This window comes from Falco punctatus, assembly GCF_963210335.1.
Source record: "Falco punctatus genome assembly, chromosome: 5".
Classification (NCBI taxonomy): domain Eukaryota; kingdom Metazoa; phylum Chordata; class Aves; order Falconiformes; family Falconidae; genus Falco; species Falco punctatus.
This window is the reverse complement of record NC_137584.1, coordinates 37,268,491-38,421,923: the sequence shown is the minus strand read 5'-3', so window position 1 is coordinate 38,421,923 and position 1,153,433 is coordinate 37,268,491. Positions and strand designations below refer to the sequence as shown.

At 39.6% G+C, this 1,153,433-nt stretch overlaps 16 protein-coding genes and 1 long non-coding RNA gene across 42 annotated transcripts; 10 read left to right on the top strand and 7 right to left on the bottom strand.

Annotated features, from left to right (window-relative positions):
- Nucleotides 1-23,960: 23,960 nt before the first annotated feature.
- Nucleotides 23,961-67,627, bottom strand: DACT2 (dishevelled binding antagonist of beta catenin 2). Its single transcript, XM_080388536.1, is given in 5 exon segments — nucleotides 23,961-35,966; nucleotides 39,164-39,451; nucleotides 40,897-41,029; nucleotides 47,485-47,934; nucleotides 47,937-67,627. Coding segments are annotated over 5 exon segments (3,069 nt in total). The 5' UTR covers nucleotides 48,345-67,627; the 3' UTR covers nucleotides 23,961-34,176.
- Nucleotides 67,628-67,639: 12 nt separating this feature from the next.
- LOC308064289 (sulfotransferase 6B1-like) lies at nucleotides 67,640-100,036 on the top strand. The gene is made up of 7 exons (XM_080388534.1): nucleotides 67,640-91,600; nucleotides 93,081-93,220; nucleotides 93,867-93,956; nucleotides 94,592-94,718; nucleotides 95,520-95,614; nucleotides 96,132-96,288; nucleotides 97,258-100,036. The coding sequence occupies exons 1-7, from the start codon at nucleotides 91,333-91,335 to the stop codon at nucleotides 97,386-97,388; spliced, it is 1,008 nt and encodes a 335-aa protein (XP_080244660.1). The 5' UTR covers nucleotides 67,640-91,332; the 3' UTR covers nucleotides 97,389-100,036.
- An 11-nt stretch (nucleotides 100,037-100,047) lies between these two features.
- On the top strand, nucleotides 100,048-142,745 carry LOC308064290 (sulfotransferase 6B1-like). Its single transcript, XM_080388535.1, has 7 exons — nucleotides 100,048-103,686; nucleotides 105,996-106,141; nucleotides 106,604-106,693; nucleotides 107,381-107,507; nucleotides 107,933-108,027; nucleotides 108,446-108,602; nucleotides 109,772-142,745. Exons 1-7 carry the CDS (start codon nucleotides 103,485-103,487, stop codon nucleotides 109,900-109,902), a joined length of 948 nt encoding a protein of 315 aa, XP_080244661.1. The 5' UTR covers nucleotides 100,048-103,484; the 3' UTR covers nucleotides 109,903-142,745.
- Nucleotides 142,746-149,990: 7,245 nt separating this feature from the next.
- Nucleotides 149,991-299,728, top strand: SMOC2 (SPARC related modular calcium binding 2). Of its 6 annotated transcripts, none has more exons than XM_080387972.1 (13): nucleotides 149,991-150,326; nucleotides 196,473-196,644; nucleotides 210,769-210,875; nucleotides 211,992-212,091; nucleotides 219,608-219,655; nucleotides 223,889-223,972; nucleotides 224,764-224,838; nucleotides 251,705-251,891; nucleotides 258,993-259,075; nucleotides 291,490-291,592; nucleotides 292,520-292,767; nucleotides 295,303-295,343; nucleotides 298,093-299,728. In XM_080387972.1, the coding sequence occupies exons 1-13, from the start codon at nucleotides 150,252-150,254 to the stop codon at nucleotides 298,114-298,116; spliced, it is 1,347 nt and encodes a 448-aa protein (XP_080244098.1). In that variant the 5' UTR covers nucleotides 149,991-150,251; the 3' UTR covers nucleotides 298,117-299,728. The 6 variants fall into 6 exon arrangements, with proteins under 6 accessions (XP_080244098.1, XP_080244096.1, XP_080244097.1 ...); XM_080387970.1 differs by having other exon boundaries at nucleotides 149,992-150,326; nucleotides 292,520-292,794; XM_080387971.1 differs by having other exon boundaries at nucleotides 149,994-150,326; nucleotides 295,300-295,343.
- A 194,773-nt stretch (nucleotides 299,729-494,501) lies between these two features.
- LOC308064285 (UPF0669 protein C6orf120 homolog) lies at nucleotides 494,502-855,967 on the top strand. Of its 2 annotated transcripts, XR_013928325.1 has the most exons (3): nucleotides 494,502-504,886; nucleotides 849,758-853,605; nucleotides 855,009-855,192. XR_013928325.1 is itself a non-coding variant. In XM_080388526.1 (2 exons), the coding sequence occupies exon 2, from the start codon at nucleotides 855,047-855,049 to the stop codon at nucleotides 855,608-855,610; it is 564 nt and encodes a 187-aa protein (XP_080244652.1). In that variant the 5' UTR covers nucleotides 853,267-853,605; nucleotides 855,009-855,046; the 3' UTR covers nucleotides 855,611-855,967. The 2 variants fall into 2 exon arrangements, 1 of the variants encoding a protein (XP_080244652.1); XM_080388526.1 differs by lacking the exon at nucleotides 494,502-504,886 and having other exon boundaries at nucleotides 853,267-853,605; nucleotides 855,009-855,967.
- Nucleotides 583,325-617,604, bottom strand: THBS2 (thrombospondin 2). The gene is made up of 22 exons (XM_080388498.1): nucleotides 617,440-617,604; nucleotides 616,185-616,259; nucleotides 614,791-615,347; nucleotides 613,171-613,255; nucleotides 608,553-608,746; nucleotides 607,578-607,718; nucleotides 607,235-607,331; nucleotides 605,870-606,040; nucleotides 604,803-604,979; nucleotides 603,416-603,589; nucleotides 602,839-602,966; nucleotides 602,584-602,736; nucleotides 601,326-601,544; nucleotides 597,641-597,748; nucleotides 595,709-595,868; nucleotides 594,163-594,281; nucleotides 593,343-593,577; nucleotides 590,029-590,256; nucleotides 589,289-589,560; nucleotides 588,259-588,356; nucleotides 585,873-586,012; nucleotides 583,325-585,197 (listed from the first exon to the last, which is right to left on the bottom strand). Exons 1-22 carry the CDS (start codon nucleotides 617,444-617,446, stop codon nucleotides 585,190-585,192), a joined length of 3,546 nt encoding a protein of 1,181 aa, XP_080244624.1. The 5' UTR covers nucleotides 617,447-617,604; the 3' UTR covers nucleotides 583,325-585,189.
- On the bottom strand, nucleotides 703,749-849,760 carry WDR27 (WD repeat domain 27). The gene is made up of 24 exons (XM_080388533.1): nucleotides 847,412-849,760; nucleotides 846,476-846,617; nucleotides 843,972-844,096; nucleotides 843,389-843,502; nucleotides 841,339-841,390; nucleotides 840,126-840,196; nucleotides 839,120-839,234; nucleotides 837,674-837,806; nucleotides 834,536-834,639; nucleotides 834,046-834,113; nucleotides 832,964-833,097; nucleotides 831,521-831,597; nucleotides 829,866-829,944; nucleotides 829,281-829,352; nucleotides 828,156-828,259; nucleotides 825,162-825,251; nucleotides 820,669-820,790; nucleotides 819,948-820,081; nucleotides 811,921-812,018; nucleotides 811,502-811,623; nucleotides 803,327-803,424; nucleotides 791,010-791,112; nucleotides 776,925-777,023; nucleotides 703,749-718,257 (listed from the first exon to the last, which is right to left on the bottom strand). The coding sequence occupies exons 1-24, from the start codon at nucleotides 847,589-847,591 to the stop codon at nucleotides 718,210-718,212; spliced, it is 2,484 nt and encodes an 827-aa protein (XP_080244659.1). The 5' UTR covers nucleotides 847,592-849,760; the 3' UTR covers nucleotides 703,749-718,209.
- An 817-nt stretch (nucleotides 855,968-856,784) lies between the features above and the next one.
- PHF10 (PHD finger protein 10) lies at nucleotides 856,785-876,434 on the bottom strand. 3 transcript variants are annotated; one of them, XM_080388514.1, is made up of 12 exons: nucleotides 875,671-876,434; nucleotides 872,844-872,950; nucleotides 872,154-872,284; nucleotides 871,292-871,375; nucleotides 869,654-869,787; nucleotides 869,388-869,537; nucleotides 868,074-868,183; nucleotides 866,375-866,528; nucleotides 863,797-863,952; nucleotides 858,892-859,000; nucleotides 858,418-858,606; nucleotides 856,785-857,007 (listed from the first exon to the last, which is right to left on the bottom strand). In XM_080388514.1, the coding sequence occupies exons 1-12, from the start codon at nucleotides 876,289-876,291 to the stop codon at nucleotides 856,922-856,924; spliced, it is 2,031 nt and encodes a 676-aa protein (XP_080244640.1). In that variant the 5' UTR covers nucleotides 876,292-876,434; the 3' UTR covers nucleotides 856,785-856,921. The 3 variants fall into 3 exon arrangements, with proteins under 3 accessions (XP_080244640.1, XP_080244641.1, XP_080244642.1); XM_080388515.1 differs by having other exon boundaries at nucleotides 871,292-871,369; XM_080388516.1 differs by lacking the exon at nucleotides 863,797-863,952.
- A 3,288-nt stretch (nucleotides 876,435-879,722) lies between these two features.
- On the top strand, nucleotides 879,723-885,936 carry TP53I3 (tumor protein p53 inducible protein 3). 2 transcript variants are annotated; one of them, XM_080388524.1, is made up of 7 exons: nucleotides 879,723-879,872; nucleotides 880,691-880,890; nucleotides 881,497-881,639; nucleotides 882,313-882,580; nucleotides 883,763-883,975; nucleotides 884,579-884,775; nucleotides 885,567-885,936. In XM_080388524.1, exons 3-7 carry the CDS (start codon nucleotides 881,502-881,504, stop codon nucleotides 885,753-885,755), a joined length of 1,005 nt encoding a protein of 334 aa, XP_080244650.1. In that variant the 5' UTR covers nucleotides 879,723-879,872; nucleotides 880,691-880,890; nucleotides 881,497-881,501; the 3' UTR covers nucleotides 885,756-885,936. The 2 variants fall into 2 exon arrangements, with proteins under 2 accessions (XP_080244650.1, XP_080244651.1); XM_080388525.1 differs by having other exon boundaries at nucleotides 880,691-880,903.
- Nucleotides 885,937-886,250: 314 nt separating this feature from the next.
- SF3B6 (splicing factor 3b subunit 6) lies at nucleotides 886,251-891,029 on the top strand. The gene is made up of 4 exons (XM_080388527.1): nucleotides 886,251-886,401; nucleotides 886,718-886,836; nucleotides 889,218-889,356; nucleotides 889,866-891,029. The coding sequence occupies exons 1-4, from the start codon at nucleotides 886,372-886,374 to the stop codon at nucleotides 889,953-889,955; spliced, it is 378 nt and encodes a 125-aa protein (XP_080244653.1). The 5' UTR covers nucleotides 886,251-886,371; the 3' UTR covers nucleotides 889,956-891,029.
- A 4,460-nt stretch (nucleotides 891,030-895,489) lies between these two features.
- On the bottom strand, nucleotides 895,490-947,179 carry FKBP1B (FKBP prolyl isomerase 1B). Of its 5 annotated transcripts, XM_080388530.1 has the most exons (5): nucleotides 946,769-946,920; nucleotides 945,746-945,854; nucleotides 940,446-940,493; nucleotides 898,836-898,948; nucleotides 895,490-896,186 (listed from the first exon to the last, which is right to left on the bottom strand). In XM_080388530.1, the coding sequence occupies exons 4-5, from the start codon at nucleotides 898,944-898,946 to the stop codon at nucleotides 896,058-896,060; spliced, it is 240 nt and encodes a 79-aa protein (XP_080244656.1). In that variant the 5' UTR covers nucleotides 898,947-898,948; nucleotides 940,446-940,493; nucleotides 945,746-945,854; nucleotides 946,769-946,920; the 3' UTR covers nucleotides 895,490-896,057. The 5 variants fall into 5 exon arrangements, with proteins under 5 accessions (XP_080244656.1, XP_080244658.1, XP_080244657.1 ...); XM_080388532.1 differs by lacking the exons at nucleotides 940,446-940,493; nucleotides 946,769-946,920 and adding an exon at nucleotides 947,079-947,179; XM_080388531.1 differs by lacking the exon at nucleotides 940,446-940,493 and having other exon boundaries at nucleotides 946,769-947,111.
- Nucleotides 947,180-947,320: 141 nt separating this feature from the next.
- On the top strand, nucleotides 947,321-983,704 carry LOC308064280 (WD repeat and coiled-coil-containing protein-like). The gene is made up of 3 exons (XM_080388513.1): nucleotides 947,321-959,265; nucleotides 968,066-968,186; nucleotides 971,793-983,704. The coding sequence occupies exons 1-3, from the start codon at nucleotides 957,346-957,348 to the stop codon at nucleotides 971,957-971,959; spliced, it is 2,208 nt and encodes a 735-aa protein (XP_080244639.1). The 5' UTR covers nucleotides 947,321-957,345; the 3' UTR covers nucleotides 971,960-983,704.
- A 429-nt stretch (nucleotides 983,705-984,133) lies between these two features.
- On the top strand, nucleotides 984,134-994,689 carry WDCP (WD repeat and coiled coil containing). 3 transcript variants are annotated; one of them, XM_080388505.1, is made up of 5 exons: nucleotides 984,134-984,157; nucleotides 984,841-984,955; nucleotides 987,306-989,182; nucleotides 991,844-991,961; nucleotides 994,073-994,689. In XM_080388505.1, exons 3-5 carry the CDS (start codon nucleotides 987,326-987,328, stop codon nucleotides 994,342-994,344), a joined length of 2,247 nt encoding a protein of 748 aa, XP_080244631.1. In that variant the 5' UTR covers nucleotides 984,134-984,157; nucleotides 984,841-984,955; nucleotides 987,306-987,325; the 3' UTR covers nucleotides 994,345-994,689. The 3 variants fall into 3 exon arrangements, with proteins under 3 accessions (XP_080244631.1, XP_080244632.1, XP_080244633.1); XM_080388506.1 differs by lacking the exon at nucleotides 984,134-984,157 and adding an exon at nucleotides 985,164-985,202 and having other exon boundaries at nucleotides 984,166-984,955; XM_080388507.1 differs by lacking the exons at nucleotides 984,134-984,157; nucleotides 991,844-991,961 and having other exon boundaries at nucleotides 984,166-984,955; nucleotides 994,073-994,274.
- Nucleotides 994,690-1,001,092: 6,403 nt separating this feature from the next.
- Nucleotides 1,001,093-1,038,998, bottom strand: MFSD2B (MFSD2 lysolipid transporter B, sphingolipid). Of its 2 annotated transcripts, XM_080388518.1 has the most exons (14): nucleotides 1,038,847-1,038,998; nucleotides 1,033,764-1,033,880; nucleotides 1,029,686-1,029,810; nucleotides 1,025,583-1,025,706; nucleotides 1,023,484-1,023,562; nucleotides 1,020,499-1,020,668; nucleotides 1,015,659-1,015,749; nucleotides 1,015,446-1,015,567; nucleotides 1,013,002-1,013,085; nucleotides 1,011,294-1,011,374; nucleotides 1,007,066-1,007,175; nucleotides 1,005,676-1,005,819; nucleotides 1,003,938-1,004,114; nucleotides 1,001,093-1,002,899 (listed from the first exon to the last, which is right to left on the bottom strand). In XM_080388518.1, exons 1-14 carry the CDS (start codon nucleotides 1,038,892-1,038,894, stop codon nucleotides 1,002,842-1,002,844), a joined length of 1,530 nt encoding a protein of 509 aa, XP_080244644.1. In that variant the 5' UTR covers nucleotides 1,038,895-1,038,998; the 3' UTR covers nucleotides 1,001,093-1,002,841. The 2 variants fall into 2 exon arrangements, with proteins under 2 accessions (XP_080244644.1, XP_080244643.1); XM_080388517.1 differs by lacking the exon at nucleotides 1,038,847-1,038,998 and having other exon boundaries at nucleotides 1,033,764-1,034,071.
- On the top strand, nucleotides 1,038,472-1,041,629 carry LOC308064291. 3 transcript variants are annotated; one of them, XR_013928326.1, is made up of 2 exons: nucleotides 1,038,472-1,038,610; nucleotides 1,039,401-1,041,629. It is a non-coding gene; the product is annotated as an uncharacterized lncRNA (long non-coding RNA). The 3 variants fall into 3 exon arrangements; XR_013928327.1 differs by having other exon boundaries at nucleotides 1,038,541-1,038,603; XR_013928328.1 differs by having other exon boundaries at nucleotides 1,038,587-1,038,634.
- A 155-nt stretch (nucleotides 1,041,630-1,041,784) lies between these two features.
- On the bottom strand, nucleotides 1,041,785-1,060,377 carry UBXN2A (UBX domain protein 2A). Of its 5 annotated transcripts, XM_080388523.1 has the most exons (8): nucleotides 1,059,109-1,059,619; nucleotides 1,058,756-1,058,829; nucleotides 1,056,442-1,056,495; nucleotides 1,054,869-1,055,004; nucleotides 1,053,004-1,053,113; nucleotides 1,051,285-1,051,425; nucleotides 1,045,991-1,046,155; nucleotides 1,041,785-1,043,145 (listed from the first exon to the last, which is right to left on the bottom strand). In XM_080388523.1, exons 3-8 carry the CDS (start codon nucleotides 1,056,480-1,056,482, stop codon nucleotides 1,042,857-1,042,859), a joined length of 882 nt encoding a protein of 293 aa, XP_080244649.1. In that variant the 5' UTR covers nucleotides 1,056,483-1,056,495; nucleotides 1,058,756-1,058,829; nucleotides 1,059,109-1,059,619; the 3' UTR covers nucleotides 1,041,785-1,042,856. The 5 variants fall into 5 exon arrangements, with proteins under 5 accessions (XP_080244649.1, XP_080244645.1, XP_080244647.1 ...); XM_080388519.1 differs by lacking the exons at nucleotides 1,058,756-1,058,829; nucleotides 1,059,109-1,059,619 and adding an exon at nucleotides 1,059,640-1,060,377; XM_080388521.1 differs by lacking the exon at nucleotides 1,058,756-1,058,829.
- A 148-nt stretch (nucleotides 1,060,378-1,060,525) lies between these two features.
- On the top strand, nucleotides 1,060,526-1,145,690 carry ATAD2B (ATPase family AAA domain containing 2B). 4 transcript variants are annotated; one of them, XM_080388495.1, is made up of 28 exons: nucleotides 1,060,526-1,068,339; nucleotides 1,083,310-1,083,464; nucleotides 1,084,977-1,085,023; nucleotides 1,086,059-1,086,212; nucleotides 1,088,381-1,088,483; nucleotides 1,089,023-1,089,131; nucleotides 1,090,416-1,090,532; nucleotides 1,091,960-1,092,035; nucleotides 1,093,824-1,093,922; nucleotides 1,095,098-1,095,209; nucleotides 1,095,948-1,096,063; nucleotides 1,096,844-1,097,018; nucleotides 1,097,452-1,097,540; nucleotides 1,098,542-1,098,701; nucleotides 1,099,645-1,099,735; nucleotides 1,105,327-1,105,638; nucleotides 1,109,381-1,109,513; nucleotides 1,111,278-1,111,464; nucleotides 1,112,123-1,112,308; nucleotides 1,112,953-1,113,088; nucleotides 1,113,389-1,113,570; nucleotides 1,115,930-1,116,089; nucleotides 1,119,392-1,119,514; nucleotides 1,124,720-1,124,857; nucleotides 1,137,196-1,137,894; nucleotides 1,139,512-1,139,639; nucleotides 1,140,787-1,140,915; nucleotides 1,142,286-1,145,690. In XM_080388495.1, exons 1-28 carry the CDS (start codon nucleotides 1,068,184-1,068,186, stop codon nucleotides 1,142,325-1,142,327), a joined length of 4,314 nt encoding a protein of 1,437 aa, XP_080244621.1. In that variant the 5' UTR covers nucleotides 1,060,526-1,068,183; the 3' UTR covers nucleotides 1,142,328-1,145,690. The 4 variants fall into 4 exon arrangements, with proteins under 4 accessions (XP_080244621.1, XP_080244622.1, XP_080244620.1 ...); XM_080388496.1 differs by having other exon boundaries at nucleotides 1,113,389-1,113,585; nucleotides 1,137,196-1,137,639; XM_080388494.1 differs by having other exon boundaries at nucleotides 1,060,527-1,068,339; nucleotides 1,113,389-1,113,585.
- Nucleotides 1,145,691-1,153,433: the final 7,743 nt, after the last annotated feature.

The window sequence follows — 1,153,433 nt, the reverse complement described above, 5'->3', positions numbered from 1 at the left end:
ATTGCGTTATACCAACTCATTGTAGAATTGATTTTGGTGAACTTGGAGTTCACAGATCAGAATTTGCCCATCAGGGAATATTTTTAGGAGTGAGTGAATTGGCATTGATGCAGATACTTGTAACTACCTTTTTTCTCTTTCCACTTACAGGAACAGGTTGTGTTCGTTAAAACAGCAGATGGTCACCAAAAAAATACAGTGCCAAGTACTTTTTCAGGTGACTAGTGCCAAGGCTTTACTCAAGAAAGCAAGGAGGAACACCAGTTTCACAGTCCTGGAAGTCTTTATAACAGATAGACGAGGACATGTCCACCTATGAAAAATGCAACCACATCCTCCCAGCCCTTCCAAGATACTTAAAAGTGTTGCAAGCATTTGTGTAGACACACTTGACAGAAGCTGACCAGTTGAAGTCTTTCTTTCATAAAAGTGTTTGGTCTTTCATGTCCAAATGTCAGCTTTGCTCCATGCAGGCTTCAACTTGGCACATTAGCTGAGCCTGGCTAGAGATGCCCAGTCTCACAGCAAGGCTTTCCAGTCCTGGCTGGCTGTGCTACTCACATTTCAAAGCTTCTGCTCAGCTGGGGGCACTGGCAGCCCTCACTCAGTCCTGGCTGCAGGAAACGCTGCAGATGATAGTCTTGAAAAAAAATTGGCAGCAAGTTTTACTTGGCTTCAACAACTGGGCAAGACTGGATGTTGGACAACAGCAAAACCCACTAAAGATCTTGCTTGCAAATTATTGACTGAAATTGTTCTGCATGAAAAGGTGCTCAAATAATGTTTTATGGATTTTCACACACAAGCAATAGAGGCTGTTTTCAGACAATTTGTTAGAGGAAGAAATTACAGTTGTTATTACAGTTATTGCAAATACACCATTAGCAGTGCAATAAAGCTTCCTTAGTTCTTTCACAACTGGTGAAGCCAAGAGAAATGGAGAAAAAATAGGAAAATAGCTAATGTGAGGGTATAGTGAAAATATATGGCTTTCTTATAGTAAAAATCTCCCTCCACTTTAGGGAAGGATTACTCTGAGGTTAAGGAATACATGGTATATAGCTTGTACATGTACCCATGTACCCTACACCCCTCCATTTCTCCTCTGCTCTAGTGATTAGAAGACAGATAAAAAGGATACTCATATTCAGACTTCAGGGTTGTCTGTTCCAGTGACTGAGTGACTAGAGACCAAAGAAAGCCTGTGGCAGCATAACTCTCTGACCTGCTTGCCCTGATGTGTATGAGTGTGCACTCAATGTTTTTCTATTGTGTCTAGTACGCTAACCAGCTTAAGAAAAATATAATTTGCCTTTGCAAACCTTGTCTTGTTTATAAACAAATGTACAGAGGGAAAAATAGTGAGAATTACAAGTACAACTATTAAGGATGCCATAGCGTAAGTATCCAACAGAGAGCTGTCACACCCCTGTGTGAGCTGAGTTAGCGCAATGTCTTTTTTTCATTCATGAAAAGAAATAAACTTAGGTACTTCAGTGATTGCTGTTCAGGAACTGATTATTTTGTAATATAAAATAAGTGCAGCTCCCGGGATGCTTTGTTCTGACTGCTCACATCATGCCTTCAGTTTACTTCTATTTTCACTATAATATGTTCCTTTTACTTGCCATTACAGATGAATGAAAGCGCAGTTATCAGCACAGGAGTTACCTCTGGCGAAGGAAACGTACTCAGAATAGAAGTATTGTGCCACCAGCTGTGTTAAATTGCTGCCTTTAAGCTATTGTGGGACAATTCAACCCTGTTGTAAAATAGATAGCAGGAAGGCATGTGTGTTGCCAAGGAAACACTTGGCTGCAAGTTTATTGTAGAAATAACACCAGGATTGGGAAGATGTGGCTAACAGAAGAGTGCGGAAAAATGAAGAAGTGCCTGGCAAGTCCCTGTGCCTGGGGGAGGGTTGGAAGCAGAAGCAGTGAAACAGATTTACCACTACAAGTAGTTGACCTTTCTTCAGCTGAAGAAAGCAAGGAAAGTAGGTCCATAATTCAGGAGTGATTGGTGGAGCAAATAGAGGCTGGAGGGTAGAAATATGACCATGATGGGCAAGTCCATGCACTGGGGGGTGGAGAAGCAAGAGTGACCCCTGCACATTTGGATACTCACTTGGGGAAGAGAGGCTGGTGTAAACTGCTGCTGGATTTGCCCAGAGCTACACAATAGAAGTGGCAGATGAGGTCTCCGAGAGGTAAGGGAAATAAGGAAGAGGGGAGCCAGCATAGTAATACATTTGAACTTTGGGACAGACTCAAAACCAAGAGTAATACCTTTATGTTCTCCAAAGATTATCTGTGCATAGCTTCTATAAGGTTTGTGGGCAAGAGCTACTAGAATTCAAAGCAAAGCAGTGGGCAATGAATTGAACTCACTGCAGCAAGTCACACTTATGCCATGACAACATGAGTGTGTGCCAAAAGCTTGTCTCTTCATCTAGACCTTACAGATAGTGACTGTCAATTATCAGTGGCTTCAATAGTCATTAGCGAAGTGGTCACATTAGCTTTTACCCATTTTACATGCTTTAACGCTTTGTAGCTGGAACCTGAGCCCTGCGGTGCTGTGAAGAAGTACAGCTGGGGTAGCGGGGTATGGCAGAGAAAGCAGAGGGCTTGCAGCTTAGAAGAAGGGCCAGTTTCCTTCCTGCCAGTGACAGGAATAGCTCGTTTTAGCTCCCCATACCTTACATGCCTCATTCAGTAAAATGGGATAACCTTTATTAGTAAAGCAGTTTGAGCTATGGGTCAGAAGAACACTCCGTAAGAGCTGGCACTTTCATTAACTTCAGGCATCTATGTGAAGTCCAAATCAGTACACACACATAAGTACTCCAGTGCAGACGAGCAGCAAAAATACCCACTGGGCTATGGCACCTGGTGTGCTCCAGCACATGCCTTCACACTGACCTGTAAGATCTTGCTGACCTGGCCTCCTGCTTTCTGACTGCAGATGGTTACAGCAAAGGCAGGTTGGATGGGAGGCAGTAAGCACTCGACACTCGCGATCATTGTTATTTGCCTTAGGCAGCTAGATTTGGCCACTGAGGGAGCCTGGCATGGCTACTAACTGAACTATCTGCCCAAGTCTGCCAGCTACCACTTGCTCTTTGACAAAACCCACTGCCCTTCCATTTTGATGGTCTACCAGTTTCCGTGACATTGGGCTATCATGGATGAGGGACATCCCACAGCCCTGGACTGATGAGCATAGCCTGTGCAATATGTGTTGCTCTGTATGCATGGTCCAGGCTGTACTGGTTTGGGTATGTACTGCTCAGCTGCCACAGGATGCTGGTCCATCACTCCTGGACTTGCTAATGCTGATGGGTATGAGAGGGGGAGATAAAAGACTGCTTGGGTGATCTCTTCTGGAGTGTCCCCTTGCCAACCAGCAGAAAGGCTCAGGAAAGGGAAGAAACCAGTCTGGTCTGCAGCCTCAGTCCGTAACAAGGAATGTAGCCATGAACAGTAGCCGTCACAGTTCAAGTCCCAAAGTATTTATACCCATTGCAATTCATATAATTTTATATTAATTATTTTTTCTAACTCAACCAATACTTCCAATTTTCTTCCCCTGTATTACTTTATATCATTGTGTATATTGTATTTATATATATATATATATAGTCTATTACAACTTTTTGCAGTTGTAATTGCCCATTCAACATCCTTGCGTGAGGGTTGTCAGTCTATTTGGAAGCATGACAGAGCTAGACCTTAGCTTTGGAAAAGCTCCTCTGACAGTGGAAGAGCTACTGAGATCCACACTGGGCAACTTGCAGGATGGGACCCATGGTGCCCCACTGCACAGGCCAATGCAAATATTGCAAAACTAAGGCCCTGCAAACCAAGAAAGGAAACACCTGTGTTAACAGAAGTGACCCAGAATACAATCTCCCATTCAGGAACACCATCAGGCCTCCTCTGAGTCCATGGCAAGTGGATGAGCCCTTAAGGTATTTTGCTTTGGAAGCTGCCACGCACTATCCAGCACCATCACGTTCAGTGCTTGCACAATAGCGTTTCCTTGAGCTGGAAGTCACAGCTGCTGGATTTATGATGCAATTTTACGAAGGGGGCAAGCTTCAGAACATATTTTAAAGTGACTTGGGGCAAAAATATCTCATACTTGATTTATTAAATGAATGAATTACAGACTAACTATCTTTCTGCAATAGTTTGTTTTAATATTTTAATTAAGATGAAAATCATTAATCCAATTTTACCTTAATGAATAAACACCTCAAGTCAGTATCTGTTTCAGAAGAAAGATTTCAGAGTAATTTTTGCCTAAAGAGATGGTGGCTTTTTTCCACTTTCAGACATGCCATTGCTCTCAGAGGTATAAGATGGAGAACGCAGGATGAAATAGATACTGTAATTAAAAGTATATGTCATTGCCAGAAGATCTTGGAGGATTTCTTCTCTTTTCAGACTGTCCCTATTTTCACAGAACACTTATGGCTAGGTGATACTATACTATTCCATACACGTCTCTGGATTTCTAATAAAAACATACTTTGTTCCATTTCATTTCAATCCTCAATACTGTCAGACTCTATAAGTATTAAGTTGAACTTCAGCTTAGAAAGAGCTGTTCCCTTAACTCGGTTCCATTTTCCTGTTTCTATACAGGTAATAAATATCCATTTTACAGGAAGACTCCTTTTATCTAGTAATTTATAGATATCTGGGTTTTTAAGCTTTGGTGAGTTTAGGATTCCTCAGATGGAAAAATAACAGAATAATTCTCAATGGAGATGTTGGTAGGTCTGATATATTTGCTGAGAACTGAAAAATAAAGATTTTTTTTTTCATTTTTAGTATGATGAAAAGAAACAGGTTTTTCTTGCAGTTTATGTGAATTCCTGCTTCATAAGAATTGTATATTTCAGACAAATCACTGCCCTTTATTTCCCTATAAAACACATTCCGATTTTTAGTACAAATTTTGGTAAGGTTTCAGATATTCAATTCCAAATAATAGGAAAGCTAGGCATTTCACAGGCTTTCTCCCCTAAATGAGTGATTAATTTTTAACTTCAGCAAACCTGTTAAAAGCTGAGCTTTCAGGCTCTGTTATGAATTTTGTTCCTGCTCTAGTGATTGCTCTGAGTGGTAAAGTGCAACCTGATTTATGACACAGGATTGTCAGTTGGGAAAGCAAAATGCTGAATGAAACCCCAGTCATGCTCTCTCCCATGTTGTTGTTGACTTGAATGGGACCAGGACTTTACCTCTGTTTTCAACCCTAGACTTCATCTGATTTCATCTGAAAGGGTTCTGGTGAATTAACATGGCTGAGGTTGAATTCAGGCACCTGAACTCAAAAGACTTGTGGCCCAAACAGCCGATCAATCTCAGAACACTTTGGCTGCAGAAACGGAGATGGTGCTGTGTGCTTAAGTGCCTCGTGCCGTGACGTTTCCCACTCCCGGCGTGCAAATCAGCTGATTTATGCAGCATGACTATCTTGTTGGACTGGTGAAGAGCAATAGGAAGACTGGCCCTGGTCCCTCCTCCCAGGGCATTTAGCATCGATTGTGGTGCACATGAACAATGACCCAGATGAAGAGTGCGGTGAGGACACCTATACACGAAGAAAGCAACGGTTTCATATTGGCTTTGCCTTGTGTTTAGTTGGTTTTAGAGGCTACATGTTCTGACAGGGGCCAAATATCAAATAAAATGCTGCTAGTGGGATTCATGGAGTGACATTAGCTATTCACGACACATTTTAAGTTTCTTGTGACATTCTACATGCTGAAAAACACCTTCCTGAAGTTAAAAGTTTTCAAATAACCCTTGCAGAAAGGTAAGAGGAAAAGCAGAACGATTAGATATGCAAACAAAACCCTAAGGAGTTCTGAAGGACTCTCGTTTATCAAAGAGCATTACAAAACACGAACAGATCAGCGCTGTGGTGTGCCAGCTGCCAGAGCTCTCCTCCACCAAAGAGGCACAGTCAAATTCCTCTTTTCTTTGTGCAGTCAATCTTTATATAATTTCTGAAAAACATTCTCAAGTGCATCTCTAAAAATCATTTCAGGCAGCTGCCCCAGCTTTCCCTTGCCTACCAGGGGTTGTGTGGCACATTAGCCTCCTTGCCTTCAGAAGAAGTGAAAGGCCAAAAGTCCACAGAATAAACTGCAGATGAGGCAGACTAATTGGTCTTAAAATCGAAACATATGGCTTCTTTCAGGATCTTGACTTTTTAAATACTTGTTTAAAGTAAACATTTGCAATTCCTTATGAAAGGCACTTTCCTCCCTGAATCCTCTTGACCCTCAGTGACCTTTCTTACCAATTGCACATTGCTTTACCCTTGGGGATGATTGGATCTTAGGAGGTTTTTTTTTTTTTTTCTTTTTCTTCTTCTATTCCCCACATTTGTCTCCGAGGACTAGCTTAAGGACTGGCTCTAAGAAAGCTAACCTGGGTCAGAAAGACAGAAATGTGCCAGATGCCCACCTGAAACATCCACAGGGGTGTCTAAGGCTGGGGCTGGAGGGAAAGGAAGTCACACATGTGACATGTCACACATGTGACACACATGTCGTCACAGCACTTTGTATTAAAAAAAAAAAAAAACGGGCCACAAAAAATAATCACTGAACACTGACTCACCACAGCTAAGTTTTCAAGCTCATCTTTGAACTGAAAAGCAGCTGGAATGCCTTGTGTCCCACCGGCAGAGGGGGAGTACGGGGAGGAAAAGGTGGCCTGAGGCAAAGTCATTGCTGAACAAGACATTTTAAAAATATGGCCTGTGGCTATTGTCTCCTCTGACAGCAAAAGGCTAACAAAAGTGATTGACTCCAGACTGTAATTGCTGGCGAAGGCAGGCAAACCCTCCCAGTTTGTCTCCAGGGTGTCAGCACATGAAAGCTGACTGAAGTCTCTCTGAAGTCACATTACTCATATTCTGTGTTCCGAGCTTGAAGGCACTCCCGAGAAGCCCTTGTGTCGTTGTTAGGCAGTGCCAGAGCTTGTGCCATGGCCAGGCGTCACACAGCCACTTGCGTCCCCACGCAGAGGGCGCGATGCTTGCTAACAGGACTGGGAGGAGTTGTTGTCTAAGTCCAGGCAACAATTGTTCCAGCCTTTCTTTTCACTCTTGTTTGCTGAGAAGCTAGGAAGAAGATTAGTTCTTGTAAAGTACTTAATTTTCAAAAGCTCTGCTGCCTAATTCCTCTGGAGCAAGATGTCAGGCTGCTCCCTCCATCTTCAGTGCACAGACTGGAACATGCCTACAGGGCTGTGGCACGTGGCAGGCAGCGCCCGCTGTCTGGAGCGGAGCAGAGGCAGCGGGAGCATCCCCACATCCCTGGATGCAGGTGAGAGGGAGTCATGGAGGTAATGAGACACAGCAGTGCCATGCAAAAATAGCCATGTGAAGCGGGCTGGTAAATTGGCTGGACGCAGCGTCCCTGTCACTGGGAGATCTGCATTTGCAACCAGCTCATGCAGCCCTATGTGACACTGTGCTGCTTCGTGCCTGACAGCCTGGGAAATTCTGTGCCCAGTAGCTCCCCGTATGCTATACAGAAGATGGGCTATCTATACTGCACCTGACATCGCAACACACATGCTTACCTGAACTGACTCCAACCTGCCTGCTGAGCAGCTGTGGGCAGGCTGAATAGGTATCTTGTCTAAATGAAGGGTATTTTGCTGCTTTCCATCCTCTGCTGAGTGTGGTCCTCCTCATGGTCTTCCAGAGATTTCTGTACCAGAGCAGTAAGTCCTGCTCTGAGACCTCAGCAAGCTGGCAAGGACCTGCAAGGCTAGGCAGGAAGATTTGTCAAGGAGGTAGGCTGTGCCTAGGTATGGGCACAGACTATATGAGAAGGGTACCTGCTTCCACCAGTGATTCCTCAACCCACAGCTTCAGTAAAGGATTCAAAAGGAAAAGAGACATCCCTGTTACAGGGTGAGGGCTCTCCTTTGCAAGGACCTGAGCTGTGCAGGAATTCCCCATTCCACCAACTCTGAATTAAGACCTTGAGTCCAGATTTTTCATGTTGTCAGGGATTATGCTCACTTCTGTATTGCTGGATACTCTGTCCTCCTGGCTGAACCTGTTTCTGGTTTGTGTAACTTAAGATTCACGGGAGGCACGTGGCTTGTCTTGTTGCATGTCTGCTAAGTGCTTTAACCACTGTGCTATGAAGTCACAGTTTTCTGATCTCATTAATGTTTATTCTTGAAGAGTGGACTGACTTCAAAGGAAGAGCTCACCTCATATTCCCACAGCCTAAATGCTACATCTCCCACCAGATCTGGCTCTGGGCCCCTTTCTGAGCAAGGTAAAATAGGGCTTTAATGCTGGGTCTCCTAGGCTGCAGGAGAGTGCCCTAAGCTGAGGAAACAGTGAAAACAGCTGCTTTGGTATTAGGAACCCTCTGAGAAGATGAAGTAGAGCATGTCCTTCAAGCAACAGACAGGCATAAGCAGTCTCTGAGCATCCCTCCAGGCCTTAGGCATTTGCCTGGTCTCTGTACAGCTTGGTGGTGTCAGAATGTGACTTCTCCATGTCCATGGACAAAGTCTTGGGTGTTTAGGGGCATTCAGATGTAAACTGGTCATACAGCATCTAAGTAGATGTCTAAAGCTGGATCCAATAGAGATGTTGATTTAAAGTATCAAAATAACCTTTTTTGTGGACCTGCTCTTTCATAGCAGTGAGCAAGCATGTTTTTCTGATAAAAAGTTATACTACTTTCTGTTTTCTCTCATTTTGAAGTAATCTTGTTGGTCAGTCCTGGATTAGCAAGAGATTCTTACATTAAAATCACATTTGTAGGTGAAGGGATAGTCTTATATGACATTGCTGACATCAGGAGAGTTTAAATGCATGTGTTACGTGAGATGGATTCAGTCTTCAGAAGAAAAATAAATTAGATTCTCATTTGTATAATCAAGGAATAATTAGGAGATAGTAATTCAGTAAGTAATGTCTTATTGTAGGATTTAGAGCTAGAGATCGAACCCACAGTTACCAGACTCCTTCAGGATGTTCTCCTGTGCCCCATTTCTCCTCCATCTGCAAAATGAGGGATTTTGTCCCATCTGTGCCCAAGGTACAACTGTATCAAAGGCCTAGACGTATAACTGATCTGATACCAGATGGGATTTTAGCTGACTTTAAATGGAAGAAGCAGTGCCAGCTAGGCTTGAAGTACAAGCGTGACCAAATGTGAGGGCTTGCTGTGGCTTAAGTGAATAACTTTATAAGCTTATTTGTCAGATTCTTTCATATACCAGGTCTCAAATCGGGTGCATATAGCCGTACAAACTGACAAATGTATGTCAAAAGTGTTCAATGTCACGTGCCAGCAGGCTGCACAGACATTTTACAGGGAACATTTTTTCAGAGAGCTGAAGGTACGCATGCCTATGCTTATCAACTATCTGTTGATGAAGTTATCCCTTCAACTATTTTTTTCCTTAAAGGAACCAGCATTTTATCTCACATTAACATAGCTCATGGAACTAGCTGGGGAAAGTTCTCTCCTGCTTGCTGATAAAAAGGCTCCACAGCTCTCATTTTCACTGCAGGTGAGATGGAGATATGCATAACCTTGTCTCTGGCTATATCTAGACTGTGGGTCTTTCTTAGTCCTTTATCTACGTCTTGGTCTGGCTGGAGTGTGCTATAACTCCTTGCAGCCTGCATGCCTGGATTCCCTGCTCAGATATTTGGGAAAATTGTGCATGGCCAAACCCTTTTCAGCAAGGTGAGCCTGGGGCATCTTCTCTCCTAGCCTTTTTTGGGGGGTTCAGGGAGGGAGATGCTGAAGAGCTACACAGCAGGAAGAGCATCCTGGAACTCTACAGAGCAGGACAAGAGAGAGTTATTACTCCGAATATTTTAATAGAAAAATATTACAGTTTCAACCTGAATTGAAGTTGTATTACTTATTCAAATATTGAGGCTGCCTCTCTATCTGTTGGATGAAGAAGCTGTAAAACGTAAATTCCAAACTACCTTGGAAGTAACACACTAAAGATGTGCAAAGAGGTTTCTTCATCTAAGTTATTTCTTTAGGTGCAGATAAGAAACTCCTTCTTCCCTACTCCCACCCTAAACCTCATCATGAACATTCAGCAAAAGCAACTCTCCCAGTCTCCCAAGAGGTAAGGCAAACTCTCTGCACTCCACCTGCTAGCAGTGACGCTAGCGTATTTATACACATATTCTTACATCAGTATGGTTCAGATGATGTTGAACGAGGAGAGCACCCATCTTGGGGGCTGTCCCTGTACTGTCAGGCTGTCCCGTGATCACACCCCTGACCTTTAAAAGAATTCTTTTTAATCGCAGAGGACCATGCTGGGAGGGGGCTGTCCCAATCAGCGTCAGACACAGACACACAACTTCCCTGACATAATTTGGCAATACAATATAAACAAAAGACACACTTCATGGAAAAGGCATGAGGCACACCCTGACTCAGTTGCTCTGTGTGCTCACCACCCAGCATACAAAAAGGCTGCATAGCTAGACGATTGCCATTAGCTGAAGTAAACACCACTTGAGCAAAAGTAGGAGGGAGTCATACCTCCTATTGAAATATTTGGGTCCTTTCTGAAATTGACAACTTTCAAATGTTTACTGTCTTTTTCCCAAGACCCTGTTTATGGTTACTGTTAGTACTGTGCGGTAGCAGTGCCACCCAGCACCCCTCTGTTTTCTCAAGAATGAGATTTTGGATGGGTTTGTTCAGATTCTTTTTCTGGGGCAACATACCTCATGGAGAAGACAAAAAGGAAAATGACATTTACAACCAGAGACTCACTTTCTTGTTCAGTTTTAAAACTGATCCTGTTATAGTTTTCCCTTCGTCTCAGCTTTTTCAACTCTCTTAAAAGAACTGGAAAGTGAAACAGTATTTTGGCTATTCCGATAATCAGGGAATCAACATATGAAGACTACCGGTACTTCTCCAAAGAGTGTATCACCCATAGCTCAAGGGCTGATTCCTGGCAGAGGAGGAGATGTCTAGGAGCTGCCATCTCACTTTTCATTGCCTTTTGAAATTCCTGCCCCCGCCACCTCCACACACCCCCCCCACACCCCCCCCCACCCCCCACCACCCCCACCCCACCCCCCACCACCCACCCACCCCCCCCCCCCCGTTATCTGCACCACTGATGGCAGCCCACAGACCTCTGTGCAGTATGGGATTAGAGGAATAGAGGAATACTCACCCCTTCTCTCACTATTTTTTAAATTAAAGTGGGAAAAGCATGCACAGGATCCCGAGCCCATGCCATGCTAAGCTGGTGCAGAACAAATGATCTTGCTGCCTTCTCCAGCAGCAGCACCAGCCAGGGCTCCTCTTCTTTTAAACTGCTATAAACCACATTCTGCCTCGCAAGAAATTATGAGCTTTTACTCTGGTTTCCTCACTGGCAGTCTATGAACGGAGTGCATCTGTAGAAGCTTTCACTGTGGTCAGTGGTGGTTGTTACTGTGGCTGAACTTGTAGAAATGGAACAACCCTGCTGCTTCAGGCAACTCACGGTGAGAATTTCTCTGTATGGAAATTCAACAGTGAGAGTCCTGGGTATAAAATCTTTATTAAAATATGTCTGCCTGAAAATTACAGCTTAATAGACAACACTCATTTTAAAGACTGACTTTTAGATGATCATTAAGTACTCAGGCTCCTCAACATCTTCCTGACCAAGCAGCACAGAGACCCTGGCTTTTCTGCACCAGCTGTACGTGTGGGGGCACTTAGCTCCACGCTCTGCAGGACACTGGCTCGAGCCTTTGCCCAGGCCAGGCTGGGCTTCACTGCAGCAAGGACAGGGAGATGAGGGGACGTGACAGTGAGTAACAGGACTGCTCCCAGCAAGCAGAGAGGCTGCTGTGGCTTTCTGAGCTGAGCCATAATGGCACCACTGTGTTCCTGGGTGTGTTTTCCAGCCAACAAGCTCTGTTGCCATTTTAACTTACAGGTCTGTTCCAGCAATACTCACATGCTTTCCACTTTCTTGACTTATAGGAAACCTTAATTTCTGTATGACTGAATATACTAAGGTCTGCTTTGATATTCTGGCCATCTGAATATCTGGCCATCATTATCTCTTGTTATGCCCAGAGTAGCTGCCTCCTAACGCGGCCTGAGCTGACCCTGGCTTCCCTCTGCTTGTCTGTGCTACCATAACAGCAGCCCTGAGATTAAATGAACACAGAAGACATTTACAGGGAGTCTTTTCTGGAAAGTGGAAGCCTCCCTAAACCTGAAACTGCAGAGATGCTGGTAGGATGCTGCTGACAGCACCCCAAATTGATCACATTCCTGTTGAATGACAAGTTATTAATCCTGGGCCTGGAGCTGTATTAGTGCAACTGTGCAGCATTGGTCTGGTTTGTAGAGCAGACACAATGAATCTTCTCCTGCTGGCTAAAATAGTGTGAACATGCCTCAGGGCATTTCCTTTCTAAAACAGGAAGGATAATACGTCCCCCAAAATGAGGATGTTGCACAGCAAAGTCTGCAAGGCTCTCAGATGCAGTTGTTGTGATTGGGGGCCACATAGATATCAGCAATATTTCAGGTAAGTAGGTTACAATGTGATGATTGACTTTGTCAGCTTCTAGCTTACTTTGACTATACTCCAAATAAGAAGAATTGAAGAATTTTGCTGCTGAAAGTTTGCAAAAACTTTCATCTCTCAGATAAAGATCTACCTTGCTACACCTAAGGAAAAAGTTGAAACTGCAGAATGACTGATTTCACCAGGACAAGGACAAGCACAAGCTATTGCTGTGTACAACTGGCAGCAAAATTCACCAGTGTGAAGGGTCACTGTAAGAAGGTATGAATATAAAGCAGATAAAAACTAGACCACTAAGGTGCTGTACTGCAAATTCATGCACATGAGATATGTGATGCAAGGAACAGCTAACTGAGGTTTTCAGCCACAATTTGGTAAGCCTTGAGTGGCTCTAAATAAAGTGGAATAGAAGAACAGAGCCAACAATTTGCAATTCTATTTCAGATGAGTTTCTCTTAATACATACACACTTCAAAAGAGCATGAGTGTTATTATGTAGAAAGAGGAATGGAGAGTGATTTTGTGCTGTCTGCAGCGATGTGAAGAAAAACTTTGGCCAAGGATGTTAACCACTCACTGTTGTTTCAAATTTGCCTCTGACCCATCTGTTCATTATTGCAACCTCAGCACTGTAACATGGCCTGCTTTGTTTTTTTGCAGGTTTACATAGCACAAGAAAGCAGGACACTGAAGAGTGAGTGACCTCTGCAAATAGCTTTCCAAATTAATGTTCCACATCTCTGCCTGCAATTAGGCACTGATAACCACAAATTAACCTTTCAGAGCAGTTTCATACTTTGCAAAACTCAGATGGTTGAACAAATGATGTGTCCAAGCAATAAACATCTTTCTGGCATTCATAGGCAGTTGCAGCTGTGGAGGCAGGCAGTTGTTTTCAGAAATCTGATCATAAATGAGAAAAGAAAGGACTTGTTAGCTGATGCAACCAATGTAGTTGAATGTAGTAGCTATAGTTCAAAGGTGAATTAAACAGACCAGTAAAAAGGGCACATGACTTGGGACAGTATGGATAAGCTCTTCTACCCTTAAACAGGTTGTTCAGGTTTAAATTACCTGTTTGGAACAACCCCATGCCCATGCTGTGTCCTCAAAATATGTCCATCCCTTTTCTGGGAAAGGTGGGTCACCATGAGGACAAGCCTAGCCTGGAAGCCTGATACACACGCGTGCCACTGTCTGAGCCAGTGCCCTAGTCCTGCTGGGCTCGCTGGTATAAATGCAGACACCGTTGACATGGGATGATGCAACAGCAAATTGTGGCTGCATCACGTGGCTCCAGCAACATGAGGTGTCAGTGTGGTGGAGTCAGGAAACCTGAGCCTGTCCTGTAAAACTGTCTGTTATAGAGCAGCGTGGGGTATATGAGGGTAATATCTTAATGCCGTTCCTCCTTTCCTTGCCACTGACTTGCTTTGAAATGGAGGAAGAGGGAGCAAAGGCACTGCATCACATAACAACTGGAATACTGACCTTGCATATGTTCATGCACAATCTTAACTTAGTATACTATGGTGTAGTCTGATTTAACCTCAAATGTGATCTTAGAAACACTTCAACAGCTATGTAAGAGTTTATCATCTATGCAGGAAAGTCTCCTTCCTTGTGTGCTTTAAAAGATAATCATGCTGTTGATCCAGGCTGGTTTTTACAAGACTTTCACAGTCATTTTTTTTTCAAGGAAAGCTAAGAGACTGACCAAATCTTAGAAATAATCCACTTAAGCCTTTAAACAAAAGGGAAATATTGACACAAGGACATGTATGTACAAACCAGGTAAGTAATGATAAGGGGATACTCAGGGTGGAGCAGCTTTATGTGGAAGTAGCAGGACAAAACAGTGCACTGCACTAAGGGATGATGTGATGTGGTGGCTGCAATAGCCAGGGACTGGACTTTGAATCTAGGGAAGACGGCCCTGCTCCTGTGCTCCTGCCAGATTGCTCAGTAAGTAACTTCAAAATCCACACACACATTTTTACTGGCATGAGGCCTTAGACTGCCCAGTCTTTGATCCTCTGCATCTTCTCTGTACAGGGAGGGAGAGAAATAAGAAAGAATGCTCTTTCTTTAAAAGCATTAGTGTCATCATAGGAAAGATAAGTTATCCAGTGTATATATTCAGTCTCACACTGGTCTGGAAGGTTCATTTCAGATAGAGAACTGTTACCAGAGTTGTTTAAATGAAGGGCAGAAGGAGGCAATTGCAATTTCCCCTCACTAAACATTTGTAGCAGAGTGGAAAAAAAAAAAAGGAAAGTAAGTAAATATAAAACACATAAATTCTCCAGAAGGAGAATGAAAGAAATGTCACCACGGACATAGTCGCTGTGCTCCCTCCCAGCAAGCTGTCTGGGTGCACGTCATAGACTTTTCAAGGTCTGAGGCCATTACTGAAGGTAGCTTGAATATATCAGGAACATTTCTCACTTTTATAATCCCTTAATAACAGGCTACACTCTCATAGGCTATGCTAGGGACGTTAACTTCTGCTATAAATTGCAGGAACTGCGTGGTTGTTTACTTGTGCCCTGAGCACCTAAATATTCCCAAGGAGGAAGATGAGAGCCACCCATGGTCAGTGAGGACAAAAGTATTTGCATCTATGTGGGTCTGCTTAGAAGGCATTGTTAAAAAAAATGCAAAAAATCTGACATTTTAATTGTAGGTGTTCCTGACAGTAAAAGCCTTTCAAAATCCACAGACCACTGCATTAATGAGCTAGGATGCAAAGGAAGTACAGTACTGCTGTAAAATGTACTGCACATTCCCTCCAAGTGACCAGCCCATCTGAAAGGCAACGGGGTCTAGACCCATTTAAGTACAGTCAAAACAATCATCTGCCCAAAGACAATTACCGCCTCAGGCCAAAAAAACCCAACTATGTTCAAGCAAAAGAAAGGAGTTTATATGGATTCCAGCAGAGCCTCAGGTCTGCAGTCAGGATCAAGGGGTGGTACAAATGCTAAGAAAGAACAGAGAAGTGAGGTTATCTTGCTTATTACAAGAGTACTTTGTCTGGCACATACTTGCACTTACATGTTCTCTCCTCACCGTAAATGTTGATGGCACTTTTGTTTCCACTAGAAAAAGCCAGCTTATCAAAACAGAAGTTTCTGTTGTAACACATTAATTTTAGCTGAATTTCTTCAAGACATCAGTTACAGAAAAGCCCTTCCAGCTCAGAGAGAAGGGAGGAGAAACACTCCAGAAGAGCCAAGCACCTGGGAGTGACAGTGCTCACCTTGGCCGAGAGAGCAGAGTCATTCAGTGGATTAAATTAACTGAAACCAACAATTATTGGTCTTTGCCCTAGGCTTGAGTACCTTCTGGAGCAGGATGTGGCTGGACAGGAGGAGCCAGGAGGAGAGGCAACACAGAAACACCAGAGCGCATGTTTACATGTTTGATCAAGCAAACCTCAACGGTTAATTTATTTCAGGAAGGACAAAGACAAAATAGATTGTAAAGCAGTAGCACGCTTGCTCTATGCCTTTCTCAGATACCACTTCTTTTTCGCAGTCAGTATTTCACTAGCAAATGGAAGCAGCCTTGCGTAGTCTTACCCAAAACATTTGGCTCCAGGGGTAACTTTAGACAGTTGAGTTTCAGGAGGAGGACTACAGCCAGGGAATGCCAAATAAGTGAGGTTACTTGTTTACAGAAGAAAAGCATCTGATTGACCTGGGAGAAGAATTTCAGAGGGAGGAGGCTTAGGCAGAAGTCCCTTGTGACCCTCAGGACAGCCTAGCATTGATGTCTTGCTACACTAGACTAAAAAAAAAAAAAAAAAAAAGATGAAAAAAGGAAGGCGTGTGAATTTAATATTATATTAATCAACTAAAATAGATTACTGTAAACTCAGGAGCACTATCTAGCATAACAATCATAATGATCTCTTAATAAGCTTGTTCAAAACCCATATTCTGCCTTTCTGGTCCTTACTTATTTCCTTTCAACTGCCTAATGGCTTCCTCTCAAAAGGTGTCACAACTTCTTCCTTTCCTACTTCAAAAACTGCTTTTCATTTATTAGTTAATAATTTACTAGGAGCCTCAGGTAGTTCTTCTTTGTAAAAAATGCATGGGCAACCCCAGCTGTAAAGTCAGCCCTGGCATTGTTAGACCCTCAGATCACCATTAACTTATAACTTCATAAGGTAAAGAGCCTGGCCGCTGCACCCCTGCTTCATCAGTACTTGTTAGGAAAATATCTGCCTCCATTTGGAGCATCCTAAAGGGCCTGAAACACTCATGTTATTTTTCCACCACGACATAGAAAACAGGTCTAAAATTGCTTAGATCCTCTCTGTTTTTGTACCTTCTGTTCAGAGGTTCCACACTGTTTGTAGGAAAAGCAGATCTTGGTGTATTAAATAAGGGAACCATCAAAGCATGTGGGATTATAAGTGGATGTTCCCCTGCCAGGCCATGTGGATGGGAGGTGGGGCTGTACTGTTGGATCATACACCCATGAGCAGGGTGGGCTGAAGCTCAGGTGAGGCATCCTGTTGAGTGAGGTTTTGAGGGTCTTCATTGTGGGGAGTAAAAAAGGCCAATGTGCAGAGCAGGTTTCCAACCACACTTGCCTGGCAGTGCTGGTGTACCCCAAGGTGCTTAAATCCCACTGGGAACACACAATAATGGTTTCCCAGATAAAAATGCATGTCAGTGATGCACCAAGGAGGGGGAGCATGAATCCACTGGACCGCTGAGAAGAAATAGGTTAGGTAAGAACTGGTAAGGAAATGGGTCAAGACGGTCGCAGGTAAGGACTGGATATGTCACACCTATTTTCATCTGAGAGCTGAGGATTTGCTGCTGCCATTGAAGCATTAATTCTTTTGAAGACCAAGTCCTTTGCTCCCTGGAATTGGCATTCTGATACTGATTTAGTTGTTTATTTGCACGTCTTTTCCTGAGGCAGATCAAGTGTTTTTAAGCTGAAAGTTCATTTCATGATACAACTGTTGGCTTGTGTAAGTTTATTGAAACAACCAAATAAGATTTTCTATTGGGTCCTGCTTTTACAATGATGACAAGTCACCATTTTCTGTGGTGTACAGTTGAATAATGAAACATAATCCCCAGCACACACTACCAGTCACCCTAATGACACCCAACCCCTTTGTTTTATTGGGATTTGATCCCAGGACATGATCCCAAAGACTTGGAACTTTCAATGATATGAAGAAAAGCTGTGAGTAATCAAAATCTGCCAGAATTAGACACCTAGCACCTACTTAGGCACTTAGGGACATAGTTTAGTGGTAAACTTGGCAGTGTTATGTTTAGTTGACTCGATGATCTTAAAGGTCTTTTCCAACTTAGATGATTCTATGATTCTGTGGAAAGCCTGACTACTAATATCACATGCTATGCATCACTGAAAGGCCAATTACTGGACATTATGTAGGAAAAATCTTACTTGATTTATGTATTCAAATAGTAGAGGCAAAACAAAATTCACATGCAACTTTGCTAAGACAAAGATTTTGGTATGAAATATACAGTTTCAATGCTCTAAATGTTCTAGTTTTCTTCATAATTACATCAAATGCTTCCTCCCCTGTGTCCACTACATGCAAGAACAAGCTGTGTAAATGAACAAAATTTAGTTTGTGTCTATAAACTTGCCTTACACATACAAATACTCTGAAAACTGTGAATAAATTTATACAAATTTTGCATGGGTAATGGAATAGTAAGTGTTAAAATGCAGAATTCATATATGTATCTATGTGTACAGGTAATGGTTGCAAGCTGAAAAATGACTGATGGCTCTGGCCCAGGATGCAGTATATCTAGAGGAGAGTTTCCATGTTTAGTAACAGCTTTTCTCTGTCAAGTTGATTTAAAAACTGCAGCTGCTGTTTGAAGCTGCTGTATTTCTTGGAAACTCATTATAATCCCAACAAGATGTTTTATATTTGGACAAAAGCAGTGCATTCTATTTTTTTTTTTCTCACATGATTTTCTGTGACAGTTACACAGGTTACAACAGATATTTGATAGAATTTGGAATACATAAAAAGGGACAGATGTCTCAAAGAACTTTGCAGGTTGTATGCAGAACTTTTTTTAACTTTCTTTTTAAACTATGTTTCTGTGCGATACTCCCATGAAAGCCAGATTTCTTAATGGTCCCAAGTCAGTAGAGCTTTAGATGACTTACACCAGTCTCCTAGATGATGTGCAAACCGTGAACCAGATTTGCAAAGGTTGTTCTATGTAAATTAATTTTTTTGTAGCTATTCCTTTTGCAGGCCATTATGAAAGAAAAAAAATGGTGTGACTGTTTTTTGATTTTGACAAGTTCTAGTATATAACATCTAAATTAAAAGATGTCCTTCCTCTTCCCACCTTCCTACCATAGATCTTTTTTACCAGGTGTAATATACTAATTGGTATCTTAATGAAATTTTCCTGTTATTTCTCCTTAGTCTTGCTATTTATGCCTTTCCCCTTTATTTACACCCCTAGTACATATACTCTACTCACACTTTTTTCATGGCACAAGTCTAATGCAGTGAAGGGAAAAGAAAATGAAGCCTGCTACTGTCAAATCCCTCTCCAGCCCCACTCAGGCCCAGACATCTGATACAAATTTAAGCTTTCACAAAATACGAGGCTCTTTAAAGACAGAATTACAGTTTGTATAATCTATATTTTGCCATATACAAGATCCATAAGAACCTGCCATCATAGCTGACAGAAATGAGAAGCCATCATGCTGCACATGAGCTAGCAATGTCCCTAAAACTGCTCTGACAGATGTAGCTGTAAATTGCATTTTTAATGTACTCAAATAAGTGATCTTTAATTAGGATTAACATTGCTGTCCCCTGACTGATTCATGATTAGTATGTGTGGGCTTTAGTAACACTTAGAAAAGGATCAAGTGACCTTAATTGTATCCAGCTTGTCCATTTAAGTGCTTGATTTTTTCTAAAAGTTGTTTGTATAAATAACACATCTCAGTGAAGGGAAACTGATCTTGTTCTGGTTAAGTTTATTTTAAACACAGTGTAGACTACAATTTCAGTTATTAATGTCTTTTGTAGAAGTGTACTTCAAAACATTTCACATTAAAAGTAATAGAGATGAGGAGGCAATGCATGAAAAAGTAGGAAATGAGGTTCAGAAACCTTATTTATATGCATCAGAATAATTACTCCAGCCTGCAGAAGTGTTTCTTTCTCTTTGAGCTAAATATTTTCTTTTCCACTGTTAAAGCAAACAGAATATGTATGGTTTTGATCTTATTGTTGATTAAGAAAACCCTCCTAAAAGCCTGAACCAGACCTCAGAAGCATCATTGTGCAGTGACAAAAGCTTTTTATTGCTAATTGTAAAAGCAGGGCAGTCTCCAGCAGAGAGTTGCTGGGTTGCTGACTGATGCCTTGACAGATAACAGACAATCACTGCAACACTCCAAGATTCCCGGTGGAAAAACAAAAGATGCTTAATTTACGAACAACAACCAGGCATCCACTTAGCGATACCATTATGCACTGGAAAAGACTCTGTGCCATGCAGACATACAATGAGCTTGCTACAGAGTCGGGAAAGAGTTGGGTTTGTCCATGAGTGGGCAAATAATGAAGGAATGGCCATGACACTCATTAAAAGCCCCGAACCTTTTTTCCCCAGCTTGGGTGGGGCTGTCTGGTGTTTGCACAGTAGGTCTCAGAGACAGCACGGAGGTGAACTGTGTCCACTTGGAGATTCAGACTTATTTTAAGGGATTTTCTATCCCTCTGCTTGTCAAAATGAGACTTTCGGGGATTTCACTCCTGTACTGCACTGGAATGGGAGGGTGGCAGCCAGTAAAGCTACCAGAGGACTTCATAGGTGAGGCATGAGCCATCAGGACACTGGGGACACAGAACAAAGGTCCAGTGATTAATGGGGTTTCTGAAGCTTCCCAGTAGCTTATTACAGACAAGCTGCAGCTGGACTCTTCTTCCTTTGAATTTACATCTCACAGCAAATGCACTGCAAGAGTGTGAGTATGAAGTACAGAATTGTGTCACCAGCAAAGGACAAGTTTCCCTGAAGCAGCGAGGTGCATCTAAGTTTGTTGTGTTTGCTTACCCCATTAACAGCCCCTTTTCACCCTTCATCAAATCCCTGTTGTTGTTGTTGTTATTATTAATGGATGCTCACTGGGGTGACATGTACGTGCTAGCCACAGGCAAGACCCTGCAAAGGCAGATGTGGGCAAAGAGGCAGAGGGGGTCTCTGCCCCACAGACTCTAACACATGTGACAGAAGGGCTCAGGCAGGTGCCAGGGAAATGTATGAGAAAAGCTGAGGATGCCAAAAATTTAACAAACAGTTGAGGGATGCTGGGATCTACAGGCCTTGCAGAGCAGGAGCTGGCTGGTTCATAGTGCGTGAGAAACGCTGGGTAGGGCAGAGCTGTCAGAGCAGCCCTGCAAATGCAGGCTCTCTGAGCACAGCGGTTTAGCTGCTGTCATTGGTTTTATTAGGTCTTTTGCTTTTAATGTCACTCCAGCATCTCCAAACACTGTCGTTTCAGCGAGTGCTGAAGCTGGGTACGGCGATGTTTGCGTTGTGGAGTTATCTGTAGCTACAGAGCGTGGGAAGAGGAAGAGATGGATAAAATACATATAAAACCTGGTTGGTTACAGGGAAGACTTGTTCCTACACCTGCTGGCTATACGACTAAAGCCACACATAGTCTGCCAGTGCCTCAAGGAGTGCTACGATGGAGGCTGGCATATCCAACAGCTTGTAATGAAACCAAAGGTAGGTTTGTCCAGGCATGGAAAAGCAGTTGTGTGGGGAAACAAAGCTGGCAGACCTTCAGCATGGAATCAGACCAGCTGGGAAGTGCCTGGAGAAGAGCAGAGGCTTGACCAACGGATAGCCAAAAAGCCACATGAAGAATAATTTATGTGACGATAAATTACTGACTGGGTTGAGGTTTGGTTAGCCCAGGCAAACCTGCATCTGGTGTGATGGCAAAGCTGACTGACCAACTGCTCCTCAGCAATAGTCCCACGCAAGCACATACAGCTTCTTTACTGGGATTTAGATGCTTTGCAGGATACTTGAGAGAAACGGCAGTTTTCAGACAGTCCTTAGAGTGGAGCTGAGACACAAGCAGTGACCTTTTGACCATGTTTGGTGATTTTTAACACTGTGCTGGAATGTACACTGAACAAAGAGAGCAGTTTCTATGAAAACAGGTGCATTTGAACTGGTTGACCAAATACAGACTGCTGAACAAAATGGAAATGCTACTGAGATTCCTGCCAGACCCCCTGGGTGGGGAGCTTTCAGTTAAGACCAGAGGAAGCTATCTCTTGCATAAGATACAGTTAAGTCCTGTGGCACCCTATAGCTGAATGACCTGCCATCAAAAGCTACCCTTCTCCTCTGGCATGCAGGAAAATTATTCCTTCCCATTCATATGTACACGAAGAGCTCATGGAGCTTGCAGGAGCTTGCTCTGAAGTTTGTTGGGGTTTTTTTGTTGTGGGTTTTTTTTTTTTAAACTCTCAAACAATATCTGGATTACATTCCAGAGCTGAAACAAACACAGCAATGCAACCATCAAAACTATCAGCAATTTCCCTTACAAGTTACGAAAGTGCACCTCTTGCTAAAGGAAAAAGAATACGTTACCTTTATTCAGCCCACCCAATGGAGTATCCTGCTGGGAAAATCCCCGTCTCTGAGGCCATAAGCTTTCCTCCTTTTAACTCCTTTTCTTCAAAGTTTGCTTTTTTGTTTTTACTTTAAATTACCTAGGAGAGTCACAGGGCTTCAAAACCTGAACATGTGTGCTTGCCTAAGTCGATATAGTTTATTTGTTTACACATTTAAGTATCAGTAAATGAAATGAGGTGCAGTACTTGATGTTTATAGTTCCTTTTTCATAAAGATGTTTGTGATAGGTCTTCTGGGTTCATTACATGAAATTGTGTATTTAGGTAAATCTACAGAGGTTTGATGGATTTGTTCCTTCTTATCCTGCATCTGGTAATTTGGACTACTGCAAACAGTACACAAACAGGTCAGAAATATGAAGGAATTAGAATTGTCATAGCTGTACAGAGGTCCCTGTGAAACAGGCATTTGTTCTGTTGATAAGTATATCGAGGACTAGCAGGCATCCAGGCTACCAAAGACATACTCTCTGTTTCCATTGAGCAGTTTTATATAAGTGGAGAACGAAGCTTTAGTTGTGCCTTGAATTGACAGAGCTGGAGATTGTTTTGTTTTTGTTTTTTTTTTAGTTAGTATTTTTACCCTGAATAAAAGTTGGGTTCTTTTTTTTTTTTTTAATCATTTAACTGTTTATTCAGAGAGAAAGTCTCTTTTACCTCCTTTTTTTTTTTTTTCTGTGGAAACAATAAAAGATTTCATTCCTTTGCCTTTGGAACAGTGTAAAGTTATATGAAAAATAGCCATTTTAAAAATCAGCTGATCTTTCAAAGCCTGTGAAAACCAATTATGTGCAAATTCCCTTTGATTTGATGTAAGTGACTACATAAGGTGCACAGGAATGGTAATCTGGCCTCTTTGATTCTTAAACAGATTATTGAACAGAACAGTAACTAGAGCCCCAAAGAAAAGGACGCAGCATTATGTGCTAACGTCTAAAAAGGTAGATGCTGCAACTTTCCAGACATTATTAGATATTATCGAGTTTTTGCAAGTCTGTTCAAGCTCCGGTGTCCTCTGGAGTAAAAAAATAATTCATCTTCTCTGCAGAAGAAGAAGAAAGAAAAGTGCAGGTCTAAGGGATTTTTAATGTAACAATTTTTGATTGATAGGTTCCTGTTTTATTTCTTTATTCTTACATTAACCCAGCATTTGGATATAACCTACAACGTCTCACCTCTATACTGTGTATGTGCTATGGCTTGCCCTTACTTGTACTATCTGTATGTTTATGTGCTGTGCCTACCCTGAAACTTACTACCAGTATTGTCTAAAATAACTCCTTTATAAAAAACCCAGAATGTATTAATCCTATTCCATTTCTTCTAACAATTCCTTAGATATCTCAATGACAGCTGTATACAATCAAAAGCGGCTACCCACACCCTCAGAAATCAAACGTGTCTAACCTGATGTTACCTATTCAACAGTCAGGTATCGCTGAACTGAGTCATTTTGGCTCCTTACAGTCAGTACTTCCCGAAAACCATTCAACCCACCTATCTGGGAGACCTTGTTTGGAATGAGGTAATTTCCCAGCTGGCGGCAGCACGACTTGCACTCTACTGGCAATACGAGGTGCCTAGTGGACTGGTTTAGCCCAGATTCCTAAATTTTAGATGGCTTAAGATAGACGTAACAAATTCCATCCTAAATGCATTGATACTTGCCTTCAAGGCATTGGAAAAGACTTTTTCCCCCAGCTTACTGGGAAATTTTAAAATTGCTTTGTGATCTAAGGATCAGTCTCCCCTTAAAAGAGATATACGGTAGAGGAAACAGAATAAAACTTAATAGACCCTAAAGCTCAAAAGGATTGCAAGAGGATTTAGTCTGACCTCCTGCACATTACTAACCACAGGCCACAGATGAGATGATCTAGAAAGATATTTGTTTTTTTCAGAATGACAGCATGGAAAGTGTTAGTTTTCTAGCAAAAAAAAGAGCTTTTAATGAAATAATGGAATAATTTCCATTGAAGACAAATTCCTGGAAAGATACAATTTCTTTTTATAATCTTCCTAATGTTTAACTAGAAAAATCATTATATACTTCTGGAGATTTGGTTTAATCTGGCTTGAACTCAGAAATGCTTATTGAAATGCTAGAGGTGAGTTTAAAACACAGAGATAGTTTTGGCTCTGAGTCTCTTTAAAAATCAGGTTTGTTTCAGGGAAGATTTAATTATCTGTTTGCTTCTTTAATCACAGTTTTATAAGTTGTCAGACGAATATTCAAAGCAAACCATAATCATTATCCAGGGTTTTTTACAAAAGGAAGAAGAGAACATCTGCTAGTTCAGGAAGCCAAGTAAACCATAGATAGGAGGCTCTGTACCTCAAAGAAAGACATTTAGCTTTACAGGAACAAGCTGCTTTTCCTGGGTGGTTGACTAAATGAGAGCAATTAAAACTGATGCAGCATTGTGCAGCCATGCAGGCCCAACATACAAGGACTATATTATATATTACAAGGGATACTTTATTTGTTGTATTCATGCTGTGGATTTCTCTTAGCAACACGTGTCTAGTGAAGACAGTAATCCTAGCTGCCTTCCTTATAGTGTTGTATGTGTCTGTATACTTACAGTATACACAGTATTCTTACATATATAGATAGATATGTATGTATATATATTCTTACATATATAGTCTGGATACAGACTTGGCCTTCTTATACCTGGAAAGCTGATGTAAACTGAATGCATAGGGAAATACAAACAGCGGCTCTTTGTTGCAAACCACATTATCATATGGAGTTTTGTTACAAAACACATTTTTATTAAAGACAATTTGCACTCAAATTAATCTTGGAATATACAAAAAATGGTGCTCTCTATCAGAGAATCAGGCAGTATAACTTCAGATTTAGAGAGAGGCAGCTCAGGAAGAAGCAAAGTCTGCTGTGATAAAGGAGACTGCAGGTCATGTCTCTGCTTCCCAGCGCATGTTAGCACAGACAGGCACCAAAAGGCACGGAGCCTGGAGCACACCCTTGCCTCGCCTCAGCAGGCTGGGGTGGCCATCTCAGAAAAGTCAGGGAAAGCATCATGTGAAGGGGAAAGTGGGAGGAATTAGCTCTGTAATTATAGTATCTTATGACAGGTGATGGTATAGAGAAAAGTTTGTGTGAAAACAGCTGTATTTAATTTCTAGTCATTCTCCTGGCTGCCTGTGGAGCGTTCAGCTTGATCTTCCTCTAATCTGTGAAGGTGAAAATCACGTATACTTGTGCCAGGGAGCTGAGCTGGTGTGGAGCTGAGCTGGTGTGGTGGGTGAGGATGCTGAGGGGTTGTGTGGTGAGTGGGATCACTCATCCCTGTGTAACTTGGGCCCAATGTGAGACCCAACACACGTGGTGTCTGCTTTGCATGACGTGCCTGGTTGCACCTGGATAAAAGGCAGTGGAGGGTCTGTTCTTTGCCTTTTTGGTTTTGATTTCTAGCGCAGGCTGCATCCCTCTCTGCAGTGGCTTCACTTGCTATCTAGGGCAGTTAACCCTCAGTGTCCCCAGGTTACATCCCCCAGAGACACATGAATGAACGCGAGTCATGACAGTACATTTCTGCAGGCTGACTGTGGAGAGATGACCAAACATTTTCTTGTTAAAAGTTCTCTGCACGCTTTGAGGTTAATCTTTATAACTTGATGAAATTTCTGAAAAAAAGAGTAATTCTTCTGGAGGAAAGTTCCCAGCTGCAGGTGTGGGACACAGCAGCCAGGGAAATGATGGAGGCTGGGTGGAGGGGATGGGGTACCGCAGCAGCCCGGTGGGAAGGTGACCCCCAGGCAGCTGGCACCTCAGGTTGGGCTTGGGAGGGTGCCTTCAGCTCTGGATGATGCAAACACGTTTGGGATACTTGGTTTCCAATTCCAGCACATTTCCATGGCACACATGCCTCCCTGACAACCACACTGATGTTACTTAATGTGGGAGGCTGCTGTGATTATATACTAACCACAGTGCTAGAAAATTATTAACCATCCTATAATAACAGAGCTTTAAAGTGTCCCCTTTTATCACTCTCCCTGTCTATCTTGCAGCCTGTTTCAGTCCTCTGTACTTATTTAACACATCTGTGGAGGGCTTTTCCTCTTGATTTGCAGTAAGTTATCATCAGACTGTGAAATTGTTTTTTTCTCATCTCAACTCTTCTGGAATTCTTCCTACTCCTGGCTTTATAGATTCTTTGTTCTGAAGTCCTCTTCATCTTGAGCACCTAGGAGACAATATGTCATTTTCCAGCCTTTTTTGATTTGTGAGCTCCTGAAGATTTGAAATGAAAGTTCACACTGTGGTACAGTGTAGTTAAGCCTGCTGGCATTAGGCTTACTATTCATAGTTACCTCTCTCTGACCTCCTAGAAGCAGCCTGCACTCTATAAATTCTGGTTATAAAGCTGTGGTTGTAGGCATACAAGTATTACATCAATTCCAGTGCTCCAGTGACAACAAAGGAGACCCAGGATACAAACATAATCAAAAGCACAAAACCTAAATGTAGCAGGAAAAGCTGGAAAAGCCATTCCACAATCGTACTCATTTTATTACAGGTACTTTGTATGTGTGCAACATATGCCTGTGTTTTGGGGGAGTGGGAGAAAAAGGGGCAGAATTTTCTATCAGATATTTATGAATAAACTTCAGATGATTCAGAGTTCAGGTGCAAATCAGGTAAGCGCACACAAAGCTTCCTTGAGCATCTTGGGTTAACAAAATACATCATGGAATTATTTTCAAGAAATTCAGCCCACTCCAAAGTCAGATTTGATAGAACCATCCCCAAACTCGTTAGCTTCAGTAGGTGTGATTAAAACAAAAAAGGAAAATGTTCACAGTACTAATTTTAATCAGCAGCAACTCGTTCTCAGTACCTCTCCAGTACTGAGACCTATTTTCTTTGGAAAATATAGTCAGGGTCAGTGACAAGATACACTGTAGTCCAAAACCCTTTCTGTTTTGCTTCCAAAGCACTGTCTGTGGACATTACCACATCCACCCATCCACTGAACTGCCTCTTCCCAAATATCTGTATATACATCTAATGCTATGAAGACATATGGCAAATTTCCATTCCAACAAATAATTTCATAAACTTCAGTCCTTAAGAAATACAGAGTTTTATGTCAAGGTGAAATTCTCAGCAATCAGAGGCCACAGTGTAGCTGATAAGCATCCTGTTCTTCCACTAATGTCACCATGAAACAGCAATATCGGGGAGACAAGAGATATTGATTTGGTTATGCACAGAAGGATGGCGAGCAACACAGTGAGCACACTTAGCATATAATCAGGAAAATCTCCTTCCCTTTGCAAATAATTTCTGTTCATGTAGCTCTTTGCCATACATTGTGTCTGAGATAAGGAATCTGTTTGATTCAAATGATCTCATAATACGAGACTCTGGGTATGCCCTAGCCATTAACTTCTTCCACTTCCTTACCATTGAATAGGTTAAAAAATGGTTTCAGCATTGAATGTTTAAGATAAAACAAATTTTCATCCTGACTGCAACTGTCTCTGCTCTTGCCCTTTTGCACGTCCAGGTGTGTCGAGGGAGGGTCAAGTCAGATGACCCTCCTAATGAAAAGCATGAAAATGAACTTCTGCTTCTCTTCTTTTGACTTTATTCTTTAGGGAATAAGTATAAAACGAAAAAAAAAATGCATAAAAAGCCATAATACTGGGATTTTCTGTCTAATTCCTTATATCGACAGTGGTCAAACTCAAAGACTGTTTTCATAATTGAATTTCTTGACTCTCATTAATGAATGAGCTAATAATCTCAGAATATTTAAGATTTTATTTGTGTTTTAACATTGCAGTGGTCCAGGCAAAATCAAGAACTTTTATATGTTAAATAGAAAAGTGTTTGTTGATGCTACAACTCCTTGTGTGGGTGCAAGCTTCATTTCTGCATTCCTGCTGAAGGATGCATCCTGTTACCTCAAGAGTCAATGTGTTTATATCATTCCATCTTGGAAATTGTAGAAAAGTTCGGTAGTCTTAAGCAAAATACTGTACAGAATGAATTAAGACCTTTACCTTTTTAGATTTACTTTTGGAACACTAAGAATGGAGAGAAAATATTGCATGTAAATGTAGGAGTGAAGGTTTATTGTTATGTGTATTTCTCAGAGCCACTTGTTAGCCTGATGTCTCTATCTTGGATGCTGATGAAGACTAGGCACCCAGAGTGATGTGATAGAGCTTTTGAGCACATCCAGCTGCTCAAGTGTCCTGCTGAGACTGAAATTCTTCATTTCAGGCTTGTAAGTCTGAAGCTTGGGTTCAGCATTGCCTGATGAGCCCTGCCTGGTCAATTTGATTTGTGGGCTTTCTCATGTCTTGGTTTGTAGCTTTGCAGTATCACCAGACTGCTGATACGCTTTCAATTTGTGCTTTGAAAACCAATATAAACATGAAATTTTTCTATCAGAGTGCAACACTATACACAGCCCTAACCACCTCCCCTGCTCTGCCACTAACACAGATGTGACACAGCAGCAGGATTCTCCCCAGGCAAACCAGTAATAAACACAGTTACTTCCACAGCCTACAGCCCGATCAAGAATGAAAGTGAGATCTGAAATCCTTATTTTCCGTCTGTCATGCCAATCATCCCACTCGCTGACATCCTGAGAACAGCATGAGGGGGATAAATGAATCTGTGGGGTAGCTCAAGTGACTTCCGAGGAATTATGTCATGGGTGAATTTGATGCACTGCATCACTTACAAATGCTGAGCCTGGAAAAGAAAAACACTGGAATGCTTGGGGGAAAAAAAATCAACATTAGCTAACAATAGTTTCCAAGCTCTGTTATAATGATAACTCATGGAATTAATAGAATTGAGGGTGACTGGACTTCTGCTCATTTCAGCTGTTATTCTGCTGATGCTCTGCATTGCAGTATAATCAGACATACTGCGGTGGTTTTAAACCTGAGAAGTGCAAGCATCAAAAAACGGCCCTTAGCTGAGCATTTTCCTGTTGATTGCTCTTCACCCGGAGCTGAAGTAGCACCATAGCCGTCTGTAGAGAGTGGCAGCTAACGATGGAATCCCAGGTCTCCTTCACATCCGTATAAGTTATGGGAGATGCTGCCTAAATGCTGTATTGGTGTCACGGTGTGTTTCTATTCCTCACAGGCAGGTTTCAGACATAAACGTCTTGTTTTCCAGATTAACATGTTTTTCCCTTTACGCGGCCATTCAAGCTGCTCATCTCAGGGCGGGTTCCTGGGGAGCCTGTTCAGCAAGGAGGGCCGAGTTCATGGTTAGGAGGCGATAGGTACTACATCTCTCTGCAGGAGCCAAAGGGTTTGCTGTGGTGTGGAGGGCAGAGGGGTTGCTGTAGTTAAAAGCTGAGCTACTCTCTTCCATTGAGCACAGCTGGGGTGACCCCTTCAGACTCAGGGTGGTTGAGGAGGGCTCAAAAGGGGCTTGAAAATGAAAGCTGCTGCTGTTGCTTCAGAGTAGCAATTGGGCAGGCCTTCTCCAGCGCGCTGTTGTCTTGTTCCCTGTCAGAGACAGTGGTCACAAATGCCCTGTTTTGGTTCAGGCTTCCTTTGAACAATCTTTGCCTGGCTGGGGATTTTGCAGTTGGTAGTCTGGAATGACTGGGGCGCTCCCTGACCTTGTAGCTCAGGAGTGATCAGCCCGTGCCTTTGGGTGCAGGTGGTTTGTGACTATTTCAAGTGCAGCATCCACACGCCAGCACTGCCACATGAGCAGCGCTGAGGCTGGGTTAGGGTGCTAGCCGTGATAAAGAAGCCAGCAAAGGCTGCTGGGGCTGGAACTGCCCAAGCCCTCCGGTGCCATGCTCAGCCTGCCTCATCCTGAGGGCAGCAACTTGCTTCCCAGAGAGCCACTGCTGTCACCTGCCTTTCAGCTGCTCCTGGAGCACCTCTCACCTTCAGCTCTCACCCCGTCAGAGCTTCAGGCCAGGATGAGTAAGCAAATATAAAACAGACTACAGCACAGCCTTAAAATGTTCACCGGACTAAAGTTCACCAGCATGAGCATCATTTGTAGCTGGTTTTGAGACTTACCACATGATAATTTCACCGGTGCCCTGCCTGACCAGAAGTCACTTCAAATGAAGATCTGGTCTGAAGGAGGGCGTCTCCAACAAAACATCAGTTCTCTGACATTATCCCATGGTTTGGGTACTGAATGTGGACTTGAAAATCCAAGACTCTGTCAAAGCCAAGAAGACTGGTAATTATCCAGTTGCAAAATTATTAGAGCAATAAAAGGATTAATGAAGTTTTTAAAATCATGATTATGATCTATTCTGCAAATTGCTCTTAAAGCTTCCTTAATTCCCTCTCTATGCTCTCTTTTTTTCCTTTCATTTCTTTCCTTTGTGGTTTAGGAGCAATTTGCTCCTACACCAAAGTGTAAATGTCTGCCTTTGACAGAAGGAAACTGCTGATCTGGTGCATAGATTTCAGCAGTGGATGATTTTGATTCACAAGAGCCTGAAGCAATGATGACAGATGTTAGCTCCTGCTACAGCAACACTGCATAAAGCTGTTCTGAAACAACCATCAGATCTGTACGCTTGCTAATCAAGTCACAGTGAAAGTGCTAAACTTCTTACTCCTAAAGTGTATCAGGTTTGGTGCTAGACTTCTAATTGAATCACCGACTGACATTCTTTGCATTCTTTTAGGCCTTTATAGTACAAGATGCTGGAAAGTAAAACGATTTTGTGGATTCTTTCTGGAAGGAAAAATAGACAGTGAATATTTCTGTTTTGTATTGCCATAACCAAGAGTAAAGCTGGGCATCTCTTATTCTCATGGTGAGGCTTCATATGGAGCCGAGAGCTGGTTTTATGATGTTTAGTATATACATATGAAAGAGTAGTGCATCAGAGGATTTATTGACATTTCTTGATTATAATTATGTTTCAGATCTGTTTGCTTAGCAGGCAGGTATTCCTGGCTGCTGTCAGCAGTGCTAGCCCATAAGTCTCTGACGGACAGAGCACTGACAAGCATCACACTCCTACCCAGTTGTTATCAAAATTCTCAGGGTACATGCCAACAAAACATACTAATTTTTACCAGTGTACTGAACAAAAATCATGAGTTTGGTGCCAGTACAGTTGGTCAACCACTCAGATCTCCTGCCCTGCTTTGCACTGTCCTACTTCTTCCCTCCAAGAGCTCTGATCCCAATGCAGTTTCTGCTCCAGCAGAGGAAAGCAGTGTTTCCAAAGGGCAGTGGGTAGGGAAAAGGTCCAATGTCCCGGAGTAGGGAGGGGTGGCATCACTTGTTCTGCCCTGCCCAGGAAGTCACAGCTCAGTAGCATCACTGAAGAAGGTGACACCTCAGCCCCTAACAGCAGGTTTCCCTGCATTGCTGGGGTTCTCCAGCACCACAGGTTTCCCCTGGATCAAGCGTGGGCACATAATCATATTTCTGTCAAATTAGCCAAGGCACAGGATGATGACGTTTGTGCCAGCTTTATGCTTTTATGTTGGCTTTATGCTGGCTGTGGAAGGAGAGACGTTATCTGACCTGGCAGAAAGCGTGAGCTGTAGAGGCAGTGATACCTCATCTGGCATAAAACCTGTCAGTACAAAACTAAGTCATCATTTTTCTTTATTTGAATTGGCAGTGTGAGTTCATTCTGGATCAGCACTTTCATCATGTGTCTGGCAACATTTCTGATGGAGTATTAACAGCCCTAAAGCAGGATTTACTGAGTTGTGGGACCACAAACTTATTGTTTGAACTTACTCTGATAAAAAGACAGGGAGCTACTGGGTGGTGGTTTTTACCAGGTTTCAGAATGCTCCTACCCAGAGCAGTTTTCTAGTTAGGAACAACTTCCTCTCCCACGAAAAAAACACTCTCAAAATTCCTGTCTAACCAATAAACCCCACCCCAGCACAAAAATCCACAGATTAAAGGTTCATATGTAACTTTTGACACACTCCCCCAAACAAAACCTTTTGTGTAAATGGGAAAAAGAATCCTTTTGTGGTGTAGAAAGTCAACAAGGCATAAATCACTATTGTGTTTGTTCTGTTGCTTGACATGCTGAACAAGAAACCACCACCAGACTTGTGAAATTCTCCCATTAATCCTACCGGAGTAATTACATCCAATATTCTTGGGACCATGAAAAAAATATTTAAACATATTCCACTGACTAAAATGTGTATTTTTCTAGTTGCAGTAAGGATGGTGTTATGCACTAGCTCATATACTTCAATTAAATGACTACGTAACTTTTACTTTTCTCTACCTCATTTTCCAAAAATTACTTAAAAGTAGAGTGGTTTAAAAACATAATGTAGCTTTCCAAAAATAGAAGGCATAGGGCTGAAAGTTTAGTCTTTCAATATCTCATTTGCTAATGAATCCTTGGAGTAAACAAGCGCTCTTTTACCCTCAGTTTCTGCAAAGCACTTGCCTTTTGTTTCAGATCCAGCACACTTGGCTGAATGAGGTAATGCCTGCATCTCCTAGGCCAGGAATGTATTCAGATTGGGCACTGAAACAGGGTAGGAGGATAATACCTGCTCTTTGATAAACACAGGGTGAACTTCAGATCAGCTTCCAGATTGCTGTGCTCAGAGGAAAGAATTAGGACTGCTTGTCTGAACACAAAAAAATAGCTTCATCAGTTTAGCAACTGATTCAAAGCTTCACATAGGCCCTCAAATGCATTCAAAACACATTACATATACATAAACATGTTTTAAATTAAGAGTATCTTGTGACAAAATTGCATCAATTTGAGTCAGTTAAACACTATGCTGTCCTCAATACAAATACTTTTTAAAAATTCATTCATTTTGAAGCAGATGCTGAAGCAGGTTTCCTGAGGTAGAGGTTGAAAGGACCCTGAAAGGTTCTGACCGAGCTACAGCAACTCTCCGAAAAACTAAGAACAAACCCCTCTGCACAGTGACCGTGAAAACACAGATCTGTTTCACCAAAGAAAGCTCCTCTGCAGTCCTGACATGACATTGGAGTTCAGAATAATTTTCTTGAGACATCAAAGTCAGACAAGCACAATTTTCAGAAGTACATTAAATAGTATTTATTGAGTTTGCAATTTCAGGGGCAAAGCTATAATCTCAGTCCCAGCTATTCACACACTGTGGCACTGTGCCCTCATGTTCTTCCACCCATTCGACAAATGAACAATAACATGGAACATCATAAAGAGGAGGTTTGAAAAAGAACAACCCTATACTCTCAGTTTTGAAAACGGGAAGTAAACTGAAGTCTTGTTCTCATTCACAAATACATTTGACTTCTTGATTAAAGATAGTATGTGTTTACAGAAGAATAGACTATCCTGATGTTTGGGAGAAGGTATGGGATGGTTGATCTGCAGGAAGTAAAATTGTGGAGGGCACCGAGAGCTTTTCCATAGCACAGTGACAGCTGGATGGTTAATGCAGACTTCAGACTGCAAAGAATTCCTCACTAGAGGGAGGGATGCTACCAAATATCCAGCTGGGAAGAGCTTCTCTTCTTGGGAAGCCTTTGTGTCTGGGACTGATTCTGTGGGTGCATATGGTCAACAAACCATCAAGAGCCTGCCTGTAAAATTTTACGGCACAGGTTGTTTTCATTTTCACCATGGTGACCCTTCTGCGTAGTAAAAAAAGGCATCACACAATATACACAGATACATATTTACACAATAAATGTAAAAAGAGGAAATTAGATACAGTGACATTTATGTCCAGGCATTAACAAACAAGATCGCTTGTGTTGATTCAGGGGTTATTCATAGTTCATTTAAGCAAGTCCTTTTCTCCACACATGGGTTCTCTTGTTTTGCAAATGAGAGCCAGCAGGATGTCTCACTGTAAGAAACAGATGCTTGCTCACCCTTAAACCATGGTCATGACCTTCAGAGAGGCAGGCTGGAATCTCCTAATCTTCTTCTTTAGTGCCTTTGAAGCTTTGATGCGACAGATTTTGGGCACTGGGGGAAGAGGCTTGGAAGCGGCCTGGACAGTCCCCGCTTGTCTGACGGAACCTTCAGGCCAAATCAGCTCGGTCTCATCCCCCTCATCATAGTCAAGGGCAAGGCTGCTGCTGCTACTGCTGCCATCCAAATCGCTTTCACTGGACTCACTGTCCCCAAAACGGTTAGTTGTGAAATCGCTGACCTCCCCTTCGCTGGTCTCTGCGATGGTGGAGTGGAAGAGGGAAGCGCACTCGGCAGAGTACTCCGAGTGGTCCGACTCGCTCTTGGCATAAGCGCCGTGGCGCTGGCTCTTGGAGCGCGCCCTCATACTGACAGTGCGCAGAACCCCAGCTCGCCTCGCTGGCTGCCTGGGTGCTCCCAGGCCAAAGCTGCTGGAGAGGCTGGCCAGGTGGGCCTTGGCAGAGATCTCCACCGTGGACTGCCACTTGCGCTGCTTCTTCTTGTTGGCTGTGTCTGTGTCAAGGGAACACAGTGCATTGGCAGAGGCTCTGTAGAGCTCCGGCCTGGATGGTGCTGTGGGGAGCCGGATCTGCACGGGGAACAGGCTAGACTCGGAGCACGACCTGCCGGTCACGTCACCAGAGTATGAAGGTCTCCGTGCGAGGCTCTTTGCTCCATGTGGCCTTTGGGGCTGATTCCACTCAGCAGGGAGCCTGGCAGCCCCGTGGGACCCTCTCGCCTTCTCCATGCAAAAGGCTGGCCTTCCAGGACGTAGGACCTTTTCACTGTTCCTCCTCTTTATCTTCACTGCTTTTGTTTTGGAGCTGGCAAACTTGACCCGGACTTGGTGGGATTCTGCAGGGACAAACTGAGCATGAACAAACTCACTCCGTGTCACTCGCTCACGACCCCCAGCACTAGCCAGTTTGGCGTTGCCACACCTTTTGAGGGGCAGTTTTCCGGGTGGAACAGCTTTAGCGTTCCAGGCACTGGGGCTGGAGTCCTCCTGGCACAGCTGTGAGCCGGATGAACTGTGCTCCACACTGCTGTCCGTTGCTTCTGCCAGAGGAGAGCCCCTTGCTGCTGACTTGGCAGGGTAACAACTATTCACAGCTGACGGCTCTGTGTCAGGCCGAGCGGATGGCTGTTCTTCATTCACACAGCGCATGGTCTCCTGCTGCTTGGCACATTCCCCCTCCAGCACCTCTCTCTGCAGCTTCCCTTCAGCTTTGTTACTTTCCAGAGAACTTGCTTGTTTTTCCAGCTGGCTACTGCTGCTGTTAATTTTCACTCCGCCGGCACTGGGGGTTATAATGAGTCTCTGGTGCATTGTGGCTGGCTGGCTCTTTGTTGAAACCCACTCACTGGCATCAGCCCGACTGTTCCCTTTGCATCTCGTCAGCTGCAGTAATTTATTGATGTAACCCCCTGGCTTGGCCTCAGTGGTTGGCCTAGTCCTAATCAAGCTGGGACCTGTCACACTAGGCATGGGTTTGCTGGGAGGAGCCTGGAGGTCTGCTTCTGGGGATGTCCCCACCAGGGAGAAAAGGGGACTTTGTAAAGCCACTGCATGAAGGGGGCTAGGGTAAGGGTACACATCAATGCCATTCTTGGAGACCAAGTCATTCTGGAATTTGGGGTCCATGCTGAGCAAGTGCATGTCTCCGGCTTGGCACAGAGGCAACATGGATTTGGGATCTGTCTCTTTCTGAAATCTAGCGTCTGCTGGGATGAGTCTTTCCAAGTCACCTACAGAGTGGATGAAAATAAACAACCTAATTAAATCACAGACAATTACATTCAAACTGGCTTATGCTAAAAGTGCTATTTCAGAGGGGTGTGCTAGCTTTTACTAAAATCAGTGCATGAATGAAGAAAACAGTTTCAGTCCTCCAAGATCACCAAATTACTCCAAGGCTTTTATTCACCTGAGCATAACAGAGATTAGAATGCTTTTTAATGCCAATAATAAAACTCATGCCTTTGCAGGAAATTTAAACTGTGCCACTTGGATGACAGTAAATCTGTACATTTATAAAAATGTTCTAGAATGTCACAGACTAACAGGAACTCAACCAACTAAATGAAAATACGGGATTATTTTTAATTCTTAGCAGACATAAAAAGTAAATCCAACAACCAGAAAGCCTGAAGCTGAATGTCATGTAAAATTATCCATTAAAACAGATACAGTTTTTGATCACCTTCCTCCCAGGACAGGATAAAGACTTCCTCTGGACATATGACTATAACTCAGAAATTTCTGAGATTTCCAGCATGCAGAGCCAGTGGTATTTTTTTCAAAGTGGTTAAATTGAATTCCAGCTTTTCCTCCTACCCTTTTATATCATGTGTCTTGGAAAAATCTATAGTACTCAACAGCTGTTTTAAGAGGACTTAAGCAGACACTGGGTTATAGTTTTTCTTAACCTCTTAAATGCTGGAAGCTGTAGTTGCTTTTCTTTTGTATTTTGCTTTGGTAAGGCATTAGTAAACAGAAGCACCCAATGCACACAGGAAAGCCATTAAGACTTACATGTCCCATTGGCCAGAGAGTGGAGTGATTCTACTTTTCCTTAATTCCACATCCAGTGGAAACTCCTAACCAGATCTCTCATTTCATTTGGTAACATTACCAGTCTCGTGCCTTTCTCAAGTAAGTAACTTTTAGAGTATTTAATTTCAGAAAGAAATATTCAGGTTTTATCAAAAGGCAGAAAATCAGGAATGCCCTAAGTCTGTGTGTGGGTTTTTTAAAGTCAACCTTAAGGACATAGAAGAATGTACTAGAGAACCTTTACTCTGACAGAGAAAAAAAATCTAAGGGTAACTACTTACGCAGATGGGAGGCTCAGTCCCTGAAGATGGCATTTATGGCCACCAGTTCATCTCTCTTAAATTTTGAGTACTGTCAAGGTTGCTGCAAGTTACACTTGACTGCTGCACCTGCCTCTCAGGAGCATCTCCTGTGCACTGAGAGGACAGGTTGTGTGAAGCAAGACTGTTCCACCCAGACAAGTCATCTGATAGAGTGCTATGGTGCTATGTTACCTCTGGTACCAGAAGTACTGGAACCATCTGCAGTTATCCTGGGTTTCTCTGTACAACAGTGCAGACTTCAGTGCCAAGAAATCCTTAGCTAGCTGATTTCCTGGCTGCTTCATTCTACCAGGAAACCCAACCATCAAATCCAACCACATATTGCACTTAGAGTGACTATTTCTGTCCTGTGACAGGAAGCTTTTGAAAGACTTCAAAATTTAGCACTGTCTGCAGTACCCTACCTAAGGCACTTACAGACCTGTGGTAAGGATGATTTCTCAAACAGCGTATTTTCATAATGAGAATTCTTTAGGAAATTGTTGGCAATGTGTAGTGGTGCTCTCTTGTGCAAACCAGGAAGGTGTCAAAAGAATGCTGTGCTTGTGGTGTCTCAGCAAGCTTTCCACTTGCCACGGAAAAAAAAAGGCAATTGGTTTGTACCTGCAGTTACCTGTGGGGACAAGCTAAGGAAAGGAAAAGAGACATTTCTTCCCCTTTCCAAATGATGCTTTTCTGAAGTAATTAACATCTTGCCTTACCTCCTGCAATATTGTCACCTTAGCAGGAACTGTTTCTTCAGCACTTCAACAACTACTACCCCACTACTTATGTTTCTCACACTGAAGGAAGTCAAAAGTTGTAGCCAGGAAGAAGGGAGGTGGTGGTGGAAAAAAGAAGGATGGTTGAAGGAGGTCTGTAGCCTCACTCCCACTTACTTAACATCAACTGTCCCTTTTTCTGCTAGTCTACGTCCGTATCCAAAAAAACCATAAAGCCCCAGGGGTCTTAGCAAAATGTTGCAAGGCAGGAAAGCTTCTGATAGAACACACTGCAATGTGAACACGGAAGCCATGGATCATTAAGCTCAGCTCCATCCCCATCCTCTGAGAAGCCTTGAGGAGACTTTGCTTTTATGCTATAATTTACCACCATCGCTTCAGGTGGGTCAGCACAGATAGGTACAGAACAGGCGGTCTTTCCTTCCGCTCCAGGCAAGCCAGAGATGAGCTAGCTCAGGTCAAGGAGCTGTGGGGACTCCACAGCGACAGGACTTGAAATGATGTTCCCAGTGGCTTCCCTTTTTCTATAATGGAACTGTCACACATTTGGCTGGGTCACTGTATGAACTCACTAACACAAGATTGCTCTGAGGCCATGGAAGGACCCAAAATAAGACACAGTATGACGCCAATTCACTGATGGGCAAACAAGAGATTTGGAATAATTATGTACTTATCTATTTTGTCTAAAGGTATGATGTAAATTCATGGTTGATCCAATATTTGGGCTCATGACTGGTTCCTAGACAGTCAATTAACTTTTCCTGTCTGTTATCTCTAACCGTACATAATAAATTATGAGTACTGTTTGAGCCCACATTCATTTGGATAAATACAGAAAGGTATATATAAGTATTATCATACTCATTTTACAACAGATGGAAAAAACAGGCACTAAGTCTGGAAGTGTCTCTCCCTAGATTTCTATAAAATCTTTCCCAGTAAAATGCATCATCTCTAATTTTTAATTCACCTTACATTTTTCATACACTCTTGCACTTTCACACAAGGTACTTCAAATACTGTAATTTTTCTGATTTCACAAGCAGGTAAATTAAAAAGGTATCTCAACATTCATCACAATTTTATCTCATGCACTTAAATATTTTTCCATTTCTAAATGCATATGTCTTCATATTTGTTATTGTTTAAAAGTATCTGAGTATGGAGACAAGTGAAAGTTGGACATTAAATGGTTTGGCTCTGTGGTTTTGATTAATTCTCACTTTGTGTATTAAAAATGAGTGCTATATATTGACTACACATTGGTATATTAGGTCCTAAAAGTAATAACCAGGATTCTTCCCTTCTCTTGAATGAGTATCCAGTTCTGCAGTCAATTACCTGTGGAAACTGGCCTTGGTCGGGACCTGGCAGGAGTCCCAGAAATGTCTGTGCTAGCTGTAATCCGACATCCATCGCTGACATAGGTTCCCTGCTGTTGGAAGCTGGTGGTGTGCACAGTAGTTTCATCTGCAGACTTGGGTCGGTAATCAAACACAGTGAGCCTTGCTTTAGGGTGTTGAGAGCCCGGCAAGAGACTGGTGTGGGAGGAGGAGATGGACTCACTGTACACAGAGGTACAAGAATTGGAGAGTGAGCAAGAACCACCGTCGCTAAGGTCATAGAATCCTGCAGTTAAAATAAACAGGAAGATATTTCTTATTTACAGTAACTAAACATGCTCCGTAGAAGAAAAATGCAGAGAATAAAATAAATCGTTTGCTATGTGCCACAGGCCTAAATTTATGATCATTTATTTAGGTAACTTTAACAGAGGTATACTCTAATTCAACCAACTTCTATTGGGCTTCTGCGTATTTACTTAGGCCCCGAGCCAGCTTGGCACGCACATGCATGCTTAGTTCTGAGGGTGGGATGGGGTGAAGTGCAGCACCATCACACCCAGTTCTTCACTGGAGAATGTCTTTGGGGACTATTATGCAACTGATGTAAAACAGGGCCGTCTTGCACTGTTGTAACTTGTGCTAGGTGCGTACAAGCACAGCTTGCATGGGAAAGTAGAGTAAAACTAGCCTGTGGTCAGAGCTGCCAGGTCTGTGATAGCTGGAACATCTAAGGGCAGAGAACAGAGGCTGTGTCCCCTCCCCAGGTCTTGCGATCCTTGCCAATTAATTATGGAAGTATTAAAAATGGTCAAGATAGGAATTTTTATTATTCCTCTCTATATAAAGGAAACAGAAAAGGAAGCTGTTTCCTTTTGAACTGTGTGTATGTGCCTAAGCACACAAGTCCTGAATTTAAAACACTCAACAGAAACTTGCACTTTCTATACCCACTCTAAGTACCAGGCTGCAAATTCATATGCTGTAAATAAAAAAAATATTTCTTGTCTCACTGAAGACTTAAGGCATTTCAAAATTATGTTTAAAAAGAAGTATTCCCATTGTCCCAGACTAGATGACAGAAACTGTTTTTAACAGACATCGTAGCTGTAAAAGTCTGCAATACAGCATGCTCTGTGAATGGGACCAGAAAACTGAAACTCAATTTCCTTCTGTCTATGACAGCTTTAGTCAACAAACTGTTGGGGTGTTTTTTCTCACTGTCTTTTAATAGAGCTGTTTCATTTTTATATAAACTATCAAACATTAACTTGGCCAGAGCACTGCGGTGGTAGTGATCTTCAAAGCTTTAATGAGGTTCAGGACCCTTCTTGGATTCAATCAGAGCATTGGTATGGATGCTGGTCTTCTTCACTTCTAGCAAATAGTTTAGCCACTTTGTCAATGGTCATTCTGCCCTTGACAAGGTAATTTAACAAATCTGTCTGGCTCTCTTTCCATTTGTGGCTAAAATGTCCATTTTAAAATAATAATAAAAAAAAATCCAGAAAAAATGCTGTTTGAGTGAATAAGGATTTTCCAACTAAATGAACTTTGCAGGAAAATTTCCACCAGCGATGTGAGTGTGCTCTGTGCCAGAGGGCTACTCTCCACCTCAGCCATGGGGCACTGTTTCTGACCAAACAATACAGAGAATTTTGCTTAGCAGTTGACACCCTTCAGTTCTCCTAGCACCACAACACGGGGAATAAATGACCCAATGCACATTACCTGAGCTGGGCCGGCTGTCGCTATCCAAGTATTCACTGGAGGTCTTACTGACGTCTAATTTCAGCTCACTTATTCGCTGGTCTAGCTGATCAAGGTGGCTTTTCAAGCCGACATCCTGTCTCCTCAAACGAGACTAATTCACAAGTGAAGAAGAAGGAAATGAAAAATAATCACAGTTAGAATCTCAGCAGCAATGCATGAATTCAGGCCATCTGTGCTGGACAGATTCTGCTCTTACAAAGTGTTTTTCTTAGCTAGGGACTGTTGCAATTGGCTTTCTTGCAACAAGACTGACATAATGGACAAGCGCAAAACATTCTGCTTCTCAGCATATATTGTCTTCTGCCCAGCTGAGCACATTCTCAAAACTTTTCATACTAAACACACTTACTTTAACCTTTTGTTACATGTTACATGGCTGGAACTGTATCTCTAAAGAGGATGCAATCTTTTAATTAATAAACATATTAATGTTATTTTGCCATACGCTGCCTCTGAGCAGAGGATGAGACAAACATTACAGATTATTTGCATGAACTCTTAAGACGCCACCTGATGAAAGGAAACCACTGTATGTAAAGGTATCTTACAGTCACAGAAAGTAAAGGCAGCACACTCATTTCTGCAAAACCCTTGGCTTTGACGATGTCTTTATAGTTGAAAGCGTACACTGCACAAATTGTGCCATCTATTTTGCTGAAAATTTTCCTTGATTGTCTCATGGCTAGATTATTTCCACGCATTTTATACAAGGAGGAGGTGGCATTTGAATACTGCTGTGAAAATGACTGCATTTAAAATAAATGGTGCCTCAAGCTTGTGAATAACCTTTCAGGAGCCAGCAACAAGGTCCTTTGCCTACTGTAATCGCTGACCAGGCTGATCCGAGGTAACAGCTCCTGCAGTTGCTCCCCCAGTATTTATGCCGTCAGCTTGGCTAGGCAGATGGCCAGGCATTAGGTAGCAGCCAAAGAACCACAGTTGGTTTCTGTCACAAACTTCTCACATGGCACTTGGCAAATTATCTAGGCCCGGTCGCTATTTAGGCAGCTTCTAATTATATCACCCTTCAGCATCCATCCAACAGTACTTTGCAGAAAGGTGGTTTCTCGAAGTTGGTTGTAAAGTTGTGCTCACAGCCCTCGAGGGGCTGGACTTCCACACAGTAATGGTGAGAAAAACATGACTAAGATGATGTGTATGTTTCAGATTTAAAAATAAAAGTGGCAGTTCTAGCAGCTTTACCAACCCCCAATATGACAAAAATATAATCTAGCTCCCTTGAACTAATTAAAGTATCTGTAAAATTAAATGACATGCAGAAAATAAAAATCAGTATGTACACATTTTTTACTCCACTTTCCTTGTATTCAGATTATTCAGCTTTTAATACTTGCATTTTTAGGTTTCTCCATAGCTATAAATACTAAAGGCAAGGACAGCTAAGGTCCTACCGTAATCAGTAAATGATTAGAAGGTAGGATTCAAGGAAAAAAGACAGATGTCCTGAGTCTCATAAGACAAGTTACGGCTGGTGATGCTGCTGAGAAGAATAAAAGGGTATTTTTAGCATGCTTTTATGGAGAACTGGAGGAACATATAAAACACAAGAAATAAAGCCCCTTTTTGTTAGTGTCGCACATCTTACAGTGAGCTCCAGAGGCTCATAACTGCTTCCTAGAAAAATCTGTGCTGATTTTCCCTCTTCCCGTTTCATATGAACAAAAAGGAAGGGAAGAATTGGATAATAAAGGAGATTTTCTACCCCATCTGAATGATGAACAACTTCCTCAGTACTTCTTTATTTCCTTTACGGTGAAAAAGCAAAAACATGTCGTGCCTCCTTCAATCCTACCTACTCGGGAAATCACAAAGTTTTGTTTTCACGGCTGGAATTAATTGCTTAATGATTAATGTTTTGCCAGCCAATCCCTCAGTCTGTGGTTTCTGATTAATGACAGAGAGGCCACAAGGCTCTCAGGTATTCAAAGATTATTTATTATACCTCCAGGTTCTGTCTGCGCCTTCACAGCATGTTAACCAACACACATGATTTACATCATCATTTTTAACCCTTTTATGGTGTCTCACGCCACCGAGTTTTCATGTTTCCGGCAGACTTCATGGTTTTGATCTTTCAGTTAACAACTCATGCAACTCCTAGATGAGAAGCATTCCTCAAACCATTTGGATAAGGATGACTTTTCCGGTGTGTTTGCTTGAGGTTGTTATTGCTCTAATAACCACATAAACAGCACCCAGAACAATAAACCCTAAAAACACTCTTTCTCAATTCACAACATGAATTTTACATGAGACAAAACCTTGCAGGTGAAACCATCTGTTTGCTTTGGGCAATGCAGCTGCGAACACTTCTGTACACTGCATAATGCAGGACCAGACTTTCCAAATCAACTTGTACTATTGATGTCCTACAGTTTTTGGGAGCCAAATCTGGGATATTGTCATACCAACCATTTTTCAAAAGGAAGAACACTCTCTGAAAAACAGGTTCCTTTATGTGAACACGAACTGGCACCCCAGATCAAGGCACCAAAAACTGCTGGTCATACTTGACTATTCTTAACTATTAATCCCTCCAGTTAAAGATGGGGTTGACACTTACTGGTTGTAGATTAACACCTGACAACTTTATTAATCCATCTCTATTTTGGAATGGACAAAAGATAGCATTACTCTTATCTAGCTCTGCACATGTAAAATCTATTCACCATTGGGTCTTTTTGTAACTGATGGTGCAAAGCAGCTAGTTTCAGAGGAAAGTTAATCTCACCTATCCCAGACCCTTACTCTAGAGTGAGAATTCCTTCTGGAAACACCTCTTTCTCTCAGTTGAGAAAAACTTTAAATTTTTTTAATATTAAAAAAAAAAAAAATCCTCGCGGACACAGGAACCGCAGACGCCACGCCACACCACACTCCTCAGGGCTATTTAACTCCTTTGCAGGAACGAGCTACAGCTGCACACCATCCATGTCAATCAACCCACTGCCTCTTAGGCAAGGCCACAGCAGCATGTTTTCAATGCTAATCAACCCACTGCCTTCATCCCTCTACAAACATCCTAATTTTCCCTTGTAAAATACATTTCTTCTTTTCTAGCCCGCTGTGATTCCAACTTTTAACCCAGAGCCGTGCTGCTTCAATAGCAGTAGGAACAACCCTCGTTTTGGAGCAAAGCCGTAGGGACCTGGACACTGAGCCAGGGCTCCCAGTCCCTGGGTTTACCTGCACCAGCCCTCCAGAGGAGCACCCTGCTGCCTGCTAAATCACTCTGAGGCAGGTTTAACACAAGTCAGGCTTTAAGAATAAAATATTTACTTTAAAACATTGATATGTAACCATGGAACAATGTTGTAAAAAGATAAAATGAACTGCCTTAATAAGGGCATATTTAACAACGATCCTCCATAGCAGCTAGCGTCGACGTTTTTTAAGCATTATTATCTCCCAAATAACTGAGTTCTTTTCTCTTTTGAGATTGTTTTTTGAGATAAATTTTTTTAATATTAAAAAAAAATATCCCTGGTTTAAAAACTATCTAAAGGGGGAAAAAATGTGTGCAAAATGCAAGGTACCAAGAGTTTTGGGTGGTGTTTTTCTCTTCAGTATAATGTGTCCCTTAACATATTTTTATAACATCATAAGACACCTAAAAGCTTGCAAAACAAAATCATCAGATTCAAATCAAATCAACCAATTTTTATAAATATGCTATATGAGGAAACAGCTGAGAAAATACTGGATGCTGCAGCCTTAGCCATCCATGATACAGACAGTATCATAGATTTCTTTCTTTGTATTAGCCCAAATTTGCATGTCTCCTTTTTCCTCTATGTCTCACCAGGATAGAGTTTGGCCAAGAGACTAGTTTAGCACCTTTGGAATCACCGACAGCAGATGGCATCACATAACGCTGCTTCTCTTCTGCTACAGACAGTTGATCTTGCCTGCACTGTAGTAACAGGCAGCTAGCTGCCAGAAGAGCCCCTGGCCACCAGAAAGAGACACTGGCTGGGGCAAAAAAGGACATGACAGCTACAGGCAGCAGAAAGCCTGCAGTCCTGCTGCCTACAGCAGACTGCTGGAAAGCCAGCTGCTGGCTCTTGCTGGTGCTTGTTGGGGAATTGACTGGGATGATGAAGTGGCATCTATAAGAGGCATTTGATGACTCTGCTCCAGCCATTTCTGCTAGGGGCACCGGACTCCTTGAGGGTACTACCTCTGCTCTTCTGTTTCTCACCTTACCATTACAGAAGCCTGGCTTGACTCTTGGTCTGCCTTGTTTCCGTTGCTGAGATGCCTTCAGCCAGCTCCAGCTGATACAGCTTCCCTATGTTATGTTGAAAGGACCAAACTTTTTATGAATTAAAGTGTGATCAGGCTAAAGCCCTGCTTGAAACTTGGATCAAGATACACCGCAAGACAAAACTACATTTACATTGTTAATGAGTTTCTCAATCTGAAAAGTTTATAGAGCAGCGATCACAGTCTACCATCCAATGGGCCAAGAACAACAACAATGAAGATGTAACACTCCCTGAGCAATGCTTTGCATTGCATTTTCTGTTGTTTTTAGTTTTAACTTAATTTTCTGTGATCGTGAACATAATTTTCAAGGGTTTTGAGTGCAATACACTGCTTGTGTCACCAAGAAACAGCTTTCAGCTGTGGTTGCCAAGTTCCTACGATCTGTGGACTACTTCTAACAGGACTGTGAAAAACCTGTTTTCAACTGGGTTTATGCACCTCTACTCAAATATATCTCTGCAATTTGCAGGCGAAGAAAACCAGTGAAGGTACCAGGTACACCAGTCTGAAAAGCTTCCAGCAGCCATGGGTCAGTTGGATGAGCTTTTTTATTACTGCTTTAAGCATTTGCACTTTTTTTGAAGAACCAGCCCCTGGATTTATGTAGTTCTGACTCATCCCTCTCAAGCTTTATGGATACTTCCCTCCCAGGCACCCCTAGAAGACAAGTTTCCCATAATTGCACTGGCACCTACTGGTGAAATCTGTCCCGCTCCTGCGGTGTACCGAGTTACCCTCATCTTCCCGATTCCTTAATTTCTAAGGGCAGCAATTAAAGGCCACTTTTTTTCTTCTGTTTTAATGGTTAGTTTCTCCCACGTCCTTGGAAGGCCTTATAAAGTGCCAGTAAAGTCCTGCCAAACTAATCTATTTTTCATATTTTATTTGAAAAATATATAAACAAATGAGTAATTAAAGCACAACAGCTGACATGAAAAAAGAACAGTCACTATGGTCAGAGGTCATTGGTGTTTCTGTTAACCCAGTGGCCCCAGACAGGCAATAAATGCCTTCAATTCTTTCGTTTAGTTAAAAAAAACCCTAAGAAATAAAGTAGGGCCATTAGTTAAAATTATCAATGACAGGTAATCAAGTGGTTGGCAGTCCACTGGCCCTGCATTTTTTACTTTAATCAAGATATGCCCGCTGCTGTGATTTCACGTGTGTGACTAGGTTTCCGTGAAGGTTAAAGCCAATTTTATTCCAAGATGCTGCCTGATAGAGCTGCCTCCCGACAGCGAATAACCGCGCTGTTTTCACACCCGACTGATAACTGACGGCCAAGCCCTGTACCAGCACAGGGAGGGAAAGGGGTCTGAATGAAGCCCGAGTTTACTGACGCGTGTAATTGCCCACACTAGAGATTAAAGTCCTTCACCCTTTGATTGTTGTCTCACCTATGAAACTTGTTTCAGTCGCAATTCAGAATTGTTTTTTCTTTTCCAAACCCCCAAGTGCCTGGTGTAAGGCTTCACATACAAGGCCTGGCAGTCAGTTACTCTCTTTTGATCACGCGAACCGTGGCGAGAACAAAGTACTCCTGGCCCACAAACACCCTCCTGACGGCCTGACCCCCACCGGCACACAACTGCGTGGGCAGCCATAGGTGTGCACACTTATGTACAGCACATAGGCGTGTGCACAGCGGGGTATGCACATAGGTGGGTGCGCACACACGCCCAACACCACCCCCCTGAGCCCTTAGCCTATTTCTGCCTATCTCACTCTGCGTGTCTTTTGACCTCCTAGTCAAACGGCCGCTGCGATTAAGAGCTGAGCGCTCGCAGGCGTGATACACGTATTACTGAAGTTAATCATCTGCTCCCGGGCTCCGATGAATGAGCAATGCCGGGTAACAACTTCTCCCCGGCGCTGCCGCTGGCACACAGCCCTCTAGCAACCCTGCGCATTTCGGGGCGATGAATACTGCCCAGGTGAGCCCCGCCTGAGGGAAGGCGACGACCGTTAGAGCGGCTGCGGCGGGGGCGGGCACCGCTCTCGCCCCAGCGACACCCCCGGCCCCGCCGCTCGCACCTGCCGGCGGGGGAGCGGGGCCGGCGGGGCGCCCTCGCTGCTCCCGGCCCCGGAGCGGCGCCGGCGGTTGCCGAGGGGCAGCCGGCTGTCAGGCAGCCCGGTGCGGGGCGGCCCGGCGGGGCTCCCCTCCGCCCGCCCTCAGCACCGCGGCCAGCCAGGGCCCCCGGCGGCGGGGAATGGGTCCCGGGGCAGCGGGGCGTCCCGTCCGGTGCCGTCTCTTACCAGCTGCTCCTTCAGGGCGGTGAGGGTGGCCTCCAGCCGGTGCTCCTTGCTGTGGGCGGCCAGGGGCTGCTCGCCGCCGGCCGCCGGCCGCTGCGGCATGGCCAGGGCGGCCCGCACCAGCTCCCGCTGCTTCTCCCGCAGCACCTGGAGCTCGTGGAGGCCGGCCAGGGCCGCCTGCAGCCTCTCGCCCACCCGGCCGCGATCCCAGCCGCCCGCCCGCGGGGCGCCCAGCAGCATCGTCAAGGCTGGGCCGCGACACCGTCCATGGCAGTGGGGCGGCGGGGAGGCGGCGGGGCTGCTCCCGCCCCGGGCCGTGCCAGCGGCGGGGTCCTCCCGCCCCGCTCCGCGGCTGGCACCGGAGCGAGTGAAGCGCGGCCGCGGCGGCTCCTGCGGTTTTGGAGGAGAGGTGGGGACGGGGGAGGGAAGGCGGGGGGAGGGAGGGAAGGGAAGAGGGAAGGGAACAGGGCTGCAGCGCCGGGGCCACCTCTCGGGGTGGATACGCGCGGCGAAGAGCCAGTGCCCGTCCGCTCCCTCCGCCCCGCGCGGGGGCGGCTCCTGCCTGCCCGGGGGCAGCCCTCGCCTCGGCGCCGGGGGCCGGGGGGCCGAGCAGCCGGCACTGGGGGCCGGGGTACCGGGGGGCCGAGCAGCCGGCACTGGGGGCCGGGGTACCGGGGGTCCGAGCAGCCGGCACGGGGTGCCGGGGTACCGAGCGGCGGGAGCGCCCGGGGTGCCGGGGCGGCAGGACCGAGCCCGCCGTCGCGCTGCAGCCGCCTGCGAATGCAGCCGGTGCAAGGGTATAGTGCGGTGGGTGCTGGCAGGCAGAGCATTTCCCTCACAAAAACGGGGCGTTGTAACTCCATCCCTTCCCCTCATTGCTGGAGTTCCCTGTCAGGCACAGGCACAGCACCGGCACTCCTCATCCTGCTCTCCAGAAACCAACTCAACTGGGACCTAATTGCAGAAGTTCGCTCACTTATACTGAACTGTTGGTTGAGACCTATTTTGTGAGGTCAAGGTGTGGCTCAGCTCCCCCCATTCCCCCCCTCCAAAAAACCCCAAACAAACCCAAAACCAAACCAACCAAAAACCCCCCAAAATCACCACCCCCCCAAAACAGAAAAAAACCCAAACCCCTACTATGAAGGGCTCAGGATTTGCTTTAAGTGGGACCTGAAAACACAACTGATCATGGAAATCCAAGGCTGTGATGCTGTTGCTACCGAGAAATTCCTGTCTTTAAAGCTCCCAAGACAGGCAGCTCCTTGGGTAGGTTAGCAGGCTGCAAAGCCAGTATGTGTAGTCTGCAGTGATGCAGAGGGGGAGAAGAAGCTCTGATACCAACTGTGGTGAACACAGTGGAGACATGCTACAGAAGACTCAATTTTCTGCTGCCTACGCTGAAATAGGAAGCATTTGGATCCCACAGAACCTGGCATCACTGTGTGCCCCACTCAAGAGATGGAAATAATTTCAGTAAGGGGGTTGATTCTCTGTGAAGTAGTGAGCACACATGTGTCCCATCTGTCCATGGTTATCTTCTGTTCACCCTGCGGCTTATCTTTAAAAGCTAGCATACTTTTATTTGAATGCCACTTGACTTTGTACTGGGATTACGTGAGTTGAGTGAGTGGGAACCAGTTGCTCTGTCATCTGTGTTTCAAGTAGCCTTCTTTCAACACCATGTGTGGGTGGCCATATCCACTACAGAGACTGCAGCCAGCTTACCCTTCCCTGTAGCAGTCCCTACCTGTAGGAATGTCAGAAGTACTAGGGCACTGTCAAATCCAGCTCCTGCTCTCTCTGTGTGTGTAATTATTCATGTGTTTGTTCACCAAGTCCTGCACACCACATTATCTGATAATCCAAGTAAGACCAAGCCTTGCTTTCACCATGTCACCTTCAACAGTTTTCATGTAGCTTGAAGATTTGAGAACAGTATTTACCCTGCAAAGTTGAACTATGTCAGAAGGGGTCCAGAGAGGTCCTATTGTGACAAGTCATGCACAAATATTCACAAATGTCTCCAGCTGCAGATGGAACTGCAGGAACAGGAGTGATTGATGGTCACAGCACTACAGTGCTTAGTTAAAGTGTGTATGAGGTATGACATGTATGACATCATCTAAGGCATATTTTGGGGGTTTTTTTCTTTCTCTTTAATGAATATGCTTCTGCTCTTCTTCCTTACCCATTCATCTTGCTGAACTTCCCTCTGCAGAGCAATGCCTCAGTGCCAGGATGACTGAACTCTTCACCTACAAGGTGGAAAGAAAAACTGAGTTTAAGACTGAGATGCTTTTGAAGGTGCTGACAAAAGACAGCATCAACTGTCACCTCTCAGATGGAGGGTGGCAAACAGCCATCATTGTGTGGCATGTGGCAAGAATCTTGCAAAATGCCATTGCAGGTATGAGGAGCTGAAGCGTTTTTGTAAATCACTTGGCTTGGCACTTGTTAAAACAGACATACACCGCAGTTCCTTATTTTATTCAAACCATGTTCTAACATGACCAAATACGAGTCACTGACACAAATACCAGTTAGTATATAGTTGCTAGGAGAATTAGATAATATAAGGTTATATATCTTTCTTTTTCTCCTTCCTTTACAAGGAACTGTTATCCCTTGCTCTTTGTTCTTCCTCTTCTTTCATCTTTTTATCTTTTCATACATTAAATCCCAAATGGGCTATATCACAGCAGTATCTTTATTCTAATCATCTTCCTGATTATCCCGTGTTGTACTGATTACTTTCTTCCCCAGAACCCTTATGATGTCACTTAATCTTTTCAAATAACAAATAGCTTGTGTTACCTGATTTCTGGAGGAGAGAATAAAAGGTGTGAAATGCCCCCCAAAATGAAAACTGTGAGATTATGGGGGGGGGTGGGGGGGGGGGCGGGTAGCAGTGAAGGTGAAAGCTTCATAGTAGGGACTGACAAAACTTCTGCTGTTCTTAATGACTGATAGAGTAGAATGTTCGATATTGGTGCTTTTTAAAGTTTCACTAGACTTTAAGGATGACTTAAAAAAAAGGTAGCAATCTGTAAGTAACACACCGTTTTGCTGCCTAGCTTTAGCACAGTGAATCCAAATGCTGAAATTTAGCTTGCACTTTTCAGGACCCAAAAGGTTTGACTTTTCACTTATGTTACTTTAATTCCATTAATTTCAAAGACATTACTCTTGATTTAAGCAAGAGTTGGAGTAAGTTTTCTGTTTTCCACCTACAGATCCTGAGGATCCTTTTACAAAAAAGCTGTAGTAAAGGAATTACATGGCTGCAAAATCAGACACCAAACCAGCAGGAAATAAAGCAATTTGTCTACATAACCTGACTTTAGGTCCTGATTTGTATGATGTGATAACACAGTGTTGTTTCACAGGTCTATTCCTCAATAAGTGTATAGAATCAAAGATGGATGATCAGTGGGCGACTATTCATTGTCCTCTGTCCTCATGTTCCAGCCCACGCCTTATTTGTTGCAGATCATTTAAGCTGTGCGCTGCTGATAGAATTTCCTTTTGCTTTTTAAAAATATACTTGGCATTCTCACTTTTATTAAGTGTCTTACGGTATGAATGAATAATGTCTTCACAACATCCCAAAAGGTATAAAGCTGTTTTTGTTTTCAAGGAGGGACCCGGAGGTGTTGAGTTTCATTTCAGAAATGCTTGCTCGTTTTAGGTGCCCATTGGAGATGCCTTTGGCCTGATTTTTTTTAGTGTACTTAGTAGTACGCAGTTAATATATATCTCTTTTATTGTTTCAAACAGAGTTCCCTTTGACTTTAGTTGCAGTTCTGAGAACTCAGCACTTTGGTAAGTTGAATACTGGGCATTTTAATTTGAATCCCTAGAAAAAACACTAATTGTGCTCCTCATATGGAGCCAGCTTGGGTGTGCCTGCACCTGTGGTAGAGACATGCCCTCAGAGCCTCATAAACCACCAGAAAGAAGGCAGGTGCTATTTACCCTGTTTGGCAAATGGAGATGTACAAAGAGGTTAACCCTTTTACACAGGATCGAACAGGAAATCTGTGGTAGAACTTGAAAGTGAAGCCAAATCATTCATGTGACCACAGAAATTACTTTACTCCTTGTTTTGTGAATGCTTATTAGGCAGTTTGTGTGGGACTAATGTTAAGAGTAAGACAACTTCTATTGACCTCCAGATGTGTTTAAAAGTAGTTGAATGTTTGCTTTGGGTGAAGTCCAGAGTACACAAAATGCTTTTGTATACCAGACAACTTCAAGAGCTAAATTGCAGTTTGCTTCCCACCTTTGCTTATGTTTTGTGGTGAAAAATAATTCAAAGGGGTTTTTTGGTAACATTACCCTGTGGAGGTACCATTACTACATAGGCTTCAGCTTTATTTTATTGTGTTTTTAGCCTGTACTGACATTGCCATGCATAGCAATAGCTGAGGAAGAATCTGTTTGTTTAGGACTACCTCTTGACATGACAGAAACTCAGTACATGCATCAGCATCCTCACTTTGCCCACCATCCTCCCTGTACTCTGTGTTGTGCTGTTGTTCCTGGGAACTCCACAACCCTCTTGCCATTGATCGTACTGAGAGTCTCATGTAGAGACACTGCTGAAGGGAATCTTCTAAGCTGTTGACATCTGGCAGATGTTTAGAAGGTTAGTTGGAGGATGCAAAGCAGTCACATGTGGACTGAGACAAGCCTGACACAAGCCATTATCCTGCTCAAGATAAGGCAAAGTGCAATTTTTATACTTGTTGATCATTATTGTGTGCTCCAGAAGACATGTACTGAACATATATCCTTTCAGGTAAAAGATCCAAGGCACTGCTTAGTGGTACAGGGTTCCTCTGTGACATGGGATGGAGCCTTCTGCCATTTTTTGGAAATGTTAAGGTCAACCATTGAGAATATCCTGAAAGTCGCCTAAACCCTTACGTTGCTCTGGGTAGTGTTACTTCTGCACTAGCACTGTTTGCCAGAGAATGCATAGGATTGTATGTCCCTCTGTGAGATGCTTGTAAGTAAATTGCCATCATCCATTTTGTCTAATTAGCAGAGCAGCTGCCTTTGAAAACATTCTTCTTAAAGGCCCATGTCTGAAGGATTATTTTATTTAATTAGAAAGAAACAAGTCACTAGTGGGAAGGTCTCTTTGCAGAGTTCAGAGAATTTGATTTGAATTGGAAAAAATGACTTTTTGAACTATATGGATAGGGAAAAGGAAGTGAGAGTGCAGCTGACACACAGCTTCTGCTACAAAAACAGATTTGAATTGATGGAGGTCTTTAGAAAGAGGAATCTTTTAAAAACACTAGCAAAATCCTGCCTTCAGCTACCAGGGATTAGGAGATGTCCATCTGGTTTTGTGCTTATTTCTGTTTATTTTTCACAGGGTTGCAGACTGAGTCTCTTGTGACACTCACAGCACAATGGTGGGGGTTGCAGGGAAGGGAGGAGGGAGGAGGCTCTGCTGAGGGCTGTTAGAAGCATAGCATGAAAGTGCTTATTCTTGTATCTTTCCAGTTTATGCCCTCCATCTGAAATCTTTGGAACTAGAAGCCTATATTTTGGACCATGTAGAAATGTGTGCATGTCCATAAATCTGTGGATAGATAGGTAAACTGGAGAGGCACATGAGCAATGTTGTACAGATGGGGACTCAAGAAGCATGAATACGCAGGCAAATGGAGAAAGTGGTGGGGACCAGAAATCCAGGTAGGCAGAAAGAGTGGCATACCATAGCCAGGATGAATCTGGAGGCAAAAGCCTAGAGTTAAGCCAGAAAACAGTTAAGGGCATCAGTATTCAGAAAGGAGATGTGGGAACCTAATAGAGAGTGGAAAAAGTGTGATAAAATTTGGTGTAGCTATAATGGCTTCTTGCAAAGGATCTTGAAAACATTGATGTTCTAAACTAACAGGGAGGAACATGAAGAACTAACCATTTGAAGTGCAAGAGGTCTAAGTTTACAACAGATTGTAACCAGAGGTGTCTGGGGGGCACATGTGCTGACTACAGTTGGCTTGGGGCCAGCGATCAGAGAGTCACTGCACCTCCACGTGTTCATGGACACTAAGTTGGTGTAAGACTTTGGGAGTAAAGGAAACAATTTGTCTTCTCTAAGAATGAGATGCCAAATGTGGATGCTGGGTGCTTCTGCCATGGGATGGACAGACCCAAAAGGGAGGACCTGGGCCAGAAGGCTGTCCCACAGGACAGGAGTAGGGAGGTTTTTGAAGAGGAGCTATCAGTAACTTGCAGCTAAGAGAGGCAGCAGCCCTCCCCCGTCACTTCAAAATCTCACCTCGGTTGTGATGGAAGGAGCCAGGCTGGCTGCTTGGGCTGGGACACAGGCAAAGAGGAATTGGAAGCAGGGTCATTCTGCTGCCCCTGCGGGCTGCGCCTCTTTTGTCAATGCCGGCAGGAGCCCTCCTCTACAAGGAGGCTTGTAGCCTTGCACTGGGTTGTGCTCACTTGGGGCTGATTGCGCTTTTTCACCTCAGCTTCTGCTAAGAACAGTTTGCAGGTCAATGCTCACCTGAAATCAGGCACACAGAGCAGGGCACAGTCTGCCTTGTGCTGTTGCATCAGAAGCCAAGAAGAATGATGGTCATTTCTTCACATTGAGTGGTATCTTCTTTTATACCCATTGATCTCCCTCATTGGTGTCCTGATGAAAATTCAGAACTGACTGCCTTATAACCTAATTCTCTCTCACAGCCTCCCTTCTTTTCATATTTAATCCCATAAATTATAGCTTGTATTTTTTTCCCATCAGAACCTCACTTTCTTCCTGTCCTTCTGATTTCCTTTGGCTCCGCAGCAATATTTTTCAGCCCTCATTATCATTCATAATGCTTAGCAAGTTCACATCATTACAGTATTGTTCAAAACCTTCTTCCTGATCGTTAATGTTAAATGTGAATTCCAGCAACATTGCAATACAGTTCCAGACATTCCTCACAGTTCAGTCCTTGCTCTTCATCATTGCTTTTCCTTAACTTCTTTCCCTTCAATGGTTTTTCAATATAACTGATCATGTTTGCATATCCAAGCTGCCACCTTTTCTGTTTGTATGCCAGATTGCCAGGTGACCCCTCATTCCGGGGTACGCTCTCATTCTTAGATGCACAGAAATACTTTTGGATTGCACAGCTGTCTTCTAAAAATATTTGGAATCACAGTCTCTGCTGTTTTGTTGATTAATCATTTATAATTTTTATTTTCCTCTAGTCCAAGTGGTCTCAGTTTTCTTCCTTCACTTGTCCACCATTAAGAAATTAATCCATCAAAGCCTTTAAAGTTATACCAATTGGAGAATTTTTTTTCCATGCTTTATATTTCACATCGTATGTTTCACATTAGATTCTTAACTAGCATTTGCTTGTGGATTTGTCTTTTCATCATTTTTCATGTGTGTATATGTGTGCATGTGTGTGAAACTCTCTATGATCTTTCTGTTTTCAAAGTTCCATACATACTTCTCTGAAAAACAAAGCAAAACCTGGTGTGTGTAAGGTCTGAGTCTCCTTCTTTGAAAAAGGAATGTGTTTCCGACAGGAGAAGCTTCAGGCCAGTGTGCAGTTCCAGAGTATAGAGTATTATTCCTGCCCTACAGCAGGATTCCACTGATTAACTCTGAAGTCTTATAAAGGAAGGGCACTACCCTTCTTCTGGACAGATGTAGCTTAAAGTTTAGTTAGTGCAAACCAACCTCATATAGTTTTTCCATTGAGAAAAAAACCACAATGCACAATGCCAGAGAAAAGAGGGACAAAAAGGGGTCCTTTCATGGTGATGTATTGACAAGCTTAGTTAAGGATGGCAGAAGTTTTTAGGACCTATGGTTAGAAAGCCCCAAGGCACCTATTCAGCAAGATATGTAAACACTCACCTAACTTTAAAAAGGTCAGTGGTCTCACTGAAATCAAAAGCACTACTTCTGTGCTTAAAATTAGACACATGCTTTAGTATCTTGCTAAACTGAAGCCTAAAGACCCATTAATTCTGATCTTGCCAAATACTTCTGCAAATTCTAGGTCAGGGCATTCAGAACAAAACACCTTTTGTTAAAAATAGTTAGCTTAAGGATATTCAGGAGAAACATCGAAAGAAAGAGGAATTTCTCTTACAGTTTCACAGCATGCTGATTTAGCTAGTGTTTGTATTTATTTGCATTGGAAATCTGTGCAGGTAGTGGGGGTTAGACTGCAATGCGGAGAATGGCAGGGTAATGTACTTTTATTGACTAACAGGCACTGAATGTATTCAGATAACGCACCCTTAGCTTGCTGGATGCTCATAGGCCTGCTCCTTTTGGGTTCTTTCACTAAAAAGCAGAAAAAACAAGACAACTTGCTGATTTGTGAGGACTGTGATTTTATTTGGCATGCTTTAAAATACATTCTCTTTTCTAGGAGAGATAAAATGGGGCAGATCCAGTTTGCTCCACTGACCTGAATGGCTAGTAGGAATATTTTTGTGAGTTTTGTGAGCTCATAAGATTTATACGATGGCTTGTAAGAATCACACTGAGCACTGTGGCGACTGGGAAATGTTTTCACTTAAATGAGTTCTTTTAGAAAGTGCAGATGTGTGTATCCCCACAGAAGCGCGTCAATCTGAGATGGGAGAAGAAACCTTATCAAATTCCTTGTTTCATTCCTATAATGTTAAGTCCTTTCCTTTCACTAGGATGGAAGTATATGAAAACTCATATACTGGATCCTGCATTTCAACCATTGCAACTATTCCTTTGCTTCTGTTTGTAAGAAGGAGCAGACATACGCAAAACATGCCTTGGGGAGCGTGCTTTCCTGCTGAGTCTACCCTGAAAGGCTTAATCACAGAGCTTCAATTGTGTCTGCATTTCCCAAAGCTGGAGCTTGTCTGGGCCCCATAGCTAGGTCAGTGATAAAACCATAGCAGAGATTGCTTCAGCATTATACATTGGGAAAATGTACTGGTATACATCATACCACTGCAGCATTGCTAAACGTATCAGTGGAGCAATATTATGGCAAGCTTTTCTCAACAAAGCCTTGCTTCATTTTGTCATGTCTAAAAAGAGCAGTAGAAAATGAAAATAGTGATATTTCTTACTTACTTCTTTCCTATAAAGGTTAACTAAACTAGCTACTGAATAAAATTTAATTACTTTACAGACAATGGTTCTTTGCTCTTAGGCATATTGCAGAGGAAGAGCTGTGCTGGCAGGAAGATGGTGCTTATTCTGTGAGGCTGTATTTTCAGCATGTAATGCAACTCCAGCAGGTTTGCAAAACTCCAGTTGCGTATCTGTACCATCAGCTAGCATTTTGCATGGATTACCATTTGCATGTAGGGTCTGCTGAATTCATCATCATCTTTGCAGCATGGTGATGATCGGGGCAGTTATAAGTCCTTAGCGAGCTGTGGAAAAACAAATGGAAAACTTACAAGCATACTGAGACACTGTGTGCTCAGCAATGGGATGGGCTAAAGCACATATTGCACATTCCAGGATGGGGAAGATGAATGGGAGATGCATAGCTGATCTCTAATTCCTCTCTACTGAGGCTGTGGAGTTTGTGCTTTGCTTAACATGTCTGTTCACAATTTTTTTTGCTGTGAATAGGCTGTGAACAAACACACACACATACACATTATCTATGCCCCGACTTTGCTATGTCATCCTCTCTACAACGTATTCCTTTTCAGCAAATTTATGTTTATTGCCAGGTGCCTATGAAGATTCCTTGGTTACCTTCTTAACTGGATTTTTATTAGACAAGTTTAATTGCAAAGTACGTTGCCATGTGAACACCTGGGACAGGGGACAGGAGATTTTAACTGGAGCTTTTTATAAAATGCTGGGTTCTTAAAATCTCTTAAAGTATTATAAATATTCTCAATCCATGTCCAGGTATTCCTTAATCATAATTTGATTGCAAAAAGACATATGAGACAGTTCATTGGACATGAGATGATTTGGTGTGGTGTGAAATACGTATTACTGTTCTGTACATACTACCATACGTAACATCTCATCCCTTGGCACAGGAGACTCACGTGGCCTTGTCTCTTCCCACATGTCTTTCTGATGTAAGAAGGTGATCATACAGGGCATCTCTTACCTGTCTTGCTGTCCTTTTGGCTGCAGTGATACCAGGTAGTCTTCCCACCTGTGCCAGGCTATAAAATAAGTATCTTGAGACTCATCTCCTGCTGAATGTTCTTATACTCCTCTTTAGAGGTATTATGGAGGGCTTGCTAGAATGGGCAGGAGCAGAGGAGCTTATAGAATTGAAAGAGGCTTATGTCAAGAGGGTGCTGGGTTAAATCTGCATCAGGATTGAGACAGCAGAGAAGTTCTCCCAAAGGATGCCGGTCTAATTCCTAGAGAAGCACAAGTAACACTAGAGTGTATTTCAGCTATGGCACTGCTAGAAAATGTCACATATTAATGACCCAGTACTCCCTACATATAAATTATCTGTCTGTTAAAGATATTCAGCCAGGTCCACTTTGAGCATACATGAATCCAGCTTGAAAAATGTCCAGGGAATTAAGCTTGGTCTGAGCTTGACCTGTTGCCTGTAAAACAGTCTCCTGTGATTGATAATAGGTTTTCTGGACAACAGGCTTTCTGCCATTAGGAGTGGATGCAGCACAACCGCAGGAATTGCTAGTGCTGCTGTTCATGCTCCTGTTCCGCTAACTGAGATAATTGTGCTTTGGTGTTGCGGGCACATGTGTTCTCTGAAATACCAATGCCAAAGAGTTGGCAAAGGAATTTCAGAGGAGCATTTACCCCTCAGGTGGGAGCTTTTGTAATTATTATGTTTATACAACACTGTAGACCATGATGCACTGGTACACAGTTACTGCCAAACATAATGGTGTGAGAACCAAAGTACGACAGTGCCACAAGGCAAGCATTGCTTTTAGGTCAGCAAGGGGCAGGCATTTCTAGATCTCAGTCAAAGCTTTGCCTGACCACCTGTCCCACTACACTGATTTAACCTGGAGCTTGGAGAAGGGGTTTGAGGATGCAGCATCTATTTGAAAGTGTTTCCGCAGCTAGATGTTTAAGAATGATTACAGAGAAAAAAATAATATCACCATCAGGAATCCTGAATGACATGGAGAGAAATAGAGGAAATCAGAAGTCACTTAAGGGATTAACTGAACCTCCAAAAATTGCTCAGGTTATGTTTGGATTTGGTGGCTTGTCCTTCTCCTATCTGCACATGTTTGCTCTTCGTGTCTCAGATCTGACATTCTTCACTCTCAGGACAGACTGCTGCTCTTTCTGTTCTCGCTGACCATGGGATCACTGTGCCATTTTGGAGATCTGGAGCGAACTGCTATGTCAGTGCAGTATGTGTCCAGAGATACTCCTTCAGGTCCTAGCAGGACTGTGTGAGTGTCATTGTGTTGGTGTCCCTGAGCTCTTTCGTGCCTCGGCACTGCTCTAGCACAGCCGTGCTGTTTGTAATTGTGGTGCTAGCTCATGGCCTCGCACCATGGCTTGGGCGTCCCCTGGGAGCGTTGTGCAAGCCTGCCTGGGAGGCACCGTAGCTCTCTCACATCTGTGCCTTCTGCAGCAGCGTGAGTAAAGTAAGATCAAGTAGCACAGACTCTTTTCTTTCCATTTACAAGGGTGAAATTGTCCATCAGGCCTTTCCATTCCTGCTTCCCAGATTCTTCTTCCCTGAAGCACTGCTAAATTTCCTCTCTTTTCTGAGTAGATACAATTCTTCAGAAGATCTTTCTCAACAGAGTAGATATATGGCAGAAATCCTCACCCAAAATTTGCCTTGCAAAATTAGTGCCCAAATCGACGTTAGCAGCAAGGTAGATCTTTTTTGCCCTATTCTTCTGACCTTAAGTGAGACATTAGTGCTTTTTTAACCTTGCTAGGTATGCCAGAAGCCCTAAGACCAGCCCTCTCCAAACATCAGCGTGGATCAAGTTCTCTCCATTCTCTCTTCCAAAACAGAGGCAGCTGCTATTGAGTTTTAGCTGTTGTTGCTACTAGGAAGAACATCTGCCATCTGTTATCAGGAGTCTGAAACCTTAGCTAGCAGCTACCCTGCTGAATGTTTTTAATACCTGTAAAACAACACTGATTCACCAGCTGCAGTGCAGATTAAGGATAAACACAGAAACACTTGCAAAAACCAAAGTATCTCTGCATGTGTGGGCACCCAAAGAAATATTTCATCTGGACAGAAAAGAATATTTTAAATCAGATGCTCAAATCTCCTTTGGAAGCAAATGGTTGTCTAAATCCTCTAAAGCTCTTTCTACAGAAAATTTGGAAGATTAGATTTTCTTTGTGTGCATTTCCTGTTTGCTAATCAATGTATTCCATTGCAGATCCATCCTAGCTAGAAGACAGTAACCCACCCCTCCCAGGACATCAAATGAAGGCAGCAACAGGAGGACTGTTTTCTTTATAGTCCTCTGGAAGCCATGTTGAAATGAATGGCATTGTCTCTTCTGTCCACCGCATAAGGTGAGATGCAGAGAAGACAGCAGGCGTTACTTTACTGTGACAGAGATTTGGGATGAGGTTCTGGTTGTCCCCTGGATAAATGTGGGAAAATGAGGAAAGAAGAGGAGACTCGAGAGGGTATGATGGAGAAGGAGATGCTCACTCCTCTTTCTAACATTGCTGAAGGTGGGACAAAAAGACACACTTTACTGTCTCACAGGCTGAGAAGACAACTGCCTCAGACATCCCTCAGAGCCTTCAAGGACACCAGCTGAATCATGCAGCAGATTTTCTGGAGAACGGTTGCGGTGCAAGTTAGCCATCCTTTCTCCAGCATGCAGAGCAGCAGCTTGCCCCTTGTAATGGTAAAGGTGATGGTGACAGGAGTTGAAAAGTATCGGTTTTCTGTTGGAAAATGGGCCACCTCAGTTTGAAATGCCTCCGTTTGAAATGTTTTACTTCTACCCCAAAGAACAATTCCTACCTGATGCTAATATCAAGTCAATGTTTACACACCAGGCTGGATTTGGAACGGTAGATTTTGCAGCACTCCCACATCCTTGGTGCCTGTGTTCCTGCCTGTCATTTTGTCTCAGGCACACTGGGAGCCCCCTAAAACAGCACAGCCATGCCATGTGACCACCAGGAACTAGTGCTCTGGGTACCCATCTCTGGAGGAGGGATAAGAATTGCTTCCCTATGTCACTGGTTTCTGGGTGAGGTTTTCCAATGAAAGCTGTCATTTCTGGTATGTGAGCTCTCAGCCTGACAGTGCTATGCTTCTCGCTTGATTCAAAGTGAATTTCACTTACATGGCTCTCAGGGCTTATACCTAAAGCCCCTGTTCTATTGGCTTTTTCCTGTGTGTCTATATGCGGTGTGGTTTCTGAGAGGGTATTAATGCCTCTGCTATCAAAAAGCAGAACCTTTAATAACCTCTGGGTGTTATAATTCTTTCATTTCCTTTTAAATGAATCCAGCCTTATCTTACTGCAACATATGAGGTGCTCTGCCTGAAATGAAATAAATGTGATTAGATTATGAAGTATTTCAAAGATGCCCCACCTTCGGGTCTTTGTGAGCTGCTTAGAATTAGTGGAACTATGGGGCAATGGGCAAAAGTCTTATTCCAAGCAGGACTTTTCCCTTTGGCTGAAATGCCAGGATGGGCCCAAAACTCCACAGCTGTTGTGTGCAATACAGTCATGTCAGCAGGAAATCTGGGGGCTTTTAAAATTTGTCCTGTTTTGACATGGCAGCTGTGTTCCCTGCAGTTCATGCATAAAGTACCGTGATGTCTTAGACTGTAAGGTTGGGAATATAAGTAAGTGCAGTTAGACTCTGATCCTGCCGCCACAAGAAGTCGGTATGTGGGTTTCCCCCCTGCCCCAGGATTTCAGCATCAGCAGAATCCACCCAGCAGATGTGGGAGCACCTTACCTTGCCACTGCTATTACTTCCGACAAGATCAAAGTTACCGTTGCTCCCCGCTTCCCCTGGGGGAGTTGCAACAAACAGATGAAATGCTTCACTGGGAGCAACCGAGTCAGGAGAAAACTACAAACAAACAAGCAGAGCAACCAAAAAGACTAAAAGAAGCAGAACACAAAAGAAGCAGTGCAGGAATAGGGTGGTTAGTCAGTTGGCTTCAGATCCGATCCACCAAACAACTCATTTGCTGGATATTTGCTCTAAGCTCTGATGCCGTGCTTGGCATTGCCCTCGGCCCTCCAGAGGGAGCGAGGGAACACCCTACAGCCGTGGTTTTTCATAGTGTCTCTGTGTGACTGAAAACTACGGACCTTAGAAATTGTTCCTTCATGAAATAAAAGGATAGGACCGAGTTTTTGCTGTTTGGCACCTGACCTGCTTTCCAATGTGTGCTGTTGTGTTAGCACCGCCAGTGCCTGCGGAGGAGCGCGGAGGTGGAAGCCAAGGTGTGCATACTGGGGAGGGCACATGGGTAAGATGCAGTCCTGGAAGGCGTATCTCCTCTTTTGAAACTGGGGTCTTGTTTGCTGATGGGAAGATGCTCCTTCAGGCTTTGGTCTTCTTTTGCATGGTCCAGAGTGACACCTAATGGCACAATACCAGACTGCACCGCGTCTGGGGAGACTATAGTCGCCAACCATCCATCAAATGACCAGGGCAAAGTAAATTCTGTGTGGGTGAAAACCCAAATAGACTGTATGAAACTAAACTGTACCAGTGTTCGTAGCCACACTTTGATATTTATTGCTTGAATAAAGCTGGGAAGTTAAGTAGTCTAAAGGTAGGAAGTGGCAGAGTTAAGCTGCCTGTGTTAGGTTAATGAAATATTGGTGAATTTAAACAATACAAAAGGAGGAAGTCAGGACAATATTCCAGAAAGGAGTCAATCACAAATATTCTATTTTGATTTTAATGTTATGTACATCTTTTATATATAACTGCTTTTATATAAAACCCCACAAGATGCTACAAAATTCTTTTGCCAGTAACAGCATATTCTAATAAAAAATGCTCCATCAAATATTTTCAACCAGTGCCATGTTGTGGCATCATTGTTTTGAACTGTGCAAGTTGTAGATAAAAGATCTTAGCAACATGGAAATACATTTATATATGTTGTATGAATTCCCTTTTAGCGTGGATGGCACTTAAAAGCAATTTTGCATGATTAATTAATATTGCAAGAAAAATACTTTATCTATTGTGTTCATTTGTAGAAGGCGACATTTAAAATATGTAATCCCAAATAAGGGATAACAATAGCAAGAAAAGCTTTGGAATTATTCAAGCTAACTTTTAAGGGAGATAACAGTTTCCCTGTTTACCTTAAATTGGGTTTTATATGCAGCAATGGGCATTGAATGATATTCCATTTAGAATAGTTTCAAAACTACCAAATTAAAAGGAAAAATCTAACTACTGTATCTATGTACATGCATCTATATACATTTATATGTGTGTGTTGATGTGTAAAACACAATTGTTAGGGTGTGCGTAGTACACTTAAAGAGTGTTAATGCCTAAAAAGCATTAGAGCACACACAGGTTTAAGGTAAGGTTTTCATCTCTGGTATGAATCCATAAAGCAAACCCCCACCTAGCAGCACCAGAGACACATGAGTAACTATTGGTTCTGTCCTTAAGGCGGCTGAGCAGCATACAGTGAGCCCGGGCAGAAGGTGGCTTTGGTGCATTTTGCGTCTCTCTAATCATGACCTCCTGACAGCGTGTTCCTCCTGTGATCCTTTAGACTTGCAAACTCATGGAAAAGATAATTTGTCAAGGAAAAAGGAGTGAATTCTTGCCTTTTAAAAAGAGATTTCTAAAAGGCAAAGATGTCATTTTCAAAGGATTAATTTCTTTATGGATTTTTACATTAGGGAGTTGAGTTTCTAGCTACTTTTTTGCCTGGAAGTCTTTATAGGGTGGTTGAAATATTACGCTTGTGATAGTGGAGAAGCAGTAGGAAAAAAAATCCTTTTTGCACAACACAATTCGGTTGAAGAACTCATTGCTACAGGATACTGTGGAGACTAAAGTTCACATAGCTAGACAAAGGGAGATTAGAAAAAATCATGAAGGATTGGTCCACTGGTGGCTGTTAAATGTAGCTGGAGTGCATCCATCACCTCAGGAACTCACAGCTGCTGATTGCTGAAGAACGGGTGTGGAAACAGTGGAAAGGATTACTCTCAGGCTGCACCATTACATATATGATTTCCCTTAGCATCCAGTATTAGTTACTGTCAGAAATGCATTTCAGCTAGCTGCACTTTTGCTCTCTCCCCTGTGGCTGTTCCAATGGCTGACTTTTTGTTACACGAAACTCCAGTAACAGCTTTCCTTTTTTATTTTTTTTTCTCCCACCAGAAACAACAAGCTAAACATAAGCTATTTTTATTTTTAATTGGGGTACCAAGTATATTAATTCAGACTGCAAAAGCATTTGCTTATTTTAATCAAATTATAAGTGGGGTCTAGTTTTAAAGGCAAAATAGTTACTGTTATGGCCATGTCCCCTTAATCCAATATCAAATATCTTAGACAATTATTAAGCTGGCAGATCTGGAAATGTAGTTTTTGGTAGCCTCAGGCTTCCTTTCACTGTATATTGGTTGTGCTCAGAAGGGGCTTTCAGCCAAACATCTCCAGCCTTTAGGCAAGGAGCCTTTCTCTCACAAAGTCTTTGGTATCCAGCAGCTGGAGGTGACATTTTTAGACACTGGTCCTTTCTTCAGCTTTGAGGAAGGTGTTTAATTATATATCGTTTCACATCCAGGAAGTAGCCTGGGAATGCATGGACTACTCTGTATGCTGTCTTTGTGGAAAGACAAAGAACGTTATCTTTTCATTGTGTTGGCTTCTTAACGACCCCTTTCCATCTCAGAGGAAAAACAGTACATTATTTGGAGATAAAAGGCATTAGAAACAAGGCATACTTTTTTGAAACTGGGGTAATTAAGCACAGGAACATTTTAAAACCAAAGGGAGGTGACATAAAGGGTTGGAAACTGCAGAAATCCTGAATAGGCTGTGACCTGTTGGAGGTCAATCTGACTATGATAATAGCGGGGGGGGGGGGCGGACGGGGAAGGGCCAAAAAAAAAGTGAGTTGGGGTTCTGAGTGACTATTACCTCTCAGGGACAAGACAATTATCATCGATATTTCGATGGAAACACCTCACCAGCACTCTGTGCAATCCGTGTGAGCTGCCTGCCAAGCTCCCCGGCAGCCAGCAGGTGGCGCAAAGGCGTCAGGCGGCGTCCCCGGTGTCGCTCGGGGCAGGGATCGGGATCGGCAAGAGGGAAAGGATCCCAGGAGGCGTGTAGCAGTGTTACCGCTCCAAAGCCATCAGTGATCATGTGTGGGAGGAAATGAAAAAAATATGCGGCCTACATGGGTACTACACATAGCAGCTTTAAAGTGAACTGTCTGCAAAAGTTATCTGCTGAAATATTTCAATTACATTGTTTTACAAATACACCCTCACCTACGCCTTTGTAGCTTTTTCCAGTGTGACTGTTTTTAGCTGTTGTCTCCTTCAACTCTGGAGTTTCCCACTCTGCCTTGAGATGAAACAAAGCCTTCAGAGTTTTGCAAACTAGTCAATAAATTACTGTGCAGTGCTCCCACACACCCAGGTTATAGGAGAGGCTTATTTAGCGCCTCTGTTTCCAACCTCCCCTATATCCTTATTCCAGGCTCTGTAACTTGGATGCCCTAGTTATCAACCTGTTTGCAGCAGACTAGTCTCTTCCCACCTCTTCCCATGAAAAGTTTCATTCTGGAGCTGAGAAACTTTCCCCAACAAAAATCAGGTGTGAGTATTTTGGTGGAGCAAGTGAATCCTTATGAAAAGAGATTTTCATATTTCCTGACAAAACTTCCCCTGGCAGCTTTCGAAGCAGTTTGATATTTCCTCGCTCTGTGGGACACAGGAGTCAGAGACACTCCAGCCCCTGGCTCTATGATCATGGAGTTGTGGATAAGCAGAAGCCACACAGGGTCTACTCATGGCTTAAGTACATCAAGCCGATGAGTCTGCCAGTTATCATTTACCCTGGCATCTCTATAGCTCTCCACACAGCTGCTGCCATCTTCACAGCCTCACATGTATGTCAGTCGAAGGAACCGCCAGGCTTCTCAAGTGGTCTCCCACCACTGTATGGCTGGGAGACAAAACCAGCTCAGACGAAGGGTCATAGAAATTTTCTGCTCTAGGTCAAAACACTCTCCCCAAATTGATTCTAGTACTTTCCTCTTCATGCTTTGGAGTCACTCAGCATCCTCTACTCTGGGAGGTTGACAACAGCTCCTTATGCTACTGCTTTGATGTAGGAGACTCTCAATGAAGTGCGGGGGAGCAGCAGCTGCACTACGTGAAGGGCTTTTCTGGGATGTGGGAGGGGAGGTAGGAAAGGGAAGTTATGGTGGTGATGAGTGGTGGAAATCAAGGACAAAGCTGTAACTATATGTAAGCCAGCTTGGTAGGATGAGGAGGAGAGAAAAAGTCTGGGAAACTGCCTATTTTGGAAAGCCAAGAGTAGGCAGTGCCTCAGGGATAGAAGTGTTTCCAGAAAAGGCACCTGCAGAGACTGTGGTGTGCTCAAAATTGAGCCAAGCTAGGGAGCAGATGTGGGTATAGCTGGGAAGAGCTGGAAAGACAGGTTTCCTACAGAGGAAGGTGGGATTTTGGCAGTAAATAGTAGTTATGGAAGGATGACTAGGCGTGCTAGGAATGTTGCTTGCACGCTGAACAGTGGGTGCCTTCTAAGGTGGTGGCACCTTAAAAGGAGAGGACCAAGGGAAGGCCAGGGATTGTTAAGAGTATTAGTGTGTCTGTGCATCCAGAACTAGCTGGGAGTGAGAAAACAAGCTTCATAGATCTTGAATAAACTGGGCTGCAGACAGGCATGGGAAGGAGAGTGGCTTGAAGAAGCAGCTGCCTGCCTGGTACATTAACAGAGGAGCTGGGTAACTGCTGGAAGCAGAGGTTGTTTGATGAAACAAGTATTATTTGAAAACCAACAACTTTTCTAATGGAAACATTTTCTAACGATGTGTTGGCTTCAACAAACTTTGGGTAAAATGCAGGTAGTTTCTTTCTAGACTACCTGGAGGCAAACTCAAGCTTCTGGAATTTATGGCTGTTGGACAGCCCTGCTATCCAAATGTTTCCAGAGCTTTTAGACTTCTTTTATCATATCCACAATATGCTATTGCTTGATTCCAGCCTCATTTACACTGACTAATGGAGGTTTGTGGAAAGACATTTTAACTAGTGCTAACCCAAGCTGGTGCATCCACCTGATAATGTGATGTTGTGCAGAGACAAGAGACTGTGGCCAAAATCATTACTACAGGATCATATCTGAGGTGAAAAATCTGCCCTTTGGTTCTCCTGCTTACACAGCTGGTCAGGGAATCGCTGTACCCTGCCCCATTAAGTAAGATAGATGCTCAGCATTTGCTGAGTACATTTGAGTACAAGGGTAGCTGTGTCATTGCCAGCACTTCTGATACAGGGGTCAAATCATATGAATTTGTTAGAAGTCCTCAAAACTATCTACAGTTTATTAGTGTTATCTTTAGAAACATACAAGTTTTTTACTTAATTGCTGAGAAACAAATAACCTAGCTGCCGCTTCATATCCCTGCTTGCATGAATTTACACAGCCGTAGGAAAAAGTAAAACAGCCAAGATGAAGTTCATTGACATGCTGGGCAAGGTTATAACTGCCCTTGATAATCTGTCCGTGGAAAAGCTGATGTTTTGCTCCCAGGGAGTTTTGTACCCTGCTATGATAAGCAGCCAGAAATTTTTAAGGCTCTTAAGTCCTTTGAAGTCAGGAATGATGATGTATTATTAGCAGAATATCCTAAATCTGGTGAATATGTAATTTTTCTGAGCTTCAAGTGAAAGTATAAAATGATTGGGAAGTATTTTAAATGAAATGGAATGGAAAGGAGTCGAATGAAAAATGAATTTAAATGAAATAAAATTAAATAAAAAAGAAATCATTGTTGCTAAGTGAATGGTAATAAGAAGTACATACAATGAACTTGTGTGTGTGTGTGTGTGTGTGTATAATATATTGTCTTTAATTCATAATTATATAATGCAAAGGAGAAAATGAGCAGTAAAAACTTAACGTGCCCAAAGGAGTCTTGGACTGGCTTCCATACCTTCATGGTGTTTGTGGTACTCGGTGGCTTTTTCATCTTTCCGTTTTGTATAGACCAAATCCACCAGCTCTTCCGTTGAAGGGGGGGAGTTTTGGAGTTGTAAGGGATGTGAGGGCCATGGCTACTGAAAAGATCAATTCTTCTCTTCTGCTATACCTAATGTGCCAGTGCCATGTCAGGGAGAGTTTTCTCTGACAGCTGAACCTGTTCGTCTTTCCTTCCTACCAGATTCCCAGGCAGGGAGAGCTGGAACAGTGATGGATTCTGTCAGGTAACATTGCTGTGGGCTCTGAGTGTAAGATACTGAGATGTCACCACTGTCCTTGAGACAATTATTTCCCATCGTCTGTGTCAGAGGTAGTCACTGGGATTTTATTATTAATTAATGGTCAGAAGTGAATAAATTTATCTGCCAAATGCAGACGCATACAAATAAATAGACTTGACAGGAGCAAGGGGGAATAAAGAATACCTCCAGTGGCGGAAGGTCTGGGAGGAAATTAAGAGAAAGGCTACACTAAAATGCAGCCAGAGATGGTTTTCACTGTGTCAGAGTTATCCTGTTTATGTACCCGTGCACGTGGACCCATATGCTGCCGAATTTAACATTGTGGACTTGAAGACTTAATCTCCATGGGTGCAGCATTGTCTGCCCTGTGCTTCATTGCACCCTGTGATCCGCTCCAAAGACATGGGCCTCAAGAATTTCCCAGCGTTTCCCTCCTCAGTGACTGCTGCTGCTGGTCGAAAAAAGGTGGTGAACCAGAACATTTGTTGCTCACTTATCAAATAAAATTCCTTAACAACAATTGTCGCTCTGCACATAATGGGGCTTTTTCAGGAGTAATTACGAAAGGGAGGCCATAATTCTCCCCATTAAAAGCAGTTGTTAGGACAAGTGCACACAAGTGTAGAAGGCAGCAATTTCATTTCAAAATGGTTATCTGCCTGGAGTGAAGAACATTTTTCACCCTTTGAAGTACTTGCAGAAATGGTGTCTTCTTGAGATTTCATGTAACAAAGGAGAGTTTTTGAATATTACTTAATGCAACTGTAAAATTAATATTGAACTTGCACAGGTAGTTAGGTAACAGCACAAACATTAATGAACTTCTTTCTTGTTAATAAAATCAAAGCAAGATGTCAGGTGTTAACAAAGGTCAAAATATGGATTATCCAGTGTGACACAAAACTGGAAGAACAATGAATTATAAAAGAAAGCACAGAGAAATCCATGTGCCCCATCAGATATACATTACATTTTTTTCTTTCCTTCCAGAAAGAAAAAAGAAAAAGGTTTGTTAGTATAATGCTGTGATTATGGATTTGTACACCTAAAGGGGTTAAGAAAGTAACAGGTGAATCCAGCAGTAAAAATAATACAAAATAACTCTTATTATACAACATTTGCATAACCGGGGACTATTTTATGGACTATATAGTCCATAAAATGGGAAATCATGTTTCTCTGATTTTTTCACAGGAGTGTTTCACTCTATTTCTCTGAGCTTTTCAAAAATCTTTCTTCTAGGGTTCTACATCTAATAACCAGTTGTCTGCAAGAGAAGGACTGTTCTTTGGGTCTCATGCTATGCCTATTGGCATGATAACTGTCTTCCAAAATGAGCGATAAATGAGGTAACTAATAACAGTTGGTTTAGGGTTTTTCCCATTACCATCTGGAGAGGAAATGTTGGGTGTGTGCTGATTATAAAGAAAATCCGTATGCTAAACAGCACAATGCACATCTGAACATCAAAATAACAGCCCCCAGATATTTGGCTGGTGTCCGTATGTGAAGTTTTAAAAAACTATCTAGCTTTGTATTCCAGACTTAAACACAATGAGAGCTCTGAGACGTAAAGGATGGGAGCTGGGGATTGATGCAATTGCAACAGTCAGTTTTAGAGCTCTGAAAGGCATTTTCTGTTTGACAGCTTGTACCATAATTCCCATGTGAGACTATGGGACATATGTACATGTCACTGTGGATATCTATCTTATGATGTTCATTTTTGCTTTGATTATTTTTGAAAATTATTCTTCTTGCATTTGAAGATACTGCTTTTCAGGAGTCTCAACACACTGCATCTGGATCTGCATCAGCAAGACTTGTCCAGAGAGGGAAAGACCAGAAACAGTTCTCCACTGAAGGCAGCAGCAACAGATACAGAAATATAATGTTAGCCAGAGCACTGTGTCATCGTATAGCAAGAAATTCAGAAGAATGAAGTGGAAGAAACTAAAGTAGAAATAATAATGCAAAAATGGGTAAATTTAATGTATGACATTGTCTTTGAAGACATTCTAAATTTGATGAAACTGCGTCTTCTCATTGAAAATGTCTGCAGAGTCATGTTCTCATCTATTACACAGATCTGCCACTGTAAATAATACAAAATTCAGCCTCTCTGTGTTTGTGGTACACTGTGGAAAGTTCACTGATAGGAAGGTCATTAATTCCAAAGAGGGGCAAATGCTTTTATCAGGTACTTACATGTAGCTGTGCTGCACAGCAGGAAGAAACCTCTGTGCAGCGAACACAAGCATTATCACAGAGTAAATGTCCAATCTGTAAAATTCAGCATGACTGAATCCATTGCAAAGACTCAAAATCTATTCCATTGTTGTCCACATTTTTTTTGCCATTCTTTTCTCTTTTCCCCCTGATTCATCCATCTTTCAAACTGCAACAGCTATTTTTGAGAGGGATTTGAGTTATACACTCCGGGTAGCAACAGCCAAGATCAGTCTTCCTTCAACCATTTTTTTATACTTCTTTCACAATCTCTTCTTGCTCCATTTTTTTCACAAGCCATTTATATAGAAAAAATGCCGGATATTTTTATTTTCTGTTTGGAGATATCAAAAAGTTCAGCACGAGGTGATGCAGTTGTTCAGTGGTGGTTTTTTTTTATAAACCAATTTCTTACCTGTTTCACAGAATCATTTCATTTGCCAGATATTGTAGGACATAGTTGCAATAGATTGAAAAAAGAAAAAATGAAGAGATGACAGTGTGAAAAATGATATATGACAAAGAAAAGACAGAGTATTCATATCTTGAACTGGGAGATCCAGGGAAGTCTCACATTATACAAGCACTCTGCCTTTCTTTGAACCTCCCCACCTACTATGTCACCAAGAGTGAAAGCTGCTTTTGCACAATTTGAGCTTAAATGACAGCAACTGTACCCCCTTTACTAGCTCTGAGACAGGCTGATGGTGGTGGCTGAAAGCTCTTCAGATGGAGACATGCTCTTGAGTGGTTAATGACTATACTGTTCCACAAGCATGCCCAGAGACATTGGTGCTTCTACTTCAGGCAGGCAATTCATGTGACTCATTTCAGTTAGCTGGTTCAGGGTGAGAAGAACGATGCCCTGGCAGTCATTACATCTCTTCACTGACTGTAACAGAGTCCTGGGGGAACTAACTCACATATAGAGCTGTGGCCATGCTATAGCTCTTCACAAGGACATCAGCAGAAATGAATCCTGGTGCCTGCTTCTTAAAGCTGGAATAAATAGCAACTATACTGTACGAAGAAAGCCTTGAGCTTAATGAGTCCAAGCTAGTACAGAGGGAAAATGTGCACTTGTGTGGCAGCTCTGGCCTATCAGAGGTCTCATAGCTTGAAGGAACTACAGTCATTTATTCGCAGGTTGCTAGCTACAGCAGTATTAACTGATGGATATATCTCATAGATCAACATAGCCATTTTTGTTGTTAAAAAAATCTTTATTAAGAGGTTGTTCCACTGCTCCTGTTCCATTTCTTCCTTCCTACAGTCATAAGCCTAAGTGTTTGCTCTGCAGTCTGTGTTTTTCCAGACTGCTCAGGAAAACTCCCCATCTCTGTCTCCATTGCTAGTGTCAGCTATTTTCTTCCTTCCCTCGATCCTTGAGTTCAATTTCACAGGTGATGTTATTCTCTGTACCCTCTTAATTCTCAGACCAACCCAGGCTGCTACAGAGGGTTCCCTTTTCCCACTTCCAACTTCGATGATATCAGAAAATAAGAAAAAGGCAAGGCAGCCATGCATTTAATTATTAGAAGAAAGAGGAGACCAAAGTTTCCCTGGATGTCCAGTACATCTTTCTTCTGCACTTTCTCTGCTGATGGAAACCTTATTTTGTTCCTGAAGAGGCTGGGGTAAAATGGGATAAGCTTTGAAAACTCCTGAATGGCTGCTTCAGTCCAGGAAAAAAAAAAAAAAAAAGATAGTGGAGAAGCAACTATTTATAAAGGACTTTACAGCATATAAAGGCAGTGTGAACCTTGCCAAAATCTTATCATTCATAAGACATTCATGAAATCTGTACTGGCACCCTGCGATTTCCAGTGAAGTAAACAAACAGTATGTGTGCTCCTCACTCTGAGCTGCAGTCTGGTTAATATCTTGGAGGTTCTGAATGCACAGTTTTCAAAACAGGGATATCAAATCAGAACATTTAAACTACTTGAAAATGTTTTGGGAAGTCTATCTGAATTTCACATAAATTTGTTAAAGACATTTCCAGCACCAGACTGATCCAAAGCCCAAGAAAAAAATTATGTTCAGTGCCAGTAACTTGCAGTGTATCAGCTATTACTTTTCAGAACCAGATTCTGGGGGTCAAAAAAATAGTTGAACTTTTTCAGTTCTTAGTAACAAGGAAAGGTGTTCAAATCATTGTTAAAAATAGTAACTTCTGGTTCTGGAAAAAAATGCCAAGAAAAGCCACAGACAATACTCTTCCTTCTGCAAAGGCAAATTACCAAAGATACAACTGTAGATGCATACCAGTGAAATATCTTCTTGGCCATGTGATGTAAGCTGTGAAGATATTAATGAAATTAAAATTCTGGGGATGGTATTTATTTAATAGATGTCGAGTTTTGAAAAGACCAGTGGTAGTCTTGTTATTATATTCTACGTATATAGATGAAGAATATTTGTTAGAAGAAGGTATTGTATGGGATCACCATATAAAGTGGGATAAACTTTCAGCCTCAGGGCAAAATAGTAAAAAATAGAAAGCAAATAAGCTAAAACCTTTGTTTACTTAATGCTGGAAAAATTGTGGTTTTCATAAATATTTTGTCCTCATTTTTCCTTAATATCAGCTTTAGGGCAATAATGGGCTCAAACAAAATAATTCAAATTATTTGGTTTCCAGAATGTGGTGCGGTAAGTGAAAGGATTATTAGCCTAATTATATCAGCAGGGTCTCATAAAATTATTCAATTCCCATAAAAATACATTAATTAGACTTTTATCTTTAAGACCAGTCCTATTCTCAGTCCTATTTCATTTCACTTCTTTTTGGAATAGAAGTGCCTGCAACTTTCTCCAGCCTCATAGGCTTCAGTATGGAAGACAGCAGGTAGATCTGCCCTCTTGGAATGCAATATTCCTGTCATGTATCATCCATAATTTGCTTATTTTTTTAAAGTATCAGCAGTAGAGCTGATGAGAATTTTTCTGCTGAAGTGAAGTTCAATCAAATACTCTGAAATGCTCCAAAGCAGTTTTATAATAATAGTATTTCCTTTGTGTCTTTGCATACAAATTCACCAAAACCATATAAATAGTTTAATTCTAAATTGTTCCTGTGTTCCAAACTGGGTCTCATAAATGAAATATATGTACATTCAGTGGTGCACATGCTATATCTCTATAAACATTGAGTAATTCTGCAGTGCTTCATGCCAGTAAGACTACCTAAGGAATAAGATAGTGTTCATCATATGATATTTCAATTATGCTTTACGTGTATCACATGGTGAAGGTCTGAGCTGGGAAATCTCGGTCCTTGTTGATATTCAAAAGCCTTCTGGACACAGCCCTGGGCAACCTGCTGTAGGTGACTGCTCTGAGCAGTGGAATTGGACTAAATGACTGCCAGGCACCTTCTCCAACCTCAGCCATGCTGTGTTTCTGTGATACAGCGTGAGCAAAGGTGGCTAAAGAAAATCTCCTCTACTGAGTCTGCTTAAATAGCTGCCATAACAAAAAGGCTGTGTCACTGCTCCCTTATTGCTTCTACCTGGCTATTTCAGCAGCTGAACTATCAAAAATTTGTGTTGTTTTGTTTTGCTTTTTTTTGTTGTTGTTGTTTAAGAACCCTTTTGTTGTTAAGACCCAAGTATGTGACAGGAGATGTTACTACTGATTCGATTGCAACTTTGCCCAACATTAGCAGGAGACAGGACTCAGCCCATCTGCTCCTGGCTGCTCCCATGCTCTGTAGTGACCTGGGTTTAGTGCAATGTTCTGTGTTCAATGGAAAATTATGAGGTCAAATCCCTACTCCTTACCCCAGTGATGTACTTCAGCTCAGCTACCTGTGCAAGTAAAGCAAAAGCGGGCTGGTGGTAGCTGTGGCTTCCATTCTGGTAATTTTGTATCATTTATACAAGAAGTAATGATAACACTTCATGTAGAGATGATGATGATGATGATGATGATGATGATGATGATTATTATTATTATTTTAATTACTCTTTTCAGCATATGGAAGAAAATACAACTGGATAAAACTCATGTGATTTATACTATGCCCATTAAAGCTCTAACTAGGCTAAGGCTTGAAAATTTTTATGTTAACTTACTCTTTCGAACATGCAGACAAAAATGCAACCTGGTAAAACTCATATGAATTATACCATGCCTATTAAAACTCTAAAGAAGGCAAGGCTTGAGTCATGACTTCAGTAATTAAGTCCTAATCCTAATGACCATAGAAAGGAGGGAAGAAACTCTTTTTCCAACCATTTTTCTCATGCTTAAAAGTAGGAAGATCATTTTCACTCAAATTGTCATAAAAATATAGCCTTTGGCAAGAAGTCAAATTCTTAGTCTGGAAAGCTTTGGGATGATTGACAGAAGTGACATGATTCATTCTTCATAAAATAATATGAAACCATACTCACAGACCCTACAAGTACATCCATCTAGAGTAGGCTAAACTCCTCTATTTTTAACCATAATTGTCAGCTAAGCAAACAGAACAGTGAAATAAAAGACTGAAAACTGATCCTTTCACCAACTGTAACCTGAGAACAAGCTTAACTGTGTACTTTAAACAAACATTGCATAATATAACATATATTGAAGCTCAAGCCATATTTTAGATCAGATATTTTAGTTATCCATTAAAGGGTAAATATTGATTCTGGCTAGACTCTGTGACGTGAGGCCAAGTTAAAATGAAGTCCTTATAGAATATGAGGCCCTAATGTTCCATCGTAGAATGGACCAAAGTTGCATTTAGCTGTGCGCCCTATGTACAGGTGTGGCCAAAAGAATATCCAGCATATAATGATAATTCCTCAAAATAGCTTCCCAGTCTCCAATAACCTGTGACCTAAGGACTTGAATCTGGAAATACTTGCATTTAACAGCCCTTTGAGAATTTCTCTTCCATGAGGTTGTCGCTGCCCTTTGAAAGCTTCTCAGCTTTCAGTACCACAGTGTCCTGCAGGGTTTTGCTTGAGCTGGTTAGATACTTTTAGCATGAATCAATTAGCTATGGCTCCGCTTCCTTCTAACATGGCAGTTCTTCATTTATGTAACACTCGGAATGATAAAATTCTAGTCCAAATCATTAGCTCCCCATTTGAAACACTTTTATATATGGACCGTTGTTTACAGAATGTAAACATATAATTTACCTTTGGGATCGGAGTACTGCTGATACACTTAACCCATCCTTGTCTATCAGACCTTCCAGCACCTTTCCATGCCAAGCAGGACCATTTTATTGCCTAAGCAGCAACAAGATGTTGACTAGTTCATAGAATGGTTTGGTTTGGAAGGGGCCTTTGAAGATCTTCTAGTGCAGCTCCCAAGTTGTTCCAGCAGATCTTATTTTTTAGGGAAAGGCAGAAGTCTGAAAACACACAATGTGCACTTTAATTAGAGCCCATTGATCCGCTCTCTTTATCACACTGAGCCCATTGATCTGACCCTCGGTGACACTGCAATGAATGTCCAGCCTCTCAGCCATCAAATCGCTTTTCAGGGCTCTGTTAACGTGCTGCATTACTGCTGCAGTTCTGCTGCATTTCCTGCTGTCTTCTCTACACCTTGATCTGTATATCAGGCCAAAGCTCTGGTGCTGCCAAAATCAACTTAAAACCTACCAACACAGGCAGGGTTTTTTGGCACTGTTTGCCAAATTTGGGTATTCAAAATCTCCTCTCTCCAGATTATTTGGGAAAAACCCACCATGTTCTCCCCAGATTAACCACCCATGTTACCATATTCACTTGTAGTCAAAGTAGGAAGCTTAATTGCTCTTAATTGTCTCATGTCTGATGAACATTGCCAGCAGCCATGTTAAAAATGATGAAATCAGAATAAACACCTGAAGATACAGGTTGTGTGTTAGCTGTCCTTTGAGCCATCATTAAAAACAAATAGATCCCTTTGTATTTCCTCTGGAGTCTATTTCTCAGTCAGGTCAACGAGACAATGTTAAATGACTCAGCTGCAGCTACTTCAGGATCTTTTCTGCAAAGGGCTAGGAAGGGAGGAGTTAAGAATGCACTGACACAAATAACCCATAAATAGGTGACCTGTAGCTGCTTCTGTGCTCATGATTATGCATCAACAGGGACTTTCAGCCAGCAGAAGGGAAGAAAAAGGAATGGAAAAGTCTAAAAGAGCTTTAGCTGATGTGTTGGAAAAATCAATGCTTGCTGCCGACAGACTGGAACATAAAGACCTGATCTTTACCTGCGCAGGGACTGTCTATGCCAGTACTCTGCATGCCTGAAGTATTCCAAGCTATGGAGTCCTCTGAAGCCAGAAGAGATGATGTTATCCTGGAAAGCTTTCCTATATCGGGTATGTTTTTCTTGCTCCACAAAGGAGTTTGCCGTAATAGTGCTGATAATCAGAACTGGTATAATAGCAGCGATAACAATAGCAACAGTAACAACACAACAATAATAGTAATTGCTACTACTAATGTAATTATGGTGTTGCATTTAAAACTATGAAATATTTATTTTATGTTTTACGTGAGATGAATGAGAATGGAAAGTGACATTCCTATTTGCAAATAAAAAAACAAAATACAAAAAACTTTGTCATAAAACTAATTTATTTTCATCTGTAATGCTGTATGTTGTAGACTTTTTCTCTCCCTTTCCTATAAACTATATGAAATATTTCCACACTACAAAAATACAAATCTTTGCATTTTTTGTCTTAGGAAACCATAGACTCCACAGGAACTCAGACTGGAAAGGGACATGCACATAGATATCAGGTATATCCAGAGTTATCAGAATTAAGTGAATAAACATTTTGAAGGACATCTGGTTTTCCAGAATGTAAAATGCTATCCTTCATTTTTCTAATTGCTCAATATAGGCTATCCCACAGCCAAAACATCTTTCCAGTATACGTGTGTGTATGAAGTCAGTGTAACAAAAACCTGTGCAAGGCCTCAGGGAGAGGAAGGTGATATTTAATTTACAAAAATCCTCAAGGTAAGTTTATTCTATCTATTTGCATTCATTCTCTCATACCTATATACTTTCAAGCAGCAAGGTGTTTGTATTTGGATGGTACAGCCAGGGACATAGAGGATAAATTGAGTTCTTATTGTATATCTTGGGTCGTTCTTGATTAGCAGTGGCAAACTAGTTTTTGGACAGTTCTTTTTTACCCCATAATGGGTGATGACTAGTTCAGTGTGATACTTTGGGTCCCAAATTTTGCTTACTTCAGCCTTATATTTGTTAGACAAGTCTTCTGAATGCCATAATCTTGTTGATACCTTCCTGTTGTCACAATGCAGGGTCTTCTGCCAACAAGTTGTGGTGCTGTGTTCTTATCAGAACACAGGCCTCCTGGGCTTGAAATAAGCACCACGTTCCTCAATTACATTGCTGTGAACAGTCTCCTTCCTTATTCATACGGGTTATCCTCTTAAACCTTGTCCTACTGTTCCTCCTGGTGCCTTCAGACACGCATCCCATTCATACTGCACTTAAACCAGTTTTAACTTTGTTGTTATACGTCCTGACATGAGTACTTTAAAGTTGGAATGATTTACAACTGCTCATATAAATACTGGATCTGACAAAAGAGAAAATTCAAGCTTATGATAATTCCACTGACCAGGAGTTACGCTGGGGTCAGTTTGAGCAAAGATGTATTTTGGCAAGCAACGAAGAGGATCGGCTAGAGAACTTAATTTGAGGGAAACACAAGGTATTTCCTTATGGGTTTTACTAATATTCCTATGCAATCCATAAATAACTCTTTTTTTACTCTGTGATGTACTGGTCAACATCCTTCTTAAAATCATCTTGTTAATTAGCAGTAAGAGAAAGAACTAAGGAAGCTTTTTTGGAAAAATGGTCAATGTTTTTTACCTCTTCTTATTTCATGGTTTAATACAAGTCCAGTAAAATAGTTCCTCTTGTTCCTCTACCAGAGCAGAAGAGGCCTCAACTACTTCTTTATAGGCTTCAGCAATATTTTAAGTACCACAGACCAGGCATATTTCTGGGTACTTGTCAACATTTCTGTAAGTGTGAATTTCTACACTTGAAAAGATTTTCTTTTTGTTTTCCTAATGAGATGTCACTGGTAGCATTCATGTACCATTTCATACATTGCATAGAAGACTTTTTCATAGATTTTTCAAAGCAATTCTGCTCTTTATGCTTCCAGGGACAAGCTGATTTAGACAAATATTAGGTGACTTCATAGCAACAGCTGCAAAAAAATGAACAAAAATGAAACAAATCATTCAGAAAGATGTGCTAGAAGAATTTATCTACCTTGAAACTGGATATCCTGAGAAATACAAGGTTGACACTTAAGCTTATATGTCATTTCTCAACTAAACATGTGACATATGGAATACATCCTTCTGGAGTAAGGACTATGGACAACTGCAGGGACTCCCTAATCATGTAGCCCTGTAAGGAGAAAAAGATTCAGAAGAATTGTGTGAGACACTCCAAAATTCAGTCCAGTTTTGTTCTGTAGAGCTTATAAAGGAGACATTTTATGCAAAGATAAACAAAAAGACTATATAATGCAAGATGAAATGCTGGACATAGTCCCGTAAGGAACTTCTGTTTTACCTCCAGCAAGCCAGTTCAATTTGCTACTGCCTTGCTGCTTTCTGATGTCCAGCATCTGTATGACTAGTTCAGGTTTCTGTGCACTGTGTGGCTAATATGCTTTATTACAAATGCAGAAGGACAAGCCCCAGGGACAAGTGGACAGCTCGGTCACCATGTGTGAAAAGACCTTGCTATAGGAGATGCTCTCAAGGAAGTTAGACACACATAGTGCCAGTCAAAAACTTCCGCTATTGTATTGTCAGAGTTCAGATCCACGGTCAGGACTTTTGGAGGTATTTCCTTTTTCTCCTTCTTTCTGCATTGTTCCAACTTTTCTCCTTCCCAGCCTAATCTCAGCTTCTTTCTCATGTTCCTTCTCTCTTAGCCTCCACAGGCTTCTCCGCTTTGACTCCAAAAGGATGAATCATTCTCACCTCACCCACCAAGATCCCACCCATTACATTTGAATTTCTCTCATCACATAAAGAAGAAACATGAACTCATATTTTGAAATGGGAGAAAAATTGTCTTCTGATCCTAAACAATTGTTATTAAGAGCTTTTAGGTTAAGGTTACTGAAAAGAGATGGTACTTGGTCCCAGGAAAAAGCTTAACAATTTATCCTCTTTCAGCTGAAAATTTTGCTAAGGATTTTGAAACTCTTCTGCTGATGCAAAAGGGTTTCAAAATATTATGTTAATTATGATTTCTACTTTCTCTCTTCTTTGAATTTAATTAATGTAGGTGAAGAAATTACCCCTAAGAAGACTTTTATGCACCTGTATGGCTCCTCAAAATTTATGTCAGTTCATTTACAAGAATAAAGCTAAAGTGAGTGCTCCCTTCAGCGGATTTTCAAGCCAATTGACATTTTTTTTAGTAGTCTCCTACTGGGACCATTTATTTATGGTGTTGCAAGAGGCTGGACTCTGAGTCCAAGCCATCCTCAAAAGTACACTAGCATCTTACTCAAATATAACTCTTCTTGGTCTTTTATTGTTTTGTTCTGATTTTGGCTGGGACAGAGTTACTTTTTTTCCTAGTAGCTGGTGCAGTGCTGTGTTTTGGATTCAGTATAGGAATAATGTTGATAGCACACTGATGTTTTTTAGTGGTTACTAAGTAATTTTTATACTAAGTCAAGGACTTCCCAGTTTCCCAGGCCCTGCCAGCAAGAGGGCTGGAGGGGCACAAGAAATTGGGAGGGGACCCAGCCAGGACAGCTGACCCAAACTGGCCAGAGGGGTATTCCATACCATATGACCACATGTTTAGTATATAAACTGGGGGATGTTGGCTGGGGAGGGGCAGAATCTCTGCTGAGGGACTGGCTGGGAAGTGAGTGGTAAGTAATTGTATTGTGCATTACTTGTTTTGATTTTTTTTTTTCCCCCTTGAGTTTGATTTCTCTTTCTTTTTTTGTTGTTATCCCTTTTCCATTATTATCATCATTATTATTAGTATATTTTAATTCATTTCAATTATTGAATGGTTCTCATCTCATGGTTTTACTTGATTTTTTTTCTGATTCTCTTCCCCATCCATCAGGGGAGAAGGGGAAGTGAGTGAGCGGCTGCGTGGTATTTATTTGCTGCTGGGGTTAAACCACAACAGTTTTATCTGGTCTGCTTTAATAGAATCACTGTTCACCATAAATATACTTAGATTCTATATAATTGATTTACATCTACCCCACAAATATATTTTAAAAACTTTCCTCAAGGTGAAAGACAGTGAAGTAATTTGAACTCTGCTTATAATGTGAAATCAGGACTTCAGGATTAATGTACATGGTCCAAGAAATGTTTTCTGTGGCAGTTAAAATGACCATTGTTGTTTTTCCACTACAGCCCTTTCCTAATACCTGCCTATGTATTTTAACATATATCTTTCAGATACCACTATTACTCTGAAATCCAAAAGATTTTGTGATATTTTATTATCTTCCCGTAGTCGTTTTCCTTTTCTATCGTATGAATCCTGGGATAGTTTCTTCAAAGACTTCACGGCTGTAAAAGGTATTGTATTCTTTCTTAATGGATAGATTCACTCGTGGTTACTGGTGTTTCACTGTCTTGAGCACCAGTGTAGAACAGTCTCTAACACAAACACTATCTTGCCTTCAAAATTGCCTTTTCATAAATTGCTCTTCAGTTGTTTCAGCTGAAAACTCTAGTCAGTAAGGGAGCCTGCACTACTCAGCATGGCTTTTGATTATTAAAGGGTATTTGTCCATTATTTTCAAACATGAAAGTAATACTGGCATTTAATAACAGCACGGTTAAGAATAAGAAAACAATGATAACAGCAGTGATAATAAAAAAACTCAGGTAAACAAGTATTTGCTTGTTTAACTCTATTTTATGACTGAAGTGTGATAGTTATTTCCAAAACAATGTATCCAGTGGATCAAATTGCCATAGTTATTCCTTAGAATAACAATCTGAGCTAATCATCTTGGCTGTATTTCCTAAACAGTCAAGAGGCATTAATTTCTAAAGCTTTTTCTTGTAGAAGAAGAGCATGGTTTTGCCTGGAAAGGAGCTCTGTCTGTAGTTCCAATGCATGTTTGAGATTGGAAAGTATGCACTCAGTCTTCAATAACATTTCATCATCGAATTATTACCTTATTACATGCTTTGCTTTTACCTAGTGCTGTGGGGGTCCTATTTCAACTGTCTTGCTGAATGGAACACGCATGAGTTCATCACTGTTTCTGTAAATGCACCGGGCTCATTATCACAGGACTGTAGCCATACAGAGTCCAATTTGAGTAAGTTGAATTAGCCCTGGGAACATCTGTGTGTATCCCTGTCTTTACCTTGTCATCAACATGGTGCAAAAAGAGGTACCCTGAGAACTGGAAGGCTAGAGGGAGGAAATGCTGTGTTTCCTTGGGTATCATCTGGTGCATTTATTTTTTCCTAACAGAATACATATTTAGCAATGAAAAATATCGTTGAATATTTTTTTTTATTCCCTTTGAATGAAGAAGACATTTGTGCTGTGTAGAGAGAAGTAACTTCCAATCTGTGACAAAGACCTCTAAGGACACTCATGGAGTGTTTGGTGATGTTCTCTTCTATAAAGGTGAATTTTCAGCTTTTCTGAAGACATTCTCAGCCTTCCTATTGTTAGGTGTGCTATTACCAGCTTCATAAGCAAAATTTTGCTTCCATAAGTATTAGATGATTGCTCACATCACATTGTACAATGATGAAAAATTCAATAGTTTTCCCAGCTTTAAGGGTTATTTTCACAACTGTCTTGCAACTGGCTTTGCACACAGCTTTTTGGACAACTTTCCTCTTTTAAAATTGTGTGCATCTCACTCGCCAGAAACTCACCTAAGATGGGGGATGACAGGGAGCTGGTGATGTAGTTCACTCCTCCTCTGTGGCTAAAAGAACATTAGATATTAGATGACAGCATGACAGACCTTGTCCAGCCATTAAGATCATTAAGTCCTTCTTCCAAAGAAATATTTGCTTTTTTTTTTTCTTCTTTTCTTTGAAAAAGCCTATGGGAGCTTTTTGAGGAGCTATTGGCTTTCTGGAAAGAAAATATTTGGTTATTTCTAAGTATCTGTAAGCCTTTTCCTCCAGACCTTTGGTGCCATCTTGTAGTGAAGTAACTCTAAAGTTGCAGCCTTTGTGCAGGAATAACTAAGCAGCTGGTGCATAGCTCTTGAAATGCAATTGCCAGCCAGCTGGTCTATTAAGGTGAACAAAAAATGAGGCCAGTTAACTTTATTTGGCCCATATAACAACCCAGGAGTTGGTCTGTGGCTTTTCACTCATCCCTGCCCCACAACTGTTACATCTGTTGGGTAAGTGAAGCAGTAAGCTGGCCGCAGATTGACCTCACCCAGCGGATCTCTGCAGACAAGCAGAACTGCTCGACTTTGGAAAGGAATCCAATCCAATAATAATTTTAAAAAGCAAAGAAAACCACTTCACTTTTACCATATATAGAGATATAAATGCTTCCTGAAGAAAATAAATATGTTGAATACTAAACCCTGTGCATTACATCTTACAGTGTCAATAAGGGTTCTTTGTAGGTGGTATTAGCGGCTGGAGGAATCTTTCAGGAAAACAGCTTGAAGCTAAAGAAAATGTACAAGGAACTTTTAGCAGCAACCACTCCAGGTTAAAATATGATGTGTGTTTCAAAGCCCTAGAGATAAAACAGAGCTGTTAAAGCAATCATTCCCTGAACTCTGAGCGGGAACGCTGTTGCATTATACACAGGACAAAAGTCAATGTTGCAGATAAGTGTTGTAATATTCAGACTACAGCTGCCTTTATAGTGATTGCAATGTATATCAGACATTAATGCTAAATGTAAGACCTTTGGAATACTGTTACTGAACAGTATTATAATTAATCACATACAGAGGAATCCAACAGCCCAGCTGCACAATATGCCTTCTTAAAGGAATATTCTATTTCCCCTTTTATTAATGAATTCTCTTAGTCTTTCTGGAGTACTTAAGTGTATTTGATACCTAAAGACCTTTCTGAAGACTATCAATTCAGGTAACTTCCTGGCAAAAATATTCCTGCCACAGTTAAGCTCTCATCCAATTATGATTCAAATAAATGGAAAATTTTCATTGACTTAATTAACATTTGAATTAATTCTGCATTAAACACTGATGAGAAAGAAGATTTTAACACATCAGTAATTCAATCTGTTTAAAGTATAGTTATCTTTTTATAGGCAGAATATCAACCTCTGTCTCAATAGCTTTGGGTAATTTTGATGCATATCTACTAGAAAAGTTTGCTCTGTAAATTATCTGCCAGGCCTTGTACTTTTTTGCAAGTCTGCGTCAGCAGGAATCTGAATTTTATTAACACATAACATGACAGCTTGAGCTTCTTGTTTTCTTTTTTTTAGCCTAATAAAAATGGTTGTCATAAACTAAACAGATCATGTTTATGTGTGTCATTCCTAGATGCTGCTGTTCTCGTTGGTTTCATCACAATACAATAAAGCTACATTTTACAGCTGCCTTTGATTCATGGTTTTCTAACATGTCCCAGACCTGTCTTGCTGTAAGGTTCATTCCTGGTCAGAGAAGCAAGAGGTAGACCCTTAGCCATAATTTTTCTGGCTACATCACTGAGTGGTGTAATTTAGTTACCTACAGGTAACAACTTTTTGATAATTTTTGGAATATTGTAATCACTAGTGATTGCTTTACCTGTTAATCCACTGCTGTAAGGAACTGACTGGGCACAGATGTTTATTTACCTGACTGGTATGAATGTGGAAAAATGAGGGGTAGATGTCCCTGCTCTGGACTTGGGTCTTGGATATTTTTTTCTCTGTCTAGGTCTGCTCTGAAGCCAAAAGTGAAGTACTGTTCCCAGACTTTGAGACTTTCACTCACTGGAGTTCAAGGCAATTCACTATACTGTGTCTGTGATAGACAGATGGTTTCCGTGGGAGGGATGTGTCTTTGCTCTGACTGTGGAAGTCTGCTGAGGTCTGCTCAGGGTGTTGGTCTCTGTGACTCTCACAGAAGCTCAGAGGAAACTTCCTAGTTAAGCTTCAGCTACTCTTCCACAAGCACACCCTGCCTGGGCACAGCAAGGCTTGTAACAACTGCTTGTGCTGTGAAGTCAGTGTGCTGACCCAAAGGACACCTTGTGTCCACCTGCTTTTCTGAGGTCCTCACGCACATTGGAGTCAATGCATATGCCACCTCTGGAACATCTTTGCAGCCTTATGCACCTGACAGAACTCAACACCTCCCATGCTCATGCAGTGATTGAGCAGCACCATATTCCTCCAGACCAGGGGTAAAGGCTGTGAGACAGATTTTTTCTCTCCTACTGGCTGTTGCAGATCATGGTAGGACAAGGCTCTTAAACACCTTCTCTGAATATGGGAACTCTGTCTTGCCTATGGTCCCAGGAATGCTTTTCTTCCACTGGTTCTTAAGCAGCAATGGAAGAAAATTGCATAGTTCAGACATGGGAGCACAGAAACTTAGCCAAATAAACCCCCAAACAAACCAACTTTTAACTGTCCAGACTAAGAAAGAATGCTTCCAAGCAATGTGCAATGCACTTACGCAGGTTTTCTTCTGCAATAGTTAGTTCCCCACACAGCACATGATAGCTTTTGCTGCCTGCTCTTTGCAGATGTTGCATTAACATCTGTGTGGAGTAAATACAGTTCATTTCTACCACTTTTCCTCCACAGTATGTGTCACCTTGACTGGAGATCACTCTACTCTTTTCCAAGTCAGCGGCTACCAAAAGTTAGTAGGAACTCAGCTGGAAAAAATGGTAAGTGTGGGGGTTAAAACCTAATGAGTGAAACAGTAGTTTCCCACAATATGATCTGGTCTGTCTATAACAAGGCCCTCACAAAAGAGTTGTGCTATTCAATCTGAACTTCTTTGTATGATTTAATGATCATTCTTATTCTAGGTCTCCTTCAAGTAAAATCCATTTATAACCTTAAACCTGAAGGATGTCATTGATTCATTGAGGAACAGGGTGACCCATCAGAGCTAGTCTCAGTGGCCTCTGGTCAATTGGCCTCACTCCTTTCTGTAGGTATTCAAGGATCCCAGTTACCAAACAGCTTTTGCTGCTGATCACAAGACAGAGACTAAGTGTGGGAACAGCACTGGAACTAATCAGGAGTAAAAAATAATTTACTAACTTGGCACTCTACACTAACAGGAGCCTTTCTGTTGTCTTGGCGTACTGACTTTTAAATCCTGGTAATTCTGATAAAGGCTGCAGTTACAGCTGTTACAAAATTGCTATTAAATATGGGAAACACAAGTTTCAAGCTATATGGTGAGATAGATTTGAAACCGGACCAGCCCTAGGTGTCTACACATTCTTACCATCATGAAGGACTCTTTCATTTCTGGCTGGAGCTAGTGGGGGAGACAAAGTAAGGCCTGGAAAGACTGAGCTTTGGAAGGAGTTAATGAATGTTCTCACTGGTATATCAAGGAAAATGCCATCAGTTTAAGAATACTTTAAATTAGGATGGTGCAAATTGCAGGTATTTAGGAGTTTTGTCATTAACTATCTGTTTTTGCTCTTCGAAGGCCTCAACAGTGGGGTTAGGCACAGCTTAAGTCTGATTATATGGCTATCAGAAGACACACTGGGAAGCCCAATACTGATGCAGTGGCTTTGTTAGCCTGTGTCTTGCAGGGCTTGGATTGCCTGGTTGACATCAGCTTGGTCCCTGAGGAAGTGGTTAGGTTTCTCTGCACTGGAGTCTCCATGTGCTGCTTCTAGGAAAAATTGTTTGCTAAGGCTCAGTGCAGTGCAAACACTGGAGCCAGCCTGGGTCCAGTGCTGCACGCAGAGCACCATCAAATGCATCGCAGACATCTGGAGAAGCTCTGCATGGAGCCATCTTGTGTTTCTCAGGGTTTGTTAGATGTGATGCTACCAAAAAGAGCTATGCTGCTAAGTTCACCCTGGAAAAAGCAGAAAAGCGCTTATCATACAGTGGTGCCTGAGCTTTTAACTCTCAGTTCCGCACTAGCTACTGTTAATGTTCAGTCTGCTAAACTGCCCACAGATAGTTGTGAACTGTGTATTTCTAGGGAAGAGACGCTGAAATTATTATTTCCCCTCTGTTCCCTTACATCAACTCATCTCTCCTGTACTGTCATCTCCGTACCCTATGAGGGTAAGAGGGTATAGATACAAAGTTCTATCTCCCCATCCTGTGTCCCTGCCTTGCTTCCAGCAGTACACACCGCAGCCCATGCCTTCCTCCACACCACACCACACTGAGCTCAGTCAGCTCACTTAGTCCTTCAGAGGGCAGCAGGAGGTGAAAGAAAGTGGTAGATCATGGGCCAAGAGTAAATACACTGTTGTTGCTGGTGTCCACATTGGTCTGGTAGCCAGCTAGTCAGCATGTGAATTAGCCCACAGGCCATTAGCTGCCAATTCTTTATACTTTCTGAAGGATTAATTTACAGTATCATGACCGGGACTTAACAAAAGCCATGGAGAAATGTATTTTGAAAAAGATCAGAGAAAAACACTCTGCAGTTCTTTTTGCATGACTTTCCAGTCCTAATACTACAATATTTGAATAAAACTAAATGTCTTTGGTAAGTGAAAAAACAGGTAAAATATGGTCTTCAGACAAGAAATTAAATTATCTTCTCTGTGAATATACCTGATTTTGATTTTATGCTTAAGACCTAAGCTGCACGCTTCCAGCTCCTATCCATCTTCCATCCACTGATGTCACATATGCCCTGCTGAGCAAGTTGCATTTGCTTTGGTAATCATGATTTGTGCATTCAAATTCATATACTTAAAATTAAAAAGTAATTTTTATTTTTTTTGCAAAGAATGTGACAGGATTAATTTTTTAATGCATCTGGATAACCTGTTTCAAGACACATTTTTAATCAGCTTTATTTAGTGTACTTTACATTTGCATTCTATATTTGACCTCATTTGTATTGCTGCAATACATTTTGTGTGACTCAATTACTTCTGTACTAAAGGCTCCAGAGCTTTGCCTATTTCAGGGGCATAGACTATAACAGGACTAACAACAGGTTTGCTGGAAATCAGACATTTAGTGCATTTGCAAGAATCAGAAAATCCTCCATAACATCAAGGAGTGGTTTGTTTGGGACTTTCTTCTTGGCTCTCTCCTTTCTTTTTCCACCCCTCGTCTTTTAATGTCAGGTTGTATAGATGCACAATGAGGCAACAGGCGACTTCTCGAGGTCACTGGCCTCCAAATGGACATTTATTTGGTAACAAAGTTCTAGTCAGACTTCCAAATTTTTAAATTAATTTCACCAATAGGGTTGGGAAAGATCAGGTAAAACCAACAAGTAAGGAAATAAATCTCTTTTGCTGGTGGTTTGAGGAGTCTGTTAACATACAGCTGACTTCTTCAGGTTAGTATAAGAAGATGATTTCTCCAGCATTGTGCCATGAAATTCTCTCTATTTACTGGCATGTTTTTTTCTTATTACCTAGTGGAGTATTAACAAGAGGGAAAGGGCAGTTAACCTTTGCATCTGTACTTTGGCAACTAGCCAATACGTTAATAGAGATGATGAAAGCTGTGGAAAATTGCTGATTTCCTACCTTGTTCCAGAGAGGGGATTAAGAGAGTGGAAACTTGTCAGAGACAGCAAAGCTAATGCCGAAATTCAGAAGAGATATATGGGAAATTTTGGGCAGCAGAAAAACAGAGCTGAGTATACTGCTGGTCTAATCTGATGTTGTGACCAGCTTTGTCCGGGTCAGCGATTGTCACAAAGAAAGCTTTACAATTCAGGAGGAAAACAAAAGGTGAAGGAGGCTCCTAGAAAATTTTACAACAGATTAGACCCCAGATCAAACATTTTTTTTTAGAGGAGTCCAGAAAATGAGCCCAGATCCTGTACTGAGGATTAATTATTTTTAATCTCTGTTTCAGTATTTCCTGTATTTTTAAGTAAATTACAATAGTGTCATGCAAGTTAGTAAATAATTTGTTTTATGGTAGTTCTACCACACCTGTCATGTACTCCTGACAAGTCCTGTGCAATCATGAAAAGCTCTTCCCCTGTGTTCCTTAATACACTTGTACCCCAGGCAGCAACCTCTGCCAGTCTTCAAAAGGTACTCCAGCACCCATCATCTTGATGGGTCACCTTTTCTCCAGGACACTGGGGCTAAAGCTCACCTGGGACAGCCCTAGAAGGGGCCCAGACTGGGTGTCCCTTTGTCCGAGTCCTTAGCCTGGGTTCCTGCCTGTCTTTGTCTCTCTGTGCCCCTCTGGGCTTGTGTAGACAGGCTTTTGGTGGGCTGATGGCTACTGTGGTGGGCCTGGGAGTATCTGGGCAGGGTGTTATTTGGGCTTCCACTCTATTGTTTCTCTGTGCTCCTTTGTGGGTATGCAAAATTTTAGAACATAACCAAGACATCTTATCATCCTGGTCTCTGTTTGGAGGCTTTGACTCCCCTCTGATCAGGCACATCCTAAATTATCCAGAGGGAAAAATGCCACATATGGCATTTCCATTGTAGAGCCAATTCTACTTTAAGCCCTACTTTTCATGGATTCATTCATAGAGTCCCAGGGAATGTCCCTCCACCGAAGTTTGGGTTTTTTTTGCAGATGGATGATCAGTGGGCTTTTAGGGTACTTCCATGAATGGATCAGTCTTAATGGATCTTAAATCTTATGGGTCATTTTGGAGGACTAATTTATGGAAGCCTTCTCCAGAGTCTGAGATTAATGCAGGTCATAGGAATAGTTATAGAAACCCACCTCTTCCCATTTACCACATGAAAGCACAAGGTTTGAGGATATTTCTTTGTTGTTTCATTTAACAGGAATAGATCTGCATAGGCAGATCAGTCCACTAAGCAACTGTCAGCTGGCAGTGTCCTGCAGCTATCACAGAAAAGGTCACCAACCTCTTTCTGCAAAGCTCCAAAATCAGGAAAGACCAGGTCTGATAAGTATGGGAAGTCAGAAACCTTTAGAGGCATTGTGGTGGCTTGAACAACAAATACCATTAATCTGGAGATTACCAAATCCTTTAATCTGTTTATAATCTCCTTGTTTTTAAAGCTGCTTCTTAGAAACTTTAAATGAACTGGTGTTTTCCATCGGTCCCTAGGTTCAGTATTTGGCAGGATCAGAGAGTCTTCTTGGTGTAACATGTATGGTGCAAGACATTCCTCCCATCTCCTGGCTCAGGTGTCATGGCAGATGACTGTATCAAAGGCTCACATTATTAAATCTTGATCCTGCTGTTTTGTTACCAGGAAATTTAACTCCCCTCAAAATCCCTCCTCATGACTTATGTCTTCTAATTGGTTTTTCTACACTAATACTGTTTTTTTTTTTAGTTCCTAAGTTTAAAACACGCCTCCAAGGAATAATTGCCCTGATCGCCCTCTCTGGCAAAATTACACTGGAAATCCTTTGTATTTTCTCTATCAAAGTTTCTTTGGATTATTCTGCAGTGAGTGAAACGTGGGAGTGAAATGAGCTCTCTTTTCTATCATGCAAATCCTATTCCAACACTATGCTATTGCATGAGATACATTAATAATTCACATACCAATTCCCCTCTTTTTCCTTCCTTAGGGAATGAGGGTGAGGGACAAACATATCAAAATAGTTTTGGCAACCTGCCTCGGACGCAGCAGCAAGCTTGAAGCCCCAGGCACAGGGGTGAGCCAGGGAGGGTTAGTTACTTGTAAAGCATTTTAAAAGCCTCCAGCCATGGGCTCTGAGGGAGAGGAAGGATCCAGGCTGAAAAACACTTCACTATGGAGACACCAGACCAGCTCTCTGCTCTGCCGAATTTCTGAATTGATGCCCGGCCAATGCATTAGGTCCTCTGCAGCCACCTCTGCTGTGCGGTGCGTAGGAGAAGGCTGTGCAGGTCTGTGGCTACTGCCCACCCCTTAACTGCTGCAGTGCCCAGGGGTGAGGTGGCATCCTTGCAAGCTCCCCAGCTGGTCTGCCTCAGCCCACCCTCTGTCTCCAGGATCAGCTCTCCCAGAACACGGCTGCATTATACCAGTAACAGTCTTGCAAGTCCACAGCTCATCTCAGTCCTCACCCCTCCCCACTTAGAAGAGAGAAGAAAAACTGTTTTTAGGGCTGTCAGTCTGGACTCTCTCATAAGAAAATCTCTCTGTGCCACCCCCACCCCCACCCCAAATCTTGAGACCATGCCTTTTTTTACTGAATCATTTTAATCACAACTGAGAAAAATACTACGTAAGAAAAACTCTCTACACCACTCCCACCCAAAATTTTGTGTATTGCCTCAACACATTTTTTTTTTTGCCAGCAGGTAAAAATACCAATTAAACACATTTTCTTAGCTTCAGTCCATGACAGTTCAATGCACCTGCTGTGCATTATAAATGCTCATCATTGTAGCTGAGGTTATATTATGACCAACGCAGTAATGACTGATCAGTTGTTAAACAACAATCGAGCTCATTAAGGAAAGAACACATATAGATGAGTCATCTTTGTGTAACTACTAGAAAACTGGAACTCTGTACTGCGGTCCAAACAATGGTCAAAGAGTGTGTGTGTTCATGTGCCCTCCTGGGCACCAGCTGGAGGGAGCAGTCAGCCACCCTCGTGGCATGGTTCACAGCTCAGTTGCTAGTGCACCGAGCATTTTCTCTCCCAATTGCAACGTGGTTTTGATCCCATTTTGGGTGAGTATGATGAGCAATATAACAAAAAAAACAAAAGGTCCCAGCAGAGCGAGTACTGGGAAGAGCACAATTGCTATGAGAAATGTGATCATGCTGCTTTAACACCAGCCTGCAATTCATGTAGTTGTATTTTGATATAATTTTTTACAAACTCTGTGCTGTAATCACAGATTTTTTGGCATGGTATTTTGAAGTTAGTTAAGCCCTTTAACCTAGAATGCAATTGTGTTTTCTTGTTTTTCTTGTTTGCTTATATTCAACTTCTGCTGATTTCAAAAGGGTGAAATCACTTAAGGTCTTTGACTGGAGGTGTGTATTTCTGTATGGTTTCAGAAAGAGTAGTAAATTATTGCTCAAAGGGTCAAAAACCCCCAAAACAACCTAAACTCTTTTAAAAGGTAATGTGTGGTTCTTTCTGCATAGGATTTCACAGTGTGACGGAGCCTGTGTGTAAGAGAGAGAGAAGAATGGAGAAGTCCAGGAAAAATTTTACTGGTTTAGTTGATAAGGCAGTAGCTGCCGCTAACACCCTGCGTCGTGATGAACTGCTTTTTTCTTACAAGGGGATTCTCTACCCGGTTACTTTATGTAGTCCTGAAGTATTCAGAGCCATGGAGTCCCTTGAAGCCAGAAGTGATGATGTCATTTTGGCAGGATACCCTAAATCTGGTGAATATAATTTACTTTCTTCATAAATCAAGTAATGTAATGGCAAATAACAAGGTTTGTAGTAAATATATATATATAATATATTATTATATTTAATGTTATATATTTAACTAAATAATAGTATTTAGACTTTTCACAAAATTTTGTAGAATTAATTTTGTTCTGAGAAAGCACAACAAAGTTAATGATGAAGATTTTATATAGGGAATTATTCAAGTGGCTGAGAAAAAGACATCTGATTTTCTTTTCTATAGTATGTAAAGGTTTCTGTTATATTTACTTTTTACAGTTATGAAATTAAATGTACAAATTAGAGATAATTAAAGTACAGTTCTCATACCAGAGATAACTAGACCTCCTGATAGTGCAGGATCTGCTTTCACATTTATATTTGTAAAGTTAATAGCTTTATATTTTCTACAAAGAATGGAGCTTTTAGGACCTTCACATGCCACACTGCATATTCTCTTTCTTTTTTTCACATAGATGTCAAGAATATCTGAAATCCATAAGTATCAAAAATTATTTTTCTAACACTTGAAGTGAACACACAGATTTTTGACTATTGGGAAATCAAGGGATTTTTGCTAGGGTTGTGGTCTTTACTACATCTTTACTCCTGCCTGAAAGCACTGTATTTTGTCCCATATTGGAGCTACACATTTGGATTAGATGTGTCTCATATCCATTTTAATGTAGCTTTTTCTCTTCTCTAGTGATTGGATTCACACTGTTTTACAGTAAATAGTCACAGCTGACAGGACTGTAAAATTTTTGCTTTTTTGTCATGTTTTATTTTTGAAGAAATGCTATGCACCATAATGCAGTTATTAACACTGTAGTGACAAAGATGTGGGAATCTTTTGTCCAGAAATCAAGAAATGGTAAACTAAAGATGCAAGTTCTCTAGAGGCTCTTTTTTATGTTCTGAAAAAAAAAATGTGTATAGGAAATGTTACTTTAGAGAAATTTTGCTGATTGGTAAAGAAAACGAGCACATGCAGCACAAATTTCAGATCTAGTCCTGTTCCCCCCTGTGCTGAAGTTCTGCAACCCATCTTTCCTTCCAAGAGAATCCTGTGCAGCATGTCAGAAACCATATAGAATAAGTTTTGAGGTATAGGTTTATCACATTAATCCCCCTTATATTTGTCACAACAAAAAATGATTATATTAATGCACGTTTTCCTATTTGAATCTTTGTGGTTCTTCTCCTTTAATGGTTAGTTTACAATATACAATTTAATTTCTGATGTACTGAGCCATTTGAGTTGGAGAGATGTATCCTTAAAAAGGCAAAAGCTAGGACCCTGAGAGGTGATTGTCCAGATAGTCAGCTGTGATTGTATCACATAAAAGGAATCCAGGCAACTCACCTGGTAGTACTACCTACCTCTTGACTTTCCTGGCAAATCCATTTCTGTTTATTCTAAAGGGTTTAAAAAAAAAAAAATCTTTTTTTTTTTTTTTTTCCTTTCAGGCACAAACTGGGTAGGTCAAATCTTAGGTGATCTGGTAGCCATATTTGAAAAGAAAACACAGAATGAAGAAAGCAGGGTGAATGATGAAGAACTAGAAGAATTCCCCTACCTTGAAATTGGAGATACTGGGAAATATGAGGTGGGCACAGAATACATATGAAAGCGGTCAAAAGTTTGTGCTTCAAATACTGAATATATGGTGTGTGAAATATTCGACTGTTTGGTAAGAACTCTCACAGTTCTCTGTATGTGGCATCTGGTCAGGATGCTAACGGGTAAATGGACACTTCAGAGGCCTTGAGAGGAGCACATACTCATTAGATACAGAAGAACTGCAGAAATTCAGTGTAGCATGTTTTCTATTTAAGAAGAGTTTCATGAAATGTCACATACTGAAATATGGCTTCTGCCGCTTTTACTAGCTCTTCCTCCTCACCCCTTCTCTCTCCTTTTGAGATCCTTCAGCTTTCACATACTCCCATTTAGACTCTGCATCTTACCTTCAGATATGATCGCTTGTCTAACAGAACATGTTAAATTCATTATCACTGAAGTGATTTAGCAATGGCTAATTTCTTTCCAATTGCTCATTCTCAGGGGCCTTTGAAGATTAGAGCTCCTCAGAGCAGTCCACTAAGATTCCAGGATAACACTTACAAAAAATTAGTACTTCTATCAGCCAATAACTATTGATAAGTTTAGCAAGACAATATTTTATCATAGGCTGATTAAAAGAATAGTTGTATTAACTGAATTGTCTACTTTCTTCCTTCCAATTCTTAAAGCGAATGAACAAACAAACTTCTCGAAGAATTATGGTTACTCATCTTCTTCCTGAAAATCTTCCCAGGTCTGTCTTCAAAAATAAAGCCAAGGTGAGTGCTGATATTAATGTCTTGAAGAACACACTGACAGATTTTTTTAAGCCAATTTACTTTAAAGCCAAGTACTTTTCTGCCAGTTTTCAGAACCACTCTTATACTTAATGTGCGCAGGGTGGCCATTTCTACATGCTTGTTTAAGTATTACCATTCAACTCACTTAATCTTAGTTTGTCCTTATTGGCACTTTTGTATCAGTCTCCACAAGTGAGATGGGGGTGTGTGTGTGCAATAAATCCTCCAGTAGTAAAATGTATTTTGACACAATTTCCTATGGGATGTATTTTATGGTGTTGTCACAACCACTTTAGCATGTCAAGTTTTGGAGAGAATTTGTATTTTTGTGATTTTTCCCCACTACCTAAAAAACTGATGATGCTTGTATTGAGCAAAATATACTTAGATTCTGCATAATTTGATTAAAATGCAAAAGATATTTTAATGATTATATGCAATCATCTACACAAGGTACGGAAGCAAAGTGAAATACTTCACCCTCTGAATTTACAGTGAACTTGCTACTTCTGCAAGTACTATACAAGATAGTAGAAGTTCCCCAAACTGAAATTATAAAGTAGACTATTGTTTTCTTCATACTATAGTCTGTTATGTCTTTTATCTTTTTCTAGATATTGTTGCTGACGCGCAATCCAAAAGATTTAGCGACATCTTTTTACCATTTTACCAATGGCATACCTACTCTTCCCTCCTATGACACCTGGGATGATTTCTTCGTAGATTTCATGACAAAGAAAAGTACAGTATATTATTCTGTGTGAATTATTCAAGGCTTTGACTTTGTCTAAAATAATTGCACTTTGTAAATCAGCTTCACTAATATTTTTTGGTTTACAGAACAAAAGTGGAGATTAAAGGTTGAAAGTTAGAATTTTCAACTAAAGTTTACTGTACTTGTCTTACTGCCCGAGGATAAAACCTTATCAAAACTGCACTCCCACAAACTACTTTAACTGACACAAACTGCTATTTTCTCTGGAAGAAGCAGTTCCTCCTTATCTTTATCCTGGATCCCCTTCAGCCCGCCTCTCCAATGTCCATTATCTTGTGCCCACGCAGACGTCTAAACACATACACATAAAATTTGATGAGAGAAATGGTTTGCACTAACTAAAGTGCATTAAAAAAGAAAGAAAATAATCTCACTAGTTTAAAGGTTCATAAATTCTTCAGTCTGGCATATCACATGGCCAGCAGAAGGGAGGGTTAAGCAAGGTTTTGAACTGGATTAAGGGAGTCAGAGATGGTTTGAGTATTAATAGCTCTTTGGTGGACTCACATCTGTCTTGAAATACTAACAAGTTTTACTGTGCCAACTTACAAATTGTTTCATATGCCTGAGACATGTGCAGGTGACAAAACAGCCTGGAGCAAACCCCCATAATTTGCACAAAAGGGTGTAAACTCTGGCATAGACATGATTAATATTGTCCATGGCTGAGGGATCAGTTTAAGGACTAAAACCTGGTTGATTTCATAAGGAGCTTATCTAATCTTCATTTATGCTTCATCTTATTTTTTTTTTTTTATTTTATTTAGTGCCCTGGGGGTGCTACTTTGAATACCTTTCTGAATGGAACAAATATGCGACTTGTGAAAATGTTATGACAATAACTTACGAAGAGCTAAAAGAGGTGAGTTTACCAATAGTTACCAATATTTTATACATCAAAGACCATTTGTTCCTAATCATTTAACCATTATTTTCATGTAGTGTATTCAAATTGTGTGATACTGTATGAGAGAGAATTTTAATATAAGGGAAGGAAAGGTGAAATTCAAACTTAAAAGCCTTTTGAAAAATTTGTTTGTGAAAATGATTCTTGTTTTCTCTTTAGTTGTGATATAAGCCCAAGTCACTGTAAATCAAAATCCTCAATAATTTTTTTTGAGCTTTTATATATTCAACAGTGTAGATTTTCCTCAACTGTCAATGACATGCAATCTTTTGTGATCTATAAGAAGACAGCTCATATATCCTCTGAAATAATTACAGAAAAGAGAAACACTATGTACCACCTCCAGTCCTGCATTCACTGCATGAATACTGCATATATGTAGCCAGCAGGGAGATGTAGGGAAGTGCAAACACCTCAGAAAACAGTGTAATCTGTTCAAGTGCCATGTGGTATGTTACATTCCTCTTTTCAGAATCCCGTCCTGGGTGTGAAAAACATAGCTGCTTTCTTTGGGATTCCCCTGACTGAGAAAGAGCTTCAGACTGTGGTAGAGAGAAGCAGCTTCCAGTCAATGAAGAAGAACTCACAGAAGACCCATGGGACATTTGGCAATCTTTTCTTTCGCAAAGGTAGGAAGCTCCAAGAGGTCCAAAGGTAGAAATGTCACACAACCAAGAACCTGGGCCACCAAACCTTTGCTTCTTTTTTGCGCACATACTAGCATTATAGATTGATGTCAAGCAGGTTATCACTGTTATGCTTGAGAAGACTAGTCAAGGAGCAGTGGTGAGAAGAGGAAGAGACCCAGCAAGGCTCTGGCAGAAGGTTGCAGCTAGCACAAGAGAAGCAACCACACAGAGAAAATTTTAGAGGCCCACACGTGACTGGCAGGAGGGAGGAACTGTCACGTGCCTGAACTCCTGTCTCTGCACCAAGATCACTGATGCTCCAGCCATTAGAGGCTTGCTGGAGCAGGCAAAATTGGGTCAAATGCAATCTGAGTGGCATGATAACACTTTTTAGGAGAGTGTAGGATCTCCAGAAAGGGCCACTGCCAATCCTCTGTTCACACTCACAGGTTAGAAGTAAGTCTAGCATACAAAAATCAGGTACATAAAGAAGGAGAAACTACTATTGTTTGTGTAGTATAGGGGACACAGACATGAGGGGGACGATCTGGCTGTCAGAATCTATTTCTGAATTTTACTTTAAAGAAGTCACTGGATAAAACTCAAGCTGCCAAGGAAACAGAAACCCAACTCTGCTTCCTGCCAGATGATTCTTGATCAAGTCCTCATGATCTTCCACCTTGTCAGTCATAACTCACTGGAGTAGAAAGCTGCAGGGAAACAGGACTTTAGGCTGCTTTTTTTGGACAGAGTTCCCTAAAAGGAGTATATTCTTCTGCATTATAGCAGTTTCACAGATTTGTAGCTCCACTGACTTCACGAAATTATATTGCTGCAAAAATGAGTGAAGTTTTATCTTGAAAAATGGAACAACTCCATTTAGTGTACAATGGAACAAGAGTGACAGATCTATAGAACAAAACATAATAAAATGTATTGGTTTTCAAGACTTTATTTGTTTCTTCAAAGGTGGTGTCGGTGACTGGAAGAATCTTTTCAGTGAAGATCAGAATAAGAAAATGGACAGAGCCTTTGAAGAACGTTTAGGAGGAACTAAACTGGGAACAAAGTTAAAGTATGACGTGTACTGTAAAGCCTGAAGAGTACTTGAATTCGGTTAGAGCTAGAGCTTTCCAATGCACTCTCAGATTTTGTGAATGCTATATGCCAGAAAATTAGTTCAAATAATCCAAGCACCTTAGAATTACTGTAAAAATCCCATTGTAGCAGCCTTTACAGTGACAGTGATGAATAGTGGGCTTTTGTTTTAAAGGCGAGATCTTTGGCTTGCTTTGGCTACACTCATTTGCTGAAGAAGATGGCAACTAACCATATTCAGATAAACTTAACAGTCCTGTTTCTGGAGCTATCACCTGGAAGGAAACGCCCCTTTTCTATTTCTAGACAAACGTAGTCTTTCTAGACTACTTAAATTTATTTAATATGTAGATTTTTTTTCCAAAAGTGTTTCAAAACAAGCAATATCTTCACAGAAAAGATCACTAGCAAAAATACGGATCTGGCACAACCTTAACTGATGACAAAGGATATCTTCCCCATGACTTCAGCACAAACTGGGTCAAAATTAGAGGGAGGAGAATGAAGGGGAATGGGGATCAGCATTCTTAGGGATTTTAATCTCTGAATGTAAAATTTCAAGATGGATTCCAGATTATGAGCTGGTGTCAATAGGCAAGATCCTCTCAGAGGCAATGCTTTTATAAAATAATAGAACAGCCCAGATTGGAAGGGACCTCAAAAGATCATCTCGTCCAGCTTTTCCTGGGAAAGGGTGCCTAGATGAGATTATTGCATCTTGAAAACTGTCAGTGATGAGGACTCTTACTACATCCCTTGGGAGGTTGTTCTAGTGAATGGTTGTTCTCTCTGTGAAGAATTTATTTCTTATATTGGGATGAAACCTCTCCTGCTGCGCCTTGCACCCATTGCCTGTTGTCATCTGCATGTGGCTCCTTGTGAATAGAAATCCTCCATCCTCTTTGTAGCTGCCCTTTAAATGCTGGAATACTGTGACGAGGTCCTCCCTGAGCCTTCTCATTTTTGTGGCCCTCCTTTGGACCCCCTCCAGTCTGTCTGTGTCTTTCTTGAATTGTGGTCACAACTGGATTCAGTACTCCAGGTGCAGCCTGAGAAGTGCTGAGTTATAGAATCATAGAATCATTTAGGTTGGAAAAGACCATTAAGATCATTGAGTTCAATGGTTAACCTAGCACTGTCAAGTCCACCACTAAACCATGTCCCTAAGTGCCATGTCTACACATCTTTTAAATAACTGCGCAGATGGTGACTTAACCACTTCCCTGGGCAGCCTGTTCCAGTGCTTGACAGCCCTTGCGGTGAAGAAATTTTTCCTAATATCCAGTTTAAACCTCAGCTGGTGCAACTTGAGGCCATTTCCTCTTGTTCTATTGCTTGTTATTTGGGACTGACACCCACCTCACTGCAACCTCTTTTCAGGTAGTTGTAGTGATCTATAAGATGTCATGGTTTAACCCTAGCCGGCAACTAGGCACCGGCCAGCCACTTGCTCACCCTTTCCAGGTGGGACGAGGGAGAGAATTGGAAGAGTAAAAGTGAGAAAACTTGTGGGTTGAGATGAAGACAGTTTAATGGGTAAAACAAAAGCCACATACACAATCAAAGCAAACCAAGGAATTAATTCACCCCTTCCCACCGGCAGACAGGTGTTCAGCCACCTCCAGGAGATCAAGGCTCCTTCATGCATAAAAATTACTTAGGAAGGAAAATGTCATCACTCCAAACTTCCCCCCTTCCTTCTTCCCCCAGCTTTACATGTTGAGCATGACATCATATGGCACGGACTATGCCTTGGGTCAGTTGGGGTCAGCTGTCTTGGCTGTGTCCCCCCAACTTCTTGTGCACCCCCAGCCTACTTGATGGTGGGGTGGGCTGAGGAGCAGAAAGGTCCTTGACTCTGTGTCAAGGCAGAAGATGCAATAGCTGATAACATCAGAGAGGTTCTGAAATTATGTGACAGAAGAGGCACAATCTAGATCAACAAATGTATGGCTTCATATGTGGAGATTGCAACTTGCAAATTTGGTTATAGAAATAAAATAAAAATACTGAAAGCAGATCTGTGTTCCTAGAAATTCATACAACAGTGACAAAAGGCATTCAGAGGCAGGGTCAGAATATCTGCCTGTTTACATGGCAGTTGTGAACTTGGTTGCTATAGTGTGCTCATGGTCAAACTGTACGTGCCAGCTGACAGTAAAATTGGGAGGACAATTAAAGCAATATCCTTTAGTGGTGAGTCCTAATCATGTTCAACATTGTTCTTAACACAGTGGGCAGACAGTAAAGTATCATATATGACTGACTTTTCAGTCTGGGGATCAGAACAGAGGGCTGAAAGTACTGGGGTTAAATGGGGAAACAATTCAAAACACCACAACCAATCAAGAAGAAGTTGGCAAACATGAAGTTCAGTAGATGTAAGTTTAAAATGCTATGTTTAGAAAAGCGAAACCAGAGGCACAAGTAATTAATGGGGGCAAACCAGTCAAGCAGCACTTGGCATGAGAAGACCTGAGGAATTACACTCAGCAAGGGCTAACATGGTGAAAGTGCTGTGTACAAAAAAAAGGTCGAATCTTGTTCTGGCCTACAGTGACAGGAGGATCATACCTAAGACACAGGCAATAATTATTACAGCCTATGGTTGCAGGTCAGTCTAAACTGGAGAATGCTGTTTAGGGAGGCGGCAGAGGCAGGAGGAAGATAAGCATATTTGATGTACTCTAACAATACAGGGGAGGACTAGAAAGTCACATTAAGTCCCTTCTAGATCTGTACTTGTAGGCATCTTGGAATATGGCATTCGATGTTCTTAATGATCCCCTGTCTGGGTTAATTCTTGTTAAATTGTCACCAAACACTCCAGTTTATGAAACAGGCAAGAGTGTACCAAGTCTGACTTCCTTAAGTCATATTTTTTCCCAGATTAGATCCATACCAGATTTTAGAGTTACATTCCGTACTTTCACTGGCTGAATCCTATTGAAATTTCAACTTTTCAGACACTGGTACTGCCTAAGAGCCCTTGCTTGCGGTGAGGCTTTCCAGGCACACTGGGCATTGAGAAGTAAATGTGAGTAGCACATTTACTTTAGCTAAGAAAGGGAAATAATTGATCTTCAAAGGCTGTTAACCTTGCAGCATATTCAGATGAGAAATTATTTAGGTAGTTGTTATTGAGTCTGGGAGCGATCTTTGGAAAGACTGGGTGCTGCACTGCTCACAGGGGAAACACAAGCTCTATCAGTAGTTCCTCAGATATCAATTATACTACATTACCACTACTCTATAAAACTAATTAGATTAAAACTAGTTGGAGAACACCTAAACTAAAATAAACAGTAGACACGCCCTTGCTGATCTGATGGAAAACAAGACCATGACCTGTTTCTGAAGTTTATCCTCTCCTGTGTCATCCCAGAGCTAGGGGTTCAGTCCCTTTCTGCCCTTACAATCTCACCCCGACAGACACAGCTGTTCAGAGCAGTAACATCTCATGTGCTTTTGCTCCATTAGAGATACTCTGTGGATGCTTGCATTCAGTAGGGTAAGGAGGTGGGAAAGGGGAGGATGGAAAAGGCAACCTGCCATATCAGAAAATGAATGTGGGAGACTTGAAGGATGAGTAACATTTGAGGGGGTGAAAAGTAATCAGAGGTGAAGAATCAATTCAGAAAAACTTGAGAATCTGTTTACAAGGTAAGACATAGTTGACTGATACAATAGCAGTGGTTTTCAAACTTTACCACTGCTAGATGCTTGCCAATTGTAAAAAAAAACCAAAAAACAAACAAACAAAAAAAGAAAATAAAAGAAAAGAGAATATCTTTCTTTCTGGTTTAGCCTTTTTTCTTTTCCTTTTAACCTATGCTTCCTGAAATTACATACTTCCACTGAAGAGGAAAGAGGATTTTTACATTGTATTTCTGTCTATTTGCTTTAAAGAGGATGAAGAAACCAGAAGAATTATACCAGCCCATCACACACCTCATGTCTTCTCCCCAATCAATTTTCCAAAAGAAGGCTAAGGTGAATCTTTTTGTGTTGTACTGCAAATGTGCCTGCTAACAGCATTTCCATCCAAGGCAGATTTTCAGGTAGATGAATTGAACAACTCAGAGTTTTCCCTGGAGACCATGTGAGATGTACTACAGTCGTACAGCCTTCCTCCAGGGTTGCCTGCTTGCCCCAAGACACTCAGTTGATGGGCAGACAGCTCTGAGACTGGGACTCCCGGCACCCTCAGGACACCTGGCTCCCCTGAGCCTCTCCAGAGAAGACAGGGCTGCTCTGAGCCCTCCCCTGTGCTCCCCTGTGCTTGGACTCAGGGTCCAAGGGCTAAAGGACCCTGAGGCACCAGTGTCTGCAGTGGCTCAGGTGACAGGCTGTTACAGATTTCACATTGAGGTGATCTGGCTCCCTCAGGATTCAGGCAGCTGGCTCTGGAGGCAGGAAGAAAGATGCTATTTTCTTGACACTCTTACTCCTTACTATTGGTGAATGAGAGGAAATTTTCCTCTGCAACTCAGAGTAAACACATGGGCAGAAAATTGAAAACAATAACAAAACTGGTAGAAGGCATAATATATGAAGAGTGTTCCCAGTTTTTATGAGTAAAGTAGCACTACTAGAGAAAATATTTCCAATAAAATGGTCTCTTTTGATGGTTCTGCATTTTGGGAGACAAGAAAAATAATTTGAAATGAATCTTTTTATGTAACTGTAAGCAATCTTCCTTCCAGGTCTTAAAATTGTGCTTATCTTCTGAAAAGGCATCAGCCAGAATGCCAGTAACTCCCACACCAAGAACAATTTTACCCAAAGATTAGGTTGTGGATGTGTGTAGAGAGAAATAAAACTGAAGTCATACAGGTAGAATTTGACCCAAGCTAATGCCATACCTAAGTATTAGATCTTCACATGAAAGTAACCCTCCTGTAGGATTTGGTGAAGTAAAAGTCTCAAATGTGGGTATTTAATCATGAGAAGTATGGCTTAGGTGTTACTTGTCCTTAGCTCTGGAGAAACCTGAAGTGATGATGTTACAGTAAATGCCTGCAGGGTAGAGCCACCATCTGGAAAGCAGTTGCAGGCTTGGATGTGTATCCATTAGTGGAGTGTCCTGGTTTTGGCTGGGGTAGAGTTAATTTTCTTCCTAGTAGCTGGTGCAGTGCTGTTTTGGGTTGAGTATGAGAATAATGTTGATAACACACTGATGTTGTAATTATTGCTAAGTAGTGCTTACTCTAAATCAAGGACTTTCCAAGTTACCCATGCTCTGCCAGTGAGCAGGTGCATGAGGAGCTGGGAGGGAGCAGAGCCAGCACAGCTGACACAAACTAGCCACAGGGGTATTCCACAGCATAGAACATCATGCGGAGATTACAAACTGGGGGAAGCTGGCTGAGGAGGGGCAGGATCTCTGCCGAAGGACTGGCTGGGCATTGGGCATTGGGTGGTGAGCAATTGTATTGTGCAGCGCTTGGGGTTTGGTTTGGTTTTTTTTCTTCTCTCTCCCTCTCCTCTTCATTACAATTACTATTGTTGTTGGTTTAATTGCTGTTATTATTATTACTTTATTTTAACTACTAAACTGTTCTTATCTCAACCCACAGGTTTTACTTTTTTCCAATTCTTCTCCCCATCCTACTGCGGGGTGGGTGGTGGGTGGGGAGTGCGGGGGAGTGAGGAGAGAGCTGCTTGGTGTTACTTAGTTGCTGGCTGGGGTTAAACCATGACATGGAGTCAATGGCAATCAAGGTTGAGATCCCCTACCCATGTGCCTGCTACATGCTGCTTCTCCAGTCAGCAAATTGCACTGCATTTCAGTTAAAAATATTTCATGGAATATTCTTTATAGGTCTTTCTTTGGTTAATATTAGAATGCTATTAGTTGTTGCCCCAATAGATTGCTGTTCCAAGTATCAGCGGCAGCACAGACTCTATGTCACTATTGTCAGCATCCGGTCCTGTAATTTCAAAAGGAGTCAGCAGAGTACAGAGTTAATCAGTGACTCGTACCTTCGTTCCTGAGTCAACACCCAATCTGCTAATATGTTGTATAAAGTTTTTCTGCACTGTGGGAAGACAGCTTGTATCTGTTTGTTTGAAAAGAGTTCTACAGCAATACAAACATGAGCAGAAATAGGGAAAGAGTCATTGAAATCTTGGATAAATCTTTTTCACAGAGTGACAAGGTTTCCCCAGAAGACATGCTCTTTTCTTACAGAGGTGTTTTATACCCAGCTATACTTACCAGCCCAGAAACTTTGGAAGCTCTGAAATCCTTTGAAACCAGGAGTGACGATGTGATTCTAGCAGGCTATCCTAAAACAGGTGAGTGTTGTTTTCTTGATACGTAGCACACAATGCTGCATTCTGGAAGTTTGTGCATCATTTAACACAGCAGTAATACCTGAGAAAAGCTTATGGTTACATCAGACTGCATAGGATCATTTAGTTAAATTGTAAGGCATCTCTGAACATCAAATAATACAACCTCCTGCTCAAAGACCTAACCTTCAAAGTTAGGTTTGGTTGCTCAAGGCTTTGTTCAGAAGAGTTTTAAAACTTTGTGGGTGGACATTCACCACTCAATGGAAATCTATTGTAGTGTTTTCCCACTGTAGTGTCTTTTTGGGGGTTGTTTCTTGGGAGTTTTGTTTGTTTGTTTGTTTGTTTGTGTGTGTACTTCTGTGCAGTCAGACATCCCCTTGTGATTTGCAATATGGCCCTTTTGTAATTTTCTGGCCAGTTTTCGGAAGAGTTGGCTCTGACTTCATTATAACCTCCAGTACTAGAAGACTGCAGTAAGATTCCCCCATGCATTATTATTTTTTTTTTCTCCATCCTGACCAAACCAAGCCTTTCTATGCATTTCATTTCCTCCAGCTCCCAGTGATTTAATTGAAGCCCAGCAAGACTCACTTCAGATTCTCAAAATCCCTTGTGTTTCAGTGCAGGAACTGCAGACAGTATTCAAATGGTGAACTCACCAGTGCTGGGTAAAGCAGGATAATCACACCCCTTGATATTCTCCCCAGTCCTGCTAATACAGGAAAGTATGTTCTTACCCTACTTACTGCAAGGGCAATACAGGGAGTATATCCTGCTAATGAGGGCAGACAAACTGCAGTTTCCACAGATTTACTGCATTGCAGGGTGCAGGTGATGCCCCTGTATCTAAATGGAAAGAAAGACATATATGCCATCAGGACTCTTGGATTATTTCCTCTCTTTCACTATGGGCATTTTAGATTCCTTCATTTTTTCCCTATTCACTTTAGAGAAATATCTTAAATATCTTAAATTTTCAGAAAACGAGGAATTGTTGGTCCTTAATACATCCCCTTTGTGTGCAGCCTGTACAGCTGTGCACAGGCAGAAATGATTTAAAGGTGTGAGGGTCCACCTGCACATTCCAGAAGGTATTAGTTGAAAACTGAGACTGAGACTTTCTGAGCACAGGCCCTCACATGCCAGTTTTTCTAGGTTTCAGAGACCAAGACAGCTAAGCCTGGTGCAAAGATGGTGACAGGATCCTGATGGTCTGGTGGTTTGGTTGATGACCCGTTCTGATGCCAGTTATGGAAGCCTAGCTGGGGGCTGGGAATGAGGCCAAACTGTGTTGATCATGAAGAGACTAAACCCAAGCTGGCTGGGAGGAGGGAACAGTGTGTTCCCAAAGATAGCACTGTGGAATGAGAGCAGAAACAGCCAAGGGACAGCTCAGTTGGCCTTGTGCGGGGGGCTCCACTGCTCTTGGGTAATTTCCACAGGGAGTAGTGTGGGGTGACCAAAAGGTGCCAGAGCTGGAAAGAGCAGTAGTGGTCTGCTTCTGTTTCCACTGAGGGGTGGGATGTACTTCTGAAGTGAGCAGGGTAGCACTCCACAACATCTGGCTGACAGCTTTGTCCCTGTTGGCGTTTGGCATCCTCTTCTTGATTATTGTCCAGTGGTTTAACCCCAGCCAGCAAATAGGTACTCCCCCTGGTGCAATGGGGGAGAGAAACAGAAGGGTAAAAGTGAGAAAACTTGTCAGTTGAGATAAAGGCAGTTTAACAGGGAAAACAAAAGCTGCATGCACAAGCAAAGCAAACCAAGGAATTCATTCACTACTTCCCATGGGCAGGCAGGTGCTTAGCCATCTCCAAGAAAACAGGGCTCCATCACGCATAATGTTACTAGGGAAGACAAATGCCATCAGTCCAAACATCCTCTGCTTCCTTCTTCCTCCATTTTTTTTGCTGAGCATGACATCATATGGCATGAAATATCCCATGGGTCAGTTGGGGTCAGCTGTCCCAGCTGTGTCACCTGCCAATTTCTTGTGCACCCCCAGACCACTTGCTGGTGGGGTGGGGTGAGAAGTAGAAAAGGCCTTGGCTCTGTGTAAGCACTGCTCAGCAATAGTTAAAACATCCCTGTATTAGTGACACTGTTTTCAGCACAAATCTAAAACATAGTCCCATACCAGCTACTATGGGGAAATCTAACTCTATTGCAGCCAAAACCAGCACACCCACTTGTTGAGAGGGTAAAGTAGAATATGGGTTCACATTTATTTGGCAGGATATCCTGTCAGCCAGGCTGACATGGAAAAATGCAGTTCTATGGATGTGTTACTGGTGTCTTTATCCCTTCAGGAACCAACTGGCTTGATGCAATGGTGAGCGAGTTGGAGTCAACTGATGCCAAATATACAGAAGAAGAAATGAAAGAGCGAATAAATGCTGAAAAGAAGCTAGAGATATTTCCACGTCTAGAATCTGGAGATCCTGGAATATATGAGGTTGGCAGGGACTGAAAATATCGGCATTGTTCTTCTTATGGGTAGCAATAGCTGAAAGGCAATGGCTGATCTCAGAGGTAATGGAGAGCCTAGAGCCTTAACAATAGCTATGGTCTACACAAGTACCATGTGCTATTGCCCTTGGTGTGTCAACACAAGGGCCTCAGTGCACAGACAGTGCTGAGAAGCCACAAGGGGCTTCACAGCCCTTGACCCAGTGACTTTGATCAGTAAGACCTTTCTCTTGGTGTCCTTTCCTTAGACCTGTCTCATGTGACATAGTGCTTTGTGGCAGAGGCTGGCAGAAGCCTACACCACCAGCGTATCCCTGTGGGTTTTCTAAGGGATAAAATCTTTCTTCTATGGTCTTATGTTTTCTTATTACCCAAAATTCCTGAAAAGGCACATGTCACTGAATAAGCTACTTCTGCCTTGTTACGTTTCTTCCTATTTGCTTTAAAGAGGATGAAGAAACTGCCTTCCAGAAGAGTTATACTCACCCATCTGCCACCTCATCTCCTGCCCCCATCCATTCTCCAAAGCAAGGCTAAGGTGAGTATTCTTTTTGCATCACACTGCAAAAGATTTTCCATGGCAAATTAGCTTTCCTCTGTCTGTGTGTGATGTGTTTTCTGCACTTTCACCTGGGTTGGTCAATGCACAGGCACATTTCCAAGGCTGAATAGGCAGAGTGCTCTATGCTGGGGTTGTGAACAGCACCAGCTTTGCTGACTCAAGAGGTTACTACTATCAGTGGGTTTGTTGCTGGGTGTCACTGTTCCTTCAAATGTCCTTCAGAAAGATGCTTCCGCATTTGTGTCAGAAAACCAAGCAAGGAAAGCAGTTTGCTTTGGCTTTAACTTGCCTCCGAGGCCAGGGTATCTGTGGAAAACCCATCACAAGCTGGGGCTGAGGTAGTCTTGAATGGAAATTGCTGCAAATAGAAGCAGGGTAAACCCACAGCCTGATTGTGGCTCTCCTGTTCAGTAGCCCATGAACTCATTTCTCTAGATTGGAACTAGCTCAGAAATAGGTCCAAAGGCATCGCTGAAAAGCATCTTGTTTTCAGTCTGAAGCTTGCATTAGTAACCAGTGGCTTGCCAAAGCTCTGATTTCTTGGTCGAGAAAAGGAATTAGACCAGCACTCTATATGGTCTGTGATTCTATGTGATGTCTTCAGAAGATGGTGTTTTGACCAGCCACCAAATCAGAACCAAATTATGTGTTTTCTTCCTCCAGATCCTTGTGCTGGTTCGGAACCCCAAAGACACCGCTGTCTCCTATTACCACTTCTACAACAACATGCCAGTGCTGCCATCCTTTGCCTCCTGGGATGAGTACTTTGTAGCCTTCATGAACGGGAAATGTACTTTACCCTGCATCCTCTGTCATTCCTCCTTACATGAGGGGCATACACAGGACCCTGTGCATGGGAGTCCTACTCCAACATGTCTTACCAAGGCACTCCCAGGAGAGGCAGACAGGCACATGTTATGGCAGAAACCGGGAGTACCAAAGAATCAGTTTCTTTTCTCTCTAACTCAGAATGGAGAGAAAGCTTTAGCCTGACTTTTCCATTCCTGCAATAGAACTTGTGGTTCGGTGCTACCTAGTGACCAGAACTGGGGGATCCTTCACTGCCCTCAGCTGAAAGAACAGACATGTTGAGCCAGTCACCACTCCACCATCCTGGTGCCAAGCTTAGAGAGCTGTCTGGGCTGACTCCTCTGATTTCATAAGGGCCTGTTTTGGGGAATACTCTGCACAACTATATCTCTTCTTTGTCTGCAGTGGCCTGGGGTTCCTACTTTGACCACTTAGTGGAATGGAACAAGTACATTGATCATGAAAGGATCATGATGATAAGCTATGAGGAACTCAAAGAGGTGTGGCATCTCACCCAGCTCTTCCTTGATGAGCACACTGTGCACCCATCCTGATACGTATGGCTGTGGGGAAGAAGAAACTCTTGGATCAAGCTTGTCTGCCCCTTTAGAAGGCTGTGCCTTTCTAAGCTACTCTTTTATGTTTGGGTGAAACTTGTGGGGGTTAGGAGGAGGATAGCCTTGCCTATTTGTAGAAGTACTCATACCTGGCACAGGCACAGTTGCTTTCGGGAGAGAAGAAAAGGCCTTGGAGCTGAGGATACCATGTAGGTTCCCTCTGTTAGAGCTCTTAGAGTTCCTTGGTGACACTATGGGAAACAGCCTCTTCTGCTGCGCTTCCCATCAGATGCTTGCTCCATACCACAGCCATGGTGTCAAGCCTTTTGGTCTCACCTCTGTGCTATGTTCCTCTGGCCAGGACCAGGTACTGGGAATGAAAAGGATTGCTGCCTTCTTTGGATTCTCCCTGTGTGAGGAAGATTTCCCCAGAATTGCGAAGAAGACTGGTTTCCAGGCTATGAAAGAGAAATCCAAGGAAACCCATGGAAAGTTTGGGGACATCCTCTTCCGGAAGGGTAAGTCTCTGAAAATGGAGGATCTATCTTCTAAAGTAGACCCCCAGCAGGAGTTCTGAGTAGGTTTCTCCACTTAGCCATGAGCTCACTGGGCTTTCTTGGAAAGACAAGTGTGGGTGAGATCTCTCCTGTGGCATATACAGCCAGCTTCTGCCATTAACGAGATTTGGGAGAAACGTACCAGAGTGCCAGGCTTAAGGTCCTCAGCCATTGCTTCCATGTTGCTCTATTTCCCTGTGGCAGCCCTGGTTAGCTACCCAAGTGAGGTGTGAATGTGCAGGCCAACACTGCTGTAGGTTATGCCAGCAGTTATGAACTAAATCTGCTTGGGCTGCATGGTTACTTTTTACAGAGGGGTTGTGATGTGATGATTGCCCAGCAGTGTGGTGAAGAGGCTGGTCATGCATCCAGGCTGCACATGTCACTTCATGAAAGTCACCTTTGGGAGAAGGTGTGCTAATGGGACAAGAGTCTCTTGAACCTCAAGGGTTCTCACTGCCCTGCTGACCTCGCAGGCACCTTCTTGTTACGTACCCAGTGAGAACTGAGGAATAGTTTCAATATGGTTGCTCTTAACGGGTGTGTCTGTGGTGGCCCCAGAGATGGTCCCTGACCTACCTGGGGCCAGGGTCAGAGCTCTGGCAGCCCAGCTGTACTTCATGGCATCATGAGTCTTTGGTTTCTGACTACCGTGGGCATGGGCTTGCTTTTATCCCTTTCTTTCACCACTCCTTGGAGGAAGAATGATTTAACTACTCCCCTTTTTACCATCTGTCCCACTGTCTCAGATAACTTCCTCCTTCAGGAGGAGGAATGCATGAATGAGCTTTCCCTTGTGACAAAACCAGGCTCCACTCTCTTCTGTGTAAAAGCTTCATGAAATCACCTTGGAAACTCCCTTGTGTGTGTGTGTGTGGGGGGGGGGGGGGGGGGGGCAGGGGGGCGGGGGGAAGGCATGCAGGCAGCCCACCAGCAATGCTCCTTGTGGCCTGGCTGCAGCCTTTACTTCTACTTTTGCTATCTTGCCTCTTCCAGGCAACCTCAGGGGCATAAATCCGATCCTTCCACCCTCATGAGGGCAAAGATTCTGAGGTTCTGCCCCATTGCTGCCTAGATATTATTCTGTCTGAGGACTGGCTGCCTTCAGCTTTTGATACTTCTTGTACCAGGAGTTGTTGGGAACTGGAGAGACCTCTTTTCTAAAGCTCAGAATGAAGAAATGGACCGAAAATTTGAAGCTTGCCTAGGAGGAACAAAGCTGGCGGAAAAGATGAAATATGATGTGTACTGCAAGGCCTGAGAATAAGCAGATGAGCAGCATGACAGCAAGTCATGTTCCAAAGGTTCTCCAAAGGTGGACAGTCCCCATGTTTTCTCCCCATGAGAAAAGAGAGAAATCCCTCAGAGATCTATCTGGCACCTACAAGCATTAAGATGGTAATTCTTAGGTGTTGTCTGGGTCTAGGGCATGTACTTTGCTTGGTGCAACCAAATAAAATGTGTGTGTCTTGAGTGAATGTCTGGCATCCTTGCTGGAGGAACTTGGTGCACAGGCATCATAGTACCAGCCTCGTGGTGTCCCTTGTGGCTGCTTCATGGCCTGAGATGGTGAGTGATGCCTCTGCAGCAGTCAATGGCGAGGCAGAGGGACCAACACAGCATCTCTCCTCCTGGCGCATAGTGATGTCTGAACCACTAAATGCCTGTGTAGAGGGAGAACATGACAATCTAGATTTAGAACTGCTACAGTTACCATGGTGTTGACATTTGTGCAGCAAGGTCAGAAAGGCCTTTGATGCTTTGGCAAACTACTCACTGTGGTGCAGAGTGGAACTCCTCGAGCTCTTAGTGCCACAAACTCGGTAATGAGCATGAACAAGTAATGAACACCTATTTGTTTTCTGGAGTGGCTTGCTCCCATTGGCCTCTCTGGGGACAGTTAGGTAAGTGGCAAGTGGGAAGAACCATGGCTTTTGAAGGGAAGGATGGGGGCAAGAAGCCCCTTGATGACCCTGTTGTTAAACTATTAAAACTGCATTTTTTCGACAATAAATATATGTATGCTACATAAGTATGATTTACATACCCTCCTTGCTGGTGTAGATGTCCTTGCTACATCTGTGCAGAACATGATGCACAACCTTTTGTCACAACCACTCTTCTGGAAAAACAGAAAAGTTGAGGAAATATCAATTCCATCTGGCAAAGGGAATTCAGTTCCTTGGAAGAGGGATTCCTCCGCCATATTTCCAGACGTGTATCTGCAGGACTCCCGCACCAAATTAAGATTAAAAATGGAGCAACCAGCAACCAAAAATGCAATTAACAAAAACGGGAAATTGTTAAGGCCCTGTCAAAGCCCCGACTGCCCCTGCTCAGGCCCCTGGGGGTCGCCCCACCCTGCCCATGGCCCAGGACACCATGTCAGCTCCCAGGGCTGTCAGCCCCTGCCCCAGCAGTGCTGCAGCGGGGTGGGCTCCAGCTCCTCACAGTCCTGTCTAGTCACAGGCCCTGCAAGCTGGAGCCATCCAAGGGCCCATGTCCTGACCCATCCTCAGCCCACCAGTGTCCCCTGGGGCCGGGGCTGCCCTGGCTGGGGTGGTCAGGCCCTGCCGCTGGGCCCTGCCCTACATCTCCCTGAGGGTTGCAGGTTCAGCTCTGATGCTGAACCACTCACAGCCTGCTTCTCTGTCAGATTTTCTAAACTTCTGTTCCAGAGCTGCCCATATGAAACTGCTTTGCACTGAGGTGTGTTTCTTTGAACATGGCAATTCTGGGTTTGTAGGTTTTCATTCCCAGAAAAGTAGGACTTTGTCTAACTCTGGGCTTCCATGGATGAAAAGAGACAAGCAGCCATGTCCCATAATTTTAGATTTAGCAACATTTTAATCTATTCCTAAATACATGACCTTTACTATTTCATACTGGTGATAGCAAAAGCTATCTAGATAACAGAAAGCCATGTGCATCTCAGTTTCTGCAAGGAGATGAACAAGGGAACAAGGCTGACCAGAAATGGGGAAACAGTCACTGAAAAATTCAAAAGGCAAAAAGATGTTTTTTTCCTGCAAAGGCATTTTGTAGTTTAAAGGCTCTTAGCAGCCAAGGAAGTTTGGAAGCTCTGAAATCCTTCAAAACCAGGAGTGATGATGTGATTATCAACATCTTTCCTAAAATGGGTGAGTCTTGCTTGCCTGTTGAAGCTGCTGCAGTCCAGAAGTGTGCGACTGCACATAACACAACAATAACGTCCACGACAGGTTAATGATGACTTCAGCCTGCTGTGGAGGCAGAGAAGCAGGGGTTGTTCCATCAGGAGGGCAGGAGGATTGGTGTTTCCACAGACTTCTTCCACTGCAGGATATAGGTCATTCCTGTGTACTGGGTGGAGGTACAGACACACTGGACACCCAGACTCTTGGGCCTTTTTCCTCTCCCTTCCCATGCCTTTCAGTCCCAGAATTTGGGATTACTGAACACCTTAATGTTTCCTCCTAATCACTTAGAGAAATATCTAGCAGTCCATTTAAAGAAAAACAAGTGGAGGTGATGTTTGATCTGCATTACAGCCACTTCATACTCAACTCAGAATTTTATTTCTCGGGGAGGAAATGTATAAAATTGTGTCTCATGTAAATATCAAAATTATTTTAGATATTTGACATTTGAGTCATAACATCTTGAAGTTCCAACCAATCTTAAAAGAACTGTGTTAGAAAATCCTTTATGTGACTCATTTGAAACGTGATGTGGCCAAGATTCAACCCACTTAATTAGATGGTGTGGTGAATAATGAGTAAGCTGAGAGAAATGCAGCCTAACTTTCAGCTCGACAGAAGCAAAGGGCTTCTGGCTTCTAAAACAATATTTCTTACAGAAATTGCAGCAATACAGCTTGGAGAGATGAGCTCAGACTCTCCTGCTGGTTAAAAGGCTTAAAATGCATTTGGTCATTAGGAGGTAATGTAACAATTGCACAGAAACACCTCTGAAAAGCAATAAAAACATTGGATGGAACCTAAATTATTTTAGTTTTTGAAGACTTATTTTTGACTGATTCCTCCAATTTTTTTTTGGAGGAATTGGTGAATTGTATTTCCTTTTGACTAAATTGTCATGCCTGACTGTTTTGCATTTGTTTCTACAGATACAGTCACCATTTTTTTCTGATTTCTGTTATCATATAGTTTCCCAACTGATGTTACCCAACCCTGCTTAAAGGATTTATTTCTCCAGACCTCCCAGTCTATATATGCTTATGGGTATACAGGCTGAAAATGGGGGCTATAAAGAAACACTCCCCTTCCTAAGACACACAGCTCTTAATATTTTTTCTTCCTTGTTTTTTAAATACTATCTATAGTTCACCGTGCTACCTATTTCTAGTAAAATGTTTATTTTATATTAATTTCCAAACCCATTAAAGAAAACAAAAGAATTATTTTCCAGAAAAGCACTATCAACCTCATGGGGTTTTTCAAACCCCACTTGTGGTTTTTCAAAGCAAGGCTAAGGTGAAACTTCTTTTTTATTTAATCTAAAACTACTGTTATTAATAGCATTTTCATACTGATTTGTTCTCCATTTCCTGTGTAAAATGTCTTTTCTGAGATCGTATGTAGGCTTTAGAGGGGTAATTATACATTTCTGAATGTGAAGTGATGAAGTGATGTTTACAGAAACTGTGGATGCACGTTCTCTTGCAGCTGCAACTATAATGGGTCCATAGGTTATTGCTGCCTTCAGCTCATCCCTGCCAAATAAACTGTTCCCACAAATTTCCTTGGGGGGCTGCTCTCGGTCTTATTTCATCCCAAGTAATTCAGACTAGGAGCTCTTTAACTGTGAAAGGACCTTGAGTTGTACAAAGCTTAGAGGTGAGCCTAACTGGACTTTTCCTTACTGTGGACACACCATATTCACCCAGAGGGCTGTGAACTTCTAACATTAAGTTTAGCTAGATAAGAACAATCAAGGTATAAAATACGGAAACTCAGTTTCTTCTGAGTGAGAACATGATAATATAACAGACCTTTTAAGCAAATCTGCTTTCTCCTCACAATTTTTTGGCTCAGTCCAGCAACTTTCATGGTGTTTTGGGTTGCAGCAGGCTCCACACAGGCTGAGTATTCCTGAGAAATTTGAGCTAGTGGCTGCCCCAAAGGCCAGGCTTACTTCCCTCCTCTGACTGTACTTGTCTTCTCCTTTTGCATGAGCTCTTGTGTTTGTCTGACACCCCCAGCTTTTTGAAGCAGCACAAAACACTCACTTTTGGTGGCAGCAAGCTGTCATATTGTCCCAGCTGTCTTGCACAACCTCACCCCTGGTGCCTCTGGGTCTCTAAGAAAGAATTTTTCTGTTGCTTCAGAAGCTTGGCTCTGTCATTTTCTGCTTCTTTCAGGCATCTCCTAATATCTGCCCTTGCTGCAGGCTTCCTGCCTGCTGGGTCATGCACCCACTTTCCAGACGGCTTTCCCAGCTCAGGGCTCTCCTTCACCCAGAGCAGAGCAGGCACAGCAAGGCACATGGGCAACCTCCTGGCTGGCCACTGAAAGGGAACAGAGCAGACACAACACTGTGCATGCACAGCCAGCCAGCATCTCTCACTCTCACAACTGGAGAGGGACAGCAGTGCTGACTGGTTGTGGATGGGCTGGAAGTTACAGCCTTTTAGACTGGGGGGGAAACTGGATATGATTCCATAAAGGGAACTTTAGGCTTAAAATCCAGTGGGAATCATTTAAGGTTTACTGCATTCCCTCTGGTTGCTTTAGCACAAACCTAATTCATTATTTGAAAATTAATGAATTTACATATTTGCTATCAAGAAACAGCTTGCTAGCAAAGGTATACGTTCATTATTTTTTCAAATAGTACTGCAATTTTGGTAAATGTTAAAAATACATTAATTTCTGAGTATTTAACAGCTTCTTTCCAGGCCATACAGTTGCAGACCTATTTTTTCAGATAAGATCCAGAACATCAAAGATGCATTACTTCTACTTTGTACTCCTGGGATGAATACTACACAGCTTTATGAATGGGAGAGCTACTTTCCACTTTCTAGCAAGGTTCTGATTAATAGTGTGTACAAGTGAAAATAGTTGTAGCTAAAGAGAGCCTAGCTTTTTGGCAATGAACATGAAATTAGAATTTGACTTTGTGTTTGGTCAAATTCTGAGCTTTTTCTGACACTGTTATTTATGTTTTTCCATCAGAAAAGTAGTTAGGCAAAAAAATTAGCCGTAAGTTCTCCCAGGTTTTGAGGTAATTCTCATGTATTATTTTTAAGGTTCCAAAGAAACAGATGTGATGTGGTTCCACAGTGAAGCTCTCTTAGCAAATGGCTGAACTAGTGTCTAATGACAGGAGCTGTTTTTGTGAGAGACTTGGTGCATTAAGCTTCTTCTCTCCAGCTAATGCAGTACATGTGTGCTGCTGCAGCTGGAACCTGATGAAGGGAGTTGCAGGGTGAGGCCACTGTATCTGCTTCAGCAGTTCCTGTGCCCATCGCTATCTCTCACCAACTTTCTGATGGCTGGTAACAAGCACATCTGGGCTGCCTGAGCAATGTTTGTTTATGAGAGAACTGTTCTGCCTGGACTCCAGGGGAAAAGGGGAGGCTGGACTGAAATATCAGGACAAGTTGGACATACTCCTCAGACTTCTTATTGGACAGTGTTTTCTACGTCTTATTTATTGTGGACATGTAATCATTTACAAACTGTGCAAAGCACAATATCACAGCAATTGGACTGGTTTAATTGCTTAAAAACTTGCTTATATTAATAAAAACAAATCCCCAAACACTAGGTTAAAAACATGCTAGTAATGTAAGATTCAGTAAAAGCATATTCTAGCCCTGGCATCAAAAGAAAAAATATTCACTAGCTAAGACTGGTTTGTTGTATGGGCAGTTTCATTCATTTTCCTTGCCCGCAATACGAAGAAAATATTGATTACCTAATTTTCAGGCTTTGTTGTTGCTTTTTGTAATTATTCCAAAGAGAAGACATGTTGAGTTCTATATCCTGCATAAAATTGAGCAGTAAAATTGTTCAGTGGCATTTTTTGAGGGAAAAAAGGGTAACATGACAATGAGAAAGGTTACTACTGTGAAAAAACTCTTACTATGTTCAAAAGTACAGAGATCAAAGGTTCTGACAGAACAGGTACTTGTAGACATTAATGATGTTAATTATACCACAGAGATGCATGCCAAAACATTTCAAGAATTTCTTTAGAGGGTTCTTCCAGACTTGAAATTTAATAAAGCACCTCTGAGTATCCCCCTGCTGTACAGAAAGTCTTTCTTCCATCTTATTCCTCCAGTCAGTTTAAAGAAAAGTAAATTCAGTCAAGTAGTTGGCAACAATTCAGAGTTCAATCGGTTATTCATCCCAGCTAGTAATGCCTGGACATTGAGCTTCAGTGTTCCTCTATTCCTCAATCCTTGCTTCACAGTTCAGATCCCACAGTTGAATATAAACCTAAGGTCAGGAAAGGAAGGTAGCGGTGAAGAAGAAAAAGAAGAAACCCTTTATTCTTTATGTAATGTGTCTTTCACTGTTGCTGAATACATTTTTTCTTTTCAACAGCGGCTTGGAAATTGCCTTGACTGCATTTGGATGAGACAGGCATTAGAGTGATGAATATCTAAAGTCAGTAAGCTATGAAGAATTAAAGGAGGTGGAGTTAATGTTATTTAAAGAAAAGCATATTTCAGCTTTTAGTCAGTGTATCACTGAAATTGTGTATAACAGGTCATAATGACCCACTAAGATCAGTTCAATGATGCTTCAAAATAGAAATAATCAGGAAACTGCTGTTCTTGCAAGTGAAATTAAAAGAATGTGTATTTATGCAATACAATTGCTGGCTTTTATTGAAAACAGAAATAACAAAACGTATTTTTTGAAAAAAAATGGGAAATTTTACATAAATTTTCTAGTCAAAAAGCCCTCTTCTTCTTGGAAAGTATCTTGGCTCTTACCATATATATTGACATGCATTTTGAAAGATTAAAAACTGGGTTTGAATATGACATGATTCTAATGACATCCTTTTGCAAAGGGTAAATTCTGCCAATTTCAAACAAAAAATGTGCTAGAGAACCTAGGCTTCACAAGCAAAAGCACTTTGATATTAACAAGCCATATGTCCAGTGCTCTCTGTAATGATCCTCAGCACCCAAGGTGTGCACATATACACATAGGTGTAAATCCTTAGTCTTTCAGCAGATCAGGACAACTCAGGTTCACCTCCTTTCCTAAGCTGTCTGGACGATGTTGGCATGTATGAGTAGAGTCAGTGGCTCATTTTCAAAATTACAGACCATGTATTCTCCATGGGTATCAGTAGATGATGATAGCATAGAATATTTCTTAAAATCATACCACCTAACATCATCATAATGGTACATAAAGATACATAAAGATACTTTGGAGGGAAATTTTGCCCAATGTAGCAATTTTTTTTTTTTTTTAAAGATCCAATATCTTGTCATGGAATTTAAATTGCCTAAAACTAAACAGAAGAGTTAACCATAAAATATGTATCCTATAGATAGAATTGAAAACTGCATTGCAGTAACGTGAAATGTTGTATTTTTGGCAAAAGTGTTTAACTACTGCTTACATGCATCCTCTCCCATTGGTCTCACTTCAAATAAAAAATGTCTTCTAAGTGTCTTCAAAATGTCTGAGATAGGCATATAGGGGATGCCACCCAGCTATTAGACAGGCTGCTGCCTTAGCTCGCTATGCCCCGGTCCACTGGGGTCAGCTCCCTGGGAAGCGTGCTTTCTGCTCATGGCCCTGTATCTTCCCAGCACATTTACTCTTACGAATTTGGACTTGTAAGCTGTGCCAGTGAACCTACCAGAGCTTCCTGGAAGTTAGTGGTAGTGCAGCATGTCCTGTGTTCATCATTTTGTATGGGCAAAATAGCCTTGCATAAGGAGGAACATCTGCCCACTGGTTTCCTACCTATTCTGCCTCAGATTTCTTCAGCAGAGCTGGGACCCAAAGACTTTTAATAGCAAGCCTACTCGGCGAAAGCAGTCAAGTCTACAGAAACAGTACTGTAACTCTGCCAAAGGTACAGCCAAAATATAATTCTGTACAAATTCTCTATCAGAATCAGATGCTGGAAATGGAGAAGGGCAGCTGAACTCCCTGGGTCTCCTTGACTGATGGAGATCAAAGGAGCTGGAAAGAAGACCAGTTTTAAATCTATGAAAGAGAAACTCTCAGAAACTCCAAAACATTTGGGAATATTTTTTCAGAAAAAGGTGAGCTGACAGTTGTTTATAGGCAGCTGTAAAAAAATCTGTTCTAGTTCTTAGTACTAATAATATCTTTCACAATTGTGCTTAGATAGCTCATGGTGTACAAAAAAAGAGAAAAAAAGTGTGGATGTTTACAGAATGATACAATAGCACTGAGATTACCTAGGTTCAGCTACCTAAAAGTGAGGTATCAAATTAGGCTGGTGGTCTGAGTATCTTCCTAAAGTAGAGAGTGCTTGCAGCAGAAAGTTTGTTACTCTTATTGTTAGAGTGCTGTCTTGAGGTATTACCTTCTGGGAGTACCCATTCTTCCCTGAGAGTGTTTTACCCTCTAAGGAAGTTCCATTCAAAAATAAAACAATCTGTTTATCACTTACTTAAGAATAATCTATTGAAGGGTTATGTTATGGGAAAATGGACTATATTTTTTTTAAAAAGTTGTGAATTATAGCTTGTCAGCTGAGCATACTGATCAATTACTTACTGCACACTCCTCGTGATATTAATCTTGTGTTTTCTTCACCAAGGCTCAGCAGAATAAGCTGGAATCTTACAATTTTGTCTACTGGTAAACATGACACAAAGTTTCTGTGAAGGAAAAAAAATAATCACTTGGTTTTTTATATGCTTGTGAGAAATTCCATTAATTCCATAAATGTTATGTTTGCTTTTAGATGAAGCTGTATGTGACTTATGGGACATGAAGATGAATTAAACGTCTTGAATTGACTTTAAGCAAGAGTTAAAGTACACAGATGTAACATCTTTCATCCTGTAAACCACAGCTCACATGCTGTATAACCCCAGAGGTGAAATGACTCCATTTTTGTCTTAAAGTTCTCTAGACACCCAAACGCTGCTTCAAGACATGTCCAAGAACACTTCTGTCTTAACAGGCTCTGAGCCCTGGGGCTTCTTGAAGCTGTACAGCTAGCATTTGAACTTCACAGTTAGATCTCCTCTTTCCCTCATACTCAGCACTTCTGGAATATGAGGGCTCTTTATGAGCCTCCATCTGGGCCTTTCCAGATGGAAACAGCTGAAAATGCTAATAATTTTTACAAACCTTTTGCAAAGCATGTAGTGTTGATTCTCCGGAACAGCATTCAGCACAATAAAATACTTGCTAATACTGGTCTGCCTACACAAGCCCAGAAGAGTGATCTTGGTTTTACTAAAATTTTATTTTTAGCCTGTCACTTTTAAAATGCTTTCTTCACCTCAGAATTACTTGCAGGCTGAATGGCTCATAACAGCTCTTCTGGTAATTGCAACCTGGCTCAAAATTTTTGGCATTGGGCTGAGGACAAATGTGCCAACCTGGGAAGCAGGGTCTTCTGATTGCCTGAGAGGAAACATTGGCAGGAGGCTAAGGCACTGTTGGGAAGGCATTTGAAAGCTAACGGCATATGAAATAGTGTATATGTGTTGGTTAACATAACACAGTATAATTATCTGTGTTTTCTGCAGAACAATTCAAGAAAAAAAAGAAATTCCCATTTCTAGCAGCTTCTCTTCCATGAACCTAAGTTTACAGACTTCCCGCAGAAACTTAATTTAAAGGCCACTTAAATCTTTATGACATTATGAAAGCCAGCCGATGTTTTACACAGAGATATGTCTGAGAACAATTTTTCAGCTGCTCCTTGTCTGGCATGCTGAGAAGTCCTAGGCAGTTCCACACATTCATAGTTTCATATGTTTCAGTTTCATACCATTTAAAGATTATCTGGGTAATGTGTACTTGGGGCAGCATCATAAGGCTTCTCTATAGTTACTGGAAAGCAAGTAACCCTTCTGACTAGCAAAGGTTGAGTCTGATCTTAGATAAGTTGAGGCAATTTTTAGTTTCCGTTGGCACTACAGCAATTGTGTTCCTACTTGAGATGTTGCAGATGCAGATGAAGATGGAGATGAATCATGTCAAACTGCACCCAGTACCAGCCCAGGGCTTGCCATACCTTCACTCCACTAGGAATGAGTGATTCTGAAGTGAGTGGGTTTAGATTGCTGGGGTGAAAGGGAAAGCAATCAGTCCCCACATAAATAAGAGGGAAGATCACTAGGGATTTTGTTGTCAGACCAGAAGTCCAAGCTGTATTGAGCTGTAAAGGTTACACCCCCTGTATATCTTTGGTTTTCCATTTTCCTGTGTGCCTTTTACTGCAACTTACCTGTGAGAACATATCACTTAGAGCAAATCTTATAATTCACATGCTTATTCTCAACTTCTCGAGCAGTATGGACCTGTCCTGCAGCAACAGTCACTCTTTCACCAGCATCCACTAAGATATTTTCAGCTTACTATTAGAAATGTTCTTGCCTGTTTTTCTGCCATTTTGCAAGGAAGAAAGAAACAGGTGAAACACCCTTCAGGCTTCAGCAGATGGCCAGCAATGGCTCCCAGCTGCATACCGGATCAGGGGAAGTCACACAGGTCAGCCTGTCTGGTATACATGCACACATGCATGGAGCAAAAAGACTGTCAAAGACAAGTAAACTCAGCTGGAACATATTACCTCAAAAATCTTTCTTTTGAAATAGGCAGGGTTTGCATCACTGCAAAGCCACGCCTGGTCAACTGCCTTTGAAAACGTAGTGTGAAAAGGTAGTGTACATCCAGCTGCTTGTGTGTTGTCAGACATTGCTGTTTGTCTGGGCTTCATTCTGCTTTAGGGGCTTGTAACCTGTACAACCTCTGGAAATCCGCTTGTTATGTGTGCCCACACTTCTAGCTAACAGGGGGCATGAGGACCTTATAGGCAGCGTATTCTGAGAGGAAGGACTTGCTCCCTGCCTTTGATAGAGGTAACCCCACCCCCCCACCCCCCACCCCCTTCCCCTTGGACATATATCTCCCTGGACGTCACTGAATAGTGTTTGGCAAGGGGTTGTATTGTGCTGGAGCTTGTGCTGGGCAGCTTGGAAACTTAATTTTATGCAGTTGCAGATGTGGCTTGGGACTGCCAGCTGGCATCAAAGGCCTGGGAAGACTCTCCTAGCCCCACATGACTGTTTTAACCTGTTCTGCAATCCCCCACAAGCACAGGTAGGGTAACAACACTACATAGGCTCTACCCAGAAAGCCTGTGGTATTAACATTTTAAAACTAGTGTTAAAAACATCTCTGATATTATATCTTTTCAGTTTTTCCAGGTGGGTTTTGTTATGGTTGTGCTATAACTAAGCATATCAGTTGAAAGCTTTTATGGTATTCATAAATCCATTAATAGCCATTAGAGATGGATGGTATATTTAGGGAATGCGGTTCACATTTTATCCTAGTTTTAAAAGACAATGGTACTAACTGAATATCAAAAATGTTCATAGAATCTGATAGGGATGAAACTAAAAGGGTTCCCTAAACTAAACAGGAGTGTTGTAGGAGGTACTGTAAACACAAAGGGAAATATATCCTCTCCAGAGTCCCTGACTGTTTTTAAAAAAGTCAGCTCTATTGAATTCTGTAACAAGAACAGATTTTCCTACTAAATACTTGCTGAAAAAAATTTTTAGGGCTTTCTTAAGTTAGACAAAACACAGAAAAGTAAAAGATTTTTCAGCTGTGCTGTGCATATACAGCTCCCACCAACAGTGACAGTAACAAGGGCACAAGATCACTGGGGAAATGAGTCCATTAAAAAGACCAGCCCAAGCTTTTGGTCAGGCGATAGCTGTTGAATCTAGTGGATGTGACTCTTGTTTCTACTCTACCATTAGACAATACTTATTTGTGTCTCAGGGGTCTGCATTATTTTCAAAAAGGCCTCTGCCTTTTGTGTAGCTTCCAGATCCTTTGATAAGCTGCTGGCATTTTGATTTCAGTAAAGCCTTGCCTTCGCTGTGCTCTAGCAGTTGCAAGGTAACTATGCATACCTGTCAATGCTTTTAAGAGACATTCCTGAACTCCTAAATCATTTGCTGCAATGTTTCAAAAAGGACACAAGGGGAAAAAAAAACATTTACTGGTTTTCAGAGCTAGGCTAGTGGGAGTGGGGATGCAGAGCACTGTGCGTCCCTTGCCCAGGCGTGAGCCATGTTTTTAGTGAGGCTGATGGGGCCAGTGGGGTTGCTTTGCATGGACAAGCCCCACCCACCCTGGTGCTCTGGGCTCCTTCTGTATTGTTGCACTGGAGGCTGGTTCTCCTCCTCCTCCTGATTAAACTCAAACCAGATGGTACCTCCCAAAGCGAACAAATGCTTCTTCCTTTATTTAGCACAAGGGTAATCCATACAAAATGTTAAAAATGCAAAGTATAAAAAGTGGTGTGATAAATGCAGTTCCATGGCAAAGCAGTCACATGACTATGAGAAGGCCTGTTAGATACATCTTGATAAACAATCAGGCAGCTTTAAATATCTTTACCACGAAAAAAGAAATAAAGAACACATTTTCCCTTTGAAGTTTTGTCAAGTGTAGCAATCACAGATTGTACTATTTTTACTAACCTCACTAAGTATTTAACATACCTTTTTTCCACATGTTTTCTCTTTTTTTTTCTCCAAGACAGCTGTTAATAGGCAGCTTTCGGGTACTCCACAAAAAGAAATGTTGGAGAGGCTTTTGGATATATTCTCCCATTGTCTTCTGCATTGCAGTGCAACATGTGGGTAGGATTTCCTATGCCAAAAGGACTCCTCTGTGCTATTAGTATCAAGAACAACTGATTCCATTGTAGCAATGGAAAATGTAAAATATCAGCTGCAATGGGGCTGATTTTTCAATCTCATACTGGAGGGTAGATGTGAGGAAAAATCATGGCTGCATCGGATTATCTTACGTAGCATTAGATGGCAGAAACTGCAGTGCTTTATAAATCCGAAGTACCCAAAACGAGGGTTTTCTAGTGGCAAAACCAGTTTCTTCCAAATCAGATTTGTTCCCTTGGCAGCTGGTGGCTGTCACCCCATGGATGGAGTCTGCCATTTGTACAGCCCGTTCAGCCAAGAGCTGAGAAAGAACATCACAGATTTTGTTTCATCTCCAGATGTTCTGTGTGACAAGCGCTTGCCATAGCTCAAATGAAGCCCTTTGAGGCCAAAGCATGACAATCTAAAGGAACACTGCCAAATGTATGAAAATGTTCAATGTATTTTACACAAATCTGAACATCTGTGGTGCTCAAGGAAGATTTCATGGAGCTCTGTAAATATTGTTACATGTAATTAGCTTCACAGAATGGGTACATTATTACCCCCAGTTTATGGCTAGGGAGATTGGCACAGAAAAGATAACTAATTAGCCCTTGGGAAACAAAAATATTTTATGTCCCAGAGGGAAGCAGAACCCAAGCAAGTCAAGCAGTAAACCTGTCCATCTCTTTTTTTCCGTAACACCATTTTGTGGAACTACTGTTTCTAATTTGGAGGAGATGGCAAACAACAGTTCATGGTTACAAAGTGGTGTTGTGCTTTATAGCAATAAAATGGGAAGGGAAACACATTTCTTCTCAGATCTCCTTCTCGTAGGTATCTAACAGCAACTGCCAATTCCAAGAACACAAGGTATAAATTCATGTAATTCATTATTTGGGCTTCAAAAGAGACAAGCCTTTTAAAGGCTGTGTGCTTCTTTTTAAAAGGGTATTTCTCTCTTTTGCCTTCTAGTTTCTCATTCTGTATGATACACTTAAAATATATTTTTAGCTTTTCTCCATAACCACTGTAATTAGAAGCATCCCTGTTGTTGAGAATGAAAGCTGAAATCCCTTTCAGAAAGGAGCTGGGGTTTTCTGGAAAAGGTGATTTCTGTGAGGCTTGCCATAGCCATCTGGCTCAGTGTTATTTTTGCTTCCTTTGGTTATCAGTATAAAGTTTTAAAACATCCATACCTCTTCACAAGCAACACGGAAGGAGAAAGTGAACAGGACCTTTCTGCTGCTCTCAGATCACATAGCTGTAAACACTTCCATCTAGGGTGTTTGATACAGGTCTCTGGGTTGTCGTCTGCTGACTGACCAGGTTGAAGACATCTCCCAGGTACATGGCAGTCCCTCCTGGCTCTGGCAGATGCTGCAATGCTCAGGGGGAAGTGACGGCTAGAATAAAAGTTCCCCTATAATATGGCTTGGAGACAACATTCAGGAGTTCCATGGCTGCCCAGTACCACCATATCAATGTAGTTTACATAACTTTAGTGAAAAAACTGGTGCTGCTCCAAGAAACATTTAGTTGTGCCTTATCACACCTATGCAACCCTCACTGTTACCTGGAGATGCATGGAGGCAACCAGATCCTGAGCAGTGCTGGTTAATACAAGAGTAGCAAGAGCCCTGCCAAGCATTTACGAAAGGGAGTCCCAGGCTCAGGGGAATGCAGCTTGGCTTCCAGATCCTACCCTGAGCTCTGAGGCTGTTAAAAAGAAACAGATTTTGAAAAAGTGTCACGATAGTAAAAAGGCTTTCAAATTTGTTTTGAAGATTTTGACACCTGAAACAGTGTAAAACATGTATGAACAGATGTCTTGGTCTTCCCGCATGGGAAGGAGCAGACCCATGGATGTATCGAGGTCGTTTATCAGTTGACGATGAAAGATGTGGAGTATCTGTGTGCTTCACACCGCTATGTTCGGTTTTACCCTTGTTGCAAGGATGAAAAGCTGTGGTGCAAAGCAGTGGGGATTTCTGTCTGAATCCAGATACATCTCCACACGTGTGGTGGGGGAATGGGCAGTGGGGGTGGGAGGTCCCATGGGTGGGGCCAGGAGGATCACGGAAGTGGTGCACGGGGTCCAGGGCCCCAGTGACGCTTCATAATTGCCACAACAGGCCAACAGCCCCCCAAGTGCCTTCTAAGTCACACCACTGGCAAACAGCACCATCTCAAGCTGGCTGAGCGAAGAAGGTGCTTACAAACCCAGAACAGCTTTCTGGAGCCAGTGGTCAAAGAGCGTGGGGCAAAAAAAGATCCCTCCTGAAGGGCTGAGCCCTGTTTTGGATGTGGGTTAGTGTGTGCCCTTCTCACAGTGTCAGGGGTCTGAGCAAATGGTCTGAGCACAGGTAAGTTGTACAAAAAATGCCTGGCAGCAGGCAAGCATGGCTGCTATTGTAAAGTTTGGGCAGGTAATGCAAGAGCAGATACTAGATTCACAATCCATTTGAAGGGACACTACCCAATTTCTATATACTACTGTATTATCAAAAATTGCAAACTAAATCAACTACAACTTACACCAATTCTTTAGGGAGACTTTTGTGGGAAGGAAGTGTTTGTAATTCCAAACCCCAACAGAATCAGAGGAAATAACACCTAACTATTGGAGATAATATGTTATACCGAGATTGTGTTTCTATGGAAGGGAAAGAGGCAGAGCTTCTTGAAAATGCCTGCAGTCCCACTGGGAAAAGACAGTGCTCTGCAGAGTGACTTTCCAGCTCTGGCAGGAAAAGATGCTTGCTGTGGGATCTCTGTGGCTATATGATTTTGCATGCAGACTACAGTTCTGCCTTCCCCATCTTTAGGATACCAGCCAGCTGCTAATCTCAGGAAATGAAGGCAGCAAGCTGGGGGGAACTCCTGGTTTTGTTTGTGGTGGTTTTTGGAACAAAAGTAGAGACACTGCTGGTTTTTGCCTGCTCTGGGCACATTCCCAGTGGCTTGCACAGCATCGCATGGCAGCACCATGGAAACTGCAGAAACAGGCAGAAGGGAAACTGCAGTAATGTACATTCTGGGCTGTAGCAGTGCAAACATTGGTTTCACTGCACCGAGTGCTGCGGTTGCAAATTCAGCAGTGCTCGTGCATCACAGAGATGCAAGATAGAGGAAACCAACTGGTTAGTGGTATCCTGCTTCTTGTGAGGCTCCTTCTGACCGGCCAGTGTCTCACGTATACAGTGGCAGGAAAATCATTGCCAAGCACACTGTGAATCCCACTAGAGCTACTACCGTGTAAACTAAATGATAAACTGAATTAGAAATACTCCAAATACTTCATTTCATGTTAATAAAGACTGAATGCTCCTTCAGGTGCAGCAGTTTTTGAAACATATTGGACATTATAAATCCTGAATTCGGGGCTTTACACAGAGCATTTTGGAAGGCTAGACCCTGGCAATGCTGTTTGAACAGCCCCCCTAAGCCAGAAACCCAAATGATGCTTTCACAATCAGCTGAGATGTGGGAACATAGACTCATAGAATCGTTTAGGTTGGAAAAGAGCTTTAAGATAATCGATTTCAACTGCTAACCTAGCACTGCAAAGTCCACCACTAAGCCATGTCTCTAAGTGCCACATCTACATCTTTTACATACCTCCAGGGATGGTGACTACATCCCGGCTGTGTGACAAAGCTGCTGTGGCTCCTGGTCCCCCCCCTTAGGTCAGCACTACCTCAACAGAGATTATCATACAAATGTTCACATTCAAGAGGCTCCCCCAGCGCCCCGCAGACCCAAACCACTATAGATACAGTGGTATGACTACGTTAACCATCTTGGCACTGTTTTCCATTGCATAATAACAAGAAAATGCTCAAAACCTGACAAGTGAGAAGCACAGGCTGTTCCTGCTCTAAGGCTGTGAGCACCAGATGTCACTGCTGTCCAAGGAAAACGCAGCGCCTCAAGGGCCCCAGCAACTGCTGGGGAAAAAGTAGTTTTTGTTTTTGTATTTGAGAAAAAGTAGGTTTTGGTGGTGGCAGAGAAATAGAAGAAGACAACCATGTTATAAATACAGGTATAAGTATAAACATATATAATACAAATTTTATGTGGACAGCATCTTTTATTCAGAAGGAAAACAGATAATTTGTATGATAAATTGCAGTCTATTCCTAAGGATCTAATGGATAGATTCCTAATGATCTAAGGATCATCTTTTTTAGCACGCAGTGATAGAGCCCTCATCTCGTTTCAGCTGAAGACTTCCATCTTGAAAAGGGCTTCTGTACTGAAACTACTCAATGTTATTTCCCTAATTAACAGCAATTTTACATAACTGATATAACACAATTTAAGACAAGTGGGGCACAAATAATTAGGAAACACCAATATGTAAGTACAGGGCATACTAAAATAGAAAGAAGCCTATGGGAAACATGCATACCCCTCCAAAACCTCAAATTTCCTTGTTAACTCATCTTTCTTACACTTTTTAACCTTTTCTCCCTATTTCTTTCCCTCTACACCCTAAATACCTTTATCTCCTCTACTCTTCCAATTTAAATGTGTTCTGAAATAATGGCAGATGTTGTGAGTTCAAAAAATGAGAGCAATAAGTAAGAAATACAAATTTATACCCAGAGCCAATGAATCCTTGTATTTCTTCATGTCTGGATTTCATCATTTGCTGATTTGTAATGTAGAAGAGCAGTGTGAATGAAAAACAAAGTTCTGGCAATGGGTTTTTCTTTCTTTTTTTTTTTTCTGTCTTGTAACAAATGACGGCTTCTGTCAAAATAACTCCCCATAAAACCTTACATAGCTCCCTTGTGAGTTCTTCCTATGCCAATTAAGTTCAAATGAAGTGTAGTGGCTTTTTATTTACTTTTTTATTTATTAATTGTGTCCAGACAGCTTCTGGCTACCATTAGAAATTTTCAAATAAAACAGACAGTTTATTAATCTGTGTCAGCTCTGCTCAGAGTCCCCTCCAGGATAAACTAGATGTGTTCACCACCATGTCCTAGACAAGGGCCTGAGCAAACATGAGACATGCATCCTGGCCAAAAAATCAACAAAATGGGATACAGGCAGACCAATGGCAGAAACGAAAATCACAGGTAGACAGACGTCCTCCTGGTGGGTAGGTAGGAGGCAGTTACATGCTGAAATACCTCTGCTAAGAGTAACAGGTAAAAGAATATCCCTGCTGACCTCCTGCAAAGAAAGAGGGGGTCGGGAGGTAGTTTGGTATCTGCCATGCCTTCTCCCAGCAGTGGGCTCAAGGCTGAGTTCTGCAATCACCCTCTAACAGGAGGACTTTCCACTGAAACAGGTGGGTGATTATGCACCCACAGAGGTTCTTTGCAGGGGTGAAGCTCAAAGGATAACACTGTTGATTTTGCAGTTGCAAGGGAAGAATAGAGATTCAAGGCCCTGAGTGAGCTGCTCTTGACCCTGCTTGGAGTAGAGGGGCTGAACTAGAGACATCTAAAGGTTCTCTTCCCACCTCAGCCATGCTATGATCCATAAAATCTTTTCCATTCCTAATTCCTAGTCTCATGAAATATGCTACAGAGAAAAGACAGAGAACTTGTCATTCTGGTTTACACCTTTGCAGAGAAGAAAAAACAGTGAATTCAAAGACATGGTAGTAGGATCAAAGCACTCTAGGAAAAGAATGTGACCTCATGGTGGCCTACTGAATTTGCTCTAGCTTAGTTTAGAAGCTTCATCTATTTTCACCCAGTTACTTCAAGTGCAAAATTATCCTGTTAGGAATGGGTGTCAGCAGGTTAAAGAGCTGCAGACTGATAAATGCAGATCTCCTCAGTCAAGCCTGAGAGGCACTTACATGCCACATGGGCTGCCAACAGGACAATCTATCAACTCTGTAGGTGTCCAGACCATAACTGAGGTAAGCTGGCAGATGACAGGTAATTATTTATAAACTGTGAATAACAACATGTGTGACCACACAGCTAATATCAGACGATGTGTTTTCCTTTCTGATGTAAAAAAATTGATTTAAAGGTGAGCTGAGGTAAACCGGAGAGTTTTGGGTTGTTGGCAATTTTTAGGGTTTAACAAGCCTGTACATAATTACTGAGAGCAAAGATCATATAGTTAACATGAATTTAGTTTAAAATAATGTTTTTGATAACTGGTTGTGCTATATTAATTCAGGGGCCACATTCAGGGACCATTTCCCTGAGTAAGACAAATGCCTCATGAACAACCTGAAACAGAACATTTTGCTCAATTCTCCTTCTGACATCATTACTACAGAGTAAGGGCATGCTGCTTTCTTCTAACTCAGTGATAGCAAAGTCTACTGTTTTGATGTCAATCCTTGTGCTCTTGGTATGTTTGGTACCGTCCCATCATTCGCTTTTCTTCTGATTTCTGTCCTGTATTTCCCCTCTTCTCAGCTTATTTTCTTTTATCTGGTCATGTTTATGTCTTTTCCATAAACTTCATGTGCTTTCCTCATTTTTCTCCTCTACTTAGACATAAGCTCTCCTTCACCAGGGTCAGTTCAGTAAATATCTGAGACTTGTTGAATCACTCATTAATATCACTCCACAGACTTTTCTTGAACAACTGTTTCCAACAGCACATCAGCACATCATGACTGCCAAAGAAGGCACTCAAAGGGAAACAAACTGCCACTCAACATGCCCAGCATGACACCAAACACATGTGATGTCATTCCACAACCACAGGACTTACTGTTACTCTGTTTTAATTTTCCCCAGCCACTGGTACTGGACAGGCAGCCTCACAAAAAACAGTTAGTTAATGGGAGCTATACAAGCCAGAGAGCCTGAGCTAATAGCTTTAGAAAGTTGTGATTTAATTTCACCCTGGCCAGCCTGAAAGTCATGTCAAATGACCTGACATTACACAGGCCCAGACAAACAGAAGACATAAGAGCGTGATTTTGTAAGAGGAATTGAGCTTTTATAATAAACTTAAGGACCAAAAGGTGAACTGCAAAGGTTACAGAGAGCATGTGGAAAGACACTGCCTACTTCTTTTTCAGGATAAAAGGGAAAATATTTGCCTTCTTTCCTCTAGCTGGGAGCATGGCAGAGCTCTCTCTCTTATTAGGTAGGAAAATCATATGACAAATCAAAATCTGGGAGCTTGATTTTGTCTATAAAGTGGCAATCCAGATGTACAGTCTCTTTCTAGCCCTTAACAAGCAGTCACTTGAGCACTATCATGGACTATACACAGTAGAATATTTAACCTATGCCTTTTCAACAGCACACAGCACAGCAGCTAGGACAGGAAGATCTAGGTCAAGTAGAGTGAGACAGACGTGGTTCTGTAATGGCTGCTTGTCTGAAAGAAGAAATGAACAGTTAGCTATGCTAACTTTCCCAAGAAAAAAAGGACACTGTCATCAGTATTATCTGCTTGAGCTAAAATTCAGAGGAAATGAAATTGCAGTCTCAGCACATTCTTCTTTGTGGCTTTCCGTAATGGATTGGTGCTAGAGAGCCCAATGAGCTCCAATAAGAGTAGGCACAAGCACATACCTGTACCACCTTTCCACTGACTTCCTAGCAGAAGACATCTCCTTCCGGATGCATCCCTGTCTCTTTTTTTCTCTACCCCTCAGGTCAGACCTCTGTCTTTGCCTTGCTTATTTGGATCTATTTTAAACAACACATAGAAGGTTTCTTCTGGGGTGTTTGGTCAAGAAAGGAAGTCCAAATAAGATTATCTAATGAAAATATGACAGGAAGTGTTTACTTCCCAGCAACCCCTTATTAATAAAATTCTAGTCCTCCCTAAAAGACACAAAACCTTTATTTGTTATACATGCTGTGCCATAAGGCTTCCTCTACTTCTAGTCATACAGTTTCAACTTGCTGCCTTGTCTTTCCATGGTGCTTTGTGATGGGTGCTGCAGGGAGAGGTCCAGGGTGTGCACCAACCCCATACCTCTGCCATGGCCAAACAGGATATTCCCAGTGTTTATGACAGACTAACAGTACAGTGACAATAAGTTTGCACATGTGCTCCAGGCATGCATGTGCACATGTTATGGAAAGGCTCTGAAAATATTCCTGTTAAGTATTTCTTCTATCACTCTGTGTTTTCAGACGCATGCTAACAATTCGAGATATAAAGTATTTACTGCTGTGGACATCATCTCCAATTCTCAGTCAATCCACAAAACCCTAAAAGTTTTCACACCGATACTCTCCCCTGCATATACTTTCTTCAAAATTTGTATTCCATAAATTTTCTATCTTCAAAATTTGAGCCTGGTTGTGACAGGCTTGTGGCATTGTATGATCCCATTTCTGTTATCTGGGTTTGATAAACAGGAAAGCATTTCCTGCAAGAATTGTTGCATGTGCATTTTTTGTAATAGTCTTATGGGAGAATATTCAACAAACTTTACTAAATCCTTTTCTTTGGGCATTCGTGCCAGTGAAATACAATCACTTCAGTGTTTAAGGAGAGATTGAAATGTTGAAGGAAAATAGACAATGGCATAAGCATACATATTTCCTTGCACTTATAGAAGATTCTTGGATTATTTTTTCAGTTCTGATCTTCTGGAGTGTTAAATGGATTCATGAATTTGTATATACCCACAAAGAGCAAAATCTCATTTTAGTTGCTCACAGAAATGTGATTTATCCTTACAGATTTCATTGGAGCTTCATATTTCAGCTCAGGTTATCAGCACTAGAATCTGTAGAACAGAAATAGGAATGCCATGGTTTTTTTTTTTTAAAGACTGATTGGTTTTCTGCTGAGTTCACTAGATGTGCAAAGAAATATGCCAAACATCTCTGTATTTTAACCACAAATTTGCATTTTATCATTGCCTCATTCCAATTTGCTTATTTCTTTTTCTTTCTAGAGGCCAAAGGACAGTTTTCTCTTACAAGAAAAACACACTTCTCATCAGAAAACTTTAAAAGCTATCAAAAGAAAGAATTATAATGATAATTAAAAAATACTTACTTTGGTTAGAGAATGTACTATCATCTATGAACAGAATACACATGGAATTATGAACCAAAATAAATAATGAAGAAAAATACATTTTAAAGGGTCACTTGAATTTCTCAGCAATTTTCTATTCAAGTCAACCCATAGAAGACTATTGTAGTGTTGGCAGTTCACAAAATTTAAGCTTTAAAATTTCAAAAGTCGGTGCTCTGCTGTGAAACTTGAAATTGTCTTATTTGCAAGTCTTAGGCTGAAACATCACCATGATGTTGAGAAGTGTCCACTGTACGTGCAAGTGCAAGTGATACAGTTTCTTTGGGGACACAAACCACCCAATCGAGAATAGAAATGGTATCAAAAGTCTCAGTTTCAAACCAAAGTAACCCAACACTGAACATTTAGAAATTCCTAAATGAAGAACGTTTAGTATTGTTAACATTGAAAGTAGGAGTGTTAAAACCACTGGGTACAGCACTTGCCATAAACAACATAGAAGACTGTTGCACAAAAGAGTTAAAAAACTTCTCAGGAAAGTTTGCTTCAGAAAAGTGTGTGCGATCTATCTCTTTTCCCTCTGCAAGTCAGAGTGAAGGGAAGAGGGAAGATAGCCCAGGGCTATTGCTATTCTTTAGTATAAAGACACCCATCAGTCCTACCTGTAGAAGGTCATTACTTGAGCATGACAAGAGCTAATGCACCTATACATTGGATGTCCTGTTATTAATGGCCCTGCTAATAGCTGGTGACAGTGAGAGAGTGAATTTCCACAGTTCACAGCCCTTTGTAAGACTTCTTCTGGAACATTTCTCTCCACTATCATCACCCAGACTCCCCCTCTGACCTCTTTATCAGTCAGTGAGTGGTACCAGAGGCTTAAGACACACAATTGTGGCAGTGGGCCATGTGTGCTCTGCAGGGTGGCACAATGCAGAGGAAAAAATTAGAAAAAAACCATTGCTTTAAGAAACGAAAGTCTGTGTTAATATTTCATGAGGTAATGATGTCATTTAGTTTCACCTTCTCCTTTTGCACTTACTAACTTCACATGAATTTTCATATTTCATCCTCAAGTGAATCTTCGTATTTACAGCTATGCAACATGATCTGCAACTCACCATGGGCAGTGAACATGCTGCCGTTGACTTCAGTGGGCTTTGGATTGAGTTCGCATCTCCCTTAGAGCCCTGGCTCCCTTGGCCTTAGCCATGAAACCACAGTCTGAACCTGACTTACCTATATAGACATGGAATTTAAAAGTAACATCAAATGAAAATGCTGTTGTTTGCTTCTACTTCTGCCTCCCTTTTAAGAGCAAGAGAAGTAGGTGCTCATTGCAGTACACCTACAATTAAAGGTAAAATCAATAGCTACAGGTTACAATATATTTTAAGCATGCTTTGTGCTTGGCAAACCTTAGAAAATGGAAGCTTTTCACTCCTGTCTTTTTACTCTACAGATGAAGTGGTTGAGCAAATCCCTGTTGTTTGGTACAGATAACGTTACACAGAAGTTGCTGAAGAACAGTACTGGCTCTTGGACTGCACTTGGTGTCTGCAGGAGCACCTGGAGTCTTCCAGGACCTCCAAAGTCTTGCACTTGGCCTTTCATAGACATGTATCTAAACAAGGGGATGCTGCTGTTGGCTGTAACAGGAAGGGTGGCTGTAACAACGCACTGCTCCATGTGAGACAGCAAAGGCATCAAATCTCACTATTCCATATCTTGAAATTGCCAAAGCCTCTTTGAGATGCTTCTTTCACCGCTTACACTATTAAAGGTTACTGTACTTCCCCAGAAAGCTGAAGTGGTAAGGTGAGCAAAACTGTCCAAATGTCTTTCTCTAACAAGGGACAACAGGACAACCATGTAAGTACTTGACTGTCAACTTATGGTAACTCTGGCTTTGAGTTTGCATTTTGAGCTGTTCAAAAAGGTTTAAAATACTCCTTTTTTTTTCTTTTCTTTTTTTCCCCAGGACCATCAAGGATTTTATATTGCATAGCAATTTCCATAATTAAAAGATCAATGAAGCTGTTTTCAAGTCTGCTTTACAGTAGAAGTAATTTCAGTCTTTCTGTTACTCATTTTGGTGTTTTTCAGCCTACTAGAAGAGCACTCAAATCAATCACTTAGGGTATGTTCAATTTTTTAAGTAAGTTCTTAAAGGAATCCTTCAGTTGGTTTGTTTCCTTAACACAAAATATGTATATAATCCTTACTCAAACTCAGAAAAGCTGTTCAATTAGCATAATGCAAAGGACTACCCTGGTTTGTGCAATAATGCTGAGGGCTGGTCAAGCAGAAAGAATTTATATAGTTTTTCCCCTCTTTGTTTTGCTTTGCTTATTAATACCAGAGGTACCTTTCCGCTTTATTGGGAGGCTTGGGGAATTCAGGAGGTACCATTTTCTTAGTTTTCTTTCCCAGAAGTCCCAGCTCTAAGAGCCAGCTCAATATATGATGCACTCTGATTAAAGGCACACAGGACCTAGAAATTGTTTTGGAAGCACTAAGGATAATACTGCCTGGCTCCCCAGTAACATGTTGTATTGTTGAAGATGATTCTGATATTTCAGCATTTGAATGTTTCCTTGACTCTTTCTTTGTCTTGGCATTTATTTCTGGCCACCTACTTTAATGAAATATGTAGGATCTTAATTTTCCCAGAGACTGCTATTCCTCTACCAAATTGATCAATGGATTCAAAGGAGAAAGGGGCAACAGGAGTGGTGAGACACAACTAGACATATGCAGATCATGATAAATGTGTCATTTCTGTATTCAATCAGAGAGAAAATCAGCTATCAAGTTACATTTTAAAAGTGGTTGGATTTCTGCAGGTTTTGCGTGGGTAGCATACAGTTCCTTGGGCTGGGCTGGCAGGGAGAAGCCCAAGGTAAATGGTGGATTTGAAGCCCACCTTCTCAGCAGCTTCATGGAGAGATATGGCCAGCTGCTTTGAGCCCCTGTAGTCCTTTACCCGGGACAAGACCTTTCCAGGTGCTGCACATGCTGGCCCCATGCCAGCACATGCTTAACTTTCAACACATCAATTACTCATGGAGAAGTCAAGCCTGGAGAAGCTGCTGCTGCAGAGATAGCAATGAAAAGGAAATGGGGAGGTGGTGACCTTATTGCCTCTCCTTCCCAATGGCCCTGTCTGCAGACATCATTCAGGGCCTGGGGTAAAATGACGGCAGAGGCTAATAGGTCACTGACCTGCTACTCTGTCGTTGGCCTAGCCCCAACCTTAGCAAAAGAGAGGGGAAGGGAGAGGGGAAGATCTGTGCAGTTTGTCAGATGTTATCACACTTGATAAGACAAAGCTTCTCTTCCAGGAATTTTTATTTCCTAGTTTGCTATGAAAAAAAGATGGCAACTCGGAGATCTGTGGTGGCGAAGAGGAAACTCACAATCTTTTGTTCTTGCTCTGCCACTCACATCTGTGACAGGTTTCCTTTTTCCCTTAAGCTATTCTAATTTCTGGCTCTACATGTGTCAAAATAAGTTTCCAAAGCAAATCACAAATGCATGGGGTAATTAGAGCTGTCATTTTGATGTCGGGGGAAAGCACTCCCCCTCCCAAGAAGAATACATGTCCTGGTCAACGGCATATTGTAGTGATGATGAAGAATTTGGCATTTGTCTCTTTGGGTCTTTTTGGGGTTTGTTTTTTGTTTTTTTTTCACTTAATGGATGATAAGGAAAAAGAGAACTGCCTCATGCTCCTGCTGTATGAGCTTTCCTCTGCTTCAAAAACTCTTGGAAAGTGCTGCTGAGAAGTAGATAACTATGCATAACCACTAAAACACACAAAAGTGACCCTAGATTCACCTCTTCAGAAATGTAGGCATCTAGCTGAATTTGAAGAAAATAAAATAAATATATATATTCAAAAGTAGCATTCAGAAAAATTGAAACAGGAAATCTAAAGATGAGATCCATTCCTTCAGGTGTCCAGCAACATGAAAAAATTTTCTAAATGTTTGGAAGAGTATCTTTAAAATGTCCTGTGATAGACAGGTGCACAGCCCAGATCCTTACTCCTCCAGAGAGACTCTCAGGGACATATCTGGAGCTCCCTTCACAAGGCTGACACAGTAATGACATTTTCACCAGGAGTCTACTCTCGACTGTTCTCATAGTTTGTTCTTAATGCGAGCATTTTTTAGTAATGGCAACATATATGGAGATAATTATTTCAAAGGCTCCTTCTTTTCTTTGTGGCAGCTTAAGTGCACACAAAAAGAAATTCTTTTCCAAGCAAACTGCCCTGCTTTAATTTCATACTCCTGTGCTACACATCAGTCCTCAACCTCTGTAAAATTACGGCTTGCTCCCGAATCTTCTTTAGGGCACCTGCAGCATCTCAGTCACAGGAAATTTCAATCAGAATGGAGCCAAAGCCATGTTTTAGATGTGGAAAGAGTGAAAAAGCTTGGAAAAGCATCTAAAATGCATACTGCAGGATGGGAAGAATAATGGGCTTTCTAATCAAGATGCAGGGCACTTGCACTCAGGTTTGCTCTCTTACTGCTGTCTGAGTCACTGCTGGTGAGTCATTTACTTTCAGTGCCACTGGGTCCCTAGCTCTGCAGAGGGAATCACTATGATTCCTTTTTACCATCTTTTATGCATATTTTGCAATGTGGTGGTGTGCAGGGAGGTACTACTCTGCAGCACTGAGCACAGAGAGGGGGCTCTCTGAGGTCCAGGTCAGTGAGGGGTTTTGCTGCTGACATCAGGTTAAGGACTCCTGCCTGTCCCATCTGTTTGCCTCAGCCTGTGTACTGCAGTGCACTGCCCTGTCAGTTGTTCCACTCTGAATTTTTCTGGGAGACGCTGAAAGCAGATCAGGAAACTTATCTAGTTAAAATAAGTCTCCCTTCACCAAGATAATTTCTCATTCAGGTCAACGTACTGATAAGTACAGTGTGGCCCCATCAACAGATCCTAGCACAAGCAAGTGGGTTGTGAGACATAGCACAGGGGTAGGAAAAAAGGCTGGGATTTCTTAAATTAGTTTAGCCAGCATTTCATTTCACTGCATCCTGAGCAAAACTTTTTAGGCCGGAGAAGCATCAAGGACAGTTATATATGTCTCTGCTGCAACTCGATTATGAAACTTTGCCCTTCTACAGGATTTCTATTCAAGTACCACAGCAGCTCTTTGCAAACATTAAGTGCTGTGTCCCTACAACACACCTGGCAGGCAGATACAGTATCCTCTTATCAGATGGGCAAAATGAGCTGTACAGTGATCACAAGCCAGTGTAAAAGGCAGCAAGAAGCAGAAAATCTTAATTGCAGGACTGATGTTTTAACTACTAGGTTTCTGCTGGAAGCCAGTGGCCACTGATAGAAACTGCCAATACAAAGATGCTTCAAGCAGCAATAAAAATGGGGTGAGGAGTAACAATGATATGACTTGCAGATGGCTTTCATTAAATGAAGTTTTTATTGGATTAAAGGCACAATTTAAAGCCTACAGTAGAACTGCTTGAAATTCTTTAATCTAATCTTGAAGAGGCTTTTTGACCAAATCAAACATTTTGCTGGGAATTTTTCAACTCCACTGAAATTTCCTGAGGGATTCTTGTTTTGAAACAAAAAAGAAAAAAAAGTCCTTTCAAAACAGTCATGCTTGTTAGTTTTATCATTGAAGATGAGATGTATTTTATAGAAAATATATGTTTATAGATATGTATATACATATTATAGAAAATATGTTTTTATATATGTGTGTGTGTATATATATAAAATGTATGTTTATACTTCTAAGAATAAAATACTTATAAGAATTTTTGCCAGCTCTTTCCAGCAGAAGCTTTCTCAAAGATTATCATAAGTGAGTGATGGGGCTACAAATACTGTAAAAAATGAAATGGTTTTCTATTTTATAGTAGTAACAAGAAAATACTTATTCCAGTGATGAAACTAGTCGTGATTAACCTTTCCTGAAAGAAAGCTTCTTTCATGTTATGTTTGGTGTTTATCTTCAACCTTTAAAAAGATAACTCTGCTTTCATAGTAAAAATGATTTTCTTGTGGCATTGTTTTGTCTCAGGAGTTTTAGGAGCAGGGGTTTAATAGTCAAAAGATAATTGCATTAAGCCATATATTATGATTTTTACATATAGACATATCCTAACAAAAACCCCATCAAGGCACAAATTGCTTTGATTTGCAATGCATAATCCAAATAAAATTGTATAAATGCTTACAACTCTATTTCCTGCTATATTTTCAGGTGTTAACATAAGCTTTCTGAAGCTTTCCTTTTTTGGGACAAATCCACATAGGTAATCTCATGGATAGACACTGAAGATAATGAGTGAACAAGGTAAGAAGAAGTTTGCCTTCTTTGAATGGTCAAAAGAAGTAAAAGAATTGCCTTAGTAGGTTTTTGATCCTGTCTGTGATTGCTCAAAAACCAAACCAACTGAAATTTTAGCTGCACTTTCCTTCTAATTTTCAATGGTTCAAAATTAGCTGTGGACCTCAGGCTCCAGTATAGAGACCAGAAACCCACCTAGGCTGACTCCTCAAAGGCCAGAGAAATTCCTTTTGATTACTGTTCATAAAAAGAAAAAAAAAAGTTTAGAAGCATGGAAAATAATATTCATATTTTTGCAAATAATGAGAAGTGGTGAGGGAGGTTAAAGGAAGCGATGGAGCTTGCAATTCTAAACCAAAGGAACAAAAAACAAAGCCAACAACCCCCAAAAAGATTCAGAAGTCCCATCAGACCAAAACCAAATGTTTTCAAAATCTGTGAAAACCTTCTGGTGTGAAACAATTTCAAGTTTCAATGAGAGTGTGGTTAGCAGTAAACTATAAATCACTGCACATAGAGGTTTCTAACTGGCAAGTGGCAAACACATGAAGGCTGTTTCTCCATACTTTTGGCTTATTTGAATATAATTTTTTTGAAGTTCACAAGGAAACAAGATTTATATAATATCACTGTATTTCTCAGCCCTTTCAATCTCTCTGATCCCTGCTGGCTAGCTCCAGTCCAAGCTGACAGAGTGCTAGAGGCTTGGAGAGACTGTGGTCCTAAATGCCCTGCGAATGTCACTACCCAGGTACGGGAGAGAGGCTCAAGTGGAGGCACCGAAGAGCTGCAGCAGGAGACCAGCTGCACCACCAGACACAGAGACACCAAAGAGGTGAAACCCATGCTGCATGTACCGACAGCAGGGAAGGCTGTGGCTGGAGCTCACAGCTCACCAGCCATGGGGTGTTCCAGCTTCAGAACTGAGGCCAAAGGCAGTCTGCTGCTTGTTGAACAGTTTCAGTATCGTGTCATTGGTGATATTTGGGGAAAGAACATGTGCTCACTCTCGGCTCTCCTCTTACTTGTTTTTTTCTCTTTGCTCTCCTTTGGCTTCATCTTGAGAGAAAAGTTAAAGAACAGGAGCTGAGAAAATGCCCCTGTGTATGCAAGGATAAGGGCAGCCAGATGGTTTTGTAACAGCTGCTGTATTGCTTTCTCCTTCACCTTCCAGAAATTCTTCATTACACAAGTGTTTCCACCCACAAGGTAACAAATTAAACATATTCTCAGTGTCTGTGGTAGTCACTGCTCCAATGGGATTGTGTAAGCCCCTAGTGAGGCTGAACACCTCTCCAGGATTCACTGTTTCCTTCTGGGGGCCAGAAGGCTCCTGGCAAAATGTTCTTCATAATCTTCCACTCTCTTAATGTCCTGTGATAACATTTTAGTCACAGGCAGGAAAAGACCTGTCTTCCAGCAGAGGATCCATACCTGATAGCAGGAATGGAGAAAGGTGAACGCATGAATCTGCATTACACAAGCATCTGAGCCTCCGAGGGCTCTTTCCTAAGGGCGCATGGAAGTCAGAGTTCTCCCGTAATACCTGGTGAATCAATTTTCAGACACAACTTGTACATCTATGTCACCGACACTTCAGTTTAAAGCTGTTTCTGTTGCCATCTGCTGTGGTGCAGACAAGACAGCATCCAGCCTTGGCCAGCCATCTGAGTGTTTAACATCTTCTTTAAGAGTTTTTGAACATTTTATACTGGTTCAGGTTCAGCCTAAAGCTAGTGATATGCTTCCCAACTCCTGACTCCAGCCAGTCAGGAGTCAGGAACCCCCTTACACCTCACCACCCCATGCTATGGGTGCTACTATATGGTCAGCTGTGACTGTGAAGTACTCTGTCACAGGGAGACATGGCAAAGCCCAGAGGTCTGAACCTTGATTCAACCCATAGTGATCCTCAGAGGTTGTCCAGAAAGGAGCTTTATTGTTTGGGAGGAGGAATTAGCTGCAGAGAGAAAAAGGATGACTGTGCATACTGATGCAGAATTAAACACAGGCAAAGAGACAAGCAAGAGAGAAGGGATATTCCCTAGGAGCATTTGACTGGAGCTCTGCTTTGGGGACAGAAAAGAAATTAGCTAGCTGAGAGTGATGTTGGAGAATGAATGTAATTCATATTTTATTAATAAAGGAGGTCTCCCCACAAAGGAAATTCCCATTTTGGCCTTAGTGATGTAGCACTAAGTGGTAATTGATACATGAAATGCCAAAGCCCATAGATCTCTAGTTACACTGGAGCAGACACTCTTTGGGGCCTGTAATTACAGATAGCTGGCAGACATACAGATTTCATCTTTGACAGAGAGGACTTGCTGCTCTCCTGCCAGCTGGGATGGCTAAGCTCAGTGCCAAGTTGGACATACCTTCCAGAGCCTTTGCAAAGCACTGTTCCATTCTACCTCAGGTTCTATTGCTCTCCAGGTTTCTGAAAACGAACTAATAAAATATTTGTAATGGCACCTGCAGCGGTGAGGCATCTCGGATAGAAAAGCCAGTTCCTGCCTCCCAGCCAGAGGAAGGCACAGCCTCAAAAAAGCGATAGCTGAGAGCTGCGTAGGAGTGAGGCAGGGCAAGTTTTGTAATGGTTGGGGCACAAGAGATGACTTAAGGACAGCGGATATTCCTGGGTTAAACCAGCATGAGTTTGCTCTCTGGAGCCATCCTAATGGTGTGGATTAGGCACTGGTGTACTGAACCACGGGGCAAACATGGTTTTCTCAGGAACTCTGCTGAAGCAAGCTACCCATGCTGCCAGGGGACATCTGCGTACTCCAGACCTGTTGCAACAACACCTGGGAAGCCAGATCTGCCCTCTGTTGCTCTCTTCAGATTATCTCTGCACATTTCCCCCCTGATTGTAGTACTGAGGTCAACAACATCAAGTCTGGCCTTGGTGATCTATGCTGACTGCCAAGGTGGCAGATGATCAGCTATCTGAAATTAGACATCTCCACATGAAATATGTAAAACCTGTGGGCAAAAGAGCAGTACTAATACTTTTTGACCAAATTCTGTTCTCAGTTACACCAGAGGAATGCAACTGAAGTCAATATGATTTACAGGAATTAAGGACAGCACACAGGTGGGGGTTTTTTTTGTTGTTTTTTTTGTTTTTTTTTTTTTGAGATGACATTTAGATTCTAATTGCAGCTAATAGGGCTGGCCACAGACAAATCTCAAAGAAAAGTAACACTGTTGTTTGTTTTTCTTCCCTAACTCCAATGTCAGCCCCAGTCTAACAAAGCACCCTATAATATTTGCTTAGGCACTGAATTTGTTAGCCTAACTTATTTTTACTATTTATCCCACATTTCTGTAAAAATGTGTAAAAAAAATTCTGTTAATGCCAACTGTTTTAAATACTCTTTTTCACAGGCATAGTGCATACTAGGAAGAGCTTGCAAGTATAGCTATGCTGGAATTTTTATATCAATAAACCCCTGATGGGTGATGCAACTCCCAGCAGTGCACTGGTTCCAAGGATGAAATAACACATCCTGGCAACCCAAGTGTTTTTTGCCAACAGAGCTGCAAGGCATTTTTTTTCTGAGACAGAATACCAGCAAAAACTTCTCCTGAGAAACCAAGCAGGTGCTCCACATCAGCCAGCTGCTTGGGACACTCACCTGGCACGCAGCAGACAAAGGTGCCTGTCCCTTCTCTGCGCAAATCAGCTGCATCAGATCTGAGTTCCTCTCCTAGCAAAACATTTCCCTGTTTCTGGCCCAGCTGGCTGCCAAAAGATCCCTCTGTCCCTCTGTGCTCATCTGTCAGAGCTGCTCAAGGACAGTTCGATGAACTGGTGGTCGGGATGGGAGCTGGGAGAGCTGGGCATCAATCAGGCAACACAGCAGCTTGAAGAGAGGTCTCCTGTACCTCTGGACATGTCAAACACCAGCCTTTTGGCTAGCCTCAGGGGCAGAGCTTTGTCTGTTTTTCAGCAGAAGCACTTGTTGGAGCCCAAGAAATCGTTCCTGACGAGGATTTTGTTGCAACTGACGTGCCTCCATGGAAAGCATAGCTTTTAAAAAGTTGCTGTTTTCTGACGCAAGCACAGGCATCATCATATTTCACTGAAGAATTTCTGATCAGTTCTTGTGAGCTCAGGAAAGGCCAAATGACCTAAGGGTTACAAGGTGCCAGTTAACAGATAGTGTTTCACATTCTTTCTTAGAAAAATAGTTATGAAACTACTGGATTTTCTTTCCGTACTTTTTTCTGTATCTCTTCCAATGCAAAATACTTTGTTCTCCCAGAAGAAACCAATCATTTGCTAAATATTTAGTGTAATTCATATCTCTGTCTCTCAAGTGGGCCAGTGTTTACGCTTCAAAAGCAAAAATCTTTCTTCTCGTGCCATAGTCACTCCATAGAAATAAATACAAACCACAGAACCTGCACAAATCTTTGCTGAGGCACAAAATTTTAAACACCTTATGGATTAATGTTTACGGAGCCTGTCAGAGATTTAAAACTACAAGGAGAAAGAAAGGTTTTTTTCAGCTCTGAGAGATGAACTCCTCGCCTAACATCAGCCCTGCACTGAAAAAGCCTTGGCAGGTTGTTTCTCTAAGCAGACAGGTCCTCATTCAATTGTTTGTGATGTCTTTCCACTTACTTCTTGCTATAAATTTGTTTCTTTGCCACCCTCTTTACACTTTACCTTGGTGTGCCTCAGAGACAGGCAGAGCCAGCAGCTCACCACTAAGGCAGCCTGAGGGGAACTGCTAGCAAAAGACCAGCCTGCCAAAACCCATAAAACTTGCTGCTTTTTGCCTTGCTTTAAAACAAAAAAATAATATTGTCTTTTCTCTAAAGTGGTAAAGCAACACATGCCCAAATGAGTTCTTCACATTACACTACAGGATTTTTTAAGGGTTTTGAAGAAACCTTGGCACTTACCAACTTGTTCTTCAAAATGTATTTTGAATCTTCATATCTTCAAAATGTTAATTAGTTTAGTAGTCAGCAAAAGTAAAAACAAAACTGGTGGCATGAGGTGCAATCAGTAGATTTTGGTAAGGCAATGGGAAGTTCATGAAAGTCACAGCCTCTGAAACACTGAACAAATCCAAATGGAAAAAAATGATTAAAAGCAGAAAGGTAGTCATGTCCACTGCCATGATAGCCACTGTTTCACTGCTGCCACCGCATCTGTGAGAATGTACCTGTACTTACCAGCTGGGTAAAACCAGTTAATCGCAATCATAAACACAAAAGGAAATGGGTATTTTGCCCAAAGTGTGGTAATTTTTTTTCTTGAAGGTTTAACTGAGCTTCTTGCATTATTTGTCAATGTTTTCCTCTTTCTGAAGGGAGCTTGGTAGGAAAAGATGACTCTCAATGGACTAAAAGCCACGGTTACCCACTGCAAAGCAGAATTTGGCTAGGTTAACCATAACCATTTTTGCACAGCTCACAGCATGCTGATAAATGCCACTTGTCGACCAGAAGTGCCTGTTGCTCTGCTTACCTTCAGAAGCACTTGAAAACTGTCTGAGGGCATCTGCTGCAGACCTGCACCTCTCATAAGGGCTGTGGGGCAGCCGTTCCTGCTCTCCCTCAGTTATAGGGTCCTCCCCACCCTCTTGCTCACATTTCCAGTATTTCACCCCCACATATGAGGCTGTTGTTTGTAGTCATGAATTATGTTTTCCCATCTAGTGCAGATTTGTCCTGGCTTTCTTTGCACGGTCACTGAGGGCAGAAAGGAGAAAATACACTTTTCTTCCCTGTGTGCTCATTACGAGGAGGGGGTAGAAAGGAAGGGGAGAAGGGGTAAAGAACAGCTAGCCTATGCCTGTTTGCTTTATACCTCATACTTCCTTAAAATGCATTGATCTCTGTGCAAGGTGCCACAGTAACAACCCTGGAGAACAAAGCCCTCTGTTTCTGTATGAGGCAGAATGGTGCAGGGACAAGGACGGCTGCCCTGCATGCTCGGGTGGCTTCGCCTCCATCCTGTCCTGGGTTGATCTCAGTTGGCGGTGATAGTGTGGCTCTGGTGCTGTGCCCGTTTAGGCTGAGATTGGGGCTGAGATTGCTCGGTGTGGTGAAGGCTTCACAAACACCCCGCACCCACAGGAGGCTGGCGGGGACCCACGGAGCTTGCTTTACACAGGGCTGAGGAAAAGACATGAGATGTAATGTGTTTTGGGTTACTACAGGTCTGTGAATCTGAAATAGCAAGCTGCTACACAATACAAATGCCAGTGCTGGGGACTGAAAATAAGAAATATTAAAGCACTTTACCTAGGTTTTTATTCCACATTTAGGACTGCATGAAATTTCCACTGGTAAAATACCACACTTTTCATGTGAAAGCATTTCATTTAACCCCACAACAGACCCCTTCCTATTTTTCTGAGAAACAGTGCATATGGGATGCTGAAGTAGCACAACTCTGACAGCTGCCCAGGATCTTCCCAGCAAGAAGACTTCTTACATCTTCACATTCAAACTGTTTGCTCCTTCTTTTATTTGCAAGTACAAAGAACTTCCTCCAAAAGATGATGAGCCATATGGCAAACAGGTAGTGCTAGAAAATAAGGCTGGCCAAGCAAAGGGAATAATAATAATATGAGATAAGCATGTTCTTACTTATGTGCCCAATGATTTTGCAGCTATTTTATGACTTACACCTTCTGGTGTTATTTTGTGTTCTTATTTTCCACTACATCCTATGTCACTTCAGCTACTCCACCAGCTCTCAGAAAAGCATTTACAGCCAGCATTTCACTTCATGTAATAGCTGTTTTCCTATACAGTTTTCACGGTTGGTGCAAATCTGGTTACAAGCATTGGGGATGAATTTATTCTTCCCCAGGCAGAACTCTCCTGCTGACATTCTCCACATTATGGTTTGTTTCCAAGCCTCCGAGCATCATGCAGATCCCGTGGCTGTTTCCAGATGATCAGGCAGCAGGCTGAGTTTGTCAGCAACATTTCCAAAAGTCTTTTTTTCCCCTCATTTTCTTTCTTCTCTTTATTGGTTCTCACATCCTTCTTGCCATCCTCGGGTGCTCCTTTAACTCAGGAGCCAACCGGTTTTTCAGGGTTTGGTCCTGATCCCAACCACACCATCCCAAGTTCTACACTTGGGTAAAGAGGAGTGCCTGTGGCCACAGGGCCGTGGTGATCCAGGAGGGTGATTTAATGCAAGGCGAGTGAGTGAGTCAGCAGCGATGCCTCTCTGCGTTGCAACAAGCAACCTTCTAAGAAGTCTAAAGAGCGTGCTGGCACTGGGTGACGGGGAGAGCGCAGCAGAACTATGTCACTGGCAGATGGGAAAGATACCAGTGCTGCTCTCACCCCACAAGATGCAGAGCAGGGATTTTTTGTTTTTGCCCTGAAGGATTAAGTCCTCTTCCTCATACTGACTGCTCACTAAAGTGTGATAAAACTCCACACAGTAAGCTTTAATTACGAAAAATGCAACATGCTGAAACTGGAAAATCTAAATGAAGGCTGACGCTTTTCACAGCTATCTTTTTCCCATGGACAACCAGCCACACACAGGGCTGTTCCTCCACAATTTTTACTTGATTTCTACATTCTGTCCCCTTTCTAAAAGGCTGGTTTGATGACTTTATTTTTAATGATCATATGATGCATGGGCCTTGGTGTTTTGGGATGAGGGTTTGGCTCACCTGTGTAGCTCTCAAAAACCAGGATCTCAGCCCCTGGTTCCCATAAATACTTCTAAAAATTGCACGCCATGTTTCACATGGCACAGAGCACAGCTCAATCATCAGCTGCTAGTTCATAGTTATATTAAAACAACTGATGTTTAAGAAGTTTACAAAAAACATTTTCTACTTTAAAAAAGTAACTAAATGAATGAGTAATTTTTGATTTTTGCTTAAGAAGTCACACAAACTTATCTGTTGGACTCCATCTTCCCTATTACTCACAGCAAATACAAAGAAGCAGGACAGCAAAGGGTTTTTATTATTCCTTTCAACTAAATATATAGTATATATGGGATATCACCCATATCAAGCATGAAAACCTGTGACCACAGTTCAATGATACCACTAGTATGGTAGGTCTGGAGTTAAGATTTGTGCGCTTTTCATTCATATTCATATTTAAGTCATTGGAGACTCACCATTGATGTCAGTTGGTTTTGATTTAGTATCTTTGTTTATAAGAAACTAAGTGATAATGCTTTATAAGTTAAAAAAAAAAGACTTCTATTTTGTCATTATTTGCTGCGGGCCCAGTTGGTCTCTGTCACCAGGAGAGGTGGACCCTAGCCCCACAGCATAGCAACAGCTGTTCTGTACTTGTCTGCATTTTTGTAAGTGCCTGTATATTATCTAAGTATTACAAGAACGACTTGCTTGACTTTTATTATTATTTCCCATTATTTTTCCAAACTTCAAAAATCAACCAAGTGTTCGGTATATCCCAAGTGGGGCTGCAAAATGCATTTGCTGCTTGAGAAGGGGCAAACTTGAAAAGCAAGTGAGAGCACAAGGTCTGCTTGCTAATTTGAAGGTGGGTGTCAGAAATCCATGGGAGAAAAAGAATCTCTTTCTAAGAATTGCCAAACAACACCTGATCCTGCTACGAGAATAAGACTCCTGAATGCTTACATACCCCAGCCAAGTAACATGGATTGGATCTAGTGGTCCATCCGTGTTGTTGCTGCACTAGATTGAAACCTAAGAGGATTTATTTCCCTTGATATTTGTGATAAAGGTTGGGGAAATCACAGCCTTGATAGTTAAGAGCCAGATAATTCTCCCTTTCTCACAGTTAAGATTTCCAAGATCCTTATTGGAACAATCCTGTTGAATTTAATGCAGGATGGTCAACTGGCCATAGGATTTTAAAGCAGCCTGCACAATTCTATAGTAAAGAGATAATTCCTTTTTGCTTTTTTTTTGACCTAATTAAAAGCACGAAAAGAAAGCATTCATGCTCCAGTAAATTCTGCCAAGTATTTCCTGTATATTTGGATCTGCTGCTGTTAAACTGCACAGGATTGCTCCATGAGGCTCGTTCATCTAAGCAATATAACTTGCCTTCTACAACAGTTCTAGAAAGACTTGGAGGATAAGGAGAAAATGTGGGTCTCATTACGAGAGCAGAGGTGGAGGACCTCAGGAAACTTAGGTACAGTTCCAAATGTAGCACAGACCAAGTCTGGACATGGTCCTGGTGTGAGTGGCAGCCAGGTCAAAATTTATGCCGACACATGATGCAGAACTTGCCTGGCCATGGGGACCAAGGCTGCAAGTAATGTAAACCAAAATTTTCCTTCAGTGGCATCCATGCAGAGGGGACACTCACAATGAATGTACAGCTGTGAACGGACTCATGAGTCCTTCACAAAACCTGTCTCATTCTAAATGCAAGATCAGCACTGGCAAGGAACACTGATGTGACTCTCTCATAGTCCTTCCCCAGATACAATGAAGAAAAACATTTATTTCCCTTTTTATATCCCTTATCTAATCAGACTGGAAGTTCTTGGAGGCAGGTGGGTTTCTTACCACCATGGTGGTGGCTGGAAGCTCTGCTTGTTAAAATCACTCTGTCTTTTACATTATAAACCACTATCTTCAGTTGCTTAAAACTTGCCAGTTTTTTATCACTTGGTCTCACATTTACCTTCAAAAATACTTACTTTAGGATGAATGACCTTCTGGATGGGGGTCAAAGAAAAGGAAGAAGAAATGTTAAGTGGCATAGTCAAGTCTCTTTTGAGAAAAAAGGTTGGGGAAATCACAGCAGACAAAATAATAGTGTATGTTTTGGAAGGCATCTTTATTGTAAAACCATAATGCCACCAGTTTCTGGACTCTAGACTTCCTTTTTTGCAGAGTTTTGACCTTTTGGCTATTGCCAACTCTGTGGAAATCCATTCACATTTGACTAAGTTATAAACCCTCAAAAACCTGCAGCTTGTTTTTATTAGATCAATTTCTGATCTATTCTGAGCATGGATTTTTTCCTGCAATGTCAAATCCAAGCTGCTGTGCTGTTTTGTAGGTCCTGACAGATAAACCGAGAGCAAAGGGGGTGTCCCGCTGTGAATTGCCTTTGCCCAGCTGCACGTCGGCAGTGCACGGGAGGGCTCCGAGCTGAAGGCAAAGGGGCTGTAAGGCCAGCAAGATACAAAGAGCATGGCAGAAGGGAAAGCAGGCACCGGCCTGTAGGGCTGCTTGGTGATGAAGGTGACCTGGACCCAAATTGGAAGACAGGCTGGTTTGGATGGGCAGAGGTGGAAGAGGACTGGGATGATGATTCTGAAGAGGTGAGACATTGACAAGGCAATGGGAATGAGAGGTTTGACGAGAAAAAAAGGGGACTAGGTACATGTAGAAAATAACTTTGAGGTATGAAAGCAGCAGTTGCATGATCACAAGAAAAAAAGCTCCTTCTGGCTCTGACAGAGGCATCAACATGGACAAGTTGCACCACCTCCCAGCTGAGAGGAAAGGGCTAAAAGGCTGTGAAGCCCATGCTGGCAAAACGTCCTGCACTGCCTACTGCAGCCAATGGCAAGCGGCTGTCTCTGCATGAGATGCTGCTAGCCTGAGACTGGTGGAGATCTGTGTGGTGCAGCGAAGGGTCTCAAGCATGTCCTAACTCGGGCAAATGCATACAATAGCTTTCTTTTAATTTTTTACCATTTAAAAAGCCCTGGAGATATTACAAGCCATGCACACACACATGCATGCACATACTTTGTGTTGATAATTGAGTTGCTTAAACGCACAGTTTTTGAAAAGGGGGCTTTCCGAATTCTTGTGACTCTGTGTGCTCAGCCGAGACCTGGAGAAGCTGTAACTAGTTTGATGGCTGCATGCCTTGAACATCGTAGGATCTGGAAAAGTCAGCAGTAGGTATCTCAAGCAGGGCACCCGAGTCTGTCTGTAATTAATATTGATTCTGCCTTGGTTTAATCGTGCATGCAGCTACTGCTCCGGAGAGCAGGCTCCATCCCCAGCCCTGGCTGAGGCTGTGCCAGGGTGTGACAAGCTGGCAAGGTTGGATCTGGACCCGTGGGGAAGCGATCACTTGTGTGCTGGGAACGTGCCATTTCGCAGCCTTCCTAAAGTCTTTTCACGCCTGGCTCCATTCCCACAAATGCGCACCCCCTACGGATAAAGCAGCGCCCCAAGACCTGGGGGTCTCTGCAGGCTGGCAGCGACCCGCGAGTCTCCGGGGGGCAGCGGGGGTCTCCTCCCGTGACAAAATTTCGGCGAAAGGGTTTCTTTCAGGCAGCCGGGGGCGGGGAGGAGACCCTCAGGCTGTTCGCAGTAAGGAAATAATCGAAGACCTCTGTTCGGCTCCTAAAAGATAAGCGCGAAAAGTGCGAAACCGTGGGCGGGAAGGTTCCACCTGGCAGCCGCTGCACGATAGCGCAGCGACCAGCACCGCCCCGGGCCACTCGCCTCGGGCAAGCACTGGCCGCTCCTTGCCGTGCCAGTGGGCCTGACGGCCCCCCGCGACGCCCGGCTGCCCCCGGCCCCACAGGGCGCTGCTGCCGGGGTTCGCCCCCGTCAGAGCCCTGGCTGCCCCGGCCCTCGCTGCCCGCACCGTGCGGTACCCGCCGGTACCCGTGCGGTACCCGGGCTCGGGGCGCACCGGGAGGGGGTCGGGGTGCAGCGGGCCGGGGGTGGGGGCGCTTCTCACCCCCTCAGGGGCTGCCGGTATTTGTACATGTTGATTCAGCAGGAGGCGGGGGGAAAACAAGCCGTTCGTGGGGAGCAAGCCGGCGTCCCCCCGGGAGCACCGGGGAGGGTTAATCGGCGAGGATCTGTGGGTCTGGGAGGAGAAAGCGGAGGCCGGGCTGGGGAGGGGGGAGGATAAGAGGAAAAGGGGAAGAGCGGCTCGGTGAGGTCGCACACCGCCAGGCTCCGCAGCCGCGGCAGTGCCTTCCCGCCGGCGGCGGACACCGGAGCGGTGGTGTGGGAGGGTTCCCCCTTCCCGTCCCAGTCTTTGCCTCCCGCTTCCCCCGCCCCGGGGAGACGAGGTGTGGGGGGAGAAGCAAGCGACCCCCAGGGCTAGGCAGCACCCGCCCGAGGCGGAGGGAGGCGCGGCGCCCCGCGGAGGCGGCGGGGTCCGGCGGAGCCCCGCGGGCAGAGCCCCCCGGGCAGAGCCTGCGCGGCGGGAGGGCGGCGGGAGCGGGGCGGCTGGGGAGCATCTCCCCGCCGGGGCTGGCTCTCGAGAAGCGAGAGAGGGACGCGGAGAGAGGGAGAAACCGCCGCCTCGCTGCTGCACACCCGTCCCTAAAATTTCAAGGGCTGGGCTGGGGAAAAAGCAAATAGAGGACCTAAGCTGGGACCTCCCAGCCGGAGCGATTGAAAAGGAGCCAAAGCAGGCGTCGGGGGGGGGGAGCGCCATCCCGAGGAGAGTCCCCCTCCTCCGCTTCCCGGAGCCGCTGCGTGCCCGCCGCCGCCTCAGGATGTGGGTGCCGCTGCTGCTGCTGCTGCCGGAGCTGCTGCCCGCCGTGCCGGCCCAGAAGCTCTCCGCCCTGACGGTAAGGCCGCCCGCCGCTGGGCGCTGCGCACCGCCCGCCCGCCGGGTCGGTCCCCCGGGGCGCACCTGAGCGGGCTGATGCGCTGCACCCCCGGGCGGCCGCGCTCGCCCCCCGGCTGCCGGGCCGGGGGCTGCTGCCCGCTCCCCAGCTGAGGGGATGGGGGCTCCGCCGCGCCTGGCCCGGCAGGGCGGGGAGCAGCCGGCACCGCCGCCCCTGCGCGCTTCGCCAGGGCGGGCACGGCCCGCGGCAGCGAAGTGGAAGTTTACTGCGGGTCTCCGCAGCGCTTGGGGCCAGCGTTAACCTCCGTGCTAATGCTTTTATTTTCGCGAAAAGGAATAACGCTGTAGTGAGGTCCCCTTTTGGACCGTCTTGGGTTGACCGATTTTACTTTATTTTTAATTATAAGCGACGTGAAACAACCCAGTTTGGCTATTCCAGGCTCCATGATGCTAAACATGGAACTCTGCGTAGAGATGGGCGAGCCAATTCATTAGGCTGGCTAAATAAGCCATAACCACTTCTCTAGCCAAGACCTGAGGTTTGCAGCTAATAGCTCAGTTCAGTCTTCTTGTAGAGCTTGCAGTGTTTGCAAAGCTATAATTAATGCAATCTGTAGAAATAAAAACATTTTCCTTAAATGTGTTTTTAAACAAGTGCTTGAGTAAACATAACGGGCAGTGAGTACCTCTTTCAAGCTGTTTTAAGTGTTTTGGTGAGGGCTGTGCCCTTTAGAGTTTATTATGCTGAAGTTGCAGGCAGTTGCAAAGTGAAATAGACCCTATTTTTTTCTCAGTCTTTTCAGAAAATTTCTGTAAAATACTGAGAGTTGGGTTTTTCCCTTTCTTCTTTTTTTTTTTTTTTTTTTTTTTTCCCTTTCTTTTTGAGTAAGGGTGGATAGGGACAGCTCAAGGAGAAACAGTGGTGGGGGATGTCTGAGCTGTTCATACCTGAAATTCTTCAGAGGAAGTTTTGCCTTCTTGTCTGGGTTTTTGTTGTTGTTGTTTTTTTTTTTTTTTAAATGGTAGATTAGAAGATGTTAATTGAAAACTTTAAAGGAATGAGTTTGCTCCATGAATTTTACAGTTTGTGGTACTTCAAAGTGTGGGATGGAGAAAGTCAAGTGATTCTCATCTTTTACTTTTTAAGACCCTCATTTGAAGCATTCTCAGACTGTTAGGTGACATATACTATTCTAGTTAACAGGTTAGCATTGCAATTTAACTCCAAGTTCACTTTCATAAAAGTGTAAACAGAATTTGCAAGGGATTACATGTTATATTCTTTTTTCTGTACATAAAAAAGTTCCAAATGTTAGTGTGGAAGCCAACTGGAAAAACAAAAATTAATTTGTCCAAATATAAAATAACAGTGGTTGTGACTGTTGTATCACCTTTAAATGATACATGACCCAGATGATGCCAAAGCCTATTGATAGATGTATATAAATCACTGCTGAATGTAGCTGTCATTCAGTGAGCGGTTTCCTGCCTCACAAAAGCGAAGAAAAATCTGGCCAAGGGCACTTGTGCAAACTCTTTAAAAATCAAATGTCATAGGCTCATGCAGATGTATTTGACTTCGTTGTTAGCTAAGCGATGTCTGAAGTCCCTCTGTTCCATTTTTCACTCATCCAGAGCGTGTATTTTTCATTTCTGTACCTTATATTAGAGTGCATCTTTATGAACCCTGAACAGAAAAATCAATCCTGGTGGAATCCCCACCCTCTGCTACCAAAAAGGTAATGTCTTTGGAGACTGTAAGGTTTTGGACTGAATTGAACTTGAACATTTTGGTAGGGTTAGTTAGTTAGCCTTGTTAGTAGAGGACTGTAGGTAGTGAGCCCACACTAATTTTTCTGCTGCCTGTGCTCTTCTTACAGAGATGGCTAGCCTGCATGATTACTAGACTACATTAGAAATGTGCCCATAAAATGGGTAATGAACAGTCAGACACCTATAGGAAGAAAATGACGCACACAGACTTAGGCATACAAACTTTTTACATCTTCCCACAAGACTAAACTTTGAATGAGGCAGGTTTATTTCTACTATTTGTATACTTCCCTATTTAAACAACAAAAACAGCAGTGCTATTGCAGCAACAAATACCACAGTACTAAATCATTCCTTACTCCTGCAGTCATTTTACTTATAGTCCTCAGAATGTATAACCCCTTCCCACATGTACCCTTCTCAAATATTCATGGATTGTATCTGCAATTGTAATTGTAAGGAAAAAAACCTCCAAGCTGTGTAGAAAGACCAAGAAAATGTATGACTTTTTTCACCTGCTATGCCAGTGGCAGAGAACTGCCGTTCCTTTCTACACATCAGATGAAGATTTTCTTTTTATTTGTGGTTGGAGGAATAGCAAAGACTGGTATTTTCATAAATAACCAGAGGCCACAGGGACAGAGCATGTTTCACTGCAGACCTGCGCTTCATGAAAACTGCAGGATGATTATGGAGAAGGTGCACACACCCTTGATGGCATCACGCTGTTACAGGTATATGCAGCTTGCCGGGTGGTGCTAATATCGCAGGCACAGTCTCCTTAACTGCAAAGGTAAATCTGCCATAGGATGAACCTTAGGAACAAAGTAATAATAAAATTGAAGTTCCCTCTAGCAGAAGCAACTCTAAAGTTAAGGGAATTTTGCAAAAGGTGACTACGTGGATCAGAGTTTTTTTCCTTGCCTGTGTGTTGAACAGGTCTGGGTTCTAAGCGACAAACTGAGTGATGGCCACACAGGGAGGGGAGTATCAGCATCTGTCTTTATGTTTTTCATCTGTCTAAACAGATTTTTGGGCTGTTTTAACTTCACGTGCTTACTAGCTCCAGAAGCAGAGTGAGTATTGTGTGCAGAGATGACTTTCAGTAGTTTACAGAGCTGTATTCCTGTGTAACCAGGAATAATATTTTTGCATTTCTCTTGGGCATAAATACCCAGAACAACCACTCATGTCTATAGTTCAGGTCAATATGTGATTTTCAGGTACTAGAAGATTTGCAATAGTCCAATGGCAAGAAATGACAGAATTTCCACACAAATAACACCTCCAAGAGATTTCTGATTGCCGAATAGTCTTATGTGACTGCAGGTCTGCAGGACCCGATGAGCATATGGCTTCTTACAACCTTGATAATAGCCATCAGGATAATTTCTGGCAGGTGGATACATCAGAAGAGTCAGTAGGTAGTTGAGATACATCGGGCAGTCTGGAGTCTGGTCCCCTGGTCCTCATGGCTGTATCTAAAGTGGGTGTATGAGTGTTTTAATATGTGCCTCTGCCCAAACTGTGGATGCAGCCAGAACTCTCTTGGGTCCCCCCTGTCTGTGTGTGAGGGTACAGGAGGCACGTGAGGGGTGGGTTGATGCACACCTGAATATTGGGGAGCACCAGGGTCCAAGAGTTTTGAAGTTCTTGGGAGCTCAATAAGTTAGAGGTAGCCCAAAGGTACTTTGAATTTGTATCAATCTTGGCCTCTTGTAATCAAAAAATATTCTGCTAAAGTTGCTCCTGAGTAGGAGCGTATTGCAATAATAGGCAAAGTGAGGGGAAACAGAATATTGCAGTTCTGAATTGCTAACTGAGCCACAGGGATGCATGGGGGAGGAGAACATTATTTAGTATTATATTTATTGTTATTTCGAATAAACAAACATTGGCAACAGAACAATGAATTTCATTCTGGAAAGGTAGGCTGAGAGCTGTCTCATAACAAACCATGAGATCTGGATGGACTGTAGCCAATTTGGCTGCTCCTAGTTTTTCCTCCCCTTGTGTCAAATGCTAATGTAAAACATTCTTACATTCCAGAAAATATCTTAAGTAGCCTTGTCCTTTTACCTTGTTTATGGAAAGGCAGGTAATAGCCTGAAATTCTTGTAACACATTGTTGAGCATTTTTGCAACGCTGTATTTTTATTCTGCTTTGTGACATGTGCCCATTCTTTCTGGATGTATGAAACCGATGAGAACTGAGCCTTACTGGCATATTGTGTAAGGGGAACAGTCATATCTTGAGTATGTAGGTACTTTTGTTTTGAAGCACAATGTTTTGTAGGAAGCTCATTTTGTTCCTCGAATAAGTAGGTTTATGATCACTGCACTTACCACCACACTTACTTTGGCATCATTCATGCTGTATTTTTGGAACCATCAGCTTAGCTTTTATCTCAGTTGCGGTGTTGTGTGTGCATGTACTTGTACAAACAATAGGGCACAAGTGTTTCTTATTTTAAAATCTTGATGACTTATAACATACCACAAACTATTTAGTTTTATTCTTTCAAAGCCTTGCTGAACCATGTGTCCTTCTCAATACAATATTGATCTTAGATCTTACAAAGGAAGAAAGTTTGCTTGAAATCACTTCTTGAAATGAACACCTCTGCCTGTTAAAAGTTCCTTTCATCAGAAAGTGAATATTTCAGGGAACAATTGTTTTCTTTTTCTCCCTTGGCACATGCTTTGTGAGTATTCAAAAGCATTTAATGCCCTGGATAGCTTCCACAACACTCACCAATATAAGATGGACCACTAAGGTAGTTCAGTAAAGGGAAGCTAAACACAATCAAAGCTTTCCAAGTTAAGGACCCGTTTGGATGGCGCCTGCAAACCCAAACATTTGGAAAAGTTACTCTAATTGTGACTGAAAAACCAAGACCACAAATAAAACTGTAAGTGGCTCCAGATCCTAACAGCATTGTTACTGCAAATGGGCATTGGTACAGCCAAGGGTACATCAGCTCTGAAAATAAAACACTTTCAAAAATGCTTCCTAGCAATAAACTCTCAAGACAATTCTCACTAAAGAAACAAAACCAAAACCTGTGAGAGTTATTATTGAAAGAGTCAGCAAAACTTTTGATCAGGGGTTAGAGGTAATTTTTCTGTATGCAGCCGACATACACTGGACCTTATAATGCGAAAGACATAAGGGAGATGGAAGGCTGACTGCACACCCGTAGGATTTTAAAAGTAGAAGTGAAGACCACAAGTGAATGTGGGTGGGGAGGGAAGAGCAGGACAGAGGAAACAAAAAGAAGTAGATCATGCATATTCTGACCAGTTGTGATGCTTTCATCCATCCCCTCTTGCCCACTGAATACCTCGAGGAACAGCCATGTGTATTCCTTGACAGTCAGCAAATCTCAAGGTTCGTTTTGAGAAGCCTCCAAAGGTTTAGCTGCTATCCAAAACCTATCTGAACCCTATTGGCTTGGAAATTGGGCTATGAATCTTTTCAAGATCTGGCTCACGCAGGACTTTGCTAGTGTTTCCATTTCTTCAGCCAGACCAGCCTCACCACAGGCGCAGCCATTTTCACGGAATTTTGGTACTTGCATTTCCTGTCAGGGCTGAGACCAGGACGTGTGGAGGCGCCTGAAAATTAAAAACTGAGTAAGAAAGAGTTGGGATCAAAGGCCTGTTTTTGAATGGCACACAAAGGTCTGCGTTTGGTTCAGGAGTGGCATTTTTGATCTGAATAAATTTGTATGTTCTTGGGGAAGCTGCAGAATGCATGGAGCTTACAGTTTGCAAAGGACTCAGGGATTTCCAAACATTTTGTATGTCCTTTAGGACCAAAACCCAAAAGCTTCTTAATTTTCTGGTTGGTTCAATATTGTGTTTGGAGGAGGATTCTTAAAAAGTTCAGATGAAAGATCCATGTGAAGGTCATTTCACAGTGAGAAGTTGGAATGTTTTCTTCAGAAATATAGTCAAAACAGTTTTGACCTGCGTGAATACTACCCTCCCCTCCTCTGCCCCTCTGCTGTCTTCTACAACAAAATTCTGGTGATGCCAATCATTCTGGTCTTAATGACCCCGCGTAATCTCATGGGATATGCTTCTGTTAACATTTCTCTATCCACTTCTGGTTATTAGTTGATAATCACTGCCTTCATATTTATCTACAGTGGTAGATAAAACGCTTTCCAGTGCAGCATTGACTGTAAGCCTGAAAAGAGGAAATGCGTCAGGAAAAAACTTACAGTTTACAATATGCTGATGCTGCACAGAATAATTTGTGCCAAAGGAAAAGGAGGGATAACTTAAGACGTAACAAGAAATTGGACATAAGAAAAGAACTGAGCAGAGATGAGCAAGTATAGCATAAATAGGTGCATTTTTTCCTGCACTTTTCCAATCTTTGCCTAGTTGCTCCATCTACATAGGGAATTCCTCTGAATTACAGCCATTGGTGTAGTGCAATGGTGTGCATAGGATACAAGGATACAAACTTTGGTTACAGGGAGGTGAAAGCTACCCAAAAGCATAGGGACTGCTATTTAGATTGATGTGGTAACACTTAGTATTGGCAGTTTTCTTAATGTGACTTAACCAAATTATGAGTGGTCTTCAAAGAAGCAAAGTTAACGTAGGGTCATGTCTTACCACAGAACCCGTGAAGTAAGTTTGTGTGGAGTCTGTCCCCCAAACTGAAGTTTTAGCCAGTCCTTACAGAAAAAAATGCCTTGATGAGTTAGTAACTGCCCTCAGTGATTCCCCCTTCCCGCCCCCCCCCCCCCCCCCCCCTTCCTAATTTATTAGCTTTTAAAAATGACCACTAAGTATTTCATCAGCTGCTGAAAATCCAGGCTAATAGAGAATACATCCTAGAATTCTTGTTGGGGCGGAAAGAGAAAACATTTCCTGAAGGCCATCCTTTCCAGCTCTCTCCCTGGCTTGCTCAGTGTGCTGCTACAAAACTCGCTCAAGAATGTTTACCTCATACCTATCCAAAACCTAGATTTTTTTCTTCGTTTACTTTAGGCTGCTTGTTCTGTCATCTTCAGAGCCACTGAGTACAGTTTTTTTTCTTTTGTGTTACCTTAATTTTTTTCTGAAGCTGTAATAGTATACCTTCTTGTCTTTTAGGTGTTCGTTTTAAACTGTATACAAATTAGCTGTCATACATATGCTATAAATCTTTGACTTTCTGTCCTAGAGCACCTAAAGAGTACTTACATGAAAACAAAGAAAAATTCCATTGCTCTGGAATGCTCTTTCTTTATTTATGCCGTGGCTGCTTGCTGTATTTTACAGATTTTCAGGATAGAATTGCTGCCATAAAGTGCTCACAGTCTTTTGCTCAGGCTAGATTTATCGGACTTTTATCAATATCCTGACCTTTGTTCAGGATTAAAGCAAGATACTGTCAGTGAATAAGCAGCGTAAATGCTCAGGAGAGGTCTGTACATTTTTCTGAAATTAAATTAATATCAGATAAAGAGTAATTTTAATGGTAATCAGGATGGCCTCGGTATGATCTGTGCGGCAAGCTGCAGTACAAAGAAAACCTATGGATTGCAGGCATACGTGGATGTTGGGGAGGGAAGGGAATGACTCAGTTTTATTATCTTTCTCTTGCTCTTATCTGGAGTAAAGCGGAGGAGTGGTAGAGTTTAGTCTGAGTAAAAGTCTGCCATTGAGTCTCATTACTACTTTGGAGGAGGGGGAGAAGGGAGGGGGACATTTTGGTGGACACACAAAAACCATCTAGCCATATTTTAACCATAACACGACTACGTGAACAAAAACGCTATTAAACCAGACCACGTGTCCTAAAGTATCACAGGGCAAAAAGTGTGGGTTCTAGGTCATGCAGTCTAGAGAAACGATTCCCAAACTTTTTTCTTTGCTAGGTGCTGCTCTTGACAGTGGCATCTTTCTGCTAATGGTAGAACCGGGACCCATTTTTGGAAAATACAAAGTGAAAGTATGGTGTTGGCAGGATGTTGGAAAGGTGGTGATATTAAAATATGAGAATCTCTTCTCAGTGAGGCTGATACATGCATGCCATGCTGGCTGCAGTGCACTTGCCTTCATCCAAACACACTGGATTCCCATTTGGGTCTGCGAGATGAACCTAATGTTCTTAAGAGGAGGGTTACTATCGGAGTCAGGTATTGTGAATTGGCTTCTGAACTGGGCAGTTGCCCCAGTTAATATATTTCTCCTCATGTCCATCTGCATAGGTGAAGAAGTATTTAATACATTTAGCCAGAGTGTTTTAATCAGTTCTTGTCTGCTTTAGCATCCACATTGGTGCCACTTATTGCAGCCGAAGGAGTGCCAGCAAAGCTGACCCAGGCTCTGTAAGGCTGTATTTGTCAAGTGCTGTGGTCACTGTGGGCCACCTTGTCATGCCAATAGTGCTGTATAGCACCGCCCAAGGCCAGCGAGTAGCCATCGTGTGGACTGATGTGCCTATCAGAGTGAAAAATCACTGTAGCAAATGTCACTTTCAAAGTAAAAAATTATATCTAAAAATGAAATCAAATAAGTGAAACCTGGTTCCAAGTATGCTACTTGTAGTGGAGGTTAGCATATATTCTAAAGAAACTTTTGTTCCCACAAGAGGATACAGAAATGAAAAAAGACTGGCAACAAAGAAACTAAAGAAGGCTTTGACTTGACCATATGTTCATTTGTTTATTAAATTACCTCTGGTCTGTAGGATGGCTTCCTTGTGGGAGACAGCCATCACAGACTTCAGAGACATAAGATGAAAAGCAGAGAGAGGAGGTCTATACAGATCTTTCTCCTCCTGTCCATTCCATTGCGAATACACCTTGGTGGCATCACTTGCACAGCATCCTTAGGGTCAGGGAGGTCACCTGTCTTCTTCTGGGACCCTTTAGGGATCCACCACGGGAGGGAGTTCAAGTGCAGCACAGTCTGGGGAGGGCTGGAAGTAGGGGAACCCCTGGCTTCTCTACCCTGTGCCAGTCCCCAGGGGAGGAGGGGGAAAACTGGGGACCTTCTTGTTTTAGTACTTGCCCCTCAGGTGCCCATCAGATAGATCCTCAAATGGGAAAAATCTCAAATGGAAAAAATCTCAACAGAAACCACTGAAAGGTAGAATGTGGTTCTGTAGAAGTAAAATGTCCTTAATGACATGGCTCTCCTTGACATGAATTATCCATTAGCACTCGTGAGAGCTCAGAGCAGACTGGTGTGGACAGGAGGGAAAATATGGCCAAACATATGAGCTGCTCTTGACTGTGGGACACCAGGAGGCATTCAGCCTGCAGAATGCCTATGGCCTATTCATTTCATTGCATGCATCCATATTGTTTCTTTTTGCAGCATTTATTACATGAATTCTGGTGAACAAGACAAAACAAAGTGGACAACTTATTTTCCACACTGTATTAAATGGGATTATATTTCAGACTGGGTCCTCCTGAGAAGGCATTTTTCAAGCATGTCAAATTCTTGATAGATTTCAGCCTAAGTGGATTTAGTTGCAAATCTGAACTTTGAACAGGAGATTTTATCTTTCCATCTTGTTTCCTTCTTGAAAGGTTCCATAAATTACATTTCTACGAGAAAGGGAAAGATTTTTTGAAAGAAATGTTCATTTGGTAAATTGCTCTTCTGTTTAAGTTTCCTCTTTTCAGGTGCTGAATGACTCCCAGAGCAAAAGTTCTGTCATTGCTTGGTGATGGACTTCTATTAGCTTGCAATAAAATTACAGGGCAATGTTCATGCACTGATAATTGATTTCTTTCTGAAGGAAAAATAACAAAAAGCAGAGCTCAAATGTCTACTTGTCTGCACTTAGTGCAGTAATTTTCTCCAGTGCAAAATGGGTATACAGTGCTGCTCTTCTGAAGTGTCAGCGTTTACGTTCATTAGATGGAAGACTGGGAGAGGTGCAAGGCAATGAGAAAGTTAGAGTATTTTCTACTAGATGGCAAAGCCAGATCTGACACCAAGATGAAACGGCTGATGGAGATTGCTTTATGTGTCTGGGTGGCTGGTGACAAACCCACAGAAGCACAGCAGACAGCACTGCTGATCTGATAGAGTAAATGGTGAGATAATAACCAATTCACAAAACATACAGTGTTGAGGGAAAACCAAAATAAAGAGCTAGCAGAAACCCCACTAGCAGGAATAAGCCCAAGGGACTCAAAGCTGACATCCTTTGTGACTCACTTTTGACTGGGCTGTCTCTGGCCTCTGCAGATTTTTCTCCAACCTTCTCCTTCTCCATACAGTTGATCTTCTTCCCTTTGTACATTTTCTTCCCTAGTGTTTTTATGCCTTGTCTATGTATAGACTGTGAGCTGTTTGGGTTTGTAACATGTTTTGGGCAAAAGAGCCTCATTCTTGGTTAGCCCTCTTGGTCTACCATCGTTATCAAGTGCAATAATAAATAAGAGTAAATCTTGAATGAGACCTGCTTACAGATGAGGCTGAACACAAATAATGGAGTTAGCTGGACAGTTGTGGTCTAGTTCTTTACATCCTCTGCATAGTATCCAAGCTGGCTAGACTTGCCTGTTTGTTTTTTTTTTTTTTTTTTTTCCTTTTGAACCCAGTCTACCCTTTGTAAAGAATTGGAACAATCAGTTCAGCACTACAGGAAGAGATGAGCAAAAGATTCTATTCCCTGGTCTTGTCATGCTGCTGGCCAAAGGGTTCTGCATAGTGCTGAGGGCCAAGTGTCATCTGCTTGGTATTTCCTGACTTGCAAGAGCCTAGCGTTTCAACCTTATCATTGCTTTAAAGCTGGGGTTCTCAGGCTGTGGAATGTGTTTCCCTTTGTGGTGCAAAACTCCCCTAAAAAAACCCCACAGCCCTGCACCAGTGCAGCCTGGTCTTTCCTGCAAAGCATAAAGGGAATGTTTGGATGCCCTTTCCTCTTTTTGCATGTAGCTTAGCGTGGAACTGGAAGCTTCTCTAACTGCTGCCCTTCCCCACCTTTTCTTGAGGAAGAAAAGATGGGTCTGGATGCAAGATATGTCCATCCTGCGGATGCAGACAAAAACCAGAGCTGTTCTTGCTGCTGCATTCACCACCTCTTGAATGTACTCTTTTTTCTATAGCAGCAGCACCAAGAACCCTCTAGGAAAACTGGTCCAAAGTCTCTCTTGACAGCCTCAAAGTGGTGTCAAGCATTATCAAGGAGCACAGATCTTCTCCCTATAGGCTACTTGGGGCTTCAAAATGTTATCCGTCAGCTGTAATAAATTCCCTAGATTGTTATCTCCTTTGTGAAGACTATCCATGTCAGTCATACATGTGTATGCAGGGGTGGACTGTATACATTCCAACACAATGCTTTTCTTCCTTTTGTTTTGCAACGGTGATTGGAAAACTCCCATAAAATTCTGAAGTTTCCTGGGGCTTAATAACCAGAATTTAAGACATTTTTTCCTGAAGTCTATGCAATTTGATCTGACCCCTTTGATCTGATTTTTTTTCCCTTTTTGTTTATTTGTGTGTTTTGGTTTAAGAAAGGGGACGATGCATAGGAGGTTAGTGTTAGTTTTCATTTGACAGGATTTCTGAGTTGCTAGGTTTTGACTGTGTCGGAGATGCTGCAGGACAGATGTGTTTGGTAGTTGATAAGTTTGTGTTATCTAAAGACTGAAAAGAACACCACCTCCCTTCAAATCTCAAGTCAGGTCCACTTCAGGAACTGCCTCAGGCAATAGTTGGGTTTATTTTAGTAGCTCTCTTGACTATTATCCTAAATGATGAGAGAACAGAAAGACCTTTTACTGTTTGAATTGCTTATTATGACAGGAGCAATCAAGAAGTTACAGTTTCTCTCCTTGGACACTAAAGTAAATTATTTCTTTAAAACTGCTATCCTGAGTCTTGTCCACACACCTGGGGGTGAGGAAGCTCCAAAGTGAGATTCATTTTACAAACATATCGGGAAATCACACTCATTTAATACAAGTAAGAAGCAATCAGAAGTGCTCAATGAAATTAGGTGGTTACAAATGTAAAAACTCCCTATTTCCTCCTGACAGCAACGAAAGCAGTGTCAGCGATGCAATGAAATTCCCTCAAGGGATCTTCATATCAGTGAGTTAAACATTAGAAAGAGTGCACATGATGGATGGAAAAGCTTGAGAGGAACTGACAAGTCTATCAAAGCTGTAGGGGGTCACAGTTCATATTCTACAGCTATTTTGTGGTATGCAGGATGTCTTTCAGGAAGAGCCCTGCAGCCATCTGCTGTCAGCAACAGCAAAGCAGGTGTGCATGTGTGTCTGAGAGGCAGAAAGAGATGCTTTCTATTTCTCATACCTGATGTTTCTTGCTTGAATGCAACACCTTCTAAAACTTTGCGATTATATTTTAAATATTTCTTTCTGGTTTTGCTAGAACATTACTGTTTAGTGGAGTGTCATTTAGATGTTGTTAACAAAGTATAATTTGAGCTAATTACTTAATTTCCTATCAGTTCTTTGTGACTGTAAAATGGCCTGAGGGCTGCATATGTCATAGGCACACATTCTGTGTCCTGCATTGTTTAATAAGTGGTGGGATGTGCGCCAGGTGTCTGCAAGGCAGTTCGAAGAGTGGGACAGCATAGGTGAGGGGAAGTAAGTCGGTTTGCCCCCCTACTACATGATTTTGAGAGACGAGAAATGATTCTGCCTCATCATGCTGCAGTCCTGCCCAATAAAAAGAGGGGTCACAACTGCAGCTTCTGTCCTGGCCCTCTGGAATATCAGTTTGCTTTTGTACACCCTTGTGTGACTGGGAGAGCGGAGATGCCCGAGGCAGGTACTCAACAGAAGTAAGTTTGAAGCTCTCTGATCGTGTCATGTGTGTCACAGATAGAGGAGCTGAAGGTACAGCTGCACATAGGTGCCAGAGGGTTTGTATGATGGTGATTCAGATATTCCACAGTCTTGATAATGGATGCATCCAACCTTCTCAAACTGCATCCTCCTGAGTCTAGTGGGAGTTTGAGCAATGCAGAGTTGGACATGTGTCTGTCCTCTTGACTCTGGAACAAGGGAAGCTTTATTTAGTCTACTGAAAGGAATGAAGGAGAATAAACTTGACTGTGGGTCTCCCCTGTAAGGGCAGGAGCTTGCAGAGGAGCTTGGGGAGATGATTGCAGTACCTGAAACTGATACTGTCGATGAGCATGTTTGGACATGAGGCCTTGGAGACATGATAAAATCTGTCAATCTGTACATGTCTGTGTGGTGGGACTGTTCATACCCCTGCCCCTCAAATATAAAAGAATCATGTTGTTAGCTTTTTGTACATACAGGTAGAGAGTGATCAACTGAAGGATACCGCTGGGCATATACCAGAGGAATGGCACAAAATCACCCGTCCCTGCTCTCTGCTGCTACCGAGTGGTATTTACTTTCCTGAATCAACCTTGTCATCATATTAATGCTTCTTGCATATTGTTGGCAAAAAACTACAGAACTTAAAGTTCCACTGAAATAGCCACTAACTTGTGAAATAAAGCTTGTTAAATCCTGTCCACCTTTCACTCTTCAGGGCAAATATAGCTCAGTCTCTTGACAGGACATTCATAAGTTGAAGCTAAATCCTCCATTCACCAAAACCATTATAACAAAAGTGTTGGTCCAGTAATTTTGGTGAAAATCATGGTTTTGATTTTGGCAGCAAGGGGAGACTCCCTTTTGAGAGCCAGCCATTCTTAAGTGGTATGCTGTGTGAAGGCTTCAAAGTCTGTTCTGGGAGCCAAACGCTGGCTGAAAGGTACGTGAATGTGGTGGAGGCACTGAATCATGTGAAATAGAAGTGAGCAGAACCTGTAATAAAGGTCAACAGAATGGGGAGCTGTACTCATGCTAAAAGTGTGAGAAGAAAAGAGCTCTAGTGTCAGTATTTTTCCTTTTTCTCCCCTCTTCCTCCAAATGGTATGTTTGTTCCAAAATAAAATGGACTATAAATAACATGGACTAATTTTTATAAATTTATTTTCTTACAACCAAGCTATAAGGCAATCTCTAAAGGTTTCATATTTGTCACAGTCACATAGATTATCTGCACATACAACTCTTATATTAGAGCTGAGGCCATGCATGTGTGTTGTTCATCAAGGCAATCATTAAGAGAAGCTCAGGGAACTGGGAACGCTAAGATACCTGTTACTCATCTTGACTGCACTATATAGGCAAACCCATTCAGTGTGTGTTAGTTTCACAATACACTTTGTTTTCTAAGCTCACACCTCTCCATCAGTCCTGCTGTGCCCCCATGGCTTGGAATCCTGCCGAGTTTGATTGCAGTGCATAAGGTGAGGCTCCTCCTGCTCACCTGCTGCTCCATTAGCTGAGAATCTGCTTGTTGTTTGTGCATTGTATTAAAACTCCTTCTGCAGATTGTGTATGAAAGCATGCAGTGTGGGAGTCTTTATTTTCAACTGCCAGCCTCCATCTTAGTAACTGTATGATGCATGAAACTAGTGAATGCTGTTATTTCAGTTAATGTGGCCAGTACTCCCTCATGTCCATTAACCCGAAGCTGTGAATGGCGCTATGAAATGGAGGGTTGGTCCTTCAGTGTAAGGGTCACTTGCATTGTTGTTGCAGCACATTTATCAAGGCTTTATGTTTTTTCTATCCCAGAGATCTCTGCTGCTCACTGTTTTGCTTTCTTAAACAGCTGTTGACTATACACTGTCTCTCAGATATACCTTTTTCTTCAGCACGCTTTTCATGTCAAAGGTGAACACCGCTTCATGATTGCTATTTCATTTTCCAAACCGCATTAGGATCTGTGCCATTGGAGTCCATTTAACTGTTACGGTGTTGTTCAAATACACTGTAACATGAATTGAACACTTGGCAGATTTAGCCTGATGGACTGTGAATCCAGATGTTATCCTTTTTCTGCTCATCACCTAATAAAATATATACCCAGTGCTTTGTTACCCGAGTGATAATTTCTCAGTGGCACTCAGCTTCATTATGGATGCTTCCCTTACCCTGCAGAGGGTGGCGATCTGTCCAGTGGAGAAGTGCGGTTCCATTGGACGTGGTAGGTCATTTGGGAATTTGTCTGGGGACTCCTTCCTCCTAGAAAGTTTATCTTAGGGCTTGGAGGCTAGTCCTGAGGCTCTGGTAATGGCCAAGCCACACTGGTCACAGTGTGCCTACAATGGCTCTCAGAACCAGAGGAGACAGGTTTGGTTCAAAAAATTGGACAAATATTTCTGCTTTATTCTTAAGTGACTGGTAAATCACTGCTGCCCTTCTGATTGATGGCTGAGTCTAAGAAGAAGCTCACATGCCAGGCAAAGCTACAGTTGTCCAGTCGTTGTTTATTTACCATCATCTCTGTAAAGCCTAGTTCTCTAGGAGCCAGGGGGAACTGTGTTGGTGAAAAGGATGGTTCCCTCACTGACTAAAAAAGCATTTGTGAAAGGCCAAAAAAGATATCTATATCTTCTATATCTATATTACATATATATAATACCAACTATAAGATGGGCTGAAAAAATAGTCACGTATATCCAAAGATAGGTGCATACATATTTGAAAGATAAAAAAGAAAAGCACATGAGAAGAATGTTTTAATCAATATCATATACAAGGTAGCCATCTAGCTCCAGGCAGTCTAGAGAAAATGCTCCCCTCTTGCCCAAGTCATGCACATGCCTGTACTGACTCCTTTGTTTGTTTTTTTTTGTTTGTAACTGGTTTCTTTCTTTTATGGATAGATAGTTTTTCATTATCTGAGATTTAAAAATAATTGTTATCAATAACAAAAGAAGTGAAACCTCAGTCAATCTGATTAGCTGAATGGCTAAATGTTTTCTTTCATGACAAGAATTATGTGAACAAAGCTGCAAGAGATTAAAACCAGTATTAGCATAAAGGAAAGAAACAGAGAAATCTGGGCAAATTTCTAATGTTTTTTGAAAAGGCAATTTGCCTATGAAACATTGTATTTTTGAAGAGAATATTTCTTAACAAAAAGCTCTTCTCTTTGAAAGCTTTGTATAAACTTTGTGTATTTTATTGAAATCTTGGGTTTATAGTGCTGGTGCTCTTAAGAGGATGGAGAAGTAGTCATTACATTGTACTCTAGAAATGTGTAGTAATGCAAAGAGTTTTGTTTCCTAAAAGAGTTGACAGAAGAGAAAAGTGCTAGGAATCTAGCTATTTTTAAGTAGAAGGGGTTTTTAATTGGAAGGAACTTCAAGCAACTGTAGTATTTCATGTGTGGTGTAAGATGGATGCAACTATGGGTTACTATAGTTAGGTGTATAGTTTTGTGGTGTACCAGTCACGGGATATCAACTAAACAGGAGATAATATGGTTTTAGAAGTAACCTTTCCTAACCTGAAATGTATTCTGCAAAATTTGCAAACTCTTCAACTTCCTTAACTTAGCTCTTTGTTAGTGATCAAACCACCTTATTTCAATAGTGAAGAAAATATAGCAGTGCTCAGTGTTACCTTTTTTTGCAATTACTCTTTCTCCTTTTGAAAGTTCCTTTACCATTTTTAATATGAGAATATACATTTTTGATAAAATATTTGGAATTTATAAAAGATGTGGCTAATTTAAGAAACAGTGTATCAAGCCATCTGTTCATAAAGGCAATTCATTCTTCTGTACTTCAATACAGAGTGGCAAAAACGTCCAAAGAGTTTACTGATTTTACAGAATGTTTTTCAGTGTTGAAATAGCTTGTAAAACCGGGCTCTATTCCTGAGACATTAGAAGGCGTAATAAATACTGTTTAACTGATGTGTCAATACAGAAAAATCTCTCAGGTAAATCTGAAGTATGGGCAAAATTGGTATTTGAATTTTGCTCACTTTCTGATCAGGCATATTACAATGTTCACAGACAGCTTTGGGTTTACCCCTGCAGAAAAAGGGGGGGAAAAAATCTGTTTATATAATTATCATCAAAGACAAATGTCATAAAATAAAAGTGCTTATTTTATTCTCCCAGGTTTTTTTATCTTTTTCATACTCAGAATCTTCTTTGCACGGCAGATAAGATAATCTATAAAAGTTTAAAGAAATGATTAGTGAGATGTCTCCAAAGATCCATTCTTCAAACATACTTTAGAAAAATTCCAAGTTATTTCATTTATGTATTTTTAAAGATATCATGGGTGTTATATAGAAAATTACTTTTCAAGCTGCTTGTTTCATTGGGTAAGCATAGTTCCTTTACATTTATATCGCTTGCCTGATCTTAGTGTCACAGTGACCTTACTCATATCAAAATCTTTAGTGTCCACATAGTCAGTCTTACAAATGTCATCTCTAGTTACCCTAATTACCCAATGTCAAAACATCCCTATAACCCAGTCTAAATACATTTTAATCCATCAAATTAGCACATGTAAGGCTTTTTTTCCTCATATTATTCAATTAAAAATGAATTCCCCTTCCTCAGTCCAAAGCAAATCATGACACATCCCTCTCGGGGGACCAGTTCCTTTCTACTTGAACAACCACAGCTGCCAAAATCCTCTTAATATGGTAAAAAATGTAATGTAAAAGGCAAGCAGTCTACATGAGAGTGTCAGGCACTGTGAGGACCAGGGAGTGGTAGTGGTGGGGGCTCCCCATGGGCAGCCAGATCCTGGCCCACCCCCCATCCAGGAGCAGGGCAGCTGTGTGGGCCTTGGGCAGCTACAGCCCCGGGCATCAGGCATCTCCCTGGGGATGGGCTGGTCTTGTCACTCGCAGACTGGTGTCTGGGTCTGGATGAGCAGAACCCATGGTGAAGCTGCAATGGGGATAGGGCAGCAGCAGCAGGTCAGGCAGAGGCCGAGCAGCAAGGGTTTAGCTGAAAAGCAGCTCCCATGGGCAGGGGCAAGCCCAGGTAGGTTGTCCCCTCTCTGTCACTGCCTGGGAGCCTCTCCCCAGGGACATCGGGGGCAAAGGGGCTGCCCACTGCTGGGCTGTCTCTACATTGACCCTGAGCCCAGGCAGCCAAAGCTTTGTGAAGGGCATGCTCTCAGGACCTGTGCTTGGACATCCAACATTATATTTAAGTGCTACAGTCTGGAATGCACCCTAAAAAATAGTTGTATAATCAGCGAAGTAATCCTTCCGACGAAAAATCCTAGCAGCCAGATTCTTGGTCTGGGAAAGGTGACAGAAACCAACTTAAGGCAAGCAAAGACCAAGCTGTTTCCAGTTTTGAAGGGCAGAAACTGTGTTAGTTGGTGGCAGTGTAAGAACCCCAGTAAAACACCTCTGTGTTCTAGCTGGCACCGTGTAGCATTGTACTTTGTATAATACAAATTTTATAGCTTTAAGTTGCTGTGAAATACACAAGCAATAGAGAAAATAAACCTCTCATTTGATCACGTATGTTATGCTGAAGTTTTTTGTGTGTTTTTTTTTTTTTTTTTTTTTTTTTTTTTTAATGAGTGAAGGCTTTTCCCTTGGAGAAGGAGATTTACAAAAAAGAAGCTAGCACAATCCCAAACCTAAGGATCTCAACATCCCCTTAGTCATGACAACAGACCATACTGAAGGGGGAATGTGGGAAAAACTGTAGAAAAATGCAACCAGCTGTATAGAGGACTGTCTTAGGCTGGAAGCAGTGTGTGTCCCACAGTCTCACAGCTATCACCCAGTATGCATAGGGAGCGCTAGCCTTTGTAGGTTCCCACATAATCTTGAGTACTTTTTGTGAAAGAGCAGTTACTGGGCTGTTGATCACTCATGTTAATATATCTGATATGATAGCCAGCATACAGATAAAGTTCTCCCATCCACAGTCTCCCTGAGTATGCGCTGGAGCAAGCTGTAACAGGAAATGAATAAATTGCTTTCCATAGTGCTTTCCCTACTTGCCACATCATATAACCCGAGAGGTGCAAGTAAACCTTGTGAAAGCATGGGTAGGCTGCCAGAGACAGAAGTTGCAGAGGGGACATGCCCATGTCTGTCAATGTACATGCCTGTGCATGTGTGTACAGGTGAAGGAAGCAGGATGGATGCTTTTGTAACTGTTTCTCTGCTGCACAGCTAAGTATTGTACAAACACTCCTGAGTTACAAGAGACCACATAGCTCAGCGTAACTGTGTTACCGTGGCATGGTGCCCAAACTGCTATGGCTTTCAGATTCATGCAACACTGTGTAAACACGCCGACCCACATCAACCCTAATCATAGAATGGTTTGGGTTGGAAGGGACCTTACAGAGTATCTCATTCCAACCCTCTGCCATGGGCAGGGGCACCTTCCACTAGACCAGGTTGCTCAAGATCACATCCAACCTCATGTGGCAGTACAGTTCTCCGCCAGGCACTGCAGGGATGCCGTAGTTTACTATGCTTGTAATCATCACATCATTTTGTCAACATTTTCCAATTTCAGAAGGCTAAACTGAATAAGCATGTTACAGGTAACTAACAGACATGTGACTTGCCTTCAGATGTTCAGCCCAGAAATAACTTAGTGAAATCGGTTTCTATTATTTTGCAAGGTCTCATCAGAAATAGCTGTGGGACCACAAGAACTGATCTCATGTTGATGAAAGATCGCATTTCATGCCTTGTAAATGCAGTTATGAAAAAAAAAAAAAAGGTGCTTGCCAGCAATCAGCATTTCTGAGACAACAAGAAAATTCTGAGAGATGCTTTCTACTCCCTGAAGAATTCTAGAAAAACACAAATATCCATTTATCATTTCTTGCTCTAACAGAAATGATATTTTTGCTTTTGCATTGTTACTTCACCATATCAGGATTTTTTTCTGGACTTTAGGAGAAACTTTTGGACTGAAAGCATTTGCAAAGTAATTTATGTTACTATCATATCTAGCCATAAGGGTGGACACTAAATCAAACTCAGTTTCAGGATTTGCAGAAGATTTTACATTCTTGATCAAACTAAATGAATAAAAGGATAGGAAGAAATCTTAAAGTTGTTTTGTACATTTTTGTTAGTAACTGATTTTTTTGGTGCAGAAAGCTTCTTTGACATGCTTTGATGCCTTTCTTGGGGATAGGCATTAGCTCATTGAATGATTAAAAGTTTTATAGAGGGGCTATTTGGTAAGAGAATATGTGGGGACAGGTATTAGCTCATGAAATGATTAAAAGTTTTATATGGGAGCTACATGGTAAGAGTATATGTGGAGACAAAAATGCATCAGTGAGTCCTATCTGCCTTCATAATAAATGCATTTACCTTGAGTGATCCATTCAGTTCCTCACTGAGGTTCCCTTTAGTGCAGATTTTGTCACCTCATTGCAATAACCTTTTTTTTTAACAAAATATAGTTAGAGTTATACCTTTTTAGCAACACACATTTTTAGGTAGCATATCAAATGAAGTGATGATACGGATTTAATGGGGGGAAGGAAGAAATAAAACCTGTTTCCCATTTGCATTATTTCCATTTCATGGAGATCAGCTGTGCAACTAGGTCACCCTCTCTCTGGCTTTTTTATAGCTGGTGGTGCCAGAGGGTCTGACACATCAGCTGAAGAGGGGCCTGGGTGAGCTGTTGGTAGAGCTGAGGTGTAGGGATGGGGCTAGTCTGTTGATGCATGTTTGCATGAATACTGTGTGGGTTGTTGGCTCTCAGCTGCTGTTTTGCTCAGTGTTGCTGATGACAGAACAGACTGGGATTTCTCAGGTAGGCTTTCAGTGGGTTGTTTCTCTGTGACTAGCAGCTTAAACCTGCTATGGGAACAGCTTCATTTGGTGCCAGTGGGTAGTGCTTGTTACCTAAATCATCAAGGCAATATTTGGTGTTCCTGGTTTGAACTAAATGTTCAGGCTAGAAACAAAATCTAGTGGAGAGACTGTACTTGATGAAGGCTGTTCTTAAGGTGGTGGCTTTTCCCAGTATGACTTTAAAATAATTCTTTGCCTACTAGGAAATGAGCACATGCCCTCCCCCTGCTCTCCAGAGCTGGAAGGAATCTGGATACTGCAGCTCTAGACAGGAGTAGTCTCCTGTTTTATGCCTTTTATATCTTGCCTCATGTGGGGCTGCCTATGATCTGTTGTACAGCACTAGCAAACAGTAATCCAGGAAATGATTTAACTCCTCTGCTCAAGGTGGCATCAGGGAGGGAATCTGGAGGGTCAAAAAGCCATAATGTTTCTATCCTGCAGGAGCCTTGAAAATATAGATCAATACCCTGTCTGGGAATTAAGCTTTCTTTCCATGATGCCATCCAGTGTCTTTCAGGCCCTTTACTATACAGTGGTCTCACTGAGGGGAAGTCCATTTTGGTGGCCTCAGTCTCTTCTTTGCTGCCAGTACTGTACAAGCCTTGAGCAGCTATTTCAGCATGTGGCTACAGCCTGAGCCCTTCTGGCTTTGTGCTACCTAAAGGGAAAGTCTCCCATGCAGCCAGGTTTCAGAGAGGGGGCAGATCCCTCTGCAGAACCACTGTGGCTACATCAGTGCCCTGCCCTATCCTCTTCACTTCTAACATCTTCAGGGCAAAGATCTCTGTGTATTTGTGATGAGGTCGGACTTTCTGAAATGTGAGGTTGTGAACTCCTGTGAAACTACTGGAAGTGCTGTTGTGAGGTGGTGTGTGTACCCCTGTAAGGCAGCAGCGGTGTCAGGGATGCTGGTCAGCTGTCTTGGTTCGTCCAGTTTAACCTGGTGAAGGGAACTTTTGAAATCCTGCTTGAGGAGACGTGAATTAGTTGGAAAGAAGAGTTGAGAAACATCCTGTCCTCTCAGGGACTTCCAAATTAAGTGCATCTCAAGCTGTTCTGGCCTGGAGGCAGCAGAAGCTGGTGGCTATCTGGCAGGAACAATTGAGAACTTCTCCGCCTCTTTGTCCAGAGGAAATTGAAATTTTTCAACCTCACCTTTTTGGTTTAGATAACGTGAGAATAAAGCTTTGCTGCCCATGTAATCCTCTCTCAGGGGGAGCAATGGGATGGAAGCTAGGATTTGTTAGGCATGTAATTGTGTCACTCAGTTTGAGCAACTACCAGGAAAATCTTACGTGGTGGTGAGGTGAAGAAGACCATGGGCTTGAACTTAAGAATGGACTCAATGCCAGCTTGCATGCCATAACATAACCTTGGTGCTCAGAGCTTTGTGGTTGCTCTCAGAAGATGGAATCTTCCCACACTAGTGATGTGTGGAATTCATTCCACAACTTCATGGTTGGAGGACTAACAGTCACCCCCCTTTCAGGGGCTGGTGGGAAGGGGAGCATGCAAAGAATGTTGAAAAGATGTTCCCTAAACCACATAACAGAAACAATGGAAAAAGGAAGAGTTACATCCCCTGTGTATGTTTCTGTGAGTTGACCCAAAATTGCTGTGAATGCAGTGCCAATGTTCTCAGCTAAAGCTACTCCTGTATTTAAATTACGTAGTCTTTGTAGAATACTGGAGCATCCTGTATCAGAGAATTTGCAGCACATGTTTCAAAAGGGAACTCTGGGGAATTATGCTGAAGTCCAGCTCCCAACACCCCTTAAATCTTCCACCTTTTATTTTACTTTTGTGATAAAAGCTGTTGTATATGTACATTAGATAACAGGAGGAAAATTATTCCCTGTTGTAGCAGTGAATCTTTATTCCAATGGAAGTGATTGCACAGCTGCAACTTGGAAGAGTTTGACCTATAGATTTGGGATCATGGTGATGGCTTAGTGACATCTATTTATTTTGTCTTCTGTGAGATGCTACTGTGTTTAGTGACAATAGGCAGCATTCCTCAATGGTTCTTGATGTGCCCATATTATTCAGCTAGTAGTCAGACTGTTCATCTACAAGGATGAAATGAAAATAACTAAAACACCCTCGAAGATCCTATATTGAATAGGGACTTTTACCATAGGGAAAAAATGTAAGGTGTCCTCAGATGAAGCGTACACGTTTCCTGAAATGAAAAGATAGAAAACACTTTCTGGTCTGTGCTCATTTCAGGACTGGAAGGATAAACCTCACTGAAGGTTGCGTTACAAGAGGGTCCATACAAAAAACTCATCCGCCTCTTCAGTTTTCTTGTCTGTTAATAACAGAGCAGATCCACATCTAACTGGCTCCTGAAAGCATGAAGATCATACTTAATTGAGAATAAAGGCACTATTATTAGCAGCGCTTTACTGACTCCTGTAAACTGGATTGGGTTCACTAGTTCAGGAAAAAAACATTAAGATTGTGTCCATGGTGGTTTCCTACTAATAGAATCTAAAAAGGATAAAGCACAGGATAAAATAATAAATTGATTCTTAGTCTCTTAAGTTGCTAGGAAAATTCCTGAAGCTGAGCATTTTCAGCAGAAATTCTATTACCTGCACTCACACCAACTAAAATGCTGTAATATAATTTACAGCTTCCCTGGGTAGGCTTACAGTTCATAAGAATCCCACATGATGCCTGACTCTTAGAAATAACAAATGGCAATATAAAGGCAAAGAGGATTTTAGTGTGAGTTAATGGAAGAGCAACCAAATGTAGATGGGGATGCCTTTCTGTGCTGGATCTACAGTTCATTTAAATATCAAAGGGAAATGATGCATAATTCGTTGTGTTCAGGTCTGGTTTTGTACAGGTGCAATGTGTTGCCAACTTGTTTCCCAACTAAATATGACAACTAGCCATCGGTTGGGCAAAAATCATGCAACATTGATCTCACCTGGAAACTCTCAACTCCCAATCTTGGAAAGAAATGTCTTTGAGTTGCCGGTGCTGAAAAAGGGATACTTACTTATCTTTTGTTTATCCCAATTAACGTGTCCCATGAACATGCTGATCAATCTAGCTAATGATTTACACTTTAGGGAGTCAAATGTGTTTAAAACACACGCTGCAAATCTCTTTAACTCTATCCGGTAGGTAGTTATATTTTCACTGGGACAATAGCACAGTGCAGGGAAAGCTGTGAACTTCCTTGAGGAAAATAACCCCTGGACCCAAGCGTTTTAAGTGCTGCTGATCTGGATTATGTAACTTGCAAGAAAAAGCAATAGCTGCGTATGCTGTTATAGTTTACAATGGCTTGGTACAGAGTCCAAAACCAGGAATTAACAGAAAAGCTGAAATTAATCAGTTATTTGGAAATATGTTTTCCAAGTGTATTAAATTCACATGGACAAGTTATCATCTTTAATGACAAATAGCCATAAAGATCACTGATGTTTAGATAGAGATGGGTCTTTGGAGTCTTAAGAGTTAGCTGCAGTGTATAAAAGCTCTTCTCCTTGCAGAGTAACACAGATGAGCTATTCTACTTCACAGTTGTGTTTTTGCAAATGTCACACTGACAGTTTTGGAAAAATGGTGCTTTTTGCCCACCAGTCACAGAGATAGCTGGGACTCTAGTTCCCTCATCCTCTGAGCCACAATAAAAGACCACAGGAATTTTTGTTTAGCCGCTTACTGTTAGTGTGTGAATTCATCACTGTAGCTTTATTAACGCAAAATAGTTAAGAGTCTCCTGTCTGTGCCAGAGTGAAGAATCATTGCAGACATGCTTGGGTTTTCATTATGAGCGCTTATCACCCTTAAATGTAGAAAGAAAATTCCAAGCAGCCAAAGGTCAGAAAAATCAAAATCAACTACTTCCAGAAGCCTGTATTTTATCTCTGTATATTCTCTTAAGATATAGCTGGGCTGACAAAGGGTCACCTGGTTTTCTTGGAAACAGTTGATGTTTTCCCACTTATTTCAGTATTGACTTGGTTTTTAATCAGACTCTAAATGTTACTTGTAGCTATGAATCAAATATAGGTGAATTTTTCCACCTCTGCCTAATGGAAACAAAGTTGCTTCCTACTTTCTAGGTACCTATTTGAAGAAAGATACTGGTAATTAATTCAGTTTACTGAACGTATTTCCTTGGGTAAATTGGATATATTGGGTAAAACACCTTCCCTTGCTGCTCCCATAGTAATCACTCTGTTCTTTACTGGAACTGAACAGCAGCATACCTAAGTCACTGAAATAATCTATTTTTTCTATAAATCTGACTTTGTATGCTTTTTTAATGTTTAATATAAGGATCATAGTATGAGCAGCAGTAAAGCACGCTTCCTGTGCACTTCCTTGGCAATGTGACCTTGACTCAGATACCCGTTAACTGAAATTGTTCAATCCCCAAATCTTTCCAGGCTCAGTTTTTTTGGTGAGGTACTCAAAAAGGTGACTGTAGCAGGGCACGTGGTTTGTACAAAGAAAACCCCAAAACCCCCAGACAAGAAACTTATGATTTCACATGTAACCTAATCCTGAAAAGGTAGATAAGTATGCAGATATACACATAAACAGACTGATGTATTAAACCCCCCTATTTAAACAAAACCACCAAAACGGTCCTCCCAGCTTGTGAAAGCATTGAGTTTGCTGCTACAAAAGCAAGCAAAAACATACAGATATGACAAGTGTCGCAGTATGGATCACTCTAAAGCATTGGGTTTAATTTATGGATGTTTGGAAACAAGTAAAGCTTTGGTAGTTTTCTTCTAGTGAATGGTGTCACTGTTGTGGAGACTCAGGAAGCCATATTTCATATTCACCCTCTTCATGCTTTGTGCTCACATGACTCACGTCACTGTCATGTGGCATAGCACTGCTTGGTTTAGATTGTAACAGATAGTTTTGTCATATAGGATCATCCAGCTGGGGCTGACATAATCACTTCATGTCCTTGTAAGTGTTGCTGTTTTTCTGGCTGGCATGATGTTTTGGATCTGAGATCTGATTCAGAGGTTGCTGTCTTACCTCCAGACACTTGTTCCTTTTGCTATTCCAGGGGAAATCTATGGAAATGGTATAAGTGGCTGGGTGGGAGTAAGTAGGCAGGATATACTTACACAGGGAAAAGATGAAATATTGATTAGTTGTGAAAGTGTTGTGTTGAGAAAAAAGACTGGCATCTAGTAACTGTAAGTGCTAACATCATGCATAGAGCTTCGGTTTTGCATTTTTGTTCTTCAGCACTGCTTGCTGCAGAGAGTCTGAAGCTGTCTGACTACGGTACTATGAAAACTCTTCAAATTACTGGATTGTCATAGTTCAGAGTGAAAGGGGAAATGAAGATGTATTCTGCATATTCCATAAATTTCTAAATTGTGAACTTGGTTGGCAGCCTATACCACCTCTGAGAGAAAACATCTGTGGCTGGAGTCAGTAGATCTTTAACTTAATTCAAAAGCACTTTCTCAAACTTGGGATTCCCGGCCTAGGCTCTAGGAAAGAAACCTCTTTCCCACAACTAACTGCATAGTTGAGATGTTTTGTTTTATTTGGAGACTGATTCTCAAGACTGAGAAGATGAGTTCATGTTATGACTGGGTTAATTACTTCTTATACAATCAATTTCAGTACATACATTTTAAAAATGCATACTTTCAAATTCAGAAAAATACTAGGCTGTCAGGGAAGGAAGTAAATACTAAGTATGTACATATTCATGGATGGGTCACTCCTGTTCTCATTAATGCTAATGAGTATGTAAATACATCTGATAAACTACCTTTCTTTTTAAAAGCTAAATCTTACTTGTGTTTTATATTTTGCTGACTTCAGCTGCAAGTTATTTGATCTCTGCCTTTGCTGAAAGTTAAGGCAGAGCCTTTGAATGAAAAAGGTATTTTGTTTGTTTAATACTTTTCATAAAATTTGTTTGCATTTCAAATGTTTTCAGAATAGATAAGTTCTGCTTTCTAATGTGTAAGTGATCAATGACTTGTCCTATGGAAGGAAATGAGATTGCTGCTGTTAATGATGTTAACAGAGTTCAATCCCTCTCAAAAATATTTGAGCAAGGAAACAGCTGAGGTTGATGGATAATCCTCATAGAAGTAGAGTTCAAACTTTAAGCAGAAACTGGTTTTGGAGCCATGACATTTTTTTCATACTGGAAATTAATTGGGTCCTCTCATAGATGTCCCTACTACTAAACTCTGTAGTGACTGCTTCTAATTATCACATATTTGCTGATACAGCAAATTAACGTTCACATCTGGGTCATAGACAATGGAAATCATCATTTCAGTGAAACATCAAGTTGGCACTTGCCTGTTAACGTGTTTATTTTCCATGTTTCTCTTTTGTTCTAGACCAGTACTCATTACTGTTCATGTTCCACAGCTTAATTTACCAGTTATGACAAAGCCTGTAAAATCCAAAGTAGGTGCTGATCTATTCAGTATGATATATTAATTAAAATCACAGTGAAATGTGAATTGCTACAATTTATGTAGACAAGGGTCTGAATCAAAATCTTGGATCTAAACCACACCAAGCTTGAGGATGATTTGGATTCAGATCTAAACTCTGTGGTTTGGGTTTTTCTTTAATCACATGGTGTTACAAACATCTATTTCATGTGTCTAAACTGTCCCAGCTGTGCAGAGTATTTCCTTGAACACATTTGACTTATTTTTACATGGATGTAAATCAGGAGTAACTTTGCTGGAGTCAGTGCAACCGGTGCCATTACATGACGTGTGAGGAAAGGTCTGTGCTTTCTGTACAATGTCTCTGTATGCTAATAATATAAAATGACATGTATTCTTTGCATCAGCTTTGGGGGATAATCTATCTGCAAGTCTTTTCTTGGGCATGGACATGATGAAAATAAGCTAGCAAATACAAAATATGAAAGAGTTGGAATGACAGCTCTCTCCAATAGCCATCTGAGATCTTTCTTTTAAGGCAGGTCTCAGTGCCATTGCTGTATCCTCCCTGCTGCCTTCTTCCCACCTCACCGGTTCCTTCCCAACCCCACTGCCACCAGTGCCTTCTCTTCACACTTTCTGTAGCCACATCCTGCTGCACCCTGCCAGGGCGCTAGCTTTGTCATTGTGCTGTTTGCTCTCACTTGTAAGGCTATCACTCATCAGCTATTAGGAACTAACATTAGACAAGTATTTGAGGTAAAGAGAATATTAGAGCTGGATCAAGTGTTGATTTCCACTCCAGTTTTCCCTATTGAATTATATAAAGGTTTCAAGTGAACTTGAGCTGTAAAGAAACCCAAGCTTTTCTTTAGGTTGGACAGTCCTGTGTTTTTGTCTGTCGTTCCCCTTCCCTCCATCTCCATTATTCTTGCATGCATATCCAGTTCTGGATTAAGCTGTGGCTATTCTTGTGGTATTTCTTGTCCTGCCCAGAAGCAGAAACTCCTGGAAGCATTGCTACAAGATCCTTTTGTTGAGTATATTCCCGTGTAGTTTTCCAGGCTTGCTGAATCTAACCTTTGTGTATTTTCAGATTCACAGTGAATACAAATAAATTACTGTTCTTTTACTTGTGTCTTTATTTGGATGCAGTTACTATTCTTCTATTTAACCAAGGTGGGGGGGGTGGGGGAGGCGGGCTTGACTTACCTGTCCCAGTGAAAGCAGTTTGACTTGCACCGTATTATGCCAGCAAGGAGAAACTGTGTTACAGATTTTTATTTTCTAAAGATGCTATGTGGTCTGTGCAGTTGCAATTCCCCTGGAAGAAGATGGATGGACTTCTCATTGGGGGTTGTTCATTCTTACTTCTAGCCAAGAACAACATAAACCAGGGTGAATCAAGGGTAAGATCTGTGCAGTTACCAGTTCAGTAATACTTAGCATGAAAATATAATCCACTAAGGGAGCACGAGAGAAAACAGCGAGGCCCATGAAATGTCATGTTGCATACTCTACCAGATAGAAAAAAAAACCTGGTACTTCAGATAGCTCTGGGCCAGTAATAAAATAGAGTGCAAGAAGATGATTATATCTTTTTCAGCAAAGGATTTGGTCTTGGCTAAGGAACATACAAATTCTGACACCTCCTTTTAAGCTGCCATTCAAGTTTGTAACTTTGAGGCAGGTGAGGATGAGCAATCATAGACTGCCTCCCCTCGAGAACAGCAGTATTTCAAAGCCTGCGGACAGTGTGAATCCTTTAAGGAACAGTTGGGGATCTTCTTTTTGTATACATGAAGTACATGACTAGTTAAAGCCTTTTGAGATCATAGGCAAATTTTGCAGCAGTTTCAGAAAGCAGAGTTGTTTCAATTTCGTAGTAGCAGCTTAAACAGGTATCACAAAAAAAAGCAAGTCTCTTTTGGCTCTAGCTTTTTATGATATCAATGATACATCATACATGATTCATCAGAGAGATGAATCTGATAACACGTTTATGCTGTGCCAGAACACAATTTTATTTTCAAAGTGTTTAGTTTACATATTATACATAAACAAAAGGAGAACAGAACTGAGTAAAAATCAGAGGTAAAAGGCAACCTACAGGGTCGTTGGGGAAACTCATACAACCCTGAAACTTTAAAGCTAGACACTTTTATAGTGGTTAGATAACAGTGTATATTCTCTTACACTGACAACTAAGGCAATCCAAGTTAGGGCTTAAGGGTTTAAATTAGAAGACTGTTCATTGCTGAGAATTGTGTTTCCCCCAGACTTAATCACTCTTTTTACTGGAATTTTATATATGCTTAACAGCAGATAACTTCTGGAATCCATCTCCTTTCTATTGGTGGCACCAGGTCACTCACTCCTTTATCTGGAGTTCAAGATTTAGCTTAAAACCTCACATTTGTCTGTACTACTTCTGCAGGGATTGTTAGAGATACCTTAAAATTCATGGTTTAAATTTAATCATGGCATTTTCCTCTACTTTAAATAATTCTCTGTCACTTCAAGACTTTAAGTTTTAATATTTACTGGGTGTGACTTTACTATAGCCAAAGAACAAGATCTTAACTAGATTCTTGTGCAAGGTTATGTCAGTCTTACTCAAGGAGCTTGGAGTATCTCTTGACTGAAAGATTTTTTTAGGCTTAGAAATGGGAAGAAAAAAGAAGAATGTTTAGTAATGGGCAGCAACAATTTGTGAAGCTGTGTATGCAAGACAGCTACCATATGAAAAAATACTGCATTTGTCTATTGTTCCTTTGGGTGTTCTGTGCACATGAAAACATACTATGTTTCATTTCCATCTGTAAAAGGCTGTTATATTTTCAGCTAGGGAGAAAGGAATTGTATGATAAATGGAGCTTGCTGTGCCTCTTGGTGTTTGCCTTTTCTCAAAGGTTAGGACTGGAACACTGTTGCAAGAAGCAAAGCTTTGACTAAACTTATTTAAGCCAGTAAGAGTGGGCTGTTCTTTATCATATTAATTTCAGCTGACTCATGTCATTTGACCTCCCAAACCCAATGACGGTTGGTTAAGATTATATCCAAACCAGTCATAAGTTACCAATGAATCAGTAACAATATTTTGGGCTGGTATACAAAAACATCTCTTGCTCCATATTTAGTTAGCTTGGATCCTCTTGTGGTTCGACAATATTTTACAGAAACAAAACATTCTCAACTTCAAGCAGAGTCCAGTTTCCTTAATAAGACTTTTGGTGTAAGGAGGGTAAAGAGTTTAGCCAATTTTCAGCTTTATTCCTCTTAGAGCAGCTGACATACATCTTGCATGCTCTGTGTTCAAGACTTTCCACTGTCATTTATTTTGATTATCTGATAGATGTTGTGATGTTAAAAGCATGGTATGCAGCAGATAAATCATGATACCAACTCCTTGTCATGCTAATTCTCTTTGCTTTTCCAACTGGGAGAAGAAAATATTGAGGTATTTGGATATGGAAGCCATCCTAAGGAGCATATCCTTTTTGGCTGGAGTATTTTCTGGTTTTCTCTGGTAAACTTGTAATTTGGTTGAAATATTGTTGTTGAGATGCACTATGGTATAGCTTTTAGACAAATTAGTGCTAAGGAACAATGTTTAGGAAAACCTTGAAAAATATACTTCTGCTTTAACAATATCACTTTGCTATGGAAACATTAATGTATCATATATAGTTTGTGTTTTGATGGATATGTTTACAATGCTGTCTTTTTTCTAAATCTTGCAGCTACATCAAAAAAGTATTTGAAAACTGAGGTGTTCCTAAAGCTAAAACCCTCATAACTAAATAAAACACTGTGCTAAACTGTCATAGAAAAGCCAAGTAATCCATTCCCAGCAATAAATAAACCCAAGAGAACTAAAGTGAAAGTCGTCTGTGGCTTCATACAGAGCCTGATCTTGTGGCTTTGGCACTTATTTAATGTTTTGCTCTTATATTGCATTTTTCATTCATAGTTTATGAAATGCTTCACAAAGACAAGTAATAATAGTCTGATTTTTTTGGGGTGAGGGCTAAAGAAGCACCAAGAGCTAAACTGGCTTGCTGGCAATTTAGTCAGTTCATTGTAGGCAGAAAGGATGGAGTCCTGACTTCAAATGTTGCCTTGATTTTTAGGTAGACCTCTTTTATTTTTTTGTAAGGAAGAAACATTGCAGGTAAATGCCTCTTAAAAACTAAATGTATTATTGCTCTTTGTTCTTTGAGGCTCAAAAGTAGAGACCTCTGTGAGACCTTGAATTCAGGACTTGCCCTAAAAGAGCTAAAAAACCGCTCAGTACCGCACTGTTTTTCAAAACTTGAGAGAATTAATGGCATGCAGAGCCAAAACAGCTCAGTCCATGCTTTTCCCTTGGAACATCATCCTCGATCCCATTAAAAATGACCTTCAGCAAAGATTTTTTTAATGGAAACAAAGAAGGTCATAATTTAGTTTACAAAACATCCTCAAATGTTTTTAACAAGAAAATCCACATGCCAGTTTTGAGGGATTCATACAGTTTCTCTTGCTGTGTCCTTACTTTGTTAATGAGCCGGGCCTGTTTCAGCCATGACTAAATCTTTTTGTAGGAAAGAACATTTAGAAGGATGATGCATGTGGTTAAAAAGCAAGAATGAGTTTCTGGAGTCTTGGGTTTAATTCCCAGCATTGCCACAGACTTCCTTTGTGACTTTGGACAAGCCACCACATCTCTGTGACTAAGTTCACTGGCTGTAAACTGATGCTAGTGGAATTTCTCTTCTTTAGAAGCAAGCTGTGAGGAGGACATATATTTAGGTATCAACTGCAGCTGTGGAGGAACTTAGATTTTTAATTTTCTAAAACTTGGGTATCCAAAAGGATTATTTAAAGGTGTGGCCATTTCCTGTGGATTGTCTCAATAATGGGAAAATGCCACAAAGCAATTTGAGTCATCTGTGTCAGCAATCTGTGGTACTTCAGCACCTCTTTCGGACAGCTTCACCACTGAACATACTTCCCTACCTGGGAGCCTGAGTCCAAGCCAGTGACACAAACCTATGGCAAATGTGTCAGAGTCAGCTAGTGGTGCTGCTCTAAATAAGTTGTGGCTGGAGCTGTGGTGTAGACTGCAGTAGAGATGGAGCTCAGGGAACCTTAATAAACCAGGAGGGCCTGGCCCTCAGGTAGTGTGGGAGGTGGCTAGGGGTATCAGCCTAGTGGATGACATCCAAAAGATCAAGTGGCAGATTGTCCATTGACAGAGGAATAACTTAGTCCATGTATCAAAGGCAACCTGTGCTAGATCTGATGGAGGACAGATTTTTTAGGTTTCCAAGCCTGCATCTTAACTAGAAGGCCTCTCCAGTAGTAATTATGGACACATTCAATTCACATAAAAGCTTTGTTCTTCTGTTTTCTGAACAGTTAAACTGTGAGTTGCATTTGCCAAGGAGGCTGAAAAAATCTTGTTCATCTAGTCCAAGCCATATTCATGGCTGAATATGTTTGCACTGATATTTGTCGTATTTATGCAGATTGCTTTATAATGTGGTCAAGCACTGTCCACAGAAAGCATCAGTAGCCTGAGGTGGGCAGGTTGTAATTCTGCTTAAGTGCTTGGCTCTTCCTACAGGGAAGGGAGGTGAATGACCACTTGCCCTTGGGCCTGTCACTTAATGCTCCTTTTCCCTCAGGCAACAATGCCAGGGGAGGTGACAATCCCTCATCATCTGCTGTGGCATCTACTCTTCCTCCTCTTCTCGAGGCAGAGGGCAGGGAGCAAAGAATTTTGCCATTTATTTATTTGCCATTTATTTAAAAATGGCTTCATTATTTCTTTTCTTCCTCCCACACCAATGAAATTTGGTTGAAATTAGCCATCTCACTGCTGACTTTCTAGGCCACTACACAAAACGGAGAAACAAAGCTGTGGCTACAGTTGCTCAGCCTGAGCCAAAAAGCACTAAATGACAAAATATGATTTGCAAGAGCCAGGTCGCAGAGTCCAAGAAAGACAACAGCTTGTACACAGGGGAGGAAGAGGATGTGGAATTGGTGGGATAAGTATGTTTGTTAGAAAGGGATGGGCTCTGTTAAATATTCTTCCAACTGCTATCATCTGTGAAAAACTGTATCAGGGAGTTATTTTCCACAATGAAATAGGAAAATATTTCATAGGTGCCACCCTGTCCATATTTTGTTGGTCAGTTCCACTGCATATAAACAATATCTGTAACATGGAGTTATAATTATATGCTTCCAACAAAAATAATGTGAGAGGATAAGATTCTTTGATTTTTCTAGTATGACTAAAAGCCACAAATATAAAATATTGCATCAGAGACTTTGGACTCCAGAAATCTTAACTCTTGGGTTGTAGAAACATGATGTTTAGATAAGTTGTTGGTAAGAACTGGAACTTGCTGGGCCTCAATTCTTCCACTTCGTGAGTTGCAGGAAAGTCTGATTAAAATTAAATACCTGTTCTTTAGACCTCTAGTTTTTTTATCTGTTGTATTTTCAGAGTCCTTGGAAGAGTTTTCTTATCACTAATACAGAATATCTAGGCTCCTTTATGTGTGTAAGAATTGCTTTTGATTGCATCTCATTTAAAAAAAAAAAGTCTTAAAGTATCTGTGATATAAGTGATTTTTTATCAATGGATCCCAATCAACTGATATAATCTTCTTTGTGTTTTCAGCTCCGCTGTGTTTAGAAACAGCATTGGGGTTTTTCCACTTCTGGAGTGCAGTAGTCTCTTCTATTGTTGATTCTTTATCCATAGTACAGTACATGTGACTGTCATTAGAGCTTCTTTGCTTTTTTTTTTTTTTTAGTACAGCACCTAGTATGGGGTCTTTGCTTACTGAACTAAAACGGAAACTGCAGTTTCTCCTCCATCAGGTTTCTCATCTGTAACAATTCCTTTTTTTATTGAGAAATCTCAAACATACGAGTCTACAGTGGAAACGGACTGAAGGGTTGTACTGCTTTTATGACGATTCTTTAACATTCTCTGGTATTGCTGGGTAATCTTTTAGGGCAGATTCAAGAGCTACTCATCAACTGGCATGTACAAGGCAAAGAACAGCAGAGAAAATGTCTTCTACAAAGAAAGCAGAGGCCACTTAGAATGTGACACAGAACTTGGAAAAAAAATTTTTTTATTCTGGTAAATTGCCTGGTTTGGATCATGGTTTCTTGACCCTTCCCACCCACTTCTAGATACACACAAATTTTTGTTTTTCATATTCAAGGGTTTTCTTTTGCAAAAGTCTTCATAATAATTAGAAATAAATGGCTTCCTAATGTCTTTTTTTCCTTGGAAAACAATGGTTTAAATTAAAGGAAAAATGTTTTTGCCCAAAATACAAACAAACATACAAGAGTTCCATAAAACCCCAAAGTTGGGAGGAAGTAGAACTGCCAGTGGTTTGAGAAAACCACAGCCAGGTTCTTGTGTCCCTATGGGAAGTGTTTTTTTTCTCATTAGACTGCCTTGTTAAACCCTTCTGTATTCCAAATGTGTACTATCTATTTAACTGTTTGCTTTTAGCATGATTTCTCCTTTTAAAGATGACAGTATTTAAACCTAGCAACATGTTGTTTTAAGATCAACAGTTTAACAAGAGCAAAATCTGCCTCCCAGACTCAGCTGCCTGCCTGCCTGCCTTCCAAAATACTTTGTTCTGAAGAAGCTGATGGCAGTGATAAATGTAAGAGAGTTAGAGCTCTGCAGTTATTGTCAGCAAGTTAGCTTTATGGGTTGGGGATTAGACCTTTGATGTCTTATCGAGTTTCTGCCCTGCGTGAATCAGTTGCTTACTTGATTTAAATTATAAAAAGAAATGCTCTGTTGTGATATTGTCTCATACTGTGTCTTCGTCATTTGAGATGCCCTCCGTGTTCTTTAGTTCCCCAGGAAGAGAAGGCAACCAGCCATATGGAGAGTGGCCAGTTGCCTGCTGATCATGATAGGCATTAAACAGAGTTGCATAGAAACTCAGATATAGAAAAGCCCTGTTTAGCTGAGCCTTTCTGTCCCCCCACAAAGGGAGATTGTTCCCTACAGGCCTGTAACACAACATCCAGTACTGTTTCACTTTAGTTTTTGAGGGGGTCCCCGTATTCCTTTAGTAAGTTTTGTCCTTTTCACTGAGGTAAGAGCTTCTTATGAAGTTGTCTTTTTGACATCCCCCAGTGTAATTGCTTCTGGACTGGTATGGAGAGCTAGTGGGGCTTGGGCATGTGGTGGGAAGAGAGCAGAGGTGAGCTGTGAAGGAGGCCACCCTTTCATGATTCCAGGGAACGATGAGGGTGGCAATACGTCACCCTGGAGATGACTGTTTGAGCCCACCTAGAAGCTAATTTTCAGGGTTTTGCCTGTCCTATGTGGATGAGGAGGTTTCTGGCCTTTCTGACAGACATTCAGCCCAATGCTTCTTATGTTAAGTAATAGGTCATTGCTCTTTTTTTATTGTTTTAAGCTACCTCAGACACTTTAAGGGTGTGTGTTGATATTCTTCAATCCCAAAATAAATCCCTCAAATACAGAAATGTTGATCTGGCTTAGATTTTATTTGCACTTTAAAATAGCTTTTCAACATTTTAGAAGCCAAAATACTTTTCATGTGAGCAGCTTTTGAACAAGATTAAAAAGTAAAATGTGTCTATTTTCTCAAATCGAAGCTGTGGTTATTAAAGACACCAACCAGGCACATTAGCTGTGTGCGAGGAAACTGGGTAACAGGATGACTGGGCTAGTCCACTTGTATTCTGAAAGCTGGGTCAGTACTCATGAAAAGCTTAAGTAAACTAGAGGATAATTCAATACATAGACAATGCATCCCACTGTTTCTCTGTTTACTTTCTCCCTGTGTGACTTCTGGCAACTGAGAAGAAACACTATAAATGACAGCAACCAGCCAAAGAAAAGATTATGAATAACAATACCACAAGAATGAAGGGCATAAAGTTACCAGTGACTTGGGAAAAATGCAGAACACTGGACACATGACACATCTAGAAAGTAGTGGGTTGCAGTACATGCAGAACGGAACACCTTCAGATTAGAAACCCTTTCAGTTTGAGTTTCAGTATAGATTTGTCTCTGGTGACACGAGGTCTGTTTATCTGTAAGTGTTTTTTGACTCTGTTGAACCTCTACGCTTTGCTGGTAATACTCTGAAACCAAGAGAAGTAATGCCACTGGACACAGAGAAAGAAAAACTACATATTTACTGAAGAAGTAAAAAGGCTGAGATCTCTGCTGTACGTATGTGCAAAGGACAGCACCTTCCTGATAAGAGTTCTCTTTCTTCTTTACCACATTTTTAACAGTGCTGCTTTCAGCACTGTACTTGAGACTGTCATGCTTTCCATCGCAATCTACAGTTCAGTTTTCAGGCACCATTTACAGCAAGCTGATACCCTACATTTAGATACCAGTGAATTTTTTTGATGGTGCAAAATGAAAGAAAACAGCTGTTTATGTTAAACTGGAGTTCAAAATAAGTATAATAAAGATGACAGGGAGATGTTTTGACCCCTGAAAAGCCAGGTAAACTGTTTTTTTGGGAGGGGGAAGTGCAGTCTATCTGTCCTTGCTGTGATGCACTTTTATTACTTCTGAATACAGTATTAAATGTGTGAGCTGTTTTCGTCTATAGTGATTACACTAGGCTCAGTTTGCAAAAATGAGTAGCTTTGGGAAATATGGAGGACTCTTAGTCTTGGAAGTGAATGAATGTAGTCAGATAATGGGTGTTTTAGTGTCACTGGCAGTGCTTATCATGTCCTGAAAATTAAGACCATTTGTTCAGTTGTAGCTATATGAGGTCAATGCTAACAAATTGGTTGTTCATACATTGTTTCTGATGCTTAGACTTTGCAGCTTCTGGCATGACTCATTTGGAGTGAGTAGTCTGTGTTTCCGAAGACTATATTGTAGGAAAATTCAAATGAATCAGTGAAAAGTCCTTCTGAAAGGGTAGTTCACCAGGGCTGAATGCTACTTAATAGGAGCCCAAGCCTGCTGCTATTGAAGTCTGTGTATTTACCTTAGTAGGGATGGAACCAGATCCTAGAATTAAGCTATTCAAGAGAATAGCCCTTCAAGAGGTATGATTGCACTACCTTGAAGTTTCTTTCCAAGACAAAGCCAAATGGAAGAAAAAAGGAAAAGACTTAGATCCCTTATTCTTGTAGTGTTTCCTGGTATCCTATACTCAGAATGCTTAAACAGTACAGAAAGCTCTTTGGCTGTAACTTCCCCTGTGCCTCCGGAGACCAAAACAATTCATTCATTTTTGATCAGAACTATACTGAAGAGAAGAAAAAAACTGCTCAACTGGTACTTTTGAACCCATTGCAGAGTCCTTTTCCTCCCTGCCTCCCAACAATTCTTTATATTAGCTGTGGTTCTCTGCCTCCAAAACCCCAGAATACTTCCATTAGTAGATTAGAAATACTAAAATACCATTGAGCCACCAAATCACATGAAATCTCCTTCAGCTGGTGAGCTGTTGGGAGGAACTTTATTTGTGATATGGTAATGATGAAACTTGGGCTTGCATGTGTAATAAATTGATGTCCATCCTTTCCTCAAAGCATGAAAGAATGTGTGTCACTTGGGTTTGCTTCAATTTCATTTCAGCTCAGTCCTTCCTAGTTTACATGGTTGCACAACTGAGAAGTTTTGTCTTTTTTTAGTTATTTGTGAAGCAGCAGTAAAAAGAAGTGATGGATGTGCTGACATTCAGCCCTGCCATCCCTCCATCAACACAGTAAAGCAGAGCTCACTTAAAAAAAACACCTGTTGAAGCAACAAACATTTAAAAAATAACATGCCAAAGCAAAACATAAAAATCAAAGCACAACCCTGTTTAATAATCAGTTTTCTGTGCTGGTCATAAAAAGATGGTACTGTAGTTTTGGCAGTGAGTCTCCAAGAGCTCCATTGCACTCCAGACACTGAGGGAGTAAAGCAAAACACTGTCCTAGTTGATAGGTAATGTGGCACTGACTTTGGGTACTGACTCAAGGGTTATTAAAAAAAATGAAACACCAACACCATCACCACCACGATAACAACAGAACCCGACAAAACCCCCAGCAAACCAACCCTCACCTCCCCACTCAGTGAACTTGCATGCTCTAGCTGGTTCCTGCAACCATCCTTGCTAAAGTTTACTTGGAAAAGGTTTGCTGTCATAAGTTACAATGAAGAGTTTAATGATATATTATGAGGCAAAGGTGGTGTGTGTGTTCAGAGGTTTAAAAGGGTCCTTTTCAATAAAATGATGTCTCAGCAGGCATTAGAGACAATTCTCCCTTTTCTGTGCCTTGCAGATGCACAGGCACCTACAGAGACTTTATTGGTAATGTTCTCTTTGAAACCTAAAGCCATCTCTGTTTTGGTCATCTGGAACCCTAGACTTTTAATGTTTCTTCCCCTTTATTTTTCTTTGACACTACGGGCTGGGTCAATCTCATAGGACTTCAACCATTTACAGGACAGCTAGTTGATCAGTCTCTCCAGTTCAGAAAGTGGAAGGGACATTTCTAGGATATGATCTATCTTCTCCTAAGGTAAATCTTATCTTAAAGGTGTTGTTTTCTAGTTTCTTTAGTCTATAGCAACTAGCTATATTTATATATATATAGCTATATATATATAGCAACTAGTTATGAAATCATGATCGTGGCGGGCTGCCCTGGAGAGTGCTGCACTATTGTGGCTGGAAAAATAATTTTTTTATGTGAACAGGGATAAATGAACTTTCAAGAACAGATGATCGCTTCTAGATGTCTGCGATAACCTCACCGAAGTCAGTAGTCTGCTTACTTGTCAGGTAGTGGAATATGATTCTGATTTACACCATGAACCTTTACCATGGAGAACAGGCACAGAAATGTTTTTATGAGGTTCTTTGTTGTAAGTGCAGGTGACCTTGCCCACTATAATAGCAGGAACGGGCACATTCTTGCTCATCAGAATAGTATCTGAGTAGGCCTGTGTGTGGTGGCTTTCTGTGTAAATTCTTCCATGCAAGCTTAACCTCGATGATGATGGCCTGTATGTCTGGGCAAAGAAGAAGCTCACAGTTTTAAGCAGGCAGCTCTGGGCTTGTCCTGGAACAGTCAGGAAGGACTGTTTTGCTTCAGTGAGACAGTGCAAGGGGAACTGATCGGTTAGATAGGTTAAGTACAGCAGTTGTCATTTTGAAGTTGTCTTCTGGTACTGTCCTAAATAACTCAATAACAAGGATAAGGGAGCTTAGGTTTTCCATATGTTTCAGCTCTAGGGTTGAATGCTTTTCCATGCCATTGAGATGAGAGTAGGGTTTGTTCTGTAAATGTGCCTTTCCCTTCATTCCTTGGTCAAAAAAGTAATGAAATAAATATTAAAAAAATGAGTGGCAGTTTAATAAAGCTGATTAACTGAAACAAACTAGCTGGTTAGAGCGCTCTCTAATGCAGACAGTAACATGTTGATGTTTAAACATCATTACCTTTTTCTGAAATGTACATGGCGATATGACTTTACATATTATAGCCTGCACGTGTGGATATATATAGACAATGGTATGTGTGTATAAATATATACACACACACACACACACACACATTACTATTGTCTAACTCATTTTCCCATTGCAAATGAGCCCAGCGGGAACAAAATATTCCTAGCTTGGAGATTTCCACATCTGCCCTTCAGGCAGCTATCAGACAGAAACAGCATGGCTACATAAATCACTGTAAATCAGCACATTTTTCAACAGCACAAAGCCCTAAGCACAGAACCACTTTAGAGCGTGCTGCTCCATAGTTTGTTCACAGACCTCCCATGCCAGCAGCAGGGAAGTCAGGCCGTTATATCCAACATCTTACAGTAACCAGATACAGGATAAAGAAATTGCCTTCAAAGCTATAGTCTGCACTAGGCTTTTCCAAGCAAAACAGTGATGTCTAGCATCCATCTTTTCTCTTCTCCTTGTTTTTCAGGCCTTTTTGGCCCTCAGTCTGCCAGGATGAGTTGTTATTCTCCTGTTTTGCAAGCAGGCTTGAACTTCATTTTAGATTCTGAAGCAGTAGTTTACACTTGGTTGGAGAGAAGGTCTGTATGTAAGTTTTAAGGTGTCCATAAAATGCAACAGAATAAAACCCTGTTTTCAGTAGGTTTAAATACCTAGTCTCAGTGGTGGGTGTGTAGGTCCAATGGAAATTGAAGGGGTCTATAAATTGAAGAAAAGTTGAAAACCTCTGATGAACCATCCAAATCCACGAACTTGAAAGGCTTTCTTTTTCCTAGTGCACAGACTCTAACCTGATCTTACAGAAGAGGATGGAGTTTATTTCCACAGACAGAAAAGAAGCAGTTTCTGGGACTTTAACTGTAGTAGGAAAACTTATGTTAGAGCAACATAAAAATAGGTTTAGCATAGTTATGAGTTATGTTTTGTGTGCAGCCTGTTTGTGTTAAGGATGTCTCTACAGGACTGCAAGAAATCTTTCTTATAAGCTGGCCAGAAAAAAAAAAAGAATTTGGGGAACACTCCCCTGCCTTGCTTAGATTAATCAAATAGTGGCCTCTGACCAAAGACAATCCACAGCTGTGCGCTATATTGTGAAATGTAGAGCAGAGCATTTCCCATTACTGTTTAAAAAGCTGTGAGCCAGATTCAATAACTAATCTTTACGCCTCAGCCTAAATGCATCTGTTGTCAGCTTCTCCTCCAATGGAGAGAGATGTCTGTGCTCCCCATGTCCGGACTGTAACACTGCTCTGGACTCTTCTGCTTTCTTGCACTGGCAGTTTGGTTTGTAGATGTATCCACTGTTGACTATCTAACCGTGCATCAATTTTATCCCAATATTCTCTGTGATCCGCTAGGTGGAAGGGGAATTGCTCTGCACTGTAGATGGTGGGATCACAGATTTGGAAATGCAGAAATGTGCATGTGACTCTGTTTCATCAAAGGTCTTTTCTGCTGTAGCAGTGATGTGGCAGCAGGATGTAGACCAGAGACAATGACACTGAATCCCTGCATAAGCATGGGTAGTATAAGATAAAGAGAATATATGTGTTATGCCATAACAGTGAACAAGTTTATGGACATCTTATCTTGATAAATGGTTTAATAGCACAGTAAAGAAACCATCAAATGCCTACTCTTGAGGTACTGGAAAAAAATTTCTCATGGACTGTAACATGTTGCTTGTGGTTGAGGAAATAAGCATCCTGATAATCCACAGCCCAGATGTGGGACCAGTGACAAAAACAGAGATTAAAGATAAAGCAGAGCAGAAAACAGAGCAGAAATAATTTTCCCCAGTATAAGCAAGGTTTCAAGTATACTACTTCATACTCTGAAAATTCCAGTGTTACCAAACTCCAGTAACAAAAGCATGAAAGACCACTGGGGCCACTAGCGATACGGGGAGGGGATCACATTTCAACTGGTATTAAGACCCTTTAGTGCATGAGACAGTGAAGGAAAACACTGTAATTCCGTGACACTTGAAATACATGACAGTAAATAATATTTTATCAATGCTTATATCTGTCAATGAGTACATGAAGTTTATAGTGATTTTGGTTTTATTAACTGGGGTAAACTTAATAATCAATAATTTTTCTAATATAGTCCCATTACTGTTCTTTCTTCCCAGAAATACTACCTGAGAATTTAAAGCAGTGCCTAGTATAGAATAGTAGGCCCCTTGGAAATTGGGTGTTGTAAAGTGTAATGCTTTGGAAAGGCTGAAATAGATTGGAGGCTGTAAAATTTTTGTAATGATATTAAAATATAAAGCAGAAGACAAGTTAAAGTAACTCCAGTTGAGGAGCCATGCCTGTTAATCTGTAGCATAAGCTCAAATTTGTAGTTGAAAACAATTTTCTTAAACTTGACTAGGCTGGTTTCTGTGTGATTAGGGGCAGGAACACCTCTCTGTTAAAAGTGGTTTGCTTTTTAATAGGCATTAACCATAATTGTCTCATTTTTGCTGGTTGTTCAAAATAGTTCCACCTCAGCTTGGTCAACTTAATTTCGGTTGCTACCAGCATTCAACAGAAATGCTGCTTTAAGCTCGTCTTTCAGTGAATCACGTTTGTACAATAACAGATTTGTTTGTTAAATGAACTTAATGACAGGAATAGATGTGCCAGTATTCAGGGTGAGTCACCTTCTTGTCCATCTAGAACCATCTTTCTCTCTCTCTCAACTGTTCTATTTTAATCAAAAGGAATATTTTCACAGGAGAGTACAGCTCTGAAATGTGCATCAGCATGATCCCAGTTTTTGTGACACTGACTCCGCTTGTTCCTGTTGAAACAAATGGCAAATCCCATAAGACATCCCATAGCCCTTGCTTGTTTCAGCATTTCTAGTAGTTTTGACATATTGATTCCTTTGGCTACATGTGAGCAAACAATACTTTTTTAGGCTTGTATCGTCTTATGCTGCTGTAGCAAAGATGACAAGGGAGTACTTTCCAAATGCCAACCATATACTTTCTATCTTTTTTTTTAAGTAAGTACATTTGCTAGTCTCTCTTGTATGCTATCTTTTCTCACAGCTGCTTGCCTTTTTGTCCTTCCTGCTCTTAAATCCCTCAGTTACTCTAGGTTGGTGGAAATTGTTTAATGTACAACCCAAATTCTCCAGTGAGGTTTGGCTAACCAACAAGCTATTCAAGTGGTTTTGTCTCTTGGGTATGTCTCCATCCTCTGCTTTTCCAGGTTGCTTGAATATCCTTGAACCCATAATTTACCCTAATCTCCTCTAAGGCTTTGAAATAATGAAATACTTAAATAAAACTCTTTGGATAAATGCTTTTTAAAATATAGCTTTATCTGTGAACTATCACGCTCTTAAGGGAGTGGATTTTGTTCCTGGGACGATTAAGGAGATTTTCTGTCCACTGTATTACTGTGGTTTGCCCGCTGTGATCAGGCATACCCATTGTAAGTCCTGCAACAACTCAAAACAGAAAAGATGAGGAAAGTCTGGGAGAAAAATGGGACAGAGGCTAGACTGTTGCTCTGTTTTTTGTGGTGCCTGGGTGCAGTTCCCTGATCCACCACATGATTCTCTGTGGGTCGTGAAGCCTTCCTGTGCTTTGGAAAAATGATTCTCTGCTCAACAGGGATGTTGCTGAGGATAAATTAAGGGTGGCAAAGTGCCTAGGCATTACAGAGGGGTAGTCTTATACCCACAAAAAGGCTATACTCAGATCCTTACTTCACAAAATAGGAAAAGGGAGATCAATTGACTTGCCATCACCAAATCCACAGGGGAAGTCTGAGGCAAAGCAGGGGACTGGATCCAGTTTTTCTCCCAGGGGCCCCATGTGGTCCATTTTTCCATGAAAAGTCCTTTTTACCGCCCTAGCTGGGCCTGAACCTGGTGTCCTGCAGATGCGCCTCAGGCAAGGAAGGGTGGCTTGGAGGACCTCACTGGGGGGCCCCAGCCTGCAGCTCATCAGGGCACCCGGGCAATGTCACGAAAGCCTGTCTTCACTGCTGCTCATTTTGCAGGTGAAGGGAGATGACTTCAGTTTTTCTCCCTACCCACTCAGCTCAGCTAATTATTGATTTCTGTAAGCAAGAAGGATCTGCAAAACAGCACTAAAATGCGTTGAAAAGGAGCATCTCTTCTCCACTTTTGGAGCTCTATAGCTAAATTTCAAGAAGAAAGGTTTGGGGTTTGTGTGTAATTTGTGAATAATTTGTGAGTAATTTGCTTCTGGAGATAATTGTTAAAAATGAAAAATTGCTCAAAAACATCAGGAAAAGGAAGCTTTTCTTTTTATGTTACTGTGCCACTAAAATATAAAAATTCTCATCAAAATGCAACCATATTACTATTTTAAAGTGATACCTTTCAGATTGTCTCTCCACTTTCAGGCACACTCTCTAGATAGACATCTGTATTTCCTCATGTTAAGTGACAGCAAATGCAAATAGGCCACTGTTTAAGTATGAAGATTAAAGAGATTTATGATTGTCTTTATAATTTTTTTGGTGTGTGTGTAATAAAATGCAGGGAAACTATATACAGCAAATGTTTTCTGATTTTTTTACCTTGTACTACTCTTTCCTGCTGAAATACTGTTCTTTGTTCTCTTTTTTTGCTTGAAATTTTCCTCCTAGTAGTCCAAGTTTCCAGTCTGAAGTTCAAAATTTTCTGTATCCGAGGTTTGTGATAATGAAGTAGCACCAATGAAACTTCAGCTGGATGAAGGCTTTTGATCAGGTGCCTCCTAATGCTAAGGAGAATGATTATCTCCTGGTAGCTGTATTACTGGCTTAATTTTGTGCTTATTCAGAAACAGAAAAAGGATGAAGAAATTAATCTGAGGACTTTTCAAGTTCACCTCATACCTAGTCCCCGCTTTTCAGGAGCTCAGAGGATAAAGTACTATCTTTGCTTTTGGCTGTCTTTGGTTTTGGCTGGCATGCAGCAACTTCAGAAACGATTAGTTCTTTGGCAGCACGTTTCAGGGTGAGCAGCTCCTGCTTTCCACAGTGCCAAGAGCGGTGCCAAACTCACGAGCCTTGCCTGCCATTTTGGGGGTGGAGGGATGAAGAGTTACTCCAGGTACAGTGTGACTTTGTGGCAGAACTAGAAAGGGGAGCATCTGATGAAAGTCACAATGGGAACAAACAAAATTACTTCTGTCAGCCTATACCCACTCACTCTCTTCTGGAGGAGATGAGATGGAATTTCTGAGAAAGGGAGAACGTGGTGCAATGGCAGAACTGAGAGGGTTTGAATAGCCAGGACCTTGCAGGGCTCTCCAGTGTGAGAAGAGTACATGAACTTCCCTGTGCCAGTCCAGAAAAAGACACCGTAGCCCACAGGTGACCCACACTGGTACAAGAACAGCCCCCAGGGACTGTGCCCCATGGGCAATACATGCTGGAGCAGGGACAACCCTGCGGGTTTGCAGTCATAGGCAACCCATGCCAGGCTCAGCCCATGCTCAAAACAGCAGTCAGAAGATTTTTTTGGTTGGTAACAAGTTGAATTTTTTGGCTCAAGACTGTTTTGCAGACAGCACACAGCCTGGTTCAGGTTTTGTCTTCCCTGTTTGCCATTGTGGGACATTTTGGAATGGCAGCTGACTCATAGAATCATGGAATCATTTAGGTTGGAAAAGACCTCTAAGATCATTGAGTCCAACTGTAAAACTAACACTGCCAAGTCCAACACTAGACCATGCTCCTAAGCACCACCCTTCACCAGCTTCATTGCCCATCTCTGGACACACTCCAGCACCTCAATGTTTTTCTTGTGGTGAGGGGCCCAAAACTGGACACAGAATTCAAGGTGCAGCCTCACCAGTGCCAGCACAGGGGGATGGTCTCTTCCCTGGTCCTTCTGGCCACACTGTTTCTGCTACAAGCCAGGATGCTATTGGCCTTCTTGGCCACCTAGGCACACTGCTGGCTCATATTCAGCTGGCTGTCAAGCAGCACCCCCAGGTCCTTTTCCTCCAGGTGACTTTCCAGTCACTCCTCCACAGGCTTGTAGCATTGTGTGGGGTTGTGGCCCAGGTGCAGGACTCCATAGTCCATGTTACAAGAGTGGTCTCACTGGAAGAACTGCAAGCCTATAACATTTCCCTTGTCGATCTTGGCATGTATTTTTATAGGCAAGCATACACACAAATACAAACATTTCTATAAAACACATCTGAAATTTCTGTTTTGTTGAGGCATCTTTAGACTAAGAACATTGCAAAAATAAATGATCTGTTTTGTTTCGTAAGGTGCTTTGTAAGATTTTCCTACCTCGCTCATTTTCTTTTCAGACCTCTTGCACTGAGGCCATTGGAGATATTGCAGGTGTAATTTTAGATAAGCATTGATGTTAAAAATCCTATTTGGATCTCAGAACAGACTTTTCAGCTTGTTATTTTAGAGTAGTTAATGTATAGCTAATAAAATAGACAAGTTTCCATTGCTGTCTCATTTTTCTTATGAAGAATGTTTCTGCCATAACCATTTTTGCTGTAACAGCTCCAAGCCACTGTTTTCATAATGGTTGAAGGAGATTCAGAGATTTCCTAATTGTGATAGTGGATGTTGTGTATGTTAAAGAAATGTTGCAATCACTATCATTTCAAAGCAGCAGCTGAATAACCCCAGATATGATGGATCAGCTAGTATTTGAATAGGCTATAAAGGCAGAGTTTTCTTTTCAGTTTTGGGTAATATTTGTACATCTTCCCTGGGGAAAGGGATGACGAAACAGTTTTTGCATGGAAATAACATTCCTGAAACAATAATTTATTAATTTCTAGTTTTTGAGAGTGGACCAAGACAAAGACAGAGAATGCAGCCTGGACTGTGCAGGTTCCCCTCAGAAATCACTCTGTGCATCTGATGGAAGAACTTTTCTGTCCCGGTGTGAATTTCAACGAGCGAAATGCAAAGACCCTCAGCTGGAAATAGCCTACCGGGGAAACTGCAAAGGTGAGCAAATCAAATTTTCCTTCATCATAATGAAATATAACAGACTTTAAGTAGTTTTTGAAAATTTCTGTGTGTTGAAAACTAGGAGTGCTGTACATGAAGAGTTTTCTAAAAGCAAGTAGGTTGAAATCCATCCTGTTAATTCTATAACAATATGCTACATAAAGATAAATTAATTTTACCCGTGAGCAAAAGTATGACTCTCTGATCCATTTACACTATAAGTCACTATTAAGGCAATTGCAAGGTTAGGACCTTGTTCTGAAGGACCATATCATCGGCAGGCTCAGAGTAACTTAAGATTGTTATCTCCCGAGGTTTCTTGCTACTGCAGTAGGGTATTTTGAGGTAAAGATGGTCAAATTCAGTCTTGTGTTTCCTACCTGCAGTCATTTGGAGGAAGGGCAGTGGGGAGGGAAGGGAAAAAAAAAGAAAAAGGTTTGTAATGTTTAGAGCCCTCACAGGCCATTTCTACCTACATCATCTACTCTTTTACATCTAATCTCTGTTGAGAGAAACTGCAATGTGCAACTGTAGCATTTCAGCTCCAATACTTACAAAGTATTCACAGTTAAATCTTTTCACTTTTAGAGTGGTCTGGTGGTGGAGAAAGCAGTTCCTTACTGAAATGTAGGGTGATTCCCAACACAATGATCTTCTTTCTAAGATGTAAGAATAGCAGTGGTCATAAAGATTTACTTTCCCTTTCTCTCTGTCCAAAAGAGAGGGGCGGGGGGGCTGATGGTGAGAAAACCCCAGGGACCACACCGATTGAACCTCTAGGAGGCAATTTTCCACATCATCTCTCTCCATTAGCTCCAGCAAACCTCTGAAGCATCAAGACTGCTTCAAAGAGACATTCTGTCTCATCTTCTGCCTAGATGAAATCCTATGCTCATTCTTCAGCTCTTTCATAATAAGCCATTGTATTAGCTGATGGATCTATTTACTTTTGTGAACAAGGATAACATAATGAAGCTACCTGAGCCAAAGCTTTTGTTACACTCATGAACGACAGAGAGAATTATTGTGCACTTTGTTCATTTTATACATTAGAGCATTGTAGAATTTTATGCAAATCAGTTTTGAGTGGTTTCAATTGTTTTTTCCTCTTACCATATTGACAATGTCATCTGCAAGATTTTTTTTTTCCATAAAGATGTATTGAATTGCTCTACTGAAGATGTCTTCAGCAATGCTGGCAAATTCTGTGCAGTCAACAGCTATAATTTGGAGAAGTGCTCATCTGCCGTTTATTTATTAATGAATAGTGTGTCAGTACAATTGTAGACTTGGAATTAGACACCTTAGGCAGCTTAAGTATTGCTAATAGCAAGTACACATCATGCCCTCATCAATCAGATGTTTTTAATCTTACAATTAAATTAATGCAAACATCATTCTAATGTTTAAGTATTTTTTCATTTGATTGTCAATAGACACATGATTGCCAATAACATACTTGGTCAATATCAGCAACAGATCAGTGCTCTTTTAAATTTTACATTTTCATGGTATTGCTTATTCAATTAAAGCAGTCAGATTTTGAAGTGACCAATGTCTTTATTCCCAGCTGTGGCTGCAATAATCAGAAGTATTTCAAGCTGTAAAAATATGTTTTGGAGAAGAAAAAGGGGATTCATAAGCCTATCTGAAGTTTCAGTGTTAGCATTGCTAGAGCTACTTTTGATAGTCCCATCAAACATTCTTCTGAAAGAGCTAAGGAAGTCCTCAGATTAAGACCTTTCTTGAGCCAGTTGCTTTTGGGTGGTGAAATTTGTTGTCACAGGTGATACTTTGACCAAAGAGCAGAGGGTTGTTTTAGTAGGGCTAATCAAAAAGTGATGGTTCCATTTCAGAGCAACTTTCAAGGTTTCAGAATTTGCTTTCATTCCATGCTGGAATGAAATCAAATCCTTTTGGAAGTGTTCATCTGTCCCCCTAAAAAAAAAAAAAAAGACACCATGCCCCTATCTTGTCCCTTTAAAACATTGGTTTTGGAGCAAGTTTTGAGGTTGCTAATGCAGGAAAAAAAGAAACATGCATCTTTGCATGTGGAAGTTATGAAGGGAGAAAAGACATAGTACCTGTACAGGGTTCAGAACTTTAAATCTGTGTCTGATATTTATCCATCATTGATCAGAAAAGCCAGCCTTAAGTCTGCGTCTGTCTCCTCCAGTCTTCTTATCAGGTAAAAATCCCTGTTCACCTCACAAAAATCCTGTCTGAAAATTAAATACTTCCAGGTACCATTTTAATTAGTTGAAAACATGGTGATCAGCTTTTTGTTTGATTCAGTCTATTCACTAGAAATCTAAACACCTTGACAGTCTGTGTTGACAACCTTTTGAAAGACTTTTGAGTCCATATTTTCTCACATATATATTCAGAATGGTGATTTCTTTTACATCCATAAGGGAGTCTGAACTACCACCAGACTGGTGGCTGCTTTATTTGTGTCTTTTTTCTTGAAAAACCCAAATTTGGATTGACTATCTTTTCTCCTACTCACCTTTTCTCAACATTTGTCTCATCTATTTGGTTTTGAGCGCTTACATACTAAAATTACAAAGGGATAGTTTGCTTGAAATATGCTTGCTTTGCTTTTTTTAATTCAAGTTTTATTCACAACAATATTGAAAAGCTCAGGTGATGCTTTAACATTTTAAAGGAAACCATTTTAAATTCTGGATCTTAAACTAAATGACAGAAAACTGGCAAAATTTAAACGATGTTGCTTTCTTGCACTCCTGTCCTGATCATCAGTTCCTGATGGCTGCAGCAAGGTTAAAACAGCTTAAACAAACCTGAACCTTCCTCTCAGTTCTGAAAAACAGCTCACCTTTGACAAAAAAAGCATCAAAACACACTGTTCTGGTAGTGGGGTTTTCTGAAGATATTTACAACGCTTTATGATTTTTTTCCCCAGTCCATTTCCAAGCAGTGCTGGAATCTATTGCTAAGCTTGGAAACACTATAAGAAGTTACAATCTCATAAAATTTCCAGCCTGCTTTTGCAGTTTCAAAGGTCTCAAATAATCTGCGTATGCTGTAGATGAACATCCACATTTTTGGATACCTTTCAAAATAAAATCTAAGCTCTGAAGTTCTGGAGATTTGCCACTTGCTTGACACAGACATTTACTGTGCAACAAGATTATAAATCTAATAAATAAATGTATTTTGACAGCTGAGAATTATTGTGTTAGGAGGACTGTTAAATATCACCTGTAATGGGGTTCCACTACACACCCACATGCACACACAAGTGCTTCACAGTAAGTCTGGCCCAGCATAGCTAAAGAAACGAAACATACGAGAAGTAGAAAAGCAATACGATTGCTTTTAAACCATTCACAAAGACACAGAGGCTATGTCCTTTAGCACTCACTGTTGTTCCCTCCACTACAGCTGGTGAGGATGGGACCAGAGAGCTCTGGCTGTTGCACTGGAAGGTTTTGTAACTTACAGAACGAAGCCTTCGATACCCTGTCAATGCATGCAAGAAGTACAGGTTGAAGTTTCTTAGTCTTGAAAATAAGTCCAATCATGTGGAAGTATCATGTCTACAAAAAAACAAAAAACCAAAACCAAACAAAAAAACACAAACAAGCAAGCAAAAAAGTGCCTTATTCTAAAAGGTAAAAAAACCCTTTAATTTATATCCCTGAACAATGCAGTTGCCCATTATGAGTAGGAAGTGTTGCCCAGCACTGCAGGCTCCCATAGGGACGGTAGCAACAGTTTTATATTTAGTGGGGGTTTTACATGATTTGAAACATGGTATAGGTTACTCCAAAAGGCTGTGCTTGTATGGGAACAGAAATGCACAACACATCAGCTAAAAGCATCTTCCCCAGAAGAAATGGGAGAGGCATTGCTAGGTGAGGACCCCCTTCTTTATCTTACAAATGTAAGGCTGAATGTCTGTCACAAATCATGATAGATGAGACTACCTGAAAGAAGCTGGTTTTTTTCATGGAGCATCTTGTACATGCCACATGTACAAAAAAACCACTGGGTTTTTTCCTTTATTTTTTTCTTCTTTTCTCTGGTAACTGTTCAGAATCGCTGTAAAATTTAGCCTTATCTCTGTAGAATGGCACAAAGAATATTCAAATTTGCTATTGTGATGAAAAACTTGCATTATAAATAATAATAGAAAAAGAGGAAATTCTTAAACTCATTTCTGCAGACTCCTCTCAGTTTAACCTATGCTAAAATCTATCAGGTTTGCTACCCTATTTATTCTCCTCTACTGAATTTTTTTTTTCCTGTGAACATTTAAAATGCAAACTCATATTTTTCCTGCAGCAGTTTTCAAATAATTTTAGGCTTTTCAAGTAGTTTTCTGCAACAGTAAATAACATGTATTAACTTTGAAACCTAAAATTATGATGCTGGGTGGAGGCAAGTGAGATTGAAGGCCTTTTCAATGAAACTGCTCTTTTTTTTTTCCTTTTTACATGACAACAACCTTAGTCCTAGCTACATTAGTAGAAGATTTTCTATGGTATTAATAAAAGTCTTCAGAGTTCAGAAACTTAGAATAATTCCATTCCCATTGGACAGCTGTTCATTTCTCATCTCAGCAACTTCAGGTCTTAAGTGTAGAAAGTCTACTAAGTGATTGCATCTTGTCCAAAGCAAGAAATATCTGTAATCGGAGTGTCTAGTGGAGGGACCACAGTATTTGTCTCTTATGGACCATCAAGCAAACAGTGACTAGTGGCCAGCAGCAGTTCAGTTCACAGTTTTGCTGATGGTGTAAGGGTGAGCTGGAGCAGGTGGTACTGTAGTTCATCTGGGGTAGTTTGGACTTTATTTAAATATTTGAGCTTTTTATATGAATGTTTTCTGAGACTTAGGCAGCTTTTCAGTAGGAAGCTGAAAAGCATGTGCAACGCTGTGACTGAATTCTAGATGTCTGTGGCTACTGGCAATCTTCACCTGAACTGCAAAGCCTCTATCTCCCATGGAGACGTCCCTCTTAGAGTTAGTAAGGGGAGTTCCTGTTGGTTTAACTGTAAGTTTGCCCTGAAAATGGGCTGCAAGCTTTGCAGGATAATGCACTTAAAAATACCCTTTTTTTCTTTTTTTTCCTCTTTTTGTCTTCTCATTACTTAAATAACAACATGAATACTTGTTCCCTTTCTCAGGTTGTTTTTAAGTGAATGTACCAGGTCCATAACTGGGGCATGGGAGACTCATATTCTGAATGTATTAAGCAAGGGGCTTAGTAATAATATTTGGTGTTCTGACATTGTGACCAATGGAAAAAACAGATTCACAGGTATAGTCCTGCCAGCATACCTCTGCCCTTACATAGAGTTCTTGAAACATCCTCGCTGAGGTGCTTGAGTTTCATGCCTTCTCTACCAATACTTCACTAAAATAAGACTTCTTTAATGGCTGGAAGATTGATACGAATTATTGATCGTTACAACATTTCAACTGCTGAGTTGCACCACATTGCCTTACTTCACTGTCATCATGCAGAAGTAGCCTGGGCTTACATGTGACTGCTAAACTGGGCTCCGGATGCATCTCTGTGCGGTCTGTATTCAAAATGCAATGTAAGGAGCTTTACACAGAGTGATACTTAATTCATGAGTGGCTCAGCATTCAACCTGGCTGGCACTGAGGAGTACGTGTTCAGTATTTGCAGAGGTGCCCCAGCCAGCCCTTGCTGCTCCGTGAGCACGCCGTGGAGAGCCATCACACACAGTGGTGTCATTGTTATTCTATAACTGTGTAGATCCCCTTTCCGCATTGGAAACCCTAGATAGCTCATGTTTAGCTTAATTCATTATGGTATCTTAAAGAGCCTGGCTGTTTAAAAATGCCATTCTTTTATGGGCTATCATAGACATAACAAAATACTATCTTCATTCTCACAATTCACATAAAGAACTGAAGCACATCAAAACTAGAGTGGAGTTTTCCATAAAGAGGTATTTTACTGTTTGCTATTTACTTTCCTTAAAGAAACACTCAGTATTTGTTTCATTAAAATGAGGCTTTCAGCGAGAGTGAAAAGTTTCACTTGTTTGAACTATTAGTACAATGAGTTAATGAATGAATGAAGGACATGTTTAAATTATTTGAAATTATATGAATTAAGGTACCTTTCTGTTCTTGGATAAACATGCTGATGTGATTTTCCCTTTGTGAAAGAGAAGACATCACTGGGCAGAAGGTTTTTTTTGGCTCATAAATTAATCTTGGTTAGATTCATGAATCTAAGCATCCTTTGGGGAAATGTTACTGTTGCCTGTGAGCTAAAGAACCAGGTTGTAAATACTGGACATGATTTCTGAGTGCACAGCTTATCCTGTATTCCCAGGAAGGCTGCCCTCAAGCTCAGATCTGCCTGTGAGCTGGGTGTGAGCAAGACTTGTATGTACGTTCAGTGACTGGGCATGTCCCTTGGGCCAGGGACATTGGCTTGGCCACTCCAACTGCTGCTGGAAGGCAGCTCTGTGGGAGAACATACTCCCGAGATGTTTTGTCTGGATAGAGAGAGAGAGACATAGTGGGTAGGTTTGGTTCGGTTCTTTTCCTAACTGAAATAAGTGAAAGAACGAAGGTGTCAGTCTATAAAATAATCCTCAACAGACATGGGGAGCTTGCACACTACAGATTGAAAGCAGAACAGTTTTCACTTGACCTCACCCCTCCCTTTTCTCCTCTGCATTTTCATTTTTTTCCCAACTTCTATGAGGAAAAAGAAAAAAAGAAAAAAAGAAAAAAAGAAAAAAAATAAAGAGAGGGAGGCAGGTTTATTATTTGGACAAAAATATATTAAAATGAGAATGTATTGAGAAGTGGTATTGGGTTGTTTTTTTTTTTAAATAAACCTTCTGGTAAAAAAATGATTATAGGGCAGATTTTTATCTTTAAATACTCTTAACTAGGAGCTGTCTTGTCCTTTTTCTCACTGTAGACACTGCATTTAATGTATAGGGTGACTGCAAGTCTCCAGTCTGTAATACTGGCAATCCTGATACAAACACTGATCAGCCCCAAACTTATTTTGGTTTTGGTACTTTATATATGTTATGTGTCAAGTTCTTATCTATCAAGCCACTGTAGTAATACTGTATATTTGAGAAAAAAACCATTCAGCATCTTGGTGAGCAAATGGTATCTACATACAGAGATTATATTTTATCTAGTCTCTGAAAACAAGAGCAATTGGCTTCTGATTATATACTTTCTAGTAGGTATTTAATAGGGGTGGATAAAGTTTTAAGTACATTCGGAATATTTTTTTGTGGAATATCCTTTGCTCTTTTAAATGTGTCTACTGATATATGGAATACAGGACAAGTAACACTGAAATAGTATCCACAATTTCCTGGAGGTGGAATTGATCTCTTTTTAAAATACTCACATTTTTATTGATAATATTTCTCCAAGCAGAATTTGCCAAAGCCAGACTGCACAGAAACAAGGTGTATAAAAGCATTCGTAGGCACAAAAAAGGTATCTTTTTAGAATCAAATATTCACTACTGCAGTTGTATGAAATTAACCTTTTTTTTGTTTGTTTGTTTCATGAAGTTTTCATTTCTGCTCATATCTTTTCAATTTGAGTTTCAGGCTTTATATAAAATGAACATCTTAAAGCAAGTGAAGTAGAAACTACTAGTGCTAAAGCAATAATACTTCAATGAAGGCTAGGAACCACAAATATTTGCAAGCTTTCTCCAATTTTCAGTGCAAGAATTATAAATTGGCCCATATTAGACTTCTCCAAACTATTTATCAAATCTCTGTTCTGCTCAGAAAACCTAATCTAGCCTTTGGTATGTAAAAAATCAGAAAGCTCTAGCTTTGTTTTTTGTTGCAAACATTTGATTCAGTTCTAGTCAGGCTGTATCTCTCCAAATGTGACTGTTAGGAAATTGAGGGAAATATTATTGTGCCAAGAAGCAATCCAGCACAACATTCCTTATTTTATCTTAAAGTTAGCTATCAAAACTGCTGGGTGGTTGCAAAATGTGGAAAGAAAAAAAAAAAAAAAAGAAAAGAAAACAAAAAGAAGACAACAAAGACATCCCACATTGCCTGCCTCTGTTAGATGCCAGTTGAGGAGAGCTTAAGCTAAGATTGCTCTGCTGTTTTGTTTGAATCCAGAATGCAGCAATAAAAATAAGTAGTGAGAGAGTCAGCCAGCCCTTGTCACAAAGCAGTGAGTCTTTATTTTATGGCTGTGTCAGGCTAAATGTCTGTGCTGACATCCTTTCCAACCCAGGAGGCTAGTAATCTCCGCACCTTTGAAATTGAAACTTTAAGCATGTATAGCTTGCTATGTGTTTCCGATCACTAGAGGCCACAGCTATTTGTATGCTTTGTTGGTAGACATGATCAGCTCTTTGAAACTTAGGTCAAATATCATAGAAAATCTTAATGTTATGAGTAGTTTATGCTACATAAACCCAATGGTGTCTTGTGCTCCAAATAAAAATCTTTTATGCTAAATTAAGGACAAATTATGACCATTTGACTTTTATTGCGTCACTACCAGTTAGCAAAAGGGTAGAGCAGTAGGAAAGAAACACAGAAGTAGAAAAAAAATCTGGTTCATTGTTAGACAATTCAGTAAAGCGCCCAGGTAGATAGCTGACTTTAAACAGCTTGTTGCACTGTTTATTTCTAAATTTAAGGGCAAGGAAGTGTGTATATATAGGTATTCTGGCATAATGGAGGGGCAGTATAGGAAACCTACAGAGAAAAGCAAGAGGTATTTGGATTATCTGTCTCTATGCTAGGTCTGCTTGTTCACATCTATGTGATTTTAGGAAAGCTTTCTTTTTAGTGTAAGAACAGCTAAGTATCTGTGGAAAGCCCTCAAGGGAACTTTTTCTTCAAACGATTAAGTTTAACCACTTTATAAGTAGTTTTAACAAAGTGGTAAATGTTTCTGATCTGTTCAGCGGGATATTCCATCTATAATAAAATAACTAAATAAACCGTTGAAGTGTATTTTATGAATAAATACATAACAAGCCCATGTCACACACAGTAATCTCTTTGAAAGCAAGTGAAGTCTGCTCAGTGTATTGGGACTGGGAAAGGTACTTTTATTCTTACTGAAATGTACAGCAAACCAAGAAATACCGGATGAACTAAATCAAAACCTTTGCAGGAGATTTATCTATTCTTTTGGCAAGCTGTTTACTTTTCCATGAGAGAGTCTGGGTTAGATCTCCCTGTGGAGCCCCAAAGTTGCTGTAAATTCAATTGTATTAAATGTCACTTTAGAGATGGTGTTTACACCCTTGATGAGTTTGTGTCATTGTTTTAAAGATAATCTTCTCCTTTGTAGTAATAAACTTCTCTTTGTGTGATATATTATTCAAGGATTAGCCAGCAGAGTTGAAGTTGATAGATGTTTTCTTCTTTTTTTCTGAAGCTCAGTGTTTTCGGTGCTGTAGTGTTAGAAATAAGGCATAAACCGAGATTAGTTCCAAGTCAGTCCTGTGTGCTTTGTGAAGCTAATTCTGTTTCCAGAACTTCCTTGGGTACTGAAATTTCCTATTGACTTCAGTGCTGTCTCAGGAAGTCCCATGCTCCCAGGTGTCACATGCCAGGATCTGGTTCTGGACCCTGCAGCAGTGTACTGGCACCACTCAACTTCATAGGTGAAAGTCTTGCCTGTTGCAGAAAATTAAGATGGCTTTATATTTCACCTGTGCCTTCCAGACACTGCTCTCCTCTGGAAGCCAGAATTCAGAAAGGGCAATTCAGAAAGACCTGCCCAAACAGCTACAACTCTGTAATCTCCTCAGTTCTGTGTATTTCTGTCCACTCCCACACACCCATTTTTGCTTTCACTTATGGTATATTTGCCTTCTTAAACCTCTAGCTGCCTTTGCAGTCCTGGTGCTAAGTCACAGTGGTACAATCAACACACTGGCCAATGTACTGTGCTAAAATGCATCGAGCCCAGCCCAGTACCAGCCCAGCTGGACAGCTGATACAGACCAAGTGAGCTAATTTAAAGGTAAACTTGTGCATCTTCATGCTCAGTTTCTACGATTGTTTTCCCAGCAAGCTTCAAACCCATTTACCTCGAGTTGAGAGGATAAACTCTTACTGAGTCAGTCTTGACATCATTCAAAATTACAGCTGGGCATACATATCTGCAAAATTAGTTTTCCCCATTGTCTGAGTATAGGCAAGTAAGGCTTCATTTCAGGCAGCTTTTTACAGGTCTTAGAACCAAACAAGTCTTTTCGCTAGGTCATATACCAGATTCTGGCTTGAGCCTGCTGGCTCCCTTATTAATACTTAAGCTGTGGAGAGAAATAAAGTATAGTGGGAATTCTAGTCAGAAACCAGTAACATTTTCAAGCCCGTTATTTTTCCACTAGATGGTTCCAAAAGTTTAACCAAAAACAGATTAAAAAAAAAAAAAGTGGCTTTTTTTTGAGCTAGAAATCCAATATAACAACAGTGAAACAAGGCTGGCTTGTTTCAGTGATGCATAGAATGGCACAGTGCTTTCCATCCTTCCAACACCTTGCAGATAGACTCGGAGTCCTTTCTGCTCTCAGGTGGTTTGTCACAGTGTGATGCCATTCACCCCCAAAGAGTTTAACCTGCTTTGGTCAGGGTGCATGACAATCAAAATCAAAGCTGTGGGCTGATTAATCAGGACAGAGGTACCAGGTAAGTTCCATCACCTTTAATTCTCAGTCTTCTTTCAAAGTATTCAGGGTCCATCCTGATCTGGGTTATTCCTGGTCTAGATAAAGAGGAAAGTTGGATCGGTATGTGAGACTTCACTGGTATCACCTTAGATGTCAATATTCTTATAAACCTCCTCCTGGCAAGCCACTTAAGCCCAGACTCATCCTAATAATCTGAGATTCATGTGAGTTGTCTTCATAGTTACACAGTGCTCAGAGGGGCCCATAGACAAGAACTGTCTGAGTGCACTCACAGGACTTTGCACAGTGAGTCCCAGATATGGTGTCCCTGTATGAGCCTGAGCAATGGCCATGTGGAATATTTGTTTCCCTGTGGATCAGGTTCTCACCCATTACTGTCTTCTGCTTGTTAGTAGCTGCAAGGTTTCCTTACATCTATCTCTTGTTTGATACTTGCATGTGAGCTCATGTTTCAGCCTTTCTCCCAGTCATGGCAAGAACTAATTTTCTTGTCCTTTTTCAGTTGTTATTTTACATCAGTGTCTAGCACCTAAATCTCTTGATTTCTTGTTTTCCTTTGGAAAATTTGTATGAAATCACACAGTAGATTTAGAAGGTACTGCAACCAGGACACAAAGGAAGATGCTCAGATGGTGTAGTCTTACAAATTTATTATAAAAAATATTATAACTTATTTTGGCTTCAGTGATGTTGTATTTGGAAGGAATTTACCTTCCCTGAATTAATAATTTTATGTTCATTAGTATTCTGAGGAAGAATGTTTTTATATGTTGTCTTTTTCTCTTGACCACCCAATTATATTTTTTCTGTCAGGTTTGGACCACATCTCTGCATCATAGTTATTCCCCTGTGGTAATGCCTTGGTGAAATAAAAAAAACAGAACTGGGAATATTTTGACTATACACAGTTTCAGATGCTTAACTTGATAAGAGATCTTCCCCATGGGTTTATTTTGGGTATACCGAAGCACAGTAATGCCCCAAAACTTTAAAATGTTTCCATGGTTATATAATACAAAAGAAAGCTTCAAATGTGAATTTTATATTCCACTAAATTTGGTCATTGTTGATTTTATAGCATATTAGATCATCCACAAATAGGAGGCCATTAGAGCATCAGGCTGTTTAGGAACAAGTTGTGGACAGTTTTGGAGAACTTCTCTTTCTCCTTGGCATGTTTTTATGATAATTCAAATATTGGAGTTAATTTACAACCCTGCTGGTACTATACCAGAGACCTTATGTGATGGAATTTATATCACTTTTCCTTTTAGACATTTAAACCACATGTCATTCTAGAAAAACGAGGACAGAGGTCCAACAAAGGAGTGATTTATTTTCAGTTAAAATACTAGCTACATTAAAACCACATGTTACTAAGTACTGTATAACCAAACCACGCTCAGAAGGCGGCTTACGACACAAAAGTTTGCTTAAAGTGTTTTGGGTTTTTTTCCCCTCAAAAAAACCTTTGGTGGTGCATACATTAACAGATTTTACCTGAGCTGCACAGTACATTGGCTATAATTTTCCCTTCAGAAATAAAGTACCGGAGTATAAACTAATTCGGTTCACTATTACTTCTCTCACATTTATGGATGGTTGAACTCCTCTGCCTGTTTTAGGTAACATTGCATCTCTGTGAATATCCCTTCTGAAAGAGCATAATACAATTAAGGTTGTTAAGACGGAAACATAGTTTTTCAGAGTGAAACAACTGTATTTTGGGCATTTTACCAACATACACTATCATAATGCTCCTGTGAGAAGAGTAAACTGATGCACAGAAGTAGTGCATGCAACTCAAGACCAGAAGGGAAATCAATACGAAGATTAGAATTACGGGGCCCCAATTTTGTTTTCAGGATGCAGATGCTGAGGACCACTTTCTGTCCTCATTATAGTACACTTCCACCCCAGGTTGCCTAGGACTCGAAGGGAATATTTTATGCTAATGTTGCCAGGTGAGTTGTCCAAAGCTTGGTGGAGATGACCAGTGAAGGATTTATCCTGTACAAAGGACTTCTGCTGTTGGACCAAGCTTCCTTGCTGGTTCTGTGCATGTATGTATGAGTGATACTGGCACAGAGAGGATGCTCAGGGGACTGGGGTCTTAGGTGCCTCACCTGTGTGCTCCTGGGGACCCTGTTAAGATATGCTGGTGTCAGGTGGGGAAGTGGAAGTGTTGTTGCCTCACTGTTCAGATTCTGTTCAATGTGCAGCCTGCTTGGACTAGAAAGCCCATCCCCATGCTTTTGAAGAACTGCCCAAACATTCACAAATCACCAGAACACTCCTGTCTCACAGGTAATTGCTAGACAGTTTTAACACTAAAAGGAAACTAGCCAGTTACTGTCAAACAGACTTTAAGCAAAACAGGGATCAGAAGCAGCAAATTTCTCTGCTTATATGTTTGAGATCATTCTAATTCAGATGTTGCAGTCACATCTTGAAATCCTTAATACTACCTTAAGCTTGCCTGGTATTCTCGTTTCTCCTGAAATTGCTTAGCTCAAGCAGATCCTAAAGTATTGATTCTGCATCAGCAACATGCTAAAATTTGTAGTGGCTTTAAACAAAAAAAGGTACAACTGCCTATGTTATGTGACTTTCTCAGCCCTTGGCTGCCTAATTGAAATAAAGTATATGTAGCAGACAATATAATTTATTTGCTAATAGTAACTCCACTGAATGAAAGCTGTCTAGTTTGCTGCCTTGTCCTGGATGGAAACCAGTACCAGGCAATGTAGCAGATGGTGCAAGAAACCACATAGCCGAAAAAAAGGACCATGTGGTAGACTTGACTTGTGCCATGCCTAAATCATAAACTGTCATATTAAATTTTAGCATAATATGAATTAAGCATGTCCAAAATTATTATTAAATCACCTCCTTAACAAGCCTTTATGCTGTACAATATATTTTATTCTATTTTTTTTTACCAGCCTGGTAAAAAGGCACACCTGTAGTCGCAGCTGAGATTGCTGAATAACTGCAGTAAATGATGTTTAAACTCACAGTAGGAAATGCAAGGCAGCTGCATTCCTGCTGCCTGCTTTGCCTTTCCTGAAGCACTAGATAGCTGGTGGTGCCACCAGCATGGAAAGAATATTGTGGGGCACAATGCAGCAGCTATTGCTGTGTTAAATTGATAGGAGAAGCCCTGTCTGGGTTTCTGCCCTTTGGCAGCAGTTGGAGCAGAAGGACTCTCTCCAGGCATCTCTTCATCTCATTTCCCAGTTCTTGATTATTGTCTAGAAATTACTGTCTTCCCTTGGTTTTCTTTCCTAAAAATAATGCAACTGATTGTACATTTTCACTGATTATAATTCTGGTTTTCTTTATGTGTGTCTCAGTCTTCTTCCTTTTTCTTAATATAGATTGTCACCTCTCTTTTCTTCATATTGCCTTATCCAGCTGACTTGTCTTTTTCCTTTCTCTAGATGTTTCCAGATGTGTGGCTGAGAGGAAGTACACCCAGGAACAAGCTCGCAAGGAATTTCAACAAGTGTTTATCCCAGAATGCAATGATGATGGCACATACAGTCAGGTTGAAAATATTTCATTCATTATATTGCATGGCTGGAAAGTCAGGATATGTGTGTTTGCAGAGGATGAAGATGAGACAAATGTAATGAAGGGAAATTTAATTTCAAAATGAAATGTAATTTATGCTACCACTGATGTTAACAAATGGAAGGGAAATTCGTGTTTTATGCTGAGACCTTTTTCTTTTTTTCAGTTGGCCAGCAAAAGAGCCAGACATTACCATTGTTCATGTGATACAGTCCCTGTTCTAGGCTGAGGCAGCTGAGTCATTCTTGTAGCCCCCTGAATACTCATCAGATGGTAAAATGTTTGGAATTTCTGATCTGTTCCTGATTTGAACCAGAAAACTTGTGACCAGAGTCCATATCTTACTGCTGAAGCATGAATCATACAGGATTCTTCCCTATTCTCAGCTGAGTTTCTGCAAAACCATGTGGTCTGAGACTTTTTGATTTAGGTTAGGTCATGGAATTCAGAGGGGGATGCAGGTAAAAGCTTACCCTGTGATATATATTCCAAACAAGATCACCTTCTTCTGCCTTGTACTGCATTTCGGTTGCAGAGTTGTGCAGAAGACGATCCTTCTCATTTTGAGCATGGTGAGGGAAGTGATATTGGCCCTCAGGAAATATAATGCAATTGATTTCTAAGAGGAATTCCAAGAGTTTCCTTTCTGACAGCTTGGGATATGAATAATGCTGGCAGAAGCACTCTGTCCTGCTCCTTCAGTGGGTGGAACAATATGTTCTCTATGTGGAAAAAAAATCAAGATTGCTTGCTTCAGGAACAGTTTATGCGTCCCTTGAGGAACTTTGTTGTAAGGTTCTCGTAACACCTGCACCTCACTATTCTGAAACAGGGTGTAAACAACCACATATTTCAAAAGTCTTCTATTCCATTAGATTCTGAAGGATCCACCACATTTTTCTTGAAATAAACTGTTATTTATGCTAGAGAATCATACATAGAACTGAGATGAGGTCCATTATGGTTTATTGTTCTAGGTTTTGTCAATATAGTTTTCTGGATTAGTCTTTTGCACTTATGTGTCATGAACACTTTGGGATAAGAAACATATGTCTGACAAACTGCACATGGTTGATGTCATTGCTGACAGGTTCAGTGCCACAGTTACACTGGATACTGCTGGTGTGTCACTCCCAATGGTCGTCCTATCAGTGGTACTGCTGTGGCCCACAAAACTCCCCGGTGCCCAGGTAAGACTTGTTTGTCTGGCAGGGTAATGACATCGTGTCATGAATAGCAGAGTTTATCTGTGGCATCTGGTTAAACTTAAGGAAAAAAAAATTCTTCACTGGAAGAGTGGTTCAGCACAGAAATAGCTGCTGGTGGAAGCTGTGGATGGCCCATTCCTGGGGATTTGCAAAACTCAACTGGATAAGGCTCTGAGAGGGTTGATCTAGCTTTCAAGCTAGCCCTGTGTGAGACCTGCTACCCTAAACCTCCCTGTGATTCTATGTTCCATCTACGTTACTTGTACTGTAATCTGGCTGTTGAAGAGGGTTTCTACAGTGGTTATTTGTATGAAATTCGTGTGTCAATATATGAAACCGTGCAACTGACTTGCTGAGATAGTCCTTTCTTTATGCCAAAATTTGCTTGCACATAAACTAATTGCAAAAAAATTTCAGAGGGCTTTACCTTTTCTGTATTTTAAGTATGTTGAGTACAGAAAAATAAAACCACTCCCCCCAAGATATGGTGTGTGACTGTCCTGATTTGTAACATAGCCCAATGAAAGAACTCCCACAGTTTTCATGAATGACCAAATCCAGAGGAGAAATAAAAATGAAACAAAGCATTAAAAACATAATGGAATCATTGTCTGTAGAAATGAATTAGCAAATCAGACTCATTGCTATGTGTACTGCCTTTTATCTTTCATTAATATAATTAGCAGGTGCACTGTTTTTTAGGAATTTGCTTCTGACACTATTTCATTGATGTTGTTAATAAATATAAATCCTGAGTGTATGAACAGTTGCCAGAATTGCTATTCACCTTCCTTAGGGCTGACAGAATTGCACAGAAATAGCTCTAAATATACTTGACCTCCGTGTATTGCATTTCTGTTTGTGCTGTAGCACCATTCTCTGTCAGAGAGCGGGAGAAATAGTTTTAAAAAGCTGTAAATAACCCTGTAATGTAAATGAAGCTGGTAAAAAGGCCTTGGAGGGAATTCACCTCGTCTGATCTACTTCAGTCATTCAAGCACAGTATTGATGTTTTTAATAAATAGATGGAGGAAAGAAGAGATCATGGAGAAAGTTTCAACAAAAATTATAAAAAGTTAATTCTTCTTTTAAGGTCTGTCTTGTTTAAACGATTTGCAGAATCTTCCATGCATCTTGCCTGTAGGTGAACTTTAGCCAGAAAGAATACTCTTCAGATTAATAGTTTTGATCCAGTCTGAAAAGTCACTGCAGAATGACAGTTATGAAAAATAATATATAATGTGCAGGAACCTTAAAATAGAGAAAAATGTGCATTCATTTTAGTGTAGTTATTGTTTATAACTAGATTGCCTCTTCAGAAGACACATGGTTAAGATAGTATTTTTGTGTTTCAGTGTATTCTTGAATAGACGTGCTTCTGCATGTCCATAGCCAAGGCTTCTCTGAAAGCACGCCTTCATGGCTTTTGTGGCAAGATCAATCTGTAGTTTCATCCCTTTCACTGACATCAGTGAAAAAGGGGTTAAGCTGATGCTGAAAGTTCAACACTTAATTGTTTGGCAAATGTGGCACAGCATATGGCATTATTTTTGGCTCAAAATGTTACTGAGTTATTGTACTTTCACTTTTTTCTATTTGTATTCAGTCTTATTGAGGAGAAGCTGCGGTGTAGTTCCAGGTTAATTACTAGATTAATATCAGAATTATTGTATCTTTACAGGAACCAATTCTTAGTTCCTCTCAAAAGTATATTCATGTGCTTAGCAGATAAACTGCCAGACGGCTGCAGCTCATTTTTGAAGGGGTGGGAAGGGAAGGTAGTATTACAGGAATGCTAAGGAGAAGGTGATAGCAGCACTCAATTTTAATTTAGTAGCTCAGAGATATATGGACTACTCCAGGGCCCAGGTAAGTATGCAGAGTATGATTTTGTTCCATGGAAGAGTGTGCATAATTTTCCAATTGTTATGAGACCTTCTCCTATTATCTCTGCACATTTCCTCCCCTGCTTGTATCAGTGCTGTCATGTTTTACTGCTCACCACTTCTCCTTTATCCCTCAGGAAAGAAGTCCAACTACAGCAGAGTTTGGAAATAGATTTGAAATGCCAGGGGATTTTGCAGTGGTAGTGGCTAAGGTCTCAGTCTTAAGAGGTCTGGAGAAACCATCTCATTCAGCAGAGGAGGCAGCTACAGATTTTCTCAGAAAGTTATGTGGTATAATAAGGCAAAACTTTGCTCTTATATTGCAGAATGAAAGCCTGAAGCGCAACTGCACCCTTCTCCCATTTCCCAGTATATATTCAAAATTGCCATCTGTTTACGATAAAAGAAGGTTTCTTTCCCCCAGAAGGACTGTTGATGTTTTCCAGATCACTGTTGATTCCCTTCTGTACTTTTTCTTTAGTACCACTGTGCATGGGAATTACAATCAAAATTTTAGTGGGTGTACTGAAGTTGAGTAGATATACTCCTGTTTTAACTAGTATTTCAGGGATTCCATTTCTTCCAACGCTGTTGTCCCTGGTCAGTCCAACACACCATGTTGTTACTAGCTTTGTTGCAGGCATTGCCTTGCTGTTTTTTGATTTTGCAGGCAGATCTGCTGTAGTGGTGGCATCCTGACACTAGTGCGCTTATGTATTTTCACTTGCTGCTGTGTATTCTGCAGACGTGATGCTATAGCTATTTCAAAGGCATTTTTGCAATTTTCGCAGTTTGTGTGTACCAGACATTTTTTTCCCCAGGATCACTTTTGCCACCTTTTCCCTTTAGAGAATGTGCACAGACAATCAACATGGCAGGCAGTGTCAACTGTGAACATGTTTTTGAAATGATTTTGTCACAGGAAATGTAATATTATGGAAGGTGTGAAAATTTATCTTTTTAATGAAAATGTTCAGTGTTTCTTTTCAGTTCTAGGTTAGTACTTCAGTAACTTCAGATAGGGTTTGAATACATGTCTAATCAACTGTGCTGTTCCTAAATTATGGGGTAATTTCTTGTCTTTCATTTTCTCCCAGTAGAAACACCTTTGACTTTGGTGAATATTCAGAAATAGGAAAGAAGAGCATGGCAGCCTGGAAGAACTTGGATTTTAATAGAGGAAATCTGGAGCAGAACTTAGGATGGGCAGTTAGGAGCTTGGTTTCCCAGTTCCATCCCCTATCCATACTTCACATGTACTATATGATATTGCATAGGTGAAATAACCTCTAAGTTAACTGTTAATATTGGTTAGCTGCTTAACGTGATGCTTCCTAAAGCTATCTCATGTCCTGGGACAGAAAAGTGTCACGTGTATATTTGTTATCTATCTATGCACAATAGTTGCATGAGCTGTTTTTTTGCTCATTGTGTTGTTCTTGTTGCTCTTATTGAAGTTGTCTTTTTCACTAGAGACACAAAGTGTGAAAGGATGAAGGTAATAAACAGCATTTAAAATGCAGAACTCTCCCACTGAAATATGTAAACCCTTTGCTTTAATTGCTACATCTTTACCTGGAAGAGCTCTTCTTCCATCCTTTCCAGTTGTTCCCTCACCAGCACTTGATACTGCTAAAACAGACATGGTAAATCTCAGATTGTCATTCCGCTTCATGGAAATAACCTCGACTGTTGCAGGAGCAGTGGTGAGAAGCAGGGTAAATCAAACATATTCCCATGACAGCATTAAAAAGAAAGCTCCCTAAAAATGATGAATGTCTCCCAATACTTTCACTAAAGAACACCAGTCTTAAAACCAGACATTTTTACAGCTCCCCATCTCTGTTATCAGCACTGCAGGGAACTGTAGAAATTTCATAGGCACAGAGTCCTGGGAAATGGGTCAGAAACTGAGAAGCAGGTGTTAAATTATCGTTGGAAAATACAATGTTTGCCTATTGCAGGTTTTTAATGCCTTATTAACTATTCTGGGCTTCTGCCAGTGAGATTGCAGAGGTGTGGAGACATATATTCTTATTCTGTGTAGTTTTGATACCTTACAATTAAGATGGTAGGATCACCTTTTAAAGCCAAAATACAAGTACCTCTAAAATTTCAGAACTCTTCCTGTTATCATCAGATAATGTAATTAAAAGAAATATATTGGGGAAGGCAGTGGACTTCTTAAATTTGCATGATACTGCTTCAGTTAGCTGGGAAAAATATCCATCCTTGGAATATCTAGATCTTTTGTCCCCATATGCAGGACTTTTCCTATACATACGCAGTCAGGCACACCCATATGTGAGATAAAGAACAGCATGGGAAGTTTACTTTCCTGTTTCTTGATATCTGCATTCAATGATTACATATCAAATATTCTTTTGTAGATCAGAAATCATTATCTAAACTGTATAACAATGGACTTTCACCTTCTTTTTTAAAGACCAAGTCACATATGATCAAAATGATAGAATATGGATATGCTAAAATCAGAGACCACAAAACTCACATCCCATTCCTTGGAAGATTTATTGTGCCTCAGAAGTTGTTAGAGTGAAGCTGGGCTGAATTGTGGGGTTTGCAATAAACTAAGGCATGAATATTTTTTTTTTTTTTTAATTCATCAGAATTATAAATGACTAGGCAAATGCACAAGCTAGAATGATACCAAATACTCCTTGTTAAAATAATGCTGCTGAATTTGATATCCCTCCTTGTCCTCTCTCATTCCATAAATATATTTATGTGGTGATTTGGTTGCTTGCAGTGATTGTATTGCCTGACCTTTAAATAAGTTTTGAGTTGTTATTTCTGTTTCTTATCTAGCTGAAAATGTGAGCATTTTTCGTGAGTATTGAAGATACAATTTCCTAGAAACTTGCAAATGCAACTTCCTATCACCATTTAATCTCGATGTACTTCTACCTTAAATATATTCAGAAAGTGGTAGAAGAAACTGATACAAGCTCAGTCAGCCCTCCTCCTCACCTCAAACTTGGAGACAACAAGAAAAATTTTTCCTGCATAAATGGAAAATTTCAGGTGAAATTATGTGAAGGGTGCAGATTTCCCTTTGCAGGAAATTATGTGAATATTTCTGTTAGCTTCCAAAGACTATTAAAAAAAATTAATGTTAGCCCAGTGAAGCTGTTTTCCTGGCATTCATCTAATTTCATAGTGAAGTTAGATTCACTATGATAAAGTTAGCCTCTGTGAATGCCACGCTCCTCCTCTATCCATAAATTTTCCATCATAATTTAGGGTAAAAAAGCAAAGCATAGAAAAAAATAATTAAATTCTTTCTGACTCTACACAAATATATAGTCCTAATTTCGTACCATTTCACATACAGATGGAGTAATCTGAAGGCATCTTGGTGTTAACAAAATCTGGAAAGATTTTTCTGGGTTTGGTTTAAGATGTGAAATATTATATAAATTTCACCAATGTCTGAAATTACTTAGGTATAAACTGAAGTTTAAGTTCAGCTTATAATACTGGTTCTAAATGTATATAGAAAGACAGCACTGTTGTCAGACTGAGGCTTTACTCCTTTTAGCACAAGGGGGCTATCAGGGGCAGTTCATCACACACATTCCCCATGCTGAGACCTCGTTGCTACTCACAAATTGGTGTAAAATGCTTGAGTGTGGGTGAGAGTCAAACCTAAAATCTCTGCATTTGCAAGAGAATTACAATTATATGCCTGTGTATCAAAATTACATTGAGAAAGTACAGAGTTAAATGTAACTGGATGAAATTTGAGGAAAGATTGGATCACTGGTATTTAGTGCAATTAGAAGAACCTGTAATTTTGTATGCAGTACTTCATAAAACTGGAACATCTTATTTGAGTTCAGGCTCAGCCTCTTATCAAATTCACGCCAAGCACCAAGAAGCTCAGATCTTCTGGCTTCAGCTAGCATAAATGCAGGAATCTGCCTCCACTTCAGAGTGAACACCACGGATTAGTATTGCAGCCTATTTAGCGCAAGCTATCCCAAACACCTTTGGATATAATTCCTACAATGATAATTAATTTTACTTTTCCTGTCTGAATTAATACTGATGCATCACTAAGTACATTGAATTTCTGGTGGTTCAAACGTAATACAATAAAAATACAATGCCACCAAAGAAAGAAACAAGTTGAAACTAGAATATTTTTGATATGAATGTATAAAAACTGTATTAAAAGATGAATCCTTCAGAAGGTAATATCAGCTTGGCTGCATTGTCTTGCATTCTTTTATGGCCGTGTTAAAATCAGCATGCCAGATTTGTGATGTTAGCTGTCTTCCCTCTGGCAGACTCCCATATCTAAACTCCATGCTGAAGTAACCATCAGTTCAGCATTTCAAACATGGCCTGTGATTTAGTGGCTTCGCTTATTTAAATTGGCCTTTTAGAACAGATTTATTGTGCTGCAAGGTTTGTTTTTTTTTGTTTGTTTGTTTTAAACCCAGGGAATGTACTTATTCCAGAAGGAAATAAATTAAGAAAATGAAGGTAACAAAATAATTTCACACACTTCTGAGCATCTGTCAGATGTGGCATTTTCTTTCATTAAAGCAGGTGTACGTAAGAAGAGACTATGTGGTAAGAATAGATAGACATTATGCTTTTTAATTTTTGTTTGCTCCATGTGGCTCTTCAGAGAGAAAAATATCACTTTTAAAGGTTTGTTTTTAATGCAGCAGAGATACGTATGTTGGTAAGAAGTGGCTAGGTGTTAGAATTATACAAACGGTTGTAATAATGAGACATAAGCAAGAAATAAGGAGGTATTTCTATTTTAAACCCTAAGGACAGCTACCTCTTGTTAAAACTACTAAGAAAACCAGTAGATTCTCCATTTCTTGACAACCTGAAGACAAGACTGGATGTTGGGTTGGAGTCCAAGCTGGTAGAATAAGCTGTTAAACCCCATCTCCTGCAAACGTAACTACCTTCCCACCACTGCTGTCTCCTTCCCTAAGGGCCACAGCCCTGGGGGTGTCTCCAGCAACCAGCCCAGGCTCAAACTCAGAAACAGGCACTGTCCCTGCGTCCCCCAACACACACGCTTTTCCACAACAGCACAGCATTTCCCAAAGGCTTTGTATAAGGAATTTTAAAGCAGAAAGGGGCAGGTTTTAACATGAGCCGGGACTGGGTAGGGGCCGAAGAAGCCCCTCAGAGCAGCTGAGGTGTGGTGGGCAAGACTCTGTGAGTAGGAGGGATGTTGCCCTGCACAGGGGACTGCGAGGTAGCAGTGCCTGCGCCATGCATCTGACTGCAGGACTTGTCCTCGCTGGGTCAGTGGGGAAGGGAGACATTGATTCTGCAGCATGTGAGCATGTTCTTGCCCTTGTGTCTATGTAGTATTTAATGTTGTCTCTTTCTCAAGTCCTGCTGAGGCCAAGAAGTAGCATCTGACAGTAAATTGATCGTATGCAAATGCAGAAGTCAGGCAAAGCTGAGATCTTTTATTTGCAAAGGAAGAATTTGCTGACATTTATTGCTGTAATAAACAAAAATCAATCATTGAAGTGGTACTGTGTTTCTTAGGAAACACATTAAAAGTGCAATTAATATTTTTCTGGTTAATTCCTTCTTTCCGATTGCAGGTTCAGTGAGTGAGAAGCTGCCACAACGAGAAGGTGCAGGAAAAACAGGTAAACATCTTAGCTGGCCTTTAAATAGAAACAAAAATCACCACTGTGATTTTCCATAGGATTAAATTATCAATATGTTTTCATCATATATTATAGCTGCATATATGTATACATGCATACCTACTATTCATTTTATGTCTGCATTCTACATATTTAGTAAACTTATAAGTATAAATGAATATATATGTATGCATGTATTTGTCTAGATATGCACAGACATTACATTTTTCTAGTCTCAGCCCTACAGACTTTGCTATTCTGTGCTATTTGGAAGATAACTTTTCTTCCCATAGCTATACTCTGAAGTATTTTCCCATACTGTTTGCTTGCCCTGGAGGACAGATTATTCTGTCTGTTTGATAAAGATAGCATTCTGCAGTCCCAAAATCTCAGGAACCGGAGTCCGCACTTTATTTCCATAGCAATCGGTGCTTGAGTCATCTTGGACCCAGCACTTTGCTCTATATTGTGAGTAATTCCTCTGATGGTTTACATTCATGGCCCGGTGATTGTTGTTAGAGATAGATCATAGTGTATATCTTGTTAGCAGGAGAAAATCTGATGCAACTCCAACATATCTGGTAGGTTTAAATGAGGGAGATGTCTATGCTTTAAACAAAATTAAAGCTTACACTCTCCAAATGCTTAAAAGAATTTTTAATTCAGCTCAAAATACTCAATGTTGCTGTCAGTGACACCTAGCATAAATTAATTTTAAATAAGTTATTCATATTCATGCTAATGTTAATGGCTATGTGTTTGGTGCACTGTATATATAATTGAAATAGTTTTTTTTACAGGAATTTTTGCAGCATTGTAATATACCCAACATTTAAATAAACTTCCATTGCACTCTTAGGTTGAGAAAATCAGTACTTCTTTTAAGGTTAATAATTAGAAAGTACTGGAAATTGTTCCTTCATGTATTTCCAGACAAACTGTGTGTTCCACTAACTTTAAGTTACCTATTTGCTTTAGGTCAGGAGTTTCATTTTCAGCTTTGAACTGAATGAACTATCCCATATATAAAACTTGTCTGGAATCCTTTATTTTTATTTGCAACTGTGGTGGCTGAGCCGTTGAACCCTGAATGAAGAATCATAGAACAAGGAACTTAAATGTTTATCAAGTCTCCCTCTGTTATCACATATATTCGCATCTAAAGTGACATGGTTGCATTTTACTCATGCCTTGTGTTTATTCTCCAGCACAAATCTGCAGCATGAAGGGCCACTGACCTGGTTCCCAGATGGTCCCTGGCCCTTAGATGCTGGCTGTGAACTTCCTTTCCCCACCCTTCTGCCAGCCAGTCCTGCCTTATGTTTTAAATAAAGTCATGTTGTCAGAGAAATCACAACCTCTTTAGAGATCATCACAGAGCAGTGAACAGGATCAGCTATCTAAGTTAAAGGGATGTGCTTTGGCTTCACAGTCACTGTAGTAAGAAGTATTTTGTAGCTCAACCTGAAAGGGTCCAGCAGTAGTTTTTGAAATAACCATAAAAAACCCTGCTTGTCTTTCCTCTGCATGTTCCTGTGGACTAATCAGGGGTGCCTGGATGGGGTACCTGCCCATATTGAAACTCAGCAAGCTTAGGCAGGTTCATGACATTCTTACTGCTGTGAAGGACATGCACCAGACCTTCAAGTGTGGTCCTGAGAATGCGACTTTCAAGAGACAGCATAGGTTTAGCCAGAGACAGTCTCTTCTAACCTGTCCCACAGCCACAGAAGAAGATAACCTGGTGGGCCATATCTGTTGCAGACATGCACCTTGCTTTCTCTGGGTATTCCAATACTGAAAGAAAATTTCCAGATACAGACTTTGGAGGTCAGGAGCTCTGTTTGCATGTTTGCAAATAAACCAAACAGGAATAAAGCTTAAAACGTAATTGCTAAAGTATCTTCCCTGGCACTGCAGTTCCCTCCTCTGTCCAAGGAAAATATTCATATTATCCGAAAAGCACAGTTGTCAGAGATGGGATCACATCCCTTTTTTCTGATTCTTAGCTGACTGCAGGACTATGTTCTTGGCAACTGGACTCTGACAGCAAACAGAATGATTTCTGTTTAAATGTACACACATATGGACTGGTATGCATGTGCCAGCCAGGAAGACCTATACAATTAACCTGTGAGATATCTAATTAAAGAATAACTACTTTACCTTTGTGACTCTCCGTTGAACGTTGTTTTGATCAATGAAATGCCACATGCCTCTTCATTCTTACCACAAAGGTTTTTATTGAAAGGTGATGTACCTGAAAGAGTGCAAACAGAAAATTTATGTCTTCCTGCAAATGAAGGAACTGCAAAACAGTTCAGGAACTGTTGTAGCTCCTCCAGTTCTGGAGTAAAATTTATACCTTCTATACAAATATCCTATACCAAATCTTTGGTTTGTTCTCTTTCTTTCTCTTGGGTGGGGGGAGACCTGAGGCCAGTTCTATGACTCAGTCGTGAACATCTGTTAAGTTTTTGTAAAAAAAGGGAAAAAAAATCAGTAGACTGTTTTACATGCTGCTTGGACAAAGTTCAAGAGACTAATTTTGACTGGACTGATAATTACTAAAGTTATGGTGTTATATCTGAATTTTGGGTAGGAATATAAGATCAAATGTGTCACAAACTGAAATTGTGTAACAAAGATGATTAGAAAAATGTCATTTATACTGAAACCCAAGTTTCTGGATGGGCTTTTGCTAAGATTTATCTACCATAAGCTACCCTTTGAAATTCTGGGGTTTCTGAATCACATACTGATTGGTGATGTAAATGTGTGTCCTGATTCTCAGTACCCTAGGATACTTGATGGCCTCTCTGAAATGAATCAGTAGTCTTATTCCACCACCCAGAAGACACCACAAAAATGCCAGCAAAATTGATGAGAAATGGCGGTCTGTTATGGCATTGGAGCAAAGTATCCAGTCATTGCATGGACATAGGAATGAGCATTCTTTAGAAAAAGTTTCTTTATGAAAACATTTTGCAGTGAAAGTAAGTTTTCCTTGCTGCTGCTTTGATTTTGTGAAAAGCATGGAGGTTAGTGTTCCACGGCTGCAAATTTGGTTTTACCTGCTGTCAGTGTTTATTTGGTATCTGTATTTGCTGTGAACCTGGCTGTGGTCTCCAGAGGCAAAGGTCGTCCTCTGCGTGATCTGCATAAAGATGGTGACAACGAAGTGAACGTGGGGAGGCTGTTCTGGATTGCAGTAGCAAGAAGAAATGGAAACAGAGAGTGTGTTAGCCTTACAGCTGCTGCTCACTGTTACCCCGGTAGGGCTACGTGCAAGGGGAAGCTTCTCACTTCCCTTTGGTTCTAGCTTCTGTGAAAATGCCAGGAGAACAATCTGGAAACAATGTTGGTCTGAGATCCAGTTGTGAAACTGCAAGAAATTCTGATAAAACCCTTGCCTGAAGGATGCTGTTTACTGCAGGACACCTCAGTCTGGGAGTTAGATCCATGCTACAGGAAACAGCAATGACTGGAAAATAGGTACTAGCAAGGCCTGCTAAGTTATGTTTACACAATATCCACAATAATTTTACATAACAAAAATGTAATAAGGTAAAGATGGGTCTTTGGGTAATGCCCTTTCTCACAGAATGTCAACTTAAATAATTATTTATATTGATTTTTTCTTTTTCAGCACTACTTCCACTGTGTTTTACTGACCCTAAAGTTACTCACATCCTCTTATAATTTCTGTAAATTTCCCTCCCTCTTTTCTTGCAGCAACGGCTGGTAGTGGATGGATGGAGACTGCTGACCAGAGGATAAGAATTATGCAAACAACATTCTGGTTCTTTAATCTGTGAATCTTGCTTATAAAATCAGCTTGACTGTTAAAGAGATCCTGCTGTGCCAGAAGAAATTTTCCTTTCATTTTAAGGTGTCAACATGTCTGCAGCCAGTCATTTGACCCAGACTGCTTTTGCTTTCACAGGTCTTACTCCTTCTATACATTTATCTAATTACTTCTTTGGAAATGATGACTGTCCAGGGAGCGACCTGATCACTTCATGCCTCATCAAACACCTGCAATCATTTCATCAGCCATAACCTCAAACCCTATCCATTTATAATCCATAGTCTGTAGATGTAATATATTTATGCTGTGTAGTACCTATAAATAATGTTTAAATTATTGTTTGTTTACCGGCCGGGGCTATGTGCAAATCATTAGTATCAATCACGTATGTACACTTATTTAGCTTACTCTCATAATTGTAGTCTCCTTGCAAATCTTTTCCATTCTGAATTCAGATGATGCCTCAGCTCCCGCGCTGGAGACTCAGCCTCAAGGTGATGAAGAAGGTGAGCATCAACAAGAACTTAATGGTGTAGTATTAAAGTCGCAGTATGGACCATACACTACAACATCAAATGCTACCTTAAGAATTGGTTCGGCTGCTGGGCAGTTGCAAGAAATTGCAAGCATCTGTACCTTTTTCCAGATAAAGACAGCAAATACAATAGAGTCTTTACTTACAAGCAACGAATTTTATGTGATAGTTTTGAGATGACACTGTAGCTATGGAGTCCAACATTAGCAGTTTTAATCGTCACTATTCAGGGCAGAGAAAGATTTTAAACTTGAGCCAGAGTGCAGATTAAAACTGTATGGTAAAATAAGAAAGTTAAAGGGTTAATTCTGTCCTCAGCATATCACTTAGTAATATTAAAGGCTGATGTTTTGTCAGGCTTATTTGTGTCTGAGGAAATTTGGTGCATTGTAAATGCAAAGCTCAAAGCCTACATACAATGATAATCTTATATTGTGGCTGCCTTACCACTCACTGCAAATCTCACAGAATCTGATCTGAGGCTGTTATGTGCTTTGGGTCCACACTGGGAGATTTTTATTCTGATAAAACATAATTTTAGTCTAAAAGTGTTTCTTTCAACCTTATGTATGAATGGGGTCAGGAAGGAACTATTCATGCCATTAATAAAGTTTTTAACTGTACTAATAATGCAAACCAGTGTGCCCTTTTCTTTTTTAGATCCATGTATCTTTAAAACTAGACACTTATATTTCAGCTGCTAGTAACTTTAAAAAAATACTGTAATATTTTCAAACATTTTCTGTTTTTTTTTTTTTCTAGATATAGCTTCTCGTTATCCTACCTTATGGACTGAGCAAGTTAAGAGTAGACAAAACAAAACAAATAAAAGCTCAGGTAAGAAACTTGTGTTGTCCTGACTTTGCAAAGCTCCTGTGAAGACATGTATTAAGCCTAGTTAATACTGAAGTCATTTAAGTGAAAGCCATTTTAATAACTATTATGCTTCCACTCTCGTCATATGATAGCGACTAACTGATTTGCATTGTGATGATTTTGTAGGTTCATGCGTCATATGTTCCTTTTACATGGAAATATTTTTGGCTAGGCTTTACTAGGTGTAAATTGATATTACTCCACTAAAGTCTCTAGCTCACATCTAGCAACTGTGAGTAGATCTGACATAAATTTCTGCATCCTCTTTAATCCTCTGCCTCTTTGTTATCTACTTGTATTTTCTTTTTTGTTTGGGTGGCGTGTAGCAAGGTGCTTGGAAAATGACAGTGAGTTACATGTGTTTGGTGGTAATACTTAAAAGGAAAACCTGAAAATCCTATTAGAAACCAGCTGTCAGTTAACAGAAATTTGAAAGGCAGCGTTACTTGCTTTTTGGTACAACATTCACCTGTTATTGACAGACTGATCGCCAGTTCAGTGTGAATTAATTATGTTGCCTCTTTTATAATTGTGATTTTTGGCTTTTTTTCACCACTCTTCAGAATTGAGCTTTGTAAACCTAGGCTAGGAATGTCAGGTGAATATCCTAAGAACGAAGCCTCTAAAATATTCAGATACATTCAATGCTTTGGTGGACTATACGTTTTGATGTCTTCCTCACTGTTCCTTGCTTTCATTGGAATAAACTTTAGAGAATCTTCTTGAGTTTCCAGTTTCTTTTTCTCTGGAAAAAAGTTTAATTTGAAAGGAAACATTGATCATATAGGTTGTGATTCAGTACATCACCCAAAAGAACACTTTGGATCCAGTGGAAATTGTTTTACATTAACTATTGTGCTTAAATATTCTGCTGAATTGAGCCCAAAAGGATTTAAAAAAGACAATCATCACAAGAAAGATATACCCTTACTAAGAGGTTTACAGATTACTGTTATAAGCTATTTTTAACATCAAAGCAATAATTATTAATACTTTTTCCTCTCCTTGATTCTCCAGTAGGCACTTAAGGGAAGAACTTTAAACAGGGTGTAGACAAGAGTTTGAAGCAAACACTTGCTGTGCTGGAGATTTATTCTATAATTTTTTTTTAGTCAGGGTTAGTAAGAAGAGAATTCCTTTGGGATTTCTGTCGTGTAAAATATGTGTATAGAAATACGTTGCTTTTAGGAGTGTTTATTTAATTGTTACGGTCCTAGAGACTAGATCTAAAGCAAGAACTCTTGAGTTTGCAGTGCAGCTGCTGGAGGCCAAAACTTCAACATGCACATAAAAAACCAGAAAACCACTAAAGAAAAGGTGGGTTTGTTATTGGAAACTTGTAACCTTCAGTCCATCTAAAGACATATTTACAAAGGAAGAGAAACCAGAAGCATAGTCTGCTTGTCTTATGGTTGTTAGCCCATGGTGCATTAGCATCACAAGCACAATTGTGTTGGATTTGCTAACCACAGGACTTGCTCACAACTGCATTATGTACAGGGGATCTCTGGAGGGCCGGGAGATACTACAGTCTGTGTTGACATGCCTAGACCAGCAGAAGTAAGTCAGCAGACACTACATAGCCAGCCTTGCTTTAGTTTGTAGGCATAGCTGATGTGCCAGAAGGGACCACTGCTTTCTTTGCTGTAACTTCTCTTGTCTATGTAATATGACATAATCAGTCAAGACGAATCTTGGTGCTAAAACCAGTGTCTTCACCGGCTGTGCTAGGCAGCAGCTCTTTTCCAGACTCCAAAGTGTAACATGGGCATTGTTTTGATTGCTGAGCCTCACTGTAAACAGGTTTTCTAAGGTGCCAAAAAAACTAGGTTAGATTTTCCCCTTATTACCTTTTGGTGTGGTGCCAAGGCTTCTGGGAACATCCACAGGGAATAAACTCTGGGCTTCTATGTGTATAGAATAGGAGGGACCTCATTACTGAATCCACTGGATTGTAAACTAATGACCTTTGGACACGCAGGCTTCAATATAAGGGATAAATACAGATTTCTTCTTCACTCAGTTTGCATAGAAAACTCTGATTCAGACTTGGTCATACAAACCCCACAAAGCTTATTGAAAGATATTTGCCTGAGTAAAATGAGAAGAATTTATGTCTGCATATGAACTCTGTTTATAAAACAAAAGATGAAACCAAATTTATTTATAATGCACTAAATTTTCCTTTCTTCTATACTAACCCCAGTGCTTTCAAAGAAATTTTTCAGGTGCAAATAACACTATGACCTAGCCCTGCCTGTAGAAAATAAATAAAGAAAAATAATATTGCTAAAAATTTCAGGCAAACTCCAACTATACTACTTGAAAGCTGACTATTTTAGTCTGTATTGCTTTTGTTTTTTCTAGTTTCTATCTGAATATATGTCTTACTATGTTATGGTCATAAAGAAGCTTGGCTTGACCTTAAGAAATCCATCTCCTTAGCAGAATGTTTTGTGAGTTTAGGATCACAAATGAATACATTGAATTTATTGTACTCATCCTGAAATGGGTTTGCTTTCTCTACTCTGCAAATTATTAATTACTTTTATAATTAACTAGTAGAATCAGCATAAGCTTTTAGGTTTTGGAAGATAGAAAATAATGGCTCAGGAAATTCTAGTTTATATTAGTTATCCAGTGTTTTCATTTGATTAAATCATCCTACATTAATTTAGCACGGAGTAATGGCATTTGGAAGACTTACAGATGCAGGGCATGAAATTACTGGATTATATATCCATGCTCTATAATGACTTCTAGTGCATTTTTTTGTTGTTATTGTTTCAGAGAAATAGGCCTTTTCTGCTCACTAAAAGCATTTGTAGAGTGATTTTTAATCTATTAGCTTTTGATGACAAAATGTTACTGCTGGCAAAACCCTCAACATCCAGTCATGTAACAACAGCTCTGTTTGGAGTGGTGGATTTGGGTAGAAACATCTCTATTTTAGCTCTTTTTGTATGTTAAAGATGATTTTCAGAATTTTTAAAGATTTTTTCTTTCCAGAATTAGAAAAAAAGTATGCATCTGCTTGCTAAAATAACACAGTATTTGCTGATATTATGTTTTATACATATGCCTTTGTGCCTTTGCAGGTATTTTGAAAATATTTTGTTTCTTCTGGATTATTTTTTTTTTTTTTACCCCTGCACTGCTCATTTCTTCCTCCATTTCACAGAAACTACAGTGGGTTCACCAGGTCAGATTGACAAATATAAGTATTATAGTAACGGCTATCAAAAATAAACAGAAATGCACTGAAAACACTGACTGTGAGACAATATGGGTTCCAATTAAGCCATGGGAATGCAGCAGCCTACATGCTGCTGTCTGTGTGAACTCCATGACTAAACTCCTGCTGTAGGTTGTGGGGATGCAGGCAGCGACGTCAGTGGAGCCTAGAGAGCAGCCACCTCGTTGTAAGGGCATCACAGACACTTGGCCAGTTAATGAGAGAACTGCACCCCACTGAGTGCAGTCACTCGTTTAGTTCTCTAGCCTATATGAAGGGATCTATGCTTTAGATGAACTTTATCCCAACCCGCTATCGGTTCAAGATCCAGGTACTATTCTTTCAGAGCTTTGTTTTGTTTTTTTTTTTAAAGACCAGAGGATAGAAAGTTTTTTGCCTCGAAAAAACTGGATATTTTGGACCCTGTCCACAGCAGTTCCCAGTTACTGTAGTTCACAGCTAGGTGCAGCCTTGATGTGGGTGGAGAACGCTACATGACAGCGCAAATACTTTCCCATCGCCTAACAGGGAACACACAGTTCCCTGAGAGGTCAGGTTGGACTGCAGATCTCTTAGATTCTCCTTGCTGCATCTGCTCTACCAGCAGTTCATATCCCCGTGGGATTCTTGGGAAGCAAGTGTGGCATTTTCAGGGGATGTATGCCCTTTTTTGAGTTTGAGTATAGGCAAAGGAAGAGTAGTTTAATCCTTTTCACAATAGCCAATGGAAACTTAGGATTCATTTTATTAGCTTGAATTTAAGAGCCAATTTTTTTCTAATCGTCTGTTGTGACTTCTGTGAAAAAGAAATAGGGTGAGTTTAACTGGTAATATTGTTAATGTCAAAAAAATTCTTAAAGTACTGAGTAATTTCTAAGGACTGTCTGTACACCACACAAATAAGAATTACTCAGTGTGACATTTCATTAATTTTGCAAATGCAGGATGCAAAAAAGTCATCCATAATCTGGAATATCTTTACATATATGCTTAAGGTCTTCAGAGGTTCTGGTGATAATATAATTCAAGTTACAAGACCCAGGGTTAAATAATGTATCATTGGCTAAGACACAGTACAGTTTCAAGTATCTACTATCCAGTTCTATTCTCTTGTTATTAATATTTTGGTGTTCTGTTTCCTTGAAGATTGAATATTATGGCATTATTAGCACTAATTATTTATATGTTCATTCATTAGTTGTGTAGTTTATTTAATGAGCATCGTAAAGTGATTGAAAGATTGGTGTTTGTTTTGTTGATAATCTGGTATGACCAGCAAAATAGAAGACAGGAAGAAATTGTTGCATCTCTTTGTACGTTACTGAACTTTGATTCCTGTGTTAAAATTTAAACACATGAAATGAGTGGGTAGAAATTAGGGCCCCCTCACAGTTAGTGGCAGAACTCCCAGACAGCTTTTGAACAACCATTCATATGCTGGCTACATGCTACTAGTTCACCCAGTAGTTCACATTTCATCTGGATCAGGCACAGACATGTGATATAGCGCTTGTGCCAGCTTCGTGCTTTCTGCCAGTTTGATGCTCATATGCGTTAAGCAGGTGCTAGAGGACAGGCCATATATGATCCGGTATAAAATAGGCTTGGCCCAAAGGAAACCTGTTCTGGCATAAAGCCTGCTGAGGGTCAGGCTGTAAATATTCTTAAAAAAGCAATGCATAAAGTAGTGGATCATATGATTAGGACATTTTTCATGCTGAACAAAGAATCCTAAATCAGAATTCATTGTCCTCTCTAACTATGACTTTAGTGACTTCAGGAGTGCCCAGATTTCAGCCACTGTACCTGGATGCTTTGATAATGTAGAACCATCTTCAATTTCATTTTTTGTTTTAGCTGTGCACATATGAAAGGAACACATAGCTTCTTATTTAATTTTCTGGCACAACGGAGTAGTGGTTTAGTGCTGACCTTCTACTACAGACCATCAGTTTCAGGGCTTTAAAAATCTGTTACAAGATTTTATCAATTAGCCCCAGGGGGCTTGATCCAACAGGAGTTTCGTTCTCAAAAGAGCATCTGGGAGAACACTGAAGTGCATATATAGTAATGTGGCATAGACTGGCTGCAAATGCAAATGCAGTTAGTGTAATGTCTACTGTGAATACATGAATACATTCTTAGTAGACTAAACCATGGAATTTAAAAGTGATAATGTTACTAGCAATTGCGTGTCTGCATCTATACCAAATAGCTGCTTGCATTTATCTGTCTATACAGTCTGAATCTGTTGCCAATTCTGCCAGTGAGACTTGACTAATGTGACAGAATGACATTGTAAGATTTGAATGCAGTTTTTATTGCCTTGTCATCTGACTAAAGCATTTGTACATTTGAGTTTTTCTCACATGGAAACTATGTTGATTGCCAGTGAGGTTTCTGTTTTGTTAGCTTGCTTTGTTTTGTTTCTCAGAAGCAATTGTTCCAGTGGGATCCCTGTGCACTGATCGTTCCCTGAAAGTCACCTTCTTACAAAGAACCAAGAGAAACCTTGTTCCGTACTCGAATGCTCACATTCATTCCAAACTGAACCTGGCTAACATCCTCCTGCTATGCCTATCCTGGCAGCCCTGAAGTTAAAAAAAAAGCCTGCATGAAAAAACAAACCCAGCATTTTCTTGCAAAGGAAATAAATTTAAGAGTTTGTGTATATGCCCAATCACATCAATTCTAATACACATTCCTTTCTAAGCATAAGAAACCAAATAACTTATAGACAGGAAAATGAGTAACAGCTCAGTGACTTTGTATTTAATTTCATTAATTGTTGCATTCTCCAGATGTTGCTTTTAATATTGACTGAAGATAAATTACCTGCAGTTGAAGATGTGCGAGCTAGTGAGAAAAAACTCAGATCCAGTTGCATGTTCCCAGTTACATTTTTATTACAAATTCATTAGAAATTTTCTAAAACTATTTTGAATTAGGCTTGTTTCACAATGTGGAAATTTGAGATATGAAACAATTTATAACAGAAGGAAATAAAAATAGATACCGTAACCAACTGAGAGAAGAACACAGGGAAGAGGGGAAAGAAAGTGTTTTAAAAGCTACTTGTCTCCATTTTTCAGCAGGGATCCCTAGTAAGTTGTGTGTTGGCCTGCAGAACCCTGGCCAATCATCCATTCTTAAATTTGCTTGTATTCAACATTAAAAGAAGGGCAGGTGAGGACTTTACAGCAGAACATACATGTATGTCCAAAGAGTGCTACTTACTCTGAATGCATTATGTCTGTATTGGACACTCAGAAATTGAATTTAAATGAATATATAGAGTAGGTTTGCATAGGACAATAGCCTGAGTAGGAGTGGTTCATTAATTGCAAACCACTGAATTACACAGCAAATAGTGTTTCCGTGTTTTTACCTCATTTCAGCCCTAAAGACAGTGTTTTGTTCTAACAGTTGGTGAGGTATCAACCACACTCAAAGATGAGATTTGCATTCCCAAACTTGTGATGTAAATACAGCCATTAGCTGTAGCTGGAGAAAACAAGAGCATAGGAGTAAGTTGCTGAAATATAGGCATCTTGTGTCTTCATAAGGCCTAGGGTATCGGATATCTGCCTGGGCTAGGGGCTACAACAGCCTACTGGAAATCTGTGATGCTCTGGTATGTAGGTTTGATAGTCCAGAGTACCTGAAATGGCATTGAATTGAGCCCTAAGAACCTCAGCTCAAGCCCTGAAAGAGAAGTAGAAGGCAGAACTATTGATTTTAAATAATTCTTCAAACATACAAATGGAGTATTAAGTCCACGCATGGATTCTATCAATGGAAGCTCAGTCCACTACAAATGGGCAGTCAGTCTGCCAAATTTTGGACCAAGTCAAATCCAGATATTAATACTGTGAACTTTATAGCTTGGGCTCATCTGCAGGTCAGTTCCCTACACAAGAAAAGGCACTAGCATTTTTTCATGACATCTACAGCTGAAGTCTAAATGTTTTGTGATGGCCACAGATCTGGCTTTTGGGCCTTGTAAAAGTTGTTGGTACTGGAAGACATCAGCTGATAGAATACTTGTTTGGCCCATTATCTCAGCATGTTGTTCATGGAGCATAAAGAGAAAAGTGTTGTGAGGAATTTAAGAAAAACATAGTGAGGAGGAATGGAGGCTCCCAGGCCAAAGTCTTATGGCCTTCTCAGACTCTTTGGATTGGCTCTGGTTGCTGACTCACTAAGTGTTCCCTTTAGAGTTCCTGAATGAACTCAATTATTTGGAATGAAGTATAACTTGTTATTTGTATTTCACTATAAAAACATTGTTAAAAAACTGTTGGGGAGAGAGATGTGTGAGGCACTGTCACGTCTATATCCCCTACTATTTAATTTTTAAATATTTTGAAGAGTAAGAGGTAGTTCTCTTCCATTTTTTTTTATTTTTCTGTCAAGAGTCAGAACAGTTTCAGAGTAGTATTTTTTTTAGAACACTGGTTTCAAGATATGCCTCAGCAGCTGAAAAAGTGGTGGCTTTGAAGCTACTGATTGTTCACACCATTAGGGCCAATCAGTAAATGGTTGTCTTACTTTTCAGCAGCAATTTTAAGTTATATCCTAGTCTTGTTTTAGCTTACACACAAAGAAAGAACGGTATACTTCACCCTCTTGATCTGTGAAGAAAATAACTTGATACGCTTTGGTCCTCTTGCCTTGCCTTGCCTTTATTTTACTTGCCTTGCCTGTCCTAAATTGGTAAAAAAGAATTACAATTTTCTTTCAGTTCTTTCAGCCTCTTCCAAGAAGATAAAACTTTCCAGACACACCCCCCCACACACAGACAGAGCTTGTATATTATGATACATTCTTAATTTTCAGGATGCTGGATCATGCTTATTTTAGTACTGTTCTATCTTTAATAATCCTTTTCACAAGCATTTTCATTTATCTTCAACTTAATTTTACGTATTACTTAAAAACCTTTATAAAGATCAAGCACTGACATTTCCAGTTTTTTCCTCCCACTACAGGGGAAGATCCTCCCATCCTAAGCCATTAAAAAACTAGAGTTCTGTTTTCCATCCAGTTGATGTTCTTTTTACTCAGATGTTCCAGGGTTTTATTAGACCCCCACTGTAGGGGAAAAAAAAAAAAGAAAAAAACCCACCCCCCAAAAAAAGAAAAAGAAAAAAAGAAAAAAATCTCTTTTGTGCAAGGTTGTTAATTTCTGTTTTACTGCACGTGTTAAAAATTTATGCCAAAAGATAGCAATCTTTTCTGACCATTTTAATTATATCACATTACTTTCTGCGGCAAGTAAATGACACAACAGTCCTGCTTGAAGTTCTCCTTTAGTTTTTTGACATGCACTTTCCCATCTACCTTCAGCTTTCCACAGTTTACCAGACATCAGTACACATAATCATAAAAGCATCAGTAAGAATCAGAAATCCTAAGAGGGTTGTCACACTAACAGTCTATAATTTAACAAAAGATGCAAAAAAAAAAAAATATTGCATAAATCATGTTAATGCACAGAAACGTATTGGACCGGATAATATCTAAAGATATAATCTTTCTGAGAAAAAGATAGATCTTTCAGCCAAGACAGTCTGGATCTGGCTGTGGCTATATTGATTGCTGGATGATATATGGAAGGTATGTCTTCCAAATGTTGCAAGCAATTGGAAGTCCAGCAGAGTCGACAGTAAGAGCTGCCAGCCTTCCATCATCATCCCAATGACCTGATAGGAGAAAATGTCCATGTTTCATGCAGAGATGCCTTCCCTTCCCTGGCCCCACCACAGCCAATAACCCTAAAAGCAACAAACATAGACAGTAACCTTTGTCTGTCTTTACTGATAAAGTAAAGGCTAGTTTTATCTTGATTCTGTTGCACTTTCTTGGGAAAGAGGCCCAGGTCAATTGTGAGCATGTAGAATTAGGCATCTAAATTCACAAACTGGCATCTAAACAATTATCTTTTTTTTTTTCCCCCTGAAATATTAAGAATCCAGTACTACTCTTGAGGTCAAGTCAGTAAAAAAAAAAAAAAATTACAAAATTAAAGAAATACCTTCAATGTCAGAGAGCTCTGAGACCCATATGTTCAAAACTTCAGTAAATCGGTGGTTATGCTCTTGAAGAAAAAACTCTGTGATGGAGGTTATTCCATCACTAAGGATATCCACCAAACTCTCTCCTACATTTTGCAAGGTTAAGAACTCCTTATGTCTTCCTCTGTGAGCTGACAAAATCTCTAAAAAATGCTAATATTAAAACCCCCCAAATTTTAAGTTTTGTTCTTAATTAATCAGTCATGCAGTGAGCTTTTCTGGCTAGATAATTCTGGTTTTATAAGACAGACTAGAGCAGGGGTCCTCAAACTTTTTAACCAGGGGGCTGGTGTGCGGATGAAGTGGCAGGAGGTCATCTGCGGCTGCTTGGTTTCCCCCCAACCCCCGGCAGGTGGGACGGGGGGGGTCTGTAAATACCGGGGGCCAGATTGAGGACCCTGGGGGGCCGTATCCAGCCCGTGGGCCGTAGTTTGAGGACCCCTGGACTAGACTGTTCTGAGAAAAGCAATTTTCTTTTTCTTCCATGAGGATAAGTCAAATGACCAAGTATCCATCTTTCCAATAACTGAGTAAGAAGTGTTTTAAAAAAGCCAAATACAGTTATGGCAAAATATTCCCCTGTTAATATCTTATGTGAACTGTGAAATTCTACTGCGTGATCTGTCCACGTTCTGCAAAAAAAAAGCTCTGACTGCTGTTAATGGAAGTACAGACCATGGAAGGACCAGTAACCATGTAAGCCCTGGTGGCTGGAGTCAAAGTTTTGCCTCAGTTTCCTGACGTGCACATTTCTGACAGTCTGAATTGATTTCTAGATGTTCCCTGGTAGGTCAGGTTATGGGCAGTCACAGTGGTTTAAATTTGGAGGGATTTTTAATGAGATGACTTATCACATGTTTTCCAACTTTCTTATTTGCCAAACCATATATCTCTGAACAAACTTCCTGAAAAGACTGACAGCTCGTGCTACAATTGAAATTGAAAAAATTGCCATGTGATGCACAAACATCTTGAGGCTTCATCAGTAACGGTAGCATCTTCCATTTGGTACAAAAGCAAGAGAAATTCAGCTCCTACAGGGAATTCTGTGGGAGGACTGGAATTCACCCCAAAGCCTGTGTGTTGGATACATATGCAATGCGGCGGTTGCATCAGTCCAAACCTTTACTGCAGCATCTGCTTTTATGGACTGTTGAGGTCTCAGGTTAATCCTGTCATCCATGGATCCTTTCCCCTAGCCTGCCCTTAATGCAGTCCACTGGCTTTTTTGTTTGAGACTGGTGTAGAGTCTCCTTTCCATGAAAAGCCACACCAAGGGTCATAATTGGCACAAGGGAACTTATTCTAGTCAAATTATATTGCTAAAGTATGTAAAACCACTTTGAGATCTTTTCATCTGCAAGATGCTCTATATACCCCAAGTACTGTATTATTACTGGCGTCTTTTCTACTTCACTCTGTCCATCATGCTCTGTCCTCTTGCATAGCAAACTGTTCCAGATAAATACTAGATGCAATGTTTTCCCTGCACTCTGCACTGCCTAGAAATAACATTAACTATTGTTGCCATAATGCACTAGATTTCTGTGTTACTGGAGAAGAAGCAGTGGTTGAAGAGACAGACCACTGTTTTTCATTAAGCTATTTTTAATACCTGTTTTAGTTTAAGAACGTCAGGCCAAGTATCTGCATTCAACCACAAATAAAACTATATTTAAATAAGATTAAGGCTGTAAATTAAATTTCAGATCTTAAATTCTCTCGATGCATTACAAAACACAAGAGAAAAAGACAGGGCAAAGCTTAATATACCAAACTGGTTGAAAATGCAGCCTTCTATGGAAAAAATCTCTTCTTAGGGAATTTTTTTAAAAAAGATGCGCATTTTCAGCTGAAAAACTGTATTACAAGATGAAAATTCAAACAACAAAAAAAACTTTCTAAAAGCTGAATAATTTTTGTTCAAGACTCAAAATCTTGATTAGTCGTTGTAATGCCTTGTAGGAGCTGTAATTTTGAAACTTCATTAGTTCCTTCTTTTTCAGGGGCTGGGATCTTTAGGCTGACTATACATACAGGGTATAACGGTCTCTTCCCTTTTTAAAAACTTAGAGATACCTCAGAAAACTTGTAAGCATCTTGGATTTTATTGTTCTCTGGGAAGTTCAACACAAAGAAACAACCTGTTGTAGGGTGGGTTTTTTTGTTGGGTTTTTTTTTGTTTTTTTTTTTTTTTTTTTCCTCCATAAACATACACATTTTTTGTAAAACAAACATTTTGAATGAAAAACATCTTTTCATTTAAAGATCTGGTTTTCCACCAAAGCCAATCACAATGAAATTTTTCAACCAATCCTATTACAGTCATAACAAGTTATGAAAACAATTGTATTATTGCCACTTGAACAGTGGGTTACCTTGTTCCATTGTTTTCTGGTGAGATAGTAATGTTATTTAACTTTACCACTGTTATTGTCTTTCAGTGAGTAATGACAATTATCAAAATTAAAGGACTTTCATTCTTCTCTATTTGGATGACTGTTAGATGCAGTTTTTGTTGGACTAGAATGCATTAGAAATACATAAATTCCTCAAATATGAGGGACCTGTAATGCCCATGAATTGTTTTCCAGTGCACCTAGTTAGATCAGGGCAACAGGCTGATTGATGTTTGGTCTAGAAGCAGAGACATATAAAGTTAAATTAATGCCTCTTGTGCCCCCAAAAGCTGAGGTACAGTTTTGGCAAGAAAGTAGAATCAGAATTAGGCCAAATTTTCAGGTCTGTATTGAGGTAAACTCCCATCAATGCAAAGGCTGATAAGGGTTAATCCTGTGTGATTATGTTTATTTATTATTTAGTGAATTCTTCTACAGTATCCATTACAATGGAGACTCTTAACAGAGGCAGGGCTCTGATTAATTACAGAGGTTCATGACCATCACACTTTGTCATGGTGCAGTTCACCCTTCTATCTCAACACACTGTGCCCAGTTATTCTGGCTGGCAAGGAGGTAGGGACCATTTCTGTTGCTTTACTTACCTAATGGGTTTGGGAAGCAGAAGTGTAAGTAACTTCTGATCTTGGATGTTTCCTCTCTGACTTTCCCAAAATTCCCATCATGTACTTAAAGCCATAATCTCAATAGCCTTTACTGCCTGAAGGTAATGAGAAAATAATTATTCTCATTGCTCTCTTGTTTGCTGAATAAAGGCTACATCCTGCCTAGCTTAAGGGACTTATAATTTTAGTGTTCTTGCAGTTTCTAATCAGGTTTAAAAGGCAATTTAAGATAAATTTTAGGACATGATTTTTAGTTCCTTTGAGTTGATACAACAGAGAAGCAGCAAAGCCAAAATTGTCAGTATAAATGCCAGCGGTTTGAAAGGTCACTTCTCCCCCTTTCCCCACTAGCATCCCAAGTATGAAACAGTGACTTCTAATGCAGTCACACATCCTGTGGTTCATCCCTTTAACTAAACAGTCCAAAACAATAATAACAAATTACTGTAGGAGGAGATGTTTTAGTTTCAGCAGGCATGAAACCTCATTTTACAAAGGGCAGTGTAAACAGGAGGGACTGCACTACAGTTAGAAGGGTGATGCCACTGGAAGCCTTGTGAGGACAGGAAAGAATCAGGCCTGGAGGGGTATTTTTTAATTTTATTTTAATTTTCCTCTAAATGGGGACATTAATGGTGCAGGACTGGTGATGGTGTTATTGCCTCTCTTGGAACACAGTGCACAGTCATTTCTTTAAGTAGCTTGTATGGTGTGTATCAGTCTTGGATCAGTGATAATAGGACAGTCCACCCCAATCCTGCTGCTATTGCATAGCTGGAATTCCTCTGGACTTTAATGGATATGCTGTCAGCACAAGGGCTCAGCTACCCCGCTTGTATTGCCAGCTGAAAGAGTGAAGAAAGTATTTTCTCTTTATTACCTTTCTTAACAGCTTCATGCTCTCCAGATGAGGTGATGTGTTTTGCACATTGAAGCATATTCATATTCAGAAACATTGAATATTTGTGAATACCTTCATGCATGTCTGAGAATATAATGTCACATGACTAACCATAGTGCTAGCCTCAAGGATGCCATGGTACATTTACCTTTCCAATATGCTTGTCAAAATGAGCCGATGTGACTTTTATATGGAGCATCCCCTGTCCACAGCAAGGGTAGATGAAAACTTTTTGTTCCTGGTATAACTGAGTAAGAAAGTTTGTGTGTCAGAATACTATCTTTAAGCTTAATTCACCTTTATTCATATCTGCTTTTATTGGAGCCTTCTGCATTTTTGTCATAATCTCTGTTATCTCTGGCTTAATTAATCATCCTTACTGTTGGTTGCATCCGTAGCATTCCCTGTTCTATTTCCAGTCCTTTCATTGCTGTCTGCTTTCTTGTCTGTCAATAGCTGATCTTCACTGCATATTTCTTGATTTTTGCCTAGATACCATTCTTCAATCTCAAATGCTGCTGGTTTAGGCTTTTCTTGTAGCACTGATTTTTTATCTCTATTATTCTGCCTGATCTTTTTGATTATTCCAGCCAAAGGCATAAACTGGAAGCCTTATGAGGGAGAATGACTGTGAAGGCTGTAGATCACGCTGTGAATTTGTAGGCTTTATTCTGAAAATGCAGTGACTCCAAAACCAAGCTGAGGGTTCTTCGGAGCAACCAGTTGAACAGTGCAATGGATAGGAGAGAGAGTCTGATTCCTAGATTGAGTAAGCGTGGAAAGGTGTCATTACCTATCTATGTAGGATTTCAGAGACCATTTCAAGGGTACAGTGTCCAGTTGTATCCATACTGCAGGATACTGAAGGATACTGCAGAAGCAACTAGGTGTTTGATCCTAAAGCTAGTGGAGTATATTTTCAGCATTAATTTAGTGTTTTTCTGAGGAAGAATGTTTCTGTAGTCAAGGCTGTGAGTTTTTTGTGGAAGTTCATTTGTAGTTTTCAAATAAAACTCAATGCAAGTGTCATAACATCAACACTGTCAGTCTGAATGACCGGTGTGCAGAGTCTTGACCTATATTCTGTGCCAGTTTTACTTCCTCAGGATGTCACTGGGGAGACTTAAGCAGCCTACAAAGTATTGTATGCGAAAGCATCTGACATCAGCTAGTGCAGGGAGACAGCATGGTCTCATTGCTTACATTTGGGGCAGCTAGCCAGAAATACCAGGGCTCTAAGCCTGCTTCTGCTGCTGGGAAGGCTGCTGCAGCCTGGACAGATCAGTGCAAGCAGAAGCAAAAGTTTCAGCAGAGAGATGGTTGAGACAGTGTCTAGTACATTGACTATTGAATACGATAAGGAGCTTTGCAGACTTAACATAGTGTAGAAGGTGGAAGTGAAGAAAAAGATGTTGTACTGACCAGCTGAAATAGTTGCATTTCTTTAAATGAAAAGGCAAAACCCAAAGCCTTCCTCTCAGTTTCAATTTTGCATCTAGACTTCCTGCCTTTTGTTTTGTTTGTTAGTTTCTTTGTTTCAGTCATGTAAATCATGACATTTGATTTTCACCCTTTTTTTGTTGTAACTGATTGACAGCTTCAAAGATTCCTCCCCTTCTGTCTATAAACTGTACCTGCCATTTAATGATTGCAATAAATATATAACAGAAGCAAAAAAAAAAGGATGCCCATGACTTTGGTGCAAGGGAGAGCTAGTGTCTTCACCTCCATGTTATCTTTGTCTAAATGAGCCTACATGTTTAAGGAAAAATTTCTAATATTCTATGGTACTTGCTATGGGATCGTACCGTATTCACAAGAGTGACCCAAGGCAAGCAGGTTTGTAAATATACAGGCTTTTCCAGTCTTCTTTAGCCTGTGTTTGTTCCTCCTGATTGATGAAAACAAGTCCCACTAAAGGCCCTTATGGGCTTCATTAATGATGCCAGTGGTTGATTGTTTTGGCCCAGAATGCTTTATAACAATAGACAAATTTAATCAGCAACAGCTCCGGTTGCAACAGCTTCACAGCCTCCTGGGAGCATCATGGATTGAGCTTCCTTTTGCGTTATTTTCAAGCCATCAAACAACCTTTAATCTTCCCAAATTAAGAAGGAAACAAAGCATACAATGTATAATATGTAGAAAAAATAACAGAACTGTCTTCACATAAGTGATAATAAAAACGTTTCCTTATTAGGTGACTGAATGCCAACATTGCTGTTTCCTGTGATGCTTGCTATCTGAAAAAGTGAAATATTTAGAATCTGGTTTACTTGAACAGTTCAGCCAAGAAAATTCCTTTAGATTTTATCTTTTGGTCATAGGAAGCTTCGAATCAAATGATGCCTGAGGTAGATGTGCATGTGTGTGTGGGGAGACAGGATGAGAGCAGGTCTGAAAGGGTTGAAAATATTGGTGGAAAGCAAGCTAAGCAAACACTGTGAAAAACTAACGCTTTCTGAAACCCGTTCTTTACTCTCACATACAGTGAAGTTTTGGGAAGTATTTATGCAAGGCTTATTCCATTGATACAGGTCATTTGTGTGGTATGTTAAACTTTTAAAACTAATAATCTTCTGAGCACTTAAAGTAACCATGGGTTGTAAAGGATTAAGGGTCGTTTGTCACACTTTAAAACACTAATTTTACTGGTTCAAAAAGTCTTTGACTTTGCTACTGTGCATCATCTAAGAAGCTTTTGAAATTGTTCTGGATATGCTATGGACTGACTTTTCTGTTGGTGATCCCTGCTGTGTACACTGGAATGGTTCCAGTTTACAGGAGTAGAAATTGTGGCCTGGAATGTTCAATAGGGTAGGGGCCTTCCATTCTTCAAAAGCATAGGGATGTTTCACTATCACACTATATTTGGCATTATCTACACCTCAGAGAATGATTTCTTTTTGAAAACAGAGATGAAAGTGGGGTGGAATTAACATTTTTATTTTCAATTCAGATTGCCCTTGTTTTTCTCCAAAGTTTGAAGGTAAAGCCAAGCCAAAGATTTGGCTTTGCTGTTGAAACCAAAGCACAAGCTGAGCTGTTTAACCATGGCCATATGAGAAAAGGGGAAAAAAAAAAAAGCTACATAAAACTATATTAAAAAGTTGTTGGAGCTGAAAGAAATGGTATTAGAATATTCTTATTGGCTTTTACTCTTTGGCTCATTCTCTCTACTGCACACAAAACTTGGCCGAAAGCAGTAAACAGTCTCCTATCTGACTCCTGTACCTCTCCTGTTATGAATAGTGACTTCCTACCTTCTGTATAAATAGTGTATTTTGGATATAATGTGCTGGGGTGGGGGAACCTGTACAGCATTTCATCTAAGATGAGTCTTTGGATTTGTGCAGGGTTAGAGCAGTGCAGTTACTTTTTGACGAGGTTTCATGTTCGTGTTATTTGTCAGATCTCATACTGAGGACAAGAATCAATGCATTCCGGGAGCAGTGTGGCTCAACAGATGATAGCACTTTACAGAATTTGCTTCCTGCCCTGTTAAAAGACTTTTGTTGCACAATACAATGTAATTAGAGACATGAGCAATAATATGCACCCTCATTTTCCACCTGCTTCTTGCCTTCTTTTTCACAAGATGAAGTGCAAGCCAGTATAAAAGTAGCCGGTTTTTAATTCATCTGTCATTAATTAGCTTTTAAGGGTGCAATTATAACTCACAGCCTTAATAACATTTTTAAATGTCGGGATTTTTTAGATCAAGTAGGTTTGAAGGGTACACATCTGAGATCTCTGGAGGTGCTTAGCCACAGAAGAGGCAGTGGGAATGATGGTAACATGAAATTTTGCATTATGTCTGTCAAAGTAACATTCCCTGAAACACCGAGGAAAAAAAGGAGAATTTCTGTTTCAACAGTCTGTTTAATCTCTGTATTCCTGCTCAGTGTCAGAGGGCCAAATCCTTACTGTTATGCAATCCCATCCAGTCTGCTATGAACTAGACAGAGGTGCACTTTATATTGACCATTTTGTAAGACACTCTGAGACACATAAGGGAGAACTACCTAAATGCAAAGTAACGTTCTCTTATTTTTGTAATAAACCTGCATATTTTTTCACTGTGCACCTTAGATCACATTCCTGTAAAAAAGCCACAAGTCCTCCTGGCTTCTGGTGGCTTCTGCGACAGTAGTCATGGTTGTGTCTGTAAGGTGATTGGAAATTAGTTGATACTCAGAAAATAAAGCATAGGTGGAGTGCAGCCATCTCAGGCAGGAGTTAAGCAACAAGGCTGGAAAACACTGCATGGTGCCAACAGCATTAGCAGTGTGGACCATTGGCAGGAATATGGCCCAAACTGCAGCCAGAGATGCCACTGTACACCTCTGAAATTAAAATTACTTGGTGCCTAAGGTCAAGTATCCAAAGTCATATCCAGGCACTGATGTAAGTATCTCGGTTTCCCAAGTGGTGAACAGAAACAACTGTTTCACGGAGGGGAAGTGCTGGGTTGATAAACATTCCTGTAAGCTGGCTGGTTTATTTTAATGCCAAAGTATGAATCTAGGCATCCCAGTTTGCACATTTTGTTTTGTAATATTTAGTAGAGCTATTCAAACACTTACCCTCAGCCCACCTGGCAAAGACTTTAATTTTCACAGCTCTGTGGAAAAAGTGAACCAGCTTTATTTTCACTTCAAATATTTCTTTAAAAATGAGAGATTTTTCCACTGGCAGAAGACTAACATTTGCTGGTCAATATACTCATAGAGCAAGAATGGCAGCTTTGCACAATTTTGTTTAATGAACGAGCCTTTAGACTGCTATAGCAAACTGGCCAGCTAGCCACAGTTTTGGAAAAGTCGGTGATTTTAATTTGCTTTAATTTTGGGTGGTGGCTTGTTTGTTTGTTTGGTTGGTTTTGCAGTTTGAATGCTGTGGTGCTGCTCTGCTTTGGGTAGGGTGAGGCAATACCTAGCAATAATGGGAATCGATATTTCCTCTTACGTAGGAAAACCAATATTCATCCCATTTAACAAGTAACTGCTTTCAGATGTATCTTTGCAGGATGGGGCAGTCTTTTGCACAGTATCCTCTCTCATTTTTGGGGACCCAAGTTAGCAAAGTCAAGCAAGAGCACCTGGAGATAACAATCCATCCTTGTAATTGAGTGAATGTCCTCAAGCCACGGAGAAAAAGGGATGGGGGACCTGATCTCAGATGACCAGAAGATTTTTCACTCTCCTTTTGAAGCCTTATGCCATGTGATTGACCAACTGGCTTAAAAAGATTTTTGATTTGTGTTAAGGTTGCATTCAAAGATCCATTGTAGAGGGTAAGGTGTAAACAGTCCTTGGATCAAGTTTGGCTAATACAACACACTTTGCAAAGGTTTGCTATCACTTTCACCACTGCCATTAAAGATTTCACAAAAATATGCTATGCTGGGTTCACTGCTCTCTCACATTTCATAGATGGTATAATAGATGTTTGACTCAGGATGTTCAGAATATACATTTTGGCTCTAATGCAAAATGCATCTTTGAAACAACTCAGATTTATAACCTAATGTAATAATGTTATAGTCTAATGCTTCTCTGTTATTTATCTACAGCAAAAGTAAATGCTAATACTTAAACATTTACAGACAGATTCTGTCATGCTTGTAAATGAAGACGAGCTTCTCTGTGAGTTGTCCTCAAGTCAGTGGACAGATGTCAAACTACTGTTTCTTTCAATCTGAACAAGAATAGCAAAATATAGAATTACATTTTCTTTAAAAACAGGTAGCTAGTTTGACCCCCTATGTGTACAATGGCAGTGTGAGAACTTAGTGAAGGAGAGAAAGGATTGTAAGCAAATAACTGAGTAATTTAAATTAGTTAGAATTCTGTGAGATTACAAATGTGAATACTTACATAATATTTCTCATCTCTTTAACCAAGAAATTGGGCTAAAAAGTAAACAAACAAACAAAATGCTAAAATAGCAGACTCCTGTGGTAAAACAGTTCTTTTCATTTTACATGTTGTGGTTACAGTCTTTCTCACAGTACTCCTAGAATTTCAAATTCTAAGAAAAATAAAGAATTACAGAGGTATGTGCAAAACCTTCTGTAAACCAGAAACTCTTTTAAAAATTCCAGTAGACAAGTGGGCTTGGATTTTGGTTAATGAGCAAATCATCCTATTTTCACCTGAGGTCTTTGTCTTATGGGCCCAAAAACTTTTGCCTACTGGTAGAACCAGAATATGTGTATTGCAGAAATCTTGATTTGACATAGTGCTACTTGGCTACTCAAACCCAGGGTAAAAGTTGAGAAAATCCTGGTGTAGACAGGTAGATTAGATTGCCTGTGATCATATTATTTTCAGGTAAAGCTAAATGGGAATTGGTGATCTCTGTGTTTTGGATTTTTGTTTAGATGGGCTCAGTGCATTTCCAGATGATCCTTCAGTGTATTGCAGTGCCTTTGCATATGAAACCACACAGATAAATGAGACCATCTGTCTGTGATTTATCCTGCTTTGTTCAGTGGAGTAAAGTACATAAATTAGTCTTTAGGGCTATGTTGAAGCCATGAGCTTTGTGTTTAGCCACAATCATCTACCCAGGCTCCAAAAGTGCAAATTAGTGATCAGCTTTAGATTTGAGAGCACTCTGCAAATGCACACAAGGGGCCTGAAATATTTGGTTCTCACAGGTTTTCACAAACAAGAAAAAATACGGGTAGGAATGTTGCCAGCTTTCTCCAGGCCTTGAGAACCGTGATGCTGGTGCGTATCTGAACCTAATGTAAATCAAAACATGTGGCGCCAGATGAGTATTGATACTGTAATTTAGTCTTAGGTTTTGGTTGCCATCTAGATGTTGGGGCTAAGGTTGAGTGTTTATTAAAGTTATCTATTCCTTACAATCAGTACTTGGTCCATGAGCAAACATTAGGCTTAACTGGAAACATACACGTGGATATATTTAGCTGAGGCCTGAGTGTTGTCCATTGAATTTAGTGGGTATTTTTCTGTGGATTTCTATTAGGGAAGATTGGGCCACATAAATACTCTTCATTTGATTGAAGTTAATGAATAATCTTTGTAAGAATCTAGTAGCATGAGTAAATGAATTCCTGCATTTGTTTGTAGCATTGAGCTGCACTTGATTTCTGTTAGTCAAGTTTATTTGAAACTGTCAAGTGAGGGCAGGCAGGCAAATTCTTGTAATAACAGGTCTTAAGAGAGATTGGTGTGAGGTGCCCATGCCCTGGCCATGAGGGATGAGGAGATAACTTTGGGTACATAAAGAGTATGAAGTTGGAATCTTAAACCACATTTGCCACCTCATCTGCCTCTTCAGAGAAGGAATCTGTCATGCTAGAGAAGGTCTAAATGAAAAGCTGGAAACCCTGACAGAATGTGTAGCTATGGAGTTACACCTCACCTTCATTAGAATGAAATAATTTAGCAGTTTTTTGTCATTTATATTAGCTGTCTTTATAGCAAGAGCGGACATGATGGATTCTGGGTGATGAAATTGGTCAAACAGAAGTAAAGAACTTACAAGTTCACCTTGAAGGTGCATGTTTGCTGGATTTAGGAATAACAGGACTGCTGCTGGAATGGATCATTTTGCTATCCAGTCAACCTAAATCCTCTGCAGGGAGAGCATAGCTTGAACAGAAATCATCCCTCTTCCCACTGCCTTGCTAAAGCAAACATTTTGGTCATATGTGGAAATACAATTTGGTGTAGTGTAAGTGGAAATCCATTCAATGAAATTTGAATACTATAAAAACTATTTGAAAATATAAAAACACATTGTAAACAGTTTCCTGAGGGCCTATTAACTTCACAGGTTCAAGAAGGGTTCATCCTAACCAAATGGATCAAATTCTTATCCCCGTGAGATGTGAATTTGTTGAAGGGTTGCACAGGTGACTATTTAGGGTGGCCATTTATCCATCCTATTTATTACAGTTGTGAAATGAACTAGCACAAAACTTGTTTAAATCAGTATTTGAGGTGTTCTAAAGGTGTGCCTAAATTAGGCTTAGTTAACTAGGAGAGACATGATTTGCATAATATTTTGATTAGCAGAAATTTTCGTACAATTTGAGTCTCTGTGTACTGAAATTTGGACATAAATACACTCTGTCTGTATATCCTCATAGAAACATGGGAGAAGTGCAATATTAACTGACTGTAATGTTACACTGCAGTCCTCCAGAGCATGTGTATCACTTTTCAGAGTATTTTTGTTCACAGGTTTCTTACTACCTGCTTTCTGTAGAGGACATTGAGCTTCAAGCCCTAATAAAAGGTCACTTTACCCTGGAAACCAGGCTATCTTAATTGTCCTTTCATGGCCCATTATGATAATAAGAAAAGGGGGAGAGAAGGAATCAACTGAAAACAGAATTTCTTGGAATGGATTCTGTTTGTTATATACACATTGTGGGGTTAAGGAAATTGGAAGGAAATGTTTGTATAGTGGCAGGAAATGTTAAAGTAGCATTCAGACGCCTCTGTAATTTTCTGCAGATTTGGCAACTTGTTTCTGCAGAACACACTGAAATTTAGATATAAATACAGCGATTTACATTTAAGCAAAAAAAAAAAAAATCAAGATTATTTGTAATCATGAAAATCCACATGTTGGGAGAAGCTGTGATAAGACACTGCACAATAACTGCCAGAATTTCTGAAACAAAGGGCTAAACCATCTCCTGTTACAAGACTAACAAGATTATTATCGTAACTTACATAACATGGTACTTGATGTTTTAGATGTGCTACAGACAAATATACAGTTACAGAGTTTGTTCAGGATGACTTTTCCAGAAAAGCCACCTCTTTTCTCCTCTAGGACATTCCCTAGTAACCCTGTTAATTAACAGTTTAAGTAACCCATCGGAGATGAATAAATGGAGTCTTTCATAAATAAGGATTTACAGTGTTATACCCTGCTACTATTGAGGTATTTTTTTCTTCATGTAAATTGATTCATTGAAATCCAGACTGTTTTCTTACGGATAATTGGAAACAAGAATTAACTGAAGACTATACAGAACGTGAAACTTATCCACAGAGTTTGTTATTAGCTAGAGTGTCTTTCTTGTTGGCACAAGATGCAGCATTTCAGCTGGTGGGTTGTAATGGACTATGAAGGCCCCTTGAACGAGAACAGGAAAAGTATATTTTTAACTAATATTTAAAATAAAAAGAGAAGAAATGGAATAGCAATATGACATAGGAAGAGCAACATACAATAGATTTAAAGCAGATTTTAAAACTCATTCTTAGTGGTGTGCAAGAGTTTTACTTCATCATGCAAGAATTCCTTTTTCTGAGTAAGTAAATAGTCATTAAGTGGTACAAGGGCTCTTGGTGTAAAACAGGGCAAAAAGGTTTATTTTCTGACATGATTGAAATTTGTGTGTTGAATCACTAATGCTTATGAACATGGAATAAAATATAGTTTTGGATGGAATCTACAGAAAGTTTATCAACCTGAACTTAAGGATCCCAACTGAGCTATAGTGTGGCTGGCTAACATGGTAGACTACATGGAAAGGATTTTTCAGACATGTCTATTTCGTCAAATTAAGATGCTTGGAAAAACATCCTTTTTTTTCCAGTAAAATAAAAACAAAGGAACTAAGTGAAATAACAACAGTGTAAGCATATTACCTGAAAAGAAGCAGCTGGAGTATCCATGCTTTTCTCTTCCCAGAAGGAATGTTATTGTAGTAACACATTTCATAGAAAGTTTGATGCATTTTAATGTTTGAGGTATTTATCCTACGTTCATTGTGGCATAGATCTTTTTCCATACTATTCACTTTATGAACTTCTGGCATCCATCTGTTATGGTTCCAGATCAGAGATTGTTTGGACAAACTCAGACATTTTCTAAGTTAATGACATTTGTCACTAGTTCTGGCAAAGAAATGTTTGTTGACCATGACTCTTCTGACATTACAAAGGCAATTATTTACAGTGGTTTGGTAGCTCTGGGGTAAGAGCTCTCGGTCATCAAAGGGCTACAATTGTATCTTTCCAGTACTCCTGATGTAAATAACAGGAAAAAAAAAAAAAAAAAAAAAAAGTTTGAAAGGGAATGAATGGTTCCATCAGAGAGAATTACACAGAGGACTAACATACTGGTTCTGGGAAAAGCAGGCAGGATCATAGGTAAGCACTTGAGAGTGATTTTCCTTTACTTCATGTAGAAACAGTGTTGTAGTGGGGAAAACAAACATGGAAGTAGCAATGGTAGCACAAACAGTCATGTCAAAATCATACAAGAGCATTGGATTCTGCAGAAATTACTCTTTTGGGCAGTCAGTAAGCAGATTGCCTGCTAGCTGCCCTGAAGCTCATTAGCCATTGTGTAAGGGAGGCAAATAAACTATTCTGCATTTTGGTGAATAAAATGAATGAACAGGTTCAGCAGTTTTGTAATAAGGCTTAATTATTTGGCATATAGAGAACTGACAGATGTAGTGTCCATCACACTAATCTATATTTTTTCCAATTTATCAAAAATAATCTACATTTTATCTGACAACTGGCTTAAGACTGATGATAAATTCTTCTTGTTACAATTTCCCATCTGCAGGGGAAGAGTAAGAAATTAGAGGTTCCAAGAAGGGGAAAGTCCTTCCTGAAAATACTATAGTTTCTTTTATTTTTTTTTTTTTTTTTTGTCTTTAATGCCTGTGCTGATGCTGCTCTTCAAAGGCAGACTTTTCATCACTAGAATCCTCCTAGTTTCAGGACTTTTACCTTAGCGTTTGGTATGAATCCTGCTTTTTTTGTGTGTCTATTTTCATAGACTTGTGCCATAAGAACATTCCCTTTTATCTTTAAACTTTCCTTTGATTACTGTCACTGGCTGTCCTGTTTCCAGTCTCACTTGCAATGTTAAGTGCTACAGGTCTTCTGATTGTCCTTCCTAAAGCCTTAAGTCACATTCGCAACCCTCCTTTGAAATCTCTCCCATAATACTGCTTTTCTGTACCTTTGAGACTTAAAACCAGACATAAGGGAGAAAAAGGACCAGAACAAACCTGACCTTGTGCAAAAGAGACAAGTTTCTACCTTGAGCAGCAGCTTGCAGAAAACCTTGCCTTAGTAAGTCTATCAGGAGAGTAAAGACCCTTTACCTAGGTCTGTAACACCAGCTCCTAATACACCACAACACAGGTGACTGCACTGGTCTATGACTCCAGTGGTTTTGAGTCAGCAGTGCAGTCCCTCGCTGGATATTTCAATCAGTGGAAACCAGAGCCTCCCTGAAATCAGGTGGTGTAGTTTAGGCTCACAGCTGAAACACTTCATATCTGCTTCTGCACTGGGAATTCTCCATCACACCCTCTCTGTTACATTTTGTCTGTCTGGATGACTAGACTATGTAGTCTCTATACGCCACTGTATTTTCTAAACAAAGCTGAGAGCATGAAAATATATCACTCCTCAGGGCCTGCGAGAGATAATACCTGCACATCTGCCAGATTGTGTTGCTAGTTACAAGGATGTAAAACAAGAGGCCACAGTAGCTAATGGAATGGTCCCAAGGTTTATCAGTATGAAAGAGAAAAGAATTCAGTGGAGTTTAAAGAGGAGTAATAGTTTCCTCCCTCTCACTGCAGCTGCTTCACCCCATTTGCTCCCTTTTGCTTGATTATACAAAACATAAAAAGTGAACAACTAAGCTAAGTGATGTGTTTTCCAGGGTTGTCGTACCTTGTAACTTGATAATCATCATAATTCATATTCACTGAGGGAAAGATTTATTTTCCCTACTCTAAGAGGACGCTGGTGACGAATTTCTAATTTGTGAAACCATAGCTATTTCTGTGAAGTTTTTGACATGCAAATAATTGGCTTTTTCCCCCTTTTAAAGGAGCCTTTCTGTCCTCACTACACTGATTCTCTTAAATACAGTTTATTATCTAAACATTGTTACTTTGAGAGCTATTCAATCTCTGATTATGTCTGTGGGCAGACCAAGACAGAAACATGCAAAATCGAACAATTTATCTAGCTGTCCTGCTCAAATACTGTATGAAACAAAAGAGGAAAAAAAAAAATTAACCAAAGAATGGACAAAACACTTCATCTGTGCCTTTTTAAAAAAAACTTTTGCATGGATTGGAACAAATACACAGTTTTGGAAACCAGGCCATTGTGTAGATGGAATTGTGTGCCATGTAAAATATGAAGGTCTTTAACTTCCTCTCACCTTTTCTCCTGCGATAGAAGTCTTACTGATTTTGGTCATCTGCAAGAAGCTGGCAAGGAGCAGTAGCATTCTGGACAAAACTAGTGACTTTCTGTCTGGTTTTGCCTACAATTTGCGAAGTATTTTCTGAACCCTGTGGATAAGAGTAAATGAGATTAGAATGAAGCTGAAACACATTACAGATATGCTAGAAAATCCAGTCAGGGTTCAACTTATTTTTCTATGGGTTGAACTGTGAAAAATCAAGAAGTAAATCCTGCTAGAGATTCAGAGAATAAGTGTGTGTCACTGGTTTTTAAATTACTTGAAATAAGAGGAAATATTGCCCACTTTTTTTTTTTTTTTGATAACATTAAAATTACTTTTCTTTGACTAAAGAGAACCTTTTATTGATTGAAATTCTACTAACTTGAATTTTTCCTGACAGTAATTTATGTATGTGTAGTGTGCTTAACGTTCTTGTTTTTCAAGTATTTAATTTTTGTTTACTGGGTTAGTTTGGGAATTATACAGAAGCTCTTTTATTAACCATATAAATTTCACATGATAGGAGAATGACTTTCAAGTTCCTGGAGAAATAATGGCTTGAGTAAATTGTCTGTCTTATTTATTGTCTCTGCAGTGCCATATTATACCAGTTTATTAGTGATCAAAAATCCTCAGCAGAGGTGGTTTATTTTTTACCGATAGTTGTGAACTGACTGGTACTTTCAGGCCCTGGGTTTTCTCCTCTTTGCTTCTGGTTCATAGTTTCACATAAAGACTAGGAATATGTAGACATGTAAGCTTTTCTCATATCCAGAAGAGATCTGGGACATATTGTTAATGCAGAGGTAAAGAAAAAGTATTTTTTTCTTGTGGATCTTTGGTCTCCAGAGCAAATGATACATCACCAATACCAGAATACCCAGAAAAGAAGGTGGAAGAATTTTCACTGTATTAAGAGATTGTTCCAAAACTGGAAAGAAAGAGCAGACTATAAACATCTAAATGAATATCTAGATTAATAATTCATATAAGAAATCCTAAGATGGATTTTTATTGTTCCCTCTGAAAAGGATCAGTAGTTTAGGGACTGTGGAGCGGGTGAGGAATTTTTTAAAGGCAGCAGAGAAAGTATTTGGTTATTCATAGATTATATCTAGTATAGGAAAAGGTGTGTCAAGTTATTATTAGGACTGTATTATGAAGCAGCTCCATGAAAAGGAAACTAAAGTTCCTAACAGTATACAGCATAAACCAGTGTGGCTGGTAATTGAGTTGTAACGAGCCTCTTCAAATACAGTCCTTATATACAATCAAAGAAAGATATAAAAACTCTTTGATAAATCTGGCAGGCACTTTCCGTATAGCTTCTTCAGCATTTTTTCTTTTCCTTCCAAAAGCATCATCATGTGATCAAGAACTTCAGTCAGCCCTGGAGGAAGCTAAACAGCCCCAGAAAGACAATGTGTTCATTCCAGAGTGTGCTCAGGGTGGCCTCTACAAACCAGTGCAGTGCCATCCTTCCACGGGCTACTGCTGGTGTGTTCTGGTGGATACGGGACGTCCCATCCCTGGTACATCAACCAGGTAAGGGAATACACATCCAGTACTCAAAAGCAGTAGTGAGAAGTTACCTTATTGTGCATGTACTAGCATGTAGGTTTCTGTTGCTGGTGGAATTACATCGTATTCTACTATGAAGTGAAATATTTCTAAGAAACACTAAAAGTTAAGGCCAGATGGCTACAGACTATTTCACTGCAATGTCACAATCAGTTTGCTTCCCTAGTCCTCTTTTTTTAGTTCTATTTTGTGCTGGGAAGCCAAGGCTTGGAGCAGATCATGAATAAGGCCAGAGGAAACCTCACACTCCTTACCCTGAATATAGAACCAAGTAAGATGGTGTATGGCAGAAACCACGTCCAACCTCAGAAATGTTCAGTTATTTTTCCAGCAACCTCCTCAAGTATTTCATATGACTGGCTTTGATGGAATGACTGCTTGGGAACCCATAGAGCGGAAATATCATTGTAGTGTGTTATAAATAGAAGCTTGGAGTTCAGTCATCTGTGCTGATCCGGATACATGGTAAAGTGCTGTGAGCCACCTAGAGCAGATGCAGGCAAGGCAAGTATCAGGTTCCAAAGGATGTTATTTAGGCTGGTTATTAAGGTTTGGCCCTTGCAGGAATGATATAGAAGCTCATGTAAAGCTGGCAGGCAGTATGGGTATCTTGATGCAATCATAAATCTTTTCAAGCTTAAGCAAAATAATTTTTCTTTGTTTGTATAAGGTTTGTGAAAAAACATTATAAGCCACTTGCTGTAAACTATTATATTCTTGGGGAGTGTTTGTCATACATATTCTTCAAGTGCTGATTTACTGATAGCTGTTCATACTGTAGTCTAGACCATGCCGATTACAGTACCAGCTGAAGTGAGCATGACTTAAAGTTGCTGTTTCTGGCAAGTTTAGATCCATACATTGCAAAACAAAACAAAACAAAAAGTCCAGATTTGGTCCTGAAACTGTAGAATCAGTACATGTGAGGACCTAGAGATGTCCTCTAGAGGTTCCAGAGGCTCCATTGTCTGCTCTTCCTCTGTTCTCCCTCCCTAAGTTTGTTCACTGTTTGTTGTTCTTAGTGCTAATCCTTCTTTGAATTATAGTTAAATTATTTTATGGAGTCTTAGTTCCTGTTCTCTAGTTTGTGTCCAAATCATCTTCTTGTGCTCATCAAGCAATGAGGATTCTGCTGAAATTTTTGTAGTTCTTTGTTATGAGTATCATTTTATTATAGAATCACAGAATAGTTAAGATTGGCAGGGATGTCTGGAGATCCTCTAGTCCAGTTCCTCTACTCAAAGCAAGGTCAGCTAGAGTACATTTCTCAGGACTGTGTCCAGCTGGGCTTTGAATATTTCCACGGATGGAGGTCCACAGCCTCTCTCAGCAGCCTCTTCTAGTGTTTGATCATCATCACAGTTCAATAAATAAATAAATTCTTATATTTTAGTGAAATTTCCTGTATTTCATTTTGTGCCCGTTGCCTCTTTTCCGGTCACTGGACATCACTGGGAAAAGTCTGATTCCATTTTCTTTATTCTGCTCCACCCCGACTGCCCCACCCCCCAAATAATATCCTCCCTGAACCTTCTCTTCCTGAGTCTGGACAGTCCCAGTTCTTCACCCTTTCCTTATTACGTTAAATGCTCCAGTCCTTTAATCATACTCATGGCCCTTTGCTAGACCCACTCCAGTATGTCCATGTTTCTCTTGTTTGGGGTCTTTTTGGGGGAGCCCAGAGCTGAATCCAGCTCTCCATATATATCTCATCAGTGTGCATGGGAGGGGAAGGATCACCTTCCTTGACCTGCTGGCAATATTCTTTCTACTGCAGCCCCAGAGGTTGTTGGCCTTCTTTGCTGCATGGGCACATTGCTGCCTCATATTGAGCCTACTGTCCACCAGAAATCCCAGGCCCTTGCTGCAAAGTTCTTTTCCAGCTGGTTGGCCCCCATCCTGTGCTGGTCCAGGGAGTTAATCTTCCCCAGGTGTGGAATTTTTGCATTTACCTTTTTTTGAACTTCATGAGGTTCCTGCCAGCCCATTTCTCCAGTCCATTGAGGTCAGATGTGTCAGCCACTCCTCCCAATTTTGTATCATCCACAAACTTGCTAAAGCTGTTCTCTGTCCCAGAATCCTGGTCATTAATGAAAAGGTTAAACAATATTGGCTCTAGCACTGAAGTCTGGGGTATTCCACTTGTGACTCTCTTACAGCTGAAATTTTTGCTGCCGATCCTAAATCTTTGTGACTGGTAGTTCAACCAGTTTTCAACACACCCCACTGTTCATCTATTTAGCACATCCTTCATCAGTTTGTCTGTGAGAACATAATCAGAGACAGTGTCAAAAGCCTTGCTAAAATTAAGATAAACAATATCTGCTCTTCTTTCCTTATCCACTGAGCAAGTCATCTCATCGTAGAAGGCTGCAGGGTTGGCCAAGTGTGATTTCCTCTTCATAAATCCATGCTGACTACTCTCAGTCACCTTCTTGTCCCTCATATGTCTTGAAATAGATTCCAGGAGGATTTGCTTCATCACCTTCCCAGGAATTGAGGTAAGGCTGACTGGTTTGTTATTCGGCTTTTCCTTGCCCTTCTTGAAGATAGAAGTGACATTTTGCATTTGAAGTCCTTAGGAACCTCCCCCAGTCACTACCACCTTTCAAATATAAAGGCCTCACAAGGACATCAGCTGGCTCCTTCAGCACTTGTGAGTGCATCCCATCAGGTCCCATGGATTTGTGTATGTCCAGTTTGTTCAAAAAATCCCTGACTTGATTCTTTTCAACTGAGGTTGAGTCTTTCTTGCTCTACACTTTACTACTGGTCTCAGGGATTTGGGATTCCTGAAGCCTGGCCTTACAAGGAAAGACCAAGGAGAAGGTGGTGCCTTGTGTACTTCTGCCGTCCTCTTTGTCCTTTGTCACAAGGGTCCCCTGTCCTACTCAGCAGCAGGTCCACATTTTCCCTAGTCATCTTTTTGCTGCTGATAGGCACGTAAGAAGTCCTCCTTGCTGCCATTCGTGCTTCTTACCAGATTTAGCTCCAGAGGACTTTGGCTTTCCTAACCACATCACAACACACTTGGACATTGTATATTCCTCCTGTATCACCACTTTGTATTCCACTCTTTGTATGCTTTTTTTAAGTCTGAATTTTGTTAGGTGCTTCTTATTCATCTGTGCAGGGTTCCTGAAATGTCCTGCACATTGAGATGAACCATTCATGAAACTGGAGGTGGTGATCCTTGAAAATCAACCATCTCACTTTCCTATTCATATATATGGTGTGCTTGCAGTGTGTATCATTTTGGCTTCTACTGTCATACAGACTGGAATTCTAGCTCTTCCCAACCCCTTGATGAATTACCTATGTATCTAGAATCAGTCTCTGTCTCCTTTTTTTCCTGTTTGGTCTGCTGACCTTTTGTGTTTGGCAGCTGCACAGTCACTCAGCTGTGGGAGAAGAGGTGGCAGGGAAGGCTTTCACTGTGCTGCATGTCTCCAAAGCTGGAATGCTGACAAATTGGATTCAGTCATTTCATGCATGTGGTTTAAACACAAATCTTCCTTTTGCTTGACGAGTGCTCTGCCTGATGACTGATACTCATAAGATCAACTGCTGTGGTCTTGACCGTTTCTAATTTGTTGAGCTTCGCTGGACTTATGGGCAGTTCTCAACGGAGGTCTAAGGAATTAATATTTAGTAATATCCCTGGAGAGGACATGCCTGAGCACAGATGCATAAGTAGAATACTCAATTTTAGGAGTTTCACACTAAATAAAGAATGACTGCTTTATCTAGGAATCTACAGTCCTAGTAAACAAGCAGGTGGGATTACTGCCTGGAGTTTAAGAAGAGTGTCTAGACCTCATTTATGAGAAAGATTTAGGTGGGCTGGAATCCAATTAATTACTTCTTAATGTTTATTTTTTTTCTATATTGATAAAATTAAACTTTTTCTCTAGCAGAGGGAGGTAAAGGGGAGTCAGAATATGACGATAAATATGCAATTGTCTTTTTGTAATTCTTTCTTACAGATTAGGAAGAGTGAACATGTGAGTCTTGCCTAGTGTAAAGAACCAGGGCCTCATGCAAAATGGTGTACGCTATCTTCCAGCTTTCCATTGAAAAATACAAATTAGAAGAGTAGCTGTTAAAACTCTACTGCAGGAACTGATAGCATTAGTACTCCTGGTAGCAAGATGGATGCATTACATCCTGGAGTTTCTGTTCTGCAAATCTGGATTGGATCACAAGGAGACAACAGTGAAAGGATAGACAGATCTGAGAAGCTGTTGCCAGAACAGCTTAGCATTTTGCATGTTGCTTGTTTTGAATACATTCATTAGGGTGAAATGTGTCATATCAACAGACTCTGAATACTACAATAAATAGCAGTCACATTAATTACACTCCCAAAATGAAGTTATTTAAACTCATTCACCTTCTAATGTCCTGTCATCTGAAGAAAAATAATTTTTCAGTGAAGGTAACCCAGAAAAACAAATCTCATTCTAGAGTTAAAATAAAGATACGTGAATGAAGAACTACTCTAGGACATTTAGGACAGTAAAACTCACAAGAAATAGCAAAGTTGTGGTATAAAACTGGCTCTTATGAAACTAGAGGAAACATCCATTTGACTAAAAGGGAGTAATGCATTTAAAGGGTACAACCAACCATTACCCCAACAGTCTATCAGTATGGTCCTCCCCAGCTGGCTCCCAGTGCCTCTTGGACATGACAGTGTGACCCTGGGCCTTTTTGCTCAACTGGGCCATATGGCTTATTAGCAGCTAGGGTCATGGGCAAAGTAATCACCAATGTACTTGCACTAGATTCTCTAAACTTAAAAAGGAACGTAAATCAGCTGCTTCATGAGGTTGCTCACACTGCAAAAGCCTCCATCCTTTACTGCTTTGTACACCTCAGTAAATCTCAGTGCTTCCCAGCAGACTTCTCAGAGGTATAAAGCAGCCTTCATAAGCCCTTGCCAGCCCTAGACACACATTCACTGCTAGGAATTCTTTCCCCTTTAACATTCAAAAGAGTAAATTGGGATGACTTTTGACTACATTATTTTTAACTTGCCAGTGCTCCATTCTGACATGCTATCCCTTTCCCACCCTTTTCCCCTGAAAACTGAGGCAAGTGTGCTTTTCTTATCAGTTCTTAGCATGGCTATTCCTGTACGGTAAATTTCTGATTAATTTTCTTTCTTCAGTTGCTTTAAAGAGTTAAACATAGACCTTTCACATTGCAGCATTTTAAAACCTATTGGACTTTAATAGATTTAGTTTGTGTGTGCTGAACTACATGTGTATTTCACAAAGATATAAGCCAAAAGGGTAGAAGATTAGAGGCCAAAAAAGAAAGTGTAGGCACAGAGTAGTAAACAACAGTGGAAGAGGACGAGGGGAATGCAGAATCAGGTATCAGATTAATAGGCTGTTTGCCAGATACTGCATTAGTGAGCACCGCTTAGAGATTTGCCTTTCACTCTTTTCTTGGCTGATTGAAGTGGTCATCCATCAGGTATCTGAATCCAACCCATGCTATCAAAGCAGCTTCTATTCCTTCTGTTCTTCAAGGAAAAAAAAAAGTGTCTGTAGCTCTCTCTCCCATGTCCGTGAAAACAACACTACCTTCTTGCAGCAGCCGAAATTTGATGGGCCAGTAGGCAGTTTCAGAAATAAATTAAGCACTCAAAGGAAAAATGTCGTTGGTTTTTTTTGTTTTTTTTTTTATTCTGCCTGATAATTAAGATCAAAATACTTCAGTATTATTTTTAGGGGCAGACTGGCCTGGACCCAGGACACAGCCACCATTTAATGCTTTTAAAAATGTCTTGTTTCAAAAGTTTGGGCTAGTGTATTTTAATTAGACATTTTAGTATGCTGCTTAGTAAATGTTTTTTTGGGAAACTTAGAATAGGAGAGTTTGAAAGAAAGATGAGCAGTTGTATAAAATATGAAAGAACCTACATGAAGTGAACAGGTACGTACGTGCACACACAGGTACATGGGCACAAGTCATATTACTGTGTTTAACTGAGATCTGAAACTTTCTTGGAAATGCTACACATTAAATTCTGCAGCTTCAAGCTTCTTTAGGAGAATGAGAGAATAAAATTTCTCAGAAATATTCTGTCAAGCTGAGTGAAAACCCACTAGGCATCGATAGGGGGACATAAGAAAAAAGGAGATTCAGCAGCAGATGCTTACATGCCTCCCAGATTTACAGAAAAGGTATTGCTAGAGATGTTGCCTAAATCAACCTTTGTAGGAAATACATATAGCACAGTTTCTTGCTACCAGCTGGACAAACAAAGTGACTGTAAGTAAACTCAGAAAGCATAGAGGAACCAGAATATTCAAGTAGCAGGTGGAGATTCAGTCTTTTTCACAGTCCATTTCAAGCAGTTCTAGCCCAATTCCCTTTCTTCTGGAAACCCTACCAGTTCTTTGCTCTTGTTCAGAATATTAGTATGTTCATGATTAAGCCTTCTTATGTAAACTAACTGTTTGGGGTTTTTTTTGGTTTTGGTTTTTTTTTTTTTTTTTTAGACAATACAGTAGCACATGGCTTTAGAGCTGCAGTAGTAAATAACTACCTCACTTGCTGTGATTTTGAAATTGCTTCTCTGGTGTTTCCCAACATAAATCCTGTGTCAGATGTCAGAGTTTGTCATATTGTTTATGGCTTTTTGATTTGGTAGGTGGGAGGGGAGTCTGACTTTGGTTTTGGTTTTGTGGTTTTTCAAAGTTATTTTTTATTATGTATTACCTTATAGCAATTCCCCACCGTTTTCTCCTTCCTCAGTTTTCCTCCCTGTAGAATAGGCTTTGGAATAGATCATAAGTTTTTAGTTTGTATCAACCCCAGGAGATTAAAGATGTGCTGGTTTCTTTGAGGTAAGTAGAAAATAGGCAGATGAATTTGCATTGCCCTTTCTGAATGCAAAACAGGCTTGTTCCCTGAACAAAAGAAGGTACAAGTATAATTTGGACTACAGTATTGGAAATAAATTAGTTGATGTAAATTCAATCACTGAATATATACAAGTTTGTAAGTCAAATTAACCTTGGCTGGTTTTATTCTCTCCCTGTTCTTTAGGTATGAACAACCTAAGTGTGATAACAGTGCCAGAGCTCACCCAACCAAAACCAAGGATTTGTACAAAGGACGCCAGCTTCAAGGTCAGTGAAATAGATAAATTTTGTTTCATGCATTCCAATGCCTTATTTATTCACTGCAGTACATTAGAAAGCAATTTCTTACCCTATATCTTTTAGGTATCGCTATATTGATTTGCCACTGACTGAAGTCTTTGACTTTGGAACAATGTATGTAAATATAAGTCCTGGGATATTGTCAGAGAAAGTAAGGCTCATTTTTCTCAGTAGCTTAAAGGCAGTTATGTTTTCTTACTGGTATTATTCCTTGCCGTTGTCATACCAGAGAAGTCAGCAAATATGTCCAGAATAACTTGGCCCATACTTCATAACCCTTGTTCTAACAAAATCCATGGGAGATTGGCCTCTGTCTTCAAATAAGCCTAAAAAATGCATCATCTACCTACTTTTTTCCAGGAGTATTGTTGACAGTTTACCTCAGAATAGTATTATCCTTCTCTGTTGTAGGAACAAACCTTGGTGTTTATTAGAATTTTCTTTTATTCACACTTGTTAGTAGCATGTCAGATACCTTATCTCTGGATAGTTGAGCTACACAGAAGTCAGTAGACTTGCTTCACTTTTTAAACGGCCTTTTAATATGTTTGAATACCTTGAGGTGTAGCAGATTTAGCGATATTGCACATTATGAAGGAATTATGAATCACTGTCAGCTATTGTAAAGATCCAGAAAGAAGCAAATAATGTGGGCAGGTTTTTTTGGTGTCATGAACAACATTTCAGTTCAGCCACCCAGAGAAACATCTAGACAATAGCTCTGAACTAAACGTGCCCAGCAGTTGTGAAATGTGTATTGAATGAAGCACACATTAGTACTCTTTGTGATGAAACAAATTTATTTGCAAGGTGTAATAAAAAAAAGAAGAAATAGGAATGATATGTTATTATACGGTATATAATTATGTGTTGTGTTCTACATAGAAATAAGTCAGTCATAGGATTAACTGTAAGCTGTCCAATTACTGTGGCTGAAAAAATGGCAAGTGTGACCCAAAAACATATCTATCTAGGTATGATGGGACAGACAGTGGGAAAAGGTCAGACAAGGCAGACAAGGAAACATTTCTACCATTTTATATAGCCCTGTTATTTTTTCTGGATTCTGTCTAGAACCATGGGTACAATTCTGGTCATCTGTGTTCAGGAAAATGGATACACAGGAGAAGTTAGCTAGCACTATTGTATCACGGAAAGCAGCTACTTTCCAAAAGAAGGCAGCTAGCATTTGTTTCATTTAGACAAACAAGACAAGGTCTGGATGCAATAGTGTTTCTCTAAGGCCATGTTTCTTTTGAAACATTTCCTCCATGACAATTTTGACACAAGAAAAATAGGTATGAACTACCCTGAATGAAATTCAGGTAAATGAAAAAAAAGCTGTAAAGTGGTTTCCAACTATTAAAGCAGTGAGGGAATAGTCTTCTAAAGAACTAGCAATGGGGCAGAAAATCTGGTTAGTTTTTTAGGTAGATTTTGGTTACTTTATGGAAGAGACAGTGGGAGACAGGGTCGAAGGATTGAGGCACTCACTCCACATTAAGGCTTATCACTGAAGATACTGAACATATATATATATACTTAAAGATGAAAAGCTGATCTACACTAAAAATTCACCTTGGAGCCTGAATTTCATAGCCTTTAGAAAATTGTCTCTATTTCTCTTCCTTCACAAAAAAAGGGATGGAGCATTCCTGACTTGCAGTTTTGCTGTTTAGCTGCTCACAGAACCATGTGCCACATAAATCCTCCTATATATGAAACTTAGTGGCAAATACACCTCTGTTGACAGACAGTCAGATTGATGATGTTCAAACATCATTTCATCAGTCAGTACTTGCTTACTGATGTTACTACTGTTGTAACTTCAGGGAATTTAGCAGATATTTCAGGGATAATTTGGGAAATATTTTGGACCTTATTGCGGCCTTTCAATACTTAAAGGGGGCTTATAAGAAAGATGGGGACAGACTTTTTAGTAGGGCCCGTTATGATAGGACAAGGGATAATGGTTCTAAACTAAAAAAGGGTAGATTCAGACTAGATATAAGGAAGACATTTTTTATGATGATGGTGGTGAAACACTGGAACAAGTTGCCCAGAGAGACGGTAGATGTCCCATCCCTGAAAACATTCAAGGTCAGGCTGCATGGGGCTCTGAGCCACCTGATCTCGTTCAAGATGTCCCTGCTCACTGCAGGGGGATTGGACTAGATGACCTTTAATGGTCCCTTCCAATCCAAACTATTCTATATTATTTCACAGTCCTTACTACAGGGAAACCAATGGAAAGTTGGCCATCCGTGACAATTTCAAACAGCACTTGCATAGTTACAGACTTGGATAAAAGAGCTTACACTCAGAAGAGAGTATAGCAGACCGGAAGCTGAAGAAACAAGTTTTGCACTGAAAGATATCACTTGCTGGCCACTCCTACCTTTTGCTAAAAATTCTGAAGAAGCATTTGCTAGCTGGAATCTTGGAGGGAGCATGGACAGGTGAAGGGTTTTAAGCTTTCACACATCTATTTCTTATCCAAACTGGTTGTGCTTTTGAACAGTACAGTAATAAAGATTTATCCAAAGTCATTTATCCAAACTTTTCCAGCGAAACAATTAACAAAAACATTCCATGCTGTAAACTCCTACCTGACAAGTTCGTTGTCATTTAGTTAAGCAATGGTCTTTTGATTTTCTTTTTCTACTTTATGGTATTTTGCATTATGTGACCTTCAGACCGATAAACCACTGCAGCAAAGTGACTTAATAATTATCATAAATTATGTATGATGTGTATTTGCTCTCCCATATGTTAACATTGCTTAATCTTTGACTTCCAAATGCTTTATAGTATTTTAAAGTAAGACAAATACCAAAATTTCCTAACATTTCTTAAATACTTATAGGTTAGATAGCAGAACCTCTTCCTTCTGTTCTGTAGCAGCATGTAGTACCTGCCTATAGAAGTAATAGGTGGAAGAGGTTACTTCACAGTTGCAGTTGTGTTAAGGTGGTTTTTTTTCTTTCTTTCTCTCTCCCTCATAAAGCTTTCTCTTTTCTCTCTCTCATTAGTCTCTAAAATGTTCAAGTCCCCAGCTGGCAAATTTATCTTTTATGATGCAGACACTACATCAAGTAAAAATGAATTGAGTTTACTTTAAATATTTTTTTGAAAAAAGGAGGTTAGAAAGATAATCTTGCACAGGTGTAGCTAATTGTTTAACACAAAATTGCACAAATGTCTAATATGAATCAACTTTTTAGTAGAAATGAACCACTGTTACTCAAAGTTTCTCTATTCTAAGCAATTTTGCAAAGGTATGTTTGCATTTTTGTTGTCTAAATTTAAATACAGCATCTGATTGCTGAGTACTGCCAGGACTGAATAAAAAATGTAAGGTAATTGTGTACTTAATTTCAAGGAATAATATATTTTTAAAAGGATGGGTTTGCTTGATTTGCAGCTTATACCCACAAAAATGCAGTAGCCTTAGGTGAAACCACTGTGACTGCCTCCTGTGTAAAACCAGGAAGATTTTAAAACAATTACTTCACTGCTATGAATGATATTAAATAGGATAAAATCCACTAGTACATCCTCAGGTGGATTAAATTGGCATAGTTCTGCAGCTACACTGATTTATACCACCTGAAAATTTGACCCCATTACATGTTAAGCCAAATATTTTTAGCAATAATTTGCAAATAAATCAAGATGCAGTTTTTGGCAAACACTGATATCTTGTTAAGGCAAAACTGTAGAAGGTGAGGGCCCCTTGGAGTCTATGGCAAAATTCCTACTGATTTAAACCGAGCTAAGAATATATCCTCACATCCTAAGGGTAACTTAATATAAAGCATCTGAAATTGAAGGCTAATCTAACATTTGTAAGAACGTTCCAAGCCACCTGTATCTGTTAGGATTGGGTTAGAAGTTATATAATAATAATTCTTCCCATTAGATTTCTTGTCCTTTTTTTAAAGCCAAAGCATTTTTCTGAGGTTACTTGTGGTTTTGATCCTTCTCAGAAACTAGTTATTGTGAGATAATGAAAATGAACCCAGAAAACTGTCTAGAGAATGTCACATACTGGGAAAACAGAAGGATTTTTTACTTTTCTCATGGTCATTTTTCAAATGGTCTTATTTTGACCTTTTGTTCTCCTCTGTGTTATACAGTAAATTGCAAGCCCTGTAATGAACTGACATATTGTGTAGAGTCTTGAATGGTTTATTTCAGACTTTTGGATAACTGCTGTATTAAACAGAAATTCAGTTTTCTACACAAGCTGGTCAAGAGCATTCAAAAGAGTATAGCATGAAGGCTAGTTAAGCTAAACCTATAGCATGATGGAATGAGGTGTAGGTGCCCCTGCATGTTTCTAAAATCATGAGTGGTAATAGGTCAAATTCAGCCAAGCTGAAGATATGTCAGTTCCTGGAACTGTAGTTTTTCAGGCTGGGGGTGTGAGTGAAGGTATATTCAAGCATTATATGTATTCACTACTTTTTAATACTCAGTTTTTCAGCATGTACCCTCAATAAATGTATATTTATTTATAAACTATATAATGTTCAACTGTGCTGATATATTAAGTACATTGTAAATCAACCCCAAATATAGAAATTAAAAAAGGATGAAATAAATGCAATCTTATGTATTAATAGTACAAAAAATATTTTCTTTCTGCACTCTAACTGATTGTCTTGTGCCCCTTCTGGGGTGTGCACCCCACTTTGGAGATCAGTGCCCTAGACAATGGATAAGCTACCTGTTCATAAGTCTTGCCTCTGCTCTAAGCAGCTTGGAAGAAAAGGACTTGGATATATAAAAGAGCAAGACATGATAGCATTTTGAGACAGTGCCAGACCACTAAACTAATAATTTACCTCAAGGGCAAATCTTTTTCTTATTTCAAAAGTATGCATCAAATGCAAGAAGGCTCTGTTTTAGACTCTGCTGTGTGTGAGGGCTGGATAAACGATGGGTAATACTTTATATAGCTTCAGATTTTTGTATTTCTACTTAGTCTGCGAATTTATCTGGTTTTCCTGTAATATAATTTCCATTACCAAGACCTGAAATTTGAAAAGTAAGTGCAAAAATTTGAAAAGTACTATGGGAAATGTGATTTTGCTCACATAACATTATTTAATTAGAAGTAGCCTTGATTTTTGTGCAGAAAAAAAACCCCAACCACAAACAAACCAACAAAACAAAACGAAAAAAGAAATCCAAATGAGTAAAAGGCATACAAATGAGAGGAGGATACAATGTCAAGCTGGATTTTCAGACTTTACTGGGTTTCCATGGTTTTGAGGCTTTTAGTCAGACCATTAATTTTTTTTACATTTCATTTTGGTTTAAGTTTATCCTTTTCTTTAAAACTCAATTTTTTTAAGTTCCTATAGTTGTGATACTTCTCATACAAAAGGATAATTTGGGAGGGAAAACTGTAGTCTGGAAATGGCAGTACCTTACAAACTGTAACAGTAATACAATCTACTGATGGGTGAACATGCAAATTCATTAAGTCCCTCTACTAAATGTCCTGAATGTCTCCCTTTTCTATTTTCTCAAAGTAGCATAGCTTTCCCCTGCTGAATATTTCCTTTTCCTGAGATGCTGATCTCAATTAGCCCAGCTGGAATCCAGTAGAATTACACTGAAGTTACTATAGATTTCTACTGGTGAAATAATATCAGCATTTGACTCACATTCGTCCACTCTGGCAATCCTGCAGCTCTCTGAAAAGCCTCACTTCAGATACTTCTCATTACAATTTTTGCTCCTAAAGATTTTCTCCAAAAAGACTGGTATATCACGGTTTTGATAGCAGTGAATTAGTAAGCATCTGAAAGGTTTCCAATTTTAATGTCTAAGGTTTATTCGGTGATAAAAGAAGGATTTGTCCTGAAAGGAGTGGTTTAGGTCAGGTTGCTTAAAGAATTACCACCAAAGAGTTTGAGTGAAATAAGTTTAATATGAATTTGTGGAAAGGTGACTGTACAAGACTTGATGTTAAGGTTTGCTCTATGATTTATTACATGCAGTAAATGCACAGAGATAAATCAAATTGAAATCGAGTCAGAATAGATCTGGAAATAGTTTATAATGAACAAAGGTATAAGAGGGTAAAGGAGATCCTTCTGTTGAGTCACGAGTTTTAGAGTGGACTCCCTTGTTTTTTACACTCTTAGAGAGTTTAAGTGCGGCTGGATCTATTTCTGTTCTCAGAGTTGGACAATGGATTAGATCTAGAGAAATATAAAGAGTAAGGGGAATTTTACCATTGAATCACGAGGTTCAGAACGGATCTCCTTGCTTTCTGAACTCTCATGGAGTTTAGGTGCGGCTAAGTCCAATCTTAGTCTCAGACTTGGACAATGGTTTGTATCCGAAGGGTGGAGAAAGGATTTGTTTATGATTATTGTTCAAGATTATCTGTAGGATTTTAGCAACAAAGCAAATCAATACAATTTGTATTAAATAACAAAAATAACCTAACTACTTCAAGTTTGCAATGCATATTATAACAAAGGTATACCTGTTATATATTCCCCTCGAGTTCAGTGAAATACATCTAATATCTTTTGCATTCCTTAATGGGCAAAAGGTTGAACCTTGAGGAGCAGTGGTATCAGTCCAGGTCCCATCATTGGCTTTCTGCGACAGTCCCCCTAGTATTGCAGTCTTGGTGGTTTGCGAGCAGTGTCGTGCTCAGAGAGAGATGCTGGTCCAGGAAAGTTCAGAAAGGTCTCACTTTAGGACCACTGTTTATAAGGCTGTGAGGTGATCGGGTTCAGTCATCAGTGACTTTCCATCCTGGCCACAACCTGAGTTGGTAATTTTTCAAAATTCCAAGAATTGTGGTATCATTCTACTCAGGCTACCACTCGGGCTATGATCTGGGCAGGAGCATTCCAGGGTTGTCAGGGAATAACTGATTGTCTCCATTCTCATTCCCTGCTTCAACCAGTCAAGAGGAGATCCAGTGCGGACAGTGCCATCCTCTGCCTTAGCCAAGTAGAAGTTACTGGTACAATCAAGGGGTAATTAACCACCCAACCCATTACTCAAGGTGCCGATGCCTAGTTGGTAGCTCCCAGGGTCATAGAACAGCCCAGAGAAGGGACAGAAGTGCACTACCACAGGATCCAAATTAGAAAAATTGATATCTTTGCTCAGCCTCTATGAGACAGATTTTGAGTTCTTATTTAGACAAGAGTATAAACCACTGCTCCCATCTCCCTGTAACCCAAACCCAGTGCTTTCCATCCAGGATCTAAGCTCTGCTGATCTCTGGGTTGGTACTGTGGTGGTGTACAGTTTGCGTCAAGCTGAGAATGTTAGAAGATTTCTTAATTGAAATGTCTTGATGCATGTCCCTTGTATAGTCAATCAACATACTTCATAACAAAAATATTCCCTTAAAACTCTTCCTTAAACATGGTTGTGTTGAACTACGTGTTGGTTTCTGATTTCACAGCCTACTAGTGACTGTCTCAGCTGTTGTTTTGTCCTATGGATCTTCATAAGCTTAGTTTAACCTTGGCATTTAAGCAGTTAATATTTTCTCCTGAAAATCATGCATGAGAGCTGTAACTCATTTGTTTATTTCACATTTTTGTTACTTAAGAGAAAGAGAAACATTCTAACTACCCAATTTTCTTCTTATTGTAAAGGCTTTATTTGCTGTGTTTGTGATGGGATAACCCAGCACTGACTGAACAGTTTATATTTTGTGGAGCAAAACTCATGATTTAAGTTATGGGTGAATTATGTGTGGATAAGTACAGTTTGCTTTTGGTTGTTGGCAGTGCATCTTCTTTTTCCAAAGTCAAATAGTCGGAAACGTTCAAACCACAATGATGCAAGACCCACAGCCAAACAGCCATCATATAAAGTGTCTTACTTCAAAGGCATCTTTAAAATAAAGAAAGTGATAGAGGCTTAAGTGCTTTTCCTTTTGAGGTAGGTTCCATTGCACTTCTGCAGTTCCTCTGCCTTTGACCATGAGCACATCAGATTTCCTAAGGTACCAGACTATTTCTCAGCCAAAATGCTGAGGTATCACCGCTGGTCTGCCTCATCTTGTTTGCTGTGCTTTCACACAGTATTTCATTTCCTCTGTGTAGTCCGGTACCGGCACTGAGTAGAAAATCATCTTACTTTGCTACACTTCTTAAATGGTTGAATGATGAAAACTTCCCTTGTTTTTAAAAGTATCAATTAATTGAGTCTTTCTGATCATAATGCAGACTGTATATATACGCCTGCCTTTCCATGAGCTTCAGATTGTTAGGTCAGCTAGCATGTAACTTCCTCCACTGAGCTGTGATTTAAAAGGACTGTATTTTTATGATGTAACCAGTTTTTTTGGCTGCATAAGCTAATATTTAAAATATCCCTTTCTGCTATTGAATCTGAAAGCTCCGAGTTGTCAACCACCATTTGAAGTTGCTGGCTGTTTTGAACGAGCCTGTAGCTGTTGTCCTGAGCCCTGTGTACTGCTTTATTTACCAAGAGATAGTTGACAAAAGGGGTTTGTATGGAACGGACCTGCCTGGTTAAGTGTTTGAATGATAAGCAGGAGATGTTGGTGCAAAGCTGGTGGGAAACTTCACGGCAGCGATGGCAGAACTGACTAGCTGGGTGGCAAGGATGATGGAGGGGATCTGTCTGCAGCCTGGTGGGGCCTGCAGGGAGGACGGGAGAGGTGAGGTTCAGCGGTGAGGTGCAGAGGTGTGCTGGAGGGCCAGGCTTGCTCCTCCTCAGCTCCGTAGTGCTGAGGGAGGCAGGGGAACGTCTGCTTCCCCTTCCAAAGCAGTAGCTACATCTCCTCTAATGTATGGAGCTGCAGGAGGAAGCCTGGCTTTCCAGCCCTCTGCTATCCTGATCATCTGGGTACCTTACCATAGGCCTCATACAGGTTAGTGACAGCTCAGTGAAGGGCCCTTTGCACATGTTATGTCCGCTACAATGATGCTGTGCTGGTAGCCTGAGACAGAAGTGGTGGGGGATGCTGGCCAGGCAAAGTTGTGGCTGTCAAAGAGGAGATGTCCACGTCTGCAGTGCAGTGGGGTTAACGCAGCACCAGTGTGCTTGGCGGATGGGCAGAGGGGTGCACGCTGCACCCAGGCTGGTACCGCGAGCGCTGGCTCTGTCCGAGCCCCCACACTGTAACCCAGACGCTAATTTGAGTGCAGAGTATGGCCTGGCGAGGCATTGGGCTGGGCAGAACTTCCAGCAGCTGCGCAGGTCTGCGGGTCAGGCCACTGTGTAATGAAGGAAGTGTCCAGCAATAAGCCCTCAGGCCACTGCTGTGGCTTCAGAGCAGCTGAACCTCCAAAGAGAACTCTGTCTCTTTAACCTCCAACAGTTTGCTTGGGCTTTTGGATTTAGTACCTTCAACATTATTACCCTGTTGTCTAGCTACATGATGATATTGTCATCTCCCAGTGGGCAGTCTGGCTCCAGAGGAAGGCAGGCCTGCAAGTTATTTTTGAGGGCTCTACAGATCACATTTATTTCCTGCACACCCTCTTCTGTCCATTTCCCATCCTGTCTTTAATTACTAATGGTCTGGCCACAGTTCTTCATATTGCTTTATTTTTTCCTCAACTTGTCATTTCTTAACAAAACAATATCTTTCCCTAACTTAAAGCAGAAATATTAATATCTGAAATAAAAAAAAATGCTCAAGCGCATAGGAGCTGCTGCAACTTCCAGTTATGCATGAATTCACTGAAAAAATTCCAGTGAAAGCATTTGAGCTACCAATAAAGTGCCAGTGAAAGACACAGCTGTGTCACAACTAGCAAAAGAGAAAAGCTGGCTAATTAAAGGTGATACTACTGGCTCAGCAATAGCATTTCATTCACTGCTCTATTTAATGTTAACCTATAATTTTATGTTTATTTTACAGGACTATATTAGGACTAATAAACACTGACTTCATTTGCTTCTCAGCATTAAAAAAAAAGTCCTGGAGGCTATGCCAAAGAATATAAATTCTCTTTCTTACCTCACTTGTTGCTGTCCTCCCTTTCCAGACAAATCCCTTGTTAAGCAGAGCAGCCTCGCCTGCTGTGCTGCTCTGTGCCATCGGGTCCTGCTCTCAGTGGGAGCAGTGGGATGGACACCTCCAGGGGACACATGCCCAGAAAGGGAGAATGTCCTCCTGTGTCTGGCTGGCTTCCCAGGGGGCTGTCACCCAGCAGCTGTACAGTCACTGGTGCTGCACTAGCACTCTTCAAATGGGTTTCTGATGGTATTTTTTGCCTTCTGGGCCAAAGAATGATTAAGTGAGAGAATGCTTTCCCCCAGAAATGCCTTTTCTAAGGCCAAGTGGACACCAGAAATGCTCCACTGACTCACATGAAGCTGTGTTGGTTTAATCATCAATGATGTAAATATGTAGACAAATGCTACTCCCTGCAATTGATGATTTTGCCATTCATTCTGATAAAGATGGACCCTTTTCTTCCATCTTTACTAGGGAAATTATTATTTTTGAGTGAAAGTATATATATATATACATGAATATAATGTATATATATAAATACACATGCATAAAAAAATTGGTTTGCCATCAGTGAGAAGTAATAAACTAAGTGAAACCTGTTCCACCATAAAACTTCAGTAAACCTGAAAAAAGACATTGCAGAAAGATTTGTTAATTCCTAACTTTAATTTGTCTATACATTTAAATCCATACATTCAATCCATCATTTAATACATTTGGAGTTCTAAATCCAGCAGTGAAAAAGCTTTGGTTGAATACATTTGTTTTTGTTTTTCTTTTTCTTTTAAAAAACAGAACAGCATCATGGATAACAGTCTCATTTTCATTAGTATGATTAACTCATGGAGCTGATTTAGAGATCTAATGTTTGTATGTAATTTTTACTGAAAAGTTTCTAGCTGCTTTATAAATCTGTGCTTATATTTCACATTTCCCTACCTCCACATGGTGTAATTTTGTTTGACTATCTCTGAACATCGTATAGCAAGGAGTGTACCCATTAACAATGGTCAAAACAGTGAACTTCCTACCTAAAAACAAGTATGGTCTTGCAAGACAGTGAAAGTTTGGACAGACTTTGTAATGTCATGGCAGATTAGCCTGTAACAAGAAGATGTAATTACACAGCTCTCCTGGATGAAACTCAGAATGCATTACTGGTCAAACCACATGCAGCAGAGTAGGAAAATCTATCATGGGCTTGTAGTCATCACACTGAAGAGGGGGGAAAAAATCCACAAGACGTTAATTCTTACCCTTTCAAACAAATGGCCTTTTTTAGTATCTGAAGGTAGAATAGAGATTTTGATATATAAATATTCAATTGCTTCAGATCCTTATGCTAGCATTATGTCTGTGTGTCCCAGTGCTATCTCTTTTAGATTGAATCTCTTTCTGGAAGTGCCTGTCTCCATTAACTGTAGAGGGAGCAAGTACGACTAACATCAGTAGTTGAATATATTTTGATAGCTCAAGTTAAATGACGTAATTGACACCTTACCTAAACAAATCATGAAAATGAACAGCTGTGGTATTCCACAAGCAGTGAGATACAGCCTAGCTTTGTCTCTGCTGTGGTTGATGGTATTCAGCTGAGACTGGATCACACAGCAACATTTTTTTCTTGCACTGTTCCACTCTGAAGTGCTTTTAGCAGGGAAATAAGTCTGACAATACCAATTGGGTATGAGAGCATCTGTTTGAAAAATGGCATTTTTTCAGATACTCCTTTATCTCACTTAAGTATTTGGAATATTACCTACACCGTGGATATCAGGTCAGTGGGAGGGGGAGAGAAATGACTAATGGCTCCCTGAAACCATTTTAGTCTAATGAAATCTTAAATTTCATTCTCCTTAAACTAGCACTCCATCTAGACTGCTCGGCCCTGCTTACTGTTGACAATCCCTGAGCCTCTGTGCATGCAGTAATGCTCTGTACTTCAAGAAATTTCTGTTGGTCAGTGTTCAGCTGCTTAAAAGCACGTAGCATTAAGCCCTCCCTGGGGACAGAGATGCTCTAGAATGGAGAGCTGAGATACCTTCCTTTCTGTTGAGCATTATATTTACTCTCCTTTTATCTTTATTCTTTTTTTTTTTCTAATACCAAAAAGACAAAGAAGGAAATGAATTTATGTGAAATGTTTTGATGCAGAGATTAGCCTAATCAAGAAATCCAAAAGAAAGTGCAAAATGATGCATGTTAAACAGCTTTGTTTCTTTTAGCAAGGGCTCAGCAGAAAATGTGTGTAAGTATTAAGAAAATCGGGATACTTATTGTCTTTTAAAAGAAGCCTGAAGTTTACTGTGAAAATACTTCAGACCCTTTTAAAACAGCTGCTTGTAAGTGCATGACTATAGATACTGAGGTATTGACTGTGCGCAGCATAAGCATAAGCAGAGGGAATCTTTAATCACATTGGAACATAAAAGGGATTAAAATATTTGCCCTCATTGAAAAAACTTTGATGCTGTATTCTTAAAGCTACTAAGCTTCAAGAAATGCATTTAAAAAAAATCTTGAAATAATTTCTGGTACAGTGAAGACATGGGAGAGGTATCTCGTAATAACTTCAGGCAACTTGATTGTGGTTCTTGGGTGAGGAGTAGAAAAAACAACACAGGAGGGGAAGATTGATGTAGAATAAGCTCAGTGTTTTCTGCCAGAGTGCCTGCAATCATTATCATCTCGCAATCTGAATGATGGCAGGAAAAACTCATATAACTGAACAGAAAAAGAGAAAACCTTTTAGTCTGCCAGGGCTTTAATCATAATGAAAAATGACACCTGAACCTTATCATGACAGTGAGTGGGAGCTGCATAAGAAGACGCTATGTCTTCTAAGACGCATGGTATGGGGCTTCTCCTTTTTCATCTGATAGAGTATAAAATGAATGAAAACATGCCATTGGTTTTTAAGGCTGTTCCCTGCAAAATGGACATCTTGTTTTCTTGTGTTTTCATACTTGGATACAAGTTCTTCTTGATTATCTGGCAGAAACAGCTCTCATGTTTAATCTGTGGACAGGGAAAAAGAAATATTTTCATTTCTGAATGAATGTATATCTGCAGCTGTATTTTCAAGAGGGAACAACAATGGTTAGGTATTTATTCTTTGCGTTTAGTCACTTGGAAAAGTGTTCCGGTTTTCATATAAAATGAGCACTTTGTTTCCAGTGCATTCAGTGAGATTTTCAGTTCTCAACAACTTTGAAAATACCCTGTACTGATAATAAACCACCCCAGTAATTTTGTGTTTTGTATCAAACATTGACTTTTTGAAATCCAGGCAGAGTTATGAGGTTAAGGCTTGTGAAAAATCAAGGCAGTGCAAGACTTCCCACTTCCTAACATTTTGAGTATGTTAAGGTATAACACAGAAATAATATCAGTTTTAGCTGATGAGAAATGCCTGAAAGTGCATATAACATATAGATGGTATATGTTATATGTGCATATAAACTCCAGCAATGAGTTTAGCTCCCTTGTCGAGGAAAATTAACAAGATGTAATCAAAATTGTTGATACTCTGATCTTTTATCAGTAGATATAATTTTCTGAAGAAAACATCTTTACTTTATCCTGCTTCATTAATCTTTTTGTTCATTTGTTTTTGAGAAAAAGGCTGTCTCTGAAAATCAGAGTATATTCGATGATCACATTTTCTAAATACTAGCATGGCTTACCTGGGAAGACCAGTGGAACTGGTCACCAGTGTAAGAGACAAAATCAGTGACAAAATCAGTGTTGCACGCTCTCACTAGTTTTATTTTAGAAAGTAAAATACCAGTATTTAAGCAAAGTTTCCAGCTGAGGCTTAATGGTAATGCCAGGTGGTGTCCTCCTGGTCATATGGGATCAGAGAGATGATTGACTATACATGCTATGTCTTTGTAAGGAAATGCTGCAACCTTGGCACAGCCACAGACAGAGAGAGGATGGCGTACCTGCATGGGAATGAGCTTGGGAAGTCTCTGTGCTTAGTATAGTTAATTGTTTGTATCACAATAGTTTAAAGTTGTATAGTCTGGGATCCCAGTGTTCTGGGCACTGTGCAAACACAGAATAACAAGATGATGCCTGGAAAATTTGCAGTCTAGATGATTGTAAAGCCACTTGGACAATGGGTGGACAGATGCCATCAGCTGAAGAGGCAGTGAAAGTTCCTGCCAATTCCTCAAAGGGCTTCAGTCTGCCAACATATGTCACCTCTGTTTCACACTGGCTGAGCTTAAGCCAGCTGGCTTTCCTCCAGGTCCCTTTTTGCATCAGGTATTTAGACAGCAGAGAATGCATTTCTCTGGGCTCAGTGAAGAGATGTAGAACAAATGTTCACAAAGATGACAGTGTATACGAGACAGTCTCAGTGGTTTTCAAATACACGATGTTATTGCTCGGGTTCAATACAACTTGTAGGCCTCCACAACTGAGAGCCCTCGAGCAGGAAATGAAATTACACCATGCAAACATCTGGGAATTCTTTCAAAGGATTCAGAATGCTTCACAGGATTCAGAAATTTGCTTCTCTGTAGCTCAGCAGGAGTGCTACTGTTCATAGATTCCTGATGTTAGCATATGGCAAAAATCCATGAATAATTTTGGGAAAAAATTATTTACAAATTTTGCCCTTTATGCTTGTGAAGTTCTTGAATTTGTTTGCTATCTAGAAATGTCTTCTGGTAAAGCTTCTTGCTTTGTAAGTCATCCACAAGCAATTAATTGTAAATCTTCCTAAAATACAATTCAGGACCTGCTGAACCCAGATTCTGCAAACATTTATCCACATTCTTCTTGTGATTGCTTCCATTAAAATCAATGGAATCTTTACATGTGGTTGTAAAGTTAAGTTCAGGCGTAAGTGTTTGTAGAACGAAGGTTTAGGTTGGTTCCATAACCCTTGATATTCTACATGCTATGTAGTCTCTGACTGCTAAATCAGATGCAGGCACTCAGAATCAGTGGAAAGTCAGGGTTTTTCAGTCCCAGGGTACGAGTCCTGTTGCCTAACTGGAGAGTTACAGAATCTGTCCTTACAAGTCTGAATGTTGGGTTCCTTGAGTACATAATTTCGATTTGCTGGTAGTGATCCAACTTGAAATTAGCTTTGGAACACAATTAAAGGCAAAGCAAAGGTTATTGAATCAAATTCATTTAAGAATCAGAGTGAATATTCATCTTCTTTTATGACTTATTCATCACTACAGACTCTTCTGTGCTGTGAACTTTATAACGAGGAAAAGTACCAAGAAACAAAGTGTTCCTAGGTTTTGTAGCCATCCACAGTTACAACAGAAAATGTTTACTAGAGCTGGGCAGATTTGTCCACAGAAAATAAACCTGGAGTTTGAAAAATTGACTCTCATAATGGAAAACCAGAGTCTAGACATAGCTATTGACTGACGTATTCAACTATGTAGTTAACTGTCCTATATCTACTATTTATCCGGTGGTGAAAAGAATAGAATGTATTTTGGATTTAACACATAGATTGCATTTAGCATTTGGTTCTAAAGTCTCACTCGCCATTACTTCTATGTGTCTCTCATTTTCAACATTTCAAGCAGGAAGGCACCATAAAAACCTCCATTAGTTGTGTGTAATGTGTATATGTGTGTATTGAAATAATCACCAGTGACTAAAAAGATTTACCCCTTCATGTATGCTGGAGATTTTGATCCCCTTACTTTTAGTTCAGAGAAGTAATACTTAAATCATCATGAAACAAGATCTCTGATCCACTGAGAAAAGAAGATTCCTGGTTTTCCGTTAAGATATGTAGCACATATTTCCACCCTTGCAAATTTTTCAGTATATCTGGTACTTGATCCATTAGTCTTTGAATGCAGGAAGTAAATTTTAAGTTATTTGAAGTATTTTATTTGCTAGAATTTTTATCTCCCTCTGAGATCTGTATAGCTGAATTCACAGGAACAAAGAAAAGGCTGGAATGATAAAAAAAAATAAATCCTAATAAAATGTTTTAAAACTCTCTAAAATATTTATGCAAGAGAGTTTTGGATTCTTTTTTTCCCGGATAACGTGCTTGCACAGGATTTGTGAAGGTGCACTGGAGTATAGTTTCTTCTGGTGTTTGTTTGGTGTGGTGTGCTTGTACTTTCACAGTGCAGGAATAATGTGTTTCTGATTTATGCAGATTAAAAGCTTTTATATGATAGTTTATATAGCCCTAAATTTAAATCTGTGTTTATACTAACATGCACATGTTGTACGCACAGAGATCCTCTTATGCTTCTCAACTTACCCTTCTATGAAAGGGTCTTAAACAGGTTCTACTTATGAATATATTGAAGCCAGCTCAATAAAGAATTTTCTCATTTATTGAATTGAACTGAACCCGTTCTGTGAGCTGTATCCTATTTCTGCTGCTTGTAATGAACTGTTGTGACATACTTTAAAGAAAAAAATTAAAATTTTCCTTAGCCTCACTCAAGTTGGCTGTACTATTCAGATTTAAGAAAACAGTGGTTTTGCTATCATCAGTTTTAAAATTTGTTGTGTCATTTTATTAAGAATAAGAAAAATAAGTACATACATATTATGTCCTCTAACATTAGCTGATAATATCCAGATGATTGTATAGATAACTGCTTGAAGGTAGCTTTGTAATTGACTTAGTAAATAATAGTTTATTGCTATGCTGGGCAGTTACTTTTTCTAAAGCTATTTGTTTTATTTAATCTGTGAAACTGTGACTCAAATTCTGCTTTTAATTCTTTGCTTTGTATTGAAAAGAATCTCACCCCATTCTGTTAGGATTGAAACTGGTACAAATGACACTGATAACCAGAACAGTGTACCTACCGGTCCCTACAGAGGGCTCAGTATAGAGAGCTCTGATATTTTCATTATTATTTTTATTGCTTATTTCACAGAAGGGAAGTAATAAGTGAGGTTCAGTAGCAAGGGTTGTTAGGTTTCAAGAAGTGTCAGTGTTACAGTCCAGGTAATCTCTCACAAATACTAATTTTTCCTGGGGAGTGCTGCTGGCACCTGGAGTGTAGGTGTCTTCTGCTCTCCAAACATCTGAGCAGAGGTCTGTTCCTCTGCTTCCGCTGTCCTGCTCCAGAGCAAGGCAGTTCAGATGCCAGACTCTGGAGTGGCTGCAGGGGGGAGGTTGGGGTGACACCAGCTGTGTGCTGAGATGAGTTGGGACAATCAACTCCTTCCACATGTGGCACAGGCCAGCTTGCTCAGACATGAGCCTGGGCTGGAGGCAAGATGTGATGAATGAGCTCTTTGTATCTTTTCCTGTCAGTGAGACCTAGCAGGGGTTTTGAACTCTTTCCCTGCCAGAAGTGGGGTGAACTGCTCTGGCCAGCCCACCTTTCCTGTAGGCACATGTATGTGCCTGCATTGTCTGCCTAGAGGTTGTTGTATGACATTCCTCCAGGGAAGAAGAGTTCTTTTTGGTGAGCTCAGCAACCTCAGGCAATGTCAAGTTCCCTGCACATATGATTTGACTCCTTGAGCATATCTGCACTCTCCATTTATGAATGATTTCCATGTATGTTAAAGCTACAGAGTGGTAGTTTACATGTACATCACTAGAAATGGCAAGATTTTTCACCCCTTTGTATCTGCATACTTACCTTTCTGATTTTTCATGCACACCTATTAACAAATTGGAGTGTTCTTAACCATGAGAGAAAATGTAACTTTCCAGCCCTTACAACTGTGTCAACATATTTTGTCTTAGAAATGCAGGAAGATTGCTTCCAAAAAGACACAATTGATGCATCTTGTGCTGTATATATATCAAAGGACTGGTTTCTGTATACAGTGTGAGTTTTTTTCCCCCTGGCAAGCCAGGATACTTAGTTAATTAAGAACTTTTGTTAAATATCTCGCTTCCTCTGTAATCATTTAGTGTAATCCAAGTTTTCCTATCTGCTTGGGCAAAGCATACTTCAGTGTAATTAGAACACCAGCTGGGCTGGAGAGGTTGAGATTATCTAAACTACACAAATGGCACCTACAGACAGCTCATGCTCTAGATGTCATTGACATTGCCATATTGATTTGAACCAAAGTCATGGATAAAAATAATTAATTTTAGATACACAGTTCTGCTGTCAGATTTTGAAAGGAACTACGTTTCTCTAGCTGAACTTAGTCTGTTTCCTACTGAATCAAAGGAAACTAGTTTCTCTTATTAAAAAAAATCACTTTGTTTCCTGAATTACTTTTAGGTTTTTTTTAATGAAACTTTATTTTTTTAATGAAAATTTACTGTTTCCTGAATTACTTTTCATTCTTATTTTTTTTAATGAAACTCCAATGCTTTCCTGTTGCAAGCTGAGCTAAGTTTATTTTTTTGCAAACACTTTTTTGCAGAATAGGGGGTTTTTGACCGTCCGCTTTCTTTGACACAATGCTGGTTTCATCCTTTGCTGTGTTTCTTTTTCCTCTTGTTCTTGCTTCTTGATTAAAAAAATCAAGGCAAACAGCCACAACATCTGTGTCTCACATGTTTACAAGCCCATTTCATTAATTCTATGAGCTGTCCATGATTTATGCATAGCATTTTTTTCTCTAGATGTGTTTGTCAATAGCAAAAGTTTAATCCAATATGGATGACAAAAAATCACTCATTTGAAGTTCCTATTAAAAACTGGTTTCTTAAGACAGATATTTTGACACCTATATTAACAGGGTGCACAGTTCTCTTGGAGCCAAGTTTGTGTTTTAAGGCATGCATCACACAACCTTATTGCAAGCTTGGCAATTGAATCAAGGAAAGAGATGAATGTGCAGTGCAGTGGCTGGCCATGTAAGGTCCAGGAATCAGGCTTTAATTTACAGCTCCCTGTATGGCTTGGTAAAAAAGAAGGCACGCTGCTGTGGTGCTGGCATTTCCGATGTTTAGAAAAACAGGGCTCACTGTTCATCACAAGTTGTTTTTACTTTTGAAGTTCATTAATTTCCCTGACATAGGCAGGTGGCTTGGTGAAACTAGGGTTATTTGGGAAAGCAGAACTCTTCTGGGAGAGTGAAAACTGTACAGTTTATTTTACAGTGAAACCTTGTTTTGTCAAATTCCTCAGCTGCTTGAGCTTTAAGCTTGGAGACCTAACTAAGCGTTTGGGTGAATGCTTTGTTGTTGCTAGCTCTCATTCGTATCTGGCTGTGGGGTATCTTGTGGGCAGGCTTCACTTGATAGTCACTTTGTGTGGAAGGCTGGGGGGGAAGGAGGAATTTGAACAGATACACACTGCTCTGATTCTTTACAGTCCGCCCAAGTAAAGTCGCCCTGGGAAGCAGGTCAGAAAACTCTGGTTTATGTGAGAGGCATGCGTTTCTTATCATAAAACTATTACCTGAATGAGTCTATTAAACCTGGACCTCTTGCTTCAAGTCAAACCTGGTCTTATGGAGGGAGAGTGAAAAAAACACACATTAGACCCGCTGGATCTTATCCTAACTGTAATCTTATGCCATATTCTTAAATCAGGAGGATATATAGGCTGCTATACAGAAAGTAAGCTCATTGTGGGACACAGTGAATGTCTTGATGTTAAAACTTTTCCCTCCTTCTATAGTGAATTTCAGAACTTATTCAACTGTGCAGAAAGAGAAGGGTACTTTGTGTGCCTTATATCTCAGATGGCTCTCATAAATGGGCCAGTTTTCAGTCCTAATACTGAGGAATATGTTTATTTTTTTGAAGTATTCATTTACAAATGTATTTTATATTAAAGTAAGGATTCATACCCTGTGCATAGGCTCAAGTCAAGTTTCCCCTGACAGATTTGATTTCTCTCTCAGTTGTTTAGCTTCAGCAGTTTCCCTTAGTAACACTTGTAATTTGGAGACAAGAAGGAATTAACTGGGTTAATTTACTTGTAACCAAACCAAAAGTTGAACTCCTTCCTTCAACAGCAAAATACTCATTCCCCAACCCCTCTACCCCCCAGCTGCCGCCTTTGTGATCTCTGTTTACAGATAAAGCAGAATGCTGTAACACAGGACAGATAAAGTGAGGACATTCTATACTCGTTATATTTTCAGCAGAGACTACAGATAAATGCCTGTCATAAAAGAAAAGCAATTTATTCTTAAAATGTGCTTTGGTAGCTAGGCAGTTATATTCTTTTGCAGTGTTTCCTGGTAACCATTTCAAAACATGTCAGTGGCATTAATGGAACCTCTCAAATAAGTAAGAGAAGAAAAGTGATCCTTTTCATGCAGAACCCCTCCCCAAATATAAAAACTAAAGGACACTCAAAATTATTGTAAAACTTGGATATGGAACTCCCATCCTTTCTCCTTGTCAATAGATGTTTCTATCTTTATACCCCCATGACATTCATAGATTGTATTGATTCTGCTTCAGTAGATCACAGGAATCAGAACAACCCAAGATACATTTAATATTACAGACAGTCCCAGGTGCCTTACTAAGTCATGTTATTAAGCACCAGGTTTGGTGATGTTTCTGAAGGTACTGTGTGAGAACCTCGAGTTCTCTATCCACGTAAAATTTAGATAATTGAATGAAAACTTTTTCATTGAAAGAGTAAAAGTGACTGAAGTGAAGCTTGTACTCTGGGTTGTGAATGGAAATGTAACTATCAAGTTGAGATAGAACCACTAAAGTACCCTATGCTTTTTGTTGCCCCTGTGAATGATCTTTCCTTTTTTGCTTTATCCCACGATATCTGAATGTTTGATTCCCTCCAGCGCCCCTATTTTTTGTACTGTGCTCTGAATTCAACATTATCCCACTGGAACTTGTATTGTCTACGTTCTTTATGTCTCCTAAGTGAAACATTTGTCTTGAATAATAGACAAGTTAAATGCTCCGTTTTAACTAGAATGGATTTAAAGTTAGAAAATAAACTCCAACAGACTTAATGAGTCCCTATATCAAACAACAGGCTTCTCTTGTGTGTATGCATTACTGAAAAAAAATGTAAACACTGACTTATAGTATGGCAGAATGATAAAGTACTGCTTAAGCATCAGTTCCCACAACTCTGTTGTTTGGTAAGGCAAAAAGTCTTGAGTCCAAAACATGCAAGGTAAAAAACTTGTTCACTGAGAATTCAACTCTTCGGTATGCAAAGTGCAGTGGCCTTGATCCAGCAAAGCACTGAAGCCCATGTTTTTCTTTAAGCTCATGAATTCATTTGATCTAGTGAGATTATTCTGTTTGTTGACCTACTTGCCAGGCTTTTTGGAAGATGTTGGTTCCATTTCTGTACACCATGCAGGATTAAGCCTTAACTTAAAGGACATGCTGTCCAGTCTGATGCTATTGTTATTTTTCTGAAGAAAAAGTTTTAATGTAGCATTAGAAGTGGTTTCTGACACTGTGATTGTTCTGAAGAGTTTGCTCACAACAAAAGGAACACTTCTGTGGACACACGATAGCTCGATGATTAGAACACTCAGCTGAAAAGGAAAGGACCTAGGTTTAAATCCCTGATCCAAACCAGACAGAGCAGGGAATTGAACCTGACTCTCTAGTGTCAGAGATTAGGGTACTCCGCTGGGATAACAGCAAGCCAGGTTTCAACTCCCTCCTCTGTCTGGTTTGGATCAGGGAGTTGAACCTTAGTCTCCCCCATCTCAGTTGCGTGCCCTCATCACCAAGCTATTTGGCCAGGATGGGATGGGGTGTTTTGTTCTTAAAAAAAAAGAAAGAAAAAGAAAAGGGAAAAAATGCTCATTCTGCACCAGGCTAAAATCTAAATTACTTAATCCTGACACTTTCCACATGATGGAATTTTTGTCTCCTGGCCAGGCCTAGAGAGAGCTACTTCATGGTCACATACCAAGAGTGCCAGAAGCAACAGGAAGACATATAAACCCTCTGTCTCTGCAAATGCAGCTAAAGATGCAAAGATTCAGCCATGTTATCCACATAGCTTTGGCAGAAGCAGAGAAAACAAAACCACCAAAAGCCTACTCTTGTGAACACAGAGCTATCTCAGTTTTGTTTGGAGGAGAATGGGGGAGGAAGATTAATATTCTGTCAGTGCTGTCGGAGGTGTTTGTCAGAGCACAGGCTGTCCGTGTGAGTTCACTTGAAACTTCAGGCAGCTTTTTTCCCCACTAGTTTCCATGCCTCCTTTTCTCCCTTGACTTTCTACCTGATCCCTTCTAATTTCCATGCTTGTCTCCTCCTTTCACTACCCTTGCCATATATCTATGTCCTTCTGCTTCACACAAGTAAATTGTTCTGGTTTAAGCTTTGGTTTTTCTGATGGCACACAGTTGAATCCTGCTGCAAAACCCTCTGTGAATGGGCTTGTACCAGCTGAAAGAAATGGATGGGTTTTAACTGTCCATCTTGTCCTTGTAATCCACACACACACACACTGATAGTCATAATCTAATCCTAGGCATTCTTAAAGGTTTAAGGATATTTTTTCTTATTACCTTCTCTTCTGCCTTCTGATTGTAACCATATTAGAACACTTATTGATTTTTTTACAATCTAACATGTGAAGCCCTATATAGCCATCTGCAGAGGGCTTGGTTTACTCTAGTTGTATAAAATTCATGGTCTGAGACTGTGTTTGAATTTGCAGTGTTGGGTGTCTCCAAGTATGGAGTGTGGACCTCTAGTTTTGAATAAGTGCTTTACATTCGTTCACTTGAGATAGAAAATGACCGCTGTTTACTAAATCAACATTAGAGTATGTATATTTATACCAAAGCAGTATTCACAAGAGAGTTTGAATGGAGATGTGGGGTGTATGGATTATAATCACAGTCATTTTTTCAGTTCCCGTCACCAACAGGCAAGCACTTACTGCTGCAAAATTCATAGCTGGAAATCAGGTTATTTATGCATGCACAAGAGGGACTTGATTTTGCTGGGTATGAGCATCTGGGATGCTGCTGTTGTACATTCATATTGTATTTTCCTCTATAGCCTGCAATGCCCTGGGCACAAAGGTGTAATGTGATGTCTTGTTCTCATCTCTCCATTTATGCAGCAGCAGACAGCAAGATGCATGAGAACCTCCTTTGTGTGTTGCCATACTGTGTTATCGACAAATGAGATTTCATGGGCTGCTCCAGAAATAGGACACACACACTCCTATAACAGTGTCCACACGCTAGTTTTGCAGCATGCCATGTCATGTCAGCCTCTGTGTAAAATGGGGTCATGTATTTTATTTTTTCAGACCAAGCCTGACTGCTGGAGGGGTATGATAGGGTGTTTCACTATCTCTTTGTTTCCTCTCGAGTCCCATGGTCAGTAAGCCTGAGAAGGTTTTAACTTTTCAATAGCCTTTCTCTTCAGCCCCATTGGATATTACCTGTTAATACCAAGTGACTGACTCTGGGCAACATGATTAGCATTAAACTCCACAGCCTCTGCTGAAGCTGACAGCGTGGCCTTCTGCACAAATACAAGGAAATCCAGGCCTTGGCATGGCTGCAGGATATTCCTAGCTTCATTCCTGACCAAATGCAAGACGTGCAGCACACGAGGGAAACAGACCACACTGCACACAGTAAAACTGGCATCCGACCTAGCTGATCCAGTGAGGAAACCATCCTCATGGTCCATAATGGAGTGCTATCGTGTAATTGGATCTCCCTGATGTAAAACGACCCAAGGCACTTTGTAATCAAACCACATGCTGTAAACTATTTTACATGAAGTCAGCTGCATTGCATCCTTCCTGGCAGACACTTTTGAACCATAATTACATTCATCTCCATCTTTAATTTACTCCATTGTGCTTCTGTCATTGCATGATCTCTGCTACCAAGCACTGTGTTCATTTCCTCAGCACTTACTGTAAATTGCAAATTAAGGGTGACATGATTAACTCTGAATTGCCCTGCTTTTTGGGGGATGAAGTCAAGCTCATAATTACTTGAACATTATTTTATTGTGGTTTAATGAGGTACACAGTATTGTATTTGGCTTGGAGGATCCATTGCAAATAGAGGTCAATTTGCAAAAAAAGTTTGTTTGGAAACCTGCTGTAGCTACAGAGATCTTGCTCTGTCACCCCTGGAGAAGTGATCTAGGTAATGATGAATTAGGAGTGCACCTTCATTTTTAAATTAAATGAATAGTGTCTAACTATTAAGGCCTGAGCCTTCAATCTGTCATAGTATGCCCACTTCCTTCAGCAGGAACTACAGGCATTTCATTCTTGCTTAATATCATACCTCGTAAAAGTTTCATACTCAGCAATTGTAAAGCTGTATTTATGCATATGTATTAGTAATTTTACAGCTTTTTTTTATTTAGTAAAGGATGAACCACTGAGATTTGAAATGGTATTTGCAGAGGAAATCTGTCATGTTTCAGGGAAAGTGTCCAGGAAGGTAACACAACTGCCAATCCCAAATTAAATACTACATAAAGAGAGATAGATATTCATGATGCCAGGTTTCCAAGGACTGGTTCATTCCATAGTGTTCAAGTAATGCTTTAGTCGTTCTTGCTGACTCTTATTTCACTTCAGTTGCTTCCAGGATTTCCATTTTATAAACCTCTTTTAATCACTGCTGTAAAAAATTCTGAGTTAAAATTCAGTATATAGTTAATGTTCCAAGAATTAGCCATGCCTACCTCCCCTTACTACCAGCTCCTCTCTGTGTTGGAAATCCAATTTCTAAATCTTTCATTTGCTAGTTATGGGAGGGAGGGAGAAAAAATAATCAGATAGCATAGATGAAAATGTGTCCTAATTCAAATTCAGTACTTATAGGTATCTGTTTAAGCAAAATAAAGCATGGGTAAAATTCTGATACTTCACCTGACTGCTTGCAACATAGCTAGATCTTCTGTCTTCTACCTCTTTTCTGCCTCTCCCTTATCCATCTCCTTTTCCAGCTCATCCCACACCACTCAACAATATGCTTTGTGCCCTTGTGGCAGTGACTTAACTTCATAATTGGTGGTTCTGCCACTGCTTCCATTTCCAGGATAGAGACACCAAGTCACTGCATCCATGGGACTCCCCATTTGTGCACCACAGGTCAGGGTTGCTCTGTACCATCTGCATTAAAAAAAAAAAAAAAGAAAAAAAGAAAAAAGCACAGTTCTTCAAAGGCGCTTTAAAAAAAAAAATCCATCATGTATTTAGCAGTCTCTGAGGGACTGAAAGGCATCTTTAATGACTATTGGCCCTACATCTCCATCCATCCTGTCTTATGACAGTGTAAGAACTGCAGACAGGCATGAAGGTTATGCTCTTTTCTCTGAAAATCTAGTTCCACTCTGTGGGCAGGGACTCTGAATATTGCTCCCACATAAATGTGTGCCTCTGAGCTGATAGTTTCTAACTCAGCTCTGAATTTCCTTCATCTTTTGCTTTAGTGAACATTAAAGAATAGAGACTTTTTTTGTGCCTTTAGCTGAGAGTGGATGCTTTTGAGATTTTCAGTTGATGCCTCTGATGATAAAAGTGAGAGATACCCAGAAAAGTTGAAATCAACACCAGTTTGTAGAAAAGACTGTTTTTCATGCATGTTTCCAAGGAGAAGACTGCTTAGATTAATTAAGTAATGTAAAAAACATCCCCAGTAAGCAAGTCCCCATAGTTCAATTTTTCCAGCAGGAGACCTGAATTATGCACCTTATTTCTGGGGTCACTTCCATAATTGCAACAACATACTTTTTTTTTAATAGCTTTTCCTTTTTAATGGATATTTAAATGGAGGTGATTAAATTTGGTTATTTCATACCCATCTCTTGAGAGGAGACGTAACAGCATGATGAAAATACAAGTGAATTTGAAGTAATAAATGTCTGCTAAAAAGGGCTGCGTTTTGACTTCCTAAGTAATATTGTTTGTTAATTGTTGAGACTCTCAGAGTGATAATGCAGAGATTCAGATGCTTGCCATACTATACAAAACTGGATTCCAAAATATTCAATTGTAATAAGCTAGTGTTGAAAGTGTTACTGAAATCAGAAGTACCAGCTATATATCTCAGGGACAGGCAGTCATGAAATTGGACACGTGAAGCAATAGTATAACCTTTTGAAAATGAGATCCAGTCGCTTTCCCCTTCTGGCATTTTTGGGGGCCTCTTTCTAATCTTGAAACTCTTCTCTCCATGTCCTAATCAGTGGGCTGATTGACTTGTGTCACTGTGCCAACAGTTCCGTCAAATATGTTGTCTGTCTTACGCTGGAGCTGGACCCACATGGCTTTATTGTAGATCATGTTAAATGTAAGGTGACAAGCCTCTAAAGGTTAGGAGTTTGTATTGACACAGGCTGAACCTAAATGCTCAGAATTTCAGATTCTTCTCAGCACACTGAAATGTCTTTGGCCTGCAAAACGGGGGTAGATGTTGTGTGCAGTGTTTACCCAGTAAAAACATCAGCTGCCTTGTGTCCAGTTAGGCAGCAAAGGAGCAAGACCTCCTTACCATCTGAGTTTTCAGATCTTTTTCCTGTTCCCAGTCAAAACTAGAAAGATGAGAGTCTACAAGAGAACGTTTAAAAAAAGCACATAAGGTCCACAGACCTTCTCAAGTTCTGCTTTGAGTTTTGGATAGCATCTGAGAGGATTACAGTGTTCTAGCTGGTTCATCCCTGCCTGTTCTCACAGTGACATTTCTGCACTGTTATCAGCAAGAAATTCACTTCTCAAAACCCTTTCCGAGTCTCATGGAGGAAAAAATAAACTAAGAAGTGGTAATCAAAAGTTAGTTATTTCATGCTGCCTGTGTTCTGACGATTCTCCTTTTTCTTGTTTAACAATAATATTACAAGAATCGAAATAAATGTAATGAACTGCTTGCTCTTCCTATCAGCAAATGCCCTAGCCTAACTTTATCATTCAATTCCCTGCAAAAACTGTTTATAGGATCATATACATTTCTGCTAGGAACATTATCTGTTCTTTCCACAACATTTACCCAAAGAATAGCGGAGTAGTTTGAGTCTCAATGAACTTAGAAAACAGATACATATAGAATTCATCACAAGCAGTTTTACACCACCTGGAGTGTAAGTTAGCTGGCTGGACTTGCTCAGTAGTTAATGGGGAAGAAGAGACACATTTTAAGGGAGAACCTATCCTGTTCTAAGAAAAAGTTTAAGGTAGTTAGGATGAGGGCTTTCTGAATTGGTTCCTTTATATTGAGCTTAAATAACTGTTACGGGTGAGACACCTCATTTCAGCAAGCTCAAGTTCAACAAATCCCACTCAATGTACTTTGGTATGATATGAATGCCTGGGATTGAAAGGCTGGGCCTTGAGAGAGCATCCTTTGTTAACTCTCTTGGTTTTTACCACCTGAAATTAGAACAGAAAGATCATTTTACAATATAACAAAAATAAGGTTAAATATATGCGGAGAACTGAAATCTGCTTCCTGCCGTTCTCCAGAAATAATGCTTCTTCCCTGTAAGACATCGATATCTGGGACTACAAAGCAATGGGTCTGTAGCTCCCTTCCAGCTTACATCTGCTCCATTCTACTTCATTATTTCTGAAATTTGGGTAAGCACATATAAAAGAGAATGTAGCTCTGAGTTTTAATTTAATTCATTTAATTGGTAAAATATTTGAGAGAGAGAAGAGAAGAGAAAATAAAAATAATTAAAAAATAAGAATAAAAGGAAAAAATAAAAGGAAAATAAAAGAGAAAAAGAGAAGAGAAGAGAGAGGAAAGGAAAGAAAAGGAAAGGAAAAGGAAAAGAGAAAAAAATAACAAAGAAAAAAAAGTAATCCCTGAGGGATGTTAGCAAGGAGAGAGATGATCATTTCGTAAGGTCCTCTAGGACAGAGACTAATAGATATTTATTGTTTGTGAGGAAACAAACTGCAACAAGCCATAAAATCACTGACTGTTGAGGCCATGATTTTTAGTCTCCATCAAAGTCACAAATTTCTGTTCCCAGGCTCTTCTTTTGAAGGGCTTTTTTTTTTTTGCTGTAATTGGGCTCAGGAAGTCCTCCAAAAAATTAGGAAAGCCCTCAGCATATCTAGACAAACACAAACTTGTGATTTATATGGATCAACAGAAATAAACTCATGAACTGTACGTATATGTGTGCGTAGAGCCCAAGAAAAAAATATTTTCCTTGTAGTGTCTGCTCTTCCAGGATAACCAGTAGCACTGACAAGCTTTGTTAATTTTTTTCTGCTGTATGCCACTATATTTTAAACTAAAAGAGGGTAGATTTAGGTTAGATATTAGGAAGAAGTTCTTTACTGTGAGGGTACTGAGACACTGGAACAGGCTGCCCAGAGAAGCTGTGGATGCCCCATCCCTGGCAGTGTCCAAGGCCAGGTTGGGCAGGGCTTTGAGCAACCTGCTCTAGTGGAAGGTGTCCCTGCCCGTGGCAGCGGGTTGGAACTAGATGATTTTTAAGGTCCCTTCCAGTCCAAACAATTCTATAATTCTAAGGATCTATCATTTCAATGAAGTAAAAAACTGCCCAAGAAAGATGAGTAGTTCTGATCACTCTGATTTTTGGCAGATCAAAACTTACTTATACTCTTCAAATGTGTTTCAGTGGTCATTGTATTTGAGTGCACTGCTAAGCCTGATAGTCATATTAGCAAACAGGGAATAAAAAAGAAGCTTTAGATTTGCTAATTGGAAGTTGTCATGCTTTTAATTACTTGAGTGACTGACTCAAGACAGTTTCCTCTCTTGCAGGAAGATTACTGTAAACTCCCTTTTAAAGTGATTAATCCTATCTATTGTATTCACATTTTTACAGAAATTAAGAAAATATTTTAATACTTTCCTAGCCATGACTTCAGATGTGTTGTAAAAGATAATCTTCCAAGACTGACAGTAGTAGATTAGTGTCAACCAAGCAGGGAGCTCCAAAGCACTTGGGTGCATATTTTAGAAGGTTTACAGACAACTGCCCCACAGATTTAACACCCAAAATCCATCCTCAGTACTAAAGGTAGATATATTTATAGAGAGACACATGTACATATGAGATATATAATGTATAATGACGATTCTTTGATTAACTTTATATTATAGCTGAAATGAGGTGTTTGCATATTCCCGTCATTTGTGGTATGTATGTGTTGGTCTAAGGTTTACTTTGGGTAAAACTATCCTTAAAGCAAACACTCAGTTCTGTGTTATATCTTCGAACCTGTAGGTTAATTCCATGTGGTTTCAACTTCAACCCTTTAACAACAAATTATTATTTATGTAAGCTGTCAAATCCACACAGGAGAAGCAGCTGCAGAAGAAGAAACTGAAGCACATAAACCATAGTGAGAAGCATAAGGCTCCCATAAAAGACTAGTCTTTCCCTTTCTGTATTTAGTCCAGTAAGAGTGAATTATTCATTACAATCAAGCTAAAGCTCCCCTAGTCTCGCCATTTCATCCACAGTTTGTTGAAAATTAAAGCTCAGCGTGAAGCCTCCAGAGAATTATTCAGAGTTAATAACACGTGCAAAGAACAGAGATTTCACTGTGAAGTAAATTGCTGTGTGATTGCCCACACATCAGCAAAAATTATAATTGGGAGAAACTGAATATTTTCTCTGTATTTAACTGGTGAGGATTTTGTGGGGTGTCATTTTACATTAAGTAGTAGAGTTATAGTTCAGAATGTTTCACAGCAACTGATTGTGTTTGTTTTAACAGCGAGATTTCTATAAGAAGATTTCTGTTGCTGTCAGCTGCTATTGCAACTTCATGCAACACATATTTATAAACCTTTCTTAATCTTAGGGAGACTTGTCAGAGAAAGGTTTTAAACTATGGAATCTTTTCCCGTCATTTCTTGTAAATTTAGGAGTTGCTACTTTCCCCTACCTAGCTGTATCTCATAAATAGCAGGCTAAGTCATGATTTTGATCTCTACATTTGTAGCATATGTACACTCAACAGCTCCCTGAACAGCAGTGGAAACTATCTAGAGCATACTTATGCATTTCTTCCAGATGTTTCAGGAATACACTCATAACTGACATGAAAAATTCAGGTGGAGCACCTAAATCAAATTGGATATTAATTTTATTATCTATCAAAAAAAGGACAGAGAAAGAAAAAAAGTAAAATTGTCTTGTATCTATATTGCACTGCATTGTTACATGCTGAGGTATTGTCTGCATTTTCCACAAGCCCAGTATCAATTCTCAACTCATGTTTGGAGCAGGATTCAGGCTTCTGCCTAATGACAGTAACACGACCTCAGCACAAAACAAATAAAGCCTGTGTCATTCAAGACAGGTCTACACGGAGAGCCTCAGACAGACCTCTTTCTGCATGTTCTTTGAAGAGAACCAGCTCTGGTCCACAGGCCAAGTATCCTTGCTACGAAGATGTAGTGCTCAGTAGGTTTGCTCAGACATTTAGTTGCGTGGTTCAGACAGGTTGCCATACTAACATGACTGGATGTGCCTTCTGCATGGTCACTGCTTGGGCTCTGCCTGCTCATCTCTGGGGAACCATGCTTTTGTGACTTGCAAAGTTATGTGGCTTCTTTTAAATCTCAAAGCACAACTAAATTACACAGTTGCAGTGTCTGAGCCTTACAGCAGTTTCTTTGCTCTAGAGAACACACTTACGCACAGAATGCTACCAGGAACCTGTTGGTGTAGTCTTCTGTCCCTTCCTAGTAATCTCTTGCCACCCTTCTAATTTCTGTGCCTTACAGAGAAAGCTCAAGTGCTTGTCTCACTGAACTCAAATTTAGGATTATAGTCATAGCTGTGGGGTGGGTTTTTTTTCTTTCTTTCTTTTTTTTTTCCTTCAGTTGTAATAGGAAAAAAACCCCACATGGTTAAAGGCTAAGGGAAGAGGAACATATCTAGGAGAGTGACAACTGGTTTCAGATGTGTACTTTTAGTACAGTGAAACTTGTTTCAGTGAATTCCTGTTATATGCCTTTTACAGTTACTGGAATAAAATGTCCTTGGTGCCAAAAGCAAACACATAAGAGACAGAGAACTCCTAACTGCATGAATGTGTTCGACAATAATATGTAGTGGGTGCTGCTGCTATGCATAATAGCTGAGCTATTCTTACTGCAACACAGCTAAGGGCTAATATAACACAGGTTCATTTCCTTGGATCAACATGGGATGTATTAAAAAATAATTTGCTGGGCAAGATGAGGCTTTTCAGGCTCAGATAATCCTATTGCCTGCTCCAGAGGTTGCTGAGAAGTGTAATGAAATAATGAATCCCTACTGATTGACTAATCTTCCTTTTCCACAACACTTCAAAGCATTTCCCTTTTTCACTTAAGAACAGAACTGTGGGTAAGTGGGCCTCCAGCACAGAATTGTCTGTGAAAGTCCTACTGTGGGCTCCAGCTTCAAGCTTGTCATATCTATGTCACTGCCCATGGATCATCCTAGAGTTTAACTCAGGGGTCCTCAAACTTTTTAAACAGGGGACCGGCGCGTGGATGAGGTGGCAGGAGGCCATCTGTGGCTGCTTGGTTTCCCCCCCCCAACCCCCAGCAAAGGGGGGGTGGGGGGGTTCTGTAAATACGGAGGGCTGGATTGAGGACCCTTGGGGGCCATATCCAGCCTGTGGGCTGTAGTTTGGGGACCCCTGGTTTAACTCAACTATTGCAGGGCTAGGGGAAGACTTGGTGTTTGGCTTAGGGCTTTAGGGAAGAGAGGAGGAAGCAGGTGTATTGTATAAGCAAACCTCCTTGTGTCAACATCCATGTGCTTGTCAGATGAATTTATCTGCTCAAGCTGCACTGCTCTAAGAATGGATCTTTCAGTATATGTTTATCTGATGTATTATGTGTCTGAAATGTGCTGTCCGTTTCCTTCAGAGAAGAACTTTGTGGCATAAGGGATGTAGTTATGAGGATGATCTGGCATCACCATAGGATGTCACAGTATGAACCAACGTACTAACTTAGCAGGATCCAATTGGGCTAGGTGCCATATAATGAGAGTTAACCCCTGTCCAAGAAAAAAGTGAAAAGGGCAAGGAGTTGACTGTCATTTTACAGAGAGGAAGACCAATGCACTGGGAGAATGTGTCTTGAGAAAGCCAATGGTAGTTCAGAGGAGCAAAAGTGGAAATCTGAAAGAAGTGTTCTGCTATGGGCTTCTAGTCCGTGTTTCAAGTGGTCTGTGTCATGTATTTTGTAATTTCAAAGCTTTACCTTTCAAAATGTGACACCCATAGAAAACAATACCTTGAAGAAGGAAAAATAATGGACAAAATTGAAAGAAAAGCACCTGTGGTATGCAAACCAGGTTCTCAGTTGGTGGAATTCAGAAGTATGTTTCTCTATTCCTGCTCTATGATACAGATATGTATTTGACTTTAGATGCTTGTCTTTGAATTATGTTATGAACTTGTCCACAATTTGTGAGCGTTTGTGTACAAGGGAGTCACATTAAGTTTGAACTCTTGTTAGAATTCAGATTTTGTAAAAAAAGGAAACAAGAAAAGAAAAAAAAATTCTCGTTTTCTAGGTTGTCCTGGGGCCAAGAAGAATGAGTTTCTGACTAGTGTTTTGGATGCATTGTCTACAGATATGGTGCATGCAGTCTCTGATCCATCATTGTCTTCTAGCCGGTAGGTTCCAGATCCCTTTAGTGTGTCTTTAAAAGGATTCTTGCAGTGATGAATGAATGGTTGAGGGCTTTGAGAAGTAATTCTTCTGCCTTCACAAAGGGTAAATTGCCAAGAACTTATATGGGAGAGTTTACTTCAAAGTTACCACGGTGATAACTGTTCTTCATGGTAACCACTGGACTATGTCCACTTAAGAGATGCACTTGATAGCTGAATTCTCATCAGCAGCAGAGCTTAAAGTTTATCTATAGCTGCTGGTACAATGTGTCTCAGTCTTTGTTCTCCTCTGATGCTTTACTTAATGAATGTGTGCTACCTTCCCAATTCATATTTTGCCTAGTTGCTTGTAAAACGAACAGTCACAGATAGAAATAAAAATGCGTACATGCTGTCAAACTTTGTGTGTCTGCAGGTCAGTTGCTCACCATCTGAGGAAGAGGTGACATTTATTGTTATAACTTACCCAGTAATTCAATACATTTAGGTATTTTATCTCTAAAAGCATCCATCATGGGTTGCAATTGGAGCCTAGGTATTTGGTGATGCTGACTGTTGACCTACTTCATTTGGGTATATTACATGTTTTAATGTGTCTGCGATCTATGAAACTGTCTTCTCTTTTATTTCTCTCTTCACTTTTCTCTGTTTCAGGAAATGAAAGGGGAAAGCACTATTTTCTGAGCATGGTGCTGACCTCAACACAGTTTCAGAGGCTTACCTAAGAGCAGATTCCAGATCTTAGTGTAAAATTTAGGATACAGTTGTCCAAAGAGAAAAAAAGAGGCATTTGCTACAAGAAGCTATTGTCCAAAAGCAGAGAGGTTTATGTAACAAAGTATCTGACAGTGATTTAACTATTCTGAAATAAAGGTAGAAACTGAGGTTTACGTATCAGAATGGAGACTAAATTCTTTTTTTCTGTTTCAGGGTTTCAGAGCCTGATCCAAATCACACTCTGGAAGAGAGAGTGGTCCATTGGTATTTCAAACAGCTAGATAAAAATTCCAGTGGTGACATTGGCAAGAAAGAAATCAAGCCATTTAAGAGATTCCTAAGAAAGAAATCAAAACCCAAAAAATGTGTGAAGAAGTTTGTGGAGTACTGTGATGTAAACAATGATAAATCCTTGTCAGTTCAGGAATTAATGGGCTGCTTGGGAGTAACAAAAGAAGAAGGTAAAGCAGAAACAAAGAAACGCCATAGTAAGAGCCTTTTCTAACTATCCTTTTCGCTAGATTCTTCAAAGATGATGAAGTCTGATATTTGTATATGCCAGAAGTATACAAAATAAAACAATACACCTGTCTGTAGCTAATGCAGCTGTTGCTTAGGACAGATGGCAGGAAAGCTGCTTCTGTGTAGGCAGATCATCACTTTGCTCCAAAAGAATCAAAAACTTCCCATTTATTCTGACCATTAAATGTATTACAGTAGGAAACCTAAGAAAATACAATAACATTAACATTCATCAAAAAGTCATTTTAATGTTACTACAGTACTATGTCCTGAATGAGTGGAAGTATCACACCTGTGCTTTTTTGGATTCCTGCTGGGAAGGAAGAACATTATTGAACTTTCTAATGACTTCTCACTTCTCAAATGTGGTTAGAGATACAGTGAGGAATGTGGTCATCTGCCAAACAGGTGGAACAGCTGCTGGTACACAGCCACCTTACCTTGCTGCCAAAGTGGTAGAAAGGGGAATGACTAACTACAGCGTGTAATGGTCCCTGCAGAGTTCAATCACACAATTCCTAAAATGAGGAAGGATTTAGAAAACCTTAATTGTAAACAACAACAGCAGATCCCATTACTGTAAGAAGTTGTAGAACACAAATTGTTTTGTTTGTCTGGGACCTTCAGATGAAGTCAGGGCAGTAAAACAAAGGTGTCATAGGAAATGAAAAGCAAGTCAAGTGGGAAATGCAGTCAGAAATAAAACAGTTTCCACAAAATTGGATGTATTCGAGTCTAGAAAGGGAATACTGCAGAAAGATGGAACAGCTTTACATTGTACTAATAAAGTAAAATGTCTGTGGCTCACAGACACAGATCTCTCAAAACAAATATATCAAACCCAGGGTTTTTTCTTCTGGGTTTTGTGGACCTATATAATAATACCTTGCAATTTTCACTTAGGTGATGAAAGTAAAAAAATGTATATGAATGTGGAGGATTGTTACCTTTAAGCTGTAGATGTGGATACTGAAAAATACCTTTTTCATTTACACTATTTGGCAACTAGTGTTTTAAAGTGAAGGCCATTATGGTCACTTCATATGTTAGCATCCATTTCAAGACACTTCTGTCCTGCTGCAGCTGACACTCCTTGGTCTCTTATTGTAGATTAAATTTGGGTTCAAAATCATTGCCCCAAGACATAAAGGAAAGCTATAGCAAGACTGAAATCAAACCCCAGTTTTCCTTGTGCTCATTCCATTGAAAAAAACAAAGATTACAATAAACTACCTGTTTTGGAAAAGGAAGTTGTAAGATGCATGAAATTATATGAAGAACACACATAGATCTAGCTGAAGTAAAAATTACATTCACCATCACTGGAGATTTTTAATAGACTGTATTCAAGAATAAGAACATGCATTATTTTTTTTTAAAGAAAAAATACCTCAGAACTTTTGCATTAAAAAACTAGTGGCAACCGGTTGGAAAAAAATTCTAAACCAAATCATTTGATTGCTTTCCTAGAAATACATACTTTTAAAGACAAGACAGTAAAATTGGCTTTTGTTGGAATATCAGCATTCTCTTTTGTTTCTCCTGTTTGACAATTAAAATTTCCTTTCTGATAATCCTTTCACTTGCACAAAATAAATCAATTGCCACTTTGCTATGGCTAGAGTTATGTTTCTAGGAATAGGTGAGACCCCATCACCTGAGGTGTGAGAGATGAGATAAGGAGGTGGCTCTGCATCATTCTGTGTGAGTCCCAGTTGTCTTGTGAGAGCCACTGGAAGCAATGTAAAAGTCAGACAGCTGCAAAACATACTTTCTCAGGGGAATGCTAGTTACTGCAGTGTTTTTCAAGGTCCCATTTTGTTCCACTTTGTCCCAGTACAGCTTGACTGACTAGAAAACTGAGATGGAAATCAGAGAGTGAGTACCTCCCTAGCCTCCCAGATTTGCTTGTGGAGTTGAATGGGCCAGCAGATTCATGTAGCTGTGGGGTTTTTTTCCCCACATTTAGAGCACTGTCTTGGGCTTTGCCACTAAGAAACTTAAAAAGCAGTGATAACCATGTTGTTTTATAGATTAAATGCAAACAATGTCTTTGTCTTGTAGAGCTGTTCCTGTGCAATATATTTAAACAAAGTGAATGCTTTCCAGACAGTCTGCTTGTCCATGCTTCTTTCCCACCAGGGATAGTAGGCTGTATTTACTACTAAAGATTTGATAAGTTGGAAATGCTCAACACTGACTAGATGCAATCTGTCCTAAGCAAATGTCACATATTAACTGTCAAGCAATGCTGTCATTCAGCTTTCATATAACTCCATGAAAGAAGCAACACCTGTATTGAGGAGAGAAAGAGTGGATGTTTCAATGAAAGATATGTAAAGTTTTATCTCATTTATTGAAAGTAGTTACCCTGCTCTAAAAATACCTTTTCAGAATGAAGGCTTCAGTTCTTGGGGATGGTACATAAACTTAGGAGCTATATTTATAATGTTTTCTTTTCCCTCTTTTAGCAGCCCCTAAAACCAACACTGAGAGCACTTCATCCAGCAGGCAGGTGAGTAGTGAGGAAAGATCTCCATTCCTGCCTTGCCCAGCTGAACTTCTGGGGGTTTTAGCAGTTATCACTACATCTTCAAACTGCATTCATCTGTGATTCTGCAGACTTGCCAGGAAAATGTAGAACAGCATCTCGATTAACAAATTTTGACTTAAGTTCTATCTAAGGAAAGCTGAATCAGTCAACGACAGGTGCAGAGTAAATGTGCATAAATGCAAAGTGAAGTAGGCCTGCATGCGGATGTTCCTAGTAAAGTGGCATGTATGTTAGTCATAATTGGATGAAAGTAATTGAGCCCTCGTATAAGTCTTCTGTATTCCTGAATGACAGCATTCCCATACACTTTTAAATGTGCACTGCTTTATTTTCATTTACCTTTTCCTTTAACTGAATTTCGTTAACTTTCTTGTGTGTCATATGATAGACACAAACATACTGAATGCAATTACACTTTGTGAACAAAGCCATGCATTTCCCATGCTCTATGAAAATCTATACATTTCACAACCCCCATATTATATGGTGGCTTTAAACACCTTTTAAAATCTTAGTGTAGAGAAAAAAGCTGTCACTTGCAAATTCCTTTGCTGGCTGAGCAAAGTGATGCTGGAGAACTAGGATTTGCATCAATCTGCTGATGTGTTTTAAAACTAAAATTGGTTAGGTCTACAGAATGGTTGTAGCAATTGTCAAATGCCCTGGCAACATAATACATGATCTCTTTTTGCATTAATTTTCTACAAAGACTTTATTTTGTTTTTCCCAATAACACCAGTGTGTGTCATTTGTGGAGTTTTGACTACTCAAGGCATTCAGAGCTACAAAAGGCACAAAAAGCAGAGTTTTTACGTCAAGGGCTCAAGTGGAAGCCCAGGAAAAAAGATTGAAAAAAAGTTTTAAGAAGGTTTCTCATTTGTGTGCGTCTATTTTTGTTTACTAATCCTAAAGATGCAGTTTTCTGTACATCGGCACAACTTCCTAGCACTTTTGCATGGGTCTGAAGAAGGACTTGTGAGTCTTCCAGCTATTGAATGGTCTAGTAAAAGAATCATTTTCATACCATTCCTGCCTCACTTTTGTATTAATTAGAGGAAATAAATGATTAGTGCCCACAAAAGCATCAGTAAATGATGATTTTTTAAAAAAAAAATATTTATACAGACTTATTATTAGAAAACTCAAGTAACCTGCACCTGGGAAAATAGCAATTTGGCTAAAAATATCCCAAAACCATAGTTGTGGGTAATGTCTTCCTATCTATCAGAAACCTAGATTAATTTGTTAAAAACTGAACCCAGGGTGAACCTGCCCACAAGCCAAGAGAAATCTTCTTCTCATTGTTGCCAGTCAATTTGTTAATTGCTTTATCTCTGATTTGTTTGATGTTAGGTTCACACTTCCTAAGGCAAGCTCAACATTGGTTGTGGGTTCTATGAGAGACCTCCTACATACCTTTGATGGAACATAAAATATTCTCACAGCTAGAGGGATGTGATAAGTTTCTGTTTGTTTAAACAAATGTTTGTGGTCTTAACTTTTCAAGTTCCCCCCACAAATCACTTATGCTTTAAACAAGGCAGCCTGAAAACAATTATCCCGTCGGAACTCAAAAACATTCAAAAGGGTTATTTTAATTATATAATGGCAATTACTGGCACACGTGCATTACACTTGAAGCATGACAAGCCCTCTCCCCTTTCTTGTAATCTGATCCTGACTTGCAGAATGTGTAATAAAAGTGTGCTAGAGCGTCCATGTTTTTTAATTTTGTTCAATAATTTTGCTGACTCAGCACCAATTATTTTAAAAGCTGTTGCTGACAAATGATAGCCTTGAATTAAGGCTGGCTCAGCAAACCATCTGTTGGCAGTTTCGTACTCGAACAATACAAGGCTGCAAATGCAGAAGGTGGCTTTCATCATGAAAGTTTTAACTTGAAAGGAAGTTATTGAAAAGCAACTGGGCTGGGCAGGAGCCACTCAGAAGAAACCACCCTACGAAGATGGAGTTATCAGATTTGCATGATTTAGGAGATGGGCACTCAAGAGTTCATTTTCTACTAGTTTCCTGTGGCAATTCAGTTATATGCATGTTTGTGTGTATTTTGGCATGTATTCCTAAATATTATTAATTTTTTTACATATCTGCACATCTGTATGTCTACACGCACATACAATCTTACTGAAAGAAAGGACATATAGATACCTATAGTAATATGCTAACTGAGTCTCAGCTGTGGTCACTCTAAAAGAGGTCAAATACGTGATGGATCTGACAGAACTGGGTTAGTGGCCAGGTCAGCTGGCAGCCTTGCTCAGCTCCACCCTGTCCAACAAACATACACATACATGCACACACACTCTCAATGAGACCCAGAGGACCTTTTGCAGCCTAGCAAAAAGTTTACAAGGAAACTATAGATTTTTCATAAGACTTTGGCCAGTAGCCCATTCCTTATACATCACATGCCATAGAAAGGTATATTGCACCAGGGACTTGCCCAGGCAGTTGCTAAAACTGTGTGTTTGACAGGTATAGATTTAAAGAGTCCATAGGTAAGGAATAGTAAAGATGTTGATGCCATGAAGGACTACAGGGCAGGGTTTTTTTATTCTCTCTCTATATTTCTGCAGAACTCTTGTTCTGATAGTGGTATGTGGAAGCTGCTGAACATACAGATACATGTTTATACCTGACTACTTGAAAACATCATTAATAATGCAAATTTTTTCAAACTTCCTTTCAGCAAGTTTCTAAGAAGCAAGGGTGAACACCTTATTGATTCAAGGCAGATCTCTGACATGTGGGAGATTTCCTCACCAAAAGGCAATAAAAACAACTGTAGTATTTGCACTTTGTACTTAAAAATGTAAATTCACTTTGTAGAAATGAAATATTTAAACAGACTTTTTTTTTTAATCTGTGAAAATGTAATGGCTAGTTTTGAATAATTATCACATACAATGTATGTGTATTCTTTTGTTTTCTGAAATATGTAAAACGTGTTGGAGATGTAAAAGTTTGCATTTAAACCACTTTTTAAAAAATAGCTTTTTGGCAAACAGTAGCATAGAAACCTGATTCTATGTATTCTGGTTTCAATAGTATCCCTTGTTTTTCTTAATCAATACTGTCATTTAAATAGAGTTACGCTGAAAAGTCTACTGTACTCTCAATTGTGTCCAAGCAGTGTTGGATGTTTCAGGTTTGCAGGACTGAGGAAAGTGTGTAAATTGCTGTTTACTTGGGTTTGCAGTTTTTAACAGAACAGATTTTTCATTGTTGGCAATATTTTATTTCATTTTGGATTTATTGTTATTATGATGCTTTCCAAAGATCATGCAATGAGAATGCAACCACTAATGGATTCAAAACAGTTTTTCTGCACTTGGGATACTTGTAGAAAATTGTATCCATTTTTGAGGTGCCTTCCATTATAAGTTTTGGTAGTATTTTTTTCCCTGTTTGTTTTCACTTGTGTTATTAATACGGCAAACCAATAAGGAGAAGGTGGATTGTAATGTCACTCCAGTCTGGTTCAGCCTGGGCCTCCAAGCATGTTTCTGTGGTCAGCGCAAAGCAGGAGCAGAGTTTATATGGGTCAGAACTGTAAATCTAACTATAAAGAGGCAGGGAAGGCTAAACAGGTTGTTCAACCTTTTCTTTCTCCACACCTGGCTGCCCCCATCAACTCTTTGGTTTGCCTTGGGGTCCACTAGAGGTAAAGATGAACAAATGATGAACAGTTGCCATCAGGAGGGACTACTAACATCACCCCTGCCTGAGGCTTTTTCCTTGCTGTCTGAAAGAAGTTCTCAGAAGTTTTCGTACCTTCTCTGTCATTTTTCCCCCCAATACTTTTTGGTGTGTGTGCCTGAGGGGAATGAGAACTTGAGGATATGAATTTAGAGCAGGGGATCCAAGTGAGAAAGGTCCAGCTCTTTAACAACTGTGAGTTACAAGCAGCTGGGTTGATTGACGCGGTGGTAGGTGGACTGCTGGCATCTAGGAGCTGACATGAAACAGCAGGAATGTTGCAACAAGCAGTGATTTCATTCTGGTTTATTTAAATAATGTGTGGGATCTGACATGTGACTAGGTAATCATAATAGCACCCTGGCTTGAGCTTGTACCTAGAAAAGCTTTTTTGCAAATTTAAATGTTCATTTCAATTTCAACATACGCTGAAGTGATAGGAAATACTGTATGCAATGGAATTGTACCCCAGAAATTGTGTACTCTAAGCTTTGGCAGCAGGAGGAACCAAGATGCAAATGAGTGTTATCTTTTATTTTTGTTTTAAAAAGTATTTGTTATTCTTTTATACTGTTAAACTTTTAATTTAGTCCTCTTAATAGATTAAAGATCAATATGTTATCAAACCATGCTGGTGGATTTTCTTCTGCGACACAGATAGCCATGTTTGGAAGCAAGTACACACAGTTATGACTTCACCACTCCGTTGAGTTTACAAGAAAACTCATGACTTTACATTATGTCCATCTTCTCATCTTCCCTTGCCCCTTTATTGAATTATCTCCTATGGTCATTCATGCCTTATTCATACCACTGCTTTCTCAAAATAGGCACTTCTAGTTTTAACCAAGCACAGCCTTGATACCAGAAGGAATCCATGTGCATAGGCCCTTAGGCTCAAGCTACAGTACCAGTGTTCATTTAGTTCCACAGTAATTAATTAGTTCTAGTTTTTATCCTATTCCATGTGCAACAATTTAGTTTCAATTTTAGTTCTGTTCTTATTAAAAGCACAACATATATTCTGCTTCTCATTGACCAATATTTGTTCTAGTTCTAGCTATTTTTGAACAAATTTATTTAGAGCTTTTATGAAGTTGTAAGTAGAAGCCTATTAACTTTAAAAAATGTGTATGTGTTCAATGATTTTTCCAGCTTGTTGCAACATCCATTAGTCAACAGGCCACACAGTAAGCAATGTTCCAAGTTTTGTCAACACTTTGGACAACTTTCACATTTTATTTCCAGCCCTAGAAGTAGGGCAATTTCATAGTTGCCGTTTTAGCAGAATCACTTGTTTCTCAGTCTTGTCACAGTCTAACAAAATGCCTAGCTTTCAGATACTCCTTTTGCAGAATAGGGACCTAGATGATTGCTCGAAATGACAAATTTTCTTGCTAATGTAATTTCAGATAATAAGAGAGCAAAGAAGCATCAGTCCATATGAGAATAAGGGAGAAGGCTCAAGCTAAACACTCTACCGCATATAACAAAGGAATACACTGTGCTTTTCTCATTTTGACCAGGATTTTACCTGTCACAAGTGCCATAGGCTAATGGAGTAAGCAGGCATTCCTAGAAAGCTGGAAGGAGAAACAAAAATATAGATTACATCATCAAAAACATTTAAGTGTGTCTAAGATTTGATAGATTTAATTAATATTTTCCTTTATTTTAGTAATAAAAGATGGATTAATATAGTTTAAGAAATCTTCCATGGCAAAGATAATTTAATTGTCCCTTTTAAATATTTACACTAGCATATTATATAACTAGGTTATTGAAACTAGTGTGAAAGAGACTTTAATGCAGAAAATGAAAGGTTTATTATATTTCTTTTCTTTAGGATGGCAAATTGATGTAATTTTGGAGTAATTACTTTGACGTTAAACAACAACCAAGTAAGTTTATTGATGTCTAAACATTAGAATTATTATAGTAAATTACTGATACGAACTGTACTCTTTGCCCCATTTAATTGTTTCAGTTCAAGTTTTATAAGTGAAAATATGTCCTTTGTTTAAAAAGCATAAATAATACGTGGGGTGTTTTTTCCTCTTTTCTTTAAACAAAAGCTCATGTGGAAAGCATTCAGAACACATTTCTCCAGGACATCCAATGAGGGGGGGTGTGACAGGGAGAGAAGTCAATCTGGTTTTTATCTGGATTAACAATGAAAATATATGCAATATTTTGCCTTTCCTGTATCTACCTTCCCTATTTCATCATACACTGTTCTCTGACTAATGTTACTGCTGGAATACAAAGCCTGTTGGAAGGAGAGATAGTGAAATGAGAGTCCATTCTGTGCATGTGAACAATCTTTTCCATAAAATACAGCCATCTGGGTCATCCTTTCTCTAGAAATGCTCTTTACTCTTGACATCAATTCAATGCATAAGGTTGCTTCCTTCTTATCAAATACGGAATTCTTCTTTGCACAGGCATGGAATCCATTCTTGGTTAAATAGAGAAAATCACTCATAAAAGATTAGTCTATGGGATCGTAGGTGGAATGCTGCACTTTTGTACTACACCACAAATAGATGTTTATAGAGATTTATAAAGGCCACTCAGTACCTGAAGAACATGCATGAAGATGCCTATATCCCAAGTAGTCAGTCGGGGGAGGTGGGGGTGGGGGGCAAAAAAAAAAAAAGCTGAATGAAGTTTCTATTAAGAAACATTGCTTTCACTAAACCATGACTGATTGATTTAATCTGATTGAGGGTTTCCATGAAATTTCACTTTAAAAAATATTTTTTGGTTTAGTGGTTATTTTTATGTCGAAACTTCTTTTCCGTTATCTAAAAAGCATGAAGTGTAAACACTGAAAAGGGGCATTTTGACACCACTTTTATCCCCACATTAGATATTGTGAAAGGTAGCAGCATCTTTGCTCTTTCCCCAAGATTTTTAAACATCATATTTGTTTGAAAGAATTTAGGTTTCCAAACATTAATTTGTCATGCTTCATCTAAGTGTCATTTTACAGTCTTTGGGTACCTTGCTATCCCTGTATGAGGCAAAGAAATGCTACATTTTCATTTAACAGGACTGGAGCCTGATGAACTAATGGATTTAGCACTGTATGCACACAGAACATGAATAAAATTATAATATGGATAAGAGTATTTATACTAATTTGTATCTATGCAACACAGTTGAAGCTCTGTGAATTAGTGACCTGCAGAACTTTTCCAGCTTGCAAAACAATCCTGCCATGGGACTGAATGCAAACATTCTCAAACCTGAAATAATATCCTAGCATATCTCTTTTACCATTCAAAGTCTGATACGTGTCAAACCCCACTTTGACCAATACATGAGGAGCACCTCTGGCTCTGTTGTCAGGTAGGTCCCCAGGTAGTCTTCCTGAACCCACAGCTTGGGTTCAGTCTTCTGAGACCCCTAGCCTAGGACAGTAGTGCAACCAAGACCCAGAAAAAAACACAAGAAAACCCACGATGACAGATGCTGTAAATTACAGGATATTACTCTATAGCTCAGGTTTTTTACCCTGGTGGACTGTGATCCGCTGAAAACTCTTGCCCCGTATTATCAATGACAAACTCTAACTTCTTGCTTTTTAATCCATCAAATCCACACTCAGAGTGAGACAACATCATGATTCATCTGAGTGGAAGTCAGTGGTCTTGGGTAAGGAGTATTTGAAAAATACTGTGACCCCTCAACAGATGCATGTGCTCAGTTAACTCCCATCTAACAATTCCTCTTTCTGCTCAGCACTGTATGATGGAGCAGTGTCCGTGCATGTCAGCTCTTTAATGCTCTGCAGATGGGAGGTGTACTTCTCTCATTCTGAGTGTATTTCTCTGTGTTGAATGCTCAGCATTGAAGGAGGAAACTTGTTCTCTAGCCCATCTCTTTCTGTTATTCCAGGAGCCTGAATAGTATTGTTGCTACTTTATATAGGTTTCAAGAAAAATTTTGCAAGACAAAATATATGAAGGATGAGGTGCTGAAAAGGAAAGAAAAAGAATATGCAATTTAAAAAACACTAATTAAAAGAGAGAGGGAGAAGGAAAATGAAGCAAAGGAACAGAGAGAAAGGAGAGGAATGAAAGGAGAATCATGGAGAGACCACAGGGGAACTGAAGAGGATGGCCAGGGCTCTGTGCTAAAACCACATATGGGAGTGAAGAAGAAGCAGTCATAGAGAAAGAACAAGTAAGGTAGGAGAGATAGAAGTTAGAAATGGGAGAACAGGGTAAAAAGGAAGGAATGACAGAGGAAAGAGGAATACAAACAAAGCAAGGATAGAAATGGTAAAGACAAAAACAAACTGCCCATAAGACTTCCACAAGGAGGAAAAGTCTAAGGCACCCGGGAGAGAAAAAGAATAGAAGGGTCACAGGTGAAAAGGAGACAGAAAATTTCCTATTCCTGGGCACAGCATCTCTCTCACACAGCATGACTTTCTGACCTATACAAGAGGTCCAGCATGCCCTTGGATTGCTTCCTTGTCCGTGCATAAGGTCTGAATTTGGTTCTCTGTATCCCAGTGGCTCCAGCACTTTGTTCCAAGCAACATTTGTTTTCATAGCCAATCTCAAGGCTTCCTTTAGATTCAGGAAGTCTAAGCAACATTTAATGAAAATGTGAAAGCAGAAACCAGCATATTTCTAAATTAAGAACAGATTTGAGCAGGATGAGGAAATCTGAACCACAACAAAGATAAATTTCCTTTTGTATTTCTTATTCAGTAAAGATGCAAGCGAAGTGAAATTAGATATTTTAATTATTTTTTTTTTTTAGTTTTTTATTTCATTTGTTGTACCAATAGATCCTCTACAGGCTTGGTTGATACCCTACAGTTTAACATTTCCTTTAATCAACACATTGATGGCAAAGGATTACAAGAGTACTGGTTTCTCATTGCCTTTTTTTGTGGTTGCCTTCATGTTCACTCTTGGGGTGGCTAAAAACTAATTGTTTAAATACTTCTCAAAATCTTTAATCTTTAAGAGTTTGTATCTATGTGTGAGACAGAAAAAGAGAAATAGAGTATGAGAGGTATGTTCATGAAAGTTTGGAGCCTATGGAAAGTATCACAAGTTCAGACTAGAACTATTTTCAAGGTAAGAAATGTTGCAGTGACCTGATAACAAGAAGTCAGACCTCATTAGCCTTGAATAGTCATCCAGAAAATTACTTGGAAACTAGCTAATGGCAAGAAATGCCTCACACTTTAGATTTTCAGTGGTGCAGTAGAGAAGGTAAAGGAACAAGTTCACCACATGCTGTCCTAATGCAAATAGCAAACTGAGATAGGCTGGGATACCCCTCAGGAGAGTCTGGGAAGGTGCTTCACCTGGGCACAGCTGGGAGAGAGGAAAAAAGCCAGCTACATGCCCACGCAAGGCTTGGAGGAGGATGGGGGAGAGGGACCAGGGAAGAGGAGATTGACCCTGAGGGTGCCCATCTAGTCTGTCTTACAACCAGTGCCTGCTGCACCACTTCAAGCCCAGAGACTTTTAACTGTCCAGAACATAAGTCCTGGCAGTAAGCAGTGTAGCCAGTCCATATTGTCGTTCCCAGGACAATCTCTGCCTGGAAGGCTTTCTCGTTGAGCCAGGCAGTACAGCTATAGAATGCACGAAAATGACAACTGGCACAGTTGTCCTGGGTTGCTTGCAGTGCATGTAGGGGTGCGTCTGTGTGGGAGAGAGATTGTTTTAAACTCTGGAGTCTCTGGTCTCATGAACTCCTGAAATCTGTGACAAGGCAACTTCCCAGGGCTCAGCATCCTCTTCACAGGGAGAAATGAGGATTAAGGCACCAGTACGAGCCAAACATCTCTGTGAAGTGGTGGTCCAAATGCCACAGCTGTTTAGTCAGAAGCATCGAGCATTGCTTTTAACTAGAAGCTAAACACAAATTAATATTGGAGCAGAGACTCAATCATCATATATCCTGCCCCACACCTCATTTTTTCTTTTAATTTTCAACATCACTTTTGATGCATTTTGCTTAAGAAACTGGTCATTATGGCCTGAGCCATAGAAATGAAGCAGTAAGTTTCAGAGAGATTTTCCATTACAGGTCTTGCTTTAGTTTCTATTGTTAGTGTATAGACCTTGTCATAGGGGGGAACCCAGTAACAGGTACTTTAGCAGCCATGGTCGATTGCAACTGTTAGTGTATCTTTTATTTTATTTTATCTTGGTTCTTCTTTTTCTTTTAGGCTTGTAACAGTCTTTTGCACCATGAAACACCACACATATACCAATTGCTCTCTGTACTGACCAGCGTTGCCAATCTTATTCTAGACCATAGAAAACACAGTTGAGAAAGATCTAACATCTAACGTGCTCATGCAGCATCGGTGTATTTGTGACAATGCTTTGCTGATGGCACTTTCACATTTTGCTCTTCATGCATTTAGATTATATTTAGCTTCCATCATAATTCTATTCATTGCTACTTTTAAAATAAGAAACAATGAAAACAAAAAATAATATATTTTAGGAAAATAAAAATTAATTTGTTTAGGGAATTGATTGCATCACAAGTTTAATTAACATTTATAATCTTTTACACACATTTCCACGAGCAAAATTCAGCATGTGCTGATCTACTACATGGCGCTGTTATGCTACAGGATTTCACAAGTTTCCCATTGCTTCAGTGTCTGCCATGAGTATAAGGCAGTTCACTATTTTTGTCCTAACCCCCATGTGGTTGTAGTATATCACAAAACTATGAGATAATTAGATGCGGCTGACAGCCTTTGTTTTGAAGATAGCAAGGAGTGGAATACAAATGATCCAGGTGGAAGTGCAAAGGCAAAACTGCATGTGGAAACTTGTAAAATGCTTTCTTGTGCTATGAAGTTTGCCTTTTGGTGAACTTTCAACTCAGTTTTTTAAGAACAACATTTAATAGTGAAGTATGATACATTGGCTACAGGAAAATGCGTACAGAGGTTCCTGCATATAAAGATAATGCCCTCTGTACAATATCCTTTGTGGATTGCCTCCAATAAATACTCAGTGCTGCAGTTAATAGCAAAACCTATATTTATTCAGACAACTTAACACACAAGCAGATTTCTGTTCCCACATAAAGATCCCTACCTTTCTCTAAATCACTGTGCAGACCAGCTGTGCTCTTGTTCCCCAGGAGCATTAAGCCAGTGTTCAAGACCAGAGGCTGGGACTCCAATAAGCACAGTGTGGATTTAAAGAGTAAGCCAGATTTGAGAGGGGAATGGAAGCATCACTTTGTCATGTCTCATTCCTGTGAGAGTCAACATACGCATACTCTCACAGGTAGTGAGTTAAGGTGTTCTGAAATACGAGTATTCCCAGTTCCCTGGAACCAGGAGCTGATAGTGCAATGAATGCGGGTTGTGAGCTAACCTGTTTGCAAAGCGCTGTAACCGTTTCCCCTTCCACCTCAGCCTATGTGCAACGAGTGTGCTAGTCTGTTATACTCCATTCACTGTGTTCCTCCTTATGCTCTTTAAACCTGTCAGGAGTGTGCTCCTAGATGGGCTAAATGAACCCCTGGTTAAGTGCCAGGTTTAAATGTGGTGCTTGAGTCCATTTCAAAGCAGGGCTTCAGCGCCATCACTTCAGATCATGGCTCTGTGGGCTCAGACACTGAGCGAGACTCTGGACAAGCCTCAGCGTGAACCATCCCTGCAAATGGTGCCAGGCTCAAAGCAGACTTTCCATCAGCCTTAATAAGTATGGGCATGACCAAACAGATGAAACAGATGGGACCTACTCTGTATTGCACAAGTGCGCAAGGCCTGGCTTCCATGAGCAGGGAGGAGAAATGGTCGTTTGCCAGCACTAAGTTAGGGCAACCATTAGTTCAACTTTAATTCACACTAAGACCTCAGAAAAGGGCATAGTTGGCCCCAGATGCAGAGGAATGTATCTCTGCTTACTGGCTGACTTTCTGAGTAATGAGGAGCATGTGAATCCAAGATAGGAATTTCAAGAACAAGGCCATGCTGGTTTTATGGAACAGATATATTTTAAAAGTTTAATTTTATTTTTTCTCATGGGTGAAGCTAAAATCAAAGTATCTAATATGTAATCCAGACATCTGTACTAATGTAATGGTTTAGGCCATAATCAGAAGGAAAAATGTTGATCTATGCATTGGGAAAAGTCAGCAAATTGTAAGTTTTAAAGTGAGTGATCTTAAGAAAATCGAATTAGAAGCAAGTGCATAATCTAAAATTTAAAGGCCAATCAGCAAATTAGGTTTATCCACTGTTTCTAATAGTGGATAAAATCTGTCCTGCTGAATAGAGCCACAAAAGTTATATGCAGTGCTTATATCCTAGCTGAGTTTCACCATCCTTGTACAAGTCTTCTGAGAACCTGTTTCCAGTAACAGAACAAGGTCGGCAGGCCAGGCTATACACACATCTGTTTCCAGGAGCATGGCAAATCTGCAGTTTGCATCACAAACTGGGTTGCACGTGTTCTAGAAAGCCTTGGGCATTGATTCTGAAGGGGGGGGGCGGGGAGAAAAAAAAAAAAAGGTTGTTTTATAATGGCTTTCAGGTTTGATTTAGTTACTCTGAAAACAGTTTCATACGGAAATTCTCAGCAAAATTAGAGAGAATGAAGGCTTTCCATAAAGGTTTTTTGACTGGGTAGAGTTATGGTGAGGTTTGTGGTGAATAGTAAATTTGCCCCCCAAAAGCTATGCACGAGTTCTGGTCAGGCTGGGTGGAGTGTTCACCACCAAAAGACAGAAAAAAGTATTTCCAGAAAATCAAAATAAGCTTCATTAACTTATGTCTCAACTGACTTGAAGCAAGTTCTCTTTGTTTGTCTGCCTGACAAGCACGTACATCACACAGGAGATTTGTGTTTGGTTATATTTTCCTCTTGTGGTCTGGAAACAACTAAAATGCAAGATATATAGTAGCAAATTCTAGGTAACTTTCCAGGCCATGAGCTGGGGCAAAACCTTTGCAAAACACTAAAAATTATTTCAAACAGGATTATGAGTGTAAGTAACACATGGAAAAAGATAACTGAGGCAGAGGCATTGCAGCGAAAATGCATTTTCTTTGCAGGTTTAGAATTAGACCTGCCAATTCTGTTGTTCTGGACAACAGATTGACACCTTCAGTGCTAATCTATTGTCCTCCTAATTTAAGGCTGTAATCTACATTTCCAAACATAGAGAGACTCCCACCTACTACGGTCACTAGGGCCACCAAGCATGGGACATATTAAATTTAAATTCAGCTCTTCCAATGCTAGACGCAGGACTGACTAGACTGGCCCCCAGTGTCATTGCACCAGCAGGTGTGAAAGCATATCATACCTTTGTGACTTTATAGTAAGCAATCCCATAGACTTCACTAGATCAGTAACCCAAATATGGATTCAGGCAGTAGCATTATTTGGAAAAATAATGTATGAAATTTAATTTAATTGTAACATTCTTAGGGCAAATGCTGTGTTTTCATAATCCTTTTATGTGGTGTTTTTGAAGTTTCTTACATTTACATCAATTTCTCCTCCATTTGTCTCAGCTTCTCTTTCAGGGGTTATCTGTCCAATTAATTTGCTAATGCAAAGAACAGGGCAACAGGCTTCTAAAATAGTAGTTCCTAAACTGTTTTAGTTTGTAGATTTTCTGATATTTTTTTTCAAAGGTGGTGTTTTCTCTGGTTTAGTCAATACAAGGCATTGACAGTAGATATTTCTTGACTATGTTCCATGGATTTCTTAGAAAAAGTCCATGTATAATACTACACATGAAACCACTACAACTCATTTTCATCTGCTAATAGGGATGTTAATTCTTGCACCTTGGAAAAGAATCAGTTCTGCCTTGAGGTTCTGTTGGAAAATCTAATTTCTCCCAGTTTGCAAATTAACTGATATTGCAGCCTGGTAAATTTGCTGGTTTGTGTTTTGGTATCTGTAGCAGCATTGCTGATTGCCTAGATTACAGTGTGTTTGTATGTCCTTTTGAATCTATCTCTGGTCACATGTAATGAAATGAAGAATTACTCAGAGCTCTAGAGATCAACCACTTCATCAAATAACATCACTGCAGATCCTAAACACAGAGATGTGCAAAGCAAATATTACCAGGTTCCTCTGTATTTCTTCATATTTGCTGAAAGTTTGTCATAGACAAATGTTTAGGTAGTAATTATATAGCCAGGATGTGGGAAAGACTTTCCATATGCTTCTGTGGGGACAGAATTTCACTTCTTAAATCAAGGTTGGTGTATCCCTGAAGATATTCACTGACTCAGCCAGAACGCTGAGCCTGGAGCAGTAGTGACTGAGCAAGGGTCTGTAGATCCCTATGGCAGGAAGTCAGACTGTAGATTATGTGGTTCTTCTTGGCTTTCGCAAGCTTGTGAATTTCAAAACAGATGGGTAATACATACAGAGGAAGAAAGGTAAAGTGCCTTTAACGCCACTCATTTAAAATGAACTCTTCAACATAACTTTTAATTAGAGGTGAGATTAATTTGTAGGATTTGGATCTGCCAAACTTTACTGATGTTTGTTTTCCAGAGGGAAATACTGGCTCCAGTGTTTAGGTTCAGGCATGCTACTTTAGATTTTTAAAGTGAATGAAGATTAAAAGTTTGCACAATATTGTGCCATTTGGTTGTCACCAAATCTCAATGGCACTTTTTCTTGTTAGTTGAAAGCTAGAAGGAGGAGAAACAAGCACTACGCATTCTTGTTTCAACTGATCCTGTGAATATTAGGCTTGTTTCTCATTTTATCTGCCTTTGTGCAATGAGATGTAGCTCTGTTGGAATGAAAACTTTGAGAGACTGGCCTGGCACTCATTGACCAACAGAGATGGAGCTGGACAAAGAAACGCTTGTTCCCCTGTTCCCTGTCCATAAGTAGTGAAAGTTGCCCTGGACCCTACGTCCCTGAGAGCCTGAGCTGCAACTCAGCAAACAAATAGAAATTTACTGAAGCACTTGCTAAATGAGACGCTCTGGGCAGGGCTTGCAGGTTTAAACGGTCAAGATCCCACATCTGGGCTGACCCATATGTGTCTAGCTGGGGTTCTCACCCCACATATTACATTGTTTATGCATTTCCCAGGAATGCAAAGAGGTCCCACTATTTGATAGGGCAGTTTAAACAGGTTTCATTAAGCTCATTATATAGATAGACATAGAACCAGGTAAGTACTGGAAGGAGGCTTATAGAAAAAAAAAAGACTATATCTATGAGCAGGGCCTTATGTCTGATGGTTTGACATGTGTGACTGAATTTCCTGTTACCTAATAAAACACAACTTTAAAGATATTTGTGGAAACAATATCTTGAAGCTCTTTACTCCTTTGTCCTGAAATTTTCTGAGGAGTTCAAAATTTACTAGGAATACATATATACACATCACACCTGCTTAGGAGACCAAGCTAACAGTTCGTAGTAAGGAACAAAATGTTTCAAGCGTAGACAGTTTAAAACAACATCTAAAGACATCCTGTGATGCTCAGGTTCTTTAAACATTTCTACAAAAGGCATGATCGAGTATTTCAAAAGACTCAGGTCTCTTCTTATGGTGACTAGCACAACAAATATGAATTATTTGTCCCAAAGCATAACTTGCATTCACTGATTGATATTAAAGCAAAATATTAAAGCTCAGCTAGCCAGAGTGTGTTGATAATAGCATCCTTCAAAGCTTTCCTCCAGATGAAGCATCTGTCCCCCCCGCTGCTGTCCCAGTGTCTATAGAATATACTATCACTAGCTCACAAAGAATTTTTATTGTGTAAAATGAAACCAGAAGTCTGTGTGGTTTAGATTATTGTTTCATTTATTAATATTAGGCATAATTTCCCAAAAAGGACTAATAAATAAGAGCTGGCTTGTGCACTATATCCAGGCTTCCAGTTAGTGCTTTAGGGGGACAGGAACACAGCAGTTCTTCAGAATTCTGTCTGTGTTCAAGCTGTTTAGCATCTTGTAATTTTAAAACATCAGAACTGCAGAGGTGTTTGTAATGATTACTGAATATGGTGTTTAGGTGGCTACATATTTTTCCTAACCAATAATAACATAAAATCTTACCTTTCAATTATAAAAGAAAAATTAAACAGTTTATTTTCTGTTCTTCTCTTTCCTTTGCCACATCTGATATACAATGATCAGTTTAGGTTAGTAAAATATTCCTTCCTGGCTTTGTTCAATTCAACATCTACAAACTTGTTGCACGGTTAATTTGGAGCTTTCATGTTTCTCTTCTTTACCCTTAAAAATAGAGAAACTGTCATTAGTATGTGTTTCTTCAGTGTTAAATCTCCAAAGATGAATGTGTCCTAGATATGTACTTTCCATATACATCACCTGAAGGGACATCCTTATATTGAGCCGTTTGATGGAATATCCCATTTTCCCCTCATGGCAGCAGTGGGCCTGTGGCACAGGGCTTCCATGGAGGCTTTATTCACCTCAGCAGCAGCATGTTGTTGCTGTCAAACCATGAAAAATTATGAGAGGAGTACAAGTTACCTAAATTTCCTAACTTTCATGGAGCCAAGTCTTTTGTTCACATCTACAAATTTATGTTATGTTACACCCAGGAAAGGCAGAATGATTCTTTGTCTAAGGCTTAAGGATTTCAGGACTGACAGGAGGTAAATTAACAGCTTTGATTTCATGAGAATTCATAAGGGTCTGAGAAGGACTTAAACATAGCTCTTCCACCTGGCCTTGTAGAGAACTGAGTTTCAGCTTGTGTGCTAAGTGCCTTAATCTTGTGCTAATTGTCTTGCTCAGCAGAGAAAATGATCACTGGTTTCAGTGGGAGTGAGATCTAGCTTCTAATCCTGCCTGTGTTAATTATGAAATGAATTCATCAGGGAGTTGGCTGGATGTGGCATTTTTGTGCTTCACCCACAGCACCTCACAAGCAGCTTCCATGTTTACTTCTGGTACCTTAATCTGTAAACAATTCTAGATAACAATCTTTTCTCACATCTTGTTAGGCTACTGGAAATTACTGTTTTCCTACCATCCCACAGACCTGAAAAATTAATGAGCATTTAGAGTATAATAGCATTTCTAGAACATAGCTGCCACAGTTACCTTTCCTAGTAGCTGACAAGGTGTTTGTCAAACCAGAGTGAAGGGAATCTCTCACTTCTAGGAAACATTCACCCAATCCCACTATAGTTTTGGTTAAAGGTACTGAGCCAGTGACATAAGAAACTTTTTCAACTGAAACGATCCGTTGTCTTCTACCCACTGGAAGTCAGCAGAAGTCAGCTATTGAGCTAAGCCTTTACTGTGATTTACCTCCTACTGAAGCTAGGTTTTCTTTTCTTTTAGTTGGAGGGCCTAATCACTTTTCCATATCTAATTCAATTTGTGAAGAAGAAATCTCAGCCTTCCATTACTGCTAAGGATGGATCCTATGCCTGGATCTATCTATTCTGGTAACACGCCTGTTCAGTGAAGGGAGAAGCCTCTCCATAGCAATCAGTAATTTCTCTTAAGTGACAACATCTGCACTTAGTGTTTGTCCCTTCATTAAGGACTATCTGAGAACATATTTTTCTAGAGAAGGAAAGGTGGCTAGACAGAAATAGCAATTTCAAGTTGATTCATAGCATGAGGTTTGTCAAAGGCATATCAATTTGGGATCCAAAGCTGAGTATTTTATAACATTTGGAATAAAACTACTTCAGTGCTTGAGTTGCTACAAATAAATCATGCTTTTGTCTCTCCTTTTCTTTTCTAAGCTTTATTCTATCACTGAATGCCGAGGACAACTTATCCCACAAACCTGTCAGGTTTAAAAATAGGACAAGGGTAACAAGCTTGACCCAGAGGAAAGGGAGAACTAGGTGTAATTTGTATCAAGACCTGTTTATCTGTGTTGGGTGGGTCTGGCCAGACCTCAACAAAATTGAGCGTGTCTCAGAGTACCCCAGTATGAAAAGGGTGGGTCTATTCTGCATTACACACAAGGTGCTGTTGTTATGATTTTGTAATATAATTAGCCACATGTACTGAAGGTCTCTGCATACAGCAGACCAGATTCAGATATGACATCAACTCATAGAACTTAACTGGAGTCTGCCGAGAGGTGGGTCCACCTCACTTCCACTTTTGTTCAGTCTTAAGGCAGTTGAGAACATGTAAACTGAGGGTATGTATTTTTATGCACTTCCAAACCAAGTTTAATACATGACATTCTGCAATACCATCAGAAAATCTGAATGCATTTCGAAAAAACATTAAGCCCTGCAGAACCTCAATAGAATCCAATAGAAAGAACAGCTACATTCTGTACAGAAGCAAAGAATAAGTAGTCATGGAATTTGCCCAAAGAGTAAGTCTGACACCATGAAATGGAAGCCTGGCTTTCTTTTGTCCACTTTAACTTCCTTCCCACCTGCCTGCGTTTATTACATTTCAATAACTAAGTGGAGCTAGAAAATATCACCTTCATTCTTGGGCAATTTCTAATTAATAGATTTTGTATGTGGTTTGCTTAATTCCTGTAAATAGATTTGCTTAGGGAGCTGTACACACATGAAAATTAATTTAAAACCATGATCAGGCTATGGAGAACACAGTCCAATTATTCTTTCCCAGCCAAAATAAGCTCCAAGAAATTTCATGCTAGCTTTCTTCTGTGGGACGGAAGGTTGATGAACAAAATTATTATCTCCAAGATCTTCATACTTTCTTTCCATACCTTGTGTTGAACAATTACCCTAATTCTTCTCTTGCTGTTCTGTTTGGGATCTGCTAAGACAATTTTTTGGAAATACAATAAATTAACTGCTCAGGAGCTTGTTTGCATTTGAGCTGTGAAGAGCAGAGCTTTTTCTCAAAGAACCAGCTATGTTGGTATTATACTGATGGTAATTTTTCCTGTTTGTTTGCTCTTAACTACCAGATCTTCTCCCAGGACACACTTAGAGAGATTTAAGCACACTGTGGGATTTTTATTACTAATCTGCCAAGAAATGTTACGTTGTTATGGAGATGCAATATACTTAAATGAGGAACAGAGATCTACTCTAATCTGTGACCTATGTTTCACACATAGCACAGAACCTGACATTTTTCACTATGGTCAGACTCAGGTTTGATACAGCAACCACAGAAACCGAATTTGTAGGGAGACAAATCTAGACCTTGAGTATGAGAGAAATATTGCTCCACGTTTGCTCTCAGAGGAGAAAAGCGTCACTTGCAAACACCGCTCTATTGAAGTTATAGCAGGTTTAGTTTAATTGGGATGACACTGAACTGCAACTCCACAAACTTGTGTCAGAATAAGCAATTTCATACCTAAGCAGGAACAAAACTTCTTTGTAGTATTAAGGTTCTTTAGTTTTTTTCTTGTGTAACAATCGACACATATAATATTTTATTATGATCATTAGGACTAGAGAAATGTGCTCTAGCCAATTAGGTGGTATTGTTATTAGTACTATCTGATTATGTGATCTGCAAAAATAATGGGTACGTTCTAAAAATCTTGGATGAAAATATTGAAACTTGAAGGCATAAACTTAGCATCTAAATTAAAGGCCTGATTTATTTTTTTGTAGAATGCCAAGCTGTTAAACAAAGCCAAAGCCAGTGGCGTGCCAGTAGGCTAACAATCTACCACCATGAGAGCAATTTCTGATAGATTTATGGTTGCTTTGTCTGAACCTTTTCTCTTTGAAGATGCCTAACTTAACCCTGCACCATGGGTGGCAGGAGTGTGAGAGAGGGAAAAGGCTGCAGTCGCTTTCCTAGTCTCTCCTTCAAGGCAATGGCAAAACAGCACCGGTAGCCTGTGAGGGTTCTCTACGTATTAGGAAGAGTCAGACAATCTGGCTCCTCTTGTTCTTGTCAGAGCATTGACACTTTAGAGAGTTGTTTTTCTCCACTTGAAGTGTTACAAATAATAAAATAGAGCATTATTTTCTAATCTGAAGTTTTTTGAGAGTGGAGGTGATGTAAAAAGTCTTTCTGACTGGAAACAATTATTTTCTCTTTAGCTGTTTTGACTATTATAACAAAAGAGAGGAGGAATCACACTGGAGAAAAAAATCAAAGATAGGGAGAAAATACCTCAAACATTTTACTGGGCAAGAAAATAAAGAAGTTTTACTTTTGGAGACCTTAAGATGTAATTTAGTATTTTGTCTCTCTGCTGGAAACCTCAAAACAAAATAACTAGGTAATTTTTCATGATAACTGTTAGACAAAATCTTCTTAACTAGCCGAAAGATTACACTCAAGCTTTTTGACTAGTTCTGCTTCACATTTTGAAGGTATAGCCAAGCCCTCCTGCCTATATTTCATACTTGTCAGGAACACAAGCACTCAAGGGAGAGATATTCTTGAATATACTCTTTCACTGGCAGTCATTAAAAATTGGTAGGAGGAGAACAGGCATCCTACAGTGAGCCAGCATTGTCCTCTCCCTGCTTTCCACATCTGGCATAAATTCCTGCTGCCACTCCCATCCCATCATATTCTACCTCCCAGCAGAACCTATGTGGAGGGTTGGATTTTTATCATTACTGTAATCAGTTTTATGTACTTCTTCCTCCTTTTGCCCAGATTTCTCTTCTGAATACCTGCCTAGTAGTCTGAAGGTGCCTTTTGTGCCCATCCTTGTATGCTGTTGGGATAAATACATTTATACTGTCTCATCAAGTGTCAGATTGTACATTGCATTGAGACACTGAGAGCAAATTCAGTGATAGAACCATGTTTTACTGGCGTGTTCATGATAGTTTATAACATTCCAGAACAGCAAAATCACCTCAATGACCAAAAAATACTGTACTGAATCCATCTAAAGGGTGATATTCTGGACTTTCTCATATTCAAAGTCATTTATTTCTTACCAAGCTGTTCTGTAGTGTTTACAGGTTTATTTTAGTTAATTCAAACACATAGTAGGCAGAGTACCTACAGATCTGTTCTAATTTGCACTGCCTGTCTTGGTTCCCTCATCTGTGCCTAACCTCCTTGTAAACTTCTACAAGTGTGATGTCTTGTGAGTTAGATGTCTGGGTGGTTGACTAGACAATCTGAGTTGTGCTGGATGTCCTTGGATCTAACACCCTGCCTCAGCATGTTCAGGAAAGCTTTTGGGAACTATTTTTTGTCCCTGCTTTTAAGAACCCCACACAAGAAAAATAGGTTTCCCACCTGCTGTCATAAAACATATATGATTTTCTCTGACTCCCCATCTCAGGCTGTGGCCCTGGGAAGTAATCTGTACTGGTGCCGAAAGGGATTAATCAGATGGGTAATCAGCAATATTGCTAACAAAAATATTATACATGGTCATTTCAAAGTTTGATCTCAGAGCAAGCTGAAAGTTTTCCCTTTTCTGAATAGTCAAAGAATTAAGAAGTAGCTCAATTAAAAACATGGAAGAAGACAAGTGGCATGGGAAACTATTTTCTTTTACAGGAAAAAAACTGAGATTTTTTAAACTCTTATCCTTACTTGTGCCAATGGAGGGAACTTTCACTGAGAAAGGAAAAAAAGAAAAATGTTTTATGTCATTCAAAGCAGATTTTAATTATTTTTTAACAAATAAAATACTTTATTAAAACTGAACTTAATTTCAAGGCAGGAGGATACATGTACTCAGAAATATAAACTCTTCTAATAAAAGTTAGACTTTTTTGAGTTTCCAAAATTTTAAAAGCAGAAAATTTGGGTTTTTTGAAAAATAATATGACTTGCCTCTAATTTCCTCAGTACAGTCCTTTTTTTTTTTTTTTTATAAGAAGATGCTGAACTGTTTGCCACATATTATAAATCTTTCTTTTTACTTCACAAATACTTCCCTGCCTCTTGCTATCACAAAATCATAATATCATGTCTAGCAAGACCATCTTTTTCACACATTGCAGTGCCAGAAGCTTAAGACCTAATTACCATTATTTCTATCCTGATCTACACTTACTTTTAACTTTTATTTATCCAAATTTACTTAAGAAACTTTATAGCTCCTTGATTTTTTTCTATTAAGGGTAAGCTACCTATGATACGAACTTCTCTGCCTACTTGCTTTGTCAGATCATTTCTGCTTTCTGAGTCCTATAACTTAGGAGGAAACCAAAGATGAGTTAGGTCTTGGACCTGAATCTTTCAGATGTTGAAGCTGGCCAATAAAATCCGTTTAACTCAGACTATGTATCTTTTTTATTCTAGAAAAGTATTAGGCACATAAAACTAGTATGTATGATATTCTGTAGCAGAGCTATGTTTAATAGAATTTACATTTGTACTAAAAAACAACATCACACAGGTTTCAGAATTGGCTGATGTTTTGTGCATAACCAGTAAAGTCAAATAGAAAAAACCTGATCATATTGGAATGGTAAAATTTGTTTTGATTTTATTATCATGTTTAGACACGAGGGGAGGTTGTAAGTGGTTTCATGGCTGTAGGTAAGGCAATTAGATGAGTATAGTTTTAATGTTACTGTATGTGGCCACAGCTGGGAAAATACTGAACTTAAATCATACTTTATAATTTATCAGCCTTTAGATACACTTCATTTTCAACCAGGATATGAATTCAACTTGATACCATGATGCACGGATACAAATGTTCCCCTTTTCAGTTGTGTTTCTTCAGTTAATTGAGCTCATATAGGTGGCCTTTCTCTGTATCTTGGCAGGTACTGAGGCTGGCAAATGAATGCATCTTTTTGTACCACTTTTGGCATAAAAATGAAAAAAGTATTCCTGAGGACATCACCTCTCACTGTACTCTTCAGTTTCAAGTAAATGTTTTTTGTTTGGAGCTACTATGAGAACACTGTTCCTTGTCAGTCTTTCCAAATGAGAACCACATGCTGGTAACTTGGGATCTCTTGGAGAAGAGCAATGCAGTTTCTGCTACATGATTTTGGCTGTTTGCATTGACAGCTATCTCAAGGGAAGTAATGAAAAACTCAGAATGACAACTGTTCTATTACAAATATTGTCATCTTGGGAAAGACATTGGAGGAAAACATAATGAACAAGACCAATATTACCTAAGCTTCTTTAAAAGAAGTCCTTTTATCATGAGCAACCAAAATATATTAAGTTAACATAAGCTGTGACATAATTTGTATTCCCAAGTAGACAAAATTATGCAGCTAGAGGTGAGACTTAGATTTGTTTCATAAATAGACAAGGAACAGGATGACTAAGATGTATATGTTTTATTCCCATTCTGACTTGCAGCAGGACTTGGGCCTTCTCATATTTACCTTCCTGAATTTGAGTCTGCACATCTATTGCCAAAATTCCATCTCCCAATATCCCTTCCTTTTTCCTACCTTCCCCAAAATCATCCAAAAATGCTAAGCATTAGTAACATGTAGAGATTGCAAAAAACAGGAAATACTGTGGTTGGGGTTGGTATGGAATCTGTTACTCTGACATCCTCAAATGGTGGCATTATTATAGCCTTGCTAAACAGGATGTTTGTGGGAGTGCCAGAAAGAGAACCCAATTCCTCTGAGTCCCAGAGCAATGCTTTAAAATATAAATATTTATATATGATATAAAAATATCATTTACATATACATATAATTTTTGGTAAATTCTCCTCTGCCCTGCTGTCTGTGCAGGGGATAAAAACAGATTTCCAAGAAGCAACATATATGTTATCATGTAAAACCATGCAATTGTGCATATATGCACAGAAGGACATGGTTTGGTCTCATGGTCAAGACATGATAGTAATTAATTCTGAATGCACTGGGATTGACACTTGCAATATCTTTTGAGTACTTTTCTTTTTTTTCCCATGTGGATCTTCTTTTTTTTTTTTTTTTATTATTCAATAAAAGCAAGCTGAAACCAGCATTTCCATCCAGTAAAAACATACTGAATCCCACCTGAACAATAAGAGAAGAAGAAATGTGAGACCTTTTAATCTGTAGCATAAATCTAAACCACTTGAACTACCAAGCAGCTGGTAGCAGTGGTGTACTGATGTTTACAGTGTGGACCAGTGCTGGACAGCACATCTTGGGGGTTTTGCTAAGTGACAGAGCATAAGAAGAAAAAATAATTCATTTTCTTGTCTCTTAAAAGGTCTTTTGAGTTCATTCTGTTTAGTTTTGTTTTAGCAGGTTTGCTTTCCATAAGTGGCATTATTTTTTTCTTAAAATGAATTAAAAGAAATTTTAGTAATAAAAATATAAATACCCCAAATTTTAAATTACTGGCATAACTCATTTAGCTTGATAATAACCTCTTATGAGCGCCCCTGTTGGAGCCATCTTATTATAGGTACAAATGCAGAATAAAAGAAAATAAAAAATAGAAATTAAAATAAATGGCACGTAAATTTTCACAGACAAAAGCGAATGAAGAAAAAGTTACCCAAAGTTTAGCTGTTTTTGCCAGAAAAGCATAAGTATAAGCATAATGGGTTTTGCAAAGTGTGGAGGCCAGCTAGCTGGAAATATTCTATTTGAACTATTTGTGAGGGAAAAAGAAAACATCTGGTTTGCATAGAAAAATGAACTTTCTATTAAAAAAAAATAATCCAGCAAGAGCAGATTTGGAGATGTTGCCACAAAGGTTGTGTGGTTCAGCTGCCTTGGTCTCCTCTGGCCAACATAAGGGCTGCAGCATGAGGAATGGATCCTGTATGAAGTATACCACTTTATGTTATGGGAGACCTCATCTGGCCAGTAATGATGAAAGCAAATGAAACATAAAAAATAATACATCAAGATGGCATTTCCCAATAACGATATTCAGGTTTACTATGTGTTTTTGGCCCAAACTAAACATCAGATCTTTGAGTAACAATTTCTTTTGTCTCTTTCTACCTCCAACACAACACTTGTATCTCAAAGGCACTAGGAATGAGCATAAACTTGAGGGAATCTGGATACTTTCTCACTAAAGGCAGTGTTAGTGCTTTCAAATCTCCATCAGACTGGAAGACTATGAATGGCATACTCAGGAATTTCCATATGGAACAAAAGCATGTTCTTAAAACAGCTCAGCTCCTCTTTATGTGATGGGAAGGTCATGACTGGAAAAAAAATGGCTCTGAGGCTTTCTTGAAACACGATCTGCTACAGTCAGGATTGTCTGTCTGTTTCTTCGCTACTTTAAACTGTTCCAGAAGTAAACTTCAGTCAACCTTGTTTGCAAGAAAACATGCAAGGTAAAGGCTTTGTTTTAACTGATAATGTTGTTCTTGATACAGAAAAGACAATGTGAACAGGGTAGGAAGACTCAAGGACCCACCGCAGAGAACATTGAGTCGCCTTGGCATTCACTGCACTGGCTGCAGCTACCACTGGCATTCCAGATATTTCCCCCCATTTTTTCCCCCTCTCATTTTTTGGAAAGACTCCTTTGCAAATATGAAATAGTTTATGAATAGGGACACCCACAAATATTTACTAGGGCTGATAAACAATGGAAAACTCAGTGAACGATAGCTCATTTTTATGAAGATGAAAAGCTGTTCATGTTTGCCAGGTCTAGGAGCCTCAGGCAACTACCATTAAAGTAACAAAGGCATCATCAGAGTAAAAGGGACTTGAAAACTGAACTCTGGACCTTGTCTCTACAGCAAAATACACCTTTTTTTAAAGTAAAAATATGGCTTTCAAACGTCAGGGTGGACATTTATTGCGTTGGTCTAACAGGCAAATATTAGCATCTGGGTAAAGCCATTTCCAAAAGGACCTTTGGCTTCTTACCTGTGAAGGTGAACAGAGAGGTAATGTTATCTCTGTTTCTGACATGGATACAGTTTGTAGGAAAGCAAGGGTGTGCATGAGTATTCACAGCTTTGAAAAGACTTTCCAGAACCAGAGAAGGTGCAGAAAAGAGTCTGAGCTGTATGCTCATAGTATTACCTAGCAAGGAGAAAAGTAAACAGTACAGTATGCTTAGATAATCAAACAGAAGACAGAGAAGAAATTTAACTAACATGGGGTAACTTCCTGAGGGGAAAAAATTCCCAGTAGTACTCTCTTGAATCTGCCAGTGTCCGGGCCTTGCAGGGCCGTACGCATGCCCATGGGGGCCCGCTGGGGCGGGCACAGCAGCCAGGGCCCACCGCAAGCTGCAGCCAGGAGTGGGCAGTGGGGGCACCAGGGCAGCCCCAGACCTAGGCACATCCCTGGGGACAGGGACAGGCAGACGCCAGGATGGAATGTGGGCCTGTGGTGGGCCCAGCTCAGCAGGGCCCATGGCCAGGCAGGGCAAGGCTGAGGGGGACTGGAGACCAGCCCTGCTGCAGAGTGGCTGGGGAAGGGGCTGACACAGGGTCATGGGCTGTGGACAGCATGGAGGGGTCCCCAGGGGTGGGCAAGGACATGGAGGGCTAAGGTCACAGCTCCTTAGGGTGCTGATGTGGATAAACAACACATACGTTTTAAGAGAGAGAGTGATCAGCCCCAGTACAGTCCAAGGAAGCAGAATAATTGCTGTTTTGTAGTATTCAAATAAATCCTGGGTGACTTTTCCAGAAGAGATGATTTTGCTGTTGGAAACATGTAAGACCAGCCAGGCAACATGGCCTTTTTGGTGTTTTATGATCTCACAGTCTGCAGATCTCCTGTCCTGCTGCAGTTTAAACTTGGTTTCCATTCAGCCTAATCAGGCCTTCCCCGCATCAGAAACAAATGAAAAATATTATGAAATATCTTGGTAACAAGTCTGTATGGGGAGTTACCTAAGTTTAACTAAATCCAGGTAAAGTTTTGTGCATCTATTGGGTCACGTTTGGGCTTTAGGCTGAATTCAGGATATGTTCAGATATGGTCCTGATCAGGGTATCAAGTCATAAACCCCTAAGTTAACACAGAAAATCCCTAAATTAACACAGAAAATCTAAAACCATTTTTCCTCATGTCAAGTAAAGCCATGGTCACTTCTGTTGTGTGCTTCACTAGAAGAATCTAGCCAAGGAAATCAAGCAATTGCAATTGCCAACTACCTGCAAGAGGTCTGATGGAAGCTTGGAAAGGAACAGGGGCTGGAGATATTACAGAGGAGCTTCCTTTTGACTGCTTCATTGCAAGGTGACCGTAGCCAGGGCATGGTACTGTGGAAAAGACTTTTTCCAGATGAAGCCCTCTCCTTTGTGATGTAAGGCTCTGACTTGTCATGAGAGTTGACAGTTTGTCTGCATTTCTGCCCTGACTCAGATAGAGAAATTATAGGCATTTAGTGAAGCAGTTGTTTATAAAGCCAAGTATTTTTGAGAGCCGGTAAGCACAATTACTGTACTGTAGCGAAGGCGCTGGCACTTGCCAGAAGCTTTTCTTCAGCTGACTGCTGTGTTAACAGGCTGCCAACTGGGTTAATGGAACCAGGAGTTGGAGGACTTGAAAGCTTTTTGGCCAGTCTTTTTGCAGTGATCAGTAAAGTTGGAATTTTTGCTGCCTTTTGCACAGTGGTAGATACTTGTGTTACCACAAATCTTCCACTACCTGTTAATATCTATTTTTAAATGCCACAAAAGCTTCAGAATTTGTTTTGGGAGGTTTTAGGATTTCCCTAATCATTTGACAGCTTACGAAATGCAGATAAATACTGGTCAATGGTAAAGGGAGGAATAGGAAATGTATAAAGGTTGGACCAGATGATCTTTTGGGGTTACTTCCAACCTGGCTTGTTCAATGCTTGTTTCTAAAGGCAAACAGAAAATTCATGACAAAAGCAGGCTGCGAAGACCTGGGAATGAAGATGCTTGAAACAGAATCCCTAAACAGTGTAAAAAGCCACACACATACTTGCTCTGCTGTGATGGTACATAATGGACCCTGAGGGAGAAAGCAGGTTTTGAGTAATAGATTATTAAAGGCCTGAAATGGAAATTTTAGTAATACATATGGTACCAGAGTAGCATACGAGACCCAGACAGTTTAAATACCACAGTGGCAGCATGTTTTTCCCATGGCACAGAGACTGCTCCACTGCAAAATTCAAAATTTTGTGCTGCTGCCCTGGGCATTTCTAGCTTGAACTGTCAAAGAGGCATGGAAGGACACCTCTGTCTGCTGTGCCTGGAAGTGACCAGGATGGCCACTGTAACACAGGCAGGCTTGGAGACAACTACAGCTGTCCAAGCTTGCACATGAGGCCTGGGAAGTCACTATCTGAAGCCCACTTGAAACAATTAAATGATGTAAAAGGATTTTAAAGAGTTTTCTCCTGCTTTCAACATCTCAACAGTACTTAATGAGTCAGCTGAACAGTTTTGTTTGGTTTGGATGTTTTTTTTTTTAAATAATCAGTTACTCATTTCTGTCTTTTATTTGTGTGGGTCTTTCAAACTAAAAGGGCAGGGAGGTTGTTAGTATTTTATAATTTTTCAATAGGTAACTGTGAACGGAAAACCATCAGAAAAAAACTGGCATATCATTATCGGTGTAGTAACTTGAATTACTTATAGCTTATTAAATGGAAGAGATTAGATTGTAAATTGACAGCAAGGTTGATATAATTGTATATATTTAGTGTCTGTAAGACTAGAAAAGACTGAAGGGAGATACTGTAATGATGTTCACATGCTTAAAATGTTGCTATGGAGGAAAGAATTGTTCTCATCTTCCACCAGGAAAGGAACAGAAATGATACACTTGAAGTGTAGCAGGGAAGATTCAGATTTGACACCACAAAAACCTCTCAAGTAGTAGGGACAGTGAAGTGATAAACATTGCAGGAAAGGCTAGTGCTTAGGGTCTTAAAGAGCACACTGTACATGTTGTAGAGAAGAATCAGACAAATCAGACATGAATGATTCTCACCTGGGCTAGCAGGTGGAGCAAATGTCTCGTTCCCTTTTAGCCTCTTTTTCTACCATTCTATGAAGCTTTTTTTCTTTAATCTTTCAGACTGTTAGAGTTTAACTTTTTGGGTCTGCCTAGATTTTTTCTTCCCCACCCCCACTCCCTTCACACCCAGTCTCCAGCTTCAGCAACTTAGTGCATATTGGTATGTGGTCCAATTCCAGAATGCCATTGCTGATTTTGTCTCCAGAACAACATCTAAATGTCATCATTGCAGAACCCTCCAAAGGTTTATGTAAACAAAGGGCTTTTTATGCCAATAATTCTTTCTCTTTTCTATCATAGTGCTGCCATTAGAGTGCTAGTGTAGACACAGCACCAGCTGAGCCTGGAGCTTTAACATCTTTTCTATTCTTGTTTCCTCTGACTATACCGAGGTAATGTTGCATATAGTGTAACCTGGCATCATATCTGTTACAGAACTCCTATCAGAGGAGCTGAACCATCAGTAGATGTTTCATCATTAGATGGAAAAAATTCAGAGAAGACAGAGGTTCTTAGTTCATCCCAACAGCTGCTATAATTAGGGTCTTCTCACTTGCTGCTTGAGTTGTAGTTGGTCTTTTCTGGACAGATGAAATATTACATATCAGCCTCCCACACCCCTCACACCCCCTTCAAGAAAAAAGCAAAAAACAACAAAACCCAAAACCCCCCAAAACCCCAACCCAAAACCCAATCCAAACAAAAAAACCCCACCCTTGGATACATTAGGACAAATGGGAGTGTCTTATCTTTATTCTTTCTTCCTTCCTTAGCCTAATCTTAACTTTTCAGAGGGTATTTTAATGTGTGGCCTTTGTGTTTTGGGAACTTATCCACATCAGTGAAATTTTCTGGGAAAATTTCATGTAGAATTAAGGAAACTATGCCAGCAGTGTGGCTTTACACAAAATAGGTCTCACTCTTTTAACCAACTTGACTCTGGTTGAGAGGCAGTGAGAGGCAGAACTCCCCCTGGTTTGGGAACTGTGGCACATCCATCACAGCCAGCTCCCTGATCCCAGAGATTATTGTGAATTAATCAGGTGCATTCATTTCATTCTTCTTCATCATCCCCACGCCTGCCCTACACAGAAGGTCCACATGTACAGGCTAGTATTTATGAGCTGTTAAAGAAACATATGAGGATAGAGGACTCAGAAAAGATCTGATTGCATTTTGATGTCTGCAGATAACATAAACCCAGTCTACTCTTAAAACTGGTGGACTTTACCACAATTTTTTATATGGCTCACAACAATTTCCACCACCACCCTCATCTTCTAATCTGGAGCCTAGATGACTGCTTATATGGCAAAGCTTGCTTCTGCTGGGGCCATCTGAGAAACGTCACTTTGGCATTTTTCTAATCTGGTATAATGAAATAAGCACCATGGATAAATTGGTTTTAAACCATGAACACCAGATACTGTAGGTGCTGACTTCTAATGTTTTCATTAATAGTTCACTTGAACACACACTTGACATACCTGTTCCCAGTGAAAACTTTATTCATTGCCAGTCACTTTTTTCCTATCATCATGAGCTGCTTATTTATAGTATTGTTGTAAATCATTACTAAATATTCCTCTTTTGCTTTGCCTTCTCTTCTCTTTATTTGCCTCTTAGTCCCTCCCCCCAAATTGTCATTTACTCTCACCTGCCTTCTGCTTTCAGCAAGGCTGAAAATTTTGTAATGTTAAAAGACAGGCTGCTAATTCAGCATTCTTTGCATGCCTAAGTGGTTTACACATTAGCAGACTTGAAGAGTGCATTGGATAAAATGCAAGCTCATGGAAGACAATGAAAGTTTTGATATTTATTTCAGTAGAGTCAAAACTAGTGTTTGTCCAAAACACGTTTACTCCCCTCTTATTCCATAAGTGGTATCTCTTCTTAGAGACTGATACTCTTAGATTAACTACATTGGTCTCTGAATGTTGCTTTTTATCATGATACCCCAAATAGGGCATAAAATATGCCTCTCTCTCTCTTGCTCTCCGATTTTCCCTTCCTGGCTTCACTTGATAGTTTTCCAGAACAATAAATTCCAATCTTTTAGTACAATTATATTATTTCATCGAATTTCTCTGATTAGTTCTGTTGATACTGCAAAAGATGGCAGTGGTCGTCTTGACTTATCTTTTACGACTTTGAAGACAAATGAAGTCTTCAGGCACAAGGGCAGACTGAGTGTACCTTTGTTCCAAAACCTACTCAAAAGATATTTCTCCTTCTTATACAGCCTATGGCTTCCAGTTTTCAATACAGGCTCTGCACTGCACAGCATTGCTTTTCAATTAGTTCAGCATGTTATTGCCTGCAAAAATCTATTCCTTAACATCTATACTTGAAAAAAATAAGTGAATTAACAGAAAGGCAGTACTTTTATAAAATGATAGTGGAAAGATCATCTGATGGGGAAGGACAGGGCATATCCTTCTTCTTTCCTCTCTAATTTCTGTGGTAGTTTGTATCATTCAGAAGCGATCTCCTAAACACATCAATAACAGGAAACTGTGGATAAAGGTGATGTGAACATGGGTCCCAGTGGTTCACATTGCAGGGACAAACATATATATGCCTAGCATTTGATTTGAAAGTATTTTATACCAGTTCAAATCATCTTCCTTCTGCCCAGATTTTATTATTATCAGGTCTTTGACATGACTTGACCTACTACCCATGGTCTGTACAGGTCTTGCTTCATTTATCCCTGGGCTCACAGCCACCTTTGTTTTGTTTCAAGGTAGTGTTGAAACAGAAATGCTGAGATAAGCAGGGCTAAGAAACACTTTTCTCCTTCCTAGCACCCCTGTGTAATAATAAGAAATGATTGCAGTACTCTCAGGACATTTGGCTAGGCTATTAGTAAGAGAAGATTTTATAATATAACCTACCTTGTCCTAATGTAATGTATTTCCTACAGCAATTTTAAACCATCTCAAACAGTTAAGTGCATTTTTGTGAAACAGGAAGACTAAGATATGAAGTCCAAGGCTGAGAACAAGTCAGTGGAAGTAGCAAGAGCAAGTCAGGAGCAGTGAGAATTGACCACATATTTCCTAACACAGTGGCAACCATCCTTATGCACAGCTTCAAAACTGGTTTAATTGTGTTGGTGAAGACAGTTTAAGCTGTTCACTGTTATGGATGTCTGTGACTCTCATCATAATTTTGTATGTTAAAAGTGAAGGAGTTTAAGCTCAGTATTAAAGACTGAGAAGTGTAAGTTTGCATCTCATATCAATTCATGTAGCCACAGCTATTAAAATAAGCAGTTTTCATTATTTTGTTACTTTTATAGATAATTAAATGTTAACAAACAATTATTTTTGCAATCCATCTTGGATCTTCAGCAGTAAACCACTTCTCTCCATTCACATCTCTTGCACATTAGAAAGGTTTTAAAGTGCTTTTTGGCACTGAGGGATGTGACCAGAACCCTCCACTTCAACAGTATCTAAACAATTATGGAATAAAAAGGCTTTTATTTCAGAATAGCATTTCTAATGGGAGTTATTCCAGAATAGGTTATTACACAATATCTATTTGATTCACTTTTCTCATACAAACTCTAGACAGTTAAATCGGTACTCAGACTTTATGTAGGCCAACACCCAGGCTTCTATTCTCAAAATATAATATAATACACAAAAAAAAATGGACTGAAGAGATTATATTGGCCTGGAGATTTCAGTCTTCATAAATTTCACCTTTAATTTATTTTAAAAGATTACCCATTTGTAATTAAGACATTACTTGGCAGCTTCTGAAAATATTTTTTTAATTTAAGAGTAAATAAAAATTATTTAACAGAAATATATAGTTACTCTGTTGTGTGCTTGGTAATCAGCTCTGCTTTTGCATGGCTGATTCAGGAATCCTGTGGGACAAACTTCTATACAAAACATGGTCTGTGACTTCCCTTCCTTTAGCGACTGTATTAGCTCCAGAGGTGTGCTCAGGAGAATAAACAACTCAGCTTTTCCAAACCTCCAAATCTGGCTTGTTCTGTGTTTTGGGCAAGCAGCCATGTAAGCTTTTATTTTATTAGTCCTTGTTTATCTATTATTAACTGTTAGCTATAGATGAGCACAGGACTGTGGTTTTGGTCTGTTGCTTTGTTGTTTTTTAATATAAACAGCCTTTTGAACATCATGCTTCGCCTTCAGTGGGCTGGGGGTACAGAAGAAAATTAAACAAAACAAAAAAATCAAAACAAAGAAACCACACCAATGAGAAAATAAATAATGAAATGCATGACGTTTTTTGTAAGGAACTAGTTGCAGACAAGTTCATTAATTAAATCATCCAACATGAAATGTAATGGATAGTAAAATTTAGGCTGGTGGTAGTTTCTCACATTATTTGTCTTCTTTTATTTAAAGTATTTAATCATTTTCAGGCTCTCTTTCTCTCAGACTAGTGATTTTTTGAATAATATATTCCAAATGACATGAAGTTAATGTTGGAAAACAAGTGTGGATCAGCCTATAAGCCAGACACCCCTCCTAAATCTGACTCCAAGGAAAATACAGAATTCTCCAGGGCCTTCATCTACCAGAGCATAAACACAAGCACTTAACAGGGGCCAGAATGGCAAGCATCTTCCTGGAGTAAAGTTTTACATCAAATTAAGTATTTACTGTCCCTCAGGTAACACCATAGTACTTGCCACTGACAGTTAAATACCGGTGGTAATGACAACCTATCTTGGAGGCTTGCTCAGAAGTGGCTGGGTGTGTAACATTTCCACACACACTTGCCAATCAAAACACAAAGGAAAAAGAGTCTGATTGTATGGTTAAGAGAAGGGAAGAATCTAAACCAGCCTGGAAAAAAAAGCAATCAGAAAATAACAATAATCTGGATGAACTGGGCACTGATGCAGGCAAGTTGTGATTAGCAAATGGCTGAAAGGCTGAAGGCTGTGGGAAGTTTGGATTTGGTGGGGAGATAATTCAGGTTGAAAACTGGAGGTTTTCTATCTCTCATCCCTAAGAATTTTGCCCCAAACCAATAGTAGCTATTGAGGTTTGGAGGCATTCAACACATGCAAGGGTACAGTTTTGTGAGGAAACATCACATTATATGCAGGCCTGAGAGAAGCAAGAATCCCTGAGACTTGTGAAAAAAAAAAAAAACAGATGATGATGAGCTTTCCAGACTAGTTGTGCAGAAACAAGAGGGTTACACCCTTCAGAAGAGTTTCAGATAAGGATACATTTCTTCAGACTAAAGATGAATGCCAAACCTTGTATTCTCCCCTATGGGGGAGTTTCAATGGCTTTTTCCTCATTTTCTTTGGGAACTGGTATTTGCTTTAGCATGGAAGATGCCAGAAATTCTGGAAGAGTCATTGCTGGAGCTCAGGGGTCCATGGGGATAGATACCAACTGCTGGGCCTCACTGGCTCTGGCTGGTGCCTGAGGAATACAACATTTTCCTCTTGAGTCTTTCTGTCTCTCCAGGACATTATCTCAGTATTTCTGCACCCCTTTTGAGCCTCTGTGTGGGCCCTCAGGGGAGGCTTCACAGCACAAAAAAAAAAAAAAAAAAAAAAAAAAAAGGAATATACTGGAGATAGGTCAGCATCACCTTGGCCAGACTCATAGTCTGTGCAGGGAGAGGCCTAAACACACCCTCCAGAGTATACAGGATCTTGCAGGCCTGAGCATGCTGGCCAGGTTAGCATGCCTGTAAGGATGCTTGGCAAACTCTCTGCAGCCTGTCTGTGAGAAGGGAGCGCACTGTGATAAGAGGTGCTCTTAATTTCTTTGCCAACATTGCCACTTTTTTCCTTACTACCAGACCAGTTCCTCAGTGCCCACCAGCATTGAAGTTCAGATGCCTGTGAACAGACATCTGCAGTATCCAGCTGGGTACAAGCCCAGTGAGACTTGTAGGAACTTGCCCCCTTATGCAATGGACCCCTTCAGGCATAAGCTTTGAACATTAGCTACCTTTCTTTCAAAGCTCTTTGCGAGGTGACTCTTGTAAAGTCCAATGCTCTAGCCACCTCCAGCCAACAAAGACAAAAGTTCTTATCTTCCTAAGATACTCCCAGCAGCTGATGATATTCATGTTATTTAGGGAGCGGGGTTCAGTTCTGTGTCTTTGTAAAAGTGTGTGGAAAGAGAGGTTAATGAACAGATGCTAAAACATCTGCATTTTTTTAGCAGTTTAACCTTTGAATTACTCATCTCAGAGGTTTACAAAACAGCAATCAGCTTGTCAGTTCTATTTGTACCCTTATTCTTTCTGAGTCTTCATAGCCTTTCTTTTACTCTTTCTGTATTTGTTTTCTTACTGGTTTCTGCATGTTGTTGTTATTGTTACATTGGCTCAAAGGTAATTTTTCCTGGCAACACACACTTTTATTTGGGGGCTTACACTTGTGTTGTCTTCTGAAAAGATTTTCCATTCTGTCTGGCAATTTTGACTTCTTTCAATTTTTTTCCCCCTTTCATCAAAAAAAAGACAATTCTATTGTGGCTAACTTTCCTGACTGGTGTACTGAAAAAAAACCCAACCAAAACCAAAACCAAAACCCCACCATATTTATATATATATGTATATGTAAACTATAAACATACAAGATACACAACCAGGCAGTGAAGTATCAAGGGAAAGGTGACGGCAGCTGCCTTTGTGCTGGCCAAAAAAATTGCTGTCTTCAGTCCATTTACTCCACAGTTGTGCTGATGACTGTGAATGCTGTGTGTCTTGTTTCAGACAGGGACTAGCAAAGAACAGGCATGTACCTCTCCTAAACTACAACTGTTCATTTTCCTTGAAAAGGCAGCTCCTTTCTGAAACAGCTTAGGGGAACAGGTTAGCTGTAGCAGTAACATCCAGCTGGGAGAATGTGGTATGGGAAAGGCTGGAGGAGAAGTGAGGTGAATGGAGTGAACTGACAGCTGTCAGTGGGATGAGTTAACCCATGTAGCTAATATAGATACAGCCGGATGTGGAAGGATGCCCATCAACAAAAAATTGTATCTGCTGTGCTGGACACAGAAGAGATGTGGGATGACTAGGCAGCACTGCAAAAGTATGAGGCAAAGCTCACTCCTTATCCCTTTTTCATGGGAAATGGGTCAGAGCTAATGCTTCCAAGTCCTAGAAAAGATTACAATTTTACTACTTCAATTAGAGTTTAGATTTTCCATGAAGTCTGAGCCACCCAGCTGCCATTGAAAACCCTAGCCAAGACTAGATGTTTTTAGCCAGACTGAGCATCAATGACAATTGGAATAAATGCTAATAACATTAGGGTGGGGCAGGGGAGGGGAATGTGGTTTTCAGAAGTCACTATTTAGTACCTCTTTGACAAAACAAACCATATCTACTCTATTCACCCAAAACAGAATTCCAATAAATGATTCATGCTTTTCCACTTTGTACTCAATCATGGGTGGCTTTTATACACACAAATGGTAGAAGAGTGTTAATGAGCACAGTTTCTAAATCCCAGTAGATGTTGTACCTGTAACTTTCTGAGTCACTTCATAAATATTTGAATGCTGTTGTAAGCAGAGGTTTAAGAATAATATTCCTCATTTATACACTGACTTAGCTTGGAGTGTGAAACACCCTAATAAAGTATTTGTGACTCCTCATGTATAAGCTTATTCATTTGTGGGAAGAATCAGGGCCTAAGAGTTAGGGAAGTCATAGCTCAGGTCTCTCCACTTTCGGTGTCTCTGTAACTGTAAATAGTGTTTTCTTCCACAGACAGATTTTTTTAAAAATAGGTAAAATACATTCACAGCTGCTGATTGAAAAGCAATTCCTGGTGACATAAATGAGCTCATATGCTGTACAGAATGAAATGACTATAAGTACAATGGGGTTTATGGTAGATTTGGAGGCAGAAGTCATGACTCCACACTTGCATGGCTCTTCACAGCTCCCCCAGTGCACTGGAGAAGAGCACATCAGGCTCAGGTTGTCAGGGTTTTATTCCTGTCTGGACTACTGGCTTTTCATTTTGTACGATTACATCTCTGTGTATATTGGTTTCCCAGCTTGTCAAACAGGGTGAAGATGCATGTCTCCCTTTGTAAAGCCACTCAGGATGCACTGTTGGAAAGTATCCTTTAAGAACAAGGCATTATTACTGAATTCCATTCATGTGAGGGTGATTGCAGGACTGGGATTACAGATTCTTTGTTGGGTATTTAAATAACCATAAAAACCTGAACTGGTACTGACTGCTCCTGCCCTTATCTGCAAATAGATTCTGACTGTATTTGCAAGGATTAGTACTGCCTGTGTGGGATTGGACCCACTTTCAGCAAGGCCATACGCAACCCACAAAATAACTGATTATCAGACATATGTATGCTGACTTGCTGTCTTGTGATACATTATTACAGGTTAGTGCTTAAGGGAGGGGTGCAGTATGCAAACAACATTTAACTAGCATTTCTGATATTGCCCTGCATATCCATTGCAGAGCCAACACTATAATGTCATCATAGGTCATACCTTTTTTAAAGTATTCCTTATAGCATTGGGGCATGCAGCTCTGCGATTACAGTAAAAATTGTTGCTGTCAACCTTCAAAACGTTGGTGTTATTGCTCGCAAATAAAAGCTTGCTAATATGAATGTAAAAAGGTCAGAAGCTGGCAACAGTGAACGTATCCCACTGCTTAGATTGTTCCATCTGGATTTAGGAAAGCTGGGAACTATTCCAAGGGGTCCCAGTATCTTTCTGTGTGAACCTCAGCCCATCACTTGAATTTCAGAGCTATGTACGCACCTAACACCTGCTGGAATCTAGAAAAAAATGAGATGCCTTATCCAGTTTGAAAATCTGGGCTTCATTTCTTTGGTGCAATTCCTTTTCTGCAAAGTGAGGATTCTAAACTGTGTTTCACATAGTTCAAAGAAGGAAGCCTAGCAATGTAGGAATCCTCTGGGAATAGAAATTATATGCAACAATAGAAATCCAGAAGTTATTAACTTAATGGGCAAAAATGTCTTCAACTCTGTATGTCAGTAAATGTGAAGGTCAGTGTTTCCAGGGTGAGGAGCAGTCATGTGAGAAGACAGAGATTCTGTGTTTCCCCAAGCACAGTTTTCTCTGCAAGTGCTTCTGCGTGTGAGGGAGTGTGGAGTGCCGCAGGTCCTGTCCTGTTGGAGGACAAGCCAGGGTCAGTAAGATGCAAATCTTGGCCAGGTACTGTTCATGAGCATTCTTTCCCCTGACATTTTCATGTGTGGCTCTTTAGAACCCTCTTTCTGCCTTTCTCATTTTAAGGGCAGTGAAAGATATGGCTCCCCTTCATTTCTGATTCCACAAAACTGCAACCAAAACCAAGGACAAGTATGTCTTCCGGTATAGTATGAGGTATTATGTATCATATCATTATCTTTTGGGTTTTGCTAGCTAGCAAAATAATAATAATACTTAGCACTGACATAGCAATTACCTCTTCAGAGCCCTTTGTAACCATTGGCTAGTCCAGTGGTTCCCAAACTATGGTCCACGCGCTGGGAATGGCGTGCAGAGAGCTGTTGCCTCATGATGTTGACTACCCGTGTTTACCACTGCAGTACAGCATTAAAGACAGCTACATGTATATTTAATTCAGTGACACAGAGTAGCACAGACAGCATTCCTGGGTTGAGGAATGAGTTGAGGCCACCTGCCAAACTGCACACCACATTGATAACTTGGCACCTGGGCTCCTTTATCCTGGGCCCAGCACAACTCTTGCTTACCTGCCACAGTAAACCCAAATGGGTTTTCACATGAGCAAGTGCTCCAATAGCTTCAGGGATGTGAGACCAGGCAAGTGAAGAGAAATGGTCTCTAAGGCAGCAAGCAGGAGGCTTTTACTGCAGGTTCTATCTTTAGGTGAAACTGGTATAAGAAGAAATGTATTAAATCCAGAGAAGTCATGCAAATGCAAACTTTTTGCATTAAAGCATTGCTAGTAAGCCATTTTTAAAGGACTTACAGCTTTAAAAATAACCATTTTAAAATTTCAAATCTCTATTTCGAAAATTTAAAATTTCAAACTGGAACAAGAACTCTAAACTGGGCCTTCCTAACAGCAGAGCCTAGCTTAACAACCAGAACACAGTCACTCATAGTCACCCTGATCTAAACAAAACATCTCAGTATTGTATATAAGTGGAATAGCTTCAACAGCCTGGGATAAAGGCTCTCTGCTAGCACATGGCAAGCCTTAGCTCAAAAATATTGCTGTTCTTGATAGCAGAACAAAGATGAAACCAGATCTCCTTTACTGGGGTGATGTAAGGAAGGAAGGGAGAGCACACCTATTCTGTTAGCAGTGTTTCAGTTTTCTTGCAGCTTGTATTTTTGGCTTTCACTAAGTGTGCCCAGAAGCAAAAACATTTTGTTTCCAGAGGAACTAAACAACATGTGGGGATATTTTTTTCTCTCTGATCTTCCCAGCTACCTAAAAAACATAGAAACAAACAAATAAACCCCCATAAACCCAAACATTAACCCCAAATCTATATAAATTTTTGTCTGCCCCAAAGTTATGTAAATCATATGACTACATCCAGGTAGGAGATGCCATTGTTTAGAGTTGATGACATTTTGATTTTCTTCAAATGTACTTTCTGCTTTTAAAAAGGAGCACACAGGGCAGATCAAACAGGCATAGGCAAGGGTGTGTACAAGCTCTGAACCTTGATTATCTGTGCTGTGAAATTGTTAGAATGGTTCCTGGGACACAACTAGGCACAGTCAGGAGCAAGCACAGGCCAGCAACCGTTAGCGCATATAGCCATAAAGGTTTTGCGTGTCCAGGGAAGAGCAGGATCTTCAAATCTCTGTTCAGCTAGATGTGTCAAAACATATCAAGCCAGGCTGTGTCAAACCAGACAGTGCTCTGGGCAAAATGGCTGGTAACATAGCAGCTGAGTTATTCCCTCTAGTGCTGTAAGGACAAAGCTAATCAAGAAATTGAGACCAGAAGGGTAAAAGAAGTGTATGAAAACCAGACACTCAGCTGTGGATTTCAACACATCTTAGGAAGGGATGTACTTAGGAAAACTTCTATGCTCATGTGCCTGAAATTCATTCTTTTTTACATGGTTCTTGATGGCTTCCAACAACCAAGTGCTGCATGGTATGAGCATGGGATGAAAATAAGCAATTGGGTCAAATAAGTATCGCTCCAGAGAAAGAAGTCCCAAATCTCACCCAGCCTTGAGGATGTAAAATTTCTGAAAAGTACATCTTGTGATGTAAAATTTCTGAAAAGTACATCTTCTTGTGGTAGTTCATTTAGCCTCCCCTTCCCCCACCCCCACCCCCCGGAATTCTGTCACCTTTTTGCAGCCCTGAATATTTCTTTCTAGGCATCTGCTCTCAAGTTAGAGCTGAGATGTAACCTCTCAGGGCTTTTCCATACAACAGCCACATCTCCCTAGTACGTAAGAACATTACACGTTTGCGTTGTTCTTAGGCAAAACTGCACTGCTTCAGCTTGCAATATGGAATGGTCTTTCAATAGTCTACACTTGTATATCTTCAAGCTGAAAATAATATAGCACCTTGGAACTACAAAATTAAGCTGGAAATCTCAAAAGAAAAGGGCTGGTTTTTAAGGTTATTAATCCTTCCTGTTTCCATTCTGTCCAAAAATACCACAATTTCGGTTTTGGTCACGGCATTTCAGCACTTCTTTCCCAGCCAAAATCACAAAATACTCAAATGCAAGGAAAGGAAAATAATCAGGGAAGATCTCAGACTTGCATCCTCCCTTCCCCTCTAATCCCTCTTCAACTTTTCATACTGACTTTACCTCTCCCATGCCTTTTATTGACTAGAGTAATTTTTTATTTGCAAATTAAATTTGATACAGCAGTTCCACACTTTTATTCTTCTGAGGAGCCAAGATACTGAAAAGTGGAATTATTTGTAAAACATAAAATCTGTCTTGCATAAAAAAGGCACCTGGAAAACAAAAAGTTGAATAGAAATGTTTTGATAGCTAATATTTAAGTTAATTCCAGAAAATGTGCATATATATCACTAGCTCAAATCAGAAATACCTTTCAGTCTATTGCTACAGTAGAAAGTCATTCATATAGACATCTTCAGAAAACCTTTTTAAGACATGTGGAGATCGTAGTGGATAAGAGCCACAGACAGGCATGAGGAAGGATGTAAACAGAAGAGGGGAGGTTGGATGATTCTTTTTCTCTTCCATTGTTAGACTTCAGCTTGAAGCTATTTAAAACCTTGCAACTTTGAACTGTCTAATTCAAGTCTTTCAGCCTTGCAGTTTGGTACTTTTAAATGGTGGGATTAGGGGCCCATCAGCTTCCAGGAATGTACTTCACAATACCATGCTGACAAATTTGTTCTAGCTGTCTAGCACTCTGGGTAGGCGTGAAAGGACTTTTTGTAAAATCTGTTCATTGTTTGCTCTGGTTTACAAAAAAATGTTTCGGAAATAAAGAGAGCGACATACAGCTGAAGGCAAATGTTTTCTTTCCTCATAAGGCAGATCTTTGTCTTATTTTGTTGTTGTTTATGAGAGAGGATAGTAAAGATCTGCTTCTGTAGAAACAGAGGAGAGGAGACAAATGAACAACAATATGTCATCTAAAGTGGACAAACGAAACTGCAGTGCCATGCAAACTAAGTAAACAGCAGAAATTCTAATGTTCTGCTTGCAATAGCTAGAGAAGAAGGAGCGGGTGGCAGTGACAGTGGGAGGCATCTGCCACCTGCCTTGTCTCTCTGTTCTTTTTGTAAGTAATTTTTCTTATCCCGGGGACAACTCAGCAAAGCAGGAAAGGGCTTTTGGTCTGCTTCTGTTTCCCCAGAATAAACTAGCAGTTCTCTTAAAAAAGAGAAAAAGTTCCTCTGAAAAGTGAAAGCTCTTAAAAGGGTAGGTGAAGGTTATAAACTCTTTGTACAGTCGAATGACCTGCTGCCTGACATCAGTCAGGTTTGGAGTCTGATGGATACTGGTCTTGGGGGAGCCTTTCTGACTATGTTAAGGTAGTGAGTTATCTTTGAGATAGAAGTACTCCATGTCCCTCGTACTGCTCACATTTATTAACCTGGTTATTGTTATGTATAAGATCAAGCTTAAACTCACAGTGCTACTTTTTTTTCTGATCACTGCCAGAGAACACAACACAGTAACAGAGCTGTATTTTACAAAGCTTTGAGGCAACAGCAGCAGCAGCAGTGAGAGAATGAGAATCCAAAAATGCTAAATAGAATGGAGAGTACTGAAAAGTGCCAAGTGCCAACAACAGCTGCAAGTGATATATTCATATGGCCTAATGTGGAGGTGTGACTCTAGGCACCAAAAGCAGCATGGTCAAGTTAGTAGTATTGCTGTGGATATACATGGTACGTATTGGTTTTAATTACATGGCAACATGTTTATGTGCTCCACATGTGTAAGTGAAGGGAATTAAGTTCCTTAGATACCATAGATAAATCTATTTTTTCCTGGCTTCCTAGTATTTAACTTTTCAAACTAAATCATACACTACTAGCAAAACCTTTTTTTTCCTTAATCTAATACAGTGTATATCAGATGTCTGAGGATAGGCATGCATTAAAGACACACTATTTCCCCAGACAGCAAACTTATCATGTGACCAGATTTTTTATCATTTTCTATTAATTTGTGGTGAATTTTCACTCCTTGATGTGGCAAAAATGAAGAGATTTACCATTAGATCTTCTTGTCTGTTCTAGGGCTTCTGTGCTGATGGATTGATCAACTGTTAAGAATAGACACAATAAAGTACTAGCTTCTGCAGGCTTTGCCTAACTTGAAGTATGTATTTGACACTCTGTTGTCATCTCTACTGTGAACATATTACTAGAGGCATCTCCCAAGATTAACAGTATAGCTTTGAGATGCTATTCAAGCAGCACAGGAAATACTGTCACCTTGTCAGTCAGCCCAACCCTGCATTTTCCTTTCATCTCCTTTGCAGCTGTCTTTGAAAACAAAACCTAATACCTTTTTGGTGATTCACAGAAATGGATTATCTCTGCTGTGAAAATGCATCGTTGGTCTTTTGGATTAATCACTCAGTGATGTCTCCAGTTCCTAGAGCTTTAGCCAACTCAGCAGCCTTTAGGAGTTCTAAGAGAGCTAGTGTTTTTCATCTATTAATTTTAAAGCTCTCTGTAAAGGGGAGAAGTACCTTTTGGGTGTATCATGTCCTATAAGAAAACTGAATCATCAAAAGGAAAATGGCACAAAAATCTCATGCAAGTTGTCAGTATTCATGAAAACATGCCTCTCATAAATAGAATACTGAACAGTATATCAGTGTGGTTTTGTTTCAATATTGGCAGTTTAAAAAACCCTTTATGCAAGTTTAGTTCATCTTAACGATGAAAACATACTGTACACATATAATTAGGACAGATTACAGGAAAATCTCAGAAAGTGACTAATGTTTATGTCTGCAAAAGGTTAGAAAAAACTGCAGGCTCATTTTTGTTTCCAAAGAATGTACTTCTCTACATGAGTTATTGTATATTTAAACAAACGGGCTGCACTATTTGTGGTTTCATCAGAGATGGTGATACGGTTCATTCTTGCCTGGAAGAGCTAACAGTTATTTTTTCACAGGTAGGCATGGAGCTCATTTCTGAGATGCCTCAAAAATCAACTTCAGATTGATTGCCTACCCTGTATGAGATTGTGCAAGACATGTATTAGTCACGTACAAATTATATACTCAATGAGCTTGTGTCTTGGCCAGCCTCTCCTTCTCTACAGGCACATCTGAGAAACTGTAGAAACAAACCAAAATATTTGTGTTAATAAATTTATGTGAAAAATAAAAGAGAATATAAAAAAACAGGTAAGATTCTGTAACAGAACTAACTGAAAAATGGGAGGCGATATGGAGAAAAAATGGGGGAAATAAGAGTTTGTTTCCATTTTCCAGAGACTAAAATTCAGGCTTTTCTTATTACATATTATATAAAAAAACACAAAAGTTTAAGGAATATAAATGTAAAGGTTATGATTTTCTTCACTTTCTTCCAGCTTTGTAAACCTATAAAAATTTTGTCAGTTTCTGCTTAGTATGCAGACACACTATTTACTTATTTATATTTTATATATTTACACTTTTTCATTCTGCAATTTGAAACCACAGAAACAAAATTGTTCAAAGAATAATAACAATCTTAAAATCCCCACCATTTGCAAGTGTTGTTTTTTGTAAAACATTTTCCTCCAGTCAAGTGACTTAGCTATCTCTGTAAAAATGTCAGAAATTCTTGAGACTTTAAGAGCAAGGCATGTTTCCCCATACTTTAAGCAACCTTGTAAACATCAGAATCAGAGATTATCTTTAGAACTGTGCCAAATACAGAAATACCTTGACAGAACTAAATACCTCCTTATTTTAAATCAATGTTCTTATTCATGCAGTTACGCAACATGCTATTCTTTCCCCATAGTCATGCAATATGATCGGTTCACCACCATGGCTTGCAGCTAATCAAAATCAGAGCTTTATGAGACATCTGAGATACAATTTTTGCTTTTAAATACATAATTTTATATGTGGTATCTTTAAAATCTTTTATGATTTCCTGATATCCACCTCACAGGAAATTCTTTCTTTCTTATCAATACTTCCATTATCATTTTGTCACCTGAAATTTTGTCAGAAATTACTTCACATGCTTCCCCAGAAAACAATACAAATTGAAATAAATTTAGTACCAGTTCATCCTCTTAGGACCCCCACAGAAACCTACCCACTCAGAGATGATTACTGTGAACAATTACATTTTGGTTATTACTCAGTTAACTAGTTATCTATTATGGTTTTATTGGTGGTGATGTTTTGTTTTTTTGTTAACTAAAGTGGAACCCATTCACATGTCAAATATTTTACAAAAGTTTGGCAATATTGTCTGCATTCTTGCATTTTTATAAATAAAAATATTTCTATGAATAAAATACAAAGTCTTTTGTGAAAATACCTTTTCCCATAGAGGTTATCTTAAATGTCTTCTATTATATCAGACTGACTTCCATTGTATCACCTTCTCTTCATCTTTATTAATGAACATCATTGGTTGTTAGATAACTGGACTAATGTTTGGGAAGACCAGGACTATAACTTATTCAGCTTACTTATCTTTTATGAATATTGGCATGACATTAAGATTTTTCTGTTTTATCGGAACTTCCCTACTCTTTCCAAACTTACTGGAAAATTATATTCACAATTTAAACAGACACTCAACCAGCTCTATTTAAAATCTTGGATGCAAGTTAACCTTTATTCACTGGTTGAAATGTCAAGTTTTAGTAGTTTTTGTTTAGTAACTTCTGTCAAAATGGAAACTATTTCACCAGACTAAAACCTAATAAGGATTTGCCAAGAACAAATCATGCCTAATTTCTTTTTCTAACACAGTAATAGAGTGGAGAACAGACTGAAGAAGTGGTATATATTCCTTTTAATGAAGTTTTTGACCAACTTATGAGGATCCCAAGAAAATCATGTGTTGACCACAAACTGCACACAAAATCACATGGATAGCCGTTCCAGACAGTTGTTAGCAACAGTCCACGGTCAGCAACAGGACATATCCAGTCGCATGCTGCCCTGAATGTAGGTGTGCTCCATATTTTCATGACTGCCTGACCCTCAGGAGGGAAGAGAGAATAAGATTATTACATTTACAGTTGATTGGAGGCTAGAAAAACAGGAAGAGAAGTCAAAATGATAGCAAACTGAAGAAATGGTCTGAAAAAAAGACTAGATGAAATTCAGTAGTGACAAGTATAAGAAAAAATCAGCCACAGAGATACAGGGTGGGGGGAGAAAGCACCAAAACCCCCAGGATGGTAACCATTTTTTAGAAGCTCAGTTTGGGGTTTGAGTGAATCGTAAGTCGAATACAAGTCAGAAATATTCTGGTGTTGTGGAAAGGCTAACATCGCAGTGGGATGTATAAACAAGATAGGACATTAAATAATCCTTCTGCTCTTCTTAGCGCTGTTAAAGCCTCAGCTGGAGTTCAGTTTTGAGCAGTGAGTTTCAAGAAAGATATGAAAATATTGGAGGTAATCCAAGCAGAAGTGACAGAAATGATCAGAGGTCTAGAAAACATGACCTATGATGAGACGATGAAATAACTGTATTTGTCTCTCCTAATAGAGAGAAGACTGAAATTGACATAGTAACAGTGCTCAAATGCGTAATTGCAAGGATGAAAGGAATAATCTGTTCTCAGTGACCATGGTGGATTGGACAATAAACAGTGGGCTTAATCTGGAACAAGAAATAAAAGAATTTAGGAAAGGTTAGATGCGAAAAAACTTTATAAGGGCAAGAATGGTAGAATACTAAAACAGATTGCCAAAGGAAAATGCAGAGTTTTCAGTGCTGGAGGTCTGTAAAAACACATTAGACGCACATTTGTCATAAATAACAAAAGTGTTTTTGGGGTCAGGAAATGGACCAGATAACTTCTTAAGATCACATCAAGATGTTTTTAAATGTTTTTGTTTTTTTTTTTTTTGTTGTTATACGTAAAGTATGAACAGAACCTCTGTTTTCTCCCTATTTATTGCATGTGGAAAAATGTTGAAAATCTCATTTTAATGTTCTATTCAAGCTTTATCTGATAATGTATTTCCTGAACAGTTCTATGGTTTTCATGCTACAATTAACAATTCTACCTCTGACAACTAGAAAAAAGATTAATACTGCAACAATTCTATTTGTTCATTAGAGCCTATAGTTTCCTTAATACATTCTAAGTCTTAATTTCTGGTTTACATTAATTTCTGCCAATTTACCTAATTTTCCAATAGTTAGATACATTTTAAATAGCTGCTTTCATTTTTCACTCTCAGTCAAGTGTTTTTCTAATCAATGTGGCCTTCCTTTTGGATAATGGGATTTCAAATTCTTGACTAACAACTGAAAATATCCTTAAGCAATTGCCAATTATTTTTCATACTTTTCTGCTTAAAATTATTCCTATAAGCTGATCTTATTCAAAAGTGCTTTGAGATTTTTGAAATTGGTAGTGTTAAAACCCCATATAGTACTAATTTGGATTTCATTCTGTTCATGTCTGTGAGGTATTGGATGCTTGGGTTAGAACAACTTTTTAGAGTACTGTTTCCTCTAGCATTTTGACCTGGGAATTGTTATATGTGTTAGTGAAGCATTCTGAGGATGTTTTATTAATAGCTGCACGAGTAATTTCATCACATGGTTCAAACCAATGAACTTTCTCCTCCTTTTAATATAACCCCTTTTTCCTATGCAGTACATGCTTGCCCTTAAAGCACTGGTATCACTAGAAAAGACTGTCTCTTTGGGCAGCAGTAACTGCAAATGACTGAATGAAGCAAGCTTCCTTGCAGAGTAGAGAACCAGAATCTGGGGACACACCATGAAAATTTCACTAGTAAATATGTGTGGTGAGAACAGCATCAAAATGACCCTCAGATCATAATATACTTTACTGAAGGAATACAAGAACACGTGACCAGACAGGAAAGCAAGAGAAATTAGGGTTGTCCCTATAATTTAATTCACATGCAACTGCAGAGGCTTTAGATGCAAAGCCTAGAGAAAACTACCTGAATGCACTGGTATTGCTGCTTGAAGAAATTCTCTCTGTAGTTTGCAAATCACTAATATGTGAGTAATATCATGTGTGGATCGGAAATTAAATTCAAATCAAAGAGCTTATGATAGTCCCGGAAAGAGTTATATACTAAGTAAGTGCAAGATTGAGTATATTTGCACTTTCCCCTCTGCATGCTGTAACCTTTGCACCTGTACAGTCTGTTCCTACAGCTGCTGTCAACTCTTCAATAGCTACTGTAATACAGAGTTATGCAGAGAGTTTTAAGGCTACCTGGTAGTTGTTGTAATACCCCATTCAACCATCAAAGGAGTCACAAGTACTACAGTTATTGCCAGGATACACATACAATACATGGAGAACAAACCTTGAGTATCTTTTTCTTCTGTTGTTAAGGGCTCAAAAGCATTCAGTCAGAAAAAAAACCATAGGTGCACTGACCTGCTAATTATTTCTTCTGATGCACTGTGGCCAGCTTTATAGCTATGCAAGGCTTGGGTGAAACCCCAAGACCGAACACAAGGGATATGACTTAGTCTGAGATCAAACCTTCGATGCCAGAAAGGCTGTGGGGGTCTGTGAGCTTGGGGGAGCTCACCTACCTAGAAGTACATTGAACAAGTGAAATAAAAACAGGCCAAATTATGATCCCATCAACTTTCATTGCAGAGAGGCTCTTCAGCTGTGGTCAGCTCTATCCAGCCAACCACTCCTTTAGCCTTACCTCTCCTGCTGCTTTCTAGGCTAATTTTCTGTGGAGATGGGAGCCACATGTGAGTGGGTACAAGCACAGATTGAACAAACCTGCTATAGGTGGAAAGATATTCCTAGGCAGATACAGAACCAACCTTAATGTCAAGCCTGTCCCTCACTTACTGGTGTCCCATTTAAACCAAACCAAACCAAACCAAACCAATCCATATCACAATTTCTTCAGGGCCAGTGAACACAGGAGGCACAATGAAGCAGCAAAGACAGTACAGTGGCACATAGGCTGTGCAGACACTAGCGCTGGCAGCTCCCATGTCTTTGTGTAACTCCATTGCTGGCTCTCTGCATGCTACCAGCTCAGGAGGAGCAGAAGACAACAACAAGAAACTGCTTAGAGGGAACCTACTGGGGAATTTCTGGCTGCCATCACCTCACTGTTGTTTTAAACCAGCTGTTAGGACTTAGCCAACTAACATCACTGGAGTATCTCTTACCAGAACTGGCTGCTTATACAGCATGCATGTAGTATTAAGGCGTAGGAAACTGAATGTGCTGTGAATCATGTTCAGATAAAAATTAACAGAATGTGAAACGGTGGTATGCTTTGGCTCCAAGGGGTTTTTAGATATGGTGTATTTGAAAGAACCAAAACCAGGGAAGGGTTAGGTTGGGTTTAATTTGTTTTAAATTCTCCCAGAAAGAGAAAAAACTGTAGAATAGAACGTCACCAAAGCCTGAATGGCCTTATAAATGCATGGGTCTGATTGAATCTCTAGTATGATGGGGAAAGGCAAACACAAGAGATGGACTTGATCTCTGGATTTGCACTTAAGTCCTGGAAAGCCATGTCTTGTGTCTTCCTAGCAAGATACACAGCTTTACCAAAATACTTCTTACAGCAAAAGGGCCCCAACAAGGTTAAGACCAACTTAAAGTCCTATTTGAAAGACAGGAGAAAGAGACAGATACTGTGCAACTTTTGTCTGCAGATATGTTTAAGTGCCAGTTTAAACCCAGATCCTTGTTCCTCCATCAAGAAAATATATCTGGAAGAAAAACAATGACAGCTATACAACAGGATAGGTAAATCAGTGTATAAGGGTTTTTCTTTCTACATTTGCTCATTCTGAAAAAAAAACCCAGACCTCCAAAAAACTTCTTTCCTGACTATGTAAGAGACGCTCCAATCATTTTCTAAATTTCAGCCTTTTGCAAGAAATCCCTCATAAGTATCAGTTTTCACATCCTTATGTTTCCAAGACAGAAGCGAATGTGTCCATTTCCACCCTGAAATCACTCTGGAATGGGTTTTTACAGCTGACACTATTTATTAGCATTCAGTCAGAAAAAAACCCCAACCTAACAAGAAAACCTTTCTTTTGGTAATGTATGGCTAAGATCTGTACAGTTGACTGACAATCCTAAGTGCTGAATTTATTACATTGCCTTACAGCCTTGAACACTGGATGCTCAGCATTTTCTGAAAATTAGGTATGTGGAAAGTGTCATAAATTCAACTCCCCCAAATGAGTAGTCATTTGATAATGTATCTGTCAACTGATGAAAGTATGGGAATAAATAAGTATGTATGCCCATCCATTCATATAAATAACATATATAGACATATTGTGATGGTATGGGAAGTAGAAAAATTTTAGAACCATTTATTCAGAGGCTGTTTTATAGAGATAACAACTGAGAACTAACATTGTGTCATATGGCCACATATACTATGTTAGATACAGCAAGTTAAAAATGTCCTAATTAAATGTGTTTTCCATATTTCTTTCCCAGAGAACAAAGCATCTTTATATTAGAACTATTACCTCTGGTCTTGGTCTTAGACAGAAGAGAACATTGTAACTCAGCCATCCAGGAAAAAAACCCTGGCTGTGGTCCAGGAGAATGAAGCAATTAACTCTCTTTTCATGAAATGGAAATGAAGATAAATGTGTATTTCATTGAATTTGATGATCAGAGTTGAAGGACCTATCTACCCACCTTTTGCTAAAAAGAGAAACATGCTGAGTAAGTGCTTGGGTAGCTTACCTTAATTTACCTCATAGATTCTGGAAGACATTTATATTACTATAGGTTCTTTCTGAATATTAGGGGAGTCAATCAGTGGGAAATATCTACAGCATCAGTGAATTTGTGACTGACACAAGGTTCCTCTGCACTGATGGAACAGTATACTATCTCTTCTAGGTATTTCCAAAGCAAATGAAGCATAAGGAGATTCATTGCTGTTCAAAGCATTAGCACAGGCTAAGTACTAACACACACAAAAAAATAATAAAAATTTGCATCTACCAAAATATGCTTTGTTATCTCAGTCCAGAGAAAAACATACTTAATCAATGGGATTTGACAGATCTGTTTAGCTAACTGCACCCCTGTGCTTCATCAAATCCACTCGTGTCCTTCTGTATCGTACTTGCAAGGAGCTTGCAGGCCAGGCCAGTAGAATCAAAAATAGCTTTAAATCCTCCCTGTGATCTCTGATCCCTGACCACCTCCTTCCTAGCCAGGCTGAGCTGAAGCAGCATCCTAGGGTTGCTTCATCCCTGGCATTGCTGAGATTTGCTGCATATGCCTGGGTTTCATGTGCCTCCAGATGATGCTCGCTCTCATATCTCCAGGCTTCTCTTCCAGAGATTCTTAGTGTATGGCTCCACAGCTTCTTTGGCAAGGAGATCCTCACATAGCCAGAAATGTGGCATTTATACCATCACAGCGCTTTTACAGCATGAAAGAACTAAAATACAGGATGTGTTTATCACTGTCTCATAATTGTAACCTTTTCAAGTAAGAAGCCAGTTTCCATCATTCCTGCTTTTTCTAGGGCTACCTTATTTTTTGTAGCATTTTCCTGGTTTCTTTGTTTCATCAAACCTGATGTAAAGCTTCTTTCCAATTCTTTTCACCTTTCCAGTCTACCTGAATTGTTTTGGCCATCTTGCTCTTTTTCCTTCACAGAAAAAGGTCTTTGGTACGGAAAGATATTTTGAACACATACATCATAGTTTTGACAAAAAAAACCCCAAAAACCTGCCAAACTAAAACCCAAACAGGTAAACATTGCTGGTTGTATGAAAATGGTGTGACATTAACTGAAAAATCAAGCAACCTTTGTCTTTTCAAGCCACCAGCTTTAAGGGTGACACGTTATGTACAAACTCTGTTAGAACTGTGTGAATGAAGGCAATGACCTTGGAGCCCAAAGAAGCAAATGGTTTGAGTACATGGGATTCATACATGGAAGCAAACCTTGCACTCCTATGCAGGAGATAGGAGTGCATTTGAAGCAGATCTTAACAATTTCATTTGGTTTTGTTTCTTGGTTTTCTCTAATAAAAACAGCAGCAAATAAAGAAAGGAAAGACAAAGGAAGAAAAAAAACGTTTTTCTGTTGAGGTTATAGTAGCTTTTTTCAATAAGAATATTTTCAAATGGAGCTTTATGAAATATTTCCTTAAAATAAAATCACTGATGAAAAAATTTCTATGTCCGCTAGGTCATATACCTAGAAGGAAGGATTTCTCTCATTCATATATTTTTGGCTCTATCTCCTCTTTAGTTTTACAATCTCAAACACTGGGGTTTCCATCACTTCTCTTGAGTAGACTATATTGCTGTCTAACAGATATCCTTGTCAAAGTAATCACCTCATACTGTAGATTTTTTAAAATCATTGACACAACAGACACAAAGAGCCCTTATGCAGTTATTCTCACTTATAAATGCCTACATAGAAAAACAGAGTCATTGGACAGAGGAAAATGAAGTGCTGCATTTTTGGCAGTGGCACAGAAATACATAACTGCTTCACTGAGTTTTGCAAAAATAAGGAATTAATTTTTGCAAATAATCACAAAAATAGTTTGCTATTCTGCTTCAAGGCAGCCTGATCCAAATATTGCTTTGCCACAGCCTTTTGTGTCGGAAGAACAGAGGTTGTTAAATACTTAATTACCAGGCCAGTACACGTGACTGATGGATTGAATTGGATCAATGAAACTGCAATTATTTCACTACAGCATGGCTGACTAAGATTGATATTTGGCCTTCACTCAATAGTTTTCATCATTCCAGCAGAAATAAACAGAGCACAGACTATTCTCAATATGTTTATGCATCAGTAACTTACATTGCTTTTGGAAACCATGAAATGTATGCCAGTTGGTTGTAAAAGATAGGACAGTTTTGATTGTTTTTTTTCTCTTGTCCCACAACTCTGAATCAATGTGTGCACAATTTTCATCTTCCTTACATTACATACTGTTCCTAAGAGCTCAGGCCAAGAAATAAAAGGCAGAATTACTCTTCTCCATCAAAACTCTGGGTTGTTCTGTCCTTTTTGTAAAGATTTAGAAATGGGTCTCACAGAAGAATTAAGATATGAGTCCAGGTCACAGTTTCTTTGAACAAATACATACAGAGTCAAGATTTTCATTAAGACCAAAGCAGGTTACTCTGCCAAAAAATCTGTATTTGTATGCTAAACATTCTACAAAGCCTAGAAATATGGGGGAGATGTAAGCTTCAGCCTCAGTGCTGTGTAAGTGCCTGACTGCAGAATGGCTCATGGTAACAGTGCCATGGTAATGAGGCTATAGATCTCCCAGTTCAGGAATGGTTTATGTACAGGCAGCTCAGAGGTCCAGCAAATGACAGGGCGCTTGTACCTGAGATTTTTGTTGTTGGTGGTTTGTTTGGGTTTTTTTTGTTTGTTTGTTTGCTTTTAGTTCTCTGTCCAATTGAGAAATACAACGTCCCCTGCAGAAGCAATAGTGGGGATGCTGGCAAAGACATGAAAATAGTGAGCTTTGTCGCTCCTTCCACCCTGTCATCCAGCCATAGTCTGAGTGCAATGAGATGAAGAGATGATGAAAGTCCAGTTGCCTTTTATGTACCAATGTCTCCACTGTGACTACCAGCATGGTAGCTGTAGAAATGCCATTTCAATGACAAAACAGCTAAGGAAAATTCTCAGCATGGATGTGACCACAGAGATACAGCAAGCTGTGAAATAAAAGCTAGAGTTCATTAAACTGCCTTTACATACCTTTTTTCAGATTTGCACTGTATTTTTTTGTAAAGAAGTACATACAATTGGAGTTAGAATTAATTAATTTTAGGCTATTTTCTTAGTGTGGTTTATCTGTGTTAGTTCAAAGAAGGACAAGCATAAGTCTCCTGAAGCATGTCTCTTCCTCACACAGGAAACCAAATCATCTCTGTTGTGAAGATTTTATATTATTTTTACTGATTGATTTTCTGTAATCTGAATGAGGCTTAACATAACTCTCACATCTATTAGTCACTCCAAACAGGGCTATTGTTTGATGTCACATGAGTAAATAATTTCCATACAGTGGTTTTCTATTTACTTACCATGTTCCAAAAGACATATTTTTCATGTGTACCAGGTTAGTTCTGAACCTGCTCTAAGTTAGCAATATCATGTGTTCCATATGTTTGTATGACTTTTTTGTTTGGTTTGGGATTTTTTTTATCGTTAGGATTAATTCAAGAAGGTGTTGGTATGCAGGAAGCAGGATACCATCTCAGCTGGTTTATACCCTAGCTCTCAGTCATCAGTGGTCTACTCAAACCAGTCTTAGTAGGCTTAAAGGCACAAGAGAGAAGAGCTGTCTGGTTTTAACAATTAGATGCCTTTGACATGTGGCATACGTGTCATAGGGTTAAGGAGAAGCCAAACTATAAAGCAGGGAGAGGCAAGGTGAGGAGGACTGACGTAGGAAAAGAAGGAAGGTAGATGTGTACAGCCTTGGCTACATTAGAATTAATATTTTAAATTTCTTTACTACATTCCTTCAAGACAGTTGTCTGGCCATAGTACAGCAGTGATCCCACCTCCTGAAGGCAAGATTTTCAGGTGCTGAAGCCAAATGAATTCTCCCAGTGAATGTGATTGGTATGGGTTACCATGGTCAAGAGTTACAGTCTATGAGTGGAAGAATTGCAAAGCTGAGTCTAAGTACTGGTTTAGGTAAGAGCTAGCCTTATGGGGACCATGTTACTGAGCAAGGTCAAAAGGAGGAAGAAAAGAATGCCATCCCCATATCTGCAGGGCTGCTTCTTCATAGTTAAAAAGTATTTTCAAGTCACTCATTTCAGTGTTGGACTCAATAAAGTTATATTTTCAATACAAATGGCATAATTATTTTTGACTGCTTACGCAATGGAATTAATAATATGGAAAACAATTAGAACTGATTAATAAACCTACACTGCAATTTCTTTTCTGTTTACTTTTTTCAATTTATTTATTTTAAGAGTTAAACCAGAATAGATATTTGCACATACAATGTAACTCTGATTTTATGAAGGTATGTACATATATGAGTTAATTATGAAGTGTTCCAACTAGCATCAATAATGCCATGCAAGTGGTTAAAGTTACTAAGTATGGATGTAATAGCTGGCCTTTTTCAGTCTCAGAAACCATCACTCAAGCATTAGTATAGGTCTCTATTGGGTTTCAGAGTATTTCAGGAAATTTGAAGTTTTCTAAAAAACCTGAGAACATATGTCAGTACAAATTTTTTATTTTTCCTCTTTGAAAACTCCTTGCTTTTTGTATACGTGCTGCTTAAGCCTTCTTTCAACAGTAAATCTGTAATAGATAAATTAAATAAAAACAGCTGAAATCACTTAATGCTGTTAGTTATTCACCAGCACTCAGTTTAAGGAGATGCCACTCAGACTTATAATTAGAAGCTTGTAATTAGAAAATGCATAGAGGCAATAAAATATTCTTGGAGCAAATCGAGAGCTATGAAAAGTACAGAGGCTTATGCAGCATGGTGCTTCAAAATCAACATATGTAAAGGACAAAGTATAAACAAAAATAAAATAAATCAGTGGGGTATAAACTTGACTGCTTCTTTCTGTATATCACTTTTTATGGAAGATAGTGTGGATATTACAGAGCAAGACTTCAGTTAGAATGTACGTATTATGTATTAGGCTTGTTCTTCCACAGCTCCAAAAACTCTTACCATCTCTGATTTGTGAAGTGTCCGTCTTTCACTTCATGTCCCTCCCAGTGCCTTTATGTTTCTCAATTCCTTTCAGTCTCCCTTTATCTCTCACAAGCACTGGTTAGAAAACATATAAAGAGGTGTGCACATAAAGTAGATCGGATGCCATGAATATCCACAATGGTAAAAGAAGAAGAGGGTGGAGGGGAAAAAATAATTACTATTGAGTTTTCTACCTCTTAATTTTCTCTTTATCTGATACACAGAAAGAAATGGGGAGAATATTTAATTTAAAAATTATTATGTTTGGTCAATCTTTCTCTGAAGATTACTTGCTTTTAAATTTAATTTACAACATAAATAATTTGATAATCCATATTACATGTCCTTTATAGGGTATTTTAAAGGTTACTAAAATTAAATTCTTAATATTTTTTATCCAGCAATCAACTATTTAATTCTGAAAAACATAAACGTGGACACGTGCAGAATAGCAAATAAATTACGTCTCAATTTCCAGATTTCAGTACAGTTATCCTGGGAATACTCTGAAAAAAGCACCTTATAAAAATGTAAAATGACTTGATTTAGGATTGAGCCATCTATACTATTTGCAATTTCCTTGAATTTCTTTGCTTTTATTTCTGTTCACTGCAACCACTGAAAAGACATCCTCAAATACAAGGAGACCTCATAAATGTCTTTAAATTCATGTTGCTTCAGTTTGCCCTGGTCTTCTATTACATGAAAATTGCCTCAAGTGACTCAGAAACTTCTCAGTAAATAACTTTGTATAGTACAAAATTTCTTTCACACCTGTTACTATGATAACAAGATGTACATTCTGTGTAACTATAGCCATTTTCTAGAGTTCATTTTTTCAGAAATATCAATTAAAGTAATCCTTTGTATAAATATCCCATATAAAGAATATGGAGCTTTGGAGGTATTTTTTATTGTCAGAAAAATTCTACAATCTATACAGAATTTAATTTTACCTTTAAGAAGCAGAATGAAAGCCAAACAACACTTGTTTAAGCAACTGTAGAGACTAAAACTATCAACTTCAAATGAGAAGACTGTCTAGGCAGCCATTATACTAGATGATTACAAAGCTTTGACTTCATTCAGGCTTTTTGTGCTTATACTGAGCCGTGGGTGAGTCTGGTTGCTACTGCTCAGACTAGACAAAGAAATCAGGCTCAAGCTAAAATAAGCGTTCAATAGATAAGCCTGAAGTGGGACATAATTTGAAAATTTCCCTGCTCTGGTAGTGCTCAGAAATGACATTGGCAATATAAATCCTAAAACCATGCACACTTGCAAGACTGGAAATACTTGGGGAGATTTCCCTTTCCCCCATTCAGTGTGAATCAAATTATATAGCACCAAATCTGCATTTCTAACTCGCTCAGGGTTGTGTACTGAACTAGCTGAACAATCAACATCATTGTTTTCTTTTAAGAGCAGAGTGCAGGGCTGAACCTCCATGACTGTTGCATTTAAGTTATTCACTCATTCTTATCTGAATTATCATTTCCACAATTTCCATTTTGTGGTTGATGAAAATCCTGCTAGCACTTCACCTGAAAGCTGAGCATAGAGATACAACTATTCATAGTGAGGCACTGAAGTGATGCTAAAGCCATTGAACTTTTTTTTTTTTTTTTTCTTGCAGAGGGGTCTTCCTAATAAGAAAGTGTTTGCTAATTAGTGAGTACTAGTAAAGATAAACAGGCTAATGTGGAAGATGTTTATTTGTTGCATAGTCTCTTGCACTTCCATATCCTCATTTTGCTACTTGTTGGTACAAGATTTCACCACAGACTCAAGTGGTATTAATTTCCAGGTTATCCAAAGCAGATGGAAAACAGAGAATGAAGAAGCAGCCATTAACGCCTACATGACGCCTGAGACAGCTTGGGATTGTTACAGTGACTCTGTCAGTGACAAACATAGTAACTGCTACAGAAGAAATCAGAGGACCATCTAATTTGACCTTCTGTCTTCAACTGAGCTGGTGCCAGCCATCTCAAATGTAGACATAAAACCCCCTAACACACAAATTGTGCAATGCTCTGTCATAGAGGAAAATTATTCCTGACTCCGGCTGTTGCTCAATTATGTCCTGAAGCGTGAGGATTAATGGTTCTTCTGACTTTTGTCCCAGCATGAGTAATTGCAGATGCCATTCTTATTCAGATCGATGGATAATTGTGCTCTGAACCTTCCTCAGTGCTTTTCCTTGTACTAATCTGTGACCTTAAATGGCAGAAGATGTCACATCATTTTAGAAACACATCCCATCCATATGCTGCCATGGACCAAAGAAGCAGAGTATCTTGGTGTGAAAGTAAATTTATCTGCAGAGAAGTATTAACTGAGATGATCAGTTATGCAATCATTTGGCTGCTGTTCCTACCTACATTTCACTCAGATCAGCACATTCTGCTGTCAGCCACCCTTGTCACTTTCCATTGGGGCCAAGGAATTCAGATAGGGTAGGTGGGAGAGGAGATGTTGGCCCAGGTTAGTTGTTAGCTACTGTCTGGAAGTTGCAGTAGATGACAATAGCTTGACAGATGTTATCAGCATGTTTAACTAGCCAGGTGAGCAGGCAGTGCCATGAGTGCTGAGATGTTCCCCTGCACAACCTGTAGCTATGTAATAAGTGATGCCTGTTCAGGGTCTCCCCTAAAGGCATGTTGTATTTTGTTTTCTCCTTATAGTTAGTTGTTAAGTAGAAAGGTATCCATTAATGAGCTAAAAATGTGTTCATCTGATGATTTTATCTAAAGATACACTCACTGAAAGGAGAAGGAATAAAAAAACAACTAAAAATGCCAGGGTGTCTCTGAGTTACTAAGGAAGATTTCAACAAAGTGTTTAACTACACCAATTGTTACTAGGAGCCCATGGTGCCTGACTTGTATAAGTCATTTTGTTTCCAAGCTGAGGCAGAATAAATCAGCAAACTGTCCAAGAGTCATTAAAATGACCAGAAGAATTAGCTGAGTAGGTACACTAACTGGTCATGGTAGAAAAAGACCGAGACTCTTTTATGGGCAGACCAAAGAAATTAAGCAAATATCTGCAAAGGCAACATTTCTCACTACCGAAGAAAAGACTGTTGCCAAATATTTTTCTACACATGATGCATCAGCAGGTTTCTGGCAGGTGCCTTAAGGAAACATTTCTGCACATTCTCTATCCCCATTGGGAGCCACTGTTCCTCAGACTGCCATTTGGGTTGTGTTTGGCAGCCGCAGTGATTCACCAGAAAATGAAACACATTTTTGATTGTATAGAGTACATGCAGGTCTATACATATGATGATTTGATCAGGAGAAAAATGGTAGAAAAGCAAGGCCAGATGCTCAGAGCCACCTTTGGAGGAGCCAGACTTCTGACCTAAAGCAAACAAATAAAACCACCATAGTATAAATGTCACCTGAGACAAGAGAAAACATGGGGGGGAAAAGTCACCTGCACAGTAAAATCACAGTAAGTTAAAGGTATCACCACATACATCTGTTAGGACACATGGAAGGGACCAACCATCTGAGAGCTAATAAGCAAAAATGTCCTGTGTAAATGCATGCAAATCTGCAGAAGAAACTGAAAAAAAAAAAGTTTTTTAATCATTCCCAGCAAATATAGCTCTGACTTCTTCACTCAAAAGTGACTATTGGCACAGTCTTCATCCAAAAATACATCCAGAACTGGAGAGCAGGGTGGATACATGGAAACTGCTAGCAAAAACTGGGCATCTTTGCACTTTAGTGTAGAATATGAGTTTGATCATAGCCATTGGGTGGAGAAAGTGTTTTTTCTTTTGTTTTGAAACAGGAGTCCAGTATTAGCTTTGTCTGGAAGACAAAAAGATCTAAATAGCTTTTTTTTTTCATTATTATTTTATTTATTCACATATTTGCTAAGTGCTTTTCTGACAAAATGTAGGCTTACTTTCCCCCACAGCCAAACCCAGGCATTTGCTTTCTGTTTCATCTGTGCCCCCAACAATCATTCTGAGCATTCACTGTTTGTGAGCGGTCTTTTCTACATGGGTTAAGAAAGGCTCAGGTGGAGTATAAATATAAAGATGTTAATTTGAAAGCCACAATAGTTTGATATGGGCTAAGCTAGTATATAAGTGAATTTAAAATCTTTTATCAAAAGGTTTCTGCCCCCTTCCTTGCCAAAAAATAAGATGTTTGATTAGGATCCTGCTCAGGTTTCTTCTAATGACTCAGCCTTTTAAGTGCTTTCTTTGCTCCTGTTTTAAATCTTTCTAACACCTTTTAGATTTTATATTTTTAGAAGCCCTCTTCAACTGCTTTGGCCATCTTGCAAAACTTAACTATGCTAAGTGCTCCCATCACAGATCCTGATGCTAAAGTAACCACAACCACAACCGCTGTCCTTGCTTCTCCCTTTCTCTTACTAAGAGTCTTTTGGTAATATTTCGAGCAGAGCTAGAAAGATGTAAATTGTCACTTCATTTCCATTCCTTAAGCACACTTTAAAGAGACTGTACTCAGATACAATGCCCACCATATGTTAAATGAATGTGCAGGTTTCTTACAACCTGGGTTCTTTCTGATTTCATAACCCAAGGCTGCCTTCTGTCAGTGAAGATTCAGAGAGCTAAAATATCACAGTCTGCTCAAGATGGATATACACATCTGAATTTGAAAATGAAAACTTGAAAATCTGAGCAATGCAACAGGTAGGAATGATGCGGAAAGGATCATTTGCTAGCAATAGTTCAAAAATAGTATAGTAGCTGAATCTAAATTGCAGATTTCAACTTTCCAAATACTGTGTAAGTCCAGTGGCAGGGAATGACTCCATGTATAAATAAATGTGGTTTACATAGAAAACTGTGTCAATCTGATTGTATGAATTTGATATGCATATAGTACAGTTATTGTCAATAGAATTAGTTTTGAGCAGTTCTGATTGTGTTCAAATAACAGTTTGCTGCAGCAACTGGATACCAAGCTAAACTACAGGGACAGGTAGCCTATAAAGATTATATTTGAAAGACAGAAGGGAGGAGATATTATTTATCATGGGATAAAGCAGTTCTTTCCAAATAAAAGTTATTTTTAAATGGCAAAAATTAAGCTTTTTATCAGTAAAATTATTCTAATTATGTTTTTTAATTTACTTAAACCAACATGTAATGGTATAGTTCATACAATAGATATACTGTACACTTCATTATACTAAAATGTGCATATAATACATTCATATAATACTACAGCAAATGTGAAAAGGTTAAAATTTGAGTTTTATAAAGCTAGATGAGAAAAATACTATAAAGCGCTCTGAACTAACTTGCTTACAACAGTTGCTTTTAACTGTGGTGTCGTATGAGGTGTAGCATCAGCCAGAACAGACCAGCTTCTGTCTGCTTTAGCTGTTGTGATGGAATTTTGCAGAGCCATTGACACAACCAAGAGCTTGTTGAACAGCCACTTAAAATTTTTAATTCTTTCCTCTGTAAATCGGTAATGGTGGTCATGAACAAATGGTAGATCAAATTCCTGGGGCACTCAAAACCATGGCTATTAATGAAAAAAAATTCCTGCCTGTTTAACAAAAGGCACTGAGATAACACTATAAGGGGAGAAACTCTGGCAGCATGCTTAAATCTCTTCCGTGCTCTGGAATAGGTTATTTTGAGGGACTCTCAGTAGCATCAACTCCACCAAATAATAATTCTGTGTCTAATCTAGATCATTTAAGGGTTAAACCTGAAGGAATGTGCTCAGCCTGCATTATTCTGTGCTTGAGAGAAATCATTCCGGAGATGACTGAATAAAAGACCATATCCACAAATGTGTAACCCTTAATGAAATTCATGCTGATTATTATGTCAGCGGCCAGCCACAGTCACATGGGAAATTTTCTTTGGAGGTTTCATTTGCCTGCTGAATCTCTTCATGCTCCATCCACTAGCAGTATGCTGTGGAAAGGAGGAGGAGGGAAAAAATAACCCAGACATATTTCTGTCCTATCTACTTGGAAGAAGAGATGTATGAGAAAGAACAGCTCTCTGTGTACCAGGAAGATAGTTCTGCAAGTCGAGGTTTCAGTTAGGGATATCCTTCTGAAGCCTGTTTATGGGGAAAAAAAATAAAAATCACTGGTCAACAAGCTATTGCTGCAGTTTAGATGTGAGACAAGGAGGCCAACTATATGAATATACGTAAAACATGAAGGACTTGCTTTCCAAGGCCACACAGTCAAAAATGTAAATGTGTGTGGGTGAGCCAATGTCAAGTTTGTTTATACATGAACAAATCCCAATTAGAGAAATGGAAAAATGTCTGAATCTAGATTTTAAGTGGAGTTTTTTCATGAGAGTCATGGGTGACTAGAAGTAATTAAGGCCATCACTTAACTAAATAGATGTGACAGATTAGCCATGTATTTCTATCTTTGATGCAGATTTTTGTTTTGGACACATTTCAGTTTAAAGTCCTTTAATACTGCCTGAGATACATCTGCCATTATTTTGATTTTTTATATTTCTTGTTGCAAATGCATTTTGCACTGGCTGACATTTAGTTTGTATAAACAATCGAAAGTGTTTACAATGAAAAGTACTTGTTCAAGCAAGCCACAGCGCAGAGAAATGCATTGAAAATGCAAGACAAAAGATGTGCAGATAATAAAATACATCTTCATACTTCCTTTTGTGCTTGTTTATGCCAGAGATGGATTTGGATAAAAGCAAAAAAGGAAACACACTTTCATCCAACACTGCCGCAAAAAACCCTAGTTACTTTTCTTCCAAAATAATATTTTATTTTTTGTTGTGTTGAGGACTTTTACTTCTGTTATTTCGAGCCCTGAAGAACTCAGATGTGTTAAGTTGTTAGGACTCATCCTATTCCACCAACACTGCTCCCCCAAATGGAAGGAAGAATGGCTGTTGTTTAATACAGCTTATTCTTCTGAACTTTCCAACCCAGATAACACAAAGCTCCACATGGTAAACATGCTGATAACTACATATGCAGGTGTAGCTCTATGAAAAAGCTTACATGTTTCGTACATATATTGAAATTGCAGCATTTATGCAAGGCTTAATTCTCCTCCCACTACAGGAGAGAGCAATTTTACATATGTATTACTCCATTGGCTTTAATATTGTGATGCTCAATTTACATGTATATGCATGAGAGAAACGCCAAGCTGTGTGCCTCTGTGTGTGCCTGGTTTCACGCTTGCTGAGGCAATGACAGGCCTACCTTACACACGGTTGTGAAACAGTAAGTTAAAGGTTAATAGTTTCATTCAGAACTGCCCAGAATCTCATTTTGTGCTAATGGGACTTAAATATTTTGTTGCAAGTTGTCTGCATGCACCAGCTGGAGGAAACAAGTGGTGAACTCAATTAGCTTTTATAGAAAGTTGTAACCTATGATGTGCTCTGGCTCCAGGTTGGTCAGCCTATGTAGTATATGATGCTCCTGATCTGAAACAGCAAGTCACCTGAGACTGAGAATAATTGCAATTTCCTACCTCTCACAGTCTTGTGTAGAAGCTCCTTATTCTCAACAGCTGGGTTGAATTGTCACAATGAGCCTCAACATTTCTGAATTATGACCATTTACACCTGCTCCTCCAGAAGATGTAATTAATAAGTCAGTCTCTGCATTAGCATGTTTCAGTTTTTATTGCTTTTAAAGAATGAAAATAACTAACTTGTTAATCACTGATTAAATCTATATCTATAGATCTTTTTTCAGATGTTTATGATGAATACGTTCCCTGCGCACTGCTCTGGGAAGTTCCCTGAGATATACAGCATTTGTCTGCTGGAGCGCCACTCTCTAACTTCAGGCCATACAAGCTGCACCCACCCAGAGTCCTTCAACCAACAGTTGTCTGAAGGCCAGACACCCGTGGTTTTCTTTGGATGGAAATATTCCTGTGCGTCAAATGAACTGAAAACAACAATTAGAGGAAGGTATTCATGAAGCCTAATGTTAGCCCTGGGAAATTTGTCTCCCAAGATTCACTCCCTGAGGGCAGTGACACTTACAGAGGACACCTGTCTACTTCAAATAACCCCAAAGGAGCCTTTCTCCCTCTCCATGGACTACAAAGAAAGCCTAAGCAGGCAGATTTTGGTTATTGTTAGCTTTTGTGTTTTGTCCACTAAACATTTTATACAATCATTTCTCTCTCATATACAGAGTCTGGAATTCCGAGTCATACCACAAATGATCTCAGCTAGCACAGCTAGAAGAAAAAAGACTAAAAGTACTAGGTCATCTTGTCTACCCTTTGCTTGCGTGGGATTGTTTCCCACAGAATTCATGGATATGCCACCCATAAAGGCAGCTGGTAAGAGAAGCAACAGTCTGAATCATACAAACAAGGGGGGAGGGAAACAGTGTAAACTTTGTAGTATAAGAAGAGGATGTTTTTCCCAGTGTTTTAAGGGCAATTCTTCAATTTGATGGTTCCTAGTAGCTGTAAATCTTGCAAATTTGACCTCAGTTATTGAGAATTTTCCGGGTGACATCATAGTTTTATGCCGTCTTCTTCCATGCTCCCAGAAGATAGAATAACTTGAAGGAAAGTACAGGTTAGGCAAAATTTCTTTATGCTTAAAGTGAGCGCACTCATAGTGACAAAACTATCCAGCCTACAGAGCTGTTAGAACTGAACTGACTTCTCTTCATTTTGCTGAGATCAAGAATGCCTGTTTAAGCAGCTTCACACTGCTTGAACAACAAGCAATAGACTCAAGGTATGATGCCGAGGGAGAGGCATCAGTAAATTCAGAATCCTGGCATCAAAGAAATGACTATTTAAAGCCACATCTTGGCTTTCAGTTTACACATGACAAGTCAAATGAACCTCAGTAATTCTCACAGTATGCAAGTCATTCAACCTATGTACCATCTTGGGGATCACTATCATTACTTAATTCTTATTTTCCATCTTCTGTCTCTCTCTTGGCTATATTAATAATTCCGTAAGTCTTTAAGAAGACACTCGTTTTCGTAGAACCTGTAGGATTGCATTAGTCTCTGGCTAGTCTCCAACCTGTTTTGACAAGATTGACTGAAATGAGCAAGTGGATTTACAAGCTGTGTAGCTACTCTGCAGGTTTAAAAGCTTTTGAGACTAAAGCAGATATACTTATACACAATCATGAAATACTTTTTTTCTGATATGAATTTGGGTTAAAAAAATGCAATGTCTTTATGTTTTAATACTACACTTTACAAGTCTCAGATGAAGTTCTTGTTTCTTCTTATTGGAAATGCAAGACCAAAATTACCTCTAATTTATGTGAAAAATTTTCTAGATAAAGGTTGCAGTATTTGGACCTTCTGTAATACAAAGTTCATGTTTGAATAGCTGCCTTTGCTATCATTTGCTAAATGAGTGGTCAACATTTAATAGGATATACTGAAGTACATCTTCTGACCATGTCTGAGTCTGGAAATGTAAATGTCAGGCCATTAGGAATGTCAGAACTGCTACTGATTTCACATAGAAGATTCTCAATTACCAGACTTGCCAAAAGAGGGAGGAAAGTCTGAAGCAAGCATATCTATACAGTAAAAAGTGCTGATACAAATGTTAGCACTTTAAAAATAATCCAGCAAATTGTTTCTAATGTTACCTGTCTTAGATTTCAGTATAGACACCTATCTGCATGATTTTCAAAAAACTGTTGTTTTAAATAAATTTTTATTAACAAAACCCTTAAATATATGTAAACCCTCATGGTATTGCTGCTTCATCTCAAGTTCCTGATTATGGTAAACCCTTTTTTGAAGGATGGATGGAGAAAGTTGAGGTCAAGAAGGAAGTAGACCTTTTAAAATTTTTAGTAAGAAAATAAGGTGGTAACTTCACACATGATAGAAGATTGTTTACTCTTGACAGACTATCATTTCTCATCCTGTTGCAGCTGACACCAGGGAGCAAATACATTTTTCTGCCTTTAGTCTTTCTTGTCACTTGCATTGTAAGTTCTCTGCAAGATGGTCTTTCTTTAGAGCAGTAAGATCCTTTCAGCTCTGCAAGAATGCACCATAATAGCAATGAAGAAAATAGTTCTTTCTTTCCACATCTCACTTAAAAGAGGTAATTTAGTTTTGAGTGATGTCCCAGATATTCTTGCATCCAGTTCCATTCATGCCTGTGAAAATGTTTACTTGCCCTCTAGAAAAGAATGGCCCCTGATGTAAAAACAGTTGATCTCTGAGCCAAATCTGTGGTCATCTGTCTCTTCTTCCTGAAATCTAAGAGAATTCAGCCCAACATGAGTCTCAGAGCATGAAGAAGTGGAAAGTTTTCTACAAATGACTGTGTGTGCTCTGCGGTTTGGACTCTTCATGTAACACATCACAAATTCTGGTAAAGAACCATGGCCAAAAAAATGATAATATTCCTTATACTGTTCTGTTCGACAGTTCACCCACTTTTGGGAGATTATATAACATATCGCTAGAACTGTCCATTTCCAGGATTTAACCCGAGTATTTCGGATTGTTTTCTTTCCTTGCTAAGAATGTAATTAAGATCACTGAACAGTCGTTTTGCATATTATGAACTTTAACTATAAAGCCAAATGGCATTAAGTTGCCAGGAAAACATCCTGCCTGTTTTCTAAGCAGCAGCTCTCATGTTTGACTTCTACCCAAAAGATGGAATTAGATGTACATTATTGTGTAATATTTAGAAATCAACATTTTATGAAACACAGTGGGCAAAAATCAGCCATAGACAAAGTCACTCCCAGAGGGTCTTGCCTCACATATCTTTGAGCGCTAACAAAAGGGAACCTGGGACTTACTGTTGTGTTGGATAGAGAAACATCAAAATGTGATTTTGGTTTCTGAAAGAGGAAATCTGAGCTGTAAACTATCCTCTGAAATATCAAAGGACCTTGAAAATAAAGGAGCCCTACGTATAATTTTCATTGACTTCAATGCAATTGCGCCAAAGCGTATTTCAACTTAACATGGTTAAGTCTTTTTACATGCCTAATACTACTTTTGCCAACAAAACTGGAAGAAAATCCTTCTGAATCTTACACTGAAAGTACTGGAACATTGCTTTCCACAGTAAAAATAATTTGGTTTTTATGTAAAATGTATTGTTTATGATTTTTAATTTGATTTAAGTTAGGAGGAGTATGGAAAAAGAACACTGTACTCTGTTGAAACAACAGTGGAAGATTTTTTTTCTAATTATTTGGGTTTTTTTCTTCAACTTACTATGTGTTAGTAAGCTTCTTCCACGTTTAAGCTCTTTGCGGGTCTCTGTACATCAATAGATCCAACTGAAAAACACTCCTTCCAAACAGCACTATAGCGTGATCTGTTTCTAATTACTTCAGCTTGGATTCATTTGTCTTTGCTTTTAATGTCTCTTCTTTACACATTTGTATTTGTTCATGAAAGCCATGTTATAATTGCTCGGTTGTATAGTCATATATTTCACAACAGCTGAGGAGATGCATAACTAAACCTATGCTGACAATCTGTGTGGTGGGGGCTGCTTGCTGTTAGCCGGCTCAGGGTATTTGTTCCTTGCAGAGCTATTAAGGAACCTTTCCGTGAAATAACTTTACGTGTGCCAGGTTCATGCTAGATGCTGATACCAGGGGCGGGCTTCACTTCACCTAAAAGGGGCGTCTAGTTTCAGTTAGTTATTTAGGCTTCCTGTAAACATGAAGGGGAGACACATGCATGTTATCAGGACCATGTATTTCAGCTGTCTGAGTTATGGTGAAACAAACTGTTCTTTGGAGAAGACCAAGTCTCCACTCTGTTGAGAGAAGGAGTCTAGATGGACTAATTTACACCAGATACCTAAATTTTAGGCTGTCAAATTAAGGAGGGATGGAACCTGCCTCATCTGTTTATAATTACTTAGTTGTGATTTTTGCCTTTATTTCCTAATTCAGTCAGCAAGTGTTTCTGGATAAGGCCCTGTTAGTTGTGCTGTAGCTTAGCGACAAGAGACCTGAAATGGCTACCTCAAAAATAAACATAGTAAATAATAAAAAGAAAAGACCACATTCCAGTGTAGATCAGTGAATCCTCCCAAAGCATGGAAAACTTAGGAAACTAAAGGAAAGCTAAGCCAGAGGAAGAAGACAACTCATATGCTTAAATTACTGGAATCCTGGAACTATGTTTAATCCCAGTAAAAAGCAAAGCTGCATGGGACCGACTCACACTGCTCTGAGGACAGGTGCCAAGTTCAAGTCTGTAGTCCTCAGTGAGCAGCTGACCCAGATAAACAATTACCAAACAGAAGGCTTACTTGTCCACATTTTTTTCCTTCTGGCACCTGCTATATTGGCCAAGCTCTGCACCAAACCGAGCTTCTCCCCCAGGCGTGGAAGGACCAGCTGTGGTTTGGACTGACCTTCCTGCCCAGCATCCCAGGGTGGTGGTGAGCCTGGGCAAGCAGCCCCAGCATCATCCCCCACATGGAAAGGGTGCACCGCTGGCTGTCTCCTTGGATCACGCTCCTTCGGCGGAGCGAGTGCGCTGGGGCTGCGGGCACGTCCAGACCCATGGGCTTGGAGATATTTCGTTTCTTGGAAGGAGCTGGGAACTTGAAGGCATTCACTGTGCTGCTGGGACGCTGCGAACAGCAGAATAAACTTTGCTGTAAAAGGGGCCATTTGGGTAAATTTGTCTCATTCCCAAGTCTTTTTTGGAAAGTCCTGTACACCTGCACCACAGTGGATTTTCTGAATATTAAGTAAAGATTATCTTTTTTGTATATACATGTGAAATATGTATAAATATATATTTTGATGTATTTCTTCTGAAAGCACTTGCTCTTTGAATGTATAGATGGCTAGACCTCAAAAAATGATTTAAGTGTTTTTCTTAAAAACAAGCCAAATATTTTCAAGGCATCTGTTTTTGGGGAGAGCACACTGATCGTTTTGTAGAATATTTATATATATTTCTTGATGCTTACAGATTTTTTTAAAAGAAAATATTTATATTGTGGTTTCTGAATCAAACAACATTAAGTATGTAAATAATGAAAGACTGGACATTTTCAGTTTGTTTTTTTTTTTAACTTAGGTTAAGTTTTTTGAGATCTGGACTAAAATATAAAATTACTTGAATGGGGTCAAATGTAGGTAGGTGCCTTCAGACACGAAAATAATAAAGACCCATTTGTTTGAGAGAGAGACTTTGTATAATTTGACCAACATTGAATTATAGCCCTGAATTTCCTTTAATGTAAGTAAGCATAAATAGAAGTATTTCAGCTGAATGTGGGACAGATGGAACAGTTAAACTGTAAAAAGCATAAGAATAATTAAGCCTTTCTCATCTGAATGAATTGTGTAAATTTTTTTGTGAAGCTCGCAGATGTGAAATTCCCTGCTTTCTACAGTAACCTGTTCGTTAGAAGCCTTTTAGGGGACAAAGGAAGCACAGGAGCGATTACTTGCCTTTTTTGAGATGGGTGTTTTCAGTTGTCTTCATAATCCTCAATTTGTCCCTGATTTGTCAAAAAGATTTTCCAAGTTTTGCCAACCCTTGAAATGAGCTCAGGCTGAATTTACAAACTATAGACTGACTGTCAAGTTAATCTTGTCTCCAAGCTCCACAGGAAGTTTACTGTTTTGTTCTAAACCATGGAAAACTCCTGATTACCGTTGAGTATTGCTTTGAGTTTTTGGGTTTGCATGAGCCCAGAAAACCAAAGTTAAACTCAGTGTGTGAACCCACAGTAAATAAAACAAAACAACAGCAAAAAAAGACAAGAGAAATTAAAAAGAAAAGAGAGAGAAAAAAAACCCCAGAATATATTGAACCCTGGGGATTTGAAACTGCCAAAGTTCTCAGAGCTTCAGTTATATGAAAAAGAATGTTATTACAGCACCAGAAAGGTTCATATCAAAAGAAGGACACTATTTTTATGTGTTGAACTGTTGCATTGCTTTTGGAAAAGATGCCATGATTTGGCAGCTCTAATTCCTTATACACAGACCATTCAACCATTTAAACTCAATCAAACAAAATGGCAAAAATTTTTTTGTAATTTTTTCCTAATCTATGTAGAATCTAAATAATGTAATTAATGGCACATAATTAAAGACCTGAAGAACTGTTGTACTTGGATACATTAAGAAACTGCATTACATAGAAACTTCAAAACTTTCTCTTATAAATCTCATTGAAATCCGTGAATAAGTCTGGTATATATAACTGAGCATTTTTCAGCTCTGACACCAGGCCCCAAATTCCCACATGAAGTGATACCATAGTCACTTTCGTATCTGCATCTCCTTTTACAGGAGAGTGCAGATGAATATTTAAGCCTGACTAAGTGTCTTAGTCTCTTGAGATAGTGAAATAGTTTTGCAGATTTTTTCAGTGTTTTTACACTTCGCATCCTCTGACTGTGAGTTCAGCTCAATGAAAATGCCCAGCCGCTAGTAACTGTTTGAAAAATGGCAAGTTCCTTTCGTTTTGTACACAGGGCAGTACATTTCAGCTTGAAAAAGTCCACTTTGATATTAATACTCTTACAGTTTACAGCCATATTCTTCAATATTCTTATATCTGAGAATGGAAACAGTCATAAAAGTTAATGAATAAAGGAATTTCAAGGGAAAGGGGATTAGAGTCTGCAAGGGAAAATTGGGGTCGTCTTTGTGAAATACTGTTACATTAAAATAAGTGCCATTTAGATGACTAGAAACACTTCTGCAGTAGTCTGTCTGTCTGTATATACCTGCCTGTGAGGTGGCAAACATCCCTTTCCCTTTCTTTGCTCAGAAAGTTGCTCATTGTGATGGTTACAATTTGCAATATACAAAACAAAATAGATCAAGCCTCTGGAAAAGCGTTGGCAAATACTTTCATCAATAACAGCTGCTTGAATGATCGTGATTTTCATCTGAATCCCACAGTCTGTCCTCAGCCCTGGCTGAATTCAATGGGAATTTGCCTGTATCATTTGAAGTTGTGTAGGATTTGGCCCTCGTCATTTTCCTAAGATACCAATATGGGAAGAACCTCTCAAATGAAAAAAAGTCAGTGTCATTAAAAAAGTAATTGTATTTGATTTAAGATAAAACTTCTGCAGAACTAAACAGCATGCAGTAAATTTCAGGAGTAATGCTCTCCAAAGTTTCAAAAAAGAAAAAAAATCTTAGCACATATTAGTAACATATCTTATTTTGAAAACACACTAACCAACTGTTTGCCATCCTTCAGGTAACATTCAGCATCTTTCCAGACAGCTACAGTGTTCTCACATGTCTTTATGTCACATAACAGGGCAAACATGACAAACATGATTGATGATGGGATTCAGCTCACCCAACTTTCGTTGACCAAAGATGCAGGCATCTAGTCAAAGCCACTTCCTTGCATTCCTAAGGTGAAAGGGAAAGGTGGGCACCTGCCAAGGGTGATGTAGCCTTTCGTATGTTTAAATGGGTGAGTCCTGACAAAATGTATCTTTGGGTCTCATCTATCATAGGGAGGAGAGCCTAGCTAACTAGCTTAGGCTAGGTATTTCAAATTCAGCTAATTAATCCTATTCTGTCAGCCTAAAAGCATAAGTGGCTGAGACTAAGTTTTCTTCCCTGTGCTGGGACACCTACTTGAATCCAGCCCCATGCTGATTTGCTTGCTCCTCTCAGCAAAACTGAAGGATCTCTGGTGCCTTTAAGCATGGAGGCAGAAGCAGCCTTCACCATAACCATATTGTTTTGCTCTTAGCAGCTTTCTGTACACAAAGAGGCCATGATGGTTTAACCACTAGACATCTATTTGTAGACATTTCACACATTTTATGACTCCAAACTTGCTTAGAAATGGCCATGTTTTCACTCACACTTTTTTGTGGGTTTTTTTGTTTGTTTGTTTGTTTTTTGTTGGTTTTTTTTTTTTTTGAAGGATACTTGTTCTTCATCTAAGTGATTTTTGTACATATGCAAGCATAAACATTTAAAGTAGATAGCATTTTGATTTAGTGGCTATCTGTGAAAATACTGTATGTATGTCATATGGGCACAAATGACAATGTGGGGTTCAGGAGAATGGAAAAATTTCCTGTACAATGTTAGATTTTCTTAGAAGATTGCTGCAAAATACTGAAATCTGTGGAATATGCATTTCAATAGCCCTTACAAAGAGAAATGCACATGAAATGTAGCCTGTTTTTTTATATATACATACCGAAAAAAACCCCAAAACCAAACACCAAACCTCCAAAATGAAAAAAGAACCCTGAGTTAAGAAGTCAACTTGTGTTACTCAGCATAGTTCCACTGAAGTCAGTGGATTTACTCTACTGTGACCACTGTTCTCATTTGGTTTGAGGTTTGGGTAAAAGGTTGATTTCAAATTTTTAATCCTAGTTGATTAATTTCAGCTATTAGTACCTGCAACTAATGAGATACTTCTGTAATAGAGGGCATTCTACTTTGTGAAAGAAGTTTATGTTTCCATGTCGCTTTTATTCCAGTTGTCTAAACCCCACCCACACTCGAAGCCTGGCTGAGACAACCTCCAACAGCCAATGACAACGGTTTCCGTTCAACGCGCTGCTTAGTTTCAAGTTCACTGCTTCCGTTTCAGGCCTGAAAAAAGAAAAGTATGCCAGAAGTCTTGCCCCCAAAATCAAACTCATCTTAACAATAATAGTAACCTGCCCCCTACTTCTGCCTTAAAATTTCCTCTGTGTCTCTCCTTTGGCTCTCATGACTGGAACAGTATCCCTGCTACTTGTAACAGCGGTGCCTTGGTCCTGTGCCACTGTCCTCTTATTTGAGGTTAGGCAGTGGACAATGACTTTGATGACAACTTGCTTGTGTGGCCATGCTTCATTACAAACCAGATAAACAATTTCATAGATGGACATTCTATGAATATCATATATGTAATGCAAATCAGTTTAGTCTTTCCAGTTTCTTCAATGAATGTAAAATGAAGCCAAGCACTGGCCTGTAGAGGTATGAAGCTGGGTTAATTAGCATTGATAATATACAGCTGTGGGCTGGCTTCAGGGGTGGTGGGTTGGCTGATGTGGATAAGGTGCAGGTGTGGCTGGTAAAGTTAAGTGGTTGAGAGCCAATGAAGGGAGAGCAGCCGAAGAAGAAGCAAGAGAAGAAGAAGCAAGAGAAGAGAGAGTGGGCCCTGGATGAGGTGAGACAAGCAGAAGGCAGCAAAGGGACTGGCATGAAGAGTTTGCTGGTATGAGATGGTAAAAAGACTTTCTTGCAGCCGGCTAGTTTGGAGAGTGCTGTGACACTGGCCTCTGATTCTTCTACAACAGGCTGCACTGTCTTTTAAATGGCAACCTGAAAATTCCAGTTACAGCAAAATGAGATTTAACACCTCTTTCTCTTACATGTTCAAATGTAATTTATATTCACATTTAACACATTAAATATAATTCTGTGGATTATTTCATTCCTTTGCAATGTTTACATGTAGAAATTTTTATCTTTTATAAGTCTGTCACCTTTTCTAATGTATATTTAGTTTTCTCTAGTTAAATAGAGATATTCTGTATAGGAACAAATTTTCATTCCTATATGGTGGAAATATCACAGGTAAACTTTGTATGAAATATTAGAATTACAAAACATGAGGGGGTTTTGTTTCTTTGTTTTATATACTGCAGAAGTGAAAAGGGTTAGGAGGGCCCTTTCCAAAGACACAGAATATTGATATTATTCCTCAAACCTCCCATTCTTCATAACTATGTCATAAAATTATGTCATTAAAAAAATTCTCTTTGAACATTTTGGAAAAACATTACATTTTGAGCATTTGAGCAAAAGCAGATTTTTTTATTTTGCACAGTTTAATTTAAAAAAAGATATAATTAACAGAACTGTGTATCTGCTGCCAGAGTACATCAAATTAATACACATGGTCAGGGTTAAGGCTGCCCCAGTTAATATTTGATAATTACAAGATGAATGAATCTAAGAGTGACAAATTGTGATTACATTGCAGATAGCATTTTTAATTACATACTGTTTGATTCTCCTCTTGTCGTAACGTATAGATTAGACAGAAAATTTACATTAATATTTTTTCCTCTGAGAAAAATCTATTTTCTTTTACATGAAATTCAACTAACTTTACTGAGAATGCTAAAGGAATGTTTACAAAATCATAAAATTTGTTTCTATTTTTTTTTAAATTTTGCTATTAATTCAGAAGCTGGTGGATTTTCCCAGCCAATAGCATTTCTTTACCATTTAAAAAGACATCAGTAGTAGTGGTATTGCATGATGCTGACATACTGTAACAAGACATAGCTGCTGAAATCTTTCATTTTGGTTTTACAGAATTTGTACTTCACACTGATTGAAACAGCTTTTCTTTTTCTATCACGGAACATTCCCTGCTTGAATTATGTTTAAGGTATTTGCATTTTAACACAGGTGATATATAAGTGGAAATGACCTTCAAAAGATCAAAACCTCCCACAGAGTGAGAAAGACTCCAGCTTTCATCAACTGTACAGGCAAATGGTGAGATACACTGTGTTAAACCCAAATTAATTGAAAATTCGATGTAGGATATTATAAAATTATTGGTCACAATTCCATAGTCAGGGCTGAGTGTCACATTTATATACTTTATATTCACAGTCTTGAAACTCATTAAAATCTGCAAAGATAACACTGGGCAAAGGAAAATATGTATTATAAATATTACAAGTAAATGTAGACTGCTTAAGCTAATATATAAATTTCACAGTGTTAAGATGGTATCGTGGCTAAGGTAAGAAGAGGGGGTCTGAAGATGTTCTGTTCTTTCCCCAGCCCTGCTGCAGACTTGCAGCTCTGTAGATCATGCCAGCACAGGTACCAATGTCATGTAACAGCAGATTTCTGTGCACGCTGAAGTCCCAAATTCCATACAATGATCAAAGCAGATATGTAGGTAGTAGGGCCACCAAATCTGGGTTAAGCACATGAATCCTCAGATGACTGTTGCTGGGCAGGGCAAGAAAGCAACAGCGCCTGAGGGAAGGATGCCCAAGAGTGCACTGTACAGTAATCAAAACATCTCACTTCAGAAAGTTTTGGGGATTTTTGATATTATCATTATAGTCAGAGGTCTCCACAGGGCAGTACTCCTAGAGCACACAGGGGTACCAGTGACCTGCCCTTAGCCCATACACGGACACATTTGCAGGAGCTGTTCCTTCCATTGCGGTTAAGAAAATCGTGATTACTGATGCTGCCTGCTAGTAGTGACTCCGTCCTCACATGTGGCGATAGCCGTGCCGTACCTGAGCTAAAAACAAATGGAACAGAAAACCAGTCCCCAAAGACATTTAGTTTAAAGCATGGTACAAGTAGAGCAGGGATATAAATAAATGTTATGTTGAGATAACTGGGGAAAGAGTTGGCTTTATGGAGTAATATGTAATGATAGCTCTTCATGAGCCACAAGGTAAATGTGAGTATTTTCTTTATCTAAAAGTGCTACATACAGAACATAAATACATTATAAATATACATAGTTATTAATGCTTTTCTGCATATATAAATCAAAGAATTTAGAAAGGAACACAAACATATTTTATATTTCTGTCCGATTTCCTAATCCTGTAAGATTTTACTAATATTTGCAGTCCTCTAATATTTTGGTGCTTGCTGAGAAACTTTCAACAAGCAGATTTTTACCTTCAAGGTATAAATAGCTATAGGGGGAAGAAGACAGGTGTTTAAAAGAATTAAGAGTTGAAACTCTTCAAACTAGAAAGTGTCTCTGACGAGAAAGCAATTTTTGTTTGCTTTATGGCTTTATCCTGAAAGAGATCAGAAAGCTGTTGAGGATTGTAAGGTATGTATACATAAGGTTATTCCATTTGATTTAGCATTTGACAGGGTGTATAGACATTTAAAATCCCTCTACATACTTTGAACTTCTTACTGAAAGGCAAAAAGTATTTTCTCTTTGAGATATAGTTGCTCAGCTTACATTAAAGAGTTCAACAGATTCAGTAATGCGGAATAATACTTTGGCTTTTTTTTAATCACAATATGCCCAGTCACTAGTCCCAACCTGAAAAAGGAAATAGCTCACAGTAAAATGTAAGTTGATGATGATGAGAAAATGGATCATATAAGGAACTTCATACCTGATTTTTTTGGAATCTGATAAGCCAAATCAAATGAAATGTTTAAGGTCTGTCAAAAGGTGATATCCTCATGAAGTCCTTATCACATACGTAATACCAACATCTTAAGGCACAAGTTTACAGAGTTCTTGTATATGTTAGCACCTCCATAACAAAAATCACTGATGTGAATGCTCTAGCCAGTTGAAGATTCAAGTCTGGATCAGAATTTCATGACTTGGATCACAAAGTAATTTCATCCTGTTTCTCTGAGAACATTTGCTTTGACTTAGTAGCTCTGTTCTCTAGGAGAAACAACTTGTTCATAGCCCAACTTTTTTTTTTTTTTTTTCTTTTTTTTTTTTTTTTCAAAAAATTCCAAATAGTTTGTCCCACAATCTGTATTTTGGCCAGGTCACGGTGTACATCTAGCAGGGTTTCTCTTTCACTTTACACTTTAAAAGAATCATTCAGTCAGGGGTCACTGGCATAGGCAATCAAAGGTACTCCCTTGTCATTGCTGTAAATCCATATTTTCATGCCGTGGTAGTATGCCTCAATTTGTCTCATGAGCTTCTACTGAGACTCCTTTCAGACAGGAAGATTTTTTTCACTAATGTCTGTCAGTGACAGGATTTGTCTATTATCTAGTTGAAATAGGAAACTGCATCTTTTCTTTTTTTTCCCTAAGATTTTCTCTATGCCTCTTATAGTACATTCTTCTGTCAGCGTGACACTTACATTAATGCATCTATAATTTTGATGGCTAATGAAGCACCAATCCAGAAAACCACTGATATTTTTCTCCCATGCATGGTGAAAACTCAGACTAACACTTTAGGATTGGCCAGTAGGATTATCAAAACTTGAGCTGTGCAGAAACATGCTACATTAGCCTTACCTCTGTCACGTTAGACGCTAACCTCTGAGCCATAGCCCTTTTTGTGCTCTGGGATTAGGGGCAGGACTATGGATCAAGCTGCAATACATCAGTCTGGGTTTACCTGGTATACAGGGTCACAGCAAGGAAAAGATGATGTCATATCATTTTCTTTCTGGTTGTAGAGTACAAATGTTCATCCAACAAACAAAATCTCAATGGAGTTTTGTTAGAAAACATCTGGAGTTGCACACTGAAGGCTTTCCATACTGAACATGTAGGTATTACAAACAAGTGTGGCCAGAAATGCACATCTGATTACATCCAGCAGGCAGCGGGGTCCTGTAGCCTTGTCCAGGAAACATTGAAAGGTCAGTTTAAACGAACTATAAAAATTATTAATAAACCAGAGTTTTCTTACTCCTGAAGAACACAAGAACTGTCTCAGGACTGACTGTCAGCTGATGAATTAATCTGCCTTTCTTTACTCATCCTTCTGCCTTCAAAACCACCACCCAAATTCAGTGATATTGTCACGTCAGCATCCTCTAGCCTGCTGTAGCCACCAAGAGGTGATCTAAACTGAAAGGTGTGCTGACTTTTTTTGATGTAGGCATGTCAGAGAGCGCTCAGGCAAACAACTCACTAGGCAGATCACAGGGAGCAGAAATCCACAGTAGGGGTAGTGAGCAGCTGCTGGGGGAGCCTAAAGCAGTAGCCCACTCAGCCAGCACAGATGGAGCTGGAGAAGGTCACAGCTCCATAGGGCAAGGCTACAGCCTCTGCAGTGCCTTGTAAGATCAAACAAAACACAACCCCTACAAGGGACACTTGCAACATGAACACTTGGTTTGAATCAGAAAGCGAAGCCACCCAGCACAAGTTTGCAGTGTGCTTCTTGGCAAAGAGGAAAAATGAATGGACAAAAACCCTAAAGACAGGAGGCACTGTGAGGGTTGCTGTGTTGTGAAAACCAGCACTGATCACAGTTTGCATCACCTTCTGCGAAGGAAATAGCACCCTGAAATACACAAGCAGTACATGGCAGAAATGAGAGCAAGATGTCCAGGAGGATTAGCAATTAGATGGCTTGCTCTTTAACAGGTTAGCAGCTTGGCTGAAGCATGGGTGGGTGGGCAGTCACGCAGGCGTGCAGGCACATACGCGTAAATCTGTAAACCACAAAACAGCAGCCAGGGCTCAGGAGCTGTCAGTGCCCTAATAGAGACATTTTAAAATATAGTCTGTGAAATGGTTATGTCCCTTCAGAGGATCAGCGTGCTCTGCTGCAGCCAACTTGGTGCTATGCAGGCACTGTGGTGAAGGACACTTGACTCATCGTTACATTGAGAAAATGCCTTCCCTTTGTAGCCTCCCTGCTCTTCCCACACTCCCAAATATTTTCCCAGGCAGGGTAAAATTTACTGCAGTTGGGTCTGGAAGTGTCTTCTTGCCCCTGTAGGCATGCATGCAGGTAAGAGCTCCCCTAAACAAGCAGCAAGCTCCTCTGGATCTCTGACCTTTGCCATGTGGGATTAGAGACAAATCAAACAGCATCCTCATCTCCTCTTTTTTTCTCTTAGTGTCAGGCTGCCAGGCTAAATGCCTCAGTTGTAGATCAGTCTGGAAGAGTAAAAGGGTCAGCCCAAATCACTCATTGATTCATTCCTTGAGTTCTTTGTAGGTTTTTTGATGGTACTTACAAAGGGTACTTATGCAGAGAGTTGTTGATTTTACTGACACTTGGCCACTATGAACATCCTTTATGTTTCGTGTCAGCCACCAAACAACTGTCACTGTGACTTACCACTCATCAGCCACCACAGAAAGGTATAAACTGGCACCTTTATCTCTTCAGGTCACATCCTGACCACATGCACTTGTTCTACTGCATGCATGACAGCTTTAACATTCTCATGTTGCTGCCTTTCCATGTAATGGCAGCCCTTTCCTCCAGGGAGTTCAGAAGAAAAAAACAAACAGCAAGCAGTGTTGCAAGAAGTGGTTTGAGGAGAGTTTAGGAGGCAGCCATCCAAAATGCTACAGGCGAAGATGTGGACCCCAGAAGTCTAAATGTGACAAAGGTTTAGCAATAGCAGCATCCAGCCTACATTTTTCATGTTATATTTTGTTTATCATCTGCAAGATAAAAAACAGATGGAAATAATAGGTTGCAGGAAAATGGGTGTTGTGTGGCTTCATAGCCATGACCAAGCCTGTATGGCGCCTGTCCCACTGCCTGACCAGTCCTGTCCAGCCTGACCCATTCTCGCAGACACAAACCCACTATGTGCTGTGGTGTTGTCATGTAGTTAGGATTTATTTGCATACCTCCTGAAAGATGTATTATGAAGAGTGAAACGAAGTAAAGAAGTTGTTCTGTTAGTTTTGTTACGGTTGAGATTTCTGAAAACAGGATGCAGATTTGATCAGTAGTGCTGACTTCTGTATCTGAATTATGAATGAAATAAGTAAGGATTATTGGGATTATCCTTCATTCTTTGTCTTCCTGTCTTTTCTTCCTCAAATTCATGGAAGCAGGGGCTCTCTTCTACTATGTCTGCAGAGTGGCTGGCCCAGGCTGGGCCCATGGTTGTTCTAGGAGTGTAAATAACTTCACCTGTGCAAATGCTGACTGGAGCTGTGCACAGGAGAGGCTGCCTGCCTTAATTTTACTCTCTGGCTTTAACTAATAAAATTAGCTGAGAGTATGTTATTCCCATCCTTCTAGGAGGGGAAGAAATGGCATATTTTGTCTCTCTGACAGGTTCCAGAAACTTGATGTACTTCTTTTAATAGGATAGATGCTTTTATAATTGTTAACAACCATTTTACAGCCTCTTCCCTGTGACTGGTGCTGATTCAAGTTACTTAAAAGTGAAGCTTCATCACTTTTCACTTCTGTTAAGGAAACCTTAGAGAGCTATGCCAAGAAATACCAAGAAATAAAACTCTTTTATGACTAAGAGTCTGCCCATTCTAAAACTCTTACTTCTAAAAGATGAGTTTGGGAGAAAATATTTTTTTTTATCTTGACTATATAGAACCCTCTATAATCAATACAATTCATTCTATTTAAAATGTCTGTTTTTTCCTTTGATTCTTTTGCATGGAATGTACTGTGAATAAATGGTAATTTTGTGACCAAGCAAATGCACGATGCAATGGGCAATATCACAATTAGGAGTAACTTTTTATTCATGGTCCACAGATATTGAGTCTCAGGGGTGGTTTTCCTCCTTTATTTTTTTTTCTTTAAAGTAAGGCTTCCAAGACAAACTTTAAACAAGACTTTTAAAAATAAAAACCAACAAAATAACCAAATTTTTATTTTATTATTGGGCGTCAGACAGTCATGTACCTCAGACAATCTGGGCCAGAGTTATTCTTGAGGCTAATTAGTAAAATGCCTGAATGGTTCAAAAGGTGATGTGCAGGGGATAAAGCAGTATTTTAACATTCAGGATGGATTATCTAGTAAAATTTGAGAGTCCCAAAGGGTTTCCATATATCACTGCAGGAATTCTGCCTGTGGTAAAGCAGAGCTGTTAATCATTAAATCTGTTTTGCTTAAAGATTATTTTTCTTTTAATAATACTTTCCTGTTTGTTTCTTGGACTTGATAGTGCTTCTTTCAATCAACCTGCTTTCCACAGGAATGTCATTAATTTTTCCAGAACCAAAAAAGTTTATTTTTAAGTCTGGCCAGTAGTGACTGGAGTGACAGAAAGCAGGAAAGAAGCGACAGCTGAAATGAAATGCCGGCTTGAAATTGTCGCTGATCCTTGTGTCCTAAGGAACTTGCTGTGCAAAGCTGGGCTGCTTCTCAACTGTTTTTTCAACTTCAGAGAGTGAAGACCTGTCCTGGCCGAGCCCTACAGAAGGGTAAATTTAGGGCGCTTTGGTGCTCAGTGGATTTGGGCATTCCAGTATTCCAACCACTCTCCATGGTCTCTCCAGTACTTGCAGGTGAGATCTTTTGCCAAGCAGAAATCCAGCAGTAAAAGAAAGAGGCAAGTCAGCTCCTGCAGCGGTAAGTTGCTCTTATTTGGGTTACAGGTACAAGAAACCAATTTTCAGACTCAAAATGCCTCAGGCTCAGCATCTTACAAATTCAGGTCAGCCACTCCCCAGGGAGGGGAGCCGAGCTCACCAGACACCTTCCCAACCCCAGGGCCTCTCCTTCTTTCTGACATTTCCAACTCCTCAACACGAGTGAGGCAGAAGGGTTTTGAGTCCCAGGGCAGAGGGATGCTCCTGGTACCCCCCTTCTTGCCCAAACCTTGCTAGCAATCAAGGGTCTGAGATTAACCCTTTCCTCTGCCCTGAGACTACATACCCAAACAAGCATGGGGAAGCAATCACAGCAAAGAAAGCATTCATCACACACAGTCTTTTCTGTTAATTTGGGTTCAAATGGGCTAGAACCAGCCCAGCAGACTCATTGTTTTTCTTCCCTGTATTCTCTTTTTAAAACAAAATGATATACTATGGCCTGAGACAAACTGTATGTTGACTTCAATATCAAAGTACTTTTGGTTCTTTTTGCTTGGACAGTAAGGATCAGCTGAGGGCGTAACCTGCTGGAACATATCTGTTGAAGAAATGAGGTCCTTAGAAAAATATGGTTTTGGGCATGTAGGATCTGCAGGTTGAAGTCTGTGAGTTCAGGTTGGCTTTGTTTGGGATCTACTGTACTGGGATTAGAATTGACTGAAATGTTGAAAGATGATCCCATCTCAATTACATTTTATCTCAGGTTCTGAGTTTTGTTTGTTCTGTCACGTTTTTAACTTGGTTTGTTAAATGCCAAGTATAACAGTAAGAACCGAGTTATCCTTTTTTTTTTTTCCCCCCCCTCATTTCATTCTAATTTTTTGAAGCGTCTCTAGCTTATGGACAATAAAAATACTGAAAGAAAAGATGTGAACTCCGTGTTTTCCTGCAGTATAAATTTAAGAGAACTGGAAGTGCTGAATCAGTAGACTTTGAAGAAGATAAAAACAAAAGAGTAAAAATATTTAAATGGTATATATTTTAATATGTGTAATGGCAAAAATAAAAAAAAAAGGCAAAAGAGCTAAATATAATCTGTTAATGATGATTCTGTCCTCCTAAAGCTACTGTATTTTGAAAGATAAAATCAATGTCTTTTTCTTTTGTACTAACTCTAATTAACACAGTCCCCAGAAAATCAAAAGGTTTCACCATTTGGTGGTACCACTTGCCACACTACACCACAGACATACCATATTTCTTTTCTCTTTGCCTCCTCCCAAAGGTAACCTTTTTGGTTTTTGTTTTTCCAAGAGAATAATGACCAGCTATGATTATGTTGATTTCACCATAAGTAAGTAAGGGAACATGTGAATATGTTGATTACATCATGAAATAAGTAAGGGAACAACCAATATTTCTGGCTAAATTTTTTGGGCTTCATGATTAGGGTTTCAGTGTTTCTGCTGGATTGTAGATATTTAAGATGTGCATGGCATTGTTCCCTGTATGTTCTGTTTGATGTATATTACCAGCCCCCCTGACACTGACCTTTCTGGCAGTCACCTCTTTCTGGATCTGAAAGCAGGTATGTCACACTATGTCAGGTCCCAGAATTACTGTTAAGTCTCCTTTAAACAGAATTCCACACCCAGCTCATCTTCTACCTAAAATAAATGGCTTTTGCCATGTTTTGCACCTATTTCTGATGCAATAGAACAAAACACCCTTCTTTTGTGTTAAAAAACCCATAACTGACATTTATGCAGCACAAAAACCTTCCAAGTATCCACTAGGGCAGGCTTTACATACAAGGCCTCCAGCAGCTCAGCTTGTGTGAAAGGCACAGATTTGCTGACGCAATTCTTAAAGGTTTCAAAGGAGCTCAGTAGCAAAAAAACCTCCTATATATGTATCAGTGAATTCAGCATACAACAGAGAAGTTTTCCAGCAGTAATATTCAAATAGCTCATAAAATGTGAAATTTTCTTTAAGCTGCAAAATTAAAAATCCTGCGAAGTAATCAGGTGAACTCAGGCTACAAGGATACCTGCAACTGCAGAGAATGAAAACTTAGTCCTCTGGCACGGTCGGTTTGAAGTGGATGATCACAGTGGATGATGCCTGTCAGCATCAGTCAGCACTCTGGAAAGGATCTGCTGCTTTTTGGTTGGGCTGGTTTTTGGTAAGTTTGAGGGTTGTTTTGTTTTGTTTGTTTCTTTAAGTAGTACAGAAGTTTTGTAAGATCATAGGGAAAAGTAGGTACTTCAGTGATGAAAAATTCTGCAAAATGGCAGAATATTTTACAAAATGTCAGTCTTTTTCAATCTATGCCATATATGCCTTGCCTAAGGCAAATTCATATAAAAATTAGGCTATAGTAAGATTTATTGGCTACCTGCTCATTTTAAATTTAGTTTTCTCTTATCACATTCACATGAGGTATAACAGTTATGCATATGTGAGTAGTCTTAATTACAAAGCACCTGCTCAAGTTATAGCATCATTTACTTCAAAATATGCTGCTTTTTCCCGGTCCCCAGTGCTATGGATATTGGTTAGACAGTCTTTATTGAACCTGTCAGGGTATCTGCACAACCTTCCTCTTGAAGCAGAAAACATTTGTGCAATAATTTTAGGATGTTACAAGGGTAAGTCTTAACCTGGACCAGCTGATGGGGTGGAGTGGCCTGATACTTGAAGAGGTCCATCAGTTTTAGTTGTTGCTGCTGTATTAATTGATGTTAGCCAGCATGCTTCACATTGGCCCAACTCACCTGTAAAGAGCTTCTCTGCTCCAAGCAACTAAAATGGATGGAAGAGTGGTTATATTTGCTGATTTGGTTAAACAGAAGTAATTTTATTATTTTTTTAAGAAACTTTCTTTTATTTATGCTCATGAGTTTAGGAATGCCAAGCTCCACTAAGCAGTGAGAGTTTACAGGTGTGGTCACATGTACATCACATAGCTTTGGGATTTGCCTTGGTTCATACAGGAGCTGGGTCTCAGTCTGAGGTTTACTACTGAATCTCTCAGCTCTGGGTCATGAAAATACTAATTTTTGTGGCAGTGCAGAGGCAAAGAAAAAGAAGGGCATGGTAGTCAGGACTACTAGTGGAGTTCCTATAGTCCACCTGCAAAATTCAAAATGCACCCTGAATCTTAAATAATGTTTTTGAGCTTCAGTTAAAGACTCTGGTGAGTCTGGCCCCTCAAAACTAAGCAGTTTTGAGTAGGAACTAACATAGACGAAGCAGGGAGCAGCAGACAAAGGCAGAAGATAGCTGAATATTGACAAGTCTAACACAGCAGAAAGAGGAAAATGGCTGTCGAGGAGTCAGTCAATCACCAGTTTGGGCCATGTCAATCGATGCTTATTTAGGCTCAGTTTGAAAGAAGGTCACAAGAAGCCTTGTTCTGACTTCATTGGAAGAGAGAATAGCATCTGGAGAACTCTCAGAACAACCAGCAGGCAGGGAGGTCTTCAGCAAAAACACTTTGAAGAATAATCCAGATCTCAGGGAGCCTGATAGGAAGCATTAAAATATACTGTACTTTTACATGTTAAAGCGCTATGCCTATATAACTGAATAGTGAAAAGTCTGAAAATGTTTAGGATCAATGTGTGTGCAAAGATGGTCTGAGAACAGAACATAGCTTGGTCTGCAATTTTGTGCAAGCCACTGAAGTAGTAATTTCTTAGAGGAAAACTGATAAAAAGTGCTAAATCTTCTAGGTTAAATTCTCCTCAGTTTCCTAGGCATACCGTCAGCGTCTCAAAAAATCTGAAGAAAAGGCAGCCTAACTTTTGAAAAGAAAAGAATGAAACAAAATTTTCACAGGATCCTTACATTAGAGCCGGAGGATTTTCTTCAGATGGGAATAACTCATCGTTGCTGAAATAAGTTTATTTCCTTATCTGACAAGCTCTGGCAAATTAGGCATGCCTCCCAGCAGCCAGGCTCTTGGTGCGGCTGCTGCTGACATCAGGGCGTTGGAATGTGTCTGCAGCACATCCACTCCAAGGGTTACCAGTCAGCCCTTCCCTGAAACGAGGTGTGAGAAACTACTGCGCTTCTAATGAGGCCACTTCTATCTTTGTTAAATATACTGTTTATGTTAAAGATGTTTTACGATCATTTAGTCAAACCAGAGTGTGAATTCACCTGACGTGAGAAAGCACAGCTGGGAGAAAGATTTCCTTCTCAGCAGTTTTTTTCCCCCCTTAATACCTTCACTCTGGGAATTTTAAATACATTTGCTTATTTGTCTTAGTTCAATTTCCTCTTCTAAGTTTGTGTTAAAACCTTTAGTCATTAACTCTGTCTTGAATAAATACTGAAGAATGAATAGATAGCTAGAGACATCAAGCCCCAAACACCTCTCCAGCCCTGAAGAGGTAAGAGTCATATCTAGCTCCACTTCACACTCCTCTGACACCACTTATCAATAGCAAAACACTGGGACAAATTTCAGTCAGACTTCAAAACATCCCTTTTCCACTGAAGAGTTTAATGTACATCCTGCAGAAGGAAGAATTGCAGCAAAGCCCAGCTGAAAAATGTGTCGGCACTTACACAGCAGGACAGCACAGGACAGCGGGTAGTGGCTTTCTAGCAAAACCTATGAGCCAGCCCCCAGGTTGAAGACTGCTAAAATCACCTTTCTTGAGAGGTAGCAGCTCCTGAATGCATTCAGGGCTTCACCAGAGCCCACTGAGGGAGTGAGGGCTGTGTTCCACCATGCCACCTGTGGCACCACAGATGCTCCGTGGTCCACCTGTATCAGGATGCTCTAACTCCTCTCCCTTCCTCTTCAAACACTAGCAGTCTTCTTAAAGCTGCAGCTAGAGCCTTGGATATTCCAACATTAAATTCCTAAGCTCCAATTGTTCATGGGTTTCATGCTGATCTGTACTTACACTCACCTTTTCCAGAAATGAAAGTAGCAAAGGCATCCACACAAACACATATATGTAAGCCTTGATCCGAAGATCACTTTGATGATCCTGCAAGTATAGCACAGCACTCCCACTTCATGGAAGGTTATATCTAATAGCTGAGATATGGTAGCTTCCTAAGCAGCTTCTCAGGCTAAGTTTTTTCTAAGACTTTATTCTTAATTTTTTTCACTGCAAAGTGAAATAAGTCAGTTTAAATGACTAAGAGGCCAGGCAAACCTCTTTGATTTGCTCTCAGAAATTGAGATGTTGGTAAATATGGCTGAGAAGAGCCTCTTAACTGATAGTCGGAATGTTCCTGTTATGCATCCAAGAAAATTGTCATCTTTAATGTTTTTTTTCGAAGTATTGCAAAGAGCAGATACAGCCAAGGTAGTCTAGGAAGCTCCCACCTCTTTAGGATCCTTGTAGGTACAGCTGCAAGCTGTTAAGCAGCTTAGCTAAAACTGTAGGAAAGGAATAGCCTTTCTAATGACCTTTCAGTTATAGATCTCTGAACTATAGCGTGATCCTGCTCTTTGTGCATCCGTGTGGTCTGAGTATCAGGATTTCTTTCAAGAGGTCCTTAATCCACAATCCACTAGGGAAGTACCCTTCTGGATGTTTTCTGCATGAATACTTGGGCAGCTGCAGGCTCCGTGCTCAGCCGTAGGACTGTGCAGAACTACTTACTTGTGAGGTAGGTTATTGTGTGGATGCTGTTAGAAGATCGTTTGCTCTGGAAAAGATGTGCAATATCTGCTGCAAAACCTGGAAAGCCAGCTGCAGATTTCTCAAAAACTATTCCTAAATATCTGAATTGAGCTGTGGAGCCAATGTGACTTCAGGGTCCAAAGACTAAGGGGGAAGTCATGGACTTATCGACACTGGGGTTCGTTTTGCTTTTTCCCTATTCAGACCTTTCTGAAGATTGCATAAAACATTTTAATATAGAAAACCAAAGCTATGCAAAATGTTTACAGTGAAACCAAAACCATGTTACAAATTTGGAATCCAGCATGGGGGTTAGTCAACGCTTGCATGCATCTTGTGAAAACTGCTTTGAGAGAAGTCAGGCCAGTGCATGGTTTTGAGCCAGAATTATGGGAAGCAGAATGCTTGGCTGAGTCTCACATTGCATGCTCTGAGTTCATTTCAACCTGAGAATTATGCAAAATTGGGAGCATGAAAATTCCCATGGATCAATACTGGGAAATGCACTGAAGAACAGTTTCCATGATTCCTTAGACCTTCAGGGCTAGCATTTGGTGTTGTTTAGTATACAGAAGCTGTTTGTGATTTTCATGACTAAGGTCTTCAGGAAAACTCTACTTTGATGAATTACTGCAGATCGCTGTAAGATGGCTTCTCTGTGTTTATTTTCTTCCTACCAACATACTACAGAAAAAGAAGGCTTAGCATAAACATTAACCTAAGTACGTATAGCTGATTTATATGAAATCTAAGACGTAGATATGTATTTCTAGAGTTAAGATGCAAGCTGCATTTTGAAGTACCTTTTGGAAAACGCCAGAAATGTAAAGTAAAAATGAATCCACTGGTATACACTCAGGTTCAGAGCCAGTCATGAAGAAAACAAAAAGCTTTAGACACATCCAAGGAGTAGTGGGGGTAGCAAAAGACTAGATAATTCTGTGCAACTTCACATGGCCAGTGTAGTGTAGAGTGCGTGAAGGGGGAGGGGAAAGGTAATACAGAAAACTGTTATTCTGTGAAGAAATGGAAAAGACCTGGAATAATTTGGGACATGGACAGAAAAAGATGAGGCATTAGGTTTTTCAAAGGCATAGAGTGTGTATGAGGAACACAAAAAAAGCCCCAATAAAAATGAATGAAAATGAAAGACCTGTGCATTTTGCATGTAAAAAAGATAGTTCGGTGTCATATAAAAACCTCTGTTTTAGCCCTGTGTAAATTCGTTAATTCTGCTTATAGTTGGCCTCAGTACTGCAGGAATCCAGTCACATTTCCACACCTTAAAAATGCCAGAAGCTCCAGCTTTTTGTTGAATAAAAATCCAGTAGCAGAACCATAAGCTGCTCACTGGAGGACTCTTTCTGGGAGGAAGAATAGTAGATACAGCACTAGTGTGTAAACAACTCCCTCAGCCTTTTTACTCACTTGGAGGTCCACCTGCTAGTGGACATAAGGGGGTAGAAAGTAAAAACAGTTTATCAGCCACAAAGAATACAAATAATTTATCAGTTGAAGACAGACAAACAAGAGGAAAAGAGGAAGCCTAAGTCATACCAGTGCCTTCAAGTTCACAACAAAGGTGGAACAGTTTCTGTTGGCAAGTCCCAGCTGCCTAAAGCAGAGGTATAAAAAGGACACGGTAGGTAGAGGTACCATAATGCAAATTGTGAGGAATTTACCCTGATGTAAATAGTTAAAGAAAGGCTTGGGCACTGAAAAAAAAGAAGAAAACAATTTTTGGCTCTCTTGAAATTACTTGCCAGCCTAAGTAATTGTATCACTGAGGGTTCCTGTTTACTCATTTCACCTGATTTTGAAACTTAGTCTTTTTCTTTCAGCTTCCAGCTGCAAATAGTTGGGAAATCTGACCATATACTTAGTAATGGAAAAAAATTTCCCTTTCATAAACTTTGTATTTTCTGCCTCCTAATCACCACAAATGTCCCGTCATTCTTTTGGAAGATGAGACATACACCCTATAAATATTTTGCTTACATGAGTACTTATTTTCATAATCTTCCCCACAGTCTCGGTTTTTTTCATACAACCATGGCTCCAAAGCCTTAAGTGTTTCTAAAGTAGTTTTGCAGTACTCTTTTCAGGTCTGTACTACTCTAGCCTATTGGAGGCCACCTCCATTAAAAGACTGACATTGTTTTGCATTTACTAGTGTTTTAAGAAGAATATGGGTTCTGATGATGATGAAGACTTATCCAGGGGTTTACTTGAAATCTGTAGCAACCGGTGAAGACTCTTACCTTTCAATGACCAGATTTGGTGTTTAGTACGTTGAAGTTGTCCAGGAGCAACAGACAACTTATTGCTTCTGCTTACATTCCATCACTGTGCAGAATGTCATTGCCATTATACATACTGAATGAAGGAGCTTAGAGAATGGAAATAGCTGTAATTCTGAGTCCAGACATTAAATTCATATAGGCATAGTTTACAATACCTCTCCCGGACATCAAGAATGCCAGGGAGCCTTTGCTAAGGGTAGGTGTAACAAGAACAGGTGTTCCTGATGCAGGAGTACAACCACTTTTACAGTGTTGATTGCCACCCTCATTTCTGTAGTGTATGCACTTGCAAAGGCAGCAACTCTAGGAGGAAAAATTTTGAAAACAATTATCCCAGGTTCCTTATAAGAAGAGTCTTATATAGTGCAATGAGCATAAGCATTGTAGAAAATAATTTGATTTTTGCCCTTAAAAAAAACCAAATTGGTCAATGGTGTAGCAGATATAAGACTGAAATCAGAATGTGCATGCATTGTATTTGAACTGATGAATTAGTATACCGAGAATCTGGAGGTGATATCAGAGGAGAATACTAATGCGCACTCATGGTTCAAGTTAAATATCCTGAAAAGCTGGGAGTCTTTTGGCTTGAAGTCATGCTTAGCTTTCCAGCCCCAAAAATGTGTCTTTCCTTTTTCTTACTAAATCTATCTGCTGTAGGTGTTGCCTAGCAGCTGTACAGCCCACTTTATCAGGAAGTGTGCTGGAGTTCAGATACAGTTTGTTATCTGTGCTGAAGTGGCCACCCTGTTAGACAGCAGCAGCCCTGCATGTTTGCATAACTCACAGAATATCTTCAAGACATAATCCGTCTGATCTTCTCACTACAACTTTAGAGGAGAAAATCAGTTTTCCCATGAAACAACATCCCTAAACTTCAAACTGAATTTACACTCTGGCTGCAAGAGCCCACATGCAGCAACTGTGAACTTGCCAGGCCACCTTGTTCACAGACCTAAAGTAGCAGCAGGATGTGTCTCAGCCACCTGTCTTGCACTACAACTTTTATTTGTTTGATAACAACATCCAGAGTAGAGAGCTTCTGCAAGAGAGTCAGGCAAAATGAGATACAAAGTGATCAGTTCTAAGCAAGATTACCTTGCTGGTCAGATTTACAGTCTGTCTCAGTACTGGCAGTATAGCAGGGACTTCTAAACGCTGCAAAATTAAAGAGAATTTTTCAGGACATAGGCGAGAAGGAGTCTAGATGCCTGATCAAAAAGCCAGTGTAATGGAGAAATTCCTTGACAAGTCTGATTCCTGGTCTGATGTCCTCCAGGTTCTTTCAGCGCACAGACCTATGAAGGTTCCAGCTCCTTATAAATAAGAACTGGTGGGTTCTGGCTTTCACAATACTGTCTGTTTTGTAATCTTTATTGGAGTTAACTTTTGATAAAGTTCATTATTTGATTCATATTTTATTCTTATGCTTCACCTTTGAAAAGAAGTCTACACCCCTCAAAACAAACAAACAAACAAAAAAAAAAAACCCAAAACCCACCACAACAAAAAAACAGAAGCAACGGAAAAGTATGCTGAAAAATTAAACAAGCAAAGGGAAGAGTAAGAAGATAAAAATGATCTCTATTATTAGCTACTCAGAATTGGCCAAAGCAGTCTACACAGTATCCCTTTCCTACCTGTCTTTATCTTCATGGCATGGGCTGAGGAGGAATGGAATCTCTAATCACCGAATGTTCACACCATGTTAGATCAGAGAGAATCATATATACTTTTTTTCAGTATCAGATTTCAGTGTACAAATGGCTGAATTCCTCACTGAGGGCATGAGTTCGTGACAGCTCTGGCATCTCTTTTTCAGAAGCAGTCTTTCTGAGCATATTTGAGTATAACAGGTGAAAATGAGCTATTTTACAAAGTGAGAGAAAATTTACTCTGCAGACTGGTGCTCTGTTAAAGCCCACAATAAATTCTGTAGTGAAATTTAGTGCCACAGTATTTCTCATATTATCTGTCATGTCAGGAGAGCTCTGAGAGGACAGAAACCTTAGGCTTTTCAGTGTTACAAAGGGCTGGCAGAATTAAAGTGAATCATAGACAAAGGGGCCAAATGTTTTTCAGACATGTCAGCACATAACTGATGAACAGTTAATCCTTCAGTAATGGGTTAACCTGCTGCCCTGTTCTAACCATGAGAAATGTTCCTGTGAGGAGTTCCCTCACTTGTCATTTGGACTGTCAACCTGCTCTAATGAGTTTGCTTCAAAGCCCAAGCTAGTTTACGTACTGAAGCACTAAACCAGCTAATTTTCTTTCTCTGTTGCAGACATTTTATTCTCAAATCATTCTTCCCTTATCACCTCTCTCTCTCAACTGCTTTCCCAGAACCTGATGACTAGTGGGAAAATTCTGCATTGGGAAAACTACTAATGGGTGGACAAAGGGGAAAAGTCAGATTTGAAACAAAATTAAAGGCCTCTTCGAGTTTAATGCTTTGGATTTGGACACTTGCTAGTGTCTGTTTGACACTGTTGTGATTTTTCATTACACTATAATGCAGTTGAGATGGCTGGGTACTATGCTGCTTCTTCAGATTAGCGTGTTTTAACCTTTCAGAAAAAAGCATGTAAAACAGTGGTTAAGGTACTTGTCTGAGAGCCGGGAAACTGGGCAGGGGGGTATAAAGCACACCTTCTAAATGGTTTTCCTAACTCCTGATGGAACTGGATGCCCAGACTTATAAGTCTGTATTTCCGATAACTCTGAGTGAACCAAGCATGTACCTGTTTGTCTTTCATCTGCTAGTGGGAAGCATGCAGGTGACAAAAAGAATTTCCCCAAGTCTTTGGTAAATCACTGCTGTGCTGCAAACAACACAGAGATGACCTGAATCACCAAAACAATGATGAAGCACAGCTGTCACAGCTGGGGAGTATAGCTCTCCTTTTTCCTTTCAAATGCTGGGGGTGATATTGTTACGAGACTTCACAGACTTCAGATCAGGCACTGCAGCATGTTGGTGTACCTTGTGTTTGGGTATAGGCATAGTAGAGTGGAGTGTGGTACACAGCTGTGTGTGCTGCACTGACAGCGCGTGCCAGCGAAAGCAGACCCATAAGCATCAGTGACCAGCCTTCTCAAATGCATGTTCATTTATACTTTAACCGGGAAGGCATGGCCTATGTTTGCCTTATGGATATTCCTTGGCAACATATTCTCACAACCTGGCAGGATTTAATCTTTTATCTTTCAGTGGTACATAATTATCTCCCAAAAAGCTTTCTGTATGAGCAAAGTTTTTTTCTGACAAGACCAAAGTCCTGAGTTCTGTAGGGAATTTAATGATTCCACAATGCAGAATTTAATCCTTTATCTTTCAGTGGTACATAATTATCTCCCAAAAAGCTTTCTGTATGAGCAAAGTTTTTTTCTGACAAGACCAAAGTCCTGAGTTCTGTAGGGAATTTAATGATTCCACAATGTTGGGATTTTTTTTTTTTTTTCCGTAAGAGACGCTGTTCCCCAAGTCTATTAATTTTTGGCCAAAATTCTCCTTCCCCTGCTGATCTCCTTTCTTGTGCTCTTTGCCAACTGTCTGCTTGGATCCCAACCTCCAGCTGAGAGATGGAGGCATTTCAAGGATGGGCAGAATAACTCTTTTATGAATATCATTTGTAAATTGCTCTGGGATTGCAGACACTATATAAATATAAGATATCATTACTATTAAACTGTCATTCAGCATCATCCTCTGTTCATTTATTTCTCTTGGAAATAAGATGGAAATAATCTTCACCATAAAAACTGGTTGATAACATCTATTGAAACAGCTGGTACTCTGACTTGTTTAATAGAAGTGGGTTCTTATATGAAGCTTGACAAATGAAAATGATAGTGAACACTGGTTATGTTTCTTAATACATAGTTTACATATCTTTTGCCAAAAGGCACTTGTGAGTCCCTGCCTCATGCCTGCCTGGTCATCTAGAGCTCTTAACTGTATTAAAACAAGTGTTTGTGGAAGCGGCTCTGTAGACCAGGTAATCTATTCAGTCCTACTTGTGCAGTAGCACAAATATTTAAACACGTGTTTGTAGGGACCTTGTGGGTGTGGATTGCTGGGAAGATGGGCTTGACTGAACTGATGGAGAAGCCACTATTTTGCCAGCTGGTGTTTTCTGGAAGTGATGGTTTAAGTAAGTATAGGACAAGTCACAGCTACATATATGAACCTCCAGAAACTGTAAGAACAGGGTTGGGAAGGCAATGTAACACATAGCGCTAAAGGATCTGTTTCTCTCATAAAAAAAAAAAAAAAAAAAAAAGACTTGTTGAACGCATCTATCATTAGCCAGTTCCTCTTGGATAAGGTAGCTATAGAGCTCCTGAGTGTCTCCACTGGAAAGATACTGTAAGTGTGTGCATGTGTGTGCATATGTGTTGGTCTTCCCTCAGGAAGACTGAGGCTTCCTATGGTAAGCAGCGCACTAAATAAAGCATTTATTTCCAGAAAGTATCCCGGCCCAGCCACTATCTGAGTAGAGAGGTGGAGGGGAGCACAGATGGGAGGAAGATTTCAATTTAGGATTTGATTGATCAGAGTTCACCTGTTTTTATCCCAAAGAAGAGCTGTCTATACAATTCAGCTGTTGCAGAACAGGGTCTGTTACGAATCCAGACTTGGCTAGTAAAACCTCTGCAATAAAAACATGTCTTTGATGTCCAGCCCAGTACATAAAACCCAAAAGTATGCTGTTACCAAGGTGAATGGTTTGGGTTAACATCTGAGCAGTTACAAATGTCACAAGCTTGGAGAGATTTAGAAAACCAATTGAAACATCCACTGAAGCCAGGTTTCTGGTTTAAATTTAAAAGAAATGAAAATATCTAATATATTTTATGAGGTTGTCAGGCATGAAATTGCATCTTTGAGAGTCTGAAAAACACTGTGAATTTAATATATGTATTTTAGGTAATGACATAAAAATAAAAGAGATAGCAAATGATTCATGATCCATTATGTTAAATGCTAGACTATGCAGCAGGGGTGATATATGTTTGAAGATAACATGTGGCGTGATTACGATATTGTCCTTCCTTCTGATAACTACATACCAAGAGAAAAAGAACACCTGGTAGGCTTTCTCTTCATGTGATACAAGCATGATACCACACAAGACAGTCACAAGCCTTAATGTCTAGAAAAAACTCTGCAAAGCAAGGTTTTTATTTTATGGGATAAACACCTTCCCCAGCCTTTCCTAAGAGAAATTACAGGTTCTTGCTATTGTCCTTTTCTGCTTATGAAGGAAAATGAAACTTGGTTGGATGGAGCCATCTCCTGTGTATGCTGGAAGCTCAGCCTATGTCTTGTCTATATGCTTCATTACCTGAAAGAAGAGGGCATGAGAATGAGGGGGAAGCTGAACCCTGCACTTTGAGGGAAGGGGCAGGGGGGGGGGGTGTGATGAAAGAAGGGAAAGTTAATTTTAACTGCTGAGCACCACTCCATGCAGTGTTTTTTATTTTCCTTGACTAGTGGTGAATTAGAGCACACTCCTGAATGTGTGTTTTCATCTAAGTTTCCACCAGAGCTATTCTTCCAGGGACTATACAATTGCAGCCCATAAATTAATATATATATTTCATTTTTTTCTGCGCGAGGAGAATATTTTTCTTGTGTAATCATAAGGATCAATAGAGTTTTTGAGTAACAGTTTCTACTCCTTGAAACTCCTTGAAAGCAAGGAGATACTAATGGAGCATCATGTATTCCTTGCCTCATGACACCAGTATACAGCCCAGTGGTTCCAACTGGTCAATATGGTTTAGACATAATGTTTTTTGGACACAAATGCCAAATAAGGAAAGACGACCAGCTTAATAATTGAGATAATGTAGAAGAAAGGTCAGGCAAAGCAAAAATGTACTGAAAAAGTTCAGTAAATCTTAGGGAAATCTTTCTTTAGCAATATATGAAGTTTTCATGAAATGTCAGTCACTGTAGCAGGAAGCCATGTATGAGATGTACAACCAGCTGGATAGCAGTATTTCAATCTAGAAGACAAAATCAACACGAATATTGTGTGGTGTTAGTGGGAAGAATGTGGGGAAGCCTCACACTCTTGCTCCTTCATGAGGGTTTAATTTTCTTGGCTTTATGCAATCCTGAAATTTAGTATGCATCTCTGCAAGTTACAGCAGCTAAAAGAAGGATATACCTAACTGGAAAAGCTGAGAGAAATAGACTGCTTTGGAGCAGGAATGTGAACGAACACCTAAGAAGACAGTGTAGTGAAAGTTTTGTGGATTTAGGCAAATTAAAATGCAACTAAGTCTTCAACATTGTGGTTCTTTGTCCCCCTCTGGTGACTGAAAAGCTGCAGAGGTCTGTGAAGCTAAGTCAACATTTGGGCTGAAAAAGAAGGTGGTGGTTGTTGCCATGTCTATTTTGCTTTAAATCCAGACAGTTGCAATTAATGCTGGACTATTCTGGTAGCTTCATTGCTAACAAGCTGCACAGGAGTTTCCTCTTTCATGAGCGACACCTGATAAACCTTGTCACAGAGTATTTCTGGCTAAGTGTGAATTGTCTTCTGTGCCTAATGGGTCTCGATGGAGCTGGAGGCAGGCAGAATCGTTTCCCTGTGGCTAAATGATGTGGTCCAAATGGCCCTGCTTCATGGAATATGAGGACAGTGGATAACTGGCATTTCAGAGTCACAGAGGTGCTTTTTCAAAGACAGTCACGTCTGCGTTCACACTCACATCTGTGTGTTTGTGGGCAGCAGAGGGGCATGCCATTTCATGCCTACCCATGTTACAAGTCCAGAGGACGATTAGGGGCATCAGATCTTTTCCATGGTGTAGCTCTGTTGCACCATTTTGCTAAAACACCAGCTATTCTTGGCTACTTATTACAAGCTTAGTGTAGGAATGGGCATGTTAACTCATGAAAGTATAGAACCGTCCAACAGGCAGAGTAAGCATTAGTAAGGGATGACTACAGTGAAATATGGGGCTGAAGTCACCAAAATTGTGTCTGACCTCTAGATATCTGTACACTACTGGCCACTGCATTGCATTTAGTCACCCAGGTATCCTAAAAATTACAGGGGGGACAGAAAGTGATCCAGAAAAGAAAATGCCAGAAGGAAGCATGGTAAGTGAGGAGTTGCCTAAAATAAACGGCAAGAAAAGCTGAGGACAGATGTGAGTTTGAAGACCTCCCTTCTCCTCCCTGCAAAAGTTAAATGCCCACATTTGCTCAGAGTTCACCCCTCTGCCTCTTCTTCTAATATAAAAATAAAAGGCTGGTTAAAAAATTCGTGGTCAGAAGAGGTAATGGTAGTATAACTCCTTTCTCCCCAGTATCACCATCTACCCAGAGCCCTTGCTTGGGCTTATTAAAGCAAAGTTCCTGTTCCTTCCTCTGTTTGGTTTGAAACCAGATCCTTTACCTTCTCAGTTGTTGGGCACCACTGTATGCGGCATGCCTTACCCTCAGCCAGCTGGCTGAAAATGTTCCACTTTTCTGTAAAATGTGTAAGTGTTCACTCAGCTAGATCAAGAGCAAATTACCAACATGGTAACCCAGTTTTAGAAAACTAATCTGAGGTGTCTGCAAAGGAAGTTCAAGTCTTTGTACCAAAAGACTTATATATGCAATACAGAATGAAATCCAGAGGAGACAGCCAATAGCCTAGGTTAGATTATGTTGCCAGAAGATGTGATATTTAAATTTCCTCATCCTCAGGCCATTGAGCCATGACCTCATCCTCATTGGCCATGACCTTAGGTGGCCGTTCTTGCAGGTAGTGTGTAACAGGGCATCACCTCCTTTTAGGTGTGTCTGACGTGAGTCTAGGTGTGCTTAACCTCACCTTTCATATAAGCCCTTGAGCAGGGTATTCAAACACAGCTGTAGATAAGAATTTTATATAGCAGTCATGGGATCAGTGCTACCTGGCTTCCTGCCCTCAGGCTAGAGGCAGTTCTACTGTTGTCCAAAGTGAAAAGTATGGATGTGGAAGGCACCTCATTGGCCTTGGGAACTTCGGTACCTTCAGAGTAAGGAAGGACTTTTTCCTTTTCCTTGGTGGAACGTTACATTGGGCGTAAGTTTCTTAAGAGGCTATTACAAACCTGTTTCCCTTGGGAATCTAAACAGAAAAATCCATTGTAGCTGGCATTAACTGAGTTAATAGGTGACTTTCCACCTACTGGTGCTACACTCATCAGCTAATAGTATCACCTGCATCTCAAACACTGACTGCAAATACCCGTTTAGAAATATTCTCAACCTGCTTGTTTACTGCTTAAACTGAATTGTCGGAGTAATACATAGTTGCATTGTTCTGTTAGCCATGTCTTCACTCTGTTTTTGTATAGAACTCACCCTTCAAAGAGTCTGTCATTGCATCTATTTGGCTTTGTGTAACCATTCCAAAGGGTTCTATTAGGATGTGATGTAACTTCACCAGTTTGGGTACATTGGGTCTAGTTAAAAGCCCATGAAAGTCAGAATAAATCCATTAATTCAGTGGACTCTAGAAAATATTTTTGTACACCATCCTAGGGGAAGAGTTGCTTTTTGCAAAGTATTTAATATTTTCAGTAGTGTTGGGCTTAATTTCATGTATTATCCCACCATTATTGAGATCATTGAGCAATGTGTATGCCGTGAGCACAGTGCAATTAGATAAATGGACCCATGCCTAAAGCTAAAACTATAATTTTGGAAAATACTTGCAGGTCCTAGCTTTTGTCACAGAGAGAAATACAAAGTGCAAACCCTTAGAGCTTTTGTTATATTCACTAACAGACTGATTTGGGAAAAAGCTGTACTAGAAAAGACTACTGGATTATAGCTAATGTGTCAAGGGCCACACTAGTCTACCTATTTATCTTCTCACTGAGCCTAATAGGAGGCAGAATTGTACCATCTGCACAGCTCTGAAGTGCTGCTGCAGGTCTGTCTGCCTGTCTGTATATGACAGCTGTAGCTTCTGAAATAACTGCATTCCCCCAAAATACCTCATTTCAAAGCATCTAAATATTGAGCAAAGTGAGAAGTGATAATGTCAAGATCCTTTGTCTAATTACTGAGCTCAGGAACATCTTTCAGATGTTCAATTTGTGACTGGTCAGGAAGGGTTAAATCTTCAGGAATGTTGGAATGATATATCTTTACACACTCTTTGTGACAGCTTTGCCTTTTATTTATGGTAATTGGGAAGTAATGGTATTCTGTCAGGTCACCTGTGAAACATCTGGCTTGAGTTTTGGTAAAGTAGTGCATCAAAGGAGTTAAAATTTATTTGACTATGTTTGGCACAGGTCAGAAAACATTTGGCTGTCAATACACCAGGTAGATTTATGGTTATGCATGGACAGAAAGGAAGAAGGACAGAAAGAAAGAATTGGACAGATTTTGGAGAAATAACAATGCCCTTTTCCTTTGATAAATCTATTGGAATTTCATTTTTGTTCAAGTCAGCTTCCAGCAACAGATGCAAAATGCATCTGGTTTTGATGGCACGGTGCAGAGTAATATGAACAGTGAAAAAAATAAGACAAAAAAGGCTGCTGTTCTGTCATCAGAGGGACATTTTTTTGTTTTGATCACTCTCCACACAGTAGATAAATCAAAGATATTTCATGTCAATGCAATGCTTGAGCTTGAAGCTGTATCTTAGCCAAAACACTTTCTGAGTACAGTATTTACCGTAACTTACTCTAGTTGTAGACAGCAATTAGAGAATCCCAGAATGGCCAGAGTTCAAAGGGACCTGTGGAAGTCACCTGGCACAATCCTCCTGCTCAAGCAGGGTCACCTAGAGCTGGTTGCCCAGTACCATGTCCGATGAATTTTTAATATCTTAAGGACAGAAAGTCCATAACTTCTGTGTGTAACCTGTTCCAGTGCTCAGTCACCCTCAAGTGAATAAGTGTTTCCTGATGCTCAGATGGAGCATCTTGTGTTTCATTTTGTACCCATTACCTCTGGCCCTATCACTGGGCATCACTGGAAATAGCCTGGCTCCATCCTCATGCTCCCTTATGATGTTTATATACACAGATGAGATGTCTCTGAGCCTTCTCTTCTCCAGGTTAAACAGTCTCAACTCTTTCAGCCTTTCTTCATATGAGAGATGCTGCAGACACTCTACCATCTTAGTGGCCCTTTGCAGGACCTTCTCCAGTATGTCCATGCCTCTTTTATACTGGGGAGCCCAGAACTGGACCCAGTACACCAGATGTGGCCTCACCCATGCTGAGTAGAGGGAAGGATCACCTCCCTCAGCCTGCTGATCACACCCTTCCTGATGCAACTCAGGCTATCGTTAGCTGCCTTTGCTGCAAGAGCACATTGCTGGCTCATGTTTGATTTGGTGTCCACCAGAACCCCAAGGTCCCTTTCTGCAAAGCAGAATTGGTTGGGTTTGCAATAAGCATCAGATCCCCTACTTTTTCTAGTTTCCCACATTTCCTTCATCCAACCACCCACTTCTCCCCGCAATATTCAGAGTAAATTTTATGTAAGAACCCTTTTGTATTGGAATGTGTTTATTCCAAGTGAAAGTTATCCATTCTACTGCATCAAATAGTAGCAGATTGCTTCTACATGAAATACAGAAAGTTGCTTTTTCTTCTTTTCCATTTCTACTGCATGCTTAGGACTGAGCCACACTGCATTTTGAGCAGTACCTTCACACTGACATACATACCTCTGCTACAGATTGACCATAATGCAGATGCCAAATAGTGTTTCTAATCTACTTCCTCATTAGTACAGAATGAGTTCTGGGTGCTTGCAATCAAGAAGATATTAATGGGAAATTACTAAGCTCAAATGTAAGTGGAAGGGATTAATTGTTTCCTGACAAAAAAAAAAAAAAAAACGAAACATGTATCAGGTGCATCTGCATCTCACAAATATGAGGAATTGCAAATATATTTTGAATCTGGAAATCATTCTGTGAAGAGACGTGATCTGTGTTGTATCAGAAAGCAAGACAACCATTCTGACCCTTTCTTGCTTTAAAAATTTGTTTGCCGATGTGAGTGTAAAGTCAAGGTATGGCAGGCAAGGCTGCAGTATGCTGTCCAGATGGAGATGATGGAGTCTGTTTGGAACCAATCTGTTCCTGCCATGGGAAGGAGAGTAGAAGGACAGAGCAGGGGTGGAGGGTGCTATCTATAAGCAGAGCTTAGGCTAAGTGATGATTTATAAGATATTATTTTAGAACTTGTTATTTCAGTATTGTCTGAAGGCAGCCAGAACTCAGCAGCTAAGGCAAAAGTGTCCTGACAGCATTTTCATTTGTGCCATCTCAAGTTCTAGGCTTGTGTTGAGGCCCGAAGTCTGAAGATCCGGGAATCTGGTACTTGATGGGGGTTGTTCATCTCATTTCCTCAAGTTCACTGACAAATTTGACCCATGAAAAGTAATTCACAATTTCACAGGGTTATTTGAACATTACTTTGAAATCCAGTTTACAGCAGCCAAAGGCAGACAGCTTCACAGAGGTCTGACCAAAACTTGAAGTGGAGAACTTGGGAACTGAAAACAATACTACTGGAATTGCTAGTTTGCTCAGTGAATACTTCTCAATGACATTTTCATTCAATATTTTCACTTGGTTTTATTTCAGGGTAAAGAACTAGGCAGAAGCCCACCTCCTTGCACATTGGGAAGGCATCTACCACACAAGCAGCTCCTACAAAGTTAGGCTACATAAAAAGCCAGGAAAAAAAGTACAAAGGATCCAATAAAAAAATGATTCATAAACAGAAGTCCCAGCAAAAAAATGTGTTAAATAATTCAGGGTGATGATCTCCATGCTTATGACTTCAGAGAAGTAACTCTAGAGCTTCAGAGGTGTGAAACACAGCTTTGTGTTTTCCAAGATAAATGCATAGGGGATTGATTGAGGGCAGTTCTAGGCAAAGCAGAAATAACACTAAGAATATTTCACAGAGACCAAACCCACAACTTTACAACCTGCAAAGGAAGGCATAAGACTTCCTAAACACCCTGGCTAGAAATAACTGTAGCTGGAAACATAAGCTGACGAACAGGTTTTTTGCATTAAACCTTAAGCTATTTGAAAGAGGGTGGTATGGGAATTAAGGCTAGAAAAATTCCCCTAAGGGAGAACACTGATGGAAGAAAAGACAATGCTACAATTATTTGAAATAAGAGGAAAGTAACAGAATTCAAAAGTGGAATTCTTTCCTTGAAAGGAATCTGCTTTGGGCAGGGGGTGATGGAAAGGACTGTAGCTGGAGGGGAAGAGGTGGTGGCAGGGTGAGAGGGGGTGAAAGAAGAGGAAAGCATCTGGACACCTGGGTAGCCTAATGGGAAATGGTGCCAGAAGGCATTATTTTCTCTGATTTAAACTCCATTGTATTCTGTGTTGCAACAGATTTTTAGTCTGCCTGCTAACACATTGGTTACCACCTATACTACATTTCTGAGGCATAAGAAGAGAATCTAACACGTTCTGTATTTGCAACATGTCTTGTACCACCCTTCCGTGGGATGAACTGGGCCAGATGCCCCTTAACTCATCTCACAGCCAGTCTTTGTAGGATCATGGGCTGATTTGTGTTGGAAAGGACCTCAGAAGGTCTCTGTTCAAATTCATGCTTAAAGCATGGTCAGCTCTGAAGTCAGACCAGGTTGCTCAGGGTCTTGCCAGTTGCCAGTCCTTGAAAACCTCCAAGGACGGAGACAGCACAACCTCTCTGGGCAACCTCCACTTGTTGACAGTAGTCATGGTGTAAAGGTTTTTTCTTAAAACCAGTCTCAATGTCTCCTTTCAGCTCATGTGTGTTATTTCTCATCCTTCCACCAGGCACTGGTGGTTCCATCTTGTCAGTGATCCGCTCACAGGTACTGAGATCCTGCTGTTAGATGCCCTCAAGCCACCATCCAACAAGGATATAATACTAGCAATACCCTACTTACACTATGTTGCAACACCAAAAGGCTAAAAAGTACTAGTACCTGCAGTATACTTACACTGTAACTTTCTTCATCAGAGCAAGAGCTTTCTGAAATGGCAAATAAAGAAAGCACTGCAAAACAGCAAAAGATTTGGTCTTACTAAACTGTGGTTTCTTCTCCAGGCTTTCATGGTGCTGAAATTAAAATCTCACAAGATCAAGTTTACTTCTGAAATTTTTGCTACTTCTCTATTTCTCCCCTTGGCATCTCAGCATTCACTCTAAAACCAGGTCTGTAAATGAGAAATATATAATTAAATAAATTTTGAGAAAACTAATTTTTAAGGCTTTGTGTAGATTTCTGAGCCTTTTTAATTATTATCCAAAGTGGCTAATAGTGCCCATCAAAGATGATCCAAATAGGTGCATGAAATGGAATCAGAAGTAGTTTTAGCAATTATTTCTACAAGGAGATTCTCAGAGATAAATTGTATCTTTATTTCCAAGCTTCTGGCACCTACAGAAACTTTCAAAAAGACTTGTCAATTTTATTAGTGCTTTGAACATTCTTTAAAACCAAACCCAGAAAACTTGTTAAATTTTATCAGGCATACAATTTGCCAGTAAGATCTGTACTGAAAAAGATAACATATCAAACCTCAGGTCCTGGGATACTATAAGAAGGTGTTTACAGTAGATTCAACACAGACTTATTTAAGCAAAAAAAGGGTGAAGAGAATGTCTTACATAAAAACCTTTATGCAAAACTTCACTGTTTGATAAACTTATAGACAGGCAGTAATAGAAGCTAAGGGCTAGGGTTTGTAAAGGACTTTCTGAAAAAGTGGAATCTGAAGGCTCACGAACATTTTAATGTTTAGCTCCTAGGCCAAAGTTCCTATCTAATACAAATAGGAAGAAAATTCCAGCTAAAGCCAGTGTGAACTACAAGATTAAAAAGGCAGTAATCCAGGTCCCATCAGGCATTCAGAATATTTTAGTAAGGCAACACAACAAAACCCAACAAAAAAAAAATACTCAAATCCCCTCAACTACTTTGTAGCAGAGGTATTTCAGCTTCTGCCAAAAATGCTTAAACTTTCCTAGATCCCATCTGTGAGACAAGGACAAAACATAAGGCAAGGACAGAACCTGGTCAGGATCTCTAAAGTTATTCACTGTTTGTGGTCTATCGCACTGATAAATTTAGATGAAAGTTGCTGGCAAGCAGGCTGGAAAAAATATGTCCTACACTGATAAATACCTGAAATGCAGGGCCTATCTCAGGCTGCACAGATGAACTAACTGATTCCAACCATTCTTATAAAAGCAAAGAGGAAAACAATGTTTTTTTACCATAAAACAAAACAGGAAAAAAATCTCTGGTGTTGGAGAAAAACAAGGTCAGCTTTTCTAAAGAACAGGTTTTGGAGGAAAGGGGTTATTTTTTATGCCCCACCTTATTGTACTGACATGTAAGACAGGATACAGACAAATACAGTCAAGATCATATATGTGTTTAAGTATTTGCAAGGTCATTAGGCATTTTAAAGTTCAAGGGAGTTCATGGAGTGAAAGAGATTCAAGCAATAATATGCTGGATCTCCATCCTTAGAACAGAGTTTGTATCAGGGCCTATAGACATATTTTAAAGATTATTATAGAAATATGAAGTTATACTCTCTTCAAATTTTTTCTAAGTTTAGGTTGATAAAACAAAGGCTGAAGTCACGATTAGTATTTTGTGAAATCTGCCATAATATGAACAATATACATGCTGGATGTAAATACATATTTGCTTGATTTCTTTGGTAGCTTAGCATTTTACATGTAGTTATGCAAATTTCCATTGTATTTGCACATACACGTCAGCCTAAATCCATGGTCCCATTCCTGAGGAAAATAAAAATTAATTAATTTTTCCAGATAAGAAATACTAATATTTTATCTGCTGCTCATTCTGAAATGCACAGAAGCTCCTGGTAATATGATAAGCCCTCATGTTTGGTTTAAATGCTTTTTACTTCTTTTGTAATAAATGCTTGGATATACTTGATTGATACTTTACTAAGTAGTAGAGAATACAAAAGTATCTCCCAGGAAAAGAATGAGAATTCAGTAATGTGAATAGTTCTTATAAAAGATGAGAGCTTTTCCTTCTGTAATTTTTTTATTCTCTCTGAAATAGCCTTAGCACTCTCTGATACAATTTAGGTTGAGGTGAGGACGTTTTCAAAAGCAATTGCAATGTTAAAATAAAATTGTTGATAGTTTGAATACATGCATAAACCATGCAAAGGAAATTCCAAGGGAGTTTTCAAATGATTGTAATGGCTAGGTCAATAGACTCATTCACAAACATAATGTCCACGTGTCTGTAGAAATCAAACATGAACAAGGTTAGGAAAAATCTTAGCAGAAGAGTGTAAGGGTATTTTGTTCCCTTCATCAGGAATAAATAAGAAGTATGTGTGTGTGTTAACCTGAACTTCATCTTTCACTGTGGTGCCATAATACACCCAGCAATTCCATGCAGTCAGTGCAATACAGTCCATTGCAACTTCTGATCCAGCTGTGCAGAGAAGGAAGAATATCCCTGGTGTGCAGCAAGTATGGTGGCAGCACCAGGGCATACACAATCCTCTCTTTTCTTTGTGCTCTAGTCTGGTGCACGTGTCCTGTACAGCTGACTTGCACAGGTGGGCAAGGTGGGCTTGCTGTAGAAGTGTGGCAAGAGCACTCACTACCTTCTGCTTGCGTGGTACTCACTGTGTGGGCACTGCAGCTCCCTGACTACAGACACCCCATTTGCTGTGGGATGTCCAGAAGGTCTGCTGGAGGTGATGCCACAGCCAGGTCTTTCCAAAGATCCTGGACAAGTGGTTGAATCCCACTGAAATTACTGTCCCAGGAGGCAAAAGAGAATATATGCTAAAATAAAGCCACTCCAAGCCTGAGTGCATTTTGTCCTGCTCCTGCTTTCAAGTCACTGTTACTGTGTCATCCATCACAGGCACCCCTTACTGCTGGATAAAGTCTCTGCCTTCAGCTCCCCCAGCTCATTAGTGAACCATTCAATGTGTCTTCCTATTATGATGCCAATATTTATTATTCCAATATGGGAAAAAAAAACTCCATACATGAGAGAAGGAAAAGAATGAAGACAGTAGGGAAAAGATTATAAATACATTTTCTTAGCTTTTTGTACTTATTCTGTCAAAAAGATTCATAACTGAGCAATATAACAGTAGGATAATTAAAAAGCCATTCTTTTGGAATGCCTTCAGAAGCCCCTGTTTCTGGCATATTGCTAAAATAAAAGTCAGCATGAAAAGTTACAAAAGATTCTATTTTTATTTTCACTCCAGTGATTTTTTCCCCCCTGCTATCCTGACTCAGATTTCTTTCTTCTTTATGTGCAAAACTGGAGTAAATGGAGCACACATCAAAATACTTCAGCTAAAAGAGGAATCAGTGAAAGGATCATTGCTTTAACAAGGATCACTGACTTTCCTTCCATATTTTTTACAGCTACCTTCATTTTTCTTCTGTAGTCAGATGTCCCCATGCAAAACTTAACTTAAAAAAATAATGACCTCATGTCCCTGACACCCATATCTGATTAATCTTTTATTATTTCTCTACCATTTTGAATAAAATTGTGAATGTTGTAAATGGACTTCCTAGACTCATCAGATAACTCATTTCTAGTTTTATCCCCGCCCAGATCACCTCTTAGGAACAGCCTGTGGTGCGGCCATTTTCAGCTCTGACCTTTTATCATAAAAGCCACATTGACGGGTTACATAGTCTTCTAGATTTCCACTTCAGCTGTCTGAACAAAACCCACAAAATTAAAGTAGCTCAGGATTGAGAAAATTCTATTGGTTAATGTAGGAGGATGTGTTCTAATAGCCTCATGTTTCCCTTGAAATTCTACAACTTGTCCGTTGAATTTTAAGGAAAATATTATGATTCTCTTCTTATTTGTTTACTGCCCTTTGCACAGAGTTGACCTTTCCTCAGTGTTAGACATCTAAAACAGGTTACTGAAAAGTAAATACAGATTTCTTTTTTTTTTTTTTTTTGGTACTCAGATCATCTCTGACTTTGACCTACCTCTGAAACATCATTAAAAGAATGTGGATGTAGATTCATGTCATTTATAAAGCTGAATGTTATGGTATGCTCCTGGTTTATGGTTTCCATTTATGACATTTCAGAAACATCTTTTGCAAAATTCTGTCTTTGCTTATTATAATGGCAAAAATCCCATGGATGCCAATGGAGCCAGGCAGTCACTGCCTGGCTTTTTTAGGGGCTTGTTGTTTGGTTTGCAGCCCTTCTCTGCACTGTAGGGTTCTGTTATCATGGTTGTGTTGGTAAAACCCCTTAGTGCAAATACAGTGCAAACGCAGCATTTGCTGACTGGAAAAGCATTTTGTGGGTGTACTTAAACTACCTTCCTGAAAATCATAACCAAAGCCAACTAGACATCCCTTCTGGCAACATAGTGAGGTTCATGTCAATAACTTTGCTAGCATAAGATCATCAGTTTGAGGAGGGTGCATGTGAGTTTGTCATATAAAGCAAATGCAGTCATATCAGGGCAACTTTGCAGGATCAGCATGGAACATTTGAGAGGCTTACGAAATACCTGCATTTTACAATTAGCTGTTATGGAAAAAAAAATTATACATAATTAGGATAGGAAAAGATTTTTATTACTTTGATTTGAGTTATTGGATCACTCAAATCCTCTGATCATGTTCTAGCATTCCACACTGGCTAAACTCCCCGGTACAGGACCTACACAAAACACCTACAATGTACACGTAAGGCAGGGCTGGAGAGGAGGATGCAGACACACTATGGGCGTGCATAAAGAACATCGGCACAACATCAGCACTAAATCAGTTTTAGATATATTTTGAAAAAAGGGCGTTCATAAGGGACTCAGAAGATAACTACTAAGTGACTGTCACAGCTTAGAAGTCTTTCCCAAGTATGAGGGGCCACTTGAAAGCAAGTGAAAAATGGTCTCACTTGAGAGTGCAACAAGCAGTCATGAAGATTAACACTATAGGTGAATCAGAGGTGGAAGTTGATGTCTTGATAATGAATAAGAGATTGGTGGAAGAAAGCCATGAATGGTCTTGGAAGTGAAATCACTTTTGTTTGGAGGGGAGATGAGGAGGCAATTGTGTGCACGAGGAAGGGATACAAAGATCAAAGTGACAGGCTGGGAAAATGATCATTAAACAGTATTCTGAAAGGCTCTGACCAGACAAGACTGTATTTGTCAAGGCCAGGGGAAAGGATGTTTCAGATATGAGTGTCTGTGTGACTTGAACTGCCCGTTACAAATCTTTTTGAAAGATAAGATTCCTTGAAAATGTAAGATGCCAGGAAATGTCTGGTTAGTAGTGTAAATGGATTGTGCACATTCGTGTGGGTATAAACAGAGCATTTCAGCTCTCATTCATGACTATGGCATTATACAAAAGTGATCATGAGTGGGAATAAGTAGCTCAAATATAGACCAAAATTGAGTATCATTTACTGAACATGAAGTCTAAAGTACCTGCAATCTAAATGTTTTCTTCCTTGTTATGGAAGTTGATCTATTCACCTCCATAGTAAGGTGCAGTTAGTACTGTGGTCCTTAGGTGTAATAAAAGAAATCCTATATACAGCAAAAGCTTTAAGAGCATCTAAAAGCATAAAGAACAAGGAAATTTTAAAACTTACAAAACTTTAAGACTTACAAAAAAAGAGCTTATTTATGACTCTGTGGTGCTACTGAAATACATGCTACAAAAACAGGAATGCTGACCAAGCCTTCTCCTAGTACACCATTCAGGACACACATGTCTACAGATCTAAGCCTTGGTCCAGAAAAGATCAATAAACCACTAAATATGGTGTCAATTATGAGTGATGGGTTGCTCTAGAGAGAGTATTGAGATTCATCTTACCAGATGGGAAATAAGCAGTTGCTCTGGCAAAGAGCTAGTAGAACCACAAGCATTTTTGCAGGGAATAGTGGGTAGGTACTCGTTTTGCTGAGGCCTTCTGCTAAGCTTCTATTAGCATGGTATTTAGTTGTAATTAGCCACTATATACCTGAACTGAAACATTTTAAATTCTGGTTTTCATATACAGGTGGAAACACAGTTTCAGTAATGTGGCACAGACCCAGGTTAATCCTCTTAAGACATCAATGTTCCAACAGAAGACCAGTTTTTAATTGGGTCTCACCTCTGATGCAGAAAGCGGTGGCGGCACAGAGGTCAAGGTGAAAGTGAAAAAGTGAGATTACACACTTAAATATACTCTAAACTCACATATATTCATGCAAATTTTACTATGTTAAACAAGCAATTCCTCTTCAGAAAGGTGCTCTCGTGCAATATAGCATTACAAGCAGCACATACTGAATTTCAGGTCATATGTTCGGCCTGACTGCATGTAGTGGTTTACCTCTAAACGTAAAGCAAGTAAAGAACAAATGAATCTGAAACCATTCCTCACAACAGATTTGGCCTCCAGAGCTGTTTTTTCTGAAATGTAAACACTAAAGTGAGAATGTTCATTTGCTACTACAGTGTTGTTTATTTAAACCCAAACCTGCAAATATGATTGAAGTTTGGCTTGGTTTCAACAATTTGATATGTTATTTAAAGCTGCAGTGCCATGTTTAGAATCAGACTATTTACCTTCTTCAGGATTTTTGTTATGTCGTTAGGCTATTTCTTCTTCTTTCATTTACTTAAAATAAATTTTAAGGGATGTTAAAAGTGGAACTGTGGGAAACTTGCTATAAAACTCAAAACCCCACACAAGCCTCATCTGCTAAATAGAATCTGGGCCTCAGAGGCCCTTGTTGAGTTTCAGAAGATTTGCAAGAGCTTGCTCCAGGGTCATCTTGGAGCTTCTGTCTACTGTGAAACTATAACAAGATTTTTCAAAGAAATTTAGGCGCTAGGAAACTATGAACAAAAAATCATCCTAAGATCAGTGAGCCCCAATGGAGCAAACAGCATTTGGAACCTGATGCAGTTCAAAGCCAAAGGACTTTTTAAAACACATCAACAACATTTAATAATTCTTTACTCTTAGATGGCCTGATAAAACAGGCTGTACTTAGCGGAAAGCTTTCAGCTGAGGTCAACACTCCCTAGATTGCAACCACATAGTATTCTTAATTGAAAAATATTTAAAGACTGAACAAAGAAAAGAAAATGTCATTAGCTCCTATTTCCATGCAGTAAAACTAAAGCATTTCATAAATAACACTGCTTCCCTAAGGTCACACCAAAAGATCAGTAGCAATGTAGGGAGAGAAGTAAGGATTTCAGACAGCTGATCTCAAGCTTTATCCTGAAAACAGCACTATTTCTCTAATTATGAGAAACCTGACCATCACTCAAAGAAGGAATCTCAGTTATTCACTGAATTCCTACTTGTTATGCTACTTACTCAAAGGAGAAGCTGTAGTTTAGCTGGGTATTTAGAAACAAAGACAAAACGCATACACTATTTGCATTGATAATAACAGAGGACAAGTTCTGAACTTCTGTCTTCAGGAGGTAATGACGGGATCTTTTTATTACAGCTATGACTGAATCAAAAGAATTTTTATAGCACCTGCTCTTGAAAGCAATTACCTAACTGGGCTACATGACATGCTTCGTGTTGAAATTCAGCTGAAGAATAGTCAGTCTTCTTTCTTTATTGATTATGAATTTAAAAAGCAACACAACAAAGACAGGTATGGAGTTCAGTAAACAACAGCACCAAACATTTGGGAGATTTGCACAATGAAATTTAAAGTTTGTCAAGAACACTGGACAACTTTCCCATCATACAGAAAGTTTCTTTCTTCTCCCTTGATGATGTGTACTGTTCCAAACACAGCAATTTGTAAGATATGTCCCTGTCAAAGGGACATGATATTTCATATTTACATGTGGGAAAGTTACATGCTAGTATCTGCATGGAGGCCACTGCTATTTCTCAAAGGAATTGAAGGCATTTTTACCAAATGCCTAAGGACTACAGTTCTCCCAGAATATTCTCTAGTAAATTTTTCTTCATTGGAAAATGGAATTGTGGCTTTCCCATGTGGCAGCTTCATGGCAAATAGGAATTTCTTCAGTTTGACTTAACATCCAGAGCGGTTCAAAAGCTCTGCCATCAAGCATTGTGGTGCATCCTAAATGGTGGGTCAAATCCAAGCTGTGGATTTGCATGAACTTCAGCACAGCAAAGCTGAAGTCAGTGCTACACCATTTTACCCCAGCTGAGAATATGGACTTCAGTTTACACTTGGACATTATTCTTCTTCATAAGACACTGCTGTCTAGGAATTTGTGAAAATTAGCTTTGGCAGGAAACAGTCTCTACACAAAGCAGATCCCATGTGCCTCACAGAATCTATAAGTGCCAGAACATTCAATAACTAGATGGGCCTCTGCCGATGGATCTGTAGAAAATATTAGCCTCACAAAAGTTAACATTAAGCTGGCACCATATATCAACTGTGTGACAGTAATGGCTGGAAAACAAGAATTCCAATACATACCCTTATACAGCATACATACACACATGCATGCATATGCACATCAAGTTTCAGCATTTGGTTTTATTTTGTGCAACAAAGAACCTGGGATATCTTGAATTCCTCATTTTTTCTCCTGAAACTCAGAAAAACACAGAAACCTGGTAATGAAAAGCTGCTACCCTAAGTTTCTGGAGCCTCACCATCAGCAGCCTGAGAAAAACAAACTCCAAACCATTTGTTAGCATGGGACACAGCATGCTCTCTCTTCCCTCACCAGAAATGTCATCCTGGACCAAAGACTCCTTGCTACAAAAAAAAATAATCTTTAAAATTGTATTTTTTCCTGAAGAGTTACAGTCTCAAGAAATTAGCATTTTCAAGAGAAGAGGTGTTTCATAAAAATAAATAAAAAATAATTCCTGACCAGCTTCTATGTGGAAAATCCCTTAAGAACATGTTGATTGGCAGCTTGATGTTTGGTGCATGACTGCTTTACCAAACCATATCCTTAATATTATGCACACGTAATGTTACCATGTCTTACAACCGGAAGGAATATGAAATCAGTCCTAGGACAGTATAGACGTGATGCAGATGATTCAGTTCTGCCCTCAGTAAATCTCTGAATTCTACTTGCCCTTCAGACCAGGGTCATAGGGGCTTGTCCTCATGTGGAAATGACCCTCCAAATTAACTGCAAATTTTATGGATCCAGGTCAGGAAGACAGCAGTACCTGTGGCCTATGGATGGGGCCGTTAGATTTGCCTTCCATTTTGCCTTAGATTAGGAATTTATTTGTTGATGCCAGTAATATAACCCTGAGCATTTAAATGATCTTCATCATTTTTTGACATATGGTTGCATGCATATGCCAGTCACTATTACAATCTTTCCTGCAAACATGTACTACATTACTCTAGACCCCATTACTTTAAATAAACCTATGTTTATAAATGGGCACAGCCATGTCAACACTGATACATAACATACATGTAATAAACTCCTTCGGAGGCAAAGCCAGGGCTTCGTTGTACCAGTCTGGCAAATTTCTCATTGGAATACTTTAGCCTAATAGTTAAGTACAGATGTAGGTATTCCAGGAACTCTGAGAGACACATGCTTGGCTCATTTTTATTAGGTATGTCTGTAAGCAGTGGAGCTGTGCTGGCTGGCACCAGAATAGGCTTTGGCCCTCGGCATTGCATAGGGAACATAAACTTGGCAAGTCTGCCTTACAAATCACATATAAATTGGAACTGCCCAGTAATTTATCCCATTGCTAGAGTTCCTATTCCCACACACAGGATTAATCTTCGAAGCCAAGTTGCCTTAAAGATGTTTTTGTTTAAACTGTGGCGATGTAAACATTTAGGTTTCAAGGAGTTTATTCTTTCAGCAAATATTTTTACAAGACGAATAACAATTGTCCTATTTTTATATTGCTTCTCATTTTCTTTGTGGAACCATAAAATTTAATCTACATTAATCTGATGAGAAAAGACTACATATCTGCATTAAATTTTTTCATTACAGCCACTGTTTCACAATTGTTCTCATCCCACATGGTTGTGGGTATTTGTTTTCCTTTCTAACAACCATACATACATATTTCTTTGTATGTACTTTGAGATATGTGTATGGAAATTACCATGTTCAACTTTGATCTTTTTGGGACAGAACATGAAATACTGTAGAACTAATATATTTAAGAAGGAGGACACATTTTGGTCTATCTATCATATCCTACTTGTTTCCATTAATAAAGCAGGCTTAATTTTTCTACTTCATGGAGGTTTTTGAAAGCTGAGGGTTTTCCTGATGTATCCATGCTGTTTCTGAACACAAAAAAGTGTAGGCATTCACACTTCCAAGTGAATTCAGTGGGCACCATGTTAAGCAGTTTCAGCTAACAGTCACAGAATGAATATTCAGAAATCAATTCTGAAAAATATTAACTTTATGTTCAAGTTCAAAGTACACAGTGGCTAGAATAGGGCTTGATTTTTTAGTTCTAATTAGTGTGGCTAAGAGTTTAAATGTTTTAGCCCTTATCCTTGCATATTACCCATGAAAGAGACAAACTGAAACCCAGGCAGAAACCACTTATTCTTGAAGTCATTATAAAGTTGCCTCAAAAGATTTCTGGATAGCAGCCAGAACTCATTGTTTTGCAGAAGAGACCAACGTTTAAATAAATATGTATGTATGTATGTATCACATCATGTAGCTAGATGCTAAGGAGGGAAAGTAATATTTCTCCACAGACTATAATGTTTCCTCTTTAGACTGGAAGAGTTTTATTGGCTTGAAGAGTAGATCTCTTAATGAAAATATCTCCAAAGAGAGAAGCTGTGTTTGACAAGCCTGTTCCAAATAATACTCTTATCACTGTAACAGCTTTTTTAATTAAAAAAAACAGATCACATCAGTCATAAATTTGTTTGAGACATGAAAGCTGTGGCTGCTGCCATTAACAATTACATTTGCTACAACTATGTGGGAATAACTTATACTACTGAGTGTATAATTTAATTTCTTATGCTGCAAGAGCTGTGTTGTTAAATGAAAATAAAATAGTGATAAAGTACTCAAATAGCTGTACAAGTTCATCAATGGAAAAACCCAGTACTGGCTATTTTCCCCAAATTGTGTAAGTATAAAGTATATACATCAGATACTGTGTGTTTTTGAAAGGAAATGCATTAGCATTTTTCTTAGGAAACTGTTACTAAGGGAGAAAGGTGAAAGAGATGAATACTAAGCACTCACTGTATTTTCTCTGCAAGATATTCCCCCTCAAAAACTTGTATGTACAAAGTGCATAACTTCTACAGCAGTGAATTTTTTAGAAACATTCCTCCCAAGCCTTGCAGAAAGGTCCTTGCCAAATCCCTGTCTATATTTTCAACAAAGGATGCACTTAGAAAACTGGTGGAGCACTTACAAGGCAGAGGGATGGAACAGACCTGGAATGGAGAAGGGTCACACTGGATGCTGTGGTCCTGCAGAAGGAAGAGAAATATTTGTTATTATTGTCATCTCTATAATTATTTTGGGGGCGTTTGCAGTAATTCTGGCTGTAGATTAGCCACAACAGTACTGAACACCTATTAAGTGATAAAACGCAGTTCCTGCACCAAAATATCCACTTTAGAGAAAGAAGATACAATTTAAACTGAAGAAATACAAGACAGGCATAAGCAGAACTGAATCGTATCAAGCACCAATCCTAAATGTTAAAGTGATCTAATTACACAACTAGTGACTTTTGATATGAAGAAGCACGTACTGTCCCAGCGGGGAACAGAAAGCAGCACATTAGGAGAAAATGATGGGGTACAAAACCAACAAAGGTGGTATGTCAGCAAAGATTTACATGAAAGTAATGGCTAGTTTGCACACTGGAAGAAGCATGACCCAAATACCACATTCAAGGATGGGAAGGGAGGATAAAACAATGCAACAAGAGGAGTGGGAAGGGCAAACAATCATGCCAGGATCCTAGACATGAGAGTACAGCAGAAGCAAATCTTCTGTCATTACTTTTGTATGGGATGTACAACGAATGAGAGGAAAAGGAAAAAGAACTTAAAGGATGAAGGCAAAACTAATTCAGCTGAAGAAGAAGAAATTATTTTAGCTGATGAGTCTTGGGTAGGCTGCGTTGGGGAAGCTGATTGCCAGGGAATGCACAAAAAAGGAGACTGAAGTAGGCCATGAGAGCAAAATGATGAGTGACACAGAAGAAAAATAGAGAGGCGGGTTCAGAAGATTATAGAGGCAAAGAAGACAAAATTTGATGGAGGCCTGGATATTAGAAAGTGAGGAGTGAATAATAGTTTCATGGTTGTCAATCTGAGTGTCTGAGAAGATGGAAGAGTGGTCAACAGTGATGAAAGAAAAGGCATGGAGAATGGGTTTGGAGGAAAGACAAGAATTTCCTTTCTTTCAAAGTAGTTAAACTGGGGAGGATGGGAGAGGGGGCAAAGAAAAAGTCTGCACAGAGGAAGATACTGAATTTGAAGAATTAGATTGTAAAATTGCAGCATAGGCATCAGACGGGACATGAAGGCCGTATCGAGCTCGCCCAAGAGAACAGTACATATGGAAGTGTGAGATTAAGGAGAAGCACTCGGAATCTGTGAGTTCACATCAGCCAGCAAAAGATACTCAGTTTACAAACCTGCACTGTGGCACCAAGCCAGCAAGCTGATACTGCAGCATCAGCAAAGCTGACAACATCTGAGGAAGGTTTTGAGTTAGCAGTTTCACTGAGGTCTGCACTTGACACAATTCCAACAAATACATGTCGAGCCACAAACTTTCCATATGTTAAAACTACTGATCCCCCAGAAAGCACATCTCATGGAAGCCTGAAACAATATTTTCTGAGATACTTTAGCCCTGGCACCTAAAGCCACCAAACTAAGGGTAACCTTCCAAAGGTCCACGCTCTACATTAAAGAGAAATGTTCAAACTGGTGTTGATCTGACAAGGGTTATACTGCTAAAACAGAGAGAAGCTTCACAAAGCAGCAATATCAAGTTTACATCTCTGTGTTATCTGCCCTGCAATAATTTACACAGACACCTCTGTATTTCTGGTCCACAAACTTTATACTGCAGTGCTTTTTTTTATTTAAGAGAGAAAAATCTATGTAATGTAGAGGAGAGAAGGGTTTGTTTTAATCATCTCGGGCATTTACATGAACTGTAAGAACACCTGGAATGAAAATAATCAAAGTTAAGATAAATGTTGGAAGGGACATTAAACCTCACACTTCCAGGTTTAATCCATGTTGTGACTATATAGCATTAGGAGATCTTTCTACACCTTCCTGTTTATGCTGGTCATGGTCAGAGACACGATGCAGACAACACAGGGCTGCATCACACTGAGGGTGCCATGGGGGGTTCCTGTGCTCTTATCTGTGGCTGCTGCAGGTAATGATAGTCCAAATAGTTCCAGAGACATCCAAAACAGAGACCTTTTGATTACCTTTAAGTTGCTCACTGCCAATATTTCTTTTTTCTCTCTTCTCACTCTCTCTTCTTTTTCTTTAAATGCATATAGAAATACACCATTGTACGAAAACTGTAGACTTAAAGCAGAGCTGTTCAGAGTCAAGTGATAGATCCAGCTTGTAAACACAACTGAACGTAACAATTTGCTGAACCACAGCAAAGAAGATGTTATGTTTGCTATTTAACTCTTTAAAACATCTACAGTGTCAATGTCCAATTATAAATGGGCAAAGTCAGGAAACTAAGTCATAAAATACACAGCACCAATTCTCTGCCTCTATTTATTCCTTTGAAAAATATTTTACAGAATTTAGCCAAATTTGCAATGAATTTCATACTCGATTCTCCACTCCTCTGAAAAAAAAATAATAAAATTGTTCAGAAGTTCATTGCCTAATCCTTCCTGGGAAGGTGGAGCAGAAAAGCATGAGATGGAGGAGAATGAACTGTTGAACCCTGTGATCTGTTACCATGTTTTATGGAGTGGAGGGATAGTTCTTCAGTTGTTCCAGCAGTGAAGTGGAGTGGAAAGTATTGCCTCTCAGCAGGGTATGATTCCTGCCTGGCACCTCTACCACTCTCTAACCGCCTTAATCCCACATCAAAGAGTGTCAATCTAGCCTTGGACCTCCCATTGCCATTCAGCTAACTGGTGATGTACAGCCTCAACAGGTGGGTGGATCTCTAACAGAAGGAGCAAAGGCATGACTGGGGATTTTGCAGGGCTGTAAGGGCACCAGCGTGGTACAGCAATACTGCCCCACTGGGAAGAACCAGTTGCCCCTTTTAACCTGCCCACTTAATCTGTGCAGGCGTGCTAAACCGTAATGCAGCAATTCAAAAGTGTGCACACCCACATAATGCTACTAGTGGGCATCCGTTCAGGCTCACTGATGTTGCACCCTTAGCATCATCTATGGCTTTGTTCTGCATTATGTAGAATAATATTCTGATACTACATGACAGCAAGAGCCACCAGATGAAGGAAACACCTGAAATCTACATTGAAGAGCACAGGAAAGGAAAAGCTTTCTTTAAATTTAGTGCTGAATGTAAGGTCAGAAAATAAGGAATGCTGGAAAAAAATACCTTGAGAAACACACAGTTGAAGAAAGCTTAGTGAAATCAGACCATCTGTCAGATGCAAAGAGGACAGAGAATTCATGGAGCCTGACAACAAAAAAAAGGAAGTTTTTTCAGAATGCAAGAGATTATTTAAGGATTTATCTTGTCTGTTTGGGGAGAAGAAAGTGGACACGAGGAGAAATTCCGTAGATGTTCAGGGAATCATGAAACATGCTTAAACATGAAAGGAAAGAACTTTTAAGACAAAGGAAAAATGAGGGAATAAGGGAAACTGACAGACACAGAGGAGGACAGCTGATATGAGTCTGAGATGCTTTGGACCTCACATGATTAACAGAGAGAAGGGAAAAAGAACTGAAGGACAGGGAGTTTTTCTAGAAAATGTCTGCCTGGCCTTTAAACAAACTGTCAAAATACTGGACAAGGGGAAACTAATGAACAGAAGGGAGAAGGCTCAGTCAGCCCATGACAGCAAAGAGTATAACACTGAATAAGAAAGAAGGAAGCTTGTCCAGAAAAAAAAAAAAAAAAAAAAGCTACAAGTGCATAAGATGTTGTCAAAGTCACGGTGCTTTCTCCAGAGATGCTGCACAGGGCAAACTTAGAAGCAAAGATGGCATACTTAGAGGCAAAGATAGCAAAGACAAGGAGAGAGCCAAGAAAGCACACAGCGCATCAGAGGAACAAATGATGGGAAGAGTGGTGAAATATCTGCTAAGTGCAAAACTAAGGATAGAGTTGAGGGTGGCAGGTAATACAATCAAGAAATTCTGCTCTCTGAAAACCTGGTTTATTAAAGTTTTATAAATATTTGCAGTTTATCTTAACATATCTAAGGAAATACTTCCCTGACTATGCTAGCAATCTGATTCCCTACCTTCTCTGGCCACCGTGCCTTTGAATGCTTCCATCCAACAACAGTCGCAACACTGGCTCTTGGCTGGTGGTGGAGGTGTATGTGGGGGTTTCTGCAGGATTTCCATTTAGAAACAGATGAGAATGGACTCAGTCCTGTCTAAAGGTAAAAATCACTATTTCAGGCTGTTGCTGACACGACAGGCCTTCCTTAAAAAAAAACAAACAAAAAGGACAGTTTTCCCCAGATTCTATAGTTTTTTCACCATAATTTGTATAGCAGGTCTCCAAATTGTCCTTTGATAACCTAAATTAAGCTGGACAGGTCCTTTCTCTTCATCTATTGGATTGACTTAATATGCAGAGTAGAGTTAGTCTCCTGACCTTTAGCATTGAAAATGCAAATTGAATCCTGGCGTTGACAAGAATGTTTGGATTTGGTATAAAAGAGACTTAGTCACGGTACATTTCCAGCTTCTGATTATGCCAAAGCAGCAGGGCTGAGTGAATGCCAAGAAGCAGCAGTTGCCACGCCACGCCGCCCCCCCAGGGAAGGAAAAATTGATAGCTCGCTCCTGGCCCACACGCGCTTTCCATGTTTCAGTCTTGTGAGCTGCCTGAACAGACACTTCGAAATGAGAAGCAGCATGTGATTTCAAATTGTCTGTTTCTTTTTCTTTCTGGTATTTGCACAGCAGAGACCCACAGAAGGAAAGTCCTCCACTAATGCACTGACAACAAATGGCTTCCACAGCTTTCAAAACAGAACATTTCAAATAATACCGTTGATGGTCCTTCCTGCGCTTATACACAGATACCGCCATGCTTTGCATTCTGTAATACAGGCTGTATTAGTTTAGGTGCAGGACTTCTCTGTTCTTGCACAGAACTCAGGTTGCTCTGACTCTTCCTAAGGACTTCAGCTTCATCTGCAGGATGGACATGTTCCTACGTTCTGCAAAGTTTCTCCTCATGTGTCTCTGCATGCTTTCTGGTTTGTAAGGCCTTATTATAACCTTATTACTAACCATCCTCAGGGACCCAGTTGGAAAACTGAGGAAGAAACTTCAGTTTTTACATCAAAATAAAAATCTAGAAAATCCATTTTTAAAAAGCAAACTCAACTCATTTTAATAAAATAAATACAGTCAGTACATTTTTTTCTCTGTTACATTTGCATTCTGGTTCACAAACAAGACATTCTAAAACATAAAGATGGCTATAAAATTGAAACAGTCCCAAATCATATAGAATTAGTAATCTATGCTAAATCTTACCTTGCAGGAGACAGAATTCATAAGGCAAATGAGTATCACTTGGCCTTTTCCATGCAATAAATGTATCTGAAAAAAAATCTGAAAAAGTTCAGAGTTTCTCAGCTGAGGGAAGGGAAAAGGAATAGTATATTGCCACCTTCTATTTCTTAGTAATTAAGATTATTGGGAAACCTGTAGCTCAGTTGTATTTAACGTTTATAGAGGTTGCATGGTGGAGATAACAAAACCACTGACAAAAATGGGAACTTAGGACTTCAATCTGCATGAAGAGAGGAAAACCAGAAGACTAGCCAGATTCTCTAGGGACACCTCTTGGCCTGAAGTTAGAGCTTTTTGCATGCTGACCAATCCTACCCATGTTTTAGCTTCTTCTCTGTATCTATTATGTAGCACAAAATCAGTAAAAGAAACAAAGATAGTTAAGGTGGTAAGATTTTCTGCCAGGAAATGGAAGAGTGTTGTTTAGGTTTTGTTTTTTACATGATAACACCTGCAAAGATTACTTCATGGGAGTCATTAACATGTTATTGATGACTTTGAGAGTTTTATTCCATTTCACAGAGTAAGTTCAGCTCAGTTCAGCAAACGGTGCGTTGCCATCATTAAATGCTGTGCCTTAATAAGGACTGAAAGCCATGTTAAAACTAAAAATAGACAACTATGCAGGGGAGACCTCTCCACAGTTGAGTTTGCTCCTTAGCATGTGAGTAACTTCTTTTGCAACCTTCACATCGTTGAAGGTGGGCCAGTCCCTTTCCTTGTCCAGAAAGCCTTGCTTTTAAAGGAAACTACATCCACCATATAATATAGATGGATGACAGAAGAGGTGCAACACTGCATTGTCTCCTTCGGGTAGTCCTGGGATTACTAACAGAGGGAGGACCATTTTGGTCCCTCAGATGCACCTTCCCTTTGGCAAAGCTAACTGCAACCTCCTGATTGCCTCTCCAGGGGCTTTTATGTGAAGGACATCTAACACCCATTTCCAAATGGTTAAGGAAGGACCTTCTGTAAGGGGAGCACCCCGGGACTGAGGTTGGCTTCTCAATCTGAAGAATGTTACCCCTGTTTTCTAAACATGTATGCTCACTGAAACACCATAAATATACGCTACCATTGAAAAGGTATGCTTAGCGTAATAGCACCACACTGGTAGGTAGATAGTGGAGTATTCTGGATATTACTGTGCAAGTCACTGAACCCCACTTGGTTTCAAATTCTCATGCATGTAAATATTTTTCCCAGGGTGTTATAACATCACAGGAAATACTCAGATGTTCTGTTTCCTTCCCAGCTTACTACTTCTGGAAAAGCTTAGATATTTTTGAAAATTAGACATTTGTTAAATGAAATTTTTCTTCCTTTTTCTTTTGTAGCCTGTCTGCCTTGTAGTTGAACTTGGATTCCTTGGGATTTAACAGCTGAAGATATTTATGCTTGGAAAAGTCTATCCTTTGTGAAACAGCAGAGCATATGGATTTGTGAAGATAAAACAGCACAGCAACTGGCAAAATCAGAATTGAATAGAGTGTTAAACCTTAAAACTCAAAAGGATTTTGAAGTCTCATGCTGACAAACTTTGATGCAACAGCCCAAATTCCACTTTTAGTTGTGGGAACTGAATTAATGTGGGAACTCCCTGCCCCTCTCCATCCACAACAGGATTGGCCTTCTTATGGTAATAAAATCGGGGGTTCTGGTCTTCATTAGATACATCATTGCCACACGGGGAACCCTTGGGTTTCCAGCTTTCATTTTCCTTATCCTCTTTTATTTATTTATTTATTTTATTTCTTCCCTGCTTTTTACTTGAGTTTTTGGGTGTAGCTCTTCCCCGAGTTAGTCACCCTCAATCCCCTTCACACCTAATGGAAAGAAATGGGTATTTCAAGCGTGTGAGTCATCAGGGACCTTTAAGATGTCTGACTGAGGTTTAGATGAATCAGGACTGAACTTAACTGACCAGGACTTTGTTGGCTGGAATGGGAACACAGAATTGCTAGTTGTGATGGAGGTGCCCAAATTGCAGGCATCACCATTCAGCCTGCTGAAATTCACCCTTTGTCTTTTTTTTCACAGGGGAAATCAGCGCTGATATTAAAGAGCTGTTTCTGTGACACTCTAGGGAGTTTACTGGGTGTCTAAAGACTTCTGAGACCTGTAATTCAGGCTGCCTGTCAGCTCAGGAACTTCATATGAATTTGCTTGGAATTTGCTTAAAGTTTTCAGCACATCTGAAAGGACAAGGCATTTGCTCTAACTTTCTTGCTTTCAAAGGAGAGCTTCGTCTGGGTGCATTATGCAAGCCCTATAAATTCAGTTAGCAGAGTGCAGCAGGTGTGCTCCATTTCAGACTCCTCAGCAGCTCTTGTTTCCTTTGCTTTTTTCATCTCTTCCTCTTCCTCTTCCCATGAAGCTCACCACAAAGATCTCCATCTCCTGCTTTCTCTGAAGAAAATAATCATACCCTTGGTTCTTTCTGACCATGCCCATTAGGGACACCCAACTGGTCAAGCAGTCTCACACTGACAGCTTGGGACTCCTTAGCCACAAGTCTATTTCCCCACTACGGACCCCTGCTGGCATCTGAGCCAGCTCTTCTCTTGCCCAAGGAGTGACTGAGCAACCAGAGGAAGTCACATCCAAAACCTTCATACTCCTGCATTGTCTTCCCACTCTCCAGGATCTTCCCACCTCTCCTCTCCTTCTTGCGATTCCATAAGATTAACATAGTTTCTTTTTTTCTGCCTTCATTTGCTTGTTACTCTAGCTTGTGCATCACGTAATTAGTACAACTGTTGACTGGAGTGTGGACCATGGTCCATGCCCCTTCCCAGGCCTTCTTAACCATGGTTGTTGACAGGATTAACTGGCGTCCCACTATTCCCATCTGAGCTGACTTCCTTTTGCTTTTTACAAGAAGCATTGGGTCATTTGTGGACAATCCACCCTGTACCAGGCCCGTAAGCTCATGACCTTAAGTTTGAAGCCTGGTGAGCGAACTACACAAAGGAGCCTCTTGATTCTTTATGTTTGCTGCTGCTTTCCCTGCAAACACTATTTCCAGAATGCATCATGCTGTTTTCTGAAAAAACAGAGCTAGAAACAAAAAAGGAGGCTTTGGAGACTGCCCAGCCACTGGCTCACCACCTTCCACAGCAGAAAGCAAATAATCTCAGATCATCCCACACAAATAAATACATCATAATCTGCTAGAGAATTTTGTGGATACTCAAAACATGCACAGTACAAGCCACTACAAATCAACTTCCACCGCTAAAGGAAAACAGTCTTCCCGTCAAACATTCTGTGGGGAAATGTTCTTCTCATGTCTGGGGTGTTTGGAGTGGTAATGTTTCAATCTAGGATAGCATGCAATTACCTTGAAAAAACTACTGCATTTTAGCATAATCTTTGACTTTGATTGGCCTCGAAGTCTATGTACGTGATTAGGGGACTGTTTTGAAACACAGGAGATGGGAGCTTCTGGATCCAGCTTTTTTTTTCCATAAAAGAAAATAAGCTTAGTTCTACACTGTCATGAAGTTTCCTTCAGACAATGGCATCAGCAGAGATGATTACACAACCTATGTTTTCAGTGGAAGATTTTGTACTACAATATCATGTTAGTTTTATTATTGATGATTCAGAATAGCTCCACTGAAGGTAAAAGCATTACTCCTGATTTACACCAGGAGAGAGAACTGAATTTAGCTCTCTCTTTCTGACAGTGATAATTTCACAAGTAGCACAATACTTTGAGCTTTATGGTGGGTCCTTTTTTTCTTTAGTGTGTGTGTGTGTCCATATCTGTTTTGGAAGCCTGCAGTAATCTTGCTATAATCTGAAGTCCCAAAATACCACAAGAAACACTGTCTTACAGTGTCTTCAACCTAGCTAACAACAGATAATTCCTAGGAATACCACAGGAAGTTGATTTATGGTTTGATTTCTCAAACAAAGAGTTCTGGACAAGGTTCAGATAAGCAAGTAATCTTATGGATGGTTATCTGGAATAAAGTGGTATGTCTCTGGGGCTTCACTCAAGATGAAAATGACCACAAGATAGAAGGTAGAGAAACTGAAAAATGTATCTCATATGAAAGTACTGAAAGGGTTTAGAAACTGGCGTGTTTCTCTTCAGGTCACCAGCACATTTCAGAAAACCTAATTAATTTTAGTGTGTTTAATTGTTGTCAGTTCCCCTCCCTCTCATTTTTAATTTTCCCTTCTATAAAGCTTATGAGCCAAGAGCTTTTTTAAGACTGTGAGGTTAACCCCAAGTGCATGGAATGTATAAACCAACTTTTCAGCAGCAGGATTTATATAAGGGGTAGAATGCAGGATTTGCCAGGTGCAGACAGATGTAGATGATGCCTGCAGAGCTTTAATACCCTGATGACGGTAACTGTAAACCTGAGAATACGAAGAGATGGTGAGAAGGGGCAAAGCACAGCACCAATCTGAGCTGTGCAGTGTTTGTGAGTTGCGGGTGACAGAATGACAATGCTTCTCATGTTGCTTCAAGCTACCGTCTTAACCTCTGATTCTGATAGGCATAAAAGGAAAATGGCTCTGGTTTGCCCATGAAGCTGAACTCTGCTTAGTTCTGCCTCAGCTAACCCAGGTGCTGTCAACTATTTTTAAACTGCCTTAATTTTGTAGCCTAAACACCACCGATAGCTTTCCAAGGATAACAATGACCTGTTTGACTGTGAGTAATCTTAGGGCACCTGGGGGCACATATTAACTGGGATGAACGTGGTTGTGTTTGGCTCTTGTGCTGTAGGGCAAACCATGGGGAGTGCTGGGAGACCTACTGATGGGCTGGAGAGGCTGAGGGAACAGTTGGACTAGAGATGGGGCAAACCCACTGTGACTCCTACCAGAGTTCAGGATGGCTAGTGTAGACACATCATGGCAGCCTTTCCTAAAAATCTGCTTGATGAACTGGTTGCTGGAAGTAATAATCAGTATATCTTTGAATTCTTTCTCGTTCCTCAGTCCTTGTATAAGCTGTATTATATACTTTGTATGTATACCTACCTGTATTAAGTATGCAGTAGAGAAACAACCAGGGAATGGTTTGACTTATTGCAGGGTAAGACACATGGCATTTTGATCTAATTCCTAGCAACACATTTTGGGTGTGTGCGTCCCAGGGATGCCTTTATAATTAAGGTGAAGCTTTGTATGCTCTCATTCAGGCCACAGACTAGATCATATGCCAGTCGCCCATATTATTTTTCCAGCTGAAACCACAGCATCTAAGGCTTAATATTTTACTAGACAAAACAGGAAAAACTAATCCTGGTTTTGCAAGAAGGGGATTGAAAAATAGTTCCTTAGAAATTACCACATTTGTTCAAGAATTTAAAAACAGTCTATGCAGTGTGCTGTACAGGGAGTGAAGACCAGCGTAGTGAAATGTTTTACTTCTGTTGATTTGATATGATCTGTATAATTCACTTAGGGCTTTGCTTCCTGTGATTAATCCCCTGATCCAGTATGAATGACTGTAAAATTCTTTTGCTGTATGACATAATTATGAACTTCATAGTACAAATGAAACTAAAGGTCATTTTATTGTGGTACGAACAGCAAGATGATGTTAAAAGATAAGTATGAAATTGAAAAGTAAAAACGATTAAAAGTTGGGAGAACACCTTAGTTCAGTGTCCTTTAAAATATGTATGATATAATTTTTATTTTCGTGACTGTACAACATTTTTTCCATCCAGTGCAAAGAACAGGCAGTTCTTATTTACTTAGCAGCTACTTCAGTGGTGGTTTTATTTCCCACTGTGTCTATTACTTAGGTTCTCTTAGGCTTTTCTATGTGCTTATAACTCTAAAGCATACAATTACTCTACAAATACTATTTAGTGTATCTTCAGAACTTCCCTGAGGCATGGTATATATTGTCCCTGCTTCACATACAAGGAGATCAGATTTGCACAGAGTAAGGTCAGAATTACTCACTAAGTTCAGATGCCAAGTTTGAGGTAATCTAGGTCCTAATTTTTTAATGTATTATGCAGCATTCCCTATGCTCAAGAGCTCCAGCTGACATGCACTGCTGCAGACCTTTGTCTTCAGACTTAACTCCTGAGTATGTGTACTTATATACAGTGCCTAACTGCTGATAACCAGTGATTATTTTGATTTATGAGATCATATTGGATGCTCCCAGCTGAGGCAAGGGTAAATTGTCTTCCTCACAACAGCATTAGCTGTCTTAACTGGGTCCATCTCAGTGACAGCCAGCTTGCAATTCTGAGCAGATGAAAAAGGGAGCTTTCAAGATGCTTTTCTTTCATTATGTAGCCATACAAAATGGCTGGAGCAAGTCCTTCCTGTGCACCAATTTCTTTGGGTTTTTTTTCTAAATAAATAAAATTATCAGTCTATAGAGTTATTTCCAGCATTGTATTGACTTCCACATCAGTTTTGAACAGAAGAAACCTTCAGATCATCTTCAGAGCGTTCTTGTTGCTTAAGCCATTGATACAAAAGCTAACAAAGTCATTGATAACAACAGTAGTGCGGTTTGCTACTGGGTATCATGAGTATTTTGGTAGTAGGGAAATTGTGAGACTCGAGGAGGGAGTATGATCTCCTACCTACAGTGCTTTTCACCAGTGTTCATGCTGTTCAGTCCCCTTTGTCATGGTTTAACCCCAGTGAGCAGCTAAGCACCACACAGCCTCTCGCACGCACACACACACACACACACACCCCCCTCAGTGGAATGGGGTAGAGAACTGGAAGGGTGAAAGTGAAAAAACTCGTGGGTTGAGATAAAGGAAGTTCAATAATTAACAGAGGCAGGAGAAAAAAAAAAGCCATCAAGGAGAGAAGGATAAAAAAAGCAAACCCAAGAAAAACAAGTAATGCAAAACAAAACAATTGCTCACCACCAAGCAAGCAATGCCCAGCCAGCCCCTGAGCAACAGCAGCCCCTGACAACATCCACCCCCCAGTTTTATGGCTGAAGATGGTGTCATACAGCATGGAATAGCTGTTTGATCAGTTGGGATTAGCTGTCCCGGCTGTGTCCTCTCCCACCTTCTTCTGCACCCCCAGCCCACTGGCCAGTGGGGTGGAATGAGAAGCAAAAAAGGCCTCGGCTCTGTGTGAGCACTGCTTGGCAGTAACTAAAACATCCCCGCCTTACCAACACTGTTTTCATCACAAATCCCAGACATACAAGCTACTATGGAGAAAATTAACTCTCTCACATCCAAAACCAGTAAACTTGCCTCCTGTTCTGCCTCTTTCCTACCTTCAGTTCTTTCTATCAGCTTCGTTTGCCTGTGCAATGCACTTTTTCTTTCTTCCATCTTCAAATGATGTAACTTTGATTTCTCTGAAGTATATGACATCTATGATGTCTATGACTATGACATTTCCCAGCTATGTTACTAGTTCCTGGATGCCACTCTATCCCCAAACACTTGAAAGTAATGGTTCCAGCATCATATTTTCATTTCAAGTAATTAAAAAATCTTAGAAAAAGTTTGTTCCCTCTCTTTTCAACATGCCTGAACTGAAAGACTTGGAACAGAGGAGTCTATATATCTGGCAGAGAACAAGAAAGGATGAATTGTTTATTTACTTTGCTGTAATTTTTAGGGTTTTTTTCTTGAAGAGAATTGTAGAATAGGGACCATGAGGAACCAAAATGAATAGCACAAATGAGACAAAAACATGGAAATACATTGAGGAAGGTGTTATATTCATATAAATGTGATTTATTTCTATTTTTTTCTTTGGAATTTGGCTGCCACTGCAAATTTAGGATGCTTTACAGCAGTGAATACAGACAGTGCAGTTATTTGTGTTCTCTGTCTGTGGACCAATGTCTGCTAATAAGTGGATCTGTCAAGGTGTGAGGGAGTTATCAAATCTGGTTGTAATAACTGCCTAGAGTAAAAGTCCCAAACTACAGCATTAGTGTACTACAGTAGTAAGGGCAGGCAGAACTAAGGATTCACAATCTGTCCTCCTATTGCTGTATCATATATTCATATGAATCTGATGCCATGTAACACACCTAGCAGGGTGGTGAGAGGCTGTATCTCAAATTTTCTGTCACATCTGCACAAAGAGGGAGAGTGATGTGGTCACCAGCCAGGGAATAGGGAAATAGGTCTTTTTGTCCCTCCTTTGTCTCAAACTTCTGTGACTACAGAAAACTCATTCCAATGTGCTGCCTACATCTCCTGCCCATGAACAGGACTTGTGGTGTTCCCCTCACCTGTATGGGTATTTTTGAGGGTTAATATATTAAGGATTAGAAAGTATTTTGCTGATACTGCAGCCATATAGATCACACAAGACAGGCAGGGCTTTGGATTATGTGATTTCTCAAGATTCCTCCCAGCTTTACATTCACACAATTTTAATCTTTGCAATACTCATATTACATGGACATTAATACATGAAGATCTGATAGTAAGTATTTTTAGCATGTAGAGACATACGTAAAGTTATCATTCAGTTTCAGTGGGAGGTGTGACTGGATTTGGTGTACTTTTTCAGACAAAATAAGAGTTCATTTCCTCCTTTATTTGACTTCCAGAACTTGGATTTGGGGCTATATGTTGCCGAGGGCACAAGTAATGTAATGACTGAAGTGAGGGGTGCTGGGATTCTTCTTTGTGAACTGTTATAAAATATGTAGCAACAGGTGAAGTTTCAGTCACTACAAGATAAAAATAATAGAAGCCTGAACTCAGGTCTTGAAAGGAACTTACAATATTTTCAGATCAATTTTATGTTTTGTAATAACATAATTAATTAAGTTTTTGATAACTTCATCTGGAGGGGTTATGCCTTGATAAATGAGTGTAATACAGACACAGAGAAGTTCAATCTAAAATTTGGCAGCTGTTTAATAATTGCAGGAATGATTGTAGACTACTTCCTATGAAAAAATGTTCAGCATGATATATAAATGGATGAATCAGAAAGAACAACAGAATCTGGGCTTTTTCAGTTCTTGGCACTGAAGGTGAACTGGATAGAACAAGAGATCTCTGAACACCTTATCTGAACTTCAGAAAGCTTGCCCAGTTCCCAAGTATTTTGATAATATTTTTGCTCATTCTTAATTTTTCATGACTTCTTATTTCTGTAAAATAAACAGTGAATGACTGATGGTTGAAATAACAATCATAATAATCTTACCACATGGAAAAAGAACAAAACACTTTGCTTATATTGAGATATGGGACCAATAAAAAAAAGTAATCATGAGAGTCAGATGGAAATCAGATTTCACTCAGTGTTCTGTTTCAGTCTCCGATATTCCGTATGTAAATATGAACTCATTACCTTACCATCAGAGAAAGATTTTATTGTTACCATACCTGAAAGCAATTCTTATCTCTAATGTACCAGGTCTCAGCATCAGTACCAGTACAGCCATATGCTGGTCATTCTGTCTAACGAGAAGAAGATTTCTCTTTTTAAGATCTATTGCAGTTGTGAAAACAGGAAGACATGCAACGAGTAGCATAGGAAGAAAGTGTGGTTGTTGGGTTTTTTTAAGTACTTGACTTGGCTAAGCCGGAATAAGTATATCGTGTGATACTGCACCCACTGATGTTCAGCTTCAAAAGAATTGAAAATCCAGATGTGGCCATAGGAACTACTCTTTCACAAAGAAAAACTGAAATAAATAAATCCATCCCCCAGGGCAGAAGTGAGCCCCTGAACCACTTTGAAGTCCCATACCTTAAGTAGGTATACTTGATTTGAGATTGGAACCAGAGAAATGACACCACTGACGGTAACGCTACAGTGTCCCCTGATGTTATTACGGACATACAATACTGTAGTTACCTAAGGAATTATCTCACCTGTTTTTTAGTATATGAAGCAATGATGGCATAAATGTGTTCTGAGGATGATTAATAGCTGAATTGGAGCAGGAGCTTTAAATCAATCTGAAATATCAGTTATTTAAACTCAGTTCTATTGTAAAAAAGCCTCATACTGTATGAAATGTGCCTCCTGTGCAAATGACCAGTACAAGGTCTAAGCATCTCTTAAGTCTTTAAATCTCTACTGCAGGGCATAATTATTTCTTAAGGATCCCAAAGGCTTTCAGAACAAGGGTGAATTTTATGACATGTGGACAGACCAGTCTTTAACAGTACTGCAGAGAGCAACAGTGTAAGAGCTAGCGATTTGTTCTCAGACTTTCATTTCTAGAACATGAGCCTAATCTTTAGTGCAGGAAATCTGCTGTGTCATGGCTTTTCAGTGAAGTGAAATGAATATCCTTGCAGTTTCTAAGGGAAGCAGCCCAAAAAGTGCAAACTGTATGCACAGCTACACTGTCAATTGCAACAAGAAAAACGAAACACAAAATAGGAAGTGAAGTTAATATTGTTTCTCGTTCATTGCTTACATCAGAGACTGTAACTACAGCGCAGAAAAATTTGGACAAAGAACCATTCTATTCACTTGGCTTAGCTCATGGTGAAACACCCTACTGGGAGAGTGCGCAGATGCTGTAATGAAGAAGCTTGGAATAGTGCTATATCTAGTAAAACCACCCTGAGAATAAGAAAGAACAAGACAGCGTACTTTATGAGACATCAGCTTCCTCCATTTGATTTTCTCATGCCTTACAGGATGGAGAAAGCAAAGCAATACACAGCTTTACAAAAGCACAGCACTCATAGTGGATCATCCTAGTTGCCGAGGAGATCACTTCTAAGCTACATTCACCCTTTCTATCTCCTTCTGAATCCCTTCTTTCCCCTTCAGTAATGTCTATTTTATGACAGGAAAACAGAACACAGGAGACGTTTATTGTCTGGTGTCTTTGTTTGTTTGTTTTTGTTTGGTTGTTTGTTGTTTTTGTTTTCGGTTTTGTTTTTTTTTTTTCTTTATTGCTGCATTGAACAAAGTTTATAGTTGTCATTGACTTTGTCTTGGATCCACACAGTAGGCTGCACAACTCATGTTACTGTTAGCAGGGAGACCCTGATGGATACTGGGAAAGTTCAGCATAAAGGAAAACAGGTCAGGTCAGAACCAAGGTTTAAGGAACCTAGTGTCTGGAAGACCAAGTTTGGGCTTTCAGTTGCAAAGCCCTGGTTCAGTGGCATAAGGATCACAAGTGTCACCCTGAAGGGAAGCAGAGAAAGTCTTCAGTTCAGGACTTCTGGGAGAACTTTTGATATTATGTGACTTCTAACATACTTTGAGAAAATAATCTACCTGCTTTTCATTTTTACTGTGTTTAGGGAAATAGGGTTATGTATAACTTGTTTGTACATAAACTTCATTATGTATTTTCCTAAACCTGTAAGATCCTGAACTTTGGCTAACCACTTGGCTCGAGATGCAAAAAAACCCATCACAGGTAAAAGCAATGGACCACATGAAAACTAATATTAACAGAGGTAGTTAATTGGAATGTGGTAAATTGGGCTCCAACTGTATCATGGAAAAGGGGATTTTCTGCAGCTGAATAACCGCAGATGAGATAATATAACTGCAAGGCCTCCTTAACGTCTGTGTAGACAGAAAATATAACACTTCTTCAAACATGCCGGTAGGTCACAATACAGGCAAAGGAAAGCTATTAAAGGTGCCCACAATATTAATTTACATTTGGAGGTCAAAAAATTGTGCAGACAGACAGAATTCTGTGGACAGACTAAAGTCCAAATGGCCAATTAAGGCATGTGTGCCATTTTAAGGACACAGCTGGAATATAGCAATCATGCAGCCAGGATGCTCAGTCATATGTAAAACTCAGTACAGTGTGGTGACACTAGAACTTCTAAAGCTAGTTTTACATGTCAATGTAAAAGTCAGAAGAGCAGCCAACACATTGGTTCTTCTCCTGTAAGACTCAACTGAAAAGACTCAGTATGACATTTTTTAGCAGCCTAAGCCCAGAAGCAGAGTCTGTTCAGTCCAGTTATTATGAAAAAGAAGACTTTTCCCCCCACTGTTCTGTTGCTTCTATTTTAACTTTGGCCAAGCACAAAAGATACAAGTTTTGGGGCTTGTGCTTTGTTTTGTTGTGAAATTCTTATTTAAAAGAAAAATAGTAAGTTTTATCTTTTCACACCATCTGTTTTCCCATTTGGGTTGGTTTGAATTTTATAGGGTGATCTGCATTGGTGCTTGTTCATTCAAACTTGTTCATATCTCTAATTTTCTGTCAGACTTTGGAGACATCAGTCATGTGGCCTCAAATTGGATCTATGCATTCATGCTAGCTGACCATGAAAAATAGGTAATTGTAATCCACAAACTTTGTTTGTGTATGTAATTACTCATTTTGTAGATGTAGATATTGCCTGGTTCACCTCTAGTCCCCATAGTAGAAATATAAATTTTTTCAACAGCTTAAAAATGATCATATGATATCAAAGTCATGGTTAGAGGGTTAAAAAATTTGGTGTACTTCAAGTAGCTTGTTGGGGTCAGGCAGTATCTAATTTGCCTGTCGTGTCCAAAACATAGTTGTTAAAACTTTGTAAATATCTTTTTTCCCTGTGTCCAATGAGCCTGATCTTATAAAAACATATAATGAACAAAAATACACTATTGACAAGAGACATGATCGATATGTGTGTTTTGTGCTTGTTATCATGCTAAATGGCCTTATAACTGATAATAAAGGGGAAGCTGATTCCCGAATGGGTTAATCCCCCCTAGAAGTTGGTGTTCCCTTGCCTCAGCCATCCCATTCTGCAGATTGTGTCAATTTATCCTCTGAATTCATCAGAACAACAGAAGCCACTGTAAGTGTTCCCCATCAGGCATCTACATGTGGTACCCAGAGTTCCTGTTAATTTTAAGTCCTGTATTTCTGATTGACATGTAAAACCAGCATAACCAAACACACTGTCACAAATGCGTATCTCCAGCATGTGCATGTATGATGTTCTCGATCTTATTGCCTACCCCATCATCTTACTAATAGCCTTATATCTAATAATTTCATAGTGAGCTGTAAACAGAAACTGTTGGTTTCTCAGCTGCCTGCTAAGCGTGATGAATGGCCTGGACCTTCAGGTCCCAATTAAAGGCCTCTTAGACCTGAATGTGAGAGACACTTGAGCGCAAGGATTCAGTGGCTAACCAGTGTTTTGCTTGAGAAGTATTGCAGAATTGGTCCTAATTCTTAATCCTACACATGTCACCAATTATTGCAATGTTGAATTGCATGCAGGGCAAAATAGGCGTTTAATGTTATTTCTCAAAGTAGACAAGCTCTCTCTAAGAACCAAAAAAGGAAAGAGAACGGAGTATCCCAACTAACTCCCTGTTTTGACATGACTTTGCAAACAGGTTTTTAACAAAACATAATAGTGCCCTCTGGTGTTCCCTTTCTCATTTTCCCTGGAAAAATAGTGATTTTCATGCAACAGAAGAAGCTTTCATTTCAGTTCTGTAATTTAAGTCTTTGGTTTAGAGTAACACGGTCAAATACTTTCTGTAGCTCAGAAATATGCTTTCCTTCGAATTTCTGACATAAGATATATACAGCTTCCCTGTCTCTGGTGGAATCAAAACTGAGATTTACTCCCTTAAAGACCAGAAGTCTCTCCAAAGACACACTGCTCATCACATCTCCATCAGGATCACTGATAGCAGAAAAAGCAAGTACACATTAGCTTGATCAGTGCTGTTTGTTTGCACATGCATCTCCCTGAGTTCTCTCAGGGGAGGTATTGCCGGCAGAAAACACTTCAGTATCATTTTTTGTACAAGAGATCAGTGCTTTCACACTGCACTGCACGTTTTCTAATTACTTTGCATATTACCTACCATTATCTTATAGGGCTGGCTGTGTCAGCTGAATAATGAAGGTACAAATGAACCAGAGTGAAAAGATTAACCATTTGTGGAGGAAAATATCTCTGTTAATAGAAAACCACCATTAAACCTGACATTATTTGTAGCTCACTTTGGAGTTGGCTCAAAATGTGGGACTTGAGTTTCCAGTAAGTATCGGCCAGGACATAAGCAGGGCCACTGCATTCAGGTGTCTATCAGCAAGTCATAAATGATGAGACCAGGGTGTCCCATTGCTGCTATGAGGTATAAACTGACATTCTGTGGCTTTCCATCCTATGTGCCATCTTGATTGACATGGGTAACAATTTTCAAGATTAACTAATTGATGGCAGTTCTGACTGACTAATTCTGGAGCTAATTTATCTTCTTTTTTATTAGACCAGCTGTTTGATATCACAGTGGATCTGTAAATAACCTGAATACATCCAGATTCAGGAGCCACTTTCTTACCTGTTAATGAGAGATTATCTTGGTCATGCCCTTTTCTCAGCCATGAGAAGACATAAAAGCAGACACGTTAAGGGACAGAAAACCTGCAAGGGTCTGAAAACACTCCAGGAACTACAGCTCTGCCCCATGCCATATTGCAGAGACCCCAACAAGTTGTTATGGGTTCTGGTTTGCCTGAAACATGGCCAAAGTGAGCTGGTGCCCACATGGAGCCCACCACATAAGCACATGTGGCCTCAAGGACATGCTACTTATCACCCACTGGCCTTGTGCTGACTGAAAGCTTGTAAGGCCATACCCTGTTGTGGGTGTGATATCCTCCCTTATAAACAGATGAAGATGACCTGTGTCAGGGCCAAAAGCAAGTAACTTTCAGACAAATCCATGGAAGGCTCTGTTGTACATCTTCCCAAATGCCTCCACCTATGCCTTCCCCATTTGAATGGCCATCGTTGTCTCACCACAGGCACCCACCTTCTCACCACAGCTCCCCATCTCTCTGTTTCACTCCCCAATCTCATCCTTTCAGGTTTTCCCTGGTTTGACTTAAGCTGATGCCACCCACTCCTATCATCAACATCTGCTGCCGTCTTGTCTGCGGACTGCTGATGACTATCCTGTTGTGTTTCTTCCACAACTGACGGACGGTCCCAGCCCCTCGGGTAGGGGTTCAGGAAGCAGAAAGCAAACAAACAGGCTAACATCAAAGCAGTTCTCAGCAGTCTGCCCCCACCCCCAACTTCCCCTTCCCATCTGTCGACAATGAAAGGAGCATGCTCCAGGGAAAGCAAGGACTTCTGAGCTTTACCCCCTATGGCTGGCTAGCTTCACTCTCTGAGCCCCTTTTTGTCTTCCTTCTTTTCCTCTCAAGAAGAACAGAACGAGAAAGAAGGATGGAGGCATTCTGTTGGAAAACCAGGGCTGAGACTTGACTGCTGTCCACAGCCAAATGGGAGTCCTAAATGCTGGGTGCCAGGCCCAGTAAAGGACCTAAAATCCTAAAACCAGAGACAAGTCAATCCTAGGCTGCTCAACCAAAAATCACAGGACTTGAAAGTTCCTACTCAGCTGCTAATTGTGGTGATGTGGAGGTACCACAAACACAGCCTTATGAAATGTTGCTGCCTGGAAGCCTACAGCCTTGCAACCCCAGGACAACAGCAGGTCCACCAGCTCCAAGAGGCCCCTGACCCACCTTGTGGTCTGGTCTGACAGAGCTAGGGAATGTTTTGCTCTAGGCTAGGGAATTCAAACACACGTTTCCAAATGCTGTGGCAAACCAACGCAGAGCAGCCTACAGCTCACGTTGAAGCTCATAACGTTCTAGGATCCGAAGCCCCGTGGAGGCAGGAAAACTGCATGCTGGGAACAGCCCTTCAGCTGCTCACATTCCCAAGCTGTGCATGGGGACATTTCTGGGTGCCACTGGTCTGCCCAGGCCACAGATGTGGTAGGGATTGTTTTAACAGTTTAACTGTCCATGTAGCTGACAAGAAGAATTTCACAGCTTGTTTTATACATTAACGCAGAGATGGCAAAAGCCTTCTGGACCCCAGCTCTCCTGTTGCCCTTGGCTTGGTACCCACCCAAGAACACATAAAACAGAGCATCCAGCCCTGAGACTTGTTCTTGTCTTTGCCAATTTCTTTTTAACAGAGTAGTCTTGTTTTATATAAGACTGTTATGTATATTCATAATGTTGTACGTGCACATCTGCAGATGTAAAGGAATTTGAATTCTAATTTCCCAGCCCCTAGGACAAGTCCTTCTTCTGTTAAGTGGGAATTGTGGTGGTTGATAAAGTTGATATTTATAGTTCTTGGTGAAACTATTTTACTGTACAGAAGATTAATGCAACGGAAAGGGGCAAGAGAGAGGAAAGCAAAAGAATATGACTGGGGAAATCCCTGGGTCCTCCTTCTGGCTGTCCATATAATTTCGGCATTTGACTTTAAGCAACTGCTGCTGTAAACACTGTTAGTACGTAAAACAGAAGAGCAGCCTGACTGCACCACACCATAATTTACAGGAAAAGATGTTAGACATATGGCTGGGAGTCCCAAGAGTGCAGAGGCATTCCCAAGCAGCTTTCAGGATGTTCCTGCATGTCGGGATTTTGAATATATACTGTTAAGTGTCTTGTAGTCATTCACCTACTGTGCATTGTGAATTAATGCTGCCTGTTTTGAGCCCACTGGGAATTGTTGGAGTCTATTTAATTTCCCTTGGAAGATAGCTTCTGACTGAATTTCTGTTATGTTGCTATAGTCCTGATTAAGTGCTCAGATATTCAACATTACAATAGAGTAGGTCCTTGGTGGATCTAGCCTGCAACTCAGAACAGAAGATAGGGGGCCGAATTCTGATCTTATTTAACATTGGAATAGCACCTGCTTCTTTTTATTTAATGAGATTGTAGTCTGGCCTCCTGTCTTTTCATAGCCCTACCATACTGCATATTGCATTTTTCACTCATTAGGCTTAAATAAACATCAACTTAATACTCAGTAAACCAGTTCTGCTTTAAGGGAATAGCACTGATTTACAACCCAGCTCATGGCTTTAATCTCTATGTACTTGGCACCTCACCAAGCCTAGAAGGCTGTAGCTAGAGTAAATATAAAGAAAGAAAAACAAAATTTCAAGGCTGCCAAAATGAGAGCTCCTATAAAAGAGGTCCTATAAAATAAGCCATTTTTTAGTGGTAGCTTTTCTCTCTCAAATAAATAAATGAAAAAACCTGCTCCTTCGTTCTACTAACATTAAATGATATAGCACACTGTATTTTTAAGGCAGAATTTCTGGGATCACAAGCGAAAAGACTGGCTGTTGTCCCTCGGAACAGGAAAACACAGCAATGTTTAGGAGGAAACCTCAGAGATAAAAAAAGTAGAGTGAGAGGAGAGGGAGGGGACTTTTCTCTCCTTCGTTCTCCACTGTGAATCTTTTCATAGATCAGCCTCAGTCGGTGGTACAGTGAGAACCGTTTGAGGATTTCAAAGCCCAAAGTGCTAATTTCAGGCCTATACCAATTTCAATGATATTTTCAACTGATTATGCTTCTTATGGACAGGCTGGAATCTCACATGGGAGCACAAACCAAAGTGTGATCAACCCAGCCCAGCATAACTGAAGGCCAAGTGTAAGTCAGACAGAACAAGAACTTGCATTTGGGCTTTCTGCCCCACAGCCTATACTTCACCTTCAAGGCTAATAGCCATAGGAGAAGGTTACGTTCTTGCTTCTCATTTTTTAATTGATCTTGACAGCTTTCTACAGGTTTTGGTTTTATCCCATTGTAGAAGGAATAAAACCAGTGTCTCAAAAAAATCAATAAAAGTTACTTTTTGAAGTAGGACCCTTGTTATAAGGGCAACTTCCAGAGATCAGCCTCCAGACATGATATAAATGTACTCAAATGCTGTATGCCAGCAAGAGTAGTAGCTACAGGCAAAGCTGGGAGTCAGGTAAAAGGGGATTATCTTACTCTCCTGGTTTTCATTGGGATAGAGTTAATATTCTTCTTAGCAGCTGGTACAGTGTTGTGGTTTGGATTTAGTATGAGAGTAATGCTGATAGCACACTGATGCTTCAGTTGCTGCTGAGCAGGGCTCACCCAGAGCCAAGGACTTTTCTGCTCCTCACCCCACCCCACCAGCGGATGGGCTCGGGGTGGGGGGCACAAGATGCTGGGAGGGGACACAGCCGGGACAGCTGACCCCAAGTGACCCAGGGGATAGTCCATACCATATGATGTCATGCTCAGCATGTAAAACTAGGGGAAGAAAGAAGGAAGGAGGGTATGTTCAGACTGAGGGCATTAGGCATGGCGGAGCCCTGCTCTCCTGGAGGCGGCTGAACCCCTGCCTGCTGCTGGGAAGGGGTGAATTAATTCCTTGCTTTGCTTTCACACACGGCTTTTGCTTTACCTATTAAAGTGCCTTTGTCTCAGCCCATGAGTTTTCTCGCTTTTACCCTTCCGATTCTCTCCCCTATCCCACCAGGGGGGGTTGAGCGAGTGGCTGGCTGGTGCCTAGCTGCCAGCTGGGGTTAAACCATGACACTTACAGGTTATCATTATGGCTGTAGAGGATCAGTATTACTCCCCCTCACATTTTTAAGTGTTTACACTGATGTACTTGATGTTGCAACTGAAGAAACCAACAATAAGCAAACGCCCAAACCAAACCCTAGGATGCATGTCAGTATTTTAGCTTTGAATAATACAGTGGAAAAGATAACTACCGCAATACAAATGGACCCACAGGGTCAGCCAGCAGCAGGGGGCCATAGCTCAAACACTACTATAGAGTTGTGATTCTGCAGAGGAGACCCGGTGGTTGGGCTCCGTTTAACAATAAATAAACCGATTCTGCCACCTACCGGCTGCTTGAGATGAACTAGGTGAAAATCTGGTTAAATACGCTAAAAATGAAAGAGAACGTGCCTTAAAGTAGTCACAAATTCCACCACGATGATCAGTAAAAAGAAAACAAGGTACCCAGAATTGTTCTCAACATGTCAGCATATTTTGTTTTGCTATATTATTAACAAAATGAAAAATAAATCTTGTTTATTTCAGGTGTCACCTGATGTTTTTACTAAACAGAAAACAGGAAAAAAGAGATCAGTTTGATTGCATTAAAATATTTATTTCTGAATAAACTGGTTTTTCCTCTCTTACAATTTTGTGGTTCAACTACCGAGTTCCTGTCCCCCTTTAATCATAAAACTCTCTCCTCTCTAGCTTCCCTAGGGTTTATTCATGACCCACAGTAATTTCTGATTTATTTTTCAGGTTACAAGATGCTTTGTATTTTCCGTAGCAGATGTTCCTCTACAAAACATGGGACAACCCACAGTAACACTTTCTTAGCCCATGATCAGGAGCAGTGAGGCTCTTAAATTTACTATTAAATAAAGAATAATGCTTCTATTTAGATTTTGGTGGATTTTCATTCAAGATGCAGAAAAGCTGGCTGATGTCTATGGACATTAAATGCCGCAGAGGTCACTAGAATTGCTAAGGTACCTCAGAGGGTTGTAAGAACTACACAGCTTGAAAGCTTCATCCAGAAAATGCCAGGCTTTTGAGTAGGAATTGTACCTGGGGAGGGTAGTGAAAGGAAAGACCTCAGACAGGGTCACTGATACAATTTGCATAAGTTCTTGCTAACCCTGCTCTTGGGACCACTTCTAAATCTTGTTACCTCAGTGTCAGAGGCTTTTACATTAGTCTCTGGAATAGTTTGGGGGATTGTTGGCAGTATGTGGCAGTATTTTTGCTGATGCAAACCAGCAAAGATGTCTTTGGTCCGTGGTAGTTTCAGTCCTTTTAATAATGTCTTCTCATAGATACAAGAAACTTGTGGGTTGAAGTTCTGAAATTTAAGCTAGTATTCACTGGAGAATGCTCACTGAAATCAGATCATAGATATACTACAGCACTAACTTATTTTAAGATGCTAAACTTAAGTTCCCAAACTGGTAGGCATCAGATTGAGCTATGTTGGCTTTGTTAATGACAGAGACACCCTGATGCCTGTATAACTTCTGACCCCTCTTTCATATGAAAAATAGATGGGACCACCCAATGTTTTGGCAGTGATTTACTCCAGAGCCTTTGTAAGCCTGTCTGTATAAGGGGTGAGTAGGAGATCAAGCAGGGCTGACTTGCACTGGGTGAAATCCTGTGCACCATGCTTTTGGCAGATCACCAGAGACTCTGTTCTGGGTAAAGCAGCAATCATTTCCGCATTATTTCCTTTTGTGTAAGGAACACACTGAACAGAGGGGAAGGAAACAGATTGTTCAGTATTCTGCAGCTGCATGCAATGCGATGGTACATTAGACTGGGGCTAGAGGCAAAGAACCCTTCTTCTATGTCCCTGGTACACTGCAGATCCTGGAGGACTTAAACCAGGATGTTCTGGGACTCGTTACACATGGCCTAACTAACACCTGGCCCTTAGAGGATGCGGTCTGAAAGATTTCCTCTCATCATGTATCTCCTGTCTTCCCTCAACAGGGAACTCAGTGAAGAATTGCACAGAAGCAGAAGCAAACATGAAAGTTCACTGTAAGAAATAGCAAATAGAAATTGGGTGCACGTGTGGGGAAAAAAAAAACACTTCCGGTGATGCTGAAATCTGGGGCCCCAAATTCCATTCCTTTGAAGCTGCACCTACAATTTTTTTTGCTTAATCCCTAAACCAGAGCTAACCTCTGTGTCTGAAAATGATTCTGCTGCACACTCAAATATAGACACCAACCGCACAATTTAGGCTGAAAGTTGTCAAGGGGCAAAAATCACAGTTTCAGCAGGTCTGCATCTGATACGGATGCTTTCTGATACAGATGCCTACTGCAAAGGAAGGATTGACTCCTTTTATTGTCCTCTGTTGACTAAAATACACTAGACAGTGACTGCCTTGTAGCACAGAACCTGGTTTTGAAGACAGATGATCTATAAATATAACCAGGACTAGTTTTGTACCACAGAAGTTCAGGCTACCAGGGTACGCTATACTCCCCACAAGCAGCTCTTGATATGACATCCTGGAGCACCCCATTACATAAACAGCCTTGAATATGTCATTCTAACTTTATAGTCTTATCAATTCAACAGATCTGGGCAAGCTAGTTTCAGGACACCTAGCCTGTTTCTGCCTTTTTTATTTTACTATCAGGTCTTCAGCACACAACTTCAATATATTCTCCTCCTCTGATTCATGTTTATCTCAAAAATAAACCCATGAGAGATTGTTAAAGTTAATGCAGTAGTAGTGAAGAAAACAAGCTTGTATCAACTCAGGCCAGGGGAGTGGGATTATTCTGACAATAACATTCACATTCTTGTCACACACTGAACACAGACATGTAAGGTGGCATCTGTTTATCCTTGCTTCATTGGTACAAGGAAAATCAAGACTTTTCCAATACGCTGAGTGTTGTCAGCCAACACTGTCAGCTCCTGAGGGGCATCTAGCCAACTTGCAGGTGGGACTGGATTATTTGGGACTTTCAGCCCTGAGTTTAGACAATGAGAAGAGGTGAAAGAGGGAACTACAGCAATGGGACACAGAGATTGTAAAATGCAGTTTATAACAGCTGTTGTGGGAGTAGGCTATGGTGATTCAATCAGTCCCCAGCACAGCTCTCCAAATGAGCAGAGAATGGCAGCAGTAACTACTGCGTCCGTCATCTGTGTTACTTTAATATGTCATGTGTGCTCTCAAGGAAAGCTAAAATGCAAACCAGGGATGTTGAGCTTGATATAAGATACATTGACACAAGTATTTCTCATATGACATGATTTGTAAAGTTCTGAAACAGCCTTGGGGATGGTGTAAAAGGCAAGCAGCATAATTTAATCTGAAGAGAACATGACAAGTAATGAGTATATACCAAGATTATAGAAAGGGGTAAGCCACAAAATCAGCCAGAAGAGAAAACTTCCTTTTTAATTACAGATTTAAACATAACAGTGCACATACGTTATTCGATTGATTTTTGTTACTGTTTCTAATTTGCTAACCAAAATTTTAACCTTGTCTTTTCAAGAGTGAGTTTGTTTTCATTTTCAAATTGATGCCATGTGAAATGTAGGTTCAAACAGTTCTAGCAAACACACTGTGCATGTTTCAGTATCAATATTGACAAACAAGATGGCCAGGGCCCTCGCTGTAGTTCTGCGGCCAGCTGGCACAGTCTGATTGTCTCCATACTGCTGAATGCTTTTAGTCTCCAAACAAGGCTGGATGCATGAAAATGGCTTGTTGGGAATGATCCATGGCCCACATCCACCACCATCTGCCTAGGAATCACTTTTTACTTCGACCCAGAGCTGAGGCAGAGACTGTACTGGTAGTTCAACTACAGATAATGAAATGGCCCAAGAGACTCCCCAACACCGTTTAATTAACTACAATAGGCTGCGTCCTCAGGATTCCCAAATCCACAAGCAGTACTACTTTTCTGAAACTTTTTGAGGTCCCTGCTGTCAAGTAAAGGATTAGGAATCCCAGGGTTATGTGTTTATGTTCTACCAGTCTCCCAGGATCAGTTTGGAGACAAGCAGATGCATTCCCTGATGGCTGTTATCCTCTGTCCTTCTTCCAGGTGGCAGGAAGTGGAGGCATCAGCCAGCACTTCAGGAATCTCCCTTTTGCCATAGCATGTCCCTGGCTTTTAAACACTATTGTATTTAGACAGTGACATTGCTTGCACATGACTTTTTCACAGAAAGAGTACAAATCATCATAAGCTTGAGTGGAAACTGGCAATCCTACAAAATCGTATGATTCAGAGAAAACTGACTGCAGAAGTCCTCTCAAGTATCAATCAAAGAACACGAAGATGAAGCATCCCTGCTTTTAGGAATAAGATTAATTACTTCGTAACACCAGAATTATGAGATATTTCCTTGATGAATATTTGTGCATGTAGCATTCCAGCCAGGCTGTCCATGTCAATGGATTTGAAGACCAAGTTTATTTTCAGTCATCTCATCATTAACAAGCTTTTAAAAGCTATGACATGCAAACTATCAACAGGAACATAAATGGCTTGTTGACTATGTGACCAGCTGGAGCAGATGCCTCAGTAAAGAACACATGAAAATGAGAAAATGAGTTTGTACATGTCAACGTGGTCTACATACTGCTCCAAAGGCATATCTTGCTCCAAAGGCATACCTGGAGAAGAAGCCAAAAACTCAAGTGCTTCCTAGAAGTGAATCCAAACTTTTTAACTCATAATCTAATGACCACAGACTGAAGTTATCATAACAACGTCTACTCTTGAAAAAGTCTCCAGGTCCTACTAGATCAGGAATGGTTGATATCAGATGTACTTAGCTACTTCTTTTCAAAAGCTGGACTGAAATAAAGGGATAAAGAGATGAAGAAAAACAAGAAAGAAGTTAACTGAATATTTTAAACTTCAGGGCAGGTTTTGCTCGAGTTTGGGAACATGGTTTTATTTAGTTAGAATTTTTCAGCCAAATCTAACGAGAAAAGAGTTTATATTGTTGGCATTTGCACAGGAATTCTGCATAGTATTTAGCCATCAGACAATTATTTTCTCATCTGTTTTACATTTGGGACTTGAGGAAGGAGACATACAGCCTCTGCTGGTGGTGTTTTATATCTTAAAATCTTCCTTAACTGCTATATTTAGAAGGGATTTCCATCATACTGTTGTAAGTACTCTCTAGTACGCACTGTTACCAAGACAAAGTTCAAGCTCGGGAACATTTGAGGGCGACTTCACCTATGTAACATGTAAGGAACCAGGGCAGCAGCAAAGGCATGTGTTGTGCTGGGAGCCCCTTACAAACACATGCTGCTTTCTCCTGCTGCTATGCAGCACTCTAAAATAGGAATCCACTGACACTGAACAGCCTGCACTATCAAATAAGGCTTTTGGGGTGACCAAACAAATAAAAAGCTGTTGCTCACCTAAATCCCCGCAGTATTTTTCAAGCGGGAACAATTTCTGTACCTGCCTCATTAACCCACCAACATCTGCAAGAAGATGCTGGAGTACATATGTAACCAGACAACCAAAATGTTTTGCCCAGCAGTTCATATTGTCTTCCTACACTTCATAACCTTAAGGTAGCGAATGAGCATGTAAGTCTCCCCACCCCTACTTGTAACACAACCCATATCTAATCTTGATATGACACTGTAGTTTTGTATTTAACAGATATAAAAGTAAATGATCAAACCTAGATGTAAAATATGCTCCGAGTGTAATTTGGTTGTGAAATGACCCCGGCCCGAGACACTGCCAGCCGCGCCAAACGCTGCGCTGCTCAGAGGGGTTTATCTTTTCTGTGCACGATTCGGAGCAGCCACCAGAGGGCGCCGGGACGCCACGGCTCCCGCACGGACCGCGGGGCTCCGCTGCGAGCCCGCCCCTAGCGAGCGAACCCCAGCGCGCACGTGCCGCCGCCGTTATGAAGCCAACTCTTGAGAAAAAGGAGCACTATAAAGCACGAGAAATTAGAAGAACAGAAAGTCATCGAAGTCAAAGACAATCTCCTGAAATAGGCGGGCTGAACTGGACCCGCAGGACTGTGCATCCGTATGTGGGACAGAAAGGCTGATTTTATTATGGTCACTTGACTATTTTCAAGTTAATACAGTGGTGGGTTTGTCTATATTTTTTTTAATTATTATTTCTACTTCAGTTCCAGGCCCTAATATATTTTTTTAAAATCCTCTAGTGTAAAACTGAAACAATTCCATTCAACAGAGCTGCAACTGATGTGTCCCAGAAAGATCAGATCTGGGACCTGACTGCCAAATCTGTACACGGAAGATTGCTGACTATCTTCTTTCCCTAATTAAAAAAAAAATAAAATTAAAGTGAACAGATTAAGCATTAAGAGCAAGAAGCAAAACTAAGCATGAACCACTGATAAGTATCATTGCTCTCAAGCTTTTTAGATCAAATCCTCCCCAACACACTTTCTTTTCTGTGAAGTGGATGAAAGACTTTAACAGGGTTTCTGTCTCCTGCAGTCTCCTTTCCCTCTTCAGCCTTTCTGCCAATGTCTGAGGAAAGGTACTTCTTTTCAGCCTATGCAAAGAAACTAAATATCTCCACAGACACAGTAAAGACAGTGTTTTCCCCATCAGCAGGTGATACAACAGCTTGCCAAGGAGAGAGCGAGTGCGTGAAAACTCCACAGCTTTGTGAATTACAAGGCAACTTCAGGCAGCCCCCTTCACCGCAGGGTACTTCTGCCCTAAATTCACAGACTGAGAGGCTGATACTTTACTTACCAAGAAATTCAAGTGTTAAGAAAGCATTTTTCCACCATTATTCATCCAACTAAAGAGACTGGACCATTGCTCATATATATCACCCAAACTGTGGTCTTCCCTCAGACTTCACAGGTTAAATAAAAAAGACAAATATAATTGCAAAATTTCCTTTTTGTTTCAGCTCATCCCCCACTGTACTCTATGTGCACCCTTCCTGCTCCAGCTGTGCTGGCTGAAGACATTTTTGTTACTAGCCCAATGTCAGCTGCACAGCATCACCAGAGATCACCACGCCTGCAAATCTGCCAATCAAGCATCAAATGTGATGAGTCTCTGCTCTGCTTCAGTCCAAATAAGCCAACTGGCAGAGACACTATATTGAAATAACTTCAGCAGTTCTGGCTTATTTTGACTGGAAAAAGCTAAATCTAGGGAACACTTATAAAAGATATTTTGTTCAAACAGCAGAAGAAGTAGCAGTGATCCTGATGAGCAGTTTAAGGTGGTCTGACAGTGAGATTTCACAGTTGCATCTACAAGAGGACAAGAGTCAGGAGAGATGGAACTTGTAAAGCCCATTGCACAAATGTTAATTGGGGGGGTGGGCGGGGGGGAAGTCTCTTAAAAAAAAACCCAAACAAATCCAGCATTTGTTATTCCTACATTTAATGGTGGTGGTGAATAAATAAATTAGTCTTTACTACTATGATGAGGTTTCACAGTTCAGGGTAGATACTTTCTTTTTGTGCCCTTTCCTGAACTCATATTACAGGCAAGAGTCAGGTTTCCCCTTTCTCAGGAACAGCCAAGGAGGAGTTTCCAAAGACCTAACAAAACTAGAGTCACTTGGCCACCATATATCTGTTCAAACTGCCAAGAAAAATAAGTCCTTTTCAGTTAAAGAGAGTAATTTCAATGTTTGGATTAAGCAGGGAGTAGAGCTTCTCAAGTCTGAAAAGAAAACTCTCCAAGATAGTTATCAAATGCAAGTCAATATCAGACATTTCATGAATAGTTTAACTTAAGGATTATAATTGATTTAAACTGATTCATTAACAGAGTTAGCACTGAGTTTCTGCTTCTTGTTTGTTCTGAACGTAAGTAATATTAATTCTCTAAAAAGCTGTTTCCCTCCTGAATAGTGAAATGTGCAGTTTGTGTTCATGGATCTCTCTAAACTCTGCAGTATACCCACGTGATTACAGAAAAAAAACCAGCCAAACAACAATAACCACCCCACAAAGAAAAAACAAACAGAAAGAAAAAACCCACCCCAAACCCAAAAAATCAAAACACGAACCACCCCCCACCCCCCCTAAGACAATACTTATGTGTCAATATTATCTTTGTGTCTATTTTAACCCATTCTGGAGCTGTAAACAACATTGCAGTCAAACGACTAATTAAAAGGCATTATTGTAGGACACCACTGGAATGAATGATCGTGTGCTCTACAGGATAAATTCTGTATCTAAAAACATCTAACACAGAAGCATAATGTGAATTTCTGGTATTTATGGTGTTTCTTATTTGATCATTTGTGTGTACTTCATCCTGCATTTAACATTACCCAGATAATCTGAAAATATTGTCATATGTTAATGTGTCCTACTATATCTTCCAAATCACAATAGGACAAGTTTTACAACAAAAATTAAGCAAGTGCTAAAACAACCAAGGGCTTTAATCATGTCCACCCAGTCCTGCATTTTTATGCCATTTTACACAGGACTTTTTTTTCCTTTTCCTAATGGATTATGACATGTGTGAAAGTAATGATATAAAAATTATCAAACTTTTTTGGCCCTTTAAGATTATGCTTTCCCCCTTACTAAGCATTTCCACAAAGAAAATGTCTACTTAGACTTAGTGGAGGTGAAATCCAAACTCTTGCAGGACATAAAATACTCTGGACTTTGAGAAAATGCTGTAATGCATTGTAGGAACGCCCTGCGTTGTGGGAATGACATCACACCTCTGAGGACATGCCGTATTTTGCTTCTGTCGATAGACTGACACGTGAGCCAAGATCTGAGTTGCTCTGTCTCTGCTCTCTTATAACTGCATCAATTAGTTTCTATGTGCGTGTGATCATATAAACAGAAGTTAACAAAAATTTTTGGCCTTATCTTTATACCAACCAAGAGATTCAAAACAGGGCTGTAAGAGGAGTAGATCAGTTAAAGAATTGGGAGAAAAGATCTTTCTTCAGTTCCCACCCACCGGAGCCCGTTTTCCAAATGATGCTGAGCAGACACCTGAGGGGAGCAGGAGAGTTTTTACCCTGCTGAGCAAGGCCATTAGCTGATGCCACGAGGCACACCCACAGCTTGCTGTAACTAAAAGACACTCCAGACTTTCCTTACCCTGGTCAGAGCTCCCAGCCACTTGCCTCATGTTGATCCTTGGCACCTTCTCACCCCACAGTGAGGGACTGCAGGGAGCAACACAGGACAATAAACATTGTCCATTCTGCTAGTGTAGGGAGAGTCTCTGCAGGCCCAGAGAAATGTGGGTGCCTACAAAAGGAGGCCGGGGGACAACTGACAGGGGACAGCTGGCAAGACCAGCTTGCTCACAAGTGCATGGGTGGGCTGGCGTAGCTGCATCTTCCAACTGTACCTGGAGATGCAGAAGAAAAGCAACAGAGTCAAGACTGTGGCACTTATTTTTCTACAGCCACTATGGAATAAATCCAGATCTTATCCTTCATGAATCCTATGACTTCCATCATAAAACCTTTATACGAGCTCAGTTTGATCCTCTGGGAGAGCTGTGCATGTAAGTCTTGGGACTTTGGAGCATGGAAGCAACTTTAATTTTAAGGGCACTAGATCAGAGCACTGGCTTCTATAGCCGCCGCCGCCCCCCCCCAATCTCAGGAGGTAGTTTTTCATTTCAAGTCTTTCAGTGTTTCAAACACACATTTAGCAGCAAATTAAGGCAACCTTAGTGAGTCTTTAAGGGCTGAAGAAAGGCAGTTCCCACAGCTTCAAAATCATGTCTGAGTTAGGTTTTAATTAAAGCTACATGAACCTTTCCAGAATCAGTTCAAACTGAGTTCATGAATACTTTTAAATCAAATCTAATATGAATGTATTTGCAGGTAGTGAAATAGCAGCTAGATCTGGACACTAGGCCATCATATTATTCCTTAGTGAAATCTTGATGCAAAAGGGAATTTACAGGGTCGGGGGTTCCTCAACAGAATGTCAAAGTAATTTACATAATTTTTGTATGACAGAGATGGAGATCAACTTGCAGCCAGAATAGAGCACATGTGAGGGAAAATGATATTTTTCTCTTTATTGATGCTGAAATTCAGAATCCCTAGTGATCAAAAGCTTTTTGAATTTGATTATTAAATAGCTCACATCCTTTGTGGAAAACAGTTTTAATGAAATAGGAGAAGGATGCTGAGCACTAACTCAGAGTGGTCTAGTAAAATGTAATGGCTAGAGAGGTTTCTTGTGCACAGTATTTAGCAAACTTTTAAGAGACCAAACTTCAGCACTGTTAAAGATGAATACAGGAAAGACTTTGAAGTGAGAAGAGTATTCCGAAATCTATACTGAGATCACTACCTGATACAATCTGAATGAAGTTGTGGCACCTCTTTCTCACTGAAAGACCCTTTTGAGCTGCCCTTTATGGGAAAGAAGCTGAATCTATAGCCAACCCTTATTGTAAGGAGCTCATGAAATATTACAACATTAAAATGCATAGCGCACTGACAAGGAACTATGATAGATCTCACACTGTAGAGGAAAGAAGTTGAAAGGAAAAGAAAGGAACTATGTCAAATTCCATAAGACGACTTTGAGCAGAGCCAGAGAAAATCCATGTGTGAGGTTAGAATTTTGGTATAGATACTGAGAGCTGGATGCAGAGAGCTTTAGAGCTCAGGGTGGTGGCTATTGCAAATCTCACACTTAGGCTCCATGCTATCCCTGTTAAACACAGAGGGACTGCTTGTCACAGAGTCCAGGGCTGTGTTTTTTTCACTGGAAAAGTTAAACAGGTACTTTTGTTTTTCTTTCCCCTGAAATAGCTCCAGGAGATGCTTTTCTCTGCATCTGAACCATTTTTGCATAGTTGTGTAAAGAAGAATAATGTCAAGAAGCTGTTTCAAGCATCCCTGCCCAAGCTGAATATTTGCTTAACTTTTGTATACTTTCCAGATTGTTTCCATTCTCATTTTGAACCCTATAATCTCTAAGAGACCTCTTAGCTTGGAATTTAGTCTCAGCTTAACATACTTCATCTTTTGTATCTCATACTGACCTTCCAAGATGCATTCATACAAAATTATATGACTACATGGATTCTTCTCAAAACAGTGTTAAATAAGGAATATATAATGCTTACTCACAGCAAAACAGCAAACCATGGTAAACTCCAGTCTGCTCAAGGAAACCTGCTATAGCTTCATTATTCTATTCATTTGTTCAACTATTTGGGCAAATACTTTAGAAAGATGTGAGTAATGACCAGCATATGCTACTAATTGATGAATAATTAAATGCCACAAGAATTACACTTCCCTTAAGAACTTTAAAATGCAAATATATTGCATTTTGGAACAAGAAGAGCATAAATTCTACCATTATTGATAGAACATATAGTTCCTAGAGACATCCAATAAAAAATGCACTGTATAAGCTGACATTTGATAATGATTTGACAGGTGCAACCCCACCTCGAGTAATGTGTGCAGCTTTGGGCACCTCAGTACGAGGGTGGCATTGGACTATCACAGTGTACCCAGAGGAGGGTGACCAAGATGTTGAAAGGCCTCAAGGGCACGACTTATGAGGAGTGCTGAGGACACTTGGTTTGTTCAGCTTGCAGAAGAGAAGGCTGAGCAAACTCAATGCAGTCAATAAATCCCTCAAGGTGGGCAGCAAGGTGGGGATGCTGATCTCTCTGGTGACTGGCAATAGGACACCAGGAAATGGAATGAAGCTATGTCAGGGGAAGTTCAGATTGTACATTAGGAAAAGGTTCTTCACTGAGAGTGTGGTCAGTCACTGAAACAGGGTCACCAGGGAAGTGGTCATGGCACCAAGCCTGTAAGAGTTCAAGGAATGTCTGGATGATGATCTTAATCACACAGTATAGTTTTAGGTAGTCCTGTGATGAGCAGGGATTTGGACTTTAGGATCCTTATGGGTGCCTTCCAACTTGAGACATTCTATGATCCTAATGAACACTTCAATTTAGTACCTCAGGTTTCTAAAACTTTTTTATCCATTACTTTCCTCTGACATTTTATAATTAGGGCAATGCCTTTCTGTCCTCAAAGAACATACCTCCTGTTTATCGAGGATTTCCTGCCAGCAATGCACTACTGAGAAATAGAAAGGACTCAGGCCTTGTAGAACCATCCACAAATGAAGCTGTTCGTTCTGTAAAAAGTATACAGTACTCAGTTCCAGCTTGCCTCTACTTATAAGCAATCTTTCTAAGACACAGCTGTTGAGAAGAGTGAGAAGCCATAAAAAAGTGGTACATAACAGCTCATTTGTGCATCTTGATTTACCTTTTCCTGTTATGCAAAAATAAGAGGAAATCTGATAACAGAACAATCCAACAGAAGTAACTGCAAATAATTTTCATTGACCTCTTAAGCAAAAATGATTTATGGGACTCACTGCTACTCAGTGTATTGGCTTTTGTCTCAGGCATATCTTTTTAAGACACTGTTGGCTATAGATTCAAATGGTAGTTTAAGAACATTTACATTCTTTGCAATAGGATTAGAAAAACAACTAATTCTTATGCTTCTGAAGACAACCTAAAAATCAGTGACTGAAGTCAGGAAACTGACTCCAAGGATGGGGCATCCACAGCTTCTCTGGGTAACCTGTGCCAGTGTCTCACCACCCTCACAGTAAGGAATTCCTTCTTATATCTTATCCATATTATCATCTTCCAGTTTAAAGACATTACCTCTTGTCCCATCACTATATGCCCTTGTAAAAAGTCCCATTCCAACTTTCTTGTAGGCCTCCCTGAGGTACTGGAAGGCTGTGTAAGGTCTCTCTATGGCCTTCTCTTCTCCAGGTTGCACAATCCAAACCCTCTCAGCCTGTCTTCATAGGAGAGGTGCTCTAGCCCTCTGATCATCTTCATTTCTCTCCTCTGGACTCGATCTAACAGGTCCACATCCTTATGCTGGGGGACCCAGAGCTAGATGTTGTACTCCAGGTAGGGTCAGGAAAATCTTTTCATCAAGGCACTATATAGCACTACCCCTTCCAGCCAACGATAGAAGTAGTTGTGCCTTCATGTTGAACAAATCTTCCCAACCTAGGGACTGAATAGCAAGGAGAAAAACCTGGGAACATTTGCTGAAAAACTTTTAGACTTCACCTCCTCTGAGCATCAGTTTGTAAAAGCAGTCACTTCACCAAGAGCTTGCTGCGGCAATGGAACTAACAACAGCAGTGCACATAAGTGTGATTTACCTTTCTTCAAGAGCCAAGTGTGGCAGTACCATACCATTGCAAAATATAGTTTAGCAGCAAAGGAAATATCACATTTCTCATTGCCTCTCATGCTGTTTGCACAGATCTCTGCAACTACACACTGTAATCATTCAGTTATAACTTGAAACTGATCTCCTTTGAACTGAACAAATGCAAATAAATAAGTGGTACTGGTAGCGTAGTCAAGGGTAAGAAAACAGAAAACGTTTTTTACCACTTTCCACTTAGGCTATACTGAATGTATACATTTCTGGAACATCAGTTCAGCTAATTTGCCATGATTAACCTTTTAATTTATTACTATGCCACTGGATTACAGTGGTGCTATCCCAACCCCACCCCACTCCTCTCCCAAGGTAAGGTTGGCTCCAAGTATAGCAGCAATTTTTTCCTGCTGTTGTAACTGATGGGAATATGCCACTGAAAGGTTTTCATTTCTCTATGTATTTGAAACTGATATGCAGTCATGAAGATATCACACAACAGTCCAAATTAGGTAGTTGTTACTCATACTTTCTGTTAGGTTAGCAGGTTTAGTCAAGCTTCCTTTCAGTATCTGGAAACATTCTTACAATTCCTTTTCCTTTAGGAGACACAAGAACCTGGTAGACAATCTTGAGTCCTCTTCTCTTCCCCCCCCCCCCCCCCCCCCTTTTTTTTTTCTGAACTTGTGCACCTCAACAATTGAATTACTGAGGTCTTCTCCAAGAAAAGATATGTTTATTTTTCCCCTCTCATGTATTTTTCTCAGCTGTCTAGGGACAAAATTTTGTCGACAGGTATGAAAGGATTTGCTATGAACACTGACATAATTCTTTTTCTTCCCATTATACTCATTTCTGATTCAACTTTTTATAGTTTCCCAATTGCAGTCTATTGTTGCAATTTGAGTTACAGCAGTCAGGGAATAACACAACACAAACAAAATAGCAAGCAGCAAAAAAGCTTTACCATTGGTCAAATTCTGTCCATGCTGATTTTCCATCTTCCAGCAGCCAGACCACACTCCCCCCTGTCTCTGCTTCATCCAGGTTTTCTTTTTCCCACACGCCTCAGAGCTATTTAACCACTTTGCTGTAGGATCACAGCTGCACGTTGTCAAAGCAAGGTCACAGCTGCATATTATTGATGTCAATCAATCCACTGTCTTCATTCCCCTACAATCTATCAATGATGAAAGGAAGACTCTAACTCATCAATCACTCTTGTAAGTGCAGGTGATCTTGATGGTTCATGCTATGCTGCAATCAAGTCCCAGATACATGAGCTTGTAGAATGCAAAAATAGAGGGTTATTGTACTCCAGCTATTATGATGTTCAAAGACAATATTTTCAAGCTGAGCCAGTCTACAGAGTCCAAGATGAATGTAGTTTTACTGTTTATTTTTCTCTTTCATTTAACTTAGAGGACTGGCTAAACCAATTGTTAACAAGAGTACATGGATGGCTAACTTTAGGACAAGGTTCAGAGTGGCTAAGTGAGATTACGAAGAGCCTCTCTCCCTTCTCCAAATAGAAGGTCCCCTTGAGAACGTAATCTCTCACTAAACTTAAGTTGTCCTTTATCAGCAAATTCTTTGGCTTTTGAGAAATGCTACTCATGTAACAGCTTTAATTCATTTTCCTCTGAGCACTGCACACACAGCAATGCACATTTTGGAAGCATGTCACGTCCTATTGCAAATACTGATTTTACCTCATATTTCTAGTACAGGATATTCAAGTCTGTCTATCTACATGTCAAAGACTTACTAAGTAGAAGGATCTACCTTACTGAAGTTCTTCTCCTTGTTCATCATTATTTTTCTTGATGGGTAAGACACTGCTATTCTTAGACTTTGGCCTTTAAGTAGAAGAATTAAATAAAACATAATCTGTCAGACATCAAGCTCTAGATCTCTGTGCCTTAAAAGGCTATCCACTTTCTCTTGTTTATAAACTCCAGTTCCATTGGAGGATGTTCTAGAAGTTGGTCCTCTCTCCGTGTTACTCCACTGTTCACATGACATGAGCATGTCCATTACCTACTGGTAGGACAATGCCAGAGAAAAGATGAGAAGACCTGAAGACTCAAAGTTGTCTAGTTTGCAGTAGTAGAATACTTCATCGTCTGATTCCTAGTCCCTGTGCTGATCATTATGTCAGTTAAACATGGTGAACTCGAGCTGGTGAACATCACATAAGTCAGCTGAGCTGATGAGATACCTTTACACATTCAGTGAAATTGATATTCATTTGCACTCTGTAATCCATGATGGTTTTCATTGGGTACATGTTTTACACAGAATTTGCTGGAGCTAAATTCATTGCCTTGCTAAACTGCATTCATTTGCTTTTCCACCCTTTTTATACATGTTCTTTTTAAATTTTACAGCTTTTCTTCCTACAGCACAGTCATGCCTGTGATCAGTGAGTTCTTCCTGGGTATCCTGATGGGACCCCATATTTTCTGTTTTCAAGAAGTAAATAATGTTTCATAGAATCATAGTATAATTTGGGTTGGAAGGAACCCAATCCCCTTGTCATGGGCAAGGACATCTTTCACTAGATCAGATTGCTGAAAGCCCTGTCCAGGCCAACCTTGAACCCTTCCGACTATGGGACAACCAGAACTTCTGTGAGCAAGAGAAGGTGAAGCTGTTTGGTTGATAGTTCTCAGGGTCCTCCTTTTTAAAGATGGGCATGATGATAACCCTTTTCCAGTTACTGGGGACTTCACCTGACTTTTCAAATATGATGGACAGTGGCTTTTTTTTTTTTTTTTTTTAATCCAGATTTCATTGATAAAATCTGTTAATTTCATCTAAATGATGATGTAGAAGCAAGTGCATTTAGCAATTCTGATGTGAACTGCTTCTGACTCTCATTATTCTTCTGACTTGACGTAACATCTACCTGTGATGTCACTGTTGGACTGATATCATCCTGTTTCCCAAGTGATCTTTCGTTCTGATGGGAATAGGTCATCTCAGAGCTATTTATCCCTTTTCCCCACCTTGTTCGTCTGTTTATTGTTCAAAGTGGCTTTCTGTTTGCTTTTCATTGGCTCTTTGACACTTCAGATCTTCTACAGAGTTTCAGTCACCTGCTAAACAGGTCCCAGGTTTCCTAATGTAGCTGCAACTTCAGTTTCAACCATTAAGTTTTTAGCATGACTCCATCTGTCTTTGTATTTTTCCCCCTGCTTTGCTTGCTTTCTTTATTACACTCCTCCACGGCTTTATCTAATACTCAAGGAGCCTTCGTATTATAGACTTTTCATTTCAGTGTTATTTTTTTCCTCATAATTTGTCACTCTATTGTTCTGGTATGGTTTTCATTGCTTTTTAATACTTGTCTTACAACAAGGAGTTTGTAGATTATTCATATTTTATGCTGATTTTTAAGTTTAGTTAGATACCTTTGGAATGATCTATCAGCCAAGTATTTAATAAACAATGTGGAAAACCAATTAATATCTCTTACTCTGAGATCATTGTCCTTCTGTTGTTTCTCCTTATAACTACTTTGACAGTGAGACTGTCTAACAAAATAAATTTGATGATGACACACTTTGGATAAAGCAATAAGTACAGACTGAGTAAAAAAAATGAAAGTAATGCAACTGGGATTATTGCACTGCAGATATTCATATTACAGAATTTATTTTCTGCTATGAAGAGACACTAATTAGACATAGATTTAGCTATAAAGCTCTGAAGGCTATCCTGAGCTCGCTCTTTCCACAATTTCAACCTTTACATTCAAGCATGGACATTACAATCAAACATTGTAGATGGAGATGTCGGGACCAAGGCTTCAGTTTAGAAACATTTAGGTTATAAGCCATTGGTAATTACCTTGATTGCATTTCAAATTGTTCAGCTACTAAAATCTGATCTAAATTGAGTCAGAAACAATGCTTATAAATTATATTAAGTTCTTTTATTTGTAAAAAGCTGACTTAGATAAGAGCTTCTCATTTTTACTTGTAAAAATGGCCAGTTGAGTTCCACTACAAGTTAATTACTTTTCAGAGGCAGACCGATTTAAAAATACATCAAGAAGATATAGAAGTCTTACTTTTCTTCTCAATGTTTTTTCATTTAATCTCACTTTAGTCTTACAATAGGAACTATGTGACCAGCTCCTGACACTGTTATACCTACCTAATGGTTAATAAGTTTACCTATGAGCAGTGGCTCATACACTATATCTTACAGTTTGAACTTAAGCATTCTTTCCGTGGAGCTTCCAGTTTTAGAAAATGAAGCACGAATATTCAACAGAAAAGGTTTCATTTTGTTTTTCGTTATCTGCTACACTTGACTATGCAGGAGATCCAACACTATATACTATGATAATACCCTCCCAGTCTCAGCCAAAACTGATGAAGAAAAGTTTACTGATATGCAGAAATGCTGAAGTATGATTTCAAGATACCCAAATTCTTTTAATCTCTCTATATACACACTAAATTATCTAAGAAGTTGTTCTGGAGGTGGGTGACTACACAGTTTATTACAACAACTCAAGACGTTTAAATCTTCCTTTAAATGCAGATTAATGCGCCCCAGCTTATTTTTCTACAGCAGTATTAAAAGCACTTTTATAGCTGGCTTAAATTTATTCAGGAATAATTCAAATATGAAGATGAAGGAAGGAGTAGAGAAAGGAAAATAGATCTTCTGCCATTTTGCCAAAATGTGCAGACTACATTGTATATTCTTCTGTATATCTCCTTACTCATTACTTTAGTAGGAAAGTTTTGCTGAATAAGGTATTCTTTACTGTGCATGATTGAATGTATAATGAATTAGAAAACTCTAAATATTTTGCTATGCAAGCATATTGTTAGGACAGCCTTATCCTATAAATCTTTTTAATTTCACTGCTTTAAAACTACATTCTTTGAAAAATTGTGTCTTCTATCAATATTTTTCTTAAATAAAAGAATAAAATTGTTTTTTTAATAAAATAACAAAAAAATTAAATTGTAAAATAAAATATTTCCTGTTTTTGATACTTATACAGTCTGGGCTAAAAATGAGTATAGATCCAAATTTCTCTGAAATACATTGGATTATTTTAAATGGTATCCTTGGGCTTTGAACTGGGCACTGTTAAAGCCCAGAATGGAGTATTTGAAGACTGCTTAAAGTAGGACTGAAATAGATCTCCATTCTATCTCTTTTGAAAAAAAAACCTCAGTAAATGCTGGTCTTTCTTGGCTTATAATTTACTTTTTGACCATACAGACACTGTAGGTTCAGCATTTTTGGCAGTACAGAAAAAGAATATATTGTACAAGAGTGAATCAGTAGTGTCAAGATCCATTCCAAACCTCAGCAGCCAGTAGAGGCTGCTACAAGCTATTTCAAAACACAAAGAATGATCAGTGTCACTAAGGATTTAAAAAACAGATGTGAGGTTCTAACCAAATATATTAAGGTAAGTGTGACTTGTTTTGTTCAGACAGCAATTAGATAAAAAGCAAAAACATGTAAACTGTTCAGTGCATAGACCCAAATATGTGTAAAACATAGAAGCTAGATCCTCTCAAACTAATCTTAAAGTTCCCATTTACTGCAGTGGCTTTGCAATTACTCAGACTAGTTGTCATTCTCCTGCTGTGGGTAAAGCATCATCCAAATCACATTTCATAAGCAAAGTCATGGAAGAGATACATCGGCAGCTTAAAAATGAGTTTTTCTGGCAGAAATTGGTATGTTTTTTGGCTTGTCAATTAGTAATGATTTTCCATGAATAGCAATAAACACTCCACACCACTGTCTCAGACAGTGAGGACTGAAGTGCCTTTTCCATGTAGGCTTTTTTGCTTTATATTCTACAGATGTGTCATTAAAGAAGTCTTAACAGTAGCTATAGACTTTGGCAGTCATTCCTGCAGCCGCATGATCTGTCATTTATTACATATTACTTTTTCCACACATCTCTTGTCTGAATTCCTAAGCCTTTTTCAATGACAGCATGGATAAATGGTAGTTTGTCATATGCCCCTGTAAAGAAAAAGAGCTGTTTTCTGTGAACATGTATACATTTGCTTTAAGAATGTGAAAGGATCTAGTGAATTACTTGAGCAATTCCAGTTCCTTGCGTTAAGTAGCATGTGCCAGATGTGAGAACAAGGAACCTTGCAGGAAAACACAAATGTAAATTCTATCACCAAATCACGAGATGCTAATTATATAGCTACTTCTATAGAAATTTTAGAAGTCTAAACACCAAGATGGATGGACTAGGATGCCTGCTTTCAAGTGAAGGGACAGACATCTCAGAAACTTTAAGGAAAGAGGACAACTAATAGAGCACTGTAACATCAGTGTGTGAATGACAAAACAATAACAATGTAGGTTTTTCCAGAGAAGGAATAAAGTTATAGTTAAACATAGGTTAAAGTCATTAAAAAATTAGCCTTGTCAACAGACAGCACAGAATCCTCACATCCATATCTACCTAAGCAGGGACCTGACATAGGACATGATATCAGCTATATGGCTATGACGGCAAGAGCAAAAGGGAAGCAGTGGCAGGACCATTTGGGGATCCCAAAGGCAGAATGGCTGAATGTCATGACGAGCAAACAATAAATTTTCTAAAAGTTTTCACAGTTAAACAAAGAAGGCACAAAGGTAGAAGAAATTCTAGCAGTAGGACTATGCACCAGCCAGGACAACCAGACATTCACAGACTCTCCATTGGAATATTACTATAAAGAGCTGCTCTGTGGTAGCAATTGTAGCATACAGATATTAAAAGTCTTTAAGGAAATTAATTATCCTCCTGCAAAAAATCACTACAGTAACATCAGCTTCTAAAAGGAGATCAGCATAAAAATGTGAAAGTGTTACAATAAAGTTCAAAGGAGCAGTTCAAAGAGTAAAACATTTGCAAGTGGGATGGAGTTTGTTAATCTCCAGGCAAATGTTAAAAAGGTATTCCTCATGAAAAAATTACAGTAATATAAGGAAGAAATTGTGGCAAATTCAAACTTCAGAGTAAAGGGAGCTACAAAAAGTAAAAAAAAAAAAAAAGTCCTTCAAAATTTTGAATTTGTGTCCAAATGAAGAAAACAAAAACAAAACAACAATACAACAATGCACCAAATCTTTTGGCAAGTTAAATAGAAAACTGTACGAAGGCAGGCCAAAAAAGGGTTTTGAGGAACAATTTTACTAAAGGCAAAAAACCTGAATAATGCTACTTCTTAAACACAGAAGAGATCTTACCACAGAGTCATTAGGACTGGTAAATGACTGAGATGTAAAAAAAAATATTCACAAATGATAAGGTCATTTGAGAAAAAATAACTACATTATTGTTATTACTCATAGTGAAGGAATTTAGAGACATTCCTACACTGAAGCCTTCCTTAAACAAAGTGACTGTGAGGAACTACCTGAAATTACCCTGCAAGTGGAAGAGCCTTGGGTAGAACTCAATTAGGTTAACAGTTATAGCTCTTGAAGGCTGAAATTTGAGAAATAAGGGAAAGTAAGAAAGAATAAGAAATAAGGGAAAATTAGTAAGAATGAGAAATAAGGGAAAGTAAGAGAAAATTATAATGAGGAAACTATATGAAGTTTAAAAAAAAAAAGAAAGAAAGAAAAAAATCCTTCAGTGCTTAAGCTTTGTTTTTAAGATATTTTGTAGAGAACAAGCCCCCCACACTTCTCAGTGAGGAAAATTTCATCTAAATTAAGATGTTCTGACAGCTGCATATTTTGTCTGTTCAGTTTTACCATATCTTTTACTATTCCCAAACTTTAATTCTTATATGAACAGAACATGCGTAAAATCAGAGAGCTGTTAAAAAAACAGTATACTGATACAGTGAAGTATCTACTGCATACAAAGTAACGTTCTTTCTAAATCTGGAAGCTGGATTTATTACATTCAGCCCATATATTCTCTAGTTTCAGTGTCCACTGTGATACACCAAAATTGCTGCTTGATATTAAAAATTTAATGGTTTAGTTGCGGAATGCCTACCAAATTTGCACAGCAGCCTGACTGAGCTCACTGCTCAGTACAAAGCTCAACTTTTGTTCTACTGCTTTAGAGGCCAAAATAGGAACTGGTTTTCACTTACTGCATTTTGCCCACAGAATAGAAATCTTCTCTGACGCTCGACAAAGAAAGGGTGTTTTGAAGCTGTGGTGCATATAACACAGCCTCGAAGCTTACATTTGAGAAAATTCCAAATTTTACTGGTCAGAGTTTCAGATCATGTATACTGGCTTAGCATTCCTTTAATTTCAAGAAGAGGATTTTTTCTTGAGCTTCTATTTGGTTTTCATGGTCAATGGATACTTTCTGGTTTGGGGATATGCTAAAAATATAAATGTAACTGAGATTTACCTTCCCTTGAATTAGTGGGAGCCAACCGTGCTGCCCTGAAAGTATCTAAGTGGGATCACACAGCTATGCTATAGAACAACATTCATGTGGCCCATGCAATATTCTGTAACTCCAGAACAGTAACCTTGGATGCTCTTTTTAAACACACATGATCCCTTCTTCAGATGCAACACATTTTCACTTTCAAAAAGCATGCATATTCATTAGCCCTGGTTATTCATTTTTTCCAGATGCTATATTTCATTTGTGGCAAATAAGCCTGTCCAGGACATTGGTGTTTTTCAACCATCATCCTGTTTCTTACTCTCTCTTAGATATTAAGACAATGCACCTGGTATGTATTACTGCTTTTCTGAGTATAACTTGGGACAGAAACATTACAGGAATGTAATATTTTCAGGGTAGACTGCTTTTCAGACAACACTGAAGTAGAGAATCTGGACTAGTGAGAAGATGATTTTCGAGGGGATAAAGAAATGGGATTAATTGGACTGTCAGGTCCAAACTATTTCCTTGTTAGTGCAAGGACAGACTTGCACTTACAGCTTAAACCTACAATATCTAGATTCTGTTACTGACTTCTGTCTTAAGCTTCTTGTATGGTCTACAGCAGCAATCATCCATGTCTTCGGTCACACACAGTCTCTAAGAAGCCTTAAGCAGCTCTGTGTTGCTTTTTTTTTTCTATGCTGTTCCACTATGAACAGCAGACTTCCATTGCAACCTATCTACTTCAAATATTGTCTGATCTGATTTATTAGTGATTTCGGAGACTCTTGAAAAAACAGCACTGAAGTGCAAATAGTATTGTTTTTACAATGATCATGTGCACGGCATAACCAAGACATATGTATTGAACTCAGTTTTCAAATATCTCTGAAAAAAGTATCCAGATTTTAAGTGGATAACTTATAATTTTCAATTGTTTTTAAATATTTCATTTCCAGACTTAATATTGTAGAAAATCTGTAAGTGAGCTTAATAGTCTAAAAATTATTGGCTTGGGTCAGGCAATGGTCTTATCCAGATGTTATAACCATGGGCAATAAATGATACATAGTGAAGAATATATGACTAAAATTATGCACAGATCCATAGTTCTGACCTTCATTTCCAGCACTTTGCACCTTAACATTTCCAGATAATTATTGCACTGCCCGCTCCCTCGCCCCCCACCCCCCCAAAAAAAAGAAAAAAAAAAAAAAAGGAAGGGAAGGGAAGGGAAGGGAAGGGAAGGGAAGGGAAGGAAAAGAAGAAAAGAAAAAAGAAAAAAGAAAAAAGAAAAAAGAAAAAAGAAAAGAAAAAAATAGCACTTGGGATATCTTTGACATAGGTAGGTGCTTGAAAGTGTAATTAACCACCTGTTTTTAGGATTCTCACTCTAATGGAACAGGTTAAGGTATTTATATTTTTAATAGTAGGTGAGATTCAGCATTTAGGTATGCAAGATGATGCACATGGGAAAAATACTTGTAAATGGGGTGCTATGTGACCTTTTATCATTAGGAGAGACATCTCAAAGTGTATAGTCTTCTGAAAACATCATCCCCACATTCAGTGATGGTTGAAAAGATAAATAAATTATTAGAAAACAAAGGAGAACAAACCAGAAAATATTATCTTCCCAGTAACCAAAGCTATGGTGTACCTGTGTCTTGAGCACTACACATTCAGTGTACTTTTGTTGCAACACAGGAGACAAAAACAAATAGCTAAAAATTTGAAAAATGCAGATAAGTGCCAAGGACAGCCTGAGGTACGAGTGTCTTCTGTAGGTTTCACATGTAGAAGAACTGTTTGGTATAGAAGACATGACTGAAGCAGAATAATCATGAATAATCATGCAGAGAAACAGAATGAGGAATGCTTGTCTTAAAAGTTTGGGAATCAAATTTAAATCAAAGAGAAAGACTACCTTTTCAAATAGCACTGAAGTAACTGAGGTTCTCCTGGCCACAGAACGTGGTGGCAGCCAAAAATATCAAGAAAGGGATTAGACAAATTTTTGAAGGTTATGCTCACTGGGGAGTATTAAACCTGTTAGTCCAGATCCAACTTCTGCCTCAGGAAGTCTCTACATTGCTAAATGCCAGAAGCTGGGTGTTCAGGAAAAACATTATTCCCTCCTTGCTCTCTATTTAGGAAATTATTTCCCTGCTCCAGATTGAAATTTCTGGTTAGATTTAGAAAGAACAGGAGTATACCTTGCAGCTGAGTGTGCCAACAGTTTGGGCTGTAGTCAGACTGTATTTTGAAGGATTTGTCTTGGTAAAGCATGGAAATTGCAACTGTCCTTTCTCAAAAACATTCATAAGATAAGAAAACATTTATTACTGTCCAGCTGTAGCCTGGACATGTAACTAGTGATCTTAACATTGGGAGCAATCCTGCATGTTTGCAGATGAGCTAAGGGGTGGCAAATGCTTTCTCATCTCTAATTTTTGGCTGCAAATTATTATCATTACTTTGCCATTTTGTTTACCCTGGGTTTGTTTTTTATGGCAAGAGCGGATACTTGTCCTTGATGCCATATTATTATTGGCAGAGGTGATTCATAATGCATAGTGTTTGCAATAATGGTCTCATTCTGTGGTCTTGCAAACACCACTGGTCTCACAAAATGGTATCAGATTTGCTGGGTTTGTACTGTTACTTGTTTTATAATATACTGTCTTGTCTTGCCTGCGTAAGGACCTTCTATTTCTCCATCTGCCCTGTTTCCCCAGCTGGTCTGGCCAAGTGCTGGAAGGATATAAAACTCTATCTTTTCTTTCATATGATAAACTGTGTGCTATTAATCTCTCTCAACATTGTTTAGTGATTTAGAAAACATTGTGGAGTCTTTTTTCTTCTGAAGTTTCCATCTGATTCCTTAGACACAGTCACAACCATGTAACCATCAGACCAAATCATGGCCAACTTCCTCTGCTAGCTCTAAAGCAGTAATTTACCTTCTTCCAACACGAGGAGAGAGGAAGTTGCAATATTTTTTTCACTGTCCCTTCAACAATGAGTTTCCTGAATGCCAGAATCCAGCTCTTTTTGCTCTAAGGCTGGAAGAAACTCTACCTGCAAGTTCACACTTTTTCCATGCTTTTCCCTTCCTGGGAAGTTTACTTGAGGTCTGGGTCGTTGACTCTTGGTAGTTTTTATTTCCCATCCTTCCATTTCTATTAGTCTGCCAGACACAGGAGCTGGTATAGGCAGTTTGGTGTGAGACAGTCCAGTCTCCAGCACCAACCCTGCCCCTGAGATGGCAAAGGAACATCCACGGAGGTGGGTGAGACTGCTCCAGCAGGCAGTTGTCCTCAGTCCTCTAGTGGCTCTCCATGACATCAAGCATTCAGACCAAGTACAAAACCAACTCCAAAGTACCTCTGGCCTTCAGTGGTATTGAGTTAATTTCACTAAAATCCTCTCCTCTCCTGAGCTACTTTGTGATCTTCATCATGATCTGTAACAGCATGGGTGGGACTTGCCTCACCTGGCTTTGGACAGTGTCAGTGCAGAGGGGTACAGCTGAGGGAAGTCACTCCCTGCTCTCCTTACAGCAGGCTGGCAGCAAAAGGCACCGCCTGAGCATAGATCATCTGTTCTACTCCAGATCTGTGCTTTGGGATGACACAAAGCGTGCCCTGGAACTGCCTGTTTCTTTGCACCAGGCAGCCTGCGGAGGCTGGCTGGGACGTGGGCTGAATCTCCCTGAAGGAAGACAATTTCATGGCGTAACTCAGCTAACTCAACAGCCAGCTGCCTTCAAATGAGCAAGACTCATTCTCTCCTCTGTACCACTTCATGTTCCTCCCCCACCCTGCCTTTGGGCAGTGATTTGTCTGATTCCACACTGACCCAGTTTCTGGGACATAACTGGCAGAAGGGCACATATCTCATTTTTCAGGGCTAGCTTCATAATAATTTGGTTTCTGGAACCAGCTCACGACTAAAAGGTCCAAAAAATGCCCATGCCAGTTCAAAGACATTGGTGGGAGCACACTGGCAGGGAGGAAGAGGACTACATTTTAGCAACAGACAGTAGCTAGATGGACTTTCCTTTTTCTGTCTTTCTCTGTACATTGTGGTACCAGTTACAATGGTCAGTGTGGAATAGGTTGGCCTTATCAGTCTTATATAAACAGATATTTCACTGTAAACACCTTCCCAGCATCACACACAGTTGCAATCCAAGAACTTTGATGTGGGAGACAGGCTCTGCAGAGTGGCCTCCTCATGGGTAAAAAGTCTCACGGGTAAAAAAAGTCTCATGGGTAAAGAGAGTCTCACAGGTAAAAAGTCTCAAAGGTAAAAAGTCTCACAGGTAAAAAATGTCTCACGAGTAAAAAGTCTCACGGGTAAAAAGTCTAACGGGTAAAAGTTTTACGGGTAAAAGTCTCACCGGTAAAAAGAGTCTCACAGGTAAAAAAAGGTGTCAAGGGTAAAAAAAGTGTCAAGGATAAAAAAAGTCTCACAGGTAAAAAGAGTCTCAAGGGTAAAAAAAGTCTCACGGGTAAAAAAAGTCTCACGGGTAAAAACTCTCACGGGTAATGAAAACTCTCACGGGTAAAAAGTCTCACAGGTAAAAACTCTTGACAGATAAAGAGAGTCTCAATGGTAAAAAGTCTCACGGGTAAAAAGTGTAACAGGTAAAGAAAGTCTCATGGGTAAAGAAAGTCTCACGGGTAAAAAGTCTCACAGGTAAAAAGTCTCACAGGTAAAAAAACTCTCATGGGTAAAAAGCCTCACGGGTTAAAAAGTCTCATGGGTAAAATGTCTCACGGGTAAAAAAAGTCTCACTGGTCCTTCCTGGCACCTTCCCCAGTGGAGCTGTGCATGGGGTGTGCCATGGAGCATTTTGGCTCCGGCCGAGTGCCAAAGTCAGCGGTTCCCCATCTCACCCCAGAAAGCAGGTAGCACAACTGTTGTGGTGCGCTTCACAGGGCTACCGGGGCAGTGTGAGAACTACCAATAGAAATCCTTCCTGGCACCTGGCACCTGAAGAAATACCACAAGAAAATCTGCTCTTACTGTATTTCCAGATGCTTGAAGCAGGTTGGCCTGGGAATTGCAGTGTATCCCTCAGACCTATTCCCTCCTTTTCTCTTTACAACCCTCATGATCTTGGTAGATAACCACCTTCCAGATGTAGGAAACAACAAAGCTGTCATCTTCACACAGCTGTATTGTTCTTTGAATATCACCTAGCAAGAATGTCTGTGTGCGGGGGAGGAACGAGGGCTGGATGATAAAAAGATGGTAGATATTGCCTTCCCCTTCTTTATCCCCCACATACTGCCCACTCCCCTCCCGCCCCCCACCCCCACCCCCCCCCACCCCCCCGCCAAGCAGTTCCCAGTTTTAAGACTGAACAAAGAGATGTTACTGGAAGGAGCAGAGAAGAGCTTCCTGACGTATTTGAGCTGAAAAATGTAACTCCCAGAAAGGTCAGAATAGGTGTTGGAAAGGGTTGCCTAAACAGCAGGGCAGAGCAGCTTATTTTAAGCTGGTTAAAACAAGCAGTTCGGGAACAGGCCTCAGTTTCAGGTACCTTAGCTTCTCCAGCTCAGCCTTTCCAGGAAGTATCTTTTTTTTTTTTTTTTTTTCCTTTCAAAATTCAGAGGAAAATTGTGTAATGGAATCAACTATTAGGCTGAAGCCCAGATCACCAGTGAGTTCATGGTGATGAATCAGGTGGTTCATGGTGATGATGGAGGTCAGGCTGGAAAATCAGCCACTGGGTCAGGGTTGGGATCAGCAGGGTGCATGGACAAACAGAATCAAGGCTGCATTTTATCCCCAGTGCAAGAGACTGTTAATCAGCTCCCAAGGAAAGGGTTGCCAGCCCTGGCTGAGGCCTCCACGCACCACTGCACGGTGATGCTCTTCCAGGGTCACCATCTTGCTATATGCATATGTGAGGAAAGCAAGGTTCATGCATGCTGCAGGTGGCAAAATGTGTAGTGGTCTATAATTTCATGTGAGAGTGGTGGTTCTACTATTTCTTAGTGCTCCAACTAATCCACCCTTGCCAAAGACCAGCACCAACTATGTTCCCTCTGCCAAGCATTTCAGGCATCTCAAGATTACATTTTTGGATGCCTGAAAGACGCCGAGCAAAAGCCATTCCAAACTTTTAATTTACAAACTCTATTTAAATATTTATTTCTGCTGCTTGCATAGAGATCCCATCCTCTCCAGAGAGTGAGTAGGCAGGATTGTTCCCTGCTCTTTCTTTCTTAAATGTGACAGTGTTTTATTTGCATTCTTCCTGGATGTAGAGGAATGAAGGCAGTGGGTTGATTCACATTGATAACATGCAGCTGTGGCCTTGCCTAAGAGGCAGTGGGTTGATTGACATGGAAGATGTGCAGCTGTAGCTTGTCCCTGCTAAGTGGTTAAATAGCCCTGAGGAGGGTGGGAGAAGAGGTTGGATGGAAGAGAAGCAGTGTGGTCTGGCCTCTGGAGGAAGAAGAAACAGCACAGGCAGTAGAATCTGACTGATGGTAAGAGCCTTGTTGCAGCTTGCTTGTGCTGCAACAATTAGTGCCTTTGTGTGAGGGAAACTAATTTGGACTCCAACTACAACACCTGGGTACTTTGGAAATGAAGGATTCTGTTCAAGCACTCCTAGGCATACACTTAATGCTGTAAATGCCTGATTTAAACTCAGCAAGTGCAATGTAAAGCATGCACAACCTATAGCCTTACAAGTAGCATGTGTATGATGCTGAAGTTAAACCTGTGGCACATCAGTGAATAAGTGTTCTAAAGTCCCAATTCCAGCTATACAAACATTATTTCCAAGCAAGTGAATCTTCAGGTGGCACAAGCAGCCACTTTCCTGAAGGCTGCAGTAGTAACGCCTGGGGCATAACCCCATGGTACCTCACTGCACTGAGTCACCAGAGTGATTCACAGCAGCCCTGGTAAAGTGCCCTCAGCCTCTCCTTTGCCCACCTGCACAGCCTCCTCAGGTTGTGTCAAGCTTTTACCACCTGTCAACAAGTATTATTTAGAACTGTTGACAAGCACAATAGGAATTGCCTCCTACCTTTAAAAAAAAAAAATTCAAACAGAACTTGGCACATGCTTTTGTGTTATTTCAGGAGTTCCACTTCTAGTTCCAACTTAAAACCAAGAAAAGCAGAAGTGGAAATATTTTTTTTTTTAAGAGCTGATCAAGAATTTTCAGACCTTGACATGGCTTCAGATTCAGCCTAACGTGCCAGATTTGGGATGAAGGTTTGAACCTGTTTAAAAGTTTCACAGGAATGAAAGGCATCACAGAGCAGTAGTTAGAGAATATGAAGTGAATGATCTGAGTTATTTTTCAGATACTGTTCTGGGATAATTGTGCACCTGCATAAAAGCTCTAAAATTCTCTATCTCTGTTTCTAAATAGGTATACAGGAAATAGTAGCTATTAATTACACATTATATAGTTAATACTGTATGTTACAATGATTATTTAATTCTGTGCCTATTAGTACTGCTATAAAAGGCAATATAAAAGTAGTTAAACAGCAAACAACAGACATGTTAAAGCTAAATTGCATTAAGGCCCAAATCCAGCTAAGCACTTAAGCACACGCATAACTTCAAGCAGTAAGCATTAATGTCTCTCACATATGTAATGTTATGTATATGCTTAAGTGCTTAGCTGGACTGGAGCCTAAATTCACAAAGCAACAAGCTCTAAATCTCTATCCTTAAATTTTGCACCTTTGCCTAATATTCACTTTAATACACTTTACATTCACGTGTTGGTCGATGGCTGGCTGAACATGAGCCAGCAGCGTGCCCGGGTGGCCAAGGCCAACAGCATCCTGGCTTGTGTCCAAAACAGTGTGGCCAGCAGGACTAAGGGAGTGATTGTCCCCCAGTGCTCAGCACTGGTGAGGCCACACATGTTCAGTTTTTTGTTCAGTTTTGAGCCCTTCTTTATAGGACACTGAGGTTCTGGAGCATGTCCAGAGATGGGCAATGAAGCTGATGAAGGGTCTGGAGCACAAGTCTTACGAAGAGTGGCTGAGGGAACTGGGGTAGTTTAGCCTGGAGAGGAGGAGGCTCAGGGGGGACCTTATCGGTCTCTACAACTGCCTGAAAGAAGGCTGTGGGCAGGTGGGGGTCAGTCTCTTCTCCCAGATAGCAAGAGACAGGACAAGAGGAAATGGCCTCAAGTTATCCAGGGGAGGTTTAGATTGGATATTAGGAAAAAAATTTCACTGAAAGGGTGGTCAAACATTGGAACAGGCTGCCCAGGGAAGTGGTGGAGTCACCAACCCTAGAGGTATTTAAAAGACATATAGATGTGGCACTTAAAGGCATAGTTTAGTGATGGATTTGGCAGTCCTGGGTTAACAGTTGGACCCAAAGAAATTAAAGGTTTTTTCCAACCTAAACAATTTTATGATTCTAAAATTTTCTTTATAATTACAGAAAAAAAAAGTTGTGTTTTAATACTGGATTTGTGAGTATGTGCAGGTGCGCAAGCATATCTGTGTGTGTCTGTAGCCTAGGCATCCTTTTTAAAATGGTTTTTATCCTTCCTGATGTAAATATTTTCCTATTGATCAGATCATCCACACACTACTGCATTTACTCAAAAAACACCAATATTTTTTATTAGAATTTTCCCACCAAAAGAAGTGCACTGCCATGAATCTCACAATTGCATTTGCCAGACACTACATAGACCCACAACCTCTTAGAGACAAAAATGACACGAGTCAGCCCTGATCTGAAAGCTGTGCAGGTTTCTTAATGTGGTGGTGTGTTTTCAGCAGAGCTTATAGTGCTATTTGTACATAACACAGTGCTTCGTGAAACAACCTTTCAAATCACATTTGTATGGTGTTCAGCCAGCTGCAAGGGGACCTCCAAGGAACATGGGTCTCTTGACTAGTGGTCATGGAGACGTAGCAGCAGTCTGACATCATTAACACTAGGAAGCCTAGATATAAGCTACTAAAATTATTGAGATGAAAGCCATGTTCAGGGCTATTATATGTAGGTGTGGTTTTCATCCAAACACTTTGTTACTTAAAATATACTTAACCAAATTTGGATTTTATTTTTTTGTACCAAAATGAAATTATTATTTGCATGGCTTCTTGCTTTGAGTTTTCAAATAGTTTTTAAAAATGGAAGTAAGGATGACTTTTCCCTATTTCTAGAGTCAAAAGACTGTTCCAAACATTTCCAATAAAGATGGCTGTGTCTCAAATGACTTAAGAGTTCCAGTTTAATTTCACTTAAGGCTCCAACGCTTTATCTAAAGTTCCTCTGAAGGAGCCAGATCTTCAGGCAATATCCTTGTAGATGCTGTAAGGGAGTGTCTCTCATGATCACTTGGCTTCTTTTCCTTGGATGCCCTCTGGAAGCACAATATCCTTTGTGTCACTGTGTAGTTATCACAGTAGGTCTTTGTTTGAAAGCATCAGCAACTGGAGAACTCACTACCTCTCTCTAAGCCATTCCATTTGCTATTTAACTTGATTAGAAAATTATGACCTGTTTCTAAATTGCATCTATGTGAATCATCATCTTTTTTTTTTTTTTTTCCCTTTAACTTGAAACTTTGACAGATAGCAAACTATACTTTCTGTCCATGAAGGTCCTTAAACCATGTAATTTCCTCATCAACACTCTGCACATTCTTTTCAACCTTCTTTAATTGCCTCCTCCCAAGCAGCTTTAGCTGTTGTCAAGAGAAATAAAATGCTTGATTAATGATATTTTTAGTTTCAAAATTAGAAATGGTCCAAGTAACTCTTGATATCACCAACAGTTTAAAAAAATGTCTTTTGTCTCTTTTTCTGCTTATCAAACCAATTTTTATGACTCAGTTCATAAATTCACTTTACCACCTGTTTCTTTTTAAATCTGCTCAAAGATCTGAATTGTGAACCACTACAGGACAAGGTCAATCTTATTCTTTGTTACTTTGGCTTCCTCATTGTGAAAAAATAATTAAAAAACCATAAATTACTGTAGGTTCTGTGGTAATCACAATTCTTTCCCTGAATTACTTTGGCAAATTTCTTCTGTAAATGGAGATACAATTGGAAGGGAAAAGAACAGGCACAAAGATGGGGAGAAAACCATTTCATTAAGGGTATTTTTCCCAACTTTAAGAAAAAATAATATTTTCTCATTTCTTTTTCTATTGTGAGACAACCTAGGATCAGATAAAGAGGAATACTTATGTGCCCATCTTTGCATTCTTTATTGCTGCATTGGTTATAAATACACACAATTTAGGATGGTGTTGACCAGAAATGGATCTAAGAATATGTTAAAAGGACAGGATTTTTTAATATTTGGAATCTGTGTTTCAGTTTCAAGTGTTCCTGTAACAACAGCCACAATGCTTTGTGGATACAGGTCAGTTTAGGAGCTGCAGGGCAATGATAAGACCTTGCTGGGCTCTTGTCATGGTTTAACCCCAGGTGGCAACTAAGCACCACGCAGCTGCTCCCTCACTCCCCCACTCCCCTGGTGGGATGGGGAGGAGAATCAGGAAAAAGGTAAAACTCATGGGTTCAGATAACAACAATGAAATAATTCAAATAATGATCATGACGGTAATGATAACAAAACCAATAATAATAATGATGATGGCAATAATAATGGTGTGAGAGATTCAGTGTTGAGAAATTGGATGGAAATGTTCAAAAAAGTAAGATATTTCATCAAATTTAAATACTTTGTGTTTTGGGTTGGATCATAACTGGAAAATTTTGTCACATTTTCTGTTAGCTCTTTTAGTCTTCACTGAAGCACAGAAATCAAATAATCTATTAGAAAAGTCTCCCAGAAGTCTAGCTTCATTTATTTTTTTTTACTGACGTTTGATCATATTCTTATTTTTTCCATTACATTTATGACTTTATACCTGTGTCCAAAAGCACCAATGAGAAAAATGATGCATCTATTAGATACTCAATCTAAGATGAATCTGGAAAAGAATTGCCATAATAAACCTATGGTTACAGACAGATCTTATTTGAGCTTCTTTGTCCTAAGGGCATGACAGCAAGGAGTCATGCTAACACTTGTATAGGATGTTCCTGTTAAAATAGACATATTTTGACTCTACTCCCACCCATGCTGTGTATCTAGATGTTGTGAAACACTAGTATCTTTCATCAGAGGCAAGTTTCTGACCCAAATAACTGAAGGGCATGGGAATTTAGAAGAGGGAAAATTCAGAAAACAAGATGGAAAAATATTTAATGTTATTATTTCGACTAATGTTAGCTAAGCAACTGGTGAGCACCCATACACCACCAGTATATCATGACTGTTTTGTGGCTTGACTGCTTAGAAATGCTTTGCTTTTCATATTTAATTCCATATTTTTAAGCCAAGGAAATGTTAGAGATCAGAGATGACATATTCTCACACCTGAACTCTGAAAAGAGTGACACTCCTAAAACCTGATGTATAAACAAAAGCAAATTTGTACCTACTGAAAAGTTGACCAGAAGGCATTTCCACAAGCCTTGAAAACATGACAGATTAAGTTTATGTTTCAACAAAGTATTACAGTTCGGCATTTTTTTGTGTGAACCCTTTTTCTCACAGTGGCTGTGATAACAATGCACTCCTACAAAAACTTGGTATCGACATATTTATTTTGGAAGAGAACAATGCAAACCTTCATAGTTATTCAAACTAGATCAGTAACAACATACAAGAATGTCTGTATTTGCAGTGTAACTAATATAATGAAATAAACATGTAAATGGATCACTGAAGAAGAAAAATCCAGACTATACAGAATAATCTGTAGTTTTTACAGATTAATAAATAAACACAAACACTTGACTTTCTTCTTTCAGGTGTTTTAGTTAAGGATAAATGCATAGAAACATTTTTCATTAGGGAAAAATGAAGCTTTCCCATTTTTCAGTGTCCAGGACAAATGCCCTTCCTAAATTAGAAACTTACAAAGCATTACTTCTAGCAGAGATTTACCTGCAACCTCCAGCTCCTGGGAAACACTCTTAAACCCTTTTAATCTAATCACAGCACAGCAGTATCTTTCTTGCTCAAGTTTCCAACTCATAGAGCTTCTTTTAGGATTATTTTTCCTGCTTTATTAGAAATGTGAAAATAAGTCAGTCTAGAAAGACCTTAGCTGTAAAGCTTTCCTTGTTTTTATGTCTCTGAGAGTAAACAAGGTAGCATTTGTAACTGGCTGAACAATGGAATTTTTGTGAGTCCCTTCCAGACCTCTGATTAAAATTTTCTTTTCCATCCTCTTCTCCAGAGCTCTGAAAACATCATGTCTGTAAATCAGTGACCAAAAAATGAAAAACAGGAGAACTTACATTATTTTAGCTTGCATAGCAGTTATTTTCTTTATGTTAATATCAAACAACCTTAAATGATTATTCAAGATAGGTTTATGAGTACTCACGAGCCTAGGGGTAACACTTTGTGGTGCCTTCAGGAATGCCAGGTGGTGTTAGATACTGGGTCCAGAGCCTTCACAGAAGTTCTATGCATTATTCTCATGGTACTTATTTTTAGAACCACTTCATCCATTTCTATTTGTAGCAATTCCTTTAACTGGCACCAGCAACTTTCATATTTGTGATTAAAATCCAAATCTTAAATATAAATTCCTTTTGTTTAGAATTGTAAAAATAAAATTAAACTTCCAGTAAAAGCTTACAACATTGAAATGATAATATTTTACAGTGCTGTAGGTTTAGATACATGATTTCATGTGGAGAAACATTAGTTCCAGCAACAACAAAAGACTGAGTTCTCAGTCTTTTCCAGTCCTAAATTCCTATACTAGAGACCTTGATATTATAAAAGCAGTGTAGATGATGTGAATTTAACCTTAGTATTATTATGAAAAATAGTTCATGTAGAGAACGTATAAAATGTTGTTTGCTGAAGAATGATTTTCTGTCACAATTTGAAATCAAAACTTGACATTTTGAAATGTCTTTAATAGTTTTCAATTGTTTTCCCAGTTTAAAAGAAAAAGAAATTATATATCTATTAAAAGATTTTAAAATATTATCCAATGAATTCCTCAAACATATCCATTTCTGTGCTCACATTTGCCCAGGCAGCTGTTACTGCTGCAAGCAGGAACTGCTTCACAGGTACACGCTGAATTTACATCCAGACCAAGCAACAGCCAACTCAAACTGTGTGTACAAATAGGTTCAAAAGTAATTTCTTATGTGGAAAAATTATATAATTTAATATCTTTTGTAGATATTTGCCATGCTTTAAATGTTTTTATTTTTTCCCCCCTGTATTTACTGAAATTCATTTGACTGAATTAAGGTAGAAGCCAACAGGTCATGTCTAGTCATGGAAGCTTTTACTTATCCTTTGGCTGGCACAGGATGAGAAGCAGCTGACATTTTCCTCAGCTTCTCTTCCCAACATATCTTACCTTTTGTTCTCTGAAAACTAAATAATATTTCTCTGGTGGAGTTTTCATGTATTTTCCCTAAATGGCTTGCCAACTATTTTCCTACTGCAGAAGTCCCATCCAATTTAATATACCAGAGAAGTGCCATTCCCCAGCTTACTGACAACTTGTACCCAACTGACCTCCTGAAACAAGGAATAAAAATTGCCTTATAACTTCTATTTATCTTTCTTTTTTCTTTTCTTTTTGCTTCATTGTCTGTTTTTAGAAGCCCGCAGAAGGCAAGAAGTAACTTGGCTGCTGGTAAAACCTCTGCTGATGGAAGAACATGGATTTAAAATAAATTAAAACATTTTCCAATGATTCAGTTGAGGTGCCAACAGCACAAAGAGCTCAAACAATGATTGCTCTAGTTCACCCTTCTTATAACAAAACCAGTACTGACACCTAAAAGAAAAGAGGATTCACAGATAGATGATGAGGGAAAAAAATGAAACCCAGTAAAAAGATTAATAAAATTATCACTAACAGGTGGTAATTGCTTAAATGTAATTAACCTGCAGATGATATATCTCCAAGGTAAATTTTAACATTTTAAAAATTACCAAGAGAATTCAAAACCAAAATATAACATCCACCCTTCAAACTCTTCAGTAGTTCAGTTGATCTCCACATATATATTTTGTTAGAATATACAATATTCTAACTAATCAGAACAGAGAAATATGTTATACCTGTGATTCAATTATAAGGTAAAGAAATCAACAAAAATCATTGGTAGCATTGCAGAGATGTTCAGTTTATGCATATCTTAAAATTCACAGTTAACTTATCACTGAACAGGAATTTATTAAATTCAAATCACAAGCTGTTTTGTTTTTATATATTATCATGTTATTAATAAATTATAAAAATTTGAGCCTGACATGTATAATCTGACTATGTATACAGTGCAGAGTTTTAACAACTGCAAAATTATTTCAAGACTTAAGTAATATTTTGCATTGCAAATGTGGTCTTGGGAAAATATACTAATTGCTTCCTTCTTTAGTAAGGTTCAATAAATACTGTTGAGTAATGGAACAAAAGTGCTTAGGAAAAAGTGTTGCTCTCAGACTTCCCTTGCATTCCATGAGAATTGTATAGTCACGTCAAAAAGCTGGCTCCCACATAATGTCACATTGAACAAAAGGGTGGTGTGAGGAGACAGGGTGAGGCTGGGATCGCTTGCAGAGTTTCGTTTCTTCTCCCTGGGCAGCTGTCCATGGCATTTGTTCACCTGCTGCATGAACATTGTGAAAGAATGTCATACGCTGAAAATATGTTAACCTCAGAGATGATATCTGAGCAACTGTCAGTGTGCTTTCAAGTGTACTGCAATCAACAAATAAGATTTATCTTAGAGACATGATAAGGGTGGGGTTGACTGCAGCTTTTTGTTTAAAATGGTCAGAAGATTGCTATGGCAGTGACTAGGGCAACAGCAAAAACAAAGAGCCAGCCAGTATAGTGTATATGTGTGTGTGTGTGTGTATATTACATATACAACCTCTTTTACATCAGCTGATATGGCAGAGCTTCAACTCCCCTAATAGCTTTTCCATTTGGCCCATGGAAACTTAGTCAACCTTCATTTCTGATGGAGTGAACACCCGTTTCAAGGGTTCAATCCAACTGCCACAAGCAGTCTAGTCAAAGGAGAATTATAATATGTCCAAACTACATAAAACTCCTGGAAACTCACTCTAATGTCTGGTAATATTTAAGATTTTTGAGTATGGTTTTCAGTTCAGCAGGTGCCCAGAATTTTCACACTTTCTCAAGTGCAATAAACACAATGAGAAACCTGTTGAAGTTCTGAATATCTCTCTCCGATACCCCTACTTTAATTCTTTTGTTTTCTATTTCTTTTTGGTAAAGAGAACACAACTGTGCATACACTCAGAATTCATAGAGTGTGCCGCACAAAACCAGCCTCCTTAGCTGGCTTTTTAAAGACTTATCACAATGTTCAACTCTACCAACTGATTGTGTTACTTCTCAGGTAAGAGTTTATATATTTTTATTTCAGTTTGTGTAGAGTTCTGGAACCACATTCCTCTAATTTATCTTCATCCAATTCCAAAGAATTATTCTATTATCCATTATTTTCATGGAAAATAATGCTCTCTACTTAGTATCATCCAGAACAACTGATTATTTTTGAGGGTTTCTCATAAGCAAAAAAAAAGAAATAATCAAATCACACATTAATTTTGCAATGTTCAGTTAAGTAAACCTTAACCTGGGAGAAATCAGATCTGAATTCACTAAAGAGCAGTGTCTTTCAAGAGCCTTTGATTTTGATATATTTATGTGTTGGCCTGCACACATTTACCAGAATGGAAGTTTCTTAGCTGGTGATGGGAAAACCTAAAAGGGAAGATTTGTGACAAGTATCTGTTCTAGCTTGTGCACATGTAAATGATGACACTGGCTTTCCACTAATGAAGCATCTTGCTATGAAAGAGCATAGGGCCAGGATTCCCAAATCTATTGATTTTGGGTTACCGATATTGTGAAGTTCAAAGCCAGTCTGTATTATGGATCTGTAAGAAATGCAAATATTTTCAGGCAACTAACTTGGGGTTTTCATAGAAATTAGTAAGTCTGGAAACACTGCTTGCTTTCATCTTTCTCTCACTCTTAAATGTAACTTTAAACATTTGTGGAAATGGGTTACTGACTGAAATGTAATAGTTTTGCCAAAGGTAGAAGTCAAACAAGGAAGACAGATTAAGTGTAAATTCTTGGGAGCTGGCAGTATTAACTAGAATTCTGTTTAACAACTCTATTCTGAAATTATTAATGACTCGTCCCTGCCAACTTAAAAAAAAAGCTTGTAGCTGTGTATTACTTCTAAAGCCATATATCTTATTAATTTTAATACATTTTCAATGTAATCAGCCATAATACAATGGAAAACTCATTGAACACAAAATAATCCATAAGGTGCTATATGGATTTTATTTCTTGAAAGAGAAAATTCATAAGGAGGCTGCTGTGTCAAGTTAACTGTTCAATAAGGATGAAATCATCAATTTTGAATATGGACAAAAATCAAAGCATGTCTTATTTCACAGACATAGTAATTTGGCATTAATCCTTGCTCCCACTAAAGTCAACAGTAGACTGTTGCTGACTTCAGCAAGAGCCTAATCAGTGCTGCAGTTTGGGACAATAAAACACAGTCTCCTAATTGTCCCTACAGAACAACACTCCGGGACTCGGAGCATCACCTTGTATTTTCCCTGGACTAAGATCCTTTGGCTTTGCAGAGACAGCTGTGTAAGTAATGCCTGATATATGTACTACATTTGAGCATCCTAAAAGTTCAGGTAACTAGGTTTGTATAGGTGTTGACTGGTCTGGCAACCTAGATCTTCAGAAGTTCATCACTGTTGCGTTCAGCAACCACAGTTTTTCAAGGGAGTGTTTGATAGTGAGTAGAATTGCAGCTGTAATAAATCACTTCAGTACTGTGAATACCATTATCTGAGGGAGCACGTTTGCCTGTGTTTGTCATACCCCAACCTGACATGTACATTTGCCTGTGATACACAAATGCTTTTATGTTTTCATATATAAATTCATCTCATACACAGATTTATATAAAAATAATTTTAGACATATAGAATCATAGAATAGTTTGGGCTGGAAGGGACCTTTAAAGGTCACGTCCATCTTTTCATCCACCAGTACCTCCAAGTTCTTCTTGGCAGGGCAGCTCTCAATCTCTTCATCCTGCATTGATACTGGGGGTTGCCCCAACCCTGGTGCAGGACTTGGTACTCGGCCTTGTTGAACTTAATGAGGTTTACGTGGGCTCGGTTCTCAAGTTTGTCCAGGTCCCTCTGGATGGCATCCCATCCCTCAGGCATGCCAACTGCACCACTCAGCTTGGTGTCATCTGCAAACTTGCTGAAGGTGCACTCAATCCCACTGTTTTTGTGATTGATGAAGATATTAAACAGTACTGGTCCCAAAATGGACCTCTGAAGGACACCACTTGTCACCAGTCTTCATCTGGACATTGAGCTGTTGAACACTATGCTCTGGATGTGAATTCCTCATCCACGAATCTACCCATCAAATCCATTTCTCTCTGATTTAGAGAGAAGGATGCTGTTGGAGACCATGTCAAAGAACTTACAGAAGTCCAGATAGACAACATCCATAGCTCTTCCCTTGTCCACTGATGTAGTCACTCCATCATAGAAGGTCACTAGGTTGGTCAGGCAGGGCTTGCCCTTGGTGAAGCTGTCCTGGCTGTCTGGAATCACCTCCCTGTCCTTTATGTGCCTTAGCACAGCTTCCAGGAAGATCTGTTCCATGGCCTTCCCAGGCACAGAGGTGAGACTGACAGGTTGGTAGTTCACAGGGTCCTTTCTACTCTTTCTAAGGATGGGTGCAATGTTTCCCTTTTTCCAGTCACCAGGGACTTCACCTGACTGTCATGACTTTTCAAATACCATTCAAATATCAAATGTCATATACATTGCTGGGCTCTGAATCTGTACCATGAGGGACTGTTGTGACTGCACGGATTCATTTAAAGATCTTGTGCTGCAGTATGAACTAAAGAAGAGATAGTATTTTACCAAATCATTTACTATGCACACACTATTATTACTGACACCACAGATCAATGCATTTAATCTCATATAATCAAATTCTTGGTAGCATTCCTGTATCTAACAATTCACTAAAAATCTATTGCTGAAAAGTCTCTCACTGACCTTTTAGATGTGGGGGGTTTCATATCAGTCTCATGAAATGTTATTTCTTGACATACATTTTGTCTCGGACCATACAGTGTGAAGTCATAATACTATAGTCTGAAAATCAATGACCAGAAGTTCAAAGATGGGTAACTTTGAACATTTATTGGACTATTGTTTCATTTCCAGCTTGTAAATATTATCGTACTACTTGCCTGTGTGTTCAGTTCAAATAGCTTTTTGATTCAAAGAAATGCAGAATTTCTGAAGCACAGTTGTTTGAAGCTTAAATTGCAGCTTAAATGAGATGTGCCTCTCAAAAACAGCATATTGTCCAAAACAATAATGACCTTAAATATTTCCTTAACTCAGAAAGTGTTTTGTTTAATTAATAAATCACTTTGAGAAGGCAGAATTATGCTTTTTGAGCTGAAAGAGAGCACAAATCTCACCAGAATGTTTTTACATATTCTTCTTCCAAAAGTTCTCTCCAGAAAAAAAAAAAAAACACATATGAAACACACAGCTCTTCCAAAGATTTAAAAAGTATTTCTTTCATTGCACCTTCTCTATGCTACCACATATAATCCCTCATAAAATGGATTTTGTAGGTTATATTGGAATAATTCATTCTAAAATTTCTTTTTATTACGGTTGTTTATGAAGTCTGGGCTGCTTTCTCTTTCCCCTTTTCAGCAATGTTCAATGAAGACTCACTGACAATGAAACATTTTTATTGTCATAATAAAATGATACTGCTGCACTGAAGAATTTTCAAAACGATTTAGTTTAAAACTGGCAATCCAGAATGGGTTCTGTTTTAAAGTCATCATTAGCTTCTTGGTTACAGTGAAAGGTTACAAATTAAGGTGCTTTGAAGGAAAAAGCCTGGGGACAAAAAAAACCCAAACAACAAAAAACCAAAACAAAACAAGCACCAAAAAATACCCAACACCCAACAACAAAAAAGAATGAAGCAAGGTTCAGTTTTTTTGTAAAAGAATTCGATTAATATAGAATATTCCGCTAACATGTAAAACTATGGCCTAATAATAATGACAAACTAGGATAATGATCCAGAAAACCTTTTCTTGTAGATTTCCTATTCACACAGGTATTCTCTTAGGGGTGGGAGCTAGTTGAAAGCTAGTGATAATAAAAAGTAGTAAAAAGCTAGTTTTTGTTTTAATTAGAAAACAAATCTGTCATTTTTATTCCTAATCAAAAGGTACAAGGACTATTAACTTTTTTTTTTTTAATTCTTAAGTACTTTGGCTTAAAACACCACCTCTAAGGTTTTTATCTCCTTTTTATTTTCTCTTCTTTTTTTATCTTCTTCTTTCTATTTCATGAAAAAGAAAAGGAAAATGGAGAAAAGGAAAGACAACTTCTTTTGTTTTCAACTTAGACTTCTGGAGATCTGTAAAAGTACTGAGCATTTTGTATGGGAAACTTTAAAATCCTTGTCGTCTTCTTTTTTTTTTTTTTTTTTTTCCCTAAAAAGGGGAATCTACTTTTCAACCTGATAAGTTTATAAAAAAAAACCCAAAACCTTTATAGAAAACATTTTACAAGGTCAAACTCTAAGCTTTCTTTAAAGAAGAAGAAGTCAAAAAACTTAGGGCAGTCTTCCAATTTAAGTTAATTTCTTATGCTGTGGTTCAGCAAGGGCAGCAGTCTAAGAAAACAACCAATGATCCCTTTCTCACATGAATGAGACTCAGCAAGCTATAAACACAGGCTTCTTCAATGCTGCAGCTTTTACTATGCAGCAGAACTTTTCAAGAACAAACTCTTCCCCTTGCTAGCACTTAAATCATGCAGAGAGTCTTGGTTGCAGGCAGCCCCACCGAGAGCAGCACTCTTCGATGCTGATGGCATTATCCACCAGAATCAGGAGATGACAGTTTGTGGGATGACTTGGCTGCAATGCATGTCTGATGGAGGGTGCTTCCTGGGAACCCCGTGGCCTGCCACTGCCTGAACTACCTGGCAGTCCAAAACCATCCTCATCCATCCCTTCCTGGGAGGTCACCCACTGAGAAGGTCCCCAGCAGCTGAATGCCAGACTTGTATCTTTTGCAAGCACATCCCCGTTCTGACTCACCACAACCTTTCACCTCTACCCTGGAGGCTCTGGAGCACTATGGAGCAGCAGGTCAAATTTATGGGATATTATCATGTTTGAAGCAGAAAATTGGGGTGGAAGTTTGGCCTCAGACCCAAGTGCGATATGCAACTTGTTACAATAATAGAAGACTTTTTGTTTCAACCTGTTTCAAATCCTAAAATACCACCTTTCTACAGACACAAAGTCCAATGTAGGCCAGAGAAGCTCCCAAGTATTTTCATTTGTGTGCACCACCTTTTAGAGAAGACAGTCCTATAAGCATCTGCTCTCAATCATGTTTTCTGCTCATGCATCTTAGCAAGTGAATGGGTCGCACAATTTTCTTGGTTAAGAAGTGAAAGAAGCTTCCCTAGGCAGAGGAAGTTGGTTTTATATGGAGAAGTGTAGCTATTTTATAGAAAATTTATCCCTCATTTGTACTCTGTATGTTATTACTACATGCATATAAAGCATAATTTCTCTATTCAATAATCTGTTACACTCACCCAGAGAATCACAAGATGATCTGGGTTTAAAGGACCCCTTGGAGGTCTCTATTCAAACCCTCTGCTTGAGATTTTTGATGTTTTGAAGTCAGATAAGGTTGACAGGCTTTGAAAAACTTTAAGGCACTTCAGAGATCTCACAGCTTCTCTGGGTCCTTGTTTAGATTTGAACTACACTTACTGTGGGAAATGTTTTCCTTACATCCATTCTGAATTTCTCTGTCTTACCTTGGGACTGTTGCCTCATTCTTTTAATGTGCATGTCTGAGAAGAGCCTGGCTCAGTCTTCTTTTACACCTTCCTTCAGGTAGGATCATCACACAAAATCACAGCTCGCACATTCCTCCTACCACCCCAGCTTCTAACATTACCACAGAGATCCCAAAGAGATCTCATCTTCATGTTGTCTTCACCCTCCAAGCTCCCAGTGGTTCTTTTTCTTCTCTAGCTTGTTGTTTTTTCATGCCTCTCTCTTACCTCATTGATTACTTGGAACTGCCTCATTTCAATTCCAACATGCAGTTGGAATAAACATGCAGTTCCAATAAACACAGGGGAAAATTCAGGTTGTAGCAGTCAGTCAAGAAGTTTCTTTCACTGGTTTGTCATCTTGTAGCAATTTTGATACATGATTCACTATAGAGATAGAGTTTCTGCTAATAATGGAAATAGAATTAGTCATTCACAGTCATAAATTAAAAATAACTTGTTAAGGGTGTGAAGGTACTTGAGCATAAACCCCCAAGATAATTAGAAAGAATATAATACATGTTCAGTAATTCAAAGTTAACTTTCTTCTTTCCCTTCTAAAGGTACCATGATTGTGTTAGATAGCCAGCTTTCAAGATTTCAAGAATATAGGAATGCTCAATATTTTAATACTTACTTAATTTTTCAACCCATACAGACCTCTTGTCTGAATTGTCCATGGACACATTTTTTTTCTAGAAATAGACTTTATTAATTGTTCTATTCCTGACTATATGTAAAAGCAACATCTGTGAAGGTTTTGGGTTGCTTATGAACTCTGTATTTCTGCTTTGCCCTTTTTATTTATGTGAAATTTAATTGGGTATTTCTATCCAGCTCATACCTTCTGCTTCCTGAGCAAATACACTGGCAGAGAATTTCAAGATCACATAACCTGTGGACAAGATTTTGTCTTTCACAAACAAGTTTTTGCTACAAGTGAATATACTGAAAACTTAAATAGTTTTCGTTTCACACTTTTCCTTGCAAGGAATGATCCCAACGTATTTCCATAACTCTGACGGTAGACTACAAGTAAAAATTTTCCTATCTGTTAGCATTTACAAGGACTTGGACATAGGGCAGTTTGATTAAGGTAGGTAGGTATGGCTTGTATGCCCAGAATGTATTTTTTTAAAATAAAAAACATTAGAAAACTCCACAAAATTCTCAGGAATAAGGTTGATCAGGTATCATTTAAATTTTATATTGACTTCCCAAAAGTTCAAATTATCTGTAAATTTCAAGCTTTCTTCAAGAGAAAAGTTTTTTTGTATTGCTTTGTTTTTAGCAAGAAATCTTGAAAATTGAGTTACAATCTATCGATTTTACTTTCAGTATTATTTTTCCATATTATTTTCAACTATGTTTGTCTCTTAAAAAAACACATTGTCTTTTTTTCTTTTGTATCTGGATGGCAATGAAAGGTACCTACATTACACATTCCACAAATCGGCCTCAAGGTTCTGTTCCAAGATGAGTTTTTAACTTGCCAGTGCAGTGCAAAATGTAAATATTATGGTCCTATTGTCTCCTAGAGTAGAAGAATGCTAGTTCACTAATGTTTGGGGTTTTAAAATTAAATAGTTTTAAATGTCAGTGTTAATTCAAAATTGTTGGGTTTACCTCTGAGTTATTTACACTTCTGATGATATTCTGATACAAAACTGTTTACAGAAGAACTTTGAGCAAAGACCTTAACATGTAGTTTTATAATTTCTTAAAATAACATTTTCATCTAATAAAAATACTGCTTTTATCAGATACATTGCAAATGGATTTTTCATCTGCACTTCTGGCAAAGAAACCTTTGAACTTTACACATCTGTTGTGTAGTTCATCTGAAAACTGAAGGTGAATAGCTCTGCTGCCTGTCTATATAGCATTGTGTCCATGCATATATTAAAAATTCCTACCAAAAATGTATACACCTTTAATTCAAACTGAGGGCTGAAATGGCTGTGCATCTAATAAATAATGAAATGGAAGGAAAGATACTTCAATCCCAGTCATGATATTTTTCTCCTCAGGCCAGCAAGACTTGGGAGAATACACGCTCAGTTCCAGGAAGAGAACCCCACGCATTTCAACTCCTGCTTGCAGATCTGGTTTTGTCCAGGTATGTGCTGACAATTATTTTCTTCTCCCTGAGAGCTGCTGACAAAGTATAAGCCATATTTAACCCAGGATAGTGGGGCCACTTTTTCTTTGGCTAGCTTTATGTCATCCTAGCCATAAGCTCACCATCTCAACTTGGGACATGGAGAACAAGCAAAGATAAACTATGCCACCTTGAGTTTTAACCAGCCTTTCGCTATCTCATCAAGCAGAGGTCTGCCTGACTTCTTAAGCACAGTTTGAGGAAAATTTTCTCACTTCGATCTCTTTCCTCAAGACTGTGTAGTTCTATTGAACAACCGTTTGCAGTTTCCCCTCTTGCCTCCCTTCAGTTCATCCTCTGTATTCCTTTAACGTCTGTCATATTGTTTTCCCTCCAGCCTCTCACTCCATCCCAGTGTTACTCCTAAGCTGGCGCCAAGCCCCCGGCTGAGGTGGGCCAGCCCTTGCAGCCCTGCTTTCCAGGGGCAGCAGAGGGAACCACCACCCTCCCGCTCCCCCAGCACCCACGCAAGGTGCGCTCAGGCAGCTGCAAGTGTAACTACTGCTCCAGAGCTTGCAGCAGGAGGCAGAAAGCATGAGAGAGTTGTTTTCTAGCTAAATTTGTGTGATTGGTAGCAAAGGGCTTTGCTTTTGTCTTTCGCAGCAAAAAGCCAGCAGATTTTTCTCCCTAAGCCTGAAATCTAAAAAGCATCCTGCTGAACAGCTGTGGGTTAGATACAGCACTGGGTCTAGATTACAGCCCAGGGTGCTACTAGGATTTATGAAGGGTCTGTAGGTGCCACAAAAGGCAGTAGTAGCCAGTGGGTATACTGGCTAGTAGCCAAAGTAAAAGGTTATTATGGGTCCATGGTCTATGAAGCTTGCTAAGGATTCCCTACACTGGATGTTGTTTGCATGACTGCTGGATCCTGCAGTCAGTGACATGGGCCAGTGTGCTGGATGCTGCACAAACACAAACCCAGAAGATGAATCCTGCCTTAAAGAGTTTCCCCCTAGGAAAAAGCATGGAGGAAGGATGAGATCATAAACTTCAGACAATAAAGAAACCAGGATTCCTCTGCATGGTACAGCGATGCTCTCACCTGCTTGACTGTTGCTGATTCTGGGAGAAGATGTAACATAGAAAGGTCTTGTCCTCAAATAAGCACAGCTATGATTTGTAACAGAAGAAAGTGTTTTCTGACCGCCTCCCCTGTGGCATGTGTTTATGCCGTGCCAGCTGGTGTTAACTGATAAACTAAAGCTCCTTAAATACCCTAGTAAATCTGCACCCCTCCCCTTTTTCCGCCTATGTGTATCACTCATTTTAAAGTACTAGTTGCAAACACAAAATGTTCCTTTTTGGTTGGCAGCACACGCTGCGTGCGCTCAGACCCCCACCCCAGCATGACTGTGGCCATGCACTTGGGTTCAGCACGCGCCTGGACCCAGCACAGCCCAAGTACTTGTCTGCTCTTGCTTCAGCACAGGGACAGCCACAAACACCAGCTCCCGGTGGCACCTGCTGTAAGGCATTCAGTCAACTTTAAATGGGAAGGGAAGAACAGCAATGGCACAAGATTTGTCTCGGTTTTGTTTTATTGCAACAATAAAAAATGTAACTGAAAAATGTGGGGGTTTTTTGTTCGTCTCACATTTTGTTTAGAAATAATGCTCCAAGCAGATGGGTTCAGTTACACAGGTCTAAACTAGTGTAATTTTATATGCAATTCTTCAACACTAGACATTGTATACAAAATTAGCTGCAAAATGGATGAACACCTCCCACCCACCCCCACCCCCCAAAAAAAAAGCTATTGAGGAGAAATAGTAAATGGAGATAACATTGCTTTTCCCCCCTCCAATTCTTCAAATCTTCTTACATAAAGATTTTTAAATACTTAACCAAGTTGTCTGTTGAACATATTTATGCTTTTGGTAATTTATTCCATGTGCTCAACATTATTTACTTTAAAATCTTTGCATGCGCTCACTCTCTCCTTGTTTTCAATTTCATTCTTTTAAAATTATACTCTTTTTTCCCTTGTCTGGATTAAGTTCATGCTATTCCCCTTCAGAACACTAAAGCCTCTTCCTTTTTTAATTTATTTTTCTTTTCATTTCACTGTTTTCTCTGTAGTAATTCCTTTGCCTTGCAGACCAGGTTCCTCTCTCTTCCCTCAATCCTTAAAAGACAGGTTAATTCCATTTTGTTCAATTCAACTTTCTGAAAATTCAAAGGCACATGAAAAAAACTAGGATTTGCAGGAGTCTATTCCCTTCCATTGTGGTGTGGGGCTCATAGGCACAGTGCTGGCAGAGCTTCCTGGCACGAAGAGCTGGCTTGTGTGCAGCCAAGGCAAGCTCACATCTATCTGTATCCATTCAGTCAGGGCTGCCCAGCGACTCGTCTTGCTCTGTGACAGATGTTTGGAGTTTCACTGAAGTGCTCTTTTGCACAGACCGGAACCCTGCTCTGGTAAACAGGGGGTACAACAAGGACAGTTCTGATCTGTCAGTAATTTACAGATGACTGACCTGATCCTAAAATCTGACAGACTTAAGTGTATTTTTTTCCTGTAATGGTAAACATATTTTCAGAAGGGTCCTGGGATTTAGCTAAATTGGACAATTCAGGCCTATGCCTGAACCCAGCGTCCATATATACCTGACCCAGCAGTTATAAAAAACAGGCTGTTTTCATTGAGCCTTGATTCCTGGAAAAAAGAAGTTTTTCCAGTCCCTGTATTGTTGGTCCACTGATAGTTGTCTGCCTGCCTTCCCCTCTTCCTCCCCTCCAAGTAATCTTTAACCTTCTTAGACAAATTCAGTTTGTCAAAAAAAGTGGGCACCTGTTAAGCAATAAGCATTTAAAAATCTACTGAAGAGCAGAAGAGCTAAATTATTGCCCTGACTCAAATGCCCACATGGTCTGAACAGTCCTCTCTGCCATGCTCTCCAGCTGCCACCCAGCCATACAAGACAGCAAACAACCTGCAAGCAGGTGAGCCATGCCAGCTGGCATGCCAAGCAGATAACAACAAACACTTAGCTCTGAAACAGCCCAGAGCTCACCCTGCCCCCTTTTCTGGTCGTGGGGGGGGGGGGGTCACTGGGCATATGGGGTCACCTTAGCAACCTACATGCAAGATCAAGCCTGAAATGTGCCAAACTGTACTTGGTGTCCATCTGATCTGGCAAAGATACCAAATGCATGACTAGGAAAAAGACGCCTTTCATACCCACTCCTTTTCCTCAAACTCACAGACCTCTAGTCCTTCTCACATCTCCATCTTTTCTGCTGTTCTTGAAAACATCGCTTCTGCCTAGCTGGCAGAGATTAGGGCAAGAGAAAGCGAGGAGGCTCTGCTGCCTCAGCCAAGCATGGTTAGGATAACGTATTTTGAAGTAGCTGGCTGGAAGTGCTGTGTAACAACTGGTTATACCAAACAGAAATTAATCTCCTCCAGGACCATCTTAGATGCTCAATAAGCAAGCTGTACAAATGCCTTAAGCCTTCAAAAAAAGCTGAAGAGCCTCAATTTCTTGTTTTTCACACAGCAAAATTTAGAATCCCATTGCACATCTTTCTCATAATCATTGAGAAATGTTGCTTGTGGTCTTGGTGACTGAAAATGTAAAAGTGCACTAAAATGACACCCACAAAGGGAAACTGTGACATGATTGAGTTCAACTTTTCCATGATACATCTGGCAGTTCATGTCTTCCCCAGCCAGCTTTCCCCATCTACTTTGACTCAGTAAGCCACTCCTACAAGAAAATTTGCAGGAGGGAGTGAGTCAAGATAAAATTTGCACATATGATCTTTCTCTGCTTATTTTTCCTTTTTGTTCTGAGCCTTCAGGACTGATCTTGTTTATGACAAAGCCAAATACCACTAAGCTCAGATGGTGTCACCTGTGCCCTTCATCCGGCACACTTTCTACATTTGGTACCTGTTCCAGAAGTCACCTTGAGATTCATTCACAACTGCAGGACAAGAGAATAACAGAAAAGTCATGCAGATTGATGCTATCAAAGAAACTGGGTCTCTCAAAGACAGATTTGAAACTCGGATGAGAAACTGGCGTATTGTGAGTCTGTAGATAAACGCAGTGCCAGCACAATATCCATGATCTCTTCTTGGAAGAGCCAGTAACTCGTTGGCTTCGAAAATAACAGCTTTTTTAGTACAATCTGGGATAGGATAGAGAACCCAACTGGATAGGTATTGCTCAAATGCCTTAAAAAAATTTAGGCCGGAGAAGCAGTGAAAATGTAATGCAAAGTTCATTTAAGTTCAGCAGAACTTATACCACCAAGGATTTCTGTACTTCTAACAAATATCTTAACTGTCACCTTCAGCTGGCTTTTAAATAAGTAACTATTCCTCTTTAGCAGAAAAATTCTATTTCAGACCATCCGCTGCCTGTAAACTACTCACTCTTGCTCCAGGATATTTGAGCAATTGATAGTTGCAAATTGCATCAAAAGGGATAAAATTCTGGCGTACAAGTTTTTTGTTACTGAGCTCAAGCACGCCAGAATTTTACCAGTAATCTCAGTTCAGTTGCCAGCAGACCTAGAAAAACGTTCATTAAGATTTGTCATGGCAGATTGAATGTGACACACAATTTGGTGGACTTGCCAAGAAGGCTACAGGTATAAGGGTCAGTCTAAATTAATTTTCCTTTCCCTGGCTTCCTATGTTAGAACGGGAACAACGGATGAAATAGTATCAAGATGATTACCATCAGGATTCTACCATCATCTGTTTTAAAACTATACTGCAGAACCAAACACAGCAAGTTAAAAAACCCCATGTGCCACTTGAGAACTAACACCAAACCTTCCATGGTATAAATGAAAAATTGGGTTAAATGGTGAATAGTGGATTTTATCTCCAGAGATACCTTTCTTCCAGAAGAACTGGACAGTGTCATTCCTGTCATTTCTGTAGTATCTTTTGCTACTTCTAAGTGTGGATTCTACCAATGAAATAAACCTCAAACACAGACTCCTTTGGATGTTATCCTATGTTTATTGTTCCACAAAGTAACACTGATTTCTCAATGTCAATGTGATTTCAGATGTTTTATCATTGTTTAGGAGGATGAATAATGTACTTCAGAAATGACAGAAATCTGATTTGGTCATTTTCATAGAGAGAGAGAGATATATATAAAATACATTCAAAACATAATGTATGATATTTACCAGGTATGGTTAAGACAAGCCCACAGCCAAAGGTGTTTTGATGAATTTGGAAAGACTGAAAACAAGTGAATTTAATTATTTAAGCTCTTTAGAAGTTTAATAATTTTGTCCATATAGTAGAATATTTTGTCCAGACTATGCAACTGCTGCCAGATTTCTTCAAAATCTGTAATCTGAAAAATTGGTTTCTTAGCATAAGAAGGTGTTAACATAATAGAAGCAAGCAAATCTATAAACATTTCACTGTGAATATCTAAAGTGAAATTAATGTCTACAGACTAATTTCTACAATGAAATCTGTCTCATTTCAAGAGGGAAATAAAATTAGGGAGTCTGTTCATTGATGTGTTGTGAAAGATGGGCTAAAGCGGCTTGCGAGGAAAAATAACTTGTCTAGAGAGAAACATTGTCTAGACCAATACGTGACTAAGAGCACCTACTCCCACACAACACAGACAAAACAGCAAGGCACAGTGAATTTCAGAGCTGTGCTCAAAGTCCGCTGAAGGAGAACAACAGGGTGAATTATATTCAGACCTAGAAGATTAAATCTATTATGTTTTCACTGCATTTTTTCATTTTGAGCTTGTTATTTGGGTTGTTGATGGGGTGCATCTCTTAGCCTTTTCTGCCCATATTCTTACTGAATATGGGGGGTAGAGGAGGGTCTCCAGGTCAAGAGGGGTGACAGGACTCTATGTCAATGAAATAAAAAATGCTTCTTTAGGAAGCATAAATTAGGAGGAAGGCTGTGTCTGTGTTACTGTCATATGTGTTGTGAGCCACTTTCAGAACCTCACTGCTGACCGCCTGCTTCTCTGTGCTCCTATATTTAATGTTCTCCTTGTTTCTTCCTGTTCAGTTGCTTTTTGGAACCACAGATGTGTGGTTGCACCTCTCCTGCACAAAATGAATCCTGAATTTTTTTAGAGTCAAGTAACATGCAGCATGGTCGTATCATCCAGCAGACAGCAAAACAAAACCTGCTGGGAAGCGCTCGTCTGACCTGGACCGCCTTCCATGGTGAACTTTGTGCTGGGTCCAAGGGTCCCAGAGGGGCATTTTAGCAACAGGCTAGCACCCACCTGACACAGCCACACTGTTTAAGTGTAGCTTGATGTGTAGGATGACACACTGAGAATTCCTCTGACAGTGGCAGACAATTTGCAAACTGAAGTGTCATATGAAAGGAGAGGAAGAAGAATTAACTCATGGACAACGCTTTAAAAGCAAGTGCACACTGAGACAGCACCTTCCCAAGCAGAATCTGCTGCAGAGAGCAGCACACGGTCGGTCTGTGTACAGAATTCATTCTCCTGGCTTAGAGAAGGTGCAGAGCAGCTGCACAGCATGTTATCACTGAACAAACTCACTTTACATAGTTTGATTAATAACATTTTCAAATGTTTTATGTCTATTATAAGGTCACAGTACCTAAATTTTAACTAGAAATATTTTGAATAGATGATACAAAAATGTAGTTATTATACTTTAAAAATAATTTCTGACCCTGATCTTTCAGTTATAATGGGCTTAGGACCTCTCTGTGGCTGTCTTTGAGTGTAAGAGAGTACCTAAATATTATATCTGCTGGCTTATGAGCCGAATTACTGAAAATGGGTGTTATGCTAAGAACTGATAACTACAAGAAGTATCATTCATAATTATTAGCATCATAATACACAAGGGATATAATGTTGGTTTTCTTGATGTAAAGAGGATGATTTTTATTACCAAAATGGGTTGTTTCTGCAGTTCTAAAAATAGATATATGCAATGTCACATGCTTTATAATGTTTCAAAAGTGGCTTGTTACAGTAAAGATTAAACAAAATCCCAATGAACCACACATAAGCTCACTGAAAATGATGGCAAAAAAAAAATCAACTTTGGTGTAATTTCAAAAAGCTCCAAGAGCAAAGAAATGGAAAAATAAGCACATAAAGGAGATACTGAACTACTAATTCACGTCTTCTTTTCCTAATCTTTCTGTCAGCTCAGCATTTGAATTGGACAGAGGTATTAATATTAACTCAGTATTAACTCAGTGTTTATACTGGATTAGAACATTCCTGACTTTTACAGAGTCCAAGATAAATATTTTAAACAGGCCCTTATCAGAATCAATTTTCTTGATGGCATTGCTATTTGTACTGTTTTTTTTTTTTTCACTGGCCAAATGCATCTGGTTACCTAATTCACCCAGGGAGGACCAAACCTGTCTTTAAATCTGTATCAGAGTAAATGTCACCTTTTGGAGGATATTTTAGCCTAATCTCCTGAGCCTGTGCAGTAGCATAATTCAGAAAGAGTGCCAGATTTAATTGACTGAGTGTGAGGAAGAGTCAGACTTTTTTATTAGGTTTGATTGCCCTTGTTATAGTGAATCGTGTTTAGTCATGGATTAGTTTCATATGAATACGTTTCTGCATAAAAAGAGTCATGAAAAGGGCCAAGGATCTCTTACTGAACACATCTTAATAATGCATTGACCAGCCTTCAGGTTGACTTTTGGTGTACTAGGTAACAATGTGCAGAACCTAGCGGAAATATTTCCTGAAAAAAATTTACAAAACTCTGATTTCCATTAATCTAACTGTTGTTGTTGTTGTTGTTATTACTATTATTATTACTATTTATTATTATTGGAAGAATGACCTCATGGAGGGTTGTGACAGGGGAGCAGACTCACACTGGTGTTCAGGAATGAGGGTTTATGTCTTATCTGAAAGACTGTGTTGTCTTCCTTTTCCATAGCATATGGAATATTTGGCAAAAATGGTCTTTTGTTAAGGCCCCAGAGGGTAAGCATTTAAAGCAACTCGCAAACCTGCAGTTGATCTCTTTACCCAGAGCCTTTGAGAGAGTGAAAGACGTTGTTTGGAAATGTTTCATAAAACAAAGGTAAGAATCTTTCAGGTTCACCAAGTCCACAGGACATAGACTGTATGATATAATTCAGATGTAACTCAGACTGGCACTTTTATATGGAAAGGTTTTTTTTTTCCTACTGACAGAAAGGAAAAATAATTCCTAGAGAAATCTGAGAATTATTTAGCAGTTTCATTCCACATTCCCCCCCTCCCCCCCCGTAACTAATCTGTACTGATATAGTCAGGAAATCCAATTGCTTTAGCTACAGAAGTACAGAAGTGACCTCAGTAAAAAATGTTAATGAAGATTCGCTGTTACTGGCACTGAGACAGAAGAGCTGCACTGGGAGAAGACAGGGGAAGAAATGCTATTTTCTCCCTGTCTAAAACCCCCATGTAAGTTCTAGGAAACCAGCATCCTCTTTACTTGAGAAGCACCACTGAATGTCTCCCCTTCATAGGTTTAGGACCTATGCTGGAAAACTTGTCTTATGTGCGCCCCAGTTGCTTAACATCTGCAAAGCAAATAAAAGCAATGCAAAATACTTTTCTACTAATTGTTTTAATGATGTGGGGTTTGAAGCCAATGTAATATTTATACGGGAGGAAGAGAACCATCCCACAATCTTCAGGAATTTGCACTTAGCAAGATCTTCTCAGATATCACAAGGTATTATTTCTGCCCTGGGTTACTGCATCGCAAGCATTTTAATTTAAACAATTTATAGGCACTATTGTGATTATTTATTTATTTATTTATTGCATTAAATTCATTGATTACATTTGTGGTAAGTTTTGAGATCTCATGCAAAATGAGACTTCAGTGGGCTGCATGACTAGTTTAAAATGTCTCTGTACTACTAATTTGCATTAAATTTACTAGCAAATTATTATAAATAAAGAAGGACTATGCTTGGGCCAACGAGTTTACACACTCATTAAGCCACAACATATCAATCTACTGCATAACAAAAGTAGGGAGGAGTGGAGGGAGGGGAAAGTAAAAAGAAATCATAAAGAAAAGAAAGGTTAACTGATTCAGAGACACTACAGTAAAAATAAATTATCCATTCTTAAAACCTGCCTTACTGTTTAAGCCCAGATTTGCACACAATTTTAGACAACAAACTCTTTTGAGGTAACCTTGATTCAAATGGTAATTAAAGAAGTTTACAGAGTTACAAAGAAGTAATTTATGTATAGACTTGGGACTGAATCCTTAACCACAGGTATACTGACCTCAGTGGATCTGGGCGATAAGATTTGCTTGACTAATTTCAGTGGGGGATAGCATTAAATAAATTCAAGGACAAGCTTGATATAGACACATTGTCAATGGAGTCCACCATGACCGTTAGAGATTATGGGACAAAGAGAAATGGGAGAAAACCAAAAAAAAGTAGCTTGACAAGGCATCAAGACACCAACAGCTATCAAAAGAAGGTAAGAGGGTGGAAGGTGGTGAAGATCAGTAATGAAGAGAAGGATGAGGTGAAATTAAAGGAAGAGGTTTGGTCATTGCCATGGTGAATTTAAGCTGGTGGTTTAACATCAGAAATATTTGAAAGGCACAGCACAGTGTAGAACTAAAGGAGAAGAGAGGTCTGGAGAGACAAATTTGTGATTTATCTACTTCAAGAGATTATTTGGAATAGATGCATAAGAGATAATTCAACAGAGATTAAGTGTGCAAAATCCTTCATATTTTGAGTCAACATTTCATCCAGGATTCAATTATGTGTAGATAAATATCTTGAATAATTTTCAATTTTTGCTCTGACTATAAATGATGCTACTGAAATAACTTATAATAAAAATTAAGTCAGTCCAGAAATTTACACTGTACTGGAAGGCGATTATCACCATTTTCATATGAAATCTATTTTAATGTTTCCGTTTTTCACACAATGGAATTTAAAAGACACCATCTTTTCCCAAAAGGACTTTTAGAATTTATCAGCTTTTTCCCTTAAAAGTCTGAGTTTTTTAAAAAATAAAATGTACTTGCACTGACTCCCCATTTCCTTGTCAATTGCATTAAAAAAATGAAGAAAAAAGTGTTTCAATCCTCTTTCAGCTTGTTTCACTATACATAACTATAAAAAGTACTGACCAGTAGAGAATGAGATTTAATGTTTGATAGGGGCTGCCCAAAGACTCTTGATTAATAATGCACATTCCTCTCTTCTATTATAAATAGTTTGTATTGTCAATTGTCACTGACTGTTTTTTTGTTGTCAGTGAACAACAGTGATCACTATGTACAATTCTTCATAGAGTCAAAAGTATCTTTATAGTCCAGAACTCATGTTTGGGTGGGTTTACCATTCATGTAAGCCATGTGTTCCCCACTGACTTGGGCTGCTAGACTGAGCAAACAAATAATGAAGGCAGATGCTGACAACATTGCACTTCCCATTCTTGCAGAAAAGAGAGAAGCAGAAAGCCATGCTATTGCTTGTACTGCAGGAATTCCTCACCTGTAACTGCAGCATTACACATAGTCCAGTAAAACAGTTACACAGACTGTTAGATATAAAAAGAAAAGCATTGCTCAGCTAGCTGCCAACTGTTCTTTTTCAGTACACAAGGTAATAAGGAATTCTTTGTGACCTTGACCAATGTTTTGCAAAATGACAAATTCAAAGTCTAGTGTGTTCTAGAATAAAAACCATAAAGTGAGTAGTAAAACTGGAGCAAATGGATGTTACGCTACAAACTCCTTTTCTGATTGAAATGATCTTCTACTCTGCTACATGACATGGAATCACTTTACTACATATTGCGTTCGGATGTGGGCATCTCTGTAACATAGCTGTAGGTACCAAGCTTGAAAAGTGTCAGCTGCCAGAAATTTAATGTTAAATTCATAGAGAGCCCTAAACTGTTTTCTTAGATTGATGGATAGATAAAAGGAAGAGTTGAGTTCTCAGGCTGAGAATCACTGGTTTATACAGATGTATTATACTACTGGTTCATAAGAAGCTACTTTGTTTTATATAACACTGTATGTAAAGTACATATTGACAAAGACAGTTGATATGTAATGCTTTTTGTTTGTTTGTTTGTTTTTACATAGAGACTGAGTTTTTTGGAGGCTCTGTAAGAGCTTCAGGAGTTTAAATTTGTATGATATAAAAATAATATTGTATATCTAATACATCCTCAATGGCAGACAGATATGTGCTTAATATCCTTACATGCTACAAGTTCTTTGAAATTCTAAGCTGTATTCCTGTTCACTATTTTTTTTCCTTTTTACTGGTTATATCATTAAGGGAAAGTAGTTGGCAGCAGTGTGTGTTTTCAAAAGAAGCACAGATAAATTCTGTCTTCATTTGTACTAGTACAGACCTAACAAGAAAATTATTCACAGAGATGCAGCTTTGGCTATGTTCCCTTGGCTGTTTTTACTCTCACTGTAGGAACACTATTATTTTCAGGTATTCTATCCTGAATCTAAAGTCTGAGTCTAAAGAATAATCAATCAGTGGCCTATGGGATGTGGATTTTGTAGCCTTAGTTGATTCCTATATGAAAGGAGTCAATGTCACAAACAAATCATCCTACCTTTAATATTATTGGCCAACAATGACAATGCCAAATTTTAAGTTGATAAATGAATATGGAAAAATAAGCTCCAGTTCATTTCACTGGTTGTTTCCTATAGGATTAAAGGTGTATTGGGAGAGAAATATGATGAGACTTGCATAGCTGCTGGCCTTCCTCAGCCTTCTCTGGGATTAGATAATGAATTTATTCTGTAAAGCTGGCACATTTCTCAAGCACTACTTTGACGTTTTTAAAAATCTCTTTCTGATCTAATGTAGTTTCAATGGTAGCATTGAACAGACTAAGGACTGTGGCAAGACAAACCTTATGGATAGAGATAAGATCATTTATTAGATAGTTACTATAGCTGGAAAATCATGCAAACTTTTAAGCACAGGATGCTTTCTAAGCTTATTTAATTATTTTAGCAAATATCTGTATAGTAACAGAACTTAATTGCGTTAATTCAGGTTTTCTTCAATACCAACATATTAGCTGTATTAAAGGAACGGTAATGCTAAATTAATCTTTTATTACAAAATAGAAAACACATTTGTATATGAAAAGCATTTTCTGTTTGCTTTGCAGAGGATTGCATACCCCTTGATCATACTTTGCACAAGATCCAAACCTGAATTTCAGTGACACTGATCATGAGCAAGTACGTTATTTTTTAAAAAATTCTTCTAAAAACTCAGGAACTAATACAAATACAGCTATTTCAAACAAACAAACAAAAATTTTTCAGGTCCATTCATATAATAATTATCAGATTATCTTAAAGACAGGAATTCTTTATCAAGGAGTATACAGAGACCATGTCAAATAACATACCGTGAAAAAAAATATTATTGAACCATATGCTACAAGCCACAGCTGAACCTAATCATATTCAACTCTTTCATTAAACAAACAAGAGAAAGAAAAGTGACACATCTAAAAGACTTCTGGGTTTTTTTTAAGTAAAATGCATAACCCTTTAAGGCCACAAGAACAATCAGATAGGATGAGAGCTGTATAAAACTGGAAAAGGCCAATAACCACCCCAGAATGTTTTAGTAGGATTTCTTTCAACTGGTGGAAAAATGAAAGCTTGCTCCTTGTATTACAGTATAAATTGTGTCACCAGCGATGTTTGGAAAAAACTGATTGCCCAGGGAAAATTCATGAGCTGAAGAGGCATTTAAAGCTACTGAGGTAGTGTGGACTATCTCTGATTTTTATGACACCTATTTAAGGTTTTTATAAGGCAGATGTTTAGTTTTTATAAAAGAGACTAGGATTGTGCCACAATTAATACTGAACATCCCAGAAAGGTTTTAACTCTTCTTTGAGTCAATAGGGCTAATGACAGAGTTCAAAGGGAGCTAACTCAGAACTTTTGCACGATGGTGTAATTTGACAGTGTAGAAAAATGACACATTGAGTTATATACACGTTGCTTTGAAAAAATTAAGAAAAAGTATAACCTAATATGACAAAGTCTCTTTAGATATCTATCAAGGTAAATTTCAGTCTAATTTTGTTCTAAACTGCCCCAGCCTCCTAGCAACCAGGGTTTGGGTCAGGAGGATTTTGATAAAATGTAGTTTCAACAGAGCCTATGCAGTTAGTGGATTTGGGATTATTTTGCCATACAGTTTTGACCCACATCAGAAAGAATAAAAGTATCATGCAAAGGTCTAATCAGAGAAGCATCTCTGGGATATCAAAACGAACCGCTTCACAATTCTCTGCTTACTTTCATTTTTCAGTAATAGTAATTAAAAGAAAAGCTAATGAAATGAAGGACGAGACAAAAAAATCCAAACATTATTTTTCTTTTGTCCAGACAAACAGTGCCATGTGTAAGCATTTTTTTATCTAAAGGGATTTAGATATACAGCTCATTTATCTCACCAAAACAACTTCTAACCTGCCTGCAAGAGTACTTGAAGACCACTTTTTTCTCTAAAACTGTTGAGAAAGTTGTAATGATTAAAATCTTAAACTTTTGAGCTAGCCTTCCTTACTGTGATGCTCCACAGCACCTAAAGCATTACAATTCCTTGCATAGTGTCTCATTTCCATTTCCACTCAGTGCTGTGTTTCCGTTCTTTGTTCCTGAGCTGTAGAATGGGAGTTATGGGATCCACCCACGATGTAATCTTAGACATCCAGACTTCTGTTGTGAGATAGACACACACAGGCCAGGGCAAAAGGGAAGAGAGAAATAATTTTGCAATGGATTCTTCTGATGTAGTAGATATCTCTGCCAAAATGTGAAGAGTTGCACCCAACAAATGCCCACTTTTCTCCACTGACTGTAGAAGGAATCCCAAAAGCTAGCTCAGATACAAGTATCTATACTGAGGAATATTAACCTTGATGTTTATGAAAGTCTGTGTTCTTTTTTAGAAGGCACCTAATCAGGTCAGTGTGATGGAAACAAAGCATCTGGGGACATATTCTCATTGATGTAGAAATGACAGAGAAAGTAAAAAAAGTAAGGAAACACAAGCAAAGAAAAAGTAAGACTCAGTAGAGAAACTGTAAACCTCAGTAACTTTGTTGTGTATTTATGAATGCCTGGAACGCAAAATCAAAGCATACGTGTTGTGTGTGTTTCTGTGTATAGGCGTGGTGCTGGAAAGGGTGGAATAAGTACAGTGAAATCCCTAAATCACTGTGGTTGATATCAGTCATTCCAGTGGATTTGGCAACATTGCTTGGAAACTTATTAAGTGGCACTTAGTTTTCCATACTGGTATATTGCCTCAGATAACAAAAGCCATCTCACACCAGTTTAACTGAAAAATTAATGCATCTCATACTCAGGTGGTTTACAAGTCTTTTCATGAAAGTGCAGGGCAGAAGCTATATGGGCTGAAAACTGCATGCATGTGGATCACATAGAAGTGGAAATATCTCCCGTCGGCTGACCCAAAGACTCAGATCTTTCTGGGATTTGAATAGTCTGGCAAGAAAGGGATAGTGACAGATCTCTGACTCTCCTGGAGATTAGCTAAGGGGCAGTAGTGACAGGAGAGAGGGAATGTTTCATGATATATCTGGCTTGGTGCAAGGGCATTTGTGTTCTTAATCATTCTTTGTTACTTCTTTGCACTTCACACTGGGACAGCTCTGAAATGGAGATCAAACAAAAGACAGACTGGCCAGAAGATAGGAAGGTTTTAATTTCACAGAGCCATGAAGAAAAGTTCGAGAAAGGCTAGGAAAAGGGGATAATTAACAGACAATTTCAGGGAAATGTCAGCAGTTGCGTGACAATGATGTGAACTGAAACATAAACACATATCTCTGTGAATGTTAAACCATATTAAGATTACGGTTATAATACAAAAAATAACAGAAAGGCAAATTTTAAAAATTCATCAGAGATTTTGAAAATTATTAGACAATTTCTTTATAATTAATAAAAAAATAATTGAAAATAATGTGTAAAAAGAAACTTTTCCAGGGCCTATCTGTAAAACTTTTGCCTATAAGAATACCAGATTGAAGTTTCCCACTGAATTTACTTTTTTGTCTGTAGGCTTGGGGCACTGTTCGTTGGCAGCAGTCCCCACTATGCAAATATTTCTACTGAAGGGGTCTCGGTTTCAGGCAGACACACTACTGTGCTGAGCAAATACATTGCAAGTGATCACAATGTATGTGGCCTATTGCGCTGCTGGTCTTTGTTTTCAGTTGCAGCTTACTTGAATGTTTTGATCTAAGGAAGAAAACTGAAACATATCCGTGGAACAAACCCAAAATACTTCTGTCTTTGAGAGGGAAATCAGCATTGCACAGCTTAAGTGTTTTTGGATCTAAACATCTCCTTGAGACATTTTCCTGAAAATTACATGAGGAAGAAGCATGTGGCTCCAAATCAGCAGAGCACCCTGATTTTAATCCCTTCTTCAGGGGAATCTCGATCTGAGCTGAGTTGTGCAGTTCAGCCATAAAGTGCTGCAGTGGATGATGTCCATAGAGCTTGGGCTTCTGATCTCAGCTGCTGGTGGTTGCTGGGACTGAGGTATTCCTGTTTGCACTGTACAGTACATCTGTATAGCATTTTTTCTGAAAGAAAGATTTGTGCCATGATGTTGCATGTTTGTTGGCATGTGTCTGTCCTAATACATTTTGAATATGTTGGCTTATTTGGAGATGTTTCAGGGAAAAGAACTCTTGAAGATTTAGTATTCCAAAATATTTTGTGCAGCTGGTGGCAGGGGAGAAGAGAAAAATCCTCTTAAAAGAAAGATTGTAGCATCAGTTGAACCATTGAACTAACAAAGGAGAGGGTTGTTATCAATGTCCTACTACGCAAAAACTCCTGAGGCAAAATTCAAGATCTGCTTGGCAACAAAGCAGCCAAACATGAGACAAATCTACAGAAATCAGGATTAATTAGCTCTGCTGCTCACTGGATTCCTTGTTCTAGTGCTAGCAATATGGATTTATACTCATTCTCCAAGGAGCAATAGGAGATCAGAGAACAAATCTGGTGGCCCTTGAGAAACAACAGGAAAATATTAGGAAATTATGAGGTCTGGTGAGCTATACTACTGAGTGTCAGACTTCTCTGTAGCTTACCAGAAAATTTCCTACCCTTTTCTGAGAACATTCAAAGCAAAAAGTGGTTCTGTAGCACTTTGAATTCAAGATACCAAAGATATAATTATCTAAAAACATTAGATTCAGTTTCAATTTCAGGTTTTGCATTCCAGGACATAGACTGCAGACATTTTATGGGAAGACATGTTTGCTGATACCTTTGCCATAATACACTCTAATTCATATAGAAATAATCCCATTGTCTTTTTCTTTTTATATAATATCTGAATGTGGAGCTGAATTTGCAAATTGTGTCTAAGTTTTTAAAGTCTGACTGGAATTTAAACCATACTTATTAACCACCAGCCTTTATAAACACTAAGTCATGATGTCTTACCTGTTAATACCGTTTAGTTCAAATATCTACCATCAAAGAGTGAAAACTGGTTTCCTCATCACATAATTCCAGTGGAAATTTCTATCAGCACAATCATCCTTGGCATCTCCTATGCAAATCCTATGCTGAATTGCTATTGCCACAGATATATCTACTTCAAGAGACTATGCTCGACTCCCTTGTTAAGTATCTCGTCCTGCTTTTATTGTTCATCTCTCAGTCCACTAAGCATTTACATAGTTCTATCTCAGGTAAAATAGAATTTAAAAAGTGAATTGGTCTGGAAAATGTATTACTACTTTTTAACATTCACTAGCTCTCTTGTGACATCTCTATTGAATTTCCAATATATTTTTAATAACCTGAAAGTGGATCATATAGCAATATTCTCCCTGTGTTTGCTGCTACAGCTGCATCTAATTTGAGGTTCCAGAGACAGCCAGAAATCTCAGTAAACCTTGTACAGACATGCAAATGCATCATCACTCTATGCCATTGATCTTTTAAGCAGAGCTGAATAAAACCAGCACTAATCTTCAACAGCCAACAACTTCTGCCAGTGGAAAAAAAAAAAAAAAAAAAAAAAAGATTTTCTCAGGAAAACTGATCAAAACAGACTTTTTTCCCTCAAGTATATTTTAGTAATTTTTGTGTTACATTAATGTATGCTTAATACTTGCTCAAAATTACTCTCAATAAGACTATACTGATCTAAGGTGCCTGATGAAGGGTAGGTAACATATCAGTCTCTATAATACACAGTGGAGACTCATGTGGCCAATATTCCCATTCACCCACTTTCTGAACCCGTGAGCCAGCTCACCAGTTACATGTTTATAGCTGGGACTACTTCCACTGCAAATCTAAAGTCAGACTCCCAACTTCTACTAGCCTTTGTTGTACTTCCAGGTTTTTGAAGGCAACAGATTTACATGAGGGAACTTACATGATGTGAGAGAGGTGTTCCTTTGTGCTCTCCCAAGAGCCTACTGCGAATACCCAGCCCTGTACCCTTTACAGATATAAGGTATCCTGCAAACGCAATACAAATTTCTGTTACAGCAAGTCATTACAGAGGCTGAGGTCTTACTGACTTCGTATTTTTCATAATTATATTCCCTCCCTTCATATACGCGGACATTTTTCTTTTACAAACATGTAACAGACAGCTAAAAATTATGTTCTGGACATGATATTCTCAGCTTTCTCAGCAAACCCTAGTAGTTACCATTGATCCTTACTGTTGTGTCCCAGAGACACTTACGGAAAATACAGTAATGCTTAAAAAAGCTCTAGCCAAGCAGTGCAAGGACTGAGTTATAAGAGGTTGGGCAAGCTTATCTCAAGTAATATTGGGCTTGTATCAAAGTTCCCTGCTCCAGAAAGTTATGGTGATCATAGCAAATATACTGCAGTGTTTTACATTTCTCTGAAAGTAACAGCTTTTGAAGCAATACAATTAGAAGATAATTTGAACCTCTGCTAGGAATGAATGAATACAGACATTTACATGAGTCTGAATACGGACTTAAATATCTGAGTATGCTAGCAATTCCATTTTGTCTTACTGAGGTTCTTGTATGGTGCTTGTTAGATTTTCACATTGCCTTAACTGGGTTTGATGTCCCCTAAATATGGCTATCAAAAAGCATAGTGGCAAGCCTAAGCTGTTTTTCTAAGACCCCTTTCCGTAGCCAGTGAGGCTTGATGGCCAGGACTTAATTCACTCTGTTTATATTCAGCACCTATTTTAACACAGGGTGACAGCCCCTAGGAATGTCTCCCCATCAGTTACAGAGTGGTGGATGTACCTTAGATGAAGTTACTTAGGTAACTTTTAGGCAGCTAAATGAGCTAACATCAATCGTGCTAGAAGTATGCATTCTTCTATCATCTTCCCAAAGGGAATATATCGTATGCCACGTATTTGGGACATGTAGGTTTTTTGGGGGGATTATGTTTGCTTAGCTATGCTTTCATATTTTAATAACAGAAAAGAAGAGAAATCAAAGAAATACCCTTATACCACTGCCACAACCATACTATTACTTCTGCTTTTGGGGGGTCAGCTTAATTTTTAAGTTAATATAATGAATATGCACTCAAGATTTTGGATGTTGGAGTTAACTACAGTCAGTCATTTCACAGGCTGTGGCTAAAAGCACTAACAGGCACTAGGGTGCCCGATAGAAACAAAAAGAGCACACGTAACTTCATTGTGGTTTTATACCATATTTGTAGTACAAGTAGTGCATTTCACTTGCTAATTAATGGAAAGCAGTGAACTTTTAGAGATTAGCAATATGAATTCTCTTTATTTTTATTTTGCCTGTGGCAGGTGATTCATCGTTAAAACAATGTACTGTCTTCAAAGCAAGTCATTCATGTTGCTGTACTTTGCTCTAACAAAGGGTTTACTAACTCATAAATTTTGCCACACTCAACAGTTGATTTCTGTTTTGGCCATGGTTTTAGATACTTGCAGCCTGCTGCTGATGTCTCAAATAAGGCTGGACTGAGATTATAGCACAGATCTGCTCTACAAGATCTGGAGAGATGTTCTCCCCTGGGCTCAGGGGAAGAGCTTTATGAGCACGATGTGCTCTGTGTAACATCAGCCCACACTGAGGCAAATCCTGCTCAGCTGAGTAAAACCCAGGTGCTAGCTCTGTTACTGCAGTTCTGCTGACCCGTTACGAGTGGCTGGCGGCTGTGTGGGATGTTAAGTGTTAGCACTGTTGGCAGGAACTCAAACCCAGATGCTATGGAGTCAGTTCCCATCACCCACACGTAACCAGCATCGAGGACAGCAAAAGCCTCACTGCTTGCACAGCTGCCTAAATCCACAGGCTGGAGAAACTGCACAGGAAATGTTAAACTAAGCTGGATAGTGCTTTTGGTAGGGTAGGGCGCTTTAATTCTCTTTTGTGTAGCAGTGCCTAAACAGATTCCCAAGTTAGTGGAGCTTGGCAAACAATAAAACAATAACCAAGCAATGGCAAGGATTTCTTTATCACTGTGAGGCAAGACATTGCCATTCTGATCTCTCATTCCAGGAGTGTGTCTGCAGGGAAGTATAAGCAGCCAGTGAAACAGGTCAAAAAGCATGGCCCCGTCTCCCAGCAAGTGCTCTCTTCACTACGTGCAATGGCCATGGTACTATCATCTGTCCCTTGTACTCTACTGATGATCTTGTTTAATTAGAATGGGCAAAGAGCCTGGAAGGGAAGGTTAAGCTGTCCAGGAAAAACTTTCTTTTAGAAAGAACAAAGAAAGCTAACAAATAATGAAGTCCACCTTTTTAGGCAGATCTTTCCTGAAGCTCTTTCAGAAATGGACTGAGGAGTACACCCCATGCTTCTCCAGGAATTATGAAGTCTTTTGGCTGTTTTCAAGTGTTATTAAGCTGTCAGCAGCTGGGACAAAAAAACAGAATCAAATGCAATACACAAATATCAGTTGTGTGGTTTGCATTTGATTCTCAGAAAACAGCTGTGCATTTGGGAGTTTTTCCATGAAAGACAGAGGGGACTTCTTTGTCAGGGGCCAACATGTCCATTGAATGTATCACAGGAGAGACCATGACATCACCATTTGAATATGTGATTATTTTTATAGAGCTTAAAGTGTAATTGCATTGCTACATATCTATAGCTTAATTTTACCTGGGTGACAAGCAGCTATTTCCTCCCATACAACCTGATCAAAATTGAAGTAATGTACAATTCAGTAGAAGTTTTCTTTCAAAATGTTGACTTTTATTAAGAAGTCTGAAAGAAGTCTGACTTTTGCAAAAAATACTCAGCTTAGCTGCAACCATAATTGAAAATTTGTCCCTGTTGGAGAAATTATTCATCTAATTGCTTGAAGACAACTTCGTGCTGCAAAGTTCATAATTATAATTACTCATTCAGTATAAAACACAGAAAAATAGCTAGCTATTCATATACTTCGTGTTCTGCAGATATAATGTCTCCAGGTATTGCCTAACTACCTGTTGTTTGAACATGAAAAGTGCTCCCCATTCAAGAGCAAAAGTAGTTATTTTCACTGTTGTCTTCGAGGAGAGGAGACTGAAAAGAAGCGCTGTAAATAAAGACTTATTCCCATGCATGAATTTATGGAGATTTGTGTTTAAAGGTTGCAGTAGCCATGAAGTTCTCAGGGCACAACCATTTCCAATGCCCTTATTTTTCACCTATAACAAGATCTCTGTCTTGTGCAAGCTAATAGGACAATAACAACAGTTAAAAGCATATGACATATAAAAAGAATAGAAACTGATAATCAGCATCACATACCACTATTATCTTATTAGAGTTCTAGTAGAATAAGGGAGTGGCTTTTAAAGATGATATAACTATATAAACTTTTACTATTTGTACAAAGCCATAGAGCTCAGATGAGCTTGCTTTGCACTCAGTTCCGGCATACATCTCCAGCACTGTCCATAAACCAATGTTGATGTATGGTGATTTCAGGCAATACGTGAATGTTTACCTGGACAAAGTTATAGAAACCCCTGTGGGTAGGTGACTGTGATCCATGTGGCATCACTGGGCAGTCACTGGCTGGTGCATACTAATGCCTCTTCATGAAACTAACAAATCAAAATGGGGTCCCTGAAGAAGAGATGGATGGGGGTGTTCTGTCTCTCCTCAAATCCTAACCACTGCTCCAGTGATCCAGATGAATCTCAAAAATTTCTTTTATCTCATTATGGTTTGAAGTGTTCAGACACTGGTTAACACCAAAGGAGTGCTTAGTTTCCCAAATGCAGCTTCCCAGTACAAAACATGGAAAGCCCCACACTATAAATTGTCATTTGAGAACTGAATACTGATGCTGTTGAATTTAATGTTAAAATTCCCATTGATTTTAATGAGAAGAGAAATGAGCCCTTGGGGCTTAAAGAAAAAAAAATACAGAAGGGGGTGGGGTGGGGGGGAAGCCTAATCTCCCCTATAGCTTGGAAGGCAAAATTTGTATATGATACTCCAAAGCACTGATCTAACAGCACCTTAGCCCATAGTAGAGTTTGAGTCAGTGCAGATGTACAAAGACTGCTTTGAGTCAGATGTCAGGAATCAGCTGGAAATGAAGTGTCGCTCAGCTAACTGTGTCACTTGTTCAGCCAAAAAAATATTCTGATGCTGTTCACAGAAGGGGAATAATACTTTGCACGCAGTTCCCATTTTGTTCTCTTCCTTGTCGCAGCAGCTGAATCTGAATGACATCTTGTTTAATTGTTCTGCACGACTCCTGAACATATGAAGTTCTTTAGCTTTTGTCCCTATGCATCACTACACCAAGTTTTAGAAAATAAATATTTGGGTGGGGTATGTACTGATGTAGTTAAATATCAAGTAAAGAAAGTATGTTTTCATGCACAATCAATTCCTAACCATCCGGCTTCATTCAGTTGTCATCTGTGGTATGCTTTGATATGTTTAACAAGCTGTTTCTTTCCTAAAACAATACTTTGTAATATTACCATTTTTACAGTTATCAGAATGTTGAACGTTACTTTTTTTTCCTGTAGAAGCAAGGATAGGCATACATTCTCCATGTAACACAAACAGCTGTGGGCTTTCAGAGCTTCAGAACAGTATTTGTTATAAAGGAAAATGTGTATGTAGGAATTGTGAAAAGGAGGCTGAAAGATACATTTAAAACATAGCAGCTGCTACGTAAAATTATATTGTATTTTCTCAAGCGAAAAAGCAAGAGAAAACTTAAATCCAACCAAAAAAAGACAATGTAAATTTATTTGCCCCATTTCATAGCTTTGATAATCCTTTTAAGTTCATAAAATAGGCTAACATAACAGACAGCATTTTAGGGACATAACTGTAATCCAGAATTCAATGCTTAAGTGCATTGACACTTCACAATCTGTGGTTGTTGCTACCAGCCCTTTCCAAAGGCAATAAATGAGTTTTTTAAGTGTTGGATGAATTTTCAGTTACCCATGCAAAGGCTATTCATGAATTTAATGAGAACCTCCAGCAAAATCTCTGTGAGACTGATATATGCAATCCTTGCAGAAGGACATAACATCAACTATTTTTTGAATTTGACTGACTCTAAAAATACTAACTTGAACAGTTGTCCTCTTTTTTTTTTTTTTTTTTTTTTAATGGTCCATGAAAGAAAGGAAAAATCCATATTCAAGTCTTGCCATTCCTTTTGCACCCCAGAGTAACTGACAGGGAGAAAAGGGGAAGAGCAATGGTTTGCAGTTTTTCCCTTATTAATTTGAGTTTCACCAGTTAGGATGAAATGACAATAATCAGAGAATAAAATTTAAATAGAATGGAACTATAGAAAAATGAAATCTAGTATAGACAAAAATATAAACAATGGAAAACTCCGCTATATAAAAAATTAAAGAAAAAAATCCAACTATGAAAGCTAAAAATAGGGAAGCAAGAATGAGAACAAAGAGAAAGTATCTGAACGTAAAACCTTTACCGCTCATCGAGTTATCCATAGAATGGCATTGCAGTCAACAAGACATTTGAGATCCATTTCCTAACAGCCAGAAAGGACAGAAGAAAGGAAGGAAGGAGGGGTACCAGTAGCAATCCCAGTTGTTCGGTAAAAAATCAAGACTTCAGGGTTCACAGCTAATCTTTTAGTTTAAATGTTACACAATCCTTTTTATTTCTAGTTAGAATTAGATGTGTTGTAGCATGTATCAATGGAGGAATGTATAAGATTTATAAGAAGCTTGTGAATGCTTAATCTGATTTATGTGAGTTGCAGCAGAGCAACCCATTGACACAGGACCTGGTAGAATTGAGGTTATGAGTACAGAAACACTCAGGGGTTTTACTGTAGGATAATCCTGAACACAGAGGTGCCTTTGTGCTTAATTTCTACTTGCTTTAGTGGAATCTGGCTGTGTTAACTTAAACTCATGCCCTTGAGAATATTCTCCAATATGTCAGCTTTCCAGTTCTTACATTTCTCTTCCAGTATTAAATTAACACCTTCTCCCACCAAACCTAAGGGCTGTCCAAGCTCTTTGACTTGTGACTGTGGAATTTATTCTTTCTCATATGAGAAAACCCAAACCTCAAAAATTATGTGGGTGTCTTTGTGTTTTGTTTTATTGGCTTTTTGTGTGTGTGTGTTTTGGGTTTTTTTCTTCTTTTTTCTAACTGCTGAGAGTTTTAGTTAACAGACATTTATTCTGCTTTTAAGTATGACCATATAACACATTTCCTCAAGTCCAGCATGAGACGCAGTCTCTTATCTTGGCAGTTCATTTGTGCTCACAGCAGTTTGCACCTGCTGCTCCAAGAACCCTTATCCTAGAAAAACTTTGTCTTCTGTGATCCCATAGGACTACTTAAATTTCACTTTAAGTTAAATGCATACAGAGCAAATACTTTTTGACATGGTGTTTTTATTAATTTAAGCTTTTTTTCTCTCTTCTGGTTAACTTTTTCCAGCATGAGAAAGGTCCCTACTGTATTTCAGATTTAGGAAAAAAACCCACCCTGCAACAGTTTGTATACAATAGCAATTGAAAATTAGCATCTCAGGGCTCAGTAAACTGCAACACATTAAAATTATTTCCAAACAACTTAAATAATCTGAGACTTTGCCTGATGGATAGCTATCAATCAGTTTTTGAATTGGAATAAAATGAGAGATGATGAAGAAAATATAATTCAGTTTTCCTCAGTCTAATCTACTTACTAAACTTCTGTATTTGCCAAATGTAAATAAACACTTCACTCTACTCTTTTTTTTTTTCTTTCTCTCTCTCTCCAGCATACTCCCAAATAGTCATGTATATACCTATTGGAAAAAAATTTCTTTGAACAGATTTTAGACCATTGGTTCAGAAAATGAAGCCTTGAGTAAAAAGGGAATTAGTGGATAGACAGGCAGAGGACTTGATCCTCAAATGACCAAGTTAAGCACATGTTAATGCTTGGAAAATAAATATTCTTGCTGTTTGGGAAGTGGGAAAAGTGAAAGGTGCAAGATGCTGTCTCTCAGCCAAAAGCATAATGTAATATTAATTGTATTATTTGATTTACCTTTCTTCTACTTTATTTGTGTTTGGTTGTGTTCATGTTATGCTAGATCTAACATCTGCTATGAAGCATTTACATTATAAAATACTACTAATATTTATGCAACATTTTTTGCAAATACAATTTTTTTACACTGGAATTAGATAGTCCATATTCTAGAATATTCAGTTAAAATATGCAAATGGAACTTCTGTTCCACTGTGGCATCATCCTCTTGCAACAGCACACAGGAGATTGTTCAAATAATGTTGACATAGTTGTATCTGAAGTTAATTACTGTCACACATTAGTTAATTTAGGGGATGAAGTTGGTTTGAACTAAAACCGGAATTTTTGTATTGAAAAAAAAAAGTTAAGCCAAAATTTTTTTGGCAGTGTCAATACTTTTCTTTCAAAAATCAAAAGGTTTTTGAAAGCAACCCATTCTTAAAAAGTCTCTGTTTCAATAGCTTGCCATTTTCCAAAGGAAAGTGTTTCATCCTGCAGTTCTCCAACAGCTCTAAACATTTCTCTAGTGTTAGGCCAGCACACATGGGAAGTGTTCATTTCCACTGACTGCATGAAAAATTGGTTTCAGGACACAGATGTTTGCCGTACAATAAAACTACTAATTTGTATTTGACTATTAACTTCTTTTCAGATATTCCATTATGGAAAAGTATGCTTTCTCTGATTTTCCATCTTCCCTCTTTATAACAACACTGGTTTGCTTTTCATGCCAGAGTTGTAGGGTCATTAAGAACCCAAGTTAAACAAATCCTGAGGTTTTCAAAAGTTTTATCAAAAAGCCAACTTTTCCATATAGCCAAAAATGCAGAATTCAGGATTCCATCCATTCATTAAACTATATTCTACTTTATGAGTACCTGTTAAGGAAGAAATTGAAAGAAAAGGAAGTTGTATCACAGTACAAGTCAATTCTGTGTTTTGTACAGTTCATAACACTTGGATATTTCAAATTACATTCCATTAATAGCCCACATTGTCAATTACTTAAGTAACAGTCACAGCTTCAGTAGTAGTTTCACATTTCTCAAGGAAGATGCAATATTTTTTTTTCTGTCTTGTGCATAGTGCAGGCCCTTAAAACCATGATTTAATGCTTCATTCAATTTTTTTTTTTAATGTATTTGAACTGGGTTTTTTATGTCATTCCAGTTTGACATTTAATGCTTAAAGATGTGTACTTAGGGCGAAACTTTTGGTACACAGATGCCACTACAATTTTGCCACAGATCCAGTTAAGTTGGGATGTCAGCTTCTGGCCAGGCAGACTCCCAGGTGGGAGGAAGAGCTTCTTCATTCTGCACATGGAAGACAACATTGGAATTTTTGGAGTTCTGCTGGGCTGAGCAGGGCTTTGTATGGAAGTGACCTTTCATATGACTTTCCTTAGACAAAGAGTTCAAGAAAGAAGCTCAACAGATGGAAAATGTGTTCCTCCATTTCCCCGTTTCTGTAGATGGGAGAATGGCAACTTACCACATGTTGAGGTACTGACATAAAAATCTTTCAATGGAGAAAATTTAATCTTTAATAGTTAATTTTCCCATTGCAAAGTGTCAGGAAGCTATGCAACTGCTTTTGAATTTCTATTAGTTAGAGATTTTTTTTTCCCAGGAACTTCTCACATAGAAATACAATACCGCTGAAAAACTTAATTTCTGATACAGGGTAGAACATCTGAGGTTCCAAGTGAGTTCAGAAATCAGGCTTTTTACTCCAGGGCTCTTATACTGAGGTGACATCTTCTGCTACCATTTCTGGGGAAGTTCAATGACTGGGCCAGGTTGCCCTGCTTTGGTATGTTGACTTCTTTAGGACAATTTCAGACCTTTTTCTGGAATGAACAACTCTGATGTTCAGGATAATTTTCAATACACAGAAATACCCTTTGACTTTTTCACAGAACCAGCAGTTGTTGGAAGATACCTGTCTGCACTGTACTCATAAGACTTTTTCTACCTGTAAGATGGTCCAATGTCTCATAGAGACACTACAACAACACTCTCACAAAAGTGAATAGTTTCTGATGTTTGATAATTCTGAGAGTTACTGAAGCATTTATCTTTTCCTGCTAGATCAAATCTCTTCAGGTCCAGGGATAAACCTTTAGTCCAAGCAAAAAATACATCATTGTTAGTCGAACTCAGTTAAGTCCTTTCACCAGTGTCAATATGATTTTCCATGTATTTTAGTGGCTGCTTTGTTATTAACAAACACTGCAGATAACTTCCAAGAGCAGAAAGCCAAATTTTGGTTCATTTGGAATCTGATAGGGTTTTTGAGTTTTTCCTGCAAAAATAATGCAGCTGAAAGTCATACACTGAGGGGCTGGATTATTTCTCCATTACTTTTAGAGCAAGCTGATGCCAATTTTTTACAAGCATCTCACACCTTTTTTTTATAACCTAAATAAACCAGGAAGGATGTCACTGCTGTGCAAGACACTCATACATTAATGAATGATCTTCAAACCTGTTCCCACCTTTTTATAATTAACAGATGAAGATTGTTACATAGTGAATCAGTTTAGCAAAGGTTGATTGCTGGATACAGATCTCTTTCCCACCAGGCAGAACATGATGGGCAAGATCCACACCTGCCTGTTTTCAAATGAGTCACCAGGTTTGCTTTGGCAGCCAGTGGAAAGAGATAGGAACTTTCAAAAGATGATCCTTGCCATCTGAGACACTCGCCTTCAGAGGCAGCAAATTGTCCATTGGAGATGACCATGGACTAGAGCCAAAAAAATCGGGGGAAAAAAAAGAGAAATCAGATATCCAACTTTCATGAAGTTCTGTAAAGTCATTACACACATTGTTACTTCTTTCTCATATACAGCCTGATAATAAAGACAACATGTCATGTAAACAAGATGATTCTTACCATGTCTGCTTTGTACAGAAAATTGCAGAGATTTTTCACCTCTCCAAATGGTCCTAGATGTATTTCACGGTAATATCAGGTGCACTGTCACAAGCTACCTCTACTAGTGTACACATTAAGACTTCAACAGACATTAACAAAGTTGTAGCTTTGCTGAATTCAGTGTCATGCATCTCTTCTACCATTGATGGAATCTCATCCTTTGCACAGACTTTTTTACCCCATTAAACACTGGGAACTTTACAGTTAGCTACAGAACAAATCTATTTGTTCTTGAACTGGAGACCGGAACAGATTCATTCTTGTGGATTTCCATAGGAAAATGACTCCCTAGTTGTAAAGAATCATTCCTAACAGTTGCAGCTGTGATTACTTCAGGATGGTATTGAGAATATATATATACAAAATAATCTGTTCTCCCAAGTAACAAGTGAGAAGATGAGAAGAAATGTCCTCAAGTTGCACCAGGGGAGGTATAGATTGGATATTTAGAAAAATTTAATCACGGAAAGAGTTGTCAAGCGTTGGAACAAGCTGCCCAGGAAGTGGTTGAGTCACCATCCTTGGAGGTATTTAAAAGATGTGTAGATGTGGTGCTTAGGTACATGGTTTAGTGGTGGACTTTGCAGTACTGGGTTAACGGTTGAACCCGATGATCTTAAAGGTCTTTTCCAACCTAAATGATTCTGATTCTATGATTCTACAGTCCTCACATTTAAGCTATAGAGAGAAATCATTAGAACAAATCAGATAATTGTCTAGGAGATATTTTACTACAAGGCAAGATTTCCTTCTAAGGTCTTCTATATGCATTCCAGTACTGTTGAAGGAGGCAATTTTCCCTTACTTTTCAAGGAAACAAAGAAATTCCAGATGGCAGTAGGCTAATTGTGAATGAAGTCCAAATATAAAGCAGTGGGAAAGCTGCAATCACAAAACAATCAGGCATGATTCCATTACAGTCCTGCAGTTAATGCTTCACTGATTCATCACATCCTGACTAAGGATATTTCCATATATGTTTTGAGCAATGAGGAAAAATCTCTAGTGGGGCCCAATGGGCGAGCAGCCAGGTTGCAGGGACTGGCTAACAGCGGTGCCACGTGGATGCCTCCAGCCAATAGACGGTTCCTCTGAGATGCCTCCAACCAGTAGACGGTTCCTCCTTGCTACTCTGGCAACTTCATTGTCATGGTTTAACCCCAGCTGGCAACCAAGCACCACAAAGCCACTTGCTCACTCCCCCCCACCCAGAGGGGTGGGGAGGAGAATCAGAAAGGAATGTAAAACTTGAGGGTTGAGATAGGAACAATTTAATAATTTAAACAGAATAAAGAGGTAAGAACAACAATAATAACAATAACAATAATAATAATTAGAATGGAAAGGTGGGGAAAAAAGTGGGTAAAATCCAAAGGAAAAAAGAGAAGAAAAAAAAAAAAAAAAAGTGATGCACATTGCAACTGCTCACCACCCACTGACCGATGCCCAGCCAGTCCCCGAGCAAAAATCCCTCCCCCACCAGCTAACCTCCCAAGTTTATATACCAAGCATGATGTCCCATGTTATGGAATACCTCTTTGGCTGGTTCAGGTCAGCTGTCCTGGCTGTGTCCCCTCCCAGTCTCTTGTGCCCATCCAGCTCTCTTGCTGGCAAGGCCCAAGAAACCAAAAAGTCCTTGACTTAGTATAAACATTACCCAGCAACAACTAAAAACATCATTAGGGTTATCAACATTGTTCTCACATCAGAGCCAAACACAGCACTGTCCTAGCAACTAAGAAGAAATTCCATCCCAGCTGAAACCAGGACATTCATCTATTAATTCGTGAACCTTCTTTCCCTTCTTGCTCCCTACAGTCTTGCTAATATTAACAGAAGTTTTTGTACCATTTGTAAAAACTTTCAGAGATTCCAAATTACTGTGGGTTTGGTGACAGTGTCTTACCAAATAAGTTCTCACACCATTGTAAGAGGTTAGTAAGTCTCTGAGACCAAGACTGACATTGCCTTCATTACATCGTGGAACCTGGACATATCTTTACCTTCACAAGCAGTAACTTCTGTTGACTGCATTTACAGATGAACTATAATCCCCAACTCTAATTATGTTCCACATAATCATCACAGATCTAGATTCTAGTTAAATGGTTCCATTCAGCTTTCCCAAACATCGACTTTGATGCGTGTCTGTTATTTTCCAGCTCACACTACTTATGAATAATCTATTAATGTAAATGAAAAAAAGCAGCCTCAAAAAAAAATATTTTATAAACTCTCTCCCTGGCTGAATTTCCAGCAAGAAAATTTATTTCCAAAAGTCTTTCTCCAGCTCATATACAAAATAAGTAGGAGCCATATACATACACACACACACACACACACATATATATATTTTTATATATGTATCTCCTACATCATCTGCCAGATCTTACCATCACCTCTCACATACTACATGGATCTTTGCCTGTTACAAGCAGTACTAAACCCAAAGATTCTCCATAAAATGTCTTGAAGTTTCAATTTATTTCAAATTGGCGGTGAACATTAATAATTACTTTACTCATGTCCTCAGATTTAACTTGAATTGCTTAAAGCTCCTAATCTTTTGTGCTTTATCACCTATGAAGTAGGACTTCAGTTTCAAGAACATTCCAGTCATTTCAGAGGAACATCTCACTTCAATATCTGATTTTGTTTGATGTATTTTTCTGTTTTAAAATATTTGAGTTTTCCAAGACCATTATGGACTGAGAATTAGATAACTTTTCAGATATAAAGCCAGAACATGTGCTTTCATGCCATAAAATTTTTACACTCAAAGGCAAGAATTTATAAATTAAGATATTTATTATCTCAAAGCAAAAAAAAACCACAAACCCAAACCAAAAAATGACAAGAAAAATACCAGAACACCACAAGAAGCTGTGGCAAATGCAGAAAAAAAGAGCAGCGCACATAATGTTCAAACACTTACCCCACTGGGGATTTTTTTTTTTTTTAAATCAGTGAAAGAAAATTATAAAACTATACATGAATGTGTAAATAACTTCCAGCTACAAAGTGTGTTTCATCTGTAGTATGTTTGTCTTCTGATGTAGTAAGGTCTAGATTCAGAAAGGCATCAGACACCTTGACTTAACTTTTAGTGCAACAGATACAAGATGTTAACTCCATGAATAAGAAACACATTCTTTCTGCACCAATCAATTATCCAGCAAAAGAGGTCTGTAAGTACTCAATGGAGCACCCATGTCCTTCAGTGATGTAGATAAACAAATAAGAAATGGTGCTGTATAAAGATTTAAATGCAATTAAGTACCTATACTTCCCAACACACGTAGAAAAGGGAGAGTTACTTTCAGGTTAGTTTTTATTTTTATTTTCTTATTTAAAAAAATGTAACCAACATTATATTGTCTCTCTACAGCACCTTCATAAACTTGTTCTGTCACTGGAAAATATTTAAAAAAAAACAATGCAATAACACCCCCCAACCCCTTAAGTCCAGCCAAATATACATACATTTTCCAGTCTGTTATCCATGGACATTTTTTGTTATTTCATACAAATCTCTAATGGAAAACAGACAGATATATTGCTAAAGCTTTTCACATGCTAATAAACATAATTCAAGCTTCTATTACATCACTTCCGAACAATATAAGCATTTCTCATTTCAGGGACCAGGGTCTGGCACTCTACTTACACTAAATACTACCCACCCCAGAAGTAAGCTTATTCATTTAAAACAGCAAGGCATAAATCGGAATTACTACAGTCTGAATCAGTAACGGCATGAAATTGGCTTAAGTTTGCTGACGTTTTGTAAAAGGTAAACTGCCACACCGTTTTGTCTAATAGATTTACTTCTGGAAAACATTTAAATAACACTTTTCATGATACTTGGAAACCATTCCTGAGTCTTTGTAGAGCAGGTGTATTAGGAAATGACCACCTGGGAAGAGAGAAGCCTTTGTAGCCTTGAAATGCAGAGAAAACTGAACCCATCACAGGCTTTCTTGTGCACTACTACAGTGGGTGGTCTATGGTTTATGTACCCCATCTAAACACAGAAAACAAAACATGGGTCATGACCATTCATCTACAGTAGCTTTGGCCCACCAGCATGGGAACAGCTACTGCAGGTCTGACAGAAGGACAGCCCATGCCAAGCCACCAGAGCAGGCTGCACCCTGGCCATCACTGTTATAATAGGAACTGGGTGAATGTCTGTTTTTTCCACGTAGCTCATTCACTGAAATCAGCAATTTTGTGACCACTGAAACTCTTCACAAATACATATCTAATTTGGTAATAAGATCTGAATGAGGGTAAGAAAGGTTTTATTGTTTGTTTCTAAGTGGTGTATTAAGGCCACATGCAGTTATGTTTGATTTTCAAATATTTTCAGAAGGAAAAAAAAATAACACAAGAAAAAAAAACAACCAAACAAATGGGCAATTTCATTGCAGCCAAACAGAATTTTTTGCTAAGCTGGAACAAAACTGTTGAGGGTGAATGTTTTATAAAGCAATTGGAAACTTTTTCATTCTGGATCAATGGAAATTACACGTTGATTGTGTGTGAGTTTATACATCTAACCGAAAAATCAGTTTGCACAGCTGTATACTAGAATATCTAGAAGAGCTGCTGGCAAATTCAAAGAACATTCTCTACAGCTTCGTCTTTCACCCTTCCTCACCTCTCAGGCAAACCTCATTCACCACCCCCAAGGCATCACCCTTCACTCAGAATCCAGTCCCTCCTATAGGTGATCACATTTGATCTATATCTAAGCACTACAAATCCTTTATGCCCAACATGTGACATCCAAGTGGCTGCTTCCTTACCTATCCATAGAAGTAAAAATCTCTTAGAATTTCTTCTCATCTCTGAGGCACTGTCCGAAATAACCTTTGTTACTGTAAGGCAGTTGCAGGTGTTAACTTCATGTGGGAGGGCTTCCTCCTCTCCTATCAAACACCCTGACCAAAGCAACAAATATCCAGTGTTTGGCTGTACTTTGAAAATCATTCAGAGCAACAAAACCTATTGCTTACATTTTGTGATTTGTAACACCAGTCTTTTTTCTATAATTGCTAGTAGTGGCAGCAGCAAGAACTTTTGTGTTTATTCCCAGTGACCCATCCCATTAGAGACTACCTCCTCAATGATATCTAACCTCCTTAGAGACACTCAAATTGCCTTATAGAAATCTTTCTTATGGGTCAAAAAAAATCCCAACAACAACAAAACCAAACACAAAACCCAGACACCAAACCTGACACCATTAGATTGTCTGTGCAGTGATGCCCTTGCATTTTGAATGCTTTGTGAGTTTTCTGATGTTCTTTTGAATCTACCTATTGTCTCACTTCTTGTTTCAGCAAAGCAAAGCAAATCAAAGCAAATCAAAGCAAAGCAACGCAACGCAACGCAACGCAAAGCAAAGCAAAGCAAAGCAAAGCAAAGCAAAGAAAAGCAAAGCAAAGCAAAGCAAAGCAAAGCAAAGAAAAGAAAAGAAAAGAAAAGAAAAGAAAAGAAAAGAAAAGAAAAGAAAAGAAAAGAAAAGAAAAGAGAAAAGAAAAGAAAAAAGAAAAAAAGAAAAGAAGGTTTTGAGGCTCACCATCTAGCTAGGCAAATGTCAGCTTGCCAGTGTGCAATTCATGCTACTCACTCAAAAGACTGCTTGCTTTATTCTGTCAAGCTTCGATATTCTAACAAAACATCTCCTCTGCAAAAATCTTTTTTCACTTCTTACCCTTAAATTATCATAGTTTCAGCAACACTAATGCTCTGGCATACTTGGTGTTGACAAACCACAGTTAGATGTGATAAATATGTTTTGAAGTTCCTTTGAAACTAAATAAATCACTCACCAATATTCTTCCAGATCAAGACAAAGAAGGAGCATTTTGAAAGGGGCAAGAAAATATAATGCATACCAAAGCCAAACAGTATTTAATGGTAAACAAGGCAGAATGAGTTATGTGCAATGATCTGATAATTGTGTTTACCACACTGTGATTAATTTAGACAATAAATCAATTTTCATATCACCATCATATTTTGGAGATAAACTTGCACTGAATTGATCCAAGAAGTCATGTTTTTTATCTGGGATCAACTCATCAGAATAACTGATGTTAAACAAAAGCCTATATTTCTCCAGGTGGAGCAAATCATTTTGCCACACTCCCACAGGTAGAACCAACCAGTCTTACTGAAGTGCTTAGCCTAGTATTTAGCATGGTTTCACCAAACACCTACACGCCCTATGAAGACAGCAAATGACATAAGGCTCCTGGATGATCTGCTACCAATTTTCTTCACTTAGATGCTTCCCTACCCTGACCTGACATGTGCAGGGAAAATTGTGTGTGTCCAGAGTTAATTTCGTGAGACATATATCACTTCCATCTACACTGTAGGCAACCAGTAGGAAAGTTTGGGGATCTGTCTAATGCCTTCTCAGAAGGAGTACCTAAGCATCAAGGCATAGTGGCAGTGTTATCGGTATTGACCCCATTGCAGAAAAGATTCACTCAAGAATTAAGTGACTGGGACCTATACAGCCTTATTGCCTATCAGCCTCAGGCCAAACTGTGGAAAAGATTGTGCTCTGCACTTTCTTTTGAAGCCATGACACTATGAAAGCAAGAATGCAGGAGGCTTGGAATTGAGAAGTGTCCATCAAAAAGTTTGCTCCTACCCTACTAGTTGCTGGAAGTATTTTTATTTAAAATCTTCATCAGTGACCTTGAAAAGGCAAAGAGAATTGAAGTTTCCAAGTCTGCAGGTGATATTAAGTTCTTCTGAGTAGTCAAATGCTGTGCTAATGATGAGGAATTTCAGAAAACTTCACAAAACTCAGAGAGAAGGCAAAAAGCAGAGACATCTTGTAGATACAGGCAAAATAATACATAAAGTGAAAAAATAGTCTAAACACCTATACTCAGTGTTCAACTTGGAGTTCAATAGTTGCCCAAAATAATTTAATGTTTGAAAAAGAAAAGGTTCAGTGACAACATGGAGGATCATAAGACTGAGGTTTATGAAACCATGAAAGCTGTCAGTAAGCTGGGTGCCCAGCTGTTGTCACCAACACATGCAACAAAAGAACTGAGTGGCAATCAGTGCCACAAATAGGTAGAAAACAGGTAGAAAGCATTTTTTCTTTACTTAGTGGGTAGTGTAGGAGCTTAATGCCAGAGAAGGTGAAATAATGGATTTGAATGTTAATGCATTGCATTGGTTTTGTGTGGCAAAGTTTTGTAGTGGGGGGTCAACAGGGGTGGCTTCTGTGAGAAGCCGCCAGAAGCCGCCCCATGTCTGATGGAGCCCATGCCAGCCGGCTCCAGGATGGACCCACTGCTGGCCCAGGCCGAGCCCATCAGCCACGGTGGCGGTGCCTGTGGGATAATGGATTTAAGAAGGGGGCGGAAAATTATGAGCAACAGCAATTGCCGCTGGGGAGAGGAGTGGGCCTGTGTGAGAGCAGCAGCCCTGCAGCCCCCAGGCCAGGGCAGGAGCGGCAGGAGGGGCTCCAGGCCCGGAGCAGGGGTTCCCCCCCAGCCCGCGGCGAAGCCCAGGCTGAGGCAGGCTGTCCCCTCGGCCCCGGGAGCCCACGGCGGAGCAGATCCCCCCCGCAGCCCGTGGGGACCCCACGCCGGAGCAGGGGGATGCCCGCAGGAGGCTGTGACCCCGTGGGCAGCCCGCGCTGGAGCCGGCTCCTGGCAGGGCCTGTGGCCCCGCGGAGGGGTGAGCCCAGGCCGGGGCAGGGCTGCTGGCCGGGCTGTGACCCCGCGGGGACACACGCTGGGGCAGGTCATGGGGGACCGTCTCCGTGGGAGGGACCCCGGGCTGGAGCAGGGCAGGGTGTGAGGAGCCTCCCCCTGAGGGGGCAGGAGCGGCAGGGACAGCGTGTGAGGGACCGACCCCAGCCCCATGCCAGTGTCCCTGCACTGCTGGGGGAGCAGGGAGAGAAACCGCGGGGGGGGCTCAGACCGGGAAGAAGGGGGCGGGGGGGCGGGGGGGCGGGAAGTTTTTTAAGTTTTGATTTTTAGTTCTCGTTATCCTACTGTGATTTGAATAGTAATAAATTAAACAAATTTCCCCAAGTCGAGTCTGTTTTGTCTGTGACAGTAATTGGTGACTGATCTCTCCCTGCTCTGATCTCAACCAACAACCTTTTGTTACTTTTCCTCTCCCCCATCCAGCTGAGGAGGGCAGTGATGGAGCAGCTTTGGTGGGCACCTGGTGTCCAGCCAGGGTCAAACCACCACACACATGCCAAAAAGACAGACAAATTCATGGATAATGTATCTGGAAATGGATATTAAAAGCACAAGACAAGAATGTGTATTCTAATATCGCTAATAAAACAATTTTAGATGCTGAGGGAAGTGACAAGAATGGATGACAAGAAGTGGCCAGACTTTTCTCTCTCCCCATTATGATCTCCATTTACCATTGCCAAAGACTGAATGAGGGCAGATGGATCCTTTGTCTGAGCCAGTAGGGCATTTCTTATGTTCTGCATTCTCCTATTTACCAGCAGCTAAATGGAAATAGGTTTCAAAAATCATTGGGAAAACAGACATGGTCTCCTTGAAATTAGCCTTCCTCTGTCCTGTATTACAGTTGATTCTGCACTGCAGTTTTGATGTTTAAATACAGATGTTTTTCATCTTCTCTGGTAGTTCAGAATAGCAGGGACCAGCTACAGATTTACCTCTCTCAAAACTGTGTACTGGCAACCAGATTAAGTCCCACCATTTCACTGACGTAAGTGGAAGTACACCAAAGCTTCAATCAAAGCTGTGTTTCAATCAAAAAAAGATTCAATAAAAAATGTATATTATGGAAAAAAGTTAGCTATTTAGATACACACACATGTAATTGAATATAAATAATACAAAATAATTGGATTAGAACATCTAATAGCTCTTCTTTTTAGTCAGGTCTCAGGTCTTATTCCTACTGAATGTGCATGTCTTTCATAAAGATGAGGGATTAATTTTCTCCTGCCTGCCCACTGCTGTCTTGCTCCTTCCTCTGAAGCTTTTCATAGTGACTGATGTCAATATTAGAGCAACAACAGTAGGTCTGATCCAGCCTATGAGTTTCCACATTCTTTAAGCCAAAAGACACAAAACTATTTTGAAGCCTCCCCCCCCCCTCAGTTTTAGTGAAAATACTCTCTAAAAGGGAGATGAATAATAATTTTCCTCCCACCTGCTTAGTTTTATTAATATTTTTCCACTTGTCACTTTTCCTTAGGAGAAGACATCCTTTTGCCACATTATGCCAGCAGTGGCCACCTCTGGCAGGCCAACACTGACACCATGCTTGGCTTTGGTTCACCAAAAAGCGTTCCCCCACTGCATTGGCCAGGCAGGCAGCAGCAGCCCAATGCAGGGTGCTGCCACAGGTGCACACACCTGTCCCAGCCCCACCAGCCTCTCTTCCCCACAGGAAGGACCTGGCCCGGTGCCACATGCCACTGGAGACAGCAGTGGCACTGCCAGCGACGGATGCGGTCTCCACCCTGCGGCCCCTGCAGCATGGGGGGACGCATGTTTCCCCAGGACCCTAGCACAAACCTGCCAGACAGTCAGAACCCTGTGCCATGGTCTCCTCTGGCTGCATCCAGAAATCTCCACCTGTCCCAACTTTTTGCTCAGGTGGTTGCATATACCAGCCTGTTCTCATTCTTCCTGGTTTTAAATTCTCCCAGCATCTTTTTTTGTGTGGAGGGTTTTTTTGGGTGTGTATGTGGGGTTGGTTTTTTTGGTTTTGTCTTTAGGGTTTTTTTTAATTATTTCATAGACTTCAGCTTTCACAAGTGCTAGTCTGCAAATGCTGTTTAGAACCAGTGCTTACAGCACCCAAGAGCTTCACCTTTTCTAGTATTTAATATTATATCTCCCAGATAAAAGACAAGTATTCCACTGAACAATTTAAACTGAGACAATTTTTCATTATCATTAACGTAAAAAAAAAAAAAGTTCTTAGTGGGGCAGAAGGCATAGGAAAATTCAGAATTTAATCATGGAAGCTACTTTCCCTAAGGATTGTTCTGCCATCAGCCCCTGAAGGATTGAGATGCATCATTGCTCTTGAAGCTCTCTTCTGGGTGTCTCAGGTAGTCCCTGAAAGCTGCCTTCCAGCCATAGCAGCAGATCTTTGTCCTCCCAGTTTCCTTCCCAGACTGAAGCAAATTTTACAGGTCAGGTTGCCTTTGCCTGCGGGAGATGTGCAAGTGAGTACACAGATGCACAATGAGAACCTGTAAACAACTCACTAAGGATGTTATTGTAGTGCTAAGACAAGTTAAATACTTATATCTTTAATATAGCACTTTTATGTTGCTGTTAAAGTAAATTAATATTAATTTCTATACATAGAAATGCCCCTTCTGATATGCCCGTGGTTGGACTTTTGTAGTGAAGTATGATTTATGAAACCACATACCGGAATAATGACAAAATTAAATCACCAGGCTCAGGTCTGACTGGAAATTAAATTTCAAGTTGTTATTTCTACGTTATAAAGAGATAGATAGACAGAAGCTAAACACTTGATTTATCCCTGCAGAGAATCCAGTGATAATAAAAATAAGTAGATCAAACAATATTATCCTTACCACAGCAGACAAAAATTTATTACAAATCTGAACTCCATATGGGACTAAATCCACCCCTAGAAATAATAGCAACATATATGCTGCTCAAGTTACATTTTTGATAAGGGTTCAGGCTACAAATTGTGCAATTCAAATACAGCAAAGTAAAAACAAAGTCTGCAAACAGATTTATTTTTAATTTATTTAACACTACCAAGAAAATAAAGTTAACTATCTCTTTCCTATAAATCTGCCAACCTTCAGGCCCTAAGGCAGTCATCAATACAAATTCCTGACATATAAAGCATGCATTGACATCAGAATCGTACATATACATTAAGTCAGAAAAGTATGGAATGCTTGAAATTTTTTAGCTATGCTTACATTGCTGTGCAAGTCCACCCTGCCGTGCTCATGGATTATAAATTTGAGATATATTCAAGTAAGAAAACAGAAAAATAGAAATAAGAATTCAAGTGAACTCACAAAACTTTATAAGTAAAAAGCACTTAAGTTTTTCTTGCTGGTCATCTCTAAAATCACTGTTTTAATGAATATCTACTTATCATAAGAACAGAAAGAACAGCAGAAAATGTAAAATGGTAATCTTGTAATCAATCACCTTCATTAATGAAAGTGCTTTACGATTGAAACTGTTAGATGGAAATAACTAATGGCAAGTGAAAATACCCAAATGGGTGACAGCCTTTCATTTATTTCACTTAAATTTATTTATTCATATTGTGTATTCAGACAGACCTATGGCCTCAAGCTGCCTCTAGAAATATTTCTACCAAGTTTATTTCTCTCAGAGAAGATCTGTTAGAATAAAATAAAGAACAAGAATTTTCTCAGCCTTTGATCTCAGGAGTTACTGAGATAAGTGCAATACAGTGGATATTATTCAGGAGAGTATGCACGTATTCACTTCAGCTGACTTTGGATCACACAAGACCCTGAACTATTTTCTGCCACTTTCCTCATTGGTCAGGTTAAGATAATTTCAGGAAGGAAAAGCAGTTTAAAATAACGTTTTGCTGGGGTTTATAATATGATTTTTTCCCCCATAACACTTCTGGGAGAGTAATTTCATGTAAGAAAATGTTCTGTACCATGGACCCATGTCAATAAAATGTAAGTTTTTCTCTACTTTAAAAACACATAATCTTAAAGCACACTTTCTGTGGCTACTGAAATACAAGCACATGCTTGCACACCTGCTCAGACAGCTGAATGAGCCCTGTGATGCAGTGCAAAATGCACGCCTACAGAAGGCCTGCCCTGGCTTATCTGACTGGTTCCAACTATCTCTGTTCTTTTGTTTCAATTATCAGATTTTGTTTTATTGCGGTGCTTGGAAAAGATCATGTAGAGTAGAGTGAAAAGGAAGAGATCAACATGAAAGTGGAAAAAACAACTATTTCTAAGCCACATGTAAAATATAAAAGACAAACTCTCCAGTCCATGCAAACCAAAGGAATAACCCAAATTTTTGGGGTTACCTGAGCTCTATGGCAATCATATTTGGAATGGGTTTACGTGTAGACATTGAAAATTGAATAGTTGTAAACGCTAAAAGGAGGATGCAACTGCAGCTATGTGCCTTTGTTGAAGAGTCATTGCACAAAGGAAAGATTTAACTAAGTCACAAAAATAATCATCTGTTGGAACCTCAGTGGATAAATTTTCTGACATATTTCATATATGGTGCGATCCAAACAAAGCAGGTTAAAGCAATGCCTGGCATCATCATAAAAATTACAAGTGTGTCAGAATTTCTAACACAAACTTATTTTTTTTTAATGAGTTTACAACAATTTTCAGGTCCATCAGAACAAAAATTCAAATATAGGCTGTTAACCCTATTCGCCTTCCTAAAACATATATATAGAAGTGGTTTAAATTGCCTTTACATGTGACATTTCTTTCTTTTGTGTGGTTTTTGTTTTTATTTTTTTTTTCAAAATATGACCTAGGAAAGTGCAAACTGGTTTTTCAAAGCTGAAAGTTTTACACACTTTATAACATTAAGATGGTGCTCTTAATTCTCAAAATCTTTATTAGAATTTCACATTATAAAGTAGGCTTGAGTTAAACCTCAGGTGGATATCTGTTAATAAAAAAAACCCACACAAAAAAAAAACCCAAAAAAACCCAGACTGCACTGTACTTACAATGATAGATGAACAGATGAAATTACTTTTTTTTTTTTTAATATTATATCAAGCTATTCAGATTATAGCAGATCTTTTGTGACAAATATTTGTGAACAAGTAGCCAAGTCTCCATACCCACTTTCACAAGTATAGGAACTTTTTTCCGTTTGGTTTAAGAGCCTTATTTTAATTTGATAGCAAAATGTTAATCAGTCCAAAACATATTAGGGTTTAGGATTACGACCCTTGACATGAATCTTCCTCAGAAATCTTTAGGAATATATAACAATATGGGAGCCAGTGGTACTGCTGTGAAATTTGCTAAATATAAAATGAATTTGAAAAGTCTTTTGGCTGATATGAAATTCACTGATAGAATTAGACTCCAAACCATATGCTTATTCCTTTGGTGCTAGTGGCAGTACATGCATGAGTGTATATTTGTAATCCATATTCTCTGAAGGAACAACCAAACAGAAGGTGCTCAAATATTAATTTATATTTCTCTAATTTTAATGGATATATACTATGTAATATGGACAAACGTAGGTAAAAGGTAGGCAAAAATACATTAATGCTTCCAGTGCAACTATGAAGTCAAATATATAATCCATCTGATGATAAACCAGCTGTGAATACTACCAGGTATTAGGGTCTGCCTGTAAAATACTGGTAATCAAGCAAATGCAGTCCTATTCTGCAGACAGTGGGAAAATGCCCTGTCATTCAGAAGAACCTAAGAAAAAGCCTTCAAAATTTCATGCATTTAACCAAAAGTGTTATGCTCTGGTAATTTCCTATGAATTCAGGGCAAATAAAGTATGGAAGTTTCAGAAAACAAGAGAAAATTTCTCTTAAATCTGGAGGCACTGGGGCCAAAACACAAAAAAAAAACCCCAAAAACCAAACAAATCCCCAGGTATTTCAGAAGCTAGGTGATCTGAGTATTTGCCAATGACTACACAGAAAAAGGAAGAATATCTAGCAAACATGTGAAAGCATAGCAGAGAATCATAACAACTCCTCTAATAAATCATTTCTTCCATCAAGTATGAAGGAACAATTAGAATCAAATAATATAAACAGAAGTACCACTATTAATAATAATTTATATATATATATGTAGTTTATAACATTTTGTCTCAAAAAACTTAAGACACTGAGGATGAATGGAAGGTACTTGTTTAGAAGCTTTATAACCAAAATATTCATTACAGTGAAAGAGTAGGCTTAGTTTCTATAGGTAAAGGACTTAAAGACAGAAAGAAAGCAAAAGCAGAAGAGACAAATGTTTATACATTTTGATACCTGAACACATGTAACAGACCATTACCTTTTGATATTGCCTTAATTTCCTTTAGGTTGAAGTTATGAACATACAGTAAATACTGTGTAACCTCAACTTCTAAGGTAGCTCCAACAAGGCATGTCTGTTATACCTTTCGCAAGTTATCAAATCAATCACAGCCTCAAAAACAATACGAAACCAAATTTTAGCACTGTCTTTTCCATCTCATCTAGCTACTGTATTCCTATCAGCCCTACAGCATGTGAGTTTGCTGAGTTAACTCATGTTAGCTCAGTTCCTGTACAACCTATTAACCTCATCTACTGAAAACATTTAAATAAATAATTTCCTATGCATTTCCTGCAAAACCAATGCTGATTACTACAGTTATGAAGAGATCAGTAACCTACTTTCCATTAAGTTCTCTTCTTAGTAACATAATGTCCTTATAAATGGTTGTATTAGAAATGCATTTACAAACATTGAACATTGTACAGATTGATTTTTATTAAGTTAAATTTTAATTATATGTCCTGAAATATCCTTAATCCTACCTGTGAGAGAAACAATACAGGAAATGGTAAAACAGCTATCATTCTCTGACTGCAAAAATATGTCTAAAAAGGGTTGATGTTAGGATAATTAACAGCCAATGAGCTGAGCATTCATTCATGAGACAGTATATAATACCATTATCCATTGTTTTATATAACACATTTTAGGGGGATTCGGTCTGGTTTTGGTTTTTCCTAAACACTGTGGCAAATCAGGCTTAAAAGGATCAAAATTTGGCCACAGATATGCAGATCATATGATCCAGAAATTTTCTGGAATAAGAGAAGCAAATGGCCTACGCATGGAACAAAGGCTGAGGGCCTTCCTTGGGGTGGTTTTCCACATGAAGATGCAGCAGCTCTTAGCTATGACAGAAGCATCTAGATGACTCCCTAAACTGACTTGTAAAATTCCCCAAGCTTTGATGCCATATGTCTTCTGTACTTGGTATTTTGAAACGTTTGTTTCAGTGCCTAGCTCTGAAGTTTGTTAACTAAATATTGCTCTGTGTGATGGAAAATATAAAGTGGAAAAGCATTAAGAATAACTGGATAACTAAATTACTGGAGGATTCGGAATGTAGAAGAAGAGACAACATGTATATAATTGTTTCAATGTACTATGTAATTAGAGTACACTGAGTATCTGTAATTGCTTGTCAGTGCAAAGCAGAAACATTTTCTATAATGCAGTTTGCTTTTTAAAATGAGAAACATACCTCATCAAGAGCAAATTTTCCAAAATGCAAATTTTAGGATTATTAAAAAAAGAAAATTGGATAGGTTTTCTCCATTTTAATTGGCCATTTTTCACAGACTTTTTTTCCCAAAATTAGCTATCTCTGGGTTAAGAACAAATAAATTTTTAGTTTCACCTTAAAACAGGCATTCACTTCAGATACAATACTGAAGTGTTTAATTTCAGGTGAAGAAAGGAAATGTTCCTTTTTTTGTACTTACCTTAAAAAAATGGCCTACAAAAGTTACAATGACTTCTCACTAAGAACCAGTAGATATCTGTCTCTACTTCTAGAAAATATGTAAAACTTTTCGTTGCACTTCAAAAAAATCGGTGTTCCTCAGTTAGAAACAAAGAATTATGAGTGCAAACAAGACCCAACAGAGAGTTGTCTAGACCCCCACAGCTGGAAACAATGACAGATTTTCCTCATAGGTCAATGAGAACAGAAAACGAGTCAAATTAAAAATACCACTTTTCTTGCTAATAACTGGGGCTTGAAGAACTGAAAATTCCTTTAACTGTGAAACAGAGAACTTGGTATTAGTCTTAAAGTAGACAGAGACTAAGTAAAAGAGAAAACAGGCTCGAGGCACCATGGGATGAGCTGAAAAAGAAGAAAACTGAAGACGGGCGTATTAAACCAAATACACACAGAGGCTGGGTTTTGGCAAGCTGTTCATGCATAAGTTGAGTTGAAGGATGGCTTCACATGGATCCTGAGAACAACAAGGTACCGTTTCCAAAATGAAGTGTTACAAGATGAGACAAACAAGCATATCAGAAACTCCAAAGAAAGAGACAACACTGGTGGCTTTGCAGGTGAAATTCAAGAACAGATGGATCCAACCTAATAACACCTAAATAGCGTCAACTCTTGAGCACACATTTGTGAAAGTTTTACCAATACACAGACAGCAGAACTAATAAAAAAGTCTCTTCATAATTTCTTTTTTAACAACAAGCATTTCTAGAATACACAATGTACCCATAAGGGTATCCTTAAGACCCTGTCCCTATGTGCAAGTTTCATTCCAGAGCCCAGATGTGGGATGGGCTGATGTAATAAGGCATCAGCCTGAGGCTGTAGTTTGAAAGAAAATATATGATACAGAGAGTCTAATCTGCCAGACTCTACAAAGCAAATGTTCTTAATTCAGGACTGAAGAATTATCCAATCCTAATAGTTAAAAAAAAGTAATTAGAATTTTCTTGCCAACATATTTTCCCTATCATCAATTTTATCTTACATGAGAAAGAATGCAAATCTTTAGAGAAAATGTTTGAGCCTGAGAATATTGGGACTGTTTGTTTACATTACTTTGTTGGAAGCTATGGGGATGAATTTTGCCATTTTTTTATTGCTTCAAGATGGGCTATTATCATATGGTTTGTGAGCAGCAAGTTTTGTGCACTTATTGAAAAGGCCTGTTCGCCTAACTCTTCGTAGTATATCAGGTTTGTAGACAAATTTTAAGAAATAATGAAGTATAAAGAGACAGCATTAGGGAAAAAAATTATGACATGGGTTTATCAGAGGCAAAATATATAACACTAAATTGACATCTTCTGATGAAACAGCTGATTGTCTAAACAAAGGCAATAATATAGATCTCATTTATCTGGACTATTGGTACCTGATGTTAGTTAATATAGGAAGTCATTAGTTAAACTGGAGATTGGTAAATTCTCTGATGAAAAATGGACTAATGGTGGGAACATGAAAAAAGTAGCACTGAATCCATCTGGAGGAGTTTACCAGGAAAAGTCTCTCAGGACTGGATTGAGGATTGATCTTGCAACTTTTGCATTAATAATGTTGCCTCAAAGACAGTAGCAATGAGATCATGATTTGCAGATAAAACAGAATCAGGAAGCATCACCAGTCCAGAGGAGGAATGGGATATCAGGAGCTGGAGGAACCTTTAGTACAAGAGTGATAGAAATGGGATGAAAACATTGAATGCAGGTAATGTGAATGCAAGTCAGAACAAATAAGAATTTATCCTGTAAACTGGGTGAGCATAAGCTGGAATTGAGTACAAAGAATAAAGACCTTGCAGAACTGACTGCAAAATGAAAAGAATCTTCAACTCATGCTATAGTGCAGCTGCAGGTGGGAAACCAGCATGAGCACAGATTCATTGCCACAGGAATGCACCTCTGAACAGAGCTGTTTTCTTATTTTACCATTAACACATAGTTGTCTTAATTCTGATAAGTCAACCAGATACTCCTAGCAACCTGTTCCCTCATCTGTACAAACAAACAGACCAACCGTTAATACAGTCATCTGTTTCTAGCAAAGGAAAATTAATGTAACAACTGCTCAAAATCAAACTAGCTTTCTGAACTTCGCCTATGAAATGCCACCATTATTCATAGTTGGTTATCTTATTGCCATTGTCATGGCAAAAGCCAAACGAAGAATATAGTGGTTTACTAGTATTTTGATAAAGTCTGTTGTTATCTTATAGTATTTTAAAGTTATGCTACTGATTGTAGTAATGTAAAGTAAATACATAAAAGGATAGGTCTATGTTGCTCAACTATGATGAAATAAGGAAATTCAAAAAGCATTAGCTTACATAACGTGTCAGAACAAAGGGTAGAGAAGGTATGAATCCTTTCTGCAGGCATTCAGGAAAGACAGGAATGGGACACAGGAGGAAAAAGATCTTCTAAAAATGGCAACTAAAACATGCACGCAGGCACACAGGGATGATTTTCCACTACTAATATGAAGGAATGTTATTTTTCATAAGCACAGTTCTGAAACAACTTTCCAGTGACTGTACTAGAGGAAGGAAACTTAGATTAATCTTCCTAAATTTCTGAAGGGAATTACTGGAAATGTTTATCTACAAATAGATAGGATGGGATTTGATATTAGAGGTATCTTCTAATTCTGTGTTCTTGTATTTCTCAGTAAAATTATTTTAAAATCTAGTCTTTTGCCTCTGTTTAGACTTATTGGTGACAGGGTTTGCTAAAAATGGTAGATATGAGAGATTGCATTGAATAGGACCTCAGTGAACATCATAGTGTGAGTGGGTGTGTATACATGAGTACAGAATCATATATAGATATATCCACAAGTTACAGCATAGACACCACAACTTAGTTTAAATAAAGTATTACTAAATAGGTATAATATGAACTTAGCAATTCAGATGGTACTAAGAACGCATCTCATTCTTTCACTATGGTATTTCTAGGTTAAAGAATTACTCCTTCTAATATAATGTACATTAGATTTCTGCTGTTCACATAGATATCATGTTTAATGTCTGAAAGGTCATTTGGACATCAGATCCAGTGGCATGTTTGTCTTGTTACTGAATTATGGGAAACTATTGGGAACATACACATGTAATTATAGATGAAAGAGCTCCTTAGGTCATCTTGTCCTATCCTGGCCAATGTATGACTCTTCCCTATAATATATGCCTGAAGTCTTTAGATGGGGTAACATTTTACATAATTTAAGTGATTGGTCTTCCACTACTTCCCTTAAAATACTATTTTTTTTTCTATCCTCTATATTTTTATGTCAATGTGAAGTTTAAATCATGTATTTGGAAGGAAATGTATACGGTACAGTTAACTGATTTGAAAGTACTGGAATGTTGGGATTACTCTTTCTATCCATAAAGAATATTTCTGAGTTTATAGACTCAGTAATACTAAAAAAATAACAAAAGAAAACAGTCCTTTATTTAGGAATAAACACTCTGAAGAACCTCAGTTTTTAAGCCAAATCCTCTGTAATCTGAAGCAACCAGGCACTTCTGGGAAACCACCCTGTAGCTGCTCTGCATTCTTCTATACACCCTAGGCCTCAATGCCCACCTCAGCAGTCTGTAACAAACTCACAGTTTGCAATAAAAGACTAAATGCTACAACAGGAAAAAGAAGAGTCAAGGACATCCTCAGTATCCTAGGCCCTTGTAGTAAGGTGGTATAAATAAAATTCACAGGAATCAAGAACCAGACCTATTCCCATGCAGCAAACAAGAAAATCTCCATCCCTTGCTTTCAAAATCTTTTATGAACATTTCCACATGACTTCACATCTTCATTGTTCTCCACTACATCACTCAAGTCCTCATTTTTTAATTTTTTTTTTTTCACTAGAATTAGTCATCTGGGTCTTCTTTACTACTCCAGGTATAATCCTGTCAAGCCTCAGGTCAATATATCCATCTGTTTCCCACAGCTTCTTATAGACTTATTTCATGTTCTTCTGTTTGGACTTTATCGTGACATGTCTAGAGGACATGAACACATTTCTCATTGAATTCCCTTATATCTCTTTGTATTGGTTGTCTTCCTTTTGGGGAGATTAACCAGCATTGGATGATGCTTGTTTTAACCTCCAAAATACATTATTACTCTATTACCTTTTTTATTGTGCTCACCCTAATAGCTATCTGTCACACAGATCTGTTTTCACAGTTGTGATTTCCACCTTTACAACTTTTTGCTCAGCCTCAGAGGTTTTTTTCATCATCTCCCCACATTCCTGTACAGAGATCTTTGTTGCTTTCAGCTGCATTGCCAGTCTTCTGTGTTTCCTACATCCTATTATCTTCATTTCCTGCAACAAACATACTGTTGGCATGTTTGCCATTTTTTGTCTTCGTATTTCTCACCAGAAACCAACCAAAACAAAACAGGTCCATGTATTTGTCTCTACAGGTTCTCACTTCTGTACGCTGTCATGTTTGCTAAGTTCCTGTTTCCTTCACTTTTACAGCTTTCTGCCTCAGGCAGTGGTTCTCTATTACAATGGCTTTGTTGACAAACCCACATTAAGATTTTTATTTTTTTTTACATGGTTCATTTTTCTAATCAAATTTAAAATACAATATTACAAAAAGCACTGAAGAGGTTTTCCAGGATTAAGGGATTTGAGGAAGCTGTTCATCACCAGGAAAGTTGCAACATTTTGCTGGAGCTTGCTTCCAGCAAAAACCTGCAGGAAATCAGCCTATAGCAGAAGCAAGAACCCACTGAGCTGTTCTTTGAAGGATAGGCATCCAAAAGACTGACCAAAAGACTGGTTTATTTGGCAGGAGTAGGATTTCTATTGTTGAGGTGGGGCTAAATTGCTTTCAGAGTTTTCCCCTTATTTCCACCAATTTTTGAAAATCTAACAAACTTGGCACAACAAAGGTATCTTTGCTGGCCTTTGTGGAGATCAGTTCATTACTTTCCAGAAAGGATAGCTCTTTATGGCCCAGAGGCCTTAACCTTTATTTACCTAGGGGTAAAAAACACCTGTTCCCATATATATATCATCCTCACACCAGCCATATGACTCCATACCTATTTCTTTGTTCACCAGAGGGGAGTTTGGAGTATCTAGCTTAGACTTCACTGTACAGTTCATTTATTTGAAAATATATTGTTATAATTTCTTCAGGGAAATGACAGACATACAGATATTTATTCATAACAATAATGACATTCCCTGGAAATGAAGTTTATAGTATCTAGTCAGCATGATGCATACATGCCATGCACTGAATTACAGCACAAGATCTTCCTACACAACACCTACAAAATCTCAATTCAGCCTTGAAAAAGACAGCCAGTAGTCAGTATTTTCCAAGGGATCTCTTTCCAAACCCTGGAAATATTAGCATACTCTGAGCCAAATCACAACCAGCCCAGCTCTTCCTTTACCCTCCCCTGCCTCACGCCCCACCACAGGTAACCCCCATGTATGATTCTCAGGGACTCTTTCTTTTCCACATCTTTCGAATCAGCACTACAAGGGTAACATCCGTGTGTCCATGATGTCCTGTTCTTATCTACTTTATTCATGTATGAGAAGTAAAACAAAGAAATGAAAACTTTATAAATTGAATTAATACTCTTTGAAATAAAAAGGGAGAGCATTTATGCCCCAGACATGTCAATTTAAGCTTTCTGCTCAACCAGGAAAGCATTGTCGCTGTGGCTTGTGTCCACCTATTTTCATATTTTCGCTACAAACATGACATCTACAGCCTAAAAGCCTATTTCTCGTTTACGCAGGAATACCTTTCTGCCACACTGGTAATTTTGTTCTACTTGTAAAGCTCTTTGCTTTACTTTGTTTTAGTACAAAGAATTTTGCTTTTTCCCAAAGCAATAAATCCAGCATCTTTCAGGAGTATTGAAAATCAGTCCAGTTCAGTGTGGTCTGGCTCATTCTCATTGCAATTACTTGTTAAATAAATAAACGTTAAGCTTGTAACATTTGAAATTATGCAGTTGTGCACTACCAGCAGAGTACACTTTTTTTTCAATCACTTTTGCAAAAAGGCATACCACATTTGTAACAGTGTGTGATTCCCATGGTGAGTAAAGGCTGCAGATGTTATCTGTGTAAAAGGTCCAGTTCAGCCCTACTGCATTATCACCTTCTTGTCAGCAAAGGTAACGAGGCGTGGACTTTTTACCATGACTCCACCCTACCTCCATATGATGGCTGTGACAATACTAAACATCTTTGCATTTTATGTCACATTTACTCATGTGTCCTTTTTAAGGTTAATAAACATAAATTAGGCCTGAATCAGCAAGGCATGTAGCCTCTCAACAACAGATACAATCAATGCAAAGTAGGGCTGTCTTTTTGGAGTCTTTAACTGGTCCTTGAATACTCCTCTCTGATTGAAAATTGCTGGATTCAGGAGTAGCTCTTTCCTGTGAATTTAATAACATGGATTTCTCAACTTGCATTTATGCTTTGGCAAAATAATACAAATCATTCACATGGTAATTTTACAAACTAAAAGGACTCCTAAAACTCCTCCAAAAGTCAATTGCAATTACTTCATAGCTTGGGAAAATACAACAAGAGACCTAGCACGATGGCATTTGCTAAATAATATTCTTTGCACAATTAACAATGACACTTGGGAACATTTATGACAACAAATGCACCAAAAAATATCTGAAAAAATGAGAGAAAGCTAACCTGTTAGGAAAGAAAAAAAACCCATCTGTACTCAATTATTGCAAGAAAGTAGAAAAAGACAACCTTTTCAATACATCAAAGAAAGAGTCAGCTATGTATGGCTTTTAGCCATCTTTTTTTTTTTTTTTTTTTTTTCATTTCACGGCCACACGGATACATCAACATCCTATATCTGATGGATTTCTTATATTTTCCACCCCATTGAGGTAGCATGCTTCCTTCAGGACTTCAGCCTGCAGAAGATAGGTAAATAGACATCATGGCTGCAAAAATTCCAGGCAATGACTGTTACACAGAGGCATTGATTGTACCAACTCAAGGACAGATTTACTTAACCACAGGATGGCTTAACAATGTTTTTAATACATGCTTCAATCTAAGAACTAGAAGCCATCAAAAAAGATTATCTGGAGGAATACTCAAAATGAAAACAAAATATCTTCTTTACAGAATGCATAGTTTAAGCATTTGACTTTTTGCCACAGGACATATATAAATCCTAAAAGTTTATATGTCTAAACAAGAAATCAGTGGAAGAAAAACATACCATATTTAACAAAAATTTCTAGCTTAAGGAGTCCTACTGCCACAAATGACCTTAAAAGGATAAAAGAAAAGAACCTGAATAACACTGCTGTATGGAAGAAGCTGAAATCCAGAGATTTCAGAGGAATCAACTTTAAAAACTGTAACTAGCAAGAACATTAAACAGTGTGCTTGTAAACAACATCTGAACAGACAGACAGACATACCAATGATTAGCCAATGTTTATTTCTTCACAATAACAACAGTAATTAAATCAGTCCAGGAAAACTATCTCAGCACAAGCCAAATGTGTTAAGTGCTCATGATCTACAGCAGAAGGGTTGCTTGTCTACAAAACACAAAAGGAAATGTGTACAATACAAACTGTATCTTGTATCAAACTGTATACTGTGTGCAGTAAACATCTATGTTGCCAAATAAGAGGGACCATAGAGAAAAGGTAAGTACCTAAGGTCTGCACAAGCTGGTGATATCATAGGACACACAGGTGGCTGAGTTGCAGGAAAAAGGCTGCCAGTATCAGAGGTCCGGGGCGGAGGTAGACAGGTGGTTTCAGAGCTGTGCTCCTGGAGCAGACACCACAGAGAATGAGGCACCTTGGACCCGGGTGACCCGCAAAAGCAGGACTCCGCTTCAGCGGCCACCCTCCTGCACCACAACCAGGAACAGATGGGAAGCTCAAACAGCTACAGACACCCACGAGCAAGGTCTGCGTGGAGATACTGCCCCAGCAGCACCGTGGTTACTGCAAAAAGAAACGTGGGGTGGGCGCAGTGGGTGCCTGTGTCACAGGGCGCTGAGGCGCCCATGCAGCCACGTCAGGTTTGCTGCCCCCCGGGAGCCAAGGTCCGAGATGGTGCCGAGAGGGTGCCGCAGCTTGTCAAGAGCGCAGACTGCCATGCACTGCCACTCTTTCACCTGGGCACAAATGACACCCCAAGCTGGAACCCGGGCAGAATCAAGGGAGATTACAAAGCCCTGGGGATGCAATTAAAAACTTTGTGCCCAAGTTATTTTTTCTTGCATTTTACCAGTAAGAAGAAAGGGTGCCGCCAGAAAGAGATGTATAATGCACATCAGCTTCTGGCTACAGGCAATTGCACGCAACCTCACGATCACAGTCCTGGTTCTCATGGGGGACTCCAACCACCCTGATAGCTGTTGCAAAGACAACACAGCTAGGCACACACAGCCCAGGACGCTCCTGCAGAGACCCAGAAGGGTGCACCCTCAAGTGCTGAGGAAGCAGACAGATGTTATTGCCAAAACACTCTCCATCATCTTTGAAAGGTCATGGAAGACAAGAGAAGAGTCTGAGGACTGGAAGAAAGCCAGTGTCACTTCAGTTTTCAAAAAGGGCAAGAAGGAAGATCTAGGAAACTATGGGCCTGTCAGCCTTACCTCCACCCTTGGAAAGTTGATGTAACAGCTCATCCTTTAGGTTGTCTTTAAGCATGTGAAGGAAAAGAAGGGCAGCAGGATTCACCAAGGGGAAATCATGACTGACAAACCAAATAGCCTTCTATAATGGAATGACTGGCTGGGTAGACAAGGGGAAGTTGGTGGATGTTGTAAACCTTGAACTCAGCACGGCTTTTGACGCTACCTCCCTTAACATCCTCATAGGTAAGCTCAGGAGGTGTGGGGTAGATGAGTGGCCAGTGAGGTGGATGGAGAACTGGCTGAATGGAAGAAATCAGAGGGTTGTGATCAGCACAGGAGCCTGGAGCTAGTGGTTTCCCCAGGGGTCATTAATGGGTCCAGTTTTGTTCAACTTATTCATAAATGCGTTGGATGAAGGGATGGAGTGTCCCCTCAGCAAGATTGCAGATGACACAAAGCCAGGAGGAGGAGCTGATACAGCAGAAGGATGTGCTGCCATTCAGTGAGACCTGGGCAGGCTGGAGAGTTGGGCAGAGAGGAACCTAATGAAGTTCAACAAAGGCAAGTGTAGGGTCCTGCAGCTGGGGAGGAACAAGCTGGGGCTGACCTGCTGGAAGGCAGCTCTGTGGAGAAGGATCTGGGAGTTCTGCTGGACAGCAAGATGCCCATGAACCAGCAGTGTGTCCCAGTGGTCAAGTCCAATGGGATCCTGGGGTGCATTAGGAGGAGCATGGGCAACGAGTTGAGGAAGGTGATCCTCCCCTTCTACTCTGCCCTGGAGAGACCCCATCTGGAGTGCTGTGTCCAGTTCTGGTCTGCCCAGTTCAAGAGAGAGACAGGGGGTCCAGTGGAGGGCTGTGAAGACGATGAGGGTACTGGACCATCTCCCTTATGAGGAAAGGCTGAGAGAGCTGGGCCTGTTCAGCCTGGGAAAGAGAAGACTGAGAGGGGTTCTTATCAGTGTACACAAATACCTCTGGGGCAAGTGTCAAGAGGATGGGGCTAGGCTCTTCAGTGGTGCCCAGTGACAGGACAAGAGGCAACAGGCACAAACTCCAACACAAGAAGTTGCATCTGAGTATGAGGAAAAACTTTGAGAGCACTGGAACAGGCTTCCCAGAGAGGTTGTGGAGTCTCCTTCTCTGGAGACATTCAAAACCTGCCTGGATGTGATGCTGTGCAACCTGCTGTAGATGAACCAGTTTAGCAGGGGGTTGGACTGGATGATCTCCAGAGGTTCCTGTGGTGGTGTGCTTCCCCTTGCCCATTCTGGTCTTTATTTCCTTAACAATGAGCCACCAACGGTGGTGATAATGAATGGGTCTGGTCCATGATGGCAGTAATGGACTCTGGAGGCTTGAATTAAGATCTCACAAAACAGATAATGGGTCTAATAATCAACCTGACTGAGTGATGCTTGGGGTAGGATGGAGGCCTCACAGCCAGGTGTGGTTTCAACTAAAGCCAGGAAGAACCCTGTATATCTAAACTGAATACCCTGCCGTATGCTGAACCAATAGGCCCCACTGACCTCAAAGGGCCAACTGGCATGCAATAATTGATTTAGTCACACTTCACCATGAGTATATAAATTTGGCCTTTAGAATCCTCTGTTTTGAGGATGAGAACTCCAACGACTGGACAGGTCAATGGGCCTTGGACCTCTCTTCTCCCCAAGCAGGGATGCCTCTTCAGTAAGGCTTGAGCCTCCGACTATGTCAGGTGTTACCCAGGAAAATATTGTTAACTAAAGCACTGAATCTTAACTCAAGCTCGATTATTGCAGTAAGTGTATTTATCAGCTGCAATTCCAAAATTGTTATAGCTGTCACCTTAATAAAGAATTTATTTTTTTCAACTTTGCAAAATTCTTTCAGTGAAAGCCCTTAGACCGGGCTCTGACAGGCAAATGATAACTTTGATGAGTGGCTGTACGTGTAAGTCTTTAGACTTAAACGCGTTGATCAAGTCTGAGACTAGGATTGGATCTAGCCACACTTAGACTACTCTTTGAGAAGGAGTTTAGAAAGCAAGGGGATCCTTTTCAAACCTTACAACTCAATGGAAGGGCTATCTTTCCCCACCCCTGGCCACTTGTCAGACCCTTACCCCTTAACTATAGTCCCTTCCAACCCTGATCATTCTGTGACTGTGATTCTGTGACCAGGTTCTTGAATTGTTTGCTCTCTCTTCATTTAACAAAGTCCAGCTTGTCTAAGTAAAGACTGGGCACTGAGCAAGTAAACCTCTTGGTTGAACTGATAATGTATGTTTTTACTAGTATAAAATTCAAATTTTAATTTGCTAACAATTTCCACGAAATTATTCCCAAACAATTAAAATTTAACCTAAAAAGTGCGCTAAGTAAGAAGTTAATGAGATTACCAGCAAGTGAATGGTTAACCCTTTAGGACTTCAGGTGTGTATGTTTCAACTGTGCATGTATGAATCCAGTGTGGTTTCTAATCCACTAATAAAAGTAACAGACACACATCTTTTTGAAGGCTGTCTTACCACAGTCCTCCTCTTTCATCAGTCACAGCACCTTCTCCCACAGTGAGGTAGTGGAGCTGCAGTGAGTGTGATGGGACTTGCCTGTCATCATCTGCCAGCCTGCTGAGGTGAAGCATTCCTCTTCGTTGTGCTGACATGGTCAGTCTTTGCAACCAACTCAAGACTGAATCACCATTTAAGGAGAAGGACTTCCCATCTCCTGCAAAGGAATGATAAGTGTGTACTGACCATTCTGTGCACACACCACACAAAATTGGACATAATTTACATGGTAAAGTTAGCTAAGCTCCTGGGGATGTTCCAAACACAAAGCGAACGGTAAATGATTTCACAGCACATTTTGGAAGGAACTGAGTGCACTAGCAGACCAGTTCATAAAGTCTTGTATTGCAATAATTATGACTATAATTTCTAGTGTTTCAAAAAATGCTCCTTGGGCAGAGCTCTTAAACCCTACCAGCACCTTAGCTTTCATAGGACAGTCAGTAGTTCAATAAAAACTCTTCTTTGGAGTTAATGGCACTATTTAATGCAGGGACAATGATTCATTTTTACAGAGAACTGAATCCAAATCGAGAATCTGTTTTGATGGAAGAATATTTTTATACTACGTGACTCCAAAAGTCCACCTCAGATTCTACTCATCAAGCTGCAAATTAAAAATTATTTACTTACAATTTTACGATCAAAACGATGTACTATTAATATGTGTCTTAGGTGCTCATTTGGGTTGGAGGTCAAACATTGTTGTAAAGAGGTTTTAATAACCACATTTCCCAGCAAGTCACGAGACCTTAGTTTTCCCTAGGCAGATCCAAGCTGCAAAGTTCATTAAGACAGTTCAGTAGGGATATGTATGTGTGTGCATGTGTGTGCTGGCCCTGCTGATTCTGGCCTGACCTGTTTCAGACACTGACGGAAGAGTCTAAAGCTGATACATTGACTTCAGTGTTAATATCAAGGCAAATCCAAATCACTGCAAACTTTGTGGGAGAGAGGACATAGCATTCCATCACAGGCCTCTCTGCAATCATTCGCCCTGAAACTATAAGGTGTCCCAAGAAACTAAAATATAATTTTCATACCCTCAGTCCTTGTGGTCTATGTATTACTAAACTATGAATTTCTGACCAGCCCCACACCATGATTAACAAGCTTCTTAAGCACCTTATATCTCAGAGAAACCCAGACGGAAATATGCTGGTCCTCTCCCTCCAGCCATTCTCTCAGACTTGGTAAGAACCAGCAAGGCAAAATGTCCTGCCCCCACCATCCAAAGTGCAGGCCTCTTGGGGGGAAACCCTGTATTATAAGATGCTACAAAACAAAGCATCCTGCAGCACATCACAACCATATTTAAGGAAAAAAGGACACACAGAGACTAAAATGCATGCCATATATTATTAAACACAGTATATTAATTTCTAGCAATAATGTAACCGCTGAAAGTAATCTAGAGCAATTCTGAGAATGAAGCAGACCTCAACAGAGATCAAACATCCACCTAAACAAACATTTTGTAACTATAAAGATTTGAAACAACAGAGTTCCAAGCACAGTTTGCACACAGGAATCACAGGGTGTCAGGTTTTTTTCCACAATCCAAAAAAAGCAGTTTCCATCTTGGAACTCGGACCAACAAAACAGAACCCTACAAACAGTTTGAGTTCTTTCAGACAGCACATGATGTGCTAGATTCTGTAGAGACAAGCACTGAAGGTACAATTAGTTGTGCTAATTGGTTTGTTATTACAAGGAAGATGCCTGCTAGGTCCATGCAATGTGAAAACCATGGGTCAGCACTTACAGAGTGGTTCAGGAATGGCCATGGCTGCTCATGTTTTGAGTGTAGTAAACGTCTAAAATGAGATTAGCTTCAGGCAGATATACTGAGACCACTGAGTACTACCTCAGTGATAGTACCGAGTGGGTTTAAAGGTGGGATGCAGTCATTTAACCAAGCGGTGGGAGGCTACAGGTGGGATATAGTGTTTGTTATAGGACACAGGATTGAAGATGGAGAAGGGGACAGTGTTCATGCTGTTTAGCTTTAAGGAACTAAATTAGGATTTAATCTCTGTAGGTTCTGTATGGTCAATAAGAAGTCACAGATGCATAGATATGTTATGACATGTCCCATTGAAAATCTCTCTCACATATATAATACAGGTTGCTTCTAGAGTCTAGCTTCCTATGTCTAGGCTAAAGTTGAGTAGTGTAATCATTAAGATGGCATTTTGAAAAAATATATTCGGCCTATAGTTCATACCAAACAAAACATCATCTCCCAAGTGCATGCAGAGGCTCAGACACCCTCAGGTGTCAGGACTGCCTGGGATGTGAGTAGTATGGAATAGGAGAAGGGGAGACTGTCAACCCTGAACCTGAGGTGATGGCTACAGCAATATTGCATCTACTCTGATGACCACAATTCAAGAAGGATGGTGACAGATAGGCAAAATTTTAGAGAAGAGCCATAAGAATGATTAAATTACTGAATAATGTTCCTTTCAGGGAAGGAATAAATGACTGAGTATCATGCCTCCTAGTCAAGAATTGCAGAAACTATTTATCTTGCCATAAAGAATTAGGAATTGATTTTATCACAGCCTGTAAATAAGCACCTCCATGCAAGCAAAATTTCAGCAATAAGCTGGATCTTCAGCCTAGCAGATAAAGGCGTACATCCAGATCCAACTGTTGGAAGCTGATGCGTAACTAATTCAGGCAAGAAATAAGGCACAAGTTTTTAACAGAAAGAATTTTTCACTGGAACATATTAAGTCAGCTTGTAATGGATTATCTCTCTCTGTGCCATTTTTGAAATAAAGGTTTAATTTGGGGTGAGTGAAGGGGGACAGAGAGAGGGGGGGTGAGAGAGAAATACGCTTTAATTTACACACAATTTAATTTAGGGAAGCATTACGGTGTGTGATACAAAGATCAGTCAAGATGATATCAAATACTCCCTTGTAGCTTTAGGACCTATGATTTTATGAAGTAGAGCTTTTGTGAATTACTATTACTCTTATTAGAATTTTTTAAAGAAATAATTTCATGTAAAATAACATGATGAATTCTTAGTACATGCGAAGAATTTTAACACCAGTGCTGCCACACACAGATAGCTTCTTTTGCCAAAGTAGTCTTGTCTAGTCAGTCAATTTTCAGAAGAACAAACAGCTTAAGGAGAAAGGTACATTCATGATGACAAGCAGGTGCCTTTGATCTGAAAATACAACAATCTTGGATGTAACTACAAAGTTATTAAAATTTGAGATAGGCAGACTAAACATTTTGCTGCCGCAAAAACAGTCACAACCTGATATTTAAAAGAAAGCACCCCCCCACACCCCCCCAGGCTCTCCCATGGAGGGGTCACCCATTGGCAATTCTATTTAAGCAGTTGCACTCTTGCCACATTAAAGCTGTCCGAGATTTCTGTTTCACATATGCTAAATTTCCAACTGTTTTTCACACCTCACTAAACTACTGGCTATTAATAACATAGAAAATTGCCAGAAGATATTCCCAGTAAACAATGGCCCTGATCTTCTAATGGAAGACAGTAGTATCTGTACAGATGGATGGATGAATGCGATCTCAGTTGTTTAAGCATGGCACAGTGCAAAACTGCACACAGGTAGATGCACTTGCCCTGCCACTGCTTGCTGTATCAGGGCAGCCAACTGCTGTGGGTGTAGGCTCACTTCTTCATACCACCGCCATTCTGCTCATGTGAGAAGGCATTAGGTTTATCTCCTGAAACAGTCTTCATGCCTTGCTGATGACAGTTGAATTTGCCTGCTTGTGGCTGAAATTCAGCAGCCCCCTCTCTGGTGCCGATTCCTTGCCACTGAGCTCAGAACCACCTGACAGTGATTCCCCAGCTCCTGCACAGTTGCTGGGGCAGCAACCTCCTTCCTTTTTGCTCCAGCCTGGGGTGCAGATACAATCAACATCCAGGTCACCCCTTCCACCAGTGCTCACTGCCTTTGCTTTGTCTGAATTGTCTTGTGAAATAGCTATACTACAGGCAGGTTCCTTCCCCAAAAGTTTGACAGCCTCTGTGTGCTGCTTACTGCTAGCCCTGCAGCCCTGATGATCAAGTGTAAGGAGCAATCACTGTGGTTTCTTGGTACCTTTTCGTCTATTGCCTAATTTTATCGCAGCATCATATTCCACTGTATGAGCACCTGATATACAGGATCCATGGTGTGCATCCATTATAGTACTACTACTAAAAACATCCTGGTCATACGCAAAACATGGTTTTTGAAGCAAGGAGCACCATTTGGTTTAAGTGTGCATGGTTGTACTGTAAGAAAAGGCTAACTGCTTTGAAAAAAGGGAAGCTAAAAGAAAAACCCTGACACATTTATTCCCACTTTTTTCCTTTATTAAAGTAGGAAAATTATACCTCTTCTTCACCCTGTCCATCCTCTCCCCCCACACAATCTACTGCAAGAAATTTTTCTATTATGGAACATGAGGTACTTCAGAGCTAGAAATACTAGGTCTGTCCCAGTGGATATCTAGTTTCCCAACTTTGCAGTAAGACATACAAATGTTTATCCCAGGCAACTTGCAAAGTACTGGTGGTTAATATCACAAAAGTTAATCCTGAATATGCTAAAAAAAAAGGGGGGGGGGGGGGGGGCAGGGAGGGGAGAAGAAAAACTAAAAAAAAAAAGAAAGAAGAAGAAAAAAAAAAAAAAAAGAGAAAAAAAAAAAAAAGAGTAAAGGCAGCCAGAATTTAGAGAGAGAAGGATATTGGAAAATAAAACCAACACAAATTTAAAGGCCTACAGTGTGTTCTGAAATATCTCTGAAACAGAGTCTAATGTAAATACATGATAGGCCATGTTGTAAAAAAGGTTTTATTGTATTCATAACAAGGTGCTGCCGAGCACATTCTTGGCACTATATAAATAATAATAGTGATAACAAAACATACTCATTACTTCACCACATGTGAGCAATGCAGCCAGTACAGCCTAATGCCAATAAAATCTTTATATCTCCATATGCCATCATGTATTCTCTCTACATATTATGTCAACATTTTTAAACAACTACTAAAACATTGATCAGATTACTATACACTGGATGTTTTAAAATCTCTGACATCTGGAAAATTTAAGTTCCTAAGAAAAGAATTTTTTAAAAGGCTCCAGAAAATCAGAGGGAACTTGCTCACTGAAAAGTCAAGCTGGAAAAGGATAAGCAGAAAGCACAGAATGTCAGTGGAAAGCAAAATTATTTCACTTTTTCACTTGGTTCACTTTAATGTGAAAAACATAGAGAAAGAACTTAGATTTCTTAAAAAATGGGAACTTTGTGATCACATTAAAAATATTTGCAAATGGTAGGCAAAGGAGAAAACCCACATGATTTTGATTTTGTATATTATACAATGACTCAGTCAAATAATGTTCAATAGACTTGTAACAGCTTCTATTCCTCTCTTGCTTTCCCTCATCTTTTCTACGTACTTGCCTTCCAGGAAAGAGCTGAGGTATTTTAATCCATCCAAACCCATGAGCTCTTTAGAAAATGAAAGCTGTTGGCTTTTTTTATCCTCTTTTTCTGAGCACTTATATTATTGTTGCAGGTTTTAGATTTCAGGTTTTTCTGTCTGAAGCAGATACTTTTCGTGGTCAGTGTTAGATTGCTGAAATGGTTTCCTTTCTCCAGAGTTTGCCAGCTGAAAGCATTACTGCATATGATGGCACCCTCTCCACTCTCTAAATACATCTTTAAAGAGAGTAGTAGCATGCTGGAAGTATTGCTTAAAAAGCTGCAGTACTAGCTCCCTTGATTTCAATTCTAGGTAACTTCATTAACAAGAAAATGCATAGCCATGCTCTATATTAAATACATTTCATTGAAAATAGGTCAGCTGCTTGATCAATCTACTTCTGAAGGAAATAAAAAAAGAGAAATTAAATGTGATGCAAAGGTTGAAGTGGAACAATACAACACTTCAGGTAAAACACTCAAAAATCTTTCTTCAAAGTATAAAATTTATTAAACTAGATGAGATTATTCTTCCATTAGGGCTGAAACCAGGTCTCTGACATCAGCTAATTTTGTTGCTTAGGGGAAGTGAAAAAATTCTTATGAAGCACTTCTTTCCATCAGGCTGACATGGCATACTCCTCTGTTTTTTATGCATGCCTACAGATTTTAGGACTTTCAAAACATCTTTGCCATCTAAGTGCTGGACTTCTAATAATTTGGCAAAATTATTCCATATTTTTTGCAGCAAAAAATTAATAGCACTTCCTCGTTAGATGTGCACATCAGTGCTCCCCAGATACCCAGCCCCATTAGAAATTCCTAGCCCACTGACCAATATTCATGTGATGAGCAAAAGAAATTAACACTTCTTCATCTAGCAGTTGGCATCTAAGGATGAACAGCCTGATTTTGCTCAGAAAGTAACTTTCTCCCTTTGGGTACCCAATGCTGAATTTCATGAGAAATCTTACAGAAAATTCAGGACGTGAGGGCTGAGTCTCTATCGATAAATTGAACAGAGCTAGGGAAGATTACTGGGAAGTGAAACACAATCTTCTAGTTCATTATTGTTAGAACAGGTCCCAGCATGGTTTTCTCCACATCCATAGGCATAGTGTGGGGATGAGCATCAGCAGGGACCTATTATCCAGTTTGGCTGTGGCTACCCAGTTTTGGATTTGGAGAGTTTAGCTGTAAGGATGTGGCCAGACTGTGCCACTTGGTTACAAGGCCAGAGAACATTTCTGGGTACTATTCAATTTACCAGCACTGACATAACTAACCACTGAGACAAGTTTTCAAATAAGTGTAAGGGCTAGTGATGTAATTGTCTGAGCATTTCAAAGTGATAATAGTATTAAACTACCATGGAAATCAATGGTAAGTAGACGGCTAATTCAATCAGTCCAGGAATCATGCTTAGCTTTAAACATATTCTTATATCTCACAACTTCAGGTTAAACACATACATAGACACTATGCTCAGTCGGGACCTTGTATTTTAAGTAGTAGATCAGAGGTGCATAACTTCTTTAATTGTAGTTTCTTTTAATATACTAAGACAAAACCACCAAAATTTCAGATACTTTAGTTAGTCTATTCTCAATAAATTATTACTAATTTATTTACCAATGAAGAACAGGTGATTTAATCATCTTCTGTTAACAAGACACAGAAATATTTAATAAATATGCTAAACTTAGATGTGTGATTGTTTCCTATTCATTTTCTTACCAGCTAAAATATATCTTTTTTTATTTGTTTCTAGTGTTCCTGCCATAACACCTGCATGCAACTTTCATGATGAAGAAAGAAACATTTGGATAAAAGGCATATTTCTATGATTCTAGAACTGACAGAGATTAGGGGAAGACTGGAGGACTTGCAGAAGAGAAACAGAGCTAAAGATTATTCGTAATGCTGACAAACCATCTAACCTGCAGAAAGAGCTACAACATATACTGCAGAAGTTGATGTGTCATCACTGACTTGTCTTGTTTGTTTTCTTAATTGTGTGCTTATTTTTCCAGAAGTGTGGTTTACAGAACAAGAATGAGTTCAGACAGACAGCATAAAATTTCTTTAAATATCTCTGACAAAGTTGCCAACATTTATCTTATATATAAACAGATTTGCAAAGAAGTGAGTTATTATCTTACTGTGTTGTAGGAGTTTGTTGTCTATCAGGATAACAAGCAACAGAAGTTTCCTGCTAGGCAATTAAGTGCTTTTATACTGGGTTTGAGTTAATGATTCATTTGTATGTTAATTTATTTAATTAGTGTGAATAGAAAATTAACAATTTCCTTTTCTCCACAGGAAAAAGTTTTAGGAGAAGGAGACATTTGCTAGGTTGTCTTTAAAAATGAACTTTGGGCCAAAAGTCTTACTGCCTGCTTGAGACATAAATTAACAGATTTCTAAAATCTGAGTAATGCAGCTCTATTATAGAAGATTTTACACAGAAATTTCAGCTTATTGTGTGTATTTCCTTTTATACTGATGGTATGATAAAGGAAACAATTTTTGCGGTCAAGTTAATGGAAAAGATATCACTTTGCCAATGTACAAGATCAAACTTTACATGTTGGAATTTAACTTGAAACATTTTGTTTTCATTTAATTAAGGTTAAATTCCAGAAGCAAGCACAGTTCATGATTAGAAAACCTGCTTCACCTTAAGAAAACTACTGGCATATCTGAAAAAAATTTGCATCAAGACAAGGAGAAGAAGTTCCTATGTAAATTAGGAGAAGCCATGCATCCAATTCTCATATGGATGAAAGCCATTAACCACAGTCCCTCAGACAGCAAAGCAGGAGGAAGGGGGAGATGCTGGGAGTAGTACATAGGCACAACACTAAATATTGAAAATTTATATGAACCAAATGTCTGAATTAATTAGGCCAGCTATTTTATTTTTTATTTGAACTTCACCCTTTCTAGATGTTTTCAGTGCACATCGTTTTACTAAGATATTTTGAGCTGGAAAGTTAGAACATTTTGCTTAGAAAAGGTCAAAATATTCCGACAGCTTGGAATGTATACTGAGTGTCAAAATTAAGCTTTTTGCATGTCTCTGTTTTGAGTAATTGGTATTTTCTCAAGTCAAAAAAGAGTTCATCAAAATATGTAAGGCACTTCTAAGGACTCCGACCACAAGTGATTTTTGCCCAGCTAGTGATGTGATTGTAGTGAACAGAGAAAAACTACATCTGATACACCCAAATGTTTTGATCATGTAAAAAAATGCATCTGTATGGGTGGTACAGGCTGTCAGTCCTGCAGCCGCTCCCTCAGAAGACACTCTCTGCAGAAGGTGACAGGGGCTCCCCAGACATCCCAGGATGGCACCCGGCTGCCCACAGAGCTGACTTGCTTCTTCTTTCGCCGAGGGTTTGCATTGCCTTCATCCCAGTGTGGGGGAGTTTTACCTCTGCCAGGGAAGCCCAGGAAAGGCACATGTTTCAAGGGCCTGATGGACTGCTGGCCCTTCTTGTCATCAAATGGGCATATTTCACAGAGTCTTTTGCTGATTTACGTTACCTGTCTTATTATTCTCTTAAAAATTAAAGGAAAGTTAAAGGATGCCATAGAATAGTAACAAAGATGTAATAGCTTTATAGCTGTTTCCCCCACACAGACACACACAGTATATTTCTTGCTTGCAATTGTTTTTTCCAATCCTTTTCTTTCTTTTCTGAAGGCTGCATTTTCAGCCAAACTCTTTCAACCCACCTTCCTTCATTGAAAGAGCTTTTTTTATATGTTGGAAGCTCTTACTTGGCTTTTACTCTGGATAGAGGCTTGGCTGGCACCAAGTACTCCCGTTAGGAAAGGTTGATTGGGATTCTGAAGGAAAGGCTGTAAGGGACAAAGACCAAGTGACTATGCTGTGAGCCTGGACAACGACCCAAGAGAAGGTTCCAGAGGTAGCAGGCAGTCACAGGAAGGGGGAGGTGGTGTCACTTTCCTTGGTTGGCTGGTGTCTCAGCCTCTCCTGGAGATGGGGCGAGAGAAGATTCTAGAAGCCCTGGAAGTGGGCTAATAAAGCATAGTACACCCAAGCCCCTGGGGTGGGTTCTCTACAGTGAACACCTCTGCTAGCAGGTCTGATACTGGATCCAGAACTGATGATGTCCCTGTCTCTCCCCCTCCCCTCTTTTTTCTCTTGAAGTTGTTAAGTAACACAAGGCCTACCTCGACTTTTCACAAAGCCACATAGCTTAGTTCAATATAATTGTGAAAGTGTCAATGTTTATTGAAAGCTTGTTCCATTAAAGTTGATGTTTATGTATGGACCTTGAGTGTCACCTTAGTCCACACCAAGTAGATTTGCAAATCTCAGTCACTCCCCTTCTCATCGGTGGGATGTGACAAAAGTAAATTAAATTTTGCCTATTTTCCATTCTCTTCTTCAGTCTGTAAATGTCTCCTCCTCAGATATGCCTCTGCTTACTCCATCTCCAGATAATGGACTTAATATCATTTCCCAGTATTTTTCCCCGTATTACTGAACAAAATCTGGCATGGCCCTTTTTTATAGGTCCTTCTTTACAGCTCTTCAGAAGCTAGAGCCTTTGGTGATCATCCTTAGGAGCTGGCATGTCACCCAGACAAAATGCCCTTTGATGTTTGAGTGGCATATGGTGTAACTGAGTAGTCCTGAGCAGCATGTCTAGGGTCATTGTTAGATTATAAAATTGGTTTTTCCCAGGATGCAGTATGCCTTTGAAAACAGCCAGCCCTGCAGATCCAGACACAGATCAGGTGGATGTTTTGAGTCTACTGTGAAGGAAGAAAAAAGGACCCTGCACTGTCTATATATATAATGTATATAATGTGCACGTAATTACTTATGTGTTTATATGTATATTATACACAAAAATACCTAAGCCTGAAAGAGATTAAACCTGACAAAAACACTAGGGGTCCTTCTTAGCAGTGAAGCCTTCAGCAGTGTTAAAAAGAACAGAGCCAATTTCTGAGACAAATTTAGCTTTTACTGGAAATGCCTTCTCTTGAGAAGGGGGAAAGAATGGAAAAAAGGGGGAAAAAGATAATTTATGGCTTGCTGTTTAAAACCTTCCTGGACCAACTTCACTTCTGCACTTTTTGTCACCTTTCAGCTCTGAAATGGAGACTGGCCTAAGCAGTGTTAGGGCTCATCTATCCTCTCTTGAACTTTCCTTCTGAATTTGCAGGCATCAGCACAAAATAACCCAAATACAGCTTGAACCTGGACCTCGCAGGGGGGTGGGGACCTGCCAAGACTGAACTCAGTGCTCAAGCTTCAATAGCCCTGTAAGAATGCGGTCAAGAACGGGAAAGGAGATTCATTCCTAATGAATGCAGCTTGAAATATATACTTCAAGACTTGAATTAATAGGTTTTTAGTTACAGTGTGCACTGCAGAGGAGAGTAGATGTGGAACTGCTTACACAGACATAAAACAGTTTCTCATTCTCTCACACTCTCTGGGTCCCTTAGGATGTGATTGGGCAGATGGATACACACATGTGCAGAGGAATCCTCAACAAAAAAGCCTAGGAAGACAGACAGAGAAAAGATCTTATGTAACAGAAACGTAACTAAATCCTCTAGAAATGAGGCCAAAAGATTGCAATTGCACATTTGCTGGGCATGTAATTCTCACCAATTACAGGTTTGCTGCTTTAAAAATATTTTTTCAAGCTCATCTTTCTAGCTGTGTTCCTACAAAGATTAGTAGTCCCATCATTTTTATACAAAACCAGATGGGAGAAGATTTTTAAAGGCTTTTAATTAATTTTAAATGCAGTAAATCTCATTAAGTTTGCAGAAGATTGTTTTCAATGAAAGCATTTGGCAGTAGATATTGTTGTGACATTTTTTTCCAGTACCCTTACCATTACACTGTGTGTTTTGTGTCTTGTGTTTCCCATAAGTGTTTGTGATAAAGGAAACAAGCAGCTCAGAAATACAATACTGTATAAGGATTTTAAGGTCTCTACAGCATACCTGTGCTGGTGCAGTGAAATGATACAGTGTTTGCAACTATGAAACATGTACAAGGCTATAAAAACTTACAAAGGCAGCGTTTTCAAGAGTTCTTGAGGTAAGTTAGATGCTTGTCATTTTCTCACTGGATTTCAATGGGAATCATGAACATGGTTCCTTTCAGTATTTTAGGAAATCTCATCTAAGAGCTGAGTTATGAGTTCCATGCGGTTACACTGTATCTAATTAGGCTTCCTAATGAGCACAAGGTTTGTGTGCTACTGTATATTTTTCTTAAGGTCTCTGAAATCTCGGTAAATCCCAGCTAAAAGACTTGGACTGCCAACTGTCAGGGTTGCCCCAGGTCTCCTGACATATCCATTTTCTTTCATTTCTGTGGCTCTGACATCATCATTGATTAAGAGTGAAGCAAAGACACTTGAACCCGACTCACTGTGTGGTGGTACCAAAAACTTGCATTTACCACATCTCTGTTTCTACCTAGAAAAGTTGTTTTGGGGAAAAAGAAAACTGAAACTGTTAAATGTGGCCTTTTACCTGGGAACAGTAGACATCTGACTGCCCAGGATATAGCACACACGCAGAGAATCTGTTTATAGGACATCTCAAACCAATCATATATTTTCTACGTGTGGGTGCATCTTACTACACGTACGCATCTTGTGTAACAAATTTGCACCTGATACAGCTGCTCAGTGGATGCACACAAGTCCCCTGCATCTTTGGTACATCAAATGCATAATCAGTAAGTATGCAGACTAATTATATATATCTAGGCTATATGAAAGTGACTGAGCCGTGCAGGTCAGTCTGCAACTACAGCAGATGTTTTGCCTGTCACTGGACACTGAGGCTACATCTATGCTAATACATTAAGTATGCTGTTCTTTGACACTGAGACAACCGATATGGAGTGGTCTACATCCATATTATTAAACTGTCTCATCCTCCTAAACAGATTAGTGGCACCAAACTAATCAGTAGAAATACTTCATGGCAAATACATGACCAAGTCCTGAACTGTGCCTGGGAGTTTGTGGGACAGCATTAATTCCACTTAGCAAACCTGTAACAAGGATCATTCTAATAATTTACCAGTATAGATGAATGAGTTCCCATGTCCGTATCTGTTTCTTGGCCCCTTAAAATTTATGGTGAGCATAAATGTACTAAATGGTGCACACGCACCCATTTCTGTCCTGGAAATCTCTAGAAATACTAACAGTTAGAAATCTCTAGAAATATTAACAGTTAATAACGATGAATTAACATAGCAGTAGCAAAACCCAATATTCTCTAAAATCAAAAGGTAGGGCACCAACTAAGTGAAAAATTACCAGCTGCAGATGTAAGGTCTCAGTCTCCTTTTTCCAGAAGATCACACAACCCTTCACTTCTCCCTGTCTCCTCAGGTGCATGTGACAATCATCGGGATTAATTTCCATCTCATGTTATTCAGAGGTACAGTAATTAAGAGGGAGGCCAGGTAACAGTTTAATATTGTGCCTGAACATAAAAGTAGTTTTTTAAATGCCTTTCACATAAAAAGTGTACAGAATACCAATGGCTACTTAGAAAAGTATTCCTTGGTGTCCTTCCACTGAGCCTCAAAAAAGTTGCAATGGGCTGCAACAAAGGGAACAATGCATAGTTAAACCACTAATAGGATTAAGCCACTAAATTCACCTTTCCAAAAGCAGTGTTTGGAACAGGAACTACAGGTTCTTAGAATGTCTTAGAACTGAACTGTGGCTATGTTTCAACTCCAAGTGAAAAACATTGAAAATGTCCTACAAGTAGATTTGCCAACTCAGTTGTATGCGTATAAACTGCTACCAACTACAGGTAAAAATTGTGAAGTACAGAGGTGTTTATAAAACTGGGGGTTTCTGTGGTTCTCAGAACTGTTCACAAAAAGACTTAAAATCAGTAACGTCTATGCTGTAAATCCACTTATTTGCTAATATTTATGTAACTTGTGATTTTTCATTTTTCTGCCCGTTCGTCTATCTGCTGAATTTTTAGTTAGTGGGCCACCACTGAATACACTTGAATACAGCAGCTGAATAGCCAATGAATATGTGTGCTGGGGCCAAAATATGGAGGTGCCTGGCTGGAGATCAGCTACAGCATGATCTGTCTCTCTTCCTTATGGCTCTGCCCTAGGCAGTGTCATGCCTGGTTTGGGTTTAGTATTTTTGGAACAGTTTAAAGGACACAAGCCCATAAGAAACCAAGCTTTACCAGCCCTCCTGCTCACAGAATGAAATCTAAAGTTATGTTCCCTGCTACAAGTTATTTTCAAGCACCTGGCAGGCCACACAGCTGACAGTGGGACAGACCTGCTGGCGTCGAAAGCTGCTGCTCCAGAACAGAACACTGACCACCACTAGTTCATACCCAGGCTGGCAGTTTGTGGGGCACAACCAGCCTGTGGCCTGGGGCAGCCACTGACCATGTGTGTGTTGTAGTCTGACAGCAGCGACCGCTATCTGCCTCACTCAGGCAAGAAGCAGTACTTAGGCACAACTGTTGTACCCTGGTTTTTACCCAGAGAACAGTGTCAGGACCTGGCAGAAGGCACAGTTGTCCCAGTGTCTGTATCAGCCTTGAACAACATGCTACACTGGAGCCCACTCTTTGCCTTGCCTGAGCAGAGCCTTTACAGTCTTCCCCTACGCAGGGCAGAGCAGGATCTAACAGGATGGGACATAATTTTATCTGGGAGTTTTTGGGGCTGCAGTCATCATCATGAGATACCATTTATCAAATGAGTCAACATCCGGAGTTATCACTTAGGCCCTGAGGAAAATGTAGCTTTAAAAAAGATTTATGCCAGAGAACATATGATTTGGTTTACAATACACTGTTTTATCTGATAAAAATAAGTGCAGAGCAGTTGCCAAGAAAAGAGCAACAAAGGAGCAAAAACAATGCAGCAACACTGTTTTCATTTAGTTCACCTTTATGTTTGCTAAATATCTGGAAAGAATTCCCACATACATTTATCCCAAGCATGTAAAATCCCCCTTTGTCATCACTACAGAGCCTTTGCAGGATTTGCCCAAGGTTTCTTAGAGTGCTTTTCCCTCCATAAAATGTCAAGGTTTCAACTACTTCTAAACAGTTTCAAATTCCAAATGATTAACTGAATAATGAATCAGTCTGTAATGTCATTTGTGCACATTTTAACTCAGCCAGACAAGTAAAATACAGTGAGATTTCTACACCAAGTACTTTGTGGGATAATTCAGAACAAAAATATCAGAAGATTTGGGAACAACAGTGTTAAAAACCCTTTTAGATTTAAATCTAGAGGACTTCCCTAGATGGATGTAATTTATGAAACAGCAGGTTTCAACTTCAACTAATGAAAGAATATATCTCTTCTGCATGTATTTTTGACAAACATAACTGAAAGGTGAAGCAATTCTTCCTTAGAAGACATCCTAGTTTCAGCAGAGGATTTCCTGGCCAAAACCAGCTCAACTGAGTCTGCCTGTGTGAGCCATGACTGCAACAGTTAGTGACTAAAACAGATCATGTCAACAGCTGCCAGTGATAATGCCATTCAAAGGTTTTATTTATAACCCCTGCATCTAGTATGGTCCCGTGTTCTCTCAATAACACTAAGAAGAGGTTTTATAAACAGTCACACTGAAAAGTAAAGTTCTGCGGCAATGGATTATTCTCATTGCTTTTTATTTCTGGTCCATTTTACACAGTTTTATTTCACTTTATCTTACAAAGTATGTCCTTCTAAAATAAAAGCCTATAAAATGAGAGAAATTTCACTCACTTGCTGTCTATGACCTGTCTACATCTTACAAGGACATATGAAAGTTTGACTTTTGAATGTGTCTTGCCAAGAAGAATTTAAGGCGCGTTGGCATAGATGTGATCTGTCCATCATTCCTAAAATGTTCTGTTTGATGTGAAACACTTTTCCATATTTGCACATCACACAGTGTATGATACCAAAATTTATCTTTCCTAGGAAAGCATTATTTTATAGGATTAGAGCAAAATGTGAATCATATCCACTAGTTGATGTCAGGTTTAAGCTAATTTGCTAGAATTACTGATTATCAAAACCTTACGTTAGAATTAGAGATGATCCCAAACTCTCATATCATAAAATAGGAAAATACAATGGTCCAGTCCTGGTTTATCTCATTGTAAAGAGCCAGTGAAGTTCAAATTTACTCTGGGTCTGAATTGCCATAATTATTATGCTTCCAAATCTGTATACCCATTTGAGCATCTCCATTTGGAACATTGTAATTCACCATCAGGAATATTTTGTTATCTTCTCTATGTTATTGGATCATAGAATCCAATAGGATCATATCTAAGAATTCATAGCTTCCCATTAGCCTGGATTACTGTACTGTAATGAGATGAAAATTCATTTCACTAACTGAATCACCTGTTCTAAGATGCAGGTAACAGTACTATCAGAGAGTATCAGAAAAGTATCAAAGCTATTGAACTAGCATAAACAGAGACCTGAGATACATGACTGTAACTGCCTGCAAAATGAACAGGAAAGAGACAAACAAATAGTATCAGGCTAAAATATTTCAGAACTCAATACAGGATGAACTTTATCATAAATAGTACATTTTTTTAATTACTTAATAGAAAATGCATTTGGGCCAGAAGAGAATACAGAGCCAACTATGAATTTTAGAGACTAGAACAAATGGTGAAACCATGCACAACCAGCACCAGCACAGAAAATTTAACACTTATCTAAACAGTTTACCAAATTAACAAGCAAACATGTCTTTATCTAGGTTTGCTTTGTTTTTCACATTGCATATTTAAATGGTAATGGTATCCTCCTACCTGCACAATAATAAAACCTCCCAATAATTAAAGCGACTCAATTCCATAGAATTATATTTGCTTCTAAATAAATTTGATTAAATCCTTCTCCCACTTTTTTTTTTTCCACTATTAAGCTTTTTCTCTGGGATCCATTCATTCCATTTATATATACTGCTCAGATTGCAAATGAGCACACTGTAGCCTAGAGTGCGTTCTCCTTGGCACTGCTGGGGACCATGACAATATGTATAGCCTTTTTGGGACAGATATTCCCTTTAATCACATCATCCTTATTCCTACTATCACTCTGGCCATTCCTTCACTTCCTAAATTTTATTATTACTAGATAGTAAATCAAGAAGAGGGGCTTAGCTCAGCATCTTTACGATTATATGCCTGTACAAACATGTCTACCCTTCTGTTCTACAATCATTTTAATATAAACCCTGTAAATCTATAATGTAGTCAAGACTACAGGAACATTCTATGATCTGTTTATCAGTTGGCACTGCTTTGACCCCAGTATCATCCCAAAACACTAGGAAAGAAGTAATTTCTGAAGGAACTGGGTGTGCTTGCCTAGAGGCTCAGCATTACTAGGCTGGAGAATTAATGAGAGTACAGCAACCCTTGTGTTCCATTGTCATTAGGAAGTGTCAGCTTGCTTTTTCAGGAGCAGTGGAATGCAGTCATAGTCTAATTACAGATACAAACATTTTGTATAATTTTCAAAAATTAATTCCCCATTTACTTCTCTCTGTATCATATCTGTCAAAGTAAGGATGTCAGACACTGCAAGATCACCCATTAAATCTGAAACACAACTATACATTTTGACTCTATCATGCTCACAATTCACCAAATACAGAGCTTTCCTCAATTTCATTTTATGATTCCTTACTGGGTCTGACTGTGATGGAGTTAATTTTCTTTTTAGCAGCCTGTATGGTACTGTGTTTTAAGTACGTGACTAAACAGTGTTGATAACACGGTAGTGTTTTGGCCATTGCTGAGCAATTCTTGCACAGCATTGTGGCTTTCTTTTTCCAGCTCTGCACCCTGGTGAGTAGGTTTGGGGTGCACAAGAAGTTGAGAGGTGATGCAACCAGGGTAGCTGTCCTTAACTGACCAAAAAAGTGTATTCCATGTCATATAATATTATGCTCAAAAATTTCTAAGTAATTAAATACAGCAGGGGGAATTTGGGATGGTAGGTATCATTCGGAGACTGGCTGGGCATCAGTCTACTTGTGGGAGGTGAGAAATTACTGCATTTGCATCACCTGTTTTGTTTTCTTTCTTCTTCCTCTTTCCTTTGTTTACTAAACTATCTTCATCTCAACCCACGAGTTTTCTTAGGTTTGCTTTTCCTATTCTTTCCCCTGTCTTGCTCGGGGCAGGGGGAGAAAGGGAGTAAGTGGTTGAGTGGTACTTAGTTGCCTACTAGAGTTAATCCACAACAGATCATTAAAAGGTTTACACCATCTGACTTCAGCTGCCAATGGATATGGTTCAGATAATGAGCCTAACCTAAGCTTTTCTTCTCAGCTTCCTCTATAATCAATTGAGAGGCACAGGTAAGGACTCAGCTCACTTATTTCAAACAGCTGTTTCAAGGGCTGATGTGCTGTCTTTGTCAGTCCCTCTCCTCTCACTGACTGAAGAGGGAACCTAGAAAGTACCTCAGGTGCTGACAGTAGTGAAGCCAGAGGACCAGTGCGGAGTTGGCATAGGCAAATGATTCAGTATTCACTTTAGTACTTGGGCAGGTTTTTGTTCCCTGTCTTTGGATTGCTCAGACAGAAATATGCATGCAGTAATACATATGTGTGTTAATGCATGTGTACCGTGTTTCTTGGACGGGAAGTTCAAAGTCAGAAGTTTGAGGCCAGAACTCCAAAGAGAGCTGTCCCACCTTTCCTGTAAGGTTCTTGTACCAAAGCTACCAAAAGGGCTTTCAGTCTCTAGAAGTAAAGAGGAAATCTTTTAAAAAAGAAAACATTTCAGTCTGCTGAGTGAAACAGATTGAAATCAAATGTTTGAAAACAAAGCCTTCCTCTAACCCAGCATATTTTCGCAGCATGAGCCCTTCTCTCCAGCTTTGCTCTTCAGTCCAGCCACTTTCCATAGCTTCTTCCATTGCCACAACTCTTGCAGAAGCTCCCTTGGGGCTTTGGGTGACCTTCCTGATGCAAGCTGGCATGCAGCTGCCCGGAGGAAGCCTGCGGGCTTTGGCAGTGCTGCAGTCTCACTGCCTGCTGTGGCAGGCTCTGCAGCCTGGAGTCTGGATGCCCTTCTCAGCTCTGCTGTCAGAAAAGAGGCAATTGCTCTGTTTGCTCAGTGAATTGTGCCTGAACCTCTGTCATAAGCATATAGTCTTCTATGTTCATCCAAGGCCATGTCATTTTAGCGAAGTGTAATATCCTGTACAGAGTAAAATGTGAACAGACAAATGAAACGGCCCATCCATGAGACTCAGACCTGCTATGCATTTTTTCTGAGCCCAAGCAGTAAATCTGACATGCACAGGAGGCACTAAACTTCCGCTGCATGTGCAGAACACATGAGAAAAGGATGTTCAAGGGGTTTAGCCAACACTTCCTGGAACCTGTGCAGTCACACAGTGCTGGGCTGGCTTCATATGGCAATCCACTAGGGCATGCAGGAACAGCGCTTCCAACCAAGGCACGCAGCAGTCTGAAAACTTGGACGTATGACTGAGAGAATGCCTAGTGTCTCCAGATGAACAGCAGTCTGATAAAATCATCTGTCCTGCAAAGGCTACCAGTCAGCCTAGGCATGTATTATTACATTTCCACTTTAAAAGAGATTCAAGGTGAAAAACAAATATGCCCAGGAAAACCTGGACACTTGGTAGGCACGCCCAGGTTGGGTTCTGTAATATCACAGCTCTCTTGCTAGCAGTACCTATGATAGCTCACTGAAATCTTAGAAAGGCTTGTCTACACAAGGTTCAATCACAGGAGTGACTGTGGTGTAGACAGTCATCTGATTAACGTTATGAAAGGAACAATAGAGCTGTGTTGCCAAGCACAGTTCTGAGTTGCAGAGGGAAGTAATGGAAACATGAAGTAAAATACTATTTTCGAATACTGGAAAGTGCATAGTATGGAATATTTTGGAATTCATTTGTATTTGTTTGGCAGCTTGCTCAATTAGGACAGATAGTATTTGGATTTTGGTTTGTATTTTTTCTTCTTACCACATTTTTTGGCTTTTAGACATGAAACATCATGAAAGTAAAATTAGAGGAAAAAATTATTTCCATATTCCAAGAACTGTTCTTTGCCTTTAATGTCCCTTTCTTTCCTCTTAAGATTTTGCAACACACCTATGTTAAGAACTCCGTGCTAATTGTGAAGATAAAACAGTCTCCTCTGACTACAAGAGAATATCTCTCTGATTTCACTCCTGACTTTTTGGATTGAAAGTGCATACATAGGAAGAAAATGGGGGACATGTTGAACTTCAAAAGAAAAACTTGGAGAAAAATTACATGAGTAGAAAGTAGTTAAAAACACTGTTTACCTTGGGGGTTTCTGGGGTGGCTCGAGTGCTTATTGGTAACCTTCCAAAATGATAATCTCAAAACCACCCCTACAAGGGGCCCAACAGAGCAGTAAATTGAGTACTACAAATTAGTAGTGATAGCTGCCTATCAGTTCCTAAACTTTGAGCTCAGGTTCTAAAATGAATCATCATGATGCATATGCAAAAGGATCTTTTTCCCTGGAAAATAAAAATCAGGTTGTAAGTATGAGTAACTAATATTCTCTGAAAATGTCATGCTTTTTCAGCCCACTGTTCTGACTCACATCCCCAAGAGATTGATGCCATGAGAAGCTCTCTACTTTGTTCTTATACATGGCATTGTTGAGCCTTTCAGATATTTTTCTTATCAGAGGTCATGCTGGTAAAAGCTATGAAACCACGGTAAAATTTCTGCCCTCAGAATTACTGTATCTGGTACTATAAAAGAAAATAATTTGGTTTTTTCTCTTAGAACATAGATTGTGACTATACGCAGTGCAACTCTTTTAATTGTTCCCGCTTTGATTTCTGTCCTTTAGACAGTTCCCATACTGGAGAGATCCTGGAAATAATTTTGGAGTCAGAAATTCTTTCTGTGTAAAAAATTCGAGACTTCCTGCAGCTGTGGGATATAAGCCAGCAGACAGGAGATTTGGACTTTCTTGCCAACTCCTGCACAGTGCGTGGCAGCAGAAAGACTCATAATATCATCAAAGTTTGATGTGGAGGTTTTCAACTTAAGAAACAAGGCAGCAATGAGCGTTAAACACTAGAACAGAAAGAGAAATAAAAATATCATCTGGTTATTCAGGACAGCTATGTACATAGCTTTTTTCACACTAATTTCCATGAAGTGGAAACAGTATCATACGTGGTACCTGGCCCACTTGCTTCTCTGTGTGGCATGTCTCTTCCCGTTATGCACTCCACAGCCAGGACCTGTGCTATATGTAAGGGTTTCATCACACTGATGATACCACCTCAGCATCATGAGCCTTCATGCCGGACAGAAGGGAGAGATGCTCCCAGAACGGCTTCTGCCAGAACAACCTCAGGGGAACACACTTTCCTCTAGAGAAGGGAAAATATACCAACTGGGTCATAATTAATGGCTTATCACTTTTGTTAGCAAGATAGGAAAAAAGCATACTTGTTAGTATGAGTGAAATTCAAACTCGGGAAAGTCAAGAAGAAGTTGATGTTAGCTTCAGTGGTGACAGGATTTAACTCCATGTCTTTTTTGTCAAATTTAAAAGGTTTTTTTCAGACAAATATACTAAAAGCATTGCAAAGATAATATGAACCACTTTGATCCAAATAGCCTCATGGAGGTTTCAGTAGATTTACTCGCTAGTTCCTGCAACATTATTTTAATGGTTAGGAAACCTGGATTTCTCTAGTAAAAATCCCATTAGCAGTTAACCATGAACTAGTAAATTAGCACCATGCTATTCTTCATCTGGAAATTGTGGCTGAGGTTGTTATTATTTCAGGAATCTCTTCACTACCTGTTACTTTACACATTCTTGGTTTCCCTAAGACATTTATTTTAAATACTATTTCAAATGTATATCCAAACAGGACAAAGTGAAGGTCAAGGGTAGTGACATCCCAGCCCAACATATGTGGCAAGCAGTGTAAGAGAAGAAGAGTGTTTATAATTGACAGGTGCAAAAATATACGTGTAAAAGGAAAAAAAAATCATCAGTTATTGGACTGGAGTAGTCATCTAACCTTCAGCAGTCATTGAAGTTTCATCATGGACTCTTGACTATGTACCTAAAACATAGGGCTGTGGTAAAGTAAGTGAGGGCCAAACATCAGTGACTGTTTGGGTAGGACAGGCACCTTTCCTTTCCGTTAATGGGACCTGCTCCAGCCACACTGCACCACAGCTCACCCTTGTTGCTTGTGTGCCGCATCCTATGCCATCTACCAAATGCCGTGAGAATCAGCAGCAGCAAACATAAATATTTGTTCCTTGCATCCTAACAAATTTACAGTGTTTAGCTAAGCTTAAAATGCTTAGCCATATGTTTGCCACATGTTTGTTGCTGTGGTTTTGCTTCGTCCTAAATAATGTTTTTATCCATCTTGAACTTCAGAAGTCAATTTAAGGGAGGGGAGGAGACAGTGGTCCGAGGTACCTCATAAGGGACAAATTTCTCACTTCCTCAAGGAAGGAGAAAATGCAGTGAAACAAAAAATATTCTTGCACTATAGTACAGAAGCTAAACTACTCAAAAGATGGGTCTGCTGGGCCTCTGGAGCACTGGTGAATCTTAGCATTTAACAGGTAGTTCTTACCTAAGCACTTTCCTAATACATGCTATTCAGTGTGATACCTTCTGAAGCAAGGTAGAGGCTAACTGGACCATTCAGCATCCAAAGACACAGTACCAGAGTGCTTTGGTCAATAATTGTCTAGTGTCTTCTACCTCTGCTTAAAAGCATCTACTGCTCCTTGCTGGTGCTTAGGCATTATAACCAACAGTGGTCTAGTCGATACAACCCATAAGGTTTTATTCCACTGCCCACACACAGGCTTCTTCATTAGAAATGTGCTGGGGTGTCCAGGGACACACATGGGATTGGCAAATATGTTACAGGACCCTTGCTGGGCGTCAGACAGGATGCTTTGGGGTATTAAAAAGCCCATGTACAAGCAGCTGTATGGATGTTGATGAAGTCTGGAAACTTATTCAGCTGACTGTTGCCAAGTATCTGCCATAGGGTCAGGTTAATTACTCCATATGGGTTCTGTTGATTTTTATTGACTGGAGTGCCAGTGAGCACTGAGATATTAGTTTATATACAGAAATCTGAATAAAGCTGGAGCTGAATCCCACTCTCACTGAACATAATCCAGAATTATTTACTTAGATCTTTCTTAATCTTGACTCTGCTGTATTGCCATGGACAGGGATCCTTTCATATACTTAGAAAATAGAGGCAAGACTTCAGTTTTACAGTCCTGAGCTTTTGGTCCCTTAGATATGGAGTATCTGAGTATTTGTTTACACCTTACAATGACTAAAAGCAGAGCTAGCCTTGATTCCAAATACCATATTCAACCTCTTTCATTTGGGAAAAATCAGATCTCTAAATAGCCACATCTGCTTTGAGTACATGTCCACAAATGGGTTTCAGCCTCCATGCCCGCATGCCACAGGCTGGATTCCTCTGGCCAGGACATGTGCCCAGGCTCTGCATGCAAGCTCAGCACTTCCCTGCTGAGGGAACGCTGGCTGCCATGATCAAACCTCTGCTCCATTCCCCCTTGCTGTCTGAGCTATACCCTGACATCTCCTTGTATGTAATTAACTTTCTCAGCTAAAGTGTTAGCCAGCTGCAGAATTTTTACCCAATGACACATTTACCGCACTGCCAAAAATGTTTTGTTTTTTCCTTCTTTGTTTTGTTTTGCTTTGTGTTGTTTCTGTGTAACAAAGACAGCCAAACACGTTAGCCTTTCTTTAGGGATTCCCGTATTCTGGGCAACTGTACCATATGCAAATCTTTCTCAGAAGGAATTCTCAAGACCAAGCAACCTCAATTACACATGTTTTTACTTGATGGCTGTGCAAGACCAACTTTTCAGCTTTTGGTGTTCCTGGCCCATGGCCATGATCCATATTCCTCCAAAACTGCTCTCCTCAGCTGTGGGTCATACAGCTAGTTTAGACAGTCTTACACTCCCCTGCCACAGGCAATTTCTGCAGCATTGTTTAAAAATCTCCCTAGCATAGACATTGACAACACAAACAGTTGGGAATCAGATGCGTAATTTTACAGAGAAGCATCAAGGCAGATTATTCTATCGGCAGAGCTCTGCAGCTGTCTCTTTGTTTAGATTCCAGGCTTCAGTTGCCTTAGATGAACTAACTGCTTCTAAATCCCCCAAAGTGACATGCATGCATGAACAAAGCAGTCTAAGGTACTTTCCCTTGTTCTAGTTCTTTGGGAGGTGTTGGTAAACACATAGGTGAGCAAGCAGGCAGGCAGTGACCTGAAGGCTGTGGCAAAACCAGATCTGAATGACAAGGGATTCATACCCATTATCCCCTCCATGGCATCTTTCACATGGAACAGAACCCACAAATACAACTTGTCTAAAGGTTCTGACTTCAAATTTGTGAAATGCACAGTTACCTGAAGTGTAATATATTTAAGGGCAATATATGGGTAGGTATTCCACTTACTACACAAATACTTGGTATAATCAACATTTTCCAACAAACATTTTAAAAAAATAAGTGAATACTTCCTTTGAGAAGATATATATTCACACTTAAGTTCTTTGCCAACTACAAGCAAGATAAACTTACACAATATGAGTAGCATCTAAAAGTACCGGGTATGCTTTAGTCATTGCCAGTGGCTTGCATATATATCACAATGCAAGACAGAGAAAAATCTACAGTGCACAAGACAGAATTTTTGCAGTGTTGACAGGACATAATTTTTATCTCAAACAGCAATTTTTAAACCTGCAACAAGCATTTGAAAAAACATGCAATGTGTCTTTAAATGCTTCTTACATAGGAATTAAAAATAGCAAAAGGAACTACATAGCAAATTGTGGTGCACCTTTGAATGTGGAAAATCCTGTCTTGAGTCAGAAGGGGGTTAGGTTCAGACACAGATTTTCTTAGTTCTTTCACATGGCTGAAAATCATGAAATTATTTCATGACCAGTCATGAAATCTTTCTTTATGGCTGAAATCATAAGAAGTTTTTAGCTGTGAGCATTCCACACACATCAGGACAGATTTTTTTTTAGAGAGTTTGGGTAGGCATTTTTCAAACTGTTTTTAAGGGCTGATGCAGAGATTTGGAAACAACAAATAATTTTGCACTTTACAAGATCAAGTCTGATTTATTCCTTAAAGTCAGGAAATTTTTCCCCTATGTAACAGAAGCTGGTGTCACAGACCAGGGAACACATAGGGGCAATGACTGTGCCCTGGGCAATTTAGCACACAGCGTAATTGAATGCATTGCTGGGCACTGTAACACTCTTTCTGTTTATGCAAACTTGGCTGGGAAAACATTTAAAATTTATCTCTCAATTTATCTTTCACTCTGAAGTTCAGCTATGTGAAAAGGACATTGTTCTAGTTAAGATACCTGCTCCTTCCCTCTATTTGGTATCTGCTCTTCTAACCTCAATGCTTAAAAAAAAAAAAAAAATTCTCTTCTCTATTCCAGGCCACACTGTACAATCTCTTCAGGACAATTTTACATAAATTGTGATTCCAGAATCTTTATTGCTAACCCTGGAACCAGAAACGGCTCAGACAGTCTTTTACATTTTGTGATGAGTTTTGCAAAGTTCTTAGCTAGTTAAAAGAGAAAACCTTCCAGTTGTGATCTGAGCAGACTTCATATGAACTCATGAAAGACAATAAACACATCCACAGTTTAAAGACAGTCTCAGACAGAATATTCAAACCATTCTAAACTCCTGCTGCCATAAAATTCTTAAGCTTTTTGAAAGGACACTTCTGGTCTTTTATCTTTAATGTCCACACAGAACCTTTTTCAGGACTTAAATAACAGTATTTTTTGCCAAATTAATATAAAATAAGATGAAACCTGCAATGCACTTATCCTTCTCTTACTTGAAATGTCACTTGTTATGTTGGGAGCTACAGAATGTTTGTTGTAATCATGTAACCACCTCTGTGATGTTAGCAGCAGTCCAGAGAAAAAGACAGATGGCAAAATGCTCCTTTTAGTAGTGTCTGCACAAATCTGGTCATCCAGATTACAGTCTAGTAGAGCTAATGCAGTTTACTTAAATATTTCCAAAATTGTTTGTAAATCTGTATTAAGATCTCCCTAGATTTGTCTCTCTTCCAACTTTGCAGCTAGTTCTAACTTCCAAGCCCAAGCTACTTCTAAAAGACTCTCAGTGGAACCTGATTTTCTTTTCATTACTCAGAAGGCCTCATTTACATGGCATCCCTGCTACAGAATTGATAATCTCCATTTTAATGAAGTGCAGAAGTGCTTCTTACTGAGGAGATAATATTCTGTTGATAGATTTATAGTCACTGAAGAAAACCATACACTGTCCACTGCAAAGCCACCCACAAAATTCCAGATGCTTAATCCTTACTTTAAAACAACAAAGGAAAGCCAGGTGACTTGTTTTTTCCTGAGCAGCTCATTTACTTCTTAAGGTTCCTAAGGTGAAATCCACCCTGGTATAATGGGATATACATCAGGCATATATGCTAGTCCTGCTTAAGTCCCACTTGTGTATGAGAACGTATGTGACTTTTATTTGTTGCACAACCCTTGTGCAGTCCATCAAAAGTAAGCAGTGACTAGGGATTATAGATTATGAACTCTGTCCTAATTCAGGCAAAAATTCCGAGTGTAGGTACTGAGGGTTTCTTCCCTCTCCTGAAATTTGTGGTTACTCCTTATGCCTGATCCAAGTACATCACATTATTTCAGGCTTCAGCCAAGTTCTTTCTTCTTCCTAACCTTCCTCATATCCACCTGGTTTATAAATTGGCCTCACTCTATATAAACGCAGCAGAGCAGTCACTGCTAGTAAAATTCATTTCGTTAATTGCAACCTTGAAAGCTGCAAGCCTACTTTGAAATTAACAACATTGAAGTTTTCTCATAGCTGATCTGATTTGACCATGTAGCTTAGAAGCACAGTTTGAATAACCAAGGTACAATATATCTCTGGTAGATTCCCACACTGCGTTACTCACTCCACAAATTAAATTTTGTGCTCTCCAGTAAAGATATAAATTAGGGTTTTTTTATCAGATTTTAAAAAGTGAAAATGACATAGGTGTTTTTCTAGGTTTGTCCTAAGCGTAAACAAAAATATTTCTGAGAAATTAAATCAGGGTTCCTCAAATTACAGCCCGCGGGCCGGATACAGCCTCTCCAGGGTCCTCAATCCGCCCCCCGATATTTACAGACCCCCCGCCCCCCCCCCCCCCCCCCCCCAGGGGTTGGGGGGGAAAACCATGCAGCCGCAGGTGACCTCCTGCCACTTCATCCGTGTGCCGGCCCCCTGGTTAAAAAGTTTGAGGACCCCTGAATTAAATATTGAGGAGTGCACCTAAGATATGTCACAGGGATAAGGTTCAATGGAAAACTATAGCACAAACACACATGAGAGAAAGAAAAATATCCAGAAAAAAATGTATTTGTTTAATACTTATCTGTTGAGCCCTGCTCCCACAGTTAGGACCAAATGCTTTTGGCACAATAGGCTTAAGCTAAAATCCATGCTGCAGTTACTATTGTTTTGTTTGTGTTTCGGGACTTTTTACAAAATCTCTCTATGCACATAAAAGAATTCTTGCAACTCCTTTACTAAATTGCGTATCTATAGTGAAATAGATTAAAGTATAGACTCACAGAGAACAGAGACGATGACTAATACAATTTTTGTTTGTTTTTCATGTTTTTCAAAAATTGCCTGAATTGTTTTGATGCTACCTTGTACAACAGAGCAAGCTTTTTTCCCAAGAGGTCATTTGTAAGTTTTAATGTAAAAGAGAAAGACAATGTCATTGCAGTGACCAAGACAGTATGGGGGGAAAAAAAGTGCAAAAACCTGTCTCTGTAAAGGTCAGGCTCTATAGAGGAGGTTTTCAGTGGAGAATAATTTAGGGTTTTTTTAGTAAATTTCATGTCAGCTAGAATTTTGACCTTTATTCCAGTGATGACTAACTCACTCTTTAAAGTTTATTTAAGATTTTATTTGTTTTGAAGGATGGACTTGGAAACTGGCAAGACACTATTCAATCTAATGTTGCAGCTAAACCAGAAGGATGATGATGGGCACTATTTTATCATCTCTGCAGTTTTCCGTATTTTCACTTTCACTTTCTGTAAGTATCAAACACTTACATTGACTTGGTGTGAAGCATGCAAACTCTTTAGCTGGTAGTAATAAAACAGTAAGAATGGACACTACACTCATCTGGGCACATCTTGATCCAAAACCCCAGGTGACTGGGTGGTAGCTCACAGCATGAAAGCAGAGCGAGATTTGAGCTCAGCCTCAGTGGGTCTTCAGAGAAACACCACCTCTGTTTGGAAGTTTAGAGGAAGACAAAAAAAGTGGAAGAAGGACAGACAGGTCTGCCTCTTCAGGGAGGGACACGTGGTTCCACTGGTTTCAAGGACAGCAGACAGGACATGCTGGTTTTTGTCTGTCCTGTGGACTGAAATCTCATTGGGGCTTGCTTCTGGAGTGCGTCTACTGCTTTGGTTTCATCCAAAAAGCACCAGGTTCCCACACTCCAGGACAACTCTGCAGCAAGAACCACATCATGGATAGTAGAAGTGATTAGGAGATTCTCCAGAAAAGCACACTCCTGATCTCGCCTAAGACACTAACATAGATCAGTCTGAGTTCATTTCCTAGTGCTTTGACTTACATCTTGGAAAGTTCAGCAGATGTAGTTCCGGCAGCACTACAGGCAGAAGGAAGCAAAATGATCTTCTAAAACAATTGTCCCTCTCTCCTTCACTCACTGAAGCTGTGCAGGGAAGGTTAAGAGAGGAAATAGGCATTATTCCACTCTTCTGTCAGTTACATATTAGAGAGAAAAATCTATTGTAACTGGACTGAGGGCTGGTTCCAGCAGTAAACAGTTTCTAAAGGGATCGTCAGGAATCAATATAGTTATAAAACTATGGTCTCTACCTAATTAACTTGTTCCTTCTGTTCCCTAGCAAGTTTATCTATCTGACCAGAGAGACAGTTCCTTTAGTTCACCTTCACCACCCTCTTACTTTCACCTCTCTGCATTTGCGTTATCTAATACCTTTTTTTCTCTCTTACCCACCACTGCTCTAGCTCACATTTGATATACTGTCAAAGATACAGCAAATAATCTCTATCCCATACAACTATAATTCATAGGTGGATAAAAACGACAATAATAAAAGAAATAGTGATTTTGAAACAACAGATTTTTAAATCTTCATGTGTATTATACATTTCTCCCCTTTACTGACCCTACTTATTTCTATTGCAGAACCTTTGAAAAGAAGACTGTCTTTTGTCCTATGCTTACAGAGTGGACCCTAATGATCACTGGAACCTCCAAGGAATACTGCATTGCAATCAACAAACAAAACAATAATGCACAAAAAGAGAAGAATGTGTCTATAAGACAGAAGGAAGTAGTTCTTTTATCACTCTTGCATAAATGTAATCAGATTTGACCAAAATTTTTCATTCAAGTTTTCATTGCCAAGGAAGCTTGGTAGATCATTTTGACCCAGACAAAACAATTACAGAATTGTCTGAACTATAAATATTCCTGTTTCCTTCTTCAACCTTGGCTTTCATTTCTTTCTCCTCTACTTAAGCAATACTATTTCATTCTGAAAGGTTCAAGGGAAGTGAATCAAAAAATTAGTAGATAAAACAAATACAAGACAGATACATAACAGAACTCCACTATGGTTTGTCTAACCCTCACTAGTCATGAGAAAAGTGTTCTGGGGTCTTACAGGGGTTATACCCTTGGGTATATTTCCAAAGATTATGAAGACTGAGACTATAGCCTTGACATGAATTAATGGACACCGTTGTGCAATCCCCTCACAGTGCAATGTGTTTCTATGCTTATGAAGCAACTCGGGAGGTTAATGAGTACAAGTGCATAATACACATTCTCCACATAATTTTAATCCCTTTGAGACAAGAAGATGATGTAAAAAAAGCTCTTAGCATATCCTGATAAATGGTAGCCGAGAATTTTAGAAGGCAAGAACATACTGTTCCAGAGTCCCCCAGCAACCCCGAGGTGCCATCCTTCTCTCTACATACAGTGCTGAAGACTGGTTGAGTTACAAGACGTATCAGCACAGAGAAACCATTCCTCCCCTTTCCAGAAAGTTTATTAAAGCACATATGAAGTGCTTGCTCCAGCTGTCAGATCCTCAGGGCATCCTGTTGCAAAAACTCTCAAACTAGATGATAGCTATCCAAATCTCACTGTTCTTGGAAATAAATCTTATTTCATGATCAAGTTCTACAAGAGACAACCTCTGTTCTAGTGCAGAAAAGAATATCTGGGGTTGAACACTGTGGAATCAGCAAGGTAATCTTTTTAATCTCTCTTTTTTTTTTTTTTTTTTGATAAGCAAATGAGACCTAGGCTAAAGGGCGTGGTAAATTTGACAAAGAACTCTGGCAAACAGAAACATTTTCCTGTCCACATAGTAAAGAGTGCAACTGAAACTGGGTTTGTGACCTCAGAAGTCACAAAAAAAATATTTTATTTGTTCCACTCTGTTGCAGGTGTGTTTTTACATGCTTTTTCAGAAACCAAATTAACCCATGGAGAATGCTGAGCAAACTATACTAATTTCAATACTTATATCTCAGCTATATTTCAGTCTGAAAAAAAGCTGGATTAAATTCCTCAGAATGAGCAATAGGTAATCTCTGAAAGAAATAATCAAGGTGACAAATACAAGATGGAGAGCAACAATTAAAGGATGTGGTGGGACTAATGGTAACCAGCTGAATCTGTCAGCACTGTTACACAGCTGCAAAAAAAAACCCACCCCAAAGTAAATCATGACTGCATATTCATATAGGAGTTCAGCCTGCAAATAAACAAAGTTGTTCTGCTTTCTGCTGCACTGTGTAGACATTGTAGACATTGCTCAGTGGAGTGCTATGTAATGGGCAAGGCTCTGTACTTCAAGAAAGATGTGAACTAGCTGCAGACAGCTGAAAACTGATCAAGTACCTTGAAAATGGGAAACAAACTGAGATTGGCAGAAAATAGGGAACACATAACTGTCCTAAATGGCTTGTACAAAGAGTTATTAAAAGAAAGTCTTTTTCCCAAGGTCCACAGTGGGAAACATCTACCAGAAACAATATGAACACAGTTAGTCCTGCCTTGGATGTGACTACACATTTTTCTACCCAAACATGGGCTAGAAATGACCACTGAATTCTTTTCCATTCACTCAATTATGATTAATGTGCCTATATAATAATGAGCAAACCTATATAATGTTTCATTCCAATTGTAAATTCTTCTGTCCCTTTTCTTCTTTTACAGTTCCCTAACTTCAATCCGTATTGTCTTCATATAAATAATATAAAATTACACTATTTTAAAGTGAAATTTCATATAATAATATAGGCACATCTATGTGTACCTCATGTAAAGCTCATGAATGTGTGAAATACCTGAAAATACATCTATTGACCTGAAAGAGAAAGCCATGTGTGGTTGTGCACCTATGAGTTTTGCAAGCATGTGTAGTTGATTCCACTTTTCATTTAAACTAGTTCTATATAGAAAAAAAAAAAAAAAAGCGCCTTTTGTCTGCATCCTTGACTTTGGGCATCTAGGAGGTGATGTAAAACATTTCCTAACTACTATTATCCACTTATTTCTCAATACAATCATAAGCAGGTATTTGATGATACTTTTCCCTAACAGGTGTCTCTGATTCTTCCCACCATCCCACCCCTACCTGCAGAGCTCTTTGGTTACAGGCTCATAATCTGAGGCCATATTATTTATCTGCCGATTCTCATATTAAGCATTTTTCTTGCCATTTCAAAAGAACTATAAATTATGCTGAAACTTCTTGTTATACTGTAAGTATCACTTATAGGTAGGGCCTATCTCACAGAAATTAGACACAGCAAAAGTGTTGTGTGATCATTTATTTAATATGCAATATGTAGCAATGTAAATACATATGCCTTCAAAATTAACCATATTTTGCACTGGGAAGAGGCTATTGCAAAGACTTTTTGCACTCTTGAGAACACAGTATGATTACTGATCTGCAACTGTACCCAGTTGCTGTGGAGTCCTTGTTTCATGCGCAACCCTTTCCAAAGGTGTGCAGGGGTGCTCAGTGGTCTTTCCATCCATCCAAACAGAGCTGCTGTGCTGAGGTTTTATTTCTGAGTCTGCATCAGTAAGAGTAGAGGTGAGTGGTCTGAACGTGGTGGTGGTGGTAATTTATTAATTATTAACTAAAGCACTGGTGTCTCTCTATGACAGAACTTCTTGAAAAAAAAGGATGAAGCCTCCACCAGATCGGTCTGCACCATTGTCATACCTCATCTGAAAAAGCCAAAGGTGGTTTCTAGTGGGATGCCAGCAAAGCTGAAGCTTCATTTTGACACAGCCTGTCCCAGTTAATCCCCTAGTGAAGAAGAAGCAGAAACTCATGGAGTGGGAAGACTGCTGTGTCCTGCTGGAAGGCAAAGCTTGGTATTGAAACAGCACAGGGGGAAAAACAGCCCTAGTTCTCAGATACAACTTCTGGCTCCAAGTCATATGTGGGATTACTCATCTGAATTTCTGATTTCTGATAAAGTGAATGTGAATGCATTTGTAACTGATCTCTATGGTTTGCAAAAACCTTTCAACACAGTCTTTTCAGCTCTGAATGACCTGGTTTGGCAGACAGGACTGCTTTTGTGTTTCACTGAAAGACCACCAAACTTCATAACCTGGTGTGAACCACGAAAGATGTAAAATTTTGCAAAACAGTCAGCCCTTCCAAGAATTCTGGATTGGAGAAGTTCAGAATAATGGTGGGATGCATCTGAATAACAAGTTTCTCAGGACCTTGTGTGGCCTCCCTCCTTCCCTAGCAGGGCTTCAGATGGTGGCAGGCAGGGGGTTCACCAGCAGCAGGAGCTGCTGTGATGAGGGAAGAGCTGCAAAACAGCCCAGCCAGGGCTGGAACCCCATTCCTTGGGAGCTGGCTCAGATGAGGCTCCCATCCTCAGCCTTGCCATGTTTTCCTGCAGCCATGCCTGACCCTGCTTCCTCTCACCAGGCCCAAATCCTGACACCAACACGCAGGCCCATGGCCCTGCCCAGACTCGACTCACCCCTGTCCCCAGGGAGGTGCTCGATGCCTGGGGCTGGGACTGCCCCAGTGCCCCCCTGGCTGCCCCGCTCCTGTCTGGTGACACGGTGGGCAGTGGCAGCTGAGCCCTGCCCCAGCAGACCCCCATGGGCAGCCCCCCTGGCACCCAGGGAGCCCCAGGTCTGTGAGCCCTGGCACTGGGCACAGCACCCAACCTCCTGCTCCCCAGCCCGGCGTGGGGTGGGACAGGGGCAGTCGTTATCGCCAAGGTATTAGAGGCAGGAGTAAGGGCTGACAAACAGCAGTGGCCATGGAGAAACTGGAGGCTGACCACCTAAATCCTCCATGCTAAATGTCAGTGCTTCTTTCTCCTGTCTCAATACAGAGACTTCTTCAAATCACTGTGCACACAAAATAAAAACTACAAACAATGCAAGTTAAAGAAAAGCCACTGGATGATTGCAGGTAACGTCTAAGTTTACTGGTGATTAGAGAACCAGGCAGCCTCTTTCAATAACTTACTCCTTTTTAATGATGTCTCTGTTAAGCAACATGTAAATTTTGTTTGCTTAACTTTACAATACCCTTTAAAATCACCACACTGTCAGAAAGACAGAAGTCAAAGATTTGGACCACAAGCATTAGAACTGCAAGACAACCATTAATTTCGCAACATGGAACTTAGCTTTCACAGTCTCACTTTTCTGAACAAATCTAGCTCAACAGATTTTGAGGATAGTACCATTAAAAAATACCTCCCTTTCATCACGTTGCACAACAGCTTAGCTACCGGTAAAAATGAAAATAAGATACTGCACACATCGGCATTGTTTATGGGACTTAAGACACTGAAAGTAATCTCATTATCATAGTCCTGGCCTTAATAAACATTTGTTGTGTATTAAAAATAAAAAACCCAAACAACAAATATCAGTATACATCCAGAAAGAAGAATCACATTAAAGCATTCTTATAGGTAAATTTGTCTCTTTATTTGTTTTACAAGCTTTGGGACCAGGATTTTTGAAGCTCTTTAGTATGCTTTTAAAGTGAGATTATGGCTCATCCTTCCTGCAGGGCTCCCCTGCTTTTCAAGACCTCATCACCTTATGCTTGTACATAATGGAGCTATTTAACTGTGGCAGTAGGTGGTCTAATGAAATATTGCCACAGTATTTCTTCAAGGACTCTTTTGGCTTCTTGTGTCATTTATCCTTTTCAAAATCGTAGTGTTTACTTTGGACTGTTTGGCTGGAACTGCTCCTTGGTGCCTGATTGATTTAATGAAAAGAAGGACAGGCCACCAGTGCCCCTTGGCCCCATTCAAACACAGAAATGTTTCTCCGAGGTTGGCAGCCTACACTCACTCTAGGCGCTGCTCCAGGTTTCCTCTGAGGAGCAGCTCTTTGATGACATGTAGCCTATGTGCAGGAGTCCTGTTAACATCACCAGAACTAGCTTCCCTTGGCATGCTGATAGTAGGAGATGCAAATCAAGGAGACATGAAAGGCACAGGAGGATGCAGGAAGGAATAATCTTCTACAAGCCGCAGGTCAAATGTCTTGTTTCTCCTCCAGAGTGAGAAATGGAGTTCTTTGAAGCTGAGCTAGGGAATTGAGGTAGATAGCCCTGTAGAGGAATTAGGGCAGTTGGTTGATTAGCATTGATAACATGCAGCTGTGGCCTTGCCTCTAAGGCAGTGGGTTGATTGACATGGAAGATGTGCAGCTGTAGCTCATTCCTGCTAAGTAGTTAAGTAGCACTGAGGATTGTTGAAGAGGTGGTTGAATGGAGGAGGAGTAGTGTGGTCCTATCTCTGGAGGTAGGAGAAACAGCACAGACAATAGAATCTGAACCATGGTAAAAGCCTTGTAGCCTATTAGTTTGGTTGTGCTGCAACAATTGGTGCCCCATATGAGGCTGAGTTGGACTCTGACTACAACACAGCCTCAAAGCAGCTGGCACTCCAGCTGAACTGCTGTTGTTTGTTTGGTGACAATTGTTCTCAGCTAAGACCTTCAGAAAACAGTATGTATTTGGGAAGGTAGGACACTGTTGCTGCTACTGCTGCAAAATACCGAGAATTTTCATCTCCCCACTCTGACTGCAGTGGGAGCTGACAGCTCTCAGCACTTTGTTGGCAGTGATCATCACCTCATGACTGGGTCCATAGACAATTAAGTCTTTCAGATATTTCCACACAGAAGTAGTGAAGAGTTGCAAACATGAGGTTCTGATTCTTACTACTGGCATGAAGTGTGACTGCTGAAACATTTATTTCTGCTTCAAGTATTTATATGCATGTGTACTCCATTGGTATGTGAACATAGTGTGGGGTTGAAATCTGAAATCTTTGGCCAGCAGGATCTGCTGGGAACAGTCCTTCTTGCATGTCTACCTGCTCTGATGCCAAAAGTGTAAGGGGCAGTTCAGCCATAACAGCACAGTTTCTTCTCCACGTTAGAGAACCACACAACCACAGAATGGTCAGAGTTGGAAGGGACCTCTCAAGATCATCTAGTCCAACTTAGAGCAGGTTGCACAGAATTGCATCCAGGCAGGTTTTGAATGTCTCCAGAGAAGCAGACTCCACAACCTCTCTGGGAAGCCTGTTCCAGTACTCCCAAAGTTTTCCCTCATATTCAGATGCATTACTGAAGAGCCTAGCCCCTTCCTCTTGATATTTGCTCTAGGGATATTTGTGTATGTTGATAAGACCCCCTCTCAGTCTTCTTTTCTCCAGGCTAAACAGGCCCAGCTCTCTCAGCCTTTCCTCATAAGGGAGATGCTCCAGTCTGCCGATCATCTTCACAGCCCTCCACTGGACCACCTCTAGCTCTCCATTAATTCCCTGTCTCTCTTGAACTGGGGACCCCGGGCAAGTCAACCCCTAGCCTGTACTGGTGCATGGGGTTATTCCTTCCTAGGTGCAGGACCCTACACTTGCCTTTGCTGAACATCACAAGGTTCCTCTCTGTCCGACTTTCTAGCCTGCCCAGGTCTTGCTAAATGGTAATGCAGCCTTCTGGTGAATTGGCCACTCCTCCCAGTTTGGTATAATCAGCAAACTTGCTAAGGGCACTTTGTCCTTTCAAGCAGGTCACTGACGAAGAAGTTGAACAGGATTGAATCCAGCTATCACCCCTGGGGAACACCACTAGCTACAGGCCTCCAGCCAGGCTCTGTGCTGCTGATCACAACACTCTAGGCTCTGCCATTCAGCCAGTTCTCAATCCGCCTCACTGCCCACTCATCTACCCCACACTTCATGAGCTTACCTATGAGGATGTTACAGGACACAGTGCAAAAATCCTTGCTGAAGTCAAGGTGTACAACATCCACTGCTCTCCCCTCATCTACCCAGCCAGTCATTCCATCATAGAAGGCTATAAGGTTGGTCAGGCATGATTTCCTCTTGGTGAATCCATGTTGACTACATCTAATGACCTTCTTTTCCTCCACATGCTTGAAGATGACCTCCAGGATGAGCTGTTCCATCACCTTTGTAGGGATGTAGGTGAGGCACAAACTTTGTTCTTCTGTTTGAGCTTTGCCGGAAGGTCCTTCCTCATTTATGCAGGTCTCCTGCCCCCTTTTCATCTTTTCATACTGATAGGGATGCACCTATCTTGAGCTTGGAGGAAGGGGTGCCTGAATATTAGCTAGCTCTCTTGGACCCCCATACCTTCTAGTCCCCTGACCTGTGGAATTCCTCCAAATAGGTCCTTGGAGAGGCCAAATTAAGCTCTTCTGAAGTCCAGGGTTGCAACCTTATTTATTGCCCTACTTCCTCCATGCAGCATCCTGAACTCCACCATCTCATGGTCGCTGCAGCCAAGGCTGCCCCTAACCTTCACATCCCAATCAGTCCTTCCTTCTTTGTGAGTACAAGGTCCAGGACCACACCTCACCTTGTTGGCTCCTCCACCACTTGCCTCAAAATGTTATCATCAATGCTCTGCAGGAGCGTCCTGGGCTGTGTGTGCCTAGCTGTGTTGTCTTTGCAACAGCTATCAGGGTGGTTGGAGTCCCCCATGAGAACCAGGACTGTGATCGTGAGGTTGCGTGCAATTGCCTGTAGCCAGAAGCTGATGTGCATTATACATCTCTTTCTGGCGGCACCCTTTCTTCTTACTGGTAAAATGCAAGAAAAAATAACTTGGGCACAAAGTTTTTAATTGCATCCCCAGGGCTTTGTAATCTCCCTTGATTCTGCCCGGGTTCCAGCTTGGGGTGTCATTTGTGCCCAGGTGAAAGAGTGGCAGTGCATGGCAGTCTGCGCTCTTGACAAGCTGCGGCACCCTCTCGGCACCATCTCGGACCTTGGCTCCCGGGGGGCAGCAAACCTGACGTGGCTGCATGGGCGCCTCAGCGCCCTGTGACACAGGCACCCACTGCGCCCACCCCACGTTTCTTTTTGCAGTAACCACGGTGCTGCTGGGGCAGTATCTCCACGCAGACCTTGCTCGTGGGTGTCTGTAGCTGTTTGAGCTTCCCATCTGTTCCTGGTTGTGGTGCAGGAGGGTGGCCGCTGAAGCGGAGTCCTGCTTTTGCGGGTCACCCGGGTCCAAGGTGCCTCATTCTCTGTGGTGTCTGCTCCAGGAGCACAGCTCTGAAACCACCTGTCTACCTCCGCCCCGGACCTCTGATACTGGCAGCCTTTTTCCTGCAACTCGGCCGCCTGTTGTACCAGCCCGCACACACCTGCGCCAGGCACTTACCTTTTCCCCAGGAGAAGAGTCAGGGCGCTCACATTAGACCCACCACCTGTACTGTCTCCTTCCTCACCAGCTCCGGCTGGGTGGAAGCACCAGACACCACAGGGGCTTTTTTTGTGGCCAGACTGCCTTTAAATCTGAGGTGAGTGCCCACTACACTGCAGGGACCTCTGGCCCTTCCCTGGGCTGAGGACCTGCCAGCAGGGTGGGGGCCTCTCACACAAATGCCACCCTGGCTGCCGTGCCATGCCCTGTTGGCAGTGCCTCTGGTCGCAGCACTCCCCAGAATCATGGAAATACCCTGCAGTTGCTCCTGGCAGCACTCAAGCCACATCATCCTCACTCACAAGAGCTGCCAGCTCCTGACAGGGTTCTGAGCTCTTGCTTTGGTTTCCCCATCTCTGAACCCCCCATCCACTTCAACGTAGCCCTCAGCCACAGGCCTCACCATTGCCAACGCTGCATGCCTTGCTGACATTCATATTCTCCAAGTGTAATCATTTGTACTATGCTCAATAGATGCAGCAGTGTTAGCTTAACAGTGCTAATTAGGTAGCTGTTCCCTGAAAGTTCTTTAATCAGATTTAGTTTGGAGTCAGAAAGCAAATGAACCCCCTTCTTTGTGATAGGGTGTTCCAGACTGGGATTACTGGATTAAAATACTGCCCATCTTTTAAGACAGAATTGCTTCTTACTTAAAGAAAATACTTCTTTAGAAAGAAACATTTCAGAAACAGCAAGAAGCATCTAAAGATGCTGTTTTTCTTTTTTTCATTTTTCCTACATCCTTCCATATTCAAGACAGTTACCCCCATCTGAAACCCCACAGTTTAGAGCAGAAGTTCCTCTAGAACAGGGGTCCTCAAACTTTTTAACCAGGGGGCCAGCGCACAGATGAAGTGGCAGGAGGTCATCTGCGGCTGCTTGGTTTCCCCCCCCAACCCCCGGCGGGGGGGTTCTGTAAATACCGGGGGCCGGATTGAGGACCCTGGGGGGCCATATCCAGCCCGCGGGCCGTAGTTTGAGGACCCCTGCCTAGAGTTCTGTGTTCTCAGGTTTCATCCTCACTCCTCGTGGTTCAGCGAGCTCTGCTCACCCTCACAATTTTTATCCTGAAGGGAATATCATTCTCAAAGGGTGTGGTTTTAGGATAGCAGTAGCTGAACATGCAATCTGGGTGAAGCAGATATCTTTAATTAACTTTTGTTAAAGAAACCTAATTGGTTTATTCAATCTTCTACCAAAGGAACTCTGCAAACAGAAGCATGGACTTCAGGAAATGAAAGAGGCCTCATCGGGATCTGTAGCAATGTCCTTACCTAATTATCCCTGTGGAGACTGCAGTAACTGCTAACATTGCTTACAAAGCCCAGTGGCTTTGTTAAATTAGTAATACAAAGGGCATCAACACTGTATATATTTGTTTCATTAACCTACGTCCATCCTGGTCCAGAACGGAATTCACAGCACTGAGTAGGATCATAGTGGCAAGGGACATCCAGGTTTTCTAAGAGCCAGTCATTCCTGCTCTCAAATGAGCTGACTGTTCCTCCAGTACACCTCCAACAGGGACAACCTGATACAGACAAGTGGAAAAGAAACCAACTGTCCAAACAGAAAACAGGTGGCAGAAAATTTGAGAAGCACTCTATAGAAAAGCAGCTCTGCATCAGAGGTGATCACAAACTAAGCTTTTTAAAAATAAAAATGTCACGATGGATGTTTATACACTGGAGAATGGTTTTGCAAGACAGGATGCAATCCTGCTCTGCTCATAATCAGATTTGAGTCCCATGATGTAAAAAACACAGGACACTTGAAAACAGTCCAGTGGAAAACAAGAAGACTATTTTTGGCCCTTTAATGTGTTACTTATGAGAAAAGATTGATATTGGCTTGCCTGGGAGGAAGGGATTTAGAAAATAATTAGGTCTTCAAATATGTAAAAAGTTGCCACAGAGTTTGGCAGTGAAGTGTTTTCTGTGTTCACTGTGGATAAGACAAGAAGTAATAAGCTCAAAGAGCAGCAAGACAGACTTTATGAATTAGAGAAATTCCTCTGGCTGTAAGTGTAGTTAAGCAGAATATCTAGGGCAGTTTTTGCTGAGATTTCTATTCTGAAGAACAAACCAAGAACATCATCTGTCAGGAGTAGGTTAGGTAGAGGTTGCTCTGCCTTGAGAGGAAATCATGGATCAGGACCATGGATCTTTCCTATTCTGTGGCAATGATTTGATATAGTATAAAAAGAGCTGAGGTCCACACCTTAGAGAGGTCTTCACACATGCAAAAATTGTATTAAAAATATTGTTTCATCTTCAATTTTTATTTTACTATTCTAAATATCAGTTTAAGCCACTTTCCCTTTGATTTTCTCACAGTTTGCAAGATTGTTGTCCTCACTTATATAAGCCTGTTCTGTCTAGTTCCCCTCACCCTCCGTCTTGCTCGGAGCTACTTTTTCTCCATGTGGTTTGGTGTGAATCACGTAGCACACTGCCACCAGGACAGTCCTTTCCCTGCTTGACTTCAGTGCTTTGTGTGTGTTCCTCAGCATCTGAGATCTCATCTTCAAAACTCTCTACCATGCTTATGTCTTCTCCAGTATTAAAAACTATTTTGCAAAACAAACGTAGTTCATTATCCTGTCAGTGGCTAACTTTCATAAACCATATCTCTGAATCACCTTTCCTTATAGTAGGAAAAATCCCAGACAATGTATTAGGAGTCACAAAACGTGGGTGTTATGTCTGAGCAGTCCTTGAACAGTGGAGTCTTCAGATCCAGGGCATTATTTCAGTCCCAACTATAATTACAGTAAAAGACCAGTCAAGGGAATACTAACAGAAGTATATAAAAAGAGAAACTAGGAAATATGCTCAGCTTCTTTGTGCTTATTTCCTTTATATAGAATGAGACAAATGAAGGGAGGAGTCATTGCATGCTTTAGGAATTCGTGTACCAGTGAGAAAGGCAGAAATTCAGTTAGGCCATTCAGGCACAATAAGTGCTAATCTGGGATAATAAAGCCTCTTATCCAGTGAAATTCTCTAAGGTTAAATGGATTTGAATATTAGAATAGATACAGACACAGAGTCACCCAGTATAGTTCCCTTAGTTCTGGATTAAAATGTTTTGTCAACCAATGGACTGATGTTGAGTTGATCAATTAATCTGAAAGTTCTGAGAATGCAGTTGATAATTATGCAATTATGTAAATTTTGGTTGGTTGATTGGTTGGTTGGAGGGAGGGGCAAGTTTTCTTCAGGATATCAAGAAGGAAGATAAAATACCATGGTTGTCTAAGAGGCTATAAAGAGAAAAAATGGGATGAAAGACCTTATAAAAGTCTGTCAAGGAACTACCAGACTGTTTGACTTTCAAACTAGTTTCTATTGAAATATAAAGAATAACAGATCCTTGAATGGCATGATTTTTTTTCTCTAAATATTTTCTTACCTTTTTCCCTGGATGCATACTTCCTTCTATTACATATTACTATAGACAGCAAAGTTTGTGTCCAACATAAAAGAAGGTAATTAATCTAAAAGATCTTACATACTAGTGGACAAACTAAACTCATTCTTTTTGCCTTCTCAAATCCTGTCTAAGACTTTATGTTCAATGCTAGTGAGAAAGAACAAAAAGTGACATATGGAAAAATTGTGGTTTGTTCTCAGTTCCTCACTGACCGTCTGTGGAAATTTGGGGGAAACCCCTTACCTGTCTATTATAGCATTCTCCATCTGCCCTTCCCTCCACTCATGACTGCCACACATGCTTATACACGTGTATCTTTAGTCTATCTTGACCATTTCACAGATTTTCCAGGACAACAAACTGCATCTTGAACTGTGTTTGTGCAGTGCCGAGCTATTAATCCCTGAAGCTTGGCTAGAGTTTCCATACTAATACAGAACAAAGAAATGACGACGATGACTTGATTTTGTTGGTTTGTTTTGACTTCACTTATATGAGGTCTCTCCCAGTATTGCCAGTGACACAAGTAACTCCATGGGCACTGGAACTATGGACTGGCTTCCAAAGCATTTGTGTCTTTTTGCCAATTTTTCACTGCTTGTTGCTTCATGAGCTTTACCCTTATTAGACATCAAAAAGAAAGAGATTAGAGATCCACTAATTATGTGAAAAAAAATCGGTCTTTTTGTGACTTACTAGTAAAAAGAGAATCCACATGGAAGAGAAATCTTAATCAAGCCTATCTGCAAAAAAATCACATATACTTAATCTTTGAAATGTCTGTCAAATTCTGTGCTGTCAAGTGAATTAGAACAGGCCAACGAGCTTAAAAGTTCTGTTTAGTGATTTACTAGCAGATGATAGACAGATGGGCAGCATGATTATGCCAGCTTCATTTCTTTGAAAAAACAGGATTATAAAAGCCTACTTCAGTTTCTAGTTAATTTTTCACTGTAAATTGGTCTGGTAGGTACAAACCATGTTCTGTGTAATTAATGGTTTACTTCTTTGGACGGGAGATATTTTTTCTATTTTCTGTTTTTGTTAATTACACTACAATCAAGGAAATTTGGTTTTAGTCAGAAGAATAAAGAGGTGGAAGCCCTTGAGAAGAAGCATCATCATGATGCTCTGCAATTGCCTGATTTTCTGATAGAGAGTAGGTATCTTGGGATCAGCCAGGCGGTTCTGGTAATGGTTAAATCCTGTGCCAACTCTAGATATCTGCTGGTCTAAGCAGGACTACACCACCTTCCTACGTCTGTCTAATGGAGTAGTCAGGACCCTGTCTTCCCTCAGGATCTATGTAATTTGGTGTTCTGCATGTGGTACTAAACACAGGTTAAAGATAAGATAATCATACAGTCTCAATCTTACTACTATCCCTTTTTCTTAAAGTGAGATTAAAGCTCACTGAGATCACAGCCTACTTACAAATGTTCTTGCTCAGACTAATTTGCTGTTGAATCTCTGTCATTAATGATGCAGCACCAGAATCCTGTGTTTCTAGCAGTCTGTGTAAGAGTTCCTTTAATTTTCCACCATCTTTTATAAAGTCACAGAGTGGTTAAGGTGGGAAGGGACCTCTGGAAATTGTTTAGCTCACCCACACCTGCTCTAAACAGAGCCAGCTGAAGCAGTTGCTCAGAACTGATTTTTGATTTAGTGATGAGGTTTCTTATATCCCAGCAATGGCCTATATTATCACAGCGGTGTTGCTAAATTTTTATGAGAAGACATATCTATTCCAATATTGCTCCTATCTCTAGAATTAGCAATGTCAAGCAAATGCAGCTCCTAGGATCGAGAATTACAGCCATTTGGGTCCTTTAGTCTGGTCAGTCTTTTTGCTTAAGCTCAGAAATGTCATTAATGAGTCATTCTATTCAAATGCCTCAATAGAGGGGTGTGTGTAAAGCAAAGGTCAGTTTGGATGAAGTCGGTACAGGGAACACATTTAATGAATCCTTCTGAATCAGCATAGTCAGAAACAAAAACTTGCTTTATTTACCTGGATAAAATTAATTGCACCTGGAAAACCTTTCTGGAATGATTTTTTTTATACCCCACTAAGACTGCATAAGAGAAATGTTCCAACTACAAGACCATACCAGAAAAATACAGGACATCTATAGTGTTATAGTCACTTATGAGTGGAGCACAACAGGAGAGAGGTTTTCCTTCTGCATTCTGAAGAATAGTTTTGTAAGTGCATACCTCTTTTGACTTGGATTTGAGCAGATTTATTTGTCCTATTTTATACACCTACATTAAAATAAAAACTAGGAAAGCCTGTTTTTCTTCACTAACTGAAAAGGAAGTATAAAGACTTAGGCCAGGTATAGATATATACTTCTCAGATGGTTAAATCCCATTTCTGGTTTGGGTCTTTTTTTCCATTTATTTACCGGAATATCATTTGTCTCACACATCTGGAAACAGAGCATTTCTTACAGCTATAGCTGCAAATGGGGCATTTTGATACACAGACCAAATGGCCAATCTTTTATGACCAGTATTCCACTGGGAAATATGATTTAACTGTTGCCCTCACCTTACCATTAACAATCTCAAATAATTTCTGTTTCCATCTTTAAAAAGGCTCGGTATTCTTAGGAATGGACATGGATCAGTGGCCTTCATTCTTTTCTGAAAGGATTAAGAAAACAGAAAAATCTCCCAAACAAAGAGTATGTCATTGAAAAACGTCACCTCTGTAAGTTCACTCTGAGAAACACTTCTTCTGTATTTTATGTATATGTCTAGTTCTTCAGCCTGCCTTTGCACAAGTGAAGCAAGAATTTGGCTTTCTGTTTTTATAATCTATTCAATAATAAATGCACAGCAATGAAGGAAAAGTAGCAGCTGGCTTCTGATACACACAGCACAGCAGTTCCCCAGGGGATTCTGCCAGGCATCTTAGGTGGTTCAGACACTGGCTGATGATCTTTGCAGACCAGATCCTACATTTCTGCAAGTACTGATTATGACTTTGAAGACAATATTTTTTTTCCCCTGCCCACCCTTTTGTGTGGTTTGTCAGTCCCTATAAAATTTTGTGCAATTTTATTGCTGCTGCTTTCCCCACGCTCGGTCCTCTAAGCCACATCTGGTATGTTACATGTCTCCATCTGAGAGATTTCTGCTGGCTTTCCAATAGCTTCAGTAAAGTGATATTGGCATAGGTACTTTAAGAAAGCAGAGGCCCCTTTGCAGCACAAATCATCACAATATGTCTCCATTTAGCACTGAAAAAATAAGTTTAATATGGCTATTTTTGCCTATCACTATTTTGAATCAGCAGCTATGCTTTTGTTAACAGGAATTGTGCAAGAGATTAAGTTTTCATTGTGATTTGTATGCAAACTCCTGTGCATATGAGCGCTTTATGTATGTCTATATAAAGGTTTGTCTATATGCAAGTGTACTTAAAACTAGATATAGGCACAAATGCTTTGTGACTGACCCAGGGTGAGTGAAATTAATATCCTTGATACAGCAATCAACAGAAAGCCTGTATTAACAGACTTTATTAATAGAGTTTCCCAACATTTTGTGACCACACAAATTCAGATGCCCTCCTCCCTCCTCACCCCACAATATCTCTGTCTCATCACAAGGGCTGATTGTTTCCCTTCCTCCCTGCCAGCACCTCTGGCACTCATAAGGCTCCCTACTGCTTTCTGAAAAAGTCAAAAAACTCTCTTTGATGATTAAACAAGTCTCTTCATAGTATACAAAATTAGCGACATGGTTTAACCCCAGATAGCAACTAAACACCTCTACAGTCATTTGCTCACTCCCCACCCTGGTGGGATGGGGGAAAGAAACAGAAGAAAAAAAGTGAGAAAACTCCTGGCTTGAGATAAAGACAGTTGAATAGGTAAAGCAAAAGCTGCACATGCGAGCAAAGCAAAGCAAAACAGGGAATTCATTCACCCCTTCCCACCAGCAGGCAGGTGTTCAGCCACCTCCAGGAAAGCCGGGCTCCATCACACATAATGGTGACTTAGGAAGACAAGTACCATCACTCCAAATGTCCCCTCCTTCCTTCTTCTTCCCCCAGCTTCACAGGATGAGTATGACATCATTTGGTACGGGATATCCCTTGGGTCTGTTGGGGTCAGCTGTCCCGGCTGTGTCCCCCCAACTTCTTGTGCCCCCCCAGCCCACTCACTGGTGGGGTGGGGTGAGAAGCAGAAAAGTCCTCGGTTCTGTGTAAGCCCTGCTCAGCAATAACAAAAACATCCCTGAATTATCAATACTGTTTCCAGCATAAATCCAAAATGCAGCCGCATACTAGCTATTACAAAAAAACCTAACTTCACTCCAGCCAAAATCAGGATAATGTGTTTTATTCAGTAAAAAAACAAGGAGGATTTTTTTTTTTTTACAGTGTACTCCCTGAAGTTTCACCAATATCAAAGTGAAGTATCATTGATGAAAGAAAGAAAAAAAGCAAACCTTAGATAGATCAGGTAACAAACACATTTGGCATTCACAGTTTCTTATTAGACAAGTTTTTAAAAAATACCCACTTGGCTTAATACACTTCAGGAAATTAATATTTAATCTGAAGAAAATTCAGAAACACCTTAAAGACCCCATCAGTAGCTGCTGTTTGCTGTTATGGGACCTGGAAAATATCTGTACAGACTCCTCCTATCAGTCTTTTTGTCTTCATCTTTCTGTGGTTTCCTTCTCAGCACCTGCTGGTCTGTGATGCTGGGAGACTGCCTCCCACCACCCTGGCATTGCCGTGCACCTCTGAGAGCTGTGGCAGGTAAAAAAGGGAAGATTTTCTGCCTTTCCTATAGGTTATCCCCAGGAGAAATGGAACAACTTCACATGCGATAAGGACATCACTGTGCAGAGCATAAACACGTCAAAGCCTCAGCTGATGAGATACAAAAATATGGATATAGCAGGAAATTAAAATGGTCTGAGATTGTTTCCTTTTGAATTAATAACTCTTTCCATGGCTTCAGTTCTATTTTACATTTCTAATTCAAAGAACTTGCAACGTAAGAAGTGTTGGGCTCTTTGCTGAAAGATGATGTACGTCCCTCAAAATTATGAACAGGTGTATGAAAAACTGGTAGTCCTAGTAAGGTAAGTTGACAACATCAGCTTATCCCACGTGGACATGTCTATGCAGAGCAATGACTGAGCAACAGAAGAGGTAAAGACACTTGCCATTTCTTAACTGACTTATCACTTAACAGTGAAATGTTTACAGTCTCTTCTAAAAATTAATCTTTCTTCTTGAGAAATATGAGCTCTACATCTTGAATTATTTAGACGTCACAGCCCAAAGGTTTTCCAAGGCACTTTTCAGTTTTAAAAACTTTCTAGAATATGGCAAGAAAGGGCACAAATATGTACATTGATAAAATCTTTTCAATATCCATCTGGAAGTGCCAACATCATAAAAATCATATTAATATTTAATCAAAACTGGACAGAAAAGTAAACTTCCTGTTTATATGGAGGTCATACATGCAAACAGAGCATTAATGTCTTTTCAAGCTATGGAAATGAATGCAGTAATTTTCCAAGTAATCTTTTATTTCTGAAAGTACTGCAAAAAATACAGCCGCTCCGCTCTGTTTTGGGAATTGGGCATCATCTAAATAGCTGATATGAAGTAACAGCTGATGTGAAATAGCTTGTGATTTACCAATTGCATTGTTAAATAACAGTATTTTACACTTTGTTGGGAGAAACAATACAGGGAAGAAAGCATAGACATAATTATGGAGCTAAACGATGCACACTTTTTGAGAAAGAGCAGCCACCACATTATGAACTCATCCTGGATAGGGATGAAGAAGCACAAGCAATGATCTTTCACAGTGCTACACCACCACAATGCTTTGCACTGGAGTATTTTTAAGAACTCATTCAAAACATTATTTCATCCTCTGGGACATATAGGAGCATTATGAAACCCCAGTGCATAGAAGAAACAAACAACACTGGCATGAATATTCCAGAAATAAGCAAGTAAAACTGTTTAGTTTTAGTCTATATGCATCATTTAAAAAACCACAAACCATAAAACAAATCTTAAGCGCAGCATTCAGGTGTTAAATCTGGAACTAGACTGTACACAGATGTATTGGCATGGGGATAAGGGAAAGTATTTTTAGTACAGGCAACACAGCAGCCACAGAGCTGATGTGCAGACCTCAGCGTTTGAAGTAACTCTCTGTGGGCTTAGCACATTCCCCCCCTCTCCTCTGCGGGGGACTACGCACGGGATAGCTGCATGCAGGATTCCTTACCTTGGCTATTTCTTTGGCTGTCACAATGGGACAAGTGGAGTCATGCCACAGGTGCCAGCTCCCGCTTTCAGTAGCTCAGCTGTACTACTTCTCTCATCAGAAGGCAGTCAATGCCCATGGAGGAGAACAGTTCCTCTCTGCAGAAGGGAGAAATGGATCTGGCTAAAGCTTTCCTTCCTGAGACACATGATTCCAGTAAAAACTTAACCAGGCATCAGGTCTTCCAGGCAGTTCTGAATGATTGCTAATAACAAATACCAGCTTCTCATTTTTATTCACAGAAAAATTACCAAAGATGGAAACAGAACAAAAACCCCTTAGGAGCTGAAAAGATTTTACATGGAAGACCCTTCAACCATTGCAGAAAAGTGGATATTATGCACTCACTTTCAAATGTAATTTAGTATATTGTTCCCCCTCCCTTTTGAAAATAGTCCAGAAATATTATTCTTCTTATTAATAAATTGAGATAACATATTAAATACCTGGGTCATTTGTTAAAATACCCGCTAGTTCTGAAACATTTTTTCTGTACTCAAAACTGAAGGTATGTTTGAAAGTCTGGGCTTTCCAGTGTGTAAGTCTCAACCTGTCAGAAAAGTTACCAGAAAAACATTCTTCTGATCTACCTCTCCAGCACAGTGCCCCATGGCTGGATGAATAATGAGAAATTTCAGATGTAAAGAAGGGAATATGGAAGCATTCAAATAAGGTTATTTTGTGATTGCCTGTCTTCATTTCTCTTAAAGGGAGGTTAATTCATTGTTCAAGGAAAGCCTGAACAGGAAATAACAGGAGAGGATGTTTTCATATTGCTGTCACAATGATTTGTGCCTGTTTGTTTTGAAATGCATGGTCTTGTGATAAAGACATCGGCCTAGTTCTCAGAAGCCCTCTGCTTCATTTCTGTTCAGCCACAGCTTTCCTCTCCCTCCTGTTTAAGAGGGGGAGGATATTATCTTCTTACACCACAGGGAAGGCTATGCTGGGCATGAAGGACAATAGGTTTCTTGATTGTCCAGATACATTTCCTACTCAGGGCTGGGCAATCTCCCTATCTATAACCATGAATGGATTAATTTCTTTCCATTTAATGAATAATACTCATTTAAGGTCTATTTCAAGCTCTAGGCTTCAAAGGCGACATTGTGTAAGGTGGTCCAAGGGAGTGATTTATTATCTTTGGCCATTTTTTTATTGTTGAATAAACCAACGGAACTATAAAGTGTTCAAATGAAAGCAAGGAATTAAATGCTATGGAAGGATTTGGGGCTACATAAATATTAGTCCTCTTAGTTCCTTTTGTGTACAATAGAGGGTGCTTCCTTCTCAAAGAATGGAAGATTTTTATCGATATATTAATGAAAAGACTGAATGCAGAGTGACTTCTTGATTTCTGTCTCTTTTTCTGCACTGAATTAAAAAGAATTCCCACTAAGGAAAAAAACAGGAATGCAGTCTCTTGCCATTCTACTGCTCATGGATGCTCCATTTCTCTGAAAATTGTGCAGACCTTAACCTGAGCATTTAGCAATGTACTGGCTTTCTCCTTGCTTCTGATCTCCTTTATAAACATTGGAACTTCTCTCTTTAAATAAAGAAGTGCTGTTCTCTAAAGCAGTGGCTGCCGATATCTTTGTAGCTGAATGTCACTTGAGAAAGCTACTGATCTTCCACATGTCACTGGTTTCAGCTCTAGGCATTGTCCCCACGCCTTCAGCATCAAGACTGAGCTATTGCATGTAGTTAAACCCACCAGATTACATCCACAGCCAGCTGGGTGGTCCTTTACTTCTGACTGCAAAAATCCTAGAGCAGAGCCACAGCTGAATCTTCAGAAATCAGGACAGAATAATTTGCTTGGGCTCCACACTCTAACTCTCTCTCAGTATTAAAAGTACTTGAGTCTCACCAGCAAGGAATGTCTTAACAATTGGTAACTGTTGCTCCTGAATATCTGTTAAAGCAAGCCAAAATATTGGTTCTGTCATATCTTGAATCCTTTTATCTTTATGATGGGCAGATCCATCCCTAAAATTTCTGTGGATGTTGTTGCTACTTTCAAGAAGGCAGCAGCAGCAACTCCTGGAAGAAAACTGGATTGAATGAGCATCAGAAGACTGAGAGAAACCTGTCTCATGAAACTGTAAACTCTGGGTTCCATTTTCTTGCCATCTATAAAAAGGAGTTGGTAAAAAATTATCCATTGCAGCAGCTGACAGTGCCTGCAGGTTTCCACCCTCTCCAGTTTTCTTTTGTGTCAGCATGATTTAAAGAGAGGAAATGAGCTCACAAAGGGAGAGTCAAGACTGTATCTCCTACAAGTTACTGAATTACTATGTAATCTCAATGATTAAAACCAATTTTTAAATTACAAGTTATCTTATACAGCTGTTGCTAAGATTTGAAGTGTGATTTCAATGCATGCCTCCAGCATCCAGAGACTGGTGCATTAGCAGTGCTGAGAAGAGTCCAGAAATGTCAGCAGGTGTCTGAAAAGAAATTCACATGCTCCTAAAGGAGCACCACCAAACATGTTCTTATCTAGCTCTATAAATATCAAGATGAAGGGGTAATGATAATGATCATGGACAGGATACAAGATCTAACTCATTTGCCTGATTCCAACTGTGGCCAGTAGCAGATGGCAAGGGAAAGCACGAAAAACAAGACAAGCACAGAATGACACATCTTTTGCAAAATATATAGACCTTTTAGTTTGACATATGTAAGACACGTCTATGCACGAGCTGGACAGAGAGACTTGGAAAAGGCCATAACCATGGGTAGCATCCTGACCCAAACAGAACTGCAACATGACAGCTGATCTTTTCAGCAAGCAGAGGAAATTCTTCTACCTTTGATGTGCTGCATGAACCCATTACACACACACACACAAGTAGTAAAAGCAAAGCAGAATATTTTTTTTCTAACATGCAGCTTTATGATGGTATATACTATCCACTCCTTTCATAAGTCTGTGAGAAATAAACCTGTCAATGAAATTAAACAGTAACAGACTTGAAATTAGTAAAAGGAAATTTATACCATATACCATGTAAAATTAACATCCAGAACTCTCAGTAGGTTGAGAAGTGTAATTAAAAATCCTAGACGTTTATACGAATAACAAGAATATTTGCAGTTATTGCAAAATAAGACATGCAGGCACTAAGGGAGAAACCAGCCATTAGCTGCCTGGGGATAGCAATGATATTTCTCTTCTAGGCATGCTAATGTATGATTCTTAATGATAAAGATTTTACACCTTCCTCTGATGCTTTTAGTACTGGTAGCTTTCAAGAAGTGGGATAATGGATTAGAAGAACCTTTGGTGTAATCAGTCCCAGGCTTCTTTTTCCTTCAAAGTTCTCCTTCCTGATCTACAGGGGTGGTCTTATACACATTGGGAACAACACTGTGCCAAGTTATTACATAGTTATTTATTTTTCAAATGGCTTTAGAGAGCAGATGTTCCCATATGAGCGTTAGAGATCTTCTTCTATGAACGTTTGCAGCACAAGCCGAACCCTGAATCTCATCCAGATATCACTCAACTCCGTAGCAAAACTCCCACTGAGCTGACCAAGATGAGGATTTGGCCCACTGACTGATAGTCTGTTCAGCTTTTGCCCCCATTGTATAGCTAGCTAGGAGTAGACACAGATGTCAGTATTAATATTTGGGCTGCCTGATGTGTCAAATCACAGGTATAATCATTGGCTGGATTCTTCCCCTTCCTTTCTGGAAGAAACCATGTTAAATGTGTTACTCTTATAAAGGACAAATCGTTACATGCTGTGATTTCAGCTTAACTTTTCAGAATTCAGAGGCTTATCCAAAGTTTATCTGAAAACCCCATGTTTTAAAAGTGGTCACGAAGTCTCTCATCAGTATTTAATTTCAGGGAGGTTTCAGGATTTCAGTATTTCCTGGGGTTTCGGCTGGCCCAGAAACCGTAAGAGACATAAAACTTATCAAAAAGATTTTAAAGGGGAGGAAATTTATCTTTTAGTAGATGGGAACCTGATGCTCAGGGAAACGAAAAAAAATCTGCCTAGTATCACACAGGAGTCAGTGGCAGAATCGGCGCCTGCTCTACCCTGCTTCCCCTTGTAAGAAACAGCCTCTCTGCAGGGATTTCAGGCTGCCTTCTTCCGTACCCATATCTCTCTGGGAACCAGAAATGTAGAAGCTGCAAAGTTGTTAAATACATTTTTTCCCAAATTACCCAAATATTTCCAAATGTCTTCAAAAGCCTGTAGTTAGAACAATGGAGAGAGATCAGAGGATGTCACTGCTCTGTGTGAACCTGCTCATTCGCAGCACAGTATTTGCATTTTTAGTCCTTCACTCTGTTTTACTCAGTATTTACTAGTACTGAAGTGCTGTTGTTACGGTTTCACAAGTTTCCAGATGTTTTATTTCCCTGGATCTGTTTTGCGGGGTATTGTTTGGTTGCCACAAACAGATTTATTTTTTTTCCCCTCAAATCCTCACTAAGCATTCATGCTCAAAACCCTTGCAGATGCATGCCAGAGACTTAAATAGGACTCTTGATAATGTGGGTAACAAGGTCTTGATTACTCTATCACCTGAACAATGTCAGTCACTGATGTCCTTGTAGCATAAACAGAAGAAAGCCACCTCTCTATGAGACCAAACAGTTGTACTAGTTTAAAGGACTGTTCAAAAGATTATGCGGAAGACTACATAGCTTTCTTGTGTAATGCTCCCAGTACTTGCACTGGAACAAAAAGCCAAGGAAACCAAACAGCTGGGATATTTGTAAGGACAAAGGAAGTTAATAGTCAGGATATTTATAAGAGAATATGACTTGAGTTCACACATCAAAATTGGCATTTTGGCATGCTGAGAATTCTTATTTTTCATAATTCAATTCAAATTCCCCTCCCAGGAGCAGTTCATATTCATGGCAAAGATCTCTCATTCTAAGAAGTTTTTCTTGCATTTTATTGTTTGGTTACTGATGATTCACTGGTTCCTGAAATTCTCCAGCAGGAAGGCAACCCTCACTCACACCAACAAATCCCAGGGACTCAGGTGGGACTCTCAGCAGCAGCAGACACAGAACAGGGTTGTATGTTTGTTCAAACACATTGGCCAAGACACAATACAGAGAAGTGGGACCAGAATTTCTCAGCTGCAATGCCATAAATAAAACTTGGGATAGTTTGCCCCATAAAGTCTTCATGGGGAATGATCTCTTGTCAGTAAGACTAGGAAACCTGCCATGTACAACCTTAGAAGATAGTCAGTGATTTGTAACCAAGCAACAGATTTGCTAGTTTGCTTGAACTGGTTTCTAAGTTCAAGAGGCAAGAGGCTCATTTAACTGAGGGCTTTGGGGAATGGAGTATTTTCTTTAAAGAAACATTTAAACTATAAAAAAGGTAAAGAGAATTTTGTTTATAAAACCTTTTTACAGTTTATTTCCTATCATTGATTTCTTTATATATATATATATATGTATATATATATATAAATGAGGATCTGACTAAATGAATCAGGACGTTAAATGATAAAGTTCCGTCCATGTAAACAAATAAATAATTATTTACAATCTTTGGCAAAACAAAATTAAATTTCATTGATCTTACTCTCTCACACACACTTGCAAGGAAAAAAAAAAGAAAAAGAAATTTAAAAAACATCATAAATAATTTACATAGAATAGGAAAATTATGATACAGTCCAAATATTAACATCTACATCCCCGAACTGATGTCTCTTTCTGACAAAACAAAAAACCCTACACAGCCAATACAATCATTACATTTAATGAAGTCACCCTCCCTTCTGCTTGGGACTTGGGGATACAACTTGAAACACCAAAAGTAGGAAACTGAAACATTTAGAAACCTCATAAACAGGATTGAAAAAAAAAGAAAAAAACCCCAACAACCAAACAAAACCCAGCAACAAACCAAAATTGAAATAAAAACAAAAAAAAGATTTGATAATATGAACACTATAAAATGTGCAATAAAGCCCGCAACTGTGGATTCCTTTCTAATGAGTATAGCAACAAAATCTATTTCAAGGGAGAGAAAGTTGATTCAATATTTAGCTCACTGTGCCCTATAAAGCGGCAGAGGTACGGTATTATTCCATTAGTTAACCCATCTATGAATAAAATTACATTAGCATGTGTTCTTTTTGTGAACAAAGCTCATACAACTTAAAACAAAACAAAAAATGTTAAACATGTTTATACTACTGTATATCTGAGTAACTGTTGTATCTGTTTAGAATAAACACTGGTATCCCTTCAGCATTATTTAAGAAGTTCTATACACAGCAGACATAGGTAACTACAAAATATTAAAATTATGGTAACTGGATATATATTAAGGTTCCATTTATAAATTCCTTATTATTGTTCATTTAACTTTAAAGCATACATGAATATAACCCATGAAACTATACTTACGTGTATACCATGCTTTGACAATATCTACATACTGCAATACGCTTTTAAAATAGCTTTAAAATATCACTATTTTTGAATGTATTACTGATGCATTATAAGACATGCTTTAAAATAAATTATCAGAGAAGGTAGCTTGGTGTGATAATCATAATAAATACTAACAAAATATTTATAAATGGAACCTTAAATTCATATGTTACCAAATTAAGTAATAGTGGCCTTGCCACCTTTTCAAAAACCCACATCAGGATTCAAGATGTCAAAGTGCTTTTTGCAGCAGAGGTGGGAAAGTGGTTCAGGTTCTTGTGCTCCACATGGTCATGGTGTATTCTTTATTACAAGGGAACGCAAAATATGATGGAAACAGAACTGGAAATAACTTTTTGACAATAGTGATAGCTTTGGACGTTTAAATTAATCACTCTTCCCTCTCACATGGAAGTTTCTGGTTCAGTTCGGTCTGGCCTGAATTAAGCCCCTACCAGACAACGCTTTAGGTTGCAAGTTTGACATTTCTACCAACTGTAATTTTAAGGGGTGTTATTAAGAGCATCCTCATCAGCCAAAGAACATCTTTGTAGATCAATAAATGTTCATAATTGATCTTTACTTTATTATCCAAAGGCATTTGCATTGTTATTATAGACACTGTTGGTGTGGTACTCCATTACTTTCCTAAAACGAGACCCGAAGGCTTTTTGTTACTAAAGTCCAGTCCGGACCAGAGCAAGGAAGTGTCAACCATACACCTAAAAAGTTATTCAAACACATGTTTCCTCACTTAAAGACACTGACTGATAATCATCACCCCCCTCTTTTTCTCCATATATATATAAATACATTAAGTAATTACATTTTTATATGTAAACGTCATTCTTAAAAAAAGTCAAATAAACAAACAAACATGTTTTGCTACGTTTTCACTCTACAAAAGTGTTCTAATGTATCAATCTGCTTTTGCTTCAGTGGTGGGTCGGACGCTCACGTTCAGGTTTCCTTAGTCCTGGCTGTGAGAAGGCACTTGGGTGGAGGGATGGCTGAGGCACTCCTGGCAGCAGGGAGGTACCTGGTGAGTGGAGCACGAGGACAGAAGACAAGAGGTACACAAAAATAGAAACTGGGAGTACCAGGATGTACTGAGGTGTCTAGGTTGCACAGCATTTACAGTACTTTGCTGGTAATGCAGCAACCGTTGCTCAAGCATCTGAAAGAAATCGGAAAAAAGATATTAACTGTGGTTGGTTTATTTGGTTAGGAAGCCAATCACACAAGAACAGAGCTCCATCATGGTACAGCATAGGGATGCAGCACAATGTTTCCTGTTCTGCATTTTCCTACAAATGTGAGGACATGTACATAAAAATAGGTATCTGCCTATATAGGCAGAGACCCACACATACATGTATGTGCACCTATATATCTAAGCATATATAAAAAGTCATATATAATAAAATCCGGGAAAGCATTTTCTGTATTTCAAAACATTTTGGACAAGGCACTAAAGACAGACGTGCTTATTAAAAGTATCTGCTTTCTCCTTCATGTCTCTTGAAAGAGGAGTGATCCGGAAGCAGCTCTCTGCCCGCAGGACACACTGAAATAGCTTACAAAGGAAAGTGGATATACAGAGAGAATTCCAAGCGTGTATGTCACTCAGATTTCTATCTCATTTTTTCCATGTGGGTAGTATTAAACATCTGGGGTTTATTATTCAAATTGAGATTACTATAGGGGCAAAGGGCATTCATGGTATTTCAACAAATCAAGGTCTACACCATGCTATGATATCACAGATTGCTTTTAGTAACTAGAGGATTACTTTCTTTTCCATATTTCGTGCAAAGGGTTTAGCACTTTCCAGACATTTTCTGCAACTAACCTCTGCATTCATATTTGAGGTCAGAGAAATAGACCATCTCTTGAGAAAAGACAAAAAGACCTAATCGTCCACCAGCAAAGGTTGTATCGTAGATTGGTCCAGAATCCACCATGACTTGTTTCCCTTCATACACTAAAACTCTGTAAAGAAGAACATAATTTAAATTAGACAAGGAGGATAACACAGTGTTCAGTGCTATGGGTTGGTAACGGTTCCCAAGAACTGAAATAGAATTAATTTTAACAAGGCACCAGAAAACCCAGCTTCACTGTAAGGATCACTTTATCTCTATCTCACGCCCACCTGGCTGGTAGCCATAACACATTAATCAGAAGCAGTGGAGCTGTTCCATAAGTAATTTTATGCACACCATCTGCAAAAGATTTCCCAATTCTTTATTTAGAACAGTCATGTCTCCTGGAATGAACTATGTCATGTACTAGCATTCATTGATAAGCCCCTGTCCCTGTGAACTCAGAGGTTAGCACAATACCTCACCACATCACTTAGCAAAGTCATCGCTACAGCTGTGTGAACAGCTGATTTATTTATCTTGAGGTGCAAGGGCCAACATAAAAAATTGTAAGAACCATCCCTTCAGAGTCAAACAAAACATTAATTTGAGACAAGCTGAATCTCAATTTCAGGCATTTTAAGAGCTTAATGAAAGCTGGAAGGATTTGGACACAAACAACTAGACTAATAATAAATTGGAAAAGGAGAAGAACTTGGGATATTTTTTTCTTTGATTGGTTTTGTTGGGATTTTTTGGTAGTGTTTCAGGCATCAACCCTGGAGCCAAAAGACCTCTACAGGCACCTCTTAAATTTTTCTTCTCTATCAGATAGACTGCAGTTCCTTGAACTTGGATTCTCCACTTCTCATGGGAGACCTTGAGATAGTCAAGGTTCTTAGGATTTCAGTCTCTTAAAATAGCTTTTGGACCAAATGAGAAATTATTCTAGTCTGTTAATCAGAGAATTCTCTGGAGGAAGGGATTATGGTCTTGCTTCAATTGACAATACATTAGTTATACAAAGCAGGATGGCTTCACATGAGGATGTGAACTTCCTACAACTCAAGGGTTACGGACCAATTTCTACTTCAGCAGAAATGCATCTCCAGTACTTGCTTGACCTTGAAGTGGTTTATTTTCTGAAAGGTACCAAAAGACAAGTATGAAACTGCTCCCTGAAAATAGTACTTAATGGATGGTAAAAAGAACAGCAAAAATAATGACAGGTTTTCATGTTCATGTAACCCCATTTAACATAATTCTCAAAATTTCAAGAAACAAAACATATGGGAAGTGTTTGATAAATTATTCATCCCACCAAAAAAAAATATGCAGCTCTAGTCACATTAATACTAAATTGTTATTTCTGTACAAATAAAAAGGTTTCATGACTCTGTTAGTGAAATAATTGATTTCATGTATTTATTTGCTATAAACCCACCCTAATTAATAAGGAATTTCATGCCGTGGATCAATGGGATATCAGTTGAAACATGCTTTGTCTGAAACTAAGTAGATTCTGCAATACAGGTAACAGCAACATGAATGAAAAACTCAAGTTTCCTTATAACGTGTATCAGTCAATGCTTTGCACTGAAATACTTTGATGCATAAAGAAACTTTTCTTTCCAAGAAATGGATAATTTAGTAACTCAGTCTATCCAAATGTGTCTACCCCTTGTCTTTCACAGCCAAATGAAACCCCCCTACTCATAAGCACAAATAGGGCCTTAAGAGGTAAGGTCAGACTCTGCCCCATGAAAAACATCTTTTACAGTTACAGTAGTCAGTAGAAGATAAGATTGACATGGACAGTTAATGCTCATTCTTTGGAACATCAGATAAACAGCTGGTCTGTAAGGAAAGTCATATGCCATAGTTCCTTCTTGTGTGCATTACAGATGTGCTTATGGCTACTTCTCCTATAAGCCACTACGGCATACACAGGATGCTGAAGTAGACAGGCCATTGGCTTACTTCCCTGTGGCAATTCTGATGTTTCTAATTAATTTCATTCATTCAAATTCTACCAGCTGGGGAGGAATCTAACATTCTAATCTTGCTTTGAGCTATGCTCAGGAATTTTTGGTCCCTTTAGCCTGAAGGGCTATTGAGAAAGATTATTTCTTTCTTTTAATTTAAGAAAATTTAGCTGATGTAAATATTGAACTATCCGGTTTAAATTAAATACATCTGACAAGGAAAACAACTTATTCTAAAGATAACAGAATGTCCCCAAAACATTGGAACAAACTGTCACACGTATTATCATTATTAGAACTAACAAAGAAACTGAGAACATAGCTCTTAAATCAACAGAGACAGAAGTTTTGCTACTAGAAAATACAGAGGTGCAGAAACATTTCTTACTTTATTAATCCTGTTTTAGGCCTATGAATCAAATGCCACCGGTAAGCAGTATAATCTTTCCAGCCAATGTTCTTGGGATCATGCCACAAAGTACGCACCTATAGTAGGAATACAAATGCCTTATTAGAAACAGACTGTGCTCCAGTAACTTTTTGTCCATTGTAGTAACTGTACATGCAGCTAAAGCTTATTTGCTGCACAGCATGAAACTGAAAACAGTGTTTAATGTTTGATGGTATGATCAGCAGACCTATTTTACAGGGTGACAGTAATGAAAATTTCTGTCTCAAATTATTGATCAGTTACTCACACGCAGTTTCATAGCTGGAGTCACTGAAGACCATTACAGCACTGAGCCTGACTTCCCTTAGGAGGTCCTGCCCCTGTTTGCACATACACACCCACCCTGCCAGAATTGGTGTTACTGTTCCTATCTCTACAAGTAACTCCACCAAAGGAGCAGGACTGCAGCTTGCACAGATGTTACTGTCTGTGGCCTGCTCCTTAATCTCTTGTGCTCAAAGTCCTTTTCCTGCAAAGAGCTAAATTCCAATCCACATGCATGCCCCACTAACAATTTCCAAAAGGTACAAGTTTCTTCCACAGCTGGGCCCTACTTGGAACAGCAGCAGTTTTTCTCTCTGTTTTCATTTCTTTTCTCTTTGGCTGTTACTGGTTACTGAATTCTAAACCACGTATAATTCAAACAAGCTGGAATGCCAAAGCAGCAAGTGCCAATACAGAGGTCACAAAGGATTTGTGGATAACTGAGACCTCTCGCTCCTTTTTATTTGGACCACACCACATCTTCCCTTTTATACATGTAACTTTTTCCATTCATAGTTTTTTATACATGTAATGTTGTCTTTGAAACACAAATGCAAATGTTATTATGGACACTAGTAATATAGAAGAAAAGCTGGTAAACGTCTGCAAAAAAATTGAGCTGTGAAAGGGAATTCTTTTTGAAACACCTCCCTTTTTAAAATATTAGTCATGCATCATTGGCCAGAAGTTTTAAATAGCTCACCTGCCCAGGGGTGTTTCCTGTATGCCAGAGAGCATTCCTCAAGTGTTCACCAGTACCAGTTGTTGAATTCACTACTTTGAGTGACACACCAGAATAGCCATAAGCCCTGGTGGGCTTGTCCTCCCAGTAGGTCTGAGTGACCTGCTTCCACATCAGAACATAAAATCGACTGCTGGACTGGTAGCCAAACACAAAGCCAGCATAGTCATCATCGCGGTCTGTGTTAACATAGAACGTCCCACTAAAGTCAACGGAGCTGAACTCATCGTAGCCTGGGAGAGGATGAAAGAAATAAACCACTGAGTTACAATGCTGGGTCTGGCCACCCACACCTACGAGTCCCAGCTCTATCCTGAGTTTTGCCAGGAGTCATAAACTGTATTTTTCAGTTTTCTTACCTGTAGGACAGGAGGTAATTACACTAGCCTACCTATCACATGGAGCCTTGTGGAGAGAAATATGTTGTTTACAGGGGGCGTTGAAGACAGCAGGCACTATACTTACACCAAGTTCTTCAAGTGGGTATTTTATGTGTGTTACAGTTGGTGATGAGATGAATGGTCAAAAGCAAACAGCATTGAGCTGTTTTTAATTTAGGCATATATACTGTCCCCATGTGTCAGTCCAAAGCTTGCAATACCAAAAAGGCGTTTATCTAGTTGTTTGGGGTTTTTTTCCCTTCCTTATCACCAGATCACTGGTTACTTTTCCAAAGATGATAGCTGTCATCTAATACTCACCTACAGCTATTCCAGGATCAGAGTTGGCAGTCTGCACTAGCTCCTTGCCTTGGTGGCGAATAACCCAGTTGGGATCAATCTGAGCTGTTCCCTTGGGGTCCAGTGGGACCATCTGGAACTTTCTGAAATCAGTTTCACTGATGGCATTGTTTTCAGGGCATACATCATAAATATCCGGGACATTGTCATTGTCAAAATCATCTTTGCAAATATCACCTCTGCCATCACCTATAAGCAATGTGAATAAACAAATGCGATCATTAGCAATTTATCCAGCCTTCCTAATGTCTCTCCCACTGATGGAAGAAATTCATGATACATATGAGTATGTTATTCTCTTGTTTCTTAAAAGAACACTCCAAACGACTCCAAAGAAAGCTTCATTGTCTGAAATTGCACTTGAAATGTTGCTGGTAATGACTGGAAGAACTTAGATCAAGGCCAAAACTGTTGTTAATAAAACTGTCCTATCAGTTGTTTATGACAGTAATCAATCTGGACCCAGTCTATACGTTGCTTTGGAATCAGGGTGGGAAAAGTTGGAAGTCCGCTATGTCAATGTAATTCACTAATGCTTGTATTACACATCTTCAGTTTGATTTGTCCCAGATGTGGATGCAACACCACATTTTAATATGTGCAGTGCAAATGAGTTCCAACAATAGCTTTAAAACCTTAATCTTCCTGCACATTACTAAATCCTTCTATACTATTGAAGATATTAAACCCTTTTTCCAGACCTATCTCTGTCTCAAGACTACTTCAGCAACAATGCATCTAAGGTGTTTCAGATTGCAGTGTCTCACCTCTGCGTCAAAAGAATGTAGGGACAGTATTGCAATAAAATATACATATATGTCACTCGTATATATACACATATATAAATATACATAATCAGACTTTCACTTGTGGGTAGAACAATTTGTCTTATATAAAATGTAAAGCTTCAGAAAAACATATGAAAAAAGAAAGCAGCACTGTATCCAACAGGACTAGTCTTGAAGGAATGGAAATATTAGGTCCTGTTATATGATTGCAAAAAGTTTTTTAGAGAACCTAAAAATATATCCATACATGTCAGCTACAGTTGTGCTTCTGCTCAACACTTTTACTATACCCAATACTTTTTAAAAAGTCAAAAATTATTTCCTTTTTTTTTAACCCATAATATTGGTGGAAACCAGGAGATGTGACTTGCCTTGAATAGCTGGTGGTGAAAGGAGGCATCTAGAAAAGATATCTCATTGCCAATGCCACTGTTATTCAGTGGCACACAGCAGCACAAACACTTGAAAATAAAGTAGAAAAACGTGGCTAGACAAGTATAGAAACATATTTGGAAATGGCTCCAACAGAAACTACTGGATGTTACAGTGGGAACCAATGTAAAATCAGAACTGCCAACTTATTTGTTTCTATCCTTATGTATGAGCATCTGCTTTTTTTTTTTTTTTTTTTTTTTTTTTTTTCCCCTAAGTGTTTGTGACTGCTCTAACACCATGGGAATTAACACCATGGGAAATAGCATTGATCCAGCTCATTCAATATTGACCTACTGCTAGATGCTTCACAGGCAAATGGAAAGCTACATTACTATGCGTAACCAGTGTAGCATTATCCAAGTATGAAACTTTCAGAGAGAAAGCAGAATAAGTTTTAGGCAGCAGCCAAAAAAAAAAAAAGTTAGAGAAAGCTGAAGCATCTAATATCTGAAAGACCTTCTGCAGTTCAGATATGTCGTAAAATAGTCCCTTTTTCCACCCTGGCAATCAGCCACAGAAAAATCCAAATCCTGACCAGCTGTGTGTTCCTGCACCTGTTTGTCTTAGTATTTATTGGAGAAAAGAGAATGAATTTCCAATTTTATTCCCTTTGCCAATATCAAAGAGCTAACTCTTGAGTCACAGGAGAATCTAATTATTCACTGAAAGTCCTGCTGGCCGTTCATTTGGTACTGAGCTGGTGCTGACAACATTTATTCCCTGTCAAGGAAAGTTACAAAGCGTTTGTTTACCCAGCCACATCCAACAGCTCTCTCCAGGGCCTCATCTTTATATGCTATAGCTCTCATCTTCAAGAGCATGGGAGCATCTTTTGGCTTTATTTATGGCTTTTCCAAGATTTCTGTTGGACCTGTCACTAATGACAGTGATGAGCTGGTTAAACTGTTTAAATTTACGCTTTTTGTGAATCCTTACTCTGTACATAAATTGAGTGTCCCCTGCAAGATCCAGGTGACAAACTATCCCAGTTTGCCTTATTCTGGAATAATTCTGAAATTAAGGGGCTATTCCAGAGACTGGCAAGTACAAAGATACTCCAAATATATAATTGGACGGAAGAGTTAAGAAATTTAAGAACTACTATTGACTAGCAACCAGAAACTTCCTAGTGTCAGCCACTGTCTTACCAGGAAATCAGTCAGGGCTCAAGACTTTATGTTTCTAAATGTACATAAAAATACATTGTTCAGGTGCAAAATTCTGCTTTCAATTTCACCAGCCTAACTATGGAATGACTCCAGCAAGTTGCATAACACAGGTGAACAACTTCTGTTCTGAATTTACTGCAAGAGCCGTTACTTATAGAGATATTATGGTGGTTTTCACAGGGTTGTAAATGTCTTTTAAAGTGCAGTTGCAGCTGTGAAACTATCACTAATTCATTATTGAAATACTTACAAGCATAGAGAAGGACTGTTTGAGAATGACAAGCAACATTTTACCACAGAACTGGAGAAAAGAGCAATTATGTATCCATTTTTAAAACTGTGACATCAAGACGTATCTAATGCTACCTATATAGCAAATTTGAGAAAAAGTGGTCTGAAATAATTTTTACAAAAATAGTTTAAAATTAACAAAAATTTTAGACTTTAAAAACCTGAAGAAATAGCAGAGCAATAAACTATTCTTTTTTTACATTTTAGTTTTCAAAAGAGAACTTGTTTCGAAAGCTCAATTTTTCATTTTTTTAAGACATATGAAATGCAAGGTATCTGAAATATTCAGATTTTTAATGTTTAAATTCAAAGTGAAAATCAGAAGTGTAAAAAAAATCTGATTTTTCCTTTTAAAATGTGTTAAAGTTGATCTACAAATAAGTATGTGTGTGTTTGAGCCCCTATCAAAGGGGCTTCCTAATGCTCTAACCCTGGACCAAACTAGCTAGTTCAGTTCCATTGAAGTCCATGGTGCCTCAACTGTCAAAACCAGCTCAGTTCGATCTGGTCTTTCTCTTCATCAGATATTAATACTCCAAGATCAGAATTGGATACTAAGAGCTAAATTAAATTCACATGACATTGTTCTTACCATCAGAGTCCTCCTGCTCAGGGTTGTATCTGAGGCGACAATTGTCCCTGTCATCTGGGACACCATCATTGTCATCATCAGGATCACAGGCATCTCCTTTACCATCTTTATCGTGGTCCGCCTGGTTAGCATTAGGGATGTAAGGGCAGTTATCCTGGTTGTTCTGGTGGCCATCTTCATCTATGTCCTCATTGTTGTCACACTGGTCACCAACAAGGTCATTATCTGCATCAGTCTACCCAAAAAAATTTAAAAAGCATATTTATTATTGTTACTAGACACAAAAGTACAGATAGCCTGGTTCTTTACTTCTCAGCACTTCAAGGACTTCTCTGGAGACAAGTGATAGCATGATGACAATGATGCTTCAAGCAGGAACAAAACTTCAAACTAGTATGGCTATTTTTTCTGCTATCAGTGCATAAGATCTGGTCCCCAAGACATTTCCAGGGCAGGTCTTTGGCCACAACCTTCATTGCTCTCGTTCTAGAGATCACAGGGAAGTGTCAATCTGGGTAGCACATTTTCTGATTGCTTCTGTATACTTGATGCTGCTTCCCTGCACATGGACCCACAAGCTCAGGCATATCAAATGCAGCCCTGAGGCTGTACTCACTTGCCATGGGGGAAGAAAAGAGTTCAGCAAAGCCTTGAAGTCACTTTACTTTCCTGTCATTTGATAGATCCAATGCCCGAGATGTGAAAATGAGTAACACACATCTAGCTTTTCAGCTCTACAGTAAAGAGGAACTGATAGCAATTCCCATGTTCTTGTCTCTGCCCTTGTTCTGATGTTGCCATTAAGGAAACTAACATTTACCTGGTCTGGATTATGCATCAATGGACAATTATCACACTGATCACCAACGCCATCACCATCTGTGTCGCTCTGGTCTGTGTTATAGACGTAAGGACAATTATCTCTTTCATTAAAAATGTCTGTGAAGGAAAAAAAAAAACACACCAAAATATTGCAGAAATCAGAATGATACAGCATCCAGCACAGCCAGCCATAGACTGTAGGATTCACCAGTAAGGAAGTAAGGCTTTTAAGGGGTTCATAGGCTTTCCGATTGCTACAACATGAAATAGTGAAAAGAATAATAGTAGAAAGAAAAATCATGGTATCAATTCCACTTAAAGTCTTCCATATGTATTTTCCTAAGGAATTTTGCTATAGTAAGGGCTGATTATGCCTTAAGAATTTAGCTCTTTTTCACAGAGTAACCGATAAAGGGGTGGGGTGTTTTGAGATAATTTTGTTTGGATTTTTTTCCCCACACTCTAAGAAATGGCATAGAATGCACAGCTATATTATGTTGGAATTTCTGAAGAGTTTTCTATAGGAAAAACTGTATTAATATTCAGCTGCCTCAGCAATAAATAATTTAATTTTACCAGAACATCATTTTTTTTACAGCCTGCCAAATTTTCACAAGACACTGTTCTCCTCAGGAAAATTTATTACATAACCAACAATCTCCTTCAGAATTATAATATGTTGAAAAGAAACAAAATCAAGAATGTTGGCATATCTGTCTGGAAAGGACACAAGGACCCTTTCCCTACACTATAGGGCCCCTAGATATCTGCATAATCTTTCAGCCAATAACAAACGATTACATTTTTCTTCAAATGCAGAACTACTATGAGTAATACTAAGAACATGATGATCAGCAGGATGAGAGGACTTCAAGATGTTCAGAAGTTCAAGTCAGATAAGCATCCAACAGTTTAAAATGTTACCCAAAACTAGACTTCTTCAATTTCTAGTACTTCTGGATTCTCACAGTTTTGAAATACTGCAGGGATATGCTTTCAGAAAAGACATTTAAGTGTTTTTCCCCATCCTTAATTCTGATCAAATCTGTGTCATACAGGCATTTACTAGTAGATGAAATAAACATCTTTAATAATATTTTAAGACACATGAAAATGTGTATTTGGATTACTGTGGGCTTCGCATTGCATTCATAGAAAAGCAAATTAATTTCCTACAGATACTGTCTTAACTGCACAGATGTTCTGATGCTCTTTTCCCTCCCTAAAAAGAAAAAAAAAGTCAACTTAGACCCTGATCACTTTGGAACACAGACAAAGGAAAGAAATTTTTTAAAGGTTACACTGATAAAAAGGCTTGCTGTGATTTATTCTTCAATAATATCCATTGTAGTCATTTAGGGACTTTATGGTCAACTATACTACACAGGGCAGATGAACTCCAGTCTTCTCTTTCTTCTCCTGCATTTTTGAGCGGCTAGACCCAATTTTATTCCATGTACGAAAATGCAGGTAACTCATCTAACTGGACACAAAGTGAAGTGTACTTGTGGAACAGCAGTTAAATCTCAAAACTGAAAGCATACCATCTCCATCAATATCCACAGCACATGAGTCACCCTCCCCATTATTATCTGTGTCAATCTGGGCAGGATTGTGTACGTAGGGGCAATTATCACAGCGGTCACCAACTTCATCCTTGTCATAATCAAACTGACGAGGGTTGAACAGAAGAGGGCAATTGTCCTAGTAGGAAGAAATAGAAGATTTCAGAATATAAATCACAACTCAATAGATCATACTGTGAAGTGGTAAGTCTTCCTGTTCACCTTTGACAGAGACCAAAAATCAAAATATCAATCTTATATTTTGTCAATGAGCAAGCTTTACCTACACTGAAGGTCTTGGCAGTAATGGGATGGCATCTGGACAGCCTGGCTCACTGTCTCATTTTGTGCTTTTGTACAAGGTATGTGAAATGTGTTCCATATCTCACTAGAAGAGCAACAGGCATTTTAAATCAGATGTGTACTCAGATATTGCAACAAGTGTACCACTGGCACATGTATTTTTTTAAAAAAAAATCAGAATGTGTTGCAACATCAGGCCAAATTCAGCTGCATTTTATATTTTTTGGAAAAAAAATAGAATTGTAACACTGACTTTTTTTGAACAAACTAGTATCAACATTCTTACTTTTAAACCACGTGTTTTGATTTTTCAGTCTAAACAAGAACAGACTTTTTTGTGGGTTGTTACATTGCATGTGATAACAAAATATAAAAAAGTTTCAAAAAGCAAAATTAAAATTAAATACTCTTATTGACCCAAAATATTTTTCCTCTGAGACCATTCCTTTTAGTGGAATTTTGAAAATTTCATTTCAGTTTAGTCCCTAATTTGAAAGTCTGCCAGAACAAGGATTCTTAGGTTTCATACATCCCCAGATTACACATGGACTTTTGCACAGGCACAAGGAAGTACGCAGTGTGGAAAGCAAAGAACAAAATCAAACCAAAGCAGTGGGAGTAAGGACTACCTCAGCATCATGGAATCTGAAGGGAGGTCATATGGAAAAAATCTTTAAAATACTTTCCTCTGCTAAAGCAAAAAACATTTACTGGGACATATTTTTTTTAGCACAACATTTTAAACTCCTCAGAAATATATTTTATATACTCACGGACAAGATATAGAGGCAAGTCAATTTTATACAGCTCATAAAACAACTTCTAGCTACAATTCTTCCAATATATGAACTAAATTGTACTATTTTCTCAAATAATTCCTTGGGTTTTTTAAAATATTCCACATAGAGGCTCCATGCACACAGTTCTAACCCTGGTTTAACCTCTGAAGGGAACAAAGAGGAATAGTAAATTCCTAAAATGAATTCACTCTTCCTAAACATGTTCAGAAAAGGCAGAGTGAAGCCCACTCTAGAGGTACCTTTGCCACTTTTGCTGAATGTACATAGAGAACAGGTTTGAACTAACTACCTATCTTTTAGATTCCGCAGGTAATTGAATTTCAGTCTTGCAGGCAGATTTAAAGGAGGGAAGTATGAACCAGGCTAGGCGTTTCCCTCCCGTCACTTCCCCTTGATGCTGGGTGTGTTTATAATTATCATTATTCAAGCATAACTTGTTTCCAGCATAATTTAGATATTTTATTTACCAGCTTTTTAAATACAATTAACCTATCATTCTCCCATTGCAAAACAAAAAAAAAAATCCACCATCACTTTCCATTAAACTGTTTTCAGGCACACAGCTGAACCCAGAACTCATATGGAGAATATAATTCAGCCCCAGGTTCCCCAAGCTGCTTTGCTCTGCACAGTGTTACTCTCCTTCGACCCAATACAGCTTTAGTCTGCACCAGATATCATTCAGGGAAGGCAGTGCAGAATAATTCAGCTGAAGCTCTGAACAATAAAGCTCTCATCTCTTGTAATGGCTTTCCTTAAAACCAGATGTTTAGGTCAAATGTACTGATGACACAGAAATGCATCTTACTTTGTCATCTTCAACACCATCATTGTCATCATCCTCATCACAGGCATCTCCTTTGCCATCTTTATCAAAGTCTTCTTGGCCAGAGTTAGGCAGAAGGGGGCAGTTATCCTGGCCAAAAGAAATAATCAACACATTACTTTTATATTACATCAGAATTACTTGCCTGGGCAGAATAGTAGATATGGTACACCAGAGACTATAAAGCAAGAACAATCAATCACAAATACTTTTTTACGTGCCTATTTTCTTCCAAAGATAGTAGTTCATCTGCTTCTTTCACACTATAAAGTGAAATGCATCTGCAAATCATTCTATTTCCCAGCTTTCCTTCTGTTAAAGGGATGTTTCCAGTAAATTTTAGATTAAACTATCTAGCAGAGAACAAACACACCACACACACACACACACACTCTTACATCAACTTTTTATAGACAACCCACAAACTATGTTTGAAGATTACATATAAAATGACCATGTTTGGTTACCAGAAAAATAAAGATACAAGCGAGAGGATCATCTTCAGAAACAGCTGTTCATGCAGAGTTACTAGAATGAAGTAGTACGCAGCAATGAAGTGGAACACTAAGAAAGGGTTTTGAAAAATGTGCCCTTATGCTGTTCTGCAAAACAGCACCTTTGCACTCCCATGCTCTCAATTTATTATTTGGAAATATCTATTTTGTATCACAGCTTTTTAAAGAACGGGTATTTAAAATAAGCAAGTCTTAGGTTCTGCTGAAAAAATAAGTGGCGAAATAGCTTGCCAAACTTTTAACATGTATTCCTTTCAAAAATACTATAATCAGCTACAAATGGATTTCAATTCTACCACTGGCTAAGAATAAATGCAACTATAAAAACCCACTCTATTATTCTCATTTTTTCCTTACATTCTCTGTCTACCTCGGACCAAAACTGAATCTGCCAAGAGAGACAGAAATATCTTTTTTGTAACACATACCCCAAGGAAATGAGTATTATAGTAAGATTCCTAGCCCTATTTTCAATCTCAGTGGTTCTAATAGAATAGATAATTTAAGAAAAAGAGAACTGGGAAGTTTATGGTAATTATCAAAACCTCAATGCAACTCCAATTTTTTATGGCACTTTTTTACCAAATACCTGTGAACAGACTTGACTGTGCAACTCTACACTGGTTACCAGTGATACAAAAAAATACATATTTTTGTAACAACAAAAGAAATCAGTTGAAGCTTGCTCAATTACTTTGTTCACAGCTATATGTTTTTCTGTCTATCTGTATTCTCTGTAGATTTCAGTCCAGTTTCATATAAATCAAGTAGTAAGATGGAAACCTCTCAGGCAGCAAGTTCCTATAAACTTTGCATAAAGAGGTAACAGGGTAGAGGAGAAAGCTCCTACCAGTGCACTCTAATAAAAGACTTTCAGGTATTAGAAAGAGGACTTATTAGACATTGCACCTTCCACCTGGGAACTCAACCTTGAGGAGCAAACCTAGGCTTCTTTGGTTCTTCTACTGACAACATTGTGTGTTGGTATGATAATTCTTACGGGAAAAAAAAATGCTATTTTCATGTGAATGAAAAAGAAATTTACATTAAAAATATTGCTAAGATTTTATTTTTATTATTATTTACAACTACTTGCTTTATTGATGTAGTGCTGCTTAGACAGTAAGTTAATTTTCAGCCACTATCAGCTCAAGGTAGAAAGCTTTGGTTTGCTTTTTTTAGATCAAATTACTCAACCAGGATATTTCGTAATGAATATAAGGACCAGAAAATACTTGGTATTCTTAAGAGGTTTTTTTTGGAGGGGTGGGGGTCCCCTTAATTGAAGTACTTGTGTTTATTAGATCAACACATATTATAGAAACCATTAATCAACCTTTGGAAACAGTTTTTTCTGAATGGGTTCAGCATGTTGGGTTTTTAATGAAAATGAATAATTTGCGCTATATCTTGAGTCTACGTGCTGCACATTCTGATGACAGGAACCAAAAAGGAATATATGAACATCAATTACTAAATCTGATGGACCTAATATGAACAGACAACAGCTACAGTGAGGAAGACCAATATGGGAAGCTCAAATTTCCATCAATGTCTGCAATACTTCTGCTGGTAAAGCCTAGATTCAAAATTCAAGTAGACTACACCTGAGTGACTTCTGATTCTCTCAAACAGCCTGACTTCAAACTTTCCTAGCCTCTTTATCTGTATTTGGGTGGGGGGGGTTTAGCCACTGTAATGGTCTAGAACTCAATTATTTTTGCATTTCTTTCCTAATTTCTAAGCAGAAGTTACTGTGCTAGAACTTCATGAGAGTTTAGAGGTAGATCACTTTAACAAGGAGAAGGAGAAACTGAAATCTTTTGCGTCTTGGGGAAAAAAAATAATCTATAGAAACCTCAGGACAGAAAGCATTGCCCTTGTAGTCATGACTGATTCAGCAAAATACTTGAGCACCTGCCCTAGTGAACACATGTAGGTAATTCAGTGTTGCCAGTGGTCCCATGAGTAGACACTTGCTTATGCCTTCTGCTCAGATAAAGCTCACTTCATCCCAGTTGCTTAATTTGCTTCTGCAAACAGTGTATGTCCCTCTATTGTGTCTGTTATTCAACCATCAGTGAGGCCACCACTCAGAACTGGGATCCAAAGAATTACCTGTTGGGGGTGTCTTCACCCCTCAGCTATTTGGGTCATTGCTAAACAGGTGAATGTGGAACAACTTTCAGCCTGGTTTTGCAGAGCAGTGTAACTGCATCAGGATGAGACATCCAAGCAGGTTCACCATTTTTCAGCAATTTCTGCTGGGAGGAACCTCAGGCCATGGAGCCAAGGAGGACTCAGTGTGTTTCAGATGAACACAGAAGCAGGTCCCAGGGAACATGGTGGGCACCCACTGCTAAATCTACAGACCACCATTTTTCAGCTCCCTGAAGCTTATTTCGTCCTTGGTGTTTCATTTTGTTTTTCACTACAGTGGCACAGCTGCAGCAGCAAGAGTGGAGTCCCCTCCCAGGTCTAGAGCCAAGAGTGGCAGGAAGGTCATTCCCTTGGGAAGATGAGAACTGGGACTCCGCATCTCTAAAAGGTAAGAGGCTGAATCTCCCATCCTCTCCCACTGAGCTTTTGCAATAAGAACTCCTCTGTCTTAATTACTCATATTCATTCCTCTGTTAGGCTCCTATTGCCAAAAATTATCTCAAGCTCTGAATCCAGTTTTCACAGAGTGTGACCTGCTGAACCCTTTCAAAGGAGCGGGTAGTTCAATAAAGGATTTAGATCTGTAGACCTCATGTGGCTGTCAGTGTCTTCTTACAAGCCCTGCAGGTAGGATTTCATACTCGCCTGCACCCAGAGATTCCTGTTTAGTTCTCAGTGTGTGCTCCACACCCATGCTTTAGGTAGCTCCTGCTTGGTGTGTTAACTCTACTCACAAGCATCCCAACCTTCTGTGTATTCTGAATAGGGAGAACAGAAGACTGGATTTCACTTTGAGAATCCCTTACTGAATCTACTATTCAGTGAATACACATTTCACAACATCTCCTAGAAAGTTAGCATGGTCTAACAGTCAAAGCTTACTGAAAGCAACCACCTGCTTGATGCTGAGAAGTGTTATTCACATCTATTTAGGAAAAAAAGAAAAAAAATTTGCTTATGGTATGGCATTTTTATCAACCTTTTTTACTTACCTTTACACAATGGTATGTTGCATTAGCAGCACAGACCAAGTTATTATTAGGCCAGCCATCCAAATCAGAATCTTCACCACATATGCGTCCATCGCCAGCATAACCTGTCCTACATTCACATTTATACATAGGATCACTGAAATGGCCCAGATAGATGCACTCTGCAGACTTATGGCAGCTGTGTGTCTTGTCCTTGCAAGGATTCTCAGGTTCACAGACCTGTAACAGATAGAGCATACTCACTGAAACCTGGTGATGCTTGCAGCCAGCTGTGTACACCTCAACTTTGTCAAGACCAGGCCAGTTATTTAGATGCCTAAAAACAGGAACTTTGTTTTAAGTGTGGTTAGTAAGCCATACTGCTCTGTCAGTTCACAACTCCAGACAATGCATACAGTGAAACTAATTAAAACAAACCACAGGAAAAATTGGACATCATTCAAAAAGCAATTAAAGTGATTAATATTTTGAGAACTCTATCTGCTTTCTTCCAGATGTCATTAATCCCCAGAAATTAACTGCAACAGAAAGTAGACCACACTTACCTCTTTCCTTTAATATTTGACCTGTCAGTATGCAATGACTATCTTATTTTCCTAAATCAGAGACCCTAATAAATTCTCACATTCCCATCAAGTAAGTTTTTACTTCTTTCTTATCGCTTTGCTTATTTTCATTGACAGTATCTGAGAATCTTACACAGATGTTTTACATTTAGACTTCACATGTTGAACTAACCACAGTTTCAACAGCAACAAAGAGAAGGCATCCCATGACAGCCATTTTACCATTTACTTCTTCAATATCATTTCCACTTCCTTCTGCCCTTCACCACTGATAGGTGTTGGCCCAATGGAGTTTAGGGAGTGAGAAACCCAGACATATATGTCTGATGACACTCACATAAACAGCATTATATTTATGGGGAGAATGATCCTGATTCTTCAGTTTCCGATCCCCAGGGCAGGTATGTATACCTGAGAGAAAGGAGTGCAAAGCAGGGGAATGCTTGCTCCTGGCATTTTACATTCATTTGGTGCAACTGTGCAGATGCCTAGAGAAAACAAAACCCTTAAAAAAAACCAACCCCAAATTCAGTATTTTGTTACTCAAACAAAAAATACCTTGGAACAGCAGTTATCTATTTCAGATTATCTTTGTTTGGTACACAAGTTTATCACATGCTTTCATTCACTTATATTTTCAGGTGAGAATTACTCAGTTTGAAAGCCACCAAATTCTCTTTGGCATCACTTACTTGCTTCTCTGTCTTGGCAACTTCCAGCCCTACCCCATAGGGCTGGCTTCCTTTATAGCGTGGAGGACACGGCAAGCAGTGGAAACCTGGATTTGTGTTCACGCAGCGATGGACCTGATTCACCTTAAAGCAAACATCTGACACAGCTATACACTGCAGGAAAAGAAAGAAGAAAGCAATCAGATGGCTGTGTAACTCCTAGATAATGAAAATTTCACAGTGATTTCCTGGTGTTAGTGGAAACAAAGTCAATACCTCATCAAGATCCTCACAGACAGTACCATTGCCAAGGTAACCTGCTGGGCATGGCCCACATGACCAAGACCCATCAGGGTAACTGTTGCATTCTGCTCCAGGAAAGCAAGGATTTGACAAACACCCATCTGGCAAAGACACATACAAGTGTAAAGTAAGTTAGGAGCACACAAGGCATGTCAAACAACTTAAGAAATAGGTATTCTCTGTTCATTATCTTAAATCACATGTGATGCAACAGACTCCTATAAAACCCCTGAGAATTAGGGTTATTAAATGCATTTCATATACTATTGATTTAATGTAAAAATAGTACAGATTGCTACATCCGGTTGAATACATTACAGCATGCTGAAGCCCTGTTTAAGAAACAGATCCTTGTTCAGGAGAAGTCAGTATTAAGAATATATATAAAATCCCACTGATCTAAACAGCAACCAAAACAGTTAAATGTGCTTTCCTGAAAGAAAGATATAATTAGTAGATTTCTGTAGTGTCAATTTATAATTATCCATTAAAGAAATAACAGCAACAAAAATTAGTCAGACTGAATAATAAAGAATGACTAAACACCAACCAATTGGGCAATCCTTCTTATTGCACATATCATGTTGCTTGGTATCTCCCACACATGGCTTTCCTCCATACTGTGGCTCTGGACTGTTACAGAGGCGAGACCTCTCACGAATTCCTCCTCCACAGGTAACAGTGCAGGCAGACCATGGAGACCAAGGACCCCACTGGCCATTCACTGGGTATGCAGAAAAGAAGAGAAAAGCATCACAGGTGATACACTGGGGACAACGTCCCGTGTCAATGACAACAACCCTTTCTTCAGATCCCTGACTGGAGACAGTTTCTCACTATGCACATAGGAAGAAAGATGCTGGCAAAGCCTGACACTGAGATAGCAACAAGTATGGTGCCTTCAAAGCTCCATGCGAAGCTTTCATTTTCTGCAAAAACCAGAGTGTGACCACAGGAAACAAACTTCTGCAGAGTCAAACATGAGCTCAATGGCTTTTTTTATGACAACAGTATGCTCAGTAAGATTGCAGCTATTATTTTGTAATCCATTCACCAGCGTATTTCCAATGGTATTGCTTGACACAGTATAAATAACTTATTTCAGTGATTCTTCTGAATGTTTTATATTAGTACAATTCTACCAATCCTGTTCTCAACAATCCCAAATTTTCTTGAAATACAAACATCTTTGAACCAAACTCTGTGTTTGTTCTTGGTACTGCAAAAGAACCCATAAGGGCAATGGTGTATATCCTTAAATACATAACCTTTTCACTAATTTTACATGCATGGGTAGATAAAAAAATATTTTAAGTGTGTACAGCTATTTAAGTACTACTGCGTTAGAAGCCTGACATCAGTTTCAGGTTCATATCCTGTAAGTGGGGGAAAGAAAGCTAAACACAGGAGGGAATGAAGAAATACATAAAAAGGGAAAAAAGTAAGGGAAAATTATATGAAAGGGAAGTGAGTGGAATGAATGGTTTCTAAAAAGGTTTAAAAGTGTAGATGAGGAAGAAAGAATTATAACAACAATTAAATGTGCTTAGTATCTGTAAAATGTGTATGCAACATGGCTGTCAAGGGACTGTATGTCTATTCCTACCATTTACACCATCAGCTTCCTTTTAGACAGAAAGTGTTTATATTTTCGATATGCAGAAATAAATCATTAGGCTATAAAATGAAAACTTCTCAAACTCTTCATGTTTAAAACCAAATCATAACTTGGGAGGTTTACAAAACCTCCGACTGCACTGTTGTCTTCATTTTAAAAGCACCCTTGTGTGTTATTTCACCCCTAAGCTACAAATTGTATTTTCCATCATAGAAATTCACTGTATTTTAGAGAGACTTAAAGAGAATTTTGTATTTAAAGAGAAGAAACTCAGCTCTAATATTGTTGTGTCACCTTGGATTCAAGGCCACAGACATACCTGGACATGGAACCTTCTCACATTTCTCTGTTTCACGCCCATTTCCCACACAGTTTTTCCCACCCATCTGGGGGATAGGGGAATTGCAGAGGCGGATGCGGGTGATATTTCCTACTCCACAGGTAACTGAGCAGGAAGACCAGGGAGACCAGTGACTCCAGCCACCATCTTGACGTACTGTCAGAAAAAAGAGCAAAACTCAAGGAAACAGCCCACTTGCAGCAGTAATACAAACTCACTTGTGAAGTTAACCTTCTAATAAGCCTCTCACTATGCCTGATGAATGTCCCATCTCTTTCCCACCACTGCCACTTACAAAGGCCAGCATGTCAGCTCAGGCATTCAAGTACAGCTTTCTTAAGATTTTCAGTGACCAACATATGACTAACACGGATGACAGATATTTCACTTAAATATCTGAACTTGTTCCAAAGAAACAGATGCTTTTTTAAAATGCACATGTGGACATCTAGCAGCTTCAGCAATAGCCTTAGGTACTACAGTAGCATGGATATAACAGTTACCTGCAATACTATTACCTACAGTTCTGCAGATTATGATCTTCCTAAGTGCCTTAAATAAAAGCAGTTTGATATTTTGCAAGTCTTCTATGAATACTGTATTCTTAAAGACTACTAAGCTAATGGAATGGGCAATAACCATGAATAAATGACAGATCAAAATGTGGCCCCATGTATCATGATTATGAATTGAGTGTTGTTGAATTGACTTCAAACAAGAGACTTCAGTTCATAATGCTAAAGATCACCCATTATCTTTTTTTGTTTAACAGAGACAAAGCCAAAATACACATAACTAGTAAATTGTTAAAAAAGGGAGAAATATTTGAAAGGGGGAAGATCACAAAGAATCTAATGACAGCTACTTTAACGATGCGTATGTGAGTGTTCAAATACATACTGCACCAATATAAGTGTAAGCATTCATAGGAAATCTTGTAAGCTTGTTTTTGTATAAGTGTAAGCATTCATAGGAAATCTTGTAAGCTTGTTTTTGATTAGAGATGTCTGAAGGAGCTTTAAAGAGGGAGAAATTTTATTACTTACTGCGATGGTCGCATTTCTTAAAGCTGCACATCCTTGTCTGGATGTGTGGGCCTGTACAAGCACTCCTGGTGACATCACATGACCTTCCTCGCATCTGAGTCCCAGAGCCACAGGTAACTGAGCACTTGGTCCAGTCTGACCATGGTGACCAGCCTTCCTCACTGTCATCAGCTGCAGAGCAAAAGGTAAGAAAGAGTGACTTTTAATACTAAGCACTATTATCCCATTCAGAAAATTTTCACTTTTCTTTTTCTTTAGAACGTATACTCGGTCCTTTAGATGTCTCTTTTTCTAATTTTGCTTTCCCAAGCTGCCACTGATGTTAGGGAATTAGAGTTTAATGTAATGAGAGGTTTGCCCAGAAAAGAATCCTGAATCTTCATGAAGTGCGCAGTGTGTTTGCATGAAGCACTGACCTTTGGAGGAAGAACATCTTATCTCCAGAATGAACTAAGCCACAAACTCAAATCCCAACCACCTTTGACTTCAGAATATATGTCAGTACGATGAGATGTGGCCCCACCTCTGAACACAACATAACAGTGAACATGATCAAGAGCACATCATAACAACATGCCCTATGCTCTGAATAAGCAAAATAACCTCTAAATATATTCCAATGCATTTTCATTTAGAAAATCTAAGCAATCATTTTTTTTCTGTAACAGATCTGTCTAGTACATAGCGAAATGTATTGAACCCACACTGAAGTCATCTAATCAGTGAAATTATTAAAACTACTGTCACTCCAAAGTCTAATTCACAGCCTGAAATGTTGTCTTAAATGTGGAAGAAATTAAGGTTCGTAAGTAAAGCATTACACCAAAAAAGGACATATGACAGAGGGAAAAAATAAAATTGATGATAAGAATGACGTAAGAGAGAGGAAAAATAATGTGAACTCATAATAAATGTTGCATGAAACTACGTGAAACTTTTGATCTGGAACTTAAACATCTTCTGCAAGGAGACAGGAAGACATCCTAACCTATATTAGTCTGTTTTAACCAGGCAGTATGGAAAAGAGAAAATAGTGCACAGTACTATTGCAAACCAACAAAAATCAGAATGACCAGGCTTGGAAAACACAACGGGGGAAGAGCATGCTTATAACTTTTAGTGTCTATACTTAGCTAGGCAAGTTATCAGCTTACTTCAACAATCAATAGAAGCACCGAAAAGAAACCAACTCCTCCCGTAGGTAACTAAAAGCAGCCAAGTGACTTCATATGATCTTTGTATACATATAAGTTTTGTATTTGATCTTACCTGCCTTGACCTCTTACTTGTTTTGACATTTTCAACACACTAGTAATGATTTTAAATATTACCAAAAAGTATCTTTCTCTTTGGCTAAATACTCACTATGAGAGCAGACTGGACAGCATTCACCTTCAACAAAAGATGGATCAGCACAGGAGACTGCTGGGCAGGTGATTTGATGGCACACAATTTTAGAATCCTACAGGCAAAGAAATCAACTTACTGACTTGTGCTCACATACAGAGACAAATCAAGGTGAGCATCTGGGGAAGTTTCACGTGTGGAAATTCTTTCATTTATTCTAACTTCCATGGACATGGACACTACTTTTTAAAAATATCAGTAATTCTAGACCAAGCTCTGTGTAAATGTGACCTGATGACCTCAATAGCTGGGCTGGATTAATCCATTCCTGCAGAGAAGAAGAATGTTTCCAAAACCTTACCTGGCAGGTGCACTTGGTGCAGCTATCTACAATCCAGCTTTCATTATCTGCAAAGACACGGCCATCCTGCCAGCAAACTGACTGGTTCTTCAGTGTTTTGTTAGGCCCAATCAATTCCCACATAATTTGGTTCTCTTCAGACTAGATGAAGGAAATGAAAACAAAATGTATACTTCGTAAGAAAACTGTTTTAAATAAACAAAACTGAGACACTATTGGATTTAATGATTCCATTAAAATAGTGTATTTTTACATATTAATGTACATAAAGAAGACTATCTCAGGTACCACAGTTCTTCAGAAAATAGTACAAAGAGTCATGCAATACTAAGGGAAATCTGTTCTTAGTGGTTTTGCTTTCCTCTAGTACAGCTCATCTTTAGATGGGAAGATTTGAGTCCTGTGACATATCATGTAGTAATAAACTTCCTTCAGAAATAATTAACTGATTCAGAATAAGAGGGGCAGACCAGTAAAACATCACCATCATACTTCAGCTATGAAAATCCCATTTATTTACTTAGTTTAGGTACCCTGTGATGTATTCATAAATGGTATAAGCATGGTAACAACACTTTAACAGTACACAGGCGAGGTTGGGTTCATTAGCTTTCAATTCCCAACCCTGCAGTAGCCTTCAAGAGGATTGATTTCTCCTGTGTATGAGTGCATGTGGTTTTTTACACCATTTTTTGTGCTCTTTTACACCTAGTCTGGGAAAACCAAGCCTTCATTAAAGTGTTAAACACAAAAACTATCTACCTAGTCGCTTTGAAAATGTAGGTCATCTCTACGTTATGTAGCTATACCAACAGGTATACACGTGTAATGCAGAAATCTCTATCAATTGCCTTTGTTGTAAAAAAAAACCAACCAAAAAACAACCAAACAACCAACCAAACAAACAAACAAAAAAACAGGAAAGAGCGCTGCACAGCAGACCTCTTTCACTTCTTCAGACTTACAGGTACCTACCACTTTTTGAAGGTTATCAGCTAAGTTGTTCACCACGATGCGAAGGCCGGTAAGCTCTGTGAACATCGTTCCCAGCTCCTCACAGGAGCGGTCACAGAACTCGGCCTTCTCTGGTTTCTCACCCACATACTCCGTTGTGACAGCAGGGCTCAGGTGAAGGATTTCAGTGCTCTCATTGATGGTGTTCACTTCAGCTGGTAGCAAGAGAGGGAAAGAGAAAAGTAGCATATACAAAATTCTTCCACAGATTACAGATTCCTGCTGAAATCACAGGTTGGCACGCATGGGTAGGGTTTAAACACATCTATTTTGGCACAGCTTCATGATAGATTATACCCATGAATAAAAGAGAGGGGTTATATGTCAGCTGGTTCCAATTATAGTCTTTCCCTTCTCAAAATTAAGAGCCAAGCTGTGCCTCACACGGCCCTCACTTTAAAACATTGTTGGCACCACAACACATTAATTTATGAAGAAGGCATAACAAAAAGACACAGTATCAAAAAAGCAAACCAATTTTATCCACTCAGAGCCATGAAAGGTTTCAGAATTTTTATGACCTATGACATTTTTGTGATGCAGAGAAAAAGGCAGGAGAAAGTTTCCTTGCAGAAAGTCATTGTCCTTGTTCTGCCCATAAATTCCATGGTTACTTGGATCAAATTTGGATCATTATGCAATTTATACCAGACTCTGGGCTGCTCTATGTTGCACTACCTTGTGTTAAACTAAGAGGAGCTGTTATAATGACAATTTAATTCCAAGTGAAATGGAGCTCAAGCTAATATCAGGCTGAATATTTGATTTGTCATGGCAAACACTCCTACATCAGGTAGATCGTAATTAAAGCAGATCTTTGCATGAATTATACAAGGAGAACTGGACATGTTCTAGTATCAGTTTAAAAGACCTCACTGTCTATAGCAAATTCTTGAAAAATAATAGAACAGAAAGCATCAACAGTAATTAATAAAAAAATAACATGGGTAACTAAATAAAACAGTCTCTGTTCTCTTAAGCATTTAAATCTCCATCAGGTAAATATCTTATGGAAGCTTTCTCTAAGGACTCTACAGTACACTGAAATTTGGTATCAGCTATACAGAAATCCATGCTGCACTCTCTCAATAAAGACTTGCTTACCAGATTTATAATGTTGTAATAACTCAAGGTTACCAAACAGAAAAAAGAAGCAAAGGATATAGCAATTTAAAAAGAAGAAATCAGCACCAGAACATGCGCCATAAAACATATGCTCCAAAATATCCCAATACCATTAAGTGTTGACAAGTCACAGAAGGTAGCAATGCTTCAAAAATTCTGAAGGCTTGATTTGATACTTGACTATACAATGTAGAGTGTTATATTTAAATGTACAAGCAATGAAGATGGGAGAAAAATATTATTCATTCATTTAGAAGGCTAAAAATAAATGAACAAAGAACCAACACATAAGATGACATTAAGTGATTACTTCTCAACCATACTTAAAAATGATTGGCTTGATGTGCTTCTACATTAGCTATGAAGTATCTGCCGCTAGCCAAGGTCTACAAAAAACTGTTTGCAGTATTCCAGAGTTGAAGTAATTGTCCAGCTTCACTTACAGGACGGGAGAAAACCGATATACCACATAGCAGATCAGAACTCTCTGTGTCATAACTGTTTACTTCAGCTGCTTTTTGATTCCCTGGAAAGAATGCAATTTTCCTACCACATTGAAACACTAGGTTTCTCAGATTTCCTCATAGCACTTCACAGGTCATTAATTTCATATTTTTCAAGCCAACATGGAGTATGTCTTGACCGGAACATTCTGAGGACATTAATAAAGCTGCAATCTCAGCAGGAAACATAAACCAAAACTATGTTAGAAGAACTAAATCCACACTTCCTACTGGTACTTGGCAGTGACTGAAAGAAGATGCCTGGGGATCACTGGGAAATCAGTTCTCTGCCGTTGGCTTCCTGCTAATTTCCTAAGGACCACATGATTATCTTTAAAATGAGAAACCAGAAGAGCAGAATGTGCATCCTTTCACATATGTAAATGTCATTCTGTTGATCTCTCTGAAGAGATTTTATAGATGTGCCTATTTAGGTGTGGTTTTGTCATCTCTCCTACCCAACGCTGTGTGTAAGTCCTCTCTAAAGTATTTGCAGCCAACACACTACACAGATACTTTCCTACCCTCAACCCAACAGCAATCCCAAGCTACCATTTCACAACACCTCACGTTCTCATACCAGGATTAAGGATGCAGTAGGAAAACACAGCCCTGTCTCTAAAAAAGAAGCAGGCCTTTTGTGTCCTCAGAGCTGAGGGCACCTCAGTGGTAACATGTTATGGGACGCTCACATGTAAATAAAGCGTCTTAGTGCCTGTATCTCAGCTCAATGAGTAGGCCATCAAAATGGGAAAATATATACCTTGTGGTCAGTAACATATTGCCCGTGGCTTTTCAACTGTAATAATTAAGCTGGATAGGCAATGCCAGAAAATCAGCCATACACGTAACAAGTCTTTCAAGTAATTTCAATGAACTCAAGCCATAGTGTTCTATTAGCCCTCTTCTGTTGTTGCACAAGTAATTTCCATCTTTTAGTGTTCTTGGTGTTGCAAAGTAAAAGTAAAAATGCCATAAACTGAACTATTTGCTAAATACTTTGCAGGAAGGATAAAACAAAAAAACCAACCCATATCTGTATAATTTATCAGACCTGAAAATTTAACATTTGACAGATGTGATAAAAAATGCATTAAGAAAACATACTCTTCAGCTGTTGCAATAGATGATAAGAATTTCTCCTAAGGTAAGTCTCAGCTCGCAGAACTCAGTTATCCCTTTAGGCTCCCATTGGCTTCCTCTTCATAGTAGAAGTACAGTAACATCTCATTTCTACTTGGTAATATTTCAAAACATTTAGTCACACTGTTGCCCTTTGTGGTAATCAGCCAATAACAATAGAAAAGACTTGCAGACACTGTCTTTTGTTGGTTTTGCTGGTTCAGTCTGTCTATACCTAGGGATCGCATCCGCTTGACTGAGACTGTTCTGCCTCTGACTGCTGAACGTGCCCTCAAGGTTCTAGCTCAGCTTCTGGGAATTTTGTTTCCATTGGTAAATGAAGCAGGATAGCTGAACTGCAGCCTTCCTGAAACCATCCTTATCTTTTATTCAGGTTACAATTAGACCTAAATACGTGTCCTATTTTCCCAGAGCAGATTGGCTCCTCAAGAATTTTCTTCCAGTAACAAAGTTGAAAAACAGTAATTAGTAGTTTCGAGTACTTTCTCAGTAGTTTGACTACCAAAAACAGCTTGGCTGGGAGAAATGACAACTAACAAATGAGCGCATGCCTTCTTGCCTGTGCCATCTAAGGCCACTTCCATTCTAGCCCACCTGACTTGTTTCTAACACTGTCACACTTGTGTCTGACATCCTGCACCAGGGGCACACCTTTAGCATGTATGAAATCACCAACCAATATATTTTATCAAGATTTAAAAACAGACTAATGAGGACAGTTATTTTTTTCTGTGCATATACATATATACACACACCCCTGTATAGGTATATACATATGTATATACACACACATTTATATGTCTTATAGAGACTTTTCATTAAAATATCTCAATACTCTGGCTGCCTTTAAGACCTGCTACTGCTTATTTTCTGGGTTTTGCATAAACAAGGAAAAAAGTTGAGTACAGCCTGCTCAACTAATTTGCTCCATCATGTGTTTTACTGAAGTGACAGAAATAATGGCATTTCAGAGGGCAGAAGTTTCAATTAAACCATGAAGTGCTGACTGCCTTGTGCACCCACATCCCTCTGATGGACTTAGTTGTCTCTGATTCTCGACTGAGCTCTTGCCAGTTACAAACACGGGAAAGTAAAATAGCCAGCACCCCTGTGAGCTCAAGTACAAAACCTTAGTGCATACTTGACAAATTTTCATAATTCTTTCATGATGAATCCAATATACTCCCACACACAGAGGGCTCCCCTCCTGGTGAAGTCAGCATGAACTGGACCAACAAGAACATGTCAGCCTGTCACATACATGCCTTCCATACCTCTCTGGGTTTTTTTTCTTATTTTCCTTAAATTGTTTTGATTAACAATGCTTTGGGATTCAAACCCAAAGTCTTTTTCAGTCAACAAACTTATTGCAAAGGAATTCAGTATCTTCAAGACTTGCAAACTTGTTCATGGACCCATTGAGAGTCGAGAGCAGAATTCAGAAGCAACATTACTAGTCTTGTCTTCAAAGAATCATGGACATCTCGTGGAATAATGTAGCTATTTTCATACATATGCATTTTCCCTTCTATTTCTATTAATTTCTTGCTTGGCAGGTTTTCTCCCAACTTAAAAACAGAGGCTCAGAGTTATAAACCTAAGCAATAACAACTACAATGGTAGGCTAGAGAGTAGAAATGGTATCTCAAGATAGCTAAAAAATATGTTCTTATTACCAGCAAAAATCAACTCATTCTCTTTTTCATTTCAAAGGGATCTGTTGCATGGGTTTAGGACAACATGTCACCATTGACAGTTCTCATTTTCAGAGTCAACTGAATAACATTAATGAGGTAAAAAAGCCTTACTTGACTGGCTTCTCTGGCATCCTTTTCTACGCAGAACATCCTCTATTGAAGTATCAAAGATTAACTGAATATTTTGCAAAAGACCCTGCAATATTAATAATAAAAATAATTAAAAAAACAGTAAGATCACTTTGGGAGTAACTAATAACTGATCTGTCCCAATCTCATGCTACTGACTGGATTCAGCCATAGTAAATATGTAAAAAACAATCTACAAGTCATTAAATCTGACACACAATGAAAAAAATGTGTTTATAGTTTTGTTATATACTATTTCAATACTATAAGCAACAAAATTAGGTATGTTCTGAAATAAGTCATAATAGAAGTTATTAAACAGCTATGGAGATTTGAGCTCATTTCCATAGTGCACATTTTAGATTGTAGTTCTACGAGATATTTGTCATGAGGTCAAAGCCAGCTTTTGAAGTTCCTGCCCCATTGCACCAGCATCCTCAGCCAGTCATTCCCATGCACCATACTTGGCTGCCTCACTTGGGCTGACACTACCCTGAGACAACACTATAAAACCTGACTGTTCTCTGTTCCATTAAAAAAAAAAAAAACTAAAAGAAGAAGAAGAAAATTACTTTAAAACCAGATTACTTCAGTGACCCACTTAACAGCACAGCTCCAGAACCAGCACAACTGGTGGAGAAACTCAGTCATGGAGGGAGGAATGGAGAGGCTGTGGGCAAGAACTTCTGGCTTCCCTTCCAAAACTGGTCACCCCGTGGAACCACACTCCAGCATGTCACACCCTGGCTGACAACTAGATGGCACAACAGGATGAGAAAGAAAGGGCCTCCTGAAATCTTTGAAGCCATGAGTTCCAGTTTGACTTCAGCCCTGACTGGAAAAAGAGCCACCTTTAAAGCATTTGGGACAGATCACATCCCTGTATGAGGCAGGAGGTTATTTTCACTTTACAGGGAAACCAGAAAGTCTGTAATTGCTCCATTTTAAAACAAAAGAGAAAAAAAAAAACAACGTTTTCCACAAAACCAAAAAATATCTCATTTACAGGACTAAATGATCTAAACATATTGTTCGAATCTCTTTTTTGGGTTTTTTTGTTTGTTTGTTTTTTAATAGAAACAAGTTTATTTAGAATTGCAAACTAAGATATTTTGTTAGGGGATGGACCAACACCACATGCTTCAGCTCCATTAAATTTTTTTTTCCTTCCACTTTCAAATAAAATTTAAAACCATTGACAGTCTCAATATGACTTGAATAGATATTCAATGAAAAAATTGTTCAAGAAATTTCCACAGAATTCTACAAATCACCACAAAAACGCAACATGTTTAGAAGTCTTACGTGTGGAAAAGGAAATAGATGCTTACATAGGAAAGACCGTAAACTGGTTTTGTGCACTTTTCCTGGACCTAGACTTTGCTTTACAAGTCCTTTGCTTTCAGGAACCCCAAATTCACTCAATGTAGATCCAGCAATGAATAAAAACACACTCTGGAGAAATTCTGCTTAGGAACACTTGTGACCCCACCAAATCCAGGAGACATCAGTAGAACAAAACTGCACCTATTGCATCTTCTTAAACTACTTGCAGTTACTTTCTTACCTCACCAGAGACCCAAGCTTCTCCAGGTTACCTACCCTGAAATGATTCTCCCGAATGGACCCTTTCGCCACATACATTCTGCTGTTCTCTGCTTTCAGTTGCTCATAGAAAGGCTCCTCCAGGATGAAGCTGTCAATGAGGTCACAGCCAACATAGAGGTTGTAGTTCTCCCCTGTTATTTGCACAGTGAGGTTCTTCCACTGTGAGTCGGCAAGGTCCACATCTTCCAAAGAAATCACGTTCTGGAAGCCATCCACCCAATAGATGAGGTCCAGGGTGTTGGCCCGGCCATTGGAAATGATCTCAAACTGCCTCTCACTGATGCCAGGACCCTCTAAAGCAAGGATAGTGCCTCTAGATTGCCTGTCCTGTCTCAGGGTGGCTGAAAGGATAAAGCCCTCATTCTGCCGTATGAGTCTGACAATCTTTTTTAATTTCTCTGGTTTACATGGAGGTATATGGTCAAACCGAATGAAACGATATGCTGGGATAGTGGGGTCTGGACCTCGAAATAATTTTGCTCCAACTGTCTTTCGGTTTATGTTACTGATCTGAAGTAAATCAAAGGTAGTCTCCTCTTCCTTGTCACCATCTGAAAAAGTTAACAATGTGTGACAATGTGTCTATAAAAAGTCTTATAAGAAACAACTCTGCATACTAAGTAACAGCAATTATATGACAGATGTAAGGATCAGCAGAGAAAACCCAGTTCTTTCCTACTTCCACAAACAGAACTGTTCCTATGAGCATGCAAGTGAATCATATTTTCCACTTGTCATTTTCATTTACTTATATATATACATGCTGTGTGTCATGTGTATACCTACACATGGATTCACGTAACAATGTATTCATTAGGTATTTTATATATATATATAAATAGATAAGGAAGTTGAGCCAATTTCTATATTTTGACTATCAGCTAATAAAAATAAAATTATGAGAAAGCATGTGGTCACATGACAACAGGAAGCAATAGATTTGCTTTCTAAAGATTCAGGCCAAGAAGTCAGATGTAAATGAGAGTCTGGCACTATGCCAATTTACATTCTACTTATATTTGATTTATAGAAGTCTCTCTTTACCTCTGTCTTTTTTTTAAAATGTTCACCCCACTCAATGATTCTGTTTGTATTACTTTCACCATACAATTCAACTGCAGAGGAAAGTATAATAGCAATTATTTCTGAGATTATATACATTATGATCAATAATTTTTAAAGAAAGCAATTTTGGGATATTTTTGGGGAAACTTCATTTAGCAGTAGTAAGATGTATCTACCAAAAATACCCCCAGCAACTACTATTCCAGGCAATTCTAAAAAATCATATATGCTTATTTTGCCCATTGTAGCTCAGGTAAGCCAGTGTTTTATACCAGCTTTTAGGAGTTACAATATATATATAGTTAAGAGGTGTCAGAACTTACCCTGAGCATTTGAGGAAACCCACAGGGTTATCAAAACAGCAAGCCACAACAGCCCACTCCTCTGCAGCATAACTCCTATGAATAAACCAAAAAGTAGTAAATATTAGGGAAATAATATTTATCAACTACAAGTACCTTGCAAAATGCCACAGGCAAAACTCTCATTATAAGCAACTATACATACAAAATCAGAATTTATATCTTGTCTGATTCTTGTAATACTTATTCTGGGGTCATTCTTGATGTCAGAAATAAAATGTGAAATCTAGTGAAGAGCAATTCTGGAGGATAAAGCTCCTTTTTTATGCAAGTGTCTTTAGTAATAAATAAGGAAAGACTTACAGAAAATACACGCTATGATTTTCTCCCCACTATTTCGCTAGCTGGCATAGGGACCTCACGACACTACACACAATACAGCTCATTAGCAGCTGCATCTTTGCTTTGGAGCACAAGGTCTGGCTGAAACTCCTCACAGGGTGATGGGATCTGGCTAGATTTTGGTTCTGAGCACCAGCTGTACTCTTCAGTACCTTTTCCACTGCCATCACACAAACACCTCTCTGCCTCTCCTGTAAATATATATACCATTTGCCTACTCTTACAACCCTCTGTACCAACCACAGCTGGATAATGAAGTGACTTTTAACGCGGTGCCGGCTTTGCCCCGAAGCACTATGCAGTTACAGGCTGTGTAAGCGCTCCTCCATCCGTGCTTGCGCTCTCAACGGATGGAGCAGATGGCGTTCCCCGGGACCTGCAGTCATCCATCCATCCATCCATCCATCCATCTGCACGCTGCCGTACCTCTTCAGCGCCGCTAACTCCACACGCTCTCCTAAGGATGCCAACTTTTCCTGGCTAAACTTTCTTTTCCCTGTAGGGAACCTACTGCCCGTCACCCCGAGGTACCACCGCTACAGCCAGGGACCGCCAAACGCCTGGAAGCCCCTGTCACCTCACACAGCCCGCGCCCGCCCGGCGGGACCCTGCCCGGCTCCGGCTCAGCCCCGCCGACACGGCGGGCACGGCTGCGGGCAGCGCACGGCGCAGCGGGCGGGTGCCGCACACCGGCCCCGCCGAGCCCCCCCGCCCCCGGCAGGTCCCCTCGCCTGTCACCCCGAGGACCCGCGGGGGACGGCTGCACGAGGCTCCCACCCGGCTGCCCACGGCGACCTCCGGCCGCAGCGGCCCCCGCCACCTCCCCCGAGCCACGGCCGCCCCCGGGAGGGGCCTCCCCCCCCCCGCGCCTCACCTGGCATGGGGGAGCCGACGGCGCGCTGGGGCGAGGCCGGGGCGAGGCCGGTGGGAGTGGAGCGCGGTGCCCTACCGCTGTCGCCAGTCCCTCCGCGGCCCCGCGCCCCGCGCCGCCGCCTTTATGGGCTGCGGGCCGGGCCCCGCTGTCAATCAGCGGCGCCGGGGCGCGCCCCCGGCTCGCCCCTCCGCCGCGGTGACATAACCTCCCCGCCGCCCCCTCCCCACCGGGCGGCCCGCGCTCGCCTACCTGCGGGGCCATCCCGGGCCCGGGCCCTCCCCCGCACCGCCCCGCCCCGCAGCCGCCCGGCCGCCCTCCGCGGGCGGTGCGAGAGGCGGGCCGGGCGGCGGGGGCCTCCCCGCGGGGAGCGGAGCGGCGCGGAGGGGCGGGCAGAGGCGGCCGAGCGCGCCGTCGTGCCCCGGGTTGCGCGGGGGGGACGAGCGCGGGTGCCCCAGCGTGGCGGAGCCCCCGGGAGGCGGCGCCAGGCCCCGGCAGCGGGGAGGCGAGCGCGGCCGGGACCCGCCGCCGGGGCCGCCCGAGCCTGGAGCCCGCGGGCGGGAAGCGGGGCCCGGCCCTTCGGGCCCGGCCTGGGGCGTCGCGAAACCAGGCGGCTGGGAGCGCGGTGCTCCTGCCGCCGCTGCGGCAAAAGGAGCTACTGCTGCCCCGGGGCTGAATCTTCTCATTTCTATCCTTAACTTTAAATTACACGGCACCCCAGAGGCGAGACTTGCCCCGGTCCCCCCCCCCCGCCCCGTTTGTAAAGTGCTTACTGGAGGGCAGTCAGCAGCTTCTCAAGTGCGTCCAACACCTCGGTCCCTCTCTTCCTCTCTTCTCCATCGGAAGCACCATCCCCTTTGATCTCCTGAAAGTGATACTGGGCTTGCCTAGGCCTGCTCCTCCTCATGGAGGGAGTCTTGCCTCCCTCTAAGGAAAGATATGCCACAAATCTCACACTTAAGCTGCTCCTAATCTCATTAAGAGAACTGGAAAGTATCTCCACAAGCAAAGACTACAGTCCCAACCCTAGGACTAGCAGGTCACCACGCTGAGGAGCACCCAGCGTGCCCTGCTGGTGCCATGCTTCATGTGGAACAGGAGAATGGATCGCTGCAGTGGGTGCACAGAACCTGCCCTGACACGTGGAAATGTTTCAGAAGTCAAACAAGACCAGGATCCCTGACACTGAGGCCTGAACTGTGGTTTCAGGATATCTGTGGAAGGATCCTGCAGCTGATGCAAAGAACCATGGATTTGGCTGAGTTGCCTGCACAATCCAAGAAATGGAGCCCTGTCAAATGTATGGGTGTATAAACACCACAAATGTTTAAAAAAAAAGAAAAAGGAAAAAGAACAGCATAGGAAGCCATCAACTTTGCTCATCACATTCTGAAATTCCAGTAGAAAAGGTGTTGATGTTGCAGAACTCAGAAGACTTCAAAAGACTCAATCTGTCACTAGAGCAGAACATGCCAACGCAAGCATCACTGTCTTTCCTTTTGCCATGGACGCTCCTTCCAACTTGGCTGGCCTTGGCCTTGCAGGGTAGCAGAAGCCAAGGAGCCTTCCCCTTTCTCACAGGGTCCAGGGAACACAGCCAAGCTAGGAGAGAGAGGGCTTTTTTGTCATCCTAAGACATTTGGTTTTCAGTTTTGTGAAACCTCAAGAATTTAAAAAAATAGCTAATGAAGTTCACAAAACCTCAAATTCTACTGAGTTTACTCATTCCCCCCACTATATTAAGACCTAGTCTTTATAGCTATGTATGTAGACATATGGTGTGTTTTCCACAAGGCTTTGAACAGCACTGGTGCAATTCTTGTCAGAAAGCTGCTCTGGGCTAACAGTTGGAAAAGAGAGGGCAGCAATGTATTTAAGAGACCTAGAAGGTATCTTTGAGATAGTGCAGTTTACTATTTGTACATTCATATGCAAACACTTTTTACAGTGGAAATTTTTAAGTCAGTAAAAGGACAGTGCAAAATAAAGAGAAAAAAAATATCATGATTGCTTTTAACCAGCTACCTCATAAAAAAAAAAAAAAAAAACCAACAACTCTTCTTTCCATCTCTGTGGGTGTTGCAGGAATGAAGGATTGATAACATATTGTTTCAACATGAGTGATTTATATATAGGATGATGACCTTTGTGAAGACAGATTTGGTTCTGTTCTTTCCACGACTGTGAAAATGCTCACTGCTCACTTTCCCCTGGCCACCTTGGAAGAGGTAAACATCCTCTTCTTTCCAAGATTCCTGACAGAAAGGCTCAACAGGAACGAATGCACCCTCTGCTTTCCCCAGCTAGCCAAAGTACACATGCAAACACTAGAATTACGTTCACATTTCTCAGTCTACCTGCTTTTTGAGTAGAAGGTGAAAGTGAGAAATGGCAATTGGAGAGATAATAAAGTCAGATTTACTAACATTTAGGAATACTAGTAAGGTAACAGTAGTTCTCATACTAATGGTTTTCTGTAGTGTTTCACCTTTCATTGCATTCTGCTTCAGACTGGCCCATCAGGCATGACCAGAGATCCTTCTCATTTCTTTACGCACCTCCCTTTGCCTTTTTCAGTATACTGTTTGAGGTTTGGGGTTTTTTCCCTTCTGCACCAGCCGTAGGGGACTTCCATTTTAAATTATGTGAGCACAGTGCAAGGAAACATACATTACTGAAAATCACTGGGGAATGGCAGGATTGTGGTGCGGCAGCATCTCAGAAAGAACTGTGATTTGATGGATATCCACCAAATAATCTGTGGTTTTGGCTAGGAGTTTATCACTGACATTTTGACTTAGCTTAACTTGGGGCAAGACCTGAACTCTCCTACATTAGAAAAAATCACACTGAAGAAGTGGAATAAGCTATAGACACTAGAATTTTTTTTTAGCTTGTTTTTCTGATAAAATGGAAGATACTGTGCCATGATGCCAGAAGAGAAATTCCATGAGTTTTGCTAGGTGAAACCCTGATTGACTTTTGCTTTTCTCACAAAAGCATCCCTGCTAATTGAAATGGATCTAATTGCATTAATATGATGAAGGAATCCTTCAGGTCTTATCCTGCAGTTCTGGATGTTCACCTGATGCTGATAAACATTCTCTCTGAAATGCTGCAGGCATGAAGAATTTTTCTGTATTTTTGTCCTGTGATGAGGTTTGATTTTCATAATTCACTATATCGGTGTCCCGAAACTGAAACAGGCGACTTCAGATTAGCATGTGACCCAGCCATTCAGATTTTTGAATGAGCTTGGAGTGATAGGGAGACACCTGGGTCATTCCTCAGACAACCTGTTCTAAGTACTCCAGCTAAATGCAGATTTTGAATACTGTAATAGATTACACAAAGCATAGTGAATTCATCTATGATGAGAGAGAAAGTTATTTTTGACAAAGATTTATGTATGCTTTAATTTCTGGTGCATAAGTAGTCAGAAAAAGTGGGCATCATAATCAGGTACTTTTCCATTCATTGATTCAGAGGGAAAAATGTTTTATTTCCAAGCTTTCTTAAATAATTTCCAGGTATAAAATGTATCCAGAGACAAATGCTAACACATTCTGTCAGAAGAGATGGCCATGGGCTGTGCAAGTACTGGCTGATATACTTTTACAATAACTTTGTCAAACAGGGAAATCTTGGTACCACCCTTTTACAAACTTTGTCTTTACAAAGTGCTTATACACAACAGCTTGTTCAGTGATGTCAGCTGGAGGACTTTAATTTAAAGCTAAGCACATGTTTAAGTGTTTTGCTAAATTGGTTGCTACATGATTTAACTGGTGTCACACAATAACTTATGGAAAGAGCCACAAGTGAAGCCCTAGGCTTCTAACTCATGGTCGGAAACTTTAATCTGGAAACTGTTTTTTCCCTGTCCTTGCAGTACATGTGACAAAACAAATATCCATCTATGAACAGTTAAATGTGTCCTTAACCATTTTAAAGAAATTTTGTATTCTTTCCCCACATGTGAGCTGCTGAACATGTTCGGGCTGCCAAATATTTTCAGCCTCCAAAAAGGAACATTCCCCTACCAAGTGCAAATGAGCACTGAAAATGCTCAGTAAATCCCACGTTGTTGCTCTGGGTTCCAAAAAAACCCCCTTTACTAGATTCAGAACAGATTTATTACCCAAAGACCTGCTTTTATTGCAACTTGGTTACATAGTTTCACATTCTGTCACAAAGGTATTGATGTTTTCACTTAAAACAGGAAAAGACTACATCACGACAGTACTTTTTAAACAGCTAAGACTATCATTATCCAGGCTGTGATATTAGAATTTTTTATTTTATTTGCAATACTGTGCTTTCTGTGCATCAAATGGAATTTGTTCTGTTGTATTTATGTATGTTCAAAGACAGCCCAAATCTCAAAACTTCTAGATGGTTTGGATTCAATCCTTCTTTAGAAGTAAAACACACTGAAGTTGATAGTAGTTTTAGCTCAAAAACAAGTGAATACAACTGAAATGATAACTTCAGTGGTCCAGCTGGATTATAAAAGTTGTTCAGGGGACCAGATGCCATTCATTTCAGAAGGAGCTAGCACCACACTACCTTTGAAGGCTTGGGCCTAGCTTCTTGTCACTTATTTAGGTGAAATAAAATATCAAATGCTTAGTGAGGGCTTTAGAAGTTATAGCAAATGTTTGAATGGTCTCAGGCTTTTTTTTTTTTTTTTTTTTTTTGCAATGAGGCTCCTACTTGTGTTTCACCAGAATCATGCCGGGTCCTTGCCTCACCCACACAACTGTGTCATGAAAGCTGGGTTATTCCCATGGCTGCATGCACTGACTGCTTGGGGGCCCATCCCGAAAGAACTTTAGGTTCAAACACAGGACAGGAACCCCTCTCCTGGGTAGATGTGCAGTCCTATGGCCAAAGGTGCTGCCTCTGCCACACTTTCTCCCTCCTCCCAGCAAGGGGCTGGGCATCTGCACCCTCCCCATTGCCCTCCATTTTTCTGTAGGTATGGCAGGGTGGCTGGCTGATGGCAAAGTATGGTCTCACCAGGTATGGTGCATCCCTGAAACACAGGATTCACAGAGTCTGAAGAGATCAAGAGTCACAACTGGGAAGAGAAATCAAATGGATGAAGGCCCCAACAGGGCAAGTAAAAAAAGTACTCAAAAGAACTGAAAATTGATTAAAAAAAATCAGAAACCACAGAGAACAGTCTGGGGGTTTGATATCGCTCCATATGTTCAAAACTCCCACAGATGGAGTCATGGGTCCCACAGGATGAAGTGAAGAGATGAAAGAAAGCAATTCATGAAACTACTACAGCTGGCTGTGGGTCTCTAACTGGAAGAAAGAGCGTCATTCAGCTGTGGCCTGATAATGATTATGATGATTAAAGCTGAAAAAATAATTCCCATATTATTATATTTTTTCACTCTAATATGTGTTTTGCCTCTTTTTCCCCTCATAAGAACATCCACACACAGACCACAGCTTCCCCTAGCACGTTAATTACTTGGGTGTGCTCATATAGCTGTTATTTGCATTGCTGATGAATATTTAAAATCCAAGTCATCTTGCTTAGCTGTGAATGGTCAGAGGAATCAGATGGTAGCGTTTTATCTCCCCAGTCAGCACACCATCACTTCCAAAAGAAATACTTGCGCAAATGTATTAAAAACGGGGCCTTTTATAATACTTGTGCTTACAAGCATCCATTTTGCTCTGAAATGGCTCTGAAAGCCATCAGACGCATAGAATTAAATCATTTCAAAAACCCCTCTGAAATAGTTCAAAGGTGAATACAATCAGTTTTGCTGTTTTGTTCCTTTTTCCACTGTGGCTGTCACTGGTACTCTTCAAAAGTGAACAGGGAGAAATTTGCTCTGATGACAACCATAGACTACTCAGTCATATAATGAAATGCTGGGGAAACTAGAGCAATGGGGAAAATACATATTACACCATACACCAGAAACAAAACAATGTATCTCCACACAGAATTTTTGCAGACTTGCCAGTTCTTGCAAGTTATTAGCTTTTTTATTAGTTAGTTAGTTAGTTAGGTTAGTTCTATGTTTCGCTCAAACCTCTAAGGAAACTGCAATATGTTCCCCTTTCTACAAAACAAAATTTCTATTGTTGTTCTATGACAATAAAAATTATAAGCTAATCAATAGTGATATAATTCAATCTGTTCATGGTTTACTGATACTAATATTCTCACTTGTTTACTTACCTTTTGGCAATTACCTACATTTCTCCCTAGTGATATTATTTTCTTAACATTGCTTCATTTTCCTTTCCATGAATGCTCACAGTGTTGAGCTGGAAAAGAGGCATAGGAACAGACTGATATTCATCAGATGAAGAGGGACAGTAATATCTATTACTGTCTTGCATTTATTTAGCTATTTATTTTATGTTTTGAGAACATTCATTTCTAGGAAACTACACAAGAGTAAAGCTGGTCCTACTTCAAGAAAAGCTCTGCTGACTGGAAATTGCCTCATTTTTCTCTCAGCTAACCACATAATGCATCTTAAATTTGCATGGTAATTTGCATGGTTCACAATGTTACAGAAAAGAGAAGTAAAGTTGGTGGTTGTGGCATTTTTGCATTTTGGTGAATGTTTTTGCAGAGGTGGGGATGAGCCTGTGTTCATGTCAGTGCTGGTGGATGCCTACCTGTTGGTGAAGTTTGCATGGTGTTTGTTCTATTAGTGCATTTCTGTAAGCACAAGTATGTGACTGTTCAAAGATGTGTTCTTCACTGCAGTATCCCTGGAAGCTACCTGTGTTATGCTAGATTAAAGACAATGAAGTTCAGACCCAGCTAGTGTAAAAGTGTATAGCTTTGCTTCTACTTGTGTTGTTAATCATATATTACATGTTAATCCTGTCATCAGACACTCCTTGTTCAAATACAGCAAAATACATTTAATTTGTCTTTTCATTTTGCTTTAATAGATTTTTCTCAAAACTAAAAAAGCAGACAAGCAGTTCTTCACTTGATTTGAATTGTGCTTACTGTTGTTCATTCTTGTTCCCCCGAATCCTTAATGAAGGTCACATTTAACAGTCACTAAAAAATTACAGAAAATCTGGATTCAAGTCTAGATATCCACTTACAGGTCTAATCTCTTGCATATTTATCAAACTTCATCCAGAAACTATCCAGAAACCAGCTCAATAGCAGCCTTCAGAAAATGTGATGTCCAAGGCAGCTTGCTCACGACTTATCTGCCAACCTGGATGACTCTTCATTCAGAAGTCCAGCTCCCGTAGCACTCTTCATTTCCTGCAGTTTAACTAATAATTCTCCATTTGCCACTGGGCTTAATGTTTCGTTAACAACTACAGAATTATATATTTTGCATTTTCCTTCTCTACAAGGTCTAGCTTGGCATAAAAGGTACCATGAGCTTCCTTTGTTAAATCCATTGTGCTTTTATCCAGTTTTTCTCCCTGTATTCACTTATTCTTTGTTTCAGTATTTACTCTAAATTCTTTGTGCATTACTGAGATATGATTTACTCTCTCTTTTATGAAATATATTTGTAACAATTTTCCCCATTTCCTGTGACACTATCCCAGATGAGACAGATTCACTCAAATTACTTGCTACTGGGTTTGGAACCTCCTGTGCCTGTTCCTTCAGAGTCCTGGCACAGAGATTATTTGGTGATGTAAATTTCAAGCATGTCTGGGTTGGGGAATCCAGGCTTTTCTTCTACCTCAGATGTTATAATTCTTCTTCAATACCCTTTATTCCTTTCTCCTTTTCCTTTTCTTTCCTTTTCTTTTTTTTTAATTTTTTTCCTTGTGTTCAAAATCAATGTATATTCTTGAAATATGAATACCAGAAATGGAGGTGGCTTTCCAAATGAGTGATAAAAATATCTTCGTCTTCTACGTGGTATTGGCCATACATGTCTGTCCAAGGTTTACATGCTTTTTCACAATCCTAACATAGTGGTGGATGTGTTGTTCAACTAATTATTATATCATGACCCTTTACAAATCTTTATTAGAGTCACTACTTTCTACTTTCCCACATTTCATTGAATTAAAATTGTTGTCAAGGGAGGCCACTTTAAATTTTTGTGTAATCTGAAAACCGCAGCAGTTTTAGTATATTGTTTCAGGTACATGCAACCATTGAACATAGCTTCAGTGAGAGGAGCCCCTTGTAGGGTCTCTCTGTATTTACTCTTCAGCCACACTCGGTGAAGATCTTTCACTTACAACTATAATTACAACTACAACAGTTACTATGCTCTATTTACAATTGCCTTGTATCTATGATGGATCTATGTTGAAAAGATTCTAGGAAAAACAGCTGACATGCTTCTAATACACGTCAGCAGAAGAGTTTCAATTTTCCTCAGAAAAACATTTCATTATTTTCTTGATCATGCTCTCAAGGAAAATTAAATTTGCTTGAGCTAATGAAAAAAACCCATTGCTGAATTTGTATGTTATAATCTGAAAGAAAACTAGCAAAAAACAAAACCATTTTTTGTTAAAAATTTTCCTAGTGTTTAGCAAGATCTACTCCTTTCTACCATGTCTGTAATTATTTTTACTTCCCTCATGGAACTATTTATTTCAGATTAGTCATGCCTGAGGCTTCTTGTATATTTTGAGGTGGAAGATGCCCTGAAAATCTAAATCGTTACCAGGAGGAGGTGTCGATGGCTCTGTGTACACATAGGTATTCTTGTCTCTGATTGAAATGGAACTTGCTGTATAAGTAAGGCTGTGAGCTTGAGTAAGAATTGTCCGTATAGAAAATAAAAGAACATATTTTCATATTAGCTTTCCTACTAAATTTCTTAGTAAGTGCTCTCTTAGTACTGAGCTAGAAAAACTCAGCCATATTTTTCTTCCAAAGTAAATAGTGTAACTTTGATAAATACTTTTGTTAAATTATACGAATGCTCTCTTTAGATTAGCTGTTGCTCAGCTTCATCCTTCCTTTGGGGCTCAGATTTTACTGTGCCAGTTTGATGTACTAAGGGACGGCAGAGGGAGGTGCCCAACTACTGCCCTGTGCATCCCAGAAGGATTGAAGTCCTTTATACATGAAGCTGGCTATAAATATTTTTCCTTATTCTTTCAGACATCCAAAATCATACTAAAATGCCATTGGCTGTCACATTCAAAAGCAACTAGTAATTGGGCCTCTTTTTTAATCAACTCAACACACCTTCAGAGTGACTAGTTCCTAGAGAATAAGTCTATAAGAGAAGTAATCCTATAATTTTTTTAAAAATAGGTTTCTATGTGGGGTTATTTTTCAATTTGTTTGTAGATCTTGGGAGGCAAAGTGATATTCCTGCCACTGAATTTTGGTTGCTAGGTGAGAAATGAGATGGCTTTTTGGAGTAGCTGTTTTAAAGACCATTAGAGTTAGTTTTAAATTTCAGTTTTCTGTATGGCTTGCATAATACTACTGTGATAAGAAGATGTTAGTAGATCGTCTATAGTCCTGTTCAGATTTGTTCTTGAAGAAACATTCTTTTCTTTTCAGACAGAAAGCAGGTGGTAAGACATACTCCCTATGTCAACCTCTTTGACTAAAATCTGAAACTATGACTTTCAATAAGTTACAACCATGTGAGTCCCCTTTAGGCCACATTCTTATGTGTAATGAGGAGCCCTTTTCGATATAACAAACATAGTCTGGGTTTCCAAATTCAGTGAAAGTTTATTAGACATTTTAAAGAGTTGATTATTTTTTGCACCACCACAGAGAGTTAACAGTTAACACCACAGTTAAGTCCTGATTTGTGACTTTTATTAATTCCTAAGTGCTCTCTTGCTACATTTCCAGTATGTGTAAATTAGTGGAATATTTGGAGCATTAAGAGTTGCGTGTACATTTTGTGTGCCAAAATTAGGTTGAGGTTCTTTGTTTATTGGAAGTCAAGTTTTTAGTAATTAATAAAAAACTAACGGCCTGACCTTTGTTTAGCATTACTGTTTCAGCCTCTTGGAATGTAGAGTAAAGCTAGACACCACCTCTGAAAGGGTGGATTTCACTCTGTAAATGGAAATGGTGCAATCTCTTTATCCAACCTGGGGTTCCTTGCAGGGATATGCAAGGACTATGGAGCAGGATACGTCCAGTGAAAATACTGCTTCCACTCTCTTAAACTACCTTCTGAAGGGAGCTGATGAGTGGCACATAACCAGAGGATGAAGTTATTTGCACCACATGGCCCAAGTGGCCCTTACAGACCTGTTTTTTGATGCTGAAGTGTAAGCTTGCCTTTTCACCCTGCTTTCTCCTCCCAGGTGTGAATCAGCCCAATGTGAACAGAATGCAAATTTGGGTTATGTGTATCTCTGTTGTTGTGTGTCACTTAAAAGATTGCTGTGAGAAGATCAGCAGATTGACAGCTTTAACACATCATAGAGAAACAGTAACTATTAAGCTCACAGGGGCTGTAGTTCAAACAAGATTGAAATGTGTCAGTGGTGTAGCCAGAGGTATACAAGTTGTTCATTGACCATTGCTACTATCTCAGTTAAGAAAGTGTCTATTATCTTTCTTTTAAAATTAAAATAATGACTTATGCTCCTGGTAGGACACAGTCTGACCTTATCATATAAATCTGCAGCGATTAGTTCTGCCAGGAAAATCAGTAGCTTCCAACTGCCTTAGACATATGGCCTCCAAAAGTCAGATCTATGGAAGCATGGCTGTGGTGCTGCAAAAGAAAATGATCTCAGATTATTGTTGGAAAAAAGACAATGAAAGCTCTTTTCTGAGGTTTGGCCTGGTTAGAATGCTGATCTTCTTAGAAATTCAGTCCCAGATATAATTAAAACGTCATCAGACTTCTGCATCATAGAATTCTGTGTAAGGTTGAACACACAGCCAAAAGGAAATGTGTTTTAAGAGCTTTCATAACACAAAGCCAGCCCAACATATTCTTTGATCTTTACTGGTTTGTTTTATAGACAACCTATTTCACAACTGCATTTAGTCATCTGCCTTCATGATAGAAAGCAGATTTGGTGTACGCCTGTGCATTGTGAAAGTGGTAAGCAGGTCATGGCGCAGGATCATGGAACAGTGTTGTCTTCATGACAACTTACAAAGATGTTGAAGAGCATCTTTTCACAGGTAAATAAATTTAAATTTATTTTTTTAAAGCTTTGGGGTTTTTTCTTATTTTCATGAGGAAAAGGAGAGGGTCCATAAGAAGAATTTTAATGGGATTATGCTTGCTAAGGAAGAAAAAATGTCAAGTAGGAAAGTGAAATTTTGGAAAATTCCAATTGTGATGGGTTGAGAGCTGCCCTAGCTATAAAAATATATTTTTTTCTCACTTATCTCAGAAACTGTTATACAAGTCTTAGCTAGTCTTAGAATGATTCTTTCTGTGGTCAACACAGAGACACAGGCATTTCCAGAGGATGACTCCTCCCTTCCCAAAAACAAGTCTAAAATGAACAAGATTCGGAGGTAGTTACCAAAGACCAAAATGAACAAAACATGTCTTTATGGTCGACAATGACAGTAAATGACTGAGATGCCAGATTTCACACATAGTTCTAAATAAGCCTGAACATTTTTTTCTTTTTTTTCCTTAAGTATTACCATCTATCTAATCATTCCAAGGTCCCTTTGGCCTTTCCTGCTTAAAGTCTGTATGAGTTCATAATTTGCTCTTTGACTAGCAAGTTGTTACCTGGTCTCACAATTCAATGTGTAGCCAAAAAAAAAAAAATATATAGAAAATGCATATACTGAAAAGTAACAATGAAGACAAAGAAGAATGAGTCCCCAAATCACAGAGTAAATGAGTGAGGATATTAAGCCCATTACACAGAAACACGTGAAGGTAGAATGTGCTAAATTCAGGTATAGATCTGGTTGTTTAAGGCAATGCTGGACTCATAATCTGAAGGGAAGTTAATTTCTCATTGATATTCCAAGATCTGTAACAGCAAGGCAAACCCGTGAGACAGACTGGCTGGTAGGGCAAAAATAACAAATGATTCCAGCTCTTTTACCCCACCTCATTATTTAGAGGTTCAAAAAGTGATATGACCCATTGAAAACAGCCAGAAATTCTTTCATGTCAAGCCACATTTACCCACAGGTTGGACCACCAGTACAAACTTCTGCCAGACGTTGCAGAGATAGTGGGAAAAGCAGCAGCTGAGTAATAACTGAGCCATTAGCTAAGGCTTTGGGCAAGGATGGTCCTACACTTCCCTACAGGTTTCACACATACCTCTTGAGAGGCATGGACTGGGACATTTACAAGTCCAGTTCTTCAGTGAGGGTGCTAAAACTATCTATAGGTATTTTCTACCAAGCCACCTTCTCTCTTGGACATCATTTCTTCTTCTCTTGCTACTATACTCCTCTGCCTTTTTCTTACCTAATCCACTCCCCTTATCTGTCCCTATATGTGACAGCAGTCACAAGATGTCCTTCATGCCTTCACCTCTGCCTAGTCTTCAGATCTGCTGTCCTTCTGCTACCTTCTGATCAACACTACTTCCCACAATTCCTGACTCCCTGATCTGCTCTTCAAAGTAACTTCCAAACTGCATTCTTGACATTTCTATTTCATACAACTTCCTCTTTTAATTGAATTTTGAAATTTTATTTTAAAAAATGAGGACACAAAGCTTCCTCTAAATTACTTTTATGTGTGAGTTGGGAATATCAGTTGTAAGATGGGCTCATTACAACTTCAGAAACAACCTTCCCAACTATTTTTTTCTGAATATTCCTAAAAAATGAACTCTGAGACCGCCTCAAAACCTGAAAATTTTAGTTTAGAGTATTCGCATGGGAAAAACTTAAAAGCTAGTTAGAAGAGAATCAGATAGCCTTAGTGTAGTGATGTTGTTATCTGCACTGCCTGTAACATCCCTATCATGTATATAGCAGTTGTTACTGGATACTTTCAGAAAATTCACAAGTATCAGATTAACTACACTACCAAATATCAGGCAAACAGAAGAGATTTATGTCAGTAGGAAATAGAAGCTGACCCTCACCACGTAGGAATGTTCTTAGGAAGGGGAGGATCGAGGAACTTTTCCTAGTCAGACTATGATCTGTTGAGTGATTATTCTAAAAAGAAATTTATCTCTAAATATCTGACTAGTCCAAAGGATTGAAGTTAAGTATGGTTGAACAAAGGAAAAAAATCCTTTAATTCCGTACTGATTAAAAAATTAATTTGGACATACTTCATGGACAGATACAAACTGAAATGACATCAGTACAGTTTTCTGAGGCTTAAAGCATGAAAAAGCCTCAGTAAATATATAGTTAATGTTTCAAGCAGGCAACATGAAGATAAAATGTGATGATTATTGTGTAAACCTCTGAAAGTAGAAAGGAGTCTTGCAGGAAACAGATCTCCCAGAGAAGTGGCATGTATAATAATAATTAAAAAAAAACTTCTCACAAAATGTATCAGATCCCTTTATGTTTTTCAGGAAAATTCTGCATGTCTGACATATTATCATGTCAGTTCCATCTATCCAATTCATGTAATAATGCTCAGCTAAGAGTAAAATCCATTGGGGAGATGCCTGATGCTACTTGCACCACAAACATGTCAGATTTTTCAGTTAATTCTTTCACCCATGAGACCTGAGGAATCTCAAATGACAACTGCTAAATGTATCCTAGAGACAGGCATGAAAAGAACTTCTCAGCTTAAATGGATGGTCATAAGTGACTCCTCATTACAGCTGCGTTTGGAAGGGAGTGTGAAGAGGTCGCTAAACTATACATCAAATGGAACCCTTGCCAGGAAAACATGCATTTCTGGAGTTGACATTGCAGCATGCAGTCTCTCAGCATTATAGTACATGGAACAAATTCTGATGTCCATACTCAGTTTTTAATCATTCTTTACCCAAAAATGTCACAGAATTAAACGGGAACAGTGCCAGCATAAAGACTGAATTATAGTTGGGATTGACAGTAGTTTACTGTTTCAAAGATGACTATTCCAAGTACTCCAAAATTTACATATAAGCTTGACTGTTTGGAAAATTGTTGGTCTCCTGGGGCTGTAAGGCAGGGTTAGCATCCCAAGTTCAAGGTTACTTAAGCAATCAGTTCCAAAGTGCCCCCTTCTTGTGCCCGTGGAAGAGCACACAAAGCCACATGACCCTTCATTTTATACGGACAACTAAGACTCAAACCTTGGCTCAACCTTTCCAAAAAGGAACTAATACTTTCTGGATATGTCTCAAACACATAACAGCCATGGCCTTTTAGGCAAACAGGTAGTGGGAAGAGGTTCATATACAAAATTTCTCAATGTTTAAGTTAGAAGCTCAAAGCCAGCCAGGAAAATGAGCTGAAAGACACATCACGTGCATGTTGAGGCTTAGCATCTGTTGAGGAGCAAAGGAGGTCCACACATGCACTGAGTTAGTGCCTGGGAAGCTCCAAGCGATACGCTGCTCCCAGTGCCAGTAAATTAAATTTCATGTTTGGGGCCTCTGGAGAACCTGTGCTATGCCTGCCTCCTGCCTAATGGAGGTCCTCTGGGAAGTTTCACGTGGGCATGTATAACTGCACAGAAAGTGTGTACATCGGCATCTTGAGCCATGGGTTATCCAGAGTGGGTGATGACTGAAGTGTGTTATGCCTAATTCTGGCCTGCAAACTGGATTTCTTTTCCAGGAAATGAGAAAATGAAAATACAGGAGGTCACCTTATGACCTGCAGCCTAGAATTTGCATGGATCTCATCCTGATGCTGTGTTGAGACATGAATTATATGTGCATACAGAGCTGAAAGCTTGGAGGATACAAAGATCTCATAGTGCAGCTATAACCCAATACATACGACATCAATATTGCACGCAAAAGACTGTTTCAAGGTGCTTGAAAATTTGTATACAGATTCCAGGGTTTTTTTAGGAATGCTTTCCAAGGAAATTAACACTGATGTAGTCGCTAGGATTATGCTGGCATGCTTCCTGACCAACAGAGCTAAGTATAAAAAAGCACAGCAAGTCACAACATTGTGTGGACAAGGGATCTCTCATACAGATCCTGTAGAATGAACTCTGCATAACACTTCCAGATGCTTTTCACATGCTTTCTTGGGTCAGAGTGAATGTATAGGGGATGTCAGCAGAAGAAGAGAGCAGGGGCTGAGGAACAGGGGCAGAGAAGGTGTACAATGCAAGAGAGTGCTCCAGAGGCAGAAAGAAAAAGGGTAGGTAGATTAATTGCATTTCCTTGTTTTCAGAAGGTAAAGTTTGTATTACACTGAGTAGTTGCATTTAAGTTCTCCTGAACTCTGTATTTAAAAGTTCAGAGAAATTTCATTAAAATGTAGTTAAGACTGTAAAAATTTAACCCTGTATCTGCACCAAGGTTTTTCAGAAGTCTCTTGGAGGAAGTTTGATATTCTAAGACTTTTAAAGAAAGTGTATCGTTTGTTTCTGAGTTCTAACCAGTCACACAGTCACTGAAGAACTCCCATGGCTCTTTCAAACCCATCTAATTGAAAAATTACAAACAATGGAAAGTTACAAGTCTGCAAATGGTAAGAATACAGCAGTCCCCTGTGTGTTATACATATTTGAATTGGGGAAAAAATCGTATCAATATTTATCATAACTGTATGTTTCTATATTGTGGTTCACCAACTGTGAAAAATATCTCCATCAGCTATTTCATTTTTCTGTCATGGTTTGTAAAAAGCCTTCTGGAGAAATGTGAAACTACTCTTTTACATATTCCATTAGAACTATTTCCCCAGTCCAGGAAAGGGGTGGAAAATAAGTTGAGTGAGGAGTCATCTTAACTGATCAAATGTTGGTTGCATTGTGTCAGATATCTTGGACAAAATCTTGACAACTTTGCAGAAAAAAATATGCATGTATGAAAAAAAATAGACTGGTGGAGGAATTAAAGATATGAAACATTCTCCATCGTATATAGGAGTTCTGTTACTGGTGGTGCAGCCATCTTCAGCTGATGAAGCAGAAAGTGCATACCGCAAGCAGATTTTTTTCATTGACTAGCTGTTTGGATTTGGCACAAAGAACAAGCTTTACTGACATGCAGTGATTGATACTGTACATGATGGCAATAAATCTCCCTTCACTTTCTCCTCTCTCTCTGCATGAGTGATGACTGTAATGACTCTCTGTTCTTTTGCTCACTCCCTGAACTGGTATTTGCAGTTGCCAAGTTGCTTTGCACCTGTATTGTTAAAAGAAAATTTCCTTTACCACTCAAATCTATCAAAGGAAATCATCTGAAGTTGGTACAGTTGTTAACAGAAGAACACAGAGTCCTCCGAGGTTGTGTATTTCCTTGTCCTGTTCCCTTACCTGTTATATTTTTCTGATTTCTCCTGATCCCTTTTTCTCTGTCAGTTCTTCATGTCATGATGGTGATCTAATTAAATGGCTGGAATGGGAGAGGTGTGCGTGCCATAAAATAGAAGTTATTTTTGGACCTGCGTATCTGCAACATAGCATTTATTTTATGACTTATTAAACATGTCAGAGTCTGTAAAGTGAATTGTTTGACTTTGAGAGGACTCCCCTGCTGGGAAAGTGACAATGCGCAGAAATGACACTTGCAGCTTCTCAGCTCTACCCAGGCAAGATCCTTCTCACAGTAATGTGAGAGGCAGGGTTTCCAGATGTCACCGTCTCCAAAGGAAATAAAAGCTTCCGCTTTACATGACCCACACAATGCGTTTCACTTCAGGGCACACAGCTATGCCAGGAGTGCAGTATCACATCAGTACTGCATCCCACAGCCTTAGGGATGACAAAATACAGGACTATATAGAAAATCAGTAGTGGGTGAAGTACAGTTCAGTGGTTCAATTCATGTTATGTGGAATCTCAACATTTGAAATCAATTAAGGAGTGACTGATTATATCTAAACCCTGGATACCCTTTCCAAGAAAAAAGAAAGTAGTTCATAAGAAAAATATACCTGTGTTCTCTGAAGCTGGCAACTGAAGAAATATTCCCTGCTACAGCAAATGCAAGATATGTGACTGCCATCTACTAGAAGACCTGAAGAGTATAGAGAAACAGCACAATTTGCACTCAGGATGAGCTCAGCTAAAACTGTCCACACTAAGTTACACATCAAACGGGGCATTTGCACATTCAAGTGCTACATTTGGTTGTAAAATTACAATAAATGCATGCAAGCATTTTTTGTTCAAGTCACTGAATTTGCAAACATCTAGGAGAAGGTGAATCTTCCTCTTTCAGATCTGCAGTATAATTTCATTTGGCTTTTCTCTTGTGACTATGTCAAGGCTGTGTTGGTTTACTGCAACTAAGGAATGGACCTAATTTGCATTTCAGGAAAAAAAGCACAGACTTGTTTCTTACAAAGCAGTATGTAGTTTCAATTAAGGCATTATTGTATCTCCATATTTGACTTAGAATGATCTAAATATTTGCTCAGCACATCCCTCTGAGCATATTTCGAGAGTTAGCCCACAAGCATGGTCTTCAGAAGGCAATTTTTTTCAGTGCCCTGTTCAGATTCAAGGGTAGTTTGGTCATTTAAAACATTTCCTGGCTTTTGAAAAGGCTGAAGTTTTAAGATGTCCAAACCCCATTTTGCTCTCCTTTTGGATCAGGCACTGAAATGACATTGAACCCATAATGTTGACATGCACTTAGGTGGTGAATATTGAGACACGACACGAACAGGAACTAGTTGTTACTGATATATGAACCGGCATGCTGTAGGTGCAGGGCCTAGGGTAACTGCAGTAGCTTTCTCTGATACTGGATACAGTTACCTCTTTCTTTCCGGCTGTTTACTCTGCTCAAGTTTTGTGCGTGGAATAATTTTAAAGGATACCCAGAGCTGTGGAAAGTACATTAAGAAACTAGCAGCCCCTTAAGTACCTCCCCTGCCTATGCACTAGTGAAAAGATCATTGCAATACTTTCCTCCATTTTTCTTCCTTCAGTTGCTCTGGGTTCTTCTATCTATAGTTGTCACATTGCCCTGCATGTGATTTACATCCAAATCCTATCTTTTCCAAATGTAACAAAGGAAAACATTATGGATTGGGACTGTTATTTGAGGAAGAATTAAAGAAACACGTGGAAAACTTAGAACGATTTTCAGAAAATTGCAAAGGGAGAGGAATATGCAGGAGAGAAGGAAGGATCAAAATAAGCAGAAGGTGCAGAGGCAAAAGAGGAACGGTTTTCACAAACAGGACAAAATATGTCGTTCTTCACTAGTAACAGAAATTTCCTTTTTGCTTTCCTGAAGAAGCTGTTCTGGTTGCTGCAGTCCTGTGATTCATCTGGTTGTGACCTAGAAGTTTCCTTCCCAACCAGCTGGAAAGGCTGGGACTGGGATTCCTCAGTAGTGATGATGGTGACTGAGAGGGAAGGTGAATTATAGAAACTTCCTCTTTATATAATTGCAATATTTGCAGCACAAAAACCATGGAGCACTCTGTGAAGATTTAATTTAGCACAAAGAGCTTGTGATGTTTCCCTAAAGTCATGAGCTACAGCAGAAATCCAAAAAGGTGAGTGGAAAAGGAAAGGCTGAGGAGCTGGAGAAAGAAAAGTGAGGAGAGGAGAGAAAAAGCAAGCCACTAGAAGTGGAAAAAACCCATCAATAAAATAACTGCTATAGAGACATTTCTTTTGCTGTTCATTACTCAAGAAACATATTTTTCTGACCTTCTGGAAAAGCAATGTCATTTTTGTGTGGCAGTGATGTTCTACCTGAGTCAAGCTGGTATGTACTATAACCTCATAGTATGAGAAATGCCATGTGAGGAAGTGAAGACTTCATTTAAGTAGACTTGGAAAGGAAGTAATAAACCCCATTCTTTCCACACGGATTTTTGTTGAATGTAATAAGGCTGCCTGTCTCTTACTGGCTCAGTCAGATAAGCACATAGCTGAAATCATGTTATTTCAGAGACCTGACTCTCAACAGAAGCCAATCTCCTCAGTGGCCATTTGCCATACAGTCTGACCATATAATCCAAATAAGATACAAGCACCAAACACTGACAAAATAAAGAAAGAACATTCAATGTAACACAGTGAAATAAATAACCATATCTTTTTTTAGGAATTTTCAGAAAAGAAGAGTTTCTCAGCATGGTGCTAGCAACATTACTATGCTACAGAAGATCCGACCTACTTGGTGAAGAGTCTAGCCTGGTATTTCAGTAATTACATAGTAGCAGCAATTTTTATAAATTTCAGTGGAAAAGGACACAAAAAAGAAACGGATCCATTTTTCCACATAGATGTAGAAGGGTGGAATTGCAGAGGTCCTCCCATTCTAGGTATGACAGACAGATGGACAAAGTCTTTACTGTCACAATAGGAAATGTTTCTAGAACCAAGAGTCTTTCAAGCAAAAGAAATGGTCATTATATGCCAACTTTGGTTTCTTTACAGATGTATGTAACTTACTAGTTTGTTTTTTTCTTTGCTGAATTAAGAGATCCAGTTCCTGGGACTTTGGGGAAGAGAGGAGATAGATTCTTATCTTCCTGCTGTTCCTCTTCTTCAACAGTTCATGAGGGAATAGAAAATAGCTGTTTCAGTGGGAAGCAGAGGGCAGTAGCTCTTTCTGAGGACGTCTGGGGTTTATATGGATCAAGAAATAAAACAACTCAATAGAATAAATAAAAACACTTAAAAGGGATGCAGGACTCTCCCCCACAACTATGCTAGATTATACCGAGTGGCAGCTATGCAGAGGGTAAGTGAATGTTTTTATAAAGTGCTTAGATTTTTATAAATTATTTTTCTTTAAAATGTTAGCCTAGCCTGAAAATGAGGCGGAGTGGGAGGGAGAGAGGTTTTGTGTATGTATGGATGTATATATAGTAAAAGATAAAATAAATACAAATGAATTGAGGTCCACTTATGGAATTTGTTATTGTTTTTTTAAAAATAAAAATAAAGTCCTTATGCTTGAGGGGAAAAAAGTAATTAAATGCAGCTTTTCACAGCAATAGCCACACAGATCAAATACCCATATAGATCAGGGCCACTACATGTTGCTAGAATGGCCAAGTCAGCAGTACAGTGCCTGTGGCTTCTGTCATGTGTCTACCAAGAAATCGGGGGAACACGAATGGTGTCATAAAGTGAGTAAAGTGAAGAAATTAAAAACAAGTATTTCCAGTTTTGAGAACTAAATTTTACAGAGACAAAATAAAGATTTCTTGCACAACTGTAATATGTCTTGGGGAAAAAATCCTCTTGAAACCACAGGATTTTTCCCCTCAGAAATCTTTTACTAAAAATAATAAAAAAGAACATTCCTAAGTCTGGAAAAAAAACATTTAACCTTTCTAAACATAAATCATCATCTCCCCCCACCTCTTTCCTCCAGCACAGAGCACCTGCTTTTGCTTTGTCCAACTCTGGCTGCATATTAAAGCTACTGAGTTTTCCTAGAGAAGGAATGTGTCTTCTCTGCAAGCTGCCCTGCAGTCAGCACTGGGTTTGGAAGAGAAACCTAATCTCTGAGACTCTCCAGAGGGCAAACTGATTTCCTAAATCACATACATCTAAGTAGCGGAATTGCTTTAAAATCCAGGTTGATTTTTGTGTTTGGTTTTGTTGTTTTTTTTACTCTACTGTAAGCTGCATTCAGGAACCTCCTCATCCCCTCACTGTGAGATGCAGAAGGGACACACCACTGGAAGTGAAGGCCAGTGGGGTGAGCAGTGCTGTGATAAAATTTCACACTGCCACATAGCTGCCTCTCTTCCCATCTATAGCCAAGCACAGTGACAGGCGAGAAAGGCAAAGGTACAAAACAGAGAAGCATCTCAGAGTGGTGACTGAGAACTCCCCATTCCTCTCTCAAAGCATTGACAATTCAGACGGAGCCTGCATCATCCACAGCAGAGCTCTCCAAGCCCTGCTTTTAAATAAACTGTAAAATGGGAACATGCTACCATCACCAATAACACACTTCTGCTCTCTATAAAACCAGGTGAAAGCTTGATGAATTTCGTTATTCCTATAGCTCTATGCTGCTTATAAAATCTATCTATATCCAGGTTAAAGGCATTTTTTTTTTGGTGTAACTATTCCAGAATACCTATGGTGCTTGAATGCCATGGGTTTTTCACCCCCTATACCCTACAGACAAGCCTGAGATCCCACACCTTTCCAGTCCACTTGTCTTCCAGAGAAGAAGATATGGCAGCAAACAGAGAGCCCAGAAAGTAGAGTTTATTCTTTCTTTCTTGCTGATGATCTACTCATAAATTTCTGTATTACTTTTCATTTTGTAGTATTTAATTACAGAAAGGAGGATCACCAACTGTTTTTCACTTTGCTGTACTGTGCAGTACTGTGTGCCTTTGTCTATATACAATTTTGTTATTCAGAGCAGAGCTCTGGAGAACAACTCTCTCCATCCTTTTTCAGCTTTGTAATGGACCTTTTTCCTTTTTTTCCTCTCTTCCTAAACCACTCTTTAATATGTCATGCTCCACCCGAGAGCTGCATGCTAGCAATACGTGGAGTACAGATGCCCCAGGACAAACAATATTTCATGCTTTTAGCTATGATGTTTGTATTTAAGTGACATGATAGACTACAGCAACTTTGAGTGATGAATTTCTGTTAGTTTAATTACACTAGATTTCCTTTTTTTTGGTTCCTTTTTTTTTTCTCCCATCTTATATTCCACTTCAGGGCAGCACATAAGCCAATAAATAATAACCTGACTAAATTTATTGTTTTCAACAGGCTACACATGTGCATGAAATTTAACATGTGCCCAAGCACTTAGCTAAAGCAGCTTTAACAGCAAAATCATAATTACTGTCAAAACCCTGTCGTTCACTTAGAAGTGTATATTTTTAACTGTGATCCTTTTACTTGAGGGTTAACATTTTCTAGGGGAAAGGACAAATATCTGTGTAATTTCTAAACACATTTCATGTCTTCCCACAACTAAAAAGCAGAGTCTGACTGGAGAAAATTCTTTTTAAATAGATATTTCCTCACCTCCAACCTCTCAAGTTGTTGCTACAGCAAGGTAGGCAGAGACCTGCCAGCTCTATTCGTTCATGCATCCATCGTTGTCCCATCAGCTGTGCACCTGCTGAGTCAGTTACAGCCTCCCAGTGTCAATTGCTATTGTGGTCAAGGACTACAAAAAATGCAGATTGACAAAACATACGAAAAACATATACAGACAGATACATTTGGGCAGGTACAGGAGCACACACAGCCATAGGTCACTACCATTTACTTAAAGGAAAAGTTAAAGTTCTAAGAAAATCCCTTGTTCTATGTTTCTTTTTCTTTGTGACACTATTCAGTGTGTTGGTGCATAAGTTTCCTTATATGTATAAAATAAATAAAAAGAGGGGAGAAACTGGCCCAACTAAAGTTAATAAAAGAACTGCCAAACTGCCATTCATTTTAGTACAGCTAGGAATGCAAGCAATGTTTATAACATTGGATGCCAAATAATTTCCAAAGTTGATGGTGCTATTCTACTGTTACAAGTTAAAAGACATAAGCTACCTCATGGGTTCTTCACTGCTTTTAAACAGTAGCGTTAAAAAAGAGAATTGGTAAAAACAAAAAGAAATTAAAGGCATCTGACTGAAGTTTTTTTGTTTACTTTCACTATTGCTTTATCAAGCCTCAAGGTGAAGCGTGTTCATGGTGTACTGTGTATTACATTTATAGTACCTGAAATTTAATTCTCATATTCTGCAAGCAAATGTACCTGAAATTTAATTCTCATATTCTGCAAGCTAACAGCAATGATGTCATTAGACATATCCCTTGTCTTTTTATGTACAGATTGAAAAAAGAGATCTGCTATATTCAGTCAGTGACATAATTATCTCATCCCCTAGTCTCTTTATATACTTGGTAATTGAAATAGCAGATTAAAATTTCTCATGCTTAAGGTCTTCTGGGTCTTATTTATGATGAGCATTTTCAAGAAAAGAAAGAAAAGGAAAACAAACTCTTGTTTGATCCTTTCCCCAGACGTGTCCCAGTTTCCAAATGTTTTATAGCTATTGTGTCAGCCCATCACTTTGCTTTGTGGGTAATTAAGTCATTACAATAACACGTTATGTTACCGTACACCAAGGCAAAAATGACTGCCTTCTATCAGAAAACTGTAAAAGGCCAGATGTTCCTGCAAGTTCAAGCAGAATCATGGAGCTATCACTAATCACTGGGTTGGTTTGTGTAGGAGACAGTGAACACATGAAGTCAATGTGAAACTTCCTATATAGTTAATCCAACTCCATAAATTAAACTACAGCTTATCTTTCAAACCTAAAGTGACAGTTTTCTGAAACAAAGAAAAAAAAAAAAAAAAAAAAAGCAGCTAGGCAGCCATCAGAAGTATCTGTGGCTTTCAAGTCACTCCAGATCTGTGTACTATCAGATCACTGAGACATATATATTCAATGAAAAATCAATCCTGGGCACACTATTTCAGCTCAAACACTCAGATCATGAGATATAGATTGCATGCCAGCTTTATGCTTTTAAGCCAACAGTGTGCCAGCTGCGGGAGACAAATGATATTTGTTTTGGCATAAAACTTGAACAATTTAGATGGGCAATGGTTGATTCAATGTTAAACTTGGAAGGACAAAGTTAACAGACTGAAAGTTTTTTGATTCATTTGAATCAGAAAAATGAACCCATACCAGGTTATTACTTTGCATCCTGTGGTCTCAGTATTTATTAAATAGAAACCCTAGAGGCAGCTTATCAGTGGCCAGAAAGCTCATGAATCATGAATTCTAAAGGGAATGTGGAGTGACACAGCTAAGCTTTGGAGCACCAATTGCTTACCACCTAGGAGGTAGAGCTTAGGAAGGCTTTTTGGAAACTCATAAGAAATGAGATCTCACTCATTTCCACTGTAGTTTAGGATTAATATTACAACATAGGCTCCAACACTGAACTACCATTTGTTTTCCTGTTTAATTAATTTATGATTTAAATGGTACATTATGATATTGGGAAAAGAACATCAAGGTTATAGTAGCATGAATTCTAAGTATCATAGCAAATATCACAAAAAGAAGTGATGTCTATATTGTTGTTAACAGATATGTGTATTTACACTAGGAAAACAATTTACTCTAGATCCTCAAGTACTTTGGATTAAGTACTGCAGAACTTACAATACTAACAAGCTACATGTTGGTCAGTAAATATCTTAAATATACACATCAATCCAGAGAAAAGAAGAAAGGGAAAGGGATGCTCTGACAGTGGCTGCTTATGAAAAAGGTACAAGATAGTTCTTAGGACAGACCTCCAAAATAGTTGCTTAGAAGCCATTTCTCTTCATACATGTGTATCTGGTTAATAATGCACGGTATTTTCCTATGACTAAAAAAATATTTATTCCTTTATTTTATGCAGTAAATAATTCCATATGGACAAAAATATTAAATTTCCAAATGTACAGTTGAGTTAATTTACTGTAATAAATTCAAGAATACAGGATGGTAGTTATGAACATTCTAATTTTTTCCCAAATACGTTTTTTGTGGATTAGTGAAAGGAAGAGATGTTTTGCTTTCACTCAGATAATGTGAAAATGACAGTAACATCTAGATTGCACTAGCTCCTCTGATATCAGGTAGAATAGTATTTTTCAGTCTATCAATTGCTGCTTTTCTCAGTCACAAAGTAAGTTTTGATGATAGGCAAGATGACAGCTGCCTTTGGCCATGAATGTAGTTACTGCTACCCATGGGAAAAATCTTTTCCCTAGCAGCTGGATTGGTGTTTCTGATTTCTGGCCAAATCAAAGACTCCTGTGATCTAGTAGCAGGTGACACTGGGAGAGCTCAGATTTTGTCTTCTTGTGTGGTAGGATGTCCCAGTTTCACAGATATTAGACTGAAGCAGGAACTGTGAATTCTGAGCCCAGTTCCTGGTGAGCTCAGCGGCATACCTTCACTTTTTTCCTCTCATATTATACACTGGACGCAACAATACCACTAGTGGAATCATAATGCTCAAGCAAAGCAGTGAGGTTTGCTTTGTATGCAAATGATTTCATTGGTGAGATGTCATTCTTGTTCCTGCTTCACCCATGTTGTCATCTTCCCCTTATTACCTGAAACCTTGTTCAAATGGGTAGCCAATGCTGCAAGGGAGTTAGCAATGGCTGGAGTAGGAAGCTAAGGACCAAGCAGCAACGAAGTCCTGCACTACACAGGGGCCAGAAACCTTGGGCAGCACCTAAGGAGAAAACTGAAAGGCACACAGAAGTTGGTACCTCCAGTCTCCATCCATCTGAATGAGTTGTTCCCAAGTTTTCCTGCATGCCCACATTCCCTGGCTCTCCAGCTAGCATCTTAAGAGTAGGCAGACATGGCAAGTCAGCAAATCAGTATCAGATTTAGATAAGTCAACAGCACATGAACCTCCTGAGTGTTGATCTTAAGTGGCCAGTGGCCTTTTCCTTTCCATGCTCATTTGGTGGCTACTGTGGCGTGGTGCTGTTGGCTGTGCCTTGGGAATGGAGCCTGTCCACAGCCCACTACCTGAGGAGCCCTGTCTGCAAGGGTCAGCTGTGAGAAACCACCCGCTTGCACATCGTACCTAAATTTATCTTGCCCTTTGCCAATAAAATGCCTCACATACCTAAGGCATTGTAGAAGCAGTATCGCTATGTATATTCCTATCGACAGAAACGTTGTTATTAGCTGTTCAAGGCATTCTTGTTGGGGCTTGCCCTGAGCACACCCCTACCAGGGGTTCAGCCAGTGGCAGGCAGCACCATCGCCCCACAGCAGGAGCTGCTGCTGTGAGGGAAGAGCTGGAAAACACCCCAGCCAGGGCTGGACACCCTCCCTTTGGGGGCTTCCAGGGAGGCCCCCAGGGAGGTGCCCGATGCCGGGAGCTGGGGCCACCCTGGTGCCCCGGCTTCCTGCTCCTGGCTGGGGTGTGAGGTGGGCCCTGGCTGCGGGCCCTGCCTTGAAAGAGCCCCCAGGGCAGCCCCCAGCCCCTGGGAGGCCCTGGGCCCAGCAGGGTCAGGCTCGTCCTCTCTCACTCAGCCGTGACACTGCTTCAGCCCTGGCTGTTGCCTAGTCCCTTATGGGCAATTTGAGGCCATTTTTCACTGGCATCCACTATAATTCTACCAGGCAGTATCACATAGCACACATTTGCCCCATTATCCCGAAGGAAACAATAGCATTATATATTCATCTTTTTTATAGAGATATCTTTAAGGAAAGAAACACAAACCCTCAAAAGATCACAAGTGAAATACTTGGCAGTGACACAGATAACTCCGTACTTATCAGGGAGAACTTTCAAGATGTGATTTACAAAGCAGAAACAGCCAGCAGAGCTCAGGAAGGGGAATGCCATGTTTCTCAGCAGATAAATGATGAGTGGACCTGGACCAGGCTCAGAGAACGAGAGGTGTTGACTGCTTACAAAGCACACTTTGTTTGCTGTGACTGATTGCACAGTGTCATCATTTGGATTAGGTGAGCAGGAACACAAGGCTGGCCTAAAAGCTTTTTAGTCATGTTGGAAAAAATGCATATAATGATGAATATTAACCACACATCTCTGGAAACTTTTTTCAGCGTCCTCAGATTACTTGAATTGCAGGCTTTTGAGCAACTTGTGGTCCTCCCATAATTCTTCTAAAACATTCCAGGCAATGCTTGTGTTTGTAATTTATTGTTAGATAAAAAGGCAGCTATGGATACAGATCAACTGTCTTGAAATCCTGTAACAGTAGGGAAGAAGGACTTAAAAAAAGCAGAATTGGTGTCACAGGTCTCATTAAACGCCAGCAGTATCCACACTTCCTATGTGTTCTGCTGTTGTTCAAGGACTTTGTGGGCCTAAAATGGGACATAAAACCAAAACTGTGATCCCAAAAACCTCTGCTCCAGCTGCTACCCAACCCTGTAGGCAGTCAAACTACAGAAGCTGAATCTAAAACTAGAAAAAAACACCTTAAGTTCAAAAATTTTAAGGGCACAGGTCCATTAGTTTGCTATAGCACATATCACATGTACCTAGAGGCTCCTTAACACATAAAACAGTGGCTGATACTTTCTTTTAAAAACAATCTCTTTTATGTAGTGCCTTGGGTATTTAAACCAAACAAAACACAGTGTGTGGAAGATCTGGGTTTAGTCTCTTCCACTACATATAAAGATTGAAAAACTAAGTGAGGATCCTAACCGCAGACCTAGGGCAGTAGGTGTGCAAGAGGTGGAGTGCAGCAGCTAAGGAGAGGGGAGGAATCCTCCACTACCCATCACTGTCCCACCCTTTCCTTCAGAACCTGTTCCCCCAACAATGTGTATCTTAAGGCCAAAAAACAAAGTATACAGAATGGACATAGTTCTGCACCCCAGTGAATGGGCAACTGATCAGTGGAAAAGGACCTGTGGACTGGTTGTTATTGCAATAACTGTTTATTAGGCATCTGAGAAGGCAATTATTGGATGACATGAACAAATAAATAGCTTGCAGCACAGGGGGCAAAGCACTTCAGGGTCTAGAAGGAGCCTGTGGATTCCACTGTGGGACAGTGTGACATTTTGTTTCTTAATTTTTTGGGTGAGAGTCTCTTTTTAAGGCTGGTTAGAGATCTACCTTGTAGGTAAGAGCTGCCGTAATGTTCCAGGCAAAAGAATATCAAAGGTTCTAGAAATCTAACAAATGCCTAGGACCTCAACCCCTCTCCTGGTACAGTGTTGTTTGTATAGTAGGAGCTGAGAGGATACCACACTGACTTGTTCTTGGGATGATACCAAGTAATAAAATGCTGACAAGTCTATGAGGGGTAAAAGTGAGCCTGTTTCATCTATTTTCATTGTCCAAACTATTAAAATTCCACAGAGTGAACAACTAGCATTAATGGAGCAATTATAAGTGATAAATGGAAAAATAAGGCTGACGTCAATGCTCTTACCACAGTTTATATATTCCACTTCATAAGCAATGTTGTGGTACTGTTCTTTTGTAGTGGGAAAAATAAATACTACTACTAACAATAATAATAATAAAATTTTCAAAAATGAAATGAAATAACAAAAAACAGAGAGAAACAAGCAAGGGAACCTTATGTCCTTTCTCACAGACCATGCCAACACGAAAGGTGAAATGTGTCATGCAGCACCTAACAGAGAGTTGTGTTTTAGAGTTCAAGAGAAAAGGGGTAATGCTTTCCTTAAAACAAGATTCTTGCAGAGAATGTATATGAATAAGAAAATTATAAAACTAAATCCTTAGCCTACTTGTTCAATTTGCTCTTTCTAATGAAGTTTGTGGCTTGCTGAGTAATTTCCCAACATTGCTTTTTATTGCTGTTACTGAACAATCCATAAAAGAAAAATTAAAGCATCGTATTTTCTCTGTGATTGTAACAAATCCTTAACAGATACTGACAAACCCACAAATCTTTCTCTTAAGGGAAGACAAGTGTTATAAGGTCTGTTAATGTAGAAGGAGGGAGTGGAATTTATCTCCTGACTCAACAGTCTCAAAGTGAATGCTTAGACTGCCTATGAGCAGGAGATAAACTTCCAAAGAATAACTGATCTTACTTATCTGTCGCGACGGAGGGAAGACACAGTCACTCAATATGAGTGATCAGCAGACTTCGTTTATTGTCCCTTACAGTCACCTTTTATGCCTTCTTATAATTAGCTCATACATATTACAAAAGTTAGGCTCATTATTGGTTAGTTGCCTAAATACCAAGCCCGCCCCTAGTTTCTCTTCTGTAGTTATCTGTTCCCACCTGCAACATTCTTTTCCCACCGAAATCTTCCTGTTATTGTGTAACAAGAACAGCCAAGGATAGTGTATTTTTGCTTTACTTCACATAAGCTGAGAGCCATGTGCATTTTTGTCCAGCCAGCTGGACTATGGCTATATGACCCTTTTCAGCTAGCCAGTTATCCACACTTATCTTAGATATCAAAATCAGGACAGGCTGAACCATCCTCCAGAGATATTTGTCTGTTGCCCTGAGAGTATGAAGAGCCTATATAAGTAGTTTGGGCCAGATGTTTAATTTTTAAATGGCTACAGTCATATTCAACTAATCTTATACAGAATGTCTATCGATTCTATTTGGCGTTAGATTAGAGTCGTGCTAGTGTATCTGTGAAAACAATATCCATATAATGTTCTAATATATCTAGCACACAAAACTCTTTTCATTATCAAAAGTAAAGTGAAATACTTCTCCAAATAATTTAATTACTTCCAATCATACCTCTTTTGTTGCTACCTCTACCATGACTTCCACTATGAACCAAGCCCAAAGAACACAAGTCAGGAGAGGTCTTTGTTTTCATAGCAATTTTAGTCAAAGGTCACCTCAAGTTTTTGGCCTTGTTTTCTTTTTTATTTTTTCTTGAAACTTTTTTTTTTCTCTTGACCTCTTCTGCCCTGTCTGAGCACATTTGTTTTGTGTGTTCCATTCTCTGTGCTGTCCTCTCTTGTTGAATCATAATTGAATAGTCTACCCCATCTTCAGCTTTTCGTTTCCTCAAGGATCTTAAATCATGGTTGAAGTGCAGTAGCTTTTTACTCAACAGTTTTGATCTCTTTGTGTGTCCCAAATTATATTTGCATAGTCTCCTGAAAAATATATGTTTTACCACTCTGGGAAAGATTACTTAAAGATTTTATAGGTCTGTAAGAGTAGGGAACAAATTTTCCAGTAGTAATCCATGGAGTTACTATAAAAGACACCATGAAAGGAATTCTTCTAAGATATTTCCCGCCCCCCCTCCCTGAAACTATGAAACAGAAATGAAGAGAAGCCAAGGAAGAAAAAAAAGCTGTAAAGTAGCAGTTTGAAATGCAATTTTTGTCTCAGGAACAGCACATGAAAAGGACCAAACAAGGTTTCTTCAATGTTGTTCATATGTTTTGTCTTATTTGCACCTCTGTTCAAGTCTGCATGTCTTTCAGAACCTACGTACTCTCCTTGAGGTAAATAAAACTACTTATATTTGTTCATTTAAATACATACTGTGGAGTGGATGCTTTTGTTCTGTGTTTTTATTAATGCCCAGCACAAACTGCTCTGATCTCTTCAAGGATTGCCATGTGGTGAGATAATGAATGTATCATTCACAAATATTTTTTGGTTAGAAGTGAAAGAAATTTTGCTCCAAAATAACTGCTTGATAGATTTGATTTGCATATTTGACTTGTGGCGGTTATCATTTTGGAAAACATCTCAAACATATGAAGGCTCTTGGTAGCAGCTACATACTTGGAAAGCTAAAGGCACAAGCCAGCTATTGTCACAAAGTAGTGAAAAGACATTTCAAATGGTACCAGTCACAGATAACCAAATTTGTTTCTTGTAACTTTTCAATCCACTAATCCATGACAGATGTCAGCAACAGTGCTTAATTTTACTGTCAGCCAAGATAAATATTTTTGGGATGAGCTTCGCAGAACAGAGGAACAGAAAATTTTTTGGAAATGTTATGAAATTAGAAAATAAAAGATGATTAAACAAATCTCAGGCCTTTGTAATGTGTTTGGATAAAGTTAAAAAAAAAAAAGCATTTAAGCATACAAATTATCATTGATGTTCTTAACTCCAAGATAAAGAAACAAACACCCTCTCTAGCTTCCTGAGGTGCCGAAAGGCCACAGATGCTTACTTTTTTTTTTTCACAGACCTTCCTTAAGTACTTCAAGTGGTACTTCCTGCTGTAGGGACTATGGCACACTGGCAAAGGGTCCTACCATCTACCTCCTCAAGAGCTACCTCATACAACACACAATGACAGAACCAAATCCAGAGAAACACATGGTGGTGTAGCCATGGTTAATTTGACTATAAAACATGGCTGGAAGAGGAAGGATGTTTATTCTTACAGTTAGGATACTTCCCAAGGTATGGGAAGGTCTGTCCTAAATTTCCTCCCCAGGGATTCAGATTAATATCTCCTGCTGCTGAGGGGAGTGCTCTAACTAGCTGGGCACACAATCCTCTTGATGTTTGAGAGAACACTTCCCAGGACTGCTGTTGAAACCTGTGAGCATGAAAGTTACAGGAGGAGAATGAGAGCAACCAGAAGGTAACCCTACCCCAAAGCCTAGCATGGCCACAGTACCCAGCTGGGATGAGGAGACTGAGTGGAAATATGCGTTGATGAGTTCTGAAAGAGGAGGCAAGGAGAACAGAAAAAATTCTACCTTTAGCTTGACTGTTGTAAAGGCAGCTTGTTACTGGTGTGTCTAAGATTCTTTTTTCCCACTGCACTTAGTCCAGACGATCATTTTCAAAGAGGAAGAACACATATAAGTAAAATTAATGGAGCCATAAAGTGACATCACATGATTGCAGGTAAAAAATGGGAGGAAGCTGATAATGTGTGGATCTACATTTAATGTGTGCAGTGATGTGGAATGAATAGTTAGGTGACATGTTACAAATAATGAATGCATTTTGCATTACCGGTCTGGCTTCGAAGGATTTTTCCTAAATATATTTTGGCCTAAGAGTATCAGCTGATATGTCTTCTGTTTTCTTTGGCTCCCTAATGATGCTGTCAATTACATCATGGTGGAATTTGGACCATATTACATGTATGAAGTTGAATGTTACAGCACTCGGGTGCATTGACTTAGTATTTGATCTCCCTACGCATACAACTGTTCTTTGGGGAATGGTTATAAGACATAACTGAAGTTCCAGCAGTAAATAAAAATAATGGTGACTTACCTGGCTCATTTAGTGATAAGGAACACAGGAAAAGAAAACCATATGGTTAAAATGAGGGCTTACTCATACCTATATAGAACTTTTATTCTGTTCTGATTATTAGTTCTTTGTATTTCTCCTGCTTCCATCCTCTAAGATCTGGCACAGTCTGCACTTGCAAAAGCAAATAATTTAAATCATAGCTTCATAAACCCATTTCAAGTCTGCAAAGCTGATATTTCTGGGTGCGTTCTCCACATCGAAATTTCTCAGGCCCCATTCAAAACCCAGCTTCTAAGGCTTAGAGAAATGCTGATAAATTTCTATGTGGACAAGAGAATGTGTGTTTCAGTATTTCATTCATTTTGTTTTATAATTTCCCTGCTTATTTCTGTCTGTTTTTTAAATGATAAGCAGTCTTATCATAGCCAGTTAACCAAGACCAGAACAAGACAAATCCTATGCCAAAGAAAGATATGTAATATTTAATATTGCAATGAAAGATAAGATAGATATAGGAGAGCTTAAGGAAGAACAGGATGATATTAATCACCCCGTTGGCTGAGGCACTGTCAGGTTTTCTGCAGGTATTATCACAAAGGAGAATCCCAAGGAGACACTTAAAGAAAGCAATGATTTGGCTTTTAGGGAGGTCCTCCCAAGGAAAAGCACTAGCATGAAAGAAAGGAAGAATTATCATCCTGTTTGAAACAAACCTAACAGGTGATGAGGCCAGGGCTCATTAGAAGCAGGAACAGGACTTTCCCACAATGAAGAAAAAATGACAATGGGAACAAAGGTTGGCCATGAAGGCCTGGAAAAGGGAAGATGCATAAGCTACATTTGATAGACTATGGAAACAGAAGCCAGTAATGGGATGTAAAGGGAAAGATAACTTACACTGGTCCAAGAAAATGGGAATTTGCAATAGTTGTCCTGGAGCAGTATTAATAAGGAAGAATTCAATTTGTCTAGGTCAGGAAAAGAGGATATTTTATTAAGTCAGAAAGTATATTTTAATTTTAGGGGAGGGGAGCTTATAAAAGAGCTGTATATCTTAGAAAACATAAGCAGAAAGAAACTTCAAGGCTTAAACATGATCCAGGTACAAGGAACCAAACACGGTCTGAATAACAACAATGTTGTGGCTGCATACCCCTGTAACCAGTGGTGCCGTGGTGCTGTCCACAGGTTACGGAAGAGGCAGAGAGAGAGGTCAGAGTGTATGACTGACTCCCTGGTCTTGTAACAGTTTTATTCTGTCATTCTGTTCATTCTTCTATGATAAGAACTAGATAGAGTTTAGCAGATTAAAATCTGATGTTTGGGAGACAGCAGGAAAGGTACAGCTTTGATATGAAACATTCCAGTTAAATGGTTCTATTTCTCATTTCGGAAAACTCACAGGTATGTGTTTAGTAGAAGTTAGAAAATATATTGCCCTGGAAATACTTTTCTACTAAAACAATAAATGGCAAGAGGATATTTTATGACAATATTAATCAAAATCAAATGTTACATAATTTTGTTTTATAGTCTGATCATTCCAAACTCATTAATCGCCTGTTCTGTTGTTAAATGCAATTACTATCTGAAGAGAAGTAATTTGAACAAAATGTCCTGATAGATGTCTACTAATCATGTCCAGAAATCCCACAATGTTCCAAAAGGGAGTTTTTTCTGTACACTGGTGAAAATTTTATGTGTTCTTCGGTGTTCTTATTATTTTGTTTCACATAGTTACCTTCTCCAGACATGGCCTGCAGGAGAATTCTTTTGTGCCTGATATCACCTGCATTTCTGTACAGGTGGTTTTTAACCTAGCAAGCACACTGCCAATATTTGGATCATGAACATAAAATTTTATGCTTAAACCTTAAATTTTGTCTTGTGCTACAGGACATTTCAGTACATGTGTTAAGCCTAATTACAAACTTAAATCTCCAAACTCCTCCAAAGTCTTTTGAGATCAGTGCCAGTATTTTGCCTCACTTCCTAAGTCAGTGCAAGCAAAGCAGTGCACATTTTTGCTTTCCTCTTTCAGTAGTATCTCTTCAATAAGATATTGAGGTAAACCGTAACAGATTACTGATTTGTCAGCCTTCATACTGGCCTGCTTGGCATGAAAATGATTATTTTCACCAAAGCTATTTCAGAGTGCCAGATAGATAAAACCTAAGTTGTTTCCCCAAGTGTTGGCCAGGAGGAAGAAATGTTGACCTCCTGAATTAGCCTAAGCCTGAGACATACTTGTGACAGGACAATCAACATAATATGCTTTACAACACTCAGACTCAATGCTTTGTGTACTACCTGCCACATTTCTCACATTAAAAAAATAAAGGGGGGGGGGCCCAAAAGTTGCACCTCAGGGAAACCCTCTAATCTAGGGGTCCTCAAACTTTTTAACCAGGGGGCCGGTGCGCGGATGAAGTGGCAGGAGGTCATCTGCGGCTGCTTGGTTTCCCCCCCAACCCCCGGCGGGGGGGCGGGGGGTGGGCAGGGGGGTTCTGTAAATACCGGGGGCCGGATTGAGTTTGAGGACCCCTGCCATGTACTGAATATTCAAAGACATTGATGTTAGATAATGTCACAGCCAAACTAAAACTGTAGGTAAGTATAAGGAATGCCCCTAGATAACTTAAAACTTGAGAAAGCCACAGTTTTTCTTATATTGAATTTTGAATTTGTATGTAAACTATTCTGAGACTGCTATTACTTTAGAAGGAGCCTCACAAAACTTACACGGTTTTACTCATTAAGAGTGATACTGAATGACAGATTCTAAAACAGGATAAAAATTAAGCGGTAGAGTTGTTTTGAGTTAAATATGTATTACATATTTTTGAATTAAATATATATTATATATTACAGATTTTTTAGAGTATATGTACCCCTAAATATAAAAGCTTACAATGGATTTACATTTTGAATTATCCAAGAGATAATTAATCCAATGAATAACAAACATTTCAGTGCTGATGCCAGTTGTTGCAAAAATGTCAATTTGCCAGGAAGGGCTATAAAGCAAGGACTCCTTACTCTTGGTCTGAAATAACGTAAGAATAAGAACGTTGCTTCAAACCAAGGGTACTGCAGCCCACAATCCTCTCTCCAACAGTGGCCATCAGCAAGCAAGCGTAAGAGGAAGCATATATGACAGTCCCCCTAATACTTTCCAAGTCTCCAGTGAGGGTCAGATCATTGACTTCTTTAACCAAATGCAATTATGTATGTTTAGTAGCTGTCAGTGGATGTATGTCACAAAAATGTGTTCTGTCTCTCCCTAAGCTGAGGTAAAATTTTAACATTCATAGCACAATTTAGCAAAGAGCTCTGCAGGTCTGTTATCTGCTTCATGAAGCACTGTTTCCTCCTGTTCATTTTAAAGATGGCTGCATGCACTTCATCTAAGACCCCTCCCTGTTAGAGTGGAAAAGACAGTGAAACAGTTGACCCTGCATCGATACTCTCCAAGCTATTCGTGATTTTTATAGTATCTCCCAAACTTGTCTCTTTTATAAATTGAAGAGACAATCTACCTTGTTGGTCCTCATATGGATGCTATTCCTTACCTTTCATCATAGAATGCTTAAAGTTGCAGGGTACCTTCAGATGTCTGGGGGCCCAACCTCCTGCTCAAAGCAGGGCCATCCACCAGTGTTAGGTACGGTTAACATACGAGTATCTCCAACAGTGGAGTTTTCACGGCTTCACCGTGCAACCTTGTTACCCTTTTTCAGCCTTCCCCATTCTAACATCTCCGCTTTGATGAGGGCACCAGAACCTCACACCATGTTCAGGATGCAAATGAACTGTAAATTTATAGAGTAGCATGATGACATTCTCTAATTTGTCATCTTTCCCACTCCTGAGTACTCGCAACATCTGATGTGCTTCTTTTTTTGTTTCTTTTACTAAGGAGTGCTGATTTGATGTTTCCATGGGAATGTCTGTCATAATCCCAATCCTGAGAAGGAAGTCCAGGTCTGTCACAGCCCATCTGTGCCTGATCCAAGGTGCAGGTTCTGACCTGATACCTAACGTGTGGGACTGGTCTAAACACTAGTGTCTGCCCAAAAATGTGTTGACTTGTCAGAGGTGGTTCTCAAGCATTACCCTGCAGTCAGGAGAGAGATTAGCACTTCAGGCAGTGATTTATCCTACATTGTTGAGTGATCTCGTCACATGTGCTGAATTGCCCTCTGTCTCCCTCTTGATTTCTAGGAGAAGCCTAGAATTTTTCAAAAGAAAGGATAAGGTGAAGAAAATCCCAACAAAAATCCTCAGCTAGGAACACCTACTTAGTCGGGAATAAATCGAAGACAGTGTACAACTACTGAAAAATCCACAGCAACCTCTTCTTCAGAAATTTTATTACCACCACATTCAGTGTGAACCCACTGCCAAAGATGTATATGCACTTTGAAAGGATGCTGTGAAAAAAATTTTGTAATGATGTGATATGTCTAGCATGAGGTAGGGAAAAATATGGCATAGGAAAATTATAGAAGCCAGGGTCTTCAAGCATCTGGCCAATTTGCTATTCTGCATTCCCTGAGAATGAGCTGATTATTTTCCATTTTTAAAATGTTAAGTCTACAAGTTAATTGAGTAAGTAACTTTCAAGTTCTATAAAACAAAATTAATAATTCCACCTTCATGTTCCAAGTCCCAGTAGAGATTGGGTTGTTGAGTATCCATGTAAGCTGAAAGTGTCATTCAACTACTAAAAGTTTCAACCAGCTTGCTTCCACTTACTTCACAAAAATTTACAGTTAATAAAAACATGGTATATAGATTTATGATGTGATAATTTATCTAGATCCCAACTACTAAATAATTAGCATCTATCGTAACCTGTGCACAAAGGAAAAATCCTCAAATATTTTTATTGTAATTCTGCAGCCTGAATGATCCATTTTAAAACCACAGCCCTCTATAGCTACAAAATCTCTTCCACAGTCATCTTTTATTCATTATTTTTCAGTTGTTTAAAATGCTGAATCTCATATCATTGGATGTCCACTCAGATGTGTATGCTTAGTGGGAAAACAATGAGTAGTTCTGAATTTGATCTCAGACTTTCCTCATTAAGTATAGCTTGTTCTAGCTCTTAACAATGATTTTGCTCACATTGCACACACAAGCTTAATCTGTCACACCAAGTCTTAGGACAACAGAAGTTTTTATGTGCAATGCTTTTAGAAGCTTCACCAACCAAACAGAGCATATCTTGCAACCCCCAGTTTCACTATTCATTTTCTGCTATAAAGCCACTTGGTGTGTGCCGTAATGACTGCTTTAACAAACTGCTGCTTTAACAGAGCAGTGACAATTCAAAGGTCCAAGTTCCTGAGTTAAAAGTAGAGAAAAAAGAGTAATTGACAATTTTTACTAAAAACACCAAACTGGAGTCTCTGGGAGGGAATACTGCAAGTGTTTTTACTTTGCTGCATTAATTACTGACAATTCTTTATGTAGAATTGCTAGCCTTACCTAGAAATTGGTTATTTCTCAGTTTCAAAGCCTTTGGGATGCCAGTTTTCAGATGGTGCCTTCATTAAATGGCTATAGACTCCATGGTATTTTTTCTGACTTTGGGGGGGGGGGTTGGCTATTTTTTGTGAATAGTTATTTAACTTCTTGAGGTACAGGTGATAAACGTTAGTGAGTTGGAGCAGTGCCACCTATAGAAAGTCAGGAAAATTTCAGAAAAAGGCTATAGTGACTAACCTGAGGCACATCTGTTCAAGGCAATGGTACTCCAGTCACCTTCTTGGGAGTCACTACTTAGATTTGTGCAAAGAAAAAGAAAACAAAGACCTAGTATCTTCCAGGAAAAAAAAAAAAAAAAAAAAAGTGTGTGTGGGGGGTGTGAATGGAACACACCAAAAAAACCCTGACCCCAAAACACCCAGTCTGTCTTATGTACGGGCTATGCTTTTGACAACGACACCTGAATGCTCTCTCTGAGTCTCAGTGACTAGACTGGCTGGATCTGTGCATGAGTCAGCTAGAGAGTTATGAATTCTACATGTTTCCTACATCACTCCAAAGAAAAACAACTTCCTCTAAAATTATTTTTATTTTGACCTGGGTTTCAGTTAGTTACTGAACATTATGAAAAACATTCCTTTAGCAAGCTAAGAAAATGAAGAGGGTACATGCGCTGCAGATCAGTGGTGTCAGGTTATATGCACATGAGACCTAGGAGAAGTCAAACACACAGAAATGAGCATGAGCTCTCAATAATAAGATCTGGCATGCTCAGTCTGCTTTTGTTTTTAAAAACAGATCTCAACTAATAAATGCCATGGGAAGCTTGTTTTCTTTACAGTCACTTACTACATATTGGGGACTGAGTTTCATCTTGCAGAGAAGACAGCATTGCTTTGAAAAACTAAGGAACACCTAATCCTCAGTGGTCTAGACAACAGTATCATTATATATATATATATATGCTGTGCTTTATTTGCAGCATTCCCTGATATTCTTCCAAGAAATGTAATTTCATGAAGATTCATCTCAGAAAACTAGCTACTCCCTCCTCCCCATACATTCCATGTAGTGTTTTCTGGGCTGCCTGGGATATGTTAGTGCTTAAGTACCGAAATAAAACACAAAAACTAACCTCTGTGTGGCCTCCAGTAGCATTTTTTTGACTGTTGGTTGAAACTACTGATAGTTACAGCTAGTTGACCTAATTGTCTCACAAGATATGCTTTTTACTCTGGTGGAATGGTAGTGAAATTGCTGCAGAAGTTAATTAATTGAGCTTGAAATTCAGAAGCTTTTCAAAAGAAAGTAGGTAAAATCTCCCCAGCTTCAAATACACTCATAAAAAGAAGGCCGGAAGGGACCTCTGGAGGTTGTCTTGTCCAACCTTCCCTGCTCAAGCAGGGGCACTGGGACCCAGTTGCCCAGGACCATGTCCAGATGACTTTTGAATACCTCCAAGGATGAAGACCTGACAACTTCTCTGGGCAACCTGTGCCAGCACTCAGTTTTACCTTACAGTGTAAAAGTCTTTTCTGAAATTTTCCTTTTTCTTATTCTCCTTTTTCTTATTTTTTAAAAAGAGGCTTTTAATGATGCTTGGATGTGTGGGCAAAAAATCAAGGATAATCAAAGTTTTTCCAATAGATTGAATGTAAAATGACTCATGAATTTCTAAAGGAGCTGTGATCAGTAAGTGTCACAAGTTAAATATATCCTGTGCATCTTGGACACATATTACCTCTGACAGTGCAATTGATCATTTTTCCTTTACAGTATTACCACACTGAAGTAGAATCAGTTGCTTTATTTGCTTAAATACTGGAGAAACCAACTAACAAAGTGACTGAAAGCAGTAACAGAGCAGCCCTTCCTGGATCCACTGATGAAGTTAAGAAACAGTCTTCATATTGCATTTTGCTGCGTTTGAATTTATGTGAAGTAAATAAATTATACTGGTGGGTTTTCTAACCTCAAGAAATTTATCTCCAAAGAGAATATGAATTTTGTGACATTAATAGAAACAAGTGGAAGTCAAGGCAGAAGAAAAAGCCACAAAGTATACTGTACTCCTGCAAGAAGGTTATTGCTTGAGAAGACTTTTCTTTATTAATAAAATGTGTTTGGTGTGTGGACCTTGAACAGATGTACGCTTTCAAAACTTAATAAATCATATAGACTATGGGTTTCTAAAAATGCTGTTCCACCCACTCTCCAGAGAAGACTGCAACAAATGACAGACCTTTCCTTTAAGGTTCCCTGATACATGGTCTGTCAAAACAACAGGTAAAATTCCACAGCTGAGAATCTTTGTCTGTTCAGGTCCCTCTGATTTTTCTTTAGAAGACTCAGATGTAGTAATGCAGGAAGAAAAAGGTGCACATTCAGTAAAGAGTAGGTTTTATAGGCCAACACCAACTACTTGAGTTGGGCACAGAAATAAATGAAAGGTCATACAGCTAGTAAGGCAATTGACTAAAAATTGACTAGAAGTCTTTTGGAAGCACTTTTTCTTTATGGAAGCTGAAAGCATTGACTGTTTTCCTCATCAAATGAAAAGATGATGCCTTTACTTCAGCGAATGTGCTATTTGCAGACGTGAAATTTATGAATGTGTATAGGAACTATGGCAGAAGGATGTGGTATAAAAGATCCTCTAGGGCTATTCATACCATATGAGGACTGTGTGCAATTAGTGCAATTAATTTTAACACAATATTAATGAAAAACTAATTGACATATGACCATAATGCAGTACAGTACATAAGAAATGTTTCACCACAGCTTTGACCATCTTAGACTGAAAAAGACTGAATAACTAGATAAGGATTTACCTGTGGGACAAAGAGGGCTATGATATAAGACTTCAAAGCCGATGGATTCAGTTTATTACGCACGTGTCTGTATCACTTGATGGGGAAAATACTGCTGCTGCCTGTCTCAAGCAACACTCCAATTATGCCCTGCCCTGAATCATTTTTGGGTCTTTGTTCCAGCCTTTCTAGATGTGTTAGAAGAAAACAGTACTGGTGCTGGGGATGAACGCTGAATTCTGCAGGATCTTTGCTTCACAGTCATTCATGAATGCTGTCTGGCAAGCAAGGGAAAAATCAGCGCTAAAGGACAAAAAAAGCATTTGGGAAAGTATGGTAGTATGTGGCATTCTAAAACGATTTGCATTAGCTTTTTTATTTTTGCCATGAAGGGTTTTCACTAGTATTGCTGCTAACAACAGCAACAAAGTCTTAGTCTTTTAAATCTGCTCTTCCCCCATAGTGTTTTTTAATTTGTGGAACAGAATCTCTCTCAGCTTTTGTGAACAACCTTGATATGCAAACCAATTATGTCAATTGTATTGATATCAATGTAACTCACACCAGAATGTGGCAAATAACACAAATACTCTACCCATCCCAAACCAAGACATCCCTAAATAGTCCTGCTGGCCTTGCATATATATACAAAAAAAAAAAAAAAAAAAAAAAAGGGGAAAAAAAATGGAGAAAAATGCAGTTCAAAACTTATCTCAAGTATCATCCCTTGCAGAAAATGTTACTGCTAAAGAGCAAAGCCAGAAGATCTGTGCACAGTGCATGGTCCTGAGGTGTCCTAATGTAAGCACAGAGCACACTGGGTCACACTCCATGTAGTAACTCCAAAAGCAAGCATCCTTTGAACAGTCAGTCACTCAGCCTTATTGTGAAGGATGAGTATTCCCAGGTCGTGCTACCTAAACTTGTTTAAAACAGAAAAGCCTGGTGAAGCAGATAATGAATGACAGACTGGTTCAGGAGCAGGTAAGACCTGTTATCACAGGGAATTAAAGATCCCCTTGTAAGTGATGGGCCAGCAAGAAGAACTCCGCTTAAATCCAAAGTTCAGTAGAGGACCTGGTTCACGTACCAGAAGTTCTCAGTGTGCAGGACTTGTTGTTACTAGGATCAGGGTCTCTGTACTATTCCAATTCGGCTGCCTCAACACCGTTCTTAATTTCTTCTCAGAAAGGCAGTTTCCCTCCAAACATTTTTCTCTCCAGCTGTAAGCTAAAGCTGCTGATTTAATTTTTCCAGAGGTGGCATATCTTCTTAGTCACTGCAATTTCAACTGACATTTTTGGGGACAAAATGTACCCGGTACTGCCTTTCCATGTCAAAAAACATGGAAAAGTTAAAATAAAATCATAGAGCTTCTAAGGACACAATCCAAAGAGTCTTACTGTTGAGGGGGTGGGTACAGAATTTTTGGGTCTGCTCAGCTACAAAAGCAGAAATCATGAAAAGGAGCTTTATCATGCTGCACAAAATGGATACTTCTTGAAGCAGTGTAAAATGAGAACAAAGGTAGCAGCAGCCTCATAGCCCAACACTTCAGGCAGAAATGCAAGGAAGTTTGGCAGGAAACTGAGGCACTTTCCACTTAATGCCTAACAGAAGCAATCTCTGGCTACTTCCAGAAAGCCTTCAGCTTCTGAGGGACTCTCCTTTCAGTGGCTTCATGAAACGCATCAACAGGTTTCAATGTTGGACTGCATTGCAAGTCCAGTTTATTTTTAGCTAGCACTTAGTTTCTTTGCCTTGTATTCCTTTTATGAAGTAAGTTATATGGACGTACAGTCATTGGCATCCTTCAAAGTGTTAAAGTAAAAGTTACTAAGAAAAGCAGGCTATATATTTCTAACCACACAACTGCTTTACATTAAAAGGATGTGTATCAGGGACTACTTGGTATTTTTCAACATCAGACTTTCATAACATCTAGAAGAATATCATTTAATGGTGACTAGCAAAATAAAATAAAAAAAAAACTTCCTTGATTTAATGTTTTCTTGTTATTCTCACAAGAATGAGACTTGAACAAAACTAAATTGCACCATGTGCAAAAAAAGTTGTGTGTAGACTTGATCTAGATGTATTAATGCACAGGCAGGTGTAGACCGAACTGTACACTTTTGTTTATAGTAACATCTATCTGCCTTGCAAACATGTGCAACTAACTGCTAATGTACATATAAGCAAGTGACTACATATTTCTCTAACTCCATTTCTCCCAGTAAAATGAGTTTCTGTTAATTGTACATGTTGTGCTAGCCTCGCAACCTCTATACAGCTTTTATTTCCCTCAGTTACACCCCGTACACATAATAATATATTGTGTCAACACATTTGTCAAGTATATATTATGCATCCACCTGCAATTTCTCAGAAGGAAAATGTTCTTTAAAATATCTTGAGTCTAAAATCAAAACAGAAGAAAAGCTGGATACACAAAAATACACAACTGTTGCTGTTAAATTAGCAAATTTGAGGCAGTAATCCTTTTAAAAATAAGAACAATCCTGTGATACCAAAATGGTATATGCATAATCCACTAGGCACTGATGGAGACAGCTGACACATTACTTATAGTATGGTTGCGGACATTTTCTTTTTTCTTTCCTGTAGACTACACCATTATGGAAATATTAAATTTCAAAAATATTTGCTGTCATGTGAATGTCTTTTTGGCAAACTAGAAGTGGCAGAAAGAAAATAGCTTGCTGGCAGTGTAAGTGCAGTCTTCATTTACAGAAAAATAATTTGGAACATTTGTCATGTAAAAATCTGTAAGAGGCAAACTGATGATGAGCTGAATTATGTTCTCAATTGCACTGATGCAGGTCAGGAGAATTTCTGTTTGCTGTAAGGAAGTTACTCCATCTTTACATGAGTGTAGTCAATTGCTGAAGTGGGTATTTCAGTTGCAAAGTGTAGGTAGAGTGGCAGCCAGCACTCTGCATCAGCCTGTTATTTCTGTTTGGGCTGTGGTGCATGCAAAGCTGGCCGGTTTTGATTATAAGGCTTCATCAACCTAAGCAATGACAAAGCATTAGAACATGGCTGTACTGCCTGGCATCAGGAAAAAAAAAAAAAGGAAAAAATAAAATTTAAAAAAAATATAAAAGAAATCATGCCAAAGTAGCGTAGTTAGTCCAAAGTTTTAGTCTCTAGTGCAAGGCTCTTAGCCTTTGCAGTTGTCTCATATTGTCAGAAAATCTGAATAAGTAACTGAGAGTAGCAGATTTTTATCAGTTTCTACCATTTTAATATACATGTGCTTTTAAAAAAATGGTCAGCTAGTGTGACAACAATCTTATACACATAAAGAGGAAGAAGCTTACAAAACACATCTGAAAAGGCCCTCAGGTGGTCTATCCCCTTGCCCTAAGGCAAGATGAACATTAGCAACAAACCACATAGTTAGTACCAACCCTCACACACGAGGCTGGATACATCAAAAGTGTATGCAGAGATCTGGGTTTCTACTGTCATTTTTCTCCAGCCTAGGGCTAGGAACCCAGGTGAACAGTTTTTAAAAAGGTGTTTTGCTCCTAATACAATCCATCTTAAAACGCAGCTCGCAGGTACAGAAAGCTGGTACTCTGATTTTTCTGAGGCTTGGTGGCAGTACCATCCAAAAGGAGCTAAAGGACAGAAATCAAAGCAATACTGTGGTCGCTGCTGAGAAGAGGCTGTTCAGATAAAAGTAAAAACAAAATGTTAAGAGGTAGAAAAAGTGATTTATTGTGACAGACGAGAAACATTTGTCTTGCAAAAAGAAACTTGGCAGGTGCCTTGTTTGTAGGAGGTATAAAGGCCATGTGAGGAGAAAATGCAAAGTACAAGAGTATAACATAGGAGAGAAAGCAATGACAGAAAAACAATGTCTGATGACTGAGGTCAGCCAAGTGCAATTGAGAAAGAAGCTGTAGCTGCTCTGCTTTTAGCAACTGGAATAAAGCACCAAGGAATTCTCGACTCTTCATGCTTCCAGCCTCAAACTTTCCATCTTTCCAAAAGCTGCTTTCACCAAACATTAGAGTCAGTTCAAGGCCAGCAGAAAGTGATACCACGAAATTTGATATACCATGATCTTATGCTTAAAACCTAATTGCTCAGCTTCCATTAAATTCTGTGGCTCTCAAACAGAACATAAGGCATGGATAGCATTTAGATTGAATGCCTCCAAAGGAAACCAGATGCCATAGACAATATTGCTAGTAATCCTTTCTGGTGCTAAAACAACTCCTACTGCACACCCTGGTCTCCCAGGATGTGATATCCTTAAGACTGGAATTTTATAAAATAGAACTTTGATCTATGTTGTATCTGACGTTGTTCCAATTATCTTGCCAAAATCCAAGTGTGAGTAAACACAGTCTTCACCTTTACCCTCACAGCTTCTGCTGGAAAAGATTTCCTCACTCCTTGTCCTATTCAGCATTCTGTGAGGAAATGCATGCCTAAAAAAGTGCAAAATGCAGTAGAAATGGTAAGTTTTATGTATAGCACAGATCTATTCTGAGTAGGAGAGATATCATTCTGATCTTAAACTATTTTTCAAATACAAATATGCCCTCTAAATGGATAGTCAAATGTTTAACTAAAAACAGCGGAAAGATTTTCCCTTAACTTTCCTGAGCACAGGATCAAACTTCAATAAAGGCCAGGCAGTCAATGAAGCGCTATATATGCTGTGTACCCAAAGGCAGATATTTAGATTTTAGCTTTCTATTCAACTATTAACATTATCTGGAGATTTTATTCACAACTGACTCATACTGATAAAAAGCTTTCTACAGGATTTAAGGGCAGCTGTCCCTTGCTGCTTATGCACACTGCTTTAACCCTAAGTGGACTTTGTATGGATTATGGAGATACAAATAACACCTGATTAAATGAATTTAAAAAACGTGGAGTCTCAATGGCTAAAGACAAAGTTGCAATCATATGCGAGCTCAGCTGAGAAGGAGTACAACAGAAAGGATCAGAAACCCAGTGACTGCAACATGTCTAGGGTGAGGATCAATTTTGAGACCACTTGGAAATAAACTTCTTTTCCACTCCACACCAGTGAAGTACTCCCTAGGGGGATGGAGGGAGGGGAGGAGGGGAGGGAGAAGCTAATATGGCAGTATATTTCAGTTTCAAACACCACCAGCACCACCACCATGCCACCAGAGTGTTGCTACTCAGTACCGAGAAAAATGGGAGACCAGCAGTGTGAAATTTATCACAACCTCTAGGTCTCACACCGTAGTATCTTAATAGTGTTCTTGATTGTTAATAACCCTTTTGCTAACTTGCAACTCCCTGGTCTCACCCTACCACCATTGCTGTTATGAACGCATTAAGGCAGCTGAATGGAAATAGGAAAGGTTAAAGCTGGAGCTGCAGGCAGGTGAGAGTAGCCAGGGGTGTGTGCCTTTGGGGACAGCAGTGGGATTGACAAAACTTTTGGTTGCTTAGAAGTTTCAAGTACTGTAATGCTAATTGTGTGATAACAAGATATCCTAACTCCCTACTCCCCTGAAGCTGTTAATACACTGGAGACATTTTTCTCCACAATGAAACCACTGGGAGTTCTGCTGGGCACCAGGCTCCAGAGCCAGGAACAATTTTCATCACTGATGTAGTTAGAGCCAGGTGCCACAGACTGCCCCCAGCAAGATGTTAACTGGGTTTGAATTTTTGGGATTCCTTTTTTGCTAGTACACAGGTTAGTCTCCTACCCTGAGCCTCAGCTCAGGGAGGAAATAATCGGCATACTCTTGTCAATGGCAGATGATTTTCAAAAACATGAGTGAGGGAAAGTGTTTTGAAGATGTCTTTAATCATGATGCTTGATCCAGTTGCTACTTTTCAAAGAACTGTAAAAAGCATAATATAAGATGCTCCAGAATTTTCCCAAGCTAGACATTGCAATACAAGGCAATTCCGCAGGTAACAGAAATCTCGACAAGGGAATTGCAGATTCCCTTCCCTTTCTGTTTAGCTGCATAGAATAAACCTTTTTTCTCTTGAAGCTCAGGGTTGAAGTATGAAAATGTTCATAACCACTGGTAACATTGGTTTACAGATCTGCTTATATATTTTAAAAACAGAGAGAAAGTGATTCAATAAACTTGTTGGAGAACAGCTTTGAATATCATCTTCTGCAGATCTCAGGGCCAGTTGAACTTAGGAGCTATTCTTTCATGTCTTCAAACACCACTAGTGAAACTCTTTGCCTAAGGGGGAAAAAAAGTTTTCACTTATTTTTACAGTAGGGATTTAGAGGTGTTCCTGATGTGATGAAACTGCCAAGTTTAGACAGAAGTGCCCCAAATCTGGCAAGAGTCATCCAAAATGTCTCTGTATGCAGCAGAGCCCTAACACCTCTCTGTTGACCTCTACAACATCCCTCTGAACCTGTTCCCGAGGCGTTCCTAAGGAGACAGCCAACCATGATGTATTACGTGCGTTTGCAAAGGACCAGATTGATGTGACCACCAAAGGAATGTTTCCTTTACTGGAAGAACTGTCTTTCACAAGAGATTTTCTGTTCCTTTTCAAGTTGTTTTCAAGCATTATTATTACCATTAGCATTTAATGAATGTTCTACATGTTCAAATATGCATCATGTTTATTACTTTCTGGCTAAAGTTATCTTGAATTCTTTGAATTTCCTGTTACATTTCATCTATTCATTATAAAAAGACAGATGCAGGTTTTTTATGTCTAGTATGCACAGGAAAATCCTAAAGTTATTTCCCCAGAGCAAAGGATTCTTCATTCATGGGATAAAACACAGGTAGAAAAGTGGAACTATTTGTTCAGACTGTCTCAAAAAATTGTCAAATTAGGTCACTAGAAACTGTATTATCCTTATATTAAGATTTAAGTCATTACCATTACTCTGGAGAAACTGAGTCATGAGACCTACACTGTTCCATCCCTCCACATAAACATCCAAATATAGGGTCATAAGTAATTAAAAATATTTCAAATGAATATTTAAAAAAAAGTTTTCAAGGCTTCTTTATACAAAATAAAATACCATAAAAGAACACAAACCCAAATGTTCATCTGCATGTACATTAAAGATTAGCACATGGTATACTCCACCCTCATCTGGCTCACAGACAAGTCCCATTATTAGTCAGTCCCTCAATTCTCAGTTTACATTAGATGTAGCTAAAAGCCAAGGTGGGGCTGCAAATCTGGCCCTAGCTACACAGATCTTTCTTCTTGCTGTGCTTTCCCTACTTTGAAAAATAAGCAACTGTATATATATTTCTTTTAATTTTAAAATTTATTTAATGTTGTGCTTAAAAGAACAAAAGGGGGTTGTGCAATTAAGGTGTGTTTGAGGGGAGCTTGATATATCATCAGTACCAAAGATCAGGCTCATAAATACCACAGCAAAGATGGCATCCTCCAGCCAATTAGCAAGTCATTGCAGCTGGTTTGATTTAGAGTTGTTCAGGGGAAGATGTCCTGGCTCCTTGTAAAAGGGGGTATGAACACAGTGAGGGAACTGGAGTCCAACGACCTCCACGAATGCATTTCTATGCAACAACAAAAAAAGAAATTATGAGTCATTCTCTGAAGCCACCATTTGAGCATTTAAAAACAATTAATAACTGATTTTTTTTCCCACAAAGAAATCGTACATCTCAAAGAGGAAGGGAAATGCACAAGTATGAAAAGGAGATGTCAGAAGAGCAACCTTTCCAAAATTGCCCTTCACTGAAGGAAAAAATTGCAAACTTAAAAGTTTAGCTAGAAAGACAAGAAATAAAAGGAATTCTGAAGTGAATACTAGGAGCCTGGGGTTTCATCCACTTAAAATTTTTCGTAACATTTTTTTAATTCTCTATGCCTATGGTGCAGTCTATCAGGTTGAGCATATGCCTGTTAGCATTATATTTTCATGCACTAAGATTTCTAGGTGCCATATAGACAACTAATAGGCATGCATCCTTTCACTTTTCCCTGTTGCAACTTTTTCCCCTACTCAACCAAAGAAGTCACTAGCACCAGGTCATAAATAGAAAGTGATGGAATATGAATATTTCGCGGAAAGCTGATTGGAAAAGGACGTTTTCCTTCTAACAATATTCGTACCTCTGGGTAATTTGGAACAACACTTTTTTTTTTGGCATACCACATTAGACATTTTGTTTTTTATTATATTTTTCACTGAAACTAGAAACAGCTGCTGTCTGATGTCGGCTGGTATATGTGGTAGTAGTGTGGGTGGAGGAAGAGATTTCTTTTCCCTCACAAGAAAGACGCAACTATGGAAAGTATGAGGTTACGGAAAAGTGCTAGCAGGTGATATAAAACATTTCTATGGTTTACATAGGTTAGAGAACATAGATCCACATTGCCTCTGAATGACTGCAGTTGTTGCATCTTTAAAGTACAGAGGTTTGATAACCACAACAGCAAAAGAATCTGGTTTTTTTGAAATGTTAATCCCCAGAGAAGGCTGCTTGGCAAACATTTTTTTGGGCTGCAACAACAAACACTTGCCCCTCTGACATATTCCTAAGCCACCCTGTGGAATATAAGAATAAAAGCAGCAAGGGCCTAGCTGTCCATCACTCCCTTGTAATTATACCTCTGGCTTTTTCATTTCTCTTCTCAAAGCAGGAATATTTTTGGAAGTGCCACTTAGTTATTTTGAAGTATTTTTGAGCACTGTACCACAACACAAGTTTTCCCTGAGTTAGTTAATCCTCTATAATGTTCCTTCAGAAGCTGCCTAAAAATCATAAGGGGAAGGAAGTTTACCAGTCTAAGTGGAAACAGGTGACGTGCCTTCCAAACACCGACTTGTCAGTTCTTATGTCCACATACTCAAGTACACAGCTGCAGTGATTCAGGCTGAGACTTCATGGTAACTGCGCAGCCATGCAGCTACACCCCAGCCAGCTGCAGGGACACAAGCCACAGCGGTCAGTAAAGCCATGGCACGGAGCAGTGAGCAGAGAATAACTGCTCTTCCACTTCTTCCACTACAAGAAACTATAAGTAACAGGTCCAGTAAAACCAAAGAAAGGTGTGGGGTTTTTTTCACACAATGTGTAATCATACTGTGGAACTGCTGGTTGTTGCAAGGTTCAAAGCTGCCCAAATTAATGAAAGACAAAGCTATCAAGGGTCATCGAATACAAAGACTCCCTCTAAAGCTGAGGAAGTTTGTAAGCCACAAGCTATTCAGGGCTAGAAGAGATTTAGGGGAAGTATGGCTACATTTATTTTTTATACTCTTCGCTGTACATCTACTATAAGCTACGGTCAGAGACAGTATGCTGATGAGCCTGTGCTTGGACTGGACATACAACCTTATGGTCTGAAGTCATTTAACACAGACAAAGGACGTGGAAAGGTCTTTATAGACCAACATAGGAATGAGCCACTGGGACAGCTGTCCTAATAAGGTCTAAGACCTTACATTTTGAAATGTCTCTTAAAGAAGGAAGGGTGTTTGGGATGAGAAGGCTGGTGGATACGCTTCCTGTTTCTTTCTTTCTTTGCCTGTGTTATCGTCTCCTTGCCACTTCTCCATGTGCCTTGGGCAGGCAACCCTCAGTCTCCCTTTGCCAGGCAGCCTTGCAGGACAGACTGAGATTGTGGACTTTTCATGCTAATTAGAGCCAAACGTTACAAGCATAGAGACACAGGAAATTTAAAGACCACATTTCTAAGTGGCAGCATGGGTTTTCTTGATGTTTCTTATCTTTTACCAAGTCTTTGCCCAAGTGTGCAGGTAGCCTAGGTCTAACTCCCAGTCTCAGAGCACCTGGTTTGCAAGTGGAGCAAAACAGGTTCCCTTCAGTCTGACTCCTGGATGATTTACAAGGCACCATAGACATGGGAGTGCTGCTCTCTGGGTTGAATAGGAGGACCTGCTCTCTTCATGTGTAGGTAAAGAAAGCAAATTTCCCTGTCTTGAACAACAGTAGAAGTCTGAGTCCTGCTGGGACCTGGCATTGTGCAGATCCTGTTTGGTCTGATTAATTCCCCTCAGGGACTTAGCCTTTAGGGAATTCTGCTATGGTCCCTCTTCGCAATCATTCACTAAAGCCTTGAAACGTGCGGGCTTTATGCCCCCTGGGGCAGCTGAGTTCATCTGGGATCACCCCAGGCTTGTGACCTTTCTCTGAAAGAGGGGCCCCTGCTGCTTCACTGCCAGGAGATAATGTAAGGACACACAGGGACAGGCTGCTCTGGGGAGCCTCCGGGCAGGTGGGCTGTGAGACAAGGGTTGTAGCCCAGGTTGGCCCTGGGGAAACAGCATGGAGGACTGCAGAAACCCAGCCCTGGCCAGCCTTCCCTCCTGCATTTTTCCAAGAGCTGTGGAAAGCACAAGGCAGGCCATTCGCTTTGTGTAGGGCTACGCAATGTGGCTTGTGAGGTCTGTGGGAAGTAAGCAAACGGCACCTCCACAAGCCCTTTAGAAAACCTGGAGGACTGTACAACCTCAGTTCAACAGATGTCTATTTTACAAATACTTGTGTATCTATTCTAGTTAGTTTTCCCTTAAGGAAAAGCAATCTTCCTTTAATCTGTACCCTGTAATTTCTCATGTTGAGCTCTCCTGAAGTGAACATACAACTGTAAGCCAGTGACTAAAGACTAAGTAAAAACTAATTTCAGGGTTTGGCCCATGGTGATTTTAAGAAGTCACACCTGGGCTGGGACTTTGGGTGCCAAGATTTTATTCTGGAGTTAATTTTTACAGCCAAGTTTGAAACCCCTGAAAATGAGAAGAGAGGGGAATGTAATAATGGAAAGGCTGGCATAACTTCAACGACCGTAAAGCAGCCCAAGAAGCTGATGAGGCTGAGAGTTAGAAGCAAATCTGCCAACTTTCACTCTGTTCAAATAAGGTAAATCATGCTAAAACGTTTGACTTTTAAAAAAATAAAATAAAGTCACCTTCACCTCTTCAGAAAGCTACCAGTTATAAAATAACAATAAAAAATAATGCAAATACGCTTTCAATCAAACTCTGCTTTGTTTTCTTTCTGCCACGTGATTTTTCTGCTCAGTAAAATGGGATGTGGGAAACTACCTTTAAAATGAATTTGACTATTCCTGGCCTGAAATTCAGGCTCTACCTATCCAGAAAAAGGCAGTATAGTCTGGGCCATTCCCCAACAATAGAGTGGCGGCAGGCTAAATATAACCACACTTACAGTCCCAGAACTGGCATCTAACACCAGGGGCTTACAATAACACTGGAGCTGCCGCTGCTCCAGCAACAGCTGAGGCAAGGGGAGGGAAAGCTGTTTGTTTTTCAGCTGGGACCTCATTCTTCGCTCAGCTGTTTGCTATTAGGGCTGGAGCAGTAGCAGTGAGAAATTCATTGCTGCTTGCTCTCTGAATTCTGACACAGTAACAGCACAGCTCCAACTAGCCAAATCCACAAAGGATCAAGGGAAGGGGAAAAAGAGAGCAACAAAATTTTGAGTGCTTGCCGTCTTGCTTTTATAGCACCTTTCATCCCCAAGGAACCCATTTACTGAGGGTCAGACTCTGCCCCATTCCTGCAGAGGTGTGTATTAGTGACTGCTGGAAGCAGTACAAGGAATTTCCTCTCACCCTGCTCCTCCACCCTGCCGGTGCAACCTGTGTGATTGGGAGGTATTCCCATCGGCACGAGGGCTCTGGTGTCCCCCCCAGCTGTCACCTGCGCTGCGCCTCATGCCAGATCCCCTCCCGTGCCTGGCTGGGAGGAGAGATGAGGGACAAAGCTGAGTGAAATAGTGAGGAAACAGGAGTGTTCCTAGCCTGGTGTTGCAGCACTTTGCTCCGTAGAAGAGCATAAAATCAAGCACCAACTCAGTTAAATTCATCCTGATGCTCTGACAGCTACTGGACCAAATTCTGCTCAAAGTGACACAGGTGTAAACTGAGGCAAATTACACTGTAAATAGTTTTTGTTATCTTGTTTTGGAGGAAAAAAAAGGAGAATTGGAGTCATCTTACCAGCACATCTCTATCTAGGTAGAGTCATTAACATGCCCCAGTGCTGGGAATGAGGGCTCAGCCCCACTGGTGTTTAGTGCAGAACACAGACTCCATAAGGGTGACACAGGCTGGGTGAAAAGCAGAGACTCCTTTCCAAGACAACTGCTCCAGAGCATCTGCTACTTGGGAAAATTAAAATCGATATCTGGGACACTAATTTTGTGCAGTAGGTAAGTGCTACCAAAGCAAATTGCTGTATTTCAGAGCAGGCTTCCCTGCAGCTGTGCAGAGCGGAGCTTTCAGCTTCTTACAGAGGAGAGCTCTGGAGGAGGAGCCTTGGCTTGGGGTCCCTGGGTACAAAGGGTGATTTCTGCTAGTCCTGCTCTTAAAGCACTGCAGCTGAATGACGGCTGCTGGATGCAGACAGCATGGGTGAGAGTTCATTGTAGAAGCTGGTCGCAGCAGTGGAGTGGATTTGCTGTCATTCTTCTGCAGCCTATTTGTGTTTGAAAATAAAAATGGTATGTAAGAACACAGGCACTTTTCTGCCAATATAGCTGCTTCCCCTTCTGGGGACTCCGTGCTGTCTGGCTTGTGAGCTAAGCGATAAGATTCCCAGGACTGGGAATTTTGTTTTGCATTTCATTGCCTCCTCGTCCTGTTGACATAATGATCTCATATGCAAAAACAAATCACCCCCTGACCTCAGCATAACAAATTGAATGTGATACTCGACACATGGGCTCTGAGACTGCCTGCTTTCTCCTGCTGCCTTAGAGTAAAAGGGTCTGTTTCCTGCTATCTGCAGCCTGTGAGCTCAGTACAGTTGGGGCTATTGCCAACTGTCACCTGTGAGCCTATCCCTCCCAGCCACACTTTCTGATTACAGTGAATGAGTCAAGTATGTCCCCATAGGCTGACAAACTAGACACAAAGGAATTCTTGAGTACATTTCAAAAAAAAATAATAAAAAAAAATCAGACAGCAAATGATTGCCTTTATACAGAGAAAATCTGCATTACTCACTAAGAAGCAAATCCATCACTAGATCTGTGTCGGTATACATAGCCAAGGCTGACTGTAAAGGGCACGCATGCAGTGTAAGCAATATGAAAAGAAATACCTGGATATTCAACACACTTGGGAGAGAACCCCGTGTGCTCTGCCCCACCACCTTAAATCAGGTCTTGTGCTTACACCAAAACCTGAACTCCCTGCTAGGTCAAACTGTGCACTGTGCATATTGGCTGGCATCCTAGCCCAGATCTGGATGGATCTAGCTGGCTTAGCTGGTGAGGAAAATCAGGTGGGGACAAGCTTCAGCTTGAGCCTTTCCTTCACAGGCAGGAGGGCCAGTGCTTCTTTCAGTGATACAAAAGAAGCAGCAAAAAAAGGGAAAGATTCACAGCTGTGGAAGCACCAGTCTATCACCCCACAGGAGCTTGTCCCCTTTGTTTCTAACCCACAACACACCAGGTTTACTAGTCCTTTATAAGTATCTGGTAAACTGTAGCTGTTCATAGCTGGCTGTTCTCAGAAGCACACCCAGTATGTCCAGGATAACTAGGACATCACACTGTACCAACTGAAACCATGAGGTTTTGATCTGATTTTTTATGATGTCTGCAGACCATTTGCAATGGGTACATGAAAAATAATTAAGAAACGCATAGTTATTCACAGGCTCACACTACATTGCAGTGGCAGAGAGTCTACTTACACCAGAAAATTTCAGTAGCACATGTACTGAAGAACCAGGAACAACTGCTGTACAGGGCTCCACTCCTAAACTGTAGACATACAAGTCTTGAGCTGTGCCCAATTGCTGTAGCTACTTCATTGAACAGATTAGTGTCAGCCTGGGTTGTCATTAAAGAAAGAAGCAACTTGACCAGTGAGAAAGAGCAGAAAAGAGGTCATACCCTGTGTCATACTCTATATATATAACATTACTACAATAATGTAATGAATAAGAGCCTAGCTAATCAGTAATTGCATCACTATCAGAAGCAGTTACATTTGAATCTCTGTTAAGAAGCCCAGTGTGCTTCTGGCAGTTATGTGGATATATTAGATCACCTGACACACTTTTGATGCTAACACCTATCCAAAGTCCTGTGTGACTTTTTGACATGAAACCATGAAAACTCCCAGTAACGGATGATGGTCAGCTGACCCAGTCTTCTTGCAGAGTTAGCTTTATTTTGCCCTGGACATCTGAGCTGCTCAGTACTGAATTAGCCTTTCAATAGACTTTTATTTCAACAGTTAAAGTATCCATTTCACCCCTGAAAAATAACTGGAGCTGACTGTGCTAAGGCACATCTGGCATGAACCTCATCATGAAGCAGCCTGGTATATGCCCAGCACAATTTTGGCACTGTGAAAGAAGGAAATAAGAATGTTTCTTCAGAAACTGTGAACACCTGGTATTCTACACAGGGTGGCATAGAAAGCACAGCCCACCTTAGCAGTATATTTACAGATAGAGCATCATAGCAGCTGTCTTGGCATAATTTGCAGGGAAAAAAACAAACAAAAAAAAAAACCCAAAAAAAAAAAGGTTTCTCCATCTGCTGACTGATGTTTCTTCACCGGTCCTCAGCTGGTTTTGCGTGGTATCAGCAAGTCTCCATCTTCCATGAAGACTCTGCCTGGGTTATGAGTTACTTACCCCATTAAATCAGCTGCAAACACTGAAGAAAGATTAATTTCAAATATACAAAGACTTCACAGGGCCTCCGAGAACATGTTCATTAAATTCTCTTTCAGAGGCTTCTGTAACTAACACAGCTATACAACTGTATGCCAGCACTCCTCAGTTGCTCACTCCGTGACAAAAATCAAATCTTGTTTTCATACTTCCACTACTGTGTTTGGTGTGGTTAAAAGTAGCTTCCACTTTGTTAGAATATGAAAACCAGAGAAAGCAAACACCTTTGTTAACTTTGTAACTATCACTGTCCTCACTAGAAAAAGCAAAATCTGATTTTAAAACACCACTTGAATCTTTGAATTTCTTCAAAAACATTAATTAATTAATTCCTTTTCAGGTGTTTATGCTGTAGTCATCACCTCTAGTTTATACCTGAGCAAGCCAAGCTAGAGGTTTGCCCAGTCATGCCTGAGCTGATCACCACAGCTTTGTCTCTTAGCCTCTTTCCTCTCATTCCCTATTTGACTATGCATGAGTTGAATACAGCCCTGAATCATGGTGACAGTGACTTTTGTCAATGTTTTGGAGGTAGGCAACCGTTAGGGTTCAGTTGTGCCGTCTAATTGTACCTTACAACCTAAGAGTGCCATTTAAACTTATAGTACTATGTGTGAGTAAAGGTAGCACAGCTGATTTAAAGTTTGGGTTAAGGAACATGCTAAATTCTTAACTCCAAGCACATGCTTATATGAAATAGTCCCTTACTCCTTGAGCTCAGTGAAATGTGTCAAGGGTAAAGGTACTATGAGTAAAGCTGTCAGTCAAAAATCCAGTCACAGGTAACTAAATTTTAAAAAGATTACCTACTATTCTGATGACATTACCTATGGTGCTGTTGCACATGCTTATAGGTTCTTAGCACTCAGCTGTTGTGTAGTATTTGAGGAAATACTGCACTGGTAGTTTTGCAATGCAATTTGTTCATCCAGTGACCATATGTGTATATCTGAAGCAGTGATGCTTTCAACAAGACAGAGCTATGCTTTGGGAATCAGGCAGCAATGTTTTAGCTCAGGTGCCTGAGCCATGGAGGTTTATCTGTTTGATTGCCTCCCTTCAGGAATAGGAGCACACAATACAAATAATACTAGTTATATCAGTTAAAATAAAAGTGCTGCTAGACTGGTTTAGTCCTCAAGGGGAAATCAAGCTGCAAACCCTCCAAAATGTGCTGTTATTTTGTAGGGATAACATTACATTAAATAATGTTAGAAAAACTTATGACCTATGGGGAAATACAAGGTAAAGCTGACAAATTAACCTATATTTTGGATTTCAACAGCAACAAAAAGAAACAACTCCAGAGTAGCCCTACCTGCATTACTCTGAGACTCTCTTTCAATTGTTCCTTGCCTCAGGTGCCTACTCTGGCCACAGGAGACTGGGTCAGCAATGTTTTGGCTCCCACAACAAACCATCTGATGTAGCCATAACTTATGGCCATGTCTTAGCATCAGATAATTCACACAGCTTTGGGTATAGGCCTGCTTACTCTGAGTTTGGTGGGCACCAGGAAGCAGAGGGCAACTTCATTGGTCCTGAGGGAAAGTAGCCACATGCTGTTCTTGCTCTGACAAGGTGACTTTACCAATTCTTAGCCATTTTATTCTGAGTCAAGGAACTTTTCTTGCATTTCACAAATGTTGGTGTTTATTTCAAGCCTTACAGACAAGGATGGTATGAATTTATTTTTCCCCACAAAGCTTTTCACCCTTATAGCTGCAGAGAAAAGCTGAAGAATTTGACACTGTTAAAATTTAAATACCCAAAGATGAAAGGACTATAAAGCAAATCCAAAGGGATTTATTTGAAGCTCAAGGTTTTTAGGACAGTCACATCATTTTTGGGAAGCTTTGGGAACCCAAGGAAAGGGAGGACGTTTGTATGTTTGGGACTGGAGGTCATAAAGCAATGGTCTACAGCAAAGCAGCACACGCAAGGTACTGCTCCTTTCTGCCCCAGGGCTCCCACAGCAGCACATGGACCACACACAGTCCAGACAGTACTTGTCAGGGGCCAGCAAAGGACAGCCCAACAGCAAGGCTTCCCTCTGCCTTCAGCTGCTAGACCAAAGACGGAGGAGCAAGAGGGAACCGCCTTCCTACTGTTACCTTCCCCTGAAGAAGACAGCTGCAATGCCTACAGAGATGGGAACAAGCCTTGGGGAACCAGCACAAGCTCCCCAAGCCAGGTAAGCTTCCCAGTAACGCAGCACACAGTACGTGGGGAAAGTCTTGACTAGTACAATGTGTTCATTCACAGCTTTATTAAGACTAAAGGTCATACGAAGTCTGTAGGTCCTGGTGCTATGAGAGAAACTAGTGAGACTAGAATTGAAGGGAAAAAGTCTTATTTACCACATAAATCAGCTGTCCTTTCCTTTTTTTGGGGGGTGGGGTGGGGAAGCTGCTCTTACCTTTACTGTAGCAATATGCAAATTTAATTTACTGTCTTCCTTCCTCCAGGGCACTGTCTGCTAGAAAGCACATCTGAGAGGGTCCCTAAGCAGAGCTGCTATGTGAGGAATCCTGACCAGCAGAAAAAAACAGGACACAGAAAGTGCTCGATTTCAGGGCAATGCTCATCTATTTCCTATTGTTGGTGAAACCACCTCCTCTGCCTAAAACCAGCCAGGCTCACAGGCCATATTGATGCGGGTTACTTCATGTGCTGTTAAGCCATGATATAAACTCACCCAGATCGCCATTAAATGTGGGTTGCTTTATGTAGTGCTGTTACGTGTTCATGACTGAGAATGGCAGCGGGTTCACAGCCATGGAGCCAAATTATGACCATGTCCACAGTAGCAAGAGGTATTATTGAAATGCAGTTTTGTGTAGCAACTTTGTAGCACACTGACAGATAATGCAAAATGATAAGCCACCAAGGAGGAGCTGATGCTTGTTCCTTGATCTGCAACAAGGATCAATAATAAGAAAAAAATAATCAAGCTGCCTTCACTGTCTCCCTTGTTCCTCCCCTTAACCCTGCAGAGCATCAAAGTTTTTGTTGCCTGGTCAGGATCCAAAGAGATGCTGCAAACCAAGCCCCTTCGGTTTTGTGTTTGGAGGGGGAAGTATTTGTGCTTCCTTTTAGTCCCAAGGGACAGATCTTTCCTATTTGATGGCTCCATTTCATTCTAGTCTCTCTAGCTCTCACCCTTCAAAGGTGAATTCATCCTCAGCTCCACAATGAAAAACTGGGAGAAGTCCTTGGCCCCATGGTCACTCACCAGGAGAAGAGAACTGGGAATTGCAAGACATCTAATTAGGGCTTGTAAGAGCCCATACCGTAGTAGCCAGAATGCAGATCACCATCTGGATGCTCAACACCTTTCTTTCTTGGCCCCAAACACTCTTTGATGCTTCAATTTGTCCTCTTTCAGCATTGTCAGATCCCAAAGTTGGAAAACCTTTTGGAAATTGCTCTTTCAGATTTCATTTAGGAACGATAGAAACCCACTCCCTGCTCCCAGACACATCTCCGTCTGTGCAGAAGTTTAAACTTCTCAGACTTCACCCAGACCCTGCCCTGGATTAAAGAGAATGCTGTCCCATCTCACACAAAGCCTCCCTTGATCTTTCTCCCTTGTCAAAGCACCTGCTGCCAAATTGTTCTGCAGTGCCATCTAGTGCAACACACACATTTTCACAGAGCTTCTCACTGAGCCTGGGTACATCAACCCTTCCTACAACAGTTTTTCTTTTTTCACTAAGGCTTCTCTTTCCTTCTCATATAAACTCCCTCCCACGTCTTTTGGTGTTCAGAGTCCAGCCGGACCTGTTCTTTCCTCCTAATATGAGGCCAAAGTCTTGACTCCAGAGTGGTTTACCAGCCTACCCAGGGTAACACCGCTGAAAGTGGATGGCAGCTCTGCAGTCTGCAACAGATTAGATGTGTGTAGATGGTATCTCCTGCCCTTCAAGAAAACCTGGAAATGGAGAGTTAGGATATGTGTGAATGCAGTCTTCCATGCTAGGGATGCTGTGCAAGTGGGAAGGAGACAGACGTCAGGTGGGTGAGAAGAATGACTAGCTGGGTAAGGGACTTGGGCAGGAAGGTGTGAAGAAGGCAAGGGATCAGCTGAGGAAGGGAAACCTGACGTTCAAAAAGGACAGATCTCAGGAGCAAGAGGGCCAGAGGTGCAACATAAGAAGACATGGAGACACAGCAAAACAAGGTGCGAGGACCATGTTATGGGTGTCTGCTCAGGGAGACAGGGTGAAGAAGGAATGAAATTAGCAGAAAATAATAAGACTGGAAACAGTAGTCATATACCATATAGTGAGGCAATGGGAGACAAAAGCAGTGCAGTCACATAAATGCACTATTGCTCACCTAGGCAGTTGTGAAAGAAAATGGCAATGGCCAGGCCCGAGCAGCAGCACTGAGAAGCTGGGAGCAAGCTAGGATTGGTCTGGGACCGGTGTTCATGGGCATTTGCTGAGGATGGGGCCAGTGGCAAGTGTCAAATGTAAGTGCCAAATGATGACTATGCACGTGTCAATATTCTGGTTTTCAGTTTGATTATTTAAAGACTCAAGAAATTGAATGTATACATGTGAAATGCATGCCTGCACAAACCTTACATTGCATTATTATTATATAAAATAATATGTAATATAAATCCTATCTTATACTTCAGGGTTAAAGCTCCAGCTCTGAGCTCTCCAAAATGAGTAACTGTTGGGTAGGGTTGCCTGTACTTTCTAGTTCACCACATGTCTTTAAATGAATAGATGTTACCTAGAGACAAGTAGAGAGGGTGCAGTAAGAAACTTGTCTGCAAGGCACTGTGCCTGCCTTTTTGTAGGCAGGAGATTGTGGAAGAGGATGAGCTCATGGCTAAGGCAGCTGGCTGATGCCACAGAGCCTATCTCTGCCCTTCCCCCAGTGAGCCCAGGGGACACATCTAGTCTTTTAAGCCAGACTTTTCTCAGGTGGTGCTCAATGTGTGCTCTTTGCTTTGGAGGTGCCAGACTGGAGATCTATGAATGCGGTTTGCAGAAAGGCAGAGATATAAAGCTATAAATAACGTCATGAAAAATTCCCACACTGAATCACTGCTCAAGACTATACCATAAAACTAGCCTGGCTGGAGGGCATGTATATGCCAAGAAAACCATCAGCTCGCACAATGGCAGTTTCTGGCTTTCTCATGTGTTGCCAACCAATTTCCACATGCCCAAGCACAATTCTGCTTTTTCAGAAGGTATATGTCCCTGTGGTCTGATCTGCCCTGATTTTTCATGTATTTTTATGAGGCTAGGAGTCAAAGTACTAATAAATGTAACAGCATGTAAACTGATCTTTTAATAAAACTGCAGTTATTGGGGGAAAAAATGTCTTTTTTAGATTTTGGAATAGTCTATGTTGCATTTTCCATTTTGCTTGGACAGAAATGTGAAGTGTGGCTGCACTGAGGAAGAAGAAAGCAGCCTCTTACAGCCCTTAACTATATCTCCAAGCACCTGAAAGAATACCACAATCACTCCCTGTTTTCAGTTCAGTAAGGGTAGGAACTTAGTGTACCTCTAAGTAGCAAAAGGGAAAAAAATATGAAAGGGAGAAAAGCCACAATAAACTCATAGAGTATTTTCCATCCTGCACGGCTGGCTTTTCAGTATTTACATTACATAATATACAGCTACTAGAATTACTGTGTCCTAGTCTAGAGAAGCTTCCGAAAACCAAATTATTTAGTGGCTAGGCATGACTAGCTAACCCCATCATTTGAAACACAAGCTAATAATACAGAAGTTTCTTCTACCCATGGATATGTGTATCCCCCATACTTGAGACACATTCTTCTGTATGATAGATTCAGCTTGATAGGCATGTTTACAAAGGCTTTCTTCCTAGGATAATTGGACGATTTTGGTTTGGTGGAATAGAGACATTTGAAAAGTATTCTAGCATAGTGTAAAACACTCCAGAGATCTGGCTACAAAGAGTTGAGGCCTGAGGATATGAGCAAAACTCTGAAAGGAGAAACGAAATCATCAGTCTCAAATGGCCAAGAGGCTTACTTGGGTAGACTGTGGTTGTCACTAAAAAAGCCATGGTCAACATAGCTGCCCCTTCCTGCCTATACCATACAAGTCTCAAGACCACTGATCATTTGTAACGTATGAGCTCACCAGGTTTCCCTCTGACTTTCCCAAAAACCCTTTCCTGTGGAGCAATAAAGACTTTTCAGTGAGATCCTGAGGACTTGCAAAGTCTTTACAGCTGATGTGGCATCCAACAGCTTGAAACACAGCATGAAACCCGTGGACAGTGGACTTTGCTATTGCAATACAACATTTAACTCCTTAGCTCCAAAACACAATTAACCACCAACGTACAAGGTCAAGCATAACAGATAGATTTGCACAACAGTGGAGATTCCCTGCCTCCTGCATGTCCCTCTCTCCCTACTGCCTGTAATGACAGTCCAAGTCGGTATCTTTAGCGGTTCCCAAATAGCCCACTGATTTGTCCTGTGAAAGGTTTCTTCCCACAATTTAAAACTATGAATAGATGCATTCATTTACCATATTTGCCCATGCAATGTCTCTATTTTGTTTCCTCAGAAATATGCTGAGGGCTTCTATTCATAAACTACCAGTAATCTGTTACTCACAACTAGTCAAAACCAGAGACATTACATGTGCTAGTTTTACCAGAAAGGCAGGGGTCAGGTTGGACTGGGTCACCAAGCTTCTAGTTCTTTGCCACTGCTAGACTGAGCCCTTTTACAAATAATAGAATAATAAATAAAAAAAAAACCACCAACCCATCTGCCTAATGTCCATTTTCAGAAGTGGAGAGGCGTCCCAGCTTGCAAGAGCTTCCTTTTATGCTATGTCTGGTTCAGACTGACTCGTCATGACAGCACAGGGAGTACTGGAGTGTTACACCTCCTGCCTGAGGAGCTCAGACTGTCTAAAAAGGGTCTAGCCCTGAAACTACCCTCAGCACACCTGAGGAATCTAGGTCGATATGTTTCATGTCCGATCTTATGAAAGGCCCTTTTTTATGTAATCGTAAACCTGAGAGAAAGGCAAACAGTGATAAGAGCCAAGTCACAAGAACAGAAAGCATCATGACAGTGGCAGAAGACAGGGCAACACAGAGGGGCCTGTAAGGAGCAGCCGCTTGGTTTGGAGGAATAATGCAGGAAGGAATCTGGAAGGGGTATTAGATCTCTTTCTGTGCTGAAATGGCAGGTTTCCTTGTGAGGCTCTGGAATAACAATGCTTCCCAGATATTAATATGTTAAGGCTTTGGGGCTCTGATACCAAAAAGCATTTTTCCCTTGGTATGAAAAGCATCAGCGTTCCCTCTGCTTTTCCCTGGAAAGTTCAGGTAAAATTCACGTTTGCAAAATTTAAAATAGACAATCTTTACCAAGACATCTGTTTCTACTTAGAAGAAAATGACAGCAGGGAAAGGGAAACCTTCCTTGCATTTTCTTTAAATCTTACCTCCATTCCTCCTACCCCAAAGCCCATGTTTGCTGGTTTCATCCTTGCAAGGAGATTTCCTATTGCCCTGACCATCACAGGAGCAGGCAGCTACTACAGAACTAGTGGCAAAGTGTGTAACCAGTGTGTTTACCCTGGTTAGGAATAAGTTTTGGGGTTTCATGTTCATGGTGTGAGCACTCCAAAGTACCTCTGAGGCAAAGTCACCTAGTAATACACCCAGGTAATATTTTTCTTGAGCGCTTTGCCCATGTACAGGGAAGAAATGTGAGCTGGCCACTAATTTAGCTTCCAAGAGCATGAAAGCTATGTTCAAAGGCCAGCAGGATTGCAGGAGGGTGGCAGCCAAAATCTTTATCCACCACAAACTTCCCACAAACAATGTTAGAAGCCATCAAGTGTCAAAGCCTACAGCTGAAGAGTAACTTAATTGTCTGCTAGCAGGAACACACTGTGTTCCTCAGGGCTGACTAACAGCAAACAGAAACAACGATGTGAGGATTTACAAAAGTGTGAAGCTGTTAAAAAGAGGGGCAGTGGCAACCAGTCACACAGCTCAGACTGCACAGCATGGATCTATAAATACCCAATAATCCTTAAAAGGTGCTGTACTCTTATTTGGAGCACCCAAAATCTGCCATTTAACACCAGGGAGATTTTGAAAGGAGTTTCTTCCAAGTAGACAATAGCACTAGACTGAGTTACTAACTCCAGCAGGAGCACAGGTCTAGTTCTTATGGGCCAAGCGTATCCCCCAACCTCATAAGCATGTTGATACGAATATCCACTCTGAAACTAGCAATGGGTAAAATAGTCAAAGAGGAAACTAAGCCTGATGTCCCACCAGTGAAAGCATTCTTGGAGCAATGCAGAAACGCATGATGCTCCAGTGCTACTTCAAGGGCAAGAATCTCCATGGATTCAGACTTCCAAAAACATTGTTTGGCACTAAGAAAAGCAGTGTTTTTGCAAAGGTAGAACACCTGTAAGGGCTTGTTTTGCAGTGAAAAGTGTGCCGCACCAGCAGAGAGGGAAAGGGGAGACAAGCCTGGTGCAAAACCTCATCATGCATCTTGTCATATTCTGAAGTGTAGATTTCTGAATAAAACAAAGAAGCTGATCAAAGAAGTGTGAGTTTAGCAAGTAACTTTCACATTATTAAAAAGGCTTTTTGGTAAGATTACCAATCACAGGAGGAGTCAAATACCTCTAAGTCTAAGAAAGACAAGGTTAGCAGACAAAAACACTATCATTTCTAAAATTTCACTGGCTATATCGAAAAGAAAACAACTCCAGACAGACAGTAGTTTTATTAAGTTACGAGTTGTCTCTTAGCATCACGTTACTATCTTCTGGATGATTTATGTTGTCCTAGGAAAACTCTAGTGTGCAAAATGTGCAATCAAAAGACATGAGGCTCGATCATTTCTCTGAGCCTGGCATAAACAAAGGTGTTTTATGCCAAGTGGACATAACCAGGCAAGCTCTTTGACATTCCTACTGCAACAAGTAATTGTTATTTAGATATGACAATAGCTTTCTTGTCTCCTTACATAAGAAAGAGCCATCATTTGCTTTGTTAGACCTGGAAGAGAGTACTTTGTTCTTCAAAGAACGACTTAATAGAATTGATTTTAGCACATATGCTTCAGAGTTTGGTCAGCACAACAGTATGTTCACTTTGCTTCATGATGTGAATGAATCCTCAATGCAATAAAATTGTTTTGAAGCAAAACTTTCACCCTGTTAAAGCCTCACATTGGTTTTTGTGGCAGTTGTTAATAGTTTTTTTGTTAGGGCAAAAGCCAGATGTTCCAAGTGACCCCAGCCCATGTTAGACATCCAAATAAAGAAGGCAACCGAGAAAAGGGGAAGAGAAGACATTCAGACTCATAAGAAGAGAGCAATGGCAGCCTGGAACAATAGTGTCACTTGCCCAAAATCATTTGACAGGTTTCATATATTTTGTTGTATCAATACAGCATAGCCTACTGAAAGCCCATTTCAGTGCATGGCGAAAGAGTCCTCGACTGAACAACCTCCATTACACAGACCCTTGCAACCTTCCCTGAGATGCACCAGCAATTGCGTTGCCTAGAGCAGCTCTCTGCAATGTAGCATGTTTGCCTTTAGCTTAATTTTGCCTTCAACATCGTTTGTGGACTTTTCACATCCGCAAGAAAAGAAATATTAAGAAGGAAGGGACTTTTTTACTCTTTAAGGATATTGGGTGTCTCAAGCTGGACTGCTGGAACAAGGTGGCAGCAAAAGGATTAACAGGGTTAGTACTGCAGAGGTAATCACAGATATGCAGTCTATTACACAGCCAGACCTGCTCTTGTACGATTTTTTAGAACATACTTTCTCGGGGAAGGAACATTTACTTGTTTCTTCTATGTGAATTTACATTTTCAGAACTGTTCTAGCTGTAAGCATCCAGAATTTCCTGTAATAGTTAATCTTACCCTCAGTGAAGTAAGGGAGGATTCACCTTAACATCTTTGGGAGCAGGAAAGCTATATTCCTGTCCAAGAATGTCTATATGTTTTTTAGCGACAGAAAGATTTACCAGAGTTCAGATTTTGTTTGATGTCCAATCAGACAGTTCAAATTAGTTATGAGTATTAATTAAAATGAACACCACAAAAAATATAGAACTTAAACCACAAATGCCTTAGATCTTAGCCAGCCTTGAGCTGCTGTGGATGACTAACCTCCCCCTGCCTTCCACAAGGCTGTTTGCGCCTTCCTCTGGAGCATATGCTGCTGGCCATGGGCTGAGACTATACATAGAGTCACATGGATCTGGGCCGTAGTTCAATTCAGTGACTTCCATGTTTCATTTAGAAATATCAGTAGTTCCTTCAGCTGTGCAGATACTTGTTAATCAAAGAGGGGAGACTGAAAAAACGACTGCAATCCCCATTTTCTTAGACTCATTTTTAACACTCTCCAGTTTTGAGCGCAGAGCATGGCAACACGAGTGCTTTGCACCTGGATTCCCCATGCTATTGAAGGAAGAAACATCAGGACACCAAGTTATCTGATAGTCAGTGGCACTGAGAACTGTTCCCCAGAGAGCACCTTTGCTGCCAAACTCTGCCTTATGAAAGTAACTGGTGCCCTGGTCAGGGCCCCCAGTGCTAAAGGCATCCACTGACAGCAGCAGATCATCAGCTTCAATCTATCCCATCTTCATGCAATGCAAAGGTTTGTCCATCAGCAAAGTAAAAAACATTGTAGTCTACCAAAAAGTGTCTCTCACAATTATGAAAAAAAGATTTCTCTTAGGAAGAAAATGTTTCCTTTCAACACATTTGGGCATAACTTTCCAAGAATGTTTTACCTGGAAGGCACTTTTTTTTTCTTTTTCTTTCCTTCTTTTTCTTTTTCTTTTTTTTTTTTTCCTTTTAACATTTCTGTCAGAATGACGCATTTAGTTTCTTTGGCTTCTTATTTTAAGAAAACGGCATGTCTGTGGAAAGCATCTCAACAAGCTGGAAAGATAGAATTGGCATCAGACCAATGGCACTGCAGTTTGGTCTGCAGTTTGCCTAACAAGACTTTTCATTAAAAAGAAACCATCTTCACCCTCCAAATGCTGGGTCTGTCACATATCCTGCAAATTCACACTTTTCTTTCTTTTCACCTTTCAGGAAAAAAAGCAAAAACAGAAGCCCAGGCCCAACAACAAAAATATGTCTAAAAGCAGCAGTGATTGAGATCACCCTCTTGCTATTGAGGTGTGAGCACGTGGCTGCTGCAGCTGCTTTGAGAGCTCACCTGCAAGGCTCATCGGTGTTCCTGTTCCTTCCCAGCCGCCAGTGCGGGACATGGGCCCAGCATCGCTCCCAAGATGAAGAGCTGAGGAGCGTTGCTGAAGGGGAGGAGGGTGCTCCTTTGTTGACAGGGCAGAGTGGCTTGTTTGACACCACTGGAGCCCAGCAGACTCAGTGGGCCTGCAGGAAGGTCCCACATGGTCTTGTATGCCCAGGGAGGTGCAGGAAAGCCTTCGTCCTCTGGCCATGCTGGGGAGTAACTGCCTTCTATTTTACAGATCCTGCCATTGATATGAAGATAAGGTCTGCTTCTTAAGTGCAGGTTTATTCCTGGCTTGTAAAGTTGCATGACATGATTACAATTTCTATACTAGCTACGTATTTAAATATTTCCTATTACGATGTTAAAACTATCATTCTGGAGGATCTTCTTCACTTTTTTCTTCCTCACAAATGTGATCACTTGTCACAAGCACTCCTAGGCAAAACTGCAAATGTGTCAGAGGGACTTGAGAGCTAACAAACAGCATAGAAAAGAAAAGCAAAGCCAGAACACTTTGCATCCATCCTTATCTTCCTCTAGGAAAGCACAAAGCCTAGCAAATGCACAGCGACACTTCCAGCAGTTCCAAGTCCCTCATACTTAGTACTGCACCGTTACACACCAAAAAAACACACCTCAGTGGGTGCTTAGCACATGTCACTTGGGAAGGGAACTTCACAAGACAGCCTGCAGAAGGATGTGAGCTGTTTGCTGATTATCTCCTTACAAGACACTATGCTGTGCAAGTCTGCCCGAGGTTTAGACCCACGCAGGTCCTCTGAGTTTCCCTGGTAAAGATCAAGTTTGATCTCACTTGTGCAGAGATGTGATTCATAAAGAAGTCACTGCAAGTTGCCTGGTATTAATTTTCTGTGAGATCAGAATCTGACCTGATACAGCCTTTTTGTGTGTATGTGTGTTTATTTCTGTTTGAATCCTTTCAACAGGCGTTGACTGCAAACATTCTTCTCACATGACTGGTGCATTGTAATTTTTGCAGCTTTCTGGTGCTGTGAGTTTTTTAGGCTTGTAGCCTTTCCCCATACTTTTACATCTCATTACAAAGGAGAGTAAAGGTTCACTGGCTGGATTTCCAAAAGGGCAGACAAATTTATTACGGCTAATAATATTTTCATCTACAAAACTAAATCAGCTGAGCAGCCAAAGCTTCTGATTGAATTAAGAGGATCCCATATTTGGGACTATTCTCTTGCTCTGTGTAATGCATCAGCAGTCCCCTGTCAGAGCTCAGTCTCCTCTGGTCATGAACTTGAGAAGGGGAGCATTCTGATGGCTCAGCAGGCTGGCTCCTTGCAGGTGTTTAAGGCTCCCCCGCCACCTGAGAGCCTAGAAGGACACGGGGACAAGGAGAGAAAGGCAAGGGGGACAGAGCAGTGTGGGAGAAACAAATCTCAGTTCCCTGCACACCACGAGCAATTGCTCAGGGAGGATGGAGGTTGGGGGGAGCTTGGACAACCAGCTGTGTTGGCTTGGGCTGCAACTGGCTGATAGTCAGGGCACAATTTCCAGGGTGACACGCAGCTGCAGTGTCACAGCATGCCATTGCCCTGTTTTATTCTGCATGCCTTCGTTTCTTCTGCAACATCAAGTACTGGCAGCTGCTGAGGGATAAGAAAGGTTTCCTGCAATGGCAAAAATGTCTTACGATCCCATTTCCCCCTCATCTATCACTCACATGTGTTCCCAGGCTTCAGCTCACCAATCTTCAAGCCTCCTCCTTCCCCATCTCACCCCAAAACAGTTTATTTTCAGTTGGAAGCATGTCAGTGGTCACAGCCAAAAGGACTTCCCACAGACACCTTGAGCAGCACACCTGAAGGGCTGGCAACCTGTGGCACAAGATCAGGAATGAACCTCCTGTGGTGGGCTCATATTATGTTGTCATCATATCAGAGGGTAATTTAACAGGTAACAGCATCTGAGATGGGAAATTCTGGTCTTCTCTACCACACTGTGAGCACAGGATCCTTCCACCAGCTTCAGAAATGTTTTCCTTATGTGCATCTCCTACCAAAAGCCATTTCTGGCAAAGCATGCCTTGCCTTGCCGCACCACTGGCTCTGGCAGGATTTTAATCTGGCAGAAAATGCTTTCATAAATGTCATCCATTAGCTTTTTTCTCCTCTCTCAGTTTCACTACATTTTATATCACATTTAAGTATTTTAAAAGTTGTGCTTATTGTATTAGTACGTAAGAGTTTTAAACAAAACTTTTTCTATGTTATGCATCATCTGATTGGTCCATTAGAGTATACAGAGTATTACTAATATCTGCTAACTAAATGTACCCAGTGATGGTTCATCACTTAAGTAAAAAATAAGCTTTAAGCCAAAGAAATTTTACTGTGATTCAGGGTTGTTTTCCTTTCCTTCTTTTCACAGTGTGAAAGTATTTAAAACCAGCTATAGATCAAGTTTATAATGGGAAGATTATAATTTTATTGTGCTCCTGGAAGGAGATAGGAGCCAGGCTAAATCCAGAGTATCAGTAGCAATTCTGGATTAATTTCAACTTGTGCACATCTTGAGAGTCTATCTTTTAGGGATGGGTAGCGTTCATAGCTTAATCATAGACATTTGCTATTATTATTAATCTGTTTCTGCTTATGACTCAGAGTACTTTGCTGCCAGAACACACTGCAAAACCCCAAAAGGCAGTGACAATGTGTGCATTCATTACGTTAGCAGAGAAGGTGAGGAAGGGGGGGAATGCTAAACTCATTTTACAAATTGAATTTATGGCTATTTATTGAGTCATTTTATTGTTTGTTTCACCGCATTACCTCGCTGGAATCTCTGCTGAGCTTCATGCTGAGAGAGAGCCTGTGCCCTCGGGAGCCTTCCCAGCCCAGCCAGGCACCAAGTGCCTGCAGGGCAGACAGGCAAACCCTCAGGGGTCTGCTCCCATGGGGCTCAGACAGGGCAGCAGGGGCTGAGCAGGAGCCCCAGCTCAGCCCAGCAGCTCACAGACAGAGCTCATGTGTCCCACAGGCTGCTTTAAAGGGGTAGGTGGCCCCAGAACAGAAGCAGGAGCTGCTCCCATCCAGGCTGGTACCCCTCAGAACCAAAAGAAAAGGAAAAAAGATGAAACCTCCTGCTCTGCCTATAAGCCTGGTCACCCTCCCTAGAGGACCTCTCCCTCATTTACTTATTAGAGATAATTCCAGATCTGTCTCTGCAGTGAGCATGAAGGAAAAATGAAAATAAAACTGTTGGCCATCAGCAAGTATTGTCTCCTTCCTTTCTGGCCACACCTCATTTGAAGGAGCAGAAGCTCACAAGCAGGCTGCAAAACATTACAGATGTCAAGAGAAGCAAAGGAAACTCATTTCTACCTTTTAACAGCAGAGTGGATTGGCTGATACTCCATTTCCCATTCTTCTGAGGCAGGATTTGTTTTATTCACTCCAAGGGCCAGGGCACAGTGTGGCCATGTGCAGGGAGAGCTATCAGTTGTCAACCCTGAACAGGATTTCTATGGTGGCTCTGTTTTCCCCATCCCAAACAGCCATTTCTTCCTTCATGTCCTGAGATTTGTTTCTCCCATATAAAAAATCTGCCCCCAAGCCTACACAACAAAACCTGCCCTCTGTGCCTTCTTTCTCATTTACTTTCCACACTGGCCTTTATAGACCTGGCACCTTGATCCCTTCTTCAAGCCTTCTGCAGTGCCAGGAAATGCCTTGCAGGAATTTCCTCAGCTCAACCAGTTTTCAGAACTTCAAAGATTAAAAATACATATGTAAGAAAGAAAACCAAAGAAGTCCAAACAAATGCCAAAATACAGCATGGATTCATTTGGATATTAACTGAAATACAAGCAAATAAAGCAAATAAATGTGTCCAATTGACCGGAGTGGCTGGTTGGTTACACAACCTTCAAAACAAGGACTGGGCTGAGGATTTCAATGTGTTTGTTTCTCTGAGTCATAAGTGTATCAGGCTCCCTGGGAAAGGCCAGCCAAAGGAGATTGCTCTGTGTCTTCCTTTCTGCTTCATTCTGTTGACCATAAACAATTCCCGTACATGTTCTTAAATGGTACAAAATAACAGGAATTGGATCTGGTTCACAGGGAGCGCACCAGTGTCCCATAATCCTCATTGCTGCCTCCCTCCTGTCAAGTTCATTATCTCAGCGTGGCTGTTCTGTTGTGTTCCATTTCTATTTATATAACTTTTTTCTTCCCCTAAATCACTCTTTGCATTGATCCAGATATTTGGTAAATAGCAATGAGAGGCCTCAAACACAGAAATAAACACAAAATAAATTAAGGGTATTTTATTGTTTCTGCAGATTATTAAAAAAAAAAAATCAACAAAAGTTGAATGAAATTTGCAAATGCCTTCTGTCCCCATCTTTTACCTGACAGATTAGGGTCCCGAGAGGATACCAGGAAAAGTTGGATATTGGAAGTCTGTCATCTTGGACTTAGGCTTTGCATGTGTCAGATTCTTATGGCTGCTGGGACAGAGAGCACCTAATTCCCATACTGTAGCTTGTGGATCACCATGCCTTTACCACAAAATCACTCAATTATTTAGTGACAAAGATCAGCTGAACCTCTCTTCACTTCCAGCTTCAAGGCCTCACTGAGAGCAACTAGAAACATCATTATTTATTAAATGTCTAAATAATACTTATTTTCTGTAATAGTTAGACTTGTGGGTTGTAATAAAAAAGAGACTAAAAATGTTCACACTGCAATCCACCTGCAGTTCAAAATTTAGGCATGAAAGTGTGTGCTGGAAGCATGTGAGTGTGGGACATGTATGTGTGCATGTATAGGTGAAAAACTAAAGGATGACAGTTAAGAGATAAGCAGTTAAGAACATACTTTGCACATGTTTTTATGTTTTTAACTAGACCTGACACCAGTTCTTAGGCTGTAAATTACTTCGTGCTACAAAATGCACATGTACATGCTTAGTGCACATACACTTGCTTAGTGCTCAGCTTTTTTTTTTTTAACTGGACTCATACAATATCAAGTTAGAGAGGCTAAAAAGATATAACAATTTTGGTGAAAGAGTCTGTCTTTCCTAATTAAAAACCTTGCCTATCGAAACTTTTCTCAGTGGTCTTAGCCACTGACCAAACTTGGTCTGAACTGTCTTCCTGATGTGCCTGTAATGTTGGTAGAGGCTAAAAAGAAACCAAAAGAGCTGCGTTCTCCATTTCTTCTGTGAAAAGATAAGTAGCATGTATTCTTATTACAGTGCTTACACTGTATGAGGCCAACAAAATGTTTCCCTGGGTAGCCCCTCTCCAAAAAGCACAGCAAGCTTCATTTTGTGCAGATGCTGCCATCAACAGCAGAGTGTGTCTGGCTGTGCCATGCCTCCTGCAAGGCTCACAGTGAGGCTCTCCTTTCATTCCCATCTTCCTGTGTGCTGGAACTCGCACCTGGGCAGCAGGTTTCCTGCAGAAAGCAAAACACATATTTCCTAGACACTGCTGCAAAGCCAACCAGGACAAGACTCAGCTCTCAATCCAGCCTTGGGAATGAAACTCTGTTTGTTCTTAGCAGCAGTGCCTAGTTAAGGTAGGAGATGACACTCTTGGCTATATCTTCCAATCTAAAATAGATGCCATCTCCCACTTTTAGGATCAGTGCTCCTTCATGACGTGACATTGGAACTGCAAGGGCAATTGCATTCATTTCACTCCTTCCTTGTGGGCACCACATGGCTGAGGTGTCTGTGGCTCTTGTGATCCAGTGCAATAATTCCTTGAGCTAGTGTTGAGAGTGACAGTTGTTCACTGTATTTCTATGCAGCAAGTAATGCAGCCTGTCAACGGCACTGTTCAGTGTCCTGAAGATTTCTTTACACTACTTGGTCTGTATCAACTCTCCTTGAGCTGCAGCAGCAACATCTGCTGCACTTACAACACACTCTTTCACTTCCTACTGTGACTCTTAAAAATAATCATTTGCAGGGGCAGAAATCACACCCCAAGGACACATACATCCATCTGTCCCATATAAATAACACCCAAATTCAGATACAGCTACTGACTGCAGGGATCTTTGTTCCCTGAGTTCAGCTCTATCTCCACTCCCACAGAGCATTTTCTGGTGAAGGGAAGTTATCACCCCAGACCCACTGGATTTGTTTTTACTACAGCTTATGCAGAGCCATTGATCTGTCAGACATCCCTTTTCTGAGGAGAGAAGAGAATAGGGATGGCACATAGTCATAATTCTTACAGCAACAGGCTCTCAGCAGCAAAAGCTGGACTAGAAATAACTCTTGCTTTCTAGCAAGAGTCTCAGGGACAGACATGCAAGCTGAATGATTGGTTTCCATTTTTTTTTTTGCTGTCTCCACAGCACAAGGAAAAATAGAAACCTTCATCACACACATGTATGCAATGAGAGCAGAGGTCAGCACTGGCACCTGATGTGGTTTCAAAACTGCAGCAGCGGTCCCCCAAAGTCTATTCTGCTTGGCAGGCAATACCTTTCTCCTGCATGAAATAAAAACAGATACAAACCTGGGAACTCTAGTTGCTGCAAGGGAGAAACAGTGAACCACCTGGTTCATTATTTGGGATTGATCAAGGTCCATCCACCTGGACTTCTAACTAACCTTCAGGTGGGGTTTTCCCCCATAGTGACTGAGAAAAAGTAACATCATAAATCTCTCCTGAAACGGTCTTCTCACAAGATTTTTGACCCATTTGTGCAAACTGTAGTAGTTTGGAAGGTTCGAATAAAGGTCAGCCAAGCATTCAGTTTTGTACCTTCCAAATTGTGGAGTCTTACCCCACCACACTATCATCCAGCACTGACCATTCTATTATCACTTCAAATTACCTGCACTACAATGGAGGTATTTACAGGTGGAACTGTAAAAATCAGGTTTCAATGGGAAACAATAGAAACTTTTCACTCCAAGCAATATGCAAATAAGAATTGACCATTTTGCACAAACTTTCTTGAAGTATTTTTGCCTGATTTGGATTCTTTTCAACTTTTCATTTCAGAAAGCCTTTTTGCCTATTTTTAAACAAGAAAATATTTTTTATTCACTTTACAGTAAACTCTAGTTATTAGGATGGAATTAGGCAGTACAAAAATCTGTACTGTGCCTATTTTGAAAATGCAATAAAGATTTTAAAATGTGATGATTTTTAATATGGAGCATTTGGATGATTAGCAAAAAGGGACCACTATATCATCATAGTTGACAGAAGACACTAAACTTCTGTGCAGCTTCTAGGTTTTCAGATACTTCCTTTAGTTGCAGAACAGTCTCAGAATATGGGCTAAAAACATTTACCCCAAATTAACTAAGAAGGCAAATATGAACAGCACAGTCCTCTTCAGACTGCCCCAACCTGTCCAGCAATATGTGACAGAGAAAGAACCTTGTGCAGATCTCAGTTTGGCATGTTCCCTAGTAGCTGTCTGCACCAGGTGCTCTCACATTGCCCAAGGTAGAAGAGTTTCAAAAGGCAGAAGCTTCCAGCTTTACTGTTTTCCTGGAAAACACCAACTTCTCTTTGCACTTTTGCCAAAGATGAACAAACAAAAGAAATTGCATCCCACATTGAAATGAAAACAATCCATGACTAGTGCCTGAATTTCTTTAGCTGCATCTGCTTTGCGTCTTGCTAATCTTACAAAGTCTTTTTGATTCTGAGTATGTGGTGGATATCCAGGATGCCTTTCATCCCAGAACCTGTGGTTGTGTGATCTGAATGATCAGCCAACTGCAGCAGCAATATTGCCTCACTCTTGAAGAAACAGCACAAACATGCCCCTCTAGGATTCTTCTTGCAGAAGGGGCAGCTGGACATTCCTGGTACATATGATTTGTCAAGGAGACAGAGGTATCTGGAGAAATAAGCCAATGTTAAGATATTTCACAAATGATAATAAAAGTAAAAAAAAATAACTAAATTTTGGATGCAAAGGGAAAGATAGCTCCTTCCTGACTTGTCGTTAGCCACAGGTCATAGACAACAAGATTTTCTCCTTTGACATTATATTGACAGATTTCATTCTGGTCTGCAAATAGGAGATTTGAAGTTGGAGGGAAGGAGGGTCTGTCTCCAGCCTTACCAGAACAAAAGCTGAAATTTGCCTTTTGATCTTCCAGCTCTTACAAAATCAAAGAAAACAGAAGTAAGGAGGTCTCTGTGACCCAACAAGGGTTAAGATGTAACATCCACAGGTTCTGAACTGTGAAATATATTCTCGTGTGTTCATGGCCTGGAAAATAAACACATTTGACCACAGTAGTGCTGAGCATCTGGTTGTTGGATTAGGGCTAGACAGCTGGAAGCCTACAGTTTAAAAAGTGTTATCTAGAACACTGGTAAACAGAAGCGTTTGTTATAAATGTCTGAGTAGCTGAAAGGTCAAGAAGGAAATACAGGAACAATGGGAGACAATAAAAATGCTAACCCAGTTATTTACTCTGCTAAACCAAATAGGAAAGTTTGAACCAGACATTTGGGTTATTCCTTGCTATAGACCACATCCAAAGTGAATGAAGGAGTGTTCAGCTTTAGCAGAACAATGTTTATGAGAAAAATGTTTTCTTAGATGCTGAGAAAAAATAATACTTTTTTATAAAGAGTTCCTCCTGAGGAATCCTCCAGAATCAGTATCAATGTCCAGTGCATCTGCCTCTGCTTAGGGCTGGGTTGATCACATCTAGCTTTGGTTCTCAAAAACATAGACATCCAACCTAAGTTAGTTGTCGCTACATCTTCCACGGACAATGGAGAGTGCTAGACGTCTTCCCAGTTCATTTCACTGGTCTTAGCAATCTATTTCCATCCAAAAAAACTCACAAGATGATTTTGAGAGCCATCAGTATAATCAGGTGCTCAACATCTGTTTGAGGGCGTGGGAATGCTAACTATTCCCTAGGCCATGCCTGCACTCCCAGCATACTCCCTCTGAGCAGGCTGGAGCGAAAGAGCAGAAGCCTTGCTGCAAAGTGAGCACGAAGTCTAAGAAGACTGTGACAGAACATCAGGGCTGTATGGAGTGTCTGCAGTGGTTCTATTGTAAGCCTAAATAACATTTCATGTACAAAGTAATCTTGTGGCATTCTGCACAAACAGATTATGTCACCCATGTTGTCCCCAAAAGAGACCTAAGAGCACTAACTACCTCTCTGTTCCAATACATCACACATCTGAGCGATACCAGACTAGAAGAGGCTGGTGGTAAAATTAGAGTAACTTCAAAGCCCTGCCTTACCAACAGCAGAGCAGATATAACAGGGATAAGGGATTCCTTCTCCCGTTGAGGTAGGTGAGGGTGGGGAGGAGAGACACTGTTAGTTGCTGAATCTTGGGAGCATGTTATTTTTATATAAATTCTGTTAAAAGTTTTCTGAAAATGTAAACACATACGATGAAAGCCAGTTGATGTATGCCCTGATCTCTGAATGCTCCGATCAGTTAGTAAAGACAGAACACAGGTGGAAGGAACTAATGAGGTGGTGGTCAAAGGCACCAAAGGGCCAGTGTGAAAGACTGAGGAGTCTTCCAGAGACTGCCCAGTGGATTTTTCTAGTATCTCACAACATCATGACTGGGCGAAACTACTCTGTTCGTTAGTTTGCAAACTAAGAAAATGACTGAGCTGTTGTCAATAAGCAAAAGTGTGAATAATAAATCATCTCACTGAGGACTTCTAGCTCATTTCCAGTGTACTGAGGAGGGAATGGCTCTCATAGTATAGGATAAAAGCTCTCAATAACAGGTAAGTCTTCTTTCCAGGTATGCTATACAAATCTTCCTCAAGTGTAAAGGGAGACAAAACAGAAAGGAGTTGAACAAATACAGAGGACAAAGAAAGGAGACAAACCAGAAGCACAGATTACTTTTTTTTATTATTATTTTGATTTGCCGATTTGTTTGGCTTTTTCAAAAGAATTAAAAGATCATGAAAATGTACAAGAAGACTATATCCGCACATACACATCGATGTCATGGAAATATATAAAAGTGAAGGCACATTGTAGTAACTGCAACCTTTTAAAGACCCTGTATTTGAAAAGCTCATTCAAAGTTATTTCAGTAGGTAAACTGCAGAAGCATCCCATACACTATATTCAGCTTTATTCACTTATGGAAAAATCCTTTGGAATCTAATAGGAGTGAAGCCCAAATGGTCCAATAGAAATTACTTTATCCAACATTTGTATCCCTCCTATACAATTCTATAAATTGATTTTAAAATTCTGTAGGAAGACTATCACTCTATTAAAATCTATTATATTTTTTTCCATAAGGGCTACGTGCAAAAGCACTTAAAGCAAATATTCCCATGTTCTCCTGCAGCAAAAAATCTCCAGCAAAACCTGTGACCTTCAATATACCCATTTCTTAATAGTCAATTGATTGATACTAGAGAAGAGAGAACTTTCCTTTTCTTTGGACTTAATGGTATTTGGAAAGAGACCCCCTGCAATCCATCCAACAGGGCTCAGTGATGTGAGAAAGGAGACCACTAACACATCAGTGCTCTGTACTATTGGAAGGGAGACCCCCTTTTGCACTGATTTAGTGCCTGGAAAATCTGCTCCCCTTACGCTTTTTCCATGTGATTTGCTGGAGCTCACTCTTGCTCCATTGCTGGGAAGGCCAGGACATATCCCCTGGCAGTTTTTAAAACTTTTATAAACTGGAAAGTATTTTGCTGGCTTGAACTTTGCTTGCCTAGAATCTATGAAAGATGCTGCTGTTATTGTTGGGGTGTTAGTTGAGTTAAATCATGTTATTAATTCCTGTTCAATGGGGTGATTTGATTTATTATTAAAGCTTTGTTATTTACATCAGGATGTCAATTAATTCAATTCCCAATTGCTTATTTGTGCTTCATCCCTTTGGTTCATTCCGGTATGGGCAGGAACTAAGAGTGGGGATGGGGGGGAGGGGGGGGGGGAGGGGGGGGCGGGGGGGAGGGGAATGTATTGTTCCAGCTTGCTTTCCAATTTGTTGTTTTAGTCTAGGTGACAAGGCCAATCTGCAGTGATTCAAATACCTGTAAGGTGAGAGAGAGATGGGTGTTCCGGTGCCAAGAAAGCAAGCCCTTTTTCTGAGCAGAGTCTAGTTTGTCTTAATAACATCTGCATTTTCAAACTCCTTGAAATCTGAGGAAGCCATGTTTGGGGATCCTCAGTGTTTCAGGTGAAACAAAACTGTGGGTTTGTGATAAGAATCCACACATATTAAATGCTAGTCCACGGGCACATCATGGTATTTTTTCTAAGGTGGTGAGTTGGTCATCCCTGAGTTTTCATCAGCTAAAATATTGACTTGAAATCCTGGAAGTGTGCGTGTGCTCCTGTGTATGTGTGTGAACAGAAAGGATGGGGGAAGAGGAAGCATTCTTAAGTATCCTTCCAGTTTATATAAAAATCATACAAAGATCTGAAAATGGGTATAAAGGTGAGATCTTAAAGCCATTTACCATTCAATGCACTCAAAATTTTCCAACAATTCACTCACTTGGCTCCTCACCTACTAAATTCACTGTGGAAGGATTTAAACAAAGAGTTTCATGGAAATGGGAGACCAAGTCAAGACCATATTCCTGTGCTGCTGAGGAAATATGTCTTGAGTAAAGTGAACATAATATTTAGTGTGCCTGGAATGGAGTTTTAAGCTATAGTATAAGCTGGTGATTTGTTTACTTTGAACCCTATACTGGAAATAATACTAAATGCTAGTTTGGGTAAAACTAAATCCTGGGACGGCTTTTGTCTCAGTGGTTCATTCTTCTATTAAAGTGAAGTTTATCATGTCTGAAAGCAATCACACTGGAAAACCATTTGGGGAGTACAAATCAGTCTCCTTAAATACAACCCAAAGTTTCCTGAAAACCATAAAGTACTAGGAAAACGTCAGTTTGGATGTTTGTTTATCTGCCTACTTATAAATGCATCAGCTGCAGATACACAGAACGTATTATGAAATACTATGGCTAGTTCCTACCATCAGCATTAACAAAGACTTGAAGGTAGAACAAAGCAAACAAACATGTAACACACACATTTATCTGTGCTGGCAATTAACTTGTGGATTAGCTAAGGAAGGGTCACGGGGATCTCACCAGATCATTACCTAGGATAGGAAACAGGTGGGCTGGAAGTACCAATCTGCTCATGAAGAACTCCAACCTGCTCACCAACTACCCTGTGGTCTTCTGCTGCCTTTTCAGAGCATCCCGCAAGCTGTTCCCCAGACTCCACGTTACAAAGCACTCTCCCGCTATGCTCCATCGGCAGTTGTTCAACACAGGGGCACTATATGTGCTTAGTATCAGCAGCAGCAAAGTACTTCAGGAATGACACATGTAAGAAGAACTTTTGGAAAGGTCATTTTAATCTGTCTCAAAATAGGGTGCTTCTAAGAGCCACAGTTTGGACAAAAAGATATTTCAAGCTTATTCTTCAAATGTGGCATTTCTAAGAGGCCTGGACCTGAGTTATGTGATTCTGATCTCTGGACTCATAAAAACATAGAAAAGGTAGGATGAATCATGATAAAATATTTTCTGGCCTGGTCTGAAATAGCCTAGATGAGTGCTAGCATAGCTGGAACGGATCTCAACAGTTTTGTTTTTCCTCATCAAAATAAGCATATGTGCTCAGCTCTGTATACAGTACATGGACGGCAAACTCATGGGGTATGGGCAGATGGACAAGAATACTGGGATGTCTGTGCAGAGAGAAGGGACTCATTGAATTAGTTGAATTTCTGTAGATGTAAACAGTCCCTGCTAAGCAACATAAAATTACTAATGAGCCATAGTTCAGTGAGAATCATTGGCAAAATGGCATTACCTTTGGCTTCGCTTTTTGTTATGAAATTACAGTAAGTAAATGAATTTGTGAACTTCAATTTCAGTTCTTTTGCTCTGGGCAGAAATTAACTCTTCCTCTTCTGTATGGGCTTTCTTTTCTCCTGATACCACAAATATCCCTCATTTTTTCTTCTAAAATCAACTTTACTTTACACAGCGCTCCTGGACCACTTTCTTACCAGTTTGAAAGGAGAGGAGAAATCCAGGTGGACAGGGAGAACAGAGTTCAGTATTGCTCCCAAAATGTGCTGCAGAGCGCAGCAGTTATTTATTATTGTTTTTTGACAGGCAGTGAGGGCTACTTTTGAACTGTTCCTTTCTCCAGGAATGACCCTCTGAATTACAGGTATAGCATACTGCATTACAATGGTGTGTGCATGCTTGTTGACACTAAAATTACCTGTGTTTCAAAATAAGGGGGGGGGGGGGGGGGGGGGGGGGGGCTGCGTTGCATAGAAAACTGTGCAATGTGAAGCATTCCCTGATGCTGGCACATGGGCTCTGGCAGACCACCCACACGCTGTCTGCCATATGTCATCCACAGGACAGAAGTAGAACCCTGCTGAGATCTGAAGTTATTGATCCACTTTTCAGACAGAGATCATGTTGTGGAGAATGACTAGATTCTCAGCCAAAAAAAGGGTAAATCATGTCTTCACTAGCATAATTCTAAGTAACAGAACAAATTCCGCAAGGATGTTTCCTTTTTTCACAGAAACTACTAAAACCATCAGCACGTACCCGCTATTTAGCAATTCCTTAAAATAGCCCTATCATTAGGAGGTGGCAAATACAGTCTGGTTCTCAGTGTTTATTCCAAGTTCTGACCAAAAATGCCCCAGTGGACATGCTGCACAGAGACCAAAACCCATGAAGTGCCTGTAAAATGGTTGCAACTGAAGACAAAGTGCCAGCTAAGACTAAGCGAGATTTTAAAAATAACAGCGCTTCATGGAAATATATTGCAAATGGCTTTAGAAACACTGATCTTTTTCTGTTGTTAAGAAAGCAGTAAAAATGAAATTTACTTTCCAGAAAACACAAGAAAAGAATAAAGCAGATGGCATTAGTGTCTCACCTGTGTTAGCAAAAAGAGCACACACCACAAGCACAGGTGTATCCCATAGTAACCCAAGTAAATCCCAGTACAAGGGCTACTAAAAACTTACTATCCTCCTGTGAAGGGCACTGCTCAACAGAGGAGCCCAAAGTAGATGTAGTGTCAGCATATACTGTACCCATGGCAACATGGATTGTAATACCCAGTTTGAAAATTGAATTTCCTCAATACAAGAGGAATATGTTTCTCACTAATTCCAAAACACACACTTAACATTCCAAGGTGCTTTGTACCAAGATAAAACTAACCTAGTCCCAAGGCTTCACAGCATATCTGCAGCCTGCCAGGTTCTCCGCCCGCTTACCTTCAAACCCACGCACCGCCTCCTCCAGAGGGCTTGATACCCTGGCCATGCCCAACACGTGTTTTTCCTAACTTCCCCTGAGGTTCTGCATCTCTCCCTTCTGAGTTCACGCTTCCATGCAACCACGACCTCAGGGATGAGAACGGAATCCTAATAGTATTTCTTCTTTCAGTATCACCTCCCAAACCCAACCAGTGTCACTTGTCCAGGTGAAAACCCCAGACTTACAATTTCCCCATGTGTCTAAATTAGCTATCAGGCACTACTTTGACACCTGATTCTCCGTTTATAAAAAAAAAAAAAACCATGTAGCATTGATTCAGCAATTACCCAACACTCAATAAATCCCCTACTGCTTGATTTACCTTTAATAATAAATCAGGCCTAGCCATGACTTATGAGGCAACTGACTGCCAACTGCAAAATGCCGGTCCCAAGGGCACCTCCTGGGTTTGAAACACTAGCTAGACCTCTACTTGATTTGAGCAAACTTCTTGGATGTCTCTGAGCTTCTAACTTCCTCCCACAACTCTGTCACTGTAGGAAATTACCACTCCTGTACCTAAATCATCCTTTTCAGATCCATAAGCCCAGACAGGAATGGTGGATGGAAGGAAGGAAGAACCTCTGGAGGTCTTGTTGGTCTGCTGCAGAGCGGCAGAAGATGCCTTGTAACTTCTTTTGAATGACAAAAAGATTAAAATGGATGCAGGTGGCTCACAACTCCATTGTCTGTCTTATTCACTGTGCTGGATACCTCCCTAGACATGGGGTTCGGTGTTGGTGACAAAAGACACCAGCATCTAGATCCTTGTCTTCTCAAATATAACTTCGTGCTGTTAACGAAGAACAACAGCTGGGGAGCCAAGGACATGGGAGCAGATATAAGGCTTCTTTCTTGAAACTTTGTTCCTAATCTACCACTTTAGCTATATTTACAGAAGAAAGATGAGTAAGTCAGAGATCATTGTTTCAGTTTTTTCCAGAGCTCACTGAATGACTCCTAGGAAGGACCTGAGTGAAACAATATGGCCAAGCAGCTTCCCCACAACCACAGGGCTGGGTTAGATTTAAAGGCATTCAGGTTCCATGGCTCTGTTGTGGAGGAGGTCCTCTTCCCCCACTCCTGTCACTTGATTCACCCTCAGTCCTGACAAAGGCACCCCAGCTTGGTGACTTCATGAGATGAAGAACCCACCACTTCCCTTTATAGTTTTCCTCATGCACTGTTAAAAACATATGGCCACAGATTCTTGTAATCTTTTCTTGTACGGATTAAATAAAATTTTAGTACTTGCTTTATCCTAGACATGAAGGTATTCAAACAGAGCAACCAAGTCCCATCTTCTTTTTAATAAACAAATGAAGTAGTTTAATGCTGCAATATGAATAATTTCTCTGTCCTTGAATGGTTTCTGATGTTCTTTTTTAGTTTTCCTCTAATTTATTTCCTTTTTCTTGATGACCGGTAGACAGCAGCATTGCATCTTTGTCTGACACGTTCAAAGCAAAATCACTACAACTCTTCTAGGTCTCCTCAGCTGTGTCCCGGTTTCACATTGCAAGTTGATCATCAGCTACAAGTTCACTGTGATCCCTTTCCAGTTGCCATGTTTTCATTTTTGTATATGACTGCCAGTTTCGTTCCACTGACAAACTTTATCTGTTTTATTTTTCCTCCTCCATGTTATGGATATATTGAAGATTGCCAGCTCAACAATGGCTGATTGTAGGGTAGCCTTTGAAATAATTATTCTCCAATGACAATTACTTTTTCATTTTGTTTTGTGAGAATCATTACACACATAATCCTTACTTCATTTAGAATGTGCTGCTACTGTGCAGTGCTAATTTCAAATGCCATGCCATAGTAAGCAAATTGCTTTACAAAATCTGAACACACCCTATTGTGTAGCTCTTTTGCACTGGACATTAGAAACCTCATCAAAGATTTATATAACATTTGGTAAACATTAACTTTTCATGTATTATACTGTTATAATTTATAGCCTCATTTTTAACCATCATTTGATATCTGTATCAATTTGTCTGTTTCAATTTGTCTGTTACTTTATCCAAGACCTAATTCAGATCAAGTATTTTTCATCTGAACAGAGTGTAGTACTTTTCTTAAATACTGGCAGAACGTTAGAACGCTTAAGTTTTCTGAAATGTCCTCAGTTTTCAAAGACTTATTTAAAATTAGTATCAGGATGCCAAAGATATTCTCAGTTTTAGAATATCTGAACAGAAGATATCTGGGTCTGATGGTATAAGAATGTAACAAAAATATATCAACTTCAGTCTATTTTTTCCTCTTACAATTACTGCTTACTATATTTTTTCTTTTCAATTGGTGTCATGAGTTTGCCACTGTACCATGATTTTAGGCCAGAGAAATCCTTTTTTCTTCTGATGGTGGAAGTAAGCCTTGTAGTCATCTCAAACCTCTTTAGGGACTACAAGCATCTCATCTCTAAAACTACCCTGCTGCTCAGCAACACTCAGTTCATCCCACAGGGGAGCTGTGCATAGGACACAATGCTCCGAGAGCATGTTCCATTCTTTTCATGATGTTAAGGGTACATTTCTCCATTAAAAGCTAAGGTTTTTAGGGTGCGAAAGCTTCATTTTTACTTCTTGCTAAGTTAACACTGAAGCTTTTCATACATAAGTATTAGTGCAAGACTTCGTCATTGCCCAGCTGACATTTATGTGATGAATGAGTCATGCACCCACTGCAGCTCTTGTATTTGCCTGTTTGCAGTGTTTTTGCTGAGGACTTTATAGAAAAGAGGATCAGTTCTTTCCAGCTCTGAAATTTTTAGATAGTCTAATATTGATAGGAAAGAATGGCTCTGACGATCAGGGGCCCAGTCAATTTATTTTATTTACGTTTTCCTTTATTATTTTTAAATGTAACATAAGATTTTAAATAATGTTTTTCTGGCTCTTCGGCTTAATCTGCTGTTGTTTTATATAGTATGGCTCATCCAAGCGCATCCACTAAATAGAATTTGATTCATAACACACAGTTCTAGTTCCCTAACTTTTATGAGTATTATTTTGTCTACTTGAAAAATGCCACTCCATACAGGACTCAGCTTGCGAGATCAGCATATGCCTTCAATCACAAAAGGAAAACAATAAAAACCAACCTGCTTGCAAAGGCAAACATGCATTTTTCTGCTGACCATCAACATGGGGAGAAACTCATCAAAAATGCTTCAAAATGGAAAGAAAATTTCCAAAAAGAAGGGAATAATCTCAAAAGTGTATTATAGAGAATTCCACTATCGATAACTGTGTCTCTGTAAGAAAACAGCTAGCTGCTCCAAGAGAATACAGCCAGCATGTATGGTGAGGGTGCTGGCCTTTAAGGTTCTCTGGAAGCATTTAAAAAAAATGTGGGAAGGAAACCAAGAAACCAACAAGAACAAAATATAATCATGATGAAAAAGGGATAAATGATGGGGTGAATTTTTTTCACACTATCAACTGCTGTATTTCAGAACATCCCTTGCAAAGCAAAATGGTGCGTGTAGAGGAATGAAGGCAGTGGGTTGATTGGCATTGATAACATGCAGCTGTGGCCTTGCCACGACGGCAGTGGGTTGGTTGACATGGACGATGTGCAGCTGTAGCTCATTCCTGCTAAGTAGCCAAATAGCCCTGAGGATGGTAGGACAGATGGTTGGATGGAGGATGGTGTGGTCTGACCTCTGGAGGAAGGAGAAACAGCACAGAGGTGGAATCTGGCTGGTGGTAAGAGCCTTGTTGCGGGAGGTGGGGATGGTGATTACCACAGTAAAGGAGCTCTATTGTCTTAAAAGGGTGCCTGAAGCTCTTTGCCTTGGGTGTCTCCATTTGACCCTGAATGGTCTCACTCAGCCATGAAGAAAACTAGTGCCTTCTAGTACTAAAGCTAGTTGTCCTGAATGCATATGCATGTCTTTACAGCTATGTGGGCTTATCCGATGTCTTGCAAAATTAATCCTCTATATTTAACCAGTCAGTGCAGGTCTTATTAGTTTAATAAGTTGGCCAAACAGAAGCCTGGCATGCTTTCAAAATGTGGCTTCACAACTTCTATTTAGCTCTCTTGTAAGTTCTATGGCCTCACAGGCCTTCTCCATGTATGGCTGCCAGCTCTATGCTTTGCAAAACCAATGTTTCCCTGCCTTCCTTGACACTTTTGTTCCTTTTTGGGTCCCCTTGGATTCATGCTTTCAACTCCTACTCCTGTTCTTGCATCCCTCAAGCAGAACTGGCCTTTTCTCTAAGTAATCAGCACCTGGAGACCAGTATGTGTAACACCTTCAGCCCTTCCATCGCTTTGGTACCACTGCATGCCTGTGACCTGTTCCTTCTGCTGAGGCTTGCCCTGGCTCTGAGCCTGTGCCAGGATCATGGCTCTAGGAAGGACCTGGCAGCCACACAGACTTGAGCAGCTTGACAGGGCAAAGTCACCTTTAGTTTTTGGCTGTAGATGCCGTGCTCTGCATGAACAAAGACAAGAGTTTCTTTGTTTCAGGAGCTAAGGATTTGGCAGACAAGATAAAATGTCTCAGATAAAGAACTTATGTTAGTCTCCACTTGGCAGTTTCTGAGACTTCTGAACGTTTTGGCAGACTTCAGCCCTTTCCTCAGGACCTGGAATGAAACTCCTTTACTTTGTAGTACAACCTGCATTGTTTCCACAGGTTGCCAGTGACCTAATCGTGGTGCAGGCTAGTATAAATCTCTGACCTGGCCGGCATGTTGCTGTAGCCTGCCAATTAGATGTCTGCACTTCATACATGGCTTTATGTCCTAGCAGTTGAACATTTTACACTGAAATGGGGACCTTCAGACTTCACCTAGTGAACTGGAAAGTTCTGGGCAAATTGATCTGCTGCCTCACCTGCAGCCTTGATTTTACTGTCAGAGCCAAAACACTGATGTTTCTGTACATCTGATAGCTCTTAATTCAGATTACGCCCCAGAAGGCACTCTACAATGCTCCTGTGGGTCAGTGTTGCTGATTGTAATGAAAAGTGAAGCAGACCTTTCAGTGCTTTTTTGACAATCAAATGTTTGGAGTTACTTAGTTCGATTAACAGCTGCAGCCAAGCTCAGCCCAGTTCAGCTTAGAAAAATTATACAACGTGTCCTGTTTACAGGTTTAGCTGAATGGAGGCAGGAAAGATAAAAGCTTTATAAACTACTAACATGTTGCCTAAATCTGGGTCAGGAAGCAAAGTATCAACAGCTGTGGAGCATAGGATTTTTAATTCCTGGACAAACTATCGCAGTTGTTTTCCCAGGGAGATGGCCAATTCACAGCCCTGCAGCTGAGGTACTGCTGAAGTTGGGCAGTTTGTGAATCGGCTGGAGGGAGAATAATTAATCTGAGACTCTCCCCCAGCCTCTGCTATGGGTTTGATGTATAAGTAAAATAGCTCTGTGCCTCCATTTACACCTCTGTGGAGGAACTAAACTGTCACAGCGAGGGCAAGTAAAGAACTTTGATTCTCCAGAGCATTTTGAAGGCAGGTAAACAAAAACATCAGAGCAGGCAGATTAATAGGAACATAATGGGAGAATAAGAACATGATTTGTGAATTATAATACCATAATCATAAATTGTTGACTATTGCAAAAATATTTTTGTAGACTTCATGATATTTATTTTGTAACACCAGTGTTTCTTCCCGGTCAGTCAGCAACAGATGACCACAGAACCACACCTTCATCTAGTACTTACTTATTCCTGCTAAAACCCATATATGAATCAGACAGGGAGACTTCTAAGTCAGAATAAGTATTCACTATTTGTACTGGAAGATATAAAATACACATGAATTTAACTCTTCATCCAATCTAAGGACTGAAATAACTGCAGGTGGCTCCTTATCAGTCACCTGTGCCATCTGCATAATCAAACATTTGTTTATATACAAGTAATGCATAAAAAAGCCTTTAAAATACCTATATTTAGATAGAGACACTTCAGAATGAATAACTTGTACACAAGCTCTTGTCCTTGCTTTGTTAATTATTATGTAAATCCTGCTAACCCAACTTTCATCTGAAAACGCACAACAATGCTTCCACATTGTGTTTGGAGAGTTAAATATGCCTGGGGTGATGGAATCTGCTGTGGAAAGGAAAAAGGTGAGTCTGGGTTGTGGGCCCAGGCAGGTCCCGAGTAGTGTTCTGCAGCCAGGACTCTTGTGTAGCCATCCAGGCAGTTACTCCTGCCTTGGAGAAGGAAGTTTGCACGCTGCTCCTTCCTGGTAGGAGGTTTCAGTAGCTTTGCGCACTTACCAATAGCGTGTTAGTCAGACCCTAACTGCCATCACTCCCATCCAGGGGAGATATTCCCTCCTTCCCTACCCTCTGCCTGTCCCCAAACACCTCAGAGGACCTGCCTGGACCCCTGTGCCAGTTGTGTTGCTGCTGCCTCTGAGCATCTCCACACTGGTGGAAACCAGCAAAGCCCATGCTCCTCCTGGTCCAGACCTGTAAAGAACTGCCTAGGCAGAGAAAGCAGGCAAAGAAAACCACTGGGGACCCCTCCCACTGTCCACCCCTAGCTGAGCGAATAAAAGGTTTACTAGTTGCCAAGCAGGGCTAACAGGAATTTCAAGGAAAAGAGGCACAAAATGAAAGGAAGCTGGCAAGAGAAGAGTAGGGTCCATGCAAAAGGGAATAAAGACACTCTTCAAAAAGTATCCAAAATGGTAAGAGGATGCAGGCTTGAAATGACTGTGACTGACACCAAAGCCTTTGGCTAACACGACAGTATTTCTGAGGATTTGTACAAACCAAAGCAAGCTATTCTTTTATTCCCCATCCTTTATTTCTTATCTCATGAAGGAATAACAAATGAGAAGAACAGCATCATGCAAAACAATGAAAAAAAAAAAAAAAAGAAAATCTTTTCAGAGTTGCTTCAATATGTAAAGATCCTGTACTTCAGCTTCTTAGGTCATAGATGTAACCTGGAGTTAAATGTTACCGATATATTTATGTGTATTTTTGCTAATAAAGATCCTAAACACTGCTGTCAGTAGTGCATTAGGCTGAAAGGGAAAAAAAAATCCCACTAGGGCCCTCATATTGCGTATGTGTCTCTCTGTTCTTGAAGAGATGTTGCCAGAGAACACAACCGGGGAATCGTGAGTCAACAAGCTTTTATATTCACATAATGTCCTTTGGGATTGTGTACATTCTAGCACAAAGCCATATGTTATGTGATCATGGAGAATAAGCATTTAATCATTACTATTATATATGGCCATGATTTTGTTTTGATGGATCAACTAAGCATTGTTTGCATAGCAAGCACCATAGAGTCTAGATTTCAAGCCAAGTGGCTAAACAAAGCAGTACCATTTCCCATATGTTATGTGAACTTCATTATCACCCCTCACATTTGGAACTGGAGGTGACATTCTTTTTTTGCATGCATTGCTTTTTTGGCACTTCGTATTTAAATCTTCAAAAGGAATGTCATAGCAAAAAAATTTAGGAGGGTCTCTGCTCATCATCCTTTGAGGACAGAGTCTTGAGAAAGTGGATACTCTCCCAGTCAGAGAGAGCAGAGCCCCTCTATTCCAGCAAGGAGCAAGACAAGACTGTACAGATGTCAATACCGATCTGTTGTGCTTTGTCTGTACTTTGGGGGAAATCTTACATGACGTATCAGCTCTGACTGTGCTGTGCAGCATGATGCTTTTGAGTAAAGATCCAGTGTATGCAGGCAGCCTGAACACTCAGCGTTAGATTGATTTTCCGTATCAAAGTTCAAACAAAATCTCTGTATCATTTTGCTTTCTGGAGCTCAGGCACAGTGGAGGATGAGAGGGGAATGGCAGATGGTGGGAGGAAGAATGAGAGCCAGGATATCCTAGTGTTATCCTAATCTATGCATATACATTGTTCCCTTCTGGTCTTTTGCAGCGGTTTATACCACAGCACTCCTGAATCTTGCATCAACTGAATGTAGCTATGCAGAATTTCATGTAGGGGAGTTATGAACATAACCTTTTTTTTTCACTGAGGCTATCCCAAGGCATGCACAGTGCCGGGAAGAAACACGCTACAATCCTGATCCTGCTGTATACAATAAGGTGAATGCAGAACAGCTGACTCTGCTTGGATGAAAAGGTGGTGCATGTCAGTACTGTTTGATTCCTCAATAAGACACGCACACTTTCTGGGTCATTCACTGAAATACATTTCTCTTCGGTGATATACAAAGGTTGGTCTCAGTGGCTTCTGTCTTAAGGCAACCTCAGTGAAGTGAGGTGGCTGGGCAATCCTGCAGCTTCCTGGCATCCAGATACATTTCTGCAAGTTCCCTCTGCCCATCAAAAATCAATTTCAATTCAGTCTGAACAAAAGGAATTTAAAGCAGTTAAAACTTTCTAGGAGAGACATTGCAAACAATTTAATGTAACACCTGAGAGTAATCAATGCCAAAGCATGCTGAGTTCAACATGTATGATACATACTGTACCGGCAAGTACTAATCTCTAGTTAATGCTCTGGTTGCAGTGTGTTCGGTGGTACAGTGAGTTCAACACACCCAAGAATCTTAGCTCATTTCATCTCTGCATTTGTACCAGTATAAAAATTCACATCACTTGAGTATCTCTGTGCTAGGAATGTCCCTTGGCTGAAAATGATTGAGAATCCCAAACCTCAGACTTATATGTACTTTTCCTATAGATAAGACTGGAAACAGAAGTCTATGTGGTAGAAGAATTAAAATGTTATCAAGAAGAATATTATGTAATATTTCTGATTGCATTTGACATTTGAAAGTCATGTCAGTAGACATCTACTGTTTTTATTTTCCTTACAAAGTAATATTGAATGTTTTCCCACTCAGTTTGGGTTTTCAAAGGTCCAGTGCTAGAAAGAGTCCAAATGAAAGTGGTATAAGACCACAGGTTAGAAGGATTTGAAATGTTATTTTTCCTTCCTATTTAAAGACTTGGACAAGGCTATCAATAAATCCCTTCTGAATGTGATTGTTAGTTACTAACAAAATGGGCTTTTGATAAAAAGTACACATGCCGCAAAAACAATCAAACCCAAATAATTAATATACAAACTTAACTTCTCATTTCTGGGATACAAACAAATCCCTTTCAGCCACCCACTGAGTTACCCAGAAGAAGAAATGGCACTGGAATTTCTTTATTGAACTTGCAGGAAACATGAGCTGCTTTTCTGTGTACTGCATGTCAGTACTGCTACAACAATACTCCTTAGGTGGAAGAAGTTGTCAAACCTGACTAATATGAGTAACTTTGAATGTGGCCCTTCAACTTAGCTGGTAAAAAGCTTAGGTAACATTTAGGACAGGGAAACTAAGTCAGGCTGGAGTCTGAAATGTTTTCATCCTTCTGAAAGGCTGTTTCATCCTTTTAGCTTAGCATTAGAAGCATGTTCCAGCCTTCCTGTGACTAGTTAATCATGGCAATACAGTGGCATTTCATGCCTACCTAGCTTATCACAGAATCACAGCATGCTTGAGTTTGGAAGGGACCTCTGGACATCACCTCGTCCAACTCCCCTGCTCAAGCAGGGTCCCCTAAAGCAGATTGCCCAGCATCTTGACTGGCTCCAGTCTCATCCCAAGGCAGAGCTCCTTGCATTCCAACTGCATCCATCTGTTAAGCAGGACAAAATTCAGACCCTAATGCCTGAATTTTGTTTTCCAGCCCAGAGGAAGAGCATTTGTTTTTGCATAGGAGAGATTTCCAAGCCGGATCTAGCAGAATGTCCACAGAGCTAGGTCTCCCTCTGTATTGCCTGGAAACTATGTCTGGGTAGAATCAAAGGGCTTGGGACATCTAGCAGACATCCCAGAGACCTGTCATAGCCTTATCCAAACTACCATTGCAGGAAGCAACCCTGTGCTCACGCAGACCATCAGGTCAACATGTCAGTGCTATGGCTGACGTTTCCCAACACACTGGCTCTCTGGTGCACGAGTGTGACAATGGGCTGAGCAAGCTCTGTAAATCCCCTGTGGTCTGCCGTCTCCTGTTACAAACACAGGAGCCCTTTATGAGCACATCCCGGAATAACATAAGTGACAGGTCTTGATGGCAAGCAATTGACTTTAAAACTGCTGTTGGACTCAAGGAAAGCCTCTCCCACTTCCTGCTTTGTTCAGCAAAACAAAGTCAATACAATTCGAAGCTCTGGTTCTGCTATTAAATTTAGGCCAGTTGAACATCAAGTGATCTACCAGGTCTAGCAGCTGTCCAGGGGGCTGCACCGAGCAAATATACTTCTTGTAGTCTGAATGTGCCTGGAGATCCTGTGTGGTTGCTGTGCATCAGGATGCAATCCAAATCTTCTGCCGTCCCTGGGATTTTGCCTGTTAGTCTAGTTGTACTCTCATCTTCTGATTGAAACCTTCATTAAAATGAAAAATAGTTTAACAGACAGTGATTTAAGGGACAAAAATGCGAAAAATGCAATCTTTTGTTCTGCAAAATACAACATGGAAGTGAGAATGGTCTGGTGAGATTAAGTTATTCATATCCTGGAATTTCAAGATTTCAAGCTATCTACAAGAACTAGTAGAAAGGAAGGCATTTAACTTTTATAATAGCATAAGGACCAGCATGTTTTTTGCTTTGAAAGGGCAGAGAAGCGGGACGGTTTTCTAGTCTGGATTTGAAGACACATCCTGTCACAGCAAAAGGGCACTCTGGTTCCCCCTGAAATCCTGTACATTTCTGTAGTTTGCTGACACAGGACAGGTAACTAGATCTGATGGAAGGTTTTCTGTGAAGTCAATTTTCCATCAGAAAAAGCTGATATGTGGCAATTCAGAAAGAAACTCAGCAAATTCCTGTCAGAGTACTGGATGCTTATTTCTCAATTCAGCCTACCTATGCTTTGGACTCCTGGTTTCTCTGTAGACGTTGTGGCAAGCTAGTTGTTTGAGGTCTTCACCTCTCTACTTCTGCTGAGGCTTTCCAAGAAGATGCCAGGGGTCTGGAGACCTTTGGTTTTCCAGATGTCAGAGGCTGCTCTAAGCTGAGTAAGCAGATCACCAGTTCTCCAACCTTCTTTCCCTGAGCATATGGCCCAGCTCAGCAGTCAAGCGAGGTCCCTGCCCATTCAGCAATTCGGATTCATAGACTCCCAGGTTCTGCTGTTTCCTGCACTGCTTGGGAACAAGAGTAGCTGTTCACTGCCCCTAGAGCTCATCTGGGACTTTGGGTGTCTCCTTCCCAAGTATCTGACTTGTTCGACTAATGAACTTCCCATGATTCTTCCTATCTGGAAAAGCAAGACAATGTGGAGGCAGGCCATCTGTGCGCCTACAAACCAGGCAGGAGCTGCAAGGAGAGCAGAACATTTCATTTTTTGTCTCATGAAGTAGAATTTCCTGGAAATATCCCCACACTGGAAAATAAACCCCAAAGTCTGCTCATTGACATTTTGCCCTTGTTCAAAGCAAAGCCTTTTCTGCAATACAGCAATACTTCCCAGGAAGAGATTCTCATTTTGCCAGCACCACGGATGGGGCTATTTGTTAATTTCATTTCAGATGGGAGCCAAAAACACATTCCCTCTCTCTCTGAAGTGTGTACACAAAGGGTGAGGGAAGCAGAGCTAAATGTGACTGCAACTTTGAACTTCTGCAGAGCTTTATTCCTTAAGAAAAAAATGCCAAGGATGAATTCTGGAGTCTCAGGCATTTCATTTGAGCCTGTTTTTTTGTTCAAACGAAAGGCTAGTACAGTCCTTTTTGCAGTAAGTGGCAAATTGTGAAAGCAGAGGAGGACAAGCATCTAGAGGAAGGGTTAAGAGACCAAGGAAAGCTCAGAATGTCTTTTTCTAACATTACTTTTGAATCCAGATTTTTATGTTAGGAAGTTCTTCCAAATGAATATTAGTGAAGGGGTTAGGTTTGGAGAGGAAGTGGCTGTAACAACTAATTTCATTTTATTCATCCTTTCTATAGAAACACCTCTTTTCTATCACACAGAAGGCCAGTTTTATGGGGAAACATCTTCAGTAGGTTACCTGACATTAGGGAGCCATGAACCTGGAGTCCAGGTTCTTTAGCAAAAAATCCTTTCTGAATTTGCTATAGCTTTTGCTATCATAAATGGCCTTGGAAACACAAATTAGACCAAAACAAATACTTAAAATTAGTCACTTAAGCAGGCTCATTTTCAGGATATCGTTTTCTCTGCTCCATTTAGAGAAAATATGGGAAGTATATGTTCCTAGTGAATCCTAGGGAAGGCTGGGACTTAAAGCTCTTGTATCTTTCACATAATTTGGCAACCTACTGGAAAGGAATTTGGAAAAAGCACTACAAGAGGAAACCTCACCCTTCTTACAGGTTTCCCTCTGGGAGAAAGCTATTTCCCTTTCTAATTACATTTTTTATAGGTGTCTTCTGAAGTAATGTATTAACTACATACAATAAATATGAAATGCATAGGGATGATGCTGGGTGTCAGTCCAGTTGTCATTTATTAACTTTAAAATGTTTTTCCAGTCTGTCTGCCAAAGGACTATGTAGGGTGATGATGGTGTGTGTATATTATGACATATATAAAGGGTATGCAACCTCATTACCCTTAGTGAATGTCCACACTTTGAAGAAAAATGCCTTAAGTCTCCAGTCTCCTCCACCCAAACTATATTTGTTTTTACATCATCCTTATAGTCTTTATTTTAATTGCTGTATATTAGATTATTCCAACTGTTCTCAGCATGCAGATAATTTTAGAATGTGCTTAAAAGTGAGATAATAAAGATTATTTGTATTAAGGTATTGACTGGCCATCTGAAAAGTGCAAAAGCATAAAATATTTCTAAAGAATAATAATAAAAGCACACTGTTATGTCTCTTGAATGAAACCTGAAATGATATTTTTACAACTATCTTGTTACACAGCTTTGTTTTCTTAAGCAATTTCAGTATAGTTACTATCATGAAATACAAAAACTAAAGCGGATGAAAAAGCCTTTGGACGAGTGAACAAAAAAAAACCATACTCTATTAGTGCAGAAGAAAGTAATTTGCATTTACTGGATCCCACAGCTCCACATCATGCTTCACTTGAATATATTCTCTGTTATGACTTCATGGGTGGGAGCAAAGAGGAAGAATGGGTAAAAGGAAACACACCACCATGTCAGACCTCCGATCACAGTGGTTTCAACTAAAGGAGGGAAAAAAGCTCTTTCCAACTGTATTTTTCATAGCTCAGGATCACACATGGTGGAAGGCATTTCATTCATTTTTTCAGCTTCTATTTCCTTTCCTCAAGACGTCTTTTTATCTACAATTGTGGAGAGTGTGTTTTATATTCATTAGGCCAAGCTCACCCCTGGTGTAAACCTAGCCAAGTATGTGGAGTTGGGCCAGGAATACTTTCAGCCTCTGGTCTCCTCCTTTCTGGGATCATTACCACCTGAAACCGGCATCCTCCCCCGAGGCACGGCTTGCAGGTCGGCTAGTCAGCGTGCACAGACATGAGGCAACACTTTCTGCCCCGGGACTGGTAGCTGCCTGTGAGTCCTGTCTACAAATTGGTAAAACGAGATACCTCTGGGCATTGTGGGAGTGTAAACTATATACAGACGTTTCTCATGTCCAAAATGAGAGCTTAAATGGCAAGTTTAGGGGCAGGTGCTGCCCTGGGAAAGCAAAAAGTGCTTAATCCAAGCATTTTGGCAGATCTCTAATAGCATGGAAGCAGCAACCACAGCTACATTACTATGTGCTGTTACTTTTCACAGCTCACGTTGCAAGTCGACTCTAGGATGAGTTTGCCATTACAGACTCCAAAAAAAAAAAAAGGGAAATACTCAACCAGTATTCCAGTGAACCCTGAATTTCAGCCTGTATTTAAGCTATAGCTGCCTTTTCTTATTTACTGTCTCACTGTGGCTTAAAATAATGGAATGTGCAGCAAAGGTTTGGCAGTGCATGAGCTTATTCCCTGCAGGAGCAGAGTGCAGCCCGACTGTCCACATCGCAGTCCCCAAGCAGAAAGGCGCTGTGTGATGCTTGTAGATGATTAGAAGTTTTCATACATGTAGAGACTAAAAAAATGTTGGATTCACAAGGCTTTAAGGCTAATAAGGCTCAGAACTTTGAAATCCTGTCTTGTTTTAAAATTAAAACAAGGCACAACAAAATCAGGTTAACTGTTATCCTTTGCTTTTATTGCTATTAATGGCCACATGAAAAGCCTGAAACAATGGGGGAAATGCTTACTTCAGATAGTCTGCATTTTTCCTCTGGCTTTAAGAAAATTGTATAATTCTTTTCTTCTGTTAATTCAACTTCTCAGAGAAATATTATGCAATAATATCCAAGCTCCTTGGACTGACACAGCTAATGAGAGAAACAGCACCCGAGAGCCTCCAGTAGGTCTCTCAGAATGGCCAGTCCTGCAGTGGGACACCATACCCTTTACATGAAAGCTGCGTAAACAATGAAAAAATGCTATCTGGAAGAACAAACTAGTAACTTTTTTTTTTCCTGGCCCTTTACAAAAGATATTAATTCCCTGAGTCTGAATCAACACAGTAAAACTGCAGCATTTGCTGCTACTTTAATACAAGGCCCTTGGAGGGAAGAAAAGTCCCAGATTTAACTCATCTTAATTCTATCAGTGGAAATGAGGAATGGCTGGCTGTTTGAAAATGAAGGAAGAGATTATGTGTAAAATGAACATGAAGACATTGTGGTTAATATGCTTGGTTCAAGGGCCAATTGCCTTTCTCATGGTAGGAAACTTCTTGACCGTAACAGGACAGTCAGGCCAACAAAAAGTTTCACAGCCCATGCCTTCAGATAAAACTAAAATGTACGCATATAAGTATGTGCATAATTGTTTTTACAGCAGCAGACTAACGCATCTACACAAAGTCCTGATGAGTGAAGGAACAAGAAATTTGCACTGTGACATAGTAAATTAATGATGATACTCACATGTTGTTGACCTCAACAACATCAGTAAAAGCTGACGTACCTTGCCTTCACTGGATTGCTAGAATAAGGTAGTAATTTCAGCTAATTAATCTCACTGAATGTCTTCTTCCTTTGTCCCCATCTAGAGAAAGTGAAATAAAAAGAACACTTTCTTTGGCAGTGAATATATAACCTAGGAGCCAAGTCAGCAGGCAATTGACTTCTTCCACCCTCCGGAACCATTACTTATCCAATTTACAGACAATAATGAATTAGGAGGGGCTGGATGCACTTGGGGAGGGCAGGACCAGAATTCAGTGTGGTGTTGGCCAGCTGGAAAAATGAGCTGAAATCATGCAGGATCCAGCAAACCTAAGGGGTGAGTGTGAGTCAGTAACACCATAGAACTGTAGACAAACTCAACACTGCAATGGAATGTCAAATTATGAGTGCCATATGTAAGATGCACCAAGCCATGCCTTCAGCCTACACAGCAGGGACATAGTACGTAGCGGTGTAACCACCTGAGAGCACTGCACTTCTGAAAAAAGAAACATGGAACTGCAAAAAGTACAGAAGGCAACAAAAAATAACAGAGGTTTAGGAAACACGGCTTATGAAGACAGTTTGAAAGACGGTTTTGTTTAGACTAGAAAAGAGAAGTCCGGGGGGAAACATGATAAAAATTGTCAAGTATGTAGAAGGTTGCTACAAAGAGAAGGTAATGAGTTATCCCTGTGCCTAACAGATTAAGACTGAGAGTGCTGGGTTTAAATTGCACCAAGGGGATTTCCCACCTTGGGAGGCTGTGGAATCTCTGTTGCCAGATGTTTTGAGAAACAGTTTAGACAAACATCTATCAAGAATGATGTAGAAGTAAATGCTTTGGGCTAGTGGGCTGGTCTTTGGAGGTGACTTCTCAATGGTTCATCTTTCTGTGACTTGCCACATTACTTTATAACACTTTTCTGCTCAGAACAGATTTTTGTCTTGTAACAAACAAAGCAAAACAAAATCCATCAGCTCACAAACTCTCTCTTGTTTGAATGGAAGGGAAAGCATGAGTTCATTTGTTTACATTAACTAAGGCAGTGCAAACACTTCATTGTGGTTCTTTTAACTTTGGCCACAAAACAAAATTAATCCAGAATCTCTTAATCTAATGGAATACACATCACTTTATACTAAATCAAATTAATGACAGCTGTAATTCTGCTCATTCATGTCACATCATTTACTCTGGTCCAATACCTTCCTCTTAGCAACTTTTGGCTTTCCTGAAGATATATACAAGAAAGGCCTTCAGCTAAACACTACTTTTTGGTTATAAGATATTTTTTCAGGTAAAATACTGTATTCACATCAAATATATAGCGATTTAACACAAAACAGTTAACATAGAACTTCTGTAACTTCTGTAGGCCTCCTCAGGTGTACCCAGCTTTCAGAGTTTACACTGTTCCATCACCAAAAATTTGTTATTAGTAGAATTATACTTTTCTCTCTTGAAAGTTATTAAAATGCCGGAGACAGAGTCCACTCACAGCAACACCATGTTCACAAAAGTAAGCAGAATTACTCTTGCTTTGCTAAAGTGCAGAATTCTGAAAAGCAGAACTTGGCTTAAGCAATCATGGAATACTGGTGGATAGAAGTCCAATTTAGACAATAAGATAAAAAGTAGTATCTCCCAGAGCAATGTCTTACCGTCCTTAAATAAGATTTTAAACCTGCAAGTATTTCAGGGAAGATTCTATTTTAGTACCATTTCTGTTGGTATGTTTTGGAAGTGCCACTCATGAAGCAAGGCATTCTAAACCATATTAATAGCAAGTTCATACCACATCATTTTTATTTATCGGGCACACCCCAACTTTTTTTGAAATTGTTTTATGCAATTTTTAGTGATATTTTTTCTTCCTGAGATAAAATACTACAAGACAAACAGATCTTTTCATTGTTTAAAAGGGAAAATACAATTCACAACAAAGTTTTGAAAAGATAATTGGGTATGTTTAAATGAAGGAATAATAGAACGAAGAAAAGAGTAAGTGCCACTGACTATCTCCAGATATTCCAGAAGTGTATAACTGTGTATTTAAATGCAATCATCATGTATAATGGAAACCAATATAGTCTTGAAGAACACATCCAAATAGCACTTTTTCATGGTGAATTAAGGAAATTGAAAAGGCCAAGTTCGTTCACGGGTTTAGGCTTCTCCTCCTCCTGACAGTGCAACCCAAAGTTGTCCATCTCTCATTCTACACAGAAAAATTGGTAGTACCTGATATTTGCAACCCACTTAATCCCAAACCGATTTTAACAGGATCCACTTCAGAACAGTGCTGGCTGCCCCACTGTGCTTTCTGACCTTTGGAGGGAACATCAGACCAAACTGCTGTGTAAACCCATTTTGAGAATTCTGTGACATTTGGTAGATGATGTTCAGCTGGGAAAGTCCCCCACATAACAGTACACACAAAGTCACAAAAACAACGCTTCTCTCCCCAACATACAGGACGTTTAAGGACAGATGCTACATAACGACACAGTAAATATTTAATGAAACTAGACTTCTGCCAACTGTTTTGCTAACACATTGCCACATATTCCTTCAAAGCCAGACTTCTAATTTTCATAAGATATTTGGGAGCTATACTATAGTCACTTTTTTCCAAAAGCAGTCTGAAAGCATATTCAAAATTCCTCACAATGACCTATTAAATATTTACACTTACAGCTGCCAATTTTTTATAGATGAGATACACTATCTTCCTTAGCTAACCAGGAATTTTTCCTATCTGCTTCTAGGACCGTCTCATCTCAAATAGTCTTGTCTTTATGCCAGAAACTGAAAATATGAACTCTTGGATTTGCCTGTTTAAAAGTAAAGGTATAATGCTTCTGTGGATACAGCATTATATCAAAGAGTAATCTTTTACAATTGTAACCCTTTAGTAATTAAATATAGCTCCTGTGTCCTCCTATCAAAGAGATCTCAGAAGGAAAACCTAATGAATATGAAAATGTTAAATATAAAATTATAAGATGGTAGCACCATCCACAACTGTTTTTTACTCCTATTTGCCATTAAAAAAACTGCTTTCAAGCATTTAACTTTGCCAAACATGAATTGTGTCAGCTAAAGTTTTCCATTCTCAAAACCACAAGCATTCAAGCATTTCTGAGGAGCCCGGGGGAAAAAAAGTTTGGGTTTTTTGGTGGTTTTTTTTTTTTTAACATATGAAAAGATCGTAGTGAATTTCCATTTGAAAAGTTCTAGTGGCTATGTGGTAGGGCTGATTCTCTCTCACCCCATGGTTAACAAATTCTTGGGCTACTGAAGAGCTGCACATCTGCAGGTCCTGAACAGATGAAAACCTCTATTCAGCATGGGTTGATGAAGCTGTGGTCATGGCCAAAATGCCCCAAAGGGCTTTTCTGTCCAACAAAAGTCCTTGATGAAAGTAACCAGAAAGCACCAGACAGCTGAGTCTCACTTTAAGGAATGAGAGATAATATATTAGATTTGGAAGAAGCTCCTTTTGCAGAGATCAAACCAACCTAAGATTAAGAGGGGCTTTTGGGATACACGCTGGCTGACTGGGACTGACACCAGTTAGTCCTAGTAAGTAGAAGATCTAGAAAAAGGAAGCCTTTCCCTTTTACTTCAACCCCATGGGGACTGAGAAAACCTCCATGCTTGCAGCAAGGATTCTGAGTTAGATTTTTGAGTGTGTTCTCTGCTTTAAGCCTTGAGAACGTTATCCTTCTGTTTAAAAAATGTGGCACATTTTTTAAAAAAGAAATAATAGCAATAATTACACTTCACATCTCCTCAGCAGGTGTTTCAAACTCTCTGAAGAGTCAGTCATTATTAAGCAAATTGCAACCCAGGGCTCAGGAACATTTTCTTTCCTTGCAAATACAGCTATGGGCTGTGCTATTTTTCTGTATTTGAATAGTGACTGTTGTTGTGGATTCCAGATCACACAAATGAGCACGGTAGCTAAATGAAGTTTGAAGAACATCCTGAGAATCCCCGTGGTGGCAATAAAATTTCAGTCTTGCTGATAATTCATCAGTGTAGTGTATGAGTGTCACAGCCACAGCACAGAAGGTGATCCCTTGGTTAATCTGATTTTGAACTGAAAATGTATTCAGACAGGTTATTACACATTTGCTTTGATCATACCAGGCCTGACTCTGATAGTCAGGCTCCTGCTGAGTATGATCTAGCCGCACAGTACTCCTATAGCTGTCAACGACACCATTGTGTTGTACAGAATACCTGAATCTGATACATAGCGACAATGCATGATTTTGCTTAGCAAAAAACAGTTAAAGCCTTTTCAAAAGAACCTTTATTATGGAAATTAAACAACATAGAAATACTTTTATTTACCTATACTAAATATTATATGTATAAATTGGGGATGCCTATTAAATGCAACATTCTTTAAAGTACTGAAAGTGATCTGGCCATACTGATTGATGTTAAATTTGTGGTGGGAATTCCATTTTTTACTTTTTTTTTTTTTTTTTTTGGTAATCTGATTAATAAAGTTTGGTGACTTTGTTCTGGTAAATTTAACTGAAATGGCAGCACAATTTTACAAGGAAAACTCTGTCTCCTTCCACCACTTATATACATGTTCTCTACTCTTACCTAGTCAATGAACACTTAGAATGAACTGTTTTCAAAAAAACAGTTGTCTAACAAATCATTTCTAGAATCAAGACAAGTAAACTATAAAGAATACAAGAAATGAACATCTTTCCCCCATAACTTTATTTTCATATTTGTTTAATTTAAAAAAAAAAAAAAAACATTTAAAGCTGTTAAAGGGCAGAAATAGTTTCTTTACATTTAAAGATGTTTTAATAATATCAGACTGTAGCAAGAAAGTAATATTTTAAATATAAGATCTTTCTCACATGTTCCCTATGAAATTTACAGAATGTAGGATAAAGGCAAACTAGTAAAATTCTGCCTTCAGACAACAACCATGCTGATTCCAGTAACCCCAAAGCAATATAACAGAAGAATTCTCATGGCATTACAGAAAGATATACAATTCTTCTCTCTTTCAGATTGAAATACCTAAATTTTTAAAAATTAAATATATGGTCACAGGCAGATCTAGCTTTAAAAATGGAACAGTTGTTATTTTAACTGCATTTTCAATGTAAAGTGGTCCCAGTCTAGCAAAGCACTACAGAATATGCCTAACTATAAGCACCCAAAAAGTCCTCTGAAAGTTACTTCTGTGGTGATTTGCTAGAATGAAGTCAGAATGAGTAATCTCTTTCTTTTCTTGAACTTTTGCCCTATTTTTGCAATAAAAGTAACAGATTGTACAATAGAAAAACTCTGAGAACAGCTTGAGGAACTTGCAGAAAACAAAGTCAGAAGCAAGATGCAGTTTAAAAGGGAATATTACGCTGCTTGCCTATGGCCAATTACCAGTCTCCTTTCTCTCAGCAAGTCGTTATGATCAGAGCACCAGGGCCAAAGCTCCACAAGCTGGCAAATATCAGGGTAGAAACAATTGGAGTTTGCCATCCAAGGTGGCTGTGGTGAGCTGCAGTTCAAAAGAGAAGAACATATGGCTTTTATAAACATCTTTCCAGTGAGTGAGTGAGTTTCGCTTTAGGGCAACAAACTGAATGAAGATCGCTAAGAAGATACTTAAATTACTTTTTTGTTAAGAAGTCCAAGATTCATTTCAAAAAAAGAACAACTTAACCTATAGACTCTTCTCAACCAAGCTAATCTGAAAATTCCATTTTACTTAGATTTTTCTTTTCCAACTATTTTCAAATTTGTGTCAACATCCGCTAACACATCAACAGTCTGTAAAACCAAAGCATATGTTTAAACCACATAGAAAGTCAAACAGACTTCACTGTGTATGACTCAAGAAGGGAGCATGGAGGAAATAAGAAAAAGCTGGAATAAAGGAAGATGGAAAACACTATGAATTAAATAAGGCACACCAACAAATGCAGTTTTCTGATTTTTATTGGTGTTAAAGGTAGTATAGAATTTCTTTTGTAATAAAGTATGTTGAAAAAGGCCACAAACCTTTACGAAGAGGCAAGTCAGCAAGTCTTGAAGATTTACATAAAGAGCCTTCAACTGCATTAGGTTTCTTTTACCAGTCTCACAAAATCTTAATTACAAAATAAAAGCAAAAACTATTTTCTGCAATTACTTCTACAAACAAGCACTGAGCTACACTACTTGCTGTAGCTCAGAAACTTGATCTACAAATGGCGCCTTTTATTCAGGATGTTTACTCCTTGCATATTAGGTTTTGCAGTTATTCATACCAGTGATAAAAATCTGAAGAGCTGGAACAAAAGATGTGTCTCATGCTCTAACCAGTTCATCTGGTTAACTTTTCTCATCCTCATTTTTCTTGATCTGTTCTTTTTTTTATGTGTTTACTCATTTGATTTCTTTCTTTGGATAAAGTGGATCTGCGGTCAATAAATTATTTTCTTGGCTTTGTATTCCCTCCTTCAGTATCTCCAATGATGAATTACTTTAATCTCTCACAATTATTATCCCCGAAGACAGTGGCTTTTGTTCTCTTATTTTCTTCTTTCTCCCTCTCACTTATGTCATCTTATAGACTATCCAGAACTGTCCAAACTAATTTTTCCAACTGTATATTTTACAGCTATCCAAGACTATTACATCCTTCCAAAGACTTCTATTAGCTCCTTATCTACCTCTATAACTTATTATTGGAAAGATGATATACCTACAAAATATCTAAGTAATGTATCCTTTCTATACCCATTTATCTTGTGGGAAAAAAGAAAATACTTTTAATAGTATTTCATGTTATCACAAAAGAACTGACCTAACCTGAGAAATCAGAGATGGATCCTATTCTAACTGAAGATTCATTATTCTGGGAGATAATACAGAAACCTTGTTTAGTTTTCAATTGAAAATAAATTAACTGTAAATAAACTGAATTTTTACAAGGCCCAAGGAGGTCATCTGGTCTATCTTCCTGTTCTAGATGCAATCACTGAAAACATTAGAAGAGCATAGCTATGTCTATTTCAAGCCTAAATCTTGAAAAACTACAAGGAAATTTCCCAACTTGTTCCAGCATTGCACTGTCTTCCTAGTGCCTTTTTTTTTTCTGATGTCCAATCTGAACCTCAAAAACTGCAATGTGTGGTCAATCCCTCACGTCATATTCTCTGACAGTACTGAAACACTCTTGGCTTCCACCTGCTAAATATAAATGTATTCCCTACACTACTATTATGTTCTTCTTCCAGAGTCCTCTGTTTTTATTATCCATTAAAAAGTATCCTTTTACTCTGTCTAACCACCTTCCATACTTTTGGCAACACTAAACCGCATAACCATTAAAATGCTGGCTGAACTAAAAATGCCCACCCTCTGGTTTGCAGATCTCTCCTTTTTCATCATGTGCTCTACACCACTGATTGTATCACAAGTTTTCTTCCTTCCTTTTCCCTTTCTTCTGCTTTTTCAACCTGCTTTCCTTGGCAGTAGGTAAGAGAGGCTGCCCTTTGATTACATCTTTCTCCTGCAAACTGTTATACTCAGTATCTTGCCACGGACAAAAGGAATATAACCTATATACAGAGCCAGCAGTTATCCTTATTTAAGTCCAACCAACGTTTAAAAACCCTAATCAAAATAAAACAATTATTAGACAGTTAAAATGGGACTTTTAATCCAAAAATTGCCTAATTATTACAGAAAAGTTTCATCAAAAATAGAGTTTTTAAATGGGGTCAGTGAGTTACTACCATCCTGAGTTCTTTCCTGGGAGGACTACAGTGTTGATGGTGGGGATTTTCTTCCTCCTCAGACTGGGGTCCCATCAGGTTATTTTTAGACATTAGAAGGGTTAATGTAGACTAGCTCTACTCTAGTCCCATGGACTGAAACTCTGTCAGCACACTGCATGGACCCCTGGAGTTCATCTTTTGGTTTTGACTTGATCAGAGACAAGTCCAATTCATATCCCCAGTGAGTGTACAGCAATGAGAAGCAAAGTTGGATGAGTAGGGACAACTGGGAGATTCACTTCAAAAGCACATTTCACAAACTAAATTGCTAGTACATGCTCAGAGGCAGTACAGTTTAGCCTTCAGATTTTTAGAATAAATTACTATGCCTGATCGCTAAAAAAGCATTTTCACTTGTAAAAGTGGCATACTTGTTTCAGAAGTGACTGCAGAAAAATGCAGAACACGCATAACAACAGTTTTACAGTGTGTTACGTTTCAGAAAATATAGAAATTTTAGCTGAAATTATAATAGTAATAATAGCAATAAATATTAATCTAACTTGTAGGACCCGTGCAATTCCTGAATTATTACACTTAAGAGCTGTAAAAATTGATGAATAAAGAATACACTCAGTTATATTTAGAATCCATAGACATTTAAATAAGATTTTAAAGAAAAAAATAATATTTCTCATGCCAATATTACTTTCAAAAAGTGTCAGCATATATTACTTCACTCAAAGCCCTCAGTTCCCAAACATGCTACTCCAAATTTGTGGTTTAAATGATATTTGAAATCTCTATAGTAGTTATGTCAATATACTACTATACATTTTAAAAAATAATTCTGTCTTACTATTGCATACTTCAGTTTTGGCATCAATTCTGTGAACAATTTGAAACCTATGTAAAGGTTTCCTACGGGACAAACACTAGAACATTATGGAATATTAGAGGGTGTGTGGCAACACATACTATTTTTCATGTCAATAGATATATGAAGTAGTGAAGAAAAGACCTTCAAGTAAGGCAGAGAAGAAGGTGAAGGTTTTGTGCATTTTAGAGCTTTTTACAGAAGCTTCAAGGTTTAGAAAGCACCTATGAATGACATCTGGGGCCATAGCAAGGGGAGAATGAGTGCTTGAACACAGTCCTCCTCTATCTGGTAGGCTGCAGAAGATATAAGTTTACTGCAATAAAGTTAAAACAGTGACATGCAGTGTTGGAAGGCTGTCATTTAACTAACAATGAATTTCAAGACATTGCCTACTGAATTTCCTTTTATAACAACACAGTATATATATTTTTTTAGAATTATCTTTGAAGGGTGGGAAATATGCTTCTGTAGTGACACAACATTAAAAAAAAGTGCTGTAAATTACAGGCCTGGACTTTTTTAAGCCACAATCACAAACAGTTGGCTTTGTATAGAGGTGCATGTAACAAATATTTTTCTTTAATATTTCATACAACATGCTTATGTGTATACACTGTAGCTTCAAGACATATGGTACTTCAGGAAATAATAAGAATTGAAGCAATTCCAGCTAGTTTCAAGTTATAGGCACATAACATGACTTTAGTTTCTTTTAGTTAGTATAAACACATAAATATGTATAATATGTAAATAATAATATCTATAATATGCATCTTTAAAATCTAAAATCTTAAAAAGGACCACTAGCTGCACAGCAAAAAGTATCACCTTGCCAAAAATCCATTATCTCAGCAGACCAGATGGGAATACAGTTTTTAGGGGTTTACTATTTTTAGTTTTCATTATTCAAACTATTTCATTATTCAAACTATTCTTTGAACATAAAAAGGTACATGTAGAACCAAAACTGCCAGAAGCAGATTATGTGGATTAATATGTCTCTGTAAAGTCATCTCTCGAGCTTCAAAAAGATAAAGAATTCTTCAGTTCAAGCTGTCATATTTATAGGAATAACTGCCACAGATTGTATTTTCGAAGTAGCAATCATTGTTCAGGGAAGCATCTATTTATGGTTTAGCTAGTCAGTTAATCTTATTGTTCCCTTCATTTTCTTAGGTGCCATGTATTGATATGATAGCAAAAAGTGATCAAAGCAGAAATGAAAGAATAGCATACTGAACTTTTAGTAATACTTGCATATGAGACTGGAAAAATATTAACATATAAATAACTTAAATATTGTTGAAACACCAATTGCAACTCCAACTTTTGCGCAAGAGCTTGTGACTGCTGACTGACCACTATGGAAGTTTAGAGCCTTTCTGCATTCCACCATGTACTTGAGAGGTAAAGTAAACATACCAAGTTATATGAAAACACACATTTCTAATTTAACTCACACTTTTTTACATCTGCTTTTGAATGTCCTAGTGGCATCTTTACATTAGACTTTAGTTCAAGGCCATCTTTTTAACATTATCTGGACTCGTATTCCACTTGTTACAGAGGCTTGCCATTACCTGTGCTTCAATACACCAAAACCTAACAACAAAATACATGCTTTTCAAAGGAAATGCTAATTCATTACACTGCTATCAAACAGCATACACAGTAAATTCAGAGTTTAAAGTAATCTTCCATAGCCTTCTGGTTTATTAAGTTAATGTTTTGAAGCTGTTTATATGGAAGTGCTTCCCAACCACGACAATTTTTGTGCTATGTAGTAATAAACAGCAAATAACAGTCAAAGTAAAAAAAAAAAAAAAAAAAGTACCTATTTTCTTTTCCCCTCAAGTGATTTTATATAAATAACTTACATACTAAAATCAATATCTATAAAAGCTATTCAAAACCAGAACCACTGATTTTGCAGAGAACCAAGAAGTGTTATGCGAGAGCCCATCACACAGTGAATTGTTCTGGTTACAAGCTAGCCATTTCTCTTCTTCAAAAAGAAAGATTGAAAAAAACACTCACCAAATTGATCTGCAATTGCAACTTTTCTGTTGACCCTCATAGGCATTGTGAGCCTGCAGCTGGATGGTGGGACCCCATCCTGCAGCACAGTGTCCCACTCACCCCACAGACTGGCACAGTTGGTCCTGCTGTGCCACAGCTGGCAGCACTGGGCATGGAAGGTGCACCAGCAAGTGGCACAGGCAGCAGCCCCTGCAGGAGGAAGGGGTAGGGACTTTCCCATGTAGGAACTAGGGATAGACCGGTATCACCAGTCAGGGCAGCACAGACGGTTCTAAAGAACTAATGGTAAAAGTGAAATCTGTTTTTCATGAATTTCAGACCTAATAAACATCTGGTTCATTTATATGTTTAATGAACTTGGAGTCATATCAATATAGTAAGTTTTGGAGTTTGTTTTGAGACTCTTTAAGCAAGTTTAATTAATTATCTCTTCATTTTTATTCACATAAACTCAGAAAGCAGAAATTAAACTAAATAATTCAACCTTCTCTACACTATTCAGTGTCACAGGCTTCTCTTATTCATGCCTTTTACACTCGGGAAAGCCAAATGAAAGATAACCTCTCAATGTGACTTCAAACATTAAACTACACAGAAGTCATCTTAGCAAGTATTTATTTTGAAAATAAACTTGAACTTAGTCACACAGATAAAATATAGATAGTACTCTCTTTTGCCATTCAATAGTATCTTTAGTTTCATGCTTTTCAGCTAATTATGAGAATTTGGGTGGGGGGGGAAGGGGCATGGATCAATGGGTTTGAAGTGTGGCACACATGAGCAAACACCACCTTTTATTCCACATATTACAGCAGACAAACAAACATTACTCACTGATACAATAAATCTCAATTTCAGGCCATTGACAACAAGCCACATTCCAAACCAATGCTGTAAATCCTACAGGAGTTTGACCACTGCTTTACTTCTAAAACGGTAAACTTCAAATGCCAATGGAAATCTTTTCATGCCAAGACTCTTTAAAAACTCACAAATCTAAACTTATATCAGAAATAAAATTATAACTGTAATGTTTTTAACATCAATTAAATATATATTTGCATTCATTTTTATATTACATACTTCTATGATATTATAAAATTCCAGATTCTTAATCAATACCGGTCATACCTAGTTAGGAAACAACTCAGATCTTGCTTCAATGGATATAGTCAATGTCTATTAGAACAGATTTTTGTTTTTATTACCTTTGAAAGGGTAGATATAACCTCTGAATTTACTCCTGGCACACTTACAGCTGCAGTACAAAACTGTCAGAAAGTAAATGATGTGGTTGAAATGAAATTGATAAGAATGCCATTAAACACTAATCTTTATCAATGAAAACAAAACCACGAATCCTGTAGTATATACTGTTGCTCTTGAATTTTGCATTAGTTTAACAGCTAGCAACAATCAAGAGCAACAGAAAAAGGAAACACTATGGAACTGACTTTTATTATATTTTTCCTGTTCAGAAAGTGGTGTCTAAAGCAATGTAGAATTCACCACCTTTCCCCCTGAAGATCTACAGTACATTAAGGTTTTAACAACACTGGTTTTGTGGTCTAAGCCAAGAACAGAAGACATGTAAGTAGCACTTCAAAAAGGTATGTTTTCTTGAAAGATGGTTGCTTAATTTGACAGCTACACTCTGAAGTGTTCAGTTAGATCAAAGCCACATATTTTTTCACAGACAGAAGACAGAAGTTTTTATTGTTAAGATAGCTTTCCTGTTGCAGAAATGAGAACTGAGGAGAAAATACATTAAAAAAAAAAAAAGGTTAGAAGCTTTTAAATATAATTCCTTGAGGTGTAGCATACACACACGTAATCATACAGGGGGGAAACACATTCATATGTCTTCGCGAAATCCTATCTATAGGAAGGTGTCTCAGCTCATGGCAGGGGGGTTGCAACTAGATGATCTTTAAGGTCCCTTCCAAGCCAAAACCTTTCAAGTAACATCATTCAGAGGCTGAGGACTCTTCTGTATTCATAGTGCCCATAAATTATATGCTCACATTTTTCCTCCCATTATGCTCAGTGCAAGAGTAGGCTAGATCAAGTACATTGCTTTATTTCTGTTTCCCTCAAACACATAGTCCACATCTCTGATTTCCAGACAGAAATCACTGAAGAACAGAAGACTTCCACAAAGTGAATCCAAGCACGTCTAAAAAAAGCTCCGTGTGGCTTAGAGCAGAAGTGTTGACACAATGCAGAATTCATCACACCTAATTTTTAGTGTCTCAAATATGTTGGATATGTCTTCAATATCAGAGATGGTTTGCATATCTAGAGCAACCCAAGTTCAGAGGCCACCATGAATAAGACATTAAAACAGTTGTCACTAATAATGTATATATAGGGATGGTAGGGCTTGGGCCTTAAAAAGGAGAAAGTCTTTTCTAGAACTGGTAGGAAGGATAACTGTAAAGAAAGCCAAATTACTGAACTTATAATAGGCAAACAATGCTTCAGAGTTGGCAAGCTGGAGCTGTAGAGGGCAAAGAACAGACAATTTTCCAGACCACCTATATGTGTAGAACCACATCAGAAAACTTACGAATAAAGTAACAGATGTCCCATATGCGGTATTTTTACTAGTCACACAAGAAAATCACCTAGATACATTTAAAGAAAAAGATGACTGAATGCAACCTATAGAGGTCATCTAACTCAGCTTCCTACTGAACCTTCATAACAAAACCTGATCCTTAAAACCTCGTATTTTTATTTGTAATTTTCTGTTCAAATAAAACATTCAAGAAACACAAATCTGAAAGCAACAGATCTTTATTTTATAGACTGACCTGGGCTTCCTGTCATTTAAAGTTCTTAAAATTATTACAGCAAATAGATACTTTGGCAAAGCCAAACACGCAAACATATTTGAAATTCCTGTCCAGACTTCTCCGTGTGTTTATTCAAATGCTTTTATTTGGACAGAGGAATAGGTATTGGAGCAAAGATCCACTTAGCTAGACTCCATGTTGGAGTTTTCTCCAAGAGTGCTATAATCAAATACCTTGGAAAGAGTGAGATACTCTTGCAGCTTGAAGGTAGGTACACCTACACTCAATGTTAGAGAACCTAACACTAGGACCTAATCTAGTGTTAGGTGAATGGGTGGACTTGATGATCTTAAGGGTCTTTTCAAACCTAGATGATTCTATGATTCTATGACTTCCTGAGCCAGATACAATTTCTACATATTTAGTATCATAGTTAAGGCTTGACTCTGGTGGTCTCCCTCACCATGAAAAGTTCTTAGCTTTCTTAGCATCTAAAATCTGATCTCTTCATACCTCCTGAGAAGGCAGGGTAATGGACCTTTCTGGCCTCGCTGATCTGTCATAACACGGACAGTGTTACTACCCTGGTCTTGTTCTTAGGATATAAGTCCAATACTCTGCTCTTCCTATACAGACCGGGAATTTCAGCCTGTACAGGACTCTTCATTACTTATTTGGCTCTCTTCTACGCTGTCTTTAACATAAAGCATAACTCCACTGACAGCAAGGTTTAGTCTGTTACCCGTACATTTTTTAATCTTGTACTGCAATATCTCACTGATTACCCTTCTTCCACTAGATTTGTGATAAGCCTAACAGATCACCCAGGGTTGCCTTCACCCAGTGCTGTCCATCCCATTTTCCCATCTTATTTCTTAGAATTTGTACAAATTTGTCACTAATTCCATTCTTGGCAGCCTAACCTCTATTTTCTACCTGACTATTTCTACCCTCTGACAAACCTGTGAGAATACAGAATTTCTGCATCTTGATCTTTCATAGAAGTGTCATCCGAAACCCAGCCTTCAGTTTTAAAATCTTAGTTGCTGTATGACTCATATTAAGTTCATCTATTCTGGACAGATGTTCCTGGAATCTCCTGGGCAGTTTCTCTAAGGTATTATATTTTAAAATATATTACCCATTTCAGCACCCGCATCTCTTGGCTGTCAGCTTTTCATAAGTATTATTTATGTGCTCAAAAAAAGCAAATTTCTCATCTATATTTAACATGACATTTTTACAGGCAAGTAAACCCAGTAATTCCAAATAAGCATTTTGAAGTGTGAAATTTACTTGACCAAAATATAACATGTGAAGCAATCTTAAATCTGTCTTCTTGCTTCTATACTAACATTCAGAAATCTTTTTTGTTTAAATCTGATGTGAAGGAATAAGCTACGCCAAATAACTACAGACTCCTGTAATGGGTCTAGTTTAATTGACTTTGCCTTCTCAAACATAGATAAGAATCTGTCTAATTATATAAAAATCTTCTATCAGCAAGATAATAAAAAACAAATTAAATACCCTGATCTGAAAGAATATAATCCACTTCATATTTTTCTGCCTCTAGAGCTAATGAAGAAACAAATACTTACTTATATATATCTATAAGTATATGTAAGTATATAAGTATACTTACTTGTAACTAACTTACAGAAGTTAGTTATAATGTTTATACCACTACTAGAAGGTAAGTCAATACCACAGCAATGCAAATGCTCTGAGTGTTCTGATGCAGAATAGGATTTTATGGAAAGCTTTGCTCATTTTCCAGCTTTAAGATATAAGCCAACACTTGCTAAGTGCAGCAAGAGAGTTTCCTCTAACTTCAAGGAGCATTGAGTCAGATCTTGATGTAAAAAAGCCGATAACTGGAACATACTAATTTAGTTACTCTTTACAACTCACAGCAATCAAAAAGTCTAGTTTCACTGCTTGCTGCTGTACTATTAATGACAACTTACACAGGCCCCCAAATGCTGTTTTTCTTTTAAAGGGCCATATTAAATATTTCCATTCCAGAAGGCATGCCAGTTTGGCAGTAGACCCTCCTGTGTGCAGAGCACTAGGACAAAGTAGTAGTAAATGTTCTTTACAAAACTAAATACATATCAGTACATCAAATCCCAGCTGCTAGAATACAAATTAAAGGAGACAACTGAAAAAATAACTGAAAATAAAAATGTCAGACTTAATAATAAGGATGGGGTGAGCAGCGGCAACATTGGAGAATGGTTCAATTAACATAACATTCATGTTTTAAGCACTCATATATGAAGTGTGGCTTGACAGGAGAACTAGTAGAAGAGTGTCTCATATAAAATTCATATCATGAACCTCAATAAATTATTTTTTTTTCTTTCTTTAGCGTAAGTTTTGCTCACTACAGATGATTTCTTTCTACAAACTTTTTTAAATTTTTAATGAAATTGTTATATTGGCCTGGGCTTTATGACATCATACCTGGGTTTATATCAAAACTTATTATTATTTTTGTTATTGATTTCATAGCAAGCAGAAAGATGAAGTGTAAAAGAAAAAGTAAAGTTACTTTAAAAGCCCCAAACATCTTAGCAACAAAAAGTGAACTTAGAAAAGGACTCATTAAGTACAATTGTTTTTTCATACAACCTTCTATCTATTAAATTTGGTTCCAGCATTAAGTTCTGTCTCAACAGACACTCCATCCTGGTGGTCTAACCCCTCAGGGGACTGCTCGAGGAATGCATGGAGCCTGACACTCTGAAGCAGCTAATTCTGCTTCAGGTTAGTATTTATCAAACATAGTGTACTACTCACTTAAAAACGGGGGCTTGGGGGTCACCCTGCTGATGGGACTGTGTTTGCACTGCGTAAAAAAAATCACAAACAACAATACTGAGGAAACAGGTGTGAGGTTAGAGGATGAATTACACTTTTCTCTTCCAGAAATGATAGACCCAGGACAGGGGCCAGGTATTGAAGCACAGCAATAAAGGAAAGCACAAATCGTTACTCTCCATGTTTTGTGATTAAAAGGGAAAGTTCTCTACATACCACATCTCTTGTGACAAAAGAATGCCATACTTCACATCCCATATCACGGGGGTATTTAAGTCTTACATATTACATATTATCTCTTTAGACATGTAGCTTAACCCCTTGCTCTGGAAGCACAGATATCATTGTTAAAAAAAATTCAGTATAAAATATACATTTTTGATTTGTCATAGGTGCAATTACAAGGCAACAGCAATGGAAGTAGGTAAATACACTATATATAAATTCTTAAAGTAGCCTTCCATCAGAATTATCCAGTCCTTTCAAATGCACATCTCAGCTGTTTCACTTTTAATTAAAATCATACATCAATGTACTGCTCAGTTTAACTACAAGACGCAAAAAAATATTTTTCTTGTAAATTTTGTTCAGCTTTTTCAAATCCAGAAGAAAATAGTAGGGAGGAAATCTAGAGTGGATAGGGATTGATAGAAGACCAAAAAAAAGAAAAATCAGTATTTCCAGTTTTGTGAATATAATTTGAAATGGATCTTACATAAACATAAGGAAGAGTCCAAGAAAAACATAATAGTTTTAGTTTCCTGCTGAATATTTGTTCAAAAGGTAATCATAGTACATATTTTACTGTATATTTCAGGTCTCAAATTAAAAAACTACAGATATAAAAGTTCAATAATGAAGAACAGGAAAGAACAAAACCCAGAAAAACGGAAGAACTTATTTAATCTTTTCCTGGGTTAAGGGACAGGGAAGAGGAATAAAACACTGTAAATATTGAGGAAAATACTGAAGTTAAAAAAAAAAAAAAGAGAAGACATTTCAAAACAAGAGTGAGCCATTTATGTCTAATCCATGCTCATACCTGAGGTTCAGGCAAACCATTACTGCTTTACAAAGCATTCAGCATTATTTAAATTTCTAAGCAGGCCCCCATATCTAAGGCAGGGATTTTATCCCTTAGTACAATAAAGGCAAAACTCCAGTTGGCTTCTCCAGAACCAGGACTGTAATTAAGATCTTTAACATACCATATATATATGTAAGGCACTTCGTCAGTTCTTCTGACTTCCTTTGCAAGACTATGGCTGTACAGAATGCCAACAGTAACTTCAGAGGACTTAATTATATAAATATTCCAATTCCACTAGACTAATTAGCAAGTTTCCTGTTAAATTAAAAGTTTGAACTTATTTTGACTTGTTTGAAAAACAGAGCTGAAGTAACTGTAGAAGACGAAGGGGAAACACATCTCAGACAACAGAAGTCTTACAGCAAGGACATTTCTAATTTCTGCAGGCTGCAAGGTTTCATTCCAGTTTGGCCAGCATTCCATTTCTATGCCTCGTTACCACTACTAATTCTTCTTTGGCTCCCATTTCCCTTCCCTTGCATCAACATCAGTAAGAAATGAAGAACAGAATTCTTTCAGACTTTTCTGTCACACTACATTATCTTAATCATGTTGTTATCCTCACAACATAGCAGCTCACTTATATTCTTGCTTCTTTTCATATTTATATATAAATATAATTTTATTTTTGCAATATTGAGATTTTTTTCAAGATCTAATTTACTTTGACTTTTCATGTTTGCCATTTAAATCCTCTAAATGTTGCTAAAGCCTTAGAGATAGGTATGTGCTAACAGATATTGGTCATTCAAGTAAGATAAGAATCATTAGTTTGCCTTAGGAGGTGGTGGTCACCAGAGATCTTTGTTGGTCAAAAAGGCAATATCAGATAATCATCATCACCACCATCCAGCTATGCTGTTCATAAAGACAGGTTGCACAAACTGGGTAAGCTTTCGAAGACCTCTCTGCAAACTAAGAAGTTCTAAGAAGGTTAATGGGTCTTGCTCTGAACAGATTTCCTTAAGCAATTTTACCTCTGGCTTATCACTTCATTTTGTGGCTGACTGCTGAACAGCGGGTGCTGCCACCCCTCATGAGGGACATGGGGAGCAATTCTGGTCTTGCGCTATCAGCCTGCTTCCCAGACATGAAATGAAGCTCAGGTATACAGTTTAATAGACATTAGGTGGTTACTCCTGCTTTTTTGGGGCATGTTTCTTCATTGATCTCTAAGATAATCAAAGCAGTTCATATGGCCATCATCAGCCAATATAAAACCAGAAGAGGAAAAGTACATCTTTTAACACCAAAAGCTTTCACAGTGGCATCTTGCTGAGTATGATACAATGTTCCCAAGAAAACTGACTTCACAACGAAAGCAAAAAGGAAAGAATAGTCTCTCAACAGAGTAACTACTGTGTATACAGTTCGCAAGCAAAAATACTGACAGAAAAAAAAAAGATAAAAGAAAGCCAAGAAATGCAGGAAAGAGTGGTACTAGAAGCCATAGTTTAGAACCATTTTGTACTAAGAAACAAGAGAAAATGTAGTAGTCACAATGCACAGAAAGAAAAGAAGTAAAACAATAAAATGTTTCTCTGCAAGCACACAAATGAACTGACAAAACCTCTAAACGTAAAACCCAATATACAGCAGACATATAAACCATGCTCCTGTCCAAAGGAGTGGGATATATGTGCCCTTTCTTGAAATGACCTAGGTTACACAGCCTCTGCCTTCAGGTCTAATGGGATGCCCACCCACTTTGTGAATGTATGTATGTGCTCCCATTGGAAAAAAAGGCAACATACCATGAACATTTCCTCTTCTGCTATAACCTTGCTTTACCCCTCCGCTGGTAAAATCACACCATATGTTAACAATGCTTGTTTATATGGGCATATATGCATGAGTTCATATCCATGCACATATATAAAGTTTATTTTTACTTTCTTCAAACTTCAGAAGTTGGTTATGTGCTGGTTGTGCTTCAGATAAAGAAAACCTCAGAGCCTTTCCTACTGAACAAATGTTCAGAAAGCTGCATTTAAACATGAGTGCTGTGTTAGTATTACTCTGTCTTTATAAATACATATCAATCAACATATAAAAACACACAACAGAATGTAAAATACAGGTGGTTTGCTTCAGGATATTATGCTGAGGGAATTAAAATATCTTACTTTGCTGGTTCATGTACATAAAAGTAGTAGAATGATTACATCTTTCCATTGTTAAAATAACACAACGTAAACCTATACTATTTCTTCAGAATGTATAGTATCTAAACAGCCTGGCAACATTCACATCTAAGATTTCCGTTGAGAGTTCATACTCAGAGTCAGTGCTTCTTTGCTTTTTGATAAAAAGCTGGAAAATGTCCATGTTCCTGGATGAAGCCCTGCTCCCACTGGAATCAAAAGGAAAGTCACCAGCAAGTACAAAAAGCTGGAATTAATCTCTAAGGGTTTGTGATTTATACCACCAACAAAGATTACCACTTCTGCTTTAGGTATTCATATTGACCGTCACATCTCTTCTGTAGCACAAAAAGAGACTCAGAGAGCACTAAACTTGAAAATCTTGAGGAAATTGAAATGTGGAATCAACATGCTACACAAAAATAAAAATATTCTCAACTGTAAGAAACAATGAGAGTCTTTGTAACAGATTCTCATTTCTGACCAGATTTAAACGGGATAATTTTACTGCTTTCCATATTGTAACTCAAAATTTTCATTGTTTTGACTGATATCATAGCTGCAAAACATCTCAGTCACAAATAATCTTTCTACCACAAAATTTGACCATGCAATTAATTCTCAGGATGGTCACTTCAGCTTTCCATGAAATGGCATAAGAGGTGTGCATCTCAGAATGAAATCCATAAGAGCAGCATGCTGACTAGGGAGCTGTTTGCCAACAAGGCCAACAGAAAAATGATGAAATCAAGGACATGCCTTAACTTCTTCCTTTCCCAGGGTTCAGTGACTTACCACGGACTAGGCAGTGGGAAACTCACTTCACTCAGGATTCATAGCCTAGAACACTTTCCTGAAAACATCTCATAAACATGAGCTGCATTGCTGTTAACTGTTGGCTGTCTACTGTGATCCATGACATACTTCTTTTATGTTCTGAAAGCTTTATTTAATATTTGCTTCCTATATATATTTCAAACTTCTAGCTCTTCTAGACAAGGACTACCATGGTTTTGGGTACAATCAAGGAACGGATACTGCATAAGAGAAACAGATGCCAGGGAGAGAACCTCCAGTATATAGTATGGCGTGTGGCTGCAGTTATGTGCACAGGAGTCTTCTCATTGTCATTCCTTTCCAGATGAACCTAGTAACTGGCACTGACTATACCCTACAAAGTTAGTATAGAACATGGAATAAAAAGAATATTCTAGATCAAGAAATGTTGATCTTTTTCATATATTATCAAGATATTTTCTGTAACTAAAAGGTGTTCTATCCCTACACCTGCAATTAGAAGTCTCTTCCAGGCCCCCACTCATTTGATTATTGGGCAACAAACTAGGAAAGAGGTTTTAAGAGTGTTTCCATGACTGCTGTTTCTAAGGAATTCTTTTTGAAAGTTTCATGGCTGGACTAATACTCCACATTCCACGGTATGTCACAATTCTGTACAATTCTCCTTTCCTTGTAGTACCCCAGCTCAAGTTCTGTGCAGCAGACACAAATTTGCACAAATCAGAGGATGACTGCTAATCTAGCTGCTAATTTTTTCAGCCACATATCCAAACATATGTCTTTCCTATTCCACTTAAATATGGGGCACTGTTAATAAAGGCTTTGTCACAATTATGGTATATTGGAGGCAATATTAAAGCACTCAGATTGGTGTCAAGTTGCCCAGAGAGATTGTGAAGTCTCCATCCTTGGAGATATTAAAAAGCTGAATGGACATGGTCCTGAGCAACTTGCTGTAAGTGGCTCTGATTGAGAAAGGCGGTTGGACTAGTTGACCTCTAGATGTCTCTTCCAACCTCAACCATTCTGTGATTCTGTGATATCAGAATGGCAAAGCAGAGATGTGAAGATAGCACGTGATGAACAACCAGAAGGACTGTAATAGAGTACATTTTTGGCCTCAATCATTACTATGTGAGAAAGAAAGATGCCAAGGTTAGCCAAACTCTTAGGTACATTAAAGCAAAATCCAATTAAATTCAAAAGAATGAAAATATATAATTACCAGCATGAAAATGTCTAATAAACCATTTTTTAATGTAGAAAACATTTTTACTAGATTCTCACAACAGCATTTTTGAAAGCCTGCCAAATACACTTAGAATTCATATGGCTGGACAAATGATCAGGAATGGTTTCCAGATCATTTTTTTTAATGATGGGTTTGAAACAAATTAAATGTCATCTCAGACATTCTTCAAAAGACTGCCTTAATCTCTGAGACTGCTAATGTTTGCATGACATCATTGTCATTGCAGTCCTGTCTCTTCACTCAGTAACGAGAAAAACTGAGGGAAACATGAAAAAGGTTTTACTAGTGTCCTACTCAGGTGTATAATTTCAAATTCCACTTCAAAATCTGGACATTAGCTCACAGCAAACTACACTAAAAAACCAAATTCTTTTATGCAAACGTAGCCACACAAGTGTAGTCAGACTGTCCCCTTCAAAGCAGTTGTTTTATATCCATAATTTTCCTTGATAAACCAGAGGAATGGATTTCTCTTCCTTAAACTGAAGCACACATATCAGAACTCAACAGGCTCAGATAATTCCTTTATTATTCCACACTCAAGTGACCGAACAAGTTTACTTAGAGTAATTATTTTTTTTCTTTTTTTTCCTCAAAATCCTGACATGCTCATAGAATGTCCGTATTTTAAAACAGCCACTTCATCATGAAATAATGTACCACAAGAGAAAGACAGCTATCAAAAGAGTAAATCTTCAATATGAAGGAACTTTTATGACTTCTTGCGTTCAGCATTTTCAAAACAAAACACAAGAGTAAATGGAATTTTTCAATATGATTCATCTTGGGTAGTGTGTTTCTATCCCCATATGGTATTTACAAAATTTCTCCAACTGGCACAAAGTTCATGCGTTACAAAAGCTGTGAGAAAGAACACTTTTTTAAAAAACAGGTGTTAATTACTGATAGGCACAAAGCAGCATAATGAAGTCATTTGTGCCTGGCAGATCTAGACCCAACTGAAAGGAACTGCAAGTACATGCATTTCTTCAGGGTACCTACACATACAGTTTAAATTGTCACCACAGTTTAAAAGATTTTAAAATATACAAAGAATTGTTATTTATAGAAAATCAACATTCTCTCAGAACAGTTGTCTGAAAGAAATGGATATAAATGCAGACATATCACTAAAACATTTAGCAGCTACTACAGTGACAGGAAGTATCCTAAAATGTGTGTGGCTTTAGTTTACTTCTGGCTTAACAATTTAAATAAAGAAAATAAGCAATTATTAGTTAGTAATATTCTTACACGCTCATCAAAAAAAATTACCAAAATGTAGTAAGTTTAAATACATATTTAAATACATTTTTATACTAAAAATAACACCAATGTAATTTTTAAAGAACATTAATTTAATGGAAATGCTAAAGAACTGGCCTGCCCCTACAAAAAAAAAGTATGATATTTTTATGCAAGCTAAATTAACTAAAACCTCTTAATATTTACTAATGACTTTTAGGCAGACTGAGAATAGACATGTATTTCAAAATTTATTAAAGTGAAAGTTCAGTGAATAAATTAAAAAAATCTAGATGTCTATTCCTCTGGCCTAGAAAAAAAGGAAATGTATATTTGCATCTTCCATAAACATATGTATGCAACAAAGTTTAACATGAGATTAAAATGTAACTTTATACATGAACTGCAGAATTCTACCTTCCTGATCCAAGTAATGGAAATGTAATTTCATAAAAAATCATTGCACCAGTATTATATTATCAGTTTCCCAAAGAAAAAAACAGAAGGCCCAGGGAGATTCCCGTGTGTCAAACATGCCTCTGGAAGCAACTACTGAATGTAATCCTTGAGATGAACCTTGAAGAGAAGAAGCCAAATGTGTTTTCCATGGATAATGAAGTACAGTTGCTGGCAGTCGGAAAACATAAAACATAATGAGACTTCACCACATGAAAAGAGTATCTTCCCACTGCTTCGTGACACATTGCAACAGTTTGTCCACAAAAACATCTAGGTAGCTTATTAATAGCAATGTGAATGTGCCTTTATAGACTCCACTGGTTGTATTCTTGGACTCATGGGCTATTGTCACTTGGAATCTAACACACTAAAAAGCACGGATGAGCCCTAAATCTGAGTGCTTTCCTGCCTTTAGAATGGGCAAACCCACTTGTCAAAGTATAGATGATTTTTTACTTTACAGGCAGCTACAAGACAGCTACAAGTCTGTACAGTAGCATCAGCCATATGGCATGAACCTTCCATTCGTGATAGCTACAGTATGTATAATCGTCTTGAGGAGAGAGAGCATTTCTTGCAGTTTTGCTGTTCCATAGATGATTATTCTAAAATGTTCCAGTTAAACTTATATCTTGAGATGATTGTTGTTGACATTGGTAATTACAAGGAGCTTTCTGAGATGAAAGATTTAATGGCAAAATAGACCATCACATATCAAATGAGAAGAAAAATTGTGGACACATAAATGTAGCTCGTTCCTGTTAAGTACAGTTTCTGAAAGAATATAAATGTCATTTATCTGAAGTCAATAAAGGCTGCCGCTGGCTTTTCTGATGAGTTCAAAGTACTCATTTAGCTGGATGACACTAGACTGTTAGATGAAAGCTCAAACTAACGATTCACAACTAATTTGAAAACCATGCACACCAGGGTGTGCTGATTCATCTTGCTTACAGGCATTTTACACATGTGTGTTATCTGGTCAAAGCACAGGCTGTGATGCCTCCCTAGCCATCCCTGGCATGCCAAGGGGACAAGGCCGCTCACCAGCCTGTGCACTAAGTTGCCAACAGGACTTTGTCTGCCATGTAGTAAGCACATCTCTCTGTACCACTCAGGTGAAACAACTGTCCCAGCTAACGCATTTTCTGGGCCCACACATAGCTCTTTTCCTGAAGAGCAATAAAAAGCAGTTCCGTTCACCAGAACCACCCTCACGGACCCCTGCCCACCACCAGCTCATGAGTATCTTCAAGCCTGAGCTAAACTAGTCAGATTAGGAAACAGGTCTAAATCCCTATTTTAATACCACTGTGTGTGCTCATGCTGCTTTTAGTTTTCATCAGGAAAAAACAAACCTTCATGACCAAGTGTGAAACCCAGCCTCCTCGTGCCTTCATTTATTGAATTTGAAGACAGGGATAAGACTTTCCTACCACTGACGGCTGCTGTGAAGGCAGCTAGAGTGAAAATACTGCTATACCACTCGAGAAACCACAAGCAAGAAAAAGGGAGAATTTACATGTGTTATGTAGGTCAAGACATTTTTTCAGAGTATTGTTTTCCTGAACTTACAAACATATTCTAGTTACATAATGATATAGAATATGGGGAAAATCTTTAGTCCTGTTTTTTTGATGAAATATTATTTTTTGAAGAATTTTTTAAGATGATTACAATCCTTTACAGATTTACCTTTAAACCTTTTAAATCCATACTGTAACTTTTAGTGATACTTAAATATAAATGTGTCTTCAATAGTCTCCTATTCCGGTGCAAAATATGAGATGAGGGTGTACAAATTTTTTTCTTTGTAACCTTGCACTGTTACTAAGAGTAGGTCATCACATCTGGAATAGTCTTCACTTCTTCCCCAACAAAAGAAAGCAGGAATAGAAGGAAAGCGTGAACTGATTTTGCTTTTCACTTTACGTTTTAACTTTGTTAACTTAGTAAGTTTAATGTTTCTGTTAGCTGAAATAAACCCATCAAAGGTGCAACTTCCAGATTCACCATTGTAATTTAATTATGAAACAGGAAGCTTTACACATGGAATTACTTATTTCATAATATGAAGATTTTTTAACAAAGAAATTATTTAATGTTGTTTGCTGCCATTTGGGAAATAAAGAATATATTTTTAAGTTCTGCAAATGATACACTTCGCAGCTTGTCAGTTCTTCATTAACCTGATACCTTTTGAACAGCATATATAATATAAATATATCACACTGGAAAATTGCAACATATCTGAACGTATCTGAAGTCAGGCTCTTTGAAAAGGGATTGTATGTACGGGGAAGAAGGAAAAGGGGCATGATGAGAATTGTATTGAGTTTATAAACTGCCCAGAAAAAAAAAAACAACAGAACAGAAGATCACTACTCAATTGACACATTCCTCAGATATGACTTCAGTGCACGCAGTGCTGGAGAACCCAGTACTCTGCACATGAAGACCTGAGTGACTTGCCAGACTATTAGGCTCAAAGAGCTTTCACTAGCCAGATACTAGATCAACAATCATAAAAAATAATCTGAACTAACTTCCATGGCCAAAGCCCAGGGATTTCAAACACAAGCAATTACAGAATTATCACTAAGACAAGGACAAAATCATATCTCAAATCTGTTCTTTTACAAGACAAAATCAAATACTTTTTGTAGGGCATATTTTGTTTCTAAAAGAAAATTTTGCTGGTATACTATAGTTAGGAAAATCCATTATTTAATATAGGAAGCAAAAATCTTACCATCCCTCTGAAGTAAAATAGTTATACAAATGATTGGTTCTCTATACACCTTATTAATTCAAACAAAGATGTTACAGACCCACTGAGTTATATTTTTATTTTCTAGATTAATATATTTTCTATTAATAACGAATCATTTATCCTACAGTAATGATGGAAACAGAATATTATTTATGTGAACACCTGAACACCACGTAAAATAAATGTGTAAAAATGCAAAATAAAAATTTTAAATTATTTTGATTTATGCTATCTATCATTTCATTGGCAAGTATGCAGATTCCTACATATGTTTTTGACTATAATCCTGTAACATATGAAAGGCCCTAAATATGCACCAGAGTAAACATACTCTATAGATAGCAAGTGACACAGTGAACATACAATATTAATATTTTAATTTTCAGAGCAATGAATATTTACCTATTTCTGTTAACTTCAAAATTGTTAAAATGGAGAAATATTCTGCAGAAAAAAATGTAATGCCACATTACCATTTGGAACAAAAAAAAATACTAAAATAATATACACTCACAAAATACTCTGAACACTAACAGAAGACTAACCAGAGCTAGTTTCCTGGAATTTCTAAGCTCACAAAAGAAAAACAGAAGAGACATTAGATTAATAGCTTTCTTTAAAAGTGTTTTTCCTAAGTGCATGATTTGTACAGCCAAATGAGAGGTTTAAATGTAGCATGTCAAGTAACAAGCTTATTCAGTGTGCTGTTCCTCAAATATACATATAAAAACATTTGCATTAAGTAACTTCGGGGGGGGGGGAGGGGTTAGAATGCACACATTAAATTTAAACCCAAGTTTTAAAACAACTGTAAGTCTTATAGGGAGAACTCTGCTATTTATATTATAGTAGAAACAAAAACAAAAAACTTCAAGGCATGAAATTTAGGGTATGCCTATACTGTGAAATGGACCATGGTGCTGTTATCCTTGAGTCAACAGAGGCAATATGTCCATATGGTTTAGTACAACACTACACAGTCTTATTCGTGTGAGTTCACAGGCTATGTAGCCATGTTGGTTTGGTATCACCTTCCAGTGGGTTAGGAAGGCTGACAAGATTTATTAGCTCATTCACAGTGCTGGAATAAAACAGTTAAAACTGTCCCAGGCCACAAACTGGCTTGCCAGTACTCCACTGGTGTGAATAAAGCAAAGCTGAAGTCTTCATGCACACCTATATAAATATGTCCTTCATGATCAGGACCTCAGTCTTTACTGATAAAGGGAGGGCATTTATCAGTAACTCTAAAGTGGAGCACTCTACACAGATGCTCACGGTCTGTGTACGCATGTGCAGTCAAGCATCTTAGAGTAGGGATATCCATAGGGTCTGCACCCCCCTTTTCCCTGTGCTGCTGTCTGAACATGAGATAAAAACCGTAGGCAGTGCCCCACCTTCTTGTCTACAAACTCAACCTCTCCCTTTGAAAAAGGGCTTCAAACCAAAGGGAAAGAATGCAGCTGTGAATATGCACAACACTTTCCTATGAATCGCACCCAGTTTTTAAGGGAACGGTCTTTTCCTTCAGGTGGTTATCGCTGCACACTCAAGCTCTGGGTGACCCCAAGCAGTATCATTCCTAGCCTCACTGATTACACAAACTCAGAGACTTATTTCCTGTAGCAGTGGCACAATTTGTAATAAAAGCATGGATCGATCTTCAGGCAAGCAAGTACACAAATCACTAGCTTGCAAACATTTCCAGAATTTTCTTGAGAGTCCCTGTGGCTTGAGCTGACATATTGCTGCTGATAATTCTCTCCAGGACCTTCACAGCACATACACACAAAGCTGGCAGTACTTTGGAGAGGAACTTAGTGGAAGCCTTAAGAATAATCATATTAGGAAAACCAAATAATATGCAGTAGTTCTTTTTAAAAAGTCTGAATCTATGTATTTTTCCAGAGGAGAAAATGGTTACCAAAAGGTCATTTTCATTAAAAGATGAACATACTAGGCTACAGACATCAAGGTTCACGGCAACTTGATATCCCTTTTTGTGATATGGTCTCTAGAGGGAGAAAATGTGAATTGCTCAAAGACGTTAAGGATGTCAGCATATGAAAAAATTATATACTTTTCCACAAAAGCACTAAGCAGAGATGGATGCTAAGTGCATCTCCACACAGTTCATAGAATTCCGCATGCTAAACAGGGAAGAAATGGGTCTTCCAGGAAACCCATTCCTCCCAGGAAAGGGATCTGATTATATTCAACATTAGAATGCCAGTCCCACTTGACTACAGATTTGCAGATTTCTTCCCATTACTAATTATGTGACAATTAAACTTGCTTTAACCCTCAGTCATACAATATTCTTGTAGTCTGGAGCAGATTTATAATGTCTGTGTGGAAGCTTCATTCCAAGCTATGAAACAAGGCTGTCACCTAATTTAAAGTCACTGCACTGGTAAGCAGAATATGTCCTGAAATCAAGAGTTTTTGCTGCCATGCTTGCAATCTTGGAAGCATGCTGCCTTGCTTTCCTCTGTATGTACAGTCCTAGAGGAAAAACGGTTTGAAAAAGCAGAAGCAAAAGGACATGTATTAGAGCCTCAGATAAAGACAAAAGATAGATCAAACAGGGATCCCTAGAGTGATCCTGGAGCAGCAAATTTGGCATCTTCCAATAGGTGGTTCTATTGGCAGAAGAGCTAGCAATAGGGAGAAACCAGGAAAAAGTCAGTGATGGGGCCAAGCCCTGGCTGGCAGCAGGAGCTCCTGGTGTCAAGCCAATAGCACAGCCTGAGGGCACGGCAGACACTGGCTGTTTCAGGGGAAGCAGAGCTCTGTCCTTTTTCTTTGCTTTATACTCACCTGAATGGTTCAAATGTAGCATACAGAAGCACCAAGTTTTGATCCAAGTAATTACAATCTTCCTGAGCTCCTTCTGTAGCACACCAGCCACACAGGAGGTCAGAACGCCCTTCTTCTCAAAACCTGAACCAACAAAAATCCTTGAAAACTAGAACAAAACCAAAAAACCCCAAATTTTTCTCAGTAATTAAATAAGAATACAAAAGTGAACATCCATGAGGTCCCAATGAAACAAACACTAGAGAGAATGTCAGTTTTTCCACATACTTCTGCCTAATTCAGGGTTTGGATACCCAAACAGTCGTGTGTGTTCTTCCTCTAAAGAGTGGAACCAGGCCCAAATGGAGGCACAGGTGAATCTCAGTCAGTTCCTCTAGGAGATGCTAGAGAGGTCAAGGATGAAAGAAAATGACAAAATTAACACCAAAATGACAATACAGGCAACATAAACCAAAAAGCAGGAATTAATGCAGAAGATGAGCATGCAGAATGTAACTAAAGCACTGCACCAGAAGAGCTTTAGCTCTACTGATAGTTAAGAAAAGAGGTGGTAGATTCTTTAAAAGTTTTAAACATGAAACAATGGAAGATTAGGAACATGTCTTGTGGTATTGCAGAGGCTGTAAAAGTCTGGGGTCTTGTTTGCCACCAAGGTTTGCAGGTCAGGTTTTAATTTTATCCCTACACATCTAATTCTGTCAAGTTAATTAGCACACTGATACCTAGATGTGCAGAAAACTTATGGAAATCAGTCCCACTGCACCTGTGTGAAATACACAGAAAATAATTACAAGAATCTTTCTTCACCCCTTCAAGATGTCATCATTTTCTTGAACAAGTTCTGAAAAGAACTATTGTATATGCACCTTCCAATAAAGAACTGTGTTATTTTGTATATTTGTGTATTTGGGCTACACATTTATTGTGTTATATAGCATCACGGCTGTGGCTCTGAGTACTGCTCTAGTAGGCTTTGCTACTATTCATTATCATTTCATGACAGCCTCTGGACACAATATTGCTCCAAATGAAACAGACGGCGTTTCTACTAATGTCAATCAGAGCAAGGTCAAGAGTCTTGATCCTGTACTTCAGGCACAGAAAAGATGAAAGTACCTTTGCTTATATTTTGAAATCACTGTAAAATTAAGTACAAATAAAATTATTAATCTTTAAACAAAGTTCTGTATTTAGAAAGAGATCCTGTCTCCGAATATCAAGATTTTTCTCCATATATATTGTATAATGTCCTATTTAGGCCAATTAAACCCCAAGTTCCTGGCCAGAAAAGCAGACTCCACAGCCAAATAAAATAGCACTGTGGATCTGTTATAAACATTTGGCAAAAATTTGTCAAACACAGAGTTTTCAGTCCTGTGAGTATATTGTGTATTCTAAAGCACTGAAATTCCTTGTATAATTAATGCAGCTATTTTCCATTTTTTCTCTAAAATTTAACATATTAGAAAATGCCCCTAGTGTCAATTCATAATATTCTATTTCTTTTTAAATTAGAATACTTACTAAAACAATTTCCTTCCCAGAACACTGGGATTTAAAACGATATTTTTCAAGACATAAGTCTGGAAAATTGGATCTACTCGCAAAAGTATGTTTGACACTACTGCTACTATTAGTCCACTCTTATGCAGAGTGATCCAGATAATCCTTTTCACTTTATGTGTGAACAATAACATGAGAATCCACTGTTCCACAACACAAACTTTCTTCCATATGGTTATGACAGCAAAATTCAATTTGTGTTTAATTATTACTATTTACAGTGAAATGTATCTCATTTCCAATGTCACCGTTTTGCAAATACAAGGTTTATCTTGTTTTATTCACCTCATAATTACTGTTCTTTTTTTAGAATTTTTTCATTACCTTTTCTAGTTTTAAGAACTTTTCACCTTATAAAAATAAATCAGTTCTACCCTTTCATGCACTTTAAAGCTTTGCACTGTAATTGTGTGTGAACACACAATTGTTCTTTGTTTCTTTCTTTCCTTCCAGGTTCTGTTCTACTTCTGTTTCTTTTTTGTGACGTTTGGTGATTTTAATCATATACAATTATTTTACGTAATGTTTTAGTACTGATATGCTAAATTGCTAATACTTCTTTTGAAGAATAATTTTAGGTCAAATCACTGTCAAACGTATTCCAATGTATTCCAAAGAATAAATTGGTGATCTAGATACATTTTTTCTCTGTATTTTTGCCTAAGATTTCTCCTTTTGTTCACAGACAGGCCAGAGAAATCCTATTACATATTTACCTAGTAGATGTATTTCCTTCAGAGACAAATGGAAACAAATCATCTTCTTTTGTTTTCTTTCTTTTATAAGAGCCAGTACAAAGTCAAGAACATTAAACTGTCAAAGTCTGAAAGGTATGCACAGTGCTAATGGATCACCTTTCAAAGGTCCCTATTGAATAAACACAAACAACCAGATTAATAATAAATTCCATAATTAAGTGTAGAGTAGGATGGGCAATTAGCCTTCTGGGAATCTAGTATTTCATATGGGAGAACATAAAGTATGACTATTTTGACATGTAATTATCCAAACATTTATTGACAGCAGAAGCTAACAGTAGTAGGAATAGAAAGCAAATCCTTTCCCTTGGTCCTTATTTCATCTGAAAAAGTCAAAACTTAAAAAAATTGTAATACAGATGGATCACTTTGGAACAGCATATCCTAGTGTTGCCATCATCCCTATAAAGTTTAATCCATAAGGCATATTCTATTGCCCTACATAGCTAATAAATAAAGGTTTTTTAAGAGGCTCAAACTGATCTATGTTAAAATTGAGAAGAAAGCATTCCAGAGGCTTTCAAAGACTCTACTCCATTCTCTTCCCCAAAAGCATAAATTTCACAACACTTTGCAAAATTATACATGATACCGAAAGATATTAAACAAGAACATTTTTAAAGATCTCTGCATATTCCATGAAGGACTATCTCTCTTGCCTTTATGAGCACAGATCTCAAAGACAAATTCTACTCAAGATAAAATATGGGTTACCAGGAACTGTGATAGAAAAAGACAGCAAATCCCTGCCCTAATGACAGATAAAGTTTCTTTAGCATGAATATGGATCCAGGAGCAACAATCTAACCCAGACCTGTCTAACTGTGCTGCTTCAGTTGAGCAGACGAGTGGAAACTTTAACTGTAGGAACTGTCAACAAGTGTTTCAATTAAGATTCTGAGAATTTTCTTTCTCTGCTTTTGGTGTGGTTACTACCTTGGCTAAATAATGCTACTTTTCTAGCATGAAATTTCATGTCTGTAACCTTCATTGCTTCTTTCTCAACCATCTTTATTTCTCCACAGTATTTTTCAACATGTATCTTCCTTTCTTCCTACTGCAATGCTTGCTTCCTTGTCAGTTGATAAATTCCTCTTCTGCTCTCCTTCCCTTGCCTCAGAGGCCCAATCTCACACATTAACTTACTTCCTTTATTCTCTCCCTTACTTATTAACATATCAATGTCATCTGGCTTTTCCTTCTTCCAATGTAAACATTCCTTAGTTTCTGTGTCCTTAAAATGCCTGGTCTTGTCCACACTTGTTTCTCCAGTTACAGATCATCTCTCATTTACTTAATAACAAAGAATGTGCTGTTTGCAGTCAGGTTTGGTGTTACTTTCCAATCTCTCCAAGTCCTTTTATCCTTGAATTTCATTGAAATGATTCCTGAAAATCCTTCTAATATTCTGTTCCTAGCCATAACCAAGAATAAATGTGTCATCCTTATTTGTTTCCATCTATCAAGCTGCCTTCAATACAGCTGGCAGTGCTTTTCCTGGCGTCTAAGTCTCTCTTGGTTCCCTTAATTCTCCTCTGTCCTGATTATCTTTCTGCTTCATGAATCAGTCCTTCAGAAGAGCATTCTTATTTCCCAGTCAGTTCCCTACACCACCTCACAGAAGTCTGCCCTTACTTTTCTCTCCTCGCGCCTCCCACTTTACATCTTCAGATAATGTCAAACTACTATTTCTCTAAGCATGACTTACAGTTAAACCCCCATTCTAGATCTGTCTCCACACCTGTCTAATGATTCACCATTATTTCAAGTCCAATAAGGTTAGAACTCGTTTCTCTTCCACTGCAATTTTTGCTCAACCCTTCTCCATCTTTGTAGACAGCAACTAGTCACTGGGACAGATAAATTGGAGATTATCTGCAACCTCAGTTTCCTTCTACATCATTGCCTCTAGGTTATGTATTAGTCCTACGAATTCTTTCTGCTTAAAATCTCAAGGATATGGTCTTCCACATTCATTTAAACAGCTAAACCGTTTATCTAAGTCTAGATTTCATTGCAACAGTCGTTTTTCCTTAACTTGCTAATTACTTTCGTCTTTCCTTTCTTTCACTGTTGTCACCCCTTGATTCAAAACAAAAATTATATAAAAAATATAAACAACACTGTAATAATCTTTGAGGTTTACAGTTACGGTAGTATAAAGTAAGAGAAACCATGCATGTAAGGTATACTGTTAGTCTCCTGAGTATTATTTCTTGCAGCTTGTTAATACAAAATGTCAATGTTGGATCACAGAACAACCAAAAACTCCATACAGACTTACAGACAGACAGGTCTTGAGAAATTCTTATATGTTTCCTCTGAGCAGCATGAGTACTCACAAACAAATGGGGAAAAAAATCTGAGATTTAAAAATGTAAAAAGACAGCTATTATTCTTTGATATCACCATCCTTTAAAATGAAAAGATTTACTGGTTTCAAAACATTTGATCTATAGCTATATTATTATTCTTTATATAACCTTTTAGTTAAAAAAAAAAAGAGAGACCATATTACATCAGCTATAATTATATGCCTTGCATGTCTCCAGAAAATAGCCTAAAGTGGGCATTTAACACAAATTGCTAATGTCAAACACAGATTAAGTTTCTTTGGAACTTGGAACATTTAGCTTTGGGCATGCTGAATGCGGGTCTGATGTGAAATTCCAGGACTCACAGTTGCCTACACATTGCCCATAGAATCATAGCACAAAGGCAAACTATAACAAGGCAGAGTAAGCAATTTCTGAATTTTCTTTAACTGCATGCTGTGGCAAGAAACTTTCTGAATCAAGCAAACACAAAGTGGATGCTCATGAAGTAATTTCTTAAAAAAACAAAAATGTTCTTACCTTGTGGCAAACTCTGGCTCATCTGTTTGAGGCTTAGAAAATGCCCTAGTGCTGGTCCCAAAGAAACACATCCTTAATAAATGTCTGAAATTCAGTCAAGATGTGTAATTCTGCCCACATTCTGCTTGTGGATCCCTTTCTTTTATTTCTCTTGCTACTTCTTTCTTACCTACATTTAATTCACTCTCATTGACTTACTTCCTTCCCAGTTCTCTCCAGCTCCACTGCTGACTCAGCATCTTTGCAGTTTCCAAAGGACACAGCTTCCTTGCAGATCAAATGCTACTACATTGCCTGGATGGTGAGTGTATTCCTGGCAATCTCAACACCCTGTCAAAGCTTTTGACAAGCATCCAACTTGACATATAAAACTTTCTTGAGAACAAGGCAATTCATCGGTTTTCCTATATTATAATTTGTACACAGAAAGTCAATATAAACAAACTAGAAAACACAGAGGTAGCAGTTCAGTTTTGTTGCAAATGCTTTTGTGATTGGTCTTTTTCTGTCACTTGATATAAAGCAAAGAACAAAGGCACAGACTGTTGCTGACATTTGTTAGTCATCCTCAGCATCCATGGTCCATTAATATGAGATAGAAGCACAAGAGCTGTTGTGCAGATACTTCACTTTCTGAAAAATCTGTAAGCAGGATATCTTTAAGAAAAACCACTAGTGACCTGGTAAGAGGTTTCGTGAACAGTTCCTGAAACTTTGGATGTTGCACCTCAGTATCACAGGCAAGATTAATACTAAGCTGATTTTCAATAGGGACAGTTATGATCAGGAGCTGGATTGGTAATTAAGCCAGTAGATACTTTCTGTTCAAACTGTATTTGCCAGCATTTGCAATGTCTTACAAAAGCAAGCAAAAAAAGGCATATCATCAATGCTGAATTTCTAAGGCAAAGTAGCGTTCAAGCCAAGGTTATACATTGTCCAGCAGAGCTCCCAACCAGCCAGTGACTGTTTGAAATGATGATGGAGCAGCTCAGATAAGGATGCATGGAAATCAAGAAGTGCTGCCAACAGTTTGACAAGTTTTAATTATTCTGTCCACCTCACCATGGTATCAGAGCATATACGGGATCTAGCCGTGTAAAAATATTTTTTTCAGCTGTACTGACAGGAAAGGATTGCTGTCTAAATTAGCTTCTCATTTAGAAATGTTCAAATACATGTAAAGCACAAATAGATCATTAATTTGCTTTCATTTTTGTGCAATCTTATGAAAGATTTCTTTGCCATTACCCATGGCAAATAGGTTTTTATTTTGCCCAAAGAATTAACTTTTTAAAATACCTGCATTTCTTAAATATCATGAAGGAATAAATGTCTTTGACAAGTGACAGTATTTATAGCATCACAACTATAAGCAGGCTATAATGGCAGCCACAAACGGTTAAAGACACACAAGTACACATGGCAAACAACTTTCCTAATGTGCTTAAATCTATGAGGCTGATTTCACCACAGATCAGCCCAACACTTCAGTATCTGGGATGGAACTAGACAATTAGTAAGTCTGTAACAGCTTTGTTTCCTCCATAATAGTAATGTGCCTCCTACAAAGAATGGTAGTTTACAAGACTACATTCCCATCCCCTTCACTGTCCTCCCTCAGCCAGAGACACGTGGTTTTGCTCAACAGAAGCATTCAAATGCTGTGTAAGAACTCTGAACATATCTGAACATCTGTCGTTTGGCAACATTAGTTAGACCTGAAGTTTTCTTCAGAATAAGATGGTAAATTCTAGATTTTCCAATGATCTCTATGAGCACATGCACTAAAGTTTTACTTATTCATGTGCCAAACAACAGTTATGTGAATTCAAAAATCAAGAAGGGACAATTTAATATACAGAGGAGTGACTGTACCATCCAAGAAACCAACTGCAAAATCAATCTGTTGTGAGGCAATAGTTGGTTTCAGGTTCACATTAGGAATTTCTGAAACAAAAGAAACAATGAACCAGTTTTTCTGAATTCTTCATCAGACAAACTTGCAGTAAATTCAAACATACTGTCAAATTTTCACTTGCAAAATCAATGGTCAGTCTTGATCTTGGAACCGCCTTTCATTCTTGTAGACTAATTAGCTATGGATTTTTAAACAGTAAATGAAAAAAGAAAAGAATGCTAATTACAGCTGAAAGAAAGATGTCACTAGTGTGTTTCTATTCTCATATTATCAGAGAAGTAGGGGGATAAGAACAAACGGAGACATGATATAGATTTCAATAATAAAATAGACTGGGTTATATACTTGCAGAACCAACCATAAAATAGCTCATTCCCAGTTGACCTTAAGGCCACACTGTGTGCCAGAATTAACTAATACTAATGCATTGTAGTTTATTTCTTTCTTTGTGATACTTTTATTCCCACAAAATTAAGCAGCATAAAGACTCATGTCAAGTTTTTTGTACATATGCAACAAGATGTGTTAGAAAACTGCAACTGTCTCTTCTCATAAACCAATGAAAGATACTTCATGAAAATACTAGGTCCTTGCTATGATTTTAGCATCTATTCATGCTACTGAAGTATCCACATTTTTCAAGACAGACAAGAACAAGTGCAAAAAAAGTACAAAAACAAATGCAAAAAATAATGTCTTTTTGCTCACTTTTTACTTTAAAAATATTGAAACATTTTTTCCTGACAGCTGAGAAGTAAAACACGTGTTAACAATTTGTCCAAAAAGCAAAAAAGTCAGAAATTAATAAACAACTGACATGCTAAAATGAAAACATTCACAAAACTCTAGTATGATTCAACCCTAATAGCTGTTTATAGCAACATGATTTTTCTGGTTTTTTCTCCGTTTTGTTTTACTTAACAATTGTTTTTGCTATTGCAGGATTGGCATTTTATAAAAAGACAGACATAAGACTACATTTAATGCAGAATAAACATATATTACCCAGACTACTGGAAAGGAAAAAAATGGCTACCATCTCATTTACCACCTCTGACATAAATATGTTAGTATAAACCACTAGGAATGGATAAATGCACTGACATATGGGGAATATATGGAAGGCATTGAAACCATTAGCGATAGCACCACCGATACTTTAAACAACAGGAGCTGTACTATCGGAAGTAATGTCATTCTTTAGGAAACCGTCAGCAAAAAGAAATTCTGCTCTAATAACAAGGTAATCAAAGTGATTCTCTCCCACACTAAGCAAATATAATTCAAATCAACCTTTTCCTACAGACGTTTGGCACACAAATTCCCTTCAGCTTTAAGGTCTGGAAAAATCCTGTGGTTTGGCAGAAGAGCAGCACAAGAGTGCAACCGTATACAGCGTTACAAAGAAAACTGTATTCTTTCAGAAGAAAGCAACTATACTAATTAATGTAAAGAGTTTATCTATTTTTGAAGACATTATAAGATGTGTAATCAGGTATTCTGATCTTTTGCTGCCTTACCACAATCCAGTAACTATACCTACCTTCATAATTCTAAATTTAGAGTTTTAAACTCTGATTTTCTTTACTTAAAAAATAAAATGCCAGTTAATGAAAGCATGCCTTAAAATGAAACTGTGACCTATGAGACCACTGCATATGGAGTTATGATGTATGCACAATCTTCTTTTCCTGCTTCCCAGTGGAGTGGCTGTCACAAGGTTAGCCATGCTCAGCAGAATTAAACAGAGCATGCTACTCCCATTCTAGCCACGGTGTCTTCCTGAAACTGCCCCTCCCAGGAAACTCCTGGGCCACCCATGTTACATACTATTTAAGACCTATTTGTTAATGACCGACTGTCCCAAACTGCCAGCATATTTTGACCACCCATTGTGGGTGTGCTTGAAGAACATGACTCAGGCCATTCAACCAAAACAGTAAGAGCCTCCATGAGTTGAGCTAAAGGACTAAAAACTCAAACAAATGAATAAATTATAACTAAATAACTGACTTAAGAGTAGGTTCCAATCCCATCTTCAGAAAGGATCTGTAAGCTCTCAGAAGCCTAGATCACTTGAGTGTTTTTATATCCTGCTATTTAGTCCATAGGCCAACATCTGTAGCAGATGCCTTACACTGTTATGTACAAAATCCTGGAAAAGTACAAAACCCTCTGATACATTAATATGGGTTGCATGTTCTTGCAATCTACTGAGATTTCCAGACTCCAATATTACCATTAATAAAGTGCCACTATGAGCATCTGTCATGAATATTGCTGTATGACCTACTCTCTACCTACACTCCAAAATTCCATTTCCTAGAGAATATTGTCCCTACCACCTACTGTATAAATTTCAGTCACTTTGATGTTCTCTTAGTTTTAACTGTAGCAGTATTTATTTTTACTTTTAAATCATTCCAGTTTTTAGAGTCTAGAAATTTGTAACTTAGAAGCACAGTGGAAATGAAAATGAAACAAGAGGATGCACAGTGGATAGGGTTTGAATGCTGTCCATTAATGACCTGTAAGTTAAGTTTAGCTCTTAGGAACCCTTTCATTCTACATCTTGAATATAATTCTGATGAACCCTTTCATTTGTTCTTCTTTTGAACTGTGAGGACATATTTTGTGCTCATCAGGCACAAAAGAGCAAACATTTAATAAATAATTTTTTTAAAAAAGGTATACATAGCTAAGTTGAAAGGCATTTTGCCATCTAATATATAATATCCTACTAAATTAAAGTAAGTGATTTTCAATACTGCTTTTTATACTCTACTCATTGGCACAACTTCTTTGGAACCATTGCACATAAGAACTCTGAAAATAACTCAATGGAACAGGAAATGTTTACAGAAGTGGGAGCTTAAAAACTATGACTGTTTTTCACTTCAGCTGTAAGCACTATGACAGACTGGCCAGCTGTAGTGATGTCAGTCAAATGGATTCCAGACCTGATACCATATAGTTTATTTACAAAATTTTTTTTGATATAAGAAATAAAAATCTCTTGGTTCTTTACAATCTCCCATGAGGTGCAATAGGTTAAAGAAAAGCCTGTATCTTTTCTAGTACAAGTCTTAATTACATAATTAAACAAATATACTAACATTTGTTTTCTTTAACTTGTTCCTAGAGAATCATAGAACAGCCCCTTTTTCCTCCAGACCCCATCATGGTCTCTTTTGTTTGCATTTCCTTTTTCCAGAGGCCAGAAATGCTAGCTCTAGTCCAGGGAATTTTATTAGCTCTCCTTGCATGCAAACAGGAGATAATATGGCTCATTTCACTGTATAAAACTACCGCTCATCGATCAATTTTTACTGATTATAAGCATGTTTTCATGTAAGGTTAGTAGTGATTTGCCTTTTAAAATAACCTATCCGAAAGAAGTATTTCTGTCATTCTAACACACCCTGCAGCTCCTTAATACGCAACCTCATATTCCATCTGAATGGCTTAGATAACTGGTTTTATTAATTTAGTATTGATTCCTTTTTTTAAAGGTTTTGTTTTCCTCTGAATGGTAATCATCCCCTGTGGCCGAGAGATTTATAATGTGCATATATGTCTGGATGATATAGCCTGGGACTGAAAATATATTTTGTTTCTGAATTATTCCTCCCCATATCTATTTACTCATAGAAAGAAAGTTCATTTTATTGTTGGGTAATCCACCTTTTCCTCAGGAAAATATTTTGCAGATCATAGCAAATTCAAAAGCCAAACCATGGTCTTAAATGACATACTGCATATTTAAAGATTTTCAAGAGAAAAGGATATTCTACTTAAAAATAATGAAGGCATATAACTCACACTTAAAGAAAGTGGAATCATATTTATTCCATACAGACCTTTGTCTCACTTATAGGAATTCTGAAATAATGCGCTTAACTTTCATGAAGGACCTTATTATTTACAGAGTGTTTTAAAACTCTGTGATTCCGTATATAAAGTAAAAGTAACGGGGCTGTTCAAGTCATGGGATAGCAATGCTTGCATAACACTTGGTAAGTCAGTGGGAAAACCAGCTAAACCTGCCAGACTAGCAGCTTCCCAATGGAGCGTGTATCATATTCTGCAGTGCAAACAAAACATTTTGAAGTTGAGTCATTCATAGACAGAATTTCTTCCAAGCTTCAAATATAGAGTAAATCTGAAATTTGGAAACAGAATGCACTTAGAAGTGAAAAACACTGTACTCAGTAAGTATCATAATGTACATGTGTATATACAATATTGATGGGAGTACCTCAAAAGCTTCATTTCAGAGTAGATGCCAACATTTCGGGTGCTAGCTAGGATCTATTCAAAACTTTCAGATCAAGTATAGATTACAAGGAAAACAAAGCCGTAGTCCATGTTCATACTTCATACTAAAAACACAGTATTCTGCAGGCTGAGAGAGTGTTGGAAATGCTTATGAATTTGGTAATGAATCACAGCTTGGGTGTCACTCATTAGGTATTTTTTTAACCTTAAGGTAGGTCCTAATAGACATTTAACTAAAACAGCCTCATGAAAAAGTCATTTTTCCCAAACAGCACTTTTTTGGCATTATTATTACTTGACAGTAAGTAAATTACAAATGACAGGCATTTATAGCCATCTCTTGTTATCATTTATGTTTTCCTCTAGACTTTTTGAATGCTGCTTAAGCAAACCCAGGAAAGGTATTTCTCAATTTTGTATCAGACTTCATATCCAAACAGCCCTGAAAATAAAATGGAAGGAATGCAACTTCTAGTTAGAATCACAGGAGAAAATCTTATGGGTTCCAGATACAGTAAAATGCTGCCAGAGGTAGTGTGATACTTGGTTTACAGAACTATTTCTTGGAAGTTCTCAAGATTCATCTGCTGGTTCTATATCTACTAGTCTCAAGAAATGCTAATGCACATATGTACACTTGAAAGAGTAAACTTCATGTCATACTCTCCAAAACTTTGTACAAACTGTGATCTTACTTTATGCCTTTTCTTAGAACAATAGTTCTATGATTTCTGTTTTGCTTCTTATTGTTATATTATTTATTATATTTGGCATTATACATTTATACTAAAGAATCTTTAATATGGGAAAGTTAGCTAAAATCTGATAACTGGAATCAGATGTTGCTTTTCATTACTGCAGGCTTCTCAACCTCAGTGTTCTGCCCAAATTCAAACTGGGCAATTAAATTCTGATTATTCTGTTCTACAAAGGCTTCTATACTACACTCCTCATCACATCTCAAACTTAGAATTTTAGTTGTAAAAAACATAATCTCATTCTGCAATGGCACATTACATTTTAGTGTAATCTATATTAAAACGGTGAAGGTCAGCTGGTGACTTTGCAGGGCTACTGCTGAGACAGAGCTAGTAAAGGCTAATGGACTCAAGCTGCCTACATATGATCAGTATCTGTACCAGAATCCCTTGCCTATAATAAAAGTGTCTATTACATACAATTTTTCATTGCCCGCAGTATGCCAGACCTTGTAGAACGAGGGGAAAAAACTGGTGTGGAAAAGCCAGCTTTCGAAACCTTTGAACTGCAGTAGACAGATAGTAGCAATTCTCTCTGTGGAGTCCATCACTCATCCTGGGTAATGCACTATCAGCATATGAATAATTTTACTTTTAACATTTTTACTAGTGAAGGACATTTTCATATTGATAGTAGACCTACTCATTTTCACCTTCTCATGAAGATTCTGAATGTTAAAGTGTCTCTAGCAAATTTCCTTGTTCTGAAAGGTCCCTCTTAATTTTTTTCAAATACTGAAAAGGAGACCAAAAAAAAAAAAAAAAAACCAAAACAAAACACAAACCAACAACAAACTCACCTTTGTGAGTGAGAATAGAACGACATGATGGAAGACAGAGAAGGACCTTCCTTAAAACCTTAGGTGACCTACATAGTTTATGCCTTCAAATGCCATACTTTACAGACCTGTGCTGCTGCTCAGAAAATTTCATATCATGTAATTACAATACAAGGACTACTTCTAACAAATACTGCTAAATTTATGGTCATGAGTTCTGGGTGCATACTGTGAGACATGGATGATTCTGTCTTGACTGTAAGAAAGAAAATAATAAACTCATTTCTGCTGAATATATACATCTAACTTTTGAGATTTAAAAGTATGAATATGTTATCACTTTTTTGGATACTCTAATAAAAAAACTTTGCCTGAATTCTATCTCAGCACAACAGTGAGAAACAAGATTCATATTTCACTAGTGTTTTTAAGAGCTATGTTAGTAAAAGATGCATGACAAACTGTATTTCTCTTTTGTTTCAAGAACTCAGGTTTTATTAGATTGATAAATTTGAAACTAAAAAATATAACATATTTTAAGCATATGAGTAAAACCTTATTCTGTCTAATCAAATCTACATTTCTTTAGAAGTAAAAAAGCCAACTGATATTTAAGTTTTTCTGGCACTAACAATTTGATGCAGAATTTAAAAGCTTTCACAGTTTAACAGAAAAATGCATCTTTCTTAGTTTTAAAAGCATTAAGGATGTGTCTAGTTATAATGGATGTGGTGCACATACACGATAAATGTATACATCCATTCAGACACACATGGATACAGAACAATTCCAGATATCCCTCAGCATTTAGCTATCCTTGCTGTTTCTCAGTCTCTGCAACATGGCGATTGTACATCCCTTAAGTTATTTTCAAAATGGAAACCTGATTTTCAATCTTGCAAATAATAAGCCAAAGCCTTCACTTTGTCCTAAAAATTCTAGACAAAAACCAGTCTTTTCTTCCTTAATAATTTTTTATGCAAGAATAATTCTTCCACTACAGTAATACACAAGATATTCATGTGAGCAAGGTCTATGGAGTCATGCCAACACAAAAACTGGCTTACTCAGCTTGTGAAATAACTTTTATCTTAAATAAAGTAATTCATCATAAGGAAGAAATAGATTTTAACACATAACTGAGATTCAGAAAAGGCAACTAAAATGTAAAGATTTGACACGTATGCATGTAAGAATAATGAAATAATCTGAAGATTATGAGACTATTTAAGGAATCTAAACAATAAAAACAAGCATAAGAAAATATGAAAATCGTTCCTTTTAGTTATCAGGTTCATTGGGTGGACATCTAGAAGGCACCCAGCCTAGCAGGCACCTTGGGTTTCAGTGAACAGTTAGTGAAATTAAAGAGAGATTTTTCAGAATATGACTGAAGCATTTGTGTAAAGTGCATTGAAATAGCAGAAATATTTTCTTGCTCTTTCTTCAGTACTTATTAAAGGCATCATGAAGTCAGGAACCTCTGTATATATTTCTAGGATTAAGTAAGCAAAAATAAGAATCTTTGCCAAATATTTTATATGTAAATTTCTAATTAATACAAGGTTTAGTAGTTTCTTAAGATATATTGTATAGATCATCTGGTTGTGGTGATGACAGCTTACTTTAAAAATAAGGAAATCTAGTGATTTTTGTCCAAAAAATTTTATATGAAACCCACAGGCAGATTTTTTTTGTCAGTATGATAAAGCACAGACTAAAATCTAATCAAAGGGGAGTTTCTGAGACATTTAAAATACACTGTACACTCAAAACAAAATCAACAAAGGCTCCAAGATTTCTGCTTCCAAAAATGAGAACAGAGAAATGATTAAAAATCCCACTCTGTGCAGAGATACTTACACTTGCACTCTATGCACAGGTAAATTGTAAATCTTAAGATCATAAGAACTACTGGACTTCATTTATTTTTTTCTCCACGATTTGTCTTAAAAACTGTAAAATTTCTTAAAATAATGATAGTATTGTAGAGGTCTGTAGTTCTTGTTGTCACAACAAGTATGACAGCTATTTCTAACACTCAAACTGAAAAACAAGGTGGTCCAAATAGTAATGTATAGAGTTGTTTATTCCCTAAATTTTCCAGTATTGCTGTTACTGAAAGCATTTCTCCTTTGACATAAATAATAGGATGGCATCTGAATCAACCTAAGCACTCAAAAAAATAAAGGAAAAAAGCCTGAGATGCAGAATTAACAATATTACTGTACCACAGAAATGACGGTGCTCTTAGGAGGATTATTTAGATGCTGTCCATATTACTCACTGTTACGACGCAAAATAAGACAAACTTTGAAATTAAGTGGTCCTGTTTCATAACAGCATCATAACAGAGTAATTTACCTTTGCTCCAGCAGGTGGAGGAGAATATTCATTGTAGAAAACAATATAGAGTTAAGTTTTGGAAAAATGAAGCAGAGCCTAATTCTTAGGGAGGATAGGAAGGAAGAAATGGGGAAAGCAGAAAAAAGTGGGACTCTGGCTATTTTGTATAAAAAGCTCAGGCATTAAAGTAATGAGAAGAATGAAACTGCCAGCTATTTGTGCTAAACATATGATATAGAAATTTTTCAGACATAACCATCTATATGAGGTTTCAGTTTTATTTATGACATAATCAAAGATCTAGTATAACTTTATTCAAATTACCAGCAAAATATTTATTTAATGTGTAACTGTAAAATAAAAACTAGCTATTATATTCGAATATGGAGGTGACTGCCTTTGGGCTGGGGAAAATATGTGAAGTCCTTCATCCAGTCTTGTTAGTTGATGGAACCTTTACATCTCATATAATTTCTAAACATCTGAAATATCACAGAGATTTTCACTGTTTACAGATTACACAAATTACTATACTGGGTTAGACTAGCCCACTATCCTGCCTCTGCCAGTGGTCCAAAGTGTAAGTCCTGGAAATGAGAATGTAGGGAAGAATGAACTTTTAAGAATATTAAGATATAATAATAGACTACATATATCATTGCTAATATTCTGCTTGTAGAGCCTGAAATCCAGGTACATTTCACAGAAAAGGGGTTTCTATGTATTTAATTTTACCTCTAACAGATTTCCTGGCCACGAATCTATCTAGTCTTCCATTAGAACAATACAGACTTTCAGCATTCACAGCATCACATGGTAAGGCACTCCAAAGTTTAATTACATGTTATGGAAAATCACCTTCTTTCATTAGTTTTTAACCTATGACAGATTATCTTAGAATCATAGAACCATTTAGGTTGGAAAAGACCTTTAAGATCATTGAGTCCAACCATTAACACTGCCAAGTCCATCACTAAAGCACTTCCCTAAGCACCTCATCTGTGTCTCTTAAATACCTACAGGGCTGGGCACTCAACCGCTTCCCTGGAGAACACTGCTTGTGGTCACTGCCAATTGGATGTAATTCCATTCACCACCACTCTTTGGGCTCAGCCGTCCATCCAGCTTTTTACCCAGCAAACAGCACACCCATCCAAGCCATTAACAGCCAGTTTCTCTAGTTGAATGGTGTGGGAAATGGTTTCAAAGGCTTTACTAAGATCTAGGAAGACAACATCCACAGCCTTTCCCTCATCCACTAGGCAGGTCACCCTGTCATAGAAGGAGATCAGGTTCATCAAGCAAGACCTGCCTTTCATAAACCCATGCTGGCTGGGACTGATCTCCCAGCTGTCCTGTACATGCTGCGTGATGGCATCAAGATGATCTGCTCCATAACCTTCCCTGGCACCAAGGTCAGGCTGACAGGCCTGTAGTTCCATGGATCCACTTTCCAGCCCTTCTTGTAGATGGGCATCACGTTTGTTAACTTCCAGTCAACTGGGACCTCACCAGTTAGCCAGGGCTGCTTGTAGATGACTCAAAATAGCTTGGTGAGCACTTCTGCCAGCTCCCTCAGTACTCCTGGGTGGATCCCATCCAGCCCCATAGACTTGTGTGCGTCTAAGTGGTGTAGCAGGTCACTGACCATTTCACCTTGGATTATGGGGGCTTCATTCTGCTCCCCAAGCTTGTCTTCCAGCTCAGCAGGCTGGGTACCCCAAAAACAACTGGTCTTACTGTTACAGACTGAGGCTAAGGCAGCAGTATGTACCTCAGCCTTTTTCTCATCCTTCGTTACTATGTTTACCGCACACCCAATAACTGGCGAAGATTCTTCTTAGCCCTCCTTTGGTTGCTAATCTATTTATAGAAACATTTTTTTATTGTCTTTTACGGCAGTAGCCAGATTAAGTTCTAGTTATGCTTTGGCCCTTCTAATTTTCTCCCTGCATAACCTCACAACATCCTTGTAGCCCTCCTGAGCTGCCTGCCCCTTCTTCCAAAAGTCAGAAACTCTCCTTTGTTTCCTGAGTTCCAGCCAAAGCTCCCTGTTCAGCCAGGCCCGTCTTCATCCCCACCAGCTCATCTTTTGGTGCATGGGGACAGCCTGCTCCTGTGCCTTCAAGATTTCCTTCTTGAGGAATGTCCAGCCTGCCTGGACTCCTGTGCCCTTCAGGGCTGCCTCCCAAGGGACTCTGTCGATCAGGCTCCTAAACAGGCCAAAGTTCGTCATCTTCACCCTTCCTCCTACTTCTCCAAGAATCAAAAACTCTCATTTTGTGATCTGCATGTGACATCAAATAATTCTATACTGAAAGATGAACAGCCACTCCTTATTCATTCTCTGCAGGCTACAAAATTTACTTATGATTTACTCATGAGCAGCTCCTCAGAGTTGCTTCACTTCTGTGCTGAAGGATCTTTAGTTAGTTGTTTCCTCTGTCAAAGGTATACCATGTCTTTGATCAATTTCTTGAGTCTTTTCTGCATCTTTTCCAATTCTATTAAGTTTTTCAAGATTAACAAATCAGATTTTGTACATAATCATGTATTTATAATAACATGATGACGTCTCTTCTGCTTTCCATTTAATTCTTAATAATTCCTAACATTTCTTGGTTTACTCACTGCTACTGGACATTAAACTCATGCTTACATGCATCTATTGAACCCCAAGATCTTTTTCTAGATCAGTAGAGGCTGGCTCTGAGCCCATCAGTTTATAAAGTCATAATTTGTTTTCCTTACCATGTGTATCACTTTTCTAAAATAGAATATCAGTGAAACCAGCGTTCTTTTTTTTTTTGCCCCAGATGCTAGTAATAATTACTGCCTAGTTAGAACAGGGAAATGTCTGTTGCATCTGTTCTTTTTCAGAATTTTTATTATCTTCTTTTATTGTCTGTCCTGACGACTTGTAGGTGACAGGGGTTTTTTTAAACAATTTAAAAAAAATAATTTTAAACAATTTTAAACAAATAAATTGAATGGTGTATATTTCAGAACTTGACTAATTACTTGAGGCTGTAGTTCCTCAGACTTATCTGTAGCCATCTTCTTACCCTCACCTTAAATGTTTGCTCTTATCTGCATGTCTCATGGCATCATAGAGACTTCCTGCAAGGTGAATTGGATCAATGCATTGATCTAGGTGGAGAAACAAAAATTGCCAAAGGATTTGTTTTACACTGACAGGGGCTTTTCTATGTTTTAGACTCCATACATTTCAATTTCAGGAATAAAATATGAGAACATGCTCTGATATTTATTTCCATTGCTTTAGGCTAAATATTTTCTTCTAAATTATTCAAAATACTCACACACAAAACTTTGACTTTTTTTTTTTAAGTGGTAGCAGTTTTTCAAGTGATGACATTCCTTTTAATATAAAGCCATTATTTTTCCCTTTGACTCTTCCAATCTTTCTTGGTTCTTCTGGAATGACTGAACGAATAAATCAATCAATGACAATAACGCTTAATATATCTTTTAGTTTCTATTTCTCTTTACTGAAGTATTATCTGGAAACATTCCTTTTAGTGTTAATGTTCCATGATCATGACAATGTTTTCCAAACAATTTGAAGAATTGTCTCCAAAATATAACTGCACTAACCTCTGAAATAAATCAAGCATTGATGAAATACTTAATCAGTGATTTTTCATGGGTTTTAGAATAGAAAAGAACAGAATATTTTCAGTTACAAGGAACCTACAGTTATCATCTAGTCCAACTGCTTGACCACTTCAGGGCTGACCAACAGTTAAGAGCACAGTCTGAATGCCTCTTGAAAACTGACAGGCATGAGGCATCAACCACTTCTTGAGGAAGCCTGTTCCAGTGTTTGACCACTCTCTCCCTAAAGATATGTTTCCTAATGTCAAGCCTGAACATCTACAGCTTTGAATGATTCCCTCACATCCTGGTTTCTGCCACAGCTTGAGAGCTGAGTAGCAGCACTATTTTGTCCTTGGGAGCCAAGTGGCAGAGAACGTGTCAGGGACATCCCACAGCTGTACCCAGTGCACAGCCACCAAGGGCAGGGACAGGCCCCTAGGCCTTTTGGGCACAGGGACTGCCTTGGGGCCAGCACCCCAAAGGGTGCTGGGCGGAGGGGCAAAGGGCAGGGATGTGGGGGGCCCCATCACCCCCATGTCACAGTGCCACGACCAAGCAATGCAGCAGTTACAATGCCCTGGGGCAGGATAAAGGGGACATCCTCCCATGTCCCACTCCCAGCCTGCCCGGCTTCGCCCTTGGGACAAACTGGCCTGGGGGCAGCCCAAAGACATCCAAGAGGAAGTCCTCGAGAAACTGTTGGAAATACTTGGAGGGGAAGAAGACTAGAGGCTGGACAAATCTGCTAGGGGGTCTCTGCTGCAAGGCCAGCTCCTGGGGGGGCCACTTTCAAAGCCCATCTGATGGATGAAAACCCTTTTCAGCTGGATAGCAGTGACAAGACCAAGGGAATGCCTTCTTGAGGAACACTGCAGAGCTTGCTGTCCTCATCCCCTGCAGAGCCAACAGCAGCAGCCATAAGAAATGGGATGCACAGATGTTGCTAGGGGTGCCAGTGCTTTGGAGCACCCACTGGTGTCCTGTTAGTCACGGGAAGGATTCATGTCCCCAAGGTCGATCAGGCTGGGGGCATTTGGCCACTCTCAGGAGCCACTGAGATGGCTCTAGGTTGAGGGAGAATAGGGGTTGGGTATGTTCTAGGAGGCCTGACTGGCCTGTGTGACAAAGAGGCAGGGCTTGCTCACATGCTCAGGGAATAGCCTATCGCCAGCTCTGGGGTCAGGAAGGAATTTTCCCCGGAGGCAGATTGGCACTGGTCCCTGAGGGGTTTTGCCCTCCTCTGCAGCACTAAGCATGACCTCTTGTTAGGGCTTCCTCTGGTCCATCTTGGCTAGGTTACTGCCTGCTCCTCATGCCATGAAGATGGCCTCTTATGCCTTGCAGCCAGGGGGAGGAAGACTTTACTTCCACAAAGGTGGGTTGGTAAAAGCCCACAAGGATTTTTTGCCTTCCTCTGCAACATTAAGCACGGCCCCTTGCCTGAGCTCCTTTGGGCCACTTTGGCTGGGTGCCTGTTGCTCATGCTTCATGAAGGTGGCTCTCCTGCCCACATCTAGGGGAGGAAGCTTTCTTTGTCCCCAAGGGTAGCTGGCCCCCAGGAGTTGCTTCTTTCCCTCCATAGTATTAAGCACAGGCCCTTGTCAGGGCTCCTCTGGGCCATTCATTTTGGCTAGATTCTTGCCTGCTGCTCTTGCACTTCCAAGGCACCACTCATGCCCTGGCCCTCTCTGGCTCTATTTCCCATTGCAAGTTTGTAGCAGAAGCGAGCTCTGCCCGGCCCTTGGATCCATTTCCCCAGGTCCTCTTTCTTCTGCAAAACGGCCTGTGCTTGGAAGGGCTCCAGGCTTCCTGCACTAGCAGGAGCTGCCACTCTTCAGGTCTCCCAGCATGCAATACAAGGGCAGGGCAGGCACAAAGAGCCCTTCTCATGCATCACTGGCTAAGAAGCACATCCGAGCAATTTTTTGAAGGCAAAAAGTATGCTTGCCATCAATATGCATCATACTTTTGAAAATACTCCACAGTACCACACACCTCTGCTTCTTCTTTTGTGTGTGGTGGGTCCTGATCCTCATTCTTCAAGTTCTCACTCTTCAGGAAACAGGAACTGTTTGGTCTGTATTCCTGCTGCTACTTTCTGTAGCTCTGTTACTTTCCTTTGCCAAACTGCAAGGCATGTTTTTCAAGCAAAACTGAAGAATGCATCAGCCTGCTCCTGGCTACACACGTGCCTTGTGTTAATGCTTGTGAGCATTGGCTCTGAAAAAGATTCAGAAAGATAAAAATAAATGAAAATCCTGTTTCCACGTTTAACCTTTGTGACGTGTCCTTGAATGTCTTTTTGGAGCTGAAAAACCCCTAGCATATCAGGCAAATAACAGTCTCATCATTATTCAGCTCATGGTGAGCACAGGGAGGGGAGCAGAACAGACTAGAATAGAATAGCGATGCTACGTTATGCCTAGAGTTACACATGACAAGCTATGGCCTAGGCCTGAGGGGCCCATTCTGGAGATGTCTGCAGCGCAGGTCCCAGGCTTATCCAGGAGAGGTCAGATATGGGCACACATACAACAGGGCTTGGGCAGGGACTGAAGGTCCCAGGCTGAGCTAAGACATCTCCCCATGGCCCTTGGCAGGAGATGGTGGGGGTGGGGTCCCAGGGCATGCCGGTCCCTGCCATTGATGCCGATGAGCACCCCCAGGACCCTGACAAAAGTAGATTTGCAAAGCTCCCTGCTATCCTTTAAACACTTACGTTTGGCCACTTTGGAGTATTGGGCCAAATGGACCTTCATGCTGATGAAGTACTGTTGTTCTCAGGCTCTTTTGTTTTAGCTTTTTTTCCCCAAGGAAAACAGTTCACGCATTTCTAAAAATTAATACAAGGAGGGAAAAAAAATCCACAGGGAAATGAACAGGTATTGCTAGCCTCAAGAAGTTTTGCAGCCATTTACTTCAGGAGCAGTTCCTGCTTCAGATGGAGGGCACGATCGCTGAGCCTCATTAGCGTCGGAGATGTGGGGGTTTGCCATCCTGTGGAAACCCAGCTAAACCGGATGAACACAGAAGACTTTCAAAAACTGCACTTAACACATACTTTTTGCACATTTGTGCAGATGGTCAGATTATCGTAAGATTATCCACAGCTGTCACCTCCATAAGAAAGAAGGTATATGCCTCCTTCCCACAAAGTGACAGAGCCAATGCCTAGGCTGGGACATGACTACCCATTCAGTAGTGTGGGGCTGGGAAGCAATGTCATTAGAGCTTTCCTCAGCATGTACTGCTAGGGAAAGGAGGAGATAGGAAGAAGAATAGGTTAGAACAGAACAGAATTCAGCTGGAAGGGACCTACAACAACCATCTAGCCCAACTGCCCTGACCACTTCAGTGCCAACCAAAAGTTAATGCACGGTATTAAGGGCATTGTCCAAACGCCTCTTAAATATTGACAGGTATGGGGCATTAACCACCTCTCCAGGAAGCCTGTTCCAGTGTTTGACCACCTTCTCTGTAAATAAATGTTTCTTCATGTCAAGTCTAACCCTTCCCTGACAGATGCAGCTTTGAACCATTCCCATATGTTCTATCACTGAGTATCAGGGAGAAGAACTCAGTACCTCTCTCTCCATGTCCCCTCCTCAGGAAGCTTTAGAGAGCAATGAGGTCGCCTCAGCCTCCTTTTCTCCAAACTAGACAAACCCAAAGTCCTTTAGCTGATCCTTATCAGACATTCCTCCCAACCCTTTCACCAGCTTTGTTGCCCTCCTCTGGATACACATTCAAGGACCTTCACATTATTCTTAAATTGTGGGGTGCAGAGCTGCATACAGTACTCAAGGTGAGGCTGTACCAATGCTGAATACAGCAAGACAGTCACCTTTTTTGACTGGCTGGTTATATTGTGTTTGATGCACCCCAGGGTGCAGTTTGCCCTCTTGGCTGCCAGGGCACACTGCTGACTCACATTGAGCCTGCTGTCAACCAACAACCCCCAGATCCCTTTTTGCAGGGCTGCTTTCCAGCCGCTACTCTCCCAAATTATATTTGAGCCTGGCATTACCCCACCCCAGGTACAGAATCCAGTACCTGGACTTGTTAAATTTCACCCCATTAATCATAGCCCAATGCTCCAACCCATCTAGAGCTCTCTCCAAGGCATCTTGTCCCTCAAGAGAGTCAACAGCATCTCCCAGCTCAGTATCATCAGCAAACTTGCTAATTAATGGTGCATTCAACTCCTGTATCCAGATCATTGATAAATACATTGAACAGAACTGGCCCCAAAATCGAACTCCGAGAAACAACAATGTAGCCCCATTCACTACAACACTTTGAGCCCTTCCGTTCAGCCAGTTCTTCACCCAGCGCACTGTGAATGCACTCATTCCACAGCTGGACAACTTGTCCAGAAGGATGCTGTGAGGGACAGTATCAATGCCTTACTAAAATCCAAAAGAAGTACATCCACCACCTTTCCTTCATCCACTAGGCAGGTGGCCTTATCATAGAAGGATATCAAATTATTTAAACAGGACTTTCTCTTTGTGAACCTGTGCTCAGTGTGCCTGATGGTTGCGTTGTTCTTTAAATGCCTTTCAACAGCACCCAGGCAGGATTTTATACATAATTTTTCTACAAACTGAGGTTAGGCTGTAATTAAAAGCATATAAAAATAATCTCCTATGAAAATCTATTAAAACAACGTATACATCATAACCAGTGGTGAAAGGCTTGTGAACACTTCCAAGGTCTTTTATACTGCAAACATTGGACAAAGTGTTCATGTAAGCTTTGCTATTCTGCCTGGCCACTCAACACAGAAACCACTGGAATCAGAAAAAAGTTCAAGTCTATGACACACATACAGTTACTAAGATGTAATATGACGATAGGTTTCAGGTTGAACATCTAGAGAACTATTTTTTGATATCTTTGAGAGATCATCTGGAACACGTGGAAGGTACTTCCCCTCCAAAGGTATATAACCAAATAGTGAAAGGCACACTACCAGCTCAGTGGGTAAGAGAAGACTGTTGCTCAAAGCAGTAGTTTCACTGATCTCAGTGACACAATTCATGTAAATAACTACAAATAACTGGAGGAAACCGTAAAAACAAAACCCGATGTCATCCAGAAAGCTATTAACATAAATTAAAAGTCTGTTTTCTCTACCTTTGCCTCAACAGTGTAAGGATAAAGATGTAAGGATACAACTATCCAACTTTATATCCTATCCTTTTTAAAACACAGACTATGTTGTTAGTGGTTTTCTCCTTCTCTTAATTAAATGTTCTGTAATATGTTGGAGGGCAATTAATAAACGAGTAGGAACACCAGGAAATTGCAAGAGAACAACAATCAACTATAGGGAGTGGCTCTTGACGATTCAAGTTTCTTTTACAACACATTTTTAACTTTAAGATCACATCTTAGATTATTGCATGCCAATTGTCAACTAAGCAAAAAGGTTTCATATTTTGTTATGGTATATGACAGGATAAAATGAGACCCTTATAATAAGATAAATGATGGACACTTTCCTGAGACCTTAATAAAATCAAATAAAACATTATCTAATTTAATATCAATCTGCCTTAGAAAGAATCCAAAATGTGAATTTTGTCTCAAGTAATTCCCTCATCATTTTTTCTTCCACTCTCTCCCTGATTCCAGTAATAACAGGCAATGAACCAATGTTTTGTTTTACTTCTCTGGGAAAACAGAAGTAAAATTACTAAAGCCACTGATATCAGTTGGCTAGAATTTCATGCTATTGCCATCATCTTCTGCTAATCCTTCTTCTGAGTCCTTATCTTGAGTTAAAAAGTGGTACACCTGCATTCAGGTTAAAGAATAGTACATATACCGAGGTGACATTTCAAAAGATAATCTGCAGCTTTGTCATTTCTCTTTCTCCAGACCTAGCTTCTCTCTTCAGTGCACAGTATAGGTCACTAACTACCTGGTCAGAGACAAAAAGGACAGTAGGAGAGTCAGTGTGACTCTCTCCAGATGTACTTAGCAGAGGAGCTGAAATGAAAGTCATAAATGTTGGAATAAGTCCCAGATGCGGGTGCATGGTGTGGTGTGTCAGTGGGAAAATGATCTATTTCTTTCAAGAATGGGTCTTAAATGAGTAAGCAACTAACTGGATAGACTATAGCTACAATACTCTAAAAAACACATCACAGAGTGTCTCAGCTACTATGATATTCCAGACCAAATAGAAATACTTTGGCTGAATTATAAAAGAGCATCGAATCATAGAATCATTTAGGTTGGAAAAGGCCTCTGAGATCATCAAGTCCAACCATTAACCCAGGACTGTCAAGTCCACCACTAAACCATGTCCCTAAGCACTGCATCTACACATTTTTTAAACGCCTCCAGGGACGGAGATTCCACCACCTCCCTGGGCAGCCTGTTCCCATTTTTTCAGTGAAGAAATTTTTTCCTAATATCCAATCTGAACCTCCCCGTGTGCAACTTGAGCCCATTTCCTTTTCTCCTATCACTTGTTATCTGGAAGAAGAGACCAACCCCCACCTGCCTATCGCCTCCTTTCAGGTAGTTGTAGAGAGCAATAAGATCCCCCCAGGTGTCCTCCCCTCCAGTTCCCTCAGATGCTCCTCATAAGACTTGTGCTCCAGCCCCTTCCCCAGCCTTGTTGCCCTGCTCAGGACAGACTAGCACCTCTGCATCTCCCTTGAAGGGAGGGGCCCAAACCTGAACCCAGTATTCAAAGTGCAGCCTCACCAGTGCCGAGCACAGGGGAATTGTCACTGCCCTGGTCCTACCGGCCACACTGTTTTGGACACAAGCCAGGATGCTGTTGGCCTTCTTGGCCACCTGGGCACACAGCTGGCTCATGTTCAGCCAGCCATCAGCCAACACCCCCAGGCCCTTTCCCACCAGGCAGCTTTCCAGCTGCTCTTCCCCAAACCTGTAGCATCGCATAGGGTTGTTGTGACCCAAGTGCAGGATCCGGCCCTTCTCCTTACTGAACTTCATAATAGATACATAGAGGAACCAATCCACTCAGATTACAATGGCAGCATTTTAATGCATAAATTACCATAAATGTTAAACATCTCAAATACCCTCTTCAGAAACACAGCGGCTAGAAACAATGGTAATTCCAGCTGTTGAATATTTCTATAGGATAAGAAAAAGAGTCACGGGATCCCCTTATCAGCATCTACTCTTCCCTGCCTTATCCAGCACACCCTGTAGGCCTGAAAGGAAGAAGGCAAAGCAGGAGTCCCCCCAGCTGCCATTTCAGCTCACAGAAAAACTTGTTATGGAGTGCAGAACCAGCACTTCTAAGCCTGCTGTACTTTATGCAGTGGGCTGCAAGAGAAGAGGCACAAAAGGTAGCTTTAAAGAATTTCTGCTTCCCGCCTTCCGCACACTATGCTGTACACAGTTCAGATACAGCCAGGAGCTGGGCCAAAATGTTTGGTGTGGCTATATCATACTCCATCGGACAGCTGGAATCATTTTATGTTGCTATTTTAATTTGAGACAGAAGTTGTGTCTGTTTTTCTTTTCGTATTTAATCTGTTAGCTAAGGCTTAGCTTTCCTTTTTCCAAATGCTCATTTAGATTGCTGTTTATTCCATATTTCATTTTCCTTGTATTTTGTCTAATTGTATGTTTAATGACTAAACTCTGCTTTGTTTTATATCTTCTATACATTTGTATCATAATTGCCACTTGATTTGGCCCTAAGTTTCTTGAAGACTGTGTAAGAACTGAGAATCTATCTGGAATGCAAATGCTTGAACTTTAATTGAAGTGGGGGAAGAAGCTTTGTACCTGTTCTGCATGAAAGACCAGAAATTTTAAAACTGAAGTCTTCCCCAGAATGTTTTCTAGTAAGCAAATGTTCAGCTGCATTCTATGAATATTATTGACTGAGTAAGAGAAATGCATGATATCAACACTCTTCAAGATGGAAAGAAATGAGACACTTTAAGAACGTCTTCCTAGAATGCTATGTAAGATAACTAAATTCTAATTCCTACTTCTATACAAGAATCACAGCTGAACAAACTCCTAATGATTAGTCCTTTAGTTCTTCCTGTTTGGCAAAGCTTCCTCACTTCAGCTTCTCAGGACAGAGGAGGAGACTGTATTCAAAGTATGAAGTACATTTCACAAAATGTTTTTCTACATGCCCCTTCATGGAGCATGAAAAATAGATGCTCATTTCCTTATTCCTTTCAATATTGTATTACTGGTTCCTGGAGGACAGTTGCATAGTGTGTGAAGGGAGCAAGAAAGGTTTATTTTATCTGGCAGCTTCTCTTCCTATCCTTTGAAAAGCAGTTTTTTCCTGAGGCATTGAGCATACTGATTTTCAGAACTGTTAAGTCAAAAACAACTTCTGGTTCTCAGCAACTCTGAAAACCAGGCCTTGGACATCTCACTTTTGCTATCTTTTTAGAAAAAGATGCTTAACTAAAAGTGCAGAAATTATAATTCTTAACCTTGCAGCTATCTTCCCTTACTTCTCTCTGCAGGGCTTTCATTCCCTCCCTTCTAGGCACTCTCTTCATCTGTCAATATCACCACTTCTTTCCACATGTATGTTCTTTCCCTCCAGTTCTTGCAGTTAGTGTCCCCCATTCCCTCTTCACTCTCATTTTCTATCTGATGGTTTCCAGGAAGCTGTCTGTTCTCCCTATGACTACAGCTAGTGCCTTTCCTTGGGACTCCCAGCCAATCCTGCCTCTTTCCAGACCACAAGGGACGCCCTCTCTCCCTGTCTAGATAGTTTGTAAACAAAATTCACATTGAACAACTGAGCAACCAACTGTCCAGTACCACTTCTCTCAACCTAGTAGTGCCATTCAATAAAGTATCCACACATCTAAGAAGCACAGCAGATTTTGTGAAAAATGCACTATGAATCAAAAAGCTTGCCACTACAAATGTATTTATCTAAAATCACATGGTGTACAGCTGTTGTTTGCTGGCAACACACTTAGAATGACTGGAGTACCCCATGATTAAACTGAATTATATTGTCCTTTCTAGCTTACAGAAGGCTTTTTCAAAATCTGCCATCCTTCCTCAGAGTTTTCATATGTACTTACAAGAACTTATTTGGTATAAACACATTTTTCTACAACATCAACATATATATTAATTGGCACACAGCATTACTGGGTTTCGTTAGAAACAGCAAAAGAAGTGGTCTTTCCACTATAAGCAGATATATACACGTGCAGTGACGGCTGAATTCTCAGGGACTGGAACAATCCCAGTAGGACTATCTGTTGTGTCACGCTAAAAGGCTGTCCACAGGCTCGACCGACCACCCTCATAGCAGGAGCGTGGTACAACCCAAGGCTCTACATTCTTTTCCACCAAAGCAGTTTTTAAAAAGACAAGGGCCAAGATTTGCAAGATTAACTAGTGAGTTAAAGGCAGCGGTCAAACTAGACCCTGTAAGAAACCAAGTCCGCTTTGAAAATCTCCCAGAAATGGGTAAAGATGAAGCCTCTTTTTACCCCCAAGACACTTAGACTAGAACTAAATTCAGGACAAAAGACAAGCTGTACTTCTGTGCTTTGGCTGAATTTCTAAATCCAATTAACTGTTGAAAGTTGAATGGTTATGCAATTCTCTAAATCTGAAGACTATCTCGCATATTATTATGAAGTTATGGGCTTGTAAACTACACAGCTGTATCAGTTAATGATTGCAATTATATTTTTTTTTAAAAAGCACTGTCTTACATAAAACACCCCAGAAGTCTCACTCACTTTCACAATGATTTGCTCAACAGCACTCAGGGTGCTGTTGCCATTTGCAGAGATCTTTTTACCCCAGTGTTTGTCCCAGCGAATACAACTTCCCCCTCTAATAAGTCTCAGAGTCTTGTAAGCATAATAAAGGGCACATGCAGCTGCCTTGGACTACTTTACACGTATGTCTTGGAACCGCTTACAAATTGATCTGGCTGGAACAGCCTTTAGCCCGTGAGAGTTAAGATACATTGTAGTAACTGCTATCCTGATTATTTTTTTTCAATTAATACCAAGATAATAAAGCTGTACATTTGAGGATAAAAGAAGAGGGATATTGAACATGATGGTGAATGAAAATAAAAAGTTAATAAAATTTATTCAGACTGTTATTTCAGTAAATTGGATAGAAAAATTGAATTGATATGTTCATTACATTTAAGAGATATCCACTCCAAATCCTCATTCAATTCTCTGAGATTACACAAATAAGAGTTCACAGACTTGGCTAACAGTTCAGGGAGAAGACAAGGAGAGAAATATGATCTCAGAAAGCAGGCATATGAACTCAGCAGCAGGCTTTTTTTTCTTTTTTTCTTTTCAATGCAGCTGTCGTCTTTAGCTAGATGTGAGTAAAGGAAATAACTTCTCACCATACACAAACTGCAGTACAGTGTTTGGCAAAGACAGTCTTCATACAAAGCCTGCATTACTGCACACTACTGATCATAAAGACAACTAATGAAATTTCTTCCTCAGCAGCTTGAAGTAGCATGTAGAAAGAGAACAGGTTTGTGAACTGAGTGAAGAGTTGAAAACTTGATATTAAAACACATCTGGACATGCTGGAAAAAACATTAAATAGTCTCTCTCTCTCTCAGTTTTCTCTGATTTGTCACCTAATTTTAAATCACACTGCATTGGAAGGTCCTCAGCCAAGCCAGCTGACCGACTGCAATTTAGCCCCAGCTCATCAAAAGAATGATGTAAAATATGCTAGCTTAGACGGCTGCAGTTGCAAACAGGTTTTGTTTAACATTTACAATGGCATATGGGTACAAACTAAGAAAGCAGCACAGCACAGCAGATGCTTGAAGCCCTCTACAGTAGAAAGGCCTATGGCAAAAAAGACGTCTACAGTAGAGCAAGTGAGTTTGGGAATTCTTGTATTAAAGAATAATTAACAATTCAGTAATCCGTTTCTGCTCAAAAAAAGCATGCCTCTTCTTCTCCTTTATCAATAATTTCTAAGCAGGATATTACTGTATTTAGAGAATTCTATTTTATAAGCAAATTAACTAATTGTTTTATATGCATAGTAGAGGCGTATTCAGGTCAGCTCGGGAAAATCTGTGAATTTCTTACACTTACAGCAAAGCGCCTCTTTTGAGATGAATAGTAACCTATTTGCAAAACCCTGTTCCTTCTGAAGCTAATTAAAATCCAAAAGAAAATAATCCATCTTCAGATTTTTACCAGGTATCCTTTTCCACAAATACACTTACATCCTTAGTCTCAGTGTTTAGCTTTTGGAGGCTTCAGTAAACCAATTCAAGCCTTCATGGATTTGGCTTATTATCTCATACAGTACAAGAGGATCTCCATCCATTGGCTGCTACTAAGCTGCCAGATTTAAGTGAGCTATCTGCCCTGAAAATAAATGTCGTGAGCGCTTGACTCACAGCTCCTTCTCAAGCCTTTTCATTGCTGCTTCTTTGCTCATTATGAGAGCAATCACACTCCCTCTGAAGTTTTTCTGACATGAATACATCCTCCCCCTAGATATCCAGGCTAACTTACTTTCCATCTTCTGCTTCTACTTCTTTCATGAGTGTAAAAACTGTCACATTCAAGGGCCACAAATAAGATAAAGCATTCTACCAAATACTTTTTCAACAAATGTCTGTAGAAAACTTTTTAAAGCCTGATTTTTGCAAGTTACTCTAGTCTTCCAGCAGAAATTAAAATTGTAAAATACATTCAGAAAAGCACAAGAAAACCTAAATTTTTCAGAATTTTCTAGATTTTGAATTTGTTCTCCTGGAATAGAAGATCAGAAAAGCTGACAGCTGGCTGCTTATTCCTCTCAGAGATAAAATTACAGGAGAAAAAAACATCACAAAATTCCACTTACATTTAGTTTTGATACATTTGCGGATTACGAGAGGGAGTAGTTGGGATTGACTGGGCCAAACGGTAGGGTCAAAATAACCATGTGAAAGAGGTTTCCTGACTTTAGTGAGGTCATATTAGGGGTCAAGCTGGTCACAAGTTTTAAATTCACAAAGAGGAAAAGACAGTCCTGAGTCCTATGGAAGAATATAATACTGGGAGAAAAAAGTGCACCCTACGTAGGAATGAGACAACTAATTCAATACTCCAAGCTCAGCGAATTAAAGTCTGAAAAAGAATTTTCTGTATCACTACAAAAGCTACCTCCATTGTAAAAAAAATTATGATTAAGTGAACCATCAATGGTGAATCAAAATTGCAAAAGAATGGAATTTTCATACAAGTTATTCTAAAGTAAAATCACCAGATGTGACCACCAGGAGAAGTACACTTTGTTAGCAGCTAGTAAAAGCTGGTAACTCCTATTTTCAGACAGATCCAAAACCACCTGTAGCCAATCTCAATAAAGTGGTGGGTTTAGTTTTAAATTGTATTACTGTCGGAGAGACCCACAAACAAACATCCTTACTGGGAACATTAAACATGTCTCCTCTTCCTTCAAGCAGGTCAACATAAAATCAATATGAAATTTTCAGTGACTCCCATGCGAATTTACCTGTGAAAGAGATTCCCAGATCTCTACTATTCATTTAACTTTCTTCAGCTGCCAAGAAATGCACTTACGGTCAGCGATTATCTAACCTAAACATGCCACAATACCTGAAAGTGATGTTATTTGACATATAGCTGTACTTCTAAACATAAAATAAGACCTACAAATTAATGGAAAAAAAAAATCTATTGAGTAACAATTTGATTTAATACCTTCCATGCATGTAAATTACATATTTTACTGATAAACAGGCCACAAGTTGAACTTACGTGGTAATCAAAAGATTTTAATGTTTTCTACATGACAATTTTAAATTGCCATGCCTTCAATGACAAGAGATTTCTCGAGTATGTGGACTATCACAAAATCAGAGAATATTCAATTTGCAGGAACTTCAGGAAATCTTATCATCTGACCTACTCAAAGTAAAGTCAACACTGAACCCAGACCAGATTGCTGGGGACTTTTTCCATTATAGTCTAGTTTTGTTTTGTGGTTTTTCTCCCTTGAAGTTATCTCCCAGTATATCAGTTCAGAGGTCACATCAAACTGTCATGTATTTACTTGCTTTAAATCTATAGACAAAGAGAATGGAACAGACTTGCCATATGTAATCCAACACAAATTATATTTTTGATTATTTTTCATCAAATGCCCTACATTGACTTATTGAGCATGTGTCTAAATATCTGTATACTTCAGACAGGTTGCCTTCTGAGGACTTAAAGAAATTATCTCATCCGATCTCTACTGAAAATATGGTCAACACTGAATTCAGTTCAGGTTGCTCAGGGCTTGTTCTATCAAAGTGTAGTTTGGGGTGGGATTTTTTTTTTTTCTTTCAGCTATCTCTGCTGTGTCTCAGTATGTAAGTAGATTGGTAGGAATACATACTAATTTTAAACTCATGATTCTGTCATGAAAAAATAACTAACAGCACAGTCTATTGGCTCAGAGCTTGGACCTTCTTTTCTTTTTTTTTTTTTTTTTCTTTTCTAAAGCAACAATATTAGGACAATAATATGGTAGAGTGTACTTGGATGGTGTTGCCACACAGCGTTCACACAGCTTGTTCAAAGATGAAGCCAACACTCAGCTACACAGAAGCCACCAAAAAGCAGATGACGATAGTGTCCCCATTTGGTTTTATCCTGCTTCAAAAACATTTCATAGAGAGATGACTTATTGTTCCCATATTTGGAAGACAAGACCCCCAGCCTGTTTTAACTTAGATTGGCTCAATTGTGTTAAACACTATGATATCCTTTAATGTATATTGCCTAAAATAGTTTGAAATTTGGTTGATATTTTTGGTAAGATAAACACTTTTCCGTACATAAGTTATGAACAATGAGTAAAAACAAGAAGTGACAAATAGAAGCTAAACCTGAGAAATCATCTTGAAAATAAATCTAAAATAAATGCAAAGCTTCTATCTTATTTCCCTTCTCAGGCTTTCGTAGCAACCATTTCATAAATCATTCCAGAGTACCGTATGACAAAAGAAACAATGACTCATCAGTAAAAAAAAAAACACTATTATACCCATTTTGGGGGGGTGAGGGGATGTCCCCTCTTTTCTGGAAGATCGTTTATGCAGGTAGAGTTATAATAATGGTTGGAACAAACTACCTCATGGACAGGTGCTGGGCAAGCAACCCTTGAACTGGAGTGCTGCCAGCACACTTCACCCTTGGCTGGATCTTTCCATGGCAGAAAGCTTAGCAATAATGTTTGAATTCACTCATCAGCCACTTCCCTTTTTTCACCCTTTACTCCTTCCCCTGCCAGCATTTCCCTTTGAATGCAATGGGGCTTTGTGCAGAGGTTATTCAGAAACCAATATAATTCCTAACTCTATTAATTCAGACTTCGGATGAAACAAGAATAGCATCAATTTAAAATCCCTAACTAGTGGTAGCAGTAGGTATAAAAATCTTCCAGTGTTGGAAACTCTGGCTGCCTAATAAAAAGTCTTTCTTTCAAGGCATGGGATTATTCTTTTCTGATTGATTTGTGGTTTTCTCCTTTTCCACTTTACAAGCTTACTATTGCATTTCTTAACTTCTCCTAATGCCTTTGAATGTAACCATGCTAAATCCTGTATTGGAAAGCCCAAGTGATTTTTTTGGTTTTGTGGGGGTTTTATTTGGTTCTGCAGCTCCCCCCAAAAACACTTATTTAGAAAGCATTTTGGAGTGCTTATTATACAGAATGACTTGGTTAACAGAATTCACATTTCAACTGTAATCCTTCAAAGGAGCAGTTTCTGCACATTCCTTGCTTTTTAATAAAGTGTTCCTGATGACACTAAGTTCAAAATGTTGCCCCAGAACTATATCTATGTAGACATTTGTCAGCTGGTTCAAATCCGCAGCTTTTGCTTCTCAGGAAAGAGCTCTTCAAGAAAAGGGGGCCTGGTTCTTGAAGTTCAGATTTGAGTTTTAACCATAATACTAAGTTGACTGTGTGATGCTTCGTAAAGTTTGGTATTAAAGGCTTTGTGCCCCAAGGCAACTTTCAGAGTTATACCAGTCCTGCTTGAATCCACATGGCTGTGGATGTTTATTGTACACTATTTACAGACTACGACCCCCTGATCAATAACTGATTTGCCTGAATTTAGTTTCTTCAAAGTCTTGATTCATAATATTATTGTAACTGAGCCTCTAGACTTTTAACAGTTAAACTCTTAATAAGACATTTTCCACCAAAATGTATTCCAGCAGCTGAACCACAGATCAGGATGCTGAAAGACTACAGTCAGCTCTATTCTTCAGTATATAACATCTTTTTTGCAGAAATGTGTTCAGTGCTAAACCTGAAACTATTCTTAATCTGGGTGCAAAATTTAATAAACTATACCATTTGGTTGAATATAGCATTTTTTAATCCAAAGAGCAGAAATACGTAATGTTCACCACAAGATAGCAATATACAACATATACACAAGAAATAAAATTTCCAGACATCCTAAAATCACAGCAATGCTAGCTTCTTTGTTCACAAACGGAAGGATATATGTAAATGTGACAATATTCCCACACGTAAAAAAAATATACTTAATCCATAAATAGTTTTTAATAGTAGCAAGTACAGCCAGTGTTGAGGAGGCAGTGAAGTAAAGAGCAGCTACTGTACACTCTTTTTCATATCTAGTGACCATTGTTGTCCCTTTAAAGTAAGAAGTGTAGAAAGCAGAAAGCCTCAATGCAGTTTCAATACATGAAAACAAAAAATTAAGTCTATAGGATTCAAAACAATATACAAAGAATTCACATGACAAACTGTAGGGAAGCTCTGGTTTCAAGATAAAACTTAGGAAACAGACTCCTGTGTATACATTGCTGCTCTATAATTAAACCATTACACTAAAATATAATGCTGTTAACACAGCATAATATTAACAATCAGTAAAAAAAAATAGGAACTGTCATTGCCTAATGCCTGAATTCTTTGGAGTACTTTTTACACATAGATAACTGAAAGGCTCAAAACACAGCAGTAATAGCTTTTCAAAACATTGTGATAAATTTATTTCACCATTTATTCTGACACAGCACATTTAAAATAACATTGTTTTTTTAAATCTTTCAGGCCTCTGAATAACTACAGCAGGCCTGAGCCCCTTGCCATTTCCCTGTCCCTACTTACTTCTCTTAAATTCTCTGAATTAGTAGTCTACTCTGCTAATTTGAGGTGGATGTACATTTATTGGGAAGTTCTCATGCCAGAACTCTTCTTCGTAGGCAGTTAGTCAGAGCATTTGTCTCTAGCATGCAGCATTTTGCATGAGTTTATAATTGACACAATAGCCACACTGTAGTTGGTGGTAGGTGACCAACCTTACAGCTGCACAGCATATTGGCAGGTACATTAAAGAGTAGTAAAGAGTACATTTGTAATGAAGATTTTACATATAATTACAAAGTGTAAAAGAAACGACTTACCTGCGGAGATAAGGGACTAAAGGTCACATCGGTGACAGATTCTGTGTGCCCCTTCAGTTTATGTGAAAAAGTGCTTGAATGCATTTCATATATGTAAGCCTAAAAAACAAAGAGATTATATTTTCACCTTAAAGAATTATCTCACATTCTAGAAGCACTAAGTTACAGTATAGGAAGACTGAAGATTCAGCCTACAAAAAAGTTAGAAAACTTTTATAATAGCTAAACAGATATAAAAGTCATCAACATCTCAGAATTGATTTCTGTAATTCAGGATAATTTAACAAATGCTTAAGTTAACTCAAATTTTAAAAAAGATATTTAGAAAGAGTAGTGCAATCTTTTCTTCTTAAATAAAAAGCCATTAGGTATATTTCAAGTAGTCAGGTAAAAAATGACCCTTTTATAATATATTTTAAAGGGTGTTCTTTAGAATTTAAACCCTTTCTTCCAAGTAGAAATACGTAGCATCCAAAACCTTCATTTCCAGATTTGAAAACTCTTGTGTTTGTTGCTACAGTAAACAAAAATTTTACAGTAAACAGAAAAAAATGTAGGTCTTTGCAGTTTTTACATGAACAGCATAGAATTCAGTGACAAATCAATATTATGGATGATGTGGGTATCAACAACAAAAAGCATACTGCCTGACTTTGCTTCTTAAAGGAAAAAGGGAAAAGTGCTTTACAAGGAATAAATTAAATTTAGTAGCAAAATAATTATATTTTTATTGGTACAGCCTCAAATAATGAAAAAGTGCCGATGCAAAACTGCATTAAGAAACCAATTCAAATTTCAGTGAAAGTCACAGACATACTGATACTATTAAAATGGTTGGGTTGTGATATTAAATAAGCATTATCTTACATAAACAAAACAGAAAATGTTTTATAATAAATCCTGTAGTATACAGTCCTCCAGAAACACTTGTGAGTGTCACATGCAGGCATATAGGATTGGTTTAGATTGTGCCTTATCTAGTAAAAATAACAATTATTTGCAGGATAAGTCAGACAGTGTGCACACACAAGGCATATAAAATAAGACACATAACATGCAGAAAATATGCAGACTTATTTGATACATTATAAATAAAATGTGTATCTCAAAAGAAAGAATAAATTGTAAAGCATGCAAAGAATAGTCAAAGACAATAAGCCAAACTTCACAGTTTGAGCTTATGAACATGGAATTCAGAGCAAAGCCTAACATAAACTAAACCAATTGTGCATGGACACTACTACAACAAAGTATTACTCTGTGACTTAAGTGTTTTGTTGATAGTACTCTAAACTTAGTTTAATCATTCAGGCCCAAGGCAGCTGAGCTTCTTCCCCTAGCAGATGGCAAACTGCTGCAAAATGTATGTCCTGAAAACTTGCTTATCTGACAGTCTTCCCAATTTATGGACAGATTCATGGACCAATGCAGGTCCAGAAAAAACACTTAATGCCTCATTCAGAAAACAAATCCTATCGGCCAACATCAAAGATTCTCTAGTCAAACCAGCACTGAAGAAGCACTGGATAGTCCTCAGTGTCAAATGTTCCATTCATGACCATATTCACTAAGAGACAAATTTGGATTCAGTCCAGGATATGGAATTATAACTGTCTACTGGCATAAATGAAGTACCTAAAAGCAGACAGTAGTGTAGGTATCCCTTTTTAACCTCTGGATTTTTTGTAGCTTTCCACACAGGTATTGCCATACTAACTGGGAAAGTAGCAGAGTCCCCAGTAATATGTTAAAAATCTTTGCTTCCTTCCTGAAAAGATACAGGAAATGCTTGTTAATTGGAAATTCTGCCTTAAAAAGACCTTCCTCCCTACTTTTTAAACATCTCAGAAAACTGATAATAATAATATGTATTTGATTACTAGTAACGTAAGGGCAGCAATTTTTTTTATCTGTTTTTTTAAAAAACTTACAGCCATACTATGGCTACTGTGATTTATGCCACTTGGGACATGATCAGTTCACAGGGGAACAGATAGGTATGGGGAACCCAAACAAGCTAAAAGGATGAAATGACACAAAGGAAAGCATTCTGATGTGTCTATAGACATGAAATTATTTTCTCTGATGGAAACTGCAAGACCATGTATTAGTAAATTCAGTCTGTACCCAGGACTGCTCAAGTTCTTGATTTCTCTGTACAGAAACACTGTGATTGCTGTTTGTAAATACCTCCAGCTAGACACAAGATTCCTCTTCATTGACATAAAAATATTGAGAGGTAGTGTTGGTTAATTGCTACACATCGTAAACAGATTACAATATTGCCAAGTAATTAGGCTTACACAGAGAAGGTTTCAGAGTTCTAACACAATAGCACCCTCCAAAATGCCCCTTATTTTATAGAGCCACATCCACCATTTCTCCCCCTTCCATCCTGGCTTTCCATTCTTCACTCTGATGATACTATACCATGACTCACCTGCTATCAAAATTAGCAGATGCTGACACCTATGTGTTATTTCAGTAACTGTAACATTGTGCTCCCTTCTTCACAGCCAAGCTTTGTCACTCTGTATATCACCTGGCCCTACTGTCCAGACTTCCTTCCAAGAAAAGAGTGACCTTTTTATCCCAGCGAGGATGAGGTGTAGAGACTGCAGTCAGGTTGTACTTCACCACCACCAGCACCACAGTGCCAGAGCAGACTGCAGTGGTCATACTCATATAATTAATAGGAATCTGCAAGTCTCAAGAAAATGAGAGATGAGATGCTGTAGAAATCCATATACCAGGGAGACTCCAGAAAGAAGTTGAGTGAGTGGAGAGCAAGAAGCATTACAAGCTGCACTGCAACCTCCAGAACAGGATATTCCTCCACATCTAATTAACTGAAGAAAGAGGGTATTTGTGAAAACAGGGAGAAATAATTCTTATCAAACAGCCCTCAAAAATCTTGTGGACCTCTTGTCAAAATGGTTCAACAGTATCACAACACTCAGTAATGCCATGACACTTTTCCGGTGTTTGTATCATTAAAGATTCAAATCCTATTCCTCATAGCTATTGTACACATGTCCATCCCCTTTGGAACTGTGGGAACAACTGAAACAGGACAAATACATCATGTTCTTAACGTACTACAGAACTTTGTTAGATATAAGAAACAGAATAGAACTGATTGAGGAAAATACTGGAGAGAGTAAAATCAACTCTCAAATTCAGGTGTTTGGTATGTAGCATAAGTCCTCTGGACTTTGCACAACTGACACATGGGAAGCTAGTAAAAGAGACTTACAAAACTCCTATTGTGAGCGATTATTTCCATTCACAAGCTAATTACTCTGCAATTGCAAGTTTTTGGAATGCCTGCATCAGTTCTTCTGCATATACTAAGACCAGTCTTTGGCAGAGAGGCAGCAGACAGGACTGTGCTTTCTATCACTCACCATCTTTTCTCTTTCTGGCCCCAAATTGCCTTACTGTCACTTTTCCTCTTCAAGCCTACTCTCCTCCTTTCCTTTCATGGAAGTAGAGACAACGAAGAGTCAAAGTCAAGAGCACACAATGCTCTGAATTACTGATCTACAATGCCTTCCAACAAATTCTGAGCTACGAAGAAACATGGCTTCATGTTTTAACCAAGAGAACTTACCACAGAGAGACATGGTTAGTGAAGTTGAAAATTTTCCATCATAATCTAGTGGTTTACAGAACTTTGCCAAACTTATCCAATAAAAATTAATTTTCCATTCCAGGTTCTCAGTTTAATTTGGGAAGGAGAACATTCATTTTTGGCTTAATCTTTATTTCCCCATTCCTCTCTGTAAAATAGATGTGACAATATTTCCCTGGGTTTTTTTGATGATAAATCCAATGTTTATGAAACCTAGGTATTCTAGTAGTTTACGCTCTTCCATACAGTTCCTAAATCAACCATTTGGCTCACACCCTTCTTTCAAAAAATGCTATGAAGCAGTTGTGCAACTTTGGTAGAATCTAGGAAGTGTGTATTCAGTTGTTTAAAAAGAATGTTAACTAATCACACTTCTCAACCTAAAAAGCATTCAAACTCTTACCTCCCACCTTTCAAGAAATGATTCAAAGCCCTGAGGAAGAGGTTAGGCTGGGATGTAGCATTCTTCTGAATTGTCACATTGTGTAACAAGATTCACTGGGTCAGAGAGAAGTAATGACAAGCAAGTACAGATGAAAGCCCAACTGTAGCTAAACACTGAAGCATTCATGAGCATGGGAAAGATCTTTACTCTGATCTTTACTATAAAGACTGCTTTTGCATTGAACAACTGACAGACAAAACACACAGAACATAGGTGGGAAGACAACTTTCCCACTGTACTTCATTCCTACAATTCTATCCTAACAGAACTAGTGTTAAGCTTCTTTCTGATACTGTTTTTCTAGCCCTATAAATCTTAAATATTTAGGTGTGGTGGTTCACCTTCAAAGAAAAAATGGCAGAGTCTCTAAATATATCCCAGAATAGTTCATTATATTGTGGCAGCTATCATATTCTCTTCTTGTGCTTTTAAGGAAAGTAATAGCAAATATTTTAAATCAGAGTAATTTTGACATGTAATACAACAAAATCTCATTAAAAGAAAAACATCATCATAAAAAATTGTATAAAAACAGCTTCTGTTTAAGTAACTCATCACAGATATTTGCTAGCCAATAATAGTCTGAATTCTAAGAATAAAATGTTAACTTTGTGCAAGACTGAAAATAAACTTTTCAGTAAATTTATTTTTAACTTCAATAATGAAAGGAAAAAAAAAGAAAAAAAGTAACCCAAAGGAAATTGTACTTTAACAGAAATTACATTCAAGTATTCATAAGAGGAATAACTCCAATATAAACACTCTCCCACTATTACTCTGCCACCATTCTAGTTTTACTACATTTCTGATGCCATTCAAATTGTTTTTCTATTCTATACTTATTAGATAATTTTAGCATATTCTTTTCTGTAGAAATAAAAGAACAGTAAGTGAATTACAAATGATACCATAACACTAGCCATAAAAAAAGTATTAATTCAATGACAGAAGAGCAGATTTTCAGCAAACCAAATGTAATAAAGAAAGCAAAACAGTCTAGCAAGTACTTAGAAATACCCAAAATGCATATGTGCATATAATCTATTATAGACTTTAGCCAAAGTCAATCCCTTTTTTTTATATTAAGACCAATTTCTTGTAATAAAAATACTGATTCAGTAGATACTGCTATTTCCTTTCCATTTCTGTCCAAGGGTCAGCCAAAAGTAAAAATCATTTACCTGTACCAACAGTTTCCAAACAAGTTTCCTGCACCCCTAACCACATACTTACATGTGTTTCCTTTCACTTGAAGTTTGAAGAAAATTTGGTGTATTCAGTTTTCATTAACCCACAGTGTTAGAGTGTATTCAGCACCTTACATGTGTATACAAGCTTGTTCTTTCTTCTTTAAATTTGTAGCAAGAGACAGGGAAGAAGGGCGAAGGTCCCTCCTTGAGGGAAAGAATTTGTAGCCAAATGGAAAACTATTTAATTCTGCTGCACTGGTAGAGAGAGTGTGTTAAATAAATTGACCCTTTATCTGCAGAGCTCCACTGTAAATTCTTTCCTCTGTTTTCTTATACTCTGTCTTCAAAGCAAACTTGTCCCCATCTGTTCCCGCTGCCCCCTGGTCCAATCCCTGGCCATATGCATTTGAGTCAAACTACTTACCCTCCTACCCCCTTCTGGGAAGGGAAAGAGGAGCAGCAAATCAGAACAAGAAACACTGAAAGCATAGCGGAAAAATTGTCCTTGTTATCAGCTCTTGCACAAGGACCAGAAAAGCAACACCAGTTTCAAAAAAAACCTTTTGTGACTGCTGTGGCTTTGAACTGGAGCACGTATATTGCAAACAGATCACAGGGGAGGTGAAGGGCGGGGGGGGGGGGAAAGACGCTGTTATCCAAGATACCTAATTTGACCTTACACAAATAGAGATTTTTTTTCTTCAAAAGTTTTGCATGGATTGGCCAAAGTCATCCCTTTCCTGAGACTGTTTTTTCTAGTATTTCAAATGAGCTGCAGAAGATGGAAGTTGTTAAAGCCTCTTGATAGAAAAATAAGTAGTTTTACTCACAGTTTTATGAAAGATATCTGGATTTATTAATAAGGCATTGGTCTTCATTTACCTCCATTAGTGCCATCAAACCTGGTGCACACTCCTACGCTACATCATATAATTCCTTGGCTTGCATTTCACCATCCCTTGTTTACACTGGGGCACATCTTCCACTGAACCATGTATATTTACTCAATCTCAAGCTGAAAAAGCACCTGAACTACTTATACTAAAACTGAAAAATAACAATCAGCCTGGAGCAGACACCCAGCATGGAAAGTTTCAGCCCAAAATGTTCTCAATTATAAGCCTGAAAACAGAGTTATAGTGGAAAGTGTTAGACTACCTTAACTATAGTCATCAGCGCCAAATCCACACATAATAAAATAGATTTCACAAGCATCCTAAGCACTGATTAATGCTCTTCAGCACCAAGATATCTTGTACACTTGCCACGTGGTAGCATGGAAAGGCTACTCAAGCCTATCACCAAGACACTGAGTATAGTATACCTTCTCAGAGTCCCTTCCCCTTCTAGTGCCACTTATGGACGCTGTATTTCTGGTAGTGACAGGAAACTGCATGCTACAGCAGGATCCCAGTTTCCATCTGAGTTCCTTTGACATAATACAAAAGGAGTTAACAGTGAAAATTAATAATGCTCTTTATTATTAAAAAAGTTAATATTATCAAGATGAATCATCTTTCAAGCTCCAGGGGATGCTTCTCAATGTATCAGTGTGCTGGCAGTTATAGGTAACACAGTTTGAATTTTCCTCACTAAAAGAGATTACCTAAACAGATCTAAACCATATCTCAGATTCGCCTCTGTAAGGCACCCTTCTTAGAAGCTTCAAATTCATATTTTACCTGGGTTTAGTTTCTATGTAGTTAGCCAGTTTCAAAGTCTCACGTATACGATTGCTTTTATTTGTCTGCCTGTGCAATTTACATAGCACCAAACTGCTGTATTTAGGTTGTGGTTACTTTTATAAGATACTTAGGTTTGGCAGAGTGTGGAATTATTACTTGAAGATTTAGTTCTAAGAAAATTTACCTGACCTCTCATTATGAGGCAGCATGGTTGAATCACACCCACTCTGGAACTGGATCTTTCCCAACTACTGCTAAGACTCCTTTCTATATCAACTATACCAATAATTGCATTCCCTGTTCGTGTACCAGTGTTGACTGTTTGACAGAAATACTGCAAGATGTAGATGATGCAGATGATCTTCATTCAGATGTTTAGGCATAACAGGGAATTTCATTAGCTTTACAAAGGATTACCCCACCTTAATAAATTTGCAAGCATAATGCAACCAATTAGTGGGATTATATCCATATGTACCAGCGATACCCAAAATTCAGCTGCTGTCAGTTGTAGACTAAGAGGTATACATATAGAAAACACAAGTCCTATGGATATAAAGCTATATATATATCCACTCTTAGCACCTCACTGCTGGATGAATTCTAAAATGAACCTTTTATATTCATATCTACTTAGACTTCCTGTTTTGCCTAAATTTGAATACAGTTTATTTTCCACAAAATTACTTTTCTTTAGCAAAAAGGCTAATTTCTCATACTTCCACTTAACTCTCAAAAGTATTACCAAACTTAAACACTACAGCCTCTTAAAGTTCAGTCTGACAGGCTGCTAGAAAAAAAGGTGTTCTGTAGTAGTTAAATAAGCACACATCCATAGCCAGCAGAAAATCCTCCATTACTCTCAACTGCTAGTCTGGTTTTATGGGGGTCAGGTCTGAGGTGCAGAGGCATAGATAAAGCAAATAGACTGACCTGACCAAGAAGCACACAAGAGCACCTAATATGCTCATGTTCACTTCATTCCACTGTTCATAAAATCATCTACCAAGGGTAAGATTTTCATTCATCTTCAAAGGTATCTCAAAGAGACAGCAAAGTAACGACACACTGTAAAGTCACTACTGTATTAATAAGAAGCAATATTTATCTCTTCCCTCCTAGAATAATAGGCATAAAAGCCAACCATGCTACCAAAGAATCCAAGAAACTGAGGTTCAAGAGTAACAAAAAATTGTGTTCTTAGGAAGGAGATAGATTTCCTCCAACAAGAGCTGGCAGAGAGGTAGTTGCAGTCTCTGCCATTCATCCTCTGCCATCGATTTCCTTCTGCCAAGCAATGTCAGTCCTGGTTTTTCCACAGTAAACATTAGTAATGTTATTTTCTCCTGATTTTTTCTCTAAAAGACTATCTTAGTTAAACAATACAGACCTATAAAATAAACCTTGAGCAATATATAACTGGGAAACCAATGATGCTGAAAAGCTAAATACCCCAGATAGCCCCTACCGCTGCTTCATATAACACATTTTGTTCTGCAAGCCCTCTGGTATGAAGTGTAGACCAAGACAATAAGTACTAGACAACACCACTATCAGACCTTTCTAAAAGGAAATTTTCAGTACAGAAAATATCCTGCTTTTCCAAATCCAATATTAAAGTCAACACTACAGCATACTCTTGTATCAAAGATACATAAACATCAGCAATACTCCCAAGATACAACGAACTAAACATTCTGAACTATTAGCAAGTCCTGTCTCCCCCATTTACATACGTCCATACCAGCATATCTGTCTCAACCTCCTGCCTCTTCCCTCATCTGTAGTCTTTTATCTTCCATTCATTAGTGTCTAAAAAGTTCCAGTGAAATTGTGGTCTCAAAGGGAGAACGACCAACCACATAATTTCATCATTCACATCTTGGGGTTCTTGGTGTGTTTTTCTCTTTGCTATCTAGACCCTTTTATGCAATTTTTGACCTAATCAGGTATAGTTTTGTAAGCTTATCACAACACTGAAACACAAGGGTGGAAGCATTTTGTATAAATAAGATCAGAGTAACTGATCACATAGGTAACAGACCTGAGCCACAGAAAATACTAATATCTTTAATAATATATATATACAGCTATGGCAGTCAAGAAATAGATCATAAACTCCTATGGCAATGATTACATTAGAAAGTAGTGCAGCACAAGAGGAGCAGATGTATAGAAAAAAACAGTGCTGGCAACCCAACCTCCAAATGTATTTTGGTGTTTTACTTTGGGCTGTCTTATCTCTGATGCTGTGGACTGAACACTGTTAGTATATAGAGAACACTTGGTTTGCTCAAGGAGTTGCCTTCCCACCTCAGCCTCACCTGAAAGGAATCAATCTGCACAATCCAAGACTGTAATACAAATCAAAGCACTTTAAATGGGGTGGGCTGGGAGACATGCTTCAAGAAGAAGTGTGCTCACTCTGCACCAGTGCACCATAATTCATACACTAGAGAAAATAAGGGGGAGAACTTTAAAAATTTAAACTACTTCAAATTATAGAGCTCCTTTCACTATGGCTTCTCAAAGACAAAATATATGAGGCAGAGTAAAGTAGATGAAGAGTTTAATACATAGCAGCATTGCATTTTGAATGCATTTATGGTTGACAAAATAAGAAATAACACATTTAAAGCTGCCTGTCTTGATGTAAGATGTTCTGGATTTGGCTGGGATAAAATTAATTTTCTTCTCAGTAGCTGGGTGCCGTACTGTGTTTTGAATTTGGTGGGAGGATAATGTTGATAACATGCTGATGAACTGTTTAGTTATTGCTGAATAATGTTTATACTAAGACAAGGATTTCTCAGTTTCCAAGACCCTGCCAGTGAGAAGGCTGGAGAGGCACAAGAAATTGGGAGGGGACACAGCCAGGACAGCTGATCCAAACTAGCCAAAGGCATATTCCATACCATAGAACATCATGCTGATTTTGTAAACTGAGGTGAGTTGGCCAGGGCCTGTGGATCGCTGCTTGGGGACTGGCTGGGAATCTGTCAGCAGACGGTGAGCAATTGTATTGTGCATCCCTTGTTTTTTCCCTTCCCTTTGGATTCTAGTCCTCTCTCCCTCCCTCTTCTTTTCATTATTATTATTGTTAATGTTTATTGTTGTTATTATTATCATTATTATATTTCAATTACTAAATCGGTTTTACCTCTACCCTCAAGTTTTACTTTTTTCCCTAGTTCTCTTCCCCATCCCAGTGTGGGGCAGGGTAGAGTAAGAGGCTGTGTGGTACTTAGCTGCCGGCTGGGGTTAAACCATGACATAAGAATAGATAAAAATAAAATTAAGAGTTCTGCTATATAATATTTATTTCTCTTGTCCTTATCAAATAAGTTATTAGCCTAATCCAATAAGGAAAGCCATAAATCTATTATGTGATCTGAGCCAGTGAATTTTACAACTAAACATATATCTGGTAACAAAATGTTAGAGTATATTGCTCAGTAGGACTGATATTCTATTTGGAAGATCAACTTCTGTAACTATTTAAAACTAAGGTGTCAGCTATAAACAAATTATACAGTTTGTGTTTTGCCAGATACAGAGTCTTGTATCTGAAAACAACTGAATCTGCAAGCACTATCAGATCCAAGTTTGCATCCAGCCACCACTCTCAGATTTCCAGAATTCTTTGGATATGCCCCCTGATCAATATGCTTCCAGCATCACTCACATAACTGGATTTTACTCTAAACCCAGTTTTGCACAAATGTTAATATTCAGGGGTTAACAAGTGCTTGGTACACTGGTGTTATGTATAAGCATCAAACTGCCTTACCCTGTCTCCTGTTACTCCTTTCAGTGTTGATGCCCTCTGGAGAAGAAGAAACAATCTTCCTACTCTTTCTAGCTTTGGTGTCTTCACAGTTGGAAGGCACAAATTCAATCTGGGATTTAGAATGTGTTTCAAAGACAATGTTGTAGGCAAAATCCTATACTTTGATGGAAAGTGTAAATAAAATGGAAGATAATTTCATACATTACCATTTATTTTTGCTATCGATGTAGCAACCTGTTATGCTGAAAATCTTCTGGGTTTGCAGTATGGGACAGTCAGTGTGAACTGTGAGCCCAGGCTTTGGGATTTGGCATGAGCACAGTTTTATGTTAGCAAATTCCATTTCAGCGCTAGGGTCAAAATGTGCCCCTTAGTCTACAGCTCAAAGAGAGCTAGCAAGAATGAATCTGAAAACAATTAAAGAGCCAAATCTTTATTTCTGCGTTCCCTACTTCATTTCTGGAAACTTGGAATTTATTCAGAGAGCCCTAAGGTCTTCAAAGACAAAAATGAAGAACTTAATTAGACATGAAGTAAAACAGCTAACTGGAACTACATGGAGCACAGGAAAATATTAGCTATTTCTATTTCTAAAAGTAGTATTTCACACTCTCCAGATATTTTTGTCCTTTTAAACTAAGATTTCTTTGGTCAACAAATGTTTAGGTAAGAGTTTTTGTACAGAGCCCAGGAAAATGGAAATTTAAACCCAATGAGAGTATTTGTCCAGCATCCTTAATACTATCATCTGATAGTCAGAAACCTCAAAATATCCACTTATAAAATAGTTAGAAGTTAAAATATTATGTGTATTCCATTAAGAATAAGTCAGCCCATGTCATTTGTAACCTTAGGCTATTTAAGATGAAGAGAAGATCCGATATTAAAAATGTTAACTTTGTACATTTTCTAATCACAATGAATTATGGAAAGGATAATCTCAGTTCAAAACCAGGATCCTGTGAGTGCCTGCTTTGATCAGACTGTCAGGTCCTACACAGCTCTTGACAAAGGTTCTCTTAAAGAAATTGGAGTACTCAGGGAAACACTTTCAACCCATGATTTACAGTATGTACAAATCTCATACTAACACACACAAAAGCAGTTCAAATAACAAGTGGCTACTTCAGCCACACAGAAGCTATACAAAGCTGCTTTCATAAAAATATGTCATATACTTTGTAAGTACAGAAAAAGGCAGACAGAGTTTGTATCTCTGTTTAAAATAACATATTTTGGTTTTTTGATTGTATGCCCTGTAGAAATATGGTTTTGATTTTGCTATTAATCAATGCAGCCAACATATTCCTCTCTATCAAACACTTCAGATATTGTGAAATATAAAAGGCAGTTTAAGATTAATGTCTCTCAATTATATTCCAATTCTGCCTCTTTTGGCTTTAAAATCAATCATATTTGTTAACCACAGGCTGCAAGCGTTGCACTTCATAAATTAAATGCCAAGATGATTGAAGATGCAGTTGCTAGTCAGTGGAAAGTTACATAACTTATTTCCAGAATGCTTTATTTCAAGATAACACTTTGTATCCACACTGCTGAATTTTTATGCAGCTTTCTGAATTCCAAAGAACGTTCAGTCATAGAACACCATCTGCAAAAATATGTGGCTTTCTGATACTCTTAAAACTGTTCCAGTTGTACATCAGTCCACCTGTCAGGATGTTATTAGTTTAACAATATGAATGGATTGTTCGGTGCCTTGATCAATTTTCTTTTTCAAAAGGAAACACAAAAGTATATCCAGTCTTAACACTTTAAAGAAAAGCCTTCTAAAAATGCCGCAAAACTGTATTTTGTCCTAACAGTACAGCTATAGCAAGAGTCCGAAACTTCACTCAGTTTTCCAGAGGGGACAACAAGAACAATGAAAGTTCTCCACAGATAAACGATGCAAATTATGCAAGATTCCAACCCAGAAGCCACACTAAAAAGTATTGACTGGCACTGTGCCCACCAGGGATCACATGCCAACTGGAGCAGGATGCAGTCCAGCTATTCAGCTTCCTATGACAAGCAACTATGTGCCAAGAATTTGGAGTAAGGGCAAAATCATGCTCTATACCTTTCTTTCCTTTTATCAGCAGTAGTACCAAACAACAGCCTTATGCAAAAAAAAGAGGACAAAAGGTTTTGTGACTGCACCTCTTTTCATGCTATTCAAAATCAATCTTTATTAGTAATCTTGATTAAATATATCATATAGGTGAGCTGAGATCAATATTACATGCACTTTGTTTCACACATAAAGCAAAAAGCCTTTCTTCTGCATTGCAAAATACATTTTCAAATGTAAACTACCAGAAATTTGAAAAATATATTTTATCACGCAAATGTCAAGAACACATTAGCTATTGCCAAATCTCCAGCAATCTGCCAATAAAACCTCTAACCTTCACACATGATTGGAACTAGTATTTCAAAACTAACCACAACAGCAAATTCCTCCTGTTCTGAATGTGAAGTTGACCAGAAACCCTGTGTCATAGCCCTGATGAGTCACCTAAAAATACCTAAAGGAAAGTTAAACAGCTGTCCTACCCAGATGTTTTGAAAGGATGTGCTTACAATGAACCCAACCTCAGCCCAGTTTCAAAGGCCTATACTACAAGCTAGCAATCATCTATTTCTTAGCAAACAGCAAGAAAAATATTGTGCCAACAGCGCAGGACTTAAATTAAAATTAGGTGCATACTCAAAAAGGTAGTAATACACTTTAACTCAGGATTCTTTGCTAAGTGTAATAATTAAAATGTAGTTGACATTGAATGAGAAGATAACCTGTCTGGGGAGGAAACACACACAATCAAAGTTATACCATGAATTATGGAAAGTTCTAATTACAGCTGAATGACTTCTCATTTTGTATTCAGCTGACCGGTTCACAAGAAACCAGTAATAAAAGATTCATCACCCTGTATTTGGGACCTTAAGTGAATTAATGTGTAGCTGCTACACAGTTCCTAGTGGTCAGATACATACACACTATGTAAAGCTGCCATACATGGAATACCATTTTTCCCACCTTTGATGGCATGTGACAATTTAGAGTCAAGCACTATGAAAACTTTTAGAAATGAGGTTTTAGCAATTACTTTGAGCACTAAGATTTGCTTGTTCAAGGATTTTTCAGGCAAAACAAAGAGCAAACAGATCAGGAATCATATGTGACTACTACATATAAATGAATTATATGAAAATATAATAGACCTAAGTTTTGCATATTGAGCTGAATCCTAGAAACACGCATAAAAAGACTACTTTGTCTACCATATGAGTAGCTCATATAATTCAGGAGGAAAATAAGCAAAAACACTACTTACACATTTGTCATCTGATCCACTGGCTAGAAACCGTCCGCAAGGAGATACTGCAATTCCACATGGATAGCAGCGGCTACTGTGCCCTTTGAAATGACGTTCACACCTTCAGAGAAATTTCAGTCTTATTAACACCAACTAAAAACTAGCTTTTTTACTGCCATTTTCATGAATCCCGCTGGTCTCATCCATTTTTCTTAGTCTACAAATTTACCAAGGCAAATCCACAAATTAAAATTTTAAATATCCCTGCAGTAGGATTTTGACAAAACTGAAATACCTTAAAGAATATTAGAAACTAAAAATAAAATGAACGCACAAAATTATCCCAGGACAATGGCCAAAACCATGCTTTGGCCTTATTGAGTTTACAAAGATAGAAACAACATTCCTATTTACAAATGAGGAGCTGCAATGCCTACCATTGAGCTACCCCTTGTTAGCCATCTCAGCAGGGAAAGCCAAACTCCCCTGCATTAAGGGGAGGGTGTTGTGAAAGCCAGTCTGTTCTGTGAAGCTTTAGAAATCTCCCTCAAGTAATTTATATCAAATGAATATCCAGTATGTGGAATCAGAACACAAATATTTATTGCTTGCTCTTCTTATACCGGAATCTGGATATTTAATCTGTGTCGCTCTATTTAGTGCACTATTTTATTGGATGTGGAAAATGTGAGAAAGGCAATATCTGAATAAGATTCCAAACTGATAAATCTACTTATCTACCCTACAACTGTAGATAACTTCTTACCTATCTGTGTTAATACAGTCTAAAGAAAAGAATGCATTTAAATTTAACACAAGGAATTAATTTCCTACTTTTCATGTTAATATTGCAAGGTAGCATTGCAGAGTAAGTTTTTGACAGCTGAGCACGCTTGTCCCATTTAAAAATAATAATGTTTTTAATGAGATGAAGATTAATATCCATCTAAAAAAATCCATGACTCTGAAGAACTGATATCTTTGTAGTCACTATAAAACTGAGGAACGAAGTAGTATTTAGAGTTGCTTAAGTGTTAAAGGACATTTTAATACAAGTTTAAACCCATTCAGAATTATCATTTACATATGTATACCTCATTTCAGAGCTTTGTTTTTTATATCTACAAGGTATCATTTCAAATCAGACATAATAATCTATGTTATTCCTTTGGCTTTTTTATGAATGCTATCAACCTGCCCTGCTCCTTACAAAACAAATACATATACTTTTTCCATAATACAGATGTCACACATTCTTTTTTTATATATGTGCTTGGTCCAGGAACAAATTTGAAATAGTAACATCTCCTGCCAGCACCTGTGATATACACTTTTTCCTGGCCAGTGAAATCACAGATGCTATGTTAATTCGATTGACTGAACCCATGTGCAGAAATCTCTAAATTTTTATACCACGTTGTTCTGTCTTAGACATACATGTATGTGCGGGAATGTGCTGAATGCCAAGTTGATTTCATTCACCCAGGTGAAACAGGACTACTTAAACAAAAGCATCACTTTGTGACTAATCCAATGTCTATCACTTACTAAAGCATAAAAAACCGACACTTCTGAATGCACGAAAATACATCGTTTTACAGAGCCTAACTCTGTACTGTCACCTAACTCTGAACTTTCAAAGATAGTACATACTTGGCTGAATTTCTGTATAAAAAAGAACCCTACTGATACCAATGGACATTTTAGGTATATAGTAACCAGACCTTTCACCTCAAGCTAGTTCTACCCTAAAACTGTTTTAAGTATTCCTATTTAAGAAAACACTACAATTCGAAGAGAAGCAACTTGTGAAGACAGTCAATTACTATGACTAAGATGTAAAAACATTCTTCAACGTCAATTTGCACATCATTCTTACATGAATATTCAGAGACTTTCAATAACCAATGGCTGCATTTGAGTCACTGAATAACCTGCCTCTATTCAGGCTTCCTATTGACAGTAAAGAATACTAGCTACCTCCGTCTCCTTGAATGCAGCATTTAACATATATGACTCCAAAGGTTAGGCAATGGAGGACAAGTCACAGAATACATATTTGATTTATACTTTCAAAGATCTTTACTTTTTGCAAGATAACTTAAAAGAAAAAGTAAAGGGTAGCATGTTGTTCCCATACCACAGCATTCACAGAATCATGTAATGATTGCAGGAACCTCTGCAAGTCATCTTGTCCAACTTCTCTGCTCACCTAGAGCTAGTTGATGAGGACCATGTCCAGATGGGTTTTGAGTATCCTCAATCTGTAAAACTCCACAACCTTACTGGGCAACCTGTGCCAGCACTCAGTCACTGGAAATGGTTTCTATAATTAGTTGTTCCATTACCTTCCTAGGGATCAAGGTGAGGCCGACCAGTCCATAGTTCCCTGGGATCTCCTTCTTGCCCCTTTTTGAAGATAGGAATGGCATTTACTTTCATTCTGTCTTCAGATCTCTCTCCTGATGACCATGATCTTTCAATGATACTTGAGAGTGGCCTCACAATAAACATCAGCCATCAAGGAGCTGGAGGCACACTTCAAAGAACACAGAGCTAGGCTCTCTTCAATGGCACCCAGAGACAGGACAAGAGGCAATAGGCAAAAGCTGAAATGCAGGACACTCTGAACATCAGAAAACACTTTTTTTCTGTGAGGGTGACTGAGCACTAGTACAAGTTGCCCAGAGACATTGTAGAACCTCCTTCCTTGGAGATATTCAAAAGCCATGTGGATATGGTCACGGACAACCAGCTGTACCTGCTTGAGCAGGGGAGTTAAACAAGATGACCTCCAAAGATGCCTTCAAACTGCAATCATTACGTGATGCTGATTAAGCAGCAAAGGCATTATTGTAACTTTGGGCAAGTCTGTCTTTCAAACACCTTGGACAGACAGAAACAAAAATGAAGCACAATGTGTTTCATCTCTCTGCTGTTCTCCTTCATGGTCAGATGTGGCATTGCAAGATTTTGCCCTCAGTTAGGCTCCCACTAAACATTATTAATTGTGTAGAGTAGATATCTCCCACAACTCAGCCTCAAGCATGTTTTTTATTGTCTCTGCCAGAGCCCCAGTTGTATTGTTTGTGATTTTCAGAGTCCCCCAAAAAATACAGTCCTTCTCAGTGCCTTTTCTTATAGTCACATACAGACAATGTTGATACAAATATTTGAAGAAAAAGGTTCTTTTTAATCTTATAATTGTAAGATGTAACAGCATCCCATGAAAGAAAATTCCATGAGAAAAATAAACAAAACGCATATATCCTCTGTCTGACCTGAATATGCCTTCAGGATCACCCTTCTTCCTGAAGCAGAGCACTGGCTGGCAGGACTAGTAAGACCTCATTCTCAGGACCTGTAAAAGCTAACTTCCACAATGAGGTGTTTCTTCTTCACAGAAGAGTCTCCTAACAAATCACTGCAAACAACTTCCTCTCAAAAGAATTTGACTTATCTGCACCTGTGACCAATAAATCACTTACTCCACCTATAGATGGATGCATAAGAAGTAACAGGGCACTGTTAACAGGTAATTTCCAAGGCTTTCACTAATCTTTTCTCTGCTATACCACAGCAATATAAAGCAATGTCTGAGTCACATGACAATGCTACTGTTTCTTGTGCTACTACAGCCACAATAATAAAAAACATCCTGGATTCTATTTTCTTAATTGTTTTCCTGTTCAACTTTTCCATTATAATCAGGGTGTATGTTCTATTACAAGTATAACTACCTCCCCATCCCCTCAAAATTATGCTCCAAAAAGACATTTTAAAAAACTAATTCTGATTAAACTTTTCACAGAATCCACTAGGAACTTTGTTATACAATCTATTAACTCTAGATATCTCCAGGTATCACAGCAATGGAAAAAAAGTGGATAACAAATCTTAGAATAAATAGATAGGCATTGTATGTATAACTTTAGCTTATTCTAGGAGTTCTCATATTTCAGGCTTTATTTTTTCTTTCTCCCGTGGTTTGTGGGTTTTTTTAAGTAGCAACAGGTGGTGATCAAACTTATTTTGGATATTGCAAGCTTTATGTGGCCAGCTGGCATGCTGTCCAGCCTCCTAAGAACGCTTTTCTGGTCAGAGCTTTACAGGGGTTACCATGACAAACATCTGGTAATTGCATGGGACAGCGAACAGCCAAGTTTTTCCTATGTTCTCCATTGTACAGCTTTTAGTCTACATTCCAAAATATGTATCTTTTTATATTGCAAACAATTTGCTGAATATTAGGAAAAAAAAAATGTAACGTGCTTTCTGTCTTTGTAAGAGAAAGATACCAGAATGGCACGTGTCTATAAATCAGGGAATGCTCTCACAAATCAGCCTATTTCATTCCAATTGCTGCATTAAAAAAAAAAAAAACAACCTTGACTACAAACCAAAGTCGTCTTTTTTTTTAACCACTTTTCCTTGTATTCTATTACTTTGCCTCAGTACTGTGGTATTCATTCAGAGACCCTTCAGTACCAGGAGATCCACTGAGGCTCTAGGAAATCTGAGTATAGCTTAACAGTAGTAGTAGCTACCTTAGACGTTCTGTACACACGGGTTTCATTTAAAACATACACCAAACCCTTCACATCCCTATGTGTGGGTTGAGTATGGCTCAGCATGCTTTCACCAACAACATCCAGCACAGACCACATTCTCTATCCTGTATACTTTCATGCATCCCTAGTCCCAAACTTGGAGGAACTCTAGCCCCTGCTTTGTTCCTTTTTCCCTCAGAATCCAGACAGCAAGACTCAAAGCTCCATGGAAAAAAAGATGACAAATCATGGGATCATCACATTCAGAAAAGACCAAGAATTAATCACATTCTGAGTATGTGTATATGTGTATCTTGCTCAGGATGACGCCAAGCAAGTTACTTCACAGTGGACATGCAAACTGAAAAATAACTGAAAATTGAGGGGCTATTCATTCAAACTGAATATCTCACCCTAAGGCTCAAAGTGTAACTGTTAAAATATGTATGAGATGAGTTCCATGTGGCTGCAGGAATTCTACTAAAATATGTTGCCAGGGGAGCTTATGATCTAGTTGCACAGGATCATAATATTAGTTGGAGATTTTACCTTAATGTCTAAAACTATCTTTATACAATTGGCAAATCTTTTCAGAGACTGATAGAGGGTGAAACTGATTTTCCCTGGGAGTGTGCATCAAAGCATTATCATGCATCTGAATATTCTGCAGAAGAAATTCAGTATGTCCAAGTAGTCCAATATTCTTCAAATATCTTCACAGTGGTCCAATAAGCACCCGCTGCCTTTATTCCAGAAAAAAAAAAAAAAAAAAAAAAAAAAACCAACCATGAGGAATGGCTATTTCAGCAGCAAAGAGCGTAACAGCAGCTGAAATTCTGTTCCTTTACTGTTCAGAGTGTGAGTCAGAGGCAGGCTGCTCCTGCCACCAAAGATGTTAGTGGGTGGTGCTTGTGAGCTCCTCCCAACACCTTGTCTCTGCCAATCCCATAACCTGCGTCAGTAATTTAGCAGCTGTCACATCTACCTCCCCACACCTACCATAGCAGCAGCCCAGACCTCTAAACTGGGCTGTAATAACTCTTCCCTGGTGTCCCTCCCTCTGGGTAAATAACAAGCACATCTGACAGCATAGTGCAACTGTCCCATTCCTTCCTTTTAAATTAATTCCCAATTTCAGCTGGTTTTGTCCATCCTGCTCTCTTATTCAACATTACATCAGTTGCCCCAGCAAGTTTCCCATTCCTGTATTTCTGTGGCAAGTAGAGAAGAGCAAATGCTAATTTCATAGAATCACAGAGTCACATCATGGTTGAGGCTGGTAGGTAGCTCTGCAGGTTACCTTATCCAACCTCCCTGCTCACACAGAGCCAGTGGCACTTCACTAATGCTAAACAGATGGGAAGCATCACCTCCCTCGGCCTGCTGGCAACAGTCCTCCAGATGGAGCCCAGAACATCATTAGCCTTCTTTGCCACAAGGGCACATTTCTACTTCACATTCATCTTGGTGTCCTTTTCTGAAAAGCTGCTTTCCAGCTAGTTACCCTCCCAGCATATATTGGTGTCTGGGGGTTGCACTTGGTGCCAAGGGGACTTTGCACTTCCTCCTGCTGAACTTCATAAGGCTCCTGTCAGCGCATTTTCACACTGTTCAGGTACTTCTGGATGGCAGCATATCCCCCAGTGTATCAGACACTCCTGAGAGTTTTGTGCCACCAGCAGACTTGCTACACTCTGCCCCATCATCCAGATAGTTAAAGATGTTGAACAGGATTGGAACTAGTACTGTTGCTCCCTGGGATACACTGCTAATTACTGGCCTCCGGCTAGATTTCATGCTGCTCGTCACCACCCTCTGAGGTTCCCATTCAGACAGTTTTGAACCCTTCTCACTCTTCATCCAGCCCATACTTCGTATGCTTCTCTATGAGGGTGTGGTGGAAGATGGTGTTGAAAGCCTTACTGAATTCATAGTAGACAATATCCACTGCTCTCCCCACATCTACCAAGCCAGTAATTTTATCATAGGTGTTTATCAAATTAGTCAAGCATGACTTCCCCATGGTAAATCCATGCTGACTACTACTGATTAATTCCTTGTCATTTATGTGCCTGGAAAGAGTTTCCAGGATTAACTGCTCTATCACTTTCCCAGGGATTGAGGTAAAGCTGACCAGCCTGTAGTTCCCTGGGTCCTCTTTCTTGCCCTTCCTGAAGGGCCTTTTCCTCAGAAATTTATAGAAACCATGTCTTCTTCCTCAGCTACAGATAGGCACAATTATGAAATAGATATTGTAAGGTGACATTTTAAAAACACCCAAGCTGCAGCTACAAAGATAACTTGTGCCTTGTTTCATCTCATATTCTGCCAAATACTAAGTGTCTTAGATTGTCTGCTGTTGATGCAGGTGGTCCTCCTTCAAAGGGAAGGCAATGGATGATCAGAGCAGAGAAAGTTTTTTCATAGAATCACAGTCACAGAACATGAAAAGATCTGAGCAACTCTTCACTCACTCAGAAATGTTTCTGAGACAACCTCTGCAAAATCAGTAAATCTTTCTTCAATTTTTAACCTAGCTTGAATGATCAGCAGACTCAAATGTTGATTGTGCTCACAATCTAGCAAATACATCAGTGTATAGCTTCCCTGCACAAAGGTATTGATCTTGCATTACTTCAATCTGTTCGTATAATGCAGTACAGAGCTGTGTATATATTACTTATATTACTACCCCTTTCAGAAGTAGAAGGCATTATTTCAAGTTAGGAGTATTGCTTAAAACATTAAGCAGCTTTTGGGTTACAATTAACTACGTGGATCACATGCTTGGTAATTACCAGGACCAACTTATCAGCTCCTTTTTTTTTGGAGCAGAAACAAAAATAAAAACATCACAAGGCATTCCTTAGTGTGCATTTTGCAGACCTACGCACCTTATGTGAGAAATAAATGTAACTGTGAATATGCACATCGTAGTGCAGCAAGAACATAGCTACTACAAAAGAAGAAATAAATAGGAAGCCAATGGTGGTCATGGCACAGTGTTGTCACTGACCAGGGCACCGTCCCACCACAACTGAATAGGGTAGGCAGAGTAGTATGCTGATAACAAGGTCCACTGGCAATCCCAGAAAAAGAGAGGTGATAAACCAGGTCCAGAGTCCATCCCAGGAGTCCAGCCAGGAGCAGCAGCAGATGGAGCCAGATAGATGGCTGAAGGCAAGACTGCAACATGGTTCCCCTGGAGAGTGGATGCAAGGCAAACTACCTACAGAGTAGGTCAAGATCCATGCAAAAAACAAGGCCAGAGGAAGGACTTGAGACCTGTACACTGACAACATCGTTCAGGCAAGGACTAAATGTCCAGGCCTGAGCTTAAATGTAGTTCCTGAAGCAAGGAGCAGAGTGTGCGTGGATGGGGGTCCAAGGCTGGTCAGGGCAATTAGGGCCCAGTGGCATGCTCAGGGACCTCACAGTGCAGCCTCTAACCTGAGTAAAGATACACCTGAAAATCTGAGACCAAGCCAGGCCATAAAATTAGTGTCACAAAGAAGGATGAAGCTTTACTGCACCAGGACTTCAACCACGTTATACTGATGAGCAAGGCAGGTTCACATCAGTGTCTAAAAGCTTTGCAGAAGATCTGAAATCTGCCTTGGGGAAGAAAAGCTTATACTACTTCACATTCTAGAACCTCTCAGGAAAGTGACTCTTTGCTATGAATCTTGCAAGAGAACAAGCAAACTGCTGCAGAAATCTGGACAGCTGATTTTTCTCAGTATCAGCCAGTCATGAAGATGAGGGTATTCATGTAACTTTGTCAGTGAATGTGAGCTGGTGCTACCACTAAGTGTTTAGTCAATATTTTCAGTGCATTTAACAAAGTGAAGCAGGTAACACCTTGAATTGATAGTTTCCTCCTAACATCATGAATGAAAGTGACTTCCTTTCTTCTGGATGCGTTAATGCACAAAATTATCTAATCTATAAGTGGGAGAAAATGAGAAATTGAAAATGTCTAGACTGGTAAAACAGAATTTAAAACTGTCATGTGAAATGTAAGTGACACAAAACATATTGAAGCAGCTGGTATTTAGTCTAGTCTACCATTTTGGGTTGTTATGGGTTTACTGTGTAAGGGAATGGAGTTTTCCTTAATTCCTAAGTTTCTACACTCTTTCTGTGCATTGGTTTTATAGCACTAGACTGCTGAAATATATCTGTCCCTCACTGCCCTCTATGTTGGTGAATGTAGTCACTAGAACCAGGCAGGATTGACAGACAAGGAGGCTTAGCATATTAGAATTTTCTGATATACCTAGCCTGGCACACCTATATGACTCACCAACGTGTGTCATTCCAAACGAGACTTTCCCAAAAGATTAAAATTAAGTGGTGGATTCAACAGGTTCATATCCCTATGAATCATTGCTGGATTGCTAACTTCAGAAGGAGTTGTGATGTCTCTAAAATCCATTCAATAGAAGGACAGCAGGAGGTAGAATGGTAATGTTTCTTGTCTTATGGACAATTAAGAGTCTACAAAGTTTCATCATAAAGAACACATAGTCCTTCAAACAATGTAAGTATGCATTAGCCTTTTGTACCTCCTGATCATTAAGTGTTTGTCTGACTCCTGGTAATCCTGAAGTTGGTAACTGTAATATTCTCATTCAGATCCCCATTGTACCACAGTCTAACTCCTGTGTTCACTGTTTCCACCTTGGACTCAAGCGAAAGTTTTTTTACTTGTTCTCCAAGTAGCTGTTCTTTTAGACAAGATAGATTTAAAATGCTTTTCACAATGTCTTGGAATTTGTTCAAAGGTCATTATCTTACCCTAATGCATGTATTCATAAAGCCTCATAGTTCATTATCCTAACCTGGCAGAAAAGTAGAGTTGTTTCTTCTTCCAAAAACATCTCTTTGGTTCTTTATTCACAAGTCTGCTTTGCAGATTGTCTGGAGCTTTTCTCAGGTATAGTTATAAATAAGGAGAATGCAGGTGAAGTATAAAAATGTTCAAAATCTTCAGATGAAACTTTACAAATCCATGCATTTCAAAGCAAATGAAGCAGGAGTCTGAGTAAATCCAAAAGTCACTAGCAGTGTCCAAGATTCCCTCATTTATTGGCAAGATGACCTGGCTGCGTGAGGTTGGCTGACAACATCAGAAAGTTAAAATGCCTTTTCTTGTACCACCTTCAGAGGAACCCATAAGACTTTCTGGCACTCTCTGAAGCAATCTTGGAATGCCTCCAGATCATCAATAGTGAAAGAGACATAAAGATTCACAGCTTTATCCAGAAAGAATGATGAAAATGGAAGTTGCAAAATACTTCAAGAACAAAAGAAAAGATAAGTTAAATGATTTTTTTCTGGGTAAAAAATGTAGCTTAGTAATACAAACTGAATGGAAAAATTCTTGTGGAACTCACTGCAAAAAAAACCCAATATATTCAAAACCTATAAAACTGCAGGCCAGGATAACATGTCTGAAGATTTACTCTAAGCAAAGATCAAAAAAGAATTTGAGCATCCCACTATGATTCCTCCGTCAATTAAGAGAAAAGGAACGCATGTCAGAAGAATAAGAAAAAAGGAACCATCACTAAAGAAATTGAATAAACAACTAAGAATCCCAGAGAAATTGTGCAGAGTCAGTCTGAAAATTATTTCCCATGCTTTCAACTGCAGCTTTCAAGAGCATCAGGCTGGAGGATTTTTCCCTATTTAATCAGAATTTTGTACTTTACAGTATTGTTAAAAAGAGTAACAATGGATAGAACTCATTAAGGGCAATAAGCAGATTAAACAAAAGCAAAACAGTTTTCACTGTGGATGTCTAGGGCAAATACTTAGAACAAAATCAACAAACAATCAAGCTGAGATCTTGCAGTTAGTGTTACTATCCACAACACTGCAAACAGTATAAATGAGAAGGTGGACTTACCTTTGCTATATTTCAAGAACACTGGATAAAGATTTCACTAAACAAAACCTATTATGGCAAACCCAAAGCAGAAACAAAGAGAGGTCGTTCCAGAGGGACCATTCAAAACATAGTAATGGCAGATGCACCAACTTTACAAATCAACAACTTTAAAAGATTAAAGGTACTGGCCCATCATAAGATTGTTTAGGAACTAATCTCTCCTGTAAGCACCCAACAGTGCAAGGGATGGACTGGATTTGATTGGACAAGACCTATGAACAAAAAAAAGCAAAAGTTTTCAGTCTGTGTAACTGTATAGTAGACCTAACACTTCAATGGAGACTTGTTCCAAGTTCAGATAGAGCTTTCCAAACTCACCCATTTCCAATTTATTTATGTGAAAAACACCTGGTGAACACATTAGGAAAAAGTGAACAGTTTTCTTCCTTATGAGAACTCAAGAATAGTTTTTAAAATACAGAAGATTCAATCTCTGGTCTGAGCAATGAGAGAACATTCATTTTTAAAAACTGGGGGGGGGGGGGGGGGTGCTGAAAGTTATTAGCAAGTGAAAAATAATGCTTTATTTTCTCTATTTCTTCTCCACAATAGTTACTACTATTGATCACTGTGTAATGTGTAACAAACACATGCATATACATAACACCTAATAAGCACCCTTAAAACATGTCATTAAGGACTTGAATTACTTTTTTGAAGTTTGGCTAATAGAACTCAGCAGACACTAGAATACACTGACTTAGCCAAATTAAATATAGAGCAAGAACATATATAAATTATTCCCCTCTTCCCAGGACATATTCATTTAATTGATTGTCCAGATTTTACACTTTAACTATTTTACCATTCACCTGCTCTTACTTACATTAGTATTTAGAAACAAAAAGACAGACAAGTGATCTGTGAAAAGCTTTCTACTTTTTCATTACTCTTCAGCAACACAGTTTGAGCAGCTTATTAGAAAAACATAAGAAGGTAACAGATTCCAAACCCAGAAGTCTCTAGTTTCATTACTTTCTGACATTCAGCACAGGTAATACAGCAATGCTTTTGGCAAGAACATATATGCCCCCTATAGATTTAACATATTCTTGCCACAGAAAGGTGGAAATAAATGAAAGGCTCATTAGGCATTTCCTAAATAGAAAATTCAGTACTAGAAAAATTATATTAAATCTTTCAATAAATATATGTTTACATGCACAAAAAGCAAACATGTAATTATTCTTTAAAACTTGAACATCATCCTGTTCAAACACCTTTTCTTTTAAACTTAATTATTCTAGCCTGCACAACAGAGATTGACCCAAGTATTTCTTTTCCTCAGCAATGTTTCCTCCCGGTACTCTCTCCCTTTGTCCGAGAGCTTCCCCAAGCACAACACTGAAAGTTTTTTAGAAAAAGTGTAGCATTTTATTCTGAGTTTATGATAACATATTATGCAAATCTATAGCATGACATACATGATTTGTAATAATGTTGTTACAAATATATTTGTATTTTAAAAGCTGGATCATAAATTTTACCTCCTTTAGCAGCAATGGCATGCTGTTTTGGAAATACCATTAGCATTCAGTTCAACATACTATTTTATTATACAATTAGATCTGCAAAGGTAGGTAAAGATGGGTGATAAATCTTGACTATTTAATGGCTTCCACATAACTAACTACAACTGAGGAATGAACATTTTGTCTGGTCTCTTAAAATCAGTAAATTCCAATCAGCCTTTAATTTTCCCTTTTAAAGGCCTGACTGTAGATCTGATTCCACATAAAAATTTCTACAGGTATATCACAGCAAGTATGACAACTCTGAATAAAGACAAAGCATGGCTTTTTATTCCTAGGTGCATAATTCAGCCTTACCTCAGTGTTCTTAAATCCCACAGTTTGATGCCATCACCTGCAGCTGTTGTCATGAAAAGGTTGTAAGCTTCGGGTTGCTGAGTGCTGAAGGATGATCCCTGTAAAATATGAAATCAGTTTCAGATAACTATTCTTGTGGCTTTAAATATTTATAGAATCATAGAATATCTCAAGCTGGAAGGGACCCATAGGGATCATCGAGTCCAACTCCCTGCTCTTCACAGGATTACCTAAAACTAAACCATATGACTAAGAACATCGTCCAGATGCTCCTTGAACTCTGACAGGCTTAGTGCCCTGACCACTTCCCTGGGGACTCTGTTCCAGTGACCAACCACCCTCTCAGTGAAGAATTTATTAAACTTAAAAAATAAAAAATACATGTTTGTTAGATTATGTGAAAAAAAGCTTGTCTGCACACAAAGAAACTTGTGCAGAGGAAAGCTGGCATGTGGAGGGACCCCCGTAACCCAGTCAGAGAAACGGAGCACTGCCTTGACTCCTCTCCTGTTGTCTCAGGACAGCCATGAGGCCTTTGGTCCAGGGGTGGCACCCGCCATGATGAGTCAATGGGAGTGGCTCTTTGTGTCATCTCACAGACTGACAGGATATTTAGGGGAGGAGGCAAGGGCAGGGAGAGGGAAGGGTCAAAGAGCAGTCCAGCATTTAATTGTAAGACATATTGAACCTTGGCATAAGTGGGCACATTTTCCATTGACTTCAGTAGTAAATGTGTTCATTTATAACAGGACTGATTTTGGCTTCATACCTTTAAATAATTAAATCATGTCTATCTTTAAACTTCTGAGTTTTTAACATCCGTGTTGGCAAATCCTGGCCTTTTTGCTGGCTACATACTTCTTTCTCCAGGGAACTAAATATAAACAGTTAAAGCTCCTTCTTTCCTTTCCCCACCATTCACATTCTTGATTTGGCTGAACACATCACAGAAACCTCAAGGCCATGTCCTGCAATCAGTGCTTGACTGCCAGGAATCTTCTGTTCATTATTAGAACTGGTGTGTATAGCTGGAAAATGCTCTAGCATTTAGTCAACAGAATTCTCCCAAAGGCCAAGACAAAGTGGGCCACTCATCGTTAAAGAGACTATAGGAGCTTTCACTTACTTTAAACAGATTTCGTTCCTAAACTAAGGATTACCACAGCCTGCTCTAACAGATGAATTAAAATGCACTGCACAACAGGTTTCTCAACAAAGTCTTCACATTCTGACATCAGCTATGTATAACTATTTTAAAAAAAGACTAATTATAAAAGAGAAATACAGTAGTTGTCTAAAGGATAGTATTCATTAAAAGTTACAGAACACCCTTTCTTTTTGTGTTTTTGAAACTTTTACTCACTACCTCTTTCTTCAGTCAGCAATGATCACAGAGTCCAATACAAAAAGCTCTACAGACACATACACATTTACTTCATGCACTACTCCTTTAGTTTAGAATACACTAACAGTAATAAAGGTAAGAATAAGTGTAATCCCTTTGTTTCTTCCCTGCCCTGACATTTTGTCAGTAACATACTTTACTAACATAATGCTATACTTGTATCCTCAAACTACATTTGCTACTGAATATTGCTGTGGCAGGCAAAAAAATATATACGAGTTAGGATAATATGCAAACTGAATTTTATTTATCCTTTTGTGTTTTTATAGTCCATTAATTTATGATAACCTATAATTTATGTGAATCTAATGCAAAAAGTAGCATATTCCAACACACACTTCAAACAATATTCTTTCATTCTGACAGACAAATCACTTGCCTATGCCCCATCATCTTCCTTATCCAGCAGTGCAATACCTTCTCAGCTTCTCTGTAGACTAACCACATTGCAACTTCCACATAAAATTTGGCCCCAAGAAGAACATGGTTAAACAGAATCCCCATCTCATTTGCTAATTCCGTATGAACACCATCAATATAATCAGAACAGTGCAGCTGGCTTATGCTAAAGGCATGTCTCAAAATACACTCCACATCTTGCAGGCATGCACATACCTTCAGAAAGATTTGCCACTATGGCTAGGAAAAAGTTAACTGACTGAAACTTCTTAGTTGTCCATTTTTCAGCCTTCACATCATGTACATTTCCTAATGAATGGGCAAATTAATTTTGAAATAAAAGGGCCTGGGAGGAAAACTAGAAACTTTGTTATTTCTCTGAAAATGAATGTAATGTAAAAACTGTGTTTGCTAGCAGAACATAATACCATGCAAATATTTGTGGTTGATACTGATACATTCCTGTTCAAAGAATATGTTTTGTACCACTGCAAATGTATCGCTAACACTAAAGCTCTGAATCTTTGAGGTCTGATCTCAAATTGCCATCTATTTCTGGATCTCAGAAGTTCCTAAAGTCTAAGACAGGAACACAATTTTGATATTTCAACCAATTCATTTTACTACATTTCTTAAAAGTTAGTATACAAAGCAATGGCACCATGAGAAGACACATAATACTTTGGGAATTGTTGATAATCAGTTTTCATCAGGTGATCTTATGCATCAAACCAAAATTGTCAAGTTGGAAATCACTAGAATAAAACAGCTTATAGAAGTGTAAATCAATTATTATTAGCTTAGGGTATTCACCTTGTTAGGCTTGGTAAAAGATGGCTAAGGACTACTTACCAGTGAGGTGAAGTTACTACAGCCAGAAGAGCGACATCTGCTCTTGCCTCAGAAGACGCTTAATACATCACTTGGGCCTAGTGTACACCCTGCACTAAAATACTATAAGGAATTCTGAGAGTAGAATCTGAAAATCAGGCACAGGTGCAGGGAAAAGAGTGGAGGGTCCATCAACACCACCCTATCATTGAAAAATGGGAGATTTCCACCAGTTTCCTCAGGCTGAGGAGAACAATGAACCTCTTTCCCCTAGTTCCTAAGCAAACTCTGAAAAGTAAGAGCCTGCAGCAGTATCACCACGTCTCCACAGGACCACGTATTTAGCCCAGTTTCCTGATGAAATGATGCTTATGCAACTGTACTGTTTGCTGATTCCCATCCAGAATTTTTTTTAACCTGCTTCAATAATTAAATCCAAGAGATAAAGGTCTGATGATAACTACCTTTCCATGAGATACATGTAAATAAGTAACTAGCAGACAGAAATTCAAACCAGCACAGCCATCAAGGAAAGTGATTTAGTTTGTCAAGCCATTAACCAGCCAACACACAACTAATTTAGAACAGGTGTGCAGTATGGCATGCCTCTCAGTCAACTAGTAATAAGGACATGACAAGAAGATAAGGTTGTGAGAAAGGAGGAGTGTTTAGGGAACAAAACTGGAAGTGTATGTGGTGGGGAGGTGAAGATTATAAAGATTTTAATAGTCAAATTTGAGGTTTTGTGGTGAATTTGGAATGTAGTATTTAAGGACACAGCCTTAAAATCCTTCAGAAAGGATGCTTGATTAGTCTTGCTGCTGGAAGAACCTGTATACAAAGAAAGACAAGCTCTGTATCTTCATTATATAACGTGTCCTGAGCACTTCAGGGTAATTTGGTGCCATAATGCTTTTTAAGGGAACAAAAATACACAGGTTTGGAATAATAAACATTAATATGCTCAATTAAATAAAGATTATAGAGGTTCTAAGCAAGTGGTATAAGGCCTAAGGCTCTGCAAGAAATTTAATTGTGTAAGCTTTAATCAAATATGGAACTTCAAGACCTAGGCATGTCTCTTGTGGTTTCCTCTCCTGGACTTTGGTAAACTAAGTTGCACTATTTTGGATACAGGACTGAAGGTTCTTTATCCTAAATAACTGTACTAAAATAAAGTAGATGACAAATGGGAAGTAATCTGTCACAAACAATACAAATAGATAAACAAAAATCTGGTAGTAAGCACAGTGCCCAGAACAACTTCTTCCTTAAGTGACAAGGATTTTTGCTATGATTTTGCCCAACTACCTCTTTACCTTCTGTTTTAATTCATCCAATATTTAAATTTGGCACAGCCCCATAAGACTAGCTTCAAAATGGTTTCTTTATAAGTTTCAGAATATGTATCTTGCATGTGAGAAATGCTTGCTACATTCTTGCTCCAATTTCCCTTCCCTGACATTGACAAAATAACAAAAATTCACAACATAAATAGTGTTCTGAACAATGTAAGGAAAGATCTGAAGAAAACACAATCAAGTCATGGAAATACTACAGATGGAAAAGTATATTGGCATACATATATATGCTTTGTGTATATAGACATATGTTACTTTCAACCACTGTTGCAAATTAAGGTTTTCAGATCAAACAGGGTAGCATTAAGGTATTTGGCTATTCCTACAATTAGCAAAGATAAAGAAGAAAAGATGAAGTACAGCAATATGTACTTTCTATCATGATGCAATGCTCATGTGCAGATATATTTTCACTGTATTCATTATTCTTCATCTCACTATAAACATGTAACAACATAGGGCAGCATCATACTTTCTGCAAATATGGAAAGTACTGTCTTCAAGGATTTACCAGCCAAAATATTTTTTCTAACATTACTCTCTGCTCTGAGTCATAGTAACAACTGTTTTTCCCCCAGCTTCCATGCAAATGTTTATAATTTTTTTTCTTCAGCATAATACTATTGAATTTTTCATTTCTGAAGTAATCCTTTGCATTAAAACCTGAGTTTAAAATGGGAAGACTTTCTTACTGTGCTACTGCATTTAATTTAAAGATGTTTAGATTTATTCTTTGTACTAAAGCAGACACTGCAACCTTCTGGGAGTGAGCTTTACCGATGCTGCTCTCTTCACTTCCCTGCATCCTTCTCCCTCACGGCCATTACCTCCCCAGACCTAGTTTCTCCCAGTCCTTGCATCTGTCTCCTCTGAACCCTTGCAAAACACTGAGGTTCAAGGAGGTGAGAAAGACAGACATAATCAGGGCAAAGGAGCTCTGGGAACAACAGTAATCTATGTGGTTGTGGATGACTGGAACAGTAGGGGGAGGGGGTGGGGGTGGGGAGAGGATTCTACTAGAGAGAGAATTAAGTATGAGAAGGAGGAGAAAAAGAAGTTGTAGGAGGTGCAGAAGTGAAGGCTCATAGCTGCAGAGGCAGAGCACCTGTGATGATATAGAGAGATACAGCCTAGCTTCAGCTGGTGAAATAGGTTTGGAGATGTAAACTGACCAAGCAGCACAGGATCAGAGGCGCAGGCTTTACCCATAGTTTGTTTATTCTGGAGCTCCACCAAACTATCAGGAAGCTTGAAGCAGTACAGTCATCACAGAGGTTGCCAGTGAGAAAGGGAGAAGAGTGTCAAGACAGAAGACCCCCATCTCATTGCTGCCACTGTTGTTGTCTCCAGGGAAGAGGGAGAAGAGTCAGTAAGAATGGATAGAACACCACCATATTCACACGTCACCTGAAAAGACGGACCACTGCAGCAATTTGCTAGACTACAAAAGCAAGTACTCCATGTACTTATTCTATATGTGTACACTGTATGACCACATATTCTACATTCATCTGCAATATTTTACAAAGTGTTAATAAGAACAGAGATTACTTTGCATAATTCAAGCTTCAGGGACAATTTTCCATCAACTACTTACATCTGTACAGAGGCTACAGACATAATATCTCAGGCAATCATACAGTCTGATTTTATAACCTCATTACAGTCAGGAAGACTCAAAACTTTCCTGCTAAAGAAAGATAAGCTGTGGCACGTAAAGATTCAAGAGGGTGGTTTGTCATCTTCAGCATACATTACTCGATCAAGGCTTCATTACACTGATAACTGCTGCTGCAACTAAGGGCTGTGCTATACTCCCCTAAATGTAAAGTGATGATTCTGACCACCTATGGTCATCCAACAGTTTGGGGTGGTGGGGTGGGGATGGTGCGAACTCAATTATTTTAGCCACTACGTTTTGTGCAGATTTCAAGAAGAGCAACTATAAAGAATTCTACTCTGGCTTCATGGCAATTACTGCAGATTTTGATAAGCGAAACAAGGGTTTCTTGATTCTTGAGAGACAGAAGATTTGTACATTAATTTTAAACAGGCCACAGAGAGATATTTTCAAAATTAGACATGAGAATAAGGCAACCAGTTCCTAGATTCAGCTGATACTGAAATGTTTGAATTTTCCTCTGAACATTTACCTATAGCACATTCTAAATTTCTGCAGTGTCATGCAGATGATCTGTATCTTTACAGATTCAGCAGCAGTTTATATGTACATAAAAGTAGTATGACATTTATTTAATTTGAACTCCCAGTCTATGCTTCCTGATTAATGTCATGCAGATGTAGCAATATTTATTATCTTCTAAATATATTTTCACTTTTAGAATACTAAAATTCTAAAATGAAACAGGAATTACAGAGACACATTAAAATGGTTGTCTCAACCCATCATCTTCTAAGAGACATTCTTTATAACAGTCAGTACAGCCAAATCTTTCATATGAATATATATATATGTATAAATATTTGCAATATCTCCTACTAATCTGTTCTGGAGAAAGATTCAGAGTATGTTTGCTTCACAGCAAACATTGTCTGATTTATAATAGAACAGTATTCAGAATCTTTATATATCTATATTTTTTAAATATAATAAGCTTAATCAAGTATACAATTTAAAATCAAAGTCATTACACTGTAAATTATATATACTTGCTTAAATCTGCTGCTGTCCAAACCCAGAAATAACAGAATGTCACGTTGTTCATCTATGTTCCCAGAACATCCTATGTATTTAATAATTCGCTAACAGGTTTCTCCCACACTTAATAGGAACATATCTTCCTTAGTGTTTTACAAGTCTTTCTAAATGATTTTTATTTATTTATTTAAAGAATAAATCTCCTGATCATCCTCAATTACTGTCCATGACAAAGCAGTCTTGGAACAGTGGAACTGATTTGCATGAATCTACACCAGAAAATGCACTTCAAGAATATATATTTTGCAATCACTAATAAGAATTATATCCACAAAACAAGACTAGGACTAGCCCAAAGGAAAGCCTGCATAAATTCTGTGTTGGCACTGGATCTTTAGCATCAAATTCACTCCACATATTTTCTTCTACTGCACCACCTCTCATGGCTAGCTAACCTTAGATTCCCATGTGTTTCATGCTTTAAACAGGATGTAATTTACACACAGTATTTTGCAAATTTTTATGTCTATAAAATATTTTAGCATATTATCTTAATGTAAATGCACTGAGTTATATTTAGTCTAACAGCTTTAAACTATAAAACTCTAATGAAACAGTTGATGTGTAATTTTCCTGTTGACTTATCTGAAATATTAAATGTCTAAAACTGAAAAAATAGAGAACCTGGATCCATAATTTTTCCAAAAAATGGTCAATTTTCTTTGCTATACCACATGCCTCTAGGTTTTTTCCTAACTGAATACTCGCCCACAGCTTTAAAATTTTTCTTAACTAAATAACCTGAAGCCACTAAGCTGACCAAGCAAAAAGAAAAGCCAGAACCTTAAGCCTATATCTGTTACAAATAGTACTGAAATAGTTAGCACAGTTTTAAGTGTTTTAACAGATCACATCTCTCAGGAAAACCCACAAAGAGCTCTACAAAAGTAGTAATATGGAACTGTGTTAAACCCACAGAAGCAAAGACTTTCCAACTGGGAATGAAGAATCATACTCAACTAAAACTGTAACACAGTAAGTATTCTAACCTATATGGTGCCATAAGACCTCCAAACATTCAAATCAATCTTCAGGTAAAAAAAAACAGAGTAAGGAGGGGGGGTGGGGTGTTTAAGTCATGTATTCTATTGAAGTGTTTTGTTTATTGTTTCTGAAAAGTTAGAATAAACCAGATGACTTCAGATTCAACTTTACAGGAGAACAGTTACATAAGAAAAAGTTCCTGCTGAACTACAGTATTACAGCCTGGCATGAGCAAGGCAAAGTGTAATATACACTTCCCTAGTAGCAAGCTTGTTCAGTCATTCTCACTGCTCCCTGCTTTCCACTAGAGAACAAATGAGGTCTGGGTGCTTTTACCACATAGACTAGGGACCTTGCTTATCCTCCCCAACATATAAAAAACTCTATCGATTACCATAAATTACATTTTTAGTCTCCAATTCTTTTATGGATGGAGTTGTATTGGTACTACAAATAAAATTCATTAAAGTTTATACCTTATTTTGGCAGATCTGATGGACTGATCTAGTATGAACTTCTGGTATCACTGCTGTGCTGCAGCCTACATTGAGGTCAAAAACTTCCAATGCTCGGTTGCTGCCAGCTGTAAGTACAATATCTGTATAGCTCTCTGTGTTAAAGTGATCTAAAGGAACAAAAGTATATAGATAAACAAAAAGACAGATAAATAGATATCAAGACTCTGTTGTACTTAATACTCCATGAGCAGCACCAAAATTCTTACAGTCCTGAAATTTTGTCCAAAGCTGAAGTTCAATACCACCAAAAAATACAGCATTTTTACTCCAATAGAAAAAGAGTCGTAAAGAATCAAATGTTAATTACTTTAACTGAAGTTATTTCCATGGCATTAAGTCCAAAGAACTATAAAGCAAATAAGAAATACAAAGGATACAAGAGTAGAAATCATTTACTGCTGAAAGGCTGGTAATCTCCATTGTTGAAGCCATGGGAAATTTCTGTACCAATTTGCAAATACTTCTCTGCTTGTATCTGAAAAAAAAAAAAAAATCAAAGGAATGCTGGTGTTAATGAAATAAGTTATGATTTGTGGCCACCAGTGAACTACCACTGGAATAACAAAGCAAGTCAAAATGTTTTCTTTCATCATTAAAAATTAAAGCCACAGACCTTTTGACTCATTGCTGAACTCCATTAAAAATCTTGATAATAAAACTCATTTGTATGAAAAAGAACATGATATTCATATACATTAGATAGATATTCCATCAGCATGAAAAACTAAAATAACCTTCTATGTAAATTGAAAATGTTGAAAAGGAAAAAAACAAAAAATCCATCAAGTACTTATGATCCAAAAGCAGAAATACTAGTTTCAGTATAGCATTTAATGTGATGATCTTAAGGGCAGAAAGAAAGAAAATTATGAGAAAACAGTGAGGAAAGAAGAATTTCCACTTAAATGAGAACAGAACAAGGTGCTGATCGCACACTACCAAGGAAATTTGGCTTCCCAACATACACTGTACTCTTCAAGGTCCTGTGGGATATCTACCAGCTCTATGCATATGTTGCAGACATGCCAAGCCCCCTAAAATGGCTCCAGATTTATTTGTATCACACAACACAGAACTGTGTTGTGACTCAATCTGATTAGATCTTTCTGTTTACTGAAATGTATCAGCACAGACAACATGGATCTGATCTTAAATCCATCAAAATCAACAGAAAACATTCCTCTATGGATATGTATATGGATATGTTGGGCAAGAAGAGTGTGGTTTCCATAGATGTCACCTAAGGAATATAAACAGAGTTGTTAATAACTGTACTGGGTCTGGTTGAGGTAGAGTTAATTTTCTTCGTAGTAGCTTGTATGGTGCTGTGGTTTACATTTGTGACTCAAATGGTGTTGATAACACAGCAGGGTTTTAGCTATTGCTGAACAGTGTCTGCACAGCGTTAAGATATTCTGTGTTTCTCACTGTGCCCCCAGATTGAGTAGTCTGGGGGAGTAAATAAATTCAGATAGGGTCACAGTAATGACCACTTACCTGAATTATCCAAAGGGATATTCCATAACATATAATGTCGAGCTCAGCAATAAAACTGGGCAGGGGTGGCAGATGTTATTTGAAACAAGCAGTTGCTCAGAGACTGGCTGGGCATCAGTTTGCTAGGGAGCTAGTAAGGAATTACTTTTGCATCACTAGGTTTATTTTTATTTCTTCCTTTACTTATTAAATGGCCTTTACCTCATCCCATGAGTTATCCTCACCTTTGACCTTCCAGTTTTCACCCCCATTCTACTGCGGGATCCCATTGAGGGAGACTGAGTGAGCAACTGGGTGGGGGCTTAGCTGCCAGCAAAGGTCAACACACCACAACAACTCAAAATTTCTACGTTATATTCTAAATGCAGACACTTCTATGCAGTAAAATAATTCCAATGTACCTGTATTATACTTCCATTTTATCATGTCTAATGACAATACAAAAGTCCATGTGTGACACACTTCCAGGAATAATTTCTGTTCCATTCCAACAATGCTAAAAGTTTGCAAAACTGAGATCATTTGTCAAAAGCAATACATTTATCAGCTGGATCAGTTGAAAAGAAAAGTGGTTAATGACTTGCTTTTGCCTTTCTTTGTCATTCTCAAACAATGATCTGCTGAGTTTTTCCAGGTAGACTTTAAAGCTACTTCAGCAGTGATGGTGAAGCAGAAGGTAAAGTACAGTGTGTTGCAATTTAACCCAAGAACATTTTGTGGTTTCCAGAAGTATATTATTCAAGTAAACCACAAAAATAAACTGCTCTAGACTTCAGGAACAAATAATTTCTCTTCATTTTGGGGTAAAGATATCCAAGATAACTTTAAATAAACTGATGGAGATTATAGGAACGTTCTAATGAAGGCAGCATGAAGCTTTCTCTGGTCTAATTAATCTTGCTGAAAGAGGTTTACTGAAGCAGTTACATTGCTCCCAAATCCTAGAACAATTATTCTGAGTTAGCTGAAGTATCTCTTTTCTACAGTGCAGTCTGCTACATAGATAAACACCCCACAGGGTGCTTCCCAGATAGAATTTCACTTAGAATGCAAATCTTCAACCAACAGTAAACTGAGATTCATCAAAGACAAGTTAGGACAAAACTTAATCAAAGTTACAAAGGAAAAAAAGTAGAATAAGAGTACCCATTAGCAAAAAAAAAGAAGAAATTTAGTATATTTAAGACCTTATAATTTTTGAACACAATGTATTTGCCACATGCCCTGTACACATTCAATTCAAAGTGAAAGTCAACTAAAATTCAGCCAGACATTCTGGACTCCCTGAGCTGGACACTGTACATTAGCTCTTATCTCTTAAAGATTGAAGTTTATATAACAATTTGGGTTACCTTTTATTGCTGTAATAAAACCTCCATCAACTGAGAATTAAGAGGCCAACACAGAAAGTAATTGTGGAAGAAAGGTATTACATAATTCAACAGACACAAGACAAAAGCTTAAATGCCACTCACTTTTAATATATAATAACAGAAACTGAGAATAAAAATGTATGTTGAAATGTAAGCAAAAGTGCACAATCTACATTCTAATTTAAAATACTTTCTTGCTTGCTATGGAAAAGATTGTTGTATATCTTATAAAAGGCTTGTTGAGAAACTAATCAGAGGAATTAATCCAGTAATGGTCAGAAGGTGTTGTAATGTTTATCAAGATAAAGGTGTGAAGAGTACACAAAGGAAAAGCTTTTTATATTGTTGAAATATATTACAACTTCTCAGTAAGAAGATGCATTTAGCAAAATAACTGTGCTTTTGTCTGGAGAAAATGAACAGATTTCTGTAAATACAACAAGGGTTATTTTGTAAGTAAAAAAAGAAGATAATAACAAATGAGATACAAACTCTTCAAAAGGAAAGAAAAAAAGATTTTTCTTTTCCTATCAGAAGCGAATTCTGAAAATAAAATTATTTACAACTAAGTTAAGAATTCTATCTCAGGTCTGGCCACTTTCCATAGATAAACTTGACAGTCTGACATTAGCAAAGCTAATTCATTTGTTGCAGGGTTTCCAATATGAATGCAGTGCCACAGACAGTTGTGAAGTTGTTTTGAGCTATCACAAAACACTACAAGCCCTACAGAATGCTGCACAGATGAAGACCAGGAGTGTGAAGTGAATATAGGCAAAACTATCTCACAAGTCAACTGGAGAGGTTATTGTAGCACAAACGTGCTCTAAAAATTGTCTAAATTAGACCAACAACTCCTCAAGCCACAGAAAAGCTTGTAATGAAAGCAAAAAAATGATGAATATCTACATTTTTTTTCCAGGTCACCAGTTCTATACACAGCACATAATCTCAGCTGACAATTCTATAGATCAGGTATCCAAATAAAATCACATTTCTGTTGATATCCTGAAAACTACAATTCTGTCCTTCTATAATGCCTTCAATAATTAGAATACTGACAACGGTGAATATAACTAATCTCTGAGATCTCCCATATCCAACATGCTTTAGGGTTATAAACATTCTTGGGGGATACATTTACAGTATATAGGTTTTTTCACGAGAGTGGTATATCTTCAGAAATGAAATATAAATCCAGATATTAAGATACAAACACTTCCTGCAATGATTGCAGACTGATGTGTCTACTTTCCAGCAGATTTGAAGTCCTTTGCTGAAAGCATTTTTCAGGAGACACAGATAAAGTAGAAACATTTTGATGACATACAAAAAACTTCAATGTATGTAAGTATGTTACTATGCTAAAACCAGAAGATGAATAAGCACCAAAAAAGCTTCCCAAACCCCCCAAAAACCAGCTTGAGGCCAATCTGACATTCAAAATTTTAAGGAAAATCGCTGTACATGACAAAGTCAAAACTAAACAACAGACCACAAGTATCATCAGTATGACAGATCATAAGCTTTCAGGCTATTAAAAACATTTTTATATGCACTGTAAAAATTAATCTTCAAACAGTAGTCACATTATACATTTCCAGACACAGCCCTGAGTTCACTAAAATAAGAAAATCAGCTACATGAAAAGAAAAACAATAATGTCATCTTCTGGAATGCTTAGAATTTATCATAACTGAATAATACTCTCTCTTAGACTATGAAGGAGGGTGGATGTCATTCTCTGGCCCTATGTAATGAATCTTAGACATAAGAAAAGATAAGCATGGGAAAATTTAAAGCATTTAGAGACCATTGAATTTAGAATGTTGTTAGAATTCATCTTATGACTTATACACTTATCTAGTTTCCGTTCTGTTTCTGATAAAAACCAAAGAATGTTTAGATTCTTTGATCTAATGGCTAAAGCTCAAAGGAACCAAGCTTAGAATATTGTTATCATGCTGCCGAATCAGGTCTTTGTAGCCTATTTACTTAGGAAGTTTAAACTGGCTTAAAGTGTTTGCGTTAAAATAATTATCCTGTTAAATATTAACTTTCCAGAAGTACCCAAAATGAACACTCTCCTATGTATCATAACATGATAAATTCTAAATCCCTTAAATGCTTAACCCATCTACAATATGTTCTGGTATAGTTTCCCATTTCACCAGAGAAGATATTTTATCATTATTTTCTTTTCTGTATATATAATATACTACAACAAGTTGTTAAATATAATGGCTTTAAAAGGCGCTTTTTCTGTTAATGGAACACAATTTTCTCCTTTCTAAACTCCTTTCATATCGTTCATGCTGATGTTTAAAACAACACATAGAACTATAAAAATGAGATAACCCATAGATGTTTTATTCTGCTCAAATTCTCATGTGAATTAAAAGTAATTAAGAATTTTAAAAAGTAATAACTGAGAAGCAAGTAGTTACACTTCATATCAGTATACACAACTGCTGATGAAAGTGGGAATTCAATAGTTAGTAATTTTGGAGAATGTAAAGGAAATTGTTTAGGTTGTGAATCATTCTGAGATTAATCATAGAAGCAGAAGTCAGGAGATCTGTATCCTAGTCCCTGAACTGCAATAAATGTCCTCTATGACATTTATAAATAAGGATATAATTACATAAACCAATAAGGAATATAACATTCTTTTTTCCATTTCTCAGTTTCACCTTTAAAACTGAACTAATATTTGAACATTTATTTAAGTTGCTGTGATGCTTAGTTAATTAATACTTATGGGCCATTTTTTGAAAACTTGGCACAGGGAAACAGTGATACAATTTGACATTTTAGTGTCTTCACCTCTGAAATACAATAGCAATCTATTCGTTACCCAGACTGCATTGCCCTGCCCTCCTAATTAAGGGTATAAAGCATGTTTTGAGGTTAGATCTAGTATCTTCTTGAATCAGTTCCATTCAAGCGTTCTTCCAAACTTGACTCAGAAGGCAGAATGAAAGAGTTGTACGAAACAAAAGAAACGATGCGGTGTTCCATGAAAGAAATGGTGGGAAATGAACTGGAGGGAATCCACAAGAAAATGTCAAAGTAAATTAACCTCTAAAAGCCTTTTTTATAGATCTGTATAACCAAGTCTCAGACTGGCTTGTGGATTTGTTGTAATGTCTACAATTCTGTGTTTGGTATTTTCACATTGCACTAATATCCCAGAGAGACTAATTGCATATTTTTGAGTTAGTGTTAATGCATCAAGAAATACTGATAACATGGAAATAACTAAATTCTAAGCACAATCCTACATACATACTTTTAACAGTTTTAAACCTGGGTATTATGAGCTTGTAACAAAACAATTGGCATAACACAGAGCACAGTAGTTCAATGCCCAAGTCCTTGCAAAACTGTTTGACTGGATTCTACAGTTACATCAAGTACTCCCTTTAGTTTCTGAACTAACTAGATTAAAGGTAGTTCAGACAAGTCTTCCTCAACAGTAACTGCATATGGATTTTCTTCAGGTTACTGGATACTTTCCTTGAGAGACACGGGTAATTTGGGGGGGGCAGGGGGGAGCCAGCACATTATATACTACAGTAGAAGTTCCTTATTAAAGCCTAAGCCCCCCCCCCCCCCAAATAAAAGAAAAAAATATTTTTAACAAAATTTTAAAACTGAAAAAGAATCAGAAGAGGGAGGGATCTAAAAGATGAGAATACTGTTTTCCATCTTATTTTCCTAAGTCCCTCCACAATTGCCTGTATAAATTTTAAGAATTAAGAATTATATGAGAGAAGAAGGTGCCTGCCTCAGTTTCCAAATATAACTTGTTGACACTATGAATAGATTTCAAGCAAAATTGGAACAGGAATCACTTTTCCTGCCTTCCAAGTTCCTCCTGTACTGTTACACTTTGCTAAAGGGTAAGCACTTTAGAACATGAGATGTCTGTAGAACCAGTTAGGAGAAAAGAAAGTCAAGGCGGGAAAACTTTTTTAAAAGAACTTGTGTCTATATATCAGAATTTACTTTTCACTTTTTTCTATTAATTTTACCCTCATAATATAATGTATATACTACAAAATCAAAACAGGAAATTCTGTATTCCTATATATTTAGTTTCCAGCCTATTTGCTCTATTCCCATTCCAAATAGAGTATGTGACTAAAATATGAAGAGACACAACACCCTCAGTTAAGGACTTTGTCCAGAAATCGAAGCAAAGAATCATAAATTGCAGTGGTTTAACTGTAAAATCAAGCAGATGACTGAAAACCACATTAATTATCCATTTTGAAGAATTTTAAAACAGAACTTAGATCATAATCCATTAGCTACTTTTTTAAATAAAAAGGAAACTAAAAAAAAAATTTTTTTAAAAACAAGCTTAGTTTAAAGAAGTGATATAATTTGGCAGGTTTTCTCCTTTTGTTTCCTGTATGACCATTTAAACTTTCAGTGAAGTTCCACCTACCAAGTTCATGCCTCAATCCAGGAAAGCACTCCTATTCAAAAAAAATATTTAAGTCTGTGCTTCGTGGTTTTCTGTGCAGTGGCAAATCTACCAAGGAAATAGGTCATGTTTTGCCATTTAAGGATGCACCAAATTCTATTTAATATCATGAACAGACAGAACACACCATTCACAATAGCAACTGATAGACTTCAGTGTCGTAACTTCAATTCTGTTTGTCCTTTCACTCAAAATCTAAAGTCATAGTATCAGACAAAGAAAAATATCTCTTCAAGGTGTTTTTAAATGCTGTCGTGTCTAAAGATATACATATATACATCCATATATGTATATATATTTGAATGTAATAAAGTCTTATCTAGACAAATAGTGCTGAAAACCAACAAGAGCAAATGAAGAGCAGAGAAATTTAGTAAAAGGATACAAGGACAGTTTTAGCTCAAATTGTAAAAAAAAAAAAAGAACAGAAAAGGTATATCAGACATTTAATAAAAGAACTGATTCCAATTCAGAAAGAAGGAGCCACATAATGATAAACAGAATAGTATTAGTAAAAAGTGCATGAGGGATGCCTAACAATGAAGAAAGCCAGGGACAAAACAGAATAATAAGAAAAGTAATTAGATACAATGTAACAGTTGTAAAGTCATTGAAAATTATCAAAGTGATCTACTTCCATTTGAGAGAGAAAGAAGAAAACAGTCACAGCATGTTGGACTCTCTGAAAGGAAAAAGTATATAGAGTATTTCCACAAAAGATTTGCAATAGCTACTCAAGCATAACTTAAGTCATTTAATGCACACTGAGATGTAAACAGGCAGAAAGTAAAGCTCAACAGGTCAGAAATGGGAAGAGTAATAGTAAAACAGTATTTGCAACAGTTAAGGTATGCACTACAAAAAATTATTTGACATTTCAGTATTTTTTTCTATTATGCCAGAACAAAGATATTTTTAGTTAGTTTTTACTACTTGTTAGATTATTTTTTTCTTTTCTAATATTCTTGCCCTCCCACAAAATCCCAGATCAAACAGTATAAGTACTTTCACTGGTTTGTTAATGAGAAATTGTACTCACCGTTTGAGGTCATCTTTGGTTGTGTCTAGATGGAAATTTAATAGATGAAATTCAGCTCCACAGCCCAGCAGTATAAAATTATCTATAAAATAGAACTGGGCAAAGCGTACAGTCTTATGGAACTTTTCTTTGCCCTAAAATGCAAAGAAAATGATTAAGAATCTATTCTAAGATAATATGTTTTGTCTGAGATTCCTGGTGTTAAGGCATAGTCTCCCTGTTATCCCGATCATATTCCAGGTTCACCTACTACGTAGTGGTCCTTTCTATTTTTTGATACCTATTAATGTCAATATAAAATTTTCATTCTACTTAAACTAGTTGGCTGTAAGGTTAATAGTATCTGTAGTCAGTTGACTCTAATACAATTAGAGTCAAACTAAACTTCCATTTGAATTGGGGAGTAGACTATAAAGTCAAGAAGAGCTGAGCCAATGAAAATAGAATATACAGAGCAGACAATAAAACTAAAACTTCCAGACATGTCCACTAGTTTTGTCTACCAAAGTTGGGTTTTTTTCTTTTCATAAATTATCATGATAAAAGCCTAATTAGAAGTCAGTGGAGACCACCCAGATCATAGTATCAGTTGGAACCACCACCACTCGGTAGCTCTGGAAATCAGGCTGCATGTTCCTTCTACAGAGCTGTTAAAATGGAAGTAGACAGAAGTGTAAAACAGTGTCCTCTGTGAACCAAACTGACAGACGTTTCTAATTACCAGCGTTAGGACAGGTTTGTTATGGCTGACTGACCAGACCCTTAAAGTTCTGTCTTCTGATGCAGAAACTAACCACTTCTTGTCATGACTCCAGCCAACAGAGTTAACTGCACCATCGTGACCTAATAAAAATAAAAATGGAAATATCATCAAGCTAATTTCTTGCATGTATACAGTTCTCCAGAGTTAACCACATTGTTTTAATTTAATTATGCACAATATTAAAATACATTTTAAAGACAGCCTTCAAATGGTTGGGTTAAAACAGGTAACAGTAAACCAGTTCTTGATTTTTTCTTCCACCAAAAACCATGAAAAAAATTCTCTCATTAATAATCAGACAATGATAATTCTGACACTATTTTTTCAGTTATTGGAAGAGTATTTTCAAAAAACTTCCTTAAAATTCAATTTAAGAAAAGATACAGTATTACTTGAAAAAAGAATCTGAGTATTGTAACAAAATTTTATATTAAACATAATCTGGAAACTACTTAAGACTTTGCAAATAGTTGCAATACCTTATTTTATTCATTAGGCTTTTATTACTGAGCTAGCTGGTTTTGTAAAAACAAAACACAATGAACATGCTACTACAACAGCTTCTGCAGGACTGTTCCATTAGATAAAAAAAATGTTACTGCCTGTTTAAAAATCATAGTTTAAAGTATTATAATCTCCAGTTAGCAAAAAGCTTCTAGAAGAAACAGACTTTTGCAGTTTGGTGTCACACAGTTAAAAACAAGATTAGAAACTGATAAAGAATGAACTTCAAAAGCCAGAAATATCACCCAGAAGCTAAAATTGTTAACTTAATGTAAAATTATATTGATGCTGATCAAAAAGGTCAAAAAAGAAGAAAATATGTCAAACAAATTTAACAAACTTTGGCCCATCTTATTCTAATTTGTCTAAATGAAACCTGGTGAATTTCATCTAGCCTTATAATATTCAAAGTTCTTATGCTGCCCTCTTGTGCACATTTTCTCTTTAGTCAACTAAAGTTTTATATTTAAAAAAAAATTATTTCTTTAAATTAGAGGAAGGCTAATCAAGTATCTCAGCAATTAAGATCTATTATAACATATTTCTATTCAAAGGCTCATAAACAAGATATTTTAATTCCCAGTTACCAAAGACCTGTACAGGTTTCACCAAAAAACTGCATAGGTACTGCATAAGTAAGTACTATACTTATTTTTTTCTCAACAGAAAAATTTATTTGGAGGCTTTGGTTTTGTAAAACCTTTTAGAAGCCTTGAATTACCTGCATTCAAGAAAGAAAACAAAAACAACTTACCAGAATGTACAAAACAGTTTTCCAAAGTGGTAAGGAGCATGAGAAACTTGAGAAATGAGGTTTGGAAAAGTGGAAGAACCGTGCAAAAAGCTTAAGAAAAAGCTCTGCACTCCAGGCCCCCCAATCCCAAAGCACAGTGAAGGAGATGCCAGCTGGTTTGCAAGAGGCCAGTAAGCTTCAAAACAGGCATTACTCAGGGTTCCCTGGTCCTGAAGCACATTGAGAAGGACAGCAGCTGGTTTTGGCTTTGCTGGCTTTAAGTCTTAAAACTGGTCAACATTACCTGCACTTCACTATAGGACACAGACATCTGAAAAGCCGACACTGAAGAGGAATGCAGAACTACTTAAAACTGTAACTGAGCACTTCAGGGAACAAAACTGAATAGATTAGGCTTATAGCAAAACTGCTGTTATACCACTCCTCTCTGATGGTGCATTATAAAAATACGCTTTTCAACAATGAGCTATATTCAGATGTTAATGCCGCCTTGAAATAGATTTTTTTTAACAGAATAGATATCATTGCCATTTCTTGAAAAGGAAAAGTTTTACACTACCTTTGATTGCAGCTCTGAATAAGAGTAGTGCTCATGGTTTTTAATGAAAATACATTTATTATGACACTTCAAAACAAAAAACAGCTCAAGTAGAAAATAAACAGGTGATTTCATGATAATCTGAAGTGTACAGAAGAACTATATGAATGAAACAAGCATGTAACTGATGGTTTGCGGTCCCTACTCCCCTACAATGCAGTACAATATCTGACAGTTTCACATTTATGTTGCTTTTGAAAAGAACTACATGCAAGGTTGTAGTTTCATGCTGCCTAAATAGCCTGAAGTAGAATGTGGTTTACATTTCTTTTCAGACTGTGCATCATGAAAAAAAATTTAGAATAAACAATGAAAGGTATCAATGAAATAAATTACATAGTAGTGCAAAACCTGAGAAAACTAATACAACAAAGTCAACTGTCAGAAGAACAATTTAGTAATAAATCAAAACTTTTTCAAAGCAAGACTAGTACTTGATACCTTAATGATTGGTACCAGAAAAAGCTTCTCAATAGTAGCATGAAGTTTGGTGCCGGTCACTTTACTCTTATCATAATAATAATAAATCAGCCTACATTTGCAGAGCACTGCAGTATTTTAGGAAGCTCTGAATGTTGAAATATCTTATAAAATCATAACATTTAATTTTAGAAAGTCAAAGTCTTTTGTAAATGATGTGTCATAACCTAAGTACTGTTTCCTTCATGAATTAAAGAGTAACATGAACTAAGGTTTTCTTTCAAATTTAGAAACCTCTGAATTATAATCTTTTTTTTTCGCTTTCAAATATGTCTACTTAGATTAATATTTTTTCTTATTAAAGTCTATGTTTTATGTTACTGCCAGTATTGAGCCATTCCTTAGATATTATTTAGTATGTAGCAAATATACAAAGGTATAGATGCAACAAAGTCAGTGGGATTATTATCTTCCCCTGAAATGACACAAAGATAAAACCCAGCTATTGCCAGTTCAAAATCAATGAAACCTGCATGAAAAAAACATCCAAAAAGGAGCATTTCACAGAATTGAAATGTCACTTTCTGCAGCACATAATTGTATATACATTCAAGTAAAACCACCCTGTCTAACTTCATGATAGTGGTTCACATAAAGACAAGCTGGATCTGCAATACAAACAACAAACTGCAAAGAACAGCTCCAGAACATAAGAATGTATAGTGTACAACAATAATTTATAGTCTCATGGAATAATTTTGCAACATTTATGTTCTACTTCAGGTTCAGTGTAGCCCTGCTACCAAAAAAGAAAGACTTTAGGGTTTTTGAAAATCATTTACATCTTAACTTCTTCAGATAACTTAAGAAAGTTGCATTAATAATCTGAAGAAACACTGAATTCCTTGGGCACAACCTTGTTAAGCTGCTGTGTACCAAATACTGTAGCAGTATTGTATCATTATTTTTACAGATGTTTGTAACAAATAAAGCAAGGAAATACAGAATTTTTCTCTCTTTTGGTTAATTGCATTTTTTAGAAATCCTGATCTTCTAAAATGATGTTAAATATATTCCATATATATGAGGTCCCTTTGGACAAAATTACCACTTTTGTTCCAGTAACTACCTAAATAATGAAATTATGTCAATAAAACCTCAAAACACTATTCTGGCCTGCAGTTTATATGACTTGCACTATGAATTCTTTCAAAGTAGTTGGTGATACATGAAGAAAATTATTTGTTAAAGTTTATGAACTTGCCATTGTGGAAAAAAAAAACTTACTACCCTGCCCATAAAGTATATTTTCATCAATTTCCTCACCAAAAAGGAAAATATCAGTAATGTTGCCTCCATTAGTTGTCACAATGCCATAGCTTCTTCCACTAAGTACAATGAAAATTACTCAAAAAAAAACCCCAGTTTTCAGAAATCAGTTATCAGAGTTATTTACTTAGAAATACTTTTCTAAAATAACTTTAAATAGTCTACTTTTATACTTGTTAAGGTCTGCTAGTAAATGACAGTCATATTCTATTATGAACTGCCCTAGAAAACTCATTTAGTAGGACTGATTTAAAGCCATAAAGTTTACCGTATTAAAAATTTTACAGATGGTCCTTGTAGAAATTTAGAATATTTTTTTTTAAGGATCATTTATAATGTTAAGTAATGCACCTGTGTTTACACATGCATGCACTTTTGGAAATATTGATTTCTCCATAGGAATAGTCCCTTTTTTTAAAATAGTTCTTTAAAATTCTGGAGCTGCAAACCAAACACTTTTTTTTTTTTTTTTGCCAAGTTGTTGCAGTTAATTTTTTGTCTAATAATCTATTACAATATACTATTGCAATATACACATGCATTTTCATTACAATATACTGTCTTTATTATTTGTGTTTTATTATTGTAATATACATGCATAATGCAGATTGCCATCTATATATATTTACCTCTCAAAAAGTTGAGAAATGAGAAAACCTGGTAGGCAGTTTAATTCTATAACAAAATTTACCAATCAGAGAAATAAATTCTACATCTTAAATCAGCAGTATCCCCTCTCCCTCATTCTCCTCAAAGTGATTTAAAGTGAAAACTTTTAGTTAGTATGCCATTTAGGTTAAACTTAATCATATACTATTTCTTTAATAATATAATACATGAATTTACCTGAAAAGACATTATATGTATCGGTGAGATTGGAATTGAATATCAGTATAGTTTTGTCAGCCAGGCCGCACGCCAGCATCTCTCCATCCCCTATAAAGATGAGAGTCTAATGATTTATATTTGAAAGCAACAAGGACATAATATGTTGTTTCTTTTCATCATAAAGATCACATATGTCACTATAACAAAACGCAAACCAGATAGTCTTTTCATATTTTTAACACATATTTGTATGAACATCACAAACTCATGTGGCAGAATTTGGTAGGAATTTGTGCACAATTCATTTTTTGTCCTTATGTATTACCAAAACAGTTATTAATCACAAGGCAGAAATTCACTTTTCACAAAAAAAGCGCTACAAAATTTAAGTGCAGACATTTTTAAGTGTTGTTTAAATTTATGTCCTTACACTCATTTTTTTATATCTACTTATTACAGTTATATCACCTTTTATTACATATTAGAATAAAAAGCACATTAATTATTCTGGATCACTTCTTAAAGATGATAAATTTCCTTCATAAAGTAATCCTAAAAAACATCCAAGTGCAGTCAGATTGTTCATTTATTTTGGTAATCAGTGGGGCACATGATGACAGGATAGACATCCTTAATGTCTACATAATGGTAGCAATTTGTGAAATTTAACCTTTTGCTCAAAAGCTTTCCTGAAAAAATTACAATAATAAAGAACAGATAAATGAACCAATGGGAAAAGAATAAGAAAGGGTGGAGCAAGAGAGGACAGCATTGAGAGAAAGTAAGGAAACAAAGACAGAGTTCAAGTCGATGGTACTAGGTTCACTGTGAAAAGTATTTTTAAAGAGGTACCACCTGAAAACCTCCTTCATAAATCTCCTGAGCATCTTTACAACGTGAGAGGGAATAAATGTCATGTCTGACTTCACCAACATTACACACTGCTATCCATGGTCCAAGTACCACCCACACTGTGGGTTCAGAATACTATATTCCATAACACATTTTTTCCCACATGATGGCAGTATAAACAGATAAGAGATCCATATGTCTAATCTCTGAGAGTCATCTACTAAAAGCAAATTTTAACTGAGGCACATAATTGGGTAGACATATATGCTAAGAAGAAGCATTCCAGAATCTTTCTTGCTGTTACTAGTTACTAAATGCACCAGTATACTAATAAAAACTACTTTACAAAAATATTTTTTCATTTTAGCTGACAAGCAATATTGCAGTTGACTTTTTCACCAAGTACTAGTAATTGCACATATTAAATAATGGTGTTAAATATTTTCATCACAAAAGTAAGGTAAGTAGTCCTAGACATAATATTCAAAAAAATGCATGCTCTACAAACTCAAAGGTATGAAGTCTTTGAGGTAAAGGGTGGTGCTCTTCTGCAAATTTCCCCCACTTTTCCTAGTTTTGACAGCATGCATTTTCAGCATGAGAGCTGATTTGCAAGTATATAAGGCAAGTGATATAAAATCAGCCACATGCACAGAACTAACAATATATAAACATTCTTGTCTATACAGAATGAAAGAAAATAATTTTGCATAGAATTTCTGAGGCTTGTTTAGTGGAACATCATCTCAAATCCTGAATAAAATTGTTTTCTAACTCAGCAACAAGTCAAAACTCCTAATGCCTCCAAGACTACAAAAAGATGTTTAAGAAATCTAAGGAGATGTGCATTAACTCATTCATGCATCTTTACAACATCTTAAGTTTTACTTAAGTTTTCCATTTAATTCTCTTTCTACTATGTTTAAAGATGCAGATAAGTATTACTGTGATTCATACTTTTTATAAAGTCCACTTGAAAGACTGTTCCAAGCTGCAATTTGAAGTTGCATAATTGCAACAGAAAATAGATTGCAAAGCTAGGAGCCATCTGGTCAACACAGACTACAACAATAAGAGAACACCTCTTTACGAGCTTGCAGTAACATGATTTTTTTTACTCCATGAAAAAAAAGCTCTGCAGTTTTTGCTAATCCTTGTCTTGCTAAATTGTGGTTGTTTAAGCCTTTGTGTGCATGCATGTGTGTGCAAGAGACAGAGACAGAGAAAGATGTTCCTTCCTCAGAGTAAGTAAAAGAGGATTTATACTTAAAATGTATTATTGAATATATAGCAATGCTTTTCTTTGATAAAAAAGAACTGTTCATTTTAAGTTCACATAACATTCCTAGGAATAAGTTCTCTGCAACCAATTTATTTCAGGAGCCATAAAAATTAATGTATTCCCATTCTCAAGGGAACAGAGAGATTGATGGAATATGTTTTAGAAAAGTTACCAATTGCACCTAATTGCTTTTATTTCTTCAAGCCGAAAGTTGCTCTTGGCCTCAAAATATTTATAAAGATATATCTTTTTTTAATACTTTGAAAATATTGTGGTTTGCATGTACATTGACATAATTATATACTTGGTAATAGATTTGATTGCTAAGTGGTTTCTGTATGATCATATTTATATGGATAGGAAAAGACTAAACCTATTACAAGACCTGTTTTTCCAACACAGTTAAGAAAAATACCATTTTTTTGGATGGTATGGAAGAATTATTTTTTATTATATTTTAATAAATAAAACCTGAATAATCTTTACATAAGAAATAGGAGTATTCTGATTCTTCTGAAATGTAACTTCAACTTTTAATACACCCTAGTGACACTAAGTAAATATCCCAGAAAATCAATTCCTTAGTGAAAGAACTTGTTAGACTCCTAATTTTCAAGTTGTAGTGGGAAAGTCATAGAACAAGTCCAAAATGAAAAAAGACATAAAATTGAAGAATTAGGATCCTTTTGCATATATGATGGCAGCCTGCATGGTTTTGCAAGTTAAAAAATTGATGATCAAACAGTACATGCCATTGCCAGAAATTTTTCTGGGAATTTACCTAGCAAATCCATGGTCTTAATAAACCACGTCACACAAACTCAGTTTTTCTTTCTGCACACTGACACAACTATACATTTTATAAAGCCGGTACATACCAGAATACTGAATGCAACAAATTGGGGTTGGTTTACAAGTAACAGATATCTTTTTTTCATGTTTGATTGGAGGATAACTTTCCATTGGATATTCTTTATTTTTACTTCAAAGAAGGAAAAAAGAGAAAGAGGAAAAATATTAAGATACCTAAATCCAGTACATTTCCATTTCAATTATGAAATAAATGTGCTTTGGGAGCTATTCTATATATATGTATATAAATATTTCCTGGAAAACTTATGTTAAATCCCAGATAAAAGACAGAATGAATTTTAAACTGTCATACTCTAAATTACTCTTATCACTGACTGTTATGAATTCACAAGATCAAGAATTAACATTGACTTGTACATAAAATTAAACTTCAAACTTCTTAAGATGCATACCTATCTAACTAAAGTATTTAAAGAATGCAAATTCTACCTTGTGACAATAAGAAATATGAAAAATATCTCCATATGTAAAAATAAGAATTACACTGATCACCTATTTACCAAGATACTAAAAAAAAACCACACAAAACTTAAGTGATAAGTAGTCTAACCTACTAACCTACCATAAAGGATTGCAAACCAATCTTGGAATTATTTGAAGCGATCATCTAAAGCCTTCTCTATGTGTGCAAGGACTACAAAGACTGAGTCTTGAGCTATTAAGTGTTTTTAAACAATTTAAAAGTGGGGGGGTTTAAGAGAAAAATTATGGCATTAATCATTCTTTACTTTTACATTTGTACTACATAGAACAAAGACTCTACATAACACTAAAGACAAAACATGTGTGTAATATCCCAATTTAACATGCCACACCAATGGACATGAAAGTGCCAGCTCTAAAAACCCATTCGTTCTTTGTGTCCACAGTGATGATGAAACCACTGGTCAAATTGTACCATTATATATACTTTTTTTTTTAATTTAATGCAATTAAATTTATAATCTGATAATCTTAATCGCTTGTTGCAGTAATTTTATAGCAAATTTACAAAGCCTTTTAGTTCCAGTGATACCCCTAACTTAAAAGTTCCAATGTCAGAAGCAGCCACAAACCATATCTCCAATTGAACTCTATTTATCCTCATTTTAATTTGTTCCTCCTCTAATGGAGGTTGCTAGATTACCTACCTTTTACAGCTGGTCTTCCACTTTGACACCTCATTTTTCTTCAGATTAGTGTTTGGAGAAAACATGGTCATTCTACAGGAAAGAACACAGATTCTCCTATATGAAACATTAAATGTTGCTTGAGAGAAATAGTTTCTTTTAAATGAAAAACAACCTACTTCCTTCTTAATATTTATGTCTACTGTAATGTCAGTAGGCAAGATAATGTACACACTGATGACAAAATAAACCTGGCAATGATCTCATGCTCGAATTTGCACCTAAATTTTCCGTTTGTTGGATAATGCATTCTGAAGGTCAAAATCCATTTATATAAAGTTCTCAAACATTTCTTTCTGCAAGTTCAAGAAACGAAGGGTTTAATCATAAGAAAGAGAATGCCTAATATAGATTTTCAAAGGAAGCTGAATACTGACCAGAAGCTGTGAAAAATCTGTTTTACAGCAATTTTTTTAAATTATTTTCTGTGATAGCATCATAGCTGGTTTTCATGTGTGAATAGTTTCACAGTCATGAGACTACATGGCTCCATGACAAAATATCACACAGCAATAAAAAAGACAAAATAGCAATGTGGTTACTCACTGTGGTGCTGCTGTATAACCTGACGACTTAATTTTATTACGGAAAACCAATGGCTGATCTTTCACCATGCTTTTCACTCCTATTGTAGAATAATTAAATTACATTAAAATGTTTCTTTAACATTATATTTTTACACTTAATGTAGATACCTTAGGCTAGCACAGTAGAAATATTTGGTGTCTCCTTATATTACAAAACACACTTAAGATCAATCACACTAAAATAAGGATTACTGAGAAAAGGAAAGAAATCTGAACTGTTACATTGCATATCATCCCTCCTCCAATAATATCAATGAGTAGGAACTTCTTTAAACTTTGAGTTAACAAGAATATTGTTCTAAGGAACTATTTTCATCATTCACAAATATATTTTCTAGTTGCCTATTTCATACTTAGACTTTATATGCACTAGCTATAATATATTCACACCTTATATTTGGAACATGGAATGCATCTAAAGATCACTAACAAACTGGCTGGTGGGTACACATAAATCTTCGCGGTTTTATGTGGCTTAAGCCATTAATGCCTGCATTCACATTGCTGTACTAAAAAGCTTGAAGGGCAGCCTCGACCCCAAAACTAAATATGAGCATTTCATATCAGCAGAAACAAATTGATCATATAAATGTCATAAAGGGGGGAATCTTGTTGATATTCCCAGGGAAGAACTTCAGGTGCATTGGGAGTGATCTCATGGACACATTTACCTATGCTGAGGATAGAAGCTCTTTCAACTCCCACCAGCTTTCCTTTCTTTTTATGTAGCAACGAGGCAGAAAAGGGTCCTTCCTGGGAAGCTCCTAGCACCACTTGCCCTAAGAGACCATGAGATCTCTTTACAGCACCTAATCTATCTGAGCATGAGGTGTCAGCAAGAGTAGTACTGTTGTCAGTGCTGGGTGTCCGAAGCAGCCTGGAATTCTAGCTAAAACATTGTAGATGCATTCTCAGAATATCATATAACATTAAAGACAGCCTTTGACATTCTAACAGGTCCAACAAGTATAATCAATATATTAAAAATAGATTATTTCTTCATATCTACAGCTACCAGTATTTTTACATCTTTCCTAAAGAAAAGGTGATGATGAAACAATTATTTTGTAACTATTTTAGGACTTCGCTTTACTGTTGCTAAGCAAAAAAGCTAGAAGTACTTCAACAGCAACTGGAAGTCAGATCTGTCTTTTTTTAAGCAGTAAGAAACTGAGGCAAAAATTAACTTCTAAACTTGCAGGTATTGACAAAAGACTATTCAGGACAATGAAATTAACAAAAACAGGTAACCAAAATGAAGAAAATATTACAAATTATACAGAAAAATATATAGCATGCTATGGAAAAAAAATACTTTTGAAAACTGTAAACATTCTACATTATTTAACTCTTTTAAAATCCACAGAAAGTTCTCAGAGGATTGTTTTTGAAAAAAAATACCTTATTATCATCATTTTCACTACAAGTACATATGTAGGATATGATATACTACTAGAACTATAAAATTCTTCCTACTAGAATAAAAATATAACACAATATGTTTAAAACAGAAATCAATATATTGATTGTATTAGGCACCAGCCAGTTGTGAGTCTGTTACTGTTATTAAAAATATAACATTATTAATTCATTTCAGGAATGGTTTACACTTACCAAATGTTTTACTAGAAGGTTCTTTCAGATTTTTCTTTAAACCTTTACACAACGGAGAATTCATCAATAAAGAACACCTAAGTTATAAAACCAAGCACAAAAATCGATCAATCCAATGAAGAAAAGCATAAGATTAGGAAAAGGTGTCAACACTTCTTTTCAGCTATTTCTGTGCATGTGTGTATGAATACATCTGATACTAGTGAGATTTTCATAAATACCTAGGCATAGTGGATTAGTTATCAGCTCAGATACCCAGCAGCCCAGACAAGCTTTGTCCCTGACTAGATCCACAAACCATTGCATTTACATGTTAAATCCCATTTCTGTGAAGATTAACTGATGATTTTATTATAAGCACTGAAATCTGCACTTTAGTGTATATTTTAGGGGGTTTATTAACTTCAAGATGCCAGTATTTTCTTAGAAATCATTTACAGAGACATAAGGGACAAGAAAGTAGCAGTCAGCATGGATTCACCAAGGGGAAGTCATGCCTGATCAGCTTGATAAACTTCTATAATAAAATGACTTGTTTGGTAGAAATGGGGAGAGCAGTGGATATTGTCTGACTTCAGTAAGGGTTTCCATACTCTCTTGCATAAGATCCTCCTAGAGAAGCTGATGAAGTATGGGCTAGATGAGCACACAGTGATTTGGATGGAAAACCAGCTGAACAGCCAGGCCCAGAGTGATACCTGTGGCACAAAGTCTAGTTGGAGGCCAGTAATGGAGTACCCCAGGTGTCAATAACGGGTCCAATTCCGTTCAACATCTGTATTAATAATAGGGATGAAGGAGCAGAGAGTACCCTCACCATATTTGCTGACACAAAACTGAGAGGAGTGTCTGATACATCAGAAAGTTGTGCTGCCATCCAGAGAGACATCCACAGGCTGGAGAAATGGGCTGACAGCCACCTCATGAAGTTCAACAAGGGGAAGTGAAAAGTCCTGTGCTGGGGAAGGAACAACCCTATGCACCAGTAGATGGCTGTAAGGAAGACTCTAGAGACAGGCTCTGCGCCCAGTGCCCAGTGGAAGGACAAGAGGCAATGGGCAAAAACTGAAACACAGCAGGTTCTGTCTGAACACCAGGAAACACTTTTTTGCTGTGAGGGTGACTGAGCACTGTCACAGGTTGCCCAGAGAGGTTGTGGTGTCTCCCTCCTTGGAGATATTCAAAAGTTGTTTGGACATGGTGCACTGGACTGTAGGTGACCCTGCTTGAGCAGGGCAGTTGGACAAGCTGACTTGCAGAGGTAACTTACAACCTCAACCATTCTGTGATTTCTCCTACTCAATAAACTAAAGCATGACAGGAAAAGAAGTAAAATAAAACCATGTCAACAAATAGCACTACAAAACCATGTGATGCACTTCAATGTCAGGAAAATGAATGCATAATCCAACTCAGAGGAAAAAACATATAGTTATTCTGTACCTAGCAATAACTGAATGACTGTTCTCACTTCTACGTAGGAGAACATCACTCTGCTGAGTTCTCACCAATGCAGCAAAGTTAACTTCCAACACTGCAATCATATCTTCAAACATCGAGGTGATCAAGCACAAAACCTGCAGCAATTATACCGTAAAATAACACCCCATTTAAGTCATAATTTAAGCTCCAACACTGAAGAATTTATAATGGAAAATGAAATCACTTTCTGTTATTCATGAAAATTAGTCAAAAATATCCACAGGTTTAGTCTTGCAGAGCATTAAACAGTAAAAAGTGGTTAATGTTGTCCTTCAAAAATATACTTGTGTTGCTTAAATAAGTACCTTAACAGACTTGCATATATAACAGCCACAGAAATTCCAATACTTTCTACAACAGACTTACTTCTGCAATAAGAGTTTGAGAAAAGAAAAACACATGGAAGAAAGATTGGTTTCAGAGACATGCTGAGAATATGCTAAGAGATGAATTTAAAATAAAATTCTCCTTTTAAACAAAACACTGCTGTGTTAAATATGTAGAAAGGCATAGATTGAGCTCAGTTCTGTAGGAAAACTGTAACATAAAATGGAGTATACAGTCAAGAATGCCTTTCATTTCCTTAAAAGCACATTTAGTGACTTTCCATAGAATTTTTCTCACAACTCAAATAGTTTTCACAGATTTCCTGGAGGGATGCAAAAGCCTTTCATCCCAACATTTGTTTGAGAAACAAGGTGCAACAATGCTCATATCTTTTTTTCCCCTAAAAGATTGCCTCTACTTCCCCAATGGCCTTTCTTGACATTCAAGGTACATACTGAACCATATAAAAAGCAATTCACCTTTTGCGTATTAATCACTTTGGACAATATACAAACTGTGAGAGCTTTAAAGCTACCCAGCTATTTAAACTAGTAGATTCCCTAAATAATAAACCCTCTCCAGAGAAACGACTGTGTAATTCACATCAAGCAAAATAAATGTGTACATTAATTTGTAAATAAAATGCATAACTAATATTTATTGAAAATAACTAGAAATGTAAACATGCACTAAATCAATGTTTACTGCATACTCACCTTTCCATTAACTGCCTGCCTTGTTAATGCACATGATCTGGCAAAGCGAATGCTGAGGTTGCTGTAATCTTTACCAAAAAAAACACAGTGCTATAAAATTGTATTTGCATTTCAAAAGAAAAAAGCTATCATCTCTAAGGCAGGAAAAAAAAATTACTCATACTAATCTGACCACCATAATCCACTGTCTTCAATGTATATCCTTCTAACTTAACCCCCCATGATAAAGTAGGTACAGAATAACATTCCTTGTATTTAACACTTACAAACTGCAAAGTTAAATAAAAATTCATTCCTAGCCTCTACAGAAATCTAGTAGTGCCAACACATCTTCTGAGACAAGTCGGAAGTGCCAGAAAAACATAAAAAAATAATTAGAATTAGCTCCAATCTTATTCTGCTATTTCACAAACTAATTCTTATACAATTTAATCAGATAACAAAGGAAAGTAATCACATTATGGTGTAGTCAGGTATCTTATAATCATACCTTTGTAAGATAAAAAAGCTTCTAATTCAAAGTTTGCTGAATTTATTATTAATAAACCAGTAGAACTTCCTATCCAAAAATAGCTAGTATTCCGGGCAGAATATCTATTTAAAAAGGAGAAAAAATTATCTCAGTATGATAAGGAAGCTTTCATTATAACCATACAAGACACAACAAAAGGGTTTTTTTAATACTTGTTACCCAGTCCCAGTACAACAATAAGAAACAACATTAAAAAAATATTTAAAATTTACAGTATTTTTGAAAATATCTGTAGCTCAAAGTAAAAATTTTCAATCAAAATTGGTTAAGTTTTGAAAACTAAGAACAGAACACGATCCTTGATTTTATGTAAGTGCTCACAGCAAGTCTAAAGCAGCATATGAAATACTTCAAAAATTGCTGTGGTTTGTAACAGTTGGAAGATGCTGTAAAAGCATTGTATACACAGAGTAATTCAGACAAAGAGGCAAATCCACATATATTCTTAGTTTTATCACCTGTAATATGAACACATAAAAAGCAGTGAAATTTAACATGTGTTTGTACATAGTTGAAGTACAAGAGAAAAACCAGCAGAACCTAAGAGGAGGGAAAAACCCCAGCAAGCCTAGAATATCTGTCTCTGTCTGTGCTTAGTGGCAGTAGTATTGCTGTTAAGTAATGAAATTCAGCCTTAGATTAGACCAACTGGTTACAATTTCAGTCAACACCCTCACAGAAGAAAATGTAATCAAGCATAACATGATTATAAAAAAAATAATGGTTGTCACTCCCAAAAACTAGAAGTGTTTTGATGCCACAGTAAATGAAAATAGACATCAATAAATTTTCCAGAGTGAGTAGAGTTACTGGTTTGATTTGTTAAGTCAGACCACAAGAGTTGAAGTAAGTGTATGGAAAAATATAAAGGCTGAAACTTGGCATAAAAAGACTCATCACAGTGGCTTAATACTTTATTAAAAAAAAAACAACAAACCAAAACCAAACAACAACAAAAAAACCCAACAACAAACAAAAAAACCCATCACCACAACAGAAACAGTCAAATACTCTAAAAAGCAGACTGGGAACAACAGTTTCAGTTCTGGCTTGTGACACTTTTATGTGCTCTGTATAGTTTTATTCGTTGTTTGTACTACTTTCATGCACAGCAGTAACAGACTGATTTAATTTGTGAATTCTTTGAATTATTTATAAAGAATTGGCACTATCAAGTTATAACAAACAATGATATGAAGTGATATATATAAGAAGTTGATCTCATGCCTACTTTACAATAATAAAATGTCATCCACTGTGATGAAATTACTCAGTGTCAAATAGATTAGGGAAGTATGAGACCTGTAATTTTTTGGACATCAGTGTTGCAAAAATGTTTCACTGTTGCACCTCATTGCAGACAGGAGTAGGAGTAAATCAGGGACTGCTCAGACAAAACCTGAACCATCTGCTAAAACCAACCCATGGTAATTTAAAAACTAAACAGAAAAAAAGTTCTAAATACAAAACTTTAAAAACAAAAGATAATGGAATTGGATTAATAGTAACAAAATAATGGTCATTGTTGTTTATAAGCAGAACAAAACCTCCAACTGTCATGTGATCGTGAAAGGTTAGATAGTTCTTATATGTACAATGCCAGGCAGTATTAGGTGAGTATTGCAACGTGATGTTATACCAGTTCAGAAAATTATTTCAATTAATGTATTACTGTGGATCCATTTCAGGCAACCATGTCGTAAAGGCCATTGAAAAAGAAATGAGACTAAATACAAAAAAAATTCAAAAGCAAATGTTAAAAATGTTACAGAAAACATGCCCTATACAATGCGCAAACTATTTAATCCAGAAGTTAGAGATAACTTGCTCTTGAGCCACAATTTTCTGTGCAAGGAGGGAACGTGATAGTAGCTAGCTGTAGACTATCAGAATAAAAAACATACTAAGAGCCAATGGCTGTACATGAAAAGATCAGAAGTAAAATGGAAAGAGTCAGTTGCTGAAACAACTTAACTAGGGGACATGGTGAAAACTTTATCACTGGAAAACTAGCCATCTTTAAAGATGTGCTGTAGATCAAATCAAACCTATGGTTTTGATGAAGACAAAGTTTTGATGATTTGAGAGTGGTATTATACAAGCAATAAGACTTTAATAATTCATCTACTGGCCTTAGAGTTCAGACATTCCATTAAAGTATGTATAAGATGTACATCTTAAAAATTACCACTTCCTCCCTCTCAGTGAAAATGTAGGCATCATGAAAATAACTGTTTGTTAATAGTTACTTCAGTTTAACACAAACAAAATTATCTAGGACTTCTGGATATTATTCTTCTCTGTTTATCAAAAATTGTTTATATATACAACCAGAGGATTAATCAGTTATATCTGTACAACCCACCGTAGGGCAAAGGGTGGAACAAGTTTCTTAAAACGTGATGTGGCTGAGAAATTTACCCAAATGAAACTTATAAATAACAACAAAAACAAGTTGTTCTATGAGACTGCCTTGTGGCACTATCCTGAACAGATTCCCAGGTGCCTGATAATACAGTTAAACTTCTCTTCATGAAAGAAATTTTATATAAGGATTAATTTAGGTATCTCTCCTCTACCTGCCCAACTCATTCCATGGGAAGGAGCAAAAACATCATGCTTTGACATGTTTGTCTGACAGATGTTTGGCTAGAACAGGTTATATAATTCAAAAGTTATTTAAATTTGGAAGGCAGACTTATACAGGCACATCATGACTGACTGCATTAGGCTTATTTCCTTTAGGAAAGCAAACAAAAAAAATTTTGGCATTTTAATTCTAATTGACTTCTTAATTTTTTTTAACTGAACTTCCCTGATCAACTGTTATCAACTGATGCTAAAATGGATACTCCCAATGCCATTTTTATAAAACTACTTCTCAGACTAGAAACTACTTTTAACTTTTTATCAGTTTGTATATATTATCTGCCTAAAAGTAGGCCACAAAAACTTGCAGATCACTAAAAAATTCTTCAATTTTCCTAGTGCAATTTTTAAACAATAGTAAGTTGCAGTGAAAATAATCCAAGAACCAATAGGAACTCCTAGGAGTAGATTCCAGCCAAATACTTGGTGGTATTTTAAAGGACTTACATGTTTTCCTCATTATGGAGACATGCTAAAAAGTCACAGTGTTCAATTAAGAGGATAGGCAATGATGTTTCCACTGATCCTTCTGGTCTTATGTTGTTTGTTTTGCCAAGCTTGGAAGTAGTTTGCGCTTCACCTAAGAAAAACAATCAACAATACTAACTATCAACAATGAAATAAAGGAAACAGACAGGATTCAAGAGAGTTGGATGTAGTAAAGTAGCATGAACTAAGACTACACTCAAGAAGTTTCTATTTCAAAAGATGGATATATCCTAAGAGCCAGCCCTCTTGAGATATTTGTCCTCATTACATTATTTTTAATACCATCTTCTTTCAAATACGAAGAGCCTACTTAAGGACTGAAAAGTAGTTGGCAGAATTTAGATGTGTTTATCTCAAAAAGTTACTTCAAAAGCTGTATTCCAACCACACTTAAATACACTGGGTACTTTTCCACTTAGCCTGAAAATTTGCTTGTTACTACGGTTACAACATAATCCAAAAACAAGATGGAAAGCCACCTCCTTTTCACCTTCCCAAGGAGTCTCCAATTCATTACACATGTGCAATTCACACCCAGGAACTAATAGCACAGAACTCAGCATTAGGCACAGACACTACATCACTCTCAAAAATCCAAAGATCAAAGTGATATCCATATATTTTAAGTATTAACAAGAAATGTAGTAGTCTTTCTCATTAGGTTAGGACCTCAGGATTATTGAATCTGGACAGATTTTTGATTATTGAATCTAGGCAGCTAATACAACAGTCATTAAGGCCAGAAAAAGAACAAGCAAGGGAAACCAGATCTGCCTTTCCTTAAAGAAAAGGCTTTCCTGCTTGTGTTTATGAGGACCTCAGCTCACTGCAGCTAGTCTGACTGCCTCATTCGGAAAGATGGAATCACCTCGCTGAGGTTACCAGCGCAGTCTTTAAAAACTTACAAGTACTCATGTTATATACCACTAGAAATAGCACAGTCAGGGAAATATGATACCATGGAGGCAGCAGCATGGATTGAAGAATAATAGTAATTAAAAAATAGATTCCTAGAAGTTTCAAAGGTAACTGAGAAATGGTACTCCACTTAAACAATGGATGAATTTTTAGGCACCAATTCTTTTCTCACTGAAGACTTGGGCAATGAATTCAATAAAACCCAAATACTTAATAGTTCACATCATGTAATATTTTATAAGTAGATGCATTGGTCAAGATTTTATTATAGACATACATGAATAATTTTTCCCGTTATGTCAAATAATTCCTTCCAGATATGCCAATACCCAACTTCATATCAGCTTCAGTAAGAATTCCATGCCACAGTCTGAGACTCACAACTCCATCACTTATAATAAATTCTCATGGCATAAAAAGCACACAGTCAGTAGTCAATTACAACTAGAACATATCATAAGCAGCATTCTAGAAGCACTGTGCTACCTATTTCTTTTCCAGATTTCCACACTTTATTACAGAATTTCTCTTCTTCTTTCTTTAAGTTGATATGTGCTACACAACGGTAATTATGATCACTGATTAAACTGAAGATCCAAAGCTGCAAGAAAAGCAAAAAAGCAACTGCAATAAGCTTTTGATGTTAAATATAAATCTTACATGAATACAAACTAAAGGTCCAATATTGAAAACTGTTGATATAACTAAAAATTTTTTGAATCTGGAATATCACTTTGAACCAGAAATTCAATTATATGCATTTCTAAGATTATCAAAAGATATATTCAATATTAGCAATAGGGGTCATTATCAATTTTAACTGCACACCTAATTCTGATATGTTTATATCTTTAAAAAAAAATCCTCATAGACTATTTCCCACAATCAAATCACAGGTAACCTGCATGTAATTGCTCACTGTCTCGTACATGAATTCCATTTATACCTTTCTCTTTTTAAGAATCACTACAGTTAAATCCTTAATTTTCTTCACAATTCACTGAACGGTAACACTGAAGGAAAACAGGTGGAAAACATCATGTAAATCTATTCTTAACATTACATTAAAAAGGAAGTGAAATGTGTATTCACATTTATAACATTTTTATTAGAATTCCAACATGCTGAAATCAGCCTCTTCCATTTATTGTCTTGTGTTTCATTCCTTGGCCGAAATAGGAGAATCCTATATTTCACCTTTTTCTTCTTGTAAAACAGATACATTTATAGCTTCTAAGTGTACTCTTCTTATATAATCACTGACTGTGCTCTTAAAAACTTCCCTGATTTTCAGGAAAAAGTTTCCATTTTGTAACAGAGGTCTTATATACCACATATGGTTTATGCTCAAAGCATTGAATTATGCTTACTAAAATAACTGTTGTAACAGTTCTAAACATGTATGCAGATTGTGAAGTTTTTTTATAGACAGATACATTAACAATAGTTGACTGTTTTGAGATAGAGGCTAAGTTTGATAGGTAATACTTACCTGTCCCTCAACGCATCCAGTGATAATCTGTTTATTTTCTTCATCGATTAGCAGACTTAGCAAAGGAAATGCTGCTTAAGAAAAGATAAAGTTATTTCCAGAGCAGACACAAATCAGATATTTAACTAAAATACATGATCCAAAATTGAATCCTCCTATTCATAAAGATGGGTGAAAAAATTCCTTACTGCAATCCTTATAGTTGCACAATGCTTTGTGTGCTTTAGTCTTTGCATTGTTAAGGGTTTTCCATTTGCAGGTCTGTGACCTGCCTTTCATCCAAGCTGCCATGGCAGCGGTTTTCTGCACCCTTTCACCCAAGCTGCTGTGCCATGGTTTTCAGAGCCCCTGTGGCAGTAGTTTTCTCTTGTTGTTCCCATGCTGTCATACTCATGGTCTTGCACGTGAAAACCCTGATATTACAATTAAGGAAGGTTTTCAAGGGAAAGAATTGCCACAGGCAACCAAGAGGGAATCACCCCTTCTTCCTCTCCTTTCCTACCATGTGGTTTTAGCTTTTAGTTTCCATGAGGTCGTCCAATAATACATATGCACAAAGCTTAACAACCAACCTCCAGGCAGCTCATGCACCCAAAGTGTGACCCAAACACCACTAACAGCACCACAAGCAGGAACAACCAAAGGGGAGTTTGAGCAAGTCCTGTTAAAAACTATATGGTTCCTGTAGGAAAGGTGCTATTGAAGGAGGGGTCCCTGCTGCACCAGAGATAATGCTTGCCCTCCTCCTCTTCTCTTCTTTTGCTCTCATCTTTCCACAGAAGTACCTTTCATCTTTAAAGTCAGTATATGCCATCCACTGCAGGCACTGCTAATAAATCTACATATGGTATAGTGTTTCCTTCCATGTCATATAGAAAACTTGAAAGAAAACAAGCACATAGTACTCAGACAGTGGGACTGTACCTACAAGAGAGCTCCGTTTGTATGTCTCAGCAAACAGCAATAGTCACATGCACACCCTTTGTGTGCTGTACAAAACCAGCTGTTTATGAAAGTACGCTAAACTATCCAGAAGGATACTTTAAAGAAAAATCTATTTACTACTGGCTTTAAAGGATAATGTGTTTACTACTATGTAGTCTCCTAGAGTTATCTTCACTCAATCAACTAAATATTTCTATAATAATTTTATATTATTTTTTGGAGAGAGGATTTTTTGTTATGAAGAAGTACATATAAAAAGAAAACTTACCCGTTAATACTCCTGACTGATATATTAACTGGCCGCTAGAATAGTCCCACACCTTTAGAAAGAAAAAAAAAAAAAACAACAAACAGTAAATATAGGCATCTACTCAAGATCTTTAAGGCAAACACAAACTTCAACAGCCATCATGTGGTTAAAACAGAGAAATGCAGCCATTAAAAGTGATGCAGTACGGTAAGGGTTTTTTCAGCATTTTTTTCTAACCATGTAGGGCTTTGTTTAATTGAGAAGTATCCATAGTGAAAATGTGTATCCAGATACGGATACACAAAGTAATTAGAAGTACTTATTATAATCTTTGCTTAGTTAATATCTTAGTGACTTAAGCTAAATTAATGAAAAGACATACTTGAACTTGTTTTAGATTTTGCACAGGGAGCTTGCATAATTTCACAATTTTCATATTGGGCTCTGGGATAAGAGGTTTTTATTAAAAATAATGATACTTTGATCTACAGACCCACACATAAATCATGTTTCATTACTAACATGACTGTTGCTAAGTGATGCATTTTATGCTTAATAGTTAAGAAAAGTAAATAAAACCAAATTTTTCCTCTCGTGTCGTTACTTCTATGAGCCTGCCTCTCCAAAAGGAATTCCACTACATTTATCATAGCTATCACAGATGGGATTGGAAAATTCACAGCCAGACAGTCCCCGCTTTCTGAACATGTCTGTGAGCTTTTGTTTAGCTCCCAAGACTTTGTCTTTGTTCATGTTTTGTGTCTCTTTGAATGTAAACATCATTCTTCTGAAAAGCTGTTTCCTAAGATTATGTTTCACAAATTTCTCTCAAGAGATTCTCATCTATTCCATTTCTTTAACCAAGTAAAATAGCTAAGAGAATATAATGTTTTGGACACTGTATGTCCTGCAACCACAGCAGCCAACCATCATAGGCTTAGCATGGCTGCTTTCAGATAATTACTCCTGATCTGGAGAACCAGGCAGAGAAAATGAAATTTGAAGACTTATTTACTAAATTATTTGAGAGACTTGCAAAATATTTTCAGTTGATTTTCATTTTAGTCCCAACTTTTATCTTAAAAAAAAAAACAAAACCAAAAACTTATCCATTACAATTTTGTATAGTTTATCAAGTCTTCATTAAATTAGCAAGAAGAAGCATGTATATCTTTTCCTTCATCCATTTTTACCTTAACTCCTTAGATCAACATATACAAAATAAGAAACAAATCAGAAAGTCGTAATTATTAATATTTCTAAAATGTCAACTCAATCAGCATTTTTTTTTGTCCAAGACCAGGACAAAAATCAAAATCACATTTTATCTAGAACAGAGAGTTACATAAAAATTAAATTTAAGGGGAAAAAAACCAAAAAAAAAAAACCCAAAACACCGAACCTTTGATATAGCAAATTTTAATTTTACTTTGTCTTGTAAAACTAAATGTTGGGCTGCTTTTAGAATTGTATAGAGGACAATCAGTTGTAGACTAAACTGTATCTAATCAAGGTACACTCCCCGCCCTCAGTATCTCCTGGAAGATATACCTGGGTTCACTCAGGCTCCTTGTTTCCCCTTACTAAGTTGTTTTCTATTGTCATCATGTACAGCAGCAGCAACCCATGGTGTCATCATATAAAATGTTGTCTGGCCAAAAAACCTACCAGCATACAATAACTCAAAACCATATTCCCAAAAGGGGAATTCCAATCAATGTCAGCAGATTCAAACTGAAATGCTTTCTTTCATTTCAGCATATCTGAAATGTTTCACTTACAGCCAAGGTGATCAAAATATTTTCTTTCCATATGCCAGATAATCGCCACATTTCACACTTCACTGTGGAAAGTTTTGAGTACACGAACCCTGCAATATTCTTTTTTTTTAAAAAAGTAATTAATTTTTACAATAATTTCCCAAGAAACCAAGAAAAATGTCCCAATCTCTATAAAGTCAAAGACGGTTTTTGCTTAATCTTCAGAAAACATTTGAAGGGGAAAAAAGACAACTTCATATATTCACTAAATTCTATGTTTTTAAAGTGCAGCTCCACAATTTCCTTGCCTTAAAGGTTCTGTCTTCTGACACCGATATAAGCATACTTTTCTCCCATGTGCAAAACTCAGCAGCAGTCACTGGAGCCAGGTGGCCATCCAATTCAGCTAGTATAGCTTCGTTCTGTGATGAGGCAAGTCAAAATAAAAATAGATTAGATTTAAAATGAAAAATGACAATTAAATGTTTCAATAATTAGTAACTGTTGCTAAAAATTGTCAGATTCACATTTAAAATATTAATGCAATAATATGTTTCTTATTGAAACTGCAGCCCTGTATATCATCCTGCTGGCAAAACCACTATGCATGACATTTGCTTCTTCAGAATGAGTGATATCAGAGTAATGTTTCAGATGCCCTCAGAATGTTTTCATCTTCCAAGTTATTGAGATATTGTTTCACTTCAACTTTTTTAACCTAGTCTTCTATCTGGTATATGATGTTTTATCAAGCATTAGTTCATACTTGTTTTCATCTATATGAGAAAAATGAATGCTTTTGCTTGTTTATATTGACATTTCTGTGTCATTATTTTATTTTAAAGTAAGTAAGTTAAAGAAATACCATGGCTACAAAGAATGCTATCTCACCTTTGCACTTAACATGTAGATCCGATTTCCAGCACATACCGCCACTTGTTGATCATCTGGACTAAATCTTACATGAAGTACCATTCCCAAAAGAGTTCCTATAACAATTCCTCGAGGTGTTAATCCTGCAGAAATTTTATTGTTATTGATACTCAATGAAATATAAAACTCTGGTGCAGTGAGATTCTTAGAAACTTTGCATGGTGGTTATCTAACCACAGAGCTATGCCAGTTTCTGTCAGGATGATGTACAGAACAACCCACAATTTAATTATAGCAGGCTATTGGGAAGCAAAGCACAGAACTGTGCACCAGCAGGATCCTTCCATCTGCCTTGTTGCCTAGACAGGATCTGGTACTCTTTGAGGTACTAATAACAAGTGTGCCCATCAAATCGTCCTTCCATCAAAGACTGCCAGGGTCAGGATCTTTGGAGTAGGGTGAAGTGCCCAAGAAACCCAGTAGTGCCACATTCATTTTGGAGACAAGAAACCCTGACTGAAGCCCAGCAAAACAGGGATTTGTATTCCAGGAGAATATCCCAGGCACTCAGCTATTGAGTAAGGGGAACTTTCCTTCTCTTGGTTTTAATTCTTCTGTGGGAAAGCACTGAAAGACGAAGTACACGGCTAAATGTCATTACTGAGTCAGATGATAAGACTAGGTTTGAGAAGAGACTCATATTTTATGCCTTTCTTCACAATTTCATTCTGGACATCTCACTGATTCAAGCAGTCTGGTTTCTGCAGATCTGTATTTTATGATGCTACCTTTAACAATGTGAGGAGGTATTGGACATCTCATTAAATTTTAGGATTTCATAGGCACCAAATTAACTAGCGTACAGGCATAACAACTACAGTTGTCCTTTTCTAGGTTTCATCCTAGATGCTGTGGAGTGTTTCTACAATTGATTAATGTGTCAAGATCTACCAGGATAGAGAGATGGATCACACAAAGAACTCCTTAACTACTTTGATACAGTTGATAAGAACTGAGAAAACATGTAAAGACTGTGCAGATCACAGTCTGGGAAGAGAAAGACTATACAGCATCTGTTGATGAGTCTGTAGATAGAGAGAAAAAGAGATAAAAAACCCAGCAGCAGAGAATCTGGCTCTCAAGTATCTTCGTATTGAAACTACACATACTCTTTATCTGCCTGCCATTAACTGTCTATTCCTAACTTCTATTTCTGTTTCCTCCAAAATCATAGTCCCATTTTATGCCCAGTCCCTAAAGCATTCTTTTATTCTTTATGTTATTCTTACAAGGATTTAAATGTAATAATGACATTTATTATAAAAACACTTGATTTGTTCACTTTTCTTTGCAATATTAATTTTCATAATATGTAGATTTGCAAATTCAACATGCAGTAGAGTACAAGAGACAGGTCCCACACATTAAATCATAGGCAAACCTCTACTACAGGTAACAAGGAGGAAACTTAACTGTGTTGGACAATGCCATGCAGCTCTCAATTTTGACACCAAAGGCGGACTCTAATACCTCTCGATTATCATGCCATAACAATATATTTTGGACACAGTGTCCTTGGGACTCCAGTAAGTCCTGGGGGTCTTGCTCCCTTTCTTTCATTATCCCTCTACTTTCCAATCAATTTAAACTTGAAGAGTTGCTTCCTAGGATCTAACACCATTTGTTGAGGTTCCAAAGCAAGATGGTGGTCAGGACACTAGAACTTCTGCTTTCTTTGTGTTATGTTATCACAACTTTCTTTCACTCATGTGCTCTCCTCCCAGATACTTGCATTGCTCCACAGACACACAACAACAGTGTCCCAGGCAGCAGCAGAAGAGGAGGCAGGACTAGACAAAGCAGGATGCAAAACACTATTTCTACAGATATTTCAGAAAAGGCAGCATTTAGTTATACTGGCATTGCATGTTCAGTTATGCAGGACTGCTATGGCTGGGAATTTTTCTCCCCGTTTTACCCCACAGCGGTAGGTAGATCTGCAGTGCTTCTCCGCGGCTCCCCCGCGGCTGCCCGCGCTCGCCGGTTCCCGGGCAGCACCTTGGCCAGTTCCCCGGGCCGCACCGGAGGGGCCGCCGCCACCCGCCCGCCGCTGCCCCCCGCGCCCCGGCGCAGTGTCCGCTGCGGGGCTGCGGCCGCCTGCGGTGCGGGGGCTCTTAGCGCGGGGCCTTCTGAGAGGATCTGGTGGTCAGGTCGGCTGGGCTACCGGCCTGACGTGGCTCGGAGTTGCTGAAGAAGAGCAACAGAGAAATAAAGCGCGATTTATCACTGTCAGGGCTGCTGAATCCGAGTGGTTAACACACGCTACTCAGAGATGATCTTTTTATGGAAGGAGCAGTGAAAGAAAAGGAGGTGTTGTGGGGCTGACTTCTAAGATGGCTGTTTGGCTGTCGCTCAGGGACTGACTGGGCATTGGTCTGCTTGTAGGTGGTGAGCAATTGCCTTTGCATCACTTCTTTTACATATATATATAATATGTATATATTCTATCAATAATACTCTACCTTCTTTCACCTTCTGCGTGCATTCATCAAGATTCCACACTATCACACGTTCACGAGAAGCAGAGCAGACAAGAAGTGGTTTGATTTTACTTCCAAATGACAATGCAGAAATTGAGTAATGATGTCCTGACAAATGTAATGGCTGAAAAATGTGGATAAAGAAAAGTTAAATGAGGCATTTCAAACTAAGACGATGAACAATACAAAATTAAAAATTGATAATGTACATGCAATTAACAAAGCAATAACTATTTTTTCTTTATTGTTTCAAAATCACTCGATCAGCTACAATGTGACTGTAGCTGGGATGGAGTTAACTTTCTTTATAGCAGCTTGAATGGTGCAGTGCTTTGGATTTTGTGACAAAACCAGCATTGATAACACACCAATGTTTTAGCTGTTGCCAAACACTGCTTGCACAGCATCAAGGCTTTCTCTTTTTCACACTGTGTCCCTCCCCAGCAAACAGGCTGGGGATGCACAAGAGACTGGGAGGGGGCACAGCCACATGTGCTTAGCAATAAAGCTGGGGGATTGGATGAAGGCGTTGGGGGGCTGGGGTGTTGTCTTCTAAAAAGTGGGTATTGCGTGAAGCCTGTAGAGAGATTGGTCTGCTTGTAGGAGGTGGTGAGCCTTCGTACCACTCCTTTTTTTCCTCTTTCCTTCACTCGTTAAACTGTCTTGATCTTGACTGACCTATGACTTCTCACTTTTGCCCATCCAATTCCCCTGCCGCACTGGGCAGGAGTGAGCAGAAGACCACAAGTGTTTATATTATTCTCCTCACGGTAAAAAGTTCCTAACAAATGCTATTATCTTCCTAGCATTAAAGTGGAGCCTGACACTCCTACACTACCCTCAGATATTTTGTTTATAAATTCCTTTTAAGCCTTCTTCTGAAATGGCAGCCTGTGAACGGGTACGTTCTGGTTTTACCTCAGCGGTCTCTGCGTTCCAGACGCACAACCCATTGCAGTCCAAAGGGAAAGCGCAGTGCCGGTGGCCACACGCCAGCTGGACAAGACACCCGGAGAGCTGCGACTTAAACAAGTGTTTTTCGCAGACAACGTCTGGGTCGCGGCTTCCTCCAGAACAACGGCCCCCGTTACCTTCCATCCTACGGCTGGAAAAGGCCCCCAGGGGGCTCGCCTCGCCTCACCGGCTGCCCACTCACCGCTGGTGAGCCCAGGGCCGCGGAGGCGGAGGGGCCCGCCCGGCTCCTCGCCCCCAGGACGGGACAAGCCGGCCCGCCCGGTCCCGCCGCCCGCCCGCGGCCGGTCCGTAACCACGGCAGCAGCGTCGCCGACGGGTCGCCGAGCGGGACAAGCCTCCTGTAGCCCGTGCGCGGAGCCAGCAGCGCCTCAGGCTCCGCCGCGCCCTCTGCAGCGCCCCCGCCGCGATCCGCCCCCGCCGCGATCCGCCCCCGCCGCGCCGCGCTGTTCCCCTCGACAACATGGCGGCGGCGCCGAGGCGGGTTGGCTCGGCACAGCCGTTCCTGGGCTGCACCGCAAGAAACGTGGCCGGCGGGTCGGGCAGAGAGGTTCGGTCCCGCTGTCACGGGCATCCCTCCTGCAGCGCTGCGTCCAGGCCTGGGGACCCCAGCACAAGAGAGACATGGCCCTGATGGAGCGGGGCCAGAGGGGCCGCGGCGGCGGGCGAGGGCTGGAGCGCCTGGCCTGTGCAGGCAGGCCGAGGGCTGGGGCTGCTCGGCCCGGGGAGGAGGAGGCTCCGGGGAGACCTCACAGCGGCCCCCCGGTACCTGACGGGGCCCTGCTAGAAGGCTGGAGAGGGACGTTTTGCAAGGATATGTAGTGATAGGACAAGTGTTAATGGCTTTAAACTGAAAGAGGGTAGATTTAGATGAGGTAAATTTCTAATATAAATAAAATATTTGTTTTAAAAAAATCCTAATAGGAATGCATTCTTCACTGTGAGGGTTGCAAGACACTGGCACAGGCTACCCAGAGCAGCTGTGGATGCCCCATCCCTGGCAGTGTTCCAGGCCAGGTTGGACAGGGCTTTGAGCAACCTGCTCTAGTGGAAGGTGTCCCTGCCCATGGCAGGGAGGTTGGAACTACGTAATCTTTAAGGTCCCTTCCAACCCAAACCCTTCTATGATCCTCCTGGGCAAGCTGAATGTGGGGCACCACTGGTGCCTTTGCAGCAGGGGCAGCCCACCTGATCTAATAAACCCTGAATTAGTAGCAGGGTAGCCAGCAGGTCCCAGGAGTGATCCTGTGGTCTGTGTGGTGCTTGTGAAACCACTTTTGCAGTACTGGGTCCATTTTGGGGGTTGTCGGTACAAGGGTATTGACATACTGGAGCAAGTCCAGCAGAAGGCAACCAAGATGGGCAGGGGGCTGGAGAAGGTGATGTATAAGGAGAGGCTGCAAAAACAGGGTGCCTCAGCCTGGAGACAGCCAAGACCTTATTGTTGCTTACAACTACATAGTCGGAGAATATAGGGAAGTTGGAGCTAGATTCTTCTCAGAGGTGCTCAGTGATGAGGCAAGCTGGAACCTGGGAAAATCCAAGTAGATGACAGGATTTTTATCGTTATTAAAAAAAAAATACCATGAAGGTGGTTGAATATTGGGACAAGTTTCTGAAGAGAAGTTGTGGATGCCTATCCCTGAAGTTGTCCAGGAGTCAAATGGACATGGCCCTGAGCACCATGATTTAATTAGACCTGTTTTGAACAGGATGTTGGGCTGGAGGAGTCTGGAGGTCCCTTTCAACCTGAGTTACAATTCCATGATCAAGTTTTTGATCCACACCAACTTAAACCATCAATCTGTGGGCTCAGTACCTACCTCAACTGCATTTCAAACAGATGCTTTCTACAGGAATGTCTGTCTGTAACACTACAAGCATTTTTGCCCTATATGAGCACGTAATATGTATTATCATTGACAACACAATCTCCTTGCATTAGTTTTGCCTGGAGAATGTACCAGTCCATATTCTCTTTCATGCATCCTTGCAAATTTGGATAAAGCCACTGTATTAAGCACCAGCTGCATAGAGGTAACCCAATGCGCTGCATATGACACTATTTCTTTTCTGAACTGTGACTCACAGCTGAGAATACTAGATGTCATCGTTTAACCCCAGCACCACACAGCCCCTTGCTCACTGCCCCTCACCCAGAGGAGTGGGGAGAAGAATTGGAAAGGAATGTAAAACTCAAGGGATGAGATAAGAACAATTTAATAATTTAAACAATAAAAAGGTGAGAACAACAACAATAACAATAATAATAGTAACACTTATAATGGAAAGGTGGGGAAAAGGATAAAATCCAAAGGAAAAGGGAGAAAGGAAAACAAGTGATGCACAGTACAACTGCTCACCAGCCACTGACCAATGCCCAGCCAGCCCCTGAGCAACAATCCCCCCCTCAGCTAACCCCCCAAGTTTATACACCAAGCGTGACATCCCATGGTATGGAATACCTCTTTGGCTGGTTCAGGTCAGCTGTCCTGGCTGTGTCCCCTCCCAGTCTCTTGTGCCCCTCCAGCCCTCTGGCTGGCAAGGCCAAGGAAACTGAGAAGTCCTTTACTTAGTATAAACATAACCCAGCAACAACTGAAAACTTCAGTGTGTTACCAACATTGTTCTTACATCATAGCCAAGACGCAGCACTGTCCTAGCTACTAAGTTCCCAACCATCCATCCCAGCTGAAACCAGGACACTAGGGAAAAATTTGGTTGTGACATGCTGATGACAATTTTCATGAGTGGTACAGTCATGAATGTGTTATGACCGTTTAGTCACCAGTAAAGAAAGATAAATTCTGATACAGAAAAACCCTGTTGTTTAGACAGGCAAACAACTCCTAGGAGTAAAGAACTTGTTCTGAAACATATTTTATATTTGTCTGCAACTGTTTCCACGGCTTTTCCCCAATTCTTTTCACTGTAGTATATTTTCATTTTTCAATGTTTTTGGCTACAATACTTTCAACAACCTACTGCCCGTAACATCTAGGGAGCTAGCAGCAATCCAAGGAAGTATCAGAGATCTTGGACTGATTTCTTGACTTACCAAAGAGGAATTGGAATACCAACTCCTTTCCTGCAGCTGGACCCTGATCCAGTAAAAGGCAATCTGATGGAGATCACTTCAGACAGGTGCGGACCATCACTGCTTCTTGCCCTTCCAGTTGGTGCTGTTGCTTCTCAGTGGCTGAGATGCCACTCATCCAGTAACATGACAAGAAGTAGATTTCTGCCCCATTAGGACAAGGTGACTGTTGCATGAGAAGACTAGTGACATGCAAGTGTGCAATGAGAAATTGATACCACTCTCCCGTGAAACATACCTCCTGGCAACATCCTGTTTCTATGGAACACAACGCTAAAAGACCTTGGCTCCAGCATGTTCCCACAGCTTGGGTATCCACCCATTTCAAATAGAACTGACAGTCACGGGGGGGGAAGTAAGTTACAATTTTAGGGCATTTTAGGGAAATGGCAGTTCCTTATCATATCATGCTTTTGTGTCTGTAGTGTATTTCTATTGGTCTCGATATTCAATCATTGTAAGAACAACTTTAATGAGATTTATCAGCTTTAGGATTTTAATGTGTTTTAAGCAGTCTATAAGACTGTTTATAAGACTGAAATTGATTTTAATAAAGCTAAAATTTAACAGCATCCACATTTGAAGGGTTTATGCAGTCTGTTTGAGGTAGGAATGAACAGAACAAGTTTTATGAAATCAAGAAAGCTTTGAAGACAGAACGTTAGCTCATTCTGATGATACAGGAACGTTGGGATACATACACAGATTCCTGTGAATCTCTCTGTAAACACTACAATCTATGCAGATTTGTGTTTTTTTCAATTTCAGTCCTTCAATCTTGCTCACAATTTTAAAGAGCTCAGTCAAGTTAAGGTAACTACTGATATCAACAGGTATTCAAATGCAATATTTTTTTTTCTCTCCTCACAATGGCTTTCTGTTTTGTGATCTTAGGTCACGTTTATGCTGATAGTCAAATAAACTCACTAGCTGTTGAAGGGCAACCTATCCTCCAGTAGGTATATTACATCCAATTTCAGCGCAGATCAAATTATATTCCTCCAGTTTCAGGATTCCATTGTGAAAAATGCTTAGTGTGTTGTAGAAAAATCTACATACTCAGGCATTCAGTGTCTCACCATCCTCCTCAAATGTGTCACCCTTAACTCTTAATTTACAACTAAGCAAATCTTACTATACTGAATTTACAAGTGTTTGGTGCTGTGAAGCCATGGCCCCCCACTCGCCCCAAACACATCCCCTCTAACAACATGGCAAAGCTTTCCACTTCCCCAGCCATAGTCCAGGTAGATCCTAAAGGCCAGGGAGAGCACTGCCCCGAGAGACAGGGGAACCAGCGCAGACCCAGCCTGCTCTAGGGCAAAGCTCCCACCCACCCACCCCAGCAGACCCCTGCCTGCAGCACTCTGACCCTCACAAGGGCCAATGCCCTTCCCATGGGGACCCCCACCCCAGGCATGCCCTGAAGCAAGAGCGTGAACCCCGCCACTCCCAACCACCCGGGGCAAGCACGGCCACTGCATGCAACATCCACAGCTGCTGCCCTCCCAGCATGCCCGCGCTGAGCGCAGGCGCCTGCCGATGTGCTGCAAGGCCCCCCTGCTTCGGGCCATATGTATTTATAGATGTTCCTTTTCCAGGGTAAGTAAAGGTGGCCCATCCACCTAAGTCAGAACTGGCAAATTTTGTCTTATTGAGGAGTACGTGATGAATCATGAATTCGCGTCCCACTTGATGTCCCTACCTACTACCCTTGAACCCTACCTACCAGAGAATGGGTATTTAATTTATGGTCCATAAGCAACTGTACAATTTGCAAGGTTTAACAATAACGCATGAACAAGCATGCAAACACAAATCACTGTAACTGACTAGATCTAACAATGGCCCGTGAATACCTAGCAGGCACGTGTACAGTGTCACGCGGAGAGAAGAGTGCTTGGTCAGGTGGGTGCCACGCAGCCTTCTCTTGCTAGGAACCGAAGGGTCCAAGTCCATCCAGTGCTCCATAACGACCATGATGCTACTTTCCTCCAGCACCTCAAGGGAAGCCATTAGATCTGATGGCTGTAGCATTCGTTAATTCATGGATGTGGTCATTTAGATGTTGATATTTCCTTACGTTTTCACTAGTGGCATCTGTTGAAGATGTTGCTCTACTTTCATACCAAAATGTGACATCGACTACAAGGGCCTGATGTTCTTTACAAATATTAGGACTGGCTTAAACAACTCGTTTTGTTTATCGTTTAATATTGGTTCCTGGAAAACAACCCGATCTTGTTTCATAGCCTCATCCGCCAGGAATTCTCAAATTTGATTGTCTTTTAATTCTCGTACCTTGTACTCTGGGGCAGTGGCCGATGGCACGGGCACCAGACCCGCCCCGCTTGGCAGGTTTCACAGAAGCCTCGCGCCGCCGCCTTGCCAGGAACCCTGCGGCCGGACACAGCTCCGCGTTGCCAGCGCGGTCCCGCCACAGCGCCTCGGGCCGGGGCAAGGCAAGGCTCGTCCCCGGGCCGGGTCCCCTCCCACCGCACAGCGAACGCCCCCGCCGCCCCAGCCCCGGGCGCCCCAGCGACGGGGGACGCGCCGGCCCGAGGCCCCGCCCGCTCGGCGCAGCCCGCCCGGCCCGGCTCCCGGGCAGCTCTCGCGATAGCGGGAGGCGCGGCCTTTGTCCCGCTCGCCGCCCCGCCCCGGGGAGGGGACGGGCAGGGGCGGGGCGGCGGAGCGCGGCGGTGGCGGTGGGTGGCGGTGCGGTCCCCCCGCCGGCCAAGCCCTCCGCTGCCGGCAGCCGCCCGGCGTCAGCTCGCCCCGGGGCGGCTCCCGGGCGCGCAGGGGGGGCGGCGAGGCGTACCGCCCGGCCTGCCGGCTCCTCAGGGGGCGGCCTCCGCGCCCGCCCGCCTCCTGCCGGCCGCCGCGCTGCCCCGAGGCCCGCCCGGGCCCGCCTCAGCCCGCCCCGGGGTGGGTCCTCCCCGCGGCGCCCCGGCCGCGCTGAGCTGCCGCACGTCCGCGGAGCCTGCTGCGCCGCCTCGCCGTGGCCGCGGCCTCGCCGTTGCCGGAGCCCCGTGGCAGGTGTAAGGTGAGCAGCGCCCCAGCCCCTGCCTGGCGGGGCTACGCCGGAGCCGCTGCCGCGCCCCTCGGGGCCGCCGGCGGGGCCCGGAGCCGGCGGGAGCGGAGCCGGCCGTGCGCTCCGGCGGCTGTCCCGGCGGGGGCGGGCAGAGCCGCCCGGGCTCTGTCCAAGGTCTCCCGAGGTGGCCTGGCCGGGCCGGCCCCAGGCGGCTTGCCTGTGTCCCTGGGCAACTTAACTACCTTCTGCTCCGCTGCGGGGCTTTTCCTGTTCCTCCGCTCGGGTATTTCCTCACCATTTGGATTTAAAAGTGGTCGAGAGGCAGCTCGCTGACGCAGGGAGACAAAAGGCAGGAGACTGACTGTTCTTTCTGTCGCTGTCGAGGGTGTTTTGTCAGTCTGGCAGGTTCTGTGAGTGCTGTGCTTCCCTCTTTTATGCTGTCTTTGCAGAATAATTGTGGCCGTGCAGTATAAGAGGCCTCTGGGGCAGAAAACTTGGAACTACGGAAATATTTGTGTATTTTTTCCCCTGGATCTCTTTAACTGTAAAACCTCTAGGGTTTAAGTGACATTTCGGTGGAGGTAATGCAGTTTGCTTTGATGCTAGCAGGGTACAAAACAACTTACTGGTAGCTTTCATGTTTAAGGTAATTGTAGTGTCCTTATGGAAGGAATGAGGGGATGAGAATCATCCTCTTAAACATGCAAGCGTGTATGCTTGTGGCTCCTGTGACTGTGGTTTGCATGTCAAATTCAGCCAGCTGTGTACTTCGGAAGCCTTTGGCAAGGTTCAGAGCTTGCTTCTTTGTGTGCACAAACTTCGTGCAACTGTTCGAAGGACTGGAGTGCTGCAGACGCGCTCAGGCTCTTTGAGCAGGAGTGTGCAACAAGGAGGGGGGAAAGCATATAAGAGCCTTAACCTCGCAGCGGTCCTTTCGATCTCCCCCTTGTCCTGGTAACGTCAGTCTTTGGGAGAACAAATAGGGTGCCCTAAATACAAAGTTAAGCTTCTTCAAAAATGCAAAAGCCTTCATTTTTAACTGTTTTTTTTTTTTTTTTTAGCAGAAGCTAAAATCATTAGAGGGTTTCATCTCTTCAAGGTATCTGTCAAATTTGGCATGTATGCAGATAGAGTGCAACCATAGTTTCCGTGTCAGTTCTGGGTGAAAGAACACCTGCTAGATTGTTTAAGAAATTCAAGCCATTTTAATCCTACAGAGCTCTGAATCTTAGCAGTGGGGGTTTTTTACTATTAAAAAAGAAAAGTTAATGAACATACTTAATTGAAGTTGCTTAACTTTGTATGGACCAGAGGGGATTTATAAAAATTGCCGATTTTTTTTTTTAAAAAAAAGAAGTTGATTCCTCCCAAGAATGGAGTATACTAAAATCTGATTTATGTTTTGTGTTCACAAGGTAGCACACAGGACACAGGAAGAGTCTGAATAAAACTTATGACCATGGCAGCACGCTGGAGAAGAATCCTGGTAATATTTGTGGCTGCTGAAGTACTATTTGTGGTAAATACCTTTGAGGAAGAGGATGTACCTGAAGAATGGATTCTTCTTCATGTTGTTCAAGGTCAGATTGGAGCAGGAAACTACAGCTATTTGAGACTAAATCATGAGGGAAAAATAGTACTTCAGATGCGGAGTTTAAAAGGCGATGCAGACTTGTATGTATCTGATATGACGCTTCACCCCAGCTTTGACGAATACGAGTTGCAGTCTGTAACTTGTGGCCAAGATGTTGTCCATGTACCTGCACACTTCCGCCGCCCCGTGGGAATAGGGATTTACGGCCACCCCTCTCACCTGGAAAGCGAGTTTGAAATGAAAGTGTACTACGATCGAACAGTTGTACAGTATCCATTTGGCGAGGCTTCTTACAACCCTGAGGAGGTAGAGGCACACCAGAAATACTCACAGTCTACAGAAGACGAATCTCAGGATGAGGAATCTGTTTTCTGGACTATACTTATTGGGATCTTGAAATTAATACTTGAAATTCTCTTTTAAATTGATACACACTGGACTCAAGTCACACTTCAGCCTGTGAAATCAAACACGAATGACTTGCTGTAATATTTAATACTCTTTGTTATGTTTCCTGAAGAGGTATTCAGGTTACTTTTCCTAGACCAGAAGGGAAGCAGGGGAAAAAGCCATATTTAATTTTATATTGTAAATCTTTCCCTATAGGTAAAAGGAGCAGCAAGCACAGTATTTGCAGCGTTCTTCAGAGATCAGCACTTAAAAATGAATGTACAGTCGGGATTTTGTTAACTTTAAACAGGTGCTTAGGAAAATCAACTCCAATTCAGTATTTTCTATTCTTTTTTATAAAGAAAAGTGAAATAAACTGCTGCACTTCCATGCCCACTCTCAGTTTAGAGCATATTTTAAAATAAAGTCTGCTTCTTTTCTGAGCAAGTATCTCCGGTAAGACTAATTGGCAATGGTTTCTGAGTGTATTCAGGTTGAGGAGCCTAGGGTGTACAATGGAAAAACCAATCAATCACCTAAGGGGATAGATCACCTACATTTTGACTGCTTGTGCTCTAAATCACGTCAGCCATCAGTCAGAGGTCTGTCCAGTCACTCATCACCTCTGCATATCCATGACGTGAATAGTGTTACTTCTTCACTGTTACGGTGGGGAGAGTAAGCCTTCAGCTGTTGTTACTTGTCAATACGACATTTTTGTTCCTTCATAAAAGCAACACAGCATACAGTATCCTGAAATTGAGAGGTGTTTTCTTACACCTTCCTTTATAGCCTTCGGTGATTTTGTTGTTGTCGTTGTTACATTTTTATGATTAAGTCATTAGCTTGCAAAGAAAGTTTCCGCTGAAAAGAATTTGTAGTACATGGTAAGAAGGTCAAGTCATGCCCGCTCTTCCTTGAAAGTTAGTTTTTCCAGGAGTACGTTTTGCTTTAGTTGAGTCTTTCAAAATAACCAGTTGCTATGCAAATAGTGTGTATTTAAATGGCTCTGTAATTTTCTTTTCACAGAGCTTACTGATGAGTGCACTGAAATAAATAAGTGCATTACTGTAATTTTATACGAACTGTGCATGTACAATTTAAATTCCATTACTGAAAGCCTTCTCATTTTGAGTGGCAATTTGGCTTGTCTGTCTCTATCTAGACATCTGACAGGACATCATTAGTGACTTGTATCACAAAAAAATCATTATATAGACAAAATTAAAAGTTTATTTGGTAAAAAGTGGTATTGTTCCTCTTAAGAGTGGTTGGTTAAATAGCACCAAAGTATCACTTTAGTTTGTGCAGTTAAGTTTTTGGACAGCAAGTTTTGGGGGGGGTTTAGCCCTCCTTGCTGTTTTTCCCCCTTCTTCCTCCTCTTCTGGGTACGGGAGGGTCTTTCTGACAACAATCACAAATCCAGCGACCTAAGAAAAGAAAGTTATCAATTATTGGGAAACTTTGTTACTCAGTCACCTAGTTACGCACCTTTTACCATTCTGATAGGTGCTCATCTATCTGCAATACTTCCTTTAATGTAAACCACCAGTGCTTTTATTTAAAATGTAAGCATCTTTTCTAAAAGGTACAAAAAGCAGCATGTAAAATTCACCCTCCCTTGTGGGCTGATTACGTGCAACAACTGGCTACGCTGATCTCTATGGACCCCAAGAAGTGCCAGCACTGCTAAGGAGGTGGCTGACAAACTAACACTTGAGTTTGAAAGTTTTATCTTCATGTGAATGACCATGGTGTGAGGTTAAAGACTGTTCCCCTGGGCAGAAATGAACAGCAGCTGGGGGAATGTTGCTCTTCTACCTCAGGTGTGGGGTCCCGTTCCCCAAACCAGTGCTTGTTATTTCAGCGCAGCACAAACTGCTGGCAGAGTTTCATCACCAGACCTCATATGAAAGCTCGCTTGCTAAGGGAACAATAAAGGGTTGAGCAAAGAGCAGAAGCATTTAACTGTTTGTATTACAACAGCTGGAATCATAAAAGGCTGCTTCGGTAATTTTAAAGTTTTGTAGGTGTATAGTCTATTACGTTTAGACTCTGTCCTTAGGTCAGCCTGAAAGTTAAATCAGCCACAGGACCCGTACAGAAGTGACAGCTAGTGCCAGGGCTTCCCAAAATGGGAATATGCAGTACTGTAGTTACAAGGAATACTGTCACTGCAGAACTGGCAGTTGCTGAACACTTATTCATGAACTACCTTACCATGGACTTAGTATTACGTGAAAAGCAAGTACTAGTACTACCAGTAATTTTCTTTACATTGCCTTGAGTTGGCCAGGTGATAGGAGTGACCAGGTAATGTAAAGGTACATGCTGCCTGACATCACTTCCAGCTTTGATGTGTAAGAAAAAAATGGGAAGGAAGGGTGCTTACAAACATAAGATTGAGCATAGCTTTTAGTTTAGAAACTGAAATAACAGCACAAATGCTTTATTAATGCGAAAGCTGTACGCCAGCAGTATGCAGCAATACAGCCTCTTCACAGGTTTATTTTACGAAGAGGTCATTTTTCTCAGTATTTTGTGGATATGGAAAGAAACCCTGAGTTCTGAAAGTCTGTTCAGATTCGGTTGTAAAAGTCAATTATATTTCCTATACAGAAGTTGCCAAGTTAAACTGCCCAACCAAATATACAGAAATAAAGCTTATTAAGAAAAAAATGGGTCCTACAGTGTGAATGCTTTTCTACAGTATTACTTACTTCTACCCTTCATGCTTCTTTTAAACTATTCTTTCAGAAGCAATGAGTAATTAATTCTGACAGAGAAAGCCCAGGATTCAGAGGAGGTGGGAGAGGAACAATTAATTCTTACTTTATTACCTGAAGGGATAGCGTCAAGCCCCACACAAAAAGTGTGATAACCACGGTCACATACATCACAGAACATCATTTCTTCTTCATGGTGAGGCTGCCCGCATATAATGCATGTTTTACACTCCATACATTGCCAAGGATAAGTCTTAATCATAGCAACAAGCTCCGGGGTCATATCAAGGCAAGAAGGGTGGCCTAGATTAAAACCAATATTATTACTTTTATGTCTGAAATGAAATATAAAATTAGTTAAGACTGTTTGCTTTTACAGAAGCTGAAGCTTAGCTCACCTCCTGGTGAGGTCCCACAGGGTACTGAATGTGCTAGTACATGTCACATTAAATGGAGGTGGAGTCTTAACGAAGGACAGAAAGGGCAACCAAACAGTTGGTACATATGTGTAGTACACTAAATATTTTCGCAAAAAGATCCATCAAACAAACTCCTTTAGGAATCCGCTTAGTGTATGCAGATACTTACCACTGTTGTCACACTGGGAGCAATGTATAAGAGCTTCAGCTTTTCCTTTCTTGTTGGACTCCTTACCCTTCAGACAAATTCCACATATAGCATTTGGAATGACCTTTGGCTGGAAGGGTAGAAGAGGGCTATAAATTCATTCCAGAAGAATTTACAGATTTAACAGGAAATGTCATTTATCTCCTTAACTCTTAAAATTAATGAACTATCTGTTAAGATGTGTGACCCTTAAAACGTATGGCAGTAACTGACAAGCAGCAGCATTGAAAAATATCGTAGATTAACTACGTAAATTTTTGTGTTTGGCACACACAGCGAGTTCTACGTGAATTGAATTGGAGCAAAAGCATCTACTTGCTTCCTCCTGTTAATTCATCAGCTAATATTCTTCTCAATGTAAATTAAATGTGACATAAAATGAAAAACTTTAGTAACTTTTTTCCAGCATAGAATACTTCTTTATGAATCTCCATGCAGATTTCCTGTTTATGGAGCAAATGAAATAAAATTTTCCATTTGCATTGTATTTCTTCCTAAACAGTGAAAATTAATTACAAAAGCAATAAACTTGATTTTTCTATCTTTAGTTCCAAAATATCTGGTTAGCTGTGCTGTACACAGCTGTCTGTTTTACCATTCTTCCTTGTATCCAGTCATGTTCACTGTAAGAAACACAGCCTTGCACTTAACTCTAGTTTTACATTCATAATGTAAGTGATCCTCTGGAGTGTAGTGGGGTCCACGAGATCCATTTAAAAGGTAAGAGAAACAGCAGGCTGTTACCGCGAGTAACGGTGTGTTTGTATTCTGTGTCCCAGCCCAAGAGATACACTGACAGAGTTTTATCCCAATGAGGACCAAAGAAGTAAGGAACTACAAATTTCAGACAGATTTCAGTTACTATACTGTTGAGCTTTGACCACTGCATAATGAGATCCATGAGAAATGCAGTTTAAAATTCATATAGTACTCACTGATGTTAAATCGACTAGTGCCAGAGGGTTTAAAAAAAAAAAAAAGAATTGCTGCAAATAGGCAGCTAGCAGAGCGAGTTCAAGGCATATACTGTTTTCTAAAGAACTAAACAGCTTGTTTGCAAGCAAGAAGAGTCCCAGTCAACTCCCACCAGTGGGGAAAAGAACGAAGTTTAATTTTAAAATACATTTTAAAAGTGAAAACAGAACTCTCTTTCTACATTCATATATATATATTGCATAAAAGTTGTACTGCAAAAGATCTTGGGAATTATCTAAGTGTGTCTATTTCCTCATTTTTTTTAGCACCTAGAAAGGTATCTTGATTCATTTTTAGAGTAGTCAGGACGCAGTGCTTTAAGTTTTCTAAAGTTTTCAAACTGCTTCTTAAATTAAAATATGGCTACAGTCTGCTTCAAATTCTCTGGTCTAAAGAGTTTTAGTTGAGAAAACAAAACACCATACCAGATATTTATAGGTAACTTCCTTCAAAAGATGACAGAGGCATTCATACAGACTTTTTTTTGCTTATTTATTATAAAAAAGCAGAGTCAACCTGTTTTATACATAAATATAATAAAACAATAAAATAAGTCTAACATTCACAAACATCTCTACAAAATAATAAATATAATGGAAGCAAAACCACACAAACTCCTTTACTGTTAACTATACTATGTGTCCTACATGTATACCTTTATACCCTGCTCCTCCCAACAAAAGTGGCACATGCTTAAACCTCGTCAGTGTGGCAGTATTTACCCTTCCATTGTTTAGGCTACTTTCTATTATTTTTTTTTCTTACTGTGTTTTTATCTATTTCTAACTAAACCAAGCCTTTCTAGAATAGCATGTGCACTTTTCTAATCAGACTTCTAGTTTGTTATAGGTTTGTATTTTACAGCCTTTAATATACAGCAGCATACTCCCCGGTACTCCAGCAAGAAAACTCAAGTGAGCTGCTTTTCGGTCGCTGTACCTGCGTTAGGGTATGTGCAGTTAACACTCTGATACACATAACTCTAAAGTTAGACACTGATACAGATGCATTTATTAAAAACGCTCCATCTAGTCTTACTTCACTAAATTCTGTTCATTAAAAATCGTGCATGTTGGGGGGTGAGAATCACAGCCTATTACTAATAAAGTTCCAACAGTATGGAAGTATTTTTACAAAAATAATTAAAAAAAAAAGCAAGACTATTCACATTTCAAATCAGTTCAAGTTCTACCACCGTAAATGGCTTTTAGAAATGCTATGAAAAAAGTCTATCAAATCCAAATGGGAAGTCACAATATCCCATCTGATTATAGAGTCAATTTTGCTTTCTACATCCTCATCTTATTGGTATGAGAAAGGGAGAGAAAATGAATGCAGAGTCAGAACGATGACGCCCTGCTCCGTAAGTTTTCACTTCCATGCTGCTGTGCTGCAGCTCACAAAGCAAGCATTCCAACTACACCTTTTTATAAGGTCCTATTCTGAATGCAAAGTGTTCCATTTTTATACACAGTGACCCGAAACAGAAGTGTTGTAAAATACAGTTTCTCAATACATTTCATTTTTATGTGCAAAAGATCTCCTGTACTTTTAACAGTACCCTGTGTGTGCAATTGTCGTAGCCAGTCCTGCAGCAACACAGACTCACTACTTGTAACATGACAAAAATGTAGAACACACGCTAACCGTTCTTTGTTAAAGAACTGACAATAAAAATGGCTCCATATAAAATACATTATTTCTTTTACTTAAAAATAACTCAGTGGAAATGTGTGAATCCTCTAATACTCATCGTGTGGCTGTAACTATACATTTGCATGTCAATGCCATAGTAATTATCCTTCAATTTTAACTACATGTAACCAAAAGATTACTGCCCTACAAAAATAGTCAGATATTAGAGAACAATACAGAACAAAAGTATTACAAAGATTTAGAATTCACAGGGACAACATTTTAAACCAGTTAAGCCTTCAGCTCAAAGTGCCTTAACGTTTAGGCACATATGGTATATATCATTATCTGGGGTTTTTATAGACTAACAAACAAGAATCGTTCTGTCTTACCAGTTAAAACAGCTCACGTAATTGGGTTTACTGAAAGCGTTTAAACGTTCCCACAAACAAGAAAGCCAATCCTCTCACCCTCCCAACACAACATCACCACCTTTGACTTATCAACAGCCTGATGGCTGATGCAGGCAGGACGTGCTGACATTGCCGAGATGTGGCACTGCAAGTTTACAGTAACACCTTGTTACTAACAAAATCGGTGGTTTTGAACCAGTAAGTAATTGCTACAGGAAACCATTTTCAAAATGCAATGCTGCATACCATCATTACTCTTCTACAATTAGAAGTTCAGAACTTTGCAGAAAGTTCTGCCCTTCAGTTCTCTCTCTATGCACTCATAAGGCCATTACAGAGATTGGACTAATAATCACTCCGGCATTCCCAGCTAAGTGAAACTTCTGTAAACCAGTGGCACACAATCTCTAATGTCAAGTCAAATGAAGCTAAAAACAAAAATTCAAGTTCTATCTTTGGATTTCATGTTCATGGGAATATTGGTATACATTTGGTGTCTACAACAATTTGTAAAGTTACATATAAAAAAATATACATATGGTACCACAGTCTAAATCTCCATAGTTTGCATATTTCTTAGTAAGTTCCTGAAAAGAGAAAACGCAACTGGAGCTTGCTGTATGTTATGAACTTGTACAGATACTGTATGTAGAGAGAAAATTCACCAAAGCTGTCCAATTCTTGCTGGAAATTAGCTTAACATAAGTTATGGTTGATTTACTATTAACTTGGTAAATACAGATAGTAAATATTTATGAATATAAAATGCAAGCCATCAACAGCTCACTTGCTGAGACAGTTTCTCAGTATGTACGATCTTGTCATTGACAAAAGTGTTTCTTTTTCTATAACCTCTCCTAACAAGCATTCTTGATTGCTAAATACTAAACACTATCTTAATGTAGTGTTTTCCTTCCTTACAGGTCTATTCCTGCTCCCATGTAAGTCAATGGAAAATTCTCATTCCTTTCAGTGGAACAGGACTAGGCAGTAACGTGCTTTAAAAGTGTTACATTATATTCACATCCTCTCTTAGTATGCAGAATAATAACCACATATAAATAATGCATGTCAATTACCATTTCTCCTGAAAAGTATTTTTCTCTTAATCTTATTTTCATCCTCATTTTTGAAATTATTATACAGTAATACTGAAGATTTGGGTCTTAGGTTTGGCAATCACTGCTCGACAGCTGATATGTCTTAACAACCTCCCCACGTTTTTGGCTTGGATAAAAGCATATTGCCCACAAATGTTTCTACACAGTACGAGCTACATAAAAAGCTGTTTTCCATATACTGTTAAAGTGGTTATGTAGTGTTGCCTATACAACTGTAGTAAGCTTCTTGCCTTCCATCCTGTACGTCGTAACATCTCAGGATGAAAGTCTGTGCTCAAAATGAACATCGTAACAATATGTTCAGCCACGTAGCTGCACTTTACAGCACTGATCTCTTGGTATGCTGCCATACTAAATAGCAGAAAAAGCAATAATGGATACTGAATGCTAGTTTTGAACTGGCAAGTAATTCTGACTGCTATGCTAAGGCAGACAGACAGGTGTACAGTTCCAATGATAAATCCACAGCGGATTTTTTACAGCGTTACTACCTGGGAATCTGAGAAGTTGACAGAAACAGAGGCCACTGTATAGCTAGGGTAAAGGAAAACCCCACATGAAATAAAAGCAAAAAGGAAGTAAGGAAGCAAACAGATGGAGCACACAACAGGAGAGCAGCTAGTGAAGTACAGCGAGCAGAAGTCCCATATTACTGAAAAAACAAATATTTCAGGGAGAGGCTGGTCAGTAAAGAAGTTCAGTCAGGGGCTTTTTTCTTCTACCTTGTACCCAGGAACTGATTTGGATAATACAGAACGTTTGGAACCATCTTTTCTTGGTGTAGCACTTTTGTCTCTTGTTTTTTGTCTTCCCTGAAAAGAATCCTCCTGGTTGTCTGTGGCGCAATCACCTTCAGATACATTGCCAGACGAATTGTCCTATAATAAAAATACCATAGCTATATTTTTTATTTTTTGGATAGACAGACAAGTCTTTCCTATGCCCCTGAGAGCCAACTAAGGTAAGAGAAGGATACATCTTTCCTTCTGCAAAAGCATGGGGTACAGCACAATCTAGAACACTTTTGCTCATAACCTTCATGAACTACTTTTTCTCATGCTAAGAGACTGGCATCAGCAGTAGCAGTCATGTTTTCCAGTTCACCTTGATACCAGGGTGGGAAGCACAACACTGCAATTCTTTGAACCATTTTCCTTTAAAATTTAGCAAGAAATCCACTATACGCAAGATACTGTTTAAGAAGTAAAGGGCCAGCAAAAGTTAAAAATGCCCTTGCCATGCATTTGAAGTGTACCACCAAATAGCGCTGCCTTGAATTAATAAACATTTGAAGTTTTTTTCTGCCACCCTCATCTACTATTTTCACCAGGAGCAATTGAAATACTTAATTTGGATTGCAGCAGCAGAATGCCATCAAAGGCAACACACACTTCAATATTTAATACAGAACCAAACAACAGAATTTACGCTGCAGTTAAAGCTTTTTTTTTTTTTTTTTTTTTTTGAGGAATGAGGAGGCAAGAAAGAGGGCAAGAAGTTCAAAGAGGGTGAGAGACCAATGTAAGCATAATTAAGAACAGGAGCACAAGCTTTTTCTCAGAAAAGTGTTAATAAAGGCCTCCAAAAAGCTCCAGAAGAAAGCAATATGATTAATCACATTTATTATAATAAAAACCAGAAGGCCAAGTAACAATAGAGCCCTACAGTAAAAGGCACTCTGTACAAACATCACAGTAATGAGCCTATGCCCCAGAGCCTAAAATTAAACCAGACAAAACAGACACAGGGCAAAGGGAGGAGTGTAAAAGCAAAGCACACTATGTGGCAATAAGAAATTGTATGTTTCACCATTATTTTAGGGGAAGGATTATTTAGGACAGGCCCATTAAAACACTACAGAACAGGAAAACTGCTACCTGACTCCAACAACAGGGAGGGTGAAAAAGCAAAAGCTTAAAGCACATTGTAGGACTCACCAGGGAGATTTGACAAATGGTAGGTAGCCCAAAACTCAGGAAAAGAGTCCTGCCAACTGCGCACCTCTGTGTTCAACATGTATTTTTCCTGAACAATACACCCCAATGACTAGAAAAGGACCCCTGTTCCTATAGACAAACCCACTTCACAGGAATCCCATTTTAAATTTTCCCTACACTTTTCCAACACAAGGACATTTCCCTTCTGCATTCTGTCACCAAAAAGACTTCTGAACTTCTGTAAAAAAGAAAGGATAGTCTGCTCAGTCCCATTACTTTTCTTTATCTTTAAAGGGAATAGATGTCAGTGGAAAAGGGAACTGGGAAGAAACGGTTAAAGACTAACTGTAAACAAGCTGGAGTGTGATTAAGTCAAAATTTTGAGCTGACATTTAGCATGCTAAGTTTATATGATTTCTTTTTCTCCAAAAAAATGCAAGCAGAAAGGGTGTATTAACAGCTATCCCTCCCTTAGTAACCTAAAAGCTGACCCCTTCCTTTCTTCCTCATTTATGAGTATCTTATGAGTATTCAAACAAAATAAACATTTATATGAAGCTTTAGCATTATAGGTATCCACCATCTAACATGTTCATCAGTTGAACTAGAAACTGTTAAAAGCACCTGTGATTTTACATTCTATTTCTCTTAAAGTTAGGATTAAACTTCTGGAAAGTGGTTGTCACCAACATACTAACTACAACAATATACCAGCGGTTCAGCTGTAGTCAGACAGCTCATCTGAAGTTCAGCTGATCTTGAGCATCTAAAATGCTATCAAGGTAGGCATGCAAAAGTTTCCCTTAACTTCCAGTAACAGAACATAAAGATTCATCTTTTAAAAGATGAATTTTAAAGTAAAAACCCAGTGCTTTTTACCTTCTCTTTACATCGGAATAAAATAACTGTTTCTGTATCAAGTACCTCCTGCTTCTATGTCGCAAGAAGAAAAAGTTGTAAGGCTATCAACACCTTTCTTTGCTTTGTGACAGATTCTGTGGGACTTAAAGAGCAAAATATGCTGTGACCTGAACTACAGTGTTCATTCCCCTCAGAAATGCTACCAACTTCCCCTTGGGAAAAAGGCATAACAAAGAGCTGTGCTTGGGAAGATTCTTCAAAATGTCTTTAAAAAGAAGGAAGAAAGGGCCTAAAATTTCAAATATTTGTTCAATTTACTTTAAAAATGGAGCAAAATGGAAAGCTGGAGAGAAAGGTTATAAAATAGAAGTATTAAAAAAGGGAGTACACTTTTTAGTTTATGATTCTCCTTCATTTTGTGAATGTTAAAGAAACTACTGAAACCAACAAAAGTGAAGGGAAAGGATCTTTTTGTCTTTGAAATACTTTCAATTTGTCTCACCGAATTGCCTTTGGTTTTCCGTTTTTCATCACCTCGCCCTTCCTCTGCATCATCTGAATCTCCATCACTGTCTAACGCAGGCAGCTCTGGATCCAAAGGAGGTTCGTAAAGAGCTGTATTTAATGGCAAGTAACGAAGTTCATCTGGAGAGTATCTAAAATTAAAATAAATAATTTAATGTTTATGCATAAAGTATACATAAAGTCACACAGCATACCAGGACTTCAATGAGAAAGAGTAAGAAAAGCTTCTTTTTTTTTTTTTTTTCCAGAAAAGCACATAAAAACACGCAGTTCTGAAAACACAGAAAACATACTAATTTCTCCTACCAAATGTGATACCATCTAGTACTTGTCTCCATTGTATGGCGAATATTCATGGAACACAGGAAGAATATATTTGCAATGTTCCAAACCTACATAATCGTAAGAGGCCATGGAACCCCTAAAAATTTTTTAGCCAATCCACGTTACTATGCCCAGTGGACTACACACTTCATTAGTGAATGTACAGTGCTCCCAAAGCATGTGCAGAACAATTCTAACCCAGGGCACACAAACAGCTAGGGTCCAAAGCAAAGAAAGTAAAGAATATAGCTATGTTTTACGTTCTTTGGTTACTGAAGGAGAACATAAAATGCGTATAAATATATAATTCAGAAGAATGTGAAGATCTAATCACATTGCTTATAGCCAGATACGACTTAACGTGTATCTACCCCCCCCCCCTTTTTTTTTTACCTTAAATACTAAGAAAAAAGTGAAAGTCCTCTTACTATTAAGGATGAACACTGTAAGGAATAGGGTATTATTTTGATGCATATTTTGAAATGCTGTGTCCTTCATTAAGGACAAGCAGTTTCACTTGCAGCTTATAAGTGCAAAATACACAAGGTATCTAGTATTTTTAATTAAATTACTTTATTAAAGTTGAAGTCCTTCAAGGATGTCCTGTAACATGCAAATTTGGAGTGGGCTGTTTGCACACAGACTGGAATGAGCAAGGCATATGCAAATAAAGAGCTTCTCTAAAGAAAACTGTGCATATACAGGATGAGTACCATCCCTGTTGGTAGGGGTAAGGACTTAGCTAACAATTTTCAAATCACTAGGTATTTGTCAAATGGGAGAATGCTACTGGTAAAGTCTTAAATTTGTGTAGACAGTCAATACACATTTTTCATGAAATATGACTATCCAACTAGCAATACCTTACCCTCTCACTTCTAAAACCAACACTAAACTTAGCCCACAAGACAAAACTATTTTTTTTTTTTAATTAAAAACTTTCTACAAATTTTTAAAAGGGCAGCAACACCATCAACACAGAAAACGTGATCACAAGCCAGCATTACAACATTTTAATATAGCAACATTAACCTTAGCACACATGCAGAGGCAGATTAGTAAACACATGAGGGTAGCAGGAGTGAAATCAATGTCTCCTTTTACCACAGTAAATATCTGAGCAGGCCAAATCTCAGGCACTGTGATACGTCAGTGGAGACAGTACTCTTGCAGCCAGTACCGTTTTGTTGACAAAAGCTGTCATGCTCTGCAGCTATTAGACTACCAAGTGTCTCACACATTAAATTAATTCAAAACCTTACAGTTAATACACTGAAATGTTTTCTATCTGCTAGATGTAGAGAAAATAGATCAGTGCAAGAGAGTCGGCAGTTAGGATGCTTTTAAAATACCTTTTGTAGTACTCCTGGAACTGGCCGGGTATGAGAGCCACTGGATAAGGACTAACCTTTGTTCTCTCTGTAGGTAAGATTTTGTATTTTCCTTGAGGCACCTGGATAATCTGTATTGTTTAATACAAAACAATGACGTTCTTCTTTCACATACAAACTTTTGAGCCTTCCTCACCATCTACCCCCTCAAATATTTTTTAACTAACCAGTTTCACTGAGTTGGAACAGCCAATCGGGTTCTCCCATGGGAAATCCAATTCATTAAAATGGTAAGAGATGCCACTCACAAAACAGTATTACTGATTAAGTCCAATCACTAAATACCTAATGAACTGAATGAATATTAGGCAAGACCACTTCTAACAATATATTATTTTAAGTAATGTAAAAATTAAAAGCTAACAACTGAAACAGTAAACAACTTTTGTGACTGGCATCTTTAGCATGAATTATCATCGCTGGTCCATATTGGTAGAGGGTAGCAAGAACATGTCCATCTAATTCTGAAACCAGACTGTACTATAAAGACATGAATTAATAATGTGAATATATGGAAACGAGAAGCTTACATAAAAGCCTTTTTTCCCTTAGAAAAAAATGAAACTAATTATCCACTATCTTGTCTTGAACATGGGTCAGTACCAGAAAAATGTAAATTTTCCTTAATAGACTGTCACGTAATGATTTGCATAGAGAAAATTTCTGCTTTTACTGTCTTTACACAAGTAGAACAGTCTTGCTTCAAAATGCCAGCTAATTGTTTTTGGGTTTTGTTTTTCTTTTTTTTAATCAGGCACAGGAGCATGAAATGTATCTAATACAATAATAATACAACACCTAAGAAAATCAAGGGCATAACCTTGACAGGCAGCACTCTCTTAGAGGATAGTTTCCTTTTTTACTCTAGGTACTGTTCAGTCAAAATTTTTGAGGTATTCCAAAAAAGAATTAGCCATTTATATGAATAGATACAATAGCAACAGAAGCTTCTTAGTAACCTAAGCATCCCTCTTAGTTTTATACTACCACCAGCAGATTAAAGACATAATAACAAAGTAACACTGAAATTTGTAAAGCTCCCGGAGACAAGTATTTTCAAGTTTAAAAAAAAAAAGTTTCACATTAAATATATTTGAGATTATTTTTTTAGCAGTATTACACATTTAACAGCAAAACTTTTCAAGTCCCTACATCACTGAAACAAGACTAATCAAAACCTTTGATAATAAAATAGTTAAAATGGTACCAAAACCAACTTTACTGAAAAGCATGGAGCTACCTACTGATATCGATAAGAAATTTAAATCTGCCTACATGTGTCTGTAAATCAAAATAGGCTCTTCTTTCCTCCATTCGTTCTCGATTTAAATTGCTGTTGAATTCCGCAGCTTTCTTGGCAGCTTTTTTAATATATTCTGGAACTTTACTGGCTTCTACTTTCTGCGTGTTCTGCTGCTGCATTTGCTGAAAATAAAAAATATTTTATTAATTCACATACATTCCACTATCAGTTTGAGAACAGCCTTTTCTTATACTCCACATGTTACAGATCTGGTTCACTTACAATGCTAGTTACTTACAGAGTACTCTTTATAATGGTCTGTTATTCGCTGACGTTCTTTCTCTTGCAGTATAACAGAATACTCAGCGTGTTTGGCAGGGTATTCTTTAATCATAAGATCAATTACTTCATCGCTACGCAAAGCTGTTAGACCTAAAATAGATAAAAGCAATAATGATGCTATCTGGCAAAACTAACTGTAGGTTATTTATATCCCACAATGATCAAGTTTTTGAGCAGCTAAAGACAACAACCTGCTGTGCACAATAATGCTTCTCTCTCTCTCTCATATAGGAGTGAACTTGTGCCGTTTAGCTTTCAAGGCTGATTGGGAGTTTGCGTCTACCCAAGGAACCAACGCTTATTTCTTTCCTTCCTTAGAACTACAGACCCCTTCACATCGACTCAGCCACCTACTAAACTCCCCTGCAAGGCAAAACCTCTGTTCTAAGTGGGATCTGCTCAACTGCTAGTTTCAGTTTCCAGTATTAGTGAAGCATTAGTTTTATTAACTTGCAGAACTTTAACTGAAATTATGACATTTACATAACCTCTCTATTCAAATCAAGGAAGAAACACAGTGAGGGCAATTCAGAGCAGCAAACTGCACACAGATTCCTGACTCCCAATTAAAGCATTTGAAGTTCAGAAGTTAGAATGCCTCAGTTTGCAGCTACAATGCAGAACTCCTTCTTCAAAGGTTCCAACACAACTTACCTCCACTGATTATAAATATAACCTTAAAAGAATAGGGATAGTCAACTCAGCGCACATCTCTACTGGATACATGAGGCAGAATATAGCATTTTGCTTCTATTGATAAAAACTAGATACTGTTCTCTCCCAAATATTTCAGTTAAAAAAAATACAAATCAAGAAAGCTGGCAAGTGAGAAATAAAGGTGGTATACTAAAGATTGTTCGTATATAAAATGACACTACATTTTAATGTCATATATAAAATGACATTACATTTACAAATACACAAATTTACACAGACTCACAACATACAGAAAAAAATGTGACAGGCATCATTTAATCTCTAACATGCTCCAAGTCACATGTATTAGCAGAGGGAGGAAAAAATACTTCAAGCTTTTTCCATATAAGTCGCATCATTCCATTTCACATATGTTAAAGTGCTTTAATACACACCCTTCTAACTTCCCACATATTAGCTGAACCATCTAAGTTAATGTGTGCCACAAGTGTTTGCTGAGTTCTAACTAACTCAGAAAAACAAGACTGAATTATTACTTTTTTTATTTGAAAAATGATGGTGTTCTCTATTCTAGAAGGAGAACAAAGTTCTAAAAGTTAATTTACAATATAGAAGGGATTTTGCCAAGTAATTGGAATAGATCAAAAATTTATTTTTTTATAATAAACCTGGAATACTGATAGTTCGTGGCAAATTTACACAAAATAATAATAAACCAGTTCTCATTTCAGAACTTACATTTTCAGCTGAGAGTGATGCAATTCTTCTCTACCAAACTGAATCACATTTTCAGCCTGTCATATTTTTTAATAATTTAACAAGAAATCATACAATCACTTAGATTGGAAAAGACCTTTCAGATCATCGAGTCCAACCATTAACCCAACATTGTCAAGTGCACCACTGAAACCATGAATCTAACAATTTGTCTTCTTACCTAGTGTGCACTGAGTCTCTGTGATAACATTTAGTTCTCTGAGGTAGAGTTTCTCCTTGTGAGATAGATCACGTCTTTCTAAATCTCCAAAGAAAACAAGAAAGAGCAATAAAAATGTGTGCAGTTACTCCAGCTCCCCCATAAACAGTGTCAAAGTGTTCTGACAATTTTATTACCAGCCAGCAAAAGTCTGTATTATACTACTATTCCTACAAACACATTAATTTTATAAAATAATTTTAAATTTAACATACACTGTAGGGACATGGTCAATTCTTCTGAGTACCCTGCCTGTAGTTATGATTTACAGAAACAGTGAAGAAATCTGACTTAAGAGCTCAGATGCACAAAACACTATCAGGCACTGAAGGTACACTCCCTTTTAATATGCCTTTTCAAAATAAATTCCACAACAGAAGAACAAGGTTTGACAATCTGAATAATGAAGGCTCAAATATTAGAACCTCTCCAATTAATTTATTTAAATGCTTCCAGTGTATAAATGTTTCCACAATTCAGGAAACAGAATATAGAGATACGGGTATATACTAGATCACCAACAAAATACCCCAAAATAAAACCGATGTCAGTTTTCAAAAGGTACTTGCTGATCTAACCCCCAAATCAGACTTGTTTACAGATTTTTACTGGCAATACCAAGAAGTCTTAAATTATTTCAAAAAACATAGGATATGTTTTCAATATGCCAGTAACAAAAAGTACAACATACATAATTCAGATCTGCTTTTGCCAGGGTCTTTTTTTTAATCAGTTGGCTCATGCTATAGTCAGACTGATACAGATTACAACCAAACTGTACAAAGACAAAGATTTTTAGAAGAAAAACCTTTAAAATAAATACCTGGATATTTTCTCTTAAAGGAAGTCACGCCCAAATATTCACTGACTTGCTCTTGAAGCATATAGTATTCGCCTGTTTCATCTGGTGGCCACTTGTATTCTATCAAGTTTTCAGCAGGAAAATAGCTGTATCTAAGAATAATAACAATGTCAGAACAAATCAAAGAATCCTTAAGAGGGATACTTACATTTCTAGAAATTCAGTAGTTCCTACTTATATGTCAATGAACAACATCTATGAAGTTTGGCTTTAGAACACTTTGTCCTGTAAACCCATTTCAAAGTCACTTCGTCACACCCCACTTTACATGTATTTCTCCAGACCAGTATTTATCAATATGCTGAGGGACAGAACACGAAGATAGGGATATTCATGATAGTGGACAGCACACTGGGAAAAGTAGAAACTACAGCATTTAAATTCATTCAAAGAATCTGCAACATTTTAAAAACATGTGAGATATGCTTCAGATTGTAAATTAGATGCAACACATTTTGTGTCATTTTAAAATAAAATGTTTTTAAATATGCTGGAAGAAAAAGACAGCTAGTTATTCATAGGACATTCCCTTCTTTCAGAAAGTTGTATGAAGAATATACAAGCAAAGAAAGAAGAGCTAATGCTTAAGCATATCAAACAGTACAGGAAAACTAGCAATAAGAAAGCAGGAATCATAAAAAATGATATTACCCAAGGTCTTGACTAGAAGTTTCACAGCTGCGAGAACTGTCCCCTGAGCCCATACGTCGTCTTTTGGATGGCTGGCTGCCGTCATTGGAATTTTCTTCTGTGTCATCCTGAAATGAAAATGAAGATAAAATATTAAAAAACAGAATCCACCAGATAATGCAAAACATCAAAAAAATACTGCAAGGCCATCCACAGTTTAAATATACCTAAGTACTGAGTTATTTAATAACACTCTTTACAAACAGCTCATAGGACAGCTTACATAGCAAATTATTCTTTGCTATAAACTAGCTGCATGACACATAGGAGCACAGAAGAAGAACTGGGTAGTTTCTCACCTGTTGCGTAGGTGGAGCACTGAATAGACAAAAGCTGTGGCTCTGACCATCAAGTTCATTGCTCTTGATGTAAACTACTCAAGGCATCAGCATGGCCTGACAGCTGTAGAGCCAGCAAACTTCCCTCAATGGTGACAGTCAGGGACAAGACTAATTCACTTAATCAGGCTAGCTCTCCAAAGCAAAAGCAAGGGCAAAGCAAAAACATCAAGCCCTTGCTAAAAGCTGATGCTTATAAAATCAAGGAAAATATTAGCAAAAGCAACACGGGAGTTTACAGACATACAGTTAAAGTAAAAGGAATGGTACACAATATATAAAGATATATGATTACAGCAAGTAGCAAAGACTTGTCTTTTGTGGGGAAAAACTGAAGAAAAAATATCTGATGTTGCATTGCAACAGATGCAGAAGAGAAAAAAGGTATTACAAGGGAGTATTTAGAAGTTAACTTACAGATGGTCACTATTCAGATTTCATGAGATCTATACAAAGTAAGGGAATAAAGGGTAAAGAAGAACAAAACAAAAAAACCCAAAGAATTCCGTAAAATCTAGCAGACCAATGATTCAACTGATCTTCTTGCGTTTTTTACTGCTTTATTGTCCAATAATAGTATACAACTCCTACCTATATCAAACTCTCAAAGCACTTAGTGACTAACCTTGCATGATTATAATTGAGAAACAGAAGGCAGAACTGTTAAAGTGAATCACTTACTGTAACCAGTAGTAGAGCCAAGAACAAGATAGCTCTTTAAGCATGAAAACTGCCAAGTAGAGTACCATGAAAGAATCACATTTCATAACTTTGGTGAAAAGTTTAGGAAAGAAGAATTAACCTGTCAGAAATAAAGCCCAATTATACTTACATTATACTTACTTATTACATAATGACAAGAACACTGTTAGGTCTACCTTAGCTAGTGTCTTTCATTCTATTATGTTTTGCATATCAAATCACTTGGAATATCATTTTAAAAGATTCCAGCAAACGAGAATACATTACTTTTGTTATGCAACATTTCTCAGCCCTAGAATCAAGACAGGCCACAGAGAAAAAGCATGTGTCTCTTGTATTTTTGGTTTATTTCATGTTTTCCCACAATTCTTCATAGGTTTGTTTTTTTTTCTTTCTTATGGAGGAGCAAGAAGAGCATCTTTCATACAATAACAAAAACTGAAAAACAAATTTAATGAAACTATGCTTACTCAATGCAGCTATACTTAAAGAATCAGGTAAGTAGCATCTCCACTAGTATTACTAGCAATACTACTTCCCAGTACTGCTGAGAATACCCTGTATAAACTCAACTGAACATACCAAGTAGCAGTCGCCAATCAAAACAATATCACACTGAAGTATTTTGTCACACAGCTGTATCTCATCAGCAGCACATCCTTACATCCCACATGGAACATCAACGCACTCCAAACTTTCTGAACTGCCAGACAAAAACACAAACAGGGCCAACGCCATGCTTCGCTATACCAAAGCTACCAAGAGACTTCAAAACATTTTTAAAAGGGAAGACCTCCATCTGACAGTTGAGAGGAAGTGCCTTGCATCAGCTTCTCCTTTCGCTTTGAAATTTTCTTTTACTAAATCCAGTACTGTCAAAAAATACGAGCGCCTATATCACAGGAGAGATAGGGGTCCTCCATCTCCATCTTTTCTTTCTTATTTGCTCAAAACTTCTGCAAATCCAATCACACAGGCTCACAGACTAAACACTCCAGGAAATGAGGCAGTTTGTTGCAAGGACTTTGCAGAGAAAATGAAAACGTTTGCACTGCCATCTAAGACATGCTGTAGTGTACCAAAAATAATAAGTGGGGACAGTCTCGTGGCTCTCTTTACATGGAAAGTTAAACACTGCCGAAAAAAGCCCTCTCTTCCCTTGAAAACGCCTGTTTCAGTAAAACGCCTGTTAGCGCTTAGGAAATGAGGTTGCATTACAAACTCCTATCACAGCATCTACGCAACGATCTTTTATTATGCAATGGGAAAGCCTGAATTACGCCTTTCAAAGGCATTTCAAGATGCCTTTCAAAAAGTAACTGCCAAGCCCTGGGTGCAGAAACAGCAGCAAGTACCCGGCGCCGCAAGCTCCGGCCGCTGCCGCAGGCACCACCCGCGGGCCTACGCACAGCAGCCCCGACCGGACCCAAACTTTGCCGGTGCGACGCCGCGGCGCGGCCGGGAAGGCGCGTCAGGACTCTGGGGAAGGAGGACGGGCCCCGGCCACCCCGAGGGACCCCGGACCCGCCCCCCAACTTTGGCCCGCGGCGCGGGCAGGCGCCAAGCCCCCGCCGAGAGGCCGCCCCCGCCGCCCGGCTCCCCCGGGGGCCATCAGCCGAGCCCGGCGGGGGCGGGCATGTCAGGGCGCCCGCGTTGGAGGGGGCTGGGCGAGGCCTCCCGCCGAGGCGGCTTGTTGCGCCGCAGCCCCAGGCCGCCGCGCCGGGCCCGCCGCCGCCGCCCGCTCTCACCTTCAAGGACTGGGCGCCGGGCGTGGCCGGGTCGCTGTCGCAGAGGCGCGGGGACAGGACGGCCGCCATGACCGCCGCGGGGGCCGCCGCCGGCTGGGCCAGGAGAAGCGCCGCCGCCGCGCGACCCGGCCTCGCGCCGCGCCCGGCTCCGCCCCCCCTCCCCCTGCGGGGGGTGGCAACGGCCCCTACCGGCCAGCCCGCGCACGAGCGCGGCGGCTCGCGCAGCTCCTGCTCCGCCCCCCTCCGGGCAGCCCGCGGCGACCCCGGCCCACGCCGCCGGACCGGCACCCGGCCCGCCCCGCCGCCGCCGCCGCGCGGGCCCGCCGCCGGGGCCCCCACGCCGCCGCCGCCGCCGCCGCCGCGCCCGCCGCCGCCGCCTCCTCCTCCCGCCGCCGCTCGGGCGGCCGCGCGGCCCGGCCGCGAGCGCGGAGCCGAGCCGCCTCGGTAGCGCTTGGGCAGCAGCGCGGGGCGGAGGGGCAGCATTCCCCCGCGGTGGTCTGCGCCGAGCGCCGCCGCCGCTGGCCGGCGCGGGAGCTGGCACCCAGCTGTGCTGGGCTGCTCCACCGCCAGGCTCCCGTCTCCGGGAACGTCAGCCGGGGACGAGCTACGTTTGTGAACCATCAGCCCCCGCAGGAGGGGTGTACGGGGGGCGGGGGGCGCACTCGAGGAGCCGGCACAAGCGCGCTCGCCCCTGCGAGGAGGGCTCTGGAAGCCGGCCCCGCCGCTGCGCGGAAGCGCCGAAGCAGCTGCGCGCCGGGCGCCGCCCGGGGTCGCGTCCCGCTCCCGCCGTTACGGCCGGGGGGAAGGCGGCGCGCGGCCCCTCCCCGGCACGAAAAGACCCTCGTCCCGCCGCCGCCGGGGCGGCGCGCACGCCCGCCCGCCCGCTCGCTCGCACGCGCGCTGCCGGGCGCCGTGGCCGCGCACGGCCCCGCTCCGGCGAACAAAGCGCCGAGCCGCGCCCCGGCCGCCGCCCGCAGGGGCTCGCCGGGCTGCGAGGCCGCCCCCCGGCCGCAGCGCTGCCCCCTCGGCCCGCAGCCCCGAGCACCGCCACCCCCGCCTGCTGCCTCCGCCCGCGTTTCTTTCCAGCTCTTCATGCAACAGGCGCGGAAACGGCACCCGCGCTCCGTGCCCACGCGCGGCGGCTCCAACAGCAGCGCCCACGCGCTTCACACATCTGCCGGAGCCGTTCTTCAAAATGCAGTCGCTGCCGTCCCTGCCAGGCACCGGCCTGCGATCAATAGCCTCCCCGCTGGCCTCGTCGCCCCCCAGCCGCGGCCGACAGAAGCCACTGGACTGAAATGACCAAACTCGGGCGCCGGCCCGAAGGCAGCTCCATTCCATGCAAGCTTAAGGCCCACAGAAGCTTATGACTGAGCTCACGCTTCGTTCACAGCAAACGATTGGAAATTTGCACAAATTCTTAAGTGTGTATAACATGGCTTCCCTCCCAGCCAGGTTCCTGCACACACCCGCATGTTATCATAGACACAAGCAGGGGGAAAAAAGAACGCTGCCTCTTCCTACAAGAAGTGTGTTTTTAAGAATACCAATACCTGCAATTTATTGTGTACATTCATTAACAACCCTAGGCATGCAACAGACAAGCAACATTCAAAATTTTGCAATGTTTGGCCTTACACCAGCAGCTTTAACTTCCACAGAAGAGCGTTACAACAGATGAAGCCCATATGTACTCACCCATACACATTTCAAAAGCGTTTTTGGGTTTGGGTTTTTTTTACAGAGAAAAGCAAGCAAAACTACCTCAACTGTATGTCAATTTCAACATGCCAACAGGATTAGGACAAAAACTAGTACTAAAATCATGACGTTCTGAACATTTTCAACTATATGAAGTACATGTGATGCACAAAACCAGCTGTGGCTTCTAAAGTATTACTTACCATAACAAGCCATTACCAAAGCCAGTGCAATAAATGTATACTAGCTCTATCCTACTGTTTTTCTGTTGTACTACCAATGGGGCTGAAGTAGATCCACAAGGTGTCATTGTGTCATTTAGCCCCATGTCTGGCCGGCCGGCTCAGTAATGAATTCAGGAGCCATGTCATAGTCGACACTAACTGCTTTGCTGCCACAGGAGGAAGGCAGAAAGTGTAAAGTTGGAAGACGGCAAAACAATGCCAACACTTGCAAAATCCTGTAACAATTTCCACACAAGTTATTTGGTTTTGCAAATAGTCACATTGTCCATAGTTGGCCACACTTCCTGAGTAAAGTCTAAGGTCTAAGTGTTTCCAGGGCCAGATGTGCAGCAGTTTTGACAACATGTATTCTCTGGACTTTATTCTTGCTGTTCTCGATGATTTCTTTACAAAAAGAAAACAAAGTAGTTTTCTTTGCATGTTACAAGAGATTTCTGAAAATTATTTAAAGTGCTCAATGTTTATGCTTTAGAACAGATAATACCTCATGAATATTAATATTAATATTTTTAAATGTTCAGCTAGAAATACTGCTGTCTTCTTTTGAGTACAGTGCAGTCAGAGGTGGATTTGAACTTGAAAAAAAGCATCTCCATTACAGCAGTTCTGTATATGATTTTTATCATGGTTGATTTTTTAGATTTTCCAAATGTACTTCCTTGTGCTACTATAGCGGACTACTTTAGAGAGAAGTAGCTGAATCAGCAGAAAACTTGAACTTCATCTACCTCAGAAGGACTGCTCACAAGGAAATAAAGTATGCAAGTCTGAAGCATTGTCCAATCTAAGCAAGAAACTGCTGCTTTGCAACATTCCAACTGCTGAATTTCCTTCTGTTTTTTCAAGAACACTTGAGGGCTCGCTGCTCAGAGAGACTACCCTATGCATCTATCATCTAGGTTTCTTAACTGAACTGAAAGTGATACCATCAAGATTTGGTTTAAGATGCTCTGCTTAATCTCTCTAATGTTGTCTTTTAACCTGTTTCCAAATAAGAATATCACTAATCTCACTAAGCAAAGCAATTTCTCTAATAGCGTTGCAACTATGCGTAGCATCACAGACCCAAAGGACAAAGGAAATCATTACATTAACAGATTTTCAGATTGTTCAGTATCTTTGAATGCTACAAATAAAAAATATTTTTAACATGTCAGTTTGTATTTTCATTGACTGCTACAAACAGTTATTTTAAACTCTAGTGGATTGCACAGTTCTGTGAGGACTGGGCAGGAGGGACTGTGTGACTACCAGGCCTGAATCAGACTGTGAGTACTACAGGGCATCAAACAAGAGCAGTCCCAAGAAGACCAGGCTCCATGTTTCATCTGCAGAAACAAATTATTAGCTCTTTGAGTCATGTGAGAACAGAAGAATTTTTAGCTATATTTGATTCTAGATCAGTTTAGTTTCAAAGAGTTCAAAAGCCTGAATCCAAAAATCTCAAAACTGATAGGAAAACAATCCACAACGAATCCCACACATGGGCAGACATATGATTTATCGTTTTTAAATACTCTGAACTGTCAGTTTTATTCCCTGACAACTCCAATACTCAAGCCTTGGTGACTAGGGCACAGAGAAAGGCATGATCTAATCCTTCTCCTTCTGGGGGACACAGCAAAGCTGAACAAAGAGATGCGATCGGGCAGCTAGAACACCAGGTAGTAACGCACGGCATTGACGAACCAGGAAACTGAACGCTGCACGCTGCCGTCTTACGGAAGAGAGCACAATAAAGCCTCCTCAGGCGGATATACAGCACCAGGGCTGTCACAGCTCACATGCCCTTAATGCAATTTAAGTTAATTGGGTCTGCACTACTCAAGAGTTCAGAAATCAGAACTGCAGTTCAGTGCTGTGCCCGAGAACATACAAATACACGCACGCGCAGCAAATGGGCACAGCAAAGGCGTTAGGCCAAACCTCCCTGTGTGCCGGGGGGGGAGCAGCAGATCTCCACCTCAGTGCCAAAGGGGAAAGCAGGTTCCTGCCTCACTCCGTGGAATAAATCATATCCGTGGGTAGAAATAATGGTGAGATGTACTAATATTTCTGACTCTGCTCAAGTATGTCCCACCAAAGTAAAACCCAACCTCGCTCTGTTCCACCCCCTGACTTGCTGGGGAATAGCTGACTGCAAGGGCAGAGCTGGGAGAGGAGGAACTGGGAGAGGAAGAACAGGGATCAGACTCTGTTCCGGGGGAGACGCTGGGTTTGGTGTAGGAGAACGTCCTTCCTTCTTTCAGGAAAAAGGTGAGTCACAAATTGTGCTCTGGAGCCACATAACATCTTTAAATTGCTGTTTGGGGCCATTGCTGGCAGATCGGACAGTCTGGAGTTGTTGCAGTTGGTTGGAAACTTGGTTTTTAATTCCTGTGGTTTTCTGTGCGTTTGAGAGCGATGTACATATTCGGATCCACAATGTATTTCTTTTAAAAATATTTTTGTGGGTCTGCTTCTAGCAACAAAGACAAGCCTTTATAAAAATGCAGTTCAGTGAACTGTGTTGCAAGTGGGACAAAAGCTTCTTCCGCATTTTAATTTTAATTGACTGAATTTGGACACAGTTAAGAGAGCAGAAGCAGCTGTTATGAGGTGGAATCTGGTGGGCTTCCCACTAGATTTCTGTGCTAATACAAATTTTGTGTAACTGGATTAAACAGTTCAGCTGAAAACAGCCAGCCAGCCTCAGAAAGAAAAGCCTTTAGGTTACATTTTGTAGGAATCATTGGATGTTTATTCACCACAAAATAGCCATAGAGCACCACCCCGTGGGGTTTTACATTCCTGGGGTTTCAGGGTGTTTATCCTTCCACACGTGCAGTCTTACCACAAATAATTAAGCATGCACTTAGCTTTTCCTGTGCAGATAGCATAATGCAAGTGATTTTTACAGAGGGCCTGGTGGTCTATCCCACAATGCTGTTTAGTTGAAGAGAAGCTCTGGCTTGCAGCCCACCCTGCACATGCCTTTGGGTGGCAGCCCTATACTGTATTCCGTACAGTGCCAGCTCTCCGGAAGTAACACGGCGGTTCCTGTTGTGATTCTCTTCTCCTCTCCTTCCACCCAGCACCCAGGGGGAAGAGGGAAGACTGCTCCAGATTTGATTTTGCCGGGTGGGAGGAGGCTTGATATCCCAGCCCATCTCAACAACTAGCGGTGCCAAAAGCAGGAACCCAGGAACAGTGTCTGAGGAGTTACCTCAGAGATTCCTGCAGCAGTGGGACCCTCGACCGGAGCAAAGCAGGCACACAGCAATCACCTGCTGAGGCAAGGGAAATAAGTAGGAACTTTTAAAACCATTTGTTGTCTTTCATTTGCGCTGGATCACCATTGTGCCATTACGGATCTTCAAGTCTATGGGCTGAAAGCAGCACTTAGATGGTTTTAGATGTCTCAGATAAAGGAAGGCTCTTTCTGCTGAGGGTTTTAAAATCCCATTTGTGTCTACTATTTTAAGGACCTGTGTCCTTTAGTTGGCTGAGCACTGGGCCCTAATCATGCAGGAAGTCGAGAGCAAAGGATGTTGGTTTTATTTGTGTGTTACATTTTACAGTGAAGGTGGGTGGGTGGCCAGCACTGCTGGATCCACACACGGCTCTGTGCAGGGTTAAAGCCTATGAGTTGATGCAAGGGGATCTTCATGGTTTGTCAAATGGTTTTTGCAACAGTATATTGTGTCCCAATTATAATGTTTTTCACTGCAGGCTAAGCCCTCAGCTGTCTCTGGCAGCCCTCCTTAGAACTGCTTCACAGTTTGCATTGTCTGTGGAGTGGAGCTCTGGTTACTGATTACTGAGATGTTCCAGCTGCTCATAAGTGTGCCTCCATTCATGCTGGGGTTGTTTTGTTGTTGTTTTGGGGTTTTTTTTACAGATAAAATGTTGGCAGCCTATTTTGATTGCCCAGGAGGCCCAGAAAATCTCTATGTGAAACAAGTGATGAAACCACATCCAGGAGAAGGAGAAGTTCTTGTGAAGGTCTCTGCCAGTGCTTTGAATAGGGCTGATTTACTCCAGGTATGTGTATGTTAAGGAGATTTATGCACCTAAAAATCACACCAATTTTTCAAGTCCCTATCAGAAGTCTTGACAAATTTGAAAAGTTAAAAGAGACTGGATCTGGTGAGCACTTGGATGGGAGAGTTCATAGGGCTGAAAGAAGAAATGTCTATTGATTCAGCAGATAAATGTTTTTACCTGGGTCGCTGAAATGCTGGGGTGGCATGGAAAGGCTGTTGCCTTTCAAGATGTAAAACCAAAGCTCAGGTCTTTCTAGATGCTTAGCCTATTCTCTGGACATTTGAGGTCAACATGAAATGCTCCACTGGCTCAATTCCAGTGGGGAAAAATCACATTCAGATTTTTAAGTCTGAGCTGCTTTAATTTGAGCTGAAAGCCATGCTCTGAAACTGGAGACCATAATACCTCCCCACCATGGATTGGTCTGGACAAAGGGGACTCACAACAAATTGAATTTGCACACAGTTTTAAATAAAAAACATACTTAAGGAAACAGAGGTGTTGCCAGAGGATGGAAGATCCTCAAATTACTTGAACATTTGCACATTGCAAAATCAGGATTAAATAAATAGGAATTTAGTTGGGAGGCATGTGAATCAAATATTGCAGATCATTACAGTCATTGATGTGTGGCTTTTCCTTCCTTGCCCCCTCTTTTCTTTTATTTTAGAGGAGAGGGACGTATCCGCCCCCCAAAGGAGCAAGTGATATTTTAGGCTTAGAAGCAGCTGGGAGTGTGGCTGGGCTTGGACCTGGCTGCAAGGGCCGGTGGAAGGTTGGCGATGCAGTGATGGCTCTGCTCTCTGGAGGTGGCCAGGCAGAATACGTTACAGTACCCGAAGGCTACCTGATGCCGATTCCCAATGATATGTCTTTTATTCAGGCTGCAGCCATTCCCGAAGCCTGGTTAACCGCCTTTCAGCTGCTGCATTTTGTAGGTGAGAGGCGTATTCACAAATCTATCCAGCAAAACAGCTCGTCCTCCTTTCTGTTATGAAATCCCCTCTTTGTTGCCTCCATCTGAATGCTCTTTGCCTTTAAAGAATGTTTTCTCTGTCGCTGTATTCACATGAATCAGAATCTGGTATGCCAGACTCCATATCCTGAAATAACGACCACATCTCCTCAGTCACAACTTATTCTGATGACTGCATATTTACAAGGAAGGATATAGAAAGATGGTCAGTTTTGTTTTAATCTGTATTTCTCAGCTCGAATGGCAATTCCCATTAAACTCAAACCCTGAAATAATTTATGCATTCTCTAAACTGAAAATGCATATACCACTTCTAAAGATTTTACTTTTCTGCAAGCATGATCATATTCTCACTAATTGCCTGTGGCCCTACAGTAAACAACATTTTCTTGTACCTTGTTTCACAGAGACATTAACTGTAGGTTAAATCCCCTCTGAGATGATTTAAAACAATTGTAAGCTCACGCTCTTAATTTTGAAAATGTGCTCATGAGGCACTAACAGTAGCACTCTCCGGGATTTCCCTCAGTTGACAACTATCCTTCTACCCTCTTCAGCAGTAGTATCTACAACTCCACCAAAGGACAGGAGTTACAAACAAGTAGCTTCCCTCACTACCCAAAATGCAGACTCGCTTCCCTTGGCTCTTTGATGAAGGTCTCCGGGGCTGCTTGGTGCCTCACTTCCATCAATCAGTGGAACACAAACAAATGCATTAAAGCAACTGGTAGATGGTGAAATGATCAGTAGAACTGGTCCTTAACATTACCGAGTGCTTCTGGGTTGAGTCTGAGTGTTGTTGAGTGCCTGATTTCTCAGTATTAACATCCTCCAAGTGCATTTTCTGTTGGTAGCAGTGGACAGTCCCGGTATAAAAAGGCTGACTGCACTCACCTAACCAGCTTGGTCACAGATGCCCGGACCACGACACGGCCAAGTTAAAGCCATTCCACTGAAGATGGTAGAAGGAGTCCTGTTGCACACAGTTCTGAATTTCTTTCTTTTATGAAGTGTATGAAGATGTAAACAAAGCCCACTCAAGGGCATCTCTTTCAGCTTCCTCTTCGGTATTTTCCACCCTGATCATGTTTTAATCCAGAGGTGATGCCAAAAAGGTAACCACTGCCCTTATGTCCTCCTTCAGGAAAAGTACAGAAGGACGAGAGAGTGTTGATCCATGCCGGAGCTAGTGGAGTTGGTATGGCAGCCATCCAGCTGGTAAGACTGGCAAAAGCTATTCCCATCGTGACAGCAGGAACTCAAGAGAAACTGAAGGCAACAGCAAAGGCCGGAGCAGCTGCAGGGTTCAACTACAAGAATGAAGATTTTAGTGAAAAGGTCTTAGCGTTCACTCAAGGTAAGAACCTCTACACAAAAGACACTGTTACAGCTGGGGAGGAGTGGGCATCTCCTAACATACACATACACTCAGTTTCAACTATCACCTTAGTCGGTGAAGGAGCAGACAGTAACGACCCTGTTAACACAACCCAACATCCTGTTCAGCTGAAGAATATACCTTTCCTTGGTTTAGTTGTGCTGTTTTCTGCACAGACTCTTTGTCTTTGTGTTCATTTGGGGCATAAATATTCTTGCCTGTTATTGTTGCCTCCACAAGGAACTGTGGGACCAAATCCTCGCGCTTGTCTTTGTAAGTGTTTGAATACAGGACCAAGACTTAATTCTCTTACTGGTAGAAAAATTTAGCTTTTCTAAGCGTTTGGGATGGTTTACAGAGGAGTCTGCATGTGGATATCTACAATGATTCTTTTTTCATGCCTGATTCTAGAATTCTTTACAAATAATCATGCCAATTCCTGATTTCAGTAGAAAGATTTAAATACGAATTGCAGAATTGATTCTGTACCTATAAAGAACAAGGTTTTAATTTTGTCTGAAATTATCCTACCTTTAATGCAGCTCAACTACATTGCTGAAATCTTTTCTGTTTCTGCTTTAGGTTCTGGAGTAGATATTATTTTAGATTGTGTTGGTGGCTCATACTGGGAGAAGAATCTCAACTGTCTGAGTACTGATGGCCGTTGGATTATTTATGGACTACTGAGTGGGGGTGAAGTACATGGAGATTTGCTTGCAAGGCTGCTTTCCAAAAGAGCAAGCGTCCATACAAGTCTATTACGATCACGAGACAAGGAGGCAAGTAATGGCTATCAACAATGTATACAGTTTGATCTTAAGATTGATGATGGTGAACTTTCTGTTGATACAGATACAGTGTTACTTCCTTTTGATATAGTGTTAAAGCAGAACCTAACTTACTATTACTAAAAAAGCACCACCTTGAATTGTTACTGCATACTTTGGAAAACATTGCAAAATTAAGTTATGATTTCCCTTTTCTATTTTTATTAAATGCCTCCCTTTTACAACTACAGAATCATAGGAATGATACCCAGGACTTCTTAACATACTTCATGAGTGCTTAAAGACTTGGCCTGAGAAGAAACAAAACACAACTGATGAAGCAATGATCAAGTCTGGGGGGTGGGAAAGAAAAAGGTCTATTAGATCATTTTTTAAAGTAGAAACCAAGGCCATTTGGATGCCTGGAAATTACCCAGGCAAATCACTTTATGTGAAAAATTATCAGGTATTACAGTAAAAGACAGCAGTGCAGAGCCCTAGGATAGATTCTGTCCATGGTTTAATACATAATATTCTCAAGAGCTTTTATCAGTTTGAGTTTAAATGGTTCTGCATTATGCTTATACCCCTTGTTTTGGAGAATTTAATTCAATTATAATATAATAAAACTAAAAGCTTTCTTCTTGTTTGTAATTTACACCTGCCAGATGTTTACATGTCCATCTCACTATGAACATGTCAGAACCTCCTTAAGAACTGTGCTCATTTTTTACACAGTGCTTAGAGAAACATCAGTGAGTGAAATGGTTGTAAATAACCTTCAAAATACTTTTTTTCTTCAGTATAAAGAACGGCTGGTGAAAGCCTTCACAGAAGATGCGCTGCCATATTTTTCTGGAGGGAGCTCCCTTCACCTCCAACCATTTGTCGACAGCGTTTGCCCTCTGCATGAGATTGCAGAGGCACACAGGATCATGGAAGAAAACAAGAATATTGGTAAAATTGTCATCAAAATGCCAGCTTCGTCTTAAAGAAAGGCCTACTGCTGTAGTGGTTTCAGGGACAGAATCATTAGGGGCGTCTGACAGGCAGTGAATCTGCCACTTCTGCTTCCCAATCTGGAATGATTTCTTGTGGGAGTATGCCACAAAGGAGGGCTAAAGCAACGCCTTACACGATGCGCTTAATAAAACGGTTCGCGGTGCATCTCTAGCAGCATGTCTTGATCGCGTCAGAGAACGCCGGCGAGCTCTCCCCCACGCAGGAGAAACTGCCGGCACCGGCGGCTGCTCCCCGCGCTGGGCGCCGCCCGCGGGCTAGGCCCGCACCTCACAGCGGCCCTCACACGGCGGCGCCTGCGCCCCCCCAGCGCCCCTTCCTCGGGCACTGAGGCGGCGGCGGGACCCCCACTGCCGGGGGGGCGGCGGCGGGACCGCCTCTCTGCCGCGGGGAGCGGCGGCGGCCGTGGGGCGTGGCGACCGCGGGCTGAGGCGGGGGCCTGGCGGCGGGCGGGCGCTCCCGGCGCGGTGCATGCCGGGATAGCATCCGGGTCCCCCGCGGCAGCGGCGAGCGGCGGCGCGCAGCCCAGCAGGCTCCTTCCCGGCCGCAGTTTCTCTCCAAGGCGGTCCCCCCCCTCCGATCGGCGCCATGGCGATGCAAGCGGCCAAGCGGGCTAACGTGAGTGCGCTCCCCTGGGCCCTCCCTGGCCCGCCTCAGCCCGCCGGGGCGGTGAGGAGCGGCTCCCTGGGCTGGGGCTGGCAGCAGGCCTTCCCGCCCGGCTGGGCCTCCTTCCCCCTCCCCGGCCGGGGCAGCCCGGCCCCTCCGGCCAGGCCTCTGGTCTGAGGTAACTTTGTAGCTGTGAAGGGTTCAGAAAGCACTGGTGAGGCCCTCTCAGTGGTGATGTTAGCCTCAAGGCTTAGCACATCGGCTGCTGCGTTTAGGGTGTGCAGCGAGCGCCGTAGGCCTGACGCTGTGTGTGTTGTTTCTGCATCAGATCCGGCTGCCCCCGGAGGTCAATCGGATCCTTTATATTCGGAACCTGCCGTATAAAATCACAGCGGAGGAAATGTATGATATTTTTGGGAAATACGGGCCTATTCGACAAATCAGAGTGTAAGTATTCTAGTTTTATTTGAAAAATTGAGAAATTTATGTGCTTTACTGTCAGTGTTCTTAGTGCAGTAGGTAGCAATTCGATTTCACAGCTGAAAAAGTTAAGCGTGCTTTAGCAGTGTTGCTGTGTGCCAGAGGTGGATGTGATGGTATTTCTCTTATGTGTGAATCTGTTAGAAAATATTGCCTGTAGGTAGGGTGAAAAAGCTTAAATTTGATGTGGACTTAGACAACTTGGTAAAAATGAGACACACTCTTCAGTAAATCTTAAATACAGCTAACCTTTTGCCTTAGCTAAAGGCAAAAATAAGAAAGGCAAAAGTTGAATACAACCAGTTCCCATATTTATTGAGTATTACATACCTAACTAATGGGAAAGTAGAGATGTTACTGCTGGACCTGGCGACTAGAAACAGATACCAGGAACAGCTTCCTGTGTGTCAGCTACAGCTTGTCCCTGAGCAGCATAGTCCGTGGACTATTTGTTTCAAAATGCAAGGAGATATGTATACATGTCTACAGCAAATGAACACCTGAGACCTGATATTCCTTGTTATCCTGAGTACTGGCTGAATGCTGCGAATTAAACAATAATTTTATCTGGTTAGTGTTATGTTCCGCTAGGTTTCTAGTGGAAAGAGTTGGCTGAAGCAGGAATTTAGGAAGAGCTCTTGAGAACTGTAGTAAGGCTGGTTGGAGTATTGACACTCATATTAAAGAATTATTTTTTTTTCTGCTCTGAAAAATATTTATGACGTGGAGAGGGAGGAAACAAAACTTGGTGTCTAATACTTAAAACATTGTAACTCACATTTCAATAGTTGTACAAACAGAAAGCAAGCGTAGCTTATATTTCATATGGGAGTTTTTGTATTGCTTTGGATGTATTGGATGGTGGCAAAATAACCGGCAGCATCTCTGAGTTCTTGATTAGGTTGCTGATGGGATTAGAGCAGAATGTATCCTTGACATTTATGTAACCGTTTCCCCATGCTCTGAGACTGGGGTTGGTAATTAATCCACAGTTTGTTTAACTGCTTTGAGTATGTAAGATGTCAATATGTTAACAGTTAAACAGACCAAACTTAGCTACCCAAATAAAGGGCTCATTTCAGACCATACTGATTAAAAATGGTTGTTCAGTGTATAGAATAAAGTGAGTTTTACCTATGGAATTGCCTTCGTTGAACAAACAAGGATGGGGACACATGCTGCTGATGCTGCATTGGAAGGTGTAGCTCGTGAGATCCTTCCCCAGTCACTTTTGTTGTGCTTCGCTGTATGAGATGTGGCTAAAGGAACAGGGGACATAATAAACTTACTGCTTGGCTAAATAGGTGGAATCCTTCACTGATAAGCGTAAAGGAGAACTAATATTTAAGGTTTCTAAAAATGTAGGTTGGAACAGCATGGCAGTGGGCCATAAAAGTATTAAGACATATGAGGGGAGTTTTCCATCAGAGCGACATGCTGGCTTATGTGTCCAACAGGGAACTTGAGGCAGCATCCCCACGGATTGTTCAGAACTACCGATCGGTGTTGTTTTCCACAGAAATCCTAACGTCGTTGTAAGACAAGGCATAACATGGAACTCCATTTGTAATGATTTTTGTGCTTTGCAGTTTTTATCCTATTCTCCTTTTTGTTTTTATACACAGCCTGGTGTGGACGAGTTTGATAGCATTTGTCCTCAGGAGTCCTCTTCTAAGAAGCAAGCACCTTAGAGAGGGTTCTTCTGATTACTAAGTTTGCTATAACTGTCTTTTAGCTGAGATATTTTGGATCTGTAAACTCTGCAGTCTCTCTGGGCTAGTTAGCGTTACATGCCCAGATGTGTTCCTGTCCCTCAGGCAAAGGAAATTGAATTGATGGTCTGATAGGTGATGGCTCTGCGTCTCGAGTGGTCTTGCACCTGTGGGGCTGTTTTGACTCTCTTAAATTGACTTTGTGATGTGCCAGGAGCTGTGTTCTGTCCTAGGGAGAATCTGATCCAGACAGCCATTAACTGACAGACCAGCCTTGTAATATTAAACAAAACAAGCCAATTGCTGTAATAAAAAAGTATTTCAAGAAATATAACAACCCCTGACAGGAACAGTTTCTGATATCTGTTGTGGAGAGGTGAATTTTCCTTAAGAGGCATAACATAGCACACGACACTCACATTTTCCTGTCATCTCTGAGACTGAACTGTAAGTGGAGATTGGTGTGGAAAGCAGGGATGTATTTTAATGTCTAGGAAAAAAATAACAATCAATGGGTTTCTAGTGCAGTTGCATCTAATTGTTGAATAGTTGAATCTGATCTCAGTCACTGCTGAAGACTAATAGAACTATTTCTTGTTCATTTTGTTTAATATTAAAACTGATCTTGCTTTGCAGTGGAAACACTCCTGAAACTAGAGGAACAGCCTATGTGGTCTATGAAGACATCTTTGATGCCAAAAATGCTTGTGACCACCTGTCGGGATTCAATGTGTGCAACAGATACCTTGTCGTTTTGTACTATAATGCAAACAGGGTACGTACATGTGGCGTTTTTTTTTTTAAGTTACCTGTGAACATAGTGAGCACAAGAAAAAACACAGTTTGAAAAGACAGTTGCTTGGGTATTTTTGAGAAATAAATCCAAACTGGTAGAGGGAATGGATTAGATAATTTATCAGGATTTCATCCTTACTTGGTGATTTGTGTGCAAAGAACCGTATCTTTGGACCAAGGGTGTGAAAAACATGTTTCTGGAGATGGGACTTTGGGCAAGAGGAAGTGGGGGCCTTAAAACTGCACAGTTGCAACAGGCTGTGTGATCTTGTTTACAGGTAAAAAGTCTCTTGTTCTTGATGTTCTACCTGTTGCTGATGGAATCCAGGGTACCGTGGCATTGTCGGAGGTCAAGAATTAAAACAACGCTGTTTTGTGTGATGTTGATGTAGTTTGTAGTGATGCTGGTTGCAGTTACTGGGAAATAACATAATGAAATATTTTTTATTACATTATTTCTTCTCACATCTTTTATTTTCCTAATGACAGGCATTCCAAAAGATGGACACAAAGAAGAAAGAGGAACAGCTTAAGCTTCTCAAGGAAAAATACGGAATTAATACAGACCCACCAAAATAAACTGATCTTTTGGGAAAACTCTTTCCAAGCCCTGCCGTTGAGTTCAGCTCTTTTGAAGCCCTGCCACTGAGTTCTTGAACTAAACATGGGATTTCTCCATGAAGTATAACTTTTTTTAAAAAAAATTTGATAAGCTGTAATTTGAGTCTTTAGGTTTTCATGTTAGAATTAAATGTAAAACATCGGAAGATCTGCTTTAAGATTAAATCCCCCTAAATGGACATGACTTCTCCATGTTGTAAGGGTGACCTGGTAAATGCTACATAACCACAGTCCTGTTTCTAGCAGGACCTCTCAAGATGGGACCAAGTAGGCCGAGTGTTTCACACCTCCTGAAGTTCTGCCCGGTCTCCAGGGTAGATCTTAAGCACGGCAGCCTGGGAATCTGGCTCCAGGGGTTCTCTGAGCTGTCTGCGTGGAGGTGAACCTCACTTGCTACTTTCTGAAAATGGAGTATTGCAACTAGTCTCCCTGCCACAGGAATTTTTGTACTTTTTTTTTTAAAAAAAAAAAAAAAAGAAAGTGTGGTTTGATACTTCATCACACCTATATATGGTACACAAATTATTGCACCTTTCTCCCTCCAGGAATGTTTGATGGAGCCTAACTCCATTACATTATCATTAGACTACTTCTTACTGGAAACAAAGCACCCCAAATCCACATTTATAACAAAGTTTCTTTTACAAACTATAGAAAATAAATGCCCTTTTAAAAGAGCCCAGCTGCTTAGGTGACTTCAGGCAGAATACCTTGTTCCCAGTGATTGAGACAAAACTGCTAAGCTGCAGTAAACTAATATTGTTCTAAGAGTGGGTTGCTGCAGGGCTGACTTAATGGTGTACGAGATGTTTATTGCATGTGCCAGGTTTGTACTGAGGTTAGTAGCAGCAACAGGAATAAACTTAACACTTTTTAATGTTAAGTAGAGAACACTTGACCGAAATGAGATAGTAGATGAAGGTGGTAATTTCAAATACCTGTAGTGCGATTGTTTTCTACTCTGTGTTTGAACTGTAATATATTTTATGTACATACATTTTTAAATATAGCATCTGGTGGAGGAAAAACAGATTTAAAAATTCTTTCTTTTTTTCCCCCAACACTCATCCTATGAACAAAAATTAGCATGATACAAAGTATGTATAACCAGTGTATTTTGGAAGTGGAAAAGAATAACCTCTGCCTCTGTTCTGAACCAGCTGGAAGTTCTGTGAATGCTGGCTGTATCCTGCCTTGGGAGGATTTATTTGCTTGGGTGTGATGTTTAACTCCCTGACCAGATGCCTTCTAGCTGGTGTAGAACATGGGCACATGCAAATACACTTTGCCTGAGGTTTTGTAGTTTAAATTTTTTTTCAGTGCACCGTACTGTTAAAAAGGAATGTTTCCACTTTCTTATCCTTAGATTTTCATTGAAATCTGTCACCTAAAGAACCATGCTGTCCTTGGTGTCCATTTAGTAAAAAAATTAATGTGTGTTTACACAGTTCTGCTTTTTTCATCAAGGCTTGCCTTAAGCTGTGCTGCCTCTGCATGTAACCTTTCCTTTTAGAAAGGAAATAACTTGTCACGTGAGTATTTGTGATACAGGTAAGAATTTGTAGAGCATTGTCCCCATATGAACCTGAATGGTCACAGGTTCAGTGTCTGATGATGGGGAGGGAAGCCCTGCTGTGGGTACCAAGGTGCAGCTCTCACCTGGAGCAGGTCCTGAGCTGTTGCCATGTGCTGTGCAGTCTGTCCCCAGCTGGCAGGAGCAGGAAGGGTGGCAGTGACACTTGGAGCTGGCTGTTTCACCCTGAGCAGCAGGGAGGAGGCAGCTGAAATGGCTTGGTGCTGGAAATCCCATCCTGCGCCTCACCAGGAAGCGTCCTACTGGGACAGGTCTGCCTTCTGTTGCAGACAGGCATTTGGGACGTGCATGAGAGCTGTGTTTAGTGTGTGGTGAAGAGCTTTGTCCTTAGTTTGTGGCTCTTCCATACATGTGTCCTGCCCTTAAAGCTGCTGCTCTTCGCAGCAAGAAGCCTTGCAGGCTGCAGTAACCCGTCCCCGAGGCTGGGAATAGCGATGGGAGACTTTGAGCCCGTTAGTAGCTGGGTTGACATTTGTGAACCACAGAAACAAAGCTCTGCTGCAGTATCATTGCCAGCTTTCCCCCTTGCCCAGCCCTGTACTGTCAGGTGCACTGGGATGCACATGCGTTAAATGTAAAGCAGCTGGGATCTGTGGTGGTTAGGCCAGCAGTTACTCCTCTGATGCCAGCTTGGTTTTCAGGTCTTACCCATCAGATGAATACAAACCTAAGTTGCCCAGGCAAAACCCAATTTGCCTTAAAAATGTTTAAATTGATGCAATGCTATTGGAGAGCTTTCTTCTACGTAACCTTTAAAAAGCTATGGATGTTCACTAACTGCCCCCCTGTATACATATATGTATGCCATGTATATAAATACAGGCGTGCCGAACACTAGGGTAACTGGGGCCGTTTACACCAGTTGCTGGGCATTTAGAAGACCCCTTGCTGTAACAGGAACTGGAGGTGCTGTTACCATGCTGGATTTATGCTTCTAATAAATTGTAATAAATAGCGATAAAGTATCAATGTGCCAATAATGGTGCCACATGCTGCCAGCCTTGTTTAAAATCATATGCAAATACCACATTCCTTCTGTCAATAGCGGAGAGCATGGTGCTTGCACTGCAGTGTCTGTTTTGATGAGGATTTGATGCTGTTTGAAAAACATATATAGAAAGCAGTTCTTTAGGGTAATAAGATTAATAAAAATTCCTTCAATGAATCCTCAAGATCAGCAGCTTTTGATTTCTCTGAGAGCTCAGCTGCTGCCTTTCATTAAATATTCCATTTCATACTTTTTCTTCTAGTGCCTGTTCAGGGCTTTCAGTGTCCCTGCACATGTAAAATGAAATAATAATTTGTACCTGCAAGACAGAGGGAATGGAAATTGAATGCCCAGAGGATTGTTTTGATGAGGTCTGCTCAAGATTTTGTTTGAAATGTAATATCAAAGGACAGGGAAATGAGTTCAGTTATATGAATGGCAGAGGGGGCAACAAATAAGGCAGATGTTACCAGCCTTGTACTCTGCATCTGTGCTGGTTTTTGTGTGCTCACTTCCCATTTAATTTTTCAGGAAGTAGGGCATGAAATTAAGCCTGGAAGGTCATTTTTTTCCATCGATGCTGTTTAGCAATTAGTAACAAGAGCATATCTGATTACACAGGCAATGACAGTAAATTTTTTCCAATCCATTATACAGTGGTAATAATTATATGTAGTATGTTGATCGATGATACAATTAAATAAATTAACGCATTTGCAGTCAAATAAAGAGCTGAAGATTACATTTCCTTGAAGACTTAATTTCCCTAAGTATCACAAAGCACAATTAGTTTTCCTTTCAGATTTTTTTTTTTTTAATGAAATTGGCATGAAAAATGTAATAATCTCTGCTTCCAACAAAGGTCTCTGCAGAGAAAGGGTGACGAGGGAGGGAGCTTCATCAACCAGCTGTAATAAGGATTTTACAGACTCGGTAATGGCTGGGTTGTGCTGCTGAGGGCAAAAGGAAAGTGCACAGCAGCTCTGCAGATAGAGATGATAAGACTGAATATGATCAGCTCTTAAAAGCCCAGCAGGAACACATTTGTCACTGGTAAGAAACCCAGCAGAAGGGCAGAGCTATGCCCTACCTATTGCAGCAGACACTTGCCAGCAGCAGGACCAGGAGATGATGGAGGGAATGCATGGCCATTCCAGGTACGCTGAGCCAACCCTTCATGTCACTGTTTGTTTTTGAGGTGTGTGGGAAATGTCCCAAAGCAGATACTTTATGGGTTTTTTTTTTCTTTATTTTTAACGAGCAACTACAGATTGATCAGAGTCCTGGTAATCTTGAGTTTTTCCAAGGTTTTAGCTAATTCAGCTGCCTTCAGCACTAATTTTCTCCGAGTAAAACTTCTGTATTTCTCTTGGGATGGGCCATCAGTAGGAGCAGCTTTAGACTGATGTGCTGTTGACCTGCATTCAACGGGCACAACAGGGCTACGTTACATTTAACCAAGATGTCTATAGGAGCTCACATCTGCAACTGCCATGACTCAACTGCCAGCTGTAACCCAGTGCTGAAATAGAGACCAGCCACAGAGGCCAGGGTAGTGGCACAGGGGACCGGGACCATTTAAAAGAATTTGGGAGACCTAGTGGGCATCAGAACCCTGCAGGTCTAATTCCCTATTTATTAACAGGAAATTATCCTGTCCTAAATAAAAGAACTATTAGTGAAATGTGGATGTCTAAGCTGGCTGCTGCAGTGATCCTAGATTTCCACCAAAAAAAGGGTCCTAAAAGGCCTTTTGTTTCTTTATGGAGAGGGGAGCAAGAAAATTTTTCACTCCACCAACCTCTGGTGAGTAATAATCCATAAGAACTGGGCTCTGTGGGCTTAGTAATGAACAAACAAATGCAGCTTTGTGGGAAAAATTAACACCTAGAGAAAGAAGAGCATGAGCTGCAGTCACTGGCCAGACAGCCAGGCTTGCTTTTCTGTGCTCCTTTTCTCTCCAGGAGGTATCGCCTGGAGAGACCTATGTAGCTTTGCAGTCTGTCTGCTTGTGCTAAGTGTGTTCTTCTTACACAAACAAGAAAATAGCACAACTGTGTGAAAAATTTCCAGCAAAAAAATCATTAGTTGAAAATTATGCCAATAGTTTATAGTGGAGTTAAATAAAAACATCGTGACCCAGTGATGCCCTCTTTTTCTACAGCAAATGGGAGAAGCAAGCCAAAAAATGAGAAATAAGACTCAGGCAAAACAAAATAACAGCACAGAGGCAGCTTCACTGTTCAGGTCCTGCTCCTAAAACCAGGTAAATGACAGTCTGCACATCTTTCTGTCTCCAGGGGAGGAAGCTGCATTTTCTGAATTTGTGTAACCATCAAATGAAATAAATGTTGCTTGGTTTCAAGTGCCAGCAGCACAGCGCACAAAGTAAGTTTGCAGGCTGTGTAAACAGCATCAGAAGATGCAGCCTAAAAAAACCCCGTATGTTCAGCGGCCGCATTATCCCACAGTTCAGATTTGTTTTGTAAGGTGGGTGTACGTAATTCTGCTCTTCTCTAGCCTTTCCTAGCCCCAGCAGAAAATGTTACACTGTTTTACTGTTATAAAGACATAGAAGTGGAGCAGCACTGCATGTCTTTGAGAAGCATCGCTTCCCATCTCTTCAGCAGCCAAATTCTGGCCAGAGTTGAGGGCTGCCAGCAGGGCAAGGGAGATGGAGGGTTAGGGAACCTCTGTCCCAGCAGCCCTTACTTGCACATTCCTGGGACCTCTGGTCCCACAGAGATCTTCCACTGTGCCACCTATAACAGAAGCAGGCACGGAACTATGTGTATTTTCACATAAGAGGAGAAATAAAACAAAAAATGGGTTGATGACTGTTTGAAGAACTTCTTATACACCAAAAAGCATTCCAGTGGCCAGAGTAAAAAAAACAGCAAATAGAAACGGTAAAGTATCAAGAGTTTATTGTTTTATATATATACTTTTAATTCTTAAATGAGACAGTATTTTTTAAAACAGCAGCAAGCAGAACGTACAAGTTGAGAAAAGTGGCAGCGCAGGTAACTCTGTTTGGCTAATGCCCATTCATGTACAAGGTGTACATTGGAATTTTTTTTGAGCACCTTTTGTGTTTGTTTGTTTTTCTTCTTGGTTTTAAGTGTACAGTAAGGCAGTGGTTTTTCAATAAGGAATATATATATATTTATATTTATATATATTTTCAGTCATCACTGTGAATTCTTCTTACATGCAAATTAAATAAAATGTACAACTTGAAAATGTTACAATGGTAGATATTTTTCTCAAAGCAAAGCTTCTAGTAAAAGGCAAATACGGACACCACAAAGTTAAAAAAGAGAAGGAAGGCATAAGAAACCGAATGGCAGGTGCTATTGACAGGACAGCTTGAGTAGGGAAGATTGGGATTCCAGTGAAGATTCTTCCCGCTGCTGGCAAGGTGAGAAAGAAGGGATGGTTATTAACAGATGTCTCCAGCCAACTCCCTCGAGAAGATTCACTCTAACCTGAGAAGCTCCACATCAAAGAGGAGAGTAGCGTTAGGAGGGATGACCCCAGGGTGGCCTGTGGCTCCATAGGCCATCTCAGGTGTGCAGGTCAACTTTGCTCTTTGTCCTAAGCTCATCTGGGGTTTGGACGTTGCAGAAAGGAAAAGAGAAAATGAAAAAACCAAACCAGTATTAGGAGGAAAACAAAGAACAAATCACTACGTGGCAGATTTACAGAATCAAGGAGAGTTGGGATCATCAGATTCATAGAATTGTTTAGGTTGGAAAAGACCTTTAAGATTACTAGAGTCCAACTGTATCGTTAACTTCAAGCGGAAGCTGCCACAAGCAGCTCAGAGATAGATCTCCCGACTCCTCTGGCTCCTCACAGCAGTTATTTAAATTGCCAGAGCCAATCTGGGAGTCACACAAAGGCTTTTTAACACAGTTTGGTTCAGCCTGCCTACACTGGAGCCAGCAGTAGAAGGCCTGAGTCCCTTCTGCAGAGCGCAGGGTGCATGTAACACCACCAGCAGGTGTTAGGAAAAGGCTCTCGGTAACGGATAGGACCGGAGCTTTGTATTCATAAGATCAGTCAAGTTCAGCTGCTGAAAAGTGTTCAGCAACATTCTTCCTTCTTCAGCCACCACCAGGGACCACTTCAGAACCATTGCTTGAACGCCAATGGTGCAGGCACCCAACTTTCTGCTTTTGGGCAGATGCAAAGCAAACAGATCGTGTTTAAAAGAGGTATTTATTTCTCTAAACTCAGCCGAAGCCTGAGGGCAGCCACCTCACCTCAGGCGCTGCTTACTCCGGCAGTGAGCCCTTGTTCCTGGGATGGACAGAAATGACGATGTGTCTCGCTCCAGACTAGCTCTGAGGTGCTCACTGAGATTTGGGCCATCAAGAATCAAACCTCTGCTCTTCCAACAGAGTATTTTGCAGTAGAGCATTCTCAAATTGCTATTCATGCACCATACACTGGTAATGGGATATTCACCGGCCAAGAAACAATCCCTGATTTGAAGCAGTGATTTTAACTCACACCTCTGTCCCAAAACTGGGCACATCACTGGACTACAGATCACACACTATCTTCCGTTGAATTTTTTTTTTCAGGTCCTGTAAAATATGCCAAAGCTTGAACTTTGATCACTTTTGATAGCAAAAAAATGTGAGCATGACCTTTCCCACATTCAGGGAGTATTCATACCATGGGGATGAGGGGGTAAGAGCAGATGACCTCCCCTGGTCCCTGCAAGGGTTTGCATGCAGCAGGCTGCCTGCTGCTCTGATGGGCCCCTGCAAACCAGACAGCTGGTAAGTCACACACGGGTTTTAGGCATGGGGCAACCTTGAACGGTCCGAAGTTGAGGAGAGAAATGCAGACACTGCTGACATCTGACAGTCATTAAACCAAGGTTTGAAAACTCTGCATGCTAGACATAGCGAACTGCCTTTTTCCAAAGTGGTTTGTGTCAATCACACTCCCCAAACCCCTCAAAACCCTGGAGTGGAAGGAAGCAGCCACAGACTGGCCTTCAGTCAGTGATCACTAGGAGGAGCAGAGGGCAGCGCGTTCCCACACCAATCACTGGAATGGCTTTCGGCCACTTATTAATGAAGGGACAGGAGTCAGGGAGCGAGAGTGGTCAAGGAAGGGACAAACTGATTCACCCCATGCTTGCTGCCACTGCTTTATCTGCACTGGCTTCTGGTTTCTACAGTACACTGGGGTGCTGAGCTACTCTTAGGCCTTATTGCAAAGCAAATAGTAAAGAGTCCAACTCAAACCCTTGAGAGGAGGGTAGGTATTTTTCAGAGAGTCTAGGTTTCCTCAAATGAACTTCTTCTCTGGCTGGAGAGAAGGGAATGCTTGCATTGCTTTCTCCACAGGGCTGGAAACCATCTTCTCTTCAACCCCTCCTGGAACAGCATAGTGGCTCATTCCCCCATGGATTGTTTCTTATTTTGCATTCTTCCCTTCTCTCTAAGCATAAGAAGTTGTTCCTGTTACAGTTCCTCCTGTAATAATATTTAAGCAGTTTCATCCGACACTGAGCTCTAGGACCCCGAAACGGGCAGTCATGAGGAATCTGCACCCTGATTTTGTTCACTCTGGCACTTGAGCAGGCTGGTTGCACCCCTCACGTAGTGGGCCCTACAACACTGCTGACAAAAAGCAATTAATTGCATTGTGTGGCTCTTTTAGGATCGTACTGTGTTGGCACTCAAACTGTAATTAATGGAGTGCAATTTCCTTTTTCTCAGTGTAGGGTTGGTCACTGAATGTTAAATTTTGTAGCTGGGAGCTTGAAGTCATAAAAATTTAACAGTGCAGTTTGGTACCTTATTCAGTAAGGATCAAAATCTGTAGCTTGGCCATGGTTGTCATCAAAAACGGCAGCTTGGACTTTTATGGAGTAGCTGAATAGAGGCCACTCCATAAAAATGCTGCCACCTGGAACATTTCAGAGTCCACAGTTTGTGGAGCTGCCCATGGAAAGTCACGGGGTTTATGTGGCACACTGGCACATGGGGAGGGGACTTTGCCTCTCCCCTCCCAAACACATACCACGTGGAAAACCTCATGAGTAGGGGATGCCCCTGGACAGACAGACAACTACAGGAAATACTGTGCTCGAACGGACCACACTTTCAGAAAACCATTCTGTATCCTACACTGCAATTTCCCCGTGATTTTGTCACCATTGCACCAGACATTGCTGTGCTCGCACACCCTTCAGTTGGCTCAAAGTTCTGCCAGAATAATTTCTTTGTACCTGTGTAACACCTTCTTCGAATCCTTTAATGACTTCTTGCCTGCCAATCTTGAACCTGAAAGGCTTGTTTCTGTCTCTGGAGGAATCAAACTTCTTTCCATTCTGTAGCATTCCTGCCAAAACAAGACACAGAGTTTCAATCTGAGCTACAGCTAAACTTAAATGCTGGGAAGGAGGAAAGGAGTGAAAAATTAATGTCTTTGTTACACCAACTGCCCATTTCCATTTTCACTTCGAAACCCCACCCAAAATGGATAAGGCAGGAGAGTCAAATGCAGTGGTACCGTATTTTTACCTTTGCTTTCTAGTAATTTAGGCTCTAAAATGGAAATATATTCTTATTATTCTTAATGTAATGTGGAGCTCATAAGCTCAACACCAAATGTTGCACAGACATACAGAAGAGCTGTGGCTTGCACAGTGGAGCTTCTCACCTAAGTAGATAAAAGCAGGCAAGGAACAAGTGGGAAGCAGCAAAGGAGGGAATCCCAATGCATGTGCCTGATCCACACCTGCTCCTAAACACAAAAAACAAGCCTACAGACAAAGAAAACAAATTTAACATAACTTTGACTAGGTTTACTTATCATTAAATACTTGCCATTTATTTTAAGGTATTCTTTTAACAGTAGAACTAACTAAAGGGAGTAGTCCTTGAGGAGTGCATGTTTGGTAGCCAGCGGGCTGTTGCTATGTGTGGCTCAAAGCTCACCACAGTCCACAGGAGCCTTCCGCCGACTTCAAAGGGCTGGGATGTAGATTCAGGTTTGGGACCTCTTGAGCTAAATTTGCTGCCAGTTAAACATCTGGAAGTACACAGCAGCTCCTTTGACTTGTTCCTGTAAATTTATACAAGCATACCTAGAAGGAATATTTGGTATCTTGGACTGTTTACTCTCCCAACTTGATGTACACAGGAGTACTAGAATGATTGTGCATTTCACAAATGTGGCCATTCCCCACCATGCCTGTGAAACTTCTACACAACGTTACAACTGCATGTGCTTCCTCCTCCTTGTAGAGAAAGAATGGAAAAGACTCTGCATTCAAAAATATGAAAATACCAGGGATGTTGATATGAATACTCTACTACCCTTATTCTTTATATTTTCATTCAGCCACAAGAGAGTCACAGAACACCTTATTCGTTCCTTTTGATGGGCACACCACTGTTTCAACCTATATATTATGAACACATGCCCAGATTCTACTGCACATGGATAAACCTTCATAGAGCTCTAGGTGATTAGGTATTCTCATTCTCTTTCTAAACAGTGGATAATTATGGTAGCTTTCAACTTAAAAGTACCTTGTAATTGCTCTTTCAAAGTGCTATACTCTGGATATGGCAAGGTTGGGCTGATATTTATGTGTTAGAGTAAATCCTTCCTTTGTAATGCAGTAGTGCCTATGTTCTGGGCATGTACCATGCTTCTCCCAAGCAAGGTGCTGCACAAAGGAAAGTTCATTAATAAGTAAATATCTGAGAAAGTTTCTGGTTGAAAAAAATATTATCAAGCACAGGTTTGACAGAAAATGCCAAGAAATAGTGACTTTATGATCCAATATGAAAGAGACACAAGTTTCTTTTCATTAAAGCAGTTATATTAATAAACCAGTTTGATTCCCAAGTTTTATTTTCCAGTGAAAACCATCGGTTATTGTCCAAACAACAACAAAAAAAGTAATATTCTGCTTGCTTAAAAAGTCTGTGTTACAAATCAAAAGTAAAAAGAAAGAGATATGCCAGAATGAAAAACAAAGACTAAAAGGTAGGATTCATCTCACCAACCTTCATGCTTTTAAGATGTAGCCAGCTACTTTTGAACTAATTACTCTGCTTCCCTCTATAATGAAGACAGAGAAAAATGCACTTTCAGAGGGCAATTCAAACCAAATCTAGGGATCTAGATTAGGACATAATGAATTGCATCCTAGCAGTGCCTGATTCTCTGCAATGAACATAAGGGGAAGTCCAAACAACTAGCTCAGACATAGATGTCTCCAAATTCATTAGTAGTTAAATCAGTGGTGATGGCATTCTGAATTTGCAGTAATGGGTACACAGTATTTGATTGCTCCAGTGGGGTTCTGTGTCTAGATATTTTACATCAATATTAAAACCAAATGCCATATTAAGGCAAATTAGTTGCTGACCAAGTTCAGCGTTTGTCAAAGTTGGTACTTCAGAGATGTGTGTGTGTGTGTATAAGGCCTTAGGAGGAAAATTATTGAACAACCTCCCCGTAAGGTATGTTTCATAACCTTCACCATTAGCACTTGCCATATTCCTTAAGTTTTTCACAGCATAACAATGAAGGACTTTACGTATGCTCTGATGCAAGTACATACACATATTATGCAGTGTTTTGGCTCAGCGACATCCCTAAATGCCCTTCACGCAGGCTGGGAAGTCGCACCAGCTGCCTGCACAAGGCTTTCTAGCTACAGACAAACATGGGTTCATTTGCAACGTAGAAAACCAGCTTGCATATGGAGGAGGGCAGGCAGGGAGAAGCATCTCAGGGGGAACTCTCAGGCATATCATATAATCCTTTTTGAAGTATTTGATCTTAAATTTAAATGGCAGTACTTCCTCAAAGCAATTTTCTTTTTAAACACATCATAAAAACTTATGATTATATGAAATGGATACAGACTATTAGAGAATTCCAATATTTAATAGTTTTAATATTAAAACTTAGTACTGTCATTACACTCTGCATGTTCAAAGCAGAATTCAAACATTAATTATTCTTCACAGCAGCCTAAGGAGGCAGATGTTTATTATAAAACAGCCTCAGTCTGGAAGTTCAGATACAGGTGCAAAGTTCCACAACACTTTAGTACGCTTTCACTTCATTTTTTAACTAAATCCTATTAAAATACCTAGCTTAAAAGTCTGATAGCTTACTAAATACCACACATCAAACTGGCAGCAGAACCAGGATTAACTCTTCAGAGAGCCTGACAACAGCCACCGGACGTTTCCCATTTAAAATAAAGTTTCCATCTGCCCACGAGCCTGCTAGTCTAACATATATCACATAAAAACTGATTCTCATTTCACCATCAAAAGCCTACAGAAGATGTGTTAGGCCTTGCAGAAGAAAACAAGCGGCTTCTGTTTACAGCAACAACCTATTTTCAGCAATGGCTGAAAACTCCTCAGGTGATGAATTCAGAAATGTAACCTCCTCTGTCACCACCCCACTTTACTGATCTTGGAGGACAAACTGGGATTCAAAGAGTCAGACATGTTCATATTCGCCAAAGCTCTGGCAGGAGGGTCAATTTTTACGTGACTGCCCTTTAAATGCACATCTAGTTTAGAAATGAGTCACAGTCCCCATGTGCCCTGGAGAAGTTACGATCTGGATTTAGATCTGAACTTTAGATCTTTCTTATCTCTCTATTTCTGAAAGTTAGAGTCAACTCTTCAGGCTCCTGGGAGCTAAAAGAGCATAATGTTTTACTTTCTCTCTTGCTAATGCATCAATTGATTTTTTTTTTTTTTTTTTTTTTTTTTTGTGGAAAAATTGATTTGGTTAATATTCTTCAACAACAATGGAAGCCCATCTTTAGTCTGCTAGCACCTTTATTTATGTAGCTAACAAGGAGAAAAAAAACCACAATCTGGAACTGAACAATGGCATTGCTTTGCAAAGTCAGAACAATAAATAAGAGTTTTGAGTGGGCAAGGACATCTAGATGCCTGTATGCTTCCTTGTTCTTACAAGTTACCTTACATTTGATGCTGAAAGGCAACTATCGTCATATTAAAGTAATTAATTGTAAAACCTCAGTTATCATAATATTGTGAGGATTTGAAAATATTCTGATCTAATAAGGTGTCCTTATTAAGATTAGGTTTTAAAAAATAGGTGGCTGTACAAAAGGAGATGTTCAGATCATGGTTCCTGCTGAATCACTTAAGTTCAGCTCTTTGAGGCTGAAGATCAAAGAGTAGACAAATGATTTTGTTAAGGAATATGACTAGGGATCCATTGAAACTGCCAAAAATGCAATGCCATTTGGGCTAGAACAAAACTTCAATCTAGGTTTAACACAGGCTGTAATTTCTTATTAAAACAGATTTTTCTACACTACTCTTTTAACATGAATTAACTAACTGAGGCCAGTCAACCTCAGCTAAGATACATGATTTAAGCCTGTTTCCTAAGGGGAGAGGGCTCATGACTGTCTGTACTTGCCTAATAACTTTTGAATCTTTCAGCCAATTTCAGCCAAGTTTGACAGAGGAGTAGGGTTCATACTGACATAAAGATCCTATGCATGTCACGAAAATAAATCTGCCTGGGAAGAAGATCCTGTAAAAGCTTCTACCAAGAGAAATAATACAGTATCAGAGAACCTGTATTATGGATGAGAGGTCAGGAACGGAAAGACATGAAAGCTGCAGCTGGACCACAGCCTAAGTTTCTTTATACCAGAGGGTTCCTTCATCTGGAAATGATTCAGCTGGGAATTCAACCAACCACGTAACACAACTCCGCAGAGCCAGCCCAGCTATTCAGACACCTAACTTACACCTCTGGTCCCAACAAAACCATGCCCCAAACCACATCCAAACCAATATCTATACAAAAGATGGATGGAGAGAGAACACCAAAGGCCCTCCATAGACCACATGTGTGCTGGTTTTGGCTGGGCTACGGTTAATTTTCTTCACAGTAGCTGGTATGGGGCTGTGTTTTGGATCTGTGCTGAAGACAGTGTTGACGATTCAGGGATGTTTTCATTATTGCTGAGCAGCGCTGACAGAGTCGGGGCCTTTTCTGCTCCTCACCCCACCCCACCAGTGAGCGGGCTTGGGGGCACAAGAAGCTGGGAGGGGACACAGCTGGGACAGCTGACCCCAACTGACCCAAGGGATATTCCAGATGATATGACGTTATGCTCAGCATATAAAGCTGGGGGAAGAAGGAGGAAGTGGGGGACATTCAGAGTGATGGCATCTGTCTTCCCAAGTCACATGATGGAGCCCTGCTTTCCTGGGGATGGCTGAGCACCTGCCTGCTGATGAGTAGTGGTGAAAGACTTCCTTGGTTTGCTTTGCTTGTGTGCACGGCTTTTGCTGTACCTATTAAACTGTCTTCATCTCAACCCATGAGTTTTCTCACTTTCACTCTTCTGATTCTCTCCCCCATCCCGCCGCAGGGGGAGTGAGCAAGCAGCTGTGTGGGGCGTAGCTGCTGGCTGGGGTTAAACCACGACAGCCTTTCAAGCTTTCGTGCCTGAATCTGGAAAATTTATGTGTAAAATCCCACTACTAACATTAGCCATCTCAAGGATAGAAACTGCGTCTGAACCTGTCACCTAGGCTACTTCCACAGTTAACGGAGAAAGAGAGGTATCTCCAAGAATGATTCATCCCACCTAGATTTAAACGTTAGGACTGCAATAACCTCCCAGAATTGTTTATCGTTCTCAGTCAACTAACTATCAAGAGTTAAAAAAGTTAACAACATTAATTTTAAATGCTAGACTGCCAGCTTTTTATAGGGCCCTAGTGAGGAGGTATTAACTCATCCATCCATACCTAAATGAAGTTGTCCAAATTGCATCCCAGGCTTCACTGGCTCCAGCGCTTACTGAATTATTTGTCTTTGTAGTGTTGACACATTCTGGGAATCAGAAGATGGAGATCCTAATCCAGGACAAATCCCTTGATTTCACTAGTTACTCTCCTTTTATGCTGTACAATGGGATTCACTTACAAGTGTTAAGGGAATAAATTGAATAGGTGGCTTTCAAAAAACAGCAACATTTATCTGCAAAACATTCCATTACCTTATTTTTTCAAACTGGTTACCTACAGAACAAAAAGGCAATACATACACTTGAAGACAGCTACTTTCTGAACACAGATTGGCAGCAGAAAGAGGAGCAGCTACTCGGGTGTTTCTAGGACATGTTCTTCAGGACAGGGACTATATTTTGATGCTGTTTAATGCAATCACCTTTGCAATTATGACTTGTAATAAATCTGTGCTGTTACAAGCTTCCCGTTCAGTTTGGCTCCTAGGACTCAGAGGCAGCATGTGCTGTAGTTAGTGTTGCTGTGGGTTAAGAATTTTTGATCTCAAGTGTGTACTTTTTTCCTCAAAATACAGTTTCTATGTCAAAATATGTCAATATTCTGTTGGAAGAATGTCACAAAGGCTGGAAATTCTGACACACACACCCCTTACAGCCTGTAACTATTACTAATATACACTTAAGTCTACAAAACATATTATCAGAAAGTTTCTAGAAACTGTACATATGCCTTTGTGTCAACTTTGACACCTTCACGGCGTATAGACAAAGACACAGTTCAGCAAAGCAGAGGAGTTCAGCCTAATTGCATAGAGGTGGTGGGAGAAACACATTCATAAAGTCACAAATCATATCCCAGGTTGGTTTACACCAGCAGAACTCCACTGATTTCAGCAGTATTATTCACATTTTACATTAAAATAGATCAGTTCTCTTCAGGACTCCGTTCTGACATACTGTGGTAAAGCAAGACAACTCCTCTGCGTTCAGTGGCGTTGCCCCCTAGATCACAGCTAAGTCTCATGCTAACACACCTGAAAAACCTGTGGTTTCCCATGAGGAACAAGAACAGTTCCCATATGTCTTACTGTTAAATGGAGAGATCTGGGCAACAGTTTTCTAGGCCAATACAGTTGGTGCCTTGTGTTTCTGCTTCCCAGGGAAATGCCTAGAGGACCTAACATACCTCAGCTCTCCAGCTCATTCCATCAGATTCCAGATCTGCATAAGCCAGATCTCTCACACCTCTTACATCTTCATCTGCCATTTCATTATTATCTCAAAACACAGTTCACTGTTTGACACCTTTTCATCATTACAACAGCTCCCAGAATCTGTAGTTACACCTGGCCACGAGCCTCTTTCCAAACAACCACACTGAGTAGTGCATGCCTCTGTTTTCCTTGATTTGACTTCCACAGCAAACTCTTTTCTGCACAAATTTGGCATCTCATCAATTTTACTGATGAAAATTGTTTCCATCAGAAATGATGACTGTTGTAATGGAAATAAAGAGTGTTGAATTCGAGCTGGAGGATGCTTCGTTTCCTACGCTACGTTTGAATCGTGGGCCTACCGTGTCCTGTATGGGGACTTTGGCAACTGAACGGAGAGAAGCATAGCTTTTCAAGGGAAAGGTTCAACGAGAGATGTCTAGTACTAACACAAACTCACTCTTCCCTGCTAACTCCTCCTCTGTTTAATATAAATAAAGTCTTTGGAGGAAAAAAGGATTTGCTAGTATAGACCGTGTTTTTCTGACAGTTTTCAGGCACTCAGAAAATGATTAATCTTTCCAAGGGACTTTTCAGTCTAGAGGGCTATCAGTTGAAGACACTGGGGGTGCATCTCTGCAGCATATCAGCTCTTTACCACAATTTCTTTTTTATTGTTTAAAAAGGCAGCAGCAATGATTTGAATGTGCCATTTGTTGCCATGACAAACAATCACTGACTCAAAGTACAGAAATAGGAAATGGATAGTGGTAACGGCGGTGGTCACGTCTTAGTTCCTGTTACCACAGCGCACTTCAGTAACGGTTGATCTTTCAACACAGGCAGCCTTGCTGCTTCATTTTCTTCATGTATTATATACTCATATATCTTTAATCTGGAGTAAGAGCAACACAATAAATTATTTATTATGTAGCTGACAACATGCAATGAAGACACAACAGAAAACTATTCAATAATGCATTACCATGCACAATATATCAGTATTGCGTACAACTACAAGACAATATGAAAGAGCCTTGCACTTAGCTTGACTTCACAGCCAAGAAAATTACATGCAGTTGTCTAGTTCACTCTACTGAAAGGCATTATTTTGTCCTAACGGCTTTATAAATTTGCATATTTTTAAAAGAGAAGAAAACGTTGATTTACCCTCAAGGCAGATATGAGGCTCAATAAGCATATTCTACATTAATTGTAAGGAGACCAAAACAATTCCTCTGGTATCCTGTTGCCTTGAAACAGTCATTTTATTTTAGGGCTTGATTCTGTTACCATTACAAAGTTCAGCTGTAAAATGTAAATGCTTTGCAGCATAAGGCAAATTTCATTTGAATAAGCATGGCAGAATCAGGTCAATCTGGGTATGCTAATGAGTAGGCCAACCGAAATCTAAAGCAACTTTTTAGACACGATACAGAACTACAGATATACTTTATCTCTTGCATCTCTACCCCTAAGTACCATGTCCTGTAACACAGGTTCTGGAGGGAGAGGGAGTGTTCCTGACTGGGCTAGGTCTTTCTGTCCCTCCCCTCTGGTACCAGCCAAGAAGCACAAAGAGCAGTTTGAGACCACGGCTGTAATACAAAGAAAACATTTTGCAAGACTTTCCACCCGAACACATGCAGTGGAGCTTGGCCAAAGAATTCTGGCCATCTAGTCCACCAAGATAAAAGGACAATACAATTAATCTCTTTTTTTCCTTCTTGCTTTCATTCTCAGTCTCATTTTATGCAACAATGCACGCATGCACTCCATGCCGCCCCTTTTTTGTTTTATGATTGCCTATGCAATGGTGGTATGGAGTTGGTATTTTAGCCTGTAGTACATATATGAATGTGCAGATGATCTTCCACTGGGAAGTTACACACTTCAGCAGGGGGTTAAACCTCACTGAAATAGGTGAACATGATAACCACCCCTCTTCCAGTGTACAGCACAAGAAGTGCCCAAGCTAGGTCACCAAATCTTCTGAATACAGATCTGGGTGCAGGGAGCATGGAAAAACATGACAGAAAGCAGAAAGGGATCTTCAGACATTTCTTGTGAATGCTCTGAGCATGGCTCCAAGGTCATATAAGAGAGGGGTTTGGGGAGAAAAGTACCAGCTTCCCTACTTGTTAATTCCTCCTCTGCTCAGGGAAAGGGGATATTGAATGACCTGCCAGAAGTAACACCTTGCCAACCCAATACAACAATACTGCATCAGCAGTTAAGTGTGCTTTAATGACGAGCTGGTCCCAGATTTGGCATCTTTTGATTTTCAGCTGTCTAGATTTCCAGTATGTGCCTTCATTTCCTTCTGAATAAAATCTGTGCTGAATTCTTAACTTATCGGTGCAGCACTTCTGATTCCCTTGGCTTAAGCTAGCAACAGCCTAATGACAAATCTACCTGTTTCTAGTAGGGCATTGGATTAAAAGGCTATGCATACCCAGAGACAATAAATTTGAGCATGAAAAAGTATATTCTCAATGTGTTACCGCTTAACACCAAAACGTTAAAATGGCATGTTGGCTTTTAGGACATTTGGAACTGAAAAATAGCATTTCTCTCCACATCCCTTGTGAATGAATGCTCTTCCTTTCCTGCAGGTCCCTGTTTATCTGGTTCTTTAACACATCCAACTTTCTTAATGCACAGCATGGCTATACCTCCTTCACGGAGGAGCGTTTTACTGAAACTCATCTTGACAAACACAGCAATCATCTAACATTGTGCAAAGGACTTAGCAACTACTTTATTAAGAAGGAGAAAAAATTCTTGGAGAGAGAGACACACACACAAGATGCAGCCAGAGAAGAAAACACAGTTTATAAAATCGGGTGTTGACTGAGCTATGTAAGAAGGTGCAGTCAATATGCCAAGATTACATACACTCTAAAGTCAGAGGCAGACACTGCCCTTCCACCATTATCTCATATGTACATAAAACATACATAATGCAGAGGTCAAATGCTTTTTTATGCAGGATATCCAACTTTTTTGAGCTAGACTGGTCAGACATCCCTGTCATATGTCTTATTTTAGAGATGTGGTATAACCTTCCTGCCTGGCATTATGTAATATCCCCTTCCTTACAAGCATTCCGAGAATTCCTGGGGAATCATCCCCTCCTGCCTGCAATTCCACGCAGGAAAATAAGACATGACTTCACTGGGGTCACCATGGGGCCTCACTTCAGCATGACACACAGTTTCCAGGGTAATCAAGTGAAACACACTGCTGTTTCACCCAAGGAATAAATCCCTTGCTCAAGAGTGGAGAAGAACAGGTATCTAGATGCTGCACTCTCTCCATTGGCATAGACAGAGCATACACTTCTAGATAGCTAAAGACAGTTGAGATTAATTCCACCCAAAATGACCTGATCACTGTCAAGATTAGTGAAAAAATGCACTTAAAAACCAAGCTGGTTTTGATTTGCGTAGCAAACACCTTCCTGTGGATTATGTTGCCTATGGTCCTTTAGACTCAGCGACTCCAGATTTGCCTAGATCTACCTAGTCACTTACTGTAGTAACATATACAGTAAACATGCTGTAGAAATAACAGAAGATAAAAGCCATTTCTAGTCTTTGAATGAACTCTGAGAAGGGTTTATTAACAAGTTATGTACTGGGTAACCCTCATTATATTGTCAGAAGTTCAGCCTACCGTTAAGATCAGATAAACCCAGCGTTTTGCTAAGCAGCCTTTATCATTTGTTGCAGCACTCCAGTAGAAGAATGTCTTACTCAGATACTGTTATTTTTCTAGGCTGTCTTTTTAAACGATGTATGAGATACTCATCAAAGGAACAAATCTTTCTACAGATGTATAGTTTGTTCTTCCCACCTACTAGGAATGCACCTGGTTTCACAAAAAAAAAAAAAAAAAAGAAGTATTTTTGCAGTACTGTTTTCAATGTAAACAGTGTTTTACGTGCTTCAAGGCAGACCCTAGCACTATCATAAATATATCTCTGCCAGTAAATTCTGAGAGTATGCTCTGAAATACTAGCTACAAAATTCTTCTTTTTGCCACATATGTTTCCTATTTTTCTTCGTAATTTCTGGTGTTGCAGATTCTCGTTGGTGTAAACTGGCATAGTTCCCCTGATATTAATGAAAGTACAAAAATACATGTGGCAGTTTAAGACCTGGATAATGGTAATCTAAAACTAAGTTGAATGATGCACTCCGGACTATTCTCCAGAGCAGAATCCTGCAAGAATACGGAATAGTGTACATCTGTGATCAGAGTAGAAAGCTGGATGTCAAAAAGAATATGTTCTGTCACCAGACAGCTGTGTAAATATAACTCATCTTCATTTTATTCCCTGTGAAACAATGACTGTAGTTTCACCAAGGTCAGAAAGAGAGTCACTAGCATACCCAGCAATAATATTATTAATTACTATACTTTGCCTTAGGTATCTTGAAAGGCTTCATTCAGTAAGCCTTTAAAGTATCTTCAGAGCCACAGTGGAAAGGAGCTATTAACAGTGCAGTTTGTTATTATAAATAGGTCTTTTCCATCTCTAAGTTTTGATCTCGGTGATCTTATAAATGAACTATGGAAAAAGTGGCAGCTGTTATCTTGACAGATGGGTCTTAGGCATTGCTCTGCTGGACATTAGACAGTCGTCTCTCTGGAGAACAATAGGAATTTCCAAGTGCCTGTATCTATTTTCATCTACTTAACAAGCCACTCATGTCTTGGACTAGTGAAGGGAAGAAGCAAGGAGAATACAAAATAAATGTTTTAGGGGAAACTCTTCAAAGAAAGGGGTGAGAATCAGATGAGTATCATCTATTAGTGACTCTCCCCTTGAGGTTTACTGAAGTGACAGAAAAAGAATCAGAACTTTCTTATGCAGGCAATGGAGACAAACAAGCACTTCCAGAAGGTGAGATACAGAAAGCGTCTGCACTGAGTAACTTGCAGTCTACCGGCAACTAGCAGGACACAATAAATACAAGGATGCACCTCACTTTTCAGCTCTTCCTAGAATTTAGCATCATCATCCATTTTAGATGTAGAGCTTTGAAGCCAATTTTAGAGCACAGGTACAAGCCTGAGAAAGGTTCATTCTTTTTCAAGAGTGGCTGGCAGAGAGGGTGCTGCTGCCCACCTTTTCTGTCATGCACACCTGCCAAGAGCACCATCAATTCAACTCCACCTCAAGCCTGAATTTAAAACCCTGTCCTTCACCTTTTCTGATGGTGTTCTCATCATCGGTCAACCAAACACTCAATAGAATCACCATTGATGCTCTCCCCTTGAAGCTGTGTGGGAGCTGGAAATGGAGAAGGAAGTTAGGAGAAAACTAAGCAAGCAGTAATTAGGGAGGTCAGCAGGATGGGCAGAGACCTGAACCCCAATCCTTTCTCCCAGGACTTGTTAGATCAGTTGTGCCTGATATTGCATAGGGTTTGTCTCTACACTGCTCTCGCTGCCTTTAGCAGGAGCTTGAGGATGGACTGCACAAACCGTAAAAGCAAAAGTATTTTCACACTCAGGACTGCTGCAAGCGAAAGACATTGTAAATGACACCAGTTTACATACTACAGATAGAAATAGTAGCCAGTCCATAGACACAAATGACAAGGATCAACATTACCAAAAATACATCAATAGCACAACAGAGTGGAAAACAACACAAGTTGAGAATGGACTGAACAGTGAAGCATTTAATAAACAAATGTATTATTACACCAGCAATGAAAAGCCAGATGATTATAGACTCTACAGCAAAATGTGTAACGTTATCATCTGTACAAGCAAAGACAGAGATGGTGAATATATTGCATAACTCAGAGGAATTGCTGTAGCCCAGACAGCTCTCTACCACAGGTCATGCTATCTTTTATCATCTCAGTAAGTGTAACTGAAAAAGTAGCAGCCTATATGAGTAACTTACTATAAGAAGTTGGTAGACATCTATTCCTAACAATCAAATGGCAAAAACCATACAAATCACATTATTTTCTGCAGAAAAATAATGGATGTCCTGTTCATTTTTATCCAAAACTCCAAAGAAAATGCAACTGTAGGTCAAATGGAACGAAACATTTTGCCTTAGAAAATAATTTTTTTAAAAAAAGCCTTATGTTCACCAGAAATGTTTCATTCTAGTGGAAACACATCGCTATTGCTTTGTTTTCAGATTACTAATATGAACTATTTAAATTCAGCTTTGATGAGGTCTAGAGAGTTCTTGAATATCGCCACCTTTCCAATTATTTAACACCAAGTATTGTTTAGCTACATCCAAGCCAAAAGACCCTGGAACTATTAAGGAGAAAACATAAAAGGAAAAGAGAAAATTTAAAATTCATAAGGAGCATGCTGAAGGGGATGCATAACAGATAAAATTCAAGTATCCAGACAGCCAAACCAGTCAAAAGAAAGGCAGAACTGACCTAAAATTTGGATCAAGGAAGCTGAGATGTATGTGAGAAGATACAGTTATGTAGTCTAAAATAGCCATATGCCCAGACACTCAGAGGTATTCTACATCACTTTTAAAAATAACTGAACAGATCTTCTCTGACCAGGTAACACGGCTTACTCTGTAATCCATAATATGTAATGTTATGGAACATGTAAAAGGTCAACTCATTTAGGCTGCTGCTTCCATTTTCCCATTTTGCACAGCAAAGAAAAAGGTTTGTGGGAGTTACTTTATCACAGTTTTCTGTACCATGTTAATGCTTAAACATGTGTCTGCAGATTTACCGGCTGCCTGCATAAAGAGTTTCAGTGATCCCACTCGCAAGGGCAGCAACCACCCAAGCTACTGAGTTTTTGGAAATTATTCATCAGAACTGTAAATATTCTGGCTGTTCATGTTATCAAACAGTTGCCAAGAAAAAAGGGGAAATTAAATGAAAAATTACATAAAACCAATGAACTTAAGTAATCTAAGTTTCAAATAAATTTTAAAAACCCTGCTGATTCAACTTAAAACTGACATGGGTACAAATCTCTTTCCTGGGAAAACAAGTTTATTTGTGGCTTTTTCAAGAAAAAGGATGCAGAGAATTTAAATTTCTTGGTATATCTATTCTGTGTTCCCTAACACAATGGAGTATCTGCGAGCTTCTGCCTGCTCACATGACCAAAGATCACTAAGTACACTGGCCAGGCATGCTTAAGCCATAACTCTATTTTAACAGGAACTAACCACATGAAAGCATGTTCTGTATCTCATTTCACATCTCATGTGTTCTGCACAGTCTGTAGGCTCAGGCAGTATCCTAGAGACACAGAGCACCATATAGCCCATTCCTATTTTGTCTATTATAAGCATCCACCTAGCACAATAAATATAATTGTGTAATAAAACCACTATTTTCACCAAATCCACCTAAAATTTTTTGGCATCATTTTTATGGTTTTCAACTTGCTAATCTTCCCTGAAGACAGGACACTGATTCATGAGAACTCTCCCACCACCAGTACTTGGTCTTTACCCAGATGAAGACTTCTGCTGCATGTCTATGACCTTGGCTAAGGCTCTAGATAAACCCGTGCTTTATAGCCTAGGATGTGCTCTTAAATGATGGCTTTCAAGTGTTTTGGGTCTTTCTTTGATACCAGAGTCTCTGCCAAGACCATTCATCAGCTGTATTTTCTTGTTGATAAGCCGAGAAGCTCAGCTGAGTTTTGGTTTTGCTTTTTTTGCATCAGTGGTTCCTCTCTCTTGTAGCCATCATAGCACGATGAGGTTGCTCAGGCACTACCTGTGGCTCTCCCTGACCTCCGGCACTGCAATGATACCATGCAAGCTATGTCTCTGCTGCCTTGCACAGCTACCTCACTTTTCCATCCCATCCTGTAAGTTAGGGAAAGCTCCATTTCTGCTGCAAGCAAGGTTTTCAATTCTGAGAATGCTCAGTGGAGAACTTCCTGTCAGGCAGGTTGTGACATGTAATTAGGACTTCTGTTTCTGAGCTGCCCCTGTCCTACCATACAGGTTTCACAGATGGAGCGCAAGACCACTACTCCCTGCAGGCCAGGAATATTAGCCTCTTCTCTGCCTTCAGTAAAGTGTGGTCACTAATGGACGCATACCTGACCTTATGTATAGGGCACTGCTGCTTGCACCACATCCTGAGTGTCAGTCAGCCTGGATGCTGGGTGAAGGACGGACATCTAAAGCTGTATTATTTGCTGGATCAAAAGTCTAAGCCAGCCGTAACAATTATAGAATTCAATTCTTGATCTATGCATATTTCTGTATTTTTTGTGTGGTTTGCCTTTTTAAGTCAAAACATCATCTGCCTAGCTTGTGCGGTGTGTCCCAGCGTTTACCTTCTAGCAACAAGGTATGGAACTTTACTTTTTCACTTGCTGTTCACGGCCTTCTTAGACAGGCAGTCACACATTTCAAAGCCCAGTATGGTTGGTATTTAGCAGCCAATTAGCTAGGAAAAAAACCTACATATAAATTTTTGCACAGCTTGCAAATGAACCAGTGAGCCCTTCTGTGATCTGCCCTTAGTGCTAAGGTGGCTTCTGTAACATGAACAGCCTTTTCTGCAAAGATCTGAACACCTGACTCTGGAGATTATGACACTGGACTTCTAGACAGCAAATCTCAAATTAACATTTTGCTGAACAGTTCCAGAAATACATCTTTCATCAGTGCTTTCCCAAGGGTTTAAAAGAAAGTAGTGTGATATAAAAAACCAAGTGATTTATAAACCAGCTGCATTTGGATTGCAACATTGCATTAAGCAGCGAAGTTATTTTTGTAGAAAATATAACAGCCTGCCTCTGTTTAGGTGTAGTATTTTTTCTATTTCTGTTACACCAGGTTATGTGGATAATAGGCACAGTGCACCCTGCAAGGAGCCAGAACTCAGTGTTTAGTTGTGTCTGTTTCAATGGAACTGCTTTATAGGACCATGAAACCTAAATACTGGTGCATTGCAGATTGTCATTTTTAGCTGCTGCAATACCACTTCTTGTTTTGGTGCCTACTGCCAGATGACATCATCTTGTAGCAACTTTTTCAGTGGAGCAGCCAAAGCTGCTTCTCCTAGGGTATTGTCGACTGGAAATCCAACAAAATCATTGTAAATTATTATTATTATTAGTCTTTCTGCTGCAAGTAAGAGTTGAAGGATGGGAAGGAAGAGGAAATTATAGAATCCTATCAGCAAGGAAGATCACAGACAGCCCTGGGAAAGGCAGTGACGGAGATACTGCTGGAGTACAGCCTAAAGGTGGATCATATCTACACCCAATAAACACATAAGCAATATCAATTCTTCAGAACTGCTGCATGAATGGATACATACGATTCTATTTTCTCACATGAGCTTGAGCTCTGTGTCAGGTTCTCTATCTAGCAATCTAATAATGGCTAGAGGTAAAGCTCTAGCAGTGAAAAAAGACAACAGAAAGGACTTGTTTGCAATGCTGCAAGGATGATTTCTGCTACAGATGCTTCACAGGCTAAGAGCATGACATCAGGCTGCCATGTAACATGGACTGCAGGTCCAGCCTGCATGTCTGAATATAATTGTCTTGGCCTCTACGTCAAGTTTGAATTTTAGAGATGCACTGTGCATGTTCAAATCAAATACCAAACTTCTGGGCAAGCTCCAAGACCTGTGCTCACTCTTGGTATTGCTTAATAAAAGAGGGAAGGCCAATTTAAACTACAGAATTCTGACATTTTTTTCAGATGATCTAATGCTTTGCACAGCCATAAAGATGATACGGATTTTCACTCATGACATGAAGTTGATAGTGAGCATTTCGAGCCATGGCATAACGCATGTTTTTACTCTAAGGCAGACAGACATTGTTTCAGTGACTGGGAGAACGTGTTATCTGATCCCTAACTTGTTTAACAGCCCATAGAATGTTTTTAGGCTGGTGCCCAGATACTATCTTTACTTCTATGTTTGTGGTGACAGTGCTACCAGACTAAGTGCACTGGGCCATGTCTCAGTTTGGTCGCTTACATCTCAATCATTTAAGCTCTCAGAAGAGAATGAAAATCAGTGTCACCTGTATTTTTAAGGTTACAAGACTGTCTAACCCTTGTTCTGACCTCATTCAGAGCAACTACAAGATCCTGCTTGTTCTGCTAAAGTGTTACAGAATGCAAAGCAGGAGCGCTACCTTTTTATCTGCTTCAGAAGCCTTCATGGAGATTAGGAAGTGTTGCTCTGATCTCTCCCACCTTGCTATCTGGACACAGAAGTTCTATGCCACCTTGCTATCTGGACACAAAAGGTCAGATTTTAAGCTGGAGTAAATCAGTTGAACTTCAAAAAGGTCAACAGAGCAACACTAGCTTGTCCCAGCCAAGGAGAAATTCTCACTGAGCCACTCCACAGATACGAGACTTAGGATAGAGGGTTTTTCCCACCACACATTCTCCTGAAACTGTTTTCTACCTTCCTACGCAGTTTCCCTAGCTCCCTAAATATTGTGTTCAATTTCTTGCAGGTTGTTGTTTGGTTGGTTGGTTGGTTTGGGGTGGGTTTTTTTGGTTGGTTTTTTTTCCCCCCTTACTCACTGTATTTTTAAAGACAAGTTGCTTTCCTGGAAGCCAGAAAATTAACATGTCCTAATCCTTGCACCACAAATATTTTCTAACATGGAATTACTCTGCTGGACTCAGCACTGAAAAACCTTGGTGGGATTACAAGAGAGAGAATAAGAATATTTACCCACAACTTCTTATTCTTAACAGTAATAAACAGTACACCTGGATCCAAACTCTTCTTTTGTCCTTGCATCAAGAGCCTTCTGAGAGGGTAGGAAGGAGAACAGATATAGGCTCTCTCAGTGTCCTTGCATATTCACTTTGAAAGGACCAGAATTTAAGAGGTCTTTGTGGTTTAATTTGTGTGAAGAGAAAAAAAAAACAACCCACCACCTGTGTATGAGACATGAAAATACTTAGGTTCCAAGACTTTTTACTGCAAAAGCAGAACAACTGATGGTTGTACCAGTTGGAGCTGCAAGAATAAAGGAGAACTTTGTACAAAATTCCCACCACAGACATGAAAACTAGCATGTTGTCTGCGCAGAACAAAATGAATAGGCTTCGTTACCTTAAGAAAACAATAGCTTTTTTTTTTCTTTTGTTCACACAAATTCAAAGCAAACAGCTTGCTTTAGTTTGGCTGGTTTTGCCACATTGGCGTGCCTTTGCTAAAAATAGGCAAATCAGACCAGAGCTCCCTACTCAAGTTTGACTCTATATTAATAGAAATATGCATGACCCTGAGACACTCTTACATTAAACTGCCTGCGTCAGGGCAGACTCCCTGACTCATCCAAATTGCATTTCTCATTTTGGGTAACTTGTGGCATAGATGTCACTGGAGGGGCAGTAAGCGATACTTGTATTAACACCTTCATTTTTGGAAATTCAGTGTGCCTGCTACAGACAGCTAGAGGAAGAAAGGCAAAAAATAAATAAATTAAACTCTGGCTTGTTTAGAGAGACAGCAATCTTTCCCTAAGAGTGGGGAAAGAGCCAAGGAACCAATTAGATAGTACAAAAGGAAGAAAAAAACCCCCTCTCTATCCTGCTGTTTACTTGCACCAGCACATGATATTAAATGCGTATGCCTCGGGGGAAGTGCCAACCTACTCCCAGGAAATTCCGGCCCATCTTGAAGAGAGTCATCATTTAGTACTAAAAAATAAGAATTAGCAGGGGCAGTAAGAGGCTCAGATGATCAGGTTTAACTTTCAGTGGCCCAAAGCCAAATATGCAAGCAAAGGCTTAAGAGAACTTTTCTTCTGATGCCTCTGTGCCAACAATAGATGCGGACAGGACAAATATTTACAGACCTAAAGCAGAGAGAGACTAAATGGGGGGAACCAGACTCTGCCTGAAGTGCTTATTATAACGATTAGCTTGTGGCAGCTTTACGGCCCTGAAGTGACTGCCTCCCGCAGACGCAGACAGGCTGGAATGACTCAACGACTGTGCCGCCAGCACAAGGCATCTTTTCACACGCACTGTACCACGCCATCCTCCCTTTCCCTGGGGCTGTATTGATAGCATGTAGTCATACTGTACATACAGCAGTATAACCACCTCTCTCTGAAGTGAGCACAGGCAAGACTGCCAGTGGGCTAAAACACATTCAAAACAAACAAAATTATCTTGGAGACCTGGAGGAGCTGTTGATTTGTGCTCCATGCCCTGAATGCTCTCTTTCTCTCTAAGCATCCCTCTGAGGCCACCTCCTTCTGTAAGTGTCTCTCCTCAACACCCAAATGTGTCCTAACATTACAGAAAAATCAGTTATTGAATGATTTGGCTGAGAAATGTCTCTTACTTCATTTACCTTCGAAAATAGAAAGTAAATGTAATAGTAATATATATGTGTGTATCTGACTGTGTTCCTTCCTCCTCTGTTCTTTGTTGTTCATCTTCCTTAGCTGTCTGGGAATAAGAGTTTCTCTTAATTTGTTTTTTGCACAGTTAAGCACAATGGAGCTCTTCAATGATGCTACGACACAAACATAATCAAATTGTCTTTCCTCTGTTCCTGGAAACAAGGACAATGCTATAAAAAAAATAATGGTGGGCACATCTATAGGGGGGGAGCAGAAGGTGTTTGAGAGCAGAACTCAGTTCAAAAGCACCTGCATTGAAAGCAACCGAAGGATCATTAAAACGGTGGTTTAGTTGTGATAACTAGCTAGCTCATTCCTTACTTTTCCAGAGCTGAACTTCTCACTCCACCCTTAAAATCGCCAAAATTTGATTTGAAGATCTCCTCAGCTTTGCCTTCCTGAGTATTTATATCTGAAGCCCAAGAACTGTCACTGATTGATCACTGCAGGATACATCTTAAGCAAAAAGGGCCTTGAAATGAATAGCCACATCCTGTAGCATCTGATTACAGGGGTTTAATTGCATTATTTTCAACCATTTAAAAAGCAATTATTCCCCTTCTTCCTACACACCCATGTTTACTAGAATAACTGGAAACAGAGTCAGAGATGCATGGAAAAATACAGAAATTTTCTGAAAAAGCAGTTACGTAATAAAGAATTAAACACGTCTCTTCAGCAGGAGGTTAAATAACGAAGTGTTTTCTGTTTCGCAGTCACCTTGAGCTCTAATACAGGAGTCTTGATGTTCAATGCATGCTGGGGTGTACAAAATTTTCTATTTACCTTTTCTCCTAAGAAAAAAAATATCAATAATGTAATCCCACAAACGTTGCAAACTGCAGCAACATGGAGCCTTCAAGTGGCAGAGAAACATTCTTCCTATCCAGCCCTAAGGAGACCCAAATCAAATACAAACCTTTGCTCTCACAGATAAGACTCTGTTTACCTAGTGTGACTCTCGCATTAAGTTGCAGACTACCAGAAGGCAACTCCTATGCAGGGCCCATTAAATTCCTTGCTTTCTCTCCCTTTGGCCCCTACCTGCAAGAAGTTAGATAGGCACGTTCTGACCACCTGCAGAAGCTAAATCAAACACTGGACATTCTTGTCATCAGGCTCTCAGTCTGCCTAAAGTAAGAGTAAGTAAAAGAAGTGATAAACTGCCCAGCGAGGCCAGTAGCAAGCTCTGTGGTTGGTTCCAGAGCCACGCTCAGATTTGCAAGTCAAGCGAACGCACCGATACGCAGCCTGGGTGCTACTCTGTGAGCATTTTATGTGGTGCTGTCAGGACGCAGCTCCCAAATGCTGCATGTGTGTGTGGCATTGCTACTGCCAAGACAAGCTTAATCATTCTCAGTCTAATCTCAAAACTTTTAATTCTTTTCCTTCTGTTTTGAGCTCTGTTTCTATTCCCCAGTCACAAATCTCTAAGCCGGAGCTGACCTGTCTGATCCCAGCTGGGGTCTGAGCCAACATGGATTATCACCAGTGGAGAGCTACAAAATCATGGCTGGGGCATGTCGAGGTCATAGATGTTTCCTCAGCTGAAATTGCTCTCTCTTTCTCACCCCTGAGTAGCCACGTATCTCCAACCTAACTTTCCAGCTTAAGAGAGCAGGCTATCTGTGCTCTGAGACTGTGGGTATTGCGTGCCGGGGTCATCCAAAGGCTGCCCTCCGGATCAGACCTACTCCATATTCAGACAGCGAAACTACAAGCGCAACCCCACGCACAGCCCAAGGGACTCTTATGTCTAAGCCTGTCTGGCAGTTTACTATTCTGCCAGGCACCTTAGCACACCCGCATGGGCAGGCTGTAGATGCCTGCAGGGCAAGCCTCTGATCAGAAGCTGTGGCTCACACAAGAGTCCTGCTCCCAGCCCTTGTCAGCTGTAATGTAGACACGGCCTGGGGTGGTGTTCAAGACCAAGAACGTGCTCGCCTCCAACACAGCAGATCCTCTCAAGCTAGAGGCTGAACATGCCACATCTCCTAAGCCGGTGAACCACACAGATATACGTAATAGAAGGCAGTCAAAATCTTTATTAAATAAACTCGTCAGTACTTAAAATTGCAAGCCAAATGCAAATGAAGACTGTAAACCAATCTTCATTTAATGGGGCCAGAACTGTGTAATACTCCCCAGAAAAAGTCAAGAAACAATTGGTGCCCGCTACTCAGCGGTACACACTATCTTCTTTTAACTGCAAATGTATACAAAATGCAGTATGTATTAACCACATTAAAAATGTCACACCTACTAGGACAGAAGAATGTAATATCTGGTTACATTTTATATCCTACAAAAATGTTGGTTGAAGATACAAGTTTTTCTTAATACTTCTGCAGTGCCCACATCATACATATCAGCACACCCATGCCAGAAAACAAAATGCTAGCTATAAACGGCAGTTTTTGCATGCAAAAAAACAGCATAAAACACAGATATTTGAAGATAATTAGGTGCCTAAAGATGCACTAGTCATACTGTGGACATTTTGAATGCACCTGGGCATCTAACTCCTTCGATTTCAATGAGATTATTTTAGAAACTTGTCAGCTCTAAACATTTTCTTAAGCCTTCCCTGGACATAAGGTGTAACTATCACAAGGTTACAGCAATTACCATCACTTCAAAGCCTAAACATCTTATTTAAAATTTCAACTTCCTAAGCTGCAATGCTGTGTGAAAACATGTATAACATCACCTGAAAAATCCCAATTCTTAAAATTGAGGAAATCGACAGGTGAGAACATTACAACATTTATCATGTCCATACAGTACAAGACACATATTTTTATTACCTAGTATAAAGGACACACACTGCATCGCAGCAGGCAGCCATAATTCTGATTTGATGATACTGAAAGTATTATTCTTCTCAAGTTTGGTGTATAGATATTTTAAGATATAGTGGAAAATATCAGTCAGTATGTGTATTAAGACATTTGTAATTATTCATGCTTCCATTTTGAAGGAGTATTCACAAATACTAATTCTGAGTCAGCTTTGACCTGGCAATTCCCATAGAACAGACTGAGATCCTACTTGGCTGAACTTGCTCACAAGGCACATCCGTCATTTTAAATCTAAGTTTATTTCTGCCCTTGTCAACCTGCTATCTCATTATCTCACTATTTACTGACAAAAGAAATGATGAATCATGAACATTGAGGTACAGAGAACCAACTACACTCAATAAAATTAACCTCATTATGTCAGCTGTGCGTAGCATGATGAAACCCTCCGGTGGGACCTCTAGGGGTTACTGTAACACAAGTAAAGAACAGTTGCATTGTACTGAAAATAATGATGAATACAAACTTCAAGAATAAAATTCATACCATGACTGGTGGCACAGCAAAATCAGGGCTACAGGTGGCTTTACATTTCAGAGATTGCTGTGTGACATTAAGAGAGAAGGTAACTTTAATGTCTTTTACAAAGGGTTTTGTTGTGTATTTGGTTTGATCACCAAGTCTAGAAAATACACAAAGTAGGTATCATTTTCTACTTAAAGCAAACCTATTATAAAATCAAGTAGAAGGTCTTATACCCAAACCATCTATGGGATAAGGCTGTATTTTACCAAAATATAGGCTGCGAGGCTACCCATGCCTCTGTCTTTTCTTGTAACGTCTATGACACAGGCCTATGCTGGGAAAGACCGGTGGGTTCTCAGTATCATCCTGCACAGACCGTGCCGCTCACCACCTGTGCTGTGTGAGGCCACGCAGGCAACCCCAGGCTCCCGCTGTGCCTGCACAGCACCCAGACACCTCTGCCTGCACCCTTCAGTGTAGTCAACCCACAGGTCCTCTGGTAGCCCCAGGATTTGTTCCCAAACCACCTCCAGTGTTAGCTAGACTTTAAAATCAAGGTGAACATCAGTGCTAGGTACGCAATCATATTTTTAGAAGGGATCATTTTATTTTACAGTCACTCTCCAGGGAATTTTTCCATGTTCTTTCCAGTGTGGCTATTTTTTATTTTTACCATACGCAGATGTCCTTGAGGTATGCTTAAAGCACAAACTGTGAATGCTGTTTGCCAGCGTAGGGTTTTCCTGTAACACGATACAGTTCTGATGCGCGTGTGACATCCAGAACTGCACAACTGCGCACCCCATGAGTGGGAGCATGCAGCAGAACGAGAGTCAGGCAGTCCTGCTGCAAAACAGGGCAGAGTGAAGGTGGGACAGGGCTTTGAATGGCCAGCATCATTAGCTCCTGAAAATACCTGCTGCAGGAACATGCTTTGCCTGTACTAAATTGATAAGGCAGAGTTTTCCAGAATGCTCAGTCAAATAAAGTTTTAAGAGAAAAACAAAGTCATGGGATGTCAATTAAATGAGACTGCAAGGTGGTTTTTGCAAACAGCATTTGTTCCCCTGAACAGTGTGCTGGCTTGTCAATCTTCCTGAGCTGCAAGTATTTCTGTGCATTGCAGATCACGATGGAAAGCCTTCCTTCTCATAAATACTGCTTGTCTTCTGCTAGGGTTTTCTAATACTCACCCATTTTTACAGAAAAAGCCATCACAGCTCTCTGCTCAGATGCACAGCACCGATCAAAGGTTTCTGCCCAGTAATCCCCACATCAAAGATATACATTGAAGTCAAATACCCATCTGTTTCAATACAACTATTTTGTTTTTCATCTACAACAAGCACTTTCTAATAAATATCATATCAACCAAAGTGGTGTAAAAACATCATTAAGGCTTCTGGCTAAGCATGGAAAATGACTTTGAGTGAAATGTGATATTACATTCCGTAACTGATTAGTCATTTTGTTAATCACCCTTTAATATGCTCAGTTACTTTTTAGAGAAGTGACCAATTCTAAGGACGCCCAATGCAAGCTGGTAATCAGAATGCAAGTGGATCTAAATGGTTCCAGAGCTCTGTACCAGCTCATTTTTCACAATATGGAGCATCTCCTGCAAAATGGTGACTGTCCTCTGAGGTCAGTGCATTCCACCTGTGGCAGAGCATTTATTTGACCACCAGAAAACCCAAAAGTTGAAAAAGCAGGTAACATTTCAATTGACAGCATTTTGAAGTTGTCATCCCTATATACACAGGAAAACATATTAAAGACACTGACGCACAAAAAATTAAATGCAAAAGAAGAGAAATAACCAACATGATTAAACCTAAGGAAGCAAATGAGTTCAAGTTCAAACGCTGCTATGTGGGGAAGCCAGACTAATTGCCAGCCCAGCCCTAAAAGCTATGAATCTAGGAAAGATCTGAAGCCCCTAGAACTAATCTACATGAGGAAAAGACCACTGAACAAGAATGCAACTAAAGCTTCCAAAATACACGACTAACCTATTAATTAATGCACCTCTATGCCAGAAGTGATCCTTGCAATCTCTTCATCTGACTTCCTACTTTAATGCAGGCTGTAGGATTTTCTCTAAATAATTCCTGTTTGAATTAGAGCTGATTTAAAGATTTCTTGGGACAATGAACTGACTGCAATTATTGATTGGTGTTCACTTATAAATTAGTATTGCCAGTTCAAATGTATTCTTTATCTTAAGGGGAACTTGTAAAACTTTGCTTTCCAGCTACTCTATCTTAATGTATCTTGGGGAACTAACAGAACAATTCAGTTGTCCTATCAATTTTTTGTTCCCCATGTAAGTAGCAAACCATCCCTTAACCTCTGCTGAATAAATTAAGTATTTTATGTTCAGGAAGGTTTCCCAGCATTTCTACCACCCCCATGTCTCTTTCCAGCATTGTAAAATTCAAAAACAGTGTGCTGGTTTGTAACAGCCATAGTAGTGAGGCCTCTGGACCTCCTCCCTTTTCCTACATGCTCCTGTTTATTATATTCAGATTGCAGTCAGCTTTTTGGGTAAAGACTAAACAACAGCTCCGGAGCTTGTGTTCAGCTGATAATCAACCACCACTCCTCAAGTCATTTTCAAAGTCGCTGCTTTGCATGACAAAGATCTCTTATCTGTAAGCACAGGCTTCATTCTTTGTTCTTCCACCTACCACTTCATAAAGGGTTTTATAGAAACTGAAATGCATTATTGACTTGTGACCATTTTACATAGTGATCCCTATTACTCTCTGTCAATAACCTATGGGATGAGATCCTTTATTTAGGATATATTTGTTAATTTTTATCACCTTGATATCTTTCTCCACTGATAGAAGTGGGGCCAACACCAGTCCATTTTCAGGCCTCCTGGAAAGTCCTCTACTCACAAAGTCAATTTCATATCCACTGGCATGTTTATTTTGTACCTTTTTTAGTTTCTTATTCAAAGTATCATTTAATTACTTGCATATCATGATGGAAATCCTTATGATCCTCTGGAAGCATTGTCCAGTCATCTGTATACCTACTTCTGGAGATGCCAGCTTGACAACTTTGCTATCCATAACCCCAAAATTGCCTGTTGGTGTTTAAAAGGCATTTGGACAAGGCCCTTAACAACATGCTTTAACTTTTGGTCAGCCCTCAAGTGGTCGGGCAGTTGGACTAGATGATCACTGCAGGTCTCTTTCAACTGACATAACCTATTCTATTTCTATTCTATCGAATCCTAAATCAGAATTTTCCCACTATTATTGATCAAAAACACAGATAAAAAAGACTGGCTGAACGAGGTACAATATAATGAACTTCAGAACTCCAATACTGAGTAAAAACAAGAATTGGAATTTACCTTAAAATGTTTTGAATACTAAGAAATCTCCACTCACTTTGACTTGAATTTTTTAACATTCTGATCTAAGATCTTTATACTTCAACGGTACACACACACACACATATACACCTGTACTAGAGACGCCTTACTCAAATAAATCCATGAGCAGGAAAACAAATTGTAAAAATCCACACTAATCCACCTTAAATATATAAATGCTGATGTATTTAAACTAAAGCAATATTCTGTTGTATAGGATACACACCACAGTTAAAAATACTGGGTATGCCGATTTCATTTTTTTCTAAGTTGTCTCCTCAGCTCTTCGGCAAACAGCGGGTAGAAGACCATGCATGAGTTGTGGCTTCTGACTACAAAACGGTCCTAAGTATCCCTCTCATATGTAGGGCCAGTCATCAACTCCATCCTCACTCAGCTCAGCCAAAAGAAGCATTTCTAAATTAGCAAACACTGCTTCATGAGGAGCAGTAAAAGAAAGGTTCAGCAAAACAGTTTCTTGACTCTTAAATCCAAGAGCCATGAATCTTTTGTGGGGGGGGAAAAGTAGGCAGATCATCTTGCGCAGCATTGCCACTAATTCAAGGTAAGGTGGGAGTCTTTAAATACTTCACCCTGGTAGGGCTTCTCACATTCAAATTGTTACTATTCCTTCATCAGGAACAAATGCAGTTCCAATGAATCCTACTCAGTGACAGGTTTATGCAAGTCAAATTCAGAAGTTACCTTGGCTAGTGACATTGATTTATTTTCTGATAAGGAGCTAATTATAAAGACTTGAAATTTGCAATCACTCAGTAGAAGGGCAACAATACTTCCTTTAAACAAATTAATAACAATAATTCTTCCTCCGTGTATAAACACCTTGTCTGCCTATTCAAGGTAAACTGCTCTCACTGTGAACTATGATCTCAACCCCAAAATCATTGTCAACCTACTCACCAAACAACTGTGCACCAGAAATGTGCTTTAGTCTAGAGATTCAAGTAGGACTGGTTTTGTCTTCTTTTTTGGGGGGAAAAGAAGTCAAACAAATTTATTCTGAGATCACTTATATAAACAAATAACAGCACTACTAAATAGTCCCCACCACAGCAGCATTAAATATACGAAGCACGCTAAAAAGAGAAATTTGACCCAGTGCATTATTGCAATAGGGAGACTGAGAGCATGCTGTGGGAGGGTCCCCAAACTGTACACTATGGGGAAGTCTGACAGGTCAGAAATGTGAAAAGGAAACAGAAATAAATATTCCCCCTCATTCTCACAGGCAAGTCTTCTCTCTTCACTACAACGACCTTAGTGCCTTGGTCCCCCGTATCACTGCAAAATTCTGGACCTGCGGCAGTGCTGAATTACAAGCACTGCTGCTGCTTTTTCCATCACCCTGCATTTCCATCCTGTTGTCCTTCACAATCACTTCTTCCCTTCTTCCCCAGCTCGTTTTTCATTCACATCAGATTTTCAGCCCAGTGGAGCCACGGCAACATTTCTATGCCCAGGATGGAGCAGTGCAAAGGCAGGAGGAAATAGCTGAGGAAGTTCCTGCATCCCTGTTCCAGCTCTACCTATTCATTTTGTAGCACCTTTGGGGCCTATGATGCACAAGTTATGCTGCAGAACAAGCAACATTTTCAAATGCAGGCTGCACTCACACATTCTTGTGGATGTGTTAAAACTCTTCACTGCTTCATCCTCTGAGGATGCAATCAGAAAAAAGTCTGATCACTTAATGTACTCCTAGAACATGCTTAAAAGCTGCATGATGAGTAACACTGTAAACTGTAACAAAAGTTGCACAATTAAACAGACTAGAAAATTCTTCTAAGGGTCTATTACAACTTGTACTGAAGTAAAACTAGAAGAAGGCTGGTCTTACACGGAGTAAGAGAGTAACAGGAAGGTGCAGTGAAAGGGCACATTAGGGACATTCATTCATTCATTCGTGGTGCTGCCAGACAATGTCCGGTTTCTCTCGGATGGCAGGATCCTTGACATCAAATCCAGAGAACACTTCACATTTGTCTGGCTTTTATCAGATGACACTCTCTTCGCCTGTATTGTGCATCAGTTTCTCAAGGGAAAAAGAAGAGCTAAGATAACTATTGACCTAGTACCCCCCACTTTTTCAACACAGCTACTTGTCCACAAAACGTACAGAGGTGTCCAAAATCTAAAGTAAGTGTGGTAAGCACTGAAGACTGGGAGCTATTCTTATCTTGCTGCTCCCTACAAACACAACGGCTAACCACGTCCCTGACTGCCTAATACAGCTGTCATCATTTAAATGCTTTGTACTCTATAAAAGGGCCAGTCCTACAGTGACAAGACTGAATAACAGAAAGATTACAGGTTGTATGATTACAGAAAGATTACAGTTATGGATGAGTTTTGCAGTCAGTAAACATTTCTTCTCAAGCTCATGCAGGGAAAAATCCCAGGCCAAGATTTCGTTGTTCTTTTTCTTCAAGGCAAATCATTTCTCATCTCTTCATCACCTCTGGCGCCTGCATTTATAGCTACAACTCTCTCAGGTCCAGCCTACTTTGTTTGATATTGTTTACCCAAATGCTTTGGAAAGTTTTGCATCTGAAGAGGAACTTTTGAATGCGCTACGATAGTAAGCCTTAGGAAAACACTTCAGAAATGGCTCTGCAGTTTTAGTGAATCAATGTGTTGCAAGCTTTAGTTACCTTATTGAAATAAAGTGAATCATTACAATCAAATCCCCTATTATTCTTTACAGCAGGGAAGGTTTGAGCCCTTAATCTGTTTACAATGCTTACATAACCAATCAAATCAGGACTGGTCAGAGAACGACAGAAAACTTAATAAAAACTAAAATACTTTGTGATTTTCCACTGTTCATCTTGATTTAAATAGTTTGTTCTCAAAAGTTAAACACTTCTGAGGCCTGGATCAAAGAAACAGCTATTCCACAGAGCTGACAACGCCTAAATAAATAAATATATATAAAAAAATATACAGGCTGGTAACATAATGGATACATATAATAGATAAGGACTTTAAAAGCACGTGAATTTCCATCCCCAGCTTTATCAGAGGCTTGCTGTTTTCCCTGGACAAATCCTTTCCCTTCTGAATGTCCCTGTCTTTTAAAAAGAGTAAACAATGCTTCTCCCTTTCCAAAGGGATTTATGAATGAAGGATGTGCCACTTTGATCAGATTCAACTTTTTGTCCACAGGGGATTAATGATAGCAGTTTTTCCTGACTGTATCAACCTTGAATTTGCATTTGACTCATAAGCATTTAAAACTCTAATACTCCCAGACAGGAATAGGAATAAATGTTGAAAAGGAGATGAGCTATATCAATGGTTTCACATAGAACTAGTCTTAATGGCACAGGTAAGGATCATTTTTTCATGAAGCATTTCCATCCTGTTCCAATATCTTTTCAATACATCTTCTTACAGTTACAGGCTCGGGAAGTCCCCCGCATTCAGATATAGAAGGTCATGACTTTTGAGTTCCAGCCAGGAAAAAGTAGGACAAGACAAAATGGGCTGAACCCATGTTAGATGATAGCCCTTAGCTGTGCTGTACAGAAGCACTGCTGACTGACCTAAGGAAGAGCTGTGAACCTGTCCCTGCTATTTATCTGACTGAAGACAAGGTGCAAATGACAGCAGAAGAAAATTCAAAGGACAGCATAAAATGAAAGCTATTGATGGGGCTGCCTGTGCACTCACCAAACTCCCCTTGCAGACTGGGGCAGTCACAGCCATAGCTTTTCTGGAGTTGTTGCCAGCTGGCCACTGCGGGACACAGAGGGTGTGGGGAGCTAGTCACACAGGCAGAATGACAGAGGAGCATTTCCTGCTCTGATCAGGGAGAGACATTTCCAGAGAATGATCTCAAGCCCAAGCCAAGGTCAGGTGTTTCAGCATGACACTGCAAAAAAGATCACTCTTCTCCATGAATGCCAGATGTCATGGAAGAAGACTTCTCCCCCACGGTTAAAGTTAGTCTTTGTGATTACCACTCCAAATTCTTTCAGAAAAAAGGACAACAAAAATTTCAGAATGAGAGACAATTACATGCAATTCTGAGGGTTTTTTATTTACTCTGTAATTTAAGTGTGTGTGGATAGTGGTCAGGTGCAGAGGTACTGTAAACTATGGTTGGATATATCTAATGTGGCTGCACATGTGTAGTAGGGTGACCATCATGAAGCATAACTTTCAAGCAAGGAAAACAAGAAAGGGTTACAGCAGGGTCAGACAGAATAACCTCCTAATAATAAAAAAAATAACCTTGCCTTACAATGAAAATAGCAAAAACCATGGAAGACTAATTCAGATTAAAACTGAAGATGAGCCTGAGCTGTAAAATTCAGATTCACAACTTTCAATACTGCCACAAATTTTAGTTAACATACAGTACTTCATTCAGCTCAGACCAATATGATGAACCTGATGACCTTCTACGACTGCATTGGTGGATAAAGGAAGAGCAATTGATGCCATTTATCTTGACTTCTGTAAGGCCTCTGACATGGTCTCACAAATCCATGCTCCTAAATTGGAGAGGTATGGAACTATTTGATGGATAAAGAATTTGCTGAATCCAGATGGCCACATCCAAAGAGATGTAGTCAATGGCTCAACATCCAAATGGAGATCAGTAACAAGTGGTGTCCCTCAAGGGTCCATACTGGGACCAGTACTGTTCAATAGCTTTATTAATGACATAGTGGGATGGAGTGCACCCTCAGCGAGTCTGCAGATGACACCAAGTTGATTGGTGCAGCTGACTCATTTAAGGGAAGGGATGTCATCTGGAGGCACTTTGACAGGCTTGAGGAGTGAGCCCATGTGAACCTCATGAAGTTCAACAAAGCCAAGTGCAAGGTCCTACACCTTGGTCAAGGCAATCCCCAGTATCAACGTACTGTGGAATGAATGGATTGAGAGCAGCCCTATGGAGAAGGACTTGGGGATACTGGTGTGTCCTGGTTTCAGCTGGGATAGAGATAGTTTTCCTCTTAGTAGCTAGGACAGTGCTGTGTTTTGGCTCTGATGTGAGAACAACATTGATGGCACACTGATGTTTTTAGTTGTTGTTGGATAACCAAGTCAATGTTGCTTTATACCAAGTCAAGGACTTCTCAGTTTCTTGGGCCCTGCCAGTGAGAGGGCTGGAGGGGCACGGGGAATTGGGAGGGGACACAGCCAGGTTAGGTGACCTGAACCAGCCAAAGAGGTATTCTGTACCATATGACATCATGCTGAGTATATAAACTGGGGAAAGAAGAAGGGGAGGACATCTGGCATTATGGTGTTTGTCTTCCCAAGTAACTGTTACATGTGACAGAGCCCTGCTGTCCTGGAGATGGCTGAGCACCTGCCTGCTGATGGAAAGTTGTGAATGAATTCCTTGCTTTGCTTGCATGCACAGCTTTTGCTTTACCTATCAAATTGTTCTTATCTCAACCCCTGAGTCTTACATTCCTTTTTGATTCTCCTCCCCATCCTTCTGGATGAGAGGGAGACAGCGAGCAGCTGCGTGGTGCTTCGTTGTCGGCCAGGGTTAAACCATAACAGGGTGGATGAAAAATTGGACGCAAGCCAACAATGTGCACTTGCAACCCAGAAAGTCAATTGTAAGGGTGGCCAGCAGGTTGAGGGAGGCAATTCTCCCTCTCTACTCAGCTCTCATAATATCCCCACCTGGATGGAGTATTGCATCTAGCTCTGGGGTCCCCAGTACAGGAAAGACATTGGCCTGTTGGAGTGGGTCCAGAGGGGGGGTCGTGAAAGTGCTCAGAGGGCTGGAACACTTATGAGGAAAGTCTGAGAGAGCTGGGGCTGTTCAGCCTGGAGATGGCTCTAGGGAGACCTTATTGAGGAGTTTCAATACTTAAAGAGGCTTATAAGAAAGATGGAGAGAGGCTTTTTACCAAGGCCTGTAGCGACAAAGCAAGGGACAACAGTTTTAAACTGAAAGAAAGTAGCTTTAGATCAGATATATGGGAAAAAATCTCTATGAAGAAGGTAGGGAGACACTGGAACAGGTTGCCTGGAGAAATTGTGGATGTCCTATTTTTTGATGGGGCTTTGAGCAGCCTGGTCTAGTGGAAGGTGTCCCTGCCCATGGCAGGGAGGTTGGACTAGATGATCTTTAAAAGTACCTTCCAACCCAAACCATTCTGTGATTCTATGATGCAGGCTTGGCAGCTAGCCTATGACTTTCAGTCTCAGCTCCTCAACCTCCACAATACAATTTGTGGGAAAGGCTTTTTCACCAAAATTACAGCTTTCACAACAACTGGAAATTTACTTCAATTCTTCAGGCTGAAAATTGTACATTCCAGTCTGGAAATGGCAACACATCATGGTGATGCTTCAGGAACTTGTCCACTGTGTGACTCATCTGTTTTCTTTTATGTACCCTAGATAGGGCTAGATTTCACCTCAGAAAGTATGAGGCCCTCCTGTCTTCCTGGCAATTCCTGCTTACAGCATAAACAGAAATTCATCCACAGAAGAGAACGAAAATACAAGTTCCCATAACAACAATCCCTGTATAGTATTATAGTGTCATTTCCAAACAACCACTTGTTCTGTGGTTTGGTTTTATTTTTGTTTTCTAATGCAGGGTAAAGAATTCCAACAGAAAGCTGCTACTTTTAATGTTGCAACAGAAACGACTTCAATGGCTTTGGAAGTAGCAAAACAGCATTATCACTTTGGTAGTTTAAAACTAGACAGAACCAATGCATCAGAGAGTGTATTGTTTCTAGCAATCCTAGATTGGAAAATTAACTAATCAGGTGTTAGGTCTTTTCCTGTGTCCAGGAGGAAATCACCCATACCAAACCAGACCTCAATTTCTCACTGAAAACAGAATAAAAGACTATCCTGCTAAATCACAGTAGTTGCATCATTAATGTGCAAAGGGAAGCTCTTACAACTAAGAACCAGTAACTATGCAGGATTAAATGGAAAAGATCTGGAAGGGGAAACCAGACTTGGGATATCGTAAGCAGATACAGAGGGAGAGTTACAAATCACATGTGCCTCACAATCACTCCTGTAATGCTGAGTTTTACAAACCTCAGGATGCTGGAAGGGAGATACAAGGTTACACTGCCTGACTGCATGGATCTGCCACTGCCTCATCTACAAAGATCCACTGATGACACCATGGCTACAACATTTAAGATCCCCAGCACTGAGTGATCTTCTGCAACCAGCAGTCTTGTGGAAAAAAAAAATTAAGTAAGATGTACAATGCCCTTGAGTAACTAAAGCTAAATAATATATCTCAATTAAGAGATGTCGCTTTCAATATAAAGGCCTCTAGCAGCCCCCTGGCACTGGTTCAGCAGGACTCAGCAGAACTCATGCCAATGCTGAATTGCTGTTTCCCGCAGCAGTACACGTCTCTTCTGAGGCCGCCCATTCAATTGCTTACCAGTGCCAAAAGACAGGCACTGTATGAGCTCCTTGGCAATGGTCCTCCCCAGGGATCTCCCACACACATCACTGCAGCACTCGACCAACCCACTGAGCTCTGAAGATCATAAGCCTGCAGAGATCTCTGGCCCCACAGCAACTGCTTGGGTAATACACCTGAAATGTGGCTGCCATGCATTCACCGTGGAGAGATGACACTGCATGCTGTCTAATCAAGAAAATATTACCCCTTCCACAAACACTGCCTAGCTGAGTTGCCTGACTTAAGAACTGTTCTAAGCTCTGCTTTATCAATAGAGAGGTGTATCCAAAGGCTAACTATTTAGGTAGCCTGAGGTAACTAAGCTCTCAATTTAAGACTTCTTAATTAGGTAAAGATGGTGATGTCAGTTCTATTTTGTCAATAAAGAGAGACAAGCCTATCACTGGCGCCAGCTGATAAGAGCTTCTCATTTAGCTGATGTAATAACCATTTTTACATGTTACCGTAACAAACACTATTCATTGCATGATTGTTTCAGCCATTCTTTGATTTTTGGAGGCATACATTATTAGAAAACGATGCTGTTCTTGTGAGGACCTGGAATTCTAATGATCAAAAATTGATGCAAACCTTTCAGGTCCTAGTCCTTAAATATACGCATCAGCTGTAAATAGGCAAAGTGGCACACTGGGATCATTGAAAGTAAATGCAAAGAGGACCCAGCAAAAATATTTCGTTTGAAGACAGCAATCTAATTTTCTAAAAGATGGCACTGTTTTGGATCAGTTCCGGGCTTTTAAAAACTGGATGAAGAGAGGCTGCTAGTTCTCTGGTACTTTATATAATCTGCTTTGTGAACTTTTTTTTAATATCTTGAAACCCAGTTATTCAAGGCTTTTGTGAAGTAGGAGTAGGAGGTTTAATTATTTGCTAGCAGTTTCATTTCTATGCACAATAGGAAGGGAGCATGATGCTACAATCCCTCTGTGAAAGGAAATCCTGCAGGTTAGTAGGTGCTCCGAAATTGAAGCTAGCAGTCACCAAATTTCATGCTGACAGAGAGGTCTCTGTCAGGGGAGAAAGTGCCTGTGCATGTTATCTTAAAGAAATCTCTTTATAATCTTTACTCTGTAAGAAAGAAACTCATCCTGTCTTTTTCCTGAATGAATGTAAGATGGTGTTTATAGGCAATCCTGAATTCTTCCCCCTCTTTGCACAAAGCATGTCAGCAGATGTCCAGATAACACCTCAATGCCATGGGGACCACCTTTACAGGGAGACACTTCCAATTCTTAGTCAAACCATTGCTTCTCAGCGAAGGTTGTCAGTAAGAGTGCTTCTGGATAATTTCAAGCTCCTTTTCTGTTTCATTTACCCACATTTACCTAATACCACAAGTTATTTCAGTGAAACTGATGGGCACAGCACATAGCAACGCAGCATTCAGTGCAAAGGAGGAGCAACCAGGAAACCTGCAGTTACAGTCTATTACACTGATCTTTTTCCATCAGGCAACAATCAAGTATGTTCAGTTTAAACTCACCAATTCAGCTGCTGAAACTGCTACATTTTTTCTTACAAATCTCTGAACCTTTTTTATTCATCAAATCATTTTTTCATGTCAATAGCCTCTTCTTACAGTGAGTCTCACGGTACTTGCAAAAATCAATTTAATTTTGAGAGGCACAGCCCCCTTTTCTGTCAAATTTTAAAAATGAAAGAACAAGTAGTATACCTGAAATCAGTCACTAAGCTGATAGCAAAATGTGTAGGAGAAATCTCTTCTTCTCGAACTTTTGCTTCTGGACTCTGATCACTATCAGGCTGAAGACAGCACTTAAATATTTCCAGAGGTAATCCATCTATACTAAATAAGCAAAGATGAGAATCTTATTCCTTTTATCAAGAGAGTTTTAAGACTTGCAAATCATTTCTGAGGGGAAGCAAAAGACCACATTCTTCATTGAGGACTAAAGCTACTTTTTTCAGTTATGATTCCCCAAAGAAAAAGGGTGCTTGTAAGTGCTTAGCTGCCACCAAGACCTCTGCAGAAGGAAAGGGCTTTCAGCCTTTCAAACCAGGGCAATTTGAAGGAGCTACTTTGAGTAAAAAAATGCAGAAAATTGGCAGGCCCCAAAAGATGGACAGACATCACGCTCTCCTAGTATAATATATCTTGGGAACGTGCTCAATAAAACAATTAAGCTCTTTCTAGCTAAGCAAGATTTAGCTGGCTATAATTCAAGACTCAATTATAATGTCTGTTACAATACAATTCTTATTAATGATAACTCTAATTACAGTGTTCACTATCCTCTTCCAAATGCAGCTAGACAGCTTCCTGGAGACAAAGAATTTTGATTAAATTCCTTAGTTAGTTCAATTTTCCTCTCAGATACACATGCACAGCTCCCACTGAAGACTGAAGTGCTATAGATGTTTCCGAAAGTAGGACCAGAGAAATAACATAGTCCTGTACTTAACCTGGCATATCTAGCCATGCAGATAATGAGGCTTATAAACAAATATATGACAGTCCACAAAGTTACTCTGAATTTACATTAGTCTTTTTGAGAGTATGTCAGTACAGAGAAATCTCTGGCTTTTACTACGTACACTTAAGACTGGGTTGATTTTGATCCAAGAAAAATAGGCAGATCTGTTCTCTTTTGGCAAGAGTTATTTCAAGGGAATTGCATTATATTTGTATTGTGTTAAATGGAAAATGCTTTTTGGAGTCATGATAAATCAAGCATATTCTATAAATTACTATTAACCTGCATCTACACAGTATGATTTTGCTAGAACAAAAAAAGGTGGGGAAAAAAAAAAGAAAAGAGGCTTTCAACTACACAGACACAACCATAACTCTCAACACTACACCACTGCCAAAGCTAAAGAAACAATATAAAGTAATTTTGGTAATATTTGGGAAAAGGAGATTATACGAGTTTGTCCTCAGATCACTAGGAAAAGGACAATTAATCATTTGTTCTGCTTTAAATAAAGGTCTGCTTCCTAAAACAGAATGAATTTGTACAACTCAGCTCAAATAAGTGGAGTAATATTAACTTATGTCAATGGGGAAATTGATTTTAAGCATTTAAAAAAAAATATCAACTTTCCAGTACTGAAATATTGAAGTGGAGAGGGAGGTGCTGGTCTCTTCTCCCTGGGATCCAGCAACAGAACACATGGGAATGGTTCAAAGGTGTGCCAGATGAGATTTAAACTGGACATTAGGAAGCATTTCTTTACCAAGAAGGTGGTCTAACACTGGAACAGGCTTCCTAGAGATGTGGTCAATGCCTTAAGCCTGTTTGTGTTTAAGAGGAATTTGGAAAATGCCCTGAACAACATGCTTTAACTTTTGGTCAGCCCTGTTGGACTAGATGATCCTTGTAGGTCCCATGAAACTGAAATATTCTAGTCTATTCCATTCCATTCAAAATGTATGTGATGCAATTTTGTGGTCATTGCCCTAATCTAAAAAGGTCTATGGAAAATCTTCTCCAATAGAAGTTCAGTTTAATGATTTAATGTGCCTTCATAGCCTTACTCAAGTAAGTCTGTTCCAGCACACTACAAATACTGAACATCATCAGTTCCTCAAAAAGGGTAATTGTATTATTACCACAGATTTACAAGTGGACAAAGAGAAAGATGAAGAGGTTAAGAATTCAGCTCAGCCACAAGCTACATGGGACAGCACAAGAGAATGTCAGCTCTGAATAACTTGGAAAAAAAGCTGCCCTTTCATTGTTAAGAGCAGATTTGGGACCAATATACCCAAAGCTTGTTTGAGGGCACACCATCATCAAGCAGGAGGACCAGGAATGGTATTCAGCTTCCCAGAGTGCAGGTTTTACCCCACAGTCTCTAGACAGAGCATTCACAACCTCACCAAAGGTTTTGTTTAGGGGCATTTCTAACTGAGTCTTGTTTTGTTTCACCTTCATAAATCTTTGAAAATTCTGCACTGGTAATTCCCATTGCCAGAGTCAACAAATTTAAATCACAGCAAACAAAACTGCAGAAAATGCCTCAATTCTGTTGATACACTCAGGACTAATGACACTGTAATTTGTTTACTTGTATTACTATCAGTACTACAATGTAACCTGAAGACTCATCAAGATTAGGACACCATTACGTTAGTCACAAAGAGAGGCAGTTCATATCTCAAACTGCTTGCAGTCTACATGAGGCAGACAAAGTACAACTATCATTTCACAGATGGAAAACAGAAGGAGTAAGCAGATTGCCAAAGGCTTTCAGAAGCTTGCTCAATGAAATTTCTGACAAAAACATGACATAAACCATTGCTGCTGGAAATGCATTTTGGTGCCAACACAGTACCTTATCTATCAATCCCATTACTTCAATATAGCGTCAGGTAACTTTCGAGACAAAACATAGATGCTGGATGATAAGAAGAAATTATTACATTTGTTATACTTCTTAACAAATATAAAACATACGGGAATCTGACCACATTATTCCATCATACACTAAGATCAGGGCTTGGTTTCATGTTCTATCACAGTTCTCCTATCTAATCTACAACAATCTGGAGCATGTATTCGTATACTTAACTTAGGCTGTGTAAACCTGAAAATTTAGCAGGTGATTTACAGTACCAAAGTTAGGCGCTAAGTCGTCTTATGTAGTCAGAAAGGGCAGTTACATGCTTCTGAAGGATAATCCAAAAATCCTGCTCTAATTGTAAAGCAGCCAAGAACTACTCTTTAGGAAAAAAACCCAACAACAACCAACAACACAAACCAAAACAACAAAAAAGAAAAATATTTGCTTCATCTAAGAGGTTCCTTCTAAACTGTTCCCCAGTGAGGTTGCACCTTAACCCCTGCTGCCACTGGAACTCAGGTCTGTCCATTAAAGGCATCACAATGCATTTGGGAATCAGACCACAAAGTCTGCTCCTGAGATTATGCATCTCTAGTCGAACAAGGAGGGAAGGAGGAGGCAAAGCTGCCACATATAACAGCCTAATAGCTGGATCGCTGACAACAGAAGTGTAAAACTTGATCACAGTTCTCCTTCATCTTGAGGAGATTCCAGTTCTCACTTCCCACTTCTCCAGAACATGTAGGGTCGTCAGACTAGAAACTACCCTGCTGAATCCCTGCTTTGGGGATGCATGAATCATAAGACCCTGGAGGATGAGCAGACAGGACTCTTTGAAGTTCTGTCAAATATCTAGGATACCAGCCTTTGGTCTTCTCTGGACTTTTTCTGCATGGACTGCTTGGACAACTCATGCAGAGAGCTTGCTCCTAAAAAACTTCTTCCCAAAGATGCTTCAGAAGCAAGCTACAGGCCTTTTACTCCTGTAGTGCCAGCAGTCCCCTCCTGTGCATGCTCTCCGCCATCACTCCCCAACACATGGTAAATGCACATCTATGAGACTCCTGGAGATGGAAGGCAAGACAGGGAAATAAGACAAAATAGAGCCCACAGCCCACTCTTCATTTGAGTCTTCTTAAAAAATTGTAAGTTGCTCTAGCAGAAGCAAGCCCCTTCTACTCTCCTCCTCCTCCCAGCTAGAAACTCTCATGACATGAATAATTAGTGGACAGGCAATGTTTTTTTCTACATGCACACAAAAAATCTAGCCCTTCAGGGAACCACAGAACCAACCATGTTTGTGCTAAGGACCTGTATTGCCATATAGTGCGTGCATCGGTATGAGGGAGGAAAGGCCACAGCAAGAAGTTACATGGCCTACCAAGCTATCAAGACTAGGCACCACTATATGGAAAAATAATAGGTTGTTTTTTTTAAAAAAAAAAAAGTACAGAAATCATCCCTGAAGACAGGGGACTGGATACAACTCCGTCAGTACTCCTGCAGAAGTGCCTGAACCAATTACTCACCCTCTTGCCTGCTCCTTTTCTTGCCCATGGTTCTTGCATTCTTCACTGCGGAATGTCCCAGGCTAAACTGGAGTGGGAAATTGCAGCTTTCTCCTCCCCAGGAACATAATGGTTGCAGTTAGGGATGCGGCAAATAGAGCTATGACCCTCTTCTGTTGGAAAAGGCAACTGAACATTGTTTGCCACGGCTGAAACAACTGTTCTGTTGTTATACATAAAGTGAGTTCCCACAGGCCGTGGTTTTGACAGCAAGTGGCTGTCTGCTGTGCTTGATGCTGGATTCAGAGCAGTGCTTGGAGCACTCCAGTGAGGTTAGACTTTTCTGGGGATCAAGTGACCTCTAGATCTTGGTGGAATCTAGCCAGTGCATGGTTCCCTCACTTCCCAGGCTACAACACCTCCCTGCAGGTACCTGTGCCCAGCTCCAGAGTGACATGTAGGCTGAACACAGAGACAACCTGCGAGCTTTACATGCACCCAATATAAGGCAGCTCTGGAGAGCAGGATTTCTGGATCATTTCCTTGCACCTACAGGTCCTAATTTTTCCTAACTCCCATTTCAGGGGACAGGAGAGATATTCTGGCTATCTCTGCAGATGCCTCTGTAACTTTGCTATCCACTTCCTAAAGCAGGACTTACAGGAGTGTGGTGAGAATAAGCATTAAGCACAGTAAGGCCTAATAAGATCATAGAAATAAGACAGATAATTTAAAGATTAATCCTGAACATATCCAGAATCACACCAGGATAAAAAGAAGTTACATTGCATTCAGATAAAATACTTCCAAATTAAAACTTGACATTCGTATGTCATCTTTCCCATATGCTTTACAGACCACTGGAAGAAAACACTTTATCCACCAGCCATGGGTCTCCCCTTAAAAATATTACCACCAAAGACTGCCTGGACATTGCAACAGCACTGGAACTTAAGATGACGAGCTTTTCCTAGTATCTGCTCTGATCTGGGAGCTAGAGAGGCTGCGTAGCACAAATAGCAAGATACATGGAGGAAGCACAGTTTATGCTGGAGATTGATTTAATGAGTTTTCATAAAGTCTTTCATGTCAAAGCCAGCTTATGATAGCCTCATCTAAGATGGTATCCAATAGCAATAAGAATATGCAGCATCTTGTTATGTTTCCACATTTACCATTCACACTCACTCTGAAGTTATCCAGCAAAATTGCACTTGGTGGGAGCCACTGGCCTCAAATTGTTTTTTGCCTGTTTCAGTTCTGACGTTTAAATTTATCTTGAACTAGTTGGGGGTGGGAGGTGACAATCTTATCTCACAAAAACTTATGAAATTTGGACCGGAACAGAAACATATCTTTCAGCATCTTCACAAAAATAGTTTCAAAACATCTATTTTCAGGTCCAAGTTACAGAAGAATGTATGTAAGAGCTGAGACTGGCATGGGAGACGCATGTGTTTTACTGCTTCTAATTCAAACTAGCAATCTTCATCAGATCAAAACACTGAATATACAAACACAGAAAGTTTAAACCCAAACATCCTATATCCTAAGCCAGCGCACTAATTCACAGTTCTGAAGAGTGATACTATTGAAACTGTATCAAAAAGCTTCTTGAAAACACAAATAGGTTTACCTCATTAGTTAATTTTACTGGAAAATGCTCCCACCTCGCTCCAGCTGTAAGCTACAGAAGCAAGTGCAAAACTGCTAGAGGGGAACAGCTACCAGTGAGAACTTTCCTGTAATACTGAACACTAGAGGAAAAACACTACCTCACAGATCCAGGCCCAGATCAGTAGCTGTCAATACCCTGATCACCTATGTTTTGCCTTCTTAAGGAAAAAAAAAAAAACATAAAATGGCAGTTTTTGATGTGAACTTCCCAGCTGGGGACTCAGACTGCAGAGGTCTTTGCATCCTTTTGACAATTTACATGACTATATACAAAACACAGTGTCACAAACTGATTTAAAGGACATTTTCCCCTCTGTGCAAAGATGCAGCATAAACAGCTCCATTAACCAACTCGTCACTTAAGATTCATACAAGTCCATAAAGCAGGTGTTAAATAGACCTTGTATTGATCTCTTCAATCTGGAATGAATTTTACTGCCAATACATAGACACATGCTTTTAAGATATATACAATGATCAATTGTCTATATCAAGATCAGAGGCTAGAAAAATTCGAGCCCAGTATTTTCAGTTTCATGCTCGATTTCATTAGCTAGTATAGTGGCAAATCTGTTAGCAGGCACCTCTAGGTACTGTAGCCTGAACTGCTCAGCTAGAAGTGAAATATTCAGAAAACCCATCAGAACATAATCAAATGGATTATGAGTGACAGAACAAAGCAAAAAATACACCAAACACATTTGAAATGGGAAAGCACTCTTCAATGCAAGGCAGTCAGGACTGAGAGAACATTCAAAACATGCCTTACCTGTGTAGTGCACCACACATGTCTGACCCTTCTTTGGAAATGTCCGTCCTGTTAAAAGTATAAAAGGTTGTTCTTTCATTTTCTCTGATTGACCTGTGTGGCTAGGCAGTTTTATCTTTTAAAAGAAAAAATGCTAGCCTGAGATTTGTATTGACTATGTGTTATCAAATTACTAATATGAAAGACAGGAATGGGTATCATTTAGTATAGAAGATCCCAGCTTGGCTCCTGTTCAGCTCTTAGACCAAATAATATTTTCCTTACATAAGTTTCCCTATACATGTGTGCATTATATAGGCATTTACATTCTGTAAGTGCAAAAAGACTGTCAATGCTTCACTGATTATAACCTTAAAATTCTTGGAATTTTTTTGCTGTAATTTTTCAAATAAAATCTTAGGCTGACATTATGAAAAAGTCCGTTTGTATTCACAGTTCTAATGCCTTTCACTCAAGACAGCTCTAACAAGGGCTACTTTAATTAGCAGGGAAGAGTTTAAAAAAAAAATTCACATACAAAAGCAGTTTAATTTTACAGCATTGGGCAACACTAAAGCAGTGATACACTGAGTTGTTGTAAGAACCTGGTAACTCCTCCTAAAATTTTCATACTGAAAGGAGAAAAGAGCTTAAATTATTTTCTTGCCACTGGAAAATGAAACTACCATTTCCATTTTACCTGTGCTGCCAAAGGCACTAAAAACTAGGGAAAGATTTTTCCAGGCTCAATTAGGTGCCAAAGGTGTATTAAAGCAGATTACTTGAAAAATCAAGGTTATGTTGGTTGAGGGAGGGCTAAGGCTCAGAAGAGCTTAAAAATATGAATGAGATCGATCATTAAGGAACACCCTTAACAGAAAGCTAGAAACTGGGGGTTCAGGTAGAAAAGCAGGCTCCTATCTTACTTGGCTTTCTGGCCTCTTTTAGTCTGAATTAACATGATAACAAGTTATGCATTACAGAGTGCATTGCAGGGTATAAAACAAGTAACACACAAGCTGTATACTTGGGGCTTATATGCCAAGACCACCATGAGCAGTAAAATGGCAGGAAGGCAGGCTAATACAATGAACCAAGATTTATAACATGAAATCGAGAAGATGGTGCTCCCAAGTGTCATCTAAGCAGCCTGGTTCATCAGCTTGGCTGGCTGGAATATCTCCAGCTGTGGGTTGCACAAAATGCGGTACAAGTAGGTACCCAGTTAAGGCACTGCTGTACAGTCATGGGACTCATCTCATTTAACTCTAGCTATCTAAAACACAGGCAATGATCATACGGCAGTCTCCTGGGCCTCTTCTGTTGACAGTGGAGAATTAGCAGGGCACTGAGAGAAACCCAGCCTATCCAGAGAAAGGCAAAATGGATTATTCTCTGGAGATGACTGCAGAAAAAAACCCCTAGAAGACTGCTTTAGACTCACCACCTAACCTGAGAAGACTTAGGTGAGATGAATCCTACCCTTGGTAAAACAGTTGTTATTCAAATGAGTTACTATTACACAGAGGTCTGAGAAAAGGAGTATCAGACCTTACTGACACATAATCTGCTGTGTGAGTCTAACGCCAGCAAAGGCAACGGAGCTACGCAAATTCACATCAAAGCTGAATTAAAAGCAGAGATTCTCAAGACCGCTGACTAGCTGTGGTTTTAAGACAGTGTTTAAAGTCAGCTGATTTTGATTAAGACTTGCAACCAAGAGAACTAATCCATATAACCTTATTTGGAATAGCATATTGCTTACAAAGACAGCCTTGATATATTTAATAGCTAGAAACTACTATTGTGAGATTAAGTTCCACCCTTCTTTCTGCTCTCAGCCCTGCAACATTACTTATACCCACGTTACGTATTCTGCTTTTACATCTGTGCAACCAAGACAAGAATTTGATCCCCAGAGCTAAACAGCACAGAGGGAGAAGCCAATTTAAAAGCATACACAAAGAAAGAAAAGACACCGGGCCAAGAAAGTTAAGCTGAGATCGGCTTGAACAAATTATTTACGGTTATGTACCAGCCAAGGATGAATCTGGCCTATTACAAAGATACGTATGGCCGTATGTTAGAAATTACGTCCTCTTGAAAAGGAAACCAACCCCAAACCTTACGAAATGCTATTACAATGCCCCAGAAGAGCAAACCACCACCAAATCGGCACTGGAAAGGCCGGCTTGCGCCAAGCAGAGGGTACTGTCACCCGGGCTGCACCTCGGCCCTCAGCACCACACGTGCGCCCGGGAGGAGGCAGGCTGCCCCGCCGGGAGGGATGCTCCCGCAAATGGCCGGTGGCCCCCGGCGCGGCTGGGCGAGGCACCGGGTAAAGTTTGCGGCCGGGGGCCGCGACCGGCCCCGCCGCTGCCCCCCGCGCCCCTTGCCCAGCCCCGCCGCTGCCCCCCGTCCGCCCCGCGGCCGCGCAGCTGTCGGCGAATGCCAGAGAAAATCTCCGGCCCCCTCGCCTCCCCAGCGGCCGGGAGCTGCGGCGCTGCCGCCCGGGGAGCCACCGGCTTCCCCCGCCGCCGGGACCCCGGGCGGCTGCCTGGCTCCGCTGCCCTCTCCCGCATCAGGGGTGCGTGCCCGAGACGTGGGGGCGCGGGGGCGGCCGTGCCTTCCCTCCTGCCACCCCGCCGTCTGCCCGCACCGGGGCCCCGCGCTCCGTCCTCTGCCCGCCGGCGGGGACGGCGGCTCCCTCCGGTCTGGGCGCCCCGGGTGGCTCCCACCGGGTCGGGTCCGCCGGTCAGAGCCGGGCGCCCCAGCCCCTGTGCCGCAGGGCTGCTCCCCTCCCCCGGTCCCGTACCGTCTCCCGGAGAGATGGTCTCGATCTCGACCCCCATGGTGGCACGGGCTGGGCTGGGCTGGGCTCGGCTCGCTCGGCTCGGCTCAGCACGGCCCCGCTCCCCGGCGCGGCCGGACCCCCAGTGCAGGCATGCCCTCCGCGGCCGGCTGTCAGGGGCCTCCCCGGCTGCCCGTCAGCCGCCCGCAGCCAATGCGGGGCAGGGGCGGGGAGGCCGGGGAGGGGAGGGGGCCGCCCGCCCCCGCCCGGAGCGCCCGGGGGCTGCCGCGGCGGGGCCCCCCCACCCCGGGCCGTGCGGGGGTTGCTGCTGCCCTCCCCCGGGCAGGGCTGGCTTTACCGGGGGCTCCCGCCGACTCCCCGCGCGGTGGGTGCCCGGCAGATCGCTTCCCCGGGGGTCTTGTCTCACCCCCCACACAGACCCCCGGCGTCCGACCGTGCCCGCCGCGGTCTTGGGGCGCGTGCGGGAGCCGGGAGTAGCGGTGCGGCGCTCCGAGCCCGCTGCCGGGCGCAGGCACGGCGGGCAGGCGGGGGAGCCGCGCAACGCGCTCCTGACACCGTGCAGGCTGCGGGACGGGGCTGCACCGAGCGCGGGGGGCAGCCACCCCCGCTTGCAACCGGCCACGCAGGCAGGAGCGTCCGCACCGGCCGGAGCCGCCTGTGTACCCGCTGCTGGCGGGGGCTGCAGCAGCGGCAGGTCTCCAGCAGGCCACTGTGAGGTACCCCGAGTTGTCAGTGCACAACAGAATTGCTAACTTCCTGCCCTAACCCGTGTCTGAAATAAGAAAATCCATGTATGTATTGCTCTGGTGCTCCCATGATGTGAGACTAGAGATGCAAAAGCCTGTGCTAGAGCTACAACGTGTGTGTGCCCTAAAGAGAGGAAAAATCCTATTTCCCCATAAACGTACTGTGCTCGTGAATGTCGTAGTTCCCACTGACGCTAAAGGAATAGTTCTGTTTACAGTTCTGTGTGTTCTGGGTTAAAAAATATGAAATGGAACCTCAATGTCATCAGTTTTCCAACTGAAAGAGCTGTCTGTATCCATCTAATTCCAGCCTGCACTCTCTGACATTGCTTTTTCAGGATTTTTATCTGTTACAAACTAGATTCCATTCAGGAAAGAAGCATCTATACAAGGCAGCTCTCAGGATGACTGAACTGCAGAAACACTGTGTCGTTTTGTAACTGTGATCATGTGGCCCTTGCATCTACGCCCTGAACTATAACTGACCTCCTCCTTGCTGCTTTTCACACTATTCTGGTCAGACTGACTGTTCACTTACATGATTTATTGTATGTATGTTTTATTGTGAGTCAGCCACTCCAAAATTACTGGGGCTGGCTGGATGCAGCTTCCCGAAAGGAGGCAAGTGAGGAAAAAGCATGAGTTCACACAAGTTCAGAAGCGGTACTAAGGACTGGACAGGGCTTCCTTTAGCCTGCCTTCCACCCCAGTGACTTCTATATTTGTATGTAGCATATATAGAGTAAGCAGGCACTTACTTCAGTTCATCAGAACATATCTGCAACAGTGCAAAGTCTGAAAAGGGATTTTTTTCAGTGTCAGTCTCGGAACGTCATTTGATTTCTGATCAGTAGAAAGATGCATTTGAGAAATAGGAAAATGGCAGGTAGGAGGTAAGTGGCACAGAGGTATTAAGAACACACGAACATTGCTGATCCCAGATGTGCCTCAGAGGCATTACAGAGCAACAAGGCAAATGCTGAGCATATAAGGGGAGTTATAAAGTGAAATTCTAGGTACACAGTGTCCTAGTAAGGCCCTTGACTTTACAAGAAAGGGCTGCTTTCATCCAGGCTCCAGGCAGATGTCTATGTCCTCTCAGACAACTGGAACTTCAGAAAGCATAACTCTGATGAATAAAAAACATTTATACTTTGCTGCGTTCCCTTTAGCCTTTACAAGTACATGCTTCGTTTTATCAGGGCTACACATCTTTCCATGATGGTGGAAGAAAAGGTGTTCCCAAGTCATGTCTAGTGACAGAAGGAGATTGGACTCAACTGCATAATAGATATAGTTCAGAAGGGACCACAGAACATCTGCTCCAAGCATCATCACAAATAACAGGCCTTAAACACAGATCCCGGCATTCTCAGGCAGACTTACAACCATAATAAAAAAGCGAAACCCACCAACAGCAAACTGCACAAGCCGCAAGGTGGGATTAGGAGGGACCAAGCATTGACCTAGGTCTAAACCTGCTCTATTTATTGCTCTATTTATAAGCATCCCATCCCACGGCCTCTTGCCCATGCTGGGTCCCTATATGCAGACACAGAGTTTCTTTCAGGCATAAGCTAATTAGATCCTCTACACTTGTATTCCCAAGCACATGGAAAGAAATGTGAGACCAAATTCCAAGATAGAAAAAAGGATCTGTAGAGAGTATCTTAAAACTGGTGGGTGAATATTTTAAAAAATTTTTGTCACCACAGACATTGAATAACAAACAATGTTGTTACTTTTCACCTTGTAGTACTCACCAGAGACACTGAGGTCCTCAAAGACACTGTTGTTAACAACTACACAGCATACCAAGGTCTTGGAAGAGAAGATTGAAACAAGGAATGTCCTCTATCTTCAGGAAAGCCTCTGAAATGCAAGGGAAAGCTGTTTAGGATTGGCAGAGAATTGGAGGAGAGGCAAAAAAGACAAAGGGGCTAAGAGGGAAAGTCCACGACCAAGGAAATTGCTAAAACCAAATTATCAAAGCAGACCAGGAGATTAGTGTTTTAAAGAACACTCCTTGAAAGCTATTGTACAACATCCACCTCTTTCCGCTTTGGGATCCAGCATACCTGTATCAAGAATAAAGTCCATTAGTCTCAGCTTCCAAGGCTCTGTAGAGCTCACCTTTCTGAACAGCAGTTTACCACAAGACCTTCCCACAGCACGTCTTTCTATCCTGGCAACAAAACCAGCAGCCTGGAAAAGCTGGAGGGTCTCTGAACCTTGTTCCCAAACGTTATGATGGAACCACATGACTCCAATGTCTAAGATTCCTCAGTGGTCACAAAGAGTTGATCACAGTCATTATGAGTTATTGCAGAAACCCCAAACCTCAAAGTTTAGCAGCTAAGTATCTCATTTTCTTTAGTTAAAACCCCTAAAGCCTGCACTGTTTACAAACTATTTATGCATTTCCACTTCTAGGAAGACAAACAGTTTTCCAGTTTTTAGGGTGCTTTAATTTAGTTCATAGTTCCTTTATTGTGAAATCCTATTCTTCACTGTTTTTAAAAACTATAAAGGATCTACAAATCATGTGTAATAGAATCCATATGCACACGAAGAACTCCCCTGGAAGGCCAAAGCACTAAATTGCCCATAAATGGAAAGCACAAATTCTGCAAACTTATAAATTCATGGAGGCCACAAAAAAAACCCCAGACAATACACATCTCCCTCACCAGCATCCATGAAGGACTCAGTATTACTTTGAAATCCAGCCACCATTCTATGAACAAATAACGAAAGCAAACTAAAAATGCATTACAAATACTGACCTTTCCACTCACTGAACCAACATGCACGGTCAAGTAGTTTTCATCCAAAAGTGTACAGGACATGCAAAACCAGCACCACACCAGAAAAGAACAAACCAAAATAAACACCAGCCTGCACAGCTCAGCAGGTCATGTCACTGCAAATGTTCCTGTGCATCAACTAGCTTTGATAAAAAAAAAAAAAAAACAACAAAAAAACCAACAACCAGAGTCAGGCCAGAATCAGTGACTTCCCTCAAAGCAGGTGCCCAGAGCAATTCTGAGAGCATACCTGCAGTGATGGCTCTTTGATAAATAGATCAAAACATACCAAAAATCTCAATGAAACTGTCATAAGAAGCCTGTCTCCCTTCTCACCACTGCTGGTTACCACACGTCTGCAAGCACAGTTGCATCCTAACAACTGATATTAGTTCCAAATGCCCCCAAACAGAATAAAGCTTCCTCCTGAAACAATTATTCTGAATCCTCATCTTCCTCATCCACTTCTGTATCCATAGTTTCCTCTTGCAGCTGTAGCTATGAGTGCAAAACTGCAGCCAGAATTTTTCAGTAGTGCTAAAACTGACTTGAAAGCGGCCACTTCTCCCTGGCATTCTCTTCTGGCTCACTGGGCTCTTCCCAACTCAGATATTCACTTATTCTCTAGCACAGCACTTACATGTGAGTCATTATGAAGGTCTTCTTCCTGATCTTCAAAGACTTGTACAGGACTAGGTAAGGTCGCCTCAGGTAAGCACAGGGAAGAGCTCCAGCTCATCAGGATACACACCAGCAGCTGTTAGAACCATGAAATTGGCAGCTTATGCTCCAGAATGGAGGCAAAAATTCTGCAACACCAGGACTTAACTAATGGAGCTCACTTCCAGAAAATATTAATGCAATTTACCACTTCCAAAAAAAAGTAGGTTTAGATTAATGTCTTCAGATGGACTCACACTCCCTCAAGCTTCTGTCTCCCTGATACAAGAAAAGTCAGTGACATACTGGAGCAAATCCAACCAATACAATGTGGTTAGTGGCTGGAGAATGTGACAAGAGCTGGATTTGTTCAGCCTGAAGAAGACAAAGCTAAAGAAGGACCTCACTTGCTATCTACAACTACCTAATGGGTGGTGGAGAGGATGGTGCCGCACTTTTCTCAGAAATGCCCAACAAAAGGACAAGAAGTAATAGACAAAAGTCACAGCAAGGGAAATTCTGACTAAATATAGGGGAAAAAGTCTTCACAAGATAAGTTATCAAACAAAGCTCTGAGGAATACGATCAAACTTTGAAATCAGCCCTGTTTCAAGCAAGCAACTGGACCATGTGGCCTCCAAAGATCCCTTCTCCTAAATTGCTTTATAAGTCTGTAATATTTTTCCTACAGAATGAAGAAGAGAAGGAAATAAAGAAGTGGTAGCGAGGTTAACTACAGTCCTGAAATAGAATGTATGACCCTAAATCACTTTGGTTCTATTTGCAATGCATCATGCTACAAAGCATCTAATAGATCTACTGGGCACTTCACAACAGTATGTGTAAAAACTAGCTAGCATCTCAGATGCAATATAAATATAAAATTGCAGCATCCATCCAGGCTAATTAACACGCATGCATATTGCTGTGCTGATACTGCTTCACTGCCTACCATTTTGAAGCCAGCTTGCTGAATTGAAGATATGCTCTGAGTTGCTCTGTGCCTCAGAATTTAATTTATATAATGAGAATGATCATTCTGCCTTGTCTATTTAGATTGCAAACAATTCAGGGGCAGAGGTCCTCTTTTATTATACATGAATGTAACACCTTGGGGTCCAGAGCCTGAACTCAGGGTCATGCAGTGTGGTCTCACAAATAACATTTCCAATAATAACAATATCATAAGCAGACGGCCCAAGAGGATTAGATTTTCTCTTCCATCCAATCTTTCATAGCAAAAAATGGATTAAAAAATGTAAGTAGATCTATCTTTCAAACTGAACAGAACAGTACTGGAATCACATCTATAAACAGTTAACTAATTATTCCAGCTCTGTCATTTCCTTGCCAATGAAGTTATAGAAGGAAGACAGTGACTTTGAGAAACTTTGTATTTACAGTGCAGCACATTTACTGCTTTCTCCAATAAAACTCTTTTCTCTATAGTTTCGGTATTTATTCTGCTTGGTGAAGAAATGTCACTGGCAAGACATATTGGAAGCAGTTCAAACAACAGGAGAAAACCAAACAAACCGCAAATATTAGCTACAAGCTTCTGATTAGTCTTTCGATGATTTTGGAAAATGTAACTGTGGAAAAGAAATTAACTGGCATTCTCAATCCTCCAGATAAATGAATCAAGGGAGCTGGGTAATGGATTCAGAAAATTAAGGCCATATTTGTTTTCCTTCATTCTGCATGTGCAATTATAACACTATTTAATGAGTTTCTAGAACCTCCGGACCAAAATGATCTGAAGTTACAACTGAAAGAAAGATCAGCATGCAGAGAGGCAGGTTGCACACATACCAGGATGGCTACAAGTAGGACAGCACAGAAAGATTGTAAAAAGTTTGGGGTTTTTTTGCATGATACTCCAGCAACAGCTTTAACTCTAATTAAAGTGAGTGTCAACAGATTGACGACAGCCACTGAAAATTTCAGGCTTTTTACATTCATCTCTAAGACAAACACAAACACTAATCCTTCCTGTGTTCAGCTCCTCGTGAGGGCTGATCCAGCATTTGGCCTTCAGGTCTCCTACAGCAAGGCAAGGCTGCATCAGCTGTTCTAGTTTTTGCACCTATGGAGTCAAGGTGGCTGAATCCTGGAGAACTATTTAGGCTTAAACTGACCCTCAAATGGAAAAAAACCCAGCTAATCCTTCCTAGTGAAGTAGGACAGTATTTTTATCTTTTTTTCTTCTAAATTAAGGCCTTATCTGAGACAAAACAGAAGGCCAAAACCATTGCAGCCTTTCAGTGAGAATGTAGACACCACAGGACCTTCAATACAATTCTACCTCACAAATTAACTTAATTTGTTATGGATTAAGATCATCACCCACTAGCTCTGTTTCAGCCTACACAGAAAGCTATAGGTGAACCACTTAAAAAAAGCAGGTGGATAGCAGCACAATGTTACCACCGCCTAACTTTTATTATCAGGTTTGTGTTACAACATATTCAGCAATAATTTGTTTATATCATGAGGGGAGACGTAGGGAGACCCTGTCAGGTTTAACAAAAATAACATTTCTATGTAAGACCAAGTAAAAGGTGATTTGTTACGAGAGTTTCCAAATACAGCTGGGAGGCAGCTCTCTTCAGATACTTCTGACATTGTCCCACAATCATCCCTAAAGTAGAACAGCTCTACCAGTGAACAGCAACAGCAAAACTATTCTTGCAGTCCGGCCATCAGAATTGTTATCATCATACACACCCATACATCAAGCAAAATTTGATTCAGAGAGAGCCCTCACGATCTTTCTTAATCAATATTCTCAACCGTGGTTTAATAGCTTGAATAGATACTAGAATCTATGTGATTCAGAAGCAACTAATTTTGATATACTTTATGAAATTTGCTGTCTAGTGCACTTCCCAAAATAAATGTTGCTCAGAGTTTGACCCTGTCTACACTGTCAACCAACCAGTTTCAATACAGGGTTACGACCAGCTCACACTGTTCCAAGCTCCTTTACAATAATAAACTATTTTCCCAGTGCAGATTTAAGTTTAAGTGACCTTCAAAATTGTCAAGATGGGATAAATATATATCTGCTAAAACATGACTATCCTTTTTTCTTCTTCAAGTCACAGTGGGCTTTCAAACAAGAGCGATCTAACTGAGTATGCACGCTGCAGTAAAGAGCGTTTAGCCATGTGAGAAGTACCTAAGTTATCTGTTATGCTTGGTACAAATGATAAAAATCTCACTTCAAAAATACAAATTTACCTCATCATATAAAAAAGAAGGTACTAATAAGACACGTCTTCGAAAACAAATACATTTAATGCCTATGAAAGAGAAAGACTGGCATAATTTGGAAGCTGAATGTTGACTTACAGATGGAAAGACCTATTAGATCATTCATTCCCTCTCTTTGCCAAGACAGGAATGTTTCATCAAGAACATTTCATACTCTTCTGCCGAGTCTAATTTTCATAACATAACTACTGGAGTTTCTATCATTTTCCTTAAGATTCTATTCCACATAAACCCAACTCAAGCTCAGGAAATAATCCTTCTTCAAAACACCACTGAAAACTTGATTACTTTATAAAGAAAGTACAGGAGACTGGCGTATACATATGGGAATATTAAGTCACAAAACAGTTGTTTGAGACAGAGAGGGCATTCAGTGGTGGGAAGGATGTGGGTAGGAAGCATGTAAGTCTAGAAAGGTCTATCAGTGGGCTGATCATTGATAAATCTGCTGGTTATAACAGACATACATGTAATGACTATGCAATCAATCCTTGGCATTCATCTATCCATAACTACGTCCTATCCGAGTACTTCAGTTAGACTCATAAAGCAAGAGTCATTTATCTATTTTAGGCACTTTAGGATGGAATGAATCATGCCCTAAAAGTATCTATTTCTCACCACTGACTTTTAAGTGAATCAGTAAGCAGGGTCTGACTTAGACAACTATGGTGTATAAGCCTAGAGATACGTTGGAGAACGGAGGCTCAACTCTGTTGCCCAATGGGAGCTTGGGTACCGCTTTCACGTAGGCAGACATATGTATATATCTCAACAGACAAATGTTAATTTGTGAGATGAATCCCACCCCTACAATTAAACAAGAAATTTGCCTTATTCTCTGTCACCATGTTTGCATAACCACTCTGTATGTGCTTTCCTTCCTAATTCCTCAACTATTTTGCGTCCACATTGTGAAAGCCAGAAAAAAACATTGAGCCCAACAGTCTTGCTGGGAGCAAGAATGAAGTAGCCTTCTGAAAAGATTTGGTTCTCTTCTTCCCACCCCAATGAACCACAAGAGTCTCTCTCTAAACCACAAAAGGGAAGGTTTCAGAGATTAACTCTGCCAGCTCTACTCCCCCAAACTTGCTGGACTGCTATGTTAGAATTGCATGGTATTTGCCTTTCTATTACAGAAGAGAGAGAGGTCCATGAACCACAAACATCAAGAGGACTGTTGACAACACTTCTGCAAAACTGATGGATAGCTCAGGCTGCAACAATATGATGGAGCATTTCTGGTGGCTTCCCTGAGATCCAGGGGGATTTCAGAGAATTGAAGGTCACATGTCAGAGGACACTCTGCAGTCAGTCATATACTTAACTAACTTTGGAAAGTTGCCCTCTGGCAGTATATCACAGAGTGTGGAAGCAAGTTCACAGAATATGTGAACTTCTACAAGAAGCTGCAGAACTTTTGTCTGTACTCTGGCAGTGTCTCCGCCATCATATGTGTCCCCATACTAGATACCTCTAATTAGACAGATCAAGCTAGCCTGTTACATGTGGCCCAGGCAATTACTGCAGAAAGGTAAGACTATGGCACTGCAAGTATAAAAGAAATAGTCTTAGAAAAAAGCTGTGACTTTCCTGCCTGAAGTCTCCTTAGTTTGAGTATAGCCTGCACAGAAAAAAAAAAGGGCCTTACCTTTACATAATAATTTGCATATTTTTTTTAATTAACCAAACTTCTTAACAGTTTTCTTAAATATATTTCTGAAAAAAATACAGTCTTCCCTTAGATATTTCCCACTTTGCATGACATACACCTAAAAACATGCTAGCTAGCGCATTAAATCCCATTCTGAGAGCAGTAACAGCACACAGGCATATCACTGTCAAAAGAATGCTGATTTACATAGTGTGATCAGTAGATCAGCTCTGACAGATTACATATTTTGTATCTTTATTAACTGTGCATCATTTTACATTCTGTTCCAGTTAGCTTGTGACAAATAACTATTTTTTAAAATCAGATCTCAAGGCAAAGAAATGTCAATGTGGAAAAATAAATACATTGCTCAAGCTTCTTGAAAGTACTGAACTAAATGACACATCAACTTAAATTGGTGAAATCATGGTGAGTAGCTTTAAATAGAAATATTTTTGAAGTAAAAATACCACAAAGCATTCAACATTTTATAAAGCTGAGTTAAATTAGTATTAGAAAAATTATTACTCTTACATTTTTATTACATATTGAGCTGGATCTGTCTTCCTCTGAAGTCATCAGGAATATTAACATCAATTTAATTAACTTGAAGCAAGATTTAGCCTGGAAAAAGTTATTTTACCATGAATAAAGGAGAAAATGAAGTCTGAATCTCAGCTTTTCCAGCAAGACACTGAACTCAGATTCAGAGATATTTAGGTACCGATCTCCCACTAGACAAGAAACAGGCTGGTAAATATATTTAAGAAGCTGGAGACCATTAACTCTGATCCATACTGAACACAAGATGTATTCACCATATCCCAAGACAGGTGAAAAGTATGTATAGCAATGTGGGGAAACAGCAATGTAAAATCAGTATTATAATAAAGAGTAGCTCAGCCTCTGCAATGATGTGGGCTGGACTAATTTTCTAACATTCATTATGAACCATGGAAACTCATGGCCGGCCACTAACTAACAGTTATGTATAGCTTGGTCAGTGGTGTTCAGTTTTTGACTTTGTATGCTATTTCTAACCACCATCTCCTCCAAAGAAACAGAGACTGGCCAGCTGGAATTTGCAGGACAGAGTCAGACAAGGTGCCACCAGCTGAAAAATCTTGTTTAAACCACAGGTGACATTCTGATCTGAGTTATACCAAAGTTAATCAGAGGCACAGAGATGCTAATAGGATCAGAATCTATCTCACTATCAGTGCAAAGGCTGGTTGCTCACTGGAGTGTCTCAGATTACTAACAGATTACTTTCTTGGGTCTCAACGGAAAACTGTAGTATTGCCAGGACAGTTTTCAATTACCGGCCTTTATTCTGAGTGTGTGCTATATTGATCTGTGCATGCCAGGGTGACACTTTCCCCCCCCCCAAAAAAAAAAAAAAGCTAATTGAATGAGGGGAGCTTGTTTTTTCCACTCTATTTTTATCCTGTTTTTAAAAAATGAGGCTGTGGCAAACAGAATTCCATTGTCTCTTTCATTCACCTTGTGCCTGCATTTGGAATTTGCTTTGATCCCAAGTATAACTTGTTTAAAAACTGTTTCCCATTGTATATTTTACATATCTTCCACTATTTACATATTTTTTTAAAGATAAACTCTGAAAGGTAATCTTATTTCAAATTAGGTTTGTCATATATGGTGTTTATGGAGGTACTATGTGAGGATCCTGTTCTCACAGAATTTTCTTACCCACATTATTGTCTCCCACTGAAAAAAATCCACAGAACAAGCCATGGGAGGAAACCTCCCCTGTGATCTTCAAATGTTATCCCAAATGGAGCCTGAGGTTCAAACTCAATTGCTACAGAATAGGCCTTGTGGTGTATCCAAACCCTGCAGATTTCAAGGAACACTGAACCTTAAAGATTTTTTAAAAGGCCACAGCAAACTCGTTAAAGGTTTTGTGTCTCCCCATGAGGCTTACTTCTCAGTGGGCCTCATCCCACATTCACTGAAATTGTATTACAAACATTACTTGTAGTCAGAGATCTCTGAACCTCCTTTGCTTGCCTTATCTGCTAAGCACCTTTATTGATTGGCTTCATATTTTCAAAAAAATTCTGCCACAGAATGTAAAGATGTTGTGTGATAGGACACAAGAGGTGAATTATTCTGGTGAACTAAAGGTGCTATAGTTTTTTGGGGAAAAAACTTAACACTGGAAAAAGCAATAATCAGCTGTGAATACATCATGCCTCACTGCCTCACCACCTCACTACTATGCCAGTGGAACTTTGTGGATGTTGTCGTTTTTATAGCTAAGTATCTTAGATATCTAGATTAACTAGAAATAAACATAAGTACATCAGAAGAAGTCATATTTCCTAATGCTTTCAGAGCTAGATGAAAACCCCACTGTCGCTCTGCTAGAAAATATTTTTCAAGACCTCAGCGCTTGTGAGATGTCCTTAATTCCAAAATTGAGGATGGTTCTGTTACTGGCAAATCTCATAGATTCAGCCTTGTATCACTCTCTGATAATGTCACAGACACTGCTGAAGAACAGATGCATGCTATGAGAGATGATGAAATGAAAAAAAATAGCAAGGAAAGTCCAATCTTCCCCACGAGTAGTTCATGATCTCAAGATGTCTGCATAGCAGGCAGAACACACACTATCCTTAGTGAAACATCTGAGCATTTCAGTCTTACTGAGGCAGAAGTTTCTGCATCCAAAACACATTTTAGGTTGCTAGAATCCAGCTGCAACATAGTTTTGTTACAATATTTAAAGCACTATTCAGAATGTAGATGAGATGGCTGTGCTATAGAATAGCTTTATCAGTTTCAGTAAAATACATCCAGAAGACAGCAAAGCAGCAAAGCACTAATATTTTAAAACAAAACAAAAATATCTTATACAGACTCTCCAAATGTGGAGCTGTTGGGATTGTATTTTAATGTAATCTATTAATTATAACTACTATGAGTAAAAAGCTACCACTAATATATGACATAATAATCCTGCTACCACTTTGAGGAAGTACAGAATAGTCAGAGCTTCTAGTGAAACAGCGATGGCAGTGTGGCATCTTAAGCATAGCCTGGGCATCTGTGTCAGCAATGGGTAAGGTAAAATCATTAAAAAACATGGTTTCACTGCAAGCACAGACATGGACCAAAAATTCAGGAGTCTTGCATAAAAAGGAATCTTCCAACCTGCATATTTAACTTTTTAGTTTTTACCTATTCCAGTCATCACTGTTGGCTTGTCATTGAATATAAAAAAGTCTTCATTTTGAATGTAATCTTCATGAAATAATGCACAACAAACCAAGTTAGCTGTGAATGAGAATATAATATGATTACTTCACATAAATTTGGGAGTTCTTTAGTGGTATTCACCCTCCTCAGTAAACATATCTGGAAAAAGGATACTAAAAAAATTCTTACAACAGAGGTCCAACTGCCTTCAACAAGACATCTGTTTTTCCCAGGTAGTACTATAAAAATATATATTTAGTATAAGTCAGCCAAAGTTGCAGAATGTGTACAGTTAAATCTTACATCTTTAACCACAGTGATTATATTGATAGTTTGTAAACCTCTGCCCAGGTCTAATTTATGAACTTTTTTTTTTTTTTAATGTAAATAGCAAAAGACACAACTTACATCAAAGCAGAAAGGAGATGCTGGCAAAACAGGAACTACAAAAAGATGCTGAAGATGGCATTCAGTATACCTGTAAATAAGCTTTTAATGCCATCTTAGACAGTCTAGGGTCTATTTAGGGATCATCTCTGTTGCCAGCTGCCACTCCAGAATAGCACTACTCTTCTCTAAGTCCTATGCTGTATATGCCAGCCCAGTGTGGCTGTCTTAGATATCCTAGGCTGTTGAAAACAGTAATGGTGGTACTCTGACAATTTATGTTCAGCGATACGCAAGCTCCGTCCAAGCCCAGAGAAGGATGCGCTGAGGAGGGAAGAAAGGAACCACCTGAGGCAGGCCACCTGAACCAGCTCTGGTCCTGAAACAATACAGTTGAACCAAACTGGTGTATCCTCATAGGGCCTTACAGTGGTGCATGAGTTTACTCGTTGGGTCTTTGTCAACTCAAGGATCTTTGCATGATGTTATATTACATATTGCAGAAACTGAAGAGTTTAAGGAAAAAGGAAAAATTTGGCTTCCTTTTTGCATTTTGGCTATATAATGAGGGAACAGTCCTCAGATACAGGTGGCTGGAAAGACCAAGAAAGAAATCAGTATATATTTGTAGCTAGGAAATCTGTCCCATACAATGAACACTAATCAGCTGTCTTTCCTTCTAGACTATTTTCTTTTTTTAAAAAATCTCACCTTCCTTCATTCTCTTGTAACTGCTAACAGAACAGAGTATGATTTCCCTTTTCTGCTTTCCATTCATATCCACCTAGGATCTTGTATCTTTCAAAGATGCTGTCCATCAGAGATTGCAATCTACCTTGTACAGTTCTTAGGTATGTTTAAATCTTTTATTCTTCAAAGGCTGGCTGAAAGAAGTGTCAGGTCATTATTTCAGGCTGTAGCTTGATACTTAGGCTTAACAGCATATAATCTCTCTCCAGCCTTCACCAAAGATCTTCACTCACTGAAGGTCAAGGTATTAGAGTGTTATTTTTAAATACACTCCCAGCAGTGAAGATTTAAAAATAGACTTCTACGAAAACGTACAGTAATTGGTTAAACCTTGTTAGCCATCACATGAAGATCGTAACTCCTCCCAGGAAAAGACATAGCAAAAGCAGCTTTGACATGGATTTATACTTAGAAGAGCATCTGCAGGCTTACTGGGATGGAGTTCACAATATAGGCTCTTGGACTACTAGCAGAAAAACTCAATTTGATTCTGGAAAGGAAGGGAAAGAAATACAAGAAAAAATTTTCCTCATCGTAATCTGCAAGTGAATTCCATGGATCCTTTACTTTGGAACAACCACGAGTAGACAGAAAGCTTACAAAGATGGAGCTGGGAAAGGCAAAGCTGCTAAGAACCGGCCTCAATGCTTTGTATCAGGCCATCCACCCGATGCATGGAATTGCCTGGACAGATGGGAAGCAAGTGATACTGACTGCTTTATACTACCATAATGGAAAGCTAAAGTTTGGAGACTCAAGTGTTGTTGGTCAGTTTGAACATGTTCATGGGCTTTACTGGGGCCCATGTTGCTCTACAGATAGCCCAGCTCTGCTCGCTGTTCAGCATAAAAAGCATGTTAGCATTTGGCAGCTGGGCTACAGCACTGCAGAGAAGAACAAACTCTTGATTTCTCAGACTTGTGAAGTTGGTGAGCCATTCCCCCTGCTTTCTCAGGGCTGTGTCTGGCATCCAAAGAAGGAGGTCTTGGCTGTGCTTACAAAAAGAGATGCTTCAGTCTTGCATGCTGTTCGTACTGACAATACTAGAGTTAAGGCAGATATCAAAAGCAGTGGGCTTATCCACTGTGCTTGCTGGACTAAGGATGGTAATCGTTTAGTAGTTGCTATAGGCAGTGCCCTGCATTCCTACATATGGGATGACACTCAGAAAACTCTAAATACCTGCTCCTTTTGCCCAGTCTTTGATGTGGGAGGTTATATCTGTGCTATAGAAGCCACATTGGACTTCCAAATTGCTGTAGCCACTGAACTTCCTTTAGATAATATCTGTGGTCTGAATGCGGGCATTGCATTTGATATACCATCTGGTACAGAAACTGGGTCTTTAATCTCACAGTCTGCTCTGGTGCTTGGTGATGAGGAATACTCCATGGACCTGCGAAGAAAGTCCACAGATTCAGATAGATCAGGTGTTGATTCAGTTGCTTCTTCTTCATCAGGTCCTGTGGATTTAACCCATATCCTTACAAACCACCGTCGGTCTGATCCCAGTCCTCTTATTACTCTGAGACGCAAAGACTCTGTAGCAACAAATGGTCAAGATTCTTCTCACTTGATCTTGGTGACTTTTGAGAGGAAGGTAACCACCACCAGGAAAGTCACCATCCCAGGTATTTTGGTTCCTGATATTATGGCTTTTGACCTTAAAGCTCAGATTGTGGCAGTAGCCTCTAATACTTCTAACCTTGTTTTGGTGTATTCAGTAACCTCTTCCTGCATGCCTCATATTCAACAAATCCAGCTGGAAAAAAATGAAAGACCAAAGGGTCTATGTTTTTTGACAGATAAACTCCTATTGATTCTGATTGGCAAGCAAAAGTTCCCTGAGCCTAGTCTTGTTCCATCCTCAAGTTCAGACAGGTATGTAATGCGTCTGATGATCAAAGAATTGATGCTGGAAGAAGATTCTTCAGCATTGCCTGAGAATAAGCAGAATATGTTTTATAACTTTGAACCCTCTGTTAATATACCTGGAAAAAGAAAGTTCTTTGAAAATCTTGCTACAGAAGACCAGCCTCAAAGCAGGGAGCTGTTAATACCCAGAAGCACAGTTATTCAATCTCCTAGTGGCAGGAGAAGACTCATTGAAGAAGTAAACAGCCCTAGTTATGAGCAGAGCATTTCAACAAGTGTGAGGGACCTGGATGAAAAAAGGTTCCCAGGTGATCCCTCAGTGGCCTTAGAAACATTGGATGCTGAACCTACCAATCGTTCAGTGTCTCTTCTTGGTTTTGGAACACCTACCAGGCTTTCCAGCAGACCAAATTCCCCTAAAGTGCAGTTCAATGTGATCCAAGAAACATCAAGTTCTCCTACAAACAACAATTTGCCAAGTGAAAGAGGAATGAGTCACATATCTAGAAATTTAGAGAGACTTTGTGGCAGCTTCAGTGAGTTACAACTGAGTCTTTCTGAAATAACAGACTTCGCTAAAAATGGGAGGAGGATATCTTTAGCCTATCCATGTTCACAGGAACCGCCTGTCGTTCATATCACTTACCAGGTAACTTTTTTGTCAGCTTAAAAATATTGTGATACCACACTGAATCTTTAAACAATCTTGTATTCACTTAGCTTTAAATCAAGAGGATGCAGTTTACTTCTTATCAACCAATGAGAAATGTAACCTGAGTTTGGAATCAAGCTTAATCTTAAAATGGTATTATGATTTGTCATTGAAACAATAACTCAGGATGATGTGGTAACTTAGAGGATACTTCACATGGGAGATCTGTGTCTGTTCTTCTTTGATTATGCACAACTGTCTTAGATAATAACTGATTATGTGTGCATCTATCAAAGAGAGAGAACAGAGGCAAACAGTTATTGATGTATAAAAGGTTTATATGTTAATGTAGAGATAAGCCTATGAGTAGGGTGGTACAGTAGCCCACCAGAAACATAATAAATTCAAAGCTAAGCTCAAATCCAAAGTTTGAAGATTTGAAGATCCAAGGCTAGACTCGCATGAAGACCGAAACAAAGTAATGACTCTCAGTTTCTGGAAAATTCAGATGTGCATGACAGTTGGCTTATTTCTGCTTTAATTTCTCACCACTTAACTTCACAGAGCTGGACATACTCAATTTTTGAAACATATTACCCCTTTAAATTTTCTAGAAAATAAAATAATCCATCAATATGCAATTATTATTTCATTAAATAAACAGACAAATGTCAAATCATCATGTTCCTATCCCACCCTTGTTTTGGCAAAATTCCTACTGTTTTCAATAAGAATTTCAACCAAGGAATGAAAGTTGGGTAATTATTTCTTAGCATTTTTCACAGTAATACTAACATTATACTGCAATATTTTTGGTCATGCTGAAGCTAGTGGTATTGCCGCTAAAACTGGGGTCCCTTTCAGGATGTAGATGCCAATTATAAATGTATTCTTATCTACTGCAACATACGCAGCTTTGTGTCAAAGTAATCCATTACATTGTGATGCTGCTGAAGTATGTACTTCTCAAACAAGTCTGACTTCCTTTAACTTTAAAGGAATCCATACAGACATCTAAGCACTCCTCTTTTAAACACTCATTAAGGGAATGGTGACTCAATTCAATCATATTCACTACTTTTTAGTTATTGTTTATTTGGCATTTAAGGAGATTCTAGTATGTTAGTTACTCTGGATAAATGCAAAGCTTTTGATCTGAGTTAGTCAATAATTTAACTTGAATACATTACACAAATTCTGGTGAAAAAAGCAATATCTATTTTAAATAATTTAGGATTTTATTTTCCAAGAAGCAAGCCCTTCTGTTCTCCAGCATGTTCAAATTAATTCTGATTGCTTAACATAAATCCACTTATTTATTTAGCAAGCAGCCCTATCTCTTGGATTCAATTGGATTAACCTTTCTAAAGAGAAGTTTTGTTTCTGACACGTAACATTAATCTAAGATTTGAAGTCACTGTGCACGTTTGCTTGCACAAGCAGGAAGAATTAATTATCCTGGTTTTTATCTTTGGAAGCAAAAAAAAAAAAAGTATTAGTGCTTCTAAAATACTGCTAGACTAACTACATTCAGAAAGGAAGACTCTTATTTATCTGAACAGGTTAGTTTCACATTGAGCCAGCAGAAAGCACTGCTAGTACCACAGTATAATGACTCAGAAAAAGTGCCATTTAATGGCTTTTCGATGCACATAGCTTTTCTGCGTCTCAACTAATGCCTTGCACAGTTCAGCCTCTCTTCTGAAATCTAACAGGATCACAGCATGATGCCAAAAAATAATGAAAAATAGACTGATGGCAAAAAGGCCTCCAGACAGACAGGGAAATATTTGCTTCATAGGCAGCTAATAATTTTCTCAGAAATTAGTTGTTTTGATTAGTTTGGATTCAGACATCTGAACCTTGTTCCTCCTTCAGGAGTTGATTAGTGCTCTGTGAGCTCAGAGACCAGCTGGGCTGTGGGTTCCAGCCAGGCTCTGTGTTCACAGTGCAAAAAGTCAGGAAATAGCTTTATTGCCTTATGATATAAATATCAGCCTTTGGAAAACTGTCTAAGCTTTAGGAACACTGCAGTCCAGTCAATAATATGTCCATTATCTTTCAGCTTTTTGTGCCAAGTGCATGTCTTCTTAAGTGTTTGTATAATCCCCAGCACGGCAGAGGCTCAATCCTGATTGAGAAATCTATTGTACTATAAACCATAATGATCAGTACTGCGTAACCGTATTTATGCATTAAAAAATAAAAGGAAAGTTTAAAACATGATAGATAAAACTGTAGCAATAATTAACGGGCAATTATGAACACTGTTGTGTAGAAGTATTATTGACATATTTATATATGATTCCAGTTCTGCTTAGAAAACCATAATATAAAACAGAATGTGTATTACTTAATAATTCATGATGTCTGCTCACTAAATAGTCATCAAAACCTTTGTTTATTCTGTTAGTGCTAGCCTATCTATAACTCCTCTGAAGTCACGTCCATGCAATACTACCAGAATTTATATTCTTTGTAGCCCATAGCCATAAAAAGAAAAACATGATCACTCACACTTTGGAAATGTCACTGCACTATCACTTGTGTAATAGCATTCAGCCACCAGAGGTGACTTGATCATTCAACCCTGAAAAGCAAATATTATTGCTCTTTCATCTCATACAGACTTGTGATTCAGGATAGTGTGGGAGGGCAGACAGACAAATGCAGTTAAGAGGAGATTATTTAAAAAAAAAAAAAGATGAGGATCTGTCAGATTTGTTTCTGTTTCATTTTGAAAAAAGATACTTTTATCATCCTTTTCCCCCAGAAAAGAAACAGCTGCAGAATATTTAAACTAGCCTCATTCAAAAGCTAATTACAGTGGAAATAAAGCCAATCTGGATTTGAAATTAATGGCATTTAGGCAAACCTCTCCAGGAGGAATAAGATTCATCTTAATCTGAAGAACATCTCAAAACTCCTGCATTTTGCTCAGAAGCGGTATTATGTCAAAAGTGTGTATCAATGAGAGCATATATTGCATAATTAAAAAGGAAATAAATACCTTTTCAGCAATTAGTCATGATGATTTCCTTTTCTTTGCATTCACCAATAATTGTGTACAAGTCAGTTTATACTTTTATAGCATCTTCATACAATTTACTATCAGAAACCTTATTGTTAAGGTCAGCTATAAAATAAACATTTTTTTTACACAGAGCTGAGACATTAATAGAAAGGATCTAAACATATGGCAATAAAGTTCTTTTTATAGAAGTACATGAAGCAGAGATAAAGAAGGGGGGTAATAAGCTTGGCACAGTAAAATGAGCAAAGACCAGGCTGCAATGATCAGCTGTAATAAGACCATGAACCTTTCTAAAATCCAAAGGGCAATTTTGACTTGCGTTGAGCAACAGAAAGTAAGTCATGAAAATGATGGAAGAGGAAGGTGATATGACTGCTCCCTGGAGTAAGAAACTAGTCAGCCATCCTGAAGTTTAGAAGGGAGAGATTTAGGATGACTGTAAAAGAAAGACCTGGAGTAGTCAGGAGAAGGTGTGATTAATGCATGGGTAACATTTTGAGCAAAGGTTGAGGAATTTGTTAAGAACAAATTCTGACAACAATGTTCTGAAACTGATCAATAGCAGACAAGCAGGGTTTTTAGAGACACAATCTTTTATTACAGCAGTGGATTTGTTTGTTGGATACACAGACACAAAAGAAAAGGAATATGTAATGTCAAAAATGAATCCAATTTTTCATACTGTGCAAAGAAAGTAAAGATCTGAGTTTAAAAAACCTCTACACTCAAACCAAAAAGATCGTGGAAGCACAAGCATGAGGACAAAGGGTTTATCTTAGATAACAATGTATCTGAAACAGTAGTTGCAGAACTACTAACAGGGAGCCGAGAGCAGGTAGAAATCCTAGCATCATATCATCTGAAATGCTGATGTGCACTATAAATGCAAACTGCACTGGGATTTAAGTACCCCTGAGCACCTCAGATCTCTTCCAGCGTAAACATTTTACAGGCTTATGCTTCTCTGACAGGTTAATTAGGGTTGCAATTGGAATGTTCCACATAAGGGCAAGCAAAGGTATTAAGATCTCCACCAAAATAAAACCAGGATCCACCAAAAATTGAACAGGAATCACAGCAACAGTAAAAACCATGAGAAGAAAGGGGAGCAGTGCAGGCTTCCAGACCTAATTAATACTACCTGTAGCAATGCTGCACAAGGCTTAATGAGACACAGTACTCTGAATGTCAAAAATCATAGTTTTCATTTCTCTTCATTGCTCTTCCTTAGCCATCTAATTCTCTTTTCATTGTTTTCTGGGACAGACCCCCCACATCTATTTAATTTACTAGTTTTTTTCTCATCCAGAACAATGAATGTGGGGGCAAGGCAAAAGCAAGCTGACTAATGGGTATTAAGGTATCAAAACTGCAATTACCAGTGAAGCACAACACAAAGAGCTGAAATCAAGGGTTTATGAAAACGAAAAGAGTTCTAGGCAACTACAGCACTATTCATCTTACAGTGCAGAGATGTGACTGACTAACCCGATACTTTTCTGTTATAAAAGCACAGATTATTAACACAAAGCGTAGAAGAATATTTAAAACACCTGTAATTCAGTACAGTACTTGAAATCATGCCACGGGGAATATTATTTGTTCAATGGCAAAAAATAGGGATTAATAGAAGAAACGTAAGATGGTTAAGGAATTAGCTGGAAGGAAGATAGCAAATGGTTATAGTAATATAAAAGAAAATGGAAGGAATTTACTAGTGGATTTTTTTCATAATTGATCTTGAGGCTAATCTCGAAGTTTTATTAACGATCTGATGAGACATGCTCATAAAATCTGTGTATGGCATAAAGTCAGTAGTATCTTCAATACAGGACCAGGATATTGCATCTGTAATTTGGTGACCTTAGCATCTAGAACAACAAAAAAAAAATATTAAAATGAACTAATATAAAGTGCATAGTGATATATTCTACGATTAACAGAAGGAATTTCTGCTATAAACTGGATATTCATTAGCTGGAAACAAACAAGGATGACAAAAGCTTGAATGTGTTAAGTGACTAAAAGATGACTCTGAATCAAAAATGTGGTATGTTTATGAAAAGAACAAAGGCAGTCTGTGAGGTACATCAGTGAGGTACATCCAGTAAGTAATGCAATAGTGGGCAACACAGCTGTGAGGCCTCATCTAGAAAACAGTTTACATTTCCACACATTCATGTGCAAGAAAGACACATTCAAACACCAATTGGTCACTGACCCAGTGTTAGTAAAAACAGCTCTGATGGGTAGCATATTCCTATTTACCTGTTTCATCAGTTGTTGGATTTAAGTTCATGAGGATGATCTAGCATCCAGGCCAGTGCAGGCAGTACATTAGGAAGTACAACATAAACAGTGAAAAAGGTCAAGAGGCAGAATAGCTGACCTCTCAGTGGGGTTCAAAAAAGTGACAAAAGACATGCTTATTTATCGTGCAGAAATACGATATATAGTATCTAACCCAGGAACTCTTCTTGTCTTAGTAAATTATTTTCTTCTTGCATATATTTTCATTCCAAAACATGAGTTTTGAAAGACAGTTTGGCAACACTGTGATGGGCTGGCTGCAGCCCCAAAGACTCTTTATGGCTATAAAATCAATCAAGGGGCAGGCTGACATGGGTGAAGGAAAACAATTCTTGAATTGATGGTTAATTTCTTTTGGATTTTTATTAAGGGAGAGTTGGACTTAACATACTACAGGAAGTTGGCTAAAGAAACTTAAATCTGAAAATATCCATTCACGTATGTGGAAATATATTTATTTCTTCTGTGATTAGTATGTTCTGAGTTTACCAATAAACTTTGGTTTAGGGTAAAACAATTAACATGAAGGGATTTTAATCTGAGAATTGCAAGTTTTGTGTCTTCTGTTGGAGATAAATAGCAACACAGCAAAACCAGATATATATTTTCAGAAGAGGTGGATTGAATTTAGATTTGACTAGAAAATCATCTTTGGGTTAAGGCATGAAAATGGGAAGTATCAAGGTGATATTTTAGTTGCATTTCTAACTCTGTCACAAATTACTACCATGACCTTGAGTAAATCTCTTAATCTTCCTGTGTAATTGTTTGGTCACCTATAAAGAGGGAATACTAACAGTTACCCACTTCTCAAGAAGGCATGGGTTTAAATCAGTTAATCTAAGATACAATGTATGTGAACATATTCCTCAAAGAGAAGGCATGTTATCATCACTTAAACTAAATATTAAACAAAAAAGACTAAATAATTGGAAAATTAAAACCAAAAGATTCTTGACCTGACAGAATTTGCCAGCAGACAAAAATAAATGTAAATATTATTAAGTTTATCATTATAAACAGAAGTATACGACAAAGACAGAGAGAACAGCTAATATGAATGTTCACAAGTGATGAAAGACAAACAACTCTGAAACTTAAGCTTTGAGGTCTGTACTTAAAAAAGTGGTTAGGATAAAACCCAGATGTCGTGTAGTTTTGTATGTATAAAAATGTCTTCCACCTCAATGACTGTTCCAACAATAACTTGCAAGGCTAAGTAGGAAACATACTAGAACACCGTCATCCTTAGTATACATTTCCATTCAACTGATTTCAAGTCAACAGAAGCAGAGCTAGATTATTTCTGACTATTCTTGAGTTGAAGCATATCTATGGGAAAAAATGAACCAGTTGGGTCAAGGCAACATGCCTGTCTCATTTGTAGTCCACCTTTTTCTGTAATTCATTCACTGAAGTACAAGTTTGAATAAATTCTGGTATTTCAACCTGAATTCAGGAAAATGAAGTAGCTGTTGTATGTGCTAATCCACAATATGCATCAATGAAAAGCTTTGCACAAATATCTATACCGGAAAGAGCATCTTCGCAATGTAAATGCAGAGCATGTGCTTACTGCTGGACATTGGGCCCACTGAATTTTAAATGTATTTAGGTTCAATAGAATATAGTACTATAGTATTTGAAGAGACCTAAAAATGACAAAGAAGTTCTGGTTTATGGTTATAGCTGTTATAAAAAGTTATGATAGTTTTACGACTAATGATACTTCTTCAACCCATTCCTTAGGTATTTTCCTATTAATTACACAGCAATAAATTTCTGGCTGTTTTGACCAGGGAACAAGATGAGAAGACCTTTGAAAGTTGGAAAGTTTACATTTTTAATGGAAAGATGTTTTTATGGTTCTTACATCTTCAAGCAATCATAATACATAAACAAATAACAATCAGCCATAGGCTATCTGCATGGTCAATCTGTGACAGAATAGGGAAAAAATACTTTAGCAACAGTTGGTAGACAATCTGATTTACAACCCATGTGATGTCGTTGCATGACAGCATACATACTATGTACAGAAAAATGAAAAGTGACTGATTTAGAAAGGTTGTTACACAGCAAAAAAAGAACATATTCATGCATATATTCATGCACATATTCACTGAGAGAGCAACCGAGTCAAAAGACAGCACAATTAGAAATGAAGACAAGCATTACAAGAGACATTTATTTACTCAAAGGTTAGATTACTATGCACAGAAACAGAAGATGCAGTTGTGAATTCATTCAATGGGAGGTTTCCTATTAGCAAGAAAGATTCAAGGGTATGAAGTAGACACAGACAAGATAGGACTAGAACAGGAGTTAGGATAGATGACATCTTTTCAATCCATTCTAAAACGTTAACTTGGATGCCTTCTGAATGGACAAGACAGAAAGGTCTAGGACATGGGATAAATTGACTGTTCATTCAAGTAACAAATCTGTTAAATCTGGAGGTATTGCAAACATAAGGGATACCACAGAAAAAAACCACCATCATAACACATGAAATATGGAGAAGAAAGAACAAAATTAAATTCACAGGACAAGTATAGCAAGATTATTTAGAAAAAAATGTCCAATTCACATATATTCTATAATAGCATTTAGTGACTGAAAAATTTCAAATGACAGCAGATAAGAAAATATAAATGCAAATATATATATCCACTTCATAACCATACTAGCTCAACTATTTTGCAGTCCTTGGACTTTGCAGTGATCTGAATGACAGAACACAAAGGTGTCGATTCTCAAGGCCAGCTAAACTTCATGAAGTACAAATATGCCACCTTTATATTCAAGTGTGTTCTTTTAGTGAATGTCAGAGCAAATTCTACGGCTGTAAATTCATACATTCCCTCTCTCTTCAAAGAAAGTCACAGGATTTCCAAGCTACCTTGTTATGACAACTTCTCAGAGAGACTGCCACAATGTCCAGTCTCTCTGCAATTCCCTCTATGCCAGAACTCAGGTTATTCTACTGGGGTGGAATAGCTGACCAATGACTATCAAAACCACCGACATGTACAACTGAAACGGAACAGACTACTCATTTGCTCTGGTAGCATCTTGGACAACTTTATTTCAGGCATGATATTTCTTTCCACTGAACTGACTCATCAGGCAGAAAGACCCAATGGACGTATACATGCATGACCTAATATATTATATATACAGGGCTGATGCAGTTTTGAGCTGCATAAGCACACAAAGCAAAACAAAGTAAAAAGCAAAGTGGCATATTCCTCTTCACATGGGATTATGAGATCGTGGTTAGAATTGCACTGCAAAATGGCGTCATCTATAAATTGTAGCAAAGACAGATAAAGAAAAAGCAAAATGACTAGAGAACTGAAAGAAATAAGAGCAGAGGAACGGTTAAAAAAACTCAGGCACAATGTCTAAGCCTTTAACAAGATCTTTTCTTTTACATGCATGCATTTGAAGAGAAGTTTTTCAAATGGAGCAGTTACTGAAGAAACAAAAGATGTTCTTCTCTGTGATGGCAAGATCCATTTGAATTTAGTTCAGCAGCTGTTTGATCTGCCTGTTATTGAAATGAAACATGGTATGTTCTTTTTATTTCTGGTATCAGGTTTCACCTGAGATTTTTAGCTTAAAAGAGGCATTGTGGTAGAATAATTACCCCATACTATAGAAAACCAAAATAGCTAACTTTTTTTTTGAGAAGTATGTGTTTTCCTTTGCCTGAAATACGGCAGAGTATCTCTTGAAATCATTTAAATGCTAAGTAACTGCAGAACTACCTCTTATCAGAGTAGTATGTTAGATGCCTCTGCAGAGGAAGGCTAAGAAAATAATCGGTACACTGTGTTACCTGGAAATAGTGCTTCCTTGAGACCTTCTGGCATTTTGCTTTGCTCATCTTGACAAGCATGTCTCAGACCTGACAATAGAGAGTAGGCTGGAGAAAATCTGATTCTCAGAATATTATATATAGATGTATCATTTAGCATTTGGAATTCTTTTAATGTGAGATAAACAACGAAGCTCAATGTTCAAATTTGCCAATCTCACATTTCTACCACCCACTACTGACTAACATGTAAGGACAGAAGCAGCTAGGGAAACCCTAGCCCCAGACTGATTTCTAAATTACCTTGTCTCTGACTGTTCATGTATGCTACCTTCTCAGAAACATATATACTGTTATTTTTTAGCCATTTTTCTGTAACCCTTCTGATTACTTTTCTCATTGCAGTCTGAGTATATTATGATCTTACAGTACACAGTACTTGGCTGTAATTATGATGTCTCTGCCTGGTTTCCACACTGAGAGATGCATAAATTACCCTCTGTCTTACCCCTTGTCTTAGCCCCTGGCAGGCTAAGACGTATTGGCTTAATCACTATACTCTGTCTTATGAGAAATATATTCAACTGTTGGTGAAATCAAAAAGAAAAGGAAATTAATAATATAAGCTATAGTTTTCTAAATAATGATGGTTGCACACCAGGCTGCTATATAATTAGGCTTACTGACAAGAAAGAAACTGGGCCTGGGATGTTACTTGTGCTGGCACCAAGAACAGTGGGGAAAAGAAATGTAAAATATGCACCATTCTGCCATTCATACTCTGCTTATCTCCTTGTTGTTGATGAGAGCAGAGGAATGAAGAAAAGGGGCCACAAATACAACACAGATCAGGGGAGCTGCCTATGTGTGTCACCAAGACACATTGGGCCATTTCAGTTTTCCCCTAGCTTACAGCAGTTTCTGAGACTTGTTCCAGAAGATAAGGATATGCAGGTTTCATACTTTTGTCAGCAATCTCTCTTGACTGTACAGTGCAGTGGAGGCATATATGAAAAAACTCTACTTGCTGCTGAGCTATTTCCCAGCAGGTTTCTGCAGTAACACAAGGCAGCTTTGCAGGGCAAGGACGATATCATTTTTGGCCTGTACTTCCAGCTCTTGATTTTGGAAACAAATGCCCCTAATGAAAAAATCAGAATCATCCTAACGTGTCCCTCTTTCTGTTCAATGTGGTGCTTGGCTTCTCTGAAATTAAGTCTGGTTTTTGACAACAAAAAGAAAAAATGAAAGAAGAATCTTTCTAAAACTCATCACAATCCTGCAAAATTATCAGGTTTGGGGCAGAAGTAGTTACGTAGTTCTTTATTGATTTCTGACCAGTACAAATTTATATTCCTAAATCTTTCCTTTTCCTAAATCTTTCCTTTTCCAAAAGGCATGAATATTAAATGTGATGTTTAAAAATATCACTCCCATCCTTTAATACTATATAATTAAAGGGGACGTAATGAAGAGTGTGCTTGTATTACAATGACAGCTTGGCATTTTTTACTATGAATAAACACTTAAACTTGAATATACTGGGGGAAAAAAAAGTTCACAACTGTAGGCCGCAGTAAACTGCACAACCCACAGTAAGGCTATTAAGACTATCAGAGTTATACCAGCAATGAACTTGGACTCATCGTTTGCACTTTAAGCCCAGGATTGTAATACCATTACCTATACTAAATATAGCCTTGTTATATAGTGCCCTGGTATTAGCACACAGAAGTCTCTCATTTCAGCAGGTCAGCACTGCAATAATTGTGCATAGCAAAAGCACGACATTATGCACAAGGTTTTTCCACCACTGAAGTATTTTGTGGGATATGCTTCAAAACAAGTGTTATCTACAACACAGAGATTTCCAACATTTAAATGGATGAAAATAAAAAAGTCCCAAGAGTTTGACAAAAAAGTATGCTTTATCACTTTGGCCAACAATGTAACTATTGATTTGGACAGCAGAATTTCCACTTTCTGGCCCATTGCTTAAAGAATCTGAAGTCTGTCCAGAATTAGAAAGAAAGTATTAAGAGTAGAAGATTAGAGATTCATGGTTTTGAATTACAATCTTCTTATGATGTAACAGGTGACACGACAACACGCAATAGTGTAGCAGCCTGGAAAAGTGCTTTGTTAATAGTATAAGGAAGGGAGATTTGCCTGGTCTGGGAATAGGCTTTTTTTAGGACTGGCAAAAATTAAGCATGGTTCTTCTGGTATTTCTACACTTCCTTTTTTCATATTCCTTTTCAAAACACACGTTTATCTCCCTGAATTAAAAATTTAGAACAGAATAACAGAATGCTTCAGGGCTTTCTTTACCTCCTATCCCAGCTAATGTCCCTGCTCAGTAATAACAGGATTACACGCTCTAAGAAAAACATGTGATACAAAGGCTCCCACAATGCTTTTCAGTTGCCAGAGACTTTTTCAAACTGAAAAAAAGACAAAATAGAGAAGACACTGTTTTCTAGAAGAACTGCAATATCCAGTCCGAAAGGGAACAGATAATTCACTAGAAAAAATATATATGGTACATATAGCTTCATGTTCAAGCTGACTTGCAAAGGAAAGTAAAAAACAAAGGGGGAGGGATAGGTTTATTTTCTGCTTCTATGCAATACAGAAGCTCAACCTGAATGATTTTGATGTCTTTGTTTTTCAATCTTGTCTCTTTTTTTTCCCCAGGAAAAAAAAAAGGATTAAAAATGTGATTCAGTTTTTGTTCATTCTCTTTATGAGAAGATTCGATAAATGAATAAAGGACAAGAAATTTTATTATATCAGCTTTTGTAAATTATCTTCAAGGTGTAACTTCTGTTTGCTATATGAATTTGAAAACATACTGAACAATCATGGCTTGACAGTAAAGGAGATGGAAAATGCTTCTTCCTTCTAGAACAAATACAGCACAATCATTTTCTTTGCCAACTTTTTCAGGTTTTATGATCTCTTCATCATTTGGATAGAGCAGATGAGCAAAAAGGATAAGCAGAAGTAGATGTCACTAGAACAAAAGTCAGCATGGAAAGACTGGCTGAGTTTTCAGAAAATGAAGATATAATTTATCAGAATTAGCAAAGATGCACTTTGTTTTTCAACTTAATTTAAATAAGGGACAAAATGCCTCAGACCTCTCAAGACCTTTCATTTAGCCTCCCTTTGCATTTACACAAAGGTGTCTTTAGCATGGATTGTCAGATCTTAATGTCATTAGTGTAATAAGGCTTTAGTGCACAAAAAGAAAGCCTGCTCTGCTGGGTGCTGGCTGACTTTTTAAAACATGCTTATACATTTTACATAACCAGAGCAGTACACTCATTTTCTTTTTTTGCTTAACTTTTGTAGGTTCTTCTTGGATTGTGCTCACTGCAGACAAGGACGGCTTTGTGCCATTAATATTCAAAGCAACACAAGAGATAATTATAAGGGATGGAACTGACAGTTCAGAAGTCTGTGGAGGTCACTCCTACAAAAAAAGCATTTCAACGCGACCACCAAGCAGTGTGACATAACTTCTGAACAAAGAACATTAATGACTTTCTTTTCTAATACAATACAAAGACATTCTGCAGTGTCAGAAATGGAATGACTAGAAAGCTGTTTTCACTACTTTCAATGTATTTTAACTGTAAAATCTGTGGCACGGTTGCACTATAGCTAAATCCTAGGGTTGGATGGACCCTCATGATTTCTTCTGAAGGATCAGACCTAGAGTGAAGTTCACCACAGCTGTTGTTATTGGCTGCCAGTGGACTGGAGCAGAGACTAGCCTCTACTTTAATTGTGGTCAGGGTGTTCTTGGAGAAACAATATTATGCTAAAAATCATATGCGGTAACAACAAATCTAGCTAATACTGGTGTACAGTCCACACAAAAGCTGAAGAAAATACAACTAAAGAGCATTTATATTCATTAAGGAAAACTGGGAAGGGGAAAAAAAAATAAAAGAAAACTGCTTCAGGCTCTTTTCTGTTCCAGCTGGATCCCATGGAAACCTGCAACGTTTTCAGAAATGCTTAATTTTTATAGGAAAATGTTCAATTACTAAAAAGGTTGTATCACTGTCTCCTGTCAGTATCTTACACAGCATGTAGAACTATACATGCACACAGAAGAGAAAGAAAAAACCTTGCAAGGTAAGTTAAGGATCAAAGACACTGAACATCAATTTCATTTGGCTAAATGCAGGTGTCTACACTGCACTTGTAATCTAAACTCTGGTATGATCAGTTAAAAAAAAGGAAAAGCACTTCCATAGCAGATTTCTCATGCCCTAATGTAGATTTCAAACTGATTGTGGTGAACCATCCCTACTAAGTAAGTAAGTGCCTATTCCTTTTCACCGGCTGCAAAAGCAAGCTAGGTTGACCAATATAAATACAAATATTTTCATTTAGTTAGATGAAGCTCACCCTCAGAGACAAGACACAATACAGGTACATCTGAGAAGCAGGCAGGCAGATTCATGAAAACTGAACTTTCATGATTATGGTGACAGAAATAAGCATAAAGGAAGAGCTAAATGAACTTCCTAATTTTTCTTCCCCTAAATGCAAAGACATGGGTAAAGTTTAATGAATGAGTAGCTACACATGTGAGGCCCACATCTGGTACGACTGGACAGGCTCCAGCAGAAACCATGGAAAGGCATGCCTGCTTCACCCTGCACATTCAGGGAAACACAAAAGGGATGAGAATTATTTAAGCTACTATTAAGACTTATATTTCATACTGTGCATTTTGAATTTTGTTAATACTTCTGGAGACTCTTTTTTCCCTGCCTGGGAACCATGGCAAGCCTGTTTATAGGGCACAGATACGCTAAAACCAAGTTACAATACTTCATTCCAAATGAAGGCTGGATCAAGAAGGTAGATCTATGGTCTGAAGACACTTAATGTGTTTGGAGGTTTGGCAGTAGTACCTTTCCAGTGATGCAGCCAGAAATCTCATGAAGAACAGTTTCAGTTCCTGAAAGATGGAAACAGTTGCAATTCATTAGCTTAAAGTATCCTCCCAGAGACAAAGGAATCATCATTCCAAATTGCCCACATCCACAGGTATGCAATGTAGCTGGGTATATTTGTACTACCTTGTTTGCAAAGATATTTTTAAGTAGCCTTGAGAAGCATTCCTGCTTGTGGGGAAAATCAAAACAAAACTAACAAAAAACGTCAAACAAAACAAAATTAATTTGACCTTCTAATCATTAAACGTATCTATTACTTTACAGTTATTTGGTTAATTGGATTGCCTGCTACTTTGCATTAAAATTGTGTTCAAAAAGGTATTTGTATTATTACTGCTTCAAGATTTGGTTTAAGTCATGCTTTCCTTCACTGAAATCAGCACAAATCATTGAAATCAAAGAAGTTAACACAGAAGTTCACAGACTTAGTATGGTGAGGGAGGGCATTATCAGATTTCTAAATGACATTGCACATTTCAAAGCAGCAGATGTTTCTAATCTTCCAAATATATTTGAACAATATCCTTGTGTCTCACAACAGTACCTGGTATTTACAATACTTACACTATGGCCAAGTAAGATAAAACTTAATTATAACTGATTAGAATGATGGGAGGATACCTTTTAGAAGACTACTTAGGCTCAATGAAAGGAAGAAGTAAAAGGAAATTTTTCTCACAAATAGTATCCCCCAAGGGTGGTAGTCTCATAGTTTGGTCCAATTGAAATAAGGTTAATGAAACAGAAAAAATATGTTACATGGAACAGTCCTGCATTCTAAACATACAAACTTGAAGAAAAATGGGTTGATAACAAGACACTTTTGATTTTTCCCGTATAGTTTCCTTGAGTTCATTACATACATTATTCATAAGGACTTCCTCATTGCTACAGAAATACTCATGTTCCACCTTTTGACATCTTCATGCCTTAGTGCTGTTGAAACAGCCAAAAGGGGAATTCTGAGAAAGTGAAAATCTTAGCAGAGATCAGCGAGTATCCAGGCATCAAAGATGCCTCAGAACTTACACTTATCACTACATACTTCATTGTCAGTCTGTCACGCTACCATTTTAATTTTTCATGTATTACTCTTCTATAAAACAATCTAAATGTTGAGAAGATCAGGAGTGAAAAGAGCTTCTTTGAATGGCTATCAAAGTTTGGTTTGGATTGGTTCAGTTTGGTTTGGTTTGGTTCAGTTCAGTTCCATGGATTTTAGATGACAAAACAATTAGTTTCAGGGAATAACTGGCTGTAAAATTAAAAAACTTAGTTCTGTAATGTTTAATGATGCTTAATTTGGATTTGTTATACTTTGGTAACATTGTTTTTGCCTGCTGTATGATTCAAGGGTTACTGAACCTAAGTAGGAACTGATCTACTTGAAGGTGCTATCATCACCCAGCACAATTAATCTGGTAACAAATGAGGACCCCAATTCATCCTGCTGGTCACCTACAATTTTATAGGAAAGCTTAAGAAAATATATACTATATATCAATCAAAACTGTATAATGTTAAATAATAGCACTGCCCTCCCCCCCCCAATTATAAACACACTATTACGTGCATCTATTTGAAAATGAATGTTTAAATCATACACATTAAAATGGACACCAATTGAATGAGAAAATATTTGTTTTCAGGTAATGATTTAGGAGTGCAGTGCAGAACTATCTTATATAGTGTCTATCACAGAGCTGTAAAGTTAAAATTGAAAGTAATAAAAGCACTGGAAGAAGTGCTGAAGAGATTTATGCAAAGCAGAGGATAAATTTTCAGCTTTGGTTTGAATGGAGAACAGATGGAGAATCAGTGAAGTAGAGAGATATGACTGTTCTATTAAGCACAAGCTGTACAGAAGATTTTTGCACAAACAGTGATAAAGGCATGTGGAAAGATAGAGTTTGTACTAAATTAGTTGAGCAGACAGTAGGCTGTGAAAAGGAGAAAAGCACAGACTGAGAAGAATTCACCATCCTCCAGAAGTGCTGTTTTATAGGGCCAAAATCAATCTGTTTAGAAAAAGCAGAGCTGTTCAGATCACCTAAATTTCATGATGGCACTAAGCCCACCCCCCTTTTTAGGTTCCTTATTTGACCAGCAGAAAGGATGAGCTCCTCTGGAGTAAGAATGAGACTACTGGTGCTATGTTCCTGGTCCACAGTCACCCAGTAGGAGAGTCTGCCTTCTGTAATTAAAAGAGAGGAAAGAGGGAAGACTAGGAGCTTAAATTAGAAGTCAAAGCAGAATGACTACACTCAGTATGCAGTACCAGTGGCGCTCAGAAGACTAAATGGTGTACCAGCTCCTCCAAAACATTTCCCCTGTGGGGAATAAACAACATACCAGAAAGTCTAAATTTCCATTTTAATTACTCTGCATATTTATCCAGCACATTTATATGCATCCTAGTATATTTTTAGAGTTGGTATATCTTTACTTAAAAGTACAATCTGCTTTGAAGTAAAGTTAAAATACAACTTGCCTTACGTTTTCCATAACTTTGCTGCTAAGCATGCAGCAGTCTGCTTCACTCTTCCTGGTTTCTTGTATTGACCCACTTCTTGAGAAAATGCTAACAACACAAGTTCTATATGCCAGATAGGCTTTTTCTTTTTTGATTTTGAAAACAATTTTGTGAGAACAGTAATAAAACAATATAAAAATTAAATGCAACAAAATCAAAGTCAGTTGAAATTCTGCTGGCCAATCTATGATGCTGAGTTTGCACAATGAAATACTACTTTGATATTCTTCATAATAGCTAAACAGTGAGAGATTGCTGCAGGAAGCATATAAAGTAGGCCCTGCATGACCCTCAACTAGTTCTTCCCTTTTATCCTCTACTACTCCTGAATAGTCTTATCTACACTCACGTGAAAAATCTTAAGTATTAATTCCCTTTAATATGTCTTCAACCACTAAAACAGTATAAATAGTATCATCAAACCTAACTGCCTTTCTCCCAGTTCTCATTTTTATCTATGTTTTCTCAGCTTGGACAATTAACATATTTTTAGCCATTTTTACTTTCAGGTTTTCCTATCTTAACAGCAACCCCCAAGCATTGGAGCATTTTCCCCATCTAATATGTAGCTGAAGAGTCTTTCTTTCTAACCCAGGACAGTGCCAATTATTCTTAAGTAACTCCTGACAAACGTTTATCAAACTTGTTCTTAAAAAGCCAACATATGGTACCAGATTGCAATTACAAAACCAGTGAATTAAACCTGGACTCATCTGACCTAACTTTTAAGCATGTGAAGTCAGGTGAGGTAAATCCCATGGGTTATGCAATTTTGCACATGAAAGTATGAATTTATTTTCCATTGTCCCATACAACAGAAGTATTAGTGTTTTACATGTCAATAGTAAATTTGTATGTTTATACGTATGTTCATTAGTGAATATTATGACTTCATTTTTCTAACAGACTGAGGCAATTTCACAATCTTTATGTTAAAATGCAAACTCACTTTGCTGAGATTCAGTATTTTGCTGCTGGTGCTGTTATCTAATGGACAAGTAAAGGTCTTCCATTATCTCCCAGCTAATGACATTTGGGTACCTCTGATATGAGTTACCAAAGTGCTCAGTGCAATTCAGCCTCTGCTTGCAGGGAGCCAACACTGCCCTCGAACTTTATGCTTCCCTTTCCTCCACTATTATTTGACACATATATGTGAACAACCAGGTGTGATCAAATGTTTGGAGGCATGTGCTGCCAAGTTCAGCACTGGCACAGAAAGACCTCCTGCACAGGAGGTGACATTTGCAGTGTTATACAGACTTGCCAGTTAAAACCATTAGTACTCAACAACCTCTGTCCTTTGGCAAGGATCCATCCCACTTGTCAGAAGGCACCATATCTTAGCAGACAAGGGAGTACGCAGTCAGGAGAGCCATACATCTAAACACCATGGTGTAATACTACAGATGAAAATGAACCAAAACTTCAGGCAAATACAAACCATTAGTTTGCTTTAGGGGCAACAGTCACTTCCTTCACATCAAACATACTTGATACATTTCAAAAATATAAAAGGCAGTACAGAAAGGCACAGTTCACAAAGATTATTTTTAAAAAAATTGTACAAAATTCACAATAATGTACCAATTTCAGCAATCAAAACATAAACTTTTGCCACATGAGAAAAGCTCTAGTGTCCTAATTGAAACTTAGCTGTGGGAAGCTGAGATGAAGTTTTCCAAAGTGATACAGGTGAAAGGCCTTCTCATTCTCCCTTCAACCCCTGCAGTCACTGGATGGAAATGTATGGACCCCAAAATTTATATGGTTGAAAAGACCCACCAAACTACTGGTAAAGCAGGTCAGTTTCTCAATTGAACCTACAGCTCAGCTGCACAGTTGTGCCAGCATAGTAGAGAAGTCATCATGATTCTTAAGTCACACCAGTGACTTACTAACATGCCCAATGCTATCATATCTCATACCCTTTATCTATCAGTGAATTATGTGTCTCTGTAATTATCAATAAATTACTTTTGAAGCTTAACGTTTCAGTGCATTTTACAATAAGGCAAATTGTATTTCTTTACATTTTACCTACCACAGACAGCATAACCTACAATTAACAAATTAGTCACAATTTGATTTTTAAGTATGATGCTAACTGTTCCCCTTCTTGTCCTTCACTCAGAAACTTAGTTTACTTAAAAATAAGTCAAATAAGGAAAAAAAGTGTAAGTCAAAATACTGGCTCCACTGCAAATTACTGTCAGAATTTCTTTTAACTTCAAACAAGTCATGATTTCACACTCAGTTTGTAAATACTCTTATGCTCATGTAACTTGCATACAGCTGTTAATTTCTGTTCCCATGTCTATCTTTCCTTATTAAAATTTTATTTAGGTATCAATGATATTGTTATCAACACAAAATGTAGCTGCACTGATCTTCATTGATACACTGTTACCTCAGAACACTTGTACCTGTTAATAGCATGAAAGAAAACTGTGCATAACAGCATGCCTGAAATGTAGGATTAACCTGAGAAGCAGCAAAGATGAAAGCAGTGCTTTTGCAGATTAGTTACATAAAAGGAAAATAGAAAATGCAACTGTAGGAGACAGAAGTATCTAGGCCTGAATTGTTTACTGCCATAAGAAAGGGTTCTCACAGCAAGATTTATTGAGGAGAAAAGAGATCTACATATGGTGGCATAAGTAAAAGGGAACTCCAGGGTGCCTACTAGAAACATTAAGAACTGAACAATCTCTCTCACATGGTATTTTTAAATACCTGTAAGGATGTGATTTGTATATGAGCTTGGTTCTGGACTAACCACCATTACAAGGATGTGTAATTTAAAAGAGCATATTTGTTCTGAAGAGGTATGCCTGAAAATGTTCTTGGAAAGACGATTCCCAAGGAACACTGTCACATCGAAAATCCTTATTTGCAATGTAATTGTTTTACGCAAACCAATTTTAAAATGGAAACACTTTCAAAAAGCTATCTCATTTTTAATATACATGATATTTTTGTTTTGCATGTTATTTATGGTACACAACAAACTGTGTGACTAGTCAGGAGATAATTTTTACCTCTTAGCACTTTCACAGCAGCACAAGTACAATAGTTTGACACAGAGCTTTATGCTAACAGACTGGAAGATCCCTTTTCCTGCCTCAAAGCAGAGATTGTGACTATTCACAATGTATGTCCTTTGTCTTCTACAGCTGTCTGTTAAATACTTGAAAACAGTTACATCCATTATGTCTCCCTTTAGTCTTCTCTAAGCAACATGACTCCTTCAATTTCTTTCACAGACATCCACCCTGGACCTCTTGCTCCTCTGCCCTACACTAGCATTCAGTATCTGTCTTAAACTGCAGTAGAGTTAGTAGAATTTAGTTGAAGGTCTGTTTCAGGCATAGAAAAAGCACTGGTGTATGTTTTTGTGTACAGAAAAAGTAGGCTGCCACAGCACGAACAACTGCAGGAGGTGACAAAACGTTCCTGTATGAGTGTTCTACCATTGCCCATGCCTTCTTCCTGGTGTAGGTAACAATCAGCTGTTTGAAAACTAACTTAGACAACAGCCTGCATCTCCTTTGTCTCTACAGCAATCAGCAAAGTGTTGGACCTGCCAAAGTCCAGCCTGCTGAGGCAGGCTTCAAGGGGTGTGGCGTGCTACCTGCTTTAGGAGATGAGGCATGGTAGCTACTGCTGCAGAGAAAAGCAGTAATTGCCACTCACTTTGTCACGGTCCCAGCCCCCCAAATTTTCACTGATCCTCTCCATTCCTCAAAGCCTGGAGCCACAAGGAACCCCCAAAAGACCTCATGCTACAGAGAGCAAAATTCAGCTCTGCCTATGCAATGGAAGTATTGTGACCCCGTTGGGCTCAGCCAAGGAGAACAGGCAAGATACTTGTGTCTAACACTCAATGATTCTGCTCACACATCCCACAGCCATGCCTGCCTTCTTGTAACAGCATGATATTGGCTCAGGTCTAGGTAATCTTCTGAAAAAATTTTCATCTTATATTACCTTTATTACTAAACACCTCCCAAAATTAAGAAGAAACATTTTTAATCTAATAAGAAAAAGCACAGAAAACTTCTGTACCTTTTAGCTACTGATCTTAGGCTTTACCACGTCATATGTTAGGGGTCTCAATTACATGACAGTGCCTCATTACATTTTCCCATTAAGAAATACAATGATGAGATCAACTTGATCATCCATTAATGTCCATAACCTAGATTAATATATTTTTAAAAAAAATATGCTTGTGAAGTTAACAGGAAGTATCTTCAAATTCTTTTGCCTTATAACATTATGTTCTTTGAATGCATACATATTCAATAAGAGCAAAGAAAAAAAATCCATAGCATGCATAAGCAACTCCACAGCGTGTCTCCCCATCGCATCCATTTCACCTTTCCCTGCCATTCTTTCCCTTTAACAGGTATTTATAACTCTTCTTTCTCAGACTGTACTATATTTTATTAATGTTGTGTTTCAATCTAATTTGAAAAGCAGATGCTCAAATGATGCAACAAATTAAGTTATGAGAATGCAAATCTGTTCTCAGTGCAGGGACCGAGAACAGATTTGTGAGGCTGGTCAGTGTTTAAGAACAAACCTGACCCAATGCAAGCACATATTTTTAAAAGACAAAAGGTGTGCTTTAAATGAGCATGACCATAGGGAGATGCTTTCTATAATTTCAGCTTTTTAAACACTTTTCCTTGCATAATTTCATTGCCCCACTTCCTACCTTATATACATCTCCTAAGGGGTTCTGCATCATTTAAATCCCTGAAGTAACAGATGCATCATATATATCAGCAGTAAACAGCTTGAAAAGTCTGGGGAAAAAAAGAAAGAAAACAAGAGATGTGTATTTGCATTACAGCTACTGAGAAATAACCGCTGTGGCTATGCACATCATGGCTGTGTGACTAGCCATGGCTAGTGGCTGCTGGCCAAGCCGCCTGCAGCAATTTTCATGCTGTTCTACATCGCAAAATAACCTGCCTGTGGTTACGCAAATAAGATACACACTGCTGGGGATGGAAATAAATGCCCAGGGGTAATAATAGCTACCTATACACCATCCTGGCACTCTGGTAGGCTGATACAATCCTGTTGCAATCAAAACATTATATAACTAACCATAATTTACAAATAACTACAAGTTTTGGTGATATTTTCAGCTCACTTGCAGAACAGCATTTATACATACATGTGAGAGAATTTATGTTATGAAAATAAAAGTCTTTAAGAATACTTATATAATTATAGGCATAGGAAACAAACATTTAATGTGAAAATATCTTCTGAGGGATTCTTGAGTTGTGGTCTCTCCACCTGATAAAACAGTTTTTAAATGTTTATTTCTGTGTATTAATATGGATGGTCAATTTAAGCTTATATGAAAAGAGTAGAATGTGAAATCATTACTGTTAAATAAGATTCTTTGTGAGATTACAGGAATAAAACTATACTCCACAGATGGTTACTGCCCAGTAAAGCTCCCTGGTGGCTCAGGCTCACAGGCACCAAGTGAAAACGCTACACAGTGAGCCTCGCTGCTGAAACATGTCCCCAGAAATTACCTTATTTATTATAGATTACTTGACAGCACTTTCAAACTGCATCACCATCAATCTAAAAAAATCACAGGGCATAGCATTAGTGCCTTAGGATATATTTTTCGGTCACTTTTATTTGAGGACAAGATTGAAAGCACAGGCTCCGTTTTACCCTCTGCAATGCACAGGAACAAGCACCCCAGGCACCTTCTATGCCAACAACTGATGTCATACAGTGCTGAGTGTTCAAGCAGATGCAATCCTGCAGAGAGAAGGGAGTGGAACTGGAAAACAACCCTTAACAACCCACCAGGTACTGCACAGGCGCAGGCAAAAGAGAGCAGAAATTCCTAGTGCTGTTCCATTCTTGTAACTGTGCTGAGTGAGTACTTCCCAGAGCTAAAAGAACAAGAGCAAATAAAACGATCATCATTGCCATGACTCAAGCCCAGCTCATCTTTGCTCACCTCTCTGAAAGGCATAGTATACTAATCCCCTAACCCTGAGAGTATATTAAGATATATTGGGAACATATGAATAGATTTCTAAATGAAATTTTTCAGATCTCCCTTTCAGTTCTGGGCTAGTTTTGGATTGTTCTCTTTACAGTTGCACCCTGCCTGTTCTTAATGAAAGAGGAATAGGAAAAAAGAGAAAAAAACCTGCAAAACTGTGTTTGTTCATTTTCTGATAAATTCTCATACACCTGAGTGTATTTGTAGAGCAACACAGCAAATCTGGCATATGGGTCCACTGCTTATCTTTCTAAACTAAAAATGCAACCTTGGAAATCTATTATCTCAAATCTGTCTTTTATTCATTTATTTACTGCAACTCACAGCATCAAGTGCCTGAAGCTCGCAGAAAGATTCTCTTCCATTTAAAAACCACAACAGTTCAAACAAATCCTACTCCGGACCTCTAGCCATCCCTGTCTCTATCCCATGGCCACTTATTTGCTGAACATGCTTCCAAAGGAACCTGGAAACTAACTATTTTCACTTTGAACGGCAGCAATTTATCTTCCACAAACCTTTGCCAGTATAATCACGTAAGAGTTCTAACTCCTTGGAGTCTTCTCAAACACATCAACCTATCTTTCTGCATCTTGCAGGTGCTCTGTCAGGTATACAACAATGAAATTATGTTGAGCTTTTTTGGATACAGACAGTACATGGAATTTTACCTTGTTTCCCACAGATACATAGATACCCTCACCTATAATACACCGCAGGCCATTGAATTTAACGGAAAATCCATTTATTGAGCTCAGAATTTTCTCTGCAGCTGATGCAAAACCTGCATTCAAATAAGATGTCCCTGAAACTCACCAAATTTTAACTTGAAGACAGGGGTAGAGAATCTGCTCTGCTGGCAATTTTTTACAGGGGTCAACCAAACTCACAGCTGTGTCTTATGTATTTGAATAAATCCATGGCTCTTGTTAAACCTTCCTCCACTAACATAAAGAACTCCTTAGGTCTGATTTTTTTTTGTTTATCTTTGTAAAGGCACTCATGCAATATAGCCAAGTCACCACCTAGTGTTCTCTTGGGTAAGTTTGAGCTACCAACATATCTGACCTTGCAACCATTTCAAGCGTTTTTTTCACACCTTTATCAGCCCTGTAAGGCACCTTTACCAGTCTTTCAACATCACATATCAGAACTGTGGGTTTCAAAAATTACGATGATCAGACTGCTCTGCAGTATTGAGTCATGACAAAGTAGCACAGTCTCGCAATGGAATTAACTTTTAAAGGGCCTGAGACTCCTCTAAGAACTTACACCCAAGGCAATCAAGACAGAAGTTTTATTGGAGTAGTTATGTATATTTATGTGCTTTCTTCACTTAAATGTGATCTCCCAAGGAAAAAAACCCAAAATCAACAAACACAAAACAAAGCAGGCACACAGCTCATTCTGTATCTTTCTCTTGTGCAGAAGGATCCAAGTAACTCTTGAAACTCGGAGGCTTCGCGTTCACACCGGTGCCCTACCTGGCGGCTGGCAGGAGCTACCTCTCCTACCGCCCTCCAGCCCCAGGGCGCGACCTGAACCCGGCAGCGAGGCCGGGCCCGCCACACCACTGCTGCCCGAGCCCCCAGGCGCCCCTTCCGCCATGGGACTACTCCACACCGGGGACACGACACCCCCGCCTAAGGCGCCTCGTCTCTCCGTCGGTCCCTTCTCAGGCCTCACCGAGAGCCACACGGATGGGCCATAGCCCACGGTGCGTTCCCCGCCGGCAGCGACCGAAGGGACGAGCGGCAGCCATCCCCCCAACCGCGGCGACCGCTAGACCCGCCCTGAGGAGGTGCGCGCCCACGAGAGTGTACGTCACCGCCCCGCCCCGTTGCCTCCTGGGAGCTGTAGTTTTGGCGGCTCCCGCCCATTGTAAGCGCCGGCTGTTGGGTCATAGAGTTCAGGCGTGTCCGGCTAGAGCGCCGCTGCTGGGAACGTTGCCGCCGGCCCGCCCCCCGCGGCCAGGCGGTGCGAGGCTGGGCCGGGCCGGGAGGCGGGGCCGGGAGGTGGTCGGCACAGCCGAGCGCCGCGCTCCGCTGTACGGCTGCGGGGACCGCCTTGCCAGAGCCGGGCCGAGCTGCCGGGCGGGGGAGGCTGCTGGCTGTGGCGGGGAGGAGAAGGAGCGGGCGGGCCGCTGGGGGAGGTGAGGAATATCGGTGCGGGCGGGGACGCGCAGAGAGCCGGCGGTCGCTTGGTGCGGCGGGTGGTAGCGCGGGGGAAGCGCCGCGGCGGCGGGTTTGGGCGCTCTACTCTAGTCCCCCTGCCCTACCGCGCTGGCGGCTGCCGGCGGAGGATCCCGCACAGCGTCTCCTCGCCCCCCCGCCGCCTGCCCAGAGGGGCTGGGGCCGGCCGCCGTGTTTCCCCGAGCATCCCGGCCTGCCTGCAGGGCTGTGGCCGTGACACCTGCCTCGGGCAGCTCGGCCTCTGCCGGGCCGGGGCGGGCGGGAGGCCGTGCAGCGAGGCCCGGAGGGGCTGCCCGGGGTTGAGGGGGTGGCTGGCGGGAGCCCCGGCCGTGGCAGCGCGCCTCGACGCCCCCAGTGCCATGGCCTGCGCCGCTGGCCACCTCGGTGGCCAAGGGCCGGGGCCTGAGGCGGCTGGGGCTCGGTGTCCGGGGTGTGAGGTGGCTGTAGGCTGGGGCATGAGGCAGCTGGGGTGCGGTGGCTGAGGGCCGGGGTGTGAGGTGACCAGGGCGCGGTGGCCGAGGGCCAGGGTGTAAGGTGGCTGGGGTGCAGTGGCCAAGGCTGGGGCGTAGTGGCCGAGGGCCAGGGCGTGAGGTGGCCGGGGTGCGGTGACCAGTGCGTGTCTTTGCTGCTTTTGCTTTTCCAGGTCCGCTGGGGAAAGCGTCAGCCATCTCTTGCACCACAGGCAGCTGCCCAGATGGTCCAGGAGGCTTAGGGTCTTAGCGCATCTTATGAGGCACATTGTCATCTCCCTTCCATTAGTAAGTGTTGCCCAGCAGTGGACGTGCGGTTCAGAACGCTAAAGAACGAGCAGCTCATGGCGGTTGCTTAAGGGATTGAGGTGGGTTGTGCTGGAGCTTGAGGAGAGCCAGGCAGGTGGTGAAGTTGATTGGGAAGTATCTTGAGTGCTCTCTTGCTGTGTACTTAAAACTTATCCCTGACAGACATTTACTTAATTGGCTCTTACAGGTTATGAAATTAATGGAGTGCCTTCTCCTCCTGTCCAAGGTAACCTGCTTCAATGCTTAGTTTGTTAGAATTTTTCCTTAATAGCTGACGTAAATCTCCTTTGTTGAAACTAAGCTGATTATTATCTTGCGCTATGCAGAGTAGGTGTGAACAATGGCTCAGTGTTCTCTTGTCAGCAGACTGGTGGGTGTCTGCAAGTTTTCACTCACAATCTTCTCCAAAGTGAGTGAACCCACTTCCCATGTTTCTCTGGTCCCTGAGCTCTGTTAAGCATTTCTGTCATCCTTGGACTCTTAAATGCAGGACTAGGTGCAGTACTCCAGTCAAGATACTGTTAGCTCTGAGGAAGTGGGGTAATTACCTTCCTTGTGTATGGTATCCCTCTTAAAAACATTCCAGAATGATACTGTCTTATTTGGCAGCATTCTCACATTACTGAAATACTCCATTTATGATCCACTGCAAGCCAGATCCTTTTTTGCTATACTGCTACCCAGGGGATTACTCCTGGAGAGGTACCCATGTTGCGAGTTTCTTTTTTCTGTACTAAGTATTTTACTTTGCACTTGTTAGTTCGAGAAGAAGTTATCTTGATCATTATAACATAACTTTTTCTACCTAATTTTAGTCTCTGAAATCTGCTCTTCCAATTCTCTTCCTCCAAGTTTGGGGTCATCCACAAATAGTTAATTAAACTATTGAGTGGTGCCAGGCCCTGCACATTATGATAAACTCTTCCAGTTTGACAATTTGACTTTCTCAAACACTTTCTTCTTGGTTTTCATGTTTCCTGCTAATCCTGCAACTTGTTCTGTGCCATAGCGTTGCAGCTGAGCCATATCTTATGGAGAATCCTAAGTGAGGAATCCATCAATTCCTTTGAATTGGCTTCTGTGCACACTGTAGGGGTTGCTCACAGCTCAGCAACTGGAAATATGTGTAAAATCCTGAACCCTTCTGAAGTTTCAGTGCCTTGCATATGGCTTCTGGATGTCCCAGACACCTGGTTACAGGTTACGGAGAGTAATGATTGCTGCCAGTTTCCTATTCTCCCTCTTGAAGCTGTTATGTGATGTAGAGACAACTGGAAAAGGCTTCTCTTGAGACATCAAGCAAATCCCATAACTGTTTTTCAAAAATAGCAGAATGAAGGTTTTACATGGTTTTATTTCCTACCTGTAAAACAGGATTTTTTAGTTTGTAGAACACTGAAAGTAAGTACTCCTAAAGCAATATCCAAATGGTAAAAATGTGTCCAGAATTACTGCAGATACATTTTTAATTCCTTTTTTTTAAATATACGTATATTTTTGGATGGATATTCAGGTACGTGGAAATGCCAGTCTGCAGGTATAGTCAGCTGCCAACTGCTTTCATCCTTTCTACCCAACAAACAGTAGTGAGCTACAAGGTGCTTTGCGAACTTTGACAAAAAGGTGCTGAATCACTTAGGAAAAGAAAAAAAGGTGATCGCTGCATTAGAGGATGTTGAAGATAGTGAGTCATTCATGTGCTCTCATAGTGTAGCTCATGCCTGAGGTAGATGAGCCTGTCACCTCCTATGTTCCAAGTTCTTTTAAATTCTTTTCTCATTTATTTCCTCAGAAAAATCTGCTTTGGTCCTAACTTTCTTCAAAATTGCATTTGCGTTTTTAGAGAACTTTCTGGAATAACCTTACAAATGCTGTTCTCACCCACTTAATTCAGGATCAGATTTATAGATAATATGTTAATGCTTGGATATACTTGTAAGGGATTACTTTATCTGATCATGAATGGTCCGTCAAGCTGAGAGTGAGAGGCAGTATTTTGAATTTTTTTAATACTGAACTCATTTGAAAATATTCTGAGAAGCAGCAAACTGTTGATTAGAATGAAAGAACTGGTCTTGTGATGAAAATGCATCAGACCAAGCCTATGTAAACAGGAAAGTTTCTTTCTCTTAAAATTGCATTTCACTCTGGAAATATCATAAAAAATTCTAGGTTTGGGGATTAGGCATTAGGTGAACATTATGTATATGTTGACTTCACTGGAAGGAAGAGTCCGGCATTGGCAGGGTCATAAGCTTAATAATTGTACAGGTATTGTTCTCTCTCTTCTACAATAATTTTTTTTTTCTTTTCATTCTAATTTGTTTAGATGTCTCGTGTTAAAAAGTCATGGAGCTAGGAAAGGCGAAGCTTCTGAGAACTGGCCTTAATGCCTTATACCAAGCAATTCACCCTGTGCATGGTATTGCCTGGACAGATGGGAAACAGGTGATACTAACTTCTTTACACCTTCATAATGGAGAACCAAAATTTGGCGACTCGAGTGTTGTCGGTCAGTTTGAACATGTCCATGGACTCTACTGGGGGCCATGTCCCCCTGATGCCCCAGCTCTGCTTGCTGTTCAACATAAAAAGCATATCACCATTTGGCAGCTCTGTTTTAATGTTACAGAAAGAAATAAGCTGTTAGTTTCTCAGATATGCGACATCAGCGAGCCTTTTCCAGTGCTCCCCCAAGGCTGCGTGTGGCATCCGAAGAAGGAGATCTTGGCTGTGCTCACTACACGGGATGCCTCTGTCTTACACTCTGTTCATCTCAACAACTCCAGAATTAAAGCAGATATTAAAGGCAGTGGTCTCATCCACTGTGCTTGTTGGACAAAGGAAGGCAATCGCTTTGTAGTGGGAGTAGGCAGTGCCCTTCATTCTTATATTTGGGATGATGTTCAGAAAACATTGACTGCTTGTTCTTTTTGCCCAATCTTTGATGTGGGAGGCTACATCTGTGCTTTGGAAGCTACTCTGAATTTCCAAGTTGCTGTTGCCACTGAGCTTCCTCTAGACAAGATCTGTGGCTTAAATGCTGGTGTTGCGTTTGAAGTTCCAGCAAGCATTGAAACAGAGTCCTTCCCCTCGCAGTCCAGCTTATGCGGTGAGGAAGAGTATGCCATGGATGGGGGGAAAAAGGCAGTGGACTGTGAGAAGCCCTTGTCTGTTGTTACATCTCCTGTGGATCTAACTCACATACTTTCTAGCAAGCAGGGTGCTGATTCCAGTTCTCTTCTTCATCTGAGGCCCAAAGACTACCTAACGGGAAGTGGGCAAGATTCTTCACATCTCATCTTGGTGACTTTTGAAAGAAAGGTTACCTCTACCAAAAAAGTTAGCATCCCGGGCATTCTGGTTCCTGATATAATGGCTTTTGACCCCAAAATGCAAACTGTGTCAGTTGCCTCCAATACTTGTAACATTATTTTAGTCTATTCACTGACTTCATCCAATTTACCCAATATTCAACAAATTCAGCTAGAGAAAAATGAGAAGCCAAAGGGTTTGTGCTTCTTGACCAATAAATTGTTACTGATACTGGTTGGAAGACAAAAATTCACTGACCCTGCATTTCTTCCCTCTTCAAGATCAGACAAATATATGATCCGATTGATGATTAAGGAACTAATATTTGAAATGGGTCCTTCACCGTCTGCATCAGTTAATGGGAGCTCCAACTTGAACCTTTCAAACATATCTCATGAATACTCTACAGATGTTCACCCTCTCAGCCGCGGGCTCTTGATACCAGATCGTGCTGCCATTCAGTCCCCTACCAGCAGAAGAAAGCTCATTGAAGAAATTAAGAGTCCTGTTTATGAACAAAGCTTGTTGTTGAATGACCTTAAAGATAAGAAGATTTCTGTGAGTTTCCCACAAGCTGCTGAGTCTCTTGATGCTGAACCAGTTAATCGGACTGTGGCACAGTGTGCCACATCACTGGCATTTTCTAACAAGCCAACGTCTCCAAAAAAGCAGGCAGATGCAGCTTCCAAAATACCAAATTCTTACAAGAATAACCTATTAAGTGAAAAGGAGGCAAGTTACTTTACAAAAAATATAGAAAAACTGTCTGATAACTTCACAGAATTACAGCGTCATCTCTGTGAATTAACTGAGCTGCTAAAATCTGGGAAGAGAAATCTTCCAGTGTACCCATCTTCTCAGGAACCCACTTTTATTAACATCACCTGCCAGGTAATTTTAGTATTAGAAGCCTTAATGATAAAATCTGTTTGTGGATGTGTGTTCTTTGTACAGATTTAAAACATGGACTCTTGTCAGATTGTTGTGCACAGGAAGGGTGACATCCTGTGAATGTTTAGTACGTGCAAATTCGATACATAGGAATGATCTCACTGCATGCAGGTGAAACCAATAGGAGTCTTACTTACACTTACTTAGGCTTTACGTAAGCCTGGCTTGTTTTTGTTGTCCTTCCCTACTCTTCCTGTAATTGTATCTCAGTCCCTATTTACAGTTCTTTTAGAACTACATATTTGTATTTTTCTCTGAGGGAGATAAATTGAGGGAAATATTTTAAAAAAAATTTCAGCTAAACTAATGTATCTAGATTTATTGCCGTTTTGGATGGATGCTGTGGTAGTGCTTTCAGTCTTGCACAGCTGTCTGTACGAATGGTAAAAACAGCATTTAGGGAAAAAAAAGGCTGTTGCTATGTAATGGTCAATAGGATTAGATTTCCATCCTGTTCCTGCAGGTTGGACTAACATTAGAAGTCCCGTTACTCTGCAGGCTTTTAGTGTTTTTAAAGCGATGTAATACTCAGGAATGTGTAGCTCCCTGTCCCCACCTCGTGCTGGGCTGAACTCTTGGCTCTGACTCCCACAGCCATACCTTCTCCTTCTGCACAGAGGCTGCTTGGGGCTCCAGAGGACCCTCGCCTGACAGTTCAGTTGCAGAATTAAAGACTTGTATGAAGTTCTGGGAAGGTTATGTTTATCCTAGGCAACTTCTGAAGCCACCTGTTTAGAAATCTAGACCAGTGAAAATTTCCAGGTGTGGGAATTGGTATGAATTTCCCAGCCTCCTGGGAGGACAACTGAAATAATGGACATGGAAAAAAGAAAAAAAAACAACAAAAAAGCTTTGGCTCTGAAACTGAAATGTTGCTAATTAGTATTGAGAGCACCATCTGATAAGGAAAGAGATCCTTAGGACCTTAAAAGATAATTCCATTAACATAGCTTAAAAATGGATTTAAAAACAAATTTCACGTGAAAGACACTTTATTGGCTGAAAGAAGGCACTTCCAAATCTCATGCTAGAGAGTGTAAGTTACCTGATTATCAAAACATGGCATAAATCTACTAGGTGTCTTCTAGAATTCAGATTAATAAACCTTAGTCAATATCAAAAGTAATTTAAACTGCCATTTTCCTTATAGTAAGTTCTTATTTTTCAGCTTTGTTATTGCAAAAAAAATATTCTCTTCTTCTGTAGCATTGAACTCTTAGGTCCTAGATCATACACTCTTACTTTCTTCACTGTTTTCCATTGTAAACATTTAATAATAACAATTTAATTTCTCTAGCACTCTTAAATCTTAAATGTATATGGGGCATTACTCTGAAAGTTTCTCTTAGCAAGTCTGGTGTCTTATCTGAGGTGTTTGTTTAGAAGCCTGCTTTAATTTGAGATAGCACAAATTTTTGTTATGTTTTTATATTCAGCTGTCTTTTTACATATAGTTTGAAACAGAGTTAAATATCGTCTTGTCTTGGTATTCCAAGAGCTAGATTAACTACCCTTGCGTGGGGGTGCTTCGCAAATTAAGGTAATGCTACAATTTTACCTATTTTGATCACCGATGATTTATGGTAAGAAAAGCTTTGGAATTAAAGTGACGTGACGTTGGGAAGTCTGGCAGAAAATGCTGTGGTTTAACTATTCAGAAATCCTGAACAGGCAAACAGGGATCCTCACCTCGTGTGCTGAGCCCTGATTGTTTCGCTGCTGCCCAGGTTACTAGCTGTATTTTAGAAAATGCTGAGGAAACCCAACATGGCCCAAATAAGCAGTGCCTTTGAGAGGGCAGAGTTTATTGGTGCAGGGGGCAGAGAGCATGTGTGCACCTCCAACCTCCCCTCTACCGTACACCCTCCTCGCGGGTGGATGGGTCCCTCCACAGCATGGAAAAGGAGTGAGAATTTACTTCATCCTGTTTTTGTCACGACCCAGAGACATTATCAAGGCTTCCCTGGGAAGCGACATGGTTGTGTGAGTTTTATCCTGTGCAGAGAGAGTTTGTAGTTTTGGTAACAAATGATCTTTTGTAGGTTTAAAAAGTGCTTTGCTCTGCCTCGTGGGGGTTATTCTTTGAAGATGCTTTTTGGATTTTAAGGCTTGGGTCAGGGATGGTCGGAGGTGAGACAAACAAGCCCTTCTGATTTGTTAGTCTATTCCTCGTCCCAAACTTTCGTGGGCAGGAGTTCTCACCTCTTCTTAAGTTGTGGATCAGGGTGGGGAGGATGGAAAACCTTTACAGGCTCCCCAGGAAAATGTCCCTCACAGGTGGTAGGATGAGTCTCAGGATTTCACCGTGGATGAAGCTCGTGGTTTCTCCAGCAGCAGCGTATGTATGATTTGCTCTCCTGTTACTCTGACATACGCTGGATTAGCACAGTTACTTGCTGCTATCACTTACAGACCGTTACTTTGAGAGCTGAGACTTCAGAGTATAAATCTTGCAAATGGTTCTGAATGAATGTAGCATTTGACTTTCTGTAAATGATGTGGTTGAAGGCCTGTCTGTGATACTGTTTTGATTAATGCCATTTTGACATCTCTGCTTAAATATACAGCACGGTATCTAATGATTGTTTCTTGAATTTACAGAAGCAGCTTTCCAGAAGTGATTCAGATGAAAGACGAGCTGTTATTCTTTGTGGTGGTAAACTCCGTCTAAATATAGTCCAGCAGATATTCAATCTCTCTCTTGTAGAAATGCAACATGGTACGTTGTAATTATCCAATAATACAAACACTTTAAACACATGCAACATTCTCGGTGAGCATAATCCCATCTGGGAGAAAACCAAATAAAAAATAATGAAAGATCGTTAATAAAAGTTTGCTAATCTGTTTTATAACATAAAGGTTATTCTCTGGGCTTTTACTGAGAAAAATCTCTACGTTATAAAAGAAATGAGCAAACTTTTACATAATGATACCCCCCTTATCAAGCTGCTAGTTATACAGAAAAATTAGTGTCACCCAGTATTTTACTTATATTTTCAGCTATTCTAAACAGAGAAGTCTGAGTGATGAGGAGGTTAGAGTTGACTGGTGGTTTTGGAATAAAGGTTTCTATATTTTAATCTGTAGTTCCAACATCTGGTCTCCTTCAAGAAATGCTACAGTTTTTTATAAACACAAAAGTAGCCCTGTAAATTTTACCAGTGCGTTTCGCTTCAGTTTTTGCTGTGAAGAAAACTACCTGCCATACTGCTGTCATCTCCACTGTTACCTGCTTATCCTATGCGCATCCTGTGTTGTCAATTCTAAGGGTCTTACCTTTGGCAAAGGTAGAAAATGTATTTTTGGGGTATGATCTCTCACTACTACAGATACCCTCTGTACTATATTCCAGTTACTGGCCTACCGTGTCTGCTGCCTGCCTGCTTGCAGATTTCTGAGTAACTATCCCAAAGCTTTAAGGCTGCTGTTTTTACCACTGTGCAAGTTTTATTTTTCTTTAAGTAGTTGTTGGAATATGTTTAGTATTCCAATACCTAGATAAAGCTGTACTTGGGTAATTCACTAGCAACTGAACCTTGTAAATGTTCTTACCACTATCTTAGGTTAGTTGAGCAGTTTTCCTATTGCAGGCTCAGTTACCTGCATTGAAACACAGTGACTTTTTGAATTTAATTTTAATTTAATGTTGTGGCACAGCCCACAAATGTGTGATATACCCAGTGACAACAGCAGGCAGTTTGGTAGATAGTGATCTCTTAATTTTTCAGACTGGAATGTTATTTTGAGCTATAGGATTTCAACAACTTTTCTTTCTGGCAAGAAAAATATCCCCATTACCTGCATTAGTTTCAACTTCTCATTTTTAGCTTAAAAATGTAAACTTGACAGAATTGGTTGCCTAGGAATGAGTAATCATCGTGCATATGACTAGCCTTACTAGATAAATTTTTAAAGCAAACAGTGTTATAATAGGTTTATTTATTAATTTTACAAATATTACTAGATAAATGGGCAAAGTAGGAGTGGTATTTTCAAAATCTTAAATTGTATTTATTTTGAAGTTTGGTCCAAATGAGATATTAAGCCAAAAGATTAAAGGGTTGCATGCTTTTAGGCTACAGTCTTCTCATGACCTTACTTGTGACATGAAGTTACATAATGTAAATTTACAAACAGCTGGAAATGTTTTCTCTAAATTTCCTCACCCCTCACGAGCTCTATTTTATTTCTTCATCAACTTAATGAATACAAGTACAGAGATTTTCTCATTTATATGAATTGGTAGAAGTCAGTGTTTTGGTTTCGGTAAACAACTTCAAATTGTAAAAATAATGCTAATGGTGATGTGAAGTCAGACAGCAAATGGGCCTGAGACATGGGGTTTGTACAGCATAGTAGAGTGTTTCTTCCTTATATTTACTGGAATTAATTATATTGAAATTACATAATAGAAGCAGTTTCTAAATTGTTTTTATGATATTAATTTGTCGTTGAATTTAATAAATTTCTGCTTTTTACAGTATCTGCACAGCTTAAGCACTGTGAAGTAGCTTATGAATATCTTAATTAAAAACAAGTCTGGATGCTTATGAATTCTGTTCAGAATTTCAACCCTCCTTCTTTGAAGCACACATTTATTATAGTCTCATCCCCCAGTGGCAGAACTGGTCAGAAAGCTGTTTTGCATAGTTATATGTCCTTTATTTTTAAGATTATACAACCTATATCTCCTCATACTTTTTTTTTTTTCTAGAAAAACTGTGAACATGCAGAAGCATTTAATTTTAATTTTAGGGAAATGTTTAGTGTCTTAAACATATCTAATTACAGGAAATCTGATAAACAGACATTTATGTATCTTCACAGGTTCATCTTGGATTGTTCTCACAGCAGACAGCGATGGCTTTGTTCCGTTAATGTTTACATCCACACAGGAGATAGTCGTAAGAGATGCCAGTATGAAAGGCCACAGTGCTCTTTCTTCCAAAACCTTGGACATCATCAGTTCTACAGAAGGGTGTAGACCCGCATCTTCTGAACGTCTGGATATCACGAGTTCTTTGGAAGTTCTCAGAGACTGCTCCTCTAAGACTTTAGGTGGCACCAGTCCTTCAGAACAGCCCAGCAGTAAAATGTAAATATTGACAGTGATTTTGTACTGCCTGTCTTATGATGGGAGACTTTTAAATTTACTGTGTAGGTCTCCAAATTCTAAACAAGTCTGTCTCAACTATTGGAGTTTCATAATTTTTTTTGTTACATATCACTGCGAATTATTTCATCCTTGGAAATTAACTTTTTTTTTTTTATACTGAGCAGTGTTTTTTAAATATGCCTCTTGCGGTATAGACCAGGTCTTTGTATCAGTGGTTGAAAACAGGTGTTCTTACAAGCTTCCAAGCTAAAATTTCCATCTCTGTCTTTAATATGTTGGTGGTTTTAGATGATACTAAACTTGCATAATAAAGGAATCCTTGAAAACACTGCTTTGTCCCCCATTTCCTCACTTCTGTCAAAGCCTGAAATATTATGCTGTTGTTATTTAGAAACAGTACCTGCGGAAGCGTGGGTGTTTTTACAGTGGTGTTACTGAGGATGTCAGCACTACTTTAGGTACCTGGAACCTGGGACAAAGTATGATTGTGTGGGGTATGCGTAGTGTGTAGAAGCCAGACGCTTTCCCCTCCTGCAGCCACCAGTAACGCCTCTCTGTGGCTGTCACATGCCATGTTTTGTGGTGGGTTGAGCCCAGCTGGCAGCTGAGCCCCGACCCAGCTGCTCACTCGTTCCCCAGTGCAGGACAGAGAGGGAATTGGAAGAGCAAAAGCAGGAACAACTCCTGGGTTGAGATAAGGACAGTTTAATAGTAAATCAGAAGCTTGTGTGGGAAAGTGAAGCAAAATAAGGAGTTTATTCAGTACATTCTGTCGGTTCAGCAGCTTAGGGGAAGGAAAGGCTTCATTGTGTGTAATGGTTACTTGGGAAAACAAGTGCCATAACGCTGAATGCCCTCCCCTTTCCCACAACGTACTGCTGAGGAGGGTGCTGTATGGCATGGGATATCCCTCTGGGGACAGCTGTCCCAGCTGGGTCCCCTCCCTCCTCCTCGTGCACCCCCAGCCTGCATGCCAGCAGGACAGAGCAGGAAAAGAGAAAGCCTTGGCACTGTGCCAGCACTGCTCAGCCACAGCCAAACCATCGGTGTGTTGCCAGCACTGCTTTGGTCACAGATCCAATGTACCCAACAGGCCACGATGAAGAAGACAAACTCCATCCCAGCCAGACCCAGTACATGGCTATAGGCATAAAATTACTTCAGTTACATTTGAATAACTAGATGTGCAAGTTAATACTTCTAAACGTGTCTTGTTTCCCTGTTACCTTTGAAACAATACTGTTAGTATTAACAACATTGCCTTAAATACCTCTGCTTTAATTTTCAAAGCTAATACCTGCTGAACGGGCAGAGGGGATGTCTGATAACCCATCACCTTGAGAACATCCAATCTAAAAGCTGACAGAAGAATATGTTCTATGGGCTTTGTACTGAAAGAAACTGCAAAGGTGAAATGTCGAAAACAGCACAAGTTTATGTAGCATGGATTGCAGCACTGAGGAAAAGACAGTAATCCAAGATTGCCACCCATAAAATTAAAGCGTGATAACATTAAGCAGTTTATCAAGCTTTCACAGTGGCACTTACTGCTTGAGAAGGAATGAAGTGACTAGATGATAGAATTGGAGCAGCTGTCTCAGGACTAATATAATCTCTTTTTTTTTTTTTTTTTAATCGCCTGTTTGGAAATTTGGCCACTGTCAGAAAATCATCTGTCCACAAAATACAGTATTAAACATACAACATTAGCAAAAGCTGCAAAGAACACTCAGTGTTGTGTGGTGTAACTAGAAGTTAACGGCTTTGGATGAACAGGAGAGAAGGAAAACAGGTAAATAACTTGGTGATCACGGACTTCAACCTGTACGTGAAGTGTGTGTCTGTTCTCAGTAACTGCCACTGTTGTTTAATTGGGAGGTGGTCAACGATCACCGTTACTCCTACCAGAAGCCATTGCATTCAGAACCTCGGTGCTGGAGGCATGTTCAAAGCACCCAGGCTGGGTACTGGGGATGGTCCATGTTTCTTCTCAGCCACCTGACGGTCCTTTTCTGCACCAGTTCCTGGTTTCATCATCCCACTAACCCACAGGAGAGGGTTAGGGCTGAGTGCTCTTGGCTCTGCAGGAAACCTCTGCCACCTGCACTGGCCCGTTCACCTTGAGAGCATGCCTTGAACTGCACATGCCTCAAATGCTGCTCCTATAATTTCATTATGCAGCCAAACAGTGTCTAAAAATTAGCTGCTTATTCTGGAATTATTACCTATTTGTATAATTTCTAGACCGACGAAAGACAGCATCTCCCACCAGAAGTGTGCTCAGTCTCAGGTTTGTAGGACTCTTCCACCTCCCCAGGTGGGCACCGGGAGCTACATGCGTGCAGGGCACTGCCGTGTCAGGCAACTAGAGGAGACACAGCAAGTAGAAGTCAACCACTGAAACCTGGTAATAGATTGGTCAAGGTATTATGTTAGTTCTCCACAATGTGTTATGTGCATGTGGACAAACACTGCATTTGAAATATAAGCCTAGGAATCTTAGAACAATTAAATCCTCACATTAAGAGAATTGCTTATTTCTAATCAAGAAGTCATTTCTAAACCTATGGGCTGGTCTGCACCAAAGCTGAAAATTACACAGACGGCTGGATAGCTGAAGATGTATCAAGCATAATACTAATGGTAACGAAACTTTCCTTTTCAATGCTGAAAACTTTGGAGAGGGACATGCGAGCAGTTGGAAGTCACCATGGTGTAACACAGGGTGCTGAGTCCGGGAACTAGCAGAATCTGCCACTGAGGACGTTGGTGTCTTGCTAAGATACCATTGGTAAATTAAGTACTTCTCCTATTTCAGCTGAACTGTAGTACGGGTTAGTAATAACCTTTTGTATAGGTTATGTGAGGCATAATGCTACAAGTGTATTACCCAGTATTATTTATTAATATATTTAGTGGGATAACCAGCTTACTACTTCTAGACAGTTCATCAAAAGGCTTAAAAAAGATTACACTAACCATCCCCCCTCCCCCAAACTTTAGAGATTTTCAACTTTGTTTCAATTAACACCTCTCATCTGAAAAAAAAAAAAAAAAGAGAGAAAAAGAGTGAAGAAACTAGTGCAAAATTGATTAGAGCCATTATCGTACTCATGTGCAGTGTTACTTACTGTCAGGACAACTTCAGGCTCACTCCTGCTGTATAAAAGCATGACTTCTGGGAGATGCATTTGAAGGGGAGTTCCTAATTCACCTGGGTTTAAGTCTTTTTCTGAGTTTAGTTTCTGTTGCAGCCAATTTCCCCGCATCCGCTGTAGCTGTAGGTGCTAAAAGTTGATACTGTGATGGTGAGGAATGGTGTGACTGAGGTTCCTGAGCTTGGGGATGGGGACACATACGACATGGGAGATCAAAAGCCCTTGCTGCAATTTCCTTGATCTTGAAGGGATGTCGTTACACTCAGGTTTATGTCCAGAAATGCACAGCTAATGGTTTTCAAAATATCTTTGATTAAATGTTATTACAAAAAAAAAAATCTTATTTTTATGTGTTCTCTTTTCATTTAATTTTCTTTTACTGAAACTTCTGATGGTTCTTGATTGAACGTGGATTTTGTTCAAATCCGTACAAAGAAAGCCTGTGCTCTCAGTGCCTTTGAAAAAGATAAAACCTTAAATGAATCTTTTTCATCTCAAAGTAGAGGCTTCTATTCTATTTAAAATGTCCCCAAATTTTTAAAGATGAATTAACATTCATAAACGAGGTAATAATGCGAATGTTCTTTTATCTGTTGCATTCTTTAGGTCTAAAAGCAACCACTAAAAGAACTTGCAACGTGATTCTATCATTTAAACCTTATTAAAATAAAAAAGTACAACAAAACTACTGTTTCAATGTCACAAAAATGAATTAGCCTGGGATAATGTGAGTTTCCTCATAAGCGCATTTTCAGCTGTACACATTGCTATGCTGGTTGTACACTAATATGGTCATTATATATAATGTGTCTAATTGTCATGTGTAGTTAACTTCTTACTTCTATCTTCCAATAAATCTTCTAATTACAGGTATTATCCATATGCTCCATGAAACGTATCTGGAATGTCTTTCAGCGTTATTGTGTTCTTCATACGTTTACCATTCCTAACCCTGCCACAGTAGCACTGAGCTGGCAGAAGACAGGCTCCACAGGGCCTGAGCGATCGGTCCTTCCTCGCCATCCACAGCAGAGAGCAGCAAAAATGAGGACAAAGCTGAAGGGCATAGCTGAAATTCATAGTCTTGTCTAACATCATTTGAGATAAGAAATAAATCAGGAAATAAGGTTTACTTCTGCTTCCCCACTTCTAGAGCAAATATTCACGTTACCCTGCCATCCAACAGCACTGCTGCTCCAAAAACATCTCCAAAATGATATTGAGGACCCACCTTTCCGGCAGAGCACCACAGCTCTGGGCCCATCCTCCCTCCGTCGTTTGCTCAGCTCTCTGTCATGCCAGTTCATGTCTTCAGAGGCTGTAGATTCTCAGGTGCAACATAGCAAAAAGTCTCCTCCTCTGCCTCAGGGACAGAGACACATGCTGTTGCTTTGTCTGTTGAATGAAGCTTCCCCATGAGTTACCATCTGTTTTACGCGGCAGATTTGGTGCTTAATGATGTGAAAGCTATCTGTTTTCATACTTTCAAGCCTATAACACATAGACATTTTTGTAACCATAATACCTAGCAAGAGTACTGAGGATCTGAACCGTGGTTTTGCAGAGAGTTAAGGTAAAAAACCCAAAACATTCAGTGCAGCGCAAGGAACTTGTGATCTCAAAACCTGCAGGAAAATAAAACTCACTCCCTCACCTGCCAGTTGTGTGAGTCCAACTGACCTTTCCAACAATCAGTCTGGAAGCTTTCTGAATGAAAAGGCTCTATTGTAACACTTTGAGCCTGTTTTTTATGTAACTACAACATGAAATTCACACAAGGGATGTGATTGACCACTACACACTAGACTGCTACTGGCTGTACCCTACTGCATGAGACCTTGAACTAACTTGCCCTCTCTTCCTCATCTTCAAAGAGCTGGACAACAAATACCAGGTCTCAAAGGACCTGAGTTTCCCTTAAGGAAACTGCTCCTCTCAGGAAGATCGATTTAATTTTGTATTTTCTATCTAAAGCCCAGAAAGGCATGTAGAAAAGGACATGAAGAAGTGATATCTGGGAACAAACCCAATAAAGCAGGGTTTGGCTTTAAAGTATTGTCTGCTTCAATTATTTTACTTGGAATGCAGAAGGTGAACAGAGACAACAGGATGTAGCAGGGATTGATTCTAGCAGCAATTCTTATAAGGCACAGCAATGACTTAAGGAATTAGTACTTAAATCTACAGAGCTCTTCCTGAAAACCCAGTGACCTGACACCAAAGGTCCCAGCCCTCAGGACTCCCCAGGGACGGATGTCCGAGGTGACATTCACCTATTAAAGTGGGGGACTCAGCACAAGAGATCTAATCCACCTAAGCTGTGTCAGGTCACCACGCCCAGGGGCAGACAAGGTACTCTAAGGCAGGAGAACATGGTTAGCGGGAGAGACGGCCGGTGGCAGTGGCTAAAAGCAACCCCTCCTTCAGTGCCTGGTGGGGCACGGCCACTCGCCTACGTGGTTAGCTGTAAGGCTGATCTCCGGCAGTAACGCTCAGGAAGGCGGTGAAACCTTGGAAGGTTTCAACATTATTTTTAGGCAGAAACTACAAGGGGGATGCAAGTAGCTCAGCTACTGACTATACCGCAATCAGCAGCCTTCCAGGTGGGTGAGTGCTGGCCATTAATGCTGGTTTAATCCAACCTCCAGCATTCTTAGGACTGTATTTGGGTATTACCTGAATGAGAACCCCTGGGGATGGAACCTGGCCCTTGTTATTGCCAATCAGTGCAAGGCAGGAGGTTTACATTAGATTAGCGTTTAATCTGAATAGTTGTCAATATAAGAATCTGCTTCTTTCAGCCATGTGTTCTGAACATAGATAAGGCATGCACATCATTTGGAACTGACAAGGAGACACAAAGTTCATTCATTTTACAGCACCAACACTGAGTCCTAAAAAAAGAAAATTACAGAAAGCCTTACTCTGCACTTACGTTGCCATTCTTTTTACTTACAAAAATAAATTCATTTTCTTAACAAATGTACAACTCTGATAATCAAATAAAATAATGAGATTTTCAAAATATAAAAATACTCTGCTACATTTCATCTACAGAAGCCTTCTATTTTATTTTGGCAGTTCCCATTATTGCTACCATATGCAAAGTGAGGACTGAGCACCTCTCTGTCAGATAGGTCTCTCTGGAGAAGAGGAAAACAGTTTACAAGCAACTAAGTTTAACTTGCAAGAGACTGAATTCAGATTGGGTATTTAGAGATAGTACCTTAAGCCACATTCAAATTACTGAAATCAACCACAGCCAGCAGTTTCTGCCACCCTGTTATCACTATGCCAAGTCCTGGGCTTATGTAAACTGGCACGGATCCACTGTCTTGTAGCTACAGATTTATAGCAGCTGAAAATGTAACCCATTAAAAAACATTATCAGCCTTTACTGGGAATTCTGCTTGTTTTTAAAGACGACTATTCAGAAATACACAAGTATTACAGAATAAATCAAACCCCCAAATCTGTTTTCTGTGACGTTTTGAAGCTATGTGATATTAGTACATAACTTACCTACTTCAGAGTGCAATAAACCTGCTATTTCAAATTCCATCAGACTCAAAATTGTAAACAGGCTCATGGTTTTTATTGTTGTAAACGCATATGCCCCAGGCATACAAATCTTAATTCATCCAAAAATTGAAACAAAAAAAAACCCCAGCCCAGCCTTCAGATGTCAATTCAACGGAAGTTTTAAACATAGTTAACTCTTACCCACACGCTCTCAAAATATAACCTTAGAAGTTCACTCATGATTAAGCATTTTGCTGAATTAGGACAGTTCATTAGGCCTTAGACTTCAAACTTGGCTGAAAAGGTTTCAATATTAAACGTGTTGAGACACTTCAGTGGAGGCAACTGATTTTACTTCACAGTGTGTTTCACTAAAAGCTTTCCCAGTTTCCAGTCCCAGCAATGAGTCTCTTCCCAGATGGCCCTTGAGCAAATTACTTGTGGTTACTGGCTCTGGCGACACCTACGGCAAGTGCCCACAGACAGCCACAAGCCAGCCCTCCAAAGGCACTTCTAGTACAAAATAAAGGCACCCTCCCACATATCCATGCGGTGAAGCCAGTGGGCTGTAAATTTGTGTCTTGTCTTGCAGTATGCTAATTTCTTCAAGGCAAACAAGCCTTCCAGCTCTTGGATTCATCACTCTCTCCTTCAGATTTAGATACATCTTCAGAGTCCAGTCATTTTAGCTGGAGCCTGGAGCCAACCTCTGGAGGTCTCTGTATCTCCACTGGCTACAGAAGCCCAGAATGGCCAGGTAAGTGCTCCACAAAGTGCCTGAGGTTAGGTGTGTCTTTCATCCACAAAATGTTTTCAGCAGTGTGAATCTATTGTAGAAATGAGTCTTCAAGTCAATGTATCTAAAGCATGATGACATCCCTAAGTGAAAAAAAATCACCTTTTAAAAGTAGCCTTATTGTTATAAAACACTGTGTGCAAGCTGAGAGTAACAGCCATGCCATGGTATTTTGTGAGGTGGAGAGTCTACACCACATGAGAAATGGGTGAGCACCATGATGACTTAAAGGACAAAATTTACAGAGGTTTGAATGGCATAGTCTGATTTTTGGAAGACACTACTGATTTTGGGTATCCTGAGTTGATATGTATTGATGTTGAAAATATTAAGTACTCACTCTCTGACAAAGATCGGTTTACAGGTTCCAGAAGCAAGAAACTCCAGTAATAGGAAATGTAAGGTTCTGTTTCATATAAAATAGATAAATCTCAAACATCAAAATCTCTTTCAGAAAAATTCTTCGTGAGAAAATCCTCAAAAGATGTCTGCATCATTGATTTGGTTCATTTCAAAACAAAGTAAATTCTAACTTTATATAGTATACTTCAGGATTCCCAAGTGCTTTCCAAACACACTACTGTGCAATTTATAGGTAGAGATTATGTTCAAAATCCACACCCAGCCTCTAAGGGTGAAATAGATCACATGAATTAAAATTTGGGAGATGCATTACAATTACACTTTTTTCCCTTGACCTACAAGTCCATAGAATCTCCTGTTGCAATGAGATCACAGCTTTCTGTTAATCACTGAAAAGCAAACAAAAAAACTTCACGCCTTCAATACTCCTGAACATTTCTAATGTCTTTTTTTGGCACAGTGCATGAAGTTAGATATATATTTTGCAGGGCAGTATCCTCTCTTGATTTCATTACTGACTGGGTCAGAATCATCCTTTATCCTTTTTGATAAAATGCGAGCAGAGAAATGACCTGGAAGACTTTTACAGAGTTTGCGCGTGGGATGTGAGACTATTTGCAAAGTCATTGTACTCAGAGCTTTCAGACCGTGGTGTCCTTTTTGTGGTCATCTAAGTTCTCTGTGCTTTGATGGCTCCTTCTGTTAAAAGCAGAACAAATGATATGTGAACAGACTTCTGGCTTTTATTGTTAACTAATCAAGCCCCAGTTTGGCAATCTCAAATGACTGAGAACCACCAGCAAGATGTGGTTGTTACGGACAGTGACTAAAGCACCAAAACAGAGGGCCTAGTCCCATTTTATATTGTTTAGCCTGTCCCCTCTGGTCTGCAGCTGCCACTCCAGAAAGCAGCTGGTGCGCAAGAGGGTTGCAGCATATCTGCCAACCCCATGCAGGTATCTTAGATACCCTTAGGGCAATGAATTGATCCCAGTTACACATGCTTAGGCCCTGGAATTGACTCCTTAGGATAGAAATCAGTTTCCGATTCCAGTAACTTCAGATAAATAAATAAATAAATAAATAGACAGTAACAACATATTTTGATATTTAATCCATCAGTCTGCTAGGATAGACTGTTTTTATGTATGTCCTCAGTACACCAAGGCTTCATTTGACAGAGGCGGATGATTTTGAGCTAGGCAAGATTTTCTTTGGAGAGAGAGGAAAGGGGAGGAAGGGAGAGTAATAGGGTAAAAAGGGAAAGAACGGCTCAAAGCTGTCCTTTCTTTTTCTCCCACGAGCTTTCCTGCCTACGCCTATAAATGGTTTGGATGTTTCTTATATGCCATAAACACCAAAAATGCAGTCAAGAATCCCATTTTCTTCTATAGACAAGTAAATTGTAACTATTCACATTTTCTCCAGAAATTTAAACTAAACAATGTTCTTCGTTTCTGACTTGAACGCTGTACTGCAATAGTGCTTTGTGCGCCACCCCAGCGAAAAAGTAAAATATAGCAGCTGATACATCTAATAAATGATCCTCCAAGCAGGTATTATTACACTACAGAAAGTAGATGCTGGAGCATTCAACTAATAACTCACCTAAAAGAGTGTTGTTTTGTTGTTACAGGGAATATAGAGGTGTACATTGGTAGCTAGTATTTTTTTGCCCAGTATGATGAAGACCTGCTGTGGCGATGGTACTGCTGTTTGCTACCAGTTCAAACCTACCTTAACAATTCAAGCGCAAGCTTTGTTTCTTTCCGACTTTCTTCAGTGATTGGGTAGAAAAGAAGTACAAACAAACCTACAAGGATGAGGATGGCAGGGACTGCTCCAATGAGGATTTTCAGTGTGAGGATCACATCGTTGGATTGTCTGCATATCCCTGGCTTGTATCCAGTAAACCTAAACAAATGGAAATCACAGTGGTGTGTGTATGTCCAAAGCTAAAAGGCATTTCATCTGAAGGCTCCCTTCCTTCTTTCCCCCAACACTCTTCAAGTCTTCTCTTCCTTCTTCCTATACCTCTCTTTTCCTTCCCCCCACTACATGTTTCAAATCTTGTTTTTTGAATCCCATTTTTGTGCTCAATTTCAGATAACTACATTACCTCTATATTTTATTATTCTATGATATTTAAATACTAAGAGAAGCATAGAATCCCATGTAAGGAAATGGATCTGTTAAGTGTTTCATGTGTTTCCTATTAATATTCAGCAAAGTATTTAGGCTTTGCTTTAAAAGTATGCAAGTAATCTGACCAACTTCAACAGCAATAATTAACTTTAATTTGAATACACACTTAAGCACTCTTCTCAAGGTAGACAAATTTACTTAAGTGCTTAGAGTTAGGTACACACTTACAGTTCATTGATTGAGGGCTTCCATGCAGTCCTACAACTGCTGATATATTCAAATTCCCATTCCCAATTTGTAGAATGGATTTATTTTCCTCTGAGCATGCACCTATGAAAGCTACAGCTCATTTGGCATCACTCTGTCTTCTGTGTTCTCCCACAAACACCTGCCTTGGCAAATTGCTGGGAGCTAACTGGAATGCAATTGAAAAGGGGCTAATTGGTGAACAGTGATTTGTTTGAAGGTATTAGCAAGTAAGCATTTGAAATTCCTAAGCGCTAAACATTCAGCCAAGCACTGCCTGTTATTTAGCAGTTTCAGCTGAAGGCCCTGAAGCAAAACATTCTGGTTACCAAAACCTAACTGAGAGCTAGGGACTAGATAGTATTTCAGACAGGTTCCCTTCTAAGTGTTTATAGTGTGCTTGTGTGCTGTAGCAGCTACTAGTAAAGGCCCTTTCTGCTAGGTCACACACAAATGCAGGGCAGGAGATGGCTGACCAGTTTCTCAATCTGACTGTCTAATCAGGACAGACAAGGCAAAAGTGGAAGGAGAACACAAAGCATCTTCCAAATTGACATGGTCCAGGTGACAGGCAGAGCTGCGAGACTGTTCCTGACTCTGATCAGTGTCCGGTTCCCCAAAACCCTGCAGGAATTGGTGATCCTTTTATTCTGAACAGGCCACTAGGCACCCCTGAAAGCACGGCAATGTGTAAAGCCTTACGAGCTCGTATAGGTAGTCTAACCCATATGCAACAGGGAATGCACAAAGCAGCTGTCTCACTTACGGGGGACCTTCATTTGCTGAGCTTTCATGTTTAGGTCTTTATTCATATAAGCCACAAATATTCACATAAGTGATTTGGAAAGAGGAAAATCTAAAGGGAAGTCAAGTCTTTCTGAACTGAAACATGTTAGGGCAGGGGACTTAATGCTCAGTGGTCTGGCCTAGATGATAGCAATCCTATCTTTAGTGGTCAGCCGAAGTGGAGCTGCTAGAACTTTCAGACTCAGGGTAAAAGGACAATTAACTGCAGGGTAAAGGCAGAGTAACCTCAGAATGCTTTCAGAGTAGATCCACCAAGTGGAAACACAATGTTACTTACTCCAGTCCTGCTGCAGAAATTCCTAAGCCAATTCCTGCTGACATCTTGGTAAAGAAAACATAAGAAGAATAGAAAATGGTTTCATGTCCTTTTCCATGAGGATTCTGCAGGCGAAAGTTATCAACAACATCAGGCAGCATTGACCTAGAGATGAGCAAGATAAAAGAAAAACTCAAGCCAAAATATCTCCTCAAAATCCAAACTTACTGAAAGAGCACACCCCTCCTCCTTTTTAAGATGTGATTGATGCCATCGTGCACATGAAAGGATCCAGTTCCAAAAGTCCTACTGCTAGACAGGAGGGCAAAAATCTGTGTAAGAAATGCATGGCCACATATTACAAAGTAGAAAACCACTGAAAAACTATCAAACACTTTCTGGGAGGCAAGAGAATTCTTTAGACTGACTGTCATTCCAATCAGAAGTTGCGATATTAAAAAAAGAACAATGAAAGAACCCATGTTTCTTAAGATTTCAAGGGACTCTGAACAGTTTCACTCTGAAATGACTCTTTTGACAAGCTAACAAAATTTTCAGAAACCAATGAGGCCTATTCTCTTTCTACTTCAAAGAGAATGAGTTTGGTAAAGGAAAATCAGAACAGAAGCTGCTCAAATGTCAATTGTGAATTGACATTTTATTTCTAATATATGTCATGTTGGAAAAAAGGGCTTCTCACCCTCGGTGCAGAAAAGTTTATGCAGTCTGACAGCTTATTTCAAGCTATGTTTCCATGATCTCTTGGAGTTTTCAGGGCATTGTACAAATGAGTAATGCAAAACAGCTCTCCCAGCAATGTTCTTGCTTTCTGGTCAATTTGACCTGAATAACAATTATTTCATCTGGAGAGGAAACATCCCATCCTACTCATCCTTGAGTAGTTTTTTCCCCACATATTTTCAATCCTCACAAGCAAAGGACCTCGTATTCTCATTTTCTTTTAATCATATCCTTGTGTTATTTGAACTATAACAGAGGACCGCTCAAGCAGGGATACAATTTGGCATGTTTCCTCTGCTGCGTTCTTAATTGCTCAGCATTAATTGATTTATCTAATTTCATTTCATCATTACTGTAGTTCTGTTAGAAACTAAACCTAAGCAACTGATTTCCTGTTATCACAAGTTCTATAGCTACTTGGATTATTGATTCACCTGCATACTGTTACGTCTAAAGAACAGCTACAGTTACAGTAGATACAATCTGTTAACAGTAGGGCAACCAAAGTCACATCATCGAACACAGCATCTATTATTAAAGCAGAAAAAGATTTTTGGGAGAAGTGACTATTGCCAAATTCTGCCTCTTCTGGAGGCAAAGTCCATGCAGTAGTACATACCTGTAACATAGACATATACCCCTTCCCACCTCAAATGTAAAATTCTCCTACCATGGCAACAGAAGAGATGCTGCAATGCTCAGACCAGAGATGAAGGCCACAATGTAAGCCAGGATCAGGTTTGGAATGGTCACTAGCATGACTGTAAAAGGAATCATCCACTGAGGAAGAAGAAAACAGTACATCTAACTTACAGTATCCACTGCTCAACGGTATACAGATTGTTCCATTAAAATATAAGATTTTGTTATGAAACAGTTCATGCACAGCAATGCCTAGCACTTCAGTATTTTGGTGAAATGGCATTTCCAAAGAGCTCTGAGCCCATTTGTATTTATCTGTCCAGAAGAATCAGAGAAAAAAAGAAGCCGCCATGGTAGCGGTCTTGTCCGTTAGCAGTATTAGGATGGTAACTGCGCTAGTAAATTGAATAGTCCCCAAGAGCCTATTTCAAGTCATGAGGTCAGCTGGCAGACCCTGGCCACATTCCTACTGCCAAACATTCAGAGGCTCCAAAAGAAGTGTGGCCATATAAATACTTTTTGTGAAAAGCCCTTAAGCGGGCTAATTCCCAAACTGTGCCCAGATACTTCTTGGGAGATTGCTAATCAGCTTGCTGCTAAGATTTCTCTGCCAGTTTAGTGATAGAGATGACCAAACACCAGTTTCTATTCTATGCCAGTGGAACTATTTAATTTACTATTAGAGACAAAGCCTTAGAAACATCATCACACTGCATTTCAAGGGGAGGGTAAGGGGTTCAATGATCATTTGAAACTAAATATTCCATTTCACAGATCATCTTGAGTCTTCAATGAAGTAGAGTTGGCTTACAACTTCATTTCCAATGACCACTTTAAAGCAATCTAGGTACTCAGCAATAACTAAAGCCAAGAAGGCGGTGTGGTTTACTCTCATTCCACACAGCCAGATACGGTAGTGACATTGCAAAAGCCAGTAAGGCTACCTTCAAAACCAAACTAATTTGGGATGCTCAGGATTTGTTTTCTGGGAGTACTTAAAAGCACCAGATTTCCACAACTTCAACTTGAAGCAATGGGCTTACAGGATTGAAAATCCACTATTTTAAATGCTGATTGAATGCATACAGCCCAGCTGTTCTGTACCCATCACATGCTCCATCTCCCACGCCTGTGAACCATGGGCACAGCACATGTAGAATCCAGAACCAGGGGCTTATCTACAGGGCTTTTTAATGATGGGGGATTAGTTTAACATTAAGTGTTTCAATCCTCTATACTTGCAGCTTGGAAGCTGAGGGTATGAGAAGAGCTTTCACAGAGAGTGATTCCCTTAAGCACTGCTATTTACAGTTCTGTATGATAAGTGTTTCTGGGAGTCCTGGAGTCTAATCCATTATGTCTATGTTTTAAATGCATTTCCCATCTAAAGCATTTGCTCCTAACCTAAGGAGGCAGAAAATAACCTTTCCTGACTGCAAGTTCCCAGCACAGACAGATAATCCTTGCATTAGCTTAATGTTGTGGCAAAATCGTTATTTCACCACAAGAGAGCACTCCAGCAATACAAGATTTTATGTTGCTTATAAGCAATTTTATGACTGCCTTATGCTTCACATGGGGCACCCACTCGGAAACCAAAGCACTTAAACAAAATTCTAGATCGATAATAATAATCATTGTAACTGTAATTTTATACTGAAAGAGAAGCAGAGCCCGCAGGACTGCGGCTACAATGCCCTGAAGTCTCACTCGTGCAACAGTAGTACAATCATGGGGGCAGTGTTCCTGCTGCAATAAGCAGCTAATGCATCTCCTTCTTTCCTACTTGTAAAGGAAATACTCCATTATTGGCATCCTGCTCCCTAGGCACAGGGCTGCTGCCCTCTGAGTCATAAACAATATCCTACCATTACCACGTGAATTCCATCCATTCCCTGACAGCACTATGGAAGGCAACTCTACTGGGAAGGTGGTACTGGCCTGGGCAGCAGCACATTATGAAGGGCAAACCAGGAAAAGGTGCAGCTAGAATGTAAGTGGAAATGGGGATGGGAAAGTGGAAAAGTGGCTGCACAGTCAGGATTCATCCAAGGGCATGGCTCCATGCATCAGCACAGGGCTGATATATGGCAAATAAAGAATTTTGTATGTGTGAGGAGGTGAAAGGATTGGGGGCATTTTTGGATTTGCTTTTATTTTTTACTATTATTGGCCAGGGTGGAAGCTAGAGTTGTGAGAGAGAGCTATCTTTTACTTTTAAACACCTTGCTAAAAACATGAACAAACAAGCTGCCGCACTTAAAATTTCTTGTGACGACTTCGCTTCAGTCACCACCTGAGAGATTTACTGATTTTAAGTACAACTTTTACCCCGTGAGGGCAGAGCAGATAATCTAAATGAACATAGAACGTGGAGGCAGAAGTAAACAAAGAGAAGAGAAGAGAATAATTTCTAGCTTGTGCACCAACCTGATAATGGGAAGAATGCTACCAAGGATCCTGCTTGGGTATGACCCTGTACTTCCAGAAAGTCTAAGCCTTAAACTTCTAGGAAGTTTAGATACTTAGTCAGTACTTAAGACTGTTGGCCATCTCTTGTGGAGGAATGAGTAAAAAGGGAGCAGTATCAATGGAAAGAAGCCAGCATTCTTGTCACTTATTTACATACCCTGCCTTCCATACTCTTTCAGGGGTGTCTTCAATATAGAACCACTTTAACAGGAAAAATCAGTCTGGAGCAGTGTGATTTTTTTTCAGGAAACTGAATTTCAAATTACATCTTCACCTCAAAAGCTGAGTAAGGTTTTAGAGAAAAAAAAAGCTTATTTTCTCCCATCTCCTTCCCTTTCAGAAGAACATTCCTCAGTGACAAACACAGAAGTCTTAAATTATGTGATTTTATTTCACCGTGAGAGAGAACAGATTAGTTGTACAGATCACACAAGGTGGTAGTACAGGAAGCCCCTGTGATGCATTGCCAGACACAAAATCTGTCACCGAGCACACAGAGTCCCTTGAGAAATGTCTACAAGGTGAAAGAGAGAGGTGGCTTTTTTTCAGTCCAGCCCCCACTTAGACCACAATACAGTCAAGCAACTCAACTGTAAAATTAAGTTAAACCATGTTTACAGAGGTGCTGAAAGGCTTTCCAGTCGTGTTAAACAAAATTTATAGAGCCAAGTTGGTTGAAGAAAGCATTTTTTATAGCCAAGTAGACAGAGGAGATTTCCTAAGGACGAAATCTGCATTCCCTGGTCCAGTAAATGATCCAATACTGCTTTTGGCAATTGTCTTTGCTAAAGTGGTAAAAAGAAATGAGGATGGGACTTGGATTCCAGATACTTACTTCAAAACACATAACGATTCAGCATATTTGGAACTTGGATTTTAAAGTTATTTCACATTCTTTGGAAGTCGTTCCAACACAGATTTTAATCTCAAAAATTCTAACTGTTCAATTCTATTCAACAATTGTCGCCAGATCTAAACTTTTCAGCTTTGTTCGGATATTGACATGTAGCTTCAGGCTGGATTTTCCAAGTCCTCATGCTTTTTTGTGCACAAGGTAGACAATTTTTCTTTCCTCTTTCATAAGTAATTGAAGGTAAATGGGAAAAATAGGGAGGAGCAGGCCTGTACAATGACTCACAGAGGATGATGACAGAGAATTGCTGCTATCTGCACTAAGTGAAGGACTTAAAATAATCCATTAGAGAGAAGGGCAGGCTCGCTGAGCTGGCTTTGCAGAGCTGTGGCAAAGTTAAACTAGGCTTCTTTTCTCAGGTAGGTCACCTATTTCTTTACTTCACTAATAACTGTCCAACTCCATTCAGAGGCATGTGGGCATCCCTGCCTTCTTACATTTGAAGAGAAGGATGTGTAACAGACTTCTGTTTCCTCCTCTGTGACTGAATTACAGAGGTAGTCAACTCAGCACCATACACAAAGACAAAACAAGCCTTGCACAATAGACAACTTGTCAACCTGAGGCAACAAAGATCTGAATTTACAAAACCTCATTGGGGTTCACTTCGAAGAGCAGTCAAATGCAGATTTTGTGCAGATTCTTAAATGAACCAGGATGTCCCTTCAGCATCAATCCATTTCTCAAAAGTTTCTCTTGGAAACTTGGAATCTGTCTGAAATTTGGTATAACAATTTAAAACAAACTCTGAAACTGAGGAAATTTCACATAGCTTGAGGTTATAAGCACTTGAAAAAGCTCCTGAAGTGGCTCCAGTTGTCAAATGAAGTAAGCACAAGCAGATTTTTTTTCCCCAAAAGGATTTGCTTACCGAAATCCCACATGCTGCACACTTCTTGCCAAATCGCTGCAGAAACTTCTGCCAGAAGGGAATGCTCACAGCTGCTGATACCTACAATTGACAAAAAACCCGTATCTGTACCATACTGTCTTCTGTGCCACTGTCGTCTTCAGCTGTAAGCTCACAGACATTTTTTTTGTCTAGTACATTATGGTCTGAAAGGAAGATGAACTTGCAGACTTCTGTTTCTCCTCATCTTTTGAGTGATTTTTTTTTTAATTCACTATTATGTACTCCAAGCAAAATCTATCCATGAGAGGGTTGTCCACAGTCAAATATCAGAACGCAGTGTCTTAAAATTTCTTTTTCCTAATGTAAGCTACAGCACTTAAAACTACACATGACACAGTCATTAAAGATCAAACATATTGCAAACAGTCACACTTTGTGCTAATGCCTTTTACCTCATTATCTGAACCATGCAAACAGTGAGTGAATTAAACCACTATCATACAGGAAGAAAGCCGAGGTGCAAGATGCACTTATCTTAAGATATACTTAGAGTACATATCCTATACTACCTGTTTCTTCTTAGGAACAACCTGTAAGAGAAACAGTCACTTACAATCTCATATACGGTAATACGTGATAGCAGCAACAACCAATGCACTGAAGTATTTCTACTGCTAATGACAGACAATTGACCTAAATTAAAACGTCATCTCACTGTTAAGAGTTATATTCCACTCTTTACTGACTTAAACTCTACTGTCTCTTGTCTCTCTTCTTGGTGTCTGTTACTTGCAGGGCCTTAAGATACCCAACAGTCTTCCCTTGCTCTCCAACATTTTGGTTTTAATTATTGGAAAAGATCTGTCTTATAATGTGGGAAATGAAGAATCAAAAAGGGGTAGAAAGGGTGGGAGGCTGCGACCAAGAAGCAGAAATGAAGTTTCCCTAAGACGGTTTCACAAAGTCTCTGCCAAATGGGTCAGAAATCATGCAACAGCTTCCCTGAAAATGACCGCTGCAGCGTGTATTCTACTTGGTGGACAAACTCTCTACAAAATACTTCAAAAGTGCAGTACATGCACATCCCAGTAATTATGTAACGTTAAATGTTCAACCTGTCTTAAAAGGACTTTGGTCAGAAGGATGAAAATTACAGTTTTCAACTAATACTACTTGTAATCATGAAGTAAATCATGCAATACAGAGCAGCGTGTAACTGAGCAAGCAGAATTCTATCTCTGCTTGTCAAGAAAAAAGGTTCTGTAAAAGGATCTTTTTATCCCACTGCCAAATGCTCTAGAGAGGAATCTTCATATCTTTGGATATTTTAGATATTTATCCCTGCAAGCTGCCTAGCTCAAAAGGCTCATGGGTATGAATACACAAATTGGAATTGTTTAATTTGCAGCATATCAGACTGGGGAAAGGGTCAACGGACCTAAAATTCCAGACCTCTTTTCTGGCAGCAGCTTTTACTCTTTATAGGAGCAGAAAGGGACTTACAGGTAAAAACAACAAGGGATTAATCAAAAGCTCCAAAGCATTAGATTTTTAGAAGTACAGTAGGGAACACCAGCTTTATTTCAACCAGGCAATGCAAAAGATGGTGTAGCTTCTTAACAGCTCTGTCTAGACAAAAAACTCTTCTTGTCTTCTGCTATTTTGTGCAAAAATCCCAGTGAGAACCAACTATCAAATAAAAATATAGGAGAGAAGTGCAACTCACCAAGATGGTCACCACCAAATACTGGAAGTGATTGCGAAGGTCAGCAGCATGAGTGCAGAATAGGACAAAGTTGCTCTGCTCCAGCTGTTGAAGACATTTGGTGACCACCAAAAAAGAAAGGAAAAATGTAAAAAGACAAAAAAGACGTCACACTCCATACTAGCCAAATACAGTTGGTGACTGATTTGTTAAATGTAGGATTTGGGAGTCTCAGTCTTCCCTCATTTGCAACAATTTAAAGCAGCAATAACTTTCCTGCTATCACCGGAGTAACATGCCAATAATACTAGGGCAAGCAAGAGGTAAACCATGCACCTAATGCAGCATTAAAATGACCAAAACCGGGACTTCCTTATGAAAGGATTTTGTCTAAAGGCTTTATTCTTTATGTTGCAATTGCCTGGTGGTGTTGGCACAGTCACAGCTGCAGACTACTGCAAGAAATTGCCCACCCTTTTCCATAGCAATGCCACAAATGTTTCAGCAGAAGCTCTGACTCTGAAGCAAGTTACTTTTCAGCTGGAATTACACTCATGCCAACTTCCTGGAGTACAGCACCTGACTGCTGGCTTTGTATACAACCTTGGCTATGGAGTGTAGCTTTTGGTCAGGTATCTCTGTAAGTCTGAGTACTCATTGGATGGGAGTATCTAGCTGCACCGTGTTGTAATGAGAAATGAAGCCACTGCCACCATGCTTTTGCAGAACTCAGGCATGTTCTGAACACCAGAATATGGTTAAGGCCCAGCTCCAGCAATTCTGCAGAAGTAGAATGACAGAGAGTATTTAATACCCACACCACAGCCTGTGGTATGATCAGCTCTTGCTCCTTTGTGTGCTTGTAGATAATAAGTGGCCAATCACCTGTATACAAATTAGGACAAAAGTTATATTCCTTCTCCATTGTCACCAAAGCCTTCTCTAGCTTGTGTCCCAGTTTATGCTGCCTTCATTTTAGACATAGAATATCACACTCTGGGATTATAGCAAATGCATCTTTACCTGCCTACGCCTTTGCTCACCAGTAATCCATTCACTGAATTCCATTAAGTCAGCGTCCCTCCCTTGAAAAACAATAGCAAGGGTTGCTCATGCTGGCTGAAATGGAGCAAAACAGTTTCCAGCTTCTGCCTCCCTTCCAGTCTGTACAAATAGAAAAATCAAGAGATACGGACTGACAGAAGATCTTTTCCTCTCTGGATGTTGTCAGCAGGTAGCTGGCTGCCAGCAACCAAATGTGTGTTGTATCCTTGCTGACTGAATGGATGCAGGAAGGTTCTGGACCATAAGGGACCTTCTTTCATCTTTCATCTCCCTCTCTCTGCTGTTGCTCACAGTGCCTGTAGGTCCCAGACGTAAGCAGAAATGCTTCTGCTATTGTTTCTCACCCTTGGGCCTTTCAGCAAGGACTGACAGATGCTGTGAAGGACAGCCTACTAACTGCGCCCAAATCCAGGCCAACAGGAAACTTCAGTGCTTCTTTGGCAAACAGATGCTTCAGTAGCCCTTCCAAGGAATTTACTAATTCACCAGGCTTAGTGAACCCAGTGCTGCTCTCTTACATGCCCTGTTCTTGCCCTCTGGCCTGATACTTGATCAATGGCTCATGTAACTACAAGACTGTTGACAAAAATATGAAGATTATTTGCTTTTCAAAACAAAGCCACTTCAACTGATATGTACAGGTTCACATAAAAATAACATATTTACAGAGTTGAACATATGTCAAAAATCAAGCTTGAAAAAGACGGCTGGACTATGGGGAGTAAGGGTTTCTTACTCAGTGGCTTTAAGTTTTTCTACAGGTACTCTCTATGGGAGGAGGTATTGCACGTTTTTGTGAGAGCCAAACCTCAACTGCAGGTCCTCATTTGAAAATTACCTCTATCTAGCTCTGAGGCAGGTTAGACCTCCTGCCGCTGAACTTCTTACTCTGACCTAATGCCTTCCATCACAAAAGACTCCATAAGAACCATAAGCCACTGTCTGAGAGCAGCCACCTATGCAAAGGAAAGGGGCAACGGTTTAAAGCGGCACACACTATAGAGAAGAACAGAGAGAAGAGAAAAAGCATTCTCTAAGCGACTGAAACCACAGGAGACTGCACATGGATAACATATAATGACCCAATCTGGGTCACTAGGACTAGTTCCTCACCTTTTATGAAGGGGGAAAAAAAAAGAAAAAAAGCGCCATCTTTAAATGGTCAGGACTTTGGTTTTGCTTCTTGTTTGAAAGAACCATCTCCAGTTGACCAGGTTCTCAGGCACAACAAAAAAGACTCTGGTCTCTGGTTCCCTGCTGATTTGTAGGGAAAGGCATCACCCCCTAGATCATCACCTCCAGTCACCAGCCAAAGGTTATTTGCATTTTAGCTGCACCAGACTCTCCCATGCTGGGACTGGAATGAGGCCAACACACAGACTTAGAGAGTCTGAAGTTACCTGAACTGCTGTCGAGATGAGAAGAAATGAAGCTGTAAGCTTCACATATGGACCATGCTTCATGGTGAGTCCAAGCCCCTTACAAAAAGGAATTGCTCTGTCTGAATTTAAGGCATAAGGATCTAAGAGGAGCAGAATACATAAAAACAATCTTTTCAACAGATGAATGTGAAATAATTATTATTAAATCTAGGTATATTTAAATATACTTACCATCTTTTTCCTTTACTCCAAGAAAAAGAATGATAATTCCAAGAAGATACACACCTCCTATGACCCCTGCTGCAATCATATAAACTTTTGCCTTTGAAAAGAATAAAAGATATATTTGAAATTGTGACAGCAGAATGACAAGTCATTATGAAAATTTCAGTCTCTTCCTGGTGAGTCACCTGCAAATGAACAAATGCCCATCTACATACAGCCGACTTTCATATCTCTGAAAAATGTTCACTTCTGCAGCTCATTTATAAGCAACACCTACATTATGATAAATCCAGGGCACATAAGTATATATTTCTTACAAAAAAAAAAAAAAAAAAGCAGCTGTGAACAAAAGGGCTACTGCATTGGCAACCTGAATGTTTTTGCTTATGTTCAGACTAGCTATAGACATACACGGTCATCTATCAAAAACATACAGCATCTGTAGAGTGATTCTAATTTTTAGTATATCCAGTTGATGTAGCTACACAGACTGCAATCTTATGTTCATGCTAGGTAGGAAAGGCTTGAGTACTGATGTAAACATAATTACTACAGTTACTGCATTTATACATAATGATAATGAAACTTCCTTTAGGCTCTAATGAATTTTAGAAATCACACATTCATGCCAATGTTTTGAGAACATGGTAGCTTGCATGCTTGTTTTCCCAGTTATTTAGTGAAATACTCAAGCAAATTCAGAAATCTTTGCTTCTTATTAGCCAGGCAAACAAAGCCTCCAAGGATACCACCCTACACCATCAGATCACATTTATTGTTTCTAACTCTGATTACACTGACTCTGGAATAAAGCTTTAAAAGGTTATTTTGCTTTAGTATTCCGTAACAATTTATTTTATACTATGTTATCAAGGATAAAATAAGTGCTGGTTGTAGAGCTTTATGACACAATGATTATTTGATAGGAAAATTGAATTCCAAATTATCAGTTATATGTTGCAAATGAAATTATTTTAAATCTAGGAAGCAGCTGGTAAATAAGCATGCAATTACAAGAATGTATTCCCAAATACAACCACTTAGTATAGATGCAAAGCTAGCCAGATGAACCATATAAGTACAGACATTCTTTAAGACAACAGTTTTTGTTAAGATATGTACATTTCAGAAGAGGACATGGTGAAATAAAGGAAAGCAGGACTATTCTTTATTTGGGATAGAGGCTTGGGGGTTTTATATCAGAGCTATAAATTAAGAGAGTTATTGGTTATGGCTTCCACAGACTACAGACTGCAGTATTGTAGATACCTGAATTCACTTAAATGAGGTGATTTCTGCCTCAAAAGCAGCCTAGCCAAGAAAGAAGGGGTTGAAAAAAAGGATAGTAACAGGACTCCATTTTGAATTTTATATTTCATGTCTGTGTATTTTTTAATTTGCTCGAAGCAACTGAATTAAATGTTTTCTTTCACAGGTCATCGTTAAGTGTAATTCGAGCTTAAACTATAAAGGATATTCATGGTAGGCCAAATAAGATTCTCTGACCTTAAACAAAACTTGTTAGCACATCTATGAACTATATCAATATCCATACTTGGTTTTCAGCAGGAAAAATCCACTCCTAAGTTTACAGTAACAACTTCAAAAGAGCTTAGAAATAACTCTTTCTTCCACTTCCTCTCTTTAATAATGAGCAAAATAATATCAGTCATTCACTAGGTCTTCTTTTAAACTAACTGTGCCTTTAAGCAGCTAAGAATTATTCCTTGTGACAAAAAAAGGTCAGGGTCATACTCCTGAATGGTACTAAAAGAAACAGTCAAGATGCAGCCTCTTCCAAATATTTTTTGAGACTGTGGAGGTGCTTCAGGTCCATAGACACTAGTCCTGCCTCGACTTAGAGCTCAACGTACATCAGTCATATAACCAAAATTCAAGATCCAACATCTCCTGTTGATGGTGCAGTTAAGGTGCCTATTCTATTGTTGATGGTGCGAACAAAAAGGCAAGTGCTCTGTCATGCGAAGCAAGCAGCTCTCCCCGAGGCTCAGTGACCATGCATGTTCCTGTAATCCAACCAAACTGATGCCAGGTTATGTGAATGGCAAAAAAATCTGGTCCTCACATAACAGGGTAGCAGGGAGTGAGGTGGGTTGCCAGAACAGTTCGTTCAGACTATGGCCTCTGCCCAAGCCTGAAGGCTGTTTAGGAAAAAGGGCAGGAAAGAACAAAGAACAGAACTTTACCCATGGAAAACAGTTGGACAAATCCAGGCCGTTCGCAACCATGGGATACTACTCATCTACAAAACCTGAGAAGGTGACACACAAAACTCTGGAAGAAGGGAAAATACCAAAACAAATAGCCAGGAAATACATACACACACACGATAAAAAAAAAAAAAAAAAAAAAAAAAAAAAAAAAAGAACATGTGGCTGCTTGTAAATAAGTAAAATGAAGAAGGTAATATCTTTAATTAAATCAGCCTGTTTAGTTGGGAAAAAAAAATGTTTCAAGTCACACTGTGACATCTTCAGATCTGAAAAATATTTGTATGTCTAAAAGCTTTTCCATTGTTTTCCGATGTTAGTATCAAGTTTAATAAAAGATATTACTTCTACCTACAAACTCTGGCTACTTTAGGCTATGTATCTTTACTATTTTTTTCAAAATAAAAAACTATTTGACATTCAACTCATTGTGACGTTTCTTTCTCCATCTCCCTCCTACCTCAAAAAGGATGGGAATGCACATGTGGTTAGACAGAAAAGAAATAAATCAAGATCACACACTTTTTTTCCTTCAAAGCCATTAAAGAGATTTGAAAGTGGAAGTTGGTGATTACAGCATAAAGCAGATTCAGACAGGGAATCTGCTGTGCAATGAAATTCAGCTTGCTCCACAACTTTTCAAGTTACTCCTCTTGACAATTACAGAGCTGTAATACCACAGTAGTTTTCTGCATCAAGCCATTGTCCTAGAAGCTAAAAAGGAAGCCAGGGTGATGTGCTGTGTCTTCTTGAAATATGCATTAGAAATTACCTAACAAGCAGCTTCAAAAATGCTTTAATCACCCATAAAATGGCATGGTCACTTACAGAAGCAGCCCAGTTCTCCCCAGGCCGTTTCCCCAGATCAGCTCCCTGAGAAGCCTTGTGCCAAAAGCAAGCACAGAGGCAGAGAACAGTGTCTGGGAGCAGGGAGAGGCAAGGGTCAGTCCCCTTCCTGGACTACCAGTGATGGTGCTAGGGTATGCACACTGAAAGCATGCATAAAAACCTGCCTTCAGCTTGTGATTTTACTGCTGCTGAAAAGTGGTAATAGGAGCTTCAACTACAATAAGCAGAGCACAAATACATACATCTTGATTTGCAAGCACCTGAGTTTAGACACAGGTCAAGGAATCTTCTTAATGGGTAATTTTATATATCAGTTAGTACACACACTGACAGAGAAATAGAGGAAAATATGAAAAGAAAGACTGAATCTAGCAACTGGCAAAAAGGAACCAACGAACTGCTGATTTCACAAGTAACAGAAAAAAACACTACACAAAGTAATTGTTCAATTCAGGGCCTGTTTCAAGACCACTGGAAACAATGGAAGACTATCAAATTGTGTTCACTGAGGTTTGGATCAGGATTTAGGATTTCCTCCCATAATAAAACTTTCTCTGTTTCTCAAAAAAATCACACACTGAAGCATGAAGAGATTAAATTGCTTGTGCAGGATTACAGGAAAAATCTGCTGTGGAAAATGAAATAAACAAGCACGGATCTCTAGTTTCATTCCACATGTGAACTACTGAGCTCTCCCGCTAATTGCCTGTTACCAACCATTTACTTTCAACAGTGCTTTGTACCTTTGCAAGAATACAGATTCCAAGTAGGACTTACAGTTTCGTTCACATAACAGCCACTAATCTTTATAGGAGAGCCTTAATGATAACTACTTTGAAAAGAAGTATTACTGCACTGAAAGATCCTGTTATAGCCACCATTTTTTCATAGAATCATAGAATTACTTGGGTTGGATGAGACCTTTAAAGTTCGTCTACTTCCAACTCCCCTGCCACAGGCAGAGACACCTTACACTAGACCAGGTTGCTCAAAGCCCCGTCCAGCCTGGCCTTGGACACTGCCAGGGATGGGGCACCCACAGCTGCTCTGGGCAGCCTGGGCCAGTGCCTCACCTCCCTCATGGTAAAAAAATTCTTCTTTATATCTAATCTAAATCTACCTTCTTTCAGTTTAAAACCATCACCCCTTGTCCTGTCACAACAGGCCTTGGTAAAAAGCCCCTCTCCGTTTTTCTTTTAAGCCCCCTTCTAGGCTGCTAGGCATTTTTCTTTTAAGCCCCTTTACAGGCTGCTATAAAGTCTCCCTGAAGCCTTCCCTCCAGGTTGAACAACCCCAGCTGCCTCAGCCTGTCTTCACAGGGGAGATGCTCCATCCCTCTGATCATTTTCGTGGCCTCCTCTGGACCTGCTATAACAGGGCCATGTCTGTCTTGTTCTGGGGACCACAGAACTGGATACAGTACTCCTGGTGGGCCAAAGTAAGCTTCTCTTACTAAGCTGCTATTTTAAACTGTGAATCAGCCCCTAGTGAAAACAAAGGAAGGCCATATACCTCCTAGCTACTTTACAGATTGGCATCTTCAAGCAAAGCTCCTCAGTGTAACACTGCTGTTGCACTGATATGTGGTTGCAAAGACAACAGATGGGAAACCTTGTTTGCAACAACTTGGCTGTCTCAGCTCAAGCATTACTGATTTCAAGGAAGTCATGTTCATGCTCATTCAGCTGGATGGTATTATATGGTAATACAGAAACACCCCCACCCCTTTCCCTAAGAGATTGTAGTGTGCTCCCATAGACACTTACTTGATGAGACAGGGGATCTGAGGGGTCTGGAAAGCTGGGAGTGTCATGCCAGGAGATGGTTGTGTTTACTGAGGGACTCGCAGTGCAGTGATGAGAGACATGAGCACTGGCCACAATCTGCCCCTGAAGGGCAGCTCCAATCAAGGTCCCAAGCACTTCCATGGTCATTCCTAAAGAAGAAAACACAAATGCGTACCGAGGATGAGAACTTGATACCTTCACTGTCTACAAGCTTGTTCATTTATCATTGAAAAGAAACATCATCAAACCATTTTCTTTTACAGGGAACAAGCAGAAGAAGCAATACCAAGAACAACAGAACTAGAAGGTTAGTAACAGAACAGTTTCAAGGAATGAGAGTTTTGTCATCTATTTTTTGATCAGCTTTTAGAAGCCTCCATGGAAGAGCCTTTTTCATGCAAGCTGCATGATGGATGTGGCTGAGATTAAGAGCCACAAAGGGATAACATAGAAACCTTTCATCTTGAGGACCAGAGTGGAACTACGGTTTAAGTGTTGAATGCTGCTTTTCCAAAGCAGGACTAGGAGCCATAATATCAGACTTTTCATCTCAAGTTTGACAGTAACTTGTGAAACATTTTTTGAACCACTTATCTGAACAGACTTCCAGGTTCTCCAACCCAACTGTAAAATAAAATGATACTTACATCAGGCTTATTTTGGAAATAATACAACTGCAAAGCTCTTGGAAACAGAAGATGCTGTTCTTAACTGCCTAAGGCCATAGTCAGGCAAAACTAGCTACCTCAGCCTCAGAGAATGATTCAGATCAGTAACACTCCAAGTACCATCAGAACAAAGGATCATCTGAAACACCAACCAAGGTGTCCGTTTGGGAAAGCAAAGATCAAGGTTCTTGTGTGCTCAGAATTTATAGTGTATTAGTTTCCACCTTAGCTGAGAAAGCTGATCTCTCAGAAAGCAGATCATACCTTGAAGAAGGTCATATTTTGCCCAGAACATAAGTAGGATTTATGTTAAAGCAATTTTGGAATCCAATATTTCTACCTCGCATTCATAGTAAGGAGCAGGACAAAATTTATAATAAGCAGTTCTGCTTGTTTCCAGTAGAGGGTAATGGATCCTCTGATCCCAACCTTTTTTTAAATGCACACTTCATATTACACAGCTGTTTTTCTTTAAACAGTTGAAGAAATGCCTGAACAACTGACTATATCCACGAAAACCTATCAACAAAAATCCTCCATGAAACCCAAAGAAAGGCAGAAGTTTTTAAGTAAAACACTAGTTCAAAAAAAGAGGGTGTAAAGGAGAGTCTCACATAATCACAACCATTACAAGAAAACTTGGCTCCAAACAAATATAATTTCAAAATATACAAAAATACCAACATTTGAAAAGTCAAAATTGTGGTTCATTTCACCAGTCTAACTTGGCTTAGAAGAACAGCTGTACACTCAAAAAGTTAAACCCTTTCTGAACAATAAAATGACACTATAAATGTATAACACCTCTCAGACATGGAGGTCAACAGCTTTTATCAAATGATTTTCACATGCCTATGAAGCCTTGCATGGGGCTAGCAATAGGAAAGCATATTTATTTGGATCACAGCCTCTGAAGACATAAAACTAGACAACAGACACTAGGTACATGGATTTAGTTAGAATTTAGGCCAGATGACTCAGAATATAGTCAGTGCCAAAGAATATAACACAACTGGAATCTCCCACTGTTTAGTCCTGTCCTGTGACTGCTACCCCAGACTTTCTCTTGAGATAGTTGATGATAATGCAAATTACAACTGTTCCATGTGTGGCTGGAAAGGGATTGGGTTGCTCAGGGAATATTGTATCCAGAATTTGACATGTTTTCTTTTAGCACTTCTGGCCATTTCATTGTGCCTCCGTGGTCTAGTTTTCAAAGTACTCAAGCAAGTATGCTGAGGGTTAGAAGGACTAATGGAAGAGAAAAGGGCTCTTGCCAGGAAAAGAAAACAGATGCAACAAAAAAATTACAAGTTATTGTAAACAGTGAAGGACAAGTTAAGATGTAAAAAAGTTTTTCATGTGGTATTTGACTCTTTTCTCTTTACCCTGCTTAATGCTGGTGGCCATGAGAGCAGTTACATAACAAAGAAGGCGTGATAACAGAGCTGAAGAGAGTAGGAAGGGAAGAAACTGTTCTTACAATTTATGATCTGTACAGGAAATCTTAAAAATATTTTCATTGCACTTTTTTTGGTCTGATTGATTTGCTTCAAAGAAAAAACTTTGTCTGGTTTTGATTGTTGAAGAGCCAGAGATATGGTCTGGAAGCCCTCATTCTTTTAACTAATACAAGTCAGAGTGCTAGTTATATCACAGCAAGATCTTTCCTTGAACTACCTGGCGTATGTTAGAATTAAATAAACACAGATGAAAAAAAGAGAGATTTCAGTTGGTGTGAACATGCACACAAAATTACTCTCCTTTTCTGGTGAGGTTAACTGTCTTGGTTCTATGGGTTCTAGAATTTTTTTCAAAGAAAACAGGGCTGGGATTTGAATTTATAACATGAAACACATAAACCTAAGGACATTCAAACAAAAAAAAAAAAAAGAAGAAAAAGAAGATACTCAAAATTACTTTTAAGCTTTCTTTAATTGAATGTTAAAGATTATCATCACTTTGTTTTTCCCCTACAAATCACCTTTAAATGAAATCATTACTCCTCTACCCTGGCTTGGGTAAGAGTGATTTTTATTGTTTTGTCTGGCTAGTAATAAACCAAAAAGAGCTTATAGCTAATCAGACAGTCTGAGAAAATAAAACTTCAGTGTCTCCTATTTAGCTAGAGAAGTGGAAGCATTTACAAGACAAAACAGTTTTCATCAGATATTAAAAATCTCATACAAAAGTCCACTTTAGGGACACAAACCACTAGGGATCTTCCTATAGATAAAGAACAATTTAAAATAAAACTCAGCCCTAATCCACATGAGAAAGTCCAGATCACACTCACGGTATGCTGTTGCAGAATCCCTCTCCTTCTGGTCTGTGCTGAGAAACATGGTGAGGGCAGAATATGGTACCTGGAATAACTACGCAAAGAAAGAACATCACTTAGGAAATATCAGGGTAAATGCTGTATTCCTTTGATATCCAGGAAAATGGTTTAATGCAACTTTGAATTCACTTACTTTGAACACCATATTTTTTAGCACAAAGACCTGTCTTTTCTTTCTGATTTGTGAAGCATATAAAAGGAAAAAAGTATTTTTCATAATACAAATCTTAAATTATCAGTAAGCTTTACCAGTAATGCCATGCTCCTTCAGATTCCTTGGGAAAACGTCCTTCATAACTAGGCTATAAAGAATCTAGCTTTCTTTGCACTAGAAGGTTATCATGTTTCTAGCTTAAGCTAACTAACAGGAAGCAAAGCCATAATGAAGACAATACATTTTTCCAATTTATTCAAGCCAGAAAACTGTATAAATCCCAAAATTATTTCAAATATCTGTATCACTATGCAATTTCAGGAAGTAATTGTGAAAACTAATTGGTCTTCAGCACCATTTTTCCACACGTTTCTTAATTTGAGTTAAGAATATGTAGAAACACCCAATTGCTATGTCCATGCACTGGCAAAAAGGTAGATGAGGAGTGTTGCTTTTTGATTTTACAGCACTGTATCTAGCACACAACTGATACCTTGCTGTAAAATCTTGGTGGAAACAATGCACTGGCAATATTTATTGGAATGCTGAGTAAATTAGCCCCTCTTCTCCTGCAGAAGAGGCCTTATCCCCAGTAGTACTTCACTGAAAATAACTATTGAACATTAAAGGCTTGACCTTTTGGATGGTCATGATGTGAGTGGGACTTCATCCTCACAGTGCTGAATTAAAATAAAAATCACTTCAAAAGTGTTGGAACATACACTATTGTGAAGTGGAAGTGGAACATGAACCTGTCTGAACAATCAAGTTCTTTGCGGTGTTTCCACCACTGCAGAGATCTGTAGCCAGGTAAACTAAGTCTCACAATCTGCACCCTACTCTGTTCGTATGAAATGCATTTCCATTCACCTCCATCAAACATGGCAAGTGTCTACATTTTCAGAGCCCCGCTATGGGAAACCTGTGTTTTTCCTTCAAAAGAGAGCAAATAGAAAATTATTTTAAGCCATTATGAACATCCTGTGCACCATCTTTCTAAAGAGGAAAAAAAGGACCTAGAGAAACATTCCAGCTTAACATAGGAATACAGAATTCCCAGGTCCAACGGATCTGTAAACAGGAGAAAAGCCAGAAGTCAAACAAGAAATACAAACATTTTAAATGTCTAGGAACCACTTTCTCAAAACGTGATCCAGTGACATTCAGTCAGCTAGGATATAAATTGCAATGTAGCTGTCTCGCTTCCACTCCTAACCTGCTACGTGATACAGCTTTGCACAGAAGATAGTTTCTTTCACCTTGATACTGGCCACAAGGCAAAATAGGGTGATGCAACCCCTATGTGTACAGTACAGAATGTGTCAAGAGTTCTTTGGGTTTCACTGAAATGATGGCTTCTGCATAAAAGTTGCAAGTTCTGGGCTGTACTAAAAAATGTGTGTGTTCAAACTCCTCTAACCAGGCATAAATATTATGACTACTACTATCAGTATGTTTCAGCTCTGGTACCCTGACTTTTCATTGCCTTCTAGTTTGAGTTAAACCCTTCCACAAATTAGAGCCACAAATCTACTTGGTCTCCTAATCTGCTCCTGAAAACAGAAGTTAAGAGAAATGAGATATCTAACTGGAATTAGGAATCTGAATATCTCTGTGGATCTATACAAGAATAAGTTGAATATCTAGGGCACTGCCAATGAAAGTGCCTGGAGGTAATCTGCCTGAATTAGCAGGTGATTTGCCAGAGAAAGCATTGGCAGAAGCCATCAACGAGCAGAGAGTTTGATAAAAGGACATCCACCTATCCCTTAAACCCACTAGAAGTTGAAATCAAACATCAGATTTTGGTAAATTTCAGTTTACTAGATCTGAATGCATTAAGATAGGCAGAAAACAAGCAAGTTACTACTGAGAACATCATGACCTGTAATCAACTTACTGTGGTCAGTGCTTGGAAAATGCAGTAGAAAATCAGGTACCATGCAACTCTTCCTGATACAAAAGGAGGCAAGTACCACATAAAAAAATAAGATACTACTGTGAAGGGTGTACATGCCAGCATCCTGCAAAAAAGATTAAGACATGTCAACAATCTCAACATAATGATCGCAAAACACATTAATTTTTCCTGCTAATAATGAATATAATGTAATTTATTTTATGTGCAGTTTTCTAACTACAGTTATGCCATGTTTTTAAGTATTAAACATTAGCATGCATTAAATAAACAGTTGAATATAAAACGTATACAACTCTTTCCATAAAATGAAAAAAAAATAAAAATCATCAAATCTGGATGAAAACAGCTATACTTAGGTTAGTAAGACACAATTACCTTGCACATGCACTGTAACAGAATACCTATAGTGCTGCTCCTTAGTACATGTCTCAGACTACACATTTACTAGAAAGAACCACTGAAAACTAAGGTCTGTCATCACATGTCTTCACATACCTTGAATACTATGTCAGTTTTGGGCCCCTCACTACAAAAAAGACACTGAGGTGCTGGAGCGCAAGTCTTAAGAGGAGCAGCTGAGGGGACTGGGGTTGTTTAGCCTGGAGAAAAGGAGGCTCAGGGAGGACCTTATTGCTCTCTACAACTGCCTGAGAGGAGACTGTAGGCAGGTGGGGGTCAGTCTCCTCTCCTGAGTAACAAGTGATAGGAGAAGAGGAAACTGCCTCAAGTTGCACCAGAGGAGGTTTAGATTGGATATGTGGAAAAATGTCTTCACTGAAAGGGTGGTCAAGCATTGGAACAGGCTGCCCAGGGAGCTGCTTTAGTCACCATCCCTGGAGGTATTTAAAAGACTTGCAGAAGTGGCACTTAGGCATATGATTTAGTGATGGACTTGGCAGTGTTAGGTTAACAGTTGAACTCCATGATCTTAAAGGTCCTTTCCAACCTACATGATTCTATGATTCTAATTTTTCCATAAGCCTACTTATTATTAAGGATTCCCTCTTCCAATTTCAATGCCTTCACTTTTCCTCTCCATTTAGCTTCTTCATTGCTACTTCAGGCAAGTGCAAATATGTTGATATTAAAAATGCTGAAAACAGCATAAAAAATAATGGACAGCCCACTGCAGAAGTTCCTACAGTCTGTATCTTCTTGAGTATATGATCATTTCTTTCATTTAACTCAACAGCAAAACTCCTAATCACTTCAAACACAAAAGGATCATCTTCAGGTGAGGAAGATGCCTTAAAAAATGAACCACTGAAATTTGAATTCCAGGCATTGACATAAACCAGCAATTAATTGTGTTAGTCTGAAAACTATTTCAAATTGCATTAGTTTGAACACTATTTCAGGCAAACAACACTTGTCAAACTCTATGATATCAAAGAAGTGATCAGATGCTATTATTTCCTAAATGTCCTAGTTGCAACAGAATCAGGGCTCCTGTATTCTTGTAAATCAGACAATAAACAATGTAATTAGATGACCAGGATCCTAACAAAAAATATCCAAACACGTAAAAGAGAAAACAGATTAATCCCTTCACAACAGCACTACTGACATTAGGGGTCAGCTGATTATTTTGCAATCGTGAACTGAAAACCTGGAATACAAAAGAGTAATGCGGGTAAATAGTTTAGTAAAACAATGGCTTTCCCACGCTGCTTTTTGGGATGGACAGCATCACCGGGAACTGAGCATTTACAAGGTAAGTGCCAGGTTCTGGTATTCTCTGTCCCTCTGGTCCCCAGGCCACAGTTCATCCACAGCTGGTCAGCAATGGAAAACACAAATAAGGGTAAAATCCTAACACAACTCAAGGAATCTACCTTCCTCTCCAAAGTGTGAGATCTTTCAAACTGGTGTCCAGATAAAGCCACCACAGTTAAATACTTTCATAGTCAATTTTTCATGCAACTTTTCAGCAATAACCCTCTTAGTATTCCTCCCCTCTTTCATCCTCTTTCCACATTTTCCTTTCCTCATTAGTGTGAGTTTTCAAAGCCTTGCTGAAGTTGCTGAATATCTAATTGTCTACTATTATGTCCTTTGACAAAATATTTGACCAGATTTGTGTATTTCAAGTCAATGTCTGCTTATGCCTTTTAAAGACATTACATAGAAGAGATCAATAGCCATTGATGATGTATTATATTGAGTACAGTATTGAGCTATAGTTAACATTCACCACCTTTATTAAGGTTCTTGCTTTGCTGGCAAGATTTTCTGACTGAGCCAATTCTACTGCTTCACTCTAGATACTTAAGAGGGCAGAATTTCAAAATACTAAAATATTCTTAAGTTATGGAAGATCCATTTTTTGCTTTGTATTAACATGATCTGACCTTCAAAGTGTAGGAACAAAATTCCCATGAAAAAAATTACGATTACAAAAAAACCCAGACAAAATCCTTCTGGAAAGAAAGCAGCTGTTTGATGAATACGTATTTAAAGTTAGAGTTATATAAGCAGTTTTCCTGTAAGAACTGCAAGCTGTACAGTAGCTGGTTTACAGTGCAAAGGTCTGGTAAGTTCATGGTTGTACTAGGATGGGAGTTATTCTATCATCAATTTTACACTAACAAACACATGTATTTGCAGTATTTTCAGAGAACCAAAAAAAAAAAAACCCAACAGAATAAATCTAGTGGCATTTGTATTAAAATGTCTTTATTTTCTTATTTAATAACTTTGTTACTAGTTAATTCAGTGCTCATTAAAAAGCACTCCATTTACCTGGCCACAAACCAGATCCTGAAAAGAGAAACACCAGCAAGCTCCTCTTTCCCCATGGAGCTCTTGAAAAAATGCTTAACTTTGACCTGAAGGCCCCATTCCTGCCGGGGCCAAGAGCGGCTGACCTCAGCCTTCTTCCAATACATACTTGCTTTCTGTTCTTTGTCAGATATAAGCTGCCCATGGACATGTTTCTGTAGCCCTAAAGCCACACGACAGCAAGAGAACCACCAGCTAAAAAAATGGGCTTTTTTTTCCCCACGAAAATTCTACTTCTTTACTCAGGATACCACATCTAGTTTTGGATTTTTGTCGTGAATCAAAATTTGGGTGTTACATTAATTCAAAATATCTCACACCACATCCTTATAATGCATGAGAGACAGCACTAATGAAAGACTCCATATTTCACAAACTACTCAGTCTCCTCTCAAATTCCAAAATACAAAAAAGGCCCAACAAATAAATGCCCTATAGAATAGATGAGCTTGGGTTCCTCTAACACGGACCAATCCTTTCCAACTTTCTTGCTTCACACCTGTCAATCTCCTTCCTATATGAGCGACATTCATTCTTCTAACCTCTCCTTACGTACTCATGGACAACCCACGTACAAGTGTACTAGCTAGAGTGCATACAGGGGCTAGTATGTCACAGTGAAACACCACACTGTCCCTTTAGAAATGTTGATCAAAATCTCATTCATTATAAAAATCATGGTGATTTTTTTTTCAAGTATTTTGATTATGGGGATGTAATAGAAGCAGGACCAGAATGACTGCTGTAAGGAAGAATGTAACAGTGTCATGACAGTGCTGGTTACTTCAATGCCATGGTGTCACATCTGTTCCACATGTATGAACATGTCTTTTACTGAATTAAAAGGCCTAGAGAATTAAAGTTGATGGAGTTCCTGGAATGCTAATGGGAGAAGTGAAGGCACACAAGGACACAGGTAGAAACAAGCTCAAACTTTGTGGAGGAGTGAAACCAAACTAAAGGAATCTAGACAAAGATGAAACTTCAGCCACAGATTCAAGAAATTTTTAGATCTGAGCTTCCAAGTTGCTTAACAACACAGCATTCTGGCTTTATTTGTTTGTGTCTCCAGTGGTAGAAAATCTTGTCTGTGTTTTCATGGGTGAGCAGGTTAAAGGGAAATAGACAACATGACAATTTTTCTTTTTGATTTTATATATATAAAGAATAAATACAATCACTGTTGTCTGGGAAACAGGCAAAGAAAAACGAGTAATTCAATGAGGTGAATGTATGATCACAACACACACACACAATATTCATATATATATATGTAAATATATGTACACATTTATGCTTACCAAGGCATGAGCCGGCCAATTTTTGTCCATCTACTTTTGCTAATAAAAAAGCCAGCAATAGGATCAGTAATTGCACCTGAAGCTTTGCCAATGAACAGCACCAGGGAGGCATGAAATGGAGTAATCTGAAAGTACAGACAGTATACTGTAAACAAGAGCCATTGTTCCACACTACAATGAAATAGAATAAAGCAACTTTCCAGAAAAAAACGCAGTGTTTTAAAGAATAATGATGGTTCATTTAGAAAACATGTCTGCTGCTGTTATAGAAATTATTATTGGTTACCCATAGCAAACAAACGAGACACTGAGACAGGCACCATGCAAGAAAGTATTAGAGGGGAAAAGTGCAAGGAGAGATTATTAATGTGTTTAGAACTAGAAAAATGAGCCAGATAGTCAAATAGTAGCCTTAAGTCCTTGTATTAGTCATAAAACCTAACAGAGCCCCTCTGTAATTATCCCCTCACTTTGTCCTGCACACAGCCCAATTTCCCGCTATCTTTATCTTGACCTGATCTAGAAAAAACTAGAGGGAGCTGTTTACATGTGTTCATGTTTTTTCATCTCCGGAGATTACCCAGCAAGGCTGCCAACGGGTGGCATGCGACTGTGGAAGAGGTTGTAGCACAGGAGACTTTATCCACTCGTAACTGAGCTGTGGCAAATGAACTGTATAAGGCACATCTGTGCAAATCAAAGTTGCCAGCACATGTCCAAGAAATTTTACTTGACAAATGTTCACGGATTAGATAAGAATAAAATAGCCAAGTAGAAAACCCTTTGAAACTAACCCAGGAGGAGCATACTTAAGTGCCTTTATAGAAATAGTTTATCCCAAGGAATGTAGTTATTTTTCAGATGTATCTGTAGAGAGCTTAGGAATTTGTATCACACAATGTTAGAAAAGGTGGATGCCCTTCCAAGCGCTCAGTTCATGCCACTGAAACTATAGGCCTGAAAAAAAGTCATTGAAATCTATATAAACATGAATGTTCCTCAAATCAACCTCGAGAGAGAATGCTGAAACAGTCTATGTGGCTTAAACAGCAAAAGCAGACAAAACCCCTTCATCTATATGCTGCTTCGTGCTACCGGTGCTCCAATGCATCAGGAAGCCTTGCCAATGGAGCTGCTGCTACACCAAATGAGCTAGTATCCTCTGCTTTTCTGCAGAGCTTACTGCCTCCTAGGCAGCATCACATTGCTTCCAGCTAGTGCAGGTCACTGGCACAGAGAATTTGCTGTAGGTATTTCCTCAGAGGTGAAAGAAGGAAGCAATAAACCCTGAACATCCTGGATGACCTTTGTAAAAGGTAGGTGCTATGTACTTTTGTAATCAAACCTGTTAAATTTTAGACCAAATTAGGTGAAATTGCAGGGACAGCCAGTCTTCCTGACACCACCAGCTCCAAGGCACATGCTCCACTCTAGAAAGCTTACAAACAGGGAAGGATTGTGAATGACAGTCTCCAGCACATAAATGACAGTGGTTCTCCAAGCATCCTATTGCTGCACTGTAGGACAAGGCTGGGATGGGCACTGGGCTGTGTCCTACAGCAGTTTACTGATGTTCACGTCAACCACCTTTGCTGACCTGTGCCCTCCCACAGCCAGGGTGGCCAGTAGCCCACCAGCCCTGAGGCAGACTTGCCACACAGGCTGCACTGGAACTGCTCAGAAGTCACTACTGCTCAAGAGACAGGTCAGCCAAAACAAGAACAAAATAGCAGTCAGAGAGACGGGTTGAAATACTGCAGTTATGAGGGACACAGGGACAGAAAACTTCAAATTAGGTGGGTAATGCATTTTCATTTTGTTCAGATAACTGGAATAGACAGAAAGGCAGTGGTTATTAGTTAAGCAGAGGTGGAAGAAAGTCTTGAGGAAAATTAAAACCTCTCTTATGTTAGGAGTGGAATCGGTGTAGTCACCCTGTCTTCATCATCAGTATGGGCTTACATATCCCTTGGCTGCATTTTTTAGCTTCTAAATGTAGACAGTGTCTGTCAACACCAATGCCAGAAACTTCTCAGTGTTAATAAAAAGCTAAAATATGGTAAATTCACCCATCACAAAAGGAATAAAGACCAGGATCCTATCTATTATCAGAGGTTTTGGTGCTTTCTAGTAATTTGACTCAAGGATACTATGTGGACATACATTTATATGTCTGTAGTTTATACAGGTAATTTAGATGGAACATGGAATCAAATGGAAAAACCTGTAACCTACATAAAGTGAATACAAATGTACTTTTCTTAGGAAGGATCCAGATTACATATGAACAATTACACCTAGTGAGTTTCACAGTCTCTCAAAGAGCTAAAACAGTTCTGCCCTCTAAGTGGGAAAGAATTAAATCCAGGTAGTGGCTATAAAATTACATGCTCTCCCCTGAAAAGATGTGGAAAACACCACAGGATTTCAGAGCTGTTTATCAGGCTTTGAAATAAATCCTGTCCCTGCAGGATTACTTCAGAGAACAAACTAAACCATCAAGGAACAAATAATTAAGGCCCTTAATGAAGTAGTAAGTGTATCATTACAAACATTAAGCAAAACTATTTGGTTTCAGTAGGAGCCTGTTAACAAAATAATAATAATAATAATTATTATTAATTTATTTAGGTAGTGCCCAAAGATGCAAGAATGGGACCCACAGCTTTCTGGATACTCTACACAAACAAAGAAATAAACAGTGCCTAGCTTCAAGAATTTTCTATTTCTGTGATAATCAGAGAGCGGGGAAATTGCCATATTTATAAGCACCCTGGGAAAACTGTATTAATGTCTTTCTCATTCAGTTCATGCTTCATCACCTCCAATGGCTTGTATTGCCATCCTTGATCCTTGATGTAAGCATGAAACAGCTGTAGTCAGAGCTGCATCCACCTCCCTGCTGCATCTCTAGGTTACCCATTCCACCTCCAACTCCTCAGACCCCATACCACCCACTTGACACCTTTGACACTGCTGTCCAAAACTGGCCCCTTTTCTAGATCTTGTGACTTTGATCTCAGCAAGACAATCAAGATATCAGTTTTACATACCAGCCTTATTATGTTTCCAATTTTATCAAGTCACACCTCAGCTTCTGGTATCAAACTTCGTAGGAAAATCATAAATCCAATCTTTGGGATGCCTCTGCTCCCCACATCATGATATACTGTCTTTCTGCATCTTAAACAGCAAATGGATAATATGGATAAAATGGATAATAGTGTCTAATCCAGAACCTCCTGTTCTTTCCAACAAATAAAAAGTCATCAGTTCTGAAAGCCACTCATGTAGTTTCAGCTACAGCTGTTCTCAAAGTCCCTGCAATTTTGCCTCCTCTCCCTAAAGTCCTTTTTTCTATCCTGTAACTTTATCTATCCCACCTAGTTACAACACAGATATACAAGACAATCCAAAACAGTAAAAAATGCTTATAGATTGATTTTCATTGTTTCTCTGCTGTCCTGAAATCTAGCTGGAACAGCTGAAAGTCAGATGAATGGGATGACTCCTACTGCTTTGTTTTACCAGATCTGCTTCTACACCAGAAAGCCACAGACCAGAAGCAAAGAACCTTCAGGAAGGATAACTCTGCTTTCTTTGCAAAGAAATTATCCTAGACAAACCAAGTAAAATTTATGTGAAATTATGTTGACTATGGATGCAGCTGCAGTGATTTTTAACTAAACCAAATCAACAAAACTTCACAACCTCAACATGGTGCTATTAACCTTTCAGACCTCATATCTTACACACTCTGACTGTTGACACAGAGAACTGCTTTTTCTAGTCTGCAAGTGTGTGAGCTCTACAGTGCTTAAAGCTCTGCTGATGATCGCAAACCAAGAGCAAACAATGGCTACTTCAAGACAGAAAGGAAACTAGTGAAAAAAAATAAATATATATATATTTCTGGACAAGTTCATATAGTTTCCAGGGCACTGAACAGCTAGAGGCAAAGATAATAAGACAATTTAAAAGCTTTATTAGTCAACTTGCCTTTTATCGTTCCAGGGACATAGCAGACATCAGAGTAGAGATACAACTACAATCTGTAAAGGTTTCTTGTGCTACTTACGTGGGCTATATCTAGCAGGTAGATCTGTAGGAAGAAAGCAGCAGCACTCCCTGCCACTTGATTTGGGGCACCTCCTATTGCATAGCATAATTTGCTGCAGATCGAGAGCCTGTATTCCTGTTCAAAACAAAGGAGAACACATGATGAGAAAAAACAGGTACACAAGTTAAAAGCTACAGAATTCATGAGGTTAAAGTCTAAGGTTAACACCAAATTCAGATATTTACTTCACAGGTATTCCACTAAAATCCATATAACCTCAACCCCTATCATCAACAGGCATTTGGATATTTGTTGCTTTGACTTTTAACGGCTTTGTTCCTTAATTCAGCCCCTAAAAACAGATTTCAGTGTTCCTACAAGGGAATCTATGCTTATCTACCACCTTCTTGCAAGCTCTAAAAAGGAACAAGTCTGCAAACAAGCAAGATGAGCTTAGTTTTTTCTTCGAATACTTTTTTTTAAGGGTTGAAAAGTTTTTTATTTAAAAAAAATAATTGCTTATATTAATCTTTTAGACCACAATAACCTATATATACTCTCATACCACAGTAATTCGACAACATTCAAAGCAGGAAAGTTCCATAGTCAAACACAGACTGAATAGATCCCAAACATTTGTGCTCCATTCCTTCCTTATTTGTTACAAAATGCTGGTGTGACCCTGGTAAATTCACTTGATTTTGTACATATTCCTTTTGACTTGGCTTTTCTATATCTTTTGTGAAAGTTGGCATAATAGGGAAAGTAATTTTGGGGCCCAAGTCCTCTTCAGGAAGGACTCTTAAGTCACTCTAAAAAATTTTGCAAAACTGTGCTCTCTCATTTGCCTTTTGATGTTTGAAAAGTACCATAAGCATCCAAGAATATTCTCTAATAGAATTGTCAAATAAGAGTAAGATAAAACCTGAAGATAAGGTTTCATAACAGTGATTAAAAGACAAAGAATGCACATAGTCTAACAGAAAGTCTAATGAAGAACACAGTTTTCCAATAATAGAAGTTCTAAAATACTAGAAAGCCTTAAAAAAAAAAATCTTAAAACTTAATTTCATGCCATAAAATTCAAAATATAGGAAGAAAATGATTCTTCGTTAATCTTGCGTTCATTTCAAAGGGGCAACATATCAAGCTCAAATTTAGACTTACAGGTTTTCAATCCTTCTTTAAAGATTGCTGTCAGCAGGAGCCAGGAAACATGAAGAGCATCAGCAATGTTAATCTTGGGCTCTGTGCTACACAAGCCCTTACTTCTTACATTAGATCAGGATAAAAACAGAAATATAGTAACAAGATCCACCACAATGACAATATTCTGATGCATTACCTAATTTCTGAACATTTTTAAATTTACTAAGTACCATCACCTTTACTACCTAACAGTTTTGTTAAATTTTAGATTTCTACCCAGAGATCTACACACATTTCATCATCTAAGCATTTTCTTTTGAACTGTTTTTTGCGAGTGGGTGTGAACAAGCAAGCACAAGTATCAGGACTCCTTCCTTTTTGTATTTCCACAGAGAAAGATGGAGTGGCATCCCATTACTATGCCCAAATGGACAGTGTCAGGGCACGAGCTGCAAGATGGTATTCCCACAGCAGACCCCACTCATACTCCATATTAGCAATTTTCTTCTTTCCAGGAAAAAAACAGAAGAGTGATAAACAATCATAAGACAGACTTCAACAGAACAATCTACTATTTAATTTGATAAGAGATGTTAAACACATCAGTCTGCATACATATTTGCTGAACAAAGTAACTCTCAATTTTTCATACATAAGTCTTATTAAATGTGGGTTTTACTACACTTGTGAGGTCCACAGAATCATGTCTGCTTGACTCACAACACAGTCATACTGAGCTTTGCTCCAGGAGTTGTACACTTCTAAACTTTACCACACTTTTATTTTTTAATCATTCCCTTCTCCTAGCCTCACCTCCATCCTCTGAGAAGTTAAATTACTTTTAAAAGTTTATTTTCCTTTGATACCTTCCCCTCTGATCTCCAAGCATTGGCAAGATGACTTCCAGCTGAAATCAAGAGATATAAACCACGAAAATCCTGTATTCCATTCAACCCCCAAAACAACCTAAGAAAAACTTTTAGATCCATAATGCTGCTTTCCCACTTATTTTCCCTAGTAGCTGTCATAGAATCACAGAATGTTTTGGGTTGGAAGGAACCTTTAAAAGCCATCCAGTCCACCACCCACCACCCCCCTGCCATGGGTAAGGACAACTTCCACTAGACCAGGCTGCTCAAAGCTTCATCCAACCTGGCCTTGAACACTTCCAGGTATGCGGCATCCACAGCTACTCTAGGCAACCTGTTCCAGCACCTTGCCAAATGCATTGTAAAAATTTCTTCTTTGTGTCCCTCTTTCAGTTTAAAATCATTGCCTCTTGTCCTTTCGATAGCTAAGGCCATGATAACAGAAAAAGTAAATGCCTCCCATAACATTCTTTGTGTTATAATTTTATTTTTTTTAATAATATGTTAAGTTCTCAAGAATTAGTCTAATTAAAGTTGTGGTATAGAAAACAGTCAACCAAGATCTAAATTTACAGGTGGTAGGCAGTACCCCTTTCTTTATCAGTTTCATGGTTCTTAATGCATTTTTTTTAAAGCCTTACTGTGATTCCACACACTCCCAGGATGCTGCTGCTCTACTTTTTGAACCATATTCCCAGATCACCTTGAAGCAAAGTTATTAATTTGGTCAGAGCAGTAGTTAAGCTTTCACTAAATTTTGTTTATGAATATTATTTTCAGAATGAAACAGGTGGTTGTAGATACAGCACACAGGTATCCTGTTCAGTCAGCCACAGAAATGCAGGGAATCAGCAGTTCATGAACCTTCTGAACTGGAGGTTACATGCTGATTACTGTCCAGTACCTTTTTTCCTTTTATTTTGCCTAATTCATTTCAGAATTCATTTGTACATTAAGCCATAATACACCACAGCAGTTCAACACATGAACGACACGTACCATGAAAGGAAATACCATTGCATTCATTGCAAATTTGGTGCCTGGTAATTTCATTGAGTGCCTCCAAGTTTCTGTCTGCTGAGAAATGATCATTCAGACTCTCCATTCTGCTGCCTCTTTCGGAAATCTCTTTTGACTTTGCATATTAAAGTTACATGGTAATCACTAAGTTTTCTACCTCGGTATTCTATGAAACAGCTGTGAAAATGAAGGTAGGTCCCTGCACCAGTAAAGCTGAAACATCCCTCTTTCTAGCACTCCAGGCTTACAGTTAGAGATTAGAAAAGATACAGGTGGCAGCTGCCCATTACAGGATCTAGAGGAGTAAGGCCCCCAGCCTGTGTTGGGTTTACATGATATTGCCAATAAATGACACAAGAAACTGTCTTGAAGGACAACATCACAATTGCGCAGAGCAGTATCACCACCAGCAGTGCATTCTCTATGAGCAACCAACAGGGTTTTCTCTTAAGAGTGCGTTTCCCTACTGCATTGCTTCCTCAAGCAACAGAAGTTGATTTATGCAAAATCCAGTAAAAGATTTTTCACCTGTGTAAGCTTGTCAGTAAGCTTAAAGTACTTCAAAAACTCATTAGAGACCTGAATGTGTAGGCAGCGGTCAAATAAAGAACAAAAGACAAAAGTATATACAATGAAAATTGTGTTTTGAGACCCCTGTGGTATGGTTGAATGTCAACGTCAAATTGCTTTTACAAGCTTCAAAATAAATGTGAGAGAATGGGGTGAGAGGTATGAGAAAGGAAGGTCAGATGAAGTTACAAATTTTTTTTGTCAGATTAACTTTTTTATTTTGTACTTCTACATGACCCTGTCATATCAAAGTTAATTGTATTCCAAGGTAAACCAAGAAAGCATTAATAGCTGAGAGATTTGATTTTGCTCATTAAATAGAATCATTTTAAACACTGTTATAGAAAATAAATTCATCTCATACACTTAAGTTCTTTTATTTTTGATTCTCTTGTAAGTTAAAACCATACTTCTCAGCACTTGTAAATTCTCCTGCCCCCAACAGAAATTGAATACAATGTTTTTAACAGATCACCTTATTTCTAAAGAAAGTATTTAAGCACACTGAAAACTCTTTGCAACTGAGTGAAGATACTGCATGAACACCATGGGCATGGGAAGCAGCTGCATTTTGTCCTAAGCTATCCTTTATCAGCCGGGGCCAGAACTGCACCAACAAGTAATTTAAAAGCAGTAAGAAGAGAGAGCAAAACGTGTGACTTGAAGATAAACGCTAGACTTGGTTTATCTGAGGAACAATGACAATGTAGCTAATGAGGAGCAGCTTTTGAGTTGGCTTTTCTTTCGGTGTAGAATTAGTACTGGTGATATTTTTCTGCTCTGTGAGTGACTGTACAACCGCCTCTTAAAGAGGGGAGTGTGACAGTCACAGGTGGCATCCCAGGGCCCTCATACCCAGTACCTTGAGGACCACTTTCGGGTTTCTTCACAACATCAGCCCACCTGAGAGAAGGAAGCAAGAGGCACCGGGTTTGGGTGCAGACACCTAGAGAAGGCACAGAGCCCCTCAGCTTGCATTACCGGCAGCAGGAGGAATACGTTGGGAAAGCACCGACCCTGCAGGGGAAGCATTTAGATTCTCTCTCATTCGCGACACTCATCTGGAAGTCAGGAGCTGAGGAGGCTTCCCTGAGGAGAGCGAACGCCTCCCGCCGCCCGCACCCCTCCGCCCCGACGGGAAGAGAAAGTGGAAAACGAACGAGCTTTCCCGGCCACCGGAGCGGACAGGGATATAGCGCGTTCGAGGGAAAACTCCAGTCGCGCGGAGCTTCCCGGGGAGAGAGGAGCGGGTGGGCGGTAAGCAGGTGGCAGCTCTATCGGGTACCTCGCTGAAATCGGCTGCCCCGCGCACAACGCTGCAGCGCCAGGTGCAGGCTGCCCCCAGCCGCCTTCCCCGAGACCCCCCGGCAACGGAGGCCGGCCGGGACCGCCCCGCACGCACGGGACCCCAGCCCCCCTCTCGCCCCAGGGCTGTGGCCGAGAGCCTCCGAGAGCCCGTCGACGGCCGCTTTTCCCCCTCCCCAGCCCCTTACCTGCTGCTCCGCCGGGCGCCCCGGGGTGTCCTTTGCAGCCCCCGCCATGACAAAGCGGCCAGCCCACCCCCGTCCGACACCTGCGTGCCCGGGGCGGGGCGGCGGAGGGAAGGAGCGGCAGGGCGGGAGGCGCCCCCCCCCCCCCCCCCCCCCCCCCCCCCCCGGCTCACGCAGCGCCCTGGGAGGGCAAAGGCGCTGCTCGCTGCCCTCCGGGCCCGGGAGGGGGTATTCCCCGCCAGAGGAACCCCCGAGGCCGGCATCGCCGAGCCCACTGCGGGCGGCAAGACCGCCCCCTCGCCCTCCGTGCCACCTCCACCGTGGGCGAGGAGTGGGGCAGCTGCCGGCGGCGGGAGCAGCAGCACCGCCCCGGCCGCCGCGTTCCGTGAGGTAAATGCCGGGCTCTGCTGCTCGCTAACCCGCCCGAGCGCCCGCCCCGCCGCTCCCCTCAGAGGCGCTGGCGGCCGCCGCTCCCGCCGCGAGGTGCCCAGCGGTCGGGCGGTTTCTGGGGCTGTTTCCACCTGAAGTCTAAAACCACCAGCTCTATCCTTTTGTAGGGTTTTCGGATGTGTATGAATTTATAGCCACGGCAGCCATGCGTCAACTGGACGTGAGATCACCCAGAAACCGCACCTGACCCGGGAAGGGCTGCTGCCCGCAGGCCCTGGGGCTTACGCCGTTACTGGGGCAGTACAAGTTCACCACCCCGCTCTGCCCACAGGACAACGACCTCGCAAGCATGCTCTGCATCAGAGAGGAAAAAAATCAATTAAAAATTACATTTTGAAGTATGAATTCTTTCAGCAGTGAGACAGCCTGGGAGAAGAGGTTTTCAACAAACCAACAGACACACGGGGACTCTGTGATCCGCTTGTCTTGTGAAGAGGATGACAAATCTATAGGCACAGGGCTTGCTGGCTCGACTGATTCAAAGAGCTCTGCTATCGACAAGGTCACCCGGTATTTGACAGCCACTGCAAACTACCAAGTACTGATATGCAAATCCTGTGCAACCTCATTTTGCAGGAATAATTATCACAAATTTGCAAAATTCTGAAAGAGTAAGGCATCAAAAATTTTCCTTAGAAACAGACCAACACAAAACTGGAATTGTGGCCTTAATGTGCCTTGTTGAAAACTCTGAAGCTTCCATGCTCCAAGAAGTCCTTAAAGGCTGAGGCCAGATGGGCTTCAAAATAGGGGTGGACTGCTCAGTCCCTTAGCCCCAATACATAATTTGTTCTGAAATACCGAGCTAGATAACAAGGTATGTATGTAATGTTAAAATTCAGCATTTAAGTTCTTCATTTTCTCTTCACACAACAGCTTCGTAACATGTAAAATCTTTGTTACCTGCATTCGCAAGTTTCTTCACAAAGGAAAAAACCCACAGAAACCATTTCCTTTGTTCTTTTCTAGGCTATTTAAATTTTGCTGTAAATTATGTTAATGTACAGGCTTTACTCAAACCAGTGAAGGCTTGTGAAGAAACAATGAATAACTGATAGTATTTGTGTGTTTCACAAGCTCAAGCACTGACAAGCTAGTTTTACTGTTTGTCCAATGCACAATAGCTGTCTACAGCACTGAGCATGAGATTAAGCCACTCGGACACTACAGGTAGCTAATCAGTCTTTACAAATTGACCGAAACCTGCTAGATTTAGGAAAGCCCTGTATTCATTCCAAAGATTTTCTCCAAATTAGTAAGTTATCCAATCCACAGTTTATTGCCTTTTGTAAAGGCACTTTCTAGTCTAACATGGGATTAGTGCAGTCAGCATCATTCCTGACTTTTTAAAGGTTTGTTCTCATTTTGTAGTTAAGAATGTGACACTTTCAAACTGCACATACACACTCAGGTACACCAAAGCTACAGCGAGAAACAGCTGATAAAGAACAATAGATAGCCAGAGAGAATCAAGCTGTCCAGCCTCTTAAAATACTGGTAGCAGACATGAAACACTGAAATATTAAAGCACAGACTCATAGAATGGTTTGGGTTAGAAGGAACCGTAAAGATTATCTGGTTCCAAACCCCCAGCCACAGGTGGGGACACTTCCCACTAGACTAGGTTGCTCAAAGCCTCATCCAGCTCCTTTCCAAAACAGTGACCTTTTGAAAACAAGCAAAATGGATCTACATACCTTACAATTTGACACACACACCCCTTCAATTTCAATCTACTTTACACTATTTCTTCATATTTCTATGCTGCAAATGCAGGAATAGTATACTGCTACTTTGATGTTCCATGCACATTTTAGACAAGAACAACTGAGCTTACAATCAAGCATGTGTGGTTTTCTAATAATTAGTTTTACATTAAGACAAATTCAAAAGCATCAATTAATAAAATTCACTGTTCAGGAAGCTCTGCAAACCAAGGATTGGGTCTGTGTCTGTAGGTGACATTTCAGTTTTACTAGTAGATTAGTCCGCACATGTCTTCCTACTACTAGAGATCTGACAGGCTTTTCATATAACAGTAGAGGAGACAGTGCAAAAACAAACAAAAATTTAGTTGTATAATTTTCTACATAAACATGAATGACAGTAGCACACCTGAATAGCACTGAAGACTGTTAACTGCATAGTTTTCATGGATTTCCTTGCTGAATAGGTATTTGTGCAGTTGACTTTCATTTCACTGCCCTCAAACATACCAGGAGAGATGCTAAAGCAAAACAGTTTTACACCCCTGGGAATGAAATAAGTGCATCCCTAGTTTGAAGTAACATCATTTTTAGATATAATTCAAGTCACTCCAAGTCATTTTCTACATAGAACAAACCCAGGAAATCCCAAATCCATCTTTCATCTAACCACGCAAAAAGTAGTACAATGCCAGCAATCATTCATTTGCGTAGGTAGCACAGTCAGCACTCACTGAAGGCCCCAGGAAGTCTTCCATTCACAAACCCACATGCTACTTATCAAACACAGTACAAAATATTTAGTCTTTATGCTGATGTCTCCTCTAGCAAAACATGGAATAGACAGCTACAAATTTTACGCCTCAAGTACATGAGTAGCAAAATAAAAGATCTGGATGGAAATGGGGTAGAGGGGGATGTGGTAACCTCAGTTTTCAAATAAGGATTTTCAACACCTTCAAAATTTGGCCACATGCAATTAGTGTCTCAATCAGCTGGCCAGTTCAGGACAGATGCAGATATATAGTACAAAAACAACTGTATCCCTCTAAGCCCCTATTCCTGTATGGTAGTCTCCAGAGAAGCTGAAGTGTTTGTGTGACGAGGCTAAAAGTGAATCTCTATCCTAATGAGCTAGGTAGTTTAACATCACCCTATCTGTAAGACACTCGTAGCAGCACAAGAGAGGCAGAAACCACTTCAACCATTGGTAATAACAAGTAACAAAGAGCTTACTTAGAGGCACTTCATACAGTATGCACCAGACTACCTCATTTCTATCTTCTCACACATGCCCCTACCACTATGTGAAGACTTGATAGAACACCACCCTGCAGATCTTGTGATAAAAGTTAAAACCTGAAGATACGGATATTGAAGATTTTCAAGTTATTAGGAGTTCAAATGCGAGCTTCCCTGCAGCATCTGTTGCCTAAAAGTTACTGTGAGAAGAATGCAAACTACAGCAGCTTACACTGAAATGTAAGCGAAACCAATCAGTTCAGTTTCACTTTAGTCCAAAGTGCAAAACTAAATACTATTTTTCCTTAAAAGGTGCTATCAGTAGTAATTAAGTCTCAGAGAACTGTTCTGCCTAAATACACTCATTAAAGAACTAAGAAGCTTTCTACTTAGGGAAATTCTAAGGATGACCTGTTGTACAGTTACCTCTGCTACATTATATAGCCAGGATCTGACCATCAGATTTAGTTGAAAATACTTCTATCATACCAGACGATAGCACGTATTTTGCTCTAAGAGCACAGTATGTAAGGATGAGAGCGCATCCACATATTGCTGGTTAGATTTTTGGTTTTGTCTAGTTCCATGTGTATGCAGTTTTTGGCCAGTTAAAAGCTAATTTGATCTTGTACTTTTGATAGCATTTTTTTGCTCATTCTTGAGCTGTCCATTAGGTGTAGCAGCAGTTTTATAGTCATTGTCAGGTGCTTTTATCACTAAGAGTCTGAAAGGTTCAGTTGTTTTCTGAAGTCTCTGAACAACAACAGCATTTTGCAACTTTGCTTCCTCTAGTGTGAGCGTCTCATCTTGCAGCTCCCGAAACGGCAGCGAAGTCGTCAGTGTGAAGGGAACACCTCCTTCTGATCCTTGATACTTTGTTATGAAGTCTCTGACATGGCTTATTCTGAGAAGAAAAAAGAAAATGGCGTTAGAGCGCTCCAGTCCCAACACAGACCATATGCACAACACACATAGCCACCACAGCAGAATGAGACACCCATTTCATGTGATAGCTGATGGCGTAATAAGAGAGGAATGCAGAAGGGGCAGTATCCTAAAGTGCCTCATCCACTTGGGAGGCAAGGACCAAGGTTTGCATGCTCCAAGAGCATTCCTAAGGGAAAAAAGGATGAATATCTTATTCTGCGCACTCAAATGCTTCGCTATGGCTCAAATGGTAGTTACACAAGCCTACCATTTCTTAACCAGCTGGTGGAGCTCTTACCTGAGGTTTCTGTAGCCAAGACCTATATGAAGGATACCTTCAGCGTGTGGTACATATAGCAGAACCGTAATAATAAAGAAAAGAGTTTGCAAAAATTGTCTAGGTATCTTGTGAGCTAACTGGGTCTAAATATAGTCCCCTTCTACCAAAGCAGGTGCAGCAGCAAATTTATTACAGATTCAAGCTGCCTGTTACGGTGTGAAGAACCTTGCAACAAGTGACCAAGACAGGTTTTACTGTGGAAGAACCAGGACTGACCAATTTAATTAGAAAATTAAGATGACAGGATACATCTATACCAGCAAAACAAACATATTGTCAATGTCCATTCTCTGATCCCAAGGCTATCTGGTAGACTCTGGCTACTGGCAAATGATTAAACTCATCCTTCCTCTGCCCCTTTAACAGGGTAGCCCATGGGGTCTACTGCCTCCTATAAATGGTCCACAACTTGAACTAACACCTGAACCAAGCCTAGATATTGAGAAAGTGCTAGCTGGCTTGGGGGAAAGCCATCCTAACAGTTTAGCAGCACAGATTTTCACATTTTCACACCTTAGCCATACTTAGTAGGACAGATATAGACAGCATCTAATTCCTGTGCACACAGGCCGCAATAAGGAGACAGCGCTTGGTCTTATAAACCTAAAGCCTGAAAAACCTCAAGCAGGAATAAATTTTTGGTTTGACATTTACAGGTGTCTACATGAATTGTATCAAAGTTCATTGGGTCCCAAGAGCAACTCAGGCAATTAGCCACCAGCTAACCACTTTAACATAAACAAGTTCCTTCCCAGGCTCTATACTCAATGCTCCAGGGTCGCAATGACTTTGCAACTGCTCAACAAGGGACACAACTCTATTCAAAACACAGCTATGTGTGCTATTCCTACAGCACTGCTTTGCTAGTTGCTTCACACTCATGTCTCCTCCATTCCCCATACTGCAGTGTTACAGCACTACCTGCACTTTTGCTCCAGTGCTGTAACTTCAATCTTTCATCAGTAATCAAGTCATATCTAAAGTAGTAGTTACTGTGGCACACACACTGCTCTGTCTGCAAAAGGGTAAAAGTGATCAATTTGCCCAGACATTGTAGTATATAAACTATAGGTAGATAACCTGCAGCATAATTAACAAATAGTTGACTGTTACTGCTTCTCTACTGAAAGGAGTGCTACACATGCAATTATAATGCTTAAGGGCATGTACTTTAAAATTATTTCCTCCTATTTCTTATTACATCATATACAAATACTGTATACAGCACAAACATGCTGGTCTTGTGGCAAGAGGTTATATTATGATTGAATAGTCATTGCAAACCACTTCAAAAAGAGCATCACATCAGCAAGGCTGTTGTTCTGCTTATCTCAAACTTTTTTTTCCCCCTCCAAAACCACTTAGCAGCTATTCAAACTGCTATTTACCACGAAGATGACAAGCTTCTAAATATACTTAAATGTGTGAAACCTGGAATAATTAAGATATTAAGCCCTCCAATTAAGTATTTATAATTAAAATAGCAATTGACCCTTCAGCAGTACATCACAACAGTATTTCAGTTCATACCTCAGGCCACTAACAGAAATAAATTAGGTCAAGTTAAAGGAAAAAGTTACAGTCATTAACCCTCAACTGCTGAGCTTTTCTGCTGACCAGCAGTGTCAGAGATGTACACGGTTTATCCTGACAGCAGCCTGGGTTGTATTAAATCTATGATCACTTTAAATTGCTTCACAGAGAAGCACAGGCAACATATCCTTTTCATATGATACGACTATATAGTTTGGAGTAATTTATCAAATTACAAATTTGAGAAAGGTCTCCAACAACAACAGTTCTACAATTTAAACATTTAATCCTACTTTCTCAAAGCTTCTGCACATATATCTGCAGTGCTGACACCTGACATCAACCCCATTTATAAGCCACTTTGGGAACTGGAAGTTTTACTAACTAAAAATTGAACACATGGGATGTATTCTATTCTGCCCACACTGACATGGCAGGTGATGCACCTCCCCTGCCTAGTGTGCTGACTCTGGCCCACCTAGGGTGGAGCCTGAGAAACCTCTGAGTCACATCCACCAGCTCCCAGCTGCTGTGCTGCCAACGTCCAATGACCAGCAGGCTTTTTACTAAGAAATTTGCTCCACATGTAGTCGTTTTGTGAGATGCCTGTCATCTTAAAAGCTGTTTCCTCTAGCAATGATCAATGCATACACCTGAACTTCCACTGACCTACAACGAACTACTACAGTTTCCTCAGATTTTCATTTATGCTCAGTTATGTCCTGGCTATTAACATCAGTTCACACTCCTCTTATGCTCCTCTCTTGTCAGCTGAAAGATTTCTCAAAATTTGAAAGGAGGTTTTCTAAACACAGCTGAACAGCAGTCCGATATTAAGTGACTTGAGAAGGTAGATTAGTCACAGAACGTGGAGACTTACCATGTGTACAGGCACGAGACAAATAGTTCAGAAGCAAATACATATGACAGAGATAAAAATAAATCTTACCTGTGAGAAACATTAAACTTTTGAATTATCCTTTCCCCATCAGCTAACCAGATCTGGACATTAGTGATAGGCTCCATATCATTTAAGGGCACTAAAGGCAGGTGTCTTTTGTTGTCAGGTCCTTCATGATCATCTCTTACTTTAGAGATTATCCTTGGAGTAGCACTGAAAAGAAAAGCCATAAGAGGTTATGCTTTTTGTGTAAATGTGTAAGCTTGAACTTCCCTCCAGACCTCTGCTTCCAGAGCTTTCTGCCCTGTATCAGGGTGCACTGATGCCTTATTTTTTTAACAAATACAGGAATACTGACATAAATGTCACCTGTTTTTTTTTTTAACTGTATGCCAATACGTTCACTTGAAGACTTCAACATGCTAAAGAACCAGTTTACTCATGTTAAACATTTTTATAAGACAGAAGTGAACTTAAATATCAGAGGATTAAATACAAATACACAAGAGATGAAACAGTCTAAAGATTCCTCGTGCATTTTTTTGCACTAATTACACAGGTGAAACTTTAAGGGGTTTAAGTATTGAATTTGCATACTCAATCTTAATTTTCACCATAATGTGATTACAGTAATTCAATTTAACTGAATGTTGTTGCCTTGATTTAGACCCCAGGATCATCTATCACAGAAACTGACTTCATGTGAAAATGCAGGCTGATGCACGCAGCACTTGGATTTTGTTTTTTTCTAAGGCACTTTCAACAGCTGACCCTACCATAAGGGCAAAGATCCATAAAATGACTTGACAGAATACAGGGACTTCAGTCCAAGTGCGTGGTCTTAAAAAAAAATAAATTACTGGCAAAAATTTTTATTCTGCAAAAAAGTCTAGAGCTTAGTGCTTCTTTCAATACTAAGCTTGTTCAGTATGCACTGTTTAAGTCATCGTAAGGCCTGATCCAATGGGTACATCCTCAGCTCATGTGAGTATAACCAGATGTTCACTTGCAAAACAATAGCAGTGATTTAAGGAGTTACCATTTCTTCTCTGAGCTCAGCTGTGGTCACTGACTACATGAACACTTCATGGTGGTTTGCCAAAAAGCTTTCTCTTTGCACAGAAAATTTATGAGTTACTGTTTCTTGAGAGAGAAGCTGGTAACCAATCGCCATAGAACAACAGCCTTAACAATACTACATCTGCTTTGCAGACAAACCCCATCTTGCACCCTTATGTTCTTGTACCTGTCAGTTCAATCATAAAACAGAAAAGTCACAGACAATTTATTACTAAAACAAAGATGGCTAATGACTTAGTATATTCAGGTTAATAAAGTTAAGAGTCTTGGGCTCAAGCCCTTCTCAGTCTGAGGTATTTCAAAAACTCTTTATCACCCTCTGTTAGTTAAGTGCCCCAACTTCTAGGCTATCAGCCGGTAGAGGCACTTTTTATTTCTTCCATTGAAACTCTGCAAAAAGAATCAGAATCAAGGACTCTCATTCCCAAGTGAGTGACAAGAGATGTTCACTGCAACTGGAGACAGATGAGGGGCACAGAACTGACTGTTTTGCATTACACAGAAGTCAGCTGGGGAACAAGAACTTGGCACCAACAAATTCCAAGAGACACATCTGTAAAACATACTGGTAATTCACATACAGGTGAATTAACTATCATCCACCTGCCTCTGCTGGTTTACTTATCTCACACCCAGCTTGACCTCAATACAAGATTAAACCTAACTGCCCTCCAGATCTGGAAAAAAAGCTGGAGCACCAGCAAGGTAATGTTAAACAGTTTGGGGAGCAGAGAAAAAAAAAGCAAAAGTTCAAGTCATACTTTGGCAATGATCAGCTTTTGCTGTCTACTCCATCAGTGGCGTTCAGTTCCAGGTTCAGCCACTAAACTGTAAAAGCTCATGTGTGAGTTGGCTGTTTCCAGTACAGCGGCGCCTGGAGAGGCAGCCAACTGTGCAGCTGCCAGGCATCTTGTTTGAGCCTGGGCTGAACTACCTTTTAGCCCACCACTCACAGCCGTAGTTCACACAACTATCTCAAATGGATACAGATTTTGGTGTCATTCTCAAACCAGCTTCCCTCAGGGTCACATCTTTGAATTTGTGGCAGGCACTGGAGCTGATTCTTTCAACAGCAACTATGTATGAAACTGAAGCCAACGTGTTAAGTGAAGCTGTAAGAGAAAGATCTATATTCACCAAGATGTAAAGCACTTCTGTACTTAACTTTGCTCTTGTAGAACTGACAGATAAAGCCATCTAGTGGTGGGAGCTTTGGCTAAAGCCACAAACTAATCATCTAAGTCTGTTATTATCCTGAGATCAAAGCATTATCACTCCTTCTAAAGGCTTATTCCTTTTATAAGATTATCAAAAGAAGATGTAAACTAAAGATCGAAGAGGCCTAAGAGCCTCATGTCAATTTTCTGAAAAGAAAAAAACCCATGAGTTCGGTATTATGCCTTACCCTGAGTAATGGTTAAGAAGCTTGACACACAATGTTTTACCCTAATGATGTTACAGAGCAAGCCCACTTTGCTACAAGGGATTTCAGTCAATAGTTTAATTAACATGCTTCTGAGGTAGTCTTTAAAATGCATTGATAAGCTTAATAGAAAAGTGAGGTTGCAAATTTTGTTATAATCCCAAACCATTAAATGCAGCTGAACTGTGGTAGATCAAACAGAATATATCCATTAGTTACATAGGTTCATAAGGTATATTGGAAAAGTCTGATAAGTTTCATTTGTTTCTCCTGTACAACAAAAAGGGAAAGGATCAAGCTCATCTGAGTTACATCAAAAAACACATCATTTCTAGTTCCTACATTTTTCTCTAAGAAAATTTTTTAATGAGCGATCCGCCACCTAATTCATTCATCTGGGAACACTGACAGAAAATCTGTAACTATTAAAAAAAATGTTTATTTGATAAGCAGAAGTTTAGCTAGGTCATAAGCTGAAGTAAACTATTCAGTCATTAGTCTCTCTCATTTCTGATTAAGCACACAAATACAACTGTGGAAAAGTTCTATAGCTTAAAGCTTGTTACAGGTCTCAGAAAGCACTACTATTTCCCCACAAAGTTTTCTGCTGAAAAAGTAGCATATGCATGCAATGGACATTTATTAACTTCAGGAAGTGAGCACTACTTTATGGAGTAAAAGCACTTATGGCTCATGTTTCCAACATCAGCAAAAATAATTACTTGTTTTTAAAGAAAAGGCTCTGATAGCATAGCACTGAATAGACTAGCAAGAGTAAGGGGGAAAAAACACCAAGGCATTTTATCTAGTTCATAAAGAAAAAAAATGCTAAGCAAGTTGTTGGATGTCTCAGTGTACAAGACCAATCAGCCAAAATTCACAGAAAAGCATGTTTCTGGAACTACAGTCGCCTATTAGGAAGCAAGATCATTGCTTGCTGTAGGAATGACAGAGCACAACAAGCAACTGAACAACCATTTAGCACTAGTTAGCAGCAGAAACCCAGCATGCTAAAGGCCTTTTTTGCTTTTGCTATATACAGGTCTACTTGTAGATAAGGTTAAGTTCTTGACCTTTGTTTGCTCAGGATTTCAGTACCAGCAAAAAGCAAGCCTTGCAGCAGCTCATCCATCTCTCAAGGGAAGATTTTGCCTATTGACTGTATCTACTCAAGCATGCAGCAAATGAATGGACTGTACTACAGCAATGGATGAAACTGATAAAACAGGTACTTGCTTCTCTGAGGCAGCCTGGAACTATTCATCCTTTACCACAATCAGTTTTTACTCTGTACCTTATTATCTTCATCCCTTGCCCCACCAATTCCTACCCAGGTCATGCTTTCCCTCAGCACAAGCATTAACAGCAAGCCCCTTCCACTTAATCATAGAATTGTTTAGTTTGGAAAAGACTCTTAAGATCATTGAGTCCAACAGTTAACCTTAACACTGCCAAGTCCACCTGTAAACCAAGTCCCTAAGTGCCTCATTCACACGTCTTTTAAATACCTTCAGGGATAGTGACTCTCATTCAACAACCCCTTCAGGGAAGGAATGTTTCCCAATAGCCCATCTAAACCTCCCCTGGGCAACTTGAGGCCATTTCCTCTTGTCCTATCACTTGTTAATTGGGAAGAGAGACCAACACCCACCTTGCTACAATCAAAACAAAGCAGTTCACCTAAGGTTTCACCACAGTCTACTAACCCCAGTCAGCAGGTCACCAAGCAGTCCCATCTGTGAAGGCCTCCAGTCACTGAATATGTACTGTTCCCTAGGCTGAGGTCTGCTTTAACAGGCAAATACAAAAGTCTTACACAACAGGGATACGTGAAGCAGGTAATTTGACTGGAGTAAGCAAAAGTCACAGACATCAAATACATGAACTCCTGGCCTGCTCCTCTACAACAGCCTTCCAAAATACAATACTGTTTGGTTGTAAATCAAGTCCAGCTTTAGCTCTGGCATTAGTGGCTGACAGCCTCCAACCACACAAGAGTCACAGAGTAAAGGAAAGAGGATTATTGTAACACACTAAAATTTCTTACTGCCATAAATGCACGGTACAATACAGAGGAATTTTAAGAGAATGCAAAATAACCTCTTCTTCAGTTTCCTTTACGGGACTGGCAGACTCCCTCTTCTCACACCAAGTATTGCACATACAGCTTCAAAAGAGATTATTTTCTCTTAAAACACAGAAGAGAGAGCCTTTCAGCTAGAAACAGTTCTGTTAATATTGAAACCTAAAACAAAGACAACCAATGAGAACACAGCCAGTAGGTTGTGGGAGCCAGTTATCCCCCATGCAGCACTCAGACACACCTAAATCCTGCATTCAGATTCGGTACCCAAGATAAAAGAAAGATGTCAATAAACTGGAACAAGTTCCATGGAGGGCCACCAAGATGGCTGTGGGCTGCATCATTTGCCCTGTGAGGAGAGGCTGGAGGAGAGGCACCTGGTTCAGCCTGTGGCAGAGACTGTGTTGGTACTAGGTACCTAGTAGCAGCCTGCCAGGGCCTACAGGAGGTCATCAGGAGTGAGCCAGGCTCTTCATGGTGGACATAAATCAAAATAAAAGGCATTCAGACTGGATAGAAGGAAAATTTTCTTTCCCATGATGACAGTCAAGCACTGAAACAGGTCGTGCAGCTTCCACTTTTGCAGGATTTCAAGGCCTGAGGACAACCTCATCTGTCCCCACAGCTGACCCTGCCTGGAGCAGGAACCTGGATTAGAGCACTCCAGAGGTCACTTCCAACCTGAATTACAGGATCTTTTACCATAGGTACAGTTCTCCTCAGCTACTCAACCACAGATCATGTCAGACAACTCACCTTCCTAATCTGTAACCGTGTCCAGAAAAGGGATGAAACATTGGCTTTTTTGATAACAAATACACCTTATCCTTTTTATCTTCCACTTTCACGTCTATCTCCTCTTTATCAAAAGCTTTTCGTAGCTCAAAAGGCAGTTCCCTTGAGAAAAAAAAAAAGTCAGAAAAAGAACTCCTATACTATCTTCAGTATACAGAATAATGATTAAAACATCTTCTATGTCTATCTTTCCAGAGATGATGCTTTAAAAAAAACCCAAAAAACATCACAAGTAAATATCAAAAATTGTTAAGTGCATGACATACAAACAAGTTCAAGCTCCTGATCTGCAAATTAACTAGAAAATGAACAATAAAAAAATACTCCATCATCATGCAAGTTTTTGAATAATGTTCAAATTTACTCAGCAGTTACTACTCCAAAGCACATGGTGTGTAGGAAGTTCAGTATTGCCATACATTGCTGCAAAAGGTTCAAGTATTTTACCCACACAGTTAAACAAGAAGAAAAAAAAGACAATTGGCTTTTAAAGAGAAAGAACTGAATTTAGATGCACAGTGTTTAATTACAAATAAACACAAATCTCAGCTTTTAAAAATTAGATCGTCACTAATAGCTACACTCTTTAGTGCAGCAACATCACACTGAAAACACTTTATCTGCATTAAGCAGAACACAACAATGCCTTTGTCTACGAGCTCTGATACAGATACTACATTTTTGGGTGGTGGGGCTCAGCTGGCACTGGGGCTGTACTAAGTGCTTCTCTACCATCAAGGATTATGCAGGAACCATCTTGTAATTAGCATCTTCACAAGGAAACAGTGGAAGAGAGGTGGCAAACTTTTGATGCATGCCCACAAAGAAAGCAAAAGGCTTTAAACAGTGTGGTTAATTGCTATTACAACTAACAGCCATGGTGACAGCCATAGAGGAGAAATATACTGTAAAATTAGCATTTTTGATGGGCTAGTGAAGTATGGAAAAGAAAACAAAATGCAATCGGCTTAGTACTTTCACATACTTGAAAAATAATTATTAAATTATATTCTCCTCTCCATTTGTTTGGGGTGAGGAAACAGACCACAAATTAAAGGCTCAAAATTACACTGGTTTGTACCAGCAACCTCATTTTTTAAAGCAACGCTGCAAAACACTAAACAGAAACCAGGATAGCATTCTAATTTTTGACAGCGGGATAAAAGTAAGATTGCTATATACACACAAATGACTGAAATAGCAAGTTTGTAGTAGGAAAAATGAAATTTAAGACCAATCAATTTCTTGATGTTACATGGAGCAACTATGCCCATTTAAAGCTTTTCATCAATAAAAAGAAAACAAAGACCAAAAAACCCAGAAATACTCAACCACTTGTGCGCCAAGTTCATTAGTCAAAGTACCATTTGATCAGTGGCTCTTACTAGCCACTGATTTATTCTTTATTTCATTCTGCACCTGCTGTGCACCCTACCAACACTCACTTTTATCTATTTCATCAGCAACTGTACAACTACTGCAACTGAAACCTACATTAAACCTGTTGACGCTAAAACAGCCATTAGCACTGCAGGATCTGAGGCAGGCAGTGGCCTACGCTCCTACTGGGATACTGCAGTGCAGCAAAGCCAAGCAGCTACGCAAAATATTTAGAGCACAAGCTAAGTGCTATCCAAAGCACATTAACTCAGGCTGATTAAGAACACAAAACTCACTCACCCTTTTTTAATGGAGTCCAAGAACTGCTGGTTTGCAGCGTCGCTGTAGCTCCTAAGTTCACCATCATTCACTGTAAACCCATTTTTCCAAAGTTTAATGATTACATCAACCTATAAAGTAAGAACAATTTTCATTATAACACTGATGTAAAACCAGTTTGGTATACCCAGAGTACCCTAGAATTTTAAATCGTCCACTGCATGGACTAAAAATACCTAGAGAAGGCTCACTATAATCTCTTTTGGCCCTGTGCCAACAGGCAGAGCAACTGCAAAGGATAAGTGACATTTCTAAGTATCTTTTGTCAATCAGGGTTAGAAATAAACCTTCCCCCAATCATTTTGCTTTCCTAGGTCAAGAACACTCCTTCAATTCATCAAGGGAAAAAAAAAAAAAAAAAAAAAAAGCTGGAAGATCCCAGCTAGCTGCAACTCTTCAAAAGCTAATTTGAGAGCACACATGCCTGGTGTTGGAACATCAACTACCGGAACAGTCCAGCTGGGGATTTATTAGGGTAAAGCTTTGTTCTGATCATTCAGGACTATTTTCTGAAAGGCATCAAGATAATGCATGCAGAAGCCTTTCACTCAGGAAATGTGGTAAGTATCAGAAAATTTACTTTCAGACAGCCACACATTCGTGTTATCCTGGAATTCCTAGGTATATCCAAAACCTTGGTGTTAGGGGAATGAAAAAATAAATTCTCAGTAATTAATTAACTCTGCAAGAGAACACGTACCACTTCAAGTTGTAACCTTCACACTGTTCACTGAAATCTCTCCAACTTTAACACAGATATATTTGGGATTGCATTTTCATATTTATGCATCACACCATTTAAGGAAACATTTGATCATCCAGGTCTGATCCCTGAAATAACATTTTCTCAACAGGTACTTGGCCACATGTGAGGTATATGCAGCATACACACATGCAGAATTCACCTCAGCTGGAAATCTGTTTGAACCAAGCTTGATAGTACTTGAAAATTATTTTTTTTCCTCTTTTTTGCAGTTTGATTTGTTAGAAGATGACTGCTACACAAATACACAGCATGTGCAAACTGCTGAATAAAATTCCTTCTCTTTTGGTTTGGTAATCTGTCAAAAAGGTATATAGCACTCAGCAAGATTAGATTCCTTTAAGAAGTCTTGTGTCTCATGACACCAATGCATACAGAAGGAGTTCTCATCACAGGAAGGTTCCTCTACAGTAAGCCAGTATGCAAGTTTAACATGGACTAATTATTCCACACCAGCTTCCCATTTAGACATTGACACAAGTACTGCCACAGAACAGTATTTCAGAACTGCAATTTAAGGTATTGCTCCTGACACTCCTTTTTCTCCCAGGCTCAGCTGGGGATGCATGAATGTAATTTCAAGCAACGCTCACTCCAAATTTCTCCTTGACATCTTTGTACTACACGGCCTTTTTTCCAGCTCCTTAAGAGTCTTTGTAGAGTACCAGAAAGACATGAAAAGGACAGAAGCACTGATATAACACACCCATACTAAACAGCCTGCTACTACTATAACTATTTAAATGAAAGTAAACAGGAAAAAAAAATATTGGGCTATGCCTCTGCATAAAAAGACTGCAACTCTTTAAACAACTTCTTAGGTTTACTAATCAAGCAGAAGTGCATTAGCCAATGCCAGGGTAGTGTCCTAGAACAACAAGCACAGAGGCATAGGCCTGGCTGACTAAGAGATGGGACGCTGTTCCCACTGCTGTCTGAATTCTGTGTATGGTTTATTTACAGATGTACTGGATAAGACTGCCAGACTTCGTGCATTTGTTTTCCAGAGTACTCCTGGAGTGATATTATGTTAAAACACAAGTATTTTTTCTTTACCACCTACCTGGTTCTTGACTGTAGTTGGGGGCATACATATAGCACCAACCTTCTGAGCTTCTTCAAAAAGGTTATCTACAAAGTAGTCACAGTTTTGCTCTGTACCATTCAAAATCTGATCATTGGTTCCTGATTTACACATCCTGTAGAATAAAGACATAAGTAAATATGATGCCCCTGAATGCAGTAGAAGACAAGCAGCTACCCCAGAAGTTCAGTACCAAGAGGTGTAAAGAGCATGCTCCCCTGCACCCGGCTTACTTGGTTGTTACAAAACATCAGGCCAGCTTTGCCTTTTTAGAAGCTTCTTAGAAATCTCCAACTGCTACATTGGACTTCAGAAGCACAAGTTAAAGAATAACAAAAGAAAAGGTGAATCCATCTATGCAGGAGCTTCTAAACTTGGTATCAGAACAAGGAATGCAAATTAGCTAATTCATTCTTCTAGTTCAGCCCATCAAACATTTTAATTGCACACCAATGACAGGCCTTCCTTAAAGCATTTCCATGATACTGACTTGGGTGACTGACTTCGCCATAAGAAAACACATACAATAAAATTGCCCTAGGATTTACTCTACCACCACTTCTTGAACCTCCCCATTCCCAGCACCATCACAGAACCACCATTACTGTCTTTGAAAGTACATTACAGAAACTCAAGAACAACTGACAAACCACTTGAGCACACTGAAGAAATACAACAGAAGGCTTCAACCTTGTTGAGACTGCCAGAGTATTAAAAAAGATGCATCAACCACGTATTTTTATAGAACATTGTATATATGACAGGTGTTTCTGTTAGATTTTCACCCATCAAAATGCAGAAATATGCAACCTGAATGAGTAGCTTTCAGTTTAGGTTCTTTGCATAGTAAGAGGATTATGCAGCTTTTGGTAAACATTGCAGGAGTTATTCCTATTGGAGACTCAGACAAGTCTATTTTAAGCAATTCAGAAAAAAAAACAAAACATCCCAGCTCTTGAAAAATACCCAGTTTTACATAAAACTCTGCATTGAATTCAAGAGCAGCAATGCTTACTTGAATATTAATTAGATACATTTGCATAAAAGGAATTGTTTGCAGTGCATCTATACAACACTAAGAATCCCTACAGATTAACATCTTCAAACAAAAGAAAAACTCATCATTAAAGAAGAAATTTCAAAAGTATGCTGTCCCCATTATAGTTTTCTAATAGAACATAAGAAACTTGAAGCATTATTCCAAGTATTCACTAAGCTTTACCTTGGAAACATAACTGGAAAACCAAATACCTCCATATCAAACGTAGAGGTGCACAGTGAGTTAGCAATTTGTAAAGCTGCCTTTCTATTTTAAATAAAAATATTTATGCAGCTTCTTGCATCTAGGAAACATTTCAGGTATGTGAAAAATCTTTTCGCAAAACAATTTTTTTTTTAAAGCAGTGTATGTGGGGCAGGTCAATACAGGAAAAAAGTCAAATTTTTAAAATTTATGTTACCATAAAGTTTACAAAGTCATGACAGGAAGCACAAACAGCAAGAGGAAAGGAAAAGGAAAAAGAAAAAGGACGAGGGAGGATCTGACACCTACCATTCTTTCTTTACAGTTTTGATATTGTCCATGTCTTTCATTCTGGTGCTTCGCCTAATTGTGAAAAGAAGAGGGTTTTTAAAAAAAAAAAGGTCAAAACAACAAAAAAAACCACAATCAGACAAAGTGCCCACCACACCTTGCCTCTTTTTGTCACTGAAATGCTCTTTATAGTTTTTCCTGTGTTAACAGTACATTTAACCAGAAACCTCAACCTCCCCCCCACCAAGTCTCCAGATGGTTCTTTGTTTTCCTGCAGTTTCTAATTTAATGACACATGAACCACGCATCAGTTTCACATGTTCTAAAGGAAGATTAGTTTTTCATAAATATACAAAATAAACTCCACCATAACAATGCAAATTGAAAATTTCCATACTTATGCTAAGCAAGGAAAAAAATATCACATTCCTTTTCTGAGTGGCATGATGTAAACTCCCCTGATTTTTGTCACAGCACTATGAGATTATTGCAGAAAAACTGCACTGCCACTGCAGGCACTCTAATGACCTTCACCTTAATAGCATGCATTATCAAAAGGTTTGTCAGGTTCCTCTTCCTACCTTACTTCAACATATTGGTGCAGCATCCCAGAAACTGTGAATTAACATTTCTCGTCTATCATTTAGCTGGACAGAAAATCCTGGATTTGCAAGTTCTTTATATCTACAGGATTAGTCTGCCGAGTCAGAAGAAATGAAGAATACCACACTGATCTCATAACGCTCATCTCTGAGCTCTCTGAAAAGTTACAGAAAGTCACAAAAAGCCAGAAACTCCCCAAAAACACCCTTAAAAACCCATAAAATCACTCTAAAATCAGACAAGTCCCCAGGAGAAAAGAAATTTTAAGTTGCAATTGTGTTTAAAAGAGTTATTCCTGAAGTCCACTGGGTGCAGGTTTCACAGATGATGCGCTGCTCCTGGCCGGTTTGGGACTAAGTCATGACACTGTGTACGGCTTTTAGAGAGCATCAACCTAAGTAGTGACAGCCACCATACTCCTGAAGAAATGGTATGCACAGCAAGACTAAAATAAATTTATGTGGTCTTGACATGTAATTTAACAAAAGATGGAGGGGTTCAGGGGAAACAACATTCACTGCAACACTAACAAAAACCCCCAATTATTCAGTACTAATTCACGTTCCTCAGGAGATTGATATTAGTATTCTCGCATCTTGAAATTTAAATCCTTGTGAGACATGCTCTGTAGAAATGTATATAACCTTTCAGTTATATAATGACCAAATAGATTCAGTCAATATGTTGGTAACAGGTTTTAAAGCTTAGGCAGCCTTCAAATTAACTGCTGCTATTATGCATTAGGTCAAAACATTACACTTAACACACCTCTGACATGTCACACAAGATGCAGTACAGTCTTCGCCCCCTGTTTCCCGAAATGTTCTGCCCAGACATTATATATATCTCAGACACGCCTGTGCTGGTACGTTATGACCTTGTACGTGTATCTGATTGCTGTTCTTGGAACTTTGTACCTCTACTTGGAAAATGTGAACTTTCAGGATCAAGTAAGTATAGCATATTTAAGAATGCTTTAAAAAATAGTTTTTCAAACTTGTCCAAAATTACATTTTAACATGCTTTAGCACAAAGTAATTTTTTTGTGTTTTCTGTTAATGCAGTTATCTTCTAATCTCTTGCTATTCAATGGATTGCTCCCCAAAGCAACAAGAGCCACCTCCAGCCATCTGCTTTTGTTGGTTCTCTGTGACTTGTCATCAGCACTGTTGAAAAGAGACAGACAATGAAGCAGCTCTTCAAATTAATTCTTTTGCTACATTAGGCTGGCCTCAAACGTGCGTGAATATTATTCAAAACTGGTCAGCTGTGAAAGTCGCTGTTCCTTCTGAAGTACAACAGCAATTAAACTTAGAAAGCATGTTTGCATTAATACATCAAGGTGAAGAAATCGGCTTATACAGCATATTGATGTTTATTGTGACCAAAAAAGCTATTAGGAGACAGTCAGCAGACTGCGCTGCCAGCACCGTAGCCCAGCAAGCCAGCCCGACCGGCAGAGCCCACCGCTCCCGCCGGCCAGCCCTCGGTGTACCTCAAACAGTGACCGCCTGGGCGCACGGGTTTTGCGTCCGTGATAAAAAGTATCACGGAGCCGAACCTCCACCTCCGATAATTAAATGTGAAGCAGAGACAGAAGCCGCAGCTGCCCGCAGCTCACCACAGCCACATCCAGCAACTGCGGCAGGATGCTCCCGGCCCTGCCCGGCCGCTCCTGCCCCCCTGCCCCCAGCGCTGCCCCCGGCCCCCTCAGGCAAGCAGCTCTCACCTACACAGCCACAGCCACGGGAGCTGCAGCCGGTATTTTTGTGCTCGAAACTGTCGAGCCCACGCAGCCAATTCCTTGAACGCAAGAAAAACAAAACAAAAACTACCTTGGATGCTCTCCTCGCGCTGGTGGGCTGAAACACGCGAGGCAGCCCGCACAGCCCCCCCGCCACGCCAGCCTGCCTCACTGACTCTGGCTGAAAGTATAAACTTCTCAAGCTCAGCACGCTTCACAGCACTATCGCTGCACCGCGCGCAAATCGCGACCGAAACCTGTACCGTGCCGTCCAACAAAGAAACAGGCAGCCACAGAGAAACGGCGGGCGTGCATTAAAAGCGAGATGAGCATCAAACCTCATGGCCTGAGCATGACCGACGGGCTCAGGCAGGAGGCACAGCGCACGCGGCGTCCCGCCGGCCGGCCAGCAGGGCTGCGCGCTGGGAGAAACCGCGACCCCGCAGGGCCCCGCCGCCACACACGGCCCGCGCCGGGCGGCACCGCGGCGTGCTGGGCAGCCGCTGAGGTATTTTTAGAGACGATGAGACAATATCGTGTGAGCCAGGCGGGGGGGAAGCGCCCCGGGGTACCCGGGAGAGGGGCCGGGAGGGGCCACGAACCCCGCCCCCCCCCGGCGCCCTGCCCCGCGCGGTCCGCCTCACGCTGCCGGCCCGCTCCACGCGGGACGGGACCGCGGGCCGCCGGCGGGGCAGAGCGGGGCGGGGCGCGGCGCGGCGCGGCGGCCGGGGGGAGGCTCAGCCCGCCCTCCCCCTCAGGACAGCCCCAGGCACGGCCGCGGGCAAAGTTGAAGGCCCGGTACGGAGCTGAGGGAGCGCCGGCGCGGCGGAACGCGCTCCCCCGGCCCGGCCTCTCCTACAGCAACTCACCCCGCCGCCGCCGCAGCGCCAGCAGCACGGCATCGGCCTCCCCGCCGCGCCAACTCGGCAGTGTCCCGCGGCCCAGGGCGCAGGCGCGGCCGCCGGCGGCCAGGGCACCCGCTGCCCCCGCCCGGACGGGGCGAGGCGGGGCGGGGCGAGGGGCAGGGCCCACCCCCGCTACCCAGGGGTGGGGCCTGGGCCGCTGTGGCCGGGGCGGCGTGAGGGGGCGGGGTGTGCCGCGCCGCGAGTGGCGCTCCGTGGGGTTGCGCAGCTTCCCCAGGGGCTGTGCCGCTCTGCCCTCTCGGGAGAGACGGGGGCTGGCGGGCCTTACGGCCCGGTGCCTCCGCCTGAAGGGGCCGGGCCCCCGCGCCCCGCTGCGGCTCTTCCTCTGAGGCGGGGGGCAAAGTGCCCCGGGCAGGGACGTGGTGCGGCGCGGCAGCCGTAGCGGGTGTCATGCGTGGGGGCTGCTGTCGCCCTCGGGGGGGCGGGTGAGCTCTGCCAAGCCGCCGCGTTTGGCTGCGGAGGCAGATTTCGCCTCCCGACTGAAGAACAAAGCGGCGGTTGGCAGGGCTGTGCGCGCAGCGGACAGGCGGCGGCGGGCCGCGGGCGGCCGCGGTGGCGGAGATCGGGTCCGGTGTGGCGGCCGGGCCGCGGCTGCCCCCGGCTCCTTTGTCTCTCCAGGCCCCCGCGGAGGACAGTAACAGCCGCACACTGAACCCTTTGGAGATAAAGAATGCCTCATTACGCTGGAAGGGCCAGAGTTGACATACTCCAAGAGGAGCTCTGTCGAGGCCTTACGCTGCGGACAAAAGAGCGGCGGGGGGGCTGCGAAGCATAGTCCCGGGGGTGCGGCGGGGAGGGGCGGGGGGCGGGACCCTGGGGGCGCGGAGGCGTTAGCGGTGGGCAGCGAGCGGCGGGCCGACCCGGCCCCGGGAGCTCGGACCGCCAACGCCACGGCCCGGCAGCGGCGCCCCCGCCGCAGTTCCCAGCTCCCACCGGCACGCTTCTTCATAAGGGTTCTTCTGTTCAGTGGTTTTATTTTTTTCCCCCAGTAGTTAGCGTTGCACTGTAAAATGTTTAGAATGATCCTAAATCGCACAGCCGCAACGAGCTAATCCCCGTTAATGAATGGGAAATCCACAAGTGCCATCAAAGGTTATTCTAAAAGCCAAGGAGATAAATACTTCATTGAACGTTGTCTTCATGTGGGACCCGTTCCTGCAGTCCCTGAACCATAACAATTAAAATCACGTTCTTCAAAAGCACTGATGCTTAGTCTCAAGAGTTCAGTGAAGGTGAGAAAGGTGAAATCTGACCCTTGGCAGTTACAATTTCTTCCAGACGTACATCACAACGCGCTAGACCTTTTGAAGGCAGTTTGGATTAATCGCTAAGTTTTAACTGGACAAGATCTAATTACAGCTCCTGCCTATGAATCCTTAGGGAAAACAGTAAAAAGTTTGCCTTTTGTTTTGGTGGAGTCTTACATTTCAAAATACGGATTTCTGAGATTCTATTCTCCCTGGTCTTAATTGATGTTTTAAAAAACTTCGACATTAATTTTTGGATAGAACACACTTGTTTGTTACAAGTATTACTGATGCTATTAAATGAGAACTCAAAACAAGAATATCATACCACTGTTGAAAAGTTCAAAGAATTTACAAAGCTCTAAGTAAAACTTCAGAAAGTTGTTTTGCAGTGCTGGACTGTTTTATATTTTCTTTCAATATTTTAAGTACATTTTTTCGATTTCATTAAACACAGAAGTTCAGTAATGTGCTTAACCCTTGCTTGGGGGCTCTTTCTGCAAAAATTTTATAGACCCAAAGGTAAGCATAGAAGAAGGCAAGACTGGGCTTACCTGGTGTAATGATGCAGGCTTCCCAACTGCAATCACACATTGATTTAGAATATTAGGTCTCTTAACTGGAAATCAGAGTACAGCTGGATACGTGCTGACCTACTACAATAGGAATCAGTGTGCTAGTGAATTTAGTGGTTTCTTAAAAGCTCTTCTAACTACAGCTCTTCTCCCCCAGTGCTGAAGCCGTTGACAAAGCATAGGAGTCAGAAAAATCTTGCAGAAGATACGACTGTATCTCCAACTCCAGTATAACATTAAAAAAATCAGGTTTTCTTAAAAGCTGGAAAGTTTCAAGTGAGAGTGTTGTTACAATCAAGACGTCACTAAAATCCTTTTAGACTCCGCGTTTCATACAGCTTATTCTCTGGCAAGAAATAGTACACAAGATGAACAGAAGCAAATGGTCCTTTTCTTACTGTGTGGTGAATAGAAGCAAAGAGCACAGGCTGAGTTCGCTGAAAAAACTCTAACAGGGTATTCATGAGATGAATACAAGCATCTCATGCCCTCTTTGTCAGGAGAGATCAGATGCACTGGTGTGGAAGATCGTAACAACCCCTGAACTTGTTTTATAATGTAGGAGTGAATCTCAGTGTTGACAAAGTAAAGCAGTGTTTTAGCTGTCACCACCCATCCCATCAAGGTCACAGAAGAACCAGTGCATGCAGCATATCTAAAAACAAGCAGAAAATTAATTTTGAAGGGATATTTTTAAACTATATATTTAACAAGGTTAACCTGTGCCAGAGGAAACCATCAGCTACCTATAATTAAACATCAGCACATCAGCTATATTGATTGACCTTAACTTGGGATAGCAGTGGTTGCCTGAAGCCTTTTGTAAGTGTATGCATACAGAGCTGGAACAAAATGGGAGGAAAATGGGCCTGTAAAATAAACAGGAGAACAGAATCTGGTTATTCTGTATCGCGCAATTCCATCGACAAAGATGGCACATTCCTCTGCACGGTGTTCTTTTCCTACATGCTCCTTGCAGGAACGTTAACCCTTGTAGGCTGCCACATAGGAAGAATATAGTTTAAGGAACCGACGTTTCAGGAAAGTTAGCTGTGCAATGGAAAAGTGAGTCATTGTTTCATGGGAGACATTGGGTGCATCAGCATTCATGAAGCGGGTGTTACCCCTGTGCAATTAAAGGAGTATCCACACATGCTGCTGGACACTTGGACTCTAAATCCACAAGAAAAGTGAATATAGCTTCAATTTTAGAAGCTGTGTGTAATGCATAAAAACATGAAAAATTCAAGAAAGCCTGAGCAATTGTTTGTACCAGATAACACACATTTGGAAACAACATATGACATATGAGTTCTCAAAGACTCTTGAGTGAAGTTACAACGATGATATGGTAGTGTAGTTTATGAGATTGCTCTTGGATCTGTAACAAGAAAATGTACTTGTAAAGCTAAGATTGTGTGCGAGGACTAGGGAGATTTATGAGCAAATAATGTTTCTGATGGACTTCCCACATGACCTTAATCAAGCCATTCTCCATTCATATGCTTCTAAAGCTTATCTACAAAAGTGTTAATAAATGCCTATTTTTATTGTAAGCATTTTAGGACAGTCTGGTTTTTACTACAGAACTATACATCACCCAGCATAGTAACAGGCTGGTGATACTACTTTCATATGATTAATGATCATAAACACCAAAAGTGAGATGATTTGCCACTTTTGTTCAAGATGGAAGTAATTTACAGCCTGAATGATAGTGAAAAACAGACCCTGCAGATTCCTGGCTTACAATATCATCAGCCTGTGAGTTTCACACAGTTATTAGTATTAGAAGAACTATCTACTGCAACCCTAGCTCAACAGGAAAAATGTTATGGAAGCTAATGGCTAGACGAGATGGGAAGATAATTTTGAAATACTAGGAGGTAAGTCTTACCACTCCCATTTAATGTCATCCAAGAAACCTACTCTCTGATAGCGCTTCAGGTTGCACTGATGTTATCTATTGTAGTGTGGAAAACAATCTTCAGATAGCTGTGCTGGTAACAGGGCTGAACATTAACTATTTAATTCTAAAACATAATTTATGTAAATTTTAAAAATATAATGTGATCTTTAGATAATAAGCCATCTTCAATAACATTGCAAAATGCTTGCGAATGTGGGCTGGTTGTATCACCTCATGTGTTCAAGTTCAAGGCAGTACCAATCCTGACTACCGCACACTGCTTGTTTGAAGTTTTCAAACTGGTATCCCATGGGCATATCCTCATAATGGACAATTCTCAAAGCAGAAACTACCCAATCTTAATTTCCTAACATCCTTTCAAGGAAGGATTTAGGGCAGGTTTACAAAAGCAAGATCTCTTGTGAATCTTTTTTTTATTTTGAGATTCAGCTGAAACCAGGATGAGTTGGCAGCATGACAGAAAGGAGCACACAAGAGCTTATAAAAAGAGTCCTGAAAAAGATTATTTGATTTCTATTCTTTGGAATGTTACAGCTATTCAGAGATATTGCAAGGTAATCTCTGGCAAATTGCCCATGATTGAAGCAAATGGTAACTCACTGAACAGAGAGAGGCTCTGGTCCTTACTAGGCTGAAACTATCTGCACGAGTTCTGAATAAGGCATGAGGGACTTTTTCTTTTGTTATAATGTGTTCCTGATTTTCGTTGTAAAATAGGGACAGGTGACAACAAAATCTTCCATCTCCAAATATTTCTTGTGCCATTAAATATGACTCTTGGAGCAAATAAGAGTTTCCATCCTGGGTAATTTTTTAATGTCTTCTTACACCAGTAAGTCCCTGTAAGATTTAATTCCCCAATCCTAGTTTAATGGAAAGGGATTCCATGCACAAGTACATTTTCATATTTTTCCAAATTCCCAGTGGTGTACCTGCCACAGCAGATGTTGTGGCAGCTTCTTAATATACGTTTCAGGTATCTTAATCTCTTTCTGAACAACAGGAGATAAAAGGGTGTCAAACACTGCTGTAAGCTTCAGCATTTGTTATAAATTGGTTCCATTTGAAATATAGTCCTTCCCAACCGCATTTATTTTCAGAAGCATTTAGACATCTGTCTGTAAGACCAGACTACAAATCTTAAAATTGAATCTTACTGGGAATGACCTCTACAAAATGTTTATGTAATACTTAGCGAAGTGTGGCTCCAGTCCTTCTCCCCTTCCATTCATCATTGTCTTTTGTGTTTTCACTGCTGAGAGTTTTTGTGTGGTTTTTTTTTTTTTCCCCACAAAGCAATCCCTGCACATAGAGTGCTGAAGAGAGTCTAAACAGTTTTTTAAAATTCTGTTCTGCCTTCATACGACACTTGAAACAGCAGACACAAAAAAAGGGAACAAGTAAATTCTTGGATTAGTGAAATTAGTCCAAATCCATTTCTACAGTAATTCATCTGTCATTGTTAAACAACGTTTGAATCTCTGAGTATGTGTGATATAGAATATTAATCCTATGTTAACATGTTCTCTATATTACAAAAATTCCGAACAAGTGTGACAAGCAACCCTTGTAATTTATGATTTATTTATTTATATTGCCAGTACTACAAATGGCGATGTAGCTTACATAGAAGCTACAAAGCTGTAAGCTGTTTCAGTGAAAATAACTAGCCACACCTTGTGACAGGAAGAAGACAACTAAGAAACCTGAAAATAAAACCATCTGTGAAAAACAGTCTAGGGAGTAAACATCCAAAATGAAGCATGTCTTTACATGCTCCCTACTATGCTAACATAATGAGAATGAAGCACTAAAAATGTTCAAAGCAGTGAGCAGGGAGTTTTAACTACATCAATCCCTCTACAAGAGTAGTCCCTCTGGCATCATAAAGAGTACTCACTGGAGTATGGCTCACAGAAATGAGAACAGAACACTAAAAAAAAACCAAAACACAAAAGGACACAACTACGGTAAAAATATTTAGCAAAAATGAAATAAATAGCTTTTAAGTTGTGGGTTTTCTATTGCTTCAAGCAGATCTGGATAGGCACCCAGGAAAATCAATCTGCTTGTGTAATGACCAAGTTTATTTTACTTTTTAAAAGTCATCAGCGTTCATGAGAGGAGTGCTGGTTTGCATCAGGCATGTTGCAAACAGATGTTATGCAAGCTTCCCCAGACAGTCCTGCCAATGCATTGCAATCCTGAGTTATGACATTCACTATAACGGCTGCAGTCTGGGCCCTTTTTTGGGCCACAGATTGTTCTGTTGGTTTTCCCCAAATGGGGATGATATTTTTGCAATGTGTACAAAAATTTGAAGATCAATATATTATTTTTTATTTTCAGACCACGGAATTTGGACACCATCTCCTAGTTACACGGCTTACCAGTAGTATGGGACAGGAATGGAAGTACGTTATTTGCCATCATATATATGATTGTGTTACTGACTCTTAGCAAGCCTATCTCCTGGTTCATTCCCGCAATGTGTTTGGTAAGGGACAGTCCCTTGCAGTTTCCTTCTATTCCTACTTTTGAAGGATGAAAGGAAATGATTTCCAAATACTATTTTAAAAAACTTTGTAGGTTTTTAATTAAAATACACCTTTAGCCTACAAGGGTATGAAATGGCTACATTGCTTCATAACCTTTGAACAGATAAATGAAGAAACAAAAGATATGAAACGTAAGAAAACATAACAAAACTAAACTCATGGAGCAGAAGAACTATACTTTTGAAAGACCCTGAAGATTCTTGAACAAGAGATGATATATGGTTGCTAATACAGATTAAAACCTTTAGACAGAGAATGTCTGATAAGAAAAAGACCATAGTTCCTACTCCAAAACACACTTTATTTGCAGTACCTCATTAAAATGAAAATATGTCACTGTTCACAGGAAGAAAATTTTTGCTCTGAGATCTAAACAGCCCATTTTCTTATTATATAGCCTAATGTCATTGTTGCCTATTTTTTAAGTACATGCTCTACCATACTTTTTCAGACTTTGATCTTGAAAAGAAGGATGTAGGAGTATGCAGGTAAAGCAGAATAACAGTTTTAACATTTATTTTTCTGTACTAAAAGATTATTGTGCTTTCCATCTTTAAACAATAAAAATACTTTGATAAAGCTTGCTTGAGCCTAACAGCCTGAGCCATGTGATCAGTAATTTTATTTTACTATTCTTTTTTTTGTTGTTAAAGAAGCAGAAAGCACTGAAGCAACTTGCCGAGCGGTGCCAAAGAAGTCAGTGTGAAAATTGAAAGGTTGAGACTTTGTCACCTACAGCTAGCTCGATGCTCATATTACTTGGCTGCATTTCTTTTATAAAGCTTTTGGTTTCAGGGCTTGTGTGCAGGCACTGTGGTAAGTTCAATAAAGGGCAACAAGTTGTGGTGAAAGAGGAGCGATTCTTTCCGCTCATCAGGGGGAAGGGGTTGGATTATAGTTCGTGACTATTCTGAAAAGTGGTTAGGAATCTGATGTACTGCAACACATACTGTTCTTCTCCCCTCTAAAAGGTGGTTATTGGATCTGTTATAGAAAAATCAGCTTACCAACGGCTGAGCCACGAACACCAAACGCAAGTTGAGGCTACACAGGAGACGCTATCGGGGACTTGTGCGGCAGGCGAAGCAAGAGCGCACTGCTGATAGCCTGGATGTCAAGAGGATTTAAGTGAGACTCACCAGGCTATGAAATAAGTTTTCCGCGGAAAATGGTGGCGATCCTATCCTTGAGGCTCTGTTCGCCTAAGCTGTCGTGTTGGTGGTGGGAACGAGCCTACCTGTGTGAGCAGAGCCTGCCGGCTCAGTGCCCCAGGCCTGGGGGCAGGACACCCTGGCGGCTCTAACCGCGGCCGCCCCTTACCCCCCGCGCCCCCGGGCAGCCGCCTGTCCCCTGCCCTTGAACTCCTCACCTCAGTGCACCCCCAGCCGCCGGCTCAAGCCTTCAGGAGGCGGCGGCGGCGGCGGCTCCACCGCCGCGGCGGGTGACGGCGGCAGCGCCGGGCCAGGCTCCTGCCAGACTCCGGGCGGATCACGGCCCGGGCCCTGGGCCTCAGCGGCCGCCCGGGCCCCGCCGCGGGGCCGGTGCCACCGTCGCTCCCCTCAGCCTGACAGGACAGCGCTCCCGGCGCCCCTGGAAGCCGCCCCGCCTGCTGTGAAGCCGGCAAGTCGCCGCTCCCTCCGGCTGCAGCGGATCGCCGCCGGCCGCCCTCTGCTCCGGGCACGGCGGGGAAGCATAGCCAGGCGCCCCGCCGCCGCCCCGCTCCCTGGGGACCCAGCCGGAGGCCGCCGGCCGCCACCTCCCCCCTGGCGTCCAGGCCCATAGAGCGCGCCGGCGCCGTGCTAGAACGTACGCAGCGGGGGCCGCCTCGGCCTGCGCGCGGCGGCGGCGGCGGCGCGGCGCCCCCTAGCGGCAGCCGACGGGTTTCGCGGCGGACCGAGGAGAGAAAGGGAGAAGGGGCAGTAATGGCGGCCAGTTAGTGCGAGACTGAGCCGAGGAGGCGGCAGCAGCGACTGGAGAAGCCGGCGCGACTCCGTCTGTGGCTCTGCCCGGCGGACCGGCTTCCCCAGAGGACTTGTCTTCCTTCCTCCCCCTTCCCCCTTCCCCCTCTCCCTCCCCTTCCCCTCCCTACCCGAGCCCCCGCCTGTCCGCCCTCCCTCCTCCCTCCGCGCCGGCGGCGGCAGCGGCGGCGGCGGCCCCCCGTGTCCCCCCTCCCCGGGGCCATGGTGAACACCAGGAAGAGCTCTTTGCGCCCCCTGGGCAAAGCGGCGGCCGCTGCGGCCGGAGCCGGCAGCCATTTCATCTCGTCCCGGACCCGCTCTTCCAAAAGGGGCACCAAGGCAGATGCGGCCGGGCTGGAAGAGACGGCGGCAGCGCGGGTAAGGACCGGAGGGGTTCACGGGGGACGGGGAGGGAGAGCGGCGGCGGGGAGGGGGGGGGCAGCGGCGAGGGCCTTGGCTGGGGAGTCGCTGGGGACAGCGCCGCTGCTGCCGGGGGGGCCGCGGGTACGGGAGCTGCGGGGCGGGGGGGGTGGGGGGGGTAGTGCCGAGACGGCTGTCGGCTTGAGGAGAGGAGGAGGAGGAGGAGGGCTGGCGGCCCGCCCGAGGTGCGGAGGGACCGCGGGGCCGGCGGGGCGCCCGGGGACGCGGGGGGGGGCGCAAGCTGCGGAGAGCCGCCCGCCGCGTCCCAACTGGGCTCGCCGCTCGGCGGGGAGAGGGGCGGTCTCCGCTGGGGCGGCGGGGGGCGCAGGCCGCTGACAGCGGCTGGGGGCGGCGGCGGGGACGCCCGAGGGCCGGCCGGGGCCGCGGGGGGCGAAGTTGCTGCCGCGCCGGTGGCGGTGGCGGCGGCGGCGGCGGGCCGGGGCAGGCAGCGCCGGCGCGGCGGCGGCGGGCGGGGGTCCGGCGGTGCGGGGCTCCCCCTGCGGCCGCGCCCGGCGCTGCGCCGGCTGCCAGACAAAAGTTGGGAGCTGCGCCTGCAGCAACTTCGCAGTACTCCTTCCCCGTTTTGTTTGGCTTTTTTTTTTTTTTTTTTTTTTTTTCCGTGTCCCCCGCCGCCCCTTTCCCTGACCGCCCTCCGTTCGGCCCGCGCGGGTGTTGACGGCCGCCCCCGCGGGAGGAGGCTGGTGCTTGATGCTCCCCCCGCGACGCCCCCGCCGGCGGGCAGGGTGGGACTTGGGCCGTCAGGTTGCGGTGGAGCCTTTTCCCAGCGCCGCTCAGAATCGCCTGGGTTAAGCGGGGTAAGGGCGAGTGAATTCCGCAGCCTCGTCTGGAAAACCAACGTTTGGTGAATTCTAATTGCAAGAAGGAATTTGGGAGCCTGTGTTCTTCCTTGTTTTCTCTAAACAGATTGTTGACAACTGCCTTTTTTTTTTTAATCCTAATTACAGACAGGGCTTCCCCGCTCCCCTCCCCCCCCCCCCCCCCGGAGAAAACTTCAGGTATTGCTTTGAGCGTTTAAATGAGTGGTTATAGTTGCCTGACCTGCATACATATTTTAAAAGCGGTGTAAATAAGGAAGTGAAAAATCGAGGGTCAAAACGTTTTGACAGTCACACAGTGACTGACCGTGTCCCAGCCTCTGCTAAGAAGGAAGTTAATCAGACAAGTAGAAAAACAGCGATAGCAGCCAGAGGCAGATCAGAAGGATGAAACCTGGAATTGTCATGGAACCTTTTGCCCTTATCCTTTTAGTTTTAAAATAATAAACACCCCCCACCTCCCCTGCCCCAAATCACCGACTAGATATTCTATACCTTCTGTGCTTCTCTCGCAATTTTTTCATGCTTCATAGTTCTCCCCTTCCCCCAGCTTACTTTTCCTCGTTGTCCCCTATTTCTTCCTTGTTTAATTTCATTAGGCTCCTGGGGATGCAGCACCATGGCTTTAAAAAGCTGTTCTGCTTGTTCTAGTGGCAGTTTCTGTTTATTCATATCGTGGGTCTTGTGGTTTGTGAGCCAAAGTTTGGTGTAACCCTTACTGGCTTATTTGCAGAGAGTTTACTGCTGCTAAAAAAAATAGGTTGGGCTTCTTTCCAAATATTTTTCATCTATGAATAGTATTTCTATATTAAAAATGATTAAAATGTTTAAATCGTGTTGTTATTGTGCTGTAAGGAAAGGAGGTTGTGCAAAATAGTATCATAAAAGCTGTAAATACATCCCAGGATATTGCCCACACTTCTTAAAAAGCATTTCTTTAAAAGTTAAGTATATATTTTGGTGTGTGGGAATGGACTTGTTTCACTTCACAACAGATCTCAGGCATTTGAGGTAGATTATTTTCTTTTAAAGATGTAATTGCCAAAGATGAGCAGAAGGTACCCAAGGCGCCCGCACCCCACCCCCTCGGAATTCTGTAAAATATAAAAATATATATACATCCCACTGTATTTTAAACTTGTCTTTGTACAACTGTTTTTATTCTTCAGATGTAAGTATTTGTCAGTGATACAGCAGTGTCTTTCTGAGCTTCTGAATCTTCTTGAAGTAGTGCCAGAGGAGGATTTCAGTGATTAGAACATGAATAAGTATAGCACTAGGAAGACAAAGCCTTTGCTTTTGGAAGCGACTGTTGGGAGACGACAGATAGCGAGGCTGTGTTTTGTGCAGAAAGCGTACTAGGATCCTTTTCATGCAGTGGTATGTATTTTTTCCCCAAAGTTGACTGGAACAGTGTGTCCTTTTGAAGTCTTTCGGGTGTCACGTCAGGAAACCAGCCTCACTACCAGCAGTTAATCAGGTTAATGGGCAGCTAGAGTTTGGAGCTCTGGCAGAGACGGTACGCTGCTTATTTGTGCTATGTGACTGAATTTTCTTCCACGGAGGTTCTGACTTGGACTCCTGGAGAAGAGCTCTTCAGTGGCAATGCGTGTAATTACCTTTCAGAATGTATTTAAAAGAATCATCTATTTGTTCCTTACTAGCAACAAAAACTGAGTTAGCAATCTTAACGGCATCCTGTAAGATGCTGATTAGACCAGATGAGGGGTTAGGAGTTGCCTTCCAGCTTGTTTGTATCTATTTCCTTTTTTCCTCTTGGCTTTTTCTGGTATACATAGGGGAGGAGTTGCATACATCTACAAGGATAGGCTTGAATCCCTCCTCTCCCAAGAACTCGAGTTAAGTTTCTAGTCTTCCATTTCAGTATTATGTTGAGTTACATATTAATAGTGCCCATTTTTGTTTGATCTGAATCTGGAAGCAACACACGTTCTGTGCAAATGGGCTATAATTGTCCAAATACCTTTATCGTATTCTCTGTATTCCCTCTATAGTACTTGCTCATCTTGGAGAAAACAATGACATCAGTCTTTGAAAAGTAAACTGTTTTGAATTATTGACTGGCGACCATGCATTCAGTGACTGAGATGAATACGTGTGTGTCCACTGACCAGAAGCCGGATTAAAATGAACAAAATCCCTCACTAAATGGATCAAGACAAGAAGTTTATTCTCTGAAATGATGTCATAGCAGAGTGCATAGAAAGGGTACAGAGAGGAAAAAATGGTTTTTTTTCTTCCTGTTTCCAGGATTGATTTGCACACTGTTTAAAAGAAATTGAAGCTCTCCTTACGTAAATTTGTGTTCTATCTTTATACAAATAAGATGTATTTTTTTATTTCTGGCGTACACACTTGGAAAGTATTATGGCTCTGTATTAAAGAATTCTGACAAGAAAAGTGCATCACAATCTTCCAGAGTTTTCAGAAACATACAGTTGTAACACAAGACTTATCATCCAGTGGACTTTTCACGCTATGAAGGAATTGAGTATACTGTGACCATAAATGGTTAAATTTGTGCTCTAGATTTACTAACGTTTGATGTTTTCAGATACTGAGTGGTGATTGTGGGTAACACTTACCTGGCAATTGAAACGATTTTTCTCAGTCATCTCAAAACATAAATCAGAAATGTTGATCCAGAAAACTAATGAATTTATTGTGAAATAAACACTCTTAAATCATGTCAGCGTATTAGTTAGACATTTTACAAATGTATACAAGATTAGCTTAATTTAATTAGCCAAGAAAGCATTAGTAGTGCCTTAAGAGCTACTTGAAGGCACTGTGATAATTGTAACACGCGATCCTAGCTGAAAGTAGTACTGCCAACATCGTTCAACGTACTCGTTGGCAACCTAGAGCTCTCCATTGTACTTAATTGCCAATAGGAGCAAACACGGGCTTGAGGATTGACATCGAGTGCTGTAATGTGGGAAGGTATAAAGCTAAGCGGCATTTTTGTGCTCTGTAATAACAATATATTTCAGTGTCTCTTACTGTAATTTCTCAGTCTGTAACAAAAATATTTTTTTTTGACTTCTGAGTGATAATGCAGCCTTTGTAGCATAAGCTTATTGCTATGTTCTACTCCTTAAAAAGTCTTTAATGGGCAGCTATTGAAAACATAGAAAATTAACTTCAAAAAATTTACTATTACTTCTCTTCAAATACTAGCTTTAAACATAGCCCTTAGAGTTTTCTAAAATTTAATTTTTCCTTTATGAAAGAGCCTGATTCAGGTGAGCAGATTTTCTTCGTTGTGTTTGCAATGTATCTGACACTGTCCTGGATGTTCTGTGGTTTAGGATAAAGCTATAGGAAAAGTTCGAGTTTCCTTCTTAAGCTGGAGAAATTACACTAGCTGGCTACCTGCGTGTAAAGCTCTTAAGGGAACAAAAGCTCCTCTCAGGTATCTATGCATTGTCTTACTGTTTGAGTTTACGGTAACATCAATAAAGGTGCTGAGGCTAACATTTTCACAGGTCTTTGAAATATGTCCTGAAGAATAGAGCCTTGCTAAGTTACTCCAAACAACTTCATTTAAAGGTAGATTCCCAAGAAAGCTTGTCTTTTCAGCGTGTAATAAAATGTTGGGTTCTTTCTGGTTTAGTGGTCTGCTGCTCTTTTGGGACTTGGCAGGAGAAAATCAGTGATCTAAAATGAATCGTGCCGTCTGTTCCTTGGTAGCGTGGTACTAATACACCTGTGAACAGTGGGAAATTGAGCAATTGTTGGAAGCAATCTATGTCCAAGATTCTGTCAAAATACCCTCCAGTCAGCATTTGTAATCCTTCCATTGTTCCAGAGGGGTGTCCTGAGTTTGATTTCTTCCCGTGTACCTTTTGCCAGTCAAGTCTGGGCCAACTGTCAGAAGTCGGGACACCTCTGAAGCACTCGGGGTTTGTTTTGGGAGGCAGTCGCCCATCCTGTTGGAAGCTGGCTATCTTTGTTGTCACGCTGCTACAGGGCCTTAAAAGGAAGCAATCTAAGGACTAATCCAGGGAGTGAATAAGACCTCCAAAGAATACTCAGGAAATGGTGTTGATGTTTGGTGTACTGCATTGCTTCCTCTGAAAATTGGGTTTGTCCCAAAGTAATATTAATAAAAGCTGCTTCTCCAACTACTGTCTCTTGGTTTAAACTTAAAGCAGAAGGCTTAACCCATTGCCGTGAGAAATCCCATGACAATTTTGCAAGTGTGGCATACAGCTTGGGGTTATGCAAGATAATTAACTCAGGTAATTACATTCTGATCACCTCCATCCCCCTGCAGTTTCAGTTGGATGTGGTATAGTTTTGCACAGCCTGCCCTAAATTGTCAAGTGTTTGCTATGCTGTGGAAAAGTTTTCATTCCAGTCTAATGATGCTTTAAACAATTTCTGTGTAAAACTTTATAAAAGCCCTTCTCAAACCAAAGCATCAAGCAAGTAGGAATCAGTGAGCTGAAGCTTTCATTGCTCTTATTTTGTGGCTGTGACTGTTTTGAAGGTTGCTGATCGTTTATTAGACTTTTTAGCTTGAATGTTTTACTTTGTGTGCGGGTAATATCAGTCATGAACCCATTTATTGCGAAGGGAGTTGGAAATATTTTTTCAGCCTTTTTCATCCTATTGTGTATTTTTTGTTTTTGGGCTCTTCATGTTTTGCTGCTTTTTCTAAATAATTTTTCCATCTCTTGAGTTTACCCTTTGAAGTGTTGTCTTTATTACCTTTGATAGGATTTTCATGGTTTATTTTAACTATTAATTTTGCTTTAAATTGTTCAAGTGTTGTTTTGCATTTATACTTGCTTGGACTCTTTTCCTGATTAAATTTAACTTCTTACTTGGTAGCTGTTAAAACAGGTCACTTTTCAACCAGTTGTAAGAGGAATGTGTTACCTTCTGTAAGCTTTTTCATTTTGCACTGTTGAGTATGGGTATGCTATAGCAACTTCAACTCCAGTTGAACTAGGTACAAAGGAGGTGGCTTTAGTACTCCTATCAGAAAGATAGAATTTACGAGCTTGTCTAAGTTTTGTAGTTTTTGTAGCCTGTTCTGAATTTTCTTCTAGTAGTGTATGCTAATGACCTAATGCCCAACTTTGGTGGAAAGTTTGTGTCCAGTTGCACTCGGAGCAGATGCTTTCAGTTTGGGTGTTTTTGTGATTTGGGAAATGGGCTTTTTGCTTTTCTCCAACCTCCAGTCATTTGCTACGTTTTAAATGGATAAGTAGGTGAACTGAGCTATTTGAATAACCTGAAATGAAGAAGCTGTTCTTTCTATGCACGTGGAAGAAGTTACTTACATTGAAATTTGTTGCCATGCTTCAGCAATTCATCATTCCAAATACCTAAGAACTACCTTCTGTTATTTCTCTTGATTTATCTTTCAGACCTTGATTGTTGTTTTTATTATGATTTAAATGTTGATACATTAATTTTAAGATTTTGTATTACCATTTTACACAATTTTAATTTGCTTTTTCTTTTTAAGTACCGTCTTCAAGTGTGCTGTAGCTAGAGATACAGAAGTGTTTTTAATCCCACATTTTTTTCCCCATAGAAGGCCACCTTCTTGTAGCTTCACTTGCTACAGACACTTCCTTGCTTAGTTTACTGAGTCAATTACCTGGTTGTGTCCAAACCTTGAGAAACCCTCTGGTCCAAGGGTTCTCTGTTCTCCTGGTTGCTATCCTCATTTGGATCATTCTGCCGATTTCTTTAGGTTTATAGCAGCACTAAAAGTAGGCCATGTGCTCCATACTTTCTTTGGGGTGGGGTTGTTGAGCAGAAACAAGATGGGGTTTTGAGAGCTAAGGGTAGCAAAAAAAAAGGTGTTTGAATGTTTTCATTTTTTTCCACTTCTGAATTGCGATAATTCTTGAATGTTTACATAAATACAATTTTTGCTTTCAAAGTCTTTGTTAACAGAATCTAGAAAGTCATGGAAATGGTTAATATGGTTCTGACTGAAAATGTCTTGCTTTTAGTATTCCTTCAGTGTTAAATTAGGAAGATCGATGGTTTTAAAACCTTTCAATATGTGGATTTTCTGGAAAAACTTCCAAGTGAGGTGTGGACCTCTGTACAGCAAATAGAGACCCCTTCGCAGTAGACTTGCTCTTCTGAAGGGATCTCACACGGTGCAAGCTGTTAACTCGGCAGTTGTGGAAGCAAATAGGCTTGCCAGTATTAATGCTTGCCTGGCCATTTGATCAGCTGACTCAGGATCAGGTTGCTGGCCCTGCTGAAACTAACCCTCTTCCCCACATCGTCCTGCTCACCCTTGCGCCTCCTCCATCCCTCTGTTTTAATTACCAGCTAAAAATTTGCGGTGTCACCCTAATATCAGTGAAGGTGTGAAGGAGAGGAGTGCAGCACTCATGGTGGAAATGCTTGGAGCAGGGAAGTGATGATGGGTAGAGGACAAACCTCAGCTCGCTAATTATGGCCTCTGCCATCGTTTGGCAAAGGCTCCTCTGCAGCTCCCGCTCCCTTTCTTCTGTGAACCTAGAAGCAGCCTGTCGATGGCAAGAGTTTTTTGGATGTTGGATGAAAAGCCATTGGAAGGCACTTAGCCTGGATACGCACAGGTGTCTTTTTCTGTTGTAGGCAGGAGGAGTGGTTGCAAGCATGAAAATAAGCAATGAACAATGTTGTAGGTAGCGGTTTTTATTTTTAACTTGTAAACTTTGAAGTTTTCTCAAGAGCTTTCACATTTATTAAATAACCTGAATTCCAGAGTTGAAGAGTTCCAGGAAATAAAAGTGGAAATCTATTGAAAAAATGAACCAGATCTTCTCATGCAAAGAATAATGTTTTTTTTACCTGAAGGAGTTGGGAAGAATTTATTCTTCTGAAAAAGTCTATATGGTGGTGTTCTTTATATTCTGAATGGCTATTATTGACGTAAGCATTGTTTACTGAAAAAAAAATATACAGAAGCTGAATGTTAAAAGAATTTAGACCATCCTTCAATTGAGGCATTCTTTACTATCGTTATTGCCAATGAGATGCAGCATTAATAGCTGTTTATTCCAAGATCTTCAAGCACTTAAGCATGAATGTTGCTATTTTTCCTTAACACCTGTGGAGAGCCAGTGTCTGATAAATGACTGTGTGCAACTGAGTGGAAATTAGAGAACTGCAGCCAGAAGATGGGTTCTTTTAAGCCAACTTTGTCTCTTTTTCAAGGTATCAGTGAGGTTAAACACATGAGGTCCTTGATGAAACTTGAAGTTCTTTGTAAGGTAGTTAATGTGCTTTAATCCAAATAAATGCCACCCCCCCCAGCTTCTTGTCATTTGACAGCACAAGCAGCGTACACACTGAATTTTTAGGACACAAAGGTAGATGATTAGGGTGCAGCAGTACGTAGTGTCAGACATGAATACAGCCTGCTGTGACCTCAGGTTGAGTCATGGTTACCTTCTTTCCCCAGACAAGTGCATCAGGTCTTGCCTTTTCCCCCCGAGCAGGTTGTCAGTCCTGCCATAGAAGAGGGGTTGTGGGCATTTGCCAGGAAAATGTGGGTCGGAAGTGGGGAGGGGAGAGGAGCTTGTGAGGATGTGTTGGTGCTGGAGAGAGTGGGTAGTGCAGTGTGTCATCCTGAAATTAGGAAACGGTGCAGATGTGTAAGGCAAGGTGTGGTCCCCAGTTTGAGCACATGGATGACAGTGTTTTAGCTACTGAAAATTTGTGCTGAGCATAAGGACAGTTTTAGTCCTTTTTGACGGTGAAGATGCAATAAAGCGAAGTGGCAAACTTGAAAAAAATAAATTGAAACAGGATTTGAAGGGATTTACTAGATTCTGGTCAGATGACATCAGTCATGGTAGAAAATTTGTTTCATCTAGTTACTAGAACTTTGAATGAAGTAAGAGGAAAACTAAAAATATCTTAAAGAGATTGCGAAGCCTTTTGATTTTTTTTATGCCTAGCCCAAAAATGCATTAGGAAGGATACCTAGCTCTTACCTAACTTACATCAGTAGATTTTACAGTAGACATTTAATGAGATACATTTGTAGAAGTTAAATGTTTTAATCCATGTTTTTTACTTTAGCAGAAACTGATACACAAGGGAGCAAGTGGCTTATCCAGATTCACTGGACAGACAGTGATTTTGGTGTATTTTGTTGATATGTTTGAAATGACGTTATTGATTAAACACAGAAGTAGCAAGTTAGTTGTTAACTGAGTAGTTATCTGAGGGCAAAGATGAGTGATCAGCTTAACCAACTGGTACACTGGGGACACAATCACTTTTTGTTCATGAATACAAGTTTTATTTGGAAAGTCAACTTTTATACCATTAGGATAAAAATGTTTATTAAATGCATTAAATATCCCCAAGTATGCATTTTATTTCTTTTAATGGATAGCCCATTTCCACAAGGACTTGGCATGAACTGATAGGGGAAAAAGTAGATCTGATTTTTTTCATGCATACTTTTGAAATATGAATCCAGGTTATTAATATTCTGGAACATCTGAGAAGATGTGTTGTTGTTCACAAGATAGATTTTAAATTATGTTAGAAATAACTAGAGAACCTGGATTCAGTTTCTCTGAAGTTAGTAAGACTGAGAGATGTCTGCAGTCACTGTTGTCTTTTCAGAGAGTCAAGCAGAGATGAAAAAGTTAGGAAAAAAGAGGAAAATATCAGAAGATAAAAATTAACTATAGTTAAAGTAGAGGTTTTTGAAAGCCTGTAGCTGAAACAGATTTCTTGAAAATGTTTATATTGTTATTGTTAAGACAAAAGTAAATTTCAGGGTGTCTTGTGCTTGTTCAATGGGGCAAAAAGAAAATCTAAAATAATTTGTGCTTTCAACAAAATGCGGAGGAATAGTATTGATCATTTGAAGATTGAATGTCATTGTGTCTAACTTTGTGTCTTAGATGTTGGAAGAGGTCATATAAAAGAGAACAACATAGATGCTGAAAGGTTTAAAACATTAGGTTGTAAAGTTTCATGTCTGTGTTGTGAAGTTGTATGAGCAATCATGATAACTTTCAGGGAGTGGCAGTTACTCAGAAGAAGGGTGTGACCCACAAAATGTGTGGCAAGGAGAGCAAGTTTGACCATGGTGGAAAACTTAAAATATTAATGTCTGCATACCTGTGTTTTAATACAGCTGAACCTATGGCAAAACAGGTGGAGTCTTCTTCACAAACTGCAGGATCTGGTTGTGGTTTGAATGCCATGTCATCCCTTACTCAAAAACTCGATGAACTTTGCATTGACGTACTTGGAGATGACAGGGGTGTAGAGATGGTTCATACTCATCCTGTATTACCAGACTGCTGGATTATTATCTTGAGATGTTCAGACCAGCAGTGCAGCAAGGAGTTCTTTGGATATTCTCTTGGCCAGGAGATTCAACTTAAAAAGCAGAAGAAACACTCCCACCCCCCCACCCCCCATCTTTCAATATGCTAGATGTAGTCTTTGTATTTTGACTTGAAAATTAATCAGTTATTGTGCTTTAGCTAGCTGGTCTCTGTGAAGGCAAACCCTTGCCGATGAGGTCTCCCTTGGTATGTGTGTCCTTCAGTCATGCTGAAAGACTTAATCTGTGTAGTCCCTTTTTTCCTAAGAGGATAGATTGAGAATGAAGAAGTCAGTTTTATTCACTGATTTCTAATTTGTGTTCTTTCAGAACATAAGGACTTGTCTCTAAATATGTAAAGCTGTGTTCCTATCAAACTATTTTTTTGAAATTTAGGGATGGATAGGGAAGAGACTACAGATGATATTGTGTATCATTGTTTTTGTGGCTTGTTCGTGAATGAGCGTTTTATAATAAACATTTTTTCCATCTTTCTCCTTTTCATGCAAAGTAGAGAAAACAGAGATAAGTATCCAGCTGTATTTATTTTATTGCTTTATTTACTTACTCATTGTAAATACGTTTCTAGATTTATTGCTACTGTCATTCAACTGCCTTTGGTGAAGGTGTGTTACCAGAGTTTGCCCCACTACCTCTGCAAGACTCCGGCTGTTGCGTCTAAGCTCAACAGCTAATTGGCAGTGCGCATGCAGCTGTCACATGCCATTTTACTCTGGAATCCAAAGATAATGAAGACTATGTTTTGCCAGTCTGGACCACGGATGGTATCTTGTTAACTCCAGTTATTCCCTTACACATTATTAGTGTGAGTGTTTTCTGTAAGCAGCTGTGCTGGGTTCTGGCTGTTCTGCATCACGGCTGGGGTTTGGTGGGTCTTTCATTTCTGTTAGATCAATACAGTTGTGTTAAATTTTGTTTACCTCTTTTGTACTTCCTGACGCTGTGTAAACTTGATTTTTTTATTCTTCTGTGCTTGCTTTTTCTTTGTGGCTTTGGTATGCTTTCAGGCTATTTCTGACATGGTTAAGATTTTATTAATTTGTATTCTCTGCATTCTCTCAGCATGTGAGTGTGTTTGCTCCAGTGCCCATGTTTCATTAGAAGCTTTTGAGTTCAGCACGCTGGTTCCTGCTTCTGCAATTGCATTATTAATTTCTTAATTTTAAAGTTTGATTCTTGTATTGTACATTTCTCTTTCTAGTCCCAGAACATTTTCTTGATGCATACTGTTAAGTAATAAGTTTCTGGCCTGAAGCTGAAGTACTGTTTTTAATCATTTAAAGGTATAAATGGTTTGAGACCCAGTTACTTGAGGGAGCAAGTTGAGTGCAGTGGAATTGTTAGACCTCTTTGGCTATAAATGGGAGGAAGTGATGGGTAGACTGCTCTCTGTAAAGGCTTCTCAAATTGAAATTAATTTCTTTCCTTGTTCTAGCATATCCCAATTTGACTAATCTGTTGAGTGTAATGAAAGCTCCATCTCCTTATTTTACTATAGATAGGTGAAAGTTCTGGATGGCAGTCTAGGTGTGATTTGATTCCCTAGAGCTTGAATTTTTAAGGTGGTAAACTGGAAAATGGAGCATGGATTCTTATTAATATATTTTAAATGTCAGTGATTTCTCATTGTAGTAGTTTTGTCACTACTTCATGGTAAAACATTTTGTATGTTAGTGCATCTTCTACAGCAGGTGTCCTAACAAGTTAGTATTTGGGCTTAACAATCTTAAAATTTAGACTTGCTTTGTACTTGCTAAGTTACTGTGTAGCGTTAATATGCAGATAAATGAGGCTTAGCTGAAAATACTATCCTAAACAAAGAACAACCAGAAATCATTGCCTCGTTAAGTAAACCCCTTCATTGCTAGTCTAGTTCCTTAGGCAACTGCACTGATGTGGTCACATTGACGGTTAGCCTGCTCTTCCAGTTTTTTGAAGCTGTTGGCTGGTATCTGTTCATTTGATAGTATTAGAGATCTCAAAGATACTCAGCTTTTATGAATTTTGTGAATATTGGTAACTCAGTGGCACAGGGAGACGTGAAGCAGCAGATTTTGTCTTCAGGTTAATTGCTAATATTTTGTTTTACCTGCCAGCCGGCCAGTTGGTATGCATGAGGCTCAGAAGTAACTACATCACTGTGCGTTTCACCAATAAATTGGCAGGACAAATGAGGAATACTAGCTAATTTTGAGACTTGGGGCCAGAGGCAGGGAACTGGAGGGAAGGTGGTCATAGGAGACCTGGGAGGAGTTAGAATTTTTGCACAGGAAGGGGCAGAGATGGAGTGTAGGAACCTATGCATTGTGAATTTCATTGCTCACAAAGTAGCTTTAATGTTAGCCCTTGTAAAGCTTCATTACATGCTTGTTTCTCTTCCTTAGTTTCATTTTCTCTGTCTCGCCTAGCCGGTTTAAAACTGGTTCTGTGGCTTACCTTGAAACTCCACACAGGGTAGCTCTTGCAGTTTCAGAAAATAGTTAATAACGTTGGCTTAGCCATGATGCATTTCAAGTCCACAAACAAACATGGCTGATGAAAGCAAAAAGTACGTACAGAAACGCTTAAAGTATTCAGAAGTGAGTATGTACGCTATTAAATTTTTGTGAAAGGTTGGTATTCTGTAGTTGCAGAGTGTTATGGAAAACAGCTGGGTGTGTTTTGCTGTGCTATGCGAGGTGCAGGTGTTGTGTATTTAGGAACGGTGGCAGTTAACCTCTGTTACCGCTTTGACTAAGCCTTAGTTTTAGATCCCAAATTCTGCTTCATCTAATTTGAAGTTTTAATTATGATCTAGTATAGATACTATTTCGGGTTACATTGGTGTACTTCCTGAAGAAGGGCAGTAATGTTGAAGAAAAAAGTGTGGGTTTGGTTTTGGTTTTTGACTGGGGTTAAATGAGTTCTAAGACTGAATGTGATATAGACATCTTTCTTTCCTTGGATTTACCTTGACAGGCTAAAAATTTCCAAAGTTAAAACTACTTTTAAAATGAGATATGAACATATGCTGGTTAGCATTTAATACTAGGTTTTGTATTTAGTATTTTTTGGTATTATCAAAAGTATTCACAAGTATTTATAGTCTAAATGAAAATTGCATATAATCAGTAAATAATACTATCATAATGAATATAATTTTTATTAGTAGCATTATAAGTATTTAATATGAGTTAATATTTGTTAAAAATATATACTGGGGGACAGAATGTTAAGGCGTGATGTGGACAACCAATTTCACTGACAGCTTTCTGTTCTGCAGACAGTGGTCCCGTCTTCACCTTGTGGTTTGTTTTCTTACGCTATCCTTTGTACTTGTCTGATCCCTCAGTGAAATGATTCAGCTCACTAACCAGGTAGGGAGCTACTCTAGCAGAAGGGAAGCAAACTTTTGAAGCTTTAGTGAAGTAATTTGGTTATGGGAGGGTCAGAGGAACAGCAGGAGATCAGAGGAGGTTGGAGTGGTGCTGTGTAACCAGGCAAGGGAGCTCACAGGTCGATCCCTGGGTTCCGTGGTGCTGAGCTGTCTTGTTGAACTGCACGTGTGCGTTTGGATTTCTTTAGGCTTTACCACTTTCCAAATACTGTGCTTGGGATAGTCTCTTCAGGAAAATGCCTTTTTTTTTTTTTTTTTCTAATTGTCTTGAATATGTGAGACATTATGATGTTGAATGATCTGGAGTACAGACCAGGTTGTTGTTGTTAATAAGCCTGATGAACAAATGGGACTTCCCTGCTCATCTCCTTCTGTAGAAGTAAAATTACCTTTTGTTCATAGTTGGAATGCTCACTGACAATTCCTCAATTCCTGGACCTTAATATTCAGAAACTGGTTATTTTGTTGTTGCAAGAAAGGCTGCTTAGTTTTTTTTTAATCAAGACTGTTTCCATGAGCTAAAATTTGTGGTTTATAGAATCTTGATTTTGTTTTTGTAGTTCACCTTAGCAGAAGCAGATCCTCCAAAGTTTGTTGTCTGTCTGCTTCTCACACGCAGTTCTGAAGTGATCCTTTGCTTTTTTTATGTATGAAAGGAGTCTAATATGTATGAAATGTATGAAAAAAAGAATCTTTTAAGTTTCTGTCTGCATTACCTCTGATAAGTGCAACAGACACACCCCCCCCAGTAGTGTTTAGGTGCTTCTTAAGGTGTTAAGACTAATGTTGTTAGTGTGTTTAATGCTGTTAATGAACACATTAGACAAAAAGTGCTGTAAAGGTGTAAAGTCCACTTTCAGTTGCTCCTGGCTGTGTGTTTGGTGGTCTAAAGAAGAGAACACGCTATCGCAAAACTCTTCCAAAGAAGAAAGAGCATAATGTGGTCTTTTAAGCATTTTAGAGACAAAGATAATGTCAGTACAATAAATTCATGCAGTCTTTCCAAGTATCTTAATTTTCCCTCAACCCTTTTTTCTCTTTAATGTACTATTAGTTTTTTTGCATGTAGGTTAAGAGTAGCAGTGTCACGTATAATTTACAAAATGCAGTGGGTTAGAGAAACAGTGCTTGTTCAAAAATGTAAAATATTACAGAAAAGTTTTAGTATTTAAAATTAAATATTATTGTAGTTTCCAGTAATGTTTTCAGAATGAATGTTTCTAATGTTTCACACAAGCTGGTTACTAAATTTGATAGAGACTTCCCTTTTACTAAGCTTAAGTTTCCTCTTTTTCTGTAAGGATATTACAAATGGGCCAATTAAGTTTTGTCTGATGCTTTTTTCTTTTCAGAAAGATGAAGGTAGTGATGCTAGTTTGAGTGATAGCCACATATCTCCTCCCGCCAAACGTACCTCAAAACATGCTGATCCTGTGTGCAAAGACAAATCAAAATCACGCAGTACTGGGCAGCGCGAGGAATGGAGCATCTCAACTGGACAGTCCAGGTAACTTGGTGCCAAAAGCAAAACGAAGTCTTACCAATTTTTCCTATCTTGCTAACCTGTTTACGCTATTTCTGCAGTGAGCTGTAGTTTGCGCTCAAGACTATTCTTTTGAAGTGTGTCATTTTCATACAATTTTCTTTTAGTTAAGATTCCAAGAATGTGGGTTACGTCAATCCTCTCATCTCTGTTTCCTTTCTATGCATACTTGTGCAAAAATGGAAAGTAATTTTATTTGAGATGCAGTCTGAATTCTAGATGCTTGGTACATCCGAATTTAGTGACTTAATTGGTATTTTTATGTACTCAAGCTGTAAGTGGACATGACATTTTAATTAGGAAACCATTATTACTATCTTTAGGGAATAGATAATGGTCAAGTTTCCTTCCATGGTTGTTTTCAGCCTCTCTTCCCTGTTTGGTTGTAAGGACTCAAGTAAATTACTGTATTTTATTAAATACAGCCTCAATCCTGCCACATTTTTATAACTCAAAATAGAAGTAATTTGTTTCATTTAAAACTGATTAATAATAATTTACAAAGCATTCTTATGTTCATAAGGTTCTTCATGTGATTACAAGTAATTATGAGACAGTGTAGACAGTATATTCCTAGGCCATGAACTTTCAGTTAATACTGAATCTTTTGTGGATATGTATTTCATGTTTATGTACAAATCAAAATCGTTCTTGTAGTGCTTTGTGTGGAAGAATGACTGTAATTCACTACTGGGCTGTCATCTGTTAGGATGAAGTATATTTAAAAACTGTGGTTTTAAATCTTAAAGTAGATCTATTTTTTGTTTGGTTTTCCCTTCTCAAACACAGTAAATTAAAAATAGCATATTATGTGCCATGGTCATCTAGAAATATATCAGAAGTCATGCAGCTTCTATTTCTTTTGTTTGTAAGTCTAGATTTGTACTGTACCTATTAGAAATGCAAAGAAATAAAAAAAATATTTAATATGGCTGGGAGAATTTAAATCCTTGTGTCAAATGAAATTTGGCCAGGAGACTGAAACTCATATTGCTGCTCCTGTAGAACCCACTGTGACATGTCTTTGCATCTGATGGTTGTTTTCTGCAAAAATCTAAAGCGCTGGGCCTAATAGTGATCTTGAAATTGCTAAGGTGTTTCCCAAAAGTTTTGTTGCTTTTACTAGTTTATTCAAAGTGTTTGAATGCTAATTGCCTTTGAATAGCTGTATCGAGTTCCTGTTCTGAAACTTAAGGAGAGAGATAACAGTAGGACATGGCATGAGAGAACATGGAGGGTTTGATAAAAAGATGTTCGGATAATTGGCGGGGATTTATATAATTGATACTTGGCAGTTTTGTCCTTATTCCAACGCTGGACATGAAGCAAAATCTGCAGAGGCTGCCTGTCGCAAAGGTTCTGAAGTTACAGTGTATTGTGGAATGTTCTGTGCTTAAAAGTTTTAGTTTCTCAGTGCTGCTTCTGCTTGGCTGGGGAGGCAGTGTTACTTGCGTGTCTAACATGATGGTTTCCTAGGTTAACTTCTCAGCCTGGTGCTACACTACCAAATGGACGTAGCTTATGTAAGTATATTACAGTGGACCTTTTTGTATCTACTTTTATATTTAACAATTTTATGTCAATGGTTTTCAGTTGCATATATTTTTGATAACTTTACTGATTACTCTGACCATTTTGACCAGAAGAGTTACTGGTTTTGGCTCAGTTTTCTTCTGTCAACATCTTGGATGCTCTCTGTGGACATGGGGAACATTCTTAGATGAAATTCCATTTCTCTTCTCAATTCAGACCTCTTGACCATGATCTCGATGTTTTCCTTAATTCCTAAATTTACTGTTACAAACTAATTTTGGCCTTCCTCTCCCAGCTGGTCTCTTTAATTTACTTACTCTCTTTGCTATTTTAAAATTTGGCCTTCAGTGGTTCTTAACATTACTTAACTATTGCTTTAGAGAGACCTGCCTTGTCTGCAGCTCCTGCTACCTTGAACAATTTTCCTATATGCTTGTACCTTACAACCTTGCCATCCCATCGCATATCTCAGCTAAAACCACTTTGTCTTTTGTGTCCCTTTTTCATCAATTCTGTCTTGTTTATTTCTGTGTTGACTCTATGTAAGTGTTAATCCATTAAGCATATTTGGTATTTTTATTATTTATTGTGCCTAAGGAACAATCAGGAGTGGGATCTCTTTTTGGCACTGTGCAGAGTAGCTGATACAGATTTGCTTGTGAAATCAATGCGTTGTATCTGACCTTTTAATACTGTATTTGAAAGACTGAAGAATTGAAACTGTGGGTCAAGTGTACGTTTTAGTATTGATGTTAACTTAAAAATATTGAATGGATATTTGAATGCCAAATTTTCATCATAAAATAAGATTATTATACAAGGAAACAAACTCAAGTCTGAAGAAATAGCTTGTAAATTAACTTTATATGAAATTTAAAAAGACATTTCTTTAGTGAATATAAGGGTGCTCATACTGTGCTCCATAACTTTTGGTTTATTATCCTTGCTAAGTATTCTCTTATTAATTCTTGTTTGTGAAAGTGTTGTTTCCTGCATTTTGAAGTAGTAATACAAATTTCTCTTAGCTCTCAAAAGCCATCCCCTTCGAGGGGAAAAAAAGGGAGATGGGGACCATGCTTGCATAAACGGAGATATAGAAGTCAGAAAAAGTTGTCGGTCCAGGAAAAACAGATTTGAAACTTTGAATCAGAGTTTATTGTTTGATCAGCTAGTAAACAGGTATGTGGGGATACTTCGGTTGTATTCACAAAGCATCTTAATGATTTTTCTAAAAAGTTAGAAAACCCTGTCTTCCAGTGCCATCTGTGTTTTACTGTGGGAATGTATTAGCGTCGAGGCAAGCTAGGTTGTGGTTTGAGTTACAGGCTGGGTCCTGTGCTGTAACTGCCAATGTTATCCATGCTCTAAAATGCAAAGCAGCTTGCCAGACTTTTCATTGAGGAGTAAGCTACTCTGTTTACACCTGAATAAAACTCTGTATGTTGGCAGTTACTGCAGAGAGCTGACATGCTGTAAATCCCCACCCTAGTTTGTTTCATAGGAACCTGTTTATGTAGCGATACCCTGAATGTGATTTAAATTGGTGATTAGCAACAATGCTTGGAAGCTTTCCAGATTTTGCTTGTATGATTTTGATCATAAAATATCAAAAGTTTGTAGCTTTTTTTGTTGTTGTTTTTTACCATTTGTTAGTAATTCACATAGGGTGGGTGTCACTTTTTGACATTTACTGTGCAGACAAAGTAGGTCAGGGAGGGAGGCACGGTCTGGTCTGAGCATAGGAATGGGAGCCAGAAATACTTTTCTTGAAATGTTATTTCTGTGTGGCCCTGGGCAGGTCACTTAATATGTCTCAATTTTCCCACCTGTAAAATGGGTTTTAATAGTCATATCTGTGAGAGACTGCTTGCTCTAGTGCTTGGAAAATGATTTAAACATAAACATTTAATTGCCAAGTATGATCTTTATTGTTAAATGTATTACGTTGAATCTTTTATTGAATTAATTTTCTTTTGCAATTTACACAGTAACTACTTGGTATCAGTTTTCAGATTTATATTAAGTTACATTTATTTTTCTAGTTGCAGTTAAATCTCCCTCTCCTCATCAACAATAGGAAAAAGTCTGCCGTGAATTTTGTAATTTGATAAGATCATGGTACTGAAGTCAATATATGAACTTACACTGATAACAGCATGTCCCATAGTCATAGGAGATTTTTAAGAACAGGTTAGACAAATGTCTGTCAGGAATGATTTAGGTATTGTGTAGTTTGTTCTTACCTGGCAGAGCAGGTGGGCTTTTCCTGGTCTCCTCCAACCCTGTTTTCTTCAATAGCAAACTGTGGCATGATTTTACCTGAAGTGGTTATGTGACACATCACAGATATTTTAGAAAAAATTTTTAAAACTCAGAGGGGTGCTCATGATGAAATCTTGACTTCACTGACTTCTGTCTCCAGAACTTCCATTGACTTCTTTCTAGGCAGGATTTCACCCTTTAGATGTACTTCTAAACAGCTTGAAAGGAAGGAAATGAAAGTTTCTGCCTTCTTACAGTTATTGTGCAATTATAGTAGAATTCCAGTGGAAATCTACCATAATGACCACAGAGAGCAGTAACTTGCTGTTCAGGACAGGTGGCCAAATAATTGACTTGGCCTGGCTAATACTCTGTTGTTTTCTTCCTTAGTAATGAAGCGTCTTGGTCAAGGTTATTATTTATACACCACCATTGTTTGGACAGCTGTTTACAAATACCTCAGATAATGAAAATGTAGACTAATTAAATAGTAGTTGAGAAATGGTAGAGCAGTGAGGTCAAATAATGAATGATGAAATTCTAGGTGTTACTGATTTAAAGCTAAAAAAAAAAAAATATCCTTTATGTATTAGTGTCTTTCTATGTCCAGGGTAAGAAGCTGCAAAGCTTACGGGGTGGAGGCATTAATTGCTTTCCCAGTATTTTAATTACGTAGGTAAAAAGCTTTACTTTTTTATTCTGTAAACTTAACCTTATCTGACACCTAAGCAGTTAAAAATGTATGTGCTGCAGTTTAAACTGAGAATTTTTTTTTTTAAATGCTACAGCCTAATTTGAACCCTGAATTTTAATGGCATCAGCATTTCTTTTGCATATTCCTTAGTTTATATACTGTGCAGTTTCCTTTATTATGGTTGGTGTTATAGTTAATTGATATTAAGTAGTTATCCTAAAATATTCAGGTTTTAATTAATTTGTGTATTTAGTTGGCCTGTAGACCTTGGAATAACCATAACAGAGCATAGAATTAGATACATTAAGTTGTTGGATGCTATCTAAAAAGTTGTACATATCTACTATTTTAAGACTGATTTTTTGTGTGTTAACTGTTGCATATATTTTAGTACTGCTGAAGCTGTCCTACAGGAAATGGATAATATTAACATCAGGAGAAACAGGCGGTCTGGGGAAGTAGAACGGCTACGGATGTGGACAGATACAGAATTTGTAAGTGCGAAGTGTCTTAGATCTTGGATAAAGGTAATATCAAGGGGAAGCGTGCTTGTTTTTGCAATCTCTATGCATTTGTCTGTAGCTCTGTCAAAAGGTTTCACATCCTCTTCAGTGGATAACACAAAAAACCTTGATAAATTCAAATTCAGAACAAAATTCATGGATCTATACTAAATCACGTTTTCTTTGTGATGAATTGTCTGCCATGCTGTCATGATGTACTGTGGTAGTTCTCCTTTGGTTTGAAGTACGCTCTGGTAATCTGAAAACAGGACCAGGACTATCATCTGCTTTGTTCCCTAAAGCAGTTTGATACTGATGTTAATTACGTGTTAGATGAAGTAGGTGCTGAGAGACTAGTTTTACCACCTGTTAAATGAGACTGCTTTTGTAGTCTACCTGTGGAGGGCTCTGTTGGAAAAAAGACTTGGGATCTAGAGATTGTGTGGAGTATTAAACTTACTAAACTGTGGGCTAACAGTGTGAATGACATGGGACAGTACTGATGGGACTGTATGTGAATTTTATTCCAGGAAAACATGGATATGTATTCTCGAGTGAAAAGGAGGAGGAAATCACTGAGGAGAAATAGCTATGGAATTCAGAACCACCATGAAGTGTCCACAGAAGGGGAAGAAGAAGGTACGTGTTTTCAAGAATTGTAAGGGTTTGTCTGAAATATTTATAAAATGAAGTTCTCCTCAACATAAGTTAGCCATTTATTGCACTACAGAAAATAGTCTGGGTTTGGATCTGAATTTTGAGTTATTAAATTCATCAGTTAACAAGACTGCTGCAAATAAGTACACACAGAAGGATTCCTCCTCTTTAGGAAGAGAAGTTTTAGGGATCGCTGCATAGTTTTGTTTAAACAAAAGGAAGCTTATCTGAAAGTAGTAGACTGAAGCCCGTTTTCTAAATGTTTCTATACTGTGTTCCATTACTCCTGTTTTCTGCAGTGCTAAGTAATTGTAGCTTTCCTTATATTCCCTGTAACAATCCTCTGGTGGAAGCCAGGATGTGATGCATGTCGTTTACAACAATGCATGTTCTAACTGGCTCACTATTTTTCATATGCTGGGTAGCCGTTACCAGAAAGAATATGTAATAGTTCTGCATCCTTCCTTTGGGAAAGGTATTAATTAAAGTCTCTGATTTCTATACATCCACCAAATTTTAGGAGGCTTGTAGGCACACAACTGTATTAGAAATTCTACCTTCCTTTAAAAATATGGATGAAACTGGCCAGTGGGTTCTAAAGGTATTGTGAAAGAAGGGATTGTGGCTAACATGGCATGATCAACAGCATGCTTGGCTTCCTTAAGAAATTAGACTTCCCTTTCAGGAATCCAGACGGTTCAATGTAGCATGTCTTGATTTTGAACTGAACCTGGTGTAAGAGGTGTGGTCTGTCCCAAATAATAAGAATGCAGTCTTAATTCTGAGATCCATAGGTGGAAATTCTGATCCTGTTAATAGATGGACCTAGGTGGTACCTTTGGTTTATTTGCTTTTTGTAAAAATGATGCTGTGAATTGTAAAGTTGTACATATTTTCATGCTGGGTCAGATATTTTTCTGAGGCTCCTGTGGGAAAAGAGAATAAAGGCATTATTCTTAATTTGAAGGATAATTATTGAAGGAAAAAGCTAGTGGATAGAAGTGATCCTTGAAGTACTTTACAATGAAGACTAATTTTACTGCATTTGTTTCCTTACTGTTGCTTTCCCAGAACTTTCTGTGGCAAACTAGAAGGAAGTTTGACAGTGTGCTGTAGATTTATCTTGGTCTTCAGATTTCCAGTGATTTGGCATTTAGTGTTAAGAGGGGAATAATTCTCAGTGGCCATTAAAATATGAATTTTTAGGATGAAGATGGCTCTGGCATTAAGTAGAAGTGTTCTGAAAGTATTTTTCCCCCTCAACAGAGTCTCAGGAAGAAGATGGAGATATAGAAGCAGAAGAAGCTGAGGGAGAAGAAAACGATCGACCATATAATCTCAGACAGAGGAAAACTGTTGAAAGATACCAGGCCCCTCCAATAGGTGAGGAACTAGGCAGTGTTCATGCAGTTCTGCTCTGCTGACCTCCCCGAGTACCACAGGAGGTGTGGGAAGGGAAAAGTTGGATGACTAATCCTCATCCTTGATAGGATTCCCATGGAGCACTTTGTGACTTCCATCTTGCCTGTTTTTGTTTGCCATGTGAACAGGACTACTGAGACACAATCTGTCAGTTTGTCAGTCAGTGGTAGTGGCATCGCTGGTGCGTGCTGCCTCCTTGAACTTTGCAAGTACTGCCATGTGCTGGGCTCAGGGTTGGAGGTGAACGGGTTTAGGTGAAGAAATAGTTGACAGAAGTGGAATTCAGAAAGTAGTCTAAAAAGTCAGGTAATTACATAAGAAAAATAGTTACCGTTATGCCTGCATCTCTTCTTGAGTGGTAAGCCTAATTCATAACGGTATATAAATTGCATAGCAGCAGTTACTGCATGTTGCCTAGGTGAGAAATTTAGAAGAGAGTAGTTCACTTGAAAGGGACTGACAAGGATCATCTAGTCCAACTGCCTGCCCACTTCAGGGCAGCCCCGAAGTTAAAGTATGTTTATCAGAGCATTTTCCAAATGCCTCTTAAACACTGACAGGCTTGGGGCAGCAACCACCTTTCTAGGAAGCCCGTTTCAGTGTTTGACCACTGTCTCGGTAAAGAAATGCTTCGTAACGTTATGTTTGGATTTGCCCTGTTACAGCTTTGAACCATTTCCATGCATTCTGTCACTTTATCCCAGGAGAAGAGCTGAGCAGCTCCCTCTCCATTTCCCCCTTCAGGAAGCTGTAGGGAGCAGTGAGGTCGCTCCTTTTCTCCAAGCTAGACAAACCCCATGTCCTTAACCCTTCCTTATGGGACATGCTGTCAGGGATCCATATAGGTTTCAGCATAGTGTCTCCTGATTTTGAACCTTTTAATACTTCTGTTGAAAATAAAGTATTCTGTGTGTATTTGGTTTACGCTACATAGTGTATGCAGTGTACTATGTCTTAAGGCTACTGGGAAATTAAGCTCTGATAGAGAAGTACTGCGGTTTATTTGTTAGGAGAAATTTCAAGACATCCTGTATTATCAGCTGTGAAGAGGTTTCTGTATGGAGTTTCATTTCCTGCAAATAAACTAAAAAGCTGGTGCCCTGGATGAATTACTTTCAGTGCCATGATAGCCATAGCTGTGACGATTTGAGGAGGCTGAGGGTGGAATTCCCATGACTGTGTCAAGCCAAGGATGGTGGTAGTGAAATAAAGCATAAGAGGTTTGATTTCCCTCCACACTCCCCAGTTCTTTCTGTAATTTGAGCTTTCAGAGAAACCAGTGATAACATTATTGGTAAAGCAATAATCTAGCACTTTCGCATTGCATTTAGATTAGTTTATTATTCTTTTATAATTGATGTTACAAACCTGTAACTTCTCTTACTCAGTGCCAGCTCATCAAAAAAAGAGGGAAAATACACTGTTCGATATTCACAGATCTCCTGCAAGAAGAAGCCATATAAGGTAAATGTCAGTCTTTTGGTACCTAGTTGTTTGCTTTCCCTCAGTACATTTCTGTTAGCTTTTGATTTTTCCAAACATTCTTGAGTAGTGCAATTGATTCACGCGTGTGCATGGGTCTTGAATTGTATCATGGTCTGATCCTGATCAGCATATAAAAATGAATTTCATAGTGATTTGTAATACCAGTAGAGGCTTTGTGATAAAGAAAATGGAAACAGGTGTGCTGCAAGTGCTGGCAGGAGTTGCATATTGCACACTGTAGCTTTTCCTCTAAGTGTATATATTTAGTGTTTAAATCCAAACCAGCAATTTAAGAAATACCCCATTTTTTTTCTATAAAAATAAACAAATCAGGCTAATGTGTGTTTCTTTTCCTTCCAGTTCAAATTTAATTCAAGTAACATTAACAATTTAATAAAATATTTACCTAGCATCACTTTTGACTCTTACTTTTTGTGTCAAAGAAGTCTGGAATACACCAAGTTGTTCTGGAAACTGTTAGTTGACTCTATTTAGCAAAGTGGATGAAGTCAGAGCTTAATACACTTTTTTTTTTTTTTAAATAAACTCACTCAAAAGTTCAAAAAGATAAATCTGTCCATGAACAGAATTCAAGTAAATGAATGCTAGTGTCAGCTGAAACTCTTTTCTTACTGCTTAATTTAATGGCACAGTGAAAATATGAGAAGTAAATAAAATAATAGGAACTTACGATTCTACAATTTCTTTGTAGTAGAAAGACATAATTTTGAAGAGCTTTTTTTCTTCTTGGCTTGAAGTGCAAATGACATTTTGTTGGATAATCTCAGGATTTCTACTTGTTAGTAAGATACAAAGAGTATGAAAGCTATTATCCCTTCAGTTTTAGCATGCTCATTGCTCTGCTCCACTCTCATTTTATCCCTTCTTGTCAGGACACTGTCATAAAAATTCTTCCTAATTGCATTATATTCTCTTTGACATATTTTTAAATGTATCTAATTTTGGTTATTGAACAGTAAAACTGATTGACAGTGTTATCCTTTGGCAAAAAACAGCTACTCAGTGCATTATCATGTTCAGACAAATGGTGTAGCTTACTATATTCACTAAAAATACGTGGATTTTTACTAGTAGCTAACTTTTTCCTGCAAAAAAAGTGCTGACTTTTTTCAAACTTGAGTACCGTTTTGTACAGAAGATGTAATGTACGTTCTCTAATTTTTCTGTAATACCGTCACCCTAAAATAAATGGTTCATGCAGACTTTGAATAATAATTCAGATTCACATCAGAAATTAAGCTACAGTTACTGGTATTTTGTGAAACCTGCTGTTCAGAATTAATGACCTCATAAAAAAGAGACCTTATGCTTTAGGAAGTATGGGATTCTTTCGATATAATTTTTTAGATAATATTTAAAGGAAAACTGAGTAAGGAGATCTTGATATTTCTGTGATACTAGAGGTGGCTGAAGTGGTTGGAAGCTTTCCTAAGTGCAACTGCTGCCTGATGAACTTCAGTAATTTATTGATTGAATACTCAGTCACACTTGCTGAGGTGACATGGACTGGACCACGTATCTACTGTTCTAGTAATGTGCATGTTGAAGTCAGGTATTCCTGTGACAGTAAAAGATGTTGTTCCCCTCCCAGATTATTTTGTTACTTAGTAAAACAAAAATTTGCGTGCATCTTACACATGAACGTACTGTACTTGCCGTTTCCACTTCATTTTTGTAGAAGAATTAGAATGTGCCATTCTGCTGCAAAAAGGCCTGAGTTTTATGCTTATTTTGCCACTTTAATAGGAGAAAGAAGCATGCCATTCACAGCAGTGATACAACCTCTTCAGATGAAGAACGTTTTGAAAGAAGAAAATCTAAAAGCATGGCCAGAGCAAGAAATAGGTATTAAAACATCCTTGGTCTTTAGGGGGGTTTGATTTTTATTATTCTATCAGAAAACAAGCAGAACTATTCTATAATGTTCTATCAGTTCTGCAAACTTTTTTGATTCTGCCTGTGACTACCTGCAGACACAGTTTTGGAGGACTGCTGGTTATATATTAATATAAGATTTTGAACTCTTATGAATAGATAATTAACAATAGTGATAAAAAGATTGAAAGATCATAACTGTTTCTTTCAATTGGGTTGTAACACAAACATCTGTTGATTTAAAACATATTTTTGTTCTTAGTTTTACTTGATCCCAGTTATTTCAGAGGTACTCCCGATACTAGCTCTTATTTTTCTCTCATCCTGTTTTGTAACAGTTATGTGCATTTTACACACCCAGCGGATGTATTTTTGACCTTACATTTATTCACCAGTTATGTAAAAGTGGAAGATCTATAAAGTATATCAGTAAATTTACTTAATGCCCCAGATACATTATTTGGAAAACTGAACAGAAGAAAATGTGTTTCCTCATCTTTTTTTTACCTGTGTGCCACACTGTTTCCTTTTCCATTGTGAGGAATTCCAGTTATGTACAGCTACCAGAAGTGTAGTTCCAAGTGTAACCTGTGTTTTACTGGTACCTTTCCTCCTCCCTTTGTGTATTTGACCTGATGTAATACCTGCCTATGTGTGGGCTTAAAGCTTCTTTGTATACACTAAGAATCTGGGACAGGTGGATGTGAGTTATGGCTGATCTACACAAAATATTTTTATTTCCTTTCTTTGGACTCTAATGAGCTGTATTTTTTTTAATTGTTTTTCCTTATACTTTTAATACTTTTCTTACTATACTGAACTTAATGCAGTTCATCACTGCCAGTGGAGAGTGTTCTGTTCTTTTGGTCAACATTGTTTCTTCTGTGCTTAATCGAAATAGCTTGTCCAGCCTGGTTTTCCAGATTGAAATATCTGTATGGAAGCATAAAACTATCTTTATATTTAAGGAATTTCCAGATATACAAGAATAAAAGTAGAGGTTAGTTTTGATTACCTTATCAATCCAGGAGGGTTGTCTCTTTAGTTAGTAGAAGGCATTTAATCTCTTGGTTCTTCCTGTTCCAGCAAAATGATCAAAACATAATGTTTATTTTTTGGTGTTTTTTTTGGTTGTTGTTGAACAGGTGCCTGCCTTTAAACTTTAGAGCAGAAGACTTAGCTAGTGGAATCCTGCGAGAACGTGTGAAAGTTGGGGCGAGTTTGGCAGATGTCGACCCAATGATTATTGATAAATCGGTAGGTTTTGTTAGAACTTCTTATTTTCCTTCCCCCAGTTATGCATAAGCAGAATTCAGTACAGCCTTTCATTGGAGTTGAAGTAAATTTGTAATGAGCTCACTGATCTTAGTTGTTTTTTTCCAGGGCTGTTGTCTGTTTATTCCTTTGGGCTACAAAGCGCTTGCTTTTGGCCCATAGGTAATGAATGGGCTGCATACATATCGTATATAAGCCAAAATATCAATTGCCCAACTATATTTATTTGTTTACAGTCAGTTTGCTATTGCAAGTAATAGTAGAAACTGGGATATGCTGAATAGTGCAGAAAGCAGAAGTGTTGACCGCCTGGGTTGGTTAACTCAGTGCTACTCAGAAACAGTGATGCATGTTAGCTTATGGTGTGTTGTGCAGAAGCCATTGAATTATTACTAGAACTGAATCATTGTCTGGAAATACTTTGGCTATATTCATATTACGCTGTGCCTGAGCTTAGAAATGCTGTCAGACTTAGGCTGGATCTCTGTAGATGTCCAAGCATCCCTGCCACAGTTATCTTGTGAACTATGTAAACCTCGTGTGGGCAACCCAAGAGTTGACTTTCTCAGCTTTTTTTTTACACTTTCAAAACTTGGGCACTCTGTTGAACAGTGCAGTGTTTTTTGTAATTTTTTTCCAAATATGTTATTTTATAAGTAAAGGTACTTTTGTGGAAAGGTGTTACAATATATGCTTTGTATGCTTTGTGTTTTTTCTAAGGTGCGTTTTGATAGTGTAGGGGGATTGAGCCATCATATCGTTGCACTTAAAGAAATGGTAGTGTTTCCTCTTCTCTATCCAGAAATATTTGAAAAATTCAAAATTCAGCCACCAAGGTAGGTGTATTTGCTCTTACTGTCATATTTTATTTTATTAAGCTCTGAAGAATGCTTCACTTGAGCACACATAGGAGATTGATTCCTCCCCTGAAGTCTTCAAATAGACTTGCATGTTTGCTACTGCACTTGTCTATCAGAATGTAATAAGTGGGATGAAGAGTTACAAAAATCTAGTTTATTTTTCTTGTGGTATGAAGGTAATCTTCATGATTTGGTCAAAGAAAGAATTCTCAAGTGTTCTGTTTAGTAGTACCTTGACTTTTTTTCCATTATGTTATCAAATATTTTACTAAATCAAGCTAAATGCTGGTGTTTTTTATGTAATTAATCTCAATAGCCTTATATTATGGCTTTAATATTTATGAATTGGGCATCTTGGTGTGTGATTTAAAGGGGTATACATAATCTAAGTAAATTGAATATTTTGGGATATTTTTGTCATTTAAAGGAAGTACATCTCTCCAAAGAAGTAATGCTGATTCAAGTATTATCTAAGATTTTATATTTGAGGAGATGTTTAACTAGTGTAAAACATCCTTTGGAAGCTTAATATGCCTTTGATTAATGTTCACTACAAAGTAAAGATTTACTGATTTTAAAGCATAAAACAAACTTTGGATTTTATGAAGTCATGTTGAATACACTAAATAATAATAATAATAATAGAACTTAAAGTTTTTCTTCTCCAGGCTCCCTGTCTTCATTATAAGATTTGACTTGGAGTTTTTCAGGAGACGTAAAATAAGTTTGTGACTGTGTTGATCCATTTATCTTCAGGGGCTGTTTATTCTATGGTCCTCCTGGAACAGGTAAAACCTTGGTAGCTAGAGCTCTAGCTAATGAATGCAGTCAAGGAGACAAAAAGGTGGCTTTCTTTATGAGGAAAGGAGCAGACTGTCTCAGTAAGTGGGTTGGTGAATCTGAACGCCAGCTTCGACTCCTTTTTGATCAGGTTAGATGAAAATACATATTTTTTCATATAATTTCTTTGTATGTTGGCTTTTTTTGTGTTTTAGGCAGCTGAAGTGATTTGCAATTGTAACTATAATTGAAACTGTAAATTTCATAATTGGGCAGGATTTGTCCAGATTTTATATTTGTATCAGTCTAAGGTGTCTCAGTTTGTCTTCACTCACTCAAACACACAGTAAAACTGATACGCTGGTGCCATCTTGCTTATTCAGAGGAGAATGCAGTCTTTTTGCTTCGAAACACTGCTGTAGTTAAAAATTCAGTTTTATTTTCAGACTACACTTTTTGACAAAGGTGTCTCAATCAATATATGTATTAGTTTAGAATTTTAATGCATTGTAACAAAAAGATTTTCCAATGTTGATGATAAATCATGAATTAACAGTAAATTCAATTATTTTTTTGCATACCAGGCATACTTGATGAGACCCTCTATAATCTTTTTCGATGAAATAGATGGCTTGGCTCCAGTTCGTTCTAGCAGACAAGATCAGATTCACAGGTAATATTTCTTATACGCTACCATTATTTTGGTATATACTGCATTATCTTGGTAAACTCTTAAATGTAATTTTACTCAGTTCCCACAAAAGGTTTTTAATTCTGCTTAAGCCCACGTACACTAGAAAGGACAGATTGTTAAGGATTTTTTTTGTGTTGAAAGTCATCTTTTCAGTTCTTCAGAGACTGTATTTTGCTGAGAATTGAATTGTAATGGAGATTACCCATCAGCAACGTTATTAACTTAAAATTCCCCAGCATTTCTTTTGGTTGCTGGTTTTGTACTGTAAACAGATCATCTGTTACGATCCCAGTAGAATAATCCATTGAAAAAAAATTTGCTATGAAATGAGAAATTGTTATGTTCTATAAATGAACTGGATACTCATATCATTTTGATTCTGGATGGTGTGGCGTGCAAACTTATGTTGAGTTACTATCATGTCATTTTTAAAAATAATTTTTACAACAGTTTACTGCTGGTTGAAATTTACTTACTGGCTGCCTTCAGTCTCCATTTTTCTGTGTTTTTTATGGTGAGGCACTTATATTTTTCATTCTATACGTGACGGCATTTGTGTGGTTATCTCCCCCCGCTCAGCTGAGCAGGCAGGAGAGAAATTTTGGGGCCAGCAGACTAGGAGGTTATAGGAATATACAGCTTTGGTTTGATGCACTTTTCTTCTGCCTGGTGCTACAGTTGCTCTGAACAGGACGATGCATACACCGTTAATGGAAGAGAACTTTTCAGAGCTGCAGTAAATGGCTTCCTGAGCTCACATTCCCCAAAGCTTTTAAAGGAGGAAGTTTGGTGTGTAATACTAAGTATAATACAGATTATATCAAAAGGTTCCTTCTTCCATTGAGACTTGAAACAGTTACGCAACTGTTACCTTAACTTTTTTCTTTGAAATTGTGAATGTTGCAGTTGAAAAAGTAAAAGAACTCGCAATCTTCCATATAATTTCTTTTTTTTTTTTTAAAAACCCACCTCTCTTTTAGCTCTATAGTGTCTACTCTTCTTGCCCTTATGGATGGACTGGATAATAGAGGTGAAATAGTTGTGATTGGTGCTACAAACAGACTGGATTCTATAGATCCAGCACTCAGGAGACCTGGTCGCTTTGACAGGGAATTTCTTTTCAACTTGCCTGATCAAAAGGTAAAGCTTACAAAGGAGATTTGTTAATAAACATTTCTAGTGTACTAAACATTTGAATGTCTGACAACCAAGGTTATGAAATAAAAATATGCATTCTTATTTGTAAGAGTGTGTTTTAATTTTTGGAAGGCATTTTTAGTAAAAGCACATTGTATACATAAAATTGTAATGAACTTCAGATCTTCAGAATATAGTTAAAACTAAAGAGAGGTAAATTGTTTGCATTAGACTGAATTGCTGATCAAAACGCTGTGGTTTTGTATGGATTTGTGTAATGAGCCGTAACTACTGGGGTTTTGGAAGTTATGGTAAGAGAAAATAGCTTTATGAGCATGTAGACTGCTAAGTACATAAACATTCTACATGCAAAGCCAGATGATATTGGTAACAGGAACATTTCAGTTCCTTGTTCTAGACTTCTATAAAATCAGCCATAATATTTCATTAATTTATACTTAAAATTAAATTTACTTTGCATATTGATAGTTATATTTGGATTCTGTAGAATTTAAAAATGAAATAGTTTTGGAATTCATGTGTATGTACTGTGCTACTCAGCAATAAATTACGTGGCAAGGCATTTGACAGTAGAAGCTGTTAATCATAGGTGCAGCAATTAAAAATTATAGAATTATGATAATTCCTAATAAAACATGAGTTTTGATCGGTTCATGTATAATAATGTTGATTAAACAGCAATTAAAATGTGTAACTGGTATACTGAAAAAAAACACTGCTTACATAAGGAATTAAAAAAGAAGCGAAAACTTCCACTCTTGAGAGATTTTGAGTGCTAGGTTCTATGTTATGCATCTCAGTGACAGGTCAAAACCAGATAAAATAACTTCATATTCACATGAATAAATAATATTCTTGTCTAAAATATTATGACATAGATTTCACTTGCTAATTTTGATTTTTTTTAATTTTTTTTTTAAATCAGGCACGAAAGCACATTCTACAAATTCATACCAGGGATTGGAACCCCAAATTGTCAGATCCTTTCTTAGGAGAACTGGCTGAAAAATGTGTTGGTGAGTGTTATGTTTCTAGTACTTTTACTGTAGATGCTTTCTCTTCTGTGTAAAACTTTGAAGGTATGTTAAATGTATCAGGGTATTTTTTTTTATTTTTACCTTTCTAAACTTCTGTACTTTCAACAGCATTTTTTTTTTTTTGTAATAACAAAATACACTTCTGTCTTACTAAAATGTGAAATGAGTAGCTAGTAGTCGTTTGAAAACACAAACATGTCGCCTGTCTCTAACATCACTGTCCTTATATAGGGTATTTCCCTCCAAGAGAAGCAAAGTGAAGTGGGAATTGGAATCTTTAGGTAGACTTCCCATTAAATTAGTATAATACAGAAGAGATAGGGAGACCTGGTCTTGGGGTTTTTTTTCTGTCTGCTTATGGAGGGAAAAAGTACCAGTACTTGTGTGGGGTTTTTTCTTGTTTTGATTTTGTTTTTACTGACTGGCATGCTCTCCTCTGACCTAAATCCAACAAACTAACCAGCCTTTCTAAAGATGAATTTTTTTCCAGATTGCTAGCACAGAACAACCTCAAAGTGTAGATATAGGCAGGGGGGAAAAAAGCACCACACCATGAATACATTAAATATACCTTTGGAGCACCCAAAGACCTGCTGTACTATGGTGGTTCAAGATAAATCTGCTGCTTAAAAGCTAGTTAGAAATAAACCCAAATATTTTTATAGTGAATTTAACAGAGGAAGTGACCCAAAACACACACCACAATCTCTTCTCAACAATTTGTCATGCAAAGATACATCCTCTGTCAGTCATCTGCTTGGACAAGCACTGAAGTTCTCAGAAAAAGGACAGTCTCAAATATCTGTGCATTGGAATCCATCATCAGAGAGATAAGAACTTCAAATGCAACATCAGTCCATTCAGTCAGCTACAGTACATCTGAATTATCCTCTTCATCCACTGGGACATCTATCATCGAAGCAGCATCCCTCCGCTTTTGATGCACAAAGACCTCAACATCTTCTGGTGAGGAGAAAACATAACTATCCAGCAAACTCCAGTTTAAGCTTTTCCAGGTGTAAGACAGCATGTGCCAAACCCATTTCATGTAAATTCTGCTTGATTTGTGCAAAGACGTGGTGCTGCTTAGTGGGAGAGAGGGGAATAGATGGGATAAACCCCAGTTGTTTCTTTGAAAATTCACCTTGGTTTTGCATTGAGAACACAATTATGTATTGCAAAATTTCAGACCATAAGGAAAGCCGTTCATAGGTTTGATTGGAAGACATTCTCTGTGCTCAGTAAACCTGTCAGTTCTGTGGAAGTCAGCTCACAAAAAGAAATACCTTTTCTGTTTTCTTTGGCTTTCCTACTGTCCAACTCCTTGATTGTCTCTGTTCTGTATCTTGGAGTTTAAATGTTTTCATACATCCAAGATTAAAACCTTTTGACTATTACCAAGGACTTTTTAAAACAGCTGAAGTAAGACTGGTTTATCTTCTTCATCTTGAGATTGCCTCATCATTTCTCTAAGTGACATCTGCAGCAACTAATTATTTAAACAGACTTTCCAGATTCTTTGTGGCCGTTGCAAATCAGACTCATTGGCGCACTTGTCACATGATACAGTATGTACTGGTCTTCTATTTCCTCTTGTGTGCAGGTTTTCTTTAAAAACAAACCAACCAATACCCCCTCAACCCCTTCCCCAAGTAAAAGCTGCATAGACTCAACAGGCTTTTCAGATGGCATGATTTATACCTCTCTCCAGTTCATCAAACTTGGGAACAATTAACTACAAGCATATGGATCCTAATGAAGAAAACTGCTGAAATGCTACCAAAGTAGATGACTTTGGGGAAGCAGGTGTATGTGCGACTTGGAACTTTTTAAGATCCAGGGGTGTAATTGTAAAGAAATTAGAAGGGAAAAGCCCCAGGACTTCAAAAAAATTAGCTTATTTCCTGAGGGTTGATTTTTGTCCCAGGTGTTGTGGATTACATACCTTTTAGGAGATTTCTGTGTATGTGAGAACTAAAGGACCCACTTCACTGAATGGCCACATGACTGCAATGTGTGTGAGACAAAGTGAAGCAGCTTGGGGAGAGCAGAGAATTGCTCAGAAGACCACACACTGATGTCTAATTAGTACCTTCAATAAACACAAGTAATTATTATGGTTTTTTTTCTCCTTACTGGAGGTGGGCCCCAGATACCCTGAACTTTAAAAATAATTTCTTATCTCTTGTGCTTACTTCATTGTTCTGAACGATCACTTTCTGTAGGTGGACAGACTCGTAACTATTAACTCAGTCTTGTAGGAAACAAAACATATTAGCAACCAGAAAAGTGTGAATTCCTCCATCTGTCATCTTGCAGATGAATCTTTTTACAATGGAATAAAGGTTATTTAAATAATGTTAAATAGAGTTGTAAAGAAGCAGACCATTGTGCTCAAAATGCTTGTTAAAAATACTCTATTCTGTGCTTATTGTTGCAGGAGCATTTTGTGGCAAAATGATGTTGTGTTAGATTTTTTCTTTCCCGTCCTAATGTTATGATGGAGGGGGAAATTTTGGCATTAGTGGTCATTTTTTTCAGATTTTTTTTAAAAAAAACATCGGTTTTTTTTAATTTCTGTCATCATGCTGAGTTGTTCACTGACTCGTTTTCCCTGCAGTCCATTTCAGGAGTCGTAGGGAGTTGCACGACATCAATTGGAGGAAGTGGTCAAGTTTGTTCTTCTGAACGCTTCACCCAGTTCAGTAACCGTTTGGTGTAGATTTTTGGGGTACATGTTAGGCAGAGAAAGTTTCAAAGAGGACGTAATTTCTGCACCACAGAGGTGAAAGAGTATGGGTTTAAAGTTTTAGCGATCGAAATACATTCTTTGGAAACCTAATGAGAATCCAGTTGTTTGCTGTCCTGCTCTGTGAAAGCTGTACTTCGAAAACATTAGCAGATTGTGGTGGTGATGGGTAGAACAAAACGGGCTACTTGACAAGTCTTCTCTTATTGTGCTATGTTAAGGTGTGCTGGTGCATTTTGCCTGCCAAACTGAACCCCCTTTGTGAGGTGCTTCAAAAAGGGAAGCAAATGCACCGAACCTTGGGTTTATATTGCAGTGCCATTTCAGGCAAAAATAAATTCAGGTTATTTACTGTTGGCATGATACATTTTATTTTGCTTTGACAGTACTTAACTCATGTTTTTCTTCTTCTTAATCAGTGTGCATTTACTTCTTGGAAAGAAAAAGCTTCTAAATGTTTCATAAGAAACAGGATTTTGGCAGTTTTACTGCCACTGAAATGGATGTACAGTATGCACAAGAGAGTCCCTCAAAAAGAGGCACCAATTATTAGTCTTGAAATGTAATTGCTCCTGAGAAATGAAAGGTAGAAATGGAGACTAATTGTGTATCTGATCACCTGAGAATTTAATTTTAAAAATAGGCTACAGGCTATTATTTCCTAATTTTGCAATTCTTTGGAGATGTACAAGCGGTGATTAAAATGACTGTTAGAAAGTGATATTACAGCATTTATTAATAGAAAAATTGGAAAAGATACAGCTCCTAAGCTGCTGAATCTTTTGTCACGGAGATACTAAAGTAGTTTTTAAGGTGACAGGCATTCAGTGCTGTATATCTCTAGCACATCTTTGATTTGAGCTTTGTTTTAGTCGTGTCCGTGTCCCCCTGCCCCGATTTTGTGTTTTATCCAGTATGCTTGTTAGATGAGAAATGGACGAATTTAAATGGGAATGTGATACCTGATATTGAAAGAACAAAGCAGAGTTTAAAGTAAAAACCTTGGGTTTCATTTCTCTGATGCATCTGTAGCTACTGTCTAATGGTTTCACATGCTTAATGGAGTGTGCCTGCATGGTTTTGATTTCATAATGGGTGTTAGTTAAAAAAAAACAAACCTGAGTGCTGAAAAGAATTAGTTGCCTATTGATTAATGTAGTGGATGTATTTGAACATATATTTCAAATGTCAGTTGTATTTATTTCAAGGTAACTTGTGAATGTGAGTTGCTGCATTTTAGATAAGTAACAGTGTGTGCACATCAAGTTACACTATTATAGCTACTAACCTCTTATAAAATTGGGAAACTTGGTTTAAAAGTTGCAGAAGGAGCCTGATATTTGTGGTGATCTTCCATCTGTGTTTTTTTTTTTTAATAATATTCAAGTATATGAGAGAAAGGTGGAACTTGAAGTCTCAGCCAACTGACAAGTTGGTATTCTTTATTATTATCCCCTAAATGTATATATCTGAAAGATGAGGATGGAAGATTGTCTATCTTTTGTATTAATCGCTTCCTTTTTTTATTTTTCAACACTGTGTATGGAATCAGCTTTGTTCCTTGTTGCTTGTATGAATCTTGTAAAAATACATGTGCCAGCAGCACTGAAAGAACAAGAGGATAAAGAGAGAGAAACAAGGCAGGCTTCAGTTTTGGGACTTGGTGCTGCCAAAAGTGTATTAGAAGAGTAGAGTAGAAAAAGCTCAAATGTGTAAGACCTGTTGAGGAGGAGGAGGTGCAGTTAAAAAAGAGTTGATTGAGAATAGTTTAACCAAAGAATTGACTAATTAGCTTCTATAAACACTTCACTGCAAAACGGTAAACTTTTATGTGGCAATACCTCAGTGCAACACGTTTTCCTACAGTGAGTATAATTCTCTGAAAGAGTTTCCCCACTGGAATAATGTTTTACGTTTTTTGAAAGATGGAGCTACAGTGCTACAGAATACAGTGGCATATTAAAGTGTCTTGCTGAGAGATAGGGAAAAATTTAATACCTAATTTCTAATTCAGGGGGGAAAACCCCCAAATCATTAGTACGGCAAAAGGCACAGAAGTATTAAGTCTCTCAGTATTTCATATCAGATCTGTGTTTTTCAGTAATGATGATTAAGCAATTATAGGTAGCCACCTGTAGATACTTAGGAAGCTAGGGTAAATTAAAATTCAAATGTTCTAAAATACTTTTTCAACTCTTTTAGATACAGTAGTAAAATTATGAAACTCCAAAAAGTCTCAAACATTTTTTCTTGACAGTAAAAGTTCACATTTTTCCAAGAGTCCACAGTATGGTTTTTTAACAAGAGATTTAATTTCTTCCTTATTCTACTCGTGAAACATTTTTCTTCATACTTCTCATTTTCTCAGTCTCGAGAAGTTTGAAGTCGGTGATGTTCATCCAGTATAACAAAAGTACTTCGCTGTTAAAAAGTATATACACGTAGAGATACTAAAGTAAAAAAGGAGGAGAGGAACTAGCCTGTTAAAATGGCACACATATTTTAGACAATATTAAGAAGAGAGATGACAGACCTATAACCCTGGTCTGAAAATGCACTATGTATTGCACTATATAGTGAAAATGTAGGTCATTTTAACATCAATGTGGAACTGTTTTTTACTATATTTCAATATACCTGTACATAATTTATTGGGACACAACACTGTCACTAGGTTACGACGTGATACCTTTTGGCAGATGCTTTTGTGGACCTTGACAATTAAGTATTACTGATTGGTTTTAGCTTTAGGCATGTTTGAAATACATGTAGCACAGCAATACTATTTCACAGAAGATATTTTTGTTTTTGTGTGCACTAGGGTACTGTGGAGCTGACATAAAAGCACTTTGCACTGAGGCTGCCTTGATTGCCCTGAGACGACGCTATCCCCAGATTTATGTGAGCAGTCAGAAACTACAGCTTGATGTTTCCTCAGTAGTTCTCAGCGCGCAGGATTTTTATCATGCAATGCAGAATATTGTGCCTGCTTCCCAACGTGCCGTGACATCTTCAGGACATGCGTTATCTCCTGTGATCAGACCACTGTTGGAACGTACCTTCACTAACCTTCTGGAGGTTTTACACAAAGTATTCCCTCATGCTGAATTTAGCCAGGGTGACAAAAGTGAAGGTATGTGATACGATTTTTTTTCTGCAAATACTGTTTCAATTTGAAAATCCTTCAACTGGCTTTCTTGTATTGCTCACCTTAAACGTGATACATATTTGATTCGGTGTACGTAAATACACTGAATCACTTGGATGTGGCATACTTTTACTGATTCCAGGTTGCTGTGGAATTTAATAAACTGACCTTATGTAGAACAAGATCCCATAGGTGTGAGTGTCACCTGAAAAAAGGAGACACATGCCCCCCCCCCAATAATTCACAATTGAAATATGAGAAATAATGGCGCATAGTCAGATGGCAGAACAAAAGAAAATAGTGAGATGAAGTTGCTTAGTGTATTTGGACCTGAAACCGGAGCTCCTGTCCTGAGTGTCCCTGGTCCTTTGCTTGCTGATGATGTGGAAGCAGGCTGCAGAGGAGTGCTATGGGGAGCTTGCAGCTCAGCAGGTGAGTCTGTGGTTTGCCACAGATACCTGAGCCTATGTAATGGTCGTCTGTAGGTTAAGGAGAAAGTCCTGAGGCTTCCCTCCCCTTGAACTGGCCTGATGCACTCTTGATCCTGAGTTGATTCTGCTGGCTTAGCAAGCGGAGAACTATTTGCTGTGTTGTCAAGTTAGCTTTTTGCCAAATTAGTGAGTAAAATAAACTCGCTAAGGGGTCAGATGTATGCCAGAACCCTGCTGCAGTGGGAGTGATGTGAGTGCATTGAGGAAGCTGGGAATGAGAAGGAATGCGACTGACTGCTTTGACTGGCAGGGAGTCAGTAGGTGCTGGGTTATTTTACCCAGCTCTTCTCTGAGACATACTTTAATAGTTACCCATGTAATTTCTTGGAAATGTTGAACAAGGTATCTTGCTTTTGATACCTACTTATTCTGTGACATACTATTTCCTACTGTTCTTACCTGGGATTACCCCCACCCCCCAACTATGTAAACAGTACTTATGGCTGTGTGTGACGAACTTGACAATAGCCCAGGTCACAGATTGAATCTGTGACAGCCATGACTTTCTTTTCTTTCCTATTCTAGAGCACACTTCCAGGCTGCAGCCCAGGCAGCTTGTGCTGATCCCTGTGCTGGCTGCTGCAGTTCCTCCAGCCCAGCTGCGCATTTTTGCTCTATCCCTTCCACTTTAGTACGTCAGACCCTTTGTTAAACCCTTTAGCCAACAAAACTCATCCAAAAAATGATGTATTTTTTTCGGGTTAGTTTTCTGCTGACTGTGGGATAGCTGGAGGTTTTAACAAGTGTTGGGAGTTGGCACAAGAATGGGGCCTGGGAGTGTGTGGTGGTGGGTGGGGGGAAGTGGGTTCCTTGCAGCTGCAGTTAGATCACGTTGGGCTCCCTCGATCGTATGAGGCTCCTGTAACCAAAGTTGTGTAAGATGCTTAAGTCAGTCTGTATACTGTTAATCTGTTGGTAATGCCCAGTTTAGAGGTTGTCAGTATTGTTGAAGAATTGAATTAGGTATCCCTGTCTTTGTTGTGAAGTTCTAGTTCAGATTATTTTCTTCAGTTATATTCTTTACATTCCTGTTTATTACAGGTCATTATTACTAAGAAGTGAGTTTGGAAGCATTCATTGATTTAGATAGTAGTTTTACTAGATAATTCTGCTGCTGTGGCTGCTTTTATATGTTTTTAAATAATCAATTTTAAAGATACATGAACTAAGGTTTCTTTAAACACTTCTTTTGTACCTTAGGATTTTTTCTTAGTCCCTTAAACTTACCTGTGTTAAAAAAAAAAAAAAAAAAGCAAAATCTACTTTCATGTACAATGATTTTAAATGTAAATGCAGATTACACACTAGGACTTTAGGACTTCAGTTTTTCTTTAATTCAGAGCCAGGTTTATATCAGATGCTTACTGTTGTGCTTACAATCTGCAAATCTAGTTTTCTACATGTCTTTTCAGTTCACTAATGATTCCTGTTTCTTGTAATTCAGTGAGTCAAATGCTCAAGCAAAGGATGTCACAGAGGCTTGACACTTAGAAAAGGCAGCCCATTTTTTAATCCAAATAATTATATATTTTAGGAAGTGAAAGCTGTGTCCAGTGCATGAGCATAGGACTCACCCGGTGGTCTACGTTGGTATAGAAAAAATCCTGCCTGTGTAGGGACTGCAGTGAGCCAAGAGTTAGGGGTCCTATACCTAGCTGATTTGAAGGCCTCTATCCTTGCCCAGAGCTAAATGTCCAGCAGCTTCTGAACTGCTTTTTCTTGCAGTGGAGTACCTTTTGGCCACTGGTTGATGTCTGCAAGCCTTTTTTATCGTTTCCCCCTGAGGGATGATTGTCACATACCAGGCCAGCAGAATGTTACTCTTGCCCAGCCTACTCTGAATCCAGTTTCCTACATGACACAGCCAGCTAAGGGAACTTTTGTTGTCTCTTAACCATTTTTCCCAGGACCACACATCGAGGTGCATAGCCCTTAGGTGGTGTCTCCATCCGACATTTAACACTGCCCTGAAGTTGGTTCCTTTGTCCCACCCGTGGTGGCGGTTTGATTAGTGCAGCAGGAGCTGTGCCACAGCTTCATGTAAATCGGGCAAATCATGCAGTGGGTTGTATATTTGAGAATAACGCTGGATCTGTCTCTATTTCACACTTTCACGTCACAGCAATTCATTACCGTAAGTGGCTGTAGCCAACCTGAGCTTCTGGGAGGCTGGCTGGCGGCTGCCCCGGACAGCAGTGTGCTGCCCTGACTCCGGGCGCTTCTCAGACGTGCTGCCCATCCGTGGCAGAGCAGTTTGCTCCTCGGGAGACCTGGCCCCTGCACTGCTCTTAGTGTACAGCTTGAATGGCTGTCACCGTTTTCATCCCATGGTGGCGACTGATTTCTCCAGGGGAATGAGAATGCATGGCTTGTGTAGGGTAACATCAACTGAACTCTTTTCCTGGGGCAAATAAGGATCTTGCAGCAGTGTTTTTGCCGTTACAAAATCACAACAGTCTACTTTTAATACTGTTGCAGCTCTGGTAGCTAATTAAGCTGTACGTGATTTTTCAACTGTCAACTGGTTGTTTTGTTTTAGTGCCATATTGGTATTTTTTGCTGTTGTTTGTCCCTGCAGTCTGTCTTTTAACGTGTCATCTTTTAGCTTTTTGTTTCTGAAGGCTATATGGAAAGTACTATCATTTCATTATGATACTAATTAGCAAAGGAATTAGGTTAAGGTATAGTACATGAACATGGATTGAATTGAAATGATTTTAATAAAAAATAATTTTATATACTTTGGCAGATTATGAGAGGGTGGAAAACTACTCTTCATAAACATACATTGTCTAGGTAGTTGTGCTGAGAATAATTTTGGAAGAAGTGTATCTGTAAAGATTTGGGCACTTAGAACAAATAAGTACAAAATTCTGTATAGTCTGAGTATTTATAGATTTTATAACTTTATCCTTGAATAACCTCTAGCTGTGAAATAAAATCAAAGGAAGCATTTCCTAACAAGTTAAACATTTGTTGTATTTGTGAAGTTGTTCTGCTTGATGGTTTAAAAAAATAAATTGTAATTATGATTAGACTTCTACAACATGTAATTTGTGTTGGGTTTTGATGTAATAAGTATTTAATATTCTGTGTTCTAATACTTAGGCAGTTTTAAGTCACGTTTTCTGCATTTGAAAATGTGTTATAATTTACCCAACGAAATTTCTAATGCCTTTTCTTGTTTGTTGTGCTTAGAAGTGATAAGATTCTGATTAATATATTTCTTGGAACAGATGTACCAAGCCTAATATTAGATGATAGTGAAGATGAGAATGCTTCATCAATTTTTGAGACGAGCTGTCACTCAGGATCACCAAAGAAACAGTCATCAGCTGCTATACATAAACCCTACCTTCATTTTACAATGTGAGTGTTTTTCTAAATGCATATAACCAGATAGATAAACCCATGAAATTCTTACATCAGGAGAGGTAACAAAGATGTTCTTTTGCTTTATGGTGGCAATGGTGTTCTGTAATAGAAACCTGTAAGTGTATGGACGAATGTTTTAGATCTATGAATGGCCTTAGGAAAGGCCACATCTTAGACACCACAATCAGAAATATTTTGCAACAGACATGTGTAGCTTAGAAGTAAGGGGGTGTTAACAGCAATTCTTAATTGTAACAAGCCACTGTAATTTGAAAGATTAAGAACTGGAAGAGAGGTATATTCATTGTTTTCCATGGAAAGTTTTGGGAGAATGGGAATTTAGAAAGTGTGTGTGAAATTTGGATGAGTCTTTCCTGTATAAATTGGACTGGCCACAGTAATTAAGAATAATAAACTCACATTTCTTTGTTTTGTGTTAAGACCAGTACTTTACGTGATAGGTTCTGCAGGAAATTTGCTAAACAAAATGAGGTTAAGAAAACTGTTCAGTAGTAGTACTGTTTAGTAGAGCCATCTTGTGGAAAACTACTAAAATTTTTGTGCTGAAGAGTAATGCCAGAACAGCATTTTTGGAAATCTAAACTTAAAAACAAGGATTTGAGGTACTAGTCAAGTATTTTAATGGCAAATCTAAGCTTTTTTTGTGAGGTTGGAAGGGGGGGGAACCCAAACCCAAACTAACCATATATATATTTGTGTGGATGTGTGTCTAAATAAAATAATGTCAAAGAGTGTGTTTATTTTTGTAAAGTATGTAAGCCTCCCTTAATCTATCTTTCTGAGCTTTTTTTATTGCTATCTGTGTGTGTAACTGCCACCATCAGAATGGAAGAGCCAAAGGTCAACAATGTTTATAGATGTTACAAAATATTTAACCTGAAATAAAAGCACCCAGTCTTGTTTCATTGCCCAAGCTGGTAGATGCACAGATAAAAATGCCTTAATGAGAGAAAATGCAAATTAATGTAAGCAACTGTCTTGTTTCATAATCAATTTTCTATAAATGGAAAAGACTCTTAATGGAAAAACCTAATGCTTCTCTCTTCTTGGCTGTCTCATCCCTAAAACAGGGTGACACCCCCCCCCCCCCCAAACAAACATATGCAAACCCCTAGAAATGCTTGTATGTACTCCTTAGGATTTCTTCTCAACAGCAAAACAACAAAAAAATATTTACCTTCACAGTTTTCCCTTTAAAATCTTTTTTCTGTCCGGAAATCTATGGAATAAAGTGTATGAATATGCTAGAATAGAAGATGAATCGTGATTTTATTCAATCCTACTTTAGGTCCTATTTCTTAAATAAACAAAATATCGAGATGTTAGGTGGTTCTTGGAAATCCTTGGGTAGCACTTAAGGGATGAATGGTTCAATCTTGGATTCCTGAAGCTACTGAAGAGATGCTTTGGTAGTTAGGACTGAACTTGATTAAATAGATATCTTCACTGGAGGTCCATTAAGTCTTTTTATAGGATCAAGGAATTGGTTTTAAATCAACTGGTTATAGTCACAGTTTTAATGAATTTAATATGTGAAGAGCTTTGCACAGATGAGTTTGAATGAAATTGTGAAATCAAAGAATTATTGAGAATTGGAGTAGTGATGAGGGATAGTAGAGTTAGCTGAATCTTTTCAGGCTGTTGTAGGAAACTGGATTCTAAAATATCTTCTTTTATATATCCATCCATTGATAACATTGGCATATTAATTGTATTTTGTGACTTACTCTGTTGCAGGTCAGCTTATCACCAGCCAACCTCTTACAGACCAAGATTACTGCTATCTGGGGAGAGAGGTTCGGGTCAGACTTCACACCTTGCTCCAGCACTATTGCATGCTCTTGAAAAATTCTCTGTACACAGGCTAGATCTGCCAGCACTTTATTCAGTCAGTGCCAAAACGCCTGAAGAATCATGTGCACAGGTGACATTTCAGATTCTCTATAATAAGTCAGTGGTGTAATTCTGGAACAGATTAGTTGCATCAATATAAAGGCAGCTGACTGTAATGTAAATTAAAAGCCAGGTTTTCATAGTCTCCTTCTATTTTCAAGTTTAAAAGAAGGGGGTCTCTGGAGGGTGATTGAGGTGTCTCTGCTGACTAGTGAGAGTAATTACTTGCCCCCTCAGTCACATACCTAATGTCAGGTAAGCTTAATATGGTTATTCAGTTCCTGATTTTCATTTTATTATCTTGTGCATGAGTTGGTGTGCTGTGTTTTTAGGTTTATTTACTTAGTTTTAAATCTTTTAGGTTTCAAAACTGTTTGGGATGGATTTTGCACGGGTTGCAAACCAGTTCAGTTTTCATCTTGATTGTTCAGTCTTAGCAAGTTTTTAAAACATATATGACAAGTGTTTGTTTTATAGTGCCCCTAGCCCATTGACATAAAGTAGCTGAATGATGCTGCTTAGAGTCACAAACACTTGTTTAGAAAGCCTTTATTTATTAGATAATTTTCTTTTACTGTAACGTTTGTATATAAAATACCACAAATGTGAGTCATTTCTTAGTCCACAAGAATTTCATTACAAGTGATAATGAGTTTCTTAGTTTAAACACTGTTGTACCTTTTCATTAGATCTTTCGTGAAGCTCGAAGAACAGTCCCAAGTATTGTTTACATGCCTCATATTGGTGATTGGTGGGAAGCTGTCAGTGAAACTGTGAGAGCTACTTTTCTAACTTTGCTGCAAGATATACCATCTTTCACCCCTATATTTCTACTGTCTACCTCTGAGTCCATGTATAGTGAATTGCCTGAAGAGGTAAGTTTATTGTGGAAGGAGGCATTGTTAGGGAGGTATGTGCTCTTCAGAATGTTTTGATCATGGAAAAACAGTCTGTGATGCAGTGGTTTTCTAATTTAAAGTGTGTCAAACTGAACACGTAATATTAAGTAAATGTAATTTTCTTTAATGAGGGAAGTATGTCCATGTTACTGATTTTTATGATCTCCATGCTGCTTTGCTGAGAATACAGAATTGTTCCTTTTGTCAGAAGTTCATTTTGACAAATTACTCCAGTATAATTAAATGCAGATTTAGTCTAAAGGCCTAACCTTTAGCTTTGTATCTTCTGAGGCTCAAGATGGGGGAGGGGAGTTCTTATTTTTTTTTGTCAACATTTCCTTTGATTTTTTTTTTTCTCCTGCCCTTTGTTGTCTTTTCACTGCAGAGGGGCCATTGTTGGGATCATGGGATACTGCAGGTTTAGTTACTATGGAAAATTCAATGAGAATTACAAGTATTTTCTTTCCCTAGGCTGTGTATGCAGCTTTGGGTAGAATTTACTGTCTTTGCTCGTGTGGCTAATTTTGAAAAATTCGTGACTGGTGTTTTAGTATGGTCATTAATCATGTATTTTTGAGTGGGGGCTCAATTTTCATATGGCTGTTTTCTTTTTTTTTTAGGTGAAATGTATTTTCAGAATCCAGTATGAAGAGGTTTTTTATATTCAAAGACCGAGTGAAGAAGACAGATTGCGATTTTTCAAAGGGTTAATTCTTGATGAGGCAGCAATGCCCCCACCAAGAAGGAAACAGGCTGGTAAACTAAGTTACAATAAACCCAATAATTACGTTATCTGATATTTTCCTTTTTCAAAATGTGTGGGTAAATGACGGTTAGTGTCATTAACATTTGACAGTGTTAATCAGTGCCCAGAATAAATTTTGTGTATTACAGTTACCAGTTTTGGAAAATGGAGAGCTGTGGGGTTAAGAATGCAGTGATAGTTAGATCGATGAGGCAGATTAAATCTATAATGAAAATGGGAATGGCATAATCCCGAGAGCCACTGTGTTATTAATATTTCCATTGTCTGACTTCTTGTGGTTTTTTCCCTAGCTCTTCGTGCTCTGGAAGTTCTTCCTCTTGCACTGCCATGTCCTGCCCGTGAGCTGTCAGAAGCAGAAAAACAGCGAATGGAGGACCAGGAAGAGAACACATTGAGAGAGCTGCGGTTGTTTCTCAGGGATGTTACCAAGAGGCTGGCCACAGACAAACGCTTTAACATCTTCAGCAAACCGGTGGATATTGAAGAGGTCTTGTTTCAGTAATGTGCAAACAATGAAGTTGAAACTATTAGAAAAAGGATATAAATTGAAAAAAGGAAATGCTTAGGTTAAAAAAATAATAATGTTTGGTCCATAATCTTTCCAATCTAAAAGGAATCTACTGATTTTTAGCTGGTGCGATGGTCACAGCCTCATCATCTGTTAAGCAAAGAGTTGGAGGATGTTCTTTGGCTATACCAGTGACCTATTGAAAGACTTGTGCATTCCTGTCAATTTTGTAACTGAAATCAGCATTTAAAAATGCCCTCCCTCCTATCCCTACCAGTGGTCCTGAAATACTTGAAACCATAAATATAATTCTTTAATAAAAGCTTTTACAACTTTGTAATCATAGGCACAATAATTCTGGGAAAGTGATCTGTGTTCTGTAATGTATTCAGCATTAATAGTATTGTTGAATAATTTCAGCAGTAATGCTTGTGGATGCCATTAATCACAGATGGTAGCACATTATAAGGCATTAACTGGTTGATTATAGAGTGTGCACACCTAACTGATGAGACAGTTTGATCTGCAAGTCTATTTCCAGGTGCTGCTGTATGGGTAGGATTGTGTTCAGTCTGACTTTGAGATCAGATGCTGGCCGATTGCAAGCTTGCTAATTAAAAAAAAAAGCTTAATTGCTTCTGAAGAGAAGCATCTCTTTTGGAAGACATTAAGAGATGAATATAGGACATTGGAAATACAGCACTGTAAAAAGCAGATTTGCAGTGTAAATTCCATGCAGGATGGAACAGGCATCTTTTATGGGCCCACACAGTCCCCTCTCAGTTTGAGCTTGCTGTAGTGTTTGGTAGCTGACTTTTTTTGAAACACTGTCAGGAGCTCTTTAATGTGGCAACTTACAGTGCAAGCTTGGTCTGAGCAGTAACTTTGTTTGATTTTTATTATGAAACTGCTTAGGAGGTCCATTATTAAAGGAAACAATACTCATAGTAAAGGCAGTTTCTTTCTGGTCTAAACTGACGTGAATAAGGGCGTGTAAAGAAAGAACAAGTTACTCTCCTGGCTTTGTAGGTGGAGAGAAGCGAAATGTAAATGTCTTATTTAAAAAGACTAGCCCAGAACCCCAGAACCCTGCTAATCTATCGTAGTGCTAGAAATTAAATGCAATCCTTTCCATCCTTCCTGGTGCATGTAAGTACAGGACTATCCTTTCCTTTTCTACAATAGCCTGTCTCCTTGACTTGCTTAGGAAATGCGTTAAGTGTGTTCCAGTCCTACTTGTGTTGCAGAGAATGCTGCTATGTGATAAGTCAAGGATTTTCCTGACTAATTCAGCAGCAGTTAGGGGTCAGTACTGGTTCTAGTCCTGTTCAACTTACTCATCAATGACCTGGATGAGGGGACAGAGTGTACCCTCTGTGTACCCAGAGCTGTTATGGCTTGATCAGAATATGTATTTAACTCTTCAGTCTTTTGGCAGCCACTGTTGTACATGGGTGACTTCAAAAGAAAAAACTCAATACTGTTTCTGAGGCTGTCCATATTTTTAATTGATTGTAATTGTAATCACATTGAAACATTCAAGTAAATGTTGGAATTTTTTCCTTGAAGTAAATAACAAATTCATAGATATTTTTTTTTTTTTGGGGGTGTGTGGGTGAACTTTGTTACAGCAGTTGTGCTAATGCATTTGACTATCAAGCTTGAGACCCTTACAGTATTGTTAATTACATTAAATACTTTTTAGTGTACCCTAGTGGCTGCTAAATCTCCAGTTAGAAGCTAAGCTCATAGTAAGCTGTGAACTATGACACGACACTTTCTCTTTAGACTGCCCTTCTGCACAGTCAATCTGACATCTTCAGTCAATAAAACCTGACGTTTTTTGTTGAATGACTGATTGAAGGAACTATTCTATTCAATAGAAGATATTTAAAAGCTGACTGTTTGACTGTTCAGTCACCTACAAGGTGAACAAAATGCAGTTTCCCTGGTTTTCCCTAGGGTTTTGAGTGAGGCTGATTGTTTTTGCCTTTATAATCCATGACAGTGTTAAAACACTATAAAAAAATTGTAAGTAAATCAGTCTAAGTAAAATGAAAAATTAATTTACCTTAAAATGTGCTGCCTCAAAAAATACGGTTAAATTCATTTTGAAAGATAAATTAATGAGGTTTGGAAGTCCTGTGTTTTAGTCTGATAAAACTTCTGTTTTCAACATAGATTTGTTTAGAAGTCAAAATGTTTAGTTAATGTATTAGAGCTAAACGTGTGGAATGAATAAGAGTCTAAAGACATGAAATTGGCAGTGTTCAGATGGAATGCCTATGGTCCTGTGTCATCTCTATGTGCTGTCTGTTTATAGGTTTCAGATTACCTTGAAGTTATCAAAGAGCCAATGGACCTATCAACAGTAATAACCAAAATTGATAAACACAACTACTTAACAGCCAAGGATTTCCTAACAGATATTGACCTGATCTGCAGCAATGCTTTGGAGTACAATCCAGACAAAGATCCTGGAGGTAAGGAACTGCTCCATTTTGGCCTACCTACCCAAAAGCCTGGTATTTAATCATGTATTTGATTACTATTCAGGTATTTAAATAAACTGCATCCTATGTGACAATTAGGATAAGTAAGTCCTAAGGGTCTGTGCTTTTAGTGTTCTGAGGCATGTGCTACGCTGGAGGACATTGTAAGAGCAGAACTGCAGCATTCAGAGTTGTCTTCTAATAAATTAGGTTTTCTTTTAAGTTTGATAGCTCCTTTTCAGTGAATAAACTTTGTATATGCAACAAAACCCCCAACATAATTCGGAGAGCTCTGCAGAGAATCCTGCACACAGTCTGGCAGTAGCCCGCTATATTTCCATATTTGAAGTTAAGAACTATGTATTTGGGGGTAGAAATAATACAGGATAAACCATCAGGCAAGGAAAAGGAAGTCAGTTGCAGCTCATTAGCAGAGATCAGAAGTTACTCTCTTGACACACTGGGGTGGGATGCTTTGAACTGAAATGGAATTTGTAGATGGGAATGCATGTAAAAGCTCAAAACTAAGGTCAGAACACCTTGCGTACTCTTCACTAGGGCTGCTTTACAGTGTACGTTGCCTTTTAATTGACAGCTTCGGTAGCCATCAGTAAAACAACAACAGCGACAAAGCACTCTTTTAATGTAGCTGTATTTAATAGATGTGATACTTGCAAATCTGGGTCCATCTACAAGTGTAGTCCAGTGTGTTCAAAGAAGTTTTTCATTAAATCCCGTGAAATCATTCAACCAGGTTAAAGCCTGATTTTTCTGTATTTTTCTTCTCAAATTTTTTATTTTTCTGAGGTGATTGCAGGTGTCTCATGTGGAGTAGCTACAGCGTAGTCTGGTCAGTTACACTTGTTTCGCATTGCCTTTTGAACCCAGTGCTGCTTCATATCTGTAGAAGATAAGCTATTTCTTCAATTTATGATGCATTTTGTTTTACAACTACAAAAAATACATCTATAATATACATCAAAAGGTTTTCTGCGTTCCTGATAACACACTTTTGAGGGTTTCTAATGTGTAATTGATGTAAACTAATCAAAGCTCTTGATGGACACTTGGGATTCTGAATGTTTCTGAAGAGTGCCTGTTTAGGAGATGAGGAGTGAGAGACATACCTCCTGCAAGTGACTGATGCATGTTTGTGACTTAGTGATGGGCTTTGGGAAGAATTGGCATTAATATGCACCCTTTGTTCTCATTTTTAGGCCATTTGGATCTGTGGCCTTGGTTGTTTAATTCTAGGAAATGCAGTCTGAAGAAACTGATCTGGCTATTTGTAGGTTAAGTTTTGGATTAGAGTCTCTCATCATGGAGTAGATCATGAAAGATAGTTCTGTCTTCTGTGCAGTTGCCCATTAATGATGTGTTGCTCTTCTGGCACACGAGATTTCTTGAGCTGCTGTGTGAATACACTGCTGAAACAGCACATCATGTCTGTTCTGAGTAAGCATTACATGCTTTCAGATGCACTAACTGAATATTAACCCGTAACACATTCTCTAAAGCAGAGCGTATATGCTTGCCTCTGCTTCATGCTTGAATTTGCAGAAGAATCATGCAGTATCTGCTTCTGTCCTGCCATTAAGTTGGAAAAGCAGTTGAAGTACCAGACTAGCTGGTGTTACACACAGTACAGATATTCAAGACTGGCTTCATTGTTTTTTTTCCCTGATACCTTGCTATAAAATTTTAGATAGTTTATGTAGTAAGATAGTTGGGTTTTGCTTTTGTTTTTCCCCTGCCATTGTTTGACCAGGAAATGTTCTTAAAGGCATGGAAACGTAACCATTGTGTGTTAGACATAATAGTATTTGCCTCTTTGAAGCACTGTGTGGCAAAATCTTGCCTGTAACAGTCTTAGAGGAGAGTAGTAGTTCAATCAAATACTCTTGATTTGATTTTTCTTTTTTTATTCTCCACCCTGCCCCCCCCCCCCTTTGATTTGAGAGGGCATCTTGAACTTTATTATCTGACTAATATTACCTCTGCAAAGAATGCAGTATAATTTTTTTGTGATCATAAACCACAATGCTTCTCAAATACATGTGGGTAAAAACTTTCATGTTTCCAGTTGATTAAAGTGGGTAGATTTCCCTAGAAAACACATGGAGGGCTCATTTGACCTGGATACTGGATGTTCTTTTTGATTTAACAGTTTCTAGAATTGCTGTTTCTAGAATTATAAACCTTGTTTAATAAAAATTCACTGGTATTCTTGATTGATGTCTTTAGTGATTGCTAAAACAGTAAATCTGCTAATTGCATAATACGTGGTAGACATTAATGTTGATATTTGCTGTTGCAGTACCTCCATCTAATTCAGTATGGATGAATTGACAAATTAAGGATGTTTGTACTAAAGGCAAACAATTGCGTTGTAGGTTTCATTGAAAAGCAATGTTCTAGGTGTCAATTTTCTCCACATACAGGCTTACTTATTAAGTTACAATTACTTTTCAAATTTCAACAGTGTTGGAATAATTTCTTGTGTGTGTTTCAAAGGTATGAGAACTGGTCTTCTGTGAAAAAAATGTATTTTTCATGAGTCACGTTTAGGCTTGCAGTGGGGGCAGTGTTTTTTTTCCTGTTCCCCAAATGGAGGTGAAAATGTAGCAAACTTGAGGCTTGTTTCTTGCCAGTTTTTCTCAGTGGATTAAAATGAGAAATACCTGTTCAATGTAAGCAATAAAGTAATCTGTTTTAGCACAGTTTTGAATTTTTTAGCAGTTGTTAAATAACAATTAAGAGATAATTTAAGGTTAAAAAAAAATCAGGGGAGTAATATAGGCAAGCCATGTCTACCGTACAGATGCAGGAGATGTCTGGTATGATTTTACAGGTGGTATAATTGCATGTGTGTTCCTAGACACCAGTGGGTAAATTAATTCCTGGACAAGTCCCTTGTTGCTTTTGGAACTCTCTGCACTGTACTCCTTTATACTGTGTAGATCTGCCTGTGGCAACTGGCTGATTCTAGCCAGTTTGTAAAGATTGCCAGTTGATTCAGGTGTGTTCCTCATTTCCTGTTTGCATTTGTTTATAAATGCCACTGTTAAAGTAACAAGTTGTACTTCTGAAAAATCTTGTATCTCTTAAATAGCTGGGTTGTGGTTTTTGAGCGTGCTGTGGTATTGATCCATCTATGTTTTCATACATATATAATATTTCCCGGTTACTTCTGCTGTGTCAGTGTTGCCATATACAATACAGAACAACATAGAAATGGTCAAAAATTTAAATAATTGTGATATAATTAACAAGTGTTCTGTCCTGTTTTCTAGATAAAATAATTAGACATAGAGCGTGTACTTTGAAGGACACTGCTCATGCTATCATTGCTGCTGAACTGGATCCAGAATTTAATAAGATGTGTGAAGAAATCAAGGAAGCACGAAGAAAAAGAGGTATATTTAATTTCATTTATCACAACACAACATATATGGGATAGAAAACAGAATTTACAAATAATCATACAAAAATCTAAATTGAAGACTAACTATAGAAAGCATGTCAGGCTCAGTGCATGTTAAAGGATGGCTGAGCTTGAAACTTTTGTCTACTTTTTCCACCTATGTGAGCTACTCTGGTAAGGCACCGTCTGTCCTTGTAAAGGAAGAATGCATTGCCTACTGGTACAAACAGTGTTGTAGAACACGGTGAACAGGTAAATGTTGGGGTTGCTGTACTAACTGAAGATTTGGTGCAACCAGAGACGTATTCTAAAAATACCACATAATGCAGTGTAATAACAATTATGATAAGGGTCTTTGGCATCTAAACCAGTGGATTTTCAGTTCACCCTGGCATGTGCACAAGTATATTTTTGGTGATAATCTGTTGATTTTTTGAATTAAGAAACAGCTGTTACATCCTCATTGAGAGGAGCATGAGGTTGACTATCTAATAGTCCAGAATCAGGAAACACAACCCCCTGCACTGGAGGGCGTCAGTGACTTAGTTTTTGTTTAAATTAGTGCAATTGTTTTCAACTGGTAGTCCATAGACATCCAAGTCTGTGCACAGCTTTTACAGTGACCATCAAGAGCCCAAACGTATTCCCAGTAGGGAAGCAAGGCTCTGTTTACATGAATGACTTTGTACCTCCACAGAAAAGTTTTAAAGGTCTGAAAGTTGAAAAGGTTGAAAATCACTGGAAAACAACATTAGAACAAAATTTCATGCTGATTTTGGAATTAGTGATTTCAATAATTCCATTTTTACTTTGGCAAGTTGTTTCCCGCTTTGCCTCCTGCTTTGGTAAAATACTGCATTATTTGATTTCTAGGTTGTATTTGGCTGGGCTTACCTTACAGCTGCTGATGCTTGAAATACTTCTGTTGGTAGAATTTATTAATAATTTTCTTTGAACTATGCAAGTATCTGTAGGTTGTCTCTTCTTCAGGTTAAAACAGATACAGTTCTTTTATTTTCCTATTCAGTCGTGCATTTTTTTGTTTAATTCTGTACAAGCTTCCAATGTGTGTCTTGAATTGTGGATAAGTGAACCAATTGTAATTCACCGTGGTTGTAAAATAGAATTAATATAATGCCTTCATTTCTCCTCTGTACTTTTCTATTAGAAGTACAGGAATATTCACAATTCTGGCCTTAGTGTCACGCTGTGAGCTATGCTCAGTTAATTATCCAAGTCCCCCATGATTGTTAAAGGTTATAGCTGCTGAGGTTAAAGTGACTGTTTGTAAGAGCTCTTTGTTACAGAGAGCGACTATATAGCTTGTAGTCCCTCCTTGCAAGCCTCACAAGAGCTAACTGGAATGCTGCCCTTCTTTTTGTGGCAGTGACCAAGTAATATATATTTCTGGGGCATGACCTGCAGACCTTTTGAAAGAGGTGGGTTTTCAGAAGTCATTATTAAGGCTGATGATGTCACGCAATGAACTTGTTAAATCAGAAAAAGAAGGTAGTAACGGTCTCAGATACTGGTTAGTGGACCTTCAGATATAGGTAAGTGACTAGTAGTACCAGTTTGTGAGTGACAACAGCTCGCATGCAGCAACAGGCAAGTTTCAAGGTGCATTTTATGCATTGGTGTGGAAACTGTTACAGTGTCATAGGTACTGGCAGGTCAGATTGCAAAGATGCTCATGCTTCTGGACCACATTGTGGTAGTTGCAAGAACAAATGAGCTCTTCAGTTGGCCCAGCTGTGAAGTGTGGAAGGCTAAGATCACGTACTGGATTAGCAAGGACAGATTTGGAATGCATGGAAGAAGGTGTGTTAGATTTATTAGTTATGAATGAAATAAAACATCAAGCTCTTGAGGTCTGAGGTCCATGGATTGGGTGTTGCGTCAAAGATTGTGGTGCAGAATGTCAAGATGATGGTTACTTGAGACATGTAGTCTTGGTGCTGGTCATTGTCATGGATGAAAGGGATGTGACTGCCTTGCCATTACTCCCATCTTGCTCTGCAGAATATACTCAGCAAGACAGTGGGTCGGCAACATCACAGTGCATCTGCGGGTCTGACTCTGGCATTACCCTCTTTCAGAACATTTTGGACAAGGGACAAAAAGGCATACACTTGTATTTCCTTCTTTTGATAGAATGTCCACAAGTTCATTAAGAGATTTCTGGTTTTTTACTTTGCATCAATTACCAGATGGTCACGTATAAAAGTGATCCCCAGATCCTCCTCCTTCCATTCTGCTTCATAAGAAGAGTCTATTTTGAAATAATGGAATGTTTCAGTGAGGAAATAACTTGAGGAGAACTGTAAGTGGTGTAAACTATGGCTTTTGCTGTCCAAAAGCTTTGTGCACCTGGTCATGTAAATGCAAGGGTGGTTGTTGATACCAACAAAAATCACGCTGAATCGGGCAGCTGGCCTCATTGTCTGACCACTGGATGAGACAGAGTGGAGGGGGAACTGAGCCCTTAAGTACTTCTTTTGCATTTCAACAAGAGATGTCCAGACGAGGGCTTAAATGGTTGTTGAGACTGAAGCCACAGTGTGTGTGCTTCACTGTGTGATGCACAGCAGGCTTTTTTTCAGCTCAGACTACCTTAAGCTTCTCTTTTAATGTTCCTTTGAAAGTGCCAAACTCGCATGTGTACAGTCTGATGGGGAACCACCCACCCGCCAACCAAAATACACAGTGTCCATATTTCTCTGCTATATGCTTGGACTTGGCTTGATAAAGGATCCTACCTTCAAGCCCTACCAGAGTTAAGATTCTTAGCATGGCACTCGTGTGAGAAAGCATGCAAACAGTGGGGCTGTGAAAAGTCCAGGTTTATCATGTGACTCTACTAATGGCTCTTGGACTGAGTATAAAACTTGTATTAATACCTGCTCAAAAGAGGCCAAGGTAGTGTTGCAGTCGCAGGTTGAGTCAGAGAGGGTGGCAGTGGCCATCAGAAGGGAGATTTGTCTTCTGACAAAAAGAACATACCCCGTGCTTCATTAGATCTTGGCCAACGTTTTCTTGGCTACGTTTGGAAAGACTTCAACATTCAACATGACATTTGGATGGAATTGAGGAAGGTGATCTGCCTGAGGCTTCTAATATATTCTCATGAAGCGTCATCACGTGTTTCAGTGTAGAATCAGAGAGGAGCTTAGAAGGTAACTGACACATGCAATAGGCTTTTTAATCTTTACCATACTGAAAAGCCATTGATTTTCTGAATTGTGCTATGTATTAGTTCTTAATTTATTTCCAGGATACTGAAGATAAAGGTTAAGGTGAAAAAATTCCATATCCATTTTTTTCACAATTCTCTTGGCAAGTTATTTAGCAATCTTAGAGTTTTAAAATGGAAGGTGTTCACTACATTGTTTTTTCATAACTTTTCTGTTATTTTTTAACAGATCTGACATTTTTACTTGGTACTTAGACTGGTGAACAATTTCAAAAGAAGTACAGAATGATAAGCTGTATAATAAAATTAGTAACTAGAAGTTAAACTAGAATTTCTTGTTCTTGTATTGCTGAAATGAGGTGCTGTTGTTGATAGATGGTAAATCGAAGGATAGCAAGTTTTAAGTTGGTAAATTAAGAACAATATGTACTAGGTAATTGGAATTTGCAGCTTCTTGTTGAAACCAGCAGATAACAAGGTAGAAGTTTAACATGGCCCGGCAATGTGCACTTGCAGCCCAGAAATCCAACCTAATCCTGGGCTGCATCAAAAGAAGGGTGACTAGCAGGTCAAGGGAGGTGATTCTCACCCGCTACTGAACTCTTGTGAGACCCCCTGCAGGGCTGTGTCCAGCTCTGGCGTCCCCAACATAAGGAGGACATGGACCTGCTGGAGCGAGCCCAGCCACAAAGATGGTCAGAGGGCTGGAGCACCTCTCCTGTGAAGACAGGCTGAGAGAGCTGGGGTTGTTCAGCCTTGAGAAGAGAGGGTTCCAGGGGGACCTTACAGCAGCCTGCCAGTACTTAAAGGGGGCTTAAAAGAAAGAAGCAGGGAGACTTTTTAGTAGGGCCTGTAGTGATAGAACAAGGGGTAATGTTTTTAAACTGAAAGAAGCTAGATTTAGATTAGATATAAATAAGAAACTCTTTACTGTGAGGGAGGTGAGACACTGGCACAGGCTGCCCAGAGCAGCTGTGGGTGCCCCATCCCTGGCAGTGCTCAGGGCCAGGCTGGATGGGGCTTGGAGCAACCTGGTCTAGTGGGAGGTGTCTCTGCCCGTGGCAGGGGGGTGGAACTAGGTGATCTTTAAGGTCCCTTCCAACCCAACCCATTCTGTGGTTCTAAGTGGCAGTGTTGTGAGTAATGAAATGTATTTGATATGCAGTTTAAAATATTTGTAATGGTACCTAGAAACATATGCCGTAACTTATTAACTGTTAGGTGAGAATTCCTTTATGATCTCTTAATTTCTGCATTCATCAGTTTTAGAGCTTCTTGTCAGTTCTTGATCACTTGGTTCTGGTTACTATTGGAGACATAGTATGACATTTTGAAGACTGTTTTAGTGGATGGATAGGAAATTGTAATTTGCAAATATGAAACTTCAGAGTTTTGTTTATTTTAAATATGCTTAGCCAGTATGAAAGTTTGCATTTTAGAATTTAATTAAGAAACCTATGAAATAGTAGAAGCTTTGAGATGAACGTCCATTATATTAAGCAAACCAGACTTTTTGTTAAAATCAGAAACATTCTGTTAATCTAAGAGCTCATATTGACTCTGAAATGGATCCGTTTTACATAACATAGATCATGGTGACAATACAAGGTTTTTATTCAGATACTCTTTTTGATACGGCATACAATGCCATTATGAATTGCCACTTACTTTAAATCATCTGTTTAAAATCAGAAAAAATTGAAACTGTCAATAAGAATTTACTTGGTAGAGGAAATAAGGATAGAAGAGTGCAATCTTTGGGGACCCATGTGTGAGAGACAGTCATATTTTTCTAATCCATCAGAGCTGAAAGTTTTAAGACCATGCAACCAGTAAGCTATTTTGTCAGTAGAAAACAAATATTCTAATCTTTGTTTTGAATGTCCGGCTAAATATTAATTGATGTGTTCTTATTGCAATATGGTATTCCAAGTTTCTTTTTAAATTCAGTAGTTTTATGCAGCTTGGTTTATTTAAATAGGTATGGTTATCTTCTGTATGCAGGCTTATCAGTAACAGCAGAACAAATAAATCCTCATGGTTCCACTGTACGGAAAACAGAAGCTAGAGTTGAAGAGGCATTTCGGAACAAACAGAAACCCACGATGGCGGTGTGGCCCAACTCTGCGAATAAATGTGCATGTGAGTACCTTGGGTAATAACTGTGCAAAATTAGAGGTACTTCCAACAACAAACATTTAAAATATGTTTCTGCTGCTGTTTACTGATTATTTCCAGAAGTATTTTTAGGCATGAAACACGTGGAACTTTAGGAAATACTCTTTCTGCCTACATGAAATCTGTGCCCAGGAAGTTGTAAAGAAGCAGATATCTGGTTTTGTGATAAAAAATACCTGTTTTTCCACTGTAGGTACTCTTTATTACATTTTTCTTTGTAAAAGACTATTTTCAGTATAAGACAACTGATCCAATGAGAAGATCACATTTATCTGTTTGAGTGTTAAGAGTTGTTTATTCTGTGTGTGTATTCATAGGTACATACCTACGTGCTGCTTAATACTCTCACGTGCACTATAGTTCCCTATTTTCAATGCATACAATATCATACAAAAAGTTTAAAAAGGGATTACAAATTTAACCATATTTTTCTTTATGGTGCCTGGTTTTCAATAGTCAGTGTCCATTATTAGAAGATGTTAAGATACTCTGTCTGCAGCCTACTGGATTAGTCTAATTAAGTGATCAAAATCTGTAGAATTGTGAGGAGTGACTGTCGTTTAGGTAATCAGAGGCACTGCTAATTATTTTCAAGAGGTAAGTTGATTAGAACAGGTAAATACACAACAGATATTTTTGTTATAGACAAAGACTCTTAAGAGAAAGTGAATATGAGGGATATACTGATGCTTGTGCATGGCTTTCCCGCTGAAGATGTGGAGTCCCCATTATTAATACGTTATTAATAGCATTATCAATTATTGCTTAATAGGCAAACTGATAGATTGAAGCTGACTAGATTCCGTGTGTGCTCTACTGGTGCTTTTCTTTGCTAAGAAAGAATTTTCTAGGCATGGTGATAACTGCCCAGAGATGAACATTGTTTATATATGAATGATAGTGTTGATGTCAAATAGTTTAATTAGAGTTGTATGGTTTTATTTCCTGAAGCTGTAATTTCTTCCGTTAAAGGAATTAAAGTCAATTGTACAGAGTTATGGCTTGAATAAATTGTTATATAATAAATTGATGATGTAGATCCAAGCTGTTCTTCATTCATTTGGCAGCTTGTGCAAAAGCAAAGAGGAGGGAAAGGGATTCTCGGTATTTGTGTTTTTTTAGTTTCCTATGAAATCCAAGATGGACATTCTCACTCTGGCTGGTTTATAGAGCCCTTTCCTGGCTGTGCATGCTGTGCAGCAGATGGTAGGGTTTACAGACCTCCAAGCCAGACATCTCTTGGGAAGAGGGATAGCAGCTGTTACTGGTGACTTGTATCAAAAGAAGTTCTGGTACCTCTGCTCTCTTCTCCACCTTATGTTGTGGATGCAATGGCAGCCATTTGAAGACTGGAGCCATTAACTGAATGCAACTGCCAGTGTTTCTGTGTGTAAACAAAAAAGAAGTTAGGATTAAGGCACCGTTCCTGCTAGTATTTTGGTGATCGAGGCTGGAAGGCAAGAAAATTTGGGGCTTAGTGGTGTTTGGGACTATGATCAAATGAAAATCTGCCTTTTAAAGCTGAGTCTAGGAAAGGCAACTAGTCCGGGGGGATGTAATGAAGCTAGTAATCAAGAGAGAGAAACAGGAATTGATGAGCAATCAGAAATCTGCAGAAGGGATTCAAGTAGTATATGGGCACACTTGAAGATTGATGTAATAGGTTCAGTAGAGACTAGAAATTAGGAAGAGAACCAGTCTTAAAAGGGTGTTTGGAGGACGGAGCTAGAGTAGGGCGAGAGCAGAAGTGAGCAGATTGTGGGGAGCTCAGACAGCAGCAAATTATATGGTGGTTTGTGATTGCATAAATGGGAGAAACAAGCTTAGAAGAGATTTCTGAACAGAGATGACTTTAGAGGTAGAATGGATTTTTTTTTTTATGGTTAAGAACTAATATTTTTTTAAAGACTAAAACGTATTACACAAGCAGAGTAACGAGGACAATGATTCACTTTAATTACATAGGATAAAAAAATGTACTCGTCAGTTAGTAATTCTGAAAATCTTGCTTTTTTTCTGCTATTTGAATTTCAATTGATTTGTTTTCCTTAGATAAATCTAAAGGAAAAAATCAACGATCACAAAATTTTCCTGAAAAAAATAATTTTTTAGTAGGTCTGTTACACAGTATTTTAGAAAGTAGCTGCAAAAAGGTCAGTTCATATGAGAACCCTAAATGAAATTACTGTCTTCTCTAAAAACAGAGTGGACTACAGACAGTGCAGCAGCTTGCCCAGTTTAAAGCACTGTTTACTGTTCAGGGCTGGTATAATAGAGGAGGAGAGTTACATTATCATGTGTTGGTTTGTTTTCTGAGGTTATGTATTCTGTGTGAAACTTTAATTTTTTAGTTACCTGTTATTTTGAGATTTATTTAATTTTTCTAATGTGATTCTAATGTTGATCAGACCAGCTGGGCTATCAGAAATGTGGCACAAAATAGTTGTTCTGTTTGAAGGCTTGGTGATTCCTGAGTTAATCTGCAGCTTCCATCTCCCTGGTTGAAGGTACACCTGTGGTGGATGCGGTATCACAGTACAGATGAGTTTTAGAAGTATTGCATTACTTGAAGTTGCTGAAAATCTGTTTGGGAGAGTTTTTGTCACAGATAATTTAAAATATTTCCATGTTGACTGTGTATTTTGAGAAAAGTGCAAGTGTTCTGGTGGGAACTTAAAATGGGACATAAGTCAAAAGCCTGATATAAGTATTTGTAGGGTTGTAGAATCACAAAATGGCTGTCGTTGGAAGGAACCTCAGGAGATCATCTAGTCTAGCTCCCCTGCTCTCAGGCCTGGTTAGTCAAGGCTGTGTCCAATTGTTTTGAATATCTGCAAGAATGGAGGCTCCATTACATGCCTGGGAAACCTCTTCTAGTGCTTGGCCACTCACAATAATTTATTTTTCTTGATTTTGAATTGAATGTCTCCTATTTAAATGTGTGCCCATTTCTACTTGTCACTGGGCACCAATGAGAAGGGTCTTGTTCCACCTTTGTATGTACATGTGTGAAAAAGGAAACTACCAGCAATGTGCAGTTTAGTGTGTCTGGTAAATTATTCATTGCTAAGTGGTTTGGATACATGCTAGCGCATAAAACATTAGCATCCCATCAATTATTGGGATGCTGTATAGTAAAACTTTGTCCTACTGCTCCATTTTGCCAGTAGATGGAGTATGGTGCATATTATTTTACCACCTTGCAGTTGCTTCATTTAGTGTTACATACAAATAAACTGTGTGGAGAAGATTTGGTTTTTCCATTCTTAGTGGGTTTTGCAGTATTTAATGATAATATATTGTAGTGATAGACTGCAGATTTTATATTTTCTTCATAGAGAAGATGTCTTTTATGCTGTATGATAAATATGATAGCTGTGAAAATGGCATTTAGAGCAAATAAAACTAAAATACCTTGTGTTATGTGAAGTATTAAAAATGTAAGTTTTATAGAAAACTCATTTTGTGAAATGTGAAGTAAACACAGTGCTAACTTTTCCCAATAATTGAAGTGATTAGTGGTCTCTCTATAGAAAGAACTGTATGGAGATCAAGCAAGGGTATAAAAAACTGCTGCAGAAAATCTGGTTCCTAAATAAATGATACTTTGTGTGCTTTTGGGGTTGGGTGTCTGGTTTTTTTTTTTCCTTCTCTATGTCAGTCTTTACTATCATATGAAACTATGGTTCTGCTTTATAATGGAAAGGAGGTTTTGTTTTGGCAGGAGTATTTAAAAAAAAAAGATTTTTAGAAACACAAGGTCTTTCATTTATAATCTTTCTCAGAAACTGTTTTATTCTCAGTCATTGTCTGGTTTTTACCTGTTTAGTCTCTTTTCTTTTTGATCTCTCTGCTACAGTGGTGTCAGTGATCACTGTACTTCAGGCATTCATGTGACTGCAGTAATGCCTTACCAAAGGACATGGCAGACCAGATGACATAAGATTTTTGTTATTTTAACTATTTTATATCTTTTTCTATCTGAATTTGGATTCAGAATTTGGTTACTGGCATATTAACAGTCATCCAGATGCTAACATTAAGATCCTAGTAGCTGCTGATGTTTTGTCACACATCCTGCGCTTGCTACTACTTTCTTTTCTCTTCCTGCTCTCCAGATTTGATTTGGATTAATTCTCACTTGAGATAGAGGCATGTACTGTAAGTTGACAAACACCATTAAAAATGATATTCTGGAATTTGAGGACATCTTTACCCAGAGCTGAGATAACTGTCTCTTCGCTTCTTTTATCATTTTCTTCTGGGTAGTGTAGGAGTTGGCATTCTTGATGAGAGTAGTTTGATTTCCTGTATCTGATGCTGGCTTCAACCAGATGCTTTAAAAGGAAGCTGCAAACATTTGAGAGAGAAAAATTACTTTTTTTTTTGTGCCTGACTTTGAAAGAAATACTAACTTAGCTCATTCTGAGATGGTTAACAGTTTTTTTGAAACCCATGGACTTTGTAATTCTTCTAATTGAAATGCCATTTAGTGAATTTGTGGGAGTTGTGATGAATCCTGACTGCCTGCTCTTTTTTGGGATCCCATCAAACTTCTGGACTCAGTCATATCTAGTGGCAGGGAGATTTTCTTTCATCGCTATTAAATACCTGCCTCTTGAATTAATCAAATGTCTTTTTTTTTTTCTCTGACAGAGGGCAAAGAGGGTCCTACAATTTACTTAATCAGTGACTTTATTAATATTCTCTTATTATTCATCTCTTTTCTAACTCCTTGCAATGCAAGATTGCTCAGCCTCTCTTAACAAGGAGTTTTTCCTGAAAGCATTATCATCATCTTTCTTACAAACATGGTAAAAAGAGAGACTTTTTAGAATGAGTTTTTTTTTTAATGAGTTCTTCTAAAATATCTTTTCCCCCCTCTAATTGGTATGCACATGTGATATAATAAAACACAGTTTTCAGACCTTTTAGATATATCTTACTCCTCCTTCCTTTTTGAAAGCTGTGGCAATGTTTGCTTTAAATCGTTTAAAGACTTGGTGCAAAGTTTCTTTCTGCAGAAGTTGTTGATTTTCTGTGACTTTTACCCATTGCTTCACTTCAGTTACAAATGCTGTGAACTCTGTTGAATGTAATTTTAATTGAATGGGAGCCCACTTATGCAGTTGCAGGAGAACCTTGTGTTTGTTCATGGTTCTCTTGCAGCAGGGAAAGTGGCATTCAGTGGTCCTTAAGAGCCATCTGAATGTACCAAGATTGTATATAACTGTAATAGTTGCTGTTGTACAAAGCTACTCAGCAGAGGGAAAATGAGCAGCTCTATAGAAGTGGGAAGGCTAAAAATGAGCTCCACAGGTGCTACTAATCTGATTGTCTCTTCTCTTCTGATTTCATTTTTCTCTTTAACTTTCCTATGTGACTGTCTTGTCATGTACTAACATAATTACTCTGTTTTCATGTAAATTATATTTTTAGCTTGATTTCCCAAGAAAATACCTGTGCTCTCTGTCCATCTCTGCTCCCCTAATAACTTCTGAATCATTTAGCTTGGTTCAGACAGATTTGACAGAACTTGAGGGCTGAAAGATTAGATTCCTGCAGGTTTTGTGAAAATTAGTACCTGGATAAATCTATGCATCTACTGAAGGAAAAGGCTATAGACTGAAAATAGTAGTTACCTGTTCTGCCTGACCTCGTTAGCTGATGAGTTAAAACATTGCATTGGCCAGGCATTGCATGCACACCTCAAATGTAGCATATCTGGAGTCCTGTTCAGCTGGGGTGAGGAGAAACAGAAGGTATTGGGAGGGTTTTGTGGTAAATATTGGGAAGAGGTTGAGTTGAGAACATTATAGGGGATGGTAGGGGAAAGCAGTTGACTAGGGGGAGAAGATGCTGGTGATGCTGCAACCAAGATTTTTTTTTGGAAACATGCTTCATCTCCTTCTTATGGAACCTGATTCCCCCTTGTTGAGTAGAAGTGTCCGGGTTTTTCCAAGTATTTGTTTACATACCGTAAATGACTGTGTATGCTGATGAAGATCATAAATATGTTAAGTTGTTGCATACGGTATTTTTAATGTATTTGTCAGGTCTGTGTCTAGATGAACAAGATGGGTCTTTCAGGGGTTAGTTCCACAGTCACTTCAAGCTGGTCAAACTGCAGGTTACTACTGAAGGTGCTGTCTTGCCTTTTCACTGGTAGTATATTCCTACCATCTTCCTTGTGCCAGCACCATCATTCATGAGCTGGAAAGCTCAAATGAAGATGTTGAAAATTAACCCAGAAAAAACCCTGTAACGTTTCAGATGGATTTAGTTCCCTTATCTCTTTTACTGCAGGAACAGTAGTGCCGGCACAAATGAGGTAGTGGAAATGCTGTAGCTGGCTTTGGAGGGAGAAATGGCTTTGTTCGTGGAAGCTGGCACCTCATTTTGCTTTTTAAGCCATTGTGGAGCTGTGCTCTGTTCTTTCTTGCTGCTTATCTCTGACTGCAGTTTGGGACTTTGTGACTAAAACTCCAGAGACTTTCAAGTGGACTACTCAGTGCCCCTTGGTAAGGAACGTGGAGCTACTGGAAGCAGCTAAATTACTGTGGCAGATACATAGATACCCTGGATGCTGCACTAGAGGGCATAAATTGCTGGTAATAAGTGCTTTCTCAAGGCTTTGAGTTACTTTGCCCGTAAGACATCAGAAAGAAGTTTAGGGTTTTGATCATGGAAGAAAAACTTAAAACACGTGCATTGCGTCAAGTGGTTCTTGATACTGCAGCCACAAAATCTAGATCCATGGTGATCTTGCTTGCCATGAGAATCTCCTTTTGGATTTTAATCCCCAGGAATTCTTCATGAAATAAAGGTAACAACAGAGACTCTACTGTTTGATGGTTTGAGTTTTATCATTTAATGACAGAGGATTCATGTTCTCCGATGGACTTTTAAGCAGTGCAGAGGCATGTAAGGGTCTTCTTTTCTGCAGCATGAAGTGAACTTGTTAGCCTCCACTGATCCTGTACTACGTGCGATGTACTGTAGTAGTCAATCTACAGAAGTTTCAAGAGAAACATATCTGCTCTGCCTGCTGCATCTTCTCATTAGAGTTTTATTCTTCCACATTTAGGCAAGCAGACTTGCTTGTTAACGATTGACAGTCTTTGGATCTTCTAATTACAGCTGCTTCCTTTTACAACTTTTAACTTTATTTCTGTATAGTCCGCAGCTCTGTCACTGTGCTACGGGATTTGGGGGACAGCAACAGTGGTATACCTCGGCTCTGAAGTTTGTGTACCATTCACGTTGTTTTTGAGATCTGTTTTCCTGGGACCACACTAAACAGAAGGGTCTCAGTTACCTCTAGATCTTCCAGAAATACTTCAGGAATATGTGAAGGATTTGCAGGTTTTTTGTTCATACTGTTTTGAGCTTTTTTTGACTATTACTGTCTTTAATATCCAAGGACTGTGCTCTGCTCTGGACAGGGTTGGTGTGCACCCCTAGGGAAGGGTGCTTATTTCACCAGAAGATGCTGTCATTGCTTGGTGTATCTGACTTGAGAATCTCCGAGCAGAACCTGTCAGTGGGCAAGAATTCCAGACTTCCAAAAGTCTGCTACTGGTTGCATTTCACTTAACTCATGCCTAGAGGACTACTGAAGTACAGATAAATATATATATATTTTTAATCATAGGAGGCCATCTGTGGGGGAAGTGCTGTCTGCCTTAAGTTTAAGGGTCTTTCAGCTGACTCTTAAAAGTGTCTCAACATAGGAAGGGAAGAATTGAGAAACCTCACTTACTGTTTAACTAAATGTAAATTCGTATTCTATGATTAATTACATTGTATTGCATTACACTTTTAAAAAATGCTGTCTGCATAGACTGTGCAGCTTAGGAAAGACAAAAAAGTGGGGAAGGTTTGTTTTTGATACCAACTTCATGTGTACCCAAGTGAAATGTTGTGTGACGTGTGGTCAAACAGCTGTTTGTTGTCATTAAAAATTTGGGATAACGATTTACAAAAAAGCAAACCAGAAAGAAGCTAGAGCTGAAGTGAGGGTCCCCTTGGCAAATCTGTAGAGGTTATGTGAAGATTATAGAGAGAAGAATTCAGCAATTCAGAAGGCAAGTGAATGTATTCATGTGTGAATAATTGGTGTTATAATAGTTTGAGTTACAGAAACTCAGTTCTATAAAGCGGGATTCCTTTGACAATAGTATTTCAACTGCCTCTGGCATAAATCCTACCAAAGGACTGGGTATCAGTGGGTAGATTTCAGATGAGTAGTTTTAAAAGGAATAATTGAAAAGGTGTTACTCTGTTAATTTTTTTAACAGAGTTAACTCGGTATTTTTTCTTCTGTAAATATCTATCCCGTTCTGTTACTGACTGAAAACTAATGTGTCATGTATCATACTGACTATAAAATAAGAAGTGTGGGATTCTGCACTTGATAGTTTACAGTCTGATAAAACATCAGTGTTAAGGTGTGGAAGAGGAGACCCCAGGTTTAATTTATTTTTTTTAGCATTTTTTATTTCCATTACCCCATTAGTTCCTGCCCATTAGCCCTTTAGTTTTGTATTCGTTTTACCCTGTGGTAGCTCCTTCATCCTTCTTGAATTGTATTCAGCTGTCTTGTGGGATTCAGAGATAATTTTTAAGTTTTCCTGCCTCATATGACAGCTTTTCAGGTCCACGTAACTCTTGCAGTAGTGACTTCTTCCTTCCAGTAAATATAAAGGCAGTCAATCTAAATGATGAAATTTGGTGTTGATGTCTGCATTTGGCTGCATGGTTCCCTGCTCCATTAAACACTCCTCCTACTTGTACTGCTCCTTTAGCTTTACTGGGGGAGGTGGGCAGGACAGAAAGACAGACTGGTGGTGGGGTTTGATTTTAAATTTATTCCTTGCTCAACTTTTTATTCTTCCTAGAGGCTTGGCTGTCTGTATAAAAAAGAAATCTATGTAATGAAGTTATGGGTCCTGAGGATCTGGAACCAAAATTTCTTCTCTTATCCCGAAAGACATTCCTTTGCAGAGGGTGATGCAGCCTAGGTGGAAACAATAAGATGCCATTTTTGAAGGGGCAGTTTAAATGTGAAGACTAATTCCACTTTTGATATGATCAAAAAGGTAAACACTGGTGAATGGCCTCAAAGATATATTAGGTAGGGGACTGAGAAGATCACTGATGTCATGAGAACGATGTGGGCAGTTCTGTGTTAAATAAATTCAAATGAGAGATTTAGGTGCGTTTAGGAAAGCCTGAGGAGAAAAGGCTTTGGTGGTCAGTATGGAAGGGGTTGGAAGCAGGAAAACTTTTATTTGAATGACAGGGGAAGAAAAGCTGATTCTTAGAAGTACAGGGACAAAAAGGATCAGGATTTTCGAAGTGTTGGTCACCTGTTCGTTACAGGTCTGGGTGGCTCAGGTGATGATGGTACTGCCTTGAAATAAGAACTCATAAGAGTCTGGGAGGGAAAAACTTCAGCATTGACTGAGTTCTATTGACTAAACATGGGTGAAAACCCAAAGCAGCTATATTACTGCTTTTGTCGGTACAAATACTATTAAGTGCTAGGACGGTGTGTTCTGCAGTATCTGGCAATGAAATGCTGTTCTTTCCGAAATCTTACAAGTTGGTTGGTAGTATCAAATTGTTTTCAATATTGTGACATAACACCAGTTTTATAATAGCAATTTTTCAACCAAAGCTCTGGTTTGTGTGCATACTTTGATGAGGTAGCTGAAAAATTTCCTGCATTAACTGGTTTTCATGCAGTGTAAACCTCAGAATTCCTGGGAGGACATCTTCTGTGGCACTTTTACTGGTTGCTTTGTCCTAATTAAAACCAACATGCACAACGTATGTTTGAGTAGTACTGCATGAGAGAGAGAGAGTAGGCTGGGCTTGCTGACTGTTGTTTAGGAAGACTTGAATTTTAATAAAATGTGTAATACAAGGGTTAATTACATTTTACTTTAATGTAATTTCTCCCACACTTAGGAATTTTAGGAATGTACCTGTCTGTTTAGGCAAATTGTGAGTTGTCATCCCAAGTAGAGCTCACAGGGTGGACAGAAGGGATGCACTAGTAAAAGGGGCATAAGTGAAGTCGTTAATATAATAAATGTCAGATATATCTGAGGTTATATCTGACACTTACAGCAAAGTCGGCCTAAAAAAGCAAAAATCAGTGTATCTTTAAAAATGTCAACTTCCTTATTAATTTATATGCTTTAGGACATACTAGATTTCCTTGAAAAGACTCGTACTCCCCTTCTGTGTTTTATTTACCCATTTTTGGAGTTGACCTGAGGCCAAACCCATTGCCTAATAGAGGATTTTTTTTTTGTCTGTAAGTTTACATCTCCCTGTTCAGTTTTAGATTTGCTGCTTCCGTTGTTAATGAAAATATTTTGCACAATCTGGGGAAAGATTACACGAGCTCCTGAAAAGCTACGTGAATACACTGTAGTTTCTCATCAATAAAACAGTGATGCTGACTGTAGAAGCCGCTATCAAATCTACAAAATAGCTGGAGAAAGGTTTTTTTTTCCCTCAAATCTTACAGCTCTCCATAGGGATTATTTGTAACAATAAATATACATTCCAAGTGCTACTATGTTTTTATTGCAATGTGATTGTATTTTTAGGTAGCTTTAAAGCTAAAAGGTTAAGATTTATTCCCAGTGTAGTGGTTAAACTACCTGTTTACATACGTCAGTCATGGGGAGGAGACTCAGAAGTACAACTGTATTTCTCTGAGCTTCTGTGCATTGATTCTCAACACCTGTACCTGCATAGTGCTTCTGTCTTCAAAGTAAGATCTTTGTAATTCAGTACGAGGTTGGCAGACGCAGGTCTAAGACTTAATACCCCATAAATCAAAGCAACCTACAAATACCAAGACCTTTATGGAGGTGCTCAACATAGAAGTTCATTTTGAAATGGAAGGAAGTTTGTTAATTTCTGGTAACTGTTGGCTGTGGTTTTTCAGTTATAAACACTTGGCCATAACTTTAGCAATTTTGCACCGAAATATGAGCAGTCTGCATCATTACTTGAATTTGAATGTAGAAATTTCAGTTTTTCCCAATCTCTTTCTTAGTCTTCGGAGCTGTGTCTTGTTAGTACAATAGTGCTAGGTTTGAATGGTCTTCCTTCTGTATTTGTCAATCGTATTGCAAATGTGCCCCAAAATCTCTTTTAGATTGGTGCTTTAGTTGTATCTCGCTGCAAAGAGGTTAGTAAAAAACAAAAAGCCCTTTCTGGAAAAAGGTTTGTTATGTGATTTTTTCAAAGGCACAGAAAGTACAGATTAGAAATAGGAAAAATGAAGAAGTAATGAAAAAAGGATCACATGCCCATGTTGCTTCAAGTTGAGTTGCATAATATGGAGGAGAAGCATTGGTGATGAGGCTAGTTTAAGCACCTATGCTTCCCCTTCTGCTGACAGACATTGCTGAAATGTAGATGTTTGTGAAGTCTTGCTGTAGACAGGGTTGCTAAATGCTCTGGGTCTAAAACAAAGATCCTTATTTTTTAAAACTACATTTGGTCGATGCAGTGAACTTCAGTACAAAGGTGGGAATGAACGAAAGGTTGAGGACATTCAGCTGATTTAAACAGTGAAGGTATCTTTGGGTTGACAGTGGGCGTAAATTGAAAGGAGAGGTGTTGACTGGATGTAGGGCAAAATATTGTGAGAATTATGCATCGGTACAGGATGCCCGTGAAGGTAGTGTGGTCTGCATCCATGGAAGTTGTCAGTCCATTGCTGGATAAAGCCCTGAGCAACCAGGTCTGCCCTCATAGCTCACTATGAGGTTGGACTAGAGACTGCCTGATGTCCTTTCTAACCTGTATTATTCTATGAATCCATGGATTTCACTTCTATTTGTTTCATCGTATAATCATTTCAAATCACTGAGGTTCTAAAAAGGGAAAATGAGAATAACTGTCCTTAGAGTCTGCATTACCCAAGTGAGAATGACTGATTTCTACATCGCTGCCTAGCTGTTTTCTTTTGTTGTTTTACCTACGAACGGGTATGTATAACATACATTAAGGAGGGAAAGCTAGCAAGTCTTCCTTGTTTCCATAGTTCAGAGTTGGAATTGTGTACACAACTGAGTGTTTGCTCCTTATACTTCTAAAAGCCCTTGGTATCTGTAATTTGCTCACACTGAAATTGACAGACAGCTTGCTTTTTCCTTGAAAAGTGAGCACATTTGATTGCCTCACGCACTACAGCATATTCTAATGTCCTGGTCTTTTTACTGAGGGGGTACCCGTGCATCTAAAAGTTTCTTTTTTTCATTATAATTCAGTTCGAATGAGGAGAAGATCAAGACGGCGCTCACAGTGGGGCAAAGGCATTATTAAGAAGAGGAAGGTCATTAATTTAAAGAAAGATGAAGATGATGCAAAGTTTGCTGATGATGAAAATCATGGAGAGGACAGTAAATTGCTGGAAAATGGAGAGCTAGAGATGAGCACTGACTGCATTGAGGAGAATGGGGAGGAAACAGGAGATCTCTCCATGACAAATGATGAATCCTCTTGTGATATTACGGATATAGATCCGGAGCAGAGGCTCAACAATGGGACATCGGGAAAGGAAAACAACTTTGCATCCACAGAAGAAGAGAGTTCAAATGAATCTCTTTTAATAACCAACAGCGTTACCCTGAGTGCTGAAAAGGAAGTACGGAAGGACTCCACATCGAAAAGGGACTGTGTGAATGGAGAGACATCTGTACACAGCTCGGAAGGTATACGTGTTTCAGCATGTCATAATGGTAAAATGGAGTCAGTTGGTGCTGTTTCACCCTGTGGCAACAGCGATGGGTCTAGTAACAAGCAAAAACCTTCATCTGAAGATCAGCCAAAGGAGAAAATGGAAGTTTCCACCAGTGAAAGTCAAGGGGCTGATTTAGTGAAAGCTGAGTTACCACATTGCAGCAATAATGAAAAAACACTACAGAGCACAGACATTGAAACTAAAGATGCTGAAGCAGATAAAGAAGGTATAGCTTGTTTTCAGTGTTCCTGTCCTAACCTTAGTGTCCAAGTTCATATGTGCATATTTTTAACTGTACTATCTTATGTTAAAATTATACTGTAATATTTTATGAACTGCTGTCTGTTTACTTGAGACTTTTAGTATGCTTTCAACTTTTAATTCTGCTTAGATAAATTAGAAGTCCACACTTGAGTTGCTGTAATGTTACCTTAGGCAAGGAAGTGTATTTCCATACTTACACTGTTCTGTTTTTTTTTTTGTAGGCATTGTGGGAAACGTAAATACTGAGATAAGAGTTAAACAGTGATTAAAAATTAAAAAAAATAAATCATCAGTGCAGATAAATATATGATAAATGTTTTGGGCTGCATTTTCTATCTGATCTGTTTGATATAGTTTTGACTTGTTTTATTAGAGATTTATGATAATACTATCATTGATGTTGGATGAAAACCCATAGAAATACAGAATGTATTCCTTTAAAAACATTTGCTTGTAGCAGAAGTTAAAGCAGTTTAACTCATAGCAAAAGCCAGATAAACTGTTGTTTATCTATTGGAGAAGGTATCTGGCTTTGGAGTTACAGTCAACACAGTAACAGTGCAGCCAAAAGATAAGAGAAGGAGAAGGGAAATCCTGCTAGGGCATAAAAGAAGGGGCCACGTCCTTTGAAGACAAGAGACACAGTTTCCTCAGGGAAGAGAAATAAAAGCCTTATGCATGATTGCCTTTTTAATTAGCTTTTCAGAATTACCTAAAGAATGAAATCTTTACTTCAAAAGTTAGCGCTGAGATTTACAAAGTAAATGAGCTTTAATGAGAGATCTAAATTACAAGAATATCACTATGTACTTGCTGTCTGTGTTTGTACATACATATTTTCTCTGAGGGTAAGGAGAATAGCAGAAGAAAGGTCCTAAAAATATTAGAAGAGTATGATGTACATTAAGAGACTTTATATTTCTAAATTCAGTAGTTGAAATTCATGTACATTAAGGATGGTAATAATAATGGGGGTCCTCAGAAAAAAAGGCATTTTAAGTAGTTGAGGAGGAGTAAAATAGTGAATGAGTGTAGGGAGAGAATCAGGAGATGTAAAAATACTTTGTTCTCCACAATAGGATTGGATGGCAGTTTTAATACAGAGGTGGAAGAAAACAAATGTGTTACAAAAGTATGAAGTTTCAGGAGCAGAGCAGGTATTAGAATTACTGTGGTGATGAAGACAAGGGATGCGTTGGAGGGAAAAATGAGAATTTGATTCACTTAAGGTTTTTGAGTCTTAGCTTAATATCGTAACTTCCCTTAGAAGCTGATTAATTTGATGTTGTTAAGTACAAATGATACAGTGGGAAAACTGTGACATTCAATTTTCTGTTGGGTCATAGGAGTTCAGTTTTAAAGATGACCAGTTTCATGTGTGTTTACTGAACTGTGATTTTGTGCACCTGTAAACATTCAGAATTCTGCAAAGCTGATGAATAATGTGCAGTGCTACAGTCATGCTTGCTTTGTTCCAAAAAAACCCACAAACCAAAAAAGCAAAATCAAACCAGAGGGGAAAATCAAGCTGTTAATTCTGGGAGAGTGACAGTGCTGACAGTTGTTTTTCAAATTACAGGTATATTCAGAAGCAAGAAAACACGAAAAGTTGCTATAGAACAGTCAAAGCCCTCAAGTTTGGAGCAGGTCCCAGAGGAACCATCGGATCCCTTACCCTCTGTAATTGTTGACCATGACAGACTAGAGGTAATGGAACTGAAAAATAAATTCAACTGTTAACAGACCTCATGACAAAGTCCTTTCTCTGTTCTGAACATTTCCTTTATTTTTGTATTTTTGACTGCAAACTGCATGACAGCAGTAACTTTTGAAGATGATTTGTCGATTGGTGTTTTTTGGATGAAGAGTTAATAAAACAACTGAATCCTTACTGTACCATCGTTACTACCTTTACAAATCCAGTGGTGGCACAGCAGTCCACTATTTTAATTGCAATTTTTGCAGATACTCATATGTGTTAATTGGACATGCCAGTTACTGAGGAACTGCCGGGGGCCTAGTAATTAGGAGTTAACATAATCTTTTCCCATGTATGAATACTTGGTGGAGAGAACTGTTAGTGGATTGGAAAGCAAATTGGAATTTGTGCTGATGTTTTGGCATCATAGACTGAACCCCTGCTAGTTAATTTTCTTTTCAGTTTTGTCTCTTTTTAAGCAAAGTTGCAACAAAATTTGCTGTCTTATGTTGTTGAAATTAGCTTGACCTTACTGTGAAATTTAGATCCTATTTGCTGTAGAGTACAGATGATAATCTCTTTGGAAACAATAGAAGTGTTATGAGAGGGGAAAAAAATTTCTTAGATTTTACTTTCTGCTACTAAATAAAATACATATTTTCAGCTTTTTTCTATGAGCAGTTTTAGATGTGTTGTGTCCCCCTCCCTTCTTTTATTGTATCATTTTTCAACATTTGTGGAATTCCAAATGTGTTTCTATTTGGTACCGCTTACAATTTCATGCCAATGCAAGTCTGGTTTAGCTATCAAAGTGGGGTTTATGGTTTGCTTTGTCATAATTATTGACCAAGGTGAAATAGGATGAAGTATCATACAAACAGAACAAACATTGTGCCAGCTATATTGAGCATAAAGTCTGAGACAAGAAAAGAAAGAGTGGGTATAAGCAGAGAATTGAAAAGAAACAGAGTCCTTTTTATGTCTACATGGAAGCAGTAGCCTTACTGATACGCAGGTGTGGTTCATTTTGTTTGCTTGTATCCCTCCAAAACAGGGCTTCAGAAGAAGATTGCATTTCTAATTTGTCCTTAAAAAAAAAGAAAGAAAAAGTAATTGTAAAAACCCTCCTAACTTCACCCTTTGTTGTTCCAACAGAAACTGCTTGATTTGGTGGTTAAAAAAAGTGACAACCTGACTGTTGACCAACTTGAAAGATTGTATTCGCTCCTCAGCCAATGCATCTACAGGCATCGTAGAGACTATGACAAATCACAACTTATAGAGGTGATGTTGTACAGTTTCTTTTGGTCTTTATCTGAATTTTTGAGACTTTTTTTCAAGAACTAAGCTTATCAGTCTGTTGTTGTACTAGGAGGCAAAAGGTTCAAATTGACTTTGAGGAAAGTATCTATAAACTGAAAAATTTTAGCATAGACTTAAAAAGCAGAGGTTGTTCCTAATAATACTTTCCTCAGAAAAGGACTAAGAATTTAACCTAAAAGAATGGAGGAAAAAGAGGAGACCATACAGCAGCATGGAGAAGCACATGCTCACAGAGTAAAAAGGGAATAGAAGCAGTTTCCACGCTTGTGGTATGAGTAACAGTGGACGTAAAGTGGCTGCTTTATGGCCACGCTGAGCCATAAACGTTGCTGCAGTTGCCCTTTACTTGCATTTGTTTAAGTGGGCCAGACCCCCCATAATGTACCTCTGCTCCATGCAGTCACCTGATCGTGGCTTTTGTACAAGACCTTAAAAGTTTGCAAACTTTCTCTAGATGGGTATTACCCCTGGGAGAAAGTCCAGTACAGCAGGATGTAAGCCAGTTGTTTGCTTTGCTGTCACCCTTTGCCTGTGAAGTGTTTGCTGTGAGAGGCCTGTCTGCATCGGCAGTGAGTTGGTCATTTCACCAGCGGGCTGGTCATAACTCTGGAGATGCGTTCCCTCCAGTGCCATGGTTCTAGCCGTAGAAGGGTTTGGATCAGCTTGCTGATTCAGCTGATAACCAATCCTGCTGAAAAAAGGACAATTGCTAGCTTCCAGTTGGATCCCTGAACGTTAAAGATTTTTCTCCATGAATATTTTACAACAAAACCTGGAAAGGCCTTAGCATGGGATATTGTAGAGTTCCTGCTAAACACTTTTCAAACCATTTTCATGCTATTCCTCTGCCGTCTTCACCTAAAAATATGTTGAAAGGCTTTGCCAAATGTTAGGTAGATTAAAAAGACATTCATCCAGCAGGAGTATGTAGAGACTGATCTTTGCTTTGATTCTCCAAACGGTGCAGGTATGCGTTTACAGCTGGGTCACCGATAGCATAAGCGTGCATTAAGACTTGCATTCATGCAGTATGCCGTTGCAATGGTTTCTTAATGCATATTGAGTACATTAATTATGTAAGTGACCCTAATACACTTCAACTTTTCTTATGGACTGCCATAGTGGAGTGCTTTTCTGCATTTATACTTGAATTAGTTTCTTCTATTACCATATTTTGCTAGCAGATAGCAGCTAATCAACAGAAATGTGTCTTTTCCTATTAATTATTTGATCAGATAATCATATTTACTGGACTATTTTTTTTTATGTAATGTAACTTTATTTCCATCTCTGTATATTTATGTATAATTGATGCTCTGTGTCTCTTGCAGGAGATGGAAAGAACAGTTCATGTGTTTGAAACATTCCTGTGAACTTGTCAAGATGGGTGGGTTTATCCTCTCACACTGCTCACGGGAGAGCAGTCCTCTGAGCCATTCAGTTTCCATTTGCACCAAGTATGTGCAGAGCCTTGGTCTTAAGTGCTCTCTGTTTTTCTTTCTGTTGAATTTGGTGCTATTGTCTCAGGTACCTGAAACCAACCAGCCTACAAGAACCAAACGGAACTTCATATAGTTGTATCTGATATAAATAAAGAATACAATGCCACAGCTTGGAGATTTTTGGTGCTACAGAAACTGTTCTCATTTCTGCTCTTGTTCACTCTACAAGCATTATCTTTGGGGAAACTTCAGGCAAAGTGCAGACCAACACATACAAGAGGACTGGAAAGAGCAGATCTAAGTCGAATATTTTTCAACAGGCAACCTTTTTTTAATTTTTTTTTCTCCCGATTTTCTCTGGGGTAACGGACAAAAAAAAAAAAAAAAAATCTGTTCTAAAGAAGGCAATGATGCATTGTGGTAGGAATCTTGAGTAACTGATGTACAGTAATTTGAAGATGAGGCTCTCTAGAACTGCCTTTAATGTGCCTTTCAGTCAATTGAGAAAGATAAGGCTAATCAATTGGTTTGGATTATAGCAAATGGCAATGTTAGAAAGCTGTCTTCAGAACGAAGATCTCCAAAAGGATGAGTTGTGTTCTCTTCATTGGATGGCAACCAGTATTATGGTTCTATAATGCCTGTCTTACTCTACAGAACTAAACTAAGACACACTGAAAAAGCCACATACTTTACCAAAATGGTGATATTCCTTTTTCATTGGTATATATTTGTTTTAGAAACAAGTTACACAGTGAAACTCTTCTGTGTTGCTAAAAATGAAGCATTTTCCCACCCTCTCCTTGTTTTCCATTTTGAGTTCTTTAAGAAAACCAAGTTTAATACTGGCAGGCTTCTTTCTGAAGTTCTGTGCTTATAATACATAGCTTGGACTGTGCAGTGCAGGCAAGAAGACACTGTAGTCGGTCAGAGTCCTGGAGCCCAAGCTCACTTGACCATAAAGCTTAAACTAGGCTTAACATCTCAGTACATGCAAAGCATTGCTAATGTTGGGGGGATTGGAGGGGCAGCCTTTTGAATTGATCTGTTTGGACCAAAGTTCTCTGGGTCTGAATCGTGTAGTTCAAAACCTTTCCTGTGTGGCAACTGGGGAGAACAGTCTAAGCAGTGCCACGAAAAACATGGTCTGTCACAAGCTCGGTATTTAAACATCACCTGGGCTGATTTATTTCCAATGTACGTGGAAAGTGTTTTCGAGAACTTGGCTGGTGTTACCGTCGTTCACCATTCATTGTGACTGTCCCTATATCGCTGCGGAAGTGTCTTTCCAGAAATATGCAACACGGTGTGATTAGTTTTTAATTAGAGAAAACAGACTACTGCAGAGATACTGAGCTACCTCAGCTTTTTGTATTTTAGTTACCAACAGTGTTTATTGAGGACTGTAATCACTCTGCTCCCATTGACGAACTGAAGCTAAGGTAATTGTCTCCACCTCTATGGCTAATAGTAGTGTAGCGCTGCAGAGAAACAAAACGTGGGCCTTGGGCTACTGCAGTAATCCAAAGTGCTTTGTATATTGTGGTTAAACATAATTCTATCTTAGATCTTTTTCTCCCCCGAATGCCACTGTTCTTCTTTATAGCTGATGGCAGAAAAAGGTTTTAAGTGTTCACGTGCATCTAGTTACACCTTCTAAATGCAACCCATGCAGAAACACTGTATTTTTTAGGTGGGAAAGTGCGATTAAAAACAACAAAAACAAGCAGAAAACACATCTTAAATGAGATACTTTGATCTCAGATTTGATTATGGGATTTTTTTCCATGTTTCATTTAGTATTTATTAGCATCATACCTGTTTGAGATATTTTTGTGTCTGGTACATTAACAGCATTTTGTATTTTGATGGAAATTGTTACAAACTTTAAGATTTGATTAAATAAAATGTAGCAGATTTTTTGTAGCAAGTTTCTGATAAAAGGGGTTTTTGCAAGTCTCAGGTTCTTGCTGCAGAATTTTTTAAAAATATTTATTCCAGTTTCACTTACTCAAAGAAGTTTTTGTTCAAGTAACAGCAGCACTTGTGGAAGATAAAACTGCATACATTTTTAAGAAGATAAAAAATTTATATGACTTAAAACAGTTGAGAATTTTAGTCACCAGTGAGTGTGAAAAGCAAGTTTAAGCTAATGCCTAGCATTAAAAATGGTTCTAAAAGGTCAGGTTTCTAAAGGAAAATTTTTACTGTCAGTTGTTGATTGGGAAAAATCGTTAAGAGGCAACTTTACTAATTGAGGAGCTGCCATGTTGTTTTAGAGAAGAGTAGCTGATATCAGATGTGTTAGTGGACAGCTTACCTAAAGTGATATACTTGCCTTCCTAGCCCAAATAACCACACATCAGTTTTTGTTTTCCTTTACGGATGTCTGGTGGTTATAGAGTTAAAACCGCTGTTAATCTATCCATGTGGTCTAAACTTGTTTACTCTTTGTATGTTTTTAATTTTTTTGCCACATAGCACTGGCAAGAGTTTGTACAAATTGATCTCTTTTCCTTGTTTCTTGTTGTGAAAGTTGCAGATCAACTCCTGTGTGAGTCCTGGTGCTGGGGTCAGTGAGGTTTGACCAGCCAGAAGGAAGGAGGTTTCCTGGGGGGCTGGTGGGGCTGGCTTGGGGATAATAGAGTTGCGCTTGGGTAAAGTTGATGGCTATGGAGTTAATTGTATTTGCAAGTTTGAATCTCACCTGTGATTAATTTTTTTGTTTTGTTTTGTGTCCTCTGTATTGTTACTTGATTTCCTCATATGCCAATGTATTTATAGGATTACTGGTTTTTGTAATATCTTGTCTTCCTTTTTTTTGGTTTTGTTTTTTGGTTTTTTTGTTTTGTTTTGTTTTGTAATTACGTTGGTGGGTCAGCTCTGGTTTTACCTTCAGTCTCCTGAATGGCAGGTCCTGCAGCTGATGGTCAATTATTTTGTTTTTATTTTATTTTGTAATCATAACATAAGCTTGAATTTGGGCTTGTACTTGCATCTTTTATATCTTGGACATTGGGTTACTTAGACATTGGGGCGTCCTGTTTGGTTTCATTAACGTGTGTCTACTTTGTGGATTAAGTAGACTCCCTTCATCAATTATGGTTTATTTTGGATTCTATAGTTTTATTCAGAACTGTGTTTAAATTGATGTTTTGCATTTTGACTTCATTTTATGTTAGTTTGAAGTAAGTTATTTAATTTTTTTTGAACTTCTGGAAATTTTGAACATTTTACTGTAATTTGTAATATAACTGCTGTGAAATACTTGAATAAAGATGACAAGAAAACACAGCTTTAGCTCCTTCAAAAATGTATTTAAAAGAAATGCTGCCTCCTAGCTGGTATCAGGCTTGTTCTTACTAGACCTCCTTGATTTAGCAGTTCAGATGTGTTACTCTGGGATCCTGCTGTTTAGTTACTTTGAGCAGTTTAATCCGTAACTTATGCTTTCAGTGTTTGTCCATTAAAGAAAAAACCCTATTATTAATCTTGACTGAAGAAGTGAAATTAGTATCGCATGTTGGTGAATGAATAACACGATTGTTATGAAGTTATGCTCTGTGCTTAGAAAATATTTTGTTCAGTTGCAGAGTACCACCAGGAGTGCTTCTAGTATATCAGCATCCAAGTGATACCAGAGTTCCTCGTGAGAGGTTTTTAAAGGAAACACTCTCTTTCTTTCCTGTTTATCAAAGTTACTCTTGCCTTTTCTGTTGTGTGGGCTTTTTGTTTTTCTGTTGTGGATTTTTTTTTAAGATTAACTTCTACTGTATCTAGGGGTTCCTTTAGTCCGTCCATCTTCCCCCCATTAATTCCTGCATAGGAGAGCAAGCTGCCAGAGGATAAATATCCAAGTGAAGAATCAACCCACATCTTACTCATTGGCAGTTTATCTGGAGCTGACAAATGGTGTGTGATATACACTGTGCCACATTATATACGAGAAGCTGTTCAGTGGCTTCTCTTAAGGTGTAGGACATACAACACACCTGCTCATTTTCCTCTTTTCCTTTTGGTGTACCTTAAATTATAGGGCTCCTGGTCAAAGGGCTAGTTGAGGGAGAGGGTAGTAGTAACTTATTTCATGTCTGACTCCAATTCCACTCTTAGATGTAGCTTTGAAAGCACAATTAGGTAGGAAATACAATATCCCTTATAGAAATTATTATATAAATATAATAATGCAGTTAATCAGTGAGAGCCTAGCCTAATTTTGTATCAGCATGGTCAGATGTGTTGTTTTGATCTGAATCAGAGCCTTGCAGATACCAACACCACGTTCGGCACCATCCGAGGCGTTTACAGTCTGTGAACAAAGAAGGGTATGAGGTCTTGTGTATCTGTTCCAGTCTTCCAGGGGTGGTGATGGCCATCTCAACAGAGAGAACAGTTTCAGGGCCAGTTTCTGACAGTGGCTGTAAAAATAATTGGTCTGAAGGGATAAAACTCTGCTTTTTTTGGGGGGCATTGACAAAAGCATTCTAGTAAAAACACTTAGTGAACTTTGAGTGGTGCTTCAAAAGTGTGAATTACTGAGGAAGAGCTGAGTTGCATCACGTGTTGTTAATAAAGCCTTAGTAAAAGCTTGAGCAACACTCATTTGTCAAGTGTTCACCCTTCTGCTGCTGATGTCTGCCTTGAAAGTAGTTTTGAAATGTAATTTCTTGTATTCCCTTAAATTTGCAGTGCTGCACATCCCCTGTTTCCTCATTTAAGCTCCTTAGCTAATTTATTTAAATAAATTAAAAATGAGATACTTTTGTTCTGTATCTTGGGCAGGACTTGGACTTGTAATATATGGGGATTTAAGGTAGCACAGCATGTGAATGAATCCTGCAGGCTAAATCAGTAAACTTATGAACTGATTAATGAAGCCAAACACTTCATTCCGCTTCCCCCCCCCCCACCCCCCCCACCCTTAATGCATCGCTTGTGGTCATGTAACTGTTATGTAAAAAGGAGGGATTATAAACTTTAGCACTAATTAATTCAGCCTCATTCCATTCCTTAGATGAGTAATTTTTTTACAGTGTGATCGTTCGCATAGGGAGTATATTTCAGTTGAACCCACTGCCAGCAAATGGCTGTGATTACTACTAAATTCCATTTGTTTCAGGAATGCATTTGAGTTTATGTTATATTGAGCCTTGCTTTAATGGTAGGAAAAATCCTTTTCCTGTAAAGATAGGAGAAGCTGTTAAGATTTAAAAATGGCTTCACCGCTTTTAGTGGAACATTAGTGTAAACCTGGCTGTCTGCATTAAAGTTTGCTGATAGGTGGATGCTGATTTGGAATAAAGCTGCTTTCGAGTTGCAGGTGCAAATGGTTATGTGGAGTTAAGGTGTGTTAGAACACTGCTGGGTTTGAGTTGAGAGCAGAGGTGGTGGTTGTTCAGGCTCTGCGTTTGGGGCATCAGTGCTGCAACACTTTGGATGCCTTGGCATATTGCAGACGTGGAGTTGGTTCTTCTGCCGTGGACTTCTCTCTGTGTTTTGTTTACTTCGGTCTTTCAGCAATCAGGAATTTGGCAGATTTTGCATGAGAAATGTACAGGTCCCTGAGACTGGATGGCTGCTGGGAATGCTCACACCATTTCTCATCCTGGTTTTTTCCTCTAGAGATGAATTACATCCTGATGAAAATCCCTTTGTATCAATGTAAGATGTGAATTGTGCTGTAACCCAGAGATGTTTGACTGTGGCTGCATGGAAGTAGGAGTCTGTAGAAGATGACCTGTCAGCTTTGGGACTTTTGGGAGGAGGGAAAGGCTTGGGGAGGTTTCAAAAGGGGCTCCCTTTGAGTATTTACTCAGCAAAGTAGTAAAGCAGAGACCAAAATAAAAGGCTGATTCATCCTAGAAAGTATGTTAGATTTAGACTAAATTAATTTGTTACGAAACCGAGTCTTTCAGCTGTAGAAGGAAAAGAAAACGATCTTGGTTTAGTTAAGGAACTATTTGTCATCCCCAAAACCCCAGCCCTGGTTCTGTTGTAAAGGCCTTGTGTTCTCTTGCTGACTTCATTACACCTTGTAGAATTCCTCGTGTACGTGGAGGTTACCTGGAAGAACAGCATTACCAGATTTCGGTGATGGGGAAGGACAAATTGCCAATCTATTATAGGTTTCAAATGAACATAATTCTGTTTTTTAAGTGATGCTGGCTGCATTCTCTGACGTTATGAAAGATTATAGTGAGATAAAGGAAATGTAACATGAATAGTCACATGTGTCGTGTGACTATTAACATCAGTTTAGTAATAAATTGCTGTTTCGTGTAGACATTTTAAGCATCAGAAATAGAAGCATGCAAGACTACATTTTCATGAGGCACTGGAGATGTAAGTGGTTTAAAATTCATGTCTAGCCTTTATTTTGGGGTTAGAGTGCTTCAGAGTCTTGCTCTAAAATTTAAAGCATGTCCAGAAGGCAGAAAGCTTTTAAAATAGAAAGCTTCCTTTTCATAAGATTCAGAGGGATTCAGAGGACAGCCATGAAAGCACAAGCTGAGCATAAATTTTACAGTGTTAATCTTCTCAATACATGAGAATAAATTTGGGGAATGGAGATTAACTGACACCTAATGATGATTTGAATGTTTAGCCATTTGTCACAAAAATTTGGGTGTATTCACGGAGAATAATGTCAGCAGGAAACGCTGGTTTGTTGAATCCGATTCTGTGGCACGTATGGTTTAATCTCATGCGTGCACAGGGTGTGGTAACTTCTGTATGGCTTTAAGAGTCTTTTCAAGGCATCTGGTCTTGATCTGCAGTTCCTGTACCCACCCTGCTCCCTGAGCTTTGGGCAAGTGGTTAAGCACACAGGTAGGAATATGTGCCTTATTCCTCGTTTGCTTTGGTCTGGCTTTTGCTTCCAGGCACTGCTTCTTGTCTTCTCTTTATGTTCTAGACTCTGCATACATAGATTTTTAGTTTTCTTTTTCCTCCCGTGAAAATACTAATGCACTGTGGTCAAGTGGCCACTCATTCTTCTTTTTGCTGAGCAGAATGAGCTCTTTATGGCTTTCACTGCATTTTCTCCAGCCTTTAAGTCAATTTTGTGGCTCTTTTCTGCAGTAGGTCAATTTTTCAACATCTTCTAAAACATTTGTTCACAGAGGAAATTGATGTGATATTCCAGCATTGGTCCCACCAGTGCAATATATAGAGCTAAAAATCACCTACTCACTGTCCCCCTTTTTGCACATCTAAAGATACATTTAGTCTTTTCATGCCTTGCAATTGGGCTGGGAGCTCTTGTTACTTGACTCTTCTCAGACTTGTGGCTTTTCACGATGCTGTTCTCCCTCCTGGATATCAGCCTTCCTCATTCCGCCTGGGAGCCTCTCCGAGGGCCCCCCTTAGCTTTCTGAAAAGCAGTTTTGTTTTAGTGGCCCCAGAGCCAGCACACTACGTATGACTTGCTCGGTCCTTGTTATCTTTTGCTCTGCTAATCTCTGTTTCCCCAGGTCTGTGACTGGTGATTTATGTCAACATTTTCCTTTAGGAACTCTGGAAGAAGAGGATTCCCCCATTAGAAAATACTCTGATAATACCAAACTGGGAATTACTTGTGCAGATTAGATATTCCTCAACTGATCTGCCTGGTTTTAGCCTGTGGAGTATTTGCTGTCTGAATACTGTATGGTGAGGAAGCTGAAGTATCGTGTCACATGCTGTTGAAAGTCTATTACCTTATCAATCAAATGTCAGAGGATGAGATCAGGTTTGTGTGATACAGCTAATTTTCTGGAAAATCACCGTATTTATTCTTTCCTCTTTGATTCATGATCAGTTTAGTTAGATACCATCTTTCCATTTTTACTTGGGATTGATGTCAGGTGAATGCCCTGTAATTACCCAGTCATTTCTCTTGCCCTTTTGATAACTGTCACATTATCAGCACACCTTCTGAAATACCCACGCGTTATTAAAAATGAGTATGTCAGCAGGCCCAGACTTCGGGGTTTTCTGGAGGTGGTTGAGTGTTAGGTTACCTCTTGAATTTGAAAATCCTTAACTACTAGGGAAAGTCGGCTGTGCTCTCCAGGCAGTATGTGGTCTGGACACTGTAATCCCCATAGGGAATGCCTCTTGCCAAATAGAAGATGGAAACGCGAGCCATTCCCAAGCGCTCCCTCCCACATTCCCACTTTTCATTTTCCCTGGAAAGGTTCTGTGTGGCACTGATAATTTCCAGTACATAAACAGTCGGCTTGCAGAAAAGCTGGGCATAAACTGAAGCAGGTAGAATTGAACTCGGTGTCAGCAAGTAACGGAGCACTGCACTCATCGGAGAGGAAAGTAAATAATTTATTAAAAGACTATCTCTTTTAATGGAAACAGAGTGGCTAGAGAAATTCCAGCGGGCTTGGAAATGTAGGCTTGCTTTGCAACAGCTGATTTTTTACCTGAGTTGGAGGGACAGTGTTCCTGGTACAACACAGTGCTCGTTAGATTCTTAAAACTTCAAGCGTTTGGTGTGTCACCTTTGCTGTTCCATTCACTGATCCTTCCTCCGAGGCTGTCCACCAGCACAAGGACGCTGTATTAGAAATTAGGGACTGCTTTGTTCAGGTTCCCAAGGTGTGGAGAGGAACTGGTTCCTTTCTACCTGTAAGGGCTAGTATTTTTCTAAACAGATTTTTTTTAATGGACGGGAAGCTGAAGCTCCTGTGGGACTGTCACTGGTGACTTTAGTTAGGTGCCTGTTCGTTAGCCACAAAAATGTGCAAAAAGGTCACCAACGCTGGCCGATGGATAAAGTGTGTGTGTTCCCTGTGGTGCAAGGCATGGCTTTAAACGGTCTTCAGCTTAGCCCCACTTGCCATCACAATTCCTAGTTCTGTGCTTGTTGCTTACCAGCTACGTGCTGAACTTGCCTGTCAGGCTGTTACAACTCCTGGGTTAGCAGCGCTGTTCTCGGGACAGGTCGTGAAAGGGTTTGATGCTCTTGCTGGTATGAACCTTACTGTGTGACAATAGGGGATAGGAACTCTGAAGGAAAAGAGAACACTGTTCAGAAATAGCAGATGATGAAATTAAAACCAGCAGGCAGCCTTTCAACCTCCATTGTGTAGACCACCACTAATGAAAAATTCAGAGGCAGATTTGGCTTGATGACAGCACCGGAGCTTCCTTCTCCCAGGTAGTAAATGAGCCCAAACTTTTAATTCTGTCTGTAAAGCTGCTACCAATTGAAGTAGGATTTGTTTAGATAAAGAAAATCGGAAAATTTAAGCAATCTGCTAGCTGAACAGGAATTACTATAAGTAGTGTGTTTTATCAAAAGAAAAAGCCACCGGTGGCTAGCAAAGGGAGAGTAGTTTTTCAAGGTAGGCTGGCACTTTGTTTCCAGACTCCAGCAGCTGGAGACCATGCTGCTCTGCTTGTCATGCTTGCACAGCTCGGCTAAGTAGCCCGTGATGGCAGCTCTGGCTTTCATGAATTCTAACCTCAGAGCGTGTTTAATCACACCTCAAACAGATTGGCTTTTCGGAGGAAAACCAGTGTTTCTGTTCTGGTATCGCTGTCCGCCTTAATGTAATGAGTGATGGAAACACCGTGCCTGAGACACATCCATCTGCTTCCCTCCAGACCGTTTTCTTTCTGGCTTTTTCTGCAGTCTAAAGTTATCAACCCAGAACACTCAACCAACGATGGGAACTTGCTGCTACCTTTCTGTACGTGCTGGCGTCTCCACCTCAGCCGAAAGCGCGTTTCAGCTCCTGTGTTTGAGCTGACTTGAAATGGGGGAAAGAAGCCATTAAGGGGTGAGCTTAAGGGTCTCATCCAATTTAAAAAGATTGTATTAGCATGACAAGTTGTTAAAATGTCAGAGTGGCTACAGAGTCAGTGGCTTCCTAGGGACCTGGTGCAGGCTGCAGCCTGCCAGGACGTGACTGCATACGCTGTTCGTAGGTTTAGCCCGTTACGTTACATTAGTCACCTGTTCCAGCCGGTGGTGGGGAGGCAGGATGGTTCTGAGCCCTGGCCCTTGCTTTTGTGATGGCGGACAAAAGCTTTGGGATCAGTTCCCATTTTTTCGGAGCAATTCTTCACGGGAAGCCAGGCGGGTGGCTCAGTACTTGAAGCAGTTGTGTGCGTTTGCTGCCTCTGCTGATGAAACATAATGGCACTGGTGAAGCCGGGCAGGAGTGCAGGCTGCGGCTCCCCTCCCGGCTCATCCCTGGTGCTCGCCAGGGCATTTTGTTTGTCTGGACTCCACCGAGGGCAAGCTGGAGTGTAACAAAGCCCTTATTATCTTACTGCAATTGCACTGTGCTAAGCTCAGCCTGAACACCTAGCTGCAGTTAATTAAAAGACGGGGTTACTGAGGTTTTATTAGCGCGGCGTGTTTGCCACTGGGTGCCACAGTGGGGGAAAGGTGGGTGACTTGTGCGAGTTGCCAGGGGTAGGTGCCGACCAGACCACAGCCCCGTTTGGGGAGCGCTCTCCTTCCCCAGCGAGCCTGGGGGGAGGCAAACCAGCCAACAAAAATTTTTATCGTTATCAAGCTGCTGAGCCAGCCGGTCCCCTGAATTTCTTAAAGCTTTTAAGAAGAAAAATCTCTGGGCAGATATGTGCACATGATTCATTTGGCAAAAGCACTCGGCCAACTTCCCAGAGGGGAGCTAAAATAATTTCCACATACAAGTAAAGCAAATAGCCTGTGTCTTGTTCATCCTCCCAAGTATTATTGACTAGTGCTGAGTAAGAGATCTGTGCGGAGCGCTGATGAAAAGGCTGGCAACTCATTCCGCTTGGTCTGGATTACTGCAGCGTGGTTGTGTACTACTGAACTGTGAGGCTTTTAGGAATCTTCACAGGCGGTTCAGCCTGAGCCACTAAGCCTAAACTAAAATGTTTAAAAACTGCGGTTCATGCTCTTAACTACTTGCAGAGATGTACTGTGTAAGAACCGGAGACAATTTCAATGTATGTTGGATTCTTACTGTTAATGCGTCGAACAGCTATTAACTGCTCAGGTCCAGCTGCAATGTTCCGCTGCAGTGGTGTTTGAGACGAGTTATA

Coding starts and splice junctions, on each gene's coding strand:
- LOC308064289 (XM_080388534.1), top strand. CDS start 91,333: ATGTGTGGTTCTTTCTGCATAGGATTTCACAGTGTGACGGAGCCTGTG. Junction 93,221..93,866: donor GAGATACTGGGAAATATGAG/GTGGGCACAGAA, acceptor CAATTCTTAAAG/CGAATGAACAAACAAACTTC. Junction 96,289..97,257: donor CAATCTTTTCTTTCGCAAAG/GTAGGAAGCTCC, acceptor GTTTCTTCAAAG/GTGGTGTCGGTGACTGGAAG.
- LOC308064290 (XM_080388535.1), top strand. CDS start 103,485: ATGAGCAGAAATAGGGAAAGAGTCATTGAAATCTTGGATAAATCTTTT. Junction 108,028..108,445: donor GCTATGAGGAACTCAAAGAG/GTGTGGCATCTC, acceptor TCCTCTGGCCAG/GACCAGGTACTGGGAATGAA. Junction 108,603..109,771: donor GGACATCCTCTTCCGGAAGG/GTAAGTCTCTGA, acceptor TTCTTGTACCAG/GAGTTGTTGGGAACTGGAGA.
- SMOC2 (XM_080387969.1), top strand. CDS start 150,252: ATGTGGGTGCCGCTGCTGCTGCTGCTGCCGGAGCTGCTGCCCGCCGTG. Junction 223,973..224,763: donor GCCTCAAGGTGATGAAGAAG/GTGAGCATCAAC, acceptor TTTTTTTTCTAG/ATATAGCTTCTCGTTATCCT. Junction 292,795..295,299: donor AGAAACAAAGAAACGCCATA/GTAAGAGCCTTT, acceptor TCCCTCTTTTAG/CAGCCCCTAAAACCAACACT.
- THBS2 (XM_080388498.1), bottom strand. Junction 613,256..614,790: donor TTCGGGAGAATCATTTCAGG/GTAGGTAACCTG, acceptor TTAATATTGCAG/GGTCTTTTGCAAAATATTCA. Junction 607,719..608,552: donor CTGATAACCTTCAAAAAGTG/GTAGGTACCTGT, acceptor TCCTTCATCTAG/TCTGAAGAGAACCAAATTAT.
- WDR27 (XM_080388533.1), bottom strand. CDS start 847,591: ATGGAAGGTAACGGGGGCCGTTGTTCTGGAGGAAGCCGCGACCCAGAC. Junction 846,618..847,411: donor GGAACGCAGAGACCGCTGAG/GTAAAACCAGAA, acceptor CACATTTTTCAG/CCATTACATTTGTCAGGACA. Junction 777,024..791,009: donor GTGGATCAGATGACAAATGT/GTAAGTAGTGTT, acceptor TTTGTTTTTTAG/GCTTACATATATGAAATGCA.
- LOC308064285 (XM_080388526.1), top strand. CDS start 855,047: ATGACCATGGCAGCACGCTGGAGAAGAATCCTGGTAATATTTGTGGCT.
- PHF10 (XM_080388514.1), bottom strand. CDS start 876,291: ATGGTTCACAAACGTAGCTCGTCCCCGGCTGACGTTCCCGGAGACGGG. Junction 868,184..869,387: donor ATTTTGATTTACAGACACAT/GTAGGCAGATTT, acceptor TAAACAATACAG/ATTATCCAGGTGCCTCAAGG. Junction 863,953..866,374: donor GGAAAACCAAAGGCAATTCG/GTGAGACAAATT, acceptor TTTTTATTATAG/GACAATTCGTCTGGCAATGT.
- TP53I3 (XM_080388524.1), top strand. CDS start 881,502: ATGTTGGCAGCCTATTTTGATTGCCCAGGAGGCCCAGAAAATCTCTAT. Junction 883,976..884,578: donor GGTCTTAGCGTTCACTCAAG/GTAAGAACCTCT, acceptor TTTCTGCTTTAG/GTTCTGGAGTAGATATTATT. Junction 884,776..885,566: donor TACGATCACGAGACAAGGAG/GCAAGTAATGGC, acceptor TTTTTTCTTCAG/TATAAAGAACGGCTGGTGAA.
- SF3B6 (XM_080388527.1), top strand. CDS start 886,372: ATGGCGATGCAAGCGGCCAAGCGGGCTAAC. Junction 886,402..886,717: donor AAGCGGCCAAGCGGGCTAAC/GTGAGTGCGCTC, acceptor TTTCTGCATCAG/ATCCGGCTGCCCCCGGAGGT. Junction 886,837..889,217: donor CCTATTCGACAAATCAGAGT/GTAAGTATTCTA, acceptor CTTGCTTTGCAG/TGGAAACACTCCTGAAACTA.
- FKBP1B (XM_080388528.1), bottom strand. CDS start 943,276: ATGGGGGTCGAGATCGAGACCATCTCTCCGGGAGACG. Junction 898,949..940,445: donor ATGTGTGGTGCACTACACAG/GTAAGGCATGTT, acceptor TTGTTTTGGCAG/GAATGCTACAGAATGGAAAG. Junction 896,187..898,835: donor TCGAAGAAGGTGTTACACAG/GTACAAAGAAAT, acceptor TCCAAACCCCAG/ATGAGCTTAGGACAAAGAGC.
- LOC308064280 (XM_080388513.1), top strand. CDS start 957,346: ATGGAGCTGGGAAAGGCAAAGCTGCTAAGAACCGGCCTCAATGCTTTG. Junction 959,266..968,065: donor TCGTTCATATCACTTACCAG/GTAACTTTTTTG, acceptor ATGCATTTGAAG/AGAAGTTTTTCAAATGGAGC. Junction 968,187..971,792: donor TGTTATTGAAATGAAACATG/GTATGTTCTTTT, acceptor TAACTTTTGTAG/GTTCTTCTTGGATTGTGCTC.
- WDCP (XM_080388505.1), top strand. CDS start 987,326: ATGGAGCTAGGAAAGGCGAAGCTTCTGAGAACTGGCCTTAATGCCTTA. Junction 989,183..991,843: donor TTATTAACATCACCTGCCAG/GTAATTTTAGTA, acceptor TTGAATTTACAG/AAGCAGCTTTCCAGAAGTGA. Junction 991,962..994,072: donor TCTTGTAGAAATGCAACATG/GTACGTTGTAAT, acceptor GTATCTTCACAG/GTTCATCTTGGATTGTTCTC.
- MFSD2B (XM_080388517.1), bottom strand. CDS start 1,033,949: ATGAATTCTGTAGCTTTTAACTTGTGTACCTGTTTTTTCTCATCATGT. Junction 1,023,563..1,025,582: donor TTTTCCAAGCACTGACCACA/GTAAGTTGATTA, acceptor TTCTTTGCGTAG/TTATTCCAGGTACCATATTC. Junction 1,004,115..1,005,675: donor ATTTCTGCAGCAGGACTGGA/GTAAGTAACATT, acceptor CCATTTGTTTAG/GTTTACTGGATACAAGCCAG.
- UBXN2A (XM_080388519.1), bottom strand. CDS start 1,060,085: ATGACACCCGCTACGGCTGCCGCGCCGCACCACGTCCCTGCCCGGGGC. Junction 1,056,496..1,059,639: donor GGCGCTGCGGCGGCGGCGGG/GTGAGTTGCTGT, acceptor TTTCACAATTAG/GCGAAGCACCAGAATGAAAG. Junction 1,055,005..1,056,441: donor AAAACTGTAAAGAAAGAATG/GTAGGTGTCAGA, acceptor TTTATTCTACAG/GATGTGTAAATCAGGAACCA.
- ATAD2B (XM_080388494.1), top strand. CDS start 1,068,184: ATGGTGAACACCAGGAAGAGCTCTTTGCGCCCCCTGGGCAAAGCGGCG. Junction 1,095,210..1,095,947: donor CAATGATTATTGATAAATCG/GTAGGTTTTGTT, acceptor GTTTTTTCTAAG/GTGCGTTTTGATAGTGTAGG. Junction 1,139,640..1,140,786: donor TTGACCATGACAGACTAGAG/GTAATGGAACTG, acceptor TTGTTCCAACAG/AAACTGCTTGATTTGGTGGT.